A 1,153,433-nucleotide genomic window follows, 5' to 3' on the forward strand; every position below is an offset into this window, starting at 1 on the left:
TATGCTAAGTGAAATAAGCCAGTCAATGAAAGAAAAATACCACATGATCTCACTCATTTATGGATAATAAAGAAAATTATAAACTGTTGAACAAAAAGATACAGAGACAGTAAAGCATCAAACAGAATGTCAAATTACAGCAGGAAGTTTAGGGAGAGGTGGGGGAGAAAAGAGATCAACTGAAGGACTTGTATGCATGCATACAAGCATAACCTGGACAGCCAGCGAGCCGCGTGTAGGTGTCGCTATGAAGAAAAAACGGATCTTTAAAGAAGATGCTGACCAGTGACAGCAGATGAGGATGAAAGCACATAATAACCTTTGGCAAAGAACTAATGTTTTTACAGCACAAAGGTGCCTTACTTTTGTGAAAGGGTTATTGTAAGACCTTATTTTGACATTAAAACTTCGAACTAAAGAGAAAGGGGAGGCTGTGTTCCTGGATGGCGCTGCCCTAGCGTGCCAGACTGTGTTGACCAGTGTCGGAGAGAGGTGCGTGTTAAGGGGTGAGTTTGTTTTTAAAGAAAGTTCTGTAACTTCGTTTTCACAACCGCATTTACCCCCAAAATGAGGTCAAATGTAAAATTCATAAGGTATGTTCAACATTATCTTATTTCGAAATATGGAGAGACCTTTACTCAGAAGTGTATTTGTTTACTATAAAAATTTAAATATACATTTATGCCTGGAAGGATCTGACTTTATTTTTTCTCTATTTTAATTAATACAAAATATGGTGTTTTTCTGTATTCCATTGAGCATATGAATAAGTCACACTTCTATTAATGACAAGACTAATTACAAAGACAAAATTTCCATGTCTGTTTCTCTCATAAAATTGGAACCATTAGCTGGTGACCTCTTAAGGAGCAAAACCAGAATATGTAGGTATTATGTAATGTGCCCAGGAGGTGACATGAACAAAATTCAGAAGCACGGCCACTCCCATATTAGGAACCATTCATATGACAAATGTCATATTTTGTTATAATCTTTGCCTAAATTGGAGAAAAGATGAATTTAATGAGATAAATGAAAAGTTGTTTAACATACACATCAGAGCATTATATGCTGTTATGCTTTGATGTTTATTCCCTAGCTTGCTCCTCATAGTAGATTCTGGGAAATTTTGAAAAGACGGTAACCTTTCACTAAGAGAGGTCTTAATAAAAATTGTTCTTGGTATTGTTGTGTTTGTTTTATTCAAGTCTAATGTCGGGGTCAAAAGGGATGGAAAAGCAACTTACAAAGAACTGTCTTTTATAGATCGCTCATTTACATGAAAAATTATTAACTGACGTTTAAGAGCAAATCCCACAACCTCCACTGCCTCTGAAGATGTGAGCGTAGACAGCTCTTCAGCCCCTGGGAAAGTTCAGCTGTGTCCTCCATGCTCTTTGCTTACCACTGGCTGTTGACTTGCCTGAGCCCAGAATGCCAAGCCGTCTGTATCTTTTGGGTAGCCTGTGGCCACAGTTGTTAAGGCAAACTACTTGGAAAGTCAGAGAAATACACCACCAGGATAAGGTACAAAAGATAAGGCCACCTTTTCATCCACTCTTCTTTTTTATTTTATTTTTTAAATTTTATTTATTTTATTGATTTCAGAGAAGGGAGAGGAAGAGAGAGATAGAAACATCAATGTTGAGAGAGAGAATCATTGATCAGCTGCCCCCCTGCACGTCCCCTATTTGGGATGGAGCCCACAACTCAGGCATGTGCCCTTGACTGGAATCAAACCCAGGACACTTCAGTCCGCAGGCCAGTGTTCTAGCCACTGAGCCAAACCAGCTAGGGCTTCATCCACTCTTAGAGTTAATTGAAGCAAATTTACACAACAGCCAACCACCCAAGGAAGAGCTCAATTAAAGGCAACACTGAGTGCCCCATCACACTGATTTGCACACGGGCAGCATTTTATGAGTGAGGACAACATGCTTTGACTCAAGAAAAACCATAATTTATAGACTTTCCCCGTGCCCCCCAAAGTCCAGGCTCCCAATTTCTACATGAGTCCTTCCCCAAATTAGCTTTGATAAAAATTATGACAGAGACTTAACCTGGACACAATCAATCAGGAGGGAGGAGCAAGGGCTTTCGAGGAGGAGTTGTGTACGCTGTGTCACCTCCAGAACCCTGTTTCTACAGAGCTCTATGGATGGAACGGCGCCTCCCCTTAACCTCCCGTCCCTGAAGTTCCTTCTCCATCTTGGTCCAGTCCAGTGTGTGCATGCAGCTCACCATTGTCTGCATGCATCAGGTTGCAGTTCTTTATTTTACGCAAATTATTTTAGTGACAGGATAACCAGTTGATTCTGATTTCCAATCAACAGCTTGTTAATTAAAAATAATAAGTCAAAGTGGGAGGCAACAAGTATTTATTTGAGACCACAGAATTACAATCATAGAATTATGGCAAAAACCCAAATTGTGTTCCAATTTCAGGGTGAAGGCAATAGCTTTTTTATGACAAAAGGAAGAGAAATAATTATATAAATAGAAGGAAGGATTTTATATTGGTGTTATCAAGCTGTGTTACTCTTTAGCTATATAAGCATACTTCGTTTCATTGCATTTCACTTTATTGTGATTCACTGTCTTCATCAACATCCACCAGCAAAAAGATTATAACTCACTGTATGTCTGGTTAAGAATTTTTCCCCCCCCCCACAGGGAGGCACAGGTTTATTGTAAGGAACTGGCTCACAAGACTGTGGGGTCAGGAAATCCAAATCCTGCCAGCAGGCTGGCAGCCGGAGACCCAGGAGGAGTCGCGGTTTGAGTCCACAGGCAAGCTCCTGGCAGAATTCCTTCTTGTTCAAGGCAATTCGGTCTTTCTTCTGTTAAGGCCTTCAACTGATTGGATGAGGCCCACCCACATTATGGAGGGTAATCTGCTTTACTCAAAGTCCACTGAACACCTTCACAGAAACATCTAGAATAACATTTAACTAAAATATCCAGGCATGTAAACTTATCACAGCACACAACAGTGGTTGTCACAACAATGGGTAAATGGGTAACGTTGGCGAATTATGAATTCTGTGTCTGGCATTGTTCTAAACACTTACCTTGATAACTCATTTAACTCTCATGACAACCTCTGTGTGGGTATACATATATTACTTTCCCCATCTTACAGATGAAGAGACAGAAGGTCAGAGAGGTTGCACAGCTTTTGGAGCTGGGATTTGAACCCAGCCCATCTGGCTCCAGAGGTGTTCCCACACATCAGTGCCTGCCCTTCCTTCCACCCACCGCCTCCTGACACCTAATGACACACTGGCAATGCCATCAGACTTAGAAGCTGTCCCCCCACCCCCACCAGAAAGACCGATTTAATTAAGTAACAGGTTATTTTATTGGGTGACATCAGGGCAAGTCCCATGGCACCTCACAGTGTAGAGCCAGCAGAACCAGGAACATCTCCACCCCACCCACCAGCCTCCTGACCTGGCGCCTTGTGGGAAACAGTGCAGAACCCGCACCCTGCCAGGCGGCATCAGCACTCGCCCCGGACCGCTGGCCCAGTGTGAGGTCATGGCACTTGGGCAATGGCCACCCTACCCTGTGGGGAGTCCCTGACAGCTGTCCTTGAGGAGGGCCCAGCACTTTTACAGCTCCTTAAAAAGTGCTCTCCAAAGTCACCCCTTACAGATCCCTGGCCACTCAGAACCCAACCTAGTTGTGAGTCCACCGATTGGCTGCATCACACAAAGAACAGGCCCCCCGAGGGCCAGTCCACGCAGAGCCACTCGCATGCAAAGGAAGAAGATTCTATGGGCAATCCCAGGTCCTGGCAGGGGGCTGGGATAGTGGGAGCAACATCTACCTGGGCCTGTGCGACCACAGCCACTGGAAACTGAGCTCCCGCTGGGAAACCAGGCCAACGCAGCTGAGGGTGGCCGTCCTGGAGGCGGGACCCATCCAGTTTCCAAAATCCCAGCCCCAACAGGAAGGACCAGCATGTCCCACATCTTGGCAGGTGGCCTCCAGCGGCCCCCCAGCCTCACCACATGGTGACGGCCAGGAATCACATGGGCATGCAGGAGCCCTGGAGAAAGGCACATGGGCATCTAAGGCTTAAGGTCAGGCACAGGTACCCACTGGCTCGTGTGGCAGGGCAAAGAGCTAGTGTGAAAGGAGGATGACCCAGACCATAGAGGGCAAGGTCAGCTAGCGTCCTGGCACCCTGCAGACCACCCTGGTCACACCCACTCCTGCAGCCCTGGAGACGCCAGGGGCCCCAAGGCCAGGAGCCCCTGTGGGTATTGAGATTACCAAGGGGTCGGGAGCTGCCCCACTGTCATTCCCCAAGTCCCTAAACCAGGGGTGGGGAACCTTTTCTCTGCCAAGGGCCATCTGGGTATTTAACATCATTCGTGGGCCATACAAAATTATCAACTTAATAATTAGCCTGCTATAATTGGCCAAACATTCTTTTTAAATTTCTTTATTGATTAAGGTGTCACATATTTGTCCTCATCCCCCCATTCCCATCCCACACCCCTCCCCACGGATGCCCCAACCCCCTGTTGAACTTAACCGTTGGATAGGCTCATATGCATGCACACAAGTCCTTTGGTTGATCTCTCCCCCCTCCCCCCAACCTCCCCTATCCTCCCTCTAAGTCCCGATAGTCCGATCGATGCCTCCTTGTTTCTGGTTCTGTTCTTGTTCCTCAGTCTATGTTGTTCATCATTTCCCCTAGATGAGCGAGATCATGTGTCACTAGAGATATACTTATGAGAACTGAATGTGAGACGAGCAATAATAGTTATGCTGACAGGCAAATGAATCAGTCTGTAGTGAGTTTCTTTCTGGACCAACAGTTCTTTAGAGACCCAATTTCAATGTCCACCAGTTCCTTATGTGTACATGTCAGCACTGACCCCTCAGCTCTGGATGGTGGACAAATGGTGGTAACTGAGGTCCGACTCCCTCTGGTTTGGTCTCAGCCGGACCCAGGGGCACGGCTTCACCCGGACTAAGGGGCACGTGGCCTCACCCAGACCCGGGACCCAGCCTCACCCGGACCCAGGGACACATTGGCCAAACATTTAATTAACTCACCCCTAATGCTTTGGCAGGGCCAGACCAAATGATTTTGTGGGCCTTGTATGGCCCTTGGGCCAGACGTTCCCCAGCCCTGCTAAACCACTGGCCACAGTGCAGAAGACAGAGGAGAAAAGATGGCGAGCCAGCCGGCACCAAGGTCAGCCTCTGAGATGTACTTCCTAGGACGGCGGATGGGATGAGCAGCAGCACGCCTGTCCCCTCCCAGCAGGATCGAACCAGGGCTGGGCGCCTGACCCCGAGATGTGGGACAGGCCAGGATACGGGCCAGTGGGGGGCTGGGGGCCAGCCCTTGGCTCTAGAAAAGGGGCCGCCCCACGGGGAGCAGGGGGGAGGGGCTGGGTGGGCCCAGTGCACCGAGGTCAGTCACCTGGAGGGACAGACAGGTGGACGGCAGAGGCGCCGAGCGGGCTCATTGCATGTACGAGTAGCACCCGTCCCCCAGAGGTTTGTGGGTCTCCTTGATGACCTGGGGCGACGTCCACCGCAGGATGTAGTGGGGCCCCCCGGGCTTGTCATTGGTTCCGGAGGCTCGGGCCCCCCCCCCCCCCCCAAAGGGCTGCTGGCCCACCACCGAGCCAGTGGACTTGTAGAAGTTGCCGGCAGCCTTCCTCAGCATCTCGGTGGCCTCCAGGACAACGTCCTTATCCTGGGCGAACACTGCCCCCGTGAGGCCGTAGCTGGTAGTGCTGTCCACCAGCCGCAGTGTCTCCCGGTACTTGTCCTCTGGGTAGACGTACACGGTCAGCACAGGCCCGAAGATCTCCTCCTTCGTGATGGGCTCCTGAGGGTCCTTGCTCTCCACAATGCAGGGCTCCACGAAGTAGCCCACAGAGTCGTCACACTTGCCGCCCGCCAGGACGGTGAGGCTGGGCGAGGAGCGGGCGTGATCCAGCCACTTCTTGGTGCGACCAAAGGACTTGGCACCAATCACTGCAGAGAAGGTGGTCCCGAAATCTTCCGCAGGGTCGCCCACTTTGATCCTGCTGTGCTCCTCCGGCAGCCGCTTTTTGATCTGAGGCCGCAGCGAGTGAGGCACCTCACGTAGAGGCGGGAGCAGGCTGAGCACCTCTGGCCGCTGTACTCGAAGGCTGAGCGCAGGGTCCCGCTCACCACGCTGTCCACGTCTGCTGAGCGGTGCACCAAGTGGAAGTTCTCCCCACCGCACTCTCCGGCCAGGCGTGGGAAGGCGCGAAAACGACCCAGGTTCTGGGCTCCCTGCTTCCACAGGTTTTTAAAGGTGGGCGCGCTGCCTGTGAAGTTGATGCCGCACAGGTGCTCTGAGCTGGTAATAGCGTCCCCAAATGTGGGCCCGTCTGCTGGCACAAACTGGATGATGTTGGGGGGCAGGCCAGCCTCCCGGAGGATGCGGTAGACGGCGTAGCTGGCCAGCATGGCCGTGTCGCTGGGCTTCCAAAGGCCGGCGCCCCCGCCAGGTTGCCGCCGATCGCAGTGAAGTTAAAAGGGGAGATGGCCGCCACGAAGCCCTCCAGCCCCCGGTTCACCACGCGGTTGGTGCTGGGCGGCACGCTGATGGGCTGCTCCCCCTCCAGCTCCACGGCAAACTTGGCGTTGAATCGGAAGAAGCCGATCAGCTCGGCCGCCGCGTCCATCTCCGCTTGGATCACTGTCTTACCCTGTCCCACCGTGGTCTTGGCAAGGACCTCTGCCCTGCGCGGCCCGCTCAGCGTGTCTGCTGCCTTCAGGAAGATCTGGGCCCGGTCTGTGACGGGCTTCAGGTCCCGCTCCTTCCTGGCGGCCAGCGCGGCCTCAATGGCTTTGTGGAGCAGGGCCTTGTCTGCATAGCAAAACTTGGCCACCTTGTGTCCATGGTTAAAGGGCGACACCTGGTACTGCACATCCGAGGTCCACACCTCCTCGTCCCCCACCACGCACGGGATGGCTTCCGTCCGGCCCTTCAGGTCCTTCAAGGCCTTCTGCGGTGCCTCTCGCTCGGGGCTGCCCTTGGTGAACGCCAAGATGGGCTCATTGGCCACCTTCAGGGAGGAGGCGTGTTTCCACCGAAGCCTGGTCCCACTCCAGGAGCAGGCCAGCAGGGCGCGCCGAAGCACGGGGGGGAGGGGGAGGGCGGCGGCAGCATCTCCTGGTTAAGAATTATTAAAAATGTCCATAATCATCAGTCCTCATGGGCAGAATTTCTGCTTTCCTGTTAGCTTTACGGTGGCCCTTACTGTTTGTAAGACAGTGTTGCTTGGCCCGCTCCAAAGGTTATTTTGCCCAGTTCAAACACTGCAAAGGTTCTAGGAGCAAGATGTGCACGCAGCTCATCTGGAATGGCTACTCTGGCTCTATTTTAAAACTAGTGGCCCAGTGCACAAAATTCATGCACAGTAAAAGGGGGACCCAGAGTCAAGTCCCTGCCCACCCACATGCACCTCAAAATTGTGTGAGACCCAGACCCTACCGTGCCCCCCCCCCCCCCAAATTGGGCTAGATCCAGACCCAGCCAGTCCCACCCTTGTTAAGCCCTGTAGGGCAGGGGCCGTAGCCTTAGGTCCCCTGGCCCGGCGCCAAGATAGGGGCATGGCCTGAGGTCCCCGGTCAAGCCCTGCTGGGTGGGGGGGTGCAGCCTGAGGTCCCCTGTCAAGCCCCAGGGGGGGTACGGGAGGGTGTAGCCTCAGGTCCCTGCTGATTGCTCCTTAAGGCTCCTTAAGGAAACTTGGCCTCAGCTGTGGGTGCAGCCATCTTTGTGATGGAGTGATGGACAATTAGCACATTCCCTCTTTATTAGATGGGATGACTCCACTTACGTCAACTTTTCACAAGCTCTACCCACGAAAGCCAGACTTAGAAATCCTGCAGTTGCCTCCAGTTTACTCTACAAACAGCATCAGAAATCCTGGAACTCACTCACTGGGAAAAGAACTGCACGTTGTCATTCCCATGGTCAGCACCAATTCAATCTTGGGGAGCGGTAAAGAAAGGGACTAGTGCAAACAGCTACACCGTTAGAATGGCTGTGAAGACAGCTGGGAGGTGGCAGCACCACCGCAGGGCCTCCAGGAGAAACAGTCTTCAGTCTCTGATGGGAAGTGTGCTCCCTGAGGGAACCAGCGGGAACCCGGCTGATGTTTACAGCCTTCTCCCCTCCCCCGCACCGGGCCCCCGATTGGCCAGGGCTGCGCGCAGCTCCGATGGGATGGGGAGGCTCAGTCCTGCCGGTTTAAATGGGATTCCGGGGTCTCCTTTCCGAGGGCTGGCTCCGGCGGCAGGGACGGTGCAGGCGGGCAGTTCAGGGCAGGGGCTTAGAGGCTTCCCACAAAGTGCAGATGGCACGGGGGTCCCTGTGCAGAAATGCCTGCTAGGCTCTGCTCCCCCACCCCCCAAGTTGGCCATCAGGAGCCCTTATTAGTGCTCAGGGTTCACAACCTGAAAAGCGAAGACACAACAGTCTTAACCTTTACGCGAGTCAGGGAGCGCAAACATTGGGGGCCGGGTTGACCGCAGGTGATCTAACTTCGCCTGCTGACATTTCCCAGAGGCAGGTAGGTCCCTCCAGGCGCCAGGCGGCTAAGCCTGCGGGTCCCCGCCCCGCCCCGAGGCGCTATGCCCCCAACCTCACCCCAACCCACCCCCCAGCTCTGCTGGGAAGGAAGAAACCTTCACCCCCCGAGGCTCTGCCGGGACGAAGACGGTGGAGGAAGGGGCGGTGCTGCGGACCAGCTCTAATAAGCGGAGACCACCGGGTAGTGGACGCTGCACTCGCCACGAAGAGCTCGGTGCCCGGGTCCGGAGAGGCTGGCCCTGCAGGTAGGGGTGCCTAGGGCGCGGGCTCCCGGCTTGGCTGGGCGGCCCGAGGAAGTTGCGGGTCCTGGAGGGAAGCGCTCAGGTCCGGTGGGGGCAGCGCGGCTTTGGGTCCTGGACAACCGCGCGGGGAGCTCGCCGCCTCCGGGCTCCCAGCTCCCCGCGCCGGGCGGCCCCGCCTCGCGGTCCTCGGGGCTCCCAGCTCCCCGCGCCGGGCGGCCCCGCCTCGAGGTCCTCCGGGCGAGCTCCCTGGGCGCCGGGGCCCTGGCACGTCGGCGGGCGGGTCCGGCGGTGCTGGCGTCCCCGGCGCCTGGGAATGAAGAGCTGGCTTTGGAGGTTGGGCCGGGTTTTGTTTCCTCACAAGGAACAGTTAAAGGTGCTTGCATCAGTGATAGTGGAAGGACATTTACAAAAACATTTCTGTAAAACAAAGCAACTTCAGGCCCTGGCCCGGTACTCAGTCGGTTAGAGCGCTAACCCTTACGCTAAGGCTGTGGGTTTGATCCCGGGTCCGGGCACAGACCAGAACCAACCAATTAATGCATACAAAAGTGGAACAACAAATGGTCTCCCTCTTTCCCTTTCTCCCTCTCCCTCTCCTCTCCCCCCACACCCTCCCTTCTCTCTCTAAAATCAGTCAATAAAAAAAGAGATAGTCAGGGGCACTAGCCAGTTTGGCCCAGTGGATAGAGCTTTGGCCCGAGCACCAAAGGGTCCCGGGTTGGATTCCGGTCAAGGGCACCTACCTGGGTCGCAGGCCAGGGCAACCAATCGAACATCGATGTTTCTCTCTCTTTCCCTCTCTCTCCCACCCTCCCTAAAAATCAATGGAAAAATATCCTCGAGTGAGAATTAACAACAAAAAGATATAGACAAAGCAATTTCCTCTTTCTTTCGAGTTCCATAATCAAAAGACTGTTATTCTAGGCATATTTTACAATGAATTCATTTGCATATGTTCTCCACTTCTCTGTATGATATTCTTTGCTATTTTGCCGGTAAGAGTTGGGTGTGAGAAAGAATTAAGCCATAGATTATAGTTCCTTTGCTTATTATGCAGCAGTTTCTCTTCTTTTCATATACCCTTCGTGTGTGGGGGTCAAGGGCATCCAGATGGGATTTCCTGCTGTTTCACTGCCAAAAGTCAAAAAGTAAATTAACAAAAGTCAACTTTTGTTTTAATAGGTGAGGAACAAAACATGACAGACACAGACGCCTTCTACAGGAGGTAAAAAATACTGTCTTTCCTAATAAAGGTCTCTTCCTATGGTGGTCATGATCGGACTAGAAAAATCAAAGCAGGAAAGGGGCCTGGGAAATGGAAGGTAGAATTGAGTGTGGCAGGTTTCACACTTGAAGAGTTCATTTGTAGCTAATATACAGGTTAGTGCCTGCCCTGGTTGGGAAAGGACTTAGCGTGATGTTTGAAATATTGAAGAGTTGGTATGGCCTCGGCCAGGCCACTGTCCTTGGTTGCTGGATCCTGGAGACCCCGGGGAGAGACACCCATGTAGATGGGTGGGTGGGTGCTCACAGTGGCCGCTGTTTACCAACTGGCACAGAAATATGTCAGGGCTGTCCTTGCTGGTGTGGCCACGAGGCCTTCAGTGCCCTCCAGGGGCAGGTCAGCCCGCCGAGGAGGAAACGCAGACCTCTCTCTACACTCCACGTGGACCTTGGGCTCGGAGGAGCTCATTGTTTAATAAAACCTAAAGTGATTGTTTTTTAAATTTTTCATTAACAGTGAAATGTGTGATCCAGCAGAAAAGTACAAAATGGACCACAAGAGGAGAGGACTTGCTTTAATCTTCAACCATGAGAGGTTCTTCTGGCACCTAAACCTGTCAGAAAGGCGAGGCACCAACGCAGACAGAGACAATCTTATGCGCAGGTAGCAGTCTTACCTACCTGTCAAGGGGAGGAGGGATTTAAGTGATAACTACTCATGGAAACTCGTCCGCAATGAGAATTTTTGAGGATGAGCCTCAGATGGGCACAGCCCCCTTTAAGAACTTGTCTGAGTTTTCTTCCTAACCCTGTTCTGTTCAATGTGAACAGGCTCTACATTGTTACAGATGTACGGTTGACCCTAAAACTCAGAGGTTAGGAGTGCTGAGCCCCCACTCAGCCAAAAATCCACATGTAACTTTTGACTCCTCCAAAACTAAGTTGTCCCTCAGTATCCACAGGCGAGTGAATCTAGGACCCCTGTGAGTACCAAACTTTACAGATGCTCAAGTTCCTTCTATAGAATGGCATAGATAATGCGTACAGTCGGCCCTCTGCATTCACGAACTCCCTCCTGAGGATCGAAAACAGTATAGGTATTTATTGAAGAAAAAATCTGTGTAAGTGGACACTTACAGTTCAAACCCTTGTTGTCGAAGGGTCACCTGTATTTGCAGAGTAGACACAATATTCTAACTTGAATCGGTTATCATTACTAGTAAATCCTTTCCTATCGCGGATGACCCAGGAAAACTGTCACTGTCATATTTGGTTTTTCTTTTCCCTTAAAGAAAAGACAATTTTTGTGTCATCAAAAGTATATAAATTTCCTCAAATAAGTAGGGTATGTGACAACTTTGAATACGTCATAAGCTAATATTCAATTTATCTATCACCAGGTTTTCAGATCTAGGATTTGAAGTGAAATGCTTTAACGATCTTAAAGCACAAGAACTACTGCTCAAAATTCATGAGGGTAAGTAGTTTTCCTATTCATCTTCCTCTGATGGCACTGAGTACTTAAATACCCTATTTGTAAAGACAGATCCAAATAATTAACTGTGTAGTAAAAAGTCTTACTAATTAATTTGGCATGGGTTATAGGTTTTTGGTTTTGCATCTCTGCATAGATATTATCCACTAGATTGAGACCCTTGCAAGGTATTATTCCTCCAAAGCTTATATTCAGCCTACCATTAGTTATAGTCTGTTATTCTAGAAATGAATAAAATGACCTTTTCATTTGGCATTTAAAAGTTTAAAATACAAACACTAATGATTTTTTAATTGACTTCTTCCATACTCAAGGTTTTTAGTGGCTTCAAAATACTGGTGATTTAAATACTTTATCTCTCAATTTCTATATCAGTGTGTAATAGTTATTTTAACAATTTATCTTTATCATAATAATCACTGCATGCCATGGATTTTCATGTCACTTGCCAATGGAATATTATAATATTTATATAATTTAAACTTTCTGCAGAGCTCTTTCTTTAGGTATAATTGATATATAACATTATGTTAGTTTCAAGTGTACAAATAATGATTCGATACATGTGTACATTTCAAAATGTCTGGTTACCATCTTTTAGGCTCCAAATATAAATGAGATCATATGGTATTTGTGTCTTTCTGACTTATTTCACTTAGCATAATATGTCCATCCATGTTGCTGCATGGTAAGATTTCATTCTTTTTTAATGACTGAATAATCTATTTTATATATTTATATTAAATGTGTGTGTGTGTCTATATGTGTACATATATATATATATATATATATATATATATATATATACCACAATTTCTTTATCCATTCATCCATCAATGAACACAGGTTATTTACATACCTGAGTTGTAAGTAATGCTGCATGAACATGGAGATGCATATATTTTTCAAGTTTCTGTTTTCATTTTCTGTAAATACCCAGATGTGGAATTGCTGGATCACATGGTAGTTCTATTTTTTATTTTTTAAGGAACCTCCACACCGGGGCTCTTCTTTAATCTGCATATCATTTTATTGTTTTGTTTTTGTATATCATTTTAATTTTAACTGGCTGCTTACCAGCTTTTCTACTTTGCTTGCTCATAAGCTTTGGAGGACATCGTGTCTTAATACTCTTTTGGAAGCTCTAAGTGCTGTAGACATATATTAAAGGTGCTGCATTCATTGGAGGTACAGCAACACATAGAGAATTAAGTAGTTTCTGGGTCTCTCCAGTCCGCTCTAGGAGGCACTCTGCTGACCCATGTAACTTTTATTGCCAAAATGACTTGGATCGTGAAGGGCGTTCCCCATAATATCCCCTTTGTTTTATGTCATTGTTCTGTGTTTTAGAAAAACTAATGAAATCTGTTCAAACTATTATTTTGAACTTGAATAATTTTGATTTTTAAAATAATTTGTGGCTCTAGCCGGTTTGGCTCAGTGGATAGAGCATCGGCCTGTGGACTGAAGGGTCCAGGGTTCAATTCCAGTCAAGGGCACATACCTCGGTTGCAGGCTCCTGGCCCTGGTCGGGGGCATGCCGGAGGCAACCAGTCAATGTGTCTCTCTCCTTTCCACTTTATCTAAAAAGCAATGGAAAAATTATCCTCAAGTGAAGATTTAAAAAAATAATTTTAAAAAAAGTTGTGTTCCATTATAGACATTTTACATTTATTCTAAGAATAACAACTTTCCTCCCTCTGCAATCATATGTATGTAACTTATTCTGGTATTAGTAAATTGAATTTTAATACATAGATAATAAGCATCTGATTTTCATTTCTGTCTGAATTTTGGGGGGGTTTCTAGCATCAACCTCTAGCCATGTAGATGCCGATTGCTTTTTATGCGTTTTCCTGAGTCATGGCGAAGGCAATCACATTTACGCATATGATGCCAAAATTGAAATTCAAACACTCACTGGCTTGTTCAAAGGAGACAAGTGTAAGAGCCTGGTTGGAAAACCCAAGATATTTATCATTCAGGTAAGACTGATGATGTTAACATCTTAATTATAAAGCCCAGGGCCTGTACATGTGATTATTAAGAACTAAAGCCAACTGCCAAAGTATCTTTCTCCAGTACTGGAAAGGCCCTTTATGAATTCTAGCCAGAGTTACAATTTGAATTATTGGTAGTAATTCTTTCTTAACATAAAAAATAAATAAAGACGATCGGTGTCTTTATTACTTGGATTGACATTTGAAATGACTCAGAATAACCAATGTGCTACTGCATGGCCCGCTGGTATCCAGGTGGAGCCACCAGAGAAAGCACCTGCTGCTGGGAGAGCGTGGAGCAAGGCGCCTGCCCAGACGGCCTGGTCCTCTGGGAGCTGGAGAGCGTGTGAGCCAGTGGCAGGGGTGCAGGCGTGCAGAGCTCTAGTCCTAGCCTGCTTCATCCTTTCACATTCTCCCTTACACCGAGATGCCGTGTCCCCCCTGCCAACTTGGTATTAGGATAAAAGTATTTTTAGGCCTGAATAACATCATCTGGTACATCAATAAGAATTTTGAACAAAAAAGAGAATTCCTGATGTCCCAGTGCTGCAGTTCTGTATTTCTGAATGGCATGGAGCACCGGGACCACATTCTCCATCTGCCATAGAACATTGAGGGGGGGGAGTGGGGTCTATTAGAAAAGAAGTTACAGATAATTCCTTGGTTTCATGTGTGGACAACTGTGTTGAGGTGTCTGTGGGACATGCAGTTGGAAGGACAGGGGTAGAACCTAAGAGGCAGCCAGGGTTGGAGAAATAAATTTTGGAGTAATGAGGAGATGGGTGGTAATGGAAGCAAATGAATTTACCCACGGCGAGTATGGCCTGAAAAATGAGCAGAGGAGAGAGGCTGAGGAGAGTGGCCAGAGAGGTCGAAAGATGACAGCTATTGCTTCATGCAAACGGGGGCCAACGCTGTCCAAGACAAGAGGACCGGAAATTACTAGTGAGCTCTCCTGTGGGAGGATAGCCACACAGGAGGAAAACATTTCACTGCCTCCGATTCATCTATGAGAAGGAGACAAAATCGCACCTCCTCATGGGGTGGTTGTGAGATTAAAACGAACTGGCCTAACAAATGAAAAACACTTAGTGCCTAGCACATGGCAAGCCCTCAATTAAAGGCTGGCTCTGGTTCGAGCATCGTGCCAGTACGCGAAGGTTGCAGGTTCGATCCCCGGTCAGGGCACACACAAGAATCAACCAGTGGATGCATAAATAAGTGGAACAACAAATGCATGTCTCTCTTCCTGCCTTCCTTCCTCTCCCTTCCTCTCTCTCTCTCTCAAATCAATAAATTAAAATAAAAATAAAACATAACTAATTTTTTTTAAATGAAGGCTAGCTCTTATTGCAATTGATTTGGCACCTGATGGCATCAAGTTCCAGGTGTTCTACATTATATTTAGGAAGACAGTAGGAAATAAAGTCTGAAAATAAGCGTGATAATTCTGAATTAGATTAAAATCTCCTGATTTTAATATCTGAAAACTTTGAAATCACTCAGGACTTTTAAAGGACTTTCTGTTCCTTTGAAAGTTTTTCATTCTTTAACCATTTCGTTGTTGATTTATAATACTAAACAGTCTGTCAGGTCATGTATTAAGTAGAGCAGGGCTGCCAGAACCAAGTCCACAGACTGGGTGGCTTACACTATAGAAATTGACTTTCTGACAGGTTGTGGAGGAGTCTGAGATCAAGGTGTTAACAGGGTTGATTTCTCCGTAGGCCTCTCTCCTTGGCTTGTGGATGACTGTCTCATCCCTCTGTCCTCTCACGGTCTTTGTGTGTGTGTGTGTGTGTGTGTGTGTGTGTGTCCTAACCCCTTGTTATAAGGACACCAGTCATAGTGGATTGGGAGCCACGCATATGACCTCATTTTACCTTAATCACATCTTTAAAGACCAAATTTCCAACTACAATCACATTTGAGGTACTGGCAGTTAGGACTTCATCATATACGTTTTGGAAGGGGAGTCCATGATAGTCATTAATGAATAGAAATTAGTGTCTTTGTGTGAGTCAGAATTAGTGGCTAAGAATTTGAGACCTCACTTTCAAGTAGGAGCAAAAGGAAGAAGGCACACTTCTCAGGTCAAATATTGTCATTTTAACCCTTAACCGTTTATGGCAGCCAGTAGGCAAGCAAAACCCAATCTGGGAACATATTATTTAGGCAAATACTATAGCTTTTTCTTTTTTTAAAAATATATATTTTATTGATTTCAGAGAGGAAGGGAGAGGGAGAGATAGAATCATCAATGATGAGAGTGAATCATTGATCAGCTGCCTCCTGCACGCCCCCTCCTGGGGATCCAGCCCACAACCCAGGCATGTGCCCTTGACCGGAATCGAACCCGGGACCCTTCAGTCCGCAGGCGGATGCTCTATCCACTGAGCCAAACCAGCTGGGGCAAATACTATAGCTTTTTAAAGAAAGGATGACTCTTGGTGCTCTGGTACGACTTATCTATAAGGAATTTTTTAAATCACAGACACTTTCTCCTCTATAGTGTACCTTTCAATCAACAGAATTTACTGTATAGTTGTGGATGCCAATATTTTTTCAAATATTAACTAAAAGAAAACCTAAGTAGGGGGAAAAAACTCCACTTTAGTCTGCTCTAAACCTGAACGCTGTGGTTTAAAGTGCCTGTAAGTGGCTTCTGTTGGTGTCAACATGAAGGTGTACTGAATTATATATGTATCCGCTGTACACAGTAAGCATTGGGAAGAAAGGGGGAGGTAAGTGAGGTGGTTTTCCTCCGTGTCTTGTAGGCATGTCGGGGAAACCAGCATGATGTGCCAGTCATTCCTTTGGACGAAGTGGACGATCCGGCAGACAGGCTGGATGAGGATGTCACCCAGGTGGATGCGGCCTCCGTGTACACCCTGCCTGCTGGCGCAGACTTCCTCATGTGCTACTCTGTCGCAGAAGGTGTGTGGGTGTTTAATACAAACATAGAATTGGCTCTCCGGGCTGAGTTCCGTAGGCTTCATCTTGGCTTGACTTGGGTCACGTTTTTCTATTGGGACGAGGTGGTTTGGTCCTGAAGCTCACAGGCATAGAATGGATTTCTTTGATCAAGTAACACAGAGTGATAGGTGAAAATGTAAGAATACCTTCTAGAAAAGTCATCCCTGAGAACTCCAAGTCTAAAGCTCCCAGGGTCTAATTGTATCGAATATTAGCAGGCTGCTAGGAATCACTGATGGTGATAGTGTCATTTGGTCAGACGCATGGGAAGCTTTGTTGAAAAATATTTGGTGATGATTGTTGCTTTGCAGTAATTTTATGATTTTCTTCTTTCTAATCTCTTGTCTCTCAAAATCATCGTCTGGCTACTACTATCTTGGAAACTTTTAGGTAATTAAGTAGAATTAACCCCATTTTTATAGAACTATATAGAATTGATCCCTTTCCCACATGAGAATAGTCAACAGGGAAAAATATACAAAACTGTATCATGGATACATCTTTGTCTTTTCCAAGGTTTTTTGAGGCTTTATACCTCTGTGATTATAAAGGTGTTTTAAGTCATAATAACTGAATGCCAGAAAACTTCAGTCCTTTTTCCTACCCTCTTTTAGGTTATTATTCTCATCGGGAAACTGTGAATGGCTCCTGGTACATTCAAGATTTGTGTGAGATGCTGAGAAAATTCGGCTCCTCCTTAGAATTCACAGAACTCCTCACACTGGTGAACAGGAAAGTTTCTCAGCGCCGAGTGGACATTTGCAAAGACCTAAGTGCAATTGGAAAGAAGCAGGTCCCCTGCTTTGCCTCCATGCTAACTAAAAAGCTGCATTTCTTTCCAAAATCTAAATAAGGCTGTTTTGTTTTATGTATTTGTAGTCTAAATAGATTTCTCTTTTTATATAAATAAGCGTCACTAGATTGAAACTTATGGTACAGCAATTTAAAACGCTTTAAGGTTTAATGAGAGAACTTTTTAAAAAAAATAGTTCAGCCCTAGCTGGTTTGGCTTAGTGGATAGAGCATCAGCCTGCGGACTGAAAGGTCCCAGGTTTGATTCCAGTCAAGGGCATGTACCTGGGTTGCAGGCACATCCCCAGTGGGAGGTGTGCAGGAGGCAGCTGATCGATGTTTCTCTCTCATCGATGTTTCTAGCTCTCTATCCCTCTCCCTTCCTCTCTATAAAAAATCAATAAAATACATTTAAAAAAATAGTTCATTTTGGACATGGTGAAAGGGTTTGGTAAACTAAATCTTCAGGGAATTACTATAAATAAAAATCAAACATTTGTAATACTTGATTTTAAGTAGCAAGGTTACTCGAAATATCTGGCTGATTTAACTTGTATTTTGTGAATTTTTAAAATAAAATTTTATAATGTTTTTAAAGATTTTTGAAACCCAAGAGTAATTCATGTTTTTATCAAATTTTTCTAATTCATATTTTTATTCATTTATATTGGCAGGTACACTGTCTCTATTGCAACTAGTCAACTCTGCTGCTATAGTGCAAAAACAGCCATGGTCAATAAATGAGCATAGTTGTGTGTCAATAAAACTTTATTTATAAAAATAGGCATAGGTAATAGTTTGCCAGCTCCTACTCTAATTCACCCCATCTTCCCAGATGTTCCTTTAGACTGTGTGCAAGAATTCAGAAGCATCCTTTCCATTTCTAGACTTTCCCCAGCGCTACACCTGAAAATGCCACAGGCCTTTTCCCGCTTTCTTGGGCACCTAATATGGACCAGATATTATTGGCACTGGGGCGGATGCATCAGCAAACAAAGCACACCATCTCTGTTCTCCTGGAACTTATGTTCAGGTGTGACATTTGTAGAATATCTATCTTGGGTTTGCATGTTCAGAGTACTTTATCTCACTTTATTCTCATGCAAGTCAATCCTATATAATAGAGGTAATATGCAAATTGACCATCACTCCAACACAAGGTGGCCACCCCCATGTGGACACAAGATGGCTGGCAGGGGAGGGCAGTTGTAGGCCATCAGGCCAGCAGGGGTGGGCAGTTGGGGGCGGTGGGGGGACCAGGCCTGCAGGTGAGGGCAACTGGGGGTGACCAGGCCTGCAGGGGAGGGCAGTTGGGGGGACCAGGTGTGTAGGGGAGGGCAGTTAGGGGCAACCAGGCCGACAAGGGAGGGCAGTTAGGGGTGACCAGGCCAACAAGGGAGGGCAGTTAGGGGTGACCAGGACAGCAGGGGAGGGCAGTTAAGGGTGACCGGGCCGGCTGGGGAGGGAAGTTACGGGTGACCAGGCCAGCAGGGGAGAGCAGTTGGGGGTGACCAGGCCGGCAGGGGAAGGCAGTTGGGGGTAACCAGGCCGGCAGGGGAGGGCAGTTAGGGGCAATCGGGCTGGCAGGGGAGCAGTTAGGTGTTGATAAGGCTGGCAGGGGAGTGGTTAGGGGGTGACCAGGCTGGCAGGCAGAAGCGGTTAGGGGCAATCAGGAAGGCAGGCAGGCGAGCAGTTGGGAGCCAGCAGTCCTGGATTATAAGAGGGATGTCCGACTGCCCATTTAGGCCCAATCCTGGACATCCCTCAAGGGGTCCCAGATAGGAGAGAGTGCAGGCTAGGCTGAAGGACACACACCCCCATGCACAAATTTCGTGCACCGGGCCTCTACTGGTATTATAATTATTTTTATGAGAGGTCAGGTTAATTGCCTAGAATCTCTAGCTAATAAGTGGCAGAGCCTGCCTGACCCCAAAGCCCACACACTTTCTCTCCCACACTGGATTTACTGTTTTCTGTTAAATCCGGAGTCTCACCTCCATTTTCTGACCCCATCCTTCCAATCAACTTCTTTTCATTCTATGTGCTCAGTTCTGGTTAGAGAGGCATCCCATCAAAACACAGCTAAGACCAGTTTCTGGACTCCTCCCACCACTTGTTATATTTTCCCTGAGAAGCCCACCATCCCAAATTCCACCCAAAAGATGAGGCCCACCCTGGCTGGTGTGGCTCAGTTGGTTGACATGGTCTTGTGCATCAAGAGGCTGCTGGGGGGAGAAACCAAGATGGCGGCATAAGGTAAACACCTAACTGTTGCCTACCACAACAATTTTGAAACTACAATTGGAAAACAGAGCGCACACCGTCCAGAACCACCGGAATGCTGGCAGAGTGGAAAACCTACAACTAGAGAAAAACAGAGAGGGGGACGCTGAGCCTCAGGAGCTGTGGAGGTGCGGAGATCCGTGAGCGCGGAAAGGGCGGGAGGCTGAATACGCGGCAGGCTTGCTCGCAGCGCGCGGAGAGGGAGGGCAGCAGACACTGCGTGGCTAGCTTTCTCGTTTGGGAGAAAAGCAGGGCCGCCCGACTGCACTGAGGTCCAGCTGCGGTCGGGGAGAAACTGGGCTGTTTGACAGTGGACGAGGCTTGAGAGCGGCCTTATCTCAGAGGCACGCAGCCATTAATTCAGGCATGGAGGAACCGGCCCTAAGAGGGCTGCGCGGACGGAAACCAAGTTTGTCTGCGCCACCCTGAGACTCCGCCCCATCCAAGCTGAGCACATCCCTCCCAGTGACTGGATTTCTCATTCGGGAGAAAAACAAAGCCCCAGCTGGGGAGAAACTGGTCTGTTAGGCAGCGGGAGAGGCTCGAAAGCTGCCTTGTCTCAGAGGCGCGCAGCCATTAATTCGGGCATGGAGAAAACGCCCCTCTAAGGGCAGAGCAGACGGGAAACCAAAGCTTGTCTGCACCACCCTGAGACTCCGCCCCATCCAAGCTGAGCACAGAAGCTCTCACAGCAGAGACACTGCTGATCCTCACAGCCAACTGGCTTGGAGATCAATTCCTGCCAGTGATACCAACAATCCCAACCACTCTGAACTCCAGTTTCTGGGGACACGCGGGGGACCCAGACGCCTACGGGAGGGACTCTCGGCCGGTCGGAGAGTGAGAGTGACTTTTCTGTCGGTGTGGACGACACCAGATTTCAACCACCCTCATAAGGGACACATTCAAGAGGCAGACTCAGTGAGCACCAAAGCCCTACTGTGTCTCCAGCACAGCAATTCTTCCGTTATATACACAGCAGGTCCTCACAGCCAATTGTACCGGAGGTCAATTCCTCCCAGTGTACCAACAGCAATCAGGACTTTTAACTACACCAAGACTTTCCACTTAGCCCACAAAGGGGTGTACCAAGAGCAACCACCTAGGGAGATTGGGGAAGCTGAGCTACCGGCCCCTATAGGTCACCGACCACACAAAGCCACTCCATCAACACAGGGAGGCAGCCAAAATGAGGAGACATTGAAGTATGTCACAAGTAGGAGAAATAGATGAAAGCAAACTAATGGACGACACAGTGTTCAGAACCATATTTATAAGGTTACTCAAGAATCTTCTAAAAACCGCTGAGAAACTTGAAGAGACCTTCAAGGACCTTAATAAGAATACCAAAAAAATGGAAAAGGACCAGTCAGAAATTATGCATACACTGTCTGAAATAAAGAATATACAGAGTAGACCACCGCACCTGAAGAGTCAAACCAAAGAGCTGGAATATGAGGAAGATAAAAACACCCAACCAGAGAGGCGGAAAGAAAGAAGAATCCAAAAGTGTGAGGATAGCATAAGGAGCCTCCAGGATGGCTTTAAGCGTACCAATATCCGAATTTTTGGGGTGCCAGAAGAGAGAGAGCAAGATACTGAAAACCTATTTGAAGAAATAATGACAGAAAACTTCCCCCACCTGGTGAAAGAAATGGACTTACAAGTTCAGGAAGTGCACAGAACTCCAAACAAGAGAAATCCAAAGAGGACCACACCAAGACACATCATAATTAAAATGCCAAGGGCAAAAGACAAAGAGAGAATCTTACAAGCAGCAAGAGAAAAACAGTTAATTACCTACAAGGGAGCACCCATACGACTGTCAGCTGATTTCTCAACAGAAACTATGCAGGCCAGACGGGAATGGCAAGAAATATTCAAAGTGATGAATAGCAAGAACCTACAACCAAGACTACTCTACCCAGCAAAGTTATCATTCAGAATTGAAGGGCATATAAAGAGCTTCACAGATAAGAAAAAGCTAAAGGAGTTCATCACCACCAAACCAGTATTATATGAAATGCTGAAAGGTATTCTTTAAAAAGAGGAAAAAGAAGAAAAAAGTAAAGATAAAAATTATGAACAACAAATATCTATCAACAAGTGATTCTAAAAATCAAGTGAATTAAAAATCTGAGGAACAGAATAAACTGGTGAACATAATAGAATCAGAGGCATAGAATGGGAGTGGATTGATAATTCTCAGGGGGAAAGGGGTGTGTCTGTGTGGGGGGTATGGGAAGAGACTAGACAAAAATCATACACCTATGGATAAGGACAACGGGGGGGAGGGAACCAGGTGATGGGGAGATATGGGGGGAAAAAAGGAGAAACAATTGTAATAACTGAACAATAAAGATTTATTTTTAAAAAAATTTAAAAAAAAGAGGCTGCTGGTTTGATTCCCAATCATGTATGGGAGGCAGCCAATCAATGTTCTGCTCTCACATCAATGTTTCCCTCTCCCTCTCCCTTCCTCTCTCTAAAAATCAATTTAAAAATCCAAAAACCCAGAGGACAACCAGTTGGCCTTTTTTGGGGAGAGCCTCCATGTTGGAGAACCAGAAAGCATCCATGTGCCGTTGTTACTGGAACGGGAGCCTGGCCCTGTATGGGTCTGCCTCAGCCCGGCCGGTAATGTGTGGGCTCTTGACTTTGTGCAGGAAAAAATGTCACAATACGAGACACAGGAATTGGGATCTGGGAACCCTTTTCAGTTCCCAGGTGATATTCATTAAAAAAACATTAGTGTGCCCAGTTGGCATGGCCCAGTGTTTGAGCTTCGATCTATGAACCAGGAGGTCACAGTTCAATTCCCGGTTAGAGCACATGCCCCGGTTTCAGGCTCCATTCCCAATGGGGGGGGGGGGGGGGGGGCGGGGGGGAGAGTGCGTAAGAGGCAGCTGACCAATGATTCTCTCTCATCACTGATGTTTCCCTTCCTCTCCCTTCTTCTCTGAAATCAATAAAAATATATTTGTTAAAAAAACATGATTGCGCCAAAACCGGTTTGGCTCAGTGGATAGAGCGTCAGTCTGCGGACTGAGGGGTCCCGGGTTCGATTCCGGTCAAGGGCATGTTCATTGGTTGTGGGCACATCCCCGGTGGGGGGTGTGCAGGAGGCAGCTGGTCGATGTTTCTCTCTCATCGATGTTTCTGGCTTTTTGTCCCTCTTCCTTCCTCTCTGTAAAAAAATCAATAAAATATATATATTAAAAAAAAAAAACACACACATGATTGCATATTCTTAGCTAAGTAATAAAACCCTAATATATTGCTAATTCAGAATCTCCGTGTTTCAGAGATACTGATACAAATAGCAAGTGATCATTGTGTTGTAGTTAAGATACAGTAAGTCTGACTTTGATCTGATTGAAAGATACAGTATAGCCGAAACTAGTTTGGCTCAGTGGCTAGAGTGTCAGCCTGCGGACTCAAGGGTCCCAGGTTCGATTCCGGTCAAGGGCATGTACCTTGGTTGCGGGCACATCCCCAGTAGGAGGTGTGCAAGAGGCAGCTGATTGATGTTTCTCATCGATGTTTCTAACTCTCTATCCCTCTCTCTTCCTCTCTACAAAAAAAATCAATAAAATATATATTTTTTAAAAAATTAAAATGAGGTGCTTGGCCGAAACCGGTTTGGCTCAGTTGATAGAGCGTTGGCCTGTGGACTGAAAGGTCCCAGGTTTGATTCCGGTCAAGGGCATGTATGTACCTTGGTTGTGGGCGCATCCCGAGTGGGGCGTGTGCAGGAGGCAGCTGATCGATGTTTCTCTCTCATCAATGTTTCTAGCTCTCTATCCCTCTCCCCTCCTCTCTGTAAAAAATCAATAAAATATATTAAAAAAAAAAAAAGAAAGATACAGTATACCCTGAAAATATTGGGGGTGTTGTTTTAAGCAAATCTATGATATCAGGCTGTTATCATTACCCTTGTCAAACACTGAAACAGTGAAATCTTGGATAACAGATTGAATACCATTAGTTACAAATTTACAAAGATTTATGACCTACTATAGGTTGATGCTTAAATCTTCCAGCGATGTGTGCACTTGGGCAAATTAACCTAAGCTTCAGTTAACTTATTAAATAGGGATTAAAAAGTAGCACCGCCTGGTAGGTTTGGCTCAGTAGATAGAGCATCAGCCTACGATTATAGGGTCCCGGGTTTGATTCCATTCAAGGGCACATACCATGGTTGAGGCTTGTGTGGGAGGCAACCAATCGATGTGTCTCTCTCACATTGATGTTTCTCTCTCTTTCTGTCTCTCCCTTCCTCTCTCTCTAAAATCAAATAAAAGCAAAATAAATCAATAAATAAAATCAATAAAAGCATGTCCTCAGGTGAGAATAAAAAATAGTTACCTCATAGGATTATAGATAATATATATGTAAAGCACCTAGTACAGTATTTGACAACATATAAAAATATCTATCTCCATAAATATTAGTTAAGATGTAACATTTTAAATGACATTTTATAATATAACTAGAGGCCCGGTGCATGAAATCCATGCACGAAGGGGGGGGGGGCCCTCAGCCCAGCCTGGTACCTCTCCAATCGGGGATCCCTCAGGGGATGTCCAACTGCCGGTTTCAGCCTGATCCCAGGGACCGCTGGCTCCTAACTGCTCACTGCCTGCCTGCCTGATCGCCCCTAACTGCCCCCCATGCGAGCCTGATCACCCCGAACCACTTCTGCCTGCCAGCCTGATCACCCCTAACTGCCCTCCCTGCCAGCATGGTCACCCCATGCAGCCTGCTGGTCAGTCATTTGGTCGTCCCTCCCTAACCCCCTGCTGGCCTGGTCGCCCCACGCAGCCTGCTGTTCGGTTGTTACTGTGAGGGCGTCGTGACCAATTTGCATATTACCCTTTTATTAGTATAGATTATAAAAGTCTTCCAACAGCTATGTATTTAAAATGAAATGAATGTACAGTGACAGATGGTTATTAGACTTGTTGTGATCACTTTATAAAATATATAAATATTGAATCTCTATGTTGTGCACCTGAAACTAGTACACTATTATATGTCACTATAATGAGAATAACTTTTTAAAAATAAATAAATGACAAGATGATTCTAAACAAAGCCTAAGAATGTCAAACACACGCCTATTTCCCCTCCGCACGGGCAATGAACTCAGGACAGGCTCTCAGCATAAGTGCCAACTGCACCAGCAGCCACTTTGATTTTGATGGATACATCCAAGCTCGTTCCAGCATTAAACCTCAACAAGCAGTGAAAATCCACAAACCAAAAATCTCAAGTGACAACTCGCAAGAATACCAGTATTTTGCAAGCATTTTCTTTTATTAAGAAAAGATTCTGAAACAGTCAAATTCAAAACTCATAAAGTTCCAGTTTCTAAGTTGCAAAATCAACACATAATGAAAAAATTCAATGACATTTAAAAATGTAAGATTAATTCTTTTCATTGAGTTCCTCTACTTGTGTTTGCAAATAGAGAGAGCGGCGTAACCGGTTCAGGGATTCATTAGCCTGTCAACAAGGAAAGAAAAAGTCCTTGATCAGAAAGCATAGGAAACACATGAGCATGACTGCTGGGGAGAAAATGTCTCCTTAGGTCAATACATATACTAAATTACTAGTGACAAATGCTGACAATATTTCAATTTATATGGATCCATTCCTAAAAGGTGAGTTTAAGGTTTCTAATACATTCTTATAGTTCTTGTTATATTAGTTTTTCCATTTATAATGGGTTTTCAAGTGTGATTCAGTGGTGAGAGTGCTGGCCCATGGACCGAAGGGTCCTGGGTTCGATTCCCAGTCAAGGGCAGATACCTGGGTTGCAGGTTCGATCTCTGGCCCTGGTTGGGGCTCATGGAGGAGGCAACCAATTGATATGTCTCTCTCACAATGTTTCTCTCTTCCTTCTCTTCTCCCTCCTTCTTTTCCTTCCTCCCACCTCCCATTCTCTAAAAATCAATGGGGAAAAAAAATATCCTCAGGTGAGGATTAACAAAAAATTTAAACAACACAAACCAAAAAAGAATCCACTCTGTAACCTGTCAGCTTCCCTTTTATCCCTCAACTTTATTACCTTAAAAAATGAATACTTCACAGAGTGCTCCTTTAAGTCTTAAGTGCCCAGTTCTATAAACTAGTTGGAAGAACTTTCCTTAGTTTTCTTGGATTGAATCATTCAAATGGAAGAGTAGCCACTAAAATTTTTTAAAGCATCATTATATTTCTCTTAAGTACTGATTATATGAAATAAATAAAAAAATTAAGTCTCTTTAACTCTAATTTTTGGATTACGAATTTAATTTTAGTAATATCTTGGTGTGTTTTTTCAATGGAGGAATGGATAGTTGAGAAGGTACAGGTAATAAAAGATATGATGCTTACTGGCTATTAAATGAGTATACATTGAGCAATAGAAGATATTTTTACCAGAATTTATTTCTTATAAAATTACTAAGAGAAATTTAAAATTTAGTTACATGTTGAGAAGTTGCCTCCTGAACAAGCTAATAAGTCCATTGGGCGGCCTAAAAAACAGGCCTAAAAGCTGCCTAAGAAATAGGCTCCGGAGACAACGTTTTGGTTTCATACCCTGGTCTCCCAACTTTCTAACTGTGTATACCTGGGCAAGTGACCTTAAGCACCTCCATTTGCTCATCTGACAACTGGAAAACATGAAAGGAGGAACACCACACTGATTCTCTTAGTTTTAGGCAGAACTTGCAAATGCCTTTTAAGAGCTTAAAATTCTTTATTAGTGTCCACCTTCCTAGGATTCTTTCTTTTATGTTCTTAATAGGTGACAAATTGCAAATGAGCCTGATATTGGGTTGTTTTCTTTAAAAACACACACTCACCTAGAAAAAGATTTCTTTTGAAAACTATTATTTTACTATCTCAAAGTCATTTAAGATATTTTCACATACACATTTAAAGCTATCACCATATCAAATACAGAAGACAATAAAATTGTAGGATATGGAATAGTATCAGACAAGTCAACTATTTCACAGAACAAACCGCAAAGCATCAAAAATTTAACCGGTGACAATAAGCCACCAATTGTATTTCCTTGACACTAGGTTCTGGCTCCCATACAAGACCAGCTATATAAGATGCTGTGTTTGCAATAAAGTACCTTAGCAAGATCTTCTTTTAACTTGTTGTATTGCACCACATCAAAATGCTGTTGCTTTGATTTCTTATAAAAGAAGTGCAGAAAATGCCTACTCTTAATAGCTGAGTAAGTATAATCCTAAAAAAAAGAGAACATGTTTTAAATGAACATAATGCCTCTGCAAGAAAGATACATGCCTTAGCAACACTAAAGCAAAGGCAGATGAGTAAAATATTTGCAGTAGCTACCAGGGCAAGCATAAGGCAACACAAGGAAAACATTTAGTCTCATTTGAGATCAGCTGCTACTTTCAAAAGCAAACCAGCTGGGAAGAGAAATCACACATAGTGGGAGAAAAAGAGAAATGGAGATTTTTGGCAAAATAATCACAAGATAAAGCTAAAGTTACTGGGTGTTAGGCACATTCTTGCGCTCCATTGTGCCCTGCCTGGGCTCTTGCCCCTCCTGGCAATTTTCCTATTATTCTCATTATAGGTTTTATGAGTAATGGAATTCAGTTTCCAGTGAACTGCCTCACCCAGTTTCCAGTGAACTGCCTACACCTGGCCCCCACCTGCACCTGGTCTGACCAGCTACTCTGACTGACCTTTACTAGAGATATAAATATCCCACTCCCCCTACTCTGCCCCTGATGCCATTTTGGTCTCAGCCCTTCTGCTCGCAGATGTAACAATAAATTTATAATTCTTTACCCATTTTGGCCTCGTGAGTTCCTCCTTCGGCAACCCTAACACTGGGTGTTTTGCAACACAAATTCAATTTTATTTGTAGATGAGGGAACAAAGAACATAAATTTAATGTGTTATCTCAACGGAGGAATCTCTGAGTTGTAATATTTATTTTTCTACAGAAGTTACACATAGTTTCTCTGGGCTGAATATAAATCTCTATCCTCATGAAAAAGAACAAGAAATTTATCAGCTTATAACAACCCAGATAGCAATAATTCAGTAAATAAAAAGGCTTTATTGCTCATTACTTGACTTGGATAAGGAATTATTTGCAGATGTTCTAACTTACTATTTTCCTAACAAACTACTCACCTGTCGAGTGACTAGAAAGTATGCAAAAAAGACCATGGAATTTGCAAATGTGATGAAGTATGTAACTGGTTCCATGATATCCCAGGAGTACACCCACCAAGTGAGCCAGGCCAATGCCCCACCCTGAACGGACAGCAGCGCCAATCCAGCCCACAGGAGTCCACTGGTTTTAGCTGCTGAGCGAGCTTCAATTTTAGCTTTCATCTGAGAAAAATGAAAAGATGGTTAACTCAGTTAACAAGAAAAGCAACAAAAATAATGCATATCTGTTACTTTAAAGAGGCTTGATTTATGAAAACACAGAATTTATAAAACATAGACATTATTCAGTTCATTAATAAATTATTTTGAACTATAAAAGTAGTATCTGCTCATAAAAAATTTTTAAATAGCATAGATGAGTATACAATGAAAACTCAAAAGCCATCCTCTGAACCCTCCCTAAAATTACATGCTGATTTTCTTCAACCCAGCAATTTCACTTCTGGAAATTCATCCTACAGGTGCTCCTGCACACATGTGATCATGACAGTTTCATTTTTAAAATTAAAAGACCTAGCCGAAACCAGTTTGGCTCAGTGGAAAGAGCGTCGGCCTGCAGACTGAAGGGTCCCAGGTTCGATTCCAGTCAAGGGCATGTACCTTGGTTGCGGGCACATCCCCAGTAGGAGGTGTGCAGGAGGCAGCTGATCGATGTTTCTCTCTCATCGATGTTTCTAACGCTCTATCTCTCTCCCTTCCTCTCTGTAAAAAATCAATAAAATATTTTTTTAAAAAAAAGAACAGAAAAAATTTTTAAAAAATAAAAAATAATAAAATAAATAAATAAATAAAATTAAAAGACCTAGGAGAAACCAAGATGGCGGCATAGGTAAACCCCTGAACTTGCCGCCTCGCACAACTTCAAAACTACAACTAAAAGACAAAACGGACATCATCCAGAACCACGGGAAGACTGGCTGAGTGGAAATTCTACAACTAGAAGGAAAGAGTAAAGCACACTGAGACTCAGAGGAGGTGTGGAAGGCAGAGGTACGGAGACGCGCACATGGAGAGGGCTGGCAAATGAGTACGCGGCTGGCTTTTTCAAGCTGGAGGGAGACACAAGCTCCTGACTGCTCTCAACTCCAGTTCCGGGCGAGACTCTGGGGACCCAGACTCATATGGGGAGAAACTGGACTATCTGGAAGTGGGCAGAACTCGAGGGCTGCTTTCTCTCAGAGGTGCTTGCAGTGATTACCGCGGGACACTGAGACCCAGGGGCCTCTTAAGTTAGGGCTGACAGGAAGCCACTGCTGTTTGCTCTGCCCTGAGACTCCACCCCATCCAAGCTGTGCGCAGAGGCTTTTGCATATGAATGGCCTGGTCCTTTGAAATCTAAACTTACCTAACAAACTGCAGCTGAGTCAGAGAGCCCCAGAACATCCAAAAGAAGGCCCAAGGCCCCACAGCAGCTGGCATTGCTTCACAGCTGGGCCTCATCTGGGCATCTCCAAAACCCAAACAAAGAAGAAGAATCTGCAGATTTCTCTGTAGCTCCGGCTGGGTGGCCTCAGGCAGAGGCTAAATTAGCACCTCCTTGGAGATCCAAGTGGTCAGAGTAGAACCATCCAGATTACAACACCTCAGATCCATAAGGGACACACTCAGGGGGCAGACTCAGTGAGCACCAAAGCCCCACTAAAGCAAGTCTTGCCTCATAAGGGTGTTTCCAGCACAGAAGTTCTCCCATCATAGACACAGCTGATCCTCATAGCCAACTGGCCTGAAGGTCAATTCCTCCCAGTGATACCAACAACAATCAAGGCTTAACTACAACAAGACTGTGCACACAGCCCACAAAGGGGTGCACCAAGAGTGTCCACCTCAGGTAACTGGGGAGGCTGAGCCACTGGGCCCTATAGGACACCTAGCACACAAAGCCACTCTATCAACACAGGGAAGCAGCCAAAATGCAGAGACAAAGAAACAGGTCACAAATGAAAGAAATGGAGGAAAGCAAACTACTGGATATAGAGTTCAAAACCACGGTTATAAGGTTTTTCAAGAATTTTCTAGAAAAGGCTGATAAATTTAGTGAGACATTCAAGGATATGAAAAAGGACCAACTAGAAATTAAGCATACACTGACTGAAATAAAAAATAATATACAAAGATCCAACAGCAGACTAGAGGATCGCAAGAATCAAGTCAAAGATTTGAAATACAAAGAAGCAAAAAACACCCAACCGGAAAAGAAAAAAGAAAAGAGAATAAAAAAATATGAAGATAGGGTAAGGAGCCTCTGGGACAACTTCAAGCGTACCAGCATCCGAATTATTGATGTGCCAGAAAAAGAGAGAGAGCAAGATACTGAAAACCTATTTGAAGAAATAATGACAGAAAACTTCCCCCACCTGGTGAAAGAAATAGACTTACAAGTCCAGGAAGCACACAGAACCCCAAACAAAAGGAATCCAAAGACCACACCAAGACACATCATAATTAAAATGCCAAGAGCAAAAGACAAAGAGAGAATATTAAAAGCAGCAAGAGAAAAACAGTTAGTTACCTACAAGGGAGCACCCATACGATTGTCAGCTGATTTCTCAACAGAAACTATGCAGGCCAGAAGAGAGTGGCAAGAAATATTCAAAGTGATGAATAGCAAGAACCTACAACCAAGATTACTCTACCCAGCAAAGCTATCATTTAGAATTGAAGGTCAGATAAAGAGCTTCACAGATAAGAAAAAGCTAAAGGAGTTCATCACCGCCAAACCAGTATTATATGAAATGCTGTAAGGTATTCTTTAAGAAGAGGAAGAAGAAGAAAAAGGTAAAGATAAAAATTATTAACAACAAATAAATATCTATCAAGTAAATCTAAAAATCAAGTGAATAAAAAATCTGATGAACTGGTAATCTGGTGACTATAACAGAATCAGGGGCATAGAAAGGGAGTGGACTGACAATTCTCAGGGGGAAAGGAGTGTGGGGGGTGCGGGAAGAGACTGGACAAAAATCATACACCTATGGATGAAGACAGTGTGGGGGAGTAAGGGCATGGGGTGGGGTGGGGTGGGAACTGGGTGGAGGGAAGCTATAGAGGAACAACTGTAATAATCTGAACAATAAAGATTTTTAAAAAAGATTAAAAGACCTAAAATTATCCATCTATCCATCAAGATACTATACAGCTGTAATGAAGAAGCTCTCTATGCAGCCCTCTGGAGCTCTCCAGGATGTAGGCACACGTCCAGCATATTGCAGGCTCAGCTGCAGACCACCACAGTGAAGTGAACATTGCAATAAAGTGAGTCACGTGAATTTTTTGGTTTCCCAGTGCATATAAAAGTTATGTTTACACTATACTGCAGTCTATTAAGTGTGCAACAGTATTGCATCTAAAAAAGCAATGTACATACCTTAATTTAAAAACAATTTATTTCCAAAATTATTAACCATCATCTGAGCCTTTATCTTTTTGCTCCTAGAGGATCTTACCTTCAATTTGCAAAAAAAAAAAAAAAGCAAGCAATATCTATGAAGTGCAATAAAACCAAGAGAAATAAAATGAGGTAGGCTTGGATACTGTTAGTTGAAAAAAGGTAAGAATAGTGTGTAATAGCCCATGTCCTTTTCTGAAAAAGGGAAAAAGTAACATATGTGCATTTGCACATAAAATCTGAGATGTTCACAGGTGTGGGTATATGGTACTGGGAGGACAGTGGGAGAAAAACTTCCCATTGGCCAAAATTTTTTTCTTAATAAACATATCACCAACTTTTTTAAAAGTGAAGAAAAATTAAAATGTAGGTATATAACCCAATAAATAATAGTAAAAAGTCCCCCTCTCTGTCATCCCTACGTAGCCTAAGAGTTAATCACTATTAAATGTTTATTTTATTTCCAGAAATTTCCTATTCATATACAAAGTTACACCTACCCTTTTTCAAAATCACAAGTAGAATCACTGATTTAAGAAATGCAGGTTTTTTTCCCTTAAATTAAAACAGACGCCACTACCTCCTCTCCCGTAAAGTTTTTTTCTCCGCCACTGATTAACCTCAGATGTTCGGAAGCCATCACTAACTCTCCAGTTGCAGTTCTGTTAAGCAGAGCTGGGGCCGTGGGCCTATCTCTGATAGAGAAACTGGGGTAGCAGTGCAGCTAGTGAATCCCAGCTCATATTATACTCATTCCAGAGACATCACAGCCCTCCGTGGAGAGGAAGCAGAGCAGAGATTAAGATGGCAGCTCTAGAGTCAGGCCACCGGAGTTCAGGCTCTGGCTCTCCAGACTAGCTATGTGCCTTTGCTGTCTCCGTTTCCCCATCTGAAGAATGAGAAAGATAGCAGTACCAAACTCGTGGCTCACTGTGAGGATCAAAGGAGAACATGAGTATATGTAAATCATTCAAACTAAGCATTTTCTTTGTAATATGACTTGCTGTTTCTTTAAAAATCTTCATACAGGAAGAGTAAGGGGAATGTCCATTACCAGAACCCTGGTGAATACCTCACCTTAGTTTCTAGAGAAATGCTCCTGTGGACAGCACTCAATAAAAACTGGGTATTATTTTCAGACTCAACTGTGATGTTTCCTAACCTGTTCGAGGGGCTGCAGCTGTCCCTTCAGGTGGTCAATTTCCTCCAGTAAGTGGTGCTCTCTCTTTTTCTGAAACTCTTCTAAATGCAAGGCTGTAAACAGTCTGTGAACCAAGGATTTCATATTTTCCAACTCAGTAGTGTGCTCACTACTCGGTTTTTCTGAGAAAAGACACAAGGGAAACATAAGGCAGTCACCACATTTTTTCCTCCAGGGTCTGCAAGTCCAGGGACCCACATCTGATTCCCCGCAGCTGGCCACCGTGCTGGCTCATCAGCCCTCCTTCCTCCTGGGAAGCGTTTGGTATGGGCCTTTCTTCCCGTCTCAGGTGATTCTGTTAGTCCCGCTAATACAAAGACAATTTGGAATGATAAATTACCAGACAGTAGGCTTAAAATCATCATATTTTTGTTTGTCCTTTTTCTTTGTAATACGACTTGCTGTTTCTTTAAAAATCTTTGTACAGGAAGAGTAAGGGGGATATCCATTACCAGAACCCAGGAGAATACCTCACCTTAGTTTATAACACATTCGTTTATGGGCTCACTTTTATTCCTGAGTTCCACCCAAGATCCCTCCCCCTACCCTCCAACCATCTATCCAAAAATTATTTTAGGATCCACAGGGGAGGAAAGCCGGTATACACACATGTAAACAGAAGTATAATATACATATGAAAAGCAATTCAAGTGTAAGCTCTTTACAGCAAGGTACAGATATGAAAAGAGGTCCAGACTGACAAGGAAGGGAGTCGCCATGTCCGAGTCTTTAACATAGAGTTAATTCTTTTGATTATGGATTTCTCTCATCCTTTTGCCTCTATGGATCTATGAATTCACATGAACTGGACTGTCATGATACCTTTCCGAGGGTTATAACTGTTCCTCAGCCATGGAAATATGTGGTTATTATAAGGTATTTGCAATGCCTGTGAAATTAGACTTGGATTACTTTAAATGTATATTGCAAAATCTAGGGCAACCACTAGGAAAAATTTAAGAAGTATTAATGCTACACTAAGAAAATAGAATAATATAAATGTTCACTAAAAACCACCAAAGCAGAGAACCCATGAAAAACAAAATCAGAAACAAAGAACAATGGCAACAAATATAAATCATTAACAAAAATCCTCAACAATATAAAAGCAAATTAAATCCAACAATGTATAAAAAGAATTATACAACATGACCAAGAGGGATTTATTGCAGATATGAAAGGCTGACTCAGCATTTAAAAATCAAATGCAATCCATCACATCAACAGAAAAGCATTTGACAAAATCAGCAAACTAGGAAAAGAGGGGAACTTCCTCAACTTAATAAAAACATGACAGTATTTAATGGTGGAAAACTCAAAGATTCCCTACTAAAACCAGGGAAAGAGCAAGATGTCTCCTCTCACCATTCTTTTCAAAATCATACTACAAGTCTTATCTAATAAAATAAAATAAGGAATAAAAAAGACAAACATATCCTAATATATAAAAAGCCAGGGGCCATCACGACCAAAACAACTGGACAGACAACCAAACAGCAGGCTGCGTGGGGCGACCAGGTCGGCAGGGTGGTTAATGAGGGATGACCAAACGACTGAATAACATGCTACATGGGGTGACCAGGCCGGCAGGGGGGTTCATGAGGGACGACCAAATGACTGAACAGCAGGCTGCGTGGGGCGACCAGGCTGGTGGGGGGGGCGGTTGGGGGTGACCAGGCTGGCAGAGGGGCAATTGGGGGTAACCAGGCCAGCAGGGGGGGGGCGGTTGGGGGTGACCAGGCTGGCAGGGGGCAAGTTGGGGGCAACCAAGCCAGCAGGGGAAGCAGTGAGGGGCAACCAGGCCGGCAGGGGGGGAAGCAGTTGGGGGCGACCAGGCCGGCACGGGGGGCAGTTGGGGGCGACCAGGCTGGCAGGGGGGGAGGCAGTGAGGGGTGACCAGGCTAGCAGAGGAGTGCAGTTGGGGGCAACCCGGCTGGGGGGGGGGTGGGGCAGGAAGAGGCATTTAGGCCGGCAGGCAGAGGCAGTTAGGGATGGATCAGGCTGGCAGGGGAGGGCAGTTAGGGGTGATCAGGCAGGCAGATGAGCAGTTAGGAGCCAGCGGTACCGGATTGTGAGAAGGATGTCCAACTGCTGGTTTAGTCAGACATCCCCTGAGGGGTCCCAGATTGGAAAGGGTGCAGGCTGGGCTGAGAGAAAGCCCCCCTCCCCATGCATGAATTTCATGTACCGGGCCTCTAGTTAAGGAAGAAATAGGCTGGTCACTACTGGAAGTAGAGGTTGATAGCAACTGAGGCTTCTGTTGAAGATGACGGAGTAGATAAAGGCTGTGCTCATCTCCTCCCATGACCACATCAATATTAAAACTAAATTATAAAGCAATCACCCTTAAAATCCACCTGATGACCAGCTAAATAGAACTATAAGGATTTAAAGAAGAAGCCATGTTGAGTCTGGTAGAAGAGGTGGGGTATCTTGGTTGCAGAGGTCCCCCAGAGGAATGAGGGGTCCCCAGTCCCACACCAGGCTCCCATCCCTTAGCACCAGTGCCAGGAAAAAGAGTCCCCACAACATCTGGCTGTGAAAATTAGCAGGGATTCTGTCCAGGTGAGACTGAAGGGTGCTGTCAACCCAGGTGTCCTCTGAAAGGAGGGTTGGAGAACGTCCAGCCCGAGGGCCTTAAATCATTTGGTCTGTCCCTGCCAAGGCATTAGGGGTGAGTTAATAAAGTGTTTGAGCAAATATAGTGGCTAATGTTTAATTTGATAATTTTGTATGGTCTGCGAATGATGTTATAAATACCCAAATGGCCCTTGGCAGTAAAAACGTTCCCCACCCCTGTCAAACCAACAATAAGAAAATGAACAACCTGCTTTAAACATGGGTCAAAGACACCTCACCAAAGATACACAGAAGGCAAGCATTTGGAGTCATATGTCAATAGGCAATTGCAAATTAAAACAAGAATGACTTATGACTACACTACCTATTAGAATGGGCAACATCCAAAACACTGACAAATGCTGATGAGAACGTGGAGCAACAGTAACTCTCATTCACTGCCTATGGGAATGCAAAATGGTACAGTCACGTCAGAAGAAAATATGCCAGTTTCTCATAAAACTAAGTATACTCTTACTATACAATCCAGCAATCATACTCCTTGGTATTTACCTAAATGAACTGAAAACTTATGTCCACACAAAAACCTGCACACAAATGTTTACAGCCACTTTATTCATAACTAGAGGCCCGGTGCACGAAATTCGTGCACGGGGAGAGGGGGGTGTCCCTCAGCTCAGCCTGCACCTTCTCCAATCTGGGACCCCTCGAGGGTTGTCCGACTGCCCGTTTAGGCCCAATCCCAGTGGGATCGGGCCTAAATGGGCAGTCGGACATCCCTCTCACAATCCAGGACTGCTGGCTCCCAAATGCTCACCTGCCTGCCTTCCTGATTGCCCCTAACCGCTTCTGACTGCCAGCCTGATCACCCTCTAACCACTCCCCTGCCAGCCTGATTGAGGTCTAACTGCTCCCCTGCCAGCCTGTTTGCCCCCAACTTCCCTCCTCTGCCAGCCTGGTCACCCCTAACTGCCCTCCCCTGCAGGCTTGATCACCCCCAACTGCCCTCCCTTGCAGGCCTGGTCCCTCCCAACTGCCCTCCCCTGCTGGTCATCTTGTGGTGGCCATCTTGTGTCCACATGTGGGCAGGATCTTTGACCACATGGGGGCAGCCATATTGTGTGTTGGAGTGATGGTCAATCTGCATATTACTCTTTTATTAGATAGGATAGAGGCCTGGTGCATGGGTGGGGGCTAGCTGGTTTGCCCTGAAGGGTGACCCGGATCAGGGTGGGGGTTCCCTTGGGGCATGGGGCGGCCTAGGCGAGGCCCTGGTATCTGGGATTTATTTATCTTCTACAAAACTTTGTAGCCTGGAGCAGAGCCAAGCCTTCTGCTCGCTCCGTGGCGGCAGCCATTTCTGTTGGGATTTATTTATCTTCTATAATTGAAACTTTGTAGCCTTAAGCAGAGGCCTGGGCCAGCCAGGGCTGCAGAAGCTTGGCTGCCTCCATCGCCGGAAAAACCTAAGCCTCCCTCCTGCTCTCTCTGTGGCTGCAGCCATCTTGGTTGGGTTAATTTGCATACTCGCTCCTGACTGGCTGGTGGACGTGGCTTGTGGGTGTAGTGGAGTGATTGTTAATTTGCATATTACTCTTTTATTAGATAGGATTGTCAAAACCTGGCCTGGCCAGGTAGCTCAGTTGGTTAGAGTGTCATCCTGATACCCCAAGGTTAGGGGTTTAATCCCCAGTCAGAGCACATACAAGAATCAACCAATGATGATGAACAACATAGACTGATGAACAAGAACAGAACCAGAAACAAGGAGGCATCGATCGGACTATTGGGCCTCAGAGGGAGGATAGGGAAGGGTGGGGGGAGGGGGGAGAGATCAACCAAAGGACTTGTGTGCATGCATATGAGCCTAACCAATGGCTAAGTTCAACAGGGGGTTGGGGCATCCATGGGGAGGGGTGTGGGATGGGAATGGGGGGATGAGGACAAATATGTGACACCTTAATCAATAAAGAAATTTAAAAAAAAAAAGAATCAACCAATGTATGCATAAATAAGTGGAACAACAAAGCAACGTCTCTCTCAAATCAATAAATAAAATACTTTTTAAAAATTGTCAAAACTTGGAAACATTAAGATATCCTTCAGCCCTAGCCGGTTTGGCTCAGTGGATAGAGTGTCGGCCTGCGGACTGGAAGGTCCCAGGTTCGATTCCGGTAAAGGGCATGTACCTTGGTTGCAGGCACATCCCCAGTGGGAGGTGTGCAGGAGGCAGCTGATTAGTGTTTCTCTCTCATCAATGTTTCTGACTATCCTTCTCCCTTCCTCTCTGTAAAAAATCAATAAAATATATATATTTTTAAAAAAGATATCCTTCAGTAGGTGAATGGATAAACTGTGATACATTCAGGCAATGGAATAGTATTCAGCACTAAATAGAAAAAAGCTATCAAGCCATGAAAATACGTGGAGAAAACTTATATGCATAGTACTTAGTATTTAGGAAGGCCAATCTGAAAAGACTACATATTGTATGGTTCCAACTGTATAACATTCTGGAAAAGGCCAAACTATGGAGATAGTAAAAAGATCAATGGCTGCCATGGGTTGGGGGTGTGGGGAGGAATGAACAGGCAGAGCACCAAAGATTTTTTTTGGCAGTGAAACCCCTCTGTATAATATTACAATAGTGGATAAACCAAAAGCATTAAAAAAAATCTATAATAATGGATATATGTCATTACACATTTGTCAAAACCCATTAAATGTATATTTAAAGTGAGCCCTACTGCCAACTGTGGAACTTGAGTGATAATGAGGTGTCGGTGTAGGTTCGTAGATTGTAACAATGTATCACTGTGGTGCTTGATAGTAGGAGAGGCTGTGGGGAGGTGGGCACAGTGTGTATGGGAACTCTGTACTACCTGCTCCATCTTGCTGTGGACCTAAATCTACTCTAAAAAATAAAAAGTCTGTTTTTAAAAAAAAGAGTTAAAAGCTGTGCAACAATACACGTTTGAGTTCATGATTTTCCAGCCTACTTCTTAACACAATAATGTCAGAGTAAGCATTCAAGTTCCTAAAGTGAAGGCTTAAAAGTCTAAAAAGAGGATATGAAGCTAAAAGTCCTGCTAGGTAACTTCTACTGATCATTAACACCCCGACTAGAAAAGTTTAAACATGGTTCTCCAAAGCCTTCTTGGCCATTTGATGATTTTAAAAGATTCGTTAAGATAAGCCACCTCCCTCTAAAAGTCCCATGGCTACAGGGCAATGTTAAGATGGTCGCATAGCTGTGTTTCTTACCTTTCTTGGGGCATTGTACATCGTATGTTATTTTATTAATGACAAGTTTAAAATCATTCATTAGCAAAAACCCCATCAAGGTTGAAGTTGCAATCTCACTGCCATCTGAAAGAGAAAACAATGCAAAAATACATTCTTGTTTTAGAGCAGTAAGAACCTTTTCCCAATATATAGAGAAATACTTACTAACCCAGGTCTTTATAGGACAGTAGTGGACCTCTGCCTTTTGGGGAGCTCCCTAGACCCAACACCGTTCCCATTGGGAGGAATCTTCCCTTTTGCTCTACTGTTCATCCCACTGGACCACGCAGAGCAGGCAGGTGCTTCCTCTCACCCTGTCAGTGGGGCTGGGATCCAGGCTGATGTCCCTGGGGAGACTGTATCTGCAGACAGTCACGGAAAGGTTCAGGGGAGGTGGAAACTTTTACAGCAAGGCCAGAGAGGGTGAGGTGGCAGCTGTGGGCTGCGGATGTCACAGCAGAGCTCATCAGGCTGCTCCTGGGCCAACCTGCTCTGCTGTGTTCTCCCTCGGTTCCTGCCCTCTTCTGAGCCTGGCTTTCTGACGATCCCAATCTCAGAGTCTGCCGATGCTTACATTTCTGTTGCTTACAGCCAAGTCCAATAGGTCGTACCATTTTTAAAAGCCTGCCTTTCTCTTATTTTTAATTACTATAGGTGATTGATTTGTGTTCGTTAAAACTTGGTACGCAAGTTACCACACACCACCACCACACAGGGCTCCCTCCCTTTCTAGTCTGGGAAAGATAAAAAGAGGCAAAGCTGCCAAAGGTGGGGGTGGCAGAGATAGTAATAAACATAATTAAACCTACGGAGTAAATCTGCATTTCTGTGGTTTATTGCATGGAGGTGGAAAGAGGTAGGCGAGAGTCTAACAGTAATTACAAATATTTGAGGAACATTTCAGGAAAAAACATCTCTTGGAAAATTTTAACCTCCGTGTGCTTTTGCACAGCTTCCCACATAGCCTCGTTTGTGTTATTATACTTTTGAATTAAACTTTAATGTAACCCAGATGTGAAGAAAGCAAAGTCATTGAACAGTAAGCAAAAAGCTGGTGCTGTGTAGGAGTTCCTCTTTCTATCATTACTCCCTCAGGACAGTGATATAAGTACGTCACATCAAGTCCAGGATGAGGATTTTTTCCTGGCCTGGCATTTGCTCGGCTACATTACCGTGGAGCTATTTCAGCTACATTAGTATGTGTGTGACGGCAGTAATACTGCCAGTAAAATCAGGAAGACCCTGGTCGCCTGCCTCCCGTCTGCTCCTCTGTTGTTCTTTTGTTCCAGAGGCAGCAAGTCAAGTCTGCACCTGCGTCTGTTCCTGGACTTTGGCTGTCTGTGTTCCTGTTTATCAGCTGGGGTGAGATCATTTTCTGAGGAACTGCCAAATAATTCAACCCACACCATGGGCAAAACTGTGAACACACTTTTCATGCCCAAATGAAATGCAGGCGAATTCCACCCACTGAGCCTCGTTTTATTTATTTTATTTGGCACACTGCTTTTATTTATTTTTAAATTTAAAACATTAAAAAATGTTGACATTATTGCAGGTGTCCCCATTCTCTCTCTGCTTTGCCCACCCTCACCCACCTCTACCTTCCTCTCTCTTGGCCGTCACCCCACTACTGTCTGTGTCTATGGGGTGTGCATATATGTTCTTTAGCTAATCCCTTCACCTTTTTTATTCAGTCACCCACACCCGCTCCCCTCTGGCACCAGCCAGATTATTCCATGCATCCATGCTCCTGGTTCCATTTCATTCATCAGCCTATTTTGTTCATTAGATTCCACATGTCAGTGAGATCATATGGTACTTGTCTTTCTCTGACTGGCTTAGCATAATACTCTCCAGGTCTATCCATGCTGTTGCACAGGTTAAGAGTTCCTTCTTTTTTGCAGCAGCGTAGTGTTCCATGGTATAAATGTACCACAGCTTTTTCACCCACTCGTCTGCTGATGGGCACTTGGGCCGTTTCCAGATCTGAGCTATTGTAAATGGCGCTGTTATGAACATACGGGTGCATATCTTCTTTTTGATTGGTGTTTTGGGATTCTGAAGATATATTCCCAAAAGGTAGCTCCATTTTTAATTTTTTGAGGAAACTCCATACCGTTTTCCACCAGAGCCTCTTTTTAAAAAGATCAACAACACAATAATAGTTTTATCTGATTTTGCAAGTGTCATTTAAAAATTTATGTTTAAATGACTTCAGAGCTCCTTTTTTTTTTTTTTTAATCCTCACCCAAGGATATTATTTCCATTGATTTTTAGGGAGAGTGGAAGAGAGAGACAGAGCGAAATACAGATGTGAGAGAAACACATCGATTGGTTGCCTCTAGCACTCACCCTGACCAGGGCCCAGGCAACCGAGATACATGTCCTTGACTGGAATTGAACCCGGGACCATTCAGTCCGCAGGCCGATGCTCTATCCACTGAACCAAACCAACTAGGGCAAAATGACTTCAACTCCTTAAAGTATCACTATAAAAAATTTAAAAAATCAAACTGCATATGATTTCTCACTTGAAGTACTACATTATCCTTTATACTAATGTAGGAACAGCAAAAGGCTGACATGGAATACTTTGAAGGAGCTAATAATGATAAAGTGTTGAAATTTTCCCCCTATTCCTGAGCAAGTATCGATTTAAACCCCAATGAAGTGTTTTCACTCAACCCAAAAGCTCCCTTTCTCCAAGATTTCTGGTCTTTTTCTTTGTGCTTTATGTTTCAAAGATGCTCAACTTATTTTTATTAATAAGCAGGGTGCACAACCATCCTTGCTTTAACCTCTTTATTTCATTCATTTAACAAGCACTTATAGAGTACATACTACCTACCAGGCAAGCACTGTGCTCAGGGTTTGCATCTACCTGCTCTCAGAAGCTTAGGAAGGCAAGCCCTGTGGGGGAGGTCCATGGGTGTTCACTGGACCTGTGACTGGGGGGAATGTCTGTCAATTTCAGGGATGGAGTATTAGGCCATTGTGACCATCGGACTAAAACCCTACTCTCTGATTCTGGTTTTACCAGGAAAAAAGCTCCCTTCCAGTTAAATCCAAAGTCCTTACAATAACACTCAACAAGGCTTTCCACACTCTGCCCCTCCTCGCCTCAGGGCCTCTGCTTGGAGACTCTTCTCCTACCTACAGAGCTCTCTCATCTCTTCCAGGTCTTCTTCAAATGTGACCTTAGCAAGCCTCCTACCCCAGCACACACATACACACACACACTCTCCCCACCTCACTCTGCTTTATTTTTCTCCATTTCACTTATCTAATACTAGAGGCCCGGTGTACAAAAATTCATGCACTGGGGAGGGGGGGTCCCTCAGCCCAGCTTGCCCCCTCTCACAGTCCAGGAGCCCTCAGGGGATGTCCTACTGACAGCTTAGGCCCGCTCCCCGCGGGAGGCGACTGGGCTGATCAGGGGAAGGTGCCGCCCCCATCACCACGCTGCTGCTGCCACTGCCAGCCGCCGCAGCTGCCAAGGTGTTTTCATCAACACAGAGTCCAGTCCCTTCACCACGAAAAAATGACTTTAAGCATTTTCAAGATGTCTCTTTCATAGGATATGACATTTTTTTTCTTTTCTTTCTTCCTTTCTTTTTCTTTCTTCCTTTCTTGCTTCCTTTCTCCTTCCTTCCTTCCTTCCTTCCTTCCTTACTTCCTTCCTTCCTTCCTTCCTTTCTTTTTTTCCCTTCCTTCCTTTCTACCTCCTTCCCTCCCTCCCTCCCTTCCTTCTTTCTTTCTTTTCCTCACCTGAGGATATTTTTCCATTGATTTTTAGAAAGCGTGGAAGAGAGAGGGAAAGACAGAGAGAAACATCAATGTGAGAGGGACACTTCGATTGGTTGCCTCCTGCATGAGCCTGACCTGGGCCCTGGCCAGGGAGGAGCCTGCAACCTAGGTACATGTCCTTGACCAGAATTGAACCTGGACCCTGTGGTCCACAGGCCGAGGCTCTATCCACTGAGCCAAACCGGCTAGAGCAGGAAATGACATTTCTTAGCCCCTCCAGCAGCGAACCTTCGTTTTTTCCTCCAGGAGTGAGGTGGAAAAACCCTAGACCACCTTCTTGGATTCTTACTACCCAAGTTACCAAGAACACTGTGAGTGGCATACCAGGAGCTTAGCCAATGAGCGGTCAGAAAAGGTGTTTCCTCTGCAGCTCACGTGCAGAGGCGGGACTGCTAGTGTGCCCCGGCTGGCAGGCCCTGTTCTCTCCGGGCCTCCCCGCAGCCACGGTGGCTGGCAGGCCCTCTTCTCTCCGGGCCTGCGCCATCTGTGGCTTGCCTCACTGCACACGCAGTCCCCTCCCACCCACCTGCACACGCAGCCTCCTCCTGAGCGGTCGTGACATTATGGCGTCCTGGACAATTTGCATGTTACCTCTTTATATATATAGATTTTATATATTTTATTTTTTCACCTTGTTTCTTTATCCCTTTAAAATGTATACTCCACAAGAGCAGGAGTTTTTCTTTGCTCTACCTCTCACATCTAGAATAGTGCATGGTATAAGTTAGGTGCTCAATAAATATTTGTTGAGTAATTAATCTTAATTTTTCCAACTTCTATAATCTATCCTTTATTAGTTCTGAACTTGGCTAGGGGAGAAGACTGTTTATTTCTTTTCCAAAACTGTACCAATATTCAACTTTTAAATAAGCTTATTCTAAGCATGGAATACTACCATAAAATAACAATGCCAATTTATTCACTTATAAAGAATAAACAATCCTATATTCTATTTTAGGGGCAGTAAGTCTAAGGCCATGTCAGATCACAAGGGCATAAAATCTATATTTTAAATATGTTTTTATTGATTTCAGAAAGAGAGAGGGATAGAAACATCAATGATGATGTTCTGCAACCCAGGCATGTGCCCTGACTGGGAATGGAACTGTGACCTCCTGGTTCATAAGTTGACGCTCAACCACTGAACCACACCAACCAGGCTAAAAGCCATATTTTAAATTTAAAATGTCTAAATGATTAACCACCTATGCTGGTTTTTAAAACTATGTAGTGCTCGCTTTGGCAGCACACAGACTAAAATGGGAATGGTACAAAGAAGATCAGCATGGCCCCTGCACAAGGATGACACACAAATTCGTTAAGTGTTCCATATTTTAAAAAGTATATTCTTCCTGAGAACCAATTCTGTCAAAAAACATACTAGATTGAAAGTGCTCTATAACAAAGATAAATAAAGTATTTGTGTATTTTAATTGTTCACTGGATATTTTAATCATTGAAACTACATTTTTAAATATTATTCAAGTTTTGCTGAAAATTACACACTGATGACTGTGTTACTAAAATTTTCTCAGGGCTGAGTTTTGGCTCAAATAAACTCATAAAAATTCAAAAATAAAATAAAATTTATTCATGGCTAAGTTTATGAAATAAGTAATCGAAACTTGCACTAAATTTATTCAATAGTTACTTTGTTTAATATTATGATTCTAAAAGGTCTCAGTGAAGACCAACCATTTATGATATAAAGAATCATCTCAAAAAATTAAAAATGGAACTGCCTTATGACCCAGCAATTTCACTTCAGGGAATTTATCTGAAGAAACCCAAAACACTAATTTGAAAGAACATATGCAGCGTTATTTACAATAGCAAGATTTGGAAGCAGCCCTAGTGGATGGATCAGTAGATGAGTGGATAAAAAAGTGTAATATATTTATACAATGAAATAGTACTCAGCTGTAAGAAGAAAGAAAATTTTACCCTCTGCAACAGCATGGATGGACCCAGAGATCATTATGCTAAGTGAAATAAGCCAGTCAGAGAAAGACAAGTACTTGTGATTTCACTCATATGTGGAATTTAATTAACTGAACTAGCAAGCAAAATACAGACAGGCTCATGGATAGAGAGCAGGCAGACAACTTTAGTGGGGAGGTGTTGTGTGGGAGATGGAAGGATTGAGCCAAAAAAGAAGAGGAAGAACTCATGGGCATGGACAACAGTGTGGTGATTGCAATGGGTGGCGGTGGAAAGTGTATAGTTGGGATAAATGGTGATGGAAAATATAATTAAAGAATCAATTTCTTTCTTAAAAAGTAAAGAAGCAAAACAAAGGAAAAAGAGGAAAAAAACGAAGTTGAAAAAAATATAGATATACCTGTTGTGAAGATGGATGCATTTTTGACACCTTTATCTTCATTTCGTAGGTCCTGAAGAAACGAACCAACTGTTGATAACATTGGTTTGACTACAAATTGACAGCGTTCATTTCTGGATGGTAAAGTGAGTGTTATCAAGGGAAGGCCATGTCTATAACTAACTGTTACTTCTGTTAAGAAAAAAAAGACAATATAAAAATAGATAAATTTTACTTTTTATAAAGGTAACTTTAAAATCAAAACCTCTAAAAGGAATGCTTAGCCATGTATTCATAAGCCTCTGAATTCCTGTTATCATCTGCATGGCTCCTATAGTACCTTCACCATACGACAGTTTACACGATTTCCCTACCATTCTATGACGTTTTATCATAGCCTATATCACACTTTATTATGATTACCTTAGAGTCTTCCTAGGTAAAGAGTTAAGTTTTTGAGGGAAGAAACATTTCTCATTCATCTGCAACTGCTGGGGTGGGAGTTTGCCAAAAGACATCAGAGATGTCAGGGGAACAGAAAAGGGAGGAACTGAACAGAGCCAGATGCAGGGTGGCATGAAGTGGGGAAATGCAAGAAAAGTCTGTTTTGCTCAAAACTCACACTCTCATTCGATTTGGAAGAATAGCAATAAATCAGCATAGGAATCAAAGAAGTGCTCTGAAAGCTTACCATCAGGTGGCGCCACTGTGCTGTAAAAATGTGCTTGATAGCATTTCCAACTTCCACACAGCTTCACACACAAAACCTGTAAGAAAGATATTTTTTTTCTTTTAGAAAAAGTGGGAAAGTTGAAGTAAGTACCTTTGCCATAAGATTCCTTTTCACCTTACATGGCAAGCATAATGAAAAATCCAGCTTCCTGCACATGCCCGGGTCCGCCCTGGAGGAGCTCCCTCGCCCTTTCCGGCTGCAGGGCTGGCTGCCTGCTACCAGGGTGAGCTGCAGCACTGACACCAGGACCAGGTTCTCACCTCGGGGTGAGAGAACTCTGAAAAATCCTAGAGTGCTGAGAGAATTTTTAAATTTGGTTCTTCCTTTTAGGAGATCATCTAAAATAAATGGATGCAAGTATGTTCTAGGTATTTGCTTCTCCAAGCTGGGTCCCTGGGCCAGAAGCATCAGCACGCCCTAGGAGCTGATTAGCAATGCAGATGGTAATGATATAAAGAATCATCTCAGACTGATTGGATTAGAATCTGCAGTTTAACAAGATCCCCAGGTGATTCTCCTGCTCAGCAGACTTTGATAAGGACTGCTCTTGGTAGGTCTGTGTTGTTCGATTTGGTAGTCACTAGTCGCATGTGGCCATTTATATTTAAATTAATTAAAATTAAGTAATCCTAAAAATTCAGTTTCTCAGTCACCTTAGCCAAATTTTCAGTGCTTCATAGCTCTTTGTGCAGAGTGGCTGCCACTGGACAGCACAGGAAGAGAGCATTTTCTTCATCACAGAAAGCTCTGCTGAGTCTTCTGGTTTCTACTAGTGCCCTGGTGCACGGATTCATGCACATTGAAAGGAAATTAATTAGAAGGTGGCCAGCGGGGCAGGCCTGGGTGAGATGGGCCAGACATGCCCTGGAGCCAACCTCCTGCGTCCCTCCCCGGCTGGACGCACCTGGGGCAGCGCTGCGGCTCAAAGGGCATCTGCAGAGTGAGCGAGGTCCCTCCGGCAGGTGAGGTTCCTCTGCCTGGCCTGCGGGGGATCGGGCCAAAACTGGCTCTCTGACATCCCCTGAGGGGTCCCAGATTGCGAGAGGGTGGTTCTCAGGTGACGCACCCCAGAATCGGGCTCCCTCCTCTCTGGTTCCGGGCGCGTCACCTGACAACCGCCACTGCCAAGTCACTGCAGCTCGGCAGCTCCTGCGTTGAGCATCTGCCCCCTGGTGGTCAGTGCATGTCATAGCTACCGGTCAGACAGTCGAACAGTTGATGGTCACTTAGGCTTTTATATATATATATATAGATAGGGCTCTTAGCTTCTTATTTTTACTTTCCATGAAAAAGTTCGTTCTATTCTTTCTGCTTTTCTACTATTTTAGAAATCACAAATTAAGTGGTTTCCTTTACATGTTTAAAATGATGAATAAGTAGTTAAAAATGTGTTCACTGCTACAAAGTGAAATAATGACACTGACTCAAATAATGCTCCATTATGCTCAAAATCAAAGCAATCCCATCATAAAACAAAACATGCAAATACTTGTTTCTAGTATTAAACATATCTAGGCAATTAGTTTCAACAAAATATCATCTATCTCATTAAAGCTGTTCATTTGAATTTTATTTCTAAAACTATAACTCACTACTACATGAGAAGGAAAAAAGCTGATTATTTCTTAGAATAGATGCAACTCTCAAAAAAAAAATGTAGAAGTTCTCCAAGTTTGATAATAGATATTACAATACTATCTATTACTTTTAGTAAAACTACATGAAACAGAAAAATATATCCATTTGAAAATATGTCAGAATTAATTCTCTACCAAAATCTCTTAAAATATTTAATGATATAAATTATTCTCCATGTATAAAGGCTAAATATAAACATGTAGGGGCTAAAAGTTAAAGCCCCTCCCTTTACTTCTCCACAATCCCTAACTTTCCCCCCTGAAGTAATCACTGTTAGTGATGACAAAGACTCTCTTCTTGGCCAAATCTGACTCAGGTCCTGTAAGCTTCACTAAGCCCCATCCTTGGGCATGTCCTCCAAGAACCCAGTTTCAGCAAGAATCCTGTCAAGTTGGTTTAGCCAGAACCCTCCATACCTGATCAAATTCATCCTCCACCATCTCGAAAGTATTATCTGATCACCCTCTGCCTTCAGCAAGAATCCTGTTAGGTCAGTGTAGCAAAGATCTACCAAACCCCACTCTGCTCCTCAGATATAAATCTCGACTTTTCCTTGTTGTATTTGGAGTTGAGTTGAATCTCTCTCTTTGCAAAGTCCCCCTGTTGTGGTCCCCCTGAATCAAGTCTACCCTCCTGTTCTACAACGAGTGCCAGGAATAACTTTTTCTTTGGCAATGGCTTGATGTGCATCCTTCCAGATTTTTTTCTATCTACTACCACCTTTATATATGAGTTAATGTCTATGCTGAAGTCTGTATAATGCTAAAGGTATTAAAGACAGTTACTGAGTCAGGTTCCTAGATAGCAATAATGATAATTCCTCATCATAAAGTACTTATCATTTAATGTGAGATGAAGTTTCTGATCTACTATCAAGGAAATCATTTTAAGATGCACCCTTTTTGGGTCTCAAAAGAACTGTTGGCCCAGAAAGAAACTCACTACAGACTGATTCATTTGCCTGTCAGCATAACCATTATTGCTTTTCTCATTTTCGGTTCTTATAAGTGTATTTCTAATAGCACATGATCTCACTCATCTAGGGGAAATAATTAACAACATAGACTGATGAACAAGAATAGACCCAGAAACAAGGAGGCATGGATCAGACTGTCGGGCCTCAGAGGGAGGGTAGGGGAGGATGGGGGGTAAAGGGGAGAGATCAACCAAAGGACTTGTGTGCATGCATATGAGCCTAACCAGTGATTAAGGACAGCAGGGGGGTGGGGGATGTGTAGGGAGGGGTGTGGGATGGGAATGGGGGGATGAGGACAAATATGTGATACCTTAATCAATAAAGAAATTTTTAAAATTTTTTAATAATAATAAATAAATAAAAAGAATAAGACAAGGAAAAAAAAAAAAAGATGCACCCTTTTGACAACCAGTGTTATAGAGACAGAAAGACATGAGCAGAGCAGGGACAATGGGCCAGGTGCAGAAACTCACCGGGGCGGAAAGCCCTGGATGCCTAGAAAGGGGCAAAGCTTGGAAAACAAGGACCTTGTAACCTTTTTCTCCCCTAGCATATTGCTGGACATGGGATTTAGATCCTCTGACCTTTAATATCGCTGGTCATGTGGTTTAGACCCCCTGACCTTTTCCTCCCTAAAGATAACATCTAGGCCTCAGTTGTATTTCAGCTCCAGGCCCAGAAAAGCAGCAAAACTAGACAAGTGACTCAGTGACTGCCTCAGGACCAACTACATTTACTAAAGACTCCAGCCCTGGTGCCGACCAATCAGTGGAGAACATAACCCTGAAAGAGCACACCTGGAAAGCTGATGTTATATTGAGACCCTCCCAAGAGACCTCTCCTAAGATTTCCACCTGCAAAGAGATAAACACCCTCAATGCAAAGGACTCATTCTTCCCTCTCCCTCAGGCGAGCATGCCTGTGCCATCCCCTTTCCCCTCACCTCCCCACACAAGTATGTATCCCCTAAACTCTAATAGGCCCCACAAGACTTGCAACCAGAGGAGCAATGGGCATTGGCATTTTGTTCTGGGCTAAACCCCTAACCTATCTCCAAGGTCCTCTTTGCTCTGACTTCCCAGTGAGCCAAAGCAGCCCCACCTAGGCTCTCCTGTTGCTTCTTCTATGCCCTTCCTTAGTTCACTGTTCTAAATGTGTTTTTGTGTGGCCAATAAATTCTTGCTTATTTTGCTGCAATTTGTCTCTTGATTGAACTCTTTCCTTCAAGAAGACAAGAACTGAGGTCTCGTTGTTTTGCTGGTAACACCAGGAAATGCTGAAAGGCAGAGTGGCCAGATAATATTATCAGGGCTTTCTCAAGCATTTGTGTGACTAACAATCACCTGGAGGGCTTGTTTAAACTCAGATTCCTGGACTCCACCCCCAGGGATTTTTGTTCTAATAAGTCTAAGGTAAGAGTGTATAGAATTTTCATTTTTAATAAGCCCCAGGATTACACTGAAGTTGAAGATGTGTAGACCACATTACGAGTAGCTGACCCTCGATAGCTTTCAAGGCACTTAAGTTTCTGCATTTAATTCTATATTTTAGTGCTGGGTTAAGGGTTCAGGCCTTCAAATGATAGTATCAGGTCAAAAAGCTGGCTTCCCTTTCATCACTATCTTTCCTAAATACAATTCTAGTCACTTCACACCCCTGCTTAAAATCCCTTAGCCTTATATGAAGTAGAAAGAATAAAGACCCCAGGGTTGAAAAGAAGGGGATTCTAAATTTAATTCAGCCACTTAACAGCTGAGCCATTCCAGATAAGTTATAAGAGGGACCACTCTGTGCTTCAGTTTTCTCAAGGGTTAGGTGAGGATAGCAACATCTATCTTGTAGAGCTGATGTAAAGATTAAAACAAAGCATTAAGCAAGTGCAAGGCATAACACATGCCTAATGGCTAACTCACCTCCCAGCTTTATCACTTACTATTTATTCCAGGCAGTAGGAACTTGGGCCCCAGGCAAATGTGCTTTGTGTCATTAAAGTGCTTTCTTTATCTACTTCTACCTAACAAACTGTTATTCTCTCAAGGTCCAACTCAAGGATCTTTTCCTCCTTCCTGTTGGCCATGACAATCTAGTGCAGTGATGGGCAACCTTTTGAGCTTGGTGTGTCAAACTTTGCCAAAAAACTGAGCATAACTCGGGTAGTGTGTCACTTTGAGGAAAAAACTAACTCCAAGACTCTAGTCGCAAATGTTTCATCCTCAGGAGCAGCAAATGTTTCATCCTCGGCATGTCATCAGAAATGGCTACGCATGTCAGTGCTGACACGCGTGTCATAGGTTCGCCATCACTGATCTAGTGGAAAATGTACAGGCTTTGCAGTCAGAACTAAGATGGGATTCCAGCTTCAAGATATACCAAGTACATCCTGACCAGGTAGCTCAGTTGGTTAGAGGATCTTCCTGGTATGCCAAAGTTGTGGGTTTGATCTCTGATCAGGGCACATACAAGAGTCAAACAATGAATGCATAAATAAGTAGAACAACAAATCGATCTCTCTCTCTCAAATCAATAAAATAACTATTAAAAAGATGTACCAGCTACTGTGATCTTTGACAGCCAGAGGGTTCAGAAGAAATGGGTTGTGAGAAAAAGAAGGGAACATGTTGGGGTGGGAGTGGAGGGTGGGCTATAGATAGAAGACAACAAGAGAGAAAATATTAATATGGGAGAGATCTGTTTGAGTTTCAAAGTAAAAGGACAGCAGCCATTAGTCGAAAGGAGATGTATAATGACTACACATTGGGGCCAAGTAACAAGATCAGGTTGCTTCTAGAGTGATGTCACCATTTAGATTAAATACCTTTTTTTATTATTAAGAAAACAAAGATGCCATTTCCACTAAAGATTAAGGGACCCCTGTGCTCCATGCTCAAAAACAATGTATTTCCATGTCCCCAAAACAAAAGAGAAACACAATGTGATAAGCAGGCTCAACTGGACAGCCAAGGGGGTTCTGGGTTCTGCAGGAAAAAAGAAAATGTTTCAGTGGAAACTTATGCATTGTCCACAGCACATGTTTCCAAGTGATCACAGTTTATCCCTGTTCATTGGTTTGGAGGCATTTTGCAACTATTTGTTAACTGTAGGAAACTGGTAGCTATGTAAATTCTGTCCAACCTGGTAGTGATCTAAGGGACTTTCTCCCCACTGTGGAAATACCAGTTTTATATCCTTTTGCAATTCATCTTAACATTCTTCTTTCCATATAAATTTGTGCTGTTTTATTTTTCCTTTTAATTGGATATAACATCTGCTTGGTCCCTTCATATTATAAGGTTGTGGATAGAAAAAGGAGGTCTATAAGAAATCTAACCAAAAGTAACCTTAAAGGGTCATAAATTTCTACCTTGGCAGGTCATAATGAGTAGTCATGCCTCAGACATATACCCTCTTTAGTAAATGGTTTAACTTTGCATTATACTAACCCTGTCCATTGAAATGCCTCTTTTTCAGACCACCCTCAAAAGAGAACACAATCCTGTTAACTATCTTGTAATCCAATCATAGACAATTTCTGGCCTTCCTTCCTCCCACTTATGTAATCTTCCTTACCTCCCCTTCTTAATTCCAAATGCATAAAAGAAGCTGCAGACTGTCATTCTCAGAAGCAAGGCTACATTCTTGCATCCACCTCCTCCCTGCTGTTTTCACATCTCAGGGATAATTTGCACCAAGGAGTTTCTAGTTAGTAGAAAGTCCCCTTTCCTCTTCCCCTTCAAATAAGCCTCTTTTCATAACTTTTGCTCTAAGCATGTTTTACAGGCTTGGGAAAAATACTGATAAGACACCTCCTCAGTACTGCTGGACTGTCTCTTGGAAAGCAACAAACTGTAACTTTTCAAGACAACCCCAGATATCTACTCAACCTCAACATAATTCCCCTGCCTTCATTGTCATTTAGCAACAGCCTCTGCTTAAAAGAGCAGGCTACTCTTTATTGCCTGCCCTGTATTGACTAGAGGGACCCCTCAGGGGATGTCAGAGAGCCAGTTTCGGCCCAATGGTGGAACAGCTGGTCGTTATGATGCGCACTGACCACCAGGGGGCAGATGCTCAACGCAGGAGCTGCCCCCTGGTGGTCAGTGCGCTCCCATAGGGGGAGCACCACTCAGTCAGAAGCTGGGCTCACGGCTGGTGAGTGCAGCAGCAGTGGCGGGAACCTCTCCCACTCCACAGCAGCACTAAGGATTTCTGGCTGACGGCTTAGGCCCAGTAGTTAAATATGTGTTTATGTTAAACACTTAAGGAAAGGAAACCACTTAGTCTGTAGTTTCTAAAGTGGTAGAAAAGAAGAAAGAATAAAACAGACTATTTCGTGAAAAGTAGAAAAAAAGAAGCAAAAAGCCCTATAGAAACCAGAAAACTTTTTTGAGAATAAAGAAAATAAGCATCCTCAATCCCACCAACCTGAATTCTTTTATGCCAGCCTTTATATATATACTAGAAGCCCAGTTCATGGATTCATGCATCGGTGGGGTCCCTCGGCCTGGCCTGTAGGGAGTGGGCCGAAATTGGCTCTCCGACATCCCCTGACGGGTCCTGGATTGGGAGATGGTGCAGGCTAGGCCAAGGGACCCCACTGGTGCATGATAGGGGCAGGGGAGAGACTGCGGGAGGGCTCCAGGACGTGTCCATGTCTGGCCCATCTCACCCAGTCCCCATCAGCCGGACCCCAGCAGCAAGCTAACCTACCGGTTGGAGCGGCTCCCCCTGGTGGTCAGTGCACGTCATAGTGACTGGTCAAACGGTCGAATGAACGGTCGGACACTTAGCATATTAGGGTTTTATTATATAGGATGGCTTAAAAGATTATAATGGATTATTTGAGAGCTGATTATTAATGTTTTATAAGATTTACCTACCTGATTAAAAATGTCTCATTATTTTAAGTTATTTTATTTAAACAGCTCTATAACCATTTATCCTATGGGTATACCAGAATCTACTTACTATTGTTGGACATTACCATTTTATATACTACTTCTACATATTTTTTCTAGTCGGAAATGAATGCATGATCATTTTAGAAAAACCATAAATCACATACTCTCAAAATAAAAAATAAAAATCGCTAATAATGCCATCATTTAAAATTATTACAGTTAACAGTGATGTATACCTTCCAGTTTATTTTCTCTGTACTGTATTCAACTTTTTACCATTACAACTAAACTGATTCTAAACATCTTTGCACATAAATCTTTGTTTGCATTTTTTCCTTTAGGATAGACTGCAGGATGATTCAATCATAAAGTTGTAACAATTTTAGGATCCTAAAAATGTATTTTCAAACTTCTTTGGGGAATATTTTCTTTTCTCTCCCTCCTCCTTTTAAAAATATATTTTTTTATTGATTTCAGAGAGGAAGGGAGAGGGATAGAGAGATAGAAACATTAATGATGAGAGAGAATCATTGACAAGCTGCCTCCTGCAGGCCCCCCAACACACGCGTGCACACACACACTGGGAATTGAGCTGGCAACCTGGGCATATACCCCTCACCAGAATCGAACCCGGGACCCTAGGGACAGGAATATTTTCTTTGCTTCATGTTGCTTTACTCAATACAATCCCAGATTTGTAGTAGTCTGCATCTAACCAAGCAGATTTTCATAAGGTTCAGAATCAAACAAAGACACATTTTGGCATCAACAGCAACAAGCTTCCTGCTGAAGACTCACCCTGACAGGCCACAGGTATCTCAACACCTCTCTACCTGAGTTTTTTCTTGTTCCTCCATAGACCTGAGCCTCTCCTTTATTCCTTACCTTGATGAACTGGTAGACCAGTAGTTACAATTGAACTGTCACTGAGGCCTACTGATTCTATTTCACACAGAGCCCTCAAATTCAACCTCTCCTTTCTAGCTCCACCTCTACTGCCCTAGCTCAGATCCTCACCATCTCACCTAAACCACTGTAACCGTTTCCTCACTGGCTTCTCCCACCAATCCAGTCAAGATTAAGATCTATTCCAATCTTCTAAAATCACACAAAGCAAACCATTTCTAAATTTAAAGACCTCTACTTGCTCTCCCTTGCAAAAAGACCAATTCCAAATAAAACTTTCCATGAGTTGATTCCTGTCTACTTCCCCAGCATGATTCCTTATCATTCTCTAGCACCACCTACCTGCCAATCCTGTATTCAGAGATGCCAAACATATTGCAATTTCTTGAACTTGGCACATTGTTGCACACTTCCTTGCCTTTGTACTTATTCCCACCCTTGCCTGGAAGCCCTGTCCAGTGTACCTATGTTTCATGGTCAACTCTTAACTCATCTTCCCACCATAAAACCCACAGTACTGGCACCCTTTTGATGAACTCTTCTGACTTCTAGATTTTAAATCTTCCTATCAAAATCCATTTCGTAGCACACACAAACACTTCAGTCTCTCTCAGGTACTACATGAATCATCATTGTTGAAATAAATCTTTTTGATCTAGGCATTCGAAGAAGTTAATCCACAACATGACTACAACAGAAGTGATACATATAGCATCTGACTAGTAACTGACAATAGCTTCCACATCTCAGCTATCTGTCTCTCAGCCAGGTCACATTTAACTCCCTTCTAAGCATCTGGCATTTAGGCCAGTCATTCCCTCAGTCTCTGGAGACTGACCTCAGCAGGACCCCTGAAATTATATTCTGGTAAATATTTTTTTCATCCTTCCTTTTTTCCTTCCCTTCTTCTCTCCTTTTTCTCATTTCAACACAGAAGTACTTTTGAGAGCAAATAATGAAGGATCACAATCCAGAGAGAAGATATTAGACTAATTTGCTTGTCCACTCTAGTCTGTTACCAACATATTGAAATATTAGAACATATTGGCTTAAAAGTACATTATTTATAATTAATAAATGGGAAGTCAGAAGAGTTCATCAAAAGAGAGCTATTTTGGGCAGTTAGATTTTTTTTTAACAGAAAAGCAAAATAAATGATAAAAGCTTGGAGCTCAGTGTGAGGTTCTATAAAAAAATCATGACACACCACAGGGTGGAAAACTAATGAACCCAAGCACAAGCTCCAAAACAAAGTAATAATGATCTAGCTAAGGGGTTTACTTGCTTGGTTCACACATTCCATAGAACTCCACATTAAGTGGTACATAAAACAGGGTTTTAAATTATTGAGTTTTTATTCATTTTCTATGCTTATTATTTTACCCATTTCCTTCTTCAGCATTTCTTCTGCATCCTCACTCCTTCCTTATGTGTTAAATTTTGTTCACTAGAGCTTTTAATAGTGCTTTCAATGACAACCTATGTATGGGTAGTAAACCCTCAATATCTGTTAATATATTCTGTTCTTTTCACTGTTGAGTTTAATCTGTTTACATTTATTATTTCAGATAAAGTTCGATATCTGCCATCTTATTTTGTGCTATTTATCCTGATTTTCCTTTGCTTCTTTCTTCCTTTTTGTCTTCTGACAATTGAACTAATTGTTTATATTCTTTCACCCTCTATTAATTTGGAAGTACATGTTTGTTTGTTTCTCTATCCTTTTACTGTTTGCCCTTGTACATTTTGAAATATTCTCACTTAGCTCAGAGTGTAAAGTTAATTTGTCTACCCTTCTACTGAACAATGATAAAGATCTTAAGTTGCATCAATCACCATTAAGAAGGAACTATTTTTACCTTATTTTTTGGAACTCCCCAAATTGTCATCATGACTATTGGTATATATAGTTATTACTTGTTAGATTCATCTGTAAGATTTCTAACTATTTTGCTCTCCATTTTTTTTCTTGCATTCTACTTTCTTTTGTGTTCAATTTTATTCTTCCAGAGAACTCTCAATAAGACTCTTTAAGTCTCTCGGACTTTATTTTGTTGAAATGATAGTTTATTGGATATAGAATTCCAGATTAATTATTTCCACTCAGACCCTTGAAGACAATCCTTTGCCTTTTGGCCTATGTCAGTGGTCGGCAAACTCATTAGTCAACAGAGCCAAATATCAACAGTACAACGACTGAAATTTCTTTTGAGAGCCAAATTTTTTAAACTTAAACTTCTTCTAACGCCACTTCTTCAAAATAGACTCACCCAGGCCGTGGTATTTTGTGGAAGAGCCACACTCAAGGGGCCAAAGAGCCGCATGTGGCTCGCGAGCCGCAGTTTGCCGACCACGGGCCTATGTTAACAAATCTTCTGTAAATTTAAATATTTTCTCCCATCTTTCTGCTTCTGGGGTTCTATTTTCACCACAGTGTGTCAGGTACAGATTTAATTTTATTTTTTCTTCTTAAAACTTCTTCATTCTAAGGAGTCACTCTGAAAAGAGCACTCATGGAGTGGGGAGAGGAGTGGCCTGATAGGGGGAGTCTGACTCTCAGTGTAGCTGGAGGGCATCCATGCATAGGGGCAGCCGGCATGGAGTCTCAGAGCCTGCACATGGTGAGGAGGGTGGGGTGGCAGAGCCTGAATGGGGGAAAAGGGCTTCTGATGAAAGGTAGGCTCAGAACAAGGTATTAGAACCCAAATCCAGTGAGGAAGGGGAAATGGTGGTGGCACAGATGACAAACTGTCACACATAGGAAAACTGATAAAATATATCAAGAATGGAAGTCAAATGTATCCTGTTAAAGAAGGGAGCTACCATATGGCACCAAAGAAAATAAGAATGAATCCTGTAGTACCGTAATGGAAGTACTGGTATGAATTTGTGGTTTTTAATATGTAAAATTATAAGCAAATATAAATAAGTGAAACAAGATAAATATCACTTTTCAAAGATACAAATGTTTAATGTATATATGTTTTAAATTTTATATATTTATATTTTTATACTTATTATGTAAATGTACATACTCTTTCCGAGGGGACCCATGAGCAGTAGCACTTCCAACAATGAGCATATCTAGCATCCAGATATTTGCTTCTAAATACCACTCTCATCCAGAAGGAACCAGAGCTCCTTGGAGAAATGGCTAATTCCAGGAATGGGGCATAAGGACAACATAAACCTGGAGCATCTTGCTTTACTAGAGAGCAAGAAAGTGCTCAATGAAGGACAAGAGACATAGCAAAAGGATTCAGAAGCAGTCTCAATAGTTAAAACTGGAACAACTTGAGCATTAAAATAAATGATAACAACAGGTTGAAAAAAACAGGAAATATGTAGAATTATGCACCTGAAACCTGTATTATTAACTAGCATCATCCCAATAAATGCAATAAAAAGAAAAGATATAGGAAACAATGATTTCATCCTAATATAATTAAGTAAATAAAAAGTTTGAAAATGCACTCATGAAACAAATTAAAAAATAAATAAATCTGTACTAATAAAAGGGTAATATGCAAATTGGTCAGGATGCCCTCACAGTAACAACCAAACAGCAGGCTGCATGGGGCGAGCAGGCTGGTGGGGGGGGAGGGAGGTGAGGGGCAACCAGGCTGGCAGAGAAGGAGAGTGAGGGGTATCCAGGCCATCAGGGGGGGCAGTGAGGGGCGACCAGGCCAAGTGTGTGTGTGGGGGGGGGTAGTTGGGAGCAACCAAGTTGGCAAAGGGGGGCAGTTAGGGGCGACCAGGCTGGTAGAGGGGGGCGACCAGGCTGGCAGGGGGAGCAGTTGGTGGTGACTAGGCCAGCAGGGGGGCATTCAGGGACGACCAGGCTGGCAGGGGGGCATTTGGGGGCGACCAGGCCAGCAGGGGTGCAGTAAGGGGCGACCAGGCTGGCAGGGGGGGCAGTTAGGGGCAAACAGGCCAGCAGGCAGAGGCAGTTAGGGGTGATCAGGCTGGCAGGGGGGGGGCAGTTAGGGGCGATCAGGCAGGCAGGCAGGTGATCAGTTAGGAGCCAGCAGTCCTGGATTGTGAGAGGGATGTCTGACTGCCGGTTTAGGCCGGATCCCCGGGATTGGGCCTAAACCAGCAGTCAGATATCCCCTGAGGGGTCCTGGATTGGAGAGAATGCAGTCTGGGCTGAGGGGACCCTCCCCCCAATCCCCTCACGAATTTCGTGCACCGGGCCTCTAGTAAATAAATAAAAAGTTTGATAAGGGACAAGATAGTTACATCGTTTTAATATGCCTCCACACAAAAGCATTAACACCAAAGGAAACAACAGTAACTTCAAAGGGAAGAAGGCTGGCAGAAACCAGACTTAGTTAAGTGATTAAAATGAACATTATCATTAGTGGGGAAAAGCAAAACCCTGCAATGAAAAATAATACATGCAACCATTTTGTGATATTCCTGACAATGGTGTATCATCTGAATCAGACCACAAGGAAGTGCAGACAAATCCAAAGGGAGACATTCTACAAAATAACCGTAAGTCTTCAAAGGAGTGAAAATCATTGAAAGACAAGAAAAAAATGTGACTGTTCCAGATTAAAGGAGACATGACAACTACATTCAACTGTGATTCTGAACTTGAAGGAATAAAGAACATTATGGGGGGACAGGCAAAATTTGAGTGAGGTCTAGGAATTAGATGGTAGTGTTATCATCGTAATTAGCTAGTTTATTAATATTAATAATAGAAAGAAAGCAAAGGGGAGGCCAGATATTATAAGCATGGCCATCTGGGCAACTTCACCAGGAAACTACAACTTCATGCTCCCCAGGGAACCACAGGTCCATTCCCTACAGATCACTGGGGAAGGGTCAAACAATGGGGAAGAGGTGTACATCCGCAGTGAAGTCGGGGTGACACACGGAAGGTGTTTGTCAGTCTAGCCTGGGAACAATGGATTGGCTAGGGGGTGGACTCCATCAGAAGCACGCAAAATCTTTGAAAGTTAAAATCCCAGACAAAGAGTTCTAGTCTACTATTGCTGTAGGTCAGCTATTTTCAACCAGTGTACTGCAAGAGTTTTTAAAGCATGCAATACCTGACTATGTAGTCAGGGGTACTGACATCTTTTCCCTTAGATTGTCAAGTAAAAAACTGACAACAGCCAACACAACAATAGCCATCTGGTATGAGCCATAATATATAGGTCATATAATAGAGTTGCATCTTAATGGTCATGTTCATAATAAGGTTGTGTCATAGGTCTAGGTTGGAGAAAAGCTTAAGCTCTTAAAAGTTCTCAAGAGGACAAACTGAATTTTAATTTAGGGGGGATCAAGAAGGAAACTCGATCTAAATTTATCTGAGACCCTACCAAACAGCACCCACAAATAATCTTCCAGCAACAAGTCCCAAACCGCTGCTCCACAATGTCTCACCCTCTGCTGGCTTCATGCCTTTGCCCTCAAATGCCCTCTTCCTAAGCTCTATCCTGTTAAAATTCTAGCCACGAAGCCAAACAAGTGTGCTGTGGTCAGAGCCAGGCTGCCTGAGTTTGAGTCCTGCTTCCATCTGCAGGACCCTTGCCCAGATTCTTAACCCTTCTGAACCTCACCTTCCTCTCCCTCTGCCTCAAGAAAACCCCAATTTAAAAATCATTTTCCCCTCCATATCAGCCCCTCCTGACTCTTCCCCATCTCAGTATCCCAACATGTACTATTTCTATTAAAAATGAAACATCTCTGAAGTCACACAATTGCTTTTCAAAATCCTAAAGTTCCTTTAAGATCTTTACTCCTAGTAAGTTTTCCTTAACACTTTAGTTTCCATCCATTCAAAACTCTTTGCCAATAAATAATTTGGTTATTTAACATATTTCATTTCAAATTTCATAAACATTAGCTTTTATATTCCTTATTACTTTTGTTTAACATAAACTTGGTTGGCCTGGCCAGTGTGACCAGTGGTTGAGTGTCGACCTATGAACCAGGAGAGATCACGGTTTGATCTGGTCAGGGCACAAGCCCAGGTTGCGGGCTCCATCCCCGGTAGGGGTGTGCAGGAGGCAGCCGATCAATGATTCGCTCTCATCATTGATGTTTCTAACTCTCTCTCCCTCTCCCTTCCTCTCTATGAAATAATTTTAAAAACACAAAAAACATATTAACATAAACAAACTTGTATTATTATATACCACTGGGTGTGGGAAAAGAGGGGGAACATGGAGAATAGATTTTTGTCCCTCAATTCTTTAAGTTGTTTACAGTAAGCACATATTCCTTTTGTAATTGAAAAACATACATTTATTAATAATGCCATTAATCCACATTTTTTTATGTTCATGTTTTCTATGAATCAACTACAGAGAAACAAGTACATTGAAGTCATTTCATTGTTATTTAACTCTGGTAGTGACATTATAGTTTTGTTACTTGGCATTAAGCAGAAACAAGTATAAAATGATAATGCTCTATTCATGTACTCTGCCCCTTATTTTATTATGGTACTGTAAAGTCTGGAGGAATAAAATTTATTTCTTCTGTGTGCAGCTACTATAGAACATTATGTTCCTTCCTCTCACAGTATTATAATAAATACTGTCAGTTTAAATTCACATATTTTTTCTCCTCAGCAATTCAAAGTGCGATAAAGCCTTCACTCCATCGATCTTGCAACATTTCTGCATGGTATATTAGCCTTGTAGTAGTTTGATATCAGGTAGTGTGATACCTCCAACTTTGTTCTTTCTCAAGACTGCTGTGGCTCTCTTTTGTGGTTCCATATAAATTTTAAAATTATTTGTTCTAGCTCAGCCGATGTGGCTCATGAGTGTCAACTTATGAATCAGGAGGTCAGGGTTCAATTCTTGATCAGGGCACATGCTCAGGTTGCAGGCTCAATTCCCAGTGGGGGGCATGCAGGAGACAGCAGATCAATGATTCTCATTACTGATGTTTCTATCTCTCTCTCCCTCTCCGTTCCTCTCTGAAATCAATAAAAATATATTTTAAAAAATATTTTCAAAACTTTTTTGTTCTAGTTCTGTAAAAAAAATGCTATTGGCATTTTGATAGAGTTTGCATTGGCTAATCTATAGATTGCTTTGGGTAGCATGGGCATTTTTAAGGATGTTAATTTTTCCAATACATGAGCACAATATATCCTTTAATTTGTTTATATCTTCTTCAATTTCTTTAGCATTTTATAGTTTTCCAAGTACAAGTCTTTGACCTCCTTAAATTTATTCCTAGCTATATTATTTTTTGATGCAATTGTAAATGGGATTGCTTTCATAGTTTCCCTTTCTGATAGTTAATTATTGGTGTATAAAAATACAACCAATTTCTGAATATTAGTTTTGTATCCTGCTACTTTATTGAATTCATTTATTAGTTCTAACAGTTTTTTGGTGGAGTCTTTGGGGTTTTCTTGATATAGTATGTCATCTGTAAATAATGACAGTTTTACTTCTTTCCAATTTGGATGCATTTTGTCTCTTTTTTTATTATTATTGATTTTAGAGGGAGAGAGGAAGGGAAGGAGAGAAGGAGTGAGGAGGAGAGGGAGGGAGGGAGGGAGGGAGGGAGGGAGGGAGGGAGGGAGGGAAGGAGGGAGGGAGGGAGGAGGGAGGGGGGAGGGAGGGAGGAAGGGAGGGAGAGAAGGAGGGAGGGAGGGAGGGAGAGAGGAAGGGAGGGAGATAAACATTTGCTGCTCCACCAGTTATGCACTCATTGGTTGATTCTTGTATGTGGCCTGACTGGGGATCAAACCCACAACTTTGGCATATTGGGGCAATGTTCTAACCAACTAAGCTACCCGACCAGGGATTTTGTGTTTTTTCCCTCGTATGATTACTGTGGTTAGGACTTCCACTACTATGTTGAAGAAAAGTGGTGACAGTGGACATCCTTGCTTGTTCCTGATCTTAAGGAAAAAGTATTTAGTATTTTATCAGTAAGTGTGATGTTAGCTGTGGGTTTGTCACATAATGGCCTTTATTATGTTGAGGTAAATTCCCTCTATTCCCACTTTGCTGCAAGTTTTTAGCATAAATGGATGCTGGCTTTTTTGAAATGCTTTTTCTTCATCTATTGATATGACCATATGATTTTTATCTTTCATTTTACTTATGCAGTATGTCACATTAATTGATTTTCAGATATTGGACCAGCCTTGCATCCCAGGAATAAATTTCACTTGATCATGGTGTATGATCTTTTTAATGTATTGCTGAATTTGGTTTACTAATATGTGGCTGAGGATTTTTGGCATTTATATTAGTCAGAGATATTGGACAGGCCTTACTCTTGACCTGTTTACTGGAGTTGATGAGCCAGAAGGAGTCGCTCTGCACACCTCTGCTGTGGGGTTCCAGAATTTAAATTTGCATTGGTGTTAGAGGCTATCAAAGCATCTGTCTGGCACCTGCAGGACCTGTGCACAAAAAGTAAAAGAACAGAATGCTTGGTAGTTGACCATGAATTTACCTAGCAGTGCCTAGAACACTGACCTCAGGGACATCAGGCCTTCCTAAAGGCCTCAGAAACTATCTGATGAGAAACGAAGTACGAAGTATTTTAAGGCACAGCTAACTTGGGCAGGCAGGGATGGGCATCCAAACTTCATTTAATATCTATGTGATCTAGGTACGTTTACTTCTCACAACCTCAAGTATCCTTGTCTATACAATGGAGATAACCTCACAGGAGAGTACCTCACAGGTTGACATAAGCATTAAAGATGATTAGGCATGTGAAGTTCTTAGCACTAAGTCAGTGCAACAACATCACGATTGCTCTTTTATTATGATTACTGTAATTTCTCAGGCAGAAGCAACATGACCCCAAAACACAATCAGAGACTAACTCCAGTGATGACTTAAAAGCTTTTGATAATTTCAGGAGGAACAACACAACATAGAAAGAGATCCAATTCTCAATAATGGATTTAAAAATAACTGGGATTGCTGGTGTGTCTGAAGTCAGTTTGAGGAGGGTAATAAGTAGGTCCTGTAAGAAGCTTAGTATTAAGCTGACAATTCTCTTTGTTGCATGTACGTCATCAGCAAGAAAGAGTTCTGGAAAAAGACCATTACTTTAAGTACATTTTAAAACAATGCAGTTATTTAAAGACTAGTGGTATTTACTAGAAAAAGTCATGTGACATTTTACTTCTCCTACTGGACCTACTTAACTTTCGCCCAGTGATTTTGTATCTTTGATAATTATAATTTGTTACCAAGCTATTTCCTCACTTGCTATTTATTTAGGTGAAAGTGAGTATCCTATCTAATAAAAGAGAAACATGCAAATTGACCGTACCTCCACTACACCCACAAGCCACACCCACAAGCCAATCAGGAGCGAGTATGCAAATTAACCCAACAAATATGGCGACAGCCATGGAGCTGGAGCAAGCAGGAGGCTTGGGTTGCCCCCGGCAATGGAGGAAGCCAAGCTTCCCACTCGCCCTGGCCAGCCCTGGCCTTCGCTCAAGGCTACAAAGTTTCAGTTATAGAAGATAAATAAATCCCAGATACCAGGGCCTCCGTTTGGGTCGCCGGGGGACGTGGCCGACCTGCAAACTACCACAGGCCCCTCGAACCCCCACCCTGATCTGGAACACCCTTCAGGGCAAACCAGCTGGCCCCCACCCATGCACCAGGCCTCTATCCTATCTAATAAAATAGTAATATGCAAATTGACCATCACTCCAACACACAAGATGGCTGCCCCCATGTGGGCAAAGATGGATGCACCCATGTGGACACAAGATGGCCGCCACAAGATGGCCAGCAGGAGAGGGCAGTTGGGAGGGACCAGGCCTGCGGGGGAGGGCAGTTGGGGGCGACCAGGCCTGCAGGGAAGGGCAGTTAGGGGTGACCAGGCCTGCAGGGGAGGGCAGTTAGGGGTGACCAGGCCTGCAGGGGAGGGCAGTTAGGGGTGACCAGGCCTGCAGGGGAGGGCAGTTAGGGGTGACCAGGCCTGCAGGGGAGGGCAGTTAGGGGCATTCAGGCTGGCAGGGGAGTGGTTAGGGGGTGATCAGGCTGACAGGCAGAAGTGGTAAGGGGCAATCAGGAAGGCAGGCAGACGAGCAGTTGGGAACCAGCAGTCCTGGATTGTGAGAGGGATGTCTGACTGCCCGTTTAGACCCAATCCTACCGGGATCGGGCCTAAATGGGCAGTCGGATATCCCTCAAGGGGTCTCAGATTGGAGAGGGTGCAGGCTGGGCTGAGGGACACACACACCCGTGCACAAATTTCGTGCACCAGGCTCTAGTAAATTTAATAAGAGACATAGTAACCAAAAAAGTCAGTTATTACATGAGTCTTAGTTTGGGTTTCTCCGGAACTAGAGCAGAGGACACGGATTTGGGTGCAGTCATTTACCAGTATTTTGGAGGTGATCTTATGAAGGAGTGAGAGAATGGGAGGCATGAGACTGGGAGGGAGGGGGTGCTAATCTAAGAGCATTACTAAGGTCACTGCTATAGACAACAGTACCTATGAGAAGCACTTAGAATATCTCCCAGAATTATCCATCTGAAAGACAGGAGGCCAGAGCCTTTATTCAGCCTGGCTGAGGGCTGCCCCTGGGGCTGGGGGAAGTTCGTTATCCTCACTGATCTTCTTGCAGGCTGTACTTGGTGCACAGGCTCAGCAAACTCTCTATCTCCTGCGCTGGGGAGAATGCATTGGAGCAGAATGCAGAAAGACTAGGCACAAGTGAGTTTGAGACAGAGCACCAGCAGTGGAAGGTGAGTCTGAATTTGCAAGAAACTAACCACCACAGCTACAGCTGAAATTAGAGGTTGGCAAAGTGTGTGTGCAAGGACCGGAGGCATCTGCTACATGTAAAATACCAAGAAACAACTGTGTAAACAAGTCTTCCCAGGCTTTTCCAAGGATTAAATGGAAGTTACACTTATCTTGACCTTCCCCAAATAGTTCTGAGGGCATCTTTATCTAAAGCAGGTATAAAAGTAGATCAAATATAGGAAAAGAAAATCTTTGCGTATTCCTTATTGTGGGCTCAACAGTACCTAATTATACTCTGTCTCTAGAAAGAGGTTAAGCAACATTATAGCAGCTGAAACAACCCAACTATACAAAAATAATTGAAGAGTTAAATAAATTATAAGGCTGTAATATGATTATTATGCATCTATTAGAATTGTTTTCAAGAAAATATAAATGATACAAGGAAAGACTCATGATAATGATACTTTGAAAGTTAGGTCCAAAACTATATATAGTGGCCTGGCCTGTGTGGCTCAATGGTTGAGCATCAACCTATGATCCAGGAGGTCAGGGTTCAATTCCTGGTCAGGGCACATGCCCAGGTTTCAGGCTCCATCCCCAGTAGGGAGCATGCAGGAGGCAGCGGATAAATGATTCTCTTTCATTATTGATGCTTCCATCTCTCTCTGCCTCTCCCTTGCTCTCTGAAATCATTAAAAATATTTTAAATGTATAATTTGCAATTTTATAACTTGTTCTTGCTTTCTTGGAAGAGAACAAATCTATGTATAAAGTATACTGTACACTAAGCATGTCAAACTCAAAGGCTAACACGGGCCAATTAAATAAGGTTTAAGTTTATGTGGGCCGCAAAAAAAGCAAAAGCTTCAATTTTCATAGAAACGTAGGTTTATTTCGATAGAGACATGCTGAATACAAAGGGCTGAAATAAATGAGTAATAGTTAACATAAAATAATAGAACATTTTAATAAAAGTTAATATTTTTTCTTGAGCAGTAACTTACCAGATACTCAATAACTGCACAGATTAATAAGCGTAACGCAAATAAACCTATTTTTCTTGTTCTCTGAAAGTGAAATATTCCCTGTTGCACACACCAAACAAGTCAGTCCAAGACTAACGATGTGGCAATCGGCTGCTGAAATATTTGCTGCTAGTATTAGTGGAGAGAAATGGTGCACCTGCGCATAAGACGCCTAAGGGAAATGAATGCAGCACGATTACAGTAATCAGTCATTAGCGAATGTTGTAGTTCCTTATTAATCATTATGTATAACAGGATATTGTAAAAATTAAGTTACGAACTTTTTATTAAAACGTTTCTTACAAACTGTTATGTTGGCTGGGCCACAAAAATATTCATTGTGGGCCGCATGTGGCCTGCAGGCCGTGAGTTTGACACGCTTGATTGACATTGAAAAAACAGATACACATAAATGCATGGGGCATTGTTTATTTCTGTCTTCAGGCAAAGTGTACAAATGCATTTACAAATCCCTTTAATAACTTCTTCAAATATCATCAGCCTATTGCTCTGGACACTGAGAACCCATAGACATGTGTGACTGGCCCAGTCCCTTTAGAGTTAAAGCCTATTTTCAACATGTTTTACACTGTGTGTGAACAACCCTTACTCTTACTGAACCCAGCAATTGCCCACAATAATTTCTATTTCTCTTTTGAGTATTGTAATTGTAATTGTAATTGTATTCGTTGTGGGCTGCATGCCACCCGCGGGCCACGAGTTTGGCATGCTTACTGTACATGTTTGTACTTTAGACTTTGGCACATGTTAAGAACAATTATGTACAAACATGATTGTGCACAGAGAAAAGACTGAAAGGAAAATATCAAAATATTAGTATGGTTATTTCTTAGTGGTATAATTATCAGAGTTTTTCATTTTCTTCTTTACTGAAATTTTGGTGGCTTAAATGAAAGTTAAGTCTGCAGCTCCCTCAAGAAAATCTAAAAGTCAGCAAAAGAGATTAAGTCACTCATGTTTGAGGTAAGTGTCATATCCAAACCAAAACAAAATAAAGCTGGGCTTGATGAAAGGAAGGGCAGTAAGATTGAGAGCTGTGTTATCTCCTCAAAGTTGGTTATTCTGCTGGGTAATAAATGGCTCAGCAGTGAAGAATATAGTCCCATTGGGAATATTGCACTAGAGACAAGATATTACGAAAAACTTCCTTGCAAGACTTTCAAGATTCATAGGAGCAAAAGGCACATTAGTTGAGACAGTATACATAATAAAGGCCTAAAAGTTTGTTCCACTACTAATATTTTTAACAATACAAATTTTATTTTAAAAATAAGTAATACAATAACTGTTCGGCAAATCTATATTCAATGTAACCAAAGCAAACAAATACCTACCAAATTAAATATATATATATATATATATATATATATATATATATGCAAGAAACAAATGCAAAGCAACATACTTGTTCCACTATTATTTAAAGCAGTAAATGTAACACATAAAATTCTCTAGCATGAGATAGTTACAATTTAAGCAAAGCTGATTATTGGGAAAGGAAATAAGTTAATTAGAAAAGCAATTTGGAAATATGCACTAAAGGGAAAAAACAGATATCAAAACATCCATTCACTTATCAATTCCACAAATGTTTGCTGAGTGGGAACTACAAGGCACTATGGATCTATCCCTTATCATTTTACACGTGTCCTCTGTGATGGTCTATGCCCTCTCGGTGGCAGTCAGTTTCATAGATTACTATTCACCACATTGGAGGTACCTGCTTTCCTAGTGGCCATGATGGTACATAGGTGATGACACCTGTCACTCACTGATCGCCAGAACTAATATGACTGATAGGTGTCCCTCGTCTTCTCCCTCAGCACTCCATACAGAGAGTGACCCTTCTCAGATGTGCCCCTGGAAGAAAAAGACAGCTTTTCACAAATAAAAGAAGACTGTCTTTCTTTGAAGGGTATACTTGTCCTAAAACCATCTTCTTTAAAGTACATCTTTGTTTTAATTTGTTGAGACTTAGCCAATAATTTATATCTAGGACAATCATATTGTTCAGGACTTTTTAAAAATTCCAGCATCAAGTCTCTCCTTTTAGGTTGGCCAAATTCCCCAGAAGAGGCTCTTCCAATCTGCTTGAAGGATGCAATCCTGGAGGCTGACATTCTGCAATATGATAAAGAAGGCTGGAGTCTCAATTTCAGCAAGCTAACTTTCAATTATCCTGTGTCCCATGGGATATGCTAGTTCTCCACTGTGCCTGATGTCCCCAAGCTCAAAGAAATACAACTCTGAGATTCCTTCCAGGTAGGAAAGAGGCACCTGCCCAGCTGTACAGAGCAGGAGAGTTTGGGGTTCTGATAGCTTCTTGAACAGCTTTTTAAACAATGCTATGTTTACACCCCTGATTTACCCCGTATTTACAGAGATAACTGTTCCATCAAATCCTAAGGTTAAATGGTATAAATTGGTTGTTTCTGGGCTTTCCCCAGGACCGCCTCATCATCAGCTTTCTGAACTGTGCATTAGTTGGGGTTCAACCAAAGAAACAAACCACCATGAATGTGTGTGTGTGACTACACAGAGATTTCTTACAAGGACTTGGCCTTGAACAACTGTGGGAACTGGTTAAGTGGTTTCTATAAGGCTGTCATCTGCATGTCTGATGCTAGAGCTGAAGTTCACAGGGCAGGCAGGCAGGAAAGGAAGACAGAGACAAAGCGGGGAGAGAAAAAACAAGCTAAAAACCACATGTACAACCAGGAACCCATGAAGATGAGCTGAAATCTGTGTCAGTCCCTACTTGATCTTGATGACATAGGGATTCTGCAAAGGCTGCACCCTTCCTCACAAAGCAAAACACACACATCTGGCCCAGGAGTCAGAGAAGCTTAAAAAGATCCAGAGTAAGCCCTAACCGGTTTGGCTCAGTGGATAGAGAGTCAGCCTGCGGACTGAAGGGTCCCAGGTTCGATACCGGTCAAGGGCATGTACCTTGGTTGCGGGCACATTCCCAGTAGGAGGTGTGCAGGAGGCAGCTGATCGATGTTTCTCTCTCATCGATGTTTCTAACTCTCTATCCTTCTCCCTTCCTCTCTGTAAAAAATCAATAAAATATATTTAAAGAAAGAAAGATCCAGAGTACGGTGGAGTAGCTGCAGGCCCAGCTACTGCTTCACACCAATGAGGTGTCATCAGATCAGCACAAAGTGTGTTGGGGGCAGATAACCTGTCTGTTTTGTTTCAAAGGCCTGCAGATGGAGGTGCTGTACTCAAAGGCCTGGACATGATTCAGAGGACACGATTCTGGACTTTGAGTTGATGCTGTAATGGGATGAGACTTTTGGGGCCTTGAGTGAGGGTAAACGTATTTTTGAACGCTGGAGGGATGTAAGTCATTAGGTGTACTACAGTATGTGATTTTAAATTCAGTCCTCTATCATGAGGGATCCTTAATTGTGGTGGTAGATACACAGACCTACATGTGATAAAACTGTACAAACTTGTATAGAACTAAACACACACACATACACACACACACACACACACACACACGAGTGCAAGCAGAAATGGGAAATATGATTAAGCTGATGGATTATATCAATGTTATTATCAACATCCTGGTTTTGCTATTATATCAGTATTGTAAAATAATGCCTTTTGCGGGAAAATAGGTAAAGTGTATACAAATCTCTCTGTATTATTTATTACAAACTACCTGTGACTCTGCAATTATCTCCCTATTTCAATTTAAAAAAAAAAAAAGATGGCCCTCTATGATCCCGATCTTGGCATTTCCGCCATTGTTAACCTGTGAGCAGGACCCAGTGACTTGCTTCTAATAAATGCAATATGGTAACAGTGATGGGATTTCACTGCTGGGTTGGCCCTGCAGCCTCTCGGCTAGCATGCTTTGATGAAGCAAGCTGCTGTGTTAGAGAGGCCCATGTGGCAAGGGATTGAGTGTAACCCCTGGCCACTAGCCAGGGAGAAACGTAGCCCAAAGCTCATTCCCCCGTGAGAAACTGAATCCTGCTGAAGAAAACACTAAGTGAGCTTGGAAGCCTTCAGACACGATTCCAGCTCCAGCCAACAATATGCCTTCCACCTGGAAATACCCGGAAGCATGCCTGGATTCCTGACCCACAGAAACTGTGGGATTTTAAACCACTAAGTTTTGGTGAATTTGTTATGCAACAATACAGGCTCACTATCTGTCCCCGATTTCTAGCTCTAATACTTTGTTGCTGGTGTCTCTTTTCCCAATTTCTTTATTTGTGGGCTTATATGGCTTATATCTCTTTTTATTCCTGTACTAGAGGCCCAGCACAAGTAGAAATGGGAAATATGAAATCGCCCAAGGAGGAGCCCTGCCTCCCGCCGTGCAAGGAGGCACCCCTCGGGCCACCACGGGAGTCAGGCCAGACCAGCGCAGCAGGCAGCTGGGACCTGTGCCTGACTTCCACCCCAGGCCTCCCCACCCCCCTGCCTGTGTCCACTCTGGGGCGCCTGGGCTGGCGCGGTGGCTCAGCCAGCCCCGGGCCCCCCTGTCTCTGTCTCCGTCTCCGCTCTGGGCCTCACCTGCGCACGAAACCTCTTCCTTTACGGTCGGTCGTGACCCATTATGGCGTCCTGGTCTAATTTGCATATTACCTCTCTCTCTCTCCCTCTCTCTCTCTCTCTCTCTCTCTATATATATATATATATATATATATATATATATATATATTCATATTCTTGTTTTGTTAGGATTTCAGGAAGAAAAGCATATGTATTTGTTGAACCTTCCATCTTTTACTGGAAATCACCTTCAAATCGTCTGTTACAGACTGAATACTTGTACCTCCCCCCCAACAATCCATACACCGAAACCCTAACTCCAATGTGATGTTATTAGGAGGCAGGGCCTTTGGAGGTCATAAGGGTGCAACCTCCATAATGGGATTAGTGCCCTAACACAATGAGTTAGAGACACCAGAGAAGGCGGCTATCTGAAAGCCAGGAAGTGGGCTCGCAGAAACCAAATCTGCTAGCTCCTTTGATCTTGGACTTCCCAGCTTATAGAACTGTGAGAAATGAATATCTGTTGGCTAAGCCATCCAGTCTATGGTATTTTATTTTAGCAGCCAGGAAAGACTAATCTAGCACAAGACCAACAAAATTAATGAGAGAAAAATTACTGAGCAGTCTATTCTTAATGATAGTAATTCTATTCTAAAATTTCATGTCATGAGTCTAGTGAAGGAGATCAGGAGAAAGTCTGTTACAAAATGCACCCTTTTCATTTTAATCACTTGATCAATACAGCATAATCACAGGGCTTTATTTCCTTCTGATCGTGTTAGCTAGCAGTGGAATTTAAAATGCCCCAGTTTGCCATCTGCTTCATTTTCTCTAGCATGAGTGATACCAATACAAAGAAACAGCCTTCAAACCATCAGCCCTTTTTTCATGGAGATAAAAAAGAAATACATGCCTAGACTGTGAGGTCTATGAGATTCAAACAGAATTCACAGTGAGATTTGGCCCCAATTTTAAGAAATCCTCACTCATAGGTAAGCAACTAAATTAACCCTTTTGCTTCTCTATGAAGTTCTGATTAAAGAAAAAAAGTGAGTGTGTCAGAATGGTATCAGCATCCCTGGTGAATATGGGGAACTAAAACTTCCCTGGATTTCTCAGTGCTCCTGTAAAAGTCCCTGGCCTCCTGAGACATGGAAATGTCTATATTATAAAACACCAGTGTTCATAATGCTGCAACGACCAAACGACTGGTCACCAGGAGGTGCATGGAGCACCTCTCGGGCCCTCCCCCCATCCAGTCCCCTACCCTGGGGCGCCAGCAGTTTCCCCGGAGCATTGTGGGGTGCCAGCAGTGTCCCGGGAGCATTGCGGGGCACCAGCAGTGTCTGTGGAGCGTGCAAGGTGTCTCGGGGCAGTGGACTTGGACTTGATGGCAGGCTAGGCCTAGGGAACCCTACACACCCATGATTTAATTGTGTGCTGGGCCTCTAGTCCTATCTAATCAAGAGGGAATATTCTAATTGACTGCCACGCCCTCACAAGATGGCCGCACCCAGTCCCCTCAGCCCGCTTCATCCAGCCGGAGTCCTCCAGTCCCCTCAGCCCCACAAAGGAAGGCAGTTGGAGGCGATCGGGCCAGCAGGGGAGGGCAGTTGGGGACAATCATGCGGGCAGGGGAGCAGTTAGGGGGCTATCAGGCTGGCAGGCAGAGTGGTTAGGGGCAATCAGGCAGGCAGGCAGGCAAGTGGTTAGGAGCCAGCAGTCCCGGTGTTGTGGAGCGAATGCGAGTGAATGACCACTGGAGCCCAGACCAAATTAAAATTTAGGGAGCCTTTATTAGCCGGCCAGCCGGGCAGAGCAACCAGCTGGGCGACTGCTCTGGCATTCTCCACGCAGGGAGACCAGAGAGCAGCAGCAACCCTTTGTGTAGGACCGCTTTTAAGCACATTAACCACATCCGATTTTTGCAGAACAAGTAACCCAAGACAAAACAGTTTTTCCCAAGCAACGTCAGGATCATGCCAATGACAACCATGTTATTCACAGGGTCATCCTGTTCTCCAGAAAGCTGACAGTGTTCTATGAAAGAAGGCCTGCGTGCTGGGAAGGGGCCATGAGTCTCTATCTCAAGGCCTGGCCTAGTGTCAGCACTGACATCTCTATCTGGAGCAGTGATGGCAAAGCTATGACATGTGTGTCAGCACTGACACGCGTAGCCATTTCTGATGACACGCGGCCGCATACCGAGGATGAAACATTTGCTGCTCCTGAGGATGAAACATTTGCGACTGGAGTCTTGGAGTTAGTTTTTTCCTCAAAGTGACACACTACCCGAGTTATGCTGTTTTTTGGCGAAGTTTGACACACCAAGCTCAAAAGGTTGCCCATCACTGATCTGGGGCATAGTCCACGGCCTCAGTAGTGCTCAAAAATTCCCACTCTCCAACACCAGATTGTGAGAGGGATGTCCGACTGCCGGTTTAGGTCCGATCCTGGCAGTCAGACATCCCCCGAGGGGTCCCAGATTGGAGAGGTGCAGGCTGGGCTGAGGGACACCCCCCCGCACATGAATTTTGTGCACTGGGCCTCTAGTATAAGATATAAAGATAAAAACTGTTTGGCCCAACCAGTGTGGCTCAGTGGTTGAGCGTTGACCTATGAACCAGGAGACCATGGTTCGATTCCTGGTCAGGGCTGGGTTGTGGGCTCAATCCCCAGTGTGGGGCATGCAGGGGAGGCAGTGATTAATGATTCTCATCATTGATGTTTCTCTCTCTGTCTCTCATCACTGATGTTTCTTTCTCTTTCTCTCTCTCTCTCCCCCTCCCTCCCTCCCTCCTCTCTGAAATTAATAAAAACATTTGTTTTTTTAAGAAAAAAAGATAGACTGTTTGCTTTCACTTCCCCTAGATGCCTTTTACTCTTCATATACTATAAGGATTAGATCTACAGCCATTTGTCTAGTTTATTGGTCTGATTGGAAAGGGATGATAAAACATTTCTCCACAAGAGGGCCAATGGTTACAGCCCAGACTGGGCCCGTAGGCTAAGTTCACAAAGAGCCAGGAAGACATACCTAAGCCCAGAGTTAGGAGACATCTCCTAGGCATAAAACCCTGTGATTCCTGGACTTGTAAGTCTATTTCTTCCACCAGGTAGGGAAAGTTTTCTGTCATTATTTCTTCTAATAGGTTTTCAATATCTTGCTCTCTCTCTTCTTCTGGCACCCCCATAATTCGGATGTTGGTACGCTTGAAGTTGTCCCAGAGGCTCCTTACACTATCTTCATATTTTTGGATTATTTTTTCTTTTTGTTTTTCTGGTTGGGTGTTTTTTGCTTCCTTATATTTCAAATCTTGTTTATCTGGCCCTCAGAAAGGGGCATTTGCACTTCAAAAAGTTAGGGTAAGAACCTAGGGTCCTTTCCACCCTATCTCAAAGGAGAAAAGGTTTTTCTCCTTCCTTTTGGGGCACTGTTCTCTGTCTCTTGTCTATGGGGGAAATCTGACACCCACATAGAGACATTCCATGCCCTCTCTTCTACTGCCTGTGACCCAGGTATGGGGTACCAATGCTGCAATGGGACCCAAATTGTTGATCTGGTTGTTATCAATAAACAACTCTTTTCCCTGACCCAGATGCCTCATCTTTCTACAGTTTTCATCTACACACAGGCATTTTACCACGCTTCACAGATGTTGCATTGTTTTGTTTTGTTTTGTTTTTTACAATTGCAGGCAAGACCCTCCTTTAGCAAAAAGATCATGACTTGCTTTATTGCAGAACCAAACCCCAATGTTGCCAACATATGCCTGTAATCACATAACTATACAAGTACACTAACATCTCAAACCCTTCATAGTTCTTGACAAAAATAGCAGAGAACTACAGACATAAGAGCAAACAAGCAAGTTAGAAAGGGAACATCCATTAGGATGCAAACAAGACCCCAGTATTATTTAGTCTTACAGAAAAAAACCTCCTCAGAGGTGAGAGATGCATATGGGATCTTAGGTTAAAAAATATAATAAAAACGTGCTCTGGCCGAGTGGCTCAGTTGATTGGAGTGTTGTCCAATACACCAAAAGGTTTGATTCCCGGACAGAGCAGATACCTTGGTTGTGGTTTTGATCCCTGGTCAGGGCACATATGGAGTCAACCTATTAATGTTTTTCTCTCACATCAAAGTTTCTCTCTTATATCGAAGTCTCTCTCCCTCTTTCTCCCCTCAATAAAATACATATCCTGGGGTGAGGATTAAAAAAAGGTATAATAAAAACATATCTCAAAATTCCCCAAGTTCCCTTGGGGCGGTGGGGGGGAGGGGCATTTGCTCTCAATTCTAGCCCATCCTAATGAGATCTTGTTCTCAAAGCTAAGTTCAGAAATCAGGGTTTGTCTCAGCCCCTCTCAGACCTACTCCTACCAATAGCTGACAGGGACCCACGGATGTCCAAGCACCTCACACAGTATTTCAGGCCCAAAGAGCTGATCACTTTTACATCAGTGGGCTCCCTGAAGCATCAGGTAGATGACTGTGCTGGACTATCTCTAAAACAGCAAGATTATTTGACTTTGGGTAATGAGCACACAGTGCAATATACAGATCTTGTATCATAGAAATGTACACTTGAAACCTATCTGATCCTATTAAATAAGGTGACTCCAATACATTTAATTTTTAAAAATTAAAAAACAGCTTTTAATCTATAAATCTACCACTTTACTACAATGTCACAGAAATGTAGGAAGTGAAAAATGGAGGCTGCATGGCATCCGGATGAGGGCTGGGGTTTATCACAGGCCCTGAGCACTAGTCAGAAAAGGAAAAGGCTGCAGGAGGTGCAAAGGCTCAGACTCTAAGTCACCTAACTGCATCCCTTCTTTTTCAGATGCAGCACCAGGGCCCCAAAAGATGAAAAGAACTGCTAAGGGGACACAGGCAAGTGGCAGAGCTAGATCTAGAATCTAGATCTCTTAAACAGCAATAATGCACCTTTTCTATTTAATCACCAAAAATCTGCATTTCCCTCAGTGGAAATGAGTTGTTCATCATAGCCTAGATCAGTGATGGCGAACCTATGACACACGTGTCAGCACTGACACGCGTAGCCATTTCTGATGACACGCGGCCGCATGCCGAGGATGAAACATTTGTGACTAGAATCTTGGAGTTAGTTTTTTCCTCAAAGTGACACACTACCCGAGTTATGCTCAGTTTTCTGGCGAAGTTTGACTCACCAAGCTCAAAAGGTTGCCCATCACTGGCCTAGATAATACATCCCTAAGTCCTTGTCCAATGTGCAACTCCAAGGTACCTCCATACCAGGAAAACACTGCCCTGCATATGATATACATTTCCAACTGTAAATTAACATTAACATGGTTTTAACAGGAGGTATAAGTTTGGCCAGCACTGCTCAGGTCTCCCTAGGGCCAGCCCAGCCGGTGAACTGACTCTGAGTCCTCACTACCACTCCCAGGTTTCAGCAGAGAACATGCTAAGGCAGAGCCACCAACAAGGACCTCTGAGACAGCATTTCCTCAAAACTACTTCAGTACAAGACTTTAGATATTCTAAAAACACATGCCTAAATACTTCAGAGAAAAAGAATAAAGGCTACAAAGTTGTTTCCTATAGTTCAGATGTTTTCCATAACTTCCAGGATTTTCCTATCACATAAGACACAGAGCCCAGCTGGTGTGGCTCAGTGGTTGAGCGTCAACCAATGAACCAGGGTTCGATTCCCAGTCAGGGCACATGCCTGGGGTTGTGGGCTTGATCCCCAGGGTGGGGTGTGCAAGAGGCAGCCAGTGGATGATTCTCTCATCATTGATGTTTCTAGCTCCCTCTCCCTTTTTCTCCTTGAAATCAATAAAAACGTATTAAAAAAACAAAAGGCATAGAGCCAAAGAGGTAGAAGAGGATCAAAGCTGGAAGGGATTTGAAATGAAATGAAGTAAAACAAGTTTCACCTGATTTGACATTCAATCGCAAGCAAAGCTCAGCACTGAAGTAAAACTTCAAATTCCACTGTAAGCCATGGTATCCAATTCTGTTCTTGGACCACATAACTTAATTAAATATCCATCATTAAGAGTACCTTCTACCTTCTCCACTTTCACATTCCGCCCCCCAAATGAAGTGATAGCTGGTTTCTTTTTTTTTTTTTGGGGGGGGGGGGGGGGTGCAGGGGGAACCTTAGATGTCAAGGACATTCAATGCTTTTTAATCCAAAAGTTAAAATTTAAGCATTCTTCAGAGATGATAAATACTCAACCTATATATTCTGGCACAACTTTTGGCTGATAAAGAAGAACTGACTATATTCTAAACAACTGAATATATACTCCACAACTGAAATATTTCACAGTTATTTCTTTTTATGCCAATTCAGAGAACAAAATAAAACTAACCATTTGGCTATGGAAAATAAAAGGAATTAAATGAGAGAAGTGTCAATGTGAAGTTCTCAAACAAATCTCTTTTCTAATCAGGCTTCCCTGGCAATATGGAAAATCAAGGGCCCACATCAAAATTAAGAGAATTTGCCCAGTTTTTCCTGTGATTTAAACTCACTCCAGAAGACACATATTTACTTCAGTAGCAATCCTCCACCACACCTGACCTTGTCCCAGTCGGGGACACCTGTCCTTCCGGGCCCCCTTCCATCTGCACTTCAGGCTGAGCTGCTCTGTCTTCCTGGGGTATTCTCTTCAGGGACTCGTTAGAGGGCTGCCTTCCCGCCCTCTCTATAATGCCAGCGTCTAGAAACCCGACAATATGCCCCACAGGGCCTCTCGCAGTTCTTGGGGAAAGCTTAGAACTTTATGCAAACAGGACACCAGGTAGACTGCTGTGACTTTCCTGAAGAACACATGCAAGCTGGACCCCACTGTAACCCTCACAACAGAACCTGCACAGAACCTAAGAAGCAGTTTTTAGGCACATACCGTATATACTCAGTGCTCAAAACCCACACAGACTGCATCCTATGGTCAATATTCTACTTCAGAAATTCTCAGGGATCTAGGGAATTTAGAAATGAATTTTCTAGTGAATTTTCTCATCTAGTGAGACAGAGCCACACCTGACCAATAATTTTGTCTGGAAATAAGTCAAGTTGACATGTACTCCTGGAGGGCTGGCATTACACTTGGACTGACTATGCCATTCAAAAGGCAGAGAGACGCCCAGCCGAGGGGCTCAGTGGCTGTGCGTCGACCTATGAACCAGGAGGTCACGGTTCGATTCTGGGTCAGGGCTCATGCCCAGTTGCAGGCTCGATCCTTAGTAGGGGGTGTGCAGGAGACAGCCAATCAATGATTCTCTCTCATCACTGATGTTTCTATCTCTCTCTCCCTCTCCCTTCCTCTCTGAAATCAATAGATATATTTAAAAAAGAAAAGGCAGAGAGGCAGCACAAGGGAAATCCACACAGACTTCAATTCTGCTTCCCTGATTTTATATCTTTCAAATAGTGCCAGGGAGTAATAGAACTAAATGATTGAAAAATATTTACTGTATTTTATTAACAAAAATGACAAATTAAAGAAAAAATTTAAATGCTTAAACTTCTAATTAGCTTATTTTATGCCTGGATCCAAAGTAGGTAATATGATTGTATACTGCATTGACAATGTAAGATCATCGTTTTCTCAATAGTAGAACCAGTTTTCAAATGTCTTTCCCATCCTTTTGAATGAGAACATTCACTTTGGTGTTCTAAATAAATTCCAATAAAAATAATCATTTTGTACTTTGGGCTGACTACTAAGTTTCTTTGTAGGGCAAAGAAAAGCCCTACAACCTTCCAAAAAAAAAAAAGTTTCATATTGAGGACACAAGAATCAGAATGACATTGGACTTAACAACAGAAGCTAAAATATAATAGAGAAAAATGCCTCTAAATTGCAAGGAAAATACTCTATCTAGAGTTCTAGCTGCAACCAGTGTACCAAACTACCCAATGCTACATCTTTAACCCTTTGCACTCGCTTGCTTTTTTCTCGATTCCTTTATTCTAATGCTAACCGTGTCGAGTCACACTCGACATCCGAGTGCAAAAGGTTAAAACATATATTATTCACATATGTAACACTTCCACCTCTACCCCATCGACTGGAAGATGTGCTCTACCAAATGCAGTGAATAAACCAAGAAAGCTCCCAGGTATCAGGATCCAACAGGAGAGAGATCACAAGGCGCCAGCTGTGCAGCAGAAAGGGCAGGCAGAGGTCCCAGAAATGACTTCCTCAAGATGATACAATTGAAAAGATTTGTAATGAGTTTCAATGAACTATGAGATTTGTACAACTGAAGGTAAGAGAGATTGAATTACTGAGTCGTACAAAGAAAATTAAGTGTAAGCATGTGCATGAACACTTGTACATAGACCCAACAATTTTTAAAAAATATATTTTTATTGATTTCATAGAGGAAGAGAGAGGGAGGGATAGAAACATCAATGATGAGAGAGAATCATTGTTCAGCTGCCTCCTGCACACTCCATACCAGGCAAGGTTTGAGCCCGCAATCCGAGTATGTGCCCTAACCAGGAATCGAACCGTGACATCCTGGTTCATAGGTTGACGCTCAACCACTAAGCCACGCCGGCTGGGCTAGACCCAACAATTTTTAACTGCAGGCAAGATAAGTCTTATACAGAAATGAGGAAGTACCCATGGTTTTCTAAATGGCTCACCTGTGAATAGCGTTCATGTAACACCAAAAGGTAAACCCTGTATACTGAGCTACAGAGAGAATGGGAAAGAGATAAGTATGGGGCAGGAGTGAAGAGAGCTAACTCCTCATCTTTCATAGAGGTCAACACAAAATGCCTAAAACTGAAATACCAAGTGATAGCAATATAAGCATATCTCTTAGAGCCTACTTTTCATTGTAATTTGTACAACTATTAATCCATAATATATGTGCATACTAATCCAATAAAAATAAAAACTACATTTTAAAAACTAAATTGGTTGTTTTCCTTTACTCTTTTTATATGGCTTTTCTGATTTTTATTTTTTTTTAAAAGCTCACTTTTTAAATCCAATAAAACAGTAAAGATGGAAACTACATGAGATATTGTTTTCACTGTTCTAATCTAACTGTTTTTAAACTGGATTAGAAAGGACTTAAACTCTACACTAACAAAAGCAAAAAGGAAACCAATTATAGGGCAACAAAACTATAAGCATTTTACTGATCATAAAATACTTTCATTGCTCTGGGTGTCTGTTTTTCTGCCAATACCATACTGGGTTTTTTTTAAATATATTTTTATTGATTTCAGAGAGAAAGGGAGAGAGAGATATAGAAACATCAATGATGATAGAATCATTTATTGGTTGCCTCCTGCATTACCCCTACGGAGGACCGAGCCCACAACCCAGGCATGTGCCCTTGACCAGAACCGAACCTGGGACCCTTCAGGCTGCAGACCCGTAGCTCTATCCACTGAGCCAAATGGCTAGCGCACCGTGCTGCTTTGATTATCTTTGCTCTGTGGTCTCATTTGAAGTCAGGTAATATGACACTTCTGGCTTTGTTCTCTTTTTCCCCCTCAGAATTGTTTTGGCTGTTTGGGATCTTTTGTGGTTCCATACAAAACTAATGATTTTTTGTTCTAGTGATTGGAATTTTGATGAGGATTGTATACTGCTTTGGGTAATGTGGACATTTTAACTAATGGAACAAAATCGAGAGCCCAGAAATAAAGCCACATGTATATGGACAAATAATATTTGACAAAGGAGCCAAAAAACATACTGTGGAGGAAAGAAAGCCTCTTCAATAAATGGTGCTCAGAAAATTGAAAAGCCGCATGCAAAAGAATGAAACTAGGCTATAGTTTGTCTCAATGTACAAAAATAAATTTAAAAATTTAAGATCTAAATATAAGACCCGAAACAATAAATTACATAGAAGAAAACATAGGTACTAAACTAATGGACCTTGGCTTAGAAAAGATTTTATGAATTTGACCCCAAAGGCAAGGGAAGTAAAGGCAAAAATGAATGAATGAGACTATATCCAACTAAAAGAAACAGCCAACAACACAAAAAGGCAACCAACTGAATAGGAGAAGATATTTGCAAACAATAACTCTGATAAGGGGTTAAGATCCAAAATATATCAAGAACTTATATAACTCAACAAACACCAAACAAACCAACCAATTAAAATTGGGCAGAGGATCTGAACAGACACTTCCCAAGAAAGACATACAAATGGCCAACAGATACATGAAAAGATGCTCAACGTCACTAGCTATTAGGGAAATGCAAATCAAAACTATAATGAGATACCAACTCACACTTGTTAGAATGGCCCTTATCAACAAGACCAGTAATTACAAGTGTTACAGAGGTTGTGGAGAAAAAGAAACTCTCATTCACTGCCTGTGGGAATGTAAACTTGTATGGCAGTTTCTCAAAAAATTAAGAAGAGAGGTACCATATGACCCAGCAATCACTGTTCTAGGCATCTACCTAAAAAATTTGAAAACATTTATTTGCAAAGATATATGCACCCCTATGTTTATTGCAGCATTATTCATGGTGGCCAAGACACGGAAATAACCAAAACGTCCTTCGATAAATGACTGGATAAAGAAGATGTGGTACATATATATAGTGGAATATAATCAGCCATAAGGAAAGATGAAATAGTGCCATTTGCGACAACATGGATGGATCTTATTAACCAATGTCACCCCAATAAATTTAAAAAATACTTTCAAATGTACCTCTATTTTTTATATAGCTCCAAAGTAAAGAAACTGAGGATAAGTTACTTACTCTTAGAATTGAGAGAAAAAAGAGACTTATTATATTACTTACAGCATAATTCTAACAGTCTTCCAATGAAAATCTTTTAAGAATATTCCCTCCTCAGAACATAAAAGCAATACAGATAATTGATATGAATATATCTTAACTGAGGGGTACTTGTTTCTAGTTAAAGAAAGAAACAAACCAGATAAACTGGTTGATGGTAAATTTTTTGGATCTGTATCTCTAGAGGGAAGAAACACAAGATGTTCCAAACATTGTTATCTAAAATATGATAAGGCAGCTCTGAATACAAGCTCATGTCTAAGAAAGAAAAACAAGGATTCCTATATGACCAGGCAGATGAACAGAATAATGTATACTGAGCATCTACCACGTGCCAGGCACAATGCCAGGCCCTAGAGATTCAAATGGGATGTAATCCCCACCCTCAACAACCTTACTCATCAGCAAAGCTAAAAGAAAGAAAACACCAATTAAAATGTGATTTCAGTAGGCTCATCCAGGAATGAATCTGGGCAACACCAGTGAAGAGGCTCAATTCAATTCAAAGCGAGTCGGTGTCTATTTCTCAGTTTCTATATCCCAGACGAGAGACGGTGACTAAAATGAACGTTATTTGTAGAACTCTGTCCAAGATGCCTAAACCTAATGACTTTCGCTACTGCTTTAAACCAAAGCAAATGGGGAGAAAGCTGAGGTGTACAGCTCAGGATCTGTGTCTGCAGGGGGAGGGAAAGAACTTACTGAAGCTCCAAGCACTTCCTGGGTTAGAGTGAAATGTTTTCTTCGGACAGACTCCCTTGAAAGTTATTCCTAAAGGGAAGATATATGCCAGTGGGTAGATACTGAGCTAGACAAGGAGTCCCACCAGTTCTGCCCTGCCTTCTGACAGGTTCTCTGGGAACAGCAACCCTACTCATTCACACAAAGAGGAACCTGTTGGGCAGGCATAGCATAGCCTTCGCTTTGAAGCAAAAAAAAATAGTTAAAGACCTTATAGGTTAGTCTCCACCTTCCAAAGAAATGTATAAGGGGATCAGTAGCTGACATTTGTAGGACTATTAAGAGAATGCCATAATGGCTATGCACACAAAAATCACTTCGAAAGCACAATATATTCACGTTAAAGAAAACTAGCACCTAAAGTGTGAAACCTCACTAGGTCTATTCCCTCCAATCACTACACCTTTATGCTTAAAAAACTTGAGTACTGTTACTACTATTATTCGATGGTTCTCAAAGCATTTTCCAAGAAATCTATAGAGGTGCCCCACAAACCTGGTGAGGACAGCCAGAGGGAAAAACAGAGTCTGGAACCTCTATGCCTTTCCTGCAGGTGTCCATTTTATCTGTTTTATATTTGGGTTTCATCTAAACATAGCCCTTGAAAACAAGATTCTACTACTTAAATCTGAAAATCTGTTCCTTCTAAGTTGTTTATACCTTGTTAGATTAGATTCCTGATGGTTAACCATAATAGCTGCAAGTAAAATAGGAGAGAAAATAAATTAGTAATAATAATTCTGAAAACAAACTAACTTTAAAAGAGCAGTGCTAAAATGCAACTTTAAAAAGTCACTTTCACAGAGCATTTCTCAAGATAATCAGATTATCAAATGCCAAATTCCAAGAAAGAAAATTATTTCAATCAAGAGGGTATAATTTAGTGTTTTTCCTGGATTATTTTAATTAGTTCAGAGTATCATCTTTTAGAAAATATAACTCCACTCAAGGATTTAAGGAATTTTATGTGAGAACCTAAAATGTAACTGAAAATTGTTATGTAGCAGCCTTGAATAAGTACAAAGCTCACAAAACTCTACCTGGTGATTCTGTTTTGCTTTAAATGTAAGGTTTAATCAGAGTCCCAACAACTAAAATATTGTATAGAGGAAAAATAGAAATCAACCACTTACTTTATGTTTCTAATCCAGAACTATGCATTTCAAAGTACAAAATAAAACTGTCACACAAGTTCCCTGACCTCAAGAATGTCTACTCCAATTGAATGCCCAATTTGGGGTACAGTGAAGAAGGAAATTTTATTCAGTGCAAACAGCTCAACTGTGATACAGCATGGCTGTGAGACCAGCACAGAAATGGACAAAATAGTGTCACAGCTCAATGATGAAGCAGCAAGGCTGTAAGGTGGCCTGGGGCAAGGAGGCCCTGGGATGAGGCCCCTCTCAGGCTAGACAGCTCTGCTCTGCTTTGCTCCCTCACTTGTCTGCTCTGCTTTGGTCTCCTTTGCTCTGGTGAGACATCTTCAGTGCTTCAGCTCCAGCCAGCAAAACTTAGTCCTCAGTGGGAAGAGAAAGTGTGCTCTCAGAATCAAAGGGGAGCTGACTTATCTACACTAATAAAAGAGAAATATGCAAATTGACCATACCTCCACAACACCCACCAGCCAATCAGGCATGAGTATGCAAATTAACACAACAAAGCTGGCGTGTTGATTTGCATACTCAGGCACTGAGCGGCCGGGCGGGGCAGGACATCTGCTATGAGTGGGAGAGCGGGGGGCGGAGAGAGCTACAGGACTGGCGCTCGGGCCGAAGCAAAGACTGAAGGCTCCGGCCAGAGTGAAGGCCCGGGTCCCTGGTGCCAGAGGAAAACCAGTACCAGCAGCCAGGGGAAGGAAGGCCTATTCTTGCATGAATCTTCATGCAACAGGCCTCTAGTACAGACAGAAGTCCCCAACCCTGGTCCCTGATTGGTTCGTCCTCATGCAAGTGCAGACTCCCAATCCTCGGAGTTTGATTGGTCTTAAAGACACAGTCCTTGGTAAGAATGGAGCTGATTGGTCTGTGAAGAAGCTGATGGGGGATATAGCTGCGCAGCTCTAATTGGATGGGGAAAGCCTCAGTCCTACTGGTTTGAATAGGATTCCAGGAACTCCTTTACAAGGGCTGCCTCAGACAATGCAGGCAGGCAGTTCAGTGTAGGCATTTCCTTGAGCTGTAGTTTATGTGAGAGACCTGTATGGAAATGGTGCCTGAGCTCTGTTATTTAAATCTGAGCCCAGTGAGCCACCAGTAGCCCTTCTTAATAGGTATCTTTTTTCTTAGGGTCCACAGAATTAACAAGTACAAATAATGGGGAAATTCAATGTATTATACAGTCAATGACAATAAAAAACAGTGGAATCAAGTGTTAATTGGCATTCTACCAACAAAAACTAAGATATGTGAAAGGGAACAACTGTAAGGAAATGTTGGCAGCAGAACACCACTGGGAAGGAGTTGGATATGCAACTGGAGTGAAACTGGGATATGAAAAATGGGGTACCTTCAAACATCAAGCTGCTTTCCTTTTGCTACTTCTCTTGTTCACTTCTACCACCCAGAAATTAAGAGAATTTCCTTTTTAGAATTAATTTTGGGTTTGTCCAAATAAAGTTTATTATTTTTGTGCTCCAAAGAGACAGGAGAAAATTGGAGATGTGTAGTTTACTGAAAATATGGGCTTCATAGCAAAGGACCTGGATTTAAGTCCTGGCTCCACCACTAACTGTGTGAATAATTTATTTAACCTTCCTGGGCCTCAGTGTTCCCATTTATAAGAGTAATGCCCATATGACAAGGCTGTATAGAAATTACATGAGATCAAGTGTATACAAGTACTTTTTAAACTTTTAGGTAATAAGTTATTCTTAGTGAGTTAACAAATTTTCATACATCAACATCTTGAAATTAAGATTTCATGAACTATGTATATTACTATGAATTATTTTATGACTATTTAAGAAAATAAGCTTTAAAGTTTAAGACCCAGGACAATTTTCTTTGGAGGGAGGAAGAGAGAAAAATGGATTGATTGACTGATTTTAAGTGACAGGAGACAGCTATGTACTAGTTTAACTATAATTTTGCTATAACCTTGTTCTAAAATATGATGCTGACCCTGTCTTTTGAAGTTCCTTGCCCAATATTTTTTGATTATCTGAAATCACTGACTGACTTTGCAAAGAATTAAAGTCTCCTTTAATTAATTGATGTTCATTTAATCTTCTCTTTTGAAAGTCAATTGCACTATTTGAAGGAAAAAAAGACAGTTTGTTTGGACCTTTATTTATTTGTTTATTTATGAGGAAAAATATTTTAAAGATTTTAGGAAACTACTGTTTAACATCATAGACAAGTTTCCATGTGAAGCACTAGTATGGCTAGGAGGTCATCTTTTTGGTACACTTTAAAATTTAATCTCATAGCTCTTACAGAATTCAAGTATCCATTTCAGACTATGAAACAATCAAGTGTATTCAAAGCTCTTTTCAAATGACTCAGCATAATCAAAGCCTGAAAAGATACTGTTTTATAATTTTTTTTCCAAAGAAAGAGAAAAGACACATCAACAACAAAGCAGTTGAGCTGTTGGGAGCACAGGCCTGACAGGCAACAGGCCTGGTTTGAGCCTTTGTTGCTTTATCGCTGATCAGTAAATGGGTAAGGTGGGCACCTATCTCCCAGGGCTTTGGTGAGAGGGCTGTAAGAAAACTGAAAAAATATATACATATGCAGGTCTCTACCTCCGGTTCCTGGCACAGAGCTCCTAAAACCTCTGCAATTTCCTAAATGATCAGAGTACCAGGAGCATCTCTTGTTCTAATGAGGCAACTCTGGGTGAGCTCCTGGATGGGGGCTGGTCACCAGTAACCAGTAAGGCTAAGCCACGATTACAAGCTTAGAATTTTGAGTCCTACCTGCCCCCATCCTCGGCAGAGGGGATGAAAATGGAGCTCCTAATTGATCGTATCTACGTGAGGAAGCCTCTATAAAATTCAAAAGTATAGGGTTCTGAGAGCTTCCAGGCTGGTGAACACATCCACACCAGGTGATGACACACCCAATTCATGGGAACAGAAACTCCTTCGCTTGGGACCCTCCCAGACCTCGCCCTCCTTCATCTGGCTGTCCATCTGTATCCTTTACCTTATCCTTTCATAAACTAGTAGATGTAAGTAGATGTTTTCCTGAGTTCTATGAGCTGCCTTAGCAAATTAATCAAACTTGAGGTGGGTGTCCTTGAAACCTCTGGTCTATAGCTGGTTGGTCGGAAGCACAGGTGATAACCTGGACTTGCAATTAGCATCTGAAATGTATGTGTAGGCGGTTGGCAGGCAGTCTTGTGGGACTTAGCCCTTAACCTGTGAGATCTGACACTCTCTCCCAGTAGAGAGTGTCAGAATTGAGTTAAACTGGACACCCAGCGGGTGTTAGAGACCTAAGTGTTGTCGTGGGGTAAAAACCCCACACATTTGGTGACCAGAAGTGCGAGGAGTGAGTGTGAGTAGTAGGAAAGGAGATTCACAGAGAAGAAACACTGAGTAGGGAAGAACTGGGTATTTCCCTGCACAGGAAGGAGAATGAGAGAGATCACTCATGGAAAGAGCTGATGGCAGCATCCAGCATATGCTATGCATTAGCTATCATTATGTATATTAAACAAAAGGAGGGCTGACTTCAATAGCTGCTGGTATGAAAAGGAAAGCAATACTTACGAGGTATGACTTGGAAAAAAAATTACCTTCTTCATTAAAAATGATTTAATAAAGTACCTGAAGTCAACCTGAACCAGTAAAACTGAGAATTTTGCAATTTTAGTTCAACAAATGTTCACGTTTAAAGGAACAATAGGAAATGATTTCTGAGTGACTATCTGGCTGGGTCCTTCAACTCAGGATCGCTACTCCCCTCGAGCTGGCCGTGGGTCCATTACCACCACCACCACTCCACCCCCAACTCAGCCGCGCTCCTGCTCCATCCCTGTGGTTCTCCTGCAGGGGCACCTCTGTGAACACTCCTTTATATACCAGCTCTCCCCTAATGGCCCTTCTCTGACTAAGCCACCTGTTTCCTGTTAGGACTGTGAATTATACAAGCACTTTACACTCTCACAAGCAGTCCAGAAGAGTTCCCACATCATGACATGCTTTGTGCTTTGAATATTATCTTTGGTTTTCTTTGCAACTTTGATAGGCTTAAAAAAAGGATAGTGATATCTATTGCACTGTTGTTTTTACATTTATTTGACTATCACTGATAAGTAATACTATTTTTCATATTTATTAGCCATTTTTAATTTCCTTTTCTGAGAATCACTTTCGTCTTTTGCTCATTTTTCTACCAAGATCTGATTTTCTTATAAATTTGAATGATCTTCATATACTAGTACATTTGTTATATGGATGAAAGGAACAAACTTCTGCTTGACTTAGTTTAAGCAAGAATGGGAATTTACTCGAAGGACATATGAGTGTCTCTCGTGGAGCCTAAATGGACGGATCAACTAAACTTCAGGAGTGTCATGTTGAGGTTGGGAAGTCCTCTTGATCCGTATTTCATTTCTCCTTTTTTTGCATGTTAGTGTCATGCTGCTCTCTCAATATAAAGTGATTGGCATTGCTTCCTGGTCCACATGGTAGAAAATGATAATTACCAAACAGCTCCAAGTACACAATTCACTATTCAAAAGAGTAGCCAAGAGAGATGGCAAGTCTAGACCCAATTCCAAATTCCTAGGTCAGGTGACCAGTTGAATGAAAGCCATGTCCTACTAACATGGCCAGTTTTGCCACAACCATATGTTTAAGAGTAAGTTACTGAAAAAAGCAAGATGACTAGCAGTGACCACAAAGGTATTTTCTAAAGTTTCAAAGACAAGAACATTACTATGCTAAAATATAACAGTAATAGTTGTAATGGTCACTGTTGTACCTATGGAAGACCTTTTCTAATGAATAATAGCTTTAAATAAACAGGATATTATAAATATTAAGATATTTCAAACTAATGCAGTTCCAAAGGTCCATTATAGTGACAAGATTTCTGTCCAAGCGAGGTCACACTTCGATATTTCCACATTAATTGCATAGTCACTGGCACAAATTCAGACTTCATTAATTAAATGGTGGCACAATCCCACTAAACAGAATAAACAAATTAAATGAAACTGCCTGGCCTGGCCAGTGTGGCTCAGTAGTTGAGTGTCAACCTATGAACCAGGAGGTCACAGTTCGATTCCTGGTCAGGGCACGTGCCCGGATTGTGGGCTTAATCCCCAGTGTGGGGCGTGCAGGAGGAAGCCGATCAATGATGTTTCTCATCATTGATGTTTCTATCTCCCTCTTCCTCTCCCTCCCTTTCTGAAATCAATAAAAATATATAATTTTTAAAAAGACAGTGTACCTGAGACCTCATAGAACATTAGGCGACGAAAGGTACCTTAGGTCACCCCAGACCTGACCCAGGTCGCTACACCCCTACCTAAATCCATTTCTTGGCTTCTCAGTAATCCACCCCTTACCTTCATATCTGACTTCCTCATGTACTTGTAAGTCTCATGTCTTTTTTTGTCTTTTTTCTTTTTTTTTTTTTTTTTTTTCAGATTTCTCTGACTTTTCTCTTCCCCTTTGGGTTGGATTCTCTGTTCCTGGGACATAGAAGTGCTGTTTCCCTGATTTTTGGTCTAAACTACAGCACTGTATCAGAATTACCACCACACTGAGTGCCCCAGCCCTGGTCTGGCCTGTCTCCCTCCCACTGTGGCCTGCCCGGGTTGGCCATGCCTATGCATGCAGCTGCCACTCCCACGTACGGCACAGGTACCGCCTCACCCCCCGTGATGGTTATCAATCTACTGCCTGTGAGCTCCAAATTCACCCTTCTGACTTCTCCGTGAAAATGGATCTGGGCTCTTAAAATATGTGTCCTCGCCGAAACCGGTTTGGCTCAGTGGATAGAGCGTCAGCCTGTGGACTCAAGGGTCCCAGGTTCGATTCCGGTCGGGAGCATGTACCTTGGTTGCGGGCGCATCCCCAGTGGGGGGTGTGCAGGAGGCAGCTGATCGATGTTTCTCTCTCATCGATGTTTCTAACTGTCTGTCCCTCTCTCTTCCTCTCTGTAAAAAATCAATAAAATATATTTTTAAAAAAAAATATGTGTCCTTTTCTTGTTGGCACTAAAGTTTTGTTAGTAGGGGCACTGGAGAGACACTGAAGGAGGAAAGAGTTTGGCTTTCTGGTTCTGGTGCGTTCACTGAGCAAGCTCCTGCAGCATGGGAGGGGGCTTCTCCAGTGCTTCTCTAGCTTCTGCCTGATTCTTCTAGTAACTAAAGAGTCATAAACTTTAAGAAGTAGTCTACCCATTGGTGAATCATCAGAATATATACAAATAGTTTCTTAAATAGAGCTGAATTCTGCTCACCCTTTAAAAAAAATTTAATTGATTTTTGAGAGAGAGAGAGAGAAACATTGATTTGTCATTCCACTTATTTATGCATTCACTGGTTGATTCTTGTACGTGCCCTGACTGGGGATCAAACCTACAACCTTGGTGCACTGGGATGATGCTCTAACCAAGTAAGCTACCCGGTCACGGCCAAATTCTGCCACTCTTAGGAGTGATCCTTGCTCTGAAGCAACAAAGAATGACAACTTTCTTTCACATACAGAGTAGGGCAAAAGTAGGTCTACAGTTGTTCATATAAAAAATAATATAATAATTAACAAAAAAATACAAAATAAACTGTTTCACATACTCACAACTGTAAACCTACTTCTGCCAAATCCTGTAATACCTTCTCACATATTTGAAAACAAATATTTTGCTTCTTCACTGCCTTTTTACTAGATTAAAATATATCCTGCCACTTTAATCATCTCCTATATAAACACTCAACATCTTAATTGCCTTCTGGATGTACCTCTGCCCCACCAACTCGTCAAGAGTCCTTCGAAAGTACTGCCGCAGTCAGAAAACACAACAGCCCTGACGCATGTGACAGGCCCGATACAATGTAATGGACGGTCACTTGCTGTGATCAGGAAGCTGTACCTCCCTTCAGTCAGTCAGGAGCCACCCTGGGGTTCTGGAAATCCAGCGTTCCTAGGTGGCCTGTGGATCATCCTTTGCACAGGATTAACTTCCATGGCAGGATTTACTCATCCTACTATTTTCTTCATTAAGAGAAACTGCCGAGAGGCGTTTGGGATGGCGACCGGCAGGAAGGTAGGGAGAGAGAGTGTGTGAGTGAGGAACCCATAGAGAAGAGTGTAGACGTGTGTGGTGTGTGTGTGTATAAGCTAGGGTCAGTTAGATTCTGCACGCCTTCCAAGGGGCTGCCTAACCGGGCAGTCCTAGACAGCGGAGCCCCGCGCACAAAGCGGACACATCTCCGCGGCTGTTGCGGACGCAGAGACCACGCCATCTTGAGAAACAGAGCTGCCTGAGACTCGGATCCTGGCTTCTGACACAAACCAGGACCCTGCAGCCACTGGGGACAGAGAACTGCTATCACAGCTTCAGACCAACAAACAACAAGAATCCAGACGTCCCGGCAGAATTCCGTGAGTCAAAGAGCCTACCCCCTCCCCGCAGGCGCGCAGACAGCGCCATTTTAACTGATAGATCCGCCTCTCGCCCAAGCCGCAGAGCTTTGCGCAGGGACTCGCTCCCCCTCAGGGAATTTGACACGCGCGCGAGCGCACAGGAGAGAATCAGCTCCCTGTTGGGGAAATCTGTCAGTGCGCACAGAGGGCACCCCTTCGGAGAATTTGGGGGAATTTGGCTTGCGGGTCACAGCTCTCCCTTCGGGGAATCTTAGTGCTTGCACAGAGGGGCTTTCCCTTGGGGGAATTTGGCGCGCAGGACAGACTCCGCCCCCCTTCCGGGACTCCGGTAGAGTGCACGGAGCCAGCTCACCTTCAGGAAATCAAGAGTGTGCGCCCTAGCCGGTTTGGCTCGGTAGAGAGAGCACACACAGGTCGCAGCTCCACTTCAGGGAATTTGGCACGCCGGACACAGCTGCCTGGGATCCCTGACTCACAGCGCATTCACACTAAGAGCCAGCGACCCCAATTGTTGGTGCATGCACACATAGGGACCCTGAGTCTCAACGAGAAACCGCACAAGGCAACAGAGACTCTGACACTCTAGTCTTGGTGCAGACACAGGGAAACTCTGACTCCTGGCACTTGCTAAGGATCTCATTTTCGGCACATACCAACAGTGTGGTGCAGACAGGGCCCCTGAATCTAAGTGTGCACACGAGACCACACGGAACACTGGGGACACTGACCCTGGGCAAGTCTGGTTCCCACCAACCAAAGGCAGCCACACGTCCTAGTGTCAGAGCACTTCAGTGAAACTCGGGTGGAGCGAAGTCCCCACAGCACACGGCCCAGGTCCACGCAAACGGAAGCTTGAGCTTTCTGGTGATAGCCAGAATGGGGAAACGAAATAACTCACAGAGGAAAGAAAATGTGGAGTCGCCAAGAAAGGAAATCAGTGAAGCTGAAGCTTGCAACATGACCGAAAAGGAGTTTAGAGTAATGGTCGTGGAATTTATACATCGGATGGATGAGAAAATCAACAACTTATGCAAGAATCAGGAAGAAATGAAAAGTGATATAGGTACAATCAAAAACACCATGGAAAGTTTCAACAGTAGACTACAAGAAGCAGAGGACCGAATTAGTGAGTTAGAAGATCAGGTACAGAAACAAGCTCAATCTCAACAGCAATTGGAGAAAAAAATTAAAAAGCAAGAGGAAAGCCTAAGGGAGCTTCGGGACAACATGAAACGAAGTAACATGCGTATAATAGGGCTGCCAGAAGGACAAGAAGAGCAGCAGGGATTAGAAAATCTATTTGAAGAAATAATGACAGAAAACTTCCCGGATATGGGAAAGATAAAAGTTACGCAAGTACAGAGAGTCCCAAGCAGGATCAACCCCAAAAGACACACACCAAGACATGTCATAATTTCAATGGCAAATATAAATGATAAAGAGAGAATCTTAAAGGCGGCAAGAGAGAGACAGAGAGTTACCTACAAAGGAACACCCATCAGATTGTCAAATGATTACTCAACAGAAACACAACAAGCTAGAAGTGAATGGACGGAGGTATACAAAGTGTTGCAAAGCAAAGGACTGAATCCAAGAATACTATATCCAGCAAGACTATCAATCAAAATTGAAGGGGAAATCAGGAGCTTTGCAGATAAAAAAAGGCTTAAGGAGTTTATTACCACCAAACCAGCAATGCAAGAATTGCTAAAGGGAATACTGTAAAAAGAAGAAATAAACAGGTAAGAAGGAATATAGACACAAAAATAGATATGACCACAAACAAATACCTTTCAGTAATATCTTTAAATGTAAATGGACTAAATGCTCCAATCAAAAGATATCGAGTAGCTGAATGGATAAAAAAACACGACCCATATATATGCTGTCTACAAGAGACCCACCTCAGAACAAGAGACTCACACAGATTGAAAGTGAAGGGATGGAAAAATATCTTTCAGGCAAATGGAAATGAAAAAAAAGCTGGGGTAGCAATACTTATATCTGACAAAATAGACCTCAAAGTAAATGCCATAACAAGAGATAAAGAAGGCCACTTCATAATACTAAAGGGAGAAATCCAACAAGAAGAAATAATTCTGGTAAACATATATGCTCCCAATATAGGAGCACCCAAATACATAAAAAAACTCCTGGAAGATTTCAAGGGAGAGATTAATAGTAATACAATCATAGTAGGAGACTTTAATACCCCACTATCACCACTGGACAAATCCTCTAAACAAAAAATCAGCAAAGAAACAGCAATCCTAAATGAATCACTAGACCAGATGGAATTAATTGACATCTTTAGAACATTTCACCCCAAAGCCACAGAATATACATTCTTCTCAAGTGCACATGGGTCATTTTCAAAGATAGACCATATGCTGGGTCACAGGCAAAGTCTCTTCAAATTCAAGAAGATAGAAATTATATCAAGCGTCTTCTCAGATCACAGTGGCATAAAACTGGAAATCAACTACAATAAATACAATCCAAAGAAATCAAACACTTGGAGACTAAACAGCATGCTATTAAACCATGACTGGGTCACCAGAGAGATCAAGGAAGAAATAAAAAACATCATGGCAACAAATGACAATGAAAACACAACAATCCAAAATCTTTGGGACACAGCGAAAGCAGTCTTGAGAGGGAAGTTCATAGCTCTACAAGCCTATTGCAAAAAACAAGAATCAATGGTAATAAATTACTTAAACCTACAACTCAAAGAGCTAGAAAAAGAGCAGCAAGAAAAGCCCACTGTAACCAGAAGGAAGGAAATAACAAAGATCAGAGCGGAGATAAATGACATAGAGACCAAAGAAACAATACGAAAGATCAACAAAACCAAGAGCTGGTTCTTTGAAAAGATAAACAAGATTGATGGACCTCTAGCCAGGCTCACCAAGAAGCAAAGAGAGAGGACCCAAATAAACAAAATCAGAAATGAAAGAGGTGAAATAACAACAGACCCCACTGAGATACAAAGGATTGTTACAAAATACTACGAACAACTCTATTCCAACAAACTGGACAACCTGGAGGAAATGGACATATTCCTAGAAAAATATAACCTTCCTAAAATCAATCAAGAAGAATCTAAAGAGCTCAATAGGCCAATAACTATGGACGAAATTGAAGCAGTCATCAAGAAGCTTCCGGCAAACAAAAGCCCGGGGCCTGATGGCTTCACAGGAGAGTTTTACCAAACATTCAAGGAAGAACTAAAACCTATCCTCCTCAGACTATTTCAAAAAATTCAAGAGGAAGGAACACTTCCAAGCTCCTTCTATGAAGCCAGCATCACCCTAATACCAAAACCAGATAAAGACAACACAATGAAAGAGAATTACAGGCCAATATCCCTCATGAACATAGATGCCAAAATCCTCAACAAAATTCTAGCAAATCGGCTCCAGCAGTACATCAGAAAGATCATACACCATGACCAAGTAGGATTTATCCCAGGAATGCAAGGATGGTATAATATCCGCAAATCAATAAACGTGATACATCACATAAACAAATTGAGAGATAAAAATCACATAGTCATATCAATTGATGCAGAAAAAGCATTTGACAAAATCCAACACCCTTTCTTGATAAAAACTCTCAACAAGGTGGGAATAGAAGGCTTATACCTCAACATAATAAAAGCTATATATGATAAACCCACAGCAAACATCATACTCAATGGACAAAAACTAAAAACATTTCCCCTAAGAACAGGAACAAGACAGGGATGCCCACTCTCACCACTCCTGTTTGACATAGTACTGGAAGTATTAGCCATTGCAATTAGACAAGAAGAAGAAATAAAAGGCATCCAAATTAGAAAAGAACAAGTAAAGCTGTCTTTATTTGCAGACGACATGATATTGTACATAAAAAATCCGAAAGACTCCGTCAAAAAACTTATAGACTTAATAAATGAATTTGGCAATGTAGCAGGATACAAAATTAACGCCAAGAAATCTATGGCCTTTCTATACACCAATAGTGAACTTACAGACAGAGAGACTAAAAAGGCAATTCCATTTACCATCGCACCAAAAAAATTAAGATACCTAGGAATAAACTTAACTAAGGAGGTAAAAGACCTATACACGGAAAACTACAGGACACTGAAAAAAGAGATAGAGGAAGACGTAAACAGATGGAAGAACATACCATGTTCATGGATTGGTAGAATCAACATCATTAAAATGTCCATACTACCCAAAGCAATCTATAGATTCAATGCACTCCCCATTAAAATACCAATGGCACATTTCACCGACCTTGAAAGAACTCTCCAAAAATTCATCTGGAATTAAAAAAGACCCCGAATAGCCACAGCAATCCTGCGAAAGAAGAATAAAGTAGGAGGGATCTCAATACCAGATTTCAAGCTGTATTACAAAGCCACTGTTCTCAAAACAGCCTGGTACTGGCACAAGAACAGACATATAGATCAGTGGAACAGAATAGAGAATCCAGATATTGACCCAAACCACTATGCTCAATTAATATTTGACAAAGGAGGCATGAACATACAATGGAGTCAAGACAGTCTCTTCAATAAATGGTGTTGGGAAAAGTGGACAGATACATGCAAAAAAATGAAGCTTGATCACCAACTTACGCCATACACAAAAATAAACTCAAAATGGATACAGGACTTAAACATAAGACGGGAAACCATAAAAATACTAGAGCAATCCACAGGTAGCAAAATCTCAGACATATGCCAAAAGAAATTCTTCACTGACACTGCCCCTAGGGCAATGGAAGCTAAAGAGAAAATTAACAAATGGGACTACATCAAAATAAAAAGCTTTTTCACAGCAAAAGAAACCATTAACAAAACAACAAGAAGGCCTACTGCATGGGAGAACATATTTGCAAATGGCATCACTGATAAAGGTTTGATCTCCAACATCTACATGCAGCTTATACAACTTAATAAAAGGAAGATAAATGATCCAATAAAGAAATGGGCAACAGACCTAAATAGAAGCTTTTCAAAAGAAGACAGAAGGAAGGCCAAGAGACACATGAAAACATGCTCAACGTCACTAATTATCCGAGAGATGCAAATCAAAACAACAATGCGGTACCATCTCACACCTGTCAGAATGGCTATCATCAACAAATCAACAAACGACAAGTGTTGGCGAGGATGCGGAGAAAAAGGAACCCTCGTGCACTGCTGGTGGGAATGCAGACTGGTGCAGCCACTGTGGAGAACAGTATGGAGTTTCCTCAAAAAACTGAAAATGGAGCTCCCATTTGACCCAGTAATCCCACTCCTGGGAATATATCCCAAGAAACCAGTAACACCAATCAGAAAGGATATATGCACCCCTATGTTCATAGCAGCACAATTCACCATAGCTAAGATTTGGAAACAGCCTAGATGCCCGTCAGCAGATGACTGGATCAGAAAACTGTGGTACATCTACACAATGGAATACTATGCTGCCATAAAAAAGAAGGAATTCTCATCATTTGCAGCAACCTGGATGGAATTGGAGAACATTATGCTAAGTGAAATAAGCCAGTCAATGAAAGAAAAATACCACATGATCCCACTCATTTAGGGATAGTAAAGATCAGTATAAAGTGATGAACAAAAGATAGATACAGAGACAGTAAAGCATCAAACAGACTTTCAAATTACAGGGGGAAAGTTAGGGAGAGGTGGGGGAGTTATGAAATCAAACGAAGGACTTGTATGCATGCATATAAGCATAAACAATGGACGCAAAACTCTGGGGGGGAGGGCATGTGTGGGTGTGGGGTGGGGGGGTAATGGTAAGATATGTACACATATAATACCTCAATAAAAAATATTAAAAAAAAAAAAAAAAGAGAAACTGCCTTCTTCCAGCATTGCTCACTTGGTTTTCCTCTACTACTCTCACAGCGATGGTGACACATGCTTACCAAGGCCAGGTTAATCTGCTGCAGTGTGCGATGAGCACAATAAGCCTCCAGAAAAAAACAGTTCCACAGGACCTGGCATCGTCTTTTACGTTTTGTCCTTGCCGGGCCAGGCACAGGCACAGTTCACATTATCATAACACATTCATATCAGTGATAATATTATATATTTCTAATTATATATATATTCCCTATCCTACCTAATAAAATGGTAATATGTAAATTACCATCACTCCGCTACGCCCACGATTGGGCCAGCGGGAGGCGCAGGGGGCGGGACTCGGGGTGGCCGGGGTAGCCGATGGGGCCAGCGGGACGCTGAGCTCCCGTCGCCAGCGGTGGCGCAAGCTCAGCGTCTGCGCCATGGCTGTGCTGCAGCATAGAAGGGGCCTCTGGGGCAGCGAGCTCACGTCCCGCTGCGGGAAGCTGGGTACCTGTCTGCTCCGGCACCAGCGGACAGGCACCCAGCTCCCCCGCAATCGAAAGCGAAAGCGTGTAGGGGACCCTACACGTGCATGACTCAATCATGCACTGGGCCTCTAGTTGTATATATAAAAAAGCCCTTTGGACAACTCTTTTATTGAAGTCTTACTTATGTTTCATAGACAATTACATAGTGTCCAAGTTCAAGGAATGTATTTATGGCAATCTAGCCATTTCATTATATAGAACAATAATTATACTGGAGTACATGAAAAGCAATGGAAAGGAAAAAATTTCTAATACCTCAAGCCAAAAGGATGTGATTAAGTAAATAATGTGATTAGGAGACATTATACAAGGTCATATTAATAAATCTCTTTCTGAATATTCCCTGAACTACAGTGGATTAGTCTCAGTATTATGTTATATACTATGGCATATTTCTTCCTAAGACACAGCATCTTTCAAGTACCCTAAGTATCAATTTAAAATTTCCTTTTTTAGACTAAATTTATAACAGGCTAGCCTCCAAAATGTCATTAAATTCACATACTAGATATGCATGATACTTTTCTAACTTGTACTTTGCTCCTTTATCAATCACTACAAGTCCTCTGAAGAAAGTCCTTTCCTAAAACCCTATCATCAGCATCTTCTCTGCATTACACTTTTTTCCCCCTCCTTATCAGGTATCATTGCATAACTTGAATTCTGGCTTCAGTTTCTAACTGAAGCATTAGAATTTATTTCCCTCCCTTCCTTAGCTTAAAGTGTACAAGTGAGATTACACCCTTTCCTATTAGGTTACAGCCCGGAGGGCAGTTTATAATGAGCCCAACAAGGTGTCAAATGTTCCTATTCCAGCCCAAATTTAAAATGCTGCATTTCCACCATTTCCTTTTTAAGTGTTCTAGAAAGAAATAAAGTTTCCCTGTTTCCCCACATCTATTGCTATGGAACACACATAAATGAAGCTCACTGGAGCCTTGGAAATTCAGTGCCCACAAAAAAAACAAAAACAACAACAACAAAACAGAAAAACTGTCCTGTTTCTGGCCAAAGAAAGGGACTAAGGCAGAAACAGCTAAATTCCATTAAAATCCATTCTCCCCTCTTCCACAGGAATCAAGTTTTAGCTGGAATGTGACTCCCAGCCAGAACTACATATCTCAGCCCCTTTGTAGCTAAATGTGGCCATCTGACATATTCCATGAAATATTCAATGGAACAAGAGCACAAGTGCCATGCGATACTTCCAGGCCTAGCCCATCACACCTTGCAAGCCTAAAAAAATATATTCTCTGCTTTTCTGACTTTGGAAGATAATAGAAGATGATAGAAGAACTGGTCAGCTTATGTCCCTGAATGACTCTGGAGCAGCTACTGCTAACCTGAAAAGTTCACCCTCAGAACCACTTCCTGAGAGAGAAAAAAACTGGCTTTAAAAAAATATGGAAGTTTAATTATTGCTGGGTCTTCTGTTTCAGCAACAAGCTTACTCTAACCAGAAAATTCATTTTAAAAAGAAGGTTTGGAGAGAAATAAAAAAGGTTTGGGGAAGGAAAGCATATACTAGTATATACTAAGTTCTAACGCTGCGTTCAGATGAAAGACAAATGGTACCGCCGTTTAAGGATAATTCTCAAGAGAAATAAACCTACTGGAATCAATGCCTGTGCCCGTGCACTGCTTCTTGAACGTTTCTTACCCGAGTCTTCACCTTCACCACCCGCCACCTTCACCACCCGCCACCTTCACCACACCGCCACCTTCACCACCCGCCACCTTCACCACCCGCCACCTTCACCACACCGCCACCTTCACCACCCGCCACCTTCACCACCCGCCACCTTCACCACCCGCCACCTTCACCACCCGCCACCTTCACCACACCGCCACCTTCACCACCCGCCACCTTCACCACCCGCCACCTTCACCACCCGCCACCTCCACCACCCGCCACCTCCACCACCCGCCACCTTCACCACCCGCCACCTCCACCACCCGCCACCTCCACCACCCGCCACCTTCACCACACCGCCACCTTCACCACCCGCCACCTCCACCACCCGCCACCTCCACCACCCGCCACCTTCACCACACCGCCACCTCCACCACCCGCCACCTCCACCACCCGCCACCTTCACCACCCGCCACCTCCACCACACCGCCACCTCCACCACCCGCCACCTTCACCACACCGCCACCTTCACCACCCGCCACCTTCACCACCCGCCACCTTCACCACACCGCCACCTTCACCACACCGCCACCTTCACCACCCGCCACCTTCACCACCCGCCACCTTCACCACCCGCCACCTTCACCACCCGCCACCTTCACCACCCGCCACCTTCACCACACCGCCACCTTCACCACACCGCCACCTTCACCACCCGCCACCTTCACCACACCGCCACCTTCACCACCCGCCACCTTCACCACCCGCCACCTTCACCACACCGCCACCTTCACCACACCGCCACCTTCACCACCCGCCACCTTCACCACCCGCCACCTTCACCACCCGCCACCTTCACCACCCGCCACCTCCACCACACCGCCACCTTCACCACACCGCCACCTCCACCACCCGCCACCTTCACCACCCGCCACCTTCACCACACCGCCACCTTCACCACCCGCCACCTCCACCACCCGCCACCTTCACCACACCGCCACCTTCACCACACCGCCACCTTCACCACCCGCCACCTTCACCACCCGCCACCTTCACCACCCGCCACCTTCACCACACCGCCACCTCCACCACCCGCCACCTCCACCACCCGCCACCTTCACCACACCGCCACCTTCACCACCCGCCACCTTCACCACACCGCCACCTTCACCACACCGCCACCTTCACCACACCGCCACCTTCACCACCCGCCACCTTCACCACACCGCCACCTTCACCACACCGCCATTTCACTTCTCCCACCGTAAGGAGAACTCACCACAGGATTCTGACTTCTCCTCTGACTGTGGGCAGAAACTCATTATCTTAGTCCCAGCCTTCCCCTCTCTTCCCTCTTTCATACCAGCCAGGCACTGTGGCCCCATGGTTAGGTATAACCCTAATCTGCTGAGAAATACATAGGAATCAAATAAGAGATGTGTTTGCTTTTCTAATAGGTAGGCAGTTGAGGACAAGTAAGATGACATTCAGGTTGTCCAGGGATCCAGGGCCCTTCTATCTAGTTGTTCCACATCACCTAGGGCTGTATGCCCCTGCAGGGTCCAGCTGGCTCACCTCTTCCATATGCATTCCAGCCCAGGGGAGGGAGAAAAGGGTAGAAAGGAGAAATCAGGTTCCTCATGCAGCATATGCAGAACTTAGTCACATACTGGCTGCAAAGAAGGCTGAAGAATGTAGCATTTAGAAATGGTCCAATACACTAGAGGCAATATTAGTTATGCCTGAGAAAGTAAGGCTAGGAAGTAACAGGATTTCATGTATCTTTTAACAGAATCCATCCCCAATCTAATTTGTTAATGTAATGTTTCCCAAACTGTATTCTGTGGACCACTATTCTGAGAGAAGTTATTGGAATGCTTTGGAAAAAAAGAGTTCTGTGTTCAAACTCTTTCCCATTCTCAGATTGCCCCAAAGCCCATTAGCAAAGTAAAGTTCTCAAAAGTTTGTGGTAAAGAAACCCATTTAATTTGGTGTGGCTTAGTCCAGAATTCTTCAAACTGATGAGAACAGAGAATTTGTTTTTTTCTAAAAACAATATTTTGCAAGATAGCAGTCTGAGATAGAGTTTAATTCAGTAAACATAACTCCTGTAAGATTTTATGCACAATGTCTATCTAAAACTGTAAGTCAGATCAAAGACCACACTTGATCTGTAGGGAATACTTCCTGCAGCCTGATCAGACTGGCCAGAGTTCTTGCTAGACCCCCAAACCCTTTCCAGACTCTACAATTTGTGCTTATGCCGATTCTTCCCACTCAGATATGTCTGCTAAACCCTTAGCCTGCTCTCAGAGCTTAGTTGAAATCTCACTTCTTCTCAACTCTTCAATCTCTATATAAAAATGCTAATATGAAGTGTCCTTCCCACTGTCTGACCGGTCACTATGACGTGCACTGACCACCAGGGGGCAGACGCTCAACACAGGAGCTGCCGAGCTGCAGTGACTTGGCAGCAGTGGTTCTCGGGTGACGCACCCCGAAACCAGAGTGGAGGGAGTCCAATTCCTCGCTGGGCTGCCCTCACACACTCTGGGACCCCTCGAAGGATGTCAGAGAGCCAGTTTCTACACTATCCCTGCAGGCCAGGCCGGGGGACCCCACCTGCTGGAGGGACCCCGCTCACTCCACAGATGCCTTTCAAGCCACAGCACCACCCCAGGTGCGGCCGGCTGGAGAGGGACCGTGGGAGGTTGGCTCCAGGGCATGTCCACCCCGTCTTGCCCAGGCCTGCCCCACTGGCCACCTTCTAATTAATTTCCTTTCAATGTGCACAAATCCGTACACCAGGTCACTAGTTTATAATAATGTCCTTTCTCTGAATTCTGTTAGTATTTATTATCTGATATTCATTTGACCCTCATGAGCCAACTGGAAGTTTTCAGACTTAGCATGAGCCACCAAAACTCCTTCACTAAGATCTCAGGGCTTAGATAAAAAGGCAAAAACCCCAGCTTTCGGCCCAGAAAAGCAGCAAAACCAAACAAGTGGCACCATGTGACATCAGGACCAGTTGCATTGACTAATGACCCTCCTGTCCTGGTGCCTATCAACCAGTAAAGGCCACAACCCTGAAAGGACACACCTGGGAAGCTGATGAATATTCTCTTGGAATCCTCCCGAGGCCTCCACATAAATACCCTAGGACCGTGGTCGGCAAACTGCGGCTCGCAAGCCACATGCGACTCTTTGGCCCCTTGAGTGTGGCTCTTCCACAAAATACCACGGCCTGGGCGAGTCTATTTTGAAGAAGTGGCATTAGAAGAAGTTTAAGTTTAAAAAATTTGGCTCTCAAAAGAAATTTCAATCATTGTCCTGTTGATATTTGGCTCTGTTGACTAATGAGTTTGCCGACCACTGCCCTAGGGTCTAATAGACAGAGGACCTGTGGAACTCTAGCCAGGGCCTTTCGCTTCCCCCACAGGTGTGCATTCACACTCCACTTCTACAAGGAAGCCGAGGCATTATTACAGGGAAAGTTTTCTAATCAAAATCTATTTTCCTTTTGGGGGGTTTAATTTCCAAAATTAAATTAATTTTGTATTTTGTATTTTGCCCAGAAGCTGTATCTTACAAATAAGCATTTTTTTTAAAATATATTTTATTGGTTTTTTTACAGAGAGGAAGGGAGAAGGATAGAGTTAGAAACATCGATCAGCTGCCTCCTGCACACCCCCGACTGGGGATGTGCCCGCAACCAAGGTACATGCCCTTGACCTGAATCGAACCCGGGACCCTTCAGTCCACAGGCCGACGCTCTATCCACTGAGCCAAACCGGTTAGGGCTAAATAATCATTTTTATAATTGATTTTAAAATTAATGCTCTAAATTATTTAAGCTTTAATGATTAAGCTTACTAACACAGATCATTTTTGGCGATTGCAGCACCTCCTAAGTCTAAAACCAGTATGATCTAATACTCTGAGAGTCCCCTTTAGAGAAGCGCTTGTCTCTGGAGACAAGTGCTGCCTTTCCATGTAATCACACTTTAAAACAGGCAAGAAAAGACTCATCCAACAGGCTGTCCTTACAGAATTTTCTCATTAAATTATGTCTTTCAAAAAATCCTGATGTGGAAATAAAGCAATTAACCAACATATAATTTAACACTACTGCTTTCTTTCTATAAAAAATAAAATATGATTACTTTGGTTAACGTTTTAAAAAAATCTCTAATTATTCAAGGCTTATATTGTAAAAAGGAGATAAAATTGCTTCAGGTGGTCCCCTGGCTAGATTAAGTGGAGAAAAGGAAATTGAGAACGTAAGACCTGAAGAGAACTCATAAAGAATGTGTAATTAATTCTGCTGGCAGAGTCCCACAGAGACCTAATCAAAATGGGGTGGGGGTGAGGGTGAGTGTGTACTAGAACTCACTCAGCCTTGGAAAAAGAATATAATTCAAGAAGGTGATGGAAGGGAGACAATGCTACCTGGGAACACCGTAAATAGTAAGAAGGGATGAAAATACGTGACCAGCCCCAGGTAGAGGATTAGTCCAGCATGACTGACTGTGGGTTGCATAAGGCATGGAACATAAAGTGTGACTGGAGGGATGAGGCCAGAACATGATTTTGGAATCAACTGTAGCTTGTTCTAAAGCTTGTTCAGCCTGGGTTCACTATTAACCAACCTACAGCAGGGTATTTACAAGGTCAAAAGAAACCGTACTTTCTCCTGAAAAGTAAAAGTTGCTTTATTATACATTATCTGAAAGATTCCCAAAGGGGAGTTGCAGAAATGAGTTTTCAGATTATAAAACGTTAAAGACACATATCCTCTACCAAGGGCTTAGTCAGCCAATAATATGTTGATCTGTTTGTGAAACATTTTCTGAAACTAATCTTTTCCAGGTTTATGGTCACATTACTGTCAGTCCCTCTAATAAAAATGCATGCTATACTAGCTGCGTTACTGGCAGAAAGAGCAATTATTTATCAACACCTTTTAAAATCCCCTTTTTAAATATCCTACTCAGCCTCTGAGGGAAATGCTATACCCAAAACAAACATAATGTTTAGCAAAAAAGACAGGCAAACATGAACATTAACCCACACAGATACACACACACACACAGTCAGAAAAACAACAGGGATTTGTCAAAAAGAATGATACCTTCTTCCTTCCTCCAGTCAAGTTTAGGGCATTTGTTATTTACTGTTATGCCTAAGAGGTTGAAAATAAGCTAATTCATCTTTAGGCCCCAGGACTGTGATTTAAGCAATGTATTCATTATAAAAATACTTCTACCATAACCAAATAGTTGAGAGTTCCCAGTAGAGTTGAATATAATAGGATTACCACATGTGTCCATTGCAGTTATACAAACTGAACCTTCTACTCAATCTTGAAATCTTAAGACCCTCAGGTAGAACTCACACTGTGGACTGACCCTTGTCAATCTTGCAGATTTTTTCCCCTAAAGTTTGACACAATATAGCTTTGTACACCTGTCCGTTTCTTGATAGGAGGTTTAGTGTTTTATGTCACTTTTTGTTTCTGCTCACAGCTACAGGTATTTCAACTCTAGTTCCAGCTTTTGCCTTCCTTTTCACCGTTCCCTATAGATCCCTATTTCTTGCTCTCAAATCTATTCAGAGAAATTATCTTCAGTGGGCTTTGTTTATATTGTAGAGTTTATACATCATTTCTCACCAATATTATAAATCCTAGACAGAAATCTAATGATCCCCAGAAGAGCTGCCAAACAAAAACTTACATGCAATGCTTTCTATTCCCTTTATGAAGAACTTGTAGCTAAAGAAAAATAATTTAAAATCCAATGACAACAAAATAATAAATAAAATTAAATAACACTGTTTATGAGTTAATAAAATAGGAAACTCTCAGAATAAAAAGATTTACAGGTCTTGATAGTTGTCCCAAACTACATTTTAATTCAGGTGGGGAAGGCAGAGGTAGCAAAGTAACAGGAAGATTTAGGGCAGGTGAGAGTACTAAGAAGGAAAAAAGGAGGGTGAGAGGAGAGTGAACAACTTGGGTACCATCACATTTCTTTGAGAGAGACAGCATCAAAGTGAAATTCTCACAGCAATTCAATTCGATGCAATCAAAATTGGGCACTTTTTATGAGCAAAACACCAAGGACACTGCTTGAACAAGAGATTGGTTTGCCACACTTTGAAACATAACTACTTAGAATAATATATTTGTTCAAACACCAAAGAGCTGGTTTTAAATTTTTTTACAATCCTTATTTACGTATCACTTTGTTCCATTAAAACATGATCACAGAAAAATGGACGATGACACAAATGGAGGAAAAATTGAAGGTAGAGTAGATGAAACCAGGAGTGTAGCAAATACATAAAATGCATATCATATCATAAGGTCTTTCACATTTTTTTAGAAGGTGGGTCTAAAACTTGACCCCTAATCTTCCTGGCAGCAAGTGCAGGGAGAGAACCCCCCTGGCTAAACACTTCACTATCTGGACAATGAACCCCACACCTGTTCAGGAGGAACTCAACAATTCTAATACTAGACAGAAATCTGTCCTATGGGTCCTTTTAAAGGGTACCTTTTAATTGACCACCATGTTTCATGGGGCTGTTTCTTAGAAGGAATGCCAGTGTGAAAAATTCAGTGGAAACATCTGTGGAGGGTCCCATTCCACACATTTTACATACACAGCTCAGCCCTAGCAGGTCTGGCTCAGTGGACAGAGTGTCAGCCCATGGACTGAAGGGTCTCAGATTCGGTTCCAGTCAAGGTCACATACTTCGGTTGCTGGTCAGGGTGTGTGCAGGAGGCAACCAATCAATGTGTCTCTCAAAATGATGTTTCTCTCTCTCTCTGTCTCTCCCCCTCCTTCCACTCTTTCTAAAAATCAATAGAAAAATATCCTTGGGTGAGGATTAACAGCAGCAACAAAAAATTACACAGCTCAGAGAACAGAGAGCTGGTATGTTTTTAAATCCAGGAAAATTAATACTGTAGTAAATTAAACAGGATCAAAAAAAAGAAGATACTTCTAGAATACAGCTGAGATCATGTTTTATTATCCACTAGAGGCCCAGTGCATGAAATTCGTGCACTTGGGGGGGGGTTCCTCAGCCCAGCCTGCACCCTCTTGCAGTCCGGGAGCCCTCAACCCGGGGAGCGGGCCTAAGCCATCAGTAGGACATCCTTAGTGCTGCCACAGAGGTGGGAGAGGCTCCTGCCACCACCGCTGCGCTCACCAACCATGAGCCCGGCTTCTGGCTGAGTGACACTCCCCCAGTGGGAGCGCACTGACCACTGGGGGGCAGTTCCTGCGTTGAGTGTCTGCCCCCTGATGGTCAGTGCATGTCACAGCGACCGGTCGTTCCGCCGTTTGGTCGAGTTGCATATTAGCCTTTTATTATGTTGGATTGGTTGATAGCCTATAAATTAGGTCAAGATATCTATTATATAATGATTTTAGGATTCTAATGCTAGATAATCTTGAATAAGCAACATTTCATAGATGAGAACACTGATAATGACAGAATGAAGTATTAGAGAGAGACTAAATCTATTCTATTATGAATGCTCGCCCATCAAACAAATTTCTATTTCTTTTGAAAAGGAAATGTTATTACAACTACTGGGTAAAATTGCCACTCTACTGACTGCCTAAGATCATAAAAGAGAGGATTTTCAACCATTAAGACAACCATACTGACACTGACTAATATTGTATTTAATGGTATACTTATATCCCCTGGTAAAATAACAAAATGGCAATTTTAAACATGGAGAGGGCTTTTGAGACCAATTAGACAAGCCCCTTTGTTTTCTTTTTTAAATCATTTTCTATTGCTCAATTATAGTTGACATACAATATTATATTAGTTTCAGGTGTACACCAAAGTGATTAGATTATATAACTTACTAAGTGATTATCCCGATAAATCTTATACCCACCTGACACCACAGTTATTAGACTACTGACTATATTCCCTGTGCTGTACTTTACATCCCCATGACTATTCTGTTACTACCAATTTGTACTTCTTAATCCCTTCACCTTTTTCACCCAACCCCCAACCCCCTCCCATCTGGCAGCCTTCAAAATGTTCTCTGTATCTATAAATCTGTTCTGTTCTGCTTGTTCATTTATTTATTTTATTTTTATTGATTTTAGAGACAGAGAAAGAGTAAAGGAGGGAAGAAGGGAGGGAGAAAGAAAATGAGAAAGGGAGGGAGGGAGGAAGAGAGAGAGACACACAAATTTGTTGCTCCACTTATTTCTGCACTCATTGGTTAATTACCCCCCCCCCCCCCCCCCCCCGTTAATCCTTACCCCAGGATATTTTTCCACTGATTTTTAGAGAGAGTGGAAGAGAGGGGGAGTGACAGAAAGAGAAACATCGATGTGATAAAGACACATCAACTGGCTGCCTCCCACAAGTGCTCCAACCAGGGCCTGGGATGGAGCCTGCAACCTAAGTACATGCTCTTGACCTTATTTGAACCCGGGACCCTTCAGTTCATGGGCTGATGGTCTATCCACTGAGCCAAACTGGCTAGGGCCCTTTTTATTCCTAAGGATTGTTTTTTATTTGTACCAAGCATTTTATTACTTCTGAAAATTCCCTAGTTCAGCCCTTTTATAGTACATCAAGGCTTTTTTTTAAATTGTAACCATCTTAATTTTTAAAAAATGTATTTTTTTATTGATTTCAGAGAGAGGAAGGGAGAGGGAGAGATAGAAACATTGATGACAGAGAAATATGGATCAGCTGCTTCCTGTGTGCCCCCTACTGGGGATCGAGCTCACAAACCTAGGCATGTGCCCTAACTGGGAATCAAACTGGTGACTCGCTTGGGCATGCAATGATGCTCAACCAAGCCACACCGGCCAGGCTCACTGGTTGATTCTTGCATGTGCTCTGACAATTGAACCTGCAACCTTGGTGAACCGCTAACCAACTGAGCTACCTGACTAAGGACTGTTTTATAGATTCAACTGTTGATAAATATGTCTTTATTGTCATTTGTTGTTCATAGGTGTGTGTGTGTGTGTGTGTGTGTGTGTGTGTGTGTGTGTGTGTGTGTGTGTGTTTTCTCCTCTTCTTCTTAAAGACTATAAGATTTCAATAATACTGATTTGGTAGTGATGAACTCTTTAATTTTTTATTGTCTGGGAAGCTCTGTCTTTCACTTCTAAATTATCTAAATGAAACTTTGCTACTTAGAGTAATCTTGGTTATAGATCCTTGCTTTTCATTACTTTGAATATTTCTTGCCAATCCCTTTTGGCCTGCAAAGTTTCTGTTGAGAAATCAGCGGACAGTCTTATGAGCGCTCCCTTGTAGGTAGCTAACTGCTTTTCTCTTGCTGTTTTTAAGATTCTCTGTCTTTAACCTTTTGCATTTTAATTATGTTGTGTCTTGGTATGGGCCTCTTTGGGTTCATCTTGTTGGGGGCTCTCTGTGCTTCCTGGACTTATATATCTATTTCCTTCACCAGAAAGGGAAGTTTTCTGTCATTACTTTTTTCAAATAGGTTTTCAATTTCTTTCTCTCTCTCTCCTCCTTCTGGCACCACATGATGCAAATGTTGTTACACTAGAAGTTGTCCCATAGGCTCCTTACATTATCTTCATTTTTTTAATTATTTTTTCTTTTGCTCTTCTGATTGGATGTTTTTTCCTTCCTTACATCCCAAATCACTATTTTGGTTCCTGGCTTCATCTACTCTATTGTTGATTCCTTGTAAATTATTATTTTTTCAGTTAGTGTATCCATTTCTGATTCTTTTTTATGGTTTCCATGTCCTTTTCTATGCTGTTGAAGTTCTAAATTTATCTACTCTTCCCCTAAGTTCATTGAGCATCCTTGTAACCAGTGTTTTGAACTCTGCATCTAGTAGGTTGCTTGTCTCCATTTTGTTTAGTTCTTTTTCTGCAGTTTTGTTCTGTTCTTTCATTTAAGATATGTTCTTTGTCTCATTTTGGCAGCCTCCCTGTGTTTTTTTCTATGTATTAGGTAGAGCTGCTACATCTCCTAGGCTTGGTACAGTGCCCTAATGTAGTAGGTGTCCTATAGGGTCCAGGGGCACATCCTCCCTGTTCACTGGAGCTGGGTACTCCAGATACCCCCTCACTCTCCGTGTGGGCTGTGTACACCCCCCTCTTCTAGTTGAGCCTTGGGGGCTGCTGTTGGCACATCAATCTGAGGGATGTACCCCCAGGCCAATCAGCTGCAAGGACTGGCTGTGACCACTGTGGAGGATAAGCTGTGCAGGGGCCCACCCCACAGAGCAGCACTTACTTCAGTGGGACTCTGGTACCTACTGAGTCTTCCCCCTGAGTATGTTGCTTGTGGAGTGGTTGGGTGGTGCTTTGATGTGGTCTGAAGCTGTCCTCTGGGTGTGCTGGCTCTGGGGCCTCCCAGGAAGTGAGGCCAAGGTTAGCCACTGCCTGCGTTCTGCCCAGGGCCACCGAGCTTGAGTCACAAAGTGATCTGAAGATGGTTGCTACTTGTGCTGGGCTTGGAGGTACCCAGAAGATGCCAACCAGTGAACCAGGGCCAGCTGCCACTAGTGCTGGGCCTGGGGCCACTTATCAAGAGGTACAGAACATGCCAAAGCCAGATGCTGCTTATTTGAGATATTTTAAGAAAGTCTGAAATATCCAAGACAAGCCATTTGTATGGAAAAGCCACTGCAAACAGCTTGGGTGGGCCTGAAAGTTAGGTGGGACAGGGTCTCAGGGAATCACCAAGGCAGGGCAAACAGTGATAACCAAGTTGCTGGAGACTCAGCTGTGGCACCCACCCGCCAGTTCTGTGGGATAAGGGCTCATCAAAGGAACAATGGCCTCTGCCAGCATTTCTACAGAAAACTGGCCCCCAGCTCTTTCCCTGATGCCCAAATAATTCAGTTCCTCTCCATATATCTCTTGTGCCTTTCAAGTTGCTGCCCCAGTGCTGGGGCTCAGAGGGAATGAGTCTGAGTAAATCCATGTGCAGGGCCTGTTAGAGGAATGGCTGGACTCCAGCAGCCCTCTGGCTCACTCAGCCACAATCCCAGCTGGTTTTTACAGCCAGGAGTTACAGGGCCTTCTCTTCCTGGCACTGGAACCCTGGGCTGGGGGGCCTGTTGTGGGACTGGGACCCCGTTCTCTTCAGCAGGGACCTCTGCAGCTGAGATATCCCTCCCAATTTTTAGCCACCACCACGTGGGTGTGGGACCGGCCAGTTCTGAATCTCCTACCAGTCTTGCTGTGGCCTATTCTTTATATCCTTAGTTATAGGACTTGTGTTCAGCTAGATTTCAGGTGGTTCTGAATGATGGTTTTTCTGTAGTTTTGTTGCATTTTTTATCAAGTCCCACTGTTTTCAAAATAGGCCAAGATAGACTGAATGACTTGGCTAAGTTCACAGAGGTAAGTGGTGGCAGGGCCAGTTCGGCATTCAGATGTCCCAATTAGTCTCACACCAACTAAGCTGCTCACTTCTATTCTATGATGTAAACACATTAGTTTATATAGCTATTAGACCAACTAATATTAGCCTCAGGTTTTCTACCTTAGTTTCACAGGTACCTCATTCAACAAATATTTATCTGCCAAGATACAAAATAATTTCCTAGCTTACAGTTTGCTGCAATAAATAGTAGAACCTAAATTTAAAAAAAAAAAAAAAAGTACCCAGTACTAATACTTAAGTGCTGGTAGGATGGTAATGTTTAATATTTAATAGACAAACCTGTCTAGAATTACTTTGAGACTACAGCATCATACAACCAATCACTGTCCTCAGAAGAGGAAAGAGAATGTGCCAATTATAAACACTAGACAGGAAAGTATCAAACAAGAATAACATGTCTATGAAATTCAAAAGATGAAAACAATTTCTAAATTAACATTTTGTGGTGGGATTAAAACAGATACATGCTTTGTTTCTAGAAGTTTAAAAAGGCACACTCAATACTTAAACCTCTCTGCAAAGTACACTTAATTTTTTTTACGTTTTAAACATAGCTTATATAGAGAGACTCAAATGCTAAACTGGGGGCTTGAAATCATATCAGGGAGTTTCTCAAACTAAGGAGCAAAAAACTGAAATTAAGAAAGGTGGAATTAAGCCAGTGTTTTCTGTTTAGGAGATAATTCACCAGGTGCCATAATCACTCAAAGCTAAGTCCTAGAGTACGGAAAGGCCAGCAGGAGCCACAGATTGCCCTGACAACCGCTGGAGCTCGAGTGCTGACAAGCAGAAATGCTGCCACCAAAACGTAACCATGGATACCAAGGCCAGCCTTGAAAGGTAAGACAACAGGTTCCTTCTCTCTTATGTTTCAGGTGCAATCTATTCTTTAAAATGCAATTCTGTTACACTAACATCAATTTCAACCAACTTCCCCCCCACACACACAAAACACTAGCAGATCATGTGAAGGATGAAAATTATATCTTTTTCAAAGTTACTAAATTCCTATAAGGCACACTCATAATTCAGAAAAGGCCAACTACAATTGGGAATACTCACTTGACAAATGATTGCAAGCTGTGGGGTTGCAAATATCACTGGTCTTTCCCCCCTGCTGTCTTCATGGGCCCTTGGGGTTCTGAATGTTTGTGGCAAAAATGTACAGAAATAGAACTTATCTTTAGCCACAGGGCTTTTCACATCAAATGGGGCAACAGCAAAACAGTGAGACTTTAGAATGAAAAATGCCCCTACAGCCAGTTAATCTGATTTGCAGGAAATGTTTTAGTAATCCTAGGTAAAACTTCTAAGCAGTCAGTATATTTCCATCAGTTTCTTTATGGTACGATTTCAAAGAGGCATATAAAGAATCCTGTCGCCCCTACTGGAGATCGAGCCCATAACCTGGGCATGTGCCCTTGACAGGAATCGAACCCAAGACCCTTCAGTCCACAAGCCGGTACTCTATCCACTGAGCCAAACTGGCTAGGGCCAGGGAATCTTTTACCAGACAAATAAAATGAAGTATTTCCACTTCTAAAGTTCAGCAAATTTACTTAATAACAAGGACAGTCAAGACTTAAAAACCTTCGAATTAGAAACAGTCAAACGTAAGGCTTCTTAAAATGATTACCTAAGGGCAAAGTACTAACCACTGTTCCCCTAGATTAGGCCTAGTAAGCCCCACTGTATAATTTCCTACTTTCAAAAGAGCATCTGCATCCTTGCTGGGGCATGCAATGGCACTACCCTAGATATAACATCAGGTGGGAAATCTGGACAAGAGGCTTAGAGTGGATCATTTCAGAGGGCAGCCAGTCTTGGGTTCCATAAAAATTCTACTCAAAATGTCAGACTTGATTAAGAAAAACAAAAACGGAGTCATTTATTTATGTTTAAATGGTGTATGGTGAAGGGTGTTCCTTGTATTGTGTTGTTTTACTGTTTGTTATTCCTTTGTCAAGTGCGACACATAAAAATGCATTTTACAAAGTGGAAAGAGTACTCTACTTAAATCTACTCTAACTAAATCTACCATTTTACACTTGAAGGAGTCGGCCCCTTTTCCCAGGTATTAGTAACATAACACCCTCCCTCGTTCTCTTTCAAACATTCAGGGAAGGCATTTAAAAAATGCATTTCAGATCCTTTTGTGGTTCAAAAGAGTGGTGATGACGTGTTCGCGCTCCGGTGTGAGATGTGCCTCCCGCAAACCTTGTTACAACACGGGCACGTCACCGTCTGACGTGACACACACACACACACACACACACACAACACACACAACACACACACACACACACAACACACACAACACACCACACACACCACACACACAACACACACAACACACACACTACACACACACACACACACAACACGCACAACACACACACACACACACACACAATACACACACAACACACACACAACACACACACCACACACACACAACACACACAACACACACAACACACACACAACACACACCAATACACACACACAACACACACAACACACACACCACACACACAACACACACACACACACACACAATACACACACAACACACACAACACACACAACACACACACATACACACACACACAACACAACACACACACAACACACACACACAACACACACGCACACACTCACTCCTGGCATCAATCGGAACGCTGAGGCCCTGGAGAGAATTGGAGGGGAAATAAACAGGAAGTGAGAGTGACAAGATAATGGCATTGCACGCTGTCTGCTTTTCTTTCCAACTGCACAGCCACGAGATAAAACATTCTTTTCTCTGGAACAAGCGGAAACTAATGTAACGCGGGGGTGGGGCTGGAACCCAGAAACTACGCCCTTCGGAACCACCCCTGGAGGGAAGGCTCCGTTCCTGGGCTGCCCTCACCCGGCGCCCCGAGGTCGGCTCCGGCGCAGCCCGGCACCCACTTCCTGTCTCCTTTCCAGGGCGCACCCCCCCTCCCCGCTCCCCGCACGGTGCACGCACTCCGCGGAGCCCGTGTCAGGCCGACTGTCACTCACCGCACACGCTCCCGCTTCCCGGCTCCGCGCGGCTCTCGGGACCGCACGCGCCTCCTCCCCCCTCTTCCCGGGCGCGGAGGCTCGCGGCTCCCGGCGGGGAGCGGTCACCGGTCACCCCTTCGGCCGTCGGGGCGCGGGCTCCCTCGTGCCGTCCGCCCCTCGGGCACCGACCACCGGCGACTTCCTCGGGACCACGGTTGGGACGCGGAGAAACCGCCTTCCGGGGTCTCCGGCCGTTCCCCGGCCGCAGCCCCGGGGTCCCCGCACCCCCCAACCAGGCCGGGGTGACGGCCCGCGCGCCCCCCGCCCCGCCCTCCCCGCCATCGGCCCCCGGCGCGCTCCCCCTCCCCCGTCTCACGTCGGCGGCCCGGCGACCACCGTGGGGTCCTCCCGCGCGCGGAGGCGAAGTGAACTTGGCGGCCGCTCGGCTTCCCTTCCGCACAAGTGGCCCCCACAAACTTTTCCAGCCGCCGCCCCCCGCGCCCGAGGCCCCCGCCGCGTAGCCGGCTCCTACCTGGGGCGTCGGCGTCGGCGGCCGCGGCCCCGCTCGGCCCGGGGCGCTGGGCGTCGGCGGCCGCCGCGGGCGCCACCAGCGGGAGCCCCTCAGGAGCAGCATCCTGCCCGCGCGGGGCGCCGTCCGGGTCCGCGGGCCGCGTCAGCGTGGGCGCCCCGCCTCGCCCCGCGCCCGCCGCCCGCCTCCCCCGCGCAGGCTGGGCGGGCTGGAGGAGGGTGTGCCCCTCTTCCCCTTCTCGTCTGTGCACATCCCGGCGCGAGACTGTTTTCTCTCCTCCGACCAAAAAAAAAAAAGAGCGGGGTGTGGGGAGCGCGCGCGAGCGAAGCGCCCGAGGCACCGCGGATTTCGGGGGCGGCGCGCCGCCCGGGCTCCCCTCCTCCCGCGGGGCCCCGCTGGGTGAGCCGCAGCGGCCGCCGCACCTGGCGAGCTCTCCATGGAGCAGCCGCCGTTAATTAGGCGCTTGGGGCTCTAAGAGCGGCCTTCTCCTTTTGGGGAGGGGGGGTGGGGGGGTCACAACGGGGCGTCAGGCGTCTCTCTGGAAGTTGGGCCCCTGGACAGGGGGTCGGCCGAGGCTCCAGCTCTCAGTTGGCGTGGAGGCTGTGCGGGGCTGCTGTGAGCGCGGGGTCCCCCCCGGGGTCCCCCCCCCCCGCCCCCCTGCACTCACCAGATGCTGGCCCCCCCTGAGCTCTTTGGGACAGTCTCACAGCCAGGAACTTGGGAAGCAGACTTCTAAGCGAAGGAGCCAAGGAACGGGAACTTAGTCTTCCCAACAACTGGGAAATCTAATGCTTTGTCATTTAGGAGCAACCTAATGGCCTCATCTTCTAAAGCTGCCCATCAGTGTGCCCCGTGCCCCTGCAGTTCTGCTCTGGGCTGCACCCCCAGAACTACAGCTCGTGTTCCCCAGATCACCTAGACAGGGGCTTCATTCTCAATGGTCCATGCTAGACGTTGCCCCCCCTTCGCAAAGAAATTAATAGCAACCTAATCCAAGCTATCACATATCTTACTGACAATAAGTTGCTAGATAAAACACAGGCAGCCCGGTTACATTTGAATTTCAGATTAACAACTACTAATTTTTTAAATTAAGTATGTCCCAAATATTGCCTGGGTCACACTTATTCTTTTTTTTTGAAACATTTTGAGATATTTTTGTTTATCTGTAATTCAAATTTTACCGGGCATCCTGTGTTTTTATTTGCTAAATCTGCAAGAGGCTTGAGTTAATGAATCAGTGCTGGCCAACAACGCAACAAGTGGCAAAAGCTCTCCTTTCTTTATTGAAAAAAGATGGAGGTTTCTATGACAGCAAAAACTTTGTAAACAACGTTTCAAAGGCAGATTCTCGTGTTAACTAGCATTCGCATTTCTTTTTTCCAATTGATTTTTAGAGAAGGAGAGAGGACGGGAGAGAGAGAGAGAAACATCAACTTGTTGTTCCATTTATTTATGCATGCATTGCTTGTTGTATGTGCCCTAACCAGACATCAAACCTGAAACTTGGGCATACCCGGTGGAAGCTCTAACCAACTGAGCTACCAGGCCAGGACAGCCTTTGCATTTCAAAATAAAATTGCCCCAGGCAGATAGTAAACAGTAAGTCCACAAGGGAAGTAATTTACCTGAATTCTTTCCTTCTGTTAGCTAGTGCTCTAAAAGAAAGAAAGGCGTTTTATGTTGGCTGCCATGAATGATTCTGCAATGAACAGTGGGACTACAGCTATCTTTTTGAGATACTGACTTCATTTCCTTTGGCTATTTACCCAGTAGTGGGATTGCTGAATTATGGCAGATCAATTTTTAATTTTTTTAAGAACTTCCATACTGTTTTCCATATGACTGCAGCAACTTACATCCCCACCAACAGTGTACAGGGTTCCCTTTTCTCTAATAGCCAAGATATGGAAACAACCTAAATGTCCACAGAGGGAAGAATGGATAGAGAAAATGTGACATATAACCATGTCTATTATATGCTATATATGCTCTATTATCTATTATATGCTTTTATATATGCATATATACAATGGAATATTATTCAACGATAAAAAAAAAAAGAAGGAAATCCTGCCATTTGTGACAACATGGATGAACCTGGAGGACATTATGGTAAGTGCAATAAGTCAGGCAGAGAAAGGCAAATACTATATGATCTCACTTTTACATAGAATCTAAAAAAGTCAAAACTCATAGAACCAGAGAGTAGAACAGTGGTTGCCAGAGGCTGGGAGGTGGGGAAAATGGAGAAAGGTTGGTCAAAGGATATAAACTTTCAGTTATAAAAAGTAATAAATTGTAGGGATCTAATGTGACTCGAATAATACTGTAAAATATGCTAAAATGTGCTAAGAGAGTTATATATTAACTGTACTTACAAGACCCCTCCCCAAGAAAAAGCTAACTGTGAGGTGATAGAGGTGTTAAATAACTTAGTTGTGGTAATCATTCACTATATGTGTAAAATATCTATATATATAAAAGCCAAGCAACCAGAATGACCGGTCGCTATGACGGGCACTGCTTCAGCCAACCGGCCTGATTGGGGCCCCAACCAGCCCCCCTGAACCTCCCTTGGCCCCTCCCCCCAGCCAGCCCAGGCCCCGATCACCCCCCCCCCCCTCACCCTGATCGGGAGTGGGGCCAGCTGGCCAACCTCCTGCATTCCCTCCCCCCTGCCAGCCCGGCACCCATAGCCCCCATCGGGGTGGGCTGGCCTGACCCCACCGTGCACAAATTTGTGCACCAGGTCTCTAGTATATATATATCACATTGTACACTTTAAATATATACACTTTTTATTTGTAAGTTATACCTCAATAGAGCTGGGGGTGTGGAGGGAGGAAAAAGAAAAATTTTATTAGGAGGGAAATGAAGAAGAGGAGGAGAAAATGTCCATTTTTGGAGGTCAGAATCTGCCCCTACACATCACTGTGATACTTTTTAAAAATTATTTTATTGATTGATTTTAGGATGCGAGAGAAAGAGAGAAAAGTCAGTTTGTTATTTCTCCTCCCTGTTGCTTCTTGTATATGCTCTGACTGGGGATCGAACCTGCAACCCTGGCGTATTGAGAGGACGTTCCAACCAACCAAGCTACCTGCCGGGGCCATACTTTTTCTTAATGACAGTTTTTACCTACATTCCCTTTAACTGCCTTTTCATAGGACAACAATTTTGTAACGCTTCCTATAGAGAGAATAGAAAAGATAACTTTCTCTGACATGCTGACTAGTTTTATGTCATTGATAGCTGAGAAAAGTGTTCCTAAGCTTTATAACTCACTATTGGTAATGTTGTGTCAATTCTTACGATTGTTCTTAAATTTGGGGAAACTTCCATCAAGTGTTTTTCACATATGAACAGCAATATTTGAAAGAGTATTCCCCAGACTAGCTTCTGGGTCCATTCATTTCAAAGGTCATTTCTTCATTACTAGCCACATACTCCTGGTAACATGCATATTGCAGTACAATCTCTGGCCCTGCACTTTTGGCTGACAACACTGGGTAAGTTGGTCCAGTAGGCGACAGGGGTATCCTTGGGAACCATTCCTACAGGGGCCTGGCTACCAGTAACTTAATAATACTGGAAATGACAGTAAGGCACATAAAATACCCCAAACTAAATGCGTCTCTGAGTCAACTTACTCTCTGCTGGATATTGAAAATGGCCCTGCTCACTGAGCCACCTGATACATGGGTGGCTGTGCCAGAGGGGTGGCTGTACAGGAAAGAGATCGTGGTCTTAACTGATTTCAGTTAAAATATCTTACTCTTAGAAATATCACAATAACATACCTCCCGGTGAACACACTGCTAGGAGCACACCCTCCACATGCCTTAGGAGAGGCTTGTGCAATCGAAGAGCCCTCAGGCTTAAGCTAAATCGCCTTTGATGACACAGAATTCCTCCGTAAACGCTATTATTATTACTCCAAACCGATTCGCAGCACTTAGGACACGCCTCTTTTGCAGTATGTATCACATTTTGTTTGTTTATACTCACATCTGGCTCTCCAGCTAGATTATAAATGCAAGGCAGGTGCTTGGCTTTATTAACCTTTGTGCCCGAGTGCCTAGCACAGTACTTGCTTCACATTAGGGACTCAGTCGACAATCAGCAAATAAAATTATGCTAATGGAAAGGAAGCAATATTGCAAGAACAGCTTAAAAGAAAATGGGACTGAGAAAGCATCTGGGAGCTCTGGTTACAGATAGGAAAGAACAATGTGCAAAGACAGGAAGTGCTTGTGTTAAATGCTCTAGGGAAAGCACCATAGACCTCAGCACTAAAGAGAAATGCCAAGTACGTACAGGAAGGGCCTTTAAAACAACAACTAGTGTGATTCCATTTATATAAGACCTCCAGAAAAGGCAAATCTATAGAGATGGAAAGTAGATTAGCAATTGCCTGAGGCTAGAGGAGGAATTGGCAGCGCCACAAATGAGCATGAGGAATCTTTGGGGGTGATGGAAATGTTCAGAAGTGGATAGTGGTGATTGTTGCATAAGTCTGTAAATTTGCTAAAGATCATTTGTACACTTTAAGTGAGTGAAATTTATGGTATGTAAATTATACCTCAATAAAGCTGTTTACATTTTTCCCCTGAAAAGTGAGAGCAGATTCAAATGTTCAAAGGCCCTATACATGTATAATACAAGGTATGTACATATTACAAATGTACAATATGTAAGTTGTACTAATTTTATTATTATTATTTTCTTTTTTATTAATCTTCACCCAAGGATATTTTTCCATTGACTTTTTAGAGAGAGTGGAAGGGAGGAGGGAGAGACAGAGAGAAACATAGATGTGAGAGAGACACATCGATTGGCTGCCTCCTGCATGTGCCCCAACCAGGGCCTGGGATGGCCTGGGATGGAGCCTGCAACCTAGGTATGTGTCTTTGACCATTATCGAACCCAGGACTCTTCAGTCCATGGCTGATGCTATATCCACTGAGCCAAACCAGCTAGGGCTATATTATTATTTTTAATCCTAATTCGAGGACATGTTTCATTGATGAGAGAGAGAGAGAGAGAGAGAGAGAGAGAGAGAGAGAGAGAGAGAGAGATCTGTGGCTACCTCCTGCAAGCACGAACCAGCAATCTATAACAGCAACCCAGGCACTTGCCCCAACGGGGAATCAAACCTGCAACCGTTTTGGTGCACGGGACCATGCTCCAACCGACTGAGCCACCTGGCTGGGGCTGTACTGCATTTATGAACCAGCTCATGTTGGGTAATCGTTCCCCTACACGGTGGTGAAGTTTGTTGTGCACCCAAAAGATCCATGTGTGCTGGGCCCCTGTGTGGACAGAGTGTCTCCAGTAAGCCCTTTTGATCTGTGGTGGCCAGAGGTTCTCTTGCAGCAGTTTGTGGACCCCCTGGTTCCCCGCAGTATGTAGCTAGTGAAAAAGAAATGACATTTGAAATGAATGGACCCAGAAGCCAGTCTGCAGGATATTCTTCCAAATATTACCACTCATGTATGAAAAACACTTGATGGATGTTTTCAATTTTCCCCATTTTAAGAACAATCATAAGAATTGACATGAAATTACCAACAGCAAGTCCTAAAGCTTAGAGACATTTTTCTAAACTTTTATATCAATACTAGAGGCCTGGTGCACGAAATTCGTGCACAGGGGGTAGGGGGTGTCCCTCAGCCCAGCCTGCACCCTCTCCAACCTGGGAACCCTCGAGGGATGTCCAACTGCCCAATTAGGCCTGATCCTACCCGGGCCTAAACGGGCAGTCGGACATCCTTCTCACAATCCAGGACTGCTGGCTCCCAACTGCTCGCCTGCCTGCCTTCATGATTGCCCCTAACCACTTCTGCCTGCCAGCCTGATCACCCCCTAACCACTCCCCTGCCAGCCTGATTGCCCCTAACTGCCCTCCCCTGCAGGCCTGGGACCGCCCCCCCAACTGCCCTTCCCTGCAGGCCCGATTGCCCCCAACTTCCCTCCTCTGCCGACCTGGTCACCCCTACCTGCCCTCCCCTGCAGGCTTGGTCGCCCCCAACTGCCCTCCCTTGCAGGCCTGGTCCCTCCCAACTGCCCTCCCCTGCTGGCCATCTTGTGGTGGCCATCTTGTGTCCACATGGGGGCAGTCATCTTTGATCACATGAGGGCAGCCATCTTGTGTGTTGGAGTGGTGGTCAATTTGCATATTAGTCTTTTATTAGATAGGACTAGAGGCCCAGCACACGGTTGAAATCGCGCGAGGAGACACCCCGCCTCCCGCCGTGCGATGAGGCACCCCGCGGGGTGCTGGGCCGAGAAGTGCTCCATGCACCTCCTGGTGACTGGTTGTGGTCATGATGCCATTGATGCCTTTTCCCTTCCCCGCTGCCCCAAGCTAACATTCATTAGATCGCCTGAATGAAACTGGGGCCCCGTATTGCGTGGAGATTGCGCTCCACAGGAACCTGCCTGATCCAGGGAGAGTTGGGGTCATTCACTGTGGGAAAGGCTTGATTTAAATGAAGGCCCTGCTTAGATAGGCACTGGCTGAGCCGTTTGCCATTTGTGGAGGGTTTATCATCCCTTCTGGCTGTTTCCTTGGAAACCACAAACTCAAGATAGCAGTGGAATGCTGTGTCCCCTTATCCGAAACCCTGCTTCTCTGGTGCCACGGGTGGCCAGACCCGCACCTGACTCGTGCAGTGCGGGCCGCCTTGGGAGTCAGGCCAGACTGGCACGCGTGCAGCTGGGACCCCCACCTGACTCTCACAGCGTCCCCCGGCCCCCCTGCCTTTGTCCGCTCGGGGGCTGGGGACCGCACCGGCTTGGGCAGGCCCCCCTGTCTCTGTCTTCGTCTCCACTCCGGGCCTCACCAGTGCGCACAACCTCCTCGTGTCCAGTCGTGACCCCTTACGGCATCCTAGCCTAATTTGCATATTACCTCTTTTTATATATATATATATATGTATATATATATATATATCTATATATATATAACTTTTATATCAATATATATAAACTTTTATATTAATATATATAAAAATTTTATATCTAATTTTTTATATCAATGATATAAAGTAAATCAATTAAGTTAGAGAAAAGACAATTATCTTTTCTATTTTCTCTGTAGAAAGTATTACAAAATTGTTGTCCTATGAAAAGGCAATTGAAGGGAATATAGCCAAGAAACTTTTGGGGGGAGGGCAGAGTATCACAATGATGTGTAGGGGCAACCAATTTTTAAAAGTCTTTTATTTTGATGGGTATGTGCTTTCATAAAATGTGTCATTTATGACTTATTTTCTCATTCTAAATATATATTGTTACCATGCCAATTTTGTATTCCTAATTTTTTATTATTTTTCTTAAAGAGGGTCCCCCAAATTATATAAGCTTCAGACTCCATAAAACCTGGATCTGCCCATGTGAGCCAGGCATAAGCACTTTGTGTTATTTTGTTCAATCATTACAAACACTTTATAGTATATTATTAGTTCTCTATTAAAGATGAAAAAGCTGTATCTTAGTTGGTTAAGTAACTTATTTAAGGTCATATGTCAGAATTCAAGCCTGGAATTAATTATATAATTACTAGAGGCCCAATGTATGAAATTTGTGCACGGGTAGGGTCCCTAGGCCTGGCCGGTGATCAGGGCTGATCAGGGCCTTCCAGCTGCCGGCTGGGGCCTTCCTTTGTTCCGCACTCCCTGGTAGTCAGCATATGTCATAGCGAGCGATTGAATTCCTGGTCTCCTGGTCGAACTCCTGAGGGGACACTTTGCATATTAGCCTTTTATATATATAGAAGATGATCCCAAGGTTTTAGCCTTGACCTTGCATTGCCTATCTTTTCTTTCTTTTTTTTTTTGTTCTTGAAGAACAAAATTTTATTCTAAAAATAGATCTCAGGAACAATAAAGTACTAAAAGTTGGTCATTATAATAAAAAGAAAAAAGTAAGAAAAATTTGCTTTAATTTTTTTCTGAAAAATACAAAATTATCAGTATAATATACTGCCAACTCTCATTTTTCTATATGTGAATTTCATTTTCAAGGAAATTATAAATCATTGATTGGATTCTGCCTAATATAGATATACATATGTAAAAAACAGGGAAGGCCTGCATGGCAGTCTTGCAAACTCAGAGACCTAAAGTAACCACAAAGGATGGTCTGAAAATAAATTTTTTTTTAAAATATATTTTATTGATTTTTTACAGAGAGGAAGAGAGAGGGATAGAGAGTTAGAAACATCGATGAGAGAGAAACATCGATCAGCTGCCTCTTGCACACCCCCTACTGGGGATGTGCCCGCAACCAAGGTACATGCCCTTGACCGGAATCGAACCTGGGACCTTTCAGTCCTCAGGCCGACGCTCTATCCACTGAGCCAAACCGGTCTCGGCTGAAAATAAATTTTATCCAAAGCAGTTATGGTGGATAGTTACATCCTAGTAGCTTGAGGGGAGCTTCACAAACCTTGGCTTGATAAACAGAGAATGAGTTTATAGTTCTGACTCTGGAGTTCTACATATTGTTTTGGAAATCATATAAGGGTTTTTACTTTTAAGTTAGGAGTGTTTTCACTACATTAAACATTTCTAGATATTGAAAGCAGCTCTATATCTCTTAAAAATATTCACTAAATACATAATAGCTGACCTTTTTTTTTTTTTGCAATTTTTGTGTTATTTTTAATGGTAAAAGGGCACAAGAGTAAAAACCAAACTGGACATAGAGGATAAATCATAAAAAAAATAATTTTACTTATTGTTTCTATGACTCTTCTTTTGATCAGATTCATAATAGCTGATTTTGAAATAAAGCAATTTCCAGTGGTGACCATATTCTCACAGTAGCAAATAATCTAGCAAATAATTTAATTTATTATTAATTACTAACAACTAAGTCTTTTTAAAACTATATATCTCTCATTGATTTTTAGAGAGGGAGGATGGGAGAGGGAGAGAAACATCAATGTGAGAGCCAAACATGGATTGGCTGTCTCCTGCACACCCCCTAAAGGGAATTGAGCCAGCAATCCAGGCATGTGCCCTTGACTGGGAATTGAACCAGCATCATTTTTGTGCATGGGATGACACCCAACCAACTGAGCCACACTGTTTCTTTAAAACATTACATGTTCAACGTTTCAATTTACTGAAAGTACAAAGGGGGAAAAAGGTAATTTTATCAACTGTCATTGAAAGCTTGAAAGAAGTTATTAATAAAAACACAGGCTTGCCGAAACTGGTTTGGCTCAGTGGATAGAGCGTCAGCCTGCGGACTCAAGGGTCCCAGGTTCGATTCCGGTGAAGGGCATGTACCTTGGTTGCAGGCACATCCCCAGTAGGGGTTGTGCAAGAGGCAGCTGATCGATGTTTCTCTCTCATCTATGTTCCTAACTCTCTATCCCTCTCTCTTCCTCTCTGTAAAAAATCAATAAAATATATTTTAAAAAAACAACAAAAAACACACAGGCTTGCCAGTGGCTTTTTGACAGGACTAAACCCAGGTATTGGTTCTGGTTTTATTTGATTTTTGGGGGGGGGGGATGGGGAGTGGTGTGCATTTTGTTTCTAAACCAAGTACTAAACTTTAAAACATAAAATACTGATGCTTTCTGAAGAGACACAAACTAAAATTATGGTTAAGACCTGGTTTACTCATACAATTTCTGCTGTGTGGCATTAGCAAGTAGGATATGTCCAGCTCTGAATAGCACTGAAGTTCTTTGTCTGAGCAACCAAGACAATCAACACCCTCAGTGCTGTGGCAAGCTCCTTATTTGTACACGCAGATGGCACCATGCCCTTCCCTAATGATGTCTGCCAATTACTGGCCCTTGTGACCAATGCCACAAGAAAATGGGACACAACTTGTCTTACTATACATTTTTTAAAAGTGAATATAACCATCACATTAACTGTATGCTCCAAATATTCATTAGAAACCCACACCAAACCCTTTTAAAAAATGTTTTTACTGATTTCAGAGAGGAGGAGAGAGGGAGAGATTGAAACATCAATGAAGAGAGAGAATCATCAATCAGCTGCCTCCTGCATGCCCCCCACAAGGGATCAAGCCCACAACCCGGGCATGTGCCCTGCTGGGAATCCAGCTGTGACCTCCTTGATCACAGGTCAATGCTCAACCACTGAGCCATACAGGCCAGGCACACCAAACCCTTTTTACGTTAGTAATCATGAGGAATTTTTACATATTTATATAATACTAGTGGTCCAGTGCATGAAATTCATGCACAGATGGGTCAGTTCCCTCAGCCCAGCCTGCACCCACTCCAATCAGGGACCCTGATCAGGCCTAAACCGGCAGCCGGACATCCCTCTTGCAATCTGGGACCACTGGCTCCTAACTGCTCACCTGCCTGCCTGTCTGATCGCCCCTAACTGCCTCTGCCTGCCTGATCACCCCTACCTGCCCTCCCTTGCCGGCCTGATCTCAACCCGCAACTGCCCTCCCCTGCCAGCCTGGTTGCCCCCAACTGCCCTCCCGTGCCAGCCTGATCTCGCCCCCAACTGCCCTCCTCTGCTGGCCAATTTGGTTCTAATTGGCCAGTTTCTATGCTAGTCAGTGTCAAAAGCTCCACCTCCTAGGCAGCCCTTGGCTCCTCACAGTTGGCCCAGATTTGGTTCTGATTGGTCAGTTTCTATACCAGTCAGCGTCAAAAGCTCTGTCTCCTAGGCAGCCACTGCCTCCTCACAGTTGACCCAGATTTGGTTCTGATTGGCCAGTTTCTATGCTAGTCAGTGTCTCTGGGCCTATCAAAAGGGCCTGATCAGAAAGGCAGGGCTGTTAGCAGCCCCAGTGGATGCTCAAAAAGAAATGAAGGCAGGGCTGCTGGCCAGGCTCTGAGGGAAAGAGAGAGGCAAGTGCTGGTCAAAAGCTGCCACAGACACTACAGATCAGCCCCTGCTTCTCTCTTCAGGTCTCTTTCTGGGCCTGCCTCAAAGCCCCCTCAGCAGTCACTGCTGGGTCACCAGGCCTGCAGCTGCAGTAGTCAGTGCAGGGTCGCCATGGCAACCCAGCGCTGACTTCCGGATGGTCAGCCTTTGGTCGTGATCAGTAGTTACACCCTGGCTCTTTATTATAGAGACTAGGGGCCCGGTGCACGAAATTCATGCACTGGGGGTGAGGGGGTCCCTCAGCCCAACCTGCCCCCTCTCACATACTGGGAGCCCTCAGGGGATGTCCTACTGACGGCTTAGGCCCGCTCCCTGCAGTCTGGCCTCCCTTTGTGCGAGGCAACTGGGCTGATCAGGGGAAGGCACCAGCCCCATCACCCTGCTGCTGGAGCCACTGCCAGTCACCACAGCCACCAAGGTGTTTTCATCAACACGACTCCAGTCCCTTCACCAAGAAAAAATGACAACTTTCTTTAGGCATTTTCAAGATGTGTCTTTCATAGGATATGCATTTCTTTCTTTCTTTTTTTTTTTTAATACTCACCTGAGGATATGTGTCCATTGACTTTTGGAGAATGTGGAAGAGAAAGGGAAAGACAGAGAGAAACATGAAAGTGAGAGGAACACTTTGATTGGTTGCCTCCTGCATGAGCCCTGATCTGGCACCCAGCCAGGGAGGAGCCTGCAACCTAGGTACATGCCCTTGATCAGAATCAACCCAGACCCTGCTGTTGGCAGGAGAGGCTCTATCCACTGAGTCAAACCGGCTAGGGCAGGATATGACATTTCTTAGCCCCTCCAGCAGCGGACCTTCGTTTTTTTCTCCAGAAGTGTGGTGGAAAAAACCTAGATCACCTTTTTGGATTCTTTTTTTTTTTTTTTTAATGTAACTAAGACTTTATTTATACTTTACCCCCAAGCTACAAGCACTCTTATTAAATTACATTGTGCATACACAATTACAACAGTTTGTTTGCTCAGGAACATACAATCACATTAAATATAATATAATTTTCTATCTCATAGCTTAATTGGCTCATAAACAGTTTCCCTAGGAGGAAAACCAAGTGTTTTGTGTTCTTTAAGAAACTGGCATATATAAATGAAGTGCTACGTGTTCACTTAGACTTTGAGTAAACCCAAAGATGAAGCTTTTGGGGGTTTTCATATAGTGAAGGATGGAATGGTGGCGATAGATGCAATCCTTTGTAAGTCAAAGGATATTCTAAATGAAAAAAAATTGACATGCGATTGTTTAAAGGAAAAAAATAATCAAAGTCAAGAAAAAATGTTGACTATCTACTCTTAAGAGAACAGTGCTATCTATACAATACAAAAATGAAACCTACAAATTCAAAATACACTCATTTTAATGTTTTAAAAGACAGACCAAAAAAACTGATAGGCAGAGAGAAGTCCAGACCAAGCATAACTGAGGCAGATGTTTAAAAAACAAAAACATGGTAGCCAAAACCGGTTTGGCTCAGTGGATAGAGCGTCGGCCTGCGGACTCAGGGGTCCCAGGTTCGATTCGGTCAAGGGCATGTACCTTGGTTGCAGGCGCATCCCCAGTGGTGGGTGTGCAGGAGGCAGCTGATCGATGTTTCTGACTCTCTATCCCTCTCTCTTCCTCTCTGTAAAAAATCAATAAAATATAAACAAAACAACAACAAACAAACATGGTAATGATTTGACCTCTAATTTTCCATAAAGGAAATTAGTCATGACTAATTAAAATTTCACAAGTATTCATGTTTGTAGTAATATTTTAATTATTACCCAAGTTACTGTGAATATTACCAGTGGCATACAGGAAGCTTAGCCAATGTGCAGTCAGAAAAGGTGTTTCCTCTATAGTTCCCACCAATCTCAGGCTGGGCCCTGCCCAGGCCTAAAGCCTCTGGCCGAAGCTTTAGGCTTGGGCAGGGGCCCTCCAGCTCTGTCTGATCACCGGCTCCGCCCCCTGCCCAGGCCTCCCCAGGCCGAAAGCCTCTTGGGCAGGAGCGGACGGCCAGCTCCCTGCGATCGATCGCAGGGGGTTCGCTCCTGTCCAGGCCTTACCTCACAGTGACCTGGGTGCCAGGATGTTCCTCGGACACAGGTGCTGGGTGCCTATGTATGCAAATTAACTGCCATCCTTTTTGGCTTAATTTGCATAGTCACTCTGGCTATGGGCGTAGCGAAGGTACAGTCAATTTACATGTTTGTCTATTATTAGGTAAGACAGTGTACATTATATGCATGGCTTGTTTATACTATTTTCAAAAAGGGAATCCTGATTAATTGATAGAGTTGTATCAATCTTCTTTCCACTGGTCCTTCATCATGTTCATCAGTGGTTCTGTACCAAATGCCTCTTCTTTAATAATACATTTTGCACACAATGTAAAGAACAGAAAAAATTCCCAGTGTTAAACCACTGACAAAGCTGCCAATATCAAATTTTGATCCTATATTTTCTTTAGAATTCATAGTTGCTGTGATTGTCATTGATGAAGAAACAAATGTTGCCAAACTATTGTGGGTTGTGGTCATGGTGGATGTTGACATCTGGAATGTGTTTTATGAAACACCTGTGATTTGGGGTGTTGACTTTAAGGTGGTGGAAATCATATTTGTTGAGACCCCGGTGTTGTCATTTTAGATGTTGCTATGGGTTTTTAAGTGGTGACTGTCACATTTCTTGAGAGTGAGGAAGCTGCAGTCATTGATGGTTTTGTTGTGGATGTTTCTCAGTGCTTTTGCAAGATTCACTTGTAGGGCTGAAAGGCACTTGTGGGGTTTTCCCTGTTGGTTCAGTAGTGGTTCCGAGAAGCATGGAAGGCTTCTGTCAGAAGATCCGGGAAGTCTTCGGGTCCAGGTGGCCTTCAGCAGCACTAGCATCAGCCATGCCCCCGTGGTGAAGGCGGCCCCGCCACCTCGTGCTGAGTCCCGTTGTTCTGAGGGCGGGATATGGCAGCTCCTGTGTCCCCATCCGAGGTGGTGGTGGCATTACTAGAGGGGCCCTTCAGCGCACCCAGCCTGTTCTACATCCCCTTCCGCAGAGCAGGTCTCCCCTCCAGGCACCTAATAGGGCTGGGTCAAACACTGTGCATGGAGCCGGGGTGGTGGGACCTGCCTAACTCTTCTGACATCCCCTGGCCACCTGACCGCACCATAGCCACGGCTCTGGTAAGGTGAAGTGAGGTGAATCCTTGATGTGCAGGGTCAAATTTTTTCTTTAAAATTTTGGTATTCTGTTCATCATGGATTTTTTTACATTAATTTTTTAATATATTTTATTGATTTTTTACAGAGAGGAAGAGAGAGAGATAGAGAGTTAGAAACATTGATGAGAGAGAAACATCGATCAGCTGCCTCCTGCACACCCCCTACTGGGGATGTGCCCACAGCCAAGGTACATGCCCTTGACAGGAATCGAACCTGGGACCTTTCAGTTCGCAGGCCGACGCTCTATCCACTGAGCCAAACCGGTTTCGGCTAATTTTGATTTTTAAAAGAATTACATTAAAGTTGTATTTATCTTAATGACACTTTTGGGGTGTCCCTTCAAATTTTGTGCCAAGGACACACTCGCGGCACCCTAGTTCTAGCCCTGTGTCATCATATCCTTAATTAGAATGTCAACATTCAAATGTGTGCTTAAACTTTCAAAATATATATATTTTTGTTGATGTCAGAGAGGAAGGGAGAGGAGGGAGAAAGAGAGAGAAACATCAATGATGAGAGAATCATTGCTTGGTTGCCTTCTGCACATCCCCCACTGGGGATGAGCCTGCAACCAGGGCATGTGCCCTGACGGGAACTACCTTCTGTATGCAGAACTCAGTTTTTCACAGATAAGCTGACCAATAATGACGTTGGTACTGCTTGCCTGCCACTGTCAGAGGGTGTAGCCCCAGTCAAGGTGGAAGGAAAGTTAATTTACAAGAGTTTCTATTTATGTCACCTGGTCTTACCTCTCATATATCCTCTGCAGATGCCAGCAGCACTGGATTGTAAGGGGGACAGGCAGGCTCCCCTCAGGTATCTTCCTGGGAGGCCCCCCCCCCCCACACACACACACACTTTGAATTTACTGGTAACTAGGGAAGGATATTCCTTTTTCCTATTCTGCCTCCAGACCCTAGCCTTCAATTTTAACAATTAGAGTCATAAAGAACTTTGTACCCAAATAAGAATACATATTATTTTCCAACACATAGGGAAGATTATAATATAATGGCCATATATTAGGCCTCAAAGGAAATCTCAAAAAAACTTTAAACTTACTAACATATAAGCTGTGTTCATGAAATTAGAAATTAACAAAAGGATGAAAGCATCACTACCACTGGAATTTAACCAACACACAGACAGTCTTGGATTAAATAGGAAATAAGTGGAAATTGAGAACTATTTTAAATGGAATAGCAATGAAAGCACTTAATACTAAAACCATCATTATTCAAGAAAAAGCATTTATTAGATAACAGGAAAATTTGAAAATAAACTAAGCTTATAATCTAAGAAGCTAGAAAAGCAGCAGCAAAAATAAACCTAAAGGAAGCCGTGGGAAGGAAATGATAAAGGTAACGACAGAAAGAGCCACACTTCCTCTATCCAGCGTCTAAAGCAGCCTCCCCATCAGCGAGGCAATAAGACCAGAAGGTTTTTGTTGGTTGGTTTTGTTTTTTCAAGGCATAAAGACAGGCAAACCTGAAACAAGAATAACCTAGAAAGAGAAAGAAGGAATGCATAAACATAGCAGAAAGAATGGAAAAAGCTAGCCCCAGATAACAATTGCTTTCATCAATCACATTAAACCTTGCTCAATAAAGAGAACCTAAGCAGATCAATAGTCATAGATTGAAACAGTGGTTAATGACCTACCTGGAAAAACCTCCCAAGCCCGAGGCTTAATGGGCCAGTTCAACCAAAATGTCAAGAATAGATAATAAAAAAAAAAAGAATAGATAATCACTATTTTATATATAAAAATTTTAGCTAATTTATACAAATTGCTCCAAAGCATCAAAGCAGATGGGAAGTTATCCAAGTCATTTAATAAAACTAGTATAATGCTGATATCAAAATTAATAAGTAAGCAGTATAAAAGCCAATGACAGACCAATCTTATAAATATTAATAAAACAGATCCTAAGTAAAATATTGACAAATGGAACTCAGTAGTATAACAGAATGATCAGGTAGGATTAATCCAAGCTGCCAGAATCAATTCCCAATGTTCGCATTCTCTTAATCCAACATGTCCTCTCTAAACTATGCGCAGGGGGCTGATTTCTTCAGTGGCTGCACACTGCCTCCACCCTTACCCTCTGCAGCGGCCTACAGTGGGCTGGCTGGACTCCTTTGTTAGGGCCAGATCACATCACTTCTTTTTCAAAGCCCTTCAAAGGCCCTGCACCACTCGTGGAGTGAAACCCAAAGGCCTCACCATAGCCTGGGAGGCCCTAAAAGAGGACCTTGGCCACACTCACTCCTACTCCCTGCCTGTAGTCCTCATTCTGCTTCAAGCTACGCAATGCAAGGGACCTTGTCTGTTTTGTTCACTGCTCTAAAACTGTCACCTAATAGTGACTGTCACATAGTAGGACCTTAAATATTAAAGATGAATGAATGAAGTAAAAGATGAAAAATAAAACAGGACTTCTAAGTTTAGAACCGCAACCACCTTTAAGAATAACACACACACAGCCGAAACCGGTTTGACTCAGTGGATAGAGCGTCGGCCTGTGGACTCAAGGGTCCCAGGTTCGATTCCGGTCAAGGGCATGTACCTTGGTTGCGGGCACATCCCCAGTAGGGGGTGTGCAAGAGGCAGCTGATCGATGTTTCTCTCTCATCGATGTTTCTAACTCTCTATCCCTCTCTCTTCCTCTCTGTAAAAAATTTTAAAAAAATCAATAAAATATATTTAAAAAAAAAAAGAATAACACACACATATACTTCAGGGGCGGGGGAGAGGGGAGGAGTGTGCCAGATATTGTTCAGGGCTCTAATGGTAGAGTGATGATTGAAAAAGATGAGTTTCTTGCCTGCACAGAACACAGCGAGGAAGCTAAACAGAACAAGTAATGAAATAAAGTGGAGTAAATGTTATAATAGGGAAGGTACCAGGGCCCTTGGGCACATATACCAGGGGGGCCCCACCACAGTTCGGGATGAGAGTCAAGCTGTGTCAGGACCCACTAGTAACTGAAGAAGGAATGGGAGCTAGCCGAATGAAGAGGTGAGGATGTGTTTGTAGCACAGGGAACAGCATGTTTGAAGGCCCAGAGGCGTAAGAGAGTTCATAACTCTCTGCTAATAGGTTATCAGGTGAAAGTTAAAACTTGATAGCAATCAAAACTTAGCATAATAATTGGCTCTAGCCGGTTTGGCTTAGTGGTTAGAGCATCAGCCTTCGGACTGAAGGAACCCCAGTTCAATTCTGGTCAAGGGTATGGTCAGGGGCACGTACTTCGGTACTTCGGTTGAAGGCTCTATCCCCAAACCTGGTTTGCATGCAGGAGAAAACCCCAAAACTTAACATAACAATTGTAGCTCACTGAGGAGCATCAAGCTTTGAAGACTGATGGTGTATGGACACAATGGACTAAGACTGCTTGCCTTTGTATATCCGGCCATACCAGGTAGTCTGAAGCAAATAAGCATGGTTAATAAATCTAATAATAGACAAATATGCAAATTGACCATACCTCCGACACACCCATAAGCCACACCCACAAGCCATGCCCACCATCCAATCAGAGCGAGTATGCAAATTAACCCAAACCAAGATGGCTACAGCCACAGAGAGCAAGGTTTCCTAGGTAACAGAGGAAGCCAAGCTTTCTGCCAGCCGTTGCAGGCCTAAGCCTCCACTCAAGCTACAAAGTTTCAATTATAGAAGGTAAACAAATTCAAACAAATGGCGGCAGAATGGAGCTTGAGAAAGCAGGCCAGGGTTGTTGCCGGCAACAGGGGAAGCAAAGCTTTCCACACACCCTGGCCAGGCCCATCTGCTTAAGGCAACAAAGTTTCAATTATAACCCCAACACAAATGGCTTCGGGCCTCGGAGGGAGCCCCAGGCTTGGCTCTGCTCCAGGCTACAAAGTTTCAATTGTAGAAGGAAAATAAATTCCAGATACCAGGGCCTCCGCTTTCGTTGCCAGGGGGCGTGGCCGGCCTGCAAACCACCACAGGCCCCTCGCTCAGGCCGCCCCACGCCCCAAGGGAACCCCACCCTGATCAGGGACACCCTTCAGGGCAAACCAGCTGGCCCCCACCCCTGTACCAGGCCTCTATCCTATCTAATAAAAGAGTAATATGCAGATTGATCATCACTGCAACACACAATATAGCTGCCCCCATGTGGTCAAAGATCCTGCCCCCATGTGGACACAAGATGGCCACCACAAGATGGCCAGCAGGAGAGGGCAGTTGGGAGGCACCCGGCCTGCAAGGGAGGGCAGTTGAGAGGGACCAAGCCTGCAAGGGAGGGCAGTTGGAGGTGATCAACCCTGCAGGAGAGGGCAGTTAGGGGTGACCAGGCCGGCAGAAGAGGGAAGTTGGGGGCAAACAGGCTGGCAGCAGAGTGGTTAGGGGGTGATCAGGCTGGCAGGCAGAAGCGGTTAGGGGCAATCAGGAAGGCAGGCAGGCAAGCAGTTGGGAGCCAGCAGTCCTGGATTGTGAGAGGGATGTCCGACTGACACCCCTTGAGGGGTCCCAGATTGGAGAGGGTACAGGCTGGGCTGAGGGACAACCCCCCTCCGTGCACGAATTTGGGGGGCAAGACTCGGGGTGGCCTATCCGGCCATTGAGAGGCACGGATCTGCTGCCACTGAGGGGGGCTACCCTGCTGTTGAGAGGCGCAGGGGGCGGCACTCCCGCCCCCTGTGCCTCTCAATGGCCAGATCCGTGGCCGCTGAGGGGGCCTGCTGCTGACACCCAGCTGCGCCTCTCAACAGCAGGGTAGCCAGGTGTCCGCAGCAGCCCTCCTCAGCGGCCGTTGAGAGGCGCAGGGGGCGGGAGTCCCGCCCCCTGCGCCTCTCAACAGCAGGGTAGCCTCCCTCAGCGGCTGCGGACCATCAAAAGCGTGGGAGCTGGGTGCCTGTCTGCTCCGGCACCAGGCCTTTCAGAAGCCTCCGCCGAGCCAGAAGCTTCTGAAAGGCCTGGGGCACCAGCGGACAGGCACCCAGCTCCACCGTGAAAAGCGAAATCATGTAGGGGACCCTACACGTGCATGATTCAATCATGCACTGGGCCTCTAGTAAATCAATAGAGGAAAAAGGGAGTTAAGGTGGCAGCAGCCCACACTAAACCTTTTGGTCCTTAGTCTCTAGCAGGGAAGTTTCCGTGAAGGTAGAATCTGGCAGTTAGGAGGCAAACTAAAACCAGTGATCGGAGGGGGAAGAGCTGGTCAACACAGGAGGACGGTTCCTGCGATCACTGCTGTGCTATTATGCCACGACACCGACTGCCACTTGCCAGGTACACGTGCCAGATGTTACACTAGAAACTTTACACATTCGTTCCTTATAATTCGCACAAAACTCTTACCATGAAGTCATTATCGCTAGTAGGGATACAAAGGCTCAGAAAGTTTAGGGACTTGTCCCAGGCCACACAGCTAGCACAGAGACTAGAATTAAAATTTTGTTGTTTGCAGAGGGACTAAAATTCAAATTTTGTTCTGTCTGGCTCTCAAACCTATATTTTTTTCTGCTAGAGTTGGTCTCATATAACGTGACAGATCCGGGGCTAGAACTGACTTTTTTGTATTTTTTTTTCCCATGATTGAATTTCCTCACACTGTACCTCCCAGATCATCTTCCAATTTCTATTCAGTTCAGTATAGAATGTAGGTTGGTATTCTTTACCCAGTGGGAGACAGAAATCTAAATTTTTGAAGAGTGTGACACATCAATGATCTCTTCTTTTACTGGGTTGCTGCAATATTCCATTAACTTTTATAATTGAACATGGAAGTATGAAGAGGCACTTTGGAAAAGCCTGTAGGTCCCAGATGTAGTCCTCCCAGCCCTATTAGACAGCAGCAAGTTAATGCCTCTTCTAGTCAAGATCAATCCCCTTCTGGCTGTTGGAGCCCAAAATGGCCAGAAGGGAGTCATAACTTCCAATTCAGGGGGAACATTATTGTGTCCCCTGGCAAAGCATCTCTCCTTCGGGAACGAAGACCCTAAAATTCTGTGACTAGGTTAAGCAGGAATGCTCTCACTTCCACTGATTCTCAGACCTCTGTACTATGGGAGACAAGTGTTACTTACAGACTCAAAGCATATACTTCAGCCTGCAGGGTAGGATGGTACACCAACAGTCACTACAACTGAGTCTTCAGTAGGACTTCCAACTTTCTCTCAGGCCAGATGCTTTTTTGTTGTTGCTAATCCTCACTCAAGGATATTTTTCCATTGATTTTTAGAAAGAGTGGGAGGGGGAGAGATAGAGAGAGAAATATCGATGTGAGAGACACATTGATTGGTTGCCTGCTGCACGTGTCCCGACCAGGGCTGGGGATCAAGTGTGCAATGGAGGCACATGCCCTTGCAGGGAATCAAACCCGGGACCCTTCAGTCTGTGGGCCGACACTCTATTCACCGAGCCAGACTGGCCAGGGCAGGCCAGATGCTTTTTGTCCTAGTGCCTCCCCGCCACGCCCCCACCCCCCAGCTGCCTTGCACATCATAAGCATTCACTAAACGTTGAATCAATTTTAAATTATTTTAAGTTGGAGATAAAATGAAGTTGTATAGATCTACAGAGTCTAGACAATGTAGTTATCTCTTGGCTATCTAATAGTTTAGACAAATGTATGGCTTGACCCACAAAGAGGATTTCCCTTGGCCACTAGACTAATACCAGAGCAGTGTAGTTGGTGCCAGCATTTTGTCTTAAAAGCAGGTTCTGCTTTTCTTCCTGAGGTGACTGATTATAGGGAAATGCCTCATCAGGACAGAGGTGTGAATTGAGGGAAGTTGGCAACGCAGCAGGGCTGGCTGCCATGGGTCTGAGTCAACTGCTCATGCAACTTACCTCAGGATCAGCTGAGCCTGGTATCTTACCTACTAATTTCGTTTAATGATAGACCATTGCTGAGCATGCTTAACTTTACTGCCCGGTTCACACTGGTCAGCTCAGATCATAAGGGCACTTGGTTGCTTGTAGTGGACAGTTCAGTAGCAATCTAGGAGCTGTTCTCAAAAACAGAAAAGTTTTTTTGCAGAAGAGGATATGGCTGTGCTCCAAAAACCCTAGTGAGGTCTGTAATTCTGTTTTAGCAATGAAAGTATAATAATTTTATTATTTTTTAAAATATGTTTTTGTTGATTTTAGAGCGAGAGGAAGGGAGAGGGCTAGAGAGATAGAAACATCAATTGGTTGCCTCCTGCATGACCCCTACCAGGGACTGAGCCCACAAACTGGGCATGTGCCCTGACTGGGAATCGAACTGGTGACCTCTTGGTTCCTGGGTTGATGCTCAACCACTGAGCTACGCTGGCTAGACTAATCATTTTATTTCTACCAAAATATATTTATAAATCTAATTAAAGAAAACTAGACAACTGAAGTGTAAATATAAGCACATATTGATCATTGTACAATAATCAAATTATCTATACTCTAAATGGCTAGAGCTAAAATAATATGAAAAAAAAAGCAGTAAAAACCAGGAACATCTCCAAACAGTGACGATACACTCATAAGAAAATGCTATAGTACTGATTTTGTCTGACAGACAAATATCTATGAGGTAGTATCTGTATATGCATTTAGGGGAGTTTTTGCAAAATTATAAGCCTTGTAAATGCTAACACTGATTTTCATTTGTGAACACAAATTTTTACAATCCTTAACAACTCATTGTGCATTACTAATAGTAACTGTAAGATAATAGAAAAGATATACATATACAGGTCTCTGCCTTCGGTTCCTGGCACAGAGCTCCTAAAACCCTTGTAATTTCTTAGGCGATCAGAGCACTAGGAACATCTCTTGTTCTAATGAGGCAACTCTGGGTGAGCTCCTGGGAGGGGGCTGGTCACCAGGAAGACTAAGCCATGATTGGAAGCTTGGAATTTTCAGTCCTACCTGCCCCATTCTCCAGAGAGGGCAGAGGGGATGGAAATGGAGTTAGTAACTGATAATCTATGTGAAGAAGCAGCCATAAAATCCCAAAACTATGGGGTTCAGAGAGCTTCCAGGCTGGTGAACACAGCCACACCGGTAGTGACACACCCTGCTCCACGGGGACAGCAGCTCCTGCACTCAGGACCCTCCCGGACCCCATCCTCTCTCTCTTCATCTGGCTGTACATCTGTATCCTTTACTCAACAGTCTAGTAAATTAATTAAACCTGAAGTTGAGGGCCTTGAAACTCCTGATCTACAGCCGGTTGGTCAGAAGCACAGGCAACAAACCTGCACTTGCAACTGGCATCTGAAGAGGGAGCAGTCTTGTGGGATTGTTGACCTGTGGGATCGGATGCTATCTTCAGATAGTGTCAGAATTGAGTTGAATTGTAGGACACTCAGCTGGTGTCACAGAGAATTGCTTAGTGTGGGTAAAGTCCCCACATATCTGGTGTGTGAACTGTTGTGAATGTGGTAGTGGGTGAAAGAAAAAACAGGAGGTAGTCTAAAACTACCTTGTTTGCAAACCTTTCAAGGGTGGCTGTGTGTGATCTCAGACCCCAGGCAGGCATCCTTCTGCTCCTGTTTGCAGACATCCAGCCTACTTTGTCCTTGCCTACCCCAGGTTGGCTGAGCTCAAGCCAAGCTTTCACTTTTGGATCAGCTTATGACACATCAGAAGGCAATGCTTTAAGAGCCTCTTGTGGCCTGGAGTCACGGCTACCTCCCCCTCAGGCCACATACACACACACTTCCTGTCCACTTGTTTCATGTGAAGTGCCACTTCTCATGGGTATTGTAAGAAGGCAGAGAGGAGGAGACCCAATTTTCTGGCTGAAACAGATTGCCTCTAAATTCAGGGACAAAAGGTAAGTAAATTATAAAATGTTTTATTTTTCAGGTCTGTTTCACACAGCTTGCTATTGTTTTTAGTCGTCTGTCTTCTTTCAGTTATTAGTGATTCCACCTAAATAATGTCTGCAGTGTTTTCAGCTTTGCTTTCATTTTTTTTTTTGCCTTTTAAACTATTTTGAATATTTTCAAAAGTTACTTTGAATAGGACTCATGTATATTAGTAGGTTTTCACATCACCTGGGATACTTTATTTCTTTTTCCCCCCAAATCAATACAAGGCTTTATTGCATCTTTAAATATAGCAAATAAGTGTGACAAATCAATCGGCATCTTGGTGTTTCTATAGCTGGACAACTTAGATCTGATTCATCAGCCTGCTGAACTGTTCCTTTTTCAGTAACACAGATACCACCCAAAAATTTTCTGATATTGTTTGTAACTGTTGTGGCTTGCTGAAGCAAAGCAGCTGAATTTGATTCAAGTTTAATGTCGTTTCCTTCAAGAATCAACTCATCTTTCTGGGCTTGAGATACTGAACAGGCAACGCCTGATCTCATCCAAACTCGGCAGATGTATTTTTTGTCCAAGACATTTTTTAATTCAACAAGAAAACCATTCTCCTGAATAACCATGCTGATGGGGAAGTGAGTGTACACAGACCTCATCTTGTAATGGAAGCCCACTGTGTCACCCTTGATCATGTTCTGTGCATGACTGCAGATAGTGTGAACCGTGGCCAGTTCCTTTCTATTTCCCCACCATTTGTCAACCAGGAGCCTCTTCTTTTTCTTTCCAAGGAGACTGAGTTCTGCATTGATGTGGTTAAAGTCCCTCCGCAGGGTGCCTCTGGGGCCCTTCACAGTAACTGTGCGTCCCTTCAGAGTGATGTCCACGTTTTCTGGGATGTCCACAGTCTGATTGCTGAGAATGGTCTTCATCCTCGCAGTAGATGCGGCAAAGAGCACCTGGGATACTCTTTTAAAATACGTACCTTTGGTCAACCCCCTACCTGGAAATGTTTATCCTATTCCCACAATGAACACTGAGAACCACGGACTTTGATGACAATTTCAGGTAATTGAAAGCAGGCTCACAGGCCTCCTGGTCAGCATGCCCCTTCTGGTCACTCAGCTTCACAAATGATTGGAGACTTGTCCCATGGGGCAGCAATGAGACTGATTACCCTTCACCCATCAGGATTAATCTCATCATGCCCACATTCCGTGAAGTCGGTCTCCACATACTCTGAAACGGCTCTCTTCTGCAGACACTAACTCCCTTGCAAACCTTTCAAGGGTGGCTGTGTGTGTGTTTTTCTTAAATGTCAGTATATACATAAATGTGTTTTCTTTTAAAAAATATATATTTTTATTGATTTCAGAGAGGAAGAGAGGGAAAGAAACATCAATGATGAGGATCATTGATTGGCTGCCTCCTGCATACTCCACATTGGGGATCAAGCATGTGCCCTGACCAGGAATCGAACTGTGACCTCCTGGTTGAAAGGTTGACGCTCAACCACTGAGCCATGCCGGCCGGACTAGGGTGGCTGTGTTTGACATCCAGGCAGGCATCCCTCTGCTCATTTGTAGACATCCAGACTATTTTTCCTTGCCTACCTCTGGTTCTGAGCTCATGTCATTGGACCACATAATATCCCATCCCCATAGGCCCATATACACAGTCCCCATAGGCACTCAGTACTGCTACTCTCCAGTCATTTTTCCTGGCAATTTTATTTTATTTTATTATTTTATTAAATATATATTTTATTGATTTCTAACAGAGAGGAAGGGAGAGAGATAGAGAGCCAGAAACATCGATGAGAGAGAAACATCGATTAGCTGCCTCCTGCACACCCCCCACTGGGGACGTGACCACAACCAAGGCACATGCCCCTGACCGGAACCGAACCTGGGACCTTTCAGTCCGCAGGCCGACGCTCTATCCACTGAGCCAAACCGGTTTTGGCTTTCCTGGCAATTTTAATGGTCAAAGAAATGACCCAGCTAAAATCCTTATTCTAAGTTCTGACCTCCTCACCTCCAGTCATCTTTTACAGCACCTCAACTATCCACTCCCTAGATCTCATAATTATCAGTATCTAAATTAACTCGAAACCTCAATTTCCAGCATCCCATATCCTGAGATCCAGTGCTTGAGCTTTTTTTTTTTTTTTAAATTTCTTTATTGATTAAGGTGTCACATATTTGTCCTCATCCTCCCATTCCCATCCCACACCCCTCCCCACGGATGCCCCAACCCCCTGTTGAACTTAACCATTTGATAGGCTCATATGCATGCACACAAGTCCTTTGGTTGATCTCTCCCCCCTCGCCCCACCCTCCCCTATCCTCCCTCTGAGGCCCGATAGTCCGATCGATGCCTCCTTGTTTCTGGTTCTGTTCTTGTTCATCAGTCTATGTTGTTCATCATTTCCCCTAGATGAGCGAGATCATGTGTCACTAGAGATATACTTATAAGAACTGAATGTGAGACGAGCAATAATAGTTATGCTGACAGGCAAATGAACCAGTCTGTAGTGAGTTTCTTTCTGGACCAACAGTTCTTTTGAGACCCAATTTCAATGTCCACCAGTTCCTTATGTGTACATGTCAGCACTGACCCCTCAGCTCTGGATGGTGGACAAATGGTGGTAACGGAGGGCCGACTCCCTCTGGTTTGGTCTCGACCGGACTCAGGGGCACGTGGCCTCACCCAGAACCAGGGGGCGTGTGGCCTCACCCAGGCCCGGGACCCAGCCTCACCCGGATCCCGGGGCACACGGCCTCACCTGGACCCGGGATCCGGCTTCACCGGAGCCAGAGGAGCGTGGCCTCATCCGGACCCAGGGGCGTGTGGCCTCACCCGGATCCAGGGGCACACGGCCTCACCCGGACCCGGGACACACGGCCTCACCCGGACCCGGGGGCGCGTGGCCTCTCCCGGACCCGGGGGCGCGTGGCCTCTCCCAGCAGTGCTTGAGCTTTTTGACCTCAATAGGACCTCTAAACTATTAAGCCCAGCCCATTTTCTCTATCCATCACTTATTTTAAGCCCCTTTCACTTAAATGAGTCATTCCCTTGCTCCTCAGTTTTTTGTGAACCTTGCTTACATCCAACCCTGCACGCAGCAGCTGAATGTGGCTGGAGGCAAGAGACACAGCTATGCTCACTGGCTTCACTTTTAAGTTCATGACTCATATCCCAAGATAGGCCCTCAGGGCGGCTTAACCATCATAATTCATGCCACTCGTCAGTTCAATGTCTCCCTCTCCTAGAAGACCATTTCTCAGGGGACAACTCCGCCTTTTTCACAGAGAAAACAAGAGCAGCCAGAGGTACCTTGCACATTCACCTACCACAAATCCCTGTACTTGGATGGCTCCTCTTCCAGATACCCACGTGGTTGTAGGCTCTGCTCAACTGCCACCTTTTCAGAGGACCTTCTCTGGTTACTATAAAATAAAGTATTCTTGATTCCCCTACCCAGCTTTCTTTTTCTTCACAGCATTCATCGCACTTGACATACGTAAAGGTATTGTTTTCCCCAGTCCTCACCACCCTCGCTCTATAGTGTAAGCACTGAGAAAGTGGGATTTTCATCTGTCTTATGCCTAGAACAAAATCTGACAAGTATTAACTGCTTATAAATATCTATTGAATGACAAAATATCCAAGGACAAAAGATTTTTTGTCTTACTTAAAATAGAAACATTACACTTTTCATTATAAAATTACAATATTTAGTTGCCCTTAAAGTGCTATAGTTTTTTCTAATGTTCAGTAAGATTCTGTCTTGCCAGATGCAGAGTGGTACAGGAACAAGTACAGTCCTGGGTGGAGGTGGAAGTGGGTGACAGTTGACAGTGAGTGGGGAGGACATTTGGCTTTTACTCTTAGCTCTGTCACTAATTAGTAATGTCATTCAGGGTGAGTCATTTAACCTCTCAGCTGCCTGAGGGAATGGGAGATAGTACTTTTATTTCATCCAAAGAAAAGAGGTCCACTAAGCACAAAAGCCATAAAAATCATGCACCACACATATCAACAGCATTTTTTTCTTCCAAAGTTCACTGATGGGACTTTCAAATGTATAAAATGAAATTCCATCCCACAAAATAATATGGTGCATTAACAGTTTTCACAGTAAGTAAGCAATTAGTAAATGATTTCTTTTCAGCAGAATAGAATCTCTCTGAAAATTCAAGATGGTAATCTTAAAGTCAATGAAATAGGATATTCACATGTTATGAAAATTTTCTTGATATGAATTTGCAGAAAAAATGTCTCTAATTTAATTGAGAAAAACAAATTAAGATTATACTTAATCAATAACCATAAGTATTTTGAGAGTAACATTCCTTTTCAGAATGTAAACAAAGTACTTGGTAAGGTGCACAAATGAATAAAACTTACTGATTCAGTATCATTCCATTCCCCCAAGTAGTGAATTTAGTATATCCAATATGTAAAAACAAAACAAAACATCTGAAAACCCATCCACTTCCCTCCCCTCACAAAAAAACACCAAACCATACTGTCAAGCAAAATATTTTTAATTAGTAGGCTGATCATAAATAAATCCACATAAAAGATTTAACAGAATTACAAAGAGTTTGTGTTTCTTCTGTGGACTCAATTCATAATACGCATTAGTCAACCTCATTCTCTAACTGCGACAAAAAGAGTTGTCATCCAACAATGCAGCACAGTTGTAGCAATTCATATTCTGTAGTTACATTTTTACACTTTCTTTACAAATGTAACATTTATGTACATTATGTATATATTGTTTCTATAGTTCATGTACTGAAACTCTATTGTTTTTACAGGGAAAATATTGAATTCATTTAATGAATACGAATCATTCCTTGTTAAAAATTCATATAAATAACATGGTGCCCACTGCCTTTTGGCATTTCTTGTCAGAGTTCCAGTCCAGAAATGTCATATTAACTATAAGAAAAAAAGTTATCTAATTTTACATTATGACCTATCATCCACATTAGCTAAATGAATGTGCTGACTTGCAATGAACAGAGCACTGAACTGCTGCACTACAGGAAATGTGTGGAAACCAACTCAAAATATACCTGGTGAAACAGCATCATCATTACCACTAATTCAGGCTGAGAAAATCTGCCAAGTTCTTTCTTCCTCTTTGCCTTTTGCCTCAGACAAGGTGCTATGCTATGCATTGTGTCTTGTAACAACAAATGCCTTCATTTCCCATTTCCAATGGGCTTCTCCAGCAGATTAGGCTTTATCTAATTTTTCTTTTGATTCCATTTTATTCCACGTCATTTACAAATCTGTTGCTGAATGTGAAGCAAAAATTCATAGTAAGAGAATGCAGCTTCTGTCCGGTCTTCAATCAAATGTTGGAAAAACTCTGTTTTGGCAGGACTCTCATCTCTGAAAAAGAGAAAAGGGTATTAACCTAAAAATCCATATTACTAACAATAATAATTATACATTTGAAAAATCAATGATACATGGGGACTTTAGGAAAATGAAACATAAGGGATAGTATTCAAATAACAACATTCTACCACTATATTATAGTTTGATAATATTTTAAATTTGCTTTGAAGACAAGCAATTTTACATAAATTGCACAGGACAAGACAATTTTATAGTTAAGTTATAGAAGTACTTACTTTACCACGTGAAGGACTGGGCTTAATGGTCTGCTGTCTCTAAGCCAAGTTATAAAGGATCTGGTTCTTTCCGATGAAAGTGTATCTAGCTCTGGAAGATGTGTCTGGTAACAGAAATATAATTAGGAAATGACTTCCTTTCTCATAGACTTCAGTACTATTAGAACTAAACCATGATTCCCACTACCAACAATCAACTGCCAGCACTCTGTTCCCAGACCCAACAGGAGCAACCAAACAAAGGAAATTTAAATTGTTGGCAAGTTTGTTTATATATTTCTGGATAAGTCAATAAAAAATGCTTAATAATATGATACTGACATTTTACGTGTATGTTAAGGCCCCAAAAGTCTATTCTTTTGTATATATGAGTTTTTTCCCCAAAGTGAACTTAATAATGCACTAAATAATTCAAAGTATATGTATGGAAAAGATTTAAATAGAAAAGTTTGGGTTAGCTATATTTGTAATTTATGTCAACATTTAAAAAGTAAAAGAATAGAAAACATTTCTGTTTTAATATGAATTTCCCCAGATATTTGTATTTAATGACACAAGCATGTGTGTACAAAAACGTATTTTTATGAATAACTCTACAGGAATATTCTTTGGAGTAGAAAAATTTACTGTATCATAAACTATGTGATTTTAATTTTAACAGATATTGCCAAATACTCCCCCAAAATACGTAAAATATACACTACAATCTACAGTTTTTGATAGGACTGTTGTTGACCTATACCCCCTACACTATTGACTTTTATTAAACTTAAAAATCTTTGCCTATCTGGTAAATAAAAGAAATGCTATGTTTTTATTTTATTTTCTTAATTAACCTTTACTACATTCTATTTTTCAGGAATTAGATCCATTTCTGAATTCTGTTTACTATGCTGGTATCATAGTGCTTAAATATCTACAGCTTTAAAATAACGTTTACTATCCTATTTAGTGAGATTTATTTTTCATATGCTTTCCCCCTTCTATTATTCTTTTTAAAAACATTTCCTTATTCTCATTTGTTGAGTCAATCAAATGACAGCAGAAAGTGATAAAAATTACACTGACATATTAATTTCAGGAGAAATGACATATTTATAATATCAAAGAATAAGGTAGAGTTTTTTTTTTTTTTTTAAATCCTCACCTGAGGATATGTTCAGAGATAGGAAGTGGGGGGTTGGGGGGAGACAGAGTGAAACATTGATTGTTGGCCTCTTGGATGCTTCCTAACCAGGGATCCAACCTGCAACCTAGGTATGTGCCCTGACCAGAAATTGAACCCACAACCTTTTCGTGTACGGAATGATGCTCCAATCAAGGTAGGGGCAAGGTAGACCTTTTCCATTCATTAAATGTAGAGAACTGATTTCTTTGGTATTGGTTAACACACACACAGTAAAGGCCAAATGAAAAATGTTATCAGCAAAATAATTTATATCAGAAGGTAAAGTTGTTGGAAAACTGTGTGTCAGTTCCTGAAGAAGTAAACACAGCCCTAGCTGGTTTGGCTCAGCGGATAGAGCATCGGCCTGCGGACTGGAGGGTCCTGGGTTCGATTCCCAGTCAAGGGCACATGCCTGGGTTGCAGGCTCGACCCTCAGTGGGGGGCATGCAGGGAGCGGCCAATCAGTGATTCTCTCTCATCATTGATGTTTCTATCTCTCATCTCTCTCTCTTCCTCTCTGAAATTAATAAAAATATATTAAAAAAAAAAAAAGAAGTAAACACAGAGTTTACCATATGACCCAGAAATTTCAACCCTAGGTTATATACCCAAGAGAACTGAAAACATGTTTACAGAAACACTTGTACACAAAATGTTCATGGTAGCACTATTCACAATAGCCTCGGAGTGGCAGCATCCCAGATGCTGGATGATTGGATATACAAAATGTGGTGTGCTCAAACAATGAACTATTACTCAGTCATACAAAAGAATGAGATACTGATACATGCTACAACATGGATGAACCTTGAAAACATTGTGAGAAATGAAAGAAGCCAAACACAAAAGGCCACATATATGATTCCATTTATGTGAAAAGTCCAGAACAGGCAAATCCAGATATAGAAAGGAAATTAGTGGTTGCTGGGAAAGGAGGGAAGAATTGGAAGATATGGGTTTCTTTTTGGGACTCTGAAATTAGATCCTGGGGATAGTTGTACAACATTATGAATTTAACTAAAAACTAATGAATTGTACACTTTAAATGGTTAAAACTGTGAATCTTATGTGTATTTTATCTCAATAAAAAACATTTCAAGCAAATAAGCACATACAAAGTTAACGTTGTATAAAAACCCACTGACCATTTTCTGTGGTATTGATGCAAAATTAGGATACCCAAGCACATCTTCGATGAAGGTATTGTCACAGCTTTTTCCAACCCAAATGTAAAAAACCTAAAAACAAAAACCAAGATATTAAAATCCCTTAATCAGAAACATATTAGTTTACTTTCTCAAAATTATCCAGAATAAAAGAGGTAAAATATACTATTTCAAATAAAGTAGAAACATAAAAGTAAAAAGGAAATATAATTGGTACATTTAGAATCTACATCCAGGAATCTTAAGTGTTTCATATCTTCTTTGCTTAAATTTCAAAGCTTCCCATAAAATATATCTTACCTTCTCTCCCCGCCCCCCATATGAATGTAATGTTTTAACCAGGATAACTGGCTCACAATATTTCCTTTCCACTATTTCAATGACTGTCTCTATTATTTTCACTAATGTGCTCTCCCATCCCCCTTCCTATGGCTACTGGAATCCTTTTTCTGCTCATAAGGTCTCATTCATGAAGCCAACTTGCCCATTCTAACACCCTTCACCACCACTCTGCCCAGTGACTTCTCCTCAACTCCTAATCATTAATGGCATTTCTGACAATGGATATAAATTGTACTAGACAAATTTGAGGCCCCTTTGAATTTTATGAGTCTAATGATAAAATCCTTGAAAACAAGAACTTTGTTCTGTATCAAATATATATAATCTAGGACAGTAAATAATCCATGGTAACATTTATTAATCTATAATAAAGTAATATCCAACTAGAAAAGTCTAACATATATTGACCTCTTGTGCCAGTTACCAATGTATTGCCTCTCAGCTCCTAATCTACCTTTCACTGACTAATCTGCAAAGGCCCTGTGTTTCTCCTTTTGTTGGAACAGTGTTAGGCTTTGTCAGGAGAGGATGCTTACACAGCCACAGTCCATAAGGAAAGCACCTTCTCTTGTCAGCTTCTCTGCAGACAATTTTTGAATAGGTGGCTGAGGTACGACCCTGTCATTAACATGTATTGCACCCTGCAACAAAAACAGATGGAATGTGAATGAGCTGACATTGCTATCAGCACAGTTTGGAAGCTAATGGCCACCAACTCCTCATGAAATACTGAAAGTAACACCTGAGGATTTTGTAGGATGCAAAAAATTATTGATACCTAAACATTACCTTGGCTGTAGAATCAAGACATTCATATGTATTCAAAATAAAAAGAGAGAAACACAAATACATAAAACAATCTCTCCATTTTCTTCCATTTGGGGATCAGGATATATTAAATGTATGACTATTAAATCTCCTGCAAAGCAAGTTACTGTTTTACATTTCTCTATAAACATAATACAGAGAAGATTCCAAAGAGTTTTAATACAAGGAAGAAAACATACACTACATATTTGCATATTAAAAACACTGATGGATATCAGATCCAGTTTACAATATAATAAAAATTGCACTCTGATCATATCAGAAATAGTTAATGTCTATAAAATATATATGGAAATGTCCAGCCTACAACTTGGCTTGATAATAAATATTATAAGCAATCCCACAAGAAAAATTACTTCCCACATGAAATTATTTTTGAAAACTCCATAACCACAGATAATACCTGATAGTACTATTGTCAAATCAAATCCAGTGTCCTTATTTAATGCATTAATACCAGAAGGGAAAAATGAATTTAAAAATTGTTAATAAAGGCATTGCTATCTTACCAATGGAATCAAGACATTCATATATTTAAATTTAAAATCTTCAAATGTACTAAAAGAAATCATACCTCATCTATCAATCTGTCTATCCTGTATAAGTTGGGATGAATCATTTTCATTAGGTGAACAAGTGGCTGACACTTTATCTGACACATGGCATATACACGATCATCCAGGCGTGTGCTTGTACCAGTTCTAAATGCTTTCTACATTAAAAAAAAAAAAAAAAAAACACAAAAATTTCAAATAAAACATAAATATAATAGACAAATATTAAAACAAACAAATATATACCATCGTCATGGAAAAAAGCATGGCCTTCAAATCAGACAAACCTAGATTCTATTTTCAGCTCCGACATTTTTATATTTTATTTATTTTTTACAGAGAGGAAGGGAGAGGGACAGAGAGCTAGAAACATGGATGAGAGAGAAACATCGATCAGCTGCCTTCTGCACACCCCCCACTGGGGATGTGCCTGCAACCAAGGTACATGCCCTTGACTGGAATCGAACCCGGGACCATTCAGTCCGCAGGCTGACGCTCTATCCACTGAGCCAAACCGGTCAGGGCTCAGCTCCGACATTTAATAGAAAGGTATGTGAGCAAGTTACTTAGCTTCTCAAAGCTATGTCGTCATCATCAACAAAACAGGAAAAATGATACTCACCTCTCTCAGTTGCTGTAAGTTAAGAGGATATGTATCTATCACCCATTATGTTGCCTGGAAAGATGTTCAATGAGTATTAATCTTGCCCTGAGTCTCTGTCCAGAAGCATACACGAAGAGTACACTATAAGCACACCATTATGCAGGCTGCTTCCACATACTGAAGAGTAAGGGCATAGGGTCTCAAACAGTCATCATGTATCTATATACCTCCACTTTCCAGTGATCTTTTCCTGTTCTTCTAAACTTTTCCAATAGTAAACTACATAATCCTCTAATTAAATATTTTTTAAAAACCCAGAAACCTAGATTTCATTTCTTCACTTATGTATTGAGAATATTATTATTTTTTAGAGGTTTCCTTCATGGTTTGTCTCCTCAGTCATTGTCCACAAGACTGTGAGAAGCTGTAGGAATATGCAGACGCAGACTCAAGGCCCGGCTTTCTCTCCAACGCTGTGGAAAGGGACTGTACATCAATGGGCAAAGCCCTACGCTCCCCTACGCCACCTGGACAGAGCCCCGGGGAGAGTGACCTCCCGGGGATATCCACGTTGGATATGTATCGAGAAATTTTAAAGGCTTTATTAAATGTAATATTGTACAGAGAGCTAGCTACCTGTTTGAGAAGGGCCAAAACATAGAGAGGAAACAACTTGAGGGAGCTGGGTGCAATCAACACAGAGTGCTGTAAATTTGAGACAGTTGAACTGTATGCAGACAATGAATCCACCACAGCATTCACTAAGGCATCTCTTGCATCTGAGAGACTTGTTGAAATGGATCGGTCCACAGCTAGAAAGCAACAAAAAGGTATTTAACCATTAGATTTCAATGAATGCTATTAAGAGGTAAGACTTACATACATTATTTAAGAAACTAATAAAAATTTAATTTCTAGGATAAAAAAAATACATTTACCTGCTCACCCATTAAAAAATTGTTTTAATTAAATTTATTGGGGTGACTTTGCTCATTACACAATTTTTCTGAACTAAATTTGATAATCAGAACAAATCTAGATTATTTTGGACCTTTTTGTTTTAATAGTTTTAAGTTTAAAAATACATAGCCACTACTGGTACTGGAAAACATGTATTATTCTTCTACTTTAAGAAAATTCTGGGGATATTTTCATTACTTAACTAGAAGTCACATGTATAAATTATTTTTTTTTCTGGCCAAACAATGTAAGTTCCAATAAAAAAGAAAGAACTGAAAAACAAACAATAGTAAGTTCTGCAATCTGAGTTATCCCTGGTGATCCTCTGAAATCTCTGCCAAAGCATTCCCAGGTCAACAAAAGAGAGGACAAACTGAACACAGGTCATTATGCAGACACTGAAAAGCCAGATGTTAGCGTGAAATCCCAAGTACATATTTTATTAAAACAGAGATAACCTACACATATGCCCAAGTATTAAAAATAAAATTCATGGGCAATAATCATGCTCATTTTATATCTAAATTCATCTAAAAGATAATTTCATTAACAACAAAACACTAAGTGTTATATTAATTCCCTAAAGGATTTTAAAAACTTATATACAGTAAAATTTACTATTTCCAGTATAGCTCAGTGGTGGTTGTGTCAAAACGCATAACCATGCAATCATTACCACAATCAAGATACACAACAGTGCCATAATCACCCCCAGAATATCTCCTTGTAGTAAAATGCTCCCCTGCCCCAACCCTGAAAAATCATAGGGATGATCTCTTCTTCATCCCTATGATTTTCCCTTTGCTAGAAAGTCATATAAATGGCATCACATGTAGGTAGTGGTTGTTTTTTTGTTTGTTCTTAATCCTCACCCGAGGATATTTTTTCCATTTTTTTTTTTTTTTTTTTTTTTAGAAAGAGTGGAAGGGAGAGGGAAAGACAGAGAGAAACACATCAATTGGTTGCCTCCCGCATGACCCTGATGTGAAAGAGACACATCAATTGGTTGCCTCCCGCATGACCCTGATGTGAAAGAGACACATCAATTGGTTGCCTTCCGCATGACCGCGACCAGGGCTGGGAGCCTGAAACCGAGGCCCTTCACCAGAATTGAACCTGGGACCTTTCAGTCGCCAGGCTGCCGCTCTATTCACTGAGCCAAACAGGCTAGGGCTGTAGGTATCATTTTGAGACTAGCTTCTTTTACTTAGCATAATGCCTATGAGAGTCATTCATTTTGTTCATGTATCAATAGTGCTTCTTTATTCCTGAATGATATTCCATTGTATGAATGTATCACAGCTTGTTCATATATTCACTAGCTGACGGAAATTTAGGTTGTCACCAACTTTTAGTGATTATGAATCCTCAAAAAATTTTTAAACCAAAGAATTAATAATAAATATAAGAACCATCCAATTCACACTGCTATACATGAAAACAGAAAACATACACTTTTAAAATAAGGGATTTCTAGGGTAAAAAAAATGCCCAAGCTTCAGTTTTTAGAATAGAAAAATGCATTTCACCTGTTCCCTCACTGTTTTACTCACCCATGTTTGCCAGAAGACAGATGGCAGCTTGTACATCCACTCCTGCATATACATCTGCTAGTGAACTTACCACTGGCAAACAAAGTGTATGCACTCTAATTCTCCGTTCACCTAAACAAAGTGATGAACAAATGTCATTGCAAAATATGTTAGAAAAAGAAAGAAACAAAGAGAACAGGTCAAAAAATTATTCAAGGTATTGTTTTGATTGATTAAATCTTCAACAGGATATTAAAATGTAAAAACTAAGTTTCACAGTGAATGTATTTTAAAGAAAATTAAACACTCTCCAAATCTGAAGATATACTATGAACACATACTATGTTTTGAATAGAACTTAACATTACATTTTAGATTTTATTTTAATACTAGAGGCCCGGTGCATGAATTCATGCAATGGTGGGGCCCCTTGACCTGGCCTGTGCCCTCTCGCAATCTGGGACCCCTTGGGGGATGTCAGACTGCTGGTTTCTGCCTGATCCACCGCAAGCCAGGCCGAGGGACCCCACCGGTGCATGAATCCATGCAACCGGGCCTCTAGTATGCATATAACATCTTTGGTTAATCTCTTCCTGTCTTTCCCCTTCCCCTCTTCCCTCTGAGATTCATCAGTCTGTCCCATGTTTCCATGCCTGTGTGTTGAGCGCCTGCCCCCTGGTGGTCAGTGCACGTCATAGCTACCAGTCGAATGGTGGCTTAGGATTTTAAATATATAGATCGTTCATTCTAAATTATATCCAACGTACTAGCATGGTTTACCAGATACATATGATCCTGGGAATGCAAGTCAAAAAATATATCATTTAAAGATTAAAAAAAGTTAAAAAACAAAACAAAACACAGAACATATGTTTGATTAACTGATGCAAATCCCATCACTTTCCACTGTATGTTCATTCTTTCTCCCCATTCTCACCACCATATGAGAGGAGAATTATTGCTACAGGTTATATTTCATTTCTCCTAATGTTACCTTTGCTTGATGTATATAACAGGGCTGTCTGAAAGCATACTAAGGAAGTGTCTGTCAAACTTTCTTCAATTGACAGCTGTACTGCAAACCCAGCATCAGGATTGATGTTGGCGAGGGACAACAAATCAGTGGAACGCACAAAGAAGTTTCCATGGAAAGTGTGCATTGAGAGACCTAGAGAAGATAAACCTTGTTATAAAAGATGAAGCAATAGTAGTACGTCTCAGGCTAAAGCAACTTTACAATGTAAAAAAATGTCTCTGATTTTGAATTAAAAGGATAACTGGGGGATAGGATTGGAGTGTTGGTAGAGTTTCTAAAATACCAATTCAAAAGAATCAATGGAAGATGGCGGCATAAACACTTAAACTGCTGCCTCCCACAACAATTTCAAAACTACAACTAAAAGACAGAACGGAAATCACCCAGAACCACAGGAAAGCTGGCTGAGTGGAAATTCTACAACTAGAAGGAAAGAGGAAAGCACACGGAGAATCAGAACTGCAAAGGACTGAGGTAGGGAGGCGCGCGCGTGGAGGAAGGGCGGCTGAGTGCTTAGCTGGTGTTCTCTGGCGGGAGAGGGAAGGAAGCCCCCAACTGCACTGAACCCCAGTTCCGGGCAAAACGCCGTGGACCCAGGCTCATACAGGGGGAGTCTGGAAAGGCACACGGAGACTTGGAGAGGAAGCCGCAGCAGACAGGGGTCTGGAGGCGCTCGCGCAAGAGTGCACACATGACTGACTGCTGAGGTTGCTGCTAGCTCTCCCTAGTGGAAGGGATTCAGAAGCTCCTGACTGCACTGAACCCCAGTTCCGGGTGAGCCTGGGGGAATCTGGACTGTCAGGTGGAAACTCAGGGGAGCGCGGAAGGCAGAGGTCTGGAGACGCACGTGTGCGAGTGCGCGCAGAGAAGACTGACTGCTGAGATTGCTGCTAGCTCTCCCTAGTGGAAGGGAGTCAGAAGCTCCTGACTGCACTGAACCCCAGTTCCGACTGCACTGAACCCCAGTTCCAGGCGAGCCTGGGGGAATCTGGACTGTCAGGCGGAAACTCAAGGGGAATGCGGAAGGCAGAGGTCTGGAGGTGCGTGTGCAAGAGCAGGGCTGACGGGAAGCCAAGACCTTCTGTGCAGCTCTGAGACTCTGCCCCATCCAAGCTGAGCACAGAGGCTTTTGCAATTTTGCAAGTCTGATCCTATAAGGCTATGTCCAGCACAGGTCTCCCAATGTAGACACAGCTGATACTCACAGCCAATTGGCCTGGAGGTCAACTCCACCCAGTGAGACCAACAACAATCAAGACTTAACTACAACAAGGCTATACACACAGACCACAAAGGGGTGCACCAATAGTGTCCACCTCAGGTGACTGGGCTGGCTGACCCACTGGGCCATATAGGACACCTAGCACACAAAGCTACCCTACCACCGCAGGGAAGCAGCGAAAATGTGGAGACAAAGTAACAGATCACAATTGAAAGAAATGGAGGAATATAAAAGACTGGATATAGAATTCAAAACCACAGTTATAAGGTTTTTCAAGAATCTCCTAGAAAAGGCCGATAAATTTAGCCAGACCCTTGAGGATATGAAAAAGGACCAACTAGAAATTAAACATACACTAACTGAAATAAAAAAATATTATACAGAGATCCAACAGCAGACTAGAGGAACGCAAGAATCAAGTCAAAGATTTGAAATACAAAAAACACTCAACTGGAAAAGAAAAAAGAATCCAAAAAGTTGAAGATAGTGTAAGAAGCCTCTGGGACAACTTCAAGCGTACCAACATAAGAATTATGGGGGTGCCAGAAGAAGAGAGAGAGCAAGATACTAAAAACCTATTTGAAGAAATAATGACAGAATATTTCCCCCACCTGGTGAAAGAAATAGACTTACAAGTCCAGGAAGCACACAGAACCCCAAACAAAAGGAATCCAAAGAGGACCACACCAAGATACATCATAATTAAAATGCCAAGAGCAAAAGACAAAGAGAAAATATTAAAAGCAGCAAGAGAAAAACAGTTAATTACCTACAAGGGAGCACCCATAAAACTGTCAGCTGATTTCTCAACAGAAACTATGCAGGCCAGACGGGAGTGGCAAGAAATATTCAAAGTGATGAATAGCAAAAACCTACAACCAAGATTACTCTACCCAGCAAAGTTATCATTCAGAATGCAAGGTCAGATAAAGAGCTTCACAGATAAGAAAAAGCTAAAGGAGTTCATTACCACCAAACCAGTATTATACGAAATGCTGAAAGGTATTCTTTAAGATGAGGAAGAAGAAAAAAGTAAAGATAAAAAATTATGTACAACAAATACATATCTATCAACAAGTGAACCCAAAAATCAAGTGAATTAAAAATCTGAGGAATAGAATAAACTGGTGAATATAATAGAATCAGGGGCACAGAAAGGGAGTGGACTCCTAATTCTCAGGGGTAAAAGGGTATGGGGGGTACAGGAAGAGAATGGACAAAAATTGTACACCTATGGATGAGGACAGTATGGGGGAGGTAAGGGCAGAGGGTGGGGTGGGAACCAGGTGGAGGGGAGCTATGGGGGGAAAAAGGAGAAACTATTGTAATAATCTGAACAATAAAGATTTATTAAATTTAAAAAAAAGAACCAATGTAGGTTCCACAAAAGATCTAATGTACAACATTTTTAAAATGAGGGTTACTGTAAAACTCCTTTAAGCATTAAAATAAGTGATCAGAATCCCTCCTGCAAACATTCACATAAAACCAAGGTAATATACATTGAAGACTATTTGAATGATGATGAGGGCAAAGATAATTTTCACTTAAAATCTTCCCTATTCCTCTCATTCTCTTTCTAAAATCACCTCCAATATGGGCTTTCTCTTAGGTTCTTCCTTATAAAGCAAGACATTATTTTTGCCCACTTATTCAAATTATTGTAAAAATTGGTCAATGGATATTCAATAACTATATATATAGAGATCAAGCATAAAGTCTTTTATTGACTATAGATAGTCACAGATACTCAATATATGAATGCTAATTTAATTATAAAGCAGCATTTTTACAACATCATACCTTTAGTACACCTTATTCTCATAACAGCTTCAAATCCAATTTTCCTTGTGAGATAACGTTTTAGTTCTTTTTGTAACTTTTCCGCTTGTGAAGGATTGTGAGTAGAATGGAAAGATGGATAATAATAGATGCAGCCTGCTGAATACTTGGACATGCAAGCTTTAAAGAGAAATTTAAAAAGTATTTTATATTTGTCCAACAGGAGTGTAAATTCTATATTATTTAGAAATCTAAGTCATAATGAGAAAACAAAAACTGTCAAAATAAACATAACATAAATCTGAGAAAAACAAACATTTATAAAATATAACATATAAGGTTTATTGTTGAGGAGAATGGCAAAGAAATTATATTTTAAAAACAAAATATCAAAATCATTTTATACTGGTATAGTGCTTTAAAATTTACTGTTAATTTTCAGAGATATCATCTATGTAATTCACATGTCTTTCTCTCCAAAGTATTGAGAATGCTTACTATAGAGTTTAGATTTAATTCATATGCTAAAACTGTATGTAAACAGATAAATACAATGTCCCCTTACCTAGAGAAGAAAGATCTGAATACTGTGAACTTAAAAGGAACAGATCCACTGCAGTCTGCTGCCCTGAGCAATCTAAAGCCAGCTTCTTATAAAAATCAGTTGCAGGGCCAAGATGTTGTACAACCTAAGTCAACAAGTCACAAAGTAAGACCTTGAAGCCTTGAATTGTGCATATTCTATATAATAAAAGGGTAAATGCAAATCGACCAAACAGCAGAATGACCAGTCGCTATGACGCGCACTGACCACTAGGGGGCAGATGCTCAATGCAGGAGCTGCCCCCTGGTGGTCAGTGCTAGTGCCGTGGCCTGCATCCGCGGCAGCGCTACATCCCCCGAGGGCTCCTGGACTGTGAAAGGGTGCAGGCCAGGCTGAGGGACACCCCCTGCCTCAAGTGCATGAATGTCATGCACCGGGCCTCTACTGTTTCTATATCTCTCTTATAATAAGGAAGTGGGTATCTCCACCACCACCACCCCTGCCCACCAGCAAACTGAAGTTTTTTTTAAAGTGTCTAGGCAGTTGGCACAGATTTTCTATAGTAATCCTATATAATAAAGAGGTAATATGCAAATTAACCCTCAAATCCTCAGAAGATGGCTTCCTACGACCAGGCCAGCAGTGGGGTTAGCGAGGGACGACCAAACGACTAAACAAGCAGGCTGTGTGAGGCGACCAGGCTGGTGGTGGTGGTGGGGGGCAGTGAGGGGCGACCAGGCTGGCAGAGAGGGAAATTGGGGGAGACCAGGCTGGCAGGGGGACAGTTGAAGTTGACCAGGCTGGTGTGTGTGTGGGGGAAGTTAGGGGTGACCGGGCCGGCAGGGGGGTGCAATTGGGGGTGACCAGGCCAGCGGGGGGGCGAGGAGGGGGGGAGTTGGGGACGATTAGGCTGGCAGGGAGGACAGTGAGGGTTGACTAGGCCGGCGGAGGGGGGGCAGTTGGGGGTGACCAAGCCAGCAGAGGGGGGGCAGTAAGGGGTAACCAGGCCGGCGGGGGGGGGGGGAGGGGGCAGTTAGGAGCGACCAGGTCGGCAGGAAGAAGGCAGTTGGGGGCGACCTGGTCGGCAGCAGGGGGAAGTTAGGGGTGACCAGGCCGGCAGGGGAAGCAGTTAGGGGCAATCATGCTGGCACGCAGAGGCAGTGAGGTGCGATCAGGCCAGCAGCGGGGGGCAGTTTGGGGCAACCAGGCAGGCAGGCAGGTGAGTGATTAGGAGCCAATGGTCCAGGATTGTGAGAGGGGTCCCAGATTGGAGAGGGTGCAGGCTGGGCTGAGGGGACACCCCCCGATACACGAATTTTATGCACCGGGCCTCTAGTCCTATAATAAAACCCTAATATGCAAAACAACCAAACAGTAGAATGACGGTCATTATGACGTGCCATGACCATCAGGGGGCAGAGGGAGGTGACCTGCGGTGTGGTGGAGGGTGGGGCCAGCGAGCAGGCAGCGCCAGGTCGCCAGCCAAGGCGGGTGCCAGCAGGGGCCCCCCTGATCACCTCACAGATGGCCCTGATCGCCAGCCAAGCCTAGGAACCCTACTCTATATATTGGGAACAGTCTCTTAGATTTAAAAATTGAAACCTGGCAAGGCTACTCAAACACTGAAAAAAACAGGATGATGCAGTGATGACATGCATGAACTCTGGCTTGCACATTTTGTGGTCAGCCCTGATTCTGACACTTATAACTGTGTGACAAAGCCAATTACTTAACTTCTCTCTGCTTCAGTTTTTCCATCCATAAGATGAAGAAAATGGTACTACTGCCTCAGAAGGATCATGTTATGTAGTACTTTTTATAATCAGGGCAAAAAAATGTAGCTGCCCATACAACAGCAAGATGCCTTTCAGCCCTAACTGGTTTGGCTCAGTGGATAGAGCTTCCGCCTGTGGACTCAAGGGTCCCAGGTTCGATTCCAGTCAAGGGCATGTACCTTGGTTGCGGGCACATCCCCAGTGGGGGGCGTGCAGGAGGCAGCTGATCGATGTTTCTCTCTCATCGATGTTTCTAACTCTCTATCCCTTTCCCTTCCTCTCTGTAAAAAAATCAATTAAAAAAAAATATATATATATAGATAGATAGATAAAAAAAAAAAAGATGCCTTTCACCCGTATGAAAAGTATGGTCACTGGTGCATGCAGCGTCCTGGCTTGCGAGAGGGATGTCCAACTGCTGGTTTAGGCCTGACAATCCCCCAAGGGGGTTCCAGATTGTGAGAGGGCACAGGCTGGGCTGAGGGACCCCTCCCGCACCCTGGTGCACTAATTTCGTGCACTGGGGGCCTCTAGTAATAATAATAATTGCTAACATTTATAAAGTACTTACATGGAAGCATTGCTCGAGATTGTTTATATGTATTATTTAACCCTCATAACATAGATCTCATTTTACAGATGAGGAAACTTAGGCAAAAAAAAAAAGATTAAGTAACCTGACTAATTACATAGCTATTAATGGTAGATGCTAGAATATAAATGCAAGAAGTCTGGGCTCCAGATTGAGTGCTGTCAATCATTAATATGTAGCAACAGGAGAGCACACTAGGTTAAGGAAGGTTTTTCCTATAGGTAGGAGGACTATGGAACTGAAAAGGTGGCACTGGAGAAAGAGGTAAAGAAGTGCAAGAGGTAGGCTCCAAGTTCTTAATTACTACATGGCACTGCCTGACCAAATGTTTCAATCTTCTCAGTTATACAGAGTGGTCAGTTATACAAAAGTAGGTTTACAACTCTGAGTACATAAAACAGTTTATTCTTGTATTGTTATTTATTAATTATTGTATTATTTTCTATAGGAACTGTACCTACTGCTGTCCCACCCTGCAGTGTATGGTTATTACATTAGTAGAGTTTTCTCAGCTGTGAAGGAATATATAAACCAGAACAGATATTTAAGTTTTTGAGTCCCAGGCAGATAGAGAATATTTCTAAAAGTTAAATGAGAAAAACAAAACTATCAAATAATTCAGTAAATATGTAACATCTTCCTATGTTCAAAACATCTCAGTATTCTATAATAGGCTGCAATGTATCAATGAATTCAACGCTAGTATTACTTGTTGATTAAAAAATATCCTTGCCCCAATTTATTTTTAAATTAGCTTCTTGCCCAGCCAGTGTGGCTCAGTGGTTGAGCATCAACTCATAAACCAAGAGGTTACTGGTTCGATTCCCAGTTAGGGCAGATGCCCAGGTTGTGGGCTCAATCCCCAGTAGGGAATATGCAGGAGGCAGCAGATAGATGTTTCCCTCTCTCTATCTCTCTCCCTTTCTATCTCTCTAAAAATCAATAAAAGCATATAAAAAATAAAACTAGCTTCCTTCTCAAAAGCAATTAAAAATACAATTTCTGTAAAAAATAAAGTATGGTGCTATTTTTCTCTAGCAAATTGATGAATAAAGAAGCAACAATACTTAATAGTGACTATAAGATGAAAGTCATTAAGAGTATAGGTTAATAAAAAGCCCAATAAGTAAAATACTTTAATAATTTAACTAAAGTTTATACTCTTTGACCCAGTAATTTTACTTCTAGGAATTTATCCTAAGAAAACACTGACTATATCGCTAAATATTTACGACACTATTAAAACTGTTTCATACTCATAATTAGTTGCAGTAGCATTTTCTCATATATAAGTTGAAGTTAGATAAAAATTATGTACAGAATAAAAAATGAGTGTTCCAGTTAATTTATTATTTAAAATAAGGGATTAAAATACCTGATAAAGTCTTCATGTAATATTCAGCCTGATATTGGTTTTTTGTTGTTGTTGTTTTTAATAGTTAAAATGCAATAGACAACTTTTCAATAGTTAGGGGCAATTAACTAAATTGAGTACTTTCACATTTAATAAAAAAAAAACATGTTTTTTTGTTGGTTTTTAAATTTTTTTTTTTTTAATTTTGGAGAGAAGGGAGAGAAAAAGAGAGAGAGAGAAACATCAAAAGAGAGAGAAACATTAATGTGAAATAGAATCGTCGATCAGTTGCCTCTCGTATGCACTCCGACTGGAAAATCGAGCTACAACCTGGCATGTGGCCTGCCTGGGAATCAAACTGGTGACCTTTCGGTGCACAGGATGGCACTCAACCAACTGAGCCACACTGGCCAGGGCTACTAGTAAAACACATTTCTTAATGCTTCCAATATACTTTCTGATAAAAGATCAGTTAGAAAATGTAGTGTATATAAGTATGATGCTTGATTATGCTTTTTTGCAAATCTTGAGAGTGAATATTGATTTACTATATTATTTCCATTTTCTAAGTTTATACAATAATTTATATCACTATCATAATGAAAATGTGTATTAGCATGAGCATGTTAAATGATAATATCTCATATTTAACAAGTATATTATTGTATAACAGAAAAAAACTGTGTAATCAGAATATTAAGTCACATTTTCACCATTAAATAGTTATTTAATATTTGGCAATATATGTAGTTTAATCTGTTTCCTTATCTATAAAATGAAAGGGTTAGAGTTAATTATTCCTAAATTTCTATGACTTGCAAACAAATTACAAAAAGAATACACTGCAACACAAAAACAAAATAATTCCAGTTGAACTCTCTTATGAGTTTCCTTTTAAACTTTAGTGAAGTGGGAAAGTAGAATGATCAAATAATTACAGTCTCTAGAAGCAGAAAACACCATCCTGAATATGACAGAGAAACAAAATATAAAATACCTTTGTGCTTGATCTCTGGTTAGGATCCTCTCTGGACTGCAAAAGTCCTGCACCCAAGGAAGGTAACTGTGTCTGAAATACAGACACACGGCCACCTGTTGGAGACATTAATTTAAAGGCAGCCTGAAGCGCAGGACCAAGGGCACTGTGTGTTTCTCTTGTATTGGTGAACATATTTGGTAATGCATTCAATAAGTCTTTTATCAGCTGGGAAAACAAAGATTAAAAGTTGAATTACTCAAAAGGCAAGGCAATATTCTTCTTTAAAACATCCCCGAGACAGTATATGCCACTTCATTTGGGGGGACCTTAAATTGAGGAGTCAATGGATATGCTACCACATTGTCTATTGAAATGTTAATAGACCAAGGAAATGGTAAACATTTCAGTAAATAGTTGAAATAACAGAAACATTTTAGGAAAAAAAATCAATCTCACCTCTTTACTTTCATGTAGGTTCACAAGTAAGCTATCTGGAGTAGGTAGAAAAACATCTATAGGGAAAACATATTTTAATCAACAGATAAATCAAGTCAAAAGGATATAGTAATATAAAAAAATCTTAGTTTTCATCAGGCCACTCTTATAATGGGTACTATAGTATTGCTTTATTCTCTGTATTATACACATGTGTTCACACATGCAAAAGTACATATACACAGGTGTAAAAAACTTAGAATCAAGTATTTTCCAGGAAATAATAATTTTTAAACAAATATCTAAGTGCACCAAATTATCCTTACAGCATTATAAGATGTACTGTCAAATAAAGTAGCATCAACTCCAAACTTAGTAATTAAAAATACTTTTATTTTATTCACTGCTTACCATCTATATCAGACACAATCAACATCTGAGGCTGTGATAATCCTTCTTGTAAATTGTAGAAATGAATAGTGCTATCAAAGGTCACAAATCCTATTCTTGTTCGGGAATCCCCGGGAAGCCTAAAGATAAAAATAACAATTTAAAATTTAGAGTGCTCAGTGACATGTTTTATTTAAGTAAATAATAAAATAGGAAACTAAGCCCAAGAATAACTACATATGCTTTTTCATAGAGGACAGAAAAGTCAGCCTTATCTAAATCAACAGATATCAGAGAAGAGTAAGGACGAAACATTCCATCTTCAGATGAAACCACTAACACATTTAGATAGAGTTCCTAGGTCAGAAAAGTGAACTACATTCAAATAATAAACCAAAACTAAAAATGACATGATTATTATTTATTTATTTATTTATTTATTTATTTATTTAAGCAAGCATCACCCAAGGACACATTCAATGATTTTTTTAGAGAGGAGAGGGGAGGGAGAAAGGGAGGGAGGGAAGGAGTAAAAACATCAATGTGAGAGGGAAATATCAATTGGCTGCCTCCCCTGATTCCCTGACCAAGGCCAGGGATTGAACCTGAAACCCAGGTATGTGCCCTGACCGGGAATCAAACCAAGACCATTTGGTGCATGGGAAGACGCTCCAACCAACTAAGCCACACTAGCGAAGGCTAAAAATAAAAAAAAAACACCAAAGACTTCTTGGTGACCTTGCTTTGAAATGTATTATTTTGAGTGAAAAATTATTCATATTTTCAGTTCCAATATTACAAAAATAGCATATCTTCTTTAAACATTTTAAGGGCAGAATGGCAAAAAAGTACCTTCCTGAAAAGACAGACTGAATGTACTGTCTTTTGCACATCAGATTTTAATGCACAGAATTTTAAATAAAAACCACATTTAAGATCAAGGCATTCTATCTATCATGTATTTTTTTAAAATATTCTTCCAGAATGCGGTATTTTCAAAGGTCAATGCCACAGCATAAAATAATAAATTAACATTTCACTAACCATCAAGCTTTTCTTATGAATAAGATAAATGCTATATTGTACAGAAGTGTATTTCTTTATTTTAAAATATACTTTTATTGACTTTAGAGCGGAAGGGAGAGGGAGAAAGAAACATCAATGAGAATCATGACTGGCTGCCTCTTGTAGGTCCCACACTAGGGATCAAGCCTGCAACCCGGACATGGGCCCTGACAGAAAATCCAACCGTGACCTCTTCGTTTATAGGTTAACACTCAACCCCTGAGCCATGCCAGCTGGGCCAGAAGGGTATTTCGAAGTACCACCAACTAGGTTAACTGCTGTTATGTAATCTATTGTTTTAGTAAAGCTTTAAAAATATTTTTGAGCCCTAGCTGGTTTTTGCTCAGTGGATAGAGCTTCGGCCTGTGGCCTGAGGACTGAAGGGCATATATGCCCGGGTTATGGGTTGGATCCCCAGTGGGGGACGTGAGGGAGGCAGCCGATCAGTGATTCTCTCTCATCATTGATGTTTCTGTCTCTCTCCCTCTCCCTTCCTCCCTGAAATCATTAAAAATATTTTTTTAAAAATTAAAAAATACATATTTTTGATGGTGTGCATCAAAGCAAGAATAATTATTACCATTACCATTATTCATGATCAATCAGATATAGTCTGCAAGGTAAGTCTAAAAGCACTTCATAGAATGTACCAAGTTATGTGCATGTTTAGATTACCAATACTGGTCAAGATTTATGTTGTTTCTATTCTTCACCTCTTTGAGAGATTTCTAAGGTCACTGAATATTAGGATCGTTCGTTACCAGTCAGAATGATGGCTACTTACCTGCTCTATCCCATGCTTAAAACACAGAGTTTAGTTGGAACTGTTCCAGCATCAAATTCCTCTTCCTCAAAGTTATTTCCATCAACCTTTCCAAAAGCATTTTACTATACTGTTGCTATCCTTATTACCTTTACTTTTTAAACTTTCCTAATGCTTCTATTTTTTGCTCTGTGTGTATGTGTGTGTGTGTGTGTGTGTGGGTGTATATATATATATATATATATATATATACACACACACACACACACACACACACACACACACACACACACACACAGTATATATACATACTAGAGGCTAGAGACCCAGTGCACAGAATTCGTGCATTGGGGGTGGGAGGGGGTGGCGGGTGGTCCCTCAGCCTGGCCTGCACCCTCTCACAATCCGGGACCCCTTGGGAGATGTCCGACTGCCGGTTTAGGCCTGATCCCACAGGGATCGTAATCCGGGACCGTTGGCTCCTAACCACTTGCCTGCCTGATCACCCCTACCTGCCTGATCACCCCTCATTGCTCGCCTGCCTGCCTGATTGTCCCTAATCGCCTCTGCCTCGGGCCCGGCCACTGTGGCTTTGTCTGGAAGACGTCCAGAATGACGTCTGGAAGGTCGTTTGGCTGTCTGGTCTAATTAGCATATTATGCTTTTATTATTATAGACTAGAGGCCTGGTGCACTAAATTTGTGCACGGGGGAGGGGGGAAGGGGGGGAGGATGGTCCCCTCAGCCCAGCCTGCACACTCTCCAATATGGGACCGCTTGGGGGATGTCCGACTGCCAGTTTAGGCCCGATCCTGCCCGATCCTGGGATCGGGACTAAACCGGCAATCAGACATTCCTCTCACAATCTGGGACCACTGGCTCCTAACTGCTCACCTGCCTGCCTGCCTGATCACCCTAACTGCCCCCCGTGATGGCCTGGTCACCCCCAACTGCCCCCCCTGCCAGCTTGGTTGCCCCCAACTGCCCCCCGCCGCCAGCCTGGTCACCCCCAACTGCCCCGCCAGCCTGGTCGCCCCCCCACAGCCTGCTGTTCGGTTGATTGGCCATACCTCACTAACCCCCCTTCCGGCCTGGTCACCCCATGCAGCCTGCTGCTCAGTCGTTTGGTTGGCCCTCACTAACCCCCCTTCCAGCCTGGTCACCCCACGCAGCCTGTTCGGTCGTCCGTCCGTCTGGTTATTTCGGTTGCAACGGTCGCTTAGGCTTTTATATGTATAGATAAAACTATACTTTTGGTTTTGCATAGTCTGTTTAATTTGCAAATAGTCACTCATCTTTGCTGGACTCGTTCCCATTTCTACAGCTATATCTTCATACTTTTCCAGTTAGCTAACTCTTCAGTCTTAAAAATGATTTCTTTGCAGGGGATTGTCCACTGCCACTTACTGCTAAAACTGTATCTGAAGTAAGCACTTGTAACTAAAAATAGGGCAAATACTTCAATCAAGGAGAAAAATATGAAATCTCTAAGTTACTAACACAAACTAAAAGCAAATCATTTAATATTTCTAGATTTTTAAAACTATCTGAAAGGTCTTAACATTATCAGTTTTATTCACAGCCAAGATCAGTGATATGTAGACTCTGATGACTAGAGCTAGCACTCAGCAGAGCAAGGACTCTCACCTCAATGGAAGTTCGGGAAGAACCTTCTGGGATCACCAAGATTACTTCCAACACAGCATTCATCACACATAACCACCAGACACCTTTGGACACGTGAGAAACCACTGTAGTAGGCACCACCCTTACTAATAATCTTTAAGTCTTATCTCTTATGGGTGTTGTAGTAAAAAAAGTAATGTACCAACAACTTTGTTTTACTGAGAATTGGAAGGTTCATTATTAAACCTCACTGAGGGCCCCCTTCATGACTAACAGACACATAGAGAGGAATTAGAACCAGGTATAAGCAACCCATCCAATACTGTTTCCACTTTCACAATACAGCTCATTACTAATGTGCCAAAATGAAGAGCTCAGTTTCTGGCTTCCTGGAAAATATTGAGAAAATCAATTCCCTCTTTCCCTTTATCTGGCTCATTCTCTTATTAGTACATTTAAAACTACCTTATGGAAAACCCCTTACTCAGGTAAAAATTACAGCTAGACTTCTCCCAATCCAGATTCTTGACACCCTGGCCAAGTCAAGTTCTCTGGGCCGTAGTCCTGAGATCTGCTAAGTTAGAGGAGATCTAAATTCCTTACTAAGCCCGGTTGGCATGCCTTAGTGATTGAGCATAGATCTAAGAACCAGAAGGTCATGGTTTGATTCCTGGTCAGGGCATATGTCCTGGTGGCGGACTCAATCCCCAGTGTGGGGTGTGCAGGAGGTAGCTGATCAATGATTCTCTCTCATCATTGATGTTTCTCTCTCTTTCTCTTTCCCTTTCTCTCAAATCAATAAAGATAAATTTTTAAAAAATTTCTTACTAAGTTTTAAAACTTTATGATTTTATGATTCAGATACCAAGTCATAAATCATAACAAAATCCAAGTAGCAGGATCCATATTCTATGGTGGACAGGAAATACTCTTAAAATGAAATCAAAGTTAATAAAAACCAACATAATGAACTGCTGATAAACACTTCATATTTTTACACACACACACACACACACACACATATATAATATATATTTTGAATAAAATAATTCTTACTTGTCTAGATTTTCTAACAGTGACTGGCACAAAATTGTCAAATATCCAGCTTCCACTGCATTATGAGACACATCTAAAACAAATAAGTATACTGCGGGTTGAGGAGGACGAAGCTGAAAGAAATAAAAATAATGTAACTTAATTTAATAGGTACAATGTATTCTTTTTATACCACCACACCACTGGATATTTACTGAGTATGTTATACAAAAAAATACATAAATAGGATGTTTTGTAAGAGCTCATGTGCTAGTGAAAATTACATTCCTTTAACTTTTTTCTTATAAGATTGGTTGTGGATGAAGCATGATAAGGCAGCCATTATACAGTAATGGTTAAATAGATGGGCTAAACGTTTTCCTGAGAGTCTTGGCTGAGATCTTTCAAAGAAAAATTAAATTTACTTATTATTTAATATCAACCTCTATATCTCTTCCCTGCCCCTAAAAACATTTTTAAAATTTAATTTGTTTAACTCAATAATCATTAGTAGTAGCTATTGGGTCGCCTGGTGGTGGCTGAAACCCAACGGTTAAGTGCTAAGTGTAAAGTCCTTGCAATGCTATTTCAAATATGTTTAGTCCTACTCTACTAGAGATATATAATGGTATTAATAGGTTAAATATATGATGCTGGGATTAGCATTTAATAAACTCCAGAGTGGGTGAGGGGAGGAGAAACTGGAGTAGACTGGAAATAGATAAAATATAAAATATATATAGCACAAGGTTGATAACTGTTGAAGCTCACTGGGTAAATGATGGCTCATTATACTATTTTCTCTTCTTTGAAGTATGCTTGAAAACTGTTACAGGAAGTTAAAATAAAAGAATATATAAAGTTGTTTTTTTTTTAATATCAACCAGGGATCATATGGGTCATGGCAAAAACTTTTTGCTATACCACTTCAATTAGATTAAGATTCCTAAAGAGCCAGAACAGAGATGGGAACATAGTAAGCTGTAAAGAAGGTAAAGAGTTGAGAGTAACAGGTGACCAAAAGAAATTTTACTATAATTAATAGAAAACAGATAAGAAAATAGTAGTTAAGTGGGCAGATGCTGTATTAAACACAGAGAATCATAAAAATTGGAGAAATAAAGAGATAGGTTAAGCATTAGAAATTTAATACACATTAATTATTCTTTACCACTTTATATGTTTGCTGACAACAAAGATAAGAAAAAAGAATACAGAGGAAACATGTTATTATAAATATATTTAAAAATGAGTCAATATGATAAAGATTAGCAGAACTTAGGTAAAACTCAGAATCATAATTAAAGAACATAGAATTTTATGATGAACTGAAAAGAGAGAAATTAGAATAAAGTCAATATCCATTTATCTTGATATCGTACTGGATAAAACATTAAGATAATATCTTTTTTTAAGATTATATCTTTAAGAGCTTGAAAATTACAGTTTTTGGCAAAAACACGAGCTTTTCTGTTGGAGGGTCGTAAGTATTAAATGGTAAAAGAATATTTATATTCATTCGATGTAAGTAAAATAATCAGAACAGCAACAAATTGTAGATGCTAGTGCTCATCATAAAACATTACTAAGATTTCTTAGCGATATAACTGCATTCTTCTAGGAGATCAAGAAACCTTTACAAAGAGTTTTCAATTTGTTAAGTAAAAACAGAAAATTTTTTCTAAAATTCATTTTTAAAAATTCAAAATTTGGACAAAAATTCACTTAACAGCAAATTACAAATGACCAATACAATTGATCCCAAGATTAACTTTAACACTGAATAGTTACCATGTAATCAGAAGAAGCAATGAACTCCACAGTTGAATTCTGAACTTCTGGCCGTTTATGAGGCTCTCCATAAGATCGGGTAAGGGGATTATACATAAATTCTTCAGGAACTAGGTAAGAATTAGGAATCCAGTATAAATTTAGTAATACAACTTATAACTGCGCACACATATATAGTCCTAGAAAGAAACACCTCTATCATTAATTTATATAAGGTTTACAATAATTCTGTGAACATCTAATGGTAAAAACTAATTCCTTAAGCCCTCTTTAAAAAATATATCAGAAGAATTAAGAGACTTTTTTTCTGAAATCGGGTTAGGAAACCAGAACACCAGTAACCTTGCTTTTTAGGTTTGTGTTCTATTTACCACATCTCATGTCATGGGGAAAAAATCAGACAAACACAAATTTGAAAGCAATCACACGAAGATATCCTAAGAAATGGCTAAAGGGGAAAACAGACACACTGTAACCATGTGATCAGATATACTGGCAAAGGTCCACACTGAGTAGAAAGAACCAAATATATCAGCAGAAGCATAATTAGTCTGCATGACCTTCACTGCTTGTTTTATGAATATGTTTTAGTTCGATGTCATTGTCACTTCTCCTCATTATCTCCTTGGCTAGCCAAAATGAAGTGTCCCTACCCTATGCTCTCGCCATTAAAAGTGGTATGAAAGTTCTGAAAGCAGTGAGCAGAGAGATTAGATGACAAATGTCACAATGTTTAAAATAATATTAAACACACTTATTTTAAGAATCTGAACTCACCATCATTGACTCTATAGCACAAATTGCATTTCCATCTACGCTGATCAATGAAGGATACAAAAGGGTTGATATATGTTCGACAAGATCGGCACCTCACAATGGTATTTGATGTTATCACTGGTAATTGCTAGGAAGTAAAATAAAGACGTTGTAGCAGAACAAACACCCCAGGAAACACACATGCTGCTGTGCTCATAATCAAACAAAACCATAGCTGTGCTTTGAAATTGAAGCATTTAAATAAAATCCAGTGATATGCTAAGTAACACAATCAGCTATCAAGTTTTTTCCCTCTTTTATCATAAACTTCAAATAAAATAATGCCAAAATAAAGTCCAACCAAATGCAATAAAAGTTATTAGCTGACAAGAAAAGCCTGGTTGGCCATATATATATATCTCAGAGCTCATCAGCTAGACTCAAGAAATAACAGAGAGAAAGATATACCATATAAAAATGCCTTTGTCTCTGCACCTGGTGCTATCTGCTCTGCTCATTCGACAGCCACAACAATCCTGGTGGGAGCCCAGGCCACAAGAAAACAAACAAAATGTGCCTTTGAAACAAATACCTCTATGCTTAGTTTGAGAAAAGAACTTTATCTTCAACTTAAAGAAGTTAGAAAATGTGAAAAAAGATCTTTAAAAATAACATATTATTCTATTTTCCTGAATTAAACCAATAACCTGCCGAAACCGGTTTGGCTCAGTGGATAGAGCGTCGGCCTGCGGACTGAAAGGTCCCAGGTTCGATTCCGGTCAAGGGCATGTACATTGGTTGCGGGCACATCCCTGGTAGGGGGTGTGCAGGAGGCAGCTGGTCGATGTTTCTCTCTCATCGATGTTTCAAGCTCTCTATCCCTCTCCCTTCCTCTCTGTAAAAAATCAATAAAAATATATTAAAAAAAAAAAAAAGAATAAACCAATAACCTTTTAGTATATTTCTTTGTTTTAAAATTTCTCACCTGTGTGTATGGGAAATTAACTATATTGGTTCAGACATAAAGGCTGTAATAGTATTACAAGTTATCAAATAGTATTTACTGAATGAACTCAAGATCCTCATTACATATCCCAATTATTTTATTTGCTATTCACTTTGCTCCTTTCTGTTCATCTTAGTAGAAAAGCAAGGTCCATGAGGAAGCGTACTGACCTTTGTATCCTCAGAACCTAGCATGATAGGGAGGTAAATCAATATTGTGTGGATGAATAAGAACAAAAGGAACTCAGTAGCAATAAGAGGGGTAGAAAGTCACAGGAGTAAAAAAATGTGAGTGAGAAATGCAGCTTGTAAAGTATAAATAAAATGTACCTGAATAAAATTATTTCTGAAATTTCATATTTTTAGTTTAAATATATTTTTGCATGAAATAACAGAAGTTTGTGGGGAAAAAAAATCCAGCAAGCTAGGTATTAAAACAAATAGACTTTGGAAACTTAAACAAGTAATGTTTTAATTCAATAGACTTGAAGTGTCTGGACTTTATTATTATGAAGGTTATTTAATACAGTTAGGAATAATCATACAGTTTTCTTCCCTAACTGCACATCACTGTTGGTGTTTCCTTTATCCTATATAATAAAAGGTTAATATCCAAATTGACCAAACGGGGAACGACCAGTCGCTATGATGTGCACTGACCACCAGGGGGCAGATGTTCAACGCAAGGAGCTGCCCCCTGATGGTCAGTGCGATCCCACAGGGGGAGCAGCGCTCAGCCAGAAGCTGGGCTCACAGCGGTGGTGGGAGCCTCTCCCACCTCTGCGGCAGCGCTAAGGATGTCTGACGGATGGCTCCCAGGCTGCAAAAAAGGGTGCAGGCCATGCTGAGGGCCCCCCCAAACCACCGAGTGCATGAATGTCATGCACCGGGCCTCTAGTGTTTACTAAAGGACTCCTAAAGTTTATCCTCTATGGCCTCTCCAACTTCCAAAAGTAATCTTTCAAAATCCAGCTCAGACTTCATCACTCATAGAAAACTGCTATTGTACCCGAGGAAATTACTTCCCATACTGTACTCACCACCTAAATACCTTGATAGAATTTGATTAGTTAACATGTGTTCATTTACTGCATGTAATTATTTGTTCTTACATCTTTGTTCCCTGTTAGAGAAGACTTTCTTAGGGGCAAGGCCAATGACTTAATAATCTGTATATTTACCAGTGCTTAGTTTAGGACCTGTCACAAAGAATGGTGCTCAGAAAATGTTTGCTGAATTGAACTGGACAGAAATAATTATTTGTAACTTCAAATAAAAGAAGGTGAAAAAATTCTAAGAAAATATACAATCTAAATACCTTGCAATAAAAACACGTCAGTACCCACATATATTTTTAAATGTGACTTTACCGTTAGGTCTCTGAAGGGATGTAACAATAATCCTAAAGGAAGCTTAGCTTTAGTCAGTAAAGCCTGTGTCTGTGGAATATTTGTCAAAGTACACCGAAAGGAACTGCAAAAAATATAAGAACACGGACTACATTAGCTCTCAGAAAGAAAAAAGAAAAAAAAAAAAACAAAAAACAAACAAAAAACAAAAACAAACACCCTGAAGTAGACAGTTGTTGTGGATAAATAAGAACATTTAAGGGCATAAATGAAAATCATTTGAGAATGGTCTGTAATGGTAATTAGGAAGGTCCTCATTACTTTAAACATATATATTTGTAATATGTGAAAATAGCTAAATTAAGGACTCAACATTTTCATGGTAGAAAAACAATTACTCCATTATGACTAGCATGTAGGGCATAAGTAGGAGAGAGAAGAAAACTTGAGTGAAATCTTTGCACCTTTAATAATACTGTTCCTTTTTTACTCCCCCTTTCACCTGCTGAACTCCTAGCTTGAGACTCATCAGTTCCTGCTTCCTCTGAAGCCACCCTCACCCCTGATCACAAGGCAGAAGGAATGACTTCTCCCTCTGTGCTGTTTATGCTTCTGTGGTATCCCCTTAGTCTGACTTTAGTTGTTTGTGTACCTGTCTGTCTTTTCCACTTGAGATCAGAGATCATTTTGTCCTGTGTCCTCGTAGGACTATTCCTCTCATACAGTAAGTGCTTATAACTTATTAAGTTGTAAGTTAAGGTCAGCAGACACAGAATTAATAAAGTGCAACCAAAGAGGTAAAAGGCAGAAGTAGGAGAAACCAGGAAAGGCATTTTCCTTAGAGAGGTTGACAGTCTGCGGAGATAGTCAGATGCACCGTAATCCGGGCTGATGGGGTTCCTGCTCTGGGACCTCCGCGTGTGCAGTCCAAGCAGCAGGGCACACTCTCTCACTCTTTCAGATCTCTACTCAAATGTTAACTCTTTGGGAAAACCTGTCCTGACTCCTCAATTAAAAACAGTCACCCTCCACTTTTACTACTCCCTACTTCATAGTAATACGCTGACATTTCATTATATACTTATTAGTTTGACTGCTCAAAGTACGTCTTCCTTGACAGGATCTAAGTTACAGGAGACTGGGAACTCGGTTCAGTTTACTGCTTCATGCCCAGCACCAGAAACAGTGCCTGGCACTTCACTTAGAAGGCATTCATTAATATTTATCATATGAATAATTCATCTTAATATGTAGGCACAATTATTACTCCTGTTTTACAGTTGACAATACTAAGAATTTGAGAGGTTTATATAATTGGCACAAAATCTCATAGCTACTTATCAGTGGAACCAGGGTAAGAAGCCTAGGTATGTCCAATTCTAAAGCCTGTACTTCTAATTACTCTGTTTTGCTATTTTGATTAGAAATGTATACAGCATTCCCTCCCATGGATTCTTTTCTACATATACATATACATATACATATACATATACATATACATATACATATACATATACATATACAAGTACATATATGTATACTACACTCACCTACTTGGGAATGCCTAACTATTCATAATAAAGGCCATAACCCACATACTTATTGACCTGACAGAAGCTTACACTCAGAAGGATGGGCAGCTATTTTCAAACTAGAATCAATTTATTCATTTTTTATCAAAATGATCTTGGCACTTCCTTAGGCACAGATGGAGGATAGGTGGTAGGTTGGGGAAGTAGAGAGGGGACCCTCGGAAAGCTCCATTTTCTGTATTGGAAACTATGTAAGATTTTGGTTGAAAAAGAGAAGCTTATTATAGTTTTTTAAAAAGCTAGAAATCTACTGCCTTACAAAGGGAAATACTGGCTCTAAAGAATACTAACTCTCTTAACACAAGGAAGAACTTAAATGTTGTTCTGTGAATCCGAGTTTACTTTATGAGAAAGAGATTCCAAGAGCAGAGGATGTCTTCTGGGTGCAGAAGAATATCCTACCAGGACACAGAAGTGCTGAAAACAGGCAAGAACAGAGAACTTTTTATCTTGGAAGCACTGTGAGGTACGTAACAGAGCTCATCCCCCCAGAGGATGGCCACCAGAAGCAGGCTGCCAGCTGAACTTCCCCAGGTGGTGAGGAAATACTCAATAAAAAGAAATCCAAATCTAAATTCAGGCTGGATAAACAGGCCTGGGGTAACGGTCTTCACATTCCATACTGAGTGGGAAAAGAAAAATCAGGGATAAACCACTAATTTAAAACTGTTCTTGTGATTACATAACTTTATGTCCTTTTCAAGCAAAGATTAAAGGGCATAAAATTGTAAAGATTCCACCTTATTTAAAAGACACTAAAAGTTATTGCTGGTGAAAAGTGAGGGAAAAATATAAGAAAAGGAAAATATAGTTAGATTTGGGTTCCTAAAACCCTTCTCTGAAAAAAAGAAAAAAGTCCCTAGTATTAGGTGATAGGAATGGAAGTGGATGGAGACAGAGATGGGACAGGAACAAACAACCTAAATTGAATTTTACATCCAGAATATCTATACAAACTAAAATAGAAGTGTTCACATTAACAAAACTTCCACTCAAGGAATTAATACCATATTTCTTTTACTATTTTTAAAAATTATAAAATAAATACTTACTCTGGGCTACAGTTTAATTTTTTAAGGTCTAAATTCAAGTTAGGTACAGGAGCCAAAACAGGAGTCATGGGTAAAACATTCCTCTCCTGAGTGAGGTTTACAGGTCTTAGGCTTTCTGGCTGTGCAGAACTCTGAAGGCTCAGTCCTCCCAGACTGGAGGACAGTTGGTTCATACCAGGATACTGCTGAGAGATCAATTAAAAGCAAAACAAAAAGAACAATATAACAACCATGAATAAAATGTATTATACTACACATAGGATTTTAATATACAGAAAAAAGAAAGAAAATTTAAACCTGCTTGTTAATAGTAGAATGACTTAATAGGACAGTTCAATTTAAAGCATTCTTTAAAAAAGAAACCTGAAAGTATAAAACTGAATAAATTAAAATCTTATTAGCATGGTTAAACGTCACAGAATTTCAGCAACAATGCTTTTCAACATCAAGAATTTAGTTTCTCTGAATACAGTTCCTACTAAAAAGGGAGCATAATCCTTGTTTTCAAGTTTTTTTAAATTACAATTTCAGGATAATGAGCTAATGTCATAGAAATGTACAATGATGGTCAAAGAGTTTTGCTTTGCTTATTTTTCTGCATTTCCTTTGTTATATTTGCAGCACCACTATGAATGCATGGCTTTTTATTAACTCCAAATGATTTAATGAATTGTGACTACTCATTTTGATGCTCAAACTATCCAATCTTTGGCCAGTGAGAGCCCCTTCAAGCTAGCCCCTGGGGTCCTTTTGATATGAACCTCTTAATCTTCATTAAATTCCTAGCTTTCTGGCATAACATTTTCTACTATTTCCCCTTCAAACTTCGAATTAATCATTTATGCAAAAAAAAAAAAAAAAAAAGAAGAAGAATCTTGGTTCTTTTTAAAGGGATGGTATCTAGAGACCATAATCTGAGTAATAAGGGTATTCACTGCTAGTGTGCTGTTTATTTCTTCCAACTTTTACAATAGGTAGAGATACAAAACATACGTCTTTAAATAGAAGGGGAAAATAATAAGTTCACACTGACATTTTTTCCTATTCAAATTTAAGATGTTGGTATTTTAATTTAACTTCTTTAATTTTATACCTGTAGCTCCCTTTCCTCTTACTGGAAATTTTATTCTTAGTGGTAACAACATTACTTTTTTATTTTATCCTACAATATACTAAAATAGTATTAAAATAACATCTATATTACTACAAATGCAAGTTAGATTACTTTGTAGTTTTTTTGTCCTTAAGATTATATCCCACTGAGAACATACAAAATATAGGATTTTAAGATTAACTAAAACAATGCTTTTCTCAGTATCAGACTGTATAAACTTGACAAACAAGATTATTTGTTTTTGTTTGCTCTTAATTATAAGAATTGCTTTTTATCTTTTTAAAAGTAAATATAACATTTCTGTAATTACAATGTCAAAACTTTACAATAAGGTATATTCAAAGATATTTCACTCTTGATCTCTCTACCCATTTTTCATTATTTTTTGTTTCACCCTTCTATTGTTTCTATTTTTAAATATAAACAAATATACACACTGCTCTAAATATGACCTTTTTCACCTTAAAAAAAAAGTGGAACAATAACTCTGTGTCTGTACACAGAGATTTTCCACATTCTTTTTTACAGTTACTGAGAACTCCATTATAGGAATGTACCACAGAATTCTAGCCAATAAATGCAGAATAATAAAATCAGAAAAAAATCACTACTTTAGAACCCATACAGAAATACATGATTCAGGTAATGGTCATCTGGAACAGGTGATAAACAAGACATCAATAGATAATAAAGCCATAGGTGAAAGCTTAATAAAGAACTTCACAATGAAGGAATTAGGCTGTCACGATATGAACTCACTAATCAATCCTAGCACCACTAAAAGTGGGACAACCAAATACTACTATGAGGTAAGCAGAACCAACATATATTTTGGCTTAGGTAAATAAATGAATAAATCTGTATATAATCAAGCCTTTAGATCTAATTTCCAGTCCACAGAAAATGAAACAGAGGAATAAGTTAAATAACACCAAAAGAAACAATCAACCAAATTCAGAATGTGGGGACATTTTATAGAAAAAACAGACCTACTTTTTTCAAATATCAAAGGCATGAAAATATGGGGTGGAGGTTTGTTTAAAAATTAAAAAAAATTAACAGACATAAGAAAATACAATTAGTAAATCCTGTTTGGATCCTGATTTGAGCAAACCAACTATAAAATAAAACAATTCTGAAACAACCGGGTGAATCTGAAAATGAACAGAATTTTAAATGACATTTACAAATTATTGCTAATTTGGTTGGATCTGATAGTGTAGTTATGCAAGAAATGCTCTTTTTCCACCTTCTCCCAACCACTTGTCCAAGATTAGCTTTTAAATCCTCAGCAAGAATATATATATATGTGTGAGTGTGTGTGTGCGTGTGTGTGTGTGTGTGTGTGTGTGTGTGTGTGGTGACAACATGGGTGTTTCATATAGATGAAACAAGAATTATGGCAAAATGTTGATAGTAATTGAAGGTGGTGATGTTAAGGGGGGGAAAGAAAGCAACAGCTGGATAATAAAAAGGATTCTGACTTTTCAGTAGAGCTGTAGAGCGTGAGAGAAAAATAATTGTATGGATCAATAATCCTATATAATAAAAGACTAATATGCAAATTGACCGCACCTTCGCTACACTTAAGCCACGCCCACCAGCCAAGCCACGCCCACCAACCAATCAGGATGAGTATGCAAATTGCCACAACAAAGATGGCGGCTAATTTGCATATCAAGACAGCGTCCAAAGAAGCCAACAGCTGCAGAAGGGAGTAAAGCTTCGAAGAAGCAAGCAAGGGGGGGGGGAGGGCGGGGCGAAGGCGGGGCCGGGGGGAAGAAGGGCAGGGCGGAGGCGGGGCCGGGGGAGAAGGGCGGGGCGGAGGCGGGGCCAGGGGTGAAGGAAAACAAGGGAGGGCTGGAGGAGAAGGCGGGGCGGGCGGAGAGGAGGTGGGGCCGGAGGCGAAGGGAAACGCGGGCAGGCTGGAGGAGAAGGCGAGGCGGGTGATAAAGGTCGAGTGGAGGCGGGGCCAGGGGCAAAGGGAAACGCGGGCGGGCTGGAGGAGAAGGTGAGGCGGGGGACAAGGGCGGGGCAGAGGCCGGGCCGGGGGCGAAGGGAAACGCGGGCGGGCTGGAAGAGAAGGTGAGGCGGGCGAACAAGGGAGGAACGGAGGCAGGGTAGAGTGCAGCGGGAAATCCTATTGCAGGATTTTTTCCTGCAACGGGAAAGCTAGTCCTATATAAGAAAAGACTAATATGCAAATCGACCAAACAGTGGAACAACCGGTCGCTATGATGTGCACTGACCACCAGGGGGCAGATGTTCAATGCGGGAGCTGCCCCCTGGTGGTCAGTGCGCTCCCAGAGCACCACGGTGGTGGTGGGAGCCTCTCCTGCCTTCACAGCAGCGCTAAGCCATCAATCGGACATCCCCCAAGGGCTCCCGGGCCTCTAGTAGTATATAATAGAAAACCCAAAAAACCCAACTTTATAAGAATTTAGGATATAAAATAAAGGTGGGATACTTAATCATGAGAGAAAATTTTAAATTAGTGAACTTAGAGCTAATTATTTTAGGTGGAAAATGAGATTATTGATTATTATTTAAATTATATAACAAAAGAAAACATTAAATGGATTAGGGATGTAAAACTGAAATCACACACACAAAAATAAAAACACATAACTGAAATATTTTCCTAATTTTAATGTTGTAAAACATTTAAGCCCTAGCTGGTTTGGCTCAGTGGATAGAGCGTTGACCTGCACACTAAAAAAAGGTCCCAGGTTTGATTCTGTCCAAGGGTACATGCCCGGGTTGCGGGCTCAATCCCCCCTAGTAGGGGCCATGCAGAAAGTAGCCAATCAATGATTCTCTCTCATCATTAATGTTTCTATCTCTCTCTCTCTCCCTTCCTCTCTGAAATCAATAAAATACTAGTATATACCTGAAAAAGGAAAACATTAAAAAAAAAGAAATACGAAGGTAGCCCAGCCTGTGTGCTTCAGTGGTTGAGCATTGACCCATGAACCAGGAGGTCATGGTTCGATTACGATCAGGGCACACACCGGGGTGGCAGCTGGATCCCCAGTAGGGGTGTGCTCAGATGGTTGGAGCATTGTCTCATGCAACAAAAGGTTGCGGGTTTGATTCCTGGTTAAGGCACATGCCCGGGTTGCAGGCTTGATCCCAGGTAGAGGGCATGTAGGAGGCAGCTGATCAATGATTCACTCTGACATGTATGTTTTTCTCTCTCTCCCCCCCCATCTCCCTTTCTCTCTTCTAAAAATCTATAAACTATTCTTTAAAAAAAAAAAGTAAAAAGAGAAATAATTAAAAAACCAATGTCAAAATGAGGGAGTGAGGGGTGGTGGGGAGGGGGGGGGACTGCAATATATAAGAGAAAAAGGCTAATATACTCATTACAGTAGCTTTTACAAACCAGAAGGACTGGTTTGGTGAAAAAAACATAAATAGAAACTTTGGTAAAGAATCTTTCTCATTGATTCAATATTCATACTTCTGGTGGGAATATAAGTTGGTACCTTATTTCTGCATACCTGACCACCAAACATTGATCCACTACTGTGTGGCATCTCCACTTGGATGTTTATGAGGCATTTTAACTTAGCATGACCAACTCAATTCCCATTCCCAGACTTATTCCTCTGTCTTCACCATCTACGTAAATACACTACCCTCTACCCAACTTGCCAGAAACCTGAGTTATCCGGATGCCTTCCTTTCTCTCACCCACCACATCCAATCCAACAACAAGTCAAAAGATATCCCTTTTCCATCTACTTTTCACTACCTCCACCGATACCTTAGAACAAAGCACAATCATCTACTTCTGGGATTATAGTAAAGCTTCCATTTGTCTTTCTGTTTCCATTTTTGTCTTTTCAAATACTTACCATCCCTAATCCATTCTTCACACAGCAACAAAATGTTACTCTAAAAATGTAAATCATTTTTACACTCTATTACATAAAATCTCCAATGTCTCTCTTTGGCCTCTGGGGTGAAACCCAAGATTCTGAATATGGCCCTTTCCTAGCTCTCTGATTTCATTCCTATTACTCTTCCTATTGCTGACTGGGTTCCAGCCACTGTGTTATACAGAAATAACACATTAATGTTGATCCTGCCTTTAGTGTTTGCATGTACACTGAGTGGCCAGATTATTATGATCTCTGAACGCATAATAATCTGGCCACTGTGTGTGTGTGTGTGTGTGTGTGTGTGTGTGTGTGTGTGTGTGTGTGTGTATTTTAGAGGCCTGGTGCATGAATTCGTGCATGGGTGGGGTCCGGCCAGCCTGGCCAGGGGGAGGAGACATGGGCGGTTGGCCAGCCTGCCTGCTGGTCGAACACCTGGTTGAAGGGACAATTTGCATATTAGCCTTTTATTATATAGGATATACACTGAGTAGCCAGATTATTATGCGTTCAGAGATCATAACAGTCTGGCCACTCAGTGTATGTTTTCTCAGCCTGAAATGCTCTATCCCCACATTTTTCCATGCCTGGCTTTTCTTGTCATTTGGAAATGTTAACGCAAACATAACTTCTATAATGAGGCCTTCCCTGAATATCTACTCTATATCTCCAACTTCAGCAATTTCTTCAACTTGTCTACTCCATAGCATGCACCTATTTGAAATTAACTCATTAATTTACCAATTTACTTTTTATTGTCCCATCAATCCTGCCTTCCAAAGTTTCTTGAGAGCAGGAACTTTGTTTAGCTTTGGCTTATATCCTCAGTGCCTAGAATAGTGGTGCCACATGGAATGAAATAAGATTTTACTGAATGAATAAGTAGAGAGAAATTCTCAAGTCTTGTCCAACAGTTGATTATAAAACATTTTTCAGCTATCTGATGAAGGATATGTAATAATACAGAAAGGTTTCCTCTAAAGCTGTTAAAAGAATTTTAAAAATTCTAAAATAATATCCATATTTATCAACTTCTTTTGTTTGTTTACAGAAGTCATTTGACGACAGCTTTGTTATTGGCTTTCACCCCACCCCTGACCGCACAACAAGAATCCTTTCAGGATAGAGTCCAGGAGCTGCTGTTTATAGCTTAATGCTGGGAATATTGGTTGATATTTATTTTCCTCTTTATACTTATCTGCATTTTTCTATAATTGATCATGTACTTTTTTATAGTAAAAACAATGCTATGTAGTATCTGTATTTGGTTTTTCATATATTCACTAAAATATTTTCTAATGTTTATTTTCATTTTTTAAACATCAATCTTTTCCTATTTTTGAACCCTGAAAAATAAATTAATTTTTTTTCTTATTGAAAGGCCAACTATTGGTGTTTCCAAGTACTTAAGTTCATGACAAATTAATGCATATAAAGGAAGCCCTTAGATTTCAGCACCCTCTCACTGAGTTATACTAAGTACAACATTTAAAAGCATTTCAACTGAATTATAAAGGACTGTTTAAAAAAAGCTAAAGTAACACATTCTTATTCTAACTAGAACTTCAAAACAAATGGCTTCTTTTAATATTAACTTTAGATTAAAACCTAAGATTTTTTTTTTTAGTAAATACGTAAGAATTTAAATGTGTGCTTTAATCTTTATTGCTCAGTGACTGTGAAATAGTAGTGTCCAAAAAACTATTTTAAATTCAGATTAGGCAAAAACAAACTGCTGCTGTGTAATTTCCTAAGAGAGATATATATATCAAGTTTGCCTTTGATTTTTTTCTGCACAAGTCCCTACCAGTAAAAGAGGGGGAAAAAAAGTGTTTAATTCTCAACTGCAAAGACTTTTATATTCTCAGAATTAAACCTAGTCTTGGACAGATGATTTCACTTATCTGACTCTCCATTTCTTCACTTAAATGATGAAAGAAAGGTGATTGTCTAAAGTAACTGGAACTCTCACATACTGTTAATGGAAGGTATAAATTGGAATATCCGCTTTGGAAAATTGCTGGGCAGTAACTGCAGAGATGGAACATATGGACACCTCATGATCCCAGTGATCCTACTTCTACATATATACATAGTCACTTAAAAGATATGAAGAGAAATATTCATAACAGTATTATTCATAATAGTTCCCAATTGGAAATTTACCCTAAAGACCCTCAACAATAAAACAAATAAACTGTGGTATAACTACATAATGGAGTACTATATAATAATGAAACGAATGAACTACAAGTACGTAACAAGCATATTGTTAAGCAAAAGAGTCTAGCTAAGAGTACATATAGTATGATCCCACTTACATAAAGTTTAAAAACAAACAAAACTAATCTGATATTAGAAGTCAAGACAGTTGTCAATTTTTGTTTGAAGGGTTAGTAACTAGAAAAGGCATGAACGGCCTCTGGCTGTTGGCTACATGAGTATGTACAATTTGTAGAAATGTTTTAAGCTGCATGCTGCTAATTTATATACTTTTACATATTATGGATTACATTTTAAAAATGAAAGTTGGGACTAGGCTGATTCTAAGAGTCTGCTTCTAAAGCTTTGGCTTTAGGATGCTCATTTCAACTGTGATTAATAACATTATTTTTTAGTCTGTCTCTGCCCCCTTTATCCAAACTCCTCTGATCTAAAGCTAGAGTATAAAAAGAACTGTGATTACAGAAGAATAGAATGAGGCTACATTTAAAAATCGAGTATATTAAATATTAATTTTTACTTTTATTCCAAAGACAATCTCTTAACCTTGCCAAAATAACCTCCCAAATATGATGGGACAAGAATGATAATTCCCTATGTCAAAGGTCTGTAACCTTTTTCTGTGGAGGCCCAGATAATACGAATTCGTGCACTGGGCCTCTAGTACATACATAAAAGAATGAGTGTGGCTGTGCGCCAGTACAAGTTTATTTACCAAAGTAGGCAGCAGGCCAGATTTGGCCAAGAACCTTTTCCTATGTCATTATGAAACCTTTTCATGTCATCACTTTCAATTTCAAAATATTTTTTTTCCTTGCCCAACATTTCCAAGAACCAGATTCTTTCTTTGAACTTGACTTTCTTCTCATTACAATGTACAAATAAATGACATATTATGATCCCAAATAGCAATTTGCTTAAAGCACACAAGTCAGACTTGAGTGACTAAAGATGTGCTTCACATCTAGAAAATCTAACAAAACAGAAGTCAGGGAAATTTGTGCTAATCAACCATATTTCTCTGGTGTCTCTCCAAGTTTTTGTCTTCCTTTTGAGCCTTAATTCTAAGATTAAATCCCAGAAACAAATGATTTTACTATTTCCCTCTAATTTTTATTCTTATTCACTATATGATGAAATTTCTATTAAGTTAGTCTAAGAAAAGTTTTATTATAAGTAGAATGCTATTGCCATCATTTTTTTTATATTTTATTTTCTTCTCAAGAAATATAAATGTAAACTACTGTTCTGTATTATTAAAATGAGATGGTATTTAAGAGGTGCACCCAAACAAAGTCATGTCAAAATGGGTCATAGCAGTAGTTAATGAACATAAGCACTGACAAACATTTATGTATGTGGAGGCTAGCACACCTAGTTATATGTCAGAGATTTCTTCAAGTTTAGAGTTTGAACCAAAATCGCAAACCACATTTATGCTGTATCATTTTTTTGAGGAGGTAACCAGCTTAGAAATACAGAATTAAAAAAAAAACACAGAACACTTAATGCTTAATTTTGATAAAATACATGCTCATTATAAAGACTGAAAAATAAACGTACAATGAAGAAAAACCACAGCTAATATCTTGATCCAAATTTAACCTCTTTAAAAATTTAATGTTTCCTGGCTGGCGTGGCTTAGTGGTTGAATGTCGACCTATGAGCCAGGAGGTTATGTGGGGTGTGAAGAAGGCAGCTGATCAATAATTCTCTCTCATCATTGATGTTTCTATCTCTCTCCCCCTTTCCCTTCCACTCTGAAATAAATAAAAATAAAAATAAATAAAAATTTTAATATTTATATTTCCTTTTATCTTTTTCTATGTATGCACACACATAAAATTTAGAATCAAATTCTTTCTATGCTCAATCCAGGCTTATCTGTACTTGTACCTATGACCCATTTGAATCACCAGGGATTTGTTAGAATTGATAGTTTCACAATTTTTAGATATGCAATGTCTTTCTATGACTAAATACATACTTGAGCATACTGCTGGAATCCAGAATACGCTGGGCTACCGGGCTGTCCTCCGGAATGCAGTGGTGCTGCAGCATTATGATAACCAGGCTGAAGAGTGGGGTAACCGTATCCAAATGGTTTAGCCACTTTGGCAGGCTGAGGGGCAGTGGGCACTGGAGCTGGAGTAGGGTCAGGTTCAGGAGCGGGATCAGGAGCAGGACTGCTTGCTGATGAAGAAAGCATATCTAACAAAGGGAAACACAGTGTTAACACTTGAAAACATGACGGTATAAAGACTTGGCTCTTTGGAGAGCCATAACCTCTGGCATTTCCTTTTCTTTTAGCTTTTTATTATGGGAAACTTCGAACATTCACAAAAGTAGAGAATAGACTAATAAACCCCACACACTCATAATTCAGCTTTAATAATCATCAATATTTTGCTAATCTAGTTTTATATGTTCCCACCCCATCTTTTTTTTATATAGACGTATTTTAAGAAAACCTCATTTGGTATCACTTGACAACAAGTTGATATTCAGGTGGTATTTTTAATAGATAAGGCCTTTATATTTACTATTATCCATACAAAAAAGTTTTTTCTTTTATTCTTTCCTCAGGAATGGGGCTATAAAGCAGAAAACAAAGCAAAGCACTAAAAAGAGTATCAACTACTCTTTACTCTAATTTGCCCTTTTTTATCTGACCCTGCCATCTATAAAATATGTCCATGAAAAGAGTGACATATTTTTATAATCCCCTAAAAAGCTGTATTATTTATAGAGGCAAAACTATGAAAATTTGAAAGAGTGTCTATAAGTGTCCAGAAACAATGTCTGGTGTGCAGTAGATGTCAATAGAATTTAATGAATCAATGTTCTTCCTTTACTGAAATTTAAGACAAAAACTAAAATGTGATTAAAACTATGAAAACAGTAGAAAACTTAATCATCATATACAAGAATAACAAGAAGAAACCCTAAAAATTATTCTATTACACAAAACCATTATTAACAATTTGGTATATTGACTATTAGATTTTTTCAAGTCATATCTATGATATAGATGTATTTGAATCTATTTTTCATTTAAAAAAACATATTCTTCACCAGTAATCAGACTCTGAAAAAAAATACATTCTCAAAAGCAACTGACTAAATGAAATTTATTTTTAAAAAGTTTCTTGAGGAATCACATCTTTCTACTGACTCTATTTGCTCTAATGTTGAAGATGCATTCCTACACATTCTGCTCTCTAACATCTTGTGTTAATTAGGCAAGGCTTGGCTTATTGGCTTTCTGGTAACACCCCATACTTATTAAAAGGACAGGAGCGTCAATGCAATGTCATATCCTTAAATTTCCTGCTTGTCTCTCCTCATGGCATTGGAACTGTAAGTAGAAAGGTCTCTTAACAAGACATCAGCATAAGAAATAAAGAACTGGAGTCATAAACATGGAAGTCTAAAACTTATCCCCTTCTATAAGAAATGAACAATAGTTCATACATTTCTATAGTCATAAAATCTATCCTAGTACCTGATAGTAAACTTTCAATTTTCTTAACCTTACTGCTACAGTTGCTCACATCTTTCTTTAATTTTGTTGCTATATAAATAGCTAGAAAACTTGCCGTAGGTCACTCACTTACTCTCAAAGCACAGTTCATAATAAGATTAAGATTTGTTGATAAATTAATATAAACAAACCAAGGTCTAACTCCAAGGCCATGATCTTTTAACTACACCACACTGGACATGTGTGGTGTAGTTAAAAGATCATTTTTCCTTTAATACTATCCACTACTTTGATTTCTAAGTAATGACCAAAGTTATTTCACTTCAGGTTACTCTGAAGCTCATGAAATATTACACAGCTAGAGTATTAATCTTTTCTTTTTAATATATTTTTATTGATTTCAGAGAGAAAGGGAGAGGGAGAGATAGAAACATCAATAATGAGAGATAATCATTGATTAACTGCCTTCTGCATGCCCCCTATCAGGGATCAAACCCACAACCTGGGCATGAGCCCTGACCAGGAATCGACCATGACCTCCTGGTTCATAGGTCAATGCTCAACTACTGAGCCACATCGGCCAGGCTAGATTATTCATCTTTTAGTCAATGAAGTAACTTCTAGAATATTTTTATGATAGTGATTGCTTTTAGAATCCACAACTTTTTACACACATACACACAAATAGTGGTTCCTAGGTGGGAAAAATCTGTAACCACAAAAGACTAAAGTAGGGTATTTAAGTATTCTTAAAATATTAGAAGGGAATTCTATATTAAGCTGAGAAGATTTAACTTTTCTGATTCATAGAATAATGATAGCAAGATAGTGCATTCAGTTAAGTAAAGAATACTTCAACTTTAATCCTGGATTATTCTCAGAGTGATAAGAAATAAAGAGAAGGGCAACATTACTTATTCTATTAGTCTTAAAGTTTGAAGTCATTAGAAAGAGAGAGAAAAAGAGGTAAGTCAGGTGTGGTTGTCAGGTGATAGAGGAGATAGGCAAATCGGGAAAATCACAGTACAAGATGTTATAATAAAAATGACTATTAAATGCAAACGGTTAAGTTTATGTTTTTTTCCTTTAATACTATCCACTACTTTGATTTCTAAGTAATGACCAAAGTTATTTCCTGATATGGTTAAAAGTAATGCCTCCAAAAACTACATCCAAGTTGGTTAATCTATTTACCTGGTGGAGGCAGCCAGGAGCCATAGGGGGAGTAAAGAGTCAAAGACTACTTATATTCAGAGGCTAGTTGGAAGGAATTCAAGGACCTAAGCATGAGAACAGAAATATAAAATATATTTAAGGAGTTATTAGCATAAAAAATGGAAAAGAAGAGAAAAATTATTCACTATTAAAAGACTTTGAGGAGGAAAAAGATCAAGAGCATGATAACAAAAATAGAATAATAAATTTCCTTAAGCTGCCCAGAAACAACATCCATAGTTGGAGTATAACAATTAATACCATAAAATTAAGGCTGAGAAATACCAGGAAAATGTCCCCTTTTCTGTTAAAAAAAATATACCCTGCTAATTATGTATAGTACATGTTCATGTTTTGAAAGCAATTAATGGTCAGTGACTTCTCAAGCAACCATTAAACAGGCACAAAACAAATTACCTGGGTAGCCGCCTCCTTCTAGGGCATCGTAACTGTTGGGCAGTGGAGAAGCACTGCTTGTGGTAGAAGAGCTGTCAATACCTAAAAGGAAAACCAAAGTGTCTACTAAGTCTAAAACGATAATGTATGTTAGGGCAGCCTCTGGCAATTTTATAGAAGATGCTTTGCTGACTCTAGTGAAAATGTAAAATGACTGATGTTTAAAGACATTTTTAAAAACACATAAATAAATTTCTGATACAGAATAGGGGATGAGAATGAGAGTAGGAAGACTATGGAGCTGATGAGTGGAATAAGATTTAATCATTCACATGTGATGGCATCCTAGAGAATAGATATTAAATTACTTCACACACAAACTGCATCTATCAAACTGCAAACTACTTAATATATATTATCAGTATTAGGATATTTAAGATAATTAAATTTTAATGACTTTTCAACCCCCAGTTGGAGCCCATATGGAAGGCAACCGATCAATGTTTCTCTCTCTCTCTCTAAGCATGTCCTCAGATGAGAATTTTAAAAAAAGAATTCTTATTGTGTGTTCATTCAAAACCTGTAAGATTAATAGAAATTTTCTGTGGCAATTTATGATGAAATTTAGTGATGGGTCACACAGATAGTAGGACGACAATATATTTCCTTCACTCAACAAATATTTTGAGAGCCTACAGCTATACTAGGCAAATATGCTAGCGTATACAGTGATGAATAAAACAAAAAATGCATAGTCCCTCTCTTGTGTTAGAGATCTTGATCTTTTTTAACCCTAAGACAAGATTCTGTGGTACAGAGGTGAGCCTAGCTCTTAACAACAATATTATAAACTAGAGGCCCGATGCATGAAATTCATGCAAGAGTAGGCCTTCCTTCCCCCGGCCGCCAGAACCGGGACTTCCCTTGCAGCCCCGGCTTCATCCGGAAGGTTGTCTTCATCCGTAAGGTTGTCCGGGAGGACGTCCAGTCTAATTAGCATATTACGCTTTTATTATTATAGATGGAGTTTAAACTACATTTTAGGTTAATTTTTAACTGTGATATAAAAAGAACAGGCATGCATAATTATCTTTCATTGACTACTTTTGGAAAACCATGTGACTAGGTATGTTGACTCATGGCATAACAGCTAAAGCTTTTTGCATAGACTGATTTTATTACCAGCAAAGAACATGATTTGGAGCAAAAGACTGCAGTTACATTAGACTCTGTCATTTACTTGTTATATAACTTTGGGTAAACAACATTCATCAATACTCTCTTCTGCAAAATGAGAACAATTTAAAAAATGCCTTGTATGTCTTTTTTAATTTCTTTTGAGGCTCAAAATGAGATACTAAACATGAAAAAACTTATGCAATGTATGAGGACTACAAAAAAATAGATGGAAAACACAAAGTGCTTTCTTTGTGATAACTAGAAAAATGGTGTATATATGTCATTACTCTTAATTAAGAATGGGGAACAATGGATCTTCTTTTTTTAATTTGTGAATTTATAACTAAAGAAGAATGCTGATACATAAGGTCAAAGTCTAAAAGTGATAGCGTTAAAAAAAACAATACATCAAAACCCAAATATTCATCAGCAGATGAATGGATAAACAAAATATGGTATATCTATACAATGGAATATTATTTACTAGTTTATCTATAAAAAAGGAATAGAGTACGAACACATGTTACAATATGAATAATCTCTGAAACATGCTAAGTGAAACAAGCGAGACAGAACAGGTCACACATTGCATTGTTTCATTTATATGAAATATGCAGAACAGGTAAATCTATAGGGTTAGAAAGTAGATTGGTGGTTTCCAAGAGCTGAGAGGAGGGGGAAATGGGAAGTTGTTGCTTAATGGTTACACAGTTTTCTTTTGAGATAAGGTAATGTTTAGTTAGTACATTCACAAAATTAGAACTGATAGAAGTGGTGGTTGCACAACATTGTGAATATACTAAATGGCACTGAATTGTACACTTTAAAATAATTTTATTATTGTGTAAATTTCACCTCAAAACAAAACAATATGCCAAGATATTTCTATGGGGAAAGAACATTCTTTTCAACAAATAATGCTGGAATAACTAGATAGTCACAGGCAGAGGAATACTAGTAAAGTTAGACTCTTTCTTTATACTCTACACTAAAATGAACTAAAAGTGGATCACAGACCAAAATGTAAGCTACTAAAACTATAAAACTCTTAGAATATAGGAGTACTGATCTTTGGAACCATTACATCAAGCAAAATATGCTTTCTGCATACCAGCTGGTTTCAGTTGAACCAAGAGCATTAGTACTTTTTCCCACTCTTAAACCTTACATAGGCTCAATTTACCTCAGTCATTTCACACTACAATTAGTGATAACAAATACTCTGAGAACAAATCAGAGTATTTGTTATCACTATTTGAATGTAGTACTTAGGGAGAATTTTCCCTTATTCTTTTATTGGCTACATGTCATACACTGAAAGAAGAGGAGGAGGAAGAAAGGAAGAGCTGAAATCTGAGGAAGCAAAGGGAGAATAGATCATAAGAACAGCTCAGAATCCTTGAAGGTGGGGGAAAAGTATGGAGATGCATTTAAGCCTTTAAAAGATAAGCAACATGGGTCAAGGAAGTCCAATGTACTTACTAGTATTGGTCAACTTTAAATTAACCAAGATAACTTGAAATTTTATTTCTTCATAACTTGCATAAATCATGGAAAAAAAATGTAAGTCAAATTCCATCTCGCTTATCAGTTAAAAGAAAATGGACAAGACACCTAACATCTCTGAGCCACTTCTTAATTGTAACAATGGATTTTAAACTAAAACCTACTCCACAGGACTACTGTTAATATTAAACAAATATTAACCAGACATAGAAAATGTTCTTCATTTTCTCTCATCCCTACCCCTATCCCCTCAAACAGTGTTACAAATAGGGTTGGGTGGGGTGGGGTGGGGTGGGGGGAGAAAAAACAAGACAGGAACCCCGATTGATAAAGCCAACTGTTTTTTCTCAGACTTCAACCAAACATTCCTTAACATTTACCACTGCTAACCAAATTACTTTTGATTTATAAAAATAATTTTCTTTGTTTGATAATGCTCTGCTATACTCTCCTTCGATCTTCCTGCTACCTTAGCCTCAGAACTCATTTTCCTCACCAGATTATTCTAAGAGCCCAGTTTCAATATGCTCCTATGAATACTTTTGTAAGAGATCTTTCTAAAGTGCAAATTTGGCTGTTATTTTTCCATGTAAACTGCCTCAGTGACTCCTCACTACCTTCAAAATAAAATCCAAACACCTTACTATGAAATACAGTAAGTCCTCACTTAACATCATCTATAGCTTCTGTGTAAGTGAAGTGATATATAATTAAATCAATTTGACCATAGGCTAATCATATAAACAAGATTTAAGTTCTTGCAGTATCTCATTAACTTTATACCAAAATGATGTTATTCGAGGATCTGCTGTGCCAGGTTTTCCAAGATCTCATCCAGTCATCCTACCCAACCTCATTTGAATCTTCTGGCCATGGTCCTTTGCAGGCCATAGGTCCCAGTTCACTAAAGTTCCCCAAGATGCCATCTACTCAAAAGCTCCTTGCTTTGTTTTAAAAAGTATCTGTGCCTCTCCCAGGATCCCTCACCTGCCTAATTCCAACTTCTCCTTTTAGACTCAGCTCAGGTACCAGTCCTAATCCCCTGAGAATCTTCCCTGTCATCCAACCCTACATGTGGTTCCAGATTATCCTATATATTCCTATAAAGCACTATGAAAACATAGAACTCATTGTAATTTTGTTCTATATCCCAAACTATACTGTGAGCTTATTGCATTTTTAATAAGGTTACAAATGGACTCTATAGATTTGTAATAAGGTTACAAATGGGCTATAAATTAGTTGTACAGAACTCAGGATACTTTTACAGAGAAATGAGATAACTGGCACTTACTATACTGTTAGTTTACTGGCACTTAAGAAAATCTATAATCCATATTACTGATTAAATACTACATATCTGCAGCAGGCTAGAAATAATAAAGCAACTGCAAATGTTTAGTATTTTAATTAATTAGATTTAAGGCTAGGCCAGACATCCAATCACCATTTGAACACAATTTCTATTTGAACTTTTTGAACTCTAACACTGATATCAAATTCCTTCAATTTAGCCCCAATACTCTGCCCCCTCTCACTGTACAGAAAGATGGAACTTCCAGCTACAGCCACCATATATAGAGGATAATTGCAAACTTTAAAGTAACTACAAATTTTTGGCTTTCTAAACATATAGTAAGTGCCAAAAGGAGCTAACTTCTACTTCTCTGTCATTGTTATATAAAATCCAAATGGTTTATTCTGCTTAGACTAAGTAGCATGCAAAGCAGAAAATACAAATTCCTCCTAATGGGGTGTTAGAGCAAACAGTCAAAAGCTTCAATCAACACTCAATCCTTTTGCATGACCTGAGCGGAAATGCATTTCTGAAAGAAAAAAACCACTGTCATCATGAACGATGTATTGTTACTTAATGAAATGGTAAAGATGTCCAAAGGAAGAAAAACAAAACAAATAAATAAGCAAAACACCTAATTTCAAGTGACCCCAATCTTCTATAACCTAAACCAAGTAAGTTCATTGAGCTAAATCTGCAAAGATACTTTTTAAAGAGGCTATAAGACCGTGGACATTAAAATAAAAAAAATAAAAAAAGAACTTGAGTAGGAAAAGATTAAGAACTAGTGTAAAGCTAAAGCAGACCTGCTTCCTCATCCTCCTCCTCCTCTTCCTCATCATCGGAAGTTGATGACAAGGGAGTTGGTGCGGAGCTAGCTTGATTATTAACATATTCACCATACTGCATGCCTGTAAAGTGGAAAGCACAAACACGAGTCAAACCAACAGGAAAGATGAGAAATAAAATTTGACATTGCATTAAAAGTGAGAAAGAACTCTGACATTCCGAAGAACAACCCAGCATGCTTATTAATATTAGCAAATTTATTATCAAAACTGAAACTGTTAGAAAAATCTCTAAGAGCAGTTTAGTAAAAGCAGCTTTAATATGAAGTAGCTGATTTAAGTGTGGAAAAAAGTACCATGTATTACACTAACAATATTAGGAAATGGCAATGATAATCTCTGAAAATCGTACTGAGTTCTATGCATGTTTACCTTCTTTAAGTTTAGGGCCCTTGTAGTATACTTCCTTTGGGACTGTGCATTCTTGGTGAGCAGTGATCATTCTACTGAAATGAATTTATAAAGCATATAACACACACACAGATACTTGATACCTTCCTTCTGTTAATGCCACCTTGATGGTAACTCAGTTCTCATAACGGAAAAAGAATGACAGTTAAAGAAAAGAACTGTATTTAACATAGTTCTGTGCTATCAGCAGATGTTCAAAAAAAGGGTGTGTATGTGTATGGGGGGGGGTGGGGGTGGTGGTAATTAATTGTGGCCCTGCAAGTGTGGCAATTACAGAATAGTGTATTTTCTGAGATGGCCAATCATCTCAGCTTCAGTCTATTGCCTGCACGTGAGTCTCAAGTAGATCAATGAAGTAGGTCAAGAGAAGGCAGAGTCTGTAGAAAAGGCACAACAGCTGGTAACTGTATAATACTTGCCTTTAAAATTTTGATTGGGTATATTTATTATTTAATTAATGTGGCAAAATCAAGACTTAAAACACTAACATCCACAGAAATTTTAAGAGGGAAAATAATCTTAATTAAAAATGAAAACACTTTATAAGTAAGAACAAGCCCCCTGTAAGGAAAATCTTACAGCTCAGCTTGAAAAAAGAAAAACCTAGAAACTGTGTGAATTTTCAAGAGCATTTCACAATACTGGAAACACAATGTAGCCTGGCCTCATCCAAATCCCATGGCAGCTCCCTGATGCTCTCTCCATTGTTTCTTTCAGGTGACCTTTTAAATTAGCATGGATAAACATAACTATGTCTATAGTAAGAAAAAAACTATTCAAGAGTAACATCTGAGCTGAGAAGAGAATAAAGGTTAAACTGTACATGTGTGATCTCCTCACCCTGACTAAAAAAGTCATGAAAAAAATCAGCTAGCTTTGCTGAAACATCTTCTAAATATAGGTAAAATGGCAGTTATGATAAATTCATCTGAGAAATTAAAATCAATTTAAGTAATTTCAGAAAATATAAGAAATAAGCTTGATACCTTAAAAGACCAAATTCAGAGGGGCATATTCCTCTAATAAAAGCCTAGCTAAGATGAAAATTTGACTAATATTAGACCTTAGGTTAGATATACTAGGAAGTTTACAAGTTAATATACATTTACAGTAAAAAAGTTTTATAGAAAGAAATTCTTCAATTTAAGGACTTCCTTAAAATGAAGTACTTCCGAGTGTTGGGAGCCAGGTGTCATGCAGGATGTGCCAGGAGCAGTGGCTACAGGGCGAGGTGGTAGCTTTCGACTAGCAGTCCAAAAGGCTGGCTTTAAAATGTCCCTCTTCCAGTGGAAAGCCCGACCATCCAGACATCCTGCTATAAACTTACCGCATGTTTCAGAAGTGGAAATAATTAATGACAGAACAGAAACCCCACCTCCCCTAGCTTCACTCAATGTTAGTAAGGATGGGAACTATACCTGTTTTGTTTATCACTGAATATACAGAGCCTTGCACAGACAGAAAATGGAAGAGATGGCCTTTTAAAGGAAATACTAAATTCCAGTCCAACTAGAGGTTTGAACTAGCAACTGGAGATGAGCCTGCTTTGCTTTCTATTGGCAGTTCACTGCAGGCTAAGAAGTCCTATGCCTATCCATGGCAGTGGGATGTAAGAGGAAGCTTGAAAGAGGACAGTGGAGTTGCGGAAGGTGGAAGTTTTGAATACCTCTTAAAATGCTCCAAACTTTCTGACTATACGACAAAAGCATTTAAATAAAAGTACAAAAGCACACCAAAGCCAATCATAAAAAAAAAAAAAGATGTGCTAAATGTAATTAGCACTGCACTTTAGAAAGTACACATACAGGATGAGGCAAAATAGGTCTAAAATAACACAATAATTAATAAATAATAATCAGGAAAAAAAAATCAGAGGAGAATCCATTATTTTCATGATTGAATGAATATGTAGGTTGTTGACTCTGTAACTAATCAAAGGAATCAAAAGTACAGGGACACCATAACATTATAAGATAAATATTTCCTTCTCTCTTCAGATTTAATCAATAAAAATAGATTTATTTATTATCAGAAAAATATCCAATACTTAATTGGAAGCAAATAAAATGTCTATCAAATAATTAAAAATTATAAAACAATGACACTGCACTGGAACAAATTTACGAATAAGAAAGACTAATATTATTACTCATCATAATATCATGTTAGATTATATTATAGTTGTCAACTATACTATATTAACAGAATGTCAGCCAGCATACTCAAAACATTAATTTCCTGCAAAAAGATTCAATGCTTTATAAGAAGTGTTGGAGATGAAAGTATTAAGATTTAAGCCCTTCCCCAAATGTGACTAAAATGCTCAGAATTGAGCCTTCCTTTCCTTGTTCAAGTATACTTTGTTTAAAAAGCTTGGTGATGGTAATGGCACAAGAATATGACATTTTATTTAATCCACAGAGGAATGTAAAGAGCTCCAGAATATCAGCCAATCCGTATTAAGTGCCCTTCTCTAGATTAGATCCATCCAGTACATACAAACTGCACTAAATGAGTATGCAGAGCTCACCCCAAAACCCACTGCAAAAATGTACAAGGAGTATCTTCCATCCCACCATGCCCAACACCATCAAATGGGGAGGGAATGCTATATCCTAACTTATTCTGTCTAAATTAGAACTTCCAAGGTATGACTATTAAACCAAGAAGCAAGAAGTCTGCAAGAATCTGACATTATGAAGAGTTCTGTAATTAACAGGGCTCCAATATCTTAAAAAGGACATTTGGTTTAAACTACCCATCATTAAAGTACCGTCAGGCAAAACTCTCCAGGAGACCATATCCTTGGGGATGCTTAATAAAAGGCTTCTTCACTGTTCCCTAGGAACAGCTACATTGGAAATAAATAAAACTAGTCTTAAGAGAACAAATCCCTGGTGAGGTTAGCTTTTGTAAATTCAAAAGTTCAGACTTTGGAGCAACTGTTATCTTTCCTAAACTGGTCTTCAAACGACGTACTCATACTATATAACTTTCCAAGGTTTTCAGGGAATCAATTACCATAGTCCTCTCTTTCCTAAAACTTACTCACCTAAGAAAGTGCCTGTGTTAACAACAGCCTTTCTCTCCCTTTACAAAGGAAACACTTATTCTGAATTTATCCTAAATCTTACTATAATGCATTTCCCTGAGATATAAAAATCTCAGGCGCTAAAGGGAAAACATACCCCCTTCCTTAAATTATTAGTCAAAGCACCCTAAACCTATGGACTTTCTTTTACCTTGCCATACATGTTTCAGTTAATTAAAGATGAAACCTTACAAATAGGGTTGGTTTTCACTGGAATATTCTTTTCTTTTTTAAAAAATATATTTTATTGATTTTTTGTACAGAGAGGAAGGGAGAGGGACAGAGAGCTAGAAACATCAAAGAGAGAGAAACATCGACCAGCTGCCTCCTGCACACCCCCTACCCGGGATGTGCCCGCAACCAATGTACATGCCCTTGACCGGAATCGAACCTGGGACCCTTCAGTCCGCAGACCGACGCTCTATCCACTGAGCCAAACCGGTTTCAGCCACTGGAATATTCTTAATTCAGAAATATTGAAAAATGAATGCATTTAATAATTCTGGATTGCTGCCACGGGTCACGTGACCGGAAGGGCTCCTTATGGACGCTGTCCCTCCTCACGGCCTGAGCGCCCGGCCCGACCCCGGCCATGGGGTGCTGCTACAGCAGCGAGAACAAGGACTCGGACCGAGAGGAGCGGAAGCTGCTGCTGGACCCTAGCAGCCGCCCCACCAAAGCCCTCAATGGAGCCGAGCCCAATTACCACAGCCTGCCTTCCGCTCGCACAGATGAGCAGGCCCTGCTCTCCTCCATACTTGCCAAGACAGCCAGTAACATCATTGATGTGTCTGCTGCAGACTCCCAGGGCAGGGAGCAGCATTAGTACATGGACAGGCAAGGCAGTACAGCACCGGCCTGACCCATTGGAAGAAGCTGCCGCCACTGCCATCTCTCACCAGTCAGCCCCACCAAGTGCTGGCCAGCGACCCCTCCCCTTCTCCGACCTGCAGCAGGTCTCCAGGATAGCTGCTTATGCCTACAGTGCACTTTCTCAGATCCGTGCGGATGCAAGCGAGGAGCTGGTTGTACAATTTGGGATCCCATGAAGACAGTGGTCCTTGGACAGCTCTTCTTCTCCTCTCTTCACCCCGCCTCCCCTGGCCCAGCGTCACCATGGCTTACAGTACCCTGACCTGCTACTAATCACAGAGAAGAATGTGGAGGAGGAGGAGGAGAAGAGCGAGGCTAGAAGCCTGGACAAGTGAGGATGGAGCAAGAGAGGGTAGAACCATTTGGGACTGGCCTTCAAAGCCCTGGCCAGGGGTGGGGTGGGGGTCAAAAGGACAGGGCCTGGTAGGTCTTTCACTGTCACTGTGAGAGTGATCACTAGGGGGCTATGAAGGCCCCTTTCCCACTCTTTCTCTTGGCCTCACTCTTTGCCCCTCTCCGACTTGGTGCTTACAGGCACCTCACTAGGGTTTGTGACCAGTGTCTGGACGAGATTGAATTTGAATGAATTGAGTTTGTATTTCTAGAACCCTGGGTTTTTACATGTTTGGGTTTTGTTGTTGTTGTTTTTTGTGGGTTTTTTTTTTTTTTGGGGGGGGGAAGGGGTTATCTCCCTTGATAAAGGAAATGTATTCATCAAAAAATAAAAATAAAAAAAATAATTCTGAATGGATGGGGTCCCCAATTATTACTATCAAACAACCCATTACTTTTGAAAGAATCCCATGAGAACAAAGCAAAACAGTAAGAAATACTGACTATATAAACAGCAGGATATTATAGATAAAGATTGGGATTCTGAGTTCAATTCTAGGTGCTACCACTACTTACAAGTTGTGTGTCCTTGGGCAAGTTACTAATCTTTCTGCTCTTCATTTACATGATCTGTAAGTGGGGTAATAACTACCTCAAATAGTTATTTTGAGGATGAACTAAATTAATATACATATTTCAAATCTTAGAATGGTGCCTGAAATATACTAAATATTATGTAAATAGAAGTTATTTAAAAACAAGTTTTTTGTGTGTAAATTTAATAAAAAACAATTATTTTCAGCTATTCTTAATACTTATCTCTGGGATAAGTCATTAGAAAAAAGAACTTTCCATCAACCTGAGTAGTATCCTTCGTAATATTAATTCATTTTTTTAAATTTAATAAATCTTTATTGTTAAGATTATTACAATTGTTCCTCTTCCCCCCCCCCATAGCTCCTCTCCACCCTGTTCTCACCCCACCCTCTGCCCTTACCTCCCCCACACTGTCCTCATCCATAGGTGTACGATTTTTGTCCAGTCTCTTCCAGCACCCCCTACACCCCTTTCCCCCAGAGAATTGTCAGTCCACTCCCTTTCTATGCCCCTGATTCTATTCTATTCACAAGTTTATTCTGTTCCTCAGATTTTTAATTCACTTGTTGATAGATAAGTATTTGTTGTTCATAATTTTTATCTTTACCTTTTTCTTCTTCTTCCTCTTAAAGAGTACCTTTTCAGCATTTCATCTAATACTGGTTTGGTGGTGATGAACTCCATTAGCTTTTTCTTGTCTGTGAAGCTCTTTATCTGACCTTCCATTCTGAATGATAGCTTTGCTGGGTATAGTAATCTTGGTTGTAGGTTCTTGCTATTCATCACTTTGAATATTTCTTGCCACTCCTGTCTGGCCTGCAGTTTCTGTTGAGAAATCAGCTGACAATCGTATGGGTGCTCCCTTGTAGGTAATTAACTGTTTTTCTCTTGCTGCTTTTAATATTCTCTCTTTGTCTTCTGCCCTTGGCATTTTAATTATGATGTGTCTTGGTGTGGTCCTCTTTGGATTCCTTTTGTTTGGGGTTCTGTGCGCTTCCTGGACTTGTAAGTCTATTTCTTTCACCAAGTGGGGGAAGTTTTCAGTCATTATTTCTTCAAGTAGGTTTTCAGTATCTTGCTCTCTCTCTTCTTCTGGCACCCCCATAATTCTGATGTTGGTACACTTGAAGTTGTCCCAGAGGCTCCTTACATTATCTTCAAATTTTTGGATTATTTTTTCTTTTGCTTTTCCGGTTAAGTGTTTTTGGTTGAGTGTTTGTTCCATCCAGGGTCCCATCTCAGATATAAGACAGGAATTACCTGTATTTCATATTAAAAGCTACAATTCCAGTATCTCCAGTATTATCTTTTCCTGTTACTTATTCTAACAAGGAGCGTTTCTTAGGTAAATCAAGAGTTTAAATGCCAACAACAACAACAAATTCAGCCTCATTTTATAGAAAGAGCACAAGGACAGAAGGTCTGAGTTAAAAATCTTTTACTCTGCTACTTACTAATTTATAATTTGGACAGGTTATGTAATTATTTTGTGAATCTCACTTTTCTCATATCTGGCACATTAATAAGTGCTCAATAAGCTCATTCTCTTTTCAAATCTACTTAGTAAGAAAAGTAATTAAGATTATTTTGGGAAAAAGTGGTATATGATACAGTAAGATAATACCATGTATTTAAAAAGTAAAATGGTCAAAAAGAAATTATAAAAGGGAAAAAAATAGCAGGGGATGCCCTAGTCTGCTTGGTTCAGTGGATAGAGTGTTGACCCAAGGACTGAAGGGTCCCTGTTCGATTCTGGTCAAGGGCACATACCTGGGTTGGAGGCTCAACCTCCATCCCTAGTCGGGGCACATGTTAGAGGCAACCAATCAATGTGTGTCTCTCACATTGATGTTTCTCTGTCTCTCTCCCTTCCACTCTCTCTAAAAATAAATAAATAAATAAATAAATAAAAAATAAATAAATGGAAAAAATATTCTCAGGTGAGGATTAATAACAACAAAAAATGAAATGAATCATCAATGCAGATGAAAGACACAAAAAGATACCATTCGTTCAGTTAGGGCTTCAACCTACCCTTACTCATGACAAGCAAAACTTTCCTATCAGCCTTTCACTTATAAGTGAAACACTTATAAGGCAAACACTTATAAAAACTAGATTCTGCTCTGGCCGATTGCTTAGGGGTTAGAGCACTGGCCCAAAGATGAAAGGGTTTCAAGTTCGACTCCAGGGAAAGGGCATGTACCTCGGTTGTTCGATGGAGGCAAACAATTGATGTCTCTCTCTTATGTCGATGTTTCTCTCTCTCTTTCTTCCCCCACTTCTTCCCTCCCTTTCACTCTATCTGAAAATCAACGGGGGGGGGGGGGGGGGGGGGAATCCTCAGGTGAGGATTAAAAAGACACACAACTAGATTCTATTCCCAATATACCCACTGGCTGGTTGGGAATCAATGGACACTCATTGGTGCTGGAATTGGTTTTCCTATAAAACCAAATAACAAAATTTATAATATACTAGAAGCCCGATGCAGGAAGATTTGTGCAAGAATGGGCCTTCCTTTCCCTGGCTGCCGGCACCGCCTTTCCGCTCCAGCCCTGGAGCCACCTTTCTGCTCAGGCCCCGCTTTCCCACGCTGCCCAGAGGGCCTGAAAGTGTCCTGCCCCACCCCCTCGGCCATCTTTGTTGGGCTAATTTGCATACTCACTCCTGATTGGCTGGTGGGTGCTGCGAAGGTATGGTCAATTTGCATCTTTCTCTTTTATTAGTGTAGATAATCTGATTAAATGATCGAAAGGCTTCTGTAGACTACATAAATACTCAACATATACTAGTACAGACAGTGAAATCAGCCTAAGGATTTATGATACTTTTTCTAAGTTTCAAAACATAAGAGAGAGAATTGTTCATATTCAAAATCAGGAGTTATCATTACATAGTGAGTATAGTCCCTAAAATACTACCAATGGTTGCTCTGGAAATATATGTAAATTGTGGATTTCAAAAAATAGTTCAGTTAACTCTTATCAAATGAAAAATACAGTATGTTAACCTGAACCAAAAGTAGATTTGGAATTTTAGTCAGACAGGAAATAATCATGAATACTGCCAAAAGAAAAGACAATGTGGGAAAAGAGGGTCAAAATAATATAATTTAGTTGCCTGTCACTTACTTAACACATGGAGAATATTAAACAAGCAAACAAACAAACTATATTGCTTGTCAATGCTGTGAATGTGGGGTACAATTTCATTTTTACCCCCTCATTCTCAAAATTAGGTCAAAAGCTACTTTCCATTAACAGTAATGACAAAGCACAGAAATCATCATATAGGATATGGAAATACACTAAATAAGGAAATATTGAGCACTTTATTATAAAAGAAACTATAATAACCTTTAAAAAGTAGGAAATAAATTTTCCACAATAGAGGGATGGATTAGTAAATTATAATACACTGACACAATGAATTATTAGCCAGGAAATGGCTATAAAGACTACGTACATAAATGAAGAACTGTGAATAACTTAGTAAATGTAAAAGCAAAATACAAAATAGTCTTTAAACTATGATTGCAATTATACAAAATATAAATCTATAGAGACTAAACGTTAATATATGAAAAAGAAAATAGTTGTGTTGGAACTGAGATTATAAATTACATTTTTTCATATTTTCAAAAAATTGTGGTTATCCAGTTTGACTACCTATTTTAATCAGTATGTATGTATGTATATGTGTGCTACATATATAGTATAATGAATGTCTCCAATACCTTTCTGTTGTAACAGCTCCGATGGCTGTGTAACTGAGGCCACAGGTTCAACGAGGTGATTTGCAGTAGGAGGTAATCTTGCTGACGAGGCTCCTGACACAGCAGTGGATACCATTGGGCTGGACTTGGGAGGCTGAACATTTTGTGTGACAGGACAGGACAAAGAATCTGCAACTGAAGAGAAGACTCTATTTCATCCACAACAATAAACTTGAATATATTAAAATACTAAAAAAAGTACTTTATTTGAAGTTCTTATAGAAACTTCAGTAGTATCACATTTATCTTGTATATCTATATCTAGAAAATAAGGTAGTTCAAAGAAATTTAAAAAAAAACCTGAAAACGTCATCACCAAATGTTTTAATAAACTTTAATAAAAAATTTCCTAATTCATTTACCTTCTTAAAAAAAGTAAATCCAAAACAGTTTTTCTTTACGAATAAATGATCACTATTATTAATTACTGTACTATGCAACAGTATCTCAGGAAGATGAAAGGAAGTATTTGCTTCTACAGTAAGCAATGTGGCTCATGAACTCCACAAATGTTCCTAGTACCAGCTCAGATCTTTTTGTATTGTAAACTGTATCAGTGTAGTGTAAACACTTCTCATTTGCTGTTTCTAATCAGATGCCTCATTTCTAACTAAGGGCCTGATGATAACACTAGGTTTGACTTCTAGAATAAAGTTCATGTGATTCACAGTGGGCCTTTGTTGACAGCTCAAATATCCTGACCTAGGGATACTCTTCAGCCAACCAAGAGATAACATATCAACCTAAGTGTCTCCTGATGGATAATCAGACAAAGAAAATGTGATTATATATACTATACATTTATATACATGCACACTATGTGGGTATATGTGTAAACATACAGTAGATGAATAAACAAAATGTGGTATACACATGGACACACACCAACAGACACACACCCACATGCACACATGGAGGAATATTATTCAAACTTTGTGTATGAGTCACCTGGGCTCTTATTAAAATGTAGGTTCTGATTCACCAGGTCTAGTACAGCCTGGCCTAAGATGCTACATTTTTATCAAGTTTGAGGTGTTTCTGGCCAGTAGACTACACTTTGAATAGGAAGACTTAGGAGTACCTCTACCTGATTTAGATACGTAACACTTCTAGCAAATGATGACATTTGTTTGGCAGACGGGACTAAAGGGACTACTCTGCTCTCTAGGCAGGACAAAGAGCTCTTTTCCTATGGGCTGCTGCAGAGCTAAGATTGCTCAGCCCTTCCTTCCTTCACATCTACATCCGTTCAAGCCATGGTACACACTGTGGGAAGCTCTGCCCTAGAGAAACTTGCAGCACATCTGCACCAGGGACATGTTCATGAATATTCATTCATAGCAGCGCTGTCTGTGAAAACAAAAAATTGGAAACCCAAAAGTCCATTTATAGTGGAAGGCATAAGTAAAGTATGTCCTTCCAATGGACTCCTGAACAGCAGTGAAAATGATGAAAGAATGAACTCCAGAAATGTAACATAGGAAGTCACTGAAGAATGACATGCAGTGTACTATTTTTATAGTTAAAACAAAAACAAGCAAAAATAATGTTTAGAGCAAGCATGTCAAACTCAAAGGCTAACATGAGCCAAATAAACAAGGTTTAAGTTTATGTGGGCCGCAAAAAACAAAAGCTTCAATTTTCATAGAAACGTAGGTTTATTTCGATAGAGACATGCTGAATACAAAGGACTGAAATAAACAAGTAATCATTAACATAAAATAATAGAACATTTTAATAAAAATTAATATTTTCTTGAACATTAACTTACCAGACACTGAATAACTGCACAAATTAATAAGTGTAATGTAAATAAACCTATTTTTCTTGTTCTCTGAAAGCAAAATATTTTCTGTTGCGCACACCAAACAAATCAGTGCAAGACTAATGACGTGGCAATCGGCTGCTAAAATATTTGCTGCTGATATTAGTGGAGAGAAATGGTGCGACTGCACGTAAGGCACTTAAGGGAAATGAATACAACACGATTACAGTAATCAGTCATTAGTGAGCATTGTAGTTCGTTATTAATAATTATGTATAACAGGATATTGTAAAATTTAAGTTATAAAATTTTTATTAAAACATTTCTTACATACTGTTATATTGGCTAGGCCGCAAAAATATTCATTGTGGGGCCGCATGCGGCCCGTGGGCTGCAAATTTGACATGCTTGGTTTAGAAATATTTGTATGTGTGAGTTAATGAGTATTTCATTTATTATGTTTTTATGTATGTACACATAAATATGTTCACACATATACGTATCATATAAACTTTTATTTTATTAAAGAAAAAGTTTGTAACAAAGAGAGAGTTTAATTAGACTACCCTTTAATAGGAAGGAGCCAGGCAAGTTCAAGGGATTGAAAGAAGGCCCAAGAAGCCAGAGAACCACTGTAGGATGAGGCTAGGGACTTAAGCTCACTCAGGGCTTTGATGACCATGTTTAGAAGTTTTTCTTGGCTCTGGCTGGATAACTCAGTTTGTTGGAATGTCATCCCGTACATCAAAAGGTTGTGGGTTGAATTCCCAGTCAGGGCACATACCTAGGTTGTGGGTTCAATCCCGTTAAGGCATGTAAGGGAGGCAACCGATAGATGTTTCTTTCTCTCTCTGCCTTCCTCTCTCTCTAAAAGATCAATATAAACATATCCTCAGGTGAGGATAAATACAATTTTAAAAAAGACAGCCCATTCTAGTTTTAATTTGCTTTCCCTAATTATTAATGAGGATGAGTATGTCTCATTTAATTTTCTGTCAAATACTTGTTCATGCTTTTTTTCTTGGGTTGTTGGACTTTATTAATTTGTATAGGTTATTTGTGTATTCTGGATAAATACTATAATTTTTTCCCTCTCAGCTAATGCTTTATATCTTTTTGTTTTCTTTATATTGTCTTTTGCTTGTTTGTTAATCCTCACCCAAAGATATTTTTCCATTGATCTTTTAGAGAGAGTGTAAGAGAGAAAGAGAGACAGAGAGAAACATTGATGTGCGAGATAATTGGTTGCCTCCTGCACATGCCCCGACCAAGGCCAGGGCCAGTGAGGAGCCTGCAAGCAAGGTATATGCCCTTGACTGGAATCGAACCTGGGATCCTTTGGTCCGCAGGCTGATGCTCTATCCACTCAGCCAAACTGGCTAGGGCTATATTGTCTTTTAGTGAAGAAAAGTTCTTGAGTTCTGGTCAAGGCAGCAGTGTAGGCAAATTTAGTACTTGTCTCCTCCCAAAACCACATCAAAATTACAACTAAACCCAACCACCCCCACAAGGGGGTGATGCCATTGCAAATTGTCCCCTCGAGCAGGAGTTCGACCAGCAGGCAGGCCAGACCTCACCCATGCATGAATTCATGCACTGGGCCTCTTATATAAATATACACTGAGTGGCCAGATTATTAAGCATTCAGAGATCATAATAATCTGACCACTCAGTGTGTGTGTGTGTGTGTGTGTGTGTGTGTGTGTGTGTGTGTGTGTATACGAAAACATGGTTCTTTAAAAGAAATTATAATGACAAAAAGACTTCCCTAATTTTGTGAAGCAAATAGAAATACAATTCCAGGAAGGGCAGAGAGTACCAAATAGAATGAAACCAAAGAGGTCCACATCAAGGCACATCACAATTAAAATGCCAAAGGTTAAAGATGAAGAGAGAATCTTAAAAGCAGCAAGAGAAAAACAATTAATTACCTACAAGGGAGCTCCAATTAAGACTATCAGCTGATTTCGCAACAGAAACTTTGCAGGCTAGAAAGGAGTGGCAAGAAATATTCAAAGACTACAACCAAGATTATTCTACCCAGCAAAGCTATCATTTAGAATCGAAGGACAGATAAAGAGCTTACCAGACAAGAAAAAGCTAACAGAGTATTATATGAAATGTTAAAGGATCTTCTTTAAGGAAAAAAAAAGAAAAGAGCAAAAAATTGAATAATAAAATGGCAATAAATACAAAAAAAAAAAAAAAAGGCTATGAGAACATAACCTTAATATTAATTGTGCTTAATTCTGGGTAAGTAAATTCTGGGTAAACTTTTTCTTTCTTCATAATTTTTCTCCAATTTTCAACTTTTCTGCCATTATTAATTCATTTATTAATTTTTAAAAGTACTTAAAAGTACAGAAAATATAAATGTATTTTGTATAAATCACAATTATGTAAAAAATAACATTAACAGAACTATTAAAAACTATCAAAATGTTAACTTTTCTCAGGGTAGTGATACAATAGATGATTTTTATTCTCTTGCATTTGCTAATCTGTATTTTCCAAAAACATGTTTACATTATCTTTATTATTTTCATAATGGAAAAGTTATTTTTTTAATGAAGTAAAATTCTACCAGAAAAAAAATAGTTCTTACTTAGAAATTAGTCACACTGACCACACTTATTCTTTATGGCTAGCATTGTGTTGTCCTTAAGGAATCCTTCCCCACTCCAAGGTTCCGGAGGTAGTTTATTTTAAAGTGTTGCCTTTGCATTTCAATATTTACTTTACATCTTTACATGTAATTTATTTTATACAGGGAGAATTCACCCTTCAAACTGCTGCTCAAGTATCAAATATCATGGGAAATTTCCTTAAGCTTCATGACTAGTAGGCCAGATGTACTTAAGTACACTCGCTAAGCACCACAATATCTGTTTCACAATAAATAATAATAGCAATTTACATTCATTTGTATTTATTTGAATGTTTGCTTCCCCACAAAGATTTGCAAACTTCATGAGCATAAGGATCAAGTGGTTTTACTCACTATTTTATCTCCCAGCCAGCACTAAAACAATGCCTATCATATAGTTGGCTTCCAAATACTTGCCAAGTGAATGGTGAAAAGTTCTACAAACATCAAGGATCATAAATGCATGCCAGCCAAAAAAAATTGCCCTTTCAAAATAGAATTTGACAGAAAAAAAAGGTGTATAAAACTGGCACTATGAAAAATGAACTGCTATACTACTGTTAATGTATGGACTGTTTAGAGACAACTCGTGATTTAAGAAAAATTAATTTGTGGGGGGGTAAGGGTAATTAAGATAGTTCCCTAGTCAGTTCTTATAGCTCCTTCACATAATGTTCTTTCGAATCTAGGGAGATTAAATAATTCTAAGCTAATACACCACCACCCATTCAAGTTGTTTATGCTAGAAAATTTAAAAGACATCTTTTATTCTTGCATTTCCTTTATAAACTATATCAACAAATCCTTAAAATCACCTCTGTCATCTGCCTTATATTTAAAGGAGTATCAGCCCAATTCATCATCCTTCACTAATTTTAGTAATCCCATCCTAGCTTTACTCCTGTCTCCAAGTTCTTCCTACTCCAGTCTATCTATCACACTGCTCATAGAAGAAAAGTTCTGAAATACAAATCTGACAGTGTCACCACCTTGCTTAAAACTGATGGCTGCTGGACCACACAGGACCAAGCTTTTAAGTTTTTCTTCCATCAACTCCTCTCACCTTTGTAATGGTACAGCCCAGCAGATCCTAGAAAACTGACACACAAGATAAAATAACCAAAAAGCCAAGATCTGAAGGAAGTGTTCACATAGATCAGGGGTCCTCAAACTACCGCCCGCGGGCCACATGCAGCCCGCCGAGGACATTTATCCAGCCCGCCGGGTGTTTTTGCCGCCGCTGCCTGTCCTGCTTAGCAGTGTGCATAGGAATTTGTTCATAGTGTTTTTTTTTTAAACTATAGTCCGGCCCTCCAACAGTCTGAGGGACAGTGAACTGGCCCCCTGTTTAAAAAGTTTGAGGACCCCTGACATAGATAATCATCTCATATTCTGAGCTTAGAGAAGGAGTTTAAATGTAGAAAAATTTACAATTGGGAGGTACAAAGTTGAAGAAAGATGATAAGGTTCAAGAGTAGCTTTGGAAAAACTGAAGAGTGTAAGGAGCAAAATTGTTATTCCCATGTTACAACTCTGCAACTTCACAAGTTTCCAAAGCTGAAAATAATCTCTTTACTGTACTATTTATACCTCTAATAATGTAGCTTCTAATTTATTTCTAACTTGGATTTCTTTGTCTAGATAATCGTCTCCTACAGGTATTTATTTTGCTTTTCCTTAGGCATGTCAGCACCCTAAGATAATACATATGATATTACCTTAGCAGTGATTATGTTAGTGTAATATATGCTGTAGATTTTTATACAATGAATATGTAAATGTTTATTATTATTTTTATACTAGAGGCCCGGTGCACGAAATTCATGCACGGGGCGGCGGGAGGAGGAGGGGGGTGTCCCTCAGCGCAACCTGCACCCTCTCCAATCTAGGAGCCCTCAGGGGATGTCCTACTGACGGCTTAGGCCCGCTCCCCATGGTTCTCTGCTGAGAACCTGCCTGCTCGATGCCACTGCAGGCCCTGATGTCTGCTCTCTGTGGATCTGCCTGCTTGATGCCACTGCAGGCCCTGATGTCTGCTCTCTGCGTGGGCCTGCTTGCCTGTCGCTGCAACAGCCAGGGGTAAGCAGGGCCCTGCTGTCTGCTCTACACGAGGGCCTGCTAGCCCCTTGGCGCCATGGTGAGGGGCAAGCAGTGTCCTGCTCTGTGCTCGCCGCAAGGGACTGGGGCACTGCTTGCCCTTCACTCCAGTGGCGAGGGCTTAAAGGATTGAGGGACTCCGGTGGTGCCGAGGGGACTGGGCACCGCCATCTTGTGGCTATGGACACCGCTTTCTTTGTTGTGAAGTGACAGTCAATTTGCATATTCCACCTTTATTAGATAAGTGGCTTTTAATGGTTCTTGTTTTATACAATTGTACATTAATCACAGTATTATTTTGTAATATGCTGTAATATGTGATCCTTGTTAAGCAAGACTTAGTAAACATCATTTTAATAAGAATAATTTTTCTGACAAAATTCTAGGTCTTGGCAACAAGATTTATCTTGCTGATTTTAAAAATGATGTGCTTTTTCATATACCATGCTCATGGACAGAAAGAATTAACATCACTAAAATGTCCATACTACCCAAAACCATCTATAGATATAATGCAATCCCTATCAAAATACCAATGGTATTTTTCACAGAAATAGAACAAATAATTCTAAAATTTATATAGAACCACAAAAGACCTCTATAGTAATAGTAATAGTAATCAGAATGGCAATGGAGCAAAATAAGAGTCCAGAAATAAACCCAACCCTATATGCTTAATTAACCTATGACAAAAAAGTCAAGAATATACAATGGAATAAAGATAATCTATTCAATAAATGGACATATTTTAAAAAATGGACAGAAGATGCCCTGGCCAGTGTTGCTCATGGGTTCGAATCCTGGTCAAAGGCACATGCCTGGGTTGCAGCCTAAGTTGCAGGTTCAATCCTCAGCCCCCGTTGGGGTGTGTGCAGGAGGCAAAACTAGACTGATACATCCAAAAAAGAAACGACTACTTTCTTACACCATATACAAGAAAAATCTCAAAAATAGATTAAAAGACTTAAATATAAGACCCAAAACCACAGAACTCCTTGAAGAAAACATAGGCAGTAAACTCTGACACTGCATCTTAGTAATATATTTTTTTCTGATAAATCTCTTTAGGCAAGGGAAACAAAAAAATAAAACAAATGGGACTACAACAAAGAGTATTTGGCCCTAACTGGTTTGGCTCAGTGGATAGAGCGTCGGCCTGCGGACTCAAGGGTCCCGGGTTTGGTTCCGGTCAAGGGCATGTACCTTGGTTGTGGGCATATCCCCAGTGGGGGGTGTGCAGGAGGCAGCTGATAGATGTTTCTCTCTGATTGATGTTTCTAACACTCTATCCCTCTCCCTTCCTCTCTGTAAAAATAATCAATAAAATATATATATTTTTTTAAAAAGAGTATTTGCACAGCAAAGGAAATCATCAATAAAACACCAAGACAACCTACCAATTGGGAGAAGATATTTGCCAATGATATATCCAGTAAGAGTTAACATCCAAAATTTATAAGGAAATCATACAACTTACCATCCAAAAATAAACAATCCAATTAAAAAATGAACAGAAAACGCACAGCCCGCCTTTGGCGGATTCTGGGGTTTCTGTGAATGTTCACGAGCTGTGACGTGTTTTTACGCGGCCACCTGAGGTGGAGCTGGCCACAGGCCGGCCCACGCCGTCTCAGATGCCCAGTGAAGCCACTGACGTGAGTGAGGGAGGGCTTTTCATTTGATCTCCATCAATAAAGTGGCCTTTCTGACAAATAAAAATTAATAAAATAAAAAAAAAATGAACAGAAGCCCAAACCAGTTTGGCTCAGTGGATAGAGCGTTGGCCTGGGGACTGAAGGGTCCTAGGTTCGATCCCGATCAAGGGGCATGTACCTTGGTTGCGGGCACATCCCCAGTAGGGGGTGTGCAGGAGGCAGCTGATTGATGTTTCTCTCTATCCCTCTCCCTTCCTCTCTGTAAAAAAATCAATAAAATATATATTTTAAAAAATGGACAGAAGATGCCCTGGCCAGTGTTGCTCATGGGTTCGAATCTTGGTCAAAGGCACATGCCTGGGTTGCAAGCCTAAGTTGCAGGTTCAATCCTCAGCCCCCGTTGGGGTGTGTGCAGGAGGCAAACAATTGATGTGTCCTTCCCACATCAAAGTTTCTCTCTCTCCCCCTATTCCCTCACTTCCACTCTCTAAAAATTGATGGAAAAACAATATCCTCTCATGAGGATTAAAAAAAAAAAATGAAAAAAGAAAAGAAAATGGACAGAAAACCTGAACAGACACTTCTCCAAAGAGGACAGAGAGATGCCAATAGACATATGAAAAGATGCTCAATGTCACTAATCATCAGAGGAACGCAAATCAAAACCACAATAAGGTATCAACTCACACCTGTCAGAATGGCTATCATCAATACATCAACAAACAGTAAATATTGGGGAAGGTACGTAGAAAAGGAACCCTTGTGCATTGTTGGTGGAATTGCAAATTGGTGCAGCCACTATGGTAAACAGTATAAAGTTTGCTCCCAAAATTAAAAATAGAACTACCTTATGACCCACAAATTCCACTTCTGGGTATTTATTTGAAGAAATCCAAAACACTAATTTGAAAAGATATGTGCAGCCCTACATTCACTGCAGCATTATTTACAATAGCCAAGATATAGAAGCAATCTAAGTGCCCATCAACAGACGATTGAATAAAGAAAATGTGGTGCATATATACACTAGAATATTAAGCCATAAAAAAGAAAGAAATCTTATCATTTGTGACAACTTAGGTTAACACTGGTGGTCTTGATCCGATATCTAGAAGGGTTCAGCAATCTGGAGAAGCGTTGTGCGTAAATTAATAAAGAGCCCAGAGATGAAACATAATTTTGAAAGGCATACTGGGGAGTCAGAGAAAGACTTAGCTAAAGGAACTAAGTTCTCCTTGTCTCAGGACCCCTTGCTTTTTATTAACACAATTTGTCCTAAGGCAAGGTGGAGATATACACATTAAAGGGTGCAGTTAGGTACAGAATCCATTGTCAGATTGTCAGGTTTGTGATAAATTGCTTTCGGGTGTTCAGGTGTTTGGCCAACAGGAGGCAATAACATGTAGACTGAGATGCCCTGAGCTGTCTGGCAGCAAGCAATCATCCTTTTCAGGTTTGGGGAAATGCCTTTAGCCATTCCCAACAGGTGATAACATATGCGACTCAGCCCTTGTTGAGTCCCCAAGTTCCATCAACCTTCTGATGAAACTCTTGCAATTATGACATGCTGGAACTGGCTTCCGGCAATAGGTGGACCTAGAGGTTATTATGCTAAGAAAAATAAGTAAAACAGAGAAAGACAAATACCATGTGATTTCACTTATATGTGGAATCTAAAGAACAGAAAAAATAAAACATACTTAGATACAGAGAACTGATTGTTGCCCGATGGGAGGGGGGTCTGGGGGCTGCTTGAAAAATTTAAAGGGATTAAGAAGCACAAATTGATAGTTACAAAACAGTCATGAGGATGTAAAGTTCAGCATAGGGAATACAGTCAATAATATTGTAATAACAATGTATGGTGCCAGGTGAATACTAGTCTTCTGGGGCCGGAGGTGGGTATGGGGGGCGGGTGGCAATCACTTCGTAAATTACATAAATGTCTAACCACTATGCTGTATACCTGAAATTAATATAACACTGAATACCAACTGTAATTGAAAAAAAAATACAATTTTAAAACAAAGAATAAAAAAATTTTAAGAAAATGACTTTAAATTAATCTACAGTTCCAGTATTCATCTTGCTGTCAAAAAAGGGTACCTTTATATGCCAAAGTCACACACTCAACCAACTTCACCTAAAGCTAAAAAAGAGCTTCTGAACTTTGATAATCTGAACTACAGTGACAGCTTAAAAAAATTTTAATGGCCTATTAGCCAAAATTTTACTCTGAGTTAATAACCAAACATAGCATCCAAAACATACATACTTGGGATACATTTTAATAAAATAATCTGAAGATTTAGTGCTAAATTATACTAACATGATTTTCTAAAATAAAGAGGCAAATGAGATAACATTTAAAGGTCTTTTTATTCCATGTTTCCAAATATGAATTCATCAACTGTATAAAAAAGTAACGGCTTATTTTTTATAATCACTTAACTCAGGTTTATGCTTTTGGATCTCCAATCCTTTACAAATTGCTTAAGAAGTTTTACTATGCTTGAAAATGAAACTAGTATAATCAACTAACTTAAAAATGGAATCATTTTGTCAATTACTCAAAGGTTGAATTTCACACAAAACTATGTTTAATACCTAAGATTCTAATTTTAATCTGACAATAATTTAAGAGTTCCAAAACAATTAAGTCGCCTGTCTTTCTAGAAAATTAAAATCAGTATTTCCATGGTTTCCAAACCTTGTATTTAAACAAATTCAAGAGTTAGAAGGAAAATTTTAAGTTTTTACTAGAAACACAGTGCCATCTGTCAAATACCTTATGAACTATTACCACTAAAGTTACTTGGGGTACTATGGAAAAAATATTGAGATACATCACCTCACAACGTTTGGAAACTTCTGTAATATTTAATTTTAAAGTAACCTCTTTATTTGTTTTGAAATAACAATCTAAAAGTTTAAGAAAGCAAACAAAAACAGTTTTTAAAAAATCCTCACCCAAGGACATTTTTCCCATTGATTCCAGAGAGAGAGAGCGTGGAGGAAGGGGGAAGGCAGGGAGGGAGAGAGACATCCATTGCTTGCCTGACCCATGTGCCCCGACTGGGGATCCAACCTGCAACCTGGGTATGTGCCCTGACCTGGAATCAAACTGGAGCACCAAATGCACAGGACGACGCTCTCACCACTGAGCACACCAGCCAGGGCAAACACACACACACACACACACACACACACACACACACTTCTTAACACATATTCCTCTTTTTTTGCTAATCCTACCTGAGGATATTATTTCCATTGATTTTTCTTTTTCTTTTTCTTTTTTTTTTAGAGAGAGGAAAGGGGAGAGACACACAAAGAGAAACATCGATGTGCGGGGCTGGGGATCGAGTCTGCAACCGAGGTACGTGCTCTTGACTGGAATTGAACCGGAGACCCTTCAGTCTGAGGGTTGATGCTCTAACCACTGAGAAACCAGTTAAGTCTACACAAATTAACTTCTAAAATTATATTATGGCTTTCACAGTATAGTTCTGGGATTAAAAGAGTGAAAATATATCCCATCTCTCTGCTTAAAAAACCAATTCATACAGTTGTGCAAATACAAGGTAATTTTGTAAATTCCTACTCTTTATTCAATACTAGACGCCCAGTGCATGATTGAATCATGCACGTGTAGGGTCCCCTACATGCTTTTGCTTTTCGCGGTGGAGCTGGGTGCCTGTCCGCTGGTGCACCAGGCCTTTCAGAAGCCTCCGGCTCAGTGGAGGCTTTTGAAAGGCCTGGTGCCAGAGCAGACAGGCACCCAGCTCCCCCACTTCTGATGGTCCGCCGCCGCTGAGGGGGGCTACCCTGCTGTTGAGAGGCGCAGGGGGCGGGAGTCCTGCCCCCTGCGCCTCTCAACAGCAGGGTAGCCCCCCTCAGTGGCAGCGGATCCGTGCCTCTCAATGGCCGGATAGGCCACCCCGAGTCCTGCCCCCCAGCCTCCCGCCGCCCAATCGTGGGCGTAGCGGAGTGATGATAATTTACATGTTACTCTATTATTAGATAGGATTCTTTTTCAATGATAAGCTCTTTCCAATTAGGTATTCTGTTCATCAGCCAAGTGGTCCCATAATTCCCTGATCCTACATGTCAGTATAAATTGGTTCCATCCAGGGTCCCATGTCAGATAGAAGACAGGAATTACCTGTATTTCATTTTTTGTCACGAAAATCACAAAATCCTTAAGTCATAGGGACCTTAGGATAAGCTGATCTGTAAAAGGGCTGCTGAAAGAGGAGAGAAAAAAAACAACAACACAGAATTTCTAGGGGACAGAAAGCTCTGGTTCTGAGAAGGGCAGACTGAGAATTAGAAGAAACTGAGCTCCAGGACAAGCTGTTTCTAACATTAATGACCACAAGCATCCCAACCTGGATAGCTGTCCTCGTGTATAAAACAAAAAGGACTACAGTAGAATTTGGATCTGTTACTGGGCATCCCTTTAGATCAAGCCAGAGATACAGATTCCCAAGATTATCCTGGTCTAGTACAGTAAGCTGGGGGTGAAGATCACAATCTGTGCAAGTGATTGAGGCGCACAGCCAGGTTTGAGAACTGTGACAATGCTTTAAGTTGACTTACTAGTATGCAAGAATCAGTCAATGCTTTTACTAGTAACTCTGACTTGATGTCTACAGGTACAGATGCTATCTTGTTCAGCTACAAACAAACATGCTAAGAATGGTTGAGTGGAAAGACAGAAGAGACACTGAGGAGATCTGGATATACTGAATTCCGCTAGACTGCTTGGTATATGAGAAAAATACCACTTTCTTTGTTTAAACCACTATTAGTTGCTTGAAAAGCTAAAAAGTGTTTCTAAATGACATAGCAATGAAAGAAAATATGATCTCAAGTGTACAATTCAGGTCTAATATTCTAAAGGTCTGGTTTTAAATAACCTAATTGCCCCGGAAGGACTACTTTTCTAGCCTGGCCAGTGTGGCTCAGCAGTTGAGCGTCGGACCCAGGAACCAAGAGTTTGCCGGTTGATTCCTGGTCAGGGCATATGCCTGGGCTGAGGGCTTGATCCCTAACAGGGGTGTGTGCAGGAGGTAGCTGATCAATGAAGTTTTTCTCTCACTGATGTTTCTCTTTCTCTACCCTCACCCTTCCTCTCTCTAAAAATCAATAAAAACATACTTTTCTACAACAGCCCTGACATATGGCTATCCAGATTTTTATGTACAATCTGAAGACATTAAAAAAATACAGCTTTACCAATTCCCATTTTTTTCATACCTCTTCATTCCATTCAAGAGCATGTTCTGTGAAGTTCTCAAGTTCACAAATTGGATTAAAATGAGGATATCCTATGGAAACCCCACACTAAAAAGGCTACATACTTACGTTTATAATTTGTAAACTAATAAATTGAACTACATCTTCGTTTAGGAATGTCAGAAAGACTAACTAAAAAGGTATTGTTCATGCATTTCTCCTCTTGTTCCCCATCCTTTAGCCTAATTTACCAATTTGTAAATAAAAACACACATCAGCTTTAATGTGTAGGAGATCCATCTGTGAAAGTCACCAGCAGGCACCAACAAAGAGAAAGTAGGCTTGTGTATTGCAGCCCATTATCTTTTCTAAAGTGAGTTGGGCTCTGGCTGGCATAGTGACTGTCCCTAAGTTGAATTATTATATATAAAAAAAAGTAGTGACTAACAAAGCATATCCCCAAATGGACCCTTCCATTTGCCCTATATTTAAGTCACATTAAAGACAATTATTGCAGAGGCATAAAACAAATTCATAAATATTGACTGAGATCCCAATCATGTCAAGGAACATGAGGCAGATGGTTGGGTGAAGGGAAAGGACACAGGGAGGTGATGCAAAATACTACAAGAAATAAAGCAAATTAATTACTTAGGTGAGCTAATTTCCAATTTTTCCATTAGGCAGTATCATCTTTAACTCTCAAGAAAATAAAAACCTGGTTGGAAATGCACTGGTTTTCAACCATGCTTTGGTGAACTTTTCATTCAACCTACCGGTATTTGTTGGGTTGTTGTTGGCTGGAGCCAGGGAACCAGTGTGGTTTCGGATGAGATTGTCTTGAGTTGATGGAGGGCCTGAAGCTGACCATGAGGGAGTACTGTATCCCGAAAGACTCTGCTGCTGGTGGTACTGTTGTGATGGTGGAGGTGGAAGTGGTGATGGACGGCTGAGAGCGGTATTTTGACTAGAAAATGAATTATCTCTGACTGGTCTGACAGTTGAAGCATTCTGTGAGGTAAACATTTGTTGCCCATATGGCTCACCAGCAGGCAGAGAGGGATATGAAACACTAGGATATACAGCATTGGAAACAGTTGACACAGCATAGTGGCCACAAGTAGAGGGAAGTCCCTGAGAAACAGCAGAAGAGTTGGCAGAGTACATAGCTGGAACACTATAATGATTCACAAAAGAGGAGTATGGCTGTGAGGCACTCATATACAAATGAGATGCTGGTGATGCGGCACCTTGGAAATATTCTGGAGTGGACCCCACACTGTGAGGGGCAGGAGGAAGTTTGCCATAAACCTGCTCTGCTCCTGGTTGTTGGTTTGTAGTTTTAGGAGTCACCACATTTTGTGTGGATACTGTATAGAAACCAGAGTAGTAATCACCACACTGGCCATCCAACGGCAATGAGGTCATTTTCCCAGATCCTTGAAAGTGATGTCCGGAGGGAATACTACGGCTTTGAGCATACAATTCATAAGCAGATGGAACCGGCATTTGATTCTGTGCTGGACCTGAAAAAGAAAAGCAAATATTTACAGGGATTGGTAAGGAGATAACTAATTTTTAAGAACAGTTCCCACCTAAATGTTGCCCAATTAATTTACTTCTTCATAATCACAAATTGTTTCAAAAGACAGATATATACTGTTATAGATCCACTGTGATAACTAGTCTCCAAAATGGCCTCCAATGATCCTTCCCTCCTAGTCTTCACAACCTCCCACAAAGTATCAGAATTGGGGTGTGTGACCAATGCCATATAGCAAATGGTCTATCACTTCCAATGTTTGCCGGGCAGTGGGTGTTGGCTCTTTCTCTTGGGTCACTCAATCAGGAAGAACCTGCCAAATAGTGACGAGCCATACAGAGAAGTCCATGTGGCGAGGAATTAAACTCTCTGGCCAACAGCCAAAGAGAAACCGAGGCCTGCCAACAACCACATGAATGAATTTGGAAGCACATCTTTCCTACCTAGTCATCTTGAGATTACTACATCCCAGGTGACAGCTTGACTGCAATCTCCTAAGACCCTAAGCCAGAACCCCTCCGGTAGGCCATTTCTAAGTTCATGTCCCTCAGAAACGATAAGATTAAATATTTGTTGTTTTAAGTTGCTAAATTTGGAGTATTTTATTATGCTGCAATTGATAACTAACACCAGCTTAGAAGAAGTTCAAATCTTTTTATACCTTTTTAAAAAAACTATGAAGGTAACAACAACATACCCAGTGCTAATGGTTTCTTTTATTTTTATTATTAATCCTCACCCATTGATTTTTAGAGAGAGTAAGGAAATGGGGAGAGACACACAGAGAGAAACATCAGTGTGAGAGAGACACATCAATTGGTTGCCTCCCACACATGCGCCCTGACCAGGGCCAGGGATGGAGCCTGCAACCAAGGTATGTGACCTTGACCAGAACCGAACCCAGGACCCTTCAGTTCATGAGCTGACGCTTCATCCACTGAGCCAAACCAGCTAGGGCTGATGATTTCTTATGTATCCTACCAATGAACATATAACATGCCATTTTATATAATAAAAAGCTAATATGCAAATCAACCGAACAGTGGAACGACCGGTTGCTAGGATACGCACTGACCACCAGGGGGAAGATGCTCAACACAGGAGCTGCCCCCTGGTGGTCAGTGCACTCCCACAGCAGGAACATCACTCAGCCAGAAGCCCTGAGCCGGTTCATAGCTGGGGAGCGCAGCAGAGGTGCTCCTGCCTCTCCCATCTCCACGGCAGCGCTAAGGATGTCTGAATGCCAACAGTCAGACATCCCCCCAAGGGCTCCCGGACTGTGAGAGGGCACAGGCCGAGCTGGGGGACCCCTCCCCGAGTGCACAAATTTTGTGCACTGGGCCTCTAGTGCATATATAAGCATATACACTGTGTGGCCAGATTATTATGACTACCTGACGTTTGTAGGCAAATTAGCCATACACTGCATCATATGGTATACGGAAGCTGAAGGCCTGTTCGAAAACCTTTGCTGTCTGCAGTTACCAAGATAAAACGTCTCCAATTCGCACAGGAACACAAGGATTGGACAGTCGAGCATTGGAAAAAAGTCAGTGGTCCGATGAATCGCGTTTCCAGTTGCATCATGCAGATGGCAGAGTGAGAATTTGGCAGAAACAGCATGAAAGCATGCACCCCACATGCATGAGTACAACCCTTCAAGCTGGTGGGGGCAGTGCTATGGTTTGGGGCATGTTTTCCTGGCATGATTTGGACCCTTAATTCATGTGGAACAATGTCTGAATAGCACAACATACCTAAGTATCGTTGCTGATCAAGTTCATCCTATCATGTTGATGGCGTATCCCAATGGAGATGGCTTCTTCCAACAAGACAATGCGCCATGCCATGTGCTCGTATTGTGCAGGAGTGGTTTCAAGAACATGAGGGAGACTTTACCTTGCTTAGGTGGCCCCCACAATCACCAGATCTCAATCCAATTGAGCATTTGTGGGACGAAGTTAAAAGAGCCATCAGGCAGCTGGTTCCACAACCATCAAATCTCACAGAACTGGACAGAGCTATTCATCAGGCATGGTGTCAGATTCCTCGCATCACCTTTCAACATCTCGTGGAGTCAATGCCAAGAAGAATCACCACAGTAGTGAAGGCAAAAGGTGGCCCAATGAAGTACTGATGGGGTGTTCATAATAATCTGGCCACTCAGTGTATATTTTTTAAAACACACATTTCATATTACAGTTCTGCAACTTATTTTTTTTTAACTTAATATATCCTAGGTAACTTAAGGATTTTCTATATACTATTTCATTGTAGAGATATATTATTTACTAAAACCCCATTGACAGATATTTATTTCAGGGAGTGAACTAACATATTTATGAGGTCAACTTCTGTGATGAATTTGTAGGATAAGTTTTTAGAAGTGAAACTGGAGGTTCAAAGGGTTTGTGCTTTTTTTTTTTTTTTTCCCCCAATCCTCCCAGGGAAAGGGAAAGAGAGTAACAACGATGTGAGAGAAACATCGGTGGGCTGCCTCATATACATGCCCCTACTAGGGATCAAACTCGCAACCTCTGCATGTGGGATGATGGTCCAACCAACCGAGCCACACCACCAGCTTTTAAAATTGACCGTTACTGTCAAATACCTCTCCAAAAAGATCTATAAATTTACACCTTCCATCAATAATGCTTAAGAATGTCTCCAATGGTAAGATATGTACACATATAATACCTTAATAAAAAATTAAAAAAACAAAAAAACAAAAAACGGATTTTTCACATTAGAATAGCAAAAAAAAAAAAAAGTCTCATCTTCCCAACACTGAGTGGCATTTTAAATCTTTGCCAATTTGATAAGAAAAAAAAATTTTTGTTTGCATACTTAACTTTTGAGTGATGTTTAGAATCTTCTCAAATATTTCTTAGCCATTTGAATGTCTTCCTCTGTTATTTGCCCTTTTCCATAGCATTGTTTTCCTTATGATTTATGAGTGCTCTTGTATTCTAAGAAATTAACCTTGTTTTATATGCTGTATATATTTCCCGCAGGTTATTGTTTGTCTTTTGACTCTTCATGGCATCTTTTGCTATAGTATCTCGATTATTATGTAGTAAAATCTTTCGTGTTTGATAAATTTTTAAAATATGTTTTTATTGTTTTTTAGAGAGAGAGGAAGGAAGAGGGATATAGAAATAGAAACACTGACGATGAGAGAGAAACATTGATAGGCTGCCTCTTGTACATCCCCTACTGGGGATCTGCTCGCAACCCAGGTTATGTGCCCAGACTGGGAATAGAACTGGTGACTTCTTGGTTCATGGGTCAATACTCAACCACTGAGGCAAACTGGTCAGGCTGCTTGATAAATTTTTAAATCATTCTTAGAACCTTCCCCATAGTATTATAAAACTATATGCCCATGTTTTCCTCTGATGCTTTTAATACTTTAACTTTTATATTTTTCTATCTTTGATCACCATTGAAGGCATTTATTTTATCACTAGAGACCCAGTGCACAAAATTCGAGCATGGGTAGGGTCCCTAGTGGCTGCCAGCTGCCAGCCAGGGCTTCCCTTCATTCCATGCCACCCCCTGGTAGTCAGCGCATGTAATAGCGAGTGATCGAACTCCAGGTGGGTCAAACTCCCCAGGGAACACTTTGTATATTAGGCTATTATATATATAAATTATTAAAATTAACATTAATCATTTCATTAATTTTGTTAATAGTCTATTATTAAACACTAGAGGCCCAGCGCATGAAATCGTGCGAGACCCCAGACCCGCCACACTGGCGGGATCCATCAATGCACCTCCTGGTCACCAGTCATTTGGTTGTTTGTTACGGCCACTGGCCTTTGATAATATAGATTTTACACTATGGCACTCACTGTTCTAAATGTGCGCTCTACACACACACACACACACACACACACACACACACACACATATACTTCTTTAATCCTCCTCACAGCCTCTACAAGTAAACAGTATCATTATACTCACTCTATAAATAAATGAGGCACAGATATTAAGCTATTTAGTAATCACAATCATAGAAAGTAACGGGGCTGGGATTTGAATCAAGTAATCTGGCACAAGTCCATACTTTTAAACAATGATCTGCCGGCCCCTCATTACACTAAATCTGGCTGGCTTTTTTAGCCTGGTCAGATGTCCCAAACAATGGAATTCTAGCCTCGGTTCCAACTAAGGGCAAATTTTATCCTAGAATCAAATTTTACAATCTTGTGATAATACTTTGTAAACAGTGGAATAATTGGATAAATTCAAATTGATTTTACCTGCTCCTTTTTGGTATTTTAATGAGACTTCCAGACAATTTAAAGTTACACATGCAGCTTGCATTAAATTCCTACTGAATGCTGCTATAAAACAGAAATACATAGAGAGAAAAGGAGCGCCAAAACCCGTTTGGCTCAGTGGATAGAGCATCAGCCTGCGGACTGAAAGGTCCCAGGTTCGATTCCGGTCAAGGGCATGTACCTTGGTTGTGGGCACATCCCCAGTGGGGGGGAGGGGGGGGTTGCAGGAGGCAGCTGATCGATGTTACTCTCTCATCAATGTTTCTATCTCTCTCTCTTCCTCTATGTAAAAAATCAGTAAAATATATTTTTTTAAAAAAGAGAAAAGGAGCCCTAACCGGTTTGGCTCAATGGATAGAGCATCGGCCTGCGGACTGAAAGGTCGCAGGTTCGATTCTGGTCAAGGGCATGTACCTTGGTTGTGGGCACATCCCCAGTAGGAGGTGTGCAGGAGGCAGCTGATCGATGTTTCTCTTTCATCGATGTTTCTAACTCTCTGTCCTTCTCCCTTCCTCTCTGCAAAAAATCAATAAAATATATAAAAAAAATAAATAAATAAAAATAAAAAAAAAAAATAAAAAAGAGAAAAGGAGCATTAATAACAGTTTCCAACCTAGGCCCAGTAATTATAAAAGCATTTTAAGGTATTACCAAATTTCATTAATGCTACTAATTTCTAAGGAAAAATAACTGGCTTTCTGGGATAATTTAGATGCAGATCTTTCTTTGGATTCAAAATGACTCTGTAACATATATGAAAAGACATCTGGTATTTTATTAACTTCAAAAATGGACAGCAACAAAGGTTATAAAGGAGAGAATAAGTTAGTTACATATGTGCATAGTCAAAATTTTTAAAAATAACTCTAGAAGTATTTTTCTTATTACAAAGGTGATGTATAATCACTGCAAAAAGATTTACAGAAAATGAAATAAACATCAACTGTGATTAACATTTTGATGTATGTCTACCCAATATTTTCTTTTTGTATATAACTGTCTAATTTAGTTAAACAAAAGTTGGCTTATAATGAACATTTACATGATTTCTTTATTTAGCATGACTTGAATATCTTTCCATTATCATCTTAAATGTCTGAGTAGTATTCCAGTACATGAGTTTATCATATTTAAATAAATTCTCTATTACTTGACCACTGGTTGTTTTCAATTTCTTGAAAAAACAATTAAGCCACATGATGATAAATATTTTTGTAGGTAAATCTGTGTTCACTTACTTTACCTTGCTAAAAGCAATTTCTTATCAGTTACAATTGTTGGATCAGGCCCTAGATGGCAACTTAACTGTGAAAACACAGGAGAGTTACCGGATGCCCAGAATAAAAAGACAGGCAGAAGAAAGAAGAGAAAAGAAGAGAAAGAAAAGAAAAGAGAAGAAAAGAAAAGAAAAAGGCAGGCAGAAACGAGAGCAGTGATGGCGAACCTACGACACGGGTGTCAGCACTGACACGCGTAGCCATTTCTGATGACACGCGGCCGCCTCAGCAGCCACATGCCGAGGATGAAACATTTGCTGCTCCTGAGGATGAAACATTTGTGAAATAATGTTTTTTCCTCAAAGTGACACACTACCCGAGTTATGCTCAGTTTTTTGGCGAAGTTTGACACACCAAGCTCAAAAGGTTGCCCATCACTGGACTAGAGAATCAGAGTGGGCCCAGAAGTTGAACTTAACGCTCAAAGGCTCCAAAGTAGCTATTATAATATGTTCAAAAAAAGGAAAAAAACACATGTTCAGAGAATTGACACTCTAACATACATGTAGTCAGAAGGGTTAAATAGTGGCCTCCCAAAAGATAATCTCTACATCCCAATTCCTAAAACCCATAAAATGATTTTATATGAAAAAGAATGAGCATTACTTTATATGAGAAAGAACGTAAGTGAAGGGTCTTGAGAGGAGGAGCTTCTCCTGTGTTATCTGAACAGGCCCTAAAAGCAACCACAGGTATCCTTATCAGACACATAGAAGAGAAGACAATGTGAAGATGAAGCAGACAAGGAACAGATTCTCCCTAGAGTCTTCTACAGAGAGTGTGGCCCTGCCAACACCTTAATTTCAGACTCCTGTTCTCCAGAACCGGGAGAGAATAAATTGTTTTAAGCCACCATGGTCGTGTTCATTTTTTACAACAGCCATAGGAAACTAATACAGTAAGGATATTGAACAGCAATTCTCAAAGTGTAAAATATAGAATCTTGGCATTACCAAAAACTCTTGGGAGCTCTGTAAGGACTATTGAACACCTTTTTTAATAGTGCTAAATGGTATCTGACTAATGGTTCAAAAGCAATGATGGGTAACATGCTGGCCCTGTGGCACAAATTGAAACAGTGGCACCAATCAACACCATTCTACCATGTACTCATAGTTTAAAAAAAAAAGGCCAGTTTCACAAAAGAATACCCTAAATAAAGCAGTAAAAAATTATTAATTATATTAAATCTCCACCCTAGAATCTAGATCTTTTTTTCATATTCTCGGTGATAAAAATGTTGTAATAAACATAAAGCAACTCTATCATATACTAAAGTTTAGAGATTGCTCTAGCCGGTTTGGCTCAGTAGATAGAGCATCGGCCTGTGGACTGAAGGGTCCCGGTTCAATTCCGGTCAAGGGCACATGCCTGGGTTGTGGGCTCGATCCCCAGTGCGGGGCCTGCAGGAGGCAGCCAATCAATGATTCTCTCTCATCACTGATGTTTCTATCTCTCTCTCCCCCTCTTCCTTCCTATCTGAAATCAATAAAAATAAATAAATAAAATAAATAAATAAATAAATAAATAAATAAATAAAGTCGATTGATTTCTCACAGTAGCTATTTAAAAAAAAAATAAAGTTTAGAGATTATCTTGAGATAAAGCACTTGTTCAACTTAGCTATAAGCTTTTTTATGAAATACTATTATTGTATGAAGAAAATATTAGCACGTAGAATCCAGCAATATGTAAAAAGTAAAATACATCATGACCAAATTGGGTTTATTCCAGTCTCAACATCTGAAAATATATTCAACACAATTCACCATATTAACAGACTAAAGAAGAAAAACCAATTCACCACTCCTAATCAACAATGTTCAAGACGTACTAGCTACTTCAGTCAGGCAAGAAAAAGAAATGCCATACAGATTAGAAAGGAAGAAACAAAACTTTTTATTTACAGAATGTAATGACTGTATAGTAAATTCCAAAGAATCGACAAAAGAAATGGCTGGAACTAAAAGTAAGCTAATCAAAGTCACAAGATACAAGGTCAATAATACAAGAGTCAATTTCACTTCCTAAGACCAATAATGAGCAACTGGGATTTTAAATTAAGCAAGTAATATTATTTATGGCACACAAAAAAGAAGTACTTAAGATATAAATCTAAGGAAATATGTGAAGGCTCTATATGCAGAAAACCATAAAACACTGATGAAAGAAATCAAGATTTAACTAAATGAAATGAAATAGTATATTTGTGGACTAGAAGACTTGATTTTAATCTTTAAGTTCAAGTAGCTAGTACGTCTTAAAACCAATAAAAATATATATCAACAAACTGATTCTAAAATTTCTATGAAAAGGTGAAGAAGGTACTAAAACAGCAAAAAACACACACTAATCAAGGAATTGTGTTTAAAAATAGACCCACTAAAACATAGCCAAATTATTTTTGACAAAGGTGCAAAGGCAATTCAATGGAGGAAAGATGGTCTTTTCAATAAATGGTGCTAAAACATCCATATACAAAAAAATAACCCCCAACATATACCTCAGACCTTAAACAAAAAAAGTAAGTAAAAATGAATTATAGATCTAAATGTAAAACTTAAAAACTTCTAGAATATCTAGGTAAATACAGGCAATAAGTTCTTACCTGTGACACTGAAAACATGGTCCGTATCAGAAAACATGAGAATATGAGAAGTGGACTTCATCAAATTAAAAACCTTGGTTCTGTGAGAAGCACTAGGAGAATTAAAAGATAAGCCATGACATGGCTCAGTGGCTGAACATCGACCTATGAACCAGGAGGTCTCAGTTCAATTTCTGGTCAGGGCACATGCCTGGGGTGTGGACTCGACCTCCACCGGGAGGGTGTGCAGGAGGCAGCTGATCAATGATTCTCTCTCATCAGTGATGTTTCTTTTCTTTTCTTTTTAAAAAATATATTTTTATTGATTTTAGAGAGGAAGGGATAGGGAGAGAGAGAGATAGGAACATCAACGAGAGAGAATAGTTGATTGGCTGCCTCCTGCATGTCCCACACTGGGGATCCAGCCCACAACCTGGGCATGTGCCCTGACTGGGAATTGAACAGTGACCTCCTGGTTCATAGGTTGATGCTCAACCATTGAGCTATATCAGCCAGGCCACCATTGATGTTTCTATCTCTCTATCCCTCTCCCTTTCTCTCTGAAATCAATAAAAAAATATATATATTTTTAAAAGGATATGCCACAGTCTAGAGAAAATACCTGCAAATCACATATCCACTAAAGAAAATAAGAAAACAGACAACTCAACCAAAAATTGTTAAAAGATCTGAAAAGATCACCACTAAGAGGAAAAAAAAAAAAAAAAAAGATCACCACTAAGGAATATATATAGGTGGCAAATAAACCTGTTATGAGGGAAATACAAATTAAAACCACAGTGAGATATACATCTACACACCCATTAGAATGATTAAAATAAAAAATATCAAATATTGACAACAATGTGGTGCAACAGAACTCTCATTCATTGTTAGAGGGAATGCAAAATAGCACAGGCACCTTGGAAAATAGTTTGGCAGTTTCTTGTAAAGTTAAATATACATTTACTATTTGACCCTGCACTCCTACATATTCACTTAATGTGTGAAAATTTGTATTCACACATACACATACACACAAAAACATTACATGAATGTTTATAGAAGCTTTATTCATAATCACAAAAAACTGGACACAACCAAAATATTCAACAACAGAGAAACAGATAAATAACCCTTAACATACACACAATAAAATACTACATAGCTATAAAAGGGAACAGACGATTGATTCATACATGGATAAATGTAGCTAAGTGGGGGGGGGGGGACAAAAGACTACATATTTTATGGTTCCATTTAGATGACATTCTGGGAAAGGTAGAATGACAGGGATGGAAAACAGAGCAATGGTTGCTAGGGTTGGTGAAGAAGAGGGTGGATGACTATAAGGGGACTAGATAAGGGCTTTTTTATGGTGCTGAAACTGTTCTGTAGTAGTGGATACTTGACTGATTGCATTTGCCAAAACCCATACCTACTACACTACAAAGATCTACTACACTACAAAGAATAAATGCAAATTTATTACTTGCAAATTTTTAGCAAATAAGTCAATCAGGTTTTCAAGAAAATCTAGGATGGACTGCAGACTATGATAACCTACTTGGAAGATATTTAAGTAAAATACATACAGGTAGAAGACATATAACTAAAGATATGTTTACATATGTGAGTTAGTATACATACATACATACATACATACATGCATACACACATCTATCTCCTAGCTGTCTGCTGAGAAAGCCTAGAAGCAGGACACCCCAAGCAATAAGCACATCCAGGGCACAGTTCTTGGTTTCTAAGTACCATTCCTCAACAAAAGGAAGTAGGACTCCTTGGACAAAGAGCTAATTTTAGTGCTAGTGTAGGGCATGTATAAGATGGAGAATCTTTTAGTGCCAGAAAGTAAAGAAGTGCTCAAAAACCAAAAGGATGGAGGCAAAAGTACACAGAAGCCAACCTGATAAAGCTCCCAATGGTCAGAGCTGTAACAATTGAGTAACAAACATAAATAATAATAGTATTGGATTATAATCCAAAGACTCAAATATTCATGAGTCCATAGTAATATAAATAAATGATTGAAAAGATTTTACAATGGAAGAAAAGGGACAAATCATCCTTACAGAGAAATCACAAACAATAAATGTAGAAAGAATGAGGAAAATAAAAATCACTATTAGAATTCCACATTAATGATATAGACAGGAGCCACTGAAAAATAATAAAATTAGTGGGGAAAATTTTAAAGACAAACAGGATAGTAACTTCAAAGTTTCTCCCCAAGAATATTTACTAATAACTGTGCTGATTTTAACATATGCCCACATATTATTTGATACACTCCACTCTAGGAAGTGGAATTTAATTCCTTTTCTGTTAAATGCAGACTGGAGTTAAGTGAGTTAGCCCTAACAAATACAATAGGAAAGAAAAAAAAAAAATAGTAACTCTACGGTGGGGGAAGTCGAACGGCACTCCCTACTATGGACTGAATGTGTCACCTCAAAATCCTTTTTTAAAGCCCAAATTCTCAGTTTGATGGTATTAAGAAGTTGAGCCTTTGGGGAAGTAATAAGGTTTAAGTCAGGTCAGGAGGGTAGGATCCTCATGATGGAGTTAGTAGCCTTATAAAAGAGGAAGGGATCTCTTTTCCTCACATGCATGAACCAAGGAAAAGCAATATGAGCACACACAAAGAGAAGACAGTCATCTGCAAGTCAGGAAGAGGGTCTTCACCAGAACCCAACCAGGCTGGCATCCTGACCTCGGACTTCCAGACTCCAAAAATGTCTATGGTGTAGGCCACCCAACTTATGGTATTTCATCATAGCCACTCAAGTTAACTAGGACATCCCCCCAGTCAAGCACCCTTGGCTAACATAATAATAAAACAAGTTGATGGCATGTAACCCTTGATATGATAAGGAGGACACTTCATCTCTGTGGTATTCTTCCTAAAAATTCATAACCACAGTGTAATCATAAAAAAGCATCAGCAAGCCCAAAGTGAGGGACTGTCTATAAAATAACTAGTAAGTACTGTCAGGTCCTAAAAAACAAAAAAGACTAAGAAACTATCACAGACCAGAGGAGATTAAAAAGGCATGACAACTAAATGCAATATGACAGCCTGAATTTAGATCCAGGAATAGAAAAAAAGGATAGAAAAACTGGTAAATTATAAATAAAACCTACACTTAGGCTAATTGTAGTTCGCCAATGTTAATTTCCCAGTTTTGATAAATGTACCATGGTTTTGTTGTTAAGACATGAGAGGAAGATGTAAGACTTTAAAGGAAATTTTTCTGCACTATCTTTGCATCACTTTTGCAAATCTAAAATTATTACAACATATGTTTTAAAAACATCAGAAAAGAGGTGGAAATGAACTATACTAAACTGATAGTAGTAAATTCTATGACACAAATTTTTAGACAAATGACTACACCAAATATAACCAGCATGACTTTCCTAAAAAGCAAATATGATTTTTACTTCCTTATTTAAAGCTTTCTAATGGTTTCTCTTGTCATCAAGAACAAATTCAAATTCTTTGGCATGGCCTATAAGACAGTGGAAGGCCCAAAAATCTCTCCCCCATCCTATATGTCAATGACCTAATCCCTGGAACCTGTGAATATGTTAGGTTACATGGCACAGGGAGTTAAGGCTGCAGATGTATTAAAATAGAGACTTTATCCTCAATTATCCAGGCGAGCTCAATGTAATCACAAGAGTCCTTAAAAGTGGAAGATGGATGCCCTAGCTCAGTGGTCGGCAAACTCATTAGTCAACAGAGCCAAATATCAACAGTACAACGATTGAAATTTCTTTTGAGAGCCCAAAACCAACTTCTGCGCAAGGGCCACGAAGTTTCAATCACACTCTATGTGCGTGCCCGCACGTGGTATTTTGTGGAAGAGCCACACTCAAGGGGCCAAAGAGCCGCAATTTGCCGACCACTGCCCTAGCTAGTTTGGCTCAGTGGAAAGAGCGTCGGCCTGCGGACTGAAGGGTCCCAGGTTCGATTCTGGTCAAAGGCATGTACCTTGGTTGCGGGCACATCCCCAATAGGAGGTGTGCAAGAGGCAGCTGATCGATGTTTCTCTCTCATTGATGTTTCTAACTCTCTATCCCTCTCCCTTCCTCTCTGTAAAAAGTCAATAAAATATATTAAAAAAAAAAAAAAGCCCCTCCTTTAAAAAAAAAAAAAATGGAAGATGGAGATGTGACTACAGAAGATTCCTCAGAAACCGGTTTGGCTCAGTGGCTAGAGCATCGGCCTGAGGACTGAAGGGTCCCAGGTTCGATTCCCGTCAAGGGCATGTACCTTGGTTGCGGGCGCGTCCCCAGTGGGGAGTGTGCAGGAGGCAGCTGACTGATGTTTCTCTCTCATCGATGTTTCTAACTCTCTATCCCTCTCTCTTCCTCTCTGTGAAAAATCAATAAAAATATTTATATATAAAAAAGAGGATTCCTCAGAGAAATGCAATGTTGCTGACTTTGAAGATGGAAAGAGAGGGCCATGAGTCACGGAATGTGGGCAGCCTCTAAAAGCTAGGAAAGGCAAAGAAATAGGTTCTGTCCTAGAGCCTCTAGAAGGGAATGCAGCCCCACTGACACCTTGACTTTATTTAGCCCAGTTAGATTTCTAACCTACAGATGATGAGTTCATGTTGTTTTAGGCCATCAATTTGTGGTACTTTGTTACAGCTGAAAAGAGAAAACGAAAGCAAAGGCCCTGCTTACCTCTCCTGCTTCCTTGCTCACCAACCCTCCTTCTCACAAAGATTTTCAACAGGTATCCTTAATATACTGTATACTGCAAGTCTTTCACATCAGTTTACCAAAGTTTGGTCAATAAATGAAATTAAGTTTGCTACAACTAAGGATGCCTCTTGTTAAGGAAGTGACACAGAATGCTGACCTGGTAGGAAGAGGTATAACTTGCCACACACACACACACACACACACACACACACACACACACAGAAGCCACAGCACTACTTTAAGTAAGAGTGTGTGCTACAGCTCTTCCTTAAGAGGCCATCAAAGAGGTTGGTTAGGGCAGAATACAATTAAGTTAGCGTGTAAAGGTTTCTGAGGAGATGGGTAAATATGTGGCATTTTTCTAAACTTGCTTTTTTAAAATACAGGTGTTCAAAGTTTAATTCCTTCAAGAATGCCACCAAAAATGTTAACATTACAGTAGCCATGAGTAGGAACCAACCTCTTTGATGGCCTCTTAAGGAAGAGCTATAGCACACACTCTTACTTAAAGTAGTGCTGTGGCTTCTTTGTTGTTTTTTTTTTTTGTTTTTTTTTTGTGTGTGTGTGTGTGTGTGTGTGTGTGTGTAGCCATGAGTAGGAAAAGGCTAAGAATCAATATTGCACACACTCTTCCCACACTCAATTGTTCTCAAGGCATGCTTGTTCCTTCACCTCTGATCCTTCACATAAGCTCTTCCCTCTAGCTGGAATCTTCAAAAATTCCCTCTTCTTCCTTCATCTGATCACCTCTTACTCGTTCTTCAGCCCTCAGTTCAGCTCTTCCTCTAGAAAACATTCTCTAACCCTATAAGGGAATGCTTGCTTAATGCCGCATGTACAGTATTTTGAACCACTATGAATAACTTTCACATGAACTGTAAACTCTGGAAGTGAAAAACGTGGGTCATTTGCTCTCAGTTCTATCCTATCCCTAAGGCTTAGCAGAGTGCCTAGGTCATGGAAACCATTATTATATTTTGGAAGAAAAAAAAAAAAGCCTAGTAAACAATCATCAAATAGTTTTACACCAGTCATTTACCTCATCACAATGAATCAACAAGGACTAGATATGAAACTTAAAACAGAAAAAACCCCACAAAACTTGGAGTCTAATTTTTTTTTAACTTGGCATCTACTCTCTTCAAGTATAAAAAAATTCGAAACAAAAGGAAAGAAAAAATAGAGTAGATTACATCCAAAACACCTTGGATGTAATCTACTCTATTACATCCAAGGTGTTTTAATACTGCCACTTAAAAAGAAATCTTACCAAGTATATTAGTTTCCAACTGCTATTGTGACAAATTATCACAAACTTAATGACCTAACACAACATAAATTTATTCTTCTACAGTCCTGGAGGTCAGAAGTCCAAAATCGGTTTCACTGGGCTAATGTCAAGGTATCATGAGCAGAGCTGGTTTCTTTTAAGGCTCTGAGGAGAGAATCCATTTCAGCCTTTTTCAGCTTCTAGTAGCCACCTGCATTCCTGAGCTTACGGCCCTGTCTTCAGAGAAATCCACTCTAACCTCTGCTCCTGTGGTCACGTTACTTTCTCTGCTGGCTGGATGACCCCTCTGGTTTCCTTCTGATAAGGACTGTTGTGATTTTATCAGGCCCACCAGATTCAGGATAATCTCCCAGCTCTAAATCACAGCTGCAAAGGTTTCAGAGATAAGAATGGGGGCATAAGCTGAGTGGCGAGATTATTATGATCTCTGAACGCTTATGTATAAGGGAAAGCTTGCAAATCTTGATATGTCAAGGGATCAGGAGATAGTGGCCCCCAGCCTCTAGTGTCTGTATAAAAGAGGAAAACAGATTATTCTAATGCATCCACTCACTGGTACCAATCTTGAGAAGTAAACAAAAACTTTTTAACAAGTAGTCTATATACCTTTTCAATGGAGCTGCTTGGCTGGTCAGCCTAACTCAGTGGTCAGCAAACTGCGGCTCACGAGCCACATGCGGCTCTTTGGCCCCTTGAGTGTGGCTCTTCCACAAAATACCACGTGCGGGTGCGCACATACAGTGCGATTGAAACTTCATGGCCCGTGCGCAGAAGTCGGTTTTCGGCTCTCAAAAGAAATTTCAATCGTGGAACTGCTGATATATGGCTCTGTTGACTAATGAGTTTGCCTACCACTGGCCTGACTGATATCACTATATACCAGCTAGAAACTAACCTCTGATTTTCTATAAGCACTAGAGACCCGGTGCACAAAATTCATGGGGGGCGGGTTTCCCCTCAGCCCAGCCTGCACCCTCTCCAATCCGAGACTCCTCGGGATTGGGCCTAAACCAGCAGTCGGACATCCCTCTCACAATCCAGGACCGCTGGCTCCTAACCGCTCAACTGCCTGCCTGCCTACTCGCCCCTAACTGCTTCTGCCTGCCTGCCTGCTCGCCCCTAACCACCTCTGCCTGCCTGCCTGATCACCCCTAACCGCCTCTGCCTTGGCCCCTACCACGGTGGCTTTGTCCAGAAGGACGTCCGGAAGACGCTCGGTCTATCCGGTCTAATTAGCATATTACCCTTTTATTAATATAGATGGTGTCCTCCTTGGTGAGACTAAACCATCACAAGATCTACCTAAAGTTATATTATATCTACCTCAGTAACATAATCTCCTTCCAGAGACTAGATTTATACCAAAGGAAAACTAATTCTATTTCTGTTTAAGCAAACCTGACATGAACCAAAATTTACAAAGCAAGTATTTTATGACCATCTAGGCACTGTACAAAAATTAATCATAGGCTTTCTTTAAATGAGCTTCCTCACTCCCACCACTTAACAGAGATGCAACATTTTAAATATCAAGAATATTTGTTTCATTAGACTTTTCCTGAATCAAATTTCAATACTTTTTTTTAAAAGTCAGATTAAGGGTTTTCATTATCTTTAAAAGAATATCAAGGTCAAAAAAAAAAAAAAAGAAGAAGAAGAAGAATATCAAGGTCAGCCAAGTACAAACTCCTCTATCCTATATTTGGAGAAGTAGAATCAGGTCTAAGAATGTAATTCATTCATCATGAACTACAAAGAAGTAGGTCAATATTTAGCTGGTATGCATTTTAACAATCATCCTTGGCAAAATATTAAAATACTTCTGAACCAGTAAGCCCTGACTGACCCTGCTTCTCTGTTATGCCCCATGATGGCCCCTTGCCCCAGACCCTTATGACCTCCTAATGATGCAGGAACTAAAGGACTAATGCTTGGCCTATTACAGGTTTACAAAACCCTGCTCTAGTGTAAGGGCTGGTATTCATTCAGTGGTTAGTACATGTAATACTGATTATTGAATACTCTAAAATACACTACCCCTGCCAATAAAGTATCAATAATACAATGCTAAAGCACAGATTTTTTTTTACAAGCATAAAGATGCATGTGCGTGCGCACGCGCACACACACCACAGAAGAAATCTGCAATTAGAAACCCCAGGGATTTAAAAAATGGGGAGTCCCAATTCTTTCTGATGGAAGGCTAATATTTACAAAGGTAACTGTCCCAGTCACCATTGGCAGACAGAGCCTACACACATACCTGTGCAACCATTGGGTAAAATCTCACACTGCATTTAGTATAGTTTTTCCTGCAATACTACATGCCAGGGATAATACTACTTGCTTTTATATATATAACTTTATATGATTCTCATAACAATCCTGTGAAGTATTGCTATTGTTATTTTACAGACAAATATGGGCATGAAAGCTCACTAATTCATACAAATTCAAGTAGTTGGTAAGTAGTGAAGAGGCCAGGCATTGCAGGTTCCAAAGCACATTTCACAATGCCTGTTTCTCAGACATGCTAAAAAAATAAGCGAGTTAAGACTTGCCACTGGCTAGGCAAGGCATTTTACTACTTCCTCTCTCCTCCCTGCTTCATTCTGCTTTTGCTCAGTTCCTAATATAAGCAGCTTTTGGCATACAATTTTAAAAAGCTGATCCAACCCACCTTCCAGCAAGTCCACTAGCTGAGGTAGATGGCCTATTAAAGAAAACCTCCCAAGAGCAGATTAGTGGGAGGGAAGCAGGGCTGGACAGTGTAAGAAAATAACAAAAAAAAACTAACATAGTGACTGAGCCTTAAATACAAGAAAGGAGTAAGGAGAGGTGGCCCTACATAATCCTTTTCGTGGCCAGTCTTCAAAAGCAATAATAAATATGAAGACAAGTACACTTGCTCAATTGACTGCCTACTGCCTGCTGCTCCTGGGAATATGACGAGGAAAACTCACACGGTTTCTGCCATCGGAAGAATTTATATCCTGGTGTTCTGAAGGAAAATGAATGTCACCAAAAAGGGGCTCTAATTTGCTAGCACCTCATTTTGCTAAGCACCAGGTACTTTATTTTCTCTGGGCTGAATCAAAGCCTACAACCTTCTCACTAGCCCACACTTTCTGACAATCCTGAGCATGCTTAGCCTATTGGAAACAAACAGCTTCCCCAGGGCTGAATATAAGGTGATTTGCCCTAACACAGCAGTAAGGACTGTGAACTCTCATTTCTAGGAAAGCCCCTTGAAGTCTGACTCAAAATCTGTTCTATTTCAATGTCTTCAGGATCTAACACTTCAGGGTTTATAGATGAACTAGAGGCCTGATGCACAAAATTCGTGCAAGGGGCTTGGCTGTTGCCGCTGCCCCCATGGCTTCATTCAAAAGGTTGTCCAGAAGGACGTCTGGTCTAATTAGCATATTACGCTTTTATTATTATAGACTAGAGGCCTGGTGCACAAAAATTCGTACGCTTGGGGGCTGAGGGGATCCCTCAGCCCAGCCTATATCCTCTCACAATCTGGGACCCCTTGGGTAGGGTCCCTAGGCCTGGCCTGAGATCAGGGCCTATCAGGGCTTTCCTTCCCCGGGCTGCAGGCAGCTGGCCCCACTCCCACCGCTGCCACTGCTTGCCATCTGTGCAGAGCTGCCCCCGCTCCCTGCCACCGGTGGCCTCCCTCTGCAGGTGACAGACTAGGGTGCAATGGCTTGGCAGGCCTGGGCCTCCTTCTTTCTTTGCTGGGGGGCGGGGCCAGCCCTGCGAGGAGCTGTCTGCCTACCTGATCACCCCTTACCACTCTGCCTGCCTGCCTGATTGCCCCTAACCGCTTGCTTGGGGGCAGGGCCAGCCTGGCGAGGGGCAGTCTGCCTACCTGATCTCCCCTAACCACTTGCCTGCCTGCCTGATTACCCCTACCTGCTGGTCTGCCTACCTGATCACCCCTTATCACTCTGCCTGCCTGCCTGATTGCCCCTAACCGCTTGTTTGGGGGCAGGGACAGCACTGACTTCCGGTTGGTCAGTCTCCGGTGGTTACTGGTCATTAGGACCCAGGGTTTTTATATATTAGGATTAGAAAGATTAGCTGAAATACTGGAATCAATGGCAATGAATATGGTTTACAAAAATTATTATAGATATAATCTCAGAAACCTGAGGGGGAAGAGGTGAGGTGGAAATGAAAAGACACTACAAATATGTATAGCAATAGACAAAAAAAATTATAATAAACTTAGAAGGAAATTAAATATCCAGATAGTTACACAATGCCATGGGAATATCTCTAAGGAAGGACCCATGCTCTCCCTAGCTGTGAAGGAAGACTAGAAACCTGAGACACAGATGCCTCTGATCAAAAGGAACTTACTTCAGACACACTAGGCAGATTTATATCATTTTAAATTTTGCATGTGCTCGAAAAGTTGAAGGGTTTCCTATAACTGACCAGATAGTGTTACGAAGTGAATGGGATATTTATTTATATCTTCCATAATGAATTCGAACAATTCCCATTATTATCTCATGTTTCTTTCATTATTGACAATTAAAATGATAAAACTGCCAGTATCATTCTTGTAAAAGGCATATAGAAGGAAGAAAACACATTTTCATTTGGAAATGAGCATCACTGCTTCCTAAAACAGAATAAAACAGAGGTGGTGGGGAGAAAGGACGGGAGCGGGCTGGAATGTGTTAATGGGGGGAAAAAGGAGGACCTATGTAATACTTTCAACAATAAAAACAAATTTCTATAGTTTATAAACAAACAAAAAATCAGCGTGCTTTATTGTTAAATCTGGTGTCACACCACCCAAAAAAAAATTGTTTTAAAAGATCTCTATCAATTCAATTGGAAGAAATGTTGGAGTTACACCAGGATTTCATTTCCAGGATATTATGTCACTCAATCATCCCTTGTTTAAGGACCCAGCTTTTGAAGGCTCTCAAAATGCAGAGTAAAAGTTGAAAAAATATTCAACTAATACTTCATATGGAAATACAAATAATTCTAAAAGACCATATTTTGTTCAATTAAAGAACTAAAGTATAGAAATACAACTCTAGGGAAGAAAGTTAAGAGAAAATATTTCATAGATCTATGTTTTAAAGTCCGATAACTTGTAAAGTGCACTCTAGGTAACATTCCAGTTTTACAATTGTTGTCTATGATGTTTCATACTCATACTTCTGACCTATTTGTTTTTCACCATATCTGGAATTCCACAGAGATATATTAAAAGGCAAACTAGTTTATATAGGACAAAGAATAAATCGAAAACACAAATGACTGCTTAATCGTTATTGACAGATGCCAGTACTAAGTAGCAAAAACTACTTTTTTTTCTAAGACTAGCAGACAAAACAAAAACAGATTTGATCTGGTTATCTCTCTGCTTAAACTTTCTTCCACAAGAACAACAACCCAAAACTGACCTTAGTTCTTTATCTTAACTTCTAAATTCCTTAGCATGACATTTAAGGTCTTTCTGCAACCTGGGCCTTTTAAAGTATTCCTTTCAATTCCAATGCTTGGGTTTTCCCTACCACCCAGCATCCTTTTTGCCTTTTTAAAAAATATATATTTTTGTTGATTTGAAAGAGAAAGGGAGAGGGAGGGGGAGGGGGAGAGGAAGAGGAAGGGGGAGAAGGAAAGGAGAAGTGGGGGAGGGGGAGGGGGAGAAACTTCAATGATGAGAGAGAACCATTGATCAGCTGCCTCCTGCAAGCCCTACACTGGGGATCCAGCCCACAACTTGGGCATGTGCCCTGACCAGGAATCAAACTGTGACCTCCTGGTTCACAGATTGCTGCTCAGCCACTGAGCCAAGCTGGCTGGGCCCTTTTTGCTTCTTTTTAAAAATATATATTTTTATTGCTTTCAGAGAGGAAGGGAGAGGGAGAGAGAGAGAGATGGAAACATCAACGAGAGAGAATCATTGATTGGCTGCCTCCTGCATGCCCCCTACTGGAGATCGAACCCATAACCTGGGCATGTGCCCTTGGCTGGAATTGAACCTCCGACTGAGAAGGCTAATGCTCTATCCACTAAGCAAAACTAGTTAGGGCCCTTTTTGCTTCTTGACTGTTTAGTTTCTTTTTTTTCTTGTCTTGCACTTTTTTTTCTTGTCTTTTATTGATTTTTTAGAGATAGGAAGGGGGGAGAGGGAGGAAGGGTGAGAGGGAGAGAAAGAGAGACAAACATCAATGTGCATCAGCCGCCCCCCTACTAGAGCCCACTAGGAAGTGAATCCACACTTGCGTATGTGCCCTAACCAGAAATAGAACCTGCCACCTTTTGGTGTGAGGGATGACACTCCAACCAACTGAGCAACACTGGCCAGGCCTAAACATGCCTTGCATTTTCAGACTTCTGTTCATGCTATAACCTCTCTATGGACATTGCCCCCCTACCCCAACCCATCAAATCCCTCAAGGTCATAACCAACTTGAATGTCGCCAAAATAAAGGCAAAGAGTTTTTCCTACCTACCAGGCTTAATCTTGAGTACCCAACAGGGTAAACAGGCAAAAATATTGAAATGAATACCTGCTTAAAGGAATAATTATAAACAGCAGAAATCAAGCATCATCTATATTTGACTTCTATATATATATATTAATTGATTTGTTCTTACAGATTTAACATCCTGATTACAACTGATATTCTGGCATCCCTTTGAGCATTCACAAAATTTTTAAGGGTAAGAAAAATATTTGCTACAAAAAAAATGTTCATTAAGCCGTGGCCGGTTTGGCTTAGTGGATCGAGTCGGCCCATGGACTGAGGGGTCCCGGGTTCAATTCTGGTCAAGGGCACATACCTTGGTTGCAGGCTCTATCCCTGGCATATTCTAGAGACAACCAATCGATGTGTCTCTCTCACATAGATATTTCTCTCTGTGTGTCTCTCCCCCTCCCTTCCACTCTCTCTGAAAAATAAATTAAGTAATTTTAAAAATTGTTCATTAAGACAATAAAGCATATTTAAAAAATCAAGAAAAGACACAATCCTTGGATCACATGGGTTTACAATAGTCTAAAACACTTGGGATCTTTTTTTTAAATAATTGTGTTCCAATTCCTTCATACACAAAACTATCTGGAAAACCAAAACAAGAATTTATAATAAATTCAAAAGAAGAAAAAAATGCTCACAAATGTCTTTATATATGTGCGTTGCACAGAACAGTGCAAAACCTACAATACTATTCACATTCAAACCCATTAAACAACTAATGGAGGTAAAGATTGCAATATTAGTAAGTATGGCTGATCCAAAAGATATTAAGGCTAAGCCATCACTTCTGACTTATGGAAAAAATTCAACCTCTAATTCCCAGGATAAACGATAAAGCATCTGTTGCAAAAATTAGATGTTGGCTGAACTGATTTAAAAAGCCCAGCAAGCACTGGCCGGGATGGCTTAGCTGGTTGGAATGTCCTCTCACTCCCATACCCCGAAAGGCTGAGGGCTCCATCCCTGGCCAGGGCACATCTGGAAGCCAACCCATCAATGTCCCTCTCTCTCAAATCCATAAGCCTGTTCTTGGGTGAGGATTTTAAAAAAAAGCCCACTAAATTTTCACTAACAACCTGGATAAAATAGGTCGGTCTGACAATCGTGTAGTTTTGTTCTTTTACCAACAGGACAGATTATCTTTCTAAAGTTCCCAGTCAATCATTTGGAGGGCTCTCTTCTGAAATATTACCAAATCTATAAGAGAGGGAGTCCCGCCTTCGCCGGCCCCATCCACGAGCATTCCAAATCTCAAGCCTCGGGAGTGGGCATCCTGGACAGAGGAACCCTTCTTCACTTGCATCGCCCGCACACTCACCACCCGCGACCTCAGGGCGAAAGCGGCCTTTCCGCTGCATCGCTGCCGCCTGTGCCTGCAGCGGGGCCCGGCCTCAGAGCGGGCCGACCCTGGACGCGTCTGAATTTCCGAAAGTGAAGCTGGAAACACACCCCATCCGCAGGCGTTCGTCTGAACCCATCCGACACCTGCTCCCTCCCAAACACGACGACCAGCGAACTCCAGCCTCCGGGAGGAGCAGCCGCCGCCGCGGCAAGGGCAGATCTCGAGGCCGAACTGGGTCAGGGTTACAGTTACACTTGGGGCGCCTACTGACACCCCTTTGTCCACAAAACTTGAGAGCTAACTTCGGCTCCTTCCAAGGCGGCGTGCTCACGGGGCCGCAGAAATCAGTTGTCCCGAGTCGGGAAGGGCCCAGTCCCCCCCAGCTCGGGGACTACCCCGCCCCGGCCTCCCCCGGACCCCGCACCCGCGGCCTCGGCGCCACGCCAGTCTCGGGATCCGAGGGAGGGAGGCCCGCACCGGCTCCTCCAGGCCCCCGGCGGCCTCGGGCCTAGGGTCCCATGGCGTACACAGCCCGGCCCCGGCTTTCCAGGCAGCCCCCTCGCCGGTGCAGGGCGCCTCTCCGCCCCGCCGGCCCCCGCCCCGCACGCCGCAGCCGCGATCCCCGACGCCCCCCGGCCCGGCCCGCCCCGCCCCGGGCGACCGCCCCGGCCGCGCAGGCCGCCCCGCCGGCCTAGGCCCCGCGCTCCCCCGACCACCCGCCTCACCGTTCTGCTGGTGCGGCGCCGGGCCCGGGCCCGCGGCGGCTCCGGAGGCGGCGGCTCCCCCAAGTTTGGGCTGGATGCGGGTGCTGGCGGCGCGCTGAGGGGACCCGGCGGGGGCCGACATGACGGCGCTGCTGGCGCGGCGGCTCCGCGGCGGGGAGGTGGGCGGAGGGAAGGGAAGGCGGGGCCGCAGAGGGAGAGGAAGAGGAAGGAACGTGCCGGCGTCACCGAGGGAGTCGCCCGGGACTGCGGCTGAGGCCGCGCTCCGCCGAGAGGAGCCCGCCGCCGCGGGAGCGGGGACCCTGGCCCACCCCGCCCGGCCCGCCCGAGCGCCCAGCCGCGGGATTCCCACCCCGGGCGGCGGCTCCCCGGGCCCTCGGCCTCGCCCCGCCCTGGCCCCGCCGCCGCCACGCCCCCTGCTGGCCGGAGCGGGGCAGCCTCGGCCGGGGCCTCACTGCCAGCCCTGGAGGGAGGGGAGCTCGGTAGAAGGGGCCTTGGGGCGCGCTCCATGGGGGTCGGGGGGAGGGGGGGGTTGGAACGCAGGCCTGGGCCGCAGTGCCGACAGGCGATCCGACAGCTGCGGGGTGACATCCGGAGCCCAGACGGGGCTGAGCCCACCCACCCATACTCCGAAGTGCAATCCAGGGTTTGATAAACACAAGAATCTCAACAAGAATAGCATTATTCAAAACTTCCCCACCCACTTAAATCTAGAGAAGGGGAAGGGGAAAAGAGTAAGGGAAAACTCAAGACAAGTTTCATCTCCCTCCTGATTTTTGCCAAGGTTGGCTCATCTGGTCCCCTCTAAAACCAGAACTCTGGCTTGCTTTGTCTACACTATTGAAATCTTTGAATCTCTCTGGACAGTCCCTGCATGCGAACTGGCAAGCAAGACCTGGACTACATTTCCTAAGTCATTTTGTAGTCTAGCAACCTTGAGTGTGCCACCATTATTCTGTACTAGAAAGACTGCTATGAAACACTGAATTCAGAATGTGATATGACAAAAGGATATTTCTGGAAAGTGTAATTTATTGAATGACTCAAAAAGTGTGTTGATCATCTATAATAATAAAAGCGTAATATGCTAACTAGACCAGTGGTCGGCAAACCGCGGCTCACAAGCCTCATGCAGCTCTTTGGTCCCTTGAGTGTGGCTCTTCCACAAAATACCACGTGCAGGCGCACACATACAGTGCGATTGAAACTTGGTGGCCCATGCGCAGAAGTCGGTTTTAAGCTCTCAAAAGAAATTTCAATCGTGGTACTGCTGATATTTGGCTCTGTTGACTAATGAGTTTGCTGACCACTGAACTAGACCTTACAGCCAAATGACCTTCCAGACATCATTCCAGACATCCTTCCGGACGAAGCCATGGAGGTAAGGACCGAGGCAGAGACGGTTAGGGGCAATCAGGCAGACAGGTGAGTGGGTAGGGGCAATCAGGCAGGCAGGCAGAGTGGTTAGGGGCAATCAGGCAGGCAGGAGAGTGGTTAGGAGCCAGCGGTCCCAGAATTCGAGAGGAATGTCTGACCGCTGGTTTGGGCCTGATTAGGCCCAAACCAGCGGTCAGACATTCCCCAAGGGGTCCCGGATTTCAAGAGGGTGCAGACTGGGCTGAGGGACCCTCCATCCCCATGCACAAATTTTGTGCACCAGGCCTCTAGTATTAAAATAATACAAAGGCCCTGGCCAGTTTGGCTCAGTGGATAGAGCGCCAACCTTCGAACTGAAGGGTCCCAGGTTCAATTCCGGCCAAGGGAATATGCCCAGGTTGGGGGCTCGATCCCCAGTAGAGGGTGTGTAGGAGGCAGCCAATTAATGATTCTCTCTCATCATTGATGTTTCTATCTCTCCCTCTCCCTTCCTCTCTGAAATCAATAACAATATATTTTTAAATAATAATAATAATACAGCCCTGGCTGGTTTGGCTCGGTGGATGGAGCATCGGCCTGCGGACTGGGGGGGTCCTGGGTTCGATTCCGGTCAAGGGTATGTACCTTGGTTTCGGGCACATCCCCAGTGGGAGGTGTGCAGGAGGCGGCTGATTGATGTTTCTCTCCCATCAATGTTCCTAACTCTCTATCCCTCTCCCTTCCTCTCTGTAAAAAATCAATAAAATATATAAAATAATAATAATAATAATACAAAGTGTCCCTTTAGCTGTTGCCAAGAATTAGTGATACCTAATGCTTCAAAATGCACCAAATGAATTGCAAAAGTATTTCAATGGTTGGGTTTGTATTTTTGTTATAGAACAGTAAGAAGCTAGGAAAATTCAAGAACAAGTGGAATAGGGAAACTAAGACAGATAGTTAAATACCTAGTAAATCCTATTTTTCTCTAAACCAAGGACACTAAGAGTAAATGGTTTTCACTTCTCTTCCCCAACCAGAGGGTAAGTAGCTTAAACCACCCTACTCAGGGAGACAGATAACAGAAATCCAATTAAGTATTATTTTCCACCACACCCAAGGACAGACAAATTGCGACAATAAATCTCATTTTGGTACATCAGCATAAAGCTGATAAATGTTCTATTAATTCTCCACTAAGACCTCTCCTAAACACCCAGCCTTTAAAACCCCTGAAAACAAAGGTCCCAGCACTCTCCCTCCAGGAGCCCTTATCCCTCTCCACCACCATCTCCCCCACCCCTGCACGCCCTCACTATCCCCGAACCTCTAAGGAACCCTGTGAGATTGGCAACCAGGGGAGCAATGGACAGCAGCAGCTCAGTCCAACCCACTCTCCCTCCAGGGAGCATGCCAGTGCCGTTCCCTTCCCCTCTCCTTCCCCCCCAGGCACCTATCCCCTAACCTCTAAGGGTCCCCTTGAGACTGGCAACCAGGGGAATAATGGGCAGCAGCACCTCATCCTGAGCTAACCCCCTGGACCTGTCTCCAAGGCTCCCTATTCTCTGACTTCCCAGTGAGCCAAAGCAGCCCAGCCTAGGCTCTCCTGTTGCTTCTTCTATGCCCTTCCTTGTTTATTTTTGCTGCGGCCAATAAATTTTTGCTTGCTTTTCTATACTTTGTCTCTTTTTTAAAAAAACACATTTATCTTTTAAATATATTTTTATTTTTTTTACTTTTTTTTTTTTAGAGAGAGGAAGGGAAAGGGAAAGAAGATAAAAATATCAATGTTAGTTCAAGCCGGTTTTGCTCAGTGCATAGAGCATCGGCCTGGGGACCAAAGAGTCCCAGGTTCGATTCCAGTCAAGGGTATGTACCTTGGTTGCAGGCCCCTCCCCGGCCTGGGCCTGGTCCAACAGAGACAACCAATTGATGTGTTTATCTCACATCAATGTTTCTCTGTCTTTTCCTCTCTCTTCTATTCTCCCTAAAAATCAATGGAAAAATATCCTCTGGGGAGGATTAACAACAACAACAACAGCCCTGGCCAGCTTCACTCAGTGGATAGAGCGTCAGCCTGCGGACTGAAGGGTCCTGGGTTCGATTCCTGCCAAGGGCACATGCCTGGGTTTCGGGTTCGATCCCCAGTGCGGGGTGTGCAGGAGGCAGCCAATCAATGATTCTCTCTCATCATTGATGTTTCTCTCTCTCTCTCCCTTACTCTCTGAAGTCAATAAAGAAATATATTAAAAAACAACAACAACAACAACAAATCAATGATAGAGAAACATCGATTAGCTGCCTTCTGCACGCCCCCCACTGGAGATGGAACCCGCAACCCAGGTATATGCCCTGACCAAGAATCGAACTAGCAACCTCTTGGTGCATGGGAGGACACTCAACCAACTAAGCCATGCTGGCCCGGGGTACACTTTGTCTCTTGATTGAAATCTTTTTGTCAAGAAGACGAGAACTGAGGCCTTGTCTTCCTGGGAACACTTTGGGGATTTAGATTTTCAACAATACATTATGCTTGATAAACACAAAAGGGCAAGTCCTTTCCCACAGGCTTTCCAGCTTCACAGAAACCTAAGCCCAAATAAGCAAAAGATCACACTCTGCTTCATTAAGGCTACACAATTACAGGTTTCAACACTTAGCAGTCCTTTGAAAAAATGGTTCAGAAAAAAAGCTCTGGATTAAGGACTACAGTTATGTGCATTATGGAGTAACTGAACAATTGGCTTTCTGCCACTGGAATGTATCCTCCTGGGTGTAAGAAGCCCATTATAATCAGAGGTATGTAGAATGAAGGTGAACCCCATCTCTTTTGGAGAGACTTCTAAATAGAGGGAGTGGGATGGTATTCTTTAACAGATCTTCCCCCACAATCTTTATCACCTAAATTGCTTCCATTAGTCTAGTGGTCGGCAAACTCATTAGTCAACAGAGCCAAATATCAACAGTACAACAATTGAAATTTCTTTTGAGAACTGAAAACCGACTTCTGCGCATGGGCCACAAAGTTTCAATTGCACTGTATGTGCGCGCCCAGAGGTGGTATTTTGTGGAAGACCCACACTCAAGGGGCCAAAGAGCCACATGTGGCTCGCGAGCCGCAGTTTGCTGACCATTGCATTAGTCCACTAATTGGCCATAGTATTTTTCTAGCATGTTTATAAAAACCTTTTGCATGGCAGATCCTATAACCTTTATGACAATGTTATTTCACTCTACTGCTTTATGTTCCATGACTGCTGTCAGTGAAGGAGGAATAGGGTGGATTGAATGCTTACAGCGTACCAGGCACTGTGCTAGTCACTTTGGGTGTATCCCTCCTCTTCCCCCCACTTAGTCCTCACAATAACTGGGATTTTTTCTTATCCCCATTTTACCAGTGAGGAACTAAGGTTTGTAGGTTTCAAGTAATCTTAGTAAAAATCATGAAGTAGTAAATAGTAGAACTAGAAATCAAACCAAAGTCTATTAGCTCAAAAAATCTTTGCTTTATCCACTACAAACTGTAGTGGGTTAACTTACATCTTCCTTCATAAAGCCATGCTAATCATGATGTACCATTTTGCTTGTCAAAGGATTTTCCGTTTTACATATTCGGAATATATTCCAGTGTCTTCAGAATGGTGGATCTCAGTGTTTGCAATGCAAATTCTCAAGTGCCACCCAGACCTACTGAATGCTGGAGTTAGGACCCAACAGCAAACTCTCCGGGTGATTCAGATCCCCACAGGAAAATTTGAGAACCATTGCTTTTGAATAGCAAAGTTAAGCTGAACTGGTTCATTCTTTTTGATATTGGGATGTGATGGCCCTTTTCTTCAGGACATCTCTGCAATCTTTTGCCAAGCATTAAAAGTGAAAGTTTGTGGAGGGCAAGATCATTGTAGATGAACTGAAGCAAGCAGTTATCAGTACCAGCAGCAAGGCAGACACCCCAGGGCATCTCTCTGGCCTATTCTGCTGATGGCCAGACTCTCTTTGCCTGCAACCCAGACAACCTGGTGCGAGTGTGGCAGGTGACCATCGGCACCCGCTAGAAATATATGGCAGAGCTTTAGTAATAAAATGTTTTTACTTAAAAAAAGGTGAAAGTTTGTATGTGTGTGGTTCAAGTGCCAGGAATGCCAAATATGATGGTTCCTTTGTCAAATCAGATTGACAGGCTGTGTGGAGGCAAATGCCGAGGTCAAGTCTGTGTTCAATGGGAAGGAGTGCTATAATTGAAACTAATTCCTGTCACAGGTGCAGAAGGGACAATTTTCTGAGTGTCAAACGGTGACACACATGCCACTGTTTGTCACCCCCAACTCAGGACACATATTTTCTCTATAACAGAAGTTGTGGAAGCTTTAGACAGTCCTTTCTTTATTGCAACCTTGCTTCACGTCTTTCTCAGGCAGCAGTTTTTTTTAATTATCTAGTTTTGAAGTCACATCCAACCTTCTTTTTCAAGTTTCAAGTACTTATAAAACAGTGTAAACCCCGACACAATACACCAACATGAGTTCGTGCCTTTCAAGGAGAAGTATTTCCTGGTTAAGGGGAAAATTGTGCAGGTGGCTTCTGGAAGACCTTCATTCTAAGTCTGGACCTTCTTTACTCAGTTTGCTGTATTCTACATTCACTGAGTGGAACTTGGATTGGTCGTTGGGACCCAGTTTGTTCCACGGTTCTGGGTAATTCTTTCCCAACAGGCATCTGGATTGAACACTGCCAGGCGCAAGACAAACAGCGCTGCCCCAGTACCTCTGGCTCCAATAAATACAAAGAGGAAGATCAGGCTTGAATGCTTCTTGGCCCCAGGATCTGCCGGAGCCTGGTTGCAGCAGAGGACCCGGAAGCAGAGAAAAACAAAAGAGCACAGGGGACAGATAGTGAGCAACAAAGATGAGCGGATTTCCAAACTCTCCCACGACCCCAGGCTCGGAGGGCACCCTGCGTCAGTAGGGCCCGGATGTGGCTGTCCATAACAGTGCCTGCTTCACCGAGCACCTCACGCGCACGCTCTAACCTGACCAGATCTTCAGCGTCCCACTCCAAGGTAAACATTCTTATTCCTGTGCAATGTATAGTCCTGAGGGGCAATTTTTTTTGCGTCAAACGGGGGACACCTGTATTGACTACACAGGCACTTTCTCAGGAGGCCACGCGTTGTGAGATGGAGGGGCCTACGGACCCAAGACCCAGGGGGCCTTGCGCGCAGCCAGCCTGTGGTCCTCTCGCTAGACAGAAGCGGCTGCTGGGAGCTGGGGTCGCTGGGGGCGCTCTACTAGGCCTAGACTGCCGCTGAGAGAAGGGGCCCTGCACATTGATGGACTTTTGTTGAACATCTTTGATCCTTTTAAAATTTTTACTTAATGATTTGAGAGAGAGAAAGGGAAAGAAAGTGAAACATTGATTTGTCATTCCACTTGTTTATGCATTCATTATGTGGACGAAAGGGGCCACATGCTGACCTTACAAGCTCAGGGGAGGCCTGCATGGCAGTCTTGCAAACTCAGAGACCTAAAGTAACCACAAAGGATGCTCTGAAATTGAACTTCAACTAAAAGCAGTTATGGTGGGCAGTTATGTCCTAGGCCAGTATCTTCACTGACAAGGTCAACCTTTACCTTAACCGAGCCTAGCTGTCTTTGCATCTATGATAACATTCCCTTGAAATGTCTGGGTAACTTGTAACTTCCCTTTGAAGCAGGAATTTTAGGGGGACATAGGCAGGCTTAGGGATTTTTTAGAATTGGGGTCCATGGGGAAAGCGTGGGGCTGCAGATTGGGAGAAGGTACATCACCATAACACAAGGAAGCCAGGTGCAGTTACATTTCCATAAGACAAGTAGGCAGCAACAGGTATATTTCCATAAGACAAGGGAACTGGAAGTAGCCAAGAAAGGTCATATTTACAAAATAAAGAGAAGGAAGCCCTTCATTCAGTAGGAGAGGAAGAAAGCCCAAAGGGAATAGGAAAACAATAAGGGAGGAGGGGGGAGAACCTCACATGTGCCTTGTAAGGTTCAACCTTTGAGCCCAGGAGTTACTATAGTAACCAACTTGAAGGGGAATAGTGACCAATCAGAGGGGATATCAAGGCATCAGGAGGAACCCAGTGGGACTTTCCCCCCTCCCTACTTGGGAGTCCATTCTGTGGGACTTTTCCCCCTCCCTACGTAGGAGTCTGTACTTGTTTTTCAATAAATCTCCATCTTTTTAAAAAATATATATTTTATTGATTTTTTACAGAGAGGAAGGGAGAGGGATAGAGAGTTAGAAACATCAATGAGAGAGAAACATCAGTCAGCTGCCTCCTGCACACTCCCTACTGGGTATGTGCCCGCAACCAAGGTACATGCCCTTGACCGAAATTGAACCTGGGACCCTTGAGTTCGCAGGCCGATGCTCTATCCACTGAGCCAAACCGGTTAGGGCCTAAATCTCCATCTTTGCTATACCACTTTCTGTCTGTGGATTCATTCTTTGATTCCGGTGGACAAAGAATCCAGGTTCCAGTCCAAAAATTCGGTATCATTTTTTCTGGAGCCCCTGGGGTATAACCAAATGTGGTGGGCGCCAGGACAGATACCACAAATTCCTTCATTATCATGTTAATTGTTCCTGCACCCACCTAAGTATGTGTCCATCATTTTACTTTTTTTAAAAAATATATTTTATTGATGTTTTACAGAGAGGAAGAGAGAGGGATAGAGAATTAGAAACATTGACGAGAAAGAAACATCGATCAGCTGCCTCCTGCACACCCCCTACTGGGGATGTGCCTGCAACCAAGGTACATGCCCCTGACCGGAAGCGAACCTGGGACCCTTGAGTCCGCAGGCCGACGCTCTATCCACTGAGCCAAACCGGTTTCGGCCATCATTTTACTTTTTGATAGATCCTCCCTTCCCCCAACTGATGGACAGAGTATGACGTAAACTCCACCTGCAGCCGGACATTCCTGAACACCTTATATGGACTCTACATTGAACCACCAATCAGCACCTGCCATATACCCTGAGCCCCCGATTCCTAATTCCCTAGGCCCCTAACCATGTACCTTACATGAAACCACCAATCAGCATGTGCTGAGTGCCCTAAGCCCCGTCCCCTCTTTTCCTCCCCTTAAAATATCTCTCTCTCTCTCTCTCTCTCTCTCTCTCTCTCTCTCTCTCTCTCTCTCTCTCTTCCCTTTCCTCCTCTGGAAGGCGGCCGGCAGGGTGATCGCCAATAAAGCCTGTGTCCTGGTATCCCATGGTCTCCGGCCCTCTATTTAATCTTTCACTTTTTATCCAATCCCAGGGTTCCCCCTCCCCCGCTTTGCTGTATCCCACCTCCTTAATCTATCACCCATGGATTTCATGTAACTCACCTACGTCCCTCCTTTGATTGCAATGTATAAATACAAATGTAACCCGCCATTCTCCGGAGCATTATCTCAATTCGTTGAGGTTCTGCTTCCTAGCATATGTCAACAGTTTGGCTCAAATAAACTCAAATTCTTTACAGGTTTCAATGTTTTGTTTTATTTTGTTGGGTTTTTTTTTTAAATATATTTTATTGATTTTTTACAGAGAGTAAGAGAGAGGTATAGAGAGTCAGAAACATTGAGAGAGAAACATCGATCAGCTGCCTCCAGCACACCCCCTACTGGGGATGCCCGCAACCAAGGTACATGCCCTTGACCAGAATCGAACCTGAGTCCCTTGAGTCCGCAGGCCGACGCTCTATCCACTGAGCCAAACCGGTTTCGGCTTATTGGTTTTTTTGTTTGTTGTTGTGTTGTTGTTTTTTAAGATATATTTTATTGATTTTTTAGAGAGGAAGGGACAGGGATAGAGAGTTAGAAACATCGATCAGCTGCCTCTTGCACACCTCCTACTGGGGATATGCCCGCAACCAAGGTACATGCCCTTGACCGCAATCGAACCTGGGACCTTTCAGTCTGCAGGCCAACGCTCTATCCACTGAGCCAAACCAGTTAGGGCTGTTGTGTTTTTTTTTTAACGTTAACAATTGGTTGATTCTTACATGTGCCCTGACCTTGGATAGAACCAGCAACCTTAGCATATTGGGACCATGTATGCTCTGATGGAGTGATCTATCTGGCCAGGGCCAAACATCTTTTATCTTTTAGTGGCCTTACTTATTAGTTGTCCCTCTCCCAATGAGGAGAAGTAATTTTCTTCTTTCTTCTCCTTTATCTGGCCTATTTACACATTGCATTTTTAGTAGGCCAGGTGTTAGGGATACAAAGATAAATAAGATATAATCTGTCTCCAAAGATCCCATGCAGATATATGAACTTTCTTGTATTTGGATTTCTTGATTTCTTTTTTCCTGCAAATTTGCTGTGTTCTTTTCTTTAGTTGTTTAAAATATATTTTTATTGATTTCAGAGAGGAGGGAGAGAGAGATAGAAGTATCAATAATGAAGGAGAATCATTGATCGGCTGCCTCCTGCATGCCCCCTACTGGGCATTGAGTCCGCACCCTGGGCTTGTGCCCTTGACTGAAGTCAAACCTGGGACCCTTCAGTCAGTAGGCCGAGGGTCTATCCACTGAGCCAACCAACTATGGCTTTTTTTTTTCCTCCCCTGTTCCTTGTGAATCATTGATTTTTCTTTTCATTATGGCATTCTAAGTTGAGTTCTACTGTTAATAATATGATGGAAAGAAATAATTTGATATGTATGTTGATGTCATTTAACTATTAAGTCTTAACTGTCTATGACACAACTGAGATCCTAAAAGAAAAATGAAAGGATGGGATTATTAGGTAAATAATTACCATATAGCCAATCTATGCTTAACAGTGAATGCACTTACAAAACATTCTCTTAAGTTCTCACTTACAATATTTTATTATTATTTCAAGTATACTGTAATTTCTATAGTCATTCATTTAGCCCACAGAAGATTAAAAATAAATCACATGACAAGGGAAGGAAATGCTGTTCATATAGATACGTTGAGAGCCACAATCACTATTATTTGGCAGAATAAGTACAAAAAAGAAAAGAAAATTGGAAAAATGGAACTGAAAATGCACAGCAGTCTGAGGTAATCAGTTAAGCTGAACAAACCTATATAGTCCACTGGAAATATGGCAAACAGCCCACAAGTCTCTGCCATCTGAGAATTTCTAACCTGGTATTTGAAGGGAATTGAATGAAGGGGACACTATTTACTGAGTACCTATTACAGGGTTCACAAAAGTAGGTTTACAGTGGTGAGTACACAAAACACCAAGTTATTTCTTGTGTTATTATTTATTAATTATTGTATTATTTTCCATATGAACAACTGTATACTTACTTTTGCCTACCCTGTATATAACCTGAAAGCTCTTTAGGACATCACTGTAAATATACAGATATTCATGGCTTTGTTCCTCAATTACAAAGAAAAACTAAATTTTGCTCTGCAGTCTGTTTTCAGAAGACAGCAGGGATTCCTGGCCAGTGTGGTTCAGTGACTGAGTGTCAACCTATGAACCAGGAGGTCACAGTTCCATTCCTGGTCAGGGCAGATGCTTGGGTTGCAGGCTTGATCCCCAGTGGGGAGCATGTAGGAGGCAGCCGACCAATGATTCTCATCATTGATATTTCTAGCTCTCTTGTCCTCTCCTCTCTCTGAAATCAATAAAAATATGTTGCCCTGGCCGGTTTGGCTCAGTGGACAGAGCGTCAGCCTGCAGACTGAAGGGTCCCTGGTTCGATTCTGGTCAAGGGCACATGTCCATGTTGGGAGCTCAATCCCCAGTGGGAGGTGTGCAGGAGGCAGCCAATCAATGATTCTCTCTCATCATTGATATTTCTATCTCTCTCTCTCCCTCTCCCTTCCTCATTGAAATCAATTAAAATATATATATATATAGATAAAATAATAATTGTAAACAAATATTTCCAGATGCTTCATTTACCTCTGGCTATGTCTCTTTCTATTTTCTATTTCTGAAGTTTACTTCTCAAAGTAAATAAATAAATAAATAAATAAATAAAAAATAAATGTTTTGTTTTTGTTTTTTTAAGAAGAAGACAGCAGGGCTATACAACCTAATTTTAGAACCTTAGACACGCTTACATATGATAGGTTAGGTTTGAAAAACGGAGATATTCGCAAGTCTAGAGTAAGTTAAAGAGTGTACCTTCCTAGGCCGCACTGCATTTCCACTAAACAGAAAGGCAAACCAGTTCTTTGCAGCTTTAGAACCAAGTTTACTCTTCTTTTTCTGATATAAGTTGTAAAGTGGTACCTCTCAAACTTCAGTGTGCATGTGAATCACTTGAGGGTCTTCTTAAAATGCAGATTCTGGTTTGGTAGGTTTCGGAAGGCCTGAGATTCTGCATTTCTTTTTGATTTTCCTTTTTAAATCTGGAACGTTTCACGAATTTGCGTGTCATCCTTGCGCAGGGACCATGCTAATCTTCTCTGTATCGTTCCAATTTTAGTATATGTGCTGCTAAAGCAAGCACAGATTCTGTATTTCTGACAAGCCCCCAGATGATGCTGATGGACCAAACTCTGTTGTAGGAAGGGTCCCAAGGACATTATTTTTGTTTATATATGAAAGTCCATTGAGAAAGACATGTCCCTTCTTTTTTTTTTTAATTTCTTTATTGATTAAGGTATCACATATTTGTCCTCGTCCCCCCATTTCCATCCCACCCCCCTCCTCACACATGCCCCCACCCCCCTGTTGTCCTTAACCGCTGGTTGGGCTCATATGTCTGCACACAAGTCCTTTGGTTGATCTCTCCCTTTATCCCCACCCTTCCCTACCCTCCCCCCGAGGCCCGACAGTCTGATCCATGCCTCCTTGTTTCTGGGTCTGTTCTTGTTCATCAGTCTATGTTGTTCATTATTTCCCCTAGATGAGTGAGATCATGTGCTACTAGAAATACACTTTTAAGAACCGAAAATGAGACAAGCAATAATGGTTATGGTGACAGGCAAATGAATCGGTCTGTAGTGAGTTTCTTTCTGGGCCAACAGTTCTTTTGAGACCCAATTTCAATGTCCAACAGTTCCTTATGTGTACATGTCAGCACTGACATTTCAGTTCTGGATGGTGGACAACTGGTGGTAATGCAGGTCCGACTCTGTCTGGTTTGGTCCTGGGCAATCTGCAGTGATGCACTGCTGCTAACTGCTAGTATGGGAAGGCCACATCAGCGTCTTCTGTCTCTGGACTGCTTCTCTTCTGTCTTCATGGCTGGAGTAGTCCTGTCGATTCTTCTCTTGCTAGAATCCACATGGTCTCGGAGTTGTTTTCTGAAAATATACAAACATATTCTCGACCAAAAGTTAATAAAGGAATATTTTCTATAAATTTGACTGGGGATCCTTTTTCAATTTTTGCCCAAATGATTTTCCTCTGGCTTGTTTTATCACCTTGTGTGTTTTTCATGGGTGTCTTGCTTTTAGCCTTACAATTAATTTTCTAAAGTATTAATTTTCTAGATGTAATTTACTTACAGGATATTTTTCCTTACATGATATTCCTCTACTATCCCCTCCTTTTTGATTTAAATGTTAGGAGGCTTTTGAAAATTTTATAATGTAGTCTTGATGGCTTTTAAATTTTAATTTTTTGTACTATAATATTACTGTTTTAGGTTAATTACATGGTGCACAATTTTATCGTGAGATGAAGTACCAATAAAAATTTTAGTTGACACTTTATCCCTTCTTTTTTTTTTTTTCCAAAATTTTATTTTTATTAAAATATAGTTGGTATACAGTATTATATTGGTTTGAGGTGTACAACATAGTGATTCGGCATTTGCATACCCTATGAGGTGATCGCCACACTAAATCTAGTAACATTCCACTAGTCACCATTGCAATGGCGTCACCACACATCATGTGATCACTGGAAAACACTACATTAGGGAGCGAATGAGAGCAGAAAAGGTAAATAACATCTACTTTTAGAAATATGGTGTGTGTGTGTGTTGTTTTGTTTTTGTAAGAGAGAATTATTGATGAGAGAGAATTATTGATTGACTGCCTCCTCCACGCCCCCCACTGGGGATCAAGCCCACAACCCCCGCATGTGCCCTTGACCGGAATAGAACCGATGTCCTATCCACTGAGCCAAATCAGCCAGGGCTAGAAAAATAGTTTTGACGTTAGCAAACACCCCACTCTCCTCCATTCCTGGGATCACATTTTGAGAACCGTAGTCCGTAGTCCATTGCAAGTCTTTTTTTTTTTTTTTTTTACTTTATTGATTAAGGTGTCACATATTTGTCCTCATCTCCCCATTCCCATCCCACACCCCTCCCCACGGATGCCCCCACCCCCCTGTTGTCCTTAACCATTGGTTAGGCTCGTATGCATGCACACAAGTCCTTTGGTTGATCTCTCCCCCCTACCCCCACCTTCCCCTACCTACCCTCTGAGGCCCGACAGTCCAATCGATGCTTCCTTGTTTCTGGGTCTGTTCTTGTTCATCAGTCTATGTTGTTCATCATTTCCCCTAGATGAGTGAGATCATGTGTTACTAGAAATATACTTATAAGAACCGATGTGAGACGAGCAATAATAGTTACATTGCAAGTCTTTATCTCCCTTTAGAGTTAGTGCCTCTCCATTGGTCCAGGAGCAGGGAGCAGGGAGCTGCCACCGGAAACACGCAGCATCCAACCGAACCGTCCCTTCTTTTTTAAAAAAAATATACCGTATTTTCCGGTGTATAAGATGACACCCAACTTTTCCAGTTAAAATATAGAGTTCGGGATATACCCGCCCTATAAGATGACACCTGGCATATAAGACGACCCCCGACTTTTGAGAAGATTTTCCTGGGTTAAAAAGTCGTCTTATATGCCGGAAAATACGGTATTTTATTGATTTTTTACAGAGAGGACGAGAGAGGGAGAGTTAGAAACATCGATGAGAGAGAAACATCAATCAACTGCCTCCTGCACATCCCCTACTGGGGATGTGCCCTCAACCAAGGCACATGCCCTTAACCAGATCCAAACCTGGGACCCTTGAGTCCACAGGCCGACGCTCTATCCACTGAGCCAAACCGGCCAGGGCTGGCCTGTCCCTTCTTGATGATCATAAGGGAACCTCTTAGCAGCTGCAAGGTATTCCCTAAACCTGCTACCACTCATGTTGATTAGCATTCCCCTGGCTTCTTATAGAAGCAGTATTTTCTTAGGACTTTATTTTTATTGATTGATTTGAGAGAGAGAAAGAGAGAGAGAGACATTGATTTTGTTGTTCCACTTATTTCTGCATTCATTGGTTGCTTCTTGTATGGTGCCCTGACCAGGGACTGAACCCCCAACATTGGCATATCCGGAATGATGCAATAACCAACGAGCTACCCGGCCTGAACAACCTCAGTGGGTTAATGGGAGTTGGATATTGACATTGATCATCTTGACATGCATTCAAGTGTTTCCATTTTGTGAATTACTTTTTTTCTTACTAATTATTTGTTGTAGAAAAATGGTATATTAGCTTGGGCTGCCATAACAAAATACCACAGACTGGGTGGCTTAAACAACATTTATTTCTCACAGCTCTGGTTACTGGAAGTTCAGAATCAGGGTGCCAGCATAGTCAGGTTCTGGTGAGAGTTATCTTGCAGACCGCTGCCTTCTCACTATGTCGTCAGAATTGTGTTTCACAACATTGATTTTTTTCTGTGCAATTAAAGGTTATCCTCAACTAGTAAAAAAAAGTTAACTAAATTCTCTGTAGTACAGAAACACCCCATTCTTAGGATATTTTAACTCACACAGTTTCATAAATAAAAATTAATCTGCCATATGGAGATATGTCTTTAAGGACTTTAATATCCTTAAGGTCCTTGAAGACATATCTAACTATAATTCCAATATAATTCCAATTCAGGCCGTTATAATGACCTGGTTATTATTTAACAGGAAAGGAGTGAAAGGGGAGAGCAGATAATACAGACATGCCATTTATACAGCTTAGCCAAAAGCATCATTTAATAAACTCCAAGTCTGTTCCCCGCTAATAGACGGGGGAAGCGACTCAGCAAAGGCAGTTTAGACACATGCCCAGTAAGGTCTGAGTGATGTGGGAAGCTGCCTACCTGTCTGTCACACCTGAAAACAAGTTAGTGGCCAGGATGGCCATGGCCACTGCAAGCACACCAACCCTAAATATTTAAACTTCCAACAACGGAAGTTCTCTCTCTTCCTCTCACACATTGTTCCCTGGCTCCTCCTGTGGCAGGGCATGCGTTCCCCTGTGCCCACATGGCACACGGCCATTTTGGACTCCACACAGGGACTTGAATGAGCTCGGATGCTGAACCACACCCAACGGCAACGTGGCATGGAAGCTCTGGACACTGGCCTTGTTTCTGGTTCAGTTGGAGCCCCAGCTGCACCTTTTCCAGGACTGGCTTAAGGGACAGGGGACTTTGGAACCCCAGAAATGTAACTCCACATCCACATCCCATCCTCCCGTGGGAGCTCCTGTAAATACTTACTTGAGCGGCACCCCAAGAATCTCCACCTCACTCCCTCTTGCGTCAAGGGAGTTTAATTCTCCAGTAACAGTCACATGGCAGCGAGTGATATACTTATCTCTCGCTGGTGTCCCTGCTTATAAGGATGCCAGCTATATCAAGGCTCCACCCTTATGGCCTCATTTCACTTGAATCCCTTCCTTAAAGGCCCCGTCCTCTATTCAGTGAGATGCGGGTTTAAGGCTTCCACATTCTCAATGGCAGGATTAATTCTTTGCCCTTCAGAATTGTTTCTACTTTCAAATGTTTTGTCCCATTTCACTGTATATTTAATTATCACGAGTTTCCATGTTAAAATCTCTGCTTTTATTATTGTCTTCTTCTTATTATTATTCACAATACCTTCAAAATTCTCACAGTTCTGTCACTGACATAAATGTTGGGATTAACATGTATAAATACACTTCAAAGGTGTAAACTCATTATAGGTTCCAAATTAATAAGAAGATGGCCTAGATCAGAACTCCCAACCAAGATGCACTGTGGGCTGTAATGCATTCAAAGATGTGCCAAAATGCCAATCTTCCTCAGCCAGCGGTGCCTTCAGGTGACCCCCAGGCTAGCCTTCTTTGGCTGCCACCCTCTTGTTTATTTACTCCACAAAAATACTCTTACTTTCCAGCTGGGCTGTGACACTAGGCGCTGGGAAGCACTAATTGCTGCTAACGTTTCTGTGTACAGTCTGCAGTGCCATCTGTTGGAGGCAGGCAAAATTGATACTGTTGTTCCAAATGGCAGATTTCTTTTTAATTTATGAAACTGTGTGAGTTAAAATATCCAAAGAATGGGGTGTTTCTGTACTACAGAGAATTTAGTTAACTTTTTTTTTTTTTTTTTTTTTTTTTTTTTTTTACAGAGGAAGCTGGGAATTGTGGAAAAGGTATCCCCACATGGAGAAGGAAGTTCAACTGCCTGTACTCTAAGCCAGGCGTCCTCAAACTACGGCCCGCGGGCCACATGCGGGTGTTTTTGCCGTTTTGTTTTTTTCACTTCAAAATAAGATATGTGCAGTGTGCATAGGAATTTGTTCATAGTTTTTTTTAAACTATAGTCTGGCCCTCCAACGGTCTGAGGACAGTGAACTGGCCCCCTGTTTAAAGAGTTTGAGGACCCCTGCTCTAAGCTTTCTCCCAACTCCAGATTCCATAACCTGTCATTCTATTTGCCATTTGAATTTAATTTAGCCTAATATTTTTAGTAATTACAAACACTTCTGTTAATATCTTTAAAGTCCTTAAAGGCATATCCAACTATAATCCAATGTAATTTAAGTCCCTGCTATGAGCTGAATTGTGGCACCTTATAATTCACTAGAGGCCTGGTGCACGGATTCGTGCACCAGTGGGGTCCCTCAGCCTGGCCTGTGCCCTCTCACAATCTGGGACCCCTCGGGGGATGTAGTAGTACTCGAAGTGGCAGGCGGCCGGGGAGGAGCCCGAGCCTGGGCCTGGAGCCACCCCGCTCCCACTCATCCTGCCCCACTGCTCCTGCCGCGGGCTCCTGCCCAGTCAGTCCAGATGGGGAGAGGCTTGTGCCATGAACCCGGCGTTTGGCACCTGTCGGTTAGCTGAGCAGCACTCCTGCCATGGGAGCACACTGACCACCAGGGGGCAGCTCCTGCATTGAGCGTCTGACCCCTGGTGGTCAATGCATGTCAATAGCAACCATTCAACCAGTCATTTGGTCATCAGGTGGACAGGTCACTTAGGCTTTTATATATATAGATATGTGGAAGTCCTAACCCCTAATACCTCAGAATGTGACTGTATTTGGAGATAGGGCCTTTAACGAGGTAATCAAGGTAAAAGGAGGCCAGATGAGTGGGCCCTAATCCAGCTGGCTGCTGTCCTTACAAGAAGAGGAGCTTAGAACACAGACATGCGTGCAGAGAGGGAAGGCCATGTGAGGACACAGTCAGAAGGAGGCCATCTGGAGGCCGGGGAGAGGGGCCTCAGAAGAAACCAAACCTGATGAAACCTTGATCTTGGACTTCTAGCCTCCATAACTGAGAAAATAAATTTCTATTGTTTATGCCACCCAGTGTGTGGCATTTGGTTATCACAGCCCCAACAAACTAATAGTTGGCCCTTCCTGTGGGATCCTTCCTTTCCTCTATATTTTGCGCAAGGATTGAAGTAACTTTTTCTTTGGTTTATAATCTTTCAAAAAGATTTTTTCTGGTAACAACTTCTTCACTGATGCAATGTAGATATATTAAACAGATTCCTGCACACAGTTGCTGTGTATTCGATTTGCTAATATTTTGCTGAGGATTTTTGCATCTATGTTCATCAGATACATTGGCCTGTCATTTTCATTTTTTGTGTTGTCCTTGCCAGATTTTGGTATCAGGATAATGTGGCCTTGTAAAATGAGTTAGGAAGTATTCCCTCTTCTTCATTAAAAAAAAAGTTTGGGAAGGCTAGATATTAAGTCTTCTTTGAATATTTGGTAGAATTCACCAGTAAAGCTATCTAATCCTGGACTTTTGTTTTTTGGTTGCTGTTTCAATTTCCTACTGTTGATTGATCTATTTAGGTTTTCCATTTTTTCATGCTTCAGGCTAGAAAAGTTATATATTTCTAATAATTTTTCTATTGCTTCCAGGTTATCAAATTTGGTGTCGAATAGCCTTTTATAATATACTTGTATAATGTTTTGTTTTTCTATGGTGTCCATTGTAACTTCTGCTCTTTAATTTATTTTACTTTATTTACTAGAGGCCTGGTACATGAAATTCATGCATGGGAGGAGGGGGGTTCCTCAGCCTGGCCTGCACCCTCTCTAATCTGGGACCCCTTGGGGGATGTCTGATTGCCTCTCTCAATACTGGGCTGCTGGCTCCTAAGTGCTCGCCTGCCTGCCTGCCTGATCACCCCTACCCCTCTGCCTGCCTGATTGCCCCTAACTGCCTGCCTGCCTGATCACCCCTAACTGCTCCCCTACCAGCCTGATTGCCCCTAACTGCTCCCCTGCTGGCCTGATCACCCCTAACTGCCTCTGCCTCACCCCGCACCCAGGACCCAGGATTTCCTCCTCTGGCCGATCATAGGCACCCAGGACCTGGGCTTCCCTCCCTCTGGCCGGCCGCAGTCACCCAGGACCCCTGCTTGCTTCACCCAGGCCAGCTGCAAAAGTGTAGGGGACCGTGGGCGGGTTACTTCGCCTGGGGCCGCAGCTGCAAGCACCCCAGACCATGGGGCAGGCAGCTTGTCCCTCTCCAGGCCTTCAGGCAGAGCCGCTAGTGCCCAGGACTGTGGGGACCGCAGTGCGTGCGGCTTGTCCCTCTCCTGGGCCCCAGGCGCAGGCACAGCTGCTGGTGCCTGGAACTGTGGCAGTTTGTACAAACTTAATCCAGAGGGCATTTCTAGGCCTCACGTTTCTTATTTCCTGATCTAGATTTATGAAATATGAGTGAAGTAAAGATTTCCTGTCTACTTTCCAAGACAAAAAGAATTCTTAGCTTGTTTTCCATGGAACTCCAATGGAGCTATAAGTTGTATAGCTGAAACTAGATCATTTAATCCATGTGCTTTCTCCATAACAAAGGGTGAGGAAAGTCAGCAGGTCATTTTCCTCTTCAACCAGTTTGTAAAATATGTGCTTTGAGACACACTATGGGCTTAGGTAACATTTGTGTGTGTGTCTCTGTGTGTGTGTGTGTGTGTGTGTGTGTGTGTGTATTATGTTGTTTAATCAGCCAATTAGGCTAGAGCAACAAAAATTGTAATGGATGCAAATAGATGAATTTTTTATAGATACAAAATATAAAAAGTTTGCTACTTAATCTGCATGTAAGTAAACAGTAGGCATAGTCATAATTTTGTTCCATGATCATTAGGCACAAATGATGAGAATGGTACATAAATCACTATAATTAAATTATATGTTCTCTTTCAAAATAAAGTAAAAGTTGGAGGTAAAAATAACAATTGTCATTTTGAGCAACTACTATGTGCCAGGCATTGTTGTAAGTATGTTAATGCATTATTTCCATAAAATAATGGGCATTTAAAAAATGTATGAATAAAAAATCTGAAACTCAAAAATATTAAGATCTCAATTGTCTCACTAATTCGTGAGTGGGTTGAGAAATGAGGGAGATCATAGAGAAAGAAGAGAAGGTTGACTTCAAAAGTCCAAAATCCAGGCCTAGCTGGTTTGGCTCAGTGGATAGAGTGTCATCCTGCAGACTGAAGGGTCCAGAGTTCAATTCCAGTCAAGGACACATGCCCGGGTTTCGGGCTCGGTTCCCAGTAAGGGGTGTGCAGGAGGCAGCCAATCAATGATTCTCTTTCATCATTGATGTTTCAATCTCTCCCTCTCCCTTCTTCTCTGAAATCAATAAATACATATATTTTAAAAAGTCCAGAATTCAGGTGCAAAGCTGATCCAGTCTCCAGCAACTGATGATGCCTGTTAAGAGGACTTTCTCTTATATGCCTTGGTTGGATATGAAAAAGTATAAGTTTTCAAGCATATTGAGGAATGCCACTTTCCATTTCCTCCCCAGCCAAGAAACTTCACTGAATAGATTACTGAGAACGTCTTTTAAAAATATTTTATAAATTTTACCCAGGCAGTGATGTTCAGAAGCATTTTTGTTTCATTAAAAAATCACCAGAAACTGTAATCTAGTTATATTACTAAAAACACTGTCATTAATGTAGCATTCAACGTTTTTTTAAATTGTTTTTTTTCCTTTAAGGCCCAATCTCTGACGTTCTAAAATGTAATAGCCCAAGATTAGAAAGTCCCACCTCCCTTTTCTGTCTGGACTAATTTTTCTCCTTCTTTGCGGGGTGAAGTGTCAGTGCTCTTTCACTGCCATCTCGTGGACAATGTGTAGATGTGCTCTGACTTGAGAAGACCTGGATGGAGAGGAGTGTGATTAATAAGAGTTTTATAGTCGTGGAATTAATCAGGAAGGAACGCATGGGAAGATAAAAACTAAACGGGTAAAGAATACACACCTTTCAAATGCCCCCTTTCAGACCCCTCAGGAGAGCACATAATCTTAACTGTCCTGTAATCCCATCCCCCTGCTGTCTCCTCCCACCTTCATGTAATCCTTTTTTTTTTTTTTATCATGTAATCTTTCTTACAGTCCCTCCTTAATCTCAATACAAGAGGCAGCCGATCAATGAATCTCTCTCATCCTTGATGTTTCTATCACACTCTCCCTTCTATGAAATTAAAAAGCATATATTTTAAAAAAGAAGTAAAAGTTCACACGATTCTAGAATAGTAGCTAACAACTGACAATAAGCAGCAGAGTAGATCAGAAAATTCAGGTTTTTTTTTTTTTTTGGTTAATTTCCTTTGTCATTTTTCCATTAGTAAAGCAAATGAGACATTAAATATACAGCTTGCTCAAAATCATCTTCCTCTATAATAAATACATAAAAAGTGGTATGAGACATGACACCATAAATGAGTAATTTTTTTCTACCAAAACATATTTAGCTACATAAATAAATGATGCCTTTCAAAGCAGTCAGTTTGGATGGTGATATGCTGCTGGTACACAAAACATACTAGAAATCATAAGTCTCTGTTAGTCCCCAGCCCCAGTGCCTTAACCTGCTGGCCAGCCTTTACCCACTGGAAAGATGGGACCTTTCAAAGGAGTATAGACCATAAGTGGTCATAGCTGATGTGATTAGAAATGAGTTCTAGGCCCTTCATGTCTGCCAAGTCACATCAAACCTGACCCCACCCTACCTATATTGTATTAGATGACTATTAAATTTGGGGCCAGTCCTACAGTTGTGTAGGACCCATGCCCCCTCCCACTGATGTGGTGTCCTCCTTTTAAACTCTGACCTGGGTGGCTCAGTGTAGTGGATAATGTATTAGGGCCACTACTCCCCCACCCCCATATTTACAGGGATAACTTTCAGCCAAGTTTTCTTTTTTTTTTTTCTCATTGCAACTTGTACTTTTTTTTTTTTTTAAATTTCTTTATTGATTAAGGTGTCACATATTTGTCCTCATCCCCCCATTCCCATCCCACCCCCCTCCCCACGCATGCCCCAACCCCCTGTTGAACTTAACCGTTGGATAGGCTCATATGCATGCACACAAGTCCTTTGGTTGAGCTCTCCCCCTCCCCCAACCCTCCCCTATCCTCCCTCTGAGGCCCGATAGTCCGATCGATGCCTCCTTGTTTCTGGTTCTGTTCTTGTTCCTCAGTCTATGTTGTTCATCATTTCCCCTAGATGAGCGAGATCATATGTCACTAGATATATACTTATAAGAACTGAATGTGAGACGAGCAATAATAGTTATGCTGACAGGCAAATGAATCAGTCTATAGTGAGTTTCTTTCTGGACCAACAGTTCTTTTGAGACCCAATTTCAATGTCCACCAGTTCCTTATGTGTACATGTCAGCACTGACCCCTCAGCTCTGGATGGTGGACAAATGGTGGTAACGGAGGTCCGACTCCCTCTGGTTTGGTCTCGGCCGGACCCAGGGGCACGGCTTCACCCGGACTAAGGGGCACGTGGACAGCCAAGTTTTCACTGCATAACCCTACGTTGATTGAACTAGGAGTAGGCACTAGATACAAGCTGGGTAAATCAGTCACTTCACTCTCTCTCTCTTATTTTAAATTGATTTTATTTATTTATTTATTTATCTATTTATTTATTTATTTATTAAAATTGATTTTAGAGAGAGGAAAGGAGAGAGAGAGTGAGAGAGAAATATAGATTGGCTGCCTCCTGCATGTGCCCTGACTAGGAATGGAATCCACAACCTGGATATGTGCCCTGATTGGGAATTGCACCTGCCACCTTTTGATGCATGGGGCAATGCTTCCACCAACTGAACCACACTGGCCAAAGCTTCACTCTCAATTTGGAACTGAATAAAATAATCTAATTTCGGTGTAGAATCTCTCTCTCTCTCTCTCTCTCTCTCTCTCTCTCTCTCTCTCTCTCTCTCTTTGTTAATTCTCACCCGAGGATATTTTTCCATTGACTTTTTTAGAAAGAGTGGAAAGAAAGGGAAGAGACAGAGAGAAACATTGATGTGAGAGAGTCACATTGATTGGTTGCCTCCCACATGCACCCTGGCCAGGGCTGGGGATCAAGCCTGCAACCAAGGTATGTGTCCTTGACCGGAATCGAACTGGGAACTCTTTACTAGTAGTCCACGGGCAGATGCTCTATCCACTGAGCCAAACCAGCTAGGGCTGTGGAATCTCTTTTGAATGGAGGAGCTGCAAATTCTGGAACTGTAGGAGGCCATCTTCAACCTTAGGGAATTGCTATCAACAGCATTTCCCTCCTCTGCCTTCATTGTTATCAGCCAAGAAAAGAGGGAAAAGAGCAGATTGCTGTGGATGACCTGCTGTTCTGCCATACTGCTGGCATTATTGGAATAAATGCTCATAAAAAAGAAAAGAAAAGAAAGAAAAGGATGAAGGAGTGAATGAAGGAGGTTGGTGAGTGGGAGGACTGAAGCAAAGAGGAGGTAGAGAGGAGTGACAGAATTTTTCTGCCAGAGACTGAGTGCCCAAGTCTAACCCATTCCAGAGTTTCAACAGTAGTCCTACTACTTATAGTAAGAATCTCCTCTTTTCTATTTAAGCCAATTTGTTCCTTGCCACCAAATGAGTTTAAACCAATATCCCCAAGGTCCTTGCATGCCTTCTGACAAAGTTATAAAAGGAAAGGTCTTCGGAACCAGTTCATAAGCCAATCACAAAATCAGTTTTACTACATTATAATCGCCTTTTATGAGTTTGGTGACCTTTAATATAGCAAATATTCAGAACATTCTTACTCTGTGCAAGGCACAGAACTTGCCAACCACAGGAATGCAAAGATTAGTAAGAGCTAATAGTTTCTTTGGGAGAGGAAACAACATACAAAAATAATAGTAAGTAATAAATTCCATGACAGAAGTATGAGTAAAGTGGTTTGGAACAGAGAGCAATTTCCTTAGATTAAAAAAATAACTTTATCAATTGCTGAAATGCTAACAGCATTCTGAGAAGGATGTTATGATCTGGAGATACCATGCAGCACAAAATATAATCTCCTACTTCAAGGAGCTTAGGTTTTATCACAAGGGTAAGTGCAAGTGCAAGTGCATTTGGCAGACAAAGGAACACCTAACCATGTGTTGGGGGCAGGGGTGGAAGAGGGGCAGATGTGAGAAGGCATCCAGAGAAGAGACAGCTAAATCAACACTGAAAGGTATAAAGGTTAAATAGGATTACATGAAGACAAGCTAGAAGAAAAACATCTCATAGAGGAAGCAGCAAATATAAAAAACTGGTACCAAGACAGTTCTCTTAGCATCATTCAACCTAGCACTTCGATTCTGTTACTCCACTTTCTGTTTTTCCTCTTCCCTATTTGGCTCTTTCTATCCTCTTGGTCCTGAATTCCCTTCCCTTCTTTTCCCTTCTCTTGCTAGGAGTGTTTTTACTGACAAGTACATATCTTGAGACCTGAGCTGTGGTCAGTGAGTCCTCTTGACCAGTCGGTGTCCTCTATCCCATTTCTCTGCTGCCCAGCAGTGGGCTGCTGTTGGCCTGTGTCTTCGGGTGGTCCCATTTTCACCAGCAGGCTGAAGGTTCCTGTGGCAGCCACGCTTCTCCTTGGAGGTCTGACAATCAGCCTTGGTGGGGAGATGCTTCCTCTGAATTTCAAATTTTCCTTCCAAGTACAAGCTGCCATCATCCATCACTTGGATTACCGAAATAAACTACTGACTAGTCTATCTGCAGCCATTCTACACACTGCAGCCAGAGTGATCCTCTCAATATCAAATCTGATCATGTTATCTCTAAATAAAAACCCTTTAATGCTTTGAGAATAAAGACAAAGCTGCCCTAGCTGGTTTGGCTCAGTGGGTAGAGCGTCGGTCTGCGGACTGACGGGTCCTGGGTTCAATTTTGGTCAAGGGCACATGCCCAGGTTTCTGGCTTGATCCCCAGTAGGGGGTGTGCAGGAGGCAGCCGATCAGATGATCTCTCATCATTGATGTTTCTATCTTTTTCCCTTCCTCTCTGAAGTCAATAAAATATATTAAAAAAAAAAAAAAAAAAAAAAGACAAAGCTCCTTAATATGACCTATAGATTCCTGCAAATTTTGCCCTTACATTTTTTTTTTCTAGTTTCAGTTTGCAGCATGCTCTGTAAGAGCACTCACCATTCCTAAACACTGGCCTTGAAGCTGTTTGATCATGCCCTTTCTTCTGACCTTTTCCTGGAGAACTCTTCCCCCGCTCCATCCCAGCCCCTCCTTAACCCAATTAAACTCCATTCAGCCTTCTGATTACAGTTCAAACATCCTTTCCTCAAGGAAGCCATCTTTTACCTCTGACAATTTCAAATCTTCTAATTATTCTTTTATAGAACCATTTACCTGTCCTTGTAGCACTCACAAGAGCTGCAATTTTTATATGTTTTTGTGATTACTTGATTTTTATCTATGTTTTCTAGTATATAAATAAAAAAAGAGAAGAAACCACTTCTCTACATCTTTGTTTTCATAATACTTATTGAAGGTAGTGATTGATCTTTTATTCATGAGATTACCTGAATAGTGTGTCTTCCACACAGACCATGTCTGTTTGTTTATCAATTCCCCGCCCCCCGCTCCCCCCAGCACCTAGAAGCTTTCCCTATACATATCAAGGAGCTCAACAAATAATAATTGAATGAATGATGGCAAACTTGATCAGACTTTTCCTTTTAAGTGCCAAAGAATGCTGATTTCAATGAGTGCTTCATTGCAAGTAACATTGCAAATAAACCTATTGTCCTGATGTCTAAACACTCCCTCCTTTTTTCTTTGTTTTCAAGTCTACCTTAGTCTCTTCCCAAATGTGGGGTGGATATAATCCTCTGGTCCTTTGAGGTGAGAAGTTTGAAGGGTTCACATTATCTTGCTTTATCGTGCTCATCAGCTTATCTTTCTTCATGTTCACTCACCTACAGGCTCCTCGCTTTTCTGTCTGTCACTGATATCCCCTCCTTTTCTCTTTAGGCTGGTCTCAGCGTGTTTCCAACATCTGTTATGGTTTAGAGGGACTCTTGCCTGGAAATAGTTCTTTCCGGGCCATTATATAAATTTCTAGTAAAAGCAAATGAATGAATATATAGAAAGAAACGACATTTCACAAGGAAGTTGCCCTGGAAGTGGGCTGTTGTTGTAAAAAAAAGGCATTTGCCTGTTATTTAGTCCCAGAAGTCTGGTCATTCCTGCCCAATCAGGACTTCCCATCACATTGTCCACTTTGCTGTTCCATCCTCTGTGGACCGTGTGGGTTACAATATGTACATTGGCACTTGTTACACCGCAAGTGCAAACAGCTGGCTCTCTTGCTGTTCATCCAGTGCCAAGATATTATTCCTCACAAGGCCTTTTAACTGCTTTTGCAGTTAGTAGCTTCAGTGACTGGGAAATCAAACATTTTATCTAGTGGTTTGTTAACTTAAGGCTATTTTCCAGATGTTTTCTAGAGCGGTTCCTCTTGACGCTGATTTGTGGCGGCGTTGATATTTTCTTTCTATAGCATTTTATTATTTTTGAGCAGTGAAATTTAATTTAGTTCGGGGAAATGTCTTTTCCAAACTCTTTGTTCCTGATGACACACAGTTATTTTGTGCCTGGTGTTAATCCCACAAACTATAGGACTTGGCCCGATTACAGACATGACTAGACAGTAGAAACTTTAGAAGAACCGCTGCGCCAGACTTCCACGGCTATCGCGGCTACCAGATACGCTCACAGATTACAGGCCCAGGGAATTTCAAGGCCGGGAGGGATTTTTTACTCAGATACCTCTTTAGTCATAAGGCCTAACTGGAACTCATAGATGCGAAGTGATTTGTACCCTGGGCCACCCATCTAGTTGCTAGTAAGATCAGAACCGGAACCCAGGTCTCCTGGACACAGGGGAAAGGAAATCTTTGCTCTATGCCTCGGGTGGATCTACGCCTGTGGATCCACTTCCCTGTCAGTCGCCCAAGGATGCCTTCATTGGCAAATAAGTGTCTTGGCAGCCCTTTGAAGAGGCAGGACAAGCTCCTGTGCCCGTCTTCGGGAGCGAGCATCCTCTCCCAGTGAGCAGCCCTGCGACGTGGCGCGTGGCCAGCCCGCCCTTCTTGCAGCCTTGCACAGAGTCACCTCACAGTGGAGTGACTCCTGTGCACAGTCATTTTGCCAGGAACCATTTTTATTTATCGACTCTCCAATCCCTTCTTTCCCCCCCACAAACTCTCTCCTACCACACAAACCCGTCCAGGACCTCTCCCAGCTTTGTGATCATCTGCTTCTCCATCTACAAGTTCAGTATGCCGTTAGGCTGAAAAGTGTTGGGGGTTTGCCGGTGGTTTACAAAGAACCCAGGGTGGATGTTACCGACAACAGGAAGTATATATGAAAAACACCAATACTAAAAAAAAAAAAAAAAAAAAAAGGTATTCTTTAAAAATGGAATATGACAGCATATAATCCAAACCCTCAAAACTTACCAGAAATTCTCATAAAACTCTAGGTAAGCTTACATTATATCACACAAGTTTTAAACTCTGGATCTGGGCCGAAAACATCACCTGCTTTTTAAGTCTTCAAACAGACACCAAAGAGCTATACAGAATGATACAACTGACCAGCAAAAACACTTTAAGATTTAGTTGTAGTCTACAGACTGTCAACTTGGCGGTAACTGGTAAAGTAATTTGTGGTCCCTTGTTGTCTGTGTTAATTAGTGGTAGTTCTCCGCAGCCAGGCTTACCGGGGAAACTGAAACACAGCTGCCGCACTGTAAACCACGGGGTGGAATCAGCAGCACCCAGGGAAGAACAAGAAGGCCCCCGAATAGCTCCCCCACCAGTCCCGCTTGCTTTCCCTGCTGGAGCCTCTCCTCTGGGCTCATTGGTGATTCATGCATTGAGGGCAGTGGACTTGGGGCCCAAAGGCACAGCAGGGCAGAGAGGAGCCCAAGCTCGCTGTTGGGAATTGGACCAGATGAGTCAACAGTAGGCAAAGGAGGCCTGGAATATGCGCTTCAGAGTCTGAGTTAAAACTCGAGTTCTGACTTCCGAGTCAGGGGTGTGAGCTGTCTGTGACAGAGGTCACCACCCTTTTCTAGTTTTTCCTTTTCCTTAAAAAAAAAAAAATTTTTTTTTAAGAACGCTGCATGAATTTGCGTGTCATCCTTGCCCAGGGGCCATGCTAATCTTCTTTGTATTGTTCCAATTTTAGTATTTGTGCTGTCAAAGCGAGCACCTTTTAGAGGACAATTTCTGTGGATTGTAGACCTGGTAAATCACACGTGTGGGCATTATTCTCTGCACCTCCCCACTCAACCCCAAACTGCTGACATTTGTATTCAGATAAAATTCCATTAAAACAAATATCAAGTAATGACTTTATCCAGAGAACCAACACCAGGACTTTTAATTAGTAAAACTGGTGTGTGTGTGTGTGTGTGTGTGTGTGTGTGTGTGTGTGTTGGCACAAACTGGGGGAAAATGAGTGATAATGTCATGAAAAGGCACTTTTTAGCCTGAGAGGGGGTCGTTGCCAGGCCATTTATACTTCCCTCTTTCATTACTTAGTGATTTTGGAAAAAATACAGGGAGAGACCTTAGCAACAACACTCTTCATGTGTCTCTCTCCCCCATTGCGCTCGGTCTCCCACTAGTCTTGGATCTGGATTGCTGTTAATAGTGTCCCAATTTACTTTTATGCCTCTATTTATCTAACACATCCTTGTCAGAGTAATCTCCCCAGAACATCTGACTGATGGTGCTAATTGTGTAGTCATCAATTCTCGGTCACATTTATTGAAATTTCCTCTTTTCCCTTAGGTCAGCATTCAACACCATCCAGAATCTCCTCTGGTTTAGGTTTCCTACTGGTCTCCCTCCATGCACATTCTCTTTTTGTTAAATGGGACTCACAGCTGCCCCAACACCCCTCAAGGCTTCTGCCTCCAGCTGTTCCATCGCTGCTTGTCCTTGCTGTTCATCCAGTGCCAAAATATTATCCCTCATAAGACCTTTTAACAACAGTGTCACAAATCTAACTCATCACCATCTTCCAAGGCCCACTTTCAAAGCTGCCTTGTCCATGAAATCTTCCCAAACAGCCCTCTGGAAGTGTTACCTGCTACCTCTGTTTTTCCACAGCAAATTGTGTTTTGATGTTCCTCCCGACACCTACCACGTTCTGTCTTTTGTCATTCTTACTTGTGCACCTGAAATGAGTGCTTAAAGGCTCTGGGTCAGCCAAGCCTGGGTTTTAATCTCAGGTTTGGTCATTAATGTGATCTTATGATTAACCTTTTTAAGTCTTGGACTCTTCCTTGTAAATAGATAACTGTAACTCATAGGTTTTTCCGATGAAGATTGAGACAATGAATGCAATACACTTAACTCTGTGCTTCACACACAGTAAATGGTGAAAAAATGTTATTGTATTTATTATTTTTATTATTTAAATTTTCTTTCTACACTCTAGCTTACTTGAGGGTTAAATCTCTCTATATAGCAAACATCAGAAAACTTTTTTGGTAAAAGGCCAGCCAATATTTTAGGTTTTTCAGGCAGCATATATCTCTGTCACATATTGTGAAATAACAGAAAAAAAAAAAAAATTGGCCTCTGCCTTCCCCCCACTTCCCCAATCTGGTTCCTGGCACAGAGCTCCTAAAACCCTTTAAATTCCTGGGTGATAGGAGCATCTCTTGTTCTAATGAGGCAACTCTGGGTGGGCTCCTGGATGGGAGCTGGTCACCAGAAAGACTAAGCCATGATTAGAAGCTTGGAATCTTCAGCTTCTCCCCCATCCTCCACAGAGGGGAAAGGGGATGGAAATGGACTTAGGTAATGATGGATCGTGCTTAAGTGATAAAGCCTCCATGAAAATCTCCAAACTATAGGGCCTGGAGAGCTTTTAAGCTGGTGAACTTACACACACCAGACGGTGATACACCCAACTTCATGGGGACAGACGCTCCTGCACTTGGGACCCTCCCAGACCTGGCCCTACGTCGCTCTTCATCTGGCTGTTCATCTATATTCTTTATCATATCCTTTAATAAACTGGCAAATGTAGTGGATGTTTTCCTGAGTTCTGTGAGCCACTCTAACAAATTAATCAAACCTGAGGAAGGGATTGTGGAAATTTTTGATTTGTAGTCAAGTTGGATAAAGATTGTGGGTAACCTGGAGACATACAGCTTGTGACTGGCATCCAGAGTGAGTGGGGGGATTCTCATGGCCTGAGCCCTTAACCCAGTAGTCGGCAAACCGCGGCTCGCGAGCCACATGTGGCTCTTTGGCCCCTTGAGTGTGGCTCTTCCACAAAATGCCACGTGCGGGCGCGCACGTACAGTGCGATTGAAACTTTGTGGCCCATGCGCAGAAGTCGGTTATGGCCTGGGCGAGTCTATTTTGAAGAAGTGGCGATAGAACACTCAAGGGGCCAAAGAGCCGCATTCGGCTCGTGAGCCGCGGTTTGCCGACCGCTGTCTTAACCCATGGAATCTGCCACACTCTCTGGTTAGAGAGTGTTAGAATTGAGTTAAATTGTAGGTCACCAGCCATTTCTCTGCAAAGAATTTTTTGGTTTGGAGTGTCGTGAGTGTAGCAATAGTGTGAACATAAAGGGGACAGAGAAGGCAAGAACTGAGATTTTTCAAATACTGATTTTTTTCTTTTGTTTTGCTTAATAACCTTTGAAAATGTTAAGATTCATCCGTAGCTTACAGGCCATGCCCCAAAAGCCACAGGCTGGCTATAGTTTGCAGATCCCTGCCAGGTAGTCCACAGTGCCCAAATCGGTGCTTCATGGATACATACGTTAACTAAGAAGTGTTGTGTGATTAACTGAGTGCGTGAATACACGATTGATCTCTACTGAGTGCATCTGTTCTTTTTGACCTTTTGCTAATGACTCCAGTTTGTGCCTTTCCCTCCGGCACCATTCAAAGTCTGGCATATTTGCCGTGTGCCTGATCCTAGAACAAGCGGAATGAAGCCCCCGAAGCCTGGAGCCAGTGGTGGGTTGCCCCTTTCCACAGCTGTGCCTCTCTGGGTTGGGAAATCGTCTCTAATCCAACCCAGCAGGGGAGCTGTACACAGTCAGTGAGGTTAAGTAATTCCAGTGAAGAAAGTGGTGAGAGTTTTAGAACAATACTAAACACTGTATTGTTGCATTGAGAAGGGGACTATTTATGTTTCTCCATGAATGTGTAAGATCCTCTCTCCCACGCTGGTTTTGACTGAATGTCCAAAAGTTCCAACCTTACTGTGGAAAAAAAATAGAATGGTGGTATTAGCATAGCTTTTTTCCCTTTACTAACTGTATTTAACAGATCAATTCCTGGGACAGTATACATTTTCTCCCCCTTTGTGCATTGGTTTATCACAACAGTATCAATTTTCTCTATTATTTTTTATTTATTTATTTATTTTTATTGATTTTTTACAGAGAGGAAGAGAGAGGGATAGAGAGTTAGAAACATCGATGAGAGAGAAACACCTATCAGCTGCCTCTTGCACACCCCCTACTGGGGATGTGCCCGAAACCAAGGTACATGCCCTTGACCGGAATTGAACCCGGGACTCTTGAGTCCGCAGGCCGACGCTCTATCCACTGAGCCAAACCGGTTTCGGCTCAATTTTCTCTATTAGGCATCTTTCCATAGATATACAAGAATGAAATTGAGAACGAACAGCTTAACTTGAGAATTTTTTATTATTGGCAATTCAGATATTGACTCTGCTTTCCTTAAAATGCCTATTTTAGTAAATAATTAATATGGCATCTAAATTTGAAGCACAGATTATATATTTGCACTTATTTTAAATACTCCTCACTTTAAATACTCAATCATTGAGGCTGATTATTATTCTTTATATTAGGAGAACTCCATAAATGCACACGTTTACTCACCAGAGTAATATTAAGAAATATAAGCATCGAGGGGAGGGGGGGGAAGAGATCAACCAAAGGACTTGTATGCATGCATATAAGCACAACCAATGGACACAAGACACTGGGAGGGTGGGATGAGGGCATGCGACAGGGGGTTGGGGAGGCTGGGGGAAAGTCAATGGGGGGGAAAAAGGAGATATATATACTACTATATGTAATACTTTAAACAATAAAAAAATGTTTTAAAAAAAGAAATATAAGCATCAGCAATAGCCATATAATTTCCATTCCTTACAACAAGACAATTTCATATTTTTTCCACTAGGTGTTGCTGCTGTACACTGAATGAGCAGAAAGAGCCTAAAAAGTAACAAGAATTCCACCCACAAATTCATTATCATAATTGTTTAAGCAATTATTATTAGAAATTAAAAAATAAGCGGTACATAACTTACTTATATATTATTTTGAAGGCACTGTCATTTGGAAAAAATGTCTTAGGAGAAAAGCTAAAAAAAATCAATACTATTTTTTAATAAAACAACCAAAAGGAATATATAAAAATAGAATATTCAAGGAATGCAAAAAAAAAAATCAGAGATAAAGTACATACATAGACACTTGATGATGCTATCCTTTTAACAATATTTTAAAACTTCTGGTTAATGTAACAATTATTAACATGGTTATTTGATAAAATTCTGTAACAAGCTAAGTTTTGAAAGAAAGAAAAAAAAACCTTAATTTTGATTCTGGTTCAAAATTCAAGTCCTATCTATAATAATAAAAGCATAATATGCTAATTAGACTGGACATCCTTCAGACGACTTTTCAGACAAACTTCTGGACGAAGGCTCGGTGGCAGGGGCTGAGCCCCTTGCAGGAATTTCGTGCATTGGGCCTCTAGTTCATTATATTTACAGAAAAGTGTTACTTGCCAAAATATCCAGCATGAGCTGTAAATTTTATGAAGCATACTTTCATTTACCTTCTGGGATTGACTGTTCAGTGGTGTTGTTGGTTATGACAATACCTAAGACTAACTCAAGAAGGCTGGGCGGCAGTAAGATCTTGACTTTTATTAGTACAGTCACTACAGTGGTACAGAAAGCTAAAGTTGACACAATGTGGAATATATCTCTTTTAACAGCAGTTTTCATTTCGGCAACCTGTGGGGAAAGAGTTATCCAGACTGCAGACTGTGTACCTTTCCCCTCCCGGGCAGCAAAGCTCACAATGAGAGCATTACTGCTGCTCTGGTAATTCCCTCTTATGGAACAAATTTGCAAGGTCGGTGGCAGTGATTCATAGTTCAGGAAAGACACACCTCCAGAAGCAAGGATGAAGAAAGAAGGATATTATATGTTTAGTCTTTGCTATTTTTATCCTTCTGGTTTTTAGTTAAATTGCAACTTACAGTCATTTGGTTATGGTGATGTGACCCATAAATTCACCAAACAGAAGCTCCATTTGAATCAAAGGAGCTTAAAAGAACATGAATCTCTATATTCAAACTTAAAAGAAAATTAACCTTTATGTTCTTAGGCTTCCCTTGTAGTATGTTCTGTCATTTCATTAATGCTCAGTATATCCAATAGGCTTGGACCCATCTTGAATAAAAATTGAGAGCCTCCCATGAGTAGATAGTGTTTAGTGTTTTCATAAAAAATTAACAGACAGAAAAACCATATTAGTTTTTTTCCTGGCCCTTATTTATAATATGTATTAAAAGTTACTATTGATCTTAGGAAGTATTTTTAAGATTGAAGTTGACCTTCTTGGTATGAAAATATTTGGTCCTTTTGGTGTGTGATATGGCAGAGACCTTGTGCCACCTATACTAATAAAAGGGTGATATGCAAATTGGTCACGACACCCTCACTGTAACAACCGAACAGCAGGCTGCATGGGGTGACCAGGCTGGCAGGGGGGTTAGTGAGGGATAACCAAATGACTGAACAGCAGGCTGCGTGGGGCAAACCAGGCCGGCATGGGGGGCAGTGAGGGGTGACTAGGCCAGCAGAGGGGGGCAGTGAGGGGCAACCAGGCTGGCAGAGGGGCAGTGAGGGGCAACCAGGCCAGCAGGGGGGGCAGTTGGGGGTGACCAGGCTGGCATGGGGCAGTGAGGGGCAACCAGGCCAGCAGGGGGGGCAGTTGGGGGTGACCAGGTTGGCAGAGGAGGGCAGTTGGAGGCAACCAGGCTGGCGGGGGGGGGGCACTAAGGGGTGATCAGGCTGGCCGGGGGGGGGCAGTTGGGGGCGACCAGGTCAGCGGGGGGTCAGTTAGGGATGCAGAGGCGGTTAGGAGTGATTAGGCTGGCAGGGGGGCCAGTTAGGGGCAATCAGGCAGGCAGGCAGGTGAGCAGTTAGGAGCCAGCGGTCCCGGATTGTGAGAGGGATGTCGAACTGCTGGTTTCAGCCTGATCCAGGGATCGGGCCGAAACCGGCAGTTGGACATCCCCCTAGGGGTCCCGATTGGAGAGGGTGCAGGCTGGGCTGAGGGGACCTCCTCTCCCCATGCACGAATTTCATGCACTGAGCCTCTAGTATAAAAATAATCATTGATATACTTAATTGTGCATAATTTCTTTACCATCTGTCTCTCCTACCAGACTACAGACAACCTTAGGACTGTTTTATATAAGTAGTATCTGTACAAATAGGAGCTTAAATTTTTTTGTAGAATGAACTAGCAAATGAATAAATAAAGATAAACATTGCTGAATTAAACAAATGAAATATCAGCCCAAGGATAAATTCAATCTTAGTTCAAAAATAATTTGTGAACTATGTGTCAACCAGAATATTCTCAAGACTAAGTGTAACAGTCCATCAATAGGAGGAGCATTTAAGATGTTAAGGAACTTACCATCTTGGTTGTTTCCTAAATTTTCCAGATCCTTAATATCTCTTCCAGAATACAGTTTTCAGCACCTTGTCCCTTGACTCTGCTGTTTCATAGTGATTAACCTAACACTTGGATACCTGACAGCTGCATAGTACTTTCCAGTTTCATCTCTGGTCTCCAGTCACACTAGATAAGTCCTTGAAAACACCAGTGATTTAATTAATGCCAGTAAGTACTGAACGCTTTCTTGTGCTTGGTCCTGTGCTACCATGGTGTTTGATTCTTTTGTGCCTTTGTTAATGGCAATCTTTCTACCTTGAATTGTTTTCCCTTCCTTCTTCATTGGTGTAACCTATACTCATTCTTTAAGACTCATCTCAGGCCTCATCTAGTCCATGGAGCCTTTCCCGAGCCAAAGCCTGGAATCCCCTAAGACAGGGAGCCACATGCGGCTCTTTGGCCCCTTGAGTTTTTAGCAAAGGCCAGCTTAGGAGTACCTTAATCAAGTTAATAACAATGTACCTACCTATATAGTTTAAGTTTAAAAAATTTGGCTCTCAAAAAAAATTTCAATCGTTGTACTGTTGATATTTGGCTCTGTTGACTAATGAGTTTGCCGACCACTGCCCTAAGATATTACCACATAACTCTGTTATAGAACTTATTTTATATTAGCACATATAAACATTATATGCTTATTATCCAAATCCCCCACTAGACTATGAGCTCCTTAAAGTAGTCAGAAGCCATCTGAAGAGAACTAGCTCTTCTTTCCATGATCAAATGTACCAACCTACCTATATGTGCATCTAAATTCTCTACTTCCTAAGTACAATGGATGGACTGTCATTAATTCATCTAAAGACAGTCTATCTACTGGACACCTCTCTTGCACTTGATTTGTAGTTTAAGTATTTGTAGTTTGAAGCCATTAATCCATTGCCTTTTTGTTTGTAGTGTTGCTGAGAAATCCAAACCATTCTAGTCATTCCTTTAAAAAAAATTCTGCATTTTAGAAACAATTAAATATCTACAAAGAGGGAATAGTTTAATGAATCCCCACATAGCTATCCCTCTGCTTCCACAATTATAAATTCATAAGCAATCACGATGCATCTGTAGCCCACCCCTATTTCCTACCAAACTTGCAGTTATCTTGAATAAAAGTCCAGACATTATACTGTTTCATTTGTGAATATTCAGCATTTATCTCTAAAATAGATAAAGGTTCATATAGCTCATCCTTCTTTTTTTCTTTATTGATTAAAGTATTACATATGTGTCCTGATCCTCCCATTGCTCCCAGACCCCCCACTGATGCCCTCACCCCCCTGGTGTCTGTGCCCATTGGTTAGGCTTGTATGCATGCATAGAAGTCCTTTGGTTGATCTCTCTCCCTTACCCCCACCCTCCCCTGCCTTCCCTCTGAGGTTTGACATTCTGATTGATGCTTCTCTGTCTCTGGATCTGTTTTTGTTTTATCAGTTTATGTTGTTCATTATATTTCACAAATGAATGAGATCATGTGATATTTATCTTTCTCTGACTGACTTATTTTGCTTAGCATAATGCCCTCCAGTTCCATCCAGTTTTCTAACCCTTGTTCCTCTTTTTAAAAAAAATAAATCTTTATTGTTCAGATTATTACAGATGTTCCTCCTTTTTTCCCCCATAGCTCCCCTCCACCTGATTCCCCACCCCACCCCATGCCCTTACCCCCAGCTACTGTCTTCATCCATAGGTGTAAGACTTTTGTCCAATCTCTTCCCACACCCCTCACACCCCTTCCCCCTGAGAATTGTCACTCCACTCCCTTTCTATGTCCCTGATTCCATTATATTCACCAGTCCATTCTGTTCTTCAGACTTTTTATTCACTTGATTTTTAGCTTCACTTGTTGGTAGGTATGTATTTGATGTCTTTTTGTTGTTCATAATTTTTATCTTTACCTTTTTCTTCTTCTTCCTCTTCTTAAAGAATATCCTTCAGCATTTCATGTAATCCTGGTTTGGTGGTGATGAACTCCTTTAGTTTTTTCTTGTCTGTGAAGCTCTTTATTTGGCCTTCAATTCTGAATGATAGCTTTGCTGGGTAGAGTAATCTTGGTTGTAGGTTCTTGCTATTCATCACTTTGAATATTCCTTGCCACTCCCTTCTGGCCTGCATAGTTTCTGTTGAGAAATCAGCTGACAGTAGTATGGGTACTCCCTTGTAGGTAACTAACTGTTTTTCTCTTGCTGCTTGTTAGATTCTCTCTTTGTCTTTTGCCCTTGGCATTTTAATTATGATGTGTCTTGGTGTGGTCCTCTTTGGATTCCTCTTGTTTGGGGTTTTGTGCGCTTCCTGAACTTGTAAGTCTATTTCTTTCACCAGGTAGGGAAAGTTTTCTGTCATTATTTCTTCTAATAGGTTTTCAATATTTTGCTCTCTCTCTTCTTCTGACACCCCAAAAATTCGGATGTTGGTACGCTTAAAATTGTCCCAGAGGCTCCTTACATTATCTTCATATTTTTGGATCCTTTTTTCTTTTTGTTTTTCTGGTTGGGTGTTTTTTGTTTCCTCATATTTCAGATCTTTGGTTTGATTCTTGAGGTACGTTGATCTACAGTTGAGTTTCTGTATAGTCTTTACTTTAGACAGTGTATGCTTAATTTCTGATTGGTCCTTTTCCATTTTTTTTTTGGCATTCTCATTAAGGTCCTTGAAGGTCTCATCAAGTTTCTTAGCGGTTTTTAGAAGATTCTTGAGTAACCTTATAAATGTGGTTTTGAACTCTATGTCATCCCGTTGTTTGCTTTAATCCATTTCTTTCATTTGTGACATGTTTCTGTGTCTCCGCATTGTGGCTGCTTCCCTGTGTTGATGGAGCGGCTTTGTGTGGTAGGTGACCTATAGAGGCCAGTAGCTTAGCCTCCCCAATCACCTGAGGTGGACGGTCTTGGTACACCCCTTTGTGGGCTGAGTGCAAAGTCTTGGTGTAGTTAAGCCTTGATTGCTGTTGGTACACTGGGAGGAATTGTCCTCCAGGCCAATTGGCTGTGGGGACCCGCTGTGTTTATAATGGAAGCACTGCTGCGCTGGAGACATGCTTATGGTGCAGGACTTGTTTCAGTGGGGCTTTGGTGCTCACTGAGTCTGCCTTTTGAATGTGTCACTTATGGATGTGAGGAGTTGAAATCTGTGTCTCACACTGGCCACTAGGTACACTGGCTTCTGGATCTCCAATGGGGTGCAGGTCAGCTACTGTCTGAGGCCACCCTGCAGGAGCTACAGCAAGAACTACAGTCCTCTCCTCCCTGCTTGGGATTTGTAGATTATGGAGCTGTCTGAACTGGTTTGCAAGTTTGCTAGGTTAAGCGGCGATAGTGAAGGCCATTCATATGCAAAAGCCGCTGCTTGGAGTTTGGGTGAGTTTGTAGGTTGTGCGGGGCGGGGTCTCAGGGAGTCACTAGGCTAGGGCATGGCAAACAGCAATGGCTGGCAGCCAGCCGTTCCGCGCCTCCGACCATGTCCCCGCGTCTTGCGCCCCAGCGCAGCAAACAATTATTCTTCTGTGCAGCTCTGCAAGCAAGCCACCCTCACTTTCCGACCCGATGGCAGACAGTCCAGCTTCTCCCCGTAGGAGTTTGGGTCCCGCGCGTCTCCCCAGAAACTGGATTTCAGAGAAATCGGGAGCTTGTCTCCTTCGGGTTGAAGAAAGCAATGCCTGCCGCCAGCCGGGATCCGCCGCCAGCCCGTATTGCACACGCCCCCGTACCTCAGCTTTTCAGCGTTTGTGCACTGAATGTTCTTTCCTCTTTCTGTCTAGTTGTAGAACTTCCACTCAGCCAGCCCTCCCATGGCTCTGGGTGATAGACGTTTTGTCTTTTAGTTGTAGTTTTGAAATTGTTGTGCGAGGCGGCAGTTTAGGTGTTTACCTACACCGCCATCTTGGGTTCCTGGACCCCTTGTTCCTCTTCCTGTCATTCTGGCACCCCAATTATTCATATGTTGCTTCGTTTTATGTTGTCCCAAAGCTCCCTTAGGCTCTCCTTCTGTCTTTTAATTTTTTTCCTGAATTGCAGTTCAGTTTGGGTGTGTTTTGCTTCCCTGTCTTCTAACTTGCTAATTCGGTCCTCCACTTCTACTGTTGAAACTTTCCATGGTGTTTTTTATTGCAGCTATATCACTCTTTATTTCTTCTTGCTTCTTACATAAGTTGTTGATGTTTTTCATTCATCTGGTTTATGTACTGTATGACCAGTATTCTGAATTCTTTCTCTGACATATTGCATGCCTTGTTTCACTTTCTGCCTTTCTGGCACTTCCTCTTTTTCTTTCCTTTGGGGGTTTCTTTGTTTCTCCATTTTTGCTCTCATCAAAGGATCTAGGTGTCGAGTTGTGCGGGGGCTGCTTCTCAGGTGGCAGCGGCTCCTTGGGCAGTGGCTGCTCCTGGGGCAGTCGTAGCAGCGGCTGCTCCTCAGTTGGCGGCAGCCCCTCTGGTGGTTGCTGCTCACAGCAGTGGTGGCTCCTCTGGCTGGCAAGAGCAGGCTGCTCGTGCAGCTGCTGCTCCTTGAACAGGGTTGGGCTGCTCACACTGTTGCTGCTCCTCGGATAGAGGCGGGCTCCTCATGGCTGCTGTTCCTCTGACAGGGGCGGGTTGCTCATGCGGCTGATCGCGTGGCTCCTGTTCCTTGGATGGGGACAGGCTGCTAGTGTGGCTGCTGCTCCTCAGACAGGACTAGGCTGTGCGTGAGGCTGCTGCTCCTCAGATGGGGGGTGGGCTGCTCACAGGGCTACTGCTCCTCAGAGGAGGCAGGCCGCATGAGACTGCTGATCCTCAGACTGGGTTGGGCTGCTTGTGGGGCTTCTGCTTGCATGATCATGGTGCGCTGGGCTAAAGCGTTGGGCAAACCAGAGGGGAGTGTGCTTCAGAACTCACAGGAGCCCGCGCCCAGGGTGGCTGGAGTCTCAGTGACCCTGGGACCATAGCTGAGGCAGCAGGTCCCTGGCAGGGGTGGCTGTAGAGTCCTGGGTGTTGTCTGAGGGCACTCTGGGTGGAGGTGAGGCTGGGCTCCCAGTCACAGAAGCTCTCCCCTTCAAAAAGACGTAGTCTCTATGGAAGATCTGGCCGCTCCGGGACTGTTTGCAACAGTAGCAGAGGCTGCCTGGTTAGGCGAGCCTGGTCAGCCTGCACCCAGAGGTCCTGCAGGATCTAACTGTGACACACACACACACACACACACACACACACACACACACACCACACATCCACACACTCCTCTTTCGCTCCCTCCCTCACTCATGCTCTCTCCCTCACTGCCTTCTTCCTGCCTCTGTAGTTGGGTCAGGAGTGTTATTGACCTGTTCGTGGATGGAGTCTCCTCTCCAGGTGTCTGGTTATGTGGCTTGCTCTCTACCACATTGGACAAAAGGGACAAAATGCAACTTGACAAGACACGACACAAAGGGAACAAAACATGAATGTACTCACGACATCAATAACCCTAATATAAGTGACTACTAGAGAAAAGAGACTTAGGGGAGAGAAAAGAGAGCACAAATGGTATTGAAGAGAGAAAAAATAGTATGAGAGAAAAGAAAAATAAGAAAAAGGAAAAAAAATATATGGAGAGGAAACACCAGAGAACTAACAGTAAACCAAAACATACAAACAGCAAATACCCAGTAAAGAGGGTTGGGGCAGAATCTGTAGAGGCCGAGCTTATATACAGAAAGTAAGGTTAAGGAATTGGATGAATATGGGGAGGACCTCAGTTCAGTATAGAAGAAGTAGGAAGAGGATGAGTGGATAAGAAGAAAAAGAGAAGAAAAAAAATAATAAAAAAATTAAAAAAACAATTAATTAAAAAAAGAACAAAATAAAAAAATTAGAAAGATGAAAAAATAATGCAAAAAGAAATAGAAAATAAAGAAACAAATGAAAAAAGGAAAATAAAGAAAAAAAAAAAGAGATAACAAAATAAAAATAAAACAAAATAAAATAAAAATAAAAATGAGGAAGTGAAATGTTCCTTTTCACTGAGTTTTAATTCCCTGTGAGGGCTGGTTTAAGATCCCACCCTCTGTACTGTATGCTGCTTCTCAGTTTCCTGTTGCTGGGACTGAAAGTCCTCTCTTTAGGCCAGTCCTCTGGGACTATCCAGATTTATTTTGTATCCTTTGTACCACTCAGGGCATAGTCTGGGTGAGGCTGTATTGGTTGCCTGGAGACTGCAGGGAGGGGCTATCTCTTCAGGAGAAAATGGCTGCCTAGGTCCCCAGACTCTACAAGTCTGCACCTCCACCTGCACCTCAGCCACGGGTGAGGGTTTGTATTTGAAAGGTCCTATGAACTAGGTTTAGCGAATAAAAGCAAAGACCAAAAAGAGGGGAAAGAGCAGTGCCACTGTGAGCCCCTCTCCTCGCCCCCCCACAACTCCTTCCCCCACCCTCCGGCACAGCACAGCTTGGACAGCCATCCAGACTGCCTTCTCTGGGCTCAGTTTCTGTGGGCTTAGCTCCAGAATCCCCTGCCGCCAGCAGCCCTGCAAACCTCCTTTCCATAGTCAGACGCTACACCTGTCCCAAAAGACGCGGCCTTGGTGTAGTGCGGCTTCCTTCTGACCCTCTGGGCTTGGGGGTTTTGCAGTTCTCTCCAGCCCAGATCCCTGATTTTACCGTTCTCCAGGCATCCTCTGCCCTTCTTGGCTGCGAATTGTCTCACCAGCTGCGTCTACTTTGCCAATTCGGGGTGGATGTTATTTATTTTAGTTGCTCTTTCTATCTGCTCCAGGACAAGGCTTGGGACATGTCCACCTATTCCACTGCATTTTCCTATCTTTTAGTTCATCCTTTATATGGAATTTATTTTATTTTCTCTGAAGGTTTTTAGGAAATTACTTTTCTTCCTAGAGTCCTAAAATTTTGTAATGATATGCTCATTGAGTCTGTTTCTGTGGGCCCTTCTATCTGTAATCACGTCTTTCAATTCCAAGAAATGTTCTTGAATTGTTTCATTGATGACTTTTTAGCCCCATTATTCAGTTGCTGGACCTTCTGGAATGGTGCTCTAACTTTTCTTTCTTTTTCATCTCTTTGACTTTTTGTTCTATTTTCTGAGAGGTTTTCTCAACTTTATCTTCTTATCTACCTATCAAGATTTTCATTTCTACAATTGCATTTTTAATGTCTTAGAGCTCTTTTCTATATTATCTGAATGTTTCTTTTTCACAACATCTTGTTTATGTTTCACAGATGCAATATAGTTTCTTTCTCTTTTTGATAACAGGATGATATATTTTTGAAGTTTTTCTCATCTCCCCATTTGCCTTTTTTCAGTTTGCTTATTTTGGTTTCATCCTCTGTGGTAGATGTTTTCTTCATTGGGCTACTAATCCTTGGCTCTCTGCTCATGACCAAGAAAGAGACTAAAAACGGAATCTCATACTAAGCCTGTGGGAAGGACTTTTCCACTTTGAGCTTCACAGAATTGGAATCTGGGGGGACCATTTATAGGGGAACCTCTAAGCTCAGTGTCTTTAGATCTTGCTCTTAGGCAGGCCAGACTCTGTGGAAAAGGGTTTTCCAGTTTTTCTTTTCTGGATGGTAAGTATCTGGCCAACATATTGGGAGTTGTGTTGGAGAAGAAGGCCAGGGGCGTCTGCATTCAGTGATTTGCTAGACATGGGACTCTTGGCATCCCTCCTGTTTTACCTGGGTTGGAGTAAGGACCTGGGACCTTACTGTTACTCAAACAGCTTTTATCCACACCTCCTTATTTAGGAATTCTAACACTCTGTTTCAGGTTTTTCTTGTGTTGCCAGTTTCTGATTCCTTTGAAGCTGTGGTACAAATTATGTCGATTTTGAACTTGCCTTGCTGCCAGCTTGGGTTTGGGTTTCTTGGGGATGGTATCACATTGCTATCATCTTCAACTTCCAAATTTTTGTTGCTGTTGTTTCCTCTACTGTTTTGGCCACACTTGTAGATTTAAATATTAAACAAAACTTATTTATTATATTTTCATGGGGTTTTGGGAGGGAGAAAAATAGATGTGTGTGTTCACATCATCTTAACCTGGAAAAACCCTTCATCCCACTTATTAACCTTAAAATCCCATAACCATCCTATCTAATAAAGAGGGAATATGCTAATTGACCCTCATGCTGTTACAGATGGCGGTGCCCACAGCCAATAAGGAGGGAATATGATAATTGACTGCCATGCCCTCAAAGATGGTGGCACCCAGTCCCTTCAGCTCCACGCACGTGCCTCCAGTGTCCCCCAGTCCCCTCAGACCCCCAGCCTCCCATGGCCAGCCCAAGGCACAGGCAAGCCTTGGATGGCGGCTGCCCAGCCACCCAGGGATGCCCAAGGCTCAGGTAACCAGGGCTGGCCTAGGCTTGCGCTGCTGGCAGTGGCAGCAGCAGAGGTGTGATGGGGCATCACCTTCCCCTGGTCACCAGGTCGCCTCCAGCCACTGAGGGCTCCCTGACTGTGAGAGTGGGCAGGCCTGGCTGAGGGACCCCCGCTCCAGTGCATGAATTTTCATGCACCAGGCCTCTAGTTATCCTATCTAATAAAAGAGTAATATGCAAGTTGACTGTACCTCCGCTACACCCACAAGCCATGCCCACCAGCCAATCAGGAGCGAGTATGCAAATTAACCCAACCAAGATGGCTGTGGCCACGGAGAGAGCAGGAGGCTTGGGTTTCCATGGCCATGGAGGAAGCCAAGCTTTCCGCCTGCCCTGGCCTGCCTTGGCCTCCCCTTAAGGCTACAAAGTTTCAATTATAGAAGATAAATAAATCCCAGATACCAGGGTCTCCGCTTGGGTCACCGGGGGGTGTGGCCAGCCTGCAAATCACCACAGGCCCCTCACCCAGGCCACCCCACATCCCAAGGGAACCCCCACCCTGATCGGGGACACCCTTCAGGGCAAACCAGGTGGCCCCCACTCGTGCACCAGGCCTCTATCCCAGGCATCCTCAAACTATGGCCCTTGGGCCACATGCGGGTGTTTTTGCCGTTTTGTTTTTTTACTTCAAAATAAGATATGTGCAGTGTGCATAGGAATTTGTTCATAGTTTTTTTTTAAACTATAGTCTGGCTCTCCAATGGTCTGAGGGACAGTGAACTGGCCCCCTGTTTAAAAAGTTTGAGGACCCCTGCTCTATCCTATCTAATGAAAGAATAATATGAAAATTGACTGTCACTCCAACACACAAGATGGCTGCCCCCATGTGGTCAAAGATGACTGCCCCATGTGGACACAAGATGGCTGCCACAAGATGGCCAGCAGGGGAGGACAGTTGGGAGGGACCAGGCCTGCAAGGGAGGGCAGTTGTGGGCAATCAGGCAAGCAGGAGAGGGCAGTTGGGAGGGACCAGGCCTTCAAAGAAGGGCAGTTGGGGACGATCAAGCCTGCAGGGGAGGGCAGTTAGGGGTGACCAGGCTGGCAAAGGAGGGAAGTTGGGGGTGACCAGCCCTGCAGGGGAGAGCAGTTGGAAGGGACCAGGCCTGCAGGGGAGGGCACTTAGGAGTGACCAGGACTGCTGGGGAGGGCAGTTAGGGGTGACCAGGCCTGCAGGGGAGGGCAGTTAGGGGCAAACAGGCTGGCAGGGGAGCAATTAGGCACCAATTAGGCTGGCAGGGGAGCAGTTAGGGGCAATCAGGAAGGCAGGCAGGCGAGCAGTTGGGAGCCAGCAGTTCTGGATTTGAGAGGGTGCAGGCTGGGCTGAGAGACCCCGCCCCCCCCATGCACGAATTTCATGCACCGGGCCTCTAGTTTAATATAAAGGTAAACTCTGTTCCTTGCAGTGGGCTTATCAGCAGCCAGAGTGTACACCTGGACATCCAAACTTCTTGGATTTGCAGTGAGGGGAGTCAGTTACTAGCAGGGTGTGGCCATACTAAATGAAAATGTCTCTGATCTCTTTCTTTTCTTTTCTTTTATTTTGAGAGTGGAAGGGAGAGAGGGAGGTGAAAAGAGAGAGGGAGGAAAGAGAGAAACATCAATGTGAGAGAGACACATCAATCAGTTGTCTCCCTCATGCACCCGGACTGGGGCAGGGATCAAACCTGCAACCTAGGTACCTGCCCTTGACCAGGAATTGAACCTGAAACCTTCGTTGCTTGGCCCAGGCTCTAACCACTGAGCAACATTTGACTTCTTTCTTGAAGCCTCATCCACACATTTCTGGTAGGACACCAGGGCTTTGTAGATGGACTGGCAGGTTGCATATATGTGGGCCATGTATTTTTTGCTCAAGAAATTTCCATCCACCTTCTTTTCACTGACAGGGAGTCTATGCAGGGGAACTGCTCTTTGCACAGAAGCAGAATGGGTTCCAGAGGTTATATCACACTGCCCTGCTCAGTGGTCTCTCTCTCTCTCTTTGAATGTATGTATGTGCATTTATCTTTTCTGAGTCCACTTGAAAATCATTTGAGATAATTGTGGAATACTACTCAATAATAAAAAATAACTAATAATTATACAGAGTGAAAGAAGCCAGGCAAAAAATGAGTATATACAGCATGTTTCAGTTTACATAAAACTACAGAAAATGTAAAGCAACTGGTAGTGACAGAAAGCAGACCTGTTGTCTGGGGGATAGAATGGGAGACTGAGAGGAGCAAAAGAGAGGGACACACACACACACACAACTTCTGGGGGTGGTGAATATGTTTATTATTTTAATTGTGGTGTTAATTCATGAGTATGCATAGATAAAAATTTACCAAACTGTGCATTTTATTTCACTCATTTATTCCCCTCCCAAATCAATATGTGGCTTTTATTGCATCTTTAAATATCACAAATAAGTGTGGCCAATCATTCGGCATCTTGTTGTTTCTATAGTTGGACAACTTGGGTCTTATTCATCAGCCTGCTGAACTGTTATTTTTTCAGAAACATAGATACCATCCAAAATTTTTCTGATATTCTTGTTTGTAACATTTGTGGCTTGCTGAATCAAAACAGCTGAATTTGATACAGATTCAATGACATTTCCTTCAAGAATCAACTCATCTTTCTGGGCTTGAGATACTGAAAGCAACACCTGTTCTAATTAGAACTCTGCGGATGTATTTTTTTGCTCAAGAAATTTCTGATTTCAACAAAAGAACCATTCTGTTGAGTAACGTTGACGGGGAAGTGAGCATACACAGACCTCACCTTGTGAAAAGCCCAGTGTAATACCCTTGATCACGTTCTGTGCATGACTGCAGAGAGGGTGAACCGTGGCCAGTTCCTTTCTATTTCCCCACCATTTGTCAACCCGGAGCCTCTTCTTTTTCTTTCCAAGGAGACTGAGTTCTGCATTGATGTGATTGAAGTCCCTCCGCAGGGTGCCTCTGGGGCCCTTCACAGTAACTGTGCGTCCCTTCAGAGTGATGTCCACGTTTTCTGGGATGTCCACAGTCCAATTGCTGACAATGGTCTGCATTCTCGCAGCAGATGTGGCAAAGAGCCAAACTGTATTTTTTTTACCAGTAAATATGATAGTTTATTGCGTGTCAGTTGTACTCCAATAAAGCTGTTAAAAACTTTTCAAGTAGTACACTTTAAATATAAGCAGTTTATTGTACATCAGTGATATCTCAATAACACTGGTAAAAGAGAGATGAATGAAAACTGAAAAAATACTTTTAAACAATAAGCAAAGGGCTTATTCCCTTAATATAAAATCTTCCCCAAGTCAATAAGGAAAAGACCAAAATCATAACTGAAAAGTGAATAACGAGTATGAGCAATTCATAAAATATATATGTATATAATTGCCTCTTAAATCTAAGAAAAGATACTCAACATTACTCATAAAAAGAAACATTCAAATTAAAGCACCACTGACACCATTTTCCACTCTTTAATGGGCAAATGACTCCACATTTCATAAAACATATATTGGCATGAGTTTGGGAAAATAGGTAGTTTCCCCCATAGATGGCAAATGTATGGACTGGTGCAACAGCTAGGAAAGATACTTTGACAATATGCATGTGATTGCTGTATCCTTTTACATAGCTATTCTACTTCTGGGAATTTTTTCCTACAGACATACTTATGTAAGTGCAAAATGACCTATGTTCAATGAAGTTTTATTTGTAGTAGTTAAATACTAGCAATAATCTAAATGCCTGTCCTTAGGAGATTGGTGAAATTGGTAAAACAGAATGAGAAAGTTCCTTATAAGCAGGAATGAAATAAATTAATCTAAAATAAAAAAAGCAAAGTGCAGAGCAGTGTGTATCAAATGCTACCCTATGGATTAAAATAAATCTACAAATGATCCTAGCCGGTTTGGCTCAGTGGATAGAGCATCGACCTGTGGCCTGAAGGGTCCTGGGTTCAATTCTGGTCAAGGGCACATGCCCTGGTTGCAGACTCGATCCCCAGTAGGGAGCATGCAGGAGGCAGCCAATCAATGATTTTCTCTCGTCATTGATGTTTCTATCTCTCTCTACCCTCTCCCTTCCTCTCTGAAATCAATAAAAATATATTAAAAATAAAAAGCATCTTCAGAGGCATGTTCACTATTCAGAAGTGAAGAAGAACCTAAAGATGTGAGTGAGGCAGAGGAGAGGTGGTTGATGGTCTCCAAATCCTTGGTTTTGGGAAATTTTACTCATCCAGGTGCACTCAGCTTGGCTGCTGGAGTGGTTTGTAGCATGTGCCTGGGCTGGGGCCTCTGTGTATGCTTTGGGATGACCCCAAAAGCTCAGTGAGAGAGACAGACACAGAGAATGGAGCTGAAGCAATCAACTTAGGAGAGAATGGGGAATACAAAATGATTCTTTAAAAATTTTTTTTTCTTTATTGATTAAGGTATTACATATGTGTCCTTATCCCCCCTTTGCCCTCCCACTGCCCCCCCCCCCACACTCATGCCCTCACCCACTTGGTGTCTGTATCCATTGGTTAGGCTTATATGCATGCATACAAGTCCTTTGGTTGATCTCTCCCCTTACCCCACCCTCCTCTGAGGTTTGACAGTCTATCGATGCTTCTCTGTCTCTGGATCTGTTTTTGTTCATCAGTTTATGTTGTTCATTATATTCCACAAATGAATGAGATCATGTGATATTTATCTTTTTCTGAATGGCTTATTTCACTTAGCATAATGCTCCCCAGTTCCATCCATGCTGTTGCAAATGGTAAGAATTCCTTCTTTTTTTTTTACTGCAGTGTAGTATTCCATTGTGTAGATGTACCATAGTTTTTTATTTTATTTATTTATTTATTTTTAAAAATATATTTTATTGATTTTTTTCAGAGAGGAAGGGAGAGGGATAGAGAGTTAGAAACATCTATGAGAGAGAAACATCAATCAGCTGCCTCCTGCACACCCCACACTGGGGATGTGACCGCAACCAAGGTACATGCCCTTGACCGGAATCAAACCTTGGACCTTTCAGTCCACAGGCCGATGCTCTATCCACTGAGCCAAACCAGTTAAGGCATGTACCATAGTTTTTTAATCCACTCATCTGTTGATGGGCACTTAGACTGTTTCCAAATCTTAGCTATTGTGAATTGTGCTGCTATGAACATAGGGGTGCATATACCCTTTCTAATTGGTGTTTCTAGTTTGATAGGATATATTCCTAGAAGTGGGATCACTGGGTCAAATGGGAGTTCCATTTTTAGTTTTTTGAGGAAACAACATACTATTCTCCACAGTGGCTGCACCAGTCTGCATTCCCACCAGCAGTGTAAGAGGGTTCCTTTTTCTCCACATCCTCACCAGCACTTGTCGTTTGTTGATTTGTTGATGATAGCCATTCTGACAGGTGTGAGATGACAAAATGATTCTTGTAGTTGACTTAAAAAGATGGGAAAGGCACCCAGTTGGTGTAGCTCAGTGGTTGAGTGATGACCTATAAATCAGGAGGTCATGGTTTGTTTCTTGGTCAGGGCACATGCCTGGGTTGCGAGCTAGATCCCCAGTAGGAGGAGTGTAGAAGGCAGCTGATCAATAATTTTCTCTCATCGTTGATGTTTCTATCTCTCTCTCCCTCTTCCTTTCTCTCTGAAATGAATTTTTTATATACATATACATACGCATACGCATACACACACACACACACACACACACACACACACACACACACACACACACACACACATATATATATGCATATGTATATGTATGTGGTGGTCAAAGCCCCTGATGAAGAAACTCTGATTGGATTACTGACCCATGGAAAAATGCTGGCACTGTCTGTACATTTAATCCAAGATGCTCCAGGTACTCAGATTGCACCAGGCCCTCAAACTCTCCTAGGAATTGGGACCAGCTATCTAATCAACAAAGTCACCGGCCACCTAAGACTTTACTAGGTGGAGTTTTGGATGATGTACCACCGCAAATGTTTGAAACCATTGAATTTTAATGACAATGACTGAGCTCCCCACTCCCTTCAAAAAAGCCTTCTGATTACTGATACAAAGGAACCCCTCTGGGACTGCCGAAGTCTTAGTTCTTAAGAAATGGTTTTGTTTTACTGTTCTTCCCCCACTCCTCCTCCCCTCTCCTCATTCTTTCCCTCCGCATTTAAAAAAGAAGTTTATTTTAAATGCAACATTTTTGGGAGTTTTGCAATAGAAAAATATTTCATATTTTCAGGTTACATAGTTCATAATATTTCTAGATATTGAAGTTCTCATTATTTTTTAAATTTATCTTTATTGTTGAAAATATTACATATGTCCTCCCCTTTTCCCCCATTGACCCCTTCCACTCCATTCCCTCTCCCTCCACCAAGTTCTCATTATTTCTTCACATCTTTCTGAAGGTGGGAGCTGGGTGAAAAAGGTCTAAACATTTCTGTATACGTTGGAAGCAGATTGCCAGACTGCTCCTTGAAAGATTAACCAGTTTACATTCTCCGGTAATGGAAGTGCCTCTTTTCTTGAATTCTCATTGGCACTTGTGCTATCATTTTTTAAATTCCAATTTGATGGGCTAAACTCACATCTCATTTTATTTGCATGTTCTAAATTGTAATGCATTTGAACATTTTTCAAAGTTATATTGTTCACTTGAGTTCTTTTTAAAACAATATTTATTTATTGATTGATTTTAGACAGAAAGAGGAGGGTTTGTTTTTCCATTTATTTATGCATTCATTGGCTGCTTTTGTTGTTAATCCTCACCTGAGCATATTTTTTCATTGACTTTTAGAGGGAATGGAAGAGAGAGAGAGAGAGAGGGAGAGGGAGAGGGAGAGGGAGGGAAGGAAAGGGAGAGAAAAAGAGAAAGAGAAAGATCAATGTGAGAGAGAAACATGGATCAGTTGCCTCCCACACACTCCCTGACGGGGAATCAAACCTGCCACTTTCTGGTGTATGAGATGATGCTCCAACCAACCAAGTCACACTGGCCAGGGCTGATTGCATTTTTATGATATACTAGAGGCCCAGTGCACGAGATTCGTGCACTGCGGGGGGGGGGGGGGGAGTCACTCAGCCTGGCTTGAGCCCTCTTGCAGTCCAGGAGCCCTCACTGACCACCAGGGGGCAGCTCCTGCATGGAGGGTTGTTCCACCATTTGGTCAATTTGCATATTACCCTTTTATTATATAGGATGATTCAATCTATATTGAAATATACAAATATATGTTAATATATGGTGTTAGGTAAAGACTCTAATTGTATTTTTCCAGTGTTAACAATATTTTAAAGCAGCCATTTATTAAAAATCTACTCTTGCCTTGGCCATTGTGACTCAGCGGTACCTAAGGGTCTGATTCCCTTTCAAGGGCATGTACCTCCCTCTTTCCCTTCCACTCTCTCTAAAAAAAAATCAATGGAAAAAATATCCTCAGGTGAGGATTAAAAAAAAAAAATCTACTTCTTGTATTGATTCTAAAAGTGCTTCACTAATTCTAAATCCTTATATATTCTTGGATGTATCACAGAATCTGTTTCATTTACTTATCTGTCTAGTATTATGCCAGAACTACATTCAGTTATTTTTGCTTAAGAGTTTTAATTCCATTCTTTATTCTTTTGTTATATAATTTGGAATTGAAACTTTAAAAGGAGTGACATTAAATTTATAATAAAATGTAGGAGATTATATATTTTATAATACTAATTCTTCTTATCTGAGAACAAGGTATTTTACTCCATTTATTTAGGAGCACTTTTATATTCCTCAGTAAAATTTTGTATTTTTCTTTATGTCAGCACTGCAGATTTCTTGTTAAGTGTCCTCCAAGGTATTTGGAATTTATAGCCCCTTCCCCAATGATTAGATTTCTTTATTGTGCTCTTTCAACTTTGTGTCATAGTATATCACTCAGCATCCCTCAGGTCCCGGCAGTTCCCTGCTGTCAAAAGTGGTTGATGGGAACTTTGAATGCCCTGGGTCTGATGGATATTATTTATTCTTCTTGTGCTTGAATTGACCACCTCTTAATCCCCTTTTATGGCCTGTAGAGAGTTTATAGTGACCCACTGCTGGACCAAGGATGAGATTCTGCAACAGCTCCTCTTCATTTACATAAACAGCTAACTGGTTGGCTGCCAGCTTTCCCAGTGCCACCCACAGGGAGCTCACCACTTGTGCTCTGATCCTTGCTGGGATATCTGATTCCAGGCACTTCCTTCCCCACAGGGCTTGTCCCCACCCAGGGCCCCTTGAACAACCCCAGAAAAAAGTCAATTGCTTGTTTCTATTTGAACCCAGAAAATCTTCCCATGTTGATTAAATACCTAGGTGAGATCACAGAACATATAAAAGAGCATGGTCCTCAATCAGAGAATAAAAAAGAAAGAGAAGAATCAAAGACAATACCCTCTTTCTATTGAAGCTCTCTATGCCATGCACTTTCTAAGTGTTTTTTTTTAAAGTAAAGTATCATCTTTTATTTAAAAATTTTCTTTTCCATTTATTTTTTTCATTTAAAAATTGTAAAATACACATAAAATTTAATACCTTAAACATTTTGAGTGAATATACAGTTCAATAGTGTGAAGTACATGCACATTGTTGTGCAATTGATCCCCAGAACATTTTCATCTTGCAAGACTGAAACTCTATATAGCCATTAAACAACAACTCCCTGTCCCCCCTCCCCCAGCCTCTGGCAACCACCATTCTACTTTGTTTCTAGAGTTTGACTCCTCTTGATACCTCATATAAATGAAATCAGATAGTATTTGTCTTTTTCTGACTGGCTTATTTTATTGAGCAGAATGTCCTTAAGGTTCATCTGTGTTATAGCATGTGTCAGAATTTCTTTTTTATAAGACTGAAAAATATACCACTGTATGCATATACCACATTTTGTTTATCCATTCCTCCATCGATGGGCATTTGGATTGCTTCTGCCTTTTGGCTATTATGAACAACTAGAGGCCCAGTGCACGAAATTCATGCATGGGGGTGTGTGTGTGGGGTGTCCCTCAGCCCAGCCTGCACCCTCTCCAATCTGGGACCCCTCAAGGGATCCAGTGGGATCGGGCCTAAACGGGCAGTCGGACATCCCTCTCACAATCCAGGACTGCTGGCTCCCAACTGCTCACCTGCCTGCCTTCCTGATTGCCCCTAACCGCTTCTGCCTGCCAGCCTGATCACCCCCTAACCACTCCCATGCCAGCCTGATTGATGTCTAACTGACCCCCTGCCAGCCTGTTTGCCCCCAACTCCCTCCTCTGCCGGCCTGGTCACCCCTAACTACCCTCCCCTGCAGGGTTGATCTCCTCCAACTGCCCTCCCTTGCAGGTCCCTCTCAACTGCCCTCCCTTGCAGGTGCCTCCCAACTGCCCTACCCTCCTGGCCATCTTGTGGTGGCCATCTTGTGTCCACATGGGGGCAGGATCTTTAATCACATGGGGCAGCTATATTGTGTGTTGGAGTGAGGGTCAATCTGCATATTACTCTTTTATTAGATAGGATAGAGGCCTGGTGCACGGGTGGGGGCCAGCTGGTTTGCCCTGGTGTCCCGGATCAGGGTGGGGGTTCCCTTGGGACATGGGGTGGCCTGAGTGAGGGGCCTGTGGTGGTTTGCAGGCCAGTCACGCCCCCTGGTGACCCAAGTGGAGGCCCTGGTATCTGGAATTTATTTACCTTTTACAATTGAAACTTTGTAGCCTGGAGCAGAGCCAAGCCTCCTGCTCTCTCCGTGGCCAGCAGCCATTTCTGTTTAGGGTTTGTTTACCTTCAATAATTGAAACATTGTAGCCTTGAGTGGAGGCTTAGGTCGGCCAGGGAAGGCAGAAAGCTTGGTTTCTTCTATCACCTTGGAAACCCAAGCCTCCCTCTTGCTCTCTGTGGCTGTAGCCATCTTGGTTGGGTTTATTTGCATACTCACTCTGATTGGCTGGTAGGCGTGGCTTGTGGGTGTGGCTTGTGGGTGTAGCAGAGTTAGGATCAATTTGCATATTACTCTTTTATTAGGTAGGATGCGGCTATACAGATAGCTATACAGATACCTCTTCAAGAAATATGCTTTCAATTACTTTATGTTTTACTAGATTTATCTCATTTGATCTTTACTACAACTTTATGAGTTGGGTACTTTTACTATCCCAGTTTATAGATGTGTAAACTGAGGTACATAGAGATTAACTAACTAATTATAATTCTAGAACTCTCATATTTATTTATTTTTAGTTGTTTTGTTTTTTAGAACTCTCATGTTTAATAGCACACTATACCGTTTTCCAAAAGAGACATCTAGATGACTAGCACCAGGAAGTGGAAAATAAAAGAAATGAAAATCATGTTTGCATTAGTTGTCTAGAAAGCAAGAGATAGGCATTAATTTTCTCATTCACCATTCAAAGAACAATATAATAAAAATTATTTTGGGGTAATTTCTATTCCAACAGAATGGATTATAACATTGAGAGCTACCTGGATAATTCAGGTAAACATTCTGCTTTTAAGTTGCCTATCAAAAAAATGACTCAGCGCCATTAGAGAAACCAAGATGGCGGCATAGGTTAAACACCTAACCTGCAGCCGGGCACAACAATTTCAAAAATACAACTAGAGGTCAGAACGGACATCGTCCAGAACCACAGGAAAGTTGGTGGACTGAAATGCCCACAGCTGGGGGGAAGGAGAAGGCCACGGGGACAGTCGGGGAAGCCGTAAAAGCCTGAGGTATGGAGAAACGGGCGGAGACACGAGCACACGCGCCTGCGGGGAGGATGGAACCGGAGAGGAGGGGGCGGCTGATGACCTGGCCGGAGTTCACTGGCAGGAAGGAGATAAAGGCTCCGGAGTGCGCTGAGCGCCGGCTCCGATTGCACTGAACCCCATTCCGGGCGAAACCCTGGGAAACTCACTCACTTTCGCAACTCCGCCACCCCCGCAGGCCTCCCGGCCCGGGACGCTGGGGACGCCGCCGCTGCGGCGGCGCCCGGAGCCCGGTGGCCTCCCAGCACCCGTCCCCGCCGCGCAGCCCCCGCGCGCCTGGCGCCCTCTCCGTGCACCTCCCGGCGGCGCTAGACTTCAGTAGAATTGACTGAATTCAAGGGATTAAGAAGTATAAATTGGGGGGACGCCGCGGCGGCGACGTCCGGAACGCGGCGATGGCGGTGCCTGGAGCCCGGCGGCCTCCCAGCACCCGTCCCCGCCGCGCAGCCCCCGCGCGCCTGGCGCCCACTCCGTGCACCTCCCGGCGGCGCTAGACTTCAGTAGAGTTGACTGAATTCAAGGGATTAAGAAGTATAAATTGGGGGGACGCCGCGGCGGCGACGTCCGGAACGCGGCGATGGCGGTGCCTGGAGCTCGGCGGCCGCCCAGCGCCCGTCCCAGCCGCGCGGCCCTCGCGCGCCTGGTTCCGCGGGACGCACGCACCGCGCACCGGACGGAGGGCCGGGCGCCCTTTCCGTGCACCTCCCGGCGGCGCTAGACTTCAGTAGAGTTGACTGAAATGAAGGGATTAAGAAGCACAAATTGAGAAGTTTGAAAAAGATGGCGGCGGAGGTTAAAGGCTGTTCTGTTGCCTCGCACCCAGCGAAATCGGAGGGGATGAGGTGTGGAGGTGCGTGGGTCTGGCTGGTGGCGGGGGAAAGGGGCTTTTGTTCCAAACCTAAGGGAGATTAGCTCTCCATCACCCTGAAACCCATCTTCTGGCGAACCCCGGGAGACCCAGATGCCTGCGGGGAGAGGCGGGACTTTTGCGGAGGTGCGCCCAGCAATCAGTGTTTGCTGCGCTGGAGTGCGGAACGAGGGGACTTAGATACGTGGAAGGCAGAAGGACCAGACTCACAGGCATTGCGGCTCGCCGCACCAGGGCCTGTTGGCGCCCTGAGACCCCGCCCCGCCCTGGGACCCGCCCCGCACGTCTTGAAGACCCGCCCCGCAAGTCTTGCAGGCACACCTGCGCCCCAAGCAACGGCTTATGCATGTGGGTGGACTGCCCTCTGGCAGCGGACCAGATGATCTGCTGTTCTAGTCGGACTGCTCCAGGGCCACTCAGACAGGAGGAAGAAACTACAGTTTTTGCTGTAATCCTTGCTGAGTGCCTAAGGCAGTAGCTGATCTACACCCCATTGGAGACCCAGAAACGAGGGCATCTAGTGGTCTGTGGGAGATGACACCAGATTTCAACCACGTGCATAAGGGACACATTCAACGGGAATATTCAGTGAGCGCCAAAGCTTTGCTGCACCAAGACCCGGCCCGTAAACGTGTCTCCTGCACAGCAACTCTTCCTTTATAGACAAAGAGAGCCCCCCCAGTGACACCAACAACAATCAAGACTTAACTATACAAAGGAGGACCAAGATGGAGGCATAGGGCGGAAGCCTGATTGTTGCCTACCACAACAACTTTGAGACTACGACAAGAGAGCAGAGCAGACACCATCCAAGACCACCATAGGGCTGGCTGAGTAGATGCTCTACAACTAGAATAAAAGGGGTATGTGGGATGATGCTGATGCCGGTGACCCAAAGACCACACTTTAAGAACTACGGCTCAGGCGACACAAAAGAACTATGGCTCAGGCGATACAACAGCGGCCTGGAACGTGCTCGGCGCAGTTCCCCCGGCGGTCTCCGGCTGAGGGGACGGCTCCACTGGCAGCCAAGCACGGACAGACGAGCCCCTATGAGACATGGGGTGGGAGACTCCGCGCTTGCTGACCTCTGAGTCCGTCAAGAATCTCAACGCCCCAGAAGCGGCCAGGTGCACATGCTCGGCGACCGGCCACCGATGCAGACCCAAGGGCCGACGCAGCGACGCCAGACTGGCCCACCGCCATGCACCGGGTGCACCGGAGCTTCGCCGAGCCGCCGCCCGACGAGTTCTGCAGCAGCCATACTGGAGCTCTGGAAGGATGGCCAGGGGAATTGCTGAGGGGGGATTGACCGGCAGGAATTGGGATCGGGAAGATGGGGCCCCGCTGAGACCCGGGTGCGGGCGGGGTTGCGCGCCTCTGGGCTCGGGTGTGGTCACACGCCCCTGGGTATAAGTGAGGTCTCAAGTCCCTGGGTCTAGGTGAGGCCACATGCCCCTGGGTCCAGGTGAGGCCGGACTCCGGGTCCGGGTGAGACCAAGTGCCCCTGGACCCGGATGACGCTGGATCCCGTGCCCGGGCGAGGCCAAGCGCCCCTGAGTCTGGGAGAGCCCACACACCCCTGGGTCCAGGCGAGACCAGGTGTCCCTGGATCTGGGTGAGGCCGCGTGCATCTAGGCCCGGGTGAGCCCAAGTGGCCCTGGGTCTGGGAGAGGCCAAGCGTCCCTGGGTCCGGGCGAGACCATGTGTCCCTGGATCCGGGTGAGGCCTTGTGCACCTAGGCCCAGATGAGCCCAAGTGGCCCTGGGTCTGGGAGAGGCCAAGCGTCCCTGGGTCCGGGTGAGACCATGCGTCCCTGGATCCGGGTGAGGCCTCGTGCACCTAGGCCCGGGTGAGCCCAAGTGGCCCTGGGTCTGGGAGAGGCCAAGCGTCCCTGGGTCCGGGTGAGACCATGCGTCCCTGGATCCGGATGAGGCCTCGTGCACCTAGGCCCGGGTGAGCCCAAGTGGCCCTGGGTCTGGGAGAGGCCAAGCGTCCCTGGGTCCGGGTGGGACCATGTGTCCCAGGATCTGGGTGAGGCCTCGTGCACCTAGGCCCGGGTGAGCCCAAGTGGCCCTGGGTCTGGGAGAGGCCAAGTGTCCCTGGGTCCGGGTGAGACCATGCGTCCCTGGATCCGGATGAGGCCTCGTGCACCTAGGCCCGGGTGAGCCCAAGTGGCCCTGGGTCTGGGAGAGGCCAAGCGTCCCTGGGTCCGGGTGAGACCATGCGTCCCTGGATCCGGATGAGGCCTCGTGCACCTAGGCCCGGGTGAGCCCAAGTGGCCCTGGGTCTGGGAGAGGCCAAACGTCCCTGGGTCCGGGTGAGACCATGTGTCCCTGGATCCGGATGAGGCCTCGTGCACCTAGGCCCGGGTGAGGCCATGTGCCCCTGGGTCTGGGAGAGGCCAAGCGTCCCTGGGTCCGGGTGAGACCATGTGTCCCTGGATCCGGATGAGGCCTCGTGCACCTAGGCCCGGGTGAGCCCAAGTAGCCCTGGGTCGGGGAGAGGCCAAGCGTCCCTGGGTCCGGGTGGGACCATGTGTCCCTGGATCCGGGTGAGGCCTCGTGAACCTAGGCCCAGGTGAGCCCAAGTGGCCCTGGGTCTGGGAGAGGCCAAGCATCCCTGGGTCCGGGTGAGACCATGTGTCCCAGGATCCGGGTGAGGCCTCGTGCACCTAGGCCCGGGTGAGCCCAAGTGGCCCTGGGTCTGGGAGAGGCCAAGCGTCCCTGGGTCCGGGTGAGACCATGCGTCCCTGGATCCGGATGAGGCCTCGTGCACCTAGGCCCGGGTGAGCCCAAGTGGCCCTGGGTCTGGGAGAGGCCAAGCGTCCCTGGGTCCGGGTGAGACCATGTGTCCCTGGATCCGGATGAGGCCTCGTGCACCTAGGCCCAGGTGAGGCCATGTGCCCCTGGGTCTGGGAGAGGCTAAGCGTCCCGGGGTCCGGGTGAGACCATGTGTCCCTGGATCTGGGTGAGGCCTCGTGCACCTAGGCCCGGGTGAGCCCAAGTGGCCCTGGGTCTGGGAGTGGCCAAGCGTTCCTGGGTCTGGGTGAGACCATGTGTCCCTGGATCCGGGTGAGGCCTCGTGAACCTAGGCCCGGGTGAGGCCACGTGCCCCTGGGTCTGGGAGAGGCCAAGCGTCCCTGGGTCCGGGTGAGACCATGCGTCCCTGGATCCGGATGAGGCCTCGTGCACCTAGGCCCGGGTGAGCCCAAGTGGCCCTGGGTCTGGGAGAGGCCAAGCGTCCCTGGGTCCGGGAGAGACCATGTGTCCCTGGATCCAGGTGAGGCCTTGTGCAACTAAGCCCGGGTGAGGCCATGTGCCCCTGGGTCTGGGAGAGGCCAAGCGTCCCTGGGTACGGGTGAAGCCAGATCCTGGGTCCGGGTGAGGCCATGCGCCCCTGGATCCATCCGGGTGAGGCTGGGTCCCAGGCCCAGGTGAGACCACGCGCCCCTTGGGTATGGGTGAGGCCACGTTCCCCTTAGTCTGGGTGACGCCGTGCCCCTGGGTTCGGCCGAGACCAAACCAGAGGGAGTCAGACCTCCGTTACCACCATTTGTCCACCATCCAGAGCTGAGGGGTCAGTGCTGACATGTACACATAAGGAACTACTGGACATCGAAATTGGGTCTCAAAAGAACTGTTGGTCCAGGGGGAAGCTCGCTACAGATTGATTCATTTGCCTGTCAGCATAAATATTGTTACTCGTCTCACATTCAGTTCTTATTAGTATATATCTAGTGACATATGATCTCGTTCATCTAGAGGAAATGATGAACAACATAGACTGAGGAACAAGAACAGAACCAGAAGCAAGGAGGCATCGATCGGACTATCGGGCCTCAGAGGGAGGATAGGGGAGGGGAGGGGGAGGGGGGGGGGAGGGGGAGAGTTCAACCAAAGGACCTGTATGCATGCATATAGGCCTATCCAACGGTTAAGTTCAACAGGGGATTGGGGCATGCGTGGGGAGAGGGGTGGGATGGGAATGGGGGGATGAGGACAAATATGTGACACCTTAATCAATAAAGAAATTAAAAAATAAAAATAAAAAAAAAAATAAAAAGTCGCCATTAAAAAAAAAAATGACTCAGATAACTGCTTTGATATCTAGTAAGGCTATTCCTTATTTTAAAAAAATCAAGCACGTTTTCAATTTTCTGTTTATATAAACACATATACAATGAGAGATAAGATGAAATCTAAAGAGAAAAGGATGGCTAGTTTGTGAAAATGTCATGAAACAGCTCCTTGTTTAAATTGTTAATATCAATAAGTATTACATTTAAGGTATATCTTATATACTACAATGTTTTATATAATAATTTGAAATATTATTCTAGGAAGGAAAAATGAGTCTGAACAATAGATTCTTCGTAGTTAAATAGCCAGTGTGTGCTATGAAAGAGCGAGTGATGGCAGTCACCCCCCAATCTGCATTCCTGTTCCTTGGTTTGGCTGTATCTTAACCTGCATATATCTCACATGTGCTTCTGCAGTGTCAATTCCAAGAGGAAAACAACATGAGAAATGTAAAAATGTGTTCTGGGGAATGTTTTTAATGGGTTGTCTATAAAGAGTGTGTGTGTTACATATAACATGATATTTTTTCTTTTTCTTTTTCTTTTCTTCAACTTAACTGCACATTAAAATCATTTATCTTCCTTAGGTCTCAAAACACTGCTGTCTCAGTATCAGGAAATATGTTTTTGTTTCCTGCCTTCCAAAATAAATTATTTGAGTTGTTGTTTTAAGCTAAATTGTATTTTGCTTCCTTTTAGATTTTTTTAATACCGACATTCTTTTTTCCAGTTACTGTAAAATTTATACCTAGCAAACACATTTAAAAAATGTAAAGTCCTTTCTAGAGATAAAAAATAATTGAATACTATTTTTTTCACAAAATTATCTTCAAGTAGATGGAGAATGTTTTACTAAGTCTGATGTGTTTGGCTGTACAAAAAAAATGTATACAATACCAGTGAAAAAATGAAGAAAATATTTGAGGAAATCTTTAAGTGGCTCAATTTAGAGATAAGTAAAGCAATACTCTAATACAGAGGGAAATACAGAAATTAGGAGGGAAATACAGAGATTAGTATGAAAGTTTTCATAATTGTTACTCTGACCACATTTATATAATGGGATTTTAGGGTGAAGGTATTGATATCTCATTATGGGAATATAGATGATAATATCATAGTAAGTTTAATTATCAGGTTTTTTTTTTTTTTTTTGGCTACATGACAGAAACCCAACTCAAATTTATTGAGATACAAAGATGATTTTAATTGCTCACAGAATCTTAGACAGGGTTGAACAGACAAAGCTGGGGCCTGGGCCTTAAGAACAGCTGGAACCAGGACTTTCAGCTGCTATTATATCGTCTCTTCATCTGCAAGTTGGCTTCCTTCTCTTAAATGGTAGACCAGACTCCTTCATGTGGCAGGAAGCACAGCCCTCTGACAACTCCCTAAAATTTCCACCATTCACCTCTGTACCAGATGCTGTTGCTGCCCTGGTTATGTCTCCTTGGCCCATCTGCAATGTCTCCTACAACTGGGGAATTGCTCTATCTGCCCCAGGCTTCCTACCTCAGGCACCTGCATCTTTCTGCCTGAGGACAGTGGCCAGGGGAGTGAGCTGGGATAGCAGGTGGGACTAGGTCAAAAGTACCAGGCAGTTAATATACCCAGGAGTAACCTTCAGCCACAAAGGGATGGGAATTGGTGCACCAATACCTCACTTCCTCATTCTTTGGTGGGATAATTCTGAGTTTTGTTTTATAGGCCTCAGCAGGACTCAACACCTTTTATTATTGCTTCCTTCTTTTCCCTGTCTTAGTTCCAACTCTCTTACCATGCTCCCAGGGATCATCTCCCAAATAAACTACTTCTACCTAAATCATTGGTTCAGAATATTTTTTTTGGGGTGAGAGGATCCAAACTAAGACAACCACCGAAGAGTAACAGATTTAGGTTTCCTGTGTGACCCAGCAAAAATCATGAAGACATTCTTAGAGTGTCTCATCTTGGGTCATGTGCTTACATATGGGCCAATCAGTTGTCAGTTGTTAGCCAGGGGGCAGGGACATGGTAGCTATCACATGGCTGGAACAGGAATAAAGGGAGTGGAGGGAAGGAGCACGTCTAAGATACAGGGGAACATTATTCACAGAAGGGAGGCTATATGTTGGGATGATGCATTGTTGAGTATATACAACAGAAGGTCTTTACCCATAAGATAGCTAATAGCATTTTATTTTATTTTATTTTTTTTTAGGGAGAGGAAGAGAGAGAGAGAGAGAGCGAGAGAGACAGAGAGAGCGAGAGAGAGAGAGAGAGAGAGAGAGAGAGAGAGAGAAACATTGATGTGAGAGAGAAACATCAATTGGTTGCCTCCCTCACATGCCCTGACTGGGAATTGAACATGCAACTGGGGTATGTGCCCTGACTGGGAATGGAACCCACCACCTTTTGGTGTATGGGACAACGCTCCAACCAACTGAGCCACACCAGCCAAGGCAATATTCGGATATCCTAATATATAAAAACCCTGGGTGGTAACAACCAGTAACGACCGGAGGCTGACCAACTGGAAGTCAGTGCTAGCCCTGCACCCAAGCAAGTGGTAAGGGGCAATCAGGAAGGCAGTCAGAGGGGTTAGGGGTGATCAGGTAGGCAGGCCAGTGGTTAGGGGTGATCAGGTAGGCAGGCAAGCAGTTAGGGGTGATCAGGTAGGCAGGCAATCAGTTAGGGGTGATCAGGGGCAATCAGGCAATCAGGCAGGCAGGCAGAGTGGTTAGGGGTGATCAGGTAGGCAGACCAGTGGTTAAGGAGATCAGGTAGGTAGGCGAGTGGTTAGGGGCAATCAGGTAGGCAGATGGCCCCTTGCAGGGCTGGCCCCGCCCCCCAGCAAAGAAAGAGGGAGGCCCAGGCCAGCCAAGCCATTGCACCCCAGCCTGTCGCCTGCAGAGAGAGGCCACCGGTGGCAGGGGAGTGGGGGCAGCGCTGCACAGATGGCAAGCAGTGGCAGCGGGGGGGGGGTGGGGCCAGCTGCCTGCAGCCTGGGGAAGGAAAGCCCTGATAGGCCCTGATCTCAGGCCAGGTCTAGGGACCCTACCTGAGGGGTCCTGGATTGTGAGAGGGTGCAGGCCGGGCTGAGGGACACCCCTGAGTGCATGAATTTTCATGCACCAGGCCTCTAGTTTTTTAATAAATACAGTTGGCCCTTTTTATCTGTAGGTTTGCCATCTGCAGATTCAACCAACCATGGATGGAAAACAGTATTTTTGCATTCCCAATTTCAGATTCCCAACCACAGATTCCCAGCTATAGATTCCCAACTTTGGGTGTAAAATACTGTTTTCAATCAGTGGGTGGTTGAACCCACCAAAGAGCAGGGCCAACTGTAGTTAAGTTTTTGGAAGTCAAAAGTTATATCTTGACTTTCTACTGCTTTGGGGGAGGGGTGCTGGGGAGGTTGTCAGTGCCCCTAACTCCCATGTTGTTCAAGGGTCCACTGTATATACAGATACTCATATGTCTTTATATGTATAGATATATACTCTCTCTATATGTATAAATATATATATATATATATATATATATATATATATATATATATCATACTAGAGGCCTGGTGCACAAAATTTGTGCACTCGGGGGGATCCCTCAGCCCGACCTGCACCCTCTTGCAGTTTGGGAGCCTTTGGGGGATGTCCAACTGATGGCTTAGGCCCTCTCCCCCCGTGGGGAGAGGGCCTAAGCCATCAGTTGGACAACCTTAGCAGTGCCGCGGAGGCACGAGAGGCTCCCACCACAGCTGCTGCGCTTGCCAGTCGTGAGCCCAGCTTCTGGCTGAGCGGTGCTGCCCCTGTGGGAGCGCACTGACCACCAGGGGGCAGCTCCTGCATTGAGCATCTGCCCTGTGGTGGTCAGTGTGCATCATAGCAACTGGTCTTTCTGCCATTCAGTCAATTTGCATAGCAGCCTTTTATTATATAGGATATTTCCCTCTGAAGCATTTGAGAACATTAGAGATATCATGCTCCTTTACCCCTAAATACTTCAGTATTTAGGGGTAAAGGAGTATATATATGCTAAATGCAAGAAATTCTCTGACATAATTTAAGTGCAGTCATAAACTCAGAAAAATTATTATTGATTTTATACTATTGTTTAATCTATAGCCCGTATTCAAATTTTATCAATTATTTCAAGATTATCCTTTATAGCTATTTTCTCCATAGTTCAGGATCTAATCCAGAAGCATGCATTGCATTTAATTACCAACTCTCTTTACTCTACTTTAATATACAACAGTTTCAGCAACCTTTCTTTGATCTTGGCATTTTTGAAGAGTGCAAGCCAGGTATTTTATAGAATGTCCTTCAGTTATGAAACCAATATATATTTAACTGGTGGGTAGATGGGGAATGGGGAGGGAGGTAGCAGTGAGCAGGGGCTCCGCAGCCAGCCTTGATAGTCAGCTCATTAACTTCGAAGTAGTTTTCATTCTACCTGATGTTATACCTAGCTCTTGATAGACTGCTCATTGATTAAGCTAGACAATGCAGTATTATTGGAACATGTGGATGTAATCAAAGTGTCAGTGATGAATTCTTGAAATAATTCCTTAAAAATAATTATACTGTTCAAAGGTGGTCTCTAACCAAAACCTCTACATTGTGAGTGGATGTGTTGAATGCATCAAAGAGACTTATAGCTGAGTGGAGCTAGATATTATTTAGTGCATTTTACAGAACAAGAACTTTAGATTTACTGAGTTTAAGGAATTTGACGACGGCAGTCAGTGGAAGGCTGAGATGAGATGCCACACTGTCCTGATTCCTTGCCCACTCCTCTTTTCTATTTTGCCCCAAGTTGTCAAAACTATGCTACTCAGTGTAGTTGCCATGACGAATCTCATTTGGGATTGGGTGCGTGGAGTCTGAGAAAGAAGATACCCACTAAAAAGGGCTACCAGTTGCTAACTGGGCTCACATTTAAAAAACAACACCAGAGTCTAGCAGCCTTTTTTACACAAGGGGTCTCTCATATAAACTGCGCTTCAGAAAGAAGCCTGCACTGAACCACCTGCCTCTGCACTGAACTGCCTGCCTGCACTGTGTTTCTGTCATCGGCGTCAGCCTGGAATCCTATTTCAACCAATAGGACTGAGGCTTCCCCCATCCAATGGGAGCTGTGCTGCTCCCACCAACCAGAGCAGCTCTATTCTGACCGTTTGGACCAATAACACTGTGAAGATTTGGAGTCCTCATTTGTGTGAGGACAGACCAATCAGGAAACAAAGGTGGGGACTTCCGTCTATATAATCCAGCTGCCCTCTGGCTGGGAAGTGCACTTTCCCTTTCAAAAGTGAAGACAACCGTTCTGGGCCTTTCAGAGCTGGCCAGGAGTAGACCAGAGCGGAGCAGCACAGCGCAGACTGGCACAGAGCACAGCTGTCTCGCCAGAGAGGAGTCTGGCCCAAGGGCTGCCTGACCACAGGGCTTGCCTTATAGCGGTGCTGTTTTCACCGGGAGCTGTATTGAAATTGAGCTGTTTTGCACTGAGTGATTTTCTCCTTCACTGCACCTCAAATTGAGGATTCCTGTTGGTGTTGATTTGACACTAACAACCATCAGTTGACAGGTGGTAATCCAGTTTTCACTGTATTTGATCCATCTCTTTAATAAACAAAACAAATGAAGCTTTAACAGGAAAGTTCTCACTTTAAGCAAAGCTACTTAAAATCATTACTAAAGTTAGTAGTTATTTTGTACCTCAAAACATTCATTCTGCCAATAGAAATGCTTCCATAGCTAAGTGAACAACTATTTTAATGCATTAATTTATGATGTTTAGATTTTTATAGTGTAGTTACTGTTTTTAAATAGAAAACAGAGTCTCCACTAGTTGTTTTAACTTAAGAACATCTTATTAGTTACAAAAATCTTATACAGAGCTCTCCACTCAACAGGGAGGAATGGCTTAAAGGCAGTCCAGTGCAGTGGGAAGAGCATGAATTTTAATCAGTCAAAGGGAGTATCAAATTTCATAGCAGACAATACTAACAGTGTGGCTTGGGTACGTTAAGTAATCTTTCTGAGCTTCAGATTCCCCATCTGTGTAATGGAAGAGAAAAAAATAAATTATTTGACTCTCTGGTATGTAAGTACTTACTCTTCAGGATGTTAGAAAATGTCTTTTAAAGAATCTCACGTGGCAGAGGTGCTGAATCATGATTATTTTGAAATGGGTAATTGCCCAAGTCTTGTGCTATGATAGATACTAAGGAGCCTCATTATAGGGTGAGGAAGCTGGTGCTAAAAATAATCTGAGGCATTAACAGTCCATACAGTTTCCTTTCAACTTGCTTGGCCCAAAGGTTTGGGGCTAGCAGTTAGCAACAGTATTACCCTCCTTCGTCCCTCTTTTCTACTGGGTTAGTTGCATTAAAAAAATAAAACTTGTTTCATTCTTCAAAGCTGCCCAGATTTTAATTTTCATCTGGTTTCACTGGCATAAAAATGTTTTGTGATGGGGTCCTTATAGTAGGACCTGTTCTGCGCTCCCTTTGGGTGTCCATTGCTGTATTTATGTATTCCTTTCCTAATTGAAAATATGACCCACGTACCCACAGTATGGTAATAAAACTAGACACGGTAAAAAGATTGCTTGAAATATTACATCATCTCTCTGCTTTTAGTTTTTCTATTAGTTTTCTCATCTCTAAGGCAAATTGGCAAAATAAATTTTCATAGTCTTTTATAGGAATATTTCTTCCTGGTTAAAGTTTGTAATGTCAAGTCAGGCATAAATACAAAGGTCTGATCATGGGCCCTATAATGGAAACTGCAATTCAATCATGTAATAACAGTATTGCAAATGTGCAGCTGATACAGACTCAGCCCTGCCTGAGGATTTCTCTGCTTTCAAGTCCCCTGGAATTGCTCCTGCCTACCCCTCTTCCTGTTTGAACAGAAGAGATACCAACAGCAATAGCAATGATCTGTATGAATCAGCTGCTTTTGAGTTTGACAATATTCTTGGAAAAACGTTTTAAGAGAAATTTGCTCAGCACATGAAGATCACAGAACTGCTAATTTGGGAAGAACAGGGAAATCATGAGTCTAACCGCCCAGCTGCAGCAGGCATCCCCTCCACAGTCCGTCTATCGTAGGGGTGGGGAACATCTGGCCCGTATAAGGCCCGCAAAATCATTTGGTCTGGCCCTGCCACGGCATTAGAGGTGAGTTAATTAAATGTTTGACCAAATATAGCAGGCTAATGTTTAAGTTGATAATTTTGAATGGCCCACAAATGATGTTATAAATATCCAAATGGCTCTTGGCAGAAAAAAGTTTCCCCACCCCTGCCGTGGCCAACCAGACTCTTTATCATTCAAAATTATAAAACAAGTCATTCCAAGGAAAAAGATGAATTTCTGTATTTGGGGCTCCACCATTCTTTCCACTTGGTTTTAATCATTGTCTTCCAGAAACAAAAAACATTACATGAAAGCAAACTATAAAACTATATTGAAAAACATCCATATCTACACAACTGAAAGCAGACATGGTGTTTGCTCTTCTTTCTATTGCATTAATTTTTATTCTTAATTTTAATGGCATACACATTCCAACAAAGAATACACACACGCCAATGAAGGATACATACACAGATACAAACACACATATACTCATAGACTTTATTTCAGGCTACCTCAAATGATTTTTGCCAAGAACATTTAAAACATTACATTAAAATGTAGTGTTGAGACTGCTGAGCCTGATGACGAGGCCTGGACAATTACACACTTCCTTCAGTCATGTGCTAGACACGACAGCGTCTGTCCCCAGGAGTGATTTGCGAGCTCTTGCAGGGACATCTCAATCATGAGCTGCACTGAGCTCCCTCTCCTGGTGTCTCTGTTTCAAAAAGAGCCCAGCAGGTGAAGGGAAAGCGGTAACAGCTTAAACCAGAGCCAAATAGGACATAAGTTCGAGTAGGTAAGCTTTATTTCTTGGTAGTCTTAGGTAGCAGGGAATTTTCTGCCGGCTTTGTTATCTGTCCCTTGGGAGACCCTCTGGTGATCAGTCTTGGTGCCATATTGAGCCTTCCAGCCAAACACTCCTGTGGAGGCCGGGCCGCAGTTTCCGCAAGTGCCCCCTTGTGCCCCAGGAATGGTGTGAGAGGTGAAGGAATGGTGGCAGAGAGCCGGGAGGGAACAGCTGTCTGTCACACAGTAAACAGGGATGGCTGCCGATGAAGGCCAAGCTGGAACACTTGGCAGGCTGCGGGGACAGAGCAGAGCTGCTGAAAATTGAATCCTTCCTCCTAGCTCCTGATCATATCAAATCACAGCGCAGGAATTAGAGTCCCTAATTTTTATTTTCTCCACTCACTTGCTTTTGATTTTACTCATTCATAGTAACCACAAGAAGGCCTGAAAGGCAAAGAAATGGATATCTCAGGAGTCTGAGTGCAAAAGTCTCCACCGAAACCTCACTTATGCTAACGAATAGGTGTTCACGGAATTCAGTTACATTTCCCACAGCTTCAGTTTCTTAGCGCCTACCTATAGAATGAATGCTCTTATGTCATCTGTTATTAAGCACTGAGCCTACTTTAATGGTGATTACTGTTTATTATTTACCAGTGGGTCATAAAGTGAGAGATTAAGGTCACTGTATGTTTACTTGCTTTTGAAAATGACTTAAAACAACAACTCAGCGACTGCAGAAATGAAATGTTTAGTTATTCCTGAGCACTGATGTGGCAGAGCAGCCTGTGTTCCTGGTTTTAGACACTGACTACTTTCAGGACTCATGAGATTCAGTGATTAATGCTTGCCTGGGGTGTTTCCACCTACGATTCTGTCACGGGCCATGGTTTAGTAGCAATCCTTTATGTGCCAAGCACTCCACGAGGACTTTGGAGAATTATAAAAGAACAGAAGACCCAATTTAAATTGTAAAATCTTAGGGAGTTCATGATTTAATGAGAGAACCAGAGAAAACACAAACAAATTGATGCCTGTAAATATAAAAGACAAAACAGAACTCAGCTACTGCACTTGGTACCCTTAGGAATAGGTGTGTTATTACTCCTGTGCCAAGGACACTAGTAACACATGCTATTGGGTGTTCAGGAAATAAGTCTTCTTAGTATTTTTTCTCTTTCTTGTCTTAAAAGTGGTCAAGTTCAGGAAATAAAAGTGGTAAAGTTCAGGAAATAAAAGTCTTCTTAGTGTTTTTTCTTTCTTGTCCTAAAAGTTCTAATTCATACAGTACAGAGCACAGCTCTGGCTGTGAAAGTAGCAATGTTCTCAAGTGTCAGAAATGATGTTTGAATTGGGCAAAGCAGCCAGTCCTAAGCATGCAGTAAACATGCTGTGTTTGGGAACTAAAAGGCCAGAATAGTGTATGTGGGATTCTGAGGCTAGACTTTGTGATTCTATGGATCCAGGCTAGGCTTGTCTATTTAGTTAATTCATTCAAGATTCATTTGAGTGCCAACCACCTTCCCAATACTTTTCTAGATGTTGGGGATTTAAGAATGGGTAACCAAGACACCATTCTCTCAATGAGCTCATAGTGTGGGAAAGGGGGGAAGTTTGGGTCAAGAGCAAGTAAGGAGAACGTTGCATTAGCATATGGCAATTGCCATAATGACTTCTTACTTTCTATATTTGGGTTTTGGGGTACTGGAAGCTGGTAGTTGTACAGCCAATAAAATTTCTGGAGGAGGCGGACTGTGACTGAGGGAGCTGTTGCTGGGTATGGGTGTTGGGGGTCAGAGACGTAAGGAACAAAACAGAGTTATGCTTACTGATGGAATTCTGATATTCTGAGTACAGTGATATTCTCAGGCGAGACCATAAGATGGGAGAGAGTCAGTGTCTAGCCCAGCTCCTCTCCATCTTACTGTTATATCAACCACTTCAGCTGAGTTCCGATAGCCTGAAGGTTTTCCTTCACTCTTCCAGTGAGAGAACTCTGAGATTTGACTCACAGAGTTCTACATGGTGATTAATTGGTGGAAGCTTTTAGGAGATCCTAGACAGTTGATAGGGAAACGGTATTAATCCCTCTCCATCCCCCAACACTGCTTAATCAGCCTAATTCTTTCTTTCTTTTGCTGGACCCAAAGAATGTAAGAAATTTCCACAGTTGTATGTCTATAGATAAATATTCATGTTCTGAGGGCTATCTCATAGACCCCTGCTGAGCAAAGCAGATTTTCAAACTTTTATGCATAATTGGTCAAGTTTTATACCATGTAACCTTGCCTTTTTGGCTACATATATAGATAGATCTAGAATGGATCAATTCATGGGTTGACCTAAATAAGGCATTTATTCATTCAAAAACACTTGAGATTCCACTATGCTAGGCATTGTGAGTATAACCATGAACAAGGGAGATCTAAATTTATCCTTTATTAAATTTTTACTGCAACACTTATAGAGATGGCAAGCAGGAAAGGTGGCAAAAGCTGGGAGGTACACAATGGAAGTGTCATAGAAATGTAGAAGCCACAGAAGGAAGAGAGTTATGCCAATTTTCAGTGGGAGAAGAAGTTAAATCAGAAGTAGAGACAGAATGGCAGTCACAGCAGTATTAGGACTCCAGAATGGGCATCCCAGAAGCCTGCTGATGAAATGGTGGCAAGATAACTGGTTTATAAAAGCTGCATTGGTTTCTGAAGGACCGCCTATTTTCCAAACTTTGTTTGCCTCTGAAAGCTGCTCTGCTCTAAGTCCTGTGTGTATGGGCTCTAAGATTTTTTTATTATTATTTCCTGGTGTATTATTATTATTATTTTACAGCAAACTTCCATTAATGAAGGAAACTCGTGAAATTCTTTTTCATTTTAAAGCCGATTAACACAGAGATGTGAACAAGGAATTAAATTCTCACTTTTAACAGATGAGGAACCTGAGATTCAGTAAAGCAAAGTGATCTTTTCGTGAGGAGAAAACCCTGTCTCCAAATTCCCATTTTAGATCTGTCAAGAGCAAGCACTTGAGTTACTGTGAGGGGGCCAAGAAACAAAGAAGCCTCTTGAGTAGCCAGCATCCTAATCTGGCCTTCTGTATAGTTTTCAAACACATTATACTCATTCAGATTCTGTATGTTTCACTAAATTTGTACTGGTCCAACCCATATTTATTAGTGTGATTCCCCTATCTTTCTATTTATCATTTTGTTTTGTTTTATACTATTCCACATATCATTAAGCCAATAGCATCAGCATCACTTGGGAACTTGTTAAAAATGCAAATGATGGGGTCCATCCCAAATCTACTGAACCAGTAGCTCAGGAGCAGGGCTCAGCAATTGGTTCTGGTAAGCCTCTGGATGGTTCTGATGGCATGTCAGTGTTCGAGAATTACTGCTGTAGGCTGAGAAAATGCCTGGCTCCACTTGCCGCAAATATTCAGAGTGTTCCTACAGATTCCCATGGAAACATGTTTTAAAAGAAGGCAGTACATCCTTTAAAAAATTAATCTGTTTAACATTTATTAGGCCTATTTAGCTGTTTTATTATTATTATTATTATTTTTAATCCTCACCCAAGAATATTTTTCCATTGATTTTTTAGGGAGAATGGAAGAGACAGGGAAAGACAGGGAGAAACATCAATGTGGGAGAAATACATCGATTGGTTGCCTCCTGCACTTGCCCCGACCAGGACCCAGCCCGGAGAGGAGCCTGCAACCAAGCTACATGCCCTTGACCAGAATCGAACGGTCCCTTCGGTCCGCAGTCTGGCACTCTATCCACTGAGCTAAACCGGCTAGGGCTAGCTGTTGTTTTTTATGATGATGATGTGTGTTTGTATGTGTGTGTGTTTCATTTCTAGGTACACCAATTCCAGCTGTGTGCCAGTAATGTTTTACAACCAGCAATCTGGAAAAAGTAAAAAAAAAGCAAAGACCTCATTTATAAGATTTGCTAATTTCTCTGGTATAAATACTCCCACTATGGCCAAGTTCAAGGTACCAACAGGACATCATTCAAAATGGATCTGGGAAGTGATGTGGAGTTGGGAAGAGATGAGCATAGTTGAGTAGCTCAACCCATCAATTTGGATTCTACACATTTCAGAATAAAGCCCAGGACACAGCTATACTTACATGTTTGCTGAAAGAATCATGAGAGAATAAACTAAGGATATAGGGCTAGGATAGTCTCTTTTGGGTAAGAACAAATTTAGAGTGATTGAAGACTTTAATTAGCATCTCATACTATTCCTCCTTGATTTTAATGACTTTCAGAAAAGTAACTACAGAAACAAAACTTAAGCATGTATTTATTTAAAATATATTCTTTAAATAGCTCTCTTTATTACAAATTAGGCTATTTACACACAGGCCATATTCAGCATAGTACTTTATGGCAATAAAACACTTTGCAAATCAATTTTATTGTTCCTCTATCAACCTCAAGAGGTAATAGATATGAGTTCCTTATTTTTACAGATGAAGAAAGTAAGGTACAATGAGATCTTCAAACTTTCACATAGTGTGTTAATAGAAAAACTGGGATTAAGACTGGAGTCCTGGAATTTCCCAGCTTAAATAGTTGATAAGGTTATATTTTCTGAAATGTGAATAATTTAAAAATGAGTCTTTGACTGGGTTTGGTCCTCAAGGGTGGCTATGATTTCTGTTGATACAATGTGTCAGACCTAAGGTTCTCCCTGATGCTTGCCATGTCCTTCTACCAGCCCTGACTTTCCATCGTCCTGTCAAGAAGGGCCTTAGAGGGTCAGCGTTCCTACCTATCCCTAAACCCATCCACCTCTCCATCCATAACTACCTGGGTTAGCGGTGGACCCAGAGCCACCGGTAGCCAATCAATAGGTTGGCCTGTGGCCCAAACAAAATGGGACAATCATACTCTTTTCCAGAAAATGGAATGACTAAAATGACAAAATTTTCATGGAAACTGAAAGTTAAAGGTTATGATATAAAGATATGCTGAACAGGCCATGGTGGATTATGGGTAAACTAAAGTTACAAGATAGCAAAAATTACTAGCGAGGAGAAGATTTGGCTTAGAGAACAGATATAGTGATCACATAAGGAAGAAAGTAATGAGAGAAAGGAAAATAAATAAATGTTCAGAAAAAATACGCCATGGGAAGCAGACCATGTATCAATTGGGAGAGGGGGAGAGATGGAGAGAGCAGCTAGTTTCTGGTGACTGGAAGCTTTCCAGATTCTATCCACGGAGATATGTACAAGTTCTGCTGCACGAACAGGAATTCTGCATTAGAGACTTAGCCCCAAGAGGGTTTGTAGTCTTTACATAACGAGAAGCCTTCAGGCAGGCGTGTCAGGGCCGGAGCAGCAATATACAGCATGACATACCAGGCTCCTCTGGTTTTCCTCATCACCATCCTCAACATGTAGCTTTCATCCTTCTGATTGCCTCTCATGGCCTCCAGCATCATATCCATTCCATGGCAGAAGAAGGAAATCATGAAAAGAAGCGTGTTTTCTCTATTTAAGTACCAGAAATTCAGAGCTTCTGCTTTTGTCTCATTGGCTTGAATAGTAACATGGACTTCTGGCAGCAAAAAAGGGTAGGAAATATAGCCTTCCTTCCTTCCTTCCTTCCTTCCTTCCTTCCTTCCTTCCTTCCTTCCTTCTTTTCCTTCCTCCCTTCTTTTCTTCTTTCCTTTTTTCCTAGCTTAGCATATTGTTGCTCAGGGAATCTAGTTAATAAGGAAGATAAGAAGAACCAGGTAAGCAATTTACAGTGTTGCTTATACCTAGATGCCTGCCATTTGGGTAACTTGAGTGAGTCTTGAACTAAATACAAACCAGCATGGAGGTAAGAGGTGCTTGGTTGGCCCAGAGTCAGATATTTTGGCCATCAGCTATCATAATTCCACTGTCTCCCATCTTAGAGAATATAGCTGGCCTGTCCAAAAGAGTGTTATCTTGATTTAAAGCACTTAGAAAAAAATCCAAAACATTAATTGTTAATAACAATATGAATTTGTTAATAAATTATATCAAACTAACTTTATGACTAAAAAACTCTTTGAATTAGATTGAAAAGATTGGGAAACTCTGTAGACACAGTATAGAGTATCATGCTTTTAGCAAGGACATTTAATAAACTATCTTGATGTCACTGCAAAAAAAAAAAAAGACACTCTTATCACTATTTAATGATGGCAATAGAGTATTTAAACTTAAAGATAATTAAATATATTTACCCTGTGTATTGGTTAATGGATTAATGTTACCCTGACAAGAAATCTTTAGACGTGAACCAATAGACTCTGCCCTTGACTCTGTCCTCTTCCATATTTCTAGTAGTGCCGAAAGAAGAGATAGGGTTCACTGATCCAAAGTTGGAAGGATAGCTGTTATAATGGGTGATGAGATACAAACACATGGACAGAATGGACAGCTTTAGGTTCAAAAGAATCAGTCACACAAATATAGTGGAGAAAGGATCTGGCTTAATAGCAATTTGTGGGAGAAAAAACAAAGACTACATTCAATCCAAGTCAACTGTGGTGATTTGCTTGCCCTTCTGTTCCTTTATCGAACTCAGCAAATCCATGACCCGGGAGAAATCCAACCCTTCCTACCCTACACTTGCACTTGTGCAGCTGAGAGTGTCTGGGAAAAAAATACAACCACACTGGAAGTCCTCACTTCAAGTTCATGACCAAATAGACCCTCAATGTGGCTACTCATGGAAGGATATAAATGCTCCTGGTGCACTAGTACTTTTCACTGCTTCACTCTCCTCTTTCCTCAAATCCTTAGTGTCTCTGCCCTTATCCTCCTTCTCAGCTGATGCTCATGCTTCAGAAGAAAACTTGCACAGAGTCCCCGCCACCATGTCAACCCACCCCTCAGCATCTCCACCCACCTCTTCTCGCCAGTGACACAATTCTCTCCAGCCTGGGTCTCTATTTGTGCCCTGGAACTCACCTTCTTGCCTCCACAGGGATACTACCCTAGCGATTCCTCCTTCCTTGTCTACATCAGTCGTTCCCTCTGTATTGGGTAATTCCCATCAGCATTGAGACATGCTGTTGTTTCTCTGTGAACTAATTCTAGCCCTGGGTGATCTGAGAATTGTTCCTCTTCTTATCTGTGGGTCTTTCCCTGGCACCGGGGTGCTTCCTGCTCACAGGAAGGAGCTGTTCAGTCCCCAGCTGAAGCCCCTGTAGAGGGAGCCCCTGCAGAGGCCCAGAACTTGCTCTTCGTGAAGCCTCTCCGCCCCACTGTTCTGCTCTGTGCGTCCTCCTGAGCCGCCTGGGCTTCCCTGAGTTCCCAGGAGGACCTCTGAGGTCTGCTTGCTTCCCCTGCCCTATGCTGCGGCCAGGAACTCTCGTTAGGCGGTAAACCAGGGCAGGGATCACTGTCTCTGTAGCCTATTTTCCAATGTCTGAAAACCTATTTCATGTGTTTTGTCCAGTGGCCTAGGCATTTCAGGTGGGGGAAGGTGAACCTAGGCTCTCGCACTTCATCAGGGCTGGAAGCAGAGGAGGGAGACTTCTGCCCCAGCACACCCTCGGAAGCAGGCGGCCCTTCTGACCTGGTGTGCGGAAAGAGGGGAGCTCTGGCGGGTGGATGGGTAGGAAAGGGTTGGAAGGATGGTGGTAGGATAAGATGGGAAGGTTAGAGAACCAAATCCCAAGGTTTTCTGCTTCACAAATCGTCCAGAGCGCTGGACCTGCTTTGTTCCCTGTCCTCCGTCCAGCATGGCATGGCCTGCCGTTTCTTTGGGTAGCGGTCAGCTCTGAGTTCTAATCCTGACTGTCAGTGTTGTGAGACTGTGGACTAGACGTTTCATTAGCGGCTGCGTCTCAGTTTCAGAGTGTCACTTAGCACCTACCGCAGAGGGTTGATTTCAGGATTAAAGGGAGAGAATATGGACAAAGCAAAGTGTGATTTTGTTGCTCAAAACGTGTTGGTTTTCTTCCCTCTTCTTTCATCCAGGAAATCTACCAAAAACCAAAAAAATGTCAGCTGAACTGAACGGTGTGTTTATTGACCCAGCCATCATGTTCCGGTACACATGCCGCATCTCATTGCAGACCAAGTAATAAATATTCCATGGATCAGCACTTTCAGTCGCACTGCATCTAGAGGCTCTACAATAAAGATTAAGGACATGGCAACTGGATCCTAGACCCAGAACTGACTAAGTTCAAATCCTGGTTTCAGTGCTTAGTAATTCTGGGCAAGCTGCTTACCTCCCTGTGCCTCAGTAACTTCATCTGTAAAGTGCATATTAATTGTTTCTCTGAGTTAATATATGTGAAACCTTTAGAACAGAGCCTGGCATAGGGTAAGTACCATGTAAGATTTGCTATTGTTATTATTGGGGAACCTTTAAAGTTAAGTTTTGGTCGTATAGGGGACTAAGGCAGTTTGCTTTCAGTGTATGATAGATTACTTATCCATTTGTGGGTCTTTATCTTTTTTGTTGTCATTTTCTCTCCCTTTTTCTCTCCCTTCCTTCTTTTCTTTGTTCCTCCCTCTCTCCTTCATCCTTTCCTCCTCCCTTTTCTCCCCTTCCCTCTGATCCTCTCTATCCCTCTCCCCACTTATCTCCTTCTCCTGTTGAAGTAGATGACATCTTGACCTTTTCTGCTAGCACTAAAGTTATATTGAGCCCTTGATGAATTTACTTATCAATGTGACTAATATGTTGGAAGTTCGGCTTGTGTGGGTTGTGGCTTAACACACTCGTCCAGGGAAAGAAGATCTTGCATCAGTTTTTCAGGAAAGAGGAAAAGGTTTTGTGGTTTCCCTCAGGGGGCAGGTTTGTTACCCTCTCTCCTCCCTGTCGATGAGGACAGCAATGTCTGTTCTTTTGACACTGCTGTTTTGACACCTGCTCTTCTCCATACACATAAAAACCACCAGGGCTCTGCAAGGTGTTTCTCAGTGGTTAGAGGTTGGCTGATGAACTGAAGGTTCTCGGGTTTGATTCCTGGTCAAGGGCACGTATCTAGGCTGCAGGTTTGATCGCTGCCCTGGTTGGGGTTTGTGTCGGAGGCAACCAATCAGTGTGTTTCTCTCACATTGATGTTTCTAGATCCCTCCCTCCTTTCTACTCTCTCTAAAAATCAATGGCAAAAATATCCTCAGGTGAGGATTAACAAAAGCAAACACAAAACCCCACCAAGATAATCTTTTGTGAGTTGGTTCCGAGAATAATTGATATATTTCCACATTTGTAAAAGAATGACATAAATACAAAAAGTTAAACATTTTTGTTTAAAAGTAAGTAAAACAAGAACAAGTTTAATTCTGCCATGTTTCACGGCAGTCAGAGCACATAGCCATTTGTATCTGTGTACGTTTTTGCTAATTATTGAACCTCACATATTCCATATTCTTCCACATGAACAATATCTGTCTTTGCCCATTTAATCAGTTTCTTAGACAGAGTTTTTATATACTGTCCTCTTGGCACAACACTTAGTTCCTTGGCTTGTATGCTTTTCCTGTGTGTGTGCCATTTGAATGACATTGTCCTAAATGTTAATTCTCCCTTGTTTTCACTAAATAAATAATTGACGAACCAGCATTGCACAATTTGGGGAAATTATTTGTAGAATAAGAAAGAGCACTCACCAGGTGTCCCCACTCCATGTGTATCTTTCCCCATCACATAAGGCAGTAATTTGAACACTGTTTTGAGGGGTTCTTACAAATAAGTTGATTCTTATAATGACATGACTAGAATTGACAGCAGACATCTAACCATTATAAGAATGACTTTTTGTTTGTTTTTAGAGAAAATGCGGTTGTCAGTGTGCCAGATGTCACTCTTTTACTTTATATTCTCTACTTCCTCATCTGACCTGTAGGACTTCTGCTCAGATGAAATGACACTCTATCCTACTAATAAGTGTGCTTTGTGGGGTCACTGCCAATCTTTCCCTTCAGCCAATCCCTTACTGGTCATGCAGAGCTAATTTTCAAGGTTTAGAAGCTGACAAGAAGATATTGGGGTAGATTTATGCTGGATTTTTACATAGGCTCTGCTGGCTTCTCATCAACTTTAGCCTTTATGATGCTATATGAGCATGATCACGGAGGGACTAAATAGTTTTTAAGAGTCTGCTCATTGGACTTTCAAAGTGGCATATTTCTATGATTTCTGGTAATTATTCAAGCTAACATTACAACTCAGAGTGCCCGAGAAGCAAAACAAGACCATTTTAATGATGATGAAAAATGTTCGGAAAACATGCTCATTTGGAGGATGGGTCTTCATTTCTATTCATGCCCTCGAAAAGGGTTCAGACGAGGCTGAGGAAAGTATAAATAACCCTTTTTTATAAAGTATGATTTTTCCATGTATGAAATGAAGAGAGAGCATGCCTGTTAACTGAAAGGTGTGTTGCGTCTTCCTAACTGTAGGGGGCATAGGAGTGTCCGTCATCCAAACAAAGAACTAAGCCCTAGCTCGCCTGGCTCAGTGGATAGAGCATGGGCCTGTGGACCAAAGGGTCCTGGGTTCTATTCCAGACAAGGCCACATACCTTACTTGCAGGCTCCTCCCGGACATTCATTGACATTTCTCTCTGTCTTTCCCTCTCTCTCTAAAAAATCAATGGAAAAATATCCTCGGGTGAGGGGTGAGGATTAACCACCCCCCCCCACACACACACACACACACACACACACACACACACACACACACACAGAACTAAGGTAATGTGTTCTGAGTGGAATAATCTGGTTTGGCTTTCTACCACACAATTACACCTATGAGACAGTTGTTGAGACCTTGATTCCTCTCTCTCCTACATATCTTTCCTGCTCTCCACCCCTCTCAGTTCAATCTGTCCCCGAGTCCTGAGTGCATTCCCTTAGCTCCTTTCCACTTGTGCACCTTAGTTCAGGTCATTGTAATCTCCAGCCTGGCTTCAGATCTCAGCTTCAATGCCGCTGGTCATAGAGGCAGAGCCTCTGACTAAATGCCTTGCTGTAAAAGCTTTCATGAAATGTTTGTCTTCTCTACTAGACTATAAGCTTCATGAAGACTAGGGCCAGGTTTGACTTTTTAGTTCCTGCCTATCCTAGTGCCTGCCTCATCAGACATGTTCAACAAATATTTGTTAAATGAATGAGCAAAGTGGTTAACACATTGCCTGGCATATATTAAGCATTTAATGAATGGCAGCTATCTGCAGCTACATCTATATCCATATCAATTTACACAAGCACACACACCTGGCATGGTCAATGTTAATAAAATAGTCTTGCTGCATACAAAAATAGATTTACAATGAAGACTTTGATAGGAAGGATACAGTTTATTTATTTATTAAAAATTATTGAAAGTGTGTAATTTGGCTTACCATCCAAACTAGAAAATAATCTTATAAATAAAGACATTCCAGTGTTCCTAAGACTTAAATTTGAATGAGCTTTCTGTGCAGAAGAGGTGGTAGAAAAGTCCATGTGTAATGAAATTTTAGTAGCCCGTAGTATTATTTGAACACAGAGGTTACAGTGAGCACATGTTTCGGTTATTACTATTTAACGCGTGTGTGGCGCCGAGTGCTCACATTGTGCCTGGGCACAGTGTATCATTTAAAAGTCAGTGTGGTTCCTTGCCAGGTGGAGTTACCCGTTCTGCTTCAGGAAGGGATATAACAAGTTTAGGTTTTGTTAAACCTAAGCTCTACTACAAAGTTCTTCCTGGCTCCCGGGCACATGTGAGAAGTTCTTGGCATTCCAGGTGGAGACAGTGGTGGAGTTAAAGGTGGTGAGACTGAAAAGTGAAAGGAGCTGAGGCGCGTTAGAGGGGAATAACTGAAAGGGACTGACCCCCAGCTGCTGGCTTCCAGTTGCCACTTCCTCTCCAAAGGAAACGGTGGAATGCATAAGGAAAAACACATGAGCGAGTTAGAAAAATCACAGCCTGTGACATTTGCACCACTTTCTATGATTGAAGGGTCGAGAACGGAAAGTGACTTTCTTAGCCAATTTTTCATTGATAAACTGTTGCAGAAAGAGTTAAGCTACATGGAATCAATGAATGTAATTGCTTTCCTTTATTACCTTCTGATCTCAGTGTCAGCAGAACAAAAAGTATACGTACAAGAGGATAAGTCTGCAGTATGTTTTTTCCAAGGCATATACCCACCTTTAACCCCTTAAATATGGGAATATATGTTGTCTTTCTTAAAAATTAGAAAGATCTTCAAAGATCATTGTATATCCAAATTGGATAAATATAACTATGTAGTCATTCTGTAGACCTCAATCAAAATCTGTGGACTGGATACCATCTTTAACGATTTTACTCTAAAGGAGAGCAGACCGTGTTTTGTTAAGTATCTGTTCCCTGCAACTCTGTCATATTGATTCTGTGTTAGTATGTGTGACATATCTTGTGTTAGCCTACCTATTAGCTCTTTTATTTTTATTTTTTGATGTATTTTCATTATTCCAATGGTCTGGTAGATGATCCTTACTATATGTAGCTTGGGCTTGGGCAATGTTAAGAGACATGAAAAGGACATCCTTTCGGGAATCCAGTTATGTCTGATCTCAAAACTAACAAAGCTGGCATCCACAATACCTAATTGGATGACCCCTTTTGGTTTCTAAATAAGAATCATGTGGTGCTGGGAAGTATAGCAGTCAACTTTCTCTTCTCGAATTCTCCATTGAAAGGGTTTGAACCTGTAACTGTTTTTGCAAAGCTGCTTTAAACAGCAGCAGCAGCAGCATTTGTTGGAAAGAGGGACAGCCGTGGAACAAATCAAGTCCTCCAAAATGTGGCTCACTATGCCCAGCCCCAACCGTGATCCAGTTGAAACCTCACATCGCCTGTCCCGGTCTCTGCGCAGTGGCATTGCATGTTGACCTGCAGCTGGAACCAGATTGGTTCTTCACTTCTCAGTGACATTCTTCAGATCACAAAGGCATTTTACCTGATGAGTTTAGGTAAACCCACTCTTCAATTTTAGACACAAGATTTGAGACCATGTACAATATCTTTATGAAGTACTTTTCTTGCAATGAGTTTAAAACTTGTTTTTTATATGTCACAATCATTTCTTCTTATTAATGATCTGATGAAAAGAGAGACATGTTTTTAAATACAATAAAAAATTGAAACAAAATCCACTTGGGATTTATATATTTTCAAAATAGATTTGGTATTAAAGTAATGGTATGTTGCCCTAACCGGTTTGGCTCAGTGGATAGAGCGTCGGCCTGCGGACTGAAAGGTCCCAGGTTCGATTCTGATCAAGGGCATGTACCTTGGTTGCAGGCACATTCCCAGTAGGGAGTGTGCAGGAGGCAGCTGATTGATGTTTCTCTCTCATCGATGTTTTTAACTCTCTATCCCTCTTCCTTCCTCTCTGTAAAAAATCAATAAAATATATTAAAAAATAAAGTAATGGTATGTTAATAAGCATATTATACAAAAATATTTTTCCTACTATAAAAGAAAAAAGCCTATGACATATGTAATGATACATACTTTTTTCTTTTGTATAATGATACATACTTTTTATTTATGAGAAGTGGACTTAATTTACTGATATCCTGTTTGTATAAATTATATCTGGGAACATCTCATTCCTCTTATTATTTATTTATTTATTTTGCCGAGGGAGAAATACTTGAAAGATAAAATGTACACGCAATGAATTGAATAAGGAAACAATTCCTAAGAATTTGTGCAGTGACTGTTCATAGTGCTGCACAGCTGTTATTTTATTTAAATATCCCAATTTTAAAGGGACGCCGTCATACGATGCACGCATGGTGTATAGCTGTTCTAGAAAGAGTCAAGACAAATCCCACTTTTATGGCTTTAGATTTTAAATCCCAGGGAGACTTCACAGAAAGGACTGACAAGAGGGACAGGTGGATATTGGTTCCAACTTGGTGACAAGTTTCCAGCCTCAGCTGCATTCTTACAACAGGGGAGTGAGGAGCAGCTGGCGGCCTGGGAGCCAGTGCTGTGCAGATGGAATTCTTGCGGCGGAGAAGAATGTCCTAGCTGGCTCCCCATGCTTTAGGAACAAAGAGCACAACTTAAGAGATTGAAGCTACTGTTTGATCTGAGTGGTACAGCTTTACTCCCCTTCCCTCCCTCACATCTTTTGTATTATAAGCCTCGTGATTTATGTTTAGAAAAGAATGTAAGGTTTCCCAATTTATCGTTAGTCAATGGTTTCTCTGAACTGTATACGTTCTTCTAAGGCCCACCCCTCACATTTGTGAGGTTTGGGGCAAGAATCTATAGAGAGGCCCCCGCATCATAGAGCTACATAGTTATGTTATAAATCAGCTTCACAAACTGTTAAGTAGTAGAAGATGCTCTTTCTTTTATCCTGGCATCTTCTCCCAGAGCTTGGAGATGCGAGGGGAGCCGGCTCTCTCCCGTCAGTGGCTCTGCCCCACAGGGCAAGGGGCTTCATACGCGTATGTGTGGACATCCCAACTCACCTGTCCGGGCTCCATCCGCCCGCCCTTGCAGATAGCTGTCCCTTGCTCACGCTAAGGAAGGTTGAGGATTATTGGGCAAGGAGTCCTGTGGTCCTAGAATCAGGAAGGGGTCCAGAGTGGAAGGCTGTGCTCTGAAAGGGCACATCCCTCGGCTTGCAACGCAGGAAGAGGAGGGCAGGAGGGGGTCAGAGTGGGCGCTCAAGGGAATGGGGCTCAGGGCAAGGGTCCTGGGTCTAAGGACAATGCTTTAATTTCTTTTTTTTTAATTTTTTATATTTTATTGATTTTTTACAGAGAGGAAGAGAGAGGGTATAGAGAGTTAGAAACATCGATGAGAGAGAAACATCGATCAGCTGCCTCCTGCACACCCCCCACTGGGGATGTGCCCGCAACCAAGGTACATGCCCCCGACCGGTTTCGGGGACAATGCTTTCCTTTCAAACCTCCAAGTATATACTACTGTTTCCTCTGTGGCCAGAGAGGGAGAAGACTTTGTGGTTAACTTCTAACTTCTCCATTTAATTAAGAATGGCTAAAGCCATTAATTATCTACCTGGTGTTTATGACCCATCTTCTCTCAGAGTAGGAATGATTTCATTGAAGACGAGGTGAACTCTTCTACTGCTGCCCATAAAATAGGAAACCCAGTGGTTCGCCATGGAGATCACTCTTCCCCTGCATTTCTGCAGCCTTTTTTTGGGGGGTGGTGTGGGGTGGTGTGTGTGTGTGGGGAGGACTGCAAATGTGGAACGACGTCCTTGTTGTTAGTTATGTTTAGACAGGACTTTGGTCTGAAAGGTAAATGGCAACCATTATTCTAATCTTACACACAAAGGAACTTGGAAAAGCCTTTGGCTTTATGGTCACCTCAGATACACAATAAACTAGGGAAGGAACTAGCAGCAGATGCACAAGTTCTACCTGTGCTTAGACATCAGAGAAATACAGGTTGAGACAGAACATGGGACCGAAAAGATCTGAATAACATTGCCTCTTGGACTACCGGATAGCAATGGAAAAGGAAGAGCAGAAGAAGGAATCCCCGTGTGCATTATCTACAGAATTACTCAGGAATTGGTGGCATGGTGTGGGTGGAAAACCCCACATGGTGTTTAGCAGGAAAGCTAATGTTACATAGATTTTTACTTTAAGGTCCAGGGGGACCCAGCCAAGTGGAAAAATAGCTGAGTTATGGTGGAAACCAGTCACCTTGTTAAAACTGAACAACCAGGTGTTTAGGAAAAGAATGGTATGAGAGACTGGTTTCTTTCCTGCCGAGCACAACCATTCACTGTGAACACAGAGAAAAGGAATCTTTGTTACAAGATTTTTTACGAGAATTACAAGAAACTTTGCTACGAGCATAGAGGAAGATAAAAATGTGTGTATTTGAATGTTTAAAAACTAACCTGTGTCACAAGCCCAATTTGAGTTTCACAATATAGTCAAAGAGAGTTATATTTTGAGCTATAATTATGCTATATTTCCTGGAACACTCTTAGCTGGGATAAGTTTGTGCATCGGTATATGACATGTTCATTTTTCCTATGTGATTTTTTTTCCCTTAAAGAAAAGTGAATTTAAAAAGAGTGAATGGATACAATCATTCTCATTCCAAAATAAAAAGACTTTGGCAAATGTTATGTCAATGGATAAGAGAGGTTCAGATTACAAAACCATAGATCTTGGCTTAAAAAAATAATAATATTACCATCCTGGCTGGTGTGACTCAGTGGTAGAGATCAGCTCACACACTGAAGGGTCTTGGGTTCAACTCCTGGGGTCGGGGTGTGTGAAGGAGGCAACCGATGGATGTATCTCTCATGCATTGATTTCTCTCCCTCTCCTACTCCCTCCTTTCCACTCTCTCTACAAATCAATGGACAAAAATACCCTTGGGTGAGGATTTAAAAAAAAATAGCATTACCAAAAATACTAATAACACTTGATCTGAAAAATATAAAGAATATCTACATTCATAAATATAGAATAAATGCTCCTGAGTGGCCGCCTGTTGTTTGGTGGATAAAAACCCTGTCTGACCTGGCCGCTCCCTGCCTATCCAGTCTCATCTCCCAAATCTCTCTCCTTTCTCTGTGCTGACCATGTTGGCTTTCTCTTTGTTCCTCCAACACCACACTCCTTCCTCTGTCATTCACAGTGTCTGGTTTTCTTTCCTCTCTCGGCTAACCCCTTCTCTTTCCAGTCTCAACATAAATGTGACTTTCCCAGGGATCTTTTTCCATTTCACCAGACTGGTTAAGTCTTCCGATTGAACACTTCCATTAAATCGTTCCTTCTGTACAGAAATAAAAAATTATATCATAGAACTATTCTGGCCTTTCCCTTCTCAACTGCTAAAGAGTGTGCTATTTTGTTCATTTTACTCTCCCACCCTCAAGGAGAATTTTGGGATACTGTGGGTGAAAGTGGGGGTGGGGAAGAACCCAGGAGGTGGGAAATGGAGACCAAGTAGAGCAAAGGGACTGAGGCGGCCTCAGGCTAAGGGATGTGAGGTTTGTCGCTCCAAGCAATGAGGCAAGTGACAGAAGAGACAGAATTTGTGCAAGTGTTGCAGAGGATAAGTATTTCCTTCCTTGTTATGATGGAATTACCTGTTAGTTCCTGGACTACTTTCTCTGCAACAATGCTGAGAGTGGAGCACATGTGTCCGGGTGTGAGCAACACTTCCTGGGGTGTTATCACTGTCATAATTGTACAGTTGTTTGTGTAATTGTTTTATGCTTTTCTCTTCCTCCCCTTCCCTCAAGACCACAGGCAGGGCTCAGGTCTGTGTTTTTCATAGCTAAATCCCCAGCGCAGAGGACAGGATCTGGTTCATGGTAAATGCTCAATAAGTGATAACTGGAGGGATGAATGAATAAATGAATGTGTCAATCTATTCTGCTTTACATTTCTAAACTCAAACTATCACTGTTGGCCTCAGTGAAGAAATTATGCTCTCCTCAGCCAAAGTTCTCTAGAAGAAGGTGTTCTGAGCTGGTTTCCAAATGCCTATAATTAGAAACTTTTAAAATAAATTATTTTCATTTTCCTCACCACATTCCTATGATTGTAATGTTCAGGCCCAGGGATTGAATATTAATATGATTCTTGTAATTGAAATGAAATTCACCAAAAACTTAAGTTATTTTCAAAGTATATGAAAATATTTGCTGAAATAGCCATATCTTGATTTACATGTTAGCTAAGAGTTTCTCCTTTATTGAAGAGAAAGATGAAGCCAGGGAGTATATATAATGGCTGTTACTTTACTGAGGATGTACTGTGGGCTTAGTAGTGTGTTGTTTGCTCTACACAGATTACATCTTTTAAGTACATAGACAATATTTTGAGCCCTAGCTGGTTTGGCTCAGTGGATAGAGCATTAGCCTGGGTTTGATTCTGATCAAAGAGCACATACCTCTATTGCAGGCTCCATTCCTGGCCCCGGTTGGGGCACATGCAGGAGGCAACCAACCAATGTGTCTCTCTCACATCAATGTTTCTCTCTCCCCTCCCTTCCACTCTCTAAAAAAAAAAAAAAAATCAATGGAAAAATATCTTCTGGTGAGGATTAATAAATACATAGACAATATTTTGAGGTAGGTATTAGTTCCTTGTTTTGCTGATAAGGAAACTAAGATTGAGTGGCTTGCCTGAGACTCCTAAGTTAGGAAATTGTGGAGCTGGGGTTCAAACCTGGGTCTGCTGATTCCAAAGCTAATGATGGTGATCAACAACATCCATTCTTCATTTTTGAGGAATAAGCTGCGCAATTTATTAAGAGTTTATCTGACTTAAAATTATAACAGCAAGTCTGAGTTCACAGCCCTGCTCTGCCTTCTCTTTTCAGGGATCACCTCCACTCATCCTGCCCCCAGTCCACACTGCCAATTCCGGCACTTGACTAATTTACTACAGTGTTAGATACAGACACTGTGTCATTAATGTACTTCATAGGAGTCTTATGTTAGTTGAGTAACTTGACAGAAGTTTAAAACAACACACACACACACACACACACACACACACACACACACACACCTCGCTTGCATCCAGAAATTCCTGGTTATCACTTCAGTCTACCAGCCATTCCTCTGGATCAATTACCTGTTGATCTTTATTTTCACTAGAAATCCACTTCGGCTTTTGCAATTTCATCTTCTGTGTATTAGTCCTCTGTGAACATCTAGAATATCTAGAAAATTTTTTCAGCACGGAAAGGATTACCCCATCCTCTTCTTAAAGTCATGGCATAAAATTATAAATTGAAGGCAGCCATAAATTTATTCTAAGAAAAAAATTCTTACTGTTTTATGTATGTGTACACACACACACACACACACACACACACTCAGTGTCAATTCTCATTATTTATATTTTATAAAGTTGCTACAAACACTGAAATTAGTGAATACTGAAAATATAGGGTTAGGTTCCTATGAGCCTCTGGTCACAACATTTTCATCAACTGATTAAAACATAACCTTGCATTATGTGTTTCTGTTTAAAGACACTTTAATATATCATTGATTCATTGCCATTGAATTCAGGGCCAACATCACTATAATTCATGTCTCAGTAAAGCTTATCTAATAATACATGTATTTTCTCTGTAAGGCACATAACAACCTGCTGTGCTTAGGAACACTAGACAGTACTTAGTCATTATGCTTTGGGTCATTTTAAACAGCAAGATAACCAACAAAAAGCACAAAAATGTGAAAAATTAAGTAAGCTGAGAAAAGGACCTTTATTTATGGCTTGAGAGCCAAAATAGTAAGTCAGAGCTTCACTTAGTTCAACTCAGCATGGAATGCGTGCATCAGGAGACTCAAAATTTCCTCCACTCTGCTTGTCTGCGAGTAACTGTAGAAGCCTGTAGGTATTGATTTTAGGGTTACACATGAATTTTAATGAGCAGGTGACATTGGAAACATGGAATCCAGGAATGATGAGGATCAACTATATACATATTTAGTGTTAGTTATTATTTGTTGCGTGCTTGCTAATGATTAATTGTTTTAAGTTTTTAAGATGTATTAACTTATTTCTCATAAAAGCTCTATAAGGCAGGTGTTAATATTTTCTCTAGTTTACATATTACAGAGAGAAGTGAACTTTCCCAATCCACAGCTGTAAGTATCAGCGCAGGGACTGGACCTTGGCACAGTGGTTCCAGAGCCCGGACATTTACCCACAATGCTATGCTTCTTTTTGGGAAACATTATGCAATCGATAATCCTTTTTTTTTTTTTAAAAAAGAGGCTTGTTAACCTAAAAGTGAAAGGCCATTCAAAGTGAGAGGCAATAAGAATTTATTTGAGATGAAAAAGAATAGCTATTTGGGAAGCACTGATCAAGGCAAAAGCCTAAATAATGTTCTGATTAGGAGACAAAGGCAAAGGGTATTTATGAGAAAGGGAAGGGAACAATTACATTAATAGAAGGAAGATGTTTCTATTGATGCAGGTAAATTAACAGTGATGCTAATTCTGAACAATACGTTTAAATTTTCAGTTTATTATCCAGTAGTCTGGTAGTAATAATATGTTTTTCTATTGTCTTTGCAACGAGTTCTTTGGGACGGAGACTTGCTTTCGGCCTAGTCCAAAGGTTATTTTGCCCTGTTTTAATATTCCAAAGTTTTGAGGCATAAAACATACAAGGCCTGGGATGGCAGCTCCCGGTCTGTTTTAAAGTGGATCCATTTGTATTATTATACAGGATCTTTTCATCATGACTCATTCAGAGCTATGTTTTTTGTGTGCCAGGCCCTGTGAAGATCTGGTAGCAAAGAAAGACATGGTCTGCCCTCATATAATTTATAATTTAGTTTGTAATTAATAATAATTAATTTAGGATTATGATTGGCTTCATATAACTTAAAAACACAATGAGCAGTAATTTAAGCAGGATGGAAATTTATTTTTCCCGCACATGAACAGAGCCTGGAGGTAGGTGGCCCAGGGCTGGTATGAGAACTCCAGGTCATCAATGACCCAGGCTGCTTCTATGTGGCTGCTCTGTCATCCTAGCATGCTGCTCAGTGTCTAAGACAGCTGGTCCAAGGGCCAGGAATCCTGCCTGCATTCCAGAGAACAGAAAGGAGGGAAAGGAAAGAAGGACACTCCTGCCTCATTTAAGACTTTCTATAGTTCCACACTTACCTTACAACTTATTTACCAGAACTAAGTTACATGTTTATACTTAACTGCAAAGGAAGCTGGGAAATGCAGCTTGTTAGCTTAGTGACTACACGCTCTGCTATAATCCAGATTTCTAGTTCTATTTCCAAGGTAAAAGAGGAGAATTGCACTTGAGAAGCAATTAGGAAGCTTCCATATATATAAAACACCCCCCCCTAGTTTTATTGAGAAATAATTGACATATATCACTGTTTAAATTTAAGGCCTACAGCATCGTGCACCTAGGCCCGGGTGAGCCCAAGTGGCCCTGGGTCTGGGAGAGGCCAAGCATCCCTGGGTCCGGGTGAGACCATGTGTCCCAGGATCCGGGTGAGCCCTCGTGCACCTAGGCCCGGGTGAGCCCAAGTGGCCCTGGGTCGGGGAGAGGCCAAGCGTCCCTGGGTCCGGGTGAGACCATGTGTCCCTGGATCCGGGTGAGGCCTCGCGCACCTAGGCCCGGGTGAGCCCAAGTGGCCCTGGGTCTGGGAGAGGCCAAGCGTCCCTGGGTCCGGGTGAGACCATGCGTCCCTGGATCTGGGTGAGGCCTCGTGCACCTAGGCCCGGGTGAGCCCAAGTGGCCCTGGGTCTGGGAGTGGCCAAACGTTCCTGGGTCTGGGTGAGACCATGTGTCCCTGGATCCGGGTGAGGCCTCGTGCACCTAGGCCCGGGTGAGCCCAAGTGGCCCTGGGTCTGGGAGAGGCCAAGCGTCCCTGGGTCCGGGTGAGACCATGTGTCCCTGGATCCGGGTGAGGCCTCGTGCACCTAGGCCCGGGTGAGCCCAAGTGGCCCTGGGTCTGGGAGAGGCCAAGCGTCCCTGGGTCCGGGTGAGACCATGTGTCCCTGGATCCGGGTGAGGCCTCGTGCCCCTAGGCCCGGGTGAGCCCAAGTGGCCCTGGGTCTGGGAGTGGCCAAACGTTCCTGGGTCTGGGTGAGACCATGTGTCCCTGGATCCGGGTGAGGCCTCGTGCACCTAGGCCCGGGTGAGCCCAAGTGGCCCTGGGTCTGGGAGAGGCCAAGCGTCCCTGGGTCCGGGTGAGACCATGCGTCCCTGGATCTGGGTGAGGCCTCGTGCACCTAGGCCCGGGTGAACCCAAATGGCCCTGGGTCTGGGAGTGGCCAAACGTTCCTGGGTCTGGGTGAGACCATGTGTCCCTGGATCCGGGTGAGGCCTCGTGCACCTAGGCCCGGGTGAGCCCAAGTGGCCCTGGGTCTGGGAGAGGCCAAGCGTCCCTGGGTCCGGGTGAGACCATGTGTCCCTGGATCCGGGTGAGGCCTCGTGCACCTAGGCCCGGGTGAGCCCAAGTGGCCCTGGGTCGGGGAGAGGCCAAGCGTCCCTGGGTCCGGGTGAGACCATGTGTCCCTGGATCCGGGTGAGGCCTCGTGCACCTAGGCCCGGGTGAGCCCAAGTGGCCCTGGGTCTGGGAGTGGCCAAACGTTCCTGGGTCTGGGTGAGACCATGTGTCCCTGGATCCGAGTGAGGCCTCGTGAACCCAGGCCCGGGTGAGGCCACGTGCCCCTGGGTCTGGGAGAGGCCAAGCGTCCCTGGGTCCAGGTGAGACCATGCGTCCCTGGATCCGGATGAGGCCTCGTGCACCTAGGCCCGGGTGAGCCCAAGTGGCCCTGGGTCTGGGAGAGGCCAAGCGTCCCTGGGTCCGGGAGAGACCATGTGTCCCTGGATCCAGGTGAGGCCTTGTGCAACTAAGCCCGGGTGAGGCCACGTGCCCCTGGGTCTGGGAGAGGCCAAGCGTCCTTGGGTACGGGTGAAGCCAGATCCTGGGTCCGGGTGAGGCCGTGCGCCCCTGGATCCATCCGGGTGAGGCTGGGTCCCAGGCCCGCGTGAGACCACGCGCCCCTTGGGTATGGGTGAGGCCACGTGCCCCTTATTCCAGGTGACGCCGTGCCCCTGGGATCGGCCGAGACCAAACCAGAGGGAGTCAGACCTCCATTACCACCATTTGTCCACCATCCAGAGCTGAGGGGTCAGTGCTGACATGTACACATAAGGAACTACTGGACATCGAAATTGGGTCTCAAAAGAACTGTTGGTCCAGGGGGAAGCTCGCTACAGATTGATTCATTTGCCTGTCAGCATAAATATTATTGCTCGTCTCACATTCAGTTCTTATTAGTATATATCTAGTGACATTTGATCTCGTTCATCTAGAGGAAATGAGGAACAACATAGACTGAGGAACAAGAACAGAACCAGAAGCAAGGAGGCATCGATCGGACTATCGGGCCGCAGAGGGAGGATAGGGGAGGGTAGGGGGAGGGTGGGGGGAGGGGGAGAGTTCAACCAAAGGACCTGTATGCATGCATATAAGCCTATCCAACGGTTAAGTTCAACAGGGGATTGGGGCATGCGTGGGGAGAGGGGTGGGATGGGAATGGGGGGATGAGGACAAATATGTGACACCTTAATCAATAAAGAAATTAAAAAAAAAAATAAAATAAATTTAAGGCCTACAGCATGATGATTTTATTTACATATATTGTGAAATGATTATCAGAATAGGTTCAGCTAACAGTCATACTCATATAATAAAAGAAAAAGTGAAAAGAAAAATTTTCTCCTTGTGATGAAAACTATTAGAAATTACTCTCTTAACTTTCCTATATATCCTACAGCAGTGTTAGCGATAGTCATCATACTGTACATTACATAGTTATTTATCTTACTAGAGGCCCAGTGCATGAAATTCGTGCATGGTGGGGGGGGGGGTGGTTCCCTCAGCCCGGCCTGCACCCTCTCCAATCCGGGACCGCTTGGGGGCAGTCGGACATCCCTCTCATAATCCGGGACCGCTGGCTCCTAACTGCTCACCTGCCTGCTAGCCTGGTTGCCCCTTACTGCCCCTCCTACCATCCTGGTTACCCCCAATTGCCCCCCCCCCCCACCAGCCTGGTCATCCCACGCAGCCTGCTGTTCAGTCGTTTGGTCATCCCTCACTAATCTTGCTGGCCTGGTTGCCCCACGCAACATGCTGTTTGGTCATTACTGTTACTGTCCTGGACAATTTGCATATTCCTCTATTATTAGTATAGATAACTGAAAGTTTGTACTTTTCGACCACCTTCCTCCAATTCCACTTCCCCTTCATCCTCTTACTCTGATACTACAAGTTCAATCTCTTTTTCTATGAATTTGTTTTTTGTTAAAATTTTTTTCTAACCTCAAACAGCTTTATAAAAGTAAAAGTAAAAACATATTATTAAGTAGAGTTGAATTATAGCTGCTTTTCCTTGATATTAAATTTATTGTCTAATGGTGTTCAGTCTTCTATTATAATGATTTTTTTTTTTGTTTTTTAGGTCCTAGGGTTTTTATTTAGTTTCTTCAGCAACTCCAATGTCCCTTCTTTGATGTGTTTTGGAAACTAGAAAGCCAGATATCTTTATATACATTTTAGCTAAAATTTTTAATGTAATGTTCTCTTTTGGCATTATATCAAAATAAAATCTTTTAAAATTCCCTCAAGAGGTGAAAATAAACTGTTGGAGGGTAGTTAAAAATTTAATATTATAATTAAGATATTTTTAAGAGACTGTATAAAAAAGCTGGGAAAAATGAAGCAACTGTTTTGAAAGGCATTGATTTTTGCACTGTCTACAACTGAGAAGAAATAAGAATTAAGGTACTTTAATTATATGAAAACTAGAGGCCCAGTGTGTGAAATCACACGAGACCCAGACCTGGTGTACTGCGGGACCCATCAATGCACCTCCTGGTGATGAGTCTTTGGTCGTTATGACATTACAACCACTGAGTTTTTATTATATAGATTTCAGATAAAAGGTTCTTTTTCTTTTCTTTAACCTATATAATCCAGAGGTTGCCTCAACTGACCATATGATCATTTGTACATGTATCAGTCAATGTCCTGGCAGGAAGTAGATAACACATTCAAAGGTGTGAACTAAAGGACATTTAATGGAGAGACTATTTACAGAAGCATGGGCATGTGTTATGGATGGAATGTTTGTGCCTCACACCCCCTCATGCTCCTCCCCTCCTCAGTCCATATGTTGAAGCTCTAATCTCCAGTGTGAGTATATTTGGAGATAAGGGCTATAAGGAAGTAATTAAGGTTAAATGAGATCATAAGGGTGGGGCCTTGATCCTATAGGATTAGTGTCCTTATTAGAGACACCAGAGAACTCTTTCATTCCTTTTGCCCCCCACCCAAGCAAAAGAAGAGGTCATATGAGCACACAGCAAGATGGTGGCCCTCTGAAGCTCAAGGGGAGAGCTCTCACCAGAAACCAAATCCTACTGGATCTTGGTCTTGGACTTCCTGCCTCCAGAATTGTGAGAAAATAAATTTCTGTTGTTTAAGCCACTCAATTTGTGGAATATTATTATGGCAGCCCTAGCAGACTAATATAGTATCGTCAAGAGGACCCACAAGGAATGGTGACTACCCTGGGACTAGCTGTTATGACCCTGAGGCCTGAGGGGCAAGTAGAGGAAGTTATTTTACTGGAAGCTGATGAGATCTGTAGCCATAGTACAAGGACCACTCAACAGGAGCTGTGGCCTTACATAGAGTAATGCAGTCAAACTAGAGAAGAAGAGAGAGTTGGGTAGGAAGGGAAGTGGAATGTATCCCCCAATTTCTCCCTCCTCCAGCTCTCTCTTTGATTTCTTGCCAGTCCTTCCCATTCTCAATGGATCTGTAAGGTAAGCAAGGAATAACCAATCAGTGTACAAAGGTCAAGTAGACCCACATTTTAGTCATTTTCCTTTAAAAAAAATAAATTTTATTGTTCAGATTATTACAGTTGTTCCTCTTTTCCCCCCCATAGCTCCTCTCCACCCGGTTCCCACCCCATCCTCTGCCCTTACCCCCCCAACCCTCACTGTCCTCATCCATATGTGTATGATTTTTGTCCAGTTTCTTCCTGCACCCCCCACACCCCTTTCCCCCCTGAGGATTGTCAGTCCACTCCCTTTCTATGCCCCTGATTCTATTATATTCACCAGTTTATTCTGTTCATCAGATTTTTTTATTCACTGGATTTTTAGATTCACTTGTTGATAGATATGTATTTGTTGTTCATAATTTTTATCTTTACCTTTTTCTTCTTCTTCCTCTTCTTAAAGAATACCTTTCAGCATTTCATATAATACTGGTTTGGTGGTGATGAACTCCTTTAGCTTTTTCTTATCTGTGAAGCTCTTTATCTGACCTTCAATTCTGAATGATAGCTTTGCTGGGTAGAGTAATCTTGGTTGTAGGTTTTTGCTATTCATCACTTTGAATATTCCTTGCCACTCCCTTCTGGCCTGCATGGTTTCTGTTGAGAAACCAGCTGACAATCATATGGGTGCTCCCTTGTAAGTAACTAACTGTTTTTCTCTTGCTGCTTTTAATATTCTCTCTGTCTTTTGCTCTTGGCATTTTAATTATGATGTGTCTTGGTGTGGTCCTCTTTAGATTCTTTTTGTTTGGGGTTCTCTGTGCTTCCTAGACTTGTAAGTCTATTTCTTTCACGAGGTAGGGGAAGTTTTCTGTCATTATTTCTTCAAATAGGTTTTTAATATCTTGCTCTCTCTCTTCTTCTGGCACATCCATAATTTGGATGTTGGTATACTTGAAGTTGTCCTAGAGGCTTCTTACACTATCTTCATATTTTTGGATTTTTTTTTCTTTTCTGTTTGGGTGTTTTTTGTTTCTTCATATTTCAAATATTTGACTTGATTCTTGCGATCCTCTAGTCCACTGGTCAGGAAACTCATTAGTCAACAGAGCCAAATATCAACAGTACAACAATTGAAATTTCTTTTGCGAGCCGAAAACCGACTTCTGCGCATGGGCTACGAAGTTTCAATCGCACTGTACATGCATGCCTGCACGTGGTATTTTGTGGGAGAGCCACACTCAAGGGGCCAAAGAGCCGCATGTGGCTCACGAGCCGCAGTTTGCCGACCACTGCTCTAGTCTACTGTTGGATCTCTGTATATTATTCTTTATTTCAGTAAGTTTCACTTGTTTTGGCAGCACTTGCTGCTCCTCCCACAGCCCACTAGCTACCCAGGAAAGATCTAGGGAGCAGTCACAAGATCAAGCTGGGACTTGTTTGTGACTTTGCCAGCAGGGCAGTCCGAGGCTTAACCATATAACTGCTCCCAACAGTCCAGTTTCTCCCCATATGAGTCTGGGTCCCCAGAGTCTCACCTGGAACTGGAGTTCAGAGCAGTCGGGAGCTTGTGCCTCCCTCCCGATTGAAAAAGACAACCGCGTCCTCAGTTGCCAGCCCTTTCCGTGCTCACACCTCCGTACCTCTGCACTTTACTTCTGTACCTCCTGTGAGTCTCAGTGTGCTTTTCTCTTTTCTTCTAGTTGTAGAATTTCCACTCAGCCAGCCTTTCTGTGGTTCTGGATGATGTCCTTTTTGTCTTTTAGTTGTAGTTTTTTTTTTTTTTTACATTTTTTTTTATTGAGGTATTATATGTGTACATATCTTACCATTACCCCCCCCCCCCCCACCCCCCAGTTGTAGTTTTGAAGTGGTTGTGCGAGGCAGCAATTTCAGGTGTTTACCTATGCTGCCATCTTGGTTTCTCCTCACATTTTAATCATTTTCATTAATTAATCCTTGCTGACATCAATACTGGGTATCCCCCCAAAATGTATACACATTTAACAGCTGATAGCTCAGTTTTGAAAATGAAATGTATTTTAATAAGCACTGCCTTTATAATTATTCAAAGTGTGTGTATACATTTTTGAGAGGACACCCTATATTATGCACTAATTTTTCCAACCTGGCTGCAATTTAGCCTTTCAAGTGAAAATTTCAGATCCATATTTCTAATTTCAGAATTTGTTATCTACTTTTGGACTATACTTGTCTCTAGAAATGGCCATAGTTTTAGAAACTCTCTTGCTAGTATATAAACTTGCTAGAAGTAGAACAAAACTCACCTGATCTTCTGAACTTGACTATTAGGATCAATCAGTTGGGTTTCTAGCTCTGAACCCTCCTTGTATCACCTCAGGATGTTAACTAGGAGTTGGTTCAGTCAGTGATGGATGATGGTGCCATCTCAGGAAATTCTCCCAAAATTCTCTCTATCCTCAAATAGTTCTTCCATCGATTCTTTTTTTTTTTGCCACCACCTCCTACTTGATATTATATTCCCATCATTAGACACCACTCTTCTGGACCAGAAAAAAATGTAGAAGGAAGCTCATGATGTGAACTAGAAGGACAGTGAGACTTATTTACCTTTTCTCATTAGCCAAGGGTTTGCTTTCTTTTTATATTACTTGGTTTTCTTTTGACATGCACAATGAAACTGATGCTAAGGAATCTCAGACAAGTAAATGTTAATGTTTGGGATATAGAAAATAAGCATAGTGATAGGCCATAGTGAGCTGGCAGTGTGAGTAGCCTGGAAAGTTGGAGAAAAGAGGTCTGAGTAGGATTTTTCAAATGAATTATCCCATTTTCCTTATTTGATCCTCACCATCATTCAGTGAGTTAGCTAAGGAATAGAAGATCTCTTTAACAAAAGGTTAAAGATTATAAAACAAACAAAATAAAACTAAGGCCCAGATAGGGTTAAGTAGCTTACCAAGACAAGATGGCTCAGTAGGCCAGGCCACAAACAGGAAACTGTAAACATTCCCTATAATTATTGTGTGGCTAAGGGTAGACCACTTTGCTACATGTGGTTCATTTCCTTTTCCTCCTCATCGAATAAAAGAGTCTGAGAAATACACAGTGAAAGGTTCTAAAAGTTCCTAAAAAAACAACAACTTTGTGCAAAATATTAGTAACCCAGCTTTCTAGTCCTTTGGTTTAAGTCAAGACTCAACTAAGACTTGTTTTCTTTCTCTGCCTTACCCTAGGCAAAGGCAAGGCGAATGGCAGGAGGAGAACTGGGAGCAGTGATGTTGAGGAGGAGACTTGGAGGTCTGGAGAATGCTCGGATATACTTTCACACTCAAGAACTTAGACTCTACTGATGGGATGATCAACCATTCCAGTTTGCCTGGGACTGTGGGGCTTCCCAGGATGTGAAAATTTTAGTGCTGAAACTAGGTTTGTCTTGAGCAAACCAGGGTGATTTGTTCACCCTCCTGTTCTCTCTCCTTTTTAACACATTATTTTTCAGTTTTCCCTCCATCTTTAGAAAATATCCGTTTTTCATCAAGAACTACAGCCAATAGTTGGCTTGCATTTAGGGGCTATTGCATGAAAAACATATATCTTTAAATAATAGACTCATGCTCAAAAAGGTGAGATGCTCATAGTATGAGAAAGTGTCAGGAACAGAATATGTCCTAAGAAATAGCAGATCCCACTCCAGCTTATGAATTCATTGAGAGAAATGGCCATGGAACTGCAAGCATTGTTTAAATAGTTTTCTTTTTTTAAAGTATTTTTTTTTAATTGATTTCAGAGAGGAAGGGAGAGGGAGAGATAGAAACATTAATGATGAGAGAGAATCATTGATTGGCTGCCTCTTGCACGCCTCCCACTATGGATCAAGCCTGCAACCTGGGCATGTGCCCTTGAGTGGAACTGAACCTGGGACCCTTCAGTCTGCAGGCCGACACTTTATCCACTGAACCAAACCAGCTAGGGCAAATAGTTATCTTTTCACTACTTCTATCCTTGCTCCACAGACATGTATAAATAAATTCACACAAATTAAATCCCTCCACTGGATGAGGCATCAAGACATAGAAGACTGATCGAGCACTTAAAGACCTCAGGGAATGTGGAAAGTGGCTTGGAGGTGAGCGGTTGTAGGAACAAGTGTGACACAGTATAAGATAGGACACTTCCAATCACAGTTTGGGCTGAGGTTTCAAAGGCTGAGACTAAAACAGCATGTGTCCAGTCACCACTTGTGCCCGGGGAGGGGCTGGGTCTTCCCATCAGGACATGCTGCATGATGGAGGTCAAAGAAGCTAGGGGAGAAGATTCCTTTGGGGTGGCTGTGGTATGAGAAACCAGTCCTTCCACAAGAGAAGGGAGAGAAGTGGGTAGAGGAAGGGTGGAGAACAGAAGCCCACCTTCACATTCCCTCCCACACTGTCCAACACACAAAGCCATCCAGGTCTCAAGGGTTTCAAGCTGGGGTAGAGAAAAATCTCTGTTAAATAAAAACGGGAAACTTTGATGATTTCTTACTGCTAGATTTTTAAATTACTCAAATGTAACCTTTGGGGACAGAGAATAATTGAGTCACCAAGAAAATTCTGGAAAAGTTATAGGACCGGTTCATTATTTCATCCAAGGGCTATTTAGAAACAATTCTTAGGCCCTGGCCAGTGTGTCTCAGTTGGTTGAGTGTCATCCCAAGTGAAAGGTTGCTAGTCAGGGCACATGCCCAGGTTTCAGGTTTGATCCCCAGCCTGAGTGTGTGCAGGAGGCAACTAATTGATGCTTCTCTCATTGATGTCTCCCTCTCTCTAAAAAAAATTAATAAAAACATATGTTAAAAAAAGAGAAACGATTCTTATGTTGGGTTTAAAGGGGCAGTGTGTGTGTGTGTGTGTCTTTGTATGTGATTGTGGGAGAGAGACCTTATTTAACCATAGCTGGCATTTACATAGTGCTAGTTCTGTTTCATGTGATAAGTCATTTAATGCTCACCTGGTATAGCAACTCTATGAAACAGGCACTATTATTACCCTCATTTTATAGGTAAGGAAATTGAGACCCAGGGAAGTTGAGTAATTTGCTAAGGTCACACACCCAATAAGAGAGAAGCTGGGGTTTAAACCCAGGGTATAGCTCATCTGTTCATACTCCTAATCACACTGTGTTTTGCTTTTCTCTGAGAAAATGGTTACAAAAGATGCTGTGAGACTGACAGGAAAAGGATTTCTGAATGAGCTAGTAGAGCAATGGTCTCAAAGGAGCAGATATGTAATAGAAAGGTGCCAGATGCCAGCACTTTTGAACTCCAACTGGAACTTGATGCAGGGTTATTCTGGAACTGCTGTAGGTTTTCAACCCCAGAAGAGACATTCTTAAACATGGATCCATTGAGGGTTTCTGTTTTTGAAAATTACCTAATTTGTTTTTCCCTTTTGAATTATTTTGGTTCTGCTCTGGTCCCCACTATCTGGGCTCTTTTCTCATTTGGATCATCAAAGGGTTAAGGTTAAAAGCCATTATTTAAGTGCGATTCTCCTTCAACTCCAAGAATGAACCTAAAAGCTTTTCTGATTAAGTATGAAGTACCATATTTCATGCATAATGCTCACTTTTGTATGCAAGGACTCCAGACATCACAGATCCAGAATATATCTAAAACTATTTGATCTGATTAATTATTCGAATAAAGACTACATTGTAATGGAAGTTATTTCATTGCATTAAAATAAAATTTAATGTCAAAATAATGAGGTTGCATTGAAGCTTACAGAAGGAAAACTCAAGTACTTGAGTGCTTTTCTCTTCATCATTCTGGTCATATCTCTTAAAGTGCCCCAACTCATTCTGCCAGCCAGCTGTGAGAAGAAGGTGATTGGAAATAGTGAGGAATTGGAGAAAGAAAGGTAAGATTTGGGAATTCTTATTAAAGAGACCTAGGAGGGGCTGGGTTCTCCTCTTCTCTCACTATAACCTCTCACCTTTCAACTTGGAGCTGTGTTCTTAAAAGCATAAAACTTGGATAATTTCAATATGAAATTCAAGTTTTTCTAAATTAATTGTTATTTTTATCAATTTAACATACGTACATAGTTAAAATGCAAATGATATAAAATCTCACATTAAACTGAGTCCAAAAAATCCAGTTGGGTATAATATGGGGTTGCAGTATTGTGAAATTAACAATAATTAAGGTGAGTCTGATACACAGCATAGGAACCAATCACCAGTTCATTTAGTTACATTGAAATTCATGTGATGTGGGGTGTGTCAGCAAGGGGTTTCGCCATAGCTCCACAATTCATAAAAAACAGCAATTTCCCCCCTCGACCTCTCATACCCCTAGTTCCAGTTCCCAGACATAGTCTCTTCCAACATTTTGAGCTGTTCTTGCTGGTATTGACATTTATATTTTCAGATAATATTTTGGGATAAATCAACAGCATTATGTTATTGTGATATCTGAATAATTCACTGAACAGTGAATAGTATGATTTTGGTTCCTTTCTTGCATTTCTTTTATGAGCTTTTAGTTTTTCATTTTTTCATATGTTTATCCTCAATTCTTTACACATGAACCATCAGATCTATTATATATAAATTTAATTTTCCAAATGTTCAAATATATCAGAATATCATCTTTTTATAATGTAAAGTTTAAGCTTACACTTGGAGAGGCAATTAATCAACACCAGGTTTGCTGTACTTAGTTTAGGAGTTTTATTCCATTAAATGATTGGAAAAAGTCCATGCATAATGTATATTTTTACTACCCTAGACTAATTACTCTATATTTTTAATTTTTGAAAATAGAATAAAAATTAAAATTTAAACTCAAAAGAGATTTCATTCATTCTTTTTTGTTGTTGTTGTTGTTAATCTTCACTTGAGGATATTTTTCCATTGATTTTTAGGGAGAGTGGAAGAGAGAGGGAAGGACAGAGAGAAACATCAATGTGAGAGAAACACAGCGATTGGTTGCCTCCTGCACAAGCCCTGACCAGGGTCCGGGCCAGGGCTCAGCCTTCAACCAAGGTACATGCCCTTGTCAGGAATCAAACCCGGGACCCTTTGGCCTGCAGGCCAACACTCTATCTATTGAGCCAAAACGGCAAGGGCCATCCATTTTTTTAACAGACGTTTCAACCGATATTTTCCAACCATTTTTAACTGTTTTTGATCCACCAAATGGCAATTTTATGTGATTCAAATGACTGCTGTATGCCTGGCACTCCACTAGGCCCTGCCATAATAGTCTTACCCACCCCCTCACTTTGCAAATCAGAAATGGAAACAAAGCTGGCCTTTAAAGTCTATGGATAAAACTATTATAAGAACAATAAAGAATAATACATTTCTAAGAGCTAAACAAAAATGTGATTGTTAGTATATCCATTGGAGGTGTAGTTTTATTTCCTGTGGATTTATGGTTCCTATGGCACAGTTTATTTTCCTGTTCCAAATTTAAACATGTTGCTGAAGTCTTATGTCATAGGTACTCAAAAAACGAAAAAAACAAAAACAAAAACCTCCTTAAAGTGTAAACAAATAAAAAACATTATGAAGTGGGAGAGTCTGAAAACATGCCTATTTATTTTCATGTTAAGGTGGAAAAATCTTTAGCCTCCTGGGTAAATTTTTATCATATTAAATGACTTCTGGCTAGCCAAGTCTTCAGGAGGATAAAAAATAGTCTGTGGGTTAAATGTACTTGCTGGGAACTACAGGACTGGAATGAAAGCAACATCTGATTTGCACTCTCAAACAAGAAAATCTAAGAGGGCAGTAGTGATGGAGTCATGAGGCTTTTTCCAGGAATGATCAATAAAAGAGGGGAAGTCAAGTCCTACTTTGAGCACTGGAGTTCAATGAAGAATAAAGTATAAGAGCTGAAAAAGAAATCAGAACTACATTAGTTGGAAGCACATACTGGTAAGAGAAAGTCCAAACAGAGGCATATGAAGAGGAATGGAAAGAAACAAAACTGTTCCATTAAAAAGGTGTTTAAGGGGCTTATTCTCCCTCAGCGTGCATGCATAGAAATTCCATTAGTGTTAATAGGACCTAAATGCATGACTCAAGGGGAGAATAGAGTGACTACTTGTGTATAAGTGGTTAAATGAAGTCTAAGAAGAGTCAATTAAAAACCACAAATGATAGTTTAGGAGTCTAAAAGACATTGGTATCTGCAAGAGAGGCATTTAATTTTAATTAGTGGAATAATCTAGCTTTCTTTTGCTCAAGACAAAAGTTATGAAAATGGCAAAGGGAAAATAAGCCCAAATGTAGTTCTCAAAATCATTGCTTAAAGTTAAGGGATATAGTCATGCACTCCAGATGGTAAAATTGACCCCTTGTGAAAGATTTATAATTTGCATTCAAATTGGAATGTTGAGTTATATAAAGAATTCAAATCCACTGCCCATTTTTCCTAGCCTTCACAGCCAGAAAGAAGAGAGGAGAGAGAGACAGAGAAGGAGGGAGGGAGGGAGGGAGAAAGAGAGAGAGAGAGAGAGAGAGAGAGAGAGAGAGAGAGAATTCTGGCCTTTGGTTACTTACAAAAGTGAGCATAATCAAACCAGTTTTTTAAAAAAGCCTAATTGTACACAACCTGGTAGATAGAAATTTTTTTATCAAGGGAGAAATTGTTTCTGGAAGAATAATTTTGAGAGTACTTTGTTTTAGTTGAAGTGAACAATAAAGTTCTTTATCCAGAAGAGACAGAAAACTAAGGGTCTTTTTCTCTCTATATAAAGAATTGGGGGTTACACATAAAGGTTTTCTTTATGAGTATTTATTACTTATGTCTTGTAAGCCATAAGTTATTTCAGACCAGCCATGTTGTAATCCTCTACTTTACTCCTCATAATTCTATGTGTATTAAATACATGTTCAAACATTTAAGTAAAAAATAATACATGAACATGAAGGTGGATTTAAAAAAACACATAATGTCTTAACTAAAGTGTTTTCTTTGAAGTGTCTCATTTATCCTCTGCTTTTGGAAAATGTTGAATTTAGCACTGAGAAATGCTTTAGAAGGAAATTAAATACATAAGAATTTATGTGATCTCTTTTCTAGTAAAAGGAACTACATTTAGGAAAAAGAATGTGAGTGAATTCTCCTTTGGCTGAGTTTAATAAGAAGCAGATCTTAGAGGGATCTTAGAAGGACTTGATATCATATACTTGCATTAAACTGTAATCCTTCACTCTATGATAGCTCCAATATTATGGCACTGAAGTCATAGTTCTTGTTGTAAAGTATTAAGTCTCTAATATTGCTATCTCCTTCCCTTCAATTTATTTCTAATCATTTAAAAGGGTTCTTTATATTTGAAGATCTAATACAGCAATATTTTTTAAATGGACAGGTTATAAAATTTGCACATTCACAGGACTAGCACCAGGTGTATATACACATCTATGACTTAATATCAACTTGCTCCAAGTTAGGAAAAGTTAAATATGGGAAGTCTAAGAAGACTGTATTATGTGCAATGTCATTTCTTTACTTATAGTGCATATAAGGTAGTACCTCAACCAGAAATATGAATTTAGTTTTTATTTTTTAAAATATATTTTTATTGATTTCAGAGAGGAAGGAAGAGGGAGAGAGAGAAAGAAACATCAATGATGAGAGAGAATCATTGATTGGCTGCCTCCTGCACAGCACCCACTGGGGATCAAGCCCGCAACCTGGGCATATGCCCTGACTGGGAATCGAACTGGTGATCTCTTGGTTCCTGAGTCGACGCTCAACCGCTGAGCTACACCCAGCTGGGCTGAATTTAGTTTGAATGTAAATATGAATGAGTACAGTGGTGTTGCTGATACGAGGCTGCCTGGGGTGCGGGATTAGGGTTGGAATGGGAACCTGAAAAACTGTCTCAATATAGCGGGAGAGTTTGTAAAAAGAGAATTAAAAAGGGATCTGCAAAACCAAGTGTTGGGAGAATAAAGAGCAACTGGCACTTTCAGATACAACTGGTGGGAGTGTAAAATGTCGTGACCATTTAGAAAACTCTGTGACAATATCTATTAAAGCTGAACATTTGCAAATCATATAAACCAGCCATCTCCCAAGTTCATATGCAGAAGGAGTGTTTAGACATTCACCAAAAGACTTAAGCAAATATGTTATACCAACAATATCTGTAATAGCCAAAAGTTGGAGCCATCCCCCAGATCCATCAGTAAAATGGATAAGTAGATTGTGCTACATTCAATCAAAGAAATACATACAGTATCAGGAATAAATATGCACACCATATGCAACAATATGAATGGCTCTCACAAACATAGTATTGAGCAAAGAAGTCAGGGGAAGACAAGTTTGTATTGTTTGATTCCATTTATAAAAGGATAAAGTGAAGCAGGGGAGTCTGAGCGATGTTGAGACTGTAATTTTCTATGGGAAATGGCAGAGGGAGCTGTGACTATTTCTTAACCTGGGCATGGGCCATACAGGCATGTTCATATTATAAAAACGTGTGGACCTGTACATGTATACTTTGTTCAGTTTCTATTTTTGCATGTGTGTTAACCTTCCATAAAACATTTTGCCCCCACTCCTCAGATAAATATAGGTCCTTTGAGAGCTTGGGGACTCAAGCCATTCGGGAAGAACTTCAGGAAGAAAGGGTGATGTAGAGCTGCAAACAGGAAGAAAAGTTGGGAGGGTGGTGTGGCCAATGCATCAGTCTGCAATCACCGAGGGGAATAGAATTAGAATGTGGGTAAAAACCTTAGGTCATGATAATGATATAGACTAACCATTAATAATTCAAGATCTGAGGAGATCCAAGCTGGAGTAAGAATAGACACAAATATGGGTTTCCAATGAATAGGACCAGAGGCAGCGGCAGGCTGGAATGCCAGAGTTCAGAAAGCATAACCGTTGAGGTCTGAGCGGTGTATCACACAATAGCTTGGAATGGCCTGCCAAACCCTGCTTGGGTTTCAAGTTCTCTTACCCATGAGTGAGGCCTTGGCAACTTTGTATGCTTTATATAGAAGGCTAGAGAACAAAACAACATGGCTTGCCATTTTATTTATAAATCAGTTACTCAGAGTTATACCCTGTACGAGTAAATTCCCCTGTTTTTCAAACCATGCTCTGGCTTCTACATGTGAAACATGATGTAACAAGTACACCTGGTTTTATCTATTCATTTAATTCCCAGTCTCTTGTCACTACCAAGGTAGAATTAAGACTAGCAAAAACCCAAAGTAAAACACTCCCTGATTTATGGATCCTATGTAAAGTGAATCAGTAACAAAAACAATTAGTGAGTAGTTGCTGTATACGAGGCACTGTCCTCAGCACTTGACATATATTGTCTTACTTAATCTTCATAACTACCTTGAAACTTAGAGGAAAATGCACATGGTGACGAAGGGAAGAGTTGGGGTTCAAGGCCAGGTTAGTCCGACTTCACACTGTATGCTGTTGTATCATGTCAACTCTATTTAACCAACACATACAAATGAATGTACCTCTAAGTCTACCTTAGCTCAGCTCTTACCCCAAAGAGAAGGCCACCCTCACGCCTGGCTAGACCTCCTTTTTTGCAATTGTAAAAGCCAGAGCATATCCACAGGAAGAACTCTGAAGGTATGGAGGTAGTGGGAGAGTTTTCTCTTAGAGAGATTTGATGATCCGTTGGCAAAGATATCAACACAATACAGCACCTTACTCACTGGAGTGGTGCTCTCTGTGCGCTGGGGGCCTTCACCTCTCTGTTTCTCACTTATCACTCCCCAAGGCAAGCTGCAATCTCTTCTTTCACTGATAGTCTATGAAAAATAGAGCCCGGTGTTTTTATTTTTTATTTTGGGGAGAACAAGGAGTGGTGAGACTTCGAATACATGTCTTCATCTCTTGGGGACAGGATAAACACACAGAGGTCATAAATCAAATACCTACAGAAGGATATTTAAGTGACTGAAAGTGGTGGTGGTAAGGCCTTATCAACTAGATTTTTTAAAATATATATATATATATATAGAAAAGTAGGGCCCTAGCCGGTTTGGCTCAGTGGATAGAGCATCAGCCTAGGGACCAAAGGGTCCCGGGTTCAATTCTGGTCAAGGGCATGTACCTTGGTTGCAGGCTCCTCCCTGGCCTGGGCCCTGGTCAGGGTTTCTGCAGGAGGCAACCAATCAATGTGTTTCTCTCACATCGATGTTTCTCTCTGTCTTTCCCTCTCTCTTCCACTCTCTCTAAAAATCAATGGGAACATATTCTTGGGTGAGGATTAACAAAAACAAACAAACAAAATAAACAAACAAATAAATAAATAAATAAATAAATAAATAAAGGTGATTAAATGTTAAAAAGAAAAAGAAAAGTAGGGTTAACACGTGTGTGTGTGTGTGTGTGTGTGTGTGTGTGTGTGTGTGTGCGTGCGCGCGCAGGGGGTGGTGATATGAAGGCCTAAAATTTGCCAGCTAATCCCAAGGAGAAGGGCTGGAAGCTGCCTGTATGCAGCACTTCCATTAGATTGAGAAAGGGAAGCATGTGGGGTGTAAAGGATGACAGTGGAGGACTGATGGGAATGCAGTGAGTTGAAGAAATTAAGCTCTCCCTAAGGAGATAGCTTCTACTTAGCTCCAGCTGATGGCTGCCAGTTGGCAATGGAGACAGTTGCCAGATCTTCTGAGTTTTCAGAAGATGGAAACCCAGATTATTTAAAATGGGATATCTCCAATTTTTAAAACACTGTGTGGGCCAAATCAAACATGTTTGTGGGCTGAATTCAATGTGTGACCTACCATTGTGAGACCTTTGATTTATAGTCCTCACAAAACATGACATTTCGGTTCCAATTTGTAATCTCAGCTTGTTACTTCCAGATTCAGTTCATTTTCTGTACTTCATCTTCCTCCTTTACTCCTTTATTATGTACACACATGTCTGAGGAGCCCTCAAGATCATACATTCTTTTGATGGTACAATTGCACCTTTTTCAACTTTGTATCTTCTCCATGGTTTACTCTAGTGATTTAAATAGTGCAACACTCGGTAAGTTCTGGTTAAATAAGCCTTTGTTAAATAATGCCTTTTCAAAGCTAGCCACAGGAAACTTGAAGTAATAATGGGGGTCTATTCACTGAAACACAATTGGCCAAAAAATAAAAATCTGAAAGCCATTTTGGGATTTCTTCATCCAGTAATAGTTGACTATAATTCAGCCTAAAATAGAACTTTTCTCCATAAATGAGTTTTTCTGCCACATTTTCTCATTTCTGCCCAGTGGCGCTATCACTCTTCCACAAACTAGAAACCTGGAGGTACTCATCTTCTGTTCTTGGTAATTTATCTCTGGACTCACCACTACTTTCAAAATGTTTTGCCCGGCCCATGTGGTTCAGTTGGTTGAGCATTGTCCCCGGCACAGAGAGGTGGCTGGTTTGATTCTTGGTCAGAGCACATGCCCTCGATGTTTCTCTCTCATCAATTTTCTATCTCTCTCTCCTCCCTTCCTCTCTCTAAAATGAATAAAAATATATTTAAAAAAATTTAAAATGATTTCAATGTCCATTTAGATGATCATTCCAATACCCTGGTGTCTCAGTTTTTTATTTAATCTAATGATTTTGTTTGGTGGGGTCAAATGTAACTTCATTAACATAAAGAAAGACACTCTAACCACCTAGGACCGTGGTCGGCAAACTGCGGCTCGCGGGCCACATGCGGCTCTTTGACCCCTTGAGTGTGGCTCTTCCACAAAATACCACGGCCTGGGCGAGTCTATTTGGAAGAAGTGGCGTTAGAAGAAGTTTAAGTATAAAAAAATTTGGCTCTCAAAAGAAATTTCAATCGTTGTACTGTTGATATTTGGCTCTGTTGACTAATGAGTTTGCCGACCACTGACCTAGGATATTCCAAGGGTTTGGGAAACTTAGCCAGGAACTGTAGGTAAAAACTGTGGATGAAGACAAATATCTTATAAATCACAACATCGCATAGACCAACAAACTTTAAAAAAAATTATATTGGTGACTGATGTGAGGGGGTTCAAGATGGTGGTGGAATATGTGGAAGTTACACTCACCTCCTCCCAGGACCACATCAGAAGAGCGGCTAAAGTACAGAACAATCAACCTGAATAACCATCTGGAGACTAGCTGAACAGAAGTCTTATAACTAAGGATTTACAGAGGCTCTCCCATTGAGACTGGTAGGAAGGCAGAGATGTAAATGGGGCTGGCCCTGCTGTAGTGGGAAAGCATCCAGAGTGATATCTTAGCTAAGGAGGTTCTTCCTCCCCCTGCCCCAGCCCTCCCCAGGATCCAGGGGCTTTGGCCCCAAGCCAGGCTCCCGAGCCCAGAGCACTAGAGCTGGGAAAGGAGACCACACAGTATCTGGCTGGGAAAGTCAGCGGGGATTCCACCAACCCAGGTGAGAAGGGGGATGGCTGTCTTGAAGGGCCTGTGCACAGAATCTCAGTCAAGGCATTCACCCTGAGTATTTATTTATTTATTTATTAAATTTCTTTATTGATTAAGGTATTACATATGGTCACCCTGAGTTTTAGCAGCCCCGCCTTACAGGGAAAACTCCTGGTGGAGAGGTTTCTGGTAGACTCCAGCCTGGGCCCCAGTGCAGCCCTTATTGAGAAGCTCCTGAGGAGCTCCAGCAGGTTTGAACAGTGCCAGAATCTATAGATTCAATGCAATCCCTATCAAAATGCCAATGGCGTATTTCACAGCACTTGAACAAATAATCCAAAAATTTAGATGGAACAAAAAAGACCCTGAATAGCTATAGTAATCTTGAAAAAGAACAAAGTGGGAGGTATCACATCACCTGATATAAAACTATACTATGAGGCTAATAGTAATAAAAACAGTATGGTACTGGCATAAAACAGACACATGGGTTAATGGAACCAAATAGAGAGCCCAGGAATAAACCCCTGTCTACATGGTAAATTAATCTAGGACAAAGGAAGCAAGAACATATAATGAGGTAAAGATAGACTATACAATAAATGGTGTTGGGAAAATTGGAAAATGCAAAAAACTAAAACTAGACAACCTTCTAACACCATATACAAGAATAAACTCAAAATGGATTAAAGACGTAAATGTAAGACCTGAAACCATAAGAAGAAAACATAAGCAGTAAAATCTCAGACATTTTTTTAGCAATATTTCTTCTGATATATCTTCTCAGGCAAGAGAAACAAAGGAAAAAATAAATAAATAAATGGGACTACATCAAACTAAAAAGTTTTTGCACAGCAAGAGAAACCATCAACAAAATAAAAAGACAACCTATTAAATAGAAAAAGATATTTGCCAATGACACATCCAATAAGGAGTTAATATTCTAATTTTATAAAGAACTCAGAGAACTCAACATCAGAAACACAAATAACCCAATTAAAAAATGGGTAGAATAACTGATTAGACACTTCTCCAAAGAAAACATACAGATGGCCGATAGACATATAAAAAGTTACTCAATATCACTAATCATCAGAGAAATGCAAATCAAAACCTCAATGAGATATTACCTTATACCTGTCAGGATGGCTATCCTCAATAAATCAGCCAACAACAAGTGTTGGCAAGAATGTTGAGGAAAGGGAACCATAGCTCACTGTTGATTGGAATGAAGATTGGTGCAACCACTATGGAAAACAGTACGGATGTTCCTAAAAAAATTAAAAATGGAATTGCATGATGACCCAGTGATTCCACTTCTGGGTATATATCCGAAGAAACCAAAAACACTAATGTGAAAGAATATATGCACTTACATGTTCATTGCAGAATTATTTACAATAGCCAAGATATGGAAGCAACCTCAGTGTTCATCAATTGATGAATGTATAAACAAGAAGTGGTGCATATATACAATGGAATATTTACTTGGCCATAAGAAAGAATGAAGTCTTACCTTTGTGACAGCATGGATGGACCTAAAGGGTATTACGCTAAGTGAAATAAGTCAGACAGACAGCGAAAAACAAATATCATATGATTTCACTTATATGTGGAATCTAAAGAACAAAACAAAACAAACAAACAGAATAGAAACAGACTCACAGATACAGAGAACAGACTGGTGGTGCCAGGTGGGAGGGAGTTTGGGGGCTGGCTGAAAAAGATGAATGGATTAATAAGTATAAATTGGTAGTTTCAGAATAGTCACAGGGATGTAAATTATAGCATAGGGAATAGAGTCAACAATATTGTGATAAGTATATATGGGACCATGTGGGTACTTGAAATATTGGGTGTAACACTTCATAAAGTATATTATTATCTAACCACTATGCTATACACTGGAAACGTATACAGAATAATATGGAATGTAAACTGTAATTAAAAAACAATAACCAAAAAGCAAATTATGTTGGCAAAAACATCATCTTGAACTGAAAGAAGAGACAGTACAAAAGGAGACGAGGCCTTTGAGTCATATCTATACAGGCAGGAAGCAGGCTAAGAAAACTGTGGGGCTGAAAACACAGGGGATATCTTTCATGGAAAAGAAAAAATAACTTAGAGCACAAAACCAAAGGCCAGAAAATAGAGCCAAGAGTCATGGAGAATCATACTCAGGAAGAAATCATTCTTAGTTCTAATCAAAGAACTTCCAAATGTTGCCTAACTAAATTTCAGAAGCTCTATAGACTAGTGACTTCTGATATTTCCCCCCACTTTTAATTAAACAGGAGTGACCATAGTAGTTATCCTATGCCTGTCGCACTATTGTATGTTGGTAGATGTGGGGCAGTTAACTTGTCTCTTTAGTTCACAGGTCTTTATATAGACAGTAACCATTCTTGAAGAGAAGAACTTGAGGTTCGTAATCAAGGAACCACTCCTGAAAGGCCTCATTCACATCTGGATCTGATTTAGATGATGAGATCCTTGATTTAAAGCTGATGCTGTTATACAATGAGAACTTGGAGGTTTGGGAGAGAATGGGTATATTTTTCTCCCTTTTGGATTGCTCTCCGAGGAAAATAAGTCATCACGTCATGAAGACATTCAAACAGCCTAAGAAGTAACCCATGTGCAGAGGAACTGTCAATAACCAGCACCAAGTTGCCAAGCATGTAGATACAATGAATCCTCCTGTATCACGTAAGCCTCCTGACTGGGAGCGGGTGGGTAGCCAGTTGGTCAGAAGCACAGTTAGAGTTGAGTTGAACTCTTGGACACCCTGCTGGTGTCAGAATTGTTTGTTGGTATGGTGAACCCTCTAATGCCTCCATGGAAATTGGGGTCCAGAAACCCTTTTGAGACTCTTATACATCTTACTGGGGTTCACTCCACTGAGATAAGCCACACTTTACTTTGTGTTTCTGCTGAGACTACTGAGGGACAGCATCCTTGAGCTTCTTATATGCTCTATTGTTTGATTAAGCAGTTGTGTGGAGTATCCCTTCAGAGATCTTAAGAAAAGATTTTATAGTCATAACCTTAGCTTCCCCCCACCCCTCTTTTTCTGAGAGTCTCTGGATTGGATCTAGTACCAAAGCTATTTCTTTTAAAAATATATATATTTTTATTGATTTCAGAGAGAAAAGGAGAGGGAGAGAGAGATAGAAACATCAATGATGAGAGAGAATCATTGATCAGCTGCCTCCTGCATGCCCCCCACTGGGGATCGAGCCTGAAGCCCAGGCATATGCCCTTGAACGAAATCAAACCCACGACCCTTCAGTCCGCAGGCAGACGCTCTATCCATTGAGCCAAGCCGGCTAGGGCCCAAAGCTATTTCTTAATATTAGCATCAATTGTCATCTGGAAAGGATGGGAATTTTCAATCTCAACAATTCCTGGCTCCTTTTTGTTTATGTCATTCCTTTAACTCATCTATCTCCTTTTACACTTTACTGCACAATAAGAAAGAACCTGTTGGCACCGTCAGGGCTTTGAATGGAATCTTCTTGGCTAAGTCACACAGTTCATTAAATACATTTTTCTACTTTCCAATGTCTGCCACTACATAGTAAGAATCTATTTTCTTATAGTTTCCAGTGACGTTTTCCTCACTTTTCTTTAAGGCCTCATCTGAAGTCTCCTATAAGGCCATTTGGCATCTACTATCAGAGCTTTCTAGGCTCTCAGACTTTCACTGTTATTCTCTTCAAACTCCTTCCACAAAGGGTTTGCATATGTTCAGTTTTCCAGAGAGTGCCAAACAGTTTTCCAAAGTGCTTGTGCAAATTTACATTCCAACCAGCAGTGTGTGAGTTCCAGTTACTCAACATTTAATACATTTGCTATTGTCCCTCTCTTCCATTTTGCTACTCTTGTAGGTGAGTAGTTCTATAATGCACATTTTATTTATTTATGGGTTGAACACCATTTAAAAATGTTTTTTGGCTACCTTTAGTTTTCCTTTTGTCAAAGGGCTTATTCAAGCATTTGTTCACTTTTTGATTGGGTTGTGAATTTTATATATTCTAAATAACAAGCCTTTTTTAAATTTAATAAATCTTTATTGTTCAGATTATTATACTTGTTTCTCCTTTTTCCCCCCCATACCCCCCTCCACCTGGTTCCCACCCCCCTGCCCTTACTTCCCCCCCGCTGTCCTCATCCATATGTGTATGATTTTTGTCCAGTCTCTTCCAGTACCCTCCACACAGACACCCCTTTCCCCCTGAGAATTATCAATCAACTCCCATTCTATGCCCCTGATTCTATTATGTTCATCAGTTTATTCTGTTCCTCAGATTTTTAATTCACTTGACTTTTAGATTCACTTGTTGATAGATATGTATTTGTTGTTCATAATTTTTATCTTTACTTTTTTCTTCTTTTTCCTCTTTTTTTTAAATATATTTTATTGATTTTTCACAGTGAGGAAGGGAGAGGGATAGAGAGTTAGAAACATCAATGAGAGAGAAACATCGATCAGCTGCCTCCTGCACGCCCCCTACAGGGGATGTGCCTGCAACCAAGTTACATGCCCTTGACCGGAATCGAACCCGGGACCCTCCAGTCCGCAGGTCGACGCTCTATCTACTGAGCCACACCGGCCAGGGCTTTTTCCTCTTTTTAAAGAATACCTTTCAGCATTTCATATAATACTGGTTTGGCGGTGATGAACTCCTTTAGCTTTTTTTTATCTGTGAAGCTCTTTATCTGCCCTTCAATTCTGAATGATAACTTTGCTGGGTAGAGCAATCTTGGTTGTAGGTTCTTGCTATTCATCACTTTGAATATTTCTTGCCACTCCCGTCTGGCCTGCATAGTTTCTGTTGAGAAATCAGCTGATAATCGTATGGGTGCTCCCTTGTAAGTAACTAACTGTTTTTCTCTTGCTGCTTGTTAGATTCTCTCTTTGTCTTTTGCCCTTGGCATTTTAATTATGATGTGTCTTGGTGTGTTCCTCTTTGGATTCCTTTTGTTTGGGGTTCTGTGTGCTTCCTGGACTTGTAAGTCTATTTCTTTTACTAGGTGGGGGAAGTTTTCGGTCAGTATTTCTTCAAATAGGTTTTCAGTGTCTTGCTCTCTCTCTTCTTCTGGCACCCTCATAATTCTGATGTTGGTAAGCTTGAAGTTGTCCCAGAGGCTTCTTACACTATCTTCAACTTTCTGAATTCTCTTCTCTTCTTGCTTCTCTGGAGGAGTGTCCTTTGCCTCTTTGTATTCCAAATCTTTGAGTTGATTCTTGTGTTCCTCTAGTCTCCTTTGGGTCTCTGTATAGTATTTTTTATTTCAGTCAGTGTATGTTTAATTTCTCGTTGGTCCTTTTTCATATCCTCAAGGGTCTCATTAAATTTATCGGCCTTTTCCATGAAATTCTTGAAAAACCTTATAACCGTAGTTTTGAACTCTATGTCCATTTGTTTGTTCTCCTCCATTTCTTTCGTTTGTGATCTGTTTCCTTGTCTCCTCATTTTCGCTGCTTCCCTGAGTTGGTAGGGTAGCTTTGTGTACTAGGTGTCCTATTGGTTCAATGGGTCAGCCTCCCAGTTACCTGAGGTGGACACTCTTGGTGCACCCCTTTGTGGACTGTGTGTGCAGCCTTGTTGTAGTTAAGTCTAGATTGTTGTTGGTGTCACTGGGAGGAATTGACCTCCAGGCCAATTGGCTGTGAGGACCCATTGTGTCTATAACAGAAGAATTGCTGTGCTGGAGACACGTTCATGGGGCAGGACTTGTTCCAGTAGGGCTTAGGTGCTCACTGAGTCTGCCTCTTGAATGTGTCCCTTATGAGAGTGGTTGAAATCTGGTGTCGTCTCACACCGACCACTAGATACACTAGTGTCTGGATCTCCAATGGGGTGCAGGTCAGCTACTGTCTGAGGCCACTCAGCAGGAGCTACAGCAAGAACTACAGTTTTCTCCTCTTTGCTTGGGTTTTGGCAGTTTTGGAGCAGTCTGACTGGAGCTGCAGTTTATTTGGTTAAGCTTCCACAGAACAGGCCATTTATATGCAAAAGCCGCTGTGTGGAGCCTGGGCAGGTTTGTAGAATGTGTGGGGTGGGGTCTCAGGGCGGGGCGGGGTCTCAGGGCATCACTAGGCTAGGGCATGGCAAACGGCGATGGCTGCCATCAGCCGTCTCTGCCTTTCCGCGTTTCCAAGTCCCTGTGTCCCGCGCTCCAGCGCAGTAAACAATGAATGCTGGGCGCACCTCTGCAAAAAAGTCACTCTCGTTTTCTGACCCGATGGCCGAGAGTCCAGCTTCTCCCCATAGGCCTCTGGGTCCCCCGTGTGTCCCCAGAAACTGGATATCAGAGTGATCAGGAGCTTGTCTCCCTTCGGGTTGAAAAAAAGCCGCGCGCCCAGTTGCCCGCCACCAGCCCGATTCGCGCACCTCTGTACCTCAGCTTTTCAGCATTTGTGCTCCCTTCTCTTTCCTTCTTAGTTGTAAAACTTCCATTCAGCCAGCTTTCCCGTGGTTCTGGGTGGTAGACGTTTTGTCTTTTAGTTGTAGTTTTGAAATTGTTGTGCGAGGCGGCAGTTTAGTTGTTTACCTTTGCCGCCATCTTGGTTCCTCCCCCTCTAATAAGCCTTTTTCAGTCCTATAGATTTCAGTTATCTTTTCCCATTCTATGGCTTATCTTTTCACTCATTTTAAGATGTTTGTTCTTTTTTCATAAATGGAAGTTCTTAATTTAATATATTCCTCTTACTAAATTATTTCCTCTATGGCTAGTGTTTTATATGTCTTATTTTAAAAGCTCTGCCTTACTCTAAGGTTATGAAGATATTCTCTGATATTATCTTCTCAAAGCTTTATAATATTACTTTTTATCTTTTTAAATTTTTGTTTATTCTATGAAGAAAGGTTTCAATTTTATTTTTTTCTGTGTGGATACACAGTTTTCCCAGCATGATCTATTGAAAGGTCATCTTTTCCTCATGGCTCTTCAGTGTCATTTCTTTCCCACTTGAATGCCTATGTGTGGGTTTGTTTCTAGTCTCTTTATTCAATTTCTTTGGTGTAATTTTTGTTCCTGAAGCAATCCCAAACTGTGTTGATTACTACACCTTCATAATATATTTTGGTGTCTGATAGATCCAAGTCTTCTTTGTTTTTCTTCATAAAGAGTATCTTAGCCATTTTCTCAAAATGAAAAAAAAATATTTTTATGTTTTTTAAAACATACAAAACAGATTCAAGCAACAGAGAGGAATCGACAGGACTACTCCAGCCATGAAGACAGAAGAGAAGCAGTCCAGAGATGGAAGACACCGACGTCGCCTTGCCATACTAGCAGTTAGCAGCTGTGCGTCACTGCAGGTTGCCCAGGACCAAACCAGAGAGAGTCGGACCTGCATTACCACCATTTGTCCACCATCCAGAACTGAAATGTCATTGCTGACATGTACACATAAGGAACTGTTTGACATTGAAATTGGGTCTCAAAAGAACTGTTGGCCCAGAAAGAAACTCACTACAGACTGATTCATCTGCCTGTCAGCATAACCATTATTGCTTTTCTCATTTTCGGTTCTTATAAGTGTATTTCTAATAGCACATGATCTCCCTCATCTAGGGGAAATAATGAACAACATAGACTGATGAACAAGAACAGACCCAGAAACAAGGAGGCATGGATCAGACTGTCGGGCTTCAGAGGGAGGGTAGGAGAGGGTGGGGGTAAAGGGGAGAGATCAACCAAAGGACTTGTGTGCGAGCATATGAGCATAACCAGTGGTTAAGGACAACAGGGGGGTGCGGGCATGCGTGGGGAGGGGTGTGGGATGGGAATGGGGGGATGAGGACAAATATGTGATACCTTAATCAATAAAGAAATTAAAAAAATAGTTTGTAAACAAAAACATACAAAACAAAAACTTGTATATAAATATTCATAGAAGCTTTATTCATATAGCAAAAATAACCGAAAACAAAACCTGAAAACAATTCAAGTGTCCACCAATAAGTGAATACATAAAGAAAGTGGTATACAATGGACTATTACTCTGCAATAAAAATAAACAAAATAGTGTTATTACAACAATATGGATAAATCTCAAAAATATTATTTTTGAGCAAAAAAAGCCAGACACATAAAAACAATGCTATAGGCTTCTATCTATATGAAATTCTAAAACAAGAAAAACTCATCTAAAATGACATAAAACCCATCAATGTTTGCTTGGGACAGGGAAATCCTCAAATCACCTACTAGCTGAAAGGTGTCCCCGACACTATTCTCTTCTTGTAAATTGAGATAGGACTGCAATCTTGATTAGGATATACAGGTGCCCCACCATGTAAGAATGCACATTTTCTTGAACTTCAGTGTCTATGGATCAGTAGATTGACACTTGTAAAGTGACAATAATAATAGCACCAGTAAGAGCAAAAATTTATATTGCACTTAATATCTACCAGGCATTATAATGCTTCACACATCTCATTCCATGTATTTACCATGAAAGACTTTGTGGGAAAGTATTATTATCTTTGTTTTATAGATGAAAAACTGAGGGGCAGAAAAGTTATCTAATTTACACAAAGTCACACAGCTATTAGATGGCAGAGCTGAATTACTAATCTTGGCAGTCTGGCCCGGGAGTCTGTACTTGTAACCATGATCCGAATCAATGCTACAAACATGCTCTGTCTACATAGCATTACAACAGAAGGTTGACTTGGTAAGTTCAATGAAAAGTAGCTGCTTGTTAGAATTAGCAATATAATTGGCAAGTTTTGGGGGGGGGAATCTAAGTGGGGTTATGATCTTGCTATTTAAGATTTGAGAAAAATTCAACTTCTCCCTCCAAATAAAATAAAACAACAAACAAACATAAAACTGACTCTGCAGAGAGGAATGGGAGTTGGAGGGCTTGTATTATCCAGATTATTGGATTCATAGAGTTGCAAGCCTCTTGCTTAACCAGGCTGTTGAAATGGGACCAGGTCCTTGATCTGTCTGAAAGAGAATTTTTCAGTCTGTCACGAAGAGCCAAATCCTTCTCTTCTGCTCCTAAAGATGTTTGTAATTTGTTTGTGATGTATTGAAATTTGTCTGGCTGTGGGAGAACTGCATCTTTAAAGTTCATTTCACTGCCTATTTCATTCTATTTGGGAAACTTTGTCTTCTTAAAAGGTGTTTCTCTGAGAGCACATTTTCATCTGAAGTTTATGAATTAGCATGTCCAATACAGCACACAATTTATTCTATTATTTTCTTAATTAAGGTACTTAGTGGACGCGGCAGCTGGTTGTGGGTGTACAAAGATAGCTACAAAGCCCCTCAGACACTTGTTTTTATTTGACAGCTTTGCTGGTGAATATTGGTTAAAATTGTGGTCTTAGGGAACTAGCCTCAACAATTGATAGAACTAAAAGATATTTTCTAACCGAACTGAACTACTTTTCTGTCATGTAATTAATATCTAAAAACAGGACAATGTGATTATTCCAGTTACTTATTTTGGTCAGAGAATCTTTCTAAATACACATATGACACTAATATGTTAAATATGTGTTAGTTCACCTCTATGCTATATATCTTCTATCGATCAGCCTCTTACAGACATACAGGAGTGAATTGTGCCTTAAAAAATATTAACATTTCTACCTACTTAAAATTTTTTTTAAAAAATTGATTTTTAGAGAGAGGAAGGAAGAGGAAGAAATATCAATTGGCTGCCTCCTGCATGCCCCCTACTGGGTACCGAGCCCAAAACCCAGGTATGTGCCCTGACTAGGAATCAAACTGGCAACCTTTCAGTGCACTGGACCACACCCAACTGAGCCACACCGGCCAGGGCAACACTTCTACCTACTTAAAAAGTTCTTTTCACCAACCTTCATTTTTTGTTTTATCTTGTTTTTCTTCCAGGAACCTTCTTTCTCAGTTTAACTTCTTGCCACGTCTCTCTGTCAGAAGTCTTTCGTTATTTCCCTTTTTTTGGGCCCTGGAGATTGGTAACAGCAGTGCTAGCAGTAGTGCTGAGTCCAGGCGCAGGATCCTAGCTGGGCTAGCATTGTTTGGGAGGAGAGATGAGAGTGGCTGTACAACTTGACTAGTTTATTGTTTTTGAGTTGCACCAATGGGAGACGTCAAAGAAATAGAATATATTTTAATCAGTTTAATATGTCTCTGTAGAGGGCATCCTAATTTTACATGACATAGGAGAAGGCATATCTCTCCAATTCTTTCCCAATGGGCATGTCAGTAAAATAGGAATGCGTAAACATTTGAAAGACAGGGATTGTTATGACAGGACCTGCTGTAGTTATGGGGCATTATGGCCGTTACAATGCAGCTTACGATGCTGTCGCAGATGAAAACTGATTTCTTGTGACTCTGATTTTACTAGTTTCCCATCGCTGTTGTAACAAATTACCAAGAACCCAGTGACTTAAACAATACAAACTTATTAATTATAGTTCTGATGGTTAGAAGTCCTAAAATCAAAGGGTTGGTAAGGCTGCATTCCTTCTGGAGGCTCTATGAGAGAATTTGTTCCTTGAGACTGCCCATATTCTTTGGCTTCCATCTTTAAAGCCAGTATTCACATCATTCTGACCTCTGCTTCTTCATCACATCTCTCTGAGATTCTGAGACACTTGTAAGGACCCTGTGGTTACATTGGTCCCACCTACACAATTTAAGAAAATCTCCCCATCTCAAAATCCTTCACTTAATCACATGTGCAAATCCATTTTGTCAACTAAGGTAACATCCCCCATTTATAGGTTTTGGGGATTAGAATGTGGGCATCTTTGGGGGTTCCATTATTCTTCCAATCGTATACCTATTCTACAACCAACTGTTTGCCTTTACTACTATTGATATCAGTCTTAGGTAAATTGAAGTCAGCTGGACTGTACCATGTTCAGTGCTATTTTTACTTTTTTGAATCCTCCATATATTTTTGAACCAATAACAACTTTGGTCTGATGAATCTACAGAACAACATGGGTTCTAATCCCCTGAGCCTTCTTGATCCACGCATTCTCTGTACTTGCTGCAGAGAATCTACTGGTTTTTGAAATCTCTGGGTATTGTGCCAACCAAACATACAAATCAAAGTTAATCCTCTGGATAAAGATCCTGAATCCACAGAATTCCAACTCTATCTCTCCACTAAGCTCTCATAGTTCTGAGAGCTTGCAAGAGTTGTTAATGTACTTGCTCACGGCCAATTTCCATCAAGCATAATATAAAAACATTGCATTATCAAATTTAATATGTGACTTACTGTCACTATCAGTCAGCACAGAAAAAGGCCTTTTTACTGATATTTCTTAATTTTAAAATGTATTTTTATTGATTTCAGAGAGGAAGAGAGAGATAGAAACATCTCTATGATTGGCTGCCTCCTGCACTCCCCCTACTGGGGATGGAGCCCGAAATTGGGCATGTGCCCTTGACTGGAATCGAACCCGAGACCCTTCAGTGGCAGGCCGACACTCTATCCACTAAGCTAAACTGGCTAGGGCTCTCCTAATATTTTAAAAGGGAATTGTCTTGCCCTGAAAATTCTTCATTCTCTTTCTCTCCATACTTTGATTAGAGAAAGTGGTATGGAGAGTATGAGGGGAAAGATGAACAACGAGGAAGGAGGGATGACAGACATCAGGTGGTAACTTGAAAGATATACAATTCCACCCTAGGGACAATAGGACATATTGAAGAATTTAGGTAGACGAGGGGTAGGGAGAAGTCCAGGGTTATTACTGGGTATTTTGGCTTGGTACAGAGTGGTGGGAAGCAGAAGAGCAGGGTTTGGAGGTAAGATGCAGGCTAAGTTGGAATTGCTTATGGGATATCAAAGTGGAAGAGGTAGACAGACAAACTGGCTATGTGGATATTAGGCTCAGGAGAGATTTGGGCTTGCATTATGGATGGTAAATGAGAGCACTACTGAAGGTAGTATAGTATACAGAGTTAAAAGAGACGATGGCATAAGATAAGAGACCTGAGGGGCACCAACATTTTGAGGACAGGCAGAGGAAAAGCCTGCAAAGGAGGCTAAGGAATGGTTAGAGAGGTAATTGGTAAATCAGAAAGCGTTGACATATTAAAGAATTTGTACCCATTCCTTGGGTGCTATTTTTGAAAACATGTTTAACTCACAATTCAATGTGACTTGAAAATTGTTTTCTCATCTATAAAACGGGGCCAATAATTCCTTACTTGCAACACAGGGTTATGAGGTTCAAGTGAAAAAATGTATTTGAAAATATTTGTAAAGTGTTACACCAGTGGTTATATCAATGTGCGTCGAAATCATTAAGAAGACTTGCAAAGACATAGATTACTGTGTTTCCGATTTCATAATAGCAGTAGTTTTAGATTCAGTAGATGTGGGGTGGGGCCTCAGAATTTGAATTTTCCATACTTTCTCAAATGATGCTGATATTGCTGGTCTTGGGACCACCCTTTGAGAACTACCGTGTAAAACAAATGTTAAGGAATTATGCTTTTGATTTTATAGCAAGATTCACTGAGTTGTCCTCCAATGTTGTGTCTGTTTCATCCCCTAATCTTTTTTTATTCCTGCATCTTCCATCAACAGCTGTTATTGAAACATCTTTGCCCCTCTCCATACCTAGTACCTAGCAATATATGTTTATGTATGTGAAAGGTCAGCTTAGTGGAGTATTTTGTTGATTATTTACATAGCTTGGTTAAGGATAGGAGAAATTTTTGGTATTTCTTGTGGGGAGGAGGAGATAAGCAGAAACTTGTTGGACTAAGAGGTGGGCTTTATTCGCCCCCCCCCCCCCCCCAGTTAATTAGATACAGAATGCTACTTGTTACCTACTTTCAAAAATCCCATTAGAGAACTTGTAATTTGATCCAGAGGGAGCAGCAGGAGAGTCAGGTAAGAGGAAAAATTGACCTCATTCTCCAGTCTTTCCTAAATCCTGAGAAATGTGCACCTCAGCGCTGCCTTTTTCAATCCCACAAAACACGGAATCAGGAAAACGCATTAGCACCCTAGTACAGACTAGGAACACAGAGCGGGGAGGCGACTCGGCTCCGTCAAGACAGAAGGAAACTGGGGGAGGGGAAAAAAAAAAACTTCCCTAGGTGGAAATGTGCAGCGGCCGTGGGAAGAGAAGGGAAGTGGGGAAGTGTACCTCGGGCGTCAGCCAGACACTTGGCCTCTGGGCATGTGGGAAAGTGAGGGAGGAGGGAGAAAGGCTGCCCAGAGCGAGATGCCAGGAGCTTCTGCCACTGCTTTTGAGTGAAGATACGGAGAGCTAGAGCGTTCCGCTCCACCTCTGCCCGCCTGGAGGCCACTTCTCCAGATTTAACTGCGATCAGGAGGGAGCCCCGGGCAGGGTCAGTGTGAGCCAGAGTTGCCGCCTGGCCCACGGCAGACCCCGCTCCGGCCCTATCCCAGGCGGGGGAAGTGGCCCTCGGGACACTGAAGTTACTCCGCGGAGGGGGAGGGGTCGCCAAGCTCCTCTCCAATCACTGCAGCCGCTCCACAATTTGCATATCTTATGCAAATGACCTCCGGCTCAGCTCCCCCGCCCCTTGGGGGCTCTGGGGACCGCGCGGGCCGGACGAAGGTGAATACATTAGGATAATGTGGCGGCGGCCTCGCTGGGTTTCGGCGGCCCGGCCGCGGTGGGAGGCTGAGCGGGGAGGGGGCGTGGGCGGGGGCGTGGGCGGGGGCGGGGCGTCGGCGCCGGGCGCGCGCGCGCTCACACTCCCTCACACACGAGCATCCCGAAGGGTATTTAAGGCTTGCGCGCGCGAGGCTGCGGAGATCCTGGGGGCAGCCGCGACTTCGGCGTCGCCACTCGCTTTTGCTCCGGGGCTATTTCGTTTCCTTTCCTCTCTCCTCTGCCCCTCGGTACCCTTTTCAGTGCTGCGCTCCCGCCGCCGCTCTCAGCCTTTTTTTTTGCCTGGCATTGCGTCCAGGTGGGAAAGGTTGGCGGGCGGAACCACACCGACTAGGTAGAAATAAGGCGAACTAACAGAGACGCAACAGGTCTGCGCTGCGGGGCGAGGGGGGCGGCGGCCACCGCAGCCGTCTCGTCTCCCACGGTCCCCGGCCCCTGTGCGGCCGCCCGCGGGGACCTCAGAAGTGTCCGTCCCCAGGGGGGTGTCAGCAGCGCTATCCGAGTGGGCTTCTGTCTGGCGTTTGCCTTGTGGCCACCGGTCCACAGACTGAGGGTGCTCTTCACCCCCAGGTAGGAGGGGAGACGAAGGCGGAGGACGGTCCAGGGCTGCTGGTCTCGGCACTGAGGAGAGCGGGGGGTCCATCTCCGCGCGCCCCTCTCCCACTCCGCCAACTAGTTGTGCAGCCCACCGGACTGAACTTTGGAGGAATCGTCCTTTTTCTTTCCTTGTACGAGTATTGGAAGTGGTAGAGGGTGGGAGGCAGCGGACCCCACCACGATGCTGCCGAAGAAGCCTGCAGGAAAAGGAGGGGCCGGAGAGCCGGGCTCCGAGGACCCGAGCCTCGCCCGGCAGCGCTGCGCCCGGACCGTGCCCCCAAGCGCGGCCCTGGCGGCCCTCCTGTCAGTGGTGGCCGTGGTGTCTTGTCTGTACCTGGGGGTGAAAACCAACGACCTCCAGGCGAGGATCGCCGCTCTCGAGTCCGCCAAAGGGGACCCTTCCATCCGTCCGCTTCCCGATTGCCTGGATCAGCTCAAAGCAGTGGTGCAAGAGAAAGTGGAGCGACTTCTGGCTCAGGTGTGAAAAGCGGGGGTATTTTGCACGCGCATAACATCTTGCACAGGCGTGATTCTGTGTACACGACCAGCCTACCCTTATTGTCCGCGTACTTGGTGTGGCTGTGTGCGCATATGCTAGGCGTCCATCCATGGTGGCATATGTTTGTACTGTATATGCACATCCTTCGATACCACCCTCTCCATGTGTCTCATCTTCCCTCACTCTTCTGAATATTTGCATGTTAAATCTATATGGAGCTCTAAAAGCGGGACGGGTGACCAGAATGGCAGGGTGGCATTTTAGCTTCTTTTAGTTTTCAAAGTCTCATGTGAATCTTGACCAATTTTGTGGAGACTACTCCTTGCAGAATAACATCTGTTATGTTCTGTTATGTTCTTCAAGAGGGTTAGGACCATAGGTGCTATTAATATACAAATGGTAATCACTCTTGAAAGTAAAATAACCCTGAATGTGATTTAGAACCAGTTATTTCATACATTGAATGGTCTCATATTAAATGTTTTAAAAGAAGAAAATAGTAGCTTAATCTTTTTTGGTAAAAGATGCAGTGCCAGGGGTGTTTATGAATGCAGAGCCATTGGACTTGAGACTTAAAAGTAATCTACAATATGTACCCAAATCAGGGCAGCTTTAGACTGGAGTTAGGAGGTTTTCTGGAACTTGTTCTTCCAACAGAGAGGCTGTTTGGCAGTAGTTGCAGCGCAACATGATAAGCAGCTGACCTCCATGCATAAAGTATTGGCTGTTTTAAAACACATAACTTACCTAGAACTGCAACATGTTAATGCCAGGTTTTTGCATTGGCTGCATATGTATGAGCCATGGGAGTGGGTGGTGGTAGTTGAACAATGGAGAAAGATGTTATACAAGTCCAGCCGTCTTTAAAAAATTTTTTTATTTATTATTTTTTTCAGCAGTCTTGATATCGTGTCAATAATCATTTTCTTTTTTATAGGGCTTGGGTACTGTTACCTTTTGACTGAAGTCCAAGTACATATGTAAACTTCAGTTATACAGGCTATCAAATGCTGGTGAATCAAGCATATGGACAGCGAATCCCTAAAGAACCCATTTCTCTACAATGCTACTGATGACTCTTAATCCCTCTTCTCTCCACCCCCTGCAGAAATCCTATGAACATATGGCTAAAATAAGAATCGCAAGAGAAGCACCTTCAGAATGCAACTGCCCAGCAGGTAAAATGGAACTTATTTAACAAGGTTGGCTCCATAAGCAGAGCATTTTTAAAACAAAAGTCCTGTGTCTGTCAAGTCTACCTGTAATAATAGTAAAGAAAGAATGCAGACCCAACTCACTTTAATAAAATCAACATGTCTCAGTCAAAAGAATGGCAAATAAAGCCCCAAATATTATTTTAAGCAGCATACCAAGGTCTGTTATGGGAGAACAAAAGAGAGAGAGATAATCACCATGGAAAATATGGCAGATGATGTACAAATATGAAATTCTTAGATTCACAGATTGAAAAATATTGTTCAATTTTATTCACTTTTAATACCTACTGTGAAAATGACTGCAGAACACGCTAGATTCTGAATTCCCTGGTGGCGAATGTTGGATTAGCACAGGTTTCCATTTGCTCCTTTTAACATATGAGTATGTTAGTAAATGACCTTAACTTCCTCTCCTGCTTTTATTTTTTTTTCTCTATCACAAAGGGTTCTGCATTCTTTAGCTAAAGGAAATTTGTTCTTTATCTTGAGCTTCCCATTGCAAACTACTGCATTCTCAATGACATCTCAGAAAAGGCTCGTATATTTTTACCATTTTTTTCTCTGCAGCTTTAGGGGATTATATTAATGACAGCATATTAGTAGAAAGATAGAAAAAAGATATTAATGAATGAAACCTCTAGGTCAGTGGTCGGCAAACTCATTAGTCAACAGAGCCAAATATCAACAGTACAGCGATTGAAATTTCTTTTGAGAGCCAAATTTTTTAAACTTAAACTTCTTCTAACGCCACTTCTTCAAAATAGACTCGCCCCAGGCCGTGGTATTTTGTGGAAGAGCCACTCTCAAGGGGCCAAAGAGCCGAATGTGGCTCGAGAGCCGCAGTTTGCCGACCACGGCTCTAGGTAATCATTAAATCTTCCTCAGTAGACCTCTGAGGCTAGGGAGTCAGTTTTCTGTAGACCTAACAATTTAGAAGCCCTTGGAATATGTCTATTGGAAAACATCTAGTGGATTCAACTGATAAAAGTCATGGAAAACTGCCATCAGTCGAGATATTTATTTCAGAAAACTGTTAATGCATTTGTGGGCATTTACTTCCTTTTACCACCACTTATGGAAAAGTGAGTCTCTTACGTTTTCTGTAATGTCCAGGCCTACGATGCTTAGATACTTATATATGGAAAGCTTACTTCCTATATTTTTTCATATTCTGAGTTTTTTCCCCTCATGATAACTTGTTTTTCCTCACCATAACACAGCTAAATCAGGCACCATATTTAGAAATTTTAAATGTCAACTCCCAGTTGTATAGCACACAAGTTTTATTATTTATGTTCTGCTACTTTGTTGACCAAAATGGAGCTGTAGTTTTGGTAAATGAAGCCCTTTCAATTGAGAAGACATATACATCAGGTAACAGGGAAATGTTAATGTTTGTTTTGACATGGTAGGTTTCATTCTTGCTTGTTTTAAATTGGAAAAGACCTCAGAAGTCAGAAATTCAAGGAAAGCACTTTTGTAGTGCAGGAATTAACTCACAAAACCTCATCAGCTTGGAGGGATTATTTAAATTCTCAGAACAGTTGGTATAGGACTTCACTGGTCATACACTTAGAGTCCAACAATTTTTTTTCTATTCAGTATTCTTGTTAGGTGTGTGACAAACAACTAGTGTTTAGTTAATAGGATTCTTAGTGAACTGGGTAAAAAGTAGAGAAGTGACAACTACAGCACTGAGTTCTATGACTTGTGAACTTAACTGCTTTATGATGTTTGGTATAAACTAGCTGTTGAGGTCTAATATGTAATCTAGAAGAAATATATTTTGAGTTTACCTTGCATTATCTCGGATTATCATTTTGAACCATTTTCCTTCTTAACATATTAATTGAATAACAAACAGTGATTTCACCATAATAACAAATAAATAATAAATGGTGATTTCCTTGGCTGTTTTGTTGGCCCTCAGTATTGGCTGCTTTACTTTCTTGCCACCACTAGAGCTCCACATTACATCAGTTTTCACCAGGTTGTTTCAGAGGTAAATACTTGAAGGTGCACATTTCAATACACAGAATCAAACCGATTTCTTGCCAACAAATCACTATTATAGAAACACTTTAAGCTTGTGGAATAATTAGATATCATCAACATAGAGGCATTATGTTGAAAGTAGTATTCTGGGGGTAAAACTAGTGATTTTAAGGTATGGTCAGTGATTATTGTTTTAGGGAATGAATGGGCTGGCCAAGAGGAAAAGAAAGGAGATACAGCACTTCCCACCTGGTTTGGCGCTAACCCTGGTTTGCCGTGACTAAGAGTTGTCACCCAGACATCTGTTTGTAGGGCAGAGTGAGACTTGTCTGTGACCTCAGCTCGCTCAGTTCCTGTGGACAGATGCCCACCCCTTGAAGTTGACACTCTTGTTGACAGTCTCCGTCATAGAGCCAAGGACTGATAGCAGAGGAGTAATGCTGTGTTGTTTGTGTTCACTTTAATTGCTTTTGATAGGACTCAGTCCCAGTGAGGTTTATCCAGGTAGGCTACAAGGAAATCATAGAATTTATAGATGTTTTTGAAATAGATATTTTTAAGCACAGGAAGGAGCATGTATGGGAGAGGGATGAGATAAAATATTATTGAGTAATTTCTAATTATAGGGGAATCACTCTCATTTAATCTTCACAACGACCCTGAGAGTTAAATATTGGTGATTTCATTTTATAGATTAGGAAACTGGATTCAGAAGGTGACTAACTTACCATAGTAAAGGCAGTATCAGGATTCATGGCCACATCTGATAGAATCAAAAGCTCAAAGTCAAGTGAGGGATAGAGAATGAGTATAGGCTTTAGAGCTGAACAGTTCTGGATTAAAATCCTAGGTCTGCTATTAAATAACTGTGTGACCTTGGTCAAACTAATGAACTTTATATTCCAGTTTCCTCATCTGCAAAAAAGTACCTAATAATAATACCTTCTTCCTTGTAGGATAATAATTTAAACAGTCTGGCATATTGGTGTTTGGCTATTAATACATAATAGCAATCACTATTCTTTTTACTGTATTACATGCTATTTAACTTTCATCTGGTCCATAGGGACACATGATAAAGGTGGGAAAACCAAGGTCTGCAGATATGTAACTTGCTGAAAGGTTTTGGACTAGAAAATTATGCTTAATTAAACAAATATATGTATAGGTTATTTATGCAGGTAATCAGTCAAACAACTTAGTGTCTCAGTGCTACACCAAGATATTTATATTAGCCTGCTAAATTATTTTTTTACCAAAATTACAGGAAAAACTTTTGACCTTGTAGGTAAACCAGGATTGAAGTAGATAAAACCTGGCCTTAAAAAAGTATGGAAATATTTTAAAATATCTTTACAGTTTTGATACTAGATGTTTACAAAAAGAAATACTTTAACTTTCTGACTCATTTTCACACTTTAATACTTTAAAATTGTTAAAATATTTTTCAATTATTATTAAAGTATAATTTATAATAATTACCCATTTTAAGTGAATAATTTAAATATTAAAAAATAATTTTATGGAGTTGTGTAATCCTCACCACAATCCAATTTTAGATCACCTTTGTCACCTCTGAAAATTCCCATTTACTTTTCTTTTATATATATATATATAATATATATTATTTTATTTATTTATTTATTTAATTTTTATTGTTGAGATTATTACAGATGTCCCTCTTTTTCCCCCCCCATAGCTCCCCTCCACCCGGTTCCCACCCTACCCCAGGCCCTCGACACCCTATTGTCTGTGTCCATAGGCAATGCATACATGCATATAAGATCCTATTTACTTTTTACATGTACTCAGAAACTCTATTTTTAAAATATTTGCATTAAAGAAACCCCAAAATAAAATTTAAGAAACCATATACATTGGAGCTCTGTTTAGCAGAATATTTGATTCAGCAGTAGCTGAACCATGGAAATTTAGCTGGTATCTGTGGCTTGGCCTTTGTAAAACTTGACCCTCATATTTGAGAATAAATTGGTTTTTTGCTCTGGCTGTAAAATTCCATTTTGGGTTCTGTTCTTGCAGTCCTACGTAAGGTATGTATAAACCAGGCATATTTATGGGAGGGTTTCTATGATAAGGAATACAGGGAGCCAGGCAGCCAACCAAATGATGTTTAGATCACCAAGGTTTCTGTGCCTTACTCATCAGTAGTGTTGCCTGCCCAGGGTATTAGGTAGAAGAGCCTCTGTGGTGTAATGGACTGAGAATGTGAATGGGCAATCAAAAACACAGAATTCTAATCCTGGCTTTGTCATTAACATGTTATACAATCTGGGGCAAGTATTTTTAAGAATGACTTTTACAGACTCAGTTTTTATATCCTCTCAATAGGAGTGTTGGACTGGAATGGTTTTGAAAGGCATTTGTCAATTCTCCAAGCATAAAGAGCCTTCTGTGTGCCAAATATCATGCTAGAGACTTGGAATATGCTGCTGAATGGGCAGACTTGGAATCTGCCCTCATGGAGCTTACATTTCAATGAGGATGACAGACATTTATTTAAAATTGACATGAATTTGCAGGTGCAACAGATGCAACCAAGAGAAAAAACAGTGTGCTTTGGAGCATGTGACCAAAATTTCTCCCATGTTGTAAATACTAAGGATTTTTTTTTTTTATTTTCTCTGGGGAAAAAAAGAGAAATTCACAGTAGGAGAAAATCATAACATGATAAATCTGGCTTCTGATTAGAGATAAAGCTGTAGCAATGAATAAAAAGATGATTGGCATAGCCTTTCCTGACTTTTGGCTTTCCTGGAATTTATGGTCAGATGAAGGTGCACAGACACTTGGTTATCTACACTGATACCCAACTGAAACAAAAACGTGACTTCAGCATATAAAGGGTAGTGGAGGATAAGATGATAATTTATTCTTCTACATTTCTTCTGAAAACAGTGAGATTTGGGTTGAATAAGAGTCAAAACTTTCTGCCCAGGGCCTGGCCCTTCGACATTCACTAAAAATGATGAAACGTAACACAGCTGGTCATCTGCTCCGAGAGTTTAGCTAGAGATAAAAAAGATATACCACATAACTTCTGAGGTTCCTATCTACCCTCCAAGCCTATGAAAATGATTATATACAAAATAAAAATAGATGTAGGCAGTTAAAGTCCCTCTGATTTATAAATGTGAGTGATACATTAGGTGGCTGGCTTTGTGGCATCTTCTCAATTTGGGTGGAAATAAATGTTAACTGTAGCTTTAAGATTGTGCACCCTTTTCTATCGTATTACCTTGCTAACATAAATTACTCCTATAAAATTTGTATTTCCTACTAACATGGTTTTTCATTATGCTGTACATTTTTTCCTAACCAGCTGCACACTGAGTGGGAAGAGTGTATCTAGTTAGGGCATAGTAATGTGTAGATTTTCAGTTATGTGAGGTAAAGAAGTCAGAACTAGTTTTCAGAAAGAAAGCAAATTAAAATACTAAAAAATGTTATTTAAATGAGAATAGTAGGTAATCCCCTCCTCTTGTAAGCCCAGACAATCCAGTGTGACATCAAAGTGCCTCAAAGCATTCATGTTATTTTCATCCTTATACTAGTAAGCACAACAGTTTGGGTGTAACACTTAGTTGGTCCAGTAGTGACAGCTGGCAAAATGCCCTGTCACGCACAGGACCAGGGACAAATTGCCTCTTGAAGCAGTGTTCTTGTTTCCTAGCTTCTCTTCTGTTTCTCTTGTCTAAAAATTATTAAGAAGTAAATTCTTCAGATGTTCTTTTTCTCTTTCTTACCTTAGTAATTCTGTTTTTCCATGAGCTAGAATTTATTTAAGAGGAGGGCCTAAGTTCTGCATAGGGGTTAATTCTTTCTAGCTCATTGGAAGAATAGTGTAGGTACAGGTAGCCTCTCAGGCCCATTGTGCTTCTCATTGGCTTGGAACTGCCAAATCAACTGTGGTATTTGAAAAAAACAGTATTTGAATGTCAAATATAGGTCTAGGAATGGAGGAGGAGGGCATCCTTTTATCAACAAGATTGGGTAAATGGAGGGCGTAAGGAGAAAACATGCCAGAATCAGGACTGCTTTACAGTCCAGGGGGGCATTTCCTGTTGCAGGGGAACCGCACTAGACACTCATCAAAATAACATCAACCTGTGATATCTTGTGTGGAAACCATCCAAAGCCTATTATGAAAAAGTGTTTTTATTCCATTCTTTCACTTGATAAACATTACTTGGTGGTTTGTTGGAAGCTGAGAATTGAAAACCATGTATGAGTCAGCCTAGATTGCAGGCTGTAGCCACTGTGGGACTGCTAAACACAGAAGCTGCCTCACCCTCCCTGGTTTGCCAACAGGGAGCAGTTCCATGCCGTGGTTTAATGCCCCATGATACCTTTTTTCTTCTTTCCAATTTGTGTTAGAAATGACTGTGGCATACCCACATACTGAATCCTTAGACTTGCACAGTTAACTGTTTCATTGGGATGTATTCAGCAATAGTGCAATTTAAAAATACTTTAAAATTGATTTTTAAAAAGGAGGAAATGCACAAGAGTGGGAAGCAGAAGTGGAAATCACTTGCAAATTAAGATTGAGCACTTTTCATTGGCACTATATATTCCTTCAAATGACTATTTTGTAAGTCATTTAAATAATAGGATTCCCTGAAGACATGCCATCAGATGACAGGCACTTCCCTTTGTGACCACAAGGAGGAGGAACTGAGCTGCATAGTGGGACTTACTCTGTTCTTCCAGCTCCTTACCAATTAAAGTCCTAGCTACCTTCTGTCTCTTGACTTCTCTTTGCAATGGAAACGATTTGTACAGATAACAAGTAAGTTCTTCCATCTAAACTTGAAGACTAGACTGTCCTATCTACCAGCTTTAAGATATTTAAAACAATGTAGTAATTTTTACATTTGTATTAGTCAAAAAGTTGTTATTTAGTTCACAGATATGAACTTGAAAAAAGTAGTCCCACAGCTAGAATTAATGAACTAAATGTAATTAAATTTACCAGTTGAGATTTTGTGCTTACGTTTTATAATTTCTCAGAATCAAGAATCATTTGTAGTCACTATCATGCTTTTGACATGATTTCATCTGGAGTCCCCATTTCAACCTCAGTTACCACACAATATGATAGTTGAAATATGTTCTTTATTTTTCTCATTGTGTTCTTTAGTCTGATTGCTTAGTCTGATTTGCCAGGAATAGCCTTATTAATTTAAATATTAATAACTTAGATTTTAGGAGCTCTAGGCTTCTGGATTATGTACACAAAGTTTTTATTCTTATGTTTGAAATGTGGTCAGCACATACTTAAATACAATTTTCACATTTAGGCTAAGTGACCGAGTAAATTATATGAATTGTAGCCCATTCTAGTTTATGCATTATGGGAATATTGAGAGTAAGACCATGTCTAACTAGAAGTAGCTGGTCCTGACAGGGTAGAGCCTATCTTTCCTTTCTTTACCAAAGAGTTCGCATGCAGGAGAGTAAAAGTAGGAGGAAGAATCACCCATACTCCCTAATCTCTTGGAATCAAATATCTTTACCATCATACTTGGCAAGCCTGGCATTTTAGAGTGCCTCTTTTAATGTAAATCTGGACAATGGTCTGAAAGTTGGAGGAATTCTCCATTATAGCTCTTTCTCCAGCCGTTTCTTTTGCTCTGGTAGCAGCCAGTGGGAGAGAGAAATATCGTAGGAGTCTCTCCTTCAATTCTATTTACAGGGAAAAAATGGTATTCTTATTTTTGGTCCTTAAGACACTAGAATTAAATATGCCTGGAAAGGTGACACAATTTTCCCCCCAATATTCCTATATCTTAGGTCAATTCTAGCAGTTATGAAAGGTAAGATACTTTTATTACCCTTCTAGGAATTATGAAACTCCAATTTGTGTCTCAGGGACTCCAGAATCCGGTCGGCATTTTTTAGATGTACATGATACGATCATAAGATAAAACATGTTCACAAACCACATACAAAACGCAATCTTTTGACTGGAAAGTCGTGCTAGAAATACTGGCAAATTCTAGGGCTTTGCCAGCAAACTTTGGAATGCTACAAAATTCTCTCTCTTTTTTTTTTTTTTACTGAAAGAATTAGCTCAAAGTCAGAGCTGACAAAGTTTGAATGGAAACAAGCTGCGGAAATAACTGCCTTTCTGAGGATGGTTATCCACCTGGTTGGGGGTCAAGTGAGTTAAGTGGGTCAAAGATCAGGTGACTCTGGTGGGCAGATCCTGATGCTAACTGCTAAGTGTTCTCATGGTTTAATTGCCTTCTGTTTCCTGAGGGAGTGCATTGGGAGTCCAGTCTACCAATCTCATTTATGTGCTCCATGGCCTGGTTTCTGGTTTATATCTGTGCATCTCTAGGGTTTAGTACAGTTCTCTAGAAGGTTCTCTATAAAAGTTCATAATGATCATAATGAGGATCTGTCAACTTGACTTGGTTGAGGACTTTTATTGTGGTTTACCTCTTTACACACACCAATATGCTTATCCCCGTGCCTTTTTAACATTTTCTCTGAGCACTTTGTGAGCCAAAACATATGAAAATTAATATAAATCTTAGAGACCAAGTAGTTCAGGCATTTTCCAACTTTTCTTAAAGAGGCTGAACCTTTTTAAAAAAACAAAATCCTATGAGAAAACCCAGCATATGACATCCATGCAATGTTAGCTACACACTGATTGACCTTGAAGGTCAGAGGGGTCGGAGGCCAAAACCCTATATATTCTTTCTTTCTGCTGCCTACCCCTTTTCCCCAAGATGACCCCTGAGGTAGCTCCAGAGAATCACGGGACACTGTTTAGAAAATTGCTGAAAGTTCAGTCCCCAGTGTGTACATTTCAGAGAGAAAGTATAAATCTGGGTACAATCATACTGTAACAAGTACTGCAAACAGAAATTTGAAAGATAATCCTCTACCTCCCATTGAAAGGCATGCCCACTGTCATCGGCAATGCTATTTACTGTTTGAGTAGCTAGTTGTTGACAGTAGGTTTTGCCAAGTGCAACACCTTCTTCAGTTGTCTTATTGGACAGATAATAGAATGACCCAGCATCTGTACAAGTTATTGAGCTTTGTTTGTGCAATTTATTTTCTCCTTAATGCACAGTCTCAAGCTATGGACTTCCAGGAAGTCTGGAAGAGGAAAATGACTTTAAAAAAAAACTACTTTAGTTATTTTGCCTCTTGAGAGAAGACAGTTATCAGTAAAGTAGCAAAGATAGGAAGGCTGACCAAGTACTGGAGACTGGAAAGGTCATATATCCCAGCCAAAGCTATTGTAAGCTATAAAACAGAGGTTTAACCAAGCAAACTGTATCCCCTAAATTTACTTCCAAAACCCTCCAGACATACTGACAACTTCCTAGGAGTTTAAGCAGCGAGCCTGACTGTATGGCTTAGTACTACGATACATGTTATGCATCTGGAAGTTTTTAATAAAAGTAAAGCTCTAACGTTGAGAAATTACATCCGTAGCGAGACCAGGGCTTTTATGTTCTAGTATATAGTTTCCTTCTGTGCAAAGTTATTTAATACTTTACATTTTAGCTACTTCTGAGGATACTTTCCTGAATATTGGTTTGGTTCTCCAATCAAGTTTTGTATGAAGAATGCTATGTGTTGATGGTAAAATGTATGTTATGATTTTTGGAATATTAAAAAAATAATTTATTTTTATGGCAAAAACTATCCTTGAATTGAGAGGTCTGAGGTATGCTTTCTGTTCTCTTGTGTGTGAGCCCAGGACACATTAGACTCAGAATGTGTTCTATTCTATTATACTTTTATCTGCCTGAGCAGAAAACCCTTGATTCCAGCATCAAGAAGATAATCTTCAAGAAGAAATTCTAGGTAGAAAAATTTTATAATCAGTCACATTTATCCCCTATGGATGTACATCATAACATCATTTTTTCCACATTTTCAATCTTTTACAAGTCTTCACTTCTGTTTAATTGTAGTCACATGCCACTAGCATTTTGAATATTCACATGGCATTCACGGTTATAGGATGTGATGAGGTTAATAATGTTTATTAGACTCCTGAAAACCAAGAGTGAACATAGCAAACAGATCCATACACAGAGAAAGGATGCTCTGTCAGGCTCTCAGGGAGCAAGCATTGTCCTATTGCGATCTGTTACTGGTGAACAGAGTGGACAGGATTGTCTTTGGGATGTAGCCAAGGATTTAGGAAACTATAAAAACAGAAGATCTTTTTTTTTTTGGACATTTTTTTAAATTGAGGTATTATATGTGTACATATCTTACCATTGCCCCCCCCCACCCCACACCCATATATGCCCTCACACCCCAGAGTTTTGCGTCCATTGGTTATGCTTATATGCATGCATACAAGTCCTTCGTTTGATTTCATATCTCCCCCACCTCTCCCTAACTTTCCCCCTGTAATTTGACAGTCTGTTGATGCTTTACTGTCTCTGTACCTATCTTTTTGTTCATCAGTTTATAATGTTCTTTACTATCCATAAATGAGTGAGATCATGTGGTATTTTTCTTTCATTGACTGGCTTATTTCACTTAGCATAATGTTCTCCAATTCCATCCAGGTTGCTGCAAATGATGAGAATTCCTTCTTTTTTATGGCAGCATAGTATTCCATTGTGTAGATGTACCACAGTTTTCTAATCCACTCATCTGCTGATGGGCACCTAGGCTGTTTCCAAATCTTAGCTATTGTAAATTGTGCTGCTATGAACATAGTGGTGCATATATCCTTTCTGATTGGTGTTTCTAGTTTCTTTGGATATATTCCCAGGAGTGGGATTACTGGGTCAAATGGGAGCTCCATTTTCAGTTTTTTGAGGAAACTCCATACTGTTCTCCACAGTGGCTGCACCAGTCTGCATTCCCACCAGCAGTGCACGAGGGTTCCTTTTTCTCTGCATCCTCGCCAACACTTGTCGTTTGTTGATTTGTTGATGATAGCCATTCTGACAGGTGTGAGATGGTACCTCATTGTTGTTTTGATTTGCATCTCTCGGATAATAAGTGACTTTGAACATGTTTTCATGTGTCTCTTGGCCTTCCTTCTGTCTTCTTTTGAAAATATTCTTTTTAGGTCTGTTGCCCATTTTTTTATTGGATCATTTATCTTCCTTTTATTAAGTTGCATAAGCTGCCTGTAGATGTTGGAGATTAAACCTTTATCAGTGATAGCATTTGCAAATATGTTCTCCCATGCAGTGGGCTTTAAAAAACAGAAGATCTTATACTACTAAAGAATTCTCATCCCACTCAGGCCATTCTCCTTCCTGTCCTCTCTCCCCTTCTCTGGTACAAACAGAAGCTCTATCTAACTTCAGTCTATTGATCACTCTCTACCTGGCTTACTGTTTGCCTCTGATTTGATCAGTCAGTGACTTTATTACCCTTAGGTCCCCCAAACTCTATGCCTATTCAAGGCAATAGCTATACTTACGGTTAGATCCAGTAGCATAACTAAAAACACACAATGGTAAATATCAATACTTCACCCAAATTTCAAAAAGCAACTAATTGTTTTCTCAAAAATTACTGTTAAAAGACAATTTTCAAAAAAGGTAAAATTATGACTTTCATACAGATATAAGCCTTGGCCAGTTTGGCTCGGTGGTTAGAGTGTTGGCCCGCTGACTGAAGAGTCTTGGATTCGATTCCCGGTCAAGGGCATGTACCTCGGTTGGTTGCAGGCTCCATCCTCGGCCCTGGTCAGGGAGCATGCAGGAGGCAACCAGTCAGTGTGTCTCTCTCACATTGATGTTTCTCTCTCTTTCTACCCTCCCACCTCCCCTCCACTCTCTAAAAAAGCAATGGAAAAAATATATCCTTGGGCAAGGATAAAAAAAAAGAAGAACATTTGTTAAAAATTTTACTAAATCATTAAAGAAGTAACTGGTAAGATATTCAATTGAGAATTTAAAGACACACATTTATAGTTGCAGAATATTGTAATCAATGTAAAAAGAGAGGCAAAACTGGACTTATCCATAATGAGGAAGGAAAGTCAATTTCACTCAGAAAGAATTTGCATGTTAATAGATACCTGCAGAGTTTTAAAATAGCTCTCAAAGAATCAGAATCATATATTCCCCTATATTCATTCCTAAAGCAACCACACAGGAAAATATTTTTTAGGTAGCAAAAAAATTGTTTTTACGCTTTAGTATAGTAATGGCTATTATTCTGTCTCCTTCATTGTTCCGTGGGGGTAGTTCTGATTGGCATGACTGTGTATTATTGGTGTGATTTACATACGTGGCCTTTAAAATTATACTGATAATTTGTTTAGAGACCACTTTGAGAGAATCAGCTTCCTGTGTTTCGGTATCAATAAATAGTTCCACTAATGTTAAAGAAAGAGTTGCTGACTTTGCCCTTGTGTTTTTGGATACTGTGTCCAGGCAATTACATTATTTAACAAGGCCACATTTGCCTGGCGTGAGCGTATGGTTGCTTCTGGGATTTTTATGATGCTATTTTGGCATTCCTGGCTTTGACTTCAGATATCTTAGCTACTAGTTTGGCTTTTCCTTGGACATTTTCATCCACTTCCCATTATGTTCATTCATGCTTCAGACAACTTGGTTTTAGTCAATGCTTCTGAGATTTGTCTATTCTTGGCCAGTTATCTCTCCCGGTGACCCCTGCCTTTTTTGCTCTTTACCTGTGCTGTTACCTACCCTCATTGTTCACTTTATTACCACCCTCTGCTGCCCAGGTATATGGATGCTCTTCTCTGCTCCTACCTGTTTTAGTTGCTGCCACCTTTTGTCTGAGCGCACTTGGGTTTTGGTAGATGAATGGCTGTAGCTAGGTAATGGCCCTACCTACACATCCTAGGAAAAATATATGACAGAATGGGGGCTGAGGGCTGGTGAGGATACATTGAGACTACACAGTGATTGGTGGTTTTTGTAGAGAAATATTTACTTTAATTCAAAGCAGCTTATATTATTTAAAAAAAATTTAAATTCTTTATTGTTTAAAGTATTACATGAGTCTCCTTTTGTCCCCATTGACCACTCCCAGGCCACCCCCACGCCCCAGCATATGCCCTCACCCCCCCTCTGTGTCCATTGGTTATGCTCATATGCATCTGTGTCCATTGGTTATGCTCATTTGCATGCATACATGTCCTTTGGTTGATCTCTTATCCCCTCACCTCCTGCCTTCCCTCATAGGTTGGACAGTCTGTTCGATGCTTCTATGTCTCTGGTTCTATTTTTGTTCATCAGTTTATGTTGTTCATTATATTCCATAAATGAATAAGATCATGTGATATTTATCTTTCTCTGAATGGCTTATTTTGCTTAGCATAATGCTCTCCAGTTCCATCCATGCTGTTGCAAATGATAAGAATTCCTCCTTTTTTATAGCAGCATAGTATTCCATTGTGTAGATGTGCCACAGTTTTCTAATCCACTCATCTGCTGATGGGCACTTAGGCTGTTTCCAAATCTTAGCTATTGTAAATTGTGCTGCTATGAACATAGGGTGCACATATTCTTTCTGATTGGTGTTTCTAGTTTCTTGGGATATATTCTTACAAGTGGAATTACTGAGTCCAATGGAAGTTCCATTTTTAAGTTTTTGAGGAAATGCCATACTGTTTTACAAAGTGGCTATGCCAGTTTGCATTCCCACCAGCAGTGCAAGAGGGTTCCTTTTTCTCCACATCCTCTCCAGCACTTGTCGTTTGTTGATTTGTTGATGATAGCCGTTCTGACAGGTGTGAGATGGTACCTCATTGTTGTTTTGATTTGCATCTCTCAGATGATTAGTGACTTTGGGCATGTTTTTATATGTCTCTCAGCCTTCTGTATGTCTTCTTTCAAAAAGTGTCTATTTAGGTCCTTTGCCCATTTTTTTTATTGGATTGTTTATCTTCTTTCTGTTAAGTTGTATGAGTTCCCTAAAAATTTTAGAGATTAAACCCTTATAGGATATAACATTGGCAAATATGTTCTCCCATGTAGTGGGCTTTCTTGTTGTTTTGTTGATGGTTTCTTTCGCTGTGCAGAAGCTTTTTATTGGTTAACAAAACTATGCAGGTTTCAGGTGCACAATTCTATGACACATCACTGTATTATGTGTTAACTACCCCAAGTCAAGTCTCTATCCATCACCATTTATCCCCTTTATACCCTCTGTCATCACCCCCCCCCCACAATCACCACAGTGTTGTCCTTGTCTATGAGTTTTTTCTCTCTTTTTTCTTTTTTGCTCTATCCCTCCACCCCCACGCCCACCCCACTCTATACCCGCAAAAGCTGTCAGCCTGCTCTCTATGAGTCTGTTTATATTTTGCTATTTAGTTCATTTTATTCTTTAGATTCCACATATGAGTGAAATTATATGGTACTTGACTTTCTCTGACTGGCTTATTTTACTTAGCATAACGTTCTCCAGGTCTATTCATGATGTCGCAAAGGGTAAGATTTTCTTTTTTATGGCCAAGTAGTATTCCATTTGTGTAATGTACCACAGCTTTTTTATCCACTCATCTACTGATGGACACTTGGGTTGCTTTTGAATCTTGTTTATTGTAAATAATGTTGCAATGAACATAGGGGTACATATATTCTTTTGACTTAATATTTGGGGTTCCTTCAGATAAATTTCTAGAAGTGGAATTGCTGGGTCATAAGGCAGTTCCAGTTTTAATTTTTTTGTTTTTTTTAATCCTCTCCCAAGATATTTTTCCATTGATTTTTAGAGAGAATGGAAGGGAGGGGGAGAGACAGAGAGAAACATAGATGTGAGAGACACATTGATTGATTGCCTCCTGCATGTGCCCCATCCAGGGCCAGGGATTGAGCCTGAAACTGAGGTACATGCCCTTGACCAGAATTGAACCTGGGACCATTCAGTCCAAGGGCTGATACTCTATCTACTGAGCCAAACTGGCTAGGGTGCATTTTTAATTTTTTGAGGAAACTCCATACTGCTTTCCACACCAGTCTGCATTCCCACCAACAGTGCACAAGGGTTTCCTTTTCCTTACATCCTCACCAACGCTTGTTGCTGGTTGATTTATTGATGATAGCCATTCTGGCAGGTGGTAAGTGATATCTCATTGTGGTTTTAATTTGCATTTCTCTCATGATAATTGACCTTGAGCATCTTTTCATATGTCTATTGGCTATCTGTATGTCCTCTTTGGAAAAGTGTCTATTCAGGTCCTTTGCCCTTTAGTAGTCTTTAAAAATGTTTTTATTCAATTAACTAATAAAACATTTATTGTGATTATTAGAGACATTGGTATTTAAATTTTTAAAAAAATTATCTTTAGCCGAAACCGGTTTGGCTCAGTGGATAGAGCGTCGGCCTGCGGACTCAGGGGTCCCAGGTTCGATTCCCGGTCAAGGGCATGTACCTTGGTTGCTGGGCACATCCCCAGTAGGGGGGTGTGCAAGAGGCAGCTGATCGATGTTTCTAACTCTCTATCCCTCTCTCTTCCTCTCTGTAAAAAATCAATAAAATATATTAAAAAAAAAAGAAAAAAAATTATCTTTATTGTTGAAAGTATTTCAGGTGACTTCCCCCCCCTCTCCCCTATTGACCCTCCCTTCCTCCTACTCCCCCCCGCCCCCAGGCCTTCATTGAACCATTGTCTGTATCCATGGGTTATGTATACATGCATATAAGTTCTTTGGTTAATCTCTTCCTGCCCGCCCCACCCCTCCCTATGACAATTGTCAGTCTGTTGCATTCTTCCATGTCTCTGGATCTATTTTGTTTGTCAGTTTATTTTGTTCGTTAGATTCCATATATAAGTGAGATGTGATATTTACTTTTTTCCTAAGAAAATTGAAAAGTTCTCTAATGAGTATTACGCTACTTTGCAGAAATGCTGGTGACATACCAATTAAATGGTTTTTCTGAAGAAAAATGATCTCTGTCAGTTGTTAGGTCAATTGTGACATTTTTAACCCTCCCCAGGCTGCCTTCCATAGCAGTTATTTTTAAGGAGCCTCACAGACTCTTAAACATCAGTTCAGCCCTAACCGGTTTGGCTCAGTGGATAGAGCGTCGGCCTGCAGACTCAAGGGTCCCAGGTTCGATTCTGGTCAAGGGTATGACTGTGGTTGCGGGTACATCCCCAGTAGGGGGTGTGCAGGAAGCAGCTGATTGATGTTTCTCTCTCATCGATGTTTCTAGCTCTCCCTCTCCCTGCCTCTCTGTAAAAAATCAATTAAAAAATATATTAAAAAAACAACAACATCAGTTCAGATTCCCTGGCCATATTTTCTAATGAAGACACTGGCTAGACTGTCTTGGGTTATAAAGACAGAGATCCCCTCAGGTGGCCTTAAGCAACAGTGGTTCAGGGAATTCTCCACTTTGTCATTATTGATATTTTGGGCTGGATAATTCTTTGTTCGTGGGAGGCTGTCTGTGCATCATACGGTGTTTAGCAACGTCCTTGGCCTCTACCGACTAGATGCCTGTTGTACTCTCAATTTCTGCAGCCAAAAATGTCTCCAGAATTGCCAAATGTCCCATAGAGGTCAATATTTCCCCCAGTTGAGAACCTTTCTCTTAAGAATACCCAGTGACTAAGGAAGGCAGGAATATCACATTTGTGCGGGCTGCCCTAGAAGAGCAGGAAGTGGAGGGCTGTCAGGACAATCAGGGTGTAGAGTATCTCCCTTCCCTTATCCATAGTTTCAGTCACCCACGCTCAACCACAGTCCAAAAATATTAAATGGAAAATTCCAGAAGTATACAGTTCATAAGTTTTAAATTGCATGCCATTTTGAGTAGCAGGATGAAATCTCACACTATCCCGTCTGGATATGAACCATTCCTTTGTCCAGCATCTCCACACTGCAGATGCTCCCCTCCTATCACTCACTTAGTAGCTGGTTATCAGGTAGACTGTGTCTCTATTGCAGTGCTTGTGTTCAAACAGCCCTTATTTTACTTAATGATGCCACATTCACATAAGTTTAGTAACAGTATATTGTCATAATTGTTCTACTTTATTATTAGTTACTAGAGGCCCAGTGCACAAATTTGTGCACGGGTGGGGTCCCTCAGGGTGGCCTGTGGGGATTGGCTCCAGCTCGCACTCCCAGCCTCACAACCCTGCAGCCCCACCTGGCACCATGCCGTGGCCTGGTGCTGCCCCTCACCCACTCCACCATCCTGCCTGGAGGGTGATTGATTGGGGCGGCCTGGGCCCCCCCCCCCCCCCCCCGCCCTGCTCCCTCAGTGTCTGGGAGTCAGGCGGCAGCCCCATCCCCAGCCTCTGCTGCTGGTCACCTTATGCGGGGCAATCTGCGGGGCAATTGGGCCACTGCTTGCACCCGCCTTGGCCTGGTGCTGCCTGCTCACCTGCTCCACTGTCCCGTCATGGTCCCGCTCTTGTCGGGGCCCATCGGGGCCGGCAGTGCCTCCAATGCTGCCCACTGCCAGCGCCGCATTGCCGATGCCCACCATGTTCTGCACCACCCCCTGGTGGTCAGCTCATGTCATAGCGAGCAGTCAAATTCTGGTCAAATTCTCAAACAATTTGCATATTAGGCTTTTATTATATAGGATTGTTGCTATTGTGCCTACTTTATAGATTGCCCTTTATCATTCATATGTATGTACGGTATGTATAGGAGAACATCGTATATATCAGGTTTGGGACTATTTGTGGTTTCATGCAGCCAGTGGGGGTGTTGGAACATAGTCCCTGAGGATGGGGGGATGACTGTACCATCTTCCCTTCAGGGGGAGGATTAAGAAATTTATCTCTGCTTCTACTGCCTTTGTCAAGGGTGCTTTCCTCTCCTCTCTCCCTTGTGGATGCTTCTGTTTGCTGCCTTTTACTCAAGGATGATTCCTTTCTTTGTGTTTGATTACAGCCTTTTGTTATTAATGTTAAAATAATACATGCATGTACCAAAAATGCAAACATATGAGTTAAAAACAGTATATAATATCCAGTTTCTCTCTGCAGAGGAGACTAGTGTTATCAGTGTATTGTGTGTCTTCCCAATACAAATTATTATACAGCATTTTTCTTTAAAGGCTGTCGAGTATTCTATTGTATAAATGTTTCACAGTGTATTCAATAAGAAGGCAGATCACTTGAAAGTTCTGATAATGCTTTCTATTGCTGGCTTTCTTGTTTCCCGAGAAGTACCCCTTTGATTCCTACTCCTATTCTACACAGCCTCAAACTGTATATATGAGAGCTTAATAAACACTTGTTGGCTAAATATACTACTGACCTGGTGTGCTGATGACAAATATTTTACAACCGCTCTCAAAAAAAGCCCTCATTTGTAGCATTTGAAGATTTTTAGGGTATAACTCTCCCATGAGGGTTAATTTCAGGACAACAAAGTACAATTAGGACATGATTAGTTGAGTGTTTATTAGCTTTGTTTTAAATATAGTTTATTTCATTGTAAGTTTATATGAGTTGAATTTTAATATTGACTGTGGTCAACAGTGGGTTTGCAGAATCCTGAAAATTGAACAGTCAGTTCTCCCGAGTCAGCTTTCAGCAGCCACTTGCAATGACATACTTGTATTCAAAGAGAGTGTATTGCATTGTTTGTGGAAATGTAGTCTTCAAGTGGTGATGTTGCTTCCAATAGTATTTTAGAATCTCCGTGTTGGGAGAGTATTTAAAGCTGTCTAGGCTTATGTTGCATCTGATGTTTGAATTTCCTCAGTGACATCATGGCTAAATGGTCATGCAACTTATGATTGATTATTTCTTGAATAGACCATTCATTCTTTGGACTAGTTTGTTAAAATGCCTCATCTTTTTGTGAAGTTTAAATTCATCTCCCAAGAACATTCACCACTTGGTTCTGTACACCATTCCTCCGATATTATAAAAATTAAATTGAATGCCTCTCTACTATGACAACTCTTCAAATGTTTGAAATCAACTATTATATTTTCTATTGATGTTTTTATATTTGGAATAAATGCCCTTAGCTTATTCTGGTGTTTCATTTTCTTTCTTTCTTTCTTTCTTTCTTTCTTTCTTTCTTTCTTTCTTTCTTTCTTTCTTTTTTTTAAAATATGTTTTTATTGATTTTTAGAGAGAGAGGAAGGGAGAGGGATAGAGATAGAAACACCAATGAGAGAGGAACATTATCATCGATTGGCTGACTCCTACTGGGGATGGATCCTGCAGCCTGGATATATGTTCTGACTGGGAATCAAACCCATGGCCTCTTGGTTCCTGGGTTGATGCTCAACCACTGAGCAACACCACCAAGGCTGTTTACTTCTTTCTTAAAGTGTTGCACATTGATTTGAAAACAGCTCCAGATGGGGCTTAATAAGATATATGAGAGGGAAAGAGAATAAAACTTCCCTAGTTCCAGATACTATAAAGTTAATTAATGCAACCTAAAATTACAATAAATTTCTTGTTGGCCCCATAATTCTGAGTGACTGACTTGAGTTTAACATTAATGAAAACTGCAAAGTATTTTTTGTATGTGCTACTGTTAAGTCCTGTCTTTCTTATTCTTGATTGTATGGTATTGTGCCTCCTCCTCCTCCTCCTCCTCCTCCTCCTCCTCCTCCTCCTCCTCCTCCTCCTCCCCTTCTCCCTCCCCTTCTCCCTCCTCTTCCTCCTTTCTTCTTCATTCTTTCTCCTTTCTTCTTCTTGACTTTATATTTATTTTCACTAAGATTTCATCTGTTTATATAGATTCCCAACTCCACCCTCATCAAGATTTGTTGGGATCATGATTCTTTCAATAGATTTCCAACTCCTCTTGGTTTTATATGATTTAGAAATTTCTTGAACCAACAGTGTTTTCTTCTGTTTCTGTGATGAAAAGTCTGAGCACAAGAGTTCAGGACAGAGCATCATGGCTTTCTAGTAGTCTTTCCCTTTTGGTTGCCATTGATCTATTTATGAGCACCTTTGGAATTGCCTTTCTACCAGTGGTCCATCCACTCAGTTGTCTTTTATGTATTACAATGCATCCAACTGTGCTCCTGCGAACATCATCTCTTTTTCATGTTAAATGTTCTGAGGAAGAAAATTTAGAGACATACTTGGTTAAACAGATTAGTTTACTGTAGGATTTATGTATTGTGATTCTCCAAAGTGGAGGATGTATATATTATGTTTTCTAAACTTCTTTTGTCATGGAACATTTTTTTCCCGTTAGATAAAAATATATGGCTAAGAGTAAATTGTGTTGTAGATTATAATTTTTTTCACCAGGACAATACATAGATAAATAGTTTGGAGGTTTTCTGAATTTTAACTGAGATTGTCAAAGGTTAATTAGGAAAATGGTTCCCCACTTGCAGAAGTAAAACTTGATGAGTTTGTAGGAAAGAGGAGATGGAGAAGAAAGAGAACAAAATAAAGGGCAAGTGGGGATTCTTTAGGTAGGACATAAGTCTAAAGCCAGAAGGCAAACTTAAATAGCAGGCAAGTAATGTATGACATTTGTTAGACTAGGGAGGGTATCCTGTCATCAAATGGGACTGTAAAGCCAACAGAAAAGCATTCAAATAATTTTTTAAAGCACTCTGCCAAGTAAAGCAAACCTTTGGGTGTTATTTAGTCTGGTCTAAAGGCTGAACGCCATGATAGCAGCTACCTACCTCAACTATATACAGAGTACTCCTTTAATTTTTGGAAAACAATTGAATAACATATTTTATATAAACTTCTTTCATTTTAGTGTCATAATCCTCCCTAGTTAATACTGTTTAGTTTTCTTTGCGAACATTTCAGGGTATGCAGACTGTTCTTATGTTGATTAAGAATATTATGATATTTTGCTTTCCTTAAGAGTATGATCATCATTCTTTGTTTCTTCTATGCTCCACCACGAATTGAGCAACAATAATAGAACTTATAATAGTAACCAGAAATAATTAAATACAATAAGCATTTAGATTATGTCAAAGCCTATTATGTAGAGTCTGAATCATTTGAGCTAATAATATGTAGCTCAAATGAATGTTCTCAAGACTTCAAAGGTATGTCTAGAACACAGCAAACTTGAAAATTTTTTCTTGTAAAAGTAGAAAAAATAGTTTCTTATAATGATTGTATACACTCATTGTAAAAGCATGCTAAATCTCTGTGTGATATTCATATGGATTGCCCATCATTTAACAATTTCTTTTTATACCTCTACATTATTTTCAATGCTTTTATAAATACCTTTGCAATGAATAATGTGACATGTAAGTCTTTGTGTGCATCGCTCACTGATAATTACCTATAAGTGGAATTGGTGATTCAAACCTTTTGAAATTTGTACAGTTCATAATACATATAGTTAAATTGTATATCAGAAAGTGAATGAAAGTGCTGTCTCCTGGCACCCTCACAGGCACTGTAGGGAACTTTCGAAGGGGAGTGATCAAACTACGGTATAATAGAAGAAATTAAGCCCTAGCTGGTTTGGCTCAGTGGATAGAGCGTTGGTCTGTGGACTGAAGGGTCCCAGGTTTGATTCCGGTCAAGGGCACATGCCCAGGTTGTGGGCTTGATCCCCAATAGGGGCGTGCAGGAGCCAGCCGATCAATGATTCTCTCTCATCATTGATGTTTCTATCTCTCTCTCCCCACTCCCTTCCTCTCTGAAATCAATAAAAGTATTTTAAAAATAAAATGAAATAGATTCTTCTTTAAAAAAAAATTAATACACAGACAAGAGGGTGTGGAGGCCTGGGGCAAGGGGCTGGGGCAAGCTATAAGGGGTCAATGGGGGAAAAAGGGGACATATGCAATACTTTCAGTAATAAAGATTAAAAAAAAAACCAGATGATATTTAAGATAGTTAAGTGAAATTTTCTCAGAATTCCTTCAAAAGTCTGTTGATTTTTTCACCCATTACCACAAATCAATAATTTTTGGTGAGTACATTCTTTATAGTATATGTATACACACACACACACACACACACACACACACACACACACACACACACACACACTTCCCTCCTATTTAATGTAACAACTTTAGTTCTTTTCCACTTCTGGCTTCTGGTACAGATTTTGTGCTATAAAGTGAAAAATATTGTACTTTTCTAAGTACAAAAGAGTATTCTAATTATAATAATAATTCATGAAGCACTTTTGCTACTCTTGAAGTTTTGTCCTGAAGGCTTTGCAAAAACTGGTTTCTGTTGCTCTTATTCCTTGGGGAGCTAGATTTAAAACCCAGCCAGAAATCCATCAACATTCTACTGTATTTTTTGGAATAGTTGAAGAATCGCTTAGTATGAACTTTAGTGTTCATATAAAAACACAATTTCATTGAGAGATGAGATGGTTTTAAAAACACACTTGAAGCAAAAATGTAATTTAACTGTGTTACTCATCAGTTTCCTCATTAGGGTGGTTTTCTGCTGTCTGCAGGATGGCACATTGGCCTGCCTCCTAAGCTCAGCTATCAGAATTTATGATTATATTGATGACAGTGTGTTTGACTGTAGCTTGGAAAGAATAGTCACTGTTCTAGAGGTTTTCAAGGAAGTGAAGTGTTTTCAAGGAAGAAAGTTATAGTGGGGTAACTAGCAAAAGTGCTTTTATTGCTGTAAAATAAAGCTATAGTCTTTGAAAGAAAACACGCTCTGTAGTTCTTTGCTTTATTGTTGCCCTTATTAAACTAACTGGATATAACATTTTAAACCAGTGTTTTTGGGACATGACCATTTAAGAACTTGAAAGTGGCTTCTCCTATTCTTAAATGCTATTGTACTTCCTGCATGTAAACTATGGTTTTGAGTAAATTATTAATAGTTAACAATTATTAAGTTGTCCCTTTAGGTCGCAACCAGTTCATATCCAGCTGCTTTCTGGAGGGACTATCTGGCCACCTAGAGCCTAATGTTCTAATATTAGTTTGAGAGGTGGAGTGCTAGTCCTTCATTATAAAATTAGAATTTCTACTGTTTGATTAACAGGGAACTTAAAATGTCAAAATAATTGCTTTGCCTATACTCCCCCACTGTCTAAAACACCTTATTTATTTGAAATCTAGGTTTTCTTTACCTTTTTTAGATAAGAGAGGAATTTAAAAAATATAGCAAGCTGATGTTGGGGATTTGTTCAAGATAGAAATTTATAGAGACAAAGTCAATTCATAGCAACCTCCCATACTCTTTAGTTGCTTGATTGCTTTCTTAATAACCAAAGAAAAATAAGCCATATGCTGCAAAGTTTTAATTTTTTTCAGCTTTATTGATAAAAATTGTATATATTTAAATTGCACAAAGTGATTTTTAAGGTGAACAATATGATTTAATATGTATATTGTGAACTAATGATCACAATCAAGTTAGTTAACAATGTTAGTTTGAATTGTAATGCCATTCTATGAAAACTAGTGAATGTTGACTATTATGTAATAGTTTATAATTAACTATGTTTATTTAGACGAGTCCTTTTGTATACCATTTTTTATAAAAGTGGAGCTTCTTTTCTTTTTTTTATGATATATTTTTATTGATTTCAGAGAGGAAGGGAGAAGGAGAGAAAGAAACATCAATGATGAAAGAGAATCATTGATCGGCTGCCTCCTGCATACCCCCTACTGGGGATCAAGCCCACAACCCAGGCATGTGCTCTTGACCGGAATCAAACCTGGGACCTTTCAGTCTATCCACTGAGCCAAACAAGCTAGGGCTGGAGCTTATTTTCTTACATAGAAATATTGTAAAATTTATTTTGTACTGTCTCAATTAATTATTTTTTTCTATTTAACATCCAACTCTAACATTTTCCTATATGTGCTATCTTTATGTATATACATTTCTATATCTCCATAGTTGTATGTGTTTTGTTGAAACATTTGAATGTAAGATGTAGACATGATACTTCATCACTGAATATTTTAGCATAGATTTTCTAAGAATAAATATACTGTTATCATACCTAAGAAAATTAAGAATTTTCTAATGTCATCTAATATCAATATATTATATTTGAATTTCTCCAATTTTCTTGAGAAATATATTTTTTAAGGGGTCAGGCTTTCTTGATTTCTAAAAAACATTAACTTTCTTTTAAAAAATTATAAAAATAGTGTGCTTCCCTTAAACAAAAGTCTTCAAAAATGGGGAAAAATATAAAGAAAAAACATAACACATAATCCAGAGATAAACTCTTATTGTATACTAGAGGCCTGATGCACGAAGATTCTTGTAAGAATAGGCCTTCCTTCCCCTGGCTGCCGGCACCACCTTCGCTTCAGCCCGGAGCCGCCTTCCGCCTCTCGCCTTGTCTCATAAATTTGCATATTCTCTCCTTATTGGCTGTGGGCGCTGTCATCTTTGTCACAGAGTTACGGTCAATTTGCATATTCCATCTTTATTGTATAGGATTAGGCCCATATTTTATATACAGATTTATACCCAACCTTTCCTATTAATATTATAAAGTATCATTTATCCTAAACTACATTATTCTAGGTTTTAAAATTTACTTGTGATTATTATTATTAACAAACTAGAGGCCTGGTGCACAACATTTTTGCACTGGAGGGGGGGGTCCCCTCAGCCTGACCTGTGCCCTCTCACAGTCTGAGACCCCTTGAGGGATGTTCATCCCCTGAGGGGTCCTTAGCACTGCCGGCGGGAGAGGCTCCCGCCACCGCTGCTGTGCTGGCTAGCTGTGTGCACTGACCACCAGGGGCACCTCCTGCATTGAGAGTCTGTCCCCTGGTGGCCAGTGCGCGTCATAGCGACCAGTTGTTCCGCTGTTCAGTCAATTTGCATATTAGCCTTTTATTATATAGGATAGTTAATGTTATGAAAGTACTATAAATTCTTTTGAATATTTTCTTATTGTTGAATGTTTAGATCAATTCCAACTTTTTCCCAATAAATATTACCATGATGAACATTGTTGCACAATGAACATAGCTGGTACTTTCACACCACACCAATCTTTCTTAGGGACTGGATTAACCCCTTTTACCTTGGCTCCCTTCATGCTGCCTTTATGCTTGTTTTCTCTGATCGCCATGGTGCTGCTCAGAGCCCAAAGGTGTGTTTCCTGTAAATTGATAAGATTCAGGTTACATGGTGAGAATATTTTAAAGGTGATACTGTCTCATCTTTTGTTGCTTTAATAGAATGGATTTATAATTTAAAAAATACTCTCAAAGAATGGACATTTGGGTAGTTTCTTGTCTTAAAACCTCTTTTAAACATATGTCCTTTGGTGAAGAGAAGGAAATACTCAAGATTTGCTTATGTTTTCATCTTCCTTGTTCAGTCCTGTTGAATCCTGTTGAAGTGCTATTTTTTTTTTAATCATCACCTGAGGACATTCTTTCTATTGATTTTTAGAGAGAGTGAAAAGGAGGGGCAGAGGGAGAGAGAGAGAAACATCGATGTGAGAGAGACATATCGATTGATTGCCTCCTGCACTCACCTTGACTAGGGTTGGGGATCTAACCCATGACCCAGGTAGGTGCCCTTGACAGGGAATCGAACCCATGACCCTTAGGTGCACAGGTCAATGCTGCAACCACTGAGTCACATCGGCCAGGGTGAAGTGCTAAATATGTTTGGTTTCTTTTGTCCTACAGTAGGCACAGAGAGTGTGTGAAAGACATCAGTTTAAGACCAAGGCAAATACTTGAATTTCAGTGTTAAAAGGATCATCATCATGTAGTTGTGTTTTGGCATTGGCTCTAACCTGAGGGCTTTTAAGAGAACACTAGAGGCCCAGTGCATGAATTCATGCACGGGTGGGGTCCTGCCAGCCTGCCCCGATGGGGGCTCATCAGGCTGGGCCAGTGGCGGGGAGGGGTCATGGGCGATTGGCCAGCCGGCCCTGCCCCAATCGGGGTGTTGGGGGCCAATTGGGGACTGGGCCAGCCAGGGGAGCTGATCAGGGCCTGGATCAGGCTGGTTGGCTGCTGCAGTGTGTGCCATAGCCACCGGTCATTCTGGTCGTCTGGTTGTTCCGCCATTCCAGTTGCTGGGCTTTTATATATATAGATGCTTATTCTGAAATAGGGGATGCAGATTGGCTTGAGGAAGAGTGCTAGGAACTGTAGTTTCCTCATAAGATGATGTAAACCCTCTGCTGGATCTTAGACCAATTCCATAGAGATTGGAATTCGTTTAGAGCAGATTATTCATATTTGTACTCTTAATTTTAGGACTTGAAAAATTAGTCTGTTCTGCAGAAAATATGCTTTATAAAATATTAGGTTATTTTCTTTTATCTATATTTTACTATATATAATACATACATATATGTATATATGTATGTAATATATATATATATATATATATATATATATATATATGTATGTATATTTCAGAGAGGAAGGGAAAGGGGGAGAGAGAGATAGAAACATTAATCATGAGAGAGAATCATTGATAGGCTGCCTCCTCCTGCACGCCCCCTACTGGGGATTGAGCCTGCAACCTGAGCATGTGCCCTGACTGGGAATCAAACCAGTACCCTCCTGTTTCATAGGTTGACACTCAATCACTGAGCCACACTGGCCAGTCTTTATTTTACTTTTTAAGAAGTCATAGTTTGCTTCTGATTATGGAAGAGGTATATTTTTTAAAAATTATAAATGTACCTTTTCAATGCTAAATACTAAGTCAGTTGCATTTCTTGATCCTTGACTGTGAAAATCTTATAGCTATAATTAAGGCAGAATTTGAAATTGAATATTAAACCAGTTGTAACAAATTGGAGGATTAGTTTACTTACTTAAAAAAAATCATTTGTCAAGAGAGAATTCTTTAAAGGAAATGAACATCATGTCCAAGTCACCAGATTCTTCATGAACAGAATTGAAGCTGGAAGGGTGTTCCATGGGGACACTGTTCTCATTTTAACTATACCATTAACAGAAGGCAATTTCTCACAATTAGCCAAACCTAAATCCTCAGTGTAGCATATTGTAAATTTTTATGAGAAATGCATTTCTCATATATTTGGCAGTATATTTAGTTCTCAGAATACTCTAAGAGCTGGTAAATGGTCATTTAGCTCCACAGATATAATTTTCATAGGGAAAACATATAAAATATTTCCTAAGGAATTATAGAACTTTAATAAAATTTTTATTAAATTATAGAAATTTAATAAAAATTAATAGGCTAAGGCATCCAGCCTTTTTCTTTGATGAAATTGTCAGTATTTCTTATTTTAATATACCATCTCAACATATGAATGAATCCTGGACAGAGGGTATAATCATTGTATATCTATAAAGCTACATAGCTGCATGCTGTCTGACTAGTAGATTACACAAGGTTTGAAATTATATACATCAGGTTCTACTATTGTGCTGCAGAGAGGTAGCCTGAATTGATGTGCTAATTCAACTCAAGTTCATTAAAATAATAGTACATATTGCAGTTCTAGAAATGAGAAAGAATATTCCTAGGCAAGTCATGATGTAATATAATATTATTGAAGTGTATTAACTGGGCTAGAAAACTCCAAATATTGGACTGTAGAACAGAACCAGATACATAGAAATGATGTATAATCTAAGTTATCTGAAATACTCCCAAGGTATTTAATATTGAATGAAAATTTCTCTGTGAGTTATGTGTTAATATTTTCAACAATGACTCTTATTTGTTGTTTGAAGTGAATGAAAACACAAGTTTTCTTGGGATATTGTTCTTATATTTAAATGCAGAAAAAAAAAATCTAAATTAGTTGTTAGATACTTTGAGAGGAGAATTGTTTAAAAATTCAATTTCAAACCTGAAGAAATTAGTAAGATTGTCCCCACTCCTCTTGCCTCATTCCTGTCTTTCAATCAGGCGAATTACTTAAAGCAACTGCTTATAGTCTTGGGCTTTTCTGAAAAGCTTCATATTTGTATGAATGTGTGGATGATGATGGACAGGGGTTTCCTGTTTGTTTGATTAAATATATTGGTCATTGAGAGAACAGAGGTCCTAATCTCACTGGAGTTCTTTTTAAAAATTTTTTTAAAATGTATTTTTAATTGATTTCAGAGAGGAAGGGGGGGAGAGAGAGAGAGAGAGAGAGAGAGAGAGAGAGAGAGAGAGAGAGAGAGAGAGAGAGAAAGAAAAGAAAAGAAACATCAATGATGAGAGAGAATCATTGATCAGTTGCCTCCTGCATGCCCCCACTGGGGATCAAGCCCACAACCTGGGCACGTGCCCTGACCAGGAATCGAACCATGACATCCTGGTTCCTAGGTTGACACTCAGTCGTGGAGCCACACTGTTGGGGCTCATTGAAGTCCTTGATCATCTTTATCAGAAGCATGGATGGAGGGACACCAAAAAGGCTAAGGGGACAAAGTTAGGTAGTAGTTCTGCTGTGTGATGCACAGTTTGAACTATGCATGTAGTGTTTTCAAGGGAATATTAACAAACTAAAGAAGTTCTAAAGGACAGAAATGAGGATGAAGAGCATCTAAAATTTATCTTGTAGGAGTAACAGCAGAAGAAAATGGGAACATTTACGTTGAAAAAGACAAGAGCTAGAAATGTGGTGATATTAAAGGAAAAGTGGGTGGTTGGCTTCGGGTTTGTGGTAGTAGACCATTTCTGCTCAGCACTACAAGGAAGAACTTGGATCTAAATGTGGAAATGAAAAGAGAGCAAGTTTCTTTCATCCGCTAACCCCCACTTCCCCAACAAGATTATTTAAAAATGTCTTCCTTTTCATGTGGTGGCTCTCCATCTTTGGAAGAGTTCAAGAATTATAGGACAAATAGTTAAGTGCCTACTATATGTCAAACACTGTGGTAGGTGTACAAATCTTTATCCTCGAGAGTTTATCATTCAGTGAGAGGAGACACACATATAATAAGAATAATTAAATGTTATCAGTCTCTGAGAGCAGTGTATATGGAGAAGAGTTGAGCTAGGAAAGACTTAATAAAAGATACTTTCTTTAACATTGAACAATGCATAGGTGTTTGCCCAGGGGAGGGAGGTGGAGGGGTAGGAAAACATTTGCATGACTTCCTGTCAAAGGCTTTGTGGAAAGGCGTTTTCCACTTTGGCATTAGGGTGGTGGGTACGTAACCCTGAGGGGCCTTTTATAATCCTACAGCTTCACCAAGTGATTGCCTTCTGAAAAAACTTTACAGAGAGAAACCTAACACTGTACTCTATTCGTAGTTTTACCGTAGAAATTGTTATTTCTATTAATTTTTCTTGTATAAAGAGTCAAGGAGGCAGAATCGTTAAAACTCTTTAGGAAAATGCCTGTTGGCATTAAAGGGTACTTGTTTCCATGTGAAGGCAGTTTTCCTCTCCAATCCTCTCTCCCTCAGGCTCCTCTGCACAGTCTGTAGTTGACTACATTCACTGTGTGGCAAGATGCTACAAAGAGGGTCACTCACATCTCTGTCTTGCTTTGTGCCTCAGACACACTAACCTTTTTGTTAGGCCATGGTTGGTCACCTCAGACTAACCCCTAAGAAAGCTCTAGGGAAAAGTGGCCTGAGATGACAGACAGCCATCAGTTCAAAGCCTATGCAGTGTCAGGGTTGAAGAGAACTACACTGGGCCAGGAGAAGAGGCTCACAGGGGGTCCTTTTTCAGGGCAAAAGGACAGATGGTTTTCCCCACCTGAGATTATACACAATACACAGTAGATCCAGGACTTTCTTCTCAGCCATGCTACATATACACCTTCTTCATATGGGCACATACACTTTTTACAGAGCAGTGGGGGGGCACATTTATTCGTTGCTACTGTTCTTTTCAGCTGTTTTGTTGGTGATATGGGAAAATTGGACTGGAACACACGGTGTTCCTCTGAGCAGGATGGCTCTGGGCTCTTGTCCAGTGGAGTCCAAGAATGAAACCACAGACGAAAAGGTGGTATAGTAAAAGGTGGAAATTTATTGAGAAACAAGCACAGACTCCCACGTGGGGAGGGGGAAGAGTCCCACTGAGTCCCTTTTTTCCACGGTTTATTTATTTATTTATTTTTTGCTTCGGACCCATATTTTATTTATTTATTATTATTATTTTTTAAATAAATCTTTATTGTTCAGATTATTACAATTGTTTCTCCTTTCCCCCCCCTCCATATCTCCCCATCACCTGGTTCCTTCCCCCCCGTTGTCCTTATCCGTAGGTGTATGATTTTTGTCCAGTCTCTTCCCATACCCCCCACACAGACACCCCTTTCCCCCTGAGAATTATCAATCCACTCCCATTCTATGCCTCTGATTCTATTATGTTCACCAGTTTATTCTGTTCCTCAGATTTTTAATTCACTTGATTTTTAGAATCACTTGTTGATAGATATTTGTTGGTCATAATTTTTATCTTTACTTTTTTCTTCTTTTTCCTCTTTTTAAAGAATACCTTTCAGCATTTCATATAATACTGGTTTGGTGGTGATGAACTCCTTTAGCTTTTTCTTATCTGTGAAGCTCTTTATCTGCCCTTCAATTCTGAATGATAACTTTGCTGGGTAGAGTAGTCTTGGTTGTAGGTTCTTGCTATTCATCACTTTGAATATTTCTTGCCATTCCCGTCTGGCCTGCATAGTTTCTGTTGAGAAATCAGCTGACAGTCGTATGGGTGCTCCCTTGTAGGTAACTAACTGTTTTTCTCTTGCTGCTTGTAAGATTCTCTCTTTGTCTTTTGCCCTTGGCATTTTAATTATGATGTGTCTTGGTGTGGTCCTCTTTGGATTCCTCTTGTTTGGAGTTCTGTGCGCTTCCTGAACTTGTAAGTCCATTTCTTTCACCAGGTGGGGGAAGTTTTCTGTCATTATTTCTTCAAATAGGTTTTCAGTATCTTGCTCTCTCTCTTCTGGCACCCCAAAAATTCGGATATTGGTACGCTTAAAGCCATCCTGGAGGCTCCTTATGCTATCTTCACACTTTTGGATTCTTCTTTCTTTCTGCCTCTCTGGTTGGGTGTTTTTTTCTTCCTCATATTCCAGCTCTTTGGTTTGACTCTTCGGGTGCGGTGGTCTACTCTGTATATTCTTTATTTCAGACAGTGTATGCATAATTTCTGACTGGTCCTTTTCCATTTTTTTGGTATTCTCATTAAGGTCCTTGAAGGTCTCTTCAAGTTTCTCAGCGGTTTTTAGAAGATTCTTGAGTAACCTTATAAATATGGTTCTGAACACTGTGTCGTCCATTAGTTGGCTTTCATCTATTTCTCCTACTTGTGACATACTTGGATGTCTCCACATTTTGGCTGCCTCCCTGTGTTGATGGAGTGGCTTTGTGTGGTCAGTGACCTATAGGGGCCGGTAGCTCAGCTTCCCCAATCTCCCTAGGTGGTCGCTCTTGGTACTCCCCTTTGTGGGCTGAGTGGAAAGTCTTGGTGTAGTTAAAAGCCCTGATTGCTGTTGGTACACTGGGAGGAATTGACCTCCGGACCAATTGGCTGTGAGGGCCTGCTGTGTCTATAACGGAAGAATTGCTGTGCTGGAGACACAGTAGGGCTTTGGTGCTCACTGAGTCTGCCTCTTGAATGTGTCCCTTATGAGGTTGAAATCTGGTGTCGTCCACACCGACAGAAAAGTCACTCTCACTCTCCGACCGGCCAAGAGTCCCTCCCGTAGGCGTCTGGGTCCCCCACGTGTCCCCAGAAACTAGTTCAGAGTGGTTGGGATTGTTGGTACCACTGGCGGGAATTGATCTCCAAGCCAGTTGGCTGTGAGGATCAGCAGTGTCTCGGCTGGGAGAGCTTCTGTGCTCAGCTTGGATGGGGCGGAGTCTCAGGGTGGCGCAGACAAGCTTTGGTTTCCCGTCTGCTCCGCCCTAAGAGGGTCGGGTTCTCCGTGCCGGAATTAATGGCTGCGCGCCTCTGAGAGAAGGCAGCTTTCGAGCCTCTCCCGCTGCCTAACAGACCAGTTTCTCCCCAGCTGGGGCTTTGTTTTTCTCCCGAACGAGAAATGCAGTCACTGGGAGGGCTGTGCTCAGCTTGGATGGGGCAGAGTCTCAGGGTGGCGCAGACAAACTTGGTTTCCGTCCGCGCTGCCCTAAGAGGGCTGGTTCCTCCGTGCCCGAATTAATGGCTGTGCGCCTCTGAGATAAGGCCGCTCTCAAGCCTCGTCCGCTGCCAAACAGCCCAGTTTCTCCCCGACCGCAGCTGGACCTCAGTGCAGTCGGGCGGCCCTGCTTTTCTCCCAAACGAGAAAGCTCGCCACGCAGCGTCTGCTGCCCTCCCTCTCTGCGCGCGCGCTGCGAGCAAGCCTGCCGCGTATTCAGCCGCCCGCCCTTTCCGCACTCACGGATCTCCGCACCTCCACAGCTCCTGAGGCTCAGCGTCCCCCTCTGTTTTTCTCTAGTTGTAGGTTTTCCACTCTGCCAGCTTTCCGGTGGTTTTGGACGGTGTGCGCTCTGTTTTCCAGTTGTAGTTTCAAAATTGTTGTGGTAGGCAACAGTTAGGTGTTTACCTTATGCCGCCATCTTGGTTTCTCTCCACGGTTTATAAAGGCTGCAGTTCTTTGTGCCTTGATACCCCCCCTGATTGGTCACTATCCCCTTTGATTGGTCACCATAGCAACTCCTGAGCTCAAACCTCATGTGAAGTGAGGTTCCCTCTTCCTTCTGGGCTTTCTTCTTCCTTCCCTGAATGAGGGGCTTCCTTCCTTTATTCTATAAATATACACCTTTCTGCAGCTCTCAGCTCCCTTGTCTTATGGAAATGTACCTTTTGCTACTCGCAGCTTTCTTATCTTATGGCAATGCACCCTTTGCAGCTCTGTAGCCCTGTGCTTTTTCAGTGAACCCCTTAATTCCTAAAATTTCCTAAACCTGCCTATTTCACCCCTGAAAACGCCTTTAAGTGGTAAGCTATGACTGCCCTTTTGTAAAGTGACAAAAAGGGGACTTAGTAAACATTGGCTTCATAAAGAGGGCCATTGTGTATACCCATACCTTCTGTGTAAAAACTAATTTTGTATTTTAAACACAATCAAAGAGAAGTTCAATGACTAATAACTCTGGGTCTCAATTATTGGTGGTAACATATAATCAATGATTTTTACTGTGCTAACATACTGAAAATTTTAATAGAGAAAATTAATCTTCTGTGTATTATATAAGAAGATACACGGTATAATGTTGCTAGTCAATTTGTATCATAACCATAGGTTCTGCACCAAGCTACTTAAGTATCCATTATACCCGTTTTACTTGCTGAATTTAGTAATTATTTTCCAGTTATATATAGAATATGATTTTCCATTAATATTTTCAAGTTTTAAGTATGTAAGCTTTTTAATTAAAAAAAAACTTTAAAAAAGTTTTGTCTCTCTGAATTATTGAACTACTATTTGTTTTAACAAAAATTAAGTGGTGAAATAATTTTTAACAATTTAAGTGATTGCCTCTTTCTCCTAGGCTATTGGCATATTTCCCACATATTCAACAATATTAATATAAAATATTGGATGAAAGAATCTTTTTTATGTATTTATTATACTGAAGACAATAACATGCTTTCCATTGTTGCCAACTAATTTGTGCAAGTGATTTCTCCCTCTTTAAAACAGTCTAAAAGTAAAAAGAATAGGTGTTAATTTATTAGAATCTTATTAAATTTCTTTTTATCTCTTTTTGTTATATCCAAAATTGGAAGTTTGAGTTGAAAGTAAGTTGTACACAACAAATTAGGGTGTATTTAATAATGAATCAGAAAAATAGATTTTGAATTGAGTTTTGATTATTAAAATTTTTGTAAAAAAATAATTAAACATTTGATTGACAGGAAAATAAAAGATGCTTTGAAAAATTTGGGATCATACAATGTATATACAAAGAAAAATAAGATAGTACATGATTGATTTTTAAAATTAGTGGGACTGACCGTAGATGCTGTGAATTCAGAGGAAAGGGGATTCATGTCTGTGTGTTAGGTAATCTGCTTTTGCCATATAAAGAAGAAATGCCCTTTAAAAAAATCCTTCAGTTTATTTTTACAGTTTATAACCGATCTCACATTAATTATGTCATTTGGTCTCTGTAGCAACCTGAACAATGGATATGACAGGCATTACTATCACAATCTATATATATAAAAGGCTAATATGCAAAGTGTCCCCTCAGGAGTTCGACCAGGAGACCAGGAGTTTGATTGTTCGCTATGACATGCGCAGACCACCAGGGGGCGGTGCGAATGAAGGAAGCCCCACCTGCAGCCGGCAGCCAGGGAAGGAAGGCCCCGGCCGGCAGCCTGAAGGCCCCGATCAGCCCTGATCGCTGGCCAGGCCTAGGGACCCTACTCATGCTAGAATTTCGTGCACTGGGCCTCTAGTTTGCATTTAAAAAAACTGAGACCCCGAGGCAATGCTACTTACCCAAGATGGAGGTGTTAGCCTTTATTTTTTTAACTAGAGGCCTGGTGCATGTGGGGTTTGGGGCACAGACTTTTCTTCCCCTGGATCTTGTCCTCACGAAGTTTGAAGAATAAACTTGCGGACAAAATGGCTTCTTTAATAAAAAAAGTAGAGGTTTATTGGGAGCAGTTACAAACTCCATTTGAGCAGGGGTGTCCCCAAAGGGGACCCCATGGGGAGGGGCCCCCCAATGGGAAAAGCCTGTTCTCGCTCCCTAATGGGAAAATAAAAAAATCCTGCCTCGTCCCTTTGTCTCTGGTTTACAGACAGTCCTCGGGTTACGTTGGACTCGATGTACGTCGTTTCGTGGTTATGTCACCATCTCCCATTTATTTATAAAAAAAACTGTCATTTTGACATATGTACATATGTGCTTTATGTTTTTTTAAAAATATATATTTTATTGATTTTTTACAGAGAAGAAGGGAGAGGGGTAGAGAGTTAGAAACATTGATCAGCTGCCTCCTGCATGCCCCCTACTGGGGAAGTGCCCGCAACCAAGGTACATGCCCTTGACCAGAATTGAACCTGGGACCCTTCATTCCACAGGCCAATGCTCTATCCACTGAGCCAAACCAGTTAGGGCATGCTTTATGTTTTTTATTATTTATTTACCACAAGTAAAGGTCAGGAATTGTTATCTTTCTTTTAAATGTTTTTTACTGTTTCACTTCATTACTGCTGTGTATGTGCTCCATGTGAGTGACATAGGTGCTTATGTAGGTGGGATCCGACTTACAGCAAAAATCACATTACGTCGCAATGTAGGAATGGATCTCCTACGTAACCTGAGGACCTACTGTATATATACTGCAGTTCTTTGTTTGAATCTGACCTTTTCTTACTGGTCCCTTTCCTTAATTTGGAACCCCCATGTTTCCCTCATTGCTAAGGTGACCAGACGTCCCGCTTTTGGCGGGACAGTCCCGATTTTTAACAAATAGTCCCGCGTCCCGCGGCGTTTTATAAAAGTCCCGATTTTTGGAAAGAATGCACGACAAGCTAGGGAACGGCGGGAGAACGGGAAGGGAATATATAGTTTTTGGTGGCCATGTGGCTATTTAGCCAGGATATGAGTTTTATATTATTTTTGTTAATTTTATAATGTTAAACTTTAATAATAACAAATAATTGTTGAGAACTGATTATCAAGAACTGCTTATCAAAGTTCGCATTGTTGATCAGTTATTAGAATTTGACCACCATTGTTTGGACTTAATGAACAATGGCATTTTTTGGGATTGGCAACAACGAAAACATTTTGTAACTGTCTCTCAGACAATACACATCGTACTGCGTGCTAGTAAGCTAGTTAAACAAGTGATGTCATTACAAATCAGCTATTCAGATAATTTAGGTAAGTAATTTATTTATTTATTTCATAAATACATAAATTTTCTTGAATTTAGCAGACAGTACTCATATTATTTATATTTTATAGTGGCGGCAAAAAGTCTAGTGCCGGCCTTGAAAGTGACACTTACGACTTACGTTACGGCAAATTCATGACCTTTTAAACAACGACAGCAATCTACTAAAAAAAATTCACTCAAATGAGGAATATGCCAAAGAATAAAATAATACTATACATAATTTTTTATTTATTATATTTGTAAATTGTACTTATGTTGAAATTTAAAAAAATATATTACAATACTATATTTGCGTTCTGTGAAAATTTTTGTTGCTCCATATAGACCAAATTTTTAATCAAGACCACCCCCCCCCCCCCCCCCCCGGTCAATGGTGTCTTGCTTTACCAATGTTAAAATCTGGTCACCTTACTCATTGCTCATTCCTGCTACACAGAATTAGTTTCAAAGCTCAAAGCCCACATGGTGCCCCCCACTCTCTCTCCCCCTTATTTTGCTGGTTGGAGTCACTTTTGATTTATCTTATGGTTTTCTCCCAGTTGTGCTGGCAGAGAAAGCCTTATCTTATAGCCTCCCAGCCACTCAGGTCAGGGCTACTTTTGGTCTAACTTATGGTCACTTTAATTGCTCAGGCCAGAGATATCCCTGTTTGTCCTTGGTTTATGGCTGTTTTAATTGCTTAGGCAGAAATATTTCCATCTGCCTGTGACACTTCTCTATCCTCTGTACAAGTAAGATAAACATTTTGGCGTCTTCAAGTCTCCATCTATGCATTCCTCTCCCATGGACCCTCCTTATCCCTAAACCTGCCTATTTTGTCCCTAAAACTCATTTCACATGCATGTGTTAAAACTAAGTTCAGTATTTATAGTTTTTTTTCTTTTGTTGTAGAATTTACATACAATGACATGCACGAGTCTTAAATATGTTTACTGAGTTTTGACAAATGCATGATCATCACAATTCTGCCTCCCTCCATTGTCAGCAGATAATCTTGCCTCCTGCTTCACTGAGAAAATAGAAGCCATTAGACAGACCCCTTCTCTTAGCTTATAAATGTACCTGCAGTCATATCTATCTTTTTCTCCTTTCCTTCTGTTATCATGAACAACACGTCTCTATTCACATCTGAGGTCAATTTCTGCCCGTTTTTTTCAAAAAATTTATTTTTCAATTACAGTTGACATGAGGCATTACATTAGTTTCATGTGTACAATGTAGTGGTTAGACATTTATATAACTGCAAAGTGATCACCCCAATAAGTCTAGTGCCCATCTGACACCATACATAGTTATTACATTTTATTCACTATTCCCTATGCTGTACTTTATAAACCCATGACTATTTTTATAACTGACAGTTTGTACTTCCTTTCACCTTTTTGCCCATCCCCTCACCCCCTCCCATCTGGCAACCATCAATTTGTTGTTTATATCTATGAGTTTGTTTCTGTTTTGTTTGTTTGTTTATAAAATGCAAATCTTATATCATGCTTAAATGCCGTATCACTCCCACTGCCCTGAGGACTGAGCCCATTTGACACAGTGCTTAGTATCCGGCCACAGGAAGTCTTCATTCCCTTAGACATGCTGGCTTCTACTTTGAGTCATTGCTCCTCTGCCAGGACTGCTCAGAGAAGGCTTACCCGTCCTTCAAGACTCATTCAAATAGTTAGACTCGCTCAAATAGAAGGTCTGTGAGGACTTGATATATCACTCCCATAGTAATACCTCTTTGCATCTCAATTATTTATTTCTGGACCTGCCTATCCTACACAGTGCCTCCCTTGTCGTACATACGCAATAGGTGTTTGATAGAAAACCTCTGCTTTCAAAGAACTTTATGAAGATTTAGGAAACAAATATAAGCATCAATGAATTTGCATTTGCAAAGAAGATTATTTGTTATTTCTAAGTAATGCTCTCACAATTACTTCTGTTTTTACATTCTTTTTTGTTTTGTTTTGTTAATGCTCATCTGAAGATATTTTTCCATTGGTTTTTAGAGAGAGTTAGAAGGGAGAGGGAGAGACGGAGAAAAACATCGATGTGAGAAAGACACATCGATTGGTTGCCTCCTGCGCGCACCCGGACCAGGACCTGGGAACCTGCAGTCAAGGTACATACCCTTGAGCGGAATCGAACCCAATACTCTTTAGCCCGTGGGCTGACTATCCACTGAGCCAAACTGGTGAGGGTTCTACATTCTTTAAGTAATGGAGTTGGATTAAATAATTTCCAGAGTGTATTCTTGCTTTAAAATTTGGCCATGTAAGGGCAGTAACAATTTGGTATATTTTAATAATGTCATGTAGAAAGTGGTATTTCATTTGCACACTGTTGTACATGTTAATGAAAACCTTCACCCCCTTCCTTGATTTTATTGTGATGTAACTGGAAAGAGACTCCGTGATTCTTAACTTTTTAAAAATTCACAAAAATACACTGCATGCTAAGTTGAGAGTTTCCTTTTTTTTTTTTTTTTTTAAAAGGCATTTACAATGAAAACATTGATAGAATTTTGAGAGGATTTGGGGTTTTCCCCCCACCACCTCTGCTAATTCTTTAAAGAAGTTTAGCATGAATGCTGTAAAAGGTATATACTTTCTCCCTAGATTCTTAACTCCATCTTAAAATTTCAAGTAAAAAGTAACTCATTAGTATGAAAAATTACTATGGTGTCCAGGGTTGAAGTTTTTTATATAAAGAACTCCCTTGAAAGGTGCTGGTCAAATTTCTCTTCTGCATAGTTCGTAGCATGCAACTGGTACTCAATAATGTTTAATATAATGAATTACAGAGGCTTTGAAAATGTAGGCCTCTGAAGACCAAGTCCAAGATGGTAGATGGGATTTTCACATTACTGTGAAGACAAGGTAGAAGTTGACATAGTGGGTCTCCTGGGGGTGCTTCATCACATAAATGAAAGAGCCATATTCACCTAATTCATTTTAGCAAGGGAAAGACTATTCTCTTTAATGCCACTTAGTTAAGGCCAAAGAGAAAAGAAGGCCAGAGGAAATAATATTTTCAGCTAGATAAAATAGGATTTAGTACATTATAAAATTTGGCATTTTCTCTACCAACTTGCTTTAAGTCAACATTATTTTATTTGCCTTCACTAAATTTTCATTTTATCTTTGCTTTTCTATGTTATTAGGTATTTTGAATTTAAGTGTTTTTGAGTAAAAATAATAAGAAAAGAAAAATAACATTGTATTTTAAATCAATACAAAAAATAATGTTGGCTATTCTTCACTGAGGCAGCAGTGGTCTAGCCAGCAGGAAGCCAACTGTTTGGCCTTGGGCAAATTCCTTAAATCTTTCCAGTCTCAGTTTCCTCGTTTATAAAGCAGAAATATTAATGTCCATTAAGAATTAGAAACAACGTATGATAGGCACCTAGCATAATGCTGGCACATAGGAGGGTATTCAATAAATGGATGGAATATAATGATTGTTCTGGCTAAGTCTTGGATAATTATGGCTTTTAAAAAAAATTCTCACCAGAGGATATGTTTTTATTGATTTTTAGATAGAGAGGAAAGGGGGGAGGTGGAGAGAGAGAGAGAGAGAGAGAGAGAGAGAGAGAGAGAGAGAGAGAGAGAGAGAGAGAGATTGCTGCCTCCTGTACGTACCCCAACCATGGAACAAACCCGCAACTTTTTTGGTGTATGGACAACGCTCCAACCAACTGAACCACCTGGCCAGGGCTTAGATAATTATGGTTTTTAATTATGGTTTTTATTGAAAGAATTACATGCCATAGTTATTTTTAGTACTGAACACAGGGCCTGACACATGGCAGTCTAGATAAATATATACTGAGTAAATGAATTCGTGTAATTTTGTACAAAAAGGACTTGATTACATATGTCATTAGTGTCATGTAGCATAAATCTGAAATAGGGATAACTGAGGGAAAGCTCAGGAGCGGAGAAGTGGCCTAAAATCCCTGAACTGTCATGTAGCAGTGCTGGCCTGCCTCTTCCAGGGGCAGCTCCAGGAGAGGACCTGCCCTCAAGGCTTTTCTTTTTTAAAATATATTTTATTAATTATTTACAGAGAGGAAGGGAGAGGGATAGAGGGTTAGAAACATCGATCAGCTGCCTCCTGCACACCCCCTACTGGGGATGTGCCTGCAACCAAGGTACATGCCCTTGATGAGAATCGAACCTGGGACCCTTGAGTCCGCAGGCTGACACTCTATCTACTGAGCCAAACCAGTTAGGGCAAGGCTTTTCTTATTTAGAGGATGTGTGGAAGGGCAGCGACAGTGAGGTAACGTGAAGGAGGGAACCCAGGGAAGCCTCCTGGTTGAAGAGGTGGTCTCCTTACAAAGGGGAGCCTTTGGATCTCAGGCTGAGCAGCATTTCCTTCGTTAAGAGAGTGGAAGGGAGAGGGAAAGACAGAGAAAGAGAAACATCAATGTGAGAGAGACACATCGATTAGTTGCCTCCTGCACATGCCCTACCAGGTATGTGCCCTTGGTTGGAATTGAACCCAGGACCCTTCAGTCCACAGCTGACGCTCTATCCACTGAGCCAAACTGGCTAGGTTGGGGCCAACTTTTTGTTGAGCCTCGGGCATCTGGATTTGTCTTCCTGAGAAGTGGAAATAGTCTTATTTAGCAAATATCCTTTGTGGTTCATACATAGTAGTTTATCATGGTTGTCCTGTAATCTTTTTCTTTCATAATCAACAATAGTAAATTTGTGCATGTCTTTGGCTCTAAACCTTTCATTTTTAGAATATTTTGTTATTTTTGAATAGGTTGTACAGGTTCATTGTATAAGAATAAAAATGATAAAAGAAGCCTTTTTCCCACCCCCTCTCCAACCTAAACTGCTCATCTATTCAGAAGAAATCACAATAACGTTATTTCTTGTGTATCTCCTCAGAGGTGGTCTCTGCATGCAAGTATATATATTCCATATGCTTTAGAAACTTGGACAATGGTCACCACTTTCTGATCTCACAACAGCAGTAATTGACAACATAAAATTTGCCTAAGTAATTTCCCTAATTATAATAGTCTCTTGGAAACAAAAGAAGACAAAGAAAAAAGGAAAATGCTCAAATAATTGCAGACATCATTTGGTCACCCAAATCTCTTAATGCACATGCTGTTACCTGTAGTGAATATAATTGTGCTTTGTAAAACAATGTTCTCCTGGTAATATATTGAAGATATTCACACCTTTTAAAAAATGTTCAGAAATAAGTTTTAATCAATTGGATAATTTGCTTGCATCCCAATTTTTATGGTAAATTAAGTTATACATTTTAAAGTTTTGGGCACCCCTCCCCCCCCCCCATTCAGCTCTCCCACAATACACAGCTTTTTTCATACTAATGAAATAATCTTGATGAATGGATGTCATAAGTAAGAAAATACAATATGGACTAAATCCAAACTTCAGATGAAGTCTGATTTGATTAAAGGTCTTTTAGGCTGTTTATACTGTGTTAGCCATAAGAAACACAAAGCTATATTGACTAAAAAAAAAAAAAAAAAAAAAAAAAGAATTACAATTTCTTGTTTGATTATTCTGTTCAAAACTTATAATGGAATTTTGTTTAGTTTGATCAGAGACATCAAACATTTTCTTTTAATTGGGTTATTTTCTAGTTTCTTTGATTTTTTTTTTCTTTCTTAGGTCCCTGGATCTGTATACATACAGTTGAATAGGAAAGAGCATTGAATGTTTTGAATGTGAAAAAATTTTTTGTTTTTTCAAATAACAGGTAAATATGGGATTTCCTCTGGTTTATTAGGCTGCCTTATATTTTGCCAGTTATAGGAATGAGAATTTGTTACCAGTTGTATTACATAAATAGGGGTTTCTGACAGTGTATTTGGAAAGGTGATAAAATTGACCATTTTTAACAAACCCACAAAAAAACCTCTGTAGACTTTTCCCATCTGGTTTGAGCTGTAGCTCAGCATTTGGGTTCATTAGCTTCTCTACCATGTGATTTAGGATGATCTCAGATTCAAGTGATGCAGTTTCATCTCATTAAGTCATAATGCGGAATAAGCTTGGAGTACTATAGTGAAGGCTCTCAGAGGACTCCCAAAAGGCTGACGGTACAAAAGTCGTGGAATGACTTTATAACTATAATTGCTACTTGGTTTTTGCTTGAAAGAAACATGTAATTCAACTGTATAGAAAAAAGATTTGTATCCTCATCTTTAATGTCATTTTTATCCAAGTTTGGGAATAATTTTTATCCTCTTTTCCTACAATGAATACTTTTTTAGATGGCAGTAGTGGTGTGAACATCATAAACTAAGGAGGTCATGCTGGCTGCTCAGGAGGCAACCATTTACTTATGAAAGCCAGTCCTAGATTATTAGTGCATTTCCCCATGGCCTCCATATCTTGATAAGTTTAGTGCCAGCAACTTAAACAATCTATAAAGTATATTTTGGGGTCAATGGGGCCTTTTTTAAGATACTGGAAGTTATATTGCTTAAGACATAAGCTTAATCTTGGCATTCTTTCTTCAAACCACTCCTTTGCCATGTGAGGATTTCTGAAGGTCATTCACCTTCACCTCATTATTTTCGGAGAATAATTGTACCTTGTTCACTTCCTCAGTTGCACATACATAGCATTCCAAGCAAATAAAAGAAAGCAATAGGTGATACTCTCTATGCTGAGTACCAAGCATTGTTTTAAGTATTTTTCATGTGTTATCTCAGTTAATCCTTATAATACCCTACTCACCCAATATTATAGATGGCATAAATGAGCCCAAAAGAGGTTTAACTTTCACAGATCATGTAACTTTTAAAGTAGAGGTTAGCTGTCTTATTCCAGAGTTCAAGCTATTAGATCTTAATTATTATACCTATTCTTCTGAAGAGAAAACCCTATTTATATATATATATATATATATATATATATATATATATATATATATATATATATATATCCAGAGAAAGCGTTTTATTCCCTGATATGGCTTGGTTGTAGTTTTGGTTGGGTTAAACAAATGTGCCAGCAAAATTTGTTACATTATTTAATTCTTTAAAAATATATATTTTATTGATTTTTTACAGAGAGGAAGGGAGAGGGATAGAGAGTTAGAAACATCGATGAGAGAGAAACATCGATCAGCTGCCTCCTGCAGACTCCCCACTGGGTATGTGCCCGTAACCAAGGTACATGCCCTTGACTGGAATCGAACCTGGGACCCTTGAGTCCGCAGGCCGACGCTCTATCCACTGAGCCAAACCAGTTAGGGCTTAATTCTTTTTTTAAGGTTGACTTTCTGACTGCTTATCCTCTTAAGATTACTTGCGTTTAATAGCCATTAAACAGGTAGATAATCAGATCAAATATTCTAAAAGTAAAATTTAGGAAGGTCTGGTGGTATGTAGCATAGGGCCACAAGAGTGGCAATTCTGGGGAAGAATCCTGACATTGGTATTCTGAAATTGTTGTATCTTTCATTCTTTTAATCTTCACCCGAGGATATGTTTTTTGTTTTGTTTTGTTTGTTCGTTTAATTGGTTTTAGACAGAGAGGAAGAGAGAAGCATATAAACACAAACACGTCTTGCTCCTCTTTAGTACTGTTATTATATCAAGAAAATATATACAAGAATAGGTATTTAAAGTTCATTTTAATGAGAAGAGTATAAGGAAAGTTTTACTATTAACTGAAAAGAAATTCAAAAGAGAAAACATAGTTGGCTTGTTTAAAGAAAGCAGTGCTGTTGCTTGAAACCAATTCCCACCTTAAGTGTTCCAAGTTACCATCCTGTTCAGGATGTCAAGTACTGTTACATCTTGACTTGATGATCAGAAGCCAGAACTTTCTATTCTAACCAGTTTCTTTATGAAAATCATGAAGTTAAGATATAAATTAAAGTTGTGACTTCTTTCTAAAAAGCAAGCAAGCAAGCAAGCAGTGCTGTTTAAATTGTCCCTTGGCACTCAGTTCAGAGTATTTATTACAGTTCTGATCATTAGTCCAAAGTTTTAGCCCATGCTGAATAGTTTGCCATGTCTCAGTTCTCAAACTTTAATAGATAGGTTAATAGATTAGAGTAGAAGAGTTGAACCAATATAGCTTATGGTTTGCCCTGAAAACTTGAGGATTTTCTAATTAAATACTGGATGATCAGTGAGCTTTGCTCAGCTTACTAAATCATGAATTTTTTCCATCTTAGTGACATGGTTAAAATTGGAAATGTCAAAAATGTCTGAACAAGAGCGTGATTCATGGACTTGAACTTGAACTTGCTTTCAAATTTCTTTATTAAAAAAAGACATTATAAATAAATTGAAATTATGGTGTATTAACCTATCTTTTAGCAAGACTGTGTTTCTAAGTTGGAAAATATTTAGTTCTTTCAACAAAGGTGATGTTGGTCTCTCTAAAATATAATAAAATTAATTACCCGATATACTCAATATCAGAGGCAAAAGCTACATGGTCCAAAATAACAGAAGTCAGAACTCATTAGTGTGACTGAGTGGGCTTGCTGAAGATGTTTGTGAACCTGGTGTTGTGAATAATACCACATGTTGCTGGATTTCATTTGGAATCTCCTTAGAGGCATTTGATCAGCAGGCCTGATTTCTAGGAGGGCATCTCAGACTCAAAATGGCTCAGACTGAATTTATCATTCCCCTTTCTCTACCTAATTGGCTCCTCCCTCTGCACCTCTCTCAGTGAATGGTGGTCATTGTCCAAACCAGACACTTGAGAACTATTCCTTGACTCTCCCTGTACTCCCTATACTTTTTCATTCACCAAATCCTATCTGTTCTCTTAAACTTCTCAGGTCCATTTGCTTTCCTCTGATCCTCCTGCTACTTCTCAGGTCCTGCCACCAGTATCTTTCCTGGGGATGGTAACAGCCTAGTTTCCCCGACTCCATTATTGCTCTCCTCTAAGTCTGTTTTCCACCCGGTAGCCAGAGTGCTCCTTCTAAAATAAAATCTGGTAAATCCTGAAGCAAACGTAAACCTGTGAGCACAGATAACAGGGCCTCTATCTGCCTCACCAGCCTCCTTTCTTCCCTCCCGGTTGCCCTGTAGCCATATTGTACCATTTCCTCTTCTCTGCTGTTGTATGCTCTTTTCAACCTCTGGATCTTCACCCATGATGTCATGGCAGACTATTCACCCTCCTCAGCCTTCAATTCCAGCTTAAGCTTCTCTTCCAACCTGAAGCTTAACTGCTCCTGCTTTTGTGCTTCTGTCTGGATTCCATAGAACTCAGGACTTAAAATGCCAAGAGTTTCTCATGGTGCTCTGCCCAGAGAGGACATTTAGCAAATTTTTATTTAATGAGTAAATGATGGAGGTGTACTTTTTATTTTATTGTGTTTTTGGTGGACCACATTGTCTCTTATGATACTATGCAAATATATTCTCAATGTAGCATGAAAGAAGAGGATTTAGAAAATGTAGTACTAAATTGCATAGGGCTCAGTGGTGGGAAATGAGGCAGGAATGCAGTGTACAATTCCAGAGGCAAAGAGGGCTTTGTTTTAAACAATGTTCATATTATCAATCTATCCATCAATCTCAGACCAATTTACAGTGGAACAGTAACTCTAAAGGATGGAATATGTACTTTGAAAATTGGATGGCACTCTTTTATTAAAATCAGTAATTTTTTAAATAATCTAATTTATTTTTTTCCATCACCATTTATCCAGGCTATGCCCTCTTCCATCCCCTGCCTTCCCCTCCACCCCCCTGCCACCGTCCGGCAGTCACTACACTTTTGTCCATGTCCATGAGTTCTCTCTCTCCTTTTTCTTTTTTGCTCAGTCTCTTCACCCCCTCAACACCCCCAACCCCTGGCAGAGCATCTATTGATATGATCATGTGATTTTTAAAATAAATATATTTTTATTGACTTCAGAGAGGAAGGGAGAGGTAGAGAGAGATAGAAACATCAATGATGAGAGAGAATCATTGATTGGTTGCCTCCTGCATGCCCCTACTGGGGATCAAGCCCACAACCAGGCATGTACCCTTGACCGGAATAGAAACCAGGACCCTTAAGTCTGCAGGCCGACGCTCTATCCACTGAGCAAAACCAGACAGGGCATGATCTTGTGATATTTACCCTTTCTTTTGTTTATGTGGTGTATCACATTTATTGATTTGCAGATATTGTATTAACCTTGCATCCCTAGAATAAATCTCACTTGATCATGGTGTATGATCTTTTTAATGTATTGCTGAATCCAGTTTTCTAATGTTTTGCTGAGGATTTTGGCATCTATCTTTATCAGGGATATTGGCCTATAATTTTCTTTCTGTGTAGTGTCTTTATTTGATTTTGGAATTAGGATAATGCTGGCCTTGTAAAATGGGCTTGGGAATCTTTCCTCCTCTTGAATGTTTTAGAATAGTTTGAGAAGGATAGGTGATAGTTCTTCTTTGAATGTCTGGTAAAATTCACCTGTGAAGCCATCTGGTCCAGGACTTTGTTTGTTGGGAGTTTTTTGATTATTCCTATAATTTCATTAGTTATTATGGGTCTATTCACATTTGTCCTGATTCAGTTTTGAAAGATTGTATGTTTCTAGGAATTTTCCCATTTCGTCCAGATTGTCCAATTTATTGGCATATAGTTGTTTGTAATATTTTCTTACAATCCTTTGTATTTCTTTGGTGTCAGTTGTTACTTCTCTTTTACTTCTGAGTTTATTTGGGTCCTCTTTTTTTTCTTGATGAGTTTGGTTAAAGATTTGTCAATCTTGTTTATATTTTCAAAGAATCAGCTCTTTGGTTTCATTGATCTTTTGTATTGTTTTTTCAGACTCTATTTTGTTTATTTCTGCTCTGATCTTTATTATTTCCTTCCTTTTACTCACGTTGGGCTTTGTTGTTCTTTTTCTAGTACATTTAAGTGTTAAGTTAGATAATTTGAGATTTTTCTTGTTTCTTGAGATAGGCCTGTAATGCTATGGAGTTCCTTCTTAGGGCTGCTTTTGCTGTGTCTCATAGATTTTGGATTGTTGTGTTCTTATTTTCATTTTTTTCAAGGTGTCTTTAGATTTCTTCTTTGATCTCATTTTTAACGGGAGGCAATGGATTGATGTTTCTCTATCACATTGATGTTTCTCTCTCTCTCTCTCCCTAAAAATAAATAAATAAATAAATAAATAAAATCATTAAAAAAACACATATCCTTGTGTGAAGATTAAAAAAAAAAAATCCATCTGATCTAGTGTGTTATTTAAAGCCACTGAAGATACTAGTACATTTTAAATGGGAATTATTACTTTTATTTATTTCAGAGAGAAGTAAGAGGGAGAGAGAGAGAGACATATCAATGATGAGAGAGAATTGTTGATTGGCTACCTCCTGTAGGTCCCCTACTGGGGATTGAGCCCACAACCCAGGCATGTGCCCTGACCAGGAATTGAACTGAGACCATGTGATACTTATCTTTCTCTGACTGGCTTATTTCGCTTAGCATAATGCTTTCTAGGTCCATCCATGCTGTTGCAAATGGTAAGAATTCCTTCCTTTTTACAGAAGCATAATATTCCATTGTGTAGATGTACCTAGACTGGATTTTTAATTATTATATTTAAGAAGTTGATAATTTGAGAATAGGAGGATCCTTCAGATAGAAGAAATAGCAAGAACACATGCTTGAAGTTATAGTTTAGAGGCAGTAATCCAATCAGTTTTTCTTGGCATTATAGCATAGTGGCTAAAGCATAACTCTAGAGCCAGATTACATGCATTCAACTGTTGGTGTTACTACTGCTATTATTATTATTATTATTTTTTTCCATTGATTTTTTTTTTCAGAGAGAGTAGAAGGGATGGTGGAGGGAGGGAGGGAGAGAGAGAGAGGAAACATTGATGTGAGAGGGACACATTGATTGGTTGCTTCATGTACATACCCTCACCAGGGCTGGGGATCAAACCTGCAACCCAGGTACATGCCCTTGACTGGGAATTGAACCTGAGACCCTTTGGTGCATGGGCTGATGCTCTAACCACTGAGAAACACTGGCCAGGGCTGCTATTATTTTTATTATTGTTAGTAACATTTATATTGGGGTATTATATAATATTTGTTTGAAAAGATAATAAAACCAAAATTTTATTATAAGTTTATTATTAATAACAATAAACAGGATAATAATGATTGCATTTATTGAGCACTTATTGAACAGTGCAGCCACTGTTTCAAAGTGTTTTACATGTATTAATTCATTTTATTCTCAATATAATGATGCGAGGCAAGTACTATTATTTTTTCCCATTTATCACATGATAAACTGAGGCACAGATAGTCTAACTTGCCCAAGGTTAAACAAACAACTAGTAAAATAGTCATAGAGCTCATAAGTTTAACTAGGGCCATACTGGGCAGCAGTTTATTAATTTATTATATTTTTCAACTTAATTTTTTTCCAGTTTTATTGAGATATAATTGACATAAATTTCAGATGTACAGCATAATGAGAAACGGTTAAATACAAGAATGTATATGGTAATAGAAAAGACTATAAAAAGGTTGCCTGGCTAGTGTTTTTTGGTGGTTAGAAGGTCATGGTTTGATTCCTGGTCAGGGCACATGCCCAGGTGGTGGGTTCCATCCCTAGTAGGGAGTAGCCAATGAATAAGTCTCTCTCATCATTGATGTTTCTATCTCTCTCTCCTCTCCTTCCTCTCTCTGAAATCAATAAAAGCATATAAAAATATTTTTTAAGAATACTATGAATCTATCTCCACCACCTTGACTGCCAGCAGGCAGGACCAATCTGCCCACTTAGCCTGTCTGCCTGCTTTCAATCTTAATCTCTCAAGTGGCTGTTTCTGATAGGGCTATAGTTTGGGAAGTTCCTGTATCGCTTTCTGGGACTAAATGGCCTCTCTTCAATCCTGAGAACCCTCAGGGACTATTCAGATTTTTTTTTTTTTGGTATCCTTTGTACTACTCTGCGTGTAGTCTGGGTGTGGCTGTATTGGTTGTCTGGAGACTGCAGGGAGGGGCTATCTCTTCAGGAGAAAATCTCTGCAACAAGAAAGCCCACTGCATGGGAGAACATATTTTCCAAATTTATCTCCGATAAGGGTTTAATCTCCAACATTTACAGGGAACTCATACAATTTAACAAAAAGAAGATAAACAACCCAATAAAATAAAAAAAAAGGGCAATGGACCTAAATAGATACTTTTCAAAAGAAGACAGAAGGAAGGCCAAGAGACATCTGAAAACATGCTCAAAGTCACTAGTCATCTGAGAGATGCAAATCAAAACAACAATGAGGTACCATCTCACACCTGCCAGAATGGCTATCATCAACAAATCAACAAACGACAAGTGCTAGCAAGGATGTGGAGAAAAAGGAACCTTCCTGCACTGCTGGTGGGAATGCAGACTGGTGCAGCCACTGTAGAAAACAGTATGGAATTTCCTCAAAAACTTAAAAATGGAACTCTCATTTAACCCAGTGATCCCACTTCTAGGAATATATCCCAAGAAACTAGAAACACTAATCAGAAAGGATATATGCACTCCTATGTTCATAGCAGCACAATTTACAATAGCTAAGATTTGGAAACAGCCTAAGTGCCCACCAGCAGATGAGTGGATTAGAAAACTGTGGTACATATACACAATGGAATACTATGCTGCGGTAAAAAGGAAGGAACTCCCACCATTTGCAACAGCATAGATGAAACTGGAGAGCATTATGCTAAGTGAAATAAGTCAATCAGAGAAAGATAAATATCACATGATCTCACTCATTTGTGGAATATAATGAACAACATAAACTGATGAACAAAAACAGATCCAGAGACAGAGAAGCATCAAGCAGACCTTCAAACCTCAGAGGGAAGGCAGGGGAGGGTGGGGGTAGGGGGGAGAGATCAACCAAAGGACTTGTATGCATGCATATAAGCCTAACCAATGGACACAGACACTAGGGGGTTGAGGGCACGAGCGGGAGGGTTGGGTGGCTTAGGGGGATAAGTACACATGTAATACTTTAATCAATAAAGAAAAAAAAAAGAGAATACTATGAGGAGGAATATCTTTTGGTTATGGGAAAACCATTTTGATTTCTGCACAGAAAAGTAATATGGTCAGAGATAGGGTTTTAGGGAGATGAAGCTAGAAACTATGAAGGACACAGACTGGAAGCTGTGAGACCCATCTACTGCAGTTTTCAACTGTGAAATTATAAGGGTCTGAGGTTGGGTGGGGGCAGGAAGAGTGGAAGGAAAGGGCTGGAAAGGAAGATTCAGTTGGGCTCTGTTTCTAATGGGTGGGGGAGAAGAAGGCGTCAATGATAATTTACGGGTGTTTTACTTAGGCTACTGGTGATATTAATAGGTAGTCAGTCTGTCCTCATATTTAACCAGGGAATACTTAACATTTCAACCAACTTTCTTTTGAAATTCTCTTTCCTTCTTTCTGTTGGTGACTATTTTTAAATGTTGGTTTTCCTCTTACCTAATTCCTCATTCAGAGTTATTTCCTGTAGTGCACAGCCTTCAAAGTCGCAGTCTGAAGCTCACTTGTTTTTCTTTTACATGCCCACTTGGCATTGTAGCGAGTGTATGCTGTCCATTTACCTTTAATCTGGAGGCAGGTACCCTCATGGAGGGAGAAAGCCTGGCCCGAATCCCAACTACACATTATTAGCTGTGGAGTAGCAATGTCTTTGATCTTAGTTTGCTCGTTTATAAATGGGAATGATACCTACCTTATGGAATTATTATGAGCACTAAGTGAGTCTAGGGAAAAGGCTCAAAACACAGTAGTTCCTTATCAAGTTTTATTTGCTCCTTTTGTTACCTTTTCTCCTATTCAAATATTTCCCCTTGGTTCAAGTTGCTCCCCTGATGGAGGCTCTTCCTACATTTAGAGGAACAGTCATGATTTTCTGTTGCTTGCCAGATGTTAAACTGTACATTATAATTTTTCATGGATAAATAGCACAGTGATTGTCTTTCAGTTTTCAACATGGAATGACTTAATACTCTAAAAACATCAGATGAACTACAAAGAGATGTAATAATAACTGTTTTTATGTGAACTTACATTTCAGACAGGGCGTGAATATTTATCTTCAAATTGGATTCTTAAGTGCAGTATGAAGATAAGCTGTAGGAACACAATATATGAAATATTGTATGAAATATAAAAATTTCTAGAACCTGTACATATCTAGAAATTTTATTTGTGCAGATGTTATGAATGATATAATGATTGATCTTTTATGTAGCAATTAGAATAGGAATTTCATTTGATTCAACAGATGCTATTGTGAAGAGAATGTATCTCAGCAAAATACTCACATGGAATGATAGGAAGCACCTTTTTTTGTAGATAGATAAGCCATGATATGGGTAACTAGTCAGAGTGGTCAAGTTTCTTGTTAGGGATTTGGAAATGAAGCACAGAAGAGGTTTCCTTTATTCAGTTAACTTTCATGGACTTCAAAATCTGAAAGCTAACAGCCCTAGCCGGTTTGGCTTAGTGGATAGAGCATCTGCCCATGGACTGAAGGGTCTCGGGTTCGATTCAAGGGCATGTACCTAGGTTGCAGGTTTGATCTCTGCCCTGGTCGGGGCTCATGCAGGAGGCAACCAATCAATGTCTCTCACTCACATCTATGTTTCTCTCTTTGTCTCTCCCCCTCCCTTCCACTCTCTCTAAAAATCAATGGAAAGATATACTCGAGTGAGGATTAACAACAACAACAACAAAAAAATCTCAAGGGTAACATACTAAAATTATAAAATATTAAAAATCATTTCAGAACACAGAAGAGGTTTTAGGTTTGACCTAGTATAACCACTTTGTTTTAGAGAGAAAGAAACTGAGGCTTAAAGATTAAAAGAGACTTGCCCAAGACTTCCCATAATGATAGTGGCAAGTCAGAGATCAAAATCTGAAAGCTAACAGCCCTAGCCGGTTTGGCTTAGTGGATAGAGCATCTGCCCATGGACTGAAGGGTCCCGGGTTCGATTGATTTTTAGGTCTCTTAATTTCCTCTATTCTTGCCACAAAACACCGTGAGCATTTAAACGTAATTTCAACCAAACCCTAGCTTAGAAATGAGATTTCTGTGAAATTGTAAAAATACAAATATTAAGACTTGTGACTAAAATGTCTTTAATCATTATTTCTGATTGCTTTTCCTATTCCATATTTCTTTAAAATTAAATTTAAAAAAGTTTTTTGTTTATTTTTTATTATTATTATTATTATTATTTTTTTTAAAATATATTTTATTGATTTTTTACAGAGAGGAAGAGAGAGGGATAGAGAGTTAGAAACATCGACGAGAGAGAAACATCGATCAGCTGCCTCTTGCACACTCCCTACTGGGGATGTGCCCGAAACCAAGGTACATGCCCTTGACCGGAATCGAACCTGGGACCCTTGAGTCTGCAGGCCGATGCTCTATCCACTGAGCCAAACCGGTTTCGGCTAAAAAAGTTTTAAGATCACAAAAGTTCAGTTGTCTTTCACAAATCTACATGAAATGGATGCTTCAGGAGTATGTGTCATGTTGGTACTCCACGCATTGACATTCCACTGGGCGATGTGACCTCCAGTTTGAGAAGATGCCTCAAAGGTTGCTTGTGGCCGACCCAGTTCTGATTCACCCAAGGTGATATTGATTTGAAGAAAGTTACCTGCCCATACATTTTCTGAATGAAAAAAAAAAAAATTTGACCATTTAAGTGTTGATCAAATTTATTTTATTTTGAAAATTATTGGAAATACAGCACTAGAAAGCCACTTTAAAACAATATGGTAAACTCTTTTGCTTTCCTGCCTAGGTTAAACCCATACTAACACACACACACAACAATGCTTAAAATGTTCATATCCACTTATAGTTTCTCTGTGTGGCTCCTTTCCAGAAGTGAGAGGAGATGAGATTAGCATTGATGAACAGACAATGTGAGAATTAGGTGTGCTTTGTTCTAAAGCCCAGCTGTGATTTTTGTCACTTGATATCTGTAAAATGCTCGTTTTACTTAACTAAAGATAAAGGGCAAAAGGGAATAGAAACTTTGATGTGTCCAAAACTCAGAGCATGTTTTGTTAGAGTGTATAATGGATGCTGTAGTCATTGTGTGATAAATATATGAAAAGTATCAATATTTGGAAGTTAGTGTTTTAATGAGGGAAATTTATTTATTGTTGTCGTTTTGATTTTTCACCAGCTTCTCATTTCTACTTTCCTGGTTTAGCGGAAAACCAAAAAAAGTAAAAATGTTTCAAAAACAGTGTAGTACCTAATAATAAAGGTTATTTGAATGAATAATTGAGCAGTGATTGTCCTTTAGGAAGGGGTATAGTTGAGGGGAGGGAAGGGGCTGCACATAAGATTATCTAAGTAGCTTTCCTAACCACAGATGTTCACCCTCTTTCCCATTCGGAGATTCTCCATCCTGGGGAAGAACCATGGTTTTGGAGCAATGAGTTAAAATATATTTGGAAAGCACCCAAACCATGAGGTTTGTACCAAATTCTCAACTTCAGAGGTGTCTGGGTTTATTTTAGCAATGTGGCACATTTTTGGTTTGATGATTTAAGTTTTATTTTTAAATTAAATTGTAGCATAAAATGAAGTTACTCTTGAAATATAAGAGTTTAAATTTTTCAAGTATACTATTTATGAGCAAAATAATTTTTCATTATGGCTAAGTTCAGAATTCTTAAAAAATTATAAGTCATATTCTTATTGTTCCAAGTGACAGATCTCTCCCAGCAAGTAAAAATTTCATTGAAAAGAAAGAGGTATCCTGGCCCAGTGGCTCAGTTGGAACATTGTCCCATCCACCAAAAGGTTGCAGGTTCAATTCCCGGTCAGGGCACATACCTAGGTTGTGGGTTCAATCCCTGGTTGGGGTACATATATGAGGCAATGAATCGATGTTTCTCACATCAGTGTTGTTGTTTTTTTTTCTCTCTCTCCCACACCCTCTTCCTCTCTCTCTAAAATCAATGAAAACATATCCTCAGTGAAAACATTTCCCAGCTGGTGTGGCTCAGTGGTCGAGCGATGAACTATGAACCAGGAGGTCACGGTCCAATTTCCAGTCAGGGCACATGCCTGGGTTGCAGGCTTAATCCCCAGTGGGGGGCATGCAGGAGGCAGCCAATCAAGGATTCTCTTTCATCATTGAGGTTTCTATCCCTCTCTTCCTCTCTCTGAAATCAATAAAAACATATTTAAAGAAGAAAATAATATAATATTTAATAAATAGTAATATAAGAATAAGCTGTGTTTTGCATACTCACAACTGTAAAACTACTTTTGCCACCTCCTGCATTTATTGGTTTGGAAACCTTGTCAAAAAATTGAAAAAAATCTCTCCTCTGAGCAATGTGTCTCATTTTAAAGCACATTGATAAAAATGTAGTAAGGTAAGCTTTTTAAAGGAGTTTCATTCAATTGAGCTCAACTTAACCACATTTTATTTATTCTCTACTACACACAAGGCACTTGTGTGGACACTGTAGAGGATAGAAAGATGAGTACATAGTTTCTGTGTTCAAGGAGTTATAAAACAAGGTTGGTAAATATGGGGTGGGGCATATATTCAATATAGTATACACACACATTCACATGTATACATAGAAACATATACATAGCACCCTGCAGAATCCATGTCTCCAAACTTCTAACCCATAATTCTTTACAGCAAAAATCTTAAAATCTAGAGGGAGAGACAAAATAAAAGAGTTATATATATGAGTGCAGTACAGTAACAATCATAATTCCATTATTTTTTTATTGATTTCAGAGAGGAAGGGAGGAGAGAGATAGAAATATCAATGATGAGAATCATTGATTGTCTGCCTCCTGCGTGCCCCACACTGGGGATTGAGTCCACAACCAGGGCATGTGCTCTCACCATGACCTCCTGGTTCATACACTGATGCTCAACCACTGAGCCACACTGGCCAGGCTATTCTTTCCACTATGCCACATGCCTCTTCTACCAGATGCATGCCCAGCTCCTTGAAAAAGAAAGTAGGTTTTAATTTCCACCTTCCATTTACTTAGGGTAGCCCATGCTTTAGTATATTACCAAAGGTTAGCTTTCTTTCACTGAATTAGAACTTTTAAAAGAAGTATGCATGAATTAGCAAACTATATGACTTATATATATATTGTTTATGAGTAACTTTTAAAAAAGCATTTAAAGTACATATAGTAACCCAATTTCTTTATTAACAAATGTTTTGTTCATAGAGGAAATGAGAAGTTTTATGATTTAATGAACATGTAAGACTCAAGTATAATTATTGTTCTAAAATACTTAAAAACAGTTCACCTAGAAAGTATAAATAGGTCATGCATATTTACTTTAATAATCCTTTTCCTTTTAAATAAACCCTTTCTTTAATAGATGAAAAGGTGAAGTTAAATCTTATCTTGATTAAAGTATAATAGATTCAGTATTATTGGCAATGGAATTATGATTATTACTGTACTGCACTCATATATATAACTCTTTTATTTTGTCTCTTCCTCTAGATTTTAAGATATTTCTTTTTGCTGTAGACAATAAGACAATGTTTTCTCCCTGAGGAAATCTTTATTCCCTGAGGAATATGAAGATGAAGGAGATATTAAGATGACATGACTTTTGACTTTAAGTTACTTCTAGTCTATTAGGAGATGGCACATATAAATAACTAGAGGCTCAGTGCACTGGAGGGGGCGTCCCCTCAGCCCAGCCTGTGCCCTCTCGCAGTCTGCCCTCGGGGGATGTCCAACTGCCACGGAGGTGGGAGAGGCTCCCGCTACCGCCACCTCGCTTGCCAGCTGTGAGCCCAGCTTCTGGCTGTGCGGTGCTCCCCTTGTGGGAGCGCACTGACCACCAACCAGGGGGCAGCTCCTGTGTTGAGCGTCTGCTCCCTGGTGGTCAGTGCGTATCATAGCGACCAGTTGTTCCACCGTCCGGTTGATTTGCATATTAGCCTTTTATTATATAGGATTACAGTGCGGGATGCCATGTTCAATAAAAGAGGTCTAAATAGAGTGCCGAGAGAATTTAGAGAACAGAGAATTTTGCCTGAGAAACCCAAGGAAACCTTCCTAAAATAGCTGGCATTTGAGCTGGGCTCTTCAAGTTGAGGCTGGATTTGAACAAAAAGGAAGATACTCTGAACAATTTATATTATACCATATGCATGAATTAGTGAAGGTCGTTAGAAGATCTAGTTCTTACTACAGTGTCTGGTATCCAGTAGGTGTTCAGTAATTGTATGCTGAATAAGTGCATAAATGTCACAGTAATCGAATGCCACTAGCCAACTGATTTCCTCACATGAAGGGTGTGAGAAAAGTAATTGGAAAATTTTTGCCTTGAGCAGTGCCTCTGCATTTATCAAGGGATTTAACTGCTTAGTTTCCCTGCATTCATCTTCTCATGAACATTAACCATCATGTTTTGTCCCTGAAAAATGGTGCAGCTGCTTGGTGACTATTTCACACCCCCTTACTAATCAGCTGTTCACCGGCGAGCTGGATTGACATCTGACAGATGATCATCTGCAATGAATTAGAGGAGGAATAGCCAGCAGTTGGGAAGTGACTGGTGCTCTGGTTTGGCATTATTGCATTGCATGGGTAGAGAATGATGGATGCTTATTTTCAAGCCAGTTATGAAGACGGAGAGATGTGGATAATTGTTGTGTGGGACAATTCTGAAATGCCATGTTCATGAAGGCAAACAAAGTGCAGAGCCTAACAATGATGCTGGAACTGGTAGTTCTCAAGCTCTACCGAACGCTTACTATTTGATTTATCATTTGCATTTAATATCTGCTTTATTTTATAATAATAGCTGAGTGTTTGCATGCACTATCTTAAGGAAAATGTGAATATTGATCATTATAATCATCACTGTTTTAAAATGTTGCTTCTGAGCTGACTTAGGGAATTTGAAATACTGACTTGTGATAGTGTCTATCTTCCTGCTTAAAAATGATATCTTGCTAAGTTGGATGTCCTAATTGCTGTTAGTATTTTCATTTTGTATTTACTTATGCTTTTTTAGCAAAATGTTTTTTTTTTTTTGTTATTGACTGAAACACAACTAGAGGGTCATCGGTTTAAAAAAAGTAGCTGTCTGGAACAGCCTGTGCATATTTCCCCTCCCCATAATCGTAGTTCTTAACATAGGCTTCTTCATCTTTTTTAGATTTGATTCTTACTTTGTGCTATAGTTTTGGTAAATTATCATCTGCTGTGTTTCTACGAGATACCCTGTAACGATTACTGTGCTCTAGTTCCTCAGTCCCTGTAGCCAGGGTTAACATAGTAGGTGTTCATTTAATATTTGTACAGTGATGGCATAAATGGATCCAGCTCTTGAATTCCGGTCAAATCTGCTACTTGCCGATTGTGTTTCCTGCTTGTTTGACTTTTCCCTGCCTTTTCTTTGCCCATCACTATGTGCCACACAGACAGTAGGGCACCTCTGTTATTACAGGTTGGGCCTCCATCACTGCTGGAGTGGCCTTTGGATAGATGCTTTGACCTTCAAAACAAACGTTCTTCCCACTCCTTCATACCAGTTAATTAGTTCTTGCATACCAGTCTCAACCCAGAGGGCCAAGTCCCTGGAGACTTTGCAGGCTTCTGTGTTTGGCAATTATAGACTGGCTCCAGTGGCTCTGTGAGAGGGTGTCCATATTTCCAGGTTTGCCTCGGACAGCTCTGATTTTCGTCTGTTGGTCTGGTTTGTTTTCATTAATAGGACCCCTTCACTTTCAAAAGTACCTCGGTTGGGATAATGAATTATATAATATGGTCACCTAACCTCTTTGTAAGATATGACAGTAACTGAACTTTAAATTTTGTCTTATCTTTGTCAATTTTAGTGCCATATTGAGAAACTCTGAGGGTCATTTTTGTAAATCAGATCACATAAGGTATCTATCTAGTTCAAGTGATTTTGAGTTTATAGTTATTTGAATAGAACAGAAAAGTATCAAATGGAAAAATCATGGCACAAAATATTTTTCTCAAGGCTCACACCTTTATTATGCATTATATTAGCAGAGGCTTAAGAATTCCTGGGAAGTCAATTTTAAAAGATTTGTTTCATGCCCTTCATCAAATATTCTGTAAAGCAACACAATGCCTAAGACACTTAATTTTGAGTGCCTGCATTATATATGCTTAGTTATGTAAGCTCTTCTGGGGACCATATAGCAAGTGCTATAGTTATTGAATCACTCAAATGAGGGATGATAACAATTCTAAAAATATAGCATCTCAGAGTATTAAAAAAAAAAAAAGATAGCAAGCTCTTCATGTGCAGTGTAGCAGAAAATGTCTAGGCCCTGGTAATTATTCTCAGAGCTGCTGCCTGTGAATTAAGACTTCAATGCCTTGAATTGCAGATGCTTCAACTATGTTTTTATTCACTTTGTGAAGTCCCCTAAAATTGCTGCAAATTACTGCAATAGAACGGGAACAGCGGGATCTCGTGAGCACATTTAAGTGAAACATAATCATAGTAAGGCCCACAAAGTGACACAGCACTTTTTTCCGATAAGTTCTGTGAACTTTACAGATGTTATTTTGCTTTTCCTAATATTTTGATGGGTACTAAGATATTGGAAAAGGAAAAAAAGATAATCCACAGTAAAGACACTATGCATTTCCATTGGCATGCCTCACTTATCTTGACTTAAAGGAGCTAAATGTCTATGTTTGAACTATTTTTCATGATGAATAAAAAAATCTGCTTCTGTGTCTTTTCTTTTTATATTCTTCTGCCTATTCCAGGATAGGTAAAGAGGAGAATGTTTTTGTATAAGATCAACAAAGGTGGGTTTACTGTAGTCCAGGGCTGCTTCTTGTAAGGTCTGAGAATCCTTTATATAAGAAAGAGCCTCTATTTCCCAGACCAATTTTGACTCTGACTTCTAACTTCACTGCCACCAGTACTTTTTTACATAAGTAATTGTGTATTAAAATGGAAGTAAGATAACCTGACTGAAAATTGTAGATTTTATAGGTGGGACATGAGAGGCTTTATCCCTTTACCTTCTGTTAAGTACCACAACTCCCAACTCCAGGAATATGGTCATCTGTGTCAGATTTGAAGACTTTTAGTCAGGATAGTTTATTCCAATAACCCTACTCTCTGAGAAATCTTATTTTATATCTAACCCAAGTTCTTCATATTGGAATTTAAGGCTATTTCCTTTGGTTTTGTCCTCATTGTAGCTAGAGAACAGCTGGTCACTGGAATAACTGATCAAATACCTTAAGAATGTTATTAAATCATCCATCAGTCTTCCCATCACCAGGCACAATAATCTCAGTTCCTTTAATCTTTCCCCATAGATATTACTTTCCAACCCTTTAATCATCTTTGTGGCTCTTCTCCACTTTAGTAGAGTTAAATTTGAACCCTACAAATTGGGTACAGGTTTTTAAAAACTGTTCCTTTTAGAGTAAAGAGCAACGATCTGGTCCTACAGAGACTTGGCAGAGTTACAGCTGCACCCAGAGGCCCCTTTCATCCCCGAAGCAGACTTAGTTCCTAGACCTATTCCTTCCATGTTCACAGAGCAATTTCTTCCACATGTGTTGATGGCCTCACAACTCATGTGGTCAAAAAGAGATGAAGACTTAAATTTAAGTTGATACTCCTTCCTAGCTCTATTTTCTCCCCTCCTACATTGAAAATTTTTATTTAGTTTATGAATATAACTATTAGTTGAAGGAATATTTTAAGCAGGATAGTTAATATTGAGAAATTGAAGAAAAAAAGAATTATTTTGTGTAAAGAACTCAAACTTTGGAAGTAAAATAATTAAGAAAGCTTTAGTGAAATTAAAAAGTCAATCACTTTCATTTGTTTTCATAAAAGTGTGAATTTTTAAATGCAAATAATGTCAATATCAAGGTAACTTTTACATAGAATGCGAGTTTCAAGAAACAGGGAAAAATCATTCAAACATAGTGTTTCAGTTCTGGTCTACTGGGATTATATTATAAGTCTTGTCCAGTTCAAACTCCATCTTATGAACAATATTGGCTAGTCTCTCAGACCATAAAACTACCATTCTTAATTTGACCTTCAACCCCACTGCCTCACCTCTTGAAAAAACTTTGATAAATTGTGTGTTAGTGTGTGCGATTATTGCAAGGAGTGAAGTGGAATGCATGTGGGTTAAAGACATTCATTATTCCAAGGTTAGGGTTTGCCTTTAAAAAATGAGGCCAGTGACTTTCAAGTAGAATAGACTATTAGACAAATTGTTGGTGGAATTGACTTCTTATTACACAAATGATACAAAGCTGCGGAAACGTGACTGTGAAACACAGCAGCAATTGGAGTGTTTGTGGGAAAAACTGGATGATAAGCATGCAAGCATGTGCAAAGCAAACAGTACTCTACTTTATAAAGGCCCAGGGCACTGATGCCACAGTTAGAGAATGTGGTTGATACGAACGGGGAAGCTCATCGGCCATTAATATTCCAGACCCAGGCCTCTTGGTCTTTATATTCAGCTTCCATTGCAAACTTGACACAACTTGATGCAAGGTAGACAGCAAGATTTGATATGCTGTCTTTCTGTCAACTTTTTTCTTTCTTTCTTTTTTTTTTTAGTTTAAGTGCAATAGAACTGTATTATACTTATAATAAAAAAGAGTTATGAACACATCAGGAATCTGTACAAATGAATTAAAGTCATGGAGGTAGTTGTCTAGGGGTGAGATTGGGGTTACTAGGTTCCACTAACTCTACTTCAGCAACAAATTCTAAATGTTTCCTGTGTTGTAAATTAGAAACTACTTGTTTTAATTAAGACCATCTGTAAGCTCACAATGACTTGGGGACTAAAGGAGTGCCAAGGTGAAAACCAGTGGTGTTTATCTGAGTCATTTATTCCTCAGGCATATATTTTTTTTGGGAGGCAAATATTTCATAGATTTGAGTTAACATATGACCTGCTTCCTCTAAAGTGGCTATCAGGTGATTTAATGATGTTGTATTCAGAAACCATCTAGAAAACAAGGCTACTCTCCCTGGTGTATATATAACTTAATATAATTTTTAGAAATAGATCTTGTTGATTAAAACAAGGTATCTGTTATTTTAGGGATTGGACGAAGAAGGTGAAAGTGAAGAAACATGGCATTCCAGAAAAAACAAACCATATAGATGACATTTGGGAAAGAAAGGGGGCATTTAAGTGAGAAGACAAAGAATGTTGGCAAAGCTAAAAAGGAGTAGCTTGAAGAGCAAGAATGACTTGGCTCTCATGGTTAGTACAGGTTTCTAGCATGTGAGAATTGAAAGATATATTAGGGATTGTACAGCTCAATCCTTTAAATTTATAGATTAAAAACAAACAAACAAAAAAGCCCAAACCCATAAGCTATAGAAAGGTCTTTCTTTTTTCTTTTTTTTGTCTTTATAATCTTCTACTGAAATACTGGTGTGGTGAATACTAAAATGGTGAACAATAATTCAACAAATAAATATGGGAGGCATTGTGTAGTGTTCTGAAAGAATTAATCTTCATTCAAATGAACAAATAAGAAATTGATTTTAGGTAAAGTAAATAAGTACTCTCAAGGGATTATTTATTTGTACTCTGTACTGTTTCAGAAAGGATTCATAATTTAATATGTGATAAAAACATGTATAAGTGATCACAATCCAATAGCAGTGGTTGGACTTAAAGGACTGCCAGACTACCAGGCAGACAAATGTATTCCCTCATTTAATTCTTGCAGTGACCTTCTAAGTACTATTATTGGTCTTCTGTCTATTTTATAGTTTAGGAAACTGAAGCACAGAGAGATTAAATCACTAGCTCAAGTGACAATGTAAAGTTTTGAAGTCAGGTCTGTCTGTCTTCAGAGTCTGTTTATACCTGAGACATCACTGTGCCTCTGACTATAGAAGGCAAAATACTAATGTACTATAAGAAAGAGGTATATGGACTTATATGTGGATTTCAAAGACTGGAGAAAATCATTTGGGCCAAGGTGGATGGCAAGGTTGGAGGTAGGTCTGCTGGAGATGGTGGCCCTGGTAATCACCGTTGACAGATGGTGGATTTTAGACAGGTATTAATGAGAAATAAGTTTCTGAAAGCTTAAAGATGCCATATTTTTCTTTTAGTGATGTTGGGATGGATTCCAGAATAGTTGGTTCAAGGCTGGCCCCTTAACCATTCCTTTACCAGTGTACATCCTCTGCATTAATAGGAATAAAAATTTGCCAATCTTAGCTTTAAAAAATCCTTAGGATAGTTTTCTTATTTATTTGTATAATTTTTATTTCTCTTTTTACTGCCCCAATGAAGGTTTATACTTGTCAATTTTGCATTTGAAAGATTTCATCAGGGCAAACACTAATTTCCCCCAAAATATGTTGAGTTCTAAAAGAGAATTTTTCGTAATGCCTTAGGCTTGAGATGTTTTATTCATCTCCACTGATGGATGAATTGCCCTTGCTTTCTATTTCCCTAGTTGTTCCATTTATTTGAGCAGTTACATCTCAGCACATATCCATTAGAATTAGTATTTTGGATTTCTTTGAATAAATACACAGAAGTGGAATTGGTTGGTCATACGTAATTCTATCTTTTATTTTTTCAAAAATTTTTGTTAATCCTCACCCAAGGATATTTCTTCCATTGACTTTTTTTTAGAGAGAGTGGAAGTGAGGGAAGAGAGAGACAGAGACAGAGACTGAGAGAGGGGGGGTGGGAGAGAGAGAGAGAGAGAGAGAGAGAGAGAGAGAGAGAGAGAGAGAGAGACCTTGAAATCTCGATATTGGGGGCTGGGGACCAACCCTGCAACCCAGGTACGTGCCATTGACTGGGAATGAACCCTTGACACTGGTATGTAGGCCAGTGCTCTAATCACTTAGCAACACCGGCCAGGGCCTATTTTTAATTTTTTTTAGGAACCTTCATACTGTTTTTCCATTCTGGCTGCGCCAATTTGCAAGGCCACCAACAATGCAGGAGGGTTCCCTTTTTCTCCACTTCATGGCTACCACTTTTGTTTGTTGATTTTACTCATCAATGGATAGGGTTGACCCTCAGGCTGACTGCTATGAAGACTGGCCATAACCACAGAGGGTGCTGACTCCATGTATCAGGATTTGCTCCAGCTGGGCTCTGGTGTCACCCAGAATACCATTTGGGTGTGTCCTTTGTGAAGCTAACTGGGTGGTGCTCTCTTGTGGTCTCAGGCCAGCCACCAGGAATATTGATACCGGGGCCTCTTGGGAGGGGCTCTAGTGCAGGTTGAGGTCAGCTCTCCCCATGCCTGGCCCCAGGGCCACCTGGTAGAAGATACAAAGCTATCCATGGTTGGTAGGTAGGCCCGGAGGCATGTGGGAGAGGCCATATTGTGTTAAAAATAATCTACAAATTTTAAAATCATATTGATCCATGTTTATATTCTGTCTCTGGTATTTCTTTGTGTTTGAGCATATCACAAATTCTCTAAGCTTCCGTTTTCTTTAATATTGTAGAAGGAGCACCTCTCTTGCTACTTGGGGTGCATGCTGCTTCTGTAATGGCTTGCTGCAAAAATCATAACAAACTTATTTTAAAGTATTGTAGGACAATAGATAAGGCATTTCTAGAAATTAGTTATTTGGAGGAGAATCAGTGTTAAAATTCTTTTTTGGGGGGATTAGGATAGCTTTTTAAATATAAACACTATTTAGTAATCAACTATATTTTTTGACAGGCTTGTAGGCTGAACAGGATTTATTCATTTCCTGAAATATTGAGTGGAGGAAGTGGCCATTTATGGTTGTACCCACAAGTTTTATGAGTGCTTTTAAGAATGAACTGGAGAAGTTACAGGTGTTTGGGGAATGGCTTTGGGTTTCATCCAGTTCAGGAATAATATTCTCTGCCAGGTTCTATTGCTTCTGATGCCTAGAAAACCAAATAATGCAAAATAGTTTGTATTTAGAGAAAATATATATTATTTTCTTATTAAGTGTATCATGCTTTATTCAACAGATGTATTCTTGAAAAATTTTGTGTAATCAAGTTTTAGAAATTAAACATTTTAAATAACATACTAGAGGTCTGGTGCACGACATTTGTGCACTGGGGTGGGGGCGGGGCCCCTCAGCCCAGCCTGCACCCTCTCACAGTCCAGGACCCCTTGGCACTGCCTCAGAGGTGGGAGAGGCTCCCACCACTGCCTCTGCACTCGCCAGCCGTGAGCCCAGCTTCTGGCTGAGTGGCGCTTCCCCTGTGGGAGTGCACTACCACCAAGGGACAGCTCCTGCATTGAGTGTCTGCCCCCTGGTGGTCAGTGCATGTCATAGCGACCAGTCGTTTCACCGTTCAGTTGATTTGCATATTAGCCTTTTATTATATAGGATTGGAACTTCTAATTTAAGTGATATTACAAAAATGAATAAATCTTTGGAAAAATGAACCATTTATCTAAAGTTTTAATACATAAATATATATATTAAAAACTTCAAAATTTTGTACCTTGGTGATTTTTTGAACAGTTATTTTATAATAGGATATAACTTTTTTTAAATCTTAAAGTAATTTTAAGAAGAATACAAATGGAATAACTACAAAATATAGGAAATATATAAGAAATCAGTGTTACATAATAAATAAAAACAATGTATTTAGCTCTGTACCCAATCACTGTTGGATACACAGATTATTCCACAGAGGTTATCCCTAGAGCTAATGCCCAATCTGTACCAAGTAGGTTATACTTTGGTATAACCTATACAAAATATAGGAAATATATAAGAAATCAGTGTTACATAATAAATAAAAACAATGTATTTAGCTCTGTACCCAATCACTGTTGGATACACAGATTATTCCACAGAGGTTATCCCTAGAGCTAATGCCCAATCTGTACCAAGTAGGTTATACTTCGAAATACCTTTGCTATACATCCTATCTAATAAAAGAGTAATATGCAAATTGGCCATCACTCCAACACACAAGATGGCTGCCCCCATGTGGACACAAGATGGCTGCCACACGATGGCCAGCAGGGGAGAGTAGTTGGGAGGGACCAGGCCTGCAAGGGAGGGCAGTTGTGGGCGATCAGCCCAGCAGCAGGGGAGGGCACTTAGGATGGACCAGGTCTGCAAGGGAGGGCAGTTGGGGGCAACCCAGGCCTGCAGGGAAGGGCAGTTATGGGGGGACCCAGGCCTGCAGGGGAGAGCAGTTGGGGGGGACCAGGCCTGCAGGGAAGGGCAGTTAGGGGTGACCATGCCTGCAGGGGATGGCAGTTAGGAGTGACCAGGCCTGCAGGGGAGGGCAGTTAGGCATCAATCAGGCTGGCAGGGGAGCAGTTAGGCATCAATCAGGTTGGCAGGGGAGTGGTTAGGGGGTGATCAGGCTGGCAGGCAAAAGTGATTAGGGGCAATCAGGAAGGCAGGCAGGTGAGCAGTTGGGAACCAGCAGTCCTGGATTATGAGAGGGATGGCCCGATCCTACTAGGATCGGGCCTAAACGGGCAGTCGACATCCCTCTCACAATCCAGGACTGCTGGCTCCCAACTGCTCACCTGCTTGCCTTCCTGATAGAATCGGGCCATCCCTCTCACAATCCAGGACTGCTGGCTCCCAACTGCTCACCTGCCTGCCTTCCTAGTAGGATCGGGCCTAAAGAGGCAGTCAGACATCCCTCGAAGGGTCCCAGATTGGAGAGGGTGCAGGCTGGGCTGAGGGACACCCCCCGCCCCATGCACGAATTTCGTGCACCGGGCCTCTAGTAAATAATAAATACCTTTGCTGTAGAGGATTACACCAGAACCCAAGTGCAAAATCTCTGCCACGTAAGAAGTTACATTGAGAATTAATTGCATGATCTGTGCTACTGATTGTGATTCACTTGTACCATATTGTTTGTTTCATGATCTTACTGAATGAATCCTGTAATGTCTGTACTCTTTGTCATATGTTGTCACCAAAGTCTCTGTTTAGGTTAGTGGTCAGCTAATGATTGAGCATAGATTTCCTTAAAAGCCTTGAACCAATTAGTCTCCCTTTATTTTGAGGCAAGTTCCTCTTGTCATTTAAAATGGCTCCTAGGAGAAACTGGGACAACATATTACCAAGTTTTCATTGAGGGAAGGAGGGAGTGATAGGCGGAGGAAAAGGGGGGTGGGAGGGAGAAGCGCTAGCTTCTCTGAGCAAGCCAAATTGACCTAGACCCTGAAACTAATGCTAATTGCTGGCAAGGGGGGGGGGGGAGGAAATTATCATAGTTGACTTGATTTAAACATTTGGATGTGAAATGGATGTTGGAGAGTCGACTACACTGCTAGTAGGGTTACTTCTGGAGAATAACTTTAAATGGAAGGCACAGTATCGAAGGAGAAAAACATCTCAGAAAAGGAAGACTGGAGACAGTGATTGGGAATTCTTGCCCAAACCTTGTCTTTAGCTCTTGCCTTTATCTTTATTTATGCAGATACATTTTGATATGATCATACTGTGGAAAATTTAAAATTGTGTCTATATGGAACTTTTTCTGTTCTGGTATACAGTAAAATTTTAATGAGATGGTTTCAACAAATTGTATGGGGTACTGGGCCTTTGAGAAAAGGGTTGTAAGGAGTAAGTAGGTAAGAAATCAGAATATAGTTGAAGCTGAGAAGTATTTTATTGCATTTCTGTCACTCAAGTTGGAGACCTTGTGAAGAGTGCTTGTTATGTTTGGAAGTAGTAGCATGATCTACAGAGCATGAAATTATTTAGTAGCTGAAAAGGGTGACGAAGTTGTAACTATCACTGGTATTAAGTATGGTACATTATGTTCTTTGACCCCCTAGAAGCTTATAATTATCCACTGCAGAACATTGTGATGATGGAGCTTTTTGGTCTCTGTAGTAATATCAGATGTCTCATTTATGAATCATTCTTTACAATATCTTTGTGAAGTAGATCACTATTTTTATAATTAGTACCTGCCTCCTACATGATGAATAAATTGAATCTCAAAAATATGAATCACATTACAAAATATCAGACACATAGCTTAAATTATGAGTAAGTTTTGAATCAGTTCTTCCATTATTTCTTCAAGGCCCATTCAATGAGCTTCCTTCAGCACAGAAAAATACTCACATGCTGTTTTTTCATATTCTCTGTTTCCTGATGTTTATAGGTGAAATAGTTATGGACTAGTAGAACCAGAATGAATATGGCAGTGAGGGTACTATAGAAAGAAACCCACATCTAATTAACATGTAGGGATAATGAGCAAGAGCAAGAGAATATGGATTTAGCAGTCTCAAATAAAATTGTTAGTATACTTAATACATTTGTTAAGCATTCAATTATGAGAGTGATTATATTTTCATTAGGCAGCACATTTCTCTGTCTTGCTAAGTAAATTGGAATACTATATAGTAGATTAGCCTTAAAAAGTTGTGTTTCCTTTAAAGAAATAAAACAATCCCAGGTCCTTCAATTCATAATATTAGTTAAAGCTATATTTGGTATGAAGGAAGAAGGCAAAACTCATTAAGTACCCAAAAGATAGTTGTTGCTAACATTTGGTCTCATTCCAAGATTTTGGACTTCCTCTTTCCACTGCAGATAGCAATTATCACTTTTCAATGTGGCTTTGAAATTTTAGAACAGAATCCTTGTGAAGTGCATCAGACATTCTTGAACTGTTTTCAGGACATTCTTTTCATGGAGCCATGGAACCAGCTGCTCTTCTGCTTTAGTCAGTTAGCATTTTGTCATTGATGCTTTTAAGAATGCGTGTATAATAAAACAGAATCTGAGACATTGATCCATTGCAGCTATTTTAAGGAGGCAATTAGAGCAAAATGAGACACTGATTTATAATGTATTGTTCCTCTGGTCTAGACCAAATTACGTGATTTGTCACAGAGGTTACCTATGAATTTCTCTCAGAAAAACAATTTTACAGATATAACTACAGACAATTGAGTGGACTTTTTTTTTTTTTTTTTGTGGTAAAGGAGAATGCAGTCTTATGTTAGGGAATTACTATGGGCTTAATGTCTTGATGTTTTTCTTGATAGTTAATACAAGTGCATTGAAATGATGATACAACTATTAGGAGAATTCAGTCTGAAAGTTTTTCCTTTGAAGACAAAGTTTTATTGATTCTGTATGTTCAAAAATGAATCAGAATTTCAGCCAAAATTATAGGAGTGTTGCGTAGCATAAACACTTTAGGTTCATTATCTAAATTCAACTTGTCATTTTAATTGACTGAAACAGTAATACTTAACTAGCCCCCTTCGTTTTCTGGGTGCCGAATTAGAAAATCAATTGGTATTCTGACTTCTGAGTATATGTGCCAAAGACTCAGAGGGAAAATTGACAGCATGAATTATGACATGTTCTCTTGCTCATGGTATGGCATATTGACATAGTATTGATGTTTGTACTTATGAGTCAAAGGCACATTTCTCTTTTTATCCACTTACTCTACAAATTGATTATATATAGAACTGGGTGGCTTCTGAAATCAACAGCAATCATATTTGGAATTTTGATAATATCTGAACCTATCTAAGAAATAGAGTGATACCTTCAGAATTACTTGACATTATCCTGTACCAAAATAATTACATATAATTAATTTCTATGTTAGATACTGTTTATACTTTATCCTTAGCTTTCACAACACAACTATTTGGTGCAAGGATTTCATTTCCTGATTTTGCACATAGGAAAAAATGCTCAGCAAGTTTCTGACTTGCCTAAGATTTCACATTTAGTGGGAGAGCTGAGGTTTAAACCAGGTCTGTCTGCATTGCAAGCCATGTTTTTCTATTCTGTTATGTTACCTTTCAGCAAAAAAGACACATCTCTCTGACTAAACACTAATAAACATTTTTAGAAAATCCAATTCAATTTGGTGTTCAGGATAGACTTATTAGTAGGTTAAAAAAGTAAAGTTAGCAGAGCCCTAGCTGGTCTGGCTCAGTGGATAGAACATTGGCCTGCGGACTGACGGGTCCTGGGTTCAATTCTGATCAAGGGCACATGCCTGGATTGCAGGCTCGATCCCCAGGGGGGATGTGCAGGAGGCAGCCAATCAGTGATTCTCTCTCATCATTTATGTTTCTATCTCTCTCTCCCTCTCCATTCCTCTCTGAAATAAATAAAAATATATTTTAAAAAAAAGTAAAGTTAGCAGAGCTACATCTAAATAGACTTTTATCGCATCTGACCACACACCTCATGTCATGTAAAAAGAGCCACTGTCTCCCTGCAGTTGTCTTTCCTGGATTTCTCTGTGAATTTTTGCCCTCTTTGATATATAATATCACAGACCACAAACAAGAATGTGGTGCAGCTTGAGATTGGCTTAAGCTAAGCTGGTCATCACTAACATTTTATATCTAAAAAGAGGAAGTTGAACTAAATAACTAGATCTTGGAAATTCTAAATTTTAAATTGTAAAAAGAGGAAGTTGAACCAAATAAAAGCTAAATCTTGGAAATTCTAAGTAAAATTCCAAGACACATAGTTACTTTGTCATATGACATGAGACTTGTCTACAAGTATTCAGTGGTTTTTGAATACTGAAATGTAATCTGTATGTAGTAACAGTAGTTATGTTAAAATCTCTTACTGGCCATACATAATTTTACTCATTAACTTTTAATGTTTTGACTTTCTTAGGTTTATTTTCCAAACATTAATAGAACATGACAGTATATTATCAACAAAAAGCATAACACCTACACTTTGTTGAGGAAACATTTTGATTTGCTGAACTAACAACTTTTAATTTTTAATCAGCATTTTTGAGTTTGTGCTTTTAGTAATAGAAATATATTTTAATGTCATCTAATCTCCATTCTTCTCTGTGTGACTGATTTAAGTAGTCTGTTTGAATGCACTTTTTCCATCTTTTAAATTTTATTAAGTGCTTTTGAAGTGGAACCGTTGGATTGGCTTATTGACATTGGCAAAGATGCTCCCCCCTTTTACAATTTTAACAGCCTGTATGTGGCTATTTACATATCATTGGTAAAATTTATAGCATATTTTGGGCATTTAAACACAATGTTAAACACACATGTAATTAGACTACATTAGAAATTTTTGATGAAATTCGACAACTGTTGATTGTCCTGATGCAGGAAAGATAAATAATTAAAAATGTTAAAGTAATACTATTTATGGTACAACAGTATATTTCATTGCAGTATATTTTCACTGAAAAAGGATGTTAGAAAATGCTGCTGTGTGTGTATCAAACCTAAGGTAAGGATTTTCACCTTGACAGTGAAAGTACAGTAGACCCTTATTATTCATAGATTCCACATTTGCAATCCACCTACTTGCCAAAATTTATTTGTAACCCCCAGATTAACACCGGTGGCACTTTCAATTATTTGTGGACATGCACAGAGTGATGAAAAATTTGAGCTGCCCAATGCTCACATTTTCAATTCAGGTCCAATAAGGTGATGTTCAGCCCTCTTGGTTTATGTTTCTTTTAATTTGTTTTGTTTTGTATTTTTATTCTTTTTGTTGGCTGTTTCACTGTTTAATATGCCCCCAGAAATAGTGCTGAAGGGCTATCTAGTTTTCCTAAGCAGGAGAAGGCGATGATGTGCCTTATAGAGAAATTATGTGTTAGACAAGTTTTGTTCAGTTATGAGTAATAGTACTATTGCCCATGTATTCAATGTTAATGAATCAGAATATCTATTAAGTAAGGTATCTTTGAACAGAAGCACATAAAATAAGGTTATGTATTGAACAGTAGATAAAAACAATGTGATCAAAGGCTCACGGGACTCTAACACTGATTTAGTGTTTGTGGTGACTTTATAGAACCTAACCACTACAAATCACAAGAATGGACCATAGTTAGAGTCACAACAAAATGCCTCCAAAATAATTAGGAAGACTTTCCAAATGTAGCTATTTAGAAATAAAAGTTTTTTAGGGAAGTGGAGGGACAACCTTACAACTTAAAGCTATTTTATCTTTTTGCTAGATGCCTCTCCTGGGATTTTTCTTAAGATACTAGTATTACTCTTGTGCAATTTATTCCTTCTCACTTTCGGATTTTACTACTTCTTTAGAACTATACTGTAAATTACTCTTTATTTTTATAAAAGTAATATTTTAGTTAGTTATGTAGTTGGGCCTTTAAAAATACATTTTGTTTAAAAGTGATGCAAGTAACCCTAAGATAGGCTATTCATAACAAAGATTTTAAAAAAATCTCTCCTACATCTTACTCAGCCACTGAACTATCAGGAATGAATACTGATACCAACAATTTTAGTGGACCCTGTACGTAAAGAGGTGATAGGCCTACAATAGTTAGTCTCTGGTTATGAAACAGATCTTTAGGGTGTGGTAGCAAGTTTTCACATTATAGTAAAAGCCTTGGTAGAATTCACATTTGCCTGTTCCAAGAGTCTGAGAAAGAAAGGAAACTCTCAGATATTTGTTTGGGATTGATAGGAGATAATACTTGATTAATATTGAACATATTAGCTTAATATATTATGTTGGGATTGAATGGTGCTTTTCAAAATATTTTTCTGGGCAGGTTAATGTTAAATATTTATTTTGCAGAAGACAGTTCTATTAAATTAATTAAATAACATGTTACTAATGACGTGGCTTTGTAAGCAAACTCAAATATAAGTCTGTAAATGTCTCAAGGTTGTGAAATTGAAACCTAAAGACAACCCATCCCAAATAGCCAAGCTATAGCCAATCACTAACTTCCTTGCTTTGCTTCTTCCTTTTCTCTATAAAAGTCTCTCCCTGAGCTCCTGCCGGTGGAGTGCTGCTAACCATTTTCAGTTTGGCTTGATTAGATTTGATTTTTTGCTCAAATAAACTGTAAAAAATTTTAATATGCCTCAGCTTATCTTTTAACAGTTTTTTTGTGGGTTAAAGCACTTGTCAGACACTTACGGATGTGGTCATAGAAGTGGAGAGTCTCACCTTTATGAGAGCTGATTGCTGTGTTCCTCAGTGTGTGGTTTCAGGGCCACCTGTGTCATAATCAGCTCGGGGATTATGAAGTTTGCAGATTCCCTAATGACTCCCTCCAGACGAATTAAATCAGATTTTTCTGGGAGTATGACCCAGGTATTTGTGTGTGTGTGTGTGTGTGTGTGTGTGTGTTTTAATAGACATCCCAGGTATACTACAGTTTGAGAAAATCACTCTGCTACTGAGTTTGTGGAAAACAAGAAATTCTATATATTTTAGTTGAGTAATTTATATTCTTTGGCTGAAATAAGTTTGATTTTTTAAATATCTAAGGATTATATATATATTCTGTGTGTGTGTGTGTGTGTGTGTGTGTGTGTGTGTGTGTGTATCCATCCCAAATTAAGTAAACCTAATATGTGGAAATACAAATCAACTTTAGGGTGGATTTTTTATTTATTTTTAAAATTTAAAATTTTCAATATAGTTGATATTCAATATTATATTAGTTTTATGTGTACAGCATACTTATTAATTTACGAAGTGATTTCCCCCATTAGTCTAGAACCCACCTGGCACCATACATAGTTATTACAATATTATTGACTATATTTCCTATGCTGTACTTTATATCCCTGTGACTATTCTGTAATTGCCAGTTTATACTTCTTAATCCCTTTACCTTTTTCACCTAGTCCCCCAACACCCGTCCCATCTGGCAATCATCAGTTTATTCTCTGTATCTATGAGTTTCTGTTTTTTGTTTTTTGTTTTAGATTCCACATATAAGTAAAATCATTTGTTATTTGTTTTTTTTTTTTTTTTTTTTGTCTGACTTATTTCACTTAGCATAATACCTCCTAGGTCCATCCATGTTGTCACAAATGGTGAGATTTCATTCTTTTTTGTGGCCGAGTGATATTACATTATGTATATGTACAGAGTGGTATTTTAAATTAAGGTTACTGACATTTAAACATATATGCCAAACTTAGAAATATAGTCTTGTATCTCTTAATGCAACCACTCAAGGGACCTTTATGTGTGGTTTTACCACATGTCTTTAAGAGGTTCCACATATACTTTAGTGGGCAATTCCAATAACTTCTTTCCCTTCAGACTTTTTCAGAATCTGATTGATAGCACCCTCAAATGAGTCTAATTACTTTTTTCCCTCCTCCTCCTTCCTCTTCCTTTTTTAAAACACAGATAATATCTATCAGGTTCATCACTAGTATCACAAGTCCAGTGTAGAATAACTGTGACTATTTCTAAAAGTCATACGCACTCTTAAAGAAAAAACACACACACATTGAGGATATTAAAATATTTAAAATTCCAAAATGGGAGTTAAGAATATGTTTAGGACCATGGAATAAATATCAATATAGAACTGTAAGGTGTTTACTTAGAGGAGGAGGATATAAATTCTGAGATATATATTACAAAATGAGGAGATATAGGTATTTCCTAGATATGCAATTCATACATATTTATTGTAATATACATGGAATACTTCATCATTAATACCTTTACTGACATGAGATATAAGACATTTTGTTAGGTAATAGACTAGTAAAACTTAAGTCCGTGGTTGGCAAACTGCGGCTCGCAAGCCACATGCGGCTCTTTGGCTCCTTGAGTGTGGCTCTTCTACAAAATACTATGGCCTGGGCGAATCTATTCTGAAGAAGTGGCGTTAGAAGAAGTTTAAGTTTAAAAAATTTGGCTCTCAAAAGAAATTTCAATCGTACTGTTGATATTTGGCTCTGTTGACCATTGAGTTTGCCGACCACTGACTTAAGTAAATATGGTAGCTATGACAGTTTCTGTGTTCCATAGAGTTTTGAGTTTACTGAGGAACTAACAGTGTTAATAGGAAGGGAATCAACATCCTAACCCTGATAAAGATACCATTTAATTTTCCTATTGAGATCAAAGAGGGCGTGGGAAAGATGTGCCCTACTCCCTTTCTCTCAGAAGTCTTTCCTAACTTGGTTTTGGGTGCCACCAGATGCTAGAAGTTCCCACGAACCTATTCCCCATACTCCTAAACTTTGGTGATTTAGGGTTTTAAAGTCAGTATTTAAGATACAGAATCATCATTAATGTAGTTTTCTTAGTGAACTTGGATTAATAAAATGTCTAATATTCTTACGTAAAAATGTACCCCACATTTTTAAGGGAAAATTTAAGAATAAAATTAAGGCCTACCTGGTTACAATTTATATATTAGAATAGCAGTATTTATTTTTTGGTAAGGTTCACAATGGTGCCCTGATTAATAGGCTGGTATGGATTGGAAATATGTAAATATCTTCAACAATGTAATATTTAAACTTTTATTTCTATAGGTGATAGAAAGTTAAAAATAACAGCATGAGGACATTTGGGCTGGGACTAAAAAAGCATTTCCTCATAGTGTATGGACTTAAAGAATCTTAAGAAAAGAGAGTGAAATTGAGATTCTTTATCACTCCTCAGAATTAATTCTAGGTCTGTTTGAATTGGTGTATGTGCAGTATCCACTAAAGACAAGAGGATCAGCTTCTATGGTCCCATTTAGTACTGACAAGAACTTATTTTTAAATTTGTTAGTTCTAATCATTTTTATTTAATTATTAATTATTATAGAAGTCATTGAAACACTGAAGTGTGTTTATAGAGACTCTGTTTAGACAGGAAGTTATTTCAAACAATGCAAAACAAAAACCCAAAACAACAATGCAGCTTTTCCATTCAGCAATATGGATTCACTTCATCTTGAGCCCAGGACTGACAGCCTCCTTGGGGAATGTGTCTGGTTTATAGCTGCAAAGACAAAATGACCTTTTAAAACTCTCTTGGGTCACTGAGGAAATAATTGACTAGCTGTGTGAAGGTTTCTAATTTCTATATTTAACATTAATGTAAAGAGAGATGGGATTTATAAGTTAACATTAAAATGTTTATGTAATAACTATTAATTTTATTATTAAGTAGCTTAATATTAATTATTGAAAACATATAAATTCTTATAAATACTTAGTAGAGGACAAAAGCTTATAAAGATGAGCTTTTAGTTTATAAAGTTTCCTTGAAAACCAGAGTTTAAAAATATTATTGTTAGGTCAAGATGGCAGGGTAGGTAAATGCTGTGCTCACTTACCGGCCATGATCTACAGAATAACCACCGCTCAGAACCACCTGAAGTCTAGCTGAACAGAAGTCCTATACTAAAGAATATATAGAAGAAGTCATGTGGAGACTGGTAGGAGGGGTGGAGTTGCAGAACAGGCTGTTCCCACACCCAAGTGTGGTAGTTAAAAATCTGGAGGGATATCTCAGCTGTGGAGGTTCCCATTGAGGAGCCCAGTCCCACAGGGTTCCAATGCTAGGAAGAGAGGTCTGTGTAACTTCTGGCTGTGAAAACCAGTGGAGATTGTGGCTGAGTGAGCTGGAGTGTCCTAGACATTCATTTTAAAGGGCCACACACAGACTTGATGGACTCACTTGCTCTAAGCTGCAGTGCTGGGGCAGCAGATTGAAAGGTGCCAGGGACGTATGGGGAGGAACTGAATTGTCTGGCTTCAAGGTGAGGGCTGGAGAGGTAGCTTTCTCCCAGCCTAAAGTGCTGGCAGAAGCCATTATTCCTTTGCTGAGCCCTCCCCCTGGAGGTATAGATGAGCACCATATCTGAGTCTCCATCAACTTAGCTAATATGGCTCATCCCACCCAAGCCACTTCCAGTGGCTTATCCATACAAACCACCTGTCTTGGCTTAGGCTGTAGACCAAGCATGTCAAACTCAATGGTTAACACAAATAAATGAGACATGTGGCCTGTGGGCCACGAGTTTGACATGCTTGCTGTGGACTTTCCTAAAATCTCTCAAAGATTCACAAACTCCAGACAATCAGCATCTAGTCTTGGCATGCCCAAGCCTCTTGCTCAGCAGCCCCACGTTTGACATAGCAGCAACTGGCCTCAGTTTGCAACTTACCCTCTTCCAGTCACCTCCAAGTCCAGCATAAGTAGCAACTATCTGCAGATCACTTTGTAGCTTATACCAAGTGCCCAGGCAGCAGAGAATCATTCCCAAGAGGTCCCAGAATCAATACACTAGGTGGCCAGCTTCAGAGCATCACCCAATCACCTCAACAAATGGCACATCCAAAGGTCAGACTCAACAGGCACCAGAGCCTCACTGGTGAATCCACTCTCCATAGAGGCAGCCCCAGTGCAACAGCTCCTCCACTGTAGTTACTGCCAGTCCTCATAACCAATCAGCCTGAAGATCAATTCCTCCCATTGACGTATCAACAGCAATCAAGGCTCAAATGTGACTGGAGGGCACAGACAACCCATACAAGGGACACTCCTGGAGCACAAACTCAGGTGATTAGGGAGACTGCACCACTGGGCCCTACAGAATACCTATTACATAAGGCCACTCTACCAAGACTGGAAGACATAGCAGCTTTACCTAATACACAGAAACAGCCACAAGGAGGCATCCAAAATTAGGAGAAAAAGAAATGTCCCAAATGAAAGAATAGAACAACATTCCAGAAAAAGTACTAAACTAAATGGAGACCAGTAATCTACCATATGCAGAGTTCAAAACACTGGTAATAAAGATGCTCAATGATCTCAGTGAGAACTTCAACAAAGAGATAAGAAACATAAAAACAGAAAACATAAAAAAGAACCCGTCAGAAATGAAGAATACAAGTGAAATGAAGAATACATTACAGAGAATCAACAGTGGGGTAGATTTGTAAGATAAGGAAGCCAAAAAGACCCAATCAGAACAGCCAAAAGAAAAAAGAATCCAAAGAAATGAGAATAGTTTAAGGGGCTTCTGGGACAACATCAAGTATGCTAACATTTGCATCATGGGGGTTCCAGAAGGAGAAGAGATAGTGCAAGGAATTGAAAACCTATTTGAAGAAATAATGACAGAAAACTTCCCCAACCTGGCAAAGGAAATAGACGTAATGCCCAGGAAGCACAGAGAGTTCCAAACAAGATGAACCCAAGAGGCCCACACCAAGACACATCATAATTAAAATGCTAAAGGTTGCAGAAAAAGAGAATCTTAAAAGCATCAAGAAAAAGGTAGTTTCCTACAAGGGAGCTCTCATAAGACTGTCAGCTGATTTCTCAACAGAAACTTTGAAGGCCAGAAGGGCTTGCCATAAAATATTTAAAGGGATGAAATGCAAGGATTTACAACAAGCATGTCAAACTCATGGACGGTGGGCCTCATGCCTCGTTTATTTAAATGAGGCTTGTGGCCCACTGGCCCCAAGTTTGACATGCTTGATTTACAATCAAGACTACTCTACCAGCAAAGCTATCATTTAGAATCAAAGGACTGATAAAGAATTTCCCAGAGAAGAAAAAATTATAGGAGTTCATCACCACCAAACCAATATTACAAAAAATGTTAAGGTACTTCTTTAAGAAGAAGAAAAAGGAAGATCAAAAATAAGATTGATAAAATGACAATAACTACATATATATTAACAATTACTTCAAATGTAAATGGATTAAATGCTTCAATCAAAAGGCATAGGGTGGCTGAATGGATAAAGAAAACAAGACCTTTACATATACTGTGGAGAAGAGACTCACTTCAGATTGAAAGACAAAAACAGACTGAAACTAAAGGGATGGAAAAATATATTACATAAAAATGGAATCAAACAATCAAAAAGCTAGTATAGAAATACTTATACCAGACAAAACAGACTTTAAAGAAAAGGCTATAACAGGAGACAAAGAAGGATTTAGCAACTCCACTTCTAGATATTTATCCAAAAAACCCCAAACACTAATTTAAAAAGACATATGCACCTACAAATTCATTGTAGCATTATTTACAATAGCCAAGATATGGGAGCAACCTAAGTGTTTATCAACAGATAAATGAATAAAGAAGTGGTACATATATATGGAATATGACTTAGCCATAAAAAAAAAAATGAAATCTCACCACCTGCCAACAACATGGATAGAGGATATGATGCTAAGTGAAATAAGTCAGACAAAGAAAAACAAATGCCAGATGTTTTCACTTATATGTGGGATCTACAATACACAAATAAGCAGAACAGAAACAGTTGCATAGATAGAGAATATTTTGATGGCTATCAGATGGGAGGGGGTTTGAGGTTATGGGCGAAAAAGGGGAAGGGAGTAAGAAGTACCAGTTGGTAGTTACAAAACAGTCATGGGCAGCAACAGCGGAGTTATGGGAGCGGTGCCTTCCCCTGATCAGCCCAGTTGCTTCCTGCAGAGGGAAGCCATCAGTAGGACATCCCCTGAGGGCTCCTGGATTGGAGAGGGTGCAGGTCGGGCTGAGGGTCCCCCTTTCCCCCGTGCACAAGTTTCATGCACCAGGCCTCTAGTTATTGAATAATAAAGTATTTACATTTTAGATATGATCATGAGATCTTACATTTAGTAGGTTGACCAGTGAAAGGAAGGCTCAGGCAGTTCAGTGTGAAGTAACACTGGAGCCCTTTATATAGAAGGTTTGAATTGGGTCTCCTAATTGTTAGGGGCACTGCAATCCCCTCAATCTGATATCCAAAAATAATATTGCTTAAAATAATAGAAGTGTTGAATTATTTTATATTTTCCTTCTAACCCCATTTTCTTGTTATAATAGGTATGAATCTGTTTTTTAAGTATTAAAAATGAAGCACTTATATAATGTGTTTTAAGGACAACAGAAGCCTGCTGGGTTCTGATAATTTCTTCATACTCTTACAAACATTACCTGTGATTTCATCCATTACTATATCAAACAAATTTAATGATTTGATATAATCTCTACAGGTATAGATTTTAAAAGCTGGGTTGACCCTTTCAGAACTTGTCAGAGAAATTTGCATGAATTTTAATTTTAATTTAATGGAGATTAGACAAACTTGAAAATTTTGAAACTGCCTCAGTTTTCAGTGAAAATTAATTCAAAGAAAGGGTAATATAGGTTTTTCCCCTTACAGAGTTTTATCAGTTATTCACCCCAAATTATTTAGTACTTGATATACATAAGACATTGTGCTAGGTTGGAAAACTTTTTGCTTCCTAAAACTTTTTGGCTCTACCTATCTCACATTCAGTTTGCTCATTATTCAGTCTTGATTCTATATTTCACCCATAAGATTTTCTAGAAAAATACCCACACATACCAGTAATGTATTTTTCTATTTTATATTTATTTTAGAAGAATTATAAATGCAGAAACCTCATGAACAAGTTAATACTGAAAACAGTGAAGTAGCAATATTACAGGAAATAAATCATACCATGTTTGGTTACTTAAAAGAAAGAAAATTGTTTCCATGTGCCTTAAAGGAATTTGAATTTAGTTTCCAGAATTTAGATTTCAATAAAGTGCTTTTGAACTTTTTCTATTATTGTAATCTTAGTGACATTATTTTAGTGAGGTTTGATTTCTTCTTAATATCAAAACATATTTGTGTATACTTATGAAAAGATTCTACTCAACATAGATAATACTACGTATACAATATTAAAATTATTGTTACCATACTTGGTATATAGTGCAATGTATTTAGTCTTCAAATCTTCATTAAAAAATAACAGTAGAAACCTCTGCATTCCATTGGAGGAACCACAGGTTGCCTGGTGTAAAACCTTTTAGATAGTATGTGTGTCTAGTATGAGTTGCCTTTGTTCATAAAAGTCTTCTGTGGAGAGTTACTTCTGAATATCTCATCAGCTGAGATAAACCTCAAGTACCTAAAGTGAACTGGATGTCTGCTTAATCTCAAGGAATGTTCAGGTTCAGAAATATGGGTTCACTGGAGAGCAAAATCAGTTAATCTTTAAAATAAAATGTAACGAACCAATAAAAGAACTATAGTTCACATGGCTGACATCATACTAAATGTCTTCCAGAAAACAGAGATTTTCTCATAGTATGATTTTGATGAAATTTTCCCTTATACAATATACAAAGACTCAATTGATTGAGAACTTCAAACAATTGATGACTATGATATGGGTCTTGCTTTTATTAGATTAGAAGTAAGGCTATAAATTACACATGGTGCCATCTAGCCTATTTTCAAATTAGAAAACAAATAATACATATAGATTTCCCATTTCTTTTTTGAACATAGATGCAAATAAAAATGATTTGTTTTTCAGGAGATTATAATAGTATAGAAACAATCCTATCTAATAAAAGAGCAATATGCAAATTAACCATCACTCTGCCACACCCACAAGCAATGCCCACCAGCCAATCAGGAGTGAGTATGCAAATTAACCCAACCAAGATGATGGCTGGCCATGGAGTGAGCAGAAGGCTTGGGTTTCCTGAGCGATAGAGAAAGCCAAGCTTTCCACACACCCTGGCCAGCCCTGGCCTCTGGTCAAGGCTACAAAGTTTCAATTATAGAAGATAAATAAATCCCAACAAAAATGGCTGCGGCCAAGAAGCGAGCAGGAGGCTTGGGTTTCCCCAGCGATGGAGGAAGCCAAACTTCCTGGCCTGCCCTGGTCTCCACTCAAGGGTACAAAGTTTCAATTATAAAAGATAAATAAATCCTAGATACCAGGGCCTCTGCTTGGGTAGCTGGGGGGCGTGGCCAGCCTGCAAACCACCACAGGCCCCTTGCCCAGGCCACCCTATGCCCCAAAGGAACCCCAACCCTGATCCGGGACACCCTTTAGGGCAAACCAGCCAGCCCCCACCTGTGCACCAGGCCTCTATCCTATCTAATAAAAGAGTAATATGCAAATTGACCATCACTCCAACACACAAGATGGCTGCCCCCATGTGGTCAAAGATCCTTCCCCCATGTGGACACAAGATGGCCGCCACAAGATGGCCAGCAGGGGAGGGCAGTTGGGAGGGACCAAGCCTGCAAGGGAGAGCAGTTGTGGGTGATCAGGCCAGCAGGGGAGGGCAGTTAGGGGTGACCAGGCTGGCAGAGGAGAGAAGTTGGGGGCAACCGGGCCTGCAGGGAAGGGCAGTTAGGGGTGACTAGGCCTGCAGGGGAGGGCAGTTAGGGGAAATCAGGCTGGCAGGGGAGTGGATAAGGGGTGATCAGGCTGACAGGCAGAAATGGTTAGGGGCAATCAGGAAGGCAGGCAGGCAAGCAGTTGGAGCCAGCAGTCCTGGATTGTGAGAGGGATGTCCGACTGCCCGTTTAGGCCCGATCCCGGCCTGGGCCTCCCTCAGCAGGGCGATCATGGGGTGATGGCTGGGCCCCCGACCAATTGCATTGCATACATCTTGGCTGGCCTGGCACCAGTGGGTGTCATAGCGTGGTTGTCAGGATGGTAGTTCCACTGTTTGGCTGTTCGGTTGATTTGCATATTATGCTTTTATTATTATAGATAGAAGGTAATCTCAAGAGAATACTAAAATTATAGCTATAGTTTTGAACATAAAGGCTAAAAATAAACTATGCAAAGTCTTAAGGCTGCTTTTACTAGGCTGTATTGAGAGTGAAAGACAGGTATTAATGAAAGTAAAGGCATGGCATAGAAGAGATAAAAAGTAACTAAAACTCATATCAAGGTTTATCTTTGTTTTGAGGGGAACGACATAGAGAGTGGTGGTATAGGAGGCTGGGGGATTTGGTAGGGGAGGGAGAACAAAGGCAGAGGCAGGTAACATGGAATGGAGGTTAAAAATTAGTAATTAAAAAGCGTAAATGATTTGTTCTCAGTTCTTTGTATCTTATAGCCTCAGTTCTTTGTATCTCAGTTCTTTGACTGGAAGCCTTACTGATAACATAAACAGTCCATTCACACATACTTTGTATGTTATATGTATTATATATTGTATTCTTACAATAAAGTAAGCTAGAGCCTGACCTGCATGCTCAGTAGTTGAGCATCGACCTATGAACCAGGAGGTCACGGTACGATTACCCATCAGGGCACATTCCCAGGTTGTGGGCACATTCCCAGGTTGTGGGCACTATCCCCAGTGGGAGGCAGGCAGGAGGCGGCCAATCAATGATTCTCTCTCATCATTGATGTTTCTCTCTCTCTCCCTCTCCCTCCTTCTCTGGAATCAATAAAATATATATTTTAATAAAGATAAGTAAGCTAGAGAAAAGAAAATGTTATTAAGAAAATCATAAGGGAGATAAAATACATTTACAGTATTTATTGAAAAAAAATTGCGTTTATGTGGACCCACGCAGATTAAACCTGTGTTGTTCAAGGGCCAACTGTACAGTCTTCTGAGAAGTGAGAAATAGCCAATTTGGAGAAAAACACATACCTGCAAAAGTAGAGGTGAATGTAGAATAGTGCATAAGGTCATATGCTCTGGAGCCCGGTCATCTGAGTACAAAGCTGGCTCCACCATTTACTAGCTATGGGAATATAGACAGATTACATGTGACTTTTACATGACAAAATTTCTGGCTTATCAGAGCCTACCTATAACCAAATTGACATGCTTGAGACCCACTTTATTACACATTTCAAATCTTCAGTTTCTATCTGCTAAATTAGGATAGTAAAAACTTCTTTTAGGGTTGTTTCAAGGCTTAAAAGACTAAGCTACAAAAAAGGGCTTACAGATGTGTGTAACATAAATTAATTTCTTAAAAATATTAGCTGTTATATTATTATATCTATTGTATATTTCAAATCAATATTATATTAGTGGTAGATAGCTAAAGGAACAAACAGAATTGGCCTTAAAATATTGTTAAAGAAAATCTAGCTCTCATTTGAAAGAAATGTAAAGAGGACTAGTTGTTACACTAGTTTTATGCACAAGCCATATTAAATAGTACTCATTTTTATCATGGTGGCAAAGCATGGCAAGGAATGCTGCTTCTGAACATGAGAAAAATCTCACATCAATTGTAGTTACATTGCTTCAAAGAAAATAGAATTCTTTTGGTAGTGGGCACCTTTTCTTGTACTTACTGGCTATATGTATGTCTTTGGGGAAATATCTATTCAAATCCTTTGCCCCTTTTAATTGGCTTATCTTTTTATTGTTGAATTTTAAAATGTCTTTATTTTGGATATAACTGTTTTATCAGATGCATGAATTTGCATATTTTGATGATGTCTAATTTATTTTTCTTTTGTCTTGTGTGCTTTTGTGTTATATTTTAAAAAACATCACCTAGTTCAAGGTCATGAAGACTTCTAATAATTTTATAAATTTAACTCTTACATTTAGTTCTATAAGCCATTTTGAATTAACATTTATATATATATGGTGTGAGGTAAGGGCTTAATTTCATTTTTTTCTGCATGTGGATATCTTGTCATCTCAGCACATTTATTTATTTTATTTTATTTTTTATATATTTTATTGATTTTTTTACAGAGAGAAAGAGAGAGGGATAGAGAGTTAGAAACATCGATGAGAGAGAAACATTGATCAGCTGCCTCTTGCATACCTCCTACTGGGGATGTGCCCGAAACCAAGGTACATGCCCTTGACCAGAATCGAACCTGGGACCTTTGAGTCCGCAGGCCGACTCTCTATCCACTGAGCCAAACCGGTTTCGGCTCAGCACCATTTATTAAAATGACTGTCTTTCCCCCATTGAATGGTCTTGGCTCCCTTGTCAAAAATCAGTTGACTATAAATATAAGTACCATATTCTTTTAGAAATCTAGACTTCAATTAATTTGTTCCAGTTGAATGGAAAAATGAGTGTGATTTAAAAAAAAGACATTTTATAATAAAGTGTCTTTTCATTCAGTTGATAAATCATTATAATTGACAGATTCTTTGTTACTACTATACCAAGTTTATGTCTTAGCTGAAACTACTTTTTTTTCTTCCTTAAGTCACATAACCTTTGTCCTCCTTGCATTATATTGCTAAATTAACCTTCTATTTAGATATTACTATTATAGTACATTCAGAGGAAAAATATTCATTTGAATGATAACCAATGATAACCAAATTTTGTTTGTGGCTAGCAAAAAAAAGAAGAATTTGAATTACAAATTTATTATATATCTAGTCTCTTTAATTCATATGTGATAAACTAACTTAAAATTTCCCAAAACTATCATATTCATTTGAGGCAGTATAGTTTTTGTTAGCTTGAATACCTCAATTCTTTTTTCTTTACATGTAACCTTTCCATCTAGTGCACTCTTGTTTTTTTGATTAATATCTCTCTTACATAGATTGTATCCTAACTTCACTCTAAAAGCCCCAAGCTTTTATAATTGAAGAATTAACATAGAAGGGTAAAGTATTTACTTGTACAGGGTTAGATAATTGAGATGTTGATTTTGTAAAAAAGAATAAACAGTCCCCTCCAACTAACAATAAACACCTAAGATATACTACCATTAAGATAAAAACCAACAGGTGTTTTTAGTAGACAAAAAGGCAAATATTGTATAAACTAAAGAGACATATGGAAGAATTCTAATATTAGAAAACATTTGAGAGCAATCAGGACAACTTTCATAGGACAATTCACTTAAGAATCAAGTGTAATTTCCAAAAGAGAAGTTAAACTCACATAAATTCCTCCATTGCCCTTTCTGTAAACCCCAATACACTTGAATTACAGACTTACTGTTATTCCCAGAATTTTATTTTTATGAGAAATTGTCTTATCTAAGTTCTGCACAGGCCATAAAACAAGCCACATCTGTTTGATTGACTCACTTGCCAAAATGTTAATGTCACCACTGCAGTCTCCCAGCTCTCTCTCACTCTGTGTGTTAGGTTTACCAAGGTCAAAATTTTAATTACAACCTCTAACTTAACATTTTCACATTATGGCATGCTAATGCTATTGGCAAAGTTTCCACCAGGTATTCAGATTTAGGGTGGACTAAAGAAAATCAAAATGAAATGTGAAGGAAACAACTTTCTTATGGAGACATCAGTGAAAAATCTACATAAAACAAGATTTTATACTCCCCTGCCTGCTTCCTTAGCAATATCTTGGAGCTATTAGATTTTATTGGAGTTTATTTAACATTAAAACTCATTTCGCCAAATACTCTCAATGGATTTAAAGAAGCTGATGATCAAAGTATATTTAAGAACCTCATTAGCTAGAAGTAAACAGGCCCAGAAACCTGGTTTGTAGTATCTCATTGCAGTTGATTTTCTCTTCATGAGTTCATGTCAATGATCTCTTTCATCTGCATAATGGGTCTGATAATAGCTAAAGGACTGGCTTGAACATGTGTCCAGTTCATGTTTAAACCAACTACATAAAGCAGTAATAGTCCTGGAAATTGAAAATTAAAGTTTTGTAAATAGAATAATTTTAAATACGTTAGTGGAGTTTACCACTCAGAGATGACCGTTATAAAGTGAATAATCTTTAATAAAGTTAATTACCTCCTGATTTATCTGTTTAAGGGTATATTTTACCTTTTTAAATTTTTTAATTAAAAAATTATTTTCAGTTAACAGATGATATTCAATAGCTTTATATTTTTTAAATTGAGAGAAAGGATCAACTATTTTTTTTGAACTAAGTAGTTTGAAAAACATTTGAATATATTACGCTGGGAAAACTTTTAAATGATTTAATTGAAAATAATGTTAATGAATTATAAAATATCTCTGAGTTAGAGACCTATTCTTTGAAAATTTATAACAGCAAAGTAGTGAAATTAATAGAATAATAATGAAAATAATAAAAGTTAGATTATGAAATCTGAAAAGTTACCTTTTATCATCAGAGGTAAAATATAAGGCTGTTGATAGAAATCTCTATTTTTTGAAGATCTTAGGAATCCAAAATAAAGCTTTTGTTAAGCAAATACTTGTAGTGAAAATTAGATTTTTTTGCTAAGAGAGAATAATTTAATAAACCAAGAAAAATAATTAATTAAAAAAAAGAAAAATCTACCCTGTTACTCTTAGAATTTCCTTTTTAAAACTCCTAGTAATGGGTGTGGGGTGGGGGGGTAATAGTAAGATATGTACACATATAATACCTCAATAAAAATATTAAAAAAAAATAAAACTCCTAGTAAATATTTTATTAGTTCTTTTATAACCATCTCTGGTTAAATACAAAGGTGAATGTTTTTGGTATGCAAAGTTTGTCTTTAGTATTTTCTACTTTTTTTTTTGAGACCCATTTCTTCCCTTAATATGCCCAGTTGTATTAGTTTCTTAGGGCTGTTTTAACAAATATGCAAACTGCTTGATAATAGTAGAAATTTACTCTCTCACTGTTCTTGAGTCTAGAAGTAGGAAATCAAGATGTTGGCGGTGCCATTCACCCTTCGGAGTTCCCAGGGAGGGTCCTCCCTTCCTCTTCCAGCTTTTGGCCCCAGGTCTTGGCGGGTGGCAGTGTAAGTCCAGTCTCTGCCTTTGTCTTTACACGGCTGTTTTCCCTGTCTGTAAGTCTGTGTCTCTTCTTTTTATAAAGACAACAGGCATATTGGATTAGGCTCACTGTAATACAGTATAATCCCATCTTAACTTGATTATATTTCAAGTACCCCATTTCCAAATAAGGTCACATTCACAGGTACCAGGGAATAGGATTTGAACATTTATTTTTTGGGGAAACAATTTGACCCATAAACCTATGCATTATCTTTCTCTTCTATGGTGACCCACTTAGTTTCTTATTTTCTGCTATCTTTGGATCTTGTTGTTCTATCCATTCATTTATCCATCTATGCACCCACCCATCCATTCATCAAAATCTACTGTGTGCCAAGTACTGTCGTAGACCCTGGGAGTACAAGGTAGAATGAAATAAAACCCCTTCCCTCATGCACTTACACTCCATTATGAGTTGATAGGCAATCAAGACATTAACTATATAAAATATCTTTGATAAGGGCTGTTGCAAAGATAAATGAAGCATAGAAAGAGGATAAAGAGATCGGGGGTAGGTAGGCATGACATGTGTGTGGGAGCTACCTTTCAGCCAGGATGGTCAGTGCCCACTCTCAGTGCTGCTAAATAAATACCTCTAAACCTGTTGCTGCTTCTCAGTGATCCAGTGTGCTGACTCGCTCATGTAATATATTAAAGATATCTTTCTAGAAATAATTCCTTAAGTCAGAGGAGTGGTGCAAATATAGATTTGATTTTAGAAGGTAGAAGGGATGGCTTTGAGGGGGAATCTCCTGATGTAGTAATTTAACTAATATGTGCTAAGTGTATTCCATGTGTCAAGATCTTTGCTAGGTGCAGGGGATGCAAAATAGTAAGCAAGAAAAAGGCAGCTTTTCTGTCTTCATGGAACTATACATAATAGGGCTTTCTCTCAAAATTTTGATATAATGCAGAAACCATTCTTGCATACCCAGTAACTGATTGGCATATGGGGAGGAGTCCATTTGAATATCACTTTACTTTCCTGCTGATCTCTAAGCAAATGGATTAAATATTATTTCTTTAGTTGTTTAAAAGATATTTTCTAAATACTCATAGCTAATTGACTAAAGATCATGTACCAGAATTATAGGGAGCTAAGAAAATTTTTTAGTATGAGTGTTGATGAAACGATACTGTTTTCATTGGTTTAATATGTTTTAGGATTATTTTTACAGAAATATTATGGTGGGAAATATTATTATGAGCTACACAGTCCAGATATGAATTATGAAAGCTGGTATAAACCATATTTTATTTGATGATTTATTTATTGACTTTTAGAATATAGAATAAGAAGAAATCATGTACTTTCATTTAAGAAAACAAATCTTCAATTTGTAGAGGACAAATCAAAGTTTGCTGAATAGCTCACCTAAAAAATGACCCAAGTTGTTACCCTGATTTCCTGTAGACTGTGTATATCTGCCAGCTATTGTTTTACTAAGATGAATGAATCTCTGCCAAAGGATTTAAAAGCTCTTTTAGAACTATAAAATTCCTTAGTGTACAGAAATAAAATTTGCTGAGCTAAAATGTTCATCAAAAGGCATCAAGCTAAGGAAAAATATCTCCAGACACACAGGCAGATTGTACATTTAGGTTTTCTTGTATATCATGTTAAAACAAAAATTATGGAATGCATCTGTTACTAGTCTGAAAACCAGATTAAACAAGATCTTTTTCACCAGTGCTATGGCAGCCATGCTAAGAACGAAGGGAGGGTAGCCTTGGCATTCACTAAGCGCTTAGTAAGGTTTCTATTTGGCACTTTTGATAGACAAACTCTGACCAGTTCTGATGCTGTCCAGGTTTACTGACGCCAAGGACAGATGTGTCCTTGCTTCCCTTTTGTGGTGTGTTTTATCTCATGTTGATACTTTTTCCCTCTACTTGGCCCTTTTCCAACGTGTAACCTGTTTTACAGACTTTTTTATATTCAAGCTGAGACTGTCAAAATCTTGTTGTTAGGAAATAAAATATATACATTTTAATAATTGTAAAACTACTTTTTATAAGTTTTTCTAGCAAAGTTGATAATCTAGGACTTTTCTTAGTCTTACTGGTATTATTCACAAACTGTAGATTGATTTCGTGGTCACTCTGTGTTTCCTATGGACTATGTATATGAAATATTACTTATAAAGTCAGAGAATAATACTATCTATATTCCTTCTAGAATTTTTTTGTTCACTACAATAGAGTCTAATTTTAATGCTATTGTATAAAACAGCCCAATTGATATGATGAAAATTTCAATATATTTTGCTGTTACTGTACTTTACTTTTTTTGGCTTGGGATTAGTTTGATTAAAATGGACCATTCATGAGTCCCACAGAACAGATTTGACCCCTGTGAATCTGAAGTTTTATTCTCTTTCATAACTACACACTGTCCCTTTAATCATAGACCAGTAATCTCACCAATAAGTCATTGATTACAAAGAAAAATCCAGGCAAAAAGGTGAGGATAGCTTGAATCTAATCTATCATTACTATGGGAACCAGCTTTAAAAAAAAAATTATTGATTTCAGAGAGAAAGGAAGAGAAGATAGAAACATCAATGATGAGAGAGAATCATTGATCGGCTGCCTCCTGCATGCCCCACACTGGAGATTGATCCTGCAACCTGGGCATGTGCCCTGACTGGGAATTGAACCATGACCTCCTGGTTCATAGGTCGACGCTCAACCACTGAGCCACGCCTGCTGGGCAGGAACCAGCTTTTGATGTGTGACAGTAGGGCCACTTTCAGGGATGAAGGTTATTGTATAGAGGATACTATTTTTCTTATTTATGTGATAGAATGTCACAGCAGAATTCTGTTGCATTACTTGTCAGAAAGTAAGATGGTGGGTTCTCATGTTAGATGAAACTCATTATCTTTAATTTATTGGGGAACAAAGGCAGTATTAAAGTAAGTTTACAATTTGGACAGTTAAGGTTAGGACATTCTGGTGATATGGTTTTGTATAATAAGCCACCCCTAAATAGTAACAATAATTTAATTTGCTCACAAATCTGCAATTTGGACGGAGCTTGTTTTTGTTCCATGTGGAGTCAGCTGGGATAGCTCAGCTAGGGCTTCATGATCTATTTCTAAGATGACTTACTCACATGGTTGGCAAGTTGGTGCTCACTGTTGGTTGGCTGGGAATTAAACTGTGCTGTTGGTCAGGGTTCTCAGTTCCTTTCCACGTGGGCCTCTCCTTGGGCTGTTTGGGCTTACTCAGCAGCATGGCAGCCAGATGCCAAGAGCAAGTATTCCAGAAGATAAGAACTAGCAACTCCAGCCATGGGTCTGGAAATTGGCTCAATATCTCTTGTGCCATATTGTATTGGTCAGTTAGTCACAGAGCCCACTCAGATATAAAGGGAGGGAACATAGGACTCACCTCTTATTGGGAGGTATGTCAAATAGTTTGCAGCTGTCAGTAATCTACCACAAACATTTCTTGTAGTGAGTAGAGAAGACTGTCATTGTCTCAGTGAAAATACAGGCACTGGGGTGCTTAAATAATCTTAGATTAGAATCTGTCAGTCACACCCCAAAACAATAGAATGAAGTGAACAGATACCATAATTTGATAGATAGCAGGCTAGAAATCCAGTATTTTTTCTATTTCTAGGTACATGCCAGCACATATCCCCTGTAGGAAGCTTGAAGTCATCATCACTTCTGGGCAGAAACAGGCCACCCTTTGTCAGTGGTCTCAAAAGGTTTTTGATTATGCATTTATATTATTATTTGTAAAAAGAAAATATTTCTTTTATTTATATGGGGAAGAATGTAATTCTCATACTGTATCACTCCTGCAGCAGAGGACAGATAATTCCTTGCCTGTATGTCTATTAAGAACTCTTTTGAGCATGTACCATTTATGCACCAGAGGACAGATATTTTATTTTCTTTATAAAAAACTAGAGGCCCAGTGCATGAAATTCGTGCACGGGTAGGGTCCATAGGCCTGGCTGGTGATCAAGGATGATCTGTGGGGTGACCGGCGGGGTTATTGGGGCCCCTGCTTGCACCCGCCTTGGATGGCCTTGCGCCACCTGCTCACCGGCCCCGCCCCCCGCCCCCCGCCCCCTGCCGCCACTTCTGGTCGGGGCCTGCAGGCTGTGGGCAGCTCCTGTGTTGAGTGTCTGCCCCCTGGTGGTCAGTGCACATCATAGCGACCAGTTGTTCCACCGTTCAGTCTATTTGCATATTAGGGTTTTATATAGATAGATAGAAATTTAAAAAGTAAAAGATAAAAAATTAAGGAGTTATATATATACATAATTTAATTTAAATTCTTTTTTGTTTAAAGTATTACATATATCTCCTTTTCCCCCCATTGACCTCTCCCTGGCCATTCCCACCCCCCAGCACATGCCCTCACCCCTTTACCCCCCTACTATCTGTGTCCATGGATTATGCTTACATGCATGCATAAAAGTTCTTTGATTGATCTCTTACCAACCCCCCCTCCCTTGCATTCCCTCTGAGGTTGGACAGTCTGTTTGATGCTTCTATGTCTCTGGATCTATTTTTGTTCATCAGTTTATGTTGTTCATTATATTCCACAAATGAGTGAGATCATATGATATTTATCTTTCTCTGACTGGCTTATTTCACTTAGCATAATGCTCTCCAGTTCCATCCATGCTGTTGCAAATGGTAAGAATTTCTTCCATTTTACCATAGTGTAGTATTTCATTGTGTAGATGTACCACAGCTTTTTAACCCACTCATCTGCTGATGGGCACTTAGGCTGTTTCCAAATCTTAGCTATTGTAAATTGTGCTGCTATGAACATAGGGGTGCATATGTCCTTTCTGATTGGTGTTTCTGATTTCTTGGGATATATTCCTAGAAGTGGGATTACTGGGTTAAATGGGAGTTCCATTTTTAATTTTTTGAGAAAACTCAATACTGTTTTTTACAGTGACTACACCAGTCTGCATTCCCATCAGCAGTGCAAGAGGGTTCCTTTTTCTCCACATCCTTGCCAGCACTTGTCATTTGTTGATTTGTTGATGATAGTCATTCTGACAAGTGTGTGATGGTACCTCATTGTTGTTTTGGTTTGCATCTCTCAGATGATTAGTGACTTTGAGTATGTTTTCATATGTCTCTCAGCCTTCCGTATGTCCTCTTTTGAAAAGTGTCTATTTAGATTCTTTGTTCATTTTTTGATTGGATTGTGGGTGGGTACCTCAGCCTGGCCTGTGCCCTCTCGCAGTCCAGGAGCCCTTGGGGGATGTCCGACTAATGGCTTAGGCCCGCCCCCCAGGAGGTGTGGGCCTAAGCCGTCAGTTGGACATCCTTAGAGCTTCCCTGGAAGTGGGAGAGGCTCCCACCACCACAGCTATGCTCATCAGCCGTGAGCCAGGCTTCTAGATGAGTGGCGCTCACCCTGTGGGAGCGCACTGACCACCAGGGAGCAGCTCCTGCATTGAGCATCTTTCCTCTGGTGGTCAGTGTGCATCATAGCAACCGGTCATTCTGCCATTTGGTCAATTTGCGTATGAGACTTTTATTATATAGGATGGTCTCCCACACACCCACCCACTATTGGGGCTGGGGAGGGACGCGGGAGGTTGGCCAGCTGGGGAGGGGCCGTGGGAGGGCTCCAGGGCATGTCCAGCCTGTTTTGCTCAGTCCCAATTGGCCGGGCCCCAGCAGCAAGCTATCCTACCAGTCAGAGTATCTGCCCCCTGATGGTCAGTGCACATCATAGTGACTGGTTGACCGGTTGACTGCCCCCTGGTGGTCAGTGCACATCATGGTGAGCGGTTGAGCAACCTTAGCATATCATTAGCTTATTATGCTTTAATTGGTTGAACGGACGACCGGGCACTTAGCATATTAGGCTTTTATTATATAGGATGAATTTTTGGAGAATTTGTTCTAGGTCTGTGAAGTATGCCCTTGGTATTTTAATGGGGATTGCATTGAATCTATTGATTGCTTTCAGTAGTATGGACATTTTAATGATGTTGAGTCTACCAATCAGTGAACATGGTATATTCTTTCATTTGTTTATGCCTTCCTTTATCTCTTTTTTCAACGTTCTGTAGTTTTCCAAGTACAGGCCTTTTATTTTAAAGAGTTATATTTTAGCCTTATGTGCCTGGGTCTGTGCACCTCATTGTAGGGAAGTCTAGAGTACTAATTTTTCCTCCTTTTTAAATTTCCCACTTTTCCTCTCTATTCATTGGGCAGATAGTTTACAAACAGTTCCTTCTCCCCATTGTGAGCATTCTGCTCTTCATTTCAGGAAGTGGAGTCTAATCACCCTCTCCCACTTTTAATCTGGGCTAGCCTTGATCAACAGAATGTGGCAGAGTGATGTTGTGGGACTTCTGAGGCGAGATTCTATGAAGGCTGCAGCCATCCTTAGGCCGTTTAGAATATTGGCTCTTGGAATACTCCCTTCTGGGACTCAGCCTCCATGCTGTGGGAAAGCCAAGCCATGTAGAGAGTCTGTGTGTAGGTGCTTCAGTTCCAGCCCACCTGAACACTCAGCTGATAGCATTAGCTGCCAGACAGGTGAGTGAGCCATCTTTGATGCCCAGTCCAGTCAAGCCTTCAAATGACTATAGTCCAAGCCATCATTTGTTATTGCATAAGAGAATCACCCAGCTGAGCCTCCAGACCATGATAGAAAATCATGTTGTTATTTTAAGTTACTAAGTTTATAGGTGGGTTGTTATGCATCAACAGATAACCAGAAAACCATTCTTATTCTCTAAATAGGTCTCCCAATTATTAATGCCTTTCTGTGAGTCATAACTAGAGAATTCTCATTAAAAACATTAAAATTTATGTATTACTTTATAGACAATGAAACAGCCTCAGACAGGTTAATCTCTTTAAGGACAATCAGGATGTAAAGGGCCTGGAATTCAAAATGAATGTCGTTGGGCTGTGAAAGCCCATATTCTTTTTACTATAGCATTCCTCAGGTCAGATTGCATGCCATTGTGAAATAACATTGGGTATTATTCAACATGGTTGCCTGGGATGTTAAACAGACCATAGCAGGTAGACGCTCCAGTTGGATTCTTGGGTTCCTCAGGGCTTGGCAAGAGGTAAAACAGTCAGATTAGAAATATATTTGGCAGGATTAGGGGGGCCCCCACCCCTTCGCGCCCCCCCCCCCCCCCGCAAAAGGAGTGTCTCCAAAAACACCCATAAGCAACATGCAAAAGAAAGAGCTTTAAAACATCTTCCAGGTTTATAGATGAGCCATACAGCCACCTTATGACAATGCTAATTAAATAATATTCTGCTACCCATACCTCTTTTTCTCCACAGTTTTTGTCACCCGTCTCCAACTCAAAACACTATCCTCAAAGGGTCAGAATGAGCAGCTTAGAAAGTAGGATAGGAAGTGATCTGGAAAGAGAGAAGTCCTATTCATCCCCTTCTCAGGTGGTAGGCTTGGTGTAGGATAGGTGAAATAGCTGGGATATGGAGTGATGTTGGCAGCCCTGCTTATAACGTGGGACTGACTCTCTAGGTGTCAGGTTGAGATATTTTTCAACTTAAAAAAAATACAGACATTACTTGAGTCATCAAAGAGGTCGTGATTGTCTGTGTTTCCATGCAGGGCAGAGGAAGAACTAGTCCCATTGTATAAATTCTAAAGGGATAGTGGAAGACAAAATGAAGTCATATTGCAGTTTTCCCTGTTGAATTACACTGTTCAACTTGCTTGTCCTCCAAAGTATCTTGTGGCTAGAGTACATTATGCAGTGTTTTGTAGGCTGAGCAGAAACCTAAAGGAGAGAGCTACTATTTTGAACATGGTTAGACTGTGATCTCTTTTGGAATAGAGTGAATTAAAAATTTTTAAGCAAACGAAAACACCTTAGTGGAAAGTATTGAGACACTCAGACTGCATGCCTTTTTGTTAAAATTGTGAAAATTTCAGTATAAAACATAGCTGTTCAATATGAAATTGAGTTTTCTAACAACCACATTATGTTACTTGCATTTTTTAATGATTATACTATTAGGAGCCTTTTAGCTCTTAAAGTGATGTTTTCATAAAGAGTGGGAACATCATATAATCTTTCCAGAGATATAGGTACATTAAATTGAAATGCTCTTAGTTTGTATTGCAAAGATAATAATTGTGTTTTATTTACCAAAGATTGTTGAAAGAAAGCAAAGGAAATGTACTAACGTTGTTACTGATAACATTTCTATTCTATTTTATGGATTTGTAAATGAAGTATTTTTCCCAAAGACATTGAAATTTACTGCCACATATCTGGAAAGAAGTAAAGCTTATCAGTTAATCTTTTCTGTTTTATTTTACATTTTAATTTTGCCTTTATTTTTGTTGAGTAGAATACTCTTATCGATTTGGATGAGCTTTTTATCCCTGCATGAGTTCACTGGGTTATCCGGTCAAATATGAACATATCAGGACCTTTTTTTTTTCTGGCATAATCTTCTACCAGCTGTTTGGTATAATAAAAATAAAGTCTTTACCATTCACTATTGTTAAGTGATTAGCTTCACCTGCTTTTAGAAACAGAAATAGATACTAGTTTATTCTGAATGTGCATGGAGCAGTACACACCCATGGTTTTCTGGCCAATTTTTTGTTGCATAGAACTCTCTGAGGCTGTTGAATTTACTTGAAAATATTAATAAAAACTCATTTGGCTTTCACAACAGATATCTGATGGAAGAGAATCTGCAAAAACGATGCCTCTATTTAATGTTCTTTATCATAAAAAAGGAAGGTATATTGACTGAATATAAGCAACAGTGCAACCATAAAATATTTCACTCAGTTAACTACTGTTTATTTTTTACCACCTGTTTGCTCAGGACACTGCTAAGAAAGGAGGTAGATAAGTGTAAGAAATAGTCTGGCTTGTGTTTATGTGCACAAATGAGAATAGAAAAGATGGAGAGGTGCTTAGGGCACCTTGTATTCCGTGTGAGATGGTGCTGTCATGTCTGTAGCTTCCAGTGCAGTATGATGAAGGAAAGCTGTGCAGACTCATGTAGATGTGTGCCTCCTTCTCTTCAAAATGGAAACAAAAACATTTGAGTCCTTACTTTCCTTCCTGATATGATTCTTTATATTTGTCTCCAGTAAAATTACTTGTCTTTTTAGAAAACAGAGTATTGGAAGTTCTTTTAGTTCTCCAAGTCACTGTGCTAATTACCTTTTGAGAAAAATCTTGTTTTTAAACTACATGAATGAGATCTAAAAATGTAATTTTTTATTGACTAATATTTTCTTTCTTGGAAAAAAATTTTTTGTCTGCAGGGGTCTGCAAGTTCTGCTGGGTAGAGATAAAGTCTGCAACTCAAGGTGTGGGACAGTACCTGCTGAACAGAAATGCCTTAGTATATGTTCGTTGAATGAATGTACGTAGATCAAAAGAACATACTATGCTAAATTACTTCATTATTTTTGGCATAGTGAGTTGCCTGAGTTCAGAAGCATAAGAGCGAGCTAATAAGAGCTGGTGAAACTCATTTCTCCAGTCAAAGCAGTTTTACCCAGACCTATACATTGTAGATAAAATGAAAAGTTCACTTCAGAGTTGTATTTTAGCTCTTCCAGTAGTATGATTTTCATATGATTGCACGTTATACTGTGATTTGCTGAGGGCACACAGAAGGGATGTACATGTGTATCTCTTTGTATATGGTTCTTTTAAGCTGCAAGACATCCAGTTTATGATCACTGGGAAAAGTGGTGATTATAGTGGGCCTGTTTTAGAACTAGCAAGACTTTTAATGATTTTGAAAGGAGTTTAAGAATGTCTTAGCAACTGGTGTCACATTGAAAAGCAATTCATTGGGAGGTGAGTGGGTAGGTGGATTGGGAGAAGTTATATGAATATATGCATAACCCATGGACATAGACAATAGTGTTATAAAGGCCTGGTAGGGGGGAAGAATGGGTGCAGTGTGGAGGGGGTCAATCTGTAATACTTTCAACAATAAAAATAAATTTAAACGAAAAGAAAAGCAACTTCTTAATAGAGCATGCTCTGCTGTTATTGGTAGCACTGTGTAGTTAGGACTGATCTGTAAAAACTGTACATGTCTATTTGGGTAAATTGAAAATTAAATATTCACTTCTATTGTCTCTAACTTTTTAAATATCCTGAATATTCTTTAGTGAGTGATAGCAACTATTGCTAGCAATCACTAACTCATTGTGAATAAAATTAGGACAAATGTCGAATTATGGGGCAATGTTTCGTGCTAATTTCAAAACAATAGTTAGCCTGTTATATTGAAGACCGCATTATCTAAACAGATAAGTTGCTGTTGTCTCACTAACATTTGTTTAAGGAAAAACAATGCAATAGAAAATTAGCATTTTGAGAAATTTCAGTGAAAAGTGACCTTCAACCCCTGAGCTTTGCCCTAAGTGTTTTGTCAGTGATAGAAGCCTAGGGACGACCCTTCAGGAGTACAAATAGAATTATGGTGAGGACCTCAAATGATGCCCTCCCGATTCCTCAGACCTGATAGTCCCTTACATCACTGTAACTGCTTCAGGAAGACTGCCAAGACGTTAGCGTTTCTCCCTCTACCCCCAGAGCTAATTGATGATCTGACAGGAGATGCCTCGACTCAGCTGTATCTCATACACACACAGCGCAGTCCAAAGGCAGCTGGCCTACTCATTGCTGATTTCTTTGTTTGGCAACTTCCTGAAACAGCATGGGGCACACACAAACACTTGGTCCTTCACTGAAAAGTGAAGAAGTCTGTTAACCCCAGCAGGAGGGTAAGCAGGAGGTTAACTAGGGTCACTAATGTGTTGGCGATCAGGTTAAGGGATGTAAATTATGGGTTGGATTGATAAAATTCTGGCTTTTTTGTTTGCAACACATTTTATTTCTAAATTCTCTGCAGAAATTAGGTATCTAAACAGACTTCTGTACACAACGAAGGGACATCAACGAAAAGAACCCCGTTTGGTCGAGTTTGAGGCCAAGTTCAGCTGATTGGATGGGTCCTTGGGGGTCGCTGATGTATTGCAGCAGACAGTAGACATGAGGGAGTTGTCAGACTGCCACTGGGCCTTTCCTTTTCCCACTTATCCCTTCCCCGGTTCTTGCCAAATCTGCTTTGCATTTGAAGTTGATTGAAATGCGTCTCACTGTTAACCTGTCAACTGAAACCCCTGTGATTTAGAGGGCTTTTTGTTCATTTCATTGGTGCAAGAAATTGAAGTGAGAAATCTGGATCCTTTTAGAGCACTGGAGATGACCAAACAGAACGGCATCTGGACTTACCCCCAATTAATGGCAAAGTGTTGTCAGGTGCAAGGAATGAATTTTTTTTAGAAAGGTGGTTCCTGCAGTGCCAAAAGTTTGTTGTGGGTAACGACCTCTCTGGAGCCGTTCAGAGCGTCCCTGGAAAACATTATAAAGAATTATACCATCTTGGATTTAGGAGCATTTATTCTTCCTAAGAGCACAAAATGCTTTCTTATATAGGTTATCTCATTTATCTTCATACCATAAGCATGAAATAGTTTGTGGCAGGTATAATTATCCCCTTTTATATAGAGAGATGGAGAGCCAAGGGAAACTGGAGAGCCACAGAATGTTTATGTTCTGTAGTGTTTTTCTTTCCAAAGAGGTGAAAGTACTCTATAGATATCTGCACCTATTTTTATTACATGAGGAAGCATTTATTATGGGTGAGTTGTGTACAACAGAAGGATGTTAACCATTTTGTATCATAAGATAACTTGAGGGAAAAACCCAAGTTGCTATCTATTAAATCACTTTTCCTACATATTCAGTCTGTTGTTTTTTTTTTTTTTTTTTGTGAATTGAAAGGCCTTATGAATGAAAACAAATTTGTCTGAAAAATGGGTTAAAATCATCTTGTTCTTGGTTCTTGAAACTGGAAATTTAGCTTGCCTCGCAGTAGTGAAGCAGAACCAGATGTTATTTTCCAGGGCTGAAAGCAGCTTGACGTGAGCAGCTTGGTCATGGGACCTGGGGTCTGAGCCAAATGTAAAGCATTGTTACCATATTACATCAGAGATGATGATGAAAAATAGTGGAAAGTGAATTGAACTCTTCAGAAAAAGGGTGTTGGGTAAATTAAATATGTTGTCAAGAGCCCCTGAATTATATTTGAGGAAAGTGTTAGATGGAACTTTATTAGATAGGATACAGGTTTTTCTAACGCAACAGAGAAGCTAAAAATGCACTGAGCATCAAAATAGAAGTATTTATCTTCTCTCGTAAGCCTGGGCAAGTGGTCGGGGTGGTCTGGCATCTTGACAGTATCAGGAACCCAGAACCCTCTGTCTTCTGTATTCAATACAAGCCTTTCATTTTATGATCTAAGATGACTGTTCTTATTTTTCCCTATTATGTTTCTTAGTCCCTTCACCACTCTCACCCATCCCCCAACGAACTCTCCCCTCTGGCAACCACCAGTTCTCTCTATGAATCTGTTTCTATTTTGTTTGTTCATTAATTTTGTTCTTTAGGTTCCACATATAAGTGAAATCATATGGTTTTTGTCTTTCTCTGACTGACTTTTTTTTCATTGAGCATAATACCCTTTAGGTTCATCCAAATGATAAGACTTCATTCTTTTATATGGCTGAATAATATTCCACTGTACATATGTACCACGGCTTTTTTATCCACTCATCTACTGATGAGTACTTGGGTTGTTTCCATAGTTTTCCATTGTAAATAATGCAGCATGGGGGTGCGTCTGTCCCTTGGAACTAGTGTTTTGGGTTTCTTGGGATAAATCCCCAGAAGTGGAATCACTCAGTCATAAGGTAGATCTGTTTTTTTCTTTATTTTATTTTACTTGTTTTTTTTCTATCACCATGTTCTTATCCATGAGTTCTTTCTCTCTTTTTTTTGCTCAATCCTTCAAATCCCCAACACTCCCCACCAGAGTTGTCAAGGCAGATCTATTTTTAATTTTTTGAGGAAACGCCATATTGTTTTTCATATACTCTATATGCCTAAAAACTGTTTTCCCCACAACCTGCATGTATCTTTTCCTCACCCTTTCAGCATAGCTGTTTTAGTATTTGTGATTCAATCATTATCAATGATTATTTTATTACGACTGTATAGAAATGTGTCACAGTCAAGCCATGTAGTATTCTATGATTACGTTTTTCCCCTTGGAACTAAACATTGCTTTATTTTTGTTCAGTTTTTTAATGTACTTCTCACTATTCACTTCAGCATTAGACCCGTTGCCAAAGCTATCATATTCATCTCACAATAGTACAAAAACCTTAGACAACCTTACTTTAGGATTCTTTTTTGTCTTTTTTTTGGTGGCTTCATTCTCAGGGCTTTCAACTTCCATTCTGGACTAGTGTTTAGGCCTGAAAGCTTGTCCTGAAGCTTCCCCTCTGCATCGTCCTATGCATTGCCCATGCGTCCTCTCTCTCCTCCCTGAAGCTTACAGCCTCCTCCTTGGAGGGGTGTGGTGGACCACATCACTGTTAATTTCTGAGACAGGGTATATGGAGAGTAACTTTTTGAAACCTTTCATGTCTGATGTTTTTATCCAGTTGCCATATTTTGTTTTTATTTTAGTTACTAAAGAATTCTAAGTGCCCTGGCTGGTGTGGCTCAGTTGGTTGAGCATCATCCTGTGCCCTGAAAGGTTGCCAGTTCGATTCCCAGTCAGGGCACATGCCCGGGTTGTGGGTTTGATCCCCTTCACGGTGCATGTGGCAAGCACCAATTGATGTTTTTCCCTCTCCCTCTCCCTTCCTCGCTCTCTAAAATAAATAAGAATGTAGTTTTAAAAAAGAATTCTAAGTTGGAAATCATTTTAGCTCATAATTTTGAAGACATGGCTGCATTTGCCTTCTAGTTTCCATTATTATAGCTGAGAATTTTAATGCCTTCCTCATGCTCTAAACTTCTTATATGTCCTGTGTTTCTATTTGTAATTTTATGAAACTTCTCTTCATTTACAATTTTCTGAGATTTCAGTATGATATTCTTTTGTGTGGGTCTTATTCAGTCATTAAGGTAGGTGCTTAGGGAAGGTAGTTATTAATCTATAATTTCTTTTAGTTCTGTGATTTTTTTTTTTTTGGGGGGGAGTATTATTTCTTTGATTATTCCTGCCCTTCTACTGCCATTATTCATTCTCATTTTCTCTCTCTCTCATCTCCCTTCATTTACTAGTATGTCATATATATATTAAATCTTTATAAATGTAGATATATGCTATATAGGTATAGATATCTATATTTACATATACATATAGATTTCTATATATCTGTCTCTTTATGTATGCACACTACTTGCTTGCATGTAAAGATGGGTAGCTAGATACATTTTACAGATATTTTTCTCGGTCCGTGGCTTATCCTTTCATTCTCTTAACAGTGTCTTTTGAAGAGCTAAAGTTTTTAATTTTAACGAAGTTCAATTTATCAATATTTTCTTTCATGGTTTGTGAAGATATTAAAGATATTAATTTTTGCTGTTCTAGTAGTATAGCCAGGAGGAGATATGTATCATGTAACAGAGTAAGCAGGGAACAAGTTGAAGATAGTTTTGAGAATCATCTATACATTAATCACATTTGAAGCTGTACAAGTGGATGATATTGTAAAGGGAGAGATGGAAAAGAGGTGAAAGACTTGTAAGTATTCCTTGGGATGATACAATATCACACAAGTACGAGGAGGAGTGTGAAGAATCAGGGATGGTAATCAGCAAGAGATATGAAAGAACAATGGAAAAGATGGGACGAAGAAAAGAGCCATGTATTTGATAATTAGAAGTTCATTGATAGAATTTTTTCTTTAAAGTGTATGGAGTGAATGGAAGCCAGAATTCATAAGGTAAAATAGGAAATGGAGGCAGTGATCATGGACTATGCTTTCAGAAGTGTTGATAGTGCTGACAAGAGAGTAGAGAAGTAACTCAAAGGCATAGCAAAGTTAAAGCAGGTCTCTCACCGGCAGCGAGCCGTTGGCTTGTCTAATTGCTGTGTGAATGGGGCCATGGGAGAGAGACACTGAAGATGCAAAATGGAACGGGACTATTTAGATAGAATGAGGTTACCATTTTATATATTGCTGCCTCAAAATAAACCAACATTTATGTGATTGGTTACTGAATGATTTAGATGATTTTAGAAAACTTAATACTTGAACATATAAAGGTATATATCTATTCATTTATAATCCACAATCCTCACATCTCAGTAGCTTAAAATAACTAAGGTATGTTTCTTGCTGACATTCCATGCATATGTTATGTAGCGGGTCAGCTGGGGATTTTGCTGCAGTTCATTCTTATTATAGGATGGTGCTAATAGAGCAGCCCTCTTCCTGAGCATTGCAGAGGAGAAAAAGATATGGCAAATTATACACTAGCTTAAAAAATATATCTTTATAGTTGAAAAGATTACAGATGCCCCTCTTTTTCCCCCCATTGGCCCCCTCTACCCCACACATACCCATCCCCCTGACCCCCCAAGTCTTCACATACTACTGTCTATACACTGGCTTTTAAAGCTCCCAACTGCAAGTGACTTTCAGCCACTTTTACTCACATTTCATTGGCCAAATCAAGTCATTGTCTTCCCAGGGTTAGGGAAGTAAAATCTTAACACAGTCAAGGAGAATTAACCAGAGCATATTTGCAAACATCCCAAATGGCTGCTATAAAGAGTATACTTACTTGTATTACTGTATTGAACTATAGTTAATAACAAATCTAACATTTATGTTCATTTCTATAAAGAGTTGGGCATTAGGTTTTTCTTCAGAAAAGTAATCTTATATTAGAACTTTGCTTCAAAGGGGAAGAAAATATGATTGAACTATATATAGCTCATTTATATTTATAGTGCCATTTTTTGGAAATGTAATTCCAACTATGTACCATGGTAGTAGAAACATGAAAGGAATATGGATTTTTACCAGTTATCACTTTAAAATTAAGTCAGAAATAATGAAATTTGTTAAATGAAATTAACAAACTTTTTTTTTTTTTTTTAGAACTAGTTGATCAAAGGCCCTTTTTATTCTTTAAAAATTCTGGATAATTCTTTTATACAGTGTCAGGTGTAATAATGCAAGAAAATAGAAGATGAAACAAGGCTCTATCTGAACCTGGCCACACTGATCTAATTCTCAGGCTAGCAGTTCAGCTCTCTCTAACAGCCACAGTTTACAACATTCCCTGTGCTCCCAACAGGATACATTTTCTTTCTTTGTTCAGTTGACCATGTAGATTTGATGTAGCATGGATTCAGTCCCCAATTGCAATTTATAAATGTGTTTAGTGTTCAAAGCAAGAGCTTTGCTTTATTATCCTGGTTTCAGGTACCAGCATAATCTCAAGTATCTGACAGATTCTTCACAAATGTATACATTAGAAGTCTTCAGGGAAACATCCTAGACATTTGTGGCAATATTAAAGATTTACATTATAAAGCATTTTAAGTGTGTGCATGGCAAGCATAGTGATTTTATGGATTTTGAAACATTTTTTTCATCACAGCTAAAACAGATTCATCCATAACACTTCGCTGTGTCTGCTAAAAAGTGAGGCTCTAGTGCTAGCAGAGACTGTAAGCAGGTTACTGCTGGGTGACATCTATTTCCTTGATGTGCTCCATAATCTTTCAAGAGTTTCTCTAGAGGACTTGGCTATTTAGTGAATTTTACCTAGTTATCAGTGAACTTAAGAGGTCAAAGGAGTCTCTCTCTGCAGTAATAATAAAGTTCCTTTGGAACACTTAAAAAGAGTGAAGTCAGATGTCAACAAGCCTGCCAGAATGATAAAATGTAATGAGTCTTAAACATTGATTTTCTCCTAATTAAGTGCATAGTATTAATAGCTACACATCAGTTTTGTGTCTGTGTGAATAAGTAGAGTTTGATGTGGTTGATAAGGTTGACTTTACTGTTCAGGTAGCTGAGAAGAGATGAGTTATTTCTGAAGAGGGCCTTCCTGGTCATGTTGTATTGGGTCAAAGAGTCTACAAATGAAGTAAGCATTGGCCAGAGCCCATCTCTGAAACAGCTGGGGTAAGATAAACTAGAAAAGCTTCAAAGTAAAGGCAAACAGCTGATACAAAATTACAAGAAATAATTAATTTTAAGATATATACAATCCAAGAAAAATAAAAAGTCTTGTTGTTATCAAGGATCAGAGCTTGTTTAAAATAGGTTTTTATTAATGAGAAACTATATGGGATGGATATACCACTGGGAACATGTTAAAGTTTCATGTGTATTATGAATAATCTTAGTCTATATTAGAGTGGCATTCCACTGGTACTTGATAATTATTTCATTTCATGGAATATAAAATATTTTGAAAGATGAATAGCTTATTTATCTGTTGAGTCAGTCACCTTGAATCTGTACTAGTACTCAGCATATGGTCAGGTATTAAATCTTAGAAATTTGTTGATTTCAAATATTCTGGATTAAGGTATTGGCCTGGGTTTTAAATGGAATAAAAGTTTAGAATCAGCCTGTTTATTATTAGTAATATGAAAATAGGATATAGGTTTTGAATTTAGATGTTTTCCAATTAGTGCTTTCAAATTTTAATATGAAATTTAAAAATATTGTCATGTGGCTTTCAATATTTAATATTCAAGCACATAATTTATCTATATGTGTTTATGGGATATATATGTGTATATATATACATATATATACATATATATGTGGTTAATATATTTTATATGGACCATGAATAACAAGAAATAGTAATACTATTTATCTAAAAGTCTTTGAATTTTAACATTACAAGGTAATTATGTCAAAGACTAACCTCTCTAAAATAACTTTGCCACCTATTGGTATTTATGCATTGATAATCAAAATATCTCAACAATGAACTGATTTTCTGTGTTGCTCAGGAGAACCATATCTTTCTTGTTCAATTTATTACAGAGGTAGTAGATTTGATGTGTAAGATATGCAAGATGGAGTACATTTGTCTGTTCTTTCTTTTACATGCGCAGAGGATGCTTTTAAATGGCTTCACTGTACCCATGATCAGCACTAAATTTTTATAAATGATAGACTGTATTTCTGAGGACAATGGAAAGAAAAAAAGACAACCTTCTTCCAAAAGATTTGAAGTGGAGAGTACGGTCACATTCATTGTATAGAATTGTGGTAGAGATGCAATTGAGGATACATGACTTGTGCTTGTGTGTATAGCCATATTAGGGTAAACACATTTAACACATGTAAAATATATGTACTATATATATATATATATGTGTATATATGTGTGTGTGTGTGTGTGTGTGTGTATATATGTATGTATGTATGTGTGTGTGTGTATACACACACACACTCTTACACATACACATATGTGCATATATTAAAATACATGTGATGTTTTTATATTTTTATATATTCCAAACTGAGAGAAATTTACCTTTTTTGTTTTTAGATAGCTAATTTTATTTTTATTTTTAAAAAATTTATCTTTATTGTTGGAAGTCTTATAGATGTCCCCCTGTTTCCCCCCATTGACCCTCCCAGGGGTGTGGGGTGGGTGTGAGGTAGATAGCTAACTTTAAGTAGGCATCCATACTGTGTATATATCTTTAAATGTTACTTTTAACCCGTCTACATGAGTTTCCTTTCAGCATTGCCATAGTGGTTTGTCAGGGGTCTCATCCCCCTGTAATGGAGGTATATTATCCTCTCTCTGGCAGATCCCATTAACCTGTGGACACAGAGAACATCTTTGTATTAGGAATGGAACATGATCCAAACCCATTACACTAGGAAAGATAACACAGTTATTTCTCAGTGGATTATTTACTTTACTTCTGTTGCTATTTCAGAGGCAGTACCAAGGGTAACACAAGCTCTCTGTAAATATGAAATTAAAAAGAATAGTTAGAAGTCTCTATGCTAGGAGCCAAGTATACTATGCCACATTCACTTCCTTTATAGACTACAAGAAAATGAAAAACATATGGGGTGACTTGTTGAGTTGATTTTTGTTCTGTACTCTATTCTTGCTATGATTTGTTTTCAGAATAAAACATTCTAAGTGCTTCTTGGTGGATGCATGTGGGTTTGAAAACACCACAGCATGTGGGACCCCGTAAAACACGAATTTCATTTATTTTCCTTGGCTTCTGTTTGTCATGATCTGTTCAGTATGACAGTCTGGGAAATAGTAAATTTTAGCAAGGTCTTAGGGCTGAGTCATGAACTTCACTTTGGTCAGGATAAGAAGTCTGGTAATGAGAACTGGAATGATATTCCACTTAGTTCTTCCATTTATGCAATTTATATTATTGGGTTTTAGTTTTTACTGTTGAGATTGGAACAGCTAATTATATGTCTAGGCACATCCTACTATATTTATTTTACTTCATGTATCAGTCAGTTATTGCTACAATAATGTTGTGTAACAAGCAGCCATACTATCTCTATGACATAACACAAAAAGCATTTATTAAGCTCACATGTTCGTGGGTCAAATGGAGGTCAGCAGATCTAGATTGGGCTCATCTAGGGAAACTGGCTGGGGCTACTCTGCTTCACATGTCCCTCTATCTCCTCCTAGGACACTGGATTAGGCCTTGCATATTCCTATTATCAGTGGTAGAAGTGTAAGAGAGCAAGCTCAATCACCATTATGCACATCAATGTTTTAAATGGGGGAGGGGGGTCAATGCATAACCCCTGGAAACAGACAATAGGGCACTAAAGGCCTGGGGCATGGGGTTGGGGGCGGGTTGGAGGAGGTCAATGGGAGAAAAAATGGGACATATGTAATACTTTCAATAATAAAGAATTATTAAAAAACTAGAGGCCCGGTGCATGAAATTCGTGCATGGGGGTGTGTGTCTCTCAGCCCAGCCTGCACCCTTTCCAATCTGGGACCCTTCGAGGGATGTCTGACTGCCCGTTTAGGCCCAATCCTGGGAGGATTGGGCCTAAACGGGCAGTCAGACATCCCTCTCACAATCCAGGATTGGGCCTAAACGGACAGTCAGACATCCCTCTCACAATCCAGGACTGCTGCTCCCAACTGCTTGCCTGCCTGCCTTCCTGATTGCCCCTAACCGCTTCTGCCTGCCAGCCTGATCACCCCCTAACCACTCCCCTGCCAGCCTGATTGATGCCTAACTGCTCCCCTGCCAGCCTGATTGCCCCTAACTGCCCTCCCCTGCAGGCCTGGTCCCCCACAACTGCGCTCCCCTGCAAGCCTGGGCCTCCCCCCCCCCAACTGCCCTTCCCTGCAGGCCCGGTCACCCCCAACTTCCCTCCTCTGCTGACCTGGTCCCCCCCAAATACCCTCCCCTGCAGGCTTGATTGTCCCCAACTGCCCTCCCTTGCAGGCCTAGTCCCTCCCAACTGCCCTCCCCTGCTGGCCATCTTGTGGTGGCCATCTTGTGTCCACATGGGGGCAGCCATCTTTGACCACATGGGGGCAGCCATCTTGTGTGTTGGTGTGATGGTCAATTTGCATATTACTCTTTTATTAGATAGGATAAATAAATGGGGAGGGGCACATTACATCCACTAGTCTTCTATTGATCAAAGCATGTCACATGGGTAAATTCAAAGTCCAGGAGAAGAGAAATATTCTCCTTCTCTTTACTGGAGGAATTGCAAAGTGTGGGAATTGAGCCATTAACATAATCTACCATAAGGGTTATTACTTATTTTCATTCTCTTGATGATAACAGACCATGTAGGTAGAATGGATTGATGTAACCAAAGGAAGCAGTTCATCTCAATCTTTGCTTGATTGGATATATATATATTTTTTTCCTGATTTTATATCTTTCTCCTCCTCTTGCTTTCCTTATTGGAATAAGGGTGACATTTTCTTTATTCATCATTTTATTCCCAGAATAGTTCTTGTTAATAAAAGCTCAGTATATATTATTATAATAAATTAGTGAACTTTATTTAAAGCTAGGCTTTTCCTAAAATCAATTGAGGCAACAGATTAATTGATTTTGAGTTGAGATATAATTAACATATGATGTCGTATTAGTTTTAGGTGCATACCATTATGCTTTGATATATGTATATATTGCAAAATGATTACCACATAAGTTTATTTAACACCCATTATCACACAAAAATCCAAGTATTTTTTTCTTACAATGAGAACCTTTAAGATCTATTCTCTTAGCAACTTTCAAATATACAACACAGTGTTATTAACTATGCCATCATGCTATACCTTACATCCCCAGGACTTCTTTATTTTATAATTGTAAGTTTGTACTTTTTGATGACCTTCACCCATTTCACCCACTCTCTGATTCTGGCAACTACCAACCTATTCTCTGAGTTCCTTTTATTGTTGTTGTTTTGTTTTTTTCAGATTCCATGTAAAAACGAGATCACACAATATTTATTTTTCTCTGTCTGACTTATTTCACTTAGCATAATGCCCTCAAGTCCAACTATGTTGTCTCAAATGGCAGGATATCCTTTTTTATGGCTGAATAATGTTAACTGAACATGTATGCCACATTTTCTTGATCTATTCATCCATCGGTTGCTTGTTTCCATGTCTTGCCTGTTGCAAATAAAGCCGCAGTAAACATGGAGTTGCAGATATCTTTTCGAGATAGTGATTTTATTTCCTTTGGGTAAATACCCACAAGTAGAATTGCTGGATCATATGGTAGCTCAATTTTTAATTTTTTGAGGAACCTTCTTACTATTTTCCATAGTAGATGTACTCTTTACATTCCCACCAACAGTGCACAAGGGTTCCCTTTACTCCACATCTTCACCAACTCTTGTTATTTCTTGTCTTTCTTACAATAGCCAATTTAATATGTGTGAGGTGATAGCTCATTGTGGTTTTGATTACATTTCCCTGATGATTAGTGATGTAGAACATCATATGTCTGTTGGCCGTTGTATGTCTTCTATGGGAAAATGTTTATTCAGATCTTATGCCCATTTTTTAATCGTATTGTTTTTTTTTTTGTTGTTGTTTCTTGTTTGTTTTTTGCTATTGAGTTATATCAGTTCTTTCTATATCTTGGGTACTTACCTCTTCTCAGATATATGATTTGCAGATATTTTTTTTCCCATTTGGTGGGTTGCCTTTTCATTTGTTGATGGTGTCCTTTGCTGTTCAGAAGCTTTTTAATTTGATGTAGTCCCACTTGATTATTTTTGCTTTTGGTTGCCTTGCTTTTGGTGTCAAACCCAAAACATTATTGCCAAGACCGATGTCAAGGCAATAATGTTTCCTCTCAGGAGCTTATGATTTCAGTTTGGGTTGGGTTGTTTTTTGTGTATGGTGTAAGACAGGGATTTAGTTTCTATCTTTTGCATGTGGCTGTCCAGTTTTTTAAATACAATTTATTTAAGAGACTATTCTTCCCTCATTTTATACTCTTGGCTTTTTTTGCTGTAAATTAATTGGCCATATAGGTTTATTTTTGGGCTTTCTATTCTGTCCCATTGATCTATGTGTTTCTTTTTATGCAAGTATCATACTGTTTTGATTACTATAGCTTTGTAATATAGAGTGAAATCAGGGAGTGTGATGCCGTCAGCTTTGTAAGAGGCATAACTTCTGGCCTCAAAGGGAGTAGATAAGATACATGTTCAAATATTCACTTTTTACATTTATTTATTTATTTTTTGCCACCACAATCCTCTCTTTACAGTTTATGAAAATGTCCAGCAGGATGAGGAGTAAAATCATCCCCTCTTGCCCCCAATTTTGAGATCTTATCATTAAGGAGTCTGATAATTTAACTAACTAGATATAGCTAAAATACTTTAAAAGTTAGTACTTAACACAACTTTCTTGTTTGACTCACGTGGTCTAGTTTTAAAGAAGTAAAGTGCTACCAAAGTGATCTAATCAATTAATATCTTTCTTCAAATATTTCCCCTTCCCTTTTCAGTACTTTCTTCCTTTAGATTTAACAAGGCTCAAGTTGATTGTATCCTAAGCCTTTGATCTCTGACTTCCTAAGGCCATCCTAACTCACTTCTTTCCATTGCCAGACTTCTTGAAGGCATGATTTATATTTACAGGCTGTTTCCAATTCCTTAGCTTCCACTTTCTCTTTTACCTTTGTCTTACAGATTCTGACCCCACTTCTGTCATTGCTCACTGAGGATCAAGTTCCTAATCCAAAACCTTTTTTTAAGGTGTGTCATCCCCTACCTCTTTGTAGTGGTGGCCAAAATTTACTTACTATCTCTTGATGGTATTTTTTCATTCTGCATATAAATTTACTAACTACTATGTCCTCAACACTTTGCAAGCTTCCTGGAATAAACAGATGCATAGAACACAGTGTTTGGCATGCAGGGATTTGCACATCCAATTAGTTTAATGGGGCATCACAACTTGGTGAGTGTACCAACATGAAACTTACAAACATTTTCCATTAGCTACCTTCAGTCTTCTGTTGAATTCCCTCTTCTCTTTTTACATGATAACTTGAAAAGGTATTGTAATTTTCTGGTTACATCCATTTATTGAAAATCCAATCCAGTTTAGAACTTAAATGTCAACGTTGATTTCAGTCTCATCCTCTCTCCCCTGCCTGTGGCTGACTTGACTGGTCACTCCCAGGGAAGGGGGGCTGCCATCTGCATTTTACTCCTCACCCCTCTTCTTCACCTTGGGGTGGTAGTGGGAGGCTATGGCCTGGACCTCACCAGCTCCACTCCTCCCTCTTCTCAGGGGTATGCACAGCTCTCATCTTCACTTCGTTGGTGTCACTGTTTTTCTGACTAGTACTGACATATTTGATGCTGCCCATGTGGCAAGGGTTCAAATGTTGGTTATCTTCTGGGGACAGGTATGAGTTTATCTCACCTCCCCACCTTGAGATAAGGGATCCCGATAAATCAACCTCTGGCATTTTTTGCAGTTCTCACCATCACAGCTCCTTGATGTTAGATCACCATGTTTTATATCGGTACTCCCACAAGATTGTGACTCCCAAATAAACTGTTGGTTTTTTTTTTAATGCAAATCCTTGTTTAGCAAGCACTGTGTTCTATATATCTGTTAGCTGTGTCCCAGAAAACTTGCATAGTGTCGAGGATATAATAAGTGGTTAATAAATTTATATGCAGAATAAAGAAAAGGTACAAGGAATGAGTTCCTTCCTCCAGTAGTCCTCTGGGGTGGTAACAGCAAGGTGGCTCAAGCCCAGCCACCTTTTTCAGTGTCCACTAGACTATAGCAAACTCACTTTCTTTCCATCCCAGATAGTGAGAGGTCCAGCTGCCTCCCTCACTAGCTGCCCCTCTCTGCCCAATCATCTCACTTTAGGTCTGTTCCATCCTGTTTGGACAGGCACAGGTGAGGAAGATGGTCAAGTCAACTGCCTAAGTGGATATCTAACTGGAGGACACACACCAGTCTCCTTGTCTTCATGGCACCACCAACCTCATCTTATGATACACTGAATGGAGGTGGGTAGGGAAGTACCCTCTTTCCTTTCAACACAAACTGGGTACTCCCTACCAGGGTAGGTGACTCAGATCTTTTAAACCCTCTCTCCCCTTCAATTTCAGTTTCTATAAATAGGAGGTGTATGTGATAGAGGGGTCTATTAGGGGTATAGCAGGGCTGGCTCTACAAGTTCTCAGTAAGACCCAAGGGGAGACGTCTTGCTCCAGTTGTGGCGAATGGATAATGTGGCATGCTTGGTGCCTCTTGGGCCTTAACAATGAGTCTGATCAGGAGCCACAGAGATGCGCACTCAGCATCCCATTCTTCAGTAACAAACAGAGGCATGGAAATGTTGCAGGTCTCTAACAGAAGTTTACCTCAGACACACAAAGTGCGAAGTAGAAGTGGTGATTTAGTCACTTCTATATTTTGCTGCCATCAAACCAGACCAGTCTGTGACCACTCCTTTCTCTCAGACTCTATCCCTTCATTTTTCCTGTAAGACTTAGGTTCTCTTTCTAGTTTGTGTCTTCAGTTTTCTGTATTCTTCATAATCTTTCCGAACAAGCCTTCTATTCTTATAGCTTCAATGCTCATTTTCATCAGGGTCACTTCAACATTTAGCTCTTTCCTGAGCTCCTTTGCTACATTAGCACTTTTTTTTTTTAAAATTCTCATCCGAGGATATGTTTTTATTGATTCCAGAGAGAGCGACAGAGGTGTAAGAGAGAAACATTGATCGACTGCCTCCCACACGCTTCCTGACCGGGACCATGCCCCTGTTGGGATCAAACCTGCAACCTGGGCATGTGCTCTGTCTGGGAAATCAGTGCAGGACTTTGGTTCATGGGAAGATGCTCCATTTAATTGAGCCACACTGGCCAGGGATGCATTACTTAATTTATGCCTCTGTAAGGATATCTTGTCAGAATTCAAACGGAACATTTTCCAAACCGAGTTATCATTTTTACTTAAGCCAGCTTCTTCCATTTTCCTAAGTTTTTACTATTTTTTATTTCCTGGCTGCCTGAACTCACGTCTTGTCACCTTTCACTCTTCACCCTTTCCTCCTTCTAGTTGTTTCCCATTTTTCTAAATTAGTTTTACCCCCAATTTTTTAGATCTGTCTATTCCTTCCTATATTAGGTTACTAAGACTGCATAATCAAGTACCACAGATTTGGTGGCTTAAGCAATAGAATTTTTTTTTTTCTTCACAATTGTGAAGGCTAGAAGTCCAAGATCAGCTATTGTGAGGATGGTTTCTCTTGAGGCCTCTCTCCTTGGCTTGTGGATGGCTGCCTCCTCCCTGTGTCCTCACATGGGCTTCCCTCTGTGTGTGTCTGTTTCTAGATTTCTTCCTTTTATAAGGATGCCAGTCCTATTGGCTTAGGGCTCAACCTAATGACTTCATTTTAACTGAATTACCTCTTTAAAGACTCTGTTTCCAAATATAGTAACACTCTGAGGTATTGGGGCTTAGGACTTCACCATATGAATGAATTTTGGACACATGCAACTCAGCCCTTAACACTTCCTTTTTCTTGGTTACCTTTAGTCAACCTATTACTTCTTGCCTTGCTATCTGCAGTCTATCTTACTATTCCACCCCATTCCACCCCCAGATTTTCTGCCTTTATTTTTTCACCACTTTACTGCACATGATTAATCTCTTTAAGGATTTTCGTTTTTAAATCAGCAACACCTTGATCATTCTTAGCTTGACATCTTCGGGCATCCACCATGGGGCCACATCTGCCTTTCCAGGCTTGGCTGTCACTGCTCCTCAGCATGCCCCCTGTTCTAGTCTAACTAACTAGTTACTGCTGTGTCCCAAGCAAATTCTGCATTTCCCTTGGCTGTCTCTCTCAATTTCTAATCCTGTCCACCCTTCAAGACTCAGCTGAAATGGCTGCTTAACTTATGGAGCTCTCCCTGACACTCTGGGTTGGGATGAATTCCTCTCTGACCACTACTCCTGTTATACTTAACCTTATTTCTCTTAGAGACTTCCTACTATCTCTGATTATAGTAGTACTAGGGTGCCGGAAACCGAACATTGACACTTTGTAGTTAAATGTGAAAAGGGAATCCGGAAGGCTGATCAACCTTAATCGCTCTGAATGGTCAGAGCCATTCACTCATAGTTTAGTTGAGACATTGGTAGTTAAAGAAACTCTCACCTGTTAATCATATGTAAATTTTTGCTGATTGTCTTTTGTTGTAATTTCCTGCCTAAAGGATATGGGTGTATCTCAGAACCCCAATAAAAGGGATGGCAAAGGCCAGAGCAGTGAGCAGTTCTCCCCCTAGAGGTGGACTCCCGCCTGGCCCCCATTTTCCCATATTGATTCTTTTCTAGCTTCTCTTCATTTTGATTGCGGCCTTCTCCAGAAACCGGACCCGAACGGGATCTCTGAAACACACGGGACGTGACAAGGGATCCCACACTAGGGGCCTGTTGCAGGAAGATTCCTGCAAGCGGCCACCGCAGCCACTTGTGCGACCACCGGGGCCTCGTGCACCGCCGTCGCCCGCCCCGCCCGCGCTTTCCCTCTGGCAGCCGCCTTGCTTTCCGCTTTCCCTCCCTCTTCCTTCTATGCTGTCTTCAGTCTTCACTCCTCCCTTCCTCAGCGTATGCAAATTAACCACCATCTTTGTTGGGTTAATTTGCATACTCGCTCTGATTGGCTGTGGGCGTAGCAAAGGTATGGTCAATTAGCATTTTTCTCGTTTGTTAGTGTAGATATATGTGACTCTTATCTGTGGTACCAGTGTATAATTTCTTTTAGCATAGCAGTTAAATCTCGTGTTTCCCACCGTGCTTTCACATAGTTGGTAGAATATAAACTCAGATGGTTTTCCTGCCATGTCTTATTTAGAGATTCAATAATTTGTGGTATGATTTTTAAAAGGCAGAGTATTTTTTGCACGTGTAAGAGCTTCTCACAGTTCTTACTGCTATCAACAATTAATAAATGATATAAACTATAATATTCATGTTTGAACACTAAATATTGGATCTACTAACTCTAAATGTACAGAGACTGTTCAGGCTACAAGCAATGCTTATGGTAAACAGAGGCGTCCTCAAAGCCGAAGGTGGTTGGACCTAGTCAGAGGCTTTCAGGAACGTGGCTGAATGAAGTGGGCCACTAAGCCCTCAATCTTTTTGAGCAGCTGCTGAGCTCTCCGTGTTTTGTGTGTCCCTTTCTTATGGGTGACTAGTAACAAACCTCTGAGGCATGCAAGGGAGTGAAAATGAGAGTTTGGGGTTCATGGCCTCAGCTGTTTGAATTTGTCATCCTGGTCAGATAGCACGAATTCTCTCCTCCCTTTTGCATTGTCCTGGTTTTCCACAAGAGTGTGTTTTCCCCAGCCTGATGGGAAAATGCATAATTTATTTCATCACTGAATTTACTGTGAAACCAATTGTTTCCTAATGTGTGGAACCAATGTAAACAAAACCAAGAAGCATGGTTTGTGGTTTATTTAAAACACAGCTTTCCGTGTGCTATTCCAGCGAGCTGCATGATGTGGGATAGCGTCTGTGTATTAGCATACCTGCAAGAAAATGCTGAAGCAATTTGCCATCTTCCCTTAAGAGTAACACTACCATAGCCCAGGAGGATGATATGCTTCATACAGCAGGTATAAAATATTTCAGGACTCCTAAATTAAGGCCATTCTCAAAGTCTTATTTTTGATGATCATTTTCTTCCTTGTGTGAAATAGCGGATGAAAGATACCTCTCTGCAGCTCTAAATGTCAGGTTTGATGTGTGTACCCAATTTTATTTCTTACACCTGCAGGCTAATAAACTTAAAAAAAGAAAGAAAAAGAGATATGGATTATAAAACAGCAATAAAATTGTGAGATTTAGAATACTAAGGCTTTCCTAAATAACTGATCAATTCCTATTATGTTTATCTATTCCATATCTTCTTCAAGAAGAAATTGAATCAACTCACCAGGTAATTTCAAGCCTGTAAAACTTACTGAAAAATTTTTGTTGCCCTAGCCAGTTTTGCTCAGTGGTTAGAACATTGGCAGGTGACTGAAGGGTCCCGGGTTCGATTCTGGTCAAGGGCATGCATGTACTTTGGTTGCAGGCTCAATCCCTGGCACTGTGGGAGGCAACCAATTGATGTGTCTCTTTCACCTCTCTCTCTCTCTCTCTCTCTCTCTCTCTCTCTCTCTCTCTCTCTCTCTGTGTGTGTCTCCCTTTCCCTTCCACTCTTTCTAAAAATCAATGGAGAAAATACCCTTAGTTGAGGATTAACAACAACAAAAATATTTGTCATACCAACTTATATCATGAAGTTTGATATCAGACATGACTTTCTTGTAGACAGTGACCAACCTACTACCCTGCTCACAGCTGCAGTCTCTCTCTTGCTCCTGCAAAAGTTGCATTGTTTATGTTCCAGAGAAAATCAATTGATCCCCACATTGGAATTGTTTTTAATTTATTTAAAAAAAATTATTTTTATTGAACTTATTGGGGCAATATATGTTAATAAAATTATGTAGGTTTCAGGTGTACCATTCCATAATATATTATCTGTATACTGTATTGTGTGTTTACCACCCCAAGTCAAGTCTTCCATTACCATTTATTCCCCATTTACCGTCTTCTACCTCCCCCCACCCCCCTTTCCCTCTGGTAATCTCCATATTGTTGTCTGTGTCTATGCGTCTTTTTCTATTTTGTTTGTTAGTTTATTTTGTTCATTGGATTCCACATGTAAGTGAAATCGTATAGTACTTGTGTTTCACTGACTGGCTTATTTCACTTAGCATAATACTCTTCAGGTCTGTCCATGCTGTTGCAAAAGAAAGATTTCCTTCTTATTTATTTAAATTTTTTTTATCCTCATCTGAGCATATTTTTTTCCCATTGATTTTTTCAGAGAGAGTGGAAAGAAGGGAAGGAGGAAGGGAGGGAGGGAGGGAGAGAGAAAGGGAGGGGGAGGGAGGGAGAGAGAGAGAGAGAGAGAGAGAGAGAGAGAGAGAGAGAGAGAGAGAGAGAAGAGAGAGAGAGAAATACCGATGTGACAGACACATTGACTGGTTGCCTCCTGCTCAGACCCTGACTGGGGAGCAAACCTGCAACTCAGGTATGCACCCTGGACTGGGAATCAAACTTGTTACCCTTTGGTAAGAGGGTCGATGCTCTAACCACTGAGAACACTGGCCAGGGCAGATTTCCTTCATTTATAAAGCCAAGTAGTATTTCATTTATATATGTACCACACTTTTTTTATCCACTCACCTATTGATGGGCATGTGGGCTGCTTCCAAATCTTAGTTATTATTCGAATTAATGTTTCAGGTTTCTTGGGACATATTCCCAGAGGTGGAATTGCTGGATCATAAGGCAGTTCCATTTTTAATTTTTTGAGGTAATTCCATACTGCTTTCCACAGTGGCTATACCAATCTGCATTCCCATCAACAGTGAACAAGCGTTCCCTTTTCTCCACAACCTTGCCAACACTTGTTTGGTGATTTATTGATGATAGCCATTCTGACAGGTGTGAGGTGATAGCTCATTGTGGGTTTAATTTGCATCTCTCTATTGATTAGTGATGTTGAGCATCTTTTCATATGTCTACTAGCCATCTGTATGTCCTCTTTGGAGAATTGTCTATTCAGGTCCTTTTTTTTTAATTTAATTTTATTTTTTGGTTAATCCTCACCTGAGGATATTTTTTCCCATTGATTTTTTTTTTAGACAGAGTGAAAGGGAGGGAGGGAGGGAGGGAAGGAGAGGGAGAGAGGGAAGGAGAGAGAGAGAGAGAGAGAGAGAGAGAGAGAGAGAGAGAGAGAGATTGGTGCCTCCCACATGTGCTCCAGCCTGCAACCCAGGTATGTGTCCTTGACCAGGAATCTAACCGCAACCCTTTGGTCCTCAGGCCAACGCTCCAACTACTGAGCCAAGCTGGCCAGGGGCTCCTTCGCTCATTTTTAAATTGTATTGTTTGTTTTTGTTTTGGTGTTGAGGAGTTTTATAAGTTCTTTATAAATTTTGGATATTAACCCCTTATCAGATGTATCATTGGCAAGTATGTTCTCCCTTGCAGTGGAATTGTTTAGATAATAAGAGTGTGGATATGTACAGGGTGCCCCAAAAATTGTATATACAGTTTAACAGCTGATAGCTCAGTCTTGACAATGAAATATATTTTAATAAACACTGCCTTTATAATAATTTAAAATGTGTATATACACTTTTTGGGACACCCTGTATTTGTGCTCTATGTATGTATATATATATTATTTTCTTCCCTCCCTTTCTTCCTGCCTGTCTCCCTCCCTTCCTTCTCCCCTTTCTTCTCTATTTGAATGCTTAGTGAATATTTCTTATTCTTGTGATTAAAAATGCTTGTCAATATGTTTCTTGGTATTGGTCTCTTTCCATAGATTTTGCTTAAGTATTATGAGTCCATTTCATTTGAATATCTGTGATTTATTTCAGTCTAAAAAAATTTTCCTTTGGTTAAATATTTTATTATTGTTTTCATTCCAAGTGCTTTGGTGAAATACCACAATAGTTGGCTGTCTCTCAATTCTTTGTCTACAAACATGGTCATCTCACTCATTTTTTATTGACTTGTTTTCTTCTGCATTATTAGAAAACATCTCATGTTTTTCTTTCATATCATTCACTATATTTTACAAAGCACAAATTGTGCTCTTTTTGCTCAATTTATTTTATCCCTGCTTTGTTAGTTTTTTATTAACCTAAAAATTTAAAATACCATTTTATTTTTTTAAAATACCACAAATAAAATGATAGGCAAAACCCAAATGTTTGATGGGGGAAAAAATCTCACCAATATTGAAAGTTTATAAACTTAATGTTTTAAAATGCTCTTTCAACTGAAAAAGAATATAAACACCTTTTTAGGGAAAAACCCAGGCCTTCCTCCTGTGAGTCTCCTTTACTACTTGCCTAGAGCACTTCACTTCTGACACTTCTGGTCACCAAATGTGTGGGGGTTTCCTCTGCAACATTAGCTGGGTGTCCTACAGTTTAACTCAATTGTGACTTTATCTACTTGGAGATAGCGTCAAATCTTACAGGTCAAGTCTTCAGACTCACAGGACTGCCTCCCCCGCTCCCCGCATCAGATGCCAATCACAAGTCCAGGTTGTTTCCTGTGCTTCTGACCCATCAACTAGAAATCTGGGTTCCCAGGATTTTCTCCTGAGGTCCAATTAATATGTTAGAGGTGCTCACAGAACTCAGGGAAACACATTCACCAGTTAGTTAAGGATACAGATGAACAGCCAGATGAAGAGACATATGGGTGAGGTCTGGGAGGGTCCTGAGTGCAGGAGCATTTATCCCTGTGGAGTTGGGGTGGGTTACTCTACTGGCATGATGTGTTCACCAGCCTGGAAGCTCTCTGAACCTCATACTGTTGGGATTTTTGTGGAGGCTTCCTCATGTAGATATGATCAATCATTAACTCTATCTTCATTCCCCTCTTCCCTCTCTGGAGGATGTGAGGATTCCAAGATTTTTATCATGGTTTGGTCTTTGTGGTGACCAGCCCCCATCGTAGAGCCCAGCCAGAGTTGCCTCACTAGAACAAGTGACACTTCTATCACCCAAGAATTTACAAGAGGTTTAGTAGCTCTGTGTCAGGAACTGGGGTCAAAGACCAAATATTAGAATAAGAGATGCTTATAGTGCTCTTATCACTTAAGAAATTACAAAGATTTCAGGAGTCTGCATCATGAATTGGGGGCAGAGACCAATATATATTGTTTCTGTTATTTCACAATATCATAAGAGAAAAACTAGCAAAGCAATTACAAGCTATTCATGGAGGATGACTGACAAATGCAGATGAGTGCTCAACCTAATTAGTAAAAATTTTTAACCAACATAATGCTTTTAAATCTGAAGTTTCAAGGTTTAAAAGTAGATACAATTCTTAAGTAGATTTGGTGAAATGGATAATCGCAGATCTTGCTGATAGGATAGAAAACTTGAATGAACTTTTTGAAACTAATCTGTTGAGATATATCAAGAAGGTAGGGGTGGGTGGATGGGTGGGAAGAGATCAACCAAAGAACTTGTATGCATATATGCATAACCCATGGACACAGACAATAGGGTGGTGAAAGCCTGGGGTGGGGGGTGGGGTTGTGACACACTGGAGGGGAGTCAATGGGGGGAAAAAAGGGACCTATGCAATACTTTCAACAATAAAGATGAAAAAAAAAAGATTCTTAAAAAGGAGAAAATTCAGCCCTGGTCGGGTGGCTCAGTTGACTGGAGTGTCATCCCGTAGGTTTCAGGTTTGCTCCTGGGTTGGGGCACATAAGGGAGGCAACTGATATTCTCTCTCTTCCTCTCTAAACATATCCTTGGATGAGGGTTTTAAAAAAAGAGAAAATTTATTGACTCATCAATCTTGTGAGAATTTATCTTAAAGAAATAATAAAAGATATTATGAAAAGTATAAGTACAAGGATGCTTATTATACTTTAAAATTGGAAAATATAAAAATCTATATCAGGAACATTATACATGATAGAACACATACATGGTGTAATATGCATTTTTTAAAAAATCTTGTTTTAAAAGAGAATTTAATGATGTGGGAAAAATATCCATTTTAATGTTAACTGAAAAAAATGAATAAAAATTGTGTATAATCTTCATTAACTAAATAATCTCCTCTCTCTATACACATAAATTTCATGTATTTATCATTATTACTAGTTAGTTCATTCTATGGTGTTTTACTCACAGCCAGTTCTCCTGAATCTCTCTTCTTTTGTGGAAGGCATGCTGTCTTGCATCCTATGGAAGATTTCTTTTGGTAAATAATGTCTATGTTTTCTTATTCTTCAAATTGATGATTTCCTAACTTTGTTTTGCAGCACTTTTTTCCTTAGGTTACACATTTGATTTTTCCTTACTAAGCTTGAGCTCAGCCTATGATTGATGATTGCCAGTGAGTTGCCTTTGGCTCCATTTTTGCACCACTTGGGTGTGATTTCATTCTCAAATCTACATCTCCCTGGAAATTTGATATATCTTCTTGCCCATTTTTCATATCTAATTGGCTTTCATCTAGTATAGCTCAGCTGGGCTGACATTTTCTTTTCTTTGTGTTTTCCCCCCCACCCTACATTTCTCTGACACTGTGAGCAGATGGATTCATGAAAGATGACAATACTGAGCACCTAGCTTTCAGAGAGCTTCCTGTGTCCATCTCACTTACAGAACGCAGTGTAACACCACTTGTTCCCAATGTCGTTGCCCACTTATTTTCAGTTCAGTCTCTATGAAAGGAGAGTTATTGAGGAGAGAATAGAATAGGGCAGTATTCTAGCTAGTTTGAGAAGCAGCCAGGAGAAAGGGTAGCTGGCCACTTTTATGTTTGTTAACCAAAGAAGAGATGGGAGGAACGTGGGCTCTATAGTCTGACATTATAAATGAGACTGCAGTTATGATCTATGGATTGTGATTCCTGACTAGTTCCATTGGCTTTGTAATTATCCAGATTCTTGTCATAGGTCTCTTATTACTCTCATTTCTTATTATGTGACTTCTCTCCTTTGGGGACGGTGTTTCCATAGGTGCTTTATGAAGTTAGGAAAGGTTGCTTTAGGGGCTTCTTAACAAAATACAACTTTAAGTAGGAAGAAGGAAAAAAGATTTTTTAATTCTTAAGCAACTTTTCTTCAGTTGATATACTTTACTTGCTATAATATCAAAGAGAAGATATCACAAGGGTATGGCTAATTTTAGCAAAATGACCACATTTCTCCATTGCAGTTGGCTTTGCCACATTATATCACTACAGTCAAATGAAGCTGTCAATCACAGAGGGTGGAGAAAACATGATTATAAAGAATTACACAGTAGCTTAATTTTGAAGCTATGTCGTGATTTATTAGTATGAATTAATAATGCTAACTGGCTAACGTCTCTCTTATACTGTGGCAGGTACTGTCTTAAACATTTTGTATATATTAACTCATTGGATTCTCCATCAGTTCTGTGAGATAATTATTCTTTTCAAAGTCTTACAGATGAGGAAACTAAGGCACAGAGAAGTCAAGTAACTTGCCCTAAGATTTGTAGCTGGTAAATGTCAGAGGTAGAATTTGTAATTAGGCAGTGTGGCTCCAAAATCTATGATTTTTTAAAAATATATTTTATTGATTTTTTACAGAGAGGAAGGGAGAGGGATAGAGAGTTAGAAACATCGATGAGAGAGAAACATCGACCAGCTGCCTCCTGCACACCCCCCACCGGGGATGCGCCCGCAACCAATGTACATGCCCCTGACCGTAATCGAACCTGGAACCCTTCAGTCCGCAGTCCGACGCTCTATCCACTGAGCCAAACCGGTTTTGGCCAAAATCTATGATTTTAATTATCATGTTAGATAACCAGAAGCCAAATAACTGAAATTTTTATCCTAAAATCCCCAATTCAGGTATTTTTGCATGTCATTAAATTAAATACAAGTAAAGAAACCTGGAGAAACCTTTCATTGTGAAGAAAAGATGGAATAGATTGTTAAATATCTATGTCTATCTTTAGAGAGATTTTAGCAAAATGACCACTGAGAGAATATAGACACACAGAAACACACAACTCTATACCACATTAGTATTAAAAATGGTAGTATCCTACTATAATTATTTCTAAAGTTTCTCTTTTTCTTTAGTATTTTCAAAGTAATTATAACTTCTTTGGTAAAGAGAAATGACACCAATGATTTTCTGATATCATGCCATTAAGAGTTTTCCCCTATAACAATGATAACATTGCATTGACTCATTCTTTATTTCTTCATACCACTTTCTAAAGGCCATTGATAGTTTGAATTTGTGAGGTTTTTGGCCACAGAAGAGCAAATCTTACACTGATGTTGAATTCCTGGCTCTGGATCTCCTGAGAAACATTCTCTAATCAAATCAGCCCTGGGAGCAGATTGTTTGCATCTGGAAAGCAAACATTATGCAAATGTTTCTTCTTCCCACATTTCTCTGTAGGGACTCAGGAATTATCCTCAGGTAGGTAGCTCTACATACTATTGTCTCCCTGGTATAGTAACCATGTCTCACTTGTCAGACAATGGAATGAGCTACCCTTCTGGAGGGGACAACTTGAATGGACTGTCACTGAAGGGCCTCCAGTGTCTTTGGTGAGCCTGTTTGCATTTTCAAGAATCCCTGAATCTGCTAGAACATTCTAGGGATGCTCTTTCGAAAAAAATGTGTTGGGATGTTTTTATAGGCATCATACAGAAAAATAAAAGATGTGGTCTAGGATGCATCACAAACCAAATTAACTTTAAAACTAAAAATCCTTTTTTCTAAAAATTTCTACCATTTATATCAAGTGTTTCTTCAAATATTTTACTTTGAAAATCCAGAGAAGTAACAAATATTTGAGAAAAATGGAAAATGGAAAAAATATGCAAAAATCATCAGGAAATGAGTATAGATTAGAAGTTTTGTTTTCATGCTGAGAAGGCATTCACAAAGAATTGAAGTGATTGGTCTAAGGTGACTCAGTCAGCAAGTGGGCTAGGAGAGGTTACTCCAGTGTGGTTCTCTTTTGTTCTACCAGATCATAGTTACTTGAAGATAGGGAGGATAGCACAAGGTCCTGGTGAGAGAAATGTCTTGTTGTTATCCTTCTCTCATGTATTAGGTAGATTGTGGCAAATGCCAGGATAACTTTGCATTAATCTGCTTGGGTTGCCATAAAAAAATACCATAGACTGGGTGGCTTATACAACAGAGTTGTTTTCTGGTGAGCAGTCTCTTCCTTGCTTACAGATGACCATCTTCCTGTGTTCTCACATGGTGAAGAGAGACAGTAAGCTCTCTACTGTCTCTTCTTTAAGGACACTAATCCTATTAGATTAGGGCCTCACCCTCATGACCTCATTTAACCTTAATTATTTCCTTAGGGACCTCATCTCCAATTACAGCCACACCAGGGGTTAGGAGTTCAATATATGAATTTTTTAAAGGACACTGAATGTTTGTGTCCTCCAAAAAGCCTAATATGCTAAGTGTCTGGTCGTCCAGTCAGCTGTTCAACCAATCAAAGTGTAATATGCTAATGATATGCTAAGGCCACTCAACCACTCGCTATGACGTGCACTGACCACCAGGGGGCAGACAGTCGACTGGTGGACCAGTTGCACTGATGTGCACTGACCACTAGGGGGCAGATGCTCCGACCAGTAGGTTAGCTTGCTGCTGCGGTCTGGCCAATCGGGACTAAGCGAGATGGGCCAGACATGCCCTGGAGCTCTTCCGTGGTCCCTCCCCAGCTGGCCAACCTCCCACATCTCTCCCTGGCCCCAATCGTGCACTGGTGGGGTCCCTTGGCCTGGCCTGCACCCTCTCACAATCTGGGCCCCTCAGGGAATGTCGGAGAGCCTGTTTCAGCCTGACAGCGGAATGACCAGTTGCTATGATGTGCACTGACCACCAGGGAGCAGACGCTCAATGCAGGAGCTGCACCCTGGTAGTCAGTGCACTCCCACAGGGGAAGCATCGCTCAGCCAGAAGCCAGGCTCACGGCTGGCAAGTGCAGTGGCGTTGGGGTGAGCTTCTCGGACATTCCGTCAGTAGGACATTCCCCGAGAGCTCCCGGACTGCAAGAGGGCACAGGCGGGGCTGAGGGACACCCCACCCCCCTAGGGCACGAATTTTGTGTACTGGACCTCTAATATTTCATAACCCTGTGTTATCTTCTAATTATAAAAAGAATAGGGAACACTTTAGAAGCTGTTTATCTGAAAAAATGGGCAAAGAGAGGTTTGTATAAACAGAAGAAACTTAGGTTTGGAATCAGACAGATTTGAATTTGAACCAGTACTTGGTACCTATGTGACTACTGATAAGTTATTTAATCTTTCTGAGTCTTCGTTTTCTCATTGGTAAAATAGGGATGATAATGCTTTAGGACTATTGTAAAGCACCTAGCCCAGTGTCTTTCATATGGCTAAGTGCTCAATGTATGAAAGTAGTTATTATTAGTAGTAGTCCATAGATTCAGGATAGCCCAAGGGCTCCATTTGCCTTGTCTAAGTAAAGCTGTCATAAGCAAATATTTCCTAGTCTTTGGCTGTTTTATGATATGAATAATCTTAGATGCAAAGCTATTATTATGAAGTGTATAATTAGGAAGAAGCAAAACTATGTATACCCTTTTTTTTTTTTAAGGCTTTAAAAATGACATTCTTTAACTTTAACAAGATTCTTGACTACTAACACCACTTTCTCTACAAATCTTTGAATTTCAAAACATCAAACCAGTTTATACCAGTGAAGATTTTCCACTGACTCATCCAGTTCTGGGGGCCCCAGAGGGCAGAATCAGGACCAAGAGATGGGATTTCCCAGGAAAAAGGTTTAATCTCAACTAAAGGAAGAATGGTGAAAGAGTTTGAGCCGTCTGAATAAGAAATGAGTCTTCTCATGAGGTGGTGAGTTCCTCATCTCTGCTTCAGGCCCACTTGGCAGGTATATTGTTGTAGGGTTTCAAGAAATAAACAGGAAGCAGCTATCTGTGATCTCAGAGATCTCTTCCACCTTGAAGTTCTGTGATTACAGAATGTCACTTTCAGGAAGTCTCTCATTTTAGAGAAGGATGTACAAATGGAAATTACCTCAGTGTCTGGCTTATAACTTAGAAAATAGAACTGTGATTGGCCTGTGCAGGCAGCTCTGGAACTTGAAGTTCATTCAGATTGTGCCTTAAGTCGGAAGGCTACTCACCATGACTTTGGAGCTAAATATAGTCTAGAGAGTACCATTGTGTATCCGACTGTAGGAGCCAGTGCAGCAGACTTGCTTCTTACCTTGGTGTCTAACACTTCATTAGGCTCTGGACATGATCCTTTTGTTAGATGCCAGCACAAGCATTTCATTACGGATTCAGGAAATGATGAAGAGATAAATGTTAAAAAGAATGTTTTCCAAGGAAGATATTAATGGAGTGTTAATGCATCTCACTCTCTTCCTGGAGCAGAGTCCTCTAGAGACTTTTTGGATTTATGGAAGTGAGAGTTAATTCATGCTAATAGAATCCTTAGATTCATTAAGAACAAAGTGAATATGAATATTAATTAAAATACCCGGGTTAGCACTTCCTTGTAAGCAAAATTCCTGGAAAACTTCTATCTGGAACAAGGCCATATGCTTGCTCAGTCATGGAAACTTAGAGCCAAGAAAACTAATATATGCTTTTCCTAGCTCTGAAGGGCAAGACAATAATAACATTGTATTCTCCAAGCTGAAGAATTTTAGACAGCAGCATTTTCTTCATGAAGCAGGCTTCAAAGGAGACTTGTGAAAGAACCTTTGAAAGAGTTTCCGGAGCTCACTCATTTTTTAAAGCTGCTGTGTATTTTAAAGGTTTTAGTAATATGGACTTCATAAATACTTTAAGTATAAAAATCAGTGTATTTCTTACCATTTTCAACTTGGACACTAAATCACAATGCCATGCTGAATATTCTAGCTGCCTAATTAAAATCCAGTAAGGGAAGTGTACACACAGACCTATGTGTTGTGCCCTCCTTGAAAATTTCGCTTTTAGGTTTTGCATTTATTTCTAAAAAAATGCTTTGAAGTACATAGCCTTTTTATTTGCATTAGAGTTTCAAATGTTTTCAAGATGCTCTGGAGGATCTGAAATACCTTATAGTTTTTGATCAATATAAAGATAAAAAAACTGCTTGCTATGTCTCCAAATCATCTTAGAAATGACCTTTTTTATTTGAAATTACTTGGAGTTGGGGAAAATGAAAGAGAAAAGCACAGAAAAGTGAGGCTTATAAAATACAATAAAAGTTCTTGCATCTCTCTCACTAATTACAAAATAAATGCTTGTTCTTTGCTTCTGGGGCTTGAGACGTGGTTGATGAATGGAAACCTATGAACTTGATGTTTTGTTCACCATTTGGTATGGGCACAAACATTTCATCATCATTTCTCTCCCTCACTCTTGCCTTCCATTCTCTTTTTGTTCTTTTAAGACTGGCAGGTGGATATGGAAGCAAACGATCAGAATCCTTGATATTGTATGATCAGGAAGCTGGTGGAAACCTAGAACAACCTGGTTATGTTAATTTCTTTTTACGACCTCCTTCAATGTGTTTGTAGGCCTGGAGTGGTGAGGGGCTTCTCTCTCTTTTTCACCGTATTATTTAGGTTAATGGTCCTATAAGATTAACACACTATGAATTTAATAATTGCATGCATTGAAAATAAGTAGGTCAATCTTGTTTTAAATATTCCCGACACCAGATAAAAAGGTTGCAGTATAATAAGCAGTGAAGTGGGGACAAAAAAGATTTTGTTACAGCTAAGATGGTTTTATTTTTTTGTGTGTGTGCTGTAAACTCTACTGTTCTCAGAAAAGCAGCCTGAAGCTTGAAGGGCTAATAGGAATCGTTTTCTATATTATAATAAAAAAATTATCAGCTGCAAGTTTGCCATTTATCTTAATACCTGCTGGGGCAGGCCCCAGGACTCTGAGTCAGCCTCATTCTAATGGCCTGTGGTGTGTGTGACCTATTCACTTGCTCTTACAGTGAGCGAACTCTAAATATCTCTAATTCCAGTTTTGTTTAATAGGATATCTATAATAATAAAAGCATAATATGCTAATTAGACCAGTTGTCCTTCTAGATGACCTTCTGGATGAAGCTGGGGCTGCAAGGGAAGCCCGGGTCCCGGAAGCCGGCAGCCGGGGGAAGGAAGGCCTACTCTTGCATGAATTTCGTGCATTGGGCCTCTAGTTTTAAGATAAATTTTATGTAGAGCTACCTAAATGACTTGTGTTTTCAGCTATTACTTGGGCATTTTAATGTTTTAGTATTCCTTAGAACTGTTGGGAAATGCCCAAAGTCTGCTCACTACAAAAATATCCCAAACCTTTACCATGTTTATCAAATATTTTACAGTCTGCAAATATTTTACAGACTGATTTTTAAAATGAGGACTATATTATTCAAACACTATTATATGTAGTTGTTGGGATCAATATAATCACTCTACAGTTTACCCTTTCAAGTTCCTTTTATTTAGTGTTGAATAAAACTTGCCCATACTTCCTGCTCTGTACTTTATACAAATAATCTACACTAATAAAAGAGAAAGATGCAAGTTGACCATACCTTTGCAATGCCCACCAGCCAATCAGGAGTGAGTACGCAAATTGACCCAACAAAGATGGTGGCTTAATTTGCATATGCAGGCGCCGAGCACTTCCCCAGCCACTCAGGACCTCTGGGCAGCATGGGAAGAGTGGAAGGACGCGGCTCTGGGGCCAGAGCGGAAAGGTGGTGCCGGCAGCCAGGGAAAGGAAGGCCCATTCTTGCACGAATCTTCATGCATCGGGCTTCTAGATTAAATAATAATAGCCTTGAAAGTAGTACATTATGTTCGTTTGGACATTTAGCAATTGGTCTCTACTTTCAAAAAATAGCAGTATCTTTAATATAGATAATATAATCCAATATCTTAACATAGAAATGAAAACTATGTTAATTTCATCCATATTTCATATGGGTAAATTATATTTTATTGAATTATTAAATTAAATGTCAGGGTAAAATCAAATAGTCAGCATTTGGAGTAGGAAGTTCTATGGATGGACCTCTGGTCTGTGAAGCTCCTGAAATTGGATATACAATAATATGTGTATGTGAATTTTCTGGGGAGAAGGTCCATAACTTTTGCCTGGTTCTCAAAGAGGTTCTGTTCCCCATCCCACTCCCAAACGCATACAAAATTCAAGAATCAGAGAATTAATATAAAGTAGAAAGGACTGGCAAAAGCCTGGTGAGGTGGTGAAATGATTTGAGGATTCATGTCTAAGATTGCTGTGATGGCATGACCTGGAGCTCAGTGAGGAAGTGCTTCCTGGAGTCAGAGCTCACTTTGGCACAGACCTTCTGAAAAGCCTTCACAGGAACTGCATTGCATAGATGGTATCAGTGGTAGGATTTATGACATTAAATGTTCAACTCTCCTTCTGAAAAAGGTATTTCTAGAAATGTTACAAACAGGTGTATCAAAGTATTATTTTACTACAGTGTTTTACAAATATTTAAAAATTAGACAATCAGTATTTTATTTTATTTTGAAATTTTAAGAAACTTGCAAAAACTTTTATTTTCTAAAATTGCAATCCCTTATAACATTATTTCAAATGAATCTTTATACTTCAGAAATACAGAGTTGAAGCTTATGTTATAAACTTCTTAGTGGAAACTTTCTTAATGTAAGATTGTTTTATGTGTGTGTGTGTGTGTGTTTAATCTTTGAACCTTGAAAGCTCTATACCTATATATAATTGCCATTTGTGACAGGCATGGTTATAAGTACTTTCCATGTATTAATTAATCTAATTATTATAAGAATCATATGCAGTAGATAATACTATTAACCCATTTCACAGACCAGAAAACTGAAGCAAAGAGAGGTTAAATAACTTATCTGTATTCTCTGACTTGGGATGGTGAACACACAATGCAATATACAGGTAATGTTTTATAGAATTACTAGAGGCCCGGTGCATGAAATTCGTGCATGGAGGGGGGGGGTGTCCCTCAGCCCAGCCTGTACCCTCTCCAATCTGGGACCCCTCAAGGGATGTCCGACTGCCCGTTTAGGCCCGATCACCGGTGGGATCGGGCCTAAACGGGCAGTCGGACATCCCTCTCACAATCCAGGACTGCTGGCTCCCAACTGCTTGCCTGCCTGCCTTCCTGATTGCCCCTAACCGCTTCTGCCTGCCAGCCTGATCACCCCCTAACCACTCCCCTGCCAGCCTGATTGATGCCTAACTGCTCCCCTGCCAGCCTGTTTGCCCCCAACTTCCCTCCTCTGCCGGCCTGGTCACCCCTAACTGCCCTCCCCTGCAGGGTTGATCGCTTCCAACTGCCCTCCCTTGCAGGCCTGGTCCCTCTCAACTGCCCTCCCTTGCAGGCCTGGTGCCTCCCAACTGCCCTCCCCTGCTGGCCATCTTGTGGTGGCCATCTTGTGTCCACATGGGGGCAGGATCTTTGACCACATGGGGGCAGCCATATTGTGTGTTGGAGTGATGGTTAATCTGCATATTTCTCTTTTATTAGATAGGATAGAGGCCTGGTGCAAGGGTGGGGGCCAGCTGGTTTGCCCTGAAGGGTGTCCCAGATCAGGATGGGGGTTGCCTTGGGGCGTGGGGCAGCCTGAGCAAGGGGCTATGGTGGTTTGCAGGCCAGCCATGCCCCCTGGTGACCCAAGTGGAGGCCCTGGTATCTGGAATTTATTTACCTTCTACAATTGAAACTTTATAGCTTGGAGCGGAGCCAAGCCTCCTGCTCGCTCCGTGGCTGGCAGCCATTTCTGTTGGGGTTAATTCACCTTCTATAATTGAAACTTTGTAGCCTGGAGTGGAGGCCTAGGCCAGCCAGGGCAGGTGGAAAGCTTGGCTTCCTCTGTTGCCTGGGAAACCTTGCTCTCTGTGGCTGTAGCCATCTTGGTTTGGTTTATTTGCATATCTGCTCCTGATTGGCTTGTGGGTGTGGCTTGTGGGTATAGTGGAGTTAGGGTCAATTTGCATATTACTCTTTTATTAGGTAGGATACTCCTAAAACTTACATAATTTTATTAACTAATGTCACCCCAAAAATTCAATAAAAAGAAAAATTTAAAAATATTTAAATGAGTGAGTAAATGAATGGTTAAATTTCACTATCTTAGCTTTTCTTTATATCTAGTCATCAGAGATGTAGTATTAAAAGCTTGAATGCTTATGCATTTGACTTCTTATCTGTCTTCTAAGTCAAAATTATTTTAGAAATCAGCTTTGTATTTTGAGACCATTTTGGCAATGTTGCCAAAAGTCTTATGTTATGGTCATTTGTGTGTTTAACTTGAGATCTACAAGCAATTTATCTACATTTTAATCTTTCTAAATTTCCCATTCTTTAAACAACTTCTGAGAACAAGATACTAAACACTCTCACTAAAATAAATGAAGGCCTTTCTCTAACAAGGTATATTTCTATTTTAACATATTTACGCATCTAACATTTATATATACTAAGAGTTAACAGTATACCAAAACCGCATGGTACTTAATGCATTGCACCATCTATTTGACAAAAGCCTAAGAACACAATAATTAAAATATGCAAATCTCCTCATAATGGGCTGATTTTATAGTCATTGCTCATGGAAAAATCCCTATTGATTTCAGATGTGAAGCATTTTGTCATTAGGTTTTACTTGTTGATTAAATAACAAGAACCATACACAGACCTTTCTAAACCCCTATTTAGAAATAAAGCAACATTCTGATAAACTCTTCTAGTAAGTTTCCAAGTGTCCAAACTCTACAGATGACTGCATTAATGAAAATACAACTTCAGAAACCTCAACTTTGGTTTTCCAGAAGATCTGAAACAAATATTTAGGTTTATAACACAGAAAGTAATCATCAACAAGCAGGTGTTCGTTAAGTGCTTTTGTGACTGGTGATTTTAAATAATGAGATTCGTAAGACAAATTGAGATAAATTATTATACATTCACATGGAGGCTACCTTTCTTTATCCTCTTATGCAAGGTTTCTAACAGGGAATGTGGTTTCAGAAATTCAGAGAAATCCAAGTGAGGAGCAAATGTTTAGGGTCACGGATGCAGATCAGAAGTCTCAGATGACTGTGGTGTCACAGGGTGGGATGGACACGCGTAGTGGAACAGTGCAGGGCTTTGAAATCGGCCCTTGTGGGAGGTGCCCAAGCAGTTGTTGTGTCAGGTGCCACTGGGGGGAGGTAAGGACAGTGAAGGCAAGTTGATGGAAGGCTGTCCGTGACTCAGGAGAGGAGGTGCTGCCTTTGCCAGTTTGGAGGAATCTCAGAGGTGTTGATATAATAGTGGGACACAAGTGGCAACTGACACCTTGAAGGTCCTCCTGTCATTAGTGGCTAATGATTTGCCACGCCTTCTGACTAGGAAGTGAATCTATGGTCTCCTGAATTCTTGTAGCTGGTGACAGATGAAACTTGGAAAACTATTTTAGGACAACTTATCCCCTCCCCCTGTTTTATTTTTATTTTTTATTTTATTTTATTTATTTATTATTATTTTTTTAAAATATACATTTTATTGACTTTTTACAGAGAGGAAGAGAGAGAGATAGAGAGTTAGAAACATCGATCAGCTGCCTCTTGCACACCCCCTACTGGGGATGTGCCCGCAACCAAGGTACATGCCCTTGACCGGAATTGAACCCGGGACCCTTGAGTCCGCAGGCCGACGCTCTATCCACTGAGCCAAACCGGTTTTCGGCAAATGAGAATATTTCTTAATGTTACCTGCTTGAATGCTTAATGTCCTATTGATTTGCTAAGGCCTGTTGTCACAGAAAAATTCTATATTATATTCTTCCATTTGATTTGAAGCTCAAAGGTCAGTTAGATATTATGAAATCTATGTTTCAGATGAAGAAACTGAGGTTTGGAGAGACTTGTTTGTCCTTGGCCTCATCCTTACAAACAAACACAAGGTCAAATGTAAATCTGATCATTTGGCTCCACATTTAGTTCATTGCTCTTGCTATGACGAGGCTCTGTTGAGATGATAAACTCTGGTTATTGTTATGTTTCCCTTAACTCCTTAATATTCAGGTGAAAGGACCATGTTATAAAAAACAACTTCTGGTCTCACAGTTAACAAACCCTTAGCTAACACTGTTGAGAAAGGTTTTGAGCTTCCATCCCTTAGAAGACAGATGCTTGACAATTGCCTCTTTTAAGGAATGTTTCAGATATTTGAATTTGTTAAACTTTATTTAAATCATTGGCATGGGGATGTATACAGGAGGGATCTTAAGTGGCCAGATGGTACAAAGAAACTTATTTAAATGGATATCCGAAATAGGAGAAGAAATTAAAGTCAATTCCCCAGAAATTAGAAGTATCAATCTGTACCGAAGCATACTAGAATGGATGATAATATTTTACTATATTACTTCCTCTATACATATTAAAGTACTACATTTGAAATACTACTCAATTCTTATAAAGCAGCAGCCCCTGAGAGTTTAGGCCAGCCTTACAGGGTGACCCTGTCTCTGTTCTTCCACATTATTTAGATAGTTAATTTTGAAAACAGGCAGTTTGTAGTTGCTGGTGTGTGCTATTGAGGCACCCAAGGAAGCAGATTTAACTGGGGCCATAATTGCACAATGAATCACATTATATGGCAAATCATGGTCTAAAGTTTTAAATTATTCAACAATGTTTTTGTCGTGAGCTCTGGTACATCCTCATTAGCATGGAGCTGGTCGGCTGGGCTGAATCAATCATGCAGGGAGAATGAGTCCTGCCAGGCTTGTCACCTCCTGTTAACTCACAAGATAAACTTGGCCTGGAACTCCTCTTGGCTGGGAAGAGTGTTGTATGGAGCAGATGGTGCCCATTCCATTTGGCCTAAAGGTTCAGCATCAAAATGGAAGAATAGGGTCTGGGAATGGGGGTAAGTTCTAGGAAGAAACGTGTGGGAATAAAAGTTTTCCCTGCTTTGGTCCTGGGATAAGACAAGATGCTCCAAGTAATGCTTTTGAGTGTAGATTTTTACCAACAATCCCCACGTGCAGTGATGGGTGGGTGGTTCTGCAGGCCGTTGTTCAGATTTTGTTTACACTACATTTTTTTTTACCCTTAAGGCTTTCTTCCTCAGTCTCACTCACTTTACAGATGATGAAATTGAGGCTCTGAGAGGAATGTGTTAAGGGACACAGCTAGGCAGTGACAGATGGTACTTCTGATCTAGGCCAATATAGACTTTTCTGTCTTCCATCTCTTGCCATCACCAATGAGAATGTTGTTTTCCAACTTAGAAACTTGATTTTGTTTGTCTCCATGTTTGTTTCTGCCATTTGTCCTCAGACCAGGAAATCCATGTATAGACACCCTACCTGTACTATTTCCTAGGGCTGTTGTAACAAAAGTCAAGGGACCATCAAGGCCACGTTCCCTCCGAACTCTAGTGGAAAATCCTTCCTCGCCTCTTCCAGCTCTTGGTAGCTCCAGGTGTTTTTGGCTTGTGAGAGCATAACACCTATCTGTTCCTTCATCTTTATATGACCTCTCCCCTGACTTTCTCCTGTTCTGTCTGTATCTTCTCCTCTTATTATAAAGACATTTGTCATTGGATTTAGGGCCCATTTTGTTAATCCAAGATGATCTCATCTTGAGATTCTTTGTTAATTACATCTGCAAATATCCTTTTTTTCTAAACAGTCTTAGTCACAGGTACTGGCTTTGGGACTTGGACATACCTTTTGGGGGGCTACAGTTTAACCCACTGTACCATTCTTAGGCTATCTTAAGTTATACAGAACTTTACTCTTTTTATAGGAACTTTCTCATTTTCACTCCCGCCCCCCTGCTCCCCCCAATTTCCATGTGTTTTTATTGTCCCTTTCTAGTCTCTGGGAGAAACATTAATTTTCATCATTTCCCCTGGAGCCTCTATTCTGATAAGTTCAAGTCCCCTGTCTAGATTCTATGTGAATTCCTTGAAGATAGGCGCTATATATATTTTATCTTTGTAGCTTCTGTGGAAGGCTCTGGTAGGTATCCAATAAATGTTTGTTGATCAGATGAATTGCTGTATAACAATAAATAGACCCTTTCAAACATTTGTGATCTTATACTATTCTCTATTGATGCTACATCAAGCATCATCTTCAATATAGGTATTAACTCTTACTGGGAAAGGCATTTGACAGGTCGTGAAATGTAAGCTAAACATAATTTAAAATGAATTATAAAATACTAATACCATGAGCCCAGTAGGTCTATATTAGACAGGATTTGATCTGTATTTTCAGTTCTATCATGACATTTTGTGTGGCCTTATATATATCTGTTGAATGGCTAAAAGTTCAATAGATATTGATGTATTTTATTCTTAGAAAAATTGAGGTTATTTGCAAAAAGTTAATATCATGGGATCAATGAATAAATAAAACCTCCTGTTTCCTAAATATGTGGGTTGGTTGACTTTATGTACCAGTAAGGAATTTTTTAATCTTAAAAAGTATGAGGAGAAAAAATTCATATGTTGTTAAGATATAATCTCAATTGTGTATTTTGTATAAAGAACTCTTACTGAAATGCTGTATAGTTCACCAATCTTCAGGTTCAGTTAGACAAGATTCTCCTGAACTTAAACTAATATAGAAACTAGTTAAAGTTGGTGAATAACGATTACTTCAAGACTATTCACTGAGTGGTAAATTTTCAAATAAAAATATATTAGCTGCATGAAAAGCCAGATTTGGATTTGGTACAAACTATTTGCTTTGTAATGCTTAACACTTGCTATCATTTTTCATGTCTTTGGCCATGAATAGAAGCCCCTGGAGCTTCCATATTCTTTTCTGGCAATAGAGCTTAACACTAAAATGTTGTTGTGTTATGAATGAAAGATAAGTCTTTGGTTTTTCATTGGAACAATAAAGTTGATGTTTTTTTTATTTTTTTTATTTTTTTTTCTCTTTATTTTATTTATTTTTTTTTAATTTTTTTTTAATTTCTTTATTGATTAAGGTGTCACATATTTGTCCTCATCCCCCCATTCCCATCCCACACCCCTCCCCACGGATGCCCCAACCCCCTGTTGAACTTAACCGTTGGATAGGCTCATATGCATGCACACAAGTCCTTTGGTTGATCTCTCCCCACTCCCCGCAACCTCCCCTATCCTCCCTCTGAGGCCTGATAGTCCGATCGATGCCTCCTTGTTTCTGGTTCTGTTCTTGTTCCTCAGTCTATGTTGTTCATCATTTCCCCTAGATGAGCGAGATCATGTGTTACTAGAGATATACTTATAAGAACTGAGTGAGACGAGCAATAATAGTTATGAGACGAGCAATAATAGTTATGCTGACAGGCAGATGAATCAGTCTGTAGTGAGTTTCTTTCTGGACCAACAGTTCTTTAGAGACCCAATTTCAATGTCCACCAGTTCCTTATGTGTACATGTCAGCACTGACCCCTCGGCTCTGGATGGTGGACAAATGGTGGTAATGGAGCTCCGACTCCCTCTGGTTTGGTCTCGGCCGGACCCAGGGGCACGGCTTCACCCGGACTCAGGTGAACGTGGCCTCACCCAGACCCAGGGGCGCGAGGCCTCACCCGGACCCGGGAACCAGCCTCACCCGGATCCAGGGACACATGGCCTCACCTGGACCCGGGGGCGCGTGGCCTCTCCCAGACCCAGGGGCGCGTGGCCTCACCCGGACCTAGGTGCGCGAGGCCTCACCCTGATCCAGGGGCACATGGCCTCACCTGGACCCAGGGGCGCGTGGCCTCTCCCAGACCCAGGGGGGCGTGGCCTCACCAGGACCTAGGTGCGCAAGGCCTCACCCGTGTCCAGGGACACATGACCTCACCTGGACCCGGGGGTGTGTGGCCTCTCCCAGACCCAGGGGCACGTGGCCTCACCCGGAGCTAGGTGCTCAAGGCCTCACCCGGCTCCAGGGACACATGGCCTCACCCGGACCCGGGGGCACGTGGCCTCTCCCAGATCCAGGGGCACGTGGCCTCACCCAGACCTAGGTGCACAAGGCCTCACCTGGATCCAGGGACACATGGCCTCACCCGGACCCAGGGGCGCTTGGCCTCTCCCAGACCCAGGGGCGCGTGGCCTCACCCGGACCCGGGACCCAGCCTCACCCGGATCCAGGGACACATGGCCTCACCTGGACCCGGGGGCGCGTGGCCTCACCCGGAGCTAGGTGCGCAAGGCCTCACCCGGATCCAGGGACACATGGCCTCACCTGGACCTGGGGGCACGTGGCCTCTCCCAGACCCAGGGGCGTGTGGCCTCACCCGGACCTAGGTGTGCGAGGCCTCACCCGGGACCTAGGTGTGCGAGGCCTCACCCATAAAGTTGATGTTTTAATTGCCTCCTTTTTACCTCACTGGCGAAGGAAGGATTCCTATCCCAGAGGGATAGGGATGGCTGAACACATAACACCTGACACTGGAGAGACGAAATCGACAGCAGTTTACTAGTCACATATTCTCATAGCTGGAGGCGGAGGATACCACATGCTATGTAGGGCCACAGAGAGATTGCATAACTAAAGGTTGTGAGAAGCAGGCTTCACAGTATCAAGAGGATGGAGTGCCCCTGCTTCCCATGTGAGGATGAAATTCTGTGGAGTGACAGGGTACTGAAACCCACTGCTCAGGGATAAGCAGGAACTGCCCCTGCTCCCCTTGATAAAAAGGTTGGATTGGAAAGGCACTTTATCTGTGGGAGCAGAGTGGAGAGGGGTACCTGTAATTAGGCTACTCCTAGCCCTCCTGGTTTCACCAGATGTCAAGGCAACACATATAATTGGGCCTTAATTTTTGCCCTGTACCACACTTGTTACTTGTGTTTCACAGCTTTTTTTAAAAAATATATTTTTTATTGATTTCAGAGAGTAAGAGAGATAGAAACATCAAATGTTGAGAGTGAATCACTGATCAGCTCCTCCTACATGCCCCATAGTGGGGATCAAGCCTGCAATCTGGGCATGTTCCCTGACACAGAATTGAATTGTGACCTCCTGACCCAGAATTGAATTGTGACCTCCTGGTACATAGGTTGGTGCTCAACCACTGAGCAACACCAGCCCAGTGTGATTCACAGCTTTTAATGTTTTTTAGGTATAGAGATGTATTCATTATGCATAAACTCCAGAAACTCAGAAGGAGATAAATTTTTACTTTTAGTCTATAGACAGAATTTAGAATTTAAAGGTTATATTTTGCATGTTCTACTACTTCGTTCAGCATTTAGCTTTTAATACTTATAAAATTAGAAAATACAGCAATACTGAAGATATAAGAATTATATCTGTCAATAATTATATTTTTGAGTTTATGGATGATATATTTTATTGCAATTATGACATGTTTTGTAACAAAACTGAGTTCTTGCTCTGTGAGAATTTCTGTAACGGAATTGGTTTTATGTTGGTATTTTTGCCAGCTTAGGCTTGCCATTCAGTGGCTCAGAGGGAAGAAATGTTTATAGAGAAGCTCATGGAGAAGCTATCCCTTTAAATTTCTTACTAAGAAGGAGTGTGACTACATGCTCTTATATGCAGTAAAATTATATATTTATTTAATGCAATTTATTAATACACTCAAAATAATACTTCCCATAATATATTAGTTAGATAGAATGCTAACAGAAGGATATTTAATATATTTAAAAATATCATATATCTCACTGCATGGTTTTTACCATGTTCAATTTTAAGAGCCTCAGCAACTTCTAGCAGTACCTTCTTAAAGATCAAGCTTTTCCACATTGAAAGCTATTAGATAGAATGTTCATCTACCCTAAGATGTCTTAAATGCTTAAGTGTAACATTTGCATAATATATTCTATTTGTAGATTGTTGGCCTGTCAATCATGTTTTCTGTTTACCCACCTGGTAGTGATCTTTCCATGATGCAGATTTGATTTATTTTCCTATTCAACTTAGATACAGTGAGGGCTTGACAGGAGGAGGTATGGCTGGTTTAAAAGCCCACAAAACATTGTATTACTGCTCTCAGCCTCGCAAGATCCTAGGATGCTGTTTACTCAACTGAATTGCATTAAAGAAATTTTCGAATTTTGGCCTCGGAGAGGGAGTCTAGATTTTAGTGTCCTACTAGAATAAAAAAGAGTCCAGTCATTAGTTGAGTGTTTTGTGGCAAAGTGGTATAATCAAGATGGATTATAATCAAGATGGATTATGGTCCTACAGGCAGGAGGCAAGAAGGATCAGATTGTGGTCAGGACGTGGATTTACAAAAAGGTTTAAATCAATTAAATTTATCTTCAGGCCCAACTGTAGTCATCACTGCCTCAGGGATGCCTGTCCTGCCTCTACTCCTACCCCTTTGGGTTGTGACCCTGCCAAGTGCCTTATTCTTCCTTTATTCTACCACATTTTATTCTACTTGCTTGCTTAAATAGGTTTCCCCTGTTAGACTATGAACTTTCTGAGGGCCAACATCATAATTGTAGTATAGTTTACTGTTTTATACTCATTCCTTAGTACAGTGCCTCGCACATAAATATTTGCTGAACAGTGGGTGGAGGGGGAAAGCAAAGGGAGGTTTAAGCACCAGAGAATGTTCCCAGTGAGGTCAGTGAGCTAATTGCTTCTACATAGTCTCAGGCTTCCAGAGCTGGTGGTTCAGGTGAAGGCTGTATCAGGCCTTAAAATGTCTGGAGCTGTTATGCCAGATCCTAATCCCTTGACGGGAAACTATTTGTATTTTCATTATCTCTGCATAATTATCATTTTGTTATCTATCCTCTTAGCAACTTACAAGTATATAACAGTATTATTAACTATCATCACCATGCTGTACATTAGACCTCCAGAAATTACTCATCTTGCATAACTGAAACTTCGTACACTTTGACCACCATCACCCCATTTCCCCTTCCCTCAGCCCCTGGAAACAGCAAGAGTTCTCCCTGGATGTGAGTGAATTGTATAGCCTACATTTGAACTGTAGTACATTCGGCTCTGTATTTGAATGAAACTCAAGAACTTGTGAAAGCTGTTTATTCTAGAATGTTTTTAGCAGGACCTGGTATGGATTTCCTATTTCAAGAACTACTCTCTTTAGTGTATAAACAAAATTTTATCTGTAATTTTCATCTTTCCTATTAGGGAATTGTCTCTTGTCCCTAATAAATAAAATAGCAGGAAAGATATTTGGATATTGTTTAATTATTTTCTTACTTGAATTTTTTCTTATGGAAAATAAAATATTAATTAATAAAATTTATGGAGTAGACCCTCAGTTCAGATTAGTTCTATGACATATTTTTTCCCTTTGAACTAATATTTATAGCTAGTAATTCCATGTCATTGATTTTAACATTTATTTATTTATACAATTAATGTGGAGGTTAATTCATCTCTTGTATTAATTAATTATATATAAATGAATATATGAAATAACATATTTTTCAAATAAGTCCTGGCATTTTAAATTTTGAATTATGTAATTCTTGTGGTTGATTAGACAATCCTATGTAATAAAAGAGAAACATGCAAACTGACTGTATCTCTGCTATGCCCCAAAGCCACGCCCACCAGCCAATCAGGAGTGAGTATGCAAATTAACCCAACAAATACAGCAGCAGGAATGGAGCTGGAGCAAGCAGGAGGCTTGGGTTGCCCCAGTGATGGAGGAAGCCAAGCTTCCTGCCCGCCCTGGCCTTCCCTGGCCTCTGCTCAAGGCTACAAAGTTTCAATTGTAGAAGATAAATAAATCCCAGATACCAGGGCCTCCTCTTGGGTTGCTGGGGGGCGTGGTCGGCCTGCAAACCACCACAGGCCCCTCGCCCTGGCTGTCCCATGCCCCAAGGGAACCCCCACCCTGGTCCAGGACACTTCAGGGCAAACCATCCGGCTCCCACCCGTGCACCAGGCCTCTATCCTATCTAATAAAAGAGTAATATGCAAATTGACTGTCACTCCAACACACAAGATGGCTGCCCCCATGTGGTAAAAGATGGATGACCCCAGGTGGACACAAGATGGCCACCATAAGATGGCCAGCAGGAGAGGGCAGTTGGGAGGGACCAGGCCTGCAAGGGAGGGCAGTTGGGGGTGATGAAGCCTGCAGGGGAGGGCAGTTAGGGGTGACCAGGCCGGCAGAGGAGGGAAATTGGGGGGGACAGGCCTGCATGGGAGAGCAGTTGGGGGGAACCAGGCCTGCCGGGGAGGGCAGTTAGGGGCAAACAGGCTGGCAGCGGAGCAGTTAGGCATCAATCAGGCTGGCAGGGGAGTGGTTAGGGGGTGATCAGGCTGGCAGGCAGAAGTGGTTAGGGACAATCAGGAAGGCAGGCAGGCGAGCAGTTGGGAGCCAGCAGTCCTGGATTGTGAGAGGGATCCCAGATTGGAGAGGGTGCAGGCTGGGCTGAGGGACACACACCCCCTGTACACGAATTTCATGCACCGGGCCTCTAGTATCAATATAATGATACTAGAAGCCTGATGCACAAAAATTCGTGCAAGAGTAGGCCTTCCTTCCCCCCAGCTGCTGGCACCGGCTTCCTGCAGGCACCTGGGACCTGGGCTGGCTTATCTCTGGCCCCGGCTTCTTCAGAAAGGATGTCTGGAATGACGTCTGAAAGATGTCCGGTCTAATTAGCATATTACCCTTTTATTATTATAGATGTTGCAAAGAGTCATACTATGTAATAAGAAAATACAAAATATTGATTTGTCTCTTTTATTCCTTGTCTTTTTGGAAATAAAACAAATATTTTAATGACTTTAGGTAAAGTTTTACATATAAATTTAAATAAATTACTTGCAGGAAAGGTATACTTCATTATATTATGATAGAAATAAATTGTTATATAGATTAATTTGGACTAATTAGTCTTAATTAAAAAAATCTAGAACTGTAATGGATGGAATCTGATCAGCTTAAACAAAATGGTTCAACTCAGTCTAAATATGCATTTTGAAAATTCATTTATTCAGCTGTCATTGAGCATTTGTAATAAGCATCAGATAGGTGATAGATAGTTATAGGTAGAGATCTAGATATATACATAAACCCATGAAGATAATCAAGACATAGTCTTTGCCCCCAAAGAGTATGAAGACGACAGTAAGTGAAGAAGGGAGCATAGACCAATGTAAGTAAGTGTCTAAACAGAGGTGAATAAATTACTGTGACAATGTTGCCAAGCATTCCTGGCTAACTTTAGAGAAGGCTGGCTTAGAAAGGTTCCCAAGCAGAAGTGGAAGGAAAGAAAATTGTAAGCAAAGTAAACAGTATGCATAGGACAGAATTCACTAAGGAGCACATAGGGGCAAAAGTGAGGTATTGCCTGTGGCTGGACACACTGAGTGAATGGAGTGGAATAGCAGCTGAGGCTGGAGAGGTAGCTCGGGAGTAAATTTGTATAGGGACATTTATGCCAAGTTAAAGAATTAAAATATAGAGTGTGGGGAGCATGTGGAGGCTTTTAAACAGGGACATGGCATTATCAGATTTTTAGCAAGGTAATTTTCAGAACCGTGTGGAAAAGGGAGAAGATGGGAGAGCAGACTAGAGACACATGCAATAGTGCAGGTGAGAGAGGCCAAGAGAGAGGCCAAGCAGTGGTAGATGTGGGGATGAGGTGGGCAAATGTGGACATTCCAGTGAATTTTTGTCAAGAGATTATAAGGAGATTTTCAGAAATTTAGTTAAAAATATTTGATTCTCTCTAGGGTGGTTAACATTTTGTCTGTTTTATGAGCTTGTGATACTTTCTAAGTCAAATTTTGTAGTGGTTTGAATCACAGCTTGGTTTAGTTTTGTCTGGTTCCAGACTAAACTTTTGGCACAGCACTAAAAGCATCCCCTGCAAGGAGACTTTAACATGATATATAACGGGTCCTGAAAGTCATATATGTCAACAGGAACTGGAACTTCATAGGTATATTTTGAGTTTAGTAAAAAGGATATACTATAAATAATATAAATTTGTGAATCTTTTATGACTGAGCATTGCTTATGTGTATGTTTGCGTTTAAAATGCATTGGCATGATATAATTCCCTTTTCCTAATTGTAAGTCAAAGAAAGAACCATAACTTATGGAGAAGTTGTAAGGCAAAAAAAAAAAATATATATATATGGTGCATTTCCAAAGTGAACTAGCAAAAACTCCCACTCTCTTGCTGGTACTTGCTTTTGATCTCTTATATTTATTTGGTAGTATTTCTCCAGTCCATGATAGTGAGGCTGCTGTAGTAAATTGACTTAAAATCTTCAGCATCTACAAGTCAGTACAGAAAGCAGGAATGTAGAGGAAGGGTTCAGAGGGTTACCACTGAACTTTCACATGTCTTGAAAACAATCAGCCAGGGGACTGTTGTAATTCATTTAACTTTTTCATCAAGACGCAGAACCTCCTTCAGAAGAAACAATGAGCCATTATGGGAGAGCTGAATTCTCATTTCTAAGTACATCATTCTTTCTTAGGATCCTCAGAAATGGCACCCTAAAAGCTCAACTAGTTACTGTTATGCAATCTCTCTCTGCCCAAACTTACTGCTTTAATGAATTAAAGGTATAAATGAATGGAGGCCAAGATGAACAACTTTGTCTAAATTGTTTCTCTAGTTCCAGAAATCATTAATCAGTCAACCTTCTACGCTCATGTACCTTGATAAGTTGCTGTGTCACTATAGATGATCTCCTTCTGTTGTTTCATGATACCTGTAACTTTTTTCCCTTTTATCTGTTCAACGATGGTCTCTTTTACTAGACGGTCAGAAACTATATCCATCTTGTTGATTGGTATATTCAGAGTTTAACACAGCGCCCAGCCCCAAACTAAGGCACATTAAATATGTCTAAAAATTTTTTTTTTTAAAGGAAGGGAAGGTTGGGAGAGAGAGAGAGAAAATAAGGGAAGCTGGCCTTAGATAACACAGAACAGGGTAAAAATCTCATCACTTCAATTACAGTTGTAATACTGACACTATTCTTAAAAGGTGAAGAACATTATAATGATACATTTTAAGAATAGTGGTTGGCACAATATTTATTTATTTATTATCTTTATTGTTGAGAATATTACAGATGTCCCCCCCTACTCCCCATTGATCCTCCATTGTCCCCCTCCACCTGTTTCCATCCTGCCTCCCCTGTTCACCACCCTATTGTCTGTGGCCATGGGCATATAAGTTCTTTGGTTAATCTCCCCTACTTCCTGCCCCAGATATTTATTTTTCTTACATGTTCTCAGATTTTTCTTCATCCTTTCAGTAAGCCACAAACAGAAAGACTTTATTTTATAGGTAAAATTAGTGATTGAAGATATAGAGGACTTATGGGGCATAATTCAGAAAGAACTTGGCTCAATTCTTGATGTGTCCCTTGCCTCACTTTGCAGCCATATATTGCCTAGGATTTGCACACATGTTATGCTGAATGGGACTCTTGAGAGAGAAAGATGAGTTTTATAAAATGTACTTCTGGTTCGATTTCAAGGATTATTTAAACCTACTTAAGATGTTATGCAAATTCCTATGGGGTTTTTCTCCCCCTTACAAACTTTTGCCTAACTGGGCAAAGTTCTCATTTTCCTTCCATTTTATAAAATTTAGGAAGAGCATATGTGTTATTAACAAATACCTCATTGAGCATATTCATTTTCTAGAAATTTAATTAATTTTAATAAAATGAAAAAATACCTAATTGAGCATATCCACTTTCTAGAAACTTAATTAATTTTCTAATTTGAGAGGTCCATTATTTACATGAGATTTTTCTACCACTTATAAATAACTTTATTTTTGCAGGTTTTCCAGTCACTAAATAGAATAAAAGAAAATTGTCAGATCCAGCAGATCCAGTAGAAATTTCTCATATCACCCAGCAATAAAAAGAAAGGAATTCAGACTTCTAAACAAAGACATTAGTCACAAGCTATAATTTGCATATTTGACTCATATCCAGGGAGTGCATTATTTGGCATTACTTTCCAGAGACAAAGCAATGGCAAAGTGCAACATTTAGAATCTTACTAAGACTCGTGTTCTCACAGTGCCAGAAAATCTTTTTGTTATAAATATGTTCACTGTGAAACATGAATTGACATAGCTCAGTAGAGTGCAAAGCTCAATTCACAAATATTTTGATATTTAGGCCCTGGGATGAAATAGCACCTGTTCCAACTCTGAATGCAGAACCCAAATAAACAGCGGTCACTGCACCACTAGAAGGTAGCTTAATTGTTTTTATTTATTAGCCAAAAGTAATAGGGGAGCTTTAAATTCTACACACCAGGTTTGTTGGAAAGCTGATTCAGTTGAATTCCCAACCAAAAAGAAAGCAGGAAAATGACACTTATTAGGTTGAGGACATAAAGGGAAAGAGGAAAAGTGACAGAATAATAGTTAGATTGGCAGAGAGGAGCTAATGAGTTGCAGCTGTATTCAAAAGAAAGCTTTAAGGTTTTTTTAAGCATAAGCAGTAATAGAAAGAAGGAGATTGGAATAATTGATCTAACAGACATGTCAAGTGAAATACATTTGTTGTTCAGTGGGGAATCTGGAATATGCCACTGAATACCTTAAGCTCATTTTATGAATTGTAACTAAAAATACACACGCACATACTCATAGATAACTGGCATTGCTATGGACTGCACTGATTTAAAATTCAGGTACTACACGTATGGCTCTTACTAGTACATAGAAAATTTTAACTAATTTTATTCTTTGTGCAAATTAAAAAAAAAAGTAAAAATGGAAATCCAACCTAAAAAATGTCCACTTTGTAAAGCAGGGGCTCCATAAATCAGAAATTTTAATGTGGAAATTCTAGGTGCTTTCTGATGCTGAAGATGCCTCAGCTCAGGAAACATTACATTGAACACCTGTTTATGTGCGTACAAGCCCTCTTCTGAAAACAAACCCTATGTTAGCAGAGCACTTACGTTATATTTAACTTATTTTAAAAGTTCCTAATGTCATGGGAATAGCATAAACTTAATGTGAATTATAATTAGTCACTAGTTTACACCATCATGACTACTAATCTTAGTGTTGTTGTTTTTTTTTTTAACAATGTAGAGGGTCCACAATTCTCTTTAAAGATCCTTAAAGTTTACATGTATACACTAGTTGTAAGTTTCCTCCACATTTTCTTGGCTTCCTTTTTTTTCATGTTGATGTTTGGAAATTATTAGAGATGACCCCAATAACTGATTTGGGGTCTTGACTGTTGTTAGAGTTGAGAAGTGTTTTCTTCCTTAGACTAATGCATAGGGACTTTGTGACCACTTTACGTATTCTGTTTGAAAGTTATAAAACTTTATTGCAAAACTTTAAAATTGCCTGGTCTTGTTTATTAACTATTGAAGTTAAAGCCTAAACTTAGGTTGATGTATATACTTGAATTTTTTGTTGTTGTTGTTAACTCAGGGGATATACATCCTTGTTCTATGGTGTTACATGACTGTCATCATATCAACATACCAACACATGTTGTTTTTCCGTTTGGAGGTAATGCCTTGTTGCAAACATTTGAAAGATGGCTTTCTGTGTTCAGGTATGAATCTAAACCATAGAATGAAGTGGAGCTACCCAGCCAGGCTTATTAATAAGCAAATTATTAACAAGCAGGAAGATGCTGGCATATCAGACTAGATGTAATTGTGATTATTCTGCTAGAGACTGGGATGAACATTTCAGATAGCTAATTATTGTCATAAGTAAAATTGTTGTGGAATGTTTAAAATATTTATTGGAACACAAATTATTCTCATATAATTTAGAACCAATCAGAGAAACTGATTTGCATAATTTTATTTAGTCTGGTCCATTCATTAAAGGACTATCCCTAAAGACCTGTTGAATAGTAAACAAATGAGGTGAATAATCCTGTTAAATAAATGATGAAATGAATGTTTTTAACCTAGTTTGAGTTATGGATCTGAAATTGTATTGCACTAGTCTGGGTAGGCTCAATGTTTTAACCAGCAATCCCCCCAAATCCAGTCTCCTAATATAAAAAATGTGTATTTCCTGTTGCGGTCACATCCAGTGTGAGGATGGAGGTGTGGGTGAAGGGGTTGTCTCCGCTTAAGCAGTCATTCGGGGATGAAGGATCCTTTCATTGCGTTTCTGGGCTAACATCCCTTCAGGGCCTTGTCTTCCTTTCTTATCAACAATGGATAAGAAAAGAGAAAAATCACAGAGGATTTGCATAGAGGGCTCCAAGTTGTCCTTCTTACTTCTGCCCACATTCCTTTGTGTGCCCAAGAAAAAGGAAACAGTTTGCTGAATACATAGCATTCTCTTCTACAAACATTTCCTGAGAAAACATTCTGTATTTCATAATTTTCACAATTAAAATTGAGCCATGCCACTTGTTAATCTATATTACTTAGGTTTTATACTTGGATTAGGTAATTACTTAGCAGAAGTGTTGAAGCAATTTGCAATTCTGTGATCATCAACATAGACCAGTTTCACATGGGCTCTAAGCTGAAGGGTCAGGAAATCCCTATGAATTATTTATTTTACTTCTATAATTAGAAATGACTCTGGTGTATTGCAATAGATCAGAACCAGAAACTGGCAGGACTTGATGAGCAGAGACACAGGTGGCTTCTCATAATGAACCCGATATGAGGAATTTGGAGCAGTTCAAGAGCTGAGCTGGCTTCCAGGTGTTCTTGTTCCCGAAGTCAGACTTTGTTACCTGCCAAAGAAGTAAAGCCTCATTCATCAGAAAACACCTTTAGCCATTCATGCATTTAAGCTTTCAAAGGCTCCTGTGCAACTCTTGTAGCAGAATTTCCTGCTGAGAGGAAATGGTTGATCTTCTGCAATTAGTCTGCTTCAATTTCCCCATTGCTTCTCTTCTGTAGGTTGCTAGCCCACCTTTCTTTCACCCTCAGTTCCTTCATATCCAATCTTGCGTATTCTCTAGTCATACAAAGTAAAACTCTGGAGGATTGATTGCTACATGGCTGCAGCAGAGGCCAGAAAAATTTTTGGTGGAAAAAATTTTGGACTGATGAACTGGCAACTTAAAGTCCATGCCACCAACTTAATAACATCGTACACATCTCTAAACTTTGCTGGATTTGCTCACAAAGACAGATACAGCCAAGTGCTTGGGTTGCATTTCATTTACTAGGTAGGATAGCTTTACCTTAGCATGGGATGCCCAGGAAACAGTCTGAGTGAGAAACTTACATGCCAGCACTTTATTGGGGAGTGCAAACCCAGGGAAGCAGAAGCGAGGGGAGGGGGGAAGAGGAGCAAGGCAGGGGTCCAAAAAGGGGTGGCGGGGAAGAGGAGCAAGGCGGGGAGAATGGAAGATAGGTGTGAATAAATACAGGCAGTCCACTTCTAACCAGGCTACAACTTTATAACAAGCTCCCCAAGTGTTGCTCAGTCTCATAGGACATCACCAGAGACGACATGAACTACTGCATGTCAGAATCGTCTCTGAGGAAAAGGAAAAGAGAAGAGTTTATGTACTAGCTCTATCCTGTTAAAATTAGTCAAAATTCCTATGCGTCAAAGTTCACCTCCTCCCCATCCCAGAGAGGAGGTTATTAACTCCTCTGACCTTTCAGGTTGTGTCACTTGCATCTCCAAGCAGCTGCCAAAACTCCAGTGTCCCACGAGTCTAGTCCAGTCAGTGTCTCAGATAGCGTCTCCTGCGTCTGAGTGGCTCATCAGCTGCCGTAGTAGTGGTCTGGCCCCAACTCCTCAGGAATTGCTGCTGCTGAGGCTGCTCTGGCCAGAAAGCAATGTCCAAATGGGGGTGGGGAAGGCCACCTAAACTGAGCCCAGTAAATGTTTATTCTTTCCATCTAATTCTTTTTAGCCATACCCATTCAGATTTCTTTAAAAAAAATATTTTTATTGAATTTTTTTACAGAGAGGAAGGGAGAGGGATAGAGAGTTAGAAACATCAATGAGAGAGAAACATCGATCAGCTGCCTCCTGCACACCCCCTACTGGGGATGTGCCTGCAACCAAGGTACTTGCCCTTGACTGGAATTGAACCCGGGACCCTTCAGTCTGCAGGCCGATGCTCTATCCATTGAGCCAAACTGGTTAGGGCCCATTCTGATTTCTATAGCTGTGTACTAGTCCTACTCATTTCATTTTATTTTGTTTTTTTTTAATCTTTATTGTTCAGATTATTATAGATGTCCCTCTTTTTCTCCCCTATAGCTCCCTTCCACCCGGTTCTCACCCCACCCCAGGCCCTGACCACCCCACTGTCCGCATCCATAGGTACTGCATACATGCATATAAGATCTTTGTCCAATCTCTTCCTGCATCCCTCACCCACTCCCCTCCCCCCCCAAGAATTGTCAGTCTGCTCCATTTCCATTCCCCTGATTCTATTACATTCACCAATTTATTCTGTTCATAAAATGTTTTATTCATTTGATTTTTAGATTCACTTGTTGATTGATATGCATTTGTTGTCACTTTGTTGTTCATAATTTTTTTTATCTGTACCTTTTTCTTCTTCTTCCTATTCTTAAAGAATACCCTTCAGCATTTCATATAATACTGGTTTTGTTGTGATGAACTCCTTTAGCTTTTTCTTATCTGTGAAGCTCTTTATCTGACCTTCCATTCTAAATGATAGCTTTGCTGGGTAGAGTAATCTTGGTTGTAGGTTCTTGCTATTCATCACTTTGAATATTTCTTGCCACTCCTGTCTGGCTTGCATAGTTTCTGTTGAGAAATCAGCTGACAATCATATGGGTGCCTCCTTGTAGGTAACTAACTGTTTTTCTCTTGCTGCTTTTAAGATTCTCTCTTTGTCTCTTGCCCTTGGCATTTTAATTATGATGTGTCTTGGTGTGATCCTCATTGGATTCCTCTTGTTTGGGATTCTCTGCACTTCCTGGATTTGTAAGTCTATTTCTTTCACCAGGTAGGGGAAGTTTTCTGTCAGTATTTCTTCAAATAGGTTTTCAATATCTTGCTCTCTCTCTTCTTCTGGCACCCCCATAATTTGGATGTTGGTACACTTGAAGTTGTCCCAGAGGCTCCTTATACTATCTTCATATTTTTGGATTCTTTTTTCTTTTTGCTATTCTGGTTCGGTGTTTTTTGCTTCCTCATATTTCAAGTCTTTGACTTGATTCTTGGGACCCTCTAGTATACTGTTGAATCGCTGTATATTCTCTCTTTTTTTGATTTTTTTACAGAGAGGAAGGGAGAGGGATAGAGAGTTAGAAACATTGATGAGAGAGAAACATTGATTAGCTGCCTCCTGCATACCCTCCACTGGGGTTGTACCTGCAACCAAGGTACATGCCCTTGACCGGAATCTAACCTGGGACCCTTCAGTCCGCAGGCCGACGCTCTATCCACTGAGCCAAACTGGTTAGGTCTCTGTATATTCTTTATTTCAGTCAGTGTATGCTTAATTTCTGACTGGTCCTTTTCCATTTTTTTTTTTTTTGGCATTCTCAGTAAGATCTTTGAAGGTCTCTCTAAGTTCCTCAGAGGTTTCTAGAAGATTCTTGAGTAACCTTATAGCTGTGGTTTTGTACTCTATATCCAGTAGCTTGCTTTCTTCCATTTCTTTCATTTGTGACATGTTTCTTTGTCTCCACATTTTGGCTGCTTCCCTGTGTTTGTTTCTATGTACTGGGTAGCTGCTAAGTCTCCTTGAGTTGATATAGTGGTCTTGTGTAGTAGGTGTCCTATAGGGCCCAGTGGCTCAGCTGCCCCAATCACCTGAGGTGGACACTCTTGGTGCACCCCTTGTGGTCTGTGTACATAGTCTTGTTGTAGTTGAGCCTTGATTGCTGTTGGTGTCACTGGGAGGAATTGACCTCCAGGCCAACTGGCTGTGAGGACCAGCAGTGTCTACAATGGAAGAGCTGTTATGCAAGAGACACCCTTATGGGGAAGGACTTGCTTCATTGGGGCTTTGGTGCTCACTGAGTCTGCCCCTTGAGTGTGTCACTAATGGATGTGAAGAGTTGTAATCTGGTATGGTCTCACACTTACCACTGGGTACACTGGCTCTTGGATATCCAAGGAGGTGCAAAGTCAGCCACTGCCTGGGGGGCACCTAGCAGGAGCTACAGAGAGATCTGCAGATTCCTCCTCTTTGTATTGGGTTTGGAAGTGCCCAGACAAGGCCCAGCTGTGAAGCAAGGCAGGCTGGTGCTGGTGCAGCCTTGGGCCTTCTTTTGATAGCTTTGGGGCTCCCTGACCCAGCTGCAGCTAGTTTGACAGGTTTTAGGCTGAGAAAGGACAGGCCATTCATATGCAAAAGACACTGGGCACAGCTTGGGTGGGGTTTCAAATTGGGCACAGTAGGGTCTCAGGGAATCTCCAGCATGGAGCAAACAGCAGTGGTTTCCAGTCAGCCCTGCACCGGGGAGGTCCCAGCCTGGGAACAATGACTGTTGTGAGCTCCTCAGTCTGGAAGAAAGCCTCCCTCACATTCCTGCCCCGATGCCCGACAGTCTAGTTTCTCCCGGTATGTGTCTGGGTCCCCCCTCAAGTCTCGCCTGGCACTGGAGCTCAGAGCAAGTGGAGCTTGTATCTCCCTCCCGATTAAAAAAGCGGCACACCTGGGTGCCAGCCCGTTCTGAACCTTCGCACCTCCTACCAGTCTCATTGTGCTTTCTAGATGTAGTACTTCCACTCAGCCAGCTTTCCCGCGGTTCTGCATGATAGTTGTTATGTATTTTAGTTGTAATTTTGATGTGGTTGTGGGAGGTAGCAAGTACAGGTGTTTACCTATGCTGCCATCTTGGTTCCCCCAGTCCAACTCATTTTAAAGTGGTTGCTTTGACTCTAGACATTCCTCATTGCAATCCAAACTCTCTGTGCACTGAATTTACATTACATTTGGGGAGACCAACAAAAGTCAAGTAAACAAATAAATATGATAATTTCAGGGAGCAATAAGTGCCATGTAGGAAACAAAACAGAGGGATGTATAGTAATTGCAGGTGTCCTGAGAATCCATACTTGGCACTTAGAGACTTTTACTAATTCTTTCCCTTTCTCTGCATTGCTCGCTAATCTCAACAAATTTCTGATTACTCCCCAATATGGTCTCTGTGCTCCAGAAGTTTAAAATTATTTGCAGTCTTCTGAATTTGACAGGCTCATTTCTATTTTTGGCTTTTGCCTGCATGTTCTTCAATAACAATGCTCTCTCTCACTCTTCCTAATTAATTTTTCTCCCTTTAAATTCTGATTAAAAACTCACCTTCTACAGGAAGCCTTTGTTATACTTTTCCCCCGTTATATCTTCAGGTTTCTGTGTTTATGTCAACTGTACTATATTACACTAATTTGAACTGAATTCTGTATTAACTTAAAAATGTTCTCAGGTCTCTCTCAAAGTTCTTTATTCAACATTGTTTTCCTGGTCCCATAATGCAGAATGCAGAATCTTGAATGAAAGTGTTGGAATAACTGGCAGAGACCACTCAGGAAATTTCAGGGCCCCACAGAGAAAAGATTCACTAATTGTTACCTGTTGTCTGAGATTTGGAGGAAATCACTTCTTCATATTTCACACTAGTTAACACAAGATCCCTGACTAGGTCACTAAATGGTTCTGTGAACTCAGACACTTCTCATCTATAACATGAGAGAGTTTTGCTCAGTTTCCTCCATCTGCTCTTAGGTATCTTTGGTTAGGGAGGATTAGCTGGCTGTTATTGATCAGCTATTCCAACCGTTTGCTATTGCAGCAGTTTGGTTCAGCCATTTGTCTCAGTTTCCTCATTCCACTTGCCAGGGAATTTCCTAATTTCTTACTAACCTGCCTCACTTTCAAGATGAATGGGAATAGAGTGGATCCAAGATAGTGGTGGAGTAGGTGGATGTTACACTCACCTCCTTCCAGGACCAAACTGGGATTACAACTAAAATGTATAGCAAGCAACCTGAATAACCAACTGAACACTAGCTGAAGAGAAGTCTTATAACCAAGGATTTATAGAAGAAGCCACAGCAAGACTGGTAGGAAGGATGGAGATGCAAAAACGGCTGGCCCCACTCCCATGGGTGGCAACTGAGATTCCAGAGATATATCTCATTTGGGAGTCAAGGGGGGATTCCCCTGAGAAGCATAGGGTGAGGATTAAAAAAAAAAAAGACAAAAGACATAGGGTAGCAGAATGGATAAGAAAACAAGACCCGTATATATGCTGTCTGCAAGAGACACACTTTAGAACCAAAGACATGCACCAACTGAAAGTAAAGGAATGGAAAGAGGTATTTCATGCAAATGGAAAGGAATAAAAAGCTGGGTTAGCAATACTTATATCAAACAAAATAGGCTTCAAAACAAAGGCCATAATAAGAAAAAAGAGGGACATTACATAATGCTAAAGGGATCAATCCAACAAGAGGATATCACCTTTGTAAACATTTATGCACCCAACATAGGAGCACCTAAATATGTAAATCAAATATTGATAGACATAAAGGGAGAGATTGACAGCAATACAATTATAGTAGGGGATTTTAACTCCCCATTGACATCAATGGATAAATCTTCCAGACAGTAAATCAACAAGGAAACAGTGGCCTTAATTGACAAATTAGATCAGATGGATTTAATTGATATCGTCACAGCATTTCACCCCAAAACACCAGACTATACATTATTTTCAAGTGTGCATGGAAATTTTTTTTTAGGACAGACCACATGTTAGACACAAAACAAGTTTCAATAAGTTTAAGAAGATTGAAATCAATCAAGCATCTACCCTGACTTAATATTATGAAACTAGAATCAATCACAAGAAAAAAACACACATTGGAGGCTAAATAAATGTTACTAAACAATGAATGTGTTAACAATGAGATCAAGGAGGAAATCAAAAGATACCTTGAAACAAATGAAAATGAGAACACTACAACCCCAAATCTATAGGGCACTGTGAAAGCAGTTCTAAAATGGAAATTCATAGCATTGCAGGCTTACCTCAAGATACAGGAAAAAAAAATCTCAAATAGGCCAGCCGGTTTTGCTCAGTGGTTGAGCGTTGATCCGTAAACCAGAAAGTTACCAGTTCTGTTCCCGGTCAGGGCACATGCCCAGGTTGTGGACTCAGTCTCTAGTAGTCGGGGGGAAAGGGGAAATGCAGGAGGCAGCCAGTCAATGTATTTTTCTCTCATTGATAAGGATACTACACAGAAAGAAAATTATAGGTCAATATCTCTGATGAACATAAATGCTATCATCCTCAACAAAACAGTAGCAATTTGGCCCTAGCTGGTTTGGATAGAGCTGTTGGCCTATGGACTGAAGGGTCCCAGGTTCGATTCTAGTCGAGGGCAAATGCCTAGGTTGCAGGCTCGGTCCCCAGTGGAGGCATGCAGGAGGCAGCCGATCAATGATTCCCTCTCATTATTGATATTTCTATCTCTCTCTCCCTCTCTTTTCCTCTCTGAAATCAATAAAAATATCTTTAAAAAACATTGGCAATTTGGATCCAGCAATACATTTAAAAGATCATACACTGTGATCAAGTAGGATTGATTCCTGGGATGCAAGGTTGTTACAACATCCACAAATCAATAAATGTGATACACCACATAAAGAAAAGAAAGGGCCGAAACCGGTTTGGCTCAGTGGATAGAGCATCGGCCTGCGGACTCAAGGGTCCCGGGTTTGTTTCCGGTCAAGGGCATGTGCCTTGGCTGCGGGCACATCCCCAGTGGGGGGTGTGCAAGAGGCAGCTGATCGAAGTTTCTCTCTCATCGATTTTTCTAACTGTCTATCCCTCTCTGTTCCTCTCTGTAATAAATCAATAAAATATATTAAAAAAAAGAAAAGAAAGGATAAAAATCACATGATCATATCAATAGATGAAGAAAAGACATTTGATAAAATCCAGAACCCATTTATATAAAAACTCTCAGCAAAGTGTAAATAGAGGGAACATACCTCATCATAGTAAAGGCTATATTTGTCTAATCCACAGCCAATATCATACTCAATGGGCAAAAATTACAAGCGTTCCCTTAAGATCAGGAACAAGTCAGGGATGTCCACTTTCACCACTCATATTCAACATAGTACTGGAAGTCCTAGCCACAGCAATCAGACAAGATGAAAAAAGAAAAGTAAACCAAATTGGAAAGGAAGAAGTAAAACTTATTATTTGCAGATGACATGATATTGTATACAGAGAATTCTAAAGATTCCACAAAAAATCACCTAGAACTGACAAATGAATTTAGCAAAGTAGCAGGATACAAAATGAATATTCAGAAATCAGTTGCATTTATATACACAATGTTGAACTATCAGAAAGGGAAACTAAGAAAACAATCCCATTTATAATTGCATCAAAAGACACACACCTAGGAATACATTTAACCAAGATTGTAAAAGACCATGCACTCAAAAAAAGTAAAGAAATTGAAGAAGATACAAATAAGTGGAAGTATATATTGTGTTCATGGGTAGAAAGAATTAACATTATTAAAATGTCCATACTACCCAAAGCAATCTCGGGATTCAACGCAGTTCCTATCAAGATACTAATTTCACAGAACTAAAACAAATATTCCAAAAATTTATATGGAACCATGAAAGACCCAGAATAGCCACAGCAATCTTGAGAAAGAACAAAGTTAGAGAATCACATTACTTAATATCAAACTATAATACAAGGCCATAGTAATCAAAACAGCACAGTACTGACAAAGAAACAGATTAGCAATTTTCAACCGCTGTGCTGGAAAAATTTTAAAAACATATTTAGTCAGTGAATATTAGATTTTGAAATAGACAAATGACAATGGCCAACACAACAATACTATCCAGTGTGAATGAATCCAAAGTATACCTTTTTTTTTTGTCAGATTGGCAAAAAATATATATTTTGTGTGTGCCACAGAATTTTAGTAATTAGTTTATGTGTGCCATGAGATGAAAAGGGTTGAAAATCACTGGTATACATTAATGGAACAGAATAGAGAGCCTAGAAATAAAACCATGCCTTAATGGTCAATTAATATTTGACAAAGGAGGCAAGAACATACAATGGTCTAAAGCAGTGGTTCTCATCCTTTTTAATGCCACGACCCTTTAATACAGTTCCTCATGTTGTGGTGACCCCTAACTATAAAATTATTTTCGTTGCTACTTCATAACTGTAATTTTGCTACTGTTATGAATCGTAATGTAAATATCTGTGTTTTCCGATGGTCTTAGGCTCTACAGCAGTGGTTCTCAACCTGTGGATCGCGACCCACAGGTTAAGAACTGCTAACAAGGGAGGGATCCAGGCAGCCACTGCGGCTGCAAAGGCCTACTCTTGCACAAATTTCATGCATCGGGCCTCTAGTATATTATAATGAAAAGTAATAAGCTAGTTATAGATTATGCAAGATGGCAAAGGAATTTGGGTATGCTTATTTAAAAACTTTGTGAGTTTGAAAAACACGAATCTTAATGAGAATATTTAGTTATTTCCTCACTTACAAGTCAAGCCAACAAGTCATTGGTTGTCTTTTGGGGTCAGTGGTTGGTTCACACAGCTCTTCCTGCTGACCTCCAGCTCACTGACTCTCTGTTGGATCAACAATAATCCACTCTTGTAGTAATTAGAGCAAATGTGCTAAATTGTGCAGATGGACAGAGGTTGATGATGAGAACTTTAGGTGATAGTGGTTTATCCATGATAAACTGAAGCAGGGCAAACTTAGATATAAAAATATTATGTAAAAGTCTCCTTCAATTTAAAGATAATTTGGCTTCTATTTTCTTAAAATTGAGTAACATGAAGTTGTAATAATATTTATTACTAGAGGCCCAGTGCACGAAAATTGTGCACTCGGGGGTGAGGGTGGGGGTCCCTCAGCTCAGTTTGCACCCTCTCACAGTCCGGGACCCCTCAGGGGATGTCAACTAGTTGGCCGATCAGGGGAAGGCCCCGCCTCCCTGCCCCCCCTCCCCAAATCGCCCCGATGCCACCGCTGGTCGGTAGCACCCCCTCCCATCACTGTCCCCTCCCTCTGCCCGCTAGCACGCACCTTGGCTGGCCTAGCACCACTGCTCACCTGCCCCACCCCTTGTCCCCCACTGACCAGTTGTTCCGCTGTTCAGTTGATTTGCATATTACACTGTTATTATATAGGATTTTTGTTTAATTATAGCAAATTTTCCTAGACAACTTTACTTTCTTCTAACAGTTTGTTCTATATCTAAACATATCTTAAAATTCTTGTTTGACTTCATTATGTTAATTCAAATATTACTAAAAATGAACCAAAGAGCTATTTTTCCTTCCCTTCAACTTTAACATATCAATTTTTGGGGAGCTCTGATATGAGCAATGGGATTGTATTTTTCTTCAATCGTTATTATTCATGATGCATCTTGACTGTACATTAAGCAAAGCAATATAAACCTTTATAATAGAACATAAGTTAGAAAAAAGCAACATGGATTTTGATACTCATGTTTATGGACTGCAGTCATGATTTTCTTGCACTATTTCTTTTGTGGTTTTTCTGTTTACAGATTCTAAGAGAAGTTGGTTACATTTTTATAACCAATTTCTCTTAGAATAACAAAATTTTGTAATTAAATTAAATTAAATTTTTTGTTACTTTACACTTAGACCTCTTTGAAAGTGCATTATTTAAAATACTAGAGGCCCAGTGCACGAAATTCGTGCACGGAGGGGTGTTCTCCCTCAGCCCAGCCTGTACCCTCTTCCAATATGACATCCCTCTCACAATCCAGGACTGCTGGCTCCCAACTGCTTGCCTGCCTGCCTTCCTGATTGCCCCTAACCGCTTCTGCCTGCCAGCCTGATCACCCCCTAACCACTCCACTGCCAGCCTGATTGCCCCCAACTTCCCTCCTCTGCCGGCCTGGTCACTCCTAACTGCCCTCTCCTGGAGGGTTGATCACCTCCAACTGCCCTTTCTTGCAGGCCTGGTCCCTCTCAACTGCCCTCCCTTGCAGGGCTTATCCCTCACAACTGCCCTCCCTTGCAGGCCGGGTGCCTCCCAACTGCCCTCTCCTGCTGGCCATCTTGTGGTGGCCATCTTGTGTCCACATGGGGGCAGGATCTTTGACCACATGGGGGCAGCTATATTGTGTGTTGCAGTGATGATCAATCTGCATATTATTCTTTTATTAGATAGGATAGAGGCCTGGTACAGGGGTGGGGGCCAGCTGGTTTGCCCTGAAGGGCGTCCCAGATCAGGTGGGGTTTCCCTTGGGGTGTGGGGCGGCCTGAGCGAGGGGCCTGTGGTGGTTTGCCGGCCGGCCACACCCCCTGGTAACCCAATCGGAGGCCCTGGTATCTGGAATTTATTTTCCTTCTACAATTGAAACTTTGTAGCCTGGAGCAGAGCCAAGCCAAGCCTGGGGCTCCCTCTGAGGCCGCAGCCATTGTGTTGGGGTTATAATTGAAACTTTGTTGCCTTAAGCAGGTGAGCCTGGCCAGGGTGTGTGGAAAGCTTTGCTTCCCCTGTTGCCGGCGGCAACCCTGGCCTGCTCTCTCAAGTTCCATTCTGCCGCCATTTGTTTGAATTTGTTTACCTTCTATAATTGAAATTTTGTAGCTTGAGTGGAAGCTTAGGCCTGGCAAGGGCAAGCGGAAAGCTTGGCTTCCTCTGTTACCTAGGAAACCTTGCTCTCTGTGGCTGTAGCCATCTTGGTTTGGGTTAATTTGCATACTCACTCTGATTGGATGGTGGGCATGGCTTGTGGGTATGTCGGAGGTATGGTCAATTTGCATATTTGTCTATTATTAGATTAGATTTATTTCTTCTGTTCATATTCTGATAATTGATTTTATTTTCTACCTTACTTTCAATCCTTTCATTCCAATTACCTTGTTATTTTATGGAGATTATTCTGTTTGTTTCAGATGCCCATAAACCTACTTACTTGCATTTTGTTCCCTAATATTTTAATCCTTCTGATTGATTCCATACAAATCAGAAATATATAATTTGCAAAGAGGAGTGGAAGGAAGTAATGTTTAGTGAGTATTACCATGTGCCAGGCACACTGGGTCTTATTTATTTATTTTTATTTTTTTATTATTAAAATTTTTAAATGTTGACATTATTGCAGGTGTTCTCTCTCTAACTCCCCTTTTCCCACCTCTACCCACACCTGCCTCCCTCTTCCTTGGCCTTCACTAAACTATTGTCCATGTCAATGGATAATGCATATATGTTCTTCAGCTAATCCTTTTACCTTCTTTATGCAGTCACCCCCACACCTCTCCTTGGGGCACTGGCTCTGTCCCATGTATCCATGCTTCTGGTTCCATTTTGTTTGTCAGTTTATTTTGTTCATTAGATTCCACATATGAGTGAGATCATTTGGTATTTTTCTTTCTCTGACTGGCTTATTTCGCTTCAAATACTTGCATTTTTGATCCTCTTGGTTAGTTCATGAATATTTCTTCTGCGCCTGAGGATTCTACTCCTCTACTTCCAAAGGAGTAGTAGCCATCCCCAATGTTGATGACACACCAAACCCACTGTCATTCCCACCCCAAATTCAGAACCCTGTCTGTGATGTTAGAATACTTAAGATGGGGGCCATTTGTTGATCATTTGCTTCACAATTAATGATTTCCATAGGTCTTTCTCTTTTAATCATCTATTCTGTACTACACGTCATGCTTCATCCTGTCCAATTACTTACCTGATAGCCAATGAGTTATTTGGGAGAAAGCCTGCGAGGAGGAGCCAGTGCAGTGGAGGCATAGACCTAGCAAAGGGCAGTAGGAGGCTGCTGAGAGTGAGAGTGGGACCAGAGGAGTCTGTCCAACTTCTGTCCTGTTGCAGGTCTCTGTTGACTCACTGTATAAATTATCTTATTTCCTTAAAAAGTTATCACCAGAATCACCCCTATTAGCATTGGAAACATTTGATTAAATTGCAGTAAGAGCCACTTGAGTGATACATTCAACTGAACCTGTGACAGTAACTTTAGATTCAATTAAAGCCTTATGTACTAAAGTATACTTTTTTTAATGATATTCTTGCCTTTTTATTTTTCACTCCAGAATATATTGTATATTTGCTTTTATTTCATTCCTATTCATGATCTTCTGTATTTTAGAGTACAAAGAGAAATTTTAGCAGGAACTAATAAAGAGACATTTTTACTTGATATTTAATAACCTTGGAAATCTGTTTTTATGGGTTGTTCCACTTACTACAGAGTTGAGTTTTTCTTCTTTCAGCTTTATTGAGGAATAATTGACAAATAAAATTATGATATTTAAAGTGTACACCATGATGATTTGATATATGTATTCATTGTGAAAGGATTTCTCCCATCTAGTTAATTAATGCAACTAACTACAGAGTTGCTTTTAATCACATAATGAAGTGAATAATACATCAGTATATAATAAAACACAATAGACTCATGCAAGTGGCATTGGTAGGCAAAGTTTTGTTAATCAGTGAAGCCAAACTTGTGTATTTTAAGAATCTCCTGTGTTAACGTTGGATGTTTACAGGGAAGCGACTAGGTCATGAGGGACAGGTATGGCAAGGAAAGTTCTCACCATAGAGCCATTGTTTCCTTTTGATTTTGAACCAGTTGACTATATTACCTATTAAGAAATAGTGTTAGAACATCAGAATGTAAAGTATTCTCTTTAGAATTCTTAAGCTTGCTCCCTGCAAAGCCTTCCCTGAATCATTGAAGTACATCATGCACACACATCTATTAATCCACTCATTACATCTAATTCCAGTAATTGCCAATATTTCTGTCTCCTTTATTGATAGTTATGAGAGTAGGGTGTTGACTCATTCTCCCTTTCACCATAGAGCCATTGTTTCCTTTTGATTTTGAACCAGTTGACTATATTACCTATTAAGAAATAGTGTTTAGTACAAATGGGGCCCACATTTGCTCCTAGTATATTGTAAGTACTTAAGTAGGTATTTGTTTAATGAGTGAATAAACATCTTGTTTGATTGTCTTTTATATTTATTTTTACCTTGCCTTATTATCATTGTGTTGAATATTCAACATATTCTGAATAAAAGGCTATGTAATATAACAGCATGAAAAATTAAAAAAAATATTTTTATCGATTTCAGAGAGGAAGGGAGAGGGAAAGAGAGATAGAAACATCAGTGATGAGAGAGGATCATTGATTGGCTGCCTCCTGCACTGGGGATTGAGCCCACAACCCGGGCATGTGCGCTTGACTGGAATCGAAGCTGGGACCTTTCATTTCGCAGGCTGATGCTCTATCTATTGAGCCAAACTAGGTAGGGCGGCGTGCAAATTTTTGATAGTATTTCCTAGAAACTTTCAGTGGGGAGAATTGGAGGCATCATTGAAAAAAGGCTTTATTTTTTAAAAAAAATTAACTTTAAAATATTGCCATTCATAGGAAGGCACACAGATCGGTGAATAACAAGGATAGTTCCTTTGCCCCTCCTTCCCTTCCCCCAACCAACTTTAAAGCATTTTGATAAGCTAAAGCATCAAACTATTTTTTCTTAAAATTATTTTTTTTTTTAAAAAAGGTTATGGCTTTCCATAGGCTGGACACTGCAAAACATTTAAAAGAGAATATATGCATTGAACAAAATGAAAGAACTAATTTTATAGGAGCCAACAGGGGAAAGGGATGCACCATTTAATTTATTTTTTTCTTGAGTCCAACAGGTGGTTTGTCAACATCCATGTAATTTTATATAGAAGTATTCAGAGGCTTTAGCGCTGCAGATGAAGGCATGTCAGTTATGTGCATGCCTTTGATCCGTGTGCGCTTCGGTGTCGGGCATGGCTCTCCACGCAGTGCTCAGCAGCAGTGCTGCGGGCCGCGTGCTCGGTGCCAACAGACTGCTCCGCCCGGGCGAGAACAGGCAGCTGTACTTGTAAGAGATGTAGATTTTAATGTACTACATGGTTGTCTTGTTACCAATAGCCTTCAACATTCTCACAAGACAGGATTGGTGATTTTAAAATAATTACAAAATAAAATTGCAGCCGTGGTTAAATTTGGTTGGCTTCAGCTGATTATTCCTAAGAATATATATCAAAAGTGGCAAGAGAATTAAAATGCTTTTGAATTTATGGCCATCTTTCTTTAGGGAAGTTCAAACACATTGTACATATTGTCTTCAAGGTTCCCTTGAGGAGTTATGAAATAGTACAGGTGAATCTACTGGGGAACCCCCACAGGAAGCACCAGAACTTACTTTGCCGACTAAATTATAGAACAGCTTGATTCTGCACTGTTCTCTGGAGGTCATCTGCCAAGGATGGTTTCCTAAGTTGCATTAATTGAAAATCGTTATGTTCTTACTGGAGTACGCTCTTTGGATTTTGGTTGTCTTAACTCATGTTTTTAAATTGAGACTTGATCTTGACGATATGAGATTTTTTTAAAGATCCCAGTCATTTTTGTTGAGTCAAAGTCATTTTGTGTACTTCTGTCTCAATTTCTTCACCAACTGAGCATATGCATAATTCACAGCTCCTCTGTTCAGGTCACTTGATCCTTCCTGGGAACGTCTTTTAAGTTCTTCAGATTCAGAAACTATGTGTAAGGCACATGACTAGCAGCTAAAAACTAGGCGCATGGTCTTGCACTAGGTGTTGTTTGCTACGATGCTTGTACATTTTTTTTAACTTAAAGTTGAAAATGAATGTAATACCTTAATCAATAAAGAAATTAAAATAAAAAAGAAAGTATTAAAATTAAAAAAAAAAAGTTGAAAATGAAAGAGGTGCTCCAGATCTTATCACAGGTGGTTAGAATCACATGCAGATTCACATAAAATTAGAAGAGTGGCTCTTGACTTTTTTTGGGTCACAGGCTCTTTGAGAATGTGGTGAAAGCTATGGTATCTACACACAGAAAAATGTACATATATGTGCAAAACTTTTTGCATGGAATCTTAGGAGCTTAGAAGACACGCTGCAGTGCAAGAAAGAACCTTGGATCTGTGGTTCACTGGCTACCAAAACTGGATGCAATGAGTGAATATTTGTTTTGTTTCATTCTATTCTTGTTTCCCTGTGATTTACAGTTGAAATCCTACATTATCCTTTTTCCCCCCATTCCCTTACCCTCCTAAATCCCCAACCAGGCTCTAGTTTTTGTATCTCAACAGATCACTCTGCTTTGTAGTTGATGTAATACCAACATAGTATAGATTTGGGGCAATTCCAAAAGGAATTGTCAGTGATGACAAATTTAGATAGGAAGCCAGGTTTAAAATCACTTGCAGATGAATACTCTTCATTGCTTGCTGTTTGACCACTATGAATTAAACATTTTCAACTAGCTAATTTTGCTAGAATATGACATACAGCTTTCTATGGCACACCTCAGTTTTCACGAAGCACAGCAGCAGGCATGGAAAAAAAAGAAAAAAGCAAGCCAGCTTTTAATACTATAGTTGTCCTCTTTCTAGTTTGGGGAGGCCTACTTCAAAAACTGGGTCTCAAAGGTCCTTAACTTTTATCTAGAACAGACAACGTACTTGAGAAAGTTCCTTTAGTTTTTTGTTTCATTTGACATTGACACACTAGGTCAGACTTGTCCCAAAGCGCCATGTCTAACCAGCTTCCTTTATGTGTTTCTAATTGGGATTCTTTCTCAGGAGGGTCAAATTAGAGCTCCTGTGACTGGAGCTCCAGCATTGGCAGTTGACAGCATCAGCTCAGTTCTGCCTCTTGAGACATGTAAGACAGCCACTTAGAGTTTGTTCCTACAGACTTTTGACAAATGGTCCTACTCTGACTGTGCACCTAATAGACATTTTTTGTTTTTCTTCTGGATCAGTGCCAAAAGCATGGTTTTCCCCCCTTATTTCTGCTTTGTCCTCTTTGCTTTGCCTTTTGTCTGCCATGATTCTGCTTGTTCAAAAGCATTTGCTGACTTTCTTGTTTATGTATCATCATATCTAGCATACTTCCATAATGGTGTCTGGCTTAACCAACTTTCCGAATTTTATTTACCTCTTAGGAAAATTTCTTCTGCTTGAGTGAACAAAATTGAACTTTGGACACTTGCATTGTTCTGATGCTAAAGATAATACATTATATTTAGTATTATCACAACCAAAATTAATTGATTGGCAAAGACAGGATGTGATGGAAAACTCCTTCAAAAGATTAATCAATTCACTGGTTATCTATCATGTACCAAGACTTTTGAAGATATGTTTAATGAATTAATTTTAACCTTATTTCTATAGCATTTTGGTATACAGATTTTCTAAGATTCCCTTCTGGATAACTTTGAAAGAGAAAGACTTTATAAAGATTTTAGATTGCCTCATACATCTGAGATCAGTTACTGGAATTTAAGTACCCTACAGTGTCCTTTTAGATCCAGTTGTTTTAAAGCCTGAAAAGTAATTTATGTCTGTGAAAATAAGAGTGATAAATTGGAGGCCAAAGTATGTGTTTCTTTTTCCCAACAGCCTGAGGGATAACAGGGGAGGTCAGACAACTTAAGTCTGTTTCTCTTTCATGGGCTCTGTAGTGTTCCTGTAGAAGAAGGAGCAGGATTGTTTCAGAACAGTGGAAGCTAAAGTGCCAAGTAACTCTTATCTTTAAGTATCGCTAAGTTTGATTAGCATTATGCTCCCTTGACCAGAATTGCTTAAAAAGGGAAAACGTAACATTGTGAATGTACTTAACACTATAAACATCTTCCCTGGCTTGCTTTGAAATACTTTCAGTGATATTAGAGTTTACTTTGTGGTCAGAAAGATCTAAGTATATGGGGGAAAATAGAGGCTAAAAGAGGGTATAATAGGATTATCCTTTTCTCCTTCTAGCTAAAGATACATTTGCCAGGCCCTTCCCCCTTGTCCATTAAAGAAAGAAGACAGGCTATGTAATTGTTAGTAAGGATTTCTCCTGATTGAAATCTCAAGAGTAGGGCAGTTAAATGAAAAGAAGAGACATTCTATATACTTTGCTTCAATAGAGACACCTTGGGTTTTTAATGCCTCAAGGAAGGTTTTTATTGTCTGCTGATGATTTCAGTTTACCATTACTTATTTACATCTACTCATTGATGATGATCCTGAATGTTTTCTTTCCCACGTCTGCTTGTGTTATTGCTGATGAGGGAACCTCCCCAAGTATGGAGATGAACAACTGTCCTGCCAACATCTCCATTAAGTCCACGTATGCCCCGTGATCATGACCCCACAGTCACACCACCTAGTCCTTTATCTTGTTCAGATCCACTGTCCTCAGCAGTACCTTCTCTTCCTGGGCTTTGGAAAGAACTAAAGAGTGTATTTGTGCATGTGTGTGTGTGAAATAGAGGAGGTTAAGTGGAAAGGGAGAGGGAGAGGGAGAGAGAGGGGGGGGGATAAGGAGAGCGAGAGGGAGAGAAGGAGGGGGAGGGAGAGAGAGAGAGAGAGGGGAAGTGGGGGAGGGAGAGAGAATTGATCGAGATCTTGAGAAACAAACGGGATAAACCACAGCGGTTGGGTTAGGGCTGTAGTTAAGGCACTGAAAGTGTATACATGATTAACAAAAATCTAGAGAGAGAGAGAGCTCTTGAGTGGTGAACGACCTCAGGACATGATCTTAGGTAATACTGTACACAAACTGTGTAAGACAGATGGTTGTTTCTGATTCTGCTGTATTCTTAAAGATTCCTATAGGTAGAAATTCCACCATCTCTCTGGGTAGCCTTTAATTGCCACCCACACATAAAATATATTTAACCTACATTTGATTAGCTGTCATGATGATTGCCAAAATCCCTGCATTATTCCTAGTTGCAAATAGATTATTTAAAACATTTTCTTTTTAAAAAATATATTTTTTTATTGGTTTCAGAGAGGAAGGGACATCAATGATGGGAAAGAATCATTGATCGGCTGCCCCCTACTGGGGATTGAGCCCACAACACAGGCATGTGCCCTTGCCTGGAATCGAACCTGGGACCCTTCAGTCTGCAGGCCAATGCTCCATCCACCGATCCAAGCTGGCCAGGGCTAAAACATTTTCTTACTACTGCTCTAAATGTTCACTTGTTCAGGTCTATTGGTTTCTACTTACTTTTGGACAGGGCCATGGGTTGGTAGTATAGATTCAGGCAGCTTCTCTCAAACACTGTGTGTGCTTCTTCTCAGCAAGATGCTGACTCCCTGTGTTTCAATTTCATCATCTGAAAAGAGGCATACATTGATCCTCCAGGGTGGTAGTAAACATTAATGTATGGTGTTTGCTATACAATAGGGCACTTAATAAAAAGTTAACTATTGCTTGGTCGTAACTTTTTTATATGTTACATAGAGCCTACTACTTTGATGAGCATATAAAAGACAGTCAGTGGAAATATATAAATTGAATAATTACTGGTGATAAACATAATTACATATGCATAAATTATACTGAACTAATATGGAACTCCTTTTTCTAATATTTTCAAATATTATGTGTCTTCATAAAAATCACCCAAGGAGTATGTTGCTTGTGACTACTAAGTTTTGTGAAGATTAGTGGTAAAATATGTGCTTATTCTTCGTAGGCCTAAGCCAGTGGTTGGCAAACTCATAGTCAACAGAGCCAAATATCAACAGTACAGCAATTGAAATTTCTTTTGAGAGCCAAATTTTTTAAACTTAAACTTCTTCTAACGCCACTTCTTCAAAATAGACTCGCCCAGGCCGTGGTATTTTGTGGAAGAGCCACACTCAATGGGCCAAAGAGCCACATGTGGCTCGCGAGCCGCAGTTTGCCGACCACGGGCCTAAGCATTCTATAGTAAAAAGCAGGAGAGCTAGCTATCTTGTGTGAAATGTTTCCCTTTGACATATCTAGGTACACAAGTGCTGTTACTCTTGTTTTTCTTTTTTATCTTTTAAAAAACCATATATAAGTATTTTTATTGTGGTGAAATATACATAACATAAAATTTACCATTTGAACATTTTAAGTATATAGTTTTGTAGCATTTACATTTTTTAACCTAGCTGTGTAATCATCATCCTACCATCCATCTCCAGAATTTTTTCATCTTCCACAACTGATACTCTGCATGCATTAAACAAGAACTCCCCATAACCCACTTTCCTCCTGATACCAGCATTCTACTTTCTGTCTCTATGAATGTTACTACTGTAGGTATCTCATGTAAGTGGAATCATACATGGTTTGTCCTTTTGTGACTGGCTTTTTATACCTAGCATGTCTTCAAGGTTCATCTGTGCTGTAGTATGTGTTAGAATTTCTTTCCTTTTTAAGGCTGAATAATATTCCATTGAATAGGTATACCACACTTTGCTAATTCATTCATTCATCCATTGGACACTTAGGTTGCTTTTGGCTATTTTAAATAATGCTGGTATTTGTTTTTTTTTTTAATTGCATAATTAGGCACCATTTATATGATATGACAATTAAGTGTATAAAACCAGTAGTATGAAAATACTGGTACTTTTACATTAAATGTTATCAGGGGAGAAAAAAATTTTAAGGGAAAATGTGCTGAGTAATCTCAAATACTTCAAAGTTCAGGGTACCTCATTTTTTCATAGTTGCTATGGCTGAATTTTCTCCTACCAGCCATAATTAAATATATGCCAATGGGTTTGTGTAATATAAAACCATCAAAATTCAGGTATAGTTTTAAAATTCTACTAATTAAGTTTTATTAGGATACATTTTTCTTCATTGGAGTTTTATTAGAATACACATTAAAGTTGTTAATCTTCTCTTGGGTTTATTGTTGAGATCTTTTATATCAATACACTTGAAATTAAGAGTTGTTCCTATTTTTTTTTTTTAGTGTAAGGCAAATTCCACTTTCTTTTTGTTAAAGAAGTCATGCTTTCTCTTGAAAATTATCTGTTTATGTAGAGAATTGATAAACTTGAAATTGCAGCTCTCCTAACACATAGTATATATCATCTAAGAACATCATTAGGGAAAGTGGACTAGATCTAGTCAAGCATGCAATTAAGTGGAAGTTTAGCAAGTAGCCTAGAATTGTTAGGATTTTCAACACAGACAATTTATTGTAATGAATGACCTCATATAAAGCAGGCTTAGCTAGCTTTATTCACTGGCTGGTAACCATTTCTTTAGTCTTGGCTTATATTGCCTGATGTAATCAGATCAGATAAAAGCTTAGTCATATATCCAGAGCATCTTTAGAAACATAAAAGATCTTATTTCAAAGAACAAATGAGAGATTACCTAGCTTTGGGGTAACTAAAAGATAAGTCAGAAAATGGTAGTTCATGCAGCCCAACAGTGAGATTTTATTTACAATATTTCTAGGGTTCCTAGGGATAACCTGGAAGGCTTTGTAGGGCCAGTTGATATTAACTAAAAAAAATTTGGTGGTGTTAATGGACCTTATTTTGTTTTTTAGGAAATTTAAAATTTTTTTAAAAAAATCAGATTATTAGAAATAAATGAATAGATAGATAGATAATCTCATATAAATTATTTCTCCACCAAGAAATTTAACAAAACCATAATGCTGAAACTCTAATGGACATAAAGTACTATGATTACTTTGTAGTTAATGAACATTATATTATTACTAGAGGCCTGGTGAACGAAAATTCGTGCACTGGGGTGGAGAAGGGGGATTCCCTCAGCCTGGCCTGTGCCCTCTCTCAGTCCGAGAATCCTTGGGGGACATCCTTAGCACTGCTGAGGAGGTAGGAGAGGCTTCCACCACCGCCGCTGTACTTGCCAGCCGTGAGCCTAGCTTCTGGCTGAGCGGTGCTCCCCCTGTGGGAGAGCACTGACCATCAGGGGGCAGCTCCTGCGTTGAGCATCTGCCCCCTGGTTTTCAGTGGGCATCATTGCGACTGGTCGTTCTGCCGTTTGGTCGATTTGCATGGTAGCCTTTTATTATATAGGATGGGAGAGTTGATGAAGAGAATGCCAGCTAAGTCTAGTATGTTTTAGAAGAGACACTAAATGGTCAGCAACTCTAGAAGGATTTTATAGTTAGGAAGACATTATTCATTAGAGCATTTGATAATTTGTAGGTAAATTTCAGCAGGATAGAAATGATCTCTAGTAACATCTATAAATTTTTAAATTGAGGTAAGATTTACATAAGATCAAATTAACCATTTTAAAGCATATAGTTTAGTGGCATTTTTTTGACTATTTTTTTATAGTTTAGTGGCATTTTATACATTCATAATATTGTGAAAACTGTACCTTATTTTTTACTAAGTGCTAAGTAATATTAATATCTATGGCATTCATAGAAACTACTTTTTGAAAAACCTTTGAAAAAGATTTCAAATTTTTCTTTTTGTAGGTCAGATATAATTAATTTTCAGTCAACCAAAATAGAAGTCAGGAAAATAGGGGTTGATATCTAATAATTATTTCCCTTTGCATTTGCAGAGCTAATGTAATTAGAAACATCAAATTAATAAATGAATAGAGAACATAACTCACTTTTTCAAAGTTTCAGCCAAGAAATATAATCTCAAGAATAGTTTCTTTCATAAGAAATTTAATGACTATTTGGTGTGTAGATAATCTTGAGATCTAATATTGATCATTTAGATGGCAGAATGGTAAAGAATATAAATGTACATGCAATATAATGTATTCCAATATTCAGATTTGTAGAATGGTGTTTACTATTCAAATTTGTCACTAGACATTAAGTCCCGGTGTCAAGTTTAATTCTCACAAAAATAATTGTTTTTCCCACTTTAACTCAAGATGCAATTTTCCTCTGATATAACTGTTCATTATATTAATAATTATTTTTGAAACATGCTGTTAAAATAAATTAGCTGCAAGAAACATTTCACTACATCTCTATATTTCTCCTTTTTCTCCCTAGCTGAAATAGAACTTCTTTCTATGTAACATCCCTGGGGTTTATCCAAAGTATAAATTCAATTTCTTGTCAGTATAGAAATTATGACCACAGTTTTTTCTCATCTTGTAAGTTCTATAGGAGGTATTATTTGATTAACTAGGCAGGAGAGAACTGCCAAAGATCTTAGAAACTTAAGAAGCCTAATAGATTCTCTTTTTACGAATCACAATGGGGCTAGACTGCTTTTAGAAAAATCATAGGAAAATAGGTCAGAATGCAGTCATTCACAATATTGCAATGGCCTATGTGTGGTTTTACTTTCCTTATCTCAAAGTAATGGCAACCAATTTGTTTGAAGCAGCTTATATAAATTAAAGATGCTGTATGTGTGATTACATTACATGTTCGTACACATTCATATAAAATTACTAGTATTTCCAGCAAACTATTAATCCAGAAACTTTCATTATGAAAATCAGAAATGGCCTCTTAATCATTTATATGTGTCCATCTAATCCTGTAGAACAGCCAGCTATTTCATGCTTTACATCATATATATTTCTATTTATATCCATTCAGAAAACTCTACCTATTTAAGGAAGAAGCTGAAAAAAGATATACAGTTAGCATTGAATCAAATATTTCACAATGATCTCAATTCAGTATCCATACTGTTGTCTGATACCTGTGTTTTGTAGATTCATTTATGTTTATCAACTCCTAACTTCAGTGAAACATATATTATCCTTATGACTTTTGATCACAACTGTGTGTGTTGCCAATGTCCTGATTTTTAGATTATAAATTCTCATGGGCAGAGATTTTATTTTATTAATGTTATGTAAAAATCACCTCAATGAACAGCACTGTCATGCATTTTAGTGGGCTCAATCAATATTCATTGATCAACATTTAAGAATAGTGTAATTTTCCATATATTTTAATATTTAATTGCTGACATTTAATATATATATTAAGTTGTATTTAATATTGCTCAACTTTTCTGTAATGATGGCACATGATCCAGTAGATCATTTCTGAAATGGCTCTTGATCATTATCTTCTGGCAATTCATGGATTCATTGCCAAAGTGATTCTATTCCACAAATATTTATACCATGCTTACTGTATATAAGCTCTTTGCTATAAAGTAGGGCTACAAACATAAACAAGTAGCTTAAAATTTAGGGGTTTATGTGGAAGTTGAGATTGGTGATATTCCAGAGGCAGATATGACAATACAAATGAAATGTGCTGTGATAAACTGTGGTGGAGGAGCGATCCGTTAATTACAAAAAGAGTAAGAAGCATAAGCCAACACGTGGAGGCATAAACATTCGCAAAATGGTGAGAAGGCTGGTGCAGCTACACCCCAAAAATGTGGGTGGAGGAGGTGCAGCAGAGGAAACTAGTTAGAGGTTAAAGCTAGAGTGTGAAGAGTCATTGAATATTATGCTAAAGAGAAGGAGCCCCTAGAAACTTGGAAAGCAAGGGGAGCCCAGAACTTCCTGTCAGGTCTCCTTAGGTTGGAAAAGATGAGCGGATTTCACTGACTTAGTGTTAATCTGTGAACATGTTTGCAACTTAGAAGTCTGCATCTAAATTCTGTGTATTATTGGGCATTTTAAACTGAAAACCAGACGGAGATGCAAGGTCGGACTACAGTGAGGAAAATGCATGTGAGAAACGCAAATGTTGTCAAGGGTTATTTGATCTCTTGCCATGGATGGTGCTAATAAAAATACTGTGATCCTCTCTAGGTCCACACAGTTTGGGGTTTTACCCAGTTTTTGTGGTTCTTGTTTCAATCTTGGTATCAGGCCCCTGTGAGGTACTGATGTCCTTCCACTATGTATACAGGTTTGGTCTGAAGACATTGTTAGATTCCAGAGACACACTGACTCAACATTCTTAAGCCCAGGAGTTACGCAAGTATAAAATTTGGAGGTCATTAATTGAAGCGAAATAAAGGGAAATGAGAAAAGGAAACCCCATAGTCTGCCAGAGTGGAAATCCACTTCTCTGTCTTTAAGGGAAATTGCTGCAGGGGACATGGACTGCATCACCGCTGCCTCTTGACAGGTTCACCTTGGAGAGACACAAATTAAATCCTTTCAGTTGCTGTTTTGAAGCTAAAAGTGTTTGACCGGTTCAGCCTCTGAATGGTGTTTAAGGAATAAAGAGAAAAGAGCAGGAAGTTCTAATTGGCAAATTACTCCTTGTTATTTAGTTTGGCTTCCAAGTTGGAAATTCCAATAATGAGGAGCTTTGTGGGACTTGCCCTTGAGCAGAAGCAGGGGGCTTTTTGTTCAATTACTATTTAATGTGGAGCTATTCAAGAAACATATTGTAACATTTAAGCCATCACTTTCTATTATACAAATATTGTCAAATAATGATTTTTAAATCTCTCTCCATGGATGCTTTTATGATTCTGAACTGTCTAAGTGAAGTGTAAATTGCAAATAAGACATAAATGGATTTTTCTTGTTAAGTGGTATTTATAGGGGCAATATTAGTTAATGATGGTTCTTAAAATTTTAGAAAATATATGTTTACTTAACAGTTGTCTTACCTTCTTCATGGTTATTCTAGTCCTGATGAGAAGAAAAAACCCTCAAAATATTTTTTCAAGTAATTCTAAACTGAATTTATAGCAAGATGAACATTTCCTTTTGATGCTAAAATTTCAGAATGTTAATGAAGAATTTATTTAATTCTTTAAACTTAGTATGTTGTAGAAGATGTTTTTGACATTAATTTTGACTTACACATTTAATTTGGAGGGAAATGGGTTTCAATGTACAGAAATTACCTAACAGACTAATTAGTATTATTGCAGTATGGAGAGTTATTTTATATTTGGAGAGATATCAAAGTGGTTAAAAAGAGAGTATTTTTTTACTTTCTATCTTGATAGTACCACTGACTATGTCAAAGTTATAAAAGCAATGAAAAAAAGAATTAGAATTTTTCTCAGTGAAAGGCAGTGATAAGTGATTATGTGTAATTTTTAAATTAAACTTCACAGGATATAGTTACATCATTTAGATAAATGTAAATTAAGATTTTAGTTGAAAACTTCTGCATAGATAGGATTCTTAGAGGGGAAGAGATCTTTCCTTTTGTGATTATTGGAACGTCACATACTCATTTAACAGTTTGTTTCTTGGCTAAAGGGTTTTATAACATCTATATTACTTGAGACAATTGTGCAGTTGCAATGACTGTGAATTAATTACAGGTTTCCTTTTCACAGTTAAATGTCTCACATAGGAATAATTCATATAATGCTTTTGGAAATGCTAATGGCTCCTGAGATACTAATCTTGTCCTGTTTCTAAATCCTTACAAAATTGTGTCTCCCCGAATGGGCTATGGACTTAATCTATGTTGTGAAGTGCTACACCGAGGTGTCAAGCTGGTAAATGGAATAGTTTTCTGATGAGATGTAAGTCTGCAATTTCCCCCCCAAAATTTGTTTAGCCTAAATGATCAAAAAGAATGAAATTGCTTCTTTTCCCCCTAGTATTTTAATTTCTCACATTGGAGTGTATTTTGGAAAGCAGTGATAACAATCAAAGGTGCTTCAGCATTGTGGCTCCTTCGCTGTGATGTATGTAGGACAACACATGTACTCATTGAATCATGGGTTCAAGTCTTTGAATTTATTGAAAAATTATACTAAGCACTCCTATTTTTTTTGAGAGTCTACTAAATTTGGGCTGTTTGTACCCAGTTGGGATTTGGAGATGATGGAGAAGAGGCAGGAGTATAGTATGACTTGCATAACAGCTTGAATCATTTCCTATAATTTGATGAGGCATAATGTGATTAACCTTCTCTTTTATGATCTGTTTAGCCTGCCCCCTCCCCCCCGCCACCGCCCTTTTATTGGTGGTAGTTTGGGAATGGATTGGAAGGGCACCAGACTCGAGGTGAGGAAATGATTAGGAGACTTGCCAATGGCTCAGGTTGGAAATGATTAAGGTCTAAATTAAGGCAGTAAGCTACTGAGTCTGAATGGGAAGGGGGAGATTCTATGGTTTTTAAGAAATTAATCAGGTTGATTGTTGACTGATTAATTTGAAGAGTAAGGTGGACATTTTATACAGGATAGTGTAGCAGAAATTATTTGCTTAAATGTTTATTTTCATTGGTGGTTCCAGATTATTCTTTTAAGCTTACTTACTGTGACAATTTTACTGAATGTCTAAAATTGCAAATAGGGACATATTTAATGTTCTTCCCTGCTTAAAAATCCTGTAATTAATTCTCATTCATTTGGGTTAATGCTAAATCCAGTTCCTTAACATGCTATATTAGCTATTTCTTGCTGTGTTAGCAAATTGCCCCAAAATTTAGTGGCTGGAAACAATGCACCTTTATCATCTCAGAGATTCTGTGGGTCAGGTGTCCAGGAGTGGGTGATACTATAGTAAGTCTCTCAAAGAGCTGCAATCAAGGTGTCAACCAGGACTGCTGACATATCAAGGTGCAACTTGGGGAGCATCTGCTTCCACGCTCATGCATGTGAGCCTCAAAAGACACGTGGGCCTCTCCAAAGGACTGCCTCATGTCATGGCACTCAGCTTCCCCCAGAGAGAGGTCGATGAGTGATCCACAAGGAGCAGGGGCACCCAAGACAGAAGCCACCGTTGTTCCATAGCTAATCTTGGAAGTTACAGCCCGTTACTTTTGCTGTTTACTATTAGAAGTGAGGCAATCCAGCCCACACTCAAAGGCTGAAGGCTACAAAACTTGGGGGTGTTTGTGTTTTTCTCAGAGGCTGTCTACCACACATGGCTTACATCATCGGGACCCCAGCTACCCAGCTCTCCAGTTTCATGCCTTGCTAGGTTTCCATTCACACTAGAGTCCAGACAAATCGAACTTATTTCAGTTCCTGAAATGCTCCATACTCTCTTGCCTCCAGAACGTCTCCTCTTCACTTGGTTAACTCACGAGTGCCCTGTAGATTTCAGCTTACAAGTATCATTTCCCCAGGAAGCATTTCCTGATTATTCTTTCTCAGTTACCCAATTAGAATAAGAACTCTTGAACCTTCTTCAGTTTTAGCGTGTATCAAACTTTAAGATTATTGTTTTTTATATTGTCTTTTCTACCAACTGTAAACTGTATTCCCAACACTAGGGCTTCGGGCTGGCATAATATTACCTACTAATGTTTGTTGAATGAATGACTAAATGAGTACTGAGATGCATAAGATGTCAAAGTGATCAACAAGGTCATGTTCTCATACGTTTGATGGATGTATCAGAGAGCACCACATGTAACATCCTCTGGATACATTTTATTGAACCAAGTCTGTTGCTTTGAAAAGAAAGCCAGGTTTCTGTTTTGTTACTTTATTCTATTTTCCCCTCTCATTTTTATGACTTAATATGTAGACCTATGTTGCAGACTGAATTTGAAGTTTAGAGAATAAGATTAAGAAAAAGTACGTAATTTAAAAGAAGCTTCATTTGTTTGGTAGAAACCAGTTCTTGTTTTGATTTAAACTGTCCTCACTTGATTTGAAAGTTGATAGTGGCTTACATGAGGAATTAAAAAAAAAAAGAATTTAGTTTGAGGATGGTATATTTGCCTTCAATCTAGATGAAATCTTAGGTAAGTTTTAAAACTTTTGCATTGAAAATGTAGATATAATCGTATGTACTGGCTTTATGTGATTATGCATTTTTATTTTATTTTAAGAAATGAGAAGAATATATTCTTTTCAGTGAAGCAGTACAGCAAGAAATAACATATTTTTAACTTCTCCAAAGAGTAGTCTTTTTCATCTTAGTCATTTTCTACTCACTTCTCTCTCAGTTTGGTGTAACGTGTCTCCATGTCTTCATGGAATTTCTTCTGGCAAAGCTCCCTTCTATCAGCTTACTGCCAAAAGCAGGGGCTCCAGGTACTTAGCCAACTGAGGTTTTATACTGCACTTCACTCTTGAAGACCCCCTCTTTTCTGAAACTCCACTTGATGATTTCAAGATACTACTTCCCTGGTGGTGGTTCCCATCCTCTTCCTCTTCTTTCATCCCCTCCCTCCCCCTTTTTAATTTTTTTTAATTTTCTTCTCAGCTGTCTTTTCAAGCTCCTCTTTGCCGGCTCCCTAAGGATGTGTACAGGTTCTATTTTGACCCTCCATTTTTTCATGGCCTCTAAGGGATTCTGTTTCTTGCATATTCTCTGTCATCTATGTTCAATGACTTCAAATCTCCAGTTTAGCATCTCCAGGTCTCAGACTTTTATTTCCAACTAGAGGCCCAGTTCATGAAATTCGTTCATGGGTAGGGTCCCTAGGCCTGGCCGGCAATCAGGGCCGATCTATGGGGCAACCGGCAGGGCGATTGGGGGCCCCCTCTGGCACCCAACTTGGCCAACTTGGCACTGCCTGCTTGCTGGCCCCACCCCCCGCCGCTGCCACTAGTTGCCGGTGGGGTGATGGAGGGCCCCCCCACCCCCCCCCCCCGCTGGCACCTTCCTTGGCTGGCCTGGGGCCTGCGGGCTGGGAAAAGCTCCTGCATTGAGTGTCTGCCCCCTGGTGGTCAGTGCACGTTATAGCGGCCGGTTGTTCCACCAGTCATTCTGCTGTTTGGTTGATTTGTATATTAGGCTTTTATTATATAGGATTCCTGTTGGCCTTTCCACCCAGATGTTCTGCAAGCACCTCCAACTCTAAACTTGCTTCTTCTCTGTACCTTCTTCCCCCTCTCATCTGATGGTTCTACCATCCATCCAGTTCACACATTGTTTCTAGAGTCCTTCTTTTTCATCACCCACTCCTCTATGTGGTTATCTAATTACCAAGATCAAGTGATTTTACCTTCAACTATGTGGTTCTCAACCTTTTTCTCCCCCAAACACCTGAGAGCTATAACTCAGTTACAGGCATCATTAATATTAGGTCACAATATCAGTGAGTCTGACTGGAGGTTGGGGTGCAGTCCTTAGAAGAAATCCTTAGAGGAAGTGGGGGTAGTTTGAAACAGGCCCATATGTGGTTCTAATAGACTTTCAAGAATTGCTGAAGCATTGTGGGGATCAGATACTCACCTCCTTGAACATGCTACTGTGCTAGTTCAAGCCTTTATTAATCCCCTACTTGATGGTCTTTTCTACCAACTGTAAACTGTATTCCCAACACTAGGGCTTCGGGCTGGCATAATATTACCTACTAATGTTTGTTGAATGAATGACTAAATGAGTACTGAGATGCATAAGATGTCAAAGTGATCAACAAGGTCATGTTCTCATACGTTTGATGGATGTATCAGAGAGCACCACATGTAACATCCTCTGGATACATTTTAACTATATAAAAGGTAGGTATAGTATAATCTACCTTTTATATAGTTGCCAGAGTAATTATCTAATAAAAAGCCTATCATCTCCCACTTAAGAATTTTAAAAGCTTCCCTTTATGCATAAGAAAACATAAATTAGTTCTATGATCTGGCCTCTGTCTCCATTTCCAACCTTTCATTGAATCCACAGCCATGTGGAACTTGTCATTTTTTAGCATCCCCTTCTTTTCTCATCTTAGCACTTTTCTGTCTGCAGTATTCTTTTTTATTTCTTTTCAGTAATGTACATATTTATTTATTTATTTATTTATTTATTTTAAATTAAATATTTATTGTTATAAGTATTACATATGTTTTCCTTGTTCCCCCATTTATCTCTTCTACCTTGTATTCTTTACCTTGTTTTTTTCTTTGTCTGGCTGACAGTTGTTTCTCATTTAATATTCATTTCTTTCAAGAAATATTTCCTGATCCACATCTTTCTCTCCACCGTCCTCCTAAAATATATTCAATGTGTACACATAACATTTTGTGAAAAATCTAAATCATTGCGCTTTCCATGGTTCACCATTATTATCTGTTTTTTCTTTTCTTTTCATTGACAAAGAGTTTTTTGAGGTGAGGATCATGTCTTCTTCATCTTTATCTCTAGTGTCTATATACTATCTCTTCATGTTTATAAATGTTTGTTGAAGGAAAAGGTGAATTAATAGATTTAAGCAGTTTATCCATTTATTCACTTTAAAATATTTATTGTGTACCTACTTTATGCTAACTACCATTCTGCATACAGAGTGCAATAGCAATTTTTTTAAAAAAGGTAATGAATTCCTGCCTCCATAGGTCTTACATCATTTTGCCAATACATGCTTATATAATAACCATTGATACGTACATGAACATTTTAGTAAGGAGAAAAGACTTTCCTGATAAACAATGAACCAGTTGAGCCCTTTCTTGGCAAATGATTGAATTTCTACTAATTATTTTTAAAAATTGTACTATGGATATGTCTTCTTCAACATTTTCTCATGGGCAAGCACTTATTAGGTAGAGTTATGAAAAAAATAAGTCACAATGTTAAATACTAGACAATTGTTTGAATAGTAATATTAAAATGGGATATAGTGTTTCAGTCAAAGTTTTACTTCAATTACTTGGGTCTCAGTAGCAAAACTCCCTTTAATATATAACTATAAAAATATATTCTTTCTTTAATGCTTGTACAAATTAAAATTAGTTTCCTTACAGATATTTCATACTAAATATTATGTTAAGAAAGAGAGGAATTATATCTTAGTTTTGAAAGTGGGAGTGTAGAATAGACCCATTGATAGGTCCATGGCTCTAGTCTGGTGGCAGTAGATGCTGTTCTAATTAATGTTATAAATGGGCTCTATATTAAAAGTTGTGTTTCTAAATAATAATAAATATAGTCATTTTCAGGAGGAAAAAGTCAGGTCCACAAATCAAGTGTTTCACTAGGAAAAATGTACACTAATATGTAAAACTAATACTTCCATTTTTGTGCGATGGTATATCACCATGAATTAATCCTCAGTTCAAAATACTACTACTATTCATTATGTGCTAGTGGAAAAATCAAAACAACATATTTCTACAAAGTAAGTTATGACCCTGGAAGGTTTAAAGAATTATATTATTAGAAGTGGTTATTAAAGTTATCCTTTTTATTTCTGTATTTCCTAAAAATGAAAAAATCTGTACTTTTAATTCCTTATCTTCAGAAAATAATGCATAACATCATAAAGTGCATTCCAATAAATCAAAACCTCTCTCTTAGTTATTCCCATTGGATATCTGTAAAATATATGGTCTTAAAAACCAAAATGTATACTCTGCCAAAGATAATCTGATTAAGCCAGGCAGCAATACAGCAGTATGTTTAAACCTTTATTCAGAACTAGAGGCCCAGTGTATAAAGTTCGTGCACTTGGGGGGTCCCTCAGCCCAGCTTGCACCCTCTTGCAGACTGGAACCCCTCGAGGGATATCCAACTGACGGCTTAGGCCCACTCCCCCTGTGGGAGCGCACTGACCACCAGGGGACAGCTCCTGCATTGAGCGTCTGCCCCTTGGTGGTCAGTGTGTGTCATAGTGACTGGTTGTTCTGCCGTTCGGTCGATTTGCATATTAGCCTTTTATTATATAGGAAGAGAGGCTTGATGCATGAAATTCGTGCAAGAGTAGGCCTTCGCAGCTGCGGCGGCTGCCTTGATCCCTCCCTCGCAGCCACCGTGGCTGCAGCCCTGGCTTCGCCCAGAAGGACGTCCAGTCTAATTAGCATATTATGCTTTTATTATTATAGATGGTCTTTGGTTGATTACCTCCCACCCACCCACCTACTATCGGGGCCGGGATGGGATGTGGGAGGTTGGCCAGCTGGGGAGGGACCACGTGAGGGCTCCAGGTCATGTTCGGCCCATCTCGCTCAGTCCTGATCGGCTGGATGACCCCAGCAGCAAGCTAACCTACCGGTCAGAGCATCTGCCCCCTGGTGGTCAGTGCACATCATAGCAAGTGGTTCAGCAGCCTTAGCATATTACGCTTTGATTGGTTGAAGGGATGACTGGACGACCGGACACTTAGCATATTAGGCTTTTATTATATAGGAATAGAGGCCCGGTGCATGAAAATTCATGCACTGGAGCGGGGGAGTCCTGCAGCCCGGCCTGCCCCCTCTCACAGTACGGGAGCCCTCAGGGGTGGGAGGCGAACCGGCAATCAGGGGAAGGTGATGCTCCCATCACACCTCTGCTGCTGCCACTGCCAGCACCACAAGCCTCGGCCGGCCCTGGTTACCTGAGCCTCGGGCGGCCCTGGATGGCTGGGTAGCCACCATCTGAGGCTTGCCTATGCCTCAGGCCAGCCCTAGGCAGCTGGGCAGCTGCCATCCAAGGCTTGCCTGTGTCTCTGGGCAGCCCTGGGTGGCTGGGCAGCTGACATCCAAGGCTTGCCTGCACCTTGGGTGTTGGCTGGGCAGCCGCAATCTGAGGCTTCTCTGAGCCTTGGGCCAGCCCTGGGTGGCTGGGCAGCCGCCATCTGACACTTGCCTGCACCTTGGGCTGGTCCTGGGCAGGTGGGCAGCGGATATCCGAGGCTTGCCTGTGCCTTGGGCCGGCCCTGGGCGGCTGAGGGGCTGAAGGGACTGGGGGACTCTGGAGGCAGGTGCGTGGAGCAGCCTGACCTGCCTGGGGGCAGGCCCAGCCTTGTCATGTGCCTGCCGCTCCGGAGGGGCTGAGGGGACTGGGCGCCATCATCCTGTGTCTTTGGGTACCGCCATCTTTGAGGGCATGGCAGTAAATTAACATATTCCCTCATTATTGGCTGTGGGCACCACCATCTTTGTGAGGGTGTGACGGTCAATTAGCATATTCCCTCTTTATTAGATAGGATAGTCTTGTGCTCAGACACCTTTTACATTTATGTCTCTTCAGTGTCTAGAGCAGTGCTGTCCAATAGAAATACAATGCAAACCACATATACAGTTTAAAATTTTCTAATAACTACACTTAAAAAAGTAACAGATGAAATCAATTTTAATAATGTATTTTATTTAATCCATTGTATCCAAATATTCTTTTCAAATATTCAACAAAACATTACTTACTAATAAGATATTTTTTATTCTTTTTTTCATGCTAAGTCTTCAAAAGTGAAACAGCCACTTCTTCACTATCTTCTCTTAAGAGCTCTTTGTCAAATAAAGTTGCACACTATTGTATACTTGGATCTTATTGGCAGATAATCTGAAATCAGCCAAAAGAGTGTTAGAAATATATAAACTTTTGTTCACCACCATTATGCTGAAACTCATCCCTTGTAGATATTATACCTTGAGATATGAATTATGGTATAAAATTATTAAGATTAGCAAGATATTTACAATTTTTTAAATTTCTTTTTTAAATTGTTCTTTTAAAATCTCCAGTTTTGTTTATGAATTATAAACTAACTAGTGGCCTGGTGTATGAAATTCATGCACATTAAAAGGGAATAATTAGAGGAAATATTTTAATATTGCTGTTTGCCCTTTCTCTATAATAGAAATGCCAGAGATGAAAGAAAATTAGTAAAATGTATATGAAAATCTTCCTCCTGTCAGAGTCTGGGGTGTGCCATGGGAACCAGAGTCAAGTCCCCGCCCACCCATGCACGCCTAGAAATCGCATGAGAACCAGACTTGGCCGGCCCCACCCCCATTGGGTGAGATCCAGACCCAGCCGGCCCAACCCCTGTCAAACCCCGCCGGGCAGGGGGCACAGCCTCAGGTCCCCTGGCCTGGCGCCGGGCAGGGGTGCAGCCTCAGGTCCCCTGTCAAGCTCTGATGGGTGAGGGGGAGGCACAGCCTCAGATTCCCTGGTGGACGCCAGGCGGGGGGCTTAACCTCAGGTCCCCTGGTGCACCCTCAGGTCCCCTGGCCTGGCACCAGGGTGGGGGGTATGGCCTGAGGTCCCCTGGCCTGGGCCGGGCGGGTACCATGCTTTGAGGTCCCCTGTCAAGCCCCACTGGGTGGGGGGTGCAGCCTCAGGTTCCCTGCCCTGGCCCAGCGCCACACAACCTCAGGTCCCTGCTGATTGCTTGTTAAGGCTCGTTATGGGAACTCGGCCTCCGCTGTGGGTGCAGCCATCTTGTGTTACGGAAATCCTGCCTCTGCTGTGGGCGCAGCCATATTTGTGATGGTGTGATGGTCAATTTGCATATTCCCTCTTTATTAGATAGGATAGTTCAATAATGTATAATTTGTAGATAAACATATTATAAATACAGGTTCGAAATTGAAAGGGGTACATGTGAAAAAATGTTTGATGACCACTGGCTACCAGGATAAAGTCCAAATATTTTAGTTAGTTTTTAAGGTCCTTCTTCCTTGCTCACCTTAACCCATTGTAGCTATCAGTGCTTTGCCCCATGGTTCCTCTAAATGAAGGCCACCAACAAAAGCCAAATTCTCCTTCTTAACTTGTTTGTTTGAACCCGGCATACTCACCTCTCATATCTGTGATTTTGCTCAAGCTTATTTTTTTGTTTGCTTCTCTTCTTCATCTTTTCAGCTATAAAAATATTGTTGAGGATTCAGCATAATTTCCAACTCCTGGAAATCATCCTGAATAATCACTCCATCCTACATTTTTATCTTTCTAGCCTGAATCCTTACATTATTTTTTCCATGTCATTTATTTTGATATCTATTTGTAGACTACCTTTTATTATGTGTCCTTTTTTTAAGTGTACACTCTCTTTTCTCAACTATATTTTAAGTATTTTGAAAGCAAGGACTTTGCATGTCTTTGTGTTACCTTTTAGTACCTATTACATTGTTCAGAGCTACAGAATATTATGTAAATAAGCACTAGTTGAAACAGAATTAAGATTTAAATACTTCTTTTAAAAAATACATTTATCATTCTCATCTGTATGCCCTATTATAGTCTCTCTGGTCAGAGCGTTTTTATTGACTAATGTGTGTATGTTCTGTAGAAAGATGGGTCTAATAAATAATGAGTTGCCAGGGAACTTTCTGTTATCTCATCTCAGAACTCCACAATTCTTTTATTCTTAAACAACTTTATCTATGAAAGAGAGGGGACAACATAGAGACTTTCCTTAAAGGGTTTCATAAACTTATCCAAGTCTATATAATCTCCCATAACTTGTTATTTTAATATGAAATATGGTGTAGTTTATTAGCAGAAATGCTGTGGCATTATGTAGGTGATAAGGTAATATTTGACATCTGTCAAGGGACTGGGACAAATTTCACAAATCCAAGTTAGCTTGGCCCAGGCTTCAGTGTAATCTCATCCTGTAATTGCCATTTAACTCATATTTTGCTTATGTTAATCATAAATTGTCCTCTCTGAACAGTTTTGGGTTATCTTTCTATAACATTTAATTATGATTTAGTTTTGAGGAAAATGAGAAATTATTTTATATGTTAGATTTGAGCACAGCAATTAAGATTTGAGTGAAAAGCTATAGAAATTATTTGACAAAATAAAATGCAAATAAATAAAAACCATGCTTTACTTCACTTATTCCCAAACTTGGTTTTACATAGAATCACTTGAAGAGCTTTTATAAAATGCACATTCCAGTTTCCCTTAGACTATTGAATCAGACTCTCCAGGCTTGGAATCGTGTTTTATAGTTTGTCCAGTTTGGAGACCCCCTGCTCCCCCTGCTCCCAGTTTCATACACTGTTAGAGCACAACATGCTTCTTACCAAGGCTTTCATGTTCTAAAGGTACTACTGGTCTGGGGCAGGGCAGGCAAGCCAGAAGGGACCTTGGATAGTAGCTTCTCTGATTCTCTCTTCTCCAAAGGAAATTCTGGTAATTAGTTAGCAGGCAATCCCCTGAAATCACCATTTAAGAAAGGTGTGTTTTTTTTTTTTTTCCAGTTTACCATGGGCCCTGGTTTTAGTCTTGCACTCACCTACTCCAGGATGCACAGCCAGGTAACAGCCTAGTCATGATCAGCTCCCAGGACTAGATTAACTCGAGCTAGGATGTTCCTTGGCCAAGGTTAAGCACTTAACCATGCTGGTCAAGTATTTTTCCGGCACAGAGAAGGCAAACACCATTTAGGATAGAGCTAACGGCAAGGCAAAGTCCCTCCCATGACTTACGGCAGAGATACTCCTTGGAGAGGTGGGGACTCAGGGGCTAAAATAATAAAATATGGTATATCTTTAGATACTAGAGGAGGTATATCAGGGACCACTTTTGTCATTTCTCATCATTTTTGACTCTTTAAATTTTATTTGTTTCTTTTATGAAAGATTTAAAATTATTTAAACACATGAAGGATGAGTGTTGCCATAGCTACCCTTTTGTTTACACAGGTGTCTGGAAGTTGTGTTTAAGTTTGTGATGTGCACAAGATCAATATTATACACGGTTCCCCACTCCAATTCTGTTTATGGCTATCACACCACCATCACATTCAATAATATTTCTTTACTAGTTAGATCCACATTGTGCATAACAACATAGACCATAAAGGCACAATATCGCAAATATAAGGAGCTAACATTTACTGTTCACTGAGTACTAAGTGATATTTAGTCCACTTAGTCTTCCTGCTAGCCCCCCTAAGGTTTTGTTTTTTATTGTCCTATTTTTTTCTTTTACCTATGAGGCATCTAAGCTCAGAGAGTAATTTATCTGAGGTTACCCAATGAATAAATGATGGAGCCGTGTTTATATGCCACACCACTGAATCCAAAATCAACGAGTTTTCTGGTTTAGCATACTGTTTCAACTAGAATTTACTTGTGCTTCAATCACTGATGCCTTCTTTGAATATTGGAAAGAATAATAGGCCAAATTATGACCAAGAAACATTGAAGTTTCATTATGCCTTATAAATGTTTAATTTGAACAGCAAATACTAAGGATTGAAGACATGGTTCTAATACTCAAATGTATCAAAGCACTTTAGAATATTTATGGCTAGGAAATAACATACAGTACCAGTGCAATATTCTGCCTGATCAGGAGTAATTGTTATTCAGTATTTTGAAGCACTTACCATTTTCTTCACTTCTGTTATTGCTCTTATCTAATTCTTTAAATGAATGGAAAAAAAATGAGTTGGTAAATAAGAATGTAAAAGGACGCGAAGAGAGAAGGATGCTATAAGGCAATATCCCATAGCTTTTAAAATAAAAGTTAACAAGTCATCTTTGATATTTTGAGTAAATGCAGTAGACATTTTCTTAGACTGTAGTCGATATCTGGTATAAGAATTTCTTTTGTCCTTAAAACAGGAAGATATGCTATACTGTTGTTTTAACATTATTATTCTGTTTTGTTTTTATTTTTATTTTTTTAATGAACCTTTATTGTTGAAGCTATTACATATGTCCCTTTTTTCCCCCATTGCTCTCTCCCCCCTCTTCCTCGCCAAGCCTTCACCACCCACTGTCTGTGTCCTTGGGTTATGTATATACGCATATGAGTTTATTAGTTGATCTCTTCCCCTCTTCACCCTCCTCTGCCTTCCCTCTGAGGTTTGACAGTCTGTTCAATGTTTCTATGTCTCTGGGTCTATTTTTGTTCATCAGTTTATATTGGTCATTAGATTCCACATGTGAACGAGATCATGTGATACTTATCTTTCTCTGACTGGCTTATTTTGCTTAGCATAATGCTCTCTAGGTCCATCCATGCTGGTAAGAGTTCTGTTCTTTTACAGCTGCATAGTATTCCATTGTTACCATAGTTTTCTAATCCACTCATCTGCTGATGGGCACTTAAGCTGTTTCCAAATCTTAGCTATGGTAAATTGTGCTGCTATTAACATAGGGTGCATGTATTCTTTCTAATTGGTGTTTCTATTTCTTGGGATATATTCCTAGAAGTGGGATCACTGGGTTAAATGGGAGTTCCATTTTTAATTTTTTGAGGAAACTTCATACTGTTCTCCACAGTGGCTGCACCAGTCTGCATTTCCACCAGCAGTGCACGAGGGTTCCTTTTTCTCCGCATCCTCACCAACACTTGTCCTTTGTTATTTGTTGATGATAGCCATTCTGACAGGTGTGAGATGGTATCTCATTGTTGTTTTGCTTTGCATCTCTCGGATGATCAGTGACTTTGATCACTTTTTCATATGCCTTTTGGCCTTCTGTATGTCCATTTTGTAGAAGTGTCTATTGAGGTCCTTTCCCATTTTTTAATTGGATTGTTTATTTTCCGTTTGTTAAGTGGTATAAGTTCCCTGTAGATTTTGGAGGTTTGGTCTTTAACTGTCAGTACAGGACATGGTGATATGGTAATGAAATATTTTGAAATTCTTTTCTCAAATCAGAGCCGACCAGATTAGGAAGCTTTGTTCTACCTTCTTGTTTCCAGAGGTGAATTTAAAATGTGGATCTCATAATTTGCAAATATATTCTGATTCCTTGAAATACTTGATTTATAAGAAGTGTATAAAAAATGAGTAAATTGGCCTCTAATGACTCAATTTTTCTTGTTTTTAGAAAGAATGTCAAGATTTACCAAGAAAGTATGTTTTTCATTTGTGTGCTTTTCCTGTTTACCACAGATTTCTGAAAAAAAAATGGATTTTTAAAACCCCTTTTCATTTCAATTAGCCAAATAATGAAATTTTCCCACATGCATATTTTCTTCCTAAAAAAGATACTATAGAACAACAAAGCACACAGGAAATAATTAAAGAGCTTGGTGAATGAGAACAAAACTTTGTGTTGGAATATGAATTGGAGTTATTATGTGTATCCTTTTTGTTGTCTTCAAAGCAGGACCTGTTAATTGGTAAAATATTGCTTACTTAATCTTACCAGAAAAATAGCAATGTTGTTTTTAATTTGTTGTTGAAATCATGTTCAGTTCCTCATTCTCCCTATGTTTATATCCACTATCAATTGCAGTTTTCACCTTATCAGCCCCTTGGGGCTTCAGAAGTGGGACTACTATCACATATTTCCTACCAGAGTTCTTCTAGCTTCAGTTTACTCTTTAATGGAGATAGATGACTGATTCCAAGTGCTGAAAATGGGTGATGATTACAGTAATAATGATGTTACACTACCTTCCCTAACAACTGCTAGCCTTCTTAGCCAATGATCCTGGGCACAAAAACCTTAAGATTAATAATTTCATAGAGAAATGAAGTGTATTTCATAGAGTATATTGAGTGTTATACCCCAAAAGTACTGTGTTTAAGAGGCTATGTTGAAATTGCCTATTTTAGTCTCAATTTTTGAAGATTCGTTTCAGGTAGCTTTAGACTGGGCATGAAAACACCCATTAGAAGAAATCGGGTGTTCAGCACCCTGCCAGCTGTACTTAGCACAAAGTTTCTATAATTTAGAGGTATTACTTCTGAGAAAGCTATTTTCCCTTTTGCTGTGGATAAATCTGTGTATTGTATGGACTACCTAGATTAAAAACATCTTTGTAATCATTAGTGATGGGATACCATCATGGTTTGTTCCCTAAAAGATAGTGATGTTCTATCTTCTCTCCACACATGCTTGTAGGAATAAAGTTTAGGGTTACACATCCCTTAGACAGCACTTAGGAAAGCAGTTTCCCAGCTGTGGACGCAGTCCTATTGGAAAGTAGGATCTTGTTAGGTGGAGTTTCGTCTCAGACTACTTCTGCTTAATTTGTGGTGGTTGTTATTCTAGGGGGGAAACTGAGGTATTCTTTGTCTTTAAAAACTCTCTAAGTATTAAGAAAACATGATAAATAGGCTACTTCAAGCTTTTGGGGCACTTACCCAAGTATCAAGCGCAGTTAAATGTATTCATCAAGAAATTCCCAGTTATGTAGTAAAAGGGGAAATAAAAATACGTAATATTTTTTTTATTTTTTGCTATATTTTTCCATCCAAAGAAGATAACAAATGATTAGACCTGAATTATTTGGCTATAAAAGTTTGTGTTTTGCTTCTTAAATTTAGGGTAGAAATCTCTGCTGGAATAGGACAATTCAAATTGAGATGGACCAGTTTGCATTTATTGTTCAGCATTAGGAGAAGGGAAACTTCATTACTTTTCAACTGTTAACCCACCTTAAAAAAATAAGGTATGGTAATTGTTCATCCTCCACTGGCAATAAAGGATTTAGACTCTGGAAGGAAAGTAAAAAGAATAAATAAATCCCATGTCAATTTTTTCATCTTTCTTTGTGAATGCATGTTCTCTAGTGACAGTCTCTTTAAAAACATTTTTTAGAACAGAAAAATAAAATAAAAAGTTTGTGTATCATTAAGGACAGATTGTAACCAGAATGGAAAATTTCACAAAATCATATATTTTAGATTTTTTATTTTAGAGGATAATTATATAGCTAATAATGTCTAGCTTCCACTGAGTGCTTTGCCCACATAATTGCATGGTGTAATTTAACTTTACAGTTTAGGACATTAATTAAAACCTTCAATTTAAGTCAGGATAAAATGCTGAGAAATATATGGGGTGGGGAGAGGAAGCTGAATAACTATCTTGCTGTATAAAATTAAACACTGATTAAATAGAAATCAGAGATTATAAAAAAATACCATCTTGCACAAAAATGCTGATTTGATATATTTTAAAGTCCTTGTCAGTGCCTGGTAAAGCTTGATAAAAATGACCATAGAAAGCAGAATTTTTCCTCTTGTATTTCTAGTTTTGCATTTTGTGAATTTCTTTTTCTTTGTGAATTGATCTACTCTGAACTTTCAATGTAAAGCTGTCAGCGTGCAACCTGGGCCTGGGGAGAATGGGTTGAAGTGGCATGCTGATATTTTACATCTGTCCCTCAGTTTGTGCAAGCTCAAGCTGTTTGCATTTGTGTGTCAGAGGCAGTGAGCAAAGGTAAGGAGATGCAGGAGTTTCAAGATGAAGGAGAAGTCATAGGGAGACAGAAATAATTCGTGGTGGTTTTAGGGCCCAGGCGCATGTCCAAGAATAGCTGGCCTCATCAAATAACTTACAATAATCCAATATAATAAAGAGGTAATATGCAAATTGACCCTCACGCCATCACACAAGATGGCCGCCCCCATGTGGTCAAAGATGGCCACCACAAGATGGCCGGTAGGGGAGGGTAGTTGTGGGTGATCAGGCCAGCAGGGGAGGGCAGTTGGGGGGGACCAGGCCTGCAGGGGAGGGCAGTTAGGGGTGACCAGGCCTTCAGGGGAGGGCAGTTAGGGGTGACCAGACCGGCAGGGGAGGGCAGTTAGGCGTGACTGGGCCAGCAGGGGAGGGAGGGTAGTTGGGGGTGACTGGGCCTGCAGGGGAGGGCAGTTGGGGGCAATTGGGCTGGCAGGGGAGCAGTTAGGCATTGATCAGGCTGGCAGGGGAGTGGTTAGGGGGTGATCAGGCTGGCAGGCAGGCAAGCAGTTGGGAGCCAGCAGTCCTGCATTGTGAGAGGGATCCCAGATTGGAGAGGGTGCAGGCTGGGCTGAGGGACACCCCACCAGTGCACAAATTTCGTGCACCTGGCCTCTAGTTATAAATATATATACATATATCATGGTTCTTTACACAAATATGGAAATAATTTCATTTTTCAACACCAATATCATCAATAGAATATTTTTTCAGTATTGTGAAATGTCTTATTTCATAATCCCAAATATAAGTATCTTACTACATACATATTTTGTAAGGGAGAAGTTCCATATACATTATTGTTTGTGTTTCCATATACTTATTGATTTACCTAAACCCTATTTTTGCCTTAATTTAATCATAGCATCTAAATCATTTATTTATTCATTCAACAAATATTGTTAATATGAACTAGGAACTTATTTTTTAAATATGTTTTTATTGATTTCAGAGAGGAAGGGAGAGGGAGAGAGATAGAATCCAATGACAAGGGAGAATCATTGATTGGCTGCCTCCTGCATACCCCCCTACTGGCAATCGAGCCTGCAACCGGGCTTGTGCCCTGACCTGGAATCAAGCTATGACCTCCTGGTTCATAGGTCGATGATCAACCACTGAGCCACACCAACTGGGCTCTTAGTTTTTTTCTTGATGCCAAAGTAGATGCCTCTGCTGAGAAGTTGAACGAGCAGTACACGGACATCCTTTTCATATGCACCTGACTTGTGCTAGATCTACCCAGTTCTGATAGAGGGGTGTTGAGGTCTCCAAATATAATAGTAAATTCTTCTATTTCTTCTTTCAGTTTCATCAGTTTTTGCCTCACGTGATTTGATACTCTTTTGTTAGGTGCATAGACATTAAGGATTGTTATGTCTTCTTGGAGTATTTCTCCCTTTAACCTTGTGCAATGCCCCTCTTTGTTCTTGATAATATTCCTTGCTCTGAAGACTACTCGCGGAAATTAATATAGCTACTCTTTTGATAAATATTAGCAAGGTAGTTTCTTATAGACAACATATAGTTGAATATAGTTGAGATTTGTTTTATAATCCACTGTTTTCAATTCAATCTTGTCTTTTAATTGGTGTGTTTGTACCATTGAATTTAAAGTGGTTATTGCTATAATTGGATTAATATCCACAATATTTGTTGTCCTTGTTTTTTGTTCTTATTTTTGACTTTCATACTTTTTCTGCTTTTTTTGTTTTAATTGAACATTTTATATCATTCCATTTTCTCTTCTTTCTTAGCACATCAGTTATGCATTATGCTTCTTTTTAAACCTTTTTTTAGTGGTTCTCTGAGAGTCCACAATATACATTCACAACTAATATAAATCCACTTTCAAGTAACATTATAGCACCTCATGGGTACTGCAAATACCTTATAATAGCAAAATAATCCTAATTTCTTTCTCCCATCCCTTGTATCTTTGTCATGCATTTAATTTTTACATAATCATACATAATTGAATACATTGTTATTATTTTGAGGAAGTTGCTATCTGTTAGGTCAATAAAGAATAAGAAAAATAAAAGTTTTCACTTCACTTTCACTTATTCTTTCTCTGGTGTTCTTCCTTTCTTTATGTAGATCCAAGTTTCTGAACTATTTAATTTTCATCCTCTGTAGAACTTCTTTTACCATTTTTTTTTTGCAAGGCAGGTCTACTGGCAACAAATTCCCTCAATTTTGCTTGTCTGAGATAGTCTTTATTTCTCTATCACCACAGGATATAGAATTTTTGTTGGTGAATTCAGTTTTTTTTTCTTTTTAAATTAAATTTATTGGGGTGACATTGGTTAATATGATCATGTAGGTTTCAGATGTGGGTTTCTATGTTACAAGATCTGCATATTAGAATTCTCAACACTTTAAATATTTCACTCTACTTTCTTCTTACTTGAATGGTTTCTGAGGAGAGAGGAAGAGAGAGAGAGAGAGAGAGAGAGAGAGAGAGAGAGAGAGAAGAGAGAGAGAGATGAGAGACACATCAGTTGGTTTTGTCCCGCACTGGCCCTGACTGGGGCAGGATTAAACCTGCAACCAAGGTACATGCCCTTGACCAAGAATCAAACTAAGATGCTTCCGTCTGTGGGCTGATGCTCTAACCACTGAGCAAACCAGCTGGGGCTGCATGTAATTCTTGTTTACTCCTCTGTAGGTAAGGCATTTACTTCACTCTCACCCCTGGTCATTTTCAAGATCTTTATATTTGATTTTTTGAAGTTTGAATATGATATACCTCGGTATAGTTCTGATGTTGATGGTGGTTGTTTATTTTTTTTCAGTTTTTCTGTTTGGTGGTCTTGGATATTCTGCTTTTTAAAAAATTTTATTATTTACTTTTGCTTTGCTTTTCAGGTTTGGAAATTTATATTGTCATATTATCAGGTCAGATAATTTTTTTTCCTGAGCCATATCCAATTAATAATGAGCCCATCAAAGGCATTCTTTATTTCAGGTTGAGTGTTGTTGTTGTTTTTTGTTTTATCTCTAGCATTTCTTTTTATTCATTCTTAGAATTTCTATCTCTCTGCTTACATTATCCATTTGTTCTTGCATTGTTGTATATAGTTTCTATTAAAGTCCTTAGCATAGAAAGCATAGTTTTTAAAAATATACCTGGTCTGATAATTCTAACATTTCTCCCATTTCTGACTCTGGCCCTGATGCTTGTTCATTCTCTTCAGTCTGTGTATTTTGCCTTTTACTATGCCATGTAATTTTTTGTTGAAAGAAGGACATGATGTACTAGGAAAAAGGAAGTGTGATAAAAATAGGCCTTGAATAATGTAGTGGTAATGTGTGGGGGAGGGGAAGCATTCCATAGTTCTCTATAGGTCCCAGCCTTTAGATGAGCAAATGCCCCTGGATTTTAGAAGCACTGATAGAGGGGCCTGGAGCTGAGTACTTCCCTTCCCCCAGGTCATGCAGGCTCTGACATAATTCCAGAAGGTTTTGCTGTGGTAACATTGTTTCTCCTGATGGCAGGCCTTGTTAAAAAGAACAGACCATTCTGGTATATTTAAATATGGTTCCTTTTCCTCTTCCCCTGCTGTAAGCATGAGGGGATTTTTCTCCAGTGTTCACTGTGACATCCTGGAGTTAAAACTCACAGAAGTGTGGGGGCCCTCCTATCACTAAGTTTCCCTGTAGCTTTTAACTCGAAGACTTGCCCACATCAAGCCTTCATCAATTCATCAATTATAGTTTAGACTTCCCTACCCCTGAACTAATTCTGGTGGTGGTTTCTGCTCCAATAAATTGTGAAAATTGTGATTCTCTGTAGCTGCCTGTCTATTTCTCCAATATGGGGGGCAGCAGTTTGCCCTGTGCCCTCACTTCTCTGGAAGATTTAAAAGAATTGTTGATTTTTCAATTTGTTCAACTTCTTACCTGTTGTTAGGACCGAGTGGTGACTTCTAAACTTCTTATATGCTGGACTGGAAATTGGAAGTTACTTATGTTTCTTGAAAGCACAGATTATGTCAAATTCATCTTTTTAATCCCTTTATATAACAATCACAATGCCTCCCACATAGTTGATTCTCAATAAATACTTTCAAATGAGTGATTATATGCATATCTACACTTTCATACATTTTTCTGTGATCCCTTTTTACTGTTGAAATTTCCCCCCTCTCCCCTTTATTTGTCTTAAAGTATGATACCCCCATTGTTGCAGGTGTGGACACTGATCGACAATTGAATTATGTAACTGGAATTTGTCTCAACTTTAATCAGGGCAACTATCCCTTATCTGTTTTATGTGTAACCTAAAGGTCACCTTCTCCAAAATACCTGGTAGATAGAGAGTAGTTCACCTGCACTGTTGAGATGTCATCTTTGCTTCTACACATCTCATGCTCCTTTTGCAGGTCTAAGTGCTGCCGGGGCTACTTCTCCTATCCTATATAATAAAAGCCTAATATGCTAAGTGTCCCACCGGTCATTTGACCAGTTGCTATGATGCGCACTGACCACCAGGGGGCAGATGCTCCAACCAGTAGGTTAGCTTGCTGCTGGGGTGCGGCCAATCGGGTCTGGGCCAGACAGGCCGGATACAACCTGGAGCCCTCCCGTGGTCCCTTCTGGCCCTGATCATGCACCAATTGGGTCCCTCGGCCTAGTCTGCGCCCTCTTGCAATCTGGGACCCCTTGGGGGATGTCAGAGAGGTGGTTTGATATATAAGAAGCTAGAATTCTCAAACTATTGACTCCTTGATACAATTATCCTTACCCTGGCTTCAGGTGAGGGATTATGTAACAAAAGCCACAATTTTTAAAAATTGCTGGATTACCTCTCCACACAACTTTTGTAATTTTAATCAACTTTTATAGTTCTAATCAACTTTTATAGTTTTAATCAACTTTACCCAAGGAATGGGGGTGATTGATGGAAGTTAGAACATAAAAGAAAGAATATATAAAATTGATGTGTGACTGTCCCTCTAGTTCAAATGAAAGGAGCTGAGAAGTTTAAGCCCTACCTATTTCATTTTCTAGCTTTGCTCTGTGATTTGATGGCTACTCTGATTCTTCACAGAACTCTTCAAAAACCTACACTTGGACTCTCTACCTACCTCCACCCAATCCCACCCATTAAGGTTTGGTCTCCTTAGAATTAATCTTCCTTTCACACAAGAAAATCTTTCAAATGAATAAGAAAGTCTTTGAAATGCATGAATTACCAGTATAGCAGTTTCCACAGCCTGAAATAATTCAGTTAGCAAGGAAGAGGGAATATGATGTGAAGTGGTGAACATCCAGCAGAGGGTCCAGGTGGGCTTTTCTACTTCAGTTCTGGATCTCTTTTAGGCCTCCCTGCTAGTGTGGAGTATTGCTCTGTTCCTTTGTTCTTCATGATCGTCAGGTGGACAGCTATTGAATCAAACACACACATTCACACACACACACACCCTCTCCAAATATAAAGGTGATTTTTATTGAAGAGCAGTAGAGATCCATATTAAATAAATGTCTTTCTCTAAATATAGCTGAACCTGTAGATTTCCATGCCCACAACCCCTCTATGACCATTTTGTATTCAGAGGTCAATATTGCATGAGGAATGGGTTCGTTAGCATGATCTATTCAAAATAATCAGCTTATGAATTAACTGCTAATTGATGGCATGTTGTTGAAATTATACCAGGTGTACCGGTTAATAATGAGGGTTTTATAATTAAAGAAAACACGATAATTTCAAGAAAAACATCAAAGTAATGTCCATCGCTAGCTACACATTTCCCCATCTTTCAGGTAATTTGTGGATACCATCCCAATAGAACTTTTCTTGTTTTGAGGCAAACCATTCAGAGACCCAATTTTCCACTTCTTCGTATGTTTTGAAGTGCGGGTCAGAAAGTAGGTGTGCCATCGATCAGAACAATTGGTAATCTAAAGGAGCAAGGTCTGGTGAATACAGCAGGAGGGTTAATACTTCCCAGGCAAGATCTTTTAAGGTTCCTTTAACTGGTTTTGAAGTGTGTGATGGTGCGTTATCATGAAGCAAAATTACTTTGCCATGTCTTCTGGCCCATTCTGGTTGATTTATGATCAAAGCGTGGTTCAAATTGGTTATTTGTTGTCGGTAGTGATCAGTATTAATGGTTTCACCTGGTTTTAGAAGCTCATAATACACCACACCTTCCTGATCCCACCAAACGCAGAGCATTGTCTTCTTACTGAAACAATTTGGCCTTGCAGTCGATGTTGATGATTGACCTGGATCAACCCATGATTTTGTGCATTTGGGATTCTCAAAATAAATCCACTTTTCATCGCCAGTCACAATTCGATGCAAAAAAGACTTTCTTTCATGCTGTTGAAGCAACATTTTACTGATGACTTTTCGGTTTTCCATTTGTCTTTTGTTCAGTTGATGTGGCACCCATTTTCCTTCCTTTAAAATCTTTCCCATTGCTTGTAAATGATTGGAAATTGTTTGCTGAGCAACGTTTAATCTTTCTGCTAGTTGTTTTTGAGTTTGACATGCATCTTCATTCAATAATGCTTGTAGTTGTTGGTTTTCAAATTTTTTCAGTTTGCCTGGACGTTTTTTGTCTTTCACATCGAAATCATCACTTTTAAAGTGTTTAAACCAGCGTTCACAAGTATCTTGAGATGGAGCATGTTCACCATAAGCTTCCCGAAGTATACGATAACTTTCAGCAGCACTTCTCTTTAAAATAAAGTAATGAATTAAAACTTCCCGCAAATGCTCTTTTTTTTTTTTGGGGGGGGGCACGAAATTCAACATTTTTAAGTGTAAAAATATCTATGATGTTAACACCGTCAGAAAATTTGACATATGAAGTTTTGAAGCTTGCTGTCAATACAAAAAAATAGCATACATATCAAATAGCATATATATCAACATATGTGTAACTCCATCTATTGAAAAAAGTCCACATTATTAACTGTCACACCTGGTACTTTTCTGTAGCTTATGCCATCTCACATTCTGAGTTAAGGCGTCACCTACAAGAATCTCTGGAAAAGGAAAGAAGAAAAATACGATCTGTTTTCTTTCTATTCAAGCAAATCCCTTAGAAGTGGATTTGCTGTTTAAAATCTGCTGGAAAAGATGATTTATAAGAAACCTTTCTAATGTATATAATGTTATGATTCTAAGTAATTACAAGAATGTTATAGCTTATTTAGACTCTTATTTAAACATGTGAATTTGATTTTGAACTAAAATCATTTCAATGCATTTTATTTCTATTTTACAAATATTTTATTGGATGCCTATATTCATAAATTTTAATAATATCCTGCTTCCTACTGTTCTAGCAATTAATGGTCTAGCTGTCTAATTTGACTTCAGTTTGATTTTGCCTGAACAAATACTTTATTGAAACTATTCTTTACTATGCTGGCAATTTTCTTATGCCTTAAAATATATAGCCACTCTTTCAGAAGACCAAACAATTGGGTGGTCCTAATGATGTAGTACTACCGTAATTTAAATTCAAGAGTAATTTTAGCATCCAGATTGCCACTTTTATTTTTTACCAGTCCTGCACATGGCTTGCATAAAGAAAAGGCCCCATTCTCTAGCATTGGCAACCTCACACTCTAGTGCCTGCCAAAAATGAAATTCCCTGTGTCATAAAGATATTCTTGGTAAATGTGTTTAAGTCCTATGCTTTACTGAAGTATTTTGGATTCCCAGGACACAGACTGCTTTTTTGTCTTCATGATTTTCACACACTGCTCCCTTAGCCTAGATGTCACATTCCCCATCTCTACCGCACTCGCCATCAATCCCCTTCTACACCTGCAGAACTCCTTGCCTTTTAAAACTCAGCTTAGATGCCCTATCCTGTGGAACAGCGGTTGCCAACCTTTCGGACCTCACGGACCACCAGTGGTTCGCAGACCACCGGTTGGCAACCACTGCTTTGGAAAGCCTTTTTTGATTTTACCCTCTCCTTCAAGTCTGGATTGACTGTCCATCCTGCATTCATACTTAGATATTATTGTTGTCTTTGGAGTTACACAGTTTTGCAAATCTTTGTCCTAAATTGTAAGCCTATTGATCTTTGGAACTGTGTAATTTATCTGTATATCGCCAGCGCATAGTAGATGGCCAATAATGTTGAATGAATTAATGGCAGCATTGCTTGTGGTTTCTTATTTGAATATTCATTCTGGGTTTTCTTCTATTGTACCTTGATGATGTATGCCGAGTTTACTGTTGTATTAAGTTATTTGCAAATCTTATAGGAAGGACTATTTCACTTAATACATTTGACCTTATTTTAGAACTATTATCATTGTTATTAGTATTTTTGTATGTTTGTGAGGGATGGACATTGTAAGTATTGGTCACCTATTGTATGCCAAATCTTCTATTAGGTGCTTAGTATGTATTTTCATTTATTGCTTATGATGATCCTTTAAGATTGGTTTTTTTTTTTTTTTTTTTTTAAATATTTTTATTGAGGTATTATATGTGTACATATCTTATTATTACCCCCCACCCCACACCCACACATGCCCTCCCCCCCCAGAGTTTTGCGTCCATTGTTTATGCTTATATGCATGCATACAAGTCCTTCGTTTGATTTCATAACTCCCCCACCTTTCCCAAACTTTCCCCCTGTACTTTGAAATTCTGTTTGATGCTTTACTGTCTCTGTATCTATCTTTTTGTTCACCACTTTATAATGTTCTTTACTATCCCTAAATGAGTGAGATCATGTGGTATTTTTCTTTCATTGACTGGCTTATTTCACTTAGCATAATGTTCTCCAATTCCATCCAGGTTGCTGCAAATGATGAGAATTCCTTCTTTTTTATGGCAGCATAGTATTCCATTGTGTAGATGTACCACAGTTTTCCGATCCAGTCATCTGCTGATGGGCACCTAGGCTGTTTCCAAATCTTAGCTATTGTAAATTGTGCTGCTATGAACATAGTGGTGCATATATCCTTTCTGATTGGTGTTTCTAGTTTCTTCGGATATATTCCCAGGAGTGGGATTACTGGGTCAAATGGGAGTTCCATTTTCAGTTTTTTGAGGAAACTCCATACTGTTCTCCACAGTGGCTGCACCAGTCTGCATTCCCACCAACAGTGCACGAGGGTTCCTTTTTCTCCGCATCCTCGCCAACACTTGTCGTTTGTTGATTTGTTGATGATAGCCATTCTGACAGGTGTGAGATGGTACCTCATTGTTGTTTTGATTTGCATCTCTCGGATAATAAGTGACTTTGAACATGTTTTCATGTGTCTCTTGGCCTTCCTTCTGTCTTCTTTTGAAAATATTCTGTTTAGGTCTGTTGCCCATTTTTTTATTGGATCATTTATCTTCCTCTTATTAAGTTGCATAAGCTGCCTGTAGATGTTGGAGATTAAACCTTTATCAGTGATAGCATTTGCAAATATGTTTTCCCATGCGGTGGGCTTTCTTGTTGTTTTGTTGATGGTTTCTTTTGCTGTAAAAAAGCTTTTTATTTTGATGTAGTCCCATTTGTTAATTTTCTCTTTAGCTTCCATTGCCCTAGGGGCAGTGTCAGTGAAGAATTTCTTTTGGCATATGTCTGAGATTTTGTTGCCTGTGGAGTCCTCTAGTATTTTTATGGTTTCCCGTCTTATGTTTAAGTCCTGTATCCATTTTGAGTTTATTTTTGTGTATGGTGTAAGTTGGTGATCTAGTTTCATTTTTTTGCATGTATCTGTCCAGTTTACCCAACACCATTTATTGAAGAGACTGTCTTGACTCCATTGTATGTTCATGCCTCCTTTGTCAAATATTAATTGAGCATAGTGGTTTGGGTCGATATCTGGGTTCTCTATTCTGTTCCATTGATCAATATGTCTGTTCTTGTGCCAGTACCAGGCTGTTTTGAGAACAGTGGCTTTGTAATACAGCTTGAAATCTGGTATTGAGATCCCACCTACTTTATTCTTCTTTCTGAGGATTGCTGAGGCTAGTCGGGGTCTTTTTTTATTCCAGATGAATTTTTGGAGAGTTCTTTCTAGGTCTGTGAAGTATGCTGTTGGTATTTTGATGGGGAGTGCATTGAATCTGTAGATTGCTTTGGGTAGTATGGACATTTTAATGATGTTGATTCTACCAATCCAGGAACATGGTATGTTCTTCCATCTGTTTACGTCTTCCTCTATCTCTTTTTTCAGTGTCCTGTAGTTTTCTGCGTATAGGTCTTTTACCTCCTTAGTTAAGTTTATTCCTAGGTATCTTAATTTTTTTGGTGCGATGGTAAATGGGATTGCTTTTTTAGTCTCTCTTTCTGTAAGTTCATTATTGGTGTATAGAAAAGCCATAGATTTCTTGGCGTTAATTTTGTATCCCGCTACATTGCCGAATTCATTTATTAAGTCTATTAGTTTTTTGATGGAATCTTTTGGGTTTTTTATGTACAATATCATGTCATCTGCAAATAAGGACAGCTTCACTTCTTCTTTACCAATTTGGATGCCTCTTATTTCTTCTTCTTGCCTAATTGCGATAGCTAATACTTCCAGTACTATGTCAAACAGGAGTGGTGAGAGTGGGCATCCCTGTCTTGTTCCTGTTCTTAGGGGAAATGGTTTTAGTTTTTGCCCATTGAGTATGATGTTTGCTGTGGGTTTATCATAAATAGCTTTTATTATGTTGAGGTATGAGCCTTCTATTCCCACCTTGTTGAGAGTTTTTATCAAGAAAGGGTGTTGGATTTTGTCAAATGCTTTTTCTGCATCTATTGATATGACTATGTGATTTTTATCTCTCAATTTGTTTATGTGATGTATCACGTTTATTGATTTGCGGATATTGTACCATCCTTGCATTCCTGGAATAAATCCTACTTGGTCATGGTGTATGATCTTTCTGATGTACTGCTGGAGCCGATTTGCTAGAATTTTGTTGAGGATTTTGGCATCAATGTTCATGAGGGATATTGGCCTGTAATTCTCTTTCATTGAGTTGTCTTTATCTGGTTTTGGTATTAGGGTGATGCTGGCTTCATAGAAGGAGCCTGGAAGTGTTCCTTCCTCTTGAATTTTTTGGAATAGTCTGAGGAGGATAGGTTTTAGTTCTTCCTTGAAAGTTTGATAAAACTCTCCTGTGAAGCCATCTGGCCCCGGGCTTTTGTTTGCCGGAAGCTTTTTGATGACTGCTTCAATTTCTTCCATAGTTACTGGCATGTTGAGCTGTTTAGAATCTTCCTGATTAAGTTTTGGAAGGTTGTATTTTTCTAGGAATATGTCGATTTCCTCTAGGTTGTCCAGTTTGTTGGAATAGAGTTGTTCGTAGTATTTTGTAACAATCCTTTGTATCTCAGCGGGATCTGTTGTTATTTCACCTCTTTCATTTCTGATTTTGTTTATTTGGGTCCTCTCTCTTTGCTTCTTGGTGAGCCTGGCTAGAGGTCCATCAATCTTGTTTATCCTTTCAAAGAACCAGCTCTTGGTTTTGTTGATCTTTTGTATTGTTTCTTTGGTCTCTATGTCGTTTATCTCCGCTCTGATCTTTATTATTTCTTTCCTTCTGCTTACACTGGGCTTATCTTGTTGCTCTCTCTCTAACTCTTTGAGTTGTTGGGTTAGGTAATTTATTACCATTGTTTCTTGTTTTTTGAAGTAGGCTTGTAGAGCTATGAACTTCCCTCTCAGGACTGCTTTCATTGTGTCCCATAGATTTTGGATTGTTGTGTTTTCATTGTCGTTTGTTGCCATGATGTTTTTTATTTCTTCCTTGATGTCTTTGGTAACCCAGTCATGGTTTAATAACATGCTGTTTAGTCTCCAAGTATTTGATTTCTTTGGGTTGTTTTTATTGTAGTTGATTTCCAGTTTTATGCCACTGTGATCTGAGAAGATACTTGATATGATTTCTATCTTCTTGAATTTGTAGAGACTTTGCCTATGTCCTAACATATGGTCTATCTTTGAAAATGACCCATGTGCACTTGAGAAGAATGTATATTCTGTGGCTTTGGGGTGAAATGTTCTGAAGATGTCGATTAATTCCATCTGTTCTAGTGAGTCATTTAGGTTTGATGTTTCTTTGCTGATTTTTTGTTTAGAGGATTTGTCCAATGGTGATAGTGGGGTATTGAAGTCTCCTACTATGATTGTATTACTGTCAATCTCTCCTTTGATATCTTCCAGGAGTTTTTTAATGTATCTTGGTGCTCCTGTATTGGGTGCATATATGTTTACCAGAGTTATTTCTTCTTGTTGGATTTCTCCCTTTAGTATTATGAAGTGGCCTTCATTATCTCTTGTTATGTCCTTCACTTTGAGATCTAATTTGTCAGATATAAGTATTGCAACCCCAGCTTTTTTTTCATTTCCATTTGCCTGGAAAACCTTTTTCCATCCCTTTACTCTCAGTCTGTATGCATCCTTTTTTTTGAGGTGGGTTTCCTGTAGACAGCAGATATCTGGGTTTTGTTTTCTTATCCAGTCTGTTACCCTGTGTCTTTTGATTGGGGCATTCAATCCATTTACATTTAAAGTTATTATTGATAGGTACTTATTTGACGCCATTTTTATTCTATACCCCTGTGTACCTTCTTTGCTTCCTATTTCTTTCTTTTTTTTTTTTTTTTTTTTTTTTTTTACAGCAGACCCTTTAGCATTTCTTTCATTGCTGGTTTGGTGGTGATAAACTCCCTTAGTCCTTTTTTGTCTGTGAAGCTCCTGATTTCACCTTCAATTTTGATTGATAGCCTTGCTGGGTACAGTATTCTTGGATTTAGACCCTTCCTTTGCATGACTTGGTATATTTCATTCCATTCCCTTCTGGCCTGATGAGTTTCTGTTGAGAAATCAGTTGCTAGTCTGATGGGGGTTCCTTTGTATGTAACTGTCTGTCTCTCTCTGGCCGCTTGTAAGATTCTTACTTTGTCGTTGGTGTTTGCCAACTTAACTATAATGTGCCTTGGCGTCGGTCTTTTGGGGTTCATTTTGCTTGGAACTCTGTGAGCTTCTTGGATTTGTGTGGGTTTTTTCTTCCCTATATCAGGGAAGTTTTCTGTTATTATTTCTTCAAACAGGTTTTCTATTCCTTGCTCAGTTTCCTTTCCTTCTGGCACCCCTATTATCCTGATGTTGTTTTGTTTTGTATTGTCCCGAAGTTCCCTTACGCTCTCCTCAATCTTTCTAATTTTTGTTTCTAGAAGCTGTTGTAATTGGGTATTTTTTTCCATCTTGTCTTCTAGCTCACTTATGCGGTCCTCTGCTTCATCTAGTCTACTCTTGATGCTTTCTATTGAGTTCTTTACAGCAGCGATGTCATTTTTCATTTCTTCTTGGTTCTTCTTCATTTCTTCTTGGTTCTTACTCATATTGTCGAATTTGTCTTCCATCCTTTTCAGCCACCCTATGATCATTTCTCTGAATTCTTTCTCTGATAGGTTGTTTGCCTCTAAATCGTTTACTTCCTTTTCTGGTGATGCCTGTTTCTCTTTCCTGTGGGGGCTGTTTCTTTGTCTCCCCATGGTCTCTCTTCTCCGGATGTCTGGTTATATAGATTTCTCTCTCTTTCCGTGGTGCAGTGAAGAGTTTCTTTGAATCCGAGTGTTTGCGCTGATAGGGGACCGGTGGTCTGTTGCTCCCAGCAGCTCAGTGTTTGCAGTTGTCGCAGAAAGTCAGGTTTCCACTAAAATCCTCCTTTCCTTGCAAGATGGCGAGGCGCCCAGCGAGCCCCTAAGATTGGTTTTTATCATCTTCATTATATAATTGAGGAACTAGACAATGAGGGAAGTTCAGTAATTTGCTCAACTTCATTTTTGCTAAGTGACAGAGCTAGGAGTTGAATTCTAGGTCTATCTTTTATTTATAGCTCATACTTTTTGTACTACATAGATTTATTTAAATTCATAATAAGCAATTTTGAAAGGTTATTGTAGGAACATTTTTTTAAAATTGAAATGGTATTAAAGCTCAGTTACCAACTCTTTTTTATTGCTCAATTTACCATGAATAACTATTTAGCTTTAAATATTTTTGGCTTTAAACATGTACATTAAACAACAAAAGAGGTGAGCTTTTTCAAAGACCATATGCTATACAAATAAAGTTTCTTGGATGCTTTGAGAATTACAGCAAATTTATAATAACACTTAAACTAAAAACAGAATTATATTTGATATCACACACACACACACAAAATCCATACATCTAAACCATCAAGACACAGCTTTGTGTTAAAGAAAATCACCTCATGTTATTAAAGGATCGTTTTGGAATTCCCTAAAAATGTGATATTGAAGCTCTGCACAGTGTCCAGGATACAGGGTCTGGTTTGCACATTTGTGACAAATCTCTTCCCAGGGCTGCAAAACAATTTGTTTCTGTCATCAGGGGGTTAAAGAAGCAGTTTTCTTCCTGTGCTGTTGAGAGAGGTTTTTTCCCCCCCTACGAGATCAGGGAAATACATCAGAAGAGGAGATTATTCATATTTGCCCCAGTACTACTAAAACAGTTGTTTGTTTTCTCTCTCTCTAGTGTAGCAGTCTTAGATTCTCCACTTATCAAAGAAATGGAAGACCTACTAGGTCCTGCCACACTGCTGAATCAGTTCTTTGGTTTTCCCAAATCGATTAGATTTAAAAATATTTTTATATATTGATTTGAGAGAGAGAGATAGAGAGAGACATTGATTTGTTGTTCCTCTTAATTCATACACTCATTGGTTGCTTCTTGTATGTGCCCTGACCGGAGATCGAATCTACAACCTTTGCCTAATGGGATGATGCTCTAACCAACCGAGCTACCTTGCCAAGGCACATATCAATCAGATTTTAACTTGATGGTACGGGGGTCTTTAGTTCAAAGCTCAGATGGATTTGGTGGTCCTTCTTCAAGTCTTTGTGGACATTTGCCAATTTTGTAAAACTGCTACAGAGTTCAACAGACTTTTCACATTCTTGGCAAAATTCCAGCTCTAAAAGATCTGGGGTAAGAATAGAAAGAACACTACATGGAGAATAGAAAAACCTTTGTGGAAATGTGATGGACTAGTTTGTATCATATATCTACTCATTTTTTTCTGCTTTGTAATGATATGAATTTTTCAAGTTATATTAAACATAAAATTGATTTTTCTTAGAATGACTCATTTTTCTTTCCTTTCTTGAGGATACATTTTTTAAATGTAGAAATACTTGTGTATTCATTTTACTTTCAACATTAATATACACTGTGAGGAGACATTCAAGGAATAAAAAGTAAAAATCACTTTTTATAGACAGCATAGAAAAATGGAAATAATGGTTTTTATAAGTTATTCATTAATTAGGTAACCTTTGAAGGCATCAGGGGAGAAAATTCTTAAAGTTTCATGATTAAATTCATTAATAATAACTGACAAAAATAATGTTTATTGAGCATTTATTTAATATTTATAAACAGGAACTGTTCTCATTGCTGTACATATATCAGTTTGTTTAATATTCACAAGAATCTTATGAGGATTAATTAGTTTATTATTTACCTTTTACAAAAAAGGAAACAAAGCACAGGGAAGTTAAGAAACTTTCCTAAGATCACATAGCATTTCAGTTAGTATGCTTTTGATGACAAGTAAAATAAAATAAAATAAAATAAGGATGTTTGCTGTTTTACCTAACTAGAAGTCTAGCGGTAGAGCTACTCTAGGGTTGAATAATTTCATATCATCAAAGACCCACTTTTCCCCCCCATCTTTTTACCCTGCTGTTTTTAGCATATTGTCTTGTCCTCCCAGGCCAGCTACCCTAGAGACTGTTTCCATAGTTTCAGGTATCATAGGCAGAAAACTGTCACTAGGCGGAAAAAAGGTGGGGGGAGCTCTTTTCTCAGATCTCCTTCTAAAAAAGAGGAATCCCCTCCAGATACTCCCTGGGCAGTCTTCTACTGGTGTCATTGACCAGAACTGCATCATATGCTCAGGCTTACCTAATCACCAAAAAGAAGAAAACCACCACCAGGTCGGCTTAATCCAATTTAGATTCACTCCCAGGAGGAGAAAGGCATACCTCTCCTAGAAGTAGATCTTCAGAGGAAAGTGACCAAAATAAGATTTTTTAAACAAATAAAATGGCAGGAGAGTATGGCTTCTGGGGAGGTGACCAGCTATGTTTGCCACATAAGCTAATGAGTTGTGACTTGAAATTCAAACCCAGGGAAATCTGTTTCTTCTTAGCCTGTGCTCTTAGCCACCTTGCTATGAAAAGTTTGATGTTAGGTTCTAACACAGTCTTCTCTAATCTTTTGTAAAATCACATACAAGCATAGTTTCAAATGAAGAAGAATTTGTGGTAAAGAAAATTTTCACTCCATAATTCACCATATTTATTATAGACAGATAAGCTTTAGCTTAGAAAGGACATGTGTGCCTTGATGTATGTTAAGAAAAACAGGCGATAGTCATAATCTTTAATCCCATTTACTTCTCTTGAGAAGGAGTAAATCACTACAGAATGGGGTGGGGGGATGGAGAGGGGCCTCAGGACTCATGTAAATATCCTGAGATCTTCCATAACACCAAGTTTATGGTCTATGTTTATTCATAAGAGAATGGGAATATAGTGAGGTAATTTAATTCGTACTATTAAGTCAATTTAGTCATTCATTTACTATTTTTTAAATTGAGTCAATAAATATTTATTTAATACGATTAAAAGCAAAAAGATAAAGCAAAAGGAACTAGGATAAAAACAGGTGAAAAGAAATTAGAAAGTAAGAGAAACACAAGTGAACAGAAACCAGAAGCCTGGAGGAACCATAGTCTTAGTCTCAAAGATTAGATATGAGATTCTTCCAAAGTATTGTAACATGAATTTCTTTAGTCTTAAGGGAATATCCACTATAGAAAAAGGACACTGAACAATATTTTTTTCCCAATTATTATGTGATTAAGCATCTACTATATTCCTGACATTATTTGGTATTGGTTTTGTTGATATAAAATAAATAATACATTCTTTCTTTAAAAAGCTTATTGCCTAATGAGGGAGAAATAAACATGTAATTTCAACAACATAAAAGCTGTATAATGGAATTTATTTGAAACCTAAGAATTAATGACACAGGTCAGGGAAGGCTTTACAAAGGAGTGTAATGTTTAAGTTGAGACTTAAAGGATAAGAATAATTTTTCCAGCAGTTGTGGCCAGTACTCAACTGGCTGAGACCAAATCTAGACTGGAAGCACTGGACTGTCCCATGGTGTCCAGGAGAGAAGGTCCAGAGGAATATTCCAGAGTCAAGACAGAGAGGTCACGTTACTGGTTTATTTGCACTGGGCCAAGAAATATGTAAACAAGCTGTGACATGGGAGGTGAAATGGTGGGTGTGGGCTGAAGAATTTGTAAAGCAAGGAATCAACCAACCATAGATAGAGGACTGAATATAAAAGGGAAGCCAGAAGGATATATGGGCACTTCAAATTCAGAGCAGCTAAGGACAACTGAAGAGTGATTGCTGGATAGAGTCTTTTGGACTGCATTCTGATTTTCACACTTGTCATAAAGCTGTCAATTCCTGCTGGATGCAGAGAAGTGGAAGGGAAGATATTCCACACAGAGCGAACAGTAGTTGCAAAAACATAGCATAGTACATTGAGGAAACACAATTGATGACTGAATAAAGACTCCACATGTAGGTGTACAAGGACAGGTTAGAAAAAAATGGAATAGTGGCCAGGGAAAGATTTTGTAGGGTCTAGTGTGCCGCGTGGAATTTTTATTTTATTTATTTTAATTTTTATTTATTTATTTTTCACATGGAATTTTTAACTGATTCTATAGATGAGGAATCCTTGGAGGATAAATGTTATCAACTTTGAATTTTAGAAAGCTCACTCTGGAACGGGTTTAGAGATTAATTTCAGGGAGAGGGGATTGGAGTCACAGAGACTAAGGTAGGATGCTACTGATATAGTATGGGTAAATGTTAAAGAGCAGGTAAAAGACTAAACTAAGAGAGTGGAAGTAACATGGAAAGGGGGAAGAGAAATATATATTGTCTAGATTCTATAGGTGTATGAGGTGACAGAGAAGTAAGGGTTCAGGATAAATCTCCAAGTTCTTGGTAGGCAGTGGTATTACTACTCTTGATTGCAATTAGAGGATGAAAAGGAGCAGGGTAAACTGGGGGAGTATGGGTTTGGGACAAATTAGGGAGAGGAGCGAAGGAATTTGAAAAACTCAGTTTTGTGCAAATTACATTCGAGTATTTGGAGAATTTGCCAATGTGAAATTGGTAACATTGACTTGGACATCATGAATGGAATGTGAATTAAAGCTACGCATTTGGGAGGCATGAATATTTAGGTTGAGCCATAGAGGGAAGTAACTTGTGCAAGAAAAACAGTTAACAGAGAACTGTGCAAGAGATGTGAACTCTGAGAAACATTAACATTCCAAGAACAGAGAGAAAATAACAGAATGAGATTATGGGAACCGAGAGTGGAGGTGTTTCAATGCGACTGCAGAACATAAGCACTCCAGAGAGTAAGTGAGGTTTGCTGATGGGTGCCCGCTGAATATCAATCTCGGGTTGATATTCATTGATTTGGTACCTTTTTGGGAGTATCTCGTTACCTCCAGTCTTGTGATTCAAGAGTGCTAGAAGGCATGGCACAAGTTAATATAAAAGGAAACAATAAGATAAACAATAAGATAAAAAATTATCTTAAAAACTATCTTAATGAAGGATGGCGGGTAGGAGAAATGTAACAGAAAGGTCCAACGTTGAATGGTGCTAACAGTTTTTGGTCAACAGAAAATAAGTAGCAAATGGCTACCATAGGTTGGCAAGAATAGAGAAGGGGGAATCTCCAATTTTTCTTTCTCTCTCTTTATTTTAAACTTCATTATTATTGTTTAAAAATGTTTCAATTACAGTTTATACTCAGTATTATTTTGTATTAGTTTCAGGTGTACAGCATAGTGATTAGATAATCATTTAGTTTACAAAGTGTTATTGCCTGTATTTTAAGTACCCACCTGGCACCGCACATAGTTATTACAGTGTTATTGACTCTATTCCCTGAGCTGCACTTTACGTCCCCTGTGCTTGCAGTGCCCTATCCTTTGTGCTGGGGGATACTGAGCATGCTCAGTAGCACACGCTCATCACTGAATGGTAGAGTAAGGGGTTTCTTCTAATGTGTACCTCAAAGGAAGTCATTAGTGTGGCTGGACGGACAAGAAATACAGAAGACATGGATATAATGCTGATCTCTGACTCTTCTGTTGATCAATAGCTGCTATTCTCTTCCACCCTGAATGATCATAAATCCATGTAAAACTTTAAAAAAGAAGCTCACTCTTCCCAGCAATGATTTGTCCTCTGGATCTATAGCACACACTCAGTCTCTCTGTATCTTCTCATGTTATTCAGGGTGTGTCTATATCAGAAATAGTTATTTGAAATATTTAATACTTATATGTATATACTTAAGTGTTTCTATAATTTATGCATATGTGTGTTTTGGGGATTAGAATGTGCATAGAAATAAATATGTCCTAAACACAGTATTTCATTTCTCTTTCCACAGACAGAATGTAAGATAAAGGTTTTATGAAAACTGGCCAAGTACATAAATAGGTTTTGTAGAAAACTTATGCTGATACATTTCAGATTTTATTTTAAAAACAAAAGAATGGGAATAGTTAATCACATGGGATTGAAAGTTTAATGGAATTTAAGAAAAAATGTTATACATTGTTTCCATCCTCTGCTCAATTAAGCTGTGTATCCATGAAACACACACAGCCAGAAAAAGAACGAAGAGCCTGGACTTATTTTTAAGCATGTCTTTTTTAAAGAAAAGTCATTAGTAGTCTTGTTGATGGTCCTCTTTCGTGTGAAAATGTCAGTTTCTGATATTTGTCGGTATGACTGTAGAGTTGTCAGCATTATTTCCTAAATAAGGGCTGGTTTCTGTCTGTTTTCTCCGTTTATTTTAGGTGAAGTCCTGTGATGAAAGGGGAGGGATACCTGATTCTCAACACTTCTGTTTTCCTTTGATCTTTTCTTCTCCCCACACACAACATTTCCATTTTTCAATTGTCAATGGTGAAAAAATTTTATCATCTCACTGAATGGCAAATGACTTATTCTCGTTTCTCATTAGAAATAGAGGAAAATTTTATAATAACTCAAGGGAACTATAATACATGTTACTCACTTCTGAATTGTTATTTTAAGGTCTAAATTTTAAAATGTCTAGTCTTCTTTGAGAATAAAATAGGGGAAGAATCTGTAAATATAGACTTTATGGAAAATAACTCTTGAAAACCTTCTGAGGTATATTTAGAAATCTAGAAAGGCATCTTTCCTTGGGAATTTCATGGAGGCAGGGAGATAATGTGTGTGTTTTAATATCATTTACTGTGTCAATACTTTGTATTATCATCCTTGTTAGCACTTAAATGGCCCATCTTCTATCCAGGTTGGCCCCTGAGCCCTTTGTCAGAATTCTGGTAGTTTTGATAGCATCCTTACTACCCAGTATGACAAAATGCCTGAGTTCTTGTTCATTCCCTACCTCAGCTATGAATCTACACATTTCTCCAAGTAATTTTGTATCTTTCAGTGCAAAATGGTATCCCAATACCACAGTTATGGTTTTTTGAAGAATAGTTACTTGGAAATTTGTTTTCTAATTTAAGAGAAAGTAGATATGTAGTTCTGTATGCAGATGAAATATTGGTACTTTATAGGCACAATCACACAACTGTGTGTATGTCATCCTGAAAGATAGGTGGGAAATTAATTTTTATTTTAATGATGGAGCAATTGACTGGCATAGACATTGAGTGCTAATATAAGGTGAGACAGAAAACAAAAGTATTTGGTAATGCTGCTAAAAGGAACATAGATTGCAAAGTCCCACTGAATTTGTTTAGGTTAACATTTTAGTATGCGGATTTGATTGTGAAACCATAGTTTAAAAAGTATAATTGGGTGCTAAGAAAACGAATGAACTTTATATGAAAATATATTAAAATATTTAGATCTGGATCTCTTATTTGTTTTGCATAGTAAAGTATGAATTCCGTTGAAGTTCATGGAATTCGATCTCTTTGTAGCACCCTCTGGGGACAAGGGTGAGTGTTTCAGAACAGCAGTATACTTATATGGCCCCTAATTAAAGTTCTGTGTTAAGGAATCTTGAATGGTAGTGCTGTTAACCGAACCAATGAGATGAGTTCAGTATTTGCAAGAATTGTAAGAATTTACTTAAATATATAGCAAAAATAGTAAGTTTAAACCCAAACATAATGATAGTTATAGTAGATGTAAATAGTCTAAGCACCCTCATTTAAAAGGCAGATGTGATCATATTGGATAAACAGCAAGACTCAACTACATATATGTTCAGAAATTCACTATAAATATAAAGAAAGCTGGAGTGACTATAGTGATATCTAAAGTAGATTTTCAAATAAGTTAGGTTACTAGGGATACACAGGGATATTTCATAATGATAAAGGGGTCAATTCATCAAAAGGACATAATGATCCTAAAAGTATATGCAACTAGTAACAGAACTTCTAAATATATAAAGCAAAAATTGATAGAACTACAGAGAAAATAGAAAAATTCTACAATTTAAAGAATTCAATACTCCTTTTTCAGAAATGGTTAGAATAAGTAAGGAAATAGAAAACCTGAAAAATATATCAACCAATTTGCTTTTATTGATATGTCTAGAGCATTCTATCCCACAGCAGAACTTTCTCCAGTGTGCATTCACCAGCTAGTTTATATCCTGAGACATTAAATAAGGTTTGATAGATTTAAGAGGATTGAAACCATACAGAATATAGTCTTTGACCATAATGGAATTAAATAAGAAATAAATTTAAGAAACGATATCTTAAAATTAGACAACATACTACTAAGTCAAACAAAGGTTGAGGAAAAAAATCACAGAGTACGGTAATTAAATACATGTTTATCTACCTGTGTAAATGATTACACATTTATAATTTCATATATCACATTTTACAAATAAATACACATGCACTTACAGTTGAAAGTTTCATACATGTTTGAGTATATTTAAATGAATGGAATTAGAATAGTTGAATGTAACTGCTTGATTTCTATAGGGCAAACAGGATAATTGTGCTGGGGCTTGATATGATGGGAAGTGCTCCTCATAAGGAATTTAATTCCCAATGGGAACACAATATTACAAAAATATAAATGCAGTGCATTTCATGTTACTCTTTAAGCTTTTTACAAAGATAATAGCCTGGATAATGGGTAATTTATTTATAGAAAGAAATTCACTGAACTCTTCTTGGTTGTGAGTTTTCTCAGGGGATCAGGAAGAACATTTCAGCAGTAGCTCAATCAGTTCAGGGTGTGTGAAGGGGAAACCTAAGAGAAGCATTGAAAGGGTCTCAGCTCTGTGAAAGAGACAGCCAGATGTCAGCCTGAAGGGTAGCCTTTTCCTGCTTTCCATGCTGGATAGAGAATGTCATGAAAGGGATAATACACATATGGAATGAATTACCGAGAAGGCAATGGAGGAGAGCACAGATGAGTTCAAGAGACACCTAGACTTGTTTCTGGAGAAAGGGAATTGATGGCTATTATGGGAAAGCAGGAGGTTTGTGTTAGCCGGTATGGGTATTTTTCTTTTGCACACTTTTAACAATTTGGATTTACTATTACATTTTACATATTTTTAAATCTTTATTTTAAGGAATCTTTTCCCCAAATCACACTGCTCTTTTACAAACAATTTCTTTTTAACTTTATATTCCATGAGACCACATAAACGTAGGCTTGAAGCATCAAGAAGTACTATTTCCTGTAGTTTATTTAGCAAACTTTGCCGCTACTGATTGCAACTTTTATTCACTAACCTAACTTTTCTCTTACCTGTAATCATTGAGAGTTCAGCTTTACCTGTTCATTCCTTCTACAATCACGATCATCGCTAAGCCACATAGTGTTTGACAAATTATGTTGAATATTTATGGTTCTCCCTAACTCTCTCCCAATCCTACTTTCAAGTAGTTTTAAATTTTTTAAATTGGGGGCAATTCTGTGACATAAACAATATACTCTCATTGCATTTTAAATGGGAAGTTTTGAGTTGTCTCCTAGGTGTCTTATAGTCCACGTCTATCTTCATTTAAGCCCCTCTGAAGTAGCCACTTTTTAACTTCCCTGCAATTCTCACTCTAGAATTCTGAGGCTAGAGATAGGTACTAATAAACTTGTATTAAATTGCCAGAGAAAACCAACTTAAGTGTGAGTGAGGTAACCTTTTCACGGCTATCACTGTGTGGTCTTCTACCTTTGGTTCTGAAGTCTGATTATGAGGCATCTGGAATTGGGAGTTGTTCACTGTTTCTGGGACTGCAGTGAAATATGACGTCCTTCTCCAGGATTAAGTCCTGAACTCTGCACCCTACAAAGCCAATCTTCCCAGGGTTATTCAAATGGAAATACTTGATTAGCAATAATGAATAGAAGTTAACATTATTCTCTGCAAAAGATAAACTTAGTGTTAAAAATGTTAAAGAGATTTTTTACAACTATTTTTATTTTTTAGTGTTGGAAATGCTATAGAGGAAATTATATATATATATATATATATGTATATATATATATATATATATATATATATATATACATACATTTATGGTAAAAATTTTAAATAATATGAACAAGATTAACAAATAGAAAATAACAATTTCCCTCATTTTGCCCAAAGAACTGCTATTACCTTGGGAGTCCATGTTTCCAGTTCTTTTTTTCCTTTCAAAAATGAGCTCTTATTATGTATAGTTTTTGTAATTGGCTTTAGTTTCATTTAACAATATTTTAAATGAATATCATTCATTGGCATTCTATTGTGTAATTTTTAATGAATACTAGTGTTCATTGAAAATTTACTGAATGATGCCTCATTGTTGAATATTTAGTGGCTTATCCTTTGTTATGACTGCTTGTTTTACTGTGGTATAGCCTGTAGACAAATCCTTGAGTACATCAATAACTATATCCTTAGGTTAGATTATTAAAAACAATGTGTCAAAGACTATGCACATGTTGCTAAACTGCCCTTCAGAAAAATTGCACCAATTTTTATTCCCACTAGCAATGTATGAAAGGACCCAGTTTCATGTGAATTTATGTTATCATTTTTAATTTTTCAATTTGATGAGAAAACAGCATCTCTGTTGTTTCCATTTGATCAAAGGATATTATGTAAATCCTAGAGACCTGGTGCACAAATTTGTGCACGGGTGGGGTCTGGTCGGCCTGCCCTGATCAGGGCTGATCGGGGCTGGCTGGGGGTAGGGGCTGCAGGAGGTTGGCTGGCCCGCCCCACCCCTTATCTGGGTTGGAGTAGCCAATGGAGTGAGGGTGGAGCTGCTGGGGGGAGGGACCTGGAGAAGACCCACTGAGCTGGAGCTGAGCATGGGGCCCAGGCTTCCCAGGGAGGATGGCCTCAGCAGGAAACAGAAACCACCAGAAGGCTCTGCAAACAGGCCCTGAGCTCCCTTTGGCCAGGTGGACTCAGAGCTGGTGTCTCTGTTTGTACATTAGACACAGCCCGGCACTTGCCTTTGTCTGTTGGTCAAATCCAATGCATCGAAAAACTTGTTCCCCTTCTCCTCTTTGGGCCCTTACAGCAAATACAGGCCAATTGGAAGACGTGGGCCCCAGTGGCAGAGCCAGGCCCCACAATCACCCGGAATTTAGGCCTCAGATAACTGGGTAGCAATCTGCATGGAACAGAACACACTGTTTTAGAGTCTTAATTCTCCCCTAAAATGTGCCCAGCTGCTCCTCTTTAGCCGGGATAGACTGAACTAAGGAACCAAAGACCGAGTTTCCTTTGAGGTGGGATCCACAGGGAGCTGGCTTGTGGCAAGGCCCCTCACAGGCGGCTGCCTTCCCCCCAAGCTCAGTGTGCTCTGAGCTGGTCCATTTCTGGCAGTGCCGGGTCCTGGACTGCTGGTCAGTGGCAGGTCTACAGGGTTTCTCCTCGCTGCCTTCCTGGCCTTCCGAGCAGTACCCTCCAGTCCAGCGCACCAGGCGGCAGTCACTAGAGTCGGGACTCTAAGAGTGAAGGAGCTGGTCCGCGCCAAGAGGGACCCGCAGATGGCCAGGCTGTGCCCCCCACCCCGCTTCTCAGTCTTGCTCGTGTGGATCTGGCCAAAGCCTGCTGCCGAGAGGGGGCGTCCTGACCTGCCAGCCTTTGTGATGATCATCTCAGTGCCCAGCTGATTGAATTAGTCCCACAGAGCCTTCATCTCAAGCTGCACGCTCACGCTGGCCATGTTTGCGTTCTTCTTTACCAGCGCCTTGGCGGCGGCCGCACAACTGTGCCTGGGGCCCTCGGGCTCAGCAGCGGTGCTGGTTGGCAGCCCCTGCGGCACCTGCGGCCTGCAAGTCATAGCGACTGGTTGTTCTGGTTGTTCCGCCATAATGGTCACTGGGCTTTTATTATATAGACTAGAAGCCCGATGCATGAAGGTTTGTGCAAGAATAGGCCTTCCTTCCCCTGGCTGCTGGCATGCGGCAGGCTTGCTCAGGCAGCCTGTGCAGTGGCGGCAGCGGTGGCAAGCCCTGATACTCCGGCACAGTTTCCTCTTTGCCCTCCTTCTCCAGAGAGTTCCTCAATGCAGTGCTGGTGCTCCCGGGGAGGCGCGGAAGGGAAGAGGTGGGGGGAGCGAGGCAGGCGGGGAGGACTGGAGAGGTGGGGTGCGCTAGTGCGTTTCACTTTCCCATTGTGAAAGTGGGATGCAACTGGCCCCCTTCCTCATCCTCTTCCTCCTCTGCCCTCCGCCTCCTACCCGCCCGCCCTCCCTCCATGCCCATCACCCCTCCCCTCTTGATTTGGTGAGATAGGGAGGAGGGAGATCTGATAATTTGGGTTACTGTGTAGGTGGCCTCTTTCATCTATTAAAAACAAAGCTGAGCTGCCTGCCACTACTGCCACGGCCACAACCATCGGCCCTTGGCTGGCCCAGGGCGCACTAACTGTGCACCACATGCGTCCGCACCCATGGGGTTGCTCCAATGCTAGGGTTTTGTTTACCAGAGCAGTGGGGCAGGGGTGGGGTAGAGGGAGACGCCAGACACTGAGAGCTATGACCTCAAGGCACCAGAGGATTGCCTCTGAGGCTGGGGGTTGGGCCACAGGGAGGCTGCAAGGACGGTTGATAGGTGTGGAGTGTGCCAGGGAGGCCCTGAGGAGGTGTGCTGCCCAGAGGCCCAGAGTGGCCCGGGGGTGGTGCCGCCACCATCTTTGTTGGGTTAATCTGCATACTCACTCCTGATTGGCTGTGGGTGTTGCAAAGTGACGGTCAATTTACATATTTCTCTTTTATTAGTAAGATTAGCAGGTCAAATAGTTTTTAAAACATATCCATTGGCCTTTTTATTTTATTTTTTGTAAATTAGCTTTTCATATTTTTTATTAAATTAGCAGTCAATTACTATTCTTAGTATTATGTATATGATGGTGAATAAGATAGATGTTTCTGTAAAGAGAAGTGTGTTCTCAGAATATTTAGCTGTTGAAACATGTCCCTACTTCTAGGAAGAAGCCCTTACTGATGTCAGAACCAAGTGCCATGAAACATGAGGACAAATAAGACACACAGAACAATGGACCTGTGGGCTCCACTCTTAGGGCACAGGGTTTAGTGTCTCATTATTTTATTTCCCTTATGCCCCAAAAAGTATTTCAGACATTTTTACAGTCTTTTTAAAGAAATGTGTTTGAATTGAGAGAAGGGTGACATGTAAGAAATTATCTGAAACTCAGGCAGGCAGATCTTATGGATGAGATTGGGATTTCACAACTGAAAGGTCTGAGTTAATGTGTAGTCATCATAGTCTAATGGATTATATTCAATAAAGGAATATGCATTGCCCTGCCAGCATGGCTCAGTGGTTGAACATTGACCTATGAACTAGGAGGTTATGGTTCGATTCCTGGTCAAGACATATGCCAGGTTTTGGGCTCGATCCCCAGTGCGGGGCTTGCAGGAGGCAGCCAATAAATGATTCTCTCTCATCATTGATGTTTCTATCTCTTTCTCCTTCCCCCTTCCTCCCTGAAGTCAATAAAATATATATTTTTAAAAAAGAAATATGCATGAAGACAAAATTTGAGTCTAAATAGTGGTAGGTGTTAAAAGTGCTGTGGTAGGATTGGAAAGAAGAGGAGTTATAATTGTGTGTAGTACAGGATTTTGATAATGTGAATAATAAATTTAAAGTTGATTGAGGACACTTTAAAACAATATTGGAAAATGAGGAAAGCTGCATATAATTTAACTCTAATTAAACTTAAAAATTTGTTGTATATAGTCTTTGCCTTCATTGATGTGATTTTACAAGCTGCATCCCCCCCCCCCCCAAAAAAAATTGTTTCTTTATTACCTTGCATGTTTATTTTATACTGTCTTAACTTCTTGAGTTTTTTTTAATCACCATTTACTTATGGTATTACATATACATATGCCAGTGGTAATATAGCTCAAGCATCACTTTCACTCCCTTCCTCCTTCTTCACTGTCACATCACTACCTCCTTTAAAGTAGTTTATGGTATAACCATTTACAGATACGAAGGAGACTGAGTTTTCACAGGTTGAGTAACCTATCCAAGCTCACAAAACTGGTAAGTGCAGAAGTCAGAAATGAATCAAAACAGTCTGATTTCAAAATTATACTTTGAATCACTACTCAATATATCCTCTACATTATTTCATTTGACTTTCTAATGTCTCAAATTTTGCAGTTCCCAGTGATAATATAAATCTCCTGTACTTGAGTAGGTTGGCAGGTCAGGGTCATTTTGTTCTTTATCTTCTTGATGAATTATATTTCTTGCTATCAGGTGAAATTATCATCTGACACTAACAGTGACGTTGTTTACATTAATAAAGAAAACTAATCTAAATAAAGAAAACTGATGAAGACTTTAATGATGAAAGATCAAAGTTTTATTGTGTTTTCTGAGAATAAAAAAGTTTATCGCTCAGAATGAAAATGATTCATGATATCAAAGATATATTTGAATTGTACTTAAAACAAATTGCATCCACCACGTGGGACAGGCAGCTTTATCGTCTTACCAAAAGCCTCAGATCTGCATGGATTATGGGGCTTTTTACCTAAAGCAAGTGCTGGTATCACAGTACACATGTCTGCTTGTCCAGAGGTGTGCATTCTCGGTCCCTGGCCTGCCTGTGCTAAACCAACACGTTCCTGCATCAGATTACCAGGGTCTTCCTCTGGTCCATAGATGCTTATCTGCAAGACAGCTTTGGTCTTGAAACTGGGTGTCCGCTTACCCAGTTTAGCACTTCTGTGTCTGCTTAAGAAAAGTAGCACACTAACAATCAAGAAAATGTTTAGGAAGTATATTGATGAAGGATCACAAAAGTGCTCTCTAGATCAACAGGAGGCCTTCATGCATGCACATTTATATAGTGATAGAAATAGTTTACTGAAGCAGAAGCCTTCACAAGGTTGATATACCATCTCTCCCCAGACAGTGCTCCCATTACTTCAAATGATTATTTACATCTTAAAAAGTGGCATTTGTTGTTTACCTAAGATAATACAATTTCAGTGACCATGGTTCACCTGTCTGCAACTCTCCCATAATAAGGTAGAGAAATTTCTGTTTGTTAGGAGCTTTGCAACTGAGTGCCAAGAAGGTGAACTTGTAAAAAGTTTCTATTAGGTTAACCAGTTGGCCAGTGGAAATTTAAATCTACAGACATTTAAATAATAACAGCAATATGATATCCTATATAATAAAGAGGTAATATGCAAATTGACCCTCACACCCTCACAAGATGGCTGCCAATGACCAGGCCAGCAGGGGGGTTAGTGAGGGTCAACCAAACAACTGAACAAGCAGGCTGCATGGGGTGACCAGGATAGCAGGGGGGATAGTGAGGGATGACCAAATGACTGAACAGCAGGCTGTGTGGGGCGACCAGGCCGGTGGGGGGGCCATGAGGGGCGACCATGCCAGCAGGGTGGGGGGCAGTTGGGGGCAACCAGGCCAGCAGGGGGGACAGTTGGGGGTGACCAGGCCGACAGGGGTGGCAGTAAGGGGTGACTAGGTAGGCAGGCAGGTGAGCGATTAGGAGCCAGCCATCCAGGATTATGAGAGGGATGTCCAACTGCCAGGGATCAGGCCTAAACCAGCAGTCGGACATCCCCCAAGGGGTCCTGGATTGGAGAGGGTGCAGGCTGGGCTGAGGGGACCCATGCCCCCGTGCATGAATTTCATGCACCGGGCCTCTAGTATAATAATAAAGCATGTCTCTTAATAGTGAACTGTAGAAGAAAAGTTTTATTCTTTGCTGAAAAAATGATGATAATAGGGCAACGTTCATTGACAGGCAATATACTATTTGCTATGCATGAGAAAAACAAGCATTAAATGTCACCAACCCAGTTGTTTTCTATCGCTGTCTAATCATTCATTCCAATTCCAAACACTTTCACTCCATTTCATTTTCCTAAACCTCCACTCAGTTCATGAATTCATCTTCAAACTGTGCACAAATCTTAATCTTGGTGTATGCCAAGACCCAATTATTACTTTTGGTAAATAGTTTCTATTGCTACCTTTGTGTGATTCATTCTGTGAATGTGGGCATGCCCATCAAGAGTTACAAGGGATTATGTGACAGCTTGATTTCTTTTTATTTTCTTGATAAAAACCTCTAATAAGTAAGGAGATCGCTTTATGAAGTCCAGGTGGGCCTTGTTTTTACAAATATCTTGGTCTTCCACCCCATCATGATTCACTGTACTGTTGTCTTATCCAGAATAATACTTTCAAACACTTCTCAGAAGGGCAGCTGATTTTTAGTCTGGGATGGTTTGCATTAGGATCTTCCAAGCTTTCCCAAGAAAAGCATGAGCTGCTCATGCATTGTCTCTGTGTGATCTCGTGGTAGGAAGCCTTTGGGCCCAGACACATTGGCTGCATGTGTGCTGCACAGAGTGTGCGCTGGAGAAGGTGAGTCAAGGAGGACCCTCAATCTCTATCCTTTCCTAGCATTTAATATTGTATTGTTATGCCCTCGTCTAATGAAGAATAATGAGGCGAGTTGCCTTTGTTCTCCAAAGCATATCTGAGCACCAAATTGTCACTATTCCTAGGTTAAAAAAATCAACCACCAGCCCATTATTAGAAAAAATATATATATATATTATTTACTTTGTTCTAAGGAAAGCTGAGTCCTTAGAAAGTGTCTTTGATGTTCTGGTACATGTAAAACAGAATAGGGTCTCCATGCATACTAGAATTACAATCCTTTGTTAGTTAATATCAATATAAAGAGAGTATGTCTCTTCACTATCATAAAGAATTAAGATTTGAGGAATATTGGAAATTTTAATTTATCACTGAATATTTGAGTAACTTACTTTGTTACACGGACTTGAAATTTCCAACAGTATTCAAGCTGGAAAGTTTTCTTTGGGATAATGTTTTGCCACATTAACAATAAATACTGGATGGTTATATGGGAGTAGAATAAAGTGAATGGTAGTCTTTTGAAAACCTGAAGAAAATAGATAAGAAAAAAATGTGGGCTGATGACTCAAATGCATGATTAGTATATACTTAAATTGATTTATTCTTGTCTAATCCTTAGGAAGCTTGTTTTACCTTCTGACATTTTTGAAAAACCAGTTTTCAAATGTAATCTTTGTAATTCATCAGATGACTTAAAGAAGGCTTATTTTGACTTTTAAGGGAAGATTTGGAAACTAATCAACAATACACATTTCCACTGATAAATCCTGAAGTTTTCAGACATTTGGCATGAAATGTATTGCCAAAATGGAGTATCTTAATGCTGTAAATGATTTGATGAAGTTGACAGTTAGCTACCAAACATAAGAACCTCATGTCAGATACTAGGTATGAATCAAGCTAAGTCCAAAGGAAAGTTGTGACAAGTAAAAGAGTAGAAGATTCCTAAGTTAGTTAACATAAAGCCACACATTACTTTTGAGGAATAATTTTTAAATCTTTTTTTTTTAAAAAAAAAAAAGAAGGAAAGAAGAAGTAAGCATGATACAAAGTGAACTGGAATGTTCAGGAGGATTATGGTGATGTATTTAATAGTCCTCTTCTGATGGAGTTCGGTGTCTGTGCCAAGGAAATGTAATGGAAAGGAGGAAAATTAAATTCAAGAGTTTGCCTTGTGAAACCTCAGTTCTTCTGGCAGGATCTGAATGAGGACTTGTTTGACTAGTCAGCCCTAAATATTATCTCTTATCCAACATGTGCCTGTGGTTTGGATGGATTTCCTTTGTATTTTTATGCAACTATCAATGGAGAATGGAAGAGCTCACTGTCCCCAACTGGAAAGATACTTTACATATATAGAAAGGGTTCAGAACTCTGAAGACAAACTTTAGCCATCATTTATTCACTATTCATTATATCTTTTATTTATAGTTTCATTTATTCAACCAACATTTATTAAAGCACTTTCAGACACTATGCTGGATTTGACTAGATACATACTATAAAAAATAGGGCCAAGTCCTGCTGGCATAGCTCAGTTGTTGAGTGTTGACCTATGAACCTGAAGGTCACAGTTTGATTCCCAGTCAGGTCACATGCCTGGGTTGTGGGCTAGGTTCCCAGTAGGGGGCATTCAGGAGGCAGCCGATCAATGATTCTCTCTCATTATTGATATTTCTATCTCTCTCCCCATCTCCCTTCCTCTCTGAAATCAATTACAAAAAAATAGGGCCTTTAAAATGATGATTTCTTTGGCTTGTTTTGGGTATTTTACAACTAAAATTTCTTAAGTAGTTAATAACAGCTTTTGTAGTGAGAAATACTGAAAGAAATCAATAAGAGTTGCTATGAGTTTAGAAAAGTCTTTCGATGAAAATTTTGAAGTAACCCAAATGTTATCATCTAGATCAGTGATGGCGAACCTCTGACACGCGTGTCAGTGCCATTTCTGATGACACGCGGCCGCTGAGGCGGCCGCATGCCGAGGATGAAACATTTATGTTTTTTAAACTATAAATATCGCGAAATAATGTTTTTTTTTCCTCAAAGTGAGCATAACACTACCCAAGTTATGCTCAGTTTTTTGGTGAAGTTTGACATACCAAGCTCAAAAGGTTGCCCATCTCTGATCTAGATGATATTAATAACACAAAAACACGCTATTGGAAATTTTGGTTCCAATATACTTTGCCTCAGACTATTTTACAAGATTGTCATTAGTTCTGGAAATTTTTTTTAGAACACAGTCCTTAGAACACAGGATTTTATTTTCAACCCTACCTTTCAGCCCTGTGTATTTTTTAAGAAAAAGGATTAAATTAGTTGAGATGTCAAAGGATTTTTGGTTCTAATCCACAAAAGGGTTGGGAACTCTATCTTAATAGGGGGCATGGGGATGTAATTTTTAGGTGTTTTTTTTAAAAGTGTTATTAAAGTCATGTCTCACAGTTTCCTTTTAATTTATCATTCAAACTCTACTTTGGAAGATCACATAAGTCTAAGATTTCTTGTTTTGTTCAGGCCCAGAGTAGGAAATTTGGCCAGTGTAACTTTCCCCAGTGAGGATAAAAAAGTGACTAATTTTACATTAATTTGTAAAGTGGTTGTCAGCGTTAACATTTTTTTTTTCTAACAACATTTTACTTAACCTTCAACCCTCTGAACCTCCTATGAACATAAGGTATTGTCATCTCCATTCGGTAGATGAGAATCTCGGGCTCACACAGCTGGGCTGAGACTCAAGCTGGAGCTTCTCATGCCAAGTTATGTGATCTTTTTCATTACAATGTAGGTGCCTCCAAGAAATTGTGGGAGTTAATAAAAGTGCTATGCATACAGGAGGCACCAGAATAGTCTTATGAACATTGTTGTTTACCTATACACTTATTTACACTTTTTTTAATTGACAGCAAGGGGAACATGTTTTAGCAGCTTTGTCTTTTCCATCATTCAGCACAAGTACCTTAAAACTGAAGGCAGCGTCTGAAAGAAAAATAGGGTATGGGAATGAATCTTGAGGGTTGCCCCAAAGGAAATCTGTTCTTTTCTGAAAGCAATATTTATTCCACTGTGTGTGGTGTATGACGTGGTGTGTGTGTGTGTGCATGCATGAGTGTATGTTTGCGTTTTAACTTTTCAGGTGTGTGCCTCTGTCTCGGGTCTCACTGCGGACCAGTGCTAGTGGGCCTTGCCTATGGTCACTTTCCCTGGGTCACAAATAGCTTTCTGTATTGCATTAGAAGGCTATAAATTTTTCGTGATCCCAAGCTGAGTTTAAGCCAGTCACCTCAAGGTGAAAAGCTCTGTATCACATTACCATTTCCCTGGGCTGCCATCCATTGCCCCTGACCAACATGTCATAAATGTTTTTAAGAGTCTGCGGCTCTTTTAGCTCTGGGCTTGGTTCTAGTCTGAGGTACACAGCACGGGCTCACATCTCAATGAATCTTGTAAAACTTGCTTCTGCGCTTGTGCGTTCAGGCAGAGCAGCCAGACTCTTCAGAATAAGTGGTGATGTGTCCTGGCCTATTTCAGATTAAAATGGATTCCCTCTGAGTCTGGTGTTAAGGACAACAGCATTGCACAGGACTTTTTTCACCCAAAGAGTTATTAGTCAAACATATGAGCCACTATGCAGGAAAGGGAAGAAGAAATGTCCTGGAAATACCTTGGCTGACTTTTAAAAAAGCTCTCAGGAAGTGATATATGCTCTTGAGCACTCTATTATGGATTCTGTGTTAAGTGTTATGGATATGTATAAAAGCACAGGACCGACACACATACACAATGCAAAGACAATTTGTAATAATAGAATCTTTTTTTAAAATTGATTTCAGAGAGAAAGGGAGAGGGAGAAAGAGATAGAAACATCAATGATGAGAATTATCAATCGGCTGCCTTCTGCATGCCCCCTACTGGGGATCAAGTCCCCAACCAGTGCATGTGCCCTGACCCAGAATTGAACCATGACCTCCTGGTTCATGGGTTGAGGCTCAGCCACTGAACCACATAATCCAGGCTAATATAACTTTTTAAGCAACAATAGGGGACACGTCAGAAAGAAATGAGAATTAAAGTGTGTAGATAATCGCTGTAGGGTTTTGAGGGCAGAGGGAGTACTTTGCACTGAGGAAGGCTTCATAGTGAAATGAGCTTGAGATGCATCTTACAGAGTGATGGGATTTGGAGGAACAAAAAGAAGAGAGTGGGTATTCATGAGCAAAATAACAGAGGGGAGAAAGCGTAAGCCTTTTAAAGGAGAGTGAAATGTGTATCATTTTGATTACAGGATTACAGGAAGGAGAATTAAAGCAAACAAAGTATAAATTAAGACTTCAGGCCAGTTTATAGAAGTCCTTCAATGCCCGGCTGAGGATTCAACTTTATCCTGAAGCATTCCAAAACTATTTCTACCAACTTCCTAGTCAACCATTTCTATGATTCTGTCTTCTAGTGGGTATTGCCACGTTTGTATTTTGTCCTTCACAGTGTGTGTGGGAAGAACAGAACCCAGAAAATTTAGATTCCGTTCCTGTACATACAATATCTAAGCTTTGCTGAAGAGAGGACCTTCCTCTGACTATTTCATTAAAAAAAAAAGCAGGGGGGGGGTCCTCTTTGTTCAGTCCAGACTGTAAATATTAGCAACCTTGATTTAACTTTGGTGATGTGCATTAATTCTGTAAAGATGTCAATCACTAATGTTGAGTCCAAAAGACAGTTTGCTTCATTGTTACCTCACATCATGTGAACTCACTGTAGTTCTCAATGATGTTAAGTCAGAGAATAAACTTTCAAGTAGAATTTAAAACCGGTATGTTCTACTTGGTATTCTGACCAAGAGTAAGTGTATGAAACCTAAGGAGTAAAGAAGGTTTGTTTTTGTTTTTTTAAAAATAGCACTTAGTTATAAGTATATTATTTTTAATAAGACATTTAGACATAACATAACTTCATTTCAGCATGTGCACGCAATTTGTTTAGTTATGCTTGCTATAAGATCTACAGCTGTATATTTTAAATTTAATTTTGGAAAAGACTTTTGGGGTTTCCTAGGAGCTCTTGAATTTTTGATAAATGCAATGAAGTGATTGATGACAGATATCTTCCTCCATGTTTAATTGAGATGTAAAGTCATTTGCCAAATGGAAAAAATTACTATGTGAAGAGAGAATGTAGAAGAAAAATAAAGAAAGCTCGTTAACAAGGAAATAATAGAAGATGAAGACTTAGGTTCAACTTTCATGGATAAAGTTTATCAAAGGTTTGTTATAGAAGGAAATATGTAAAATTATCAGCTCCCTATGCTTTTTATAGTTCAGATGTACTAATTTGAACTTAAACTCTATTTAGAGACAAAATAATTTGCTTTAAAAACAACCGCTTTATTCTGAAGTAGAAACATTTAAAACTTATATATACTTTATCTGAAATAGAAATGCTTTACATTTATATAATGAATTTGTAATCTCAAACTTTGTACAGAATATAATGTTTCAGATTGAAGTCACTTCCATTGAATCTTTGAAAAAATTTTACCTATTCAGCAATTTCAGTTCTAAAATATATTCAAGTAAGTCACCTAGTGGATGTATTGTCCTAAATGCTTTAAGTAGATCTGATTTCATTATAAATGATCAGTCAAATAAGAATTGAAGTGCAGTTTACCTTTGCATTTTAAATAAAAGAACAGAGTAAATACAATCAGTAAATTATTTCCAAGCACTTTGAATTCCCCACTTTGTAGAAAGGAAGAGAAGCTAATGTTTATAAAAAAGAGTGTTGTCATGTACCTTTTTCACATCCTGTGAGGTAGGCATGCTAGTAAATAAATTGAAGATCATGCCCAGCAGGTGTGGCTCAGTGGTTGAGCTTCAATTCTGGGTCATGGCACCTGCCCAGGATACAGGCTCAATCCCCAGTAGGGGAGTGCAGGAGGCAGCCGATCAATGATTATCTCTCATCATTGATATTTCTATCTCTCTCTGAAATCAATAAAAATATATATATAAAAAAGAATTTGAAGAACAGGAACAAAATTGACCTGCCCCAAATGGATTAAAGGCATTTCATTTGAAGAACTTTTCTTTCCTGGGTTTTTTATAAGCATGACTTAGTTAACTTCTACTGTTGAATTTTGCCATGGAGAAGGGTGAGGTCAATCTGATGGTTTTTTTCTCTCACTTAAATGATCTGATATTTCTGCCTGGATGATTAAATGATTCTTTATCTGTAACTTTTTAAGACTAGGTCTCTTATTTGATTGTTCTGTGTCAGTTTTTCCTTGGATGTAATGAAATTTTCAATTCAGATGTTTTCTTTAAGATTTCCTTCAACTACTACTTCCACGTTTCCCATTGTGTTTGTGTAACCCTCTTCTTCAGTTGCCAGCCATGTACAGGCACAGCTGTCTTTTCAGTCGTCTCTGAAATCTTTTATTAATAAAGAGTTGTTAAGTTTATCAAAACCAAGTTGAATAGTACAAGGCCCCTGCTCTCCAACAAAAGTTTACAGACTTGTGGGGAAGGCAGACAGATAAATCAACCATTTTCGAACAGTGTGGTTCCTACGATGGTAGAAGCACCCAGTGGGTTTACTGAAAGAACAAACATCTTAAATCTATTTCTTGAATATCCTAAGAGGTGTTTTTGTTTGTTTGTTTTTAAAAAAGACCTATTGATAATCACTATTGTTTTTATAGTAGACTTAATTTTCACATTTTCAATGCAACTTAGATAAAAGAGACCTGTTGAAAGTTTTACATATTTTGAGTATTAGTATACCTATTAATCTATTATTGAAATATTATTATAAACCAGGCATATTATTAGGCACTGGAAGACAACAGTTAATTAAAGACAATGTCAATACCCTAAGAAACTGAGAAATACTGCAAAGATTACCCCTAATGGCCAATACTTTGTACAATCTTTTACTGTGGGCAGGACTTGTAACTTTTTTCTCACCAATAGGATATGGCAAAGCTGATAGGCTATTACTCCTGTGATGATATTACATTATATGACAAAGGCAAAGAGATTTCCCAGACAGAATTAAGATCTCTAATCAGTTGACTCTAAGTATATGAAAAGGCAATTTTGCTGCTTCAATCTTATCTAATCTGTGAGCCCTATAAAAGAGTATCTAGAGACCAGAGATGGAAGAATTAGAGATTTTTCTCTTTCCTGCTGGTCTTGAAGAAGCCAGTCATGATAAATTCTATAAATGAAAGGAAATAAATTCTGCCAACATTCATGTGAGCTTTGAAGAGAACCTCAGATGGGATCACATTCCTAGTGGACACCTTGATGTTCAGATTCCTAGACCCTGAGCAGAGGACCCAGTTAAGCTGTTTCTGAACTCCTGACCATGAAATAATAAGTATGTTGTTTTAAACTGAGAGAGAGAGAGAGAGAGAGAGAGAGAGAGAGAGAGAGAGAGAGAGAGAGAATGACTGGATTCTAGTCCTAGATCTGCCCCCAAGTTCTAAAGTGATACATAATTTATCTATCTGGAAGTATTTACTCATCTTTACCATGGGGATAAGATACTTGGTCTGTCTTAATTTGTGGTATTATGGCAAAGTTAAAATGAGGTATTTTAAAAAGAAGTCCTATCCTTAAAATATACCTTAATGTTTCTTATCATTAGATTCATTATTGATTTTGTTTCTAGTGGGTAGGGGAGGCTGAGTTGACACACATTTTGTGGCCTCTGTAGATAACAGATATGAAACAGCACACTGCCTGGAACATTATGAACAATAGAGCTGAGCTATTACAAAATGTACTAAAAGTAGTAGTGTTTTTCATGAAATGGCAAAAATACTTTCATCTTGATCCCCCCGCCCCCTCCCCCCCACACACACATACACATGCACACAGAATCGGACAATGTAAAGATTCCTCATTTATGCAGATTGAAGGCTATATTTTTGGATCAATAAAATTGGAAAAATAACATTTGGTCTTGTTTAACAAATTATGCATATAAAGTATAGGGCTGTGAAGAATTATAACACCATATATTCAATGTGAACATATTCAGGGTGAAATCTTTATTAGCTGTCTGGGAATTGTCTTATATGTGTGGATTGAAAACAATCCAGCCCTCTTTCTACTAGACAGTTGTGAGAATTTATGGTTTCGTGTGGATTTTTAAATTTGAGCTTGTTCTTGCAACTTGTATGCGGTCAAAAGCTCAGAACCACTGATTGGGACCTCGGTTTGGTTTTGCCACAGTTGGCAACAAAACTTGAAATTGTTCCCCCATGGCTGACTCTCATTGTAAAGCTATAATTATTCCAAATTCTTAACTGTTTTTGTCATCTAATGATAGTAGAAAGGTAGATTCATGAAGCTGAGAACATAAAAGGTGTTTTCAGTTTACTCCTGTTTACGTTTAACTCTCATTTGGGACCTTCAAATTAAACTTATACCTAGGCAGATTAGGGAGAAAACTAACATTGCATATCTATTGACTATTTTTGAAATTTTGAGAATGATGAAGTTACGAAATCTATAAAACAAAGTCACAGATATTACTACCAACTTTGATAAACATTGTGGATTACACAAAACATCTCTGACGCTTTTGCTAAATTTTATGATATATATATGTTTTTATGAGTTAGTATCTAAGATAAAAGGTTTTCTTTTAAAAGTATATTCTCTAGTTTATAAATACTCTACTCTTTGTCTCTGCAAAATAGTATTTTGGTGAACACCTGTGCAGCACACTGTATATAGAGATGCTTTTTAGAAATTAAACTCAACTGAGACAACCTCCCAACCTTGTTAACTAACATTTTCAAGTATCAGGTAAGATTAATAAGATGAAAACTTACAAAGCATTTATCTAATACATAAGATGAGCAGCATAAAATATGCCCTTCCTTGTGTGTCAATTATTTTTAAAATATAATTCCAAGTTTTAAGTAAGTTTTTTTGTAAAAATGCATTTTCAATTAAAAAAAAAAAAAAGAAACTTAGAGTCTATTCATTACCTAGAAGCTTCGGAGTATTAAATAACTCCTGTACTAACTTTCTGGATTCTAGTCAAGTTGTGTGTTGTTTTAAAAATATAATGATATGAATAGTGTATAGAATAAGGCTTAAATAATAATCAGGGAACAGTATATATCTCAGTCCATGCAGCTACTTGACCCAATATTTAACTATTTTGGGAATTCTAATTATTCAAGGAAAAGTACAGGTTAAGACATATGATGCAGAGAGCAATAAATTTTTAAGTAATATGTATCCTAATGTATATACTTGAATAACAGAGCTTATTAAAACAAAGAAGGCAAAATAAAAGTAATATGCCCCTTAGGGGTGTAGCAAGTAGCTCAGTTAGTAATTTATAAAATGACCTTAATAAACCTGAAGTGGTCAAAAAGAGCAGATGGCCTCAGAATGTGAAACAAGGATCTTGTGCATTGTAGATGAGTCTATTTCGTGGTGTGCACATACGTTAGAGTCCACTTCTATCTTTCAGGCAAGGGTGGTACAGGGATCACTTCAGAGAGAGCCATTGGACTTCAAGGCATGGCTTAGCTGGTAGTGTTTCTATGCCAGTTGCTATTTCAGTGTGTGGGGTGGGCAGTCATGAGGGAGGGTTTGGGGATAGGTAGTGTGGTTAAATTTATGTGTTACAGATGCAAAACACCTTTATTTTTCTGTCCAAAGGCTTAAGATAATCCTAAGGATCCTAAGATATTTATTATCTACAAGATTTGTGACTGCTGATGTTGACCTTAATCATTCTGTATATGCTGTTTCCCTCAGAGACAGTTATTTTTTCACTAAAATAAAAATAATGCCATAGCATGAAAATAACAGTAGCAATATTGAGGACTGGGATTCAGCCATGGCTCTTGAATTACTTGAATGTTGGGTCTCCACTAGATTCTTGGAATATTTTTCCCACACTGGTGATTGATAGGCAGGTCATATTCAGCCTTAATAATACACTCTGAATAGGATTCTGCACAAACTAGGTGACTGCAGGTGCCCATTATTTGATATTTGTTAGACCTTTTTCTTGTCCCTCCCCTTCATTCTATTAAAACATATAATACAGCACCCTGTGTCACAGGTCCTCTCAGTGAACTTATTTGTTACATTTTAATTTATTTAATACTAGAGGCCCGGTGCACGGAATTCGTGCACAGCGGGTGAGGGGGGTCCCTCAGCTCAGCCTGCACTTTCTCCAATTGGGGTCCTCTTGGGGAATGTACCACAGGGATTGGGCCTAAACTGGCAGTTGGACATCCCTCTCGCAATCTGGGACCGCTGGCTCCTGACTGCTCACCTGCCTGCCTGCCTGATTGCCCCTAACTGTCTCTGCCTGCTGGCCTGATCACCCCCAACTGCCCTACCCTGCTGGCCTGATCTCGCCCCCAATGGCCTTTCCCTGCTGGCCTGATCTCACCCCCAATGGCCCTCCCCTGTCAACCTGATCTCGCCCCCAACTGCCTTCCCCTGCAGGCCTGATCTCTCCCCCAACTGCCCTCCTTTGCTGTCCAATTTGATTCTGATTGGTCAGTTTCTATACCAGCGTCAAAAGCTTTGCCTCTTAGACAGCTATTGGCTCCCCACAGCACCCAGATTTGGTTCTGATTGGTCGGTTTCAATGCCAGTCAGCATCAAAAGCTCCACTTGCTAGGCAGCCATTGGCTCCCTACAGCACTCAGGTTTGGTTCTGATTGGTCGGTTTCAATGCCAGTCAGCATCAAAAGCTCCCCTTGCTACGCAGCCATTGGCTCCCCACAGCACCCACATTTGGTTCTGATTGGTTGGTGTCTATGCCAGTCAGTGTCAGAAGCTCCACCTTCTAGACAGCCATTGGTTCTTCACAGCACCCACATTTGGTTCTGATTGGTTGGTTCCTATGCCAGTCATCGTCAAAAGCTCCGCCTCCTAGAGAGCCATTGGTTCTTCACAGCACCCACATTTGATTCTGATTGGTTGGTTCCTATGCCAGTCAGCATCTCTGGGCTTATATCTGGGCCTGATCATAGAGGTGGGGCTTAACAGCAGCCCCCTTGGAGGCCAGGAGAGAAAGAAAAGCCCAGCTGCTGGCGAAGCTCAGAAAGAAAGAGGGGAGAAAGAGAGAGGCAAGTACCGATCAACAGCTGCCATTGAGGCTGCAGATTAGACCCTGCCTCTCTCTCTGGGTCTCAGCCCCCTGGGCAGTCAGTGCTGGGTTGCCAGGCTGCAGCTGGCAGTCAGTGCTGGGTCACCCCAGCAACCCAGCACTGACTGAAGGACTTCCGGGTTGGTCAGCCTTCAGTCGTGATTGGTCGTTACAACCTGGCCTTTTATATATTAGGATGCTTTATTGTTTAGAATAGTTTTAGATCTACAGAATAATTGAGGATATAGTTCAGAGAGTTTCCATATGCTTGAACCCCACTCTACACTTTTTCCTATTAGTAACACCTTGTATTAGTATGGTATACTTGTAGTGATTAATGAACTAATATTGTCACAATAATATTAACGAGAATAATATTATTAAAGGAACTTACTCACATTTTCTTGTTTTTAATCATGTCTTTTTTGTGTTCCAGGATCCCATCCATGATACCATGACACATTTAGTCATCAAGCCTCTTTAGGCTCCTTTTGTCTGTGACAGTTTCTCAGAGTTTCCTTATTTTTGATAACTTTGTTTTGAGAACTACCTACCGGCCAGATATTTTGTAGAATTGGGATTTATGACTATTGATGTTGACCTTAATCACCTGGATGGAGTAATGTTTGACTGGATTCTCTGTATTTGTGGTGTTTTGATAATGCTCTAGGAATTTTTAAGAGACAAACTAGCTCCTTTAATGGAGCCCAATGCCCTGAAAAAAAGCAGCTCTCATAGGCTCCTGTGAGTAAGGAGGAACTCTTCCAAGAAGAGTTAATAAGAATTTTATTTGAATAGCCAGGGACAGGTAGTATTTATAGAGTCAAGAAATAAGCCTGGCCGGTGTTGCTCAGTGGTTGAGTGTTGACCAATGAACTAGGAGGTCATGGTTCAATTCTGGTCAGGGCACATGCCCAGGTTGTGGCTCGATCCCTAGTGTGGGCCGTGCAGGAGGCAGCTGATCAATGATTCTCATTATTGATGTTTCTATCTCTCACTCCCTCTCCCTTCCTCTCTGAAATCAATAAAAATAAATTAAAAAGAAAAAGAAATAGTTCCACTGGTCAAGCATGGAAGTGTATAATATTGATTTCTAATTTAGAAGCCTTATAATGACAGAATCAAGAGTAGCAGTTAGGAAACAGCTAGCTTGTTTATTACACTGTCTTGTTATTCACGTTCCTGAAGTTTGGATGGAAATGATAGGGGAGGGAAAAAATGCTGTCTGCCTGCATGTAAGTGAGAAAAATTAAGATCTGTGTATTTAAATGTCTCATGGTTCAAATCCTATTATAAAGATGTCATCACAAAACATATCTCAAAGCAAAGATAAGAGAGAGATTATCGGTAATAGAGTCATTTTAGGGCTGATTTTTCCCACTCTTCTTCCCACTTTATCATTATTATTAGACAAATTGGCATCTGCTTCTTCAGTTTTATGGGTGTTGAAGTCAAACAGGCAACATATGTTTTGTTTTACCAAGTAAGATTCCTTTTTTCTTTTGGTACTCAGAATGTTTTTGAGTTGGACATTTAGTATCCTTGGACTAGTGTGTTAATGATGCATTATTCATAGTGAAAGGTTTAAATTTGTTATGCTGCAACTGTGCAGTCCTTGACAAATGACTCTGATAAGTCACACCCACTTTTAAGTAAATGAGGAACAGCAGGAACTGAATTTCTTCTAAAAAGTGTGTAGTACTGGGAGCTTCTTTGGCACGTTGCCATTTGCCCTTTTACTTTTGCCTAGAAAACTCATGTGCTTTCCAGCAGAGCTAATAATATTTTCAGGGGAAGGGTCCTCCTCAGGCTTCCTGAGTAGCTTCTACTCCCATTACTCCTTTGGCTTACTCTGCAGTTAGTAAAGTTTACAGTATCTTCTCGCTCATTCTTGCAAAATATCCAGGATATGTTTTCGGGGTAAAAGACTCTTCTCTGCTGTCATTTATTCTCTTCACAAAGATTTATTGGGCATTTTTATATGGCAGGCAATGTTCTTGGTGCTGGCAGTGTGCAGCTGAACACACTCACTTGGAGCACTCAAAGAGAAGATTTAGTAAGTCGGTTTTGCTGAAATGCCAAATACCCAAAGGGAACCGAGGGAGATAAGTTTGGGGAAGTGGTAGATATCTCAGAGGACCCTGAATGCTAGACTGAAGTTTTTGTATTCTATGCCTTGATGGCTATTGGCACAGTGGAAACGTGACATGTACTTAAGGAAGGTTCTTTATGTTTCAATATGGTTCAACATGTTTATTGTATTGGAGAGGGAAAAGACCGGAAGCTAGGCATTCGCTTGGAATGAAATTGAAGACGTAAACTTAGGTGGAATAAGTGGGGTTAGAAGAAAGAATGGGTACAAGATAGATCGCAAAATAGACAATGGAGAAAAAATATTAGTCAGTTTATAAGATTGGAACCTAAGAGACAGTAGTATATAGTATGGTTATCAACAGAAATGAGGTCCAAGGCATCCATCTGAGGAGAAGATAAGTTTTGTTTCAAAAAATTTGTATTTGAGGAGTTTGATGGTTATCTAGGTGGACACACAGGACAATTAGAAAGGCAGGTTTGCATCTCATATAGGGCCCAGGACTGGCATGTCAATGTAGGACTAGGTCAGGTAGATAAGAGAGTAGACAATGGGACACGGACAGAGGTGTGGACAAAGCACACTGATATCAAACAGAACTGAGAAGCAGTGGCCAGAGAGGAGTGGAATGAAAAACAGGATAGTGTGGAGTCACAGAAGTGAAAAGGAGGAGAAATGCCACATGGCACTGTCAAGTCTAAGGTTGGGGACTGAAAATAGAAACATAGAGTTTGGAAAATTATTGGTGAAATTTTAGTGGCCTCTTTTAGAATTGTGGGCTAAAAATAAAAATACAGGAAAGAATAAGACACATGTAAAAATATTCTTGTGATTTGAGAAAAACAGAGGAGTACTAAACAACATGTCCCAGAAAACAAAGCAAAGTCAAACGAAATGAAACGATCTGAAAACCAAGCAGGTAAGCTCTCAGATGTGAAAGCTGTTGATTTATACCAAGTGAGAGGTTGGTATTGCATTATAAGTGAGTCCTGCTGGGCCCACAGAACATGATGGAATATGGGCTTGGATATGGGGCATGAAAACGTGGTATGTGGTTCTTGGTATAGCATTGCTTGTATAATAACATACCAGAATAAATTCTCAGGGAATTCAATTTAACATAAAGAGTGGTTAGGCTCCCCTGTAGTGTTAGAGAGATTAAGTGTGTGATGTGAAAATAAACATACTTCAACCATCTGGGTCACCACGAATTATCATATCTTGAATATTTGCAGTGGAAAATGTGTTTTTTCTACTTTATATTGCTGACTTTCTTCTTTTTGGAAAATAACTTGTAAGCAGCTGCCTTCATTACAGTTTTGGTTTTTAAATTTCAAGTTTACAAAAATAATGTTAATATTGGCCTTAATTAGGGAAAGGCATTCTTATAATTTATTCATTTTTAAATTGTACTTATTATTATTTTCTTTCAGCAAACATTAGTTAATGAAGTCCCTTCCAAACTCTGTACCAGGGAATCAAAGGTGAATAAGACATGTCATTTGGTCTTAAGGAACTTCCAGTTTCATAGTGAAGACACATAAAACAAATGAATGCAATAATCTGTTGTAGCCGCTAACATATCTGTACATGATTTCAAGAGGATGCAAAACCAGGGAACTCTGAGTTCTACTTGGGGGCAAGGTCAGCAGGAAAAGCTTTGGAAAGTTGGTGACACTTAAGCTGAGTTTTGAAATGTGAGTGGATGGATTATTCTCGCCTTAAAAAATCACCTACATGTAGTTTCCCCCTCCTTTAATTTAAATTGTTTTTCTATTGCTAAACTTTTGTAGACCAGTGGTCAGCAAACTCATTAGTCAACAGAGCCAAATATCAACAGTACAATCATTGAAATTTCTTTTGAAAGCCAAATTTTTTAAACTTAAACTTCTTCTAACGCCACTTCTTCAAAATAGACTCGCCCAGGCCGTGGTATTTTGTGGAAGAGCCACACTCAAGGGGCCGAAGAGCCGCATGTGGCTCGCGAGCCGCAGTTTGCCGACCACCGGACTAGATAATGGAGAGAAGAGAATATATAGAAGGGGAATCTATATGGATAACTGGGGAGATGACAGCTAATATTTTTGTCCCTTTATTTTATGTCTTCCTTTGTGGATGATTATTACAGAAACCTGTCTGCTCTGCATGAAAGTATTTTATTTTAGTATGAAAATTACTGATATTGCTGTATTTTAGTTGTACTAAATATATAGTTAAAGAAGAAATGAAGCAGTCTGGATGTATGGAATAATACAAATTGTTATACTTCTTTTTGGAAGCTATTTTCCAGTTTCAGACTTTCTTTTTTAGTTTGTCACAATCACATTTTTTATTTTTTTATTTTTAGAAGCCAAAACTAAACAAACTAATTTATATCAGGAAATCAAATATCTGACTATTATGGAGTTAACTATAAAAAATTCTTAGACTAGACTTCTTAGGCAAATACTTGAATTTTTTTCCTCAAAAGGTCCTGAAATAGATGAATGCTTCTTTGTTTAGAAGTCTTATTACATTTTCATGACAATATCAGAGTTTTAAAAACGTTTGTTTCCTTTAGAATGTTTTATTTCAGAGATGGCTGTATTAGACTTACTTGATATACTGCAGTTTTAGTTTCCTTCTCTTATCATATTGTATTTCTCACCCAATAATGTTCCATGAGAAATATTTTTCTTTAGGAAAAAAGACATTATTTTGTTGAAAACATCAATCCTAAAACATGGTACAATTAGATCAGTTTGGGTTCATTACTAATGCTTACTAAATATTGTAATAGGAAGAAATGAAAACAAATGAAATTTATTTTCTCTCAGTCTTTTACACCTAAAACCATTTACTCAAATGTTTATATATTTCTCTCCTTTTTTAAAAAAAAATCTGGATCATAATAGATGATCCAGAACATATTTGATATGATGCAATAACATTATGGTGGGCAGTAGATTATTAAAAGTTAAGCCATAATGGTTTAGACCTTGTGCATCTTTACTATTATACACCAAAAATGTATTCATCAATTCATATGTATGAGACAGAGGAAATGCACAGTAAATTAAGATGGTATCTTGGGAAAGATATGGAACATACGTGAAAGAGTGTTAAATTCTCCGGCAGTGTGACCTTGGCCAAGTTACTTAATCTCTGAAACTTTTCCTTACCTGTTAATGTGGATACTGCAACCCTGCTTACAACTTTTATGAGAATCAAATGAGAGAAATATATCATGCTTCTAGCACAATGAATGACATAGAGTAGGAGCTCAGTAATTTAAGGGAGTTGATCACAATAATTCAAGTGAGATGAAAGCTGAAAGTAAAACCTTATCATGAAGATGGGAAGGAAGATATATAATTAGGAAATATTCATAAAATTTAAAAGATAAAATCTAATAGGTGCACAGTTGTGAAAGAATAGTAATAAGTAGGAGGCAGTTTGTGAGATGCCTAAAGAATATAAAACATGTAGGAATCCCATATGATACTCATTGGAACCCTGGATCAGCGTCTTTTGGTAGTTACATAAAAAGTATAGCTGTTCTTTACTGCCCTTAAGGTAAATGTAATGAATTACATATTCTAAAGTTGGCTTTATTTAGATGATGAAAATAGAAGATTTTTTTTTAAAAAAGAACTGGTCAAATTTTTTGCAGTGGACATATTTGTATGAGGGTATCATGGAGTTATGGAGACCTAGAAGTGGTTTATCCCTTGCTTCCTGAATATAAACTTAACATTGTTTTCTCTTAGGATTAACTCTCTTAGGTATTATATTACTGTATTTATCTTTATTGCATTTTAAAAACCTGTAGAGAAACAGTTTGTATAGTGGTTAAGACCTAAGACTCTGGAGCCATACTGCCTGGGTTCATTCCCCAGCTTTACTTCTCACTAAGTAGTTAAGGAGTTGCCTAATGCCTCAGTTTTCTTATCAGGAAAATGGGAATAACTATTGTACCTAGCCCATAAAGTTAAGGGGAGGGTTAAATGAATTAATATTTGTAACAGAACAGTGCTTAGCACATTGGCTTTGCTACAGATGTGTTGGTTGTTGTTAATGTGGTGGTGGTGATGATAATGACAACACAGTTTAGTGGTGATGATGCGCAAACCAAAGCGGCACAGCCCAGTGTTTTTGAATAAAGCAAGCAGTCACCTGCTCTGAGTGTGAACAGCTCTATACTGACTGGAAAGAAAGCCGTTCGATTCCCTTCCTATTTCCATCAGGGAATAATTGTAATATGAGTTTGAATTTCATATCATTGGTTCCTGTTCTACATTCCTTTTATTGTTTCTTGTCATTTCAGTAGATGTGATAAAGTTATCAAAACTACTAGCTTCAACTCCTTAAAATGTAAAATATCACATACTTTCAATCAGGAGCATTGGAAGCATGTGTTATAAAAATTAGTGTGTCAATTCCAAAATGTAGAAAAGTCTGCTCTAAATAAATAAAAACATTTTTAAAAATGTATTTTATTGATTTTTTACAGAGAGGAAGGGAGAGAGATAGAGAGTTAGAAACATCGATGAGAGAGAAACATCCATCAGCTGCCTCCTGCACACCCCCTACTGCAGTGATGGTGAACCTATGACATGCGTGTCAGCATTGACATGCGTAGCCATTTCTGATGACACGTGGCCGCTGAGGCAGCCACATGCCGAGGATGAAACATTTGCTGCTCCTGAGGATGAAACATTTGCGAAATAATGTTTTTTCCTCAAAGTGACACAATACCCGAGTTATGCTCAGTTTTTTGGCGGTTTGACACACCAAGCTCAAAAGGTTGCCCATCACTGCCCTACTGGGTATGTGCCTGCAACCAAGGTACATGCCCTTGACTGGAATTGAACCCGGGACCCTTGAGTCCGCAGGCCGACGTTCTATCCACTGAGCCAAACCAGTCAGGGCAATAAGAACATTTTGTCTTTTTTTGCAGTGAAAAGACATACACTTTTCCCATCCACTGTTCCATAAAATAGAATTAATCTCCTTTTATTTGTTGCACCTTTTAGGTCTCTGACCTTGAATTTCTTATGGCTGTTATCATTATCTTATCATCTTAGTTGTGTTTTATTTTTTATTTTTTTGCCTCCCTCGACATACTGGGATCCTCCTATAGATAAGGGCAATGTGCTTTTTTTCTGCTTTTCATCCCCAGTACTTAGCAAAGTATCCAGCCTGGAAAATGTCATCATTTATTGTTGAATGAATGGATGTATGAATCAATTCAAAAGGATTGCTCAAATAATGATAAAGTTTTCAGTTGTACTAAACACTACCCTGCTCAGTTAAAGTGGATTACTACTGAATAATGGAGAATATTCTTCACTGGAACAATAATGGCATTCAACTGACTAGCAGGGAAACTGGACACCAAGGATAAATGACTGTGAGGCTTTGCTTTAGTTCAATCTGTGTTTTGGATTATTATAAAACTGCATTTCAGAATGGTCTGTCTTATTTAATGGCCTTCTTTCACTCACCTCTGGAAAACAACAACAAAAACAAGCAAAATAACCCACAGTAACCTAGCTCATCAGTCTGTTTCCTGGAGTGTCAGCAGAAATGGCGAGAGCCCTCTGACCACAAGGCTCTGTAAGCTTGCCAGTGAAAACATGCATGTTGTTCTTCTTGCCTTTTGTATCTGGTGTGCCATGTAGTCAGCGGAAACAAGTCAGGTTCCAAAAGCTCCGTCGGCAGCTCTTCCCCCAACGCTCCGTCCCAGGAGCCATGTGCTGCAGCTGCTGACCACACCAGGGAAGCCGTGAGGCCTGATGACAAGGGCAGACGTGAAGAATCCCCTCAGGATTTCAGCACCGGGTTTGGCTCCCAGGGACCTGTGGGGCTGAGTGGCAGTGCTGTTGCCGGCACTCGACAGTGTTACCACTTCCATCACAACACAGGCCACACTGTACTCCTGCCTTGTGAATCCTCTAGTGCTTGCCCCAACGGATTGGAACATGTCACCTGGAAATGACTCTCCTACATGATGTTAGCCCTATTTACACATTTGAATGGGTTTATGGTAAATGGTCTCTTTCCCCACAATCCTTTTGAATCTTCATCCACTGTTTCAATAAACGTGCATGTTTAATCTGATGCTAGAAAGCTGTGAAAAGCAGCTTTACAATAAGTACTTTTTTAAAAAAAGTACTTTATTTTTTTTGAGGAAAACTTGCTTGTCAGTTCTGATAATGCAAATAGATGCTTCATGTCTTTTATTCAATTAAAAAGGACGGATTTTAGAGTGTTTGGCAATATATGATAATTAAATGAAGTAATGCTAAAATTCCCCAAACCAGCTTGATTGATTTCATTGCACTGTGATAAATGCTCTAAAGGAGCACTATAAATATCAGAGGCTACTTTGAAATAGCACCACGATCCCCGATTTTTGTTTAAAAGGTCAAGCAAAGCAAAAGCTTCCATATCGTTGTAGAGAATGAGTTATGGGGGATCTTTTTCTGATTTTTTTTGAGTTGTGGAAGGCATAGAAAAATACGTAGAAAACTAGTTTAATAGAGGAACTCAAACATTGCAAAAAGCTGCTTCAAAGACAGAGAAATCAAGAGGATCTCTGGGTAGACTCTGTAATGGTAATCTTTCAGAATCAGCCAAGAAGAAAAGACAAGAAAACACCCCACTGGCATTATACTAAGAGGAGACCTGTCTATCCTCTCTGCCTCCCAGAATTATCCCCTGTGGGTTATGGCCACAGAGTTAAATGTATAGCTATTACACTACTGGACATGTGAAAATTTCAGTCACCTAAAATGCAATGAGTGGGTAGACGACCTTGTCAGAGTTATAAATGACTTCCTCACATTGCAGATTTTGCTTTCTCCTTTACTCTTTTCTCCTTCCCCACTTGATCTTAGTACAGCTTTCAACACCACTGATTATGATATAGTTTGAAAATGCCTAAGGGAGTTTGCCTTTTTGTCTGTTTCCGTTTTTAAATGGTTTCATTCTTGCCCTGTAGACAGTTGACATGATGTATCAATGGCCGCCCATTGTTCTGGGGCTGAAGGGCTTGAGACTGGTGCTCAGTGGCCTAACATGGGCCTAAGGCTACTGAAACCCTCAGGTTGCCATTGGGCCTGGCCTGCTAGACACAGTAGTAGCTGTCTGTGGTAGCTTTAACTTTCCAGATGCTGCTGCCACTTCTGTTCCTTGAAGAGAGATGGGGGAAGAGGCAAGAGGTCAGAAGCTAATTTTGTTTTTAATGGAATTATGGAAGTACAGGTCTGGAAAGAAGTTCTACAACCTGATAGTTTATCCCATGTTCCCTAGAGCAGCAGCTTGGCCTAGTGCTTAAGTATCCTATATAATAAAAGGCTAATATGCAAATCGACTGAACTGCAGAACGACCGGTCACTATGATGTGCACTGACCACCAGGGGGCAGACGCTCAATGCAGGAGCTACCCCATGGTGGTCAGTGTGCTCCCACAGGAGGAGCGCTGCTCAGCCAGAAGCCGGGCTGAGTGGCAGCGCTAAGGATGTCTGACTGCCAGCTTAGGCCCACTCCCTGGAGAGATGTCAGCCGGACATCCCCCGAGGGCTCCCAGACTGTGAGAGGGTGCAGGTCAGGCTGACGGACCCCCCCATCCCCAAGTGCATGAATTTCGTGCACTGGGCTTCTAGTTGTCATATATATCAATTCCACAATCTGTTGTTCTAGATTTCTATTCTAAAAATTTCTTGTTTAAAAAACTTTCCTGGATATAATTTTAATGCTGCCTAATTTCGTTTTCCATTTTCACTTAGCCCATGTGTAACTGGACAATCAACGGGTCCACGTTGCCTGTTACCACTTGAGCCAATTAATCAGAGACAGGGTTGAATCATCTGTGAGCATTTATTCCAATATTGCCAGCAAATCAGCCACAAAAATCTGCTATACACCCCACCATAAGCCAGCTGCTTATATTGGGTAGAAGGACAAAGATTACATGGGGAAGTAGGCAAAAGGGTATGCCAAAGGGGCAGTTTACAGGTAATGAGGGCTAGAGATTTGAAAGGCCTGCAGGTATGCAAAGGCTGGGGGTCTTCAAAGGACTAGTGAATATGCAAAGGGATGGGGATCTTCAAAGGGCTGGTGGCTCTGGTTTCTGCAACAAAGTTGTTAATATTTCCATGATAATAGGCAGCTCCTGGATGGGGAGGATGGGCCACATTTCCAGGTGAGCTCCCAGGGCCCACCTGCAACCCCCAGCCAGGTTAGAATGTGTCTTCTTTAATCAGAAAAAAAAAAATGACGTTTAACAGAGCATGATTAATATTTCTTAGAATTTTAGCCGGTCCCCAATATTCTATTTCTGCCCCTATCACATGTTTATTTAAACTGTTCACTTAGTGTGTGGTAGTGTACCAATGACTTTGCCTGATGATTTGCTTAAAACCCAGTAATAGTGATCAATGCAGGGCCCTCTGCTGTACTTAATAACATAACAAGTATTCTTATTAGGAATGATTTGCAAAATTTTGTCACTTTTCTCAATTAGGAGTCTATAGAACACCAAGGTGAGGCACATAATAAGAACTCAAAAATGCTAAATTGATTAGTAAATGAATTGATTGTTAACTGGGATTAATAAGAGTTGATAGTGAGGCAAGAGAGCAAGTTTTACATAAGTTATAATTTTACTGCAAATTACAAAGCAGGTATTGCTTACCGAGTTTTTAAAACATCTGAAAAAGTGTATTTCCCTTCCACTTAGGGAATTCTACTAAATGCTTAGAACATAGAAATATTTATTGTGAGTTTAAGCTTATTATTTATTTATTTTATTTTACTTCCCCCCTTTCCCTCCCCGTCCCCATCACCACTGTGATCCTTGCCCAGGAGCTCTCTCTTTTTAAGCATTTACCTTTTCATTGTCAGCCAGGTTCCCAGGAAGCAGGTGCTTTTTATGGGCTTTCCAGGGAACATAAGGCTGGGGCAAAAGTAGGTTCACAGGTGTGAGTGCATGGAACAGAGAGTTTATTCTTGTATTATTTTTTAGTAATTATTGTATTATTTTTCATAGAAACCTACTTTTGCCTCACCCGGTATAAGATTATGCAGATTGTTGATTTGACTGAGTCTGAATGGATTATGTGGAACAAAAAATATACAAGATAAAAAGTTAAATATACCTTAAAATTCCTACTGTGTTTGTTTTACACATTGTGTTAACTATTTTTCCTTTGGGGCTATATTTTTTCAATGTTAATGGAAGTTTGAGGGAAATATAATTTTTATATAAATATAAAAGTGTGTGTTCTACAATTTTATGAGAAGATCTAATACATGAAAAATTAGGTTTTTAATATGCTTTTATCTTTTTGTGTGTTCTACAATTTTATGAGAAGATCTAATACATGAAAAATTAGGTTTTTAATATGCTTTTATTTTTGTCTGTTTTCTCATTTTATCTTTTTCAGGTCCCAAAATACCAATTCTTGTTTGCCTTTTAAATATGATTTTGTCTAAAGTCTTGACTTTAGTCTCAAATTTATGGAATAACTTAAACTTTCTTCTTTATTTGCTAGTTTATACACCTAGTTCTTAAATGTTTCCTGTTTTGAAGTACACAAAGACAATCTAGCAATTGAATATTTTCTTACAATAGGATAGAAAGTACTTCTAAATCGCTTGAAAATTAAAATTTGAAGAAATTTCGAAAGTTGAAACTAATAATGATATTCTGTTCTGGTTACTGAAACTGCCATCATAGATACTAGCACCTCACTAAATGTTGGTGTTGTCTGGATTTTGACTTGATATTTGACTATCATCCTATATAATGAAGAGGTAATATACAAATTGACCATCACGCCCTTGCACAAGATGGCCGCCCCCATGTGGTCACAAGATGGCCACCACAGATGTCTGACATGGGAGGGCAGTTAGGGGTGACCAGGCCAGCAGGGGAGGGCAGTTATGGGCAACCAGGCCGGCAGGGGAGGGCAGTTGGGGGCGACCAGGCCAGCAGGGGAGGGCAGTTGGGGGCGATCGGGCCAGCAGGGGAGCAGTTAGGTGTCAATCCGGCTGGTAGGGGAGTGGTTGGGGGTGATCAGGCTGGCAGGAAGAAGTGGTTAGGAGCAATCAGGCAGGCAGGCAGGCAGGCAAGTGATTGGGAGCCAGCAGTCCTGGATTGTGAGAGGGATGTCTGACTGCCGGTTTAGGCCCCATCCCACAGGCATCAGGCCTAAACTGGCAGTCGGACATTCCCTAAGGGGCCCCAGATTAGAGAGGGTGCAGGCTGGGCTGAGGAACACCCCCCAACCCCAGTGCACGAATTTTGTGCACCAGGCTTCTAGTATTCCCATAATGAAACTGTGAGGTGATGTTGTCATCTAGGGAATCTTTCCAGCCCTTAGAGGACCTAATATCTGTTACTAAGAAACTCACCTATTTTGGTGAAATCACATTAAAAAAAAAATCTTTTTGCTTTTTTTGACTGCTGATAAGAAAAAATTATCTTTAGCATTTTGTTTTAGGAAAACTACTTTGGGTAGAATTGGATGGGTCTGGAGGGGTCACCAAATTTTTAAAGTCATGTGCATAGTCCTTTCAGCCTTATTCAGAAAGCAAGTGTGTATGTACTTTATTTACTAGGGCCTGAATTAGTAGCAATGGCATGGCACAAGCTCAGTTTTCTTAAATGAAACATCTGTGATTTTCTTGAACTATAAGGTTCCATTGAATGCCTAAGTGATGGCACTATTGGAGTGTAAATCATTTAATCATATTCTCATAATTAATGAGACTAATCCACAGAATTCCCTTTGGGTCTAATGTTAAGTCACATCACCAGGAATCTGCCTATAAATTAGATTTGGATGCAGTTTAAGTAGCTTGGGAGAACACTTTGGCTTTTACACATTAGCTAACCTTGTTTAACATTTTGTATCATTTGGCACATTTATGTTGTACGCATTGTTTTCTATGATAGCAGTAGGAACTTTTATTTCATTTTCAAAGCAAAGAAAGCTATACTGTGTGTGTACTGAGAGAGCCCATGTTGTCTGAAGCCACTATGATTCTTTTTGCAACTAGTTCGAACAGCGACATACTAGCATATATTGACTGTTGACCCTGCCTAGATAATCTAAATCTTACTTTTGTGGTGCACTGAATGATTAGAGTCGGGCCAAAGGACAGTGTTTTGTATTTTCTTTTGATATGCTAAACTGGCACTTTTAGTTGTGCCTATTGTGTCATGGAAATGACACCAAAAAATTAGAATCCCAGGGTGAATAGCAAAATGGTAGAAGCTCGAAGATATAATCTATGAGAGGATATTAAAGAACTGAGTGTTGCCAGCCTTGATGGGAAAGCAACAGGGGAAGATATGATATCATCTAAAACTCTAAGTTAATGCTAGGATGAGTAGGAAAACATTGATTATCAGTGGACCACAAAAACAGATAAAGCTGTAATATTCCAAAGTATATATTGCATTGTGGTTCAGAGCTAAACCTTAGGTATCTAGCAGTCAACAGTGAAATGTTATATTATGAAGCCATAATGCCAGGGGACACTTATTAAAGCAGATCTGCTGCAACTGTGTTATTCTTTTTGAACAAATGCACACCAGCTGAGAGAGCTAGCTCAAAGGGTGAAGATGAGTTTGTCCACATGGCATCTCTGCTCCAATAGCTCTCAGTGTTCTCATGATGTACATCATGGAGGTTCTCTCTAGAGTCGGTTCCAAACCTTCGGGGGATATTAATAGATTAGCAGCAGAAATAATGTTTAGGAGTTAAAATATGTTTAACATGCTTTTTTATTCTGAGATAAGAGGCTCAGATCTTGGTTTCTCTCCTTCCAACAAAACACACACACACACACACACACACACACACACACACACACACACCTTTTCTGAGAGAGCCCAGATTGTGTGTAGCTGTATAGTGATCCCATCTGGATATGTAGAGAATAATGCTAATCTGTCCTCAGAGAAGAGCTTCAACCTGATTATCCTGGATTGCAGGTACCAGCCCAGGACACAGTGGAGGGATGGAATAAGCCATTAAATCCTGTACTGTGCTACAGGGCAGCTCATGTTGGTGGTTGGAATGGGGTGGTGCTGAGCAGTATAAAGTTTTATGTGGGCCCCCTATAGAGTTATGTGACTGATTCAGCACATCTGGGCAAGGAATAGCTTGGCAGCTTTAGTACTGATTGCAACATTTGTTATTGAGAAATCAGGCATCTTGGTGAGGTTGGGGATCTGCAGTGGTCATGGTGCCTGTCATTTCAGAGTAATCAAAGGTTTCAGAAAGAAGACAGAAAACTTGCAGAGGGTTTTGCACGCTGAGGATGTGGGCGAGTCTATATTATATACTTCAGGAAAGACAGAAATGGCGAAATCACTGTCAACTACCAGGACTTGAGAGATCCTTATTGATCCTTATTGCAGGAGGAGCAAAGTTCCAAAATGTTTTAGACTGGTATTAAAACTTCAGTGATACTAACCTTGAATAACCATCTTCAGAATAACACAATGAACTCTCATTGTGTCACTCTCAAAAACTCACCCTTGCGAAAAACATCAACTGAGTTTAAAAAAGAGGAAATGTAACTAGTAAATACAAAATGTTCACCCTAATTAGTAAAGAAAGAAATGTGAGTTAAATTGAGGTAAAATCTTTCATCTATTAACTTAGAAATTTCAAATTAATGAGATTATCCAGTACTGGCCTAGATATGGAGACTAGAACTATCATGTATTTCTGGCCAACATCCACAAAGGATCTTTGACTACCTTAGCTCAGGAGTCTTATTTCTGAAAGTCCAGACAGGGAAATATTCCTTATTAAGGAACAAAACCAAAAATATCCCTTTTAGTCTATTCAGGCTGCTATAACAAAATACCACAGACTGGGTAGCTTAAAATCACCAGAAGTTTATTTTTCACACTTCTGGAGGCTGGAAGTCCAAAGTCATGGCACTGACATGGTCAGGTTCTGATGAAGGCCCTCTTCCAGGTCTCAGACTGCTGACTTCTCACTCACTGGGTCCTCACCTGGTGGAAGGGGCAAGGGATCTCTATGGAGCCTCTTTTACAAAGGCAGTAGTCTTGTTCATGAAGACCTTTCCCTCGTGCCCTAGCTGGTTTGGCTCAGTGGATAGAGCATTGGCCTGTGGACTGAAGGGTCCCAGGTTCGATTCCGGTCAAGGGCACATGCCCAGGTTGCGGGCTTGATCCCCAGTAGGAGACATGCAGAAGGCAGCCAATCGATGATTCTCTCTCATCATTAATGTTTCTATCTCTCTCTCCCTCTCCTTCCTCTCTGAAATCAATACAAATATATATATTTTTTAAAAAAGACTCTTCCCTCATGACCTAATCACCTCCCAAAGGCCCAACTTCCTAATATGATCACTTTGCTGGTTAGGATGTCATCATATGAATTTTAGGGAGATACTAAACATTCAGATCATGGCAAATCATATGCACAAAGATGTTCATATGATATATGTAGTTAATAGATGTCAAAATGTGTGGGAAACCAAAATGTTCAACAGAATCAAGGATTATGTCATTTACTCTAAAATTAAACACCTTCTTAACTAAATATGGTTAAAGATCATGATTATGAAGACTGCTGCAATATGGAAAATGCTTATTATGCAAGATTAAGTAAAAAAGAAAGATTTAAAAATGTTATGCACAACCAAAGAACTTGTATGCATGTATGCACAGCCCGTGGACACAGACAATAGGGTGGTGCAGGCCTGGGCGGGGCTTAGGAATGGACTAGAAGAGGTCACTGGGGGAAAAACGGGGGACATATGTAAAACTTTCAACAATAAATATTTTAAAAAATAGAAATGTTATGTTCATAAAACAAGCATATCAAATACACCAGTCAAACAATAGCAGTGTTAGAGAAGTGAAGGTTTTTTAAAAATTGCTTTTCTTAATTTTCTAAATTTTCTGTTATATAGTTATCTTGCTTTTATTTCTTAAAATTGTATCTTTTAAAATTTAGCTAAGATAATTGCCTAGTTTATAATGAATAAATAAAATGAAATTTCAAATGTTTAAAAACTAGCAGCTTCTACATCTTCTAGGCAATCCTAGTTCTCTTTTCCCCCCAAGAAAATAGAGCCATAGATAGATATGAATATTTCATTTGCACAGAGCCCAGAAAGTGTGCTTGTTTTGGTTTGTACAAAGTGCCCTGGTCTATCCTCCCTGCCCCTCTCCCTCACTCCCTCTCTCTTCTCCTTCCCTTTTACTCTGTCAAAAATGATAAATCTGTTGCATGTGCACCAAGCCCTTAGACTAATAATCCTACTTACCCATTACTAGTGTTTCTTCATTGCCTTTATCTTTTTTTTTCATTCACATATAATGATCTAAATGTCGTGTTGAGTTTGGGGGGCCTATAATATGTCATTAGGAAGACCTTGATAAAAGAAAAGGGCAGGTGTCCCACCTGTGAAAAAGCAATAATAGAGGGGATTAGTTTTCCAAGTCCAGCATGGGGCTTAGTCCACTGGCCAGCTTCCAAGTTACTGAAGAGATATGCACAGCTGGCCTTGAGGAGCCCCTGAAAGCAGCGGCACGTGCCCCAGTAGACTTCTGGGTATTTCGTAGAATAAGACCTAAACTTAGAAGACAGGTTTTCAGTTTTAGATTATTGTGGGACCCATTGACATTCTTTTGGTGCATCAGGATAAAGAATATCCAGTGTTGTTTATATGATGAAGACACTATCCCAGTGTCTTTGGTTTTATTTGAGATCTGACTCTCCTCTCCATTTCCTAAGACATACTTTAACTGAGTTGAATTCTATTGGGAAAAGTTTCACCTCTCTAATATCTTTCCTTCCAACTTTTCCTCCTATTCCGTTTTGCTTCTTTCCCTCTTTAAATCATTACCATAATCTTGGCCTCAAAAAATCAGCATAAGCCAAAGACAGTCTCATGAGGGAAATATTACTTTCATGTGTGGCCTAAACATAGCACATAAACTACTCTCTGGAAAAGAAAACAAAAATTGTTCACCAGGAGATGGAGAATATATTCTTCTGTAAAGAGATTTTTCCACTGTGCTTCCTGATACCCTAAATGGTCTACAATATTATGAAACAAAATTTAGGTTTCTATTTGGCACCAAAGCATTAAAAAAACATTGTGACTCTAATTTTAAAATGCTATAAAGATAAAAAACATTTTCAGTATTTTCCCCCTGAAAATCAAAGAGTTACACTGTATTTAGATGATGAGGCTGGCCATTAAAACAGGGGAGGTGGGTCTGTGGGGCTCAGTGGAATCTCTCAGGAATCATATACATTCAGAAAGTGTAGATATTTGAAGGACACAAATTCAAAAGTTGATTTCTATAGTAAGTCAGATAAAAGACGGTTTTAAATTTGTTAATACTTTTATACTCATAGGATGGTTTCATATACCTTATTACACTTCCTGGAAAGTCATAGGAGTAAGATAAAAAGCACAACTAACTCAAAAGTGTTATCTCTTGGGATTTTTAGTTCATCATTACTACCTACGTGAAAGCCAAAGAAAATTTAGAGGTCACAGGTGTCTACAGGAAAATCCTTAAAGGGATCACAAATGCTGTATGAGAATGAGAATAATTTTATCTGTAAATGTTATACTCACACAGTGACATGATGAAGTCTGATTTTTATAGCTCATTCATTCATTTATAGATTCACCAAACATCTCTTAATATTAATTATATCATTCTCCAAGGCACTAGGGCTCAACAATGAATCAGACTGATCCTCTGTTCTCAGGTGAATAGAAGATGGAAACCAACTTGTACAAGAATAATTATAATACAGCACAATAAGTGCTATAGTGATTATGGAGATGGGCAAGATTCAAAATATTGATCAAGCAGTCTGGCACAGGCTCCAACAAATCAGAATAGACACCAGCCTCGATGCTGAAATAGATAGAGTTTGAGAGATCTCCTGCTGGGCCAGGGCTTCCCTCCTTCAGTGTGGAGATACAGGAGGCTTCCAGGTAGGAGCCTGGATGGTCAAGGTATTAAGAGGAGTGGTGCTTGGTTGGGGGATGAGGGTGGGCGCCTCAAAACTGGCAAACAACCAGTGTGGTAGTGCTGATGTGTACCAGCTGCAAACCAGCGCTGCATTTGGAGTGTTATGATTTATTTAAAAATGAATGTTCAGATATTTCTGTCACTATTATTCTAGATTGCTGTCTATTTTAAATTTATTGAGTACATTTCTGCAGCTGTCACTAAGCTTTGCTTCAAATGATATATGTATCACCCTTGGGCAGGTGGGACATGTGAAGACTTTGATGGGACTCTGCTCAGCTAGAGGTTCTGGATTTAAATGACTGATAGCATGTGTGGGTTCACCAAAGATATTACCATTACAAAAGGGTAGCTATGTACTACCTTTAATCTGACCATATTGCATTTCATCATTGGTTGCTGCAGTGAAATGAAAAACCTTGCCATATAGTAAGTACTTTAATCTATCGTCATAAAGAAGGCCTTGTCAATCTTGGCTCAAAAATCTAGACTTAATGACCAAACTGGAGACAAATAAAAATAGAGGTCATTTACTACTTACCTTTATATGATTTCTTCTAAATCACTATTAGATATTTTTGGTTATTTCATCCAATAGAATAGAGGTTAAGAAATAAAATTGAGAACAAACTTATTCTTTAAATACACACATATATTCATAAAGCACACAAAAAGGGTATTTATAAACCTGGCATTATTCGGGTTACTGCATCAATATTTTATAGCCCAAAATGTGTCTAGACACTTAGAGAAGACAGTTCTTTGCATTCTTCTGGAATGTATAACTTTATCTGGTTAGATTATAATTGACAAAGGTAAACAAAGACTGGCTGCTGATTTATTACAGCTTGTGATGCAATCAAATGGAAGTGCTCCTACTTCCGAACTTTTCTTCACCAGGGAGGCAGGGTGTGTAGCAAGATCAAACAACTGTGCTTCAAGGTTGTGTGTACTCGGGCAGAATGGTTAGGACTCCAGAGGGATTTGTTTGCCTGCATCATGCCCTGGGCACTTCCCCTCCTCAATCCCTGTGGAATTTCTCAGCTGCAGCCATCAGTCCGAGGGGTTAGATATGACTGAAAGAAGCAGACCACATTGCTTTCATTCATTACCACTGCCTAGTTCTTGCCAAGGTTCTGAAAAGTCAATGAATTGTGGGCTCTGGCTGATCTTCCTACCATTGCACTTGATACAGCATCCCTCTACCTCTATTTTCTACTTTTTCAAGGCAGGACCTCCACCCTGGATACGAAAATATCGGACAGTGGCTGCTATGATTAACGATATATCTGCCTGTTTGACGTGAAATCAATGAACTAAACTGGCATTCTTGCATTTACTTTGGGAGACCTAGAAGGTATTGTCCAGGGCATTACTTTTGTAGGGAGAGTGGGTGTGGCCATAGTTAGGAAATTAATTATATTCTTTTGTTTCTCATAAAAGCATATTGTTGGAAGGAGCTCTAGTACAATCTTTTCATATTACAGATAGGAGGTCTAAAATTCTTCAAAAACAATGACAACAAGGCATAGGAGTTCTCTGGCTCTCCACCCATTAATCCTGCTGTTTCCTTATTTAAGGGATAATTCAAATCAATATTCCACTGGTGGAAATCTTAATAAACTCATTTATGAGAGTGGAAATAATTTCACAGACTTTAAAAGGGAATCAGTAGGTTTGGCCTCAGTTTTGTGATTTGTTGTTACAGATTCTGAAATATCTTCATCAAGTTATTATTTATTTCACTTGAGTTGGACTTTGTAATTATGTCTGTGAAACTGACCCTGAATGCTATAGATGTTCAAATACAAGAGCAGTGTTTTCCAAGTTTTGGACTTGCACCTTCAATTGTAAAGGTCTGTGAATCACATCTTAAAAGAAAAAAAAAAATGGAATGCCGACTTTGCTGAGAATTTAATTCATAATATGCCAATATTTTGATACTGTTTCCAAGGATGACATCTGACTATTGTGTTAAAGATAGGGGGACATTTTGTTTTATTTACCCAACATGTATAAATAGTACTATCAAGTTTTTATTCTATAAACTTTGGTAACTCCTGCCAGGTTAGCCCTCTCCAAATACCACCTTCTTCATGTCATTGTATTACTTCTCAATCTATAATGGGTTCCTATTACCTATTGGGGAATTTCCCAACTTCTGCTATCATTTGAGGACTTCCATAATCTAGACCCACCTTACTCTTCCAACCTTTTTCCAAACAGAAATTCCAATTCCAATAAAGGCGTCTCATGCTTAGCTGCAGTGCACCTAGCTAGCTGTGTTATTCACAACTTACTCTATATCCTGTCTCACCCTCTTTTTACCTACTTTTTAAAGTCAAGATAAAGTTTTACCTCTCTGAGAATCTTTTCCCAGTTCTCTTCTCCGAGCTTCTTTGGTATAACAAAAACCACATGCAGTATACTATAACACCGTATTGCATACTGGCTAACATTGCTCTTTACTTGTTTTTGTTTTAGGGCTTTTATCTCTAACAAGATCATAGATCATGAGATCTTTCCAGGAAGAAACCATACTAGCATAAGGCATCCTTGCCTATTCTTTATATTAAAATACTTTAAAATTCAACAGCTCTTTTAAATATGCCCACCTTTATCTCAGCATAAAATATTCAGAGAACAATCAAGTTCAATCAGGTATCTAGGACATTTATTTTATTTATAGGAATCCTTTTTTTTTTTTTTACTAACTTCAAAGCTACCAGTAGAATTTGAGAATTTCTTAATAATGATTGTGTAATGAGGGGGCTCGAATATGGAGGATAATGAATGCTGCATGACCTGATTAAGTCACACATTTAAAAAAATATGATGGAATATAGGTAGTGTCAAAATGGATTAAGATCCTGATTTCTTCTTTTTGTTCACACTCAAATACAGATATTGAGAATCACAATAAATGAAAATGTATTCTATTGAACATTTTCACAAAGCTCTTTGTGTAAGAAATTTATTTTACTTATATTGTACAATTGTCATATTCAAAACACCTTCTTTTGTGTTTCAATGAGGCCAAATATGGGTACATTAAAAATATGAGTCATTTTACTAAGGAGCATAAAAGAGATTTCATAGAACCAATTCCATTTCTGAGCATCATGGTTCCTTCTATATTTACTACAGTTTATATTTTCCTTGAAGGTTTTCCCTCTAATGTTACCTGGTATCATAATAAAATGCTATATTTTAAACTATTTTATTTTATGAAAAACTCTTATGGGAACAAGTTGGAAAAGAAAAGAACTAAAATCCTACTTTGAAATTACCCTGTGTCATAACCTAAAGTTGTAACTCTTGAACTTTCACCCCTGATCATTAGTTTCAGGGTTCCTGTTCTACTTTATTGGGGTCTTTCATAAGTCCTTTAAGGATGATTGGCATTTGTCATTAGGCTTTCGACATATTACTTATTGGCCTCTGACACACATCCAAACCTAAGCATGCTTTGAGGTTCCCATCTTGGTTAGAACAAAGGATGCCTGATAGAGAGCCAAGTTTTGTGTGTGTGTTTTCTTTATTATTTAAGGCTCTAAGAATGTATGTCTACTGAAATAAAAGCTTTTCTATTTTTTAAAACTTTTTATTAGTTTCTGTACAACATAGAAAAGAAACTCAACCCCAAAGTTAAAATCATATGTCTTGCAGTTTCATTGCATAATGTTTGCTGGCCATGTGATGGATAGAGCAGCGGTACAGTGCCAGAGTCATTATGAAATCATATGGGGAAGCATTTTATTCATAGAAATCTACTCATAATGGTTTTGTATTCTAGGGAATTGGCCTGTCAGTATGAATCTGAGATTTAACTGTAAGGAAACAACTACGTATATTTTGAAGGCGGCACTGAAACTCTGTGGGGTGGTTAGGAGATTTCCAGTATCCTTTTTAATGGCCAGATGGGACTTGATTTTCTGCGGAAGATCATGCATGTTAGCATTTCTGTGGGAGGCCAACCATTACCCTAACCTGCACTATATTTTGTCTTAGTTTAACAAGATAACTTGGCATTTTGTAGAGCACTTTTCATATACATGGGCATTTTAAATACATCATAGCATTGAACAAATTAGCTCTGTATATAGGCAAACAGCAGCTCCTCCTTAAACGGTGGTTTGGAGTTTGAAATGCCATTCCTATTGCTATTTAGGAAACTAAGAATAATGGTAAAAATGTGTGTTTTTACTTAAATACTCTATTAAAATGTTTATTAAACTGGTAGTGATATTGCAATATGGCAAAATCTGTATCATTCATGGCTATGCTGGAAAAAAGTTTGGAGGAGGAAAGTAGGCCAAATACATGGCAAGGGAGAAAGGATTGTCACGTCTGTATTATATCTTCTTGAAATTAAATTTAAGTAAGGAGAGGACAAGAATGATGAAAACCGAGAAATTAGGCAAAAGAGACTTATGTAGCATGGAGACATGGGGACTAGGTTTTCCTAGTGGGAAAATCTTGTAAGTACTCCCTCCCATATTTAATGGAAGCTAATCGATCTTAGGACTTGCATGATAAAAACCTATTAAAATGATTACCCTAGTAAGTGTATGCAGGCGAATTTGAGAGAGAGTAGTAAGAATTCCCCGAAGAGAAAAGACCTAAATGGTCTGGGGTAGGTATTATCTCCATTTTGTATATGGAGAAGCAGGTTCTACAAGGTTCATCTGCGCAAAGTCACACCGCCAATGTAGAAGAATCAGGTTCAAACATATACCCATATGGCTGATTTCAAAAATAGCATTCTGCTGTTCTTTTATTTTTTTAATCAGAAGAAGTACTACAGAAGTGTCATTGTTTCAGTGGTTTAAAAATAGTTGTCCATTTAACTAACATTTAATTATGTGCCAGGCACTGAGAACATAATATGAACAAGACACTGTTCCTCATTTCTAAAAGGTCAATCTTTTTTTTTGTTTCATTCTAAACTAACATGTAACAGACTTATTAAAACTGGTGTGTGTGCTATAGTTAACAATACTGTGTTGTTCACTTAAAATTTTGTTAAGAGAATAAAACTCATGTCAAGTGTCCTTACCAACAATACCATTAAAAAACTGGCATGCCTGGTGTAAGAGGGTATTCACTGAGCATGTACATAAATATGTGCTAACCACATTCCCCTGGATTAACTACGAGTGTTTTCAGTGTGTGAAGAGAGAATTGTTCATTTTCAACTTCGTAAAAATAAAAGTATGTTAACTTTTGGCCAGTAATTTCTCATGATTATTTTACATTTAAAATGAAAAGCTAAAAATAAGCCTGTAAGCTAGAATCGTAAACAGAGGCCTTCAGAAACGCCCAGGAACCTATTCTTTCTGAGTTTATTTGAAGCTCCTGTTTTCCTCCACGGCAGCACTCTGTGTTTGTATCAGAAAATATGGAGAACCATAGTGTGCTCAGCAAATACCAAGTCTTTAGTTGTAGAATTTGCAGTTCAGGAGTCAGACTGTCTGGGTATAAATCCCTAACCCATCACTTTCTAGATGTGTGATGTTGAGCAAGTCCCTTAACCTCTGTCTATCATCACCTTCCAAAAGTGTGTTGCGATCACATGGTTAGTATAAATAGTGAAATGATGCATAAACAGTGCTTACCAAATGCCAGAAGGGTGGTGAACACTCATAAATATTAGCTGTCATCATGATCTCTTTTATTATGTCCAAGTGCTTTTGTGCCCATGACACTATGTGGCCATCAGGTTTGCTGGCTTCCACAGACAGCCTCATTCTAACGTCCCCACTCTCACTGCTTCCGTGCACTCATGCCTTCATGCTTTTTCATCACATCCGGACGTCCCTGGAGCCCTTTCCCGCTGAAATGCTCCTGCTCCTATTCTGGTGTTCATCTCAGCTTTTTGTTTACTCATTCTCCATCACTAATTTCAGGTTTAAACCACTTCTACTATGATTATTTTTCCTACTGGAGACTAATTTAAGCAATAGACATATTCAATAATTCATTTAACACTCGCTTAAAGAAACGTGTAAATGGTGTCTGTGCTGCTACCGTGAACAATTCATCCATCAGCAATTTGGCAAAAGCTTGCGACATTGCAAAGCCATTAATGAAAACGAATCCTATTTTCCATTAGCCCACATTATTTTTCCATTTCCCATAAGAAAGACTGTATCAATCTTGGATAAATTAAGAATTAGTGTTATTTAATTTATTGAGTGTGTGACAAACTATATTCAACCATTATCTTGGGTTCTTTTCCTGTTACTTTAAAAATTCTATTTATCTTTAAAAGATCTTTTTACCATTCTCCTTTCTATTAGAAACATGGAATCTAGAGAATTCATTAATTTTTTTCTGCAAGCTTGGGAACTAAACTTTAAAAAAATATTAGTATATTGCATTGCATTTATAATAACCACTCTTGTTATAGGGCATATAATCTCACAAAGAAACATATCTATCCTATTTCTCAACCCCTACTCTCTGACATCTTGCAGCCCCCTCCCCTGCAAATAAGAATAAAAAAAGTTGCCATGACAAATCTCCTGTAGGATCCCGGGGTAAAACATTCTAGTACCATAATAATGAAACACTTAATGTGTGGGAGAGGTATGATAGAAATAACAACTGTGCCACATCAGATCTAGTTAAAGTCAGTGCACTACAACACTGAGCGATGTGTAGTCTGAACAATATTCTGCTATATGTATTATCTAAATATTGAAAACGGCAACGAAGACAATTCCTCATTTGCTGGCATTATTTTTGAAAACAAACCATCTACATAAAGCCCAGAAATATTTCTTTGCACTTGGTTTAGAAATCCCTTCCTTTACTGTTTAAGTGCAATACTGGAACCTATCGTTCCCAGGATGTTCTTGTGATAGGCTCCAGTTGTCTCATAAATATGGCCATTTCCCCCTTGTTATAAAATACCGATTAATACTTGGATAAACTTGAAATGCTTCATTTAAACTTAGCACAGGCTGGAACTGAACTTACATCAAGATAACTGGGAAGAAGGGTTATAAGGTAATTTTTGCCCATTGGCCTTTTCCCATAAGGAATAGAAATTGAAGCAGTTAAAAATAACTCTAATGAGCCCTGGCCGGTTTGGCTCAGTGGATAGAGTGCCAGCTGTGGGCTGAAAGGTCCTGGGTTCAATTCCGGGTTGCAGGCTTGATGCCCGGGTTGCGGGTTCGATGCCCCATAGGGGCCGGCTTAATGCCCCATAGGGGCTGTGCAGGAAGCAACCAATCAATGATTCTCTTTGATCATTGATGTTTCTATCTCTCCCTCTCTGAAATCAATAAAAATAGATATATTAAAAAATAACTTTAATGATCAAATATTGTTGAGAATGAGATTAATTACAATTCTGAATTTGTTCATAGAAATTGTTACAATTAGAAAAATATATAACTAGATGAAACAATATTTTATGAAAAAGATGAAAACATATTTTTCCAGAAGGTCATGCCTTTTCTCTAAGTACTCTCCTAAGGAGAATTATATTTTGAGTTAACTAGTCCAGTTTCTTTTAAACCAGTGGTTTTCAAACCATTTTGACTACTACCTCAAAGAGGCATTGCATTTTACATTTAAACCTGCACACACATATATATCCACCCAGTTGGCTTAGATGGCTTAATGTATATACTGTTAATACACTCATTTATTAGCCACTGAAGGAAGTTTTTTTTAATATGTCTTCCACGAGTTACATTGTTTTATCCCCATTCATTGAACAAAATTTCTGCACTTACTTTATTTTTCACATGTTTTATTAAAAATTGTCAAAAAGTTCTGGTATAAAAGCTGAAAAATAAGCATATTTATGAAAAGAATATTCATAAAATTAATGTAAAGATTTGGCATTTTTATTTGATTTTTAAAATCCCCTCTAAAAAAAACAACTGTAATTATTAGTATTAGGGAGCCAGTACGTTATAGGTATTTATAACCTTATTAAAGTTATGATGTGGCCTGGTTAGAGCATGAAAATAAACATTTAGCAACTTCATTTTTATAACTAAAATAATAATGAATTATTTTTATAACTGACTATTAATTTTCATATTTTTATTACTTTAGTGACATGTAACAATAGAATCTCTGAAACATTAGTTAGCATGTCTCTTGTGTTTTTAATTACCTGGTAAAGGGAGAAATACTTTGAAAACTTCTCAATTGAACTAACTCACTGCTTTTAAAATAACTACTGTTTATCTGCTAATATTCTCTTGTGAGCATTTTAGAGCATGGCTATTGTAAAATTAAACCTATTATTTATTACGATTAACTTTCTTTTATAAACTGACATTCTGTGGGGATTAGAAACAAATAAATTAAACACACATACACACACACACACACACACACACACACACAAAAGATTTTTAAAACAAATGAACCTTTAGTGGAGGACATGTTGATTTAAAATATCTTGGGGCCTGGCTGGTGTTGCTCAGTGGTTGAGCATCCACCCAGGAACCAAGAGGTTGCTGGTTTGATTTCCAGTCAGGGCACATGCCCCGATTGCAAGCTCGATCCCCAGTAGGGTACAGGCAGGAGGCAGCCAATCAATGATGTTTCTCTCTCATCAATGTTTCTATCTCTCTTTCCCTCTCCTTTCCTCTCTCTCTTAAAAAAAAAAACAACAAAAAACAAAAAACTAAAATAAAACCATATATTTAAAATATCTTGGCAAACAAATATATTGAATTAAAAAAAAGTTATTTCTTTTAAAAATTAACCTGGTCTGAAATAATGTTGGCATGCTTCAAATAGCCCATAGGCAGTATTTCCTTTAAAGGTTCATTAAGTGATAAACTCTGTGCCAGTTGCTAGATATACAATAATGAACAAGAGAATTCCTACCCTCTAAAGCTCACAGTTTAGTGGGAGACTATTACAGGTAGTAATGAGACATCTGCCTAAGTAGCCATGTTATTAGCATGAATCAGGCTGCAGATAAAATGAAGTTTGTGCTGGTTGCGTCCAGTCTACAGAGTGTGAGTTCAAAAAGGAGAGGCAGCATGAGAAGTTAAAGAGCACTGAGCTTGGACTCAGGAAGCTCACGCCTGCTGTGTGGGACTTCAGCAGGTTTTCCTCACCTAAATTTTACATTTGCAGAAATGTGAATCGTTGATTTATAAACTTGTTTTTAGCCAACGAACTTTTACTGCAAATGGTTGCAATTCAGTATGACAAATTGGAGCTGCTCTGATGATCCAGTATGAAGCATAGTGTGAAAATCTCCTGAGTATGTTGTAGTACAGATAAGTTTTAGCTAATATTCTACTTCTACCAGTTATTGGCTATACTATGTAAGCTTTTTGCTTCTAATTGTGGAATGAAAAGCTTTGGTCTATATTGAAAGAATTTCAGGCATTTGGCAAGCAAGCAGGTGTGGGGTCTTTGGGGAAGGCTCTGAAATGAATCTGTGCCTACTTGTAAGGTTAATCCATAGGATCTGAAGGTAAACCTGGTTTAGTCTGCTGAAAGGAGCTGGAGGATGGTTCAGAAGGATGATCCATGTCTCCTCTGTGCCCAGACAGGTTCCCCCCACCCCAAAGCCATCTGCAGCTGTCGGAGACCTATTCTTGGGGCCATTGGGGTGGAGGTATTGTCCTGGGTTTGCTCACATTTCTCCTCTAGGCCTCCTCACCTCAGCATGCATCTGCTCACAGGGCTTTTCCATCGGCTTGCTGCTTCTGACTCACTCTTTACCTCCCTGACCACAGCTCAGCCTCCTGATCTTTCCTCTGCCTTCAGAATTCTGGAAAGAGTATTTGCTTTTTGGAGTATATACTCTGTTTGAAGTATTTTTTGGTATTTTCTCTGATGTCTTTAAAGAATCTGTGCCTCTGGAGATGAAACTTACAAGTTTCAGCTTTTTATTAGGATGTTTCAAATTGTTTAGAAGTCTTACTATTGTTATTGACAAAGATGACAATAATATAGCATGAATAAGCTTGCAGTGAATAATAAAAATAAAGGAAACATTCCATTGATATATATATATATATATATATATATATATATATATATATATATACTAATAAAAGGGTAATATGCTAATTAGACCAGACGTCTTCCGGACATCCTTCTGGACAAAGCTGCAGTGGCTGTGAGGGCCGAAGGCAGGCAGCCATGGTGGCGGCTGTGAGGGGCAAGGGCAGGCCACTGTGGAGGCTGGCAGTGGCAGCAGTAGCGGGGTGATGGGGTTGGTGTTTTCCCCTAATCGGCAGAGGGAGGCCAGAGGCAGCAGCAGTGGCGGGATGATGGGGGCAGCGCCTTCCCCTGATAGGTCTGGTCGCCTCCCGCAGAGGGAGGCCAGAGGCAGCAGCAGTGGCAGGGTGATGGGCCAGCGGCAGCAGCAGTGGCGGGATGATGGGGGTGTGCCTTCCACTGATCGGCCCTGTTGCCTCCCACAGAGGGAGGCCAGACTGCGGCTCGGGGAGCAGACATAAGCCATCAGTAGGACATCCCCTGAGGACTCCCAGACTGTGAGAGGGGGCAGGCCAGGCTGAGGGACCACCCCCCACCCCAGGTCCTGGGTGCCTGCAGCTGGCCAGAGGGAGGGAAGCCTGGGCCCCAGGTGTGGGGGCCGAGGCAGAGGCAATTAGGGGTGATCAGGCAGGCAGGAGAGCAGTTAGGGGCAATCAGGCTGGCAGGGGAAAAGTTAGGGGCAATCAGGCCTGCAGGGGAGCAGTTAGGGGCGATCATGGTTCCCAGGTGCCTGCAGCTGGCCCGGGGGGAAGCCGGCCCGGGTCCTGGGTGCCTGCAGCCAGCCGGAGGAGGGAAGACTGGGTCCCAGGTGCGGGGGCTGAGGCAGAAGCGGTTAGGGGTGATTAGGCAGGCAGGCGAGCAGTTAGGGGCAATCAGGCAGGCAGGCAGGTAGATGAGTGGTCAGGAGCCAGAAGTCCCAGATTGCAAGGGGGATATCCGACTGCTGGTTTAGGCCCAATCCCTGTGTCCCAGATTGGAGAGGGTGCAGGCCGGGTTGAGGGACCCCCCCCCCCCCCCCCCAATGCCCAGTGCACAAATTTCATCCACTGGGCCTCTAGTGTGTGTGTGTGTGTGTGTGTGTGTGTGTGTGTGCCACTTTACAGTTTTCATCCTCACAATAATCATATAAATTGGTAGAGTTAGTACTATTTACCAGATCTTTTAGCAGATTAAAATCAAAGAAGTGAATTGGAAGTTTGCTCAATTTACACAGTAGTGAAAACCTTTTAACCCTTTGCTCCATATTTTTTTCATTATACTAAGCTGCCTTTTTGAATATTACTATTGGAAGGTTAAGTTAATCTCTCACACTTTTATTCATATACATATACAGCATTTCTTATTGAATACTCATATATATTTTGATCACTTAATGACCAAATATAAAATATATAAATAAAACAAAAGAGGGGGCTAATATTTATTGAGCCCCTCATTTATGCTTTTACATGCATTTATTACCTTCTTTCATGGAAATTCAGTCAGGAATTAATTGCCTAATGACCATTTGTGTAATATGATGGCTACATTGCTCCTTGTTCTCAGGTTTTTATGACAACATACCTAAGTATAATGACCTAAGTTAGAGCCTTCCCTTTTTTTCTTTTATTTAAAACCTCTTTACTGAAATATGATTGATTTGTAAAAAACTGTATATATTTAATGTTTATAGCTGGATGAGTTTAGGGTAAGTTTAGGGTATCTTTGAAACCATCACCATCACCAAAGCCATAGACATATTTATCACTTCCAAAGTTTCCTCCTGTCATTATTATTATTATTGATAATGCTTAACCTAAGATCTACCACTTCAAAATTTTAAGTATATAGCACAGTGTCATTAGCTATAGGTGCTATACTGTATGGTAGATACCCAGAATTTATCTGTCTTGTATAACTAAAACTTTGTACCCTTAGATCATCACTTCTCCCTTTCCCCCTCGCTCCTAGCTCTTGGTGTGACCATTCTACTCTCTGCTTCTAGGAGTTTGACTATTTTTGATTCCACATATAAATAAGATCATTACAGTGTTTGTCTTTCTGCATTTGGCTTGTTTCACTTAACATAAAGTCCTCCAGGTCCATCCATGTTGTTGCAAATGACAGAAATTCTTTCTTTGCAAAGGCTGAGTACCCAGAAAGGTTATGTTTAAGTTTAGCTTGAAATTACTAGTAGGAGTGGAGAAGATTGGACAGATCCAAGTAATAGGAGTAGAATTGACAAGTAATTTTTCTGATAAATCAGATAAGGTTATTCCAGATACTTTCAATAACCACTCCTCCCTACGTCACCCCCACCCCCCCAACCCCCCGCCCGCCAAGACCAGAGGAAGGCCCATATATAAGCATATGTTTACTTCTGGGCACATATCTAACCTAAGAAGAGCTGTATCACAGGTAGGTACATCATTAGGGCAGAGTAGAGTGCTCCAGCAATTTTGTTGTGGGCCAAAGGTACCGACTTGGCTTATGACACCTTGCTATGATGTGATTTAATGATCTTGATCTGTCTGTATTGGTTTTGTGTTTTTTTTTGTTTGTTTTTTATACATCTTTAAAGAATTACCATTATTGCTAATTCTTACTAATTATCTCAGGCTGACAGTTTGCATTATCTTTCAAGCAAAATCTCATTCTGAAGCATGAATGGTACTTCCTATCATGAAATTTCCTATCATGAAGAGCACTCTGGTTTTATAGCCTACCTCTATTTTCTATAATTCTTTCTTCATTTCGTGAAATCTCTGCTTATAAGTCTTCACTTCCTTGTTGCTGATAGCTTCTGCTTTTTCTCTTCCCATTCATGTTCTTGAACCAATTTCTTTTGCAGAGTCATGTCTTTGCGCTGATAGAATTCCCTGACAATTTCTGCTGCAAGGATCTGGCCAAATTCAGTAAATAAAAGTCAGGTTCCAGCTTCTATATTTGTCCTTACTGCTCATGTTTGGCTGATACTTCATCACTCAGTTTGGAATGGAAATGGCTGCTCTCTTTTTCAACTATTGTTAACATAAACTTTGTTTGGGAAACAGCAATCATTTGTCTTATTTGATTTTTCATCTTCTCACTCTGGTGATCTGCCAGCTGTCCATTGTCAAATTTATCCTATCCATATCATTTGTATTATTTTTACCCTTAAATTCAGAAGCAATATCAGATTGTCTCATTTGCACAGCAAACTACTTCCAAACTTCTATTTATTCTATTTTTTTACCTTTATTCTTGATAATATTCCCCCATTGTCCCCTCCACCCATTTTCCTTCCCACCCCAGAACTTCACCACTCTATTGTCTGTGTCTATGGGTAATGCATATATGCATATAAATTCTTTGATTAATCTCTTCCTGGCCTCCCTTCCCTTCCCTCTGAAATTCATTGGTCTGTTCCATGTTTCTAGGCCTCTGGCTCTATTTTATTCATCAGTTTATTTTGTTCATTAGTTTCCTGTTCATATATTTTGATTTTTAGATTCAATTGTTGACAGATATGTATTTATTACCATTTTATTGTTCATATTTTTTATCTTTTCTTTCTTCTTTTTCTTCTTAAAGAAAACCCTTCAACATTTCATGTAATACTGGTTTGGTGGTGATGAACTCTTTTAGCTTTTTCTTGTCTGGGAAGCTCTTTATCTGACCTTCAATTCTAAATGATAACTTTGCTGGGTAGAGTAATCTTAGTTGTAGGTCCTTGCTTTTCATCACTTGGAATATTTCTTGCCACTCCCTTCTGGCCTGCAAAGTTTCTATTGATAAATTAGCTGACAGTCATACGGGTGCTCCCTTGTAAGTAGTAACTAACTGCTTTTCTTATGCTGCTTTTAAGATTCTCTCTTTGTCTTTTGCCCTTGGCATTTTAATTATGATGTGTCTTTGTGTAGGCTTCTTGGGTTCATCTTGTTTGGGACTCTGTGCCTTCTGGACTTATAAGTCTATTTCTTTCACCAGGTAGGGGAAGTTTTCTGTCATTATTTCTTCAAATAGGTTTTTAATGTCTTGTGCTCTCTCTTCTTCCAGCAGCACCCCATGATGTGAATGTTGGTACGCTTGAAGTTGTCCCAGAGACTCCTCACACTATCTTCATATTTGTAGATACATTTTTCTTTTTGCTGTTCTGATTGGGTGTTTTTTTGTTTTTTTTTTTTTGCTTTTTTATATTCCAAATTCTTGATTTGATCCTTGGCATCCTCTACTCTACTGTTGAACCCCTGTAAGTTATTCTTTATTTCAGTTAGTGTATGCTTCATGTTTTGAACTCTGTATCTGGTAGCTTTCTTGCTTCCATTTCATTTAGATCTTTTTCTGGAGATTTCTCCTGTTCTTTCATTTGTGACATGTTTCTTTATCTTCAGATTTTGGCTACTTCCCTGTGTTTGCTTCTAAGTATTAGGTAGATTTTCTATGTCTCCCAGACTTGGTAGAGTCACCTTGTATAGTAGGTGTCCTGGAGGGCTTAGTGGCTCAGCCTGAGCTGTGCAATCCAAGTGCACCCCCTTGTGAGCTGTGTGCACAGTCCTATTATAATTGAGCCTTGATTTATGTTGGTTTCACTGAGAGGGAATGATCCCCAGGCCAATGTGTTGTGAGGATCAGCTGCGTCTATAGCTAAAGAGCTGAGGTACCAGAAACACTCCTATGTAGCAGGACTTGCTTCAGGCGGCTTTGGTGCTCACCAAGTCCTCCCCTTGAATGTGTCACTCTTAGAGGTGGTAGGGTTGTAATTTGGTGTAGTTGAAGTTGACCACCAGGTGCACTGGCTCTGGGGCCTCCTGGGAGGTGCAAAGTCAGCCTCTGCCTGTCCTCTGCCCAGGGCCACCCAGCATGACCTAAAAAGCAATCAGTGGGTGCAGATGGCTGCTACTTGTGTTGAGCTTGGAGGTGCTCAGGAGAGGCCAAGCTGTGAACCATGGTGGGCCTGGGATCACTTATTGAGAGGTATGAGGCATACTGATGCCAACTACTGCTTGTTTGAGAGTTTTTAGGGAAGTCCAAAGCAGGAGGCAAGAGAGGCCAGTTGTATGGCAAAGGCTTGGATGAGCCTGCAAATAGGAAAGGGTGGGGGTCTCAGGGGATCACTGCGGTGGGGTGAAAAGTCTGAGCTAGGTTGATGGAGATTCAGATATGGCGCAGCCTGTCAGTTGTGGCAGGAAGGCTCAGCAAAGGGACACTGGCCTCTGCCAGCACTCTCTCTGGGAGAAAGCTGCCCCTCCAGCTCCTGCCCTGATGCCAGACAATTTAGTTCTTCCCTGAATGTCACAGGTTCCTTTCAAGCTGCTGCCCCAGTTCTGCAGCTCAGAGGGAGTGAATCCAAGTAAGTCTGTGCACGGGCCCTTTAAGAGGAACTGCCTGGCAATCCCACAACCACACTCCCCACTGGTTTTTACAGGCAGAAGTTGTGGGGACTTTTCTTCCCAACACTGGAACCCTGGGCTGGGGGCCTGGTGTGGGCCAGGGATCTCTCACTCTTCAGGGAAATCTCCACAGCTGAGATATCCCTCCTGATTTTAAACCGCCACATGTGGGTGTGGGACCAGCCAGTTCTGCATCTCCACCCTTCCTACCAGTCTCGATGTGCTTCTTCTTTAATTCCCTAGTTGTAGGACTTCCATTCAGCTAGATTTCAGGTTATTTTGAATGATGGTTCTGTATTTTAGTTGTAAATTTTGATGTGATTGTGGGAGGCAATGAGTACCAAATTTACCTATGCCACCATCTTGACCGGAAGCCTAAGACATTCGCTTTCTATTTATTCTTTTGTAAGCAAAATCTTTATGTCTTACTGAGAGTTTTGTGTAATTTATTATTTCCTTAAGCTCAATATAATGCTTACTCCAATCCTGTTTCTTATAGTAATTATATAGCATGCTCTCCTCAAATCTAGTATTTTCTTTGTAAATCCAATACAGTTTATTTTCCCATCTTCTCATGACTTAGTTTAACTTCATGTTTTCCTTTCAGATATTATGAAATTATTTGTAAAACCTTGTTTAATAGATATGTCTTGCCAAATACCTTTTACTTTCCTTAGATTCTATTTTTTTCAGTTCTCAATATAATAAGCAGGTTTCCCACAATATTTGATTAATTTCTCTAAGCCTTCTGATTGGATATTTGAGGCAGACATGGTCAGAAATATTCTTTGTTTTTGATTTCTTTAAAAAAATCATTACTTCTTTACTAATTTTTATAAGCTGATTTCTTTTAAATACCATTTTTAAAAGTTTATTTCAAACTATTTTTAAATATTTGTGCAAACTATTATTTTTACTTAATAAATTCCACTATTAAAAAGGAATGTTTTTCCAGGGGAACATGACAAATTAATTCCAATAAACATATAATTATAGTCTCTAAGACTCGTCAGGGGCTCCTTGGCATCTTGTTATAGGTGATATAGCAGTCAGTCTAAGTATTTCCCATTGTAATTTTCCCTCTGGTAATTCTTATAATTTTATCTTTATCCTTAAATATTCTTAGGTTTCTCCTTCCATGTGCTTAATTGTGATTTATTTTGACTTGCCACTTAGAGTATAAATTCAATCTTAGGACTCCTATATTCAATTATGGAAAATTCTCATCTATTATCTCTTTTATAAAAAGGCTTCTCTATCATTTTTTTCTGGATTCTTGTATTGACATAAGTAAAATTTTGTTTCTTAACATAGATAGATACATAGATAGCATCTTAGTTCATTTGGGCTGCTATAAAAAATACTGGGTGGCTTACAAACAATAGCAACTTATTTCTTTCTGTCCTGGAGGCTGGGAAGTCTAAGATTAAGGAGCCATCATGGTTGCCTTTTGCTGAGTGCCTTTTGCCTCGTCCTGGTTCATAACTGGCACCTTCTTGCTGTGTCTTCACATAGTGGAAGGGACTAGGACTCTCAATGGGGTCTCTTAGAAGGCACTAATCCTATTATGAGAGCTCCAGCCTCATGACTTAAGTACTTCCTGAAAGTCCCACCTCCTAATACCGTCATCTTTGGAGGATAGAATTTTTAAAAATATATATTTTTATTGATTTCAGAGAGAGGGAGAGAGAAACTTGAATGATGAGAGAGACTCATTGATCAGCTGCCTCCTGCACACCCGCTATTGGAAGCCCATAACCCTGCATGTGCCCTGACCAGAAATCAAACCATGACCTCCTGGTTCATGGGTCGATGCTCAACCACTGAGCCACACCAGCCACACTGGCGGGCAGAAGTTCAACTTGAGAATTTTGGAGATGCACAGAATTCTGCAACTTTCACATCGGTTCTTTCTTTAACCATACCCAGGCTAGCACTTAATTGTTTTATCTTTTAAAAAAATTTTGATGACTGTATTTTTTCATTTTCAAGATTTCTAAAGGGTTCTTTTCCAAATCTCCTTGTTCTCTGCCCCCCCCCCCATGTTTACATTTAAAATTCTGTCCTTTAATGGATGTTACTTCTTCATTTAGCTCTTAAAACTTAACAGACCAACCTTTGTCTGATGTTTCCTTAAAATAATTAAGGAATTCATGATCTTATTATTGAGTGCTGTCTTTCTTAGCATTAGATCTCTTCATACATTTTTGGAATTTGGGTTTCTATATTCATTATGAATAGAAAAAGTATTTTATTATTATTATTATTTTGTGTGTGTGTGTAGTTTTCTCTGTGTCTGCCTTTCTTTTCCCTGTGTTTACCCTTTCTTAATCTAAAAATGTTATGTTTGTCTTTACTTGACTTTCCACCCTTCTAGATCAGACTTATCTTAAAATGTCATGTTAAGACTCCTATCCCAGATTTATGTTGGGGATATCGTAGAATTAGACATCAAATCAGCAGATGCTGCCCAACCTGAGTGGCTCACTGGTTGTGTGTAGATCTATGAACCAGGAGGTCATGGTTCGATTCCCTGTCAGGGCACATGCCCTGGTTGCGAGCTCGATCCCCAGCATGGGGCATGTAGGAGGCAGCCAATCAAGGATTCTATCTCTCTCCTCCTCTCCCTTCCTCTCGAAATCAAGTTTTTTAAAAAAATCACTTTTTCTGATTGAGAGATTATGCTTGTATTCCCCAACCTTTAAGTCAGACCCCTAGGTTTTTTTCAGCATCTCTTCAGCATGCCTCTGGCTTTTAAGAAATGAACCTGGTGAAAAAAATTCTTATTGGGAGGAACCAAGATGGCAGCAAAGTTAAACAACTAAACTGCCACCTCGCACAACAATTTCAAAAATACAACTAAAAAACAAAACCATGGGAAAGCTGGCTGAGTGGTAGATTTACAACTAAGAAGAGAAGGGAGCGCAAACGCTGGAGAGCTGAGGTACGGAGGTGCGTGCGAAGCGGGCTGGCGGCGGGCGACTGGGCGCGCGGCTTTTTTTCAAACCGAAGGGAGACAAACTCCCGATCACTCTGAACTCCAGTTTCTGGGGACACGCAGGGGACCCAGACGCCTACGGGGAGAAGCTGGACTCTCGGCCATCGGTCGGAGAGTGAGAGTGACTTTTCTGCAGAGGTGCGCCCAGCAATCAGGGTTTGCTGCGCTGGAGCGTGGGACACGGGGACTTGGAAACGCGGAAAGGCAGAGACAGCTGAAGGCAGCCATGGCCGTTGGCCACGCCCCAGCCTAGTGACGCCCTTAGACCCCGCCCCGCCCTGAGACCCCACCCCACACATTCTACAAACCCGCCCAGGCTCCACACAGCAGCTTTTACATATAAATGGCCTGTTCTGTGGCAGCTCAACCAAATTAACTGCAGCTCCAGTCAGACTGCTCCAAAACCGCCCAAGAAAAGAGGAGAAAACTGTAGCTCTTGCTGTAGCTCCTGCTGGGAGGCCTCAGACCTACACCCCATTGGAGATCCAGACACTAGGGTATCTAGTGGTCAGTGTGAATGACACCAGATTTCAACAACTCCCATAAGGGACACATTCAAGAGGCAGACTCAGTGAGCACCAAAGCCCTACTGTGTCTCCAGCACAGCAATTCTTCCATTATAGACACAGCAGGTCCTCACAGCCAGTTGGCCTGGAGGTCAATTCCTCCCAGTGTACCAACAGCAATCAAGGCTTTTAATTACACCAAGACTTTCCACTCAGCCCACAAAGGGGTGTACCAAGAGCGACCACTTAGAGTGACTGGGGAAGCTGAGCTACCGGCCCCTATAGGTCACTGACCACACAAAGCCACTCCATCAACACAGGAAGGCAGCCAAAATGCGGAGACACTGAAGTATGTCACGAGTAGGAGAGATAGAGGAAAGCAAACTAATGGACGACACAGTGTTCAGAACCACATTTATAAGGTTACTCAAGAATCTTCTAAAAACTGCTGAGAAACTTGAAGAGACCTTCAAGGACCTTAATGAGAATACCAAAAAAATGGAAAAGGACCAGTCAGAAATTATGCATACACTGTCTGAAATAAAGAATATACAGACACTCAACTGTAGACCACTGTACCTGACGAGTCAAACCAAAGATCTGGAATATGAGGAAGAAAAAAACACCCAACCAGAGAGGCGGAAAGAAAGAAGAATCCAAAAGTGTGAGGATAGCGTAAGGAGCCTCTGGGATGGCTTTAAGCGTACCACTATCCGAATTTTGGGGGTGCCAGAAGAAGAGAGAGCAAGATACTGAACCTATTTGAAGAAATAATGACAGAAAACTTCCCCCACGTGGTGAAAGAAATAGACTTACAAGTTCAGGAAGCACACAGAACCCCAAACAAGAGGAATCCAAAGAGTACCACACCAAGACACATCATAATTAAAATGCCAAGGGCAAAAGACAAAGAGAGAATCTTACAAGCAGCAAGAGAAAAACAGTTAGTTAACTACAAGGGAGCACCCATACAACTGTCAGTTGATTTCTCAACAGAAACTATGCAGGCCAGAAGGGAGTGGCAAGAAATATTCAAAGTGATGAATAGCAAGAACCTACAACCAAGACTACTCTACCCAGCAAAGTTATCATTCAGAATTGAAGGGCAGATAAAGAGCTTCACAGATAAGAAAAAGCTAAAGGAGTTCATTACCACCAAACCAGTATTATATGAAATGCTGAAAGGTATTCTTTAAAAAGAGGAAAAAGAAGAAAAAAGTAAAGATAAAAATTATGAACAACAAATACATATCTATCAACAAGTGATCCTAAAAATCAAGTGAATTAAAAATCTGAGGAACAGAATAAACTGGTGAACATAATAGAATCAGAGGCATAGAATGGGAGTGGATTGATAATTCTCAGGGGGAAAGGGGTGTCTGTGTGGGGGGTATGGGAAGAGACTGGACAAAAATCATACACCTATGGATAAGGACAACGGGGGGAGGTAAGGGCAGAGGGGTGGGAACCGGGTGGTGGGGAGATATTGGGGGGAAAAAGGAGAAACAATTGTAATAATCCGAACAATAAAGATTTATTAAAAAAAAAATGAACCTGGCTCTGGTTGGAGAACTTTGAGTCATGGCCCCATTCCTACTTGTAGAACTGGAACCCAGCCAGCTTATGGTTTTATCTCTATTCTCTACTTTGCATTTCTGGTCCATTTCTTGCCTGTAGGCATGTCCATTTCTTCATGAATATAAATACTTCTAAAATGTTTTTTTCTTTCTATAATTGACCATGTATGTGGAGTAGAAGAAACAAATCAGAGTATAAACTCATTGTGCATCTTTACAACATGCTACTAATGACTTTTTCATATATATATATATATATACATATTTTAATATATTTTATTGATTTTTTTACAGAGAGGAAGAGAGAGGGATAGAGAGTTAGAAACATCGATGAGAGAGAAACATCCATCAGCTGCCTCCTGCACACCCCCTACTGGGGATGTGCCCGCAACCAAGGTACATGCCCTTGACCAGAATCAAACCTGGGACCCTTGAGTCTGCAGGCCGATGCTCTATCCACTGAGCCAAACCGGTTTTGGCCATGTATATATTTTAATCTTTTCAACTTTTTATGCCTCTTCAGGGAAGATACACATCTTATTCATCACCTATAATCTCTACTATGCGAATCACAGACATCATAAGTATATTGTAGTTCCTAAAAATTTCTTAGTTTAATTGATTTTGTAATAAAAAAATCTGAATTATAATTGTAGGATATTTTACATATCAGAATATGTCAATACAGGGGTGGGCAAAAGTAGGTTTACAGTTGTGAGTATGTGAAACACAGTTAATAAAGCTACCGTAATAATTATAGTCTACATGTCTTTTTCCATATGAACAACTGTAAACCTACTTTTGCCCACCCCTGTATATCTCTGTATATGTGCATTTGAATGTGTGTATAAATGTATATTTTCCATACCTACTAGGGTCCCACTGGGTTTATTTACCTGTTTACATGCCACTCATGCTCTCAATCTGGCCCCAAATACCCCAAATATGATTAAAACATCTTTTTATTTCAGAATATAGAAAGAAATCTGAAATGTCTCATGGAAATTTTGGGCTCTGCTATAAAGTTGTTTCTCCTAATAGTTTCAATTGATTTTATTGCTTGATTGTTTTTAACCTCTTACAAAACCCAGATGGCTGGACTTACTCTGTGTACAGGCTTGAGAGGAAACTAACTGGCCCACCAATGTTTTTATTTCTCATGATAGTGTTTCCATGTGGAAGTCGGTAGCTCAGGATCACAGTCAGAGTCAGCTGGATGCTGAGGCCTGTGCTGCTTGTGTCTTGAACTTTGTGGAATTTGGAAGTCATCAGTCCAACTTAGCAGCTCATTCTTTAAAACCAGGAAGTTCTGTATTTTCCTTGGCCTCTTTCTTGCAGCAAATATTACAAGACCTCAATTCTCATTGTGGGCTAATTATTCTCTTCTATTTGCTGGAACCATAATTTAATGGGAGCTATTCCTACACAAGGAAATGAGGGGAGAAATTATATAATTGAGAATAATGGTTTGAAAGCCATGAATGTCTAGAATCTTGTGCTAAGTCTGATACATACTAGCATGGTGGTCTTCATAGGCAACTCACTGAAAAAGAAAAGTTTTTTCTCCACTTTTAAAAAGGTGACATCATAAAGACTAAGTATTTATTGAATGACAATACGAGCTAGCCCTTAGTTAATTGAGACCCATAGTTACTAACTAAACACTTTCCAATTAAAAGGGTTGTGATTTTAACTCAGCTGCTTCTCAATCAGAGAAATTCCAATATTTGAAAATTCACATGTAATAAAATGGGAATATGTGTAAGGTTATTTTTATTATTAATATATACTTTTTATTACTAATTTATATTTAACTAACTGCCAACTAAATATTTTTAAGAGAATCATAATGGAACTTACTGAAGAGAAACCAGTTATTTATTTATACTTAGTACTTTTAATTATTTATACCAACAACCTCAGAAAATAAATTTTTTAAAGAAATATGAAACTCAGTAACACCAATTTGCTTAGAAAAGTCTTTCTTTATTGATGACATCTGGGCAGGATGAACAAAAATTTCATGTCTTTAGTGTTTCTAAGCAATACTGGATGGTGAAAGAAATAGTGCAACATTTATAGGTAAATGAAGCTGAAGAGCTATGTTGAAATACCAAAGACAGTGCTGTTCTCTATAAATATCTCATCTATTTCTTGGCATTCTTAAAAACAGTGATAAAATATATAGAAATTATTTATTAGCCATTTCTGAACCAAAACTTAAAAATGTATGTATTTTTTGTATTTCAGGCCCTCCAGGGAAACGAGGTAAAAGGGGCCGAAGAGGAGAATCTGGTAAGTTGCTTTTTTAGCTGCTTAGGTTCCACTTAGGTTACTGAATCTGTTCCTCTTAATTAATTATTGTATCGTTTGTGTGTGTGTGTGTGTGTGTGTGTTTGTTTAAATCTCTACTAGACCTAGAATATATTTTTATTTTCTTATTACCATCAAAGGAAAAGTTTGCCAAATATTATTACTAACCACTGGCACTCAATTTTGTTTTCTTGATTGCGTCAAGTCCATCTCTTCAGTGTACCGTGAGGGTTTCTTAGCTGCACACAGTGTGGCACATCACCCATGCTTCCATTTTCATAGGTGGTCGGTCCACACATACAGGTTCTCTGTGAAAACATCTGCCTTGGGACACCAGGGCACATGTCTAGGAATGCTTTATTATTATTTTGTCCAACTGGTACAATTTTGTCATGCTTTTACTCTCATTCATTTCAAAATTTGAGAATTTTTATTCCTCTTGTATAACCATAGAATTTTAGTGATGACAGGAGTCTTAGCAATCAATCCAGCATTTTCGTTTTGTATTTGAGGAAATGGAGATCCTCAGTAATCAGGTGATTTGGCCAAGGCCATGCAGTTTTTATGAGCAGAACTTGAAACACAACCAATTGTCCTAATGCCACTTCAGTGAGTTTTTGCTTTCAGGCCGAATCCCTGTATGCAAAATGAAATAGAAGAGTGAAATAAAAACTTTTTTTTTTTGAAACCAAGATATCCAAGTGAGTGAGTTCACTTACTGTTTTACTGGTATATAAAGTCTAAGACTCCAAAAATGTAAATGACCATTGGTTCTTACTTGCAAGATAAGAGGAAGGCGATTTAAGTTTTGATTCTGGTGTGTGATAAGAAATGTTATTCTCAATAAGTAATTTTCAGTATTAAAAACAATCAATTACTAAGGGTTCAAACAGTAGAAATACTAACCTATCAAAAAGAGCAGAGTGTAGATTGATTTTATTTTGTCTCATTTCTTCTTCCTTTTGGAAAAAAAAGATGTCAAAGTAGAAAGGGTTTATGAAAATTCAAGAATTTGGGTAGTGTAGCTGCTTAATTACTTTAAGAGTATTCTCAAAAGTTGTCTTTAAACCTCACTAAGTCTAAATGATTGGTAATTTGAATAGGTATTCCCTATGAAAAGTGCAGTTTCATAATACAGGATGCTTTATACATTTGCTTTGAGAAAAAAGAAATGATAAAACATCGGTAGAGTCAAATATACACTGAATTGATCTTTGTGTCAAGAGAAATAGGATTGAGGGGAGGAAAGTGAAAACTTTGTGCTTAGGCAGAGTTTTATAGAAAATGTAAAAGTTAATTCCCAACTTTCTGGCTACTTAGAACTGGTGTTTTAATTGAACCTTTGGTGTGTGAACTGTTGAAATTATCTTAGAATTTGCTGGTGTTTGGATGAGAAAACATAGTTTTAAAGAAACACATAAACATCAAAGCTTATTCTTTTATGTATTGATAATACTATTGAATGAAAAATATTCTTAGAACAAATAATGAGTACATTTGTAATTTAGCCATTTTACCAAACTCAAAGAAGTTTACATATCAGTTCTCTATAATTTGCCTATTATAAATGACCAAAGATCCTCATGATTCATATTTTATCTAAATTTTTAGGTATATAAATTAGACATACTTTGCTTAAAATATATAAATGTCTCAGTAATTCATAAACAGGCCTCAGGGAATCTGAACATTCCTTGAAATTTTATGGTAAGTTTTGTATGCACATAGATATAAATGTAGTTTGCTGATATGGTGTCAGAGGGTTATGTTCTAAAAAAAGATTAAGAATCACTGACTTCTTTGTCCCTTGGATTGTGCTGATGATTATGATGATGCTTTAATCTTAATATTTTGCATATTCACTAATTTGTCTCTTCCTTTTTTTCTTTCTTACCACCCCCGCCCCCCACCATATAGGTCTTCCTGTAAGTATCTGCTGCATTTTGGCTCTTCTACATTAATCAGGATCACGTATGTTAAAACCTGGTTAAAACCTCAAAATATCGTCTGTATTTCAATTAGGAAAATGTTGCTGACTGGTTAAGAGTACTTAACTTTGGGAAGTTATTTTTGAAGTACACTGTTTTGTGATCGTGTGATATGTTGGAGTGCAATATGTGTCAGCTAGAAAAACTTTTCATCTTAATGCCATCATAAACAATGGCTCTCTTGGGACTGTTGAAATAACTTATGAAGTTCCTGATAGTAAATGCTTTTCCTGGAATTTGGAGTTTTTCTGCAAGCAAATCTCCAAGCTCTTTCACACTTCTTTTTTTCCTCTGTTGAAACTTGTGTCTGAAGTATTTGCATTTGCCAGTCCACCAAATGTGGATGGCAACATGATCGCGGAAGTGATACCCCCCGTGGGCTTGGTCCAGTGCTCCCCCGTAGGCATCACTCCTTTTGAAGTCCGCTGGACTTCTGCCTGCGCGGAAAGCATGATATGGAGCCCTTGGAGAGTTGCACTTTCTTTTTTCTTTCCTTGAGTAGGTCATAGCGCCAGCATTCCAGTCTGCTTTGCACCCACAGGAACAGATTATCTTGTCAGCTTTGAGCTAGATGTGTTTTTGAGTAATATCCTGGCTATCTGCTGTCTGACCTCAGTGTTTGTACTGTGCGCTGGTCGTTTACGGTAGCGATGATCATTGGCCTCCAGCTATTTTCTCATCCCCAAACAGCCACTTTGCTCCAGGGTTCACGGACTCCACATTGGCAACCTATCTCACAGGCCAGCACGGTCCGGGAGAGGGGCTTAGCATATACTCGTTTACTTTATTCAGAGGAAGCATTGGCTTCCAAATATCTTTTGCAGTCTTCCTGCCACATTCAAGGATGGAACATAAATCATGTTGGAAATGACTGTGCTTCTGTAACTGACTTTCGGTTCTTTCTTAATGCTGGGCAGATGGCATGCCCCAGGCCTAGGAGCTTGATTCTTTGGCTTCTTATTTAAGCCTCTGTCTTGAAAACTAGAAACAAACCTACTACCCAGAGGAAACTGTGGAGATTACAGCCAGAATAGAGTGTTCAAGGCTTCTTTTTTGTGGCTGTAAGTATTAGGCAGGCCAAGAGGTAGTTAAAGCTCGTTTCTGCCTTATGATGATTTTCAGGATTCTACTGTTTCCTCTTTGGCCCTTCACAATTTTAGCAGACACATAGTTCTTGCTTTCTTGGGGCTGTCAGTCCAGGTTCTTTATCTACAGATTTCAATTTTTCTTCCTTTTATTATATAAAAAAACTGATAAATAATACATTTTAACCCTCTAATAGATGGCAGGCCATATTCTAGGCATTTAATGATTTCATTTTGTCTCCCAACCACCCTTGGATGTTGCCATTCCCATTGTTTAGTGAGGAAATTGAGGGTCAAAACTGCACAGCCACAGAGGGTTTGCAAAACTGCAATTCGACAAGATATGTCTAATTTGAAATGCTTTCTGCTTACCACACTATCCTGAGTCCTTACGAATTGTACCAACAGGAATCGTTGGTACATAGGTTTGGCAGGGCATGGGTCAAATGATAATTCTTGATATAAATAATCTATAGTAATTAAAGCATAATATGCTAATTAGACCGGACAGCCGAATGTCCTCCTGGACAAACATGTCCTTCCAGACAAAGCTGTGGCGGCTGCGAGGGCACAGCAGCTGTGAGGGCCGAGGGCGGGCGTGGAGGCTGCGAGGGCCGAGTGGGGTGATGGGGGAAGCGCCTTCCCCTGATTGGCCTGGTTGCCTCCTGCAGAGGGAGGGAAGACTACAGCATAGGCCCACTCCCTGTGGACATCCCTTGAGGGCTCCCGGACTGTGAGAGGGCACAGGCTGGGCTGAGGGACACCACCCTCCCCCCAGTGCACAAATTTTTGTGCACCGGGCCTCTAGTTATACAAATGAAAGCATAACCAAAAAATGTAAAAAGGTAATCTATAAACAAGCATTAATACTGCCCCATCTCAACTGCATTTTAAAGAAGTTATATTGTGTTTAGCAAATTGAAGCAAATCCAAGAAATAAAATATAATCATGAGTTTTCATACTGACTAAAAGATAATTCAGGTTGCTCACATTTTACAAAATGAAAAACCATTGATAGTGGAAAAGGGGAAAACCAATATAAATCAATATATATTCTTTATGCTATCTTTACTAATACATTGGAGTCTTGCCATAGCACTTGGGACCCCATATCATGTGGGCCCTTATGGGTTAAATATTTTGTAATGAAACCCTCTTGAGCCTCTAATTCCTAAACCTCCCATATATGATTTTCAAGAAATATTTGCTTTTCATCAAATTTTGCTTTAGACTATGTAAGTGGCTTTATAAAATATTTCCATTATGTTTCTTGCATCTGAATAAAAGTTAATGAACAGTGGCATTATTATGATTAAATAGATCAATTAATTTTATGTGTATTTAGATGTAAATCCAATTATTGACAGTTGTAACTTGCACTGACCATACCCCTCCTATTTTTAGCATTATTTAATTTTATGTCTGTTTTTCTTTCCATTTCATCATAAACTGAAATTTGAAAGTTTCTATAATTTTATTTTTAGAGAATTTTATTTTCCTAGTTTTGTGTTTTAAAAGTAATTTAGCTATCTCCACAAATAAGAAATTGGATAGAATATCAACACTTACGCTGCCGTTTTAATTGCAATTGTCCATGCGTCCATTCTGTAGATTAAATGGAAAGCCCAAAGGTAGTCTGAGAAGTCAAATAGTTATTTCTGATGAGCTATCCTTGGCACGGAACCCGAGTCAAGCAAATCCCTCCCACTTCCTTCTAGCCATGAGCTTCGGTGGTCTTGTGACTTGTACTGAAATATAACTTGATTGTCCTGATGTGCATTTTCTTGTCATTCACTTTCAGTAGTGCTCAATAGTGCAAAAGGGCACTCTAATATTTGTTAATAAACAAATGCATGGTAGATTAGTTGGCCTGAGTAACAATGGCAGATTTCTTTTCTCTCTGAGAATCATTATTTTTCATTGCCCTCCTGAACTAATACTCTCAAGTAAAATTACACACAATAATAACAACAACAACAAAACCCCACCTTGATTATAAAATTTAATTTAGTCTTCATTGATATAGTTTGGAAAATTTGGCTATATCACACACAAGCATTTCTTTTGTCATTTTTTTTTTAAATCTTGCATATTGGTATCATTTATAATTTAAAAGTTGAAATACAACTTCAGTTATATTCCACAAATCAATTGACTCTTTATAAGCTGTTCAGTATATTATTTAGCCTTATCCATTTTAACATAAAGATATGATGTTATTGTTGGTAGCATAAACCCCTGAGGTGAATATGATGCTGTAAATGGTTGCAAAGAAGCAATTTTATTATTATGTAACTAGAGGCCCGATGCACGAAATTCGTGCAAGAGTAGGCCTTTGCAACCCTGGCTGCCTCAGCCGTCCCTCGCAGCCCTGGCTGCCTCAACTGGCCCTAGTAGCCCCACTTCGTCCGGAAGGTCGTCCAGACAGTCGTTCCGCTGTTTGGCCATTTGGTCGGTTTGCATATTACACTTTTATTATTATAGACTTACTAGAGGCCCGTTGCATGAAGAGATTCATGCAATAGGCCTTCCTTCCCCTGGCTGCCGGCACCGGTTTTCCTCTGGCACCCAGGACCCAGGCCTTCCTGCTGGCCGCCATCTTCAGTCTTCGCTCCGGGTGGAGCGCTGCTCCTGTAGCTCCCTCCGCCCCCCGCCTTTTGCCCCTGGCCCTCCCCCTCATAGCAGACGTCCCGCCCTGCCCAGCGACTCCGTGCTTGCATGCGTGCTGCCCAGAGGCCCAGAGCAGCTGGGGGGCGGGGCCACCATATTTTTTGGGTTACTTTGCATACTCAGTCCTGATTGGCTGGTGGGCATAGCAAAGTGATGGTCAATTTGCATGTTTCTCTTTTATTAGTGTAGATGTTACTATCAGATACTTTTTCTTGTTTGCTTTCTCATAAAGGTAACATGTATTAAAACATTTTTCTAAAGGAACTTATGCAAGTGCTTTGAGCACCTAGCTCGGATATCACAAATGTGTTTGCTGAAATGATTTGCCCAGCCATTGTGTTACCTGATTCCAAAGGGCTTGAAATGGTATCCCTCTATTTTGGATAAAATAGACTCATGTTTCAGTAAGAAGCAAAGAACATGATTAAATTTACAAAATGACTCCAGGGTTTTCAAATGTAGCAAAATTTTCACTAGTTTTGACCTTTTTTAGAGTCAATGGGGTAGGAAGATTTTCTGTCCTTCTGTCCAAAAAGGAGCCATTCTAATATTCACAGGTAACAGAATCAAACAAGTCCTGTACTTGTAGCCAGAAGAGTCAGGTGACCTGTTTTAAGTGGCTTTTTTTATTTGTATCCGTTTATCAAGCCCTGTAATGGTGCTTGATTGACAGAGATATGATGTTATTGTTGGTAGCATAAACCTCTGAGGTGAATATGACACTGTTGTGCAGCCTGTTCTGCTCCATCCAGCTTCAGAAATTGCCAACTGGTTTGGAAGCCCAGAATCTTATTGACAGATGAATGAAGTGTACTTAGCCAAGTTAAACTTAACAATGCTATTTCTGCCAATGTGGTAGATGAATTAGGAAAATAAATCCCTGTGGAACTTTTACAAGAGAAACTCTGCTATCTTTACTTCATATTGAAGAAAACAGTATGTCTTTTAAGTCAATGGTAAATATTTTACAGGTATACTAATAACTACAATTTATAGAAATTACTTACCACATGTCACTTTACACACCAATTTTCATACCAGCTCAGTGATTGTACCCATTTGCACAGGAGAAAACTGAGGGTTGGGTAAGTTAAGCAATTTGCCCATGGGCTCACATTTAGCAGGTGGAAGAACCTGAATCTGAACCCAGGCCTATTTCTCTTCAAAGCTCATCTCCACCTAGATTTCAACAAGATTTTTTTAGGCACATAAGGTTTAAGTGCTCTCACTTTCTTTACAGGTATCTTTTTTGTACCTTATCCTACCATCTATGGTTCATGTTAAGCTTTTCTTAGTTGTCAGTAGATCTTACATCTTGTATGTGCTCTTTCATACTGCCAGTTACTCGAGAAAAACGTATCAATCATCTAATTCTCATGTAATGAAGTAAATAGTGTGGAGGTGTGAGCTTTGGCTCTTCAGTCAAGAAAACAGAATATAGCCCAGAAGGTGTAGCTCAGTGATTGAGCATTGACCTATGAACCAAGAGGTCACAGTTCAATTCCTGGTCAGGGCACATGGCCCGGTTTTAGGCTTGATACCCAGTAGGGGGCGTGCAGGAGGCAGCCGATCAATGATTCTCTCTCTTCTTGATCTTTCTATCTCTCTCCCTCCTCTTTCCTCTATGAAATAAATAAACATGTATTTTTCAAAAAAGAAAAAAAGAAGAAATTATCATACACACAAAAAAGAAAACAGAATTTAAAATTATCATGAAGTTTTTCAGCCAATTTTCCTTTAGTTGCTTCAATTACTAAAATATTTTAATTTCTATTTAGGCTCAAAAATGTGCTTTTGAATGTGTGGTAACTTACTTTTTCTTAATAATGGGGTATTATTGTTGATGAAGTGAGCAATTTTGTAGTAAGCAATTTTGCTACAAAATACCAGGATGGCTAGATAAAGTCAGATGTAGTTACCATAACAAACCAAAGAAACTAACAAGACAAACCTGGAGAATTAACTTGTGTTTAAAGGCTATTTGGGGACAGAGTTATAGCAGAATGGCCTTAGACTGTCACAGAGGAGTAGTTCATTTTGGAACCCTGCACACCAGTTTGTCTCCTGGAACGATAGGTAGAAAAAGAGGATATAGCTATACTTCTTACATAGAATAGGTTCCCCAGTGCCTTTTCATGCCTTCTGTTTTGAGTGGTTCAAGCTACCACGTTTGAAGAGGGAGCTGTGTTCAGGCAATTTGCTTTAATGTTTCCTCTGACGTTGTTTATGTAGATTTTGTGCCAGATTATGCAGAACTTTTGAATTTCTGATGGGGCAAAGATAATGGGTAAAGAACTACAAAATGAAATAAATAAGAGTGCTACATTTAAAAAAAAAGAAGAGGAGAAAATAGACACAAAATATTGACAATATTTTTCTTTGCAAAATTATTTTTTCTTGTGGCCTATTTCTGGATGCCATCTGTTTTAGAATAATGTTTGCTGTTATAACAGACACCTCCTGACATGTTAGTGGCTTACCACAATAGAAATTTATTTCTTATACATGGCGAGGGGCAATACTTCTTGCAGGGACCCAGACTCATGGAGTGTCTGCTGTCTTTCTCATATGTGTGTTCTAAGGTTACCCGGGTCATAGACATACAGCCATCAGATAACATAAATAAGGAAAGAGAATGGAGGATCAGAGGAAGTTAAACATTTTATGGTTTATATCACTTCTGACCACATTTCTTTGGCAAGAGTCAAGTGACATTTTCACACCTAAAAGCACGGGAAGGAGAGAAATGTAGCTGTGAGCTCAGAAGAAAAGTAAACACATTTGGTCACCAGCCAGTGTCTGCTGCCCTGTCTGGAACTAATTCCTGAAGAAATAGACAGAACCAGAAATCCCCAGAGGGATGTCATAGGTATGTCACTTGGGTAATAATGTGACCTTTGTCTTATTGTAACATTTCAGAGAAGAAACACTTCATCAAAACTATTATCATTAGAAACCTTGAACAGAAAAAGAAATAAAAAAAGGGAAGAGATTTTAAAAGAGCAGCATAGAAGTTGGGGGTGGTTTGTAAGAAGAATAAGGTATTAATGCCAGGCCATGACCCTTAGGCACCCACTGTTACTTTTTAACCTCAATGACAATGAAGGCTTCCTATCTTTAAGCACTTCGTTAAAGCACCCACAGACACTGCTATGGCCTTCTCTTCCTTCTTACATTTTTTTCATGCCACTGAATGACTTCATTACTTTGCATTGGGTCCAGGGTGACTTTCTCAACTAGAAATAATTCTGGTTATTTATCTTACCTCATATGCCCAATGGTTTCAGGTGAAAGTTTAATTTTTAGTAATAAATCGCTTTGTGAAAAAAAATTACAAAAACTTTTAGAGTCACTTTTATGAGGTTTGAAGAGTGAGCAACTGCCATTCTCATGGTGGGAAAAATGGTCAAACAAAAAAGGGAGAGCTTAAGGGTGAATCCTCTCTGTCCCACGGAAACTTGGTAGAGGAAATAAGAGAGCTAGAAGAGTGTTTCTTTGTAGATTAAAAAATAATAATAATAAAAAAAAACAATAGAGAGCACAAGGCAGTTAGAATTATTCAAAAGGAACCTCTCAGATTTAAAATCTTCGTTGTTGGTTGCTGATTGGCCACCTGCATACTTTCTAATATCCAGTCTATAAACCAGTGGGGTGTCATATCACTTTTTCCTGTTTGACTTTGTCACTTTGCTGAGTTCCTGGGGCTGCCTGGATATATTAGTTCCTGGGATAAATTAGGGAAGTAATTATATGACTTCCATAGATTTGTGAGGTAAGTAGTTTAGATATATTTTTTAAATGTTAATATTTTGATCAAGGTCAAGTGAGTGATTTAAGGGTATATCCTGGTGTCTTCATGAATGGCTAAGCATTTAATAATCTTCCATAGCACCTGATTGTAGAGAAGACTCAGTTCCATATTCTTCCAAACCAGCTACTTAAATGTTATGATTTCCTCTTACACAAGAGTGGCCCCTGTTTAATTTCTGATCATGTGAGCACCATGAAGTTGGCCTACATTTAGCCCAAGTTAACTAAATGTGACCTGTTTAGTCTGAATTGGGCCCTGGACTATAATATAGAAAGAATTTCCTCCTTTAGTTATTAAATGAACTTTAGTTCTTGCTTTGGTGGAATTAAAGAGACATCAAGCTGTGGAATCTAAAGTGTCTCAAGTTACCTAAATGTTCTTATGGGTGTGTTTTTTTTTTTTTTTTTAGTTGCTATGAATAATTGTTTTGGCTTGTTAAAAGTTGGCTTTATTTATTAATTTTTCACCTTGTCTCAGTGGCAGCTGGGGTCAGCCCCAGCTACTGTGGACACTAACCACAGAGTATGAGCCTGAGCCTCCCAGGGCCCCACTGATGATTACAGGCTGCAGGCAGGGCTGCGGGGCTCCCACCATGAGGCCCAGCACCCTCCAGGCCACTGCCTATGAGCCTGGGAACTGCTGCCCTGCCTGCCAGAGGCACAGCACTCTTATGGGTGGTGCTGAGCAGACCCAGTGCAGGGGAGGTGTCAGGTCTCGGCTCAGGACTGACAGGCCAGGCGTGATATTGTGATATGTGGTGGACAGACCAGCCAGGCCCATCCTGGTTCTGCGGCTGACTTGTGGGTGGTCTTAAGCAAGATGCTTCTTGTCCCTTGGTCGGTCTGTTTTCTGGTTAGCATTGACAGTGAAGACTGTGAATGGTATTTTTAATGCACCTTTTATTTTCACAAGTCCTCATGTTTTCCTAAGATTTGTTTAGGGTTAAATGAAATACAACCTTTTTCTTGTTTTCTTACTTGCTAATATTTTCAGTCTAAAAAAAAAAATGTATGTCCCTAGCTTTTATTTCTACAGAATATTTTATTATAAAGTATTTCTGTAAGGTCAAGGAAGTGAATAAAGGATGGACTCATAGGATATAGTGGCAGAAGAGACTCCTTACTAATAATTAATTCATATAGTTATTTAAAATATTGTGCCTGTTCATTCACTTATTTATTCATCAAACTCATAAGTGCCTCGTATGTGCCACGACCTCTGCTATATATGATGTAGATAAAATAGCAAGTAAGACATAGTCACTGTCTTCAAGGACCTTAGAGTCCAGTGAGAATAAAACAAAAACAAAGCAATATTATGTGAGAAGTATGTATGCTCAGGATATGCCGAGGAGCAACGGGAGAACAGTAGAGGAGTAAATAATCCATGTTTGGATGGGGAGGGGATCAGGGATGCCTCTGGACTGAGGTAAGCCCAAGCGTGGTCAAAGTGAAGAATCTAAGTAGCGCAGTGTTTTCAAGGAGGCTGGCATTTTCAAAGCCTTTGAGACACAGGAAAGAATGGCATTTTGGGAAACTGCTTATTAAATAAGGTTGAAATGTAAAGTTCAAGGAGGACATTGGGATGTAAATAGAAAGAGTAGAGATCAGAGGAGGATGAGGCTGCAAAGGAAATTATATGCCTTATTAACTAATTATCCTGAAAGTGTGCAGAGTCTGAAGGATTTCAGAAGGGGTGGCATGGTCAGACAAACATTTGAGGAAGAGAACTCTTGCTAAAGGACAGGAAGAGGACAAAGGAAGAGAGAGATATTAGGGTATTGTTGCAGTTATTTAGAAATAAAATGGCCTAGAGAAATGTAGAAAATAGTATATATTCAGGTGGTATTAATGAGGTAGAAATGACATAAATGTGTGACTAGATATAGGGGTAAAGGAGGGGGAAGTTGGGGTAACCTTTAGGTCTTGCTCTGGGGAGTTATAGAGTGGGCCACTGGGATAGAAAATAGTGAAGGAGAGCAGGTTTGCGTAGGGGATGATGCTGAGGCCTGATGTGGAGTTACTGAGTTTTAGATGCATATGGGACATCCAGATAGAAGCATCTAGTAGCCAGTTGATTATGTTGGTATTTCCCTTGGGGGAGAGGTGTGAGCTGGAATGAGAGCTTTAGGAATAGTCACAGTATAGCTGGTGGTTGCAGTGATTAAAGCAGATCAGGCTACTCAGCTCATGAAAATGAGACACCCCGCTTCCCCAGGAGTTTACCCTTTGAGAAACAGATGGGAGAATTGGAACTCTTCAAGAAGACTGAGATGGAGTGTGTGGAGAGGTGGATGGAGAATTAAGACACACTATTGTCATGGGAGACACAAAGGAAAAGTCTCAAAATGAAAAGAGTACTAAAACAGTGTCAGGTACAGTAAAATGGCAAATGGGATAAAGACTGGAAAGTGTCCACTGTGTTCACTAATAAAAAAGGCCTTGGTGCTGCTGTCCAGAGCAGACGGTGGGCATTAATTGACTTGCTTTGTTCCCTGGCTGTGGTCTACACCTATCAACTGTTTTCCCTAAGGTAGGTGAAATGGATATGACACACATCAACCACAGCTGGGAAACCCATGTGTCCTCAGGACAACACATTTTATTAAAATGTCTCTTTTGATTATTCCCACAGTGTCAAGTAGGACGTAGAACATTTGCATGGAGGATACCTATAAGCACAAAGGGAGGTTTCCTGTTTAGTTTCTCCCTCCCTCTCTTCTTTCATTCCTTAAATTATTTTTTAAAATATAGTCTTTCTCAGACAGCTTTTTATCTGCTTGAAAAGAAAAGTCTTCACCTATGTTTGCTATTTATTAATAATACCAGTCACTTTATATTTAAATGCCAAATGAATGCCAGATAGTCACAGCACTAGTTCAGAAAGAGGAAGTTTTATTAAGCATATGAATGGCTAGGAAAATTGGGACTTGAGTTGAGACTTGAAAGATGGAAAAAAAATTGGATCAGTGAGAGGAAGAGGGTGGCGGGGGGAGGTGGGGGGGAGCAATGAGCCATTTGAGAGTAGAAGTTATCATGGGAGGGTTGCTCTGGATTCCACGTGGAGAGCCTTGAATGCCAGACTTAGCACTTTTAATTTTCAATTCTAAGAGAAAACAGTTATGGGCAACTGATAAGCAATAAATGGGAACCTAGTTAGAATGAGTGGTTTGAGAGTGATTCTCAGGAAACCTGAAGAAAGTCTGGGCTGGGTTAAAGGCATGCATTGATGGGCTTCATCTGACAAAGTTACCAAGGAGGAGTTCTAGGATTTCTAGAATGGATATAAGGAATGAGCCAGAGGAGAAGTGAGACAGCATAGAACACTGTAGGGTCAGCTATTCAAAAAAAACAAAACAAAAAAAAGGAGCCTTTTGTGGGGGACAAAGATTTCAGTGTTGAATATTTTAAGTTATTGGTAAGATAAGTAAGTAGAGATATTTATTGACTTTGAAAGATACCAAATTCTTCTCATTGTGACCTAAAATGACTGCTTGGCTATATTTCCTCTACACTGTATTGCTGGCATGGTTGGAGTGTAGATATTCCTGCAAAATGGCAGGAATTTGAAGACTGAGAAGAAGACTCTGGATTTTCCAACAAAAATGACCTTAGTGTTTGTATCCGTCAGGCTCTCCAGAAAAACAGAACTAATACAATAGCAATATATATATAGAGAGAGAGATTTATTTTAGGGAATTGGCTCACGTAATTTTGGAGGCTGGTCAGTCAATCTGTAGGGCAGGCCAGCAGACTGGAAACTGAGGCAGGGCTTTTTTATGTTATGGTTTGAAGCCAAATTATTTCTTCTCTGGGAAACCTCAATTTTTGCTCTTAAGGCCTTCAACTGATTAGACAAAGCCCACCCACTTTATCCAGTATGATCAGCTTTACTTAAAGTCAACTGATTGTAAATGTCAATCACATTTATAAAATATCTTCACAGCAACATCTAGACTAGTATTTGACCAAACAACCAGGCAACAAAAATGAGCTTTGTTGGCACAAAACCATCCTGATGATGTTTTCAAATAAGCACCTCTCTGAGCTGTGCTTTTCAGATCCCTGTCGCACGCTCAGGCATACTCTCACGCTTGTCTTTTATTGCTGTCTTCTCCCCTCTCTGGAAATACTCCCTCCTTTAACCCGTTTCTTGAGTCAGCTTTCATATTCCATGTGCTTAGCCATATAACTTTGCCTGTGATGTGTAAATAAACATTTTCCACTTGAATTAATAGCATCCCTGCTATTAATTACACAGTACATTTAATTGGAAGTTAGAGATCAAAGCCATTTTATCTAGATCATTTGATGCTACGGCCTGTGAAGTAGGTAGGGCTGATAGTATTGCTGTATTTCACTCACCAGCTGTAAATGGGGCTCAGAGAAGTAGAGTAACATGCTTGCGGCATGTGGCTCATAAGTGCATGTGGGCAGCACTAAACTCTAGAATGCTTCCATTTGATCTTTCGGTAGCAAATAAACACAGACCTGCAAACTTTTGAGAGAAAGAAGCAGCAAGAGTGTCTCTCCTACTTGCCACAGTTGAGTTTCATCACACTTGGGGGAAAATTTGGACCTATGTCAAAGAAAGCATTTAGCCTGGCCAGCATGGCTCAGTGGTTGAGCATCAACCTATGAACCAGGAGATCATGGTTCAATTCCCCATTAGGGCACATGCCTGGGTTTGTGGGCTTGATTCCCAGTGTGGGGCCTGCAGAGGCAGCCGATCAGTGATTCTCTCTCATCATTGGTCTTTCTATCTCTCTCTCTCTCCCTCTTTCTTCCTCTCTGAAATCAATAAAAATATGTTAAAAAAAGAAGGAAAGCATTTAGTGATAGCATTTCTACTGCCCAGAACCCGCATTTAGATTCAGGAAAAGGACAAAAATGGAGCAGCAGGAGCTGGGCAGGGACTGAGGTGAGCATGAGTCTGGAGCTCCAGGGGCTGCAGACCAGAGAGGCAAGGGGCTTGCTCTTCCTAATAGCAGCCCCATCGTACTCTCCCTTCCTCCTGGTTTTTGATCTGTCACATCCTACAGTGCTCTGTGCAAGGAGAGTCGAGATAGGAAAACTAGGGCATCTATACAAAGTGGCTGAATCACCACTTCCTTCTATTAATAAACAAATGAAATCCATATTTGTGTAGCTAACCCACAGAAAAAGAAGGAGAATGTTTGGCAGGCACAGTAGAAACCCAATCTGGAAACTGCAAATTTAAAAACAATTATTTTAAATTTCATATCACTAACTTCCTTTCCGAGGCTTCCGTTAGCTACATCAATGTTAGGATATTCTTCTGGGAGTATAAATATAAGCACTGCAGGGCTGTGTGCTGCCCAGAGCCACAGGTTTTATAGGACACATGAAAGCATACTTTAGTCCTGTACTGCAGACACGGTCTTTTGTTCTGATATATAATTTCATTCAACAGTAGTAGACACACATACTTTGTCTCTTGATTTGCAGTTTGGGGAACAATTTCAACTTGTTTCCTTCCAGAGCACATTATTAACAACCCATTGGCATACAGTTTCAGGCTTTCTCACAGGTGAGAGTGAAAATTGAAAGAGTGGATTAGAGAGTTCTCTGCAGGCATCCTGGGTAATTTATCGCCCTTCTGTTATAATGGCTGAATGTATATAACTTTCACCATATGTAGCCTTCCATTTAGACTTCTAATCAATGGGTAAAGAATAAGAACTGGTTTTTAAAATCCATCCCTTGGAGTGGAACTAATCAGCTTGTGGTTTCCTTTCAGGTACTCTGACCATTATCCAATAGGCCCTATATATCCTCAAACAGGAAATGACCTAACGTCCCACTTCCAGTTGTGGGGTTTATTCATACTCATGCCCCTCCCCTTGTCCATCCAACCCTCTACTTTGCATATTAAAGTTAAGCCTCTAATCATTGATTCTTCATGTCTGTCTGGAAAGTTGATCTGACATTGCAATTACATACAAACTTAAGTTGTACATTACATGGCATGAGTTGAAAAGAAACTGTTTTTGAAATCTTGTATTGTTTACCAGTTTGAAAGACGAGGATTTGTTCCTTTGCCTGACTAGATCCCCTGGGTTTTATTTGTTAAGAAGTTATTTTCCCATAGGCATTAGCTGTCCGGTTTAGAGTGGGGGAAATCCCTATTTTATCTTTAGTTTGGTGATGTTAGTAGAGTTTAGGAAGAGAAACTTTGCAGAGCATAAATGAACTGATGGTAATTTCAGATCATTGGAACATTTTGAACAAAATGAAAAGAAAAATTGCTTGACCTTGTATCAAATATCCTAATTTGTAAGAAACTCACTACAGAAATTACATATTCCCTATAATATGAAGTTTCCTAAGTTTCCTATGTGCATATAAATAATCAAAACCACAAGGCAAATGACTTTGGATTGGGAAACCTCCTCCTATTTATCATTGTGAGGAGGGGAAGCTTTTATTTTGTCATTGGAAGTATCATTAAAGAGTAGGCAGTTTCTTTTATTCCCATTCATGTTTAGAACTTCCCAGTAACTCTAATAACTAAATCACCTCAATCATTTTCCAGGCTTGTGTTCTGTTAAAAATAAATTAAGTAGAAAGCTTTCACTTCTGTAAATTATTACTGAAAATTGACCTGTCTTCTCTCTGTGTGGTAGTAGCAACTCAATCAATTAACCTAAAGTATAGTGATTAACACAGTGGGACCTACTTTAGTGCTTTTAGTGATTTATCATACCCTTATCATATTGTCAGTGTTAGACTCCATGCACAATGTAAGCATTCTTTTTGGGAAGAGTTTTGGTAATGAAGGGGGTGCTTTGTATTAGAATATTTTTTGTTGGGGGCCTGGAAGTCAGCCTCACTTCAGGTGTGAAATGTTTCCTTTCTACATCCTGCTTTGGCTTCCTGACTGTAGCTACAGCAGGTGACTTACTACTAAAATCAATATGATAATTATCTTACAGACAGACATCTCTTGTTACATTTTGTTCTCGCCTTGTCTCATTCTGTGCGGGCTAGTCTTTAAATACATTAGGATACCAAGAATGGTATCTCAATAGTATCCTTAAACTATAGATCTCCAAAATTCTTACTTTTAAACTATAACCAAAATTAGGTAAATATTGTTTGGCCTTATCAATTAAAGGCATCATATGAAGCCCAGTAATAAAAATGAATGTAATTATATAAAACTAGCAACTTTTCTAATATCCCAATATATATGTTATGTGATACTAAGTTCTAATATTTGGCATTTAAAGGCTTTTAATTTCTTTCATACAAAATATTGACCAAGATATTGACTCCTCAGTCAGGTTGTCTTGTAGCTCAAATTTTCCTGCTAAGTAGAAAACAAAGGTATTTTTAGAAGAAAGATATTTTCCTGAGATTTTTATCTTCAAATCATGAAAAGCTTAGAGTATGTGAAATTCTAAAAGTATAGAATTTTAGTTGGTGGGAAAATCGGAGATTGAGTCCAAGTTTTCTCTTCATTTTTTAAAATTAATGAACCCAAAATGGAGCCCAAACAGGAACTTGAAGGAAGACATTGTCTCACTGACATAGAACTGTTCTGCAGTGATGAAAATGGACACATGAATCATGGTATATGGTATGTTTTATGTAGATTAATTTATTTCTAAGGGAATATTTTTAAATGCTTCATATTTTAAAATGTTCAATTCATCGAAGTCATCATGTCACATCTGTTCCAAAGATTCATCTCTTGCTGAACCATAGCCAATAAATTTTCCAGAAATGACATTTTTCACAGTTTATTGTGTTCTCGTCATCATGGCATAAACCACATCAAGGGTATTTCTTGGGTGATGCTCCAGATGAATTAGGCCTGTGCATTCTGTTTCTGCACAGGGAGTTTGTTTTTTAAGAGAAATAAGAACTTTTAGGTAAAGATGCCTTTCAGGTGCCGATCAGCCATGAAGCCTTATGTTTCTGTTTTTTAAATACTTCTGTGATTAAGAAATAGAATAACACCATGAAGGAAGTCTATTTCCTATTTTTAAATAATATTATCCTTTAATTACTTGAGTTAAACCGCAGAAATTAACCTTTAATTGTTTTCGTTTTACCTCAATTTAAATATAAATAGAGTAAAGAAAAAGTTTTGGGATCTAGTTCCTATTGGATTGAATTAAAATGTGTGACTAGTTTAGCATTATTTATAAACTTTTATTTTATTGCTCTTTTGGATTAAAATCTTATTTGCACAAGTGAAAGAATAAAACTTTATTATGAAATGACATAAAATTGAATGATATATATGTTTATTGAAAAGGATACTGCCATTAAAAATTATAAATGCTAGAAGAAAACTGATTCTGCAGCATTGTTAAATGAGTTTACTAGTAACATTTCTCATTCTTTACGTACTATGGGCTCTTTATGAAAGGGAAATGTTAAAAAGAAGAACTTAGAAACCTGGGAAATTTCTACAGCAGGAAAAAGCAGGTTAAAATCTATTCTCTAGGATCACAAAGCGAAGAGGTTTCAAATGTATTGTTTCCTTCAAAAATTTGAAAATCGGAATCAGGTTTGGTTGAGTTGACCTCTCTCTTCTGAATGGGACTACCTTTTGCAGCTCCTGCCTACAGTCGCAACATGGCTGGACAAATAGGGGGGCAGTTTCCATTGTACTACAGATTGTTCCTGTGGGAATACACACAGAGCCAAAGGAACGAAGAGCTATACCACGCCTACCCTCTGACATTGGTGGAAAATCCTCCCTCTGCTTAATGGCAGAACCAGGTCCCTTGACTTCCTTTGTGAATAAGGACAGTACTACAGAACTCTCGTGTCCTAGTTCATGCTTCATACACCTATCCATTCTGTGTGTGTGTGTGCGCGCGCGTGCATGTACATGTGTTTGAACTGAACTGAAACTTTTCCCTGAACTTTCCTTTCAATGAGAAAAAAATAAATGACTGAAGTTTGTGCTTTGTCAAAAGCTTTGAAAAGATTGCTTTAGCAGACTTTATTCCTCGAGGTTTGTACTGCCTTTCCACCCCTTTAGGAAGGACCTGGTGGGCTAACCTAATTCATTTCATGCAACCCAATTATTAATACAATTGTGTGTACCTTGGCCTACTTCCTTTCTTTTATGCAATTTCAGGGATGGTCAGTCAGCCATGCTACAGGCAGCACATAGAGCCAGTCATGCATGGGAGCATGTGCTTTGTTCTCTCCCCAGTAGGCTCCGAGCATGCTGTGGCTACAGCCCATGGAGCACTGTTTTTTATCCCTCGGCAATTATTTCTAATCATTCAGAAAGAACCTGCTGAGCCTCATCAATAGAGGTAATTTAGCCAGTGTCTCTAAAATGCTAAGTTACATTTCCTGTCTCAAGTGAGAACACTTATAGTACAGAAGAACTGAAAGGTACTCAGTACCCTTTTGAAGATTACATTACAGTTTCTAATTTAGTCCCAGCATTATTAACTGTATTACATTATCTGTTAAAATAAAGGGCTTATCTGACATTTATTTGTATTTTAATACAATCAATTTTATTGCAATGAGAAGAGAGAACTGTAACTAGTTTTCTCAAGGCGAGCCTTTGTCAAAGGTCTCCCCAGTTGCTGGGGAAGAAAAAGCCCAATCACGTATGGGAATCTGAGAATGCATTAACTTCTCGGTGTTGTTTGTGACTGCACGTTCCACTGTTGAAGGGTCCTTATTTTTCCTTCTTCCTCTCGCACCAACACAGTGCCTGAAATTTAGTAGGTTGATTGAGTAAAAATTCATATAAGGATGAATTTTTTAAAAATTAAATATTTATTGTATGCCTTTTACTGTCCAAGGTGCAGTATAGTAAAATAGTTAAAAAGTGTAGGCTCTGGAATCTGACAGACCTGATTTTAATAGTATAGCTCCGCATTTCCACTTACTAGTTGTGTAATATTGGGCAAGTCAACCTCTCTCTACCTGTTTCCATGACTGTAAAACAGGCTAATCATGGCACCTGTAATGTCCACAAAACAAACAGCATGGTACCTGGCATATTGTAACAGCACCATTTGTCCAAGGTATCTCTAGTAAGATATCAGAAGCTAGAATTTTAGGCAGAATGCAATGTCATCAAAGAATTATAACTACAATCTGTGGAGATTCAGGGGAAATCAAGTTCCCATATGTTGTATGAAAGCAGGCAACTCTTTGTGGAAGAGGTGAAAGCCCTGAAGCTTGCAGGGGACTTTGACTAGTGAATGGGCGCCTTAGCAGGAACAAGGCTGTGCTGGGGGTCGGGAGCCTGAAGCAATTGGAGGGAGGTCACAAGGGCTCTTAGTTTTATTGATCTTTTCTAATCTTTTAAAATTTCTACGTTGTTTATTTCTGCTCTGATTTGAACTATTTTCTTCTTTCTGTTTACTTTGTGTTTTGTTTGTTCTTATTTTTCAAGTTCCATTAGGTGTAGAGTTAAATTGTTTATTTGGGATTTTTATTGATTCTTGAGGTTGGCCTTTATAGCTATATACTTCCTTCTTAGGACTCTTTGTGGTCCTTATTTAAATTTCTTTTTAAAATTCTCTTGAATCTTGAACTAACTCAAAGTTGTTGTTTTTAACTCTTTTCATCTTCACTTTCCTTTTTGGGACACTCTTCTTTTCTTGTTTATATTTCTCTACCCAAGGGATCTAACCTGGAGTGAATGATTCACTAGAGAATCTATGGATAGACTTCAAGATGGGTGTGTGTGTGTGTGTGTGTGTGTGTGTGTGCGCGCGCGCGCGCGCGCTATAGCTTTTATCTACTTTAAAAGAGTGTTAAGAATCACTCCTACTTAATTCCCCTGGGTAATCTATCCTAAGCCTATCACTTCAGCCACCAGCATGAGGCAAGTGAGAGCACAAAAGGGGTCAAAACAAATCCATGTTCATATTCTAGCTTTCCCTTTTAGAAGCTGTGTGTCTCTGGGAACATTGCCTTGCCTCTCTGAAACTTGGTTTATTCAACTACAAAATGGTGGAAATGACCCCTAATTTACAGATGTATTATAATAGAGATGTCATTTGTAAAAGTCTTGGTGACTTGTGGTAGTCAGTAAGTGGCAGTTTTTATTTTCATTTATTTTAAAAATTATTTTTAAATTAAATCTATTGGGGTGACATTGGTTAATAAGATTATATAGGTTTTTAAGTGTACAATTCTATGATATATCATCTGTATATTGTATTGTGTACCCACCCCAATGCAGTCCCAGATATCTTGGTCAGTAAAGAACATCAGCTTATTAGCTTGAAGAACCACTCCCTCCCCAATTTTAAAATAGGTTTTCATTTTTTGGAGTTCTCTATCACTGCAGCAATAAGCAGTATGTGATACGGGCATTGTGAATTTATTGACTCTGCTACTAGTAGCACACATTTATTAATGCAAAATATCTAGGACAGACAAGTATAGAGAGAAGTCAGTCCATCTTTTTGCACATTATATAGAAAATTGAAATTGGGCATCTATATAAATTTAATGTTTCTATTAAATGTTTATAAATTGGTTCCAATATTTATCTGGAGCAATAAAACAGCACACTTTTAAAGATGTTAATAAATATGGCATAAACCAAATTATTTATTATATACTATGTGATATAAACTGGCAGGACAGTAAAAATTCTTGTTTCCATTATTAAAATCCTTTATAATAAAAGCCATATATGCTAAGTGTCCCGTCATCCAGTTGTCCGTTTAACCAATCAAAGCGTAAAATGCTAATGATATGCTAAGGCTGCTCAACCACTCGCTATGATGTAGACTGACCACCAGGGGGCAGACAGTCAACTGGGTCAACTAGTCGCTATGACGTGCACTGACCACCAGGGAGCAGACGCTCCAACCGGTAGGTTAGCTTGCTGCTGGGGTCCGGCTGATAGGGACTGAGCAAGATGGGCTGGGTACTCCCTGGAGCCCTCCTGTGGTCCCTCCCTGGCTGGGCAACCTCCCGTGGCCCTCCCCAGCCCCAATCATGCACTGGTGGGGTCCCTTGGCCTGGCCTGCACCCTCTTGCAACCCGGGACCCCTTGGGGGATGTCAAAGAGCCAATTTTGGCCCAATCCTGCAGGCCAGGTTGAGGGACCCCACTGGTGCACAAACTCGTGCACCGGGCCCCTAGTCCTATTTTATAATAGACAAATATGCAAATTGACCATACCTCCGACACACCCACAAGCCACGCCCACAAGCCACGCCCACCATCCAATCAGAGCGAGTATGCAAATTAACCCAAACCAAGATGGCTACAGCCACAGAGAGCAAGGTTTCCTAGGTAACAGAGGAAGCCAAGCTTTCTGCCAGCCGTTGCAGGCCTAAGCCTCCACTCAAGCTACAAAGTTTCAATTATAGAAGGTAACAAATTCAAACAAATGGAGGCAGAATGGAGCTTGAGAGAGCAGGCCAGGGTAGCCGCCGGCAACAGGGGAAGCAAAGCTTTCCGCACACCCTGGCCGGGCCCACCCGCTTAAGGCAACAAAGTTTCAATTCTAACCCCAACACAAATGGCTGTGGGCCTCGGAAGGAGCCCCAGGCTTGGCTTTGCTCCAGGCTACAAAGTTTCAATTGTAGAAGGAAAATAAATTCCAGATACCAGGGCCTCTGCTTGCGTTGCCAGGGTGCGTGACCGGCCTGCAAACCACCACAGGCCCCTTGCTCAGGCCGCCCCACGCCCCAAGGGAACCCCACCTGATCCTGGACACCCTTCAGGGCAAACCAGCTGGCCCCCACCCCTGTACCAGGCCTCTATCCTATCTAATCAAAGAGTACTATGCAGATTGATCATCACTGCAACACACAATATAGCTGCCCCCATGTGGTCAAAGATCCTGCCCCCATGTGGACACAAGATGGCCACCACAAGATGGCCAGCAGGAGAGGGCAGTTGGGAGGCACCCGGCCTGCAAGGAGGGCAGTTGAGAGGGACAGGCCTGCAAGGGAGGGCAGTTGGAGGTGATCAACCTGCAGGAGAGGGCAGTTAGGGGTACCAGGCCGACAGAGGAGGGAAGTTGGGGGCAAACGGGCTGGCAGCAGAGTGGTTAGGGGGTGATCAGGCTGGCAGGCAAAGGGTTAGGGGCAATCAGGAAGGCAGGCAGGCAAGCAGTTGGGAGCCAGTCCTGGATTGTGAGAGGGATTCCGACTGCCCGTTTAGGCCCGATCCACCGGGATCGGGCCTAAACGGGCAGTCGGACATCCCTTGAGGGGTCCCAGATTAGAGAGGGTACAGGCTGGGCTGAGGGACAACCCCCTTCCGTGCACGAATTTCGTGCACCGGGCCCCTAGTGTAATTATAAGAAAGAAAAGGATTCGTTTTTTCCTACAAACTCTCCAACACTTGTTTTTACTTGTCAGGTGTGAGGTGGTATCTCATTGTGGTTTTGATTTGCGTTTTCCTAATAGCTAGTGAAGTTGACCATCTTTGTATATATTTGTTGACCATTTGTATGTCTTCTTGAGAGAAGTATCTTAGGTCTTCTGTCCATTTTTAAAATTAGATTTTTGTTTTGTTTTTTTGAGTTGTATGAATTCATTATATATTTTGGATATTAACCCCTTGTTGGAGGTGTTGTTTGCAAATTTCTTCTCCCATTCAGTGGTTGACTTTTTGTTTTGTTGATGGTTTCTTTTGCTGTGCAGACACTTTTCAGTTTTATATAGTCCCATTCATTTATTTTTGTTTTTATTTCCCTTACATTTCAAATTCATGAAATCCTCTCTAAGACCAAGATACATAAGTTTAGTTCCTATGTTCTCTTCTATGTAATTTATTGTCAGGTTTTATATTTAGGTCTTTGATCCATTTTTAGTTAATTTTTATATATGGAGACAAACAGCAGTCTAGTGCTGGTGGGAATGTAAACTGGTATAGCCACTATGAAGAACAGTATGGAAAAAATGAAGAACAGAGTTACCATATTACCCAGCAACTCCTCTTCTGGTTATGTAACTGAAAAAATTGAAAACATTTATTTGCAAAGATATATCCACTCCTATGTTCATTGCAACATTATTCATGATGGCCAAGACATGTAAACAACTGAAATGTTCTTTGGTAGATGGTTGGATAAAGAAGATGAGGTACTCATGTTCACCCTTACAATGCTGGTTTATTTGGCCAGTTCTGTGGCACTGGCCATAACAGCAAGTCAGAGTGTGGTACCCATGACTATCCCTTTTAGTGTTTATGACAATTTTTTCAGGATTTTTGGTCAGTCTCAGAATTGCTATGCATTGGCTCTCATGGTTTCAGTGCTTTACTGTTCTTCAATATGGCTTTGCGGCTTTGCAGCATAGTGAATTTTGGGACAAAACTTCTGTCTGGGACTCAATGTAACAACAAACAATACCTGTAACTTTGCAATATGTACTGGAGAACAATTCTTGTTTATATTTTTAATTTTTATTGATGTCAGAGAGGAAGGGAGAAGGAGAGAGAGAGATAGAAACATCAATGATGAAAGAGAATCATTGATTGATGGCCTCCTGCATGCCCCACACTGGGGATAGAGCCTACAACCTGGACATGTACCCTGACCGGGAATCAAACTGTGACCTCCTGGTTCATAGGTTGATGCTCAACCATTGAGCCACACCAGTCAAGCTGGAGACCAATTTTTTATAAACCAGGGCACCAACCTCTCACCTTGGGGCCTATGGAATAATTACATAGCCTTGACCAGGGGTCCTCAAACTTTTTAAACAGGGGGCCAGTTCACTGTCCCTCAGACTGTTGGAGGGCCGGACTATAGTTTTTAAAAAAAAAACTATGAACAAATTCCTATGCACACTGCTAAGTCGGCTGCTAAGCAGGACAGGCAGCAGCGGCAAAAACACCCGGCGGGCCGGAAAAATGTCCTCGGCGGGCCGCATGTGGCCTGTGGGCCGTAGTTTGAGGACCCCTGGCCTTGACATTTACAACAGTTATCTTCCATACAATTGCCTACCTAAAATTGTTATGTCTTTAAAATTTTTCTTAAATTTCTCTCTAATTTATGTGATTTATCTACACATTAAAAAGAGAGCATCTTAACAAAAAATGGTGTGGCACATATATACAATGAAATACTACTCAGCCATAAGAAAAGATGAAATACTGCCATTTGGGAAAACATGGATGGATCCTGATAATATCCTGCTAAGCAAAATAAGCCAGACAGAAAAAGTTAAGAACCATATGATTTCACCTATATGTGGGATATGAAACTGAAAGCAACAAATGAACAAAGACAAAAACAAAAACAAAAAATAAAATAAAAAAAAACCTCGTAGACATAAACAACACTATGGTGGTTACCAGAGAGATAGGGCAGTGGGTGGGGAAGTAAAGTGTAAAAGGAGTCAAATATATGGTGACAAAATATTTGACTTTGGGTATTAAACACAATATATAGATGATGTATTATAGAATCGTACACTTGAAACCTATATAATTTTATTAATCCCAATACATTTAATTTTTAAAAGCTGTGATATATATATATATATATATATATATATATATATATATTTATTTACAATGGAATAAAAAAGGAAAGAAAAGGTAAATATGGTATTGTGTTAGAAAATATAATAATGTTTTTAATTATTAAGGGAAGGACTTTTTAACCTGTTTAAGTATAAGAGTAAATCTTTAACTACAGTATTTATTTATGAAAGGCAAATATGGAAGAAATATTCCAAGTTTTGAATCAGTTTTTATTTTCTTTAGATGAATCCAACAAAACCATCTCCATGTTTGCTCTCGCTCTCTTCCTCTCTCAAATTTAAAAAAAGCAATATGCACCAGGCTTGAGACTATAACTCTTTATTTTCCTCTAGTGTAGAATATGGTTTCTTCTTCCCAGAATTAAAATACTGAGGATTAAGGTTTTTTAAGTTCTTAAATTGAAATGCTCTTATCTAAGAAATATTATGTGACTGTGGCTAAGGTAAGAATTATTCCTGTCTATCCTGTAGGGTGACACATTAGGCAGTATAAGTTATGAATAATGTTTATTTTAGTCAAGCATGTAAGAGACCTTGGAAGCATAGACATTGCAAGACTATGCAGTCTCTGTAAAGCATTTTAAAATTATTTCACACCATCCATAATGCTTTACTTCTTCAGTTGCTTTTATCTGTAATATACCACTTGTGTATTAATTTGTTTTTTAAATTTATAAGCTTTTTATCTAAATTTGTATTAGTTGAATGATTTGTTGGTATTGGATATATAGCCTACTTTAAATTACCATGCTAAATTTTATAGCATTTTATAAGTATCAAACTAATTTGATGTAATAGCCTCTCATTAATTGGATATGGAAGCTTAATCAAAGTAGGAAGAGATTTTTCTTCAGGATAGAACTCTCATGTTTTTGTTCTGTGCCATGTGTGAAGGATCTGATTCGTCCTGTGAAGCCCCTGCAGTCTTTGCCTGATCAGTTCCCTCTCTATTATCCGAATAATATTCACTGGATGGGGAGTCTTTCTCTTTGACATGGATGCATTTATTCTGCAGTGAACAGAAGTTAAGAGACCCCTTTCTGGAATATTGGATTAAGAAATTACCAGATTTAGGTCAAACTGTGACTCTCGAAAGGTTAAAGGATCCCACCCACATGATTCTAGGATAGGATTCCTATTGCTCCTCCAAACCTCCTGCCACCAGTGCAGTGATGTTGCCACTCAGAGTTCCTCTGATGTTGTTCTAAAGCTTTACCTGAATGGCCACTTCAGGTGTTTTCACCTGAGGGAAAAATAAGCTTGACATCCCAGTGTGTGGATTTGAGAACTTCAAAGAGAAAATGGAGTTACAGTAGTCACTTTCAAATGATCTTTTGGGGCAGTAAGGGTTCCAAAATGCAAAATACAGAAATTATTGTTTTGAAGTATTTTCTTTCAATTCAAGAAAATGAAATAAATCTGAAATGAGGGTATTAAAAATGGTCATCAAAATTGGGTTTCCTAATGAACAGTTTGTAAGTTATTGAAGTAATTGCTTTCTAATTACCTTGGAGCAGAGGTAGCACCTTTTAGAGTTGCATGAGCAGTACTAATATTCCCTCAAGCTTTTGTAAATGAAAATGGCTTTATTTAAGATTTATCACAGTAAGTTTATGTGAGTCTGTTATCCTAATCAATATTTCAAAATAAGATTGTACTTTAGCCTGGTGGGTGTGGCTCAGTGGTTGAGCATTGATCTATGAACTAGGAGGTCATGGTTCGATTCCTGGTCAGGGTGCATGCCCGGTTGTAGGCTTAATCCCCAGTAGGGGATGTGCAGGAGGCAGCCGATCAATGATTCTCTCTCATTGATGTTTCTATCTCTCTCTCTCTCTCCCTTCCTCTCTGAAATAAATAAAAATATATTAAAAAATTAAAAGTACAAATTTTGTGTGCCTATCTGTGCATGTGGGAATGGAAAAACAGTATTTGTCCCATCTGAAAAGGAGTGCCACAGATTTACCACCCATAAAATAAGTATCCTGTAGTGAATCTAATTGTCTCAGTCAGAAATCTAAGACTTTGTAGATTTAGGAAGAGTGTTAGCACTTTCTGGCAACCGTACTTGTGATAACAGCCCAACAGAGAATGGTTAATATTGCTCTTTAATGGCCTAATGTAACAGTACATCCTCCAGTGATATGTCATCTCATTATCATGTTCCATTGTGGTTTACTTGCCTCACAAAACTTTCAGCTTGTTTTGAACACTTTTCCGTCAAGCATCAGCTACTGGCTGATTGTTTTCCACCATACTGTTCTGATTACCACTTTTTAAAGCCGGCTCCTCTTGATTTTTCTTTTTCGTTACCCTGGTGCCTTAGCTGTCTTGAGGGCATTACACTGAGCTGTTGACATTCAGTAAATCAGCCCCTGGGAGCATTGGGCATTCTCCATCTTTGCATGTATGTTTGTTCCAAAGGTCAGTATTTCTGTGATTTAACTATTTCCCTTGGCATGGCTCTTGATTATGCTTGATTCCAGTTTTTATTTATAGTAACAGTTTGGTAATTTGTTTGCAAAAAAAGGTCCTTTTCAGGAATTTTATTTTAAAAATTCAACTAAGTTGTATTTTGTGAGTTTTCATCATAACTTATAAACTATTCATTTAAAAAACTATTTTAGATGGAAAAAATTAACCTTTTGCACTCGGATGTAGAGTGTGACTCGACACGGTTAGCATTAGAATAAAGGAATCGAGAAAAAAGCAAGCGAGTGCAAAGGGTTACCTTTCATAGTTGATTATTAGTAATATTCACTACCTATATATTATAATAGACTAAAAAATATATCCACTAATGAATGAAAATACTTGTTTTTCTCAATGAGTTACTCAGAAGCAACACGGAAAATCCTGAGATGTTTCTTTTGGTGATTTGTCATGAGGAAGACAGTACCTACCACCTAGTGTGTCACCCACAGGGTGTTTCTGAGACCAGCTTCACTGTGGGCTCTTTTCTTCTCTCCTACATGCCTGGCACCCTGCAGGAAACTCACTGCCACGCCCACAGATACCTCCCCTCTTTAGGTGACTCTTTTAGGATGATTGCAGAATTCTAGCTGGCACTGGCCGGCTACCTCAGTTGCTTCAAGCTTCGTCCCATAAGCCAAGGTTACAGGTTCGATCTCCAGCTAGGGCACATACAAGAATCAATCAATGAATGCATAAATAACTGAAAAACTAATCGATGTTTCTCTCTCTGTCTTTCTCTGTCTCTCCCTCCCTCCCTTCCTCTCTCTCTAAAATCAATACATAAAATAAAAAGAAAATATTCCAGTTGCTAGACTGTTTTTCTGACCGGTATTCTACTGTGTCTGCTAGTGCATAGTTTGTTACCTCACACTGAGTGTAGGCAGTCCTAAAGTCTTGGACTTATAAGATTTATAAAGATTGCATTGTGTAATCCATGTTTTAGGGAGAGTTACCAAATTTGTCATGTTGTATGCATCATTTTTCTGGGAAGCCTCTCTACTAACTCAATTCCATCCCTCTTTTTAAAGTTCCCCACTCTACAGACAAACATAAACACATACACATGCATGCACACCTTAAATTCATATCACATGTTAGGCCAATCTGAGTTTTCTGTTGCTGTATACTTTCCAATGCTTATTTGGAAAGTACACAGCAACGTTTTCATTTCACCATCATTTACTATTTGTTCTCATGATCACTAATATAAAATGTATAACACAACGTATGTTTGCATATAGTAACATAAATATATGTACACAGTATGCTAAAATCATTTGTTCAGTGTAATAACACAAATGACACATTTTAAAAATAGACAGGAAAATTCTCATTTGTAGGACAAGCAAAAAATTTCAGCAACAATGCTAAAATACTTTTCTTTTGAAGAAATTTTTTCTGATTTTGGAGAATCCTACATTTGAGTTTTTATAAAAACATACAAGAGATGTAATGTATTCCAAGGTTTTTAAAATGTTTACATTTCTGAGTTTGTACCAGTTTTAAATTTCAGAAAGATTAGAAGCTTAAAACATCTAGAGGGTAGGCGAGAGGGAGCATGTATTGCAGTTTCACCTATTACATGGATCTGGCAAGATCCCTATTTGTATGTAAGTGGAGAGCCCTGCCTTTGTAGGTCTTCCATGTTGAGAGCTGACGTTAGGGCTGTCTGTTCCCGTCCAGAACCTTTGCTGACCTGGTTTCTGGACAGGCATCAGTTAGCAGTCTGGTCCTGCTGGTCAAAGGTCTGCATCTGGAAGCAGAGGTTCACCTTGTAGCCGAGGAGTGGATGGAAGGTTTAAAGTCCACTCTCTTGAAGAGTGCTCTACTATCATTGTTCTAAGCAAGCCTACTTCTTTTTTTCTTAAACTTCCAGACTAAAAGACAGAATGACCTGGTGGAAAAGCATGAACTTCAGAATCAGATTTGGTTTAAATTTTGCCTCCCCAGCTATGGACTGTGTGATTTTTCACTTATTTCTGTGAGCCTCAGTTTCTTCATTTGTAAAATGCAGGGAAGTTTATAAGTAGTAAATGGAAAAACAAATCCCAAGTGACTGGTATTTGGTTAGGAATTAGTGAATATTATTCTCTTTCTCTCCCTCCACCACTAAAGAGTACAGGAGTAGAGTGAGTAACCTCCACAGCAGCCTGGTTTAGCTCCCCTTCATGATTTGATTACACAAAACCTGGCCAACCACATTTTCAGACAATGCTTTTGAAAATCATCTGTTCTATCCCCAGTAAGAGAACAAATCATCAAAGAAATTCTAAGCTTAGAGAGGGGCTAAGAGAGAGCAAGTCTTCTCTGGGAATTGTATTAGCACCATGCTTTCCTGAATAATACTCACTGGCATATTGCTGATGCAATGAAATTGTACATTATTAATGTATTTTTTAAGATTCCTTAACTCAGTGTGAACTTTTTCTTTCATCTCATCTTACACAAAACCCAATTGAAGATTTTAAGAAGGTGATGTGTAATCAATACTTTTATTCACACCTGGTTTTTCTCTTAGTGACAAGCATATACAAATATGCTGCTTTGAAGTTTTTATCAACTTAAATAAGAAAGTGACATTCCAAATGAATTAGATTGGCCAGAGGTTACATAATCTATTGACTATTTGAGGAGTTCTGATGCACTTAATTGAGCCAAACCCTCTCCTCCTGTCCTTTTAAAATGCCCATAGGTAGGATTATGCACAATAAGAGATAAATATTTATTTTTAAAACCGATTAAAGTATTATTGAAACAGTGAGAAATTCAAAGACTTGATGAGTTCTAAAACTAAGATATCTGCCTCTTTTTTCCTTCACTCTGTGCCAATATGTAGCTCATAGTAACAGTCTCTGTGAGTACACCCTCTTTTTCACTAACCATTCATTATGACCATGTGAGGTAGGTTTCCCTTTGCCTTCTCTTTCTGCAGTTTGATTCTAGAGCATACTGAAACCCTTGAGTCATTTTGGAGTTACATGTAATAGACCATAATATCAAGATCTTAGATGATAGCATAGAGTAAAAATGTAAACTATAATATGATTTTAAAACCACAAAGTAAAGTTTGCCAGTAGTTAGGTATTGATTGTTATCTTCAGAAATATTTTGAAAAGGTTTTCAGAACTAGTTTGAGTTTTAACTGAGCAATTCACTGAAGAAAACCCATTTGTAACTGTTTCTGTTTCTTTTTCAATTTCAGGGTCAGCCTGGTCCTCAGGTAAGTGAACTCTCTTCTAACAAATTAATTCCAATTTAGGAACTTTCCAGTGTGGAGGTTTTTCTGCAATTCTTTTTCAAAGGATATAAAAAGCTGTGAGCCAGTAATCATGACACCACACAGTAGACCAAATATTTCCCAGGAGTAAAGCTTCGGCGGGGCCTCTCCAGGGCTGTATGAGCCACGTCAGCTGTTGGGCCAGATGGCAAGTTAACAATGTACTATCATCTAAAGCAAAACTCTTAACTGATCTGAAACAGAGCCACAGGACTTTAATGTAAGACAGAATGACTTACTAGATGTCGGCTATGAACTGGCTCACATTAGGTACTGATTAATCATATACTAATAATGTTGTTGTAAATCCACAGACTCTGATCATGCAGACTCTGATCCTACCAGCTTCATTTGATTCATTATAGACAGATATTGAATTCATTCCCCACTTTCAATATAAACCAACTGTTGAAGACATGATTTGTAATTAAATGTGAATACAGTCAACATAAAATCTTTTGAGCCCTAAATCATATTGAAGAAAATGAGGAAATTTTAGAAGAGAGTAATGTGTATAAAGATGAAAGTACAAAAGGAGGGAGTTTTAGAAGTGAGTCAATACAAAACAACAAATTTAATATTACTACTTATTGTAGTTTGTAGGAAGCTATAGAGAAGGAACGGACATTATTAATGTTTCACGCTTAACACTGTAATACCTGTAAATAACATAATTATTTCTTGAGTTTCCCTTATGTCTCTTTCCCCTTGACATACCAAATGCTATTTCTGTCCTAGATTGTTTGATAAATAAATGACTTTCATGATATCTTTGTTAGTCAATATCATAAATTGTCTATTGTGTGCCAGTTTTCATATTAGACCAAGAGAATATTATTTATAATTTTTATGAGCTCTGTATATTAAAGATGTCTGACAAACAAAACCCCCCATATACTTCAATAGAGCAGTCTTCTTCACACTACACTCATGAGAAAAAGTTTGACATGTAATTAATTTATATTCATTTAAAAAATTCTCTCATTATTTGAGATTTTTCACTTAAATTTTTAGTTGATTCAAGGTAATTATTAGAGGGAAAAAAACTAATCAAAGCAAGTTGTAGCTTATTCCCTAAGTTTGAAACTGTTACATTATATTGGGATGAAGACAAAGTAAAAGGTGTTTTGCCTGTTTTATTTTATTGGATGCTTACCACAGCCTTGGGAAGTATTATATATACAAAATACAAGAGATAAATGATTCACCTGGGATGATACCATAAAACAGGGAGCAGGAGTCAAGTTTGTCTCTAAAACCCTCATACCCTTGTATCTCTCTAGGGAAGAAGTGAGATAATAGACAATCAAAGAAATTGGAGTGTTAATCAAAGACATTTGAGAGAGGATGATAATGTTTAACATATTTTAAGTTTTAATGGAACTTCTGTCTTAGCCTGCATCACCTCTCACTATCCCAGAGCAGTTCTTAACGTAAGGATTTGAGCACAAATAATTTATCTGGGAGATGATCCCAGGTAGCATTGTGAAGAAGTGGGAAAATAACACAGGGAGGGTATGAAAACCAGGAAACAGATGCATCAATGAACATGTTACTGCTGTGGACTGGGGCTCAGTCCTGCTGAAGAACTTAGGAGAGACTTTGTAGAGCTTGACTCAGACTCGTCCCATCAAGGGGCACGGAAATTGATGTATCTATCCACTAATTTACCTTTCTTCATTGTTGAGAGTTGTGCCTGATGTTAAGTCTCTGGCACTTCTGACCTGCCCCCAGAAGGTCTAGCATAATCCAGCTGCTGGACGAATGCAGGAAGCCATAGGGATGTATGGGACCTGTATTCCACCACTGACTTGGAGGGAGGCAGTGATGTGGGTTGACACCTACATCTGCTAGGCAAGTGTCCTATTGACAAAACAAAGAGTGAGAAATTCAGATATGGATGTAACGATTTGGGAATTGGACAAAAAGACAGCATTAAAAGCATATTAGTTAATGAGATGTTAAAAGGAATAACTGTAAAAAGAACAAGGTCATAATAAATCTTGAGTGTACTGCTACAGTTAATGAGCAGAAGAAAGATGGTGAACTAACAGCACAGGAAGCCAAGGATGGACAGAACTAGGAACATTTTGGATCCCTGTAGCTGAGATTTAAAAGTATATTATGGGCCCTGGCTGAGTGGCTGAGTTGGTTGGAGCATCAACCTATATACCAAAAGACTATGGGTTCAATTCCTGGTTGGGGTACATATGGTGAGTAATGGATCAATGTCTCTCCCTTCCTCTCTCTCTATAAATCAATAAAAACATATCCTCAGGTGAGGGTTTTTTTTGTTTGTTTGTTTGTTTGTTTTTAGTTCTATTTCCTCCATGAAATTGAACATCAACAAAAATTTTTAAAAAGAGTATATTATGGTATTTCAGAATACCTTTACATCAGGTCTTAAATATACTTTAGAAAAATAAACTTTGTAAACTTTGTAAACTGCTTTCACTTGAAAATTTTAGAAACTTTTGAGGGAGATAGGACTGGCATTCTCAAATTGTAACCTGCTCTGGTTTTCCTTAATTTTGGCTACCAGCTTATGTATTATTTTTCTAACCCCTAATCAACTCTCGGGACTTTTTTAAAACAAAAAGTGGATGTTAAATATAAAGTAGACTTTTAACTAATTTTATATAACTAAAAATATAAAGACTTAGAAATGGCTTATATAGTAGATGCAATTATCAATAAACATAGCAGTTATAGTCTTTTATACAGTTATACAATACCACCTTAGCATGAATCCACTTTTTCTTTGAGTATATGTATGTAAACTATACATTAAATTTGTTTCATCCAGATTTATAATGAAAATGCAAACAATGTACATTTAAAACCTGAATTAGGAAATTATAATGGGCTCTTAAATGCTTGAAAGGTTTCTTTCATTTGATCAAATTTCTCTTAAAATGTCCATGTTTTGTTATTTGGGTCACTAAAAATTATATTAGTCATATACAGTGTACATAATAACAGGGTATGTTTTTTTTTTTTTTCATTATTTCTTTGGTAACTTAAAAAGATATCCACTTTTTTTCTTAAATTTTTATCTTATTCAGTTTCCCTGATTTTATAAGATTTACCAGCTAAAACTCTTCATAACTTATTTTTTTTGTTATTTATAAATATAAGATTCAAAATAACGAATTTACCTGCATTTCTTCCCTGCTGATCCTGTTCCTCCTTCATCCCTGTGTCTTCTTAGCACATTTTTTTTTAACTGTGGGGAAAGGGAAGCGCACAAACATTGCAAAACTTTCTCTTTACCTTCTCCTCCTATTTCCTTTTGTAACTGGTTAAGGGAGGAAAGGAAGAAGAAAGTTTGCCATCTAAACAAGCTTTCTCCAAGTAAGTTCCCTTGACTAGTCCTCAAAACCCCCTTTCTGAGTCATAACCGTGTCACCCAGGGATGACCCTCCCTGTGACTGGTTAGTATTGTGAGAGAAAGCTTCTAAAATCCCAAATTCCAGCTCTCAATGGATTTTTCCATTAGGAGAATTACCAGTATTGTTTCTGTTGTACAACAAGAATTTTTTTAGGTACATTAGTAATAGGCTATTGTGATTGGGCTGGGAAAATAAACTATATTTATATTATGAGTCCTCTGGGAAGATAAAATCAGATTTCTAACAACTAACTTCCAAAAAAAGAGTTGTATATGTTTGAGTTGGGAAATTACACATCCTTTCAAGTTTATAAAAGATTTGGGCAGAATTATAATTGCCAACTTGTTGTTCATGTACGTTTGTTTATGTCTGTGAGAGTTTTCTTGCTGAGGGTAAATATTCCCATGCTGTCTTTTTCACAGTGTTATTTATTATACAGTGCAAAACTCTTCCTTAGAGAGCATAAAACTCAATTTTGCTTCTTTAATATCACACTTATTTAGTAAGAACGTCCAGATTAATAAGGTTTCATTTCGCAGACCAATAGCAAAAGGAACACATCTTTTATATCAGCAGAAGGGAGTTCTTCCCATCATCTTCCTAAAATTAAAGATGGCTAGATGACTTTAAATTAGATTTTTAAACAATTTTGAAGACAGGAAAGCTAAATGGAAGTAACCCTGTTGCAGTGATAGCATGAAATTAAATACAAAAATAGGCCTTGGGGAAGGGAGGTGAGTCTTTGCATTTACCAAAATGGGTGAGAAAATGGTTCTTGACAAGGGAAATAAGATGGTGAAAGGGTAATAGAAAGAAAAAGGGTAATTCTAGCAGCTGTGGTTAAGATGGAAAAGAGGCAAGGAAATGAATGAAGAGGATGTTGCTGTGAATCCACTGAAACAAAGGAAATCAAATTCTTAGAGAGAAAAGGGGTGGGGTAGAGTAAATAATGTCCCAAAGACTTGAAAAAATGGTTTGGGTAAAGAGAAAAAACATGACAACAGAGTGTAAGTAAGGGAAGAAAGAAGGAAAGGAAACTAGAAAAAAGACATGAGCATTTCTATTTCAAGCTGACGGTACTAATTATTTGGGGGTGGGGTAAAATTAATCTATTGAAATAAAAGTCACCCTGATATTTCTTCATTAATTCATATTAACATAATTCAATTCAATTCACTCAAATATTGATTTAGCTCATACTATGTTCAAAGCACAATGATAAGGCTGTGAAATTGTGGTGCTCAAGATAGATTCAACTATATTTTTATAGTTCTTTTAATATTACTAGTCAAGTAGAATATGGAGTCTTGTCAATTCTCACAGGCCCACCATCTGAGGATGGCTTTACCCACATCTCTACATCTGGGAAATCCCCAGTTTCAGCTGGGACCCTAAACACGAGGTATTTAAAGAGGCATTTTTCCAACATGCAGGTGACTGAGGATCAATGCCATTTCTCTAAGTGTGGTTCTGGTGCCATGTTTTATTGGTAATAATTGGCTTTCTGCCAAGATCAAGGCATCCCTGTTCTGGTAACTGAGTCCTTTTTTGGCTCCCCAGTCCTACATCCCCTTTCTGTGGTCCTCTCTTCATCCTAGGTCCTCCTTTTCCTTGTCCCTTTACTACCAGGTGTTAAGAGTCATGCTGCTATGTTTCTATGTCTCTGGGTTTATTTTTAACAGACTGTCAAACCTCAGAGGGAAGGCAGGGGAGCAGGGAGGGGGGAGGGAAGAGACCAACTAATGAACTCATATGTGTATCTGCATAACCCAAGGACACAGTTAGTAGGTGGTGAAGGCTTGCAGGGGAGGGGGGAAGAGGGCAATGGGGGGGCATATGTAATACTTGCAACAATAAAGATTTATAAAAAAATAACTATATTTCAAACATTGTAAAAAAAAAAAAAAAGGAAGAGTCATGGTGCTAATGCTCTTTGCAGCCTTGCTAATGACTAACGGAGCAACTATACAACTATATCCTCTAGCTAACTGCCCACTTGACAGGGTTTTACCTTTTCTTTCTTTCTTTCCTTCTTTCTTTCTTTCTTTCTTTCTTTCTTTCTTTCTTTCTTTCTTTCTTTCTTTCTTCTTTCTTTCTTTCTTTCTCCCCCTCCCTCCCTCCCTCCCTCTTCTTCCTCCCTCCCTCCCTCCCTCCCTCTTCTTCCTCCCTCCCTCCCTCCCTCCCTCCCTCCCTCTCCTTCCTCCCTCCCTCCCTCTCCTTCCTTCCTTCCTTCCTTCCTTCCTTCCTCCCTTCCCCTTCCCCTTCCCCTTCCCCTTCCCCTTCCCCTTCCCCTTCTCCTTCCCTTCCCTTCTCCCCTCCCCTCCCTTCCTCTCCCCTCCCCTCCCCTCCCTCCTTTCTTTCTTTCTTTCTTTCTTTCTTTCTTTCTTTCTTTCTTTCTTTCTTTCTTTCTTCTTTCTTTCTTTCTTTCTTTCTTTCTTTCTTTCTTTCTTTCTTTCTTTCTTTCTTCTTTCTTTCTTTCTTTCCTTCTTCCTTCCTTTCTTTCTTTCTTTCTTTCTTTCTTTCTTTCTTTCTTTCTTTCTTTCTTTCTTTCTTTATTTCTTTCCTTTCCTTTCTTTCTTTCTTTCCTTCTTTCTTTCTTTCTTTCTTTCTTTCTTTCTTTCTTTCTTTCTTTCTTTCTTTCTTTCTTTCTTTCTTTCTTTCTTTCTCTCTTTCTTCTTTCGATTCTGACTTCCAAGTGCCATTCTGCACACTGTGAAGACATGACTTTTGCCTAGCCAGTCATTGTTGCAGTTAGTCAGGAAAATGAGCATTTAACGTGTTCCTATCTCTATGGTGAAGACACTGAGAGTGAGGATTAAGTGTAGCATCAACCAATACGATCCTATACATGTCAGCTAGATAAAATATTTCTATCATGGTTCTGATTATGTCATTCTTCTAACCCTACAACTTTAATTTTAATGTAATTACCACTTAGAATGTAATAAAATCTAGTTCCTTGCCTGACATTCACATCTTTTGTTTTGGCCTGTTTTTCAGCCTGATCTCCAGATAATTTTTCATTAATGCTCTTTCTGGACACTGTGCTTCATCCAAACCAAGTCAAACCATTTACTTCCCCCCCTTTAAATCTGTTTTTCTCCATTTATCTTTTCTTAGAATATAGTCTTTTCTCCAGAACTGCTTTCCTCTCAGTCCCCAGATACACTCAGTTTCCACATATCCAAATATGATCACCTTTCATATTTACCCACCACTTCTTCCATCAAGATATCTTTATTTTCCCTTAACTGAATATAGTTTCTCCCTTTGCAAGCTCCGTGATCTTGGGCAAGTTACTCAATCACTGAGTCTCATTTTTCTCTCTGTAAAGCAGAGATAATAATGTCTTATCTCAACAGATGGTTTGAGGATTAAACTAAGAAAATATATGTATAACTTCTAACTTGGTGCCTAGTACATGAATGCACTCAATAAATAATAATTCCCTACTTTCTATTGTATCACTATTATTTATAAAAGATATTTCTCTCTTTATTACTAGCTATGATCTTCAAGAGTGAGATCTATGTTTTCTTTCATCTTTAGAATCCTCTATAACACTTGACATAGTTCCTTGTAGACAGTAGAAGTTCAACAAATACTATTGAGTTGTGAGCGTTAAGGAAAAAAAAAAGCCGAGGAACCAGAGGCATGGGTATGTGGAACAGACTGAAAATAGGAGGGGCGTGGGGAGGACTGTATAAAAGAAGGTGAAGAGAATAGCCAAAGAACATATATGCATAGCCCATGGACACAGACAACAGAGTGGTGTAGGCCTGGGGAGGGGTGGCAGGGCCTGAGGGGACATCTGCAATAGTGTCAGCAATTTTTTGAACAGGATATCTGTAACAAAATAAAAATAAAAAAAAAAAAAAGAAAGCAGAGGAAAAGAGAAAGCTATCAGCTTCTCACAATTCTAAATGCTCCAGTCAGTAATACCACTTACCACAGGTCTCTAAGGTTTCTACGCTCTGAGATTTTACTGAGCTCTATCAATGTTATTATCTCACTTCCAAAAGGTTTGGGGAGTTTGTATACCTTTGCTTCCGTTCATTTCATAGTTTATTTATACTGATATTTAGTTTTGGTGAATATAAACAGATAGCATTAACCCAGGGCCATGCTTATAATGTATTTTATTTTGTAACAATTTATTTGTAGGATTCAAGGCTTGGATTTGAATTTTAATAATTGAGACAATTATAGAAAGTAGTTCATGGTGGTTGTGTGTAATGCCACATTGCTAAAACAATAGCATTCTCTCACTAGTAAATAATTTAATACAAATTGTAGAAACGAATTGTTTTTAAAAATCCTTCTCAGGATACCATCTCATATGCTTTAGAAAAATACTTCAACCCTTTTCCCACCGAAAATCACTCCACCAGTGGAATCATTTTGTTAAGTGAAAGTTACCTCTTCCATATCCAGGACATTTCTTTTGCATGAAATTTTTAGAATTTAAAAGCCCTACTCATAACTCCTCTTTGGAGTTGCATGTGAGCATAAAAGAGATATAATTCCCTTAGGAATTTGGAGCACTAAAGCGGCATGCATGTTGTAATTCTGTATTACTCAGTGAGAAAAAAATGTAAGAGAAAACCACAAGCAACCATCAGACAACTGCACATGGAGGCGGTGGCTTCCATTTGTATTTTCTTGAAAAGAAGTGGAAGATGTCACTTTGCCTTTCCCTCCCAAACCCCCTTTTGCTTTTTGTTGTTCTGATATTGTCATTGCCATTTCACAACATTTTTCAAAAGTCAAGCTGTGTGTGCCTTGTAAAGAATTATTTCTGATATTTTGGGGCAGTATTTAACTTTCTATTCATATGTTTTTAATTATATACTAAGCTCCTTCTAACCTAACACTTTAGCAATTCCCATATTTCATGTTGTGTTTCAGTCCAACCTTTTTCCGATCCACATAGTCTGTCTTGGGGGCAGGGGGAGGACATCTACATTCTGCAAGGAATTTGGAAAGCATGTGCTTGTGTGTGCATGTGTGTGTGCGCGCGCGCGTGTGTATGTGTCTGTGAGTGTAGAAAATCTTTATTTTGCTTACTACATAATAGAACTATCATATTAAACTAGTAATCATTAATCAGTCATGCTGTATTTCATAATGTATTATCATTTCCCATTATCTATATTTTATGTCGTGGTTAGATGATAAAGAGAATGATTATTTAAGTCTTAACATCTTAGATTTTTAAAGATATTTTATTAAGTAAATGGTAAATATGATATGAAAGACTCCATTGTACTCTAGGTAACTTTTATCTTTAAAGGAACACATAGCATAACAGTTTATTTATTTTATTAGAATTCACATTTTTAGCATGGTCATTTGTATATTGAAATAGTATAACGTCATCCTCAAAGTTTAATTCTAGCTTAGAATTCTTGTCTACTGAAATTAACTGAAGGACATTTATTGCCATCTTTATGCCTTGCTCTCTATCAAATATATTCCTTTTAATTCTGTCTAAATAAAGGTGAATAACACATAGCTTTCCATGAATAATTAAATTAATCCAACATTGATTAGTATATGTGGAAGTTATTATTTTCTGAATTTTTTACTCATTTTTGTATCTCAACTTTTTTATACAGTGTTGATATATAGAAAATGCACAATAAATTTTTGTTGAGTAAATGTATACATTTAATAATGCTGATTTAAAGATAATTTTATATTCATTTGATGATGAAATGACTGAATTAATTGAAAATATTAGCTTTTGGCAGTCTATTTTTTTTTAATCCTCACCCAAGGGTATTTTTTCATTGATATTTAGGGAGAGTGAAAGAGAGAAGGAAAGACAGAGAAATATTGATGTGAGAGAAACACATTGATTGGTTGCCTCCTGCATGAGCCCCAACTAGGGCCTGGCCAGGGAGGATCCTGTAACCAAGGTATGTGTCCTTGACCAGAATTGAACCCGGGACCCTTTGGTCTGCAGGCCGACGCTCTATCCACTGAGCAAAATTGGCTAGGGCTGGCAATCTATTTTTAAAAAAGCATATGGAACACATTGAATATGGTTATGGGGTGGCTCCATGGGCAGACAGGGGTTTAAATCCTCATATTCCACTTACAAACTGTATAACTTTAGGCAAATTACCTTTTTTTCTTCAGTTTTTCAATATAAAATTAAGATGGTTGTTTTAATTTAATACATGACTTACTAAAGCACTTAGAACAGTGTCTGTGGCATCCATAAGTATTATTATTAAGGGCCTACTTATGCACACATCTTCTCACATCAGCACTCGCACAGGGACAGAGCCATATGGACGTTACCCTTCTAGAGGTACTTCATCTGTTGGATAAGTCCAATAGAATAATGACTTCAAAGCATATAGAGGTTTAGAATAAGTAGTTCAATCTTAAAATCAAGGAATTCATGAAAAGTGATTATAACTGTTAGATATGCTTTATAGTATAGGATTCTCTATTAAAACAGTCATTTCTATGCACATTTGTAAGTGTGTCTAATTCTTTCTAAAAATATCAAGGAGTTATAGTTAAAAATATTTTTGTCAGTGAAGCAAAATTAATTCAGTTGTAAATGTTTTAAACTTTAAGTTAATATCTACAAATTTTCTCAAGTATATTATGTATGTACTAGTGGCCCAGTACATGAATTGGGGGGAGGGGGGTTCCCTCAGCCCAGCCTGTACCCTCTCCAATCAGGGACCCCTTGGAGGGTGTCCTGTGGGATCAGGCCTAAACAGGCAGTCGGACATCCCTCTTGCAATCTGGGACTGCTGGCTCCTAACTGCTCACCTGTCTGCCTGCCTGATCACCCCTAACTGCCTCTGCCTGTCTGCCTGAGCATCCCCAACTGCCTCTGCCTGCCTGACCTTTCCCCCAACTGCCCTCCCCTGCCAGCCTGATTTCACCCACAACTTTCCTCCTCTGCCAGCTTGGTTGCCCCCAACTGTCCTCCCCTGCCGGCTTGATCTCACCCCCAACTTCCCTTCCCTGTTGGCCTGATCTTGCCCCCAACGGCCCTCCCTGATCTCATCCCTAACTGCCCTCCCCTTGCCGGCCTGGTTGCCCCCAACTGCCCTCCCTGCCAGCTTGATCTCGCCCCCAACTTCCCTCCCCTGCTGGCCTGATCTTGCCCCCAACTGCCCTCCTGTGCCAGCCTGATCTCACCCCCAACAGTCCTCCCCTGCCAGCCTGATCTTGCCCCCAACTGCCCTCCTCTGCTGGCCAATTTGGTTCTGATTGGTCGGTTTCTATGCCAGTCAGCATCAAAAGCTCCGCCTCATAGGCAGCCATTGGCTCCTCACACTTCAACCAGATTTGGTTTTGATTGGTCAGTTTCTATTCCAGTCAGTTTCAAAAGCTCTACCTCCTAGGCAGCCATTGGCTCCTCACAATTGACCCAGATTTGGTTCTGATTGGTCGGTTTCTATGCCAGTCAGTGTCAAAAGCTCCGCCTCCTAGGCAGCCATTGGCTCCTCACAGTTGACCCAGATTTGGTTCTGATTGGTCGGTTTCTATGCCAGTCAGCATCTCAGGGCCTATCAACAGGGCCTAATCTGAAAGGCAGGGCTGATCAGCAGCCCCAGTGGAGGCCTGGAGAGAAATGGAGGCGTGGCTGCTGGCCGGACTGGGAGAGAAAGAGAGAGGCAAGTCCTGATCAAAAACTCCCACAGAGGCAATGGATCTGTCCTTGCTTCTCTCTTCAGGCCTCTCTTTGGCCCTGATTCACAGCCCCCTCAGCAGTCAGTTTTGGGGCACTGCACCTGCAGCGGAAGCAGTCAGCGCTGGGTTGCCACGGACTGCAGGACTGACTTCTGGTTGGTCGAGCCTCAGTCATTACCAGACGTTATGATCCAGGGTTTTTATATATTAGGATATATTATTTCACATATATGTTTAATAATTTTGATATCATAATCTAAATTCTTAATAGACTAAATTCATTAACTATCTCCAGTCATATTCCATTGATACCACATTTAAAATATTTATATTTTTTATTGATTTCAGAAAGGAAGGGAAAGGGAGAAAAAGAGAGAGATAGAAACATCAAGGATGACAAAGAATCATTGATTGGCTGCCTCCTGCACATCCTCTACTGGGGATCAAGCCCACAACTCCGGCACATGCCCTGACTGGGAATTGAACGTGACCTCCTGGTTCATGGGTTGATGCTCAACCACTGAGCCATGCCATCTGGGAAATTGATACCACATTTTTAATATAGAATATATTTCTTGGATTGTGTAGAGATTAAAATGGAGGAATACTGTAAGATAGAATAAGGTAAATGGTATAAAGTAAAATAATAGCTCCAGAAACATCTGGGGGAGGGGGTGGGCTAGAAGGATCAATGGGGGAAAAAAGGGTACAGCTGTATTATTTTCAACAATAAAGATAAATTTTAAAAAGTAAACATCTTATTCTGCTTTCTCTCTTTTGGGTAGACCATATTTAAACTTAAACAATGACTGAAGGAGACTCTACTACCTCCCTAAGCTAAGGAACTTGAAGTGAGACTTCGTATTTCAGACTTTTTAAAATGATCAGTATATTCAGTGTTAATTATTTTTAAGATCTTAGATCAGGCAGAATCTGTCACAGTAATTCACATTCAGTAAATATTCTTTTAATAAAAAGTACATGGAGTTGATTTGCATTTCCCTAATGATTAGTTATGTTAAGCATCTTTTCATCGTCTGTTGGCCATCTGTGTGTCCTCTTTGGAGAAATGTCTATTCAGGTCCTCTGCCCATTTTTTTTTAAACTGGATTGTTTGGCTTGTTTGTGTGTTGTTGTTTTTTGGTGTTGAGTTGTATGAGTTCCTTATGTATTTTAATATTAACCCCCTATTGGATATATAATTTGAATATCCTTGCACCTGTCAAAGTGGCTATGATAAATAAAATCAATAAATGACAAGTGTTGGTGAGGATGTGGAGAAAAGAGAACCCTGGTACACTCTTAATGGGATTATAAATGGGTGCAGCCACTATGGAAAACAGTATGGAGATTCCTCAAAAAATTAAAAATAGAGCTGCTATACAACCCAGCAGTACCACTTCTGGATATTTATTTATCTGAAGAAATCTGAAACACTAATTCAAAAAGATATATGCACCCCTCTGATCATTTGCAATAGCCAAGATATGGAAGCAACCTAGGTGTCCATCAATAGATGAATGAATAAAGATGATATGGTATATAGATATACATATATACAATGGAATATTGCTCAGCAATAAAAAAGAATGAAACATTTTTTTGTTTTGTTTTGTTAATCCTCACTAGGATATTTTTTCCATTGATTTTTAGAGAGAGTGGAAGGGAGAGGGAGAGACACACAGAGAAAAACATCAATGCGAGAGAGACACATCAATTGGTTGCCTCCCACAGATGCCCTGACCAGGACCAGGGATCAGGCTGCAACTGAGGTAGGTGTCCTTGACCGAAATCAAACCCAGGACCCTTCAGTCTGAGGGCTGACGCTCCAACCACTGAGAAAAATTGGCTGGGGCAAAATCTTTCCATTTGTGACAACATGGATGGACCTAGGGGGTATTGTGCTAAGAGAAATAAATCAGAGAAACATATATACCGTATGATTGCACTTTGTGGAATCCAAAAAACAAAACAAATGAACAAACAAAATCAAGCAGAAACAGAACCATAAATTCAGAGAACAAGCTGATGGCTGCCAAAGGGGAGGTGGGGAGGGGATGGGTATGAAAAAAAATCTATTCTTTATAAAATGCATGGAGTTGAAGATAAGTCAAAGATGATGCATCCTCAGTTGATATAGTTGAATAAATATTATCAATTATTTTGCTTAGAATAGTTATGACACATCTTGCCTATAACCTCTTCTTACCTGGCAACCTGAGCTATGGAGTTATTTGGCAAAAAATAAAGTGGAATTTTGATTTTCTCAAAGAAATGTTGATCCTTGCAGTAAACTCAGGGTCTCCATTTAAATTAGTGCATGTTGTGCACTGCACAAGGCTGCTCAGCCAAGTGGGAGGTGGAGTTTGAAATCCAGTTCCTGCTTCCCCCGCCAAGCTCTGTGCCCTGGCATGCGGCTACATCTGTCTGGAGGAAAACTACTTATCTAATTCATACAAAGTCTTGATTTGAGCCATCAGGACCCTGAATGAATCATGTGTAATTTATTACAAAGAAAATTAGCCAGAATCTAAATGGTGGGGATTGTGATCTGAGATGAGAACAAGGCATCCAGGAGGAAATGTAGAGAGGGCAGTAGACGCCATCCTGGAGAGAAGCCACAGCTGGCTATGGAATAGATAAGTAGGAGCTGAAACTATGGCAATGAGTGTGATGCCCAGAGAGTGTGTAGAGGCAGAGTGTATAGAGTGTGTAGAGTGTACAGAGGGAAGAGAAGAAATCATGGATTGGGGAAGGGTTAGTTATGAACTATGAACAGGAAAAGCCCATCAGAACAGAAGACCTAGAAAAAGCCATTGGCAAAGAAGCTTAAGGACAAGTGGCCAGGCACATGAACTATGTTCAATATGCTTGCAATTAGGAGTTATTTAGCGACTTTAGTAGGAGGGAGACAGGAGTGAAAAATATCTGCCCATGTTTGAGATGTGGGGAAAAAATTCTTTCATTGGATAGAGCTCATTTTGTCTTCAAGAAACTGTGTAAAATTGTTTTATTCCTTTTGCTGTTAGTCTTAACTCTTGTGAACTAGAGTCATGAGTCAACAAATGAGAGGTTGTAGTGACTTCTAAGGCACAGTTGCTAGCTGAAATAAAATATATCCTCATTAGCATTAATTGGAAGCAGATTGGACATACAGTTAGATATCTGTGACCTTAATTGTCAACAGGCTATTCAGGGAATACTAATTTTGGCTCTGATATCTTGAGACCTATGTTGCATAAAATCTGCTAATATATTTATTGGAATACTAATTTTGGCTCTGATATCTTGTTAGAGACCTCTGTTGCATAATATCTGCTAATATATTTATTGTACAATCACCATGTTTAAGGAATAAGGCTATACATTAGAATTAGAGAAGAGAGGAAGGGAAATGATATTTATAGAAGACCATATGTTCTTTTAATTCCTTCCTACAACTCCCATATAAGATGATTATTTGTATGTCCCATTTTACAGATGTGGAAACTGAGGCTCAAAGAGGTGAAGTGATCTGTCCAAGGTGATATGCTAGTATATATTAAAACCCCCAAAGTCATGTTTGTTACATATCCCCATATACCTCTCTTCCTGCCCTTAAGAGACCTGATAGTTTAATATAAAGCATAAATCTTATACCTAGCAGGGTGAGCTAAGTTTTATAAAAGAGTCACAAGTGTGGGGGAGTTCAAATATAGGGGGGAAAAAAACATATCAACAAGAGAGTGAGATAAAGTTAGAGAAGGGCCCAGCCAGCGTGGTTGAGTGTCAACCTATTAACCAGGAGGTCATGGTTCGATTCCCGATTGGGGCACATGCCGTGTTGTGGGTTCAATCCCCAGTGTGGTGTGTGCAGGAGGCAGCCAATCAATGATTCTCTCTCATGGTTGATGTTTCTATCTCTATCTCTCTCTCCCTCTCTCTTCCTGAAATCAATAAAAAAATATATATTTTTAAAAAGTTAGAGAAGTCACTGAGATGAGGCATCAGTGCTATATACTAGCACATCACCTTGGACAGATCACTTCACCTCTTTGAGCCTCAGTTTCCACATCTGTAAAATGGGACATACAAATAATCATCTTATATGGGAGTTGTAGGAAGGAATTAAAAGAACATATGGTCTTCTATAAATATTATTTCCCTTCCTCTCTTCTCTAATTCAAATGATAGTGAGATGGTAGAGATGGGACTTTTAAATGCAAGGACTGATATTTCTTTCAGAAATTCAAATTTCTAATATGTTCATCCCCCCTGCCCTGTGGCCCCCCCCCAAGTAGCTCCATAGCTCAGGGCCTTTCTAAAACATAACCATCATTTCATATCAGCCCTAATAAAATTAACAATAATTCCTCAATATCATTATACCCAGTCATATTTAAATTTTCCCAATTGTCTCACAAATATCTCTACAAATGGTTCATTTGAATTAAGACCCAAAGCTCACACTTGGCATTTCTATGACTCTTCAATCTCTTTGACTCTGTAGTTGTCTTTCTTGTCTTTTTATTTTGTTCATGTCATCAATTTTTCCAGGACATTTATCCTCTATGTGGAATGCCCACATTCTGGACTGGTCTAATGACTTCCTCGGGGTGCTGCTTAACTTATTTGTCTTTCTTCAGTATTTCTTATAAACTGTGAGTTCCTTCAAAAGTTTGATTAGACTCCGGTTCAACTTTTTGGAAGACTCTTATAAAGATGTGTGGCACTTTCTAGTCCACTATATCAAAAGGCATCGAGTGTTTTTGGTTGATCAGCAGATCAAGTGCGATTGGCTGGATTCCCTACAACCTGGCACCTCACAGCTTTTGCATCTATCGAGGATCGTTTCCTAGAACAACTTTTTCATTGTGGATTGAAAATGGGCCCTTCATCTTTTCTGAGCTGAGGATATATACTCAGAAATGTGCCTTAGAAAAAACATAATGTGACAAAAGTGTGTAGGGTGGAGTGGAGTAAGGGAAAACCAGGAGAGGCTTGTAGACTAGTCCTGTTTCCAGGAACAAGCATGCCAAACATGGAAAGATAGATTCAAGGGATTTTGTGGAGAATTAAATCTATAGGACTTGACAATAGAGTCCATGTACTGACTCAAACATAACACCGAGTGCTTAGGCTTGGAGGAGTAGTGGTGTGTTTAACAACAACAACAACAACAACAAAAAATAGGGAAGTCAGGAGTCATGACTGGCTTGAAGCAGAAAGCGAGAAGCTTGGTTTGAGAATGTTGAATCGAGCTGATGATGGCATATCTCAGCTTAGACATCTGGTGAGCAGTTGGGAATGCAAGGATTGCGGCCTGGAAAAGAATTCAGGACATAAGTCAGGTAATAGTTAAAGCCTTGAGGGTGCATTTGATAGCTGCTGAGGAAAGTAAAGTGAAAAGACAAAAGGTTTAGACACAAGTTTGGGCAATCCTGACATTTATGAACTTTGTCAACCCTTCCTCCCAAAGCTCCAGTTTATTTAGTTTTAGTTTAGCACAGGGTAACTCCTTCCCAGGATTGGCCCAGCAGTCTCCCTTCTCCTAGCTCAGCTTTCTTCTTCCCAACGGAAAGAAATGCCCCCAACACCAATATGTATTTCAGCTCTTGTTACTTTATCTTTACCCAAACCAGACTGTAAAAATATGACGTCTACGCTGCTACCTCCTTTCTCTTTCCTCAAATTCAATTTCCTTTCTTTCTATGACAAATCTGTTATTTAGGGAAATTTGGTGGAAATAGTAAGAAGAATTTAGGGCTTTACAATTGAGGGAATAGAGGGCAAAGGCAATGTTTCTTCTCCCTGGCATTAGCAGAGGGTGAATGAACATGTGTGGAGACCAAGGGGAAGGACCTAAGGGAACCATAGTGGTGGAAGGGACCAGTGAGAGCAATGATAAAGAGCAGGGAAGATTAGGGAGGAGGTGAGAGGTATTAAGCAGGTATGATCAAGATCTTCACTCCACAGAGAGGAGGGTGAAGATACAGAAAAATCTGGAGTCAGAGAGCCTGGTAATTGTTAAAGTTTACATTAAAAGCTTTTGATCTTGACCTAGCCGGTCGCTCAGTTATTTGGAGCATCATCCCATACACGGAAAGGTTGTGGGTTGGATTCCCCGTCAAGATACATATCTTGGTTTCAGGTTTGATCCCCAGTTGGGGCATGTGTGGGAGGCAACCAATCAATATTTCTCTTTCATATTGATGTTTCTCTATCTCCCCCTTCCTCTCTCTCTAAAATCAATGAAAAAAATTTTTTTTTTATTTTTTAAAAAAAGCTTTTGATCTTTTTAGTCATCAGCTGAAAATGAGAGAGCTTGGGCTTCTAATTTACATTGGAAGCCCGAGAATCATGCTAGCCTCAACTGGCAGCATTTTTTTCATTCCTTCTGCATATCTTCTTAGACCCAAAGGGACATCCTACCTCATCCCTGTGCTGTGCTCGATTGTTCTTCACAAAACCAGTATTGCTCCATAAGTAACTACAAACGAAGCAAAGAATCAAGCTGACCTTCAAACCAGGCTTTCTTGGGTAGCCCAGGCAAAATTATGTGGGGGTGTTATATATAGGAAATATGCTGAAATAGGCGATTATAAATTAAACCCACGGTTTAAAGATACATGTACTACCTCTGAATACATTTGCATTATATTGAGGACACTGAGAGTATTGTAGGATAGTTTACACCATTAGCTGTGAAATCACAGGGGCTACTGTGGGCATTTGTAGAGCAAGTTGATACTTTCTTTCGACAAAAGGAATGTTTAGGATTCCAAATCTTTCACCATGGAGTTCATTTGATTTGACCTCTTAAAAATAAGTTAAAAATGCAAAGTTAAACAAAAAAGTTTCAGCAATTCCTTCAAACATTGAGAGGCAAAGATGGATGCTGGGAAGAAGGCCCCCTTGGTTTTGAGTGGCAGGAGTGGTAATTTGACTGTGTTTAATTTGTGTTGTGTTAGAAAAGAAAGCCAGAGTGAGCGTCCCTGATTCCTGCAGTTTTATAAGCCCTTAACTCCATTGAGCTACATTGGTCTTACTTTTGAGAGTCCTTTTTAATAGGTTGGTTTTTTTAAGTTTTCTTTTAGTGCTGGACCCCACTAATTGTTTCCTTATGGCAGCTGCTTATGATTTAAGACTGATCATGGGCACATACAGTCCCTTGTTCAGGACTCAAACTGACACCACAAAGGAACTTATACTTACGATCTCACCACAGAAAATGCCCAGAAAATAATAGCTATAGGAATTAGTTTTGCAATAAGTGGGGCTGTTTGGGGTAGCTTACATTTCTGTTTATATCTACCTCTTTTTGTGCTTGGTCTCTTTTAATCTTTAGTGCAGAATGAAAGGTGTAAAGTCTGAAGCTATAAATCTGTTTATAGATATAGTTCCCTTCCCTGACTTAGCCAACTTTGAGACTTTAATAAACACACTTCTTCTCAGCAATATTGAATCTGGTTCTTGAATAATTCTTTAGGTGTTGCTGTTTTGAACTCTGGGAGTTTTATTGCATGCTTTTCTTTCTGGTGTTTTAATTCAGCAGCAATTGATTAAGCATCTACTATATGCTAGGAATGACTAGGGCCTGAGGTTTAATCTTGTTTAGTCATTAAAGTAATATGGTTAAAACTACAATGAAGTATTTTTGTTTTGCTTTGTTTGGTAATAGTTCCTGGACATTGAAGTAAATTATATTAAACCTGCATATTCTCCAGTGTTTTTAATCACTCACATAACATGTTTCTCACCACATTGCCTTTTGACTTTAAGAAATCAATATATTTACTCTCTTCATCCTCAGATCAAGTTATCTGAAGAATAAATTTTATGTTTACTGTGATTAAAATATTAAAATTATTGAAAATATTGAGTGTGTAGATCAGGCATTCTACAAATTGCTTCATGGACAGTGTTTCATTTTAGCCAAACAGTAAGCATTGTTTTCCACACACACTCACACACACACCCACAGTGACCTATCTATACTAATAAAAGGGTAATATGCTAATTAGACCGGGAGACCTTCCGGACATCCTTCTGGACAAAGCCATGGTGGCGGGGCTGAGGCAGAGGCAGTTAGGGGTGATCAGGCCAGGAGGGGAGGGCAGTGTGGGGTGATCAGGCCAGTGGGGGGAGGGGGGAGCAGTTGGGGGTGAGCAGGCCAGCAGGGGGGCCAGTTGGGGGCAATCAGGCCAGCGGCGGGGGGGGGGCAGTTGGGGGTGAGCAGGCTGGTGGGGGGGGGCAGTTGGGGTGAGCAGGCCGACGGAGGGAGGCAGTTGGGGGTGAGAAGGCCAGCAGGGGGGGACAGTTGGGGCGAGAAGGCCAGTTGAGGGGCACTTGGGGGCAAGAAGGCCAGCAGGCAGAGTGGTTAGGGGTGATCAGGCAGGCAGGTAGGTGAGCGGTTAGGAGCCAGCAGTCCCGGATTGCGAGAGGGATGTCCAACTGCCGGTTTGGGCCCGATCCCACAGTCGGACATCCCCCGAGGGGTCCCAGATTGGAGAGGGTGCAGGCCGGGCTGAGGGACACCCCCCCCCCCATGCATGAATTTTGTGCACCGGGCCACTAGTACTTATATATAGGAACAGCTACATTTTCACATCAGGTTTTTTATAATAAATTTAAATGTACATGTTACTCACTGAAGTTGTTTGTAAAGTTGAAAGTCTATGAAACAAACAAAACAATGGTGATTTGAGAAAGAAATGATATGCTAGTAAAGCAGAAAACTATATAAATTCAAGGTTGAGATATATACTTGGAAGAACACATGCTTACATTTAGTTAGAGATGAACCTGTACTAACTGCATAAATCCTTTATTCAGAAGTGAAGTAGGTTAATCCACATGCAAATAGCTGGGGTCCCCATTTTCCAGTAAATACTAGATTTTTCTATTGTTACTAACATTTGCAATATGATTTTGTGAAGTTTCAGTTACCTGCTAAAAACCGTGGTACCAAATTCAGTTGTTTCATGAATGTATGGTTTAAGAGTGTCTATGCCATTGGCATACTGGTCAAGTTGAGGACAGTTGGGGAGCAGGCAGATATCTTACAACCAGTAGAATTGAAGCTTCTATTCTTTTTGAACAAGGGAAGACTCACGATTCCCTGTTTCCTTCCTCCCTGGGAGTCTGAACATTGGTAAAGTGATGTTTGCATGGGTGCCTGAGCATACACATCCAACACGCAGTGACCACAGGTTGTACTCTGCTCCTAGGAATGGCCAGTGCGGCAGACTCTGTCTTCTTAATGCTTAAAAGACTAGGAAAATTACGGCTTTTAAAATATAGTAAGTCCATTATCAGTTTGCAGTCTAAAAAGTAGAGAAAGGGATTATAATAAAAGGTGCACTTTATTCCTAAGTTAACACAGAAAAAGGATGGCCACTGCCTGGTAGCTGCGCAGTGTGATAACCGTCTATCATCCATGCTCCTTTTACTTTTAAAGGGATGATAGGATTCTCTCTCTCTCTCTCTCTCTCTCTCTCTCTCTCTCTCTCTCTCTCTCTCTCTCTCTCTCTCCTATTTCTGATTAGGTCAGCCAAAGCTGCCAACAATCTGTTTGGATTTGAAATACAACCCTGAAAGCAGATTTAAAACTCTGTGTGGTTCACTTGGCTCTGGAGCTGCTGTGTTGATCAGGGTTGAACCAGCTTAGGCCAATGCTTTTCTGCAAATGCACCAAGTTGTGAAATTTCAAGTAAGTAGGACTTCTGTCCATAGCCCCATGTTCAATCAGTTAACTCATCTTGTTGGTTCCACCTCAGACATATCTTCTGAATCTGGAACTTTCCCAGTGTTCTCGCTGTCTTGATCTTTTTCAAAAACAAAACAAAGCATATATATATATTGATTGATTGATTTTAGAGAGGAAAGGAGAGGAAGAGAGAGATAGAAACATCAATGATGAGAGAGAATCATTGATTAGCTGCCTCCTGCACACCCCATACTGGAGATTGAGCCCGCAGCCGGGGCATGTGCCCTGACTGAGAATTGAACTGTGACCTCCTGGTCCATAGGTCGATGCTCAACCACTGAGCCACACCAGCTGGGTCCCCTGGTCATGATCTTAATTCAGATCTTTACCATCTCTCTCCTGGATCAAGGCAACAGCTTCCTGAGAATAACACACCCTTGCTTAGAGCTCCATAAATCACACTTGATCTTGCCACCCCCTTGTTAAATTGATGACAGAATCCGGCCCAGGGACCTGGGTATTGTTAGCCAGCCTTTCCAAGTCTCCTAGTATGATGTCCTCTCACACTTATGCATATTCTTTCCTTCTGCCTGAACTGCTTCACCCCTTCTCAGTCCCCCTTATCTCTGGCCAACTTTCAAGAGCCAATTCCAATATCATCTTTTTAACTCCAACTCTCCTACCTTCTTTTCTCTCTGTACTCCCATATCACAGTGTTTAGTCAACTATATGATTATATTTAGTTGTCTCTCCTCCAGACTGGGACCACATTGCCTGGCTAGTAGTTGGCCATAAATGCTTAGAAAATGAAACTTGCTTGTTCTCATGATTCTATAGTAATAAAAAAGATAAATCAAAAAAGGTTGTTACTTTTCAAAAATAAAAATAACCTACAATTTTCTGGGATAGAAATCATAAACCCATTCTTATTCCAGCAGCTCTGGCTGCCAAAGAATTTCCAGTGTTTGCTTCTTTTCCATGATTTCTACCTCCAGTAGAATTTAATTTTGTTTTTATTATTGCCATCTTTTAAAAATCATTCCCTCCTCAGCTTTTGCCAGTTCAAAGTAGGCAAAACTTACAGTGATGGTGAATGAAAGGCTTTTATTAGGACATCCAACCCTTATGAATATATCTGTGTTTTCCAGCTAGGTTTCAATTACTTTTATGTAGATTGAAGGCCTGTGTATTCCTGAATCTCATTTGTTGTGCCTCTTACTGACTGTGCTTTTAGTTTGGTTTTTATCATTTCATTGAAATAGATAATGGAGCATGGTAAACTTTTTATTTTGAATAGAAATAAATTTTGGGAGACTCGCATTAAGGACATGGTAAAAATAAAAAGATTGTTACATAAAGTCATTTGAATAGGGGCTAATTTGAAGTTTGCCACTGAAAATTTTCAATTCTTTGGTAGTAAATTAATAATACCCTAGCAGCACTCTGAAACAACAGCACTAATAATAAAAACTGTGTTAGCACCTTCAAATTTTATGTAAATAGAGCTAGTTACATAAAGCTAATTAAAATAATTATTTCAAATGTTTTTATTTATTGAAGTAGACACTATAAAAGATCTGACTCCAACATCCTAGACTAACCAAGAAGGACAGAAATCCCCAAAAGAAGCCTTATATAAAACTGTGATTCAATATTTACTTTTTTTATGGTTACTAATTTTACTCTGTTTACTTTCCATTGGCCTCAATTATGTTTTAGTGACAAAGTTTTATCTTCAAATATTTACCAACCAATCTCTGATTCTGATACCTGAACAACAAATATTCTGGTTTAGTTGGAAGCCACAAAATGCCATTGAAAAATACTCTGTAGTTCAAATAATGCATTTATTTGTGTTACTGCCAGTCCTTTAGTTAATACCAGTGATTTTTTTTTCTTTTACTCTAAAGACAGAAAATAACTTAATGACCCAGCTTTAATTTTAAAAGTTAATGATCAAAGAAACCTTTATTTTGTTTGTAATGTTTTGACTTAGAAAAGAACCATGGCTCCCAAATTTTGAAATACAATCTGTGTTTACTAAGGTGGCCCGCGTGTTTTTTTTTTTTCTTTCTTAAAACTCAACCCATATTCGCAGTGAAGAGGGTCCCATTCAGAAAGAAGAGTGAGATTTCTGTCAAAGCAGAAGAAAAACACCTGCCATTAATCCCACGGGCACAAGTGGGGTCTGGAGTGTCCGAAGCAGCCACCACAGCTGTGAATGGAGGTTGACCTCTGCTTCGGTTCTGTCTTGAGCTGGCAGGTGCCAGGACGCCATTCTGTCTGCTCAGAAACACCCCTTTTGCAGCATGTGAATGCAAATGGTTGGTGCAAATTTCCAAGTTGTCTATAGAGCTCCAGTTGATACATATTACTTGGGAAATTGCGACTTAGTAATTGGATTTTGGGGGAAAGACTCATCTCCATTCCCCACTGTAAAATTTTTTTCAGAAAAGCTTTGCTCTCCAACATGCAATATAACCTAACAGAGTGAATTTAAGAGACTAGAACAGTGAGAAACTCTGAAGTTTCCCCAGTAAAAGCAAATAGAACTTTAAAGAGGAGAAGCTTTGGGGAAGGAAAGGGTGAAAGCTGGGGAGGGGTTCACAGTAACTGTGAGTGACCTTACAGTTGCTGGATTTTCTACGGGGTAGTTTTTCTTCGTGCTGATATCTAATGTTAGCACTAGACTAATTAGCTTTTTCAGAGAAGACTATTTAGCTTTTCTAATCAGTTTCTCCCACCAGATTCTCTGTCAGTACTAAGAACAGTGCCAAACTCTCTATAGATATTCAACAAATGTATATGAAAACTAAAGTAGAGTAAATAACATGCTGCTTAAATCAAGACTGGAGTCTCCATTATATTTCTTTCTTTTTTTTTAAAAAAAATATATATTTTATTGATTTTTTACAGAGAGGAAGGGAGAAGGATAGAGAGTTAGAAACATCGATGAGAGAGAAACATCGATCAGCTGCCTCCTGCACACCCCCCTACTGGGGATGTGCCCGCAACCAAGGCACATGCCCTTGACCGGAATCAAACCTGGAACCCTTCAGTCCGCAGGCCGACACTCTATCCACAGAGCCAAACCAGTTAGGGCTCCATTATATTTCTTAAACTTGATGGTAGGTATCCTCTCATTTTTTTGGGGGGGGGGGGTTGCCTTTGGTCCCACCAAAAATAAAATTCTATTTGTGGAGTATTAGTGAACATTTTGTGTGTGTGTTTAATATGACCAAGTAAATTCCTTAAACTTAACTGTACAGAGGTAGGCACACAGATTGTACTTATTACTCACTACTTGATTCACTGAAAACATTAATAAAAACATTAGAAATTTTATTGGAAACATTAAAAAATAAGTTTCCTTTTTAATAGCAAAATTATTTTCTGGGTAAGAGATAAAGGGGTTTTGTATAGTTGATTCCATTACCTTAGCCCCCTTTTCCTTTCCCTGATACTCTGTAATTCCTCTTTCTCTCATTTGAACTTGAGATCTTGAGGCCAATGTCCCTGACCCCGTGGGAAATGCAGTTGGGAGGCATTTTAGAAAACACCTGTTGAAGGCAGGCACATGGTCATCATTCTTTCTGAGAATCTAGTGCTAAAGCTGTGTCCCAACACTTAGCTTCCCAAATCACTGCATTTAAAGTCCCACAGACTACACTAAACTCACAAGAGACCTACCCTTGATAGTGTTTTATAATTTTTTTTATTGTAGGCATCTATAAAAGTATTAGTATAATACTTTCCTCTTTGGATTGGGAAAAGGCTAAATGTTGTAACAGATTCTTTGTTGATAGTAAAATACACAGAATATAAAACATGATGCTATTGATATTATGAATTTCATGATAACCTCATAACTATTAGTAGAAGTGGCACAACTGAGAAGGGGAATTGGGTACAGTTCCTCTGTCGCTAACAGAAGACATATTTTAGTAGGTGGAGAATTCCCACTTCCCCATCTGAAGTGACAGCAAATCTCCCCTGGGAACTCAGGAGGGCACTTTGCTGGAACCTTGGCTTTACTTGCCATCTAGACTTCTTATCTCCCAGCCCTACTGAAGGTGAAGGAAGAGATTGCAGGTAACTCTGAAATGCACTAATTCCTCAGGTAGACTGAACCCTGAAATGTGACTTTATTTTTAATAGCTGGGGGTGGGGGGGAGGTATTGCTGCTTCCAGAATATTTCCTGCTAGTATTTTTGTTTAAAGGTAAAGAAAATCTCAGTGTCTCAAGAATAGACAGCTGTCCAACAAAACATATTTCTACAAAGGTCCACATATATATGGTCGCTAATTTAAGCCAAAGGTAACACTATCCTACAATGGGAAAAAATATGTATTTTCAATAAATGGTGTTAGGTTAATTTGATATCTACGTGTGTGGGGGGATTATCTTGACTTTAACCTCAAATCATGCACTAAATCAGTTCTCTATGAATTCAGATGTAAAGATGAAAGATAAAGTAATAAAGCTTTTAGTATTTACAATAAACATAGAAGAACCTCTTCATGATCTTAGAGTAGGCAGATTTCTTAAGTGGAACACAAAAAGAGATAGCTATAAATAGAAAAAGTGTTAAGTTGAGTTTTATTAAAAACTAGAGGCCCAGTGCACGAAATTCGTGCACAGGGGTGTGTGTCCCTCAGCCCAGACTGCACCCTCTCCAATCTGGAACCCCTCGAGGGATGTCCGACTGTCTGTTTAGGCCCGATCCTGGTAGGAAGGGGCCTAAACGGGCAGTCGGACATCCCTCTCACAATCCAGTACTGCTGGCTCCCAACTGCTCACCTGCCTGCCTTCCTGATTGCCCCTAACTGCTTCTGCCTGCCAACCTAATCACCTCCTAACCACTCCCCTGCCAGCCTGATTTATGCCTAACTGCTCCCCTGCAGGCCTGGTCACCCCTAACTGCCCTCCCCTGCAGGACTGGTCCCCCCCAATTGCTCTCCCCTGCAGGCCTGGGTCTCCCCCAACTGCCCTTCCCTGCAGGCCCAGTTGCCCCCAACTTCCCTCCTCTGCTGGCCTGGTCACCCCTAACTGCCCTCCCCTGCAGGCATGATCACCCCCAACTGCCCTTCCTTGTAGGCCTGGTCCCTCCCAACTGCCCTCCCCTGCTGGCCATCTTGTGGTGGCCATCTTGTGTACCCATGGGGGCAGCCATCTTGTGTGTTGGAGTGATGGACAATTTGCATATTACTCTTTTATTAGATAGGATAGAGGCCTGGTGCACAAGTGGGGTCCAGCTGGTTTGCCCTGAAGGGTGTCCTGGACGAGGGTGGGAGTTCCCTTGGGGTGTGGGGTGGCCTGGGTGAGGGGCCTGTGGTGGTTTGCAGGCTGGCCATGCCCTCTGGCGACCCAAGAGGAGGCCCTGGTATCTGGGATTTATCTTCTATAATTGAAACTTTGTAGCCTGGAGTGGAGCCAAGCCTCTTGCTTGCTCCGTGGCCGCAGCCATTTTTGTTGGGATTTATCTATCTTCTATAATTGAAACTTTGTAGCCTTGAGTGGAGGCCAAGTTAGGCCAGCGCTGCAGGAGCTTGGCTTCCTCCATCGCCGGGGCCAACCCAAGCCTCCTGCTCTCTCCAGGTCTGTGGCTGCCACCATTTTTGTTGGGATTTATTTATCTTCTATAATTGAAACTTTGTAGCGGAGGCCAAGGCAGGCCAGGGCTGTGGGAGCTTGGCTTCCTCCATCACCGGGGGCAACCCAAGCCTCCTGCTCTCTCCAGCTCCGTGGCTGCCACCATTTTTGTTGGGATTTATTTATCTTCTATAATTGAAACTTTGTAGCCTTGAGTGGAGGCCTGGGCTCACCAGGGTGTGTGGAAAGCTTGGCTTCCTCCATTGCCGGGGAAACCCAAGCCTCCTGCTCGCTCTGTGGCCGCAGCCATCTTGGTTGGGTTAATTTGCATACTTGCTCTTGATTGGATGGTGGGCGTGGCTTGTAGGTGTAGTGGAGTGATGGTTAATTTGCATATTACTCTTTTATTAGATAGGACTAGAGGCCCAGTGCACGAATTCATGCACAGGTGGTGCCTGGCCCCAATTGGGGCGGATTGGGGCTGAGCTGGCTGGGGGGAGGGGCCACGAGTTATTGGCCAGTGGGTCCCGCCCCCTATTGGGGTGGGGGGGCTGATTGGGGCGGGTCCAGCCATGGGGAGGGGCTGTGGATGGTGGGCTGGTTGGTCCTGCCCCCAAATGGGGTGGGGGGGGACCAATTGGAGGTCAGGGGCTGTGGGAGGTTGGCCAGCCAACCCCACCCCCTATTGGGCTAGAGGGGAGCGATCAGGGTCGGGGCTGGCTAGAGTCACAGGCTGTGGGCTGATCGGGGTGGTGGGGGTCCATCCGGGACAGGGCCTGATGGCGGGAGGGGCTGCAGGAGGTTGGCCATCCGGCCCCGCCCCCTATTGGGGTGGGAGAGGCCAATCAGGGGTGGGGCTGGATGGGGGGAGGGGCCATGGGAGGTTGGCCAGCTGGCCCCACCCCCATTCAGACGGTTTGATGGCCACAGTGGTCATCATAGCAACTGGTCATTCCAGTCGTTACGGTGTTCTGGTCACTGGCTTTTTATATATATAGATAAGAACTTCTGTTCATTAAAATCACCTTTAAGAGAATAAAAACACAATGTACAGAGTGGGAGAATATATTTGCGCACGCTCTCTCTTTCTCTGCATGTGTGTGTGTGTGTGTGTGTGTGTGTGTGTGTGTAATATACAGTATTGCAGTATCTATACTAATAAAAGGGTAATATGCAAATTGGTCAGGATGCCATCACAGTAATGACTGATCAGCAGGCTGCGTGTGCAGCAGGCGCGTGTGGGCGGGGACTTGCAGCATTAGGGACGTGATGGCAGTGGAGACATGGGCAGGGGAGGCGGGCCCCGGCGGAGGGCAGCCCGTACGCCTCACATGGTGGCGGCGGTGGCTGTGAGTGCTCCCGATGGCTGCTGTCGCTTGACCAGAAGGACCACAGGTTCCTTCTGCCAAGTGGCAGCAGAGCCACTCTGCCAGGAAACCTCCGCACCAGCAGCAAAGGCAGGTGAGGGTGAGGGACAGCCCAGCAGTGAAGGCAGGTGAGGGAAAGCCCAGCAGTGAAGGCAGGTGAGGGTGAGGGAAAGCCCAGCAGTGAAGGCAGGTGAGGGTGAGGGAAAGCCCAGCAGTGAAGGCAGGTGAGGGTGAGGGAAAGCCCAGCAGCGAAGGCAGGTGAGGGAAAGTCCGAGCTCCACAGCTAAGAGCTCCCACCCGGCCACACCCCACCTTGGCCTCCAGCACTGCGCGTCAGGGGTTCTGAGAAAGGCAGCTCCTTCCTGTGGCTCCTCAAACTCCCAGGCTGCCTCCATCACCCCTCAACGCTCCTTGGGTCAGGCTTGGAAATCGGTGGAGGCCTCCAGGTGTCCAGGCAACCAATGTAGGGAATTTTCTCTAGCAGCCGGACCCAGTGACCCAGGGCCGGAGGGAATTTTCTCTAGCAGCCGGACCCAGTGACCCAGGGCCGGAGGGAATTTTCTCTAGCAGCCGGACCCAGTGACCCAGGGCCAGAGGGAATTTTCTCTAGCAGCCGGACCCAGTGACCCAGGGCCGGAGGGAATTTTCTCTAGCAGCCGGACCCAGTGACCCAGGGCCGGAGGGAATTTCCTCTAGCAGCCAGACCCAGTGACCCTCCCCTGCAGCCAGGAGAACCCTGGAAGACGCAGTCTGCCCATCACTGGGTGAGCACCCCCGAGTGGTTAAGCATGGGGAAGCTCACAGCTGATGGCCACTGCCGCTTGCCCTGGGCCAGCTGGGGGCTCCGGCAAGCTGCAGGCAGCCTCGCAGCCGGCAGTAGCAACAGCAGAGGCTTTATGGGGGCGTCACTTTCCCCTGATCGGCTGGTTGCCTCCCTCAGAGGGAGGCCAGACTGTGGGGAGCGGGCCTAAGCCATCAGTAGGACATTCCCTGAGGGCTCCCGGACTGTGAGAAGGGACAGGCCAGGCTGAGGGACCCCTCCCCCCCCAGTGCACAAATTTCATGCACCGGGCTTCTAGTAATATATAAAGAACTCTAACAAATCAATAGGATAACTCAATAGGAAAAGGACAAAAGATGTGAACACTTTCTAGAAGAGGATGCAAAATGGCTAATGCCTACATTAAGATAAATTCAACATAATTAACCACTGAAGAAATACAAATTAAAGCACAATGTGAAATCACCTCACCTCCCACTAGAATGACTAACATGAAAAAGTTGGAAAATACCAAGGATTGGTGAGGATATAGGGGAACTGAAGTTCTCATACATTGCTGATGGGAGTTTAAATTGTTAAAACGACATTGGAAAACTATTTGGCAGTGCCTGCTAAATCTGAACATATGTATTTTCTATAACTTAAAAATTCCACTCCTGGATATATATATATACCCAAAAGAAATGCATATGAATATCACTTGCTAAAATGTTACCCCACACAAAGGGAAGAAATGCATATACTTTTAACCAAAAGGCATATACCAGGATGTTTATGGAAGCACTATGTGTAATCATGAGGACCTGGAAACAAATGGGCATCAACAGTGGGATGAGTAAATAAATTATGGTTTATTCACACAATGAAATATGATAAAGCAGAAAGAAAAATGATCTACAACTACACACAAAATTGTGCATGAATTTCACATATATTGAGCAAAAGAGGCCAGACAATACTATATTATTCCATTTATATAAAGTACATAAACTATATCTGTCAGAAGTCAGAAATAGTGGTTACTGTTGGTGGAGACTAGTGATCAGGAAATGTCACAACAGGTGCTCCTGGGCTTCTTAAGCTGGTTCATCTTGCACAGATGTGTTCAGTTTGTGAAAATTTATTCAACATATAATGTACCTATGAAATGTACTTTTCTCTGTGTGTGTGTGTGTGTGTGTGTGTATGTGTGTGTCTACAGGATGGCCCCCAAAATGTTTACACACTTTAACAGCTGATATCTCAATTTTGAAAATGAAAAGTATTTTAATAAACACTGCCTTCATAATTATTCAAAGTGTATGTACATATTTTTGGGGGGCCACCCTATACATACACCATTATACCATATATATAATTTTCATATTCTAGCCATATTATATAGTTTAGATCCCAAAATTCCTTGAAAAACCTCGGTGACAGCTCTATCTCTGTGCCCTTTGCATGAATCTTGCACCTAACCCTAGCTCATCTTGCAAACTACAATTTTTGAAATTTATTTTGAAACTATGTTTCTTTTTCTCTTTGTTTTCTTCAGGGCCCTCCTGGTCCAAAAGGTGATAAGGTAAGAAAATGAATAGCAGAAACAAATTAAGTTAGTGGAAATTCATATTGACATGATCTATACTATGTTTTCCTTTATCTTTTTTAATGAGCATCAGATATAGACTTAGTGCTAAGATTATCCTCTCATTTTTCTACTCTGCAGGGAGAACAAGGTGACCAGGGACCTCGGGTAAGTTGTACCCTTCCAATCCTGAGCAGAAAATTAGTTTTCAACTCCAAACTTGTCTTGGTTTCATAACTGCCTATGTGTCACATAGTTTAGTATCACCTGTACTTACAATAATTGATTAACGATAATAATTATTATAATGTGCATACACTGTTGTAATATCTTAACTTGATAACTGTAACGAGAACACTCCACAGTAATTAGCCCTACGGATTATGGGCCAGAATTGCTACCAGCAGTCAACAATAGCGTCTTTCCACTGGCTACTGGGTCCTTTATAATTGCACGCAGTGTTTTGCAACACAAAGGCCTTGTGGGTTCCTATTGAATTGGGCCTTTTTTTTCTGCAGTTAAATTTTATGTGCTATTGCATAAATATGATATATTGTAGATGAAAATATTAATGCATTTTATATTTTTATTCCTCATCATGTTTGAATAATACTTATTTGAATTTCTTATTTGTTATAGATGTTTGAGCAAATAAAAGGTGTAATGTGATTTAGCATTCCAGGGAGGAGGGGCATCCTTTTCTTTTTCTCAAATGTGGCTCTTTTACCCACTATAACACAATGGTGAATGCTTTGTTGTTACCTTGGTAGTGCCAAGTCCTCTGCTCCACATCTGTGCCTTATTACCCCAATGTTCAGACATACTGTTCCAATGATGTAGTGGCTCCGTTCAGACATACCTCTCGATTTTCTCATGTCACTACACACAAAAGCAAGTATTCAGTTGAAGAGGGCCTTTTTATTTTACAGTGGAAAAGCTCATTTAAAACTTTCAGGTTGAAAACACAATTGTGTAGGATGTGTTTGTCACTGTGCATAATTATTGAATTCATGTATACTGCAGTCGAGGTTTTATTGCAAACGATGTAGTCAGTGCAAGTCTGAAAAGTTTGTATCTTAGCTCCTCATGTTTATTAAACTAGGTGAAAGCTATGCTGTGATTTACGTTCCTTGCTATTCTTCAGCCATTCTTCATACAGAAATGATTATGCCTCAGAACGTTTCGTTTCTCATGGCAGTTATTCTAGCTGATGACTAGCTTCAAGGTAAAAGCTTATTTTATGGTCAAGGAGATTAAACGTTATGATATATGTCATGGATATGAATGGGATAAAATTCTCATAACCTTAAATGATTAGAGTATAGCCACTTGCTCGGTACGTGGTGATTATTTCACATGGCATGTCTCCATGTATTGAGTATCATTTCTTTCTACACGCAATACCAAAATCACTCAACTTGCCCTTTGCAGGTAAGGGGGAGACTGTTTCCATTCTGAGAAATCTTCTTTTGGCAAAGGAAGTGAAGGGGTGGTTCACAGCTTAGCTGTCATCAGTATGCATGCAGCCCTCCTTTTAAAAAAAGGTGTGTTGGCTTTCATCGTTTTAAAAAGTGATGATTGATTATAAAGCTAAGCCAAATTTTTTAGGATGAAACCTGAAACCATGTGAAATTCACCTGGTTTCATGTTGCAGTGCAAACTAAGACTTGGACCAGGTTTCTTGGAAGTTTGGCCAAAGTTCATGAACTACTTTGACGAACCCAGACTGCCTTTCGTACAGATTTCAGCCAGTTTTCACACTGACTGGGGCCAAGTTTCACACGATTCAGGAGCCATTCAGCATTTCAGGTGGAAAGTGGCAAAAAATGATCCCATTTTCTCCTCGACTTTGCTTTGTATTGAAGGGATTTAGGTTGAATTAATAATGCAGGACAAATCTTCATGGGTAAAAAGCTAAATGTTCTGGGAAGTATATGAAAAAGAGAATGAGGACCTACCAGATTGCTTCACTTCTCTCAGATTCTTAACTTCGAGACATGGCAGGTCATTTTCAGTGCTCTTAGAATTCTATAAATATTTCTTTCAAGTAAGCTAGTATTAGCTTTAGGAAATTTATTTTATCAAGATAATACAATGAACGTTTTATATTTCCAGGTAAATCAAAGTAAGTTAGAACTGGAAAAGTCTTCAATTTAATGATATTAACTTTACCCACAATTTCTAAAAGCATGGTATTCAGGCTGATGCTGATAAAGAGTCTCTTTTTTAAAAATATAAATCTTTGTATTTGACTATGCTATTTTTATCCTATCAAAGATTTGAATTCTACTTTTTACCATTTGTTTCAAGTAATTTCTTTCTTTCCATAATTAACTTAACAATAGGATCCTCCATCATTTCAGTTCTTTGTTAGCTGATGTTCCATTATAGGATCTATACTGTTTCCTTGAATATGATGTTCTTTTATTTTCTCTTTCCCAAGTGTGAAACAGGAATATATTAAGGTATAATATGTGAATCAAAGCAAGAAAAAGATAATATAGAATTGAGGTGAAAGTATCTGGACACATATTTAATAAGATGTATTGAGTATCTACCATGTTCAAGATACCATGCTTAATACTACAGAGACTATCAATGTCAACTTTTCTCTCTTCTACTGCCACTGTGGTAGTCTTCCAATTAATCTTGCTTCCACTTTTAAGCCGGTGTAATCCATTTTCTACACAGCAGCCAGAGAGATCATTTTACCTGTAAGTTAGATCATGTTGCTCCCTGTTTTAAACCTTAGAATGAAATCCAAACCACTTTGGTTGACCTTCACAGGCCTTCAAGATTAGGCCCTTGCCTACCTCTATAACCTCACCCATACTAGTCCTCCCTCCACACACTGTGCTCCAGCCCCACTGTCTTCTGTGTGACCTTCAAACACACCACACTCACTCCTAACTCCAGGATGATTTTCCACTTGCTCTCCTCTGGTCTTTTTGTGACTGGATTCTTCTTTTCATTGAGACTTCGTTTCAAATACCTCTACTGGGAAAACTTCTGTAATTATCCAATCTAAATCTGATGTTATCCCATTTGCTTATTTACTTATTTTCTTGTTATCTGTAAAACCTGCCCCTCCTTGAAACATAAACTCCAAGTAGCTGGTCCATCTTGTTCATGCCAACCACCATCACCTAGAACAGTGAGGACTTGATAAATATTTGTTGAATGTTAGAATAAAATATTATTACATCATTACTTCTCTTACGGATCTGATAATCTCATGGGCACCTGAATAATAAAACTGTGTGGTTGTATGTTATATATCTTAAATAGCTATGCCACAAGATGTTAGAAAAGGAACCTTCTTCTATTTTAAATATTAATGGGAGACTGTGGGAGAGTTGTCACTGGAGCTAGGAATTCATAAATGGGTCATCTTTAGAAGATAAGATTAAGAGCAAGACATTACACATCCCAGGAAGAAGAAATAGTACAAACAATGCTATACAAGTAGGAAATAACAAAATTCATTTAAAGAACAATAATATTCTATTTACCAAGAAAATAGGTTAAATATAGAAAAATTGTATCGTATAAGGCTGACAATTTTATAGAAATTATACTATGTTTTGAATATCTAATGTCGTAGGCAATAGGGAACCATTGAAGATTTTTTATTACATCATTTGATGCATGTTACCAGCAGACTCTTTGGTGTTCTTTATGAAAATCTTTTTGTTTATTGATGTAAGAAATACCCAAACCTGTAGAGTTTATTTGAGCCAAACTGACAATATACCCAGAAGCAAGTTCTCAAATGCTTCACAGAATGACAGCTTTGCAGTTCCCTTTACACATTTGGAACTAAGGAGGGGACATTAGGAAGATTAGATGAAGGTAGGAAAAGCAAGGACAGAGAAAGGAATCTCTATGATTGAATTACAGGACAGTTAATAAGATTATGTGCTTCCTGGAATGTGACTAGGCCTCTGAATGGTCTTTTTAATATGTTTTTATTGATTTCAGAGAGCGGAAGGGAGATAGAAACATCAATGATGAAAGAATCATTGATCAGCTGCCTCCTGCATGCCCCCCACTGGGGATCTAGCCTGCAACCTGGGCATGTACCCTGTCTGGGAATTGAACCATGATCTCCTAATTCATGATGCTCAACCACTGAGCCACACCAGCTGGGCTCTTTTTAAAAAAAATGTATCTTTATTGTTAAAAGTATTACAGATGTCCTCCCCCCTTCTTCCCCACTTAGCCCCTCTACCCCCATCCTGTCCACCCCCAACCCCCACCCCAGGCCTTCACCATACTATTGTCTGTGTCCATGGATTATGCATATATGCATGTAAGTTATTTGGTTAATCTCTTCACACACACCCTTCCTCTGAGAGGCATGGAACAGACTGATGAATCTCTGAGAGTCTTTAAAAGACATTCACAGGTGTGTTAACCTAGATGCATAAGAACAATGGGCAGGGCTTGCTTAAAGCAAAGATAAACCTTTTATATGCCTGGGGTGTCCATATCCACTATGATCTGCCCAGTTAGGAATTTATGATCAGATCACACTGTGTGATTACTTTTGGTCACTGGACTTGGCATGTTTATCACAGAACCCCCTTTTTGTCTACATGGGTGATAGTGTCCAGTACAGAAACAACCTGGAAGAGACTGAAAGCAGGAAGACCGAGTAGACCAGGACACTATGTCAGTCATCAGGACAAGGTCATAAGAATCTGGGCTGTAAAGATAATGTCCAGTCCTCAGGAGAAGAGGAGCAGAGGGGATGGGCTGGCTCAGTCTGGAACATCAGGTATCATTGGAAGTAAGGGGCTGTACTGAGCAGAAAGTAGTGTCTGAATGAGAAGCTGAGCAGTGGGAAAGATTAAACTGGTGCACCAAAGAAGAAATTCTAAAGGAGTCACCAAAATGTTGGAGAAAGCGCCATGTTTTCTATGGGAATTATTTTTTATCACTTAATTAGAGGTTCAGCGAAGGCAGTTGGTGTTATTTATATAATTCAATGATGTTAGTATGGAAGTCTCTGGGAATCTCTTGGCCTTTCAGTCATAATTGCAAGAAGGCCACTTTAAATCCAACCATCACAGGTGTATCTATTATCAGAAGGGAAAATAAAGGAAAGAGAGTCCATATCATGAAAACAAAAATTTTCTCGTGACTTTTATAGCATGCTTCTGCTCATGTCTCTAGGGACAGATCCTGTCACATAGTTAGGTCAAAGATGCAAGTGAGCTGAGGAGAATGGAGTTGAAAAGAAAATTTGGGTCATCTTACCAATAGGGTTTACCATAAGTGCCAACCAAAAACCTGGGCAGATAAAGAGGGAAAACCAGAGATGACACAATGAGTGGAGATATTGGTAAGAGAGAAGTATTGAAGCAGAAGGTAAAAGATAAATTTGATCTATATCCAAAGTCTATGGCCCTGGGTAGAATTGTGGCCAGGTTGAGGTTAAAAAAAAAAAAGTGTTACTAGCAGGAGAACGAGACCTCAGATCATGTCTTCTTAAAGGAAAGATTTCAGTCAAGAGACAAAATGTAGTAAAGCAAGCAAGAATTTATTAACCACAGCAAAACAAACAAACAAACAAAACCCCCAAAACAAAAACCCCACTTAGGACAGTGAAACAAAAAATGGCATAGAAGAAGCTACAGGAGAGCCGAGGCGGGGTGCTTTGGCTCACTGGGAAAGCAGAGGAAAGGGGCCTTGGAGACAGATTCAGGGGGTTAGGCGGGATGAGCTGCCTCTGCCCATTGCTCCCTTGGTTACAAGTCTCGTGGGGTCCCATGGGGTCCCTTGGGGTTTAGGAGATGCATGCCGGTGGGGGAAGGAGACAGGGAAGGAAATGGCACAGGTGTGCTCCCTGGAGGGAGAGTGCACTAGCACCTTCATTTTCAGGGGTTTTAAAGGCTAGGTGTTTAGGGGAGGTCTTAGGGGAGAATCAATAGAATATTCATCAGCTTGATGCTGATGTACCAAAATGAGATTTATTCTCAATTTGTCTGTCCTTAGATGTGGTTGGCAAATGGAACTAATTGGATTTCTGTTATCTGTCTCCTTGAGTAGGGTGATTTAAGTTATTTACCTTCTGGTTGGGGAGATGTGTAAACTATTTACTCCTAAGTATCCTTGGTTTAGGGAAGATAGAATTTACTAGGTGGCTGCAAACTGCTGTTTATCTGCCTCAGCTTCCCTATTCCACTTGTCCTGGAATTTTCCTAGCTTCTTCCTATTCTGTAATAGGAGCAGCAGTCAGGGAGTAAAATTTCAGGATACTGGGGTGAAAATTCTGTACAAGTCTTGGAGCTAATTGGATTTAGGGGCTGAAGTTGAAAAACAAGATAAATGTAGGTCTGAAGTTTCTGGCTCTGCTTGATAAATTTGACCAGAAGAAAGTCAAGAGGATAAACAAGTTGAATTTTAGTTTTGTTGGATTTATAACCTTTCTAGATTATTTTACTTGAATAATGTAGCAAACAGTTGGAAAAATAACATTAGAGATCTAAGGTGGTATCATAACTGGACATCAAGGTTACATAGGTGAACTGACACACAGTGAGCATCGAAACTGTAGGGTGAAAGAGTGAAGCAAGAACCACTTTAGGAATATCCACATTTAAGGGGTGGCACAAGGAAGGGCATCAGCAAAAGAGAGTAAGCACTGAACAAGACACCAGAACCCTGCCACGTTGGAGCACTAAAGGAAGAACTACTTAAAGGGGGGACACAAAATGTTCTTAATAAAAAGAAAACCACAGGGATGCGATCTATGAAACGCTTTTGGATTTGGTATTCTGGAGTTATGGGAATATTAAGGGAGTGCATTTTGTTAAGCAGTGAAAGTGAAAGATTGTAAGAAGTTACAAGGTAAATGGTAGGAAAGTTGACTGTCTTTGAATACTGTTGTTGGCATATGATTTAGTGCAGAAACGTGTGGGCAGACATTTTGGCATGAGCTTTCTGTCAGTATTCATTGAACCAATTCTGAGCATACAATTTTAGGTATAATATAACAACCATAGATAGCATTTGGTTTTATTCTACAAGACACTGAATGTTAGATTTCCACATATGAATGCATCCTGACATTAGAATTGCACTTCCCTCCTTGCTTCTTGGTGAGATGTCATTACGGATTTGCCATTAATCTTCAGTTCATTTTGCAGTGAAACACTGTGCTTTAGCAGTTATGCCTTTAGACTATATTATCAGTATGGCGCTTTTTCTGTGCTGTCAGTCACCATGCCCATACTCATTTTTTATTTATTTCATCTTCATAGGTTTGTATGACAGAGTTTTGAGGCTATGGTTTTGCCCTGCATTCAAGTAGAGATTGGAAGGAAGTTGTAGGAGCATTCCTAGACTGAATGCACATTGGACTAGGAAATAATACCTCACATAATAATTATAATTGCTAATTACTCAGAGTATTACAATTTGCTGAACACCTTTCTAGGTAAGTTTCCCACATCATCTCTCAGCCATATTCAGTTCAGCAAGGTAGGGTATCAGGGAAGAAAAACAGGAAAAGTGATTACAGTACAGTGAAATTATTATATCCTTATGGACTGGGTTCAGGCTGGACAGAGATAAAATTCTAACTCTATCACTATTTGTTCTCTATGGTTATGATGAGAATTAAATAAAATAACATGAAAAAAATTTATAGTAAGTTCTCATCAGGTCATAGCTGATTATTCTCTCCATATTTCACATGAGGAATCTGGAGTAAAGTAACTTGACCAAGTTCACATAATTTGTAAGTGGTAGAAGTGGGATTCAAACTCAGCTCTCTCAGCCTTAGTTTGTGCTGTTCCCAGTGGATTAGGCTGCTTCCCTACAATAAGGTAGTCATTATAGTCATCAACCTCAATGTGAAACAGTACAAAAATATCTATGACTTACATGATAACAATAGTAATGATAAATAACTATTGATTTATTTTTAAAAGTGTACTTTGTTGATTTTTAGAGAGAGAGGAAGGGAGAAGAGAGAAACATCAATGTGAGAGTGTAACATGGATGGGCTGCCTCATGCTCACCCCCTACCAGGAATGGAACCAGTAACCTTTTGGCATACGAAACAGTGCCCAACCAACTGAGCCACACCAGCAAGGGCTATTGATTTCTTCTTAAAGTATGTCAAATATTCTATGAAGAAGTCTTATTTCAATAGTCTTATGAAATACTTACTTTTATGATTTCCATTTAATAGATGAGGAAATCAAGATTTAGAAGTTTAAATAGTTTTTTTCAAGATAGCAGTGCCAGTCAGTGGCATAGTCAGGATTTGAGCCTAGGAATTTACAGATTACATTTTTTTTTTTTTTAGAGAGCGAGAGGGGAAGGGAGAGAGAGAGAGACAGAGACCGAGAGAAACATCAATGCGAGAGAGAAACATCGATAGGTTGCCTTGCCATACATTCCCCAACCAGGGATTGAACCCATAACCTAGGTATGTGCCCTGACTTGGAATTGAACCTGCAACCCTTCTGTATATGGGATGATGCTCCAACCAACTCAGCCACACTGGCCAGGGCACAGATTGCATTTTTTATATATTCTCTCATTTACTCTCCAACATAACTCTGAGTTAGTAGCACAAATATTAACATGACTTTTATTTTTCTGATGAGGATTGAGCTCAAACAAGTGTTGTCCATATTCTTTCACACACATCTACCAAAAGACAATGCTGGAACGCAAACCCAGATTTTAAGATCTGCTCTCTTTCCACAATGCCAAGCTGCCGCCATAGGCGGCTAGAACCTTTTCAACTTTAAGATTCCATGCCTCTGTGAATCAGATGGCAAAGCTGGGGAACACAAATGCAAACAGGTGCATCTTTTTCCTTTGCAATCATGATAATCTCAGTCTTTAAAACCCATACACTGTCAGCACTCCTAAAAACGAATGAATGAATGCTCCAGAGTAATACCTAGACAGGTTCTAAGGAGGAAGGGCAATGCTGACCCTTAGCTGAGGGACATAAGAAAGCCCAGTTACCTTGTTATAATACAGTCGTGCTTCTTCTCAGCATGATGGCACCAGTTTGAAAATTGTATAAATCAAGATCCTGGCATATTTGCTATTAGTGATTTTTTTCTTAAGATAACCAGATGAAGGCAGTCTATTTTCTGCTTTTCATAATGCTGCGTTTACATGTTTTGCAAGATATTTCGTTGGTTTTGCTTCTAGTTGAGCCTCTCTTCAAAGCATTGCGTTACTTTTATTGATCAATAACAGAACCTGAATGTCAAGTATAAAAGGCTTTTAAGGATTTTCCCATTGTTGTCGGCACCCACTGCTGTTACCACTATTTTTCTTCATTACTAAAGAGGGTTTGTTGCTTGCCCAGTTCATAAGGACCTCTGCCCTCATCATGAGCCACAGCATTGGAGTCATACTTGTACCCAGGGCTTTGTGTTAATGGCTCATTTTTTTTTCTGTATCTTAGTGATGTAAAAATGTAGCCTTAAAATAAGCAAAACTTTTAATGTATGATACTGTGTGTTTTTTTAAAAAAATTGGGGTATTATGTTGTTCTGAAGTTGTTGCAAATTTACTAATTGAGCCCTAGCTGGTTTGGCTCAGTGATAGAATATCAGCCCTTGGACTGAAGGGTCCCAGTTTCAATTCCAGTCAAGGGCACGTATCTTAGTTGCAGGCTCGATCCCTGGCCCTGATCAGTGCCTGCAGGAGGCAACCAACTGATGTGTCTCTGTCACATTGATATTTCTCTCTCTGTCTCGCCTCCTCACTTCCACTCTCTCTAAAAATCAGTGGAAAAAATATCCTCAGGTGAGGATTAACAACAACAAAGAAAAATTACTCATCAAACTTAGGCAATAAAATGAACAAACATCATGAAGTTATCTTTTGACTATATATTAATCTAATCAGTTGGTTTCCCTCACCTTGCCAAATAACACAGAGCCCTGATAAAGAAGAGATTTAGGAGTTATTAGTCTCAACATCATCAGCCAACAGCTGGTTTTAAATGAGTCCTAGGCTCTCACAGTTTCAATAAGCCACCCAGGAGCTCCGCTTAACTATTTTCATAAAATTCTTTTCTCTTCCCAGTGTATTCAAGTAAATTTTCATAACAGCTGGGACTACACAAAACTGATAGCATCTTAAAAACATCTTCAGCAAGACGGATTAAGTTCCAGAAAGGAAAGCATTTAGAAGTTTATTTTATTATCTTAACCTTTGTTGACTTGAATGATTAAACAGATTCTTTGGCTCTGCTAAAGCATTTAGGCTTGGATATTAATTTGATGTTCTTATTTACTTAACCCTTGCCTTTCTCTAGCCCTAATGAATACCCTACTCATTTGGTACTGAATGTATTGCCTGTGAAAAGGGAATTGATATAACACAATGGAAAGAAATAAGTTGTGAGAAAATTATTTTAATGCTTTCCAGATTCAGAAGAAGTTGGCATGGAAACAGCAAGCTTGTTAAAAATTGCAAACGTTCTTGTTATATTTTATAATTAGAGTTCTCCATGGAGTGTTCTCTATCACACTTCAAAGCATGAAGAGCTGGCATATTGAATTGAGCCCAGGAACATTTGTAAATTTGTCCTAATGTGGGTCAATTTAAAAAAATAAATGATCTTTGCAAACAATTGTTGATGTGTAGACAATATTTCCCTTGGAATTCAGTGTTGTAAATTATATCTCAGTTATTGGTTGTATAACTGAGCTCATCGAGAAGAAAAGGGAAAAGAGGATTTTGGAAAGGTTGAGAAATAAATTCTATCTATTTATATGATTTTAAACCTTGTGCATTTTTGTCTAATGCAAAAGATTATTTAAGTAAACCTGTAAGTATACTAACCCAGTGTGGTAAACTTTCATACAAAATATTTGGAAGTAAAAGTGAAGATTTTGCTCCACCCAACAACTTGTTAGCACTTTCCATAACAAAATAATAGAAAGCCTGAGATTTGAGCCCTTAACTGAAAATTCTTTTACTGACTGCGAATGCATTAGACTAAAACCCAAATCCAGTCATAAGCATGTCTGACAAGGCATTCTGGAGAATGATGCCAACCAGTTTAAATAACTATTAGATTTTCTTTCAGTGTTTTTAATGCAGTAATCTTCATAATAAAATAACTATTAATTCTATTTTATAAAGTAAAAGAAAGATTTCATTTGCCTACACTTTTGCTTATATCAACTGCAATATTCTCATTTTTTACTTTTTTACATGATTTATATATCTGGACATATACCTTACAGTCTTTTCAGGATAATGTACACCATTTCACATATTTATTTATTTATTTATTTTGGAAATGAGTGGAATAAAAGGCTTCAGGTGAAATATTATTTAATATTATTCCTTTACTATATTTCTTTTGTTTGAATTTTTACAAGTGCTGCTCTCTGTAAAATATTTTCTAAATAATTTAAAGAATACCTTGATACATTAATGATCTCTCAAACACAAAACTATACAAATGATTTTGTTCTTTTTATCATATAGTTAAGCATGTTATTTTCTCTTGAATTAAAACACGAGTCTTACATTTATTAACCCATATAATGTGGAACTATGATTTGCATTAGTTCTTACAAATGAAGCATATTATAAAATGTAGAGGGAAAGATAGATCTGGGATTGATGACTTTCAATATTATATTAGGAAGAGAAAGTAAGTCTTTAGATAAATATATTAAAAGCTGTATGTGAAGTGGACCAAAAAAATCGAACATACTATATTGTTGGTAATATCTATGAATAATGAGCATATTGGAAATAGGAAGTACAGCAATGTATAAGTAATTTACAGGAACAAAATCCAACATAATTACCACCATTCTTTTTCCATCATTCCCAAAAGCAGAATTATAGTTGCAACAAAAATGTTAATGAAGTGGATTAACCAAATAGAAATCAAATAAGTACGAGACGGCAGATTTTTAATGGTGCATCAAGGTTTGCAGAAGGGACTAGACTGCAAGACCATATTTTTGATCCTTCCCTTCAGAATGGGTGAAATAATGGCTTATGCACTGACAGATCGTGTTTAGGGAGAACAGTTCCTGCGGTTCTGAATGAGATGGGTCTCTGGAAAGTCATTTATGCCAGACAGCAGCGTCCTTTCATAAGCATAGCCACACTAATGTGTCCAGCAGCTCCTCAGAGCAGACACAGCCTGTAAATCACAAGTGGCAAACAGGACTGGCTTTGTAGGGAAAGGATGTTGGTTGCGAGATCTTACTTCCAATGCAATTCTGTAGCAACTTTGAAGGGAGCAGGAAGCTTTGTTTCTCATCTCTCAGAATTCAGTTAAATTTTGTTTGAGAAATGTTGATGTTAAGAGAAATTCTTTCTAGCACAAATAAACTTTTGAATGATTTAACCCCCACAAAAAATAATAGTTATAATAATGATGATGATGATGATGATAGTAATAATGTGACACGATTGTTTTCATAGTTCTACATGCCAAGGAAACTTGTGGACATTCTTATCATGCTATTAGCTTGTGAGTTTAGCATGAATCTGTTGATAAAGAAGCCTTAGTGATGGAAAAGATGATACCAAACCCTCCAATGTAGCATTCGAAACATCAAGGAACTAGTGACATAGGACAGGAACTTTAGTTAGCTACAGGCCTAAAGGAATTCACTAGAGTTAAGATGGAGAAATGATGGTGAGTAAGCAAGAGGAGAGAGAAACTGGTGTGGCCTAGTGGCAGTGTTGTTCTGGCTTGAAGCCTGTGTGATGTGATGTGAAATAACAGGAACTAACTATAACCGTAGGAAGTTCAAGAGAACAACAGGTGGTAATTGCTGCCCCATTCACCATGTCTTCAGTAGAACATGCCAGCTGGACATTCTGAGTTTACTGGCAGGTGAAGAAAAAGATAAAGGAGACACCATCAAAATTTTAATTAAGAAAACTTTCAATTGCTTTTTAAAATATCTTTACTCCTTGAGCCTTTTTTCAGGCTTATTTTTAGATGTTGAGTTAATCTATTTATCTAAACTATTAAAATTTTGGCCCAACCTTGAAATATCTCACCCAAGTCTTGACCCCATTAAGACTTAGAGGAGGTCATCACTGTGCGAGGTTTCCGGGATCGGAGAAGGGACATTCTTCTACTGGTGAAGTGGGGAGTGTGGAATGAAGGATGTGACTGAGGGAGCCAGGCCCAAACCCAGAACGCAGCAGAGAATCTGCTAAAGCATGCCCAGTGCCAAGTTGCATATGCTGTCCTACTTTGTCACTTTGTCTTGTTCAAGGTTTACAAGTTGTTTCTCATATTAAAAATTATCAAACACTTGCCTTTTCATACAACTAACCATTTAAATTATTATACTGTATCTTATTCTGTATGTAGGTGTTTGTATGTGTATTAACAAAAGTTATTCTATCTATAGAGATATTTTATATATAAATATACGTGTGTATATTTATACAAAATTTTCTTTGCCTACATTATTTGTATGAAGCAGAGTTCACCATGAGTATAGATTATTATTAACATATACAAGTTTATAACGCATACAAATGTTAACCTACTTTTATTTATACTCCAATTCCTATTAAGAAAAGATAGGCAAATATTCAAAGCAACATGGGAAGTTTAGTTGGATTAGACTGGTATATCCTTATTAACTGTTGTCAAAAAAGCATTTCTCTACTTAGTATGGCTTTTCAGAATTGCTTAAAGAGAATGTAAATTAACTTTTAATAATTTAATGACTAATTTTTATTCTTTCTTTTTTTAAATATTTTCTTCCTGTCTTTTTTTTTAAATTTATCTTTATTGTTGAAAGTATTACAGATGTCCTCTTTTTCCCCCATTGATCCAGCACCAGGGCCCCCCATCCCCACCCCATCCTCTGCCCCAGGCCTTCAGCACACTATGGGTTATGCATATATACATATAAATTCTTTGGTTAATCTCCTACCCTCTCCCCCCCCCCCGCACCTGCCTTCCCTCTGAGATTTGTCAGTCTGTTCCATGCTTCTGAGTCTCTGGATCTATTTTGTTCATCAGTTTATTTTGTTCACTTAGCCTGCAAGGAACACTATTTCAATGTTCTTTTGCAAAGGAAATGCTAGTGGTGGCAGTTCTTGATTCTCATAAAAGCACTGGCTCTGACTTCCAGGAGAGTCCGTTGACTGAGCTTTTTCGCAATAATCTTTAAGGGACAAATACTTGCCTAGACTTGAATATCAGAGAAAAGTTTAAGACTTAGTTCAGAATTCAGTTGCTACTTGTTAGCCATCTAATTTCTTTACTAGTAGCCCTGTGCACAAATCCGTGCACCAGTAGCTCTCTGCAGGGCCTGGCCACTCCATGCCTGCTGCCCAGAGGCTCTCTATGGCCCAGAGGCCCTCCATGGCCAGGGTGGAAGCTTGCTTCGTCACTGCGACGATGCAGCAAACATTCTGCCAGGCCCCTCATGCTGCCTGCTCTCAGCAGCTGCCCCCTCCCCTCCCCCAGGACTGGGGGACTCCAGCGGGGCTGAGGGGACTGGGTGCCACCATCTTTGTGATAGAGTGATGGTTAATTTGCATATTGTCCTTTTATTAGATAGGATATTTCTTAGTGTTCGAGGAAGTCAGAAGTTCCTAGAATGTCAGCACTAGAATTTTCTTTTAGGAATTTTCTTTTTGATATGGAAGGGACACAAACATATTTCTTGCATTGCTTGCACTATAGCAGCACCTTTTAATTTTTCAGTCTTGATTCTTCTTTACTCTCAATGTATTTTTATCCTACTGAACAGTTATTTGAAAAGTTTAACATTGGAAAGATTGTGAATCATTAGCATAGTTTTATCAGATGTATTGGAAATTATCTTGTCTTCATTAAAATGGCTGATATCCATCATATGGTAAAAGCTGCTAGCTACAATTCAACCATTTCTATTGATGTTTTAAAATTTCTTCATAATTATGTCTCTGTTGTTAAAAGAATTTATAAGCCATATGATAATCAATATAATTTTGATGATGAAAACAATAGTAATGAATATTTTACTTTTTACTAATATGTTATTCTTTCTCTGACTAGTAGGTAACTACTATGTTTAAACTCACCCCTCACACACCACTTTCATTTTCTGTCATAAATATATATTATTTCTGCTTTGACAAATTAAAGTTTCCAGGGAATCTTCCAGTGTTAGAATATAGCATGATACAGCCATTCTATTTTTGTTGCCTTTTTTGCTCAATTATTTTTCAATCTTACAACCATTTGTTTAATAGTCATTCACAATTATTCAGTAATATTGGAACAGGAAATGAACTTTGAGGAGATACAGGAAGAAGGTAACTGTTAGATATTTTGGATTTGTTTATAAAATTAATGTAGAGATTTACAACTTCACCCTTCATTTTATACTTTTAGGCAGAAAAGTCAAACAAAATCAAAATGGAGAAAGCTTGCCATGTCACCAGTATAATGCTGAATGTTAAAGCCGTAACTCTATACTGGTCTGTGGTATTACTTCCACTTTGGAGCCATGTAGTTGTAATAAAATGTGTCAGAGAAGAATGCAAAGTTTGAGTCATGATATCTGCCCCCGATTTTGTATAGTAGGTATTATAACAACTCGAGATTTTTAGAATGTGTCCAACAAAATAGCACGTGCCAATAGGGTTGTAGTTTGAGAAACTGTCACAACTTATATGGGATTTCTTTTTAGGGTGGAGGGTGATACCCTTGGTTGAAGCAGGGGAAGGGAATTCATTATCTTTATTTTTCCTTCCTTTTGAAATTGGTACATTATTTTATGCAATCTTCCCCTGTGTTTTGAATTAATATTTCTCAAGAGGCAGTTTAGAGGCTACAAAGTGGTAGCCTGTGGACCAGAATCTGATAGTAGCCAAATTTTATTTGGCTTTCCCAAATTGGTTGCTAACATTTTAATACTGGCAATTTCATATAAAAATCTTATTTTTTAAAATTTATCTTGCTCCCTTATTATTTTTTAAAGTATAGTTGACATACAATGTTATATTACTTTCAGTTGTACAACATAGTGATTCTGCAGTTACATACCTTACAATGTCATCACCATAATAAGTCTATTAACCATCTGTCACTATACAAAGTTATTACAGTATTATTAACTATATCCCCTGTGCTGTACATTCTATCCCCCTGACTTACTTATTTTATAGCTAGACATTTATATCTCCTATTTCCCTTCACCTTTCTTACCCATTCCTCCACCCCTCTCAGCTTCTGGCAACTGTCAGTTTGTTCTTTCTGTGAATTTATTTCTGTTTTATTTTGTTTGTTCATTTGTTGTTGTTGTTTTTTTAGATTCCACATGTAAGTAGTCATACAGCATTTGTCTTTTTCTGTCTGACTTATTTCACTTAGTACAATACCCTCTAGGTTCATCTATGTTGTCACAAAAGGAAAGATTTCATTCTTTTATATTGCTGAGTAATATTCCTGTGTGTGTGTGTGTGTGTGTGTGTGTGTGTGTGTGTGTGTGTATCACATCTTTATCCATTTCTCTATTAATGGATACCTAGGTTACTTCCATATCTTGACCACCTATCTGGTCCCCCATATAAACAAGTGACATCCTATCTAATAATAGAGTAATATGCAAATTAACCATCACTCCGTGACAAAAATGGCGGCGCCCATAGACACAAGATGGCGGCGCCCAGTCCTCTCAGGCCCGCCAGAGACCCCCAGTCTCAGGGAGGGCTGCCGATGAGAGCCGGCAGCGCGGCCCAGGCTGTAGGCCTGGGAGGTGGCCGCGCCCCCCCGCAGGATCTGCTACTAACTTTGGCCTGTGCAACCCTGGTGCGATCTGCTCCCAGCCACAGCCCTGGCCGTCCACCTGGGAGGCTCCCGCGCCCCCCAACCCCCCTCCCGCGATCCGCTTCCAGCCCTGGCCCAGGCCGTGGGCCTGCGAGGTGGCTACGCCCTCCGGCACAGTCGGCTCCGAGCAGTGACCCAGGTCGTTGGGCCTGTCGGCTGGGAGGCGCCTGCACCCCTCTCAGCACGTTCCGCTCCCAGCCATGGCCAGGGCTGTAGGCCTGTTGGCTGGGAGGCGCCCATGCCCCTCTCAGTGTGTTTTGCTTCCAGCCTTGGCCAGGGCTGTGGGCCTGGGAGGCAGCCGCGCCTCCTGGGCGCGATCCAGTCCCAGCTGTGGCCAGGGTTGTAGGCCTGTCAGCTGGGAGGCACCCTGTGCCCCTCTCGGCGCGATTTGCTTCCAGCCTTGGCCAGGACTGTGGGCCTGGGAGGCAGCCACGCCTCTCTCTACATGCTCCACTTTCAGCCCCCGCCAGGGCCGAGGCCTGTCGCCTGGGAGGTGCCTGCGCCCCTCTCAGCACGATCCGCTCCCGCGATCCGCTCCCAGCCGTGAGGCCTTAGGCCTGTTGGCTGGGAGGTGTGTTCAGCTTTCAGTCACGGCCATGGCTGTGGGCCTGGGAGGCAGCTGCACCCCTCTCAGCGCGATCTGCTCCCAGCTGTGGCCCTGGCCTTAGGCCTGTCGGCTGGGAGACACCTACGCCCCTCTCAGTATGTTCCGCTTCCAGCTGTGACCAGGGCTGTGGGCGCACCTCTCCCGTGCGATCCACTCCCAGCCATGACCCGGGCCATAGGCCTGTTGGCTGGGAGGCATCTGTGCCCCTCTAGGCACATTCCGCTTTCAGCCGCCACCAGCTTCTTCCCAACCTGTAAAACTCCAGCTTGATTCCCCTATAAAGGGAAGAGAATAGGACAGGACGTTCCCAGGAAATGGTGACAACAGGTTGCATGTGTGGACTGTGCTGGAGCTGTGTCCACAGCACTGTGGGAACACTGAGGAAGGAGCAAACAGATCTGGTTGCAAGGATGGGGAGAGGGCCACAGAGACTTGGCCAACCCTCAAAGGGCCCAGTAGAACTTTCATAGGTAGAGAGGATTGAGATTATTAAGAGGAGAAAGGCATCTTGGAAGGAGTATTTCTAGCAGAACGGAAAAAATGGGCCAAAAGTTTGTGGGAAAATGGATAAGTACAGTGTTAGTAGATCTCTATGTGAAAAAGCCTTCCATCTTGACACCTACATTACTTAACAGACTTGGCTCCAATTGACTTTGCCCTTTCAAAATAATTTTTGGAGGGAAAGATGGACAGTTGATTACATGTCTATTGTTTATAAAAGAAAAGGAAACTTTTAGAAAATATGAAAAAGTGTGAAATCACCTATAAACCTTCTACTTATTCAAATATAAGCCCAACAACCACGTATCATCTTTCCAAGGTCTCATGAAATTCCTGTTTAAGGAGTTTATTTTATGACACCTTTAGTTTGGGTTTACATTTTTACTGGTTTGTCAAGACCACAGCAGGTACACTGTCCAATATGTTTAAGAAAAAACCCTATCTAATAAAGAGGGAATATGCAGGGGAGGGCATTGGGGGTGACCAGGCTGTCAGAGGATGGTAGTTGGGGATGATCGGGCCGGCAGGGGAACAGTTAGGCGTCAATCAGGCTGGCAGGGGAGTGGTTAGGGGCAATCAGGCAGTCAGGCAAGCAGTTGGGAGCCAGCAGTCCCGAATTATGAAAGGGATGTCCGGCTGCCTGTTTAGGCCCGATCCCTATGGGATCAGGCCTAAACAGGCAGCCGGACATCTCCCGAGGGGTCCCAGATTGGAGAGGGTGAAGGTTGGGCTGAGGGACACACCTCCCCCCAGTGCACGAATTTCGTGCACCGGTCCTCTAGTCCTATATAATAAAGAGGTGATATGCAAATTGACCATCACTCCAACACACAAGATGGCCACCCTCATGTGGACACAAGATGGCCGCCACAAGATGGCCAGCAGGGGAGGGCAGTTGGGAGGGACCAGGCCTGTAAGGGAGGGCAGTAGGAGGTGACCAGGCCTGCAGGGGAGGGCAGTTAGGGGGAGACCAGGCCTGCGGGGGAGGGCAGTTGAGGGCAACCAGGCCAGTGGGGGAGGGCAGTTAGGGGTGACCAGGCCTGCAGGGGAGGGCAGTTGGGGGGGACCAGGCCTGCAGGAGAGGGCAGTTGGGGGCAATCCAGCCAGCAGGGGAGGACAGTTGGGAGGGGCCAGGCCTGCAGGGGAGGGCAGTTGTGGGGGACCAGGCCTGCAGGAGAGGGCTGTTGGGGGGGACCAAGGCCTGCAGGGGAGGACAGTTGGGGTGGACCAAGCCTGCATGAGAGGGCATTGGGGACAACCAGGCCTGAAGGGGAGGGCATTTGGGGGTTACCAGGCCTGCAGGGGAGAGCAGTTATGGGTGACCAGGCCAGCAGGGGAGGGCAGTTAGGGGTGACCAGGCCAGCAGAGGATGGCAGTTAGGGGCAACCATGCCTGCAGGGGAGGGCACTTGGGGGTGACTAGGCCTGCAAGGAGGACAGTTAAAGGCGACCAGGCTGGCAGGGGAGGGCAGTTGGGGGTGACTAGGCCTGCAAGGAGGACAGTTAAAGGCGACCAGGCTGGCAGGGGAGGGCAGTTAGGGATGACCAGGCCGGCAGGGGAGGGCAATTATGGGTAACTAGGCTGGTAAGGAAGGGAAGTTAGAGGTGACCGGGCCAGCAGGGGAGGGCAGTTGGGGTGACCAGGCCTGCAGGGGAGGACAGTTAGGGGTGACAAGGTCTGCAGGAGAAGGCAATTGGAGGGGGACCCAGGCCTGCAGGGGAGGGCAGTTGAGCGGGACCAGGCCTGCAGGAGAGGGCAGTTGGGGGCGACCAGGCCTGCTGTAATGGGTGACCAGGCCTGCTGGGGAGGGCAGTTAGGGGTGACTGGGCCAGCAGGGGAGGGCAGTTAGGGGCAACCAGGCCTGCAGGGGAGGACAGTTTTGGGGGACCCAGGCCTGCAGGGGAGGGAAGTTGGCGGGACCAGGCCTTCATGGGAGGGCAGTTTGGAGGACAAGGCCTGCAGGAGAAGGCAATTGGAGGGGAAGCAGTTATGGGTGACCAGGCCTGCTGGAGAAGGCAATTGGAGGGGAAGCAGTTATGGGTGACCAGGCCTGCTGGGGCGGGCGGTTAGGGGTGACCGGGCCAGCAGGGGAGGGCAGTTAGGGGCAACCAGGCCTGCAGGGGAGGACAGTTTTGGGGGACCCAGGCCTGTAGGGGAGGGAAGTTGGGGGGACCAGGCCTTCATGGGAGGGCAGTTTGGAGGGACAAGGCCAGCAGGAGAAGGCAATTGGTGGGGGACCAGGCCTCCAGGGGAGGGCAATTACGGGGGACCAGGCCTGTAGGGTAGGGAAGTTGAGGGCAACCAGGCCAGCAGGGGAGGGCAGTTAGGGGTGACCATGCCTGCAGGGGAGGGTAGTTGGGGGTGAACAGGCATGCAGGGAAGGGCAGTTAGGGGCGACCAGGCCAGCAGAGAAGGACAGTTAGGGGTGACCATGCCTGCAGGGGAGGGAAGTTGGGGGTGACCAGGCCTGCAGGGGAGGGCACTTGGGGGCGACCAGGCCTGCAGGGAGGACAGTTAAAGACAACCAGGCTGGCATGGGAGGGCAGTTAGGGGTGACCAGGCTGGCAGGGGAGGGCAGTTGGGGTGACCAGGCCTGCAGGGTAGGGCAGTTTGGCGTCAATCAGGCTGGCAGGGGAGTGGTTAGGGGGGTGATCAGGTTGGCAGGCAGAAGCGGTTAGGGGCAATCAGGCAGGCAGGCAGGCACGCAGGCGAGCGGTTGGGAGCCAGCAGTCCTGGATTGTGAGAGGGATCCCAGATTTGAGAGGGTGCAGGCTGGGCTGAGGACACCCACCCCCCCCCACCCGTGCATGAATTTCGTGCACTGGGCCTCTAGTCAAATATAAAGGTAATTATAGAGCATTCAAGCATGTCCTAAATTGCCATCAAAATTTAGTCCCATATGGAAACATGCAAATTTCAGGGATGTTTTCAAGTCACAGGCTATGTTAGATTTGTGTAATTGAATTGACTCTGAGAAAACACTAAAACTTTAGGGTGAAGATCAAAGAGGGATACAGTGTTGGAGAATAGGACCAGTTAAGTAGTGGAGGAAGGCTCCTAGAGTAGTACTACCAAGTAACATCAGTTTCCAGTGAACTCTTCCAAGCACTCCATTTCTGGGTGTTGCTGAGGTCATTTTTGAAGAGTTCCACTGTTGCAGAGGGCTATCAGGCATTTGCTGTGGGGTCACATTTATTTATGGAGGAGGGTGAACTTCGGATGTGACATAGGAAATACAAGGATAACTGTGCACCCGTTATAGCTGAGCCCCATGGGCCTCTTGCCAGCTCTTTTACAGGCTGGCTTCCAGCCATCTACCCCTTCTGTTGGAAGAAGAAAAGAGGCTGCCATCCAGGGAGCATGCCCAAGGAATTGTAGAGTCAACTCAATCTAATACCATACAAAGGAAGTTCAGCAAATACCCAGGAAGCCAGAACTAAATAGTTTCTAGGGAACAACAGGACACTTTTGCTTTCTCTCCCAGAATGAAGAATGCAAAAAAGTTGAATTTTTCTCACAGGCTACTGGACAAATGCCTATTTTTTCTTCAATATAAAGTGCCCTGTCAGCTAACAAATCCCCTGTTTTCTTGGCACTGTTCTTTCCTAATCCTGCTGTGCCTATTCTCTCAGAGGTAGACTGTTTCCTTTTAGAAAATGGATAGGATACATTCAGGTTGAGGTGAGCCTTGACCTGGCAACCTCAACTAAAAAGCAGTCTCGGTTTCATGGAATAGTAGATACAGAATATTATTGTATTGTACGCTGTCATGATACTGTGCCATCTCAGAGGGAAGAGTACTTAAAAATTAAAAAGGCTAGTAGTTTGTGGCCCATAATTTATCATTTGTATTTCAAATGCAAATTGCATAAGATTCAGATGGGATGGAATTAAAGTTTCCTTTTGCATTATTTATATTTGTAAAGGGAGGCTCTTAAGCAAATTATTATGCAGTGATTGGTAGTCAAAGTGACCTTCTAAACAAGACTTCTGGAGGAGGGCTTTTTAAAAATTTTCGAAAAGAACAAAATTTTTACAGTGCTGTTTTTGCATTTACTTACAGAACATATGCTAATTACAATGTGCTTTTTTATTCATTAAAGCAGTTAATTAAAAGACGTATACTTGATAACAATTGATCAGGATAGTTCTGATTAAAACATAAATTGAAATTATAAAAGCAAATTTATTTTTAATTTCTATAAACTTATGTAAAATTATAATATATAATTTAGATTGCCATGTATGTAGACAAGGCATTTGCTAGACTAGCCTATATTAACAAGTTTCATTGTTCGAAACTAAGTTAAATGCTTTAACTGCAAATCTTACTATTCTTTCTATAATCTCTAATTCTGTTAAAGGGATCTTTATTGTCAACTTTGTAACAAGCTAACAACCCTTTCTTGAAACCCTCAGAGTCAAATGTGTTTCAGAATCTAAAGTTTTAGGCATTAGAAAGTTAATACTATCCGTACACTGCTTATTGTCTGGCACACTCCGAGACCTGAAGCTCAAGCCATCAATTTTTGCAGTGAAACACATGTGTGTTCACACTAAGAAGGAATATTAGTGACCATAAATGGCCTCACATCTGTTCAAATCCATCTTTGCCACCAAGTGAGTTTGTTGCAAACTTAAAAAAACCTTTAGTTTAGGCTTATGAAAACATTTTATTTAGTAGATTTTAGAATTAAAGAAAAGGAATCAAGGACTGTATCGTCATTTTTCATCTATTCTTCATAATTTTGCCTGGGTTGCCTTCCTGATACCCACTTATGCCATGGCACCTTCATTGTGTATCTTTTTGGCTTCCCACTACTTCCCTTTAAGCTTCTTTAAAAACCTTTCAAAAGTTATATCCTATTAACTTTTCCATGTTCTTTCCTAAAAAGTACTTCACTCCAATCAAACTCAGCTTACCAGCAATCCCAGAGTGTACCTTCCACATCTTTGCTCACTGCACTTCAAACTGGAGTACCTTGCCTCAAGTCCGCAATCCACGTCAGACACTATCATCCTATTATCCTTCCTTTCCTGTCTGGAATCCCACCTTTATAGGAGCCTTACCCATTCCCTAGTCAGAATATGCTTAAATAAACCAGTCAGAGAAAGACAAGTGCCATATATGGAATCTAATGAACAAAAGGAACTAACAAGCAAAATAGTGACAGACTCATAGATAGAGAGCAGGCTGACAGCTGTTGGAAAGGAGGGGGTTGGGTGGAGGGATTGGAGGGATTGAGCAAAAAAGAAAAAAAAAAGAGAGAAAACTCATGAATACAACAACAGTATGGTGATTGCTGGGGAGGGTCGGAGTGGGGAAGGTGGAAGAGGGTATATGGGGACATATGGTGATGGACAGAGACTTGACTTGGGGTGGTGAACACACAATACAGTGTACAGATGATATGTTGCAGAATTGTGCACCTGAAATGTGTATAATTTTGTTTACCAGTGTCACCCCAATAAATTCAATAAAAAGGGAAAGGAAAGAATGTGCTTAAATAGAATACTGCCTGCCCTCTAATTACAGCACTAATTTAGTATATTTTCCATTTGAATTGATAGTCATGTGCTAACTTCCCCACCCAACTAGATTTAAACCCATTCAGCTTTTTCAGTGTACTTGGTGTGAACATACAATTACAGGACATTGGTTACATGAATGAAAGAATGTGTTAGTTAATATCTCTCTTGATCTCATCAATCTGACCACCCACAAGGAACCTTACACCCTGTGGTCATTGCCATTGTCCAGATCCTAAAAGTCCCCACATGGAGAATAGGATAAAGATCTTAAGGGAGTACCCAGAAGAAGACAGACTCTGTGTTCCAAGTGCAGATTTAGTATTACTTTGGAAAAGGAAACTGTATTTTCTCTTTGATTTCAGTATTCATCCTAACAATACTATCAAGAAGACAAGGTGACTCTCCCCTTCGAGAGTGGCCAGGTAGTAAGGGTCTACAGGGCTACTCCGTTCTGTGGGTCTCCACTTGAATAACACTTCCTGGGGGAAGACCTTCCTGACCAACCGGCCTGGGTTAGCTTTCCTTTCTGTGTACTCTCATAGCTTTTATTTTGTTAATAGTCACCATATTTACTTTTGGGGTATGAGTCTCAATCCAAAAACTCAGGTCAGTAATAAATAGGACTTAATTTTCTGTAAAAATTTGATTTCTGAATCTGAGCCTCCATTCTTCTGAGCTGGTAAAAATAAACAAATAAAAAACATCAGTCTTCTTGGGATCTCTACACTGTCCTCCACCTTTAGGCCTGCTTCACACTTCTGGGAGTCTTACAGTATCGAACGATCCGGGGTTGGAAATAGAGAGGTCCCCGGTCTTCAGTTGGCAGACGACACAGTGTGCTGCTGAGAGGCTGCATGCCTTGACTGACTGGCATGGCCCTTCGGATACAGGGTGTCATTCCTGCATCTTGGGGCACAGGAAACTTTCTGCAATGTCTGAGCCACCCTTCAGACTGGGGGATCTTTTGCAAGGCTTCCTCTGTTCCCAGACATCTAGATATGTCACGTACCACTTTTTAAAAAATTTATATTTTTATTGATTTCAAAGAGGAAGGGAGAGGGAGAGAGAGAGATAGAGATAGAAACATCAATGATGAGAGAGAATCATTGATTGGCTGCCTCCTGCCTTCTCCACACTGGGAATCGAGCCCCGCAACCCAGGCATATGCACTGACTGGGAATTGAACTGTGACCTCCTGGTTCATAGGTCAATGCTCAGCCACTGCACCACACCGGCTGGGCCCATTTTCTTTTTAAAGGTATTGTTGCCTTCCTGGAAGTGCTGATGGGAAGCTGGGCTAAGGCCCCACTGCTCTTGGGGACCATAGATCTCCTTCCTTTCTTCCAGTTTGTGGGAGTTTCTTCCTAGATATTCTTGATTTCTAGAAATGTTGGTGGACAAGTTTGTTTCCTATCTTGCCTCCTCAGACATTTTCTGAGGTAATATCAGATGGCCAGAGCTTGGTGGAATGGCAAAGGAAATGGAAAAATAAGAGGAAAAAACCTAGATAAATATATCAAAAGAGATCTCAGTGTAATTGCTTGTTTAATGTCTGCCTTTCTTGGTTAGACTTTGAACTTCATCAAGCCTGAAATAAGGCTTTCTAATTTCATTGTTCAAGTATTGTTTTGTTTGTGTTAGGATCCTATTAAATTCTTCTTGAATAAGTGGGGATGAAATTCAGAGACTGGATATATGAAAAATATAATGGCTAAGTGGGCAGACTCAGAGAAGATGGCCCAGATGTGAATCTTGGCTTTCCTATTTACAGTTAGATGGGAAAAACCCTTAACTTCTTCATGCCTCAAATTCTTCATTCATCAGGTGATGATTGTGAGAATTTAAAAAAGTTAATGTTTAGCCTGGCCAGTGTGAGTCAGTAGTTGAACATCAACCTGTGAACCAGGAGGTCATGGTTGATTCCCATCAGGGCACATGCCCGGGTTGCGGGCTCAATCCTGGGGGGCGGGGGGCGGGGACGGTGGCATGCAGGAGGCAGCTGATCAATGATTCTCTCTCATCATTGATGTTTCTATCTCTCTCTCCCTCTTTCTTCCTCTATGAAATCAATTTTTAAAAATATATGTATTTTTAAAAAGTTAACATTTAGCCCTAACCGGTTTGGCTCAGTGGATAAAGCATCGGCCTGCAGACTGAAGGGTCTCAGGTTCAATTCCAGTCAAGCACATCTACCTTGGTTGCAGGCAGCTGATCAATGTTTCTCTCTCATCAATGTTTCTAACTCTCTATCCCTCTTCCTTCCTCTCTGTAAAAAATTAATATAATATATTTTTTAAAAGACTGCAAATAAAAAAGTTAACATTTATAAAATTCTTAGACTAATACCTGGCACATCATCTGAATCATATGAATGTGATCAGTGAAAGTGGAGTTCTTGAGGTACTGTGAGGAAAATAATTTCCTGAGGCATCCATGGGAAGATGAGGTTTCATGGAAAGCTTTACTGATGATGTAAAATTTGGGGGGGTTCCCTTCCAAGGTCCTGTCTCTGTCTGGCCATGGAAGAAGTCCATTCTTGTCTTCAGCAGGGCCAGAATTAAGGCCACTGCCCAGCATTTCTGCTCCATATTAAAGTCTAGCCCAGTCCAGCATCTGGCTAGCTTAGCTTGTGTTTCCAGCTGCAGTCCATTTCATGTGGGGTCTGCACGGCCATGTGCCATGCAGCTGCTGAAGGCCGCAAGGCAGTGAGACAGAACAGGCGAGTGCTTGGGCTAATGCAGTTCCTGAGCAAGAGAGAGTAAGAGTGAGCAAGAGAGAGGGTACCCTTTGTCTGGGGATTTTAACTTTCCAAGATTTTGTGCGCTTCTGATGGGGTCCATCCCCCTAGCCAATCCATTGTTTCCCGGGCTAGACTGGCAGACAAGCACCTTCCCTAGGTTACCCCAACTGCACTGTGCATGTGCCTATCTCCCCCTTTGTTCAGTCTCTTCCCCAGTGATCTGCAGGGACTGGACCAGTGGTTCCCTGGGGTGCATGAAGCTGTAGCTTCCTGGTAAAGCTGCTAGGTGACCATGCCTATGTCTGGCCTTCCCTTTGCTCTCTTCCCATTAGTAATATTAGTAAACTAATTACAATGATAACATTAATGTTGACCACTATTCTTACCATTGTCCTCATTATTTATCTTTATTACTAAGAAACCCTCAGACAGGACTGTTCTCTTGATGTTCTAAGAGAGAGAACAGCTCTGGTCCAATGCTAGCAAAGTTTATATAAATAAGGTTGGTACAATTTCATTTTTGCATGATCTCCCAGACTGCTAAACTATTTTATATTTCTTTCCTGTATTCTGTGTCTACTCTGGTTCCCTCGGGATCATGCTTCTTCGGGAATCTGACTTCTCTGCATCTTCTGTTGGCCTTTCTAAGCTGTATGTGCTTAGGAAACATTGCGATGACCCCCAGGGGCCCCTTATTAGGTTGTATATGACAGCTAGAGCCTTTCTCAGTACCTGTGGTTCAGGCAATTTTTCTTGTATTTCACACTTGCCAGTGTTGAAGTTTATCTGCCATCTTTCTGCTTATTCGCAGATCCTTTGTGGTTTGTCTTTACTTAGCATTCAAGTAGCTACAGTATTTAATGACATCTGTCAATGCAGAGATTGCATTGTTCTCTTTCTCTTCTAAATAATTTGAAAATTCACACTTGTCATTTACATGCAAAAAGATAATTCCTGGAGTGACTAGGGTTAACATTTGTAATAGAACACAATAGAATGGAACTTGGAGTATCTATAAAAAAGAAAGACTAACTTTCTGAGCCAATATTGCATTCAACTACAGGAAGCTAGGTTCTTTTCATAAATAGTACTTCCACAAAGTGATCTTTTTCAGTCAATTATAAATTCTGATTTTCATAGGCTCAAATGCTCATATTATGGTTTTTCAAAGGATTTCTTTAGCTATTTAGAACTTCATATAGTTGCTTTTTCTCTTCAGACAGATTGTACCATCTACTACAATGTGGAATGATTTAGTGGTAAATTTTCTTTCTCTTAATTCCTTTCCTGCTGTTAAACTAAAGTTATTCTTTTACCTAAATATTTTTGCATTCTATTATACTATTTCCCCATCTGGTCTCTCTTAGCTAGAAATCATCTTATCAACTTCTCGGAATATTTATCTTTATTTATGCTGCACACATACCCACTGTGATGGTTGTGTTGTAATGCATGATATATTTTGGGCAAACAGAATCATGATACTATTTACATTATGGAGAAGCTTAGGGATTCTCATTTCTCAGCATAACACAGATTTTTTTTTCTTGTATTGGGGCCCTTGGAGACTTTTACAATTAGAGTAATTGCTTGTTTTCCCTACTTACCTCTACAGCTCCCTGTGCTTCTCAGTGAGCACTATCAGTGACATTGCCATTGTTAGCTTATTCTTTTTTTTTCCATTTTTTTTATTAAGGTATTATATGTGTACATATCTTACCATTGCCCCCCCCACATCCCACTCCCATATATGCCCTCACCCCCCAGAGTTTTGAGTCCATTGGTTATGTTTATATGCATGCATACAAGTCCTTTGGTTGATCTCTTATCTTCCCCACCTCTCCCTAACCTTCCTGCTGTAATTTGACAGACTGTTTGATGCTTTACTGCCTCTGTATCTATCTTTTTGTTCAAGTTTATAATGTTCTTTATTATCCATAAATGAGTGAGAGCATGTGGTATTTTTCTTTCATTGACTGGCTTATTTCACTCAGCATAATGTTCTCCAATTCCATCCAGGTTGCTGAAAATGGTAAGAATTCCTTCTTTTTTATGGCAGCATAATATTCCATTGTGTAGATGTTAGCTTATTCTTACTATGGGTCATTTCTGTACATTTGTACAGTGCAATTAATGATGCAGTAAACAGTGAAGTCAAGTGTGTGTGTCTATCATTTTGAGTCATTTGCCTGTATAGAAGAGAGCTAGCATTCTCCTGCTTCTACAGCCACTTTTATTAATCCTCTTTGTAGTTGCCTCTTTCTCTGCCCATCCCTTAAATGGAAGGCTGTTCTGCCTACAGCCTCCCTTCATGATTTCACATAGCCCTATGACTCGTGATTCCCATTTGTCTCCTGACTATTTTATGTGCATATCCAACCTCCGTTCCTTGGCTGTCCATAGACACCTCAAATTCAGTAAGTCCCTAACTAAATTCATCATCTGTAACCAGCTACCTGCCCAGAAAATCCAGTCTCTTCTAGTGTTCCTTCTAACATCCTCTGTTCCTCAGTCTATAGACCAAGGACCATTCTCTGCTCTTTCTCCCTTATGTTTTCATCCAAACTATAAATCCTGCAAATTCTACCTCCTTAATATCACTCAAAACTCTCATTATGTCTCTTCCCTAGTTCTAGGGCACAGCCCCTCAACTAGACCATTATAGCATTTTTCTAGACAGTTTCTCTCTGTTCGCTTTTCCTCTTTCTGTGCCAACTGCTATCCTCTCATTCACTTTGCTGAGAGTCTCCAAAGGCTCCTCAAACCTGGCATTAGGTGTATGTACTATTTTCTTTGTAGCCCCTCTACTTCTCCAACAAAACGGCTGTCATCCCGTATGATTATTGACTGCTTATTTTTCCCCATTGCTCTACCAGACATTCAAACCTGTAAGCATGGGGTCTTGGCTCACCATTCAACCCCCAGGGCCTAACACAGTGAATGCTGCACAGAAGGCATTCCATAAATACTTCTCAAATATTGTGGAATATTAGTCAAGCTTTCTTGTACTTAAACTATAAATAAAGTAAAAAGAAATTATAAACACATAAATAGCATGATGACAAAGTCTGGAATTAGAAGTCCTGGATTGAATTTCTGGCTCTATCGTTGCCTTACTGAATACTTTTGACAAAACACACAATTTCTCACTGTAGTGTAATCATATAACACTCATCATTAGTGAGTACACAATAAAAATGACTATAGCATCTTGAATTTATGGTTTCTAAGTAGGTTAGAAGCATTACTTATGAATTATTTATTTGTTCAACATCCCCTTGGGGTGGGCTTGCATCTTTCCTTCTAGAAGGTAGTGAAGGGAGATAGAGCCCCTCCTGCAATGGTGTCAAAATACTTGTTCTGAGATGGTTACCTACCTCACAGCATGACAGGAAGACCCACGAAGGGCTCTTAATGTTTATGCTCTCAGGAGGAAATTGGGTTGCATACAGTAGTTTTATACTCTTGTATATCCAATTTCTTAAGAATTCAATATAGTTGGGGGTGATATTTGTACAAATAATTTCAGTATTTTAGCTTATTCCTGGACTCATTCTCCATATTTTTCTGGAGACACATTTTTTTCCCACACCCACTCGAACCATCTGTGTACCAGGCAAGTTTTCTGAGATGTAAATCAAATAAAATATGTCCATTCCACTTACTTAGAAAGATGTATGACTAATGATACTGTGGGAAAATGGCATAGTAATGAACAAGTACTCCCTCTGTGTAAACAGCTAGGAAAGCCTAGCAGCTACAGCACACAAAGCAGTGACCTACAGATAAGCATTCAGCACAGGTGCTTTTCAGCCTTAGTCCCCAAGACCACCTGCAGGAAGCAGCGTCAGTTTGTGTGTGAATCTGGAAGTAACCCCAATGAGAAGATATTCTCGATCATCGTCAAATAGTAACATTTTAAAAATGTGTGCAAGTTTTACATTCTACCCCAAATTATGTTAATAGTTGCTTTACAAAAACAAAAATGTTTAAAATTATACATAGGATAAGGGGTGAGTATCCAAAACTTATAAAGAACTTATACAACTCAACATCAAAAATACCCCACACAATCCCATTTAAAAGTGGGCAAAGGATGCATAACCCATGGACACAGACAACAGGGTGGTGAAGGCCTGGAGTGGGGCGGGGGTGGCTAGAAGGGGTTCATGGGGGAAAAAGAGGGACATTGTTGCAATACTTTCAACATTAGAGATTTAAAAATATATATATGGGCAAAGAACCTGAATAGATGCTTCTCCTATGAGGACATACAGATGGCCAATAGATATATGAAAAAATGCTCAAAGTCACTAATCATCAGAGAGATGCAAATTAAAACTACAATGAGATATCTCTTCGCACCTGTCAGAATGGCTGTCATCAATAAATCAACAAATAACAAGTGTTGGTGAGGATGTGGAGAAAAGGGAAACCTGGTGCACTGTTGGTGGGAACGCAGATTGGCATTAGGGCTGAAAAGAGTCTTTTACTACAAACATAATTTTATTGGTTTTGTTAAAATGAACTCTTAAGCCACAGTGGAAAGCAGTATGGAGCTCCCTCAAAAAATTAAAAATGGAAATGCCTCAGAACCCAGTGATTCTACTTCTAGGAATATATTCAAAGAAACCCAAAACACTGATTCAAAAGAATACATGCACCCCTATGCTCATTGCAGTGTTACTTATAATAGCCAAGATTTGGAAGCAGCCCAAGTGCCCATCAGTAGATGAATGGATAAAAAAGGTGTGGTACATTTACACAGTGGAATACTACTTGGCTATAAAAAGGAAGAAAAAGGAAGGAAATCTTAACTTTTGAGACAGCATGGAGGGACCTGCAGAGTATTATGCTAAGTGAAATAAGCCAGTCAGAGAAAGGCAAGTACCATATGATCTCACTTATATGTGGAATCTAATGAACAGAATAAAGTAACTAACAAAATAGAAACATACATACAGAGAACAGACTGATGCTGTCAGAGGGGAGGGGTATTGGGGGGCTGGCTGAAAAAGGTGAAGGGATTAAGAAAAAAACAAAAAACACAAAACAAAATAAAAAAACCCAAACTCATAGACACAGAAAACAGTATAATGATTACCAGAGGGGAAGGACAGTGGGGAGAGCAGAAGAGGGTTAAGGGGGCATAAATAGTGATAGAAGGAGATTTGTCTTGGGTAGTGAAAACACAATCCTATAAAATAAAACCCTAATATGCAAACCGACCAAATGGTGGAACGACCAGTTGCTATGATGCGCACTGACCACCAGGAGACAGACACTCATTGCAGGAGCTGCCCCCTGGTGCTCAGTGCGCTCCCACAGGGGGAGTGCCACTCAGCCAGAAGCTGAGCTCATGGCTGGCGAGCGTAGCGGCGGTGGCAGGAGCCTCTCCCGCCTCTGAGGCAGCAATAAGGACCCCTCGGGGGATGTCCGACTGCCAGTTTAGGCCCGGCAATGGGACATCCCCCGTAGGGTCCCTGACTGCAAGAGAGCACAGGCCAGGCTGAGGGACCCACCCCCCACCCCCAGTGCACGAATGTTATGCACCGGCCCTCTAGTACAATATACAGATGATGTAGTATAGCATTGTACACTGGAAACCTGCGTAATTTTATTAACCAATGTCACCCCAAGAAATTTAATTTAAAAAATAAAAAAAATAAAAGTATTTGCTATTAATTAAAATGAACTCTTAAGGAAGATGCACCATGTTTATTATTGCCTTTGAACACTCCTGGGATATTGACAAGTACCCGTCAAGCATTACCACAGCTTTAAAAACACAGGGTCTTAGATCATTGCAGCCCAGGCCATGGGATTTTTGTTAGAATTTAGGAGATTTCTCCACAAGTCCCCTTTCTACTTTGCTACATGTAAACTCTTGAAGTCCTTTTGCTTAGTTCACTAGTGAGATTGTTAAAATGTAGTTCTAAGCACCTAATTGGCAGCATGTCCACAGTTCAGATGACAGAGAAACATACACTCAGCTTCCTCAAACAGAAAATCTCAGTCCGAGGTGAGAATTACCTCTCTACTTCCTCTTTAGATCTGGTTAACACTGGAAACCAAACTGAGAAGTTCTAAAACTTAATGCTTTGTTTTGAGCAGTTAGAGAGTCTGATCAAACAGCAAGCTGATCATGCTCAGATAGGAGTACAAGAAGTGACTTATTTATACATTCAAATTTCAAAACATTTCTGAGGCCTACCATGTGTGCTGTTAAAAGGTTTTTAATTTTAAATGATTTTTGTTAGATAATCTGTTTAAAGTGACATTATGATTTATCGCCACTAATCAAGATTCTGATCCCTCGTAGACTTCTTGTTTGTATCTGTTTTTGTTCTTTGTTACATAAATATGAGGTTTATACATAAAATTCTGACTGTGTAATATAGGGCTAATGAGTCACAGATGGAAAGATGCTGGCACATTACCATCTAATAACATTTTAAACTCATATTCCGTAGTAAAACAAAAGCAAATTGTACACATCTGTTTTCCAACTTGTAGCATTTCTGAATTTGTGTAGAGTCTATGCTTAAAGGACTTTTACTCAGGGAGAAGAAAAAAGAGGATACAGGTCACCTTGAAACTACCCAGCCACTTAATTGCCTTATCGGAAAGGATTTGGCGAAAGGGATCCAACTTCCTCTGCTTTGCTTCCTGAGGAGCCCCAGCTCTAAAGAATGAGAATCGAAGGCACTAGGGCTGAAAAGAAAGTCTCATACTAAGTTTTATTGATTTTGTTAAAAAGAAAAATATATCTCGAGTAAGGGGAAAATAAAGGAGAAAATGTACCCAAACTAGTAAAATTGAAAAACTAGAAATTTTCTGGCCTTTCCTAAAAATATTCTCAAAATAGATTTGGGTGGGAAAAGGAGGACAGTGAGGAGGAGAGAATGTAGGAAGGCAACACGGATCGCCATGGTGGTTATTTCGTTTGTATGGTGAACATATTCTGCATGAGAAAAATGGAGTAAAAAGCTCCCATATCACGTGTTGTTGCAAAAGATGTAGAACAAAGGCAGAATTTCTCTCTCAGACCTACCCAATCGATACTGCCTGTAGGGCCGCTTGAGTACAGTTAGTGAAGTACAGGACTCCAGCGCAGTCTCCCCCGTGCTCCTGGGTTAAGGAATTCAAACCCACTTTTCTGCTTCAAGGGGTTGTGTGAACTATCAAGTTCTTTTGGAAAAGGTACATGACAGAAGTAATTACTAGGGAGTGTGACCATAACTCCCCCTGACATGAAATACCCATGTTATAAGAGACAGATTTCCATCTACCACCTCTGCAGGAATTCCTGAAACAGGAAAGACCTGAGAATCATCAGATGATTCGGGAGGGAAATTCTGATAGGTGGGTGGTATTTTGTGAAGCGTACTGCATTTATTCAGAGGAGTACTGCAAAATTCTGTTCATGGTTGTCCAAAAAGGAATTAATGCACATATTGTATGTCCTGTGTAGTAGATTCAACAGAATATCAATAGAGGGAAAGTAAAGTGTTGTTTTCATAACAGTGTCTGTAGTTATCTCCAGTTTGTACTAACATTTTATATGTAAGATTCCAGACATGTTGGGAGTACTAGTATACCCTGCGATGTATTGTACCTGCCACAAGGAGCAGTTACAAGGGTTCTCAATCTGGCATTCCCTTTAAGGAATGGTTCACTTGGGAGCCTCGTGTGTCCGGTATTGTTTATGGCATGTCAGGCAAGGCAAGACTTAGAGCTGGGACAGGGTGATGTTAGGTACATGCTTGTTTTGTTTGTCCACCAGTGAAATGTCTGTGTGACGTTTTGTGTCGTGTTTTGGTGCTGTGCCCTGTCCATAGGGTCTGCCAGGCTTCCCCACAGTCGCCGCCCTGCACAGTAATCAGATCCTCACCGTCAAGGTTTGTGGTTGGCACCCATGCCCTCCGTCAGAGCCCGCAACCAGCATAAGGGTGAGCAAGAACAGCTAAACTGGCCTGCCGAGTCCTGCCGCTCCCTTTCATCAAACGCACCAGCTTCTCGGGTTCTTGGACCTCATGTACATCAATGAGGTCAAATATATATGAAGGAGAATCTTGAGCATATGAGAGAGTTAAGATACTGAAGTTGAGCAAGGACAGTGGACAGAGGCAGGCACGGCTCTTCAGGGCAGTGCCGGGCCTGGAGGGTTGAATGAGCATGCTTTGCAAAGCTCTAAATATTTTTCAATCAGTTAAATCATCCTAAGTACTCTGGACTTCGGCATCAACAAAATGGCAGTCGCGTTCATGCCACATTATGCTGGTTGACAAGTCTGACGGAAATTGAACTGGCGCTTTGTCTGAGGACTTTCTGCTCAGAGTGCAGAATGCAGGTGGCTCAAGCATACCTGCCCCTTTAGTATACGACCTTAGAAAGGCCCAAACCCACGGCAAAACGATGGGATTCAAAAAAAGGTCCACCTCGAACTAAAAATCTGGTCTCACCATCCTGGTTCAGGGTTACATTTCTTTCAAGAAGAGCCTGAGGGTCTGATGTCAGACACAAGTGCCAGTTCTGTTTTATTTAATGGTCATTATAACTCTAATGCGTATATCTTTATTTCTTTCTTGGGGCCTTCTGATGTCTATTCTTCAACTCTCTCACCTCTGAACTTCAACCTTTGACCTCACCTGACTGATCAGATGGTGTTTCCTAAAATCAATCATGGGTTTCTCTCTGCTGATCAGCAGCTCATTAAACGCCGCTTGATTAAGGTAGTGCTTATTCTTGCTCAAGTCTTTCTTCTTTGCATTCAGTTATTACTCTGTTTACTGTTGCTTTACCATTTATCTCCCTTGGGGGTGGGGGGGTGGGGATGGAAGGGTATTTATTTGGCAATATCTTAGAATAAAATTATGTTTAGTGAGCTGCATTTGTTTGAAATGTAGATGAAAGTACAAAAATTTTTTTAATTAAGAAAAAGGTCTTTTTTAAAAAATTAAGTTATATTCAGTAATAGACCCAATTTCTAAGGTCTCTAGCTTTGGTAATGTATAAGTTATTATAGGTTATGAAAAAGTAAACATTGTCCAATTTCAAATGCAGCCATTTTATTAAGGAGGATATAGGATTGTCATGAATAAAGTTATGCAACGGCTTTATACCAGCTCTGAATGGAGGGATAACAGACACAGGATTTCCAAGAGCTGAGAGTGCTGGTTCCTGAGCTGCTTGGTTTTAATAGCTCCACTCAGCTCCTCAGCATGAATATTTATTTGATCCCTGCTGGCAGGCAAATCGCCTACAGGCTTCATGCTTCTGCTTGCTCTGGTTCTTTCATGGTGTAAATGTGAATTAGATAATGCAAATTTCAAGTGTTGAAAAGAAGACCTGGGTCTTTATCCTCCATGGTCATGGTTGGTCTGTCCCCCTCTCCATTGCAGGGTGACCAAGGACAAGCTGGGCCCCCAGGCCCGCCTGGCCCTCCAGGCCCAAGAGGGCCTCCTGGAGACACAGGGAAAGATGGCCCCCGAGGAATGCCAGGAGAGCCCGTGAGTTGCTTTTTGGATCACTTGTCCTCACAGGTTTGGTTTTGCGTTAAGGGCTGAGAATTGGGATAGAGTGGGGTTGGGAGGGATTAGAAGGTCGGGTGAGTGGAGTGGGTTGAGGGATGGGGGAAGCTAGGAAAGCCCCCAAGCAGGGCACTGCCAGCCAGGCTTCTGCTTTACCACTCACTCCCGGGGAACCATGCAACCACAGGGACCTGGGGAGACACCTAAGCCGGTGTTCAGGTAAGCTTCCGGGTCTGATCGGAGAACCTGGTGTCACTTGTGTCCTGACTCCACAGAGTTCATCGGTGCCTTTGGTTCAACAGGGAGACTAGCTTGAAACATTAGGTGGGGGATTAATAACAATTTCCAAAAATCGATAGCAGAGACAATCAAGTCCCATATGATTTATGGAGAGTAAAGAATTTAAATGTCTCTAATATTTAATCCCTTGTAAATAACTTGACCAAAAGAATCGATAAAACAGTAAAATTAATGATTAAAACATCAGTGGGTCTGGTTTGAATATTATTTGTCCTTTGTATGTGAAGCTTATTAATAGAAATGATTTAAAGTGAGCTGTTACTCCAATAAATTTAATTTAAAAATATAAAAAATAAAAGCTATCTCAATACTTAGATCTAAGTACTAAGTACTTAGTGTCAAGTGTCAATATACAGCAGCACAGGACACGAGATAAATGATTTGCTTTGGTAGAGGCAACCCAGCAATTGAAATAAATATGTAGAAAAGGGCAAACAAATTTTACACTTATATTATGAGGTCAGAATTTGAAATTCAGGTTTATTGATTAATTAAATTGTTTATTTTATGTATTGATTTCAGAGAGGAAGGAAGTGGGAGAGAAAGAGAGAAACATCAATGATGAGAACGAATCATTGTTTGGCTGCCTCTTGCTGGGGATGGAGCCCACAGCTGGGCATGTGCCCTGACCAGGAATCAAACCATGATCTCTTGGTTCATAGGCCGATGCTCAACCACTGAGCCACACCAATTGGGCAAGTGTATTACTTAACTTTAATAATTATATTCATTAGTGTTTTCATAGTACAAAAGTAATACGGAAACTATCCATAATGTAGAAAAGTTTGAAAATAAAGACAACCAAAAAGAAAAAAAAAATCATCCATGCTCATTGTTTTGGTATATTTTATTTTTTTATTCATATATTATGGCCTTTTGTTTTTTTGTCCTTCAAAAAACGATTCTGTTTGTAAGAATATAGGGTACTTTAAAACTTTTCTGAGACAACCTTCGATAAGCCCACTTCCCTTTCTGAAAGCTGCTGTTAATTTGTCATATGAAATGAGGAATTAATTTGTAACATATGATTTAGGACTGCTTTAACTGAATCATCAGAGATAGTAGCTTCATCCTAAACTGTCTAATGTTTCCCCTTTTCTTGGGTTGATATCTCAAAAGATAGAAAAAGCTGTATCTTTAGGGATATTTAGAGCTCTCCAATTGATTGCTGGTTTCCAACAAGATACAGTGTGTCTTCTCAAGTAAGAAGTATAGTTAAGACCCTTTTGATGGGATAGAATTAGTCAGATCATTGGGTATTACATACTGTACAGAAAATTTAAATCATAAATTACTTTCAAGAAACAAGAAAATTAAGGTGTGACATTTTGTAAACCATCCAAATATTATGTCAGCCTTTAAGTGAATATAGTTTATTCATCTAAGTAAGAAATTGAGCTTTTAATACAAAGGTATGAATTTTTTTAATTCCACAAATATAATTTGAACTGGATTTATAATCTCAGAGTTGATTTTTATATACTCTCTTAACCAGTGGAAAAAGATTTTATAAAAATAAACTGAGAAGTACTTATTTTTAAAGTCCAACAACATCTATATATACTGGCATTATAATCATGTTTTTCAAAAAAATACCTGTAGCCAATGACTGTCATTATAATAATATAATAAAACATGATATAATATAATAAAACATGTACGAATCTGAGTATTAGAAAGTTATGATAGTGGTGTAATATGGCAGACAATTTTATTTTAATATGTGCTGTCAATTTTAATAAAGAATGTTACTTCAGCCATCATTAATCCAGGATAATTAAAATTTAGAATCAATCTCTGCTCCTTTTCTTATTTAATTCCTGCACTAAGAGCAGTTGTCTCTGTGTCGAATATGTGGGAGTTCTGAATTTTTACAAAGAGGACCATGTCATCATCTTATGTCATTATAAACAGGACATAATAATAAATAATAGATTACTGTAATTGCAATTAAATAAATGAGATATGCTATGATTATAATTAAATCTTTTTCTAGGACTACTTAATGACTTATACAATCACTCCTACTAATTTTATTTAGAATATATTCTTGGCATAATCTTAAATCTCTACCATAATCTAGACTCATTTTATTAAATCCTAAAATGTTTATAGAATGCATTTGAAGAAAGAATGTTGGCTTTTTTTTTTTATTGCATTGTGTTTGCATTTCTCTATTTAGCTTAAAAAGTATATTTGACATTCATGCACCCCAGTGGGTACTGTAAAAAGGGAAAAATATATATTGAAATTGTCTTTTAATATTTAGAGCACTAATTAAATTATCACTGTTCTTTTTTAAGGGTGAACCAGGGAACCCAGGAAAACAAGGCTCAATGGCAAGTATTTCAATTTATCTTTTACTTTAAATTCTATAAATTTTCATAACATTTCTAAAAAAAGTAATGGAAGTCTATTCAAAACTGTTGTCAATATTGTGTGTAACACATGTATCTGTCATGTAACCTTTAACAAAAAGAGTGAAAATTAGTACAAGTTAAAAACTAATATGGCCTTTTGCACTGTAAGCATCGTAAGACAACACATGTACAGAACTGACCGGAGAGGAAGAGGAAGGTTGTAGGTGGGAGGAGTGAAAGAGATAATTAGGAAGGGCAAAGGGAGAATTTGTTTTAAGCAGCTCTGCTGTAAGGGAGATTAAATGTAGGGATACACCTATTAGCTTAAATAAAGTGAGTTTTGAAAGGGATCAGGTGAGGCTAAGTGTGAAGTAGTAGAGGCAACATTTCATAGTGACTCAAGGAGTTCTTTGTTGAAGGGCTTCACCCAGAGAAAAGCAGTTGTGTCTCTTGATCTCGGTCGTTAAAAAAGATCATGAAATGATTCCACAGGGACTCGCCCGTAGACACGCAGGGTCAGTTCCTCAGGATTGTTTATCCTTTATCAGTGGGAGAAGTTTGGGCAGCTTGCTGAGCCCTGAAGAGTATAATCCCTTCAACTCGCCTCTCCCTGTCTCTCTCCCCTGTCCCTGGAGCCATCTTTCTGACCAACTTTATGACATGAACCGTATTGGGGAACACAGGTTGACAATGTAACAACGCACGTTCCACAGGACAGCTGTGTCTCACTGCATTGTCCCGGACACAGTGATCACAGTGAGCTCAATCCTGTTCATTCTGTGGAATGTGTGACATGCAGCACGCAGGTGTTCAGGGCACAAAATTTATTTGTGAAAACATGTCAGCTAAGTGCTAGTGAAACTGATGCACAGACATAGGACAGTCGGTCAGGAATTAAAACAAATGTGCGAAGGGGTTAAAGGTCAAAGTCTTATCCCTGCACAGGATGCTTTCAACAGCCCTCGTGGGAAGAAACTCACCAAACTGTGGTCATTCATAGCAGTAGTGTAGCTGCCTTTGAAACATCACTGGTGAAATGAAAGCCCCCTGGGGCTGAAACCGACCCTTCACCTGGAAATTCTCTGTTCCTGACCTATGATATTAAGATAGGTATTGGATACAGATAATGTGTGTGTGTGTGTGGGGGGGGGCAGGTGGATACTATATTGGATTCTTTTTAAAGAGAATAAGATGAACAACAGAAGACCATATATAAAAATTAAACAAAACATTTGTCATCTGTGGTAACTTTGCATACAAGAGCAGCATTAGCTGTCAGGGTTATAGAGTCACAGGAGGTGAAGGATTCTTGGAAAACTACAATATAAATTTTGAAATTGCTTTAGGCAATTGAATGCACCTGTGATTTCTGTCCTGGATAATGGTCAAAACATATTCCTCCCAGACCTTCTTCCATTGAAGGCTCCTTGGGACTCTTGGGAGCCTTGTTTGTTCCCAGGTGTGCACATCTTACTCAGATTTTTATCGTTACCTTTGGCTTTCTACCCCGATGTCCAGTGCAGTATCCTGATATACAAAGTTCTAAAATAAAAATGGATATTTAAAAAAATTACAGTCTTATCCTCCTTAAAGTCATATATTCTCTCTAGAATATACTATGTGAATAACAATGGAATCTCATTCCCCTACAATTCCTAGCTTAATATTATTAAATATACATGTTGCACCTGAAATTATCTTAGTGTGCTGCAATTTCCCATTTCTGATAGCAACTTTTGAGATGAAGATAATCCTGGGTTTTTAAAGATATATTTTTATTGATTTCAGAGAGGAAGGGAGAGGGAGAGAGAGAGATAGAAACATCAATGATGAGAGAATCATTGATCAGGCTGCCTCCTGCACGCCCCACACTGGGGATCTAGCCTGCAATCCAGGCATGTGCCCTGACAGGGAATCAAACCATGACATCCTGGTTCATAGGTTGATGCGCAATCACTGAGCCATGCTGGATGGGCATGGTTTTATTTTTATTTCTATAAACTGTTTTTCTGTTTTTAAACTCTTCAGAGTTAGTTCATATTCTCATTTTTAAAATGCAGCTAAGAAACTTCATTAAATCACAAATGTTTAAAGGATGTGTGATGTAATGATCTTCTAAAGTGCATTGTACTGTTTTTCAAGATATAAAATTCTTTTTTAACAGAAAACTTCCAGACCAAGCATGTCAAACTCAAAGGCTAACACGGGCCAAATAAACAAGCTTTAAGTTTATGTGGGCTGCAAAAAGTCAAAAGCTTCAGTTTTCATAGAAACACAGGTTTATTTCGATAGAGACATGCTGAATACAAAGGGCTGAAATAAATGAGTAATCGTTAACATAAAATAATAGAACATTTTGATAAAAACTAATATTTTTTCTTGAACGTTAACTTACCAGACACTGAATAACTGCACAAATTAATAAGCATAACACAAATAAACCTCGTTTTCTTGTTCTCTGAAAACGAAATACTTCCTGTTGCGCACACCAAACAAGTCAGTCCAAGACTAATGATGTGGCAACCGGCTGCTAAAATATTCGCTGCTAGTATTAGTGGAGAGAAATGGTGCGCCTGTGCATGAGGTGCATAAGGGAAATGAATGCAACACGTTATAGTAATCAGTCATTAGTGAACATTGTAGTTCGTTATTAATAATTATGTATAACAGGATATTGTAAAAATTAAGTTACAAAATTTTTATTAAAACGTTTCTTACATACCATTATATTGGCTGGGCTGCAAAAATATTCGTTGAGGGTCGCATGCATCCCGTGGGTCCCATGTTTGACATGCTTGTTCTACACTATTCTTAAGGAAAAGTAGACAAATCTTAAGTCTAGATCTCAGTGAATTTTCACAGTGAACATAACTATATAACCAAAAATCAGGTCAAGAAATAGAATGTTATCATATCCAAGAAACCCCCCTTACACTCCAGTTGCCACCACTTCTTCCCATATTTTGCCACTATTCTGCCTTCTGCCACCATAGATTAATTCTGCCTGCATTTGAATTTTACATTACTAGAAGCATACAGTATGTACACTTCTGTGTCTGGCTTCTTTCGTTCAACATTATATTGTGAGATCATCCACCTCTGTTTTAATAGCCTTCACATCTGGTTAAAAAAAAATAGGAGGAAGAACCTTACTTCCTTGACTACCCCGTTAAAAGTACATCACTAAAATAGCAGTAAATGAATGAATAGTCTGTCTGACCTTGGGCAAATCACTTAACCTCTCAATTTCTCATCTGTAAAGAAAGGATAATAATACCCTGTCTTGCCTTCCTTTTAAGGTTGCCAAAGACAAATGCAATAAATTAGAGGAAAGTACTTTAAACTGCATAATGAAGAATATATGAGTATGTTATTATTATTATCACTCAGTTGTTCCCTCTAGAGTAAATTACAGGTGAGCGTGGATTTATATAACAGATGCATTCCTGTAAAGTTCTGTATGAATCAGATTTTCATAAATCAACATATCTTATATGTGCTGAGGAATTTTACTATATAAAGCAATCCTATTCAGAATTTTCTTGTAAAGTAATATAATCTCTTAATTCTTCTTCCCAGAAAACTGAATTTTATATCTTTTATTTCCTTAACTTGAAATATTTATGATTTTAAAAGCTATCATTTTTTAAAACCACTATTTATGTTTGTTAAGTTAAATAGCACCTGTGTATATTAAACAATCTCAAAAAGAGAAGAAGGACTAAAAATATAATAGCAGTTTTCGTGAAGAGAAAAATTTCCTTAGAAAGTTTCTCTTTTCTTTTAAATAATGGTGTGTGTGTGTTTTGACTCAAAGTCCAGTAAGCAAAAAGGTACATTGCACCCCCCAGTTCTGGCTTCAAAACCACTTAGGAGTGCATGACTGTAGTCTGTGATCCTTTTTACGGACCTAAAACATGTGGATAAATTCCCATCTTACCTATCTCACTGGGTTATGGCGAGAAGCAAGTAAAATAATAATAATATGAAAAGGATTTATGAGCTACAAAGATGCCATAAATGAGAAGTATTGCAGTTAAAAGTCCAGTGATCCAACTTGACACACAGGAAGACCACTCTGAAATGTAAGGGCTAAGGACAATGTGGATATAGTCATCAGTGAAATCACAGTGTGTCAGATACTTCGATGATAATGCCACTTACTCCTTTTGTCCTGTTTGTTGTTGTCATTGTTTTTGGCCTTCTCCCATGTATCACATCATCTTACATTACCAACTTTTCACAACACTGCCCAGCTCATCCTTTAGCTAAAGTAAGGAAAGACAACAAATACAACTGTTCTCGGCTTTTCACAAAACCCACTACGTTTCTTCGTTTGTGTTGTGCAGGGCGTGTTTGTGTTTGCTTAAATGAGAGTTTTGAGAAGCACTGGAGAATTGTTAAAATTTTTAAATGTCCCTGATGGTGCAATGAAAAAGCTAGGAACAATCTAAAATTAGCTCTTACAAAACTGTTTATGAGCGTGTCAGGTGGGGGATTTGTTTTCCTGATCCAAGATATATACTTTATATTACAAAAATAATCATCTGAAGATTAACAGCTTCTCTGGTAGAATGAAGAAGACCTGCTGCTCAGGCGGCTCCGCATTTATTTAATCCTGCTGTGCATCTATTCTGTAAACATGACCTTCGGGTTTTCCGAGAAGTTCAGGATGAGATTTTAAAAGACAGAATCTTGAGCTAAAATAAATTGGACGGCATCTGAATAAAGAGAAAACTGCTCTAGCTCATAAGACTAAACCTGAGCATCAAAGCAAGGACTGACCACAATTACAAGTGCTAAAGTTCTGAACCCTCATGGGAGTGACCTTTATTTTTCAGTTCTTCAGAAGTTTCAATGGTTGTTAAAATAGTACTTTCTAAGGTTATCTTCCTTTTGGTATTCTCACTGTTCCTTTTGACATATGTAGTCGAAGTTCTCAAAAGCATAAAAGGTGGATGGTGCACACACACACACACACACACACACACACACACACCAACTAGTCTCATTTTCCTGGGAATTATTATTTTTATCTAAAGTGTCTATAGCCAAGGTTTTATAGACCAAATTATTTTCCCTACTCTGAAACTCTTTCTTCATTTCTCTCCCTCACCCCAAATATATGCAAACTCCATAGCATATCCATTCATCTCTTTCTGAATTATAAGAGTACTTAAAATGTCATTTGTTGGGCCCTGATGATGTCTCAGCATTCAAAACCCAGAAAAATTTTGCTGTTATTGTCCCTTAAAGTGAAATTTGGACTGTGTCAGAAAGGTTTCAGATATTTTCATTTATTTCAATTTTGCCTGTAAACACATTTAGTACATGTGGACCAAGTGAATACATATAATGCTTTTGAATTAATTAATAACATAAGCATAAATAATTGCTTCTGCTTCATTTAAAATAAAATTGCACTAGCCAATATGTGAAGATTTACTCTAAATATATTCAGCTGTGATGCAATGCTATCCCACAGATTTTATAAGACTCCTCATTCTAATTCATTGTACTTGCGCTGCCAGCTATCTTGAGCAGCAGGATGGCAGGCGTCGGAGACAACAGCAGGCTTCTCTTCCTGATTTTAATCTGGCAAAGAAAGCAAAACCTCACACCTTCAGATCACAAATTACAAACATGACCCAAATCATCTCAGCATATTTAGTCATTAGAGTAGATGTTCACAATAAAATCTTGTGTGGTAAAACCGTGTGTTCCTAAGTTGTGCATACGGCCTGCTGGGATGGCTTAGGAGCCCTTCTAATGCTCCATTATCCTCACTCAACCTGCTTGTCCATGAAGTACATGTAAATGGCACACGGACAGGGCACACCTCCCGATCTGTGGGATGCTTTTGTCCAGAGCCTGGAATGCTGAGTTTTCCAAATGGACCGAGAGAAAGTAGACAAGTAATGCCTTCTCCTTCTGGTTCTGTCCCACTGCCTGAAGTTGTCCAGCTTAGGGCAGTGGTCGGCAAACTCATGAGTCAACAGAGCCAAATATCAACAGCACAACGATTGAAATTTCTTTTGAGAGCCAAATTTTTTAAACTTAAACTTCTTCTAACGCCACTTCAAAATAGACTCGCCCAGGCCGTGGTATTTTGTGGAAGAGCCACACTCAAGGGGCCAAAGAGCCGCATGTGGCTTGCGAGCCGCAGTTTGCTGACCACGGGCTTAGGGGCATTCACTCTGTGCGTGGATTTCTCTAGGGGTGTCTAGAGGTCACTTCAGTGTGGTGATAGACGGGAACATCTGACTTTGCGTTAAACTGGTTCGGTCTCCTAGAAACAGAAGGTCAATTGTTGGGGGATCAGTCGTGATTTAAGAACATAATCAAGAAACATAAGTATGAAAAGATAGTCTAAAAGGCCAAAGACATGACTGTGTTCTTTTCTTTCTCATTCTGTTTCTCTTCACTACCTCTGGACTGTAAATCTATTTTTAACTATGTTGCACGGTTCCAGTTAAAGGTCTAATAGGCTCTATCCTCATGGACCAATTAAGATTTCTAGGCCGAAGACTCTTCATCTATAAAAGTGGCGAGACTAAATGATATCTGGACCCACTTCCCGCTCTAAAGTCCTGTCCTCCTGTTTTCATTATTAACGCACAGACACACGTTATATAGTCATTTAATCTTGTTATATATGCACGCCTATGGAATTCTGTAAATAGATACAGTGAACAACAGTCATATGGTACGTTTTAATGGAAGAAAACCTTAAAAATTGTCTCCTTTGTTATCATTTATTTTAACTTTAGAATCCAACCTACTGTAGCTAAACTGGTATAAAATCTGTCCATCTTGTATGAAGATATTAGTGAAATTAACCACTTTTACCAAATTCTCATATCTTATCATTAGATTAAGAAGAAACTTTAAAATAAAGTTGTGCCTTACATCTGCAGGTTAAACGCAAATGTACAAATTTTAGAGCAAACATATAAATGGTAACCCTTATACAATATGTCTAAATATTAAAAAGGTATAATCCAAACTAATAAACTGGTAAGTAAGTATGCTTGATCCTCTAACCTTCATGATATATCCTTACACTGACTTGGAAAGTTCAAATGCAGAATTGTTGCCCTTCTTGGAGATCCAAGCCACAATGTGGCAGCATTCTGGATGAGAGCTGGTACCCAGCCCCAGCTCCTGGCCCTGGCCTGCTCCCTTTCTCTCCCACACCTCCCCCAATCCCTTAACTTGATAACACTCAAGCTCTCACATGTAGGCATTCTGGGATGCACACAAGATCCTACTCCAGCCACACACCTCAAAATACCTGCCTCTTTGCCCCTTTCTCCAGCTCATTATTGTGCCACCAGTGTTGTGGTTCACCTCCGGAAGGACAGACCGGAGAAAGAGGCAACTCGCAGTCTTTGAACTGAACTCCAGTCACTGGGGCAGAGAACTCCAGGGTTCTTAGTACTTGAAGCAAAGTCCAAGGTCAGGGGTCAGCTACCACATGAGGAGGAGTGAGCCAGAAAAGAGCTCGCTAAAGGATGGGTCCCAAAGAAAGAGCCCTCCTGCCCAGGGCTAAAGGCAATACAGAGTCTCTGTCTGCATGGAGTAAAAAAAAAAAAAAAAAAAGACTTCTGCCTTAGTCACTTCCTTTGAGAAAACTTCACACACACTCACTCACTCACACACATTCACACTCCCCCAAGCAAAGTTGGAAACTGTCTTCTCCACAGCATTTATCATGTCATATAATAATTGTGCTTGGGACTTAGTGTATTCAATAAACTGAATGACTGAATGATAGGAATCAATGAATTAATAAATCAGGTACTGATGCAAAAGAAGCAGGTTAATATTTTTCTTTCAACCAATGTCATTGCATGTCAGGACTAAGATTAAACAGGATAAATCCAACAGAATTACCATAAAACTGCTATTTCTCCTGCATCTTCATATAGTCATTTATGTATTACAGATTTCTTGGAGTACATGTGTCTTTGTGAATGTGCATGGTGTAACTAAAAGACTGATTTTCATGAGGACAGTGATATTTGTATCAACTTCTCATCAAAGTATGTGGCTATTTTTAAAGTAGAGTGTAGAAGACAGAAGAAATCTTAGGAATTATCTAGTTTATCACTTCATTGATTAAAAAACCACACAGCATCAGAGTGAATAAATAACTTGATCAAGGTCACAAAGTAGTCAGTGGCAGAACTAGGCCGGAATCCAGTTCACATGATTAGTCTTATGTGTTTTACACTCTGGATCTGCTAGATCTGCACTTTCCAATACACTACCCACTTTCTACATGTGGCTGTTTATATTTAAACTAGAAGACTGGTGCATGAAATTTGTGCACTCAGTGAGGGGGGTCCCTCAGCCTGCACCCTCTTGCAGTCTGAAAGCCCTCAGGGGATGTCCGACTGACGGCTTAAGCCCACAGGGAACAGGCCTAAGCTGTCAGTCGGACATCCTTAGCACTGCCATGGAGGTGGGAGACGCTCCTGCCACTGCTGCTGCACTCGCCAGCCATGACCCCTGCTTCTGGCGCACTGACCACCAGGGGCAGCTCCTGCATTGAGCATCTGCCCCATGGTGGTCAGTGTGCATCATAGCGACTGGTCGTTCTGCCATTTGGTCTATTTGCATATTAGCCTTTTATTATATAGGATTAACTCAAATTAAATACAATTTAAAATCCAGTTCCTAACAATTGCACTAGTCACACTTCAAGTGCTCAATAGTCACATGTGATTAGTGGCTACCATTCTGAATAGAGCAATAGAGACCATTCCTATCATTCTAGAAAGTTCTTTACACAGTGCTGGTCTAGATAGAAAACAGACCAGAGTTTCCTAAATTTAAGTCCTTCTTCTGCTGATCATGGGATATTTAAATTTTAGTAGCTGGTGTTTCTCAGCATTGTTGACTTAAAATAGGAAAAGCGCTTACCCATAACTGAATAGGAACATTTTTTACTGAGTGTAGGGTAGGGTGATAGGCCTTTGTGAATCATAAATGTGCTTCCTTTATGGTTCACTAGGGAAGAATGCTTAATCACAGAGGGCAGAGGAAGCCTGCTAATTTTTCTTTCTTTCCGGGTCATTTCCATTTTGGGTTTAGCAATAAGAAACAATTTATTGAATATTTAGAAAGGATGGAGTAAGCTATTTTCAGCCCAGAATATCTGGTGAGAGGCGATAGAGGACCAAATCAGAACATAGATTTTCAAATACCTTGATCTTTTTTTAATCTGCTGGTGGTGGATAATGCTCAATATTTAGTCTTGGGTTCTGGTTTTGTCAAGTGTTGAGGAAAAATGTATTACTTGTTTAATTTCCTGAGCTTTAAGAAACCTCCCTTACAAAGGTCACCGCAATAAATGAGTAATCCTGATTTAATATTTCCCCCCAAAAGTCAACATGTGAAATAGTTACATCAGAAATTAATTACTTAAAAAAATAGTTACCTCACTTAAAATTTTTTCATCAAATATTTATGAATTACTATAATGACACGCCATCTTATTGATGTGATCTAAATTAGATCTGTATTAAAGAAACTTCTCCAAATAATAGAAATTATGGAGTTATATTATTGTAACAAAAATCCCAGATACTTAAACAGAAACAACTGCCTCCAAATTGGAACTCTTTCCAGGGGTATAGGCATGATAGTTTGCGTAGTAAAACAATGGAGGAAATGTGGTAAATGAAATGTAATGCTTTTTATATTCATTGATTCACTGTTTCAGTTTAGCCAATAATTTTATTTATTTGTTAGGCACTGATCTAGGTGTCAAGGATATAAAATAGGTGGCCTGAAGAATTTGCTGCCTAGTCAAGCACACTTTTAAAATATGTACATACATTAAAATACAGCCAGTTAACATGCTAGAGAAACTCGGATAAAAACAAGCCCCATCTGGGTGCATTGGAGAAGGCTCACCGAGGAAGTGAGTTATGACTGCAGAGCCTAGAAGAATGATTAAGAACGACGTCTCATGAAGACTAATAGGAGAGTTCTTGGGAAAATACAGATATTCAGTGTGACAGAAGGCAGTCCATGAAAGACTTGAAACAAGAGATGAGGCTCTCCCATCTTAGCACCGTCCTGTCCTTTTATTGTTTATGCTGAGTTTCTTCATCCCCAGTTCAACTAAATCATTGGCTTTTTACCCTGAAAACATTTCAGCACACTCTCTCATATTCTAAACATTTCCCAGTAGTTGCTAGTTTGGCACTTCCACACACTTAAGCTATGAAATCTGAATCTTGTAAAACATCGCTGGAATTATACTCCAGACATACATATAATAGTGGCTAGAGTTTATGTTACATGACCTTCCCTCATCCATCATCCAAGTAGAACGTGCGATTTTATATCAGTACATCTGAAGTGAATCCTCCTTCAGAAAAATTTCCTTTATTTAGTTCTAATTCCCTCTTATTCTTTATGAACCACTTTTATAGATCTTCTGATGTATTTGACCAGGTTAATATCTTTCAGAAGTTATCATTAAAGTCCGTTGCACCAAACCCTTGAGAAAGTCCAATACTAACATTTTATGACTCCGTAAGTTAGATTATATGTGTTATCATTCTTTCCTATGGAACCAGACTTTAAAGATAATTTTCTTCACTTTATTAAATCATGGAAAAACTCTTACCTCAAAAAAAAAAAAAAAAGGAAATAATTTTAAATGGCATCATAGTTTGGGGCTTTTATCTCCCCTTCACAGAGGGACCACCTCTTTTTTGTTCTCTGTGTTTTTTTATGACAGGAGCTGGTTGTATATTCTTGTATCTAGAAATGACCAGCAGCTTTCAGAGCTTCACATTTTACTGCTAGCCATCAGGGACAGGACAGGAACTTTGTCCGCCCCCTGCTCACACAGAACATCATTTCCTAATAGCAGGCAGCCCGAGCTTGCCTTCAAACACCTCCCCAGAGGCATCCTAAGGCACATCATTTAGGAAATCTGCATCCTGTTTAAGTAATTAATACCTCAATCAAATTCGTACTAGCATCGGTTTTGTCAGAAAAATCCATTAATTTTCCCATTCCGTGATCTACCCAACAAAAAGCTTTTTTAAATTAATTTCTTTTTTCATTTTCATGAACTGGAAAGTGTAGCGAATGCCGAATGGTTATAGAAACATTCATTTCTTAACTGCCCGCTCTGAAGATGAACTTCAGTTGATACTACTACCTTCTGTTTGCGTGATGGCTTTCTGATGTGCGTTAGAAACCCTCTATCTACATCCACATGTACAGCACCCTGAGTGTTAACGAGATCGTGTAGCTAGGATGATTTTTGCTTTGCTGTTTTAACAATGAGGCCATGAACTGAATTCCTCCACCCACTCTTGCACTCGGAGGGGATCTATCTAGAGGTTATTAGAATAGGCCCAGAGGGTTATAATGACTCTGGTGAACACAAGGGTGAGAAAAAAAAAAAAAAAAAAAACTTGATTTACTTTATGCATTCACTTACTCATTTTTATAATTTTACTAGAGGCCCAGTGCACGAAATTCGTGCACAGGGGGAGGGGTGTCCCTCAGCCCAGCCCAGCCTGCACCCTCTCCAATCTGGGACCCTCCGGGGGATGTCCAACTGCCGATTTAGGGCCTAAACTGATAGTCGGACATCCCTCTCACAATCTGGGACTGCTGGCTCCCAACCGCTTGCCTGCCTGCCTGCCTGATTGCCCCTAACCACTTCTGCCTGCCAGCCTGATCATCACCTAACCACTCCCCTCCCAGCCTGATCGACGCCTAACTGCTCCCCTGCCAGTCCGATTGCCCCCAACTGCCCTCCCCTGCTGACAGTTGAGGTATTAATTACTTAAACATGATGCAGATTTTCTAAATGATGTGCTTTAGGATGCCTCTGAGGAGGTGTTTGAAGGCAAGCTCGGGCTGCCCCTAACTGCCCTCCCATGCTGGCCTGATCACCCCTAACTGCCCTCCCATGCTGGCCTGATCACCCCTAACTGCCCTCCTCTGCAGGCCTGGTTGCCCCCAACTGCCCTCCCTGCAGGCCTGGTCGCCCCCAACTGCCCTTCCCTGCTGGCCTGATTGCCCACTACTGCCCTTCCCTGCTGGCCTGATTGCCCACTACTGCCCTCCCCTGCTGGCCATCTTGTGACCACATGGGGGTAGCCATCTTGTGCGAGGGCATGGAGGTCAATTTGCATATTACCTCTTTATTATATAGGATGACACTCAAAGGCAACACCATTGTGCTTAGAAGCACCTACAAGGCCATGCAAATATGATCTTTCTTCCCTATCCATATCACCGTCTCCTACTTCCACCTGTAGCCTCGGTGTTCTTTGCACACACTTAGCAGGTGCCCACCTCTTGGTCTTTGTTATTGCTGTTTCCTTGCCTGGGACATTCTTCACCTTCTATATGCTTAGTTCCTGCCTAGTCTCTTTCAGAGCTCCATCCAGGAGTCACTTTATCACTAACACCTTCACTGACTCCCCAGTTTAAATGCGACCACATCTACATCTCCCACCCCAACCTCCTTACTGGCTTTAGCACTTACCACCCCACACAACTTCATATTTTATTTGTTTACTGTCCTTCTATACTTACTAGATATGAAGTCCAGGGGCCATGCATTTTTTGTTTAGTTTGTTCACTGCTGTATCCCCAGTGCCTAGAACATTGCCTGACACTCAGTGGGCATTCAAACACTGTTAAAGGGATGAATTAATGAAGGAACTCAAAAGATTCACTGAGCAATTACTATGTGCCAGCTACTGAGCATGATAAACACATTGAAAGTCAAGAAAGAAGTAACCACTCAATTACAACCCTTTTGGTAAATTCTATAAATGAAGTCCTACCATGGGTGCCTTGAAGAACAAAAGAAGGGAACCTAACCCCAAGGGCGTGTGGCGGGGCAGGCAGGGGGGAGGGCAACACTGAGCTCTGCATTATGGAAAGGCTGGAAGAGAGGACCAAAGATATAAAAAGCCCATTATAGAAACCAACGGCCAGAGGTGTAGAGATGTGAAAGTTTGGCTTATGTGTTGAACTACAGCTATTACGAAAGCTTGGACTTTTCTCAAAAGCTCTGGTAAGACACTGAAGGGTTTTCCAGCAGAGGAAAGATAGGAATACATCAGCCTTTAAGAAAGCTTACTCAGGCAGCGCTGTGCAGAAAGGATGGAAGGAGACTAAAAGCAGAGAGGCCCCTGGGTGGATGTCACATTAGCTATGTGACAGAGAAAAGGGTTTGAACAAGAGCTTAGCAATGCTGCTGAAGAAGAAGGATGGACCAGAAACATATTCCTGAGTAAGTATCTGTTGGACTTGGAGCACAAGGAGTAAAGGATTACTCAGGCCTGAGCAGCACACTTTCGATAAAGACACTCACTAAACGGGGACTATCATATTTCTTTAACTTATGTGCTGACCATATTCTACCTAATATTTTATATAATCTTTAGAAAGGGAAGCTAGCAGGGGTGGGGTAAACAGGAAAGAAAATCAAGTGCGCTGTGTAAATTTATTAGTTTTTTATAAGTTTTAACTTGGCATAGCTCCCCATGGTGTTTTCTGAAAGACTGAAAACTTTGATGTAAAAGTTCACCTGCAGACAAGTGAAACTTTCAATGGCTCACTTGTTTTTATCATTTGAGTAAAAGTATGTCCATTATGTAGAATCTTTCAATGAAAAAGCTTGATATATTTTACAACACCCAGAACCTATATTGAAATGAGCATATTTTAAGGTTCAAATTATATTTTAACACTTCTGGAGTTAACTTAAAAATGGGTTTGTTAACCTAAGGATATTCAAAGCACATACATAATAGCAAAGTCTAATCAGTAAAATAACTATTGGGCATGTGTGTGTGTGTGTGTATTGTGTGTTTATGCTTACTCAAACGTATGTCTGTGTCTTATATTCAACTCTGCTTTATTCCTAGTCCCCTCCTAGTAACGGATGACACTATCCTTGGCTTGCTACCATTTTTCCCGCTAATGATATCAAATGAGAAATTCAAATTTTTGGTAGCTGAGAATCTTATCCTTGGCAACATAGTTATGAATAATTCACAAGACATGTATTCGCAATTCAAAATTAATGTTATATTTTAAAAACTGCTTTTACTTTTAAAGTTTAGCAAAAATGACAGTAGTTTCCTACCAGTGAAGAACTTTATGTTTATAGCAATCCTCTGACTTTCGTTAAATACTGTGCTAAAATATACAATTAATATCATTTTATGGATTTCAGAGTTACCAGTAATCTTTCTAAATCTCTGATATAATGTGATCATCCAATAGAGATCAGATTAGAAAATACTAGATATGTTAGTTTTTAGTTTAAAAATTTGATTTAAAATTTGCTCTTAATTTTATATGACATATTTTTTCCAGGGTTATACATCAATATAATAAAATATTCAATTTTAGTGAACAATATTTTTTCAAGTGGCAAAGTTCGGTTTGTAATGGGAAACAAACCCTTTTGAATTGAACATATACATTCTCAGTCTAAACATTGAATTAATGTACTTTTTGTTACATGATTTTCTTTTTAACGTCAACATTTTAAGAAGTGAAATACTCTGGAGACCCTTGGAAAAATGGAATCATAGACAGTGATAAAACCCAAGTCTTTTCTTCACTCTCAGATCTATAACTACAGCTTTCAAATTCTGACTTTACTCAGCATTAACATTCATTTCCCAAACAATTTACCCGAGTGAGGAAATGATTAAACATGTTTATGTGCTAAGGGGAAGGAACTAGTGGGAAGCAGGAGGCTCTGATATGGATGCAGGGATAATTGATTTTCTCAAAGCCCCAAGGCAGAAGCAAGGATGGATTCCAGTGTCTCTAAGATGCTTTTGCCTGGTAGAGGAGGAGGGCCTCTTCTTCTGACAATGGAAGGAGGTACACTGGGTTTGAATTGTTGAGAGATCTGATGTTGAGGGAATTTACACCTGATGGCCTTATTTCTCTGTAAAATCTAAAACAGGGAGAATCTGCCCTGTTCAGGTGGCTTGGTTGGTTAGAGCATTATTAGGTACACCAAAAGGTTGCAGATTCAATTTCTGGTCAGGGTACATACCTGGATTATGGGTTCCATCCATCCTCAGTGGGAGCACATAAGGGAGGCTACCAATCAATGTTTCTCTCTCACATTGATGTTTCTCTCTCGCTCTCGCTCTCACTCTCGCCCAATAAAATCATGTCCTTGGGTTAGGATTTTTAAAAATCAAATAAAACTTGGAGAATTTTAAATACAAGGAATGAGATGGGTAGGAAGGATTCTGACCACACAGATATGTCAGGTAACAAGCTCATTAAGAAGTTGGTTGGATGAATAAATCTGAAAAGAATATATAAAGGTGATATTGTACATGTGCTTTCAATAATCTGAAGCTGATTATATGAGGAAATTGTTACTCTTCCTGTGAGGATTACAAGATAATTTATGAGGATCAGATTCTTCAAATGTTCCTTAACATTGTGTACTTTTTACTAAAAATTATGTATGACCAGTTCTTCCTCTGATGACCACTCTAGTGCTTCAGTGTTTCAGATATGAATGTAAGATGCTGATTAACTGAAATGTAACACATTGAAAACAAACTAGCCATTAGTTAAGTGTAATGGAATAAAGAGCTCTTCATATGAAATGATAGATTATCTATAACTTTGTTAAAATATACTAAAATTAAAAGTATTTTTGAAAAAAAAGGAAAAATTGCTTAATATTTTAATATTGAAATAGACGTGAATGGTCAGAATTAGAGCTGCATCTCTTTGTGCTCTTTTCCATCACCCCAAAGCCATGCCTTGTTCCAAATAAAGCCAACGGAATCCCAACACAGACTTTGTAGTTGAAAAACTGCTAAATCTCAGAACTGCCACATTTCCATTTTGTATGTAAATATTTCCATTCATCTTCCTAAATATTATATTTCTTCTTCCCCCACCTCCCTCCCTAGTATCACAGTTTATGCAACAGCTGACAGCATCATTTGTTCCTTTTCTGGCACACACTGGGTGCCAAAAGTGACCTTGTCATCCCCTCATTTGTAAACAAGTGTTTGTGCAGGTCAATTAGCCACATTTCATAAGAAGAAGAATAGAATAAAACATGTTTATTTGTAATACTATTGAATCATGTTCTTTGCAAATCTGCTGACTGAGGTTTTGAAGATGCAGAAGTCAGAGAATGTGTCCATTTACTGGGGAACTGCATTGCATTTTAACTGTTTCTCGTAGCGACAGCTGAGCTTTCTGAGACTGCTGTGATGGATTTGCAGGTATTTGAAAAAAACAGAGGTGCTGGGATAACAAAGATTCTTTTTTAAAGGAAAAAAATCAGAATCTTACTGCATGTGCTTAATGTTCTTCAAAAGAGAATAAGAGACAAGAAAAAAATCTCTTATGTACTTACAACTGAAATTTTAATTTTCCTTGATGTACAAAATATGAGCATATTTCAACACAGCTAAGAGAACCTTATAGAATAGCATAGTTTTAATTGGTCATTTAAGTTTAAATGGTTATAATATGTTAACTGATTTTTTTTAGGGTCCTATGGGGCCTCCAGGACAAAAGGTAAAGTATAAACAATACTGTGAAAGTAAGTATGCGCCCATTGCCTAATGGCTAAGCATGAGAGTGGATGGGATTGGCTACTGTAAGAGGTCTGGTTTATGCAGTCTAAAAATACAATCATAGAATGTGAGCCATTAGATTTCTAATCAATCCCATTATGGACAATCCAGAGCAGACTCTTTTTATGCTATCTGCCAAACTTGTAGGTTATTGATTTTTTTAATTCAAATACTGATTAAATGTGACATCTTAGAATGTGAAGGATCATACGACACTGCAAATGAAATGCGTGGCCTTGCTCGAACATCTGATTGCCAAATGACCATAGAACTGATCAGACCAAAGGATGTACTTGTTGCTTGGTGACTGTACTCAAGTGGCCCACGAGTGCCTTCCTTTGCTGAGGTCATCTGAAAAGTGACTTCCTGATTGTCATTTCAACATTGTGCGTGGTCATCAGAATTGACCATTATATTCTAATGGAGAGGGTCTAGAATTTCTGAAATTATACCAATACTGCAGTAATAAACGTATCGTAGCAGGTAGATGGCCCTTTGCCAGCAAAGTATCTCTAAGTCCCCATTGCCCATTACACCTCCCACCCCAAAGGGGGGAAAAGGGACATTTAACCTGTAGAAAACTAAAGAAAACAATTGTATCACAACAGGTGGAAAAGTGATTATCTTTGTCTTTGGAATCCATCAAAGATAGAGACTTTTTATCCCCAAGCATTGGGCATGTGGCATCTGTTGAAACATAATCCTGCAAACCAAGTAAAAGCCAATGGGTTGTGAGACAACTTGAGTATAGGAACACTCTGTCCTTCGCAATAATGTCTCTATTAAGCATGGTGTGAAATTGTAAAGCTACCCTAATCCACATGCAACCAGGATAAAATTACTGCCTCAGGCTTCGGGAAGTACTTTAATGACCCACTCAATAGAGTCATGGAAGCACTAAGGAACTTGCCATCTCAATTTGTTTTGTTTATAATGATTGTATTTTTAATCAACTTATTTATAGAGCAGTTTTAGGTTTATAATTACTATTTTTTTAAACTTTGCCCACTATTATTAAGAAACTTAATAGCATACATAGACTAAGAAAAAGCTGTTTTCTAGTGGTAGGCAAAGAATAGCACATTTTCTTTAAAAATGGTTTCTCCAGAGCCTAAAAGGAAGGTGTATGGAAGGAAATGACATCACTATTTGAAAACATTTGTTAATGTTACCGTATCCAGTTCAATGTCATAGATTTTCCTCAGGTAACAGCTTGCTTATTCTCAGCTCACCCCACCTATGTCCAGCCATTCGTGTTCACCCTAGAGCACATGCACACATGTCCGAGTGCCTGCACGCATGCGCACTCACTTAATATTTTATGTACAGAAGTCGTGTTGTTCCTACTCAGTGTTTAACATTTGTAACATTTTTCCTAGTCTGCTTTGCAAGACACAGTCACACTCATGCGGCTCAATGTGCTCCCTGAAAGTCTGGGGAGAAATGTTGCAAATACAATAAATTTGAGTTTTACAACACGGGTCCCTTATTTGACTAATTGTGCAACAAGTGGTTGTTATTTTAATTACCTTTTGTTTTATGGTATTTAAATTCATAAAATTCAAGAGTTGCTGCTACTGCTAGGCATTTTCCAGATGGAACTAAGCCTGTTTATTTCCTAAAAGCACCCAAATTTAGAGCCATGTGGCCTTGTGACAGCTGTGGATCTCAATTTATGATGTGACTTTCTTTAAAATCTTACTTCAGTTTGGTGGATATGGAGAAACAGCTAAATTTAACTCTATAGTTTCTGAAAAAGCTTGATTAACCTGCTTACCTTGTTGAATGTTTAAACACAGAGGTTAAGAACCGAAAAACATAGCCTCCCAGATATGTTTTGGTAAGGTAAAGTTATGGCTGACATAACTAACACTATAAATTTAGAATTGAAATATTTTGTGATTGTGATTATCAATTTAATTTAATCATGTGTCTCCTTAGGGTTCTGTTGGAGCACATGGAATTCCAGGGGTGAATGGGCAAAAGGTGAGTGCTATATTTTTGATCATTTGGAGATGACTAAAATCGCAAAATTATTCTAATCAGTAATGTTAGTAATAAGTTTATGTGCTTATAAAAACTCTACAAATACTTTTGAAATGTAATAAAATTAATGTGCCAGTGGTCAAATTAGTTTAATTTTTGAAGATGTATTAAATAGAAACTCTTAGAAATTTTACCATTTTATTTTGATAATTTGTGTAAGAGCTGTACCTTTCTCATAAATATATATGGAATAGGGAAACTGCTATGTTTAACACAAATTGTGATCAATATATGCACTCTCATTATTCTTGTCAGGGCCAAAGCAATATGTATTGTCTTTCATGAACAGAATTTATTCTTGCAGTGGGAATCTATTGAAATCTGAATCCAGAAGCAAGCTCTTTTTACTGATAAGCAAAATTAGGAGTTAAGTAGACTTGCCAAGCTCTGGTAATACACTTCTATTGAACTGCTAATAATGAGGGGGGCAGAAATAAAGTTAAAAAAAATACAACTCTACAGAGACATGTCTATGTACATGTATACGTTTATCCCTGCAACATACTTACTAGTTGGAAAAAACATGTAGCTGTATCCCACAGCTAGGTCTGGATTCTGTTCTCCCCAGTAGTCCTGACTGGCTAGTCAATCTGGAACCTCTACAGAGACCAGGAAAGCCGTGGTGGCAGGGAATAAAGCCACTAGCTGGGCCAGTGCTTTGGAGCCAGTGAGCTGAGCTAGGGATGTGCCTGTTCGCCTCAGAGGTTTTGGGCTGGCTTTGTGAAATCCTGTGACCTGTCAGTTTCTCTTCCCGGAATATTTTAAATCTATGCACTCTGGATTGAATTCTGAAATCACAAGGAACCCAATTCTTACAGACAAAATAAACCACCCGTGACCTTCTCCAATTCATCTTTTCTTCTCTAATAAGATAAAAACAATCACAGCTTAAAATCTACTGGGTGGCTGTGAGCACGAGTCTGCCACTTAGAGACAGTGTGAATTTTGGCCAAAACTTTGAATTCTCTGGCCTCAGTTCCCTCATCTGCAAAAAGGAGACAATAGCAATACCTACCTAATAAGGTCAATGTGAGGATTAAATGAGTAAATAGGCATAAAGCCCTGATGTCAGTGATGTAACTATTCATCTTTTCCTTCATGTCATGTTAGTGAAATTCTGGAAATTTGATGGATCTATGTTTGAAAAGAGGCCCTCAGTTTCCAAGTGAAATTAATGTTCTCAGCCAAGGCTCATAGTGTCTTGAAATCCCCCAACTAAACACTGCACGCTTATCAATAATGGACTGCCTAGGCCACTTAGTCCCATGCATATCCATTTGTTTTACAAACCCTGGTAAAGAGAGAAGATTAACTTTCCGTCTGCAACGTGGCAGATCAAGGAGAGAAACAAATAAAAATTCCAAAGTGTATTCATTGGAAGATGGATTTGAAAATTACATAACTCGGGCTATATAGAAAGTACAACATGTGGGTATAGCATAAATATTGTTTTTAACATTGGTGAGAAAACAAACTTGAACCTGAGGTTAGTGTCTCCCTTTTTCTTCTTGGTTTCTTTGCTTTTTTCAACTTGGAGACAATCATGAAAATTTATAGAAACCTTTAACCTCAAACAAGACAACTTTAAAACTGTCACATATATGCTTATGAAGACTGCATATATTTTATTTTTGCAAAGGAAATTTGCAATTTCCTTAGCAAGAGAAAGGAATGTGACATTTTCTTGTCCTAGTCACCACATTTAAATTATATTTCAAGGAAATAGATAGTTAATATTTGCAGTTTTATGTCTTGATATACATCTTTGTGGCATTTTAAAGTGTTTTCTGTAAAACCCAGGAAAGCAAAATTATTTCACACTTTTATGAAGGTATCAGCAAAATGTAATTTAAAATTGTTTTTCCTACTTCGTAGAACTTAAGACCTGGGGTGTAGGATTTCTGTTAATCCTAGTCATTATCTAACATTTGTAATATTTGGCATATCATCCTTAGGAAAACAAAGTGCAAAAAAATGAGTCCACTTCACTGAAACCGCGGGTCATTTAGAAGGAAAAACAGAGTGGGAAACAGCTCTATCCTTAGAGCACAGGAAATATGTCTTGAATCTCTAGAATTTGCTTCTCTAAGACGACAGCTTACAATGACATATATATATATTTTTTTTTTTACAAAAAAAGCACCTCAATGTCTTTAAATTGTCTTGAGAAAACATTTTTTCCACATTACAAGTTTACTTTTTCCACCAATATACTTTTAATGCATAGGAAATAGTTTTCAGACAATGGTTAAGGAAGGAAATGATTTCTGAGCCATAAGACATATGCCAAATAAAAACCAGGAAATATAGAGGGGATACATGGTGATGGAAAAAAGTAAAAAAAGAACTAGAAAATAAAATGATTTTTCTCCTATAAAGAAAGAAAGAAAAGTAAACTACATTAAGAAAATGTTTTGTTTTCTACTGGAACATTTTCCATCCATTCAAATTCACAAACTTGGTAATTGGCTTTGACGAATCAATTTGGTGGAGATATTTTTTTTTTACTACTTTTCTTTAAATTTTGGTTACCTTGATTGCTAATCTGAGTATTTCTTATTTTTGTAATGGTCTTCCCGTTCTTCAGATCCCAGTAGGAACGAAGACTTACATAAGCTGTAACATGGTATAAACTCCAATCTAGCTCTTTCAGGCTTCACACATGGCTCCTGAGCACCCTTCTGTGAGTGGTGGGAGGCTGGAGGGGCAGAGGGAGGAGCATGGACTCTGCGGGCAGAGAGAGGGAATGCTTCAAGGCCTGTCCTCCTCTGGACAGGTCACGGGATGTTTCTAAGGCTCAAGTATAAAATACAAGTGCAGAGTTGGCAGTAGTAACTAGATGACATCTCTAAAGTGAACATAATATTACTAGAGGCCCAATGCACGAAAATTCGTGCAAGAGTAGGCCTTCCTTCTCCCAGCTGCCAGCACCGGCTTTCCTCCTGCACCCAGGACCAGGGCTTCCCTCTGGCCACTGGCAGGTACCCGGAGCCTGGGCTGGCTTCCCTCTGGCCCTGGCTTTGTCAGGAAGGACCTCCGGAATGATTTCCAGAAGGACGTTTGGTCTAATTAGCATATTACCCTTTTATTATTATAAATAGGTGCTCAATAATGTTATCAAGTATCTATAATAGTAGTATATTAGGGAGTTTAAGCATACCCTGGCTGGTTTTGTTCAGTGGTTAGAGTGTTGACCTGTGGACCAAAGGTTTGATTCCTGGGTTTGATTCCTGGTCAAGGACATGTACCTTAGTTGCAGGTTCCCCAGCTCTGGTCAGGGCATATGTGGAGGCAACCGATCCATGAGTCTCTCTTACATTGATGTTTCTCTCTCTCTCTCCTGCCGCCCTCCTCTCTCCCTTCCGCTCTCTAGAAATCAATGGGGGGGGGGGGGGAATATCCTCGGGTGAGGAAAAAAAAAAGCATTTCAGCAAAGGAGCCCAAGGCTTAGTCTCAAGTAGGTAGCAGAAGCCAGTTGACTTCATGAGAGGGCGATAATGAATATGCAAAATGCACATAAATATAATGTGTAAAATATATATAATCTCTAAATATGAAACATTTCTCTGTCCCCTGGCACTCCACCACATGCACCATACTAGATAGTTGGGATGTAAGTACTGCAGACATGGGAAAGAGAAAGACGCGTCTCGTTATCTGAAGGCTTAGCCACTGGCATGGGGTAACGTAGGAGCGCTGTCCTAGAGTGGGGACACTGTGTCTTCTGCCTCTTTTGCAGCCTTTGAAAGGCCCTTTTCCTCTCTGGGACAAGCGGCTTCATTTGTAAAAATGAGAGAGGGGCTGTACTAATGTATCTCTCAGTCCCTAAGTGATGCTGTGTATCTGCGAAAAGTCACTCCTGTCTCATTCCCAATTCAACCAGCTGTGAGCATCCGCTGTTCCCAATTCTGAAAGTTGTTTCCACAATTGGGATCTGTTTCTAACAAATAGCTGAAGGGGTTAGAGCAGATTTAAAACCATCCTACCTAAAAATATGAAATGTTGTCCTCTTTTTAGGATAATTGTATTGGGCACAAACATTTTTGTAATTCTTATGAGTAAATCTTATTGGCAGAGTATAATTAATATTTTATTTGTACTCCATGGTTCCCTCCCCCCTCCTCTCTCTCTCAGAGAGAGACCACACACACACACACACACACACACAAATGTACATCTGAATATTTGTAAATTAAACCTTACTTCTCAGATATACTGGAGAAGTATGTGGACTTTTAAAAATGAATTTTTTGGTAGACCTTTTTTAAACTGAATCATCCTTTGACAAAATAAATTGCTGTCTACAACATTGCTGTCTACATCAGAGCTTTTAAAATTTCAGCTCTTAATTGGTGTTATTAGAACCCTATACTTTTTACTTTCCACATTTCCACATTAATTGGCATCCATCAGTAAATCATCATGATGATACATTATTTGAATGGCAATCAAATAATTGATTGGACTGTGCAGATGTCATAGAAGAGGAGCTTGTGGGGAAGAGATAGAGTGCAGTCAAAGTCTAATTTTTGCATCACTTAGTTCACATCCTTGTCTCTTTGTTACTGTAAAAATAATATTAAAGATTTTTCAAGATTAAAAACAAGTTATTTTTGTCTAAGCAAGCTGAAATTTTCTGAGGTCCCAGAGTCACAGGGATTGCTTCCAAAGCAAAAGAGAAGTATCAGGTGATCTTGTTTTGTGTATTTTTTAAGGGTTATTTTAAGACTTCAAAGTAAATATAAACCAAAAATTGCTGTTAGTGTGTCATCTATGAATCTGCCCCAGATAGCAATGTGATTTTTAAGTCACATTAAATTTTAATTAGTTTATAGTTATGGTATTTAGACTTCCTTTTCATCTCTTATCCATGGGTCTCACAGTTCTTTACTGACATTAATCCTCACAGCGTATTTCTAATGGCATTTTCATTGTAAGGACATTCAGAGAGCAGATAAATTGAAGCTCTCAGACTTCCAAAGGTCAAGCTGTTTATTAAAGTCTATGCAGGGGACTATGCAAGGAACTCAATATTTTTTATTCTTGATTTACTTATTGCAGTCACTAACTACACTCTTTTCTTTGGCTACCTTGACTGTATCATTAAACAGTCTCAATTAAATTCTTGAAGGATTTGACCAGGGGTCCTCAAACTTTTTAAACAGGGGGCCAGTTCACTGTCCCTCAGACCATTGGAGGGCCGGACTATAGTTTTAAAAAAACTATGAACAAATTCATATGCACACTGCACATATCTTATTTTGAAGTAAAGAAACAAAATGGCAAAAACACCCGCATGTGGCCCGCGGGCCGTAGTTTAAGGACGCCTGGATTTGACTATGTTATAGTTCGGCTTGTTTTCTGGTTAGTTTAAAATTTTCCTGTAACAAAATTTACCCCATGATCTCCTACCCAATCTATTTATGACTTTTCAATTTTAGACTTTAAGTGAAGATATTTAGAATTAAATGAAGTGATTAATTTCTGATTCCAGATTAATTAATAGTTCAAGGAAAGTATCTTACAGCACCTTAGTTCTTTTGTAGGTTAAAGTTGAAATTACATTATTTTTACTAATTTTTTTATCTTTTAAAGTTAGCATTTGTGTGCAGCAGAAATCTAAAAATACGTGTGTTTTTTTCCCTCTAGTAACTAGCTGTAACAATAGAATGCATTCTCCTTAAAGAAACATCACTATCATCTATTACACGATATTTCATATCCTCAAATCACATCATCCCTGAGTGTGATTCACACATTCTGAGGCATTTTTATAATACAAATTTACTCTTAAAGATAATTTTTACTCAATTATACTTAAGTGAGACAAACAGTATTTCTATTCTTTATGTAATTAACTTCAAGTTCCTTTAGAGAGGAATATAGTTGAAAGGGGTAATTTTATGCTGGCTCAAAATAAAAAATGATAGTAAAATACTTTTAAAACCACTTTCCCCTCACTCTATCTAGGCATGTTACTATCAAACTTGACACCAGTCATCATTCCGCTGAATGAAAGTGTTGGGAGAGGGGAAAATAGAAAGTGGAGGGAATGGGATAGGTGAGGTGAGGGGTATGAGAGGAAGGGAAGCTGCTCAGAGGCTGTTGCAAAACAAAGAAATAACCAAGCAAATGTGTCTGAGGGTATTGTGACGTCATCAACACCACTTGTTTTCCACTGTAAAATACACTAGATGTTATAGAAGGGAATCACAAAAATACCGATTTACTAGATCTGATTAAATTGCATACTTAATTTGACAACTTTAAAATAAACTTCCCTGACATGTGATGTGTCCATTGATTCACTTATTGCCTTCTTCAACCATCTGTTCGGCCCTAACTACTAAATACAGGCACCAACTGAGCACTGACATTAAAGCGCTCTCTGCCCTCATGGAATTTCCAGGCTAGTCGGGGCGATGGACATTAAATGAACATTCTTACTAAAATCTGTTAAATTTCAGTGCTGTTAAGTACCACGGTGGAGAAGCACGGGCCAGCCTGGCCTGGAGCAAAGGGTCAAGGAAGGACCTGAAGAGGTAATTTTAGGGGAAACTTAAAAGATGTACAGCACTTGGCAGTGGGAAGAGAACCTATCACTAGGCTTCAGTACTTACACATGACAGCTCGGTTTTTAATACAAATTTCACAAATCAAGTGCATCACTTAGAGGTCATTAGTGACACAAGAACAGCCCTGGCCAGTTTAGCTCAGTGGTTAAAGAGTCACCTGTCATGCAATAACGTATTATGACAATCATAACACATTAACATCTACCCAGTTCCCTCCATTTGATACCATGTTGCCCAGGGGACAGTAACCATTCCCCAGCTGTGAAACAGCATCAGTGGGGCTAATTTATGAGGAATTGCATCTCTCTCAGGATTCTCTTCTCTGTCTTCTCTGCCCAGTGCCAAGAAGTAAGAGTGCAGTATATAATCATTACTAACATTTATTCAGCACGTACTAACGTCAGGCACTGTCCTAAATGTATGCATATTCGCTCACTTATGCCTCACAGCTGCCCTAGGAGGTGAGTACAGTATTATGTCTATTTTTTAAATGAGGAAACTGAGGGGAGCACAGGAAGAACCAGTGCTTTGCCCGAGATCATCAGATATTTGTGGTAAGCTCAACTTCAGAGCCAGGAGGTCCGCCCCAGATTTAACAGTGAGGATTTTATGCATGCATATTAGCATAACAATGGACACAGACACTGGAGCAGTGGGGCTTGCCCAGGGTGGGAATGGCTGCGGGGGAGGGGGATGGGAGGGATTAAGCAGGGAAAAAGGAGATGTATGGAAAACTTTAGACATTAAATAAATAAATAAATAAATAAATAAATAAATAAATAAAAAATAAAAGTGAGTATTTTAAATTCTGCCCCAGCTCACTCGTCACTATTTGTATGACCTTGGACAAGTCACTTATCTTCTCTGAGCCTTAGTTTCTCTGTTTGTCAAATGAGGATTATAACATTTACCTCAAAGTATAATCAGAAAAATATAGAAAGTAATAAATATTACTGTTTATTTAAATATAACATAAGTCCAGGCTATTTTTCTCTTTGAACTGGAGACAGAGATTAGCTGCTTCCACTGAGTTTCTTTTCTGGCAGCCCCAGTCCCATGGAGAGTTGCAAAAAACATGCATTGTCTAATTTAGAAGAGATCTGTGTAGCCAGGGAGCTGACCACTGCGTTGTATGTGGTTTAACCCCGTCCTAGCAAACTCTCCCACTTCACATATGCCCCTTCATCCATTTTGACATTTTGTCTTTCTAAAACATCTCTTTGTTCTTCACATTTTTTTCCATGAGAATACACACAGAGAACAATTTTTTTCTCGTATGCAGAAAAGACTGTCCTCTGTGGCATCATACTCTGGCCGGTTTGTGCCCACTTTTGCACCTTTCTTGAGTTAAGCAGGAAGTCCTGGATAGTGTTTCTCTTAGACCCCAGCACATGGTGCTCCTCGTCCAGCCCCACTTGTCCCTCTGATACATGGGACTTGTCCCCATGGAGTGTGGGGGTCTGTAAGGCCAAGGGGACATGCCTGCTCACAGCCTAGTCTCCCCACTTCTAGATTATACCGGGCGCAGGAATCCCTCCATCATTGTCCTGATTCTGCTTCCAGTACCTGTAGTGGCCTTGTCCCCAAGTCCGTATTCCCAAGGGTGGACCGCACAGCCGGGGTGTGTGCTCCTAAGCCTGTGGGTGGCCTTGGAGCAGCTACCAGTGGGATCTGCGGGCAGAACTCCCAGGCTGCGCTCACACGCAACCCCAAGGCTCTTCCTGGGGAACTGGAGAACTGGGGCTGGGACGAGGGAGGACATTAGCGTTGTGGGGTGGATGGGGGCAGCCATGGACTCCTACCCAGACCTTTAAATTTTAGAGATGTGCTCAAGGTAGATAATTCTCATTTGTGTTAAATTTCACCCAACTAAGCTCAACCTACTTTCTGTGACCCCTAAATGCTCACTATCTCTTTGCATTTGAATTTCTTTGTTCAAATTATATTTTTTATATTTCCATCTCAGGAACAATACAAAAAAACTAAAGAAAGAGAGCTAACCAGCAGACTTATTTCTGAAATAGTCCATACTGTAATATCATTGCTATAACTATCATGTTTTCTTATTTTACAATTTTAGACAGTGGTACTTTAAAAAAAAAAAAGCATAATGAAGACTTGATTACGAGGTTTAGTTTAGTTATTACTTTAATCAGTTTAAGACCCATTTCAGTATATTATCTGAAATAGAATATTTTTATTAAGTTCCTGGCTGCTAGACCTGTCTACTTTCCTACTCATTAGTATTCATAGTTCCAATGCGGACGAAGAGACTCTAATTTTAGGGCTGGAGTTTGCTGATTAGAGGAACAAAACCAAGTCCTCTGAAGGGGGGCAGAGCTCTGACGCAAAACCAACCCTAACCGCCCAGGCCAGGGCCCTTCTGATTTTCCTTTCGCCATATTACAAAGCCCCCTCCACCTCCAGGAAAGAAACAGAAAAGGAAGTAGGGATTGGGTATGCAAGTAGAAGCTTTTGCAAAACTGCTGAATTGCTCCACAGGAGAGAGAGTGAAGCTGAATTCCCAGAACTGTCGAGGGAGGGAGCGAGGAAGGGAGGGAGGGAGGGAGGGAGGGAGGGAGGGAGGGAGGGAGGGAGGGAGGGAGGGAGGGAGGGATTAAGATGGGAGGGGGAGAAAGGAGAAGGCAGGAAGATGAAGAACGACTCCATGCTCTGTGACGTGACAGCTTCCCAAGAACACCAGGTATTCGGTCCTGAGCTCGCAGAAGGTCTGGGGAGAGTGGGGTTCTCCAGGCCACTGACTGACTGACATGTCGGAATTGGTCTGGGGCAAAGCAGAGGGGACACCTGCAGATGCGGGGCCGGAGAGCAGGTCTTGGACTTCCACAACCTGTGAAACCGGGACTTGAGCCAAGTTTAATCAGATGTCTGAGGAATAAGAAGCCACCAGTGACATCTTTAGTCCAACAACAACAAATAATAATAATAGTGAAACTAAGTCTTAATTCTTTAGAGCCGGGAGAGAGGAAGCATTTAATTCACCCCCACACACTGCATAGAAGAAAAACCAAGCTCCACAACAGCTCAAGCCGTCCGCTCTATGTCCCAGGACCAGAAGTGGCAAACATAGGACCGGACTGGAAGCTTCCTGAAGCCACTCTCCTAGTTTATGCTAAAATAAAAGAGAAAAGAAGCATAAAAATGAATGGGATTTTTGGACACAAGTTGCTCAAATAGAAGGAACACAAGATGAGAAATCAAAGACCCAGCTTCTAACCTCACATTTTCCTCTTTGCAGCGAGTTCCTCTGGGGAAGTTACTGCCCCTCTCTGAGTGTGTTTCTTCATCTGTTAAGAATGAGGCTTGGTTCACCTAAAACATTTCACTGTTTTGTGTATGTTTCTGCTTAGGGAAAAGCAGATGTTAGCGTGAGTTCATGAGGTAAATGATGATACTTGGGTGAGTTCTTGAAAGCATGTTTTGGAAACTTTAGATGACCTGTTAATGTATATAACCAATACTGCCCCAGCTACTGCTTACCCTTCCCCTGAGGCACATGGGGTGAGGGACAGAGCAGATGGGAGAGGGGAGATAACTGAGTATATGAACATGTTTATGGCGGCCCAGTCTCTGTACCCGAAGGCAGAATTGTTGGATCCTTTAGTCCTGGGCAGCCACGCTTCCCCTGCAGAGTCCTGGAGGGGCTCAGAGGCTTTCTTGAGCTCATTCCTGGCATCCAGTCCTTAATGGGACTCCTCTCCACACTCACTCCCACCCTCCCCTCTTACCCCGTGCGCTTTCTCTGCTCTTCAATCCTAATCTTCCAGATGGACCTGCATGATTGGAGGTGTCCCTGCTGGGTTAAGGTCTCTCCCATCTTTTTCCTGGTCCTGCTATAGCTCAGACAACCTTCTGTTGTCACCATGGTTATAGGGCTTTTCTACTTTCTCAGTATTGGAAGGGTTATAAGCGCTTCACATCTTTATGTAGGTTTAATGTATTTACATCTCCTGTATTTACTCTTTCCTCCAGTATGTATGTTCTGAACAATTGTTATGTGTCAGGAACTGTTTCTAGTGAACAAAATAGACAAAATTTCTATTCTAGTGGTGGTGAGGGGATGGGGATGGCAGTTGCCAAATAAAATACCCAGTTAAATTTGAACTTCAGGTAAACAACCCATAGTTTTTAATATGACTGTATCCCTTTTATTGCTTGGGATATATTGAACTAGAAAAAGTATTTGTTGTTTATCTAAAATTCAAACTTAACTGGGTGTTTTGTGTTTTTATTTCCCAAATCTGGCATTCGTAGTAAGGGAGACAAAACAACCTTTTAAAATTATAGCTTAGGTGGTAATTGGTACAAAAGAGAAAATAAAGTGAGGCAATGGGCAGAGGGAGAGCTGGCAGTGATGGAGATTCTGGGGCCAACCCTGTAATAAGGGGACATTTGTATATCTCCAATATACACGTGGGCTGTGTTTTAGATGTAAAATGGGTGTAGGTGACATACACAGAAGAACTGTTTCCAAGGATGAATAGTTCAGCAGACCACCCCTCACAAACTTACTAAAAAGATAGCGTAGCAAAGTTATATGTTATCAGTGTCAACTGGGTCTCCCTTAAGTCAAACTTCTTAAGCTGGGGGTGGGTATCCCTGGGAGTTCACACAAGTGTGCACAGGTACAAAAAGAACAAGGATGCTCCTAGAGCACTGATAACACTGGAGCTAAGATTCTTATTTTGTATTGTTGCGTTGTGCTACATTTCTATAAATGTTAAGTAAAATACATTAGTTATTTTGTACCTTCTATCTCCACTCAAGTTCATGTTCATACTCATTTGCCATTAGGAGACTAGAATGAAAAACTAAATCAGAGAGAAAGAGAGAGAGAGAACACATATGAATGGAGAGCAGGAACCCCATTTTCCTACCTCTTCCCCAAATAGTTATATCTGAAGTCTGGGTTGGGTGCCTCACCTTCAAAGAATCCTCCTCTACCAAGTGTTGTTTATCCAATTGCTGCCAAAGCCTCTGAGGCCCTGAAGCCTAAAAAAGGGACAGCTACTCTCCACTGTGACTGCCCATAGGAGAAGAATGACTCAAGGCCAGTCCTGCTCACTAGGCAAGCTACTGAGATCCTTCAGCATCCGTCACTGCCAGGAAGAAAGGTCCCACACAGCCAGTGTTTTAGAGAGGTATCTGTGGCCTCATTGCCCACTTTTAGTCTTTATTTTATTGCACATATGCACCAACACCACCAATTCCAACCATCTTAAGTCTGATGCCACATTCTGCTCAATATCACACTCCATCCATTGCTGGTCCATGTTCCTTGTAATTATTTTTTTCTCTTTTGTTTGGATGAGTTCTTGAAGAAAATGCAGTACATAATAGAAGCAGATCTGTTTTTGACACATGAATGTAAAATTATATTATGCTAAAAATGTTAAGCTATGACTCATTCTCATTGCCAGAATGAAAAACAATTATGATTGAGTAATGGTGGGCAATATTACTGCTAAATAACCTATCTCCCTTTAGCACTCAATTACATGAGAAAACTGCATTCCTTTCTATCTTTAAGTATTCTTTCAAGTTGTACCTGAAATAATTGTAAAAGCCCTGAATTATGTTTTACATTAGAGTTCTAAAGAGTGTTTGGTATAAAAAGAAAATAAAGTAAGCCATCCTTCTTAAAAGTCAGCCCAACTTATTTTTAGCTTGAATATGCAAATTGTCCTTTGGGAATAGCCTTAGAATTTAAAGTATATTAGAGAAAACCCCATCAATCTACCTGTAGTTAAGATGTTAGCTGATGTTTCTCTTTATTCTGTTTTTGGATTGTCCTTCAGAATGTTTGAATGTGAAATGCATTCAGAAAAAATGGATGGATTACCCAACAAATGATACTATCTCTCCACACACACAAAACCTAATTCCCTTTTCTTTGGTCTGTACTTTTCTGATCTATTTCTCTACATATGTACATTTTTACTACATTATGTAGCAATTTAATATTATTATAACTTTATTTGAAGAAACCTCATGATAATTGTATTTTGTACTCATATATCAGAAAATATGAATACCATATATGACATATGGTTCATTCTTCATTAAGATTTACCTTTGATTTATATTTATTGTGCCTCTTTACTTCATTAAGTATAAGAAAACTTTGCCTAAAAATATAGTTTATGGCCTGACAAGTATAGCTCAGTGGTTGAGCAAGAGGCCACCAGTTCGATTCCCAGTCAGGGCACATGCCAGGGTTGCAGGTTCGATCCCCAGTGGGGGTCGTGCAGGAGGCAGCGGATCGATCGATGTTACTATCTCTCTATTCCTCTTCCTTCCTCTCTCTCTAAAAAAAATCAATAAAAACATTTTAAAAAATAGTCTATGACTTTCACAATTATAATAATCCAGTATAATAGTAAAACATTTTTTTCTTTTCTAGAAAGATACCATAACTTCACATTGTTTAGTTTATCTGACAGATGTACATAAATCATCTTTGTAAGTACTATTTAATTCAGGTTTCTATACATCCTGAAAGGGCATTTATAAATGAGAAGTATAAACCGACTGATAATGGAGATAGAATACTCATCATCTACTCTCCCGACCTGTGGATGCACTCACTCATTCAGCAGTGCATCATATTGTTAAGAACACAATCTCTTATGCCAGATCATGAGAGTTCAAACCTTGGCTGTAGTTGTGTAAATCTGAAAAAATTATTTAACCTTTCTGTGCTTTACTCTGTTCATTTGATAGGTAGAGATAAAGACAGTACTTACAGCATAGAAATTTGTGATAATTGAGTTAGTGAATGTAAAGTTCCTGGCACTTAAATGTTACTATTATTATGATCATACATGTACATGTTCATGTGTATTTTTGCTGAGAGCACCAATATTAAAATGGCACAATCCCTGCCCCCCAGGTGACTTAAAAAACATGCTTAAAAATCAACTAAATTTGCTGTGAAACTACAACTAATCTAAGGATGAAGTCTCTGTGTGTTTTTTCAATTAACTAAGAAGCAATTTTACAACCCTCAGTGGAAGAAGAAAGTGGTCCAGTCATTGGAGCACATAATCAAGGGCTTTGAAAATGTTTTTAAAAGAAAATGAAATTCTAGTTACTCTAAGTTGGAGCCACATGGAAGCACTGAGAGCCAGGGTATCTCTCCTTTGCTTCAGGGCCTTTTCAAGGCAGTCCTCCTCCTTGGTAAACATATGCTGGCTCAGCATCTGAAATGACTGGTATGCATCATCATCTTTCTGAAATGGAATGCTTTCTAGCATAATAGCCATCATCTTTTCCCCAAATTCCTATCATTCAATATGACGAGAGCCATAAGTCTGAATGTTTTATTCTAATTATTTTTACAGTGAAATTGGAAAGAGAAAACAAAGCCATTTTCACTTTTTACTTTTGTATCAAATGTGTCTAAATGAATTAAGTAGATGTGTCTGTTCTTCACGATTTAGATTTGGAAATGCTCATTTGATTAAGTCTAATTATATAATGATTTAGTCTATATGTTCCTGAACTGACCAATCACTTAAAAGTCTTATGTTTTCAGATGTCTTTTACTCATGCAACAAATACTTATTTGTTGCCTACAATGTACCCAGGACCATGGTAGAAGATGCTCATTTCACATTGATAAGTTGCTTTTGCTTTCTTAAAGGAGAAAAGACTGAACAAAGGAAATTAGCCCATTTTATCCTTGGTGCTTAGCACATGGAATTTTGAACCAAATAAGCTAACTTGTATTGACACTTACTTTCTAGCTACACTTAGAGCATTGTTGGATGTCCATATCTTCCAATGATCTACATAATGTGCTGATTTTGTCTATTGTATTTAGTAGTTCCTGTTTTTTATTTTGAGGGTGAGCCCGGGTTGCCTGGAGCAGTGGGACAGAATGGAATACCAGGGCCAAAGGTTGGTACCAATAAAACTTAAGTAAGATTATTTGAGACATGAGTTTTCATGAAATCGTAAATTATTACAATTTTTTTTAATATCCCCCTGGTTTTACCTATTTGTTGTTGTTGTTTTTTGTCAATAGTATAATATGCTACAGTACAGAACTTTGTGACTAATGAATAAATTATGCTTATGATTCTTGTTAGCATAACAAATGCAGGGTAAAATCATCTAAAACCTATATTCTGGGACACTTAACATGAGAAAGTCCATGTTTCAGACAGTCATATCTGAATCAATAATCACCTTGTCATTTGCCACTTAATATGAGCATATTAAAACGTAGGCCATGTCCATACTGCCTAAAATTTGCATACTATTTACACAACTTCCTAAAGATGCTGTTCTCAGTGCCGCTGTGGCTTTTCCTCAAGATTTGGCGACCTCTAGCACTTACACAACACAACCAGTTAATCAAATGAAGAGCAGAATAAAGACGTGGCATGTTTAAAATTTAAAAATGGATGTAGTCAGTTACTAAACAGGGAAAAAATGTAATGAAGATTATTTTTTTTGGATTGCAAGTTTTCTTTGTTTCTTGAAGAACAAATGAATCTGTTAAATATAAAAAGATTGGTGACAGTTTAGTTTAAACCAAACAGGCAGACAAATCCCAAATCCTTTGATGAGTGTACATCCCTTGAAGTACAAAACTAACGTCTAATCCTGTCAGCTGTGCTGGTGTTTATCCATACTCACAGATGCCTGTCAGCTGATTTTACAGATCACATTGCTATTGACAGGCGCTTAGGATGGACCTAAAACCTGTAGACCTGTCCTTTGTCCTGTAAGAGAGGGAAGAAAATATTCCTTCTGGTTCTCCAGCCATTCTCCTGTCTGTTCCCTCTCTTGTTCTGTGCTAAAGAGGCAAGTGATAGGAGTGAATGCTCAAGGCCTGTTCTCAGTGCTATTCTTCTGTTGCCTAGCAACCCTCGGATGGATGTTGAGCGCTGAAAGGTAGTCAGAAATTCAGAAAGCCAAAGGGTCAGGCTGACTTCCAGTGAGTGAAAATAATCTTGACTCCAAACTGACTTCTAGAGTGGGTTATAATTTTTAAAAACACAATAATCACCTTAAACCATTTTTGAAGCAGTTGATCTCATGGCAGCACTCACACTTTTTGTAAAGGGAATATTCGCCTAAGTGTATAATTTACTTTAGAACTCTCCCACGCCATCCTTTGTCCCTTCCCAGGGAAAGGGAAAGTGAGATACTCGCAGAGCACCGTTTTTCACTTCAGTCCTCATAGTGACGGGGTCATCATTCTGAGTACTAGTAGAGACATTCTCCTAAACTAAGGTGACCAGATCGTCCCACTTTTGGCGGGACAAAACCGATTTTTAACAATTTGTCCCGCGTCCCACGGCGTTTTAAAAAAGTCCCTATTTACTTTCTAGCTACACTTGGAGCATTGTTGGATGTCCATATCTTCCAATGATCTACATAATGTGGGACGCAGGACAAATTGTTAAAAATCGGGACTGTCCCGCCAAAAGCAGGACGATCTGGTCACCTTATTTCAGACCTAAACTCACTTTGATCCTGCCATTCTTGTGTTTTTCCTGAAGGTACCAGTGCCTCCCAAAGTACACCTGATTTGGAACGTGCTGGTTACCAGTAGGGTAAAGAGAGTTCCTGACATTGTGAAGGGGTCCAAGTTCAGGACTGTATTTATGGTCATGATAGGAGAAGACGGAACTACACGGGGACTCTGAAACCCTGAAAGAGTCCATGTACCAGGGGCTGCTTTGAATAAAGACTTCATGCAAGGATGTGCCCACCCACCTTACTGATTCTGAGTTCAGGCAGAATACAAAGTCCTAGACTAAAAAACTGCCATAGACATTAAATTGCCACCACATTGTTCTCCTTAGAGCCCCAGTTTAAGGATGGTAATCTTAACTATCTTTCTTTAGTCCTCTAGAAGCAAAGAATTAAGATTTTATTTTATATTGATATCCATACCCAATTCTCCAGGAAACTCATATTATCGTTTGTTTTCATGTAGCAACTATATATTGCCCCCCAAAAGGGTCACATATGATTTGTTGACTATGTCCAATATCTGATTTTGTTTGATATTGTTTAATTAGGTGTTTTACAATTGAATATGTCACTCAATCTTTGTTCTTTTGTTCTCCTCCAGGGAGAACCTGGAGAGCGAGGAGAAAAGGTGAGATTTATTCTACCCACGTTTATCTCCCCCTCCACAAAGAGGTACCAAGCTGAACTGTATAAAGTATGGACAGATGAATAGATATAGATATATAGATATAGATATAGTGGCCATTGTTCTTTTTTCATAATTAATTAGTAGAAGGAGAAAATTGTGTAATTCTTATGTATAGATAGAAATTTTTAAAGGACTTAAAGAAATGGAGGGAAAGGAAGCAAATTTAAACATTCTATGTCTGGATTTTAAATGACTTTCAGAAATCCCTGGGCCTGCAAAATTTCTTTTCTCCCTGATCACTAATGCCACTCCGGTGCTTTTCTGAGCATCCACATCTCTCTACTGCTTCTTAGGTCACTGAGTTAAAGGGATACAGATGTTTACCGCAGCGAATATACTGAGAGTTGCCCTACAAAGAATTCCCATAAAAACCAAAAAGAGAAACAAAAGAAGAAGAGTGCCATATGTTAAATTTCTCTTTGCTGTCCTTCCTTACTACCTTTGGGCACGTCCTGACCATTTTTAGACTCTCAGTGCGTATTTTAAAGCTAACTTTCCTGGTTCTCGTGCTACTTCATAGTGTTTGAGAAGTGAGCTGTCTGCGCAGGAAACTTCCAGATACTCCAGAACGCTCTTCATAAGTGATCTGATCTTTCTGACAAATCAGAATCATCACTTCTGCTCCCCAAAGAAGTACCTCTAAAGATCCAGCAAACTTTTGAATGTAACTGTAATTTGGGTATTGAGAAACAAAAAGAACAAAAGCCACTTATTTAAATGGAAGGAGAGCAAACCAGAGGGGACACTCAGACCCTACTGTCCCATGTCCACTCTGGGCCTGTTTTCCTAATAAGAAAGTTATTTTCTTTGGTTTTGTTTTTTAATAAAGGGATTTCCAAGCAATTTTTTAAGTATGCTGCCTGTTAAGGTCCCTCATAACAGATTATCAGTACATTTACGTGGCATCCAGCCAGTTCATGGTAATTAGCTTGAAGTTAATTAGTCACCCGGTGACTCTTTTGTGTGGACACTAAGGAGGAAAAAGGGGCAGAGCCAGCACCATCCGGCTCCTCAGACAAAGCAGCTCAGGCTCCCAGGCTGCAGTGGGGTATCTGTCACCAGAGACAAAGGCCTGAGCAGGTTAGTTTCATGCTTGTGGAACAAGAAAAGAAACTAGAGAAAAAGAAAATGTCTTCTTCCCTTGCCACCCCTCCTTCTCTCAGGGAAACAGTCACCAATAGTTTCTCTCTTATTTTAAGGACATTTTTAAGTGAGAGAAAAGTGACCTCTTCTGAAGCTAGACAGAGGGCTTATGGAGTGTGAGAACAATAATGCATTGTTGTTGCTAACAGCTATCGTTAACAGCTTGTGTCAGAGACTGTCCTAGTTGCTTTACACACCGTACATTGTTTATTTCTTACCACCCCATAAAGTATTCTTGCCCTTATGTCACACATGAAAAATATGATGCATAGAAAATTTCATTTTCCCCGTCAGTTTTGGAGTCGGGCTTAGTCTCTCGGCTCCAAATCCATGATATTTCCACCATAACATGCTACGAGACACAAAGAATTCAGAATTTAAGGAAGCAAAGCATGGGTAATAAACAACTGACTTCCCCCCCCCCCCCCCAATGCATTGCTTTGTGGATAGAAAGGAGATGTTAGTGAGGGAATAGGCATAGGAAATCTCAAAAATAACCAAGAAGACATAAACTCCCCAAGTTTTGATTTTAAAAAGCAGTTTTGTAATAAAATCAAAAACATTTACTTCACAAATGCAACACATGTAAGTACAGATAAGTCAGATATTCAGGGCACAGGTCTTGAGGGCTGGCTCATGCACTTCGAGGCCCTGGAGATTTGAGATGGGCTTCAAGACAAGAGTAGATTTATACAGATCAAAGGGAAACCAGGATCAGGGGTCCAGGTGGCAGGAGTAGGCACAGAGGTGGTGAGGCAGGTGGCATATTGAGGGAATGGTCAGGAGAAAGTCTGTTACAGTGGAGTTTTGAGCAGAGGAGAAAGAGATGGAGTGAAGGAAGCTTTAAGTGCCAGAATAAGCTACTAGAAATCAGAGAAATTGCTGCTTTTCATTAATATCATGGAGTAATTTAAAACTGTTCAGCCATGTTCATTGTAAAAAAAAAAATGTATTTAGACCAGTGATATCGGTCAACTGCTCAAGTAGAACATTTGCAACAGATTTTAATATATGGTGCTTTTGAAAGAAAACTTAAAATAATGGAAAATACTCTTGTATAATGTCACCAATATATTTTACATGTAACGCATTTTTCCCCCTCTTAGGGAGATGCTGGTGAGAGTGGTCCCAAAGGTGATGCAGGCGAAAAGGTACAGTGTTGACAAATACAAAAGAGTATGTGTACAAGCAAGAAATAGTATTCAGTATATATGAAAATGGGAAATTTTGAAAAAGATGTGAATGATAGTATCTTTGTTTCGTAAGAAAATAGAAAATTCTACAAATTTAGAAAATCTTTAAATATTTAATGTATAAAAGGTAATTATTCCTCAAGCTCCTAGCTATAAATTTAAATATTTTAGACATAAAATGGTATGTCACAGATTTTTAAAAATGTGTAGCTAGGTTTCCAGGCTTTCAAGGAATAAAAACACTTATCATGTATAAATGGCATACTCCCTTTATATGCAGATATAAAGATATAATTTCTAAAGTGATTCTGTTTATCCCAGTGTTAGGAGAGAAGAGGTCAGAGGATTGGAGTGAGATTTAAAAGTTGGAGAGTAAATGTCACTTGGTTAGATTCTCTAATGGAGTCGAAGATTTGCCTCAACTTGAAATGTACTCAGTCTGGATATTTTGTCAGCCTTTTGTCATTATTTTTGGTCCTTTAAACCACTCTTCATAGTACAGGGGTCTTGTGGCTCATCTTCCTACTCCCTCTCTTTTTCCCTCCAACAATCTGCCTCAGTTCAGACTGGCAGACATCTATGACATAAGGAGGGTATTTTATTTCCTTTGTGCTGTCTGTTAAAAATGAAGGAAAAGATCTTTTTAAGAAACTGAAAATAGAATATCAGTCATATTTTAATTTAAATCAACCTAAGGAGTATTGAAAAGAAAAGAACTGAATTATTTATTTAGGCTTATAGTTCAGAATAAGAACATTCCACTTTGAAAATTATTACAATACAGATGGGTAATGGTTACTCATAAAAACATACCCATAAAAATAAAGAGAAATTTACCTTTCTCATTCTTATAAATATTAATGTGAATATGGCATGGTGGTAGGAATGAATTAATGTCACCAAGTAGCAGTCATGTTTGTATTCAAGGAGCAGCCTAGCCATGAGGGTAGACTCTCAGTTTCTTGGAGGTTGGGGTTTCCCAGCCTCAGCACAATTGACAAGACCAGATCATCGTTGTGGGGACTGTTGGATGTTTAGCATCATTCCTGGCTCTGCCCACTGCATGCCAGTAGCATCCTTGAGCTGTGACAACCAAGACCATCTCAAGACGTTGCCAGATGTTCCCTTAAGACAAAATTACCCCTAGCTGAGAATCACTGATGTGGACCTGTTCTATTTACCTGTCAAATTCAAGTATCATGCTGAAATCAGATATGACATGAATATATTTAATACTAATGAGAACGATGATATACCTCGATTATTCTCAAAGTTTCAAACCCTAGATATATAAACCTGTGTGTTATATTTAACTTTTCTTGTTTTGCTTAGAAGCAGAAGTTAACAAACTTTTCTTATTAAAGGCCAGAAAATAAATGTTTAGGTTTTGTGGGCCAGATGACCTCTGTCACAACTACTCAACTCTGTCATTGTAGTGTGCCAACACCCGTAGACAATATATACACAAATGAGTATGGCGGTGCCCTATAATTTTTATCTTTGGATGCTGAAATCTTATTTTGTGAAATTTTCATGTGCTGAGAAGTGTTATTGTTGATTTTTTAAAGCTATATAAAATATAAAATCCATTCTTAGCTCGTGGGCTATACAGGAACAGGTGGGTAGCTGATTTGGCCCTGGGGCCATAGTTGCCACCTCAGTTTAAAGACAGGAAATCTAAACAGAAAGCAGTTTTTTCAAGTAAAGAAAAAAAATTATGCCAAGTCTGAACTACGCCTGTGTGAACTTATGTACAGAATTTTATGCTTCAGAAGATATACTTTTAAAGCTTCATTTTTGGAATATAGGCCAATAATTGTTTCTTTAATCACACATTTTTAAAATGTAATTTTCCAATAGTAAAGTAACTTTTTTCTTTTACAAGACCATGTTCATCTCAAAGGAATACTGTTCTTACTTTTTATATTAATGCAAATCATTTACCATACTGACTCACACATAGTAAACTCTCAATAAATGTTAGCTTTCTTACCACATGGAAATTGAAATCAACTAGATTGGTTGTTTTTCTTTTTTATCAAGAAGTTTTATTAGTCAACTGAAATTAAGTGCAAGAAATGCTTCAGTTAAAACGGAAATCATTTCTATAAACTAGCAATGGGTCTAAACAGGGAATTGTAAATAGGAATCTGTAACGTATAATATGTAATCTGACCTGCAGCATTCATCCCCGAGAATGCTGTAATTGGAATATAATTTTTGATGTGTTTTTTAAACATTTCCTGCTTCTGTCACATAATTTGTTTCCAGCATGTTGGAAACACTCTTCTCATGGCCTTTGGGTTTAGTATGTGAAACTAATTCATCATATACCAAGGTTGAGATGTAAAATCAAAAAATGCTTCGTTTCTGCCATTGATGTAGTAAAAATTACGTCATGGACGGATTCACTTTAATAGGATTTTTTCCCCTTTTGATCCAACTCGGTGCCTTTGGATGGTAAAGCAATCTAAGCCTTTCCAGGCTGATCATCTGGAAACGCTGTGCAACTATAAAACCGCTGGGCTGGGCGTCCCCGTGGCCAGCGAGTGTGGTGCACTCCAGGTTTAAGAATGACCTGCCAGAGACTGGCTTCAGCCATGTGTGGGGTCACTCTGGAAGGGCTGTGTTCTGCCCTTTGGAGTGTTGATCCCACCAACAGAAGTAGAAATGGGTTTCTTACCTGTTTCCCTCCACCTGAAAGTAGATGGTTTTGGCGGTGCCACTCTTTTGTTTACAATTGTATCTGTGGGTGCAGAAGCTCCGCCTTCATTTTCTTGGTATTACTTCCTGTGCCTTCATTCTCTTTGCTCCCCCATCTCCATTCCCGTAAAGACACTGCCTTCTTGGTGTATGGCTGCATAACGTCTGTGGTTTACATCCCTTGAGCCTCTGCAGAAGCCATACTCATATTTAGAACCACCAAGCACATTGTCTTCTTTTCTTAAAACCACAGGTGAAGGGCTATCTCAGTGGGTGCTCCCACCCCAATCAATGCAGAGTCTTCTCTAACCTGGCACATCTGATTCCTATAGTTTAGGACACTCTTGCTCTGTCCACCTCCACCTCCAGCTCCTAATCCTATTCTTCAGGCCACTGAAACGTGAATTTATATCATTTCCCTGGGGCAGCCTTCCAGTCTCCTCTGAACTGGTTAGGTTACCTACTGCATGCTCCCACAGTCCTCCTTATGATCCCTTTCAGAACCTGTATCACAATTTATTTAATTCTTTGTTTAGTTGGACATCCAGCTCACTGAAAAAGAAAACACAAACAATGAAAAAACTATATGATACCAAATTGTTCTAGCACCAGTCCAAGTTCCTGGAAGAGAACAAATAGTTATTGAATGAATAATCTTTAAAAAAAAATTTGTTGCTTTCAGCTGTTTCTTATTTTCACTGAATGGGAAAATTTCTTGTGCTGTGCATTTGTGTATCATTTCTTCTGTGTATTTACAGTGACACAGACTTTTCAAAACCTGAGAATCTCTTCCTATCCCAGATTTTTTTATTTAAATGAAAAGAAAGTATCTTTGATGCTTTCAATCAGTGATATTTTCGTACACATGTGTAAGTGAATGCGGGGATTGCAACTACTTAGTTCACTGTTGTCACCCAGCTCCTAGCATCCCTGCATCCAGAACATGGCTGGCACATAATTGGTGCTTCATAGATATTTATTAAAGGAATGACAGAAATATAGCCACATTTACTTTATATACCCACATAGACTTTATTAATGCATACATATAATTATACACTGAGTTTTGTGTTCGAAAATAGTTACAACTAAAAATAACTCCATGTGCTTGAATGAAAAATACTGAAGTCACATTCATTTACCTCGAGTATGTTCTAAAAGTATTTTCCCCATTTATGACTTACCCCATGAAAACTTCTGTTTCCAAACCAACCGATTTATAAAGCTAAGAGTATACTTAAGGCACAGGTTTTTTCCCTACTTGAATACTGTATTCATTTTCACTGTTCATGGAATGAGGATTATAAACACTGACTTTTCTTCCCACTACTTGTGGCATTATCCTTTAAAATGTTTAACTTATGAATGTCTTCCAGCAGTTACCTTGCCACTTAAAAGATATAAAAATTCCTTGAGATTTCACAGTTCTAATTTTTTAAGAGAATTAAAATATCACTCATAGTTGTCCAACAAACGAAACTGCTCCAATTCCCACAAATAAATCAGTCTTTTGGAGAACTGTCCTTTCTGTTTTTCCATCCACTTTCTGAGAAATAAATCTAGTCTTTATTCTCATTAGCAGTTTATCTAGCCACTTTCTGTTAAAACACTGAAAAAAATGTATCTAACCTACAGTTAATATAAGCAACTTTACTTACAGTTTACTATAACCTTTATGTCCTGTTGTCAAAGTGAAATAAACCAATAATTCTATGACAATAGAATTTAGGAAGTCCAAAATTCATGTAGTTTCCAGTTGCTTCAATTTCCTCATCTATTAAATGAATATAGTAATATCTTCCCTAAATCATGGGAGTTTTGTGAGGTCTAAATGAGATGAAAGAGGTGACTTAGCCAAGTCAAAATTGCTTTTATGAATACAAAGGTCTTGTGCAAAATCTTTCAAAATTGATTCATTTGTGTTGATAGCTTTTAGACTTGATTTAGCAGAAATATATATAAGTATTATTAGCCACATTTATTTCACTTCCCATTAGAACTCAACTGATTGTTAATGATTGGGAAGAAAAATCATTGTCATTCTATAATATTTGGGGTCTTCTTTATGTTTCATCGTGGTTTAATTTTTTTCCTTGGCTAATACTAATTACAGATGTCAAAGAAACTCAAATATATATCAGTTTCTTCAATAAGCTAATTTATTATTTCCATCTCCTTCCTAATCTTTTTTTTTCCTTCCTAAAGTTTTTTTTTTTTTTTCATTTTGGTTCTTAACTTCTGTTCTGCTTAAAATATTCTGTTTTGAGATTTGTTCATTCACCATATGTGTATCAAACATATACTATGGGCCAGCCACTGAATAAAAATAGACACGGAATCTGATTGTCTCATGGAGAGACACAAAAAAAAACCCAGCAGAAAACATAAATACCTAATTATGAAGTGTGTTATGCTGCATGGTCTGATGTATGTGTGAGGGACATGTGTCTAGGTTTGTTGGTTGGTTGGTTGGTGAATGAAGGGTTATTTGTGGCAAAGCCATTCAGCCAAGATCCAAAGAAAGAGAAGGTGCCAGCCACCAGAAGAGGTGAGAGGGGTAAGAATGAGAGAGGGGGACAAGTGCTCCGTTCGCACATGCAGAGGCCTGAGGCCTTATCTCTCTCTGAATGAGACTGGTGAGCAGCTTCCTAAATCTAGAACAAGGAAATAGGCCCCCAGCTGAGGAAATCCCAGTATGTGCCTTTCTCCTTGTGGCTATTTCTATTTTAGTAACAGTCTCAAAAAAACTAAGTTTTCTCCCTTTATGTTCATGGGACAGAGGGCTAGAAGGAGCTTGAAAATGCCGGCTCTTTGCTGGCCTCATTTCAGAAAAAGCCGCATTCTCAGCTATCCTCCACGGTCATTTCTACTCATCCCTATCTGCTCATTTATAACATATTTGCTCTCAAAATGTAGACACCCTCTGTGAAATCCGGGGGGAATACAGTGCCTTTTAGAAAACCAGATTCTATCTCAACATTTTTTCTCAGATCTTCCATGTGTCCCTGTCACCCACAAGCCATTCATCATCCTGTAACTTTCCAGTGACTGGGTTACAATGAAATAAGTGTAAAGCTGGAAAAAACGTGCAGGTCCTAACTGGGACAGTGCTTCAAGGGGAGACAAGCTGACCTGCTGCGTGGCTTTTTCCAACACAGCATCATTAACCCTTGACTTCATCTGTTGAACCCTGACTTTCTGAAGACTGGAAGGGTCAGGGAACTCCCACTAAATGATAGCCATTGACATTAATAAATTCCAGAAACAGAGAAAACCAAAATTCCAGATCCCCAAAATTATAATTTATTGCTTTAGAATACAATTTTAGCAGTAGATCCAGGGAAAGGCCCTTATTTATATATTTATAATTTCCAAAAATATAATGGTCCTTATGTATTTTGCATTCAAAGTAAACCCATGTTTTTAGAAAGTACCTTGTTTATCTTGGAAATTGTTGACATCTTAACAGCTGACAGATTGATACAAAGTCTTAGGGAGCCTAGTTAAGCGCATTAGTCATGGGGTTCCCTTGAGTGCCCCTGTCGATAATGGCTCTCTGTGTTTGTGTGTTTCCTGTTCCCATAATTTGTGGAATAATCTCTCGTGGGTTTCATTTTAGGGTGACCCTGGATCATCTGCTGCAGGAATTAAGGTAATGCTAACCTTGCAAGAGTGTGTACCCCAGGAGTTACAGTTTTGATTTTTATAAGCCTCTGCTTTCTCTTCTCTTTTACCACCATTGATGGTTATAACTCTGTTCCTATTCTCCTGCAATGATCAGCCTCCAAATACAACAGGAAGTATCTGCTGGAAATCTGATAAAGGCTTAATAAGAGGTCTGGCCTTCTCTTCCCTTTCTGATTGGTTTTTATGGAAATGTGGATTTGTATGTGAGCTTTAGGTATATTCACAGCAAAAAAAAGCATTTCCTGTGTCTAGTGAGATATAGAGTAACAGAGTAAAATAAATGAAATATATGTGATCAAGGAGACTGGGCCATCTCTGTGAGAGTGTTCAGAGGCATAAGGGTTTTGGGAAATTCTTGTAAGACTGTTCTTTTCATCTTTGGCTTTCTTTGGTCAGGGAGAACCTGGAGAATCTGGTCGTCCAGGGCAAAAGGTAATTAATATCATCTTTATTTTAGTGTGATCTTTGCACTGTCTCACCATTTTATATCTACTATCCTCTGTGTAGTAAGAGAATGACTATTACAAAATGAGGTGGTTTTTGTGCTTTGCATGCTGAGTGTTGTTGATTGTTTTGCGTTTTAAAAGGGATAATGCTGTCACAAAAGTGAAAACACACTGTGTACATGTAAAAGGATGCCTAATGAACTAAAGTCTGCATGTGCTGAGCTGTTTGAGACTGACAAAGACCAGTTGGGTTGGAATGCAACAATTTACCTTGCATGTTTAAAGACACTCTACTCTGCATGTTTCTATCTTTCATGAGAAGAAATGAATATTTACTAAATGGTTTCAATAGGGAAGGATGGACAGTTTCTTTTAAAATTATATTCCTTTTTCTCTCATTTCAAATACTACCCTACTGACAATTTTTATGTGAATAATATCTATCTGTGCATTGACTGTTATAAAAACAGGTTTGTTCATGAAATGAAATTTAATTACAGACACTAGCCAAACCACTTTAACCAATCTATAGATATAGACATAATTTTTTGTTTATCATTTGTGCTTCACTTCAGTGATGAATGAGAGAACATGCAGTGAATGTGTTAAGATCCATATTGTCGTTTGAGTCTGAGGCAGGAAACAACTGTTAGCAGTTTATTGTCACAGCATCTGGCCATCAGTGCCCAGTGCAGTCAGATTTGCGATAACAGATGTATTACAGCTAACAAGTAAATGTGAATTCCCCATTAGGTTAAATCTCTGAAGAGCATGACTCTGTCTTTGTTTAGCAGTAGCTGGTGTAGGGGGAAAAAATAAAAAGGACATGAATAAAAACATAGAATTTATTTCATTAGTGTAAAGGAAAAGAGGGAATCAAATCCCTTGTAGTAGTTTGGAACCCTAAAACATGATAAAATAATGTTCCCACATTCTTGAAGCCACTGAGAGGATCATTGCTTTGTTTTAAATAAGTGGGTTAAAGTAATTTTTGAGGTCTTTCACATTCTTTAGATGTTTCTCTACTTTAAAAATAGGTTTTCCTCTAGAAACTAAGAATCTAAGAGTAATGATTCATCAGGCCCAGTTTCAGACAAAGTTGAGACTTTTCCAAAGAGCCCAGCAGAACTCTGAAAATTTTGCTATTCAGTTACTAAGATTTCCTCCTGATTCTTTACAAGAGAATTTGAAATTAGTGATGCCACCCTAATAGAGATCCATGATCTGCTTTGGTTTGAAAAAACAAACAAAAAACAACTAATCTCCGATGATCTAATTTTAGGTCCCTTAGTAAAAATTAAAGGCTAATTTTAAGCTGCTTTTCAATTCTGTGATATCTCTAAAATAAATCTCTACAAGCATTAATATCTTTTTTCACTTTTTAATTTTTTTTTCATTTTTATAGAATTTATCGGGAAGACACTGGTTAACGAAATTATACAGGTTTCAGGTGCACAATTCCATAACACCTTATCTGTACACTGTATGGTGTGTTCACCACCCCAAGTCAAGTCTCCTCCCATCACAGTTATCCTCCCTATAACCCTTCTCCATCTCCCTCAGCCCACCTCCATTCCCCTGCAATTACCACACTATCGTTCATGTTCATGAGTTTTTTCTCTTTTGCTCAATCCCTCCACACCCCCACCAAACCCCCTCCACCCAGCTAATGAAGGTCAAAATTGATTTTCAGTTGCTTGATAAAACATTGCCTTGTCATGAATATTTAGAATTATACTTTAGTTTCATTTCTGGAAGCTTGTAGATTTGCATATGGAAACATTGAATTTCTTTTGAATTTCATCAAGCACCTGTTTTAAATTATAGTGAGGGAAGTTTTCAACCAGCCTGAATGAACATGTGCCCTGAAATGAGCAGCATCTTTTTCATTAACATTTAGGCCAGATTCTACCCTTTGACGCAATCTCACTTTCCCACAATATTTATGACTTCCTTTGTCTAATGTCTGGATTTAGCAATATTAAACCCCAACATTAATTTAAAAGTAGAGTATTTCTATGCTTGCTTGCTTACTTAGATTAGAAAATGGCAAACAGAAGTGACTACAAAATCAATTCAAGAGATCTCTCATGGCCCTTTTCTCACCGCTGCAAAACTGTGCTGTGGGTTCACTGGCACTGAAGCTCTTGCGTGAGGGACATCCCCAGAAAAATAGAGGATGAAAAGCCCCTTGATTAGTTTCCACTGTCTGGTATTTTGTTCTTTAGAGTGTGTGATTGATAGATGAGTTAGAGTGTGTATATATGTTTATGAAGTGTGTAGATATTGTGTTTCACCACATAATTCTTTCCTTCCCAACTTCTCCATGTAAATAAAGATACTTGATCTCCCATTGGAAGGGACTCTCACAGTTAAATTCTATCAGGAAGGACAGTGGACCATCACAGGGACATAGGGTAAAGGCAGTGTTCTTACTTTGACAGTAGACAGAGACCTCCTAAGGTGTAGGGAAAAGAGTGAAAAGGAAAGGAAAGCAGAAGTATAATGTATCTGTGTGAATTTCAGTCTACTTAGACAAGTATTCTTTAAATGAAATAACAAACTAATTCTTAATTATGACCTAGATCTCACCTTGGGCAGTGTATGCCCAAGAACTCAACTCAGAGAAGCTTCTGAACCAAAGAGTAGGCAAGAATGGAGGAATTAACTAAATTACTCTCTCTTAATTCGAAGATAATCCTTAATGGTATAAAGATAGAAATTTTATATAGGAAGAAATATCTTCCTAAGACTGTTAAGAGATGTTCCACAAAGGATAACATTAAATATATTATAATATTTTCTTGGGCCACTTTTTAAGTAAACATAAATTTGGAAATGTCAAATTTATGAAAATACAAGACTATGAAATATTAATTTCTGAAACATTTGTTCATTAATATATATATTTATAGCCTCTATACATACATACATACACATATAATGTAGGGAACAACTATATGCTCAAAGTCTCTAAGTATTCAATCTACATTACAAAATATTCCATAATGTTTTATAAGTCATTCTCATTGTTAGAAAACATGGGTGTGTGTCTATATATGCATGTGTATATAAATATCTTTCTTCAAATTAGTCATACAATCCTTTTAATTTGGCCAGAGGGAAGGGTGTGGTGAGAGCTGCTGGGAAACAGTGTTAAAACCTATACATTTTCACATATGTTTCAAATAGAATGTCCTGAGATTTAGGAGACTTTTCTAAAACAATACAGAACTATATATTTGTCACCAATAGATTTAATTTTTTGGTTGTATACTCTACTGCAATGTAGTATTTTCCAGGTCCTTTTTTTTTTTAAGTAAAAAATAATTGCCCGGCCAGTGTGGCTCAGTAATTGAGAGTCGCCCTATGAACCAGAGGTCACGGTTCGATTCAGGGCACTTGCTCAATCCCCAGTGTGGAGCATGCAGGAGGCAGCCAATCAGTGATTCTCATCATTGATGTTTCTATCTCTCTCTCCCTCTCCCTTCCTCTCTGAAATCAATATTTTTTTTAAATAAAGTAAATGAGAATCTTCAGTAAAATATGAGTACCAGCCCCTTTTACTAAATCTTCCTAAATTTATTGATTGAAGGAAAAAGGAGGAAGAAAAAAGAAAATCAAATGTATAATGTGGTATCTGTATGAACTATAATTTACTTGGACAGGTATTATTTGAATGAAATAGCAAATTCATAGTAATCATCCTTTCTTCTCTGGCTTAATCTCATCTTAGTGTTCTTGTTCACAATGCAAACTTCCATTTGTAGTTTCATACATAATAGCTTTTCTTTTGCATTCCTGAAGCACCTTTGACCTAAACCATCAGGAAAGTCATTGTCCTTCCTATGTCTAACCATACAGCTTAATCAACAGTAGATGAAATAATTTAGTGATAATAATAGAGCAAATTATGACTCTTCATAATTTGAAAGTAATAATATTTAAAAAATGAAATGTCTGATTGTTCTTAGTATATTTTCTTGGAAATGAAAGTTGTTAAATCATTTAGATGAAAAGAAATACCTCCCTCTACCACTTTATTAGTTTGATACTCCTGTCTCTTAGTATAGTTATCTTCCCACTGACTGACCATCATGAAAATGTGTAACCCTTTTACTTTCCACAAATAGTTACCTCAATCCAGCACAAGATGGACTTTCATTTTCTCCAGCAATTCCATTATGCTCCTTTAGTGGAATTCAGGAGATTTTCTAAGCAATGTAACCTCTTGTCACTATACTTTGTACTTAAAATAATGTAGACCATTCTGTGAAAATGAGAAGGTTAATCATGACTACAGTGTGCTCACCCCAAATCTGCCACTTAATCTCAGACCTGTACTCAGGAACAGCTGCATGGTACCATTAGCCCTAAATTGCTAGGCAGGGTTACCCAGACTCAACAATTGTCAGAAATATGGGCTGGAGTTAAGTATAATATTAACCATGCATTTATCTTCTCATCATTCAGGAATGGAAAAGAAACCTTACTATACTTTTAAGTGAGCACGACTTTTAATGTATATTGTGTTGATGTAACCATCTGTTCACACAGCCAACTCTTGATTATCTGAGGTAGGAGAGCACTGGACTCTGAGGCGTTATTCAGATGCACGCATAATCCTCACTTCAGCAGAGCTTCCGCCTCCCTAGCAAACCATTTACCAGGAATTAGTAAAACGTGGGAGCTCGTTCCCCTTTTACTTCTCTTTCTTCCTTCTGGTAGAGACGCCTATGAGCAGTGAACTGGCAGGGAAATCTGCAAAAGGGCCAACCAATTTCGAATCAAGAGTTGACTGAACTGTATAATCTCACCAAGTTCTTGAAACGAGACAGTGTATATGTAGATGGCAAGTATTCAGCGAGGAGCATTTGCCATGCTTTTCTCCAGAGACTGTGACTGAGTGGATATTGTTCTATAATGTTGTGTGATTTTCCTATGTAGGGTGAACCAGGGCTTCCTGGGCTTCCTGGACTTCCGGGGATAAAGGTAAATACTGCACTGACAGTCTTGGCTTCATAGAACTGCAACTGAGTCACAAAAACGGCAGGGAGATAGGGAGGGGATGAAAACTAAAAACATAGTGTTGTTCTTTAAATACTCACCTCTCAACCACTTAAATTTTTTAATTAAAAATTAAGCACAGGTATTTTTAAAGTTTCCCATCGCTCTCTGGACTATATTTTCTGTTATGTAACCTAATATGCCCCTAACTTAAATAAATGTACAAGCCACTTTGTTTGAAATCGTAGGAATTCTTTAAAGTCTAGAATGTCTACCTTCACATTTAGCTTTATTCTTAAGATCTTAACAGATTTTTTTTTACCAGAATCATAGTGTTCACATCCCCATAAATCTAATACTTAGGCAGCTGTTTTATGATTTGCTCAGTATAACCATCCCTCTAAAATGTTTTGTGCTCCCACTTCCTGTCAATAATTCTCACTAAAAAGTACAAATCATTTTATTAAACTACTTTGACTCATACTAGTATACTGCTCCCATAAATTTTTTATGTATCTTTTGAAATAATTGCTTAAAGCTTAGTTTAAAATGTTGTTTACATATTTTTAAACCATCTAAAAATGTTAAGAAATATTTTTTAATTGTTCAAAAATGTTCACATGGCAACGGAGAAGGCTTAAAAGTTCTACTGCTTTAGCTGTAGTTACTCCTTTAAAATCAGCTTCTTATTTTAAAGTTCTTTTTTTAAATTACAGAGCTGTTTGATAGGAAAACACAATGCAAGTAGATTTTTCCTTACATTTTTTCTCACTTCATAGAGTTTTTTTTCTTTTTAAATATATTTTTATTGCTATCACCTTATAGAGTTTTAAATTAATCTCCAGTATGTATTAGACCATTCTAAAATTAATATTCCTAGTTTCACTGTGCGGGTTGTGTATACTGTTTTATGACGGTTGTATCTGAAGTGTGTTAGATGAAATGATATGATTTTGGAATAAATATGTTAAATTTATTGAGCTCCCAGACATCATCTGGTATCATACATAATATTTTATGGGTATATTTGGTGTAATTAACAGACATGAAAGCTATGTCTTCCAGGTTGGCACTCTAAAACTTTGGTTCTGCTTTTTGTTTGATGGTTTCAGATTAGTTTATTGAAGTTCAGATGTGTGTTTTTAATGGATTATTAATCTTGGTTTCTTCCGTGGAAAAAAGTATACTCTGTGACAATAGTTTACTAAAAAGCCAAATTATTTCCTTATCATTTGATATTTAGCAAAAATAACTTAATAAGTGACTATGTGATTTCATACTATAGAGTTAATTTATGGCAGTTCCTTAGTAGTTCTCACACATTTTTTAAAAGGAGCTTTTTAAAAATGATTGGAAGGTCATAGATTTTTTAAAACAAACTTAAGAAAGTCATGGTCAGCATTATTTATAAAGAACCTTGTAGCAGTATAAGTAAAAGGAAGGCATTTAAAAGGAGCGTTTTGGAAGGACCTGGGCCGGGCTTCCTGCGGCGCTTGCCGGTAGGTTGGAAGGGCTGTGCCGCCAGCACCAGGTCCACAGCAGGGACCTCCATGCTGCCTTGAAATACAGTTGTTTCTTCTCCTGAGCATGAGGCACTTCCTTGTTGAGAGAGTATATAGGGTGACGGTTTTGAGTCTTTTTTCTTTAAAACAAACAATTTCAATTCCTACTGTTTATTATCATTCCCTTTTAGTTCTTTTATGTCCTAAAATATCCCAGGTCATTTTTCTAATCATCTGTGGACTAATCTGAATGTTTCGAATTCTTTCAAATCGGGAAAGATGTGGTAATTTGCCACCTCCAGTAAATACTTTTATTCCTAGGGTCATACGCAACTGCCAGACAAATTCTGTCAAGATCATATAGTTGACATTTGTCTTTCCTTTTCCAATGTTGACTAGTGATTATAGTGACAAAAACCTTTGCTGTATAATTACCATGGACTGTTGGGTAACTATCTTAAAGTTTATTTAAATCACAGATTCTATTTTTGGATGAATAAGCCTTGTCTTCTCACTCTGGTTCAGGATGTGAGTGACATGATTTCCTTATAATGTAGTAGGTTCTCGGTATAAATAAATAATTTTGTAAAGGAGACAATTGAAGAACATATCATAGTCATTAGTACTCACTGAATAGTCATAAATGTAGAGTTATAAGTTTATAATTTTATGATCTAGCTTCATTAAATTGTGATGTTATTATTTCCTGAATATACCTGCTTTTATTAGGTAGCTAACCACAGGAGAGTTCATCATGATTTCATAGTTTGAAAGATAACAATATTTAAAAGATGAAACCACTGTGTATGTATTTAGAAAGTGTGGTAGCAAGAACATTAGTCATAACCTCCCCAAACTTGTGTGTTTGTTTATGCTTTGGAAATACTTCCTATTGCTATTCATCTCCTTCTTATCCACTGGTACTGCGGAGAGCATGCAGATGCCATCCGTTATTTCCAAGACGTTGAGGAAACCAGCCGTGACATGCCAGGGAAGCTTTGATTTGCCACCTGTTGCACTCGGGGAATGGTTGGAAATTTAATGAGCATCCAAATGCCTTCCGCACAGCTCTCAGGAAATGAACAAAGTGCCTAAATACAGACAGCAGACTCATCTATCTGTCACCTCAGGGTCCCACTCAGAGAAAAGTGCTACTACCTTAGGCATACACAATAAAAGTCACTAAGAACAGGCATAACTTAATTTCAAATTACTCTTCAGCTTCCTGCACAAGTATTGGAAAGTCCTCTCACCATGTGGAAGACATTTGGAATTCCTATTTCATGCATTCATGGTTCATATAGTGTCAAGATGTTCAACTGGGAAAATTAAATTATGCACAATGTACCATGCAGACATTGATCTTCTGGAATAAGATTTGAACTCAGAAAATTATTTTTATTAATAAGCTTGCAAATATATTTTTTCATGGGCAAAACTTATAACTAGCTTTTCTGATATCCCATAAAAGCGTAAGATTCAAAGTTCCTATTTTTAAAACCCTTTTCTCCCCATAGTTATTTTGAAAAAATGTAAATACATTACTGAGCCCTTTTATGATTATATAACCCTAGTAATTAAGGAGTATAGAGCCGGGGTCAAGACCCGTGACTGCAGAGCCAGATCACCACTGTGCAGATCTGGTCCTGCCCCTCACCAGTTCATGAATCTATATCATCACATTTCCTTATAAAATGAGAATCATCGCCCGGCTGGTGTGGCTCAACAGTTGAGCATAGATGCAGGAACCAAGAGGTCACAGGTTGGATTCCCAGTCAGGGCACATGCTCGGCTCCATCTCCAGTAGAGGGCATGCAGGAGGTAGCAAATGGATGGTTCTCATTGTTGATGTTTCTATCTCTCTATCCATGTCCCTTCCTCTCTCTTTAAAAATCAGTAACCTAAGGAACATAAAGACATTTATACTCTACAGGTTAATAGGTGTAAATTCTGAAAATTCATTTGCAGTGATAGGTAAATGTTACCTTTAAGAACAGTGAGATAACCTACTTTTTCTTGAAACATGGCTTCATACTATTCCTCTTTTCCTATCACCCGAGTATATTCCAGGAACAAAGGATGAGGGGATACAGTGTTCTGGGTGTGAGACCTGGTGCTGTCAAAGTTCTCCTTCCTGACGCTGTTCACACAAAAGCAAAAGGAAACTTGACAAATTAATTAAGAAATTCTCTATACCTCAGTCATGGTGTTGCCTAGCCCAAGACATTTTTAAAATAAAACTTCACCCTAAGATTTTATGTCTCAATGGAGGTGACATTAAGAAATGAGAAACAGCATATTTATTTATTTATTTATTTATTTATTTATTTATTTAGAGGATATTTTTTTCATTGATTTTTAGAGAGAGTGGAAGGGGGGAGAGACAGAGAGAAAATTAACGTGAGAGAGACACATCCATTGGTTGCCACCCACACCCACCTCAACCAGGGCCAGGGATCAAACCTGCAACTATGGTATGTACCCTTGACCAAAATTGGGAGCCTTCACTCTGAGGGCCGACGCTCTATCCACTGAGCCAAACTGGGTAGGGCCCAAGACATTTCTTACATACATTGATTTTTTCCAATGCTATTGCTTTTCTCCTTTCAACATGGACCACCAGATTATCTCATATTCAGAAAAGAAATTGAAAAAATGTACATAGTACAGTGAAATTAATACAGTAGGGAGACATAAAACAGTAAAAATCACATCAAATCATTTAGATGGCAAAGAAATTTTTAAAGTATTTTCCCTCATAGCTTGATATTTTTGCTCTGGCTTCCCCATTAGTGAAAATTTGACATTTAGAACAAGAACTTGAGGATCGGGAGGCTATGAGACAGTAACTCTTTGTACCTCATTATATGAAATCATCTTTGACACTAAATCATATAAAGACTAACTTTTAAAGGTGATGGGAACATTTATTTTGGCATTCTTAGGATTAAGTAATCTAATAGAAACCTAAGTTTTAAATCCACTGGAGAGGAGGTTTCTTCCTCAGAAACATCAAATCACATTTTAAAAATAGCAGAGGAAACTTTTTGGAAGTAACATAGGATATGAAATGAATTCCTAAAAGAAAAAAAAAGAAAGAAATGCCGGTTAAAAGGATAACATTGTTATTGTTACTTATAATTATTTCCTGCTTGCACCAAGTGTGTCTGAGCAGTTGAATAATTTAAGAGTCCAATTAGGACACTCATACAACCAGAAATCAGAGATTTTTAGCAGCCAGAATAAAACCTCCAATAAATACACCAAATGTGCTTTCATGATGTAATTCTGTTAAGGAAAAAAAAATCAGAAAGATATGTTTTCTGGGGTTTAAATAAACCTGCTATGGTAGTTCATTTTCATCGTAACCACCAAGATGTTTTAATTTATACTCAAATTTGATCCTAAAGGGAAATAAATGTTTTTGGGACAAGCTCTACTTTCTCATTTTTTCCCCCTCAATAATTTTACAAATCAATCATTACCAAAACTGGCTGCCTGGAGGTTCTTATTACAACAAATGTTCTTGCTGTAATCCTCAAAAGCAGGTATCATGCTGACTTGAATTCTAATTAGCCTTTAAGCAAGAAGAATATTGTATGGCTAATGCGTTCAGTGTCAAGACACATTAATCAAAATTATTGGTGATGCTTTTAGCACCCACGCAAATCAGCACATATTTTTGAGCCCTGTGGTACTGTTTTGGGGGACAATGAAGATTGGATCTGCTTGGGGTAATAAATATCATGGAAAACATGGCTTGGTTTAAGCAGGTATTAGAGGAGTCTTTTTAGACAGGTTAAAAAATGATATCTTGTACTCCTTTAATTGATAATGACTTATAAAAATAAAACAAATGGTAATAAATGAAAAACCAGAGATTTTTCTGTGGGCAAGAGCTAATCAGTTAGGACTTTCTGTCCACCCTTCTATTTAACAGATGTTGAGTTCTGGAAGTTTATAGGGAAACACCTGGTGAGCCATTTCTGTATGAATGAAGCTGTCTGCCTCTTCCTTTTTCACCTTGACTAATAATCCCATTCCCATATTTGCTGACTCTTCTCATCTATATGAAGGACATCCTTTATGTAAATTTGACAAACTAGTGTTAGGTAAATTGTCCCCATGGTCATTTCAAAGTTAAAGTAAGGTTATCTGAAATACTTCCTTGCTATGTATCAAATGTGAGTTTGAAGAAAAATTGGTCCAGATTTTCTATGGTCTTTGTTAGAGTTCAGAAAGGTCAAGTTCTTAAGGCATTTCCTAGGCTTCACTGGCCTTTTTGTACTACAGAAGGCCAGGTTCTGTTGCCTTCTTGGTTTGTAAAGATGGTAATTGTTTGCATTATTTGGGGGGTTTAAATTTTGTTTTGGGATTTATTTTTTTTTTACTTGCCAGAATACACAGAATTTAAGCTATCTAAGTAGGCTGTTTAAATTTTTAAAAAATAATAGCAAATGAGTTGAGCAAAAGTGACTTCAGTCAAAATCTTATTTTTGTGGTATCTTTGCTTTACCTTATAGAGTGAATAGATCCCACCTCCCTATAGCTAAATCTCCTGGTAGTTCACTTCATTTGTCTGTACATATTGCCAATTTATGAAAGAAAGTAGAGAGAGCGTGCATGCTCTCTACTACTGACACTCTAATCAATAAAGGAACTATTGTTTGGTGAAAAAAATAGGATAATTTTTCAAATATAGTACATATTAGTTACTGTGACATATTCATTGAGCTTCGCATTACAAGATCAAAGTTATGGCTGCCGAAACAGTTAGCTGTAGTTGGAAAGATCAATGTGAAACTATCAGGCCCTTCAAAATTGGTCATGTGAAGATCCACCTTTCATCCCAGCTGTAGCTGAAATCCATAGACTTGGTTTTGCATCTTTATGTGCCCTCGCTGTTTAAATGAGCAACATGTGTGAGATTTTTTCAGCTGCTGCCACTTCCAGCAGTTTACTACGAGGCCTCTATTGGGCTTCATCATGAATTCATAATATTTCTGCTGCCAACCTGGGTCTCAGTGTAGTTGCCAAAACCACATCTTTCCCAGCAGCTCAACACAAGGAAATGTGTTCAGTCTTGGTATTGAAACCTGGGTTATTTAATTCATTGGTGGTGAGCTGATTAATTAATGTTAAGAATAAGTAAAGGGCAAAACTCATGAAACAACTCAGGAAGAAATCAGATGCAATATCCAGGACGAGGCCAGAAAATTAAACCAAAGTTTTCTTCATTTTGGAATTTGATGCTGTATTAGTGCCATATTATAATACCACTAACAGAGCTGAGATTTCTATTTCTTTGACAACCATTTAATCACTGGTTAGCATGTGGCTTGGGTAGCAAAATATGATGCCAACTATTCATTGTGTTTTAGTGATTAACATTTTGGATTGTATTAGGGTTCTGATAGTGTTGTATATATTTTATCTCCAGAATGTGGTTAAGTCATAACTCTGTATTTATTTTAAGACTTAAATATGATATTGTGGGTTTTTTTGTTTGGCCCAAGGATAGATCTAGTTGGACATTTCTAGAACCAGTGAAAACAAACCAAAAAAAAAACACCAACACAACAGATTAAACCTGGATTCAATTGTTATGGCCATGATAGAGGAATATAACATTTTGAGATGCTTTTTCCTCTCCATTCTTCCTCACCCCTCTTGTCTTCTTCCATCTTACTCCTGCCTCCTCCCTCCATTCCTTCTTTATTCCTCTTCTCCACTTCCTCTCCCTTCTTTTTACTTTTCTCTTCCCTGATTAGGTACTTTGCAAGCAATTACATTTTAAGATCTTTCAGTTGGCTGCCTTCACTCTTTTAATTCCTTTCCTCACACAGTCAGTGGCACCAATATGAATAGAATCCCAATTGACATTGTTCTCAACAATAACAAAAGTAAAAACCTAAAATGCTACATCCCTTGAGATGGTGAGTGAATAGAGAGACAGAGGAAAATTTTGAATAGCTGAAAGAAGGGAAAAAATGTATGTGACTCTTGAGAGAAAAACAGATTAAAGTGCTCAGAAGTAATTAGCACTCTTAAGTTATTCCTTGCTTTTCATTGGTTTGAAGACTTTGCCTTTCCTCCATTTTCTTTAGACATTTTTTGTTGCCATAAAAAAAAGCACTAACACATAATAAACTGAAAAGATTAATATTGTTGAAGAAAATGTCATATTTTATTGTTTTCACTTTAATTGTAAAGCTAGTTTACTTTCTGTTTACCTGTGTAAGTCTATGTTTTCCTGATTAGGGGGGTCAGCATCTGCCCTTTTCAAAGGCCCTCAGCCTTATGTTTCTCATGTTATTCCTAAAATGACTCATTGAAATTATAATTGGGATTTTCTAATTCAGGTAATTGACTTGTAAAAAAAAGAAAAAGAAAAGCCCTCTAAATTTAGTTGTTTCTTCATTAAAGTAATGTAAGGGCTTAATTTTATTATAATGCCAATTTCCTCTATTGCATCTCACTCCCACCTGTCTACTTAGACAAATATGTGTGAATAATTTCCAATTTAGCAGTCTCCTATTTCCCACTGTCTAAATGAGATTAGATATGCAAACACAAGTCTGAGAATCACTTTATAGTCCAATGTAAGTAGTTACTCCCCGTTTATTGCCCTGAAAACTTACGTAACCTCATTTTTGTGCAGTCTGCTTTACTCCAAAGGTGATTTCCCCAAACTGTTTTGAATTTGAATCACATTTCAGCGGCTTTCCCTGCCTTCCCCTGATCCAGGTTCCTTCCTCTATGCTGGTTAACTAGCATTGCGACTACAGTAGAATAGCCATTGGCTTTTCTATCACATTAAAGTATTCATAGACCTGTAGGTTGGCATAGCCTCTCCACTAGGCTTTTTAGGAGATTCTAGAACCTTTAATCTCTACATCAGTCAAAGAGGCAAGACTTTTTTTTAAAGGAGTACATTTATTTAGGGACATTCAATAGGTATGACCATTTTCTTCTTTCTTTTTCGTATAAGATGAAAACTCACTCATAGTAAATCTGTCACTTCTCTACCTTACCCACTTTGGGTTTTGCAATCCTAAGTGCTCTAAAAGATGGATATTATGTCATAAAATGATATGATCACACAAGAAAATTTAGGGTTACTTCTTGAAAGAAGTGAAGAGGTATTGAGTACAGCCCCATCCGGGTTATAAAAAAAACAACAAGCGCTCACCTTGTCTATCACCAATTAGTCTGGGAGCTATAATACTTCTATTACTATTACTACTAATAATAATGATAGCCAAAATTGTTGAACCAATAATAAGAGCAACAATAATAACAAACATTTATTGTTCACTTACCTCATTATAGAGACAGCACTAAGGGCTTTGCTTATGTTATCTTTATAATAAGTCTTAACTAAGCCACCAGTAACGATGCCAGAATCTTCCATTATATGGCAGGTCAAGATTCCAGCTTGTAAAATCAGGCTTTAATCCAGTTCTTTGACTTTGTACCAATAGTCCTCAAACACTTTGGACTCAAAACCCTTTACACACTTACAAATTAGGATTAAGAGAGTTTTTGTTTATGTAGGTTCTATCTATTGATATTTCTGTACTAGAAATTAAAACCCAGAAATTTAAAAAACTGATTAAGTGTTCATTAAAACTGGTTATGTGTTTAATGAAAGATAACTGAATCTTAAAAAAAAAAAAAGGAAGAGAAGTGACTTTTTTATTTTTTGCAAATCTCTTTAATGTCTGGCTTAATAGAAAATAGCTGGATTCTCATATCTGCTTCTGCATTCTATCTGTTGCAATTTGTGGTTTTGTTTGAAGTATATAAAGGAGAACCAGTCATATGCAGATAGGTAAATGGACAAGGAAAGATTATTTTAATAAAGCCTTTTCATAAAATTATGAGTATTCTTCTTTGACACTAACCCAAACTCTACAAGTGGTAGTTTCTTAAAGTTTAGGTGACATGTGGAATCTGAAATATATCAATGATTTTTTTCCTACTCTGTACATTAATAATGGTAAGTTAAATGGTTCGGCTGTAAGCTTTGAAAGCCAAAAAATAGTCCAACCAGCTGAATCATGAGTAGACATATGTATGCCTTATTTACTGCAATAATTATCCTTCAGACCTGAGACAAAGAAGAGGCCAAAGATTATTTCCTCCCCATAGAGAGGATGGCGCTGTCTCTGAAGTCACTGAGAGGTCTGGGATTGAATAAATATGCCTGTGGCCCTAAAGTTAAATATGCTATCTTCCCCTTGAGTACATTGAAATAAATAAGAATATGGATATGGTGGGTGCTTTCTTAAATTTTTCCTCTGACCCTTCTGTTTAAAGGAACTTTTTATATATTAACTCGGGATAAAATATATTCTATTTTCTAAAAACGAAGAATGGGCCACTTTAGTCTGGTCACTGAGATCACAAAGCCTTATATGTTTATTTGTGAACTATGAAACTGCATGCTTCATCTTTTTATAAACTAAGCACTAACATGAATAAGAAATACATTTTTGCAACATTTGCCTTTTTTCTTCTCTTTTATTAGTATGCTTTAATGGTGCTTCTATTGCTTTGCTAAACAGTGAGATCATTTTATTTCTACTTGAAGATATTGCAAGAGTCTTGTCTACATATAAACTTTCAACCTATTAACTTGCATTATGTTTCCATGCCAGTAAGTCATTCCTAATGATTCACATTGACTTTAATACAACTTTACTTCTTGAGGGTGGAGAGGGAATGTTTATATATATAATTTTATTGGGAGAAATATTTTACTTGTAAATAAATGTATTCCATATGATTTTTTTGTTTAAAGTAACAAGTTAAACTCTTTTACAAGAAGTAGAATAGTCATCATGAGTTCTCTGAATATCGTTGATTTTCATTTTAGACCATTAAGAGATCCACCCAAAATTTTTTGTTCAGATTCTCCTTTCCAATGTGTGTAAGGGTATGGGAACAGGTAGAATAGAGTTATAGAAATTTCATAAAAAAATAAAACTTAAAGCATTCGTTCTCCTCCACCTTGTTTTGTTCTTAAACCAGTACCTGGCGCATCAGAGCCAAAGATAAATCCATTTGAGTTATATGCCAGTCTGATACATTTGTGGTGGTTATATCAGTTTGTTGCTTGCCCAAGACCCAAGATTTTATATAGTGTATTTTAAAAATACAACTCCAAGTATCAAAAACAAATGTTGAAATATCACTACCTTAGGAAAAAAACAAATGCATCAACATTAGCAACTGCTCCAGAAATAATTCATTGTGGGGTGGGGGGAGGGGGAGAGAAGGGAGAGGAAATATGGGAACAGAGCCATTACATTTTTTACTTTAAAACTTTATTATCGATTTTAGGAAGTTAGACTATCTTACATTTGAGCTCACATTTTTAAAAAGAAAATAAAATTTTATGGCTAGTCAAGAAAATATGAACACTAGCCTCAGGTGTCTCCTGACACCAAATACGTAGTCTTTTTCAACACCAATTATCCAGCTCTGATTCTCTGACACCAACTGTCTTACAACTCAATCCTATTGTGACACTAACTACTCAGAGTTATCATCAAATTCTTCAGGTTGAAGGGCTCAGTCCCACAAGACTGCCCTCACTTCAGACATGAATCACAGGAACAGGGGCCCCTGGTTACTTGACTTCTGTCTGACTTAACTACAGATTTGAGGGTACTCACAACCTATTCCAACTCTAGTTTGATGATTTGCTAGAACAACTGAGAGAACTCAATAAAATGCCATTCTTAATATTATGGTTTACTATAAAAGATAAAAATGAACAGCCAAACAAAAAGGTACAGGGGTAAGGTCAGAAGGGTCTAGAGCACAGGACCTCTGTCCCCATGGAGTTGGGGTGCATCATCCGGCCAGCACGTGGATGTGGTCACTAGCTTGGAAGTTCTCCAGTCCCCTTTGTTTAGAGGTTTTTATGGAGGTTCCATTGTAGGCACAATAGCTTAAATTATTGGCCATTGGTGATTGAACTCAGTCTCCAGCCTTCTTCCCCTCTCTGGAGACTATTCAGGTATGTTTGAAAGGGGCTTGTCAAGAATAACAAAAGATGCTGCTATTACTCTTATCACTCAGGAAATTCAAAGGGTTGTAGGAGCTCTGTGCCAAGGACCAGGAACAAGACCAAATATAGTTTTTAGCATACCACAACTGGGGTTCCTCTAAGCGGAGAAGAGGTTATGGAGGTAGGGCAAGGAGAGAGGTTATTTCTGTCATGCTGAACATTCCTGAATCTCCTCCCTAGCCACATCTAACATCCAGGTGTCTATTGCTGCATATCATTATTACCTCCCCACCAAACTGGCTTTAAACTACAAACAGTTATCTCACAATTTTGGAGAAACAGGAATCTGTGCACAGCTCAGCGGGGTGCCTCAGGATCAGTGTCTCCCATGAGGGTGCAGTTAAGCTGTTAGGAAGGGCTCTGGTCTCACCTGTGTGGAGCATCCCCTCCCAAGCTCATACATTGGTTGACCTCTGACCTCACCACTCGGACCTCTTCATAGTGCTATTCACAGTATGGCAGCTTGTTTTCCCCCAAAGAAAGTGATCCAAGTGAGAGAGAACAAGAAAGACCCCCTGGAGATGGAAGCCATAATATTTTTATGACTTAGTCTCAGAAGTGATATCCCATACTTCTGCAAAGTTCTGTTAATTAGACATGTCATTAACTCCAGTCTGCATTCAAGCAGAGGCCATTACACAAAGGCATGAATACCAAGAGGTGGGATTGCTTACACCTATCTTAAAGGCTACCTCCCACACTCACCCAAACATAATTAACTGGACCTGGTAAATGGTAAGAACCACAGGACAACAGATGAGAAAGGAAATTATAAAGACACTAGAGGCCTGGTGCACGAAATTCATGCATGGGTAGGGTCCCTGGGTAGGGTCCCTAGGGCTAGCCAGCAATCAGGGCCGATTGGGGCCTTCCTTCCCCTTGCTGCCGGCTGAGGCCCTCCTTTGTTTCATGCTGCCCCCTGATGGTCAGCACATGTCATAGCGAGTGGTCAAACTCCCAAGGGGACAATTTGCATATTAGCCTTTTATTATATAGGATGGCCAGTGTGCATCATGGCAGCTCCTGCATTGAGCGTCTGCCCCCTGGTGGTCAGTGTGCATCATAGCTACCAGTCAGAGGGACACTTAGCCTTTTATATATATAGATTGATCTGGGTGGTTTGCCACTTTTACTTTCTAAAGCTTCTCCAAAGATTTGCTCAAAGCATTCGCATTGCTCAAAACCTATTTAATTCTATAGTCAGTGGCTGGATCTCATCAAGAAAGCTGTATGCTATCAAAGGAGTAAAATTCCAATAGAAGGAAATCAGTTTAACTTTACTTACTTACTGTCAAGTGATAACAATCTCACATGCCCATCTCTTTAAAGGGTGAACCAGGTTTCATTGGTCCTCAAGGAGAACCAGGCTTACCAGGCTTACCAGGAACAAAGGTGAGTGGAATTTTCCCCTTCCTTTCTTTCTGAAATTTTGTCATAAAATCTTAGTCCATTTGTTGAAAGAAATGTGGGGTAACTTTACTATTTAGGTGACCTTACCATTTTTGCCTCATAAAGAACAAAAGCAGCCCATCACCCATTCTAACACTTCTAATGGGGGTCCCGGATTAAATAGAGTAACAGGAAGTTTATGTTAGAAAGCCTTGGGCAAGACAACAGGAAGGTGGGATATATTAGTTGTTCCAGTTGTCCCCCAAATTGCTCCTAAATTGATGTGGTGCTATTAGCTTCCTGACCATATGGAAAAGTGGGGGAATTCTGAGGAGGGGAGATAGAACTCATTAACTCCTCCTCCTTATCGCTGATTTTAGGACAAACTTGTAAATCAAACATTATTATTATTCCCACATCACTCCCTAGATTTCAAGGAGTACTGATGTCATAGAGATTCCTAAGTGCCTCATCCCAAAAGGATCCATCCTGAATAACGTTTGCAGAAAGATCCTGTAATGAAAACCATCTCATGATCTTCCATTTGGCAATCCTAGAGAGGGCTCTAAAAGCACAGTCTGTATGTATGCCGCCAAATAAAAAGTTATGTTGCTGCAGATACAGTCAGGCCTATCGTTCTCTTTTTATCTGCCCAGTAAGACATTAAAATGTACCGCTCTGAGGAACTTTACTCATGACAGAGTCATGAATCAAAGGAGGGGCAAAATTAAATCAAACTACATTTTTTATTTTTAACCCATAGCCGCCTTTGCCTCCATGTGTATTGCATTCGCCAGAAATAAAGCAGGCTGATTTCCGGGAGCCAGAGAAATGTGTTCGTGGTCTGCTCCGACAGAGGCGTCCTCATTCCCACTGCTCAGGAGAAAATAACTCGAGTCCCAGTAAACGGAAACTATGCGTGGCCCAAGGGGCACTGGGTCGAATGTATGCAAAATTGCTGTTTTTCCAAGCAATTTCATTTTCACATAATGAGCTGTCAGGGTTATTAACAAAATATGAGGAATGCCTGTTTTAGCCTGAACAGACTCACACAGAAACACACTTTCTGGGGGGAGGGGGGAGAGAGAGAGAGAGAGAGAGAGAGAGAGAGAGAGAGAGAGAGAGAGAGAGAGAGAGAGAGAGAGAGAGAGAGAGAAACAGAAACTGGGCATTCTGTGTTCATATAAGAGCCGGTATATGTATTCAGGCTTGAGCCTCGGAGAAAGAAGGCAGCCTGGTTATAGGCTCAAACCTCTGCCTGGTTGGTGCTTCAGAGAACCAGGCTGGAGCTAACTCATCTCTAAATGTCGGTGGCATTTGGTTTGCTAAGCAAGGAAATATAAAAGAAACACGGGCTGTAGAGAGGGGAGTTCAGCCCTAAATATCTTTTCTTTAGTTCACCAACCTTAAGCTATTCCACAGTTTCAAAAAAGGTCCAGATGCGGGGCCATAAAATCACCATTAATTACTGCTCGTGAGGAGCCCAGCCTGATTTTACAGACCAGATCCTCTTATCACAGATACTACTCTGAACTCCCAATAAAAATGAAGAATGTTCTGTACCTGTTTTGTATTTCTACAAGAAAGGATGTAGATAGGATATTCATTTTACTAGCAATATTGTGAAGTTTATTTTTCAGCTAAATTGCCTATCATACATGAATTTGGTATCATAACGGAAAAGTCATGATTATTTAAAAATTTCCTCCAGCCAAGCACTAGTTCCCCCCCCCCTCCAGTTGTTTAGGTAATCTGGTTTTGTCCCACTCAATTCTGATTAAAAATATAAATTAACCTGTGTTTTTACCCCCCAACACCGTGAAGAGAAATCATAATGAAGGAAGCTGTGTGATGGCATTTAAAAATCTGTTTATTCATTGCTGTGTCCTCAGCATCTGCATCAGTCCTGGGAGAGACCTACAGCAGTCTAAAAAAATGGAGTGCTATTCTCAATAATTTAGAATTCTTTGAGTGATACTGTTTATTCGTTAATTCAACAACTTTTTGCCAGATTTTTCTTTTAGTATCTGAGAATGAAAACTAAATGCAGCAAAAATGGCCTCTACTCTCCTGAAGCTTACCTTCCAGTATGTGTGAGGAAGGGTGGGAGGAGAGAAAGAAGTGAACACATAAATAATGTAGTTGCAGAAAGTGACAAGTAACCAATTAGGGGCATTGCAATCTTTTAAAGTGATTCTGGGTAAAGATATAGCCACTCCACTCTTATGGTGTATAACAGATAAATGATTGTTCTAAGGTTTCTGTTTTGCCCTAAAACAAGCTTACAGTTACTATTTTAGAATTCTTCTGTAAAATATTAGGAGAAATGCCAAATACGGTGCTTTTTTAAAACAAAAATTCCATGTATCAACCGAAGTGCTTCAGTCTCTGATCCCTGGGAAAGCTCTCGGAGCATCTTCTCCGTCTGCTGCATCCCTGCCTTTCTCCCGCCTTCTCCACTGGCCCACTCTCGTTGGGTCATGCTGAGCAACCGCCTGAACTTCTTCCATCCTTGCACTACTCTATCCCCCCTCGCCTGCAAAACCATAACAGCTTCCCGGAGAGGGACTGATACAGATAAAGGTCTTGGAATGGAAAGCCCTGTATCACCCCGCTGACACCAAACTGAATTCAAAACCTGTTTGAGCACTGAATGCTGCCCATCATGCGGGAAGCCAGACAGTCTACTGTGCTCAGGGAGTATAAAACGGCGGCGTCTCCCTGGAGGGTGACTTGGCAAACTTCTACTATGTTCAGACTTTTTGACACAGCAATTCCCCGGCTACAGATTTTTCCTTAGAAAATGACTAGAGATGTTCAAAGAATCACATACAAAAATATTTTACAGAAGTTGAAGATTGAGCACAGTTTTAAATCATAGCTCTTCCTTTTAAAAGCTTTGTGACTTTGAGAAAGTTACTTAACCTCTCTGAGCTTCAGTTGCCCCGTCTGTAAGACTGTGAATGCTAACACCTTTCTCATCTGCCCTGTGGATTACATAGGATAATGCACGTAAAGTGTTTTGTGCAGTTCCTGCATTCATTAAGGGCATAGTCATAACAGCAATACTTATAAAACACAACCTACTCATCCTTCAGGACATGACTCCAGTCTCACCCTCAGGGGGCCAGTCTGGACCATTAAAAACCCCATGGGTTTCTTCTTCTCTCATGTATGGCTTTATGCTACTCGTGAACTCTTGACTGTTTTGTTGTGTGGACCTTGTCTAGGTGGATCACTGGCTCCTTGGGGGCAGTGGCCATATTCATACTTCACAGAACTGTGGAGAAAGTGAAGCGGTAAGACCTATGTGTCGTGTACTACATTTATAAGTTATGAGATCAGTACTATCATTTTCCGTATTTTACAGAGGAAACTGAGGCTTTGGGGACTTAACTAACTTGCCTCAAAACCCAGAACTGATAAATAACAGACCCAGGATGTGGGATTACAAGAAGCCTGGCCACTATTAAGTGATGAGTTATGGCCGTTACAAAGCCTTAACCACTTTGCCATGCTGCATCCCGGTAGTAGTGAGAAAGTGGCCGCAGAATTAAAACTGTGTCTATTCCTGACTTGAGGTATCATCATGGCCCTTATCAGGTCCCTTTAAAGGTCTTCCATTTACTAACGTAGGTGTCTGACAGGCATGTACCAATTCATGTCCTTATCTATCAAATGGAAGTGATAATACAATGGATTGAACAATCGTTTGATTAAATTAGATAATCCATGCTGCGATTAATACAGTGCTGGGTACATGATAAAATAAATGGCAATTATATGCTTTCTTTAATTTTATTCAGCTTACTTACTAATCTACAGGTACCAGCTGGGGATAGGGGGAGAGAGAGGAGAGTTGCCATTTATGGTTTTGCATTTTGTGACAGGGTGAGCGAGGGGAGGCAGGGCCTCCGGGAAGAGGTGAGCGAGGGGAGCCTGGAACTCCTGGACCAAAGGTCAGTTATTCTTAATTGGAAAATAACATTTTTTGGTTTGGAAATGTGTGCCTCTTGATTTAGAGCACAAATTAAAATTTAAAATTCCTCAACAAATATTATTTTATTGAAATGCACAACTAATTTATTGAAATACACACTAATTGGTTCTTTTAAAAAGAGGAATTTTACAATGTAACTTTCCTAATTTTCTCTCTTTTCAATGAACAAACGTAATAACACATCCAAATGTAAAGGGGGAATTACTGTCGTTAACACATTATCACTCAATGGGTAGTGAAACGTATGAGAACATGTTGATATGTGTTGTATTTAGCTTTGATGGTAACTTGTTGATAACACCTTCACATTTATTTGACTGTTCAATCTTTATTCCTCTAAACTTCCTGCAAACTAATATGGTAACACTTTATTTTAATAACCCAGCCTAGATACATAGGAAATGATTTCCTCTTTGATGAAAAGGAAACTTATGCCAACACTATTGAGACTAATGAGAATCATTCACAGAGCTCTTCCCAGCCACTGGTGGGAGGGCAGTCTTCAGTTATAGTGGAATGGAGGTTGTCGGGGAGACTTAGGTTTAGTGTTTTAATAGCCAACGTTACATAGAGCCATATAGTATGGCAGTTAAAATAAAGTGTTTCCATTTTTATGTCACTGAGCATTTCTTTCCTCTGTTCTTACTACTCTGTCTCTTTTCTCTTTTTCATCTTCACATTCTCCTATGATAGGGGAAACAAGGTGAATCAGGAACTAGAGGCCCAAAGGGGTCAAAGGTCAGTAACCAGACAATCATTTCAATGTTACATGAGGCCTTCAAGAGCTGTGCTTTTGGCCTCTTCCACAGAGAATCATGTTTTAAACTAAACTCTTCCAGTAATTTCATCCCTGTGATGATATTTCAGAATAATTGGTTTGTTTCATCTTGTTTGTTTTTGTGTGTTTATGACTATTCTTTAAGGGAAGTTTTATTTCCTGTTTCATAGAATAGTTTCTTTGGAAAAACTTAAGTACTGTACTTAATTTAACTTATGTATGGTATAATCTTATTTTTCATTTCCTGGCTATCTTTGTAATAAATATTCCAATTATACTTTGCTTTTTAAAAAAAATCCTCACCTGAGGGTATGTTTAGAGAGAGGAGAGGAGAGAGAGAGAGAGAGAGAGAGAGAGAGAGAGAGAGAGAGAGAGAGAGAGAGACATCGATGTGAGAGAGAAACATAGATCATTTGCCTCCTATATGCACCCCAACCAGGGATTGAACCTGCAGCCTAGGTGTGTGCCCTGATGGGGAATCGAACCCACAACTTTTTGATGTATAGGACACCCCAAATAATTTAGCCACCTGGCCAGGGCTACTGTGCTTTTAACTTAGTTAACTCCTTTCACTGCATTAAAATTTCACCACTAATTGAAATTCTTTTCTGTACCATGTTGTTTATAATATTTGCAGTTATCTATACATTGTTAGCAGAATCGTGTTATTTAAAATGCTATTAGCTAATAATATGGAAAAGTGGTGCAGAAATAAAGAAAACAGAGCAGAAATTATTCTCTGTTCTCTCAATTTAATTATTATGGGTCAATGTGGATGGATAAAAATTATAATCCCTTTTCTTGTTTCTCTTCATTGGTCCTTACCCAGTTTATAGGAATATATAAAAAGATATATCAAAATGCTTTAGACAAAGGTCTCCATAAATTTAAGGTTGTTTTAAAGAACCTTCAAATCTACACAGGTTCAAATCTCTTTTCCAATGTTTCTTTTTAGACTTCTGAGAATTTTGAGTGTTCTCAGAGTGATGTGGATGCAGTTTGAGACTTGGACTATTCCTTATGTCTCTGCAGGTGGGGTAACAACACCATAAACGGAACTTCAGAGATTTTTCATTTAGCATTTAAAAAAATGAGAGAGCTGAGTTTGCCCTGCCCCTGACCTTCAGCCCTGCCCACCAGTCCCAGCTAGCTGCTGTCCACTTCAGCACCTTCTGTGTTAAAATGCCTGTACCCACAGGAAAACTCTTCCTCAAATCTCCATCATCAGAGGAAGGCCTACCGGTGACCTTTCCTTTCTGATTCTCCCAGAATGAGCTCTCCATTCCCTCCCTGTCTCAATTATTTACACATTACCTCTCAGAGGAAAGATAGCCAAAGTGGTTGGCTCTTTTTACCTTTGCCCCAGTTTTCATATAAAGGCAAAAACATAGCTCAGTCTGAAGGGTACATTGTACATTGGGTGTCATGGAAACCACTTGCTTTGCTTTTGAAGATCCCTAGTGAAAGAGCTAACATATATGTTGTTGTTCCAATATACTCTCTTATCTGAAAGAGGAATTTTAACTCACTGCAAGACGTATCTTAAAGAAGCATTTGCCATGTAGGTGGTTATTGTTCTTCTAGTTGTGATTTTGTACTTCAGACATTTGTAATAAGGATGCTGCTATATGGTATTAAATACATCCTTAGATCTGAGATATTTCTAGACTGTTGTCCCTCCTATTAATTAGGTTTTTTTTCTCTTTTCACTGGTGAAAGGGTGACCGTGGAGACAAAGGAGATTCTGGAACCCTGGGACCAAGGGTGAGTGTGTCTCTCATCCCAGCTTTTACCTCATATGCCCCCCCAAACCCAGAATTAAAGTATGTATCTATGTGGCTTTTCACAGGGCACCTTGACTAATAATATCCAATAATAGCACCAGAGGGAGACTAGTGTGATTATTATTGATACCCCCTTTCATATTATTTTCAGTTTCACTCACAAGTAGCAATGAGTGTATAGATTCTAACACATGAAATGAGCTCGAGAAGAAGGTCTACAGAACTCTCTTGATCTACTTTCCCTCTGCTACACAAGCAATAGCAAGTCCATAGTTATCCAGCTAGTAGAATTTTCCATATTTCTCAAAAAAGCAACTACCCCTATCTTCAGAGCCTTTTGTTAAGACACAGGCAAGGAATTAGGACATAACTAATGGAAATTCAGTGGCAGAGCTAATGAGTAGGGTAGAATTTTTAAAGATATATGTCTTCTTTGCATTCCCTCTTTGGTTTTATTTCAATAGAACTCTATTCCTGTTGGGAAAACCAGGAGTTTCCTAAGAACAGTGCTCTATCTTCTTAAAGAATGAGGAAGCAATCTTTGAGTTGTAAATGACTAGAAAAGGTTAGGGTTGCTTTAATAAATATGGATAAAGCCAATGAATGTTTACAAGTTGAATCAGATTAGCCTACATTTTGTAATTTTCAGAAAACAGTTTCAGAGATTGACTCATACCTATTTTTTATCCATATTTCATATGTTTAACATGCACCGACAAGGAAGTTAGAAATGGCTCACCTCCTATGAAATAAGGACAAAATTCAAACATGACTATGTATTCTAAAGTGCAGTTGTGCCTTAGCCAGGAATTGATGGTCAAAGAGCTGCAAGTTACTAATTCTGTTTTTGCCAAAGTCCCTTCTATATCCCAGCCTAACCCACATGATTTCCTGTTGGTTGTTTTTCCATAGGGCCCACCTGGTCAAAAGGGGGATCAAGGAGCCACAGAGATCATAGACTACAATGGCAACCTCCACGAAGCCTTGCAGGCAAGTGACTGCTCCCTGCCACAGACAGTGACACTGATGAGCGTAAATATCAGCTTCCATACCCCCAGGGATTCCAGAGGTGGCACTGCTCAAACCACACCCTCTTCCTATTCTGAACCCATCCCCTTCTGCTTGCCCCAGTTTATCCTCTTTATTTCCTAGCATTTTCAAGCTTTCCTTTCCTTCGTACCTTCAGATATGTGTAAGTCTTCCCTGGTTTAAACCTTGTGTTTGTTTCACCAATCTTTGCCTCCTTGCTTGGAAAGCAAGCCAAGCGAAGCAATGAAAAAAAAAAAAGCCTTGTGGTTCTGGAGTTGAAGATACCTGGGTTCAAATCTCAGCCCTTTTGCTTACTAAACGCATGACCTAGGCCTTGGTTTTCTCTAAAATGAGGACAGTTGTAGTATTTACCTGATAGGGTTGTTGTGAGGTGTAAATGGCTAAATGCCTGGCATTGAGTAAGTCCTCTATGGGTGTTTCCTATTACTGCTACCATTCAATTCTTTTTCTTCCATTAAGTGAAAACCATAGACCAGTGATGGCGAACCTATGACACGCGTGTCAGCACTGACACGCGTAGCCATTTCTGATGACACGCGGCCACTGAGGCGGCCGCATGCCGAGGATGAAACATTTGCTGCTCCTGAGGATGAAACATTTGCAAAATAATGTTTTTTCCTCAAAGTAACACACTACCCGAGTTATGCTCAGTTTTTTTGGCGAAGTTTGACACACCAAGCTCAAAAGGTTGCCCATTACTGCCATAGACTGTGTGGCATGTCTCCATCACTTTGCATCCTATTCATCCTTTTTATGCTTAGACTCCTGCATTCTAGCCTCTGTCACCAGTGTGTTGTAACTTCCCCTGTAAAGGTCACTAATAACCTCTAGGTCAAGCACATTGTACTTATCACCCTTGACTTTTCTGTGACTTTTATACTAAACCACCTTCCTTTTCTGAAACTTTTTCTTCCTGGTTTCTCTGATCCTCTACTCTCATTTCTTCCAATTTTTGTCTATGATGGATCCACTCTATTTTTGTATTTCCAGTTTCTCTATCCATTCCCTAATTTTTGGTATCCTCAAGTCTCTGATCTTTTCTTGGCACATCACTCCATGTTATTCTGTGTTATGGCTGCTTCTAAATCTTTCACACCATGTCTGATCTGCATATGCTCCCAGCTGCCTAGGAATATTTCCTCAATGGATGCACAATTGATTATCAACTTCCACCAGGATATGAAGTTAAACTGGTTACCTTTCCTACCTACCAACTGATTCCCTTTCTTAACTTACCAGTTTCTGTTAATAGTAGCAAAAGTTTTTTAATTTCTTGAGATAGAAACTTTGAAGTTATTTTTTAACTATTCTTAGCCCTTCGTCCATTATATCTCACCAGATGCTATTGTTTCTTTTTTTCAAGCTATCTGTTGAGGTTGCCCCATTCTATTCATTCCCAACTAAGTCCACATCCTGTTTATTTCAGGTCTAACACTGCAACAAGCCCTCAGCCAACCTCTGCCCTAGTGCCTCCTTACTGTTCTAATCCATCCTGTACATCACTTCAAGGTTAATTTTCATCATTTTTACTATTTTGATGGTTTCAATCTTCTCAGAAACCGAAATGGACCCCCTCGCCTACTCTATCAAGCTCAAACTTCTCTACTTCTCTAGCTGACTTTTAAGGCTCTATATTCCTCTGTTTCCTATACAGAATTTTCTATTTTTCCAGAACACATTTCCCCCTGAAGTGGTCCTATTGATCCTATCCATAAAAATCCTCCTCTTTTTGCCTGTTTCATCCCATCCTTCTTTTCTTTCTTTTATCTATGTAAGTCCTCTCCAACAATGCACTGCTGCCACCCAGATGAGATCTTCCTCTTTTAAACATTGGCAGTCAGGACCCAGTAGCTTAACATTTAATTATTCTTTAAGTCACATAAGTTATTTAATCTTGCTGCTTACCTGCTTACCTGACTGGAAGTTATTTGGTGATGGGAAATCTGTCTTGTGCTTACTCTGCATCCCCCAACATGCCTGACACAGGTCTGGGCATAAATATTAAATAAAGTAATTGGTTGAATGAGTGAGTATACTTATCTCATATGTACAATCCATTTATTTGCTTGAAAGACTCAACAGTTGTGTTAAATATTTGCTATTTTCTATTTGTTTGGGGTTGTTTCTTTCTATCCTCATGACTTCACTAACATTCTCTAATTATTGTAGGCCTTCATTCCTATGGGTCTTTTGCTACAACTACCATTTTTATAGAATCTATGTTCAGCTCAGCCTACTTTTTCTGTTCTCATTGGTATGTGTAAAGAAAAAGAGAAACAGAACAAGAAGGTTAGTTAGGTGCACCTACTATGTTTTCAAAGTTCTTACTTATAAAATATAGGGACACTTTTTGAATTTAATTTATTAACAATGTTGTAAATTTCCCTTATACTGCTTCCCATCATTCTTACTATAATATTTAAGAGATATCCATTGTCTTACCTTCCAAGAACTGCTCCAATATTATTGGCCATTTTTCAAAAAAAAATTGTAAAAGAGGACTTTTAAAGCATCTTGTGCATGAACAGGGACTGGCATGGAGCAATTCCTATCTCAAGAAATTCAAAGACTTATGGTATCATTAACACAAACTGGTTAGTTAAGAAAGGGAATTACTTAACCTAAAACTGAAATCTCTGTTTTGATCTCCCCTCTACTAATTAGCTAAGTCATTTTAGAGAAATCAATGTATCTATACTTCATTGATTGCATCTGGAAAATGAGGATTTGATTAAACAGATTTTTTTTTTCTAAGAGTCTTTAGATTCTAACATTATACTTAGGATTATTTTCTGAGTTCCTCAACCCTTTCTGTTGGTGTGCCTGAACACACTGTATTTTATTAAAATTGTGACACCTGCATCTTGATATGAAAGAATATCTGTGCTCAGTTTCTTCTTTTCACCATGAGTTCTGTATGACTGTAAACAAGTCAATATTCATCATAATCAACTGGTTCATATTTATATCTCAACCTCTAAAGATTTATTATTCTTATGGGTTTGTTAGGGCAACTATATGTTGTGCTTGTAAATAGTTTATAGTGTCATTGTTTTTCACTTCAAAACTATTTGTTTTCCTAATTATATGCTCTAGTGGATAAAAGTCCCTTAAAAAAATGAACTAAACTAAATAGCCATTAGACTGAAAGGAAATAGCAGACATTTATTTTTCTAATTCTCTACCCAGTGATGGATTTTCACAGTTTTGTTTCATTTTACTACTGCCTCCTCTAAAAATTCTGCAAAAAAGTCTAGGATAATTAGATAAATATGAGTATTTTACAGTTATAAAAATATCACATTACAAATATTTTACTGTTGCCTCAATTGAAATTTGTTATTTATGTGAACATTTGCCATAAGCCATTTATTTTTATTTAAGGTGGTTGCATTTCCACAATTTGCAGTAAAACTTCCCCATTTCCTACTCAAGCTTTTAAAAGTCCTCAATAACATTCAAACTATACCTGTTCTCTGGTGTAAATCATGGGTGATAAGTGTGCATCTTTGTCAGAAAGGAAAGGAAATAACCTCTAATTCTAAAGTAACTTACATAAGTATCTTAGGGAATAAATCACCAAGCAGCCTTTGAACGTCAACCAATTTAGTCACTCTAGCTCATGCTTCCCATTTCCCGTCATGCATCACGAGAGAATGGCATGCCTTTCTTCTTTTCTACCAACAACATTCTTGCTTTCAAGTCATAACTGAACTTCAAGCGAGAATCCTGCTGAGCATATATACCTTTAACCTAGAAGAACCAGATACAAGAAGTCCAACATGAGCAAACATCTTTAGGACGTTTCTGTGTGTCTGCACATTAGTGCTTCAGGATGGCAGTAAAAACTCTGGTTTTGAGAACTTAGTTTAGTGTTTTGTCATTTGTTCTTCTGTTAACTGGATGGAACCTGCCCTGCCCTGTAAACTTTTAGGTCTCACAAACACAGTTATTTAACAAGATCATTTAAACCCCATCTGTTAGATAGTTCAGTTACCATTAATAATATTCTTTTATTATGCACCTCATTTTAAAACATATTGTTATATTTAAATTTATAAAAGAACTAGTTTTGTGTTTAGATTTTTAAAAAATGAATTATATGTGGCACCTGTTGGAAAACCTTCGAGGATTTAATTTTTAAGCTCATTTCCTTTTCTAAGGCCTTATGACTCTGTTTTCTAGTTAAAATTGCAATGTGTAATTGGAAGGCAATGATAAGAAAGTATTTTTACTCTAATTTTCTAGCAGATTTTTTAAAATGACTAATTTACCTATAGAAACAAAGAAGTAGCTTTCTCATAATCCCAAATTTGACTCTTGTTTCGGTGAATCCCATATGAATAAAGTAAGTGGTATCTGTATTTGGATTCCGGTCTAGGGCACGTACTTTGGTTGCAGGCTCCTCCCAAGCCCAAGCCTGGTTGAGGCACGTGCAGGAGGCAACCAGTCAATGTGTTTCTCTCACATCAGTATTTCTCTCTGTCTTTCCCTCTCTCTTCCACTCTCTCTAAAGATCAATGGAAAAATATACTCGGGTGAGGATTTAAAAAAAAAAAAAGTACCGGTTGATTTTCTCCTACTATGTTTTCTCTGAAGCTGTAATGACTATAACAGATTTTATCATCGAGTAAAAATTGAATATTTATACACACGCATAATACATTGTTTTCTAAGGAATAATGACATCATGTCACTAGAGACACAAGTGTTTGAGGTATGATAGATAATGTTAAGATTATTTTTACACAACAACAATAATAAAAAACAGCAACAACAACCTACTAGTAAATCAGAAATTGGAATGGAGTATTAGTGGAAAACAAAGGGATGGTGCTAAACTGGTATTCACAAGTTTACGTGTAATTGGATAATGTTTCTCTGTTGGGCCTGGAGTACCCCATGGAGAATGTTTGCCCCTCTATGGTTGCATAAATTGGTTATAGGTCCTATAGAATATTTAGCACAAAACGTACATTAGAAAATATTAACACAAAAATGATCCTAGATTAGGGGTCAAGTGTTTTAGAGATTTATACTTTCAGAGAATATATTTTGTTACAGAACTCTAGCACTTCACATTAAGAAACTAGATGAATCCCATGCCGGCTTCTATCTATAGACATGACACAAACTAAAACAGAAAAAAAAATACTACTTACACAATTAGATTGTTCAAGTTTTCTCTAATTGAAGTACTCTAGAAGATCTAGAGATTGTATGAATGCTGAAGTTTCTCAGGTCACAGTTAACTGACAAACCTCTAGTGTGTAGTATTTTACTACATAATTTTTAAAAATCAGGTGAATTAGCCCTGGCAGGGTAGCTCAGTGGGTTAGGTTGCGGGTTCAGTCTCCATTCAGGGCACATGTAAGAGGCAACCAATAAGAAATAAGTAAAATAACAGTGGATTACTCTTTCTCTCGCTCTCTCTCTCTCTCACTATTCATCTTTCTCTATAAAATCAATAAATTTTTAAAAATAATTAAATAAAATGATAAAATCAAGTGAATTAAAATTTTGGTATTTTTTTCTTTGTCCACAGATTTTTTTAAATAAAATTCTAAAAATAATGTTTAAAGGAATCTTTATAATATACTAGTATTCTATTCATTTGAAGATAGGATTATATGCTCTCAAATTCTTGTCAATTCCTTATGAGTTATCAGTCTTGCCAAAACATATTCAAAACATTGATCATTTCAGAAATGTATTACTGTACTTTAGCACACAAAATAGGTAACTCTGTCTTTATCAATACATTTTCCCAACAGAGGATTACCACCTTAACTGTCACGGTAACTCCTATTGCATGATTTCTGTGATGTGTGGCTTTGTATTTGATGTTGATGCATGCTGCTCATAATGGTACTAATGTAACAATTGTTTTTATATGAGATTTATTTTTTCTTATATAAATAACCTTTTTTACATTTTCCCCAGTTTAACCACTTTGTCTGTTTAGTGAAAAAGTCAAGAAAAAAAAGAGTTATTTTTCTTAAAAGTCTTTGGCCTTATCTTAATTACATAGTTTTGTTTTTTAGTGTTTGGGAAAGCAAAGCCTTTTGGCGGGGAGGGGAGGAATGTGTCTAGAGGCACAGATAATATTAATAAGCTAATTCAACCCAAGAAGATGAATGTGAGATAGTAGCAATTTTACATTGTCTTGCAGTTCAACTCAAAAGCATCTTCAGTATTATTTTGGCCTACGTGTTTGTTGATGTTTTTGCATATAAGTAGGTCTGCAACTGGTGAAACTTTCCTCCTTGCAAATTAATATTAGGAAATATTTGATTATGATAGAAATTAAGAAAGTGTATAGTATACTTATTAAATTATGAAATTTAATACATAAACTTGGTTCCCTTTTATAACTTTGTCTTTTCTGGATTTAGGGTCCCCCTGGACCACCTGGACCTCAAGGACTACAAGGGCCAAAGGTTATTCTTTATTTTACTTATTTCCATTTACCACATATGGTGCAGAGAATCCTATATTAAATATTTTTATCTTTGCAAATCAATCTTACAAAATGCTGGAGAGCTGAGATCAGCAATATTGCTTAAAGGAGGTAAGAATAGAAATTGAGGTTTAGGTTGAAGGAAAAAGGATTTTTTAAAAAAGGAAAATTAGGAAAGAAGGGAAATAAATAGGAATGGCATTCAATTTAGGAGGAGGACATTGAGGAAAAGAGAGAATATTAAATAATGGAAAAACAAGTTTTATATAAATTATACATGTAAAAAAAAACACTAAATGTGGTGTATGAAGAAAGGAAAATATTTAAATAGAGGAGAATTGAAGGAAAATGTACTCGGACACTAAAAAGGATCCTTCCCTCCAATTATCCTACCTAATAAAATGGTAATATGTAAATTACCATCACTCCGCTACGCCCACGATTGGGCGCAGGAGGCAGGACTCGGGGTGGCCAGGGTAGCCGATTGGGCTGGCAGGACGCTGAGCTCACGTCGCCAGTGACTGCGCGAGCTCAGTGTCTGCGCCATGGCTGTGCTGCAGAACAGAAGGGGCCTCTGGGGCAGCGAGCTCATGTCCCACCAAGGACCATCAAAAGCGGGGGAGCTGGGTGCCTGTCTGCTCCGGCACTAGGCCTTTCGGAAGCCTCCGCCGCGCCGGAGGCTTCTGAAAGGCCTGGTGCACCAGCGGACAGGCACCCAGCTCCACCGCGATCGAAAGTGAAAGCGTGTAGGGGACCCTACACGTGCATGATTTAATCATGCACTGGGCCTCTAGTTTTATAATAAAAAGAATAAGGGATGCATTCACGATGACAATTTTAGAAATCATTTGAGTCATTTTTATAGCATCCCGTTATTGTATATATTCAGACATTCTGCCATTTAAATCTTATCTAATGAAACATACGTGGTTATATCTAAAATTTGTTGCTTGCATTAGCTTTCTCCCTCCAAACTAAAGTTTCATTATTCGATCAGTTAACACACGGCCAGTTACTCTGGCTTTTCAGAACTAAGTTATGTGTGTTGAAATATGACTTTCATCATTGGATTTTTGTGGGCAATTCAGGTAGTTTAGTAATCCATCTTTTGTTTATGCCTCTTAAGGCAGTTTATTTGCTAAGTCTTTCATACATACACAGACATGTACACGGACACACGGACATACATCAGCTTTTGTACTTTTCTCTTTCAAGATACTTGAAAAGAGAACACTAGCATATTTTTCAATTATAAAAAGAAATATGAAGTAAAATATTACTGAGGTTCTTGGCTATGGGAAATATATTTGAACATAGATCTTAATTTCAAACAGATTTCCTGTATAACAGTATACAGTTTAGGATTTTTAACTTTCTATTTCTCCACCACATTCTGGTCCCTAAGAGATGTAACACAGCCATACATAGCCTTTGTTCCTAGTGAATAAGTCGGCCTGGATTTGTATTCTTTAATATGTTTGTGAGCTGGACTCCACAACCTAAAAAGAAATATGCAGATCTGTTTTCCTCTATGTAGAGTTAACCAAGGTCTGAGTTCCTTGTTTCATCTCTTCACTTGACTGAGTCTCCAGAAACAAAATTGTCCCCGGTGCTAACTGTGCACCTCATTCCCTATAATCCTCCACAGCTTCTAGGCCTTCATTTTTCTTTACAGCCCAAATGCCTGCAAAAGCCCGAAGGGTGCCCATCCCTTGGCCCACAGGGGCAAAAAGGACCACATAGCTGAGAGGGCGATATCATTAAAACCTGCATACTCTGGTTTTATAATCCAATTGCTATTCATTTATTACTTTAACTAGAGGCCTGGAGCACAGATTCGTGCACCAGTGGGGTCCCTTGGCCTGGCCTGTGCCCTCTTGCAACCTGGGACCCCCTCACGGGATGTTGAACTGCTGGTTTCGACCCAATCCCCGCAGGCCAGGCCAAGGGACCCCATCTGCATGAATCCATGCACCAGGCCTCTAGTATGCATATAAGATCGTTGGTTAATCTCTTTCTGCCCTCTCCCCCACTTCCTTCTGAGATTCATCAGTCTGTTCCATGTTTCCATGCCTGTGTGTTGAGTGCCCCCTGGTGGCAATTGTGAATCATAGTGAACGGTCAAACAGTCAGATGGTCACTTAGGCTTTTATATATATAGATTATTCAATAAGTAATTTTTGAACCTCTACTCTGTACCAAGTACTAATATCTAATAACAATACTAAGGTATAGTAAGGGGTTTCAACCAGGGGATTATATCCTGAGGAGGGAGATAGGCAGATAATAGCACAATCATCTATATATATAGAAGGCTAAGTGACTGTCCGACCGGCTAACCAGGTGGTAGGTATGACATGCACTGACCACCAGGGGGCAGATGCTCAATGCAGGAGCTGCCGAGCTGTGATGACTTGGCAGCATCAGTTCTTGGGTGACACATCCTGGAACCAGAGAGGAGGGAGCCCAATTCCTCACAGGGCTGTGCAATTCCACCTTCAGCCGTGGGTTATGTTGTTGCCACCTTCTAATTAATTTCCTTTCAATGTGCACGAATCCATGCACCAGGCCACTAGTTCATAAATAAGAGTGAGTGCTTTGATCAAGATGCAAAATAAGAAGGCTGTCTCAGCCTTGGGAGTCAAGATTACTTCAAGCTGAAACTGAGAAACAGGAAAATTGACCAAATGAATGTCTAGACAAGGGGGTGAAGGGGAGGCAGTTAGTCATACTCCCTCTTACCCCACCGTTCTTCCCACTGTGCTGTCACTCTGCCCCACTCCTCACACCTCACAAGGATCTTGTAATTGAGGTCTTGGGTTAGTTGATATAGTCCTTTGTGTGTTCCACAATCTCTCCTTGAGAAGGTTGAGATAATTGGGGTGAGATGGGCCTATGACCAAGACTCAGCAAATACAGCCTGAGTCAAACATAAATCCCATTCTCACTCAGGACTCACTGCCTCAGACTGAATGGGAACTTTTTCAATTAGCATCACTCCTTCCTTTATCAAACATGGATTGTTTGACTTCTTACACATCAAATAACTCTTTACAAACCACTTTTGATCGGTGAAGGATAAATGAATAACTCATGAATTATGTTTTTCTTTTGAACACTCATGGGTCACATTTTGAAGGTAAAAGTTTAGCAAAGCAATCATTATTGGACCCAGAGTGCTGACAAGTATTCAGACTGAATGAAACTAGGGCTTAGCCAGTTGCATCCAACCTCAGCAGGCTTTGTGGCAAAATAAACTTTGCTGCTACCACAAAGAGCAGGAAATCTGGAAAGAAAAGCCCTTTTCTCTTTCTTTTTTTTTCTTTTTTTCATTTGTTTGCCGTGCCTTCTAAAACATTGGAAAGCTCACATTTCATGCTGAGGCCAATAGCTGTTAAAGTTTTTACCGGGGAAAAGAGCTCTAGCCATTTCAGTACTGTGGTTTATAACATCACCAAACAAGCCTTTCTAGAAAAATACAGTCTCAAGTCAGCTCCCTTGGAATCCTGTCTGTGAGGCAGGCCATTGAACCCTCAAAAGAGATGTTTTTACAAAGTTTCCACAATGTGGAAACAAGGGATATTTATAATGGGATTCAAATACATGATTCATTGATATAAAATAATATCTTGCCTTTCAAAGATTTTGTTCAGTACCTTTCCAACTGAAAGGTGATTGGACATTTGTTGTTTGAATAAATCTCTAGCACATTGTTTAAATTTGTTTTTAATAGAACATCTTTAGTTAAGAAAAAATAAATCTATATATTTTGGGTTTGTCAAGGGTTCTAATAAATCATAATATAAATAGTAAATGTAGTGCATTCCTAGCATAGTATGGGAAATCGAATTGATCCAAAAGTAATTTAATGTGGATTAAGTTATTATCTGATTTATTACATCTTTCAGTGAGACTTATCTGGAAGTAGCACATTCACAATCATTATGAATTTTTGTTTATGGTTCAACCAGTGTCAGTTAAATATTGTGAACTTATGTGGCTTTGCATTTTATTCTCTCTTAAGATAACGGTCATGTTTTTACTTATTTCTCAAATTGGAAAATAAGAGAAATCATACAGATTTTTTAGGAGAAAAAAAATTAACCGAGGCATATAGGTTGTTGCTATAGATTCATAGTATAGAATATGGTCAGCCATCAAATGATTTTTATCAGCTTCCTTTCATCAATTTTTGTTTAGCCTGCAACTCACATGAGGGAAACATAAAAACACTGGATCTTAGCTACATATGAGTATTGTCATATATAATATTCAAGAAAATGCTATTTTACTTAGTTTAGATATGTGGTATGATGTAATGGAGTATTCTTGGGTTATGATACATTTGCTGAAAGTCAAATTGTACCGTTACCAACTAGCAACATTTTTATATAGCTTAGTATGCTACTAATGATAAATGGAAGGAAGCCATCAGTTTTTATCTTAACAGGGAGAGCCAGGATCTCCAGGAATCCCAGGAGTTGACGGAGAGCAGGTAATTTTCAAAGATATGTATTGTCATTTAAAGCATTGTTATTGATCATTACTTTTATTATAGGTTTGAAGCCAAGAAAAACATGCATGTTGATATGTGATATCCTCTCTTCTTCTTTTTTTTTTTTTTTTCACCATCTGTTCTGGAGACTATGTTAACTCTAAAAAGCAATTGCTTTTATTTATTTTTATTTTATTTTTCTCTTTCCATCACCATTTATCCCCTCTATGCCCTCTTACCCTCCACCCATCTCCCTCCCCACCCAGTCACGGCTCTGTTGTCCATGTCCATGAGTTCTCTTTTTTTCCCCCCTTTATTGCTCAATCTCTCTAACCCCCCAACAGAACTGTCTGCTTGCTTTCTCTATGAGTCTATTGCTATTTTAAAAGGCAATTGGTTTTAAGTCCGTTTTCTTTGCAGAAACATACAAGCTGTATGATGCTTTAGTTTTATCTTAATACTCTTTATCAATCTACCAGTGAGTCCTTTGTGAATTTTTAGTAGACTTATATAATTTACTACATTATATATTTAGTAAAAATATCCTGCTTTTGTCAGTGAATGTAAATGATTCAAGATTAAAATCAGTGAAAAAATTAGATATTGCTTATATATGTTTTCTTTTTGCAAATATAGATTACACCTAATTGTTGAGATTATTAGAAAAGACAGAAACAGTCAGGGCTGTTGTAGCTTCACAGAATATGGCAGTTTCTCCAAGGTTTCCCCTAAAACAGAGATTGGCAAACTTTATCTATAAAGGACCAGATTGTAAATGTTTTAGGCTTTACAGGCCACATACAGTTTCTGTTGCATATCTTTTTTTTTTTTTAACACCCATTAAAAATTTTGTATAACATTCAGCCTTTACAAAACAAGTCCTGGGCTGGATTTGGTCCATAAGCCAAAAAGAATCTGCCAGTATTCCAATTCCAGAATCAAATCACAGGTTAGTTTCAAGCTATTTGATGTTTTCTGGGCTTCCATTATTTACTCAAGAAATGGCTAAAATCAAGTAGATCATAAGAAATCAGGGGAATTCTTTATACAGTTAGTGAAATATATTTCTCAGGTGATTGTGTCAGGGAAATTAAGTTTGGATATTTTAGTATCAGAGTTTTATGTTGAAATTACATGATGTCACATTAAATAAACATGGTAATTAAAAAAGAGACTTTAAATGATTCACTATATCAGTCAGAGATCACATGAGAATTTTTTAATCTGGTTATATTTTTCCTTTCACACTATTAGTCATCCATATATATAAAAAGCCAGGGGCCGTCACAACCGAAACAACCAAATTGACAACCGAACAGGCTGTGTGAGGCGACAAGGCCAGCAGGGGGGTTAGTGAGAGATGACCAAACGACTGAACAGCAGGCTGCATGGGGTGACCAGGCTGGCAGGGGGTTTAGTGAGGGATGACCAAACGACTGAACAGCAGTCTGCATGGGACAACCAGGCCGTCAGGGGGTGGGGGAGCCGGGACGGGGGGAAGGGCAGTGAGGGGTGACCAAACGACCGAACATCGGGCTGCATGGGGCGACCAGGCTGGCAGGGGGCGCAGTGAGGGGCAACCAGGCTGGCAGGGGGTCAGTTTGGGGCAACCAGGCCGGCAGAGGGGGCCAGGTAGGGGCGACCAGGCCAGCAGTGGGGGCAGTTAGGGGTGATCAGACCAGCAGGCAGAGGTGGTTAGGGGTTATCAGGCTGGCAGGGGAGGAGGCAGTTAGGGGCGATCAGGCAGGCAGGCAGGTGAGTGGTTAGGAGCCAGCAGTCCAGGATTGTGAGAGGGATGTCCAAGGGTTCCCGATTGGAGAGGGTGCAGGCTGGGCTGAGGGGACCCTTCTCCCCTCTGTGCATGAATTTTGTGCACCGGATCTCTAGTTATAAATAAGTTGACATGCATAGTGGCGTGCTTCATGGTCCGTACACATATAATAGCTGGGGGGTTTTTTCTATAGACTTTACAAGGTTTTCTTCTGCTACTGTGTCCAGCAGGTTGGCTATTCTGCTGCAATCTCTAGAGCCCTAAAACCAACCAGGGTCTGATTAACCAGTAAGATTTATTTAGTCATTCAGGCACCTATCCACCCACCCACCTAAAGGGTGATTCTGAAATAGGTGCTAAAAAATAAGTATAAATTACAAGAAAAGACACATTTCTGTCTACAAGTAGTTTTCAGTATAGAAAAGACGAACAGGTTATGCAGCCTCAGCATCCCTTATTGTAATAACTATGATTATCTCTGCTGAAGACGGGCCATCTGGTCATATTGCAGTGAGGAATGCAGTGTTGAGGAATGAGGAAATTATGCATTTCCTTCAATGAAAATGCTTAACAACATAATTTCAGTATTAGTATCATTAATTCAGAATTGTTGGCTTTCAGAATACACATTTATGTATTCCCTCATAGTAAAAGGAGAATAAAAATAAGATCCTGGATCACCTCACAGAGATGTGCCGAGAACAAAATAAGAACACTGTGGAAAAGTTGAAGTATTTCTAAGCATTGATTGAACATTAGTGTGCAGTGAATGATTTTCCTGTCTAGATTAGACCATTGAAAACTGATCGTGATTGGAACTTCTGCCTGCATTTCAAGGGGATAGTAGGGATATAGGGGGAGATGGCAGAAATTTATTTGGACCTTTGTTATTATAACACTAGGTTCTGGTTCAGATGTGTACTTTGCTGTTGAGAATTAAAGCCATTAAATTGTTTTCAGGACCGGTGATATAGAATTAGCTGCCAGGTAAAAAAAATATGGAATCAGGAGACGTGATGTCAATATCTAAGTTCATATTTTTCATACTTACGTGGCCTAAATGATAGAATTCAATGTCTTCTATTACACAGGGAAATAATGTTGATTGAATGTAGAAGGTTGCTACTAGAAATAACTCTACCTAAAAATGAAAATCAGAATCATCTTTACATAGGACCCACCTACTGACAAAATTGATCTGGAATTCTGTGTACCCTAGGATATCACTATCAAGGGATAGTTTGGTTCTTAAATGCAAACCATATCATTTGTAGGGACTCAAAGGCTCAAAGGGAGACATGGGAGATCCAGGGATGCCAGGTGAAAAAGGAGGAATCGGACTTCCTGGATTACCGGTATGTTTCTGTGTTCCCATTAAGATAAATAATCAGAAAAGAATTATATTATTAGCTGAAGTCTCATCTAATCATTCATATCACCTTCTAATTTTTAAATATGTGAGGTATTATTGGTTAATTACTGTAAGTGGGGCTCTACAACAAAATTTAAAGCATCCAAACAAATGAATTATGAAATATACCTTCATGTTTCCCTGAATTTGTTTTACTAGAAAGTACTAAAATAAATAAAGTTGGTCACTTTAATTTAGTATGCATAAGATAGTGATAACTGATCATTTTTAAATAAATCATAATTTAAAAATAAACCAAAAAATGTAAAACAAAAATAAATTACTCTGGAAATTCTTCTCTTCACATGTATGATACTATGGGATGGTGTTTTTATGGTTTTTCCCCCCATAATTTTTACTAGAATTGGAAGGGAAATTGTAGACAAACATAGGGAAAAAATGCAGAAAAACCTCATTGCCCTCAATTTTTTTTAAAATAAGGAAGTATATAAATAAATGTTAATGACATAGTTAAAAGACTGAACTTTGCCTTTTAAAGTGAGCACTGCCATAAAAAAATATATAACACTCATAATAATATATGTTCAGCAATGTATAAGTTAAACCAATCAAGCCTAACTTGGTTTATATTTACGTTGTATTTTATTTCACATATCACCCACAGTCTAGGCGTTTGGGGGAGCTAGAATGTAGGAGGATAAATCGTTCTTTTACATATCATGTGTATAATATACAAATTTCAAAAGGATGATGGGTTTGGGGAGAAAATTCAGTCGTTCCTTACACTTTGCAAATAACTTGACCAGCTCAACTCCCTTACTGTCGTTTGTAGGGTGCCAATGGAATGAAAGGCGAGAAAGGAGACTCCGGATTGCCAGGTCCTCAGGGCCCTTCGGTAAGTCCGTGGTAGCTGAACTTCCATGGTTCCTGAAAAACTCCAAAACGGGCCTATTATTCATCTAGTTCAACCTCTGCCAGATGGCTTATCAACAGTGGAAAAACCATGAACCTCTTGGTTTGTCAAGCTGTAGAATAAATATCTGTTGGCCTTGTACAATGAGAGACAAAATGCCTCAGAGGTCTCAGTTAGAAGCAATTTTTCAGAAGACTGTCTAATCCTGGGGGGGAGGGGGGAGGAGGGCAGGGAATCAATGGTTTTCCCACGACTCTTGTGGGTAGAGCTTTGTGGATATAGAACATACGTTCTTTTTTTCCTCCAGAGCCCTATTGTTGCCTAGTGAAATATTGGAGAGTTTAATAGTGGTTGTGGCATTATAGCATTTCTTGGAAATCAGTTGCTTCCTTTTCGTTTAATGTACATTTGATTTATTCTGGCTTTTGTAAAAGAACTGTATTTTTTAAAGATTTTTTTTTTTTTTTGGTTCTCATAAAGGAATTTCTAAACCTAGAGAATCAAACACATCATTTCTTCCAGTATCCTTCTTTCTCTGCAACTATTAATGGCCTTAGCAGAATCCCAGCAAAAGATTCAAGCCAAACCGCCTTATCTAAATGAAGTAACCAAATCCATGTTTATTTTTTTGACATACAGATCATAGGCCCACCAGGCCCACCAGGTCCCCATGGTCCACCAGGCCCCATGGTAAGTCTCTCTTCTCTCCAAAATGTAGTCATTTATTTATGAGCATGCTACTAGAGAAAACATGAGCACATTCCTCAAAACAGCCAGCTTGTATTTCCTACTACTCTCTGTGGAATGGACAGAAAATACGAGGTGCTTTGAGATGTACTGACTTTACAGTGTTGTCTTTCACTCCCCCAAACACGTCTGTTGGAAAGAGATAGAGTAGTTTTGTGATAGGAAAGTTGAAGACAGACAGATTTGGCAAGCTTTACTCCCAGCCTTACAACGTGAACATCAGAAAATCATTTTAAACACTGTTCTGGGCCATTGGCAGCAAAATAAGATGAATAATTCCAGCCATTAATGAATGTTTTTAACTAACTTTGAAGATTAAGATCCTTTAATGAAATGTTCAATGAGAACATTTATAAAATAATGTAAAAATTGAAGCTCGCTTCCACAGGTAACAGACATTGTTGAATCCTTTCCTTTGCACTTTATGGTACTCTGATAGGTACAGTCCTTCCTGCAGGGATCCCTCAGTGATCAGTGTGACAATGGCCATGTCCTCGTGGAACTTAGGTCCAGTGAAGAAGGCAGCCATTAAACCAGTGTAATTCTCCTAATGTCTGTCTAATGATGGTGTGTTAAGGGTAGAACATGGAAGCCAGATGCTTCCAGTGCTTTCGACATAGGCAGGATGGGGACAAGTCCAGCAGCCTCTAAAACCTCATTCACGTCTGAGGGGTCTCAATAATCACATGTCTTCAATCATACGGATTAAATACAAATCTAAGGAAGAGCTTCATTGGAATGATGCAAGCCACAGAGCATAGTCCAGACCCACTCATCTATTTCTTACTGCTTTTTCTATTTCACCCACAAAACAATTATAAATAACCTTTTCTTAAAAACTAAACAGTTTTTTAAGAATTAAGCAAGTGGCATATTTTGGTTGTTTATACACCCTCCACTTTAAGTTAGAAGATTAAACAACACTACATCCTGTTCATTTCCTAAAATTAATTAGCTTAAAAGAATTTCAAATCATTACTAAAATGAGATGAGAATACTTGATAAAATATCAGACATTTCCTGAAAATGTTTATTCACAGCTTATCTAAGGAGAAAATATTCTAATGTACATGTATGTAACAAACTTCAATGTATTGCTTGTTAAAAACTTTTCCTACTGTCATATGATTTTACTGATGGGTACTTAAATACTCCTCTTTCCAATAGTTTATTTAAATTATTTGAAAACTTTAAAGCAATTCACAGTAACCTTTAGTTAATTTAAATTGGCTAATTAGTCTCTATATTTGGATTTTCCACAAAATACAGGGAAAAAGCCCTGATGACTTCTTTACATTGCTAAACATTTGTTGCAAGGACCTTGAAGAATTCATCTTGGTCAAAATAAGTACATTCTAAATAATACTTCCCACTACTGCATTAGATCCTTTTTTTATTCTTAAATTAAATAAATTATGCAACAGGGTTGCAGAATTGACTATCATCTTTGCATTTCCTTTTTACCTTAGGGTCCCCAATACCTGGGTCTAGAGCAGTTAGCAATGGAAAAGGTCCCCTCTTCACTCGTATTTTAAGTCTGGGACTTTCCTTTGCTAAATTTTTGTCTTTTAAGACATCTATATTCCATATACATTCATACTGTATCTCACATTTGCCACCTATATGTTTAATGGGGATTTGAGAAATAGGAGCAGTGTGGATTCACAATACTTTATTTCCCTATTTTTTTCTTTCCTATCATTCTCTCGGATTCCACCCTCCCCCTCTCAGGTAGTTAGCATAAAGAATTGCTGTTGTCATGCTTAAACACTGTGTGCCATGTACTTTACTTGCCATGGCTCTGGCAAGAGTTTCTTTTAGAAAGAATACTACGAAATGACAGGGATTGACATTATGTATCTCTCGGTGATGGAAATTACTATTGATATTTTTTCCTCGGTATTAGCTTTTGTAATGGCCATGAAACAATGGAATGATTGAGTAAATCATTATCTTTGTTGTTGTTGTTAAAAAAAAAAAAGAATTGCTATTAATAAATTTCCTATGACAGAGCAATCCAGAAGCTGGAAGGAACTTCCACTAGGTATTAACATCCACTGGCCTGCCTGGAGCTATAGCTCAAACAAAGAGATTCTTGTTTTACATCTCTTTTGTTACGTTATGTAATCACTTCTGCTGGGAAACAGTGAATTGGTTTTTAATTAAAAGCTGTGTTTTTCATTTTCAGGGACCCCATGGACTTCCTGGACCAAAGGTAATCTAACAAATCCCTTGATTATTTGATTTCTGTTTCCTTGTTAATCATGGAGAAGCATGACGGAAGCATGTCTGTCCTGTCTTATTTACTTGTCAAGAATGTTGATAATCTTTAAGCCTTTAAGTATCCAGATGTTTAACTCTCACAACACAGAATGACTTAGAACAAATTTAAGTGGTATCACCTGGAGATGAATTATTCCTCGTTTTTGCCTTTTTTTTTCCCTTGTTATTATGTAAGTTTCTGAAATCACTAATCATAATATACTCAAAATCAACCATTTAGAAGTAAATCTGATGAGATTCTCAGACTAGTCCAGATGCTTTCTTGTTATCGTATCTTTAGCTGTACATTTAGATGTTATTGATACTTCTTGCTTGTCATGTAGCAGTACCGCATCTAAATGCTTTGACTGTCCAGCATCTTAATTTTATCCTCCCCTGAGGCCACTGGCCTAGCATGGAGTGGGGTGTATCAGGTGTGCTATACTGAGAAGATTACATCACATACATGGAGACACACACACACATACTCTGGATTAACAAGAGAACAGTGGAGAATGGCCCCTCCTTTTTAGCATGGGTGCAGCATGTATTGTGAAGATGGTCTCTCCACCTGTTCCCTGCTTTCCTGTAAACCAAGAGGACACCTTGGAGGATTAGAATGAGCCCTGAAAGACAGTCTTCTTCTTCCAGGGTACATGTTTGATGAGGAACTATGTTCTAATCTCAGCTCTGCCCTGACATGCTATGTTACCTAGGGCCCATTATTTACCCTCTCTGTTCCTTCATTTACTCAACTAGGTAACTTGCCACAGAGGGTTGTGATGATTTAATAGCAAAACTTCTGGTGCAGCTGTTGATAAGCACCCGTAAGTGCCAGTTGTTTTTGTTATCTTCTGACTTGACGCTTTGTTCTGAACAGAAAAATTTAGCTAGACCTCAAGGCTGTTTGAGAGAAGGTGCACGTACTCTTGAAAGCTCCTCAGTAGGGAGTTGGTGCGTTTTAATGGTGAGAGTGAGAGAACACATAATGCAATGTTGGCACAGGAGTCAGAAAGGCAGCCCAGCCTCTCCTCTGGCTCACCCAGCTCTAGCAGCGGCAGAGATACTGGTTTGACTCCTGAAACCCGAGTTTCCTTTTCGAGGTCAGGCAGGTGACTCGCCCAAGCACAGGACGAGTGCATGCCTCTTTATTCTTTGTAGAATACCTTACCTTCTGGTGAGTGGTAGTGTCTCAGAATCATGGATTATCGTTTGGGGTCAGAGCATTGTTCTGGGGGTCAGAAGAGAGAGCCCATCTACCGGCTTTGTAATCTTAGTAGTTATCTAACTTCTCTGGGCCTCTTTTCCCACTCTTGGCTTCTCCTTGGATGTTAAGGCACCCCTAAAGACCAGCCCAATCATAATAACTCAGGCTAAAGCCAGTAAGACTGTGTTTTTAATTCCTTGCATTATTCAGATATCCCACCATTAGATTAATAGATGCCCAAGATTCTTTTGATATCTAAAATGCAATGATTTTTTTGCCTATACTTAACTTTAATTATACTTAAATCATAGACTTCAGAGAATTTTTATAAAGTTTCAAAGACCTCATAGAATACCTATCCTAACTCCTTGATTTTATAGATGATAAACTATAGGCCCAGGGAATTTAGGTAATTTACCCCAAATTACACTAATTAAATGACAGATCTGGGACTAGAATTTAGGTCCAGCATTGAAATTTGGTCTTTTTGCCACTGAATTAGACTGTTTATAAACTCACCTTCTAAGTTAATGACCAGTCCTATCAATACATGATTCCTCACCAAAAAAATTTCACAGCCTACAAAGGCTTTCCTGCCTATCCATCATCTCAAGACCACTTGCTGAAAGACCACACACATGCAAAGCCGGGTATCTCAAGTTTAGACCAGTTAACTGAAGTAGACTATTGCACCTTGGCCTTGACCTCACATTAACTCTAGCTCTATGACATTCCCAGGATCATACTTTACCAACCATTTAGATTTCCTGTAGTGGCAGCACTGTGATCATCCTATCTTTAGAATCCCAAAATTTCATTAGGTTTTGCCCAAATGTGTTCATTCCTTTGTGACCCTTTTGAAAGTTTAAATATGTAACATGGTACTAAGCATGATCTGTTTCCCAGCATTTCCCGATGAGAGGAATCACCTGGAAGGCTTATTAAAAATACACGTTTCCTGGGCTACTGAGGTCTGCATGGGGCCCCAGGCTCTTTATGTTTAACAAGCACCACACTGATTTCATCATCAGACAAATGGGGAAAATGCCACCCTCCTGCCATGTAGACATAGTCTCTCCTTCCTCCCGCCCCACCCAGAAAGACTCGATAGGGCTTGGAGACTGAAATAATCTTCAAGGCTTTCAAATTTTCTTGATGAAGTAAATGTGCTTAAAAGTTAAAGAGTGAACCAGTTAAACTCTATTTCTAACATCCTGCTGCTGCTGCTGATAGAACATAGGTGTACTGTATTCTTAGATTAAAAAAACACACACACACACAGAGTCAACAAAATTTATCACTTCTCATTGCTTTTGTAATGTAACCCTAAACTAAATTCAAACCTCCTTCATTCAAACATTGGGCAGACGAACTTACTACATGTAAGTTCTGTGATCTTCATGTTTTCTTCTGGGATTGGCTATTTGCTGTCTACTCTATTGATTAATCCATGTAGGGACCTGACTTGGCAATGTCAGTGAACAAGGACTCACTAAATGGCATTGCTTCAAACATCAGCGGCTATATTTTTAGCTCATTCCCCTGGGCAAAATGCTTAAAGGCTTAAAATGTCTGTGTATAACACTGTCCTGCATATTCCAGTTTTCCATTGCAGCAGAGTAGGTTGTTTTATTACTGAATCTCCTTCAGCATCCTCCACTGATTGTCTCTGATTTGCTTGGTCAGAACAATGTGGCACAACACCAATTTCCTTGATACACAACTGAAAATTTCAGGAACTCAGTTATATCTATATTTTGATTCTAAAGAGCATACTTTCTAGGGTGTTTTGTTTCCTGGAATATTATTTGTCCATTTCAGTTTATTGATTTAGTAATGTTTTGGAAATTAAGTTTGAACGGTTACAAGACAAATCTAGCCTGACTCAGCTGTTACCTAAAACTGGAATCTGCAACCATTTCCGAGACTGGCTCTCTTCTCTCATAGCTGAAGCGCCCGTGATAGCAACCAAAATTGGCATTTGCTTTTGCATTTAGGGTGAACCAGGGTTAAATGGTGTTAAAGGATTGAAGGGTGAACCGGGTCAAAAGGGTGACAGAGGACCCCTTGGTCTTCCAGTAAGTAAAGAAAACTTTCCATTTCAGTGCAAATCTCAGACTTTTCTTTCTACCTTAAGCAACTACTCTGGTTTGCTTGGCAACTACTACTAGTTGAGATTTCTGTGATTTCTAGTTGAGAACACATTGTGTTTGTTAGTGCAGAGCCCAGCCCTGGTTTCTTTCCCTGGTGTCCGCTCTCTGTAAGAGGAAGACCCCCTTCACACAATGCCAACACTGTTTTGTCCTTCGATTACATACATGCCAGCCTTCCTCTGTTAGAGCCGACAGTTATCCTCCCATCACCCCCCTCTTTGCAAATGTACTGTGCTCATAATTTCTCCCAAACTTTTTTTATAATTTAGTGCAGTTTTAAATTCTCCTTCAATTTTTTTACTCCTTCGATACCCCAAACTGTAGCCCTCTGTTGGTGGCAGGTGTGCAATTGGCCATTGTTGATGGCGTGAGGTCAGTGCTGTGGCTCCTTACATTAATCAATCATATCGAGGTCTAAATGTTGTGTGTTGTTTGTTTCAGAAATGCTCTCTTAAGATATTATTGTGGCAATAGTGGATAGGACGGGAGAAGCATTTTGCAATTGTTTAGAGATTTTTATTTTTAAGGAAAAAAAATGGATTTTTACCTATCTTGCACCTCATGCCAGTCTTCTTTCCACAACTAAAAAGATATTTTTTTAAAAATGGTTATTGACTATGAGGTTGTAGTTTCAAGCTTTTACTATGCTGTCTATTCAGTGAATGCCAACAAAAGTCAATAAAGAACATTATAAATTACATGATTAAAATGACATAAAATTGGTAATAGGAAATAATTTATACACATTTTTACACATAAAAAATTGATTACCAGTTATTTTATTTTCCCTGTGGGTACTATATCTTAAGTAGTAAGTATTCTACTTGATAACCAGTGCCTTACATAAATCAGGCATATAGTAGATGCTTAATAGATATTCAGTTATTGAATGAGTGATAGAACATAGGTTAAATCATACCAATTAGATCAATGGATAACCTTGGAATAAAACCTCTATAACATATGTGTCATTAATTCACATCCCAGGTGAATATATTATCAATGGAAAAATTTTACCATCTCCCTATTTATTTTTAAATGTTATAATAATGGTGACTGAACAAAGTACCAAAAGGCAAAAGAAACTTTGGATTTCTGTTTCATTTAAATTTAGGACTGGTGATCATCTTTATACATTTAGCAGAAAGCTCTGCATATGCTAGCCTTAAACAAACAACACACTTTTTAAAATTTTTTAATCATTGCTAACTAAAGATGTTTGTGCAGTGATAATCCTCATAATAAAATTATACAGAATGAATTATAAAATAAAATCTAAAATTACCCAAAATATATATGGTATAGCATCATTGGTAGAGTTTGCAGCTGGAATATATATTTTTTCTTTTGTTTTGGATTATTAATTACATCTGAAGCATAAAATGGGAAAATAGTTTTGCAACCTTGCCAAGAGAATTTATAGGGCTAGTGCCTTGTCTTTCCTAAATACTCCTTCATCTAATCAATTTTTAAAGGACTATAAATAAATATTTGAGTTTTGAAATACAAAAGCCATATCAAAGAAGCAATTGTGCTTATTCTTGAAATAAGCATTGAAAATGTCATCTTTTAATCATGCACTGTAGTCCAAGGTGAAGAAAAGCATGCGTTGCATTGGATTTTTAAAACATTTCCCATCCAGACTTTGCTGCAATGATTATTTGATTACTTCAAGTGAGTCAAGGAACAGTTTTGTTTGGGACAGTTATTTTTTGTTTGGACTCATGAACTATTTCTGGCTTTTTCCTGTTCCTAGAAGTCCCTCTAGTGGTGACTAATGTGAACACAGTAAGAACAACCCAGAAATCAATGACTGTTCATGTAAAAGCCACACTCATCCCGGCATGTTCAAGTTCTGCATTTGTTATTCATAAAGACTATTTTAACAAGCAAGACTAGAGTTCTTTTCTTCTCCTCTGAAATGCTATCCTTGATTGATTATTATAATGAGCCCTTTCTTAGGAGATCGGCCATTATTTTCCTTCAGAACTTAAGAAAAATACTGTGAATAGTACAGTCTTTAGAAAACCAATTTCATATGGATAGTAGCAGCCTGTGGCTGTTACTGTAACTACTTTAAAGCCCACTCGATGAACCTCATTACCTTGATTTCTAAATAAGAATTTGTCAGATGGAAATGTCATAAAAATGCCATCGTCTATGGGGGTGTTTATTGTCCTGTGTTTTGTTTTTTGTTTTGTTTTTTTAACTAACAATTTGTAGCAATGTGATATTCATCCCAGAACCCTGTGACTGGGTAATAATGTTGTTTGAAGTGTTACACTTGTTCACTGGTACCTCATACTAATCTCTGTTCTTGTCATTCGTGTTACACCCACCAACCCTGCTACCAACCAAATCACACAGGGAGCATCTGGCTTAGACGGAAAGCCAGGAGCCCGGGTGAGTCAGTGCCTCGTCTTGCTCCAGCGCGTTTGTGGCTATGAATTCTGTGCTTCCGGACAGACCCTTTGGCTCACGTGTCCCCACGAAAAGATGAGGGTACCTGGGACTGGGGTAAAAGGAGAAGGCGGACAGACAGTGGCAGAGAAGGGGAAGGCGGACAGAGCATGGGCTGCGGCGCTAGGGGACGTACAGCCTTAACTACAGAACGTGTTTCTGGAGTGGGAGCTCAGGCCTGGATTACCTGCCAGGTGACCAGAATAGCCAGTCTAATCGGCATCACGGTCTTAGAATCCTGGCGGATTTCTCCATAACCAGTGACATTTCCTGTCCTTCCAGGACAGAGGCCCTCTCACGGGATTGAAATAATGTGGATTTATTTTAAGTTGTTTTTCCTTTTATGTTTATGTTCATAGTAGAAATGTAACTTCTTCATTGGACTAACTTTCAGGTCTTTGTTCATCAAAATGAATCGTCTGTCTTCTGTTGTTGTCTCTTTTCTTTGGCTCTTAACAGCTCCATCTCTTAAATTTCAGCCGCAGGGACCCAGTATTTACAAGTTTTCTGAAGATGAACTTGGAGGTCAGGCAGTAAAAGATCAGTTTAAGATGGTGAGAATTCACCAACATTAGAATGAACTTAAAACCCTGAGTTACTTCATATCACAAGGCTGTAAGAGAATAAGCAAGAGCAGTAGAAGAGAAATGAAAACACTATAACCATGTGTGCTGAATAGTTCCATTCGCAGATTTTATGACAAATTCTTTGCAACCTAAGCATAGTCTTCCTGAAAATGAGCCAACGTACTTGAAGTCCTTGCTACAATTTTAAGAATCAAAAAGAAATTTTAGCTCTTCGATTCTAAAAACCTTCCTCAGGCAGCCATTATTTCCCTTGGACCTCAGTGATCCTGTATTCATTCAGATATTATCTCGTGAGCCACAGAAACCCTGATCCTAAACCAGGAGGCCCAAAGGCAACGGTGCCGTTCAGTCATCAGCTGCCTGGTTTGTGCCTTGTAAGCTTAGTACTTCAGCCACTGCAGCAGGACCTGCAACAATAATTCCTTCCCTCGAAGGCCCCTGCTGCTCCGCAGGGAGCTCCAGAAAGCTTGGTTTGAACACTGTTCTCATTTAATTTTGTTCATTTGTGTAACTGTTCAAGCCTCTGAAGCAGCTGAAAACAAGGCTTCGGAGCATCGGTGGCCAAGGAAAGTAGGGCTGACATTGGGGGCGGAGAATGAATGTGAACAAGAGGTGATGTGAAGAAAAAAAACAACTGCAGGTGTTTTTTTTAAGATTGGGGGAGGCAGAGTGAAGATGTTCCATTTAGTCAGGAAGGAAATGTGTAATTAAAGATGATCTACAGCTTTTTGTGTGGGCCCTTCATTGAAACAGGCAGTTATATAATTCATCCCGTTTGCATGAGATTCTTGAAAACCACTGGCCTGAAAGAATCAAGCATAAAGCACTCCGAAAGGAGATGAGTTGTCTTACTGACATTCTTGGGCGTCACTCACCCAGGAAAGCCCAGGGTACATTATAACTGCTTTTCTTATAGCCCTGGGATATGTCTCATATTATCTTATTTTTTATCTCTTTTTAGGGTACAGATGGCCCTATGGGACCCCATGGCCCTGCAGGTCCCAAAGGAGAAAGGGTAAGTTGCCCCTGAGGTTACTCAGCTGTGACCTAAATAAGAAACTAAAGTGTGAACTTCCCAGAAGAAACAAAGGGCCATCTACTATTAAATGAAAATAGATATGATCATAAGTTCTATTCAGAGTCTTCACTCTGAGAGAGAGAACAACAGAGTATAACATGGAATACTGCTGCCCTAATAGAAAACAGTGCATACATTTACATAGCTGACATGAATAGCTCAGAACCCGTAAGGAAGGTATTTTTACTTAGCCTTAACCCAGTGAATAGAAGTCAATAGGGCTAGCATTTCCACGACTACATGTTCTGGCTGATAATCTTTCATAGAAAGCGATTTTATTTCATTGAGAGTAAGTGATAACTTTGTAAAGAAGATGACAAAAATCTACATATTCTTTTCCACACAATTATACATGCTGCTGTTTAAAAAAAGGGGAAGAATAGACTGTCATCCTTTAACCATACGGAAATAATTTCAGTGCATTATAAAACAAAAACCTTTCACTAACCTCGCTATTGCTAGGCCATGTTTCCATATCCTTGGGAAGAAAAAAAAAAAGTCAGAGTGGAAGATAAATATCTGACACACAAAAATGTGCTGCCGCATCAGCAGCTGGTCATCTGTCTGGATCTCCTCTGCCTCTTTCTCTGTTTTTCTCCCACTTTTCCTTTTCCTCGCCTTGGAACACTTAGAAGTGTTTGTGTGTCTGAGTGGAATTGTGTCATCAGTTTCCCCACCATCCAGGATGGGATAAAAAGAAAGTATCCTAATAGTGAGGGCTTCAAAATGTTGGAATAATTCATTTGTGGTCTTTTAAAACTAGATAGAGTTTCACCAATCTGGGATAATTTGTCCACATAGTGATTTCTTTGGCGTACATCCCAATTCCATGTTCTATAAATTGAATTCATTCATTCCATAAATGTTTATCACATGTTACAATGTATAAAACACAGTGCACTTTCAGTATGAAATGGAAACACACTCCTCCTTTTTATGTAAAGTCTATTTTGCTCCAGTGAATTGAATGCCATTATAATTAATTCCTCATCCTATAATCTTTTACTAATACACTACATATATTTATTCAGGACTGTAAAGGAAGCAGCTATTTTCCCTGATCTAGAAGAGCTTACAACCTAATTGCAGAGGGAAAAAGATCTCTGAGAAAAATAACCAGATAATGAGGCCGCAGTGAATACAGAGAGGCCCAGGCTGCCATACAGTGATGAGGGAAGCTGGCTTCGTCCGAGAATGCTTCTAGAAGGAGGTGACTCCTAAAGGCATAAATAATCTGAATCTGCAACTACCTTTATTTGATCTCATTTCTAAGATCAAGCCAATGACTTATGAAGCTCTTCTTAATTAAAAATATTTAAAAGCGAAGAGCCTCCACTGCTGACCCACTCAAGCACTGTATCAAGATGTTCGGTACATGTACTAAAAATGGAGCAGCAAATCGCAAGTAGTCTTTTGGCTGGAGGCCCTGGGGCTCAAGAGGGCTTACCATTTGGTAAATCAGCTGCTACTTCCGGTAGCTCCACACGGTCACAAGAGTATCAGGTCTCGGCCCTGGGGCAGGATTAACCGGGAGAGCAAATGAAATCTCTTAAGAATTTCTGAAGGCATAGTTGAAGTCAAATGGTGTGCAGTGTAAAGTGTTACACTTGTATTTATTTACTCAGCACGTTAACTATCTTAACTGGGTCAGATATCGGTACTCCCTGAGTGCCCCTCACCCAAAGTGCTAAACTGGAGTGTGATTCTCAGTGTTAATTGATTGAGGCGCCATCTGGACTGTCTTGAAGAAGTTTCAAATTTTAAAGCGGGAGGAACCTGGAAAGGGGGCCATTCTAGAATAATTTCTTAGTGTAGACATGCAAATTAGAGAGCCTGAATAAAATTAGACCAGCCTAAAGGAAGCCAGACATTTGACAGTGTTATTCAGAAACTGTCAAATGCGTGACTGGCACCATTAGTATTCAGCTCTTCAAGCTCGTGGAGGTTCCTGCCTTCAGCTGATTTCTTCGCCTGGCCTTGTAACTTCTTAGGAACTCTGCAGAAGTTGTTAAATTGGAGAGGTGCAAGTCTTTCTCTTTTTTTGCATTATTTAATCCAGGAGAAGAAGCTGCACATTCCAATCCCTGTGTTAATATTTCACTCCTGGAAGTTTTCAAACTGAGACCATTAGGATGCTTTTGACTCTAAATGACAGACCCCAACTCAAAATACAATGAAGACCTTTATTGTTTTATATAACAAAACGTTCAAGGAGGGACTCTCGGCTTTGCTTCTGTGCCCTTCCCGCCTGCCGGCCTTGTCTTCTGACCACTGGCAAGCAGGTTCCCGTGGTGCTGACCTCTCCCCGCCCCCTCCAGGAGCCATGGGCAGAGAACACACAGAGACCTTCCCCTCCCGTGCCTCTTTCCTTGGCAGTGAGGAACGCGCCCCATGGCGTCCCAGCTGACTTCCCCCACACCTCCTGTCCACTTCTGAAGCAGTCACTGCTGAGAGAAGGGGATTGCTATTAGCTTAAAGTAATTATTTGAGGAGGCCAGTTCTATACGAGAAGTTCCACACACAAATGTTTGAGTGACAGCTTAATTCAAATAAGCCATGGTATATTCATTTCAAAAACAAAATAAAGCCGAAGTGCTCAATCAGAGGAGGAAGAAGGGAGTAGGTATATCAAAATAATCTGTGGAGCCTTTTCCAATGAAATCTACTCTAATCTGTTGAGGTTTTTTAAACTAGATCTACTCCAGGCTATGTGGACCCTCCTTTTAAACCCTTACCTCCCACAACACATACCCACACCACCACCACCACCACCACCACCATTTTAAAAATCATAAATAACATGCCAGCTCAAAATGAAATAAATTTATTTTTAATTAATTTGAGTTGCTCTTTGAATTGCAGAGCCTTTTTTTAAATTAAAAATAAGACTCTAATTGTATAATAATGATAGTTACTATTTATGGGACATATTATTTGACAACAGTGAATTTCATATTTTATAATCAGAAAAATTGTCTTCAGAAAAATTCTTGTAGAATATGTATTATTATTCTTATATAAGAGCCAATGAAACTCAGGCACAGAAAGTTACCTAAGCGCTGACGGGGCGGGAGGGGGGGGGCGGGGGGGGGGGAGAAGGGCGGGGGAAGGGGGGCGGGGAGCAGGGTGTGGCTCAGTTGGTTGGAGCGTAGTCTACACCAAAAGGTTTGAATTCAAAACCTGGTCAGGGCACAGACCTAAGCTGTTGGTTCGATCTCTGGTCGGGGTGCCTAGGGGGAGACAACCAATCAATGTTTCTCTTTCTCTTTCTCTTACTCTCTCTAAAATCAAGAAAAATATAACCTTGGGTGAGGATTTAAAAAAGGAAGTTACCTAAGGCCATACAGATAGCTAGTGACAGGACTGGAATTCAAATTTAAATGTGCTTTATTTCAAAGCCTGCCACTTTCCTGAAAGCAAATGATGCTCTTTCAGGAATACTGAGTAAAAGTTCAAAAGCATTTATCGTATTTATTTTCAGTGGCCTCCCTGTTCTTTATGTGCTTCTGGGTGACAGTGCTGTTAGCTCCATCAATCCCTACATTTAGATTAAAGAAGAATGTTAACAGGGACTTTAAAGTTGCTCAGATGGGAAGCTGGAGTATACACAAACACAGCAAAATACATGGATCTGCATTCACAGTTAGCAGCTGAACTTGGCACTTGACTCATGAGGAAGATTTGCTAATAACCTTTGAACTTCTTCAGAGGTGTGATAAAAGAAGGTAACATTTTCTGTCTGACCACTCATATAAACTTCATCCTGACTCTTGAAGTTTTCACACTAAGTCCTGACAAACACATTAATTTTGGAGATGAGGGCAGAGGGAGTTTTCTACTTGATACGCAGAATATCTTTTTCTCTGTCATTGCAATTATTCCATATTCATGGGACCACCTCCAAGTGCACTTATTCTTTATAAGCATTCAAGATTATCATTGAAGCCTTGGCTGGTTTTTCTCAGTGGTTAGAGCATCAGCCCATACACCAAAGGGTCGAGGGTTCAAGTCCCAGTCAAGGGCACGTAATTGCAGGTTCGATCCCCAGCCCTAGTGGGGAGCAAACAATCAATCTGTCTCACTTCTCTCTCTCTCTCTCTCTCTCTCTCTCTCTCTCTCTCTCTCTCTCCCTCTCACCCCCCCTCATGCACATGCGTTCTCTCTCTTTCTCTCCTTCCCCAATACTCTCTCTAAAAATCAATGAAAAAATATCCTTGGGTGAGGATTAACAATAATAAATAAATAGTAACTTAAAATAATTTGTAACAAATAAGTGTTTCACATTAATGCCCAAGAAACCCGAATACAGCATCCTAGACATGCTGGTTCTTTGGCACAACCAGGCAGTGGAAGTCTTATGCTCTTTCTAAGGTGATTTAATAAAATCGTCTTACGTAGGTTACTTTTACTGTATCATTGACAGCAATTCTGGAAGAGCCTGAATCTTTGGTATTTTGATAGAATGATAATTCAAACAGGAGTTTTACACACAGGCCATTAGGGCACATTGTATAACCTATTGGTGTTTATGTCTGATTTGAACTTTCTACCTTTCGTTTCAGGGCGAAAAAGGAGCTGTGGGAGAGCCCGGACCCAGAGGGCCCTATGGCCTGCCCGTGAGTTCTCTGTCTCGTGTGCGCTCTCCACCTTCAGCATCCACAGATCACCTGTCACTGACACACGTAACCCCTCCCTTGTGGGACCAACTAACTAATCACATTACAGGAGCAAGAACAGTCCACTCATTCTCTCCAACCCCAGTATCACCATGTCCTCCAGAGATAGGTCACATTCATGTCATCCTCCCACTCACGTACAGACGCATGCCCTCACACGTCACAAGACCGACAGGATCAGAGCTTGTCCATTGATGGACAGCACCAGCCTGAAGGTGGGACTCCCCCTGTCCAGTGACGCCGTGCCCATACCATCTGACTGGACGCCCATGCCTGGCACTTCTTTGGAAGGCCACTGTACCAGAAGTGGGTGTAGGAGCTTTATTTAAAACAGCTTCCTGCAGCTTGTGTCTGTTCTCATAGGTTACTTACTAAAACCACTCTTGCTAATTAGTTATTTCTCACATTGACGTTTACGGTGACTCGATGCCTCTGATCCCTCTGTTACTGTCATCCCAGCGGATCTTGAACATGGGATGTGGATAAAAACTCTCAATGACACAGACTTCACATTGAGGCCTCGGGTTTGCTTTAGGACATTATCTTTGGGATCATCATAAATGATCCCATGGGGTAGGGAAGGACTACAATGGAAGTGTATGCTTGTATTGAGGTTTTTAACCCCGATGCACTTCCACATACCCTGTACTTTCAGTTTTTATGAGCTGAAAGAATAAACTAAAACCATCATTACTTCAATGCTAAAAGAGAGGCTGGTTTTAAAATAGATGTACAGTGAAGGCTGATTTTTAAAATAGATTTCAGTTGACGGAATCAAAGCAACCTCTCAGGAGCTCTGGGTGGATCCATTGTGAGACACAATAGGCCACTGCCCCGATCATCGGCGCCATGCGAGTGCATTTATCGTCCTTGCACAACAGCCTCTGGCTCCTTTTATATTTGGGGATCATTCATTTACAGAGTTTACTTCAAAACAGTGTTCTAAGTTGGGACCTTCACACCCTCAATATTTATGGACAAGGTGCACTCTGGCCAAATCCAAACTATATTTAACAATAAAGTTTCCACATTTTTAACTCATGTCTGAGCTCACTACTCAGAGAATTAAAGCAGGATTGATTTGCATACTGTATTAGTGCGGGTGTGTTTTTAAATCAGCTAAATGATTTTTGCTTTCAACTTAACTCCTGACATGATAACTTGGATACCAACCATTCAACTTCAGCAAAAAAGTAAACTATTTAACCTGATATATAAGAAAACATTTTCATGACTCATAACAGCAACATTAACAGTCATTTCACTTGATTTAGTGAAAAAAATGTGTAATACTAATCAGTAGAGGATCTTTTTCACATTGGTGAAGTAGTTCTAATACTAGTGTTGCATGTCCAGGCAGCCTTAATGAAAACAATAACCTATTCATGAAACATAGGAATACTAATATAGCTACTGTGGTTCTTTGGCAGGGGAAAGATGGAGAGCCTGGCCTTGATGTAAGTAATGCATACAATGGACATCTTCCTATTATAATAGATGCTGATGGTCTCCATCATAATAACAGCAAGAATACGTCTTATTGTTTCTGTACACATAGATATGCATACAACAAAAATTGCTATGCATATAAACAGCCGCATAAAATACATCAGGAGTGTTTGCATAAGATAAATATAAAGGGGGAAAAATAATTATCTGGTATAAAATTAATAGTTGATAGTGCCACTTTAAAATACTTTCCCAAATTAGGGACCCTCTCAACATTTGTATTTGAACCACTTATTTTAAAATATGCATAAAATTAAAGTATCTTTCACCTGCTATACTAAGGTAATGGTGTATTATACCTATTCTCAAAGCTCTTATGCCATATTTTTTTAGCTGAAAGTCCCTATTTATCTTACAATTCTATAAATATAGAGAATCTCAAAAGTAAATGCCTCTTGAAATGAACACTGCTCATCCTGTATTAGGTGAATAATAACAATAGCGAAAGTAATAGTAGTTACTGTTCATTGAGCAACTTGTATGTGCAGACATAATTCTGGTACTTTATTCCATCGCATTTAATGCTCCCACCAACAGTTGTGTAGATACCATTAACCCCATTTTAGAGTAAAAGGACTAAAATGCTGAGGTAAGTGATTTGCACATGGCCACACAGAGCAGTGAACTCCCCAGGGTTCAAACTAGGATCCTGGTATTCTCTCCACTGTACATTTCCTAGGAGAAAAAGCAAGAAACCTCTAGTATGTAGATAATTGACGTGTTAGTAAACTATTATTCCTAAGTGCTACTTTCTCTAAGTTTTGAGATTGTTGGAATGCCTTTTTCTTTTAATCTATGTTTCAGAAACATGCCATTTTAAATTTATTTTTTCAATTTGATTGTGCCACAGTTACATCAATAGATCTCTTTGGTTTGCTTTTTGTCCTCTAGGGCTTCCCTGGTCCACGAGGCGAGAAGGGTGATCTAGGAGAAAAGGGAGAAAAGGTGACCTCTGCATCCCAGCATGTGCCTGCTTGACCTTTGTCATGCTGTCTGCTTTGCTTCAGCTGTGTGGATCTTTCCTGCGTCTACCCCTTCTCCGTCCTGTGCTCCAAAAACACGCTGATGCCTGATCTGAGGACTCAGCTCTTCACAGGGGAAGGAAGAAGGCTGCGCCACTAGAAATAAGAGCACTGTCTAGTATGGAAGAAAACATTATAATCCCCAGATAGCCAGGCTACTATTTTTCAACTACCTGACACCAGTGTGTTGAAAGATGTAATGTTCAGGGATTCTTGAAAGTGAAAAAAAAAAAAAAAAAAGAATTACACATTAACGTAAACTGAAATAGCACAAATCTGTAATGGTTTTCTGGCCAAGTTCGCCCAACCCAGTAAAGCTTTAGTTATCTTCACGGCATTCCCAGGAAAGGGACAGGAGATATGTTCTGTGTCTTGATTTTTTTAACTGGAAAAATAGAAGACAAGCAGTGTGACTGATAACCCCCAATGAGTCCATTAGGCAGCTTTTAGGTGCTGTAGATATTTCTAAGTGAAGATATTGGTGTATTTTCTGAGGTCATGTTTAGGTTCTATCTCAGGACTATCAGCTCCAGGGTACATAGGAGCCAAAATCAGGCAAAAGGGTTTTCTGTCTGAAAGTAAAATTTAGATTATGGATTTTTAAAATCATTTTTTTTCCTTTTCTCTCCCCTTTGCTTAGATCTTTGAAGAATAATTTTTTTACAGTTCAAATGTAAATTGCACTTTCACAGTTCAATTATATTTCTCAGAATAAATCATGTCCTGATCTATTTAACAACACACTGTTTCAAAACCCTAGAAAAAAATTTTTTAACAGTGAAGTTCATAGCTTTTGAAAAGCAAGGCCAAGTGAGAGTTGTCAAAGAAAGAAAGGTGTGAAGACTGCTCTGTATTCTACAGGCCTTCAGTATGACTTAGCTTCCCATTGGTAAGAGAGTTCATGTGAGTGGTTATGTAAAAAGCACCACCACCATAAATCTGATTACATTTATTGAGCACTTAAGTGTTTTCCCAAAAGTGATAGTCTTTTCAACCTCATAACAACCCCCTGAAGTTGGTGCTATTTTGTTCCCATTTCACAGGCAAGGAAGCTGAGGCAAAAAAATAATTTTTTTTATTCTGAATTACAAATTCTAACTATAAAATATAAATGTACTGGTACTTTAGCTCACGGTATGTGTGCTTTAAAGATTATAGATTTTCTATTTACCTGATGGGTAGTGTGAGTGCAAAATCTTACTCAAAAGTATGTCACCATTAAGAGGATACTTACTTTAATGCTCTTTTAAACAAAGAAGAAAGTACCAGCATTTTAACTTATGAAAACACTAAGCTACAAATTTAACCCTCAGAGTAATGTTTATCACCCATACAAAATGTTTTCATATTTCAGATTCCATGTATAGAAGTTTTATCTATAGGAAAATTAGATTCTAAGTGTGAACACTTTATGTATAGCATTCTTTGACATGGGAGAGAAATATTAGCAGGAACCTTTAATGTGCTCATACCCACATGGACAGATGGTTTTGTGTTATAAAATTATGTTGATTAATTATAACACTGATATATTGTTCTTTATACAATCATATCTGTGCCCTAGCTGGTTTGGCTCAGTGGATAGAGCGTCGCCCTGCAGACTGAAGGGTCCCAGGTTCAATTCCGGTCAAGGACACGCACCTCGGTTGCAGGCTCCTCCCCAGCCTGGGCCTGGTATGGGGCACGTGCAGGAGGCAACCAATTGATGTGTTTCTCTCTCATCGATATTTCTGTCTTTCCCTCTCTTCCACTCTCCCTAAAAATCAATGGAAAAATTCCCTCGGGTGAGGATTAAAAAAAAATGTGCGTCTGTTTTTCATAACGCTTGAAGTTTACAAAAATATTACTGAGAAATTATTCCCAAAATCTCAGTCAACATCAGTATGACAACACTTTTTGGTTGAGTTATTAATATGAGTTGATTTACCAAACAATGAAGTGAATTCTAAATTAATAAGACCTAACACACCTGGTGTCAGTCACACCGATGTGATGAAGGAGAGCCCACTGCCTCCCGGGAGGAAAGAACTCACCTAAACAAGTTTACATCCATTTTATGTCATGGCACTGAAGTTATTTGCTGACGAAGTATGTTGATTCATTCCGCATGAGTGAGCAATTTACTCCCCAATGCTCCTCCCAGCTTACTTCCTGTCACACCTGCTCCCATTTCACCCTGGCTTCTCCGGGCTTTGTCTTTAATCATGATCAGCTAAACCACACAGAATTTCTCTCTTTCCCGAGTGTTATAGCAACCCGAGTGTTCTTGATTCTGAGCCTTCTGATGCAACCTTTTTGGCACACAGGACAGAAATGAGGAGCTTTCGCGCACGCAGTCAGAATGAATACGTTCATTTGAATGCATATCTCATATTTCTGTTATGTGTATGTCTTTTTACCTTTGAATATTCATGTTGTTTGGCTTCTGAAGTTATTCCATTTTATCGTAACTGCCATCCTGATTGCAGAATGAATACCCTAATCTAAGTATGTGTTGTATTTTGTACTTGCCAACTTCTTGTCTTAAATACGCAGATATTTATGTTAACGTAAAACCGCTGAGGTGCCTTCCTTCCTTCTCCTCCTTTTGCCTCCTTTCCTAAATTCCACCATCCCTCTGACCTACGCAGATTTCCACAACCTTTACCTTGATTCCTAAATACTAATTTCCATGGCTACCTCCCCACTATGTTATTATCCTGCCTACCTCATTTTTAGTGTTAGCTCAGCTGAGTCCAAACTGCTTTTCCTCTCCTGAACAGAATTTTTTTTAATTGTAAGTAAGCTGGAAACCCATTTACCATTGTGAGTACCTGGCATGAGATCAATAAGAGTGAATTAACGAAGATCCCTGTGTTTATAAATAAGCCCGTTTCTCCCATTGGTATTGCTAAGAAGTATTGGCACTTTTTAACTTTATTTATTTGACTTAATAAGGAAATTATTTGCTCTTAGTTACCTGAAAACAAATGTTAAAATAAATAGAAGCATATTTTAATACATTGAATTTTTTTAATGAAAGCTACAAAAATAATGTCATAAAATTGTTTATATTTCAAAAAGGTAGACACTGTTAATATTCTTTTCTCTGGCTCAATGTAGCTTTCACCTATTACAGGATTGGGGGGGAAAACAAGTTGACAGGTATTGAAAATTGTGCGAAGTATCCATTATTCCTCTGAACCGCACCTGCACTGGCTGGCTTCAGTACAGCTGGTATCACACACACACACACACACACACACACACACACACACACACAGCCCAGATCCATGGCAGAAACACCTCCTTCAAAAGGACCACTCACCGGGCTCTATGTCAGCACTGATCCTCCTTCGTGATGGGTTGGCCTTTCGTCTCCTTCTATCAAATTATTGAGGATCGTAAATACAATGCCACATGTCGTTACCCAGAATCCATTGTCACTCTGTTATTTTGATAGTATCATGCCTTACCTACACCAGAAAACAATGGTAAATGCCCTTCCAGACTTTTATTGGCTAAGTCACCTTTTGAATCACCAGTATCTACCCCCCTCCAATAAAACCTGTCTTTTATTTAAACCCTTGTATCCACAGGGGGAAAAGGGAAAGAAAGGCAAAAAGGGGCCTAAAGGGGAGAAAGGAGAACAGGGTGCCCCTGGATTAGATGCACCTTGCCCGTTGGTATGTCTGACTCGTGGAACTCTGACTCCGGATGTCGTGTGTGAGGGGATAAGCTGGGAGAAGAGCAAGCTGAAGGGACCCAGAAAAGCTGGGGTTCTGACTGAGGTCATTTATCACGGACTACAAGGTACTGGGATGATCCTTCTGGGCAATCCCGTTACGTTCCGCACCTTGTGTCTGGCCACCAGCTCTGCCTGGTTTCTTAACACTCAAGTGTTGATCCAACATGAACGGAGGCTCCAAAGAGGAACCGCATGGTTCTGTACTTCTCGGCAGAGGCCCCGGTTCCCAGTCAAGCCCTCGTGATGTGCGGAGTTTTGTCCAACTTCACCGCATGTTTCTTTGCACTTCAGAGTTGCTCCTCTCCCAGCATCTTCTTATTGTGGTTATTTCTTTAGCAGAATTTGTGCATAAGTGATTTCTTGTTAGTAACGTTATGAGTTAATCTTTACAAACAGGGATTCCGTGGCATTAAGGGGGAAAAAGGGGAGCCAGGCCAGCCTGGCCTGGATGGGCTGGATGCCCCTTGCCAATTGGTACAGTATTTCTCTTTCCTACCGCCCTGCATGCAGTTCCTTTGTTTATTACATATTCATCTCTATGGGTGTAAAGTGGTGCTTCTGGACCAAGCTTTACATGATAAACACACTACATGCATGTGCATGAATGGCTCCTTCCGTGACTCTGCAGAGTGAAGAGAGCGAGCATGCATGTCTACCAATGACTGGAAACTAATCTCCTAACGTTCTCACAACTGACATGAACCGGGACTGCCTTCTGGGGGATATTAGTTTATTCAATAAGTAGTTAAAGATTACATTAACATTATGTGAAAGGCTTCTATGTAAAGGCACAGCTAGCCCATAACTTTGGGTTTTACCCCTAAACTGAACTTTTTTTTTTCTTTTCCTCTAAAGGAAATACAGGCATTTTTGCCTCTTCCACTAAATGTCTGTCCGGCTGTAAGGCCAAACCTACAGAGGGAAGCCTCTGCGGTCAGGAGTAGCCGTTTCTAGGGAATGCTGTTATGAGATTGTAGGGAAGTAAACCAAGCTTCTAAAGATAACAGTCTACAGCCCACGCGCTCCTCTTTGTCACATAACCTTTTGATTTAATGGTCTCTCCTTTTGAAACTCACTTTCCTAAAGTAGACAGAACTCCCTTATCTCCATTGGCATGAACCCAAAATCCTCCTTTTACTAAAATCTAAAATTCTACTGGGTGATCCTTCTCCTTGTACCAATCTGGCATTACCGAATTTTTCCCAAATATCTTATAAAACTATTTCAAAGCGGGGTTGTTGTTTTTTTTTACATTGTTTTAAAAAGTATATTCATATTTTCTGAGGTGTAAAAGAAAACATTTTATGATAGTGTTGATGGTAATATTTGTCTGCATGTTCTTATATTGTTTTTTAATGCTAAGCATGTTTCTATAAAGATAACTGTTTCTCAAGCCTTTTAAGAGATTGTGTTTATAGAAAAAATTGTATTCAGTTCATAATTACAATTAGAAAATATCAATGTGAAGTGCCCAGTCTTTTATTTTGTTTGCTTGGTAATGATAATAAATAATAGTTTACAATCATTTCGTTGGGTGGAAACACAAGCATGCCTCATCACATCCCAACTCTCCCTGCTTTGTTTATATCATTTGTATCTGAAGAGTGTTCACACTTTAAATAAAAATAAATTCTGCAGCATTTAGGAATCCCAGGTTTATTCAGAATTTGTTAACTGGCTTCTAAAGAATTTTAATAGAAAAATTGATGAATTCTATGAATAACATTTTACTGTAAATATATAGATAGGCTGCCTATGTTTTAATTTGGTTGATTAAATATATTCCAATATATCTGCTTTCAATATAGAAAAGTGAAAAATAGCCTCTGAATAGCTATAAACTTCAGATAGAAATGGTTCATCATTGATTATTCATCATTACCATACATTCAACCATAGACCATAGTGACCAGGAAGTGAAGTTATTTCAGTTTACTTAATAAAGATAATTGTGAAATATATGTAAATGAAATTAGGAGGAATAGTACAGATTTGTTATCCCAAGGTAGAACTGAGTAGACTATGCTTTGTAAATTGCTTTTTCAAAATTAGGTGTATTTTCTTATACTTCATGTATTTTTAAAATGTGTACTCTCCCTAAAAAAACATTTGAATTTTCTTCATTTTAATTAACATTAGGTATTATATTGGGAGTTTATTGTTAATAATTAGAAAAATATGACTAAAGCTACTAATGAGTAGAAATCCATCTTTTAAGCCACTGAGCATGTGAATCATGAAGTGTGATCACTTTTGTGGAACCTAAGGAATTCTTACTCTTCTCTTTAAAACAGGGTCCAGATGGATTACCCATGCCTGGCTGTTGGCAGAAGGTAGGGTTATGGAATTATTTCTAAAAGAAGCAGTCTCCCTTTCTCTCCACCTGGCCTGGCCTTTTCCATTTAGAGCAGACCTTTTGAATTTGACATTGCTGAAAGTTGTTTGGCTATTAAAAAGAAAAAGATACCACCTTCAGAATATCTTTCCATTATTATGTTTACTGCTGATTTCTTCCTGAACTGAGGAGTGAAAACAGTTCCCAACAAACGTTGTGATTTGGGGCCTTCCCTATCTAGTCCTTTCTTTGGATGGAAAGGGGCAGGCAGTGCATCTCCGTCATGGTTTGCTTGTCTCTCAATGATCTCCCTGTATTCCTAATGTTTCAAACTACTCTTGACTGTGATTGTTTTTTATTTATACTCAGTTACTTAAGTAAACATGCAAATACATGGTAGAACCCTGTCAATATTAGTCACAACGCTGAGAAAGCAGAAAATGTAAGCATGATCTTTTTTCTTCATTGACGTCTTGAGTTACTTAGGAGATTCTGGTTATATTTAAGTTGCTGTCCTTTGTACTAGTTTATTCTAGCCTCCTCATATAGCTACCTATAGCCATTGTGTAGGAAAAGAAATTTATCCTAACAGAGAGCCTTCTATGCGGCAAACCCTTTTTTTATGAGGGGTATCATTTTATTTAATTGTCACAATAAGCCCCTAGGGTGTTATCCTCAATGATTCCGATGGGGAAGCTGAAATTCAGAGAGGTTAAGTAACTTCCAAGGCACAGAGCTAGTAAGTAACAGACCTAGAAGCAGACGATGGGAAGCAATGGCTGGACCTTAAGCAGGGAAAAGCTGTGTCCCTGCTGTGCTGAGGGAGTACCAAACCTGTACACAATAATGTGGGACCCTGTAGAGGACTGTGCATGCCTGCTGCTTTGATCATTTTTATAGTTTTTTCCTCTAAAACATTGTGGTTTATTCAGTTATTTTTGACAGGCATGTTTCACCAGCAAAGTTATATAAAACTATGTAGGACTGCAGAAAGATGAAGAGAAACTTAACTCTCCTGGTTTCGTCTTCGCTCATCAACTGCGTTGGTGAGATCCTGTGTAACTTACTCTCTTGCTTGACCACTCTCACCCCACTTGACCAGGGAAAGAAACACCTTCCTTCTTTCTCGGCAGCGTCATTTATTTAGTAGCTTCCCAAACTCCACTTTCAGCCTGTCAGATAATTATCTCAATCACACCTGAGGTCAAGTGGTTCTCAGGAAGATGGGCCTATCGTCACATTCTTCTTCACCTGAGAAAAGTATCCTTTCACCCTCATAACCCCTGTTCTCGGAATGTTTAATACATCCTGAGCTGGCATTACCATGTGCTCTTTGACCTGTAATCTAATATTATAATGGTTTTTTAATACATTGGCACAACTGATATAGAGGTAGATGTGAAAGGCTTATTTTACCAGCCTTCTAACACTACTCAGAACTTGGTTCATATAATTTTCAGCTGCTTCTAAATCACTTCCTTTCTGTGAGGCCATAATAATGGCAACAAACAAAGCACTCATCATCTTTTAGTTCATAAAAAGACCAATCCTAATAGTAATATGTCTGGCATCAGAAAATCAGATATTTCCCTTTTAAGTACTCATTTTCCCACAGAATAGATACCATGGTCTACATAAGATCAAGGGTTTCTTAAATCTCACATCTTTTTTTATAAAAAATAATAATAATTCAATGATAAAACTCAGTATTGCATATCACACTCCCAACACACACAAAAACAAATTATTGGAATCAACCTCTCTCAACACCCTCCTCACCCAAAAATAGAAACAATTAGAAAAAATGGAATGTTCTAAATCTCTTATGTGGTCAATTTAGCTATCTGAAATACACTTAGTCAAATCAAATTACTTTTTAAATATTTTTAAAAGAAGTCCAGTAGATTCCTTATTTAGTCCTGTTTTATGTGGATCCTCCTTTTAAACATTATTGTTTATTAGCCTCCAGAGCATAGTGGTAAATGTTTGAAAATTCAGATTGAGGCGGCCACGTAAATCACTATGATTAATGAGCAAGTTCCTTTGGTTATGCTGCTCTCTAATAATTTTTTTATGCAAAATTATTTGATCTTTGTTTAAATTGCTTTTCCTTTTAGATACAGTTCAGTTTTCTGAATTTTGAAGAGTAATGATGTACCAGTTCACAGTGTAATTCATACAGTGAGTAAATGGCAGCATTTATGGTTAAGAAAATACTTACAGACTATTAAAGTTGTATCCATCCCCATCTGGAGATTAAAACTATTTAATCAGCCCTAACCAGTTTGGCTCAGTGGATAGAGCATCGGCCTGCAGACTGAAGGGTCCCAGGTTCGATTCCGGTCAAGGGCATGTACCTTGGTTGCAGGCACATCCCCAGTAGGGGGTGTGCAGGAGGCAGCTGAATTGATGTTTCTCTCTCATTGATGTTTCTAACTCTCTATCCCTCTCCCTTCCTCTCTGTAAAAAATCAATAAAATATATATTTTTAAAAACTATTTAATCAGAAAAATACTTATAGCTTTCGTATTTTTAATGTCTTACTAAACCTTATTTTTCCAGGTAAAGCTAACAAGTTTTTAGCAGAACCTTCCTAAAACAAGATGACAGATTTTTTTTAATGTTTTTTATTGATTTCAGAGAGGAAGGGAGAGGGAAATAGAAACATCAGTGATGAGAATCATTGATGCCTCCTGCACACCCCCTACTGAGGATGGAGCATGCAACCTGGGCATGTGCCCTGACTGGGAATCGAACCCTGACCTCCTGGTTCATGGGTCGATGCTCAATCACTGAGCCACACTGGCCATATTCTCTGGCATGGACACAACATGCATAAACATAGAGTGAACTCCATCTCTAAAGATCACAAAGTTCCCAGCCTCTCGTAGGCACATCTAATGTAGCATCTATTTTTCTTGGAGAGAGAAAAACAAATGTTTTTAGTTAATGAACTGGAAATTTTACTTTTCTCATTGATTTTTATTTTTGAGTAAAAGTCACCATCTCCAAGATCTGCTGTATAAGTTTCTACTTCAAAGATGATTGGCCCTCAGTCCTCTCAGACTTAACTTTAGTTCTAGGAAAACCTTAATAATTATTGCTGTTCAGAATGAGGAACCAGAGATTTATGGTGCCTTAGATCACAGTGGAACCTGTAACACAGCTTAAAGACCTGCTAGCAGGCTGGTGTACCTTGCTGGTGTACAGCAGGGCAGGACTAACAAAAGGAAAGAGGAAACAGGACGAGTCCGGTGTTGGTGAAGTAAGTAGTGCCACTGAGGTCAGAATCCTCAGCCTTTCCCACAGTGTGTTTTAATGCTTGGAGAGGTTATGTAAGTTGTAAACAGGACATGTATTTTAACCATGGCACATATATGCTAAAAATCCTAACTTTCTGCTTTCCCAGAATAGTTACTGAAACAAACACTTCCAGAAACTTCTCTGCAGCAAAAGGAAAATGTGGGTTGAATCTAGGATGGAAATTTTGATGACACTGGAGATTTAGAAAAGTCATGTGTAAGACCCATATTAATTGGCTCATTGATTGACAACAACTCTATTCAGGGTTCTACCAGTTTTCTTAAAATAAATGTTAATTTGGAATTTTTATCCCAGACCACTAATTCTATATATTTGTCTTTTTTGTTGTTTGTTTTTCTGCAGTGATGAAACTAACCTTCCGAGCATGAAGTTGTGTATATAGTGGTCCACTCTTTTATATTTATAGTTGAAAATTGAATTGCAGATTTTACAAGTCTGAGATATGTTTACATATAGCTGCTTCTTCCTGTTTGCAGTAGTACACGTGTCCATCTTTTCTTCGCTTACCTCTAAAATGGGGCAACATGTGAAACTAGTGAGAAGCCTGCAGAAAACTATAGATCAGTATCTCTTTATCTTATGTAAAGATGCCTATTTATATGGACATATCAGTGATAGAGAATGATTGTTCTTGCTATTTTCTTACTTTGGGCTTGCTACTTGCATGGACAAAAGGGGCCATGAAATAGTTTACATAAAATTGTGACCAAATATGGACTCAAAACTACGAAAATGTACCATACTGACCGATGTTTGCGTTTATCATCACATCCCTACTCACCTTCACTATTAGCGCTGAGTTCACACCACCCATTGAAACGGACTAAAAAAGCATGGCCCTGCCAGACCTGCCTGTGTTATGCACCTTCAGATGCTAGCATGCCTCTGGGTGAGTCCTTCAATCACATCTGAGCTTTTCTTTCTTTTGTCATCTCAAGGGGGTTACACCATGGCTTATTGCCAAAAAGAGATAAAGTGGTGGAGAGCACACACACACGTGGTCTTATATTTTGAGGGCGTTGCAGTCCCAACTGCTGATCCACAGCTTCCAGTATTGTGGGCTCACGTGGCCACCTTGGTTGAAATATCAAGGGGTTGAGCTGGTTGTGCCGCCGGTTTTCCTTGGGCTGCCCTTGGCAGTGAAGACCAGGCAAGAGGACCGGTTCGGTGTCCTGCGCTGTCTCTCCTGTGACCAAGTAGGAAAGAGGTGTAGGAGTGCAGGCACCCAGAACAGCAGACTTTTTCTTCTAATAAACTGAGTTCCAGCAGGTGTTAGTATGGGTGCTTTTGGAAAATGACAGAGACATCCAGCTCTTCTTTGGCGTAGAAGATTCTTGGAATGGCAGCCCGTTTCTTAGTAAAGGGTGTGTCCCTCCCGACAAAGCTCAGGTTGCTGAAGAAATCACGCGTCCTGAAGGGGGCTCACTCCACAGTCTCTCCTGAAGCTGATGTGAGAGCCCCCGTTCTCGCCAAAATCGAACTCATTTCAAACATTTTCTACAAAGTTCTAGAAACAGAACATGTTTCCAACTCTTTTAAATACTTTTCCTTTTCTTTCTTTTTTTATTCCAAGGAATACTAAATTGAAACTCTTTTGTCATATTTGTTTGAACTTTTTTTTTTTTTAAAGGAAAGTCTTCAAATTCTAATAACGGAACCAATAATCAAGATGACGTTTTACTAACTTTCTTTCTTGTGAATAATTGAAGAGAATGTAAAAGAAGCTCCACCTTCACTTCAGTCATTGTAAAGTATCAAAGTTAAGAAATTTTTTTCAGTACTTTTTGACATTTTTTTCATATGATGAATATAACATACATAGTGATTTATCACTTAAGATAAGTCAAGATTTGGTCACATTTGATAGTATTAACTCATTTCTATTTTTTATAGTTCTACTTAGATATAAGTTTTGTTTATATTTAGATTTCTTTATCTTTTTTGTTTTTACATTTCTTATGCACAGACCAAATCTGAGATCTCAGAAAGCTGTGAAACATAGTTGCCATCTAGTTTCCATTCATCTTCCTGCTCAAAAGTTACCTAGCTGTATTAGACTGAGCATTTCTTTGCACAGTAAAGTGTTGATAGCATGTTTTGAAATGGCTTATTCTACATGGAAGAGTTCCATTAGGAGAAACATCATCAATGAGGAATAGTCACTTTTAGCTCATGGGGCAATATAATTTTTCTCTGGACTCAACGCCATTTTGGGGGAAATGTTCTAGTTTCATGCATAGGTTGTTACCACCAGAGGGGAAACTAATTCATCATTGACTTGGGCTGACAGTAATTAAGATATGTTTATAAGACAAGGATCCTAAGGTCCTTATGATCTCTTTCATATTATATAACCAAATGCTCAATTATCACATTGCCTTCTTTTTATTTCCATTAAGTTTTCAAGATTGGAAAGATGTTCAAACTATTACACCCATCTAATTGGTCACATTTCTAGTAACATTCCACACTCTGAAGCCAATTTGGCATTTTTAAAACAATAGAGGGCATTTTTCTAAGATCTCTTCTATGACATGGTTAGAGTGAGGTATTATCGTTCAATGTCTGAAACGACTTGTCTTAAATAGATTGGAAAAATGAACTAAAGCGGGTAGAACTACAGTATTTTCAGGAAACCAAACAGTATTGTCTTGAGAAAAATCTGGTGGCTATATTTCATACTATGTATCTTTCTTACTCCTTTAGTATAAACAGGTATCAAGATGGATCACTATTTAAAACTTGCACAGCTTCTAAAGAGAATACCTCAAAAGATAATCATTTTATGTACAAAAATTTTTTAAATACAGCCCTTAAGAATATTGTTCTGTCCTATGTGTATATTGGGTTTTTGCTCTGATTTTACAACATTGACTTTTATTCCATGATTAAGGAATAAAATTATTAACTTCCATTACATTTATTTCCTTTGGACAAACAAAGGGATGATAGCACTCCTCTTTGTTCAGTGGAATTACTAGGTCTTAACCACTATGGATAATCTTAAATTTTTGGTTCCTAAAATATTTTCAACCATCCATTTTGTCATCAAATAATTGCCAAATGAACTAATAAATTGTTTGCTGATATATGTGTTGGCAGATACCTATTTTTCTTAAAGATTTCTTTCTTTTAATTTATATTATTGAATAGAGGATTAAGATAAACCCCTGAAAGACACAGTGGAAATAAGTAAAAATCAGGTTCTATTTCTGATAAGCATCTTTTAAGGATACCAAATTGGTATATGTTTTAGCTTTAAAATTATTTTCCATTCATGTTGGTGCTGATGTATTTCTTTTATTTTTCTTTATGGACAGTGCAACTCTACTATGGATTTCATTTCTCAGTTTAATAGCATTCCTAAACTGTTAGTGTGTGGTTTTATTTTTTCGTGTTCATGAATTTGTTGTAATTATGGTTCAATGACCAGTCTTTTTAAATGTAAAACAAAACAAAACAATATAACCTGCAGATGATGTGTCCTTACTTGGATCATGGATCCTCTTATTACATGTTCTTGCTGTATGCCTTTCATTTTCATCTTTTAACTGACATAATTTGATTAAGTGTGGCAAAACCAGAATCAGATGTCTGCATACATTCATAGCATACCTGACACACAAATATGCCTAAATTTTTCTTCTAGTTTTTATTTTCATTGTGGAAAGCAGTCTTGGAGAGTTTTTCTTTTTTATTTGATTTTATATAAAATTTGAGAATATCTTGAATTTCCATCTCCCAAAAAAATGTCTGTTCTTGAATTTACTTCCTGTGCATGATGTTCTAAAGGGACAGCAAGAACTTACCAGTATGCATCTAGTAGTTCATCCTACATGTCCTTTCCTGGTTTGGAAAGTGGTCAGATCAGCATGTCAGTAGCTATGGAAAAATTGTCTTTGGTAGCTTATATTTTTATCACTTGGAAAATGTGCTTAATTTTCCAAGGCTTAAATTTTTTAATGTTACTATTGTAGCATAAAATGTTAATACCATTTTTCATCTTTTCTTTTCTGTTTATGGCCCTCTGTATTATTTTCTCAGAAGTCAGTTATGTTTGCATGATGAATGATGTTGTAATTATAGAAATATGCCAATATTGGCATCTTTCCTATTTCTTGATAATCAAGTAATATCAATAATAAACAGTACCAAAAGCAAACTTTTTCAAGTTATACCAAAACGAAACACAAAATCCCTGCTATCTCTAGAAAGTCAAGATCATAGCAACGTATTCATATGTTCTCATAAATAACAATTACCTGTGTTTGATTCTGGCTGTTAAAATTATTCATTCCTAATGGAATTAACATGATTGACCAATGATGATTTTGTTGGCCTTCAGTGTGCACTTCTACTTTTGTTGAATAACTTCACATTGACTAGATTTACTATATGCCATAGCAGAGATACCCTTCCAACTTAAATTTTTAGTGGGTTTAATTTTCGTTAATACAATACTGAAACATTTTAATGACATGTCTGATTTTTTTCATGTATTTAAATGCGTAAGATTTCCTGTGTTGCTTCTTGACAGAACTGTCCTTTTGGAAATAGGAAGACTTTTTCAACCTGACCAGTTATGATTTATTGATAACTTAATAAATTATCATTATTTCTCAAAATGCGGTTGATAAATTGGATTCACAAAAGAATGTCTTATTATTGACATTTATGTGAATGTTCTTTATGCTGTTGTAAATGTTTCATGCAACTTAATAACATTTTTAAAAGATGTATGTATCTGATTTTCCTTTAGAAAATATTATATTTTTATTTGTATTTTTTACATTTTAAAGTTCATCTCTATATGCAGCTATTTTTATATTGCCAAAAAAATCACATGAATACAAAATAAGAGGAAAATGCAGAAAACATATTTTGGCAAGCATTACACTGCATATTTTTCTTAATGTTTTGTGGGCCAGTCTCATGTAATTGATTATTCTAAGAATGTGTTATGTGTTATCACTGTAAATATGGCACAAACCTGTTTTTCTCAGCAGTGTAAATAATTGAAAGATTGAATTATCTCTGTTTGATTTCTTATTTCAGTTTCATTTTAATTTCTCCTGCTGACATTGCTGAATCAAAAGAAGCGTGTGGTTTTCAATTTGCAGTTTGAAGATAATTGCATTATGTTCAGTTTCTCATTTGTCTTTATTTGCTTTTATAACTTGTTTACAGGGTTCCTAGTTTGTGAGAAGTTGATCTTCAAAATTATTTTTACACTATTTATGACTTATTTTCATAATGTACAAAGTGTGTAATTACTACAATATTAATCCAAACAATGGTAATGAATTGAACTGTTATAAAGCTTTATTGATGTTCATGAATACCTTGGCCTGTTTTCTCTGATTTAAACATAGTCCATAAGTCATTTTATTCTACTTTTCTACAATATTGCAATACCATCATTCAACTTAGTGCACATACCTAGCTATGATGATTTTCTAAAAAAAAAAAAAAAAAATTGTACTCTCTGTTTCTGAGGTAGTAATGCCTCCAGGCTGAGCTTCCCCTCCAAACTCATCATTCTTCCATAATTATCCATCCTGATGGATTAAATTTCCTTGCACCCCATTAGGTTATTTCCACCACATCAGATCAGTCATTATTACTCAACTAGAATGTAGTACACAGTATTCACTGACATGTATTGGGGAATGAATGACTGAACAGCTCCACATTTACAGGTCCTGACTGAAAGCGCACACTATTCAGTCCTCATCTTTCTCGCTCTTAACTAGTAGCATTAGATGCATTTGACCACGACCACCGTCTTACACACGCTTTCCTTTTTCCCATTTCCCTATACTCTTGTTTTCTCTTGCTTTCCTTTCTTGTTTTCCTTTGCCAACTCTTCCTCCTCTCCCTGATCATTAGATGATGATCCTCAGGACTCTGACCTACATGCTTCTTTTGCTTTTGCTCTTCTCTGCCTCACTCACTCTCTCCAGGAAAGCACGTTCAGTCCCACGAAGACCAAGTTTCTATCTCCACTACAGATTTTCTTCTCACTTCCAGACCAACTGTTATACGCATGTCCACCTGATTGTCTCACACCATCTTCACCTTCGTACCTGGTTCTCTTCCAGACTTCCATATTATAGTGAACATACCATCCGCACCTGCCATCCAAGCCAAGACAAAAACTTCAGAACTGTTTTGGACACTGCCTCTCCTCACCCACCCATTCCCTCACACATGCACCATCTAGTTCATTCCCAATTTCCTTCCATTCTACCTCCTAAACATCTCTCAGATCCACCCCTTTCTCCTCATCTCCAGTACTATTGCCTTAGTTTAGCCTCCCTCCTTTCTCTCTAGGACTTTTAGAAGAGCCTTCTAACTGACCTCCCTGCTTCTACTATCCACCTCCCCTCCACCTTATGCTGTATACCACCCTGAGGGGGAGGAGTCAAAGAGAGCAAATATGGTCTGTGTTATTTATTATGAATTTATCCTCACATTTCACTTCACATAGAATTTGAGGCAAATTAAAACACCTATAAAGAAATTAAAGCCCTAGCCGGTTTGGCTCATGGATAGAGCATCGGCCTGCATACTGAAGGGTCCCAGGTTCGATTCCGGTAAAGGGCATGTACCTTGGTTGTGGGCACATCCCCAGTGGGGGGTGTGCAGGAGGCAGCTGATCGATGTTTCTCTCTCATCGATGTTTCTAACTCTCTATCCTTCTCCCTTCCTCTCTGTAAGAAAATCAATAAAATATTTTTTAAAAAATTAAAATATATAAATTTAAATATAATCAAGAAAACCATACATAAATAAAGTTGAAGACCACAAAGAGAGTTATAATGAAAATATATGACATAAAATTGTATGGCTCTGAGCTTCTTGGTGTCCATAACAAAAAGAGAAACAAATCAATAACATGTTTACATCACCATAATGTGAAAACATACTACTTTTTCAAAAGAATAAAAACTGATAGGTAAGAAATTTCTTATGAGATACTCTTATAGAGGGCATTGTCTTTTAGGGCAACCCCTACAATGAATATAACAGCAGGTTTTTAGAATATTCCTCAATGTAAGCCAACTGCATGAGCCAAAACCTACTTCACCGAAAACAGTTCTTCAGGGAAATTTCATCATGCTTTTCCCTTGCTTAAAATTCTCCAGTAGTCCCCCATTTTCATTGATAAACTTAGGTATAAAGTACTAAGCGTTTTATGATCTCATTCTGCATAAGGCTAACATCTGCCCCAAATGCCTCACCTCCATTTCATGGATCTTGCTCTGTTCCATCAACTTTTCTTCAGACTCTGCCCTAAACACATTTAAACACATTCAAGCGTGTTCCATTTTCTCAACACCATGTGCCCCTTTAGTTGCTGCCCTCTCTCTTTTCTGCCTCCCCTTCTAAGACAAGCTTCTAGGAAGTTGATTATATATTCACATTTCTTCACCTCCCATTCACTCCTCAATCCACTATTAAGCTCTGCCCCTACGCTCCACCAAACTACTCTCGCAAAGTGAACTTCTAAAGTCTTAGGAATTAGGTTACTGTCAGTATGCCCCTATCTCCCCCCACACTCCAGTTTTGATTGCAATGATTGGATGTGCAACAGGATCCTCAAACTCAGTCTGTATAGCACTGCACTTGTCCTCTGCACTCCGACCATGTGCTCCCTTTGTCAGGGAATGGTCTCACCATTCATACAGTTGGCAAAACCAAAACTTTCTCATGATATCCGACTCAACCCTCCCCCTCGTCATCCCAGTCACTCTCCAAGACCAGCTGCTTCTCCTGGCTCAATATATTTTAGGCCTATCATCTTCATATCATGTCCAAGGTAACAACCTTAACTTGTTTCTCTTCCCTGGATGACTCTAGTAGCAAGTCTCACAATAGTTGGTCCTGGCTTACACTGTAGCCAGAATGATAGTTCCCTGCTTAAAACTCTTTAAATTTAAGTTTTTCATTTTTCTCAGGATAAATTCCAAATCCTTCTTTTGGTTTACAAGATCCTTCTCTACTCAGTCCATAGCTACTAGTACTTCTCTATCATTACCTCCCATCATTCTCTCCCTTGCACTTTATCTAGACAACCAGAACTTATTTCAGTTCTTCAACCAGGCTCTTTTCTAGCACTTCCAGACCTTCTCTCTATGACTTTTTTTATCCTTTATTTACCTAAAACCCAGTTTACCTCCATAATTCCCACCTGTTTTTCAAATCTCAGTTTAAACATTGCTACCTCTGAGGAACCTTCTCTAAACCCTCAACTATTAGTTAGATGCTAACTTTGCACCTTGCATTTCATTTGTCATAGTACTTTTTACATGACATTTCATGAGAGAGAGAGAGAGAGGTCTTATGTCCTTAATGTCCAGCACAATGAAGCCTGGAATATAGTTGTCACTCAATAAATATTTGTTCAATAAACAAATGAATGAAAGCAATTACCCAAAGCGATACAGAAAAAAAAAAATCCATTCAAGGATAATACAAGCAACTGAGTGTAAGAATATACAATGCAACAGTAAGCATATAATTCAAGTGAAAGTTTGCATGATTATTTTATTGACTCAGAGCAAGTAATCCCTCAATATATAGGACATCATTCTATCAGCGTTTTCCTTTCTATTTTCTTACAAATTATAGTATCAACACCAAATAGTTATAGCAACCAAGACTTAGGGGATTATTCCTCACTCCTTTTGGACCAACTTGTGTTTCCAGAAAACAAATGCCTATGAAATAGGTATTTCACAAATTAAGGTAATCAAATATAAGAATATGAACTGAGCCCTGGCCAGTGTGGCTCAGTTGGTTGAGCATCGTTCCATGCACTTATAGGTCAAAGGTTAGATTCAGGTCAGGACACATGCCCAAGTTTCAGGCTCAATCCCCAGTAGGAGGCATGCAGGAGGCAGCTGATCGATGTTTCTCTCTTCCTCTCCCTTCTGCTCCCCCCACCAAAAAAAACAACAACAATAAAAAATACTTAAAAGATTAAAAGAATATGGACTGAAATGTCTATGATTTGGATAAAAGATACACATTTTGGAAAATGCTACTCCATGGTACTATTTGATCTCTTTCCAAATCTGCCAGAGCTCAGGCATGCAGCAGTCAGTGTGTTTGTTGCTCAGTTGACATTCCTATCACGGGAGTTGTGCCAAGGAGTGACTCTATTCAAAGCTGTCTCCACTGGTAACACTTCACTCTTTGGCACTCCTTTAAATCCCCCCTTTTCATCTCCATTACTATCCTCAATCCCCTCTCATATCTCCACCCTAAATGTACTAAGGTTCACTTCTTAGCTTGAATTGGAGCCTGATTTTAGTATTGACCCAAATCTATCATTCAAAGGCAATGACATGATCCAAGAGTAATAAAGTCCCATTTGGGAAATGTTTTTCAGCAGAGTGCATAATAGGCAGTCAACTAAAAACAAGCCTTTCTTACAAAATTAGGAGTTGACTTGCAGTTAAAGGGGAGGTTGGAATATGAGAACAAGGAAATAGGTGAGTCACATGTCTATTGAGTCAATATATCAAGGCACTGACTGAGAAGCTAGGAATACTGAAATGGTAAGACTGTAGAAAAATAGTTGCTGACTTCACCTATGGCTAAAATGTTTGATAGATGGACAAAATATCAAATATCTTTGCCATTCAGATATTGAACAACTGTAGAGTTTCCTAGACTATCCTATCTCCAGAAACTAAAAAACAAATTTAAACAAAAACAAGTGACAATGAAAAATTTAGGTAAAGGTGTTTGACAAGATAATTTACCCTGAAATTATTTTAGTCACATATTTTGCACTACTTGCCATTTTTTTTCTCTACTACTTGCCATTTTGAACTTACTGTCCATAACTTACTGCCATAATTAGCTCTCACTTCTGTTCTTAGTTCATCTAACAATTTCGGTGCTGCTCTGAAAATGCCACAGCACTAAAGGTATCTTGGCTACTCCTAGAGCTAAAGGATTCATTAATTTTGAAAGAGTATTTCTCTCACCCAGCTGGCATGGCTCAGTGGTTGAGCATCGACCTATGAACCAGGAGGTCACAGTTTCATTCCCAGTCAGGGCATATGCCCAGGTTGCGGGCTCCATCCCCAATGTGGGGTGTGCAGGAGGCAGCCAATCAATGATTCTCTCTCATCATTGGTGTTTCTATCTTTCTTTCCTCTCCCTTCCTCTCTGAAATCAATAAAAAATATTTTTTTTAAAAAAAGAGTATTTTTTATCCCTGACTCATCACCTTTTCAAAAATATAAGGGAGGGGGGAGCCCAATTATATCCTGTTTTTAATTTTAAAAAGTAGTGAATATATAGCATAAGAAAGGGGAAATTAAGATACAGCATTTAATAAAATTCAATAGCTATTCTCGGCAAAAACTGAAATGGAATAGTGTTTCCTTAATATGCAAATATGTTAAAAACCTACAGCAGCCCTGGCTTGCATTACTCAGTGGTTAGAGCATTGGCCTTCGCACCAGAGTCCCAGGTTTCAGTCCCAGTAAAGGGCACATACCGAGGTTGCAGATTGGATCCCCGCCCCCAATTGACTGGGGTGCATGGGGAAGGCAACCTATTGATTATCTCACTCTTTCTCTCTCTCTTCACCTCCCTTCCACTCTCTCTAAAAATCAATGGAAAAAATATCCTCACTCCTCAGTTGATGATTTAAAAAAAAAAGACTACAGCAAACATCTTTCTTTTGTTTTGATAACTCACTTTACTGAGATATAATTGACTTACAGAAAGCTGCATGGCCCGGCCCGTGTGGTTCAGTGGTTGAGCATCAACCTATGAACCAGGAGGTCGGGGTTTGATTCCCGGTCAGGGCATATGCCCCAGTTCTGGGCTCAATCCCTAGTAGGGGGTATGCAGGAGGCAGTCAATCAATGATTCTCCTCCATCATTGATGTTTCTATCTCTTTCTCCTCTCCCTCTCTGAAATCAATATATGAATATATCTAAAGCTGTATGTATTCAATGTATGCAACTTGAGTTTGGAGATAAGTATATACCTACGAAACCATCACCACAGTCTACAAACATCTTTTTTCAACAGCAAAAAGTTAGAAACAGTTCCTTTAAAGTCAAGAACAAGCCCAGCAGAAGTGGTTCAGTTGGTTCATCCTATTCACCAAAAGGTTGTTTGTTCGATTCCTGGTCAAGGCACATATTTGGTTTGAGGGTTCAATCTCTGATTGGGGAAGTACGGAAGGCAACTTATTGATGTTTCTCTCTCACATCAATGTGTGTGTGTGTGTGTGTGTGCGCACGCGCGTGAGCTTCCTCTCTCTAAGCATATTCACAGGTAAGGATTAATAAAATAAATAAAGTCAAGAACAAAAAAAGAAAAAGAATATTTAATATATCTGTTCCTAATAAATACAGGGTTGGGCAAAAGTAGGTTTACAGCTGTGAGTACTTGAAACACTAAATTTATTCTTGTATTATTATTTACTAGAAGCCTGGTGCATGAAATTCATGCACGGAGGGGGGTTGTCCCTCAGCCCAGCCTGTACCTTCTCCAATCTGGGACCCCTGGGGGGATGTCCGACTGCCCGTTTAGGCCCGATCCCACTGGGCCCACCGGGCAGTCGGACATCCCTCTCACAATCCAGGACTGCTGGCTCCCAACTGCTTGCCTACCTGCCTTCCTGATTGCCCCTAACCGCTTCTGCCTGCCAGCCTGATCACCCCCTAACCACTCTGCTGCCAGGTTGTTTGCCCACAACTTCCCTCCTCTGCCGGCTTGGTCACTCCTAACTGCCCTCTCCTGCTGGCCATCTTGTGTCCACATGGGGGCAGGATCTTTGACCACATGGGGGCAGCTATATTGTGTGTTGCAGTGATGATCAATCTGCATAGTACTCTTTTATTATATAGGATAGAGGCCTGGTTCAGGGGTGGGGGGGCCGCTGGTTTGCCCTGAAGGGTGTCCCTGATCAGGGTGGGGTTCCCTTGGTGCGTGGGGTGGCCTGAGTGAGGGGCCTGTGATGCTTTGCAGGCTGGCCACGCCCCCTGGCAACCCAAGTGGAGGCCCTGGTATCTGGAATTTATTTTCCTGCTACAATTGAAACTTTGTAGCCTGGAGTGGAGCCACGCCTGGGGCTCCCTCCGAGGCTGGCAGCCATTTGTGTTGGGGTTATAATTGAAACTTGGTTGCCTTAAGCGGGTGGGCCCAGCCAGGGTGTGCGGAAAGCTTTGCTTCCCCTGTTGCTGGTGGCAACCCTGGCCTGCTCTCTCAAGCTCCATTCTGCTGCCATTTGTTTGAATTTGTTTACCTTCTATAATTGAAACTTTGTAACTTGAGTGGAGGCTTAGGCCTGCAACGGCTGGCGGAAAGCTTGTTTCCCTCTGTTGCCTGGGAAACCTTGCTCTCTGTGGCTGTAGCCATCTTGGTTTGGGTTAATTTGCATACTCGCTCTGATTGGATGGTGGGTGTGGCTTGTGGGCATGGCTTGTGGGTGTGTCGGAGGTATGGTCAATTTGCATATTTGTCTATTATTAAGTAGGATTATTATATTATTTTCTATATGAACAATTGTAAACCTACTTTTGCCCAACCCTGTATTGTATTGAAAGTCTCAGTCAATGAATTAGAAAGGGGGGGAAATAAAGTAAAAGGGCTGAAAAGAAACAAAATTGCCTGTATTCGTTGTCTATGCTGCTGCAACAAATTACTAAAATTTAGTGTCTTGAAACAACACAAATATAGTATCCTACAGTTCCACAGTTCAAAAGATCTCCCTGGGCTAAAATAGGGTGCTCGAAAGGCAGCATTCCTCTCTGGAGGCCCTGGGGAAGATTCTGTGTCCTTGCCTTTCCCAGCTTCTAGTGGCTGCCAGCATCCTTGGCTCCATCCTCCATCATCAAAGCCAGCAAATCAGGCCAACTCCTTCTGATGCCACCGTCTTTCTGGTTCTTCCTCTTCTGCTTCTCTCTTCCTCTTGTAAGGACCCTGTGATTACACTGGGCCCACTCGGATAATCTAGGATGATCTCTCTAATTTAAGGTCAGCTAATTAGCAAACTTAATTTTTCTGAAATCTTCATTCCCCTTTGGCATGTAGCAGAACATGTTCACAGGTTCCTGGGGTAGGAGATGGACATCTTTGGGGGTCATTATTTTGCCTCCCACACTGATGCTGGTCACATATAATTGGATTGTGTATATAGATAAGCCTAAAGAAACTACAAATGATCACACTTTGTAGTACTGGCATCTTTTAAATTTATAAAGAGTTAATGCAAATTATATTTTTTATAAAGATGCTATACACAACACATACTTTTCATATGCTAGACTAGTAAGAATACTTGAAAATCTTGTTATGTTAATATTTAAATATTTTTGACTTCTGTTTATCTTCAAAATATTATGGTGTGTGGTTTTTTGTTGCTTTTATTGATTTCAACTGGAAACCTGTTCTTTTGTTTTAAGCTATTTAGGACTTCACGAGAGAGCATGTGACAGGATGCTATTATTACACAATACCACATTGATCCTCATAACTCTGAAAAGTAAATGTTATTCTCCCTCTTTTACAAATAAAACAACCAATACACAGAAAAGTTGGATCACAGTTCATCCAGAAAATAAGTGACAGAGCGAGGATTTTGCTGCAGGACAATCATTACAGCTCTAGAAATTTCGACCCCTTTACAGTTCCACTACTCTGCTGTCTGGGGGGCACTCGATATCTCTATATCTCTTCCAAATCTGAGATGACATGATTCCATATATGCCTAGTGGCAATAAACAACAATAATTCCATGTTCCCGATAGAAAAGCTAATATTGCCATAGCATTTGTATTTGTAAGCCATTTCCATATCAATTATATCTCATTCTTCCAAGGACTATATAAGATGAATAACAGGGTATTAATATTTTCATTTGGGGAAAAGGTTCAGAGAGGAAGATTTACTTAGCCAAGATGACACAGCTGTTAACAGCAGAGTTAGAACCAGAATCTCCTCACCCTTAGAACATTGTCCTATCACCAAGAAATAGAGCGTGAAAACCCCATAACAAAGGGTGGCAAAAGCCTGTTTGACATGCATTTCCCATGAGGTGTTTTAGGGTAGGGAAAAATCTATTCTACTAGTAAAATCTCATCTCTTTTTTTTTTTCTGAGTTAAGCTCTTTCCTTTTTATTTTTGGTCATATTTCGGAATAAATTATTTCTAAATGTTCTCAGTTGATGTTTGTAAAGTCTTTCTTGTCATTCAAAAAAACAAGAAATTTAGAATTTACAAACTCAGCTCCTGGAGCTAACAGGCCTGTATTTGAATCCCTGTTTGACCACTTACAAAGGCGCATTATCTAACCTCAGTGGGCCTCCCGTTCCTAATTTGAGAAATGGGAATGGTAAAAGTACCTGCCTCAAGATGGTAAGTGAATGCGCAGACTTAGTGAGTTGGCTCTATGTACAGTCTTGGGTGGAAGCCTGGCCCAGAGTCAGTACTCAACAAACCTCTAGCTATTACTCTCTTCAGAGCAAATGCCTTGCATAGCCATCACCTTAGTGGAAAGTTTGCAGTGAGTAGGTTCCGTTCCATATTAAGAAAGCAAGACATTAAAAGCTACATGCTCTCTGTTGCATTTCAGTGATGACTTGAGTGTCACAAAGGCATCTGTGTGCACCGTGTATACAGACCTGAGCACCAATTCTGATGGAAAAGCCAGTAAAAAAAGATAACTTGTTTTCTTCTTGTCCCCCACCCCAACTTTACTGAGGTAAAACTGACAAATAAAAATGTACATATTTAAAGTACACATTGATATGTATACATTTAAAAAATAATTACCACAATCAAGCTAATTATCATTCCCATCACCTTACATAGTTACCACTCCTGTGTGTGCAGTGAGAATACGTGAGATCTCCTCTCCTGGCACATGCCATGCATACAATGTAGTATTAACTACAGTCACCATGCTGTGCATGGGACCTCCAGGACTTATTCATCTCACAAAACTGAAACTGCACACCCTGGGACCAACAGTTGCCCATTTCCCTACCCCCTGGCCCCTGGAAACCACCATTTTTCTCTCTGCTTTCATGAGCTTAACCTTTTTAGTGTTCATATGTGAGATTATGCAGTATTTGTCTTTCTGTATCTGGCTTACAATCAGCTTAATGTCCTCCAGGTTCACCCACACTATCATAAAGGGCAAGATTTCCTTGTCTCTTGTGGCTGCAAAATATTCCACTGTGTGTGTGTGTGTGTGTGTGTGTGTGTGTGTGTGTGTGTGTGTGTTTCTGCCACATTTCCTTTATCCATTGACAGATGCTTAGGGCATTTCCGTATGTTGGCTACTATAAATAATTCTGCAGATAGTTTTCTTCTAATAACTTAAGTTCAAAAATACTGAATGTCACCACCTTCAAAGACACTTAGCAATTGTCCTTGTATAAAGATAGTTAACTTTTGACAGGAAAAAGATACGGGACTCTCAGGAATGAACAGTTAGAGGGAAGGCCTTCAAAAGACAGCTGAATTGCCTGGCCGGTGTGGCTCAGTGTCGACCCAGGAACCAAGAGATCACGGTTCGATTCCTGGTCAGGGCACACACCCAGGTGTGGGCTCAGTTCTCAGTGTGGGCATGCTCAAGGCAGCCAGTCAATATTTTCCTCTCTGAAATCAATAAAAATATTTTTTTAAAAAACTTAAAAAAACCCAGCTGAATTGAGAAGCATTGAGACTGAGGCATTTGGCTACATTTTCACTGGTGTTGTTTGCACAATCTAGTCAAACTGCTGGACAAGAGAGAGCTCAAAGTGTCTTTCTCAAGCTGTTCATGTGCCAGAACATTTACATAACCCTGAACTTTCCTGTTCCAAGCCTGGCACTACACGACATACTATAATATTAACAAAGACAAAAAAAATATTAACACCAAGATTAGGGCAACAGGCTTTTCATAAACTAGTCTCTTTCTGCTTAAGTTCAATAGTACAGAATTTTATGGACACTCAATAAAGATTAATTCATAAAAATATTATCACAGATAACTACAAACTCTTTCTCCTGACATATAAATTTCTAGCAATGAAGTGTTTGGTTGTACTCTCTGAAAGGTATTTGCATTTGGGCTAAAATCTAGCTCACACTGAAGCACAGCAAAGTAGCTCTGGCTATGCTTCCTCTATGGAGATGGCCTCTCACCGGGTGCTTGAGCTGTTTTCTAATACTAATGATGGGTTTCCAGGGAACCGAGAAAACGCTCTTGCTCGAGGTGCTTTGAGGCCTGTGGCCCTCCCACATGCCCAAACCTAAGCGGTCCGTGGCTCTATATACCATGGGCACTAGGACCAAATTCTAATCAATCAGTTCAGCTCAACTGTCTCAGAGGTCTGCTGCCAAGCTCTGTGAAAATGAGACACAGACGAATCCGTGATCTATCCAGGTAAAGAAGTACTAGCAATACATGTCACTTAATGAGTGCTTATCACATATCATTATGCTAAGCCATCACATATAGCATCTCATTTAATTCACACACCACCTGTGATTTACATACTTTGTTGTTCTCATTTTACACATTAGAAAACCGAAAGTCAGAAAAGTTAACTATTTTCCCTAAGCTCACACAGCTAGAAAGTAGCAGAGCCAGAATTTGAGTTAGGGTACAATTGGCACAAAGGAGAAACATTTGACCAAACCAACTTCATTTCTCATTTTATGACTCAAGAAGGCTAAAAGGGGATGTGGCTGGACTCGTGGAAGGAGGCTGCCGATCCAGCCAGGTCTCTCCAATGTCTGTTGCCAACACCTGAAACTGGTTCATATGGGAGCTGGAGGGTGAACTTCCCCCTTCTCCCTGAGACTAGAACCAAAATTAAGAATCATGATACTTGCTAAAAATGTTTTCTGTCCCCTCTATCACACAGCTCAAATCCAATAGTAAACTGGGTCACTATCTCTCAATGTTTCCCATTTCCAAAAGACAGCCATCCATAGTTCAATATACCTCTCTTTTCATATAATGTAATCCATTTCTTTGGGTAAATCGGAAAGCAGGAAGAAGCCAGTTATAGTGGTTACATTGACAGAAACTTCAAATGTAACTCTGGACCCAAACATCAAATACACGCATATGTGTAAATATTCTTATAAATATTGTATGCAAATATACATTTGAATACAAATTACAATATTACATTAATTATTAATTACACTAAACATGTGTAGATATTTCTGTGCTGGGTCTCCGAACAGCAGAAAGTACAACAAGAATCAACCCTATGTTGTGTACAAGCAGCTGATCTGTATTCCAAAACTTAAAGGATAAAATTAAGATACAAAAAAAAAAGAAGAACAAGTCTCACTACAAGATTAAGATACTGTTTTTGTATATTTACTATACTCTGAGAATATTCAACCATTTACACTAAAATCACAAAAGAGAGATGTGAATCAGATAATGAAAAGGGATGCCTAAGGAAAAAAACTGCTAATCAGAATAAATTTACTCAATGCATAAAATATTCTGAGTTAAAACATTTGATGGTGAGATGATCATAAAATATCCTCAATTAATCAGCGTTTTTATAATGAAGGAGAGAGGACTCAAAGGATGCACGTAACTGCAATGTATCATGTGAGCTTGGCAATTGTAATAAGAGCTTCCATTTAGTTGCACTCAGTGCTTCAGAACACTTTCCTGCACAGTGTCTCCGAAGAATAATTATAATTTGAATTCATATTGAACTTTTTTCTGAAGTACTGAGGGCACCTTCACGTATAAAATTTAAGCAAGCAAAACCCTCCTGGGGAAAGCAACATAGAGTCGATGAAATATAAGGGGAAATCATTTGCAATTTGTTCCAAGACTTTCTGAAAACCAAAATCGGACTCATAGGGAAGTGGGGAAATAGGAGGTAAAATATATGAATGTATGTTGGGGTGCATGCAGGGAACCACAGAGTAAACATACAAACAGAAAACCAGCGTCCTGATGGTTTCAATGGGTTCCGAGCTTCTGGCAGCCTCAGGTGTTCCTTGGCTGGTAGATGCCAATCTCCTTGTGTCTTCATATGGTCTTCCCTCTTTATTTGTCTGTCTTTGTGACCAACTTTCCCCTTTTTATAAGGACTGTCATGTTAGATCCCTAATGATCCCATCTTAGTTGATTATCTGTAAAGACCCTATTTTCAAGTAAAATCACATTCACAGGTACAAGGGATTAGGACCGTAGCCTCTTTGGGGGGATATAATGTAATTCACAACCATGGTACGACAGGTACCAATCACTCTGGGAGCTTTGCTTTTCTGCCCCAAATATCACTGTACCCAGAAAATTGCTGTGATGGTTGGGTAACCTTCTGGGAGTGATGCTGATGCTCTGGAAATGAAAGGTTTGGCCTCTCGCACATTGTTCCTGCTGAAGGCTTTTTAAAGAGAGAGCCTTTGTGCCCGGCGGTGGTGGCTCAGTGGTTGAGCATCAACCTATGGACCAGGAGATCACGTTTCAATTCCCGATCAGGGCACATGCCCGGGTTGGGGCCTGAATCCCCAGTGAGGGGCGTGCAGGAGACAGCCAATCAATGATCCTCTCTCCTCATCGAGGTTTCTGTCTCTCTCTCCCTCTCCCTTCCTCTCTAAAATCAATAAAAAATATTTTTAAAAAAACAAAAACAGAGTCTCTGTAATAAGGAAACATTCGTTTTGGTATTCTTTGAGGTTGCTTATTAAAAACAGGTTTTTATGTAGCTAACATAGGAATTTACTTATACTTCAAACTGCACCGAAGTCTACGAGCCAAACAACTGGGACAAAGAGATGGACAACCGGCAACTTTGAATAATATTCACTAAAAACAGTTTGAAGTTATGAAAATGTCAATGGGTAAACCCCATTCGGTTTCAGAGTCCACTCATGTAGCATTTACTCCATAGAAGTAATATATTAAAATGAAATATTGCCCTAGCTGGTTTGGCTCAATGGATAGAGCGTCAGTCTGCGGACTGAAAGGTCTCAGGTTCGATTCTGGCCAAGGGCACAAGCCTGGGTTGCAGGCTTGATCCCCAGTAGGGGGCGTGCAAGAGGCAGCCAATCAATGATTCTCTCATCATTGATGTTTCTATCCCTCTCTTCCTCTCTAAAATCAATAAAATATATTTTTAAAATAAATAAATAAAATGAAATACTGCCATTTGGGACAACATGGATGGGCCTTGAGAATATTATGCTAAGCGAAAACATTTATATGTTTTCATCACTCATCTGTGGGATATAAAACTGAAACTCATAGACACAGAAAACAGTATGGTGTTTACCAAAGGGAAGAAAGTGGGGGGTAGGGACCAAAGGGGCCAAATATTTGGTGATGGAAGATGATTTGATGTTGGGTGGTAGACACACAATGCAATATACAAGTTCACATATCATAGAAATGTACACTTGAAATTTATATGACCCTGTTAACCAAAATCACCCCAATAAATTTAATTTTTAAAACGTGTTTTCCTCCCACAGGACTTCTCACATATATTAATTTTAATGAAAAAGAAAAGATAACATAAGCGATTTAAAAAAATGCAAAACAGTATTTTGCTCTATTAATTTTATTTAATGATCCCATTAAGCTTTAATATTTAAACTATGTTATATTATAATTTTAATTGTTTAATGAAGTTATAATTTTATTTTAAATTAGAAACCCTTAAATTAGTGGTATTCTGCAATGAACTAAAAATGTTTGTGTCTCCAAGTATTTAGAGTCTCATTAGTAACTAACAAGAGCACTGGGTTTGCTATCAGGGAGAATATGGTAACAAACCGTACCATCAAGACGTATTTGGGCGCCCTAGCCAGTTAGGCTCAGCGGATAGAGCATCGGCCTGCGGACTGAAGGGTCCAGGGCTCTATACTGGTCAAGGGCACATGCCCAGGTTCGGGCTCAATCCCCAGTAGGAGGTGTGCAAGAGGCGGCCTATCAATGATCCTCTCTCATCATTGATGTTTCAATCTCTCTCTCCCTCTTCCTTCCTCTCTGAAATCAGTAAATTCATATATATATATATATATATGACATATTTATGTGAATTCAAATAGTGTACTAGGTACATGGAGGAAAATAGAGTGGATCTTACTGCTCCTTTAGTAAAGGTGTCCAATCCCTCATTTGATTCAAGATTTCAAAGTAAATATTCTTCTAAATGTGAAACTTAAAATGGCCCCTAATCTGTTTATTTTTCTTTAGCCTTCCCCCAATCTGTCTTCCTGCATATTACAAGTCCCACTCAAAGAAAAAATTATAACTCGATTTTGAGTTTGTAAAACAGAGTTTTTCTATCTTGTTCATGCCAAACTTCCCAAAAACACTATGCCTAATCAATAAAATTTATTTCAACCTAGCGCTGTATTCTGAGGGATAAAGGCATTTTCTATAGCACATCTCGCCAACAGAGGGCAGACCCTGAATGCCCAGAAAAGTTAAGTGTCCTTAAATGCCCTTGGGCCCAGTTCCTCATAAGCTCACATAGGATAAAGAGTTAGAGCTTGCGGGGGACAATGGTAAGATATGTACACATTTAATACCTTAATAAAAAAAATTTAAATAAATAAAATAATAATAATAAAAAAAAGAGTTAGAGCTGCAAGCCCTTCAGGTTATTTCAGTGAGCCCAAGTCTAATTAACTTGTGTGAAATGTATTTCCTTTGCATACACATCTTATCTTTCAAATAATGTCCTCTTGTTTTAAGAAAACAGTATAAAAAAGCCAACCAATAAGCTAACCAAATATTTCTACAAGTCCAAATCCATATAACATAAAGATAAAAACAAAACTTGATATATACAACTAGCAGGTTTTTTCAGTAAATCCCAGGAAAGATGTGTATTTGATAATATCCAGAAACCTGCGTGCTAGTGAACATAAAGATTTATATCTCAATTAAGATAAATAAACTGCAAACAAAATAATGCCCCAGGAAGGCCCCACTGATTTGAAAACTGGCAGAAAGGATTTGCCAGAGTGCTCGTGAATTCCTAATTTTTAAAAATTAAGTAAATTGGGTAAGTGCTTTTTAAAACAGTAATATTACATTTAGAAAGTCACCTTTATTGAATAGGTAGCAAGTTCTAAAAATTCAATTAATACAAAATTATTTGATTATGTTCAAAAAGTGAAATTTGCTACTATTTTTTTCAATTTTTTTCCATCTATTTTCCCACCCCCACATTTTATTCAAGTCAAAACCAGTAGAGCACACAACTTATACAACGAAGATAACAAAAAGAGGCTCCTGTCCTGAAGATGTTTGGAATCTATGGAAACAAAATCAACTCATTGAAAAGCTTGGGGAGCATAAAATTCCACAATGGTGGCACAAAGAAAGTGTGGTGGGAAAGCAAGAAGAAATAATGAAGCAGCTCTTGAGGTCATGGATGGTAAACAGAAGAACCGTGCTTTCGTGTTACTGTCATGTTTGTCAGCCCGGAATCAAGCTTTTCTCAGCAAGTGAGGACATTCTGACTGGAGTTTAGCAGAAGTTTTGGGACACTTGCAAATGAGTTTGTTTCTGCATATGAGCCTTTTACATAAAGATGTTTTAGATGACAAAGGGCTAGAAATACATTACTGATGATGTTCCTGGCAAGACAACGAGAACTCAGTTCTTGTCTTCTTGAAGGAAAGATTTCAATCAAGAGACAAAACGCAGCAAAGCAAGCAAGAATTATTTTTTTAATATGTTTTTATTGACTTGAGAGAGAGGAAGAAGGAGAGATAGAAACATCAATGAGAGAGAAACATCAACAGCAATTGGCTGCCTCCTGCAACCCCCTTCTACCCCCCAGTTGAGCCGGGAATCAAACTGGCAACCTCTTGGTGCATGGGTCAACACTCAACCACTGAGCAACACTGGCTGGGTGCAAGCAAGAATTTATTAGCCACAGCAAAAACACACTCAGTTCAATGAAACAAGGAAGGGCATAGAAGAAGACACAGGAGAGCCTAGGCTGGGCTGCTCTGGCTCACTGGGAAGTCAGAGAATAGGGGCCTTGGGGACAGGTTCAGGGGGTTAGCCTGGGCCAAGCCGCTTCTGCCCATTGCTCCCCTGGTTGCAAGCCTCATGGGGATCCTTAGAGTTTAGGAGATTCATGCCTGCGGAGGAAGAAGTGGAGGAAGAGGGAGGGGGAAGGAATGGGGAGGGCTGCTCCCCAGAGGGAGAGCAGGCACTGGGTCCTTTGTCTTGAGGCTTTTATCTCTCTCAAGTGGGTGGGAATCTTAGGGGAGGTCTCAAGAGAGGGCTTCAACAGAATATTCACCAGTTTTCTGATGTGCTCCTTCAGGATCGTGGTCTTCATTGATTGTCAGTGCCAGGGCAGGGGGTCATTAGCCACTGCAGCTGGTCCTAGAGTCACCCACCAGGTTTTGCTGCTTTTCTGGGTCTGGAGCTGAAATGCAACTGAAGTCTAGATTGTTATGTCCTGGGAGGTGACCTTCAGTATCTGCTGTAAATTGCTTTGTCAGTTTTTTAGCTATTTATCTCAGTTTCCCTATTTCACTTGTCCTGGCTTACTGGCCTGTCTCATTATCACATTAAAAATCTGAATTTGGCCCAGCCGGTGTGGCTCAGTGGTTGAGCGAAGACCCATGAACCAAGAGGTCCCTGGTTTGATTCCTGGTCAGGGCACATGCTCGGGTTGCTGGCTCCATCCCCAGTAGGGGGTGTACAGGAGCCAGCTGATCATTTCTATCTATCTATCCCCCTCCCTCGTCTCTCTTTAAAACCAATAAAAACGTATTTTCTCATCTGAATTTGAATTCTTAAAGCAACAATAGGAAAACAAATTTTAATGTGAGAAAATTAAGGAACATTAAAAACAGTGTGTGCTATCTGTAGAGAGAGCATGGACATTGGCAATTTCAAATAAAATATACTTATGTATCGATAGCATTTTAGATCCCTTTAGCCAAAGGTCTTTATGCAGGATAAAATGAGGAGAGGTAAGATTAAAGCTTCTAGGAACCCTCATAACTAATGAATGTGATTGATTGACTCTCCTGTAGTAAATTCCTTTAGGAAAAAGAGGTATCAGTAGGATGGGAATCCTCAGATCTTTATTTCTATAAAATTAAACAGCAGAAGTTATTAATTAATGTCCTACCAAGATTAGACATGTCAATATATATTTAACATATATATATATATCTATAATAATAAAAATGTAATATGCTAATTAGACCAGACAGTGGAATAACCAGTCTCTATGATGCACACTGACCACCAGGGGACAGACGCTCAATGAAGGAGCTGCCCCCTGGTGGTCAGTGCACTCCCCTGTGGAGCACTGCTCAGTCAGAAGCCGGACTCACGGCTGGCAAGCGCAGCAGCTGTGGTGGGAGCCTCTCCTGCCCCCGGCCGCACTAAGGAGCAGTGAGCCAAGCAGTAAGGAGCAGTGAGCAGGTGGTAAGGAGCGAAGGGTCCCGGACTGAGAGAGGGATGTCTGTCAAGGGCTCCCGGACTGTGAGAGGGCACAGGCCAGGCTGAGGAACCCCCCACCCAGTGCACAATTTTTGTGCACCAGGCCTCTAGTGTGTATATATACTAGAGGCCCAGTGCACAAAATTCATGCATGGGGGGGGGTGTCCCTCAGCCCAGCCTGCACCCTCTTCAATCTGGGATCCCTCTCACAATCCAAGACTGCTGGCTCCCAACTGCTCACCTGCCTGCCTGCCTGATTGCCCCTAACTGCTTCTGCCTGCCAGCCTGATCACCCCCTAACCACTCCCCTGCCAGCCTGATGGACGCCTAACTGCTCCTCTGCCGGCCCGACTGCCCTTAACTGCCCTCCCCTGCAGGCCTGATCACCCACAACTGCCCTCCCCTGCTGGCCATCTTGTGGCGGCTATCTTGTGTCCACATGGGGGTGGCCATCTTTGACCACATGGGGGCAGCCATCTTGTGTGTTGGAGTGATGGTCAATCTGCATATTACCTCTTTATTATATGGGAGATATATATATATATATACACACACACATATATATATCTAAAGCACTTAGAACAGTGCCTGGTATCATTACATCAAGGTTTAATTCCTGTTAGCCATTATTGTTGTGTGTATACATATATATATATATATATATATATATATATATATATATCAATATATAATATATATATATATACAACAATATATTATATATATATATATATATATATACACACACAACAATAATGGCTAACAGGAATTAAACCTTGATGTAATGATGGTTTAATTCCTGTTAGCCGTTATTGTGATATATATATATATATATATATATATATATATATATACAATAACGGCTAACAGAAATTAAACCTTGATGTAATGATGCCAGGCACTGTTCTAAGTGCTTTACCATATCATATCACTTGACCCTCCCAACAACCTAATATCTGCTCTATTTTCCATGAGAGGAGGTTGAATAACATCCCCAAATTATACAACCAGCTAACTGTGGGGCCAGGACTTGAACCAAGCAGTCTGACTCCAGCACCTGAACTCTAACCCATGTATGACATGTCCCTTAACTTAAACCTCCCCATAATCCTGTGTCCTGTGAGTTTCTTTGTATGGCTCAGAAAACTATGGTCCAAATGAGTTAAGCAGTTGAAACACAGCTCAGTTTCAATTTCAGGTCAATTTGCCTACAGAACCCTATTCCTTCCACCACAGCCTCCCTAAGAGGAAAGAGATGCCATAGGGAATATAGCCAATAATCTATATATATATATAAAAGCCTAAGTGTCCTTCCGACCCTTCCAACTGATAGCTATGATGCACACTGACCACCAGGGGGCAGACGCTCAATGCAGGAGCTGCCATGACGTGCACTGGCCATTTAAAAAGAAACAGCACTGTGGACCTGGCACTGACAAACCAGCACTCAACTTCCCCCATGTGGGACACAGGCCCTGCCACCACCCTGGAGCAACACCCCACCAAATAGTAGCTGACACTGTCAAGACCCCATGGCACAAAATGGGGCCCACAGCCCAGCCCAACCTGGAAATGGTCGCTATGGGCACAGGGTAATGATGTCACGTAGCAACACCCAGCTTCCTCTCCCTAGGGTCTAGCCTCCTTGCAGTTTCTTCAGCCTAGGAACACGACTTGCATTATAGCCAAGTGCAAAGATTTTACAGTTTAACCAAATGTCTGTGAAGTGTTTTCACGTGCCTCATCTCATTTGATCCTCACAAAAGTCCTGGAGTAGGTAGATAGGAGACTCAGTAGAATCCTATTTTCTTTTCATTAGCTGGAAAACAGAGATTTAGAAATTGTCGAAACTTGACCTGACTAAAAGAAGTAAGAAATGGTGGAACTTGAAAATGACTTCTCACTATGCAGAATATAGTCAAACACTGCTGCAGTTAAATATTTCACCCTTTGTTCTCCCTGCATGATCTACAATAATAATCTGCTTTGTGTTGATATTTACTGCTGTGTTGCTGACAATTACCTAAAAGAGAAGTTGGGTGCTTCACTGGGCTGGAAAAAGTTTAGCTAAATCAGAAAGCAAGTCTAATTAAGCAAGTTTATTGTATATATATATATATATATATATATATATATATATATATATGGCTAAGTTGACTTGTACATGAGCAATACATATAAAGTTCTTGCTGGCGCCAATTGCATGCGTGTGTTTCGATCTATCATTGTCAATCATGAATTTGGTTGACACCTCTATTATAGAGAAAGGGCGAATAGCAATATTAAATATTTCTTCTAACTAATTTCCTTTCAATGTGCACGAATCCATGCACTGGGCCTCTAGTATTATAACAACTGTGTATGGTGTCAAATGGATCCTAGACTTATCAGGGTGATCACTTTGTAAGGTCTGTAAATGTCTAATCGCTATGTTGTGCATCTGAAACTAATATAATATTGAATGTCAGTTGTAACTGAAACATAAATTTTAAAAAATAATAATAATAAGTGAATGAAAAAGATAAAGAGATGCCAAAGATGAAGACTAGAGGCAGGGAGACAAACTTTACAGATGCGTCCCACATGTCAGCTGGGGTTTCCCTGCCCCTCAGCACCTAGGAAGTAGTGCCTACCAACCCCTGTGTAGATTGTGGAAGAAGTCCCTGGAGTGGTTACGGGGGGGGGGGGGGGGGGGGCATCTCTGCCCCAGGCTCCTCCCTCTGCTGAATCCTAGTCCTCGCTTTGCACTGTGGACTCAGTTTTGCAATCCCATCCTATTCCCCTGGTTGCCACAGCAGTCTCAGGATAAACATGATATGTAATGACCAGACATCCCTGTTCTCCTTGACCTTTCCTTCCACACAAGCCCCAGTTGCCCCTTATGATGCTCATCTCCCTCTTCCTGCTCTCTCTTCCTCCTGTCCTCTCCTTGAGCCCTTCGTCTCTGGAACAAGAATTCCTTCCCCTCTCCCAGGCAGAGCACTTCAGTCTCACGAGCCCTCCCACCCAAGATTCTGCTCTGATGCCTACAGTTGCAGACTCAGAAAACTTCTCAAGCTATTTTGCTTTCCCAGGTAGCTCTCCTTCCCAGAGGAGGCTGGACTGGCTGTTACAGTAGCAGCAACCCAGGCCACGAAACCGGCCACAGAGCTATAGAATCAGAAAACAATGGGCTGGGAGGCATTTCGAGGCTACACTCACAGAATGGCATGAAAAGCTCAGTATACTTCGTTTTATAAACGTGTATAATATCAAACATAATATCAAATTAATGGTTGCCTTACTTCCATTTAAAAAAATTGATCATGCATATTATATAACTTTGGTTGCTACAGCCTGCCTCTGTATCTCCAGTCTCAGGGGCAAGCCAGGAAGTAAAGGAATCTCCCTAGCCAAGCACTGGGCGGCCACGTGGCTCCTGAGGCCTGCCAGTTCCCAGGGAGGCTGCTTCCTGGCAGCCTGCCCGGAGGCATTGGCACCGCCGTGTTCCATGTTTATTCGTGCAGAGTCGCACATTGGTCCTGTACTTAGTCCCCTAAAGAGACTAACTTCATTTCTGGACTTTTTCATGTAAAAGGGAGTTAACATACCAGCTGAATGCTGCTGCATTGATGGCTTTAATTTGGGGGCGGGGGTGAGGGGGACGGGTGAGGAGCGGGAGGTGGTTTGACTGTGAAACCTCAAACTTTCCCCAGGAAAAGCAGCTGAGGCTCAGTCTCAGCCAAACCGGCAAGGAGCTGTCTTAACCCTATGTTAGCAGACACTAGCTTGGCAGTGTGAAGAACAGAATAAACACAAAATTCCTAAGAAAGGAGATTTGAGAAGAGGGTAAGTAACTATGGCAGGTAGCCCAGGTGTTGGGCAGAATAGAAGGTTCATGAACTTTAGATCTTGTCCTGACTCTACCCCAATGCAGCTCTGTGCCCTTGAGCAAATCATTTGACCTTCTGAGTCTCAATTTCCTAATCTGAAAATGGAGATAACAATGTCTGCCTTGCTGGTATAAAGATTGAAGAGATGTTAAGTGAAAGCACCCAGCATATGCCAAGCCCATCCTGGGCAAGGGCAGTGCTTTGTAGCTGTGATTGCTATGCTGGTTACTAACTTTGAGATTTATTTATTTTTAAAATATTTTTTATTGATTTCAGAGAGGAAGTGGGAGAGAGAGAGAGAGAGAGAGAGAGAGAGAGAGACAGAGAGAGAGAGAAACATCAATGATGAAAGAGAATAATTGACTGGCTGCTTCCTGCACTCCCACACTGGGGATCAAACCCACAACCTGGGCATGTGCCCAAACTGTGGCCTCTTGGTTCTTAGGTCAACGCTCAATCACTGAGCCACGCTGGCCAGGCAATTTGATATTTATTTTTTAAATGTGTATTGAGTAGCTACCATGTGCCAGGCTCTGGACTAGTCACTAGGGACAGAGTGGGGAAAAGGGCAGACCCAGTTTTCTGGCCCATTTTTCTAGGGAGGAAAAATAAGCCTTAAACACATAATGACATAGTACATTTATTCATTAATTAAAATTGTGACAAATGCCACAAAGGGAATGTTATGAAAATCCTAAACAGAGAGGCTGGCTAGAACTGCTTTCCTAAGGCAGGTGGGGAGCCGCCATGCAATAGCATCGTTGGAGCTTCCTGAAATAGGAGATGAGAGAAGGGTGGGCGCCAGGACAGGTTCAGGCTGCAGGCCTGGGTGAGGCAGCTCTGAGGGCCTGAAATAAGCAAGCAAGACGGAGAGAAGGCAAGAGGTGGGGCCGGAGGACACAGAGCTTGCGGGCCATGCTGAGGATCCTAGACTTTATTCCAGAGAAGACTGGGAAACCATTAAGAAGTATTCACAGCAGGCCCTAATGCTATGAACTTCCCTCTCAGAATTGCTTTCACTGTATCCCATAGCTATTGGATTGTTGTGTTTTCATTGTCATTTCTTTCCAGGATGTTTTTTATTTCTTCTTTGATCTCTTTTGTAACCCAGTCATTGTTTAATAGCATGCTATTTAGCCTCCATTGTTTAATAGTCAATAATATTGTAACAACCATGTATGGTGCTAGATGGTATGAGATTTCTTGGGATGATCACTCTGTAAGTTATATAAATGTCCAATCACTGGGTTATGCACCTGAAACTATACTGTCCCTCAACTCTAATTGGAAAATATTATTTAAAAAAAAAAAAGAAGTACTCACAGGAGAGTGGATAATCCAGCTTTTCAGTAAATGTGTCACTGGCTGCTCTGAGGATGACACAGGAGGGGACCTGAGAGAAAGCCGCGAGACCTGGAGCCATAATTAAGAGGCTGTTGGTATCATTCAGTCAAGAGATGTGATATTTTAGAAGAGGAATAGCAGAGATATGTTGAAAGGGTGCTGTGTGCCGTGGCTCTAGCCTATCTCCCATTACAATGTTTTTCAAACTCGCCTGATGATAGACATCTATGAAGTTTGTTAAAAATACAGGTTCCCAGGCTCCTCCTCTAGAGATTCCATTTCGGTGGGTCTGGGGCAGGGCCTGAGAATCTGTACTTTAAACAAGCTTCCCCAGGGATTCTTCTCGTTAGGCAGGTCTGTCCAGTGCTACCCTGCAGAGTGCTCTGGGAAGCACACCTTCGTTCCTCTTGTAAAGTAAATTGGTCCTCAGAGATGGTGCTTCTCATGATCCCAACCAGAGAAGGATCCAGGTGTAAACTCTTAGTTCACCGAATGCTTTTCCTACTTAGAACTAAAAGCACTTCAGCTGTAACATTTCCAACATTCAAGTTATTTAAATTGGTATTTTTTAAAAAGTGTGTTCCTTGAAGACTGGGTTTTTTTGGAACATTAATAGGTGTCTAGCTGTGCATAGCTGTCAGGGAGACAAGAAGCAGGCCCTCCGTGGCTGAGGACACTGCCAGGAGCAGCTGGAACGGAGAGCAATGGAATGGCGCGTCAGCCTACTTCTGCATTTTAGAAAATCCCTGCACAGCTCAGGGACACCTCTCCAGCCCATCAGTTGTTCAACTGGGGACTTTGTCACTGTACCCCAACTTCTGCCAGTGTCTCCAGAGGAAAATACCAAGACCTTACATGAATTCTGTCCTTGGCCTGGTTGCATATTATCCAGTTGGAGTAGGAAGGAAGCTTCTTGCAGTCTATCTAGTTGTCCTCTCCATCAGCTCGTCCACAGAGAGGCAGCAGAGCATGGTAGGGAACAGAACAAGTCTGAGAATCGAACTCCCACTGCTTAACTGCTGGCTCTTTTACTTATTAGCTGGAAACACTACTTCATCTTCTGGTTCTTCAGTTTTCACATCTGATAAAAGGAAACAATAATGGTGTATTAATGCACTGGGGCTTTCATACATAACAAAGTATCACAGATTGGATGGCTTGGACAACAGAAATTTATGTTCTCACAATTCTGGAGGCTCAAAGTCTGAGATCAAGGTGTTGGTAATGGTTGGTTTCTTCAGATGGCTGCCTTCTCACTGTGTCCTCACATGGTCTTTCCTCTGTGCATATCCCTGTCATAAGGACATCAGTCATATTGCATTAGGGCACACTCTAATGATCTTACTTTAACTTTTTAAAGACCCTACCCCCAAATACAATCACATTCTGAGGTATTGGAGGTTGGAACTTCAACATATAAATTTAGGGGGACAAAATTCAGCCCCCAACAAATGATATTCATACAGCAGGGTTATCATCAGAATTAAAAGATCTAATATATGTACCTGCCGTATAGTAAGTGCTCAATAAATGTCTGTTACTATCCACTCCTTCATAGTGTTACCAGTGAGATGATGAGACCTCAGTTCATATCTTCTTGAAGGAAAGTTCTCAAGCAAGAGATAAAGTGTAGAAAAGCAAGCAAGAATTTATTGACCAAAGCAATAAATGTATCTGACCCTTTTCACTTACTATGTCTTAGCATTCCTCATGTCTTGTCTGACCTTGCAGCAATGTAAGTTTCCCAAGGGCAGAGATCTTAAATCTTTTTTCCTCTTCTTCTTTCTACAATTTTGTTTTTCGATGCATGCCCGGCACTTTGACTATAGAAGCTGACAGGTAACGGTTGTGCACTATTGTGACAGAAGAGCAGGAAGCTAGGAAAATCCCAGGACAAGAAGAATAAGGAAACTAAGACAGATAGTTAAGCAGTAGTTTGCAGCCACCTAGTAAATCCTATCTTTCCTAAACCAGGGACACTTAAGAGTAAATGGTTTGCAGTTCTTCTCCCCAACCAGAGTGTAAATAGCTTACATCACCCTACTCAGGGAGACTGATAATAGAAATACAATTAGTGCCATTTGCTAACCACCCAAGAACAGACAAATTAAGAGAATAAATCTCATTTTGGCACAAAAGCATAAAGCTGATGAATATTCTCTTGATCTTCCCCTAATACCTCCCTTAAACACTCAGCCTTTAAAATCCCTGCACACCAAGATCCCAGAGCACTCTCCCTTCAGGGAGCACACCCATGCCATTCCCTTCCCCCACGGGCATGCATCTCCTAAACTCCAAGGGACCCCATGAGATTTGCAACCAGGGGAGCAGTGGGCAGTGGGCAGTGGCAGTTCATCCCAGGCTAATCCCCTGACCTGTCTCCAAGGCCCCTCTTGCTCTGACTTCCTCCTGAGCCGAAGCAGCCCAGCCTGGGCTCTCCTGTTGCCTCTTCTGTGACTTTCCTTGTTTCACTGTCCTGAGTGTGTTTTGTCTGAGGTCAATAAATTCTTGCTTGCATTACGGTGGCACTTTGTCTCTTGATTGAAAATTTTCCCTCAAAAAGACAAGAACCAAGGTCTCCTTGCCTTTCAGGTAACAGTTCCGGTCAGAACTGAGATGAGCCTAGGGTATTTAAAATATAACCTTATTCCACCACCACAGCCCCCTCCCCCAAGAAGTCTCCCATTCCTATGCACCACCACACGCAAACACAAATCTGGAAGACTCTTGTGGATGTAGTTTTTTGTTTTTTTTTTTTTTGGGGGGGGGATTCAGGATGGAGGGAGGAGAGGAATAGGTACATACGATCTTAATGTCCATTGGTATACAGCAGGGACACATACCCGCATATCATGTATAGTCGAATGGCTCCTTTAAAATGGTTTCAGACTCCTAGGGATGGGAAGGCCTGTCAGGCTCCTACCGATGTGAATGAGGAGCTGTGTGGATAGTTATATGCACAAGCTGACATCAGTGAGTGTGGACTCCTGGGGGAAGTTAAAATGTGTGATCTGCACTCTCATGTAAGGTCTGTCAGGGACAAAGGAGACCCTCTCTGGATATCGTGTGTCATGTCAGCAAAGCATCACACCCAGCATTTTTCCCAGATGGTGTGTGGTTTTACAGAACAGGCAAGTCCCCTTGAGAGGTAGGGTAGGTCAGGGCAGGATAGGGTAACAGGAAATAGTGAGGAACTAATCAAATTCCCCCATTCTGTCTTGAGTATTGTATAATGTGGGGAAGGAACATACTTTCCTCTACCCTCAAAGTTCTTTTGGCTGGTCTAATAATCAAATAGGCATGAGACAGATTAGCAAGAGAACAGAACCAAGTTTAACACATACATATGTATGGGAACCCCGCAAACATATGAGAGAGTCAGAGACCCACATGCAGGAAAGGTTTAGAGATGAAAAGGTAACATGGGTATACAGGGTGGGGCAAAAGTAGCTTACAGTTGTTCATATAGAAAATAATACAATAAATAAATAATAATATAAGAATAAATTCTGTTCCACATACTCACAACTGTAAACCTACCTTTGCCCACCCTGTATATGACCTCTTGAGATAGGGAAGAGATAAGATATGTTGGGGACTTCAAAGGTCATTGCAGAATGAAAAGAAGAGCATACCTTTAGGAAATAGAAGTTTGTCCTGCCATATAGGTGGGTGAAGAAGGTCTCGCTGATAATCTCTTATGAGAAAGGCCTCTAATTCAAATTCTTCCACTCAATTAAGGGTGGGGGACAGAAGTTTCTCCTGAGCCTGTGGCTAAAGTTGCCTTTAGTTCAAAACAATCTGCACACCACAGAGGCACACCTTGGGGGACTCGTTCTGGACCCCACAATGATAAGCCTGAGCATCTGCGTTGTTGGAACATACAGTTCACTCACCTTTGCATGTTTCTCACTGACAAGAAACCTGCCATTCAGACTCTTCTCACGTGGGACTATTGATATAAGTCTTATTGTCCCAAGCTAGTGTGGGCCATGCCGTTTCATTTCAATCATGCACAGGTATGGTCCGTCTGGCCAAGCCCAGATAGTTGAGAAATCTGTGACCTTCAGGTCAGAACAAACTCGATAGGGTGAGCCAATCAATAGGGTCAGGAGCAAAACTGAGTGAACGTCAGCTTCTGGGGAGAAAAGGCCCTCCAGTGCCCACTCCTACCAGTCATACAATGGAGAGGTTCGTGAGAAAATATACCAAAAATACTTTAGTTTTTGTATTTTACAAAGGATTATATACGATGACCTGTCAATTTTTATCCATCTTTATTTCCATGCTATTGTGTCTGTTCTTTGCTTAAACACTGTCCTTGATACTTAGATAAAATTGTATGTTCCACGTTGTGAAATAAGTTAAACAATGGGAAATGAGCTTTTATGCAACAGTAACTTGCTTCCCCATAAGAAAATAATGAGTCAAGCATATCTCTCTAAAAAAAATGGTTAAAAGGTAAGTTGACAGTCATCACACAAGTAGAGGGAACAGTTTCAAAGGCTATATGGTTCATCTTCAAAACAAGATATTAAGTCTTAAAATGTGTTTCCCCGTTCAGTCAGTCAGTCAACAACTATTTATCAGTCTACCATAAGCCAAGAGCTGTGCTGGGTACACTGATGAACAAGACAGATAAAGAGAGGATTAAGACAGAGGAACAGGGTAGGACAAGTTTGGTGTGTTTTTTAATTATTTGAGAACTATTGAGACAGAGTAGTCAAGAATGACCTCTCAGAGGTTGTCTGGAACAATTCAACTGAAAATGAAGGCAATACAAAGTCCTTGAAGTGATTGAGGACAAGGGAGAGCAGTGTGGTTATGTGTGTGCAAGACTGGGTTGGCAGGGAGGGGCCCGAAATGAGCTGGAGAAGGAAGCTGGAGGTCACTGGTGGGTTTTCTGGATGGAGAGGACTTGATTGGGCTGCACAGGACAGGAGGGGGAAGCAAGGAAACAAGTTATGGAGTGTTTTGCAGGAGTCTTGGGGGAGAGGCAGAGGCTTACATAATGGTAGCAGATAGGGTGGTAAGCAGATAAATTTAAGATGTGTCTTGAAGTGGGGTGCACTGGGCTTAAAAATAATTTGACACGGGGATGGAATTGAGAAAAAGGTAGGAATTCTCAGGACTCTTAGATTTCTGACTTAGGATCATTTCCCTCAGTTTATTTCCTTCCAGGCTCCTTCCACAATTAAAGCAACTTAAGCCATTATCTTGTTTATTTATTTGTTTACTTGTTTTTCTGTCCTTCTACAATAATGCTGTCCAATAAAAAAGCAATGCAAACCACATACGTAATTTTAAATTTGCTAGTAGCCACATTAAAAGGGCAGTAAAATCAATTTTAATGATATATTTTACATAATCCAATATTTTCAAAATATTATTTGGACAAATTATGTAAAAATGAATAAAATATTTTAACTTTTTTTGTATGAAGTCTTCAAAATATTATGTGTATTTTACACTGACAGCACATCTCCATTCAGAATAGCCACATTTTAAGTCCTTAATAATCACCTGTGACGGTGGCTATATACTGGGCAGTGCAGGTCTATTTGGTCTAGTTCACTGTTTTTCTCCAGCAATTGGAACATTCAGTGACATACAGTGAGCATTCAGTATGTTTTAAATGAGTGAATAATTCCCAGTGATGGGAAGCTTACTGGAGGCAATAGTTTTGGGGGTGGGATCAAAGCTTCCATTTTAGACTCAGTCAGTCAGTCTGAGGTGTTTATGAGACTTCTAAGTGGAGATGTCAAGAAAGGAAGTGGATGGGGAATCTGGAACTGAGAAGAAAGATGTAGTGGGAGATGTAAATTTGGCACTGTGATTGTTCTAACTCCCAGGGGATCATTGTGAATCACCTTGGGAAAGAGTGCAGAGAAATGAAAGGGTCCAGAGCCCCACCTTCAGAGATACCAACATCTAAATATTGAGTGAGAGAAGAGGAAAATCAGAAAAAGTGTGGTGCTCTCAAGAAAATCAAGAGAAAATGTTTCAAAGGGAAAGAAGTGGTCAGCTCTGCTGAGAGGTCAGGTGAAAAAAAATCTATATATATAAAAGCCTAAATGACTATTACAACCGGTCGACCAGTTGCTATGATGTGCACTGACTACCAGGGGGCAGACGTTCAATGCAGGAGCTGCCCCCTAGTGGTCAGTGCACTCCCACAGCCAACCTCCTGCAGCCAACCAACTTCCCAAGCCCCCCCCCCGCCCCCGCCTTTCCTCCTATCCCCCTGTCTCCCGGTGGGCCAGCCCCAATTGGCCCCAATTGCCAGCCAGGCCAAGGGACCCCACCTGTGCATGAATTAGTGCACTGAGCCTCTAGTAAGTAATAAAAGGACCAAGAAGACAGGAGCATTGAGGTCAAAATAATCCTGGCACATTCCACAATCATCATCTCTTTTAAGCCCTACTGGTAATGCTTTGAGTCAGAGAGTGATTCTGTGTGTGTGTGTGTGTGTGTGTGTGTGTGTGTGTGTGTGTGTGTGTGTGTGTTTTAAATACAAAGAAATTTGGCCTCCAAAGTCAAGAAGCCCAGATAGTTTCTGGAAGAACCAGATCTAGAACCCAAGATGCATTGTCCAGCAATTATATAAAGAACATATTATAAAGCAATGGGAATAGCAAAGGACTTTCGGAGGTTGATGGAGGAAGTGTGACTATCTGTGACTTCACCAGATCTAGGTGGTTTGAAAGTAGATATAGATTTGGCAACATCTTTTAGGCATGCAAGTAGACCAAGATTATATGATTGGGATAACACGCAATTTCTTAAGTGCCTCCTGCCCTTCATTTATGACACCTAGAATTTTTAACATTCTGCTCATCATAGGCCTACATTTCTCAACCTGTCTTAGACAATGCAATTCTACTACTCCTGCAGCGTGTTAGTAAACTAACACTTTCATTCAAGACAAAGGTCATTGAGTGGATAAAAGCGTTGTGGTACATATATACAGCGGAACATTACCCGTCCATACACAAGAATGAAATCTTATCATTTGTGACTGCATGGATAAACCTGGAGGGTGTTATGCTAAGTGAGATAAGTCACTCAGAGAAAGGCAAATACCATATGATTTCATTTACATGTGGAATCTAAAGAACAAAATAAAGGAACAAAGTTGATACAGACTCATACACACAGAGAACAAACTGGTGGTTGCCAGAAAGGAAAAGGGTTAAGGAGAATGGATGAACGATGTGAAGGGATTAAGTACAAATAGGTAGTTACAAAATAGTCACAGGAATGTAAAGTACAGCCTAGAGAATACAGTCATTAATATTGTGATAACTAAGTAGGGTGTCAGGTGGGTACTGGTAATATCTGGGGGAATACTTTGTAAAGTATATGATTGTTTAACCACTATACTGTACACATGAAACTAATACAAAATAACAATGAATGTAAACTATAAAAGTAAATAAATAAAGAGGAAGGTCATTTTCAAACATTTATCAAGTGTGCTATTATAGGAAAATTAGGCCTTCTCTGTTGCTTTTCAAAACATAGGAAGAATGAAATGACCTAAATTCTATGGCTAAGTAGTTGTGTGATCTTGAATAAGACTTTACCTTTGCCTCGTTGTTCTTTATCTACAGAACAAAGTGGTTAAACCAGATTATCTCTAGTTCTCAAAATAATTTGTGATTTAATGTTATAGTTAATTAGGGTTACTTCTGTCCACATAGTTAACTTCAAACTTGATCAGTGGGCAAAGATCAACGTAAAAGGAGTCAAGAAACCCAGGAATAAATTCCAACTTCACTGCCAGATTGACCGATAATCATAGAACAGGGAACAACCTCACTTTCCCCATATGCTAAGTGGGGTGAAACCTCTCAGCACTGTTTCTCAGATTGAACCAGATAAATCACGTGAATATCTTGCAATCTGTATAGTACTAGGAAAAGAAGAAGTGCCGTTGTTGTTAAAGCAGGTGTTTGAAATACTGTACTTTTCCCAGCAAATACCAGGCTGAGTCTGTCATTTATCCTTAGGGCATGCGACTTGTTACTTTTTCCCTACTATAAAGCCTTGTCATTTTATTCAGGATATTGAAAAGGGTGCATTGTCATGTGAGGAACAGTGTGATAATATCTTTGCTCTTCAGCTGTGGTATTAATGCCTGAAGGAAGAAACTGTGTTTGCCCTGGCTGAGTGGCTCAGTTGGTTGCAGCATACACCATAAGGTTGTTAGTTCAATTCCCAGTCAGGGCACATATCTAGGTTGCGGGTTCAATTCCCAGTTGGGGCAACTGATCCTTTGTTCTCTCTCACACTTCTATTTCTCTCTTTTTCATCAATAAAAACATATCCTCAGGTGAGGATTTTAAAAAAAAAAAGCTGTGACTATGAAGCTCTACAAGAATCATGAATTTCTTCATATCATGAATCTCCCAGTCTGTTGTAGGTAAGAGGGACTGGTGGGTTAGGGGTCAAAGAAGGAGCACTGTCTATTTTTGGTACTCCCATACCCGGACTTGTTACTTTCCTTGAGTTCCGGTAGGTTATGGTAATGGAATACTCTCAATGTGAGAATGGAGACAACTGTTCAGTCTTTATATCTCCAAAGAGTGCCTGTCTTTGAATATTTACAAGAAAATAATGAGAGCCTGGCCTAGTAGCTCAGTTGGTTAGAACGATCTCCTGGTAAGCCAAGGTCAGGGTTCAATCCCTGGTCAGAAACAACAAATCAATGTTTCTCTCCCCCACAAAGAAAGAAAAAAGAAAAGAAAAAGAAAGAGAAAATAACCACACACACACACACACACACACACACACACACACACACACACGAAAGCAGGGAGGAGGGGAATGCACAGGCAGAGGAGGAAGAAAGGTGAAGGCAAGGTTAGAGAAATAAAAGGCGAGTCCGAAGAAGAAACAGGGATGGGGAGGGGAGGTGAGAATCAACAGGGCAGAAACTGGAGCCAGTTAGACTGCGGGAGGAGATGGGTGGCGAATGAGTGGATAGTCCAGTGACTTGCCAAGCAGGCACCAGGCGGAGGGGGGTGGGGCTTGGGGAAGGGTAAATGCAGGGCAAGACTTAAAAGGAGATGACCCTAGCTAGTTGATGCCACCACTGACCTCCGAAGGCCAGGGCAAGGGGACCCAAGGCGGGCGAACGGGAGGAAAGACCCGCCGGTGAGGCAGTCCGCTGACTTGCGAGGAGGCGCGCAGACAAGAGAGGGGACCCCTGGGAGCGCCTGGCCGCCCGCCACCATGTGCGAGCTGTACAGCAAGCAGGACACTCTGGCGTTGAGGAGGAAGCACATCGGGTAAGGGCTCCCGGCCCCGAGGGACGGCTCAGAGAGGGGGAAATCATGAGTGCTGGGGGCTGAGAGCGGAGCCTGGCAGGGAGCGGGCGAGCCGGGAGCGCGCCCCAAGCTCCGCTCCAGCGGCGGCTAGACCCGTGCGAGCCCGCCGCCCGCGCACCTGCCCTGGGCGCCCCCTCCTGCCGGGGCCCCCGCCTCCCCGCGCAGCCCGGCCCTGCAGTCCCGGGACCGGGGCGGGGGGCGCGGGCGGCGGGCGGAGTTCCCCGGGAGGGGTGATGGCCCTCGAACACCATTCCCGGGACGGGCGCTGGGAGGAAGGAGCGCACCTCTCCGCCGCTCCCACCAACTCAACTCGAAAGGTTTCCAAAACTGTGAACTCAGAAATATTTGTTTTGAGGACGATTATGAAAACAAACTAACCCTGACATCATGTTTAAAGTGAACTTTTCCTTATTGCACGCTCGGCTCAGAGGTAGCGGGTTAACCCAGCCAGGAGAGAACTTGGGAACGGCCGTCCTACGGCTCAGGGGCTCCTTACAGTTCAGTTCAAAGCTGCGGCGCTCTCTCCAGAGTGCGCCTGCGCTGCCCGCGCTGCACACCCCTTGGTGAGGCACCCGCGAACGTGGTCGGACCTGGGCTCTGATCCTAGAGGGTGTCCTGTTACCTGTGTGGCCTCCGCCAAGTAATGTCCTCTTCTGTGCAGGGTAGGAACAACATCCTGCTGCACACGAGCGAGCAAACGATGTTAAATAAGTGTGACCTGTTTTTGTTGTTATGTTTGGTTTTGTGACTGTTTTTTTAAGGTTCATGCCAAAACGAACGATGATTGCGGCTATTCGAAGCCCTAGATCCTGTAAGTTCAAGGGTCTGCAGTAATTACGAGTCATTAGCAAGCGCCGCAGCGGGCTGGCTGGAGAGAGGCCTGCGAGGACCCAAGAAAGAGAGGAATCAGGGCCCTCTTCTTCGGAGAAGTGCTAGGCAGTGTGTCATTCTGAGGCCCCTGACACCAACCCGGGACGTTTCCGAATGATTTCGGAGGCCGGTTAGCCCCACTGTACAATCAAAACAGATTCCTCCTTACCTGATCGCCCCTTTCCCTTTTTCTAATCACCACTCCACTCTGTTAGTTTTCAGTCCTATATAGTTAGGTTCCAATGAGGACCTAATGATTTCTGACACGAGCAGAACAGATTCTGTGAAAGAAGGAGTTGAGCCATGAACTGACTGGAGAATTTTCCCCGAAGTCTGAGGGGCAAGGTGGAAAACACATGATAACCCGGGAAGGTGAAGTCTGCCGTTTCCAGCTCTCATTCATAACAAAGGTTTTCTTCGGATTTTTAACTCTTAGTATACACTAACAGCTGAGCATGAACCAATAAGAAATTCACATTACACATTAGTTTTACTTAGCTTAGGCAGTGTTAAAATTTCAGATGACCTATTAGCAATAATGAAAATACTTTCTAAAGAGATGCATATCAATTTAATATATAGGTATTTAAATAGCCTGTAGACTACCTTTAGTGTGTGTGTGTGGGGGGGGGGGAGCTTTGCATGCAAAATCACCAAAATAAAAATAATATATTCAGTTTGCATTTCTAAGTGTCCACAGAGCCAACGTTAGAAACCTGGTCTTGTTGCTATGTTGCTAAAATTTATACTCCAGACATTCCCAAATAACAAAAAATGTTGATGACTTTTTTTATGCTTAAAAGAGTGGATTAAAGGGTTAGAATGATAATTGGATTTTATTATTTAAGAATGGAAAATCCATTGGGTACAGAACAAGCACTACTCAAAGTAATCTCCATAGTATTTAACACTAAGTTACTTGTATTTAGCCTTTAGCGCTATGTATTGTTCGTATAAATTAGGTTAGAAGGAGAGAAAGAGAAAGCAAGCACTAACTTGGGCTATGGCATAAGACAGTCTTCGTACTTTCAAATTCTGATTTTCTCACGTACTAGCTGTGTAAACTTAATCAAATGTCTTCATTTTTCTGTGCCCCAGTTTCCTCACCTATAAAAAATGAGAACAATAATAACCCCTATTTCATACAATTGTTGGGATGGCTAAATGAGATAATATTTGTAATATCTGTCAGTTCCTGACTCATAATAAGCCTAAAAAAAAAATTTGGTGGGTTTTCTTTTCCTGGTAGAACAAAAATTCCCAAAGGAAAATTAGTTGTTGGTTCATGTAACTAGAGCTATGGGAATTGATCTATGTGCCTTTAAACAGTATTGTCAACTCATGGCAAATTTAATATAACAATAAGAAATGTGAGCAGTGTCACGAATGCGGGATTAAGATAAAAGGTTCCAGGCTGATATGAAATATTTTTTAAAAAGTATGTCACCCAGGTTGTGTTTTCAGTTTCTCGATGTAATTGTAATTTTCCACTTATCATGACCGTCATTGAGAAGGAAAAACACTGAGCAGTCCTAGCAGACCAGAATGTTCCCTTCCGTTATTTCCAGGCCCTCCTGCAAAATGTTCTTCGCTGCGGACCCCATCAAAATAGTGCGAGCCCAGCGGCAGTACATGTATGACGAGAAAGGCGAGCGGTACCTGGACTGCATCAACAACGTCGCCCATGGTAACTGCCCTGCCTTGAGGTGTCTGGAGGGTACCTCTATGGAGTCAGGCAGACGTGGCACCATTAATATTTGCCCCAGGAATTCCAGAGGCTGCAGTTCCTTTGCTGACCGGGGCCAGTAGTCAAAAGCAGAGAAGAGTTGCAGCAAAATGTGCAAGAGAAAGGAGCTCAGCTTTTGCTTGGTTTTCTTGCTTCAGAATCCCCCTCACTGGCCAGGCATTTAGTGTTGTAACTTATGTCTTTGGCTTTTGTCTCCTGAATTTCAGTGGGACACTGTCACCCAGAAGTGGTCAAAGCTGCCGTGAAGCAGATGGAACTGCTCAATACCAACTCTCGGTTCCTCCACGACAACCTTGTGGAGTACGCCAAGCGCCTTTGCGCGACTCTGCCGGAGAAGCTCTCCGTTTGCTATTTTACAAATTCAGGGTATGTCTCCAGGCTTCCCGCCCGTCCCATTCCCAGCAATCTCTTTGTTTCCTCTCTCGCACACGCACACACCTTTCGTGGAGCACCGATATTTCAAGGTTTGCTGACATTCTTGCCATTTACTAAGTGACCAGACACCGGGGACCTGGCCAGTCTGGTTCCTGTGCTTTACTCCCCAGCCTGTGGCAGGTAGGACAGCGGCCGCATGTTCCAAGGCTTCTGAGCACAGCCTGTAACAACAGTCTGATGATGAATGTGCCACTCAACTGTTTATCACCATGGTTTTCTTGGTGAGAGATGGGACGGCATCCGTTTAAGTATCCCAAAAGGGTTGCTACTTAGGCCATCCACTGCAAAAAATATTCAAGTCTGGTGCTCATGTGAGAAAACCTAACTAGTCAAGTGACACGCCTCTCTTCCAGCAGTAGAGTAAGTAGCTAAAGAAGCCAGGAGCTTAGTCCTTTCAAAGCATGAATGAGGAAATTCATCAAAGAAAGAACTCTACTGAACAAGCTATTACTTTTGTAAGATTTTTTTTATTGATATGTTTATTGATTTTGGAGAAAGAGGAAGGGAGAGAGAGGGAGAGAAAAAAAAATCAATGTGAGAGAGAAACATCCATCGGTTGCTTTCCTTACACAACCCACCCAGGGACCAAACCTACAACCTTTTCGGTGTACAGGTCTATGCTCCCACCAACTGAGCTACCTAGCCAGGGCTTTAGTAAGATTTGTGATTGATTTGTTTTCTTAGGCAAATGAACATATTTCCACAAAGGAAAGGAAGAAAAAATTCAGGTGAATAGATACATTCCAACTTTCAAATTCTGTAAATTCAAATGATTACATATGTATTCTGGAATATTGTGCAGACATTAAAAGTATGTTTTGAGCTAGCCAGTGAGTTCAGTGGTTAGAGCATCAGCCCGCAGACTGAAGGGTCTTGGGTTAGATTTTGGTCAATGGCTTGTACCTGGGTTGCATGCTGGATCCCTGGCCCCGGTCAGGGCGAGTATGCAAGGCAACCAATTGATGCGTCTCTCTCACATCAATGTTTCTCTCTGTGTGTCTCTCCCCTCCCTTCCACTCTCTGAAAAGAATCAATGGGAAAAATATGTATTCTTGGGTGAGGATTAACACACACAAAAAAAATATGTTTTGAAATTATATGCCTAATAACATGTGAAAAGCTCACAATGCAATGTTATATTGGGAGGAAACCTGTATATTCAGCATAAACTTATATTTTTAAATGATTTGTATGTGTTAAAATTAGCTATTAGAAATTCTGTACATGTACCTTCTCAATGATATATTTTAGTAGCAAATTTTAAACCAGAAGGTCATTCTTTTTTCTTTGTAAAGAGATAAGATATTTTGCCCTGAGCGGTGTGTCTCAGTGAGTTGAGCATCATCCTGTGCCCCAAAAGGTTGCCAGTTCGATTCCTGGTCAGGGCGCATGCCCGGGTTTCAGGTTTAATTACCAGTTGGGTGCATACAGGAGACAAACAATCGGTGTTTCTCTATCACATCGATGTTCCTCTCTCTCTCTCTCTCTCTCTCTCTCCCTGTCTGTTCCTCTCTCTCTCTCTCTCTCTAAAATCAATAAAACATTTTTAAAAAACACTGGATAAAAAGGAATTAAGATAGGTTGTTTAAAAGCATTCTTGCTTTTAATAAACTAAATATCATAATTGACTTTTACTGCCAAAGAATCCTATGCAGTCAGAGAGGGATTAGCCTCAGAGAACACTGTCCTCAAAGAAGGCTGTTCCCACCCTAGCCAGTTTGGCTCAATGGATAGAGTGTTGGCTTGTGGACAAAAAGGTCCCAGGCTTGATTCCGGTCAAGGGCACATGGCTGGTTTGTGGGCTTGGTCCCCAGTAGGGGGAGCGCAGGAGTCAGCCAATCAATGATTCTGTATCATCATTGATATGTCTATCTCTCCCTCTCCCTCTCCCTTCCTCTCTAAAATCAATAAAAATATATTTTTTTAAAAAAAAGAAGAAGAAGAAGAAGGCTGTCTCCAAAGACTGGAGGTGATGGAGCCTGGGAGAGTGCGCAGAATAATCTTGAAGTTAAACAGGCTTCAGTCTGAAACCTAACTCTACTTCTTATTAGCTGTGAGAACTCATTCTGGTCACTTATGCTCTCTGAGGCTGTTTCCTCATTTATAAAAAGGAGATGACAATACTAGCCTGTTAGAATAGTTATGAGAATAAATACAAGCAAAACACACACCATGATGTCTGGCATAGAAAGCATTGCACAATTGATTATATTCTTCCCCTGTGTCTGAGTAGTATAGTTAGACTCTCTGAACCAGGTTGAAAAATTATAATCTTCATCTTATAGATAAGAAATTAATTAAATAGTGGGCCAGTACAATAGACTTTAGTAGCCAAGTTAATGGGCCCCCACACTCCCATTCCTCCCAGGGAGATCAGGCTTCTAAATGTCCTCAAAATTAATCACCTACTGATGTGGCTGAACTCCGCTAGCGTGTGAAATGGGCAGCATATCCCTCATTTGCACTGTTTCTTCTGTGTCTCATTCTCTATTGAAGACATTTGGGAACTTGTATTAGAAGGATGAGGTGATATTGTTGGATGGGCAAGATTAAAGGTGAAGGAGAGGAGTTCAACTTATTTCTTAATACATTTCTGAATACAATGTTCCCCACCCCTTATTCGAGATTTCTCTTTTTGTGGTTTTAGTTACCCATGGCCAATCGTGGTCTGAAAATATGGGCCATTCTGAGTAGCATGATGAAATCTCGTGCCATCTGGCTCTGTCCTGCCTGGGACGTGAATCATTCCTTTTTCCAGTGTAACCACAGTGTGCGCATCCCCGGCCCACTAGTCACTTAGTGCCCCCTCAGTGATCAGATTGACTGTCTGATCCCCTACGGCAGTGGTCGGCAAACCGTGGCTCGAGAGCCACATGCGGCTCTTTGGCCCCTTAAGTGTGGCTCGGCTTTAGAACCACTTCTTCAAAATAGACTCACCCAGGCCGAAAACCGACTTCTGCGCATGGGCCACGAAGTTTCAATCGCACTGTATGTGTGCACCCGCACGTGGTATTTTGTGGAAGAGCCACACTCAAGGGGCCAAAGAGCCGCATGTGGCTCGCGAGCCGCGGTTTGCCGACCACTGCCCTACGGTGTCACAGTGCTTGTGTTCAAGGGGCACTGATTTTACTGAATAATGGCCCCAAAGCACAAAGAGTGGTGCTGACAGTTTGGATATGCAAAGAGAAGCTGAAAAGTGCTTCCTTTGAGTTAAAAGGTGAGTTCCAGTAGAGAGAAAGTGATCACATTCACAGAACTTTCATTACAGTATATTGTTATAATTGTTCTATTTGATTATTAGTTACTAGAGACCCAGTGCACAATTTCAATCGCGCGAGGAGGCGTCCCACCTCCCGCCATGCAAGGAGGCACCCCGCGGGGGGGCCGGGACCCATGCCTGACTAGCAGCGTCCCACGGCCCCCCTGCCTGTGTCCGCTCCAGGGCTGCCCAAGCCGCCGTGCCAGCTCAGGCAGGTGCCCCTGTCTCTGTCTTCGTCTCCACTCCGGGCCTCACCTGCGGGCACAACCTCCTCCTGTCCGGTCGTGACCCATTATGGCATCCCAGCCTAATTTGCATATTACCTCTCTCTCTCTCTCTCTCTCTCTATATATATATATATATATATACGCACATATATATATATATATATATATATATATATATATAGAGAGAGAGAGAGAGAGAGAGATATACACACACACACACACACACACACATATGTTGTTGTTAATCTCTTACTGTGCCTAATTTATAAATTAAACTCACATAGGCATGTGCGTATAGGAGGGAAATGGTATATATAGGATTTGGTATAGGAGGGAAATGGTATATATGGGATTTGGTACTATCCACAGTTTCATACATCTGCTGGGGGTCTTGGAACGCATGCCCCTCAGATAAGGAAAACTACTATAATTAGAATCTTACAACTTTTTAATTAAAATTTTGAAATATTTTTAAAAGAGTTTATATGACATTGTTCCCTCATGTTGTCTTATAGATCTGAAGCCAATGACTTAGCCTTGCGCCTGGCTCGGCAGTTCAGGGGCCACCAAGATGTGATCACTCTTGACCAGTAAGTCTTGGACGCAAGATTTCTAAGCAAGAAGCTCCTTCAGAGACAAAATCGTATTGACCCTATCCATGCTAATACCACGAACACAAGTAGAGGAGGGTGGGTGTGTGGCATAGTGACTTTTACTTGTATTAGGGTATCAAGGCCAGTCCAGGCCTGCAGGAGACTTATTTCCTTCTAAGTACCTACAAACTGGAGGCTCTCCTGGGTGCTGTGCTTATGGTCTCATGGGCTTGCATGAATCTGGGCTTACTTTTCACACATTAACTATTTATTGGGCCACTTCGTGTATAAATCTTTTTCAAAATAAAAATACAATTAGTTTCTTCAAAGTCCAAGCATTCACTTCACTATTGTGATTATGCACTGTAATTAATTTAAAAGCTAATCATTTAGAGAAAATTTAAAGAAAACAAGGAGCCAAGTAAAAGTTAGTTTATGACTATTAATGATCACTATTTAATTTTACCTCTCAAATGTACATTTATTACATTTTAAACAAGCAATCCAACAACTTCAATCTTTACTAAGGAGATTTTTTTTCTTTTAAATTGTTTCCTACTTCTCCACCCCCCTCTTCAACACAGAGGGTTGAATTGCACATGCACCTTATTTCTTGCCCTCTGTAGGCTTCTCCCATTCTACCTGGTATGTATTGGTTGGTGTATTGGTTTTCTATTGTTGCTGGAACAGATTACCACTAACTTGGTGGCTGAAGTAACACAAATATATTCTCTTACAGTTTTGTATGACAGAAGTCCACATGGTTCTCACAGGGCGAAAATCAAAGCATCAACAGGGCTGGATTCCTCTGCAGGCTTTAGGGGAGAGTCTGTTCCTTGCTTTGTGCAGTTTCTAGGGGCTGCCTGCATTCCTTGGCTCATGGTCCCTTCCTTCATCTTCAGAGCCAGCCTTTGCATTACAGCCTCTGCTTGCATCCTCACATCACCTCCCATGTTTCTGATCACCATCCCCCTGGCTCCTTTCACTTACAAAGACTTGTGATTACATTGGACCCTCCAGGATTATCTCTCCCTCACGGTCCTTAATTCAACCACATCTGCAAAGTCCCCTTTGCCATGTAACGTTTTCTTAGGTTCTGAGGGTTAGGGCATGGGCATCTTGGGGGCAGGGTGGCTACCACAGCTGATTTTTTGGTTCTATTTTATTCCCATTCTTCCCCACTTATAGACAACTATTCTAAAACATCTAATGTATATCTTTTATTTTTGTAAAGTGTATATTATTTTATGTGCATCTGTTTTAATTTTGCAAACATTGCTGTAGATCTCTTTCTGTTTCAGACTTTTTTCCGTCAGCACTGTTTCAAGATTCCACGTTAATGGCTGTACATCTATTCTAATTCAGTGCTGTCCGATAGAAATGTAATTTGAGCCACATAGGGAATTTATAATTTTCTATTAGCCACTATACCCGACATATCATTTCAACATGTAATCATTATGAAAGACATTGAGCATTCTCTCTCTCGCTCTCTCTTGGTATTGTCTTTAAAATCCAATGTGTGTTTTACACTTAAGCACATGCCAATTCAGACTAGAGCATTCCAAGTGCTCAATAGCTGCCTGTGAGTGTGGCTGTCATAGGGGACAGTGCAGCCAGAACTGTTGCATATCGTTCCCCCCAGAGATGGGCACTGTGAATGCCCTTTAGCCCCAGCTACCACAAACAGCGCTGCAGTGGGCATCCTTGTACATGTGCCCTACGGACCTTTCCAGGAATTTCTTAGGAATAAATACGCAGAAACAGGATTGCTAGACCATAGGGGTCCTATAAACATTGCTGATTTACTAAACACTGCCAGGTCCACCTCCAAAAATGGTTGCAACACTACACAGTGCATGAAATTTTCCATTTTTCCATATCTCCAACAAAACCTGTTCTGCTTTCTAATTTTTTTCTGATGTTTGCCCATTTAATAGGTATGAAATATGACTCCAATGTTGTTTTAATTTGCAATTTTGTAATTATGAGTTTGAGTGTCTCTTTATATACTTATGCATTGGTGAATTCTCTTCTGAAAATTACTGTTCGTATTCTTTGCCCATTTTTTTAAATTGGGATTCTACCCTTTTCTTGTTGGTATGCAGTTGCTTACATGTCTAGATCAGAGGATCTAAATCTTGACTGTGTTTTAAAATTACCTGGGGATTTTTATTTTTTTTATACCAATGTCAGGCTCCATGCCGGACCAATGAAAGGGAATCTCTAGAGGCTGATTCTAGAAAACAGACTTGTTTTAAAATTCCCCAAGTGATCCTAATATATGGGCAGAATTAATTTTGGGAATTAATCTGAGACATTTCAGATGTTTTTTTTCCTATCTATCATATGTCTTTTAACTTTGTCATTGGAATTCTTCCACAGAAATCTTTAATTTTGATCAAAGAGATAAAATTTTCATCTTATGCTTTATGTTTTCTTTGTTTTATTAATATCTGTTTCTCAGCCCCCAGGTCACAAAGATAGTCTTCTTTGTTTTAATAATTACTCCTCATATTGAATCCCCCTGGAGTCCCAGTGTCACCATTTATGTGCGGATGTGTCTCCGAGGTCACCTTCTGTCCTAGTCGTCTCTCTGGTCTTTTTCCAAGGCCATACTAATTGCATTACTACAGCTCTGTAGCAGGGTTTAAACTATGGTGAAGAAAGTGCTCCCTCTTTGCTTTATCTATTCATGGGCCTCTTATAACTTCTTTTGCAGATCTCTCAATTATATCTCTGGGCAAGAAACAGAAAAGAGAATATCAGAGCCACCTGTATTTTAAGTGAAAGAAAGGAATTTCATAGCCACTTGATCACCTCTCAATCTTAGTTCTTCTCTTCCTTATCAACTTGTATTTGCCTGATAAACGCAACTGGACATCCTTTGGAAATCATCCCAAACAGAAACACAGCTCATTACATGATATAGATATTTTTAAAATTTACTGAAATGTAACTATCAAATACATGTAAGAAGTTGTTCATGAAGCTATAGAAAATAATATTTTTACATGTAGACTAAGCTAACAGATATAATTTTAAACTATTAAGTTCTTTTCTGGCTAAAAAGAAATTTTTTATGAGGATACATATTTGGCTTTCCTTGTATTTTATTACATGAATAAAAACAACTGGACAAATTAAATGGCCAGTCTTGCCATGAAAAATTAGATCCCATACTGTTAAATCTGGCACCAATATTGAGATTCTCCCTGGATGAGATGTAATATTATTCTTCATATGCTAGATAAACAATATTCTTTGAGCAATTTAGTTTACTGTTTTTTTCTTTTCAGTGCTTACCATGGTCACCTAACATCTTTAATTGAGATCAGTCCATATAAATTTAGAAAGGGCAAAGATGTCAAGAAAGAATTTGTGCATGTGGTAAGTATTTTAGAATCCAAGAATGAGAATATTAGTAACTGGACGAATGCCTAGTGATAATCCAGTCCAACCCTTTCATTGAAATGAAACCATGAGAAAGAAACTAAGATCTAGAGCAGTTAATGAGAGGATGTGGCTTAAACTCCATTGATGAGTACCACAATGGGCAAATTAGTATAGTGGTACTGATAGTTGTTATTGACAGCTACCAGTTTATTTTTCTTGCCCCTTGGTCTTCAATTACTTTTTCTATCACTGATGTCACCTTGAAATTCAAAGTTCAATTAAGTGTGTATGACTGTCTTAAAATTAAATTGCTCTATGTTAAATTATTACCTAGATTTATTAAGTAAAATAAACCAATTAAATTGTTGAAACAGTAAATTTCATTTGGTTTAATTAAGGATCAGTAGACTTTCTCAAGAGAATCATCAATACCATCTTTCAAAATGTTAAGATCTGGAAGCAGTGCTAAGACATTCGAGTTTTTGAATGATTACAGTTTGCTATATAATTGGTAAATGTTAGTTTATTTTCTAACTAAAATAGTTAATAGAGTTTGCATTCATTGAAATTTTCCAATAATATAATCACACTGTTAGTTTGACTTTTGTCCCTATGTGAGTAGGTATGCAGTCATGATTTATAAAGCTCTTGGAGCTAATCCAAGCTCCCATTCACAGTGAAAAGATTTCAGTACTCACCGAATTCAGAAATGTTGTGGGAAAAGAACCTATAGTCACTTAAATCCACATGGTCACCTTCCCAATATGCTTTTGTGGGGAAATGCCAAATTTTAAAAGCTCATTTTGTGCAAGAAGCAAATCATTAGAAACTCTACCATTTGATGTTTTCAGGCACCAATTCCAGATACTTACCGAGGAAAATATAGAGAAGACCATGCAGACCCGGCCAGTGCTTATGCAGATGAAGTGCAGAAAATCATTGAAGCAGCTCATAAGAATGGAAGGAAGGTGTGTATTTACAGCTTTGGAAACATTTTAACATCTTTTATAAAAATGAATTTAAGTCATTGTGATACATTGGAGAGATGGAAAAGAATTAGATTTCAATTCCCTTTCTGTTCTTCTCTGGTTACATATTTCAAAAAGTGCATTGTTATAGTCATGCCTCTCAAACTATTTTTATTTATCCTGGAAATGCAATCACTGTGCCTGTCCCAAAGCTGATGGCCTAGCTCTGACCTTCCTAGTGGGAGGCAGGCTCTAGTCCAAAGGGACAGGGAAGAGAGGATGAAGGAAGGTGATAGGCCAGGGACAGATTTCCCCAGTGCAGAGCAGCAGGAGGGGCCAACACACGGTGACAGGAGGGAACAGGCAGAGCGTCCCTGGAGCATCAGGCCCAGTGCAGACTCCAGACCCACAAGGGAGCCTTGGTGCTTCCCTTGAACTGGTTCAACTTTCCTGAAGGCCCGGAGCTTGGGTAAGTCACAGCAGAAATAGTTTCTTCCGATCTGGGCCTGGGCTTCTAAGACAGAACCAGAATCCTTCAGAGTAGGAAAAAGACTTTCTGTTTTCTGAGTCTTCACCCTACCTTGATTCTCTTGACTTCATATCTCAATAGTTCTATGCTTTCTCTTCTTCGCCCAGTGTTATCCATTCTTCTGCTCCTTTCTTAGCCTCTTAGAACACTTTCTCTGTAGTTCCTATTGTGAATTGCCTAAGTCTGTTGAGTTAAGCATGTTCAGGACAAGGACTAGAAATATAACACAGTAACTTGTGTGTGGCCTCAAGTCATCCTCCCATTTCATTAGTGCAAATTCCAGCCTCAGGCAGTCCCATTTCACCACCCTGAGGAATAGGCACCACAGTAATGTAGTTAAAACCTGGGTAATTTTTAAGAGATTCATATCAAGACTGAGCAAAACATCGGTCTTATTCCATTGATCCTAATAAAAACAGTGCTTAAATTAATTATTAAAAAATGGAAAGCTCCCTCTCCTCCGTTTCTCCTGGTAGTTTCATTGATACCCTAGGATTTCAAAAACAAAAGCTTCAGATCACTTGCTTTTTCATCATAGACATCTTTTCTTTTTAATTAAATGGCCTATTTGCCACTTGCCACAGATCCATTCCCAGCCATTTTTTTAAAAACCTGCTCTATAGGAAGTCCTCTTTTTCAGGCGGCATGAGGGGGACCTAATGAACTTTGACCCCATCTTCTCTTTTGTAGATTGCTGCCTTTATTGCTGAATCTATGCAGAGTTGTGGTGGACAAGTAATCCCTCCAGCAGGCTACTTCCAGAAAGTGGCAGAGTATGTACTTGACACGGGCATTCTTGGTCACACTGAGGGCACCAGGACAATTCTATAGGGCCACACTGGTTGTTAACATATTGAAGTACTTCCAAACCAGCTAGTCAATAGCCACTTCGGAGTGCCTGCCATCCCACGGCTCCTGGATTCCTTCAAACTCCCAAGATCCAGCAAATGAAGAGTTTTACATGTGGTCCGGCAGGGGCCCTCCAGGACTCTGCCTCAGCCTCTTGCCTGACATTCTCTCTGATTGGCCAGTGCCTCAGCCTTAACAGTTAGCAAAAATTTGAAGATTAATCCTGCTAAACATGACTTCTTGTTCACTTCTTAATTTTCCCACTTAACATACTGCTGTAACCTAGCCCAGTGGTCGGCAAACCATGGCTCGTGAGCCACATGCGGCTCTTTGGCCCCTTGAGTGTGGCTCTTCCACAAAATGCCACGTGCGGGTGCGCACATACAGTGCGACTGAAACTTTGTGGCCCATGCGCAGAAGTCGGTTTTCAGCCTGGGCGAGTCTATTTTGAAGAAGTGGTTCTAACGCGAGCCACACTCAAGGGGCAAAGAGCTGCATGTGGCTCGTGAGCCGCAGTTTGCCGACCACTGACCTAGCCAGTTTGGCTCAGTTGATAGACCGTCAGCCTGCGACCAAAGGGTCCCAGGTTGATTGTGGCCCAGGCCCTGGTCGGGCGTATGCAGGAGGCAACCAATGGATGTGCTTCTCTCACATCGCTATTTCTCTGTCCACCCCTCTCTCTCCCTCTCTCTCTAAAAAGCAATGGGGAAATATCCTCGGGTGAGGATAAAAAGCAAGCAAACAAACAAACAAACAAAAAACTGCCGCAGAGCTTACTTGAACACAAACCCAAATCTAAATAGAGAATCGATATAATCTGGAGATGATGTGGTTATAGTTCAAAGTCAGTGACCACATAGGTGTCGTTGGGGGTTCTGAGCACTGGAATATTTTTATCAACGATTCCAGGCTTCCGATTGGCAACACTTTTTTTTTTTTTTTTTTGAGTGCTCAATAATCTGCATCTTTGTGGGTGGGGGCGGGGACTCGCGGCGACCTGAAGGCATGAGACTGTCCTTTTGCTTTCCAGCTATGTACGCGCAGCAGGGGGTGTGTTTATAGCTGATGAGGTCCAGGTAGGCTTTGGGCGCGTTGGGAAGCATTTCTGGAGTTTCCAGATGCATGGCGAAGCCTTCGTGCCAGACGTCGTCACAATGGGGAAGCCCATGGGCAACGGCCACCCGGTGGCGTGCGTGGTAACCACCCAAGAGATCGCGGAAGCCTTCAGCAGCTCCGGAATGGAGTATTTCAACACGGTAGATCTTGGTCCCTGACTTTCATGCTAAGAGGTTAACACAATGCCTGTTCTTACACTTCTTGCCCGCTAGCCACCCCAGGACCCTCGCTAAACTTTGATCTAACCGGGTTTCATCCTATCGGACATGATGCTTGTATTTTTCCTTCTGCATCTTTCCTCCAATGTTATTATTAGTTATTCCATTAATAGATGGCTGCCCTGCTAAACTCAAGAGGCTGTGATATTTCACTAGCAGATAATACTATTTCTTTGTTTTGTATCACATTTTAAGTTCCAAAACATCCCTGTTTAGGTGATTTAGTACTATAAATGTTGTATGGCTCTTGCAGGAGATACTAAATTTTTATTCGGGAAATCTTATTTCCTTGGTTTTACCCCCAAAAGTAATAAGCTTAAGCTTGGAAAAATTATTATAGTGTATACAGTATGGGTAATCGGATTTGGCATAGCTAAAGGTAAGATTCAAATCCAACGACATAAGTTATTTGGAGAAAATGTCATTGCTTAGCTGTTGTCACACAACTATTCAAGGGCAGAAATCCATATCCCCCTCACTGAACCACACTCTGAAATCCTTAATTCCCAACACATTGTCTATTTTTTTGTTTGCGTGAATCAATACATTTCCTGATCGTCCTTATGTAGCATGGAAAATATAATTTGGAATGAATTTCCCTTTAATCCTGAATGAATAGAATCATGCTATGTTCTAAATTTATGAAATGAAATCACAAGAGAATTTTATTGAAATTATATCTTTACTTGCTTATGTATGAGACAAATTTCTCATAGATGAAGTAATACCGCTAATTTAATTATTATGTTTTCTCATTTATCTTCTTTTTTTTTTTTTTTTCTGAATGAAGTATGGAGGAAATCCAGTATCTTCTGCTGTTGCTTTGGCTGTCCTGGATGTAATTGAAAATGAAGACCTTCAAGGAAATGCCACAAGAGTAGGGAGTTATCTTACTGAGTTACTGAATAAACAGAAGGCTAAGCACACTTTGATAGGAGATGTCAGGTGTGTTTATCATGGCGCTGTTATGTACTTATCCTTTTTTCCAAATGAAATAGCTTACGTTTATCTTATAAAATGTAAAATAAATTGCATAAAATTAAATCTAGAAAACCCTGAAAACATAAAACACAAAGCTTATTCTTAATCTAGAACCCAGATATCATCATTCCTGCTAATGTTTGGGTGTACTAGTATATCTTTTATATTTTAAAGATAAAGTTGGGGTAATTTCAGCACTGAAAAGATGAAAAGAAGGAACTTACAGTAACTTTAAATGATCTATTCAAAACTATTTTAAATGATATCCGGGAAAACTTGGTATTTTGCATATATAGATATAAACATTTACCATCATTAATGCCCTGAGACACTAAATGATCTGAAGAGGTTGTTTTTAAGCCTTTTACAGATAAGTGAGGGAGGGGTGGCATTGGATGACAAAAACTAACTTGTTTCAGGAACTAGAAGGAGGCGGGGGCCCTGGATTGGTGTCTTGGATTAGTCAGAATCAATTACAATGACCCTTAACGGGAGTCACAGTCACCTGAAGCGTGGGGACCGTGTTAACTTGTTGCGACAATGTAGGGTTTGGTAGAGTGTGTGTGTTGAGTTTTCTTTCTTCACCTCCCTCAGGGGTGTCGGCCTTTTCATCGGAATTGACTTAGTGAAGGACCATCAGAGAAGGACCCCCGCCACAGCCGAAGCGCAGCACATTATCTACAAGTAAATGCACTCCCGCCTGTTTGGGGTCTGGATTCTGGGATGCCCACCCTCTTGAAAGCTTCTTTTACTTCCTCCCACCCCTCCAAATAAGGAAAGTTTAAGCCATACAATTTATAAGTGTGGGCTTCTTGCGTGCAGAAGATTATTCTTAAAGAACCTTGCCACCATTTGTATGCACTCACACGTGTTTCCTGTATCCTGATTAGGATGAAAGAAAAGCGGGTGCTGCTCAGCGCCGATGGACCTCACAGAAATGTGCTTAAAATAAAGCCACCTATGTGCTTCACTGAAGAAGATGCCAAGTTTTTGGTGGACCAACTTGATGGGATTCTAACAGGTGTGTTCACAGGTTTTTAAGATTCCTCCTTGCCCCCCACACGCCATGCTCTCCACCCCTAACCCCGTCCTGGTCATACATGACTGCATATTGTTTTTTTGTTTGTTTGTTTGTTTGTTTTTGTTTTTTTTAATATATTTTATTGATTTTTTACAGAGAGGAAGAGAAAGGGATAGAGAGTTAGAAACATCGATGAGAGAGAAACATCGATCAGCTGCCTCTTGTACACCCCCTACTGGGGATGTGCCCGCAACCAAGGTACATGCCCTTGACCGGAATCGAACCTGGGACCTTTCAGTCCGAAGGCCGACGCTCTATCCACTGAGCCAAACCGGTTTCGGCTGCATATTGTTATTCATGAAGAAAGTGGAGGCAGAAATGAATGTTAACTTAGTATTTATAGAACTAGGAAAAGATAAGCTGAAGAATAACTACATCATGGATTCTGAGTTAAATCAAAATTTTCTGTTTGCACTCACACAACTCCAAACCTAAGCTTTTACTGCAATAGTGCAGTTTAACTTTTATCATTTACTAGTGACCTGGTGCACAAAATTCATGCACATTAAAAGGGAATTAATTAGAGGAAATATTTTAATATTGCTATTTGCCCTTTCTCTATAATAGAAGTGTCAGAGATGAAAGAAAATTAGTAAAATGTATATGAAAATTTTCCTCCTGTCAGAGTCTGGGGCACACCATGGGAACCAGAGTCAAGTCCCCGCCCACCACATGCGCCTCGAAATTGTGAAAGACCCAGACCCAACCGTCCCCACCCCCATTGGGCTAGATCCAGACCTGGCTGGCCCCACCCCTGTCAAGCCCCGCCGGTGGGGGTTGCGGCCTCAGGTCTCCTGGCCCGGCGCCGGGGTGGGGGGCACAGCCTGAGGTCCCCCGTCAAGCCCCGCCAAGCAGGGAGCACCGCCTCAGGTCCCCAAGCCTGGCACTGGGACACATTTGCAGCCTGAGGTCCCTGCTGATTGCTCGTTAAGGCTCATTACAGGAACTCGGCCTCCGCTGTGGGTGCAGCCATCTTGTGTTATGGAATCCCTGCCTCTGCTGTGGGCGCAGCCATTTTTGTTACGATGTGATAGTCAATTTGCATATTCCCTCTTTATTAGATAGGATTTTCCCTTTTTTAAGAAAAAAATGCATGTCAACATTGTGCCATGCACTGCAAATGCTGCAGTGTATAGTATTTCAACATTGTACTGTGAAAATATGTAAAACAGTATTAACACAAATTATAGACTACAGGTTAACAATTGTTATATGCTGAATCATTTGATTTTGTGTATTTCACTTATTGCAATATAAATTTTGAGGACTTTTGCTTGTCATTTATAATTATAGCCTATCATTGGAATTTATCTTTTGTTTACCTATATTATAGAATTAGGTTAATTTACTTTTCTATCACGAGCATAAATTGAGATTGGAAAGTAAGCCAGCAATATAAAGCCATGTTGAAAAACATAAAGCACTGCTAAAAGTTAGCGTTTTTGTTGTTGCTTTAGTTGTATTTTTAAGATTCAACTTCTCTGCTCCCTTCTCAGTCTTTCAGGGGCAAGACAAGGCTGAGAAGCCAGGAGTCAGTGTAGCATGCAACTTGCGGGTCAGCCCAAGTTCTTTGTAATAAGCCAGGGCCTTTGGACCAAGTGTGCTGACACCGAAACCTGGCAAGCTTTCCTCACACCACTGCCTGTCCTCTGGTCCCGAGAAGGACCAGGCAATAGAAAGAGTAGAGGTTGGGGCAAGCCCATCACTGTTACTTAAAATTCATCTCGGAGCTTAAGCATTATCAAGGATGAGCTGAAGCATTTCTTTTGAATAAAGTGACCGAGGCAGAGCTAACACCGGCTCAAGTGCCACTTGGAAATGATACTAATGAAACACCACAAGAAAAGCGTAAAAGCAGCCATTTGCATAGTGACACATTTTTTTAGCACACTGACCTCTCTCTTCTTAAGAGCATTCCTATAGATACCGAAAGGGTTTTTGGGGATTTTTATGTTCTGTCTCCTCCATTGTGCCCTCCTTGATGTAGTTTTAGAAGAAGCCATTGGAGCCAACTCTGAGGGTGTGACGATCTCTGAGACTACACCATGCAGAACAAAGGTAAGAATCGGCTACTTTGTTTTTAGGGGAAAGTGAAAAACTTTAGGAATTTATGAAAAAAGATTGCAATTTTTTAAAAAATTGTACAATGACCTTTAGAATAAAACCCGCCTTTGCTAGGGTGGGCTTATTGCAGTTTTGAGTGCACGACTGAATTTCAAGTGTGTGTCAGGTCGCTTGAAAGGAATAAACCACAGAACCATTCCGCTAGGATCATTCCCATAACAGCCACCAAAACCTCTCAGGTGCATAAAGAGGGCCTTCAAGATTTATAGAGATGATTACTCATCTTAAACGCCTTCTTGTTTGCTCTGAGACCGCCTGACGCTGCCTCAGTTCCCCACACACCTCTCTGTAAAATCAGAAGCATTCGCAGCGTGGCTCCAACATGCCAGAGTTTGGTCCAGAAGTGAACTAAAGTCGAAACTTCGAATGGCCTCCGGAGCCTGGGAACCGCCTGGCAGCCAGTGCTTTCTGCATTGGAGGCACTTCCAGCAGAGGGCCTTTCCATTCCCTCCCTGAGCTGCCCGGGTTGGGGAAAGAGCTCCCAGGGTGGGCGGGAAACAGTAAGGCCAAAAACTTGAGAGGCTTTGTTGCATAATTTGTTTATGGCTTTGACGAATAAAGGAGCAGTCAGTGCCTTGAGCCCGCCTGCACATCCAGTGGGCAGCAAAGTCCTTTTCCTCAGTGAAAAGCACGAGGCCGTTTGAATGAGAGCAAATGATTTGCTAATAAGATCTGCTTCTGCCTCCCGGCACAGCACAAACCAACTCTAGAAATCAATGATTACCTGCGGTTCGAGAGTAGCTAATCTGGCTAGGACAGAAGCGTGGGTATAAGTGCTGAGCAAGCACTGAAAAGGAGCTTCCATAAGGCGATCACCATGGGAAATCCTACTTTGGAGTTAGCAAAGTTAACACACATTTCTGAAATGTTGGCTTGGAATCCAGATTTTATGTTGACATCCCATTTCAACGGAAGATATGGAAGATATGTAGCAGGGGAAGGGAGGAACAACACGTGTTGTGCTATGTGTTATGTTGTGTTCTGTGTGTTGTGTTTGTCTGCCAGCCTGAGGGTCAGCCTTTGGGAGGCTGGGCTGGTTAGAGGGGGAGTGCCACTGGCCTTTGCACACCTGTCTTGCAGAAGCCTAAGGAAGCACACTTGGAATTGCGCAGTGAAGGGGCCCCGGACCAGAAAGAAAACCCCAGCCAGAAGAGAAATGGATTGTGCTCAGATAAGCATTCACTGCTCAGCAAGAGGCTCAAGACATGAAAGATTCGTGTTTCAAAGAAGATAAATGTCCTGAGTTACAGAGACGGAATGAAAGTGTCTTCTTAACAGCGCTCTGTACTCTCTAAAGGTAGCATTTGCATTCCACATAGATTGGTCAATAAAAAAGGTCAATGAGTAGAAAGAATAAACCAAGTCATGATCAAACCATGTCAAGATTATTAGTTCAGCCTCTAGCCTGTTAATTCCTTACTTGAACCTCCTGAATATACTTAATTTATTCCGCTAAATTAAATGTTTAAGTTGAATATTATGTTGGCAGTTTTACTTCTGATGTTTGAAATGAGAGAGCAAAGTACAATAGTTTCCTTAACTTTGGAGACTTCATGCCTTAAAATATGAAATCTATAATGATTCCTTTGGTATATATTTATGGACTATAATAAAATAAAAGATGATGTAAACCAAGCATTTTTTACTAGCAAAGTGTTTATTCTTCTTTTGCAAAGAATATTAAGAGTTGGGGTGGTAAAATTAAAGTCATTTGGGGGGAAAAAATAACAATACAGCAAATGTTAAAAAGTGAATGGATAATCCAGACCTCGGGCGGGGAACTAGGACTCAGTTAATCATGCTCCTGAGCACGTGGGGTCAGGGAGCAAGGAGCACAGCAGAAACAGTCTCAAGAGGCACTGGGACCGCAGCAGGAGCCAAAGCCCTGTGCACAGTCAGGAGACTGTCTATCCCGGTTGCGTCACCTTGGCAAGTGCCTTACCAGGCAGGTAAGAAATTAACTTTGAACCAAACATCCTTTGCTCACCATCAAGTTTGTCTCTCTCTCTCTCTCTCTCTCTCTCTCTCTCACACACACACACACACACACACACACACACACACACACACACACACTTCTAACCAGACATGAGGAAACCTGGAGCCTCAAGAGACTCCAGTATGTGCTGGTACCGTGAGACATTCAATGTACTGACCTGGGAGAAATTTGAATTTTAGTATAGACTTCCCATTGCCTCGCTATTGCCTTCCTAATAGTTATTAAACTTTCTTTTCTTTGTTGCATAAAAAGGAGGTAATAAGTTTATTATGGCAATTTTATGAAAACTGAGAAGGATGTTGGGAGGGAAATTAATTCTAAAATGCTTCCTTTCTGAGTTTATTATAAATAAAATGTTACAAAAATGCTATAAGGCCCTAACCGGTTTGGCTCAGTGGATAGAGCGTCGTCGGCCTGCAGACTGAAGGGTTCCGGGTTCGATTCCGGTCAAGGGCATGTACCTTGGTTGCAGGCACATCCCCAGTGGGGGGTGTGCAGGAGGCAGCTGATCAATGTTTCTCTCTCATCGATGTTTCTAACTCTCTATCCCTCTCCCTTCCTCTCTGTAAAAAAACCAATAAAATATATATATTTTTTAAATGCTATAAGATCTCAGTACTATTAATACTTTTTACTCCTAAAATTATAACTGATTCTGAACCCTGGCTGGATAATGCTGAGATTGGTTTCCCAAGCTGGCAGAGAGGAAAGGCTGCGCGGTTTGCTTCCAGTGAACAAGATAACTTGTGTGAGCGCCCCTTGTCGCCTCTTACTAGAGCTGATACAGGCGCTCAAGGAAGGAAGCAGAAAACCCATGCCTGTGTGTTTTCCAAGTATAAAATAACGGAAAATTAAGAACTTATTCTTCAATACACTCAACTCTTCATTACCTAAACATTAGGTTTTTATAATAAGGAAGAGAGATACAGAAATAGAGTCCCAAGGTAGATCTAACAGCAAGATAGAAGTGCGAGAGATCGACAGGGGGGACTCCTGTAAAAGATAAAGGATCGAGGAAACAGTCAACTAATTAAGAGGAGAGATGATAGGAACGGCCACCCCTGCACCCTTTAGATTTTTAGGAGTGGACTGATGTCCACTGTTGACGCCCAGACGGTGATATCATCTTTGCTGCATCATCTTGGCTGGAGAGGGTGAGAGCAGGTGTGCGGAAGGGCAGGGTCAGGCTTCCATCTGGCCTTTTCCACGTGATAGCTTACTCCACAGGCAAGAATCCCACAAGGGGCTTACTCCAACTGCCAAGTGTGTCCATCCCAATAGTACATTTTGGAACTGGAACAACAACCACAGGTGAACTTCACGAGTGAAGTCTTGAAGAGCAGTGAGCTTTCCTACCTATATCCTTCTAACAAAGCTTGGCACTCACCTGATACCTGGGAAAACCTCTTTGGGAGCCGTATAGGCCAGCAGATATAGAAACTTTATTCGAGCTCTTTGTGAATAAGAGGTAGAGCTCTTTTTTTCAAGGAGAGCAAGAAGAAAGGGGGTCTTTCCATGGTAAGACGTCAAGCTGAAACAGAAGGGAGGAAAATTCAAGACCTTCTCCTGGTTGTTCCAAAATAATGAATCTGTGCCTTGATGGGACTGATGGTCACTGTTTCTAGGAGTTTCTAGCAAACTTCCAGGTGATTCTGATGCTACTGGTACCAGACTACTTTTGGAGTAATAAGACTAGAGCATGAGGAACTTTTTATAAAAATTGATCCCTACAAGCCCTAGCTGGTTTGACTCAGTGGAGAGAGCATTGGCCCTCAGTCCTTGGCCCTCGGCTCTCAGACCCGAAGTGTCCCAGGTTCGAGCTAGGTCAAGGGGACATACCTTGATTGCAGGCTTCTCAGGGCATGTGCGCGAGGCAACCAATTGATGTGTCTCTCTCACACTGATGTTTCTCTCTGTGTATGTCTTTCCCCCTCTTCCACTCTTTCTCTAAAAAAAAAAAAAAAAATGATTCCTATGTTATATATGATTATGTAAAATTGTACTACATATAATCCTAAATCCTGAAACTTCTTTTCCTATTTGTCTAAAATAGGTATTTTAGGTCTGTATTTTCTCAAAGTTTTCTTTGTTCTGTGTCCATAGTAGGAACATTATTCAAGACAGATAATGTTGACTTGGCACTTTGAGCATACTTGAGATAACTAAATGGAATATTTATTAGAAAAAAGTAATAGCATGGAGGGACCTGGAGAGTATTATTCTAACTAAATAAGCAAGTCAGAGAAAGACAAGTATCACATGATCTCACTTATATGTTGAAGATAATGAACAAAATAAACTGATGAACAAAATAGATCCAGAGACATAGAAGCATGGTATAGACTGTGGAATCACAGAGGGAAGGCAGGGATGGGTAGGTGAATGGGAAGAGATCAACCAAAGAACTTGTATGCATATGCATAACCCATGGACACAGACAAAAGGGTGGTGAAGGCCAGGGGGGTGGGAGGTGAGGGGGCAGGGGATGGAGGCAGGCTAGAAGAGGTCCGTGGGGGGGAAGGGGGGGAACATATGTAATGCTTTCAACAACAAATATTAAAAAAATAAAAATAAAAGTGTTGGAGATATAAAAAATAAAGTAATCAATAACATAGATTGTAGACTCTACTAGTGAAATGTTATAAAACCAGTTATTTTGATGAATTAGCTTTGGCCTACATCAAGTGTAAGGGTTCAGAACAAGTCACCCCTAGATGTGCCTCTGTGGTATGCAGATGATTTGGAACTAAAGTCAACTATGACCCTAGGGTATCAAGAGAAACTACTGCCTCCCCTTTAACTACCGAGAAGAATTTGATTTAGGGGCCTTGCCCATAATAAGAGATTATCAGAGATAACATTTTTCAACCTCTGTATATGGCAGGGCAAACTACTAATTTCTGAACATCTGCTCTTCTTATTGTCCTGCAATGACCTTCCTCCCCTCTGAAACCCCACGACACCTTACTTTATCCTTTGCTCAGAATGCCATACCTATCCCACCTTCTGTCTCTGAGCCTCTCAAGTATGTGGGGCTCCCATGTGTCCGTATGTAATTAAATGTGGTTATCTTCTCTTGCCTGTTTCACATAGGTTTAACTATTAGACCAGTCCAGTGAAAGAACCTAGGAGGGTAGAGGAAAGTTTCTTCCTATCCCACACAAGCAAAAGCAAAACAGTTTATCAGTCGGTGACAGATACAAAAATATTAATAAGGAAACTCACTGAAGCGACAAACTAACAAATACACAATAATTCTACTAGGTAATATGACCTGATAGTGAAACATTGGTTACCAAATGCTGACTTATGCATCCTTGCTCTTTTTATACCAATAACAATATCATCTGTGAATTGAAATAAATAGCTATGCTAAGGAAAGTTCAAATGATATTTTCTTCATCTGGAGAGAAGAAAATTGCAGCAGTAACACAGTATTTGAAGTGAAAATAGGACGGTGGGAACAGAAAGAGCAGATTTAGAAAGCAAGAGCAATTTGCAGAGAGACATAGTCCCTTCACATTGGTCCCTCAGAACACCTGGAGTCTCCCTGATTTTAACCATGCCCCTTCATGCCTTACATCAACTTTATGTTCTTTTTGGTGTGATGATAATTTTTAAAATGGAGAAAAAGAAAATATTGAGAGATAAAACTAATCACTCAGTCCTTTCATATATTCACTAATTTGCTTTTAGTCTTCTATTCCCAAGGTATGGTTTTGTGATATTTCTGAGATTCCTAACCTCTGCTGTCTATTTGGGGATTTTTAATTTGTTTCTTCTCTTTTTCCTTCTTCTTCCTGAACTACTTCTTTACTTAATTCCTCTAAAGGGTTTCCATTACAAAGATTGCTTTTCTAGAAACACCAATTTCCCCCTGATAGTCATATTCAATCACCCAGGCACTCCTGTCATAATCCAATGGGGTCGTGAAACAAGTGTCCTTGGTAGCAGGGATGGAGATCATGTATAGACTCAGCAACATTGACTTCCACTCACCACCGTCAGTCTGGCTGCAGCCACTGCTGAGTGCCCAGTCTGCCAAAAGCAGCAACCAACACTGAACCGCCAGTGAGCCACCATTCCTCAGAGCGTCAGCCAGCTACCTGAGTCCGTCTGACTAAAGTCTACTGCTTCGAGCATGGATGGGAGCAGTGTTTTTACTGGAGGAAATAGTTACTCTTGCTATGGATTTTTCTTTCCTTCCTGGAATGCTGCTCTGTGGTCTTACAAAATAACTTCCCACTTTCATGATACTACACACTGTATCACTTCTGGCCAAATAACTCCTTTCACAGCAAATACAATGTGGAAAAGGGCCAGAGCTCATAGAGTTTCCTGGTCTTCTCGTGCTCTCCATCACCCTGAAATAATTACCTTACAAAAATGGTGGAATGGCCTTTTAAAGACTCAGTTATGGTGCCAGCATCTTACGAAGCTGAGAAACACCTTCCAGGATGCAGGATTCATGAGATGGGGAATAGAGGGGTAGAAACAAAAGTGATTCCTCTCACTGTGAATGTCAGTGATCCGCTAGAAAAACGTTCACTCCCTATCCACACAGATCAAGACTCTGCTGATCTAGAAGTCTTGGTTCCAGAGGGAATAATCCTTCCATGAGAGGACACAAAAATGAGTCCTCCTAGAAACTGAACTTCCATCTGGTCACTTTGAGATCTTCACGCCACTGAATCAAAAGGCCAAGAAGGTCATTACTTTAACTCATTGAAGTGATTGATCCTGAGCATTAAGAGAAAACGGTGTTGCCAGTATACAATAGGGGTAAGAAGAAGCATATTGGGAATTCAAAAGAAAAACACCATCCCAAATTTTAAGAAAGGGGAGGGGACTTTTTATCCTCTTCTGGGAAAGGGGATAAATGTTTTGGGTTGTATCTAGTACAGGTGGATCATGTCGGGTAGAAACGTGGGTTTGATATTGTCTTTATTTGGAGATTAAGTATGGGTTAAGGAGATGTGCATAGGTTCCAAGTTGATGAAGGAAGAACTGTGGTGGCTTTGTAATGTGTCAGCTTACCAAGGCTGAACTATATTTCTCTGAATTTCCTTTCCTGTATGTTTCCCGTAAGGGTGGACCACAGGAGAGGCTTTGGAAGGAGATTTTGAGTGGGGAAGAGGAGCAGCAGTCACTTTGTAGCTAACACACACTGTCATTGATGTGCTGACTTACCTCTTTGAAGTGAGTCAACAAGGGGGCTACAGCTGTCCCACCTTTCCCAGGGACCCCCTTAGCTGCTCCTATTCCTATACCTGAGGTATGGATTGAGTTCCATGACAGAGGGCCCAGCAATGCAGGACACCCGCACCACTGGGGCCAGAGGCAATAAAGCTGACATAGGTTCAGCCTATTCTCGTGGGCTTCTGCTTTGGATTCCAGCTTCTTGCTCTGCCCCCTTAGATTAATCTTCCCTTTCCAAAAGCTTGTCCTGCCTTACAGAGATCTATAACGGGTCTGGGAGAGTAGGGGTAGAAAATCTCTTACTTCTACGGAGATGTTCAGAGATTCTCTGCCTATAATCAACCTATGAGACTCAATTCTTTGTGTGGGCAACAAAAGAGCTGTGTGTTTCTTTACTGCTATTCGAGTCAAAAGGTGTTAGGTTGAGACTCCACATTACCCATGAATCAAGAGTCAAAATTCTATTCTTCAGAAAATCAGGGCCTTCCCAGCTCTTGTAGTCCAGAAAGATGCATGACAATTGGAAGTTAATTTAATCCGCTTTAACCACTCAGGTTCTATTGCACCTGCTTTAAAAGGAGGGTCCAAGATAATAAATTTTCACTAATAGTCAAAGTCATAAAAAGAAAAGTCAAGATGACGCTGATACCTTAGAATAGCGATTTTCAACCAGTGTGCTGCAAGGATTTTTAAAACATGCAATACTTGACTATTTAGTCAGGGGCACTGACCTTTTCCCTTAGATTGTAAAAAAAAATGACAACAGCCAATACAATAGATGTCCAGAGTGAACACATCAAAATTATACCTATTTTTTTGTCATATCGGCAAAAAGTATTTTTTGGTATGCCGCGGAACTTTAGTAAGTAGTCTATGTGAGCCACGAGATGAAAAAGGTTGAAAATCGCTGCTTTAGACTAAAGAATAAAGCCTCTGCGGTCCTTTAGATGTAGTTTGCCTTTCCACGAAATGTGAAAAGTTAAGTTATTGCTTTGGAATCCTCAAGAGATCCAATCTGCATATCCAATAGGAAAAACTTCCAGTAAAGAATACAAAATTCTGCACCAAATAACATTATTAATAATTAACTAAGAAGTCTACCACTTTGAAAAGGACACCTAAGAATTTCTCAAACGTCCTCTAACATAATGGGCTCCAACTATTAAGATAATTTGAATAAATAAGCTTTGCTCCAAAAATGCATGAAATCTTTTCATTGTGATTGTTTCCATGTGTCTTTTTGAAAGTTTCACAGGTCAAGTCCAAGATTGATAGAAAACAGTCTTTGCTTCAATGGCATGTTTGCATTAGATAGTCCTACATTAGTGTTCTATCTGATCTGGCTTCATGCTGGGTGTTATAATTTGGGAGTGCAGACTGACATTGTCCTTGGAGGGGGAGCTGCTGCCATTCCAGGGGAAGAGAAGCAGAGTATCCCCTGTCCTCTCCGTTACCAGATGAAGAGGACAGCCGGTGAAAGTTCAAAATGAAAGGGCAGAAAAATGCTCTTATCTCCATCCTCATAATGAAGTCATAAAAGTCATGACTTTCCCTAAGGAGTCTCCATGTGGTTTTAAACAATGCCTTAGTTTGAGTTTTCCTAAAAGCAAACCCTGAGACAAGGGGCTGGGGCAGATGTTTGCTTTGGAGATAATCCCAGGAAGCAGAAGTGAGGAAGTGGGAAATGGAGACTGGAAAGGGACGAAAGCAATAGTGAGTGAATATCCACTGGGGGCGGGGGGCGGGGGACCGGGGGGGAGAAGAGAGTGTTTCCATGTACTTTGAAATCATTAGTTAAACGCTAAATACAGGGTGGGGCAAAAATAGGTTTACAGTTGTTTGTATGGAAAATAATAAAAAAATAATATACGAGTACACTCTGTGTTTCACATACTCACAACTGTAAACCTACTTTTGCCCCAGCCTGTATTAACTTCAACTGGCTTTCCATGATTTCAAACTCTTGTCTGTCTTTCCTACTGAAAATAGTCCCCTGCTGTATTGTGTTCCTATGTACGAGGGTTGCTTACATTCAAATCAAGAGCATCCATTGGCCATGCCTGTCTTAGAGCATTTTCTCTGGCTGGAAAGCCTAGGGCTGAGATGTAGGTCTGTTTGGTAAATGCCAACCCAGAGAATCACCCTAAAGCCCATCTGCACTGTGCTAGAGGAGGAATGGTGAAGGGGTATGACCCGCTGGAGACCTGGAGGCAGGATGAAATCATCCCTGCCTTGGGCAAATATTTTTTGGACTCTTTCAGTGTTCCTGCCTAGGATCAGCCCCTGCGAAGAATGTAAACAGTGCAATGTCAACAGAAGATGGTATGTGATGCGTATCACCAAGATAGACAAGAACTTTGAAAAGGGAACAATCAACTCCATCCAGAAAAGTTCTGGAGTCTTCATAGTTCAGAAGATGTTGAAAGAAAATAATTTACCAGACAGGGAAGGGTAGACACCCCCTTGCAGACAGAGGAACAGCATGTGCAAAAGCCCTGAGTCTAGAGTGAAAACCACACACGCAAAAAGGGAAAGGTGAAGACAGAAGGAAGAGAGCTAAGGGTTGTGAAAGGAGAAAAAAGAAAATTTGTAAAAGAATTTGAACATTAGTCACTAGAATCTCAGGGGTCTGTGAAGAGCTGTAAGCAAACAGATTTGTGTTACACAGAGACCTCTCTAAGGTAGCTGCAAGTAGAGAGCCAAGAGGTGAGTCTGGAAGCAGGGGGAGAGGTGGTGTGATGGTGTTATTTTTCTTTGCTGCTGTAACAGATTTCCACAAATTGAGTGGCTTAAAACAATACAAATTCATTTCCTTAGCTGGACATCAGAAGTTCAAAATGAATCCCAGGGAGTTATTGGCAAGACTGGGTCCTTCTGGAGGCTCCAGGGGAGATTCCGATTCCTTGTCTTTTCCAGCTTTTAGAGACCACCTGCGTTGCTTGGCTCCTGGTCCACCTCCTCCACCTTCAAAGTGTATCACTTCAACTCCTGTGTCTGTTGTCCCGCCTCCTCCTTTTTTGATTGTCTTCCCTCCCTTTTATAAGGACCCTTACGATTACATCAGACCCAGTAGGATAATCCAGGATAATCACCCCGTCTCAGATTCCTTGATTTAGTCACATTTGCAGAGTCCCTTTTGATATAAGTAACATTCATCGTTCCAGGGATACGTACAGGGTATCTCTGGGGGCCGTTATTCATTCTACCACAATGAGAGTTTCCAAGTGAGAGACAAGTTAAATGAACTTGTAAAATACATGAGGATATCTTAAAATAAGGGAACTCTAGGAAGGAAGGATATGTCTCATTTTCTTTCCCCAATGCAGAATGAGGAACTTACTACAAGCGAACAGACAAGTAACAGATATACCGGTACTCATATAAAAGAAATTAGTATCTTGGCTGCTCTAGCCCTTTTTCTCTTCTTATCCAATGCTTTGTTTACTTTTTTGTGTGCATGTCAATTTGTCTTCATTGTGTAAGAGCTGTGATTCCAGGGCGACAGAGCCCCCAGAGTCATACTAAAAGTAACTGTTCTCTCCCATGAGACTTTGATCACACCATCCATTAGGTAATATGGTAGTAAAAGTACATCGGTGTGTAGGTATTTGGGGACTATACCTATTTCAACTCTTCCCTTTGAGAGCATTAGCCGCTGTCATTCATATTTTTATTTTCTACAAAGTGGAGCACAGGTTCTCCACTACTCATTTGTTGTCTGTGGACCAGGTATTCCTTCCTCCCTCCCTCATCGTAACAGTGCTAGATTTTCAAATAGATATACAGCACACATGTGCACATGCATACACACACACTGGTGACGTCAATCAGCATTGCCATGCCTTGGGTCACAGTGCATGGACCATTGGCCTAAGCTGTTCCCAGCAGAGTGAATACTGGAACGGAAGAGCTCTTCTGGTATGAGGATGCAAATCTGGAACTTCTACAGACACTTAGCCAGCATGAGGATAAAGTACTATCTTTATGAAGTGAAGCATACTGTTGAACAGTAAAAAAAAAAAAAGAAAAAGAAAAAGAAAAACCTAAAGCTATAAACCCTTTTGTTCATATTTTTGCAAGCTAATATTTCCTAACAGGTATATGTTTATTTCTGAATGGATGTGAATAAATAAGTGAGTAACAACAAAACCCTTTCATTACAAGATTTTTTTTTAATGCTTTTCAGAACATTTTTAGTATTGATCTCAAAATAGCTGCTTTTCCCAAGGCCTTTGGTATAATAGGAAACTATGGTTAAATAATTTTTGAATTATATATAATCAAATAAAGATATTTAGAAGTAGTTTTCTAGATGAGGGTTTGAGAGGCAGCAATCTCAGTAAGATGGCTGGAAATTAGGATCTGTCCTGATCTTGGAGTAGCTTTGGTAAGGTAAGCACCTAGTTCAACTCAGCTTATGTAAATTTGGGGGTTGGCTTTGGGGGACTGATAGAGATTATGAGGGTGTGAAGGTCACTCATTGCTGGCTTTACTGGCTCAAAGGTTGCTCCTTACTCCTTTTCCAGAAATCATTTCCTGTAAAATAGAAAATAAGGAAATGGTAAAATCAGTTGGAAAACTAAAAAGCAATCGAGTTCCCATATTACTTATAATTATGTTTAAAAGGGAGCTAAAAAAAAAAAAAAAGAGGAAAAAAAAGGGAGCTAAGGGGAGAGAACCAAGATGGCTGGCAGTGTAGGTAAACACCAGTACTTGCCACCTCCCACAACCACATCAAAATTACAATTAAAACACAAAACAATCATCATTCAGAATTGGGGCAGGAACTGGGTGGAGGAGGGAAATGGAGGGAGAAAAGAGAGACAACTGTAATATTATCAACAATAAATATGTAAAATAAAATTAAAATTTTAAGATTATTTCCTTGAAAAACTAAGGGGAAAAAAAGGCAGCTAAGGGGAAATAAAAGGAAAGAGACTGTAAAGCAGGGGTTGGGAGCCTTTTTTCTGCCAAGGGTCATTTGGATATTTTTAACATCATTTGCATAATATAATTCACTTAATATAAATTTATGTTGTTATGAAAAAAACTCTTAGATTTATTGAATTTCAAGTCCCACCTGTGATTGCCTTGGCAGGGCCAAACCAAATGATTTTGCAAACCAGACGTTCCCCACCCCTCCTGTAAAGGGTAGAGTTTTCCACCATCTTACCTCAACTCCTTCTCACATCACCAGTTCAGTTTAATTCCTTCCTTTTCTAGAACATCCATGTGAGGCAGAGAACAGCATTTTGGGTCCCTTCAAAAAAACCCACAAAAACAAATTAGCCTAAGCGACCAAACAAGCCCTTACAAAATCGCCTCCCTCCAGCATTTGTCCTGATTCTGCCTGATCCCTCTTTCTCTACTGACTTTCAGAAGGAAGTGGAAAACATAGCATTTTAGAAGTTTAAAATTCCTGCTGACTTTTCATATATGCTAACCACTGCCTCTGTTGTCTTAAATATGTTAATTAAATATTACTATTCCATCCTGGTATCTTCATTGCATTTTCTTGCCAAGGGCACAATGCTATAACTATATAGGTATCTAAGCACATTGAACACATTTTTTACATGGGTAGTTCATGTAACATATATGTAAACCTGGTTTTTACTCTCCCATAGCAATAATATAAAATACCACTGGCAAAACACATACAAAAACTCACGAACTATGGACACCACACATCTGGTATTTAAATTGTTCATAATTGGTGGGATATATATATTTTTAAATTTTGTTTCTATTGATTTGAGAGAGAGAGAGGGATTGGTTACCTCCTGCATACACCCGATCGAGGTAGGGATTGAACCTGCAACCCAAGTAGGTGGCCTTGACTGGGAATCAAACCTGTGATCCTTTGGTGTGTGGGCCAGCACTGTAACCACTGAACAATACTAGCCAGGGCAGTGGATTATTTCCTAATGGTGTTGGGGAAACTAGGCAGCCTCCTGGAGATAAAAGAAGATAGGAACATAAAGTCCCTTAGGTAAGAGATTTGTATTAAAAATAAACAAACTAGAAAAATCCATGGGAGAAATTTCAAAACTAAAATCATGAAGTACAGAAAGCCTTTCTAAGTGTGTTACACAATTCAGAAACCAAAAAAGAAAATATTGATAATTTTTTTTCTACCATGTCAAAACCCATTTGAAAAATCTCTTCTTTTTATTTTTTATTGTCTAATGTTTTACATTTGTCTCCTTTTTCCCCAATTAACCCCCTCCCCCAGCCATTCCCACCCTGGGCAAGCCCCTACCGCCCCAGGGTCTGTGTCCATTGGTTATGCTACTATGCATGCATACAAGTCCTTTGCTTGCTCTCTAAGCCTCCCCTCTACCATTTGTCTCTGGATCTATTCTTGTTCATCAAATTATGTTGATCATTATATCCCACATATGTAATGTTCTTTATTATCCATAAATGAGTGAGATCATGTGGTATTTATCTTTCACTGACTGGTTTATTTCACTTAGCATAATGCTCTCCAGATCCAACCATGCTATTGCAAATGGTGAGAATTCCTTCTTTTTTACAGCAGCGTGGTATTCCATTGTGTAGATGTACCACAGTTTTCTAATCCACTCCTCTGCTGTTGGGCATTTGGGTTTTTCCCACATCTTAGCTATTGTAAATTGTGTTGCTATGAACATAGGGGTGCATATATCCTCTCTGATTGGTGTTTCTGTTTTCTTGGGATATATTCCTAGAAGTGGGATCACTGGGTCAAATGGGAGCTCCATTTTTAACTTTTTGAGGAAACTCTATATTGTTTTCCACAGTGGCTGCACCAGTCTGCATTCCCACCAGCAGTGCATGAGGGTTCCTTTTTCTCCACATCCTCGTCAGCACTTGTCATTTGTTGATTTATTGATGATAGCCATTCTGACAGGTGTGAGATGATACCTCATTGTTGTTTTGATTTGCATCTCTCAGATGATTAGTGACTTTGAGCATGTTTTCATATGTCTCTTGGCCTTCCTTCTGTCCTCTTTCGAAAAGTGTCTATTTAGGTCCTTTGTCCATTTTTTTTATTGGATCGTTTAACTTCCTTTTGTTAAGTTGTATGAGTTCTCTGTAAATTTTGGAAATTAAACACTTATCGGAAATATCATTGGCAAATATGTTCTCCCATGCAGTGAGCTTTCTTGTTGTTTTGTTGATGGCTGCCTTTGCTGTGCAGAAGCTTTTTATCTTGATGTAGTCCCATTTGTTTATTTTCTCCTTGGTCTCTATTGCCCTAGGAGCTGTGTCTGTAAAGATATTGCTGCAACATATGTCTGCTATTTTGCTGCTTATGGAGTCTTGTAGGATTTTTATGGTTTCCTGTCTTATATTTAAGTCCTTTAGCCATTTTGAGTTTGTTTTTGTGTATGGTGTAAGTTGATGATCTAGTTTCATTTTTTTTTTTTGCATGTATCTGTCCAAATTTCCCAGCACCATTTATTAAAGAGACTGTTTTGACTCCATTGTATGCTCTTGCCTCCTTTGTCAAATATTAATTGAGCATAATGGCTTGGGTCGGTTTCTGGGTTCTCTGTTCTGTTCCATTGGTCTATATGTCTGCTCTTGTGCCAGTACCAGGCAGTTTTGAGAACCGTGGCTTGGTAATATCGCTTGATATCTGATATTGTGATCCCTCCAACTTTGTTCTTCTTTCTCAGGATTGCTGTGGCTATTCGGGATCTTTTTTTGTTCCAGATGAATTTTTGGAGAATTTGTTCTAGATCTTTGAAATATGCCATTGTATTTTCATGGAGATCACATTGAATCTGTAGATTGCTTTGGGTAGTATGGACATTTTAATTATGTTGATTCTATGAATCCATGAACATGGTATGTTTTTCCATTTGTTTATGTCTTCCTCTATCTCTTTTTTCAATGTCCTGTAATTTTCCGAATACAGGTCTTTTATGTCCTTAGTTAAGTTTATTCCTAGGTATCTTAATTTTGTTGGTGCAATGGTAAATAGGATTGTTTTGTGTGTTTTTTTTGTTTCTCTTTTTGTGAGTTCATTATTGGTGTATAAAAAGGCCACAGATTTCTGGGTGTTAATTTTGTATCCTGCTACATTGCCAAATTTATTTATTAGGTCTAGTAGTTTTTTTATGGAGTCTTTGGGGTTTTCTATGTACAGTATCATGTCATCTGTGAACAAGGACAGTTTTACTTCTTTTCCAGTTTGGATGCCTTTTATTTCTTCTTCTTGTCTGATCACTATGGCTAGCACATCCAGTACTATATCAAACAGGAGTGGTTAAAGTGGGCATCCCTGTCTTGTTCCTGTTCTTAGGGGAAATGAGTTTAGGTTTTTCCCATTGAGTATGATGTTGGCTGTAGATTTGTCATATAAGGCTTTTATTGTGTTGAGGTATGATCCTTCTATTCCCACTTTGCTGAGAGTTTTTATCAAGAAAGGGTGTTGGATTTTTGTCAAATGCTTTTTCTGTATCAATTGATATGATTATGTGATTTTTGTCTCTCATTTTGTTTATGTGATGTATCACATTTATTGATTTGCGGATATTGTACCATCCTTGCATCCCCAGAATAAATCCCACTTGATCATGGTGTATGATCTTTCTAATGTAATGCTGAATCCGATTTGCTAGAATTTTGTTGAGGATTTTAGCATCTATGTTCATCAAGGATATTGGCCTTTTTTGTGGTGTCTTTATCTGGTTTTGGGATTAGGTTAATGCTGGTTTCATAGAAAGAGCTTGGAAGTGTGCCTTCCTCTTGAATTTTTTGGAATAGTCTGAGGAGGATAGATTTTAGTTCTTTGAATGCTTGGTAGAACTCCCCTGTAAAGCCATCTGGAACAGGGCTTTTGTTTGCTGGAAGATTTTTGATCACTGCTTCCATTTCTTCAGTAGTTATAGGCCTATTCAGGTTTTTTTTATTCTTCTTGATTGAGTTTTGGGAGCTTGTATTTTTCTAAGAATATGTCCATTTCATCTAAGTTGTCCATTTTGTTGGAATAAAGTTGTTCATAGTATTTTTTCATAATCGTTTGTATTTCTGTGGGATTGGTTGTTACTTCACCTCTTTCATTTCTGATTTTGTTTATTTGGGTCCTCTCTCTTTGCTTCTTGGTGAGCCTGGCATGGTCTCTGCGGCAGAGCCGGCCACTCCAGGAGAGATTTCAGCAGCAGTAGAGGCTGCCTGGCCAGGGGAGCCCAGTCCGCCAGTCCCCAACAGTCCCGTGGAATATAGCTGTCCCTCACTCACAAGTACACGCACGTCCACGCACTCTCCTTTCGTTCTCTCACACACTATCTGGCAGCCTGCTGTCCCATTGGCAGCCATCTTGAATCTCCAAGAAAGAATCTGTAAAATCTCTTAATTAAATTTTGTTAAATATTGGAAATGGCTATGTGGAGAAGTATTAGCAATCTGTAGTTAGAACAATGTAATTTGCACATTAATTAATATATATATATATATGTGTGTGTGTATATATATATATATATATATATCTGTGTAGTGTGTATATGTAGGGTGTGTGTGGAATAGTGCGGTCTCAGAGAAACTCCCCAGGCACCCCAGAGTCTGTATCCTCACACATTGTTGGAGAGACTGTTTTCTTTCTTCTCTGTCCTTGTTTGTGCTGAGAGGTGGAGAAACCAGGAAGTGGCAGAGAAGAAAAAGACTGCTGGGCTGACTAGTAACAAGGAATGAGTCAAGTTGAAAGCTCACTGCTGTGAGAATCTTGAGGATCTGCAGCCCCAGCTGTAACCCCAACCCAATCACCACCTGTGAGGCCTTGAATAAGGGTCTTTTTACAAGGGTTGCCTGAAAAAAAAATGGAAGCAGAAAAGTGTGTGGAAATAGGATGTGCTTTACAGATGTAGCGTTATTATTATTATTATTATTATTATTATTATTATTATTGACAACAGTTGCAATGACATGAGACTTGCAAATTGGATATATTTCCAGTTACATGCATGCCAGGGTGGAGTCTCTGACTGTCTCAAGGCCCAGGAATTCTGGAAAAAATAATGGGACACAGCAATGTTAACTTTCTGTGTAGAAGGTCGGCAGTGGTTGTACTTCTGAAATAATTCCGCTAGTACAACAGCTGTGGTTGCTAGAGGTGGGAGGAGCCTGGGATGATACCCAGAGCCCAGGGTGGGTGGGGCCTTCTTGGGGAGTGGGAAGAACTGCTTTCTGAAACAACAAGTGCCGGCAAGGATGTGGAGAAAAGGGAACCCTAGTACACTGCTGGTGGGAATGCAGACTGGTGCAGCCACATTGGAGAACAGTATGGAGTTTCCTCAAAAAACTAAAAATGGAACTTCTGTTTGACCCAGTGATCCCACTTCTGGGAATATGTCCTAAAAAACCTGAAACACCATTAGAAAGAATATATGCACTCTTATGTTCATAGCAGTGTTATTTACAATAGCTGAGATTTGGAAACAGCCCAATTGCCCATCATTAGACGAATGGATAAAAAAGCTGTGGGACATTTACACAATGGACTACTATGCAGCTGTAAAAAAGAGGGCTCTCTTACCCTTTGGGACAGCATGAATAGACTTAGAGACTATTATGTTAAGTGAAATAAGCCAATTTGAGAAAGACAGATATCACATTATCTCACTTATTTGTAGAATCTAATGAACAAAATGAATTGACCAACAAAATAAGACCCGGAGCAAGGAAGCATGGAACAGACTGATATACCTTGACATGAGGATGGGGTACAAGAAGAGATAAACCAAAGAACTTATATACTTACTAGAGGCCCGGTGCACGAAATTCGTGCACGGGGGAGGGGAGGTGTGTCCCTCAGCCCAGCCTGCACCCTCTCCAATCTGGGACCCCTTGAGGGATGTCTGACTGCCTGTTTAGGCCCAATCCAGCTGGGATTGGGCCTAAACAGACAGTCGGACATCTCTCTCACAATCCAGGACTGCTGTCTCCCAACTGCTCACTTGCCTGCCTGCCTGATTGCCCCTAACCGCTTCTGCCTGCCAGCCTGTTCACCCCCTAGCCACTCCCCTACCAGCCTGATCAACGCCAAACTGCTCCCCTGCCAGCCTGATTGCCCCCAACTGCCCTCCCCTGCCAGCCTGGTCACCCCTAACTGCCCCCACTGCCCTCCCCTGCCAGCCTGGTCACCCCTAACTGCCCTCCCCTGCAGGCCTCGTCACCCCTAACTGTCCTCCCCTGCAGGCCTGGTCACCTCCAACTGCCCTCCCCTGCAGGCCTGGTCACTCCCAACTGCCCTCCCCTGCCAGCCTGGTCACCCTAACTGCCCTCCCCTGAAGGCCTGGTCCCATCCAACTGCCCTCCCCTGCAGCCTGGTCATCCCTAACTGCCCTCCCTTGCCAGCCTGGTCACCCCAAAATGCCCTCCCCTGCAGGCCTGGTCCCCCCCAACTTCCCTCCCTTGCAGGCCTGCTCCCTCCCAACTGCCCTCCCCTGCTGGCCTGATCTCCCACAACTTCCCTCCCCTGCTGGCCATCTTGTGTCCACATGGGGGCGGTCATCTTTGACCAATGGGGGTGGCCATCTTGTGTGTTTGAGTGATGGTCAATTTGCATATACCTCTTTATTATATAGGATATGCATAGTCCATGGACACAGGCAATAGAGTGGTGCAGAACTGGGTTGGGGGGTTGGGGCTGAGAAGAAGGAGGATAAAGAAGGGGGGAATGGGAGACATCTGTAATAGTATCTATAATAATAAAAGCATAATATGCTAATTAGGCTGGACATCCTTCTGGACGACCTTCGAGACAAAGCCGGGGCTGTGAGGGAAGCCCAGGTCCCAGGTGCCAGAGGGGAAGCTGGTGCCAACAGCCAGGGGAAGGAAGGCCTACTCTTGCATGAATTTCATGCATCAGGCCTCTAGTCAACTATATATATATATATATATACACACACACACACACACATATATATATACACATACATATATGTATATATATATGTGTGTATATATATATGTATGTGTGTATATATATATATGTATGTGTATATGTATATGTATGTATATATATATGTTTGTTTGTTTTTAAGGAATGGCATAGGAGAGAGATATTATTGTTCTTATGTTAGAGTACATCATAGCCAAAAGAGCTTGGAATTTGGAACCAATCAGTCTATTCTAATGTTTCTTTAATGTCTTAAAAATCCTTCCCAACCTGGTCAGGTAGCTCAGTTGATTAGAACATCGTGCCAATATGCTTAGGTTCCATCCGAGGTCTAGACACATACAAGAATCAACCAATGAATGCATAAATGAGTGGTGCAACAAATCAATGTTTCTCTCCAAAAATCGATCAATAAATAAAATTTTTAAGAAATCCTTTCCAATTGTGATGTCATGAACATATATTCCAGTGTATTTTGTAAAGTCTATTTATAGCCTTTCACATTTAAATATTTAATCCATTTAGAATTGACTTTTGTATATAGGATTGGTTTTTTTATTTTTCCATATGGATACCCAATTGTCTGCTGAACTACATTGTCACCTTATTACCTGTCAAGTGCCCATGTGAGTGTAAGTCTGTTCCTGGCTCTATTCTGTTCCACTGTAGCCACACCATACTGTCTTAATCAGTATGGCTTATAAATTTTTATATCTGGTAGAGCAGGTTTCCCTACATTGTTATTTTTCTTCTAAACTGCCTCTTCAATTCTTGGCCCATTGTATTTTTGTAGACATTATAGAATCAGCTTGTCAAAGCAGTTGCTGAAATTATAAGTGAGATTGCTTAATCTATCAATCAATTTAAGGAGAATTGGCATACATACAGTATGCTTTGTTTATATAAAATTAAAAACTAAGAAAAGTTAATCTATAGTGTTTAGAGATTGATAAATTTTCAATATAGCAAGGAATTGATCATCACAAAAGTCAGTGAAATGGTTACCTCTAAGGAGGAAGTTAGGAGCCATGATTTGAAAAGAATACCTAAGGATCCTTTATTTTATTTTTGATCTGATTGTGGTTATTTATTAAAAACTATATTTATGATTTACTTAATTTTATATGTATATTTCATAAAAAAATATTTTTTAAATCCTAGCCCCACCCCTTGCTAATTGTTACACTTGTCTTTATTACATTAGTCTCTCTCTCTTACTCAGCCCCAGTTTCTATTTGTAAAATGGAGCTAGTACCTGCATCACAGATTTGTCTCTTCTTACCACATTGCAAACAACACATAGTACAGTGCTTAGCTCATTATTAGTACATAATAATAAAAATGCTGATCTCACTTCCTCATCGCCCCCAGCAAGCTCTAGTAGAATCAGTCAGGGAGAGATGAGAGGACAACCTCTATGAGAATACAGAATTACGTACTTAGGAGTTCGCTACCTTGGACTTACACTCTGTCCTGTACAAAAGGAATGTTGACTGGGCAGTGAGGTTATCTCCTGCTCTTTCTAGAACTCATGACATCTGTTAGTTTCATCACCTCAGGTGTAGGGCAAAGTGAAGCTTGTTGAAAAATGCTTATCTGTAAACAAGCCTTCTGCCAGAGTCATCAATTGGCCATGGATATCTCCCCACCTCTTTCACTCTGTCCTTGGCTCTAGAGAAAGTGAACCTGTAGCCTTTGACCCCTCCTGGTAAACACTACCTGGTTGTAACAAATAGTGGTCGTGTTTAAGTTAACTCTTACGTTGTCACCTTATCACATGTCAATGTAAGAGGTCCCTTTAAAATATTGCCATGGAGTGCTTGTGATATACACTGAGTAGCCAGATTATTATGATCTCTGAATGCATAATATTCTGGCTACTCAGTGTGTGCGTGTGTGTGTGTGTGTGTGTGTGTGTGTGTGTGTGTGTGAATATATATATGAGGCCTGGTGGATGAATTTGTGCATGGGTGGGGTTTGGCCAGCCTAGCCAGGGGGAGGGGACATGGGCGGTTGGCCGGCCGGCCTGCAGGTCGAACTTCTGGTCCAGGGGACAATTTGCATATTAGCTTTTTATTACATAGGATACACACTGAGTGGCCAGATTATTATGCGTTCAGAGATCATAATAATGTGGCCACTCAGTGTATATCCTTCAGAGAGAGGTACCAAGGTTAATCCCTTAATAATAAAAAATAAAACAATAAGGGTTAAGATATTTTAAGTGGTTGTTAAATATGCCAAGCATTTTGCTTAGCATAATGCATTTCAAATGTGTTATTTTATTTAATCCTCACTTGATAATGTGTTCTTTTTATCCCTTATTTTATAATGAGTAAACTAGGTCTCAGAGAAGTTGTGACGTGTCCAATGCCCCACCAGCAATAAATTGGGGAGGCCTTTGCTGTATACCTAAGTTTGTGTAATGACAAGTTACAGACTGAAGTGGTGGATACCCACATACACTCATGCATACAAACTAGCTCAGATGCCATGCCTTCTATTTCTGCAAAGAATGACACAATAATGATGCTCTCCAAACTGTGTGCCATGTCTCTGTGACTGATAGCCGCATATCAGCACACTAACAAATAATCGTGATGGCCCTCCCGCTCAGACTGCACAATGAGTATAATTGATTGTGGTAACAATGAGAGGATGGAGAAAGAGAACACACACCTTATAACCCCAGTGGTCGCAAGTATATTTGATGGCCAAATTGTTCCACATCTGCAGGAAATACAATTGCACACAAAATTAGCTGCTGGTTGGGTCTTAGAGAAAATAATTGTCTGTGGTCGCAAGAAATACCTGACCCCAAGACCAATAAGACCCTCCACTACAAAACTTGTCATTGGAACAAAGAACCATTAGTCTCTTAGTTTAGCCAAAAATGGAACACACAAAGTCAGGAGCTGTGAGGGAGTAAGTGCCCTGTGCCCAGAGGCGCAGAGAAACAGTGGTGCAAAAAGAAGCGGGGGGGGGGGGGGGGAAGAGGTTAAGACCCCTGGGGCATGGTGGCTCCCATTCCAGCCTCTCCTGGGCTCGCTGCACACCAGCCCTGGCGTCCCTGAACTGACCCGTTACCCCTTTAATTCAGACCTATGTGGGTTAGTCAGTTGGTTGGTTTCTGTCGTAAAGTAGTTTGAGTGTGAACAAGGGATTAAAAGGAAATGCCCCTGCCCCCTTTGCCTACAGTGCAGCTTAGAGAATTTTGTTTCCCTGATCCCCTCCAGCAGAGCCTCTGAGCTTCCCTCGCTGCCTGGTCCTGTTACAGCTCTTCATGCTCTTGTCCAGCCCTCCCTTTCAAGCCCCGCCAGTGTTTTCGGAAGCTGCTTAATGAGAGTTTTCACCAGCACTGCCATGTGGCCCTAGCTGCAGATGTGCTACATGATGCCCATTTGCACAATAAATAAGATAGAACTTCTCCCTTTAAAAACAGCCACAAAAGTACAACCATCTAAATTGCTAGAGGTAGCACGTCACAGCACTGGCTATTTTCCAAAAAGGAACTAGAGGGCTCACATGTGTTCTTGGAGACAAAGAAAGGGTAGAGAATGAAGGGAGTGTAGACCGGATGTACACTGGAATCACCTGGGGAGTTTTTAAACCATGATGCCAGGCTTCCACCCCCGAGAGACTGCGATGGAATTGGTCTGGCCCATGGCACCAGGATATTAGCAATGCCTTGGCGCCCAGCTGGTGTGTGTGGCTCAGTGATTCAGCATCGACCTATGAACCAGCAGGTCATGGTTCCATTTCTGGTCAGGCCACATGCCCGGGTAGGGGGCGTGCAGGAGGCAGTGATCAAGGATTCTCTCTCTCATCATTGTTGTTTCTATCTCTCTCTCCCTCTCCCTTCCTTTCTGAAATCAATAAAAATATATTATAAATAAATAAATAAAACACCTGGGCATCCCAGGGGATTCCAACTCTGAGAACCACTAATGTGGAGGAGAAACATTGTTATCAGGAAGTTGGGCAGGTTTAGGAAAAGATAATTATGTTGTCTAAGCTTTTTGTTCTCCGCGGCATCTAGTTTTAAGTAATGACTATCTATTAAGCACCCGCTGTGTGCCAGAAACCGTGCTTTATATTAATTACCTCCATTCATCAGAGCGACCCAGGGGTTTTTCTAGCTAAGGAAGCTGAAACTCAGAAGGTCAAGTATCTCCACTAAGGACAAACTCTCAATCTCAGAGTTTGTGCCTTTCCCGAAACACCCCTCAGTCTGACCTTACTGAGCAGCAGGGTCATCGGGGGCGCTTGCTAACAATGCATTCCTTGGTCCTATCTCACAGGTATCAAGTAGGTTTAAACGGATTCAAGTCTTTCTCCCAAGCACCCCAGATTAGTCTTATGCACATGTGCATGGTTCATGGACAACTATGGAGAGTTTCCTCATTATACTGTTTCCTCAATGCCCCTAACATAGTAGATGCTCAAGAAAACATTACAGGAGGGAAGGAAAGAGGGAGGGAAGGAGAGAGTTAAGGAAGGAGGGAGGAATAGACTTGGGACTTTAATAAAAATTGAGTGATAATACTTTAGTAATAATTATCCTATCTAATAAAAGAGTAATATGCAAATTAACCATCACTCCATCACAAAGATGGCGGCACCCATAGCCACAAGATGGCGGCACCCAGTCCCCTCAGCCCCGCCGCTGGAGTGTCTGGGCCTATCAGCCCGAGTGACGAGGCTGGATCTGCTGCAGGACGGGGCAGATCCAGCCTCGCCGCTCCACCACTGCTGGAGTGTCTGGGCCTATTGGCCTGGCCAGGAGTTGCGGGGACCAAGCGGCAAGGCTGTATCCACCCCCAGACATGGCAGACAGAGCCCAGACAGCAGGGCATGGGGGCTTCCTTAGCACGGCAGTGGCAGGGAAGCCCCCAGACATGGCAGACAGCAGGGCTTGGGGGCTTCCTTAGCAAGGTGGCGGTGAGAACGCCCCCAGGCCCGGCAGACAGAGCACACTGCAGGGCATAGGGGCTTTGTTCGCATGGTGGCAGCAGACAGAGAGTGGACAGCAGGGCATGGGGGCTTCGTCTCCATGGCTGCAGGGAAACCTCCAGGCCCCGCAGGGAGCAGAGAACCACATGGAGTGGGCCTAAGCCATCAGTAGGACATCCCCTGAGAGCTCCTGGATTGGAGAGGGTGCAGGTTGGGCTGAGGGACCCCCGTGCATGAATTGTGTGCACCAGGCCTCTACTTGAGTAACAATTGAGATGACTGTGCACACAAATATCAAGGGATACACTTCACATATCTGTAGGGCTTGTTTGTCAGTCTTTCTTTCTATCTGATGTCAAAAAGGTAAAATGAGCCCTAACTGGTTTGGCTCAGTGGATAGAGCATTGGCCTGCGGACTGAAAAGTCTTGGGTTCAATTCCGGTCAAGGGCACATGCCCGGGTTGCAGGCTCAATCCCCAGTGGGGGGCATACAGGAGGAAGCCGATCAATGGTTCTCTCTCATCATTGATGTTTTATCTCTCTCCCTCTCTCTTCCTCTCTGAAATCAATAAACATATATTTAAAAAAAAAAAGGAAAAATGAGAAACCCTGAAGGTCAGGGGGTTAGAGGCAGGGAAGGGGCATAGGCTGCAGTGGGAAGTAGATGGGGCAGGTATGTCCTTCTGCAGAGCCACCAAAGTGGCCCAGATACCAGCAACAGAGGCATCCAGTTCCAAAGACAGGTCTCTGAGCACAGAGGTGTTTACACCTATTCCATTGAACTTGGTTTTTACACCCACAAATAAAACATTCATTAACACATAAAATTACAGAGAGCTGAGCTGCAATTCCAGCTGGCATTTCAGGTCTGCTTAAAAATACTGTGCCATCCGGCAAGGTTTACATACTTAAAGAAAGGGTCTCAAGCAGAGAGGCAAGAACAAAATAGATTGGGAGATTATATGACTTTTCCTACACAAACTGGGCAAAATTCACTCTAAGTTTTAACCATCACCCCCAAATTTTCTGTACAGTATTAAAAAAATAATAATTACCAAGCCCCAGTGGCACATGATATTTTATCTAACCACATTGTAGCCAATAAAGGAATCTGGACAGTCCCTCAGAGTCTGTCCACTGCCAGTGTCAGAGCAATATTGTAATATTGACAACAAGCCAAGCCACATCTCTGCTTGCCTCTCCTTCCTCCTCAATTCTCTACCACCACCATAAATTGCCTGTCAAACCCAGTGAAAACAGCTGGACAGGAACCTGCAGATACAACTTCGGTGAACATATCCTCTTCCCACCAAACATTTGGACACAACTGGCATATGAAGAACTTTCAATAAGTGTTTGTTGAATGAGTGAATACGTGAAAGGATTAATTAACCTGCAAACAGCCTGGGGATCAATGTAAACAATGTTACATAACAGGAAAAAGTCAAATGCTTGGCATTGACTCAGAAATTTTGTAGTAGTTGCTCAACAAATGAGTGTTAAATGACAGGGAAGAAAGTGTTCTTTGAGACACTGACCCAGGTGAAGTATATTTATTCCAAACCCCAGGGCCATGTTTCAAAACTTCACCCAATACTGAGAAGCATCTGGTGTTTTTATTAAGAATACAAATTCCCCAGTCTCCTGCCATGTAGATTCTATTTCTACAGATCTCCTGCAAGGTCTGGAAATCTGTATTTGCAAAATTCCCAAATACCCTGGGGCCAAGGTATTAAGGCAATTTGCTATTTTTCTTCAATTTAGTGGAGTCTAGTATAGTCATTCATTCAGCTAACATTTATTGAGTTTCTACTGTGTAGCAGGCACAAAGTTAGGCACTGGGCATATAGCAAGACCAGGTCCCTGTCCTTAAGGGGTTACTCTGAGGGAGATTTGAAGCTCATTAGATGGAATGAGATAACATCTCAAGAGCATCTGAGACCAGCACAAACAAAAACCACTTTGTAAAGTCCCTGGTCAGTGGATAAGAAAGGGGAGAGCGTAAACAGAAAGAAACCTCTCTAAAAAGGATTGAAATTCAAATTTTAGGAAGTTGCTGGAATTGGCTTGATTCCTATTTTCTTTTCTTTTTTCTTTCTTTTTTTTTTTTTTATAAACAACAGAAATTTATTTCTCACAGTTTTGCATACTGAACTGGCGTGATCAGTTCTGGTGAAAACCCTCTTCCAGGCTGCAGAGTGCTGACTTCTCACGGTGTCCCCAGTTGCAGGAATAAAAACCAATTCATGGGCTAGGGTTGATGCCTATTTTCTTACCATCACTGCACCCAGGGTGGTGTGGCCTGAGAAGGGAAGTGTTCCAGTGGTTTGCTCGGGGTCACTGCAGTGACAAGAAGTAACAATGGGGCTAAGGCTAATGCTGCTGCCTGACCTCCAGAACAGGAATGTGTCTCTTGCTGGGGCCTGTGGGACTTGACTTACAAGAGTTTCCAGAAAATAAATGTTGTAATTACTGCAACAGATGAGTGAAGCTTTCATGGCTTTCTGAGGAGCATTTGCTGTGAAGGTCTCCTCAGGGAGGTGATGAAGAGCCTGGGGCCAGGAGTGTTTCCATCTTTATCACAAGTAGAAGGTACATGGGTTACCTGGCTGAAGTTCAAAACAGCACCAGTTTTGGACTTAGGAAGAACGAACTGAAATTCTGGTTTCTCAACTTATTTATTGTGTTAATCAAGGTAAGTCCTTGAGGTTTTCTTGTCCCTTGGGGTCTTTGTGAGCATTACATGACAGAATACATATGAATGCTTAGCAGAATTCCTGGAACACAGAGGCAATCAACAAATCATTGCTATTTTTTTTTCATAGATGTGCAAAAAAATGATAGCAAAGATCTACCTATACTAATAATAGAGGAATATGCAAATTATCCAGGATGCCGTCACAGTAATAGTAATGACCAAACAGCAGGCTGCGTGGGGTGACAAGGCCGGCAGGGAGGTTAGTGAGGGACGACCAAATGACTGACCAGCAGGCTGCATGGGGTAACCAAACCAGCGGGGGGGAGGGGGAGCAGTTGGGGGCGACCAGGCAACAGGGGGGCAGTTGGGGACAACCAGGCTGGCGGATGGGGGGACAGTTTGGGTCAACCAGGCCGGCAGGCAGAGGCAGTTAGGGGTGATCAGGCTGGTGGGGGGGGGGGCAGTTAGGGGCAATCAGGCAGGCAAGCAGGTGAGCAGTTAGGAGCCAGTGGTCCTGGATTGTGAGAGGGACGTCCAACTGCCAGGGATCGGGCCTAAATTGGAAGTCAGACATTCCCTGAGGGGTCCCGGATTGGAGAGGGTGCAGGCTGGTCTGAGGGGAGCCCCCCCCCCCCCCATACATGAATTTCATGCACTGGGCCACTAGTGTATCTATAAATGTCATTGTTTGTGGTTGCCATCTTGATATGTTCCCTACCTTGGAACGCATGGAGTTTCCACACTTAAATACCAGGTTTTCCATACACAAGATAATTCATTAAGCTTTTCTCATTCAAAGGGTGTGTAAGCATGCTGACCTTGGGTTTAATACCCTCAGAGGAGGGTCCGAGGAAAGACCTAGCTGAAGACATGTTCCTAGGGCCTCAACTTTTGCCTTTGAGGATTAAATCATGAACAATATTGATTTTTAACTAAGGAGAGAATATAGAGTGTTGAAAGTGGTGGTGGATCAGAGAACTTGAACTTTGAGAAAAAGATGGTTTCAGTGGGTAAGGGAAATACCTGAAGAGCTTGAGACAGGATGGAAACAATGGGGAGCAAAGGTAAGGAGAGTCCAAGATAAGGAGAGTACCAAGGAGGAAAAGATGATCGAAGAGTGGTCAGAATACCTCAAATGGGACCTTGGATACTTTGAATATTGCCTGAGTTTCACCTGGCATTCAGCCCTACAAGGTCCAATGTTCACTGGTTCATTCATTCATTCATTCAACAGGTATTTATTATGGATGTAAAATAGCAGGTACTTAATAAATTCATGAACTGAATTAGCAGGCTGCTTCATGCAATGACTGCTTTGGAGCAAGTTACTTTACCTCCGTGCCTAATTCAGTAAAATAAGTATAATAGTAGTACTATTATATGTGATAAGGATTAAATTAATACCTGTAAAGTGCTAAGAAGACTGCCTTGAAAATGGTAAATTCTCAATAAATATTAGCTGCTGCTTATTATTTTAATGTGTGCTTTTTAATTGATTTTAGAGAGAGGGAAGGACAGAGAGATAGAAACATGGATGAAAGAGAAACATCACTGATCAGCTGCCTCTTGCATGCCCTCTACTGGGGATAGAGCCCACAACCAGGCATGTGTCCTGACTGGGACTCGAACTGTAACCTCCTTGTTCATAGATCAATGCTCAACCACTGAGCAACACTGGCCTGCACCTGCTGCTTATTATTAACAGAAGGCCATTTGGGTGTCAAATGAAGAATGCTGTTTTTGGGAGACTATTGATTCTTTCACCCCATTCCCCACCACACACACACTCTTCAGTTCAAGATGGATGACTTTCCCTGACTTCAAAATTCCAGAGCTTTTTCCTTTCCTTCCATTATATGCTTCATATAAGATTCTTCTGTTTCACCTCATTCCCATTCCTGTCTCTCATTTTAGCAACTTTAGAATTCCTGTTTTTGTTCAGAGTATTCATTATATTCTCATACTTCTTGCTCTCTCTAATGAGTCCTTGCTTCTCTTACATCTATAACTGGAGACAGGTTGAAAGACCCAAATAGAAAGTGCTCGATAAATTTTCTTTCATTTTTCTTTGTTCTCATGATTTCTTCTAACATGACTTCCTATTCTTGAGATCTATGATACAAGTTTTAAATGACTGGTGATTAATAGACTTTAATTCATTCATATGCCCCTAAACTGATGACTCTCTCAGGACTCAATACAGGATTTACTTATATTTGAGCTCTGTCTACAATTTTTTTTTTCAAATCTCCCTGTTCCCATTACTTCACCACAGAGAATGGAAATCTCATCAAATTCCTGCTGACCCCACAAGAGTATTATAAAGGTTAATGAGGCAATTTCCCAGCAGTTCTTTGAGTGCTGAGAGTGTACGAATATTATTATTGCAAGATTATTGAGGACTTTCAGTGCTTATAAAAGAGCAGACATTTCCGTCAGGTTACTAGATAAGAATTCTTTATTTTAAATTTCAGATTTTAGTGCATTCAGTTTTCATCTTTAGAGCTTGTTAAGCATTTTATTGACATTTGATGAGATGGAATTCTGAAAGTCTTATGTAAATTAGAATGTATCTGTGTATATACAAATGCTTATATGTATTTATATATGTGTGTAAATGTTTATATTTCTATACCACATCAGTGATCTTATATATAATACTAAAAAAAAAACCTTTCAGACACAAGTTTCTGAAAGAATAAATATTAAAGACTTGAGAAAGGCTTATTTAACCATCACTACATCCTCAATCTAATACTTACATTCCCCCTAGGACATCACTGACAAATGTCATCCTATCTACGCTTAAGTCTCCCCATTGACAACTAGTTCCATTTACTATAAACTTGCTAATATGTAGAGAATCCTTCCTTTTGCCAGGAAAGGGCTGTTTCATATTGTCTCCTCTCCCCTGAAATCTCCAGCTCTTCCTCCATCCTCATCCAATGAACCATCTTGCCACCAGCTTTGCTGAGGAAATTGGAGCAGTCAGAGAGAACTTCCACAATCTCCCATCACCACACATGCTGCCTTCTCTCTGCTTTCTGTGGAGGGATGAGCTGTCTGTGTTCATAGCTAAGGCTGTCCTCCATCGCCTGCTTTGGAACATCCCACCACCATTTTCTTTTCTGTCACTTACATCGTCCATTTTTCTCTCCCTACTGAATTATTCCCCACATCAGCCTCCACGTATATTGCTAATTTTCCCATATTAAAATAACTTGTCCCTTTGACTAACACTCATTTTGTTTCTCCATCCTTTTTTGGCAAACATCCTTGAAAGTCTTGCATGCACCCAGTGGTCCAATCTCTGTTCTCCTATTCCATCACCAACACCCTCACCACCTCTCTGAAACTGCTCTTCTCAAAGCCGCCAGTGAGCTCCACATTGCTAGTAAACCTACTGATTATTTCTCAGCCCTCAACTCACTTGACCTAGCAGGATATATGACACAGTCAATCACTCTCTCCTCCCTGAAATGCTTTCTGCACTTGGTTTTCAGGACATCCCCCCGTGCCTGGTTTTTTCTCCTTCCTTTCTAGTTGCTCATTCTGTCTCCTCTGTTGGTTCCGCTTTTGACCTATATTACTTCTAGTCCCATCCTGGCTGTCCCAAGCCTTGTCCACGCTACTATCATTTCTCACCTATATTATTGCAATTTTCCTCATAACTGGTCTCCCTGCAACTGCTCTTACAAGATAATTCTCAACACAGCAGCCAAACTGATTCTGTTAAATACGTCAAGTTGAGTCATTCTTCTGCTCAGAGCACTCCATTGGCCTCTCATCCCATCTGAACTAAAAGAAAAGTCTCTACTATGCCCTACCAGGCCCAGCGTGATCCTATGTTGTCTTTCTAACCTTTTCACTCCCACTACTCTGCTTATGCATCTCCAGTCACAGGGCCCCCTTACAAACTCCTTGAACTTGACCTCATGGTCTTTTTACTTCTTCTTCCTACTCTTCCCCAAATCATCTGACAGCTCACTTCCTCACTTCCTTCATTTCCTTACTCAAGAGTTACTTTCTCAGAAAGCCCTTCATTGACCATCCTAAGCAATCCTAAAAATTTATATCCCCTCTTCTGCTTTTTTTTCTGCTTATCATTTCTTATTTCACTCACTTGTTTATTATCTGTCTTCCACACTAGAACGTAAGCTCCATGAGGATTAAGATTTTTTTGGTCTGTTTTGTTTACTGTTCTATCAATGCCTAGACCAATGTCTGGAAAATAATAAGAATTCAATATAAATATTTGCTAAATAAATTATAAATGAAACAGATAAGTCAGTTTGTTATAATTGGTAAATTGTCAGAAAAATAAAATTCAGCCCTAGCTGGTTTGGCTCGGTGGATAGAGTGTTGGCCTGCGGACTAAAGAGTCTTAGGTTCGATTCCAGTCAAGGGCACATGCCCCGGTTGCAGGCTCGATCCCCAGTAGGGGGCATGCAGGAGGCAGCCGATCAGTGATTCTCTCTCATCATTGATGTTTCTATATCTCTCTCCCTCTTCCTTCCTCTCTGAAATCAATAAAAATATATTTTTTAAAAAAATTCAAATGTTGGCATGAAAGCATCTTTGCTGTGGATTAGGTCATACATGTGCCCTGTCAGTCTCTGGATGACCCTCGCCTCAGCCCCTCAGAGCATGGGCTGCCAGCAGTCTTCCTGCAGGAGCTGGTGCTCAGGGAGGACTGGCTCTCCACCTGAAGGAGTTTGCCAAGTTTATCGCTGTTAACTAATCAACAGAGGCCAATAGGATTTTGTGCTTTTTCAATATTCTACTAGGTTATCAGGTCTCAATCTTCTTGGCTTTTGCCTCTGAGTTTTGTTCCCAAGTCCAATTGGGGAAGATTTCTATTCAGACTTAATTAAACTCTTAAGGAACTGGCTGTATTATGATTTCCTGCTCCTATAGTTTGTCTCTCCATGTCAGCAGAGCATAAACATTTAAGTAAGATATCATTCATCATTCGACAACATTGATAGAGCTATACGATTCCAAGTACAATAATGGATGCAAAAATAAATAAGGCTCAAACCTTGCTTTTGAGGAGATCAAAGTCTAGAGGGGGAGAGAGACTTATAGACTAATTCAATACACTGTATAAGCCCAGCAATGGTCAAAGGGTTATGGGAACACTGAGCAGAGAGCAATGAAGTCTGCCTGAAGATGTGAGCTTTGAAGGAAGAGAAGGTGCTTGCTGAAAGGGGAAACTGCAGGAGATTCTGTTACCCACAATAATCCCTTGCTTCATTCAATACGACACAAAACAAGAGTCACCTTCAGCTAGGCTTGAGGCTGAACAGTGACACTCTTAAAATTAACTTGATTTTTTTTTAATTGTATGTTTCATATTCACGTCATTTGACCCATCCCCAGGAATAAAATACCACAGGATAAAGTCATCCAAGGTGCCTGTTGGATAGGTTTTCTACCTTAGGCTCATAGACGATTAGAGAAGGGAAGAGACTAGCTTTGCCCAAACTTGATTCCCTCCACCACAGAGGAAGCCAAGGCCCTGAGAGAATTACTGTCCTCCCCACGTGAGCACAGTGAGCTAGGCTTCCCTGTCTCTCAATAGGACTTGATTTGAATACATATCAAGGGGATGAATCAATTCTTGCAACTTATTTTCTACAATTTCCAAGCCATTCTTACTGCTCCCCAGACCTGAAATAGGTGACACTGCTCTGACCCACTCTCCCTCCCCATTCATCACTTTGGTTGCAAAGGGCCTATGTAGCCAAGAGAAGCCAGTACCAGGAGGTCTGACCTGACCACTTTCCTGAATCTGAAACTCCATAAGCTGCCCCACGCTTTGCCTTTAAAGAGGTTCTGGAGTGGCTTTTATGGGCTGGGACTCAAATTCCAAACTTAAGTCTTTGTAGGGGTGTCAAAACCTATCACATCTTGCCCTGGCTGGCATGACTCAGTGGTTAGAATTTCAGCCTGCACAGTGAAGGGTCATGGGTTTGATTCCTAGTCAAGGGCATGTGCCTGGGTTTTGCGTTCCATCCCCAGCCTTGGTCAGGGCATATGTGGGAGGCAACCAATCAATGTGTCTCTCTCACATTGATGTTTCTCTCTCTCCTTCTCTCCTTGCCTTCCTTCCTCCTTTTCTTCCTTCCTTCCTTCCTTCCTTCCTTCCTTCCTTCCTTCCTTCCACTCTCTAAAAATCAATGGAAAAAATATCCGTGGGTGAGAATTAACAAAAACAAAACAACAACAAAAACCCTACCACATTTTGGCATTGAAGATTTTTTTTTAGATTCTGCAGGGCTTTTGTCATTACACCAGATTCCTTAGGCTTTGTCCTGATCAGGAATGACAAAGGGGATGGGAAGAAAGATTCCACCTGCTCAGAACCTTGTCTTCACCTCCTGGTCACAGCTCTATAGAGCAAAGGTTGGCAGCTGTGTGTAGACCAGCATCATCTAGTGGGCATTTGGCTCTTGCAGCTTCAGTTAATAGGGAGTTATTTTAAAGTACCAACGGGAAACAAAGCCAGGAAGCCTTGTAGCAGTTAAATGATCAGTCCTTGCAGTCACTCAGAATACATGGTAGACTGTCCGTCCAACAGTTCTCAAGTCCTGGTAATCAAGTCATCTTGACTCTGCTACCTCTACTATTCCCCTCCTTTCTGCCTGTTTCTGTAGCTTTTATTAAGATTCTAGTGACTCTCTTGCTGCTGCCAACTACCATTAAAAACAGGCATCCTCAAACTACGGCCAGCGGGCCACATGCGGGTGTTTTTGCCGTTTTGTTTTTTTACTTCAAAACAAGATATGTGCAGTGTGCATAGGAATTTGTTCATAGTTTTTTTTAAAACTATAGTCCGGCCCTCCAACGGTCTGAGGGACAGTGAAGTGGCCCCCTGTTTAAAAAGTTTGAGGACCCCTGATTAAAAATATCCGATTACAGACAGTCCTCGGGTTACGTTGGACTTGAGGTACATCGTTTTGTGGTTACGTCACCATCTCCCATTTCTTTATTAAAAAAAAAAAAGTTCCACCCTAACCGGTTTGGCTCAGTGGTAGAGCGTCGGCCTGCAGACTCAAGGGTCCCAGGTTTGATTCCGGTCAAGGGCATGTACCTTGGTTGCAGGCACATACCCAGTAGGAGGTGTGCAGGAGGCAGCTGATCGATGTTTCTCTCTCATTGATGTTTCTAACTCTCTATCCCTCTACCTTCCTCTCTGTAAAAAATCAATAAAATATTTTTTTAAAAAGTTCCGTCATTTCAACGTATGTACATATGTGCTTTATGTTTTTTATTATTTATTTACCACAAGTAAAGGTCAGGAATTATCTTTCTTTTAATTTTTTTTAATGTTTTACTTCATTACTGCTGTGTATGTGCTCCATGTGAGTGATGTAGGTGCTTATGTAGGTGGGTTCCAAGGACCTACTGTACTAAGTCTTCATGTATGTAGTCACGATTTGACTTGAATGATCATTCTCATTCTCTGAAGCACACATACACTCATGCATGGAGAGTCTTTAAATAAGCTTGATTCCTCTTCAACTAAGCCATAGGTTGTTCCTTTGGACCTAGATTACAGGAAGCAATAATAATACCTACTGTTTGTTCAGAGCTTTACCTGCATTAACTCCTTTAATCTCCATAAACTTACTCTGATTCGTAATATTTGTCTACCTGACATTCTGTAGTTGTCTACTTGACATTCTATATTTATTTGTTTGTGTATGTCGCCTCCTCTAGAATACAATCTCCATGAGGGCAAGATCTTTACGTTTTGTTTTGTTTTGTTTGTTTTGTTTTGTTTTGTTTTTGTTCATCCTCACCTGAGGATATTTTTCTATTGATTTTTTTTTTTAAAGCGAGAGTGGAAGGGAGGGGGAGAGACAGAGAAATAGAAACATCAACGTGAGAGAGACACATCCATTGGTTGTCTCCTGCATGCGCCCCCACCAGGGCCGGGGATTGAGCCTGCAACCAAGATATGTGCCATTGACCAGAATCGAACCTGGGACCCTTCAGTCCATGGGCCAACACTCTATCCACTGAGCCAAACCAGCTACGGCAATCTATAGTTTTTTTAATGTCATATCACCGGTATCTAGAAGAATTCTTGACAATTACTAGGAGGAGTGTTCTTTAAATATCTGTTGAACAAATAAATTTAATACCCTGACAACCTATGATATAGGTGCTATAATAATATCTTGCTTTAGGTAATAAAGGTTATCATAGCACTACTTACTGTGTGACCATGGCACTGAGAAGTCAAGTAGAATGCCACGGTCACACAGTAAGTAGGTGTGGAGGCCAGATTAAAACCCAACTGACCCCAGCACCTTGTGCTCTGCCACTGTGCTGTGCTGTCCCTGGGCGTGCTGCCGGGGTGCCCTGGGGAGAAAGCCTTCCTTTCAGCCCCTGCTTATTTGAATCAGACTCAGACTGAGTTTAAAATAAATGAAATAATTGTTCCCTTTGGAACTGATGCTATTTGTGATCACCAGCAGCACCACTTTTACCCCCACTAGAGGGGGGAATAATATGGTAAACCACCGCATCCTGAATGCTCAGGGGCCATTGCCAGGTCCAGAGAACCAAACTGCCAATACAGCCCTGGAATCGTGATTGAACGGATGAAATGCCAGCACCTCAGAAAGTTAAAGCAGGTGAGTCCGCACGGAGTTTGCCCAATGGGGCTGTAATCTGAACAATTATACAATTGTCAGTTGATTCATGTTTTTCCAAAAGATGAACAATCAACTCTTCATAAACAACCATTGGAACCATCACACCAAGATTGTCTCAGAGGACAAAACTTCAGGTATGACTCAGTCAACAGAAGCTCTGAAAAGAACCCAAGAGGCTGAGGGCAAAAATGTTATAGCTGGGCGGTAATACTTTCGTCACAGGTAAGCATGTCAAGAGAAGAATAGTGATGGAATTTAAATAGGATCGGGATTACAGTATTTGAGCTATATTTACATAGTATGACTTGCCTTTCATAACAATTTGGGAAATGTGACTGATATTTATGGAATCTCAAATGAATATTGTAGTTCTGGTCTGACAGCCCTATTCTAATACACTTATATATTTTAAAAGATTTATTTACAGATAAATATATATCTCATTAAGGATTCACTTCAAATTAATTCAGAATGGGAGTGGGGCAGCAGCAGAGGGCATCCATGGAACAAGCTTGGCCATGAATTCATAATAGGTGAAGCTACACAATGGGTGAAGAAAGGTTTATTACACCCCTCACTCTTCTTTTGTCTGTGTTTAAAAGTTCCATAATAAAAGTGAAAAGCCCTGCCTGGTGTTGCTCAGTGCTTAGAGCATCAGCCAGAGTATCAAAGGGTCTCAGGTTCGATTCCCAGTCAAGGGCATGTACCTGGGTTGCAGGTTCAATCACTGACCCCAGTAGGGGCACGTGAAGGAGGCAAACATCTTATATCGATGTTTGTCTCTCTCTCTATCTCTCTCCCTCCCTTCCTTCCATTCTTTCTAAAAATCAATGGAGAAAATATCTTCCAGTGAGGATTAGAAAGAAAAGGAAAATGTGAAAAGATAAGCAAATAATAAAAATAACCTTTACCCTCCAGTGTGCACAGCACTATGCCATGTACAGTAGAGAGAGCATGACAAGTTCCTACTCAAGGAGCTTAAAGTGCTAGCAGGGAAAACATGCATACACACATTCTAAATTCCACCAAATTAAAGGAATTTGTTAAGTATCAGTAATTAATTTAAAAAGTGGAGTGATTTTCGTGTACTGTGTAAAGTTTAAAGCATTTTCCCCAAAGTTATTTCTACTTAAGTCCCCAAACATAAATCAAGCTCCTATTATATGCTAAATTCTGTGCCTGTTTCTCAGATGCAAATGGATGAGACTACACTGATAAAATGTAATAAGTGCTACAACAGGTGACTATGGGTGTGTGACTAGAGCTATGGTGCAGAGAATTTTGTAAAGAAGTAAATAAGAAACAGAATCAGACCCTGAACTAAAAACAATTTCCAATCTAGTTGATTCTTTTTTATAAATAATAAAAGGCTGTTATTTCATTGAGGTGAAATAAAGATGTGTTCTGGAATGCTCCATCGTGGTTAAGAGCAGAGGCTCTGGATGCAGACGTTAGGTCAATCACCTTGTATCTGTGCAAACTTTGGCAAGTGACCACCTCTCTGAGCGTCAGTTTCCTTATCTACAAACGTCATGGCAATGTTCGGAGAATGCAGTAAGATGATAGATGAAGTGTTCTGGGAGCGATGCCTGGCACACAGTATGCTGTCAATAAACATTAGCTGTTTTGTTTGTTTGTTTGTTTGTTTGTTTGTTTGTTTAATATGTATTTATTGATTTCAGAGAGAAGAAGGGAGAGGGATAGAGAGATAGGATAGAAACATTGATGAGAAACATTGGTTGGCTACCTCCTGCACGCCCCCTACTGGGGACCGAGCCCACAACCCAGGATGTGCCCTGACAGGGAATGCAACCATGACCTCCTGGTTCATGGGTCGATGACCAATCACTGAGCCACACCAACCAGGCCATTAGCTGTTTTTAATGCCTATACTTCCATAAACAACAAAACTTTCCACAGTGAAAGAAAATACTCTGGCCCTTGATGGTTTGGCTCAGTGGATAGGGCGTTGGCCTGCAGACTGAAGGGTCCCGGGTTTGATTCCTGTCAAGGGCACATGCCCGGATTGCGGGCTCTGTCCGCAGTGGGGGGTGTGCAGGAAAAAGCCGATCAATGATTCTCTCTCATCATTGATGTTTCTATCTCTCGCTCTCCCTCTCCCTTCCTCTCTCTGAAAAAAAAAAAAAAAAAAATATATATATATATATATATATATTTTAAATAAAGAAAATCTGGAGGACACTAATCAGGAACCTAATGGGTTAAACGTCCTAGAGAATGGAGTGCTGTGCTAGGCTAGTGAATCAGCACTTGTCCTTATTTGTTCCCTGTCCATTCAGAAATACTGATTAACATGCTCAGAGGAAGAGGCCCAAGATGAATTTGAATGACAGGGAAAACAACAAGCTTTCTTGACGCAGAGGCAATTTCCTCATTAAAGTTTTACAAACAGGTTATGTGACACATGGGGGGTTGCGAAGGAAGAGGGAGGGAAAGAAAAGGCAGATCTTCCTGTGCCAGACCCGAAAGACCCAGAGATAGTCAGTCTTCAGCTTTTCCTGGTACATCTGTCTGCTCTTCTCAAAGTGCTGACCAGGCATGGCCCAGGGCAGAGGACACCAGCCGCGTGGTCCAGACACGTGATGAGCTTGTTGTGAAGACCTGCACAGGTTATTTGACCGTCAATACCTCTGAGAAGAGGCTTACACCAAGGAGGACATGACCTTTCAGGAGGACGCATGTCCAAGCTTAGTAAATTGGTAGCTTGTGCTGGTCTGCCTTGGAGAGGTGCTTGAAAGGCTTGGCCAGTCTTTGATTTGATTGTGGAAGCAGAGGGAAGTGGCATCACCAGCTGACATGCTCTCCTGTCTCAGACATCTCTTACTTAGCAATGTGGATGTACAACATATCCACCAGCCTACAATGGAACGAGGATGTTTATAAAACGATAATAAATGATCCTAGGAAAGTCCTAAGAAAACGTTGAGAAAAACAAAGAGAAAATGAAGTTTCAGGAACACCTGGATTTTTCTGCCTCCTGCTTTGAAGCACTATTTAGTTGGTATCTAGGGGAACACATTGATGGCATTAGTATTAGTATCCATTATAGATAAAATATTAAGTATTTTTTTCTTTTTATTGAATTTGTTGGGATGGCACTGGTTAAGAAAATTATACAGGTTTCAGGTGCACAATTCAATAACACATCATCTGTACACTCTATTGTGTGTTCACTACTCCAAGTTAAGTCTTCGTCTATCACCATTTATTCCCCCTATACTCTCCTAACATATTAAGTATTAACATTTATTTATAAACTAGTAGCCTTGCGCACGAATCCCTGCGCCAACAGGTCGCTGCTGCCCTCCTATAGCTCTCCGCCCACTGCCCCACCCTCCTGTAGCTCCTCCTGCCCCCCTCCCCCCCTCATAGCTTGCTGCCCTGCCCCTCCTGTAGGTCTCTGCCACCGCTTGTAGTTCGCTGCCCCACCCTCCTGCAGATCCATTATCCTGTCATTATGTGGTTGGTGGTTATGCCTCAGGGCATAAAGGATAATTAGCATATTCCTCTCTTATTATATAGGATTGAACATAAAGGAGTCGGGAATACTAAGGTCACTTAACTCTGAGCATCAAATTGTGGCACTTCAGCTTCAGAAGATGGCTCAGTAATCACTGGGTCCAGTTTTAGACATGGAGAGGTTTCTTCTCGGTAAAATAAGTTTTTCTTTGAGACCTTCACCATATGTAAGAACAATAATCTGAGATAGGCCTAAGAACAGAATTATATAGATTTGAAGCAGCAACAACAGGCTTGTACCTGGGCACATGGTAGGCACTCAATAAATACCTCTTCCTATTCAATTGTCAAGAGCTCCATCTGCTGGTCAAATGGAATTCTGTTGTAGTCCTGTAGTTACTAATTAGAAAAACCATACATCAGAAAATTAGAAAAGATAAAAGGAATATCAGAGGTGAAAGATTACAGATCATCTGATCCACTTGTTTTATAAATGAAGAAGCTTATTATACTACTAGAGGCCCAGTGCATGGATTCGTGCACATCAAAAGGAAATTAATTAAAAGGTGACTGGCGGGGCGGGACTGGGTGAGATGGGCTGGACAGGCCCTGGAGCCAACCTTCTGTGGTCCCTCCCCAGCCGGCACACCTGAGGCGGTGCCGGGGCTCGAAGGGCATCTGCAAAGTGAGTGGGGTCCTTCCAGTAGGTGGGGTCCCCTGGCCTGGCCTTCAAGGACCGGGTCAAAACCAGCAGTCCAACATCCCCCGAGGGGTCCTTGAGTGCGAGAAGGCACTCTGCAAAGTTGCTGTCGCTTGGCAGCTCCTGCATTGGTCATCTGCCCCCGTGGTGGTCATTGTGCATCATAGCTACTGGCCAGTCAGCCAGTCCCTTAGGCTTTTATATATAGAGATGGCATATTCCTAACTAGAAGAAATGGAGACAGTAAAACAATTTGTCAAAATTATAGTTCACTTATAGTGGGTCTGAAAAAATTGACTGTGACAGACAAGCATGAAATTTTATAAGATAAAAATAATCTACATACTGAAGATGCTTTCTGATTTAAAATTGCTACCTGCTCTTCTCAGGGAAAATGGTAAATTGGGAGTTTGGATTTGAAGTCAAACTAATGTTTGACTAGAGATTCCAACCCTGCTAGCTGCTTCTTGGTTGAGATAGCTACATCTCTGGCTTAATATCCTTCATCCTAAATTGTGAGTCATAATACCCTGCTATGAGGGTGAGTGATCATATATCTAAGCCCTAACAGGAGTCACATGGTAGGAACCCCATAATTGGAAGAGAAGGGGGAAAGATGACTGTGGTCGTTGCTATTAATAATATTGTGGACCAACAATAGTCTACAGTGGGATTATCAGGAGAATTGGGGTGATATATACGCAAGTTCTTTGTAAAATGAAAACATGCAATACATCTAAAAGTTAGAATTGTGAGTTAGTCACAGATTACAACAAAATCTTTTCAAAATAATAAATTAGGAACATTTCTTGGATAAACTGTGTGTTACATATACCAGCTTCCGTTTACTACCTGAAAGACTTCTCAGCCCTATTTCTCTAAACTTAGCGGAGCAATTCCTTCTTTGGTTCATCTCTCTTCGCACATTTCATTATCTGCGGCTAGAACCCGGTTCATACTTCTGCCTGGAAACCTCCCTAGTCAAATCCATGCGTCCTGAGGTGCCCTTTCTATTTCACACGTTACTGCAGACAGCAAGGCTAGCAAACTTACGGCCTTTACATAACAAGGGTCCCTTTCTTCAGCCTCCAAGGTCATTTCCTCACTGTCTCCAAGCTCACCAGCATGTCCCTGAGGACCTGTGGGCTGTCACTGTGGTCTTGACTCCCTTCTAGCTTGCGTTCTTCAACTCCTCCAGACCCTGTTAATTTCCATGCACCCCTCAGTCCCAAAGCCAGCGCCGCATTTCCATCCCAGTTACCTACTGCTGCATAAAAAGCCTATGGCCTACAAACAAGTTTATCAACGTTTCCCTTCTCTCTATAGCAGGTAGTAATTTAAATGCATATGTTAAAAAACATTGTTGCCCTAGCTGGTTTGGCTCAGTGGATAGAGCGTCTGCCTACGGACTGAAGGGTCCCATGTTCGGTTCCCGGCAAAGGGCACATGCCTGGGTTGCAGGCTCAATCCCCAGTAGGGGGCGTGCAGGAGGCAGCCAATTAATGGTTCTATCTCATCATTGATGTTTCTATCTTCCTCTCCTTCTCCCTTCCCCTCTGAAATCAATAATAAAAAAAAAAATTAAGTATTGTTACCAAAAAAAGGTATTGCTTATATCCCTTTTGTGGCAATAAATCAGACTTTATCTGATAAAAATAAAATGTCCAAACCTTTCTGGGCTCAGTGGGCAGTTGTCCTCTGGGGTGTCTCACACAGGGATGTCAGATGGCAGCTGGGGCTGGATGTCCACCAGACCTCACTCACAGGACTAGTGGCTGATGGTGGTGCCAGCTCAGAGCTCAGCTGGTGTTGGAAGGAGCAGCCACTCCCACTCGTGGTTTCTCTAGGTGGCTTGGGTTTCTCACAACCTTGCAGCTGGGTTCCAAGAGCCAGCATACTAAGAGGCAGGAGACCAAAGCTGAAGAACTATGCCCAGCACTGGTACAGGGTGGCTTCTGCCATCTTCTCTCAATCAGAGCAGTCACAGGGCCTGCCAAGCTGCAAGGGCTAGAGGATTAGTCTCCAATTCTTGATGGGGAGTGGCAAGGTCACTCTACATAAAACAAGTGAGACAAGAGATATTGTTGCAGCCACCTTTGGAAACTACAACATGTCACTTAGGGATTTAAAAACAATCCTATCAACCCAAAAAGGGGGAGAGAGAAGGAAAAAGAAGCATTAAAAAGTGAGACAAGTAGCACAATGTGGGGAGATATAGAAAAGTCTAAATATGTAATAATCACAGTTCCTGAAAATAGTAGACAGGAGGCAGCTGACCTGATGTTTCTCTCTCATTGATGTTTCTGTCTTTCTTTCTCTTCCTTCCTCTCTCTAAAATCAATATATATCCTATATAATAAAGAGGTGATATGCAAATTGACAATCACTCCAACACACAAGATGGCTGCCCCCATGTGGTCAAAGATGGCTGTCCCCATGTGGACACAAGATGGCCACCACAAGATGGCCAGCAGGGGAGAGCAGCTGTGGGGGACCAGGCCAACAGGGGAGGGCAGTTGGGAGGAACCAGGCCTGCAAGGGAGGGCAGTTGGGGGCAATCAGGCCTGCAGGGGAGGGCAGTTAGGGGTGACCAGGCCTGCAGGGGAGGGCATTTGGGGGCGACCAGGCTGGCAGGGGAGGGCAGTCAGGGGTGACCAGGCTGGCAAGAGAGTGGTTAGGGGGTGATCAGGCTGGCAAGCAGAAGTGGTTAGGGGCAATCAGGCAGGCAGGCAAGCGGTTGGGAGTCAGCAGTCCCAGATTGGACAGGGTGCAGGCTGGGCTGAGGGACACACACCCCTGCCCCGTGCACGAATTTAGTGCACTGAGCCTCTAGTATACACACATACACTCACACGCATACACACAAACACACACACACATTAGAGGCCTGATGCATGAAATTTGTGCAAGGGGCTCAGCCCCAGCCACCGCAGCTTTTATTATATAGGATATTTTAAGAAGTACAGATGGGTAGTTACAAATTAGTCACCAGGATGTAAAGCACAGCATAGGGAATACAGTCAATAATTTTGTAATTATTATGTATGGTCCACATGAGGGGGGAAAAAAAGGCTGCAAGAAAATGATAGAGACCTGGCCTGGTAGCTCAGTTGGTTAGAGCATTGTCCTGATACGCAAAGGTTTTTGGTTCCATTCCTGGTCAGGGCACATGAAAGAATCAACCAATGAATGGAACAACAAAATCAATGTCTCTATCTATCTCTTTCTCTACCTCTCTCTCTCTCTAAGATCCATCCAAAAGAAAAAGAAAAAGACACATGGCTCATTCTAATCTGCAGAGGACTGAGTTAGCTACATTAACCTGCGATACATAGACTTTGAGACAAAAAAATCACTGTCAAATATGAAGAGGGTCACTACATAATGATGAAAACTTCAATTCAGTAGAAATGACAATCTAATTTTGTAAAACTGAAAATACATATATTTTAAAGTATAAAGGTATTTTTATGTGTAAAATAGGCAAAATTATTTAAAATTAATAAATTTTTATTTAAGGAATTTTCACATGTTGTCATTCTTTCCATTGTCTTAGTTTCTCCTGAGTTTGAGTCTTAATCTTCAAGATAGTCCTTTTAAAAAGAACTTTTGTTCAATCCATCATTGTCATGTCCATCAGTCCATAGTTCTTTTAGTTGGACTTCTTTGATCTTCTCTTGACTATGGACATACTTCAAAACTTCCCCACCCCTGTAGGGTCAGAGTAGATGGTTCTGCCTGGTTCTCAATTTCAGACACCCTCTAAACATAAATTAATTGAAATCATATTCACTCCTAAGCAATAACACCCTGGAACAGTACAGATCATTGGGATAAAACAATATATATATATATATATATATATATATATATATACACACTCACATATATATACAAACACACACACACACACACACACACACACACACACACACACACACACACAGTTTTATCCCAATGATCTGTACTAAGAAAAATCAATGGAAAAATATCCTCAGGTGAGGATTAAAGAAAAAAAAAGAAATGTCATATCCTATGAAAGAGACATATTGAAAATGCCTAAAGAAAGTTGTCAGTTTTTCATGGTGAAGGGACTGGAGTCCATGTTGATGAAGTCACCTTGGCAGCTGCGGCAGCCATCAGTGGCAGCAGCGGGGTGATGGGGGCAGCACCTTCCCCTGATCAGCCTGGTTGCCTCCTACATAGGGAGGCCAGACTGCAGCTTAGGCCTAAGCCATCAGTAGGACATCCCGAGGGCTCCTGGATTGGAGAGGCTGCAGGTCGGGCTGAGGGACTGCCCCCTCTCCTGTGCAAGAATTTCGTGCACTGGGCCTCTAGTTGTGAGGATTGAAAATAACATGTATCAAGTACCCAGCATGGCGCCCCCTCCTGGATTCAGCCTGCTATTTCTTCTTATGACACTAAGAGACCTAATGACAGATGGGGTCCTTGTCAGGGTTAAATGAGATAATAGATATGAAGGCACTTTTAAACGTTGAAATGGGTTCTTATATAAATATAAAGTGTCATGTGAAAAGATACAGAATATTTGCTATATGGGCTTAAAATTGTTAGGTAATTTCTTGTCATATCAGTTAAGATAGTTATGCAGTTTGGGGACTCTGAATTACAGCTGTTCCAACCTATTAACCTGGTCATACCTTGAGTGCTCTGTGTTTAGACCGGTGCCCACTCTACTGTCAAGAGAAAACTTTTTCTGAGGTGGAGCCACTGCCAACATAAGCACTTACGGCCCCTGTGGTGGTTCATCCTCGACAGGAGCATCTGAAGAAATGGACTATTATGAAGAGGAGATGTCACCTATTAACCAAAGGCAGCTCCTCGGCCTTCCGTCCAGGGGAGGCGTCATGCTGCAAGCTGCATAGAAACTGCTTCTACCTTGCAATGGATGCAACTTGAGTTATAAAACACTTTCTCAGTAGGACATAAAAATAAAGGCAGCCCCCAACCGACGCGGCTCAGGGGTTGAGCATCAACCAGGCTCAATTCCCGGTCAGGGCCCATGCCCGGGTTGCCGGCTCGATCCTTGGTGTGGCGTGCAAGAGACAGCCAATCAGATGATCCTCTGTCATCATTGATATTTCTATCTCTCTCTCCCTCTCTGAAATCAATAAAAAAAAATTCTGAAAATAAATAAATAAAAAGCAGATAGTCTATGTTCCAACTACATTTATCACAACACAAACTGTGTGGCATTTCCACCACATCCATCCCCAGAGGAAAACGTATACTCACGCATTAAATAAAACTACAGAGTGTGAAGGGAAAGATACTGCAGATAAGTTTAGAACTAACATTTCTGGAGCACCTAATATGTTCCAGAGGTTGAGTACTATCTCATTTAATTCTCAGAACATCCCTATGAGATAGGAATTGTTAGCTTCATTTTACTAAGAGGAAAACAAGGCTCACAGAATCTAAATGACTTGTCCATGGTGACACAGCTAGTAATTGCCAGAGCTGGAACGTGAATCCAAATCTGACTGATCCCAAGTGTGAGCTCCTACTAACTCATGGTACTGTCCATCTAGATGTGTAGACACCATTGCTAACACCCTGATAATTAGCATTGCTTGTGAGAAGTATGGAGCCACCAAAATGGCTATATCAATCACAGTATAAGCATCCCAGAAATAATCTTTTGGGAAACTTATTTTTGAAGGAAATATAGACAATGAGTGCAGTGAGAGAAGAATGATCATAAAGAAACCAGACCACATGCTTGAGCCTGAAAAGCTAGACATGGTAAGCCTGGTAAAACGGGGGCTCCCCGAAAGGGTTTTAATACTTGCAATGCTGTGACTACATTGTAATGACCTAAAGCAAAACAGGAATATAGCTTTTCAAAAGGCATAGAGATCTGCAGATGGAATGAATGGGCTGCTCTGAGAGGTAAAAAGATTCCCACCACTGGTAGGTTCAACAGAAGTTAGAGGACACCTCACCATGGATAATGAAATTAAGATGTGAGGCGTCTCACATACATGAACTAAACTTCATAAACTTGCTAACAACTGAACTTTGGGTAATCTTGCAAAGACGTAGCCAGACAACTAGAAGCAGCAGGGCTGAGGAGGGGATTAGGGAAGACTAGCTGAAGATGAGGTAAAGGGTAGGAGTTTCCATTCAAGGAGGTACCTTTACAAAATGATTGAACAAGGTAATTTCCCCTAGAGTGGCTGAAGCTATTAAATGTCATGATCAAGACAGGCTGGCAGCCCAACCTGTGTGGCTCAGTGGTTTAGCATTGGCCTATGAATCAGGTGGTCATGGTTCAATTCCTGGTCAGGGCACAGGCCGGGGTTTCGGGCTCGGTCCCCCGTGTGGGGCATGCAGGAGACAGCCAATCAATGATTCTTATCATTGATGTTTCTATCTCTCTCTCTACCTCTTTCTTCCTCTCTGAAATCAATATATATATTAAAAGACAGGCTGATAGCCATTATTCCTACTACTCTGACCTAGAGTAATAAAAGTGACCAGTTTTACAAATAGAAAAGCATGAAGCAGACTCATAGAATATGTCAGAAATAAAGAACAGAATTCTTATCATGCCATGTTCTTTAATTCTGGGACTCCTAATGCCCAGCAGCATCCCTGTTTTGAGTACTGTAATACTCCAATCTATAATAATAAAAGTGTAATATGCTAATTAGACCGGACAGGAAAATGACCTTCTGGATGACCTTCCGGATAGAGCCGGGGCTTCGAGGGCAGAGCCCCTTGCACAAATTTCGTGCATCGGGCCTCTAATCCTACCTAATAAAAGAGTAATATGCAAATTGACCATACCTTCACTACACCCACCAGCCACGCCCACCAGCCAATCAGGAGCAAAGATGCAAATTAACCCAGCAAAGATGGCGGTGGGATGGGGCAGCACCCTCCACCAGCAGGATCCAAGCCATGATGGCGAACTGGGGCAGGCAGCGTGGGTTAGTGATCGCAGCCGCCTGCCCAGGTCTGCGATGGGGGCTTGCTGACTCCAAGCCCCTATCACGGATCACGGACCAGGGCAGGCGGTGTGGGTTAGTGCCCGCAGCTGCCTACCAGGTCCCGGTCACGGATCACGGACCAGGGCAGGCAGCGTGGGTTAGTGCCCGCAGCTGCCTGCCCAGGTCCCAGATCGGGGCTTGCTGACTCCAAGCCCCTATCACGGATCACGGACCGGGGCAGGTGGCGTGGGTTAGTGCCCGCAGCCGCCTGCCCAGGTCCCCAATAGGGACTTGGAGTCTAGCATAACAAAAAGAATATTCAGCAAAAGCAGGAGACAAGGTTTCATAAGTTCTCCCCCAGGTCACCACTGTTCTCTTATACATTTTAATTATCCCAGACTTTGCCTGATGGGATTTGATTTGAATTATGCCTGATAGAGATTACATGGCATGAATTGTAGGCTCATTCTTCTTTTTGTGGTTGCCTGACTGAGAAAGGCCTTGGAATGAGAGAAGGCACTTTTATTTTCCTTTTTCATTCTATAGAGACTGAGGAATTACAGTTATATGAAGAAATTAGTAAGAGAATAAAAGTCTCATGCTGTATTTTTCTGTAAGTTTTATCATATGGACTATCAAAAACTTGGTGGGATCCTTTTCAAGAGGTGTTACAAAAATTATGTTGGAATTAACACTCAAGAGTAAAAGGAGAGGAGTGAGTGGTGGGTAAAGGAAAGAACTTTGTCCTAGACACCATATAGAAGCCACATAAACCTTCAGATTCTTACTCATTGTGCTTTGGAGGTATTAAAGGATAATTTTTTAAAAAGGTAAAATCATGACTCATAATCTGTATAGATAAAAGGCTAAGTGACCGACATTTGTCCATCAGTCCGACCAACCGGTACATATGACACACACTGGAAATTTAAAAATAAACTTTGACTCGCACACGTGCCATACATATAAAGCTCTCGCTGGCGCTACTTTGAATGTTGCATTTGGTGGGAAAGTTCTTTTCAGAGGGGATTTTTGTGCCACCATGCTCTACGATTGGCCATAGTACAAACAAGTTTAAAGTACTGTAGTGTTTGGGGATGTTTCAGACAGTTGTCTCTTAAAACAAATATGAGATCAGAGGATTCTGCTTATAGTGAATGGTTAGTAAAACTTGGAGATGGCAAACTTGATAGCAGTTTTCATTTAGGAATGGATATTATTGAAATTCCCCATGAAATGATTTTTAATGGATCTATTATTAAAGCCACCTTTGGAAATAGTATATCTATAGATAATATTAAAAATATATCTAAACGTGCAATTCTTTGTCCAAAAAATGAGCACGTTCAAAAATTAAATGAAGAAATTTTGGATATACTTGATGGAGATTTTCACACCTATTTGAGTGATGTTTCCATTGACTCAACAGATGATGCTGAAAAGGAAAATTTTCCTATTGAATTTCTTAATAGTATTACTCCTTCTGGAATGCCATGTCATAAATTAAAATTGAAAGTGGGTGCAATCATCATGCTATTGAGAAATCTTAATAGTAAATGGGGTCTTTGTAATGGTACCAGATTTATTATCAAAAGATTGTGACCTAACATTATCAAAGCTGAAATATTAACAGGATCTGCAGAGGGAGAGATTGTTCTGATTCCAAGAATTGATTTGTCCCCATCTGACACTGGCCACCCATTTAAATTAATTCGAAGATAGTTTCCCATTATGCCAGCATTTGTGATGACTATTAATAAATCACAAGGACAAACTCTAGACAGAGTAGGAATATTCCTACCTGAACCCCTTTTTGGACATGGTCAGTTATATGTTGCTTTCTCTTGAGTTCAAAGAGCATGTGACGTTAAAGTTGTAAATACTTTATCTCAAGGGAAATTAGTCAAGCACTCTGAAAGTGTCTTCACTCTTAACGTGGTATACAGGGAGATATTAGAATAAGTTTAATCACTTTATCAGTCATTATTTGCATCAATGTTGTTTTTATATTATGAGTTTGTTATTGTTGTTATATCATTTTGTTATTGTTTATTAATAAAATTATGTATTATTTTCATATACATTGTACTCATTTCCTTTTATCTCTCACACTTTTATTATAGAGAAAGGGTAAATAGCAATATTAACCTTTTGCACTCGGATGTCGAGTGTGACTCGACACGGTTAGCATTAGAATAAAGGAATCGAGAAAAAAGCAAGCGAGTGCAAAGGGTTAAAATATTTCATCTAATTAATTCCCTTTCAATGTGCATGAATTTCGTGCACCGGGCCACTAGTATCCTAATAATCTTTGTTGCTTAAGATAGCTTGAGTGAGTTTCTCTCATTTGCAATTAAGAGACTTAGTTCATGAGTAACACAAGAAAAGGAGATTTTGGGGAAAAAGTGTACTTATACTTGAAAACTTTTGGGTAGATGAGTAGCCCAGTGTTCCCAAGCCAAATTAAAGCCTTCTCTTCCCAAATCTGGGTTTCAGTACTCCTGTCATGAGCTCCAATAGCAGAGAACTGGCCTGGTTGTGTAGGTTCACTAAATTATAAATTACCCATGGACAGAGGTTGTGCTTTTCTTGCTCACTGATATAACCCAGCACTTGGCATTGTCTTTTACAAGTTAATGTATGTTTCTTATTACTACATTCAGAGTGATCTTCTATCCCAAAAAATAGCAGCACATAATGGAAACAATTGGTCTGCTATGCAGAAGACCTGGATTCTACTTCAAGCCCTACAGCAAACACATCTCAATTCACTTACCAGCAAAACAGGAAGATAACCTTTATTCCATTTACTTCCATGTACCATTTACTTCCCAACTCAAACATTAACGACAATCATAGTCCAATCTTTCTTTTATAAGCAAGGTATATAGGATTTCCTCACTTTAATCCTGCAAAGAGGATGTTTTCTTTACAAATCCGTGACGCAGATGAATGGCTCAGATCTCCTGTCTGGCTATGAGTGGGGCCAGCTGACAGCCTCGTTGCTAACTTTGTCAGGATTCACCTGTTTTGCAGCCAAGGTCATGCTAACCTCAGGGTGGCCAAAGCCCTGAGAAGGCAATGGTGTGAGGGTCTAGCCACTTCCATCCAACATACTACTCCTCTGATAGGCAAGTTTTGCTGCTCTGGAGCTAACCATTGGACAACACAGTGATTTTCAATTGGTATGCAGCAAGAATTTTTAAAACATGCAATATCTATTTACTAGTAATCAGGGGCACTGACCTCATTACCATTAGATTGTCAAATAAAAAAATGACAACAGCCAACACAACAGCGATCTGGTGTGAATGAATCAAAATTACACCTATTTTTTTGTCAGAATGGCAAAAAAAATTTTTTTCATGTACCATAGAATTTTACTTAATTTTAAAAATTATTATTTTTTAAGTGTTTTTATTGATTTTAGAGAGAAAGGAAGAGGAATGGATAGAAACATCGAAGAGGCATACTAGGGACTGAGCCCACAACCCAGAAATGTGCCCTGACTGGGACTAGAACCAGGGACTTCTTGGTTCATGAGTGGGGGCTCAACCACTGAGCCACACTGGCTGGGCTACAGAATTTTAGCAATTACTTTATGTGTGCCATGAGATCAAAAAGATTAAAAACCACTGGGCTAACAGCAACTCTGTCAGCTTGGCATCACAGAATAACAGCTTCCCCCAGCTAATGTTGCATTCTTCCTTTACTTCTTTCTGCTACTTCTCTCACAATGCACTTCGGACTCCATTGTAGTACCTATTTCCTGGAGAATCCTGTAATAAAATCAAAGACTTTTTTGCTTCTGATCTAGTGTATTTTTTTTTTTTTCTTTTCTAGTCTACTTTTTTTTAACAGCTTTTAAAAAATAAGTTTTTACTAAAAGCCCAGTGCATGAAAATTCATGCACTGGAGGGGAGGTCCCTCAGCCCGGCCTGCCCCCTCTCACAGTCCGGGAGCCCTCAGGGGCGGGAGGCAACCCAGCGATCAGGGGAATGCAACGCCCCCATCACACCTCTGCTGCTGCCACTGCCGGCAGCGCAAGCCTCGGCCAGTCCTGGGAGGCTGGGCAGCTGCCATCTGAGGCTTGCCTGCGCCTCAGGCTGGCCCTGGCTGGCTGGGCAGCCATCATCCAAGGCTTGCCTGCACCTCGGGCCAGCCCTGGGCAGCTGAGGACTGAGGGGAGTGGATGCCACCATCTTTGAGGGCAGGGCAGTCAATTAGCATATTCCTTCCTTATTGGCTGTGGGCGCCGCCATCTTTGAGGGCAGGGCAGTCAATTAGCATATTCCTTCCTTATTGGCTGTGGGCGCCGCCATCTTTGAGGGCAGGGCAGTCAATTAGCATATTCCCTCCTTATTGACTGTGGGTGCTGCCATCTTTGCAACGGTGTGAGGGTCAATTAGCATATTCCCTCTTTATTAGATAGGATTAGTTTCAGAAAGAGAGGGAATCTTGATCAGCTGCCTCCTGCACACCCCCTACTTGGGATCAAGCCTAAAACCAGGGCATGCCGTGACCTCCCGGTTAATGAGTCAATGCTCAACCATTGAGCCACACTGGCTGGGCCCAATCTAATCTATTAATCTACTCTCTCTTATTCACTACACCTCTTGGAGGCTTTCTGTCAGGCTGTGCCATTTTAGTTTAGTATCCCCAAAAACATTTTAACTCCAGTACAAGGTACAATTACTTTCTTCACAAAAAATATTGCAATTTTACCAGAAAAAATTGTAGCACCTACAAATATATTTCATTGTATTTAGTAAATTTTCTTTTTTATTAAAAAAATCAAAACCAAAACTTTTAAGAGCTGGTTAACACAGAAAAATACACCAAAGCTTAATAGCACCATCTGGTGGTGCTTAACAGGACTGTTCACTACTCAATCATTTAGAAAAAGACCTTTTGAAGATAACACTTTTAGATTATCTTCTATCCATCTAGCTTAGTTTTAAAATATGGCCAAATATGCCCTGGTTGGTGTGGGTCAGTTGGCTGGAGTGTTGTTCCGTACACTGAAAGTTGTGGGTTTGGTTCCCTACATAGATTGCAGATTCAATACCTGGTCAGGGCACATATTGGAGGCAAATGATTGATGTTTCTCTCTCACATCAATGTTTCTCTCTCTCACATTCACACAAAAACACACTTCCCTTCTCTCTAAAATCAATAAGCAAGTCCTTGGGTGAGAATTACAAAAATAATAAAAATTAAAAAATTTCTGAAATTGGTCAAAAAGTGTAATTAAAGTTAAATCAAGTCTTTAAAGTTGGTGAGTACATACAGGTCTTGTTTTCCATTTTATAGCTTTGGAGCATAGCAACCTCTTCCCACATCTCTTATCACTCCAGTACAAACTATTAACTTACCTTGCTTGATTTTTGTAGCATTTATCAGTATCTGACATTTTATAAACATTTTTATCTTTTGATTATCTGGCTTCCCTATAAGACTTTATCTTCTCTTCCCTCTATCAGGAGAGAGCCTTTATCTTATTGAGTCCAATAATCCTCAGTGTTGGCTGGCATATAATAGATATTCAAAACATTTTTTGAATAAATGAATCCTTCTTAATTTAATTAACAGCTACTTTTAGATCAGTCTTGGAATTAGAAAAAAAAAATTTACCTGGAAGAAAACTTTCCTGTAATCTTAAAGATTTTAGGATAAGAACTGAGCCACTAGAGAAGTTCATGGCCAGTCGGAGAGAACTAAGGCCTGGCTAGCAGAAAAACCACATTGGTATAGAGATGATTTTCAGCTGTGCTCAAATGTGTGTTAGTAAAAATGAAAGGCTGAAGGGAATGTTCATCTAACGCATCACATTTCCAACAATTCTGATACAGACATGCAGTCCAGCTTGAATATATATAGGAATGTGAAGCTGCTATCTCATAGGGCATCTTACCAACTATATGTTGAGACTTTAAACCACCATCAGTAGCTAAAATCACACAATGGGACTAAATAATTATAGTCCAAAAGGTTAATATCATCAATTAAAAAACAAATATAAAAGGTGTTAATTAGAAAAATTCTTTATTTTTGCTCCTTTCATACACCTTATTGTTCAGGAAACAGTCTTACATACACATCTGAAATAATGTGCTGCTATCACACACTCTGTTTAAAGGCAAAGCACCACAGGTAAAACTGGTCAGCTGTCCAGAGTTCTCAGCTTATGGGATCTCGCTTCCTGAATATACATTCATTCCTGAAAGTCAGAAATGTCATCTCCAAAATAATGTTAAGATGGTTGTAAAAAATAATTACTCTATTCAATATTATAGGTGTAGAAATGAAGTATATTTTCTTTAAATTAAAAACTGAGAAGAAAATGCCACTTAACCTTGGTATGTCAGTGTAGGTCAGCAGGAAAAAACACTGTATAAGCTTGTCTCTTTGATACCAAGAAGATATTCTAGTCCGAGCTTTAATATGTTTCCATGTTTCCTACTAGATGCTTCTTTTCTGCTGCTTTTTATTCTTTTCCGTATTTCATAGCAGAGTTTTGGTACCACCTTTAAAACTTCATTATCAGGAACAAATCCAGTATCCACAGATTTCTTCTCAAAAGGCACGCTAACCCATCAGATAGCCCCTACAGAAACAAATTTATAAACACAAAAAGTGAAAAGGGAGCAACATTTCAAAATGCCCCAACAATTTTTATGATGAATCAAATGAATAATCTGAAAATACTAGAGGTCTGGTGCACAAAATTTGTGCACTGGTAGGGTCCCTAGGCCTGGCCAGCGATCAGGGCCTATCAGAGCCTTCTGGCTGTCAGCCAGGGCCTCCCTTTGTTCCATGTCGTCCCCTGGTGGTCAGCGCACGTCATAGCAAGTGATTGAAGTCCTGAGGGAACAATTTGAATTTTAGGCTTTTATATATATAATCGTGTGATTCCTTTTTATGGATTTTAGTTCATTATCTGCCCCCCCGCCCCCCGCCCCTGCCACCAATATTTTACTGGGCCTCAGTTCCATTACTCTTCCTCCTCAAAGGATAAAGTTACAAACCAATACGCTAAACAACACAAAATGGGGGAGGGGGGGAGAGTAAATAAAAGAAAATGTTATGTAAAAATTAAAGATAAAGAATCAGGATCAATTTTCTTTGGACTTTCTCAAGTGTAACAAAAATCATAAACCTTTTAATGGAAAGAAGCTGGTTTTGATTTTCTAAAAACCCTAATATTACCAAAGGAGAAGGCAGGAGGATCAGGAGCTACTCACACCTGGGAAGTGAGCCCTGAGCCCTCGGGAAACGGTGCGGCAGTGTGGGCCTGCACCTCTGCTCCTCGGGAAATGTCTGGACAGCAGGGAAGGGCCTAGGCTGCAGCTGTTGAGCAGACTGAACTTCATGTGGATCAAACAGAAGATCCTTTTACTAAATGTACAACTTAGGCCTGGAATCCCTTTTAAATTTAAGCATTAAGTTTCGTTTTCTAAAGTTCCGAACTTTTCCCTTTGCAATTAATCTTTGCAACCTATTAGTAAGGACCTGCAAGATTGAGGAGGGGGCGAGGGGGGGAGACTAGATAAAGCTAGCCACATTAGGAAAGGATTTAATAGACCCTGTCTTCACTGATGACTTCAGAACTTCTCTCCTTTGGACCCTATAACACTCCTATAGTAAATACTACTCATGTAATTAAGTTCTTGATGATGTTAGCTATTATTAGTTCTGAATTAAGTCTCTTTATCTATAAGGTAAGGAATCGAAACCCTTCATAGGATTGAGATCCACTACAATGCCTGGCACATAGCAGATACTCAGACTGTGATTTTCTTCTATTCCAGCTTCTGGACTCTCTTGAGCCTAGATCTATGTGCAGCCAATGCGATCTCCCTAGAACTCATTTTCACTTCCTTTCCTGCTGTATCAGCCTGGCCAATCCAAACTCAGAGTACAGAGAGAACTTATATCTCACACATACAACCACCTTTGCAACAACTCCAATACAACCCAATACTACTCACCCACATCCCCCACCAAGAAAAAAAACTAAAATAAAAAATAAAAAGACTTTTAGAATATACGTATATTAACATTGAGGACTCAATACTGCTACTATAATGCCTGATACTTCACAATAAGTGTACTTTAAGACCTAAACTTCACAAGAAAGAAGTGTTCAAGATTGTAAGGAAGTATGCACTAATATCTGCACCAGCAGAGGTTACTCGACAGCTAGCCTACACTTGGCAGTCCTGACATACTGAGGACTCTTTAGGGACAGCTGCCTGTCACCTGCACATACTGACAGGTAAGCACACACTTTTGGACATCGATCTCTTGATACAGTTATATGTTGTGGCATTCTTCCTTGTAACTAGTGTGTGACCTATGCTTATGCATTATAAATCCATGGATTATTTTCAACCCAAATTCAGATGGAAAAGAGTACTTAGCCCAACAGGCATGGCTCAGTGGTTGAGCATCGACCTATGAACCAGGAGGTCAGGGTTCAATTCCCGGTCAGGGTACATGCCCAGGTTGCGGGCTTGATCCCCAGTGTGGAGCGTGCAGAAGGCAGCCAATCAATGATTCTCTCTCATCATTGATGTTTCTATCTGTCTCTCCCTCTCCCTTCCTCTCTGAAATAAAAATTTTTTTTTTTAAAAAGAGTACTTAAATGGACAAATCCTTGCTCAAGCTGCCAAAAATACATAGTCCAACCCAAGAATATGTTTGTATGTTTTGTTTTGTTTTTTTTATTACTGATTTTATAGATGGAGGGAGGGCAGGGAGGGGAGAGAGAGAATATAGGATTAAATTTCACTAATATGGAAGAATCATATATATGCATCACCCTAGTCCCTAAATGATGTTAAGTAAAATATTATTACACTAGAGGCCCAGTGCATGAAATTCATGCACGGGGGGGGGGGGGGGGGGGGGAGGGGGGGTGTGTTCCTCAGCCCGACCTGCACCCTCTTGCAATCCGGGACCCCTCGGGGGATGTCCGACTGCCGGACATCATCCCTCTGGCAATTCAGGACTGCTTGCTCCTAACCACTCGCCTGCCTGTCTGATCACCCCTAACCACTCTGCCTGCCTGCCTGATCACCCATAATGACTCGTCTGCCTGCCTGATCACTCCTAACTGCTTGCCTGCCTGCCTGCCTGATCGCCCCTAACTGCCTCTGCCGCAGGTTCATCCAGAAGGACATCCGGAAGGCCGTTCGACTGTCCGGTCTAATTAGCATATTACGCTTTTATTATTATAGATTGTTATTTTTCAAGTCTCCCCCTCCCCCATTTTCTGCCTTTAGAAAAATTTCTTTTCTGAACTGATCCCATGATCTTAATATTTACTCAAGGGCCCCCTAGCTTTTCTCATCAGGCTTAATAAACACTAGTTCAAATTTCTAAAATGGCAATTTTTACTAGTCTGAGCAAAGCAGGCCTTTTGTCTTCAATCATAAAATAGTATCTATTTAGTCTATTTTATACAGCTTTACAATACTTATAAAAGTATTTTAGTAAGCAGTCAATAGCTCTATTACTCTGAAAGTCAAATGCCTGTGCTAAAAGAAAAACACACTCATCCTAAGGAGAGGACCTGAAACCATGGGAAGAATGGGAAGCACAGGTAGGATGAGAACAAGTCTGGTTCTATGGGCAGCAGCCCACTTTCGTTCTGCTGTGTCTCCAAAGGTTCCTTCTGTTTGGGTTGTTAATTTTTAATAGTCTCCTTATCCTCTCTGAGAGCCTCCTTTTTTCTTGTTTTGCTATGGAAAACTCTAGCCTCTTTCATATACTCTCCCAGTACACCTTTTCCAACAGGGACATAAAAAAGAGGAGCAAAAAAAAGAGGCTTAAGCACCTACTAGTAAGTCTTCATACAATTTAGCCAATGGCCAAAATTGTTTCCCTTGGATAGAAACAGGAGCCACTGGCAGAGGAGTCTGAGGGAGTTATATGGCCACACCGATATTCAGCTGTCAAAGAACACTGCTCTCTTTTCCCGTCCTAAAAGGCTAAGATGGGAACACCAATGCAGGATAAGTACCTCTAACTTTCTCAGGGAAAGTCTGTCCATTCTCCCCGAGATGTGCTACAGTTAATGCACAGGTTAAGCCAGAGAATAAGTAAACTTGTGAAATTCAAACACATTCCTATCCCTTTATTATCTCTTATAATAAAATAAGGGGAGCCCTGGCCGGGTGGCTAAGTTTGTTGGAATATCATCCCACGCACCAAAAGGTTGCAAGTTCAATTCCGAGTCAGGGCATATACCGAGGTTGCGGGTTGGGGTGCACATGGGAGGCAACTGACCGAAGTTTCTTTCACATCGATGTGTCTCTCTCCCTCTCCCTTCCTCTCTCTCTAAAAAAAAAAATCAATAAACTATTCTTTAGGAAAAATAAATAAATAAGGGGATATCAGTTCTAAGAAATCAGTATAGTTGAAACTTGAAAAGTTCCATAGGTGAAATCAAATATAGGGAAATATGATTATACTTGTCTACATCTCAAATTAGTGATCTCAAATGGAATTATCAAAGTTGCCATAAAACAAATTTATCTTTATTCTAAATTTTCTGAATGAAAATGATATATACTAGTATATGAGTAAAATCCTTTTCCTATCTTTTTAGAGAGGCAACTCCCCTTTCCCAGCTAAGGCTTATTGAGTTTTCCTCATACTAATACTAAAAAGCAGCAGCAATTAATGTCTTGAAAATATTCCCTACTATCACCATACTACTAAAATCCCATATGTTATAAACTAACCCAAAATCACTTTAGAGAAACAGTGGTCAGTGATGCTACAGCAAAATAACTAAATTTTCTCATGAACATGCATGAAGATAGCAATCAGGAATACCTATTTGTCTCAATTTTGCTATTAACTATAGCTATAACCTTGAGAAAGTTACATTTTTTTTATTCTCAGAATTTTCATGTCAAAATGGGTTAAATTAAATCTATAATTTTATGTGATCTAGGTAATTATTTTACCAATTTGCAACATAAGTTGCTGATTACACAAAGTACTTAATAACTTACGGCAGTTTCATTCTCATGAATACTCTAGCCATGAAAAAACTCAATAGGACACAGACGAATCCAATGAATAGAAGAAGAAATCTATTGAGTTTTGGAATGTTGGGAGCATTGGATCGGTCTAGGATTATGAAACCTAAACCTCCCATTGTAAACAGGAAGCTGGATGCGAGTCCTTCCATAATATATTGTCCATTTACTCTGAAAAAGAAAGACCACAGCAAAATTTGAAAATTCCCCGAACAACAAATTATTTTTTCCTTAAACTGAAATTCTCCTTTCTGCTAAAACATTTTTGTGCTAATTTTTTATTCTTACCCTTACAACTATTTTACTACATTTCTGGATATGCATTTCAACAAATACTTATTGAGAGCCTATTATATATCAAATACTATTTTAGATTCTTGGGCTATAACAATGAATAAAACAGACAAAATGCTGTCTTCATGGAACATATGTCCAAAGAGTTTTAGAATCTCAACTAACACTACTGTCTATGAAAATCAGTACTCACATTTTAATTATTAGCTTAAAAAGCCAATTACATGTATATTTACCCAGAACTTTAAGCTTTTACCCAGAACTTTTAAGTCCTTTACCCAGAACTTTAGCTTTTAAAAGTTATGCTATTTAAATTTCTATTGATTTCAAATTAATTTTGAACTGGTTAGAAATGTGTCTTAAAAGGTTTTATAATAATTAATATACCTTTAGTTTCAAAGGGAAAAATTTAAAAGCAGGTGTTCTTAACTAAGACTCCATGAACCCCTCATGTATTCCCTTAACTAAGACTCCATGAACCCCTCATGTATTCCCAGTGATCTATAAATCCCTATAATTATATGCAAATTTTTGTATATTATCTGTATCTGCTTTTTTGGGTTCATGGACCCCCAAAAGCAAATTTCTCTGTTAAAGGGATGATTTCTACATGGAATATGCAAGGAAGGTACATATTTTTTGTTAACTAATTGCTTTAATTGAAAACGCAATACATGCACCAGGTTCAAAATTCAAATAGCACAAATGAAGACACTGTGAAACTTCCCTACCAAGATCGCCTGTCATCTGGATCCCCTCCCCAGAGAACCACAATCATCTTTCCAAGAATATCCTATGCAAAGGACACCATTTGTAAGGTATAAATACAAATATATAGCTATGTTTAAGTAGACAATTAACAAGTGGATTATAAAAAGCAATACAATAAGCACTGCTCAAGTGAACCAAACCACACTAGAACGGTGTTTCATTGCTGAAAAGGAACTCCCAGGTCTCAAAAATTGTGTTTCTTATTTAGAAATATATATTTAAGTGGCCAGATAGTACAGTACAGGCCATATGGTCTGTGCCACACTTACCACTGTAGTTTGAAAGGAGCCACAGATGATATTCAAACAAATGGGCACACCTAGTTCCAATAAAGCTTTACTTACATTACTTACAAACTGGTTTGCTGATTCCCAGACAGTCTACAAATGTATTTTAAACTGATATCCTCCTTTAAATAAGTGATCATATCATTGTTATGTTATTTCCTAACAAATGAATAGGTAACATACTTCTCTTACTCCTGCTCACTTCCTGCCATTTCTAAATTTAGCATTTTAAAACAGCTAATGTCTAAATACAAATGGATTCCATAGGTTTCACTATTATTTTTAAATAAGCAGGCATGGCCCAGCAACCAAATCATTCAAAAAGGTTTCTCTTACCTGTATGCCAAGAAAGCTACTGGTCTTTGATGCCCATGTTCATCAGTCATAGAGCCAACACTTGGAGGTTCAACAATAACATCATAAATTATTCCTATACGAAAGGCAATAGTATAGATTAGAGAATTCCTCATTTTTAAAACAGGATTAGTTCTGTCTGTCTCTAAAGGTTAATTTACATGTACATAGGACTGTCTTGATATATACTATTATAATCAAATGAGGCCCAGCTAATCTCCTAAACTTCAGATAAAACCATTCAGAAATTCAACTCAATACTTTAGAATGACTTGTAAAACAATATTATCTTTAAGAGTTATTTCATAAAAGAAACTCATTCAGTAACTGTTTCTAATACTCAAGTATGACTCCACAATAAAAGAGATTTAACATTAAAGATTATATTTTAGTTCAAGAAAATGTTCCACATAAACTTGGGTTTGTTTCTATAAATTGAGAGCTACTAGAGAAACTTTCTTGCTTAAATATAAAACAAGGAAACATTTTTAATCACACCATTAGCATTAAATACTCATGATCATTAATTTTAATATCTATCAACATTTTAAGTTTTCCGAATCTCCCATGTCAACATCTGTTTTTCTCCATGATTCTCCAGCATCCTCACTCCCAGCTTTTCTTAAGCACAGATTGTCTCCCTCCCCACGAACAAAACAATCATAGTGGAATTCCCTAATCCCTCCTCCCCCAACTACAAACCGGTACCCTCATATATCCTCACCTCTTTCCCTCTAGCTCAGATCAAGGAAGAATCCCTTCCCAATTAGCAGAAGTCCATCCCTCTTGCCTTCTCAGACTTGGTTCCTTTGGATATTTCTTCTCTCTCCTGTATTTTCAACCTGTCTTTCCCTACATCAACCTTTCCTTGACTCCAGACCATCCTAGCTAACATCCCATTTATGTATTTCCTTTTTCAAAGGGAGTCAGGCTTTCTTCGGGGAAAAAAAAAAGGGGGGGGGGTTTAATTTTGCTGTCTCCCCTTCCTCACTTACCCTTCATTTTTTAAAAAATAAACTTTTATTGATTTCAGAGAGGAAGGGAGAGGGAGAGAGATAGAAACATCAATGATGAGAGAGAACCATTGATCGGCTGCCTCCTGCACGCCCCCACTGGGGATCGAACCCACAACCCAGTCATGTGCCCTTGACCGGAATCAAACCCAGGATCCTTCAGTTCACAGGCTGACGCTCTATCCACAGAGCCAAATCAGCTATGGCTACCCTTCATTCTTCAACTCACTCCAATCAGGCTTCTGTCACCACTGCTATCACTCTTGCTAAGGTTGCTATGACCTTCATGTTGCTTAATTCAACGGCCACTTTTCAGTTCTCATCTTAGGTTTCCCAGCAGCACTCGATCCCGTTTTCTAACTCCATTTTCTTGGAAGAAAAAATGTTACAAAAGTTATTTTGTAACCCTCTTGTCCATGATTTCTTGCTACCTCTATCTAAGCCTCCTCTTCTATAAAACCAGTAAGTGTTGGAAGTTCCTTAGGGCTTGATCCACCGTCCTCTTTTTCTACGTTCTCTCCAGAATTGAACTCATCCCTTGCCAGGGCTTTCAATTCCATGTGCTAATGACTCTCAATGTGCCAACACATATCAAATAATGTTAGCACCGTTGGAATTAGATGTAAGTTCCCCAAGAACAGGGACTTGGGAGGAGTTCAGAAAACATTTCTTATTGCCCAACTTCAACACAGACCTCTTTTCTCAGTGCTACTCATACCTGTAAATGCACACATCCCACTAATTATAGTTGGTGATGCCCAACTAGTACATATCCCAAAGTGAGCTCCGGTTCATCATTCTCCACCAGAAAAGACTTCCTTTGTTCGATCTCAAAAAATGATACTTTCATCTACTCAAGATACTCAAACCAGACACCAATAAGATTCCTTCACACTTCATTCTCCCCTTACATCCAATTACTCCATCAAGACCTACTGCATCTACTTCCAAAATCTCTCTCATTATATTTTCCTCCATCTCCACTGCTCACCAACCTAGTCTGGTCTAAGTCAACGACAAGACCCACCTAATTGGTCTCTCGGCCCCATATCTGTCCATATTCTTCCCTCTGCTCAGCATATATACCCTTTCCTCCAATTCATCAGATTTTGGCTAACTTGCCATTTCCTCAGGAACCACACTCCAAAGTAAATATTCCCAACTCCCATTATTTTCTCATAACCTCTTGATCTTTTCCTTCAATGCATTTGTGACATTTTTGCAATGAAAAAAAATAATGTAAAAAAAATGTACGTGATATTTAACATATCTCAACCATGACATTATAAGCTTCAGGAGGGCAGGGTCCTTGTTTGTTTTACATTCACTGTTGTCCCCAGTTCCTGGTGCCTGGAATTTAACTGGGACTCGATACATTACTTGCTGAATATTTCTCTGCAGTAAATATTGTTTATTTATAAAGGTACACTCAGTTGTTTGAAGAGACTCCTGTCCAGTGGCAACACCGACTCCTTGTATGAGACTCCTCCTGGCCGTTCCCCCAGGGGTAAGGGGCAGAGAATCTCCCCATTACAACAATCAACATGGAAAAGGTAGCCAGAATGAAAACTGTGAGGAGTCAAGCACAGGCTCTGGCTCTAAGGGAGGTAGGGTTACAGGTAAAAGAGTAGCAAATAAAAGCCCAGGAAGACTCTATTACTTATTTAAAAAAAAAAAAAAAGCCACATGCATATTAAGTTTCATTTCAATACACAGTACCTATTAAAGTGCTGAGAAATGTTAATGCTAATACAATGCTAGGATAAGTAAACTGTCAGTACTCTGAGGGGAGGGAAGGTTGTAATTCAAAGATATATTCAGCTAAGCCCTCATAGTTGCAGACTCTTCCCTCTTCCGTACAACTATTCTTACAAAACATCTATGGAAATGAAGATGTCCCTGACCATTCACTTAAAAAGAGAATCACTTTTTTCTAAAATATATTTTATTGATTTTTTACAGAGAAGAAGGAAGAGAGATAGTTAGAAACATCGATGAGAGAGAAACATGGATCAGCTGCCTCCTGCACACCTCCTACTGGGGATGTGCCCGCAACCAAGGTACATGCCTTTGACCGGAATCGAACCTGGGACCCTTCAGTCCGCAGGCCGACGCTCTATCCACTGAGCCAAACCGGTTTCGGCAAGAGAATCACTTTTATTGTCCCTAACCTGTAGGACTTGAATTTTATCATTTCCAAATTAAGTACCCCACTTCCCCAAATCTAGCAGCAGCACAGTCGAGTAAATCAGGGAATGGTGGCTTGAAAGGGTGGGTGGTGGCTCTGGAAAGGCTGTAGCGGGACTGCCAACTCACCACTGCACAAAGCAACGCCCCTTTTGCAACTTTCTGTATTTGAAAAGAACACGATACAGCAATTCACAAGTTTTTAACAGCAATACTATCTTCCTTATTCTTTACATTCTCAACTTCTGCTCTATTGAATACAAATCTATCTCCACTCTCAAATATTTACAAACGCGTGGCTTTAGAAAATTGCATTCACATTCATTTTTGAACTGGACAAAAAAAAGCAACACTGAACCCTTAGGTCTGAGCTAACAAACTTGAGAATTCTCAAGTCTCTTCCAAGGTTCCAGGGACCGAAGACAAAAAAAAAAAGAATAAAAGTCCCACTCTCTCTTGACCAACAATGGCAGTGAAATGGGCCAGACTAGACTTTCCTAGTCTAGACTTGGTCAAACCACCTAGGGCCATCAGTAAAAAAGCAAAAACCTGGCCGTGACACATATATTCGATTTGGATGGATCCCTAGGCTAAGAGGCTGCAGAAAAGCAATGGGAGTGAGAACACCGGCGCGTCAAGATCAAGGAGCGGGCCTGAGGGCAAAGAAGCCTTTGGGCTGTTAATACCTGGGGCCCCAGAACTTCCCTCCACCCTCCGAAAAGGTCCAGAGCGAAGCGAAGCCGGCCCCGAGCCGAGAGGCGGCGGCTGAGACGCCCCCGGGGCGGGGAGGTGCTCCACGCCTCGGCGCCTGCAGCCCCGGGCAGCCCGAGTTACCTCCGGTGATGAGGAAGTAAGACACCACCACCAGAGCGTACACCGTCATGGCCGAGGGCATGTGCACCCAGGGCGGCTTCTTCAGCTTCAGGTTGGGGCATTCCAGCACTAGGAACGGGACTCGGTACAAACTCTCCATGTTGGCGGCGGCGAGAGCAGCGCTCCTCTCCAGCCCCACACGCCACCCGGAAACGGGCCGGTCCTTCCTTCCCCCGGCGCGTGCGCGGAGGAGGACACGGCAGGTCCGCAACGCTCGCAGGCAGTTTATACCTTCACAGAAGAAAACAAGAAACCTCAAAAAAGAACCAGAAATCAAGATATGATACCTAAGTGTAATTGAATATTTTTAAACAAAAATGTGAGTCATAGTCTCAGTCCGTTGGAAATAATGAATGAACGTGTGACTCATGTACCTTCAAGGACCTGCCCGGCTCCTGACGTGGCCCAGCCCGAGAAGCGGAGGAACCCCATCCAGCTGACCCGCCCACTCGCTGACGCTCAGGAGTCGGGAGCTGATTGGACCAGGGCGTTCCAGGTTCCCAGAGCTGGAGGATGAATGGGAACGCTTGGAAAGCTCTGCCATTTTTATGAGCTTTTTCTTTTTTTTTTTTTTTTTTTCAAGAGCTTGAGAAAGCTCTAGGTGGCTGAGCTTTTACTTCCCGGTGTATTAGTGGTGATAGCAATAATAATAATTGTTATTAATAATTGCTAAAATAATATCGTTTCAAAAATTTTTGAGTATCCAATCCAAATCTATCACAAATGTCAAGAGGACCTCTCTACAGGGACGCCTAAGACTGATACCTTGACGCGACCGAAATACCATTTTAAGTAACCCGTGTCGTCCCCCTACTTTGCCATCCCTATCTCGTAAATGCTAAAATCTTGCAGACAGAAAATCTTGAAATCAGCCTCGTTGCTCTCCACACCCAAAATATCAGCAGGTATTTTTGTCTTTACTACCAAAATTATCTTTAATTCATCCACTTCTCCATTCCATTGCTACCACCGCTAGTGGCAGCTATTTTGCCTGGGCTACATTCACAATCCAAGTGATGAAAATATATGATGAAGAGTTAGTCTTTGAGGATGGTCTAGATGGCCTAAAAAGTTTTTTGTTTTGTTTTCTTTTTCTTTTTTATAGACTCTCTTAAGATTCTACACATGTCAATTTTTTTTAAGTAAAAGTTAAAAGTGACTGATTATATAAGTCCAGAACAAGTTGATAATTTTATCAAGCCAATGTTTTCATGTTTTTTGTTTGTTGGTTTGTTACTGAGCCCCTGGTTTTTCACAGTATGACATGAATTGGGTCTGCACGTTTAATTAATGGCTCAATTATTGAGAAATTGTTTAAATACCATAATAATGATAATATTTATAAAACTTTGCAATACAGCCTGGCCGGTGTGGCTCCGTGGTTGAATGTCGACCTATGAACCAGGAGGTCAAGGTTTGATTCCAGGTCAGGGCACATCCCAGTAGGGGGCATGCAGGAGGCAGCCTTATTGATGATTCTCTCTCATTATTGATGTTTCTATCTCTCTCTCCCTCTGTCTCCCTCACTGAAATCAATAAAAAAATATATTTTTAAAAATCCGTGATCAACAAATGATGGTATTTCTCTTGGAACCAGGATTCACAAGTCCAGGAATCAAATGTAGAAAATGGGAATGGTGCTTCTCATTGTTACTTCTATTGATCTACTAGTGAAATTTTTTCCCTACAACTTTGGATTCTACTGGTGTAGAATTTTTAGCCTCAAGGGAGGACTATTTCAAATGAGGGGCACATCACTCATTCCATTAATATGAGAGGTGAGACTTGAAAGGTTTGCGACGCAGGAAACAAGACACAGAGTCCAGGCCATGGAAAAGGGGGGAGGTTTTAATCTTGCGCTCCCGGGCGAAACTCACTGGTCCAAGAGTGGGCCAGGGGAGTTTGCGCCAAAACAGGGGCTTAGGTACTTCCTTTATACAGCCGTTTGGTGAGGGGAGGGTGGAGAGCATGAGAGATGTGGAATTCCTGCCTCGGGCAGGGGTTTGGGAAGGCTAGCAAGGTTCTGGGAAGGGGCCAGTTATCTGCCAGTTATCTTCGTCACCATCTACCTTGCGGGTGCTTGCATGGCTGTGGTCTTTCCCCCATGCCTCGGCCTAACACAGTCCATATAAGGTGCTCAGGAATGTCCGACTGCAGGTGGAGTTTATGTCATACTCTGTCCATCAGTTGGGGGAAGGGAGGATCTATCATTCCAGGCTTTTGCTAATATTAAAAAAAATTGAGAGTCTGGGCAGGGTCAGGGGATGAAGGTCCGTCTTCCGTAGCTACTTCCTGCTGAGAGGGGGCGTCGTTAGGGGCATCTACCCAGGGTCTCAAGGATTCTGGTGTTAGGTTCTGAATTCAGTGCCAGATAGATCTCTCCCACCTTCTGGTTGGCGAACGCCTGCATTCTGTTCTGCAAAAGACTAGTGAAACAGTGCATGAGAAATGGGCCAAAGAGCAAAATTAAGAGTATAGATACCAGTGGGTCTAATAATGGGAGGAGCCATGGGGTAGGTGAGCCAAAAACAGGTAGTGTTTTCCATGCTGGACAAGGGGTGCAGCAGCATGATTTCCCCAAGAGACTGGTTGGTGAAGTCTTGAGAGCGAAGTCTTGCTGAGTCACTTGGGAGGTCCTGAGGCTGCCACAGCGTCACTTGTCTGGTTTTGCTGCTTTTCTGGGCCTGGAGCTAAAAGACAACTGAGACCTAGATGTTATTTTTAGGGGGGAAAAGAGTAGGGTTTCAGTTGCCTCACTAGTGATATGAAAGGGGAGAATAGGTTACCCTGGGGGTGAGGTTCTTGCTTTCCCAGTTTTGCCCCTTGCTGGGCATCCACAGACAGGGTTTCAAAGTATGGGTAGAGCAGTAGTTAAGCTCCCTGTGGCAGTTCCAACTCCTGCTGTGATGCTGAGGGTTAGGAGGATAGGGATGATCTGGACTGCCCTTTTGTGTCAGATATGATGGGTTACAGGGACAGGTAAAGACTGATTATTGGGGGCTAAATCTACATTGGGTGAGAGACAGATGAGAGTACAGGTTCCTGTCCAGCTGATGGGGAGACAGATGTATGTGTTTTCCCCACAGGGGAAGAAAAATCCCTGATCATGGAGACAAGTTGAAAGGTGTAAGGAGAAGAGGTGGGCTAAAGGGTATGAGATTCCTTTTTCTAGTTCCGCACTCCAAGCTGAGAGGGTAGTCACCATGGCGCTACCAATAAGGGGTGACAGATGAGTGGTTGAGATTGTATTGCAGTGAAAGTGGGAGGAAAAGGGAAGGAAAGGAGTAGTGAGAGCCAGGGACCTGGATGGTTGGATAAGAGGTTAGACACTGAATATTCTGGTTTAGCTTAAGAAGTATCCAGCAACCTTGTCCTGCCAGGCTTGGAGACTGAACCCTCACTTTCTTGCTCAGAGTAACTTCTTTCTTTCTTTTTTTCTTTCTTTCTCTTCTCCATCTCATCACATGCACAACCTTCACAAAAACCTTCACAATTTCAAATTAGCCTTCAAACCTTCCTTCTATGTCCTTCAAAAATGCATAACCATGCCTTAGACCTTCTATTCAGTATTTCTAAAAGGCGATGGGGGAGGGAGCAGGCTCCGCAGCCAGTTCCCAGGCTAGCCAGGCCTCTAGCCGCTTCAGTCCCAAATGGCCACATTCTTCCTAGAGATAATGATCATAGAGGAGATAAGGCGTTTACAGTCCAAGGAATGGCTTGGCCTTTTGGGGTAAGAGAGTGAAACTGAGGTAGGTGACTGTGGTTTGGGACAACTGGGTTTTAAGAGGGGATGCATGGTAGCCCTGGCTGGGCACCAAGGTAGAATGGGAAAAGAGTGAATGGGGGAATTTAGTAAGATGCCGTGTAGACATGAGGTGGCTAATGGCTGTGAGACTAATCCGTCAACCCCATAATAGAGACTGAGGAGGGGACAAGGGTCCCAGCGAATTCAGAGAGGGCAGAATAAGTGGCCCTAGTGTCAATTATAAAGGAGATCGGCTTACCTGCCACCACAGTCATTACTCGAGGCTCTGTCCTGGTGATGTAAGTCTGTGGGGCCCTGTCAGGGCCTGGCAGCTTCTTCAGTGGCCAGTCCCAGGGGGTCTGGGAGCTCCAAACCGGATCCAGAGGGTGGCCTGCTGGACTGGCTGAGGCCAGACCGGAGGAGCCAGACTACAGTCTGATTTCCAGTGGCCTTCCCTTCCGCACCTTGGGCAGGGCCCAGGCGGGGGTCTCGGGTTTGAGCAGGACTTGGCTCAGTGTCCTTCCTTGCTGCATTTGAAGGAGGGCCCAGAGGAGGCTTAGCCCTGACTTACCCGCGGTTGGAGGACCGGCACTCCGTTTGGGGTTCGTGAGAGTGGTGGCTAGGAGCTGGAAGGCCTCCTAATGGGCCTCCGCCTTGGCCTGATCTCGTTTGATTTTGGATTTGGGTCTCCTTGTCTCTATTATTAAAGAGCTTAAAAGTTAGGTTAACGAGGTCTTTTTGGACCTGCAGTTGCAGTGTATGTCGGGGAGTACAGGTGGTCAGGTCAATGGAAAAAGAAACCTGAGATGCCTCTCAATCTGTGAGGCTGGACATAGAGAATGGGACCTGGACTCAAAAAGTGTGCCCTCAGTTCCTGCTGCCTCCCTCAGGGGTAGCTGCAGGTTGGGTGGAGGCAGCAGGAAGGAGTGTGGCTGGGTTCAGGGCTGGGGACTGAGTTAGGGAGATGTAAGGACTCTCCAGGAGCAGGAGATGGAGTTCCTGCATGGGAGAGGGGACAAGGAGAGATAAGGACCGGTGTGACAGAAGATCTTGGAGAAGACCTGTAGGGGTTGCTGGAGGCAAATCTTCTGGGCCTCCGTGGTGAGAGCAGCAGCTGCAGCCAGAGCCCGGAGGCAGGGCTGCCATTCCTGAATTGTGGGATCAAGCTGTCTGGACAGGTAGGCTGCGGGGTGAAGGCTGGAAGAATCCTACCAGCAGAGGCCAGCTGTATGCCTCTGAGACATGTCCAGGGAGGGGCTGCAGAGAAGGAGATCATCTCCATACTGGAGGAAAGTGCTGGGTTCTAATGAGCATTGTCGGAGGGCTCTGTTAGGCCTGGCCAAACAGATGAGGGCTGTCTCTGAACCCCTGGGGCAGGACTGTCCAGGTGAGTGGGTCCTTTTAAAATCCTTGTCAACAGTTAACTTTAAAACTTCTTGGAACAGGCCTCTAACTGCTTGAATTCAGAACTGAGTTTCTGATAAGCCTGTGTCAGCAAGAAAGTTGTTCTCTAGGGAGGGAGGAGCGGGGGAGAGGGCGGGGTGAGAAGGCGCTGAGGCCAGAGCATGTTTGCCATCAATACCCATGACCGAGATCGTGGAAGGGGCAATGGCCTGGAAAAGGAGGGCAAGGACAGAGCCGTAGCCCCCGTATGATCAGGAAGGAGATCTGCTTACCCACTACCTTGAGCGTTTACCTGGGGGCCCGGCGAGGGTGATGGGTCGTCGAGTCCTGCCATCTTCAGCCTTCAGCCAGTTCCAGCGTGGCCAGCGGCGGGTCATGACCTGGAAGGACGGCCCCTCTACGTTGAGACGCAGAGGGCCCGTCACTTTTCCAGGGGCAGTCACTTTTCCAGTGGCCGCTTTGACCGCACGCCGGGCAGGGCTGGGCTGGAGCCCAGGGTTGGGGGCACTGTGGCCTTTGTTTCTGCACTGGAAGCATCCTCTCGTTGCACCCCCACCACGCACAGTCCCTTTTGGACCAAACCTGGCTGCCGGCCGGCCCCAAAGGTAGCAAGGTTTGGGTTTGCAGACTCATCTCCTGTTGAAGGCGGGCGTACTCTGCCTGCTCCTCACGGGCATTGAAAACCTTAAATGCCATATTCACCAGATCCCGGACAGGGGTCTGAGGGCCACCTGCCTTTTTTTTTTTTTTTTTTAACTTTTTTCGGATATCTGGGGCTGACTGGGAAATGAAGTGAGTGGCTAGAACTGTTGCTCCGGCCGGGGACCCCCAGGGTCTAGGCGAGTATATAAGGTCAGAGCCTCAGTCAGCCTGTTAAGGAAGACCTCGGGTTCTCATCTGGTCCCTGAGTAACTTCCCTCAGCTTGTCAAAATTAACTACCTTGTGGGAGACGGCCTGTAGGCCGGCTATTAGGCATCTGGTCGCGATGTTGGCGCCCTTCCGGGGTATCTAGTGGGTACACCCAGCCTGGTTCCTGATGAGGAACGGCCTGGGGAGGTCAGGGAGTGAGGATGGGGGAAGGGAGGGAGCGGACGGCAGGGCAGAAGGAGGCAGGGCGGAAGGAGCCCTGTTGCAGGGAGGCCGGCGAGTCGGAGGGGAGGAGGAGGAGGAGGCGGGGCCGCGGACCCGGGGGCTCGGGGGTCCGAGCCCGGTCGCTGTCCGGGGCGTCCTGTGCCTGAGTCAGCGGCACTGCCCGCCCTCCCCACGCCTGCCCCCTTGCCGCCTCCGCTCCCCCACCCCGGAGCGCGGGAGCCAGCTGTTCGGAGCGGCTTGCGGGATGGCGGGCGGGCGGCTCTCCTGCTGTGCGGCGGCGATGGTTGCGGCCGCGGGGAAGAAAGCGCAGCGGAAGCCGCGGGTGGGCAGGTGAGGTGCTGCCGAGAAAGCACCTGCCACGGGGAAGAAAGGGAGCCGTGGCGAAGAAGGAGGAAGAGGAGGGGGCCGAAAGCGTTCGGCGGGAGGAAGAGGGGTGGAAGTGAGAGAGCAGCTGGGTCCAAAGAGTCAGAGATAAGAAGGAGCAGAGGACAGAGTCAGAGAGAACAGAGGAGCAGAGGGAGGGACGGGAGCGCAGATTGAAAAAGGCCTGGACACATGGAACCTCCAGCCCCTTCCCAGCTCTTTGGCAGAAGTTGTTAAGGTCGGTCAGGATGTTAAAATCGAAGTCCCATGTTCAGGCCACTGTGACCTGTTGTCCAATTCATACTGAGGCCATGCCACGGTACAGAAGCAAACGAGGCGTTTAGGACGCAGATCCCGGGACAGGCCCAGCTTAGCCAGATTGGTGAGCAGGCACCCAGCGGCGCCTGCGGGTCAGTTTTGGATTTCTGGTGCCCATTTTGAAACCTAGGGTCAGTAGCGAGGCCCAAGGATCAGCGTCCCAATCGTTGAGCCAAGGCTACGGACGGAATCCGAGGGATGGTGGGAGACGTCTCTCGCCGACCCCCTGGGATCAGAGTGAGGCCAAAAGGCCGGAGACCGAGGTGGAGTAGGAACGTCTTCACTACACCCCAGGGTCAGAACCTTTCCTGGAAAGGTCCGGAGGGCTACGCCCGGAAAGCAATCTCTGACACGGACCGCGGTTTACGGACAGAGACGCCGACGGAGGACCCTAGGAATCAATAGGGACTGGGACTCACCAACTGACGCTGCCGAGCTGGAAAGAAGCCTGAGGGTTCCGCGGAAACAAGTGGGGAGGGGTACCCCAAATGGGATACACACTCAATCCCCACCCGGGTTTCGGCACCAGATGAAAGGTTTGCGATGCAGGAAACAAGACACAGAGTCCAGGCCATGGAAAAGGGGGGAGGTTTTAATCTTGCGCTCCCGGGCGAAACTCACTGGTCCAAGAGTGGGCCAGGGGAGTTTGCGCCAAAACAGGGGCTTAGGTACTTCCTTTATACAGCCGTTTGGTGAGGGGAGGGTGGAGAGCATGAGAGATGTGGAATTCCTGCCTCGGGCAGGGGTTTGGGAAGGCTAGCAAGGTTCTGGGAAGGGGCCAGTTATCTGCCAGTTATCTTCGTCACCATCTACCTTGCGGGTGCTTGCATGGCTGTGGTCTTTCCCCCATGCCTCGGCCTAACACAGTCCATATAAGGTGCTCAGGAATGTCCGACTGCAGGTGGAGTTTATGTCATACTCTGTCCATCAGTTGGGGGAAGGGAGGATCTATCAAGACTGTCCCCTCGACACTTCACTGTTCTCATGCCAGTGAATCAAAAAGCAAGTAAGGGCTACCATATTGACTAGGGGGATTGATGCTAAGGATCAAGGGAAAATTAGATTGCCACTACAAAATGGCAGTAAAGAGGAGTACAGCTAGAATATAGGATTCCTTGAGGTGTCTCTTAGTACTCCCACATTCTGTGATAAAGTCCATAGACAACTACAAAGGCCCAAAAGGGGCAGGAATGTAAATGGCTCAAACCTTTCAGGATTTCAGGCGTAGGTCACTCCAGCAGGGAAGGAACCACAACCAGCTGAGATTTTTGCTGAAGGCAAAGGGAATAGTGAATATGTAGTGGAAGAATGTAGTTACTGGTATAAATAACAACCATGATCATGTGAGCAAAGTTACTGGGTATCAAAGTTATCTAGAATAGGAATGATTATTACCTAAAAGTGGATAATAGGACTTTGTTTTCTCTTTGGCGAGGGCATGTTACAGTTATATGAGGAATAGCTGCATTGTGTTAGTGGAAGCAAGCTGTTGCTATTGACCTTATTTTAAAATTATGTTAAATATGGTTTAAAAGTTATGTATGGATACCAAGTTGACAAGGGATAGATTGTGGTGGATTTGTATTTTTATTGTGTCAACTTAGCTAAACTAGAACTGTATTTCCCAAGTCCCTTCATGTGTAGTTCTGAATTAGTGTGTGCCCCAAGAAACATTATTTTTAAGAGACATTTTTTTAAAACTAGTGAAACAAATTTCCACCTGATCACCAGTTATTTCTGAAATATTGAAAATAGGGGATTAATTAAATGAATTGAATCAATATAGTAAATACTATGATACCATTAAAAATGATAGGGTCAACTTTTATTTTCTGGAAAGGACAAATGTTCACAATAGGTTTAAAATGATAAAAATCAGTCAATAAAATTATATGTAGGGTATTGGTCCATTTGTTATTGTATGCATTTCCTAGGCATTGTGCACTGAAAAAGTCTAAAGGGACATAAAGGTGATTAATATCTATATGATGAGATATCAAATTATTTTTCCCTTCTTTGAAACTGCATGTATCTCCTAATTTTTCTTTAATAAGCACATTACTTTTGTAATCAAAATAAAATTTTGAAACAGCAGGTATCTTCTTTCTGGTATCACATCAGTATATCTGTCTCTCCAGATATTGTTTGTTCACTGCTGAATTCTGTAAGGAATGAGTAATAATGCTTTCCAAATTTGTTTCCAACACTATGCACCACCAGACAGCCAACTATGGTATCAGAAACTCAGTGTATTGAAGATTTCTCATCACTGAATTCCCTGCACCTCTCATACTGCTGGCATATAGTCATATTCATTAAGTATTTGTTGAAAAAAAATCAATGAACAAACCCTTGAATCTTCCATCTCTTTGACCCTTCAATGTGTCATCTTAACAACTGCACTTCCTTAGTGTCTCTTTAGTTTGTTCCCTCTGCTCCATCTCCAGCACCACCTACCTATGAGTCCAGACCCACCGCATCTCCTGCCCCATGCTCTCCACATTGCAACTGGGGTGCTAAACAACTGAACGATCTCATTCTGTCCATCAAGAACCCATCCCTACTACAAAGAAGTAAGTTGCAGGATAAGAAGTAAAATGTATTATTTTTTATTCATTACTGTCTTCTTTCTTCTGCCTCACAGCTCCTTTCTATAGTTTAATACCTGTTTTGTGGAAATTGTGGTGTACTCGAAACTATAGAAAGCACCTGCCTAATCTCATATACTTCTCTGCGTTCCTCAGAAGAACTGGGGACCAGTGAGGGCAGGCAGTAGTGCTGGTGATGATAACGTTCACCATTCATTTCTCCCTTCGTTCACCAAGCATTTATGGAGGATGGAGCAGAGACAAGTTCTGTTCTAAGCGCTGGAGGATGTGGTATGGGAAGGGGGCAAGATAAGTGGAGCCTGATTCCTGTTCTCAGAAACTATCATTCTAATCAGGGGAGAAACACACACACACACACACACACACACACACACACACACACACACACACTCAATGTCAGCTGTCTGGGAGGTTCATGCTCATTGGCGGTTTGGACCAATTGCCCTTAGAGTTCTGAGACAGGACTGATTCATTTTCACAGGCAGAAAAAGGAAGGTTTACAGAAGAGTTCACCTTTGAGCTGAGCATTAAAGGAGGAGCTGGGTTCCTTAAGGGCTGGGGAAAGGTTTTACAGGCATGAGGACCAGCCTGAGCAAAGGCAGAGATGTGGGGAATTGCAAGGGAAGACAGTGGTTGTGTATGACAGGAGAGTAAAGAAAGAAAGGCTGGGGGTAGGACTCAAAAAGAAGGATAGGGCATGATGGTGGAAGGTCTTTCAATGACATGATACAGTTGTATTTCATATAAATTGTTAGGTTTATAAAATAGAAAGTTTTTTTTTTAGTGGAAGTAATCAGTTATGTGTTTGGGAGATGGGTGGATAGCAGAAAGACATGAGGCAGAGACAGCTTTTTAGGAACTGAATGTGGAAGCCCGATTGAGAGATGATGAGTGCCTGCAGTACTGTGGGGATGAGGAGAACAGGGAGGTTGGTGGTAGCAGAAAAATGGTAAGAGCTCTATCGTGCATAGAGTCAGTTATATTGAATCCACTGGTGAATATGCGGCTTGGTCACTCTGGAAAGAGCAGGCTATGATGAGAGCGTACTGTGTAATAATGGCCCTGGACAGCTCTGCAGCTGGGTCCCAGAGCAAGACCAAAGAAGAAGGCTGCTTCTGGGGCCAGAGGAGGAGACTGGGAACTGCCAGGGTCAAGCAGTGCTCCCGTGGATGGCAAGAGCCAGGCTGGAGCAGGGCTGCTTCTCCCGGGGAGTCTGATCACACGTGCTCACCCTGCTCATCTCCCCCCACCCACACCAGGCCTCTCAGAGAGAGGTGCAAGGGGTGGGAGGCTTCAGTCCTGTCATCTGCCTGCTGGGAACTACTGTTCTAGAAGAACCCTCCAGGAGGCGACCTTGGTGAGATTGGGAAAGAGGCTCGAGTTAGAAACCCAAGAGTCAGCAGTCTCTGGGTGATAGTGGGAGTCATGTCAGTGGATAAACGTGCTGAAACACGAGACCGAGCAGGCAAAGGTTTTGTTTGAAGGGGTCATGGATCTCCTTGTGGAGCTGATTAAAACTAGGAGCTTGCTTCCCAGAAAAAATGTTCACACATACTCACCAAATGTAGCTGCAATTATAGGAGGTTCACAGACTAAAATTAAAAGAGTGAGAGGGAAGCCCGGGCCGGTGTGGCTGAGTTGGTTGGAGCATCATCCAGTGCCTCAAAAGATCTAGGGTTCAATTCCAGGTCAGGGCACATGCCCAGGTTGCGGGTTCCCCGGTTGGGACATATTAGGGAGCAACCTATCCATGTTTCTCTCTCTCTCCCTTCCTCTCTTTAAAAATCAATAAACATATGAAAAATAAAATAGTGAAACCAAAGAGAGCCGAAGATGATGCCCAGAGAATCTACATGATTATGAGGACACTCCAAAGTGGCTACAGCAAGATCAAAGGTGCAGAAGAGCCGAGGGAGAGCAGCAGCAGACAAGGCTCCGAAGGGGTGGTTTCCAGCAAGTTAGATAGAGTGAAACTGAACAGAAGCCACTGGGCACAGCCCAAGAACATGGTATCGTGGTCAACGCTCATAATGTTTGGTAAATTAATTCATTAATTTCAGTAGCATGGTGTCAGGAGAAGCCAGATTACAGAGGGGATGAAGTCGATGGGAAATTTTATTTATTTTTTTTTTAATTTTTATTTTTTTTAAATATATTTTATTGATATTTTACAGAGAGGAAGAGAGAGGGATAAGAGTTAGAAACATTGATGAGAGAGAAACACCAATCAGCTGCCTCCTGCACACCCCCTACTGGGGATGTGCCTGCAACCAAGGCACATGCCCTTGACCAGAATCAAGCCTGGGACCCTTCAGGCCGACGCTCTATCCACTGAGCCAAACCGGTTTTGGCAGTCGATGGGAATTTTTAAAATAATACTAGTCTCCCTCCCAACTGGGTGTGAAAGGAATCTTTGGTAATATATATATATATATACTAGAGGCCTGATGCACGAAGATTCGTGCAAGAATGGGCCTTCCTTCTCCTGGCTGCCGGCACTGCTTTTGCTCCAGTCCGGGAGCCGCCTTTCCACCTTCCCACTCTGCCCAGAGGCAGTGTGGAACGCCTGCATCATCGCCATGGCAACAACGCAAGCGTCCCCCTGGCGCCTGTGTATGCAAATTAACCTGCCATCTTTGTTGGGTTGATTTGCATACTCACTCCTATATTGGCTGGTGGGCATTGCGTAGGTATGGTCAACTTGCATCTTCCTCTTTTATTAGTGTAAATACATATATATATGCACACACACACACTAGAGGCCCGGTGCACGAAATTCGTGCACTGGGGGAGGGGGTGTCCCTTCAGCCCAATCTGGGATCCCTCGGGGGATGTCTGACTGCCTGTTTAGGCCTGATCCTCCCTACAGGGATCGGGCCTAAACAGGCAGTCAGACATCCCTTTCACAATCCGGAACTGCTAGCTCCCAACTGCTTGCCTGCCTGCCTAATTGCCCCTAACCGCTTCTGCCTGCAAACCTGATCACCCCCTAACCACTCCCCTGCAAGCCTGATCGATGCCTAACTGTTCCCCTGCCAGCCCGATCATCCCCAACTGCCCTCCCCTGACAACCCGGTCATCCCCAAATGCCCTCCCCTGCATATTCCCTCTTTATTATATAGGGTTTTTTCTTTAACATATTGAACAGCCCTAATTGGTTTGGCTCAGTGGATGGAGCATCGGCCTGCAGACTCAAGGGTCCCAGGTTCGATTCTGGTCAAGGACATGTACCTTGGTTAGGGGCACATACCCAGTGGGGAGTGTGCAGGAGGCACCTGATCAATGTCTCTCTCTCATAGATGTTTCTAGCTCTCTAGCCCTTTCCCTTCCTCTCTGTAAAAAATCAATAAAATATATGTAACAAAAAAAGAAACATTTAAGACTTCTCCATATCTGTCTGGCTGGTGTGACTCAGTGGTTGAGACCACAGGCTGCCGCCACTGGGAGGAGGATCGTGCCATGGGGGTGTGCGCCCCTCGCAGGCTTAGACTCAGCCCAGGCTACAGCCATTGGGGTGCACATCCCTCGCAGGCTTAGACTGAGCCCAGGCTATGGCCGCTAGGAGGGGGATCGCTCTGTGGGGGCACGCCCCTCGCATGCTGAGACCCCAGCCCAGGCTAAGGCTGTTGGGGTGCACGCCCATCACTGGCTTAGACTCAGCCCAGGCTACAGCCTCTGGGAGGGGGATCGCGCCATGGAGGTGCGTGCCCCTTGCACGCTGAGACCCCAGCCCAGGCTAAGGCCATTGGGATGTACACCCCTTGCAGGCTTAGACTCAGCCCAGGCTATGGCCGCTGGGAGGGGGATCGCACCATTGGGGTGCACGCCCCTCGCAGACTTAGACTCAGCCCAGGCTATGGCCGCTGGGAGGGGGATCATGCCCCTCGCAGGCTGAGACCCCAGCCCAGGCTAAGGCCGCTGGGAGGGAGATCACACTGTTGGAATTTACGTCCCTCGCAGGCTTAGACTCAGCCCAGGCTAAGGCTGCTGGGAGGGGGATCATGCCATGGGGGTGCGCGCCTCTCGCAGGCTTAGACTCAGCCCAGGCTATGGCCGCTGGGAGGGGGATCGTGCCATTGGGGTGCGTGCCCCTCACAGGCTGAGACCCCAGCCCAGGCTGCACCAGCTGGGCCGGAATCGTGGTGTGGGGGAGCAGGAGCCTCCGAGCTGCGCTGCCAAGGCTGGGTGGACTGGGGGACTCCGGCAGGGATGAGAGGACTGGGCGCCGCCATCTTGTGGCCATGGGCGCCGCCATTTTGTCGCGGAGTGATGGTTAATTTGCATATTACTGTTTTGTTAGATAGGATATCCATGTATTTTCTTTTTTAAAAATATATTTTATTGATTTTTTGCAGAGAGGAAGGGAGAGGGATAGAGTGTTAGAAACATCAATGAGAGAGAAACATCGATCAGCTGCCTCCTGCACACTCCCCACTGGGGATGTGCCCACAACCAAGATACATGCCCTTGACCGGAATCGAACCTGGGATCCTTCAGTCCACAGGCCGACGCTCTATCCACTGAGCCAAACTGGTTAGGGCGATCATATATTTTCTTATATATATATTAAATTAATTTCAGAGAGGAAGGGAGAGGGAGAGAGAGATAGAAATATCAATAACAAGAGAGTGTCATTGATCAGCTACCTCCTGCACACCCCTGCTGGGGATCAATCCCGCAACCCAGGCATGTGTCCTGAACGGGAATCAAACCGTGACCTCCTGGTTCATAGGTTGACACTCAAACACTGAGCCACGCCGGCTGGGCTCATGTATTTTTTTTAGTTTTTTTTGTTTGTTTGTTTTTCTAAGACTCATGTATTTTCCATTAAAATTTTTTAAAGGAAAATAACTGTAATCTGCATATTTTTTTTTACCTTTTGTGAAAAGCTGATGCAATTCAATTAAGTGTTTTTCCTAACCACCCACATGTAATTCCTTTGTGTGGCCACAGTGGGGCAGGAGTTCTCTTTCATAGGAATCAGTCCTGTACAATTTTAACTTTGCCAAAATGTATTTTTGAAACCTTGATATTTATAAACTATATTAGCAAGCATAATTTAAAAGAAGCTCGTCTCAATGCTGTGATGAAATAAGTGCAATGAAACATTACACAAATGGAAAAGCCTGCTTCCCCTGCAGCCTATTTTTAAAATGCGAATGATTTAATGAAAGAAAAATCTGTGAAAGCAACATTTTCAGATGAATAAGATATCAATGAATAAAATAGTTTATTTTACATCTAGATGCCTTACAAATTATATAGACTTATAAAATCAAAAAGAAAGAAAGAAAGAATAAAAGGAAGGAAGGAAGGAAGGAAGGAAGGAAGGAAGGAAGGAAGGAAGGGAGAGAGGGAGGGAGGGAGGGAGGGAGGGAGGGAGGGAGGGAGGGAGAGAGAGAGAGAGAGAGAGAAAGAAAGAAAGAAAGAAAGAAAGAAAGAAAGAAAGAAAGAAAGAAAGAAAGAAAGAAAGAAAGAGAAAGAAAGTAGAAAAATTTATTTGTCTGGCACGTTTTGGTTATTAAAACTTAAAAAAAAAGGTGGGTGCGGGGGCAATGGTGGAATAAGGTATTACACATATATAATACCTTAATCAATAAAGAAAAAAAGAACTTTAAAAAAGGAAAAATTTCTAGTGAAGCTTTCTTCTGAGTGCAATAAATTTTATTAGTATTTTTGATAATGTAACAAAAGTTTTATACTTTATTCAAAAGAATAAACTGGTAATATAATTTAAGAGAATAACTTAAGAATACTGTGGTCTAGTTAAATTCCTCTGTAGTGAAGCTTTTTAAAGCAAACTTATTAGATTTTATTTTTCAATATAGAAATGTATAGAGTCAATAATAAAAGTGACCTACACCATCATACAGATTATTTCTGTTCTTTTAAAAAAATAAGATGACACGTTCAGTTATAACACTCAGAGTAGAACTGATAAAAATATGCAAAGCAAATGCCACTTCCCCTTATCATCATTTCCCTTTCCCGTTCCTTCTCCTTTGAAAGTAGCCACTATTAATAGATTCTTGTGATGAAGAATATTTTCCATGGAATGTTTCCCCCCAAGATTGGGAACGGCATTTAAAACAACAGACTTTAATCTTTTTAAAGGAATTTGAACCAGAACCCAGATTGCAATTTGGTTGCACATGTGAAATGCGGCAATGGCCTCAGAACCAAAGCCTTGTGTGAATGGCCAACCTTCCCACCAGCAGCCCCCACTGACACCTTTCAGAGGGAATGAGAAATCAAAGAGCCTTCTCACCTCCAGAAACGATCTTTCCAGAGGAAAGGTATTTGGGTGCGTTTGGACGGCAGCTGCTCCTGCTGGCTGCCAGAAGCGCAGAGAAAAGACCACTGTCTCCCCGGCTGTCAATCGTGCCCTTTCATAGACACTTATGTCGACTTCACAAAACAAAACAAAACAATTCTAGCTTAGAAATGACAAGAGACCCCCTAAGACATCGAATTCTCCATATTTGCACACATTGAAGTGAAAAGTATGCTTTTTATACATACTGAATAAAATATCTAACTTTTTAAGAATGTTGTAAAATATTTCCATATGTACATTATATCAAAGTACTTTACCCCAAAGTTCGGTTGAAAGGAAATACCCAGAGCATTAGGCCCATCAGAATAGATGTCTCCAGTTGTGGTTTTCAGATGCCCTAATGTGCTGCTGCCCAGAACTAATCAAATACAGCTTGGCACTTCCAGTGGTGTGTGTGTGTGTGTGTGTGTGTGTGTGTGTGTGTGTGTGTGTGTGTGTGTGTGTTTCTTTACAAAGAGAAAAAATCATTTTGGTAAAACATGATATAGGAGGATAAGGTATCAGTTGATGTTTTGGTTTATTTCCAACATTATCACTTGTCTTTAATCATCCAAAATGAGGAGATTCCATTGTGACCATCTTGTTGCACTTTGTGTCTCCATAAGTATACAACAGGGCAGGTCTTATACTGGGAGCAGGATAGGGTCATCCATTCTGTGGTGCAGATAACACAGGATATTTCTGAACTCCTAGGACCTCTGATGCTATATTATCTTCATTTTACAGGTGAGGTGACTAAGAGTTACAGAGGGTAAGAAACGTGCTCAGAGCCATCTAATTGGTTAATGCCCAACCAAAGATTTAAACCCATAGTTATCTAACACCAAATCACATATGCCTTCTACCATATCTTTTTTATTGAATTTATTGGGGTTACATTGGTTAATAAAATTATATAGGTTTGAAGTGTACAGTTCTAGAATACATCATCTTTATATTGTGTACCATATCTTGTGAAAGGACAGTCCAGGATCCATTTCAGCTAAGAGATCTTGTTAAAATGCATGGGGGTTTTTTTGTGGGTTTTTTTGCCCAATTTCCAAGAAATTCTAATTGAGAAAGTCTTAGATGGGGCTCAGGAATCTGCATTGTAACCATCTCCCTAGCAGATTCTTACGTGGCTCTAAAGCATGAGAACCATTATCTGTATCGTAATGCTCAGATTTTTAAAACAGACAGGGAAACTCCATACGATAAACCTTATTTGAACCCCTGATGATTATGTGTAAAGAAGTGGTAATCCAAGTGTGCTCTACACCATTGAGCATGTCCTTGGCATTACCTATTCAGCTTTGTATTTATATTTGATAGAGCAATCCTTGACTCCCAGAAGACTGAATTATCAGCTTCATCTGCTTGAAATTCCTTTACCAGAAGTTGGTCTTTCAACCCATCTTCAGTAATTATAAAGCGAAAAGGTACACATCCCACAGGGAACACACTGATTCAGGTCCACACAATGGCTGATGGCACATGTGTTCAGAGATAAGGTTTTGAGGAAAGAGACCCAGAACTAACATTTATGAAGTACCTACCAGGTGCCAGACACACTCAATCTTTGTAACAGTCCTGGAAGATAGATATTTTCATAACCATTTTGGGGGTTCATAAAACAGAGACTTAGGGAATTTAAGTAGCTTTTCAAGGTCACCTAATGGGTAAATAGTGGAGCTTATGCTTTGTCCTCTATACCAAGCCACATACTTGTGTGTGTGGAAAGAGAGGGCAAGGAAGAAAGACTGGGGAGATGGGAGAGTGGGTAAACTCCAGGAATTCTCTCCAGGTTTAGTGCCAGCATCGTGCCTGGTATACACCCAACACACCGTTAATGTTTGTTGAATTAGTTGCTGTGAATTCTTCATACCGGTTAAGTGATCTTTCTAAATGCTAATGTGCTTAATACTCCTTGGTGTCTCCCAACTGCCCATAGAAATGGTTCTTTAACTTGTTCAGAAAGCAAAACATTTAGAAATCATGTTGCTCTTTTCAGAACACAATAGATTTATATACCATGTCACAATTTAATGTATTGTTCATTAGATTTTTGTGCAAACAATGTTCAGCACCAAAGATTTAAGAAAAAAAAAAGTAAATCAACACATCCACTCATACAGCTAGAGTTTTTTCTAAAAATTGGGACTTGGATTACCTTGCAGAAGTTCAAAGTTTTATGGTTTGCTATTTCTTTTTTCCAAAATGTTGAATTTCTCCAGATAATGTTCAGAAGAAAAATATAATCTCTTGGTTTTAGACAGTGCATTCCTGGAAAATTCAGTATTTATTAAAACCACACAAAAATACTTTTTGTTTATAGTTAAATGGAGTTTACCAAGGCTTAGATAATAAAAAACAGGTTTCCCACCTACATAAAAACCTGATTGGATATTGGAAAGTAATGTAGGACTTGGAAGATGTAACACATTACAGAATATGTTGCATCATGCCCCAACAAATTTCCAAAATGCTACATAGGTGCCATCCATTGGCTTGGACCCGTGGTCGGCAAACTGCGGCTCGCGAGCCACATGCGGCTCTTTGGCCCCTTGAGTGTGGCTCTTCCACAAAATACCACGGCCTGGGTGAGTCTATTTTGAAGAAGTGGTGTTAGAAGAAGTTTAAGTTTAAAAAATTTGGCTCTCAAAAGAAATTTCAATCGTTGTACTGTTGATATTTGGCTCTGTTGACTAATGAGTTTGCCGACCACTGGCTTGGACCACTGATTTAAACTAGTCTATCAAAAGGCATACATGGCTGAATGAAACAGCTAGATGGTGAGCTCCTGAAAGGACCTGGGGGTATTGTATTCACCTTCGGAGCCCCATCCTGAAGCACAGCAGATGCTTAGTTCATTACTAGGACAAATATAATGAATCAATAAACCCAGTAATCTAATCTTCTAGAGCAGGTAAGTGAGTTAACCAAGATAACAGAAGTAGTTAGTGGCAGAACCAGAACTATATATATACTAGAGGCCCAGTGCACGAAATTCAAGCACTGGGGGGGAGGGGGTGCAGGGGGTCCCTCAGCCCAGCTTGCTCCCTCTCACAGTCCGGGACCCCTCAGGGGATGTAGCAGTGTGCTAAGTGGCAGGTGGCCAGGGGGAAGCCTGGATCAGGGCCGAGCACTACTCGCGCTCATCCCGGCCCGCTGCACCTGCTGCCGCAGAGTCGAGAGAGGCTACCGCCACCGCTGCTGCTCTCACCAGCCATGAGCCTGGCTTCTGGCTAAGCGGCGCTATCCCTGTGGGAGCACACTGACCACCAAGGGGCAGCCCCTGGTGGTCAGTGCGCATCATAGCAACCAGTCGTTCCGGTCATTCAGCCATAATGGTTGCTTAGGCTTTTATTATATAGGCTAGAGGTCTGGTGCATGAATTGGTGCACCAGTGGGGTCCCTCGGCCTGGCCTGCGGGATCAGGCCAAAATTGGCTCTCCAATATCTCCCAAGGGGTCCTGGATTGTGAGAGGGCGCAGGCCAGGCTGAGGGACCCCACTGGTGCACAATCAGGGCCGGGCAGGGATACGGGAGGTTGGCCAGCCGGGAAGGGACCGCAGGAGGGCTCTAGGACATGTCCGGCCCATCTTGCTCAGTCCCGATCGGCCGGACCCCAGCAGCAAGCTAACTTACCAGTCAGAGCATCTGGCCCCTGGTGGTCAGTGCACATCATAGTGAGTGGTTGAGTGGTCTTAGCATGTCATTAGCATATTACACTTTGATTGGTTGAACAGCCGACAGGTCGATCGGACACTTAGCATATTAGGCTTTTATTATATAGAACTAGGGGCCCAGTGCACGAATTTGTGCACCTTGAAAGGAACTGTGGGCTGCGAGGCTGCGGTGGGCACAGGAGTGGGTCTCGGCCCATCCTCTGTGCCCCCGCCTGGCCCCTCCCACTGCTGTCTGCCGGCAGCCCTGCTCCTGCCACCTCCACTCCCACACGCTGACAGTGCTGGCCCCGCTTGTACCCGCTGAAGGTGTGGAGCAATTGGGGCCAGCGCCAGCAGCGGGTGCGAGTGGCCGCTGCTGCCCTGACCACCCCACAGGAGTAGGGAGAGGCGGAGAAACCCTCAGGGGTGATTGGGGCTGGCAGCCACTGCTCACACCCGCTGACAGCACCAAGCAATCGGGGCCGGTGCTGGCAGCAGGTGCGAGTGCTGGGTGGGACTGCAGCATGTGGAAGCAAAGAATTTTCAGTAACCACCAAAGGCTCGCCACAATGACAGCGACTGGCACCCCGCCTTGGTCTGGCGCCCCTGCTCACCTGCTCCACCATTCTGCCGCGGCCGATGCCCACCATGCTCCACGCTCTGCTGCCTGTTGCCTATGCCTGCCATGTTCCATGCGTGCCCCCTGGTGGTCAGCTCATGTCATAGCAACTGGTTGTTCGGTTGCCCCACCATTCAGTCTATTTGCATATTAGGGATATATATATATATATATATATATATATATATATATATATATACACACACATATATATATATATATGTATATATATATATATTTTTTCTAGGCCTCAGGGCTTCTAGTATAAATGCTCTTTCTACTAAATCAGGGATCTTCATATTTGGTACTCCCTACCTTCAAGCTCCAGGGTTACCTAAAGACATCCCAAGGGCTGCTGGGGCATTGTTAATTTTAAGGAAAGCAATTTCTAGATTATCGGCTTCCATATGTACTTTTTCTTAAAACTGATATCCCATCCTCCCCTTTTACAATCGTTTTTCTCCCATTTTACAAAAGAAATGGAACCTCAAAGCCAGTTGGTGTTCCATGATATAGTGACTGGATGCATATAAAATTTGAGGGCAGGAAATGGGCCACTTTAAATACCAGGGTAAGCCTCCTTCAAACAAAGCGCCTTTGATGACTGCCTATCCACTCAAGAGCCAGTGACCTGCCCTTAACATTGTGGGGGACTCGGCACAAGAGTACAAATAGATGTCTAATACCATGTCAAATAGATGTCAAGTATCATGTCTAAGAAATCAAGCTAACAAATGGTTCGGTAAGATAAGTTCTAGCCTCCCACTTGGACAGGCATACCTCCCAAAGGTCTTGAAGGCTGGGTTCAACAATAGAGTTGCAGGGCTCTTCAGAGTTCTCTGTCGAAGGTGGCGGCCACACAGGAGCAGCACTTTGTGCTGGACTCTTGGCTCTGCTTCCTACCTAAGGTGCCTCTTGTGCAGGTAGGTGGACAGCTCAGCCCACACGTCCAAGCTCTTTTCACAGCCTCTGTATACACCCTTGGGCTTTAGGTGAGCATCTCAGGGGCTCGGTTCTCCCTGAAAGATGTGCCAGGGAGAAGTACTTGGGCCTAGGGAGGGGGTTTGGGGGGCCTTGGGCAGGTGTTTCTGTGGCCTTGTGTACCGACACCCCATGTGAGGGAGTAGAAGGGGAATATATGTTCAGGGTCAGCCTGTCCCTCAGTCTCCTGGACTCTTTGCATATAGGGTGGGATATTGTCAGGGGGGACCCAGAGCAGGGCACAGGTGTCTCTTGCCCAGATCTAAGGCCCGTAGTAGTCCAAACAAAGAATCCTAAGAACCTCACAACCTGGTACCCTGTTTACTCCCTGACCTCACCTCCCCTCCAGTCCAGCCACCTGGCACCCTCCTGCCTTCAGACTAATCTCTCCTCCGAATGCTCTTTCCCTGTTACACTCATGGTCTCTCATGGCCTTTAGGTCTCTGTTTAAATGTCCCCTTCTCAGGGCCACTTTCCCTCACACCACTATTTAAATTGCAACGCCCTGCTCTCTCCTGCATTCTATTCCCTTTCCCTGCTTTATTTCTCTCTATAGCATAAATCAACGATACCACAGTATTTCACATATTCACTTATTCATTCATTCATTTATATTTTTATTCATCATGTCTCCCCTCATTGGAATGTAATCTCCAATAAGGCAGGGATTTTTGTCTATTTTGTTTATCCCAGTGCCTAGAACAGTTCTTTATAAACAGTAAATAAATTATAAATAATGCTTGATTGATGAGTGATTGTAAAGAAATAAACAGTGTATTTTGGGCTTTGTGTCTTTCCCCATTTTACACATAAGGGAGATATTAGACACTGGAGTAGGATATATTGGCCCACATTTGAATGACCTAAATTCAGGTATAATGTAGAATGAGGTGGGAGGGAATGATGACAATTTTCACTTAACATCCTCACCTCTTTCATCTTGCCCAAATTGTCAAAGAATGGATTACTCCAGAGAGAGAGAGCTCCTTCAGAGTGAAGCAAAGAGAACCAGATGAAAAGGCAGTGATGCCTTATTTTGTCCGGAGGACAAATGGGTGGCAAGACTCCATGCCTCTCTCTTTTGCTTTTTCTTTCTTAGAAATAGAATTGTGGGAATTACCAATCAGAAAAATACTTTTAATAAAAAACTTCCAACTGTTAAAAGAGCAGATTCCTGTCTTCTTTCTTCTTTTTTTAATGGTTGCTATGTAGCTTCTATTTGATGTATTTTAAAAGTGATAGAGCAGTTTTTTTAATTATTCATATCTTTATTGTGCTGGAAATTACATCTTTTGCAACAATTTAAATTTATAAGGAAAAGTTTTAGGTGACAATCTAAAGATGTGCAAGGGTCTACACAACTTTTCAAATTCTTTAAAGGCTATGCAATAAAAAAATATTTAAAGACCATTATCCTGTACCACTGTTTTAGTGGTATATCACTATGTAACAAGCCACCTCAAAATTTAGTGCAACAAAACAACCATTTTTTTTTTCTCACCATCCTCTGGGTTGACTAGAGTCAACACAGCAGTTTTCTGCTGGTCTTGCTTGAGGTTTCTCACGCAGTTGCAGCTGGATGGCAGCTGGAGCTGGAAGCAGGGTCATCCAGAACAGGGAAGGTCCACAAACTATAATCTGCAGGCCAAATCTGAGCCCACCTCCGTTTTTATAAGTAAAGCCTTATTGGTATACAGCCCTGACCATTTATTTAGGTATTGTCTGTGGCTGCTTCCACGCTATACCCCTAGAGTGAGTAATTGCAACAGACCATCTATATTATAAAACCCTAAGCAACTGGTCAACCATTCGACAGGTCGACCATTTGACCAGTCGCTATGACGTGCACTGACCACCAGGGGGTAGACGCTCAATGCAGGAGCTGCCCCCTGGTGGTCAGTGAGCTCCCACAGCGGGTGCTCTGCTCAGCAAGTTTACTGAGTGGCAGCAGCAGCAGGCGCAGTGGGCCAGGATGAGTGGAGCAGTGCAGGCTCCTCCCCCGGCCGCCTGCGACTTCACACACTGCTACACCCCTGGGGCATGTTGGACTGCCAGTTCCGAGGGGTCCCGGATTGCGAGAGGGTGCAGGCCAAGCCGAAGGACCCCACTGGTGCACAAATCCACGCACCGGGCCTCTAGTATAGCTTATAGTCTTTGTGCAATTTACACTGATGCAGTACACATCTGCATTTTCTTCAGGACTTACTTGTTCTTTAGGCATGTCAAGCTGCAAGCTTATTTCTAACAAGAAAGGTGGAGGAGAGGGGGGAGGGCATAGCCCTCAGGCTATTTGCACAGGCAAAGGAATATAGAAGCTGAATGAATATCTGGGGAATTCAGTCAATAATTTTGATCTTTTCCTCCTTAATAGTAGGTTGATGCCTAAAGTATCTAGGGGGTTGCATAATTAAAATATCCCCTAATGCAGACTACTGTGTCTTTGTTCCTAAAATAAGTTTAGGAAAGCTTTTCCTTCACTGGTTTTCCTTAGGAAGAAGGTGGCACAGATCTTTTGGAGCCTCGTAGGTGACTAAAAGCTATTTGCTAATAGGAATGTTCCTTCTTAGTAACAATTTGTTCACATATATCAGACTTACTGGGCTCTTAAATATTAAGAGTGAATTGGGCTGCATGAGTTACTTGTTTAAAAATATAAGCTATTTCTTGATTTAAGACATTTGCACTTGGTTCTTATGTCTGGAATGTTCTTCCTACTTTGCACCCAGCTAACATCTACTTGTTCTTGCTCTGAGCTTAAACATCACTTTCTCAGAAAAGCCTGCCTTCCCTTCCCCAGGAGATTCCATTCTTACACTGTTTAACAGCACTGAATACTTTCCCTTTATGATTCTTATCCCAATGTGTGCAATTAAAAATGTATTTGTATCCTCACTTAACATAATCTCCCTTATGTACCAGGAGAGCAGGAAAGAGTCTGCTCTGTTGACAATTGTATTAATATATACCCAGAAGCAGTTTCTGGAACACAGTAGTTTCTAATACATATTTATTGAGTTAATGAGTGAAAGCTAAAGCAAATCAGAATGTAAATATATGGCAAAAACATTTATGTAATCATTGAAATTATCCAGAAACATTTAAGATTTACTCAGAAATATTAAGTAGCTGATATATTAGAAATCAGAAAGCTCTTTTTGATCTATAAATGTTGTGAATCTTTTCCTCTAGAAAAAAAAACTCTTGAAGATAGTCTGCTGATTTTCTGTGTAAATATTTCCAATTTCAAGGTACCAACCTGGCATCACTGAACACAGAGCTAGACACAACTGGCTCTGACAGCCAGGATGAGCTGGCTCCACACACCACTGGGTTTATTGGTAATAGCTAATAGTTATAGACCTTTAACCCAGCAGTAAGTAATCTGACTCAGAAAAAAATAATCACATTCAGTCCTGCTTCACAATCTTACTCCAAAGACTGGTAGAGGTGTATGTCGTTTTCTTGCAACTCACTTTGTTGCTTTCCATAAATACTGCTTTTTCTTTCTTTCTTTGTTTTTTTTTTTTTAAACAAATTGAAGACTACACCAGCAAAAGGATTAGGACTTGCTGAAATCTCAGATGATGGTTAGCAATTTCTAGCAATAAAGTATTTTTAAGGTATTACTTTTTTAAGACACAATGCTATTGTACACTTAAGAGTATAGTAGAGCATAAGTTTATATACACTGGGAAATCAAAAAGTTCATGTGACTCACTTTATTGTGCTATTTGCTTTGTTGTGGTGGTTGGGAACCAAACCCCCAATGTCTCCAAGATATGCCTGTATGTGATTTCAGTTGGTATGATAAAATAGTTTGTAGTTAGAGCTGGATACAGCCCTATCAAAATTCTGGGAGCCCAAGCCCTAAATCATTAGGGTAAAAAGTGTATGCACTGCTGAAAATAAATTTGATTTATTTACTTAAATATATGGATGTTTTCTGCTTTTAAGGGTGAAAGACTACCCGCGCCACCACCCCCCCCACCCCCCACATCCTTCTAATGAAATTATAAGCAATTCAATGGAAGGAGAAACCACTGACTACATTCACTTATCTTCTTAGGAACCTGTCAAAAATACTTTGTCATACACAGAACTGGACTCAATAAAAACTGTTTGTTTCTTTAAATCAAAACCTAGTGCAGTGCAGAATCCATTTTGGCCACTTGGACAGAATTGGCACTATGTTCACACTAGTCTGTGGCCTTCTATATCTACGCACCACAACACGAGTGAGGTGGAGAGTAATTAGCAGAGGGAGGAATGGAGAAGTGCGGCCTGTGGTCAATAACTAAGTGGCTAAACTAACACAGGTGAAGAAATGGTCACCAATCAGGCATATTTCACATCCTTAGTGTTATGGACATGAAACGTGGCAGTGTTGTTTTTCCAAAATTCATATATTGGAACCTTAATCCCCAATATATTAAGAAGTGGTGGCCTTTGGGAGGCAAGTCATGAGGTTGGAACCCTCATCAAGGTTTTAGTGCCCTTGTAAGAGCAGAGACAAGAGAGCTTGCTTTTAGCTTGGCTAGTTTGCTCAGTGGTTAGAGGGTCAGCCCATGGACTGAAGGGTCTCGGGTTTGATTCTGTCAAGGGCACATGCCTGGGTTGCGGGCTCAAATCCCCAGTGCAGGAGGCAGCCGATCAATGATTCTCTCATCATTGATGTTTCCATCTCTTTCTCCCTCTCCCTTCCTCTCTAAAATCAATAAAAATATATTAAAAAATAAAAAAAGAATGCTCACAAGTGTTCAAATGGAGAAAAATTAGAAATAATTCAGCCTAGCTGGCATGCCTCAGTGGTTGAGCATCCATCTATAAACCAGGTCATAGTTTGTGGGCTTGATCCCCTGTGGGGCATGCAGGAGGCAGCCAATCAATGGTTCTCTCTCATCATTGATGTTCTAGCTCTCCCTCTCTGAAGTCAATAAAAAATAACTCAAATTATTCAAAAGGGAATATTTATATTATGGTACATCAATTTGATGACATACTCGGTTATAATTTTCCAAAAGAAACATGTTTACAGGGGTTAAGGGTGGAGAAAGGGTTCAAAGTTTATATATAAAGTATGCTTCCAATTTTGACTTAAAAATAATTATCTGCATACTGAAATTAAAGAGGATTTTTTTCATTCTAATTTTCCTACTTTCCAAATTGTCTAAAAACATGTTTTGTAAGTGAAAACACTTCAAATTTGGAAAAGGTTAAACCATTTAATACATGAATTCTTTGAAAAGTATGTGACTTCAATGCTTTAGTTTTCTCAAATTTCTAAGTTAACCCACTTATTTTGTTGAAACTTGATAGGCCTCACATTACAGCCTGTGCTGTCAAGTTGCTCTACAGAACTTTGTGTCATAAGAGCCCTGACATGCAAATGGAGGCTTTTCCTCCACAGCTATTACTTAAAGATGACATCTCAAACCTAGGAAAAATGAGTTTACAAAGCAATTAACTGAATTTAAATTTTAAGGCATTGTTTTGAGTGTTATTTTTAAAGAATCCATTTTTAGATTCTTATAACATACTAGATGATCACAAAACAGGTCCATGCAGTATCTGTCAGCATCAGTCATGGAGAAATGAGATGTTACTCTACTTCAGAATCCAATGCTTTTCAATTATATCCCTATTAAAAATATTTTTATATTGTGACTAAACATTACCCAAAATAATTGTATTGTTCTGGCTGCTTAACAATTTGATTGGAAGACATTTGGGGAAAACTTGATGGATCTCAATCATCTGAGATGATGTTAATAGAGACTTCAGCTATCATTTCTTGTGAAGTATTTATTGGGAATACTATCAATCTCAACTCCCTAAATACATGTGCAATTCTAATGGATAGTATTACACAACTTGTGTGCTTCAGTGCTCTCATTTATAAAATGGGGATAATAAAGGTGTCACAGGGTTGTTGGGAAGACTAAATGAAGTGCTTTGAAGTGCCAGGCACAGGGCAAATAGGCGTTAGGTATCACTATGGAGATGCTATCAAGTTCAAAATCATGTCTACCAAAGAAATTAGCTGGCAGTGTGGTTCAAGGCCAGATTTCTGCACTTTTCCTTATTTAGAAAAGGAAACTGGTGTGGCTCAGTGGCTTTGACCAGGTCCTGACTTGTCAGGGCACATGCCAGGGTTGTGGGCTCAAACCCCAGTAGGGGGCATGCAGAAGGCAGCTGAATGATGATTCTCATTGTTTATGTTTCCATCTCTCCCTCCCACTCTGCAATCAGTAAAAATATTTTTTAAGGCCACTATTATAAAAAGGGAATGTTTCTCTACACAAGACATCAGGCCAGTAATTGCAATGTCTAGAGGAAAAGGGTCAAAATGCACAGACTTCTCTAGCTACCAAGTTTCTAGATTTCTTGGCTTGTGCAAGTAGCCTAGGATTGGAAGCTTGACATGACCTGAAAAAATGGTCTTGGAGGACAATTCAAAGTTTATACTTGAATGGATGTCTGATAGTCTCAGCACTGTAAGAATGAACTATTAAAATCTACAGTTTTGCATTATTGAGTTGTTTGAAACAGTATTCCATAGTTAAGAAAATACAGGGTGAGGCAAAAGTAGGTTTACAGTTGTGAGCACATGAGTTTTCTTATATTACTTTCCGTTGGAACAAATCTGTATACTAGGGTCTATTATTTTAATATTCTGATCTGGATTATAAATCCAACATAAATCTGAATTTGAATTTCACTAGACCCATGACATTAAGTTTTGTACACAGGAGCTCATTTTTTGCTGATAAAGTTTCGTTCTCCAAAATAGACCAGTTTGAAAGTAAACTAAGAAAATAAGAGGGTTTAATGATGTAAGAATGGTTCCATTCCAAATAACTTTAAACACTGTGGTTTCTGCTCTGAATTCTGATGAAGGAGCTACTATAAAAATGATGCAAGTCGTCTTCAAAGAAACGTTCAGATACAAGGGCCACTCTTCTCAAACGGCCTTGTCTCAAGTTACCATAAAAAATTGTAGCGACCATTAACTTCCCACTACTGTCATTTAGAAAAAGCAGAAATCTAGACATCACAGGGTCCCCAGATAACACACAGAAACAAAACCTGTATATTAACAAATTACAAGATAAATAACAGAATGAGACTTTTGTTTTTATTACTCAAAAAAGCTTCATTTTAAATTTATTTAGCTTTCTGACTCTGTGCTTGTGCCTTCAACACTTTCACAACGATTTTCTGCTCCTCAATAAGGAAAGCACGCTTGATCCTACAAAGGAAAATGTTAAATGAATAGTTATACCCAAGTAGCGTTCATTTAACAAAGGCAAGAAAAAAGTACCTAAAAAGACTTAAAGCTATGAGGGAAGATACTCAAGAAAATAAAACCCACAAGTACAAATGAAAAACTGGTATTATATGGACAGACCATCTCGGCCTACGGTCTCCTCCCACAGTAGTACTACCCTCCTCTGGAGTCACGGTAAACTGGCAAATCACCCACAGGAGCCGGCTCTCTGCCACTATGTTAGCTTTCATTTCATTAGGATCCAGGACTAACGACATTACTTGATTTGTAAAACATCTTAGAATGTTTTAACCACAATATTGAAAATTTCCAGTAAAAACACAGAAAGGAGTAATGTGCTAGGAACCAAAATGAAGGGGTACAAGATATTAGCAAGAGGTCCTTTATCAAGAGCAAAGATTCTAGACTAGAGCCTGCCTGAAGCCAACTCCACCATTTACTAGCTGTGTGATCTTGTGAACAGTTACCTTCTGTTCTAAGGCTCAGGAATAATTTCATACCGATTTCACAGGGTTTTTATAAAGGTTAACCTTTTGCACTCGGATGTCGAGTGTGACTCGACACGGTTAGCATTAGAATAAAGGAATCGAGAAAAAAGCAAGCGAGTGCAAAGGGTTAAATTTGGAAGGACTTGCAATTTCTGTACTTAGAACCTCCATTTAGAGTCAAAGTAAATACAATATATATATATTTCAGAGAAAAAGGGAGGGTAGAGAGAGAAACAATGATGAGAATCATTGATCGGCCGCCTCCTGCAGCATTGATTGATCGACTGCATTCCTTGCCTGCAATGCCCTTTCAACCCCTGTCCAACTTACTCATCAATCAGGTTCCACCTTAAATTCTATTCTCAGATTGCCAGCCACTTGAAAGTAACTTCTCTAAACTTCAGTAAGTTCTCCTGCATTTCATGGAAGTTATACTTATCATGTGTTTGTATTCCTATACCGTGCCTTACCATCCCCTTACAAACTAACTCCTAAAAGGCAAAATGAACTTGCAAGGTTTGGTGTCAAGATTTGGTTTAGAAATTTGACTACACCGCTTTACAGAACTATCTGAATTAAACTGGAGGCAAACTATTCTACTGAACCAACTTCTTCACTTGTGAAGACCCATCACCTCTGCCACTTAAGTCTTTGGAAACAATTTAATGTTAATACAGTGAGTGGGGTTAAGGGTAAGGGTCTCAATAAAGCCTGGAAGAAATGCTGGTGTTGCCTCTTATCAGCTATGTGAGTTAAGCAGTAGGTCTTGGTTTCTTCACAAAAAGATGGTAACAGAAACACTTCCCTGATGAACTAGCAACAGTCTTTACCATAAAAATGCTACGTAAAAGTTACCATCATAAACTCCACTGCGTCCACTCCTGTCTACGCCACTTTCACACATCCGAAAGACCTAGCCTTCTACCTAAATCCCTCCCACCCAGCCTTCTGGTCTTAAAAGAGGTGTCATTTCATTAGCCTTCACACAGTAGAGCAACTGTTCCAAGCGTCCACCTCTTGCTGATTGATTTCGTTACCCATCCTGCTGCAGCATTTGTTCCTAGCACCAAAGGTTTCCCTGCCCTCCTCAAACCCCACCAATCCCCACATTTTTAAGGATCAAGCTAAAAACCGTCCTTCCTGATCTGTGACTTTTCTTGTCTACCACCTCCCACTACTCTCTGCTCCAGCCACATCAGAAATATATACATCTATTTTGTTCCTTTTTAAAAAATCCTCACCCAAGGATATATTTATTGATTTGAGAGAAACAACACTTTCTACTCTCCATCTATCTTAATGTCAAAACAGTTTCTTACCTTCCTCCCCTACAAAACCAAGGTCATTTTAATTTCTACATCTAGCATAAAGATGGCCCCAAATCCTAAATTATTTTGAACTAGTATCATTTATTTTGTACTTCCCCAATTATCCTTAGTCTAGGAAGGATCCTAAAGTAGGCAACTTTCGTTTAAATAAGTTATTTTTTTCACCAGTCTTCTAGTAATGATCAGCATGCAGCGTAATGGACAGACCCACACATTGTTTAAGAAAGCCCATTTGACTTAAGAGTTGTATTTACCTGTCACGGACACATTTAGCACACATGGATCCACCATAGGCCCTGCTGACGTGTTTTTTTCGTTTTAGACAACCTCATTAGAACTTTAGGCCTCACAGCACGAACCTGCATAAAGAAAATGTTGAGGTTATTTCATGATGCTTTTACAGGAACAGAAATTGTGCTACATTTTTCTTAATAGGTTGTAAGTGCAAACATTAAACTAGGTCACACAGGGAAATGGTGTACTGATTTATCTAAGTGAATAGCATTTCAGTGTATCTGTCATTGGCTTTAAGAGAAAATCTACATTCTTGACAGGTGGGGATTATGGATGTTTAGAAATTCTCATCAATCCTAGTGGTGTCCTCTCCTTCACCGTTCCCATAGTGAGAAATGAATGCTCAAAACTTCAACCTGTTAACTTATTCATAACAAAAGGCTCACTTACTCCTCGAAGTCGGCCTGGGCACACGCCACATGCAGATTTTGGTGCTTTCCCAACCTTCTTGGTGTAAAGGTAAACAATTCTATTACCAGGGGTTCGGGACCTAGAAGGTGAGAGAATAGACCACGGCTCAGCATTTAGCAGAGTAAAATGATAATGTGTATTTTAAATTTTAGAAATACTTACAGTCTGGTTTTGTTAGAGGCTGTATTGTAGGACAGCCTCCGACGGTATGTCAAACGCTGGACCATGGTGAATACCTAAACGAAGAAGAGTAGAATAAAATTGCATTGCAGAGATGATTCACACCTTTAAAAAACAAAACGGCATCGCATAATTTATACATTATCCGTATTTATTCACGTACACAGCATCCTTAATTAAGGTACCTTATGAAAGGGGCTCACTTTAAAAAGCTACTTATATTAGCCTGGCACATAGATGCTCAGGGTTCAGTGTCTTGCTTGAAAGCTAAGTGCCATTTAACACTAATTTTGGCATTATAAGGAAATCGCTTACACAGGTTTGTACATGAATGACTTAATTTTTCAGTGAACATGTAAGCATAAGCAAGGCTTGAATCAAACTCATTTTTTTTATCCCAAACTCTGTAACCACTTCTCCGCAGCCATGTTGTTATCTGAAAACTGCCTGCAGTCATCACTCCACGCTCCTTTCTGACATCACTCTCAGCCAGAACTGTCAGACCCCAAAACCGACACGGAAGGCCAATGCGAGTGTCCCATCTCATCAGCCACTATTCGCGTTTGCACCTCCGAAACCACCAGGGAAAACGTCCCTATTAACACGTTTTTCTCTTCCTTGCTATATAGGCCTTGGGAAAGAAAACATTTTGAAACGACGACATGCCGGTCGTCCGCCCTCCCAAAGCCTGAGAACACAGCAGGAGCGGTGTTAAAAATGTCGGCGCAAGATACGAAGATGCTCCGCTGTTTCCCAGAGTGCCAACTAGCGGGAGTACACCTCGTCTATCTCCACACGCCGGCCTTCAAAGGCGGCAAGTACCGGGCGGTGAACGCCAACCGCTCCCGGCTCCGGACGAGAGGTCCGGACCAAGGGGTGTCTGGAGCTAAACGCCAGGGACTTGCTCACCACCAACCAGCCTTCCTCCGGGACCCTTACCCCCACGACAGCTCAAAACACTGCGACCGACAGACCCCGGGTCCCGCAACTCCCCGGATGGCGGCCGATTGTAAAGGGAGTAACCACAGGGAGAACGAAAAGGCACCCATACCTGAAGTCACCGTCCCCGGAAGAGGAAAAGGAAGGCGCTTGCGAGTTCAAAGGTCAAGCCGACTGCGCAGGACAGGAAGTTGCGTCAAACCAGGGGCGTGGTGGAGAGGGTCCCGCTCAGTTGTACGGATATTATGCAGCTTCCCTACGTAGGCGGAGATGCAGAGCGCCGCCACGTTGTACGGCACCCGACGTGCCTCGCCTCCGCGGGCGGGGCGTGCGCTTCTGCTGTCCGCACCACCGCCACGCAGAGATCTTTTGGGAATTGCTGTAGAAACGAATGCTAACGACAGAAGAGCTGCGAAGGGCAAAAGTGGCACAAAATTAACATTTTTCGTTCCTACGGGCGCTGCCACACATTTAATCTAAAGAGGGCCAGCTTTGGACCTAGACCTGGGTTCGAATTCCAATTCTGACACTACTTATTAGGTGGCTTTTGAGGAGTTACTCTCTTTTTATTTTAAATTTAACTTATTTTTAATCCTCAACTGAGGATATGTTTTTCATTTATTCTAGAGAGAGGGAGAGAGAGAAACATGTGAGAGGGAAACACCACCTGTGGCCTCACGCTCGCATCTCAACAGGGATCCAACCGGCAACCTGGGGTCCAGCCCGGGACCCTCCCGTGCGGGGGATGGTGGCCCCACCACTGAGCTAACGGCCACGGCAAGGAGCTACTATCTTTAACTTTCCCTTCTCTTTCCTTGCCGTTCAAAGCACAAGCTTCACAAATTGTAATTTTAACCCAGTATCTGCTAATTATTAGCTGTGTTACTTTGGGCAAGTTCTCAAGTCTCTAAAAGATATTAGGAATTACCTTGTAGAGTTATGTCATGATCAAAGGCATCATGAAGTCAAAGTACTATCTTCGCCAAAACACAGGCTTTACAATGTTCATGGCAGCACTGTGAGCCAACACTTGGAAACCACCCCGTGTCCCTCAAGAGAAGAGTAGTATGCTTGCTCATTGGAAACTTGCATAGCAGTAAGAATGAAAAATAATATAGGTGAATCTTACACACATAGGTTGAGCAGATAAAACCACGTGCAAATATTTTTCATTTATGTAAAGAAGAAAATTTGACAAAGCTTAGCTCTGGGTAAAAGTCAGAATAGTGGTTAACGTTGGAAAAAGGGAAAGGGACGGAAGGAGGCATAAAGAGGACACATTTGGAGGGCTGATACAATTGTCTTGATCTAGGTGTATATGTATTCCACATGTGAAATTTTATATCACTGCTTCAAACAAATATTAGAAAATCCAAGAGACTCTTCACACAAATTACTAAAAATAATAGAAAAATTTATCAAAACAGCTAAAAGTAAAATTAATATACAATTGCATTTCTATATACCAGCAACAAAATACTAGATTATATAATTTTTAAGTATAAATAAAAATATATAGTTTAAATACCATTCACAATAGAATTAGAAAATGTGAAGTACCTAGATATTAATCTAAAAAAATGCATGCAAATCTCAAAGAAAAATTATAAAACTTTATTAAGTATTAAAGAAGTCTTATATTCATATTTATAAAAATGTCATATCATAAAAATGTCAATTCTCCTCTAAATGATCCATACATCCAAGGCAAATGCAAACAAAACTCAGAATAGCTGACTCTAAAATGGATCTGGAAGAGAAAAAGGTCAAGAATTTCCCTTCTGAAAAAGAAGGCAAGGGTGCATATTTGCCCTTCCAGCATTTAAGATTTGCTAAAGAATTCCGATTGTAGAACTGATAAAGAAAAGACAGTGGAATAGAACAGAGAACCACAAACAGACCCATACATGTATGGGATTGAGTACATATCAGATTGGCAGGGGAAGGAGAGATTATATAGTGAATGAAGTTGGAAAAAAATACAATTATGCAAATGGAAAGAAAGAAAATTTATCCCCAACTCACTCTATACATAAAAATCAACCCTAAATGAGCCAATAAGGAGACTTTAAATCATTAGAAAATATAGGTGAATATCTTATAGACCTTAGAGCAGGAAAGGCTTTGTTTCAAATGAGATGCAAGAAGCACAACTTAGAAAAAATAAATTTGACAACATTAAAATTAATAACTTTTACGAAAATCCCTTAAATAAATGAATTTTAAACCTCAAAGCTTCCCAGTTCAAGCCGGAAAAAATTGTGAGGTAGGTTCATCTTATTTCAATTTCACAAAAGTTTATAAAATATTTAGTAAGTGTACACAGAAATTAATGAACAGAGAACTAAAAGAGAGAAAGATTAATAAAAACAAGCGAGGTTCTTTGAAATGTTTAATGAGATCACCACATCTCTAGCAAGACAGATCAAGAAAAAATGCAAATACAGATAGAAAGAGAAGAAAAGTCACATTCCAGAACTGGGTTAAGTATAATAATGGCAAACTGTGATAGTGAGACCACTGTTCCTATCTCCCGGAGCAGAGGGGACACAGAAAGACAGGTAAACTAAATTAGAGTGTACTCAGGGCTCCCATCTCCTGCTGTATTCATCTACCCGGCAAAGTCTCTCTAGAAATAGAGAATATATTGCAAGTAAATGCATTCTTTTGTTCATTCGTTCAAAAACCACATTTGGCCCTGGCCAGTGTGGCTTAGTTGGTTGTGTGGCTCAGTTGGTTGGGCGTTGTCCCATGCACTAAGTTGCTGGCTCCATTCTGGTCAGGGTACATGCCCGGTTACAAGCTCAATCACCAGTAGGGGTGGTGTAGGAGGCAGCTGATAGATAGTACACTCTCACATGGATGCTTCTCTCTTCTCCCTGCCTCCCTCTCTAAAAATCAATAAACTATTCTTTTAAAAAACAATGATAAACAAACAAACAAACAAACAAAAACACATTTGGCTCTCTAACCCAGCCTCCATCTCAATGCCTGGTACAGAGATGAAAGGAATTCCAGAGGACAAAAAGTGGAGGACTGGGAAGGAGGGAAGTAACTCATGACTTGGTCAAGAGAGAAGCAAAGCTATTTGAGAGTCAGCAAAGGCAAGGATATAACCAGAGCCTTCCATCTGGTGTGGTGGCAAAGATGACAGGGAGGTTCAGCATGATGGCATTAACAGGCCGCACTGGTGTCTACCCTCACTCACGTGCCTGCTTTCTCACCTCCACAGTGGCACTGGAAAACCGGGAAGGAAACTTGCTCTATTCAAATCCTCGCTGTGGGTCTGTGTGGCTGGCTCACTGGATGTTGCCATGGAATGTCTGATGTGGGAGCACAAACGCCTGCTCCCTTGCCCGTTTGGGACAACTATGAAGAACCATCCTAAATCCAGACCTCCTGTAGGGAAAGCTGAAGCCTCAGCTGCGACCACATTGTGGGTCCCCTGATCCTACCTTCCTCACTTCCTTACTTTTGTAATTTTTTAAAAGCATTCCCCAATACACCACCGTGCAACTCTCAGTATCCAGGGAGCCTATCCAAAAGCTTAAAGGACCTTGTTAGCATCCCTCCCTAGAGCCCGGGCAGTGTTCTTCATTTACTTGGAGGCCATGAGCCCCTTTGACAATACAATGAAGGCTAAACACCCTCTTCTCAGAAGAATACACATAGGCACCTACTGTAAGCTTTGACCTACCATTTTAGAGGATATTTTTTCTTCCTCTCATCCTTAAGACCCAGTTCAAACTTTACCACCCATATGAAGCCTCAAGTAGTTCTTTGTATATAAGCATAAGATTAGCCACCATTTATTGAGCACTTACTTTCTACAAGACGTGTGCTAGGTACTAGCAATGTACGCATTTCAGTTGGATATATACCTAGAAGTGGAATTGATGGGTGATAGAGTATATGTGGTAGGCAGAAGGCAACAAATTTTAAGATGGTCCCCTTGACTTCTGTCCCATGGGGATACTCTCATAATTATGTTATATGGCAAAAGGGATTTTGAAGATGGAACTCAGGTTACCAATCAATTGACCACAAATAAAGCCAAAATTAAAATTAGGCTGAAGGAATGTGATGTGGACAACAACAGCTTCTACTGTGCTACATATAAAATTCAAGGTTGGTGGTTATTTTTTTTCTTTCAGTACTTTGAGAAAATACCACTCTGTTGTATTTTGGCTTGTGCTGAGAAGTTAAATTATTTTCATTTTTGCTCTTTTAAAGGGGTCTTTTTTTTTTTTTTTCTGGCTGTCTTTTGCAACATTTTCTCTTTAGGTTTGGTTTTCATTAATTTAACTATGATGTATTTAGGAGTTTTTATCTTTTTATTTATTATATGGAGTTAATAGGGTCTTTCATATCTGTATCTTGATATTTTTCACAAGTTTTAGAAAATTGTCAGCCATTATCTGTTTAAATATTACTTCTGTCTGATTCTCTTCTCTTCTTCTGGGACTCTAGTTACATGCTATATTATCATGATATCTCTAAGTCTCTTCTGGTTGTCAGTTGCTGTATAACAAATCATCTCAAAGTTAGTGGCATAGAATAACTACCATTTTATTATGCTCATGGATTCCATGGGTAAAGAATTCTTACAGAGCATAGTGGGAGTGGTTTGTAGTTGCCACATGACGACTGGTGCCTCAGCTGGGGGGTGACTTGAACAGCTAGAGACAGGAATCATCTGAAAGCTTTTTTATTCTTAGTGCCTGGGTTGGAACACCTTGAAGGCTAGGCTCAGTCTGAGACTGTTAAACAGAGCATCCACACATGGCATCTCCCTGGGGCTTGAACTTCTCACACATGGCAGTTGGGTTCTGAGAGGGAGTTACTCAAAAGGAAGCATCTGGAAAACAAGTATTGTAAGAGAACCAGCAAAAGCGGCATGGCCTTTTATGACCTAGCTTTGGAAGTTACATGGCATCATTTCTATCATATTCTGTTAGTCAAAGCTGTCACAAGCCCACCTAGATTCAAAAGCAGTGGACATATAGCCTCACCTCTTGTTGGATAGAGTGTCAGTGATTTTAGGATTATATTTTAAAGCCACCACACTTCCTGCTCTTTCTTTAATATTTTCCATCCTTTTGTTTTTCCATGCTTTATTTTGTTTTCTGACCTGTCTCCCAGTTCATTAATTTTCTCTTCAGCATATTTAATGTGCTATTATAAACATCCAGTGAGTTAACATCAATTATTCTAAGATTTCTTTCTTTTTTTTTACCTTTCCCCATTCTATGTTGAAATTTTCAGTCTTGACTTTTATTTACTTGAGTGCTTGAGTATATTTAGCATAAATACTTTTAAGATTTTGTGACTAATAACTCCATTATCTAAATTCCCCAAGTAAGTCTTCCTATTATCTGATATATCTCTTGGTTTTTATTGTCTCCTCACGTGCCTGCTTTTTATAGATTTTAGGTTATTTTGTATGAAAATTTAACAGATCATTTTAGAACTTCTGTATCTACTCTTTTACAAATTTTAGATTCAGCTTGTTTATTTCCAGACAAAAAGTTGTTGGCATTTTTATTGTGTTAAATTTATATATTAACTTGAGGACAGTTGACTTCTTCAAGATGTTGAGTCATCCTGCCCAAGAACATGTGGTATCTTTCTACTTATTCATCTCCATTTAAAAAGTTTTATTTATATAAGTTTTGTACATTTCTTATTAAGTTTAGTTCTATGTATTTTATCCATTTGGTTTCTAATATAGGTAACTTCTTTTCCATTGCTCCATTTAATTGTGCTCTTTTTACTGGAAGCTATGAATTTTTGTTTATTAATTTATATACTGCTACCTTACTGAATTTTCTTGTTATTGATATTTAATTTTTTATTTATTTGGGGGGAGTTTCCAGATGTATTAACCAGGTATATTACCTCTTTCTTTGTATTTCCTATGCCTTTTGTCAAATTCCATTGGTTGATACTTCAATCACAATCTATACTAATAAAAGGGTAATATGCTAATTAGACCGGATAGACTGGATGTCTTCCGGACAAAGCCACAGTGGTGGGGGCTGAAGCAGAGTGATTAGGGGAAATCAGGCAAGCAGGCAGAGGGGTTAGGGATGACCAGGCAGGTAGGCAGGTAAGCGGTTAGGAGCCAGCAATCCTTGATTGTGAGAGGGATGTCCGACTGCTGCCAGCAGTCGGACATCCCCCAAGGGGTTCTGGATTGGAGAGGGTGCAGGCTGGGCTGAGGGACCCCCCCCATGCACGAATTTCATGCACTGGGCCTCTAGTATTAAATAACATTGTAGACTCGGGGCCCAGTGCATGAATTCGTGCACCTTGAAAGGAACTGTGGGCCGTGAGGCTGTGGTTAGCACAGGGGTGGGTCTCGGCCCATCCTCTTTGCCCCGACCCAGTCCCTCCCACCCCAGCCCCAGGTCCCCTGTCTGCTGGCAACCCCACTCCCGCTGCCGCATTCCCATGTGCTGATGTGGCCAGCCCCACTCGCACCAGCTGATGGTGCGGAGTGATTGGTGCCAGCACCAGCAGTAGGTGTGAGTGGGGCCGGCGCTGTCAGTGGGTGTGAGCAGTGGCTGCTGCCCCGATTGCCCCTAAGGAGCAGGAGGAGGTGGAAATGCCCTGAGGGGCAATTGGGGCTGGCAGTCGCCGTTTGCACCTGCAGATAGCGCTGAGTGATCAGGGCTGGTGCTGGGTGCTGGCAGCAAGTGTGAGCGTTGGGTGGGACTGTGGTGTGCGGGAGCAAAGAATTTTCAGTAACCACCAGAGGCTTGCCCCAATGATAGCAACTGGCACCCTGCCTTGGTCTGGCACCCCCGCTCACCTGCTCCACCATCCCACCATGGCCAACACCTGCCATGTTCCATGCTCTGCTGCCTGCTGCCAACACCTGCCATGTTCCATGCATGTCCCCTGGTGGTCAGTGCACATCATAGCAACCAGTTGTTCGGTTGTTCCACTGTTCGGTCTATTTGCATATTAGGGTTTTATATATTTAGATAATGGGCATTTCTGCCTTATTCTTGACTAGCAAGAAAGCATCCAGTGTTCCTCCACTAAGCCATATGCTAAGGAAATGGCTAGTGGTACTCTGAAAACTATAAGACATTGATTAAAGAAATTAAAGAAGATATAAATAATGAAAAGAGAGTCCATGTTATAGATTAGAAGAATAAATATTGTTAAAATGTCCCATACCCAAAGCAATATACAGGTTCAATGCAACCCCTATTAAATTTGCAATGGCATTTTTCACAAAAATAGAACAAACTTTTCTAAATTTTGTATGAAACCACAAAAGACCCCAAATAGCCAAAGCAATCTTGAGAAATATTAGTAAAAACAAACCTGGGGGCACCACAGTCCCTGATTTTAAACTATATTACGAAGCTATAGTAATCAAACAGTATGATACTAGTATAAAACAGACACCGAGATCAATGAAATAGAATAGAGAGCCCTGAATAAGCCTAGGAATATATGGTCAATTAATTTACTACAAAGGAGCCAAGAATATAGAATGGGGAAAGGACAGTGTCTTCAGTAAATAGTATTGGGAAAACTGGACAACAGCATGCAAAAGAATGAAATTGTACCAATATCTTACACCATACACAAAAATTAACTCCAAATGGATTAGAGACTTGCATATAAGATGAAGGTTCATAAAACTTCTAGAAGAAAACATAGGCAGTAAGCTCCTAGACATCAGTTTTGGCAATAATTATTTGGATTTTACACCAAAGCAAAGGCAGCAAAAGCAAAATAAACAAGGGGAACTACATCATACTAAAGCTTCTGCACAGCAAAGGAGATCATCAACAAAAGATAAGGCCAGTTACTGAATGGAAGAAAATACTTGTAAATAATATATCTGACAAAAGGTTAATATCCAAAATAAATAAAAGAACTCATACAACTCAATAGCAAACAAACAAACAAAAACCAACAGACCAATCAAAAAACGGGCAGGGGATCTGAATAGACATTTTTCTAAAGACATATAGCTCGGCTGGAGTGGCTCAGTAATTGAGGGTTTGATTCCCGGTCAGAGCAAATCATCTCTCTCTCTCTCTCTCTCTCTCTCTCTCTCCCTCTCTCTCTCCCCCCTTGTCTCTCTCCCCCCTCTCTCTTTTTCTCCCTCCCTTCCTCTCTGAAATCAATAAAAAAAATTTTTTTAAAAAGAAGATATACCGAATTTTTCCAAAGAAGACATACAGATGGCATACAGGTTTATGAAAAGATAATCAGGGATATGCAAATCAAAACGACAGTGAGATATCACCTTGTATCTGTTAGAATGGCTAGTATAAAAAAGACTAGAAGCCTGGTGCATGAAAATTCATGCACTGGTAGGGGGGTCCCTCAGCCCGGCCTGCCCCCTCTCACAGTCTGGGCACCTTCAGGGGCAGGAGGTGACCCGGCGATCAGGGGAAGGCAACGCCCCCATCACACCTCTGCTGCTGCCACTGCTGGCAGCGCAAGCCTCAGCTGGCCCTGGTTACCTGAGCTTCAGGTGGCCGGGAAGCTGCCATCCAAGGCTTGCCTGCACCTCAGGCTGGCCCTGGGTGGCTGGGGGGATGAAGGGATTTGGGGACTCTGGAGGTAGGTGCGAGAGGGTAGGTGTGGGCAGGTCCTGGGGGCAGGTCCGGCCATGCTGCACGCCTGCCACTCTGGTGGGGCTGAGGGGACTGGGCACTGCCATCTTGTGGCTGTGGGTGCCGCCATCTTTGAGGGCGTGGCAGTCAATTAGCATATTCCCTCCTTATTGGCTATGGGTGCCGTCATCTTTGTGAGGGTGTGATGGTCAATTAGCATATTCCCTCTTTATTAGATAGGACAAGGAACAACAAGTGTTGTTGAGGATGTGGAAAATGAAGCCTTTGTGCACTTTTGGTGGGAAAGTAAATTGATTCACCCACTATAAAAAACAGTATGGAGGTTTCTCAAAACTTAAAAATAGAACTACCATGTGATCCAGTAACTCCACTTCTGTCATCACTTAATGCCATTAATAGGTTCTTGGAACTGCAGCTTCTCATCAATGTTATAACAAAACAATGTTGTATGAAATGACCTGCTATGTTTATTCAAAGAAAATGAAAAAAAAATGTGAAAAGATATGTGTACCCCCATATTCATGCAGCATTGTGAACATGGGGTTACAGCTATCCCTTTTGAACATACTGTATATTTATTATGTTCATTATATGTTGTCTGTCTCCATTAGAAGTATTCTCCACATAGGGAGTTCTGTCCTTTTAAAAAGTTATTTTGACTGATATATTTCAATGCCTATAGCAGTGCCTAGCACATAGAAACACTAAAAAACATCTCTTCTAAGTGAATGAATGAGAGTGGAGCCTATCAAGGAATGGTGAGAGGGAGCATTTGCACTGGAGCCACCTCTCCAAGAAGATCTTAAAGTTCAGGATTTTAACATTATTTCTAGATGAGGTTGTATTTACAGTCATTGAGACACAGGCAATGATTGAAAGACTTTCATTGTAGAACCTGTACCCTCTGGTTCTACAATGAAAAGTTTATTTTCTTTTTCTTTTTTTTTGGTGGGTGTCACAGCCTGTGGTGCTGCATGAAGCAAAGCATTTTGTTAATCGGTGATTATTTGTTTATAGCTCGATGTTGGTACACTGCATTTTGTGTGTTAAAAGCATTACTTGGTTCAATATAAACATTTAAAATAAGTCTCCATTTCTAAGTTTATACAGAAACCTCCAGAAGAGTAGCAGGAGTGGCCCAACCTTTTGCAGCCTCTGAGAGACCTGATGGAGACAGACTGCTCACCTCCCACTGCAGCTCCTGGTCTCCTCCTGAACCACCATTGAGCCCTTTTCTCAGCGTGTCACCTGCATCTTTAATAGATTTGCTAGTTTGAGCTGAAATTGGAGATGATTTTTGCTACAGAGAGTTAAAATACCAGAGCACTTTAACCATTTTAAAATTTAGAAATAGGAATTTGAGACAAATTAGATTTCTCTAATAGAAATGATCTGAGCCTAAAGCCCTGAAGCAGAGTATGGAAACCAATTAACTCGAATTTAAATAATCATGTCTTAAATAGCAAATGAACCAAGTTCCATTGTTACAGAACAACTGTATTAAATCCCTGAAATGTTGGCTTGCAGTGGTTTCATGTCTTACTAATGAAATAAGTTTCTCTTGGTCACTGTGACCTCTGTTTGTTGTCTTACTGGGCATTGTTGTTGAGAATAGAGGAGGGGAAATTTGAGAGATCAAAGATGGAATAATTGTGTGAAATCCCCATTGATGTTTCTATTGTTAGTAACTTTTTTTTTAAAGCAACAAACAAAAAAGTTAATAATTTTATTCCTAGGAAAAAATAGTACAAGAAAATGTGAGAAAAGTTTATTTTCTTTTTCTTTTTTTTTAAAGTTTATTTTCTTATTCTAAAACTTGTATGCAGTATATAATGTGATTTTCTGTTTGTACATGCTATTTAAAAATAATGTGTTTATGATGAATGAGATTATTATTTATAACTACAATGACCACATTTCAGTCAATGTGTATAAATATTAAGGCAACCATCAACAATGTATTAATAAGGTATAAATTGTGCTAAAATTAGGCACTGGGTTAAAGCCTGGAGATGTATTTTGGTTGAGTTTATGTAACAGAGTAGAAGGAACATGAGTTTGGCAAACAGTTTAAAGCCAGATCATGGAAGGCTTTAAACTCAGCCCTGGCCGGTTTCTCAGTGGTTAGAGCATTGCCCCTCGGACCGAAGGGTTGTGGGTTCGATTCCTGGTCAAGGGCACATATCTCGGTTGCATGTTCAATTCCCGGCCCCGGTAGGGGCGCATGTAGGAGGCACCCTATCGATGTGCCTCTCTCACATCGATGTTTCTCTCTTCCACTCTATCTGAAAAGCAATGGAAAAAATATCCTCAGGTGAGGGTTGATAAATACATAAAACAAACAAACAAACAAATAAATAAATATAAAATAAATGCTATACTCAAAGGTTTAAACTCTTCTACTCATGACTTTTCTATGTCTTTGTCCTCATGTGGTAACTTAGTGACCTTAGGAAAGCAAGTTAACTTTGCTGAGACTGTGTCCTTGTCTGTAATATGGGGATAATACATTCTATATTACAGATATGCTGGGAGAAATACCAGAGGTAAAGCTTGTGACTGAGGCTGGCACTCAGTGGAAGCTTAGTAACTATTGGCCTTAGTAACTAAATATTACAATCTGTATTGTAATATTTTTACTTTGTATTATGACTCTCGATCAGGTTGCTGGTATTTTGGAAGCCATGTCAGAAAAAAAGAGATAACCATTTTAGCACTTAGCAGCATTCAATATGCATTTAGGCACTCAATCTCTCTGTGTTTGGCATGATAACAATACACACACCTATAGTATTGTTTCCTAGAAATGAAACGCTGCTTTCTGCTCTCCCTTCTTAACCAGTTTTGTACATCATTGTCACATCTGTGCTTACTAATGGCTATTTGCTGTGTTCAAGGGAGAATATTTCCTTGTGATATATTCTGGAAGAAGTCTAATAAAACTATAGAATTCACCAAAATGGGAAATAGCTTGGGTTGACAGAAAAGGGTAAAAAGAGTTAAAAGGGTTAATACATCAAAGCCTTGACTTTCTGGAGATACTTTTTTCTTCAAAACATAGCTACTTGCCTTTGCCACGTGACCTGTGCCTTGTTCCAATTATTTATACAAATCAAGACAGCTTTTTTCCTGTGAAGGACTGGGTGAAATGTTGCTGTAGAAAAATCCACTGCATTTCCACATTGCTTGATCAACAGCTCTACTATTTTGCAGGAAGAGGAAGAGAATTTTGCAGAATGCCCCTCCACTCCCACAGAGAAAGTATACACTGTCAGGTTTGTGTTGAAACTTTTTCTTCCACCATATCATAACCCCATACGGAAGAGAACTAAAATCCCGTTATTTTAATTTCCATCTAGCCACAAGATAAGTAAAGTTATCGTTGCAATTCTAATTAAGTGGGATGATTGACTAAGGTAGCACATCAAAGAAGAGGAGTGAATATGGGAAGTCAAAGACTTATTAATTAGTCTGCGTGGAAGAAATTCCAGGGATGTCAAGCTGAGCCTGCTGCAAGGAGAAAAAAAGCAGACAAGAAAACGTTTGCTTCTTTGAAGTTAGGAGCTGAGATAGTGATGGAGGTAATTGTGTCTGACTGGATCCAGTAATGAAGAGCTGTAAATCAGACCTCAACATCGAAGGAAAGATTCAAGTAATGAATGTGGCTACCCCCTCCCCCCTCCCCACTGTGAAGAAACAGAATGCAGAGCGCACTAATTGACCCAGCCCATTTCCCAGTAGTTCTCTGTTATTATTTATTAATTTTTAATTTCTGAATTATTTACATCCTGGGAAATTATTCTTGACAGCCTGTGAGGCGTGCCCAAGTTAATGGAGGATGAAAGGACCGGTACCAGAATTCGCAGGGATGTAGTCACAGGCTACTGGATTTAATGATTTTGGAAAGAAAAATTGATTTCACACAGCGTATCACTTTATACTACTTTAGGGATACACCAGCTATTTGATTAATTGAGGACTAACCAATTCAAAGTATATTTGAAGTGTAAATGAGTCGCACGGCTCAGCTGTTTATTTTTCCCCCTTTCTGAGAGGTCTGAGTTTTCTGGCAGCGGATGTTTAAAAGCCGGTGGAGACACACTCGCAGGCTCTGAGTGCACACCTGTTTGGTTTGTATTAAACTCAGAAGGGAGGAAAAGCCTGAACTACCAGAGAAGATATTTCCACTTTTCTCCTTTATAATCTGGTTATGTGATTTCTCTGCTAGGGCATGTGGCCCAGCAGTAGTTACAATCTGCAACCCTGAAGGACAATGCTTGAGAAAAATTTCCATTTGTTTGTGGCCTGTGAGCACAAGCAGAAAGAAGCAGCGCTTGCTAATGAATAGAAGGGAGGCGGGGGGGGGGGGGGGGGGGGGGGGGGGGGGGCGGGGAGGCGGGGGGGGGGGCGCGGGGAGAAAAATACATTTAAAAAGAAAACCAATGACTTTAATCAGGGCAGAGGATTAATCTATTGGGAGAATGAGTGAGGCAGAACTATGCCGTCGCCATCCGGCCTGAAAGCTCTGTGTCGCTGTGACCGCTCCCTTTCTGACCACCCTCAGCCTTGCTGTCTCTACTGCTGCCCTCTCAGTTCACGTCGCTTTGGCCTCGTCCTCCAACTGGTCTCAAGTCAAGTGTCCCTCTTCCATCTATTCTCCACCGGGCTTCTCTGAGTGTGATGGCAAACAGATCCCCTGGGGGCTCTTGCTGCTCTGAGGGTTTGGGGTCAGTGAGTCAGGGAGGGGAGAGGGGTTTCTAACAGGCTCCCAGGTGAAGTTCAGGCTGCCGGGCCTCAGCCAGTCTTTGAGCAGCAAGGTCCTACAAATCTCTGACAAACGCATCTTTAAACACTGCTTTGACCATGAAATGCTCTCGTTCAGAAACACTAAGAGATTTCCAGTACCTACAATTAAACACAGATTCCGTAGCCTGGCATTCAAGGCCTTCCTAAAAAGGTCACAACCTGCCCTCTGGGCACATGACACATTTCCCAGCTCCTTACTGCTGTTCATGCATTCATTCTTCCTGAAATGCTTCTGTCTTTGGAAATCCCACCAGTGCCTTAAGCCGGGATTTTAGATACCACATTCCTAATGTTGGCTCTTCTGCCCTTTTTTCACTCCACAAGACACGAGTTCTCCTTCAAATTCTTTCTCTCATGCTTTAGTTTTATTTATTTTAAAAAAAATATTGTATTGATTTTTTACAGAGAGGAAGGGAGAGGGATAGAGAGTTAGAAACATCGATAAGAGAGAAACATCGATCAGCTGCCTCCTGCACACTCCCTATTGGGTATGTGCCCGCAACCAAGGTACATGCCCTTGACCGGAATCGAACCTGGGACTCTTGAGTCCGCAGGCCGACCCTCTATCCACTGAGCCAAACAGGTCAGGGCCATGCTTTAGTTTTAGTTCTTTCTTGTCATGTGATATCTTCCATCCTGTATTATGGCCATAATGTACTTATTTCTCCCTATGCTCTGACGGGATTGTGAGTTATATAAGGGTGGGGACTATGCCTTATCTTTGTTTCCTCCCCAAGTACAGGTGTGGCACAGAGCGTGTGTCTGACAAATATTTAGTTAAACTGAACTATGTCAGAGCATTTTCTCCACGATCGTTCCTAAATAAAAAGCATTGTATTTATCTTTGAAAGACCAATGTCCTAGGTTGGTAACATCCCTGGAGTTCTTTAGAATAGCCCACAAATTCTGATATTTGCTACTTCATTTCTCATTCATCCACTCACCTATTTACTCATTTGAATGTTCTCTTTGTGCCAGGTGCAGTGCCAGGCACTGCAAATAAAACAATGGGGGGGGGGGAGGGAGATATTTGTAATACTATCAACAATAAAAAAAATTAAACAGTCCTTACCCGCTAAGATTCTCCACACACACTTGTACGTTCTGCTTCACCACTTTCATACTTCCTTACTCCAACCCCAAATATAACCTATCTAAGCAATATTTATTCACCTTAATATAAAAAAGCAAATTATCTTCTTGATAATTCTTGTAGCTGTTATAGGCCCAAGCATCATGATCTCAGAACAGGGACTGCCAGGAACCCTGAGGAACTTACTGCTTCATCTAAACTTTGTATTCATTCATTCTCGTCTCCAAAGGACTTACAAATTCTTAAAGCCCCATCCATGCAACCGCAATACCCACCCTATCCTCCATCCCCTATACCCACTTTTCACCATTGCACCAGTTCTCAAGCCATTGCTTCTACTGTCCTAGACTCCTAAGGGTAAGGCTCTACAACGTATTTAACAAGCTTACCCCAACGCCAAAATGGTTCCCAGTTTTTTCCCCTTCTCTCCTCTTTTTCCCCTTTGTGCATCTCATGCCCTTACCCTGCCATAATTTTCATCCTTAACCACTATACCCTACCAAATGGAGAGGGAAAAAACATTTTTAAAAAAAGTCTCCTAACTTCACAGCTACCGTAAGGATTCAAACAAAAATAAGCCACAGGAAGCAATTTATTTTTCAATCCCCAGATCAAATGTGATACTTTCATTTCTTCCCTTCATGTATTAATTGTTCCTTACTTCGTTAGAGATATCTGTATTGTAATATTTTTACTTTGTATTATGGTAATAGTTTTGACATACGTTTTCCTTCCAAGATGGTGAAATCCTCGAGGGGAAGCTTACTTTATTTACTTTATGTTCCTTAAGATCTCGCTGCAGAAAGAAGCATGGTTTAGATGTAGAAATAAAATGCATTGTATTTATCTTAGAAACTCCAGGGTCCAATATAAAAGATTCTCTATAAGGAATTACTGAGCCCTGGCTGCTCAATCCCTCAGCATGGTCTGGCAGTGAATGAAATAATGTTGAATTTACTCGTTCGTCATGGACCGTTTTCACTGACCTTTGGAGCCACAGTTTGGAACAGCTGGTAGTCACACCACTTGGAGCAGTGGAGCCTGGAGGCCGTCCCTGAACACCCACGGCCATTCATTATTGGTCAACCCCAACACCAGCCTTATATTGAGAGGGCTATTTAACTGGGTTCCTGGTTATTATCCAGTCTATTCAGCTCATGAGACCAGATCATTCTGTCTAAAATTAACAGGCAGATTTTCACTTTAAAACAGTTCAAAACGACTCACCAATGTTAATATTTTTGAATCTTTCCTCCCAGGTTGGTTACATTTAACAGAAAAGAATCTTCCAGTCTCTTGCCTAGAGGGACATGGTGAGGTTGCTGGTATTCTGGAAGCCATGTCAGAAAAAAAGAGATAACCATTTTAGCACTTAGCAGCATTCAATATGCATTTAGGCACTCAATCTCTCTGTGTTTGGCATGATAACAATACACACACCTTCAGTTATACCTGATGTCCCACAGTTCAGAGGCCTTCTGCCATACCTACTCCCGAGAACGGACTATTAGATTCGGGTGAGGAAAGGACAGTTGCTCCTCAGTGTGCAGAGGGAGTGGGGATATGGAGATCTAAGCCAGTGAAACACCTTTTCCCCAACCTCCTTGTAGCCACCTTGATATTTCAGCCCCTTCTTCGTACCAATTGCAGAGGTATATGGTGCTGCCAGTTGTCAATCTGCTTTCCAGATTGTAAAGTTTTATTGCTCTTGTGTTCTCTTTCATGTGGGTTTATGCCTTTTAGACAAGATCTCTTTTCTCAAGTTTTAGTGGAATTTTGCAGAGGAGAAAAATTAGATTTGTGGTTCAGTCTACCATCTTAACTCAAAAAACCATTTAGACTTACCATTTTTCCTTTAAAAATATGCAAGGAGGCAGAAGTTTCAGGATATTGAGATAAAATGTGGACAGCAGACTGAGATGAGCTATGCTCGTCAAGTTATATCTGTGGACAGTTTAGCACAATCTCCTGCATTGTCTCTTCATGACAATGTGAAACACTATTTAGATTGAACAAGTGTTCATTGAAGTCCTCTGTTTTTTGAGAAGAATAATTTCAAAAGTTTGAACAATCTCAGCAACCACATTTTGGTTCTGAGGGCCGACACAGAGGGGTTTTTCCACAACTCACGTCCTGACTTCATGCACAGAGTGGCCGGTCACTTAGAGAACACAAGAGAGCTTCTTGCCTCTCCTGGGATAGACGTGAAAGCTTCCTCTGAGAGCAGCTCAATCTACTCTTTCTCATTTGAGGGAAGTTCAACGTCCAAGTTACCCCCAATAAACACGTTAGACAGCAAGCAAGCTTAATTTCTGAACAAGAATTTTTCCTTGTTTTACTTAATACACAATTACATGTGTTAATTATTGAAATATAGATAAGTTGTCTCTTGGGGAGGTGCACTTGTAACTTTAGTATGAAGCACAATAAATAAAAAAAACCCAGAAGATATTAATTCCATTTGTTTCCCATAAAATTGAGACAATGAAATTATTAATTGTATAATAACTATTATGGATACTCCAGGAATATAAAATGGGAGTTTTACCAAGGGTTTCTCAGACTGACCTTAATTAACATTCATCCTTCTTTCCTTTCTTTCTTCCTTCCTTCAAACATGTTTTTGGCTTGGCTGGTGTTGCTCAGTGGTTGAGCGTCAACCCATGATCCAGAAGGTCATAGTTCAATTCCCATCAGGGCACATGCCTGGGTTGCAGGCTTGATCCCCAGTAGGGGGTGTGCAGGAGGCAGCTGATTAATGATTCTCTCTCTTCATTGATGTTTCTCTTTCCTTCTCCCTTCCTCTCTCTGAAATCAATAAAAACATATTTAAAAAACAAACAAACAAACAAACAAATGTTTTTTATTCTCACTATGTGTAAGGCTCTGAACTTACTTACTGGAGCTGTAGCTGTGAACAAGGCAGGCGTGGTCCCTGCCTTCTAGTAACTATATCCTGGCAGGAAGGACAGGTAATTACAACATGATTAACTGTGATAAGAATATAAAAGAGGAAGACTTGCCCCAATCTCAGGAGAGCAGGTGAGCTGAGATCTGAAAGGAGTAGAAGATGGTGATTAGGCAAAGGGCAGATCTAGGGGGCTTGGGAAAACATACCAGACCTAAGTAACAGTGAGTGTCAATGCCCAGAAATGCATTTAAACCCTAGGCCCAGAGACAGGGCAGGTTGGAGACAGATTAGCGCCCACATCATGCTCGGTCATAACATTTCCTCCTCAAAGAAAGAAAAGAACTCCTCACAGTAGAAACACCAGGCAGTAAATTTATTTGCTCAACAGCTTAAATAGTCATTGTGCTTCAATATGACAATACATTTATTTCTTTTCTTTTTTTTTTTTTTTTCCTTTTATTAGGATTTATTTCATGCTGAATTTACTCCTGGCCATAAATTTTTGTTTCTTCAGTTTCTTCTGGGATATCTTTTTCTTCTATGCAACCTCTTCTTCTGATTTAGGAACAATCTGCTCTTTTTTGGTAAAACTCATCTCAGGGAGCTCATGTGGGTTAGTCTGCCCGTGAGCTCTGTAAGTTCTGCACCTCATCTCCAGAGCGCTGTTCACCTCGATGTGCTCAACCACCAGAGAATCTTCATCTAAGCCCTTAAGTTCAACATGACTCTCTGCATTTTTAAGCACGTGCAGCAAAATTCAGCACTCTCTTTGGGCCACAGACCCTGCATCCAGCCCCACTGTTTGGCCTGGTCACACCTACCAACTCCACCATTGTAATGATGAGATGATGGAATGGCACACATTGCTTCTTTAAAGTGACATCCTTCAGATACTTGGTGGCTTTTCTAATATGCATTCCCTTGATGGCCTGGGCAGTTTCATGAGTGTTCTTAAAGTGAACAAGGAGATCTGAACTTCTTGATTTGCATGATTTTGTGGGGTTTTCTGGGTCAAGTGAATAGCAAACTATTTCCAGAGATCACCTCTGGCCGCTTTCCAATTGTAACAATTATAAACAAATGTTAATTATTTATAATTATATACTATTATAATTAATTTCATGTAATTAATTATATCATCTATATTAATATATGATAATATATAAATGGTTTAGCTTTTATTATAATACAAAATGATCTACTAACCAGTGTACAAGAACAGGATCTATTAAGAGTACTCAATACCATCTATTGTATTATTTGCTAACATATCTACCTTCCAATGTTTTTGGTTTGTTTTGTTTTAATTACAATTCAGTGTTTAAAAGATAAAGCTTTTTAACATTCAATATTGCTCAATAGCTAAATGCATGAGCTGTCCTAGATCATGAGGTTAGTGATGCTTATTTTAATATTAAATAAAAGAATTCATTTTCATTGAAGCAAGCAGGGAATTAAGCTTACAACTTCAATTACCAATAATTAATTCCCCACACTGCAAGCCATGCCATTTGCATTTAAACTCCCAATGCCCAACGGATAACAAAAATCTATTTTGATCACTTTTTATTTTCATCATTTAAGGAGTACATCTTATTTCAATTAGGCACATGTATTTCTAGATTATAAGAGAGAACAAATACCCCTTCTAAAGAACTAGGCAATTGGAGTGGGGGAGGCTTTGAAGCATGACAAAGACATTCTGGGGTCTTTTCATTCCTCTTGCTTTAATTGAAGGAGTGCCTAATATTGTGTAGAATTAGCTACCTCGTATATACTAACCTATTATTTGTAAGCAGATGGATAATTCCTCTGAATTTGTTTTTCCTTATGCATTAAGCTATTCTTTGGTGGCTTTTCATTATCTGAGAGAGAGAAAGTAATTGAGCACATGATTTAAAATGAGGCAAAATTAAGTCCTGCTCCAAAGCCAACCTCAGACAGCAAGCCTGAGGATCAGAAGAACTCTTCAGAGAGAGAGGCTTGACCTAGAGAGGCATCCCAGAGGCTGAGCTCATTGGGATGGTCCACATTTTTTTTTTTTTTACAAGTTCTGAACAGAAAAAAGCCACCAGGGTATCACCAAAGCAAAGACACAATCAGAGCCAAGTTCTTAGACATAAAAAGAAATGCTTGGAATTAGGTTTGACTGAAAACAGGCAGACCTGGGTGGCATGCAGAAACTAAGTTCTAAGCAATCTTATTTTCCAACTTTTAAAGACATTTGCTTTCTTCCCTCTTATGTTGATTTTGCCCCATATAAATTTCATAATTCCTAAGAGAACTGACCATGTTATACTAAAATCTCATTTAAGTGGAACTCAATGAGATGAAACCATAAATTACTTGGAATGAGCTTTTACATTTGGCTTTCAGGAAAAACGATGCAATATCAATCATTTAATAAAAAGTAATAGATACAATGGCAAGGTCTAAGGTTAGTACATATTCACTTCAATCTTCTATCTATGACTGTTGAATGTCTAATCATGTCCAGAGTCTTGACTTGTATATCCTACAACAGTGGTCGGCAAACTCATTAGTCAACAGAGCCAAATATCAACAGTACAATGATTGAAATTTCTTTTGAGAGCCAAATTTTTTAAACTTAAACTTCTTCTAATGCCACTTCTTCAAAATAGACTCGCCCAGGCCATGGTATTTTGTGGAAGAGCCACACTCAAGGGGCCAAAGAGCCGCATGTGGCTCGCGAGCCGCGGTTTGCTGACCACTGCCCTACGAGATCCTTCACATTGTAGTAACACATGAAAAAAAACCACATTTAATTCAGTGCGTTATACTTCCCATTTTAAGAAAACAAATCAGAATATATATATATATATATATATATATATATATATATATGTATATTACATATATATAATATTTAAATATATTTTTATTGATTTCAGAGAGAAAGGGAGAGGGAGAGAGAGATAGAACCATCAATGATGAGAGAAAATCATTGATTGGCTGCCTCCTGCATGCCTCCTACTGGGGATAGAGCCTGTAACCCAGGTATTTGCCCTTGACCGGAATTGAACCAGGGATCTTTTAGTTCGCAGGCCAATGCTCTGTCCACTGAGCCAAACAAGCTAGGACATCAACCACTATATTTTTAAATGATTCTATTAACAAAAGTTGAGTCTGAAAGGATTTTCTGGCTAAGTGAACCTTAGTGATTAAAAATGACAATAGCTATTCAACCTAGTAATCAAGCATTCTGATTAATCAATCAACTTTTTCCATCATTAAGTAAAAATATATACATTAACAGAGACCCAGCTGTCATATAAAATTCAACTAAAAATTTCCAAATGAAAGGAAATTTCCAAATGAAAGGGAAGGATTCTCTAGATATTAGTATGCAAAACAAATAAATAAAAACAGATTTCTTGCTCCTGCAGGCCAAGAGCCACATCTAATAAAACCATTTAAAATAGATTCACAACTGGCCCTGCCATGTATATGCTTGATGTATTGTTGTTAGCACAGCCAAATATTTACATCCTAGGAAATTAAATCTAAAATATAATATGTGATTTCTTTTCACATGACAGACTTAGAGAAAGCATTGAAAAAGTTTTGTGGTTTTTTTTTTTTTTTTATTGCATTGTTTTTGTTAATGAACCACTCTGATAAAGAAAAGATAGAGGAGTTCTGGCCAGTGTTGCTCAGTTGATTGGGTGTTGCCTTGTGCATTGAAAGTTTGCCAGTTCCATTCCTAGTCACAGCGTATGCCCAGGCTGTGGGCTCCATCCCTGCTAGGGGGTATGCAGGAGGCAGCCAATGGATATTTTGCTTTCACATTGATGTTTTTCTCTCTCTCCCCCTCCCTCTTCCTCTCTCTCTAAAAATTAATTTATAAATCTCTCACTGTATGGGAGAACATATTTGACAATGATATATCAGATAAAGGGTTAATATCCAAAATATATAAGGAACTCATACAACTTAATAAAAGGAAGATAAACAATTCAATTAAAAAATGGGCAAAAGACTTAAAATAGACACTTCTCCAAAGAGGACATACAGATGGCCAACAGACATATGAAAAAATTCTCAACGTCACTAATCACCTCGAGAGATGCAAATCAAAACAACAGTAAGGTACCATCTCACTCTTGTCAGAATGGCCACCATCAACAAATCAACAAATGACAAGTGCTGGTAAGGATGTGGAAAAAAGGGAACCCTAGTGCATTGCTGGTGGGAATGCAGACTGGTGCAACCATTATGGAAAACAGTATGGAGTTTCTTCAAAAAAATTAAATATGGAACTGCTATTTGACCCAGTGATCCCACTTCTAGGAATATATCCTAAGAAAGCGGAAGCACCAATCAGAAAGAATGTATGCACCCCTATGTTCATAGCAGCACAATCTACAATAGCTAAGACATGGAAACAGCCCAACTGCCCATCAGTAGATGAGTGGATAAAAAAGCTGTGGTACATTTACACCATGGAATACTATGCAGCAGAAAAATAGAAGAATCTCTTACTCTTTGAGACAGCATGGAGGGACCTGGAGAGTATCATGCCAAGTGAAATAAGTCAGTCAGAGAAAAACAAGTATCACATGATCACACTCATATGTGGAATCTAAGTAACAAAATAAACGGATGAACGGAGTGGATCCAGAGACATGAAAGCATGGAACAGAGTTTGGAATCTCAGAGGGAAGGTGGGGGAGGGAGGGTGGGTGGAAGGTAATCAATCAAAGGCCTTGTATGTTTATATGCATAACCCATGGACACGGACAATAGGGTGCTGAAGGCCTGGGGCTGGGGGGGGGGGTTAAGAGGGGAGACTGTAGGGGGTCACTGGAGGAAAAAAAGGTACATATGTAATATTTTCAACAATAAAGAATTATTTTTTTAAAAAGAAAAGGAATAGAGGAGATTTGTTTTGCTTAGGAATGAGGAACAACTATGTGACATCCTTTGTTGGTGTCTGGCTTCAGGATATTTTCAAGGTCATTCCTTCAACAATAAAGGTACGTCACTCAGTCTCTTTGTTACCTTCCTGCTCAACACTATCTGTTAGGCACAACCTCTCTCTCACTTCAGTAGGGCTTTGGCTCCTTCCTAATGTTCCACTGATGTTTTTAGCGCAGACAAGCAAATTCAACCCAGGAGCTTTATTTTGGTTCCCTGTGAATGGAAGTTGCTAAGCACAATGGGTTTTATTAGTCCAAAGTATCCCTACCGGACCACACAGCTCTGAGACCCACCCCTTATTCACAGATAGCCTCGGGGAACAAAGGGAAGAGAGAAGCCTTAAATTTGTTTGGAAACATCAGCCAACCCTGGAGGTCTGGGATGAGGAGCAGCTGAGCGTCTAACAGATTTGCTGCGACAGACACAGCTTTTCTCCCCTGGAAGGGGAGCACGGCACCCTGGTTCCGCTTTCCAAGGTTCTGTAAACGACACACTTCTGAAGGCAGCGGCATGGCACTGGCCAAAAACATCTGGGTGACTCTCTACCAGAACTCAAAACAGACCGGATCAGAGAGGGCGGCAAGATCTTTGTTGTTTCCCAGTTGGAACCAGAGGCTGTCTCCAAGTCAGCCGTCAGCCCCGGCTTGGAGATGTGCTGCTTCTCACAAGTCAGATAGACAGTGTTCATGCCATTGTCTGTTGCTCAAGCATTTTGAGTTGTTGGTTTTTTATTTCTTTTCACTAGTGATGATGATCTCATGCTCCTCTGCTTTATGTTCCCTGGTAATAAGTTACTCTTTTTGAGGTGAATACCAAGATAGGGGTGCAGACTTTGGCACTGCAATAACTCTTATTGCTCAGAAGTCCAGAGAGTCCTAGTGGCTGAAAACTTATCAAGGTCATAAGACTAACTAATAACCCAATGCAGTCTTTAAAATATTTTTTTTTTTTTATTGATTGATTTTAAAGAGTGAGAGAGGGAGGGAGAGGAAGGGAGAGAGAGAGGGGAAAAAAAGAGAGAGAGACAGACAGAGAGAAACATCAATTTGTTGTTCCACTTGTTTATGCATTCATTGGTTGATTCTTGTATGTGTCCTGACTGGGGATAGAACCTGCAACCTTGTTGTATCGGGACAAAGCTCTAACCAACTGATCTATCTAGCCACTGCCCCAACCAAATGCAGTCCTGAACCCAAATCTCTTGTCTGCTGATTCCAGAATTCTTCTGAATATGTAAATCATTCTAGTGTTTAAGATAGATTCTCTTTTTTTTTCACTGTGATAAGTGGAGCAAAGTCTTCCTCTTCCCAACAAAAGGTTTACATCCTAAACCCTGGAACCAGTGAATATGTTTTGTTCCATGGCCAAGAGGAATTATAGTGCAGGTGGGATTAAGGTTGCTAAGTCAGAGAAGTGTGATCATGTGATACTTGCTTTTCTCTGACTACGGTTTAGGATCAACTGACCCTAAAATAGGGAGGTTTCCTGGATTATCAGGGTGGATTCCAATGTCAGTATTCACAAAGGTCTTGTAATGTGGAAGGAGGCAGAAGAGTCAGCGTCAGAGCAACGTCATGTGAAAAGGACAGGATTGGATATTTACGGAGGAAAGACTGTTCCACGATGTGACCCTGCAAGCTGGAGCTGGGCCAGAATGCAGGTTGCTTACCACAATCCCCCCCCCCCTACAGACTGGTCATAATCAGTGTTCATTCTGACATAAGTCAGCACCCCTCCCCTGCCTCCCACTATGTGCTGGTTCCTAAAACAGCCCATTGTCCTGACCTGGTCAAGCATGTAAAGTAATTTTCCCTACCTGGTATCATTCACATACTAGTACCCATGACAATCCCCTTACCCTAAAATTCATTGGCACCCCAATCAGCATGGGGATCCCATTTGGTCTTGCAGCTGCCCAAGATGGGCCTGCCTCATATGCAAGTTTCCCTTAATAAACTCTTAATTACCAGACTGGAGTGGCCAGCTTCTTTTTCCCATCTTCCCCTGCCCTCTGCTTGCGAAGGTAGATTTTCAGTTCTGGGGCCTTTCCCTGGGCCTGTGTGCACTAACATTACTGGCTTTGACCATGGAAGGGGACCACCAGCTAAGGAATATGAACAGCTGCTAGAAACGAAAAAGGCAAGAGAGCAGTGTTGGCCAACAACTTGATTTTAGCCCAGTGATACTCATTTTGGACTTTGGACCTCCGGTACTGTAAAATAATAAATCTCTGTTAAGTCACTAAATTTGTGGAAATTTGTTACAGCAACAATAGAAAACTAGTGTACTCTCTGAAGCATCTAAAACACACGATAACAAAACTTAATAATACATCCCACTAGTTTTAAAAAGTACCTATCATTCCTTTGATATTTGATCTTAGCTAATTGTAGCAATTAAGAATAACAGCAAATATGCAAGTAGAATACCTATTGTGTGTCAAGAACCGTTAACTCATTTAAGCCTTTTCAGAACATGATGAGGCAGATTCTAGTAGCAGTCACACCTTGTAGAGAAGAGAATGAGGCACAGAGAAGTTGTGTAACTTGTCCAAGGTCACCAAGCCAGAAAGCTGCAGAACGGGGCTTGAACCCAGAGAGGCTGGCTTTAGAGTCTGTCCACTACTATGGTCTTCTGCTTCTCTCAGTGGTAGTGGCCCAGGAGCATCCTTACCCTTATCCAAGGGTGAAACAAAATTGCCATGGAGATACATTTTTTTCTAGTGCAGAGATTTTTTTTCTCTTTGAAATATTTTTAGCTTTCTCCTGTAGGCTTTCCTTATGGCTATTCAACCTTTCTCTCTCCTTCACACTGATACACAATAACTTTACCTGAAATCCTGAAATTTCATAGTCTTGCAGATATGGATTATTCAAGAACCAATCAACACGTCTGTGGTTTCCCAGCTTGGTCGCTCTGTTCCTTCTTGCTTCTTGTCCTCTTCAGATACACTACCCCACCTACTAGTCTACACGCAGTGAAGGGAGGAGGTGAAGAGAAAATCTGCAGACATAGTGACTTGTTAAAAAGCTCTGACAAAAGAGGAGGTTTGCCCATAATTACTTACCATGGGTCCTTTTTTCTATTTGTTTTCAAATGAAACTTAAGCTTCTTGTGTTCCTGTGACGTTTTTAATTTAGACATCATTTTCTTTCAAGTCTTCATTCCTAATAGAAGCTTTTGAGATTTGCTAATTCGATTCATTCCCACTATACCATCCTCTCCATTATCACAGATGGTCAGGAATTGGCTTTAATCATAGTTTGTTTGTTTGTCCTCCCCCACCCCCCTTTCAGTGTCTCTAGACACAGAAAAACAAAACAAGAAGTCAACATCGGTTTTTTTCTCTTCAAGTCTTCTTTCCCAGTTTAAATATGCTTCACTCTAAGCGATAACCCAGGAATGGAAATAGATTAGTTGTGGCCAACAGGTCAGCGGGGACTATCCCAAGTATTCTTGGAAAGGATTTGTAGAAAAGTCTGGGCTCTAGGGAAGAGTTTGGTGATCTATTCGCAGATGGAGAAGTTCATTGGTAAGTGTAGCTGTGTGTTTTGGAGGTGAGCTGGGTATTGCAGCCGCCATACACTCACTGTGCCTGCTGCATGTAGTGAGTCAAGAACTGCTCCATGATAGATGTCTACTGAGCTCCTGTGGGGAGGAGCTTGGGCTCCAGCAGCACCATCTGTTTCAACATTAGCATTTTCTCAGTCCTCCGAGTTTTCAAGAACAAATAATTAAAACTACATAAAAGCATATAGAAGATACTGTGAATGCACCTCAGCCTAGAGATGAAGCCGAAGTAATTTCATATGATCCCTATTTGAAAAAGTAGGAGTTACCAAAATAGAAATGTTGAGCAATATGTGTGAAGTCCTTGAGGGATCAGATCCCTCACAAATATCTACCTCTCAAAGCTGTGTGACGATGGAGCACCCAGTCTATCCTTTTTCTTTCTAGGCCAGTCCCTGCAGGGTCAGTCTCGTCAATTACTCTTCTCTACGTTGCCTATCACGTATGTGCTGTCTTGCTCTGCGGTTGTGATAGTTAAAAGAACATATAAATCAAACTGTGGAGTTTTGTCTAATTTCCTGGCTTCTTGCCTCAATATTCTGCTTAATTTTTTTTTTTAAATCCTCACCTGAGGAATGAGGATATTTTTTCCACTGATTTTAGAGAGAGTAGAAGGGAGAGGGGAGGAAGAAAGAGAAAACTCGAAGTGAGACATATCTGGTTGCCTCCCACACGTGCCCTAATTGGGGGCGGGGATCAGACCTGCAACCCAGGTATGTGCCCTTGACCAGAATCAAACCTGTGACCCCCTGGTGCTCAGGCAGAGGCTCTAACTACTCTGCTTAATTTTTGCTTTGGAGACTAGTTATAAAATGGGTGAATTTTCTTTAAATCAGAGGACATTGCACAAAGTTTGACAAGCCTGGTAATTAACAAGGACTCATGAAATCAGACCTCTGGTTAAACCGAATGAAATATCAGTTGAACGACTATTTGGATGTACTGTTAAGGTTTCGTCTAGGTTCGAGCTTTAAAAAAATACACAGGCCGAAACCGGTTTGGCTCAGTGGATAGAGCGTCGGCCTGCGGACTCAGGGGTCCCAGGTTCGATTCTGGTCAAGGGCATGTACCTTGGTTGCGGGCACATCCCCAGTAGGGGGTGTGCAAGAGGCAGCTGATCGATGTTTCTCTCTCATCGATGTTTCTAACTCTCTATCCCTCTCTCTTCCTCTCTGTAAAAAATCAATAAAATATAAAAAAAAGAAAAAAATACACAGTTTAAAACACTCACACACACACACACACACACACACACACACACACACACACACACAGCTTCAGCTTCAAATTGGTCTGTGAGGTACACGTTCCAAAACACTGGTTGGGGTCACACAGTTCTGGGGCGGGGGTGGGGGTGGGGGAATTCAGTTGATATTTAATTTGATTCACTCCAGCTTTCAGGATTTAAGTTAAGGTAAAGTTACTGTGTCTGCCATTTTTAAAAAATACATTTTTATTGATTTCAGAGAGGAATTGAGAGGGAGGGAGAGTAGAAACATCAATGATGAGAGAGAATCATTGATCGGCTGCCTTCTGCTCCCCCCCTACTGGGACTCCAGCCTATAACCTGGGCATATGCCCTGACCAGGAATCTGACCGTGACCTCCTTGTTCACAGGTCAACGTTCAACCACTGAGCCACACCGGCGGCCAGTGAGTGGAAAAGAAAAGTACTTTCAGAATTCAGAGATTCAAAAAATTTCATTAAAAACACACACAACAGAATCCATGTGCCTTGAAGAGGCACCTGAAACAAAGACAATTAAACATCATATTTGTTCTTGGTTACACAATACCTTTTAGTTGGACTAGTTCTTTAAGTGTTACTATATAGCGTTTATATTTATTATACAATTTAAAGAAAAATATGGTAATCTGTCACGCTCCTGCTAAAGCTATAGAGACTTGTGGCAAAATTGCTGTGTGCCCACCAAAATCCATTTGTTACCTCCTGGGCAGACGACTAGCCTACATTACCCAGCCTCTTCTCTACTTAGTTGTGACCATGTAACTGAGTTCTGACCAGTGCAATGCGGGTGGATGTGAGGCACATTACTTCCAGGCCCAGGCTCTCTTCCCCCCAAACTCCTGCAATACTCTTCGTACTCTCTCTGATGTCTTTCCTCAGATTATATGATCCGAAAGGTCTTTGAGACCCCAGTTATTCTGAAGTCACAAGATGGAATGACCACATTGGGCATTGTGTTAGAGAGAAATATTTATTGTGTGAAGCCACTGAGATCTTGGGGTCTGCTATAATGGCTGGCATTACTTACTCTAATACAGAAATGGTCTTTGCAACCAAGATAAAAGACTGTGTAAGCCTGCATATATAAAACTGCATTACTCTCACAAGTTAACTTGGATTTGAATTGAAATCTCAAAACCTATACTTTCTATTGCCGTAGCACACAACAACAAAAGAACTAGTTGAAAATTCAGCCAGTTGATTATTGTGTTATTTGTTATATCCAATAACTGGTTTGTCTAATATGTAAATGAAACTAACAGGTATTTAAATTCAATAGGCTAATTGTTTTGTTGATAGAAAAATGTTAAAGTCTCACTTCTCATTTATGTTAAGAACTTGAAACTTTTATTTTTTAATCTGTTTTTAACAACAGTTAAATGAACAGAACTTCTTTTCTTTTTAAGCCTTCAGTTTACCTGAAGGCATTTGAATATTCAACTTAAAATAACAACATTTAATTTATTTTAAGAGTTTCTCAATGATACTTTCACCACTTTAGTTTGTGCACTTAATCTTTTCTTTTCTAGAGAAATGTCCAAGTGAGTATATTTTGGGGGGAATCTATAGGGAGTATGATATAAAACAGTGAATTTTTTCATTATAACATTCATTATAAGACTATCCTATGAAAAACAAAGGAGTAACAGAACAACAAAAATGTTATAAACAATGTGCTTTCAAATAATCATAAGATATAAAAGGAGAAAAACTGGACTTAAAAAAATTAATCTCAGTGGTAGAACTTGGATGCCTTTGGGAACACAAATTGGAAGCTACTTATTAAACAAGCGTAATTGATTCTGGGTCCACACCACAAAATGGCTTCAAAGGTTTTTAAAGTAGGTCGTTTGGATACTCTAAAATGTTTAGCGGGTTGTAACTTTCCTGAGCGTGTTCATATGAGAGGTAGGGTGCATCCCAATAGTATCCTTGGGATTTCTGACCATATCAAAGCAAACTGAACTACATCATCAAGGAACTCTAATGAGCCAGTTTGTTTAATTGAAATGCTTTAAATTACCATGTAGTACAGCATGAAAAAATCATTATTTTCATTAGCTGAACTATTTCTGTTAATCCCAAACTAAAAGTTCTAATATTGAAGCATGATATAATAAATGCATTGCAAAACATGTTAAACAGCAGGCTGCAAAGAGGAATTTAAATGAAAGAATTCATTTAAAAATACCAAGATTTTGCCTTAAACATTACTCTTAGGCATCTATATCCTATTGCCAACTTTGCCAAACTACTAATTGTGGCATCACCATTTAGTTATCCTCTTTGTCTTTGTAGACAGTACTGCTCTCATATCAACACACAGGCAAAGTGGGTTGCTTTATACACCATCCATTTAAGAGATTTTCTTCATTTTTATCCCTGAAGATGAGCTTATTTTGACTGAAGAAGAACCCATGTATAGTTAAGTGGGGGAAACTCATATAGCATTTGTTATGATTATCTTTCCATTAAAAGAATTGACTGTCTAATAGTGGAAAGCAGAATAAAATTTCCTGTTTGTTTGAAATATGATCTATCTCAACATGAGCACCGACAAGTAGTCTAAGAATTGTGCCCCTCCCTCAACTGATCTGCATCAGGAGCTAGATCAAGAGGGTCCCTTGGGAATGGATGGAGTGTGAGAGATGTGTAATAGCAGGGGGAGGAGTCTCCTCTGTAGGCTACCTAACATCACCTAAGGGTATATTTTGATTTAATATATTAGTTATAACTTAAGAGAAAAAAAGAACAAGTCTCAACTCTGAGTTGTGACTTCAGATGGAATTTAAAAATGAGATGCAGGGTATTACCAATAGAAAAGATGTTCTTTACTTTTTGAGTAATAATGAAGGTTTGAATTACTTGCTATTGATTTGTGCAAAGGAATCATTATAATGGGAAAAATGTCTTTTTCATAGCTTAAATACATAGAGGTAATTTGAAGAATTAAAGAAATGTTTTCTCTAATTTTGTGGGATGTTAATTTGAGTCTGTTGTGTTTTCTGATTAAATGTTTTAGTTGCTATTTTTCTAATAATCATCCCAATAATCAAATTCAAAAAATGTCTCCAGTTTCATACGAGTTGCTATGGACAAAGAGAACTGGACCCAGGAATCTTTGTTTCATTAATTTTCTTACGCTCCTGACATTTGGTGTACAATACATATATAATTTTAAGGATTCTCTTTTAGGGACCCTGGAGGAACTCCTCCCACAGAAAAAGTATTCGTATATTAATAAACTATGTCAGTTTTTTTTTTCCTGCCATGTTGTAAACTAGAAAGTTGAATTTTCCAGCTTCTAAAAAAAGTTGACTGTTTTGATCATTAGTCCCTTGAGCCCTGTACTCAGCTGAAGTTTTATTTTCCCATCCCTGGTGCCGCCTGAAGCTCTTTGTCTGCGATTCAATCTCTATGGCTTTAATCATTTTGGATTGTACCAATGACTTCTCAGTAATAGAAGAAATGGGGAGCCAGACTTGGCATGGGACAAGTCCTTTTAGCTGGAGTATGACATTATATAATGCCGTACACACAAAAAGGGCCCACAGTCAGATTAAATTAATGAGCGGCATGTTTTTAATCATTAAGGTAACAGCAACATGTGGATTCTTTGCCTCCGTTTTAATCATTTTTATGTTTTTACCAGCTAGATCATGAAATGATTTTTGAGAAGTCTTCCCATTTCATTGCAGAGAATAGCATCTATGTGGCGCAGAAATAAATGCTTCAGAGTCCTAAGAAACCCTAAATGGCTTTATACATCAAGGTTCAGTGAAATGTATAGCTACCTCTTTGTCCTTCAGTGATGGAATGTGGAGGGACAGGGCTGTGGCCACCATTAGCAAATGGAATCAGCATGTGTTCTAAATTGCAAAGAGGTGAATTGTAAGTCTCAGCAGCTGAGGCTGAAATGGATTATTTTCTGGACCATGCTCAGCATTTAGACCAGGTGAGTTGGAAGAGATACTGCTGACTAGGCCAGCAGGGGCTCTGAATGCTTTGCCTCAGCTGGAAATTGCTTTATGCAAACTTTCAACTCACTGGCTGGTACCTGCTTGGCAAATGTTGGCAAGAGTACTTGCTATTCTCAGGATTGTCTTGGTGAGCAGATCAGGACACATGGCTCCTAGACCTGATAGACTAGATAAAGGACGTTTCAGAAAAGGATGTATATCTACACTAATAAAAAAGTAACATGCAAGTTGATCATACCTCTGCGTCACCCACCAGCCAATTAGGAGTGAGTATGCAAATTAACCCAACAAAGATGGCGGGTTAATTTGCATATGCAGGCTCCGAGCTGCTGGGGGAGGGCCAGGACACTTGCATTGTCACCATGGCGACGATGCAGGCGTTCAGCACTGTCCCAGCCGCTCCAGGTCTCTGGGCAGCATGGGAAGGCAGAAAGGCGAATCCAGGCCAGAGTGAAAAGGCAGCTCTGGTCAGAGCGAAGGCAGTGCCAGCAGCCAGGTATAGGAAGGCCCATTCTTGCATGAATCTTCGTGCATCGGGCCTCTAGTATATATATATTTTCCTCAGCTACTTATGCTATGGCCACATGAAACCTTAGAACCTTAGGTTCAAAATGAGAAAAAAAAAATCCAATACACTACTTATTTTGTATGTGGGTGCCAAACACATGGTTAACGTGATTTTTCACTGAATTTGACAAACTAAAACAATTATTCTGTGAACTCAGTGAAACTATTGCACTGTCCTCTGTGTTCCTGCAGCGGTTGTTCATAGCGTGAACATAGCTTGCTCTCGATGTGTTATAGTGAATTACATCATTCAACTGTAAGCTGGCCAGTCTCATAGTTGTCTTTGTGTCTTCAGGTCTTCACAGAGTTGATGCTTCATATGCAATTGTAGGACAGCACTGATGGTGTAGGGATAAACAGAGTTCCTGCTTCCCTTTCTGGAAGTCGGGGGAAACTAAGGAGTGTGGGAAGAGAGTTTAAAAATATAAAATTATAGATTAGAAGGGATCTCAAAGATCATGTAGTTCAACACTCTTATTTTACAGGTGAGGAAAGTGAAGTCCAGAGAGGTCAATGATGTGATCCAGATCACTTAGTTGGTGGTAGAACCAGGATAGAGATGATACTAGAACTAGAATTTTTCAGAAACTGCTATAGGCTGGGAATGCATTAGACTTGTGCTGCCCAATATGTTGGTATATTAGAGTTCTCCAGAGAAATAATATATTTGAGGATTTATTATGAGGGAATTGGCTTACATGTTTTGGAGACTGAGAAGTCCCAAGATCTGCCACCTATAAACTGGACACCCAGGGAAGTTGGTGGTGTAGCTCACTCTGAGTCAAAAGGCCTGAGAACCAGGAAAGCCAATAGGGTAAATCCCAGTCTAAGGACTGGGACATTGAGATGACATGTCCCTTCAAGAAGTGAGGCAGGAAAAAGTTGTGGATTTCTCCTCCTGCCTTTTGTTTGGTTCCAGCCCTCAACAGGTTGGATGGTATCCATCCGCATTGGGGAGGGCCACCTACTTTATTGAGGACACCAGTTCAAATGCTCACCTTTTCCAGAAGCATCCTCACAGACACACCCAGAAATAGTGTTCAATCTGGACACCCAGTGGCAGTCAAGTTGACATATGAATTAACTATCACAGAAAGCTACTTACTAGCCTTGCAGGGAGAGTGAGCACTTGAACTGTGACCCGATAGACTGTGGTACTGACTCTCAAATTTTACTTAACTTTAAAAACTGAAGCAGTGTCGCCTGACCAGCATGGCTCAGTGGTTGAGTACTGACCTATGAACCAGGAGGTCACGGTTCAATTCCAGGTCAGGGGTACACGCTCAGGTGGGGGGCTTGATCCCCACCTTGGGGTGTGCAGGAGGCAGCCAATCAATGATTCTCTCTCATCATTGATGTCTCTATCTCTCCCTCTCCCTGCCTCTCTGAAATCAATAAAAATATATTAAAAAAAATGAAGGAGTGTAAAATAATTTGTAGACCCACATTTCACATTAACTATTAACAATTTAGTGTCTGAACTGAGATGTGTGGTTGGTATAAAATACACACTAAATTTCTATGATTTCGTATGAAAAAAAGAGGGTAAAATACCTTACTAAAATTTTTTATAATGATTACATGTTGCAATGATAATATTTGATATATATTTGATTAGATAAAACTTTACATTAAAGTGACACTCACTTGTTTTTCTTACTGTTTTTGCATGGCTGCTAGACAGTTTGAAGTGACATGTGGCTTGCATTATAATTCCACTGGATAGTGCTGTGCTAGACACGTGACATACGTTGTTTCATTTAATCCTTACAACAGCTATCAGCACGTTTCTCTCTCCAGTGCACAGATCAGGAAACTGAGAATGAGAGGAGTCAAAGTATTTGCAAAAAGTCAAACCACAAAGGAATGACAGATTGAGGATGATACCAGGTTTGGCTGACTTGGCTTTCTCTAAGGATTCTTGCCTTCCAGATACTGCCTCGGCATCCAACTGTACTTCTGATATACAGAACTGAGCTGTAGATTCTAATATAGTGATTCATCATTCATTTATCTCCACTGGCTACTTCACAGGAAAAAATGGGAGAGTTATCTTGACTCACCACTGAAGAATTTAAAGTGGCCAACTTTAAGGTTCTTAGGTTCTGTTCTACATGTGTCTCCTAAAAACTCTGAAAAACAAACACATACAATTAATTCATTTCATGGAATTTTATCATACTTTTGTTTGTTTCAATTTTCAATACTTTAAAAAATGTTTATAACCCAATAATTGTGCTTCTGATTAAAATCATATACAAAATTGAGGTATCCTTTTACACTGATTTATCCATTTTTACATGAAAAGTGGATCATATGTTTGGAAAAGAACTAATATTATTTTTGAGCTACAATAATTTCAAAAATTGAAATATTTAAATAAGTGTTATATTTTTTATTGGTTTTGTCCTTGTTTCCAGTATAAGTCTGCTTTTTGCTCAGGCAAGAAAAACAAAAAGATAATCTGGCTGCTCTGTGTAGAGTGTATTTTCTGCAGGAACAAAGATGATTCTTTCTTACTGCTATTTAAAAGACTTGGAAATTCTATCACAATTTTATTCAGAGTTCTAACACTGGCCCAGTGCAGAAGCCTGAGATGTGACAAATGTTTGTATAGCCTAAATTTAAAAAAATGTTTGTATAGCCTAAATGCAGCTTTTCATTAAAGAGTTGTCAGATTTTTCCAAAGACTGTAAATTCACCTAGAATCTATATTGGTAGCAATACTTGCAAATACCTTCCTCTTAGCTAGAAAACTTGGTATAATTTTACTGCAATTGAGTTTACTGTCAATAGAGGGCGCCAAAGGATGAAAAAGTAATTATGGATGGCTTTGGTTTATTTCCCCAGCTAAAAACACGATGAAAAAAATTAATTCATTGAAACCTTTGAAAATCATCTTTTCACCTTGAAAAGGGGGACGGGGGGATTTGGTATTGCTATCCATATGTGTAATGTCATCTCTGCTTATCCAAGAACGTAGCACAACCTGGAGCTGGGGTGGGTTGGTGCATGGGTGGTCTCTGAAGGACAGAGAAAACTCCTACTTTTGGCTCTTTTACCAGAAAACAAGGCCCAGGACCACTTGAAATAGGCCTTTACTTGTGAGCAAATTAAGCTCCTTCACTGGGAAGTAAATTGACTCAGCAAATATTCCAGTTCCAGTCACATGGCAGGCACTTTGTTAGTTTCTGGGGAAACCAGGTACTAAGACAGCCCTGGCTGCATGTGGTCTACAGTCTACTGGGCAACAGAGACATTAACCAAACAATCACACAGGCGTGCAGTAAAACATTATCTTGAAAAAGTGGTGTCTGAGCTGGTTTGTGAAGACTGAATAACCAGATGAAGTAGGGAGGTTGAGGAAGAAGATCCAAGGCAGAGAGAACAGCAGGGCCCCCCTCTCTGAGCCAGGAGGGAACAGGGGCACTTCAGGAATTGAAAGCCAGAGTGTTTCGAGCCTGAGAAATGAGAGTGGCTGAGGCCAGACAGGGAGGCAAAGGAGTATCGTGTAAGAACTGATGGCAACATCCTGTGAGGATTTTGTTGTATATCCAATGCCAAGCATTTGATAAGTGGATGATAGGATTATGTGACCACTCTAGCTATTTTGTGGAGAATAGATGAAAAGAGGGCAGGCTCATAAGGAGCCTGCTGTACTGCAGTTCAGATGGGAGGTTTCAGTGACTTGGACCAAGGTAGTGATGATGAAGATGGAGAGACATGATCAAGGAAGAATATCAAATTGGTTGGACATAGTTGTGGATAATCAAACTCTGTAGTGAGGGATAGGATATTGTTAAGGATAACTTCTAGGTTTCTGGCTTGAAAAACCCTTACAGGTTAGTTTATTCACACTTAGAAAACACAGCTGGCAGTGTTTAGGAAGCGTTATCATTACTGATGTGAGGTGGAGATCAGAAATGTCAACATTAGACAGTCACTTGTTGGGCAACCTTAGTCCAGGCTGTTGGTCTTTCCATCAAGTTTCCAAACCTCTCTGTCATTAAATGGACATTTCAAGAAGAGCTTGGAATGACCAACAAAATTTCGAATGTGATATCTAAAAACATAACCAATACCAACAAACACTTATGTATGGCATAGGAAAACACCGGGAAGAATATAAACTATTACTGCTGTTATTTTTGGAGGGGGGAGATGACAGGAAGCATCAATTTCAAGCCTAGATGCTACTGTGTTGTCTGAAAAAAAATTAAAATAAATCTTAATTGGCCTTCTAATTAGCAACACCCATAAAACCACCGTCATTTCCAATAAAAAGCTCTTCAGCTAGGAAATTTAAAGCCCTTTGTGGAACCTCGATAATCTCCCCTCTCCATTAAATCTCTCTCCTGGAATCTAGAGGCTCTTACCTTGTAGCCCCAGAGAGCATAGATTTGTCTCGCTCCAGCTCTTTAGAGAAACTCGAAATGAACGAGGGGACTAGTAGCTGCAGAAGCCATCCCCGCACCCTTTGATCTTTTCAGTAGCAAATGTGTCCTTGGTAGCACAATAGTCCCCTTCTTATGTGAGGCTAAAATAGATCCACTCAAAGATGCTTTTGAGAGTCCCTGAACCCCAACTCACTACCAGTCTCTCTCCCAATTCATGTATAAGTTCTGCCATTTCCCTGGGGAAGTCATTTCCACTTGCTTGGTAAATAATTAGCCTGGCTGCCTTTGGCTATAGAAAGGATTATAAATATTTTAAGCATCGCAAGTGATTGAAACCATCTCTATTTGATTTCATCTATGCCTGCAAATGCTTCAGGTGAAAACTCATCTCTTAAGCACAAAACATTCTCGGGCAGATAAATTGTTCTAGGTATTCGAAGAATGGGCGTTGTTTAGGCTGCTCTGGTCAGTGGGTATTCAGAAACAGGCTATCTAGAAAGCCAGTAGTTTAAACCTTTCTAATTTTAGCTCACACCAGTTAATTTTTCTCCCAATGAGAGAAACAAAAGACATTTTCCAAGAAGAATATTTTTATGCTTAGAGAATTAAAAAAAAAAAGCCTTTATTTTTTAGAGCAGTTTAAGGTTCACAGCAAAATTGAGTAAAATGACAGAGTTCCCATGAGTCTCTTATCTCTACACAGTGCAACCGTCTCTCAACATCCCCCACCAGTGACACATTTGTTACCATAGCTGAAGTACACTGATGCATCCTTGTCAGACAAAGTCCAGACTTCACTTCAGGGCTCACTCTGGTTGTTGCACATTCTAGAGGTTTGAACAATGACATGTCTCCGCCATTGTTTCACTGCCCTGAAAATCCTTTGTGCTAGGCCTAGTCATCCCTCCCCCACCCTAACTCCCCACAACCACTATCTCCATGGTTTTGCCTTTTTCAGAATGTCATAAAGTTGGAATCCTTATAGCAACTTAAAAATTGTTCCTCTGATGGTAAGTTAAAAATATAAAAGTTTCTATTAACATAATTGTTTGTAATCCTTACAGCGAATTCTTTGTGGTTGCTATGTGTCCTACATAGACCATGTCTGTATCTGGCCAGTGGTACAGGGTCAACTGGGTGAGAACCACAGACTCACCTGCGGCAGGTGGGAGTCAGGAGGGGAAGGCTGGGGTGGGGGACCCATCCAACACTCTGCAGGGTATTTGTTCTCAGCTCTTTCAGCGTAACTTCTGATGAAAGTCAGAACACGTGCTCACTGATTCACAAAATTAAATACTACAATTGTGCACAGAGTAGATGTTGCCCACATGTTTATTCTCCCAAGATAACCACTATAAATGGACTCAGACCGATCATAGTTAGTATTTGATGACATGATGATTTTATTGAACAGTATATCATGGTGAGTGTTCCATGTCAATTCATAAAGATCTCGTCTTTTTAAAGATACACAAAAATTTATTTAACCAACTCTCTTTGGATGGCTACCTGAATTATTTGCAGATATTTGCTGTGAAACTCCAGGAATGACGATTGATATGTCTCTTTGTACATCTGTTTATTTCCTTAGGATAAATTCCTAGAAGTTGTAGCACTGGATCATCAGGTAAACATATTTAAAATTTTGATACATATTGCCAATTACACTCTCACCAAAAGTATATGAGAGTATACTTTCAACATCCAAGTTAAGAAAAAGAATAGTAATCGTTCATCTTTGCCTATTTGTCAGGTTAAAAAACGTTTTAATTTTTATTTCTTTATTGAACTATTAATGACGTTGAATTTTACTTCAATGCTGGTTACACAAGTATATTTAGTTTGTGAAAATTCAATGAGCTGTATATGTGATACAACTACTTTTGGAGGAGTTCTATTTTGGGCCTTTATTTGGGGAGTGGGATTTCTTAGGCTCCTTAGGGCTGCAGTAACAGAAACCTCTGAGTGCTATAGCTAGGGGGGTGCAGGGTTGATTAGTTCAGCAGATAGGTGCATCATCAGCCATCCTCAGAGCTTTGGCTTAGGCCCCTCGTGGATGCAAGACTGCTCCAGCAACGCCAGGCTTCTCATGCAAATGCCACTTATCTACTGGAGGAGACAGACTCTTTCTTCCTGTCTGTCTTTACCATTGAGGGCAATCTTTCTCAGATACTTCTCCCCTCTTCCAAGGCTTGCTCTCTCATGTAACCGGTCAAAATTACATTGTAGGTGCATACCTCCACAGTCATTGGCAAGAGGAATGAGATCACCCTGACTTACCTAAAGGAATATTGATTCCCCCCAGGGCTGAGGGCCCCCCTCCCTGCAGTGCATGGCTGGTGGAGTACATCAGCAATGTTTGCTGGACATTATGTTTAGGGGAGCAATGGGAGATTACATGGGACAGGATTGGAGAGACCTGGGTTGCTGGTTCGGATGGACTTGAGGGGAGCTACCACAGAGTGAAAGAGCAGTTAGAAAGCCACTCAGAGTTGTTTTACATAAACGATGGTTAAAGTCAGCATTTACGGGGGCCCCACTCTGTGCCAGATAATGTGCTAAGTGGTTGGGGATACAGAGAGCAGACTTTATGGACAATACAGTCCAGCAACTTGACTTCAGGAAGTTATGATTCCATTTATTATTAATAGACATCAAAATAATAATAATAATGGCTAATAGTTACTGAGAGTTTACTGCAGCTGGGCATTGTTTTACACATATTAACTTATTTCATCCCCACAATAACTTTAGGAATTAGCTACTACTATCATCCCTGTTTTGAAGGTGAGGAAATTGAAGCACAGAGGTGAAGTAACCTGCCCTAGGTCAAAAGGCCAGTGACAGGGGAGACAGGAGTTAAGCCCAGGCCGTGGGACCTCAGAGTCCATGCTCTTAGCCATTCACTACATTGCCCATGAAACCCACATGGAGTTAGATTGTTAATGATATGAATAGTGGGCTGGAGTGGAAGCAATGAGATTCAAAGAGGGAATAGCTATGATTGTATTCATAACTGCCAATCACTGTTTCCCATCAAACAGAAACTGTGTTAAATGTTAGTTATACATGATCTCATAGAATTCTCACAACTCTGTGAAATAGCTATGACTATATTCCATTAGTGCAGAAACTGAGGCTTTGAGATGTTGAGTCATTTGTGAAAGGTCAGTATTGTATTTGAACTTGGGTCTTTAAGATTCCAAAGCCTGTGAATTAGTTAATTCCACTATATGAAGATAAAATATATTTTCCAACTAGAAAACAGGAAATTTTATATATATATATGTATATATATATATATATATATATATGCACTAAAACATGTAAAGGTGTGCTAATGCACCCTTTAATTGAAGAACCTTAAAAAATTATATTAAAGCCTACTATTAGAACTTGGCCTTCTCATAGGCCATGGTCCTGATCAGACATGCTCCTTTGGGATGCCTCAAATTATTGTTTTTCTTGAAGGAATCTAAATCCAGAATACAGACTTTCCCCAAACTTTGTTTCATGAAAAAAGTCATGTATATTAAAGTTTTACTATGCATTCATAGTCTTTCACTAATACTTTTATGTATATAACTAGAGGTCCAGTGCATGAAATTCATGCACTGGGAGAGGATCCCTCAGCCCAGCCTGCACCTCTCCAATCTGGGACCCCTCAGGGGATGTCCAACTGCCGTTTTAGGTCCGATCCCACAGAGATGGGGCCTAAACCGGCAGTTGGACATCCCTCTCACAATCCGGGACTGCTGGCTCCCAACCGCTTGTCTGCCTGCCAGCCTGATCACCCCCTAACCACTCCCCTGCCAGCCTGATTGACACCTAACTGCTCCCTTGCCGGCCCGATTACCCCCAACTGCCCTCCACTGCTGGCCCAGTTGCCACTAACTGTCCTCCCCTGTCGGCCTGATCGCCCCTTAACTGCCCTCCCCTGCAGGCCTGGTCACCCCCAACTGCCCTACCCTGCCAGCCTGATCGCCCCTTAACTGCCCTCCCCTGCTGGTCGCCCCCAACTGCCCTCCCCTGCTGGGCATCTTGTGGCAGCCATCTTTGACCACATGGGGGCAGCCATCTTGTGTGAGGGTATGAGGGTCAATTTGCATATTACCTCTTTATTATATAGGATAGGCACCTTTTATTTTTTCATATGACTGTAAATTAATCTAAAATAAAAATGTCCAGGTGAATGCAAATTAGTTTTAATTTTTATACTGAACCAACCAGACTGCAGCTGGCTATGATCACAAACCAAGAGCTTCCCCCTCTCCCGCACTCAACCATGCTGGGCTCTGCAGTGAGGGAGTGACCATTACCTAAAGGGGTTTTCTTTTTCCTTTCTGTTTCCAGGAAGATTCCCTCAAGGCCTCGTCCAGATGTGAATGTGGCACATGTGGTGCTGGAGTCTTCTCAAATCTTCTTTTCTTTAGTAGAATGACTGGGCGGAGCAAAGGAAATCCTTAAGGGGCGTTATGGTTTCTTTCTCTTCTCAGCTGAGTTGAATCCTGCCAACATCATCAGTGACCAAAGTCACTGCCATCTGTCAGTTGTGGGTGGCCCAAACCAGGGGTCTCCTGCTGCTCCCAACGGACAGGTAACTCGCATCCAGGAAACCAACGCATCACATCTGGAACTTCTTGGCAGACGCAAAAGGAAAATCCCCGAATGAAATCAGTCACAGAGATAGAACACCCTGCTTTTTCTTGGAGCTGGTGTCTGCTGGGTTCAGGCTTGTGGCATATGGGGAGAACAACTCCAGAAAGTTTTCCAAAGGTATGGGCCAACTGAACATACTTTTCTGAAGCACCACCTTCTACCAAAATTGAAAAGGGAGAAAAAAAGGCCCAAACCAAACACACCCAAACCAACCCACTCCTTTGGTGTGCCACATAAAATAAAACCGCCTGTCATGAAGACATTTGAATTTAAATTGTTGCCAGTTCTAAGGAAGAGGTAGGGGTAGCTGCTTGGGGGATAATCAGCATTCTAACCAAGTACCCAGGCCGACCACTATAATTAGTAAGCACAGGTGGTACCACTTCTTGCTTCCTCTTCCTTAGCTATATTAGAGATTACCGGGGGAAAGAATGACAGGATGGGGGGAAAAAATAGAAAAATGTAAGGAAGTAACTGTATAAATAGTCAGAACATAGTATAGTTTTGCCTCAGAATGATAAAAATAGACAAAAAAATCTCTTCAAAAATTATTTTGTTTTGCAATATTTTGTATACATGGTTATCTCATTTTATTCATCACAATGTTAGGATTTACATAGCATTGTCCCCAATAAACACTTCAGATCGCAAAGTATACTCACTTTCAAATATAAACCATGGCTGTTATTATAAAAATACTATAAAAAATTTGGATGAGTGAAAGAAAGGGGGAAACTATATTTGAAAAGTACGCTGATGGATTCCTAGAGAGTCTGGCCAGGCAGGAGCTGTTAAAGGAGTATTTGTCCTGCAGCTGGCTAGGGGCTTGCATACGTACACCTTTCCCTGGCGCTTTGAGCCTAGAGTGGAGCGTGTGTGGTGTAGGGGAAAACCCATGAGCGCTGACCTCAGATACACCTGGACTTAACTCCTGGTTCTGCTGCCCACTAGCTGTATGACTTAGGGCAAGAGCCTTATATTCACTGAGCTTTAGCTCCTCATCTATGACATAGGCACTGTTAGAGCCTTCCTGGCAAGCTATTTGTGAGGACTAAAGGAGGTCATGATTAAGCACAGAGGGCATGGCGATGCTTTGCCCTTGGTTGTCCTTTCCTCTCCTGTCCCTCAGGGTAGTGGTCACTGTTCTCCATGTTGACCTCTGGCTTCTCAGACACGAGGGTGACTCTGGCGGAGTGCCATCTGGTCTCTTCTGCCTTGCTCTCCTTTTCTCTTCCTTTCCTCCTTCTAGTGATAGTATGATTGCCAAGTCCTCATGGAAGAGCTGATTCATTTTCGGTGCTATTTTCCCTCAGCCTAAGTGTAAAGCCTGAAGAATTCCCCTCTGGTGAAGAAACCTTTCCTAATTGCTAGGAGAAATTCACAAGCCACAGGGCTTGATTTCTCCCCCTCTTTCAGAGTGTGGAGGGGAAAAGAAGAGTAAGGGAGCTTGCCTTGAAGTGATTGGAGGTAAATTAGGAATTATGCTTGTCTGTCTTTAAGCTTTGGTCCTTGTCTATCCCAAGGTGATTCAGAGCATCCTAACTGCCTCCAAATTACCAGTTGTGTTTGTCAGGATTAGGACAATGGCATTTCCTTCCTGCATAAACATTGTGCTATCAGAGACTCCTGTGCAGGAGTTTTATAGGGATGGCTGAGTCTACTTGTTTTACACCTTTCACAGTGCCAGCTACACATTTGGGCTTCCAGGAAGCAGTTGATAAATTCTGAATGAGCAAGTGAATGAATTAATGAATTAATGCCTTTAGAAAAATATTTCCTCACTTTTTGAAACCCATGCCATCTTTTGATTAATACCTCCCAGCTCCCAAATGTGACACTCTTCAAAAGGGTCCACCTCAAAGACAATGAACTATATTTTCTACATATCGCACCAGTTAAATAATAAAAAAATGTTTTTATTGATTTCAGAGAGGAAGGGAGAGGGAGGGAGAGATAGAAACATCAATGATGAGAGAGAATCATTGATCAGCTGCCTCATGTACACCCTCTACTGGGGATCAAGCCTGCAACCCCGGGCATGTGTCCTGACTGGGAATTGAACTGTGACCTCCTGGTTCATGGATCAATGCTCAACCACTGAGCCACACCAGGCTCACAAGTTAAATTTTTGTGGTGCTTCACTTTGTCTATTTTCTTCCTCCCCCAAATTATACATTGTTTTAAGAGAGTGCTATTGGATCTGCCTTCTCTTGCCTAAAGGTTCTGATTTATAGCCCATTTCCCCAAGGATAGCTGTACCATTTTTTATCAGAGACTTCAGAAAGACAAGAACATGCCTACTCAAACATCTGCCATGCATAAGATATGGTAGGTACTAAATAAGTGCTTTTGGTAATGACACAAATGACAGCTCTGAGGAAGCTTCAGTGCTTCATCATCACCGATTACATGGAACAGTTCAAACCGGATTTAAATGCAGACCTCCCAAGAAGGGTCCCAGTAGCCTTGTCTGAGATGGAATGCAGGATTTCTTCAATTCTCTTTCTTAAAATCTGTCCAGCTTATGGCTTTTCATGTGTTTTAGAAGTAGAAAAGAATTATGTCTTCTAGCAAAATTTTTCCTGACTCAGGCATTTAATATTATGAATGAAGTCTGAATGGCTACAGTTTAAAAAAATTTTTTTTAATGCTTTCAACGTGACCTACAGGATTATAGGAGCTGATTGTTTGACCTATAGTAGCTAGAGTCCTGCCTATATTTTTGGTGAGCGTGAGTATAAAATGAAAAACTAGCATGTAATTTTATAGCAACCAAACACATGGTTTTCCCTTCTCCTTTGGGATGAAAATTCCTTCCTGTAGAAACTGAGGTTATGCCCCTACTTGCGAAGCCCAAGGAGGGACACTTTGATGTGAAAGAGGATCCTGGTGGCGTAACGGATGCAGAAACCAGTGTGGGAATAAGAGGAGCCTCCAGAAACAGGAAAAGGCATTGTCCTGAGGAGGGGTTATTTCATCCCTCTCTGCCGTCATTCGGGCTGTCTGGCTCATTTCCGCCCCCAGGTTGGTATGAGTTGGAAGGAGAGCCCTTTGTCAAAGAGGTCAAGAACAAGACTGCCCATTTTGCCCGGTGGTTAGGGCTGAACTTTCAGATTTCATATTTTATGAAAGGTGACCAAGAACAAAATTAATTTGGGCTTCATCTAAGCAACTGGGTAGGAAGTGAAACTCCAGTTAACTGGTGTGGCTAAGCAACATCAAACATCTTTTTTCCAAGGAAATGCTTCAGTTGGCCAACAGTTTAGGCATTGTGTAGGTATGTACTAGTATAAGACTGAAAAATTGCCCACAGCTAGGTTCCCTGACACAAAAAAATGGTTAAAATAAAAAGAGTTTTATTTTAAGAGTTTCATATCACAAGTGAATAGCTGCTGGTCAGAAGCACAGAGCAATGCTAGAGCTGGGAACATTCAAGAACTGGTTTTCTGGGATGGTGTTGGCAGTGCCCCTGTGTGGGTCCCATCGTCCTCAGGGGCTTCCTCAGTACACACCCACCAGGGTGGACCCCGAGGCTCCCTCTGGAAACACTGATGTGTGGGTCCTGGCAGAATCTCAGCCAAACCGTCGTCATCTGGGAGCAGTGTGGGAGAGTGGCCAGGGCCGGTTCCAGCTGGCACAGGTCCGAGGCCTCTGGCCACATTCTTTTCACTATACTTAGCACTGAGCCCTTTCAGAGTGCTTGAGAGTGCTTTGTATTTATTAGTTTTCACACCAGTCCATGGTGTAGAGCAACTTTAGTATTAGACTTCTTATTTTAGAGACCAGTGAGCTGATGATCAAGAGGCTTAAGGGATCTGCACTTCATCACCCAGAAGATGAGTGTCAGAGCCAGGATTTGGCTGCAAAGAGACTGCACGAGGCCCCAATGGCTGTGTGGTCCACAGAGAGCCCTGGCCCTGCTCTTAGCACCACAGGGAATCGGTTCGCACCTCAAAGACCCTGTAGGAACCTCTCTCCTCCTGGAGCCCAGCGAAGCCCCAGGCAACCATACTTCAGGACATGAACTTGGTGTGAACTGCTGGAGGCACTCTCTGAGCTGAGTTGGGCTCAACCCAGCTCTTTGTTCCCGGTCACACCCGAAGACCCATGAGAATTTGAGATGAGCAGGATTTTTGTCTAATCTGGAATATTAGTACATAAAAACAAAACCAAAGTGCCTCAGGGAGCAGATGCTGAATAATAGGCCAAGGCTGATCTTGTTTAAAAAAAATACACTTTTTAATTGATTTCAGAGAGGAAGGGAAAAGGAGAGAGAGATAGAAAAGACCAGTGATAAGAAAGACTCATTGATCAGCTGCCTCATGCATGCCCCACACTGGGGATCGAGCCCACAACCCAGCATATGCCCTGACAGGGGATCGAACTGTGACCTCCTAGATCAGTGGTCGGCAAACTCATTAGTCAACAGAGCCAAATATCAACAGTACAACGATTGAAATTTCTTTTGAGAGCCAAATTTTTTAAACTTAAACTTCTTCTAACGCCACTTCTTCAAAATAGACTCGCCCAGGCCGTGGTATTTTGTGGAAGAGCCACACTCAAGGGGCCAAAGAGCCGCATGTGGCTCGCGAGCCGCAGTTTGCCAACCACGGTCCTAGATCATAGGTTGACACACAACCACTGAGCCATGCTATCCAGGTAAGGCTGATCTTCTAAGGCCCTTCATTATAATACAGCAAAGGCACGAGACACCTTCCGTGCACAAGACCCAAAGATAAATAAAAGTAGTCCTGACTTCCAGTACACAGCCTTCTGAGGCCGGCAAACAGATACACACCCATCCACACCACAAGACAGGCTGTATAATGGCTACAGTGGAAAAAGAAACAAAAGTTAGGGGTGTTCAGAAGAGGAAGGAGACATTGATTCTGACCAGAGATGTTAACATGTGGGGGAAATGTATATCTCAGAACCACTGAAACACAGTATTCTCAAGGAAAAAGAGGACTGTGATAGACTATCACTGGGAATCTTTTCATAAGGATGGACTCTGATGAGATACATATTAGCTTAGACCTGAAGAATAAAGAGGAATTGTTCCTACTAGTCCAACCCAAGAAAGCATATTCCAGGCAGCAGGCACATGCTCAGGCCACAGAGGCAGGAAAGCACAAGGCAGGTGTGAGGTGAATTCTACATCATAGGTTTGGTAGCAAATGTCTTGGGGATTCCCCACTGACCGGTGCTATAGAATTCTAAACCATTGAGGCATCTCCCTTACCACACGGCCTTCAGCGGTTATAGTTTTCCTGCTGTTGTTAAGTGTTCCACTTCCACAGCTGCTCGCCATTCATCTCCTCCCACTGCTACTGGCTGCGTGGGGCTGCCTCTCTGCTCTCCCCCTCACCACCAGCCCATGGCCTGCTCCCCACTGGAGGAGCCAGCCTCTCAATCAAAGTGAATGCCACTCCTTGGAAATCTGGGGTGGTCTCTGACCTGATATTTTAGTTTAGTGGCCACAGATATTTCAGGCCCTCAAGAGGTAGCCTTGCTCTTTCAATTTTACTGGCCCCACTGTTTAAGGAACTTGGACCAGTTTCCCGTGGGACTGGTCTGGAGGTGCCGTTGAATAACACCACAGTGTTTTCCTTCCTCCCCACAAAGGCCCAGCTGGTGCCTCAGACCAGCAGCAACCTTTTGGCGCTCTACTAACGCTGAGTGAGAACGCCACTTTCCTCCAGCGTTCCTACCCTTCCAGGTCAGGCAAAACCTTTTCTTCCTTTGCTGCTTAGGACTTAGAATCTCGATGCTGCCTCTGAGTTTCTTTCTTTTTCTTTCCCAGGAGAATTCAACGCCCTTGGGCCTTGGCATTATAAGACCAATAGTGTGGATTTTCAGACTAAGTCTCATTTCCCTGTGCTTGCCTCCACAAAAAGAGAGGTAGAGAAAGGATCTAGGGCTTAAAAATGGCATTGTATCTCACTTAGCTGTCCACAACCTGTGTAACAGCATGTTGGGGCAGTTTTCATAAGCTCTTGGCTCAGCTTTTCCGAGACGCTTCCATGAGGAAGTACCTGTCAATCCCTTTAGTTATACAGGGAGGAAACATAAGTCATCTGTAAGATACTTTTATGATGCATTTGAGACAAATATACTCAGGAAAGGATTTTTTAAAGCAATATTAAATGTCCATGCACTGGTGAATGGATTAAAGCTGTGGTATAAAGGTGCTATGTTAAGTGAAAGAAGCCAGATATAAAAGACTATATGTTTTATCATTCCATTTAAATAAAATGTAAAAAAAAAAAAAAGCCAAATCTATAGAGATAGAAAGTAGATTAGTAGTTGTCTTGGGTTGCAATAAATATGATTGCAAATGAGTCTGGGGGATTTTTACAGGGTGGTGGAAATGTTCTAGTACTGTATGTGGTTATGGTTATACAACTCTGTATACTTACTAAAAGATCATTGAATTATAAATTTAAATGGGTGAGTGTTATGGTATGTAAATTATACCTCAAAACAGATGTTAGAAAAAAAAAGAAGCATAATGTATGACATCCATTGTGACATCAACTAGGCAGTTCTAACTCCATTAGTGCTCATGGCCTGTGTACCATAAGGCATTTCACCAACTTAACTAGATTCCAGATATCAAAATTTAATAAGCCCTGAGTATGTGCCAGTTATCATGTTCAGATATATCCCTTTATATAATTACTAGAGGCCCAGTGCACGAAATTCATGCACTCAGGGCGGGGGAGTGGAGGGGATCCCTCAGCCAGGCCTGTGCCCTCTTGCAGTCTGGGAGCCCTCAGGGGATGTCTGACTGATGGCTTAGGCCTGCTCCCCTCGCAGCCCCAGCTTTGTCTGGACAGTCGTTCTGCTGTTTGGTCTAATTAGCATATTAGCTCTTTATTATACAGGATTGAAAAAATAAATTTGACTTGAAATGGAGTAGGAACAGAGTCTCATTTTAGATGATACTATTTGCCCATTTGTGTGTGTGTGTTTATTTGAGCCAAACTGAGGACAATGTTGAGAAGGAAGATCTTCAATGCTCTGATATGATACTACTAGAATATGTCTTTAAAATTGAAAATCAATCAAGTTAAAAGAAAAAATTAGATGTAAAGGAAAACGAGAAAGTGTACCAAGCCACAATAAACCAAGTATGACTGCCTTATCCTTTTTGCACCATTTATATTCAAACTAGAGGAACTGTGTACGGATTCATGCACCGGTGGGGTCCCTCGGCCTGGCCTGCAGGGATCGGGCTGAAACCAGCTCTCTGATATCCCCTGAGGAGTCCTGGATTGCAAGAGGGCACAGGCCAAGCTGAGGGACCCCACCTGTGCACGAATCTGTGCACCGGGCCTCTAGTATGCATATAAGATCTTTGGTTAATCTCTTCCTGCCCCCCCCCCCCTTCCCTCTGAAATTCATCAGTCTGTTCCATGTTTCCATGCCTGTAGTTTCTGCTCCTGCATTGAGCATCTGCTCCCTGGTGGTCAGTGCATGTCCTAGCTATCAGCTGGTCACTTAGGCTTTTATATACATAGATAATGCATCAGTAATACAAAGTCTGGAAGGAAAACACACATCCCTCCACAGCCCCAGCCTCTGCTTCTTTGTTCATCAGGTATCCTTGAGTTTATGATAAAACTTTAGGAGTAGGTCCAGTTTGGTCTATGTGTGCTGACTATAGTGTAGGGCTGTTGTCCTGGGGAACTGCTTCTAAGAGCAGAAACTGGGCTAAGTGCTTTCTCTCCAGTTATCTGACTTTTGAAGAATAGGCTGATTTATTTCCTACTGCCAAGCTCAATAAAAAGGGTTCCCAGCCCAAGTGGCTAAGGGTAGAACTCTTTCCCAGGCTGCTTAGCAATCTTCAGGTGAAGCTAAGGGTTTAATTTTTTTACTTACCACTGGGCTGGTGGTAGCAGAGACCTGCTGCCATGGAATTGCTGATTGGGTTCACCTGGCTATTCCTGAAGGTTAAGTAAGGACCAGGACAGGTAAGACTGTCTTGCTGTGACTAGGACTAAGGCAGTAGAGATAAACCTTTCTCATGCACAGAAATTTTTCAAAGGAAATTTATTTTTTTCTTGGGTTATGTCCAGTCACAAAAGAATTTCCAGCCAGAATCTGGCCAATCCCTTAATGTTACAGTTCTCAGCAACCGGGTCTTTTTGCTTCATGCCCATATCATTTATGTGGGTGCGAGGTAAATCCAGATTGGACAGATCAGGATACATTCAGCTTTCTTCTATTCATACCCAGAAGTATCATAACTTACCTTCTGTCTCAGTGCCAGGGCTAGACACTGGTTTATCTCACTCCTCCTACAATAGCTTTTGGATCGAGTCACCATAAATCCCCTGGATGTATTTTCCTAATTCCATACCTCTTGGAAAAAGAGAAAGAGTTATTGAATCCTTTTTGCCTAAGAGAGCCTTGGCTCCTTATCTTATCTCCACCCACTTCTTAAAATCATATTTTCTAACCTCTCACATCCTATTCCTCCTTAATCCACTCTACCATAGCTTCCATTCTTACCAAAATTTATAGTGATACAAACTAGCCAAATTCAATGGCCAAACATTTTTTATGGCATCATCTTACTGACCAAGCAGCACATAGTTAGTCTCTCATTCTTTTTTTTTGTTTATTTAGAGAATACTTTATTAGTTTCTGTAATCAAACCAATGTAGATTAAGACCTTATATATGTAATACAGTGCATTACCCTTGTACAAATGGAAAAAATTATGCCAAATGTTTCTAGACCAAGATGGCTGTTAATTTCTGTACAATGCCAACCCAACACAGTACAACTGGGATAGTTTTTCCAAAGTTTGCAGCACAGCTAAGGTTCCCCAAATTATATATATATATATATACATATATATATATTTATATACATATCTGTATATATTTATTTACATAAAAAGACCAATTGCAGTATGTTATGCATCAACAGGAGCAACAGCCTTTCCAGGTTCTGCAGTCATCTGAACAAAATTAGAGACATCCAGTATACTCCATTAAAAAAAAGGTAAAAAACAAATCCCCAGCAAATAGCAAAGTTCTGTTACTGTTGTGGTACCTGGAACCACTTTTTTATTGGCTTCTCCATGATCACCATGTGGGAAGAAAACGTTCTAGAACAATGTCATTAAAACAGCTATGAAAAAGCACGTTTACTTGTTAAGTATCATAAAGCAGGTACGAGATATTCTACATTCACAGAGGTATGACACAGTACTGCCCTACATGTGTAATACTGGAGATATGATTAAAAAGGTCTTGTTTGAGACTTGATTCTGTTTTCCCAGCAGCAGGCCCCAGGGGTAGAACGACAGCGGTGGGAAGAAATGCACCTTCTCAGACAGGCTTTCCTTTCGTTAATGGCACAGTTCTAGGTACTGACTGCTCTTCATGAATATCACCTGCAAATCGTTTAAGAAAGACTGAAACCAACAAACAAAAACAAAATAACCCACCACACCCCAATGGATTCATACAAAGATGACCAAGTGGAGGCAGGCAAGACTCACCACAATCAGGATTCAACAAACCTGCTGTGGTCAGGGCTCCACAGAAGACAGAAGCCCAGCAACACTTCAAAGCTTTGGGCCACAACCTAAGCACAGGATCATTTCAAATAGAGGCAATAGCCAAACACTGCCCACTGGGGCATGGTCAGGGTGCTGACATCACCATTTCACCACCTCTCGCTCATCCAGGAAGAAGGGAGATCAGTTACCATACTTGGTGTTCAACTCAATTACATGTTATAAGAACAGTAGGCTGCCGGACCAGGCATGAGCTCTTCTGTGCAGCCCCAGTTCTCGTCAGGTCCTCATCCCGGCCCCACCTATGCCATCACCAACCACTCTCCTTCTTAAAACACTCTTGGCTTCCTGGACACTATGTTCTGGTTTTTCTCCTATACAATGGGCAGCTTTTGTTTTCTTCCTTTAAGATGTTCTTTCTTTGCTCAACTCCTAAATTTTTGAGCATTCCAAAGGCCTGGTCTTAGTTTCTCTATTTTTTTCTGTCTCTTTCCTCTAATAGGCAATTTCATCTATTCCCATGGTTTAACAAACCACCCAAATGATGACGTTTTTCAAACCGATTAAATCAGATACATTGAGCTCCCAATTTATATATCCAACCTCCTCAACACTATGAAACTTGATAACTAATAATCATTTTAAGCCAGAATTAAAAAATATATTTTTATTGACTTCAGAGAGGAAGGAAGAGAGGGAGAGAGATAGAGACATCAGTGATGAAAGGGAATCATTGATTGGCTGCCTCCTGCACACCCCACACTGGGGATTGAGCCAGCAACCCGGGCATGTGCCCTAACCAGGAATGGAACCATGACCTCCTTGTTCATAGGTCGACACTCAGCCATTGAGCCATGCCAGCTGGGCTTAAACCAGAATTTACAAATCTTTTCTTTTCTTTACCAGTTCAGTGAATGACACCAATATCTATATAGTTGTTCAAGCTAAAAAACCTAAAAATCATCCTCAATTCCATTTCTCTTATTCTTATATCCTGTCCTTTAGCAAATCTATTCAGCTCACACTCTGACGATGTAAGAAATGTGCAAACCTGTCACAATTTTTTTAAAAAAATCTTTATTGTTTAGATTATTACAGTTGTTCCTCTTTTTCCCCCATAGCTCCCCTCCACCCGGTTCCCACCCCACCCCATGCCCTTACCCCCCCTCACTGTCCTGATCCATAAGTGTATGATTTTTGTCCAGTCTCTTCCCGCACCCCCTATACCCTTTCCCCCCGAGGATTGTCAGTCCACTCCCTTTCTATGCCCCTGGTTCTATTATATTCACCAGATTATTCTGTTCATCAGATTTTTTATTCACTTGATTTTTAGATTCACTTGTTGATAGATATGTATTTGTTGTTCATAATTTTTATCTTTACCTTTTTCTTTTTCTTCCTCTTCTTAAAGAATACCTTTCAGCATTTCATATAATACTGGTTTGGCAGTGATGAATTCCTTTAGCTTTTTCTTATCTGTGAAGCTCTTTATATGACCTTCAATTCTGAATGATAGCTTTGCTGGGTAGAGTAATCTTGGTTGTAGGTTTTGCTATTCATCACTTTGAATATTTCTTGCCACTCTCTTCTGGCCTGCATAGTTTCTGTTGAGAAATCAGCTGACAGTCATATGGGTGCTCCCTTGTAGGTAACTAACTGCTTTTCTCTTGCTGATTTTAATATTCTCTCTTTGTCTTTTGCTCTTGGCATTTTAATTATGATGTGTGTTGGTGTGGTCCTCTTTGGATTCCTTTTTTTTTTTTTTTTTTTGCCTTTGAAAGACACTGTTTATTTTTCATTGGAGTGGAAATTACATTTCATTACTTTCTTATAGTAAGAGCAATTTGTTTTTTTTTTTTTTTTAATGAATCTTTATTGTTCAGATTACAATTGTTTCTCCTTTTTCCCCACATATCTCCCCACCACCCAGTTCCTACCCCCCCTCCTCCCTTACCTTCCCCCGCGCTGTCCTTCTCCATAGGTGTATGATTTTTGTCCAGTCTCTTCCCATACTCCCCACACAGACACCCCTTTCCCCCTGAGAATTATCAATCCACTCCCATTCTATGCCTCTGATTCTATTAAGTTCACCAGTTTATTCTGTTCCTCAGATTTTTAATTCACTTGACTTTTAGATTCACTTGTTGATAGATATGTATTTGTTGTTCATAATTTTTATCTTTCTTCTTCTTTTTCCTCTTTTTAAAGAATACCTTTCAGCATTTCATATAATGCTGGTTTGGTGGTGATGAACTCCTTTAGCTTTTTCTTATCTGTGAAGCTCTTTATCTGCCCTTCAATTCTGAATGATAACTTTGCTGGGTAGAGTAGTCTTGGTTGTAGGTTCCTGCTATTCATCACTTTGAATATTTCTTGCCACTCCCGTCTGGCCTGCATGGTTTCTGTTGAGAAATTAGCTGATAATCGTATGGGAGCTCCCTTGTAGGTAACTAACTGTTTTTCTCTTGCTGCTCGTAAGATTCTCTCTTTGTCTTTTGCTCTTGGCATTTTAATTATGATGTGTCTTGGTGTGGTCCTCTTTGGATCCCTTTTGTTTGGGGTTCTGTGCGCTTCCTGGACTCGTAAGTCTATTTCTTTCATCAGGTGGGGGAAGTTTTCGTTCATTATTTCTTCAAATAGGTTTTCAGCATCTTGCTCTCTCTCTTCTTCTGGTACCCCCATAATTCTGATGTTGGTTCGCTTGAAGTTGTCCCAGAGACTTCTTACACTATCTTCAACTTTCTGAATTCTCTTCTCTTCATGCTTCTCTGGAGGAGTGTCCTTGGCCTCTTTGTATTCCAAATCTTTGAGTTGATTCTTGCAATCCTCTAGTCTGCTTTTGGGTCTCTGTATAATATTTTTTATCTCAGTCAGTGTATGTTTAATTTCTAGTTGGTCCTTTTTCATATCCTCAAGGGTCTCATTGAATTTATCGGCCTTTTCCATGAAATTCTTGAAAAACCTTATAACCGTGGTTTTGAACTCTATGTCCAGTCGCTTATTCTCCTCCATTTCTTTGGTTTGTGATCTGTTTCCTTGCCTTCTCATATTCTCTGCTTCCCTGAGTTGGTAGGGTAGTTTTGTCTACTAGGTGTCCTATTGGTTCAACGGGTCAGCCTCCCAGTTACTTGAGGTGGACACTCTTGGTGTACCCTTGTGTACTGTGTGTTCCCCAGCAGGAGCTACAACAAGGGCTAGTTTTCTCCTCCTTTGCTTGGGCGGTTTTGGAGCAGTCTGGAGCTGCAGTTGGTTAAGCTGCCACAGAACAGGCCATTTATATGCAAAAGCCGCTGTGTGGAGCCGGGGCGGGTTTGTAGAATGTGCGGGGCAGGGCCTCAGGGCGGGGCGGGGTCTCAGGGCGTCACTAGGTTGGGGCGTGGCCAACGGCAATGGCTGGCGTCAGCTGTCTCTGCCTTTCCACGTTTCCAAGTCCCTGCGCCCCGCGCTCCAGCGCAGTAAACAATGATTGCTGGGCGCACCTCTGCAAAAAAGTCACTCTCACTTTCCGACCCGATGGCCGAGAGTCCAGCTTCTCCCCGTAGGCGTCTGGGTCCCCCGAGTGTCCCCAGAAACTGGATTTCAGAGTGATCGGGAGCTTGTCTCCCTGCGGGTTGAAGAAAAGCCGCGCACCCAGCCGCCCGCCGCCGGCCCGATTCGCGTGCCTCCGTACCTCAGCTTTTCAGCGATTGTGCTCCTTTCTCTTCTCAGCTGTAAATCTTCCACTGAGCCAGCTTTCCCATGGTTCTGGGTGGTAGATGTTTTTGTCTTTTAGTTGTGTTTTTGAAATTGTTGTGTGAGGCAGCAGATTAGTTGTTTAACTATGCCGCCATCTTGGTCTGGATTCCTTTTATTTGGAGTTCTCTGCGCTTCCTGAACTTGTAAGTCTATTTCTTTCACCAGGTGGGGGAAGTTTTCTGTCATTATTTCTTCAAATAGGTTTTCAGTATCTCTCTCTTCTTCTGGCACCCCCATAATTCGGATGTTGGTACACTTGAAGTTGTCCCAGAGGCTCCTTACACTATCTTCATATTTTTGGATTCTTTTTGCTTTTTGCTTTTCTGGTTGGGTGTTATTTGTATTTCAAATCTTTGACTTGATTCTTGGGATCCTCTAGTCTGCTGTTGTATCTCTGTATATTATTTTTTTTTATTTCAGTCAGTGTATGCTTAATTTCTAGTTGGTCCTTTTTCATATCCTCGAGGGTCTCACTGAATTTATCGGCCTTTTCTAGAAAATTCTTGAAAAACCTTATAACCGTGGTTTTGAACTCTATATCCAGTCGTTTGCTTTTCTCCATTTCTTTCATTTGTGACCTGTTTCTTTGTCTCTGCATTTTGGCTGCTTCCCTGAGTTGATAGAGTGGCTTTGTGTGCTAGGTGTCCTATAGGGCCCAGTGGCTCAGCCTCCCCAGTTACCTGAAGTGGACACTCTTGGTGCACCCCTTTGTGGGCTGTGTGCACAGTCTTGTTGTAGTTAAGCCTTGATTGTTGTTGGTATCACTGGGAGGAATTGACCTCCAGGCCAATTGGCTGTGAGGATCAGCTGTGTCTACGATGGGAGAACTTCTGTGCTGGAGACACCCTTATGGGGCAAGACTTGCTTCGGTGGAGCTTTGATGCTCACTGAGTCTGCCCCCTGAGTGTGTCCCTTATGGATCTGAGGAATTGTAATCTTGATGGTCCTACTCTGACCCCTGGGTACACTGGCTCTTGGATCTCCAAGGAGGTGCTAATTTAGCCTCTGCCTGAGGCCACCCAGCAGGAGCTACAGAGAGATCTACAGATTCCTCTTCTTTGTTTGGGTTTTGGAGGTGCCCAGATGAGGCCCAGCTGTGAAGCAATGCAAGCTGCTGTGGGGCCTTGGGCCTTCTCTTGGATGTTCTGGGTCTCTCTGACTCAGCTGCAATTTGTGAGGTAAGTTTAGATTTCAAAGGACCAGGCCATTCTTATGCAAAAGCCTCTGCACACAGCTTGGATGGGGCTGAGTCTCAGGGCAGAGCAAACAGCAATGGCTTCTCATCAGCCCTGCCCTAAGAGGCCCCTGGGTCTCAGTGTCCCTTGGTAATAGCTGCAAGCACCTCTGAGAGAAAGCCGCCCTCGAGATCCGCCCACTGCCAGACAGTCCAGTTTCTCCCCATATGAGTCTGGGTCCCCAGAGTCTCGCCTGGAACTGGAGTTCAGAGCAGTTGGGAGCTTGTGTCTCCCTTCGGATTGAAAAAGCCAGCCTCGTCCTCAGTTGCCAGCCCTCTCTGCATGTGCACGTGCCTTTGTACCTCTGCCTTTACTTTCACAGCTCCTCTGAGTCTCAGTGTGCTTTTCTCTTCCCTTCTAGTTGTAGAATTTCCACTCAGCCAGCCTTCCTGTGGTTCTGGATGATGTCCGTTTTGTCTTTTAGTTGTAGTTTTAAAGTGGTTGTGCTAGGCAGCAAGTTCAGGTGTTTACCTATGCCGCCATCTTAGTTTCTCGCCCCTGTCATGAATTTTAATAAGAGTTTATTTGAGCCAAACCAATGACATTGACAGGAAGCAAGATCTCAAATGCTGTAGAGAATCACAGTTTTGCAATTTACTTTATACATGTGGATTTAAGGAGGGAACATAAAGAAGATTATAGGAATGTGGGAGAAATAGAGGCAGGGAAATGTCTATGATTGGATTGCAGGGCAGTTAATGAGGTTATATGTTCTTTTGAGGGTGGTTATGTTTCCCAGGGATCTGAAAAGGAAGCATTTCAAAGGCGTGTTAACCTAGATGCACAAAAACAAGGAATAGGGCATGATTAAGGCAAAGATAAACCTTTTACTAAAGAAGTTATATGCCAGTAGTATGACTACCCACCATGACTTCCCCAGTTTAAAATTTATGATCAAATCACCCTGTGAGGTTACTTTCAGTCACTGGACTTGTCAGATTTATTATAGAGCCTCTTTTTCATTCACATCTCCAAAATCTATCTCAAATCTGTTCATTTATCTTATTCCCTACCTTTATTCTCTTAGTCCAATAACCATCTAACTGATCTCCCTGATTCCATGCTTGCCCCCACAAGTCATTCTCTACACAGCAGTCAGGAATTTTTAAAAGTGCATTTCAGAATATGTCCCTTCTCTGTCATTTCTAATAAACAAAACTCAAATTCCCCCCTTACCCCCCTGGTGTCTGTGTTTATTGGTTAGGCTTATATGCATGAGGGCATGAGGGGGGTGGGGTGGGGGGAAAACGGGGGAGGGGGTTAGGACACATATGTAATACCTTAATCAATAAAGAAAAAACAAAACAAAACAAAAAACTCAAATTCCCTTAGCTGGTGTGATTTGGTCTTGTCAAACAAGCTTCACCCATTTGGTTTCCTTTTTAAAGATATTTAAAAATTGATTTTTAGAGGGAAGAAGGGAGAGGGAGAGAGAAACCTTGATGTGAGAGTAAAACATTGATTGGCTGCCTCCTGCACATCCCTAACCAGAGACTGAGCCCGAAACCCAGGCATGTGCCCTAACCCAGAATTGAACCAGCAACATTCTGGCGCATGTACAATGCCCAATCACCTGATCCAGGCCATTTGGTTTTTTTTATATCAGGTGTGGAGGTATAGATCTTTTTATTGTTTCATGTAGATCCTTTTACTCTTCAACTCAATCCCAGTCTTGATGGCAATAGAATACTTCTTTTGAACTGGTTTAGTGTGTTGAAAGAGGGTATATTTTTCTTTCTTTGATTCTGGACTGGCCTGTGACTTTTTTGGTTAATAGAGGATGACAGTTCTAGTCCTGGCCTTTGAGAGGACTGGCAGTTTTTGTCTTGTTGTCTTGGAGCCATGTAAGAAATCCAATCAATTTGAAGTTGTCCTGCTACGAGGAAGCCCAAGCTAAAAAAAGTTGAAAGACTATGTAGGCAGAGAGAAAAGTGCCTGGCCAGACCCCAGCTGTTTGAATGATCCCATCTGAGATCTCAGACATTGAGGAGCAGAGACAATCTGCCCCCCTGTGTCTGTTCAAATTCTTGGAAACATGAGATATACTTGTTTTAAGCCACTAAGTATTGAGGTTGTTTGTTATATAGAAATATAAACCTGGAACATATGGGAAGTAATTTGAGACCTTGAATGTGTTGGAAATGTCTTCATTCTATTTATTAGTTATTTAATAGTTTGTCTGGGTATAGAATTCTTGTGTTTTTTTTAAAAATACATTTTATTGATTTTTTACAGAGAGGAAGAGAGAGGGATAGAGAGTTAGAAACATCGATGAGAGAGAAACATCAATCAGCTGCCTCTTGCACACCCCCTACTGGGGATGTGCCCGCAACCCAGGTACATGCCCTTTACCGGAATCGAACCTGGGACCCTTGAGTCCGCAGGCCGATGCTCTATCCACTGAGCCAAACCGGTTTCGGCATGGGTATAGAATTCTTGGTTGGGAAAATTTCATTTAGGACTTTAAAGGTATTGCTGTATTGTCTTTCAGCTTCAAGTGCTGCTGTTAAGAAGTTTGATGCCATTCTAATTCACATATCCTTGAATGTGATCTGGGTTTTTTTCCTTCTGTGTAAGTTTTAGGTTTTCTTCTCTGACCCCAGTGTTGTTAAACAAATTGATGATATGTTTTGTTGTGGGTCTTAGATTTCAGCTTCCTCTAAGTTCACTAAGTTCATGTCATCCATGAACTTAGTTTTCACTAGTTTTATTGTTCTACTTCTCTACCACCACCATGTTTTGTAAGTGCCTTTCTAAGTCATGCACTGTAATATTGACAGAATTTGAGGAAACAGTGGCTATAATAGTGTGTGCAGGCTCTCAGAATTTCTGTTTTGTAAGTATCTATTATTTTATAATTTTCTTTTTCACATTCTTTCCCCTACACAATTGTAAACTCTCTGACAGTTGGGGCCACTCCCTCTTGTTCAGTTCTTATCCTCATCTTCTAGTCCAGTGCCTGACACATAGTTGTTATTTAATAATCATTTTTTGAATGGATGAATAAAGAAATGCCTGAGGCAGGGGGCAAGAAAGGCGGCAGGAACAGACACACTAAAAGCAAATATAATCTGTATCATCATTTGGTCAAGAAGAGTGATTTTTAAACAAGGGTGATTTTGTCCCCCACAGAATATTTGGCCATACCTGGAGTCATTTTTGATGATCACAACTGGGAGAGGAGTTATTCACTACTGGCATCTAGTGAGTAGAGACCAGGAATGCTGCTGAACATCCTACAATGCACAACACATCTGCCTACAACCAAAAATTATCCAGTTCAAAATATCAATAAGGCTGAGGTCAAGAAACACTCATATAGATCACAGTCAGATACAGCTAATACATATAGCTTGATCTCTCTTACATACATAGACCATTTTTAAAATACCACACACAGGTGTCAAAACTTCCAACTGTATGCCCTCTTCAGTGTATAGGCACAGTGAAATACTAAGTTTGGATGTCCTATGGCTCACCCTATATAGCAGTCTTTTTTTTATTATTATTATTATTATTACCCAAGGATATTTTTGCCATTGATTTTTTTAGGGAGAGTGGAGGGCAGGGAGGAGGGAATATATATATATATAGAGAGAGAGAAGAGAGAGAGAGAGAGAGAAACATCGATGTGAGAGAGACACATTGACTGGTTGTCTCCCATAAGCGCCCCACTTGGGGCCGTGGACTGAGGAGATGCCTTTGATGGGGAATCAAATGCAAGACCCTTTGGTCCATGGGCCAATGCTCCAACCACTGAGCAAAACCGGCCAGGGCAAGCAGTTTTCACTTTGTACTTAATATATTTATTTGATTTTTTTGAAAGCTGAGATTATTGGATAAAGAATGTATTAGAAAAGAGATTCACAGAATTCACAGAATCCCCACTAATGCATTATTTTTTTCCCAACATGCAACAGTAAGTGGATCTAATGATGTGTTACATTTTTTTCTCAACTGCTCTCCCTCTTTTTGCAGAGGAAAGTGTCTACCTGGCTCTTTGCAAGAACCTAATAGTGTAATAATAGCTCTCTAAGGCTAGAAGGGGCCTCATTTTAAGGGAAAGTAATTGTGCCTGGATATAGCTAGCTCTATACAGAACTAAAACAGGAATCGAGGTCTGTTCTAAAATGTAGCTGTATTCTGTTGTAGCATGTTCATTGAATTTAGAAAAAAAAAAAAAAAAAAAACTCCACCTTGACTACACAGATTCACTTTCAACACCACAATAAATAAAATGCTTACCCTCATCTACTTTCATCAAAACTGAAATCACCTGAGGTAATCATTCCATGTCATCCAACCATACCAATTGCTACACTACAGACACAGTTGATTATGAACTTGCAGACAAAGCATGGATTTGTAGTTATATGTTGTGACATGCAGCCTATTCAGGAGCCTTGCATAAGCTACATTTTGATGTCAGCTATGTTTGCAGAGTGAATTCATTCAGGCGAAACTCAGCCATTAGTCATGGTTGGTTATTTAATGCTCTATCATCCCTGAGCTCCACCTCTTTCTTCCAACCCCACCATTTAAGCCCAAACTAAGGTTGGCACAAAATGGACTCTATGGACTCTGGGCTTTCTCCTCTGCAATCCTGGTGTGATATATATATTTCTTTATTGAATTTCAGAGAGGAAGGGAGAAGGAGAGTGAGATAGAAACATCAATGATGAGAGAGAATCATTGATTGGCTGCCTCCTGCACGCCCCCTACTGGGAATCAAGCCCACAACCCAGGCATGTGCCCTTGGCCGGAATGAAACCCGGGATCCCTCAGTCCGTAGGCTGACGCTCTATCCACTGAGCCAAGCTGGCCAGGGCAGTGTGATATATTTAAAGAAGTTAACCATTTTGCTTTTGTTACTCTCTGTAGAAACCAGATAGTGGCTCTCTTCTTAATTTTCTTCTCAAATTTCTGAAACTCAATAACACAACAAAGGTTCTTCAGATAAATGAAAGCCTTCAACCAAATTTATGGAGCCTGCCTGCTTGTCCCTTCACAGCTCTGTGGGATGGGGATTCCTTTCTTTCTTTCTTTCTTTCTTTCTTTCTTTCTTTCTTTCTTTCTTTCTTTCTTTCTTTCTTTCTTTCTTTCTTTCTTTCCTTCCTTCCTTCCTTCCTTCCTTCCTTCCTTCCTTCTTTCTTTCTTTCCTTCCTTCCTTCCTTCCTTCCTTCCTTCCTTCCTTCCTTCCTTCCTTCCTTCCTCTCTCTCTCTCTCTCTCTCTCTCTCTCTCTCTCTCTCCCTCCCTCCCTCCCTCCCTCCCTCCCTCCCTTCCTTCCTTCCTTCCTTCCTTCCTTCCTTCCTTCCTTCCTTCCTTCCTTCCTCTGAAGATATTTTCCCATTGATTTTTAGAGAGAGCGGAAGAGAGAAAGACAGAGAGATATAGCGATATGAGAGAAACACATTGATTGCTTGTCTCCTGCACACTCCCAACCAGGGCCCGGGCCAGGGAGAAGCCTACAACCGAGGTATAAGCCCTTGACCAGAATCAAAACCGGGACCTTTCAGTCCCCAGACTGATGCTCTATCCACTGAACCAAACTGGCTAGTGCAGTCATTCCTTTCTTTTCCAGCCTGGATGATAGGTGCCCTGATCCTCCCTGCAGGACTTCTCTGAGTCTTAAGTTTTAACCACCTCTGGGCTGAGTTTTAACAGAAGTCACCAAACCTTCTCAACAGGCCACAGACCAGAGGAGATAATCCATCACAATCAGTGACCATGGCATAGATTTAAAACTCCTTTAATCACCAAGGAGATGGATACCAGCTACTTTTCTTTTTTCTTTTTTTTAAATATATTTTATTGATTTTTTACAGAGAGGAAGGGAGAAGGATAGAGAGTTACAAACATCGATGAGAGAGAAACATCGATCAGCTGCCTCCTGCACACCCCCCACTGGGGATGTGCCCGCAACCAAGGTACATGCCCTTGACCAGAATCGAACCTGGGACCCTTCAGTCCACAGGCCAACGCTCTATCCACTGAGCCAAACCGGTTTTGGCCAGCTACTTTTCTATCAATCCCAATTTAGCACTTTCCTCTTCCTTATTTATGTTCATTTTCTTGTATCATTTATATACATGACTTTTCTCCACGAAACTTTAGTTCCTTGAGAGTAGAGCCCTATCTTTTAAAAAATAATTTATATTGATAATGTACTGCCTCATCCCCCTATCCATCCCAACTCTGTGATTTGGCACTAATGAGTTTATGGTGGTAGGTGAAGCTATACGTGATGTCCTCATTTACCTATTTACTTTATTTACCTGGTGACTTCCTTATTTGGGAAGCTAGACCAGACGACATCCATTTCTCTAGGAGTAGTCAGTGATGAAATCATAAGGGAAAAATGCAAATTATTGGATTTTATTATCAAAATATTTGTCCTGCATGGTGGAAAACGGTGTAAAGGATAAGCAATAGGTAGATTCGGTTTTTCTCCTCTGTCTCACCCTTCTCACCAACAACTAAGTGTGGAGGAAGAGTATAGGAAGAACAAAAGAGCTTCAGAAACTGGTCTGTCTCTGGGCCTTGCCTCTTGCCCAAACGCCAGAGCTTCAGGGTATCCCTCACTTGAGTTCACCTGGCCTTGCTGATCCCATCTGAAACTCATTTTTGTCAGAAAGAAAGACCATAAAGATGGTTGTGAAGGGTGGAAGGAGCAGACTGAGGGCCCAGGACAGTTCAAGGTTCTTTGGGAGCCCTAGGACTGGAGAAGACGGACCTTCCTGTGGTTTTATCATAACAGTCCTGGAAGTTAGGGGGAGAGGAGAGGAGAGGAGAGGAGAGGAGAGGAGAGGAGAGGAGAGGAGAGGAGAGGACGGGAGGGGCGGGGAGGAGAGGGGAGGGAAGGGAAGGGGAGGGAAAGGGAGGGGAGGGGAAGGGAGGAGAGGGGAGGGGAGGGGAGGGGAAGGGAGAGGCGAGGAGAGAGTTAAAAAGAAGGGGAGAAAGAAAAAGGGAGGGAGAAGAAACAGGAAGGAGGGATGGAAAGAAATGACCACTTCTCTATCTTCTCTGCCTGTCTGGCTTCAACTGAGATTTTCTGCACACCAGCAAAGAGTCCTCTGAGAAATAGGTATTAGGACAAACTGCTTTTTGTTTTTTAATTTTACTATAAGAACTCGTAACATGAGATGTACCCCCTGAACAGATGTTTGCGTGTACAGTACAGGGATTGTTACCTACAGGCAGTGGTTTGTGCAGCAGATCTCCAGACTTACTCATCTTGCAGAACTGACACCTTCTTATACCCATTGACCAGCCACCCCTGTTGGGTAGGTCTAGAACACTTGGTCATTAGCAATTTCATATCATTTATCCTAATACAACAGACAGAACCACACTATGACTTTTGAGAGCATAAGGCACTTCCTACTTTAAAGAAATTAAAAATTATATTGTATGGCCCAACCAGCATAGCTCAGTGGTTGAGTGTCACCCTGTGAACCAGGAGGTCACAGTTCGATACCCTGTCAGGGCACTTGCTCAGGTTGCGGGCTCGATCCAGGAGGCAGCCAATCAATAATTCTCTCTCATCATTGATGTTTCTGTCTCTCTCTCCCTCTCCCTTCCTCTCTGAAATCAATAAAAAACATATTTTAAATAATTGTATTGTATGACTCTGTTGGAATAAAGACAGATATATTAATACTAGGAGCCCAGCGCCCGATTCAAAATCGCACGGCACCGCCCACCCTTGAGTGGCTGGTCCGGCCCTGCCTCGCTCCTCGGGCCCCACAGCAGCCGTGGCCACTGCCGGTCCAGCCCTGCCTCCCTCTCCGGCCCTTGAAGCAGCCGTGGCCGCTGCTGATCAGGCCCTCCCCCTGTGCAGGCCCGGGGAGGCCCCTGCTGCCCCACCCCCGACGCTGCACACGCAGCAACCTCCTCCTGTCCGGTGGACCCGTTACGGTGTCCCAGTTAATTAGCACATTTCTCTATTTTTTATATATATATATATATATATATATATATATATATATATACACACACACACACATATATATATATATATATATACACATATATATATATATTATAAAAATATATATATATATTATATTAAAATGTGTCCTTTAACCTAAAAGTTTATTTTATTTTTCTGATTTCTAAAGAAGAAAAACATACTTGTGGGCCCCTAAAAGTGTTGTATTCCTAGGCTCGGTGCCCACTGTGCCTTCGGGAATGTTGGCCCTGAGGACGGGACAGAAAGAGGTGGGGCCTGGAGCTTCCCCTGCCTCCCAGAGGGATTCAGCATTCTCTCTTCTCTCTGGATTTTGTAGATTGCTTTCTTCTCAGGAAGGCTGGGCTTCTCTTGCCTTGGCCTTGTACAGGTGAATAAATCCCTCTAATCTCCAACCCCTGTCAAAAAGTCCTGCTCATGTAATTAGTAAGGCTATTTCCATTTCAGCTGGGAACTCCTTGCGAATGCAGGATTTTGTTTTATGTAAATTAGCCTGGTTATCAGATTGAGAGCTGCACGCTATAATCCTAAAGACAGACAAACAAACAGAACCCCAAAGCATGGCCGCCACCATATAGACACTAAGCGCCTGACCACCATCCACATTGTCCCTGGTGACCAGGGACGTGAGCTAACAACTGGTCTTTGTAGCGGGTACAATTACACATTGGCAAGGTTTCAGACTTCCCCGCCCCTCTCCCCCGCCACTAATTGCCCTTCTAAGATTGTGGCAGAAAACACACCAGCTCCTGCTTTGGAGACCACAGGGGCTTGTGTGAGTGAATGGCATTTTATTACTCTGCCCTTTAGAAATTAGCCTCAGTATTGTCAGGCCCACCATGGAACTTTCCTGCACTTCTTCAGATGTCAACCACCCAAATTTCATACAACACTGGAGAATGATGCCACCAGGATGGCTTGACTGCATGAACATCAGAGCTGCCTGTGGGAACTTGGGGCCCAAGGATCTGTAGCTAGAAAGAAGTGGGGATTCACAGAGAACTTGGAACAACATTTCTGCTGAAAGATGCATCAATTAATTAGTAACACACACACACACACACACACACACACACACACCTCTAGTTTTATGAGAATTGCTCTTTAGTTGATGTGGGTAAGGTTTGACCCAACTGAGTAAGTCTTAGCTTTGGAGTTCAACACCCAGTCTCCTCATTCCTACCCTACATTGCATGCCCATATTTTTAAATCAGAGAGAATTAAATTTTATTTTGTTTCAATTATTATTTTGACAATTTTAAGATACCTTTTTGAAACTATTTGCAGCATTCCAGACTTTTTCAAAACTAAGACTGAAACTAATTTTCCAAGCTACCTGTCCCATCTCTGAGTTAAGAACACATGTCTTTGGATTTCAACTTAACAGTTGATTTCAAAACCATACGGACACTTCAAGTTAATTAAACATTTCTGGAATTATTATAGAATATTTTTGACAGTAAAACTCTGCTGAACTCAGTATTTCCTTGATGATTAGGAATATCTTTTCTGATAGCAAAAATATGAAAATCAGTTTCCATTGTGATATTAATGTGAGTAATTTCTAAGTCAATGGAGAAGCCTGGAGACAGAATTATAGATAAAGTAAACCTATGTTTCACTTGGGAAACTGACTAAAACACCTTAATATTATACACATATATATCGTTGTCAACGTAAGGAATGTCCAAACCTCTAGAGAACTTTTATGTGTTTGTTTGAGCTAAACTGATGACAATTGCTGGGGTGAAAAAATCTCAATGGATTGAGAAAATGCTCCAGAAAATGGCAGTTTTACCACTTAGTTTATACATCAGAGTCAAAGGGGAAGATGTAAAGGAGTTACATGAAATTCATTGGTGATAGATTAGGGAGGAGGAGAAAGCAAAGTGGGGAAATCTCTGGGATTGGATATAAAGTAAAAAGAATAGACACATCCTTCTCTTACATCGGTGGGTACAGGATAGTTAATACTTAACAATTAACATGATAATGATGACAACGATGGGATTTGTGGTCTCTGCTTTGGTGGGTGGTTGTGCTTCGAGGGGGTCTGGGTGAAGGAAATGAATATTCCAAAAGTATGTATGAAATAAAAGACAATAAACAGGCTCAGTTAAGGTAAAGATTGACATTTGTTAGGGAAAAATACCGGCCTAAGACATGACTGCTTTTAGTTAGAAAGTTTTAATTTTAGACCATCCTATGTGGTTACTTTAGGTCTCTGAGTTCGTAAGGCCCACCATGTAGACCTCCCCTCAGCTTGTCAGGTTTAGTATGTGCCCCCTTTTTCGTCCACACTGTTAAATGAGATAATGTGTATCAATGAACCAGGCACCAGGTTGGCACATAGTATATTTTCATGGAGTAGAATTTGAAATTATTTTTACCTTAGGGAATAACTTACTAGAACAATTTTTCTATATGTTACTTCTCTCTCAGTCTCATTCATTCAACAATACTTATTAAGCACATACTATTATATTTGCATCCGTTTTCAGCCATACATTTATTCACATTTTGTCGAAACTGTGGTGAGTTTTAACATTGATGGTGGCTTACATTACTGTCAGCTGGAGCAATCATGGTATACCATCTGGCTATCACTTTTGGTGGCACAGTTGGGTAACTGAGCCCCTTCACGTTTCTGTCAACTGACTTTATTTAAAAAATTTTTAAGTTGATTTGAGAGAGAGAGAGAGAGAGAGAGAGAGAGAGAAACATCGATTGGTTGCCTCCCAACCAGGGATCAAACCTGCAACCCAAGTATGTGCCCTGCCTGGGAATCAAACATTTTCAGTGCACAGGACAAAGCTCCTATCAACTGAGCCACACCAATCAGAGCTATCAACTGACTTTTTATTTATGTATTTATTTAAATATATTTTTATTGATTTCAGAGAGGAAGGGAGAGAGAAACCTCAATGATGAGAGGGAATCATTGATTGGCTGCCTCCTGCACGCCCCCTACTGGGGATCGAGCCCACAACCCGGGCATGTGTCCTTGGCTGGAATCGAACCCAGGACCCCTCGGATGGCAGGCCGACGCTCTATCCACTGAGCCAAACCAGTTAGGGCTCAACTGACTTTTTAAAGACCATTTGAAGAAGACACATGAATTGTAGTCTTTTGAAATAGAACACTTGCTAAGATCAACAATGCATTAGTCCCCAGACTTGCCAATTGGTGGGTGTCAGTGGCTTGGAAGAAAATCCCAGCGATAATATGGAGCGCGCTGAAGAAATGGTGCATCACCAACACCGGCTCTGGGATAGATGACACTGAAGGAAAAGTCATGGACACTGACCACTGAATTTGAAAGGTAATTCAGGCCCTCGCCAGTTTGGCTCAGTGGATAGAGCGTCAGTCCGTGATCTGAAGGGTCCCAGGTTCTATTCTGGTCAAGGGCATGTACCTCAGTTGCAGGCTCGATCCTGGCCCTGGTTGGGGCATGTGCAGGAGACAACCAATCAATGTGTCTCTCTCACATTGATGTTTTTCTCTCTCTCTGTCTCTTTGCCTCCCTTCCATTCTCTCTCTCTCTCTCTGAAAAAAAAATTAAAAAAATCAATGAATAGATATCCTTGAGTGAGGATTAACAAAAAAACAAATAAAATAAAAATAAAAGACAATTTGTCCAAACTGTTAAATGAGATAATGTGTATCAATGAACCAAGCACCAGGTTGGCACATAGTATATTTTCATAGAGTAGAATTTGAAATTATTTTTTTATTGCTTGTATTTCCTTTTTATGTATGTGTAGGAGGGATATGATGCATTATGACTAAATAATTCTCTTATACTATAGAAAACCATCTAAGTAATAAGAAAGCAAAATGTCATGGTTTCAATAAGCATTATGCCACAATTTGGGGGAGGTTTTCCGCCCCTCCCCCTGCTTTTTAATGGCATATAAAATAGTGATATATCTCACCATCAATGGTGCCTTAGATTTAATGAATTTTAAGTATCTGCCAGACATTGTGCTAGGCTTTACAGATACAATGAATTATGTAAATATTTATTGAATGACTATTACGTGCCCCAAACTTGCTGTGAGCTATGTATGGGCCAGAAAAACTCTCATGGAAGTTCCCCTGGCTGGGAAGTCAGACATTATACAATGTTTCCAGAGATGGATAAGTACTCCAGAGGGGGGGGAATGTGTAATGTGCTATGAAGTATATTGTAATCAACTTAAACACCAGTGTCTAAAACACAATCCCTGTTCTCAAGGAATTTACAATATAGTGTCAAAGTTGGAAGGAAATTTCAAAATGGTGAGTAAGTGCCATGAACTCCTGCAAAGTCTGGAAGAAGTAATAAACTGCCCCGAAGAGCAGGGGAAGAGCATGCCAAACAGAAGGACTGCCACGTTTAAAAGCCAAGTAAGAGGGAGGCTAGGGAATTCCTTCAACTGGAAGGAGTTCAGGAGGCAGCGTACAGTGCAGGGATGAGGGATGAGCCTAGAAAGCAGGCAGGGTTTGGAAGATCTTGCAGGCCAGGGTGAGTCTTTTGGTCTCTATACCAAGAGCTGTGGGGTTTTGTGCAGGGTATAGGCATGACAGAATTTGTGTTTTAGAAATATCGCTCTTGTGTGTGGAAAGTAGGTTCATTTTCTATCTTCCCCTTCCCCCAAAGTAAAGAAGCCAACTGTTGCAGGAATTTAGGAAGTTGACAATGGTGACCATGTTAAGTTTCTCAATTTTCCCAGCTTCCCTGGATCTTTACCCCACTTGTGTGTGGGCTTGGTAATAAGATGTTGACTTCAGTAACCTATGAACACCGCCCAAGGGGAGCCCCATTGCACGCACTACAATGATTTTTAAATGAAACCCTGTCAAATTGTTTGACTAGATAAGCAGATTGATAAACCCATTGATCTAGTGAGCAACTGATCAATAAAAATGCCACCTCAATTACATGAAATAGCAAAATATCAAAGTGTATGGTTGCTCTCCTGAGCTTCTGAGGACTGAAGAAAGCCCTCTGAGATTTATCAAAGGCTCTTGAAAAATCAAAGAATGGTTTCGAAGAAACTCAATTGATTTTGTGTTTCAGCCAGAACTCACAGCTTTCTACAGGTCACAGCCTGTCAGGTGTAAAAAAAAAAAAAAAATCAGAATTTCATCAGAGCTTCCTTTCATGGTTTAGAAGGGAGAAGGCCCCACAAGTGCAGGGCTGATAAATGCTGGTGATGTGTCAGTAAGCATATGTAAATGAAAATGCTAAAAAGCTCAAGTTCAAATGGAGGACACTGTACCTGAGAAATGTCATTTTATGGAATCCCCACTTCTTTTGGAGAAGCAAGCACTTGGCTAAAAGGTGTCTTTAGCACGGCTGCGAAGACAGCGTCAGTCCTTTCGTGCCTCTCCAGGCAGCACGACCACCGACCACCGACCACCGACCACCGACCACTGAGCTTTCTTCTCTGAAGCCCCTGAGAGGCCGGGGCACTCAGAGAGATGGGCCGCTACCGAGCCTTCCCAGAGGCTTCAGATCAAGGAGAGTGCCCATGGCTGTTCCTCAGTTGGGAATGCCTTTTTTTTGGGGGGGGTGGGGGGCGGGAAGGGGTGTCTTTTTTATTTTGTGCATGACTTGTTGAAAGTAGTTGCATTTTCTAAGCAGCCTCTTGCAAGGAAATAAAAATGGGCCAACAAGTCATCTCTAGATATTTTATGCTCATGTGCTTTTGTGTTTTTAGGTGTGCACAGATTTATCCCTGCAGGAAACCATTTAAAGAATGTAGATACTACCTACCAGTGTTGTGAGTCACCCTGTCAAGAGAGTAATGTACAATCCGCATCCTTGTAAGTTATTTATTATACCCCGAGGCTTGATGGAATACAGTTTCCTTGATGAAGAGATAAAAAGGAGCAACATAAAAGTGAGGTAAAAGAAGAACACTTCATTAAAACTGAATCTACCTTCTGGTCTTAGCTTTTTAAAAAATATTTTTTATTAGTATTACTGAAATTTATCATCCCAAAATTTACTTTGTAGAAACTCTTTTCAGAAAATAAAGAGAACAGTGAGAGAGGGAATAAGGTTGGAAAGGGACAAAAATACAGAGAGACAGAGAAATCTTGAGAGACAAAGAAAAGCAGGAGAGGAGAGAGAGAGAGCGAAAGTGAGAGCACTAGAGAGAGAGAGAGAGAGAGAGAGAGAGAGAGAGAGAGAGAGAGAGAGAGAGAATAAAGAAACTAACTTCTGTAGAACTGGAATACTGAAAATACCATGAAAGAGAACACTCTCCCAGAAGGAAAAGGACAGCTCTGAAAAAGCAATAGCTCTTTGCTGTTGAAATAAGTGGGAGGAGTTTGCAGAGAAGAACATCCCCATCCTCACCTCACACCCAAGGGAGGGTGTAAGACCAGGCTGTAGGGAACAGGATTAGTCATCGGGAGCAATGGATTCTAACTTGAGCAAACCAGTACTTCCACCTTAAACCATGGGGGGAAGAAGCAAAGGTTTCTGAGATTCTGTATCTCTCAGGGCGGGTGGGGTAGCCACTGAGAGGTAGTGGGCTTGGGTCCAAGAAAGGGTGGAGAAAGAAGATAATTGATGTTGTTTTTTTAAAAAATATATATTTTATTGATTTTCTACAGAGAGGAAGGGAGAGGGATAGAGAGCTAGAAACATCATCGATGAGAGAGAAACATCGATCAGCTGCCTCCTGCACACCCCCCTACTGGGGATGTGCCCGCAACCAAGGTACATGCCCTTGACCAGAATCGAACCTGGGACCTTTCAGTCCGCAGACCAACGCTCTATCCACTGAGCCAAACCGGTTTTGGCTGATAATTGATGTTTTATTCTGTGTTGAAATTTAGTTCAATTCTAGTTTGTTTACCCTCCCTCTCGCATTGCTTTACTAGAACAGAACCACAGGAGTAAGTAAGTCTCAGGAAGAACAGCTGATTTTCAGGGCCATGGTAAGGCTTAGCTTAAAGACAGCGATGCAAAGAATAAATGCTTTTATCTCATAATACTGTTTCTGTTTAAATGACTTAAATTTGAACTATATCAATACTATATGGGTACATTTTTTTTGGTAAAAGATAAAAATATTACATATGAGCCTACATTCCCCTTTCACCATTATTCTTAATCCCAAACCTTCCCCAGCATCTCCTAAGGGAATCTTTTATCAGTTTATTATGCTTCCTTTATAGATCTTCTTCTGGGTAGAAACTGTACAACATGAGTTTTTGGGGTGTAAGTGTGTTTTTAATATAAATAGTCTGAGTTTATAATAATTTTATGGAGTAAATTTGACATGTAAAAATCTGTATAAATTTAAGGCATATAGCATGCCACTTTGGTAGATTTATATAATATTTTGATGGACAACACAGTGACATTTATCACATTACATAATGAAAGTACAGTATTTTTGTCTATATTCATTATAATGTGCATTAGATCCCTATGATTTATTTATTACTTGTTTCAAGTTTGTACCCTTAAACATCATCACTCTTATCCCCTCCTCACTGCCTCCCATCCCCTGGTAACCACCATTTTATTTTGTGGGCATTTGATGGGCAAATGATGTGCATTTGTGTTGTTTCCACATCTTGGCTATTGTGAATAATGCTACAATAAACATGGGAGTGCACATATCTCATTTAAATCCTGTTTTCATTTCCTTTAGATATGTTGCTAGATCCTAGGGTAGATCTATTTTCAAGTTTTTGAGGAAACTCCATATATTTTTCCATAGAGGGTGGACCAAGTTACATTTCCACCAATAATGTATAAAGGTTCAGTATGAGATTTGTATACTTCTATGTCTTAAAGAGGTGTCCTTATTAGTAAGTAAGTTTCACCTCATTCTTTTAAATGGTTTTGTAGTGTTCTGTGGCACAGATAAGTTATAGTTTATTTAACCAATCCCCTATTATTTACAGGGATGTGTTTTCCAGGTTGTTGATTGTTTCTTTATAATTCCTGAAAACAAATGCTGCACAGAGCATCCTTATGCGTGCCCCCTTGTGCAACTATGGGATAGTTTGTTTCTGTAAGGTAGAAATAATTTAGTTTCTAGCTCTGGATCTCCAGGTCTCACAAGGGCAGCTTGAATGCAGCTACATGCCACGGAGGTTCTGAAAAATTGCCTCAAAATTGGAGGGAAGGGAAACGTTACTCTTTAATCTTAGCAAAACATCAGCCCATTTCCCAGCTGCATAAAACAAATGTTAGTTTTCCAGTCTTGATTAACTATTGATTAAGAATGCTATGTCTGGCATCACCCCTCCCCTCTCCAAACACTTTAATATATTTTCTTTCTTTTGTAGCTTGCATGTTAAATATATATATTTCAGGAAGAAAAAATAGTAGCCACTTTGTATTTACATGAAAACACGCATAAAACAAAGACTTTCATCATTAACAAAGAGCCATCCTGTAAGAATATCATCTTTTTAAGAAAACTAAAACAAAAAATTAAATGGACGTAATAAGTACATGAGATGGGAAAGAAAGAAAAAGGAGCGATGTCAAGATTGGAAAATGTAGTCATTACAGAGTCAGACTCTATAGTGGCAGTGTCCTTTGAGCAGCTGTTTGTGTGCCATCGATTAATGAAGCTCTTTGAGTGCTCTGTTATCAATATGATGGGGGGAGGGGACGGGATAAAGAAAGAGAGTGGGCCAAAGGAGACACATCCTAAAGAAAGACTCCCTTTCCCCAGCCACTTGTGGAAATCCATTTAGGTCGACGGGGACCAATTGTGAGTTCTGGCCTTGGGCAAAATTCCTATTTGCAGTCAATAAATTAGTGGGTGACACCTTGAAATGGGGTGCACTTTAACTGAATCAATGTCTAATGTGGCAATCTATCCTCAGGCCAAATTCCCACTGAAGTTCCCTGGTTGGGGTTGACGGAAGATATGGACATATTCATAGGACTTTCTTCTTCTTTTTTTTCCTTAAATCACAACTTCTGAAAGCAGAGTGTAGTATTCTGGCGCTAGCATTCTTACATTCTTATTCTTGCCCATCCTTTCTGTAATTGACGTGGAAGAACTGATCTTACAGATTTCATTTATACAGGACTCTATAATGGACTGGGTTCTTTATCTGGCTGATTCTAGTTCAGTCTGTTTCCTCTAAGAAAGCTGCCCACGAGGCCGAAGAGGGAGCTGTTTCTTCACAGTAGCTCCTTTTGAAGCCTTCAGGCAGCAGGAGAGAGAAGGCTGCCGTGTTGGTTCAGCTGGCGTTTACAGCTGAAGATAACAGGGACCTCAAATCTGTTGACATTGGTGTTTTCTTGGAGGGGCAGGGGGAGAATTCAGGGAGCAAAATAAAGAGAAGTTTAAGTTTAATATTTCATAACTGGGTGCTGTTTTCCAGGTTTTACTTCTGTAATATCCTCTGTGTGTGGCCAGGTCCTTCATAACACAGTCCTTTTGAAAAAGGAGAGGGGAGAGGAAAAGGAGGAAGGGTGGAGGTGGGGATGAACAACTAGCCTTTGGGGGAACAAAGACCACTGCTTTTCAGGACTAGCTGTGACCTTAACTGGATAGTCAGGGCCTCGCGGAATTGGGTTGGTCATTCAATTCTGAAAATGGGATAGAGGGCAAGCGTGGGCATGGCCTTTGTTGTGAGGCCAGAAGAGAGAAGTGACCCGTTTAGAATATTCTCTGAGAAGAGCGGGTTCCTGGGGCATCAGAAAGTTGATGTACTAGGAGCTTTCCTTTCCCTCAGAGTGTACTGGGTAATGTCTGCTGGAAAAAAAATCAAAAAAAAAATCAGAGGAACAAAAATGGTTGAAACATTGGAGCAAATTCTTTTGCATTTTGGAATCATTTTGCGGAACTAAAACATAGGAGAAACAACGTTAAGTCTCTGGAGAAGGAACAAGCATTGGCGGGCCCACATGATGCGTGCAGCGCTGTTTCTGCCACCAGACTGGGCGCCCACAGGCTGCGCTGCTGAGGAGAAGCATGTTTTATTTTCAGGTCGGCCACGCTAGTTCCTGCCTTCGGAGCACAATCCAGTGCAGCTACTGTACCCTGACGATGTTATTTTTCTCTTTGAATATCATAACCTTTTAAATAACAAGCATGCTGCTCTTTCAGGGGCTCCGAGAACCTGGATGGAGAAACACAACAGCGCCGTTTCATCCCTTCCCTCCAGAAGAACAGCCCTTTCTCGAGGTCTAGACACCACTGCTGGGGGTTCTGCATGTAAACGGAGAACATGACAGTCGTTTCGATCCCTAGAGAGTGAGAAAACATAACCAAAACACACACTAGTGATCAAGTCACACAGCCTTGAAAAGAGGCAATGGAAAGGGGACCGGTTATACTGTCTGGGCTGGGTGGGGGCCTGTGAAACAGCTGGGTGTGCGGGGCAGGGCCGAGAAAGAGGAGGAGGTAGTGGTGCCACCCAGGGAAGGGCATGAGCGGTGAACAGTGACAAAGGGCAGTCCACGCTCATTGACAAACGTTTCTTCAGTGCACAATCCTAGAGCTAAGGAGACCTTAGATTTCATGTAATACAGTGCCCGCATTTTACCAAATGACTGGCTAGAGCGACTGGCCCAGTCAAGTCAAGATTCAGGGCTGTTGTCTGCCAGGTTGGTATTTTTCCATTGCGTTGAGTTGGGCATTTTACCATTCAGGTTGGAAACACACAGTCTCTGTCTTCCAGTAGCTTACAGTTTAAAACGACTGTTTCCCAGAAAAAGGAGTCGTTTGGGGAATGAATTAGCACTGAGAGGACCAAAGAAGAGACTTGCTTCTAAGCCTGTGTCACTGGGTGACCCTAGAAACCACTGAGCATGTCTGCGCTCGTGAGAGAACCCGACGGAAAGGGGGGCCTGGGGCGGCTCCGTTAGCATTTGAAGAGTCAGTGGTTCTGCATTGAACCGATGTGGACTCCTGATTGTGCCGTGGGGGGCCGGGGCGTGGTCAGATGTAAGGTTAGATTTCTCATTAGAAAGTAGGGCATCCGCATCATAGTCCTGCCCGTCCTGTTTCTGTGTCAAAGGTCAACGTGGGCTCTCAGAGTGACATAAGGTGCCCGGGATCTGTACTCCCTTCTTTACAAAACAGGCACCACAGGTCAGCTTCCTGAGGGACTTCTGGGAAATCATCCTCCGGTGATTCCTGGCATTCACCTCGCAGAGGGGTAAACTTCCTTTCACAGACCGAGGGCTGCACACAGAGGAGAGCGACTACAAAGGAGGCTGTTGTTACTTATTTTATACCGACTGGGAGAAGAGTGCCAAAGGGAGAAAAATGCTGCAGTGTGATTTTGGAAATCTGGCTTCATAAGAAAGGTTACTAGGGTTTTTACTCCATTTTTCCCTCTCTCCTCTCAACCCACCTAAACCATCTTTTAAAATGTCCTTGTTCAGATAAGAAAGCCTATTTATGCTGCCGCAGTCTATGTTGAAACCTGGGGGCAAAAGGCCGGAGTGGAGGAGGCACAGATGGTGGCTAGTGATGTAGACCCATGGGACTCCCAGCCTCGGACCCAGAAGGGATAGGGGACAGAAAGGTTCCCTGTCAGGCTGCCTTCAACCCGTGCATTAGCAGGCCTGGGAGAAGAATATGATGGAGGTAAAAAGGAGCTCTCATTCCTTTGCCCCAGCTACCTCTTTCTGAGAACTAAGACCAAGAGAACAGTCACATTCATCAATGACTCTGAGAATTCCTGGAAAATGGCAGCAGGGTATATAGTAAGCCTACATTGTTGGAGACCAGGAAGAACCTAGGGCCCAAGGGCTGGGTTAGCTAATATCTATGTGGAAAACTGCAGTATCTTCTTCAACAAAGATTTGGGTCTTAACCCCACCAGAATACTGTACTGGACAGTATTACACCTTGCAGCCTTTTCCTGATGTAATTTTTCAGAGGTGGAATACATGTAATGAATGAATGTCTAGGGAAAAAACAGTATGAGCTGCTGGAAACTTCCATGCTATTACATCAGGATAGACAGACAAGCTGATATAGTGCATGTTTAAACAGTCCAGAATGAGGCCATATTAACAATATTTATTTTGGTCCCCAAAGTAGGTGTTGACATTTATATGAAGGGTATGCAGACCCACCCGTCCTTCTGTACATTGCCATGCTGTTTAAAGGGCCAACCACCTCTTGAGAATTAACATGTTTTATTTACTAAAAGTAAAACTTTCTTGGATTCCATTTGCGGGGGCGGGGGGGGGGGGGGGGGAGTGTAAAAATAATTTGTTAGCTGTCAAGATAGCCAAGCAGAAGGAAAAATGGCCTTTCCCCTCCTTTATAATCTGCTTTGATGACATGGTAACTAAAATAAGCAAGCTGTGCATATGTACTCAAAATACATCGATCCAGAGACTCTAGGGCGGGGCCAAGCCTTCAGCACTTTCTAAAGCTCCTCAGATGATTCTATTGTGCAGGCGGGGCCGAGAAACCTCTTGTCTGAAGTCTCCCCAGTTGGAACTGGTATTAATTGGGAGAAAACTTAGTCAGAAAAGGAACACTAAGAAAGGCAAACATGCAAATGAGCTATGAAATATAAATGTGCTGCTTGATGAATTGCTTCATCAAATTAAGGACATGAAAAGAACTTTGAGAGTTCCATTATTTCATACATGGGCATCCAGATAGGAACATTCTCCAAGAGTTGATATAAATAATAATACATATACATATGCATATACATATACACATATATATTTAATCCTCACCTGAGGATATGTTTTACTGTTTTTTTAAAAAATGATTTTATAGAGAGAAGAAGGGAGAGGGAGAGAAACATACCTGTGAGAGGAATATCGATTGGTTGTCTCCCGTACATACCCCAATCCAATTAGGGATCAAACCTGCAATCTAGGTATGTCCCCTGACCTGAATTGAACCCACAACCCTTTGGTATATAGGATGATACTCTAACCAACTGAGCCACCAAGCCAGGGTCATGAACTAATTTTTTTTAGTGGCTTTCAGTGGTGAGTATTCATGTATCTTTCTGTAATTTATTCCAAAACACTGGAATGGATGCAAAAGCATGTAAATAGATCAGTAGTAAAAAGTTATCTAGGAAGAGCCTAGTTTTATAGAAAATAAAATGAAAGTAAAAGCTTAAGTTAGGATTGCTTTGCAACTATGCACCATGGGTAAATTTTCATATATGCATAGTACATATAAAACTGATTTCCCAAAAACGAATTTATTATCCTCTTATAACTCCCTACCAAAACCTTTCTTCTTAGCTAACTCCAGAGAGGGTGTTTCAGCCACTTCTCTGATCTCTTGTAAAGGTACTGGCCTGGTTAGATTTATAGGTAATTCCAGGTTGTGACAGCAATAACGGATAGCTTACCCTATTTAAAAGTTGTAATTATTGGAGGAGAAAATTAAAGGTAAACCTTTCACCTTCATTGAGATGCAAGAGGATAGAAAAAGCTTTATAAAAGGAAAGCCCAAAACCAGTCATATAAATGTCGAGTTTGAAAATATAAAGTCTGCTTTCCTAATTAAAGGAATTGGAGCATACGTAATAGTAAGGACTATTTTCTTTTAACAGTTGAAGCGTCAGTCAGGTAGGTAGTCTGAGCTCCTAGTCTGATGGTCTTCTCCTTTTGGTTCCCTTAGGGTAATTTCCTTTTGCTTTTTCTCACTCTATGGAGGAGGCAGTGGAGATACTTAATTAAGGAAGGTGCAGGGGGCTCTGTCTCAAGTCCTGAAGGAGGGATTCCATTCGGTTGATAACAGGTCGTCCTTGGGTGAAGTGGGATTCTGAACTCATTTGGGAAAGTGCTAAGCCCCAGGAAGGAAAGCCTTCACTGAACAATGACAAATGGGATCTAGTGGGAGATACAAATCAAAAAGGAGGGAACAATTCCTTAGCTGCCCCACTTTATGAAATAGTGAGACTTTTCCAGCTCTGCCTGGATTCTGCTTAGATTTTTTCCAGGATCACATTAGGATTTTCATGCGCCTTAGGAACTTTTGCCTTTGTGGGTTCCTCTATCTATCTATCTATCTATCTATCTATCTATCTATCTATCTTTCTTTTAAATAGACTTTAAATTTTATTGATTTTTAGAGAGAGGAAGGGAGAGAGAGAAGCATCAATGTGAGAGAGAAACATCAATTGGTTGCTTCCCACAGGGATCAAACGTGAAACCTGGGTATGTGCCCTGACCAGGAATCACATCTGCCTCCTTTTGGTGTACAGAATGATACTTCAACCACTGAGCCACACCAGCCCATGGTGGTTCCTTCTTTTATTTAAAAAATACTAAAAATTGTATTTTATGGCTGTGTTGGTATAAAGACAAAAAGATAGTGTAGGGTAAAAGTAGGTTTACAGTTTGCATGGAAAATACTACAACAATTAACAAAATTAATAAATAATAATACAAGAATAAATTCTGTGTTTAGCATACTCACAACTGTAAACCTACTTTTTGCCCCTATCCTGTATTGATAGTATATGTTAAAATACTGTCTTTAACTTAAACCTATTTTTCTCCTGTTTATAAAAGAAATTAAAAATTTTGTTTTAAAAGTTTTGTGATGCTTTGGGACTGTGTCTACTGCCTAATGGATAAGTCACCCCCCACTGGAGTTGGGTAAGTGGTGAGGGGACTCGCAGAATAAGGATGGTATCAGGGGAACAAAGCTCAGAGGGCTTCCTAGGTTATATACAATGGTATATAATGTTGAATGTGATACAATGGTAAGAATGTTGGACTTTATTTTCATGAGTGAGATAGGATGTTATTGAGGGTTATAGACAGAGAGGTGATATGATCTGACTTACATTTTAAAAGGGTAGTTCCTTTTGTGGAGAATATACTATAGAAGGTAAAAAAGAACACCAGAGAAACCAGTTAGAGGGCCATTCTGAAATTCTAGGAAAGAGATGATGTGGCTTGCCCTAAGGTGGTGGTGGAGGTGGTAAGAAGTGGTTAGAGCCCTGGCCAGTGGGACTCGGTTGGGTGTCATGCTGTGCACCAAGAGATTGCTGGTTCAATTCCTGGTAAGGAGGGGGGGGGGGGCGGCGTGCAGGAGGCAGCTAATTGATGTTATATTCTTACATCGAAGTTTTCCTCTTCTCCTTTCCTGTCTGTCTAAAAATAAATAAAATATTCTTTAAAAAGGGGAAGTGGTTAGATTATGAATAGATATTAAAAGTAGAAGCAAAAAGACTTGCTGATGGACTAGATGTTGAATGTGATAAAGAACATTCAAGATGACTCCAAGCTTTTTCTTGAAATAGAAAATTGAATTTTTCATTTATTGAGATGGGAAATTACAGGGAAAGCACATTTATGGAGAAAAATCAAGAGTTCAGTTTTGGACATGTTACATTTTAGATGTGTATTAGACATCTAAGAGGAGATGTCTGGGGTTTAGAAGGTGTTTCAGGATAGAAACAAATTTGGGAACATCTGCTTTCCGGTAGTATTTAAAGTCAGAGGAGAAGTTGAGATCGGAGAGGGAATGTTGTGTAGATACAGTACAGAAGACACCCAAGGGCTAAAATCTCAGGTCCTTGGATATCAGAGGTTTGGAACATGAAGAGGAACCAGCAAAGGAGACTTTTTAGGAGTGGCCGGTAGAGTAGGAAGAGATCCAAGAGAGTGTCCTGGAGAAGACGTGAAGACGCAGCCAGGTCTGTATGAGCAGGTGCTTTAAAACTCTGACCATCTCTGACACCACATGAAATGGTGGTAGGCCCACAAGCTTCCTCTCTGATGGGGAAGGAAGCTAAGTTCCCACAGCCAAAAATGTGATGGAAAACCAACCTAACGACCATTCCCTTACTCCCTTGTGTGACCTGCCACAAATAAAGTAATTTAAATAATCTCTCTGGTTCAGTTAAGACACAAATACCCCTGAGGAGGAAGAATAAGCCCAGGGTATAATCTTTCCTCACGGTGAGAAAGTGCTTTTTGCAGGTAGGTGACCTCTCTGGTCACACGTGAAGAGGCTTTTCCTCCCTTAGAGCTTCAGCAGAATTCTGGACGTTAGAGAAGGGCATGGTGAGAATTATGCAAAGATGGCAGCTAATTGATGGTGAGGAATCCACTAATGAATCCTGTCCCAGAGAGCATGGTGGACACACAGCCTTGAGGGAGAAGCTTAGAAAAAGGAAGCCTGGCTCAGACCTAGAAAAAAGAAAAAAAAAAAAGGAAAAGAAAGAAAACCAAATGCAATCAGGAAAAACAAAATGAAAGGAGATAAACCATTTTCTTTGCTCCAAATAAAATCTATACAACCCACAAAAGTTACATTGAAATATGATGGTCACAGATTTAGTCAGACATTGACTTTAAGTCAGCACCAGCCCCCAAGGCTGTTAGGATAGGGTTTCAAAAGATTTTTAAAGGACAGTAGAAAAAGAGTCTTAGGTCACATTTTATACTGGGATATAACCTTAATTTTTGAAAGAAGTGTAGGAGAAGGAAACAAATTGTCGTTATTAAGAAATGGGTGAGAGGTGATGTTTGAAGTTTCTGAGTAATCCTTTGTAATAAAAGCCTAATATGCTAAGTATCCAACTGTTCGTTTGACCATTCGACCAGTCCCTATGATGCGCACTGACTACCAGGGGGTAGACACTCTGACTGGTAGGTTAGCTTGCTGCTGGGGGCCGGCCAATTGGGACTGGGCGAGATGGGCCCGACACATCCTGGAGCCCTCCCACAGTCGCTCCCCAGCCCCGTTCATGCACTGGTGGGGGTCCCTCAGCTTAGCCTGCACCCTCTCACAATCTGGGACCCCTCAGGGGATGTCAGAGAGCCAGTTTCGGCCTGATCCCCACAGGCCAGGACAAGGGACCCCATGCACCGGGCCTCTAGTTTAGAAATAAAATCTTTTTTAAAAAAACTGCCTGCTTCTGAGAGTACATTCAGAATATAAAAATTGTATTCTGTTCAGTGGGGTTAAATTATACAAAGAGATAAATGATGAGATTATGCTATTATATAAATCTTATAATCTTGTTTCTCTCCTTGCCTATTTATAATACTAGAGGCCCGGTGCACGAAATTCGTGCACGGGCGTGTGTGTCCCTCAGCTCAGCCTGCACCCTCTCCAATCTGGGACCTCTCGAGGGATGTCCGACTGCCCGTTTAGGCCTGATCCTATCAGGCCTAAACGGGCAGTCGGACATCCCTCTCACAATCCAGGACTGCTGGCTCCCAACTGCTCGCCTGCCTGCCTTCCTGATTGCTCCTAACCGCCTCTGCTTGCCAGCCTGATCACCCCCTAACCACTCCCCTGCCAGCCTGATTGATGCCTAACTGCTTCCCTGACAGCGTGATTGTTCCTAATTGCCCTCCCTTGCCGGTCTGGTCACCCCTAACTGCCCTCCCCTGCCATCCTTGTCACCCCTAACTGCCCTCCTCTGCTGGCCTGGTTGCCCCCAACTGCTCTCCCTTGCACACGTGGTCCCCCCTACCCCAACTGCCCTTCCCTGCAGGCCCGGTTGCCCCCAACTTCCCTCCTCTGCTGGCCTGGTCACCCCTAACTTCCCTCTCCTGCAGGCTTGATCACCCCATATTGCCCTCCCTTGGAGGCCTGGTCCCTCCCAACTTCCCTTTCCTTCAGGCCTTTTCCCCCCGCAACTGCCCTCCCTTGCAGGCCCGGTCCCTCCCAACTTCCCTTTCCTGCAGGCCTGGTCCCCTCCCCCCCCCAACTGCCCTCCCTTGCAGGCCTGGTCCCTCCCAACTGTCCTCCCCTGCTGGCCATCTTGTGGCAGCCATCTTGTGTCCACATTGGGGCAGCCATCTTTGACCACATGGGGGCAGCCATCTTGTGTGTTAAAGTGACAGTTAATTTGCAAATAACTCTTTTATTAGATAGGATTAGAGGCCTGGTGCATGCATTTGTGCATGGGTGGGGTCCAGCCAGCCTGGCCAGGGGAGGGGACATGGGCGGTTGGCCAGCCTGTCTGCTGGTCGAACTCCTGGTTGAGGGGACAATTTGCATATTAGCCTTTTATTATATAGGATATACTAGAGGCCAGGTGCATGAAAATTCATGCACTGGAGGAGGGGTCCCTCAGCCCGGCCTGCCCCCTCTCACAGTCTGGGAGCCCTCAGGGGCGGGAGGCAACCTGGCGATCAGGGGAAGGCGACGCCCCATCACACCTCTGCTGCTGCCACTGCCAGCAGCACAAGCCTCAGCCGGCCCTGGTTACCTGAGCCTTGGGCGGCCATGGGCAGCTAGGCAGCTGCCATCTGAGGCTTGCCTGCACTTCGGGCCAGCCCTGGGTGGCTGGGGGGCTGAGGGGACTGAGGGACTGGGGGACTCCGGAGGCAGGTGTGTGTGTGGAGTGGCTGGGTCCGCCTGCCATCCAGGCAGGGCTGAGGGGACTGGGCGCTGCTATCTTGTGGCTATGAGTGCTGCCATCTTTGAGGGCGGGGCAGTCAACTAGCATATTCCCTCCTTATTGGCTGTGGGCACCACCATCTTTGCGACGGTGTGAGGGTCAATTAGTGTATTCCCTCTTTATTAGATAGGATATCAGAATAAAGTAGTATAATCACATTATAAAACTTTGAAAAATATAAAAGAAAAAAAATCACTCTACCTCAAACCACCCAACACAACCATCATTTTGGAATATTCCTTTTAAATCTTCTTTCTAGGCATGCATTGTCCCAGATTGAAGGAATTAATTGCTTTAGCAAGCTAAAGCTGCTGTAGTGCCAATTGCCTCTATTTCATTGTGTGTCCCCACTGATTCAAGAGCCTTGGCTTAATGTGTGGGTTTACTCCCATCTCACTTTCTGCTCAGGTGGTCTGCATAGGGTTCTGTACCCAGCCACAGAATTGGACCATATGACTGCCCTGAGCCAATCACCACACTTCATTTCTTTGATCATAGAGATTGATTCAAGGATGGTCATGTGACCCAAGTAGATTCAATCAGAACCAACCACAGAAAATATGCTAAGCGTGCTGGAAGAAAAATATTTGCTCTTTTCTTCTGAATTAGAAGTTGATAGCCCCAGAAGTGGTTGGAAACCTTATTCTGATTACTTGGACTCTAAGAAAGGAGTAAGCAACAGAAATATGAAGCTTGGTTAAATTAAGCCATTTCAGTTATGTGAGCAAATAAATCTTTATTTGTTTAAACCAATTTGATTTGTATCTCTGTTGTTTGCAAACAAAAGAATCCTAACAGAGATAGAAAAAAAAAAAACTTTTTTTTTTCTAAATGATGATATATCACAGGTCAAATTCCATGAAGAACTTGGTGATTTGAAGAACCCTATTTTTTTAAGTTTCTATGTACCATGCCCCAAAAGAATTTGTTTTGGGGCAAGGTACATCTATACTAATAAAAGGGTAATATGCTAATTAGAGCAGATAGACCAGACGTCTTCTGGACGTCCTTCTGGACAAAACCATGGTGGCAGGAGCTGAGGCAGACGTGGTTAGGAGTGATCAGGCCAGCAGGGGAGAGCGGTTAGGGGCATTAGGCAGGCAGGCAGATGAGCAGTTAGGAGCCAGATGTGCCAGATTGGAGATGGTGTAGGCTGGGCTGAGGTGCCGCCCCCACCCCCTCCCATGCACGAATTTCGTGCATCGGGTCTCTAGTAGTAATAATAAGTAAAAATAAAAGGGTTACCTTCTTAAAAATTAGATATTTAAGTGAATACAATTATCACAGGCTATGCTGGGGAGCTCTTTCTCTTTTTTTTAAGATATATTTTTTATTGCTTTCATAGAGGAAGGGAGAGGGAGAAAGAGATAGAAACATTAATGATGAGAAGGAATCATTGATTGGCTGCCTCCTGCAAACCCCCCACTAGGGATCGAGCTCAAAACCTGGGCATGTGCCCTGACAGGGGGTCAACTTGTGACCTCCTGGTTCATAGATCAACACTCAATCACTGAGCCACACTGGCTGGGCTGGGGATCTCTTTTACGCATACACACAAACACACCTTCAGTTTCATGGAAAATTTTTTACATAATAGCGATTTGATGGAAAGCAAATGAGAAACAAAATCACATACAAGGCGATTCCTCTCTGGCAAATCCACTGAAAACTACGTTTAAAGCAACTTACTTTAAAAATCCACCTTCAATGCATCACAACAGCAACTGAATACTGGAAATAAAGAATAAAATTCTAGCCCTGGCTAGTGTTTCTCAGGGGATAGAGCATTGGCCCATGCATGGAAGGGTCATGGGTTCAATTCCTGGTCAAGGGCACCTACCTGCGTTGCAGGTTTGATGCTGGCCCTGGTTAGGGCATGTGCAGGAGGCAACCAATCAACGTGTCTCTCTCACATCAATGTTTCTTTCTCCTCTCCCTCTCCTTTCCACCCTTCCACTCTCTCTAAAAATCAATGAAAAAGATATCCTCAGGTAGGATTAATAACTCAAAAATTTCTACATTAAGTAATATTCTCTAGGCTGTAAAACTGTTCTGATCTAGACTGAGTCTGGCCTAGGGACTGAAGGAATTAATCTGGCAATCTGCTTTAGCAAGCTGAAGCTGCTGTAGAGCCAATTGCCTCTACTTCATTGTGTACCCCGCTGATTCAGTCTAATCCTGGCTTATCTGTTGCATCATTTGTCACCCCATCTGGAAACCTATTGACCCCATAAACAATGATCAAATCTTTGGTCCAGACATTTCAAGTCGGAAATGTATTTTCATCCCTGACAGAGCTAACACATCAGATTTCAGTTTACTGTTATGAGATCAAACCAAAAAGCTCAGAAAACGTCTAGCCTCATGGTGGAGGATTCTAAATATAGGGTGTAGTGTGGCCAACAGTAACCAACCCACAAAGAAACAGGCCTCATTTTTAGGATTCTGTGGAACAGTTGGGTGAAATTTCTTCCAATAAATGCTCTAAGAACAGACACAGTCCTGTAGAGCATTAAAAGATAAGTGTTTTTGGATGATAACTTTCATAGCTGTGTAGCAGATGGGCTAAGTGGGGAGAGCTGTTGGAATGGATAAGACTTGTAGAGAGCTGAGGTAATGGGTATGGAAACCTGAGGCTTATGGAAGAGCCTTAACTCTAAGTGCCCACTGTGTCCTCCATGAAGGCACAGATTTGTCCATCTTGCTGGTTATTTGTTGAATAAATGCATTAACGAATGGGTGACTTACACTGTGTAACCAGTTCTTACCCTGTTTGCCAATCCTTTTTCCGTAATAACCTTTAACTCATACAAATCCAAATGTCACTTCCTCAGACTAGACTATATTAACTTGCTGTTCACTCCCATTGTCCCTGCCTTTATAACATTCATTACACTACTCAAAGTTTGTTATTAGACTGTAAGCTCCACAGAGGCTAGAATCATGCCTATCTTATTCATTGCTGCACCTAATAAACATATTGAATGAACGTCACTCAACAAATCTTATTTCATACTAGTAAATCTTCCTATCACCATTTCACATATGAGGAGCTCACCAGGAAGCTAAGTGACTTATCCAAGTTAATAAGATGCATGTTGGAATATGTAACATATGTAGACACTCCCAAAGTAGACTATTTCTGAGAAATGCTTCAAAAGTTAATTTTTTAATTTCTAGGCCATTTTCATTATTCTTCTGGCCACTTACAGATAGGTACAATTTTAAAGATATATTGAATACAAGAAATTACATCCGTGCACACACATACACATCTGCCTGTGCACCACTTTTTGTTAAACAATCTGTACATCAAAACCTCTCTCAGGGTGTTGAGCAATAAATGGGAAAGCCCAACAAGATAATATCTTTAAAAAAATATATATTTTATTGATTTTTTATAGAGAGGAAGGGAGAGGGATAGAGAGTTAGAAACATCGATGAGAGAGAAACATCAATCAGCTGCCTCTTGCACACCCCCTACTGGGGATGTGCCTGCAACCAAGGTACATGCCCTTGACCGGAATCGAACCTGGGACTCTTCAGTCCACAGTCTGATGCTCTATCCACTGAGCCAAACCAGTTAGGGCTTAACAAAATAATATCTTGACCCAACATTAGCTCTTAAGGGAAATAAAACTATCATGAAAAAAAAAGCCAATATAAAAACTTCATACTTCCAACCAAATAAGAATAATAAAAGTGATAATGATAATGATTGCTAACTCATATCAAGTGCCAGAATGTGTCAGCTGTGCAAAGGCATGCCATTTACTCTCATTCAAGCCCCATAGCAAAGGTATGTGGTAGACCCAATTAATATTTCCATTTCATAGACAAGTAAACTACCTGGAGAGGTTAATGATTTTCCTAAAGTCACATGGAGAGTGAGTGACAAAACTCAGATCCAAACACGATGTGTCTACCACCCAAGCCTTCCCTAGAGAGAGAACAAAACACAAAGCCTTGGGCACTGCCTCACACTCAAAGCCCCTCCAAAGAACAACTTAGAGTGAAAACTATCCTCAGAGCACTAGAAATTTAGCGATTTCCAGGTATGTTGACTTGACTTTAACATTATTGATCTAAAGCATCTTTTTAAACCTTTTTTTTTTTTGAGATTCAGAAGCATGACTAAACAAGTCTTTAAATCCATCATTTTTGTGGCAGTGAAGCTGGTTTAAAATAAAGGTATTTCTTCTTCACCAATAATGAATTGTTTCACTTTTTCTCTCTCACCTCACCTCTAAGGCATCTGCCATCAAAGTGACTAACTATTGGTACAAGTGTGGTCTGGTAGTTTCCAATCTTGACTGTGGGTCAGCATTACTCGGGGAGTTCTTTTGTTTTCTGTAGTATTAATCTTTCAGGCAAAACAGTTCAGAAGCAAAGCGAAACAATAACAAAACATGCACCACATTCAGTATGTGACATTAGCTTTTTCTTTAATCCTACCAACCACTTTATGAGCTAGATATTAGTAAACTGCAGTGCAGAGAGAATGTTACTTGCCAAAGTCACACAGCCGTAAGTGGCCCATACTCCTACTAGTAACCACTGAGCTACAGTGCCTCCTTTTATTGAAGACAACAAAACCATTTCCAGAATAACTCCAACTGGGTCATCCCATGTTAACTGATATTCTCTTGGTTGACTCCTTCAGATGGCAAAGCTTATCCACATTTCTATTCACAGATGACATCCTTATTCTCATTGTGTCTAAATTTTTGCCACACCAAAAGCTCCTATGCTTTTGAGAAGACTGAAGTATATGTCATTGTTCTTACAGAAAATCAAACAACAAAATTGTTGTTCAAAGAGGCAAAGAGTATGCAGCTAAAAGTAGAAAAAATATAGAAGTGTCAGGTAATCTATATATATATATATATATATATATATAACCCTAATATGCAAATAGACCGAACCACGGAACAGCTGAACAACCAGTCACTGTCATCAGGGTGAGCCTCTGGTGGTTACTGAAAATTCTTTGCTCTGGCATGCCACGGTCCCACCCAGAGCTCGCACCTGTGCCAGCGCCGGCCCCACTCGCACCCACTGCCCACATTGGAGCTGCTGCTTGCACCCGGTGTCAGCACCTGTTGCTGGACTCAATCGCTCAACACTGTCAGCGAGTCTGAGTGGTGGCTGCCAACCCCAATTGCCCCTCAGGGCTTCTCCACCTCCCCCTGCTCCTGAGGGGCGATCGGGGCTGGCAGCCACCTCTCGCACCTGCTGCCGGTGACAGCCCCACTTGCACCTGCAGCCAGCACCAGAGCTGCCGTTCCCACCTACTGTCAGCACCCAGCGCCGGTCCCGATCACTTGGTGCTGTCAGTGGGTGCGAGCGGTGGCTGCTGGCCCCGATCACCCTTGAGGGCTTCTCTACCTCCCCATGCTCCTGAGGGGAGATTGGGGCAGCATCCACCACTCACACCCGTTGACGGTGCCAGCCTTGCTTTCACCTGCTGCTGGTACCGGCCCCAATTGCTTTCGCCTTCAGCGGGTGTGAGCAGCAGCAGGGGGAGCAGGGCTGCTGGCAGACAGGAGACTGAGGGTGAGGGTGGGAGGGGCTGTGAGGGGTTCCAGAGGATGGGCCAAGACACGCCCCTTTGCCCACCGCAGCCTCGTGGACCACAGTTCCTTTCAAGGTGCACGAATTCATGCACTGGGCCCCTAGTTCATTAATAAACACTTCCTATTAATTTGGGTTTTGTGATGTTTATAGTATTTATCATTTCTTTGAAATGATTCTTAAAATATTTACTTTCTTACCTAGTTGTAACGTTGTGTTCTATTTTCTAAATTAATTTTAGAGTTAGAGAGAAATATCAAATTTGTTGTTCCACTTATGTATGCATTCATTGCTTGATACTTATATGTGTCTGACTGGGGAAACTCCGCCAACTTGGCATATCGGGTTGATGCTCTGATCAACTGAGCTAATGGCCAGGGACTGTGTTCTATTTCTTAAAGAGAACTCTCCAATTGGTGTAAGCATTAGACCTCACAGAACAGGACTGCCCTGGGAGGAGAATCACATTCATGATCTTGGCCTCTTAACATCATTTTTAAACCAAGGTTCTAATCTATAAGTGAGACAACATACAACTAGTATCACCTTCGAGGGGCCTACTTGCCATCCCCAAACTGGATTAGAATGCCATACTATATAATAAAAGCCTAATATGTAAATTGTTCAACAGGGAGTTCGGCTGCTCGCTATGACATGCACTGACCACCAGGGGGCAGTGCGGAACATGGTGGGTATTGGAGATGTGGCGTAGGCAGCGGGCAGCAGTGGAGGTGCTGCCGGCCCCGATGGGCCCTGATGAGAGCGGGACTGGGGCGGGATGGTAGAGCAGGTGAGTGGGCGGCGCCAGGCCAAGGCAGATGTGAGTGGGGGTCCGATCGCCCTGATGGGTCACTCTGCAGATGGTGACCAGCAGCCGGCAGGCCCTGATCACCCGATCGGGGCTATGCCCTGGGCTGGGACGGGGAACTGGGTGTGGATGGTAGCAACCAACCTTTCCTGGCGCCCAGGCGGGGGGCTGCGACCTGGGGGTGGGAGTGACAGGGATGGAGGTACGGTGAGAATGCAGGGTGTCCGCCGACTCTTGCTCAGGTGCTGGGTGCCTGCAAGGAGCCTGCCCCGCACCTGCGCGGCCTCTTCCGGGTGAGCCGGGCCGCAGCCGTGGCGATGGCAGAGGTTGGTCAGGCTCCCTGTGGGTTCGCGTAGGAGCCAGTGTGTGAGGCTGGCCAGGAGAGAGCACGCTGTCTGCCTGGTTTTAGTGCGGGCACCGCTGGGAGGTCCAGAGGCCCATGTTGCACCCCAGCCTGTGGTGTCGGGCAGCGTTCACTGCATCTCCGCGTGGGGACTCGGGCACTGTGACTCAGGCAGAGGGGGGCACGTGGAGGCCCAAGTGCTGCCCAGGGCCCAGAGTTCAGCTGGGACTACCCTTCCATGCCAGACGCTCACGCTTTGATCACTACCAGGCCTAGGGACCTCACCTGTGCACGACTTTCGTGCACCGGGCCTTTAGTGGATCATAAACTATCTTCTTAGCTTGTATCAATGGCCATACTGTCTTATCAAAAGGAATCTGAGACTGAGTAGAAAGTAAAAAAAAAAATGTCCAGTTACCTCTGTTTTATCCCTGCTTGGTTTCAAAAGGAAAAAGTTAAAAAATTAGTCATGAAATGAAATTGACATGACTCAGGACTATTGGGAGCATCTAATAGGGTGTTTTCTTAGATTGTTGTACCAGTTGAATTGTGCCTTCATGTTTTCTATGTAAATATATACTTTGGTAAATATCCCTTAAACAATAGTATACCAAACAAAGTCTATTGCACTTAACTTATATGAAGGTAATTTATTCAGTCACCTCAGTTTTTGGGAAGGCACTTGATAGCTCAAGATAAAGTAGAAAAAGACAGTCGAAAGTGTTATCCCAAATCCCCTTAGTTAAAAAAGGTGCATTTTACCCATAGATGAGCTATAGAGAATCTCACTCTTGGTTTAGACATGATTCTACTAAATTTAGTTATATAATTGCCTACCATTAGGTTTAAAATAAGTAAACAATTTAAAAAACGTGGCTACAGGAAAGTTGAACTACTGTGGATGTAAGTAAGAAGGAAGAAAAGAGGACACAAGAATGTAACAGGCATGGGGGCATTTTATGTGGGGGCAGTCAGTCCCATGTATCACAATCGTTCCTGAGGACTTTGTATAGCACATGATGTTCATAATAAACAACTCTGAGTTTAGTTTTCTTTTGTATTCCTCTGAAAATGATATTAAAACTTACGATGCTTAAATTATCAATTGCCTAGAATCTTTCTATACCAGTGCACTTTACCGTAATGTGGGCTTTAAAGATAATAAAACTATAATAAAGAGCCCCATTAGAACAGTGTTCCATGGAATGTTCTCTGATTTCTCCCAGGCACGGCTTGCTTTGATTATATTATTTGCATTCCCTGCCCGCACATCAAAAGAGAGTTAAGGCGTTCATCTCAAGTTAGAGACAACGTGAGATTAAGTATTTGTTGTGTGTGAGTCAAAATGTGCATAATCCACACAAGGTGAACAGTGAGTGACTGGCTGCTGTCATGTGGGCGGATGACATAGACCCTCTTCTTCCTCGCCTGTGGGACCACGCTGAGCTTTCTCAGGCCTCACGCTGCAATGGAATCCCCCACTAGATGGTGCTGAACAAGCAGGGAGGACTGGCTGGAAAGCCTTGCTCTCTGGGCCCCTTCCCCCATTCTGACCCTCACCTCTCTTTCCCTGTGATTGATGTTCCGAGAAAGCGCGATTGTTCAGGAATGTCTAAGGATAACAAAACCCCTTTCAAACATTAGACAAACACAAGCCGAGGTGGGTAAACATCATTAGTAGACTCCTCCTTTGTCTGTTACTAAAAGGAGTGAAGCCTAGTAGCCCCACATGCAAGCTGGTGTGCTTCCAGTTATCCTCTCACTAGCAAGGCCCCTTTTGAGATACATGGCTTATCTGCTTGGGGTAGAAGGCAGTCGGGGAGGTGCGGTGGAGAAGAACATGTAAGAAGTGAGTGTGTTGCAGGGGGAGAAATTCGCCTTTGACAGCAAAGTGAAAGAGTTGGACACAAGGAGCCTCCAGTCAGACACCCTTGTGTTAGAAACTGCACATTTTATAGTAAAAAAAAAAAAAAAAAAATCCCTGAGAAGTTATTTATACGAGGCTGAAAGTTATCATGAAGTTACATGGATGGATCCTTGTAACAATACGTGACATGTGTGTCAAGACAAGAAATCAACTTTTTTCTTTCTTTTTCTTCTTTTCTGATTCAGACCTTTCAACTTAATGGAGAGAGAATGCGCCCGGCTGCCTTAAATACATCCTGCTAACACACAAGTCTGCACTTAATCGCTCCTTGTTAGAACACGAGTCTGATTTCAGACCAGGCAAGAGCATGAGGGTGGTGGTGGGGGAACCTCTGGGAATAAAGTAACCTTTGTTTCCACTCGTGCACTGGAAAAAAGGATGAGGCGTTTGATTAATGTTGATACTTAGGTGTTCGTTTTAGAGCAACTTGGGGGATCCAGTGAGTTGAAACTAACTTCTTACCTTATAAATCTTAAAGAACTTCAAGTTGAAGGAATTTAACTGAAAATAATGGTGTCAAAAAGGAAGTTAAGCATTATTACTCTACTGTTATTCTTGCCGAACCAACTAGAGCAGAATTTCTTGACCAAGGCCACGAATCTACAGTAGTTCTTTCTACAGTTGACCAGGAATGCCGTAACGCTTTCCCTAGTGCTTCTAGGGGGTGGGGACGCGGTTGGAGCTGCATAGAAGTGCACTGAAACATTCCCTCCAGAGCACTGTCTATGTGCCAAGAAATGTAGGGGGTTGGATGGTGGGACTTTATTTGGGGAGGCCAAGAGCAATGAGATGTATAGATAATATCAGAGGTGGGGTGAGATCATAATCAGAGGCAAGTGTAGCTGTGGGTCTGGGGACATTGTAGGCAGGAGTGAGAAATGTCCGGGGGAGAAGGAGGACTCAGTCAGGAGTGGAAATTGGCACAGACATATGTGTGTTTCTAAGCAGCCCTGTTTTTGAAGGTGAACTTTGTTCTAGGATGGAGGCTGAGGAGAGTAAAAACAGGTACAGGAGGAGGGTAGGAACAAGCCAAATGTCATGCTAAGGTCAAAGAACACAGAAAATTGTCCTGGTGCATTTTCACCAAGTGCCTTGATGTGTAACCACCAGCAAGGCATCCATGTTGTGGGTGGTACATAGCTCCCAGGCAGCTGGGCTGTGGGATATCTCATGCGGGCACTGAGATACTCTTCTGGGTGCCTGCCTAGTGTGAGGACCATCATAACAGCATGTTATCTATGGTCACTGTGACCTCACCTTGAAATTGAGAGCCTTGCAGCACTCACAAATGGCTCGGAGCTGCTGGGAAAGTTCACCATTGACAGGTGGTCTTGGTGAGGTGATGGTGAGGAGTAGGGTAGCCCAGTGTTATAGTGTGTTATGTATTTTTTGCTGGATTAAAATCACCTCAAAGTTTCGCAACTGAAAACAAAAAACACTTATTATATCATTCAGTCTCTCTGGGTCAAAATTTGGGAGTGACTTAGCAGATTGGTTCTGGCTCAGAGTTTTCATGAGGTTGCAGTCAAGATGTTGGTCAGGGCTGCTGCCGTCATCTGAAGGTTTGACTGGGTTGGATGATCTCTTTCCAAGGCGATTCACTAACATACCTGGCAAGTTTCTATTGGCTGTTGGCATTCAAAGGCCTGCATTCTTCATCCTGTAAACCTCTCCACAGGGCTGCTTGAGTGCCCTTACAACATGGTGGCTGGCTTCTCCGATGATGGGGAATTCGGGGAATTAAGCTCCACCTCTTCAATAGGAGTATCAATTTTCAGACATATTTTAAAACCACCTCTAACAGGGAAGATGGTTAGATGGCTGTCTCCCAGATGGCTAGGGCAGAGCCTTAGTGGACTCTGTGTCTCTTATGGAACAGCTACACATTGTCTCACTTGGGAGTTTGTTTTTTGTAATCTTCACCTGAGGATATGTTTTCATTGATTTTTAGAGAGAGGGAAAAGGAGAGAGAGAGAGAAAGAGAGACAGAGAGAGAAACATCAGTGTGAAAGAAAAACATCCCTTGCCTCCTGCATGCACCCTGACTGGGGTGGGAATCAAACATGCAACCTAAATATGTGCCCTGACAAGGAATCAAACCCATGACCTTTCAGTGCATAGGACGATGCTCCAACCTACTGAGCCTCACTGGCCAGGGCTATATTACTTTTTTTTTAATTATTATTATACTGCATTTTATGACTATATTCTCATGTCTCTTTATTTTTGGTTGGATATGTAAAAATTCATGAAAATGTGTAATCTTACTGATGGTCATTTATCATTAAAAATGTTACATTAAACACACATGGGCAATAAAAGAAGTTGGGGGGAAGGGTAAGCCTGGCTTCAATAGCTAATACCCCTGAGTATGTTAGGAGAGCTTGAGCAAAATTCATGGATTTTAATATTCCATGGATGGGGGTATTTAATATGACACAAGGCATTATCCATTTCTAGACTTCCAAAAGTATTTCTAGGAGCCAGGAATTCCACGGGTGGGCAGTTAGAATACTCTGCCAAGAGCTGAATTAACAAAGGCATTCAACGTTCTAGGTCAAAGTCCTTAGCAAAGAATTAGACTGATTCCAAACAGAGTAGCAATTAAGAATGCATCCAGCAAATAGCACAGCTGGCTTGTTCTCCCAGCTGTGGCTATCTGGACCCAGAGTTCAGATGGAACCATTTGGGGGTATTGATGACACTAATAAGTGGTGGAATGGCAGGTGGGGGAGTCCACACAACTTCCACTTCCCTCAGAAAGAAAGCAAACTCTAGGTGTTAGGAGTAGAATAAAGACAGCAATTCTATGCTGGCAGCTCTTAGGAAGTAGTTCATATCCCCAATTTTGAAGATTTTAAGTTATAAAGCCCTCAAAGCAAATATTTCCTAGTGGTGCAATGCTGGGCAAGTCACTTAAAACTTTCAAACTTAGTTCTCTCATTTGAAAAGTAAGGAGTATAGCATTTGGTTAGTAGAGCTTTAGGAAGAATAAAACAAGATAATCCATGCAAAGAGCTTAGGACAGGACCTGGCACATAGAAAACACTCAGTACTCAGTAACTGCTATTATTATTTGAAAGGAAGCTAGGAAGGAAGAAGAACTTATCAAATCTAAATAGTGTTTCACACAAGACTAATATATTCACTGGTATATCAAAGTCAAAGATTGTACTGTAGGAGGAAAAATTGGCCCATGATTTAGTGGGAACAGATTCCCACCAAATCCTGATTACAACAATGTTCAGCTTCAAAAACACAATACAAAACTAAAGCAGACATCAGATAGAGTGATGAAAGTTGTTGCTCAGAGACAATAGTTTACCTCCCACGTGGATTCCATTCAGCTTGTTAAGTGCTAAAAGTCAGATCACAGTCAGGTACTGTACCTTATTTTCCGTCCCTGAGGGCATGGTAACCAACCAGGGCACCTGGCCACGAGTCAATGATCCATGTTTAACGGCAGCTCTGACAATGCACACCCATGGCATCTCTCCAGGGATGAACCACGCTTTTTCATTTCCTGTTTAGTTTCACATGGGTGGTGATTATTTATGGAGTAGCAGGAGGTAACGTTTTCTTCTTTTCTTTTTTTTTTTTCGGTTGAGCCACCCATTATGGGTTTTGAGGTTCATTTTCTAAATAACAACAAAACTAATCATCTGATTAGGTTACTCCCTCCACATTTTCTGTGTGGCCACTGAGGTCAGTGTCATTACACTTGGCATTGGGGCATGTCACAAACATAGCTCCCAATGTATCCTGGGACTCTTCATAGCATTCCATGTGATGGTTCCAATTTCACTGGTATTTTTTCCCCAGACATTTCCTGCAGTTTCTCTATCTTTTCTGCCTGGTCATTGGCTTGTTTATGGTCTGCCACCACTCTCCAGTTCAGTCACCCTTCTGAATTTTTCTAGTTCCCGTTTTCCTAGCTCCCAACCACCTCCAACCCCCAGATCAGGCTTTTCTCTGCAGGGCTACTGACTTAAGGCTGGACAAAACAGAGAATTCGCCGTGGGTCCAGGTCCAATGCGGCATGAGGGCCAATGCCCGATTCCTGTCTTTCTAAAAAAAGTGTTATAGAGATTCCAATGGAATCTCCTCTGTAGTTTCTAGATTCAGTACCCAGTCAAGTGTTCCTTACTTACTGTAAGAAACATATATATATATATATATATATATATATATATATATATATGACACATACATATGAAAAATGTGGATAAAGAAAATATCAGCAGAGTAACTATAAAGCTTTGGGATCTAACTATCAATAGATATTCCTATGGAATTTCAATTTGATTAAGAGAATTTCAGTGCGATGCAGGTATGTGGAACAGGTCGGGCAGGAACAGACAGGGAATAGGTGTGAATATAACTGTGTCACCTACTGTCTCTAAGTTGTCACATGTGGTCAGTGGTCTATCCTGGGACTGAATCTGCATTCCACAGTCTTCACCCAGGAGGCTTCCCAGTTGAGTGGGGCTGAGGGAATGATACTCCACAGCATACAAGGACTCTGGGTTCATGCAGAGGGAATTGACCTGAAAGGTCTTTATTTTTTGCCTGGAACCAGTATGTAAGGGGTACACATTGGGAAGCTGACACATATTTGCACAAGTATATTACCATTTGCATCTTGGTTGACTGACTAACTTGGTGAGAACAACAAACTGTAAAATCAATGTAAATAGAGGAGTGAAAAAAAATGTAAGAGGGAATGGGTGGAGGATGAATTTTATATCTTATCAAGATGCTAGCTTTGAAAAATTTTTACAAAAAGATACAATTCCAAAAGCAGTGGAGACAGACTAATTAGTTGGGTTAGCCTAGATGATGCTGTGGCAACAAATGAACCCACCAATCTCAGCGGCTCAGCACAGTGCAAGCTTGTTTCTCTCTCACACCAAGTCCAATGCCACCTGGCAGGGACTCATCTCCTGCCAGAGACTCAAGAACCCAGGTTCTTGCCACCTCATGATTCTGTTCTCTCCACACTCGGCTTCCAAGGTTGCTGGGTAAGAGGGATGGAGAAGGCACTCTAGTTTTTAAGTGCCCTGGACATGACACATGCTATTTCTGTTCACAGATATATTGTAAAAACACAATTCTGGAGAGAATCTGGGAAATAGAGAAGAGCACATGAATATTCAGCAAACACGAACTGAATTCACCACAGACATTAAAAGAAATGACAGAAAATGGGTGAGTAAAGGAAAGGACACATAAATGCATGAGACTGTTGAGAAATGTAAAGAGATAACAGAGCAGGAGGCCACACCCTAGCCGCTCCTTCATGGCATTAATGGGTGATTTAAGGTTAACTTTTACTTTATAAACAATTTTTTTCTTAATTAAAGTAATACATGTGGACAGGTAGAAAAAAATTTAAAAGATTATATGTATAATTCACCCCCGGCCCCTCCAATTATAACATGTTTTTATATTTTCTTTTTCTTGCTTTTTTTTTTTTTTTTAAGACTCCATTAAATGGTCCCTCCTACACAAAATTCCTTATTCTTCCCACTGGGAACACACGGGCCCTTTTTCTATAGAGCACTTACCACATGGTTGACCCCAGCGCCTGTCTGTCTCCCCTGTTGGACTTTTGCTTCCCAGAGTCTGGCACGGAACTGGGATAGAGTTGAATAAATGAATGATGCTTTCAGGTATAAGTGAAGGAGTGAATAAATGAATGGATGGTTCTTGCTCTTTAAATTTTGTGTTAGAATTAGATATTTTCATGCCCACTCCTTTGAATTCTGTAGCAAAACTTAACTCTTACTTCTTCAGAAGACTTCAGGGACCCAGACTGGCAGGAAGCTGGGATGTGTGTAGGTGTAAGTGTGTAAAGGCTGTGAGATACACCACATTTCCAGGGCATGCCAGGCAGGATGGGGTCCTGGGATGCATATACCTGGAAATACTTCATACACATGGAAATAGGGGCCAGCTGCTAATGCAAGGGGTAAAGGTGAAAATGGGGCTTTTCAAAGGACCGTGAGATAAAAAAAAAAAAGAGTAAACAGAGTGACCTGGGAAGACCTACTATGACAAGACTGAGATGGAGCTCATTAGCGATAACTAGGCTATTCTGAATCCAAACAAACGAGAGACTGGGGGGCAAATTCCGGAAGGAAGAGTCAGGGTCCAAGAGGTCTTCCAGAAGAAGGGTTTGCTCTGAAGCTGAGTGGACTGACATAATATGCCCTTGTGTTTCCAGGAAACAAAAACACAGCCTTGGATGAAACACTAAAATCCTCAGCAAGAATAAAGACTGGGTAGTGAATACAAAGGACTGGGGTTTGAGATGGAAGGAAGGGACAATTGGGAGAAGGAAACAGAGAGCAAGGGCTGTTTATTTGTTGAGTGAAACCAAAAGCTTTCAACATGTGCCAAACTAATTGAGTAACATGAGGCTTTGTGCTTGCACCTCACCTAGTCTCTGAGTCACCTGTACTCTGAGATTCCCTGGCCTGACTGATGGTGTGCTCTAGGTCAGAGAGGCTTCAGGATGACAGACACTCGACTGAAAGAGAGAATGGGGGAGAGGCCAGAACTCCAGGAGCACCCTGCTTAAAGAAAGCAGTACTGATTATCCAGGGTGATATCAAGAGAAATATTAGAGAAACGATAGAGCTCAGAAGGCCATGCTCTCTGCCCGAGAGTTGTTTCAGAGGTATTCATAGCACCTGCTCTTCTTGTTGGGACACTCCCTGTTCAGAGGAAATGGCTTGATCCTGCTTTGGCTACACAGACTCAGCTTTTGGCTTTTCCAAGCTGCCGGGGTGAGTCACTGGCAGTGCCTACATTATTCTAAAGCGGCAGGGAGAAAGACTGTGCTAGTCCCTGCAACCACCATGAAACTTTGGATGGTCTCCAAACTCTTAGAATATCCTTGAAGCTATCAAGGGAAAGCAGCCAACTGAAATGTGTTCTTCCAAAGGAATTTCGATCCCCATCAAGCATCTGGGCAAGATGAGAGATTCAGCAAAAGTATTGTCAGTTCAAATTTGATAAGGTGGGTTCAAGACCCCATGGAAGTGGGGATGGGAGTGGGTAGGGTAACTTTGGCCTGTGAGAAAAAGTTCACCAACAAGTAACTGAAAGCAAAAAGTTCACGACCAGAAACTCTAATATCTGGAAATCAAATACTCTAAATCCACATTGTACAGTGTAGAGAAACATTCCTTATGAACTTGAGACAATTATAATAATACTATTAATAATGAGCTGGCATTCAATTTACAGCATATCTAACCCAATAATTGAGAAAACTGAGACTAAGAAAGTGGTGATTTGCTCAAGGTCGCACCATTATTTAACAGGTGACACAGCATGTTAAGATATGCAAATGATCCATCAATATGCTGCCAGGGGACCCCTGCCCTTCAACCCCAAACATCTCTCTCCTAAAAACAAGTTATCCTTCTCCTAAACTAACAAACACAAATAGGACCCATCACATACAAGTAGCAACCACCAAAAACATATCACAAAACAAAACTCCTCTAGCCCTAAGCTGAATTTTAGAAAAAGAGGTTTTATGACATAGATATTGGCCAAAACTTATGGGAGGGAGAGAATTTGCCTTCCTGGTTTTGAACCATGCAAATCTTAGAACATGACCACTGCCACATATGAACAGTGATTTGTTGTTTACTGTCTACTCATCCAGGGACACAGTCTTAGGTAGAACCTAGAATGGAGCCAAAAAAAAAAAAAAAAAGTGAGGGACTTCCTGATTCCTCTCCTTCCCTTATTGTGTCCTCACTATGTGCTGGGTCCTTGACATTCATTATCCCACTTACTCTTCACAATAGCCTTGTAAGATACCTCATCCACTTTACAGCTGAAATCACCAAGGCTCGGAAACATTAAGCAACTGTTCATTCACTTAGCCAGTAAATGCTCAAGCTGAGACTTGAACCCAGATCATTTTCCTTCCACTAAAGTCTTGACTTTGCTCACAGCTACAGAATCTAGGACACACCTGAGCTTCAACTCAGCTATTGAAGTCCTCAGGTCACCCACAAGGCTGAAAAAGGCCCACTTGTGGGAATCATTCTCTACATTGTGGTGGCTTCTTTCTCTGGATAAAAGCAAGGGAGGATGCCACTCACTCTGGATCTCCCAGTTTAGCGATAGATCTGCCCAGAGAAATGACCTTGTTGACTTCAAACGGCATATGGCCTCATGATGCAGTTGGTTCAGACCCTTCAGCTGCCAGCTCAATGGCCCCAGCTCTCATCACATCAGACTGACCAGCCATCCAGCGGCTCTCCTGCGAGCCTCTTTGCCTCTTAGGAAATGATTTTGTTCCTAAGCGGCAGGGTAGGGGTGAAGGAGAGAGCGCACCTGGGAAAGAAAGGTCATGCTCGCTACCGGAGAGCCTCCCTGTTAAGTAGGCCCTCCTTCTTCCTGGCCAACTTCAGAGACAGAACATGCAGGAGTTAAGTAGGGATTCCAGTCACTTGCCTGTTCTGACCATTTCCTATTCACATTGTTGGTGGAGGTGAGATCTTTGGCTCTAAATAGTACAAGGTGGCTGAATACATGACACCCAACACTGGACAGGTGAAATGGACAGCAGTTATTGGGAGCAGAATGAACCGGAAGGGGCTATGGGAGGCAGGCTTTATAAAAACAAGAGAGTGTGGTGACTCCTGACTCCTGTGGGAGGATGTGATTGGCTTGTTTGAATAATTTCACAAGCAGGAAGGGTGGTAAAACCCATTAGGTTGAGGACCAGGTGAGTGCAGCCAGGTGAGAAGCCTTTCTTACTGGGTCAGGGTGGGACATATCTGATAAGAGAGGGGATATCATGGTTAGGCCTCTAGGGGTAGAGGCTCAGAGATGCTAATGCAGCTCTTGAAATTTGAGGCCTACAACGCATCCCCCAAGATCTGAAGTCTCTGCTCCACCTTGTCCTGGCTGTATGACCTTAGGCTAATTATCTCCTAGCTTGTACTCCTTGAAAAAATACTGTATAGTACTTACCCCCATAAGGCTGCTATGAGAATAAGTGTAAAGTGCTGAGCATGTTGCCTGGCACATATAAGTACTGAATAAATGTTAGTTACTGTCATCCTCATCATTGGAAATAGTAACAGTAGTGGATGGTTTCTTCCAATTTTGTTCTTAGTTGAGCAGGTCTTCGAGCGAGATTTTGCTTTCAGGTTACTGGGGTCATTTAGTGACGTCAGCACTCACATGGATAATGCAGACATTACTGTGCTCCCATCACTGCCTTGACTTGCCTTTGGGAGCAATGCTCCCCCGGGACCATAAGACAGATGTGGAAGGGCTCAGTAAGTGGAGAAACAACTCTAGCCAAGGCCTTCCTATTAAGCTGAAGATTTAGACTGTTTATAAGTTCTTTCCTTGTACTGTCTAAAAAAATTTATTTTGATCAGAAATGGAAACAAAGGGATTAAAGGAATCAGAAGGGTGATTTGTAATTGGTCTCCAGACTGCACTCCTGTTTCCATTTGTCAAGAGCAAGCTAGTGAATACGACTGCATAAGAGGACTTTATTAGCAGTAGCTTTCCTCCCGCAGCCTGGGATTAGAGGAATACTTTAACCTTGACACACTCATTTTATGATCACAAAGCCCTTTGCCTATCCATCTATTTTCTGCTTTTCATATTGCCCTGATCCTGGTAGAAACTCTTAAAATTACCAGAGAATGGTTTTGCATTTCTTTCCCTCTCTCCCCACTCTCTCCCCTCCTCATCTTTCTCTAAATGTATACACCTATCGTTACAAAGACAAAGAAAAACAAACCCTCAAGGATATGAATGTGACAGATTTTTACACCTAATCTAGAAGGCTGCCAAAGAGCACAAATGCGACTCCATTGGTGTCTCGAAGAAGAGCCAATACATATAGTATTGATTTCCAAAAAGGAATTTATTAAAATTAACAGAGTTCCAGGGAAAGCATAAAAGAACATGTAGGAAAAATATGAAATATATTCAGCCATCAACTCATCTGCAAGGAACAAAGGGAACCAGGAAGTTGTATGTCAGAAAAGAATATATGATTATGAAAAGGATATATAATCTTGTTTTAAGAATCCATTTGAAATTATTGTGGGGTGGGTGCCACTGATGTGCATAAATCTCTGAGGTTCAAGTGTACAACTGCTTGTATATTTGCTGATGTGAGGTCTTTATTCTGAGTTAAAGGTTAATTGTAAAACACTTGACTAGTATCCCCAAGACACAACTATCCTTGTTTGTTTGATAGTTGGAGAAATCTACCCACCATACACCAATTTATTATAATTATGGAGTTTTACTTTACTTTTTTCTTTATCCAGCAAGATTTTTGACTTGTTTTAGATTAAAGCGTAAGTCTTGTTAATTATGGCATTTACTCCTCAGCTTGTAATTGGTATCTGGTGCTTCTGCCTCAGAGCGCTCTGGGTCGTTTCAGGGGCCTAATGAATTTGCCTGAGGTGAATGAAAACGGAAAGTACTGACTTTCTTCAATATTTTCAATTATTTCTTGTTGCTTCCGCAGTTTAAGATAGTTTCAGCGGAGGGGGTAGGAGTGGTGCAAGGTAGGTAAGTATATCTGATTATCTCCCAGTCACAGGGATGGAGATAGGGGCTCTGCATTACTGGCAGGGCCGTGTGCCAAAATGTAATCAAATAGGAAACTGGGTGCCAGTGGTAATTTTTTGAAATGTGCTTTTATGACATCCTCCTCAAAGATGAAAGCAGTGTTCCCTAAAACAAACAAACAGCACCGGACTCGGGCTCAGGCTCTGATAGGAAATTTATTTATGTTTCACCAAACCCGACTTGAAAGGCAGTGTACATGATTTGGAACTTTTAATTGTTCTTGTTTCTCCCTGCAAATAAGGAAATCCTGGCTTTCTGTGAAAAACTCTAGATCCTGACTCTTGGTTTCTTTTCAAGGTTCTGCCACACTAATTTCTTTCTGTTTGATTCCGTGCCCTTCTGAAATTGAAGGCTGCCTTCAGGCAGGAGAAAAGCTGTGGTGGTGACTTGTGGGTTTGGGGACTGGGGTAACCCACAGCTGTGGCTGCAAGCCAGTCTCATTATCACTCGGCTCGATGGGGCAGGCCAGGGGGCCCGTTTTACTGCTTCAGATCTGAGCCTGCGACTGGAAAGGGTAGAATCTCGAAGTTTTCTCTGCATTATTTATCATTTCTGACCGATAACAACACCAATTTCTTCTACGAACCAAACACTGGTCATTAAGGTTTGGTTTTAATGTGGTATTTGGTGTTGTATTTCACTGTTCTTCAACCGCAGATTTGCAAACGGGGAATATATTCAGGGGTATGTGTTTCACAGGAAATAGACATTTCACTTCTTTTCAGCCATAATGTGACTTTATTGCTTCCACACCAAAATATCTCTGATATTGTTATATGATTGCTTCCCCTTTAAATCTGTCCAAACTGCAGTGGTGAAAGTTGGAGTGACTCTATTGGTGTCTGAGAACATGTATGTGTTCGATAAAGTCAGAAACAATTTCATCAGTTGTGTGACCCGATAGCTTTATAAACTCAAAGTATCTATCTATATATATAAAAAGCCAGCGACCAGAACTCGTTGAGGTCCAGAACAACTGGTTGCTATAATGCCCACTGTGGCCAGCAAACCAGCCCCGATCCAGCCTGCCCCTGATCAGCCTCTCCCACGCCGACCAAACCCCCCAGCCCTCTGCAGTCCATCCCTGATCAACCAGAAGCCCTCCCCGTGACTGGCCTTGCCTCTGGTTGCCCCCTCCTACCTCAATAGGGGGCAGGACCAGCCGTCCAACTGCCTTCAGCCCCTCCCCTCGGCCGGCCCCACCCCCAATCACCCCTCCACACCAATTTGGGGGGGGGGGGGGGCTGGCTGGCTCCCATGACTCCTCCCCCAGCCACTGACCCCCAAATGGCCCCCCACTCCATTCAGGGGCAGGGTTGGCCAGCCTACTGCCCACAGTCCCTCCCCACAGCTGGTCCCACCCCCAATCAGTATTCCCCACCCCAATGGGGGTGGGGCCCACCAGCCAATGACCCATGGCCCCTCCCTTCAGCCAGCTGGCCCTGATCATGGTGGGCCAGCCGGCCAACCTCCCACCCTCTCCTCCTCCCAATAGGCCCAGCCCTGATCTGCCCCAATTGGGGCTAGGATGGCAGGACCCCACCCATGCATGAATTTGTGCACTGGGCCTCTAGTAAGTAAATAAATGGCATAGTAAGCCAGAAAGGTTGACTCTGTGGGAGATATAGGCATCCTTGTTGAATAAAAACTTTACAGCCCTGGCCAGTGGCTCAGTGGGTTGGAGCATACTCCCCTGTACCAAAAGGTTTCAGGTTCGATTCCAAGTCAGGGCACACACCTAGGTTGCGAGTTGGTTTTTTTCAGTTGGGGAGCAACCAACTGATGTTTCTCTCTCTTTCTTTCCCTTTCTCTCTCTAAAACCAAGGAACTTATCCTCAGGTGAGGATGAAAAAGAAAACTTTACAAAAAGTGATAATTAGCAGGGAAAGCTGGGGGTCAGACTCCCTAGGTTCAAATCCCAACTCTGTCACTCACCAGCAAGGAAGCTCCATTCTCAGTGCTTCAGTTTCTCACAGGTCACCTGAGGGTTTAATGATATCTGGGACTTAGGATTGTTAACACATTTTAGGGTGTTTAGATCAGCACTGGGCACTTTGTGGGAGCTCAATAAATGGCAACTACCGTTATTTTCCTAAAATGTGCTAGCACTTTAAAAAATTTGCCCATTAAACATAATTTGGCCTTTTCCTGCACTCTGAGTCATCGTTGAGGACTTCAGTGATACCAAAGGGACACCCTCCTGGCCTCTTAGGCCATCTAACCTCCGGCCTTCTTGGTGGCGCTACTGTAGCCTAGAGCCATTAGCCCCTCTCTACCTGCTCCTCCCCACTGCCTGCCCATCACTTTGTGATCCAGTGAGGGTTTTTACTTGTCTTCACCATCACACTGAAGCACATGTCCCCCATGCTTCCCTTTCATTTTCCTTACAATGACCTGAGTGAGTCTTTTCCCTCCTTGAGTCCAGAGGCCTCAGCCTGCCTTGTCCATGCTCTTCCCTAGGGCTCCTGCACAGGGTTCCTGAGAGCTGCAGGCTTGGTGCCTACTCCACTTACAAGCACGTGCTCCAGAGGCCAAATTGTGTGCTTCCCATGTGCTCCTGGGTTCAAATTCTGGTTTTACAGTTTGCTGGCCTGAGTGAGGGTGCGAAGGTTACTCAAACTCTTAAGTTTAAGGCTTTAGAGAGCTCATTAATAAAAAGGTGACAATAGTACTCACTTCTCGGGATTGTTGTGGAGATTAGATGAAGTGAGCTAAATGGAAAGACTAGCATATAATAAGTACTCAGTAAAAGTGAGCAGTAATTATAATTGCGGCTAAGCTAAGAAAGTAATCAATAGCCCTCATCGATGCACCTGCCCCATCCTCTGTTGTAGAGGAGGTGGGAAATGTTACGTGAAACTCAACATGATCCAGAGAAAGGAGTTTTAAAGAGAATAGGAGTTTTCAGTATAATGTTGTTCTATTATTACAAACTAGAGGCCCTTTGCACGAAGAATCGTGAAATAGACCTTCCTTCACCTGGCTACTGGCACCAGTTTTCCTTCCACCTTCTTTCAGGGTGGGGGCTTGGACCCCAGTGGCGGCGGCAGCGTGGGGCGGGAGCTGCCAGGCCCCACGCCGCCATCCACGATTGGGGCGCCGCCACTGCCCAGGTCCCTCAGTGATAGGAGGGACCTGGGCGCCGCCGCTGCTCTGACCATGATTGCTGAGGGGCGGGACCCAGGCGCCTATGCCTCTCCGAACCCGATTGCTGAGGGGCGGGACCGGGTGCCGCCGCCACTCCCACCGCGACTCTCGCTGGCCCAATCGGCCACCCGAGTCCTGCTGCCCATGCCTCCCGCTGGCCCCATCGGTCCCCCCTCAGTGGCCGCCGATCTGACCATTGAGAGGCATGGGGGGCGGGACTCGCGAGTCCCGCCCCCACGCCTCTCAACGGCCAGATAGGCTACCCTGAGTCCCGCCCCCAGCCTCCCGCCGGCCCAATCGTGGGCGTAGCGGAGTGATGGTTATTTGCATATTACCCTTTTATTAGGTAGGATAGAACAAAACAGGGAAATGAAATAACTTTTATTTATTCAAATTAAAGCTAAAGATAGTTCTTTCGCTCTTGAAGCAGCATGTTTCACTGTCCAAAGGGCATCAGCTATCTCATTTTATCATTATTTTAAACCTCTTCAGTGAGTTATCTGAACTATGTGTCTACATGGCCCAAATTCGTTAGAAAATTGCAAGTATAGACCTAATGGTTCCAATCACCATTCTGGCTGTACATTTAAATAAAACTATTCCCTCTGTCCTTTTTGCATACTGATATGATCTAAGCAAACAGAGGCCACCCTGGTCATGGCCATTCTACACTGGGTCATGGACTGACAGGCCCCAGATCTGGAAGGAGCCTTAGAAACCACCTAGTTCAACCCCGCCATGTACACAGATGAGGATGAGGAGGCCTAAAGAAGTTAAGTCACTGGGTTAAGGCCATAGAGCTAATTACCAATGTGATGCCAGAGGACTCCTGTCACTTGTTGGTTGCTGTGCTAAGATTTGTGAGAGCACAGGTCCTTTGGTCCATGAGCATGCTTTCCACTAAGCTTTCCAGTTTGATTAAAAAAATTTTTACAAAAAGGGCATTAGGCCAGAGATCAGGAAGCCTGGCTCCTTTGACTCTATCACTTATAAACTTGGGCAAGATCACTTATTCCTCAGTTTTCATTTACAACAAGGGGAGCAGCATGCCTGCCCTGCTGGGTTGCTGTAGGACCAAATGAACCAATAAAGGAGAAAGTGCTTTGAAAGAAAGACCAAGTGGACATTCATAAAACAGGGTTTTGGGATCAAAACATACTGGTCATGAACCCTCGCTCTGCCATATATCACTCACGTACCCTTGGTCAATGCAGTTCATAAATGGGAATGAAGCTTATCATCTTATTAAATCTGCTTGAAGAGCTAATGAAATGGTATATAAAGTACCTGACACAAGGTAGACTCTCAAGAAATGGTAGCTATTATCAAATCATTAAAATACTTTCCCTATAAGGGAAACTTTGTGTTGTAGGAATGTGTAAGGTCACCCCGTCCAATGCTACCTCATCTTAGTAGATTTCACTGTCTGTGATCTTTGTAAATCTTCCACCCCTAGAACTGAATCACTGCTAGACATGCACGATGCATTCTTGTTGAACTGAGTAAACCCAAAGTATGTTTATACTGATAAAATGGCTTGCTAGAAACTTTAACTGTAGAATTTATGAAGAAAAAAAATGGCTGCTTTGAAACTCAGTTCTGAACTTATTATTTTCAAAACAATGAACTCTTCCATTTATCCAAATTAATTGATTTTTCTAAATTTCATTTCTACACAGTGGAAATCTATGTGAAATTCATTACATGTTCTTGCATTTCAATTTAAAGGGTGTATCTTCTTTTTTTTTCAAAGAACCAAACTGTTTCGTAAGACTTATTGTGAAGGGAAGAAAAGAATTTAGGAGGCAGAAATCTTCAAATCTCAGCACAAAGCACTCCTCAGGGACATAAGGTCCAAATCACAGACCAGCAGGGCCTCTGCACCTCCTACTGGCCTCGGGCCAGATTGTCCTCTTCATACACAGCGTGTGCGCATACGTACAAGCTCAGAGAACCCTGTGGAGGTTACCAAAAAGGCCTCCGCAGCAGGAGTGTACAGGAGCCCAGGCTTACTGGGAGAGTGGAAACTCCGTGTGCACACACTTCCTCACACAGGAAGCCTGACGGGCACCCCAAGGCTCTGTACCTTACTTCAGTTTTACTTCTCCATTTATGGAGAAGAAGAGGGATTGGGAAATCAAGCTGATGCATAGTGTACGCATAAATTCATGAGGTCCTCATTAGAAAGCAAAACCACAGGGTGCGAGTGATCAAAATAAATTGTATTGTTATAAAGCAATTAAGAGAAAATCAGGCAATCATAAGGTGATAAAAGCCTATTAGTTAAAGGGCCTGAAAAACATAGCGGGTTGTACAAGATTAAATTCTCACACACAGAAAAAATGCCAATACATGCAATTGTCTCACTATGGCAAAGAGTCAGATTACTGGTGTGTGTGAAGAGTTCAAACAGAAGCCTTGAAAAACGAGAGGTGCAATTTTATTTCTCACTTGTGCTGAGATTTGAAGATTTCTATCTTTTAAATTATTTGCTTTTCTTCACAATAAATCTTTAAAAACAGTTTCGTTCTTCAAAAATAAGATAAACAGTTTCGTTCTTCAAAAATAAGATAAAGCCTTTATAATGAAATGCAAGAGCGAGTAATGAGTTTCACATAAGATTTCTACTTTTCAACTCATTGGGACCATTCTGGAATTATAGTATTTAAATGTAAAGAAAAAAAATTGTATTCCAATGCCATTATTAGAAATGAAGAAACTGGGGCCTGAGGAAGTTAGAGGCAGTTTGCATATGGCTAGTGGGTTAGTTAATGGGATCAGATCTGGTTCTAGAGACCAGATTGGTTCCCTGGTTGCCAGCTCAGAGCTTTGTCCACGAGGCTACCTTGCTTTTCTGCTATGATGTTAGTTCTTGCAAACTTTTCATATAACGGGACAGAAAGTAAATATCTTGGGCTTTGCAGGCCACAGGCTCTTTCCTGCAACTGCTCTTTCCTGCTTGTTGGAGTGTGAAAGCAGCGTGGACAGTACTTAAACAAGCGAGCGCACCTCCATCCCAGTGAACTTATTTACAAAAACAGGCCAAGGGCCCTATTTGACCACTAGGGGGTAGTTTGGTGACACCTGGTCTATATCATCCTATCTAATAAAGAGGGAATATGCTAATTGACCATCATGCCCTCACAAAGATGGTGGCACCCATAGCCAATAAGGAGGGAATTTGCTAATTGACTGCCATGCCCTCAAAGATGGCAGCGCCCACAGCCACAAGATGGCGGTGCCCAGTTCCCTTAGCCCCCCTGGGGTACCTGCCTCCAGAATCCCCCAGTCCCCTCAGCCCCCCAGCCACCCAGGGCCGGCGTGAGGCACAGGCAAGCCTTAGATGGTGGCTGCCCAGCCACCCAGGGCTGCCTGAGGCTCAGGTAACCAGGGCCGGCCAAGGCTTTCGCTGCCGGCAGTGGCAGCAGCAGAGGTGTGATGGGGGCATCGCCTTACCCTGATTGCCGGGTCGCCTCCCGCCCTCAGCTGAGGGCTCCCGGACTGTGAGAGGGGGCAGGCCGGGCTGAGGGATCCCCCCCTCTCCCTCCCAGTGCATGAATTTTCATGCACTGGGCTTCTAGTTTCTTCAATAATCATTAAGGAGGCCTTACAATAACCTGAACCAAGATTTCTGGATATTATAAGTATGTTTCTAATGGGAAGATTGATCAGTTCCCTTGGTTAGGTGAGTATGTTTTCTGAGCATTATTCTAAGTTCTCTGAGGCCTTCCTCAATGAGTCCAGTCCTTGGCACTAGAAGTGGCAGAGGCCCCAATCTTGGATTAGTCTTACCTGTTTCAGTAGCAGGTGCTCACATAGTGCAGACTGGTGCCGGTACACAATGACCTCGCAGTTGTCCCAGACAGGCCTCTCTGACCATCATGGCCCATCTGAGCTTAAGGCAGGGATCTAACTACTTTTCTGCAACTGGATAAGCAATTGTCCTAACACTTCAAGTAATCTGTCTTTTTGGCACTGATTAGAAATGCACATTTATTATTCATGAACTTTCCATATGCACATGAGTCTGTTTCTGGATTTTCACTTGTTTCATTAATCTATTCATCTATTTCTCCATGGATCTTTGAAATATTATTGTAGTTTCTCCACCAGGAAAGTCTTTATCCAGATTTTCTCCTGTGTCTTTTAATACAAATTTATAGCTGTCTTACATTTTCATCATGGTTTTTACATAAGCTACAGTTCACTGATTTCTAAAGCAGCAAACGGGAACATAAGTGGATGAAGCCAATGTAGTGAAAGCAAACACGATTACGAATGGATCCTGGGAGTGCTCTGTGATTTCTGTATCCTCTTTGGTACTGGAAGGGACTGGCCAGTGTGCACCAAAACAAGAAGACAGAGTGGACTAAGAACCTGGAAACCTTATAAAGGCCCTGGACCCAGCCAGGAGCACGGCAGCCTTAGCTGCTGTTGGTGAAATGTCTCATCAGCACGCTCAGGAAGAAGGACCCGAAGCTGTCCCTGGGGGCAAGGACTGCAGGGACCCAGAGGTATGCGGCACCCTCCTGTCAGGCTGCACAAGCTTTTGGGTTTTAGTTGGATGAAACTAAACATTTCCCTTTGTCCACAAAGCGCTTCCTCCTTCCAGTTCACCCCAGCCCCCATTCTGGCTAACTGGCCCCAATTCTTGCTTTGTACCTACAAAAGTTCAGCTCAGCCTGCCTTAGTTTAGTTACTCGATGGTCATTCTTGCATTCCCTTTTGTGCCTGTGTTTATTGAACTTATTTATTGAGCATTTTGTGCATTTACTACCTGATACTAGTCTCTTGACTTCTATTACTTTGCTATGAGAATGATCTTCCTTTGGCCATTTTGTTTTCTGGTTTTCCATTTTGGGGTAATCCCCCTGCTGCTCTGGCAACCACTTATTCCCCGGAAACATCTGTTTCTCAGAGCCTATTGGCCTCCTGGGCAAGACTCCAAGCTAACCCAATACCTCTGTCTTCCCCACAACTAGTTAATACTGGTAGCGAATTTAAATTATTCTTCTGTGTGGGTTTTTACATTAACCACATACCAAGAGATATCAAATGCATTCCACAGAGTTGGGTCATTTCTAACTAAACCTCCTGTCTATTTTATAAAGTCCTGTGTTTAATGAAGTGCCACAGGTATTATGAGGAGGCTTATCTAAACCAGGTGGATCTAATCAACACGAGTCACCCTCCTGGGGTGCATACTGGGCAGATCAGGTGACTAGTGCCGCTTAGACTCAGGTGGACACCACCTGAATGGGTTACTGTTGTTGGTTTTGCCACTCCCAGTGGCAGTTAACACAGCATTTGATGTACATTTTCATGTGTAAACATTTTTAGTGATACACATCTATACTAGGATGTGATGAGTAGTCATAGTAATATCACCAAAGATGTCCAGCTTGTATGTATGACTTGAATTCTCACTAATGTGGAGGTTCTCAGCCATGGTCTTAGATTAGTTTGGCAAGCTTTTAAAAGAAACAGATGCCTAGGCCCCAACCCAGACCAACTGAAACAAAATTCCTAAGCGTGGGGCCCAGGCATTGGTATTTTAAAATTTTTCTAGATGATTCTAATGTGCAACCAAGGCTAAAAACCACTGTTTTAGCACAACTTTTGGAGGAACTAGCTGACCTGCCACATACCCTGTTGTTATCAGACCTCACTCTCTTAAACTTGCAGAAAACTTAGGGGAACTGAGATTGTGATTTAGGTCATGCTACCAAACTTAGCATTCAACTAACTTCTACCTAACTTCTATGTGGCCTTTCTCTGTTTTGTTAATCTTCCAAATGCAGGAAGAGATGTATCAGAGAGAAGTATGTATAATTTTTGAGAGGGCCATGTCAGTGCCCAGAGCCATGGGTTTGTCTCCACAGGGAAATGGCTGTGATATCTTTGAACAGTCCGGAAGAAATTCCAACAGAATGAGAAGTTCCATGAGTATTAGTGGAACCAAAGCAAGTCCACTGTGGAATACTATTGTTATCAGCCAACCTTTCCAAATGTAAAAAGAACACACTGTAATCTATGCAGAAAAATCACTTATCAAGGCACACGGTGAAGGTGGAGGAGGGCCAAGCCCTGCCATGTGATTGCCTCTAGGAAGCCCATGCTGCTGCCATTGGAGGACCAGATAGGGCAGTTCACACTAGGACCCGTGGAAGTTCTGTTAGCACCTGTGCCCACCCCCCTAAGGTTGCCTTCACCACCAACTTTTTGTTAAATGATGTCCTCTCTCTAGGTGCTCTTTTCTGGGTGGAAATCTGGGCTCTGTGCCAGATTATGCCCAGCTGCAGGCATTGCTGGAAAGCTGAGTGACAATACTTGAGAAGAAAGACAGATATTATAGGAAATCCCTAAAACATAGGAAGGATGGTCAAGAGATACATAGTAGGCTTAAAGAATGCCAAAATGTTAGGTTAGGGGGACGAGAAGAGATAAACCAAAGAACTGATATACTTATATGCATAGCCGATGGACATGGGCAATAGGGTAGTGAAGACCTGCGGGGGGGTGGGGTGGGCGGGTACGGCCTGGGAGGAGGAGGAATGGGGGAGGAAACGGGAGGTATCTGTAATACTGTAAACAATTAAAATTTGAGAAAAAGAAAAGAATGACAAGCACCCTTTCTATGCTTTTTCCCTTTCCTTATCAGAGGTACCCTTGTATGCTGTCACTCCTAATAGAGACTACCTGGAAAAGACCTGACGTCCATCATCCTTACGACCATGTGAATTCAAAACTCTGGCATTATCTCTCCCTGGAGCACTTGTACTTTATCTCATCTCTAATAATGGAGTCGAAGAAAAGCTTTATTCTCTGCTAAAGACATTCTTGTTTTCAGGAGTGTTGGAGGGGAAAGAGTTGTAAGTAGGTGTATAAAGAGAATGAAAAGAACCTCCCTCTTAACTCTATCCAAAAAAATCAACCCTGGAGGAGTTTCCCATTACCCCACATACTTTCATTTACACAAAAGGGTGCCCCAGAAGTCCAGAGTTGGACTTTACGCTTAAGAAAGTTTACTGAATACTTGAAACAAATTTTGAAAGAGCTACATTAAAATACTAATAAAAAATTAGAGCTAGGAGGAAATGTTGGTAAAAGAATGCTGAGAACATATGAAGGAAAAAAATTAAAAATACCATAGATTTTATGGAGAAGGTGGTACTCTTTCTATTGGGGAAAAGAAAAAATTTTATTATAGAATAACAGGAGGGGTTTTATTTAGACCAAAGGAACAATTTCCCCACAATGTTGCCCTCGGGACACTCAGTGATTCCCCTGGCCCTTCAGCACAGGCAGTTCTCATCTAACACAGATGGCTTCCAGGAGGACTTGCCTAGAGGCAATATAATGACCCAAATAATCTCCTCAGGTCTTTTGCAGGTTTTGATGCTGTGAAAAAGCTTTTTCCCAGTCCTCCAGTGGAAACCAAATTAGTGTCTTCAAGCACGCTGGTGGGGTTTATACAGGCAAATGAAGCCTCTGGGTAGTTGGTGGGATAAGTAGGCACAGCTGAGACCCTGCCTGCCCGCCAATCCAGCCTCACCCTCTCCTCATAGAATGAGCAGTCTTCATTCATCTGGTCCCCTGTCCTCTTACCCAGGGTGGACTTTTGCTTCTTGGAAAGAAGCAAGAAGTCTGAAACACAAACTTCAAAGGCAGAGGGAATTATATTTTAACATTTTTATTTCATCCAACTGGGACCAATGATGAGAGGTCATCAGTAAAGAACAAACAAGATAACCATTGGTCTGGACATCTTCCAGAAAGACTGAGGAAGGGGTGGCTTCAGAGCAAAGCACAACATAATTAGATGTGTGCTGGCTGCTGGTGGTGCACATCCCGGTCTGTTTTCACACAGGAGGGAGCAGTTTTCTATTGCAAGCATTTAGTTGGTGTTGGTCCAGTTTTACTGAGGGAGAGAAGTTGCATGTGGGAACATTTACTGTTTTATCAAACTATACAAAGATGTTACCATTTCTTTCCCTTGCTTTTGGGAGCCTGTGTTAGATGCCAGAGAATGGTCAAAGTGCAAAAAACAGGAGACCCAAGCAACATTTTAAAGGATGTGTTTATTTCCACTCAAAGTATTGGAAAATGAATGAACGGAAACAAGAATATCTTGATAATAACACCTAGCGTTTATTTATCAGGCACTGTAAACACATTACCTCAATTTAATCTTCATAAAATGCTTATGATGTACCTATTACTGAGGAAAATGAGGTTTAGAGATGTTAAGGAATTTGTTCATAGTCAAAATCTGATTTACCCATATGTAATCTTTCCACTTAGCTACACATAATCTGTGGCAAACTTCACTGCAGTCAGCCATTGTTGGGTGTTATAGTGGACTCTGTCATTGCCCTGCCGTACCCTCTCACCCTTACCACTTGAGTGCGTATACTAGTAGCTCAACTTCTAAGTTCTTTATCTGGAGTCTATTTTTGGCTGACCTTGGAGGCTATTCGGCTCCCGCAGCAGGTCCAAAATACCCATGCATGTGGGATCCACTTTCCCGCTAAGCAGTTGTCAACCAGTGACTAGAGCAGCCGGGGTATTTATAACCCAGTTCCTTCATTCTTCAGGTAGGATCATTCTGAGGCATGCATTCTATACTGACTCCGAGTTCCACAGCAAGAATTAGCTTTAGTTATCCACAGTCAGGACACACCGGATAACAAAGGAAGTCTCTTGATCACTTCCCCACTTTCCTACAGTGTTTCCCAGCATCGCTATCCAAATAAACCACTTGCATTTGTATCCTTGTCTCAGGATCAGTCTCCAGAGGAACTCAAACTAAGGCAGTTGTATGTGTTGCTTGCCACTCTTAAATGGAGTTTGGGGCTGAGGTCACTGTGATGGTTTGATGTCAAAAATAGCCCCAATTCTCGCCCCCGCCTCTGATGTTTGCTACCTTCATATAAACAAGTCTAGGCTAGTATGTGCTGGAGGATAAGAAAACACATGAAGCAGAGCTCCTTAGAGGCTAAAGCTATTCAAGAGCAGCTAGCCCTTAGCTGACTCACCAGCTGACCACAGATAACACATGAGTGAATCCAGCCACCCTCAGCCAAGTCTAGCCCACATCAGTAAAACTGCTGAGCAGAGGCGTTGGGGCAAAAATTAATATTTATTGTTGTAAGCCACTGCTCATTGCTATGCAGCACTTCTGTGGCAATAGATAACTTATACGGCTACTGCAAGCTCTTCTAATTTCTGCTCTTTACTCTTCCTTCTTCTCACTATGCTTTTAAAAGATACTTTTGATTTCAGAGAGGAAAGGAGAGGGAGAGAGAGAGAGAGAGAGATAGAAACATCAATGATGAGAGAGAATCATTGACTGGTGGGTGTGGCCGGGCCTTTTACTATACTTATATTGTATACATTCACTTTCTCTATTTCTCTCTCCTAGTGTTTATAAATATATTAATATTTCCTCTGATCATTTATCAAGCTGGAATTGCTTAGCAATGTGTAGTGGATTGTGCCATTGATTTAACTGTAACCTAAAATCTTTTTAGACCTGTCCTTCAGTTACTCTGCTTTTGACAGGTTGAGTAGTTAGGATATTTTTTATTTCGCATGATCATAATATAAAGGAATTATCTAAAGAAGGGGAGGAGAGCTAAGAGAACATAGAGGCCCTTGGAGGACACAAAGGGAAAGGAAAATTCTCTCCCAGAACATTTTTTTTAAAAATCAAAGAGAAAAGATGGGAAACAAGATAATGTCATCATTTCTTCGTTCTGTAAATAATTGAGCTCCAACTCTATGCCAGGTACTGCTTGGTTCTAAGAATGCAAGAACCTTGAAGAACTAAGGTTCTAATGGAGGATTATACTAGAAAAAACAAAAGTTAAGTAGTTCTCCATATTCTGGAGGCTTGAGAGAGGATTGGTAAACATGTGTTTCTTAGGTGGAGATGAGGTTTAGACAAGCAAGAGGATTACTATGAGGCTGGTGGCTTCCCAGAGGCAGCTTGAAGGAGATCAAAAGCTGAAGGACCCAGGGGGTGGGAATGGTACTAGTGGAGAGGAGGGAAGGTTTGACAGAGAACAAGTGAAAGGACTTCACCACCACTACCAGGCTTTATGATGTGTAGTGAAGTCCTGAGAACCTGGGAGGCTGACGATGGGGAAGTGCATCCCAAGGGCTCTCTTGCTCACTCAGGACAAGATAAAGCTCCTAGGATTGCTGAGGGGAATGGGTTTTAAATCACTTGGTAGTTCACAGATTTACATGTACTCTACTTACTTAATAGCAGTCAATGTCATTTGGTATTTGTGCTAATTAAACTTTTTAATAAAACTTTGGGTTAAGAGTGCTTATCTCATATTTCAGACATTCCCAGGAGTGTTTAGAAAGGGGCTCTGAATAGGAAAAATATGCCATTTGGCACTATTCCATGAAATTAATTACCATAAAGAAGTTGTGAAAATTTGCACAGAAGGGCTTGGTACAAATATCTGAGTCAATTCAGAAGATAAGTTACCTCAGTTTTGCCAATCCTTAAGTCCCATATGGAAGCTTGAAAGTGATTAAATCTCATTGCCTTCCCAAGATTCCAACAGTATGAACTTAACCCTTAAAATCTGTCTTCCCTTTTGGACCCCATGGAAGTCTAGATGCTAACACCATGAAATAAGAAAATATGTTTTTCTTTTCTCTTTAAAACATAGTTAGCAACATAAAATATTCCATTGACATTTAGAATCTCATCTCTCATTCCATTGAAGCTAACAATTCAAGCACAAGCTGTGTGTCATCTTCTGAGACACAGAAAATAATACCACTATGCTGGCCACTTGAGTGTAAGCTCCTTAAGGGCAAGGATTTTACCAGACTAGCTTAGCTCATTATATTTTGAATACCCAGTGTATTTATTCAATAAAGAGTGTAAGGAATATATACAGTATTACACCAAAGAATAACAAAGCCAATTAAAAACAAAAATGAACACTGAAATCAAAAGAGCACCTTTTCTTTAGGGAATTGAGTAAGTAATGCATTTCTCAATATGTGAATTATAGGTACCTATACAGAGAGTATATCTATGTGGCCCAGGGGATAAAAAGGCCTTAGAACAGGTCAGGATAAATGTCCCAGGTCTCATAATTTGAAAGTCTCTGGGCAGCTACCTGTACCCCTTGTCTGAACCACATTCTCCCTATCTGTCCATATTCAGAAGAAACACATATGACCTGTGATGGTGATAAGAGGGGTAGTCCCCTCTCTCTGCTAGCCCTGAGTCCCAGGGATTTTGAGTAACAAAGGACTTGTAGGTGGTGCATTGAGAAAGAAAACACTGGTCATAGTTAAAAAAAAAAAATGGATCATAGCTTTCTTTTTCTTGTGGTCTTCAGTCTTGGTTCTTTGATTCCACAAACAACTGATCATAAAATATTAACATTATTTTTGTTTGTTCTTCAGATTTAGTTTGGTTCTAGGTGTCTGTCCATGAAAGATTTGGGACTTGCTGCTTTGCAAGTGATGCCTGGTGAAGTATTCAGTGAGGCCCATCGAAGTACCAAGTTTGTGACTTCACCTACTTATAAAGTCCCAATTGTCAGCCACACATTGACACAAGGAGAAAAGTCATTTTTGATTTCTGTTACTAAAGGTATAATTTTATGAGTTTCTTCTATAGAAGACAATGATCCATCTCTGGAATTTGATAAATACCAAAAACATTTTGCTTAATTTTAACTTTGTTCTCAGAGGCTTCCTTTGAGATCAATAAAGCATGCTTGAATTGAATTGAATTGTAGTACTCAGTCCTGTGGAAATACAGCTCATGCTTTGCTGGAAGAAAGAACAGAATCAGGGGTCATCAGCAAATGTGATCCCAAGTCTCCTCGATGACAGTCTCAGAGTTGGAAAGCACCCTGACAGCTTTAGAATCTCATGACTCATTCTATGCTTGCATTTCCACGGTGACATGTTGCCCATCTTTCCTCACCTCCCCCAAGATGTCCATCCCACAGAACAGAGATGGAAAACTGGCAGCCCACAGGAGTGTTTTGTTTGGCTTGCCTGGTGTTTAAGTGTTGTTGTTTTTTAATTTAGCATGTACCATGTAAAAATTGGAGAAAAGCAGCTAACTACATTGGTGCTGTGTTCCTACCAGCATCCACAGCCTGGAGTGTGGTAGCCACTCCCCCATTTAAACAAAGCACATGCTTCCCAGCTCACCCCTATTTCCATCTAGACTGCTGCCCATTCACTATGCTGCCCCCGTATGCCTTGAAGTTTCTAACTTCTCTCCAAGTCCCTATCTGCTGACTTGACATCATGAGGAATCAACTCTAATCAAATAAACCTCCATGTTTTTAAAAAAGGAGAACTCGCCTGACCAGCATAGCTCCGTGGTTGAGCGTTGACCTATGAACCAAGAGGTCATGGTTTGATTCCTGGTCAGGGCACTCAATCCCCAGTGTGAGGCCTGCAGGAGGCAGCCAATCAACGATTCTCTCTCATCATTGATGTTTCTATCTCTCTCTCCCTTTCTCTTCCTCTCTGAAATCAAGTAAAAAACATATTTTTTAAAAAGGAGAACTCACCTTCACTTCTTCAGTTATGGTCTTCTGCTAAGGTTCATGTTTTCTTCACTCTTCTAATTTGTGTCTCCACAATCTATTGATATTTTAGTTCATTTGAGTCAAATATTGTTTGCATTCTCACAGGGTCTACATTTTTAAAGAAATAGGTGTGGGGAAGCACGGGACTTGGTTGGAATGTCTGTAAGGAGGATTCTCTGAAAGGTCAGGGGACTCTGAGGGACCTTGCCAAAGGCAGCAGCCCCTACCTTAACTTTTCCAAACAAGTCCGATCCCCTGGGGTGTTTTGCTAGAATCTCTATGTTCAGTTTTTAAAGACCTGACCTTGTAGAAGCATATACTTCTAAAGGTTAATTTGAGTTCAAGCTGTTGTTACAATAAAAGGCCAATGAGGCAGGTGAACAGGACTGCTTTTACTACTAAAGTAAAACAGTCCCTTAGCCCTCTCTTTCACAGAAATGTGTGTGTCAGAGCAATCTGTTCATCTGTCGCTCAGGGTCTGCAGGTCAGCCCCAGCAAATAGGTCCTATGTAGTTGGGGCAGGAACAAGGAAAGAATGTGGTCTCTACACAGAAGTTAATAGCTCATTTGGGCAAAGTGAGAAAGTAGATAGTTGAGGCAGATTAATGTACATGAGGTGTTAAATACATCAGGATGAACACTCTCACCCATTGCAGGAAGATTCATCTTATTTGCCATTGATCAGCCGGTTCTGCCTATGTTGAGAGGACAACCGAGGGCCTTTCTAACTTTCTGTGCTGTTAGACCTGACTTGGGAGAAGAATATGTAATTGTTCATATGGGAACAAAGTCGATATCTTTGATAGTTAATACCAAAGTAAATTTCTTAAACCTCCTATGATTTTTCTGGACTCACTTGTTGTTTATTGTGCTTAGCTCAAATCATGGGAAAGCTAACATTTACTTTACATTCATATTCAAAATATATTGGCATTATGGTTGCTTTTGGGTGGTCTACATGTTTCCTCAAACTTGGACAGGGCTACTCAACTGTTAAGAGAGAGATTACCTTACTTCTAAATGATCAGATTTCCACTTACAGATTAACATAGGACTTCCTTCAACATTACCTCTCAGGAAATTTAAATTTCATCAAATTTTATATATATATATATATATATATATATATATATATATATGCATATATGTGTATATGTATATATATATATGTGCATATATGTGTATATATATATGTATACACACACACATATATATACACACAAACTCACATGTACATATACAAAGAGAAACAAATGGAGATATATAAATGTAGAAATGATTACATTAAACTATTTTTTGTTGCTTTTTGCTTTGCCTTGTGTTTTCTTTTCTTTCCTTTTTTTACATTAAACTATTTGAAATGGGCATTTGTCTATTCCTGCCACAAGCAGACAGAAGTGAGTATGCACTTGGCCAACTTCCTGAGCATTTCCATGAAGTAGAAGAAGTGGGTCTTTCTCACTGGGCCGCACAGGCTCCCCAGCTGTTTCAGATTAACAGACAATGGCATGAAGCACCTAGAGTTACTGAGAAAATCCACTATTAGTTGCAGGAAGGGAAATCATTTCAAGCAAAATAAAGGACAACACAAATCTTAAACACAATTCAAACTCTACTCCAATTTCTGGAAGTCTAATCCATTTAATTAACATTTCAAACTGTGGCTTTATAAAACCAAACCATATTGAAGAGTGACTTAGGACTGGCAACAAAACTATCATATCACACAAAAGGATTTTTTTCCAGTGCTATTTCTAGCCTGTTTGGAAACTGGGAGCTTTAGAAATCTACCAAGACTATCTAATTTTGCTACATTTTTTTTTTTGCCAAGTATTGAGGCCTGTGGGTTTGGATATACCGTAAGTTAGAGAAGTCTGTGGTAACATCTCAAAACATACATTTTCATGTAAAAATATTATGAGGAAAAGAGAGGATGGGGGTGCAAATGTATTACAGCAAATAAGAAAAGGTGATTTCAGTCTTTTATGAATTCAAATGGTTTTAGTTCTTGTCCAAGGTAACATTGCAATCGAAAGTAAAACAATTCGGTTTGCCTTCGGCATGCTAGGTGGGAAGTCCCTCAAATACAATCTGTGTAGCCAAGGGATAGACACTCATTGTGGTCATTCAGAGGAGTCTCAAGAATGGCAAGATTATGGAGAACACCCAGGACAGTGGATCTAGGAAGAGAGGCTTGGAAAATTTACCCAAAAATCACCGAATCATTCATTGAATTGGTGCAGGCTTTCACAGGAAGCAGAGAAGTGAAACCAAAATGAGAAAGACCAAGCCCTAGAGACAGGACTCGATACTGGAATTCAGATGGAGCCTCCACTGGTAGAATAAAAACCCCTTGTGCTGAGTGAGCATTGGTGCCCTTCACCTCACAGAAAGAGCTTACACTAAGAACTGATATGTAACTGAAATTTGGGGAAAGGGATTCCTATTGGTACAAAAATGGAAAGAATCTTTTATGGTTATTTTGCAGAGATACCTTTGTGAAACAAGTGTTCATTTATTAATTTGGTTATTTTGTAAGCTTGAATTTTCTTATGATGAAATTTCAAAAAGAGGGCACCATGGTTATTTATGTACATGAACTAGAGGCTCAGTGCATGAAAATTCATGCACTGGAGGGGAGGTCCCTCAGCCTGGCCTGCCCTCTCTCACAGTCCAGGAGCCCTCAGGGGCGGGAGGCGACCTGGCAATCAGGGGAAGGTGACGCCCCATTATACCTCTGCTGCTGCCACTGCCAGCAGTGCAAGCCTCAGCAGGCCCTGGTTACCTGAGCCTCAGGAGGCCCTGGCCAGCTGGGCAGCCGCCATCCGAGGCTTGCCTGTGCCTCGGGCTGGCCCTGGGCGGCTGGGGGGCTGAAGGGACTGGGGGACTCCAGAGGCAGGCAAGGTGGGCCCGGCCTTGCCATGTGCCTGCTGCCCTGGCAGGGCTGAGGGGACTGGGTGCTGCCATCTTGTGGCTGTGGGCGCCGCCATCTTTGAGGGCATGGCAGTCAATTAGCATATTCCCTCCTTATTGGCTGTGGGTGTTGCCATCTTTGTGACAGTGTGAGGGTTAATTAGCATATTCCCTCTTTACTAGATAGGATGAGGCACTTGAAGAGCAAAGTTTATGTCTTTGTTCATTTATTATTGTTTATCTGGTTTGTGAAGATGTTCTTTCCACTCTATTTATAAAACCCAGTGAAGAGCTGCTTGCTATTCATTTGGAATCAAAGCTATTGTGTAAATAAGTTTTTTTATTTTTAAACATTTTCTTTGTGGAGTATGGCCTGGAGATAAGAGAACAAACACTAAATTAGCCCGCCCTCCCATCCCTGAGTTACTGGGGAGAAGTGTGTGGGAGGGTGTTCTCTGATCTGAATAGAAAGCATGGGGTGGGGGAGGGGAGGAGCTGGTAAAGCATGGGCGTGATTAACAAACAGGCTGTAAGAATTTGTAAATTCTGCCTTTTTGGAAAGACATGTGAAACCCACTCTTCTAAGCATTGCCTTTGGAATCATATCATAGGGCTATCTTTTCATCTGCTGTTTGCCATAGCTCTTCACTCAAGGAGATGGTGTCAACCGTTGTGTTTCCTACTGCAAAGCTCATTTGGCTGCAGAGCCATCTTTCAGGACTGGGCACTGGAAGATGGATGTAGAAGAGAGGGAGCTGGAGAGTGCAGACAGACAGGCAGACATTGAGAAGTCAGCCTCCCCAAGGCCAAGTGCTTTAGGATTCAGGAGCAGGCCCCAGTCTGTTTGTCCCAAGGCTGTGCTATGGCTAAGTCACAGCACGGCTGCCACATCGTCCATCCCAAATGAGACCTAGGGGGTGCCTTCAGGTGAGTGACTGGAACGGCTCATTTGTTTAGTTCAGCTCACCCTCCCTGAACTGACAGAATGAGTATGAGCAAGAAATACACCGGAGGCAGAGGCGGGGAGGTGATGCTCTACTTAGAAGTATTTCTTTTTCTCCGTCAATGGTCTCATTTGTAAGGTGCTGACAATATTATTCATCATAAATGATATCAGAAGAGTAAGTGAAAATAAGGTGTACATAAAAGCCAGCTGAAGCTCTGGCACAAAAGATACACAATCTTTTGGTGTGAGTCTGAACCTCATTCCTGGTGGGAGTGCTAAGCCCAGGCTGTGGTGGGAGGGCATCTCCAGAGCATGATGAGAAGTCCATCATCACTTCCAACAGCCACAAGTATGATCCTGTGCCCAAATTGGCCATTCTATTGAATCTAGTGTGCTAGTTACTAAGCTATTGCCTCTCAGCTTCAAATCCATCCTTCTATAATCCACTCTGCGGCTCTGGAAATTACATTTTCCCTTTGTCAGCTAATTCCCTGTGAAATCAGCTAGTAGGGAAGACTAGAGAAGACTGGAAGGCAGGATGAGGGGAGCTGGAAGCACAATTGGTTCCCATTTCCAGTGAGTACCTGCCTTGGTCCCCAGCGCATCTCTCCCAGCAACAGCAGCATGAGTCAAGTTGAGCCCTTCTCAGACGTCAAGTCCTAGGTCCACAAAAGCCTCCTAAGGTTTCCAGGTTCTGATAAACCCAGTGTTCTCCCTGTGTTTTCCTAACCTTAGAGGTAACAAGCACTTGCCTGGCTGTGATGGCTCAGTGGATTGATTGTCGTCCCATGGACCAAGAGGTCTCAGGTTCGATTCCCAGTCAGGGCACATGTCTGGGTTGTGGACTCATTTCCCAGTAGGAGGCATGCAGGAGGCAACCAGTCAATGTAACTCTCTTATCATTGATATTTCCATCTCCCTCTCCCACTCCCTTCCTCTCTGAAATCAATAAAAATATTTCTTTAAAAAAGAAGAAGTGGCAGGTGCTTTTTGCAGTCCATATTCCTGCGTTATCTTGGTGTTCCCTTTTGACGTTTTTGTTCTTGAATACCTTTTCTCTTATTCCTACCTTTTAACATAAAGCTTAGAGTACTATACACACCCTGATGTACCTTGCTTTTTCCATGTCACAATATATCTTGTAGATATTTGTGTATCGAGATCTTTCCCATTTTTTTTTATGGTAGCCACATAGTATTCCATAAGTTTGATTTACCATAATTTATCTTGTCTCTTATTGTTAGACGTTGGTCTGATTTTAATATTTTGGCAACTTAAACAATATTTCAGTGAATGACATGGGAAAATTACATTCACCACACATCATTTTGCGTATGTGCATGTATATCTGTGGAACAAATTTTCTGAAGTCACATGGCCTGGATCCTACTCCTCTAGATATTGCCAAATTGCCCTCCATAGGGACCATACCAATTTGCATTCATGCTAACAATGTATGAGAATGTCTGCTTCCCCTCAGCTTCACCAGCGGAGTGTTATAGCCCTCTTCTGAAGTTGATAAAATCATTCTTTCATTGAGCTTCCAAAGTCATAGCTGTGATAGTTCAAAGACTCTTTTATAGGCCTTAAAATATCCAGAATACTACGTTGCTGATCCATAAACCACCTCTTTCTCCAGGCAGAGGTTCCACAGGGAGCGTTCTACCTTTTGTTGGGCCCATCTTCTTGCTCTCTCAGCACAGGGTGATGCCTGGAGTGAGGCAGCTTAGGGATCAGACACTAGCTTTAAAATAAAAAAAATCTGAGGGCATCTCTGGATGTCAATTTGACCTCCTCCACACCCTCACCTCCAATTTCTTTTCAGTGTTATATTTCTTTCATATTTTTATTTCTTGGAATTTGATCTTATTTTGCAGGCATGGGATCTGTAGAAAAGTTTCATCAGAGAAATGAGTGGGGAGAATGGACTGATTGGGGAGGGCCTTGAGCCCAGGTGATTAATGATTGAGGCCTGCGGAGGGCAGTGTGGCAGCAATGAGTGGGGCAGGGGGTGGGTTGGTCTCCAGAGATGGATAAATGAAGACCAGCTGATAGGATGGAGGGAGACAGCAGCTCTGAGGAAGAAGGGAGAAATTACCCATGATACTATGTTAGCTTCATGTACTTGGTAAATAGTGAATAGAAAAGAAGGAATAGGTGGGAGACTGAATAAAAGTTTAAATTTATATATATATATTTTTCTAAAATTTTAAACATGCACAAATGTTGAATGAAGGCATATGGAACACTCCTAAGTGTATTATATAAGTTAAAAAGTTATTAATACTTTGGCATATTTGACTTGTAAACATACACTATACACAGAGAGATGTTTGTTTTTGCAGAAACATTTGAAAGTAAATTGTAGGCATCATAAAAATTCATCCCTAAATAATTCAGCATGCATCTCCCAAGGATAGGACATTCTCTTTCATAAACACAATACCATTACCACATTTAAAGAAATTTACACTATTTCTCTAATAGTACCTAATTAAAGTCCATGTTCAAATTTTTCATAATGTACCCAAAGTATCTTTTATGGCTGGTTGTTTCAAAGCAGGATCCAGTCAAGTTCCATGCATTGCATTCAGATATCTCTTTTCAGTTATTTCATTCTAAAAACCATCCATTTTATTAATGATATTGACTTTTATTATTTATTGTCTTTCCAAAGAGACCAGGCCAGTTTTTTTTTAATTTAAATTTCTTTATTGATTAAGGTGTCACATATTTGTCCTCATTCCCCCACCCCTCCCCACGGATGCCCCCACCCCCCTGTTGTCCTTAACCATTGGTTAGGCTCATTGGTTATGCATGCACACAAGTCCTTTGGTTGATCTCTCCCCCCTCCCCCCACCCTCCCCTATCCTCCCTCTGAGGCCCCACAGTCCGATCGATGTCTCCTTGTTTCTGGGTCTGTTCTTGTTCATCAGTCTATGTTGTTCATTATTTCCCCTAGATGAGTGAGATCATGTGTTACTAGAAATATACTTATAAGAACCGAATGTGAGATGAGCAATAATAGTTATGCTGACAGGCAAATGAATCAGTCTGTAGTAAGTTTCTTTCTGGACCAACAGTTCTTTTGAGACCCAATTTCAATGTCCACCAGTTCCTTATGTGTACATGTCGGCACTGACTTTTCAGTTCTGGATGGTGGACGAATGGTGGTAATGCAGGTCCAACTCCCTCTGGTTTGGTCTCATCCAGACGCAGGGGCGCGGCTTCACCAGGACTCAGGGGTGCGCGGCCTCACCCGGACCTGGGACCCAGCATCACCCAGGCCCCGGGGCACGTGACCTCACCTGGACCCAGGTGTGCGCGGCCTCACCCGGTCCCGGGATCCAGCCTCACCCAGACCCAAGGGTGCGTGGCCTCACCCGGACCCAGGGGCGCAGCCTCACCCTGACCCAGGGGCGTGGCCTCACCCGGACCCGGGACCCAGCCTTACCTGGATCCAGGGGCGCATGGCCTCACCCGGACCCGGGATCCAGCTTCACCCGGACCCAGGGGCACGTGGCCTTGCCCGGACCCGGGGGTGCGCGGCCTCTCCTGGACCCAGGTGCACGGCCCCACCCGGATCCAGGGGCTCACGGCCTCACCTGGACCCAGGATCCAGCTTCACCCGGACCCAGGGGCATGTGGCCTCACCCAGACCCTAGGGCGCGTGGCCTCTCCCAGACCCAGGGGCGCACGGCCTCACCCGGACCCGGGACCCAGCCTCACTCGGATCCAGGGGCGCACGGCCTCACCTGGACCCGGGATCCAGCTACACCTGGACCCAGGGGCGCATGCAGGCCAGTTGTTTTATAGAGGTCTCACACTCTGGATTTGCCTGATAGTTACTTTGTGGTGTCATTTAACTTGTTCCTCTAGCCCCAGTGTTTTATGTAACAGGAAGTTGGGTCTAAAGACGATTACATTCAGGTTAAACATTTTTGACAAGAATAATTTACAGGTAATGCCTTATACTTTGTATTTTATCCCATCAACAGGTATATAATATCAGGATGTTCTATAATTAGTAATATCACAGTTGGTGGCCATTGTATTTCTTCACTGTAAAGAATCATTTTCTCATTTGCAATTAGAAAGTGGTTTGGGGTGATGTTTGGTGCCTTTTCAAAGGATAGAAGGATAGAAGAACTCTGCCCTGCATTGTAACTTTAATTTGAAAACTGACCTGTGGAGTTGTCCAATGGAAAACTGGTGGAGGTTAGGGAGTTGAGGTTCAGAGATAGGACTGGGAACCACTGGTGTCTGGATGATAGGTAAGATACCCAGAATGAGTACTCAGAGAAGAGGACTTTGCATGCGCAGTGGAAGCAGAAGAGATCAGGAAAAAAAAAAAATCCTGAACAAGAATATGAACACACAGGCTATGGCTGGGTAGGTGAATTGGTTAGAGTATCATCCCCATACACCAAGATTGCAGGTTCAATCCTCGGTCAGGGTACATGCAAGAAGCAACCAATGAACGCATAAATAAGTGGAACAACAAATCGATGTTCCTCTCGAAAGAAAGAAAGAAAGAAAGAAAGAAAGAAAGAAAGAAAGAAAGAGAGAGAGAGAGAGAGAGAGAGAGAGAGAGAGAGAGAGGGAGGGAGGGAGGGAGGGAGGGAGGGAGGGAGGAAGGGAACACAAGCCTGGGAAATGAAGGTTTCAAGTGGTGAGTAGAGGGGCAACAACATCCAACCCTGAAGAGAGTCTCATAAGATGAGGCCTGGAAGGAGGTAATGGGATGTGAAAAACCACCAGAAGGTTCTTAGTAGATTGTTGAGGACAGAAACAGCTTGATAATGAGGGGCAAGGTCTGAGTCAGACAAAGGCCACCGTTTTTCAAAAAGCTGGATGTGGGACAGAGAGAGTAAAAAGTACATCTTCAGAAATAAGGGAGAGTAGTCATGGGGAAGATTTTATTTTGGTTGCTTGTTCATTTGTAGGATGCAGTACTTTTTATCTTATTTTAGGAACAAAAGTAGGGAACCAGTGGAGAGGGAGAGAACTAAAGAGGTAAAGGGATAATTTATAGGTCACGATGTTAGAGGAGAGGGGAAGGGACCTGATCAAGGACACAGGTGTTCGTTTTTGGAAAGAACTGTCCCCTTTAAGATAAAAGTAGTCAGTATGGATGGAGGGGAAATGTTTGAATATGTTGGGGAGAGAAGATGGAGGAGTTCTTGCCTGATGATCTCGATTTCCTCAAAGAGGGAGTAGGTTCTCTCACCTTCCAAGATAGCAGATGTGGGGGTTCAGGCCCTGGAAAAGAGTGGAGAGTTTTGAATAGCTGCTGTTGAGAATGGGAAAGGGAGCCTCCCTCCCATGCCATGTGATAGCAGGGAAGGAGATTGTGAAAGGCCACCAAAAAATGCAAATGAAAGATCTGGTCCTTACACATCTGTAGCTCATTAAGAAGATCATAGCTTCCTAAAAGGTCCTCATGTGATGGCATCTGCCTCTGCTAGAGGTCGAAGAGTGCTGTCAGTGTGCCCGGAAGTCCGCATTCCCACCATGTCTGACAAGCGCTGCTCAGATAGACAGCCGCTGCCCCGCACACAGGGCCAGGGAGATGCTTCAGAAGTCAGACTCACAGAGACCCATTGTGGCATGTCAGAACCCACAGAAAATGTTCCTCCTGTGCATTATTTATGACTTTCCTGCATTTATATAATATCCAGCTTCCTGAAAGTAATTTGTTTTGGATTGTGTAGAGCTGGGCAGCACATCAAAGGTATGCTAAGCAGTGGTAATAAAACATTGAGGTTTATGGTCACTGAGGTATTAAATATCGCTCATAAATTACAGGGTGAGTATTTTAAATGAGCTATGGCTCAGAGAACAGTAGGCGCCCATCTCTGCACATATTAATTGCTACTGCCTGCCTTATTAATTATCAATAGTTCCAAAGGCTTTGTTGCCGTTGTTTTCTTAAGAAACCACTCTATGTCCTTTCTAGGGTTCTGTGAGTGCGTGTGCGATTGGATGTGTTGTGTGCCTAAGCTGGCATTAAGCATAACAAAAACGTGAGGATACTTTAGAATACTGCAGTCTGATAGCCTTTCATTAAAAATCAAACATCTCTCCACATTAAAACCACTGGCACTCCGGGTGCTGTCTCCTGAGAGGGGTTTCAGTTTGCTGCTTTGGATTCTAGGCAGCAAGATCAGAAGGACAGTGTAAGTTTATTTCACCTCAGGTTCTAATCAGTGTGATTTTCTAAAGCTCCGTCCAGTGATTCCCACCCTTTTCGGCCAAATCCCACCTCAGTGGCATCTAGCTGAACTGCACAGGCCCCTTTCAGGGTTAATTTCCCAATGTCCTGTCTGCACCCGCCTCCTGCATTGCTTCATCATTCTAGTCTTCGAGTTGCTCCTTCTCTTCTCTGCGAGCCTCTGCGTGTTTCTTCTCAGATGAGTTCCTTTAGACTTTTGTGTTTAATTATTCAGTCTAGAAATTACCAAGGAGTCCCAGGGACACCCAAGCCCCAATCTTGGAAAGGGGCAGGGGTTTTGGTAGAACTGAGTCGCTCACACTTTGGGAACTTAATCATTTAAAACAGACACAGAGTGACCCCAAGTGTACGAAACCTTGGGGGACTCTCCCAGCTTTGCCTGTGGGAGCTGTTGAGAGGTTTAGGAAGGAGGTGGCTGAACATATAAATCAGGCTATACTTGTGTCATTCAGTGGCCTTGACCCTTGCTGGTCAACACAACTTTTACTGCAGGTGACTCTGTGTGGCTACCTTTGTCCAGAAAGGCCAGTCTAGACTTGCTTAGTCTTATTTCTATCAGATAAAAAGAGAAATCCCAGAGAGGAAAGGTAGGTGAAAATAGTTTCGTAGTACCACAGGTTAGACCAGCTATGTGCAATATGGAAGCCAAGAGCCATATGTGGCTAGCAAGTTCTTGAAGTGAGGTGAGACTAAAGAATGGAATTTGATATTTTATTTAATTTCAATTAACTAAAACATAAATTAAAAACCAATACTCGATTTAGTTAGAAAACTTTTATGTATGTTTGGAACCATTTGGGTATGTGACTCTAGCTTTGCAACTCTAAATTTTATGAAATCTAAATGCAGAGCAAGTATTTCTAAATTTTGCATCCAAATAGATACACTCTAAGTGTAAAATGCACACCAAGTTATAAAGAGTTAGTGTAAAAACATTAAAAATATCTTATTAAAATTTTTGATTCCATATAGAATATTTTGAATATGTTTAGTTAAATAAAATTTATTACCAAAATTAATTTCACCCGTTCATTTTTATTTGTTTTAATGTGGCTACCAGATTGCATATGTGGCTCGCATGTTTCTATTGGACAGCTCTAAATTAGAATAAATATTTCTTAAAGGGGCATGGGGACACTTGGAGCCCATTCCTATGAATTCTAAAGAAATTTTGATTATATCAATTACTTGGCAGTAATGGGGAAAAATTTTCAAGAAAGTGCAGAAATACTTACCTAAAGGAAACTGAAAAGACTGGAAATTCAGCCTCTATGTGCAGATTACATGTTTTAATTTCTCTATAATAATAACCACCAGTCATCTTCTTCTGAATATATTTAAATTTTATGTAAATGATATTTTTTTCTGTATGTTTCCATGGACTTTATTTTTGTCCTGAACGTTGCATTTTTTTAGACTTATCAACGGGGGTACAGGGTGATACTTGTAGCTCTAGTTAGTTCAATTTTACTGCTGTCTAGTGCATAGTATTCCATTATATGACTATACCACAGTTTATTTAATGACCTCTTTTTGATGGACACTGAAATTGCTCCTATCACTTAGGTTGTTTCTCACCATTACAAACAAATGGTGCTACGAGTTGTCTTATTCACATTCCCATGTTCACATGTACAAGAGTTTCTCAGGAGTGTAAATCTGGAACTGAAATGTTGAGCCTTGGTGTGTATACATCTTCAACTTTACCAGATAGAATTAAACTATTCTCCAGGGGTCGTATAGATTTACACTGAGTGGCCAGATTATTATGATCTCTGAATGCATTATAATCTGGTCACTCAGTGTATATCCTATATAATAAAGGGCTAATATACAAATTGTCCCCTTGACCAGGAGTTCGACCAGCAGGCAGGCTGGCCAACTGCCCATGTCCCCTCCCCCTAGCCAGGCTGACCAGACCCACAAATTCATGCACTGGGCCTTTAATATATATATTAAAGTGGCCAGATTATTATGACCACCTGGTGTTTGTAGGCAAATTAGCCGTAACTGCATCGTATGGGATATGGAAGCCAAAGGCCTGTTTGAACACCTTTGCCGTCTGCAGTTACCAAGATAAAACGTCTCCAATTCGCACAAGAACACAAGGATTGGGCAGTCGAGCAATGGAAAAAAGTCATGTGATCCTATGAATCACGTTTCCAGTTGCATCATCAGATGGCAGAGTGAGAATTTCATGGAAACAGCATGAAAGCATGCACCCCACATGCATGAGTACAACCCTTCAAGCTGGTGGGGGCAGTGTTATGGTTTGGGGCATGTTTTCCTGGCATGATTTGGGCCCTTTAATTCAGGTGGAACAACGTCTGAATAGTACAACATACCTAAGTATCGTTGCTGATCAAGTTCATCCTATCATGTTGATGGCGTATCCCAATGGAGATGGCTTCTTCCAACAAGACAATGCGCCATGCCACGGTGCTCGTATTGTGCAGGAGTGGTTTCAAGAACATGAGGGAGACTTTATCTTGCTTAGGTGGCCCCCACAATCACCAGATCTCAATCCAATTGAGCATTTGTGGGATGAAGTTAAAAGAGCCATCAGGCAGCTGGTTCCACAACCATCAAATCTCACAGAACTGGACAGTGCTATTCATCAGGCATGGTGTCAGATTCCTTGCATCACCTTTCAACATCTCGTGGAGTCAATGCCAAGAAGAATCGCCACATTATTGAAGGCAAAAGGTGGCCCAACGAAGTACTGATGGGGTGGTCATAATAATCTGGCCACTCAATGTGTGTATATATATATATGTATACACACACACACACACACACACACACACACACACACTGAGTGGCCAGATTATTATGCGTTCAGAGATCATAATAATCTGGCCACTCAGTGTATATTTCCAATAGCAGTGTAACTTCACTCTCTTCTCCACATGTGGTGTTTTTTAACTAAAAAGGTTTTGCAACCTAAAGTGTGAAGCAGTGTCTCTTTACTGCTTAATTTGCATTTCTCTGAGAATTTTTTTCACATTTATTTATCAGTCAGTCTTCTTTTTTTACATGTCTGTTCATAACTATTGCTCATTTTTCTATCGGGCAATTTGCTTTTTCATAGGAAGCACTCTTCCACCGTGAAGTAGACACCTGAACTGTTCAGTAGCTCATCAGTGCTCCTTTTTCTATATTTGTTTTTCCTTCTCTTTAAATGATTATTTTTTAAGTTTGTCCTATGAGATCAAAGAAGGACTTCCCTCTTTCCACTCCCCACCCACTTCCACTGTTTTGAGTAAGTACAAGGAGCAGAGTGAGATGCGGGATGCTGCAGCAGTGAGCCCTGGACACTAGAGGACAAAGCAAGGCGATCTCTATGTCTTCACCGTGGTTGACAGCATTCGTAGGTATTCTTCCTGTATTAAAGACAAAAGCTGCTGTTTGCAAGAGAAAAAAAGACAAACATTACCCTATTTAGTGTAAGTATTCAGAAGGTTCTGATGGGGAAAAAGAGACATTTTTGGGGGCTAGCAATCTGAATCTAGGCACTGCCCCTTTAATTGTCTGGTCCTGCAAGACCTGTTTACTCCCATTTTAGAGAGGCCATAAACCTTCCCCAGATGAAGTTATCAGTGCTGGCACCAAGCCAGGCCTTTGGTTGAGGTCTCAAAGCTCCAGCACATAGGGCTCTTTAAGAACTTGCAAAGGGGACCGGAAAACCCCAGATTTGGGAGACAAAGGAATGAAAAAGATATAAAAAGGGACAACTTCCTCCATGTTGCTGCTCAGAATTTGAAAGATATTTTTTATTCTGGGCCCACGCTTAATAAAGTGTAACTCCATTTCTCTAAGCGTTGCTTGGTTTTTCTCCGGTCTTCTGTAACAGTTCCACTGAGACTATAATTAGATAAGAAAAATAAAAGATTTTGAGAATTCCAAAACTACCACTAGTTTAATGTAGTGAGGAAAACTATTTTGAAGATAGCTAAGTGCTTTAGAAAGCATCTCTTTTTTAAAAATATTTTATTGGTTTTTACAGAGAGGAAGGGAGAGGGATAGAGAATCAGAAACATCAATGAGAGAGAAACATCGATCAGCTGCCTCCTGCACACCTCCTACTGGGGATGTGCCCGCAACCAAGGTATATGCCCTTGACTGGAATTGAACCTGGGACCCTTCAGTCTGCAGGCTCTATCCACTGAGCCAAACCAGTTAGGGCTAGAAAGCATCTCTTGAATCTATAGCTAAATATCAGTTTGAATCCATGGGACTACAATGTTTAAGCTGACTATAAGACATAAGATCTCTTGATAATTCTAACTTAGGTCTTCATAGACACTTGTGAATCAGTCTTTGGAAGCTTTTCTGTGGCCTGCAACAGCTTTTGTTTCTTCGGACACTTGGTATCATAAGTATAGATATGGTTATTAAATGTTAATAATGATACCTAGTACTTATACAACACCTTTCATCCAAGGACCTCAAAGAACTGAGCAAACATTAACTCACTAATTCCCATAAGAGCCATGAGGCAAGAGTTATTATTTTCATTTTACTGCTGAAGGAGCTGAGGTGCAGAGCACTTAGTAACTTAACTTACTGAAGCTCACATGGGACATTAAAAGTTTAGCTGAGAATAGGTCTAGACCTCATGATCTCTGTTCATGTTTATCTAAAAATTTATCTACTTGTTTTCAAAGACATGACCCCCCCCCATTTCCTCCTAGTGAGTTGTGTTAAATAAACAATTATGGAAAGGGAATGTTTTTAATTCTTAAAAGCAAAATTCCAGAGAGCAGCACAATGTCATATAATTTTGGAGACATGTTTATTGAACAAAATAATAAAGGTGAGCGGCAGAAGAGGACCAAAGGATCATGCAAGTTGTATTATTGGTTTCTGATTAAAAACACACCCTCAAATCAATCCCTAAAAAGAAGTTGAGAGCATTTCTTTAAAATTGATTTAGAAAATTCTATCATCTGAACTGGTAGTTGCATACATTCTTTCTGCTTGACGAATCCTAGGGATTCTTATTCATTCCCTGAAGCTCATTTTAGTAGATTCTGAATGACTTTTTATACTGAACTGACACTGGCCTCATTGGTCTCAGCCTGTCCTCTGGCAGGATACAGAACAAGCCTGATTCCTCTTCAACATGACAGCCCTTCATAGCTCATAGATCTTTTGTGTCCTTCAAGCCTTTGTCCTGCAACAACCAGAGTTTGTCAACTGTAACTCCCATGCTGCTGTGTGTAGGTACATACCATCATGTTCACCCCTACCTGACACACTCTAGTTGATCAAAGTCTCTCTAAAATGCGGTACCCAGAACTAAATGTCATATTCCAGATGTGGCTTGAGATTGGACAAAAGCTGCTCCCATTAACCACACCATAGTTCTTCCTTTTCCCCAAAAATTGTGGTTTAATTTCCTTGCAGCCTTTCTTTTTCAAGTAAAAAATAAAACAAAACAAAAAAGCAAAAACAACCCAATTTACCTTAAGATTTACTTCTCATTATTTGAATAATTTCTATGCCTATTTCCTAATGCTGTTTTTCTAATGTATTTCTAAATTTTATAGAAGTGGACACCGTAATCAGATAACACTTTTAAGCTCATTAAAAATGGTGAGCCTCAATTTAAGTAAATCTTAAGTTTTTTTCTTAATCAACTGTTAGACTAACTTTAGTAGATGTGTCTGGAAATTTGGGTGTACATTTAATATTTGTCATGCAGGTTGTATGCTAAATTACAACAGTGGGATTTATTATTTATTTTTACAATAAAAATTGTGTGTGCATGTATGTGTTTCTGACTACAAAAGAAATGAAGTTTAACACAGTAACTAATAACCCAAATTCTGGAATCAGATATACAGGGGTTGAATAGTTGGGCAAATTTATTTAAACTCTTTAAACTTTAGTTTCTTCATGAGTAAAGTACGAATATTAACCGGATCTCTCTTATAGGATTATTGAAAATATATTATGTAATAATGAGCATAAAAGACTTTGCACAGAACCTGACATACAGAAAGCACTCAACAAATATAAACTATTTTTACTGTGGAAATGTTTAGAACACACAGAAAGGAGGACTAAAGAAAAGTCACCTGTAATATCCAGCTGCTTCCAGAAATATTTAGAATATATTCCTCAACATTTTTCTATACTTTTGCTACTCCTGAGAACAAGGAGTTCTTGCAGAATAAATAAGGTTGTGAGAATTAGCAGTGACATTTCTTATGCATCATGACAAGCACCAAAAGGACAAGAACATCAATACTGTGACAGACTTCACTTAGAACTATAAGAAATACACTTATAAATTGTCATGCCATTGTTATTAGAAGTTGCTTAAAATCATACAGAATGGATAAGCTCTTCTGTTTTTTATAAAAGTAAATCAGGATTATTGATACAATGGATGTGGTCAAGGAAAGGCTCTCAGAGCATTCACACATATACACCGGTCTCTGACCAGGTAAATGTATACGTCAAGACCAAAGAGCCTCAGGTAAATTGTGGTTCTCAGAACATTCTGTGATCTTATATAACCAAAGTATAGATCTACCAAGTTTTGGTGAAGTAGTACTTTGAAACCAGTAATCTCACCAAAAGATTTAAATTCCAACAGTAGTTGATTCAAATTTACTTACCAAATATACTTATGGGATGTATCTTATTAATAAATAGATTTAAACTTGCATTAACTTGGTTCCTTCCTTCCTTCCTTCCTTCCTTCCTTCCTTCCTTCCTTCCTTCCTTCCTTCCTTCCTTCCTTTCTTTCTTTCTTTCTTTCTTTCTTTCTTTCTTTCTTTCTTTCTTTCTTTCTCCTAACATTTCGTTTCCATAATGTGGCCTCTACTTTGGGGGGAAAGGGTCTATGGTGTCCAAAGCAATACTATTTTTGGCTTCTCTGCTGCACCAGTGTGAGAGAGGGTCATCAGATGTGGGACCACACTTGCTCCCCAGGCCTGAGCCTCCACTTTCATTTCACACCCCCGTCTCACGGCCTCCTCAACTGCTAATTATATCTGGCCATTACCCTGCAGGGCTGGATTCCTGCCAGAGTGGGCAACTCCCAGTACCAGGACCCTGAGGCAGCCTTCACCAGCCCTTCCTCACCCCCCTGAGCCACACCATTCCCAGGTAATAAAACTTCCAAACCTGTGCTGAAGCCAAGTCAGGCTCTTGCCCTATTCCACTCCTCAGACACAGGCTGGGCCCACATCTCAAAGGCAGAACACCCGCCAGACAGTCCTGGGAGCGGCCTCCTGAGGCTTGACTGGGTGCCAGGCCAGAAGAAAGTGGGGCCGGTGGGGCGCGGGGAAGGGAGCAGAGCTTGAGACACCCGCCGTGTTTTATGGCACAAGGATATCAGCACAGAGGCAGATGGCATGGAGCCTGTTTGAAGAGCAGCCTGTGACAGACCTTGAGGGTGTACTCTGTGAGTCACACCGACAGGTGCCTTATTATCGAAGTGATGTCAGGGGTAGGGGTGGGGGTCTGGAATGTAACTTAAAAGGCAATAATGAGACATTATCCATAAACATTAACTGCTTCAAGTGACATGGCACTAAAAAGGGAGGGCCAAAAGTGATTCCTTATGCCATATGCCTTATTGGAATCTCCGCTCTCGGCTTTCTGGCCACGAATGAGCAAATATAAGTGATGTGTAAGCAGAATAAGTAAGTAAAAGTAGCAGGGTGCCACTTCTTTCTGGAGCAAGCCACACATTTCTGAATCTACATTTCTCCCCTGCCCCATTTCCCCAACATAATTCCCCTGAGTATATAAACAGACCTTCCATATTAGTATCCTGTTAGTTCTTAAGGATATCTTACCCTTTGCTGTTATCCTGACCTAGGACAGAAAACCTAGCTTTCTTTCTTTCTTTCTTTCTTTCTTTCTTTCTTTCTTTCTTTCTTTCTTTCTTTCTTTTAAAATGATGTCTCAGAAGGTATTTTTCTTTCTTTTAAAAAATATTTTTATTGATTTCAGAGAGGAAAGGAGAGGGAGAGGGAGAGAGAGATAGAAACATCAATGATGAGAGAGGATTATTGATCAGCTGTCTTCTGTACACTCCCTACTGGGGATCGAGCCACAATCCCGGAGCCCCTGACTGGAATTGAACTCAGGACCCTTCAGTCCACAGGGTGGACACTCTATCCACTGAGCTAAACCAGCTAGGGCCCTAACTCTTTCTTGAAGTACCAGAGGCCCGGTGCACAAAATTCGTGCACAGGTAGGGTCCCTAGGCCTGGCCGGTGATCAGGGCCGATCTGTCGGGTGACCAGCGGGGCAATTGGGGCCCCCGCTCACACCTGCCTTGGCCTGGCACTGCCTGCTTGCTGGTCCTGCCCCCTGCCGCCGCCGCTGGTCTCCATCTTTGGGCCAACCAGCGGGGCAATGGGGCCCCCGCTAGCACCTGCCTTGGCCTGGTGCTGCCCGCTCGCTGATCGCCCATCCAGTTACCCCACAGATAGTGACCAGCAGGGCAATTGGGTCCCCCCACCCCCGTTCACACCTGCCTTGGCCTGGCACTGCCTGCTCACCTACTCTACCATCCTGCTGCGGTCCAGCTCTGGTCAGGGCCGGCAGTGCCTCCACTGCTGCCCTCTGCCAGCGAAGCATCTCCGAAGCCCACCATGTTCTGCACTGCCCCCTGGTGGTCAGCACACATCATAGAGAGCAGTCGAACTCCAGGTCGACCACCCGCCCAAGGGGACAATTTGCATATTAGGCTTTTATTATATAGGATAAAGGGTAACTAAGAAGCACATCTAACTTACTAGGGTAAGGTCAGTGTTAACAAAGGATGTTTTATGATTACATAACTTAAATACTTCAGCTTACATTTTCTAAAAAATTCACCTATACTTCTTATCTGTTGTCAAACTAAAGATTCTGAGATTTTATTAACTAAATCATTTCTGCTGCCAGGTAATAGCAATTTCTGAACAGGTGATGTAAATGTGGACAAATGTTATGCAAATGCTAACTACCACATTGTCTACACTTCTGCCACAGTGGAAATTGGCAAAAACTCAAATCTACCAAGTATGGATTTTAGATTTATAAAATTAGCTGAAAATTAAGTTCAAGCTGTAGAGGATCACTGCCAGCATCCCTTGACCTATGAAGTGGGTATCTGTTGTTTGTGGCCTTGGACAGATTATTAGACCTCTATGCACACTTGGAGGATGGAACCAGATACTTACTATGGACCCTTGCATTTCAAACCTCCATGATGCTATGGTTCACAGCAAGGTCATAGACTAAGTTCCCACTCTTGCTTTTCTGTGTAACTGTTGTTTTGGGGTTCACAGAACCCCTTTCTCCTTTGAGTAACAGCACCTGCCCCAACTCTTGCTTTGGTGAACTGCCTCTCTCTCCCCACCATTCCCACAACTGCTTGTCTTGTAATTCTGGTGTAGCAGCCACTTGGCACACACCACCCACCTGATCACAGGGATGAGCCAGTAGTAGAGATGTGACCCCAGTAGGGCAAACCCAAACTTTTCCTTGTGGTTTTTAATATAGCATCGGGCAGGGATATTTATCTTTTTCCTTTGGAATTCTAACCATAAGGATGTAGCCCCAGAGCTGCCTGTCCTTGTATCCCCTAACATATGAAGGAGCTGATGAGCAAGAGGCCAGGCCTGAGGCAGAAGCCAAGGTGAGAGAAGCAGGGAAGAAAACAGATTCCTGATGGTTTCCAAGTCCCTGGATCTGGATGACACTGAGGTCAGCTTTATAGTTACCTTCCTGTGATTTGGTTATGGGAATCTATAATGACCACTTCTTGGCTTAAGTGGTCATTATAAATTTGGAAACTCTGTCACTTACAATCAAAAGAACCCTTAGCAATACAAATTTCCACCTTTCTCCAAATGCCAACATTCTATATTCCAAGTTAATAAAATTTAGTGAAAATAGTGTTTACAACTCTGACAGCTCACTAGTCACCATTCACTTACATAGATGCTGTAAAACACCATGATTTCAACAGATGAGCATTGAGATTTAAGAGATGTATACCTTTAATCATGAACCAAAGAAATCTCTTCCTCCATAAGAATAACTGAGACCTTTTTCAGCATCCTGATTGTTTAAAAAAGAGGAAATCAAACAAGAAAATGTCAACATATTAAGTCACTGGATAGAACTTCTGGAATGAAATTCAGGGGTGGGAAAGGTCCTCTGTTGTGTAGGATTTGACTCTAGATCAAGTAGTAATAGGACCTTCTCCTGGTGGTAAATGCAGTAGAGCGGGGAGAGGAGGGAGAAGCAACAATGTCAGACACTGCTGATCAGCCCTGGAGAGATCCCTGGGCAGGGCATTCTATGTGAACACCCAGATCCCGCCCAGCGCAGCCTCATCTCCCTGAAACTGGGGATGCATGTTTGGGGGGAGTAGTTCAGCACTTCCAGCAAGTACAGATATGCACTGCATAAGTTGTTTTGGTCAACAACCAATCCACATATACAACAATAGTCCCCTAAGATTATCATGGAACTGAAAATTTCCTACTGCCTAGTGACGTCGTAGCCATCCTAACACCATAGTGCAGCAGTGCATTATTCCCATGTTCATGGCGATGCTGGTGAAGACAAACCTACTGCTCTGCCAGTCATATGAAAGTATAGCACTTACAATCATGTGCAGTACATAACTGATAATGATAATAAACAACTATATGGCTGGTTTTTATATTTACTGTATGATGTTCTGCTTTTTATCATTATTTTAGAGTGCATTCCTTCTACTTATAAAAAATGCTGTAAAACAGCCTCCCATGTTATGCTGGCAAAAAGCCTCATAATCTTGTGCTTACTGCATTTGTTGATTGCATCATTTCCTCTTGTGCTTGATTTAATCTCGAGTTGTTTTGTTCATCATGGGTCCTAAGCCTACAAAATCCACTGCTAATGTTGCCAGTAAGAGGACACATCAAGTGATCGACCTGGAAACAAAATTAAAGACTACGAAGGGGGGAAATCAGTGATGGCTATTTCTTGCCAGTCAGGCATGTCTCATTCCACCACAGCTAAGATCTTGAAGAACAAGAACAAAGTGATGGAAGCTGTTAAAGAATCTGCTTCATTGAAGGCAACAGACTAACAAACATTGGAGAAAGGCCTATATCAGACAGAGAGAAAGGTCTAATGGCCTGGATTGAAGACCAGACACAGGAGTATATCCTTTTGAGAACCACAAAATCACAGCCAAAGCAAAAAGTCCACAATGTTGAAATAAAAGATTGGATCCAAGTATGATATTGCGTTTACTGCTAGCTCTGGATGGTTTAAATGACCCAAGAATTGTTATTCATGACATGATGTAATGCGAGTAGTAAGTCTGGGAGTGCTGATGAGAAGGCAGCTGAAGAATTTTTGGAAACTCTAGATAAGCTGATTGTGGAGGAATATTACTTGCCAGAGCAAAAGGTTTTCATTAATAAAGAAGAATGCTCATGGTGCATTATCTGCTTACAAGCAAATCTATGATGAAAAGAAGAAACAAACCAAGCAAACCATCATGGACATATTTCTGAAACGAGTAACACCTCCTCAAGAAGAGCCTCAGGTGGGTCCTCCAGGAGGTATTCCAGAAGAAGACATTATCAAGAAGATAGGACAGTTCCATGTGTGTTATGAAGACCTTCTAGTGGGACAAGATGTCAAGGTGGATAGTAACAGCACTGATCCTGACCCTGTGTAGGCCTAAGTGAATGTGTGTGTATGCTTGTGTCTCATTTTGTTGTTGTTGCTGTTTAATATGTTTTTATTTTATTTTATTGAATTCAAAGAGATGGAGAGGGAGAGAGAGAGATAGAAACATCAATGATGAGAGATAATCATTGATCGGCTGCCTCCTGCAAGCCCCTTACTGGGAATCCAACCTGAAACCAGGGCATGTGCCCTGCCTGGGGATCAAATTGTGACCTCTTGGTTCATGGGTCAATGCTCAACCACTGAGCCACACCGACAGGGCAATGTGTCTTAGTTTTTAACAAAAGAGGTTTAGGAGTAAAAAAAAAATAATTAATTTTAAAAAATAGAAAAAAACTTATAGAATAAGGACATAAAGAAAGAAAATATTTTTATAATTGTACAATGTGTTTGTCTTTTAAGCTGCTTTTATTACAAAAGAGTGAAAAATTTTTTAAAACTTAAAAAGTTTATAAAGTCAGAAAGTTAGAGTAAGCCAAGGTTAATTTATTATTGAATAAAGAAAAAGAAAAAAATTTAAATAAATGTTGTGTAGCCCAAGTGAATGGTGCTTAGAAAGTCGACAGCGGTGGACAGTGATGGGCTAGACCTTCACTGTCACTCACCACTCACTCACTGACTCACCCAGAGCCATTTGCAGTCCTGCAAGCTCCATTCATGATAAGTGTCCTGTACAAGTGAGCCATTCTTTATCTTTCATACTGTATTTTTTTTGTACCTTTTCTCTGTTTTGTTATGTTTAGACACACAAATATCATTGTGTTACAATTGCCCGTAGTACTCAGTATAGTAACACGTTGTACAGGTTTGTAGCCTGGGAACAATAGACTGTACCATGGAGCCTGGCTGTGCAGCAGGCCACACCATCTAGGTTTTGTAAGTGTATGCTATGATATTTGCACAATGATGAAATCGCCTAACAATGCATTTCTTAGTCATTGCACAACTGTATGACTGTATAGAGAATATATAGGAACACTTAGTCTAACGGCAAGAGAACAAAACCACATACAAAACTCCAATCTATGGCTCAAACGTAGGCTGGAAAAAGAGGCCTTTCTGCCTCACTAGTAAGAACAACTCTAGAAAACCCAAAGGAAACCGCCAAGCTTGTGTGTGGTGCATGGCAGAACTTGTGAAAGACACAAAAGCCCCTGAGTGGCTGAGAGCACAGACCAACTCTACAGATGGGGGGCGGAGATAGCTCCTGAGAGAGAAAACCAACTAGAGCTACTCTGCACCACAGATATTCAAAGATAAACAAGGTTGTTTTCCATTTTAAGTACAACGTATTTGCTTTATACACTGAAAAATGACATGCATAAATCCCACGGCTTCAAATGCCTGTTTCCTTCTCATACCATTTCCAAAGCAAGAACAGTGTGTAGTCTCATAGTTAGGAATTGAATCATACAAGTATAATTTTTACTGCAACATACTAATAATCTTTTAGGAATTAAAGCTTTAACACAACCACAAACGATTGTATGGTAAGTTACTCTAAACACCACAGTTTGAGTTATTGTAAATTCAACTCTGACTGGTTTATAGGATTGAGCACTCCATATATATTATTTGTGTCTTATTCTTTTCTCCATTGCCTTAAGTATTTGCAAAGTTACATATTGGTGCAATGGGGTACCATTGAAATGATCTGGCCTAATCTCCTTGTCTTTTTAAAAAAATTTTAATGGAGTTTATTGGGGTGGCATTGGGTTATAAAATTATATAGGTCTCAGGTGTACAATTCTATAACACATTATCTGTATATTGTATTGTGTGTTCACCACCCAAAGTCAAGTCCCCTAGCCTTCTTGTCTTTTGAAGGCCAGGACACTAAGGCTCAAATATTATGACATAACTTGCTCAGGGTCACCCAGGTGGCTAATGGCAGGGACTGAGTTAAAAGCCAAGTCTCTGGAATAACAGGTTCTGACTCAAGACGCGGCTCCATGAGCTGCTCTGTGGAAGACAGGCATCATGACAGGAGAGTTTATAAGAGGAAGTAAAGAGGACATGCACACCAGCTCAAGCTGACCAGAATGGATTTGAGTGAGCAGGTCAAAACTATGATAAGATGAAAACAAATGATGTTCACTCAAGTGAACATGACCAGGGACGTTGATAGTAGTTAAACTTTTCATAATATCTATTATCTGTAAGGTCTCAAAAGACTGGAAAACTAGTATAATTAACTCAAATGCACAGATGAGGAAACTGAGGCACCTTGTGGAATTACAAACTTTCCCAAAGTTATACAGAGGAACAAGAGTCAAACTTAACCTATCTATGACTTTGCTGTGAGCCATGGGGTCAAAGAGATTTAAAACATGAGTCCATAGTAATTGTTTGGTTCTACCCTCTGTGTGGAAACCAAGGTGCAGAAAGATTTAATGATCTGCCCAAGGTCACAAAGCTAGTTAGTAAGTGACCTGAAATAAAACCTAGGCCCCCGGAATCCCAGTGCTGAGCTCTTTTTCCTTGTTTACTAGTACATGGCCTGGATATGTCCTGCTCAGGCAGATGTGAAGAGCCCCCGAAGGGACTTCCTACTACAGCCTTCTAGCTTTCTGGCTGCAAGGTCATGCTTCTTCCCTCATTCTCCCCCAAGGGATGATCAGCTCAAGGACATGACCTGTCCTTCCTGGCTCTGAAAATCCAATATGAGACCCAGAGTGAGAATAACACACTGATTAAGGAAGCTGCCCAACAGTCCTCGTTTCAACTGATGAGTGGGGTCTCCCAGACTCCTCAGCTGTGTGCACTGTCTCAGAGGTTGCTAGTCACCAAACTGGAGGTCCAGCAGTAGCCAAAATGCCTGGCAGCGGGCTATGGACTGGACTTAGTGGTTCCATGAGATGCTTAATGGTATCTTCTCCTTCAACTTGAAAACACATAGGATTGTACCCCTTGCAGGACACCTCTAAGCAAAGAACACCATCTTATTTTTCCTTTAAATATTATCTTGGGCAACCAGCAGAGATGGCAACTCTGCTTCAGTTGAAAAGTCTGCTCCACATCAAAGCCACCCTTTCTTTTCACCAGACTCACAGAACTCTTAATTCCCAAACCTCCCAAGTTCTCCAAACGCCACCAGTGTTTACATTTTTGTCCAGCCTACACGTCTTTTCCTGCTTAAGAACCATATGCCCTATCACTTTGGTCATGTGGCTAACACACCCTGCTTCCTTCCTTTCCTCCGGCTCTTCTGGCCTCTGACTCAGTTACACCCATCCTGGCTGGTGCTACAGTAGGGAACATTTAAAAAATGTCAGTTCTTGCCAATGCCCTCTGACATGGTTCCCTTGTTCTGGACTAAAAATACTCCAGCCACTCAGTCACCCAAGAGCCACCCGGGTTCCTCACTGCTGATGCCTTTGTGCCAAGTACTTCAATAAATGTTCTCTGATGGTGGCCAAGGTAGACTTTGTCTTATCTGAAGTCTATGTTTACTGCTCTTGTCCCCAGTGAACAAGAGTCAGAAAGTAAGGTGGTGATGATTGGGTTTGACAAGAAGACAAAAACCAAAGAGGTTGTCATTCATGTCTTGCTTCAAAGTAAAGATAGAAACCCTGGTCTACCTAATCACACTGGGTGGGAAAACTTCAATAGCCTTCATTGGGGTAGAAAAGCCATTAATAGTCTCCTTCTCAGATCCTATTAAAATATGAGGGAGTGAATTTTCCAGAGAATTCTTCATTCTTTCATAGGGAAAAACAAAACAGACAAAAAAATCAAGTCATGCCATCTTAGGTTGTGGATGGACTCAATTCAGTCATTCAACAAATACTTATTGACTATGAACCATGGCTGGGGACTGTGCTAAGTTCAGGAGATAGTAAGTAGAACACATATGGTTCCCACCCCAGGGACTTACAGCCCAGTAGGAGACTGTGAATGGGATGCCCTCCTCACCCAACTAGGTCTACTTGGTCAGTTGACACTTTGATAAATTAAATATCTATGGAGTACAGAGTATTACATAGTATATAGACTGTTTTGTTGTTGAGACATTTAGTAAGCTAGAAGCCCTGTTAAATCTGAAAACTGCAAAACTTTCTACCATTGGGTAGGCTGCCTCGCCAGCAGAGGGCACCATTATGCACTTGACCAGAGGTAGAATCCACAGCCTTGTGGGTGCTCTCTAGGAATGGGGTGGGCTAAAGGAGACTTCTCCCCTGCTTGTGAGCTAAGGAGCACTCCAAGTGGGCCCAGTACTCTATGTTATGTACATAACTACCCTGTCAAGTAGGTTTTGTTGTTTCTGGTTTATGGAGAAACTGAAATTCAGGGACTAAAATTATTTGTTCAAGGTCAAGAGCTAATATTGGGCCTGAGTTTAGATCTGTTGATTCAAAAGTTCTTGCGTTTCTCACTCAGGACACACTATCTCTCAAAGCATAGAAATTAAGGTCTACAATGCAATAAGTTAAGACTTAAAATTTGCCAAAGTTATCATTTGTGTAATAGAGGAGCTGTCCTTTTATAAACAAGCGGTTTGACTGTTAGTTAGAGCCATAAGGTTGGGGGTTCCTTCACATCTCCTTTACTTATCTGGGGGTCTCTACAGAAAAGCTCAGGCCCTTGGGATAAATATATATATATATCAGTTTCGAAAGATATATTTCACATGTGGATCTACTATTTCATTTTTTTGTCTCATTCTAGACCACAATAAAAACACCAACACAAAAACATGAATAAGAGGGAAATGTAGGATCATTCATAGGGGAAATGTTATTTAGAAATCATGTCCCTGAGCTCCACTTGCTCTGTCTCTCTGATCCAGTTTATCCCCAGTTCTCAAGACAATGTAATAGTTTGTCATACCCTGAAGGGGAACCAAAAAAACCCCAAAACTGTACTTCAAAGCACAGCACAGAAACGCCTTACTAACTTAAAAGAAATGATCAAGCAATTTAATATGAAAATGAGTCAAACTTATTAAAAAACAAACATAATTGGAGGCCTATTGAATGAAGCAAAAGAAATAACTAAGTTTTTTTTTTTTTAAGCAGATTGTTTTGGAAGAAAATTAGGCTTTTCTAAGAAACCTTATGCTTGTTGAATGTGGTTGCAACATGGACGTGGAAATGTAGAATTCACGGCCTCCTTCTCCAAATTGTGAATGTCTAATGGACTCTAAGTCTCTAGAAAATTTGTTTGTTAACTCTGTGCTGTTGTTTGGCTGTCTACAACATCAGCATGACTGTGATAATATTATTTTTGAAGTATAGATCCTCGTAAGATTGTAGGAATTTATAGAACAAATGGAGTCATCCTCCCATGATACGGGCTGGCTGGTGGAAGGGCACTTGCTATATGACAAACATAGTGACCAGGAGACACCAGTGACAAGAATGTGTGTTTATGTCAGTGTCCATGGGAACTCACATAAAATGGGTCACTAATGGGCACATCACCCAGAAAACCGTCATGGCATAAGGTCAGTTTTGGAAGGAGCTAAGCAGAGAGGCATGGGAAAGAGCTATGTATTATATCGAGTTTGAGCTGTGAGCTGAGCTGCAGGAGGCGTACAAAGCCTGTGTTGGAAAGGTGGGCTTCTATAAAACGGGAGCAATGAGGAGGGGATATAGACCAACATGAAAAGTAGGAGTGAGAGGGTTTGGGGAAACCCTCCATACGAATGAGGGTAATGTTGCATTATTATTGACTTAGGAGCATAAATCTTACATGCTCATTTTTGAGCTAAGGACCTCCCTCCAATTCATGGCTTGTTAAACTGATATCAGTGTTAGAGTCTCCACGAATACTTGCCCACGTGGGAAGGAGTAGAACTGCAGCTGGCATCGGGCACATTTCACAGAAATACTGAGAACCTAATGAAGTGCAGACAGACAGACCCGCCAGGAGCTAGGGAAAAACACCCTAGCTAGAGCGGTAGTGTGTCCCAATTAAGCAGAGTTACAGTCCAATTAAGCAACTGTCATGGCCATTAGGAAACTCAACTGAGTTTGCTTGGTGATGGCCTAATGAAGTGCGTTTGCTGATTTGGTGCACCGTAGTGGTTATTAATAATCCTCAACTCTGGGAATTACCATTTGCATGGAGCCTTGAATGAATGGTGATGATACTGGAAGTGAAAAAGATATCACCCTCAAAGGGAAACACTTGGAAGGCCAAAATAGGTCTTGTTGAAATGGCTAATACAGCTGCCTAAGCTTTTCTTGGAATTCTGGGCGATTCCTTCTCTCTGGCCGGCTTGTCTTGTGATCTAACCAGCTCTCAGGGGCTCTTTGGTCAAGCACTTTGGCCCTGTTTCCTCCTTTTGCTTGGCTGGCAACTCTCACATGGACTTCAATGGCAAAAAGCTGTCAACAGTTCATAAAAGGATCAAACACCTTAAGACATTGTATACAAGTCCCAGGGATGTTTTTAAATACACTTCCTCTCCTAGTTCCTCATAGATAACCTTTGGCAGGCAGTGAAGTAATTTGGAGGGTGGATAGCCAGTCATGATCTGGGGGGAATTTTTCCATCCACTAGTTGTCATCATACAGGGTTTGGTTGGGGAGACATTTCATCAATGGAACCTCGTGATATTCCTGGTAGCAACCTTCCTCTTCCTAGGGAACAGAGGTCAAGGAAAGGTTTTTCAAAGGAGGCCAATTGTAAAAGCCTGGGCTCACTTTCATGTCTGCCATCACAGCTCTTAACTGTTCCTTCCCAAAAAGAAGCAAAAGAAAACAGCTTTCCACGAAGCCTACTCCTTTTGTGCCAGCCTAGTTCCCAGCAAATGGAGATTCCAAATGAAGTAGAGGATGCAGGGTTGTTGTTTTTTAGATCTCCAACTCTGAGGCTACATGTTGTTGGAGTGTTTAAAGGGGACTCAGAAGATAAAGAACCAGGGTATTTTGTTAGTCTCATATCCATGGCTAGGGGGCCTTTCTTGCTTTCTGGAGCAGAAGGCAGTGAATGGATGATCTAGCAAGGGTAAGGCCAGACTGGCCCATCCATTATTCAGAGAATCACAATCTCTGGTCAGGCCTCGGAGAAACTTTTCCTAAGGCTTTTTTTGCAACCCTGCAGCTTTTCTGCATGAGGGTTTTTCCTGTGAACCACAAAACAGAAACTGACTTAAGTAACTGTTTTCTCAGTTCTCCCAAGGATGGCAAAGAGCTAGTGCCATTCTGGAAGATGCACAGAAGAGAAGTCAACTCAGTCTCTATAGTGGATCACTTACAACAGTTGTAGCTTAACTCCATCTCTGAATGGGTTGATGAAGGCTGTTAGAGAAACACACACCGGAAGGCCGAGCCTGCAACCAAAAGGCATCAATAGACATAACTTGCTCCTCCAAGCAGCATGGAGGAGTCCGTGGTGTAAAAATAAATGCATGGACTTGACATTTAACTTTCACATAGTCACGAAGCTTAGAGAAAGTTCTTTCAGATGGATCTAAGAAAAGTTCCAAAAGTCTTTTAAAAGTTTAGAAAGGAAGCTCACAACAAAAAGAAACAGAATCTCTCCATTTTAGATTCAAATGACCAGACAGGCACATTTCCCACAATATTAACTCTGTAGCAATTCATTCATTTCTCCTTCTTTCCAACAACAAACAAACAAATACTTGGTTGGGCACTATCTGGCGATGGGCATTAGAAGCCCATTAAGTGTTTCAGTTGTCAATTAGACACTGTCTGCTGTCCAGGAGGCATAGTCAGAGCAGGGAGGAGGGCAGGCCTGTACGATAGCCCTGGGATGCGAGAGACACTAAAGAAATCAAATCTTCATGAGTTGGTAATCAGCTGTATTTGTAGGTTGAAGGAAGGGGCTAATTCCATTGGTTGGCTTTTCTAGGGCTTGAATGGAAACTACATGAGGTAGGTTATTGCTGTGGTTATGGCTGTTATTGTTATGTGGGTGGTGGGGGAGACAGAGACAAAGTGTTGGAAGAATCTGAGGATCCAGTAAGGCATCCAGGCAAAGGTATACCGTGAAAAGCTGGGCACAGGTCTGGATTTCAGGAGAGAGAGCTCACCTGGAGATGCAGATCTGAGAGTCATTAAAGGTTTTAGAACATGTTTTTCTCACCCATGGAGGATGTGTTTCCTGAGGAGGGGAAAGTTCTTTATTTTTGATAACTTGAGGAGTAAAAGCTATATTTTTGGTAGCACAGCCTCTGTCCTGTATATTCAAAAGGTGATACAAATGCAGCCATTGGCAAAACTCTTGGCCTTGACATCAACCCAAGGAAACCTTTGCAAGCTTGCTGCTTTAGGCACCAAATTTAACCGCTTTAACATTGTTCTCTTGGACACAATTCCTTTTCCCCCTTTCAAATACTATAATTCTCTAGTTTTCCCTAAGCACTTGACTTCCCTGAGAGAGATCAAAAACCCATCTGTGCTTCAATATGTCTTCTTTGGAAATCTGTTTGATTATGCTGCTCATTGTAGAAGGGGATTAAGTAGTAATATTAACTAACAGATTTTAATATAATTAGTATCCAAGTTATGCCATATTTCTAATAGCTATACCCTATATAATAGAAGGCTAATATGCAAATTGTCCCTTTGGGAGTTCTACCAATCGGGAGTTCAACCCCTCACTATGACGTGCGCTGACCACCAGGGGGTGGCGTGGAATGAAGGAAGGTCCCAGCCGGCAGCCAGCAGCGGGGAGAAGGAAAGCCCCGATTGGCCCTGATAGCTGGCCAAGCCTAGGGACCCTACCCGTGCATGAATTTCATGCACTGGGCCTCTACTATATATATATTCTTATGGCAAAAGAGACATCTATGATAATATGATATCCTAAACACTGACCTGACTAGAAACCATTAAGCATAAAAAACTATATATGACAATATTGAAATATTGCATTTACTAAAAACAATCAAGAAGGTTACATAATTTGAAAATAAAATTTAGCACAAAGTGAAAATGAGAAATCATAATATAGTTACTTTCACCCAAGTAAATGAAAAAATTATTAATAATATTCAAAATTTTATGTAATGATCTTTTAATACAGAAAAATCAATGTCATATAGATTAAAATAGCAATTATTTCTAAATAAAATAAAATAATTAACTCCAATATTTTCATAAATGTACTGCACCTCAGAAATGCTGGGCTCCCTAGTGCTGAGCTGGAACCCACTATAGTGCTGTCCATGGCAGAGAAGAGGAAGCTGAGTTTTTAAGTTTCGTGGTTAAGAAGGTGGGCTAATGAGTCAGACGGACTGTTTGGATTCAGATCTTGGGCAAATTACTTAATTTCTCCAAGTCTCTATTTTCTCATCTGCAAAATGGGAATAACATTAGTACTTTTGGTTAGGCCAGTATAAAGAGCAAATGAGACAACATAGAGTCTGGTATGTAGTAAATATTCAATAAATATCACGAGGCTGTGATGATGATAATGACTGAGTACGGTTTTGAATTGAAGATATGAATCAAAACCATGCCTTATTAAAACAGTACCTTAAGCAACACTGTAAGATACAGTGTTTTTGCAGTAAGATACAGATGGAGAGTCAGGGCTAGTGTGTATGGCTGCACAGTCTGTGAACTGAACAATTCCAGGGGCTCTGCTCACACAGAAGGAGACATGCACAGGGCCTGCTGGATTGATGCTGGTACTAGAATGTCTCTTTTCTTCCCTCCTTGAATAAAAATAAAAAAAAGTTGCTTTTTACTCATTTAATCTCAGAACTCCTAACCCATATGAGATTCTTTATTTCTGCTTCTTTACCTAAATCAGGAATCCAAATGAATGCCTCCAGGACCAGGCAGTTAAAGAAACATGTGAACTGAGGTTACTGTAGACAAAACAGAGAAGACGCCTGCCTAGTCTAAAGGTATTCATACTCACATGGTTTTGAAACACTGCATAGCACAAATAAAACACATCTGGAGGCTAAGCAAGCTAACCAACTGTGCTTGAGTCACTTCATCTGCTTTCTTAATGCAGACAAGTGAAAGACGGGACCTTTCTCTCACTGTGACTCAGGAATGATGGCCATGGAGACTCAGGCTCTCAGTCTACCCCCAGACAATATTATCTCCTGAGTCAGACTATAGATGCTGGTCTGAAAAAGAACAGCCTGACCCCCAGGAGTGGCCCATCTCCCTGCTCCCACTGTTCTCTTTCATGGTCTCCTACTTATTTGACTATAGCTTTTTAAGCTACTTAGTATCTTTTTGTTGTAAAGTACAGCATTTGAAAAATACAGAAAAGCAGAAAGGAGAAATGTCACCTATAGTCATATCTCTGAGTACACACACACAATTTTGGTTTTCTTCTGGTATGCACTCACATCTACACTAATAAAAGAGAAACATGTAAATTGACCATCATTCCACTACACCCATCAGCCAATCAGGAGTGAGTATGCAAATTAACCCAACAAAGATGGCAGCAGCCACGGAGCTGGAGCTAGCAGGAGGCTTGGGTTGCCAGTAGGGGGGCAGTTGGGGACAAGCAGGCCAGCAAGGGGGGGGCAGTTGGGGGCAATCACACTGGCAAGGGGGGCAGTTGGGAGTGATCAGGTTGGCAGGGGGGCATTTGGGGGTGAGCAGGCCAGTGCGGGGGGCAGTTGGGGGTGAGCAGGCCATCATGCAGAGCGGTTAGGGGTATTCAGGCAGGCAGGTAGGCAGGTAAGCGGTAAGGAGCCAGCAGTCCCGGATTGCGAGAGGGATGTCTGACTGCCAGTTTAGGCCCGATCTCTGTAAACCAGCAGTAGGACATCCTTCGAGGGGTCCCAGATTGGAGAGGGTGCAGGCCGAGCTGAGGGACACCCTCCCCCCTGTGCACGAATTTCGTGTACCGGGCCACTAGTCCTATATAATAAAAGCCTAATATGCTAAGTGTCTGGTTGTCCAGTGACTGGTGGACTGTTCAACCAATCAAAGCATAATATGCTAATGACATGCTAAGGCCGCTCAACTGCTCACTATGATGCGCACTGACCACCAGGGGACAGATGCTCCGACCAGTAGGTTAGCTTGCTGCTGGGGTCCGGCGGATCGGGACTGAGCAAGATGGTCCGGATTCAACCTGGACCCCTCCTGCCATCCCTCCCCAGCCCATCGTGCACTGGTGGGGTCCCTCAGACTGGCTTGCACCCTCTTGCAATCTGGGACCCCCTGGGGGATGTCAGTGAGCCAGTTTCAGCCTGATCCCACAGGCTACTCCCCTTGGGAGGATGCCAGATCCAGGGCTCATGGCTGGGAAGCACTGCTGTGGCAGGATGAGCCTCTCCCAATCTGGACTGTGTGTCAACCCATGCACAAAGAGAAGGCCAATGTGATTTCCCCTTCAGGGCACATGCTGGTGTTGCATGCTCCATCTCCAGTAGGGGGCATGCAGGAGGCAGCCGATTAGTGTTTCTCTCTCATCAGTAGTTCTATCTCTCTCTCCCTCTCCCCTCCTCTCTCTCTCAAATCAATAAAAATATATATAAAAAATAAATAAATAAAAATAAAATTTAAGTAAATGTTTCATTTTAGAATAGGCTACAAAAAAGTTGCAAAGCTTATACAAAGAATTTCCCTATACCAGACACACACTTCCTCTATTGCTTACAACTTATATTAATACTAGAGGCCTGGTGCACAGATTCATGCACCGGTAGCGTCCCTCGGTATAGCCTGCAGGGATCGGGCCAAAATCAGCAGTCCAACACCGCCTGCTGCTCCTGCCTGCCGTCCTGCTCATCCCTGCCCCGCTGTGCCTGCTGCCGCCGCTGCTCGGTAGGCTCTCTGGCTCTCTGCTGTGGTCTCTGGGCTGTGGCAGCCAGCCATGAGCCCTGTGTCTGGTGCCCCTTGGTCAGTTGAGCGGTGCTCCTACTGTGGGAGCAAACTGACCAACAGGGGCAGCTCCTGCATTGAGTATCTGCTCCCAGTCGAATGGTTGTTTAGGCTTTTATATATATAGACTAGTGGCCCAGTGCACAAAATTCATGCATTGGGGTGGGGGGTTGTCCCTCAGGCCGGCCTGCGCCCTCTCCAATCTGGGACCCCTCAGGGGATGTACGACTACTGGCAGTTGGACATCCCTCTCACAATCTGGGACCACTGGCTCCTAACCACTCCTCTGCACGCCCCCCCCACCAGCCTTCTCACCTCCCCTGCCCCTCCTGCTGGCCTGATTGCCCCCAACTGCCCCCCCCCCCCCCGCTGCCAGCCTGATTGCTCCCCCCCCCCACCCCGCTGGCCTGCTCACCCCCAAATCCCCCCCCCTGCCGGCCTGATCACCCCCAACTGCCCTCCCCTCCTGGCCTGATCACCCCTAACTGCCTCTGCCTTGGCCCCACCACTATGGCTTTGTCTGGAAAGTCTCCTGGTCTAATTAGCATATTACCCTTTTATTAGTATAGATGGAACGTTTGTTGCAACTAACAACCAATACATTACTATTAACTAAACACAATTCACATTTCACTAATTTTTCTCTAATGTCCCAGAAAATCAAGGGAGCATTGGTCAGGTATCTTGCAGAATTCCCTGAAACTTGGATTTGTCTGGTTTTTGTTTTGTTCTGTTTTGTTTTTAATCATAATTAGGCTAGGATTATGGGTTTTAGGGTGGAAGACTACAGAGGTGAAGTTCCATTTTCACATATCATATCAGGAGCACATGCTATCAACATGACTTATCTCTGATGATGGTTACTTTGATCACCTGCTTGAAGTAGTATTTGCCAGGTTTCTTCACTATACAGTTGCTTTTTCATATGCTAATTTTTGAAAGCAAGTTGCAAAGCCAGCCCACTCAAGGTGTATGGAATTAAGCTCCACCACCTTGAGGAAGGAGAATATACATAAATTATTGAGAATTTTTCTGTATGGGACATTTGTCTCTTCTTCATTTGTTTACTTGTTCAGTCATTTATTTATATCAATACCGATTCATGGCTATTTATTTTAAACTCTGTGTGTTAACCCAATACTAGGTATTAATTTTGTTGCTCAAATTGTTGCCGTTTTGGCTATCGGGAGCTCTTTCAGGCTGGCTCCTGTGTCCCTTTGTCCATGTTTTGGTGTTTTTGAGTGTTTCCTTACTTCCTGGCACTTAGAGCTGATTCAGGCTCATCTTGCATATTTCCTGTCCCATCACTGGAATCATCCATTTCTCCTGGGCCCTGGGTCCTTGGTCCTTTTGAGGAGAACAGTATTAGAAACCAAGATCTGACTGAAATGTACACTCATTGCTACTGTGGTGCCACTGCTTCTAATCCCCTTCAGTAGATAGAGCAAGGAAATACATGATTACATCCTAAGCAATGTGTGCACACAGATCTATACTATTTCTGTACATATTCAATGGTACCTATATTGAGCTAAACATGAGTTCATGTCAATGCTTCTAATCCTAATACATTACTACATGGTTCATTCTATCCTTCCCCTTTACTTACCCATTAACTCTTTCTCTAACCATAAGGAATCTGTCATCTACTATCTGTTATCCACTTATTTATTCATTCGATTCCAATAAACATGTACGGCAATTTTAGGATTATTAAACCAAGCCCCATGATAAACAATTTTGCCAACTAGAATATAGGGCTTACGTTCAGCTCCTTTTGTCCTTTGACTTGCTGTTTCCAGTTGGGACACCTTTTCCCAAAGTTTTTTAGGCGAACACCTTTCTGTCTCCTCTCGCCCACCTGCTTCAGTGAGGTTAGTGATATATTTGTAATACAGTTATATTCGTTTGTCCTGAAATCTCCTAACCTCTCAGTGTTTCCAATTTGCATATATTAAGGTTCATTATGTGCTGCAAAGCTGTCTGGGTTTTGACAAATGCATCAAGCTAGGTATATATCACCACAGCACCACACAGATTCATTCCATCACCCTAAAAAAAGTTCCCAGTCTTTCCCCTAGTGAAACACTTCCTCTTTCTTATATTCTTAACAACCACTGTTTTGTACTTGATCCCTATAATTTTGGTCTTTTCCAGAATATCATATGAATTGAATTATATGTTATGTAGCCTTTATGGTCTGACTTTATTCACTTGTAAAATGCATTTATGATTCATTCATGTTGGTGTGTGAAATAATAGCTCATTCCTTTTTATTGCTAAATGGTATCCCATTGTATGGACATACCACAGTTCATTTGTCCATTCACTTATTGAAGGACACCTTAGTTACTTCCAGTTTTTGACAATTATGAATAAAGTTGCTATAAACATTTACATGGAAGTTTTGTATGGACATAAGTTTCAAATCAGTTAGGTAAATGACTAGGAGAGTGATTGCTGAGTCATATGGTAAGTCTATGTTTAATTTTATAAGAAACTGCAAACTATCTTCTTAAGTGGTGTACCATCTTTCATTCTCCTCAGTAATAAATGAAAGTTCCTGTTGCTCTGCATTCCTTATCAGCATTTGGTACGGCCAATAGACATATAGTGGTATCTCTTGTTTGAATTTTCACTCCCCTGCCTGCCTGATCACCTCTAATCGCCTCTGCCTGCCTGCCTGGTCACCCCTAACTGCCTCTGCCTGACTGTCTGATGCCCATAACTGCTCCCCTGGTGGCCTGATCGCCCCTAACCGCTCTTCCCTGCCTGCCTATGCACCCCTAACTGCCTCTGTCTCGGCCCCCACCACCGTGGCTTTGTCTGGAAAGATGTCCCGAAGACGTCTGGTCTATTCGGTCTAATTAGCATATTACCCCAGTGGTCGGCAAACTCATTAGTCAACAGAGCCAAATATCAACAGTACAACAATTGAAATTTCTTTTGAGAGCCAAATGTTTTAAACTTAAACTTCTTCTAATGCCACTTCTTCAAAATAGATTCGCCCAGGCCGTGGTATTTTGTGCAAGAGCCACACTCAAGGGGCCAAAAAGCCGCTTGTGGCTCACGAGCCGAAGTTTGCCGACCACGGTATTATCCTTTTATTAGTACAGATAGCTACAAGACCTTGACAGAAAGGTTACTTGCAAATATTTTCTCCCTGTGTGTGGCTTGTTTTTTTACTTTGTTAACAGTGTTTTTCTAGAGCAAAAGTTTTAAGTTTTGATTAAGTCCAATTTACCAATTTTTCCTTTGTGAATTGTGCTTTTGATGTCATAGTTAAAAACTCTTTGCCCAGCCCAAAGTCACACATATGTTCTCATATTTTTTTCTAGAAGTTTTATATTTAGGTGTATGATACATTTTGCATTAATTTTTGTATAATGTGTAAGGAATAGGTCAAGGTTCATTTTGTTGCACATGAATGCCTAATTACTCTACCACCATTTTTTGGAAAGACTATTCTTTCTCCATTGAATTGCTTTTGCACCTTTGTAAAATAACTCGATTATATTTATGTGGATCAACTATTTCTAGGTTCTCTTTTCTGTTCAGTTGTTCTACATGTCTATCCTTTCCCTAATTCCATATTGTCTTAATTACTGTGGCTTTATAGTTCGTCTTGAAATTGGGTAATGGGAGTCCTCCAGCTTTGTTCATCTTTTTCAAAATTGTTTTCTAAGTTCTTTGCCTTTTTTTGTGTGTGTGTGTATCATCAGCTTTTTGATACTTAAAAAAAAAAAAAGGACACCTCTTCTGGGATTTTGAATCTGTAGATTAAATTGGGGAGAATTGACAACTTCACAATATGTTTTCCAATCTTGAAGTAGTATATCACTCCATTTATGTAGATCTTCATAGATTTCTTTCATAATGGTTTTGACGTTTTCAACATGTAGATCCTGCATATATTTTGATAGATTGATAACTACTTTTTGCTGCTATATATATTTTTAAATATTGAAGTTTAATTCTCCCTTGCTAGTATATTGAAATACAATTTATTTTTTATATTGATCTTGTATTCTACAACCTTTGTTGAACTCAACAACAACAACAGACCCTCACTAATTCTAGGAACTATTTTGTAGATTCTTTGTGTGTTTTTGTTTGTTTGTTTGTTTTTTACACAAACATCTGCAAATAGAGACAATGTTATTTCTTCCTTTCCTAATGGTATGCATTTTATTTCTTTTTCTTGCTTTACTGTGCTGGCTGGAATGCTCCCTCTGATATTGAAGAGGAGTGGTGGGAGAGGACAGCCTGGCCTTCTCTCTGATGTTAGAGATCTTCCCTAGTGCTCCTGGTCCTCTCCCAGCTATCACTCTGGGCCCAGAGCTAGGAAATGTTTCAGACCTCCATAAAACCATGACAAGGAAGGCTGCTAGAATCTTAGTGTTTTCAAGGTGAAAGGGGCCTTAACGATCTTTAATACTCTTATTTTGAGAATGAGGAAACTAAGATCCAGTGCCCAGTGTCACTCAGACATGCACACAAAGCATACACAAATAATTTTAGCTATTGGTGAACATTTGCATATTTTTAGGAGGTTTTATAAGCATGAAACCAAAGTATAAAAATCAAAGGCAACAATCATAATGGAAAAGATTTATGAATATGACTATACAAAATTTAGACATTTCTCTTCTTAAGTAAAAATAAATTGTAACACCATAGACAAAGTTATAAATTAAAAGAACAAATTGGAAAAATATTTGGAAAATACATACCTGACAAAGGTGTAATGTCTTCAGTTTCTAAAAATCTCTAACAAATTTATGATAATAATAAAATGAACTTCCCATTTGAAAAAGAAAATGGGCTTAGGATAGGAACAGGAAATTCAAATCAGAAAAAATATATATACAGACAGTAAACTATACGTCCCACTCCTTTATTTCTTGCAGAGCAAGAAGCAGAACTCAGGTTTGTTTACTTTTAGTCCAGTGCAGCTTCTACAGTTCTATGGATGCTATTTGATGAGACAGAACAGACAGACCTCAGCAGAGAGTGAGATTCACTTTCTGATGATTCCTGTTTATAATGTACTTGCCTATACTGTAAAGGTTGACCTCCAAGCCCATCTTCCTCCTGGTATGGAACCCCAAAAGACTTCCTGGAAGCCAGTTTCAATGTGGTCATAAGACCAGTCCTAACTTCCACATAACCTATTCCCTGAGATCTCCACACCATGGCCTCATCCCCTTCCAGGCCTCTGAGCAGGTCCTCTGAGTTCAAGGAAAAGAGAAGGGTAGTGGGGAAAAAGTGAAGTAGGTAAATAAAGTACACATCACACCAGGGGAGAATGTCTAGGACCATCCCAAAGACACAGGAAGTTAAAAAACATGTTCTGAGCAAGGATAGCAAGGTAAATGTTAATTTGAGACTTCTTATACAGCCTACTGAAAGGATTGCACATATTTGGGTGTTTATAGTCTGGCATCCTACATTAAAAAATGATTCTTATTACTTTATAGTCACACGTCATATTCAATCCTTTATAATGACAAATAAAAGGGAAATAGTAACACCTGTGTTTGTATATTACTTTACAGCTTACTAAGCACTATTACAATCATGATCTTATTTGATCCTTACAGTGATGCTGTGAAGTAGCTATAGAGGGCTATTATTAATCCCATTATACAGATGAGGAAACTGAGGTTTAGAGAAATTAAATGACTTGCTCCAGATCACAGAGCTGGGAAATAGGATCCAAGACAGGAATCCAGCGTTGGGGACAGAGTAGTGCTCTGTGGGGGACTGTTGAAGCACTAAGCATGGCAAAAGGTAGGGAAATTTTCTATTTCATGGAGTTAAGATTAAAAGTAAGTCTCAAGTTTCGGTACTGAAAGATTCCTTGAAGGCATATTGAAGTGGAGCAACATATGGAGGAATCAGGAGGTGAAAATCCTCTGCAAATAGGGAACAGGTTGTGTGGCTTTAAAATAGTTATAATTTTTATAACAGCATTGCTATAAAAAGGAAAGACTGAGTACTAATGACATGGAAGCCCAAGAAAGTCTTAGAAAGGTCACAGATAGCCAAATAACTTGAACTCCTTTTTTGCTTACTCAGGGAAAAAAAATTCAGAAAGAAAAATAAAAATGAGGGAAAAATAGTAACACAAACAGATATTCCTGTGACTCTGTCTACCCAAATTAACTGGTATTTCTCATCTCCCCACAAGACATGCCCAAATAATTTTAGCTATTGGTGAATATTTGCATAATTTTAGGAAGTTTTAGAAGCATGAAAATCAAAGCCAAAATCATAATGGAAAAGACTTATGAATATGACTATACAAAATTTAAACATTTCTCTTTGTAAGTAAAAATAAAATGAAATTAAAAGAACAAATTGGAAAAATATTTGGATAATATATACCTGACAAAGGGTTATTGTCTTCAGTTTCTAAAAATCTCTAACAAATTTATGACAATAATAAAATGAACTGCTCATTTGAAAAAATGGGCTTAGTATAGAAACAGGAAATTCAAATCAGAAAAAAAAAATATGTAGCTAGTAAGCTATATGTCTCACCCTGATTTGTAAACATATCAATCCACACTAAAATACATTTATTTTATTGATGTGGGAAAATGTTCTAAGTGTATAAGAGAGGTTACAAAACCTTGTGTTCAGTATTGTTTTATTTTTATATACATCTAAGTTTTGAAAGAACAGAAGGACTGAGGCATAAATAATGGTTACCTATAGATAGCAGCATTGTGGATACGTTCATTGTCAAGAATCTTTTCTTCTTATTTAATTTTAAAAACAATGAACACGAATTACATTTGTAATAAAAAAAAATTGGCCATTATACCTATAAGCAGGTACATAACTTCCCATTACACAATGGTTTCTATTTAAAAATCACACTGACTTATAGCATTATGTTTTTCACCCCAATTTCAAGATCACAATCTCCCATGAAATCTGCCATATACTTTGTATGCGATGTGAGTTGTATTTATGCAAATGATTTGGTTGGCTTGTTCCCTGCTTGGTGTTCCTGCCCTTCAGGGTAATTCGTTTAGTCACCTCCTGGCTTTCTACCTATAATTATTCTACTAGGAAAAGAGGTACCTAAATTATTATATAAACAAACAGCATAATCATAAATGGTATCTTCTGGAATTTGGGATGTTGCCTACTTTTCTTTCATAGCAAAATTACACTTATATATATATTTTGTACATGCTACATTAGAAACTTAGCACATTGAAGACATCCTCTAGAGTGGTCAGATGTAGACTTTGATGCAACAGATTATTCCTCCAATTCAGACCCTTCTCTCTTTGGTAATCTTGCCCCAGCCACCCTCCCCCGCCCCCCCCCCCCCCACCCGCCACTCAGCCCCATTAACAAGCACAACCTGCTGCACACATCATCTTTTAACCAGATACAGATCAAGAGAATGAGAACACATCCTCACAATCAGCCAAGGGACAAAACCAGAATCCAAATAAAAGGCGATTATCTTCTGCCTCTAAATATCCCAAAAGTCAGATCACACACATTGGAGAAGAGGGATAAGCTCACGTGTTTTTAGGAGACTTTGAGATCCTAAGAGGGTTCTTGTTCTCCATGGCCCCTCACGGAAGGCCGTTTGACAGGGCTGTTATGTTTCTCGTACCACAGGGATGAAGACAAAAGTTCTCCTTAAGAAGGCATCATTAGCCTCTGTGCTGTGCATCATGAGCACATGGCCGAGTGGAACTATCTGGCTCTGCTCCGGCTTAATCATATGCATAATAGACTACTTTGTCTACTGGTCACTGCCCCTCCTCACCACCAAATCCCCTGACTACCGTTGCCCCAAAAGTAGGAAGAACGCTTTCCTAGATGAAAATGGTTTCTTTTGTTCTCCATCTCCAGATATTCCACTGTGTGTGTGCGCGTGCACACCTGTGCATGGGGGGGAGGGGGGAGGCGGGTTCTGAGGGTCTCATTTGGAAGCCATGCTGAAATGCTCTCTTGAATCTGGCGGAACCCGGCCAGTAGCAGGGGAAGATATTTCATAATAATGATGATGCCACTCACACTTTTCATCTTCAAAGCACTTTCCAAGCAGTAATTAATTCCCATAATACTCATGAGGTAAGTAAGTAAACACCATTATCCCCACTTTATAGATAGAGAAACTGAGGTGAAGTAGCCAAGCCAATGGCCAGAGGCCAGAAGGAGACAGTGTCAGAGCCGGGATCAAAGGGAAGAAGCTTCCATTCTGGTATCTGCTGATCCCATCCAGCTCGCACCACCCCAGGCCGCCTGGCCGGGGAAAAGTCTCAGTGGAGCTGCAGGTAGCCAGAGGCTGAAGGAGGGCAGGATCTCCCAGCAGGCCCGGCTCTGGCCTCACTGCCCTGGCAAATGAATGCTGCTATTCATCCCGTGGGCAGTTTGTGGGCATTCACTTCAAGATCCTTGCAAAATAACAACAAAAACCCTATTGAGGCTCCTTTCTCCTCGGACCACGTATTTCCTGAGTTTTTCCTTGAAATCAGGGGATGCCTGGTACATACACGCCCTCAGGAAGCAGGATTATTCAGCCCACCCTACAATTCTTGGGAGGCTACATTCAGAAATGTGGCCGCAGACCAGGCCGCACTGCGGGAACCTTCTCCTCCGGGTTTCTGGCCAAGCTCCCTCACAAGACATTTAAGAGCATCTGGCTGGCTTCACACTGGAACACTCATCTGGCCGCGGCCTCCCCACGGCCCCCCAACTCCCTGCATTCGAGATGGACACATCTCAAGGAGCTGGCAATTACACTGAAACCTTAGATTAATGCTACAGGGGCAGGCCAGGGGAAACGATGGATTGAAATGAAATGAACATGGCTTCCCAAGGAGGGACCCTGTCTCAGGGAAGCGAAAACCTGAGACCAAACTCCCCCACCCCCCACCCTGCTAGATGGCAATCGCATCAGCCCCTCCTCACTGCCCCCAAGCACAGATCAAACACTGCTCTCCGATGCGTCTCACCTGTCAAAAACGCTGCGCCCTATCCCCCTTCCCCAAACCTCTCCTCTCACCACCTCAGATTTCCTTCAACAGCCTCAAGGCTGCCATGACCACCCACCTCACCTGCGTGGCGAATTTAGAAGCTGCTGCTCTCGGCATTATCTAGATCGCGGTGGTGTCACGCCTTGGCCCCCAGTGAAAGCTCGGAGCCTTTGAAGTGCTGAGCCTAACGGGGCAAACAGTTACACCTTGCAGCTGGGGGCTGCACTCGGCTCCACAGGTTGCCTGGCATTTGGCAGCGTGCACCCCACAGAGCCGCCGCCCTGCCGCTGCAGGGGAACCGGACTGGGAAGCTCGGAAGGCCTCCCTCTCGGAGAGGTTTTGGCTCAGCGAGCACAGTGCGGGCACCAGGAAAACAGTGCCGCCGATGCCCTGTCTACGGGGGGCACACCCGGCAGAGGCCTTGGTGTGGGGCCTCCTGGGGCATCTCACTGCTGGCCGCAGGTGACAGCGTGTGTCCGCCCCTCCTTCACTTCCAGCTGCTGTCCAGGCAGGTGGGTTCCGGAGCACGGCTTTATACAGGGCCTTGCAAGGAGGCGGCGGACCTGCTGGGGAGGAAGTCCCCAACGCTGAATAAGGACCATCTCGTGCGTATGTAGATGATATTCATCCGTCAAGACATCTCCGGGACCAGGGGTAGCCATCCTGGTCCATGTAACTGCCAAAATGAAACAATCCTAAAACTAACCAATAAGCCTCAACAGCGTGGTTCCAATAAGGCCTTGTCCTTGGCTTCCTGGACAGGCAACCCCCTCCCCCCGATCTGACCAAACAGTAAGTTCGGTCTCCGGGAAGAATTCTTTTCTGTGGGCCCTGGATGGACTCCATGCGCCCCTCCCATCCTGACTTCCCACCGGCCCGTGGCTGAGCGAGTCCCGGACTCCGGCGTTGCACACGCGTTTGTTCCCTCCGCAGCGACACCCTCCCGGTGACCTGAGCGCTGGAGAGGAGGCAGAGCGGGGCGCAGAGCTTCTCACCACATGAAAGGCAGGGCCCGGCTCCCCGCCAGGCGCCGGCTGCACGGTGACAAAGGGTGTCAGGCCTTGGATTTTGAAGTTCATAAATAGATCCACGATGTTGATACTTCAGGGGGATGATGGGTGAGGGTTGGATTTCTGTTTCTCCAACTCTGTAATTAATTTATCCAGCAACAAGGCTATAATGATGCCAGGAGGAGAAAAGGAACCCCGGGGGGCTGTCTGTGGCTGGTCCCTCAGAATGACTGGGTACTGCTCCAGTCATTGGGGCTGCCGCCTAGAAATGTGCGAGCTCAAAGCTGTGTGTGTGTGTGTGTGTGTGTGTGTGTGTGTGTGTGTGTGTGTCGTGTGCGCACGCGCATTTGTAGGTCTGTGTATGGTACATATGTTCTGTGGTGAAGGGGCATGTGTATGATTTGTGTGCTGTGCATTTGAATACGTGTGATGTGTGTATGTGGTGCTGTGTCTGTGTGATTTGGTTGATGTGTGTATCTATCTATGGTATGTGTGTGGTGCATATGCATGTGTTATGTGCTTATGTGCCATACAAGAGTGTGAGGTATGGTGTCTGTGCTATAGTGTGTGCGGTATATGCATGTTTATGTCTGATGTGTATAATGTGGTGTGTGTAGTACATATATATGTGTGAAGCCTATATGTGTGTGGTGTGTGAGCATGTGTGATGTAAGAGTATGAATGTGCTGTAGTGTGTTGCATGTATTATTATGTGTAATATGCATGCGTGTGTGTGGCATGTGTTATGTGTGGGGAGTGTGAGTGTGTGTGGAGTGTAGCTGTGTGTGGACATGTGTGCAGTTCGGCGGCCAGCACTTGTGCAGACAGGCCCGGCCCTTACCTCTTTGATGTAAGCGGGAAACATCCGAGAGCAGCTGGCTCCGTGTCCCGAGGCTCCTGCTGGGAGAGCCAGATCCCGGGGGAGGGAAAGGAAAGTGCTGCCCAAGCACCACGCCCAGGGGAGGGTGGGAAGGTGAGGACCTTTATCTGAGAGCCCAGCCAGCAGAGCCGGGCCTTGCGGGTGAGTTCAGAGAGTGCAGGAGGGGAGGCGACCCTGGTGCCACCAGCCCCGGTTCAAGCCTCGGCCTCAACCCTTCCCAGTGACGTGGCCCAGTGAGTTCAGCCTCAGTTCTGACAGCGATAAAACATACGTAACATTGCGTTCCTCCCGGTGGCGAGTTTCCCAACCTAACGCTGCACACGATGGCGTTTTCCCCTTGTCTTCCACGGCGCTGTGAGCTGGCTCAGGAAGTGGGATTCCCTGGCTTTCTTTTGGCTTCAGAAGTTTGAGTCCTGAGAACACTCATCTCTGAAGCTGAGAACTCATTGGCAAATAGTATGGCTGATGGCTTTTCTTGTCCTCATTTTCTATTTCTAGTGCCCGCGGACAGTGCCAGAGGCCTGGGGACAGTAACTCAGCTCCTCGCTCTGAGAGTGGGAAGGGAGGGAACATAAGTTCACTGAGGCTGTAATTCAAACCCAGCATTAGGGCCAGCGCTCTGCCATGTGGTGGGGAGAGGGGGAGGTAGTCAAGTACTTTAATGGTAAGGGGCATGGGCTTTCACATTTCTGCATGTCAAACCCCGTGTCCTTGAAAAAATTATGTAACATCTCTGAGCCTCAGTGTTTTTCAATCTCTAAATCAGAGTTCAAAATAGTGCCTCGTGCATAGGATTATTTGAGGATTAAGTGGAACAATGATTCATAAACTCTAGCACAGTACCTAGCACAGAGGAAGTGGTAAAAAATACACCTTACAAGGCGATTCTCCTACTCCCCTGTGTAGCTATTGAACCCATACAGGAGGCTCAGACAGGTAAAGCAATTTGCCCCAAATCACACAGCTAATAAGTGTTTTGCTAGCACACTGCTTGGCCACACTCTTTGCCTTCTATTTCTACCACCTCATGCTGCCTGCCCTTGCAGGCTTCGGGACACCAGCGGCTGGAGCCTAGAAAACGCCTCCTGCAGGGTCAGTCCCCCCAGCAGGGAGCGGCACCTGGGCAGGAGGGGATGGATTTGAAGGCAAACAAGCCCAGAATCGGTCCATGCCCATTTTCTAGCACTGATATCTTTGGGTAATGAATGGGATTAGGTGTAACTTTTATTTTGCTTTATTATATTTTCTAATGACATCGCACTTTGTGGGAGGAGGGCTACTGCAGAGAGAATTCGAGGCCAGGCCCCGAAAGGGCTGAAGGGTGCAAGTCATATAAGTTCACTGGTTTCAGGACAGGTCCGTGGATTGGTTATCTGTTGCTTCATAATGAATAACCACAAATTTAGTGATTTAAAACAATACACATTTCACTTTTGTTTTGTTTTGTTTTTCAGAGAAGAAGGAAGAGGGAGAGAGAGAGAAACATCAATGATGAGAGAGAATCATTGATCGGCTGCCTCCTGCACTCCTCCTACTGGGGCTCAAGCCTGCAACCCGGGCATGTGCCCTGACCAGGAATTGAACCGTGACCTCCTGGTTCATAGGTCGATGCTCAACCACTGAGCCACATGGGCCAGGCACAATACACGTTTCTTGTCTCCAGTTCCTGGGCCAGGAGTCAGGGCCTGAGTTCTCCATCAGGGTCTCATGAGGCTTCAGTCAGGGTGTCAATCTAGCTACATTTTCATCTAGAGCAGTGGTTTTCAACCTTTCTAATGCCACTACCCTTTAATACAGTTCTTCATGTTGTGACCCCCAACCATAAAATTATTTTCGTCGCTACTTCATAACTGTAATTTTGTTACTGTTAATGAATCGTAATGTAAATATCTGTTTTCCGATGGTCTTAGGCGACCCTGCTAGCGGTTCTCAACCTGTGGGTCGCGAGATTCAACTGGGGAAAACCCGCCTGAAAGCTCATTCAGGCTGTTAGCAGAACCCACTTCCTTGTGGCTGTAGGACTGAGGGCCCTGCTTCTGGCTGGTGGTCAGCTGGAGGCCATGCTCAGGCCCTAGAGCTTCCCCCAGTTCCTAGCTACATAGGCTTCTCCATCCTGGCCACCGACTTCATTAAGCCCACAGGGAGTGTCCTGTATCACATTCTTTAACCACATGCACCATGTTCCATCACCTTTGCCATATTCTATTTTTAGGAGAGTGTCCCAAAGCCAGGCCTGCACTCAAGGGGAGGGGTTCCCACAAAGGTGTGAACACTAGAGGCCGGGATGGAGGCACCTGGGGTCTGTCAGCGACAGTACCTCTCACTGTGTAGCTTTGTGTACCTTACTTCTGACTTTCTTCTCCTGCAGATTTGAACTTTTACTCGCTAACGAGTAAAACGATAGGAACAGTCTTGTGAATGTTTTATCATCTGGCTCAGAAAATTAGCATTAAAATCCACAAACATTGCAATTAGTGAAGCTCCGATATACCATAAAAATTTGCTGAATCAAATTGCATGCCAAATTAATCTTAACTTTTAATTTGGACTATCCAAATTCAACTTTAAAGCTTTAATATTTTGCACATCTTTTCACCAAGAAATTCCAGTTCTAGAAATTTATTCAAAGAAAACTGTCATGAAGATGTGCAAATATTTAGCTACAAAGATGTTAACCACAGCACTGCTTAGAACTGGGAAGAAAAACAAAAACACACACACCACACAAACAAACCCAAAAAACAAACCCTATACTGCAAACAACCTTTTTTTTTTTTTTTTTTACAACAAGGTATTGTCCAGATATAGCTACAATACATTCAAGCAATAGAATAAGATTATATTTTTTAATATGATGTAGAAGATATTGAAGTACATGGGAAAATGTTTGCTATATAATGCTAAAAATGGGGGAAAATCTTAAAACAGCACATAGACCATGATCCCATTTTGTCTTTGCTTTGTTTTAGCATATGTAGATTGAATAAGTGACTGCACAGATTTACACAAAATTGTAACAGTTGATATCTTTGGGTAATGAGATTGGAGGTATTTTTATTAAATTTTCTACCATAAATATACACTGAGTAGCCATATTATTATGATCTCTGAATGCATAATAATCTGGCCATTCAGTGTATATCCTATATAATAAAAGGCTAATATGCAAATTGTCCCCTCAACCAGGAGTTCGACCAGCAGGCAGGCCGGCCAACCACCCATGTCCCCTCCCCCTGGCCAGGTTGTCTGGACCCCACCCGTGCATGAATTCATGCACCGGGCCTCTAATATATAAATATATATATATACACACACACACACTGAGTGGCCAAATTATTATGAGTTCAGAGATCATAATAATCTGGCCACTCAGTGTATAATACTTTTATAATAAGAAAAATGTTAATT

At 40.7% G+C, this 1,153,433-nt stretch overlaps 9 protein-coding genes, 5 non-coding genes and 4 pseudogenes across 21 annotated transcripts; 7 read left to right on the forward strand and 11 right to left on the reverse strand.

The window, feature by feature from the left end:
• Positions 1-5,052: 5,052 nt before the first annotated feature.
• On the reverse strand, positions 5,053-9,227 carry LOC103293913 (delta-1-pyrroline-5-carboxylate dehydrogenase, mitochondrial-like). The gene is given in 4 exon segments (XM_054725032.1): positions 5,053-6,115; positions 6,118-6,497; positions 6,500-7,180; positions 8,804-9,227. Coding segments are annotated over 4 exon segments (2,112 nt in total). The 3' UTR covers positions 5,053-5,488.
• On the forward strand, positions 8,747-17,874 carry LOC129150695 (caspase-6-like). Its single transcript, XM_054722963.1, has 7 exons — positions 8,747-8,847; positions 10,027-10,069; positions 10,586-10,732; positions 11,469-11,545; positions 13,373-13,548; positions 16,341-16,500; positions 17,154-17,874. Exons 2-7 carry the CDS (start codon positions 10,041-10,043, stop codon positions 17,390-17,392), a joined length of 828 nt encoding a protein of 275 aa, XP_054578938.1. The 5' UTR covers positions 8,747-8,847; positions 10,027-10,040; the 3' UTR covers positions 17,393-17,874.
• Positions 17,875-21,959: 4,085 nt separating this feature from the next.
• On the reverse strand, positions 21,960-113,215 carry MCUB (mitochondrial calcium uniporter dominant negative subunit beta). 4 transcript variants are annotated; one of them, XM_054726686.1, is made up of 8 exons: positions 112,996-113,215; positions 45,104-45,179; positions 44,434-44,604; positions 38,265-38,369; positions 32,579-32,727; positions 27,793-27,996; positions 26,750-26,866; positions 21,960-22,801 (listed from the first exon to the last, which is right to left on the reverse strand). In XM_054726686.1, exons 1-8 carry the CDS (start codon positions 113,095-113,097, stop codon positions 22,598-22,600), a joined length of 1,128 nt encoding a protein of 375 aa, XP_054582661.1. In that variant the 5' UTR covers positions 113,098-113,215; the 3' UTR covers positions 21,960-22,597. The 4 variants fall into 4 exon arrangements, with proteins under 4 accessions (XP_054582661.1, XP_054582660.1, XP_054582663.1 ...); XM_054726685.1 differs by lacking the exon at positions 32,579-32,727 and adding an exon at positions 32,382-32,542 and having other exon boundaries at positions 112,996-113,204; XM_054726688.1 differs by lacking the exons at positions 21,960-22,801; positions 32,579-32,727 and adding exons at positions 24,913-25,122; positions 32,382-32,542 and having other exon boundaries at positions 112,996-113,198.
• On the forward strand, positions 43,323-43,429 carry LOC114234690 (U6 spliceosomal RNA). The gene has a single exon (XR_003620876.1). It is a non-coding gene; the product is annotated as a U6 spliceosomal RNA (small nuclear RNA).
• LOC114234686 (small nucleolar RNA U13) lies at positions 111,584-111,686 on the forward strand. The gene has a single exon (XR_003620873.2). It is a non-coding gene; the product is annotated as a small nucleolar RNA U13 (small nucleolar RNA).
• A 22,912-nt stretch (positions 113,216-136,127) lies between the features above and the next one.
• LOC129150696 (60S ribosomal protein L9-like) lies at positions 136,128-136,840 on the reverse strand. The gene has a single exon (XM_054722973.1). The coding sequence runs from the start codon at positions 136,820-136,822 to the stop codon at positions 136,166-136,168; it is 657 nt and encodes a 218-aa protein (XP_054578948.1). The 5' UTR covers positions 136,823-136,840; the 3' UTR covers positions 136,128-136,165.
• Positions 136,841-140,427: 3,587 nt separating this feature from the next.
• On the reverse strand, positions 140,428-235,114 carry SEC24B (SEC24 homolog B, COPII coat complex component). Of its 4 annotated transcripts, none has more exons than XM_054726691.1 (24): positions 234,793-235,114; positions 211,254-212,003; positions 197,034-197,207; positions 187,948-188,052; positions 183,181-183,261; positions 180,052-180,275; positions 170,844-171,025; positions 168,221-168,323; positions 165,867-165,993; positions 165,090-165,199; positions 163,320-163,432; positions 158,832-158,950; positions 158,442-158,497; positions 158,004-158,210; positions 153,307-153,430; positions 152,763-152,921; positions 149,696-149,869; positions 148,723-148,833; positions 146,846-147,021; positions 145,626-145,763; positions 144,760-144,864; positions 143,861-143,953; positions 141,548-141,651; positions 140,428-141,302 (listed from the first exon to the last, which is right to left on the reverse strand). In XM_054726691.1, the coding sequence occupies exons 1-24, from the start codon at positions 234,911-234,913 to the stop codon at positions 141,188-141,190; spliced, it is 3,771 nt and encodes a 1,256-aa protein (XP_054582666.1). In that variant the 5' UTR covers positions 234,914-235,114; the 3' UTR covers positions 140,428-141,187. The 4 variants fall into 4 exon arrangements, with proteins under 4 accessions (XP_054582666.1, XP_054582665.1, XP_054582668.1 ...); XM_054726690.1 differs by having other exon boundaries at positions 170,844-171,028; XM_054726693.1 differs by lacking the exon at positions 187,948-188,052 and having other exon boundaries at positions 234,793-235,113.
• LOC114234681 (small nucleolar RNA SNORA73 family) lies at positions 146,579-146,784 on the reverse strand. The gene has a single exon (XR_003620870.2). It is a non-coding gene; the product is annotated as a small nucleolar RNA SNORA73 family (small nucleolar RNA).
• On the forward strand, positions 192,062-192,592 carry LOC103295146 (ragulator complex protein LAMTOR1-like; annotated as a pseudogene).
• An 11,408-nt stretch (positions 235,115-246,522) lies between the features above and the next one.
• LOC129147428 (U6 spliceosomal RNA) lies at positions 246,523-246,629 on the reverse strand. Its single transcript, XR_008554785.1, has one exon. It is a non-coding gene; the product is annotated as a U6 spliceosomal RNA (small nuclear RNA).
• Positions 246,630-262,822: 16,193 nt separating this feature from the next.
• Positions 262,823-262,936, reverse strand: LOC114234689 (U6 spliceosomal RNA; annotated as a pseudogene).
• Positions 262,937-280,303: 17,367 nt separating this feature from the next.
• On the reverse strand, positions 280,304-280,876 carry LOC103293879 (60S ribosomal protein L9-like; annotated as a pseudogene).
• A 74,687-nt stretch (positions 280,877-355,563) lies between these two features.
• COL25A1 (collagen type XXV alpha 1 chain) lies at positions 355,564-837,490 on the forward strand. Its single transcript, XM_054722987.1, has 35 exons — positions 355,564-355,860; positions 356,990-357,059; positions 625,504-625,552; positions 631,136-631,139; positions 656,274-656,291; positions 686,372-686,398; positions 686,543-686,569; positions 720,436-720,495; positions 721,999-722,106; positions 724,731-724,766; positions 741,339-741,365; positions 743,366-743,410; positions 757,915-757,968; positions 760,160-760,186; positions 762,496-762,540; positions 768,905-768,937; positions 769,369-769,404; positions 774,366-774,410; positions 787,338-787,400; positions 791,288-791,356; positions 793,895-793,939; positions 794,872-794,949; positions 801,405-801,449; positions 805,920-805,964; positions 809,010-809,090; positions 809,940-810,002; positions 810,660-810,710; positions 812,956-812,982; positions 816,234-816,314; positions 818,757-818,792; positions 820,398-820,451; positions 825,077-825,130; positions 827,591-827,644; positions 833,743-833,781; positions 837,450-837,490. Exons 1-35 carry the CDS (start codon positions 355,564-355,566, stop codon positions 837,450-837,452), a joined length of 1,896 nt encoding a protein of 631 aa, XP_054578962.1. The 3' UTR covers positions 837,453-837,490.
• Positions 837,491-874,955: 37,465 nt separating this feature from the next.
• Positions 874,956-894,967, forward strand: ETNPPL (ethanolamine-phosphate phospho-lyase). Its single transcript, XM_008150265.3, has 13 exons — positions 874,956-875,060; positions 877,538-877,656; positions 877,923-878,082; positions 882,153-882,227; positions 885,530-885,620; positions 886,478-886,594; positions 887,814-887,896; positions 889,003-889,228; positions 890,097-890,251; positions 890,882-890,971; positions 891,178-891,308; positions 893,356-893,426; positions 894,573-894,967. Exons 1-13 carry the CDS (start codon positions 875,005-875,007, stop codon positions 894,699-894,701), a joined length of 1,503 nt encoding a protein of 500 aa, XP_008148487.2. The 5' UTR covers positions 874,956-875,004; the 3' UTR covers positions 894,702-894,967.
• Positions 894,968-946,064: 51,097 nt separating this feature from the next.
• Positions 946,065-957,047, reverse strand: OSTC (oligosaccharyltransferase complex non-catalytic subunit). Of its 2 annotated transcripts, XM_008150263.3 has the most exons (4): positions 956,831-957,044; positions 952,779-952,872; positions 951,064-951,261; positions 946,065-946,643 (listed from the first exon to the last, which is right to left on the reverse strand). In XM_008150263.3, the coding sequence occupies exons 1-4, from the start codon at positions 956,967-956,969 to the stop codon at positions 946,625-946,627; spliced, it is 450 nt and encodes a 149-aa protein (XP_008148485.1). In that variant the 5' UTR covers positions 956,970-957,044; the 3' UTR covers positions 946,065-946,624. The 2 variants fall into 2 exon arrangements, with proteins under 2 accessions (XP_008148485.1, XP_008148486.1); XM_008150264.3 differs by lacking the exon at positions 951,064-951,261 and having other exon boundaries at positions 956,831-957,047.
• A 28,051-nt stretch (positions 957,048-985,098) lies between these two features.
• RPL34 (ribosomal protein L34) lies at positions 985,099-989,007 on the reverse strand. Its single transcript, XM_054726694.1, is given in 6 exon segments — positions 985,099-985,234; positions 987,344-987,402; positions 987,404-987,448; positions 987,774-987,873; positions 987,957-988,030; positions 988,914-989,007. Coding segments are annotated over 5 exon segments (354 nt in total). The 5' UTR covers positions 988,022-988,030; positions 988,914-989,007; the 3' UTR covers positions 985,099-985,149.
• Positions 989,008-1,006,870: 17,863 nt separating this feature from the next.
• LOC114234672 (60S ribosomal protein L17-like) lies at positions 1,006,871-1,011,785 on the reverse strand (annotated as a pseudogene).
• A 64,009-nt stretch (positions 1,011,786-1,075,794) lies between these two features.
• Positions 1,075,795-1,075,873, forward strand: MIR9198B-1 (microRNA mir-9198b-1). Its single transcript, NR_128908.2, is given in 1 exon segment — positions 1,075,795-1,075,873. It is a non-coding gene; the product is annotated as a microRNA mir-9198b-1 (primary transcript).
• The last annotated feature ends 77,560 nt before the right edge of the window (positions 1,075,874-1,153,433 follow it).

The sequence above is a fragment of the Eptesicus fuscus genome, chromosome 2 (genome assembly GCF_027574615.1).
Source record: "Eptesicus fuscus isolate TK198812 chromosome 2, DD_ASM_mEF_20220401, whole genome shotgun sequence".
Classification (NCBI taxonomy): domain Eukaryota; kingdom Metazoa; phylum Chordata; class Mammalia; order Chiroptera; family Vespertilionidae; genus Eptesicus; species Eptesicus fuscus.

Coding starts and splice junctions, on each gene's coding strand:
- COL25A1 (XM_054722987.1), top strand. CDS start 355,564: ATGCTGCCGAAGAAGCCTGCAGGAAAAGGAGGGGCCGGAGAGCCGGGC. Junction 757,969..760,159: donor ATGGAATACCAGGGCCAAAG/GTTGGTACCAAT, acceptor GTTCTCCTCCAG/GGAGAACCTGGAGAGCGAGG. Junction 791,357..793,894: donor CTGGAACTCCTGGACCAAAG/GTCAGTTATTCT, acceptor CACTGGTGAAAG/GGTGACCGTGGAGACAAAGG.
- ETNPPL (XM_008150265.3), top strand. CDS start 875,005: ATGTGCGAGCTGTACAGCAAGCAGGACACTCTGGCGTTGAGGAGGAAG. Junction 891,309..893,355: donor ACTTGATGGGATTCTAACAG/GTGTGTTCACAG, acceptor TCCTTGATGTAG/TTTTAGAAGAAGCCATTGGA. Junction 893,427..894,572: donor CTACACCATGCAGAACAAAG/GTAAGAATCGGC, acceptor CCTGTCTTGCAG/AAGCCTAAGGAAGCACACTT.
- LOC129150695 (XM_054722963.1), top strand. CDS start 10,041: ATGACAGACACAGACGCCTTCTACAGGAG. Junction 10,733..11,468: donor AGAGACAATCTTATGCGCAG/GTAGCAGTCTTA, acceptor ATCTATCACCAG/GTTTTCAGATCTAGGATTTG. Junction 16,501..17,153: donor GTGCTACTCTGTCGCAGAAG/GTGTGTGGGTGT, acceptor ACCCTCTTTTAG/GTTATTATTCTCATCGGGAA.
- MCUB (XM_054726685.1), bottom strand. CDS start 113,097: ATGCTGCTCCTGAGGGGCTCCCGCTGGTGGCGCCCGCGGCGGCCGCCG. Junction 38,370..44,433: donor TGCATCCATCTTCACAACAG/GTATATCTATAT, acceptor TTTCTCTTTCAG/ATGGCAGTGAGATTGCAACT. Junction 22,802..26,749: donor TAAAAGAAGATCTTGCTAAG/GTACTTTATTGC, acceptor ATTTTTTTACAG/AGAGGAAGGAAGAGGGACAA.
- SEC24B (XM_054726690.1), bottom strand. CDS start 234,913: ATGTCGGCCCCCGCCGGGTCCCCTCAGCGCGCCGCCAGCACCCGCATC. Junction 158,211..158,441: donor ACCTACATGAAAGTAAAGAG/GTGAGATTGATT, acceptor TTGTTTTCCCAG/CTGATAAAAGACTTATTGAA. Junction 144,865..145,625: donor TAGACAGATTGATAGATGAG/GTATGATTTCTT, acceptor TTTTTGTTGCAG/GGTGCAATACATGTTAATGA.
- OSTC (XM_008150263.3), bottom strand. CDS start 956,969: ATGGAGAGTTTGTACCGAGTCCCGTTCCTAGTGCTGGAATGCCCCAAC. Junction 952,873..956,830: donor TTACTTCCTCATCACCGGAG/GTAACTCGGGCT, acceptor CCTTTCGTATAG/GAATAATTTATGATGTTATT. Junction 951,262..952,778: donor GTAGCTTTCTTGGCATACAG/GTAAGAGAAACC, acceptor TTTCTTTTTCAG/AGTAAATGGACAATATATTA.
- LOC129150696 (XM_054722973.1), bottom strand. CDS start 136,822: ATGAAGACCATTCTCAGCAATCAGACTGTGGACATCCCAGAAAACGTG.